Source organism: Xylocopa sonorina, chromosome 7, assembly GCF_050948175.1.
Source record: "Xylocopa sonorina isolate GNS202 chromosome 7, iyXylSono1_principal, whole genome shotgun sequence".
In the NCBI taxonomy this organism is placed as follows: domain Eukaryota; kingdom Metazoa; phylum Arthropoda; class Insecta; order Hymenoptera; family Apidae; genus Xylocopa; species Xylocopa sonorina.
Window position 1 is genome coordinate 7,413,206 of NC_135199.1, and position 1,039,589 is coordinate 8,452,794.

Below are 1,039,589 nucleotides of genomic sequence, written 5' to 3' on the forward strand. Positions count from 1 at the left end.
GCCCCTCCGGAAGAAAGGAAACGGTTCGTGAAAATTTCGCGCCGCGCCGCCCGTTCGCGAGCGCGTTCACTATGGAAATGGACGCGCGCAGTAAGGCCGACGGATGGCTGGCAAAAGTGAGCGTTTCTATCTTTGGTACGGTCGGTCACTCTATATGGCAGCAGGTGCCAGCTGGCAAAACTCGGATAAGCGTGTCTAATAATCGCAGAGATATACATTTGAACCGCGCGCCGTTCCCGGCCAAACTGAATATAAATCAATGTAGGTTTGCGCAAATGTCTGTATGATCGTTCCGTTGTAATACGAGCGGTTCGACAGCGACGGGAATTCGGCTGGACTTCGAGGGCGCGCGAACATTTGGAAACTTCGCGTTCACCAGTGTTCCACGTTGCGCGCGATCGTGGAACGCACGCAGCGCGCCGCCTTCGCGAGATCATCGATACACTCGCGTCTAACGCGAACCGATTGCCGCTGCAAAATCGATCGTCCGTCCGTTCTCGATGAAGCGCTGTCATGAAAGTCATTTGTCCGACGGGCAAACGAATATACTTGATCGATACGATCGCACTTGTTACTTGTTTATTGCCTCGAAAGAATGCGAGCGTGTTTCCCGCTCCGCCTCACGGGAGTCCCGACGTCCCACTGGGAATTGCAAATAAATCGAAACGCCCTCGTCCTCTTCCTTCCCAATATATCGAATGCGACTGGTTTCCACCACAGTCGCGCGGAAGTTACGCAAGCGACTTTCGATATTCAACCATCTCCTGGGTCGCGCGTATATCGAGATCGCCGCGCTCGCTCGCCCCTTCTGTTACCCTTCTCCTTGGGCATTGTTCGGTTTTTGCACGTGTGTCGTAAGGTGGTGCTCGTTGGCGAACGTCACGAGTTCGAGTGGTGCCACACCCACCCCAAGACACTTCAATGCCAAGAATGCGGCGTAAAAGTGGTTCCGTTTCGTTCAGATCGAGCCAGGGGTTTCGAGCGGCGCGGTTCACCACGCACGCGACTCGCTGCGCTGACCACACCGACCGATTTCCCTCCTTTGTTCGACGACTATTCGACTCTAGCCTGGCGTTTAAAGGTTAGATAACATCCGCGATCGTGTGTGCCGCAGTTTCGCGGCACACTTCTGCCTCGATCCGTCGTGCGACCGACTTCTAACATCGGGCCTCCGCGTATCCGGAGAACGGACGAAGGTAAACTGTTCCCCCCCGTTGGAACGCATCTATCGATGCATTCGTCTGTTCAACGACAAAGTACGCCACGATTCGAGCCACTCGAAGAAGGAACCTGAATTTCAGCCGCGGAAAAGGAAACCTCGAGCCATAAGCACCGCAGCGAACGTGAACTTCGATTTATCATTACATCCTACTTACAGTCACCAAACAACACTGGAGAACAATCTTTCGAACGCGTCGTTTCCGCGTCCGTTACATTTCCCTCCGCAAGTGTAGCGCGAGTGAAATCGTCCTCTAACGAACCGTAAAGGCCGCCGAGCGTTTCGCAATCGGCGATCCATACTCGAGGTAACGGCGAAGAACGCGACATCGTTACTCTCTTACCCCCTGTCCACGAAACTACGTTTGGTCCGCGCGATTTATTTCAGGATCCACATCGCGGTTAACCCTCTCCAAATATCGAAGCCAATCTACTCGAGCTCGCACCGTTTCCTAGTCGTTATGTTTCCCATCGCGAGTGAAATCGTCCCGCGAGCCGACCATTAACGGTCTCTCGTTTAAGGGAAACGGGCATCGAGAGTATCTTCCAATTAGAAGTTAACAAGTGACACGCGCTCCTGGTACTGTTAAATAGGCACAGCCAAGTCGGTTACCATCTACGGGCGCGAGTAATTGAAGCGGAGGTGAGTCAGGTGTAGCGACAAGCCCGTGACGATCGCGGCCGTTCGCGAGGAAGATCCCCTTGGAATGGTTCAAGTTCACGGCGCGTCTCTCCCGTGGCCTAGGTTAATAAAACTTGCATCATCGTCCGGGTAGCAGCTGGTGGGACGGCCGCGGGAGAGCCGGTTACGTTATCGTTGCACCTTACCGGCTCGTCCTCGATCGGGCAAGATCACGGATCGTCCTCGAACGTGGAGAGATCAGCCTTCGTTTCGTTCCTCTTTCGCGTCTCGAATCGATACATTCCCCCTGAGTCATCCTTCGACCGAGCTACCCGCGTCACGATTGCGACGGACGCTCGATCTTTCGATGAATTTCGATTCTACCTGTTTCGCGTGGCGAGAATTTTGCTACCACGTACGTCGTCGGGAAATTTGAAACGGAGGAAAACCAGAGGCGATTGCAGGTTTCGTTCGCAGGTTTCGTTTTTTTGCCGCCGTGGCGAACAGGCTTGAATACGCGGAAACGCGTGGCGTTGAGAAACTTTTATTCGAAATTATCGGGGAAACGGTGAAAACAATGCTGGAATAAACTGTTCGCTATGCATAGTCTGGCTGGCGGGCTTGTCTTACGGTCGAATGATTTAATTGCTCCGTTAGATTAAATGATAATCGAAGTTGGGCAAAAAGTATATTAGCCTGTCTTCCCCTTTTTCCTCGTGCATGCAAACGCGGTAGCGATACAGATTTTTCTTATTTAAACAGGAGCAATCAATTTTAATAGGGTTTTGATCGATGCTGAATACACGGCGGCGCACGAATCCGCCCAGTCATCTTAATTGGTTCCGCGGACGCGGTTTCCTGCCAAGTTTTAGCAGGTTCGCAAAAAGCTAAAATAAAATTGCATAACGCAATAAAATTATAATTAGGACGACTGTGGGTTAACGTTTCTCGTTAACTTCTTTCGCGCGAAAATTTTTCGCGCAGGCTAATCGATTCCGTTTCTTACGTCGTCGAACCGAGAAATTAAATATCAAGCATCGTTCGATACCTTCCGTCGACAGGCCACATGTATTTACATTCGTTTCACCGTTACTCGAACGATATGCGGCGCTTTGAAACAACCATCTGGTTAAGGGGGATCCTGTATTCCATCAGAAAAGTGAGCATCGCGTGGATCGTACTGATAGGAAATTTTTAATTATCGCGGTGAAAGCGAAAGTCTTGAGAAAATTCGATTTTTACGAATTAAGCTACGGTGAGAGAAAGTAATTAAAATCGCGGACACGTTCGATCGGATGGATGTTTCAAAATGCCTTTGCGTTCAGTTAGCGAATACCACAGAGAGCGCCGCGCTAAAAAAGGGGACAAGCTTCGCCGTGGCAGTCGTTACATAGTTGCACGAATTTCCCTGGAAAAAAAGGACTGAGAGATATTTGTCGACAGTTTCCGTCGCAACAGGCGTTAATCTACTGGAAGAAACGCGGCCGCAGCGGACGCTAATTAGAACGAGAGAAGAAAATAATAGGTTTCCGTTAAATGGGCGACGAAACGCGGATTATGAAATTGTCTAACGATCAATGGTGGCGGCCTGGCTCGCGAAACGCGCCGCTCGGAAAAATGAGGGCCGACCGCGGCGGGCCGCAGCTGCGAGCGTTCCGTTTTAATGAAGCTCTTGCGACACCTCGATCCTAACACCTCGATCATTAATTCGCCTCAGGTAGTTCCGATTAATCGAGATACGCCGTTTCATGAACGTTCCGATCGTAACGACCGCTTAAACTGCCGCGGTAATTGCACGTCGAACGACAGGTGATGACGAGACGGCAGATAGGATCTTTGGATGAAAGCAACCGGCAATTGATACCAGCTACCGAGTTAAGATCCGAGCAGTGATTTTAAAAGAGCGCATAAATTCGCGGGAATCTGATAGCTCGAAGTTGGTGATTGAAAATTTTTCAAATTTCGAACCGAACACGGATCGATCGATCGAGCGCTGCGACGTACGGTTCTATCAGCCAACACGCTCTAACACGTCACGCTCGATTAGTCGAAAGTCGTCTACGTTATTTTTGCTAGTCCCTATCTCTGAAATCCCATAGAGGCGGATCAGACGATCGAGCGAACGGTGTATCGCGATAAGGCTGATTCTCACCGAATTGATACGATTCCAATTAAAGTGGACTAGCCGCGCGCAACGCGCAACAGGGGGCATAATGCTCAGAGGGAATCCACAGCGATCGCGTTTTAATTATGCATCGACGCGTGGGACGAATCGCGCGCGTCTGACGCAAGCAACGGGAGAATCCGACGATAAGGTCGTACGATTTTTATTTTGTGCAGCCTGAACGAAGAGGAACATCCGGCGCTCTTTTAGAGCACACGGAGGGTTGCGAAACGATATTTCGAGAGCGAATCGTTGAACGTAATAGCGGCGCGGTACGCGTGAAATTCGTGAAAGGTAATAGCGTGGTGAATCGAGTCGAGTGGCGTGTATGCTCGCTTAATGACCGCCGATAAGTGTACCAGTATTTTAATGTTATACAACGCTCGTGCGTGAATGCTTATTACTTTAATTAATCGATTAATCGTTTCGTCCCCTTTGAAGGTGCTTACCTAACTTGCGTCGCTGAAATTTAGCGATTACGAGTGCACTCGTCGAAGACAGCTAACTTGTTCAGAGTTAAACGTAACTTAATTAAGTGATGGATGTATGGTCATTGATCGACTGTCTGCGTTTACTGAAATCCATCTTTATCGTTACGACATTGGATGTTTACGATAACTTTTGGCGTGAATTTCGTGTTTCGTCGAATTGGCTGTCTTTGCATATCCAGTGGTTCCTCTTTAAACATCGCGATGCACACTGTTTGTGATCGCGATAATGAGACGTTTGCGTGAATATCTTGACAGAGCAGCTTTATAGCTTTATATATTTGCAATTAAATATTTTACGACTTAATTGCATTCAGACTGCAATTATTTAGTCAGCCATCGTAATCTTCGTTGAGTAACATTTGTGTAACACGCAGACGTTTTAACGTTAAAAACCGTGTTTATTGTCAAAGTAATTAGGTTCACAGGAGGCGTCACGCATGTTTAGCAATCATCGTCGCGTGACACCATTATTATTTTTAACATCGATACTTAGCACCCGATGTGTAAACGTAAATTTCTTGATTTTACGATCTCTTCGAAGCCTCTAAACGTCAGCCAGAAACGTATATCGTGAATTACTTTTCCCCTTTCGTGTTCCAACATTGTGTAACACCTTGAAAAACTGCAGCCAGAGTGAGTCTAACTACTCTAAATATCATCGGGCAGTTGGCGTGATGTCACTAGAACTAACGTTTTAAATTCCGGTTACGAAACGGTAGAATCGACGCGCGCGTTGTACGCTGTCGCTACTGGAAATATCAATATCTCCTCAAAATCGAGCGCGACGCGGAGATTTCAACGCCGCGTTCGAATCGATTTACTCGAACAGACGCGACGGACGCGAGATAGACGAATAATTTCTCGCGACACGAACGATTCATAATCGCCGTTTCATTTTCTCGGCCAACAATGCGTTACGTTACTTAACAGCACGCGATAGATACAAGTGCGTAATATTTGCGCCCATATATGCAAGCGCCCATGTGAGACGATAAAAATCTTGCATGTACGTACGATATCACAGAGAAAGTAGCCAGTGATCGCCGGACCGTGGCTACCTAAGCACACACATAAAAAACATATTCGGACACCTTAACGTCGTTGACTGGAAATTTGCGAGCGACACGTCGTATAAGTTCTAACTAAATGTCCTGACCTGCTACGACTCAACCGTCAAACTGTAATTGTATTTACTGCGCGACGGCTGTTGGGGATCGGATTCGACGCGCGAGACACTCCTAAGCGGCTCGCGCTGTAACACAGTTCCCATTTCACCATCTCCAGTAACGCGTGACTCATAGATCATGCAACCACTCAAACGTTAGATTACAGTTGCGTTCAACAGCTTCGAGTCTACTTTAAAATGTATCCATCAACCGAGGCGAGCAACCGTCGAGACGGCAAGTGTCATGAAACTTGAGTACGATCGCGATTCGACCAGGAAGAGAGCGAGCCTTCCACGATACGATCGAACCTACGCGAAACACAGATATTCCTCTTGACAACCCGCCAAAATGAATTCAACGATCGCTGCCGACAAAATTTCAGGTCAATCAACCTGTTCTCCAGAGAAAGCATTCTTTCGCGTGCCAGTCACGAGCGAGGGAGCTGCTTGAATATTCACCGAGCGTGTAACGTTTAACGAAACGTTCCGATAACGATCTGCGCGGTTAATGATAGACGTGGTCGAAAGAAGAAGGAGAAAAAAAAAGGGAGCAGAAGGAAAAGCGCGCGCACGACCTTCGCGTTCGATTAAAAGCCAGCCTTTCCGGCGTTACGCACCGTGGCCTTCCGATCCTCGCAAATTAAAGGAGAAAATTGCGAGCGGAACGCTCAGTGGACCGATCTGATAACGGGCGGGTTCGCTTTCGAGAAAGCGAAATAGAACGGCGCGTGAATACCGAGCACGCGTCCAGGATAAGTCTGGAGCCGTTCTATGCGCGTTCAGAGGAGCTCGCACGAGTCGCGATAATTACCAGTTACACCGTTTAGATCTATCAAAGCATCGTCCATCGCCACCTACGTTATCGTTGCTCAGTGTCGTTATCCCAGCGACACGTTTCGCGTTTAATTGTTGCACGAAAGCTATGAGCAACCACGTAGCATCCGAGCCACTGAATCACGCGAACTCGAAACGCACGCAGCTCTATCTGAACACGGATATCCTACTAGGAATAATTAAACGCACCGCGAACCTTCCGTGTCTCGATCGAAAAGATAGGTACATATGTTTCCATCGCTTTTTTCACTACTGTTCCTGTTTTTTTTATGTAATTTATTGCTCGCCAAACGAATACAGAAACCTCTCGCGCGCTTTGGGACGTCGATGGTACTTTAATCGCGAAGAATGTTAACAAATTTGAGGAACGCGGGTCATGAATCGTTGCCAGCCGTGGTGCAGCGATTAAAGTCGAGACGATACGAGTTACGAGAAGAGTAATGGCCTGTCTCGATACCATTCTCATACCGCGGACAATACTTGGCCCCGAGCGACTTATCGAACGAAGGGAATTCCTCGCGACTGGTTTTTAAAACCCGTGCACCTGGCTGTCCTCCGATTATCCCGTCGAAATTCGCGGCGCGCCTCTGTTTCGCGCGTGGATCGCGCGAGCGGTTCAGCAGGTGGCGCGCGAGCTTCATTCATCGCCGCGCACGCGGCCCAGGAGTCCTTTCGCACGCACCGGAAGCGACTTCTTCGATATGCAAAACGACGCGATGGAACAATGCCGGTTTACCCGGGAACTTGTGCGGTCTGAAAGCAAACCAGACGTCCGATCGTGGATCGCATCTGGAATCTCAATGGCGCGCGGAGGATCGCCGTCGCGTTTCCATCGAGCGCGGTGGGGATCGATCGTCTCGATCGGCGAAACTCGCGCGGCGAAAGAAAAGCAGCCGATCGCGGTCGATCTGTCGCAGCCGCGCGATCGAAAATTTCCCTCCTGTCGCTGGTTATACCTTTTAACCGCGTTGGTAAGACGCGACAGGGACGATTTACGAGCATCATTATCTCTTTTAAACTCGAACGCTGTAACAATGGCTGCGCGCCACGATAATTGGACGGAATACGAGATTCGAATGTGATACGTATATGGTAGTAGGCTTGGAGGGGCGAGGGTACGACAAGTTCCTCGTTACCTGTGTCACAAACCCTGTTACCCCCGCGAGCGTACCTACAATGAACAATGATGTCATTGTTCCATGCGAATATCGCGTCGATAAAACGTCTCGACGAGAGGATGCGCCGCCGTTTTTGCCTCGCAGGACGATACGTCGATCGGGCCTCGATAGAGTTTCGGTGAAACTTTCGTACAGCCGAGCCGTTACACAACTAGCGGGAATTAATACGATCCCCGTTTGCTGGGTAATAAAGGCAACGCGCCTGTTGCACCGCCGGATTAACGATCGACGAATCGAATCGGTGCGAGGCCAAAGTAGCCAGAATTTCATTATAGAACAGCGGGAGGATTTATCCCCGCGAGCAGGCGATTCCCACACGGAGAACAAAATCCCAGTAATTATTGAGCGGTGCAACGTAGCAATAAATAGGTGCTGGTTACCTGTTACGTGCTATCTGATTTACCCGCTCGCTTATGCAACCGTATAAAACAGAGTCGTTTCGAACGTTTATTTCCTCGACTTTCGTATCACGCTGTATGGTAATGTACGTGGGGTATATACGATGTTATGCCATATCGTGTACACCGTGTCATAGGTAAGGCATGCCGCGTACCTCGTCCAGCCTTATACAGGCTGCAACGAAGGGTGTTTCGTCTCGTTTAAACGATAATCCAGTCGCACGATGCGACCTGATTCCCTTATGGTACTGATACTTCTATTGTATTCAGATACGCGTGGCACAGAAGTCTGCCCTGAGATCAAACTAATTTTCGTTACCCTCGTTTTGACTTTATCTATCCTCGTAGCAAGTTTGGAGGATACCTCGAGAATTGCCGCGAAAGTGGCATAAATTTCTGTGAACGTGACTCTCTGCTGAGTAATCGTAAAGAGTGACCAGTAGCGTTCGTTTCCGGTCCATTCACGTTGGAACAGTCGATTCACTCGAGAGAAACCAGCCACGCGCGTGCAGCGATCAGTTTCATCTGCGGCCGTTAATAAAGGGTTATCCAGGGGGGCCATTAATTTCTGGACAAGTTACGTTCGCAGCTTTTGACACTTATTTCCCCGGTCGACGGGTTGAGAAACGCGTATTGTCGAGCGTTTGCCGCTCCGTTTCCACGGTCGTACGTTAGTTCGTTCTCGCGTGTCCAGCGGAATTCCTGCAATTCCATCTTTCGAAATCGCGGCGATTTTCCCGTTTCCTTCGCTCGCATCTCGCTCGCGTCTCCGGATCGGCGCAATTAAAATACACGTGGCGGACAGGCGGTTCGCCCGCTCGCGATTCATGCATCGATTCCTGCCACTTTTTTTTTTCCAGCACTCTTCTAGGTCGTTGGATCTCGTGCCTTCGACACGAAGATTTATCCGTTTACCGGTCAATGTGGTAATAAATCTTTTTATTTTTCCAGCGATACTGAATCACGATAACTGCGGGTCCTCGTTTCTTTTTCCGCCTTTTTTGTAACGAACAGCGATTGGCAATGGTTGCGAGAATGTACGTGAAACGTACGTAACGAAGCTTAGAATTTTTGGTACGATTTCACTGCGAAAAAAACACTCAGAAAAGAGAGAGAGAGAGAGAGTAGTTTCTCGCAATAGTCCAATTTATTGAACGCGGGTTACCGCGATAACATCGACAGAGGCTGAGGATAGACGAAATTCAACCGCCTCGACGTTCACCCCCAATTTATTCCGAGATAGAAATCGGCGTCCGCAGAGGCGTCTCGTTCGATTTAGTCCACGCGCCCGCTAAAATAGCAGAGGCTTGACAGTTGGCGCGGGACCAGATCGAACATAGAATCGAAATGATTTAATTTCGGGCTCGTATCTATGTCCGTGCATAATTCCGCGGTGAAATACGCCCGGGATCATAATTTCGGAGCCAACGACGCGTATAGGCGCGGTTATTAACGCGATGAAAACACGGTCGCGAGGAAAAACAAGCAGCCCCTCCACCAAACAGCGGGGCAATGGCAACGAGACTATGATATCATCGTCCGTTTCTAATAACGGCAGAAATGTATTGGTATTTATTCTGTACGCGTTCGCATCGGCAAAACCAGGAAAAGATCGGTACTCTATCCGAATCTCAATCGACCGCGGATCGTATACAATTTTTTTCCTAATTAACATCGACAGTAATTGCGCGATTAATTAGAGTCAGTTTATTGCCGCGAGGAAGTCGCTCGGAATTTCAACGCGCAAATCCCACCGACTAACTGGCGAACTGCTCCCCTGTGTGCGCTGCCGTGCGCGCGCGTGTATATCGGCCACAGCCGCGTTAGCCCGTACATCAATTAACTCGCTAGTTTGCCCGCTACTTGTTATAAGGAGCACGCGGCGATCGGTTCCCTTCCTGGACAGGCTCGATCGTAGCCTGGAATCTCAGCTGCCCACGATATCCGCGCGATCGAACGCGCTCTCGTGATTTCCCTTTACATTTCGAATTTCGCTCCCGTTACATTTCGAGCACACGAGCGCTCGTAGAAAAAAAAAAAAAAGGAGCCGCAGACGCTTTCACTTTTGCCTGCGCCGCTTGGTCCACGACGGCATCGAGACGCCTGGCTAATTACCGCCGTGGTACCGTTTCTGTGTTCAGAAGACCACCACCGGAAGATGCGCGGCGCAACAACGACGGCGGACATCGAGGGTTTCACGGGCGGATACCCGCTGAATCGACGATCGTGTAATCGATGACGTCCGCGATGCTTTCGGTGGAACGAAACGCATTTCTCACAGGGATTCGCTCGCCGTTTCATTGCCGTTACTTTTATCACGTTCATAACGCATACGACGAATGCGTGGTTAACTAACTGTGACAGCATCATTTTGAAATTACCTGTTTCGATATAGAATACTTTTTTATGTAGCATTTTATGTTGCCTCTACTTTTCTATCCTGCTACATTGTTCGACGATCGTACGATTGTATCGTTACCGGTTTGCGAACGCTTGCAGACGTATCGAGAAGCTTAACACACGTAAAGTGCAACGCGCGAGTAATATGCAGAACGTTCGAATTGGTATCCGGAAAGTGAAAGAAATTTCTGTTCAGAGATTCCGTTTCATCGATTGCGTTCGTAGATAGAAATTAAATACACGTTTCGAAACTATAGCCTGAAGCTTTAGATCCGAACAGACCCGTCTTGTACAAAAAAAAAATGATTAGTCCAGCTATTCTTAGATCGCAACTCTCTATCCGTAAACGATCAATTTCCTTCACGCGGACGCCCAAAAGTGAAAACCAGTCGCGATCCAGTTATGATCTCGGCAAAATTGAACACCCGGCAACCCAGTCGCGGTTAAATCGAGATTCTTGTCGCGAGTTCGTCGCAGCAGGTCGTCGTATCATCGCGAGCGTTCCTCGAAGATGCATATCGAGACGCAAACGACCCGACTAAATTAAACAACGATCCTGCGACGAATAGAAAGCGACGAAATTAGTCGTCTGACAGAGAGAAATACGCCTGGTATAAATCGAATCGTCCTAAAATCGTTTCATGCCTCTTTTCCCCGTTTGTTGGTCGCGTTGGAAGCTTTCGCGCGGTTGCTCAACGAAGAAAGCGGGCTGGTGAACGAAGTGACTCATTTCGACCAGGATATTTGGAAAGTTGTAAATATTTTCGACGACGCCGTCACGAGCCGTGTATCGCGCGTCTAACGATAAAGATCGTGCAGTAAATCAGTGACGTGGAAGGGAAATTTTTTGATAAAGATGTCAACGTCTCGACCGTGTGTACGCGCGTGTGGCAATCGCACCGGTAAATTAGCAGACGGATCCATCCAAGTTTATCTTCGTGACATTATTGGTGACATATCACCGGTGTCTTGGAAGAAACACGATGGCGCTGGTTAGAAAATGAAGAAGGGACTCTTCCGGCGTTCAGTAGACGACGCTCGAATTGGTCAGACGATCTCGAACTGTACGATGCACGCGCGGAATAAAATATCGTAGCACCGTTGAAAGCGATATTTATATTTATTTGTAGCGTACGGTTACGAGTGTTGACTTGATTTATAGTGTGCACGTATTTGTCTGTCATAATCCGTCATTGCGTTCGGTGTTTAACACGTGGCGGCGCGTCGAATTACTAAGTAGAACAATCTGAACGTGGAATCTCGAGCTTCGTTAGAGTAGACGACCGGTGTGTACAAATATGTAGCTGCTTACCATCGGAATTACCGTTATTGCGCGTATCGCGTGAGGTATACTCAACCGTGTGAATAATGGCCATGAAAGTCGAAATTCAAGAACAGCGCGCGCGCCGTTCCTTCGAACTCTGAACGCGTGGATCCGTGGCTAGAAATTCGCGGATACGAAATAGGATGAGGTAAGAGGTGTCAGCCTTGAAAGTGGACAGTCGCTGGAGCGTAACGTCGATGGACTGAACAATAAATCGACGTGGCAATGAGACAAGAACGGCCTAGGATACACGCTCGTAAATCGCCATTTACATTTTGATCCATGATAATTTCGTGGTTGTTCTCGTTTCAAAACGCGGAAAGAGGGACCAGCGCGGTCTCAACCGTGATTTCACCTCGTGTTCATAATTCATAAGCCGCGCAACGCAAAACGAGCAGAAACTGATAACAGCGGTAGGTGGTGTTATTTTCACGCGTCGCGCGATAGGTTTGCGGCTGGGAAAAGAAATGATAATCGAAAGCGGCAAGTTTACCAGCCATCGTAGACCAACGGTGTTATTAACGCACTCTATGTTGTGTTACACGCGGTATACTCGCGTCTTATCGCTGCGATGAGGAATTAACCGATTCAACGTGTAAATCTGTCAGAGGCAGAGAGCGTGCCGGAATTTCGATAGGTTATCGGGTGTGCAACAGTACGACGTCGGGTGCTGGAAGAAAGTATTCTGGATTTCACCGTGGCGTCGTTCGCGAGATAAACGCATGAAATATTACAATATTTATCGGACGAATGGAAAATATCTAGCGCGAACACGTGAACGGACGCGGCTGATGAATTCTGCAGCTGATCTCGAAGACTCTGGTCGAGCTGTTGACACGAGAGACCGTACTGGCTGGGATCAAGGGAAACGCTCGTTATCTCCATTAGAAAAGTTCAAAGAGGGCTTTCTCTGTTGCAAATCTATTCGTTAGGCAAGCCGTGCCGCTTAACGATGTCGCGATTTTCATCTGGAAAAGGCGGCGTGGCCGCCTAAAAACAGGTATAGGGACACGTTTCCAGACACAAGTCTAATCTCGCTCGCGCAACCAGCCAGCTGCAGTTGTTCGCCGTGCAGCTTTGCGGAGTAGTTTGCAGAATAGTCTTGGTTTACGATGGCCATTCGCGTCGCGGAAAGTGGTAAACAAAGTCAATTAAGGAAATGACAAACTCCCTGGGTGTTGGCAGGCTCCGAAGAATAGTGGCTGACGGAAAAAACAGCATTCCGGGCTATTTTCAATTTCCTGCCAGCGGGCTCACCAAGTTTAGTTTCGCAACGTCCGCCCCGTTCCGTTGCGTCCAATATAAAATTGCTCAACGCGCGCCGCTTAGTCCGAAGACAATTCGGTAGAGGAGTAGCTTGCGCGTGGCGCGAGGGGTGAAAGTTGCGAGCGATTCGGGCGCGCTCGGTAGCCGGCTGAAAAACCCTGCCAATTGTTAATTAATCGGCTCGATCGATACGCATGATAGATAGCGAATTTTTATTCATAACGAAAGCCAGAGAAACCGTGACCAGTCGATTCGTTTAGAAAACCGGCCGCTGAATGGGCGTGCTCAGCAAAATCACCGGGGCGGGTAACGCGCGGGCTTCCTAACGTTGCTAATAAAACGCGTGATGCACGCCGGATATCTCGAACGGAACCGAATCTTATCCTTGAACGCGTGGCCGTGATATCTCTCGTCTACGATCTGCTCGGTAATTAACCACCCCCCTCAGAGTTACGCTGCTCGCGGGTCTCTCTTTCACTTTTCATTAGGGGACCCTCGCGCGGCTGCCTCGATGGTGTCGATTTAGAAAGGAAATTCGCGTACTCGTGAAAGTGCAGACAGAACAGGGCGGAGTAGCCTTGTTCGCACGATCCCGCCAAGGAATCACGGAGGAACGATCAACAACTGGAGCCACTTTCGAGTCGATGACTCGTCAGACGTGACGTTTATGACTCTGAATAAGCGGCTCGTAAGCTCGTGACGCGACGCGGCGCGCGCCATTGGATACCGCGTGTGTCCTTCGCGAGCAATGGCACTCACTATCGCTGACCAACGCTCTCGCTCTCAACCCTTTCATATCTATCGCCATCGTTCTCGCCTATTGGTCCGTTCGAAATCCCTTTTCCTGGTCAACGCTATCGATCCGGTGGAGGGGCTCGGATCTGTGCAACATTGTTGGCGCGCAGAAGGTAATTTCAGCCAGTATGGAATCCCAGATTCCGTTCCGTTTACTTCTAAACTCCTTGAAATTCCAAAAGCAACGCGGGAGACAAGTGTCCTTGCCCACATTCCCGTCTCGACAAAAAGGAGCACTGGCAATCGTGTAAAATTCATTCAGTAACACGGGTTACCGAATTTCACGACGAATAAGGGAGCGTACGGTTACGTGGAACGGGGAACGAGTGACAAACAGCCGTTTGAAATGTTATTCGCGCATACCAGAGCCGAGGCACAGGCGGCGAGGGCGTTAAAAGGCCGCAGGAAACCCGCGCAACTCCTTTCACCGTGCGTCGAGCAACGGGGCATGCTACGAATCGGCTCGATGCGTCTAACCGGTCGACTGACCGCTTCTCGAATGTGATTCACGATCGCGACTAGATCGACTGCCTCCGGGTCCCTCGTTAACCGCTGGATGAAACTGAAACCGCCGCCGTCGCACGAGCTACCACAATCGATCGCTGGTTTCGCGCGTCCCCGGAAGTCGACATTGTTGCGCGAATCCACCTTGGGTTGATCGACTAGCTTCCGATTAATCGTGCGAGATGAAAAAGCGGAGGTTTTTCGATCTCAACTTTCAGAATTGCGTGGCTGATACGAAAGTTGCTTCGAGTTATCGCGATAACAGCGATTTAATAAAATCCTAATTTTCGACTAATTTCATGGGTTAACTTCAGCTCGAAGGATTTCTCGCTGGAAATATTATAGTTAATGGCACGCGTGCCTATGACACACCTGTCGCGCAGAGCGTTTCCGTGAACCGCGTAGCCCCGTCGATTCTCCGCACAAAACCGTCCCGCGAATTTCACGACATCGATAATTACCAAGCCAATTGCACCGTGGCGTAATTACGACAGCCACCGACAGTGAGAGAAATTACTGAATTTCGAGCCAGCTCGAGCAATGATCAATTACTGCCAGATCTACTAACGATTTTCGAAGACGCGAGTAGGTGTGCTCCCCATACCGATGGAGAAAATCTGTTATTATGTAGAAAGGCAACTTTGGCTACCCCGCAAATTGCGCGCGCCGCCGGTGCGATGGATTTCGTTTCCACTGATCTATTTTCCACGTTTTTCCAGAAAGCTTTCCAACCGTGGGTCGAGAGAAAATCGTCAAGAGTCCGCCTTCAGGAGCAGCAACTGGAGCGATCGATCGGAACGAATTAACCGCCGTTTAACGACATGTGAAACGCATTTTCATCCGCCAGTTTTACGGCCGTGATTTGCGTTTCCTCCTCGATCTCTCCTCGACTCTTTTTGCTAAACAATTCTCCTGCCGCGGGATGAGAGGAAATCGCCAGTTGCTCTCGACAGTTGCGACAGAACCGATCGAACGGAATTGACTAAAGACAGTTTTGCAACCTGGCGGGCGATTTTTAGGCTCAAATTTTATGATCGTTAAACTTGAGAATATCGACGGTGAAAATCGCCGGATAAATCTAGCCTACGGTCGTACTTGTTGCGCGTTTAACCCGGTTCCCGACTTCAGCATGTCGTCACGTTATCGATTCAACCGTCTCGGTGAACCGCGCGCCACGATTTCAGATCGATTAGAGGCGAGCACGGAATTATTTACGGTCCGCTTGTTTATGTATAACGCGATCCTGTCGCTGATAACTTTTACTTTCGTGAACGGCGAACGTTTGTCGTTGCACGCTAATTCTCGCGTAATGTGTGCGCGCAACGACCTTAGGCAGTGGGAGGGAATTGAAACGAAAAAAAAGAAAAAAAGGAAAAAAAGGAACGGACATCGCGATCGTGCTCGGTTACTATGTTATCCTGCGAGCGGTGGGCGCGCGATGGCGGAAGGACAAAAACGTTCGACCGTTTCGCGTTTCGTAACCGCGTAAAATGGCCGTGTGTGCGCGGGTGGTCGGCGATTTCCCGCGGTCTCGCCACGGTCTCCAATTGACGGCTTTCAATCTCGCGCGAGCGCGCGCGATTAGTTCGAACGCGTTCGTTTTACGATCGAACGGTTTGAAAAAGTACGTAATCGATGGTCAAGGCGAAGTTCACGGTGTACGTGGATATTCTTTCGAACGGTCGCCGTCGTTTCTTCGAGTGTCTCGTTGCAGCTCATGTTACGCTCGACTATTATTCCTTTCTCTCGTAAGTAATAATATCAACCGGTGGTAGACTGTGTCGTGTTATTCCCACTGAAGCAATGTAATATGAATATGAATGACACGGGTGTACCAACAGGGAAATCTTTCGATTCTGTAAAAGTTAACTGTGAGAAAGGAACAAGAAAATGCTACAATTACATCATATGAATTTATTGTGCTACTTCGTGTCCTCCGAACTTGCCAACTTTCAGCTGATTTCCCCTTAAGCGGTTGCTCTGCGCGGCGTTCGATATTGATACGAGGCTGGAGTCACGTGCAGCCGAGGAAACTTGAATTAAAATCCTGCTCCACGCGTTTCTTTCACGGCTGGTTACAGCGGTGGACACGTACCAGGTACACCCGTACCAATCGCTGATGGCGCACAACTGTTCGTGTCATTAAATAGGCGTGGAAACCTGGTCGAAGCGGTTTTAATTGATTACAATTTTTCCAGTTTCCCCGTAACCGAAAAGGAAAACTGAGTTATTCCCGTTTGACGGCTGTCGAAGGACACGCTGATTGCGTACCAATAAACCGAGCGAACGATGAAGAAATTAAAGTGGATCATTCGCGCAACCAATCCAGAAGAATACCAATTTCGAACGGACTCACGGGTCCCGCTAAGGAATCGTTACGATCGATGCGACAAAAAAGCAATAGGCGAACGTCACCAGATAGTTTTCCGTCATTTTATCGAGATCGAGCGGCCGATTATTTAATAATAACCACGAAATTTGTCTCGTTCGATCGAGTTAGGTATTAGCGGTACTTAAGTGCGTCTAATAATTTTCAAATTATAGTTATTAAAGAATCGACCGCAGATTTTTCTCTCCGGTTGAATAAGTAGCCCGACTGACCCACGTTCTCTCATTTTAACATAATAACGTTTCCATGCGTTAGAGCTTGTAATGATAGTTGTTCGCTAACTATTAATTCGCGTTCGCTATCAGATACTAACCGTGGAGTGTATCGGAAATGTGGTTGTACGAGGAGAGGAAAAATAGCGGCGCTCGATAAAAGGTAATTACGGTATCCACGTTGCAGGGTTGCTGGTGCGTTTGGTGAACACGCTCGTATCGATGCTATACTGGCCGCGAGACTCTTTCGCGCTCCGTACGAACTGAACTCGCAAGACGAAATGCGATCAAGGCCATCGCGGTGCTGGAATGCAGCCAAGTTTATAGCAGGTACACGTCTATTACCGATATATTGTGTAATTCGATAACAACCTGCCGTTAGAGTGGATGCAACCGTATGCAAATGCCGTCGCGTATGATGTCACTGCGAACCGTTTATTAACCGCGCGCGTGCATTCCTTGGTCGTCCGTTCGCACTTCTGCAGGTGATTTGAATTTTCACTTCGAACGCGTTACGCGCTCGCGATTTGCATTTCTTCCCGCTGATTGCAGGCCGCGCGTTTCTACGCGACGGTATCGCGACGAAGGGAGCTCGAAAAGTGGAAACGTAACGCTCGATCAGGAGAGCCGTTGATGATTAAGCATCTCTGCGCCTCTGACTCATACGATAGTTCGTAATTCCACGGTTAACCTTGGACGGATTCTTTCTAGCAGTCCGCGTTTCCATCCAGAGCGAATATGAGAAACGGAACGCTCTTGCAGACGCGGTACGCTGGAGCCGATTTCTCGAAAACAGAAGAGAGCTCGCGTAGCTTTTAGAAAAGAAGAACACTTCTGGTTGATACGCAGAGAGGTATGCGTGTTCGTTTTCTTGACAATAACACGTATCTTGCAATCGTTCGGTCTAGTATGCCAAGCTACGTTCACTACCAATATTGGCAAACCCAATCAAGCGTTAATCGAACGCCTACTGCGGCAACTACAGTGGCGCTTTCACGCCCGAGAATTTGTTTCGTTAACAATGTGTAACATTCGCGAGTGATCACTGTAAATCATTCGTTCCAACCATCGGCCATTTTCTACTTCGTACAATTCGCACGCGTATTTATCGAAATCATAAGCATTCCGCTGCGAGATCTGCATACGATCGCGAGATGACGGAATCTCAGACGCCATCTCGATCCACACCCTCGAAGATGAAAGCGTCCAGCGTTCCGGTCTAAAGTCGATAGAAACCTAAATGCTACGCTTCGAGGATTACAGCGTAGGAGACTCGATTGCTCGAGATTCAACGATTTCAGGGTCACGAAGGTCGGGATAATCGGCTCGCTAATCCGTAGCTTTCACGAGCGGTGTTTCACCGTGGCGATCGTCAATTTTCACGGAACGAACCCATGGACGTGGCACGCGCGTGGCCAGTCGAATTCGCGATACTCGATCGATCGTTCTGATTCTTAATCGTTGGAGAAAGTTCCCTCGCTATCCGGTCGGTGTAATTTAGATAATGTTTAATGGCGTTCAGTGGATATTCAAATGGCCTAGCCGTGTATTAAGGAGACAGGGGTCGCGAGGAATCGTTAATAAGACTAATGCCATCTGAAATTAGAGCGTTCCGTGCCATAACTTCGCCGTTGGCAGACACTCTGCTAGCTCGATTAACGATTCGATCGTTTATCTCGTACCGTGCAATTACAACATTCCTGTGTTACAATAGATTAGCCTCTTTTTAACTTTTTTGCAGGCTAGAAATAGCGCTCCGTCTCGGTTTATCTCGGCTATCGAGTCTGTCGATCGGAGATAAAAAGTTGTGTAATTGGCGGGGCGATCGGCTCGAGATGAAAATCGCAGAACGGCGGTTGCACATCGCGGAAGCCACGAATCGATTCCGCGATTTTGAACATTTCGTACGAGCCGTGCGATTATCGCGCGGCGACCTGATCGATTTGACGAACTATCGAGCAGCAGAGATCTCGAGCATCGGGTAAATCGAAACCGATCGCGAACGCGGCTGTTCGTCAGATCGATCGTGATCTGGATAACGACCAGAGATCTCGCGATTTCTTTTACAACGCTAATTAATATTTTTATGCGAAGAATCGCGTGCTTCTCATAGGCGCAACGCGCGCCGCTCTCCCATCAAACTTTACGCGCGTCTCGTTGCGATTACGGTTTATTGTGCTCGACGATATGTCGTCGAAGTCACTGCAGTCGACAGGCAGATCATCCGACGCGGGTACCACGCGCAATAAACGTTACAACTTTCACCGAATAAGAACGCAGTTGATCGACGATCAATAAAACTTTGACAGACACGTTGCACCCGTCCACTCCCGTTCGCTTAAGTATCGTTTACCATCGCCAGTGATTCGTTTAAACGTTGCGTTTATTAATGCTCATGTCTGACACGTGTACGCGATAGCCGAACCTGTAGAAGGATACGATACCGTGTTTTGCAATAAAATAACGATCGAAACTCGAACCGCTCGGGCGGTTAGAAAGTTTGGAAATTTGTAGTATTTAAAAATTTGAAAGTTTAATGCATCGGTTCCCCCTTTGGTAACCACGATTTCGGCAACATTGTTGGTCAGCGGCCACGTTACGTGGATCAGTGAAAATAGATTACGTCAGAACGTTTCAGTGAAATGGTAAATCGAGTGGATACTCGCGGGCGTACGTTGCGTGGGGAATCGAAACGCGTTTGAATTTAAATGCCCCGAGTGCGCGTCTCCGATTTTACGATCGCGATACTCGTTCCGCCAGGAAATCTATATAATTTCAATTAAGTAACGAAGCGAAGAGCTGTCGAATCGGTTTTCAGCAGCGTCGACGTTGCTGCCCTTCCGTCGCGATCCGCGTTCCAGTACACGCTTCAATCTTATCTGCCCGCGGTTATCTCGACCGCGATATTAATGAAGCCTGCGCTGTCTGTAATTAGTGTCACCCGTTCCACGCGAAACTATTTACACGAAGTAGCAATGTAGATTTCAACGGATACGAGCGCGCGCTGGAGTTGGTCGAGCTTGACCGGTGAAAGGGGATTTTTTTTCCCCTCTTTTCCAATTCTTTTCGTTCGAAATATCACGAGTTACGTATCGCCGATCAAAAATTGATCAGAGGGAACAGGTTGCTCGAGGGGAGGTAGCTTCGAAGCGGGTGGAATTGTCGCGAGATTAAATCGCGTCGCGGCAAATGTCAGTTCTACGATGCCGCCGCCGTTCTATTCGATCACGAGGATAATTCGGTTCGCGCCAGGCGACCGGTTCTCCCGTTCTATTATTTATTGTATCTGTTCCGCTTCCCTCGCGGTCTCGTAAAATTAGCATTAACATCGATTAATTAGGAATTATTCCATCCGCGGGGCCGATCGATAACTCGCGGCGTGGAACGTAGCCAGCTCGTAAATCGCGATACGTACGGTAGACCGTGGAACAAATCAATTCGGCTCGAAATTCAATTCAGCCGTTCCAGATCGGCGTGGAAAGGTCGGCGTTTCGCAATTTTGAAGGGTCCATTCGAACACCGGATATAGATCTGTCGGAATAAATCTAATCATCATCGAGCCGGTATCTGGGACAGCCGCGGATGGCGAAATTTCCCGTTTCGTTCGGTTATGATAATCTCATTCCGCTGCCGCGTAACTGCGGCTGAATTTAAGCCAAGACCAGACGAATGGCGGCACGTAATTGGAAATAATACTCGATATAAGATAAAAGGATCGGTGTTCCATGTTGTCCCGTGGCTAGGAGCTGGGCTCTATTTACTGCGGTTAGCTTTGTCAATAATACCAGAGGCGGTGCACGGATTCCAAAGCCCCGCGGATCGAACCGCGGCGATTTAAGTGTCTCGAATATTATCGACAGCGGGGCGGGCATTTTCACTTGGAAACCGATTTACCCAGCAACGTGGGAGTTGCCGGGATAATGACATCTCTAGACGTTTCAGACGCCCGATTTGGTATGACTTCTGTCGACTCCCGTTCACCGACAGCTGCTCGTGATTGCCCCTTTCAATCTCCGACAGGAAATTCCACGTTAAACCTCCAAACACCGCCGCGGAGCTCCACGGTGATCCGGCATTGATAGAGAATCAGCGAAATCGCGGTTAATCGTATTATTTTGCGCGCGGTAATTGTTAGAAAGTGGTGATAAATTTGTAGAGAGTGGAGCCAGAGATTCGGTTAGTCCATTTCGATGGTATTGATCGCGGTTTATTTCAGCGATATATTTCAGGTGCACAGATTTGGACCGTTAGGTTGATAAGTTGGAATGCATCGAAATCAATTTCAGATGAAAGGTTCGAACGTGCAAAAGTGGTAATACGTGTAGTTATATCTTGGATTCGTTATTAGTACTATTTGTTCGTTGCATCAGTTAAGCGGTTCGTGCTGAAACGATCCACTTAGCGGGCTCGTGATATTTAGAAATTTGGCCGGTGTATCGGATGCACAGAACATTAACTTTGTGATAAAGTTTGTCGGTGACAAATCGCGCGAGGTTGAAGAAGATCGCCCCTAATTTACGGCGCGTCAGCCTGCTCTACCAATTACACAATATCTTACTGAACTGCAGAGATCTTTGATCCACTAAAATTGTTACCTCCACGTGGGAGGCTTGCAAAATTATATCGTACATTTAATGCGCGACGGAAATAGCGGAATAAAGAAAATTTCAACGGGTTTCCGGCAATTACCAACGTCGCAGTCCGCAACAAACGCAACGCAATGATCGGCATAAAATCACGCGGGTAGTGTCGCGCAAATGTGCACGAATTTGCGAGGGGAAAAAAGAATGGACCGACGTGAACAAGAACAAGTATCTATCGAATTTACATACAGGTGCACTTTTCGTAAGAGAACATTCGATCCGCGTTTGTAGACGCGATCGAAATAACCGGCTGCCAAGAATGTTGGTATTTGCGTTTTCTTAATTGTCGCGATCGGTGAATTTATAATTATCGACAACGTTCCCAAGCGCTGATATGAATCTCGTGAATATTACAAAGTGTCGGTCGTTTCGATGAAAGGATACAAAGTTAGCATTCGCGAACGGAGGAGAACGCAATTAAAAGTATCGTAACTGGTACAAAAAGGTCATTTTATTATCTTGATACACATGTCCATGTAGCGCTCCAATCGTTGACAAGTCATAGCTTTCGAACGAGGTATGCATTGAAATTGAACGAAAGAATTTTACGATGTCGAAGCTTTTTCCTTAGTTATTCGCAATTATTCTACGATCTCCGATACTTTCTCAGATACGATCGCAGTTATGCGCAGCCCCTTAACGTTTTTCATAGCATACCTCGAGCGTATTCTTGATTGCAGTCGATCAGGCGCCAAATGAAGACTCCAAATAAGATGGCGACTGCACATTCTCATTGAATCTCATCGAGTTACACCAAGATATTTTGCTCGATTATCATATTTAATTATCACCTATCGTTCACTTAATTTATTCTAATCAGAAAGTCTTTGTTTTCATTTTGGAATCTTTATCGAACATTATTCTTTCTTTTGTACCATGGATCGCGTGGCAAAGGGTTGGAAGACACCGCTGATTCGACCGTGGAAACGTTCTCAGCGTTGCTCGCGGACCAGTCGAACTCCGTGCACTTCCTGTCCGATGTGAAACCTTCTGTCTGTCAATCGTTGTCGCGCTTAATCGTAACCGCCGTCCGTTCTAATTAACCACCGTGCAATCTACTCGTCACCGCCAGTCATGACTTCCATAAACTCTGAAACGGGAGAATTCGTGGTAATGAATACGCGCGTCAAAGCGCGCGTGTCGAAACACGGGTGGAAAGCCCATGGCACATACACGGAGAGTTATTACTCGGGCGCGGCGGTGATATTTCAACGGGCCTGATCGCCCGTTTAAAACAGAAAACCGAACCCGTTTCGTTTCTACGCCTCGAGTGAAAATACTCGAACCTGGTGCACGACAAGCGTTAATTAATTAACCAGGCTTGATGGATTCTTGGCAAACAACGTCGAGCCGTTCACGTTGCCTGCAATTTCCGACGTGCAACACGGTTTCCTGGGTTAGTTGTTCTTGGCGTGCACCGCCCGTGCCCGAATAATCAGATCGATCGCCTACCATCGAAGTCGAGCGTCCCTGAGCCGTCAGCGTCGATCTCCTCGATCATCATGTCCAACTCCTGCGGCGTCAGTTTGTCGTCCAACTCGTGGAGGATGTCACGGAACACCGCGGTGGTTATGTACCCGTTCCCCTCCTTGTCGTACAATCGGAATGCCTCGCGTAACTCCTGCTGCATCGCCTCTGAGTCCTCCTCCACTAGGAATCTGGCGGCCAGGATGCAGAACTCCTCGAACTCCAGTTGCCCGGATCCTGCGATGGATAGAAACGGTCGAATCGTTTCGTTGGACGACCCCCGCGAGTCTTCTATGGGTCTGCTTACCATCCTCGTCCACCTCCGTGATGATTTCCTTGAGCGTCTTCTCGCTGAGCTCGTAACCCAACATGGTCAATATCGTGCCCACCATGTCGGTACCTATGCTACCCTTTTTGTCGTGGTCGAAGGCGTCGAAGGCTTTTTTCAGAACTACAATGAATTTTATGGATGGTAGAGAATTGTTGGGTGTTCGATCTTCGTGAGCGTGGATACGTTCGTGTGAAATTACTTACGGCTGATTTGGTCCTTGGTAAGATCATCCTGAAATCATGAAACGTAAATTTATTAGAACTGGTTTTATTAAGTTACTCGATAGAGTTGTCCATTCGCGATGGTAAAAAAAAATGTAAAAATATGTTCGCATTCGCACTGAATCACTGTGTATTCGTGAACGCACCATGATGAAGTGACAAGTAGACGCACGAGTTAGGATTTGGTGTTAACAACACGACAGCGTCGACTGTCTATGCGGGTATGCACCAGATTCTGGCTCTCGACTTCTGTTTTATGTGGACATTAGGATGATCTTCTGGCACGTGATTGACCGGGTAATATCTAGGTAGGAACTGCAGCGGTTTTCAAATTTACCAAGGACACGCCCCACTCTCTTTCTCTCTGTTCACGGAACAGTGGCTTCCATTGTGCGAATTTCGTGGCAACGTACTCAATTTTCTTCCTGACCCCGGACGGTCCCGTCGCGTCCGTCGAGGCGACATTCCCCTCGAAACCGCGGTGCGTCGTAGCAAAAATCGTACAGGAAGAGATCGATTCGCTCGAATTACATAAATCCAAACGTTCGAACGCTTGTGTGTACACGCACTCGAGGGAAATATAGGAAAAAAAATTATATTTTTAAATATTTCAATTTCTCCAAATCCGTAAGAGGGACGTAACCGTTACCTAACCACGAGTTCGAACAATTTCAGGACTCAAATTTCTCTTACTATTTACTCATCGCTCGTGACGGCTGATCATTAGCCGAATATAATACGGCGCAGCATTTCACTTTTTTATGTAATTAGACATATAATAATAATTCTCATCGCGTTATCGCGATACCTTTCCGCGGCGTTTACACGTTCATTTATTTGCAACTTAATGCGGCGAGCGATGCAACTCGTTAATTTACAACTTAATCGCCGCGGCATTACATCATTGTAGCAGTGATATCCGCGGTGCGTTTATCTTGATCGCGCGATCGTGAGCCAAATAGCTGCGTGCCACCCTGAGGGCTGATTTCCTCGCTGTTTTCTTAAAATCGAAGTTTCGCAAGGCTCTCTCTCTCTCTCTCTCTCTCTCTCTCTCTCTCTCTTTCTCTCTGAGTCGCTTTCGCGGCGATCGAAAGCGCGATCCTCGATCGATACGGCGAGGAAAAACGGCGCGACAATAGGCGACGAACTTGGCTCACGGCCGGACACATCCGTGCTCGTCTCCCGAAACAATCCGGCGTAATAAATGGCATGTGCCGTATTCTTAGGCAGCTAATTATACGCTCATAATGTCCGGCACCGGGTAACGTATTAGCGCCGATTCTGGCATATTACTCGTTTCGATTCCCGAGAACGTATTGTTAACTTCACTAAGAGAATTCCTGGCTTCCCCCCTGCGAACAATCACGGTCGCGTGGACTATATTTGTCGTAGCTCGAGGGCGCACGTGTTATTATACCGATAGATATAGGCGTTCCTTACAACACGCTTTTACCGTTACGATATTCAATTGAACACCGCAATTTTCCAATAATAATAATAATAATAATAACGATAATAATAGCAAGGAAACGTGGCGCGTATCAGAGATTCGTAAAAGGAGTCGATAATGATTTAACGGGAGGCGGTTGAGGCGATTCAATTGAAGAGGCTGATGAAAGCGGTTTATCCACGCCGTGTTGCCTATTTCTTTATTGCTCTCTTCAAATGGCACTGTTTATTTATAGAAAGTATTACGCAAGCGATCTGAATAGCGACGGCATCGATCGCGAGCGATCGAGCCCCGCGTGGCATCGATCTGGGAGCACGGGTAACTTGACACAAATTGTATTTGCTATTTTTTTGTACTTTTATATCATCCTTATATGTACAGATTTACAATTATAATCGCTTATGAGTATGATGGTTCGATCCTACGGGCTGCGAGCAAAGTATGACGTGTATACGAGTCTATTCCTACGTATCGTTGAACCTCTCTCACGGTCTACCAATCTTCCCTTAATCACCGGATCCGAGCCAATTTCATCTAATGGCTAATAACGGCGGAATAGGAACGCGGATTTATATCGATCGATATAAGCCTGTTCCTCGAAACCATGCCCCGGCTATGAGACCCGTGGCGGCTGCCGTTTAATTCCGTCATAGATAGAAATACATTTTAGCCGATTGTGAGTCCGAAACCGGCGGACACGGCAGAAATACTTTCCCAGCTATATTCGCCATCTTAACGGGCATCACCTGCGAACCTTTTAACTTCATACTTTGCCAACAGTGCATAGATCTCTCGGTGAATCGTAGCTTCCACGCGTGGTAGGGCTGGCGGGCATCGTCGTTGCGTCGTATGCGTTCACGAGGGACGTCCGCCTCGTGCCAAGGTGATAATTTAGCCTGTCATGACCTCCATGAATTCTGCAACGTGAATCGAGCAGCGTTCGATAAATCCGCGCACGCACGCACGCCGATTGTAACACGATCCATTCGCCTCGATCATCGTCGCGCAGCTACGTACCCTCGAAGTCGACCGTGCCTGAGCCGTCCGCGTCCACCTCGTCGATGATCATGTCCAGCTCCTCAGGGGACAACGCGTCGTCCAGCTCGTGAAGAATGTCTCTGAACACGTCGGTGGTGATGTAACCGTTCCCTTCCCTGTCGTACAAACGGAACGCCTCGCGCAGCTCCTGCTGCATCGCCTCCGTGTCCGTGTCCTCCTCCATGAACTGCGAGGCCAAGCTGCAGAACTCTTGGAAATTGAGCTCCCCGGAATCTGAAAGACGACGAACGCTAGGCAACTGCTGGGTCGATCGCTTAATCTTGTTTTATGGATCGGAATTTGCGAACTTACTGAACGGATCGTATTCAGCGATGGTGGACAACAATTGATCGGAGGGAATTTTCATGCCCATCATGCCCAGAATGGTACCGATCGTGTCCGTTTTTATGTTCCCTTTCTTGTCCGGGTCGAACGCGTCGAATCCCATTCTCAGCTCTGTAACGAGACGTTTTATACAAATTCTTGTTCATCTCGCGACTCTGAGGATCTATCGATTTTTCTATACGAATACGGAGGTAATGGAAGAGAGGATTCAGATGGAGGAATGTAACACTCACGGGCAATTTGATCCTTGCTGAGTTGAATATCGTCCTGAAAGAAAAGAGTAAAATCAGTTGGTCCACTTCCATTGAAATATCGCTAATAGTTAATGATCGACTTTATTAGCTGATTAAACAAAGGATCGGTCAAACTTTCCGGTATCGCGGCAAGAAAATCAACGTTCCTTTACATAGTAAAACGTTATTGAACGGCGCTGCATAATTTAATGTATCCGGTAATACATCACGTTTAATGGCCTCCCTGATAATTACCATTGTTTGCCGTCGACTTGATATATTAACGAAAGTGTACTAGCCCGTACTAATCACAGGTATCACAGAAGTAATTAACAGGTCCCGTAAGAGCAATCGCCTCTGAACGACTCACTGTACCGATGGAAATGTCACACTGAGCCGTAGTAAACTAATTAGTAGAGCCGCACGAACGCAATCACGCATTCTTATTAGCGTCGATACTTAATCGCCAATCATCAGTCGACCCGAAGGCACTATAAAAAGATTCTTAATCGGGACCCTTTCATGGTACACGCTCCGTGGACCGTATAGTCTATTGACGCAACGGACGGGCTACGTCGCGGTCTAAATCAATCGATTTTCCACACTATATAATTGTTTACATTTCGTTGACAATGATACGAACGCTCTGCCATCCTCCCATTTAGCTTTCGCTCTGATTTTCGAGAGGAATGCCTCGCATTGCCCAACGTCTCTATCGCAACGTCGTCTCTTTCGTTCCAAACGCTGTACAAAAAGAAAGAACTACCATCGCATCGATGTTTATATATTTTTTACGGACAGCGTACGTAAACGAAAGTAATCCCATTAATACAGAACGAGCATAGCCGATGTCAGTCGCACGGCGACGGTATCAATCGTGGTCGAGCAGATCCTTGCGATGACCAGGGAGCAAAAACAATGGCGCGGTCGGTACTCGTTGGTGATTCATCGTTGTGTCAGGAAGCCGGTTTGCCGCAAAAGGGGGAAAGAGAGCGCGTGTTACGACGGGGGTTACATCATTTGGCAATGTCAAGCTCACGCAAATCCGGAACTGCGATTGGCAGTGGCTGTGGATGGCCGCGGTGACGCGCCGCTGCGTATAGCCGGGCATTTCCATGCCGCGCACGGTGGCCGAGCACGCAAACGGTTATACCGATTGCAGCCGGTCCGCAACAGTACAGCGGTTTGATATTGGCATTGCGTCCTTTTAGAGGATTGCAGTGGATTGCTAGCCCCTCGAGCGGATAAAAAAGCTCAGCTGGCAGCCGCTTCTCAGAACCAGACGCGGGGTCTGTGCCGGCCCTCTTGGCCAATCGGATAGAGCTTCGACGCGTTGCGTCGAACTACTGACCTAATCGTCAGAAATAAACGATGGTGATGGGGTCCGGCCAATGATAATAATCGCGGTGCGAGAACACGGTTCGAACCACGCGACGATGCGCGGAACGATAACGAGGGGGGGAAGAAGAGTAGGCGGAAGAACGAGGACAACGCGTTTCGTACGGCAAAATGGATTTATTCCCAAGACTTTCTCTCTCGTTGCGCGCGGGTACGCTGGGTACACTTGATCATTGAAATTGACATTGACACACGTATCTCTGGGCCGTCAGCCAAATGAAATACCGCTCGCCGCGCTGGGAAACCAGAATTATTTGTTTTCCCGTTGCAAAACGTGTAGCCTGTCTTGTAAACGACTTCAAAGGCGTTACTCGGGTATCGCGGGGCAGCCAGTGACGTAACGAGTGTCGAGTGTCGCGGGATGAAATTAAACGGTGAACATTTGGTAGTCGAGTTCATCCTTGGTGTCCACCGCGAGAGACAGGGAGGGTATCGCGTCAGAGGGATGCGGTGGTAATGGCGGCGCGACCGATTTCTCCTTCTCCAGGTCGCTCTTCATCCTCAGCAGTCGCCACGAGTCCAACTGCGACTCCGTCGGCTCGATCTCCGACACGTAACTGTGCTCGTCGCTGTGCAGGCTCATCTCAGACCTCCTGGACATTGGCGTGAGCGACTTCCGCGCAGGAGGCAGAGGAACCACGTACCCGTCCGTCTGCGACTTGCTCTCGTAAGGAGCCTCGTTCTCTCGTCCCTGCTTCTCGTCGTTCATGTCGACGCCTCTGGGCAGCACGATCGCGTCCACGTTCCTGTGCTTCACCACCATCACCCGTTTGTTACCGCGCAGCAACTTCGGGTGTCTCATGACCGTCAGAAACGAGAGCACACCGCCTACGATCAGCAGCAGAATAACCGACAGAGCGCAAGCAATGAACACCAAACTCTTGTCCGAGTTGGTCAACCAGGTCCTGGCTCCGTAGGTGGGATTGGTGGTCGCAGCCAGACAGTTCAACGGGGACGCGGTACCTTCGTTATCGTTGAGCAAACAGATAGTATACGTGGTGTCAGGATCGATATTCCGCACCAGATAAGAGCTGTTCACGTTTTTTACACAGCTCAACGAGCGATTCGTGTCGTCGTTGCTGAACCAGAACAACGTCACTCCGTCGTCCATGTCGGGTAGCTGTACGAGTAGACTCTCGTCGTGGACATTGGAGATGGAGAAGTTGGGGAACCGCGATTGGAACGGTAGAGTATCGGCGGATAATAATTTCCGCGAGCCAACGGTGCTCAGGCGATCGTAAGCGGATGTGCAGGTTACTTCGACGGTCTCCTTGATGGTGGTTGGCATTGGGGTGGTGGTTTTGTCGGGCTCGGTCGAGTCAGGCTTCGTATGTCGAGGGGTTGTCACAGTTACGGTGGAACTTGTCGGATAACAGAATTCTGCTGTAGTGAACGACATCCCAGCGTTTATCTGAGGCGTTTTGCAAGTTGGGATTTGGACGAGCATAGATAGATGGGAGCGAATTAAGTCCTGCATCCATTTCAGATCGCACTCGCATCGCCAGGGGTTGTTGTGTATGCCCAGTTTGAAGTTAGCGTGGTAATCAACGGCGTTCAGCAGGGAATTTGCCAGACCTTCTGGCAACGAAGCGATGTTGTTGTCGTTCAGCATCATCTGCACTATCGACGAGATCATCGGCTTCAGGACGTCGTCCGACACCGTCTTCACCTTCGAGTTGTCCAGGTAGAGCGACTTCACCGCTGACACTCCAGTGAACAACTGAGCGTCGATCACAGGTATGGAGTTCCCTCGTAACGATAACATTTGAAGATTCCACAAACCGTCCGGTGTACCCGTTATATTTCGAAGTACCTCTCGATCGTCGATGGCCTCGTCCAGTTCCAAACTGGTCAGGGAGCTCGCCAACGGTTCGAGCAAGTTGAATTCGGCAGACTTGATCAAGTTCCGCTGGATGACGAGGCCCTGCAATTTGTTCAGGTGACGGAACATCGATGCGCGCAGGGCGGCCAGATTATTGTTGATCATCGTGACTTTTCGCGTCTGGTCGTAAATGGACGAGAGGAACGCGTCATCCTCTATTTCGCGGAGGCTACAGCTGCTGAACGTCAGCTCTTCAATCGACACGCTGGTGCGCAGCCAATCCTTCCGCAGCGTGTTCCCCGGGAACACGCAACTGTCGAATGACAGTGCCACAGATTGAAAGTTCTCGCACTGAAACTGCACGAAACATCGCTTAATGTAATGGCCAGCTGTCGAGACTTAATGCGCGCGTAATTATTAGGCAGAGTTTATCTTGTCACATCTCCAGTACCTTGAAGTCGCTCTCGATGAACTTCGACGCCACCGTTCCAGGGTCGATGTTCCTTGGGATGGACGAACAGCTCACAGCATTGCAAGGTGTGATCCTGCAGTAAGTCGGCGTCGCTGCCTGTTCGATCGAATCGTTGGTGATTCGTTGAAATCGGGACGATTCTTCATCGATGTCGTCCTTTAAATCTCCCGCGAGTCCCGAGTCCTCCGTCGTTTGGTCCTTCAACACACCCCATAACGCGTATCGTATCCACAGTGAGAACGCGAGGAGTCCGAGCACCGAGGCGATCGCTAGAACTTTTCGCCATGCAAAACTGCGTTCGTTATCGGATATTCTTAATGTCAAACGAGCCTGCGACTCGGTTGAAGAGGACACGTTTTCGTTCAGCGACGAAAACGCGGATGAATATTCAATACCTGTTTAGCTCCTGAGGATCGGGAAGCAAGGCACTCGAGATGCGTAACTTTCTTACGAACATATTCTGTGCACGTCTTGTCGATACTTCGCGCAGAAACGACGGTCGCGACTGGCGATCTGGCGGATACGGAAACTTAATCTAATTGCGGTGCAACGCGCGGCGATCGTATCCACGTTACCGATCGATTGATGTTATCGCCCGTACTGTTAACCGAATTTGAACAGAGGGATTTTTGGGCTGAATGTTTTGCGTCATTTGGAACGCGTCACGATGTATAATAATTCCAACTAGTCACGATACATCCGTGCTCGCTGTTATCGCATTCTTTTATTGTAACAAGTCGTAGTTACGAATACAGTATCTATAGTACACAGATTTAGATATTACGCATAGCTCTCAAGGTGCATATTTTGAAGGCCAGAGCGACATTGCATTCGTCATCTATTGTTGCGACTGGAATACCAACGTTACTTTTAATTTATTCAGCAGGCAAATGTCATAGCGGAGGAAATGCACTTACTGGAGTCCGCGCATGTCTCGACTATTTTACGAACGAACATATTCGCGTCGAAATCGTTGCCGTACGTTTGGTCGATGCTGTCCGTTATCCTTTGAGCGTCGAGGTCGGAGCCTGTCATCTGAATGAAACGTTGAAATCGAAGTGTTCGCTCACCTCGACTCTATCTCTGTATACGATACATAAAGTCGTCTTACCGCGGCACGCGACTGCAAGGTACAAGCTAAGAAGCATCCGTATCTCCTGAACTCTCCGTCTTCGTTTATTAACTCGATTCTTTTCTCTGATGAACGACGAAGTCTAGTCAATTCCGCTACAATTTCACACGTGACTTTATCATCACAACAGAATAATTATTAACACGCCAGTCGCTTACCAATTGTAACGTTCGAGCGATCCATACACACCGCGACGTCTTCTGAGACAGCCACTCTCGCGCGTGATTCGATCAAGTTCCGATGAAAAATTACCTAGAGTCGACATTGCGATACATAGTTTAAACTAACGAGTGTGTCGTACGTTCGCGAGCGAGATATATCCGTGCTTACGTAACAAAAGACACAGCTAACAAGAAACGGCACATTCTTCATGGTTGTAGCCTAAAGTTCCCTCGAAGTGCGACTATCTCGTAACGAGTTTCTCTCCGCGCAAACCTTTATACCTTCTGTTTTAGGTACTTGTGTGGCCTCCAGTTTGACAGCGCGTAGCGCAAGAAAATTGACAACACCCGTGTCAGATTCGTATCGAAGGAGATAATTACATTCTGATTACGAAATTGCACGTTGTTGATGCTTTTTCTGGACGCGCGCACATGCAACGGGTAATTACAATAGCCAGTCGCGGGTTACGTAACGGGCAATAACACCACTGAGAGAATTATTCACTGGGAATAATTCCGTCCGGCTGAACATGATCTCCTAGTCTCTGTCCATAGATCAAACAGAATTCGCGAAAGAAGGAGACCAAGGAAAATGAAAGGACTCTGATGGGGCCCAGCGCTATAAATCAGCAGGAACTTTTATCTCTTTTCGTTTATTGCACCCAACTCGTCGACATACTTTCGCGGACCGACTGAGCGATCGATCCGTTCGCAATTCAAATCACGGTAGACACAAAAAACCAAGCAAACGCTTCCACAGACTTGTCTCTGGCTTCTAGTAAATCTTGCGCGTATTGCCTCGAAATTGATTCGAACAACCGTTTACTTATCCTCATAAAACGGGCAGGCAATTATGCTCTTCGTACACTTCGAAGTACCATAAATACGCATAATAAGCGTAACATCGATTGGTCACATAAAATCGACGTAGACGACAGTTTCGACGGACTGAACGTGGGAACGTGGGCCCTGCGGAACCGAACAATCGCCTCATCGACACTTGCAACAGTTGTAAAACGACACATTGTCCCGTTCCTCCTTGACTTCCTCGTCGACAGTGTTCGCCAGCGGTCTGCCGCGCGTTTCCGGCAGTATCGCGCACAACAGGCCCGCCATTAACGCCAGGCAGCCGCAGAGCGTGGTGGGCCCCCACCAGACAGCAGCCCCTAATAAATCAGCGACGTAAGGCGCGGCCACGCTTCCGACATGGGACATCGCGGAATTCGTGCCAACCGCGGAATTCCTGCAGACCTGTCGCGCAAAAGAAGTCAGCTGCGGGGTTTAATTGGATTACCGCGTGTCACGGAACAGTGGTATCTCTCAATTAGAGCTAACGAAGCGTAATCCGGCGGGACCGGTAACGCGGGACTTTCCATACGGATAAAAGCCATGATTTCTTCTAATTAGCCCGTAGAAAGGATTAAACATTCTCCTAGGCGTAGCCAGAAGTAAAAGCGAGTAACAGACTGTGCTTACCGTGGGGAAAAGCTCCGAGCTGTACAGAATAACGATGCCGTAAGCAGCCGACGCGCTAAACCGCCCGATCAGGGATACGACCATAATCGCGTTGCTGTCCGCGGTTGGGATTGCTAGAATAAAGAGCAGACACAGCGCAGCGATCACGTATAAAACCGTGCTTCCCAGTCGACGTCCCATCAGCATCAGAATTGGCGTTGGTATCAGGTACGCTGGTATCTCGGTCAGACCCATCACTAACACGTAAATATATCGATTCGCCGAGAAATTGTTCACATTTAACGCTGAAAAGATAGAATGGTCATTAGTGAGCAATGATTCGTTTGATAAAATGTACGATTGGAGTTCTCGGGGGCGATCTCTAAATCGTTCGCGTGGGTAAACGGAAGTATTGGACTACCCAGTGCATAGTATGTCAGAGACGCAGTCATCCACGTGAAATTCGTGATAAGGATTCGCTTTCGCAATTCCCCGTTGCTGACCAGCAGACGAAAACCTCTGATATTTTTACGTAGCTGCTCTCTGGTGGATGCTTCTCTGGTAGATGTTTTAGGGGTGAGAATCACGTCATCCGAATGTTTGAACTCGTGATTTTGCATGGCTGACGCCAACGTCGCGGTGGAGTTCCTCTTGCTCGCCTTATCGATCAACATTTTTGCTTCCTTGCGACGATTATGCGCTATCAGCCATCGCGGGGATTCTGGCATAAACCTGCGAGAGTTTGCGAGCAACGCGTCAGTTCGATATCTCGCGCGGTTAATCGTACGGTTAAACCTTCAATTCGAGCGCGATGAGTTTTTATAGTAATTGCAGATAACGAGGAATGCGGGCTTACCACAAGTGTATTAGCAACAGCAGAGCGGGTAAAGATATCGCTAATTGAATGTGCCTCCAATCGTGCAACAAATACGCTACACCCGGCACGATTACTATTCCTGTAGCATACCCGGTGTTGTAGGCGATCCCCATCCACTGTCTGTGCTTCTCGTTCGCCACTTCTGTAACTGTACGATCGAAATATTGCTAAGCTCGAATATAGTCGGTTGAAGGTACAACTTACGCGTCGTGAAAGCTGAGTACTGTATCGCGGCGTGACTGACGCCATTGATCAGCCTCGAGGCCATAAAACCCCAGTACCAAGGCACAATCGCACCTGCTGGCCCAGAAATGATTAATAGTATTATACCAATGACGTAGCTGATTTTTCGACCGTATTTGTCCGCGAAGATTCCAAAAAACGCGCTGCCCATTAATTTCCCAAGGGATAGAGCCATATGGGTGCTCGAACGGTCCGCGCTCTTGTCGCAGACCAAGTCCCACTGTAACCATTATCGATAGAAATAATCAATAACACTCTCGATCAACAATTGTCGCGGTATCAACTGGTAAACTGGTTGATCAATCTCGTATAGGGAATTGCTTTACCATAGTAGTGCTTCATCTGGATTCGCAGTTTATATACTTTTTACATTTGCTTTCTGTACACTAGGTAACAAGTTAATTGTGAAATTAATAAGAGTTCCAATTTTGTTTCGCAAAAGTATGAGCGAAAGATTTTCGAAAATCAATGTCGAGTGACTTACGACAGCACTGAGGATTTGATCACGAGTTTTATGCAACAGATGTCACTGCCAGTACCTTACAGGATAAGGGTTGGACGATGGCAGGATAGGGGTAGTTTTCGGAAAGCGCGATGCGTTGGATGACATTGTTACAAACACGTGACCCGATAAATAGGAAAATATGAGACTCACGTCTTGTACGAAGGACGTTCCGTCGATGTCACTTGCGAAGTTTCTTACTTCGCAGGGGATCGATCGAGGTAGAGGGTTCGAAAGTGTGTACTCTAAAGTTTTCTCGAATCCAATACGCGCGAAATTGTCATAATCGTAATCGTACATCGTGCACTCGCTGGACGAAGATATATTTCTTATTTCTTCGTCTGTCCAATTCGCGGCGGTTAAGCTTGGTACTGCACACCAATGGGTGGGGACCTGAGGAACACTAATTGTCATTTATAATCGTACATGCAAACGTGGATCAGCTGTTCAATGTGAAAGCGATAGTTGTGGATAATACGTCTTCTAATCTTACTTCAGCGATGAATATATAAGACATGGAGTGCATCCCGTTGAATATCGTCGGTGTGAGTGTAAAAATGAATATGATCCATAAAAAATTGGACCCACGACCGAGCATGTCAAGTGCCTCCAGAAGAGGATCCGTGGCTTTCGCCTTTACCATATCGATACTTTGATCATTGGACATGTTTCTTTCTGAAAATGCGATGATAGTAAAAATGCTTTGTTCATAATTATTTGTAATATAATTACCTTGGCAACAAACACTTTGCAGCATCAGAATTGCTTCTGTAAGCAAAAGAAGCATAGGAGAAGAAGAAATTACTAACCAGTTATTACATCCATTCCAAAATTGACTGTTCCGTGTCATCTCTTAATTTTAACGTCGATAGGAATCGTCTATATATTTGTATCCCATTCATTAATACTTTTTCATTGTCGCTATCATAGAAAAATTACTATCATCGTGTTGGGCAAACTGATCTTAACACTTGGAGTAACTGCTTGATCACTCGCTTTTATCGTTCACCAATATAGTAATTAATTTAATACCGTCAACATAATTTCGCTACATTTTTACAATGTTTATTGCATCGAAAGTCTCCGTGCTATCGCGTACGAGCAACTGACGACAGGCCGCCGTTTCCATCGCCACGTCACTCAACGTTTAGATAAGCAAGTGTCTTCTCAGGTGGCGATGTTACGCGCGTCGATTCTGATGTACGTCGCATGATAACGATAACCTCGATTTCCAAATGGTCCACCTGATGTACTCGACACGAGTCTACACCTAACACACTGACCATGCACCTCGACGACTTCACAGCCTTCGCTTCAACAGCCATTATCCACTTACTTTTTCAGTGAAGGGTATTTAATGCAAATTGCACTTCGTGCAATCTCACGGTTCGTGCTGATCGCTGCATTCAAAATACATTTTACCCCTCGCATTTGCACAAGAGAATTACACGTGGCACCGAAGCTTTATCTAAATCCAACAGATTTCCACACTCGGCCCGGTTAAACTGGAAGCTTGTTTACGACTGATTCGAGTGTTATCAGCAACAATTACAAGAACAATTTAATCGATATGCACCGGTACGTTCGCGTTCAATATCCACGGATTTACTTATTAAACGTGCGACTGTGCGTTCGCGGAATTAAAGACACACCTGAGTTTTTCACGACGCAGCCAGTTCGATGAACCGTTAGAAAATTGTGTCTGCAACAACCGCGGTCGCTAAAGCGTGGCAAAAATAGCGTTTGAAAGAAAGCAGGTGGCAGCACGTTCCTCGTTCTACGACGACAAAAATGTTTCTTTTTTTTTTTTCTTGACTGGGGTTGAGAACGAGGTCCATGGCGACGCGAAACGATGGCTACGTTACTGGATGGTTTATTAGATATCGCCGGATGCATTAATTTCGAATTTATCAGGCGAAGAAGCTTGTTATGGGGATTAACGTAGGTGTTTTCGTCTGCTGAATCTCGAAGAGCAAACAGAAGGATTGATTAGAGGGAATTTTGTGATTGCATAAAGACAACCAACGACTGACTAATTTATCACACGATATCACACTTTTACCCTGTCTATCTCTATACAGATTAACAATTCGTTAGAAAACACGCTGATCGTATGGCACTAGCGGGATTCTACGTTCTATTATGTACTGATTTGTACTCTTCGTATCATAGGAACGTCGTAGACTAAGTAAAAAAACGCGTTTGCTATGTGATTCAAGGCTCTCAGCCAGGCGTCCATCTTGTATCTAATTTCCATTGAGATCGAAGGGGCTTCTCTTGACTCCTCGGCATCCTCCAACCTGCAAAATAACGAATTTGGAATATTCCTCTCACTCAAGTAACTTAATCTCTATCGTAAAATCCTATTGCAAGATTGTTCAGTTAGTTGCACGATAGCTAAGCTACGATAGCTTAAGCTGCTCGAAGAACAAGCAAATATTTATTTATACATCCAGCGATCGAGGCAGCGATGTCTACGATGTTGCAAAGACCACAGAATCATCAAATACCCGTCTGTTTCTAATTGTTCCTTCCTCTGACTGTTGTACGTGTACATGTAGCAGGCAGGATAAGCACTCGTCGTCTTCACTTTGTGAAATCGCCCTGTCCCTATCGGAATCGACGATCCCTTCGAGACGATCGTATCGTGTCCTTGTTCCTCGTCGTTGTAAGCCACCTCGCCCTCGAGAACCGTCAACGTGACGTTGGTGAAGTTCTTACTGATGTAATTGTCCAAATGCATGCCTGGAAAGTCCGCGACGAAGAGGACGTCGGTGTCGTTCGACCAGGTGTAAACGTCTCGTTGGATTTCCTCCAGTTTGTGCCTAAGGAACGAACGAAGTGAGAATCGATGCACGCGATGCACGAGATTCGTTCACTCGTAGAACTCGTTTGCACCTGTACGAATTATATTGCGAGAGGAGAGGCATCAGAAACGAAATTGGCTTAAACGGGTGCCAGTCCACTGTCAGCAAGTCGACGTTTGGGTTGAACATTCGTTGTTGGAATCTTCCATTGAGCGAGCACCACACGTCGATGTAGATGCTCAGGTTCGACGACAGCCTCGACCACCCTGACTTTCTGTCGCGTCGCAGATTCTCGAGTACTTGATTCTCTTGTTCAATCAAATTATCCTGTAAACGTTTCATTGTTCCGTATAGAGTTCAGGTAAATTACTTCTTTCTTGAGTGTAAGGCGACGTGACGATGCGTACCTTCAAACAGAGGGCGTATTGCCTGACCATGTCGCCGTGTTTCTCCCATCGATTCGATTGCACCCACGCTTTGGGATCCAGGTAACGATCCTCGTTGCTCACGTTGTCGTGGACTTTGATTACCACGAGTATGGTGTCCCAAACGTGGACCATCATGTCCCAGGAGTATCCGTACATACCTGGTACCCAGTTATTGTAACCCTTAAAGTAGTATAAATACATTAGCACACGAGCAGAAGATTGGTATCTGTAATTAATGTAGTTAGAAGATAATTGTTAGCGTACCTTCGTGATAAAGTGCGAGTATGGTAAGAATAATTGCAAGAACACGTGAAATAATAGCAGAGAGACCACGAAATTTTGCTTTCCAGTCGTTTTCGTCAATCTTTTACCGATTTCACTGCATCTCGGAGTAATTGCTGGCTTCGTCGACGTTACATTTTCCTGGATACCATTGTTCACTTTATTATCCACTTGTTCGCAAGAATCTCCCAACAGAGTTGTCGAAGTATCGTCGTGGTCTTTTACATTCTGATTATTTACAACAAATGGAACGGCACAGTTGCGTTTAAGGAACGATACGAGCTTTCGCGGCCAGTCTGGGCTGCAAAAGAGCGGCATTGTCGCAAGGCACACGTATGGAAACATTCCTGGAGATAAACACTGAAATTAATACACGATACTCGTACGATCGCTCGTTCGTTGCACGTTGTATCGATTAGGAATACGATTACTCACCGATGCTGAACAATCTCGAGTTCATTAAGTGAAAAGCCGTGCAAGAGATCATCGCAGGGATGCGGGTCTTATCGAGCAGCATGCAAAATCCGACCGTAAGGTCAAAGATAAACCCAGACCAGTGAACTATGAAAAAGTCAGTCTGCTCGGTGGTCAAGAATAATCTGGAATTGACGCGATGTTTTTATTGATCGTTCGAAAAAGTATAATTGTACACTTTCGATAACGGTACAATCTGACTCGACACGTGGCGTTCGCTTTAAATTGCACCTACTTGAACGGGCTGAACACCCAGTGCCTTGACAAATTCGTCATGGCGTAGCCTGACAGCCATTCCGCGCTCGATTTCTTCAGTCCTGCTATAAAGTACAGCGCGAAAAACTGGAACCTTAGAATGGAATAGTTCCACAACGGCGCGGTGTTTCTCACGGTGTCTTTCGACTTGACAGCGTCCAATGCACTGCAACAGGACAATTCGTCGAACGTTTCATTCCATAGAATTAACTCTAACTCCGAGGATCTAACCAAGTCAAACAAATGTTAATATCAACCGTCTACGAAGTACGAATCTCCTCGAGAATTTAAAAAGACTTGTAAACCAGCTTCTTTCACGTGCCAGTTTTTCTATTCAGATTCCCTTCAAAACTCACAAGTACTTGTTAGCCTCCGTACCCCAGAGCAGAGTGGCGACGATCCCGTAGAGGTACGTGTGATTGTTCCAGTAGCTCTTATCCAGCAGGAAGATGTACCAATATGGGACTACGAAACAGCCGCAGGCTAGTTTGAACCGCCAGCCAAGCATGATCCCAAAAGCGCCCATCCACATTACGGTGTAGACGAGTATCATCCAGGGTAACGTGGGAGCTTTCATCCCGTGGATCAACGGGAAATGGCATTCCATAGGATCGCCCCATTTCATGTCCACGTCTGACAGTCCTCGTTCCTCGACGACGTCCAGTACCATGCACAATCCTGGACATTATTCTTTAAAGTCGCGCAGCAATTGAATGTTTTACCTGATTCGTTGTTCTGTGCTTGAGAGACGCTTACCAAAAACCGCTCGGACAACACCCAAACTGGCTGGATCGGTGGGTCGATACAGGAGCGTGGTGAATTTCTCGAGAGACGAGACATCGTTCAGGCTGAATCCGCACAGCGTCTCGAAGCTGCTCTTGGCCGAACACGGGGCGAAATGTCTCTCTTTATCGTGTTTATCGTGTCCATTTTTAGTCTCTGAAGTAGAACATCGGGAGCTGGCCAGCTGTCTACTTTTCCTCCACATAGCTGGTGAGGCATCGAACTGAAAACGAGAGAAACCAGATGAGGATGCGTCCCTCGAGCACCTAAATCATTTTCCCTTTCACTGCGAGATACTCGTAATAATCGGAGACGCGAGAAACGCGAACGCGCGAGCACGACGTGGAAACGTGGCGAAAAATCGGCGAGTTTCCGGATTCCCAGGCGTTCATCGATGAAAAAGATTCGAACGCGACGAACGTAATTGAAATATTTACTCGGTGCTGGCGATCCAGGGGGGCAAAAAAGCAGGAACTACGCGCGACGCGAGGCCGAACGAAAGTGAATGTGCCGCGAAATGGCGCGAGGAATGAAACGAGCGTGTACAGACGGGATCGAGCTCACCTAGAGGCGGCCAGCCGAAGCCAGAGTGGATGGAACCGGTCCGATGCCGATGTATCGAAGGTTGCTCGACTTCTGCGCGGCTCCCAGCTTCCAGGACTAGCCCCAGAAGAAGAAATTCCGGTGGCTGAGAGAGAGCAGGAGCACCGTCGCCAGGCAACGTGCTCGATTATTGACCCGCGCCCGCGCAATAATAATATATTATCGGGCATTCTTGTGCACTGCGCTCAGGTTCATCGATGCACACTATCGGTCGATACTCAAAAAATGTCGTCTGTCCACTGAGTATGCTGCCAATGGGAAATTTACTAGACTGTACTCTCTGCGATACACGCGGATGCATCCTTGAAGTTGCAGTATTATGCTGGAGAATATCTTTGCAAAATTTAAATTCTTTTTACATTGCAAGATCCGCGTAATTTTTGTTCGTTACATATCATTGGTTCGTTAGCGTGGTACGTGAAAGTTTGATATGAGAAATGTATTTAGAGGTAGATATTAGAGTATGGGATCTTGTGGACAGGCGTTCAGTTTTGTTTAGATTTGAGTGATTAAGTGAATTCGTAATAGTTTTCGAGAAACTTACGCTGGCGAGTTTGAAAAGATTGGAATATTTTATAATAATAATCGAAACTGGCTTTCGCCAGTTATACGTCGCGCGATTCTGTTTAAAAATACATTATCGACGTCCACTTATCTCGGTTATTACCAATACAATGTATAATTATATAACAATGTCTGAAGGAATAACAAATGCTCTCAATGCACGAGTGATACTAGAAAACACCACGTTAGATTACGTTCGACTATGCTTCGCTTTAAATATCCTTCCCTCGTTATCGAATATGCGCGATATAAATATTTTTAACCAATAATTAACATTACTTTTCCACCGATTTTGCGAACAAAGCGAAGGTATTGATGAAACGAAGATGAGATTTCTTATAATTCATTTAATTCGTGAATAACGAGCCATCTTAATCATCGAGATTGATACGGGAAGGGTTAAAGGAAATTAGGTCCTCAGGCGACCCACCATTATACGCAGGATCCTTACTTTTCATCTAGAAGTTCCTATGGGATCCAGGACGAGGATCCGTAACATTAATTCGAATCGTTTCCGCTACAACGCATCGTTTAACCCTTTCCCTTCGACAAGTTGATGAATAGTCAACAGATTTTCATTTATCGCTTCGTCAGCGAACGAATTGCAACCCCTCTAACGATTCTCGTCGCAAATCGGCACGCTTTTGCATAAAAATAAACGTACGCGGAACAGACGAAGGGGGGGAGAGATGGTGCAACGGTATAATTCGTATCAGAGAACAACGATTACGCAGTTTTTGAACGAGCCAACGAGGTCTCGCCGACCTCGCAGCTGGGGTGTTCCTAATGAATGGACGTAGCTTCGCGTTCGAAATCCCCAACGGCCGTTTTAAAGCCGTAAAACAAAGGGCTGATTTATTTCAGCACGCCCCTCAATCTGTCTCCGTGGACCACTTTTGATTAGTGCTGCCTCTTCAAGGTTCGAGCCTCTGAAACTGCCATCTCGTAATGGACCACCGTCTCGCATATATTTCCGTGATCCATCTTCGCGACGAAACCGTCAAAGGTAGTTCCACTCTCGCTCGTTTCACCCCCTAATCAGCTGTTAATTCTGTTTTTATACGAAGAGAAACACTTCGTCCGAGAGGAATCGAACGATTTCCATCTCGACTTCAAGGGAACCCCTAATCTAGGCTAATAAATTCAAAATACTCCGGGTCGACATCGAACGCAAACACCATTGGAGAGAGCAGAATTGTCTCCGGTACGCCATTGGAGAAAAAAAAACGCGACGGGGCACGTGAGCGAGGAAATTAACGCCGTTATTTGCTCACGGGCACACGGGAGGGCCCCCATCAACCCCCGCGCGATATTTGCCGAGCGTATTTGTTCGGGAATATGAATCAGTCCACCTGGAAACGGGCAGGACGCGAGATGAAGAGGAGAGGAGGACGAAAGGAGATCCGCGATTGTCGTACGTATTTGCTCGGCTATTTATCACGGTTTATTATTTCCTATTGTCGATGGAGTCACGCATTGTTGGCGGACGAGGAGGGCCGCGGCGAATTTCTAAAACCGTGTCCGATCGAATTTGCATATCTCGCCCCGGGTACGCGTGTCTGGCGTCCGATTACAGGCCCCATTAATTGCGGTTCCGCATTGTTCTCATCGGTATCAAGTTTTCGCCCTCCCTCGCTCCTCCTTCCGACGTCCAGTCGACTTTTCCTGCTCGAGGGCGACACTGCGCAGCGAAATTAACGCGTCCAGCCTCTTATCGCGAAAGTTATCGAGACGCGAAGGGGTGAAATTTCTTTTGGTTGATACGATTCTTATCGAACGACATTGTTGCTGGAGGTATTTATTATATGCGTGTAATGATACGCAGGAGGTAGTTGTCGAAGCGTTTAAAGTGTGAAACTCGGACACTTCAATGGGGTAGTTCGATGCCAGAGGAGGTTGCCACGCGTTTGCTGCGAAATCTCGATCGAACGTGTGACCTCAGCTGCGCTAGACGAAATGAATATTCATACGATACGGAGAAGAATCGAAGGATGTTGCGGAAGGTTTTTTATGTACGAAAGAACAATAGAAAAGATCGTAACGCTTGCCTCGTACGGCGTAACTCGTATTCATCGTATACAGAATTCTCTTCGTCCGACAAGTAAACGCTACTCGACACTGTGTGTAGACTTTATTAAAATTGAAACTTATATTCGAACACAGAGCGATGTTCGTAAAGTGAACGCACGTCGTCGTAAAAAAATTCCACCGGTAACGATCTTTAGGCGACGACTCGAAATAGAGAAAGGGGTGGCGCGATGGTTTGGGGTGGGTAAAAAAATCCGGCATAAAATTAACAGTATACAGCTTGCAGAATGTAGTTTGTTGCTCACCGGCAATATTTCACGATGGCCTCTCCCGCGAAGAGAGAGGAGAGGGTTCGTTCTCGAGGGGGGTGTGTAACAATAGAACCCTTTACCCAGCCCCTAGCGCCCAGCCAACATCCATACATCATCATTCATACTGAAAAAAAACCTGGGGGCACCTATGGCAGTCTACGCTGGAGGGGCCTTCGAAATTTCAAAGTACCGAGTACGCATCAAGTACTTTCTAATGCTACGCTGGATTTCTCGTGCGCCTTGTTCACAAAGCTTCGGTTGCACCTCTAATAGTAACAAGTCCCATACTTGTAGCTGCGTTTCATTTAATTTTACAATAATAATTTTCGTACCATTCACGCGAAATCAATTTTCACTCTTTAATATTTATAAAAACCAGGCTAAAAGTATATATTGTGCGTACGCAAGTCGATTGTACATGGAAAAAATGATTTATATAGTTACTCTGAATTTTTTAGTCGCGGCCAGGGGAAGGTTAAACGCATCCCTTCTCTACCCCGATTTTTTTACAACGAACCATAATTTACGATACGAACGGAAGAAAAAAACACGACCATAGCGAACGCGGAGTTGTTCAAACAAAACCGTGAAGTTCTTGCGGTTGTTTGATTTTCAAAAACCGGCTGGCACCCCTTAAAACTACCACCACGCCCAGAAACACCAAAAGGGTAGTAAACAGTGACGCGCGAAACTGTTGCAGAGGGTAGAAGAAGAAAATGAAGAGCCAGAGGAAGGCGTAAAACCATTTTGCTGTCTACGGATTATCCTTTCCCCCTATCGAATCGAACTTTGTCACCGTGCGAGAATAGAAAATGGAAACGAAACTCTAAATGACATTTTCTATATATCTGTACCCATATTTTAATCGTTTCACAGTGTCAAGACTTCCCAATTACTTCAGACAAAACCGTTTTCAACGTGACTGACCAATCGTCGATTTGTTTCAGGTCGGATCCCATCGATCAGCAAGGATCGCAAGACGATCGATTCATCGCGTGGAAAACGGCAACGGAAAGAGAAAGGAGGCGGAATGAGAAACGTAATCCGCTTTTCGAAAGAAAGCAACCCCTTCGACGAGCCGTCGGTCGTGTCACAGCACGGGTGACTGATTGTAAAACCATGGAGTAACCCGCAAAGGGTTGCCAGGCCAAGCGATGAGGGAGACGGACAGTTTAAAATTGAGCCTCGTAATCGACGTGTAATCCGCTAAAGCCGTGACAGCCCGGAGATAATGTAGCACCGATCGTCGATGGGTGGCCAGTTTATTTTTCACGGTGGTGAGATCGCTCCTTGAGTGTTCTCAGCGTTCGCAAAACCTGCTGAAGATCTCTTCGAGTGTTTGATACTTTAACTTCACGACTCGTTTACGTAACTTGGCATAAGAATTGAGAATCGATATTGACTAATTTAGGGATGCAAATCGAACCAGTCTTCCAGAAGCTGGAACATCCCTCTTACAATTTCCCTGCTGCAGCTGTTCGAAAAGGTATTACGACGCTATACGTGTTACTTTTTTCTCGTTTCCTGAAAAACCAGCAAGTCCAGCAAGTGTTTCATCACGGAGATTTTCATTTGAATCAGCATCCCCCAGCGGAAATCTCCCTTTTGTCGCGCACTTTGCAACAGAGAGTCCGCGCGAGGTTCGCCAGGGTTTTTTAAAGATCTGGCTGGAAATCCATGTGCAGGGTGCGCAGGACGGAATTAAAACTATTAGAAGCTCATTAGCATTTCTCGTTTCGCCGGTTCATGATCTCGACAGGGGGATAGATTGACATTCGTATTATCACGTGCGAGCGATTTTCATTTTGGCTACGCGTTCGTCCGGAAAGACGCTTCTGGGGTGACAGAACGTTGGGGCTACAGGTACCGGTGCGTGTTCCTCCGTCGTGTCGCTCGCGTGATTCATTTTTCAACTAAGCACGATAACATCTCTCGAATTTCCTCGATAGATAGAATTTGTAATAAAAGATGTATGCTTCGATCAATGCCAGTCAGGATTTCATGAAACGTTAATACGATTCGGTGCTAGAATTATTTTCATCGATGCGTTGTATTAGAATCGCGTGGCGAACGGACAGATCCGCGAATCTCGTCCTCGTTTCTAGGGAATACCCCGCTGAAAGAGTCTTTTGTTCTGAAAGTTAGCGAGGATGCGTTCTCCTTTGTCCCGAGGGAATCTTCGCGTATTATATTCTAGGTTTCCCTCGTAGGGGCGATCGTTATCTGTTCCAAATCGGAGCGAGGCGATATCCACGATACGAGTCAAATAATCCGTACGTTATTCTTTTTATCGATTGAAAAGACTCCTCGAGAATGTTGTAATCAATTATTCGTGAAAATATTCCGGTTGGCCAGTCACAGTCACGGGCCCCGCTCGCGGAAGCTAAAAAAGATGACAGCACTTTTAACGAGCCCCCCTACTGAAAATAATTTCTCTCTGTCTGTTTATTTGTGTACACTGGCCCGACAGGCTAGCCACCCTCTACTCCAGCCGTGCCTCGTTCCGATGTAACGTTCATAGAAGGTCAATGGCGCGTGCAGCCTTTTTTTCATCCTCGATATTATTTTACCACGAATGGCAACTGTACTACTTGCGCCCAGCCACCGTGCCAGGCTGGTCCACTTCGTTTTTAAGTGGCCAGTGCCGTTCGACAGACATCTGGGGATGGAACTCTCTGTACGAACCCGATCGCGCTCCATTCGTTTCGCCTCGAAGCCTTTGTTCGCGTGTTTCACGGTTTCACCGCGACATCTTGTGCCGTAACGAGACGACAGATTAATATGTGGAAACTCGATTTTTATTTATACGTTCACCTTGGCCATCGCGGGGGTAACCAACGCGTGGAATCGAGGCGACGATCGCGGAAGGATTAACGAATCCGCTGTCACGAAAGCAATTCCGTCGATGTTCCATTAGATAACAGAGACAATAGAATGATAGTTGGAGTGCAAACATAATGGTAATGGCCCCCGGGTACACCAGGAACTCGAACGGGAGATTAAGATCTGCCGTTCTGCGTCGACTGCGTTTATGGTGCCCGCACACACAAGAGGCCTGGCGTTAACGTCAAAAGGCGTTACGCGCTCGAACAGGCTCACCTGGTATCGCTAGAATGGTATCTGATTATGTCCGCCCCGGACGAGATTCGGAGCAGTTTCTAATGTGCCCTTTTTGTTTCTCTTCCGATCTACCTGGACGCACCCTTTCAAGGCCCTCCGCTGGCGGTTACAATATTTCCTTTCCATTGGGGTGATTCTCTATGAGGGAAGGGTTGAACGATCGTAATTTTTGCGGAATATATGTTTTCCTTTTTTTTTTTTACTATATAAATGAATACGCGAGTAAAAGTGGAGCGAACAGCCGTCGAAGACGTTCCCTTTCCCCTTCGCAAAATTTCCGCGAACGAAACTTGTCACGCATCGATCCAATCGAGGGCAGAAAAATCGAATCTACATGGTAAATATAAAGAGGCATCAAAGGAACGAGGCATAAAGTGTTCCTGTATGAGCGTTTCATTGCACGCGAAGTGGAGTATTCAGAGCTATCGCGTTTATCGATCGGCTCCCTCGATCGAATTCTTCCCTTTGATGTCGCTGGGGTGCATCGAGTGGCCTGAATTCGAGATAATACAGTTTATTATCGGTCGAAGGGCATGGATTCGTTTGCAGCAGCACGCGAGAGATTCGTTATCTCGAGCGGATTTCAATGTGGCTGCCAGGCATTAAAATGGGGTCCTGTAAACCGAAATTCTCCTCTTCTATCGCGATTTCGTTTCTGCTATCGTCCACGTAATTGCCATCAAATCTGACACCACGTGCTCTCTTCTTAATCGCGTAGGATGCATTCGCTGGTTCGGTTTGTTTGCGCGGTGCTTCGAACAAACAAACGCCCGATGGCCTTTGATTTCTGACAATCCGCAGTCCCGTTGGCGTCGGTGTTTGTCCGTTTCATTGACGGTCGAATAATTTTATTTCATCGTTGCGCGTGTCTTAATTGAAACGCCTGGCAAACTGCCACGGGCGTTTCACGTGGATCAAACATTTACCAGGGTGCAAGCCAGGTTAAATATCCTCAGGCGTCTTCTCTCCTGCTCCTCTTAGCTGTTCTCGATACTCGACAAGTACACAGCAAAGGAACAAAATCAAACAATCGTACGTTTCATCGTTCGAAATTAAGTAGGATAAAAAAGAACGCATCGTACGTGGATTCTCTCAGGAATTACAACATTCTTAGTTAATGGTACTATTATTAGATGCTTGAATCATTCGGCTCGAACGACGCATAACAGATTCGCAGCGTAGTGCGAATTTAACGTTGCACGATCGCACGTGTCGCGGAAAGATTTGCACGCGTTGAAGCCACGTGTCGAAACTGGGTGCAAGCATTCGAATTAGCCAAGAATCTCTCGCCGACAGAAAACCGCCTATCATATCTCAATTACGATTACTTTTCCACGCTGCACCACTGACACGTGTCGCAGCCCAACGCTAGCCACGATCGATTCGTTAATGTACTGTTTGCTTACACCAAACAGGCTGCTTACATCCCTTAAATATTCCATTTTCAGAATTTCAAACTGTTGCAACAATAGTTCCACTAACTGAGAGTAGCTAAGAAAAATGATAATACGTTTGATAATGCTATTGAGAAGATAATGCCAGTATTATATCTCGCGTCGAAGATATGCTTAATTCCTCTTCCACCCTAATTCGAATTAGCCAGGATTCCCTTGTCAGTGGGAAATCAGCTATGATATCTCAATTACTCGCTGTTACACACGGTGGTAGGCGAACACGTGCGTTCTGGTGTGAAGTTTCCCGCTATCAATTTCTCAAAGCCGACTAGCCAGTGATAATGCCACGTGGCGGTGGCGTTTAGTCGTACCTCGGTCTTCCTGATCACGTGTCGGGGTGGAACGCGCACGCGACCGTCATTACACACCCCGTTAATTCGTGGTATTCCTCCGAACCGAGGGAACTGGATCAGTCGATGGTTTCGATGGCGAACAATCTCGCCATCTTGGTATCGATGAAGTTATTTCAGAACAAAGCCTATACAAAAGACTTCACCTTCTTAAATAATACCATATTCATACTCGTACGTATGCATGTTTTCATTGAAAAGTAGCAGTAACACGTGTCGAAGGAGCATTATCCTCCCTATTTCCCTTTCGCATTATCTCTGGAGACCACGCGGAAGAATAACACATCTTCCAGTGGAGATAATTCAGGCGCACACTTTTTTAAGTCGCTCGAAGAGCACTCACGATGGCACGCGACATTTTACCCACAAATGACCTGGTTACCATACGATCCTTGTTATTCTCCCGCCCCGTTTTTTTTTACCGAGGTGTTACCTATGAGTAATCCGCGCTCGCGTCGACAACGATGTCAGCGTGCAAACCGGACACGTGGCAGGGTGCAACGGGGATGCGCTCGAGTCGCGTGCCCAGCACGTGGCGATAGCCTCGAAACGCTAAAGTGCGGATAAGGTTGATTGGCTGGAAAGGATCGTCAACGGGGTTGGGCGTGATACCAGATATCCTGCAGGGTGCTTCGTGGTTGGTTTGTGTATTTAACCCAGTTATCCGTGGCGATACAAATTAAATAAGAAGCGTTCAAATACTATTCGTTTAAGGGATGAAGACAATTTCCTTTTAATAAAATTGAATTCGTAAGAGTATAATTGAATTGGAAACTGAGGAGAGATTCCTGCCTTGTTACTTGGCATCAAGCAAGATATCTTAATTTGGGCTGCAAGTATAGTGAACCCATAATCCACGAATTCTGTGATATTTCACGAAGGGAAAACGAGGGTGCTCTCCTCGTTAGGATCGCTAAATACCTTGAAATTACACAACCGGTGGTCCACAAAGGTGGCACGCACCCCCGAAGTCACGTTCTCCGGTGCATTGTAATCGATTCGCCACGCTAGTCGCGACTAGCCACGCTGTTTGATTTTTCCCTCGTTCACCCCCTACTCTCTCAGCCAGCTAGAGAATACACCATTGCTAGAGTCGTCCCGCATCGAGCAGAGAATCGCTTCTCGGCTGGTTTGTTTTTTCTACGACGCGCGGAAGCAAGCTTTTAAAAATGTTCCACGAGTTATTAAACTCGCGATCGCTTCCGGGTGAAGTAAAAAACGGCGCCAGGTGCGTGATTTTTTTTGTATTTGCTCCACTTCCGCGTTGACTATTTCTTTCAGAGAAATTCCGTGACATTATAGATTTGTTCAAATTTCTCTTGATCGCTTGTACAATTTTTGAAGCCAGGAACATGAGATAATTATTAACAATTAAGGAATATTATATTGAAAATGCTACTTTGAGCATTTTCATTGAAGTTTCTAAGAACGCCGGCAGTTTCTCACGCGTTGCCACTTTAGACCGTTTAGTAAGCTTTCACGAAACTTCTGCGGACCACCCCCGTATCGGTGGCCACCCCGAAATCCTGCTGAAGCGTGCGCCCATTTCACGGCTGTTTCTTGCGGCACGGCTGCGAGGATCAGCTCGGTCGGCGTCTTTGAAATTCACCACTTCGCGGCGAAGATCAGAGGGAAACCGCGAGCGAAGGATTTTCGCGCTTTTGACCCTTCAAGAATATTACTCCAGCCGATTTTCACCGGTTTTCCCAAGTTTTCAGTCATCGATTAGGCGTCGCAGTAACCGAACCGCGTGTACCATCGATTCCATCCGATCCAGGCACACAGTCCTTTGATCCGTCGCGCGAGCGACTCACCTTGAGCGTGAGATTCTCGAGGGTGAACTTCCTAATTCCGTTTCACAGAACTATTTTTTCCAACGAATTTCGCGCCCATAGAGCCCACTCGCATCCGGATAACGGTGTTTCGTTCAATGGGAACCCGAGGGAAACAGGAAGTCGTGGTTGAGATTTATAGAGTTCCCGTTACGTCCTCGTTAGTGGGAGAAGGGTTGTACAACGTCGAACACCTTTTCATATTTTTTTTCCCTCCATGGAACAGAGAGGTATATTCCCTTCGTGGCACGATAAATTACGCTCACCTTGGGAAATAAAGCGCGCGCTACCAGACGAGCGACTTATGGAGATCGAAAACTTAAGGCGAGAATTATGGAGGTATGCGGGAGCATAATTGTCAAGTGGCTAATGAAAATGAGTCGGCGCGCTTTAATGGCGTCTCTTTACGAGCTCGGTCAGCAGTGAAAATGATACCTCAGCTCGTTAGTGGATCGTTAAATCGAGTAATTACTCTCGAATAAAGTATACGGCCGACTGTTATCTCCTGTCATTGTCTTTAAAACTCCATCAATTATCCGTAATGCTAGCTATTCCCATTAATATTGTTACGAATTATCAAACAGCTCATCCGGTTTACAACCGGCTGAGAAGTTCGCACACGTTCGCATTAATTAGTCCCGTCGATGCGAAGTTTATTTTCAAACTGAGGGAAATTTTCGCTACCAAAGTCAAGTCGCGATTTACCTCCAACCCGTGGCTTGTCCAGCGAACCGTGACGCGTGGGGCATAGCGTTTATCGGGCCATGCACGCCGCGATTGTTATGAAATAGTAATGTGGCGCAGGGCCGTAGCCAGAGCGCAGGGTGGCCAAGAATAAAAGGGTGAAATCGCGGTGGGGACGAAGGCACACGATCACAATCAAAACCTGGAGCCGGTGTACTCGCCACGTCGGGACACGTCACTTCTGCGTTTCCGGTGGTGCTCAATGTCCGCGGCTCGAGTTGGCCGGATAACGAAGCGTAATAACGAGAGGGTGTCGATTAATGACAGAGGAAATTGGCGAACGGATACCTCCTTCTGCTACCTTCGCCGAGGACGTTTTAAAAATGAGAGTCGCGACTGTGTACGAATAAGCATTACTTTTACGAGACCAGAATCATGCAACGATTTTATATAATTTCTGTTCTCGTTGTATATTTATTGCATGAATTAACGAGGCGATAGAGAACAGGTGTGGACTGTAATTAAACGTGGTGCAAGATGTAAGAGCTTCTCGTAAGAGGATCAACTTTAACGAGGCTCAATCGAATGATTTAGATAGGAAGTGGTAATTGATGCAACAAATTCCCTCGATCATTCGACTCCACTCAGCTTCGTTATCGCGTCCCTGATGGAATCGCTGAAGAAGGACGTCCCATCGAAACGAGCGAAATCTCGTTTTCTTACTCTGCGTTAGGTAGTGACGGGATCGAACCAAGTAAAAGCTTCTCGCCTTAAACAGTGAAATGTATCGTCAATCTAATCCGCTCTGATTACTCTGAATCTGGGTAACAAGTTTCTCAGAATGTTGTATTGCGATTGTCGATTTAATACGCGAAACTGTTGCTGTACGCGTGAACGCTCTGCCAGTCGAGTATTGGAAGGGTGGAGATCCCATCGCTACTGGCAAGATACGCAGAGATATGAACTGCCGATCGGAGTGCATCAAAGTAAGAACCACTGCGATTCGTAGGTCGAGAACCAAAATACGGACAGATGGCTCATTGGATCTCCTCGGTGATGGTGGAACACGTCGGTGAGCTTTGCCTCGTCAGTGGTCGTGCCACCTATGACGAAACTGGACAGGGTGTAATAGGAGTCGGTCACGAGTGCAAATTCTGTCATTGTTCTAGAAACAGAGAATAGAAATCAGCAATCAAAAATCAAGTCTCTACGAATAAACTTGCAACAATATCAATGATAAAAAGAGAACTTTAAATAATACCGCGCAAAGTGAACAAAATATAAAATATACCTTTGCGTGTGTGGGTTAAGTAAATGTACTTAACGAAAGAGAATATTTCATATCATCCGATACGATCTGGAAATTTCGCAAACTCGATCGAACCACCAGTGGCGACAGACCGCGCTGACAAAATGGTGGAGGAACACATTCGACGAGATCGTTCCCCTTGTGGGTGATGACGCACACACGCGAGCTAAACAATAGTTAAATCAGGGTGAGGGGTGGCCAAGGGGTGCTGTGGGTGTTTAATGAGCTGCCAGCCAGTGACTGAACGGGGATACAGGGCGACAGAGTGGGGTATCCAGTGAGGGTAGAGGGATTTTTTGGGGTGCGAGGAGGATGGTGAAATCTATGGGGCACGAGCTACGGCACCACTTGACTGTTTACGGGACCGGCACCGTGTAAAGTGTAGGAATAACATTGCATATGTTTAAATGGATTCTGGTCCACGGTTGGCTTTTTCGTAAAAATTAAAAGGACAGTTTTTATCAACAGTAAAATGAATGTTTAAATCGACACTGCCATCGATATTCCCATTGAAATGGACCAGCGACTTTTTATTAGTCGTTTAGGAGTAATCGAAATTTATTTTCAACTAGAAATCTACGCGGAGGCTGTAAGAAAATTCCAAAGGGTCGACAAGAAGTTTTTCAGTGCTGACCGCTGACCAAAGGCCACGTCGATCACCTGAGCATTCACGAAAGTAACGCTGCCGTGAAATTAGGCTGCTCCTGGACCATTGAACCACCTTGAGGAGCCGCTATTCGTCATATTAAGTTACTATTTGCGGTCGATTTCGAAATTTGAAGGGCGCCTCGATCGCGATATCGAGTTACTATTTGCAGACGATTTAGAGAATTAGGGAAAACCGTTTGCTCGACGAATTCATGAAACCAGCTAGCTCGAGCGTGCAGAATGAAACTCTATATCCACCACCGTTACGTTTACTGTTGCTCAGGATTCTTGCTAATTGCCTTAAACATCTAGAATTACCAGAGAACCACGGCATTCTGTTATAGTTTCGTTTCAATCGAATTTCAATGAATGGCAACATTTTCCATCAGAAATCGGACGATACAATCTTAAAATAAAATGATCATTATTAACGTACATTTCCGTGCATTCGTACGCACGTGCGATTTCAGAAGTTGTTCGAACTCGAAAGAGACGCCGGCAAATCCATAGATCAAATGTGTTTTCAGCGCGCGTGTAATCCCCGTCTAAGCCCGCCCTACAAGCCCAATAAAACGCGTGCTCCTGCGAATGCTTCACAATAACGTTAAATCAATGATTTGTCCAGCCAGCCTCCGACGCTGGTTTTAATCCCGGTTTTACATGTGATTAAAATCCATCCCCAGTGTCGTATCGATTGATGTTATTAGTATACGAAGTCAATGAAGAGTGTATTGAACGATGTAAAGATTCTGTTAAACGCCCTCTTTGGTTTACAATTTTTAAAACGTTGTACAGCGTCCACGCGATGAGAGAAAAATTTTATTTGCCAGTGAAACGGGGTATCGTTAACGTTATCGTCGATCGCCGGGTACTCGATGATTCCCGATCGACTTTGGAGGACTCGTTGCTCCCTGGACCAGTAATCCACGTCATTCCGGGATGAATGCCTGGCTGGCTCGGGCATTCTTCAAGTAAATTATAGTCTTGAATGGCAGCGCAGTGGGGGGTTGGTTGGCACGCGTACATTGGGGTACACCTGCCCCCCGTAGACATCTGTCCCCTATATTTCCATCGCGAGAGTCAAACCATGGCGTGCAGATTCTCGGCAGTTGTTGTCAAGTTCTTATTAACGACTCGCAATGTCGACGGATTTTTCGTTGAGATTGAATTTAGTCGAAACTTTTAAAAATCTTCGCGGATAACAATCGTCGAAGGGGTCGATGTTACGAGAAAGTAGAATTCTCGAGAGAAAGAATAATGTGAACGATCCTCGATTTTCGTCAATGGTACAGTCTTCGAGCGAAGTCCAACGATCGACTCTCGTCCTCGTTGATTCAATTTATCCTCGCCCAAGGGCTTGGATCCGAAGCTCAAATAAGGCTTTCCATATTTTAGCGAGCCACCACGAGCGTACGGCGTCGACGATAGAAAGAGGAATAAAAGTCCATGGTGTTCGCGGGGTGTGTCCCGTGACGTAGTGGTCTAACCAGCATTGTTCGTGGTTTACCACAAAGGCCTGTAAATGCCAACTCGCGATGAAAAGCCCGCTACCCCCTACGCGCCACGTCTAAACAGATGCCGAAATACGATGCCGAAAGATGCTTGTCTGAATCTTCTTTTTACACCCTCCGACTGTCTGTCGACAGTCTTTTGGGGTAAATACGCTACGGGGTAGTCTCGATTCCTGATCGACGTCGCCTTTGTCCATCCATTTAGACTTAATTCCCCGTCGAATTGTACCGTTTCGCTGTCTGAAATACCAGAACGAATTCTAAAAGTACATAGAAAACGCTGAGTGTTCGAGTACTCTTACTTAATCAACCGACTTCTAGTATAAGAAATACATCATAGTCGATCATCGATCAAGTGTTCACTCAAGGCGAGCAATAAAAACTTCCGAATTTTCACGATCGAATCGAGATTGTATACCTGGACATTCTCGCAAAAACTGTTTCTATTTACGACTTCGTGTCGAGGAGCAGTCGCGTCGAACAATTACTCAGAAGGGAGCTACCGCGTCGCAGAGGATCACGGCCATTAATCTTCGATTAAGTGTTCAACGATCGGTCAAGGTAATTTCACGAATTTTCATGAATTAGGAAAACCCGTCTCCCCCTTTTTCCGTGCTCGCGCGACGGTGTACCCCTGCGCCCTGGGTCTGGCCGTGCTCTCCACGGGGGAGCACCTCTGTCAGCCACCAGTATGTCACCGTACAGACCAGCGCCCCGGTACAATGAGGGCCCTGAACGCGATCGATATGTGCACTCGACGGAAACGGCCCAACGAAAGGTCGATCAAAGCGAAATCACTGCGCTTCGAAGTCGCACCAGCGATGTTTACGGCCTGTAAAAAATTCCTCGTCGAATTGTTGTTTAAACTGTGCGCAGAGAAGTAATCTCGTCGTTGGTATTGTTCTGATCGTTCGCGCAGGCGAGCAGATCGGTTCGATTCGTTATAGCTCGCTGGCCACGTTTGACCAACCGTTGCTGTTCTTCGCTTATAAATTATCGAATTGATTTTGAAGTTTGTATTGTAATTTTGATATTATCTGTAGTTAGTCAGTGTTGTTATCAAGAAACGACGTTCGACGATTTATAGTAGTTATCTGAATTTTCTATGAAATCAAGATAGGTAGGTACGCGCGTTACATTGGAATATATCTGCAAGATATTCTTATTCCTCGTCGTCGCAACCCCTATGGTCGGAAGCAGTTTTACGGGGTGCAAAAGGCGACGGCAAAAACTGATTGAATCCCCCCAAAATCCAACACCTTTACGGATCCTAGCCGTCTGTCGCGCTATGCACACAGTTATACATCGTCGGTATAATGGTTCCATTGAAGCATTACCATTATTGGCGAGATTTGGGGAAACGATCGAGCGTGCTAACGGATTCGTCGCAGCTTGCAGCTTGTTTGCAAATAGGCCTTGTATACGGAATTATTGATCAACCGGTAAAAGGGTGTCGCGAAACCGCAGCGATCGGCGAAAACATCTTTTTCTGTCGCCTCGTGTAACGCGCGAAACAGTTGCGCATTAAGACATGCGGCAAAATTCATTTCTACTTTACGCTGATGGCAAATTATGGTCTCTGGACTGATGGTCTCTTAAATTTACGATTGACCACCGCGACTTTCGCGTTTGCTAAATTAATAACGATCGCGTGCAATCGTAAGATCAATGAATTTCGAAAGAGAAATCGATCGATCAACGGGAGAAGCAACGGTTTCAGAAATTGATTACCATAACAAGAAGAAGTAGGTGTTCCATTTTCCGTACACGATAGCCAAGTGTTAGAGAAATAAACAGGCGAGCTCGATCGTTCGATCAACCGGTAGAGCAAAGGGGGCGGAGACTATCAAAACAATCGATGGACTGTTGAATTCAGGATGGAAAAATAATATTTCTCCACTCGTCGCTCCAGCACTTTGCCGTTCCCTCTCGATAATATTTATTCGTGCACGAAAATTGCGAAATTTCATTGGAATATCGCAATAGAAGTGCCGTCTCTCCCTATCTCTCGAAACAGTTTCGAACGGATGACTGCAGTCGGCGAAATTGGATTTAAGAAGAGAGATTATGGACGAACGCTGAGACAACAGGTTACGGGGGCAGACTTTTTCGATCGTCGAACCGATCTCGAGCGTTCTCCGAGTCACGTTCGCTCGCGTAATCCGTCGGATTAGGCGGGTAGGCGTAATTTCAGGCAGAACTTGCGTTACATCTGCCCTGCAGTGATTCCTACAAAGGGCACGTGTCCTGGCACGTGCTCGTTCATTCTTGAACAGGAATCCATTCCTGCAAAGTGGCTGCAGGACGCTGGTTTGTAAGATGGTAACCGTTTAATCCTGATGTTCCTGTTTGCGGATACGTTTCCTCCCTCTCGACGAGGGATCCGTTAACGATCGAAAACGTGGTTTATCTGCGATCGATTCGACTGGTGTATCCTAGCGAATTATGCTCAGTCGAGTCCAATTTCTACCATTATTTGGTCACGTAGCGTCCACCAGCCGAATAATTATCTATTGGTGTATACGAATCTGTTTAGGTGATGATAGATTTTTGCAAGAAGTTAGGTAAAATATGATTTATTGATAAGATATAAATTCTGTACAATATATATTCCCTGAATCGGCGGTTTCACGATCCGATAAGAGCACTGACGGAGAGGTACGCTTAAATAGATTAACCTAGAAACAAACGGTGAGATCAATCGTTCGAGATCAACCTAAGAGCATCGATGACTAGAAAATAAAAGGAACGCGACGTTTGCTACGTGTTTCTAATTACATACACGAGGATTCGGTCTGCATCCTCCGACGATAAATGAAAAACAACGATGATACGTTTCCGAGAACGAGCCAGATCGTTGTTGAAATGAAAATCTTGCCACGGTTCACCTAACATTAATCTTAATCCTAGTAATTCGTTGCGTTAATAGAATGCTCTCTTACAAAGTAAATAACGATCACCTTGCGCACTGGCCTGTCCTTTTTCCACAATCACGCCCGATAATTGAGCCCGAAATTACATACCTCAGACGACGCGTGATTCATTTTTGTACACATGATATGCAGAGTTTCAGTGAAGTACAATTTACCAGCGGTGCGTAATCCGTGTTGCCTTTAAATGGCAAGCGTTTCTTTCTTTTTATTACTTACGTAGTTATCACTGGAACTTTGGGATATATCTGGTATCGAAAGATTCACCAGAGTATGGAGAATGTTGCTTCTACTAAGTACCTCGAATTCTTTGGCTTGTAATCGTTCGGTTTTAAGTTGAAATGGTAGGAAACATGGGACGTCTCGAAGCTTCCATTACGTTCTGTTAAAGTACTTGCACTCCAAGTTCGATCTTGTAGACCTTCATTTGCCTAATTCATCGTTATTTCAACCAATCACTACGAATATACTGTCAATCACTAGTCTATACCGAATTTACTCTTCAATCTTGCCAATTCGTGAAGCTAACGCGCGATATTTCATTAAATACGATACAATGGCCACGATGACTCATTTAATTCGCGATTAGCTGCTGTTCCGCAAGTATTTGCGCACGAAATTCAATTAAAATACAGTATATGGTATACAAATACCAGTGTTAACCATTCGACAGCTCAGGAGAGCTTATCTCCAGCCACTGTATCAACGTAATAATTGTACAAGTACTTTACTCCCATCGAAGCTTCGAAAACACGGACTCGAAAATCCCGCGACTATGCTCACAAGATTCCTCCCCTAGAATACACTGCCAAGGTCTCGATCTTGGCTACAACCTACTCCCCGTAACCACGATCTCATCGATACAACCTGGAAATCACCTTCGAACCCCCTTCGACGATCAAAGACAAAAATGTGCCGTTTCTCGTCGGAACCGTTCGCCGAAAAATCACGAATTCGATCAGACGAAGCGGTTCAACTTTCACCGGGAACAGAACTCTCTAAAGACACTGGTACATATTGCTATGGCCCATGTGATGAGGCGCCGGAAGCTGGTGTTGCGCGTGATACATCCTCTGATCGTAACAGGGCTGATACTGCATCGGCGGGCTGACGCTTTGGTCGCTGTAGCAGTCGTACTCCTGCCATTCGGGCACGAATCTCTCCTGCGGATAGGGGAAGGCCGCGTGCGACGGCCCGAGCCGCTTTTGAGCGGCCACGGCACAGCTTCCGGTCGACGAGGTGATCATGTTCCCGTTCTCGCTGATGCTGACCGTCACGTTGCCCACGTTCACGGTGATCTCGCCTGTCTCGGTGTTGCCCAGCGTCTGCGACAGCGCCCAGATGTAGTTGTGCGCGAAACGAAGCGTCTCGATTTTCGTCAGCTTCGTGTCCTCCGGGAACGTAGGCAGGGCCATCCTGAGGCGTTCGAGGGCGTCGTTCAGCGTGTGCATCCTGTGCCGCTCGCGATCGTTCGCCTTTATCCGACGGTTCCTTTTCAGCCTGAGCACCTGCGGGCGAATCAATGGTTCCGCGTGATCATTTCGATTCCTCGTTTTATCTTCCGGCTTTTTGAACAACTCTCTGTGCCCGCCGCGTCGTTCGGTGGGCGTGCATCGAGAGAAGAGGAGGTGGGTGGAGCGGTGCTCGAGATCTGTACGTCCGCTTACCTGCGTGGGACTCTTGCACCGCGTGTTCCGTGTCTTCTTGCGTTTCTCCTCTTTGCCAGGGGGAAAGAGGCCGTCCGTTTGTACCTCGTGCTTAGGGGACTCGAAGCTGACGTCGAAACCGGAGTCGGAGGAGCTCGAGAGCTCGTCGAAGCCTCCCTCGCTGCAGAACGAATACTCCGAGGACATACTAGATTTGCGAGTTCCCTGGAATACGAAATGTGTACATTTTTTATATCTTCTAAATTACTATTCTAGTAGTAAAATTGGTCGTAGTTTGTTATCTACGATAGTTGGCGATGCTCGTGTCGTTCACTGATATATTCGAGTCGCGTATACTTCACTGACGCTACCGTTCACCCGGAATTATCTTACCTGATAAATTCGTTAGCTCAACGAAACAGTCCTCGTCGAATTTATCACCAGTATCGATCACTGCGCAGCCTTCAACTTCCGACTACCTTTAGAACGCGATGCGGATCGACACGATCGAAGAGAAACTTTTGTCACGACATAGCCGCGCGTCCCGTTGGAGCAAAAAAAGGGAATAAGAAACGAGGACTGTTCCACGCGGGGTACAATTTGGTACTGTGAAAGTGGCATGGGGCTCTTAGAGCATATATACCGTCCCGGGGGTATTTTGCCCCCTCCATAAGGGCGGTCCGCCGTCTATGGGGCACCGTACCAAGAGTTCACCCCATAATCACGGCGCAGGGGCACCTAACGTGCTCCCCACCACGGTTTCAGTATGCATTAGACGCGTGCCACGGCTATGTAGTCGTCTAGTTTAGGAGATTAGAGGTTTTTGGGGCGATTACACCTCTTTATGGATCTCATGCGAGGACGATTACGAACGTTCGCGGCGTGTTATTAAAATTGCTGTTGCGAGGATTACGTGCTCCGTTGCTGATCGCGTTTTCTATCGATTTGTTTCACTGCGCGCTATTGTTTTGTTTAACGAAAAAAATTATTTCATTCCTTTGTCGATTAATGTTAGATGTAAAGACTGGAAGAGAAGCTGTCCGTGTGGTTTGCAACCGTGTTTGCTGTGCAGCAAGGAGGGATATCAATACGAAGGTGTGCTTACGATTCTTGCAACGAAGAGAAATGGCCAGTCGATTACAATTATCTCTTACCTCGATTATTGGAAAAATATGAGCAATTCAATTGTCGTCCTTTCCGTTCACTAATATTGGCTTCACTGAAATTTTCAGCCACGGATCGCGGTTCGAACCCGCCACGCAAAGGATACGTGTCTGAAAATAAGTGGACGATAATCTAATAAAACCAACTACGGCCATCTGTCACATTCGCTAATCAGCTGATAATGCTCGAGCATTGCTATGGAAACGCGCAAGTAGATCACCTCCAATAGACAAGCTTCCTAATCGAGGGCAAACTTTTACTATTAATCGATCGTTAATAGCTCTCCTTTATCTTCTCTCGATTCTTTTTCTAAATTAAGGAAACGGGTACTGAAGGGTCTCGATATTGTGCACGTTTTATCAATACGTGGCAGTTGGTTTTTTTTCGTATCGACGACTCGAATCACGGACGTGCTCAGGAGGCATCCGCAATTACGCGAGGGTACACACAGTTTCTCAACTCCCACGAAATATCAGTGTGCACAAGGATCAACGTTACCGCGATAGTATTGTGCAAACGGTAGCCAATAAAATCTACGAGTACCCACGTCCGTCAATCACGGCTACGTTATTTGACGCGTCGCCCAATCGACAGAAATCACGTACGATTTGGAGCATCGTGTCTATCTTTCAATTCGAAAAACTGTACGAGTAATGTACAACATTAATATTCGCAAGGGAATAAGAAATGTCAAAATCACGTGTGACGTGTTTGCATAATGATTCGTTATCAGCAGTACACTCGGGTATTCCAAGCGTGTTTTTAATCATTTATTTAATAAACATATTTCATCCATCGATATTTTTAATGTCCATAAGAAAATTGAAATGCTAACTTCTGTAATAACAGCGGTATTCTGTTATTTGTACTCGATTCGTTCACGTGAAAGTTCAACTGCGCGGCGATAAAATATACCACTCGGAGTCGATCGATTTCGAGTGCAAACCATCGATGCAATCATTGATGATACCTGATTTGCATGATACGCTTTGATGCGATTCGATCGAGTCTATTGAACTGGCGCTAAACGACGCCCGTGGATAATACCGCTTTTTATGCAGCCGATTTGCATTTAAGAAGCTCATCATCGCCGTCGATCGTGCCGCATCGAGCTGGACAACACGTCATCCGATAAATTTGCATGGCTAAAAAGTTTGTTCTGATCTCGGCCAGAATTATGCGATGCCAAAGAAATCGTTCGCGTGGATGAAAAAATATTGGCGGGCGGTAATGAAATTTCGCGGACGAGCCAAAAACAGGGCAGCTAGTTACGTACGTGGCTCGCGATTTACGTCAGCGGCGTATAATTTCTCAGGAGGATTGAAAGAACCTCGTTTAACGATTCGAGTGAAACGTTTATTACCGAGAAAGCCATAGATGCGGGAGTTTTACGGCGAATCGGTTTGCAAAGATCGTAAAGACGCGAAAGTTGCCGTTTGTTAAATATTCAGGGTACTGTTTATAGCGGAGAAATTAACTCCCCGTGAAATTGTTATTTTATCGTCGTAGTCGCAGAGTTTCATTGCTCCTTCAGGCGTCACTTTTTTAACGGAAACGTTCATATCACGTGACATTTTCAGCGCTCTCAGAGAAATCCAATCGGAGACGAAGCATGTGCGGTCGAGGCTCGTTTCTGTTTCTAAACGACCGTCGACCCTCGAAGCGCCTTACCCTCTCTCGTCGCGAGAAGGGCCAACCCTTTTCACAGTTTGAAAATTCGTGCCGTTTCGCCGATAGAAAGGTCGCCGTGAAATCGACGCCGTGCCAGGACACATGTTCGATCGTGCCGCGGAAATATTGGGAATTACACGAAAGATTTGCTGCACGATGCGTGCAGAATCGAAAATCAAATAAAAAGGGAAAGGGGCGTGCGGTGGAAAGTGTCGGGCTCGTGAAAAAAAAGGGTTCGTCGAAGGCTGCCGTGGCGATTCGCTCTAATTGGATAATTTATCGAGGCACCACGATGAATAACGTTCCTCTGGCTCGATCGCGAGAACCATTGCGTTACGGATTATTTTTCATCCTCGTTTCGTTCGATCGATTCGAACGACCGCCAGGGATATTTATTAGCGCCGCTCGAATATTGAACGCGGTATCGTTTACACGGTTTTCGTTTAGAGGAGCAGACGAGGTTGATTAATGAATTCGCAAACTCGTTACGAAGCGTCACGAACGGTTAAGCGGACTTCTTCGACGCTGGAAAGTTCAAAGATCGGCAAGAACGTGGCGGCGGCCGTCGCGTCTCGTGGTAATAGAGCCGATCGCCTTAAAAGGTTTTGCCTACAAAAGGCCTGCGTCGTGAGAAGTGGGTTAACTAACTGGCAACACCCATGTTTCATATAGTTCACGGGAGTTTTCCCAGACCTGTAACGAGGTACGAGCGAAAGAAAGAGACGATCGCGGCCAATCGCGGCGCGAGAGACGCTTTATCCCACGGCTTTCTTATTCCGCTTACAATACGGCCGTCTATAAACGGGCAGACGCTTGCGTGGTTGTCATTGTCTTCTGCGTGACGCCATTCTGTTACGATAATCCCCGGATAAACGTGATGTAACGGAGTGTTAGATCGATGGAATTTCAAAGCACCTCCATCTCGCTTGAACAATCACGCGTCTCGCGAGAAGTAACGAACTTTCGCTCGCCCATTGTCGCTCGTCACAACACCTCTCAGCGTTCGTCGAGAATTAGAAAAAAAGTAGCGAGAAATCAAATTGCATATCTTCTCAGCCTCCAACGTAGTCCAAAGGCTGGGCTGAAGTACGCGGGTAAAAGTATGAGAATGTCTCGACCTTCAACGCTGCCGCCTGTTATTCGCCGATCGACGATCGCTTCGTACTTCCACCAGTGACAACGATATCTGGGGGATAGAGAATGTTGAATGAAAAAAGTTCTCGTGCACGTACGCGACGACGTATCGTTAATTTCCGTCGAAAGTCCTCACGGACCGCCGGAAGCGATCGAAATAGTTTCGCCAAACCGGGGAAACGATCTCTGTCCGACTTCTCAGAGTCGATAGTTTATCGTCAGAGGTGGAGCTGTTCGCCTCGGCCTTTGGTAACTGTACACGTCCCCTTCTCGTCTTTCCAACGACGTCCTTCTTCAGTCAGTACCCTGCTCCCCTCTCTTTCCATCCTTCGTGTCCTTCTTCTTGCTATCTTGTTCGAGGCGGCCTTTACACGAGTCGCGGATCCTTGTACGCTCTGTTCGCTCGCCTAGTCGAGGACGTGTACAGTTGTCAAACCGAAGCGATTTCTATCGACTCGAAGAACTTCACGGTTCCGATGTAATTTAGCTGCGCGGACGTTTCGCGCGATTGCATACGCTAAATTTAAGTCTTAAGTCGGTACTTGTATAATTTTGCAGCAGGTGTCCGCAACCCCCTTCGCTTTCACTTTTTATTCTCATCGAGGACGAATCGACGCGAACATTTTTATATTCTGTCCAGCAGATGCTGTTAGGCGGTCGTACGATATTTTACCTCGCCATTGCTACATTTTTTTCATTTATTACAACCACATTCACGTAACGTTTATAATGTCGGAGATACCTTTCACTCGCTTTCGACTAAACTGAAATCTTCTTTTTTTTATTTTGCAAATAACTCGATCTTGCCTTCTTTATTGTCGCAAACTTTGCATTCTGGACAGAAGTTCTCGAGTCGCATCCAGAGGAAAGCCACGGTTTGAAACACGGCGAAGTAGGCGCCGCGCGCGGTCACGCTTGTCGCATGCGCACGTGTGCGGTTCCGAGCGTGGCACGCCCGGCGTTGCATCGCGTTGCATCGTGCCTGGTTCCTTCTTCCTGAACCGCGTACGCGTAACAATGATGCCAGGACGCGATAGAGACTCTGCTGGGAACTGGTTTTAAGTTCGGAGAAATTATGGGGCACGGGCTGGAATTCGGAGAGTTTTAAATGTCAACGCGCGCCGTATCACCCGAGACACGAAACATCCAATAGCGACAATTTTCGTTGCAAGTATTCTCGACCAAAACACGAGGTGACATCGGTAGTTCTTCCACGTTCCAACGACTCTCAGAATAAATGAGAGAAACGACGAAAATATTGCGACGCGTAATTATGGCTTCGTTAAGACGAACATTTTCTTCCGTATTTCGTAAAGCACACTTTTCTTAATTAACCAAGCCTAACGAGCGTCAAACCTTGATCCTCAGCCGGTCTCTTGTAAACCGTCCAACGCGGAGAATCCTCCACTTCCGCGACAGCAGTGACACAAAAATAGCGCCTCCTCTTATCTCGCGGCAATTACACACCGCTTCGACTTCCCTTATCATTCCGCTTTCGCGGCCTCGCGAGGGAAGCGCCTCTAACAGGCCTCATTATCTCGCTCGGGAGGCTGAAATTTTCCAGGAACGCGTGGTCTTCCTCGTCTTACCGGTCTTGCCCTTATCGGCGAATCGTGGACAGGCGAGGCGAGGCGGGGCGGCGATAAACGGCTCTCACGGAATTGCTGGTTGCGCGTCCCGTATCATCGAGCGGGTTGCGCGGGCTGTTCGCGTCCCTCAGGACGCGAGGGAGCCTCCGCGCGGTGGCACGATGCCTCGTCAGGCTTCCGTAAGTGTGTCGTCCGTCACTTCCGGTAGGATGCTTCGGTGCTTCCAGGTTGCGGACGCGGCAAACTCGTTTCGCGAAATGTAGAATTAAACGAAGGTGGAGTACTTGTACGTCTGAAATGTACCTGGCGAACAACTCGAGATTCTTCAGAAGAGTCCTGTGTTTCTATGGAAACGCGCGCTGCAAAGAGGTTTTTGGTCGCAGACGTGGATCTTGCGGCTAGATTTGACCTGTGGAAAAACCCTTCGCATACATTTCCTGTCGAGAGTGTACCCATTTGCTTCGTATACGCGAGCTAGACAACTTTCTGTCTCTCTCTTTCTCTCTCTCTCTTTCTCTGGGTCGGTCAAAGACTAATCTGTCTAGCGTTGGATAGCCGTAGCGTGCGCACTTTCATGTATCCCCGTGTCTCTCGCTGGTGCGCGCCTTGCCTAAAGGTCGATACACCGCGCGCGATGATTCGCGGTGACACGTACCCGGCTGGGGTCTGGATCGTTCCTGTTTCTCTATGAGAATCACGTCGAGATTGGTCGCGCGCGTTTTGAAACGTGGGCAGGGTGACGAGGACTGGGAGGGAACGGTGAGCAGCCAGTTGCACGATGATTACTGGGTTCCTTACCGCCGCGATGTTTCTTCGCTTGAACTTTCTAATCCCGCATGGGAAAAACGTGGCCATTAAGGGAATTAAATGAGGATTGCGTTTTCAGCGAGCGCTACTTCGCGGGCACGACGGCGGAAGGGATTTAACGCGGTTGCGCAAGGCGACTGGAGGCTTCACTGGATTCGTTTTGGGGCTGTCGCGTGACAGTGAAAGTGTGCGATGAAATTAATTGGCAGCGTCAACGGGAAGCGGTAGTCGATGAATTGTCTCGATTTATCGCGGTTCGAATTAGTGCATCCTTTTAAGGGAATCCTTTTAAATCGAATCTGCAATGCGAAAATAGAAGAAAGATTCAAACTGAATTAAAATTCCGCTAGTGATCCTTGTTAAAATTATAACAGCACACGCATCGAAATGAAGCACGAAGAAAGTCAATCTCTAATCTCGAGGAATTTTATTTATTCTGTTCTTCGAACGTGAAAAGATACTTTCGAGGATTTGTCGAAAAAAAGTATCGATTCGACCGCGATCCTTTTCGCGCCTTATCCTCGACGCACAATCCCGGCCATGATGGAACCACGAAAGAGACTCACCTGGCACGTCGAGGCACAAAAGAATCAAAAAGGTTCGCCCCCCTTTCGCTCGCAGTTACCGGGCACGGACTGTAGCCTCTCCTTCGGCGAGCTGTTTCTCTCTCTCCATTCCTTCCACTCCCATAGCTAAGGCCGCATACCTCCTTAGGATGCAGTGTAGACCTGTCCATTGGCTGGCAGACATCGGTTCTTTTTCGAAACAACGACTCATGGGACCGTGAGGATAGAGGGAATACAAGTCGTGTTTGCAACACTCGTGTGCCGGTGCGTCATGAGGTTCGCGGTGTATACGTGAACGCTGTTCGTTGAACGTTTCCGCCTCTTTGCTCTATTTTCCTCCCTTTTTTTCACGTTTCCTTTTCGTTCCATTCCTGAGTGATCTTCGAGTGAAAATACACGTGGCGCGAGGATGCGGTTGATACGGTGCTGAGAAGAAGGATCCTGGACGGACTTTATGAGGTAAGGTCCTTTGGCGGCCGCGCGTGATTGATGAGTGCTCTGACAATGTTCCAATCGGGATGAAACACGGATCGAATGAAATTTATAATTCAACGCTGGTTCCCGTTCGATCGTTTGTTACGAGTAAAAGCGGCGTTACACGGTTCAATCTGATTGTGTAAGATCGAAAGCGGTGGGTGAACACAGTGCGAATATTACCGCATTCGTTCGAATTGTTCAATGAAATTGTAATTACCGCGTTGCTTTCCATTTTGCCGAAACCACCGACCGTGTTGCTCTGCTAAAGTGAATCGCGTGATCCCGTGTTAAGGGAACGATTACATTTGGCATTGTTAACGACGCGGATCAAACGGCGTGCGTCTGAATGGAACCGTGAAAAGGCACGACGTATCTTCCATTGAAATTCATCGCTTCTCGAGCACGTCTCAGTTTCCCGTCTCCGTTTCGGTCACGTGCTGTCGCACTTCTGCATCTGGAAACGCGTGTCGTTGCACAAAATTCGTTCCGAGTCGGCTTAGCTGGCGAAGCGAAGCCGTAAATACAGATTCTGTTGAAGTAAAGGCCAATTGCATAAGGCAACTTCATACGAGGCTCGATCTTGCTGCTGTTTCCTTGACCTTTATATCGAGCAACGATTCGAGCCTGCATCTGCTTAGAACTGCATTCGAACACCGGTATCTTCGTCGAAAAAGTGTTCGACAAAAAATAACAGACTACAATCGATCGATCACGCTTCGCGTGATGAAGACGTAGAAACTTTTCAAAATCCTGCCTATAATACACGGCTCAGATAAAACGGCCTAGTGACAATGTCGCGAAACACGCGGACCTTGCCGAACCCTCGTCATCGTTTTCGCCACTTCGAGGGAAACCAGTCTGACCAGCGAGTGAGCTAGTCGAAGTCCTGGTTTCAAGGAACCGGTGTCAAGTTCGTCGAACAGGAAAAGCACGAACGTATCCTACACGTTCGGCCATTACTCGGTTAACTTTCGCGCGGATATCAGCCTCTAAAATTTCCTTCTCGATCCTCTGCGAAAGACCACGTCCCGTGACGTGTGCCAGGTCCTTTAAATCCTGACGAGTGGACTTTAAACGCGCGGTTTTCGTGCCGCAACAGCTCTCCTGACAGCCAAGCCACGCGCTTATTTCTCTCGTCCACGAGCCTCTCTCGGTTCACCGTTCCGCACAGCGCTCCGCGACCGGATTCCCATGATCACTTATTCGAGAACAAGCCGGGAATTAACGCGCGTTTACGCCGCATCCTGCTTTCCGGACCAATAGGCGGCGCGCTGGGGGAAAAAAAAAATATGCGCGCTCGGATGTCAGAATGGAGCGCGTGGCAGGATGCTACTTTTCTTAGTCATTCATCCTGGCATCACCTGGTCGCGCAGTGTCAGGATTCCAGCCGCGTAACGTAATGGCGGGGCACCGCGATGTGGAGAGGGGAGGGACAGAGGGGGTCGTAACGGTTTTTTTTTCTTCCTCTCACCAGGCTGCTCCGTCTTCCTCTCGCTTTTCTGGCCTGCTCTCCGTTCCTCTTCGCCTTTCTCGGCGATTAACGAGTCTAGGACGCTGGGGCTCGCGTAGCGTACAACCAGCACGGGAACAGTTAGTCGCGCGTACTCGTTTGCTTTTCGCGCGGCCGAAGAGAAAATCGGTCTACCCGAAGGATAGAAGCAGAACCAGCCGCTCCTCCGCGAGGAGAGATCCGGTCCTGCGCCAATGGCACCGGCTTGACCGGTATCCGCGACGCTGGCGACCCGCGAAATTTTCACGAACCCGACATACCACCCACTTTTTCCCTTTGGCACGCTTGTCGTCTTCGATCTTGATTCAGTCGCATCGTGCGATCCAGGGTTACGATTTAAGACGGTCGTGGCTGATAATCGATCTTGATGAAGCTTTTTGACAGCTCATACGCGGCCTCTGGGCGCATGTGGGTCAACGAACGAATGTGGGTAACCGATTCGCGTAGGAATTCTGTTGGAATTGGCTTGAGGGACGCGAACGTGGGAGGTGCGAATCAGAGTGTGTACTCTGGTAATTCGAAAACCGAGTGTTTGCATTTTTCTTCATCTCGAATCGTATCCACGCTTGTTTTCGATGAGCGAGCTCTTATTGACAGATTAAATGTTTGCTAGATGTTTTTTTTTTTTTTTATGTGGTAGTAAGTAAGGGAATATTTCAAATATCGCCAAGATTTTCTAATTAATTCTGGCGCGTTCAATTTGCATCATTGCACGCGAAGCAATGCAACGAACGCTGCATTAATCTATCCCCACGATCGACCTAAATGGAAAATAATTTATCGAGCGATTTGCTAATCTATTCGAGTTTCTCTGCGGCGTTTCCAATACAGCTGAACAAGCCTCGCTTGGACGGAAAAAATGTATAATACCATGACACATTTAACCGCGTGTTACTTCAGCGAATTCTATCGCGACTCATCGCGGCAATTCCTACCTGGCGGTTTTTTATTCATGGAAAACGCACGCGGCTAAGCAAACACGACTGGTACAAGAAGAGGAGCTTTCCATCGCATACGCGCCACGGACCGCCGCAACGTGTAATAATAAATGGCGAAATGCGTTTAGCCAATGACGAAACCGGTTTCTTTATTAATCGAACAACCGCTCGCGGAATTGAACTCAATTTAATGTCATTATTCGGCGTTTTATTGGTCGCAGTATGCACGGAGGCACGTTTAGACGTCCGTGTTGATTGTTTCGAGAACATCAGCGAAATAACGTAACACGTGATCGGAGGAAAAATGTTTTCCAAACAGCGTGCAGGTGTCTCAAAGTTGCGATCCGCGTTTTGAAATAAAATGTTGCAGCATTCGACGCTGGTTGGAATGTCGCAACGCGAGAAACAATTGCAACTTTCTTGCCAAACAGTACCAAGTCGATCATTCAATTGCGCTGTGTCATTTCAAGCTTGATTGCTGGTAACTGCCGGTTTTATTTAAAGATATGACTGCTGAAAATAAAGGACCCCCTCTGAACGACTTCGACTTAAATAACTTAAATAACATAATTGGCCCCTGTACGCCCCGCGACGAATTAGCTGTGGGCATAAAAACGCGATTAAAGATCGCGTGGCTGCGTTTATCGAATTGAACCGCAGTTTAGGCAACGAAGTCGCCGTTCGCGACGAGAAACAGGCGACGAAGCCTCGACTCCGTGCGACTAACTGGCGGATCAATTTTGTCGTTTCGGATTGATTGAAAGTAACGACCAGTTTTATTTCAAAATTAGACCGCACAGAATGCTTTCATCTCGTTATTTGAAACCGTGTTTTGAATTACCGTGACCCACATACCGAAACGCCGTTTAGTTCGATCTTAAACAGCAAATTGCGTGCGACGTACATCAATTACCATTAACTAATCTAGAAGAAATACAAAGCAACGCCTGTTATTAAATAGACCGCGGCGAGATGTTCGTGTGATTTATTTTACGCACACGATGCACGTATATTTTGAACGTGGTTACTCGAAAATCTGTCGCGTTTAACGATTTTCTGTTCTACGAGGTGATGCTTGGTTTACCATCATCCCCATTGGATTTCACGGTTTGTTTTATGGCTCGTTCATGGTGGATCGTGAAACCGCTGGCTGCGTCCATTTTACGTTCGGCTAGGCGATATCACTCGGTTCGATTTCTTGTCCCGTGCGCTTCTGGGCATCCGAGCACGGTGGAAATACACTGTTCGTCATGGGTTTTAACGCTCGATGCTTTTCCGCGTTGCACACACCTCGAAATAGAAATCATGGGCCAAGCTGGAACTACTTGGGCCTGGTTGTTAGCGCAGATTCCGCTTAAGCGGTTTAAGCAGACTTTCTTGTATGTTTTATTACCGATTCGCTTTCTACATTCGTACGCTAATCCTTGGTAATCTCGCATGGAAACTAAGCCACGCGTACCATTACAGCGTTTCCAAAGACACCTTTCAGATGGACTACCAACGCGCGAATTTAATATTTCGACGCGAACGGAAATAAGTAAACCGATGGACGACGAGCTCTCTGCTTTTGTAACACGCGGTTGTTGCGTGTCCTCTGCTCGCGCGGGATCTCTGATCGCCTCGCGTGATTAGTAATTAGGCTTGGCGAAGACAATAGTTGATAACAACCTTCTGAATACGGAAGTCAGCCAGTGGCACGAAGCCACTGGAAAATCGTTGGAATACTGTCCCCTCCCCTCAGTCTTTGCTCGCCTCTCTTCGCGGAGTGATTGCTTCCCACGTGTTACTTCCAGAACAGTTCCCATTCAGAACATGAAAATGAATAGTCTGTTCTCGAAATGAAATAATAACAGCTCTGACACAACGAGCAGCAATTACACTCGATCTGAGATGTATTACAACGAGATCGTCGAAGATGACTCGAATGGCACGTAAAGATGGTGGACGCGGTGTTGACAGTACGTTCTGATTCTCACATTTATGTTCCTCATCATCGTTACGCGTGACTTTTGCATCACATGAATTTTGATATCGATTTAAACGGAACAAATAACACGTGCTCTTGCGAACGTGTCTGTAGTTTCTCGATTATCATCGCGATCCATCGGTTTTCTCCGCATATTAGGTTCCTCGATTGCAATACCACGGTCCAATGAATATTATAGGAGTTCGATTTTATGTATAATAGAGAAATGCGGTTGGTCGAGCGTTTCTGATTCCGCAGAAACTACCGTCCCGAGTGAGAGTTATGACGGAGAGAGAATAACGTGGAACGCGCACCGCGTTTATCTCAACCGATGCTGTTGTGCAAGACTTTTGTTCGAAATCTGTCCGGAGCCTCTGGTAGAAAGTTACCAGCGTAGATCGTAATAGTCCGCGTAACGTTAATACGCGCTACTCGTTGGTCCATGAAATTTCGCGACCTGATCTTGAATTCCGCCTGAAATATTATTTTCCATTCACCTTCGCGAAAAAGCTGTTTCAGAGTCCTGAAACGCGACAGCGATTTAATCGAATATCGCTTGACAAACGAACGTTAGAATTAGCACGTTCTGTACAACGAATTCTAGCTAAGGATGCTGTTGACTTGGAATTTTTCCATTCTCTAAGTCGAGACATTTCGTTGAATTAAAGATTTTTCAAGAAATGCGTTCTCCAGGGGAACCACGCGCCTCAGCAACGCCAAACTCGAGTGTATTCCTCGAGCTACCCTCGATAGGAAAAGAGTGCTCGAGGTAGAGACGAATGTTCGACGCGCGTCTAACAGGACAATTCAATTTACGGATCGCTGGACGAGTGTTCCGCGAACTCCTGAAATGGAATCTGATTTCTAACGGCTTTTCACTGACCGCGCTTACCCGGTGGAAGTCATTCAGACACCGTACACGGCGGTCGCGCGTGGTTCTTGCACCGCTGGCGGTTCGCCTCAAGCGATTTTTCTCTGGTCCCGTGAAAGAACGCGGCTCGACTCTGGCCACGATCCTCTACGCGGGCAGAAACCGGTGGCTTCGATAGATCGCTGCATCCTCCGCAACTTTGTAGCCATTTCCTCTGCCGGCCCACTCGTCTGTTCGTCGCATTTTTCCGCGCCACCGCGAACGTTGATCCCGGCGACGTTCGACCAACAAATGCACGGACGTTTATTTCAGACAGCACTCGAGTTCGCGTGGTCGTGTGGCTCTCGTTTCGTAGAGAAGCCACGATCGAATTATCGCTCGAGTGGTCTCTATTAGTCGCGTGATTAATCGATTCGAACAGACGGTTCGAACAATCGTGCTAATGTTTTAGGATTAAGAGAGAATACTGCTATCAGCGAGTTGATTTATCTTGTCCTTTGGCGTGGCCTGCGACTCCATTTCCAGGCACGCCGGTTCCGATGGCCGGAAGTGAACGGAATCGTGACGGACCACAACGTAGGAAGTGTTCGCCTGTCACGCAAGAGAGAGCCCCCCTTTATACATAAAACTCTTGTTCCAATTTGTCTCAACGAAAGTTTCGAGTCAGCCGTATTGTTCTTGTCACGCCCGATATTTTCATCTTTAAGTCCACTTTCTAATTGGCCTCTGTAATTATATCTCGCGAGCAACCGTTACTCGACGAATGCAAAGTGTAACAGTTAAATGTTAATTGCAGCGTTCGTATATGTATACACATATCAATCAGCATAATTACAATTGCTAATTAATCTTTGTAAACCACATGCTGAGGGATATATGTAAGACAATGCGTTTGTAATGTTAAACATCTGTCTCGTCGAAATGAAAGGACTCTTCGTTTTGAATACAATGAATCTTCAGCGTGATTACGAGTAATTTTGAGGTACTGTCTCGAGAACCAACGCGTTTTCACGTTTCTTGATTTACAGGTGACGATGTGGACGATTCTGCTCCTCGTACTCTGCACATGGTCTTCATCATGGGCTCAGGTGATCAACAGGGCGCCGCATTTCGTGCAAGGTGGCGACATGGCGAGGCTGGCCGTTTCCGAGCGCACTCCGCCAGGTGCTCCTGTGTACACACTCCAAGGTGAAGATCCTGAGGGCTCCAAGCTGCACTACTCGATCAGCGGTGAATACTTCACCGTGAATCGAGACAGCGGTGTCGTCGTTCTGAGAAAGCCGCTCGACAGGGAGACACAGGACCTGATCGAAGTCATCATCAGCATAACGGGTAACTATACTGTCCCTATTCGTATCCCGTTACGACGTTACGACAGAATATCAATGAATATAATCGACGTCATGTGGAACATTAGACGTGTGGCATCGTAACGAGCCATGGAATCGTAACACTTCGATGGTGCGATTAATTTTCATGAATTTTCCCCTCTACATTTATTATATACACGTTGTACCGTTTCAAGTGGAGTATCCACTTTCGATATCTATCCTCGAGTAATTGATTAAGCAGCGAAAATTCGTGTTCTCCCGTTCAGACGAAGGGATCGCAGGATCAGAGCCCAACACCGTGTCCCTTCGTCGCGAAATAGCAGTGCTGGACGAGAACGATAACCCGCCTGTGTACCATGGCAGACCTTACGCGGCTAGGGTGCCAGAAAGTGCGCAAGTGGGTGGTCTGTTAGTTCCTCCTGGCACGATCACGATCACGGATCGCGACGGTGGTGTGAACGCGGATGTTCACGTGGAATGCGTGCCTGCGTCGCGAGACGATGACGTGTGCGAGGTCTTCGAGGTCTCCACGGAAAAGGTAACGACGATCTACCATTTACTCTTAAACCCTTGTTCACGTCGATTCACCTTAAAATTCATTCTATCCGAATGCAAAGGGTTTGAATGTTGCTTTGCGTCGAATAAAAGGAGTACTACTTTTCAGCTGGCAGAGGGGAAATACGACGTGCAGGTCGCGCTATCGAAACCGCTCGATTACGAGAGGAGAAACTCGTACTTGATCAACCTCCTCGCCACAGACGGTGCCAGCGACGTCTCGAAGAGGTTACAGGCCAGAGCAACAGTGGCCGTGGACGTTCTTGACGTTCAGGTAAGTGGGTCCCAGCCGTAACCGAGGACGTAACTGTACATCCATCGTGATCATTCCGTATTGGTTGGTAAAGATCGTTCGCGATAATGTAACCAGGGGATCCGTTGGTCGTTACCCAGTGACTCTGTTTTAAAGTACGCGTCTCGATAATACACACGCGTCGCTTGCGAAATAACTTTCGCCGGAACGGTAAACGTTTTCGTTCGTTCTGACGCGGTAACTCGAATTATTCCAGAAATCCTCGGCCGCTGCATAACGGTCCTTGGTTTAATTAACGTTGAGGGAATTAGAGAAATCGTTGCAAGCCTAAGGGGAGTGGGAAACGTATTCGTATCGTGGTTAATTGACCCTTCAGTTTCGCAGACGATGTTCGTTCGACGATGGAAAAAGAAAAAAACGGTGGATCACGAACACGTGAATCGCTTTCAGGATCAGCCACCGGTGTTTCTGAACGCGCCGTACAGCGCGGCACTTCCGGAGAACACAGCAGCTAGTCACACGATCCTGACGGTCAGAGCACGGGACGGCGACACGGGCGAGCCGCGAGCTCTGCTCCTGACTCTCGAGGACGACGAGTCGAGCCACTTCGACCTGGAAGTGTCGCGGGAGGGCGACGTGACCGTTGGCAGACTGGTCACCACCAACGTCTCCCTCGATCGAGAGGATCCCAGAATCCTGCAGAACGGTGGGATTTACACGTTCCTGGTGAAAGCCACAGAGTTGATCAACAACGAGATCCCAGCAGACAGCGCCACGTCGATCGTCACGATCGTAGTCACGGACGTCGACGATCTGATGCCCGTGTTCAACGAGAAGTATTTCAACATAACGATCTCGGAGGATATCGGCAGAGACACGCCTTTGCCTGGACTGAACATGATAGTCAGCGACGGGGACGTTGGAGAAAATGCGAAGTACACACTGACGCTCAGGGACGCGCCGGATTATCCTGGAATCAGCAAAGCGTTCACCGTCAGTCCCGAGGAGGCTCAAGGTCGCGTGCCAGTCGTCGTCAGGGCGAAAGACGTCGACGTGCTTGATTACGACGTGGACGACCCGGCGAGGAGAGAGCTCGAGTTCGAGGTGGCTGCTCTGGTTGCGAACGAAGTGGTACAAATTCATAGTTAATCATTTATTCGTCGAGTTTACGTCAGTGAATAAGATTCCGTTTAAATCGCCGTTAGGTAGCCACGAGCAGAGTTCACATACAGTTGATGGACGCGAACGACCACAGCCCAGAATTCTCTCAGTCGGTGTACAAGTTAACCGTGCCAGAGGACGCTGAAATAGGGACGCAATTCGGCGACGTGTTCGCCAAGGACTACGACAGCGGCTCCTTCGGCGAGCTGACTTACATACTACGCGGTTTCGGGGCTGACAAGTTCAAGACGGACCCAAAAACCGGCGGAATCTCTGTGGCAAAGGCGTTGGACTACGAAGCCCAGAAATCGTACTCGTTGACGATGGAGGCCAAAGACGGTGGCGGCAGAGTGTCCGCCGTGAACATCCTCATAGAATTAGACGACGTTAACGATAATAAACCAACATTCGAGCAGAACGAATACACGAGGACGGTTCGAGAAGGTGCGACTAGTTTCGATCCGCAGATGTTCGTCAGAGCGACGGACGTCGATGGTCCTATGCAAGGCAATGGGAATGTGACGTACTCTATAAGCTCGCATAACAGCATGACGAACGACGTTTTCAAGGTATATCGCATCCTACTGTTTATCATCGTGGAAAGTTAATGAGAACATTTTTCGAGCCCAGCATCGGTGGTAATTGTTTAACAGGTGAATCCAGAGACTGGAGAGGTAACGATGACGAAGGCAGTGCGTTCAGACGACACGGAAAGAGGGATTTACGAGCTGGTAATTCGTGCTACCGACGCTGGAACGCCGCCATTATACTCTGAGGCGAAACTCTCCGTCAGAGTAGGGGTACCCGGAAACCAGAAACCCATCTTCCGTGGAAATTACAAATCTAATTTACCGGGACCCAGCACGTATCGAGCAAGACTGCTGGAGAACGCCTCGCCTGGAACGGAAGTCATTAGAGTCGTGGCGAACGATCCTGACGGAAGGGATAGCTTGTTGCAGTACCACATCGCTTCCGGCGCTAAGGATAATTTTGTTATAGACTCCAGGTAATCGACGTCGTTATTCACACTTTTCTAACTATCTTAGAAAGAGATGCAGAGAATAATGTGCAGCATTATAATTCAGCAATTATTCAAATCGATTATGAACTTTCTAGTTCTGGTGTCATCACGGTTTCTCCGGACGCTCGCTTGGACTTGGAAACCGGTGGGGAAAAATACGAGGTAATAGTATATGCTATAGACTCTGGAACACCCGTTAGAGAAACCGCTACTACCACTGTGACAGTGAACATGGTGGACGTGAACAACAAACCACCGGTATTCAACGAGTCGACGTACCTCGTCTACGTGTCAGAAAGAGCAGCTATCGGTAAATGACAATAAAATACAAAAGGTAGAAAGTGCAAAATAAGCTTGGTATTAATTTTTAATAATCATTTAACAGGCGAGCCTGTATTGAAAGTGGTAGCGACAGATCCAGACTCAGATGCGTACTTAGAATACTCTCTAGTGGAACCTATAAGGGCTGTCGACAAGACTGGCGTGGCTCTCAAGAACACAGCTCCTTACGATTACAAGACAGCGTTTAAAATAAATTCCACAACCGGTTTGATAACTGTGAACCGCGTACTGGACTATCAAGTGGCGGCTGTGATCATTCTGACGGTCCAAGTGCAGGATCTGAACGCTGTCGTCGATAAAGAGAAGCAAGTGACGACTGTCGAGGTGACCGTGTACATACAGGCGTACAGCGACGATAATCCAACCTTCTCCAATCCTGGCTGGTCGCCAAACAATCCTACGATCAAGATTTCCGTGCCGGAGGAGCAACCCCTTGGGACCACTCTGCTTATGCTGTCAGCCAAGGAACCCACCACTGGGTATCCTGTTCAGAGATTCGAATTAGTGAGGGAGGATGACGACGAAGGGTACGTCAATGTAGGCGTTCAAAGTGGGAACGTTGTTTTGAGCAAAAGATTGGACTACGAAGCTCTTAACCAGAAGGTAAGTATTAATTTCTTTACAGTCTCTCATCTGCAAGTTGCAACGGGTAAATTGAAGTTTAACCAAAATTTTTGCGCTCGATGCTTTCAGTTCATTCGTTTCAAAGTACGAGCTATGGTAAGGGATTACGAGATAACGCGAAGAATGTCCGAGGCGAACGTGATCGTCGAAGTCCAAGACACGAACGACAATAGTCCCATCTTCAGTCAAAAAGATTACAAGATCTCCGTGTTAGAATCAGAGAAGCCCTTGAAAATCGTGTTGAGCGTCAAAGCTACGGATATGGATAGTTCCAATACGGAACAGGAAGTGGCCAGAGGATACGGTGAAGTCAGGTATTCCTTAATCGGAGAGAACGCCAACATGTTCGAGGTGGAGCCAATAACCGGAAACATTCAGGTTGATCAATCTTCGTTTCTCTGTTTCAATCGATGCAACGTCGAAGTTATAGAACGTTAACTTAAACGTATCCCGTTTTACAGATTGCTACCAATACAACGCTTGACAGAGAAAAACAGTCGGTTCTCCGTTTTTACGTTGTCGCCTCAGACATGCCCCAGGGTGGCGCAGAACAGAGGAGCACCAGAGCTTTGGTGACAGTGGACGTGTTGGATGTTAACGATAACGCTCCAACGTTCGAACAGGAAGCTTACACAGCCGTGATACCTGAGAACGCTCCATCCGGTGTGAGCGTGGTGAATATCACTGCTACGGATCCTGACGAGGGCGATGGCGGAATGGTTAGTTACGAGATCATCGACGAAGGCGAGGCAAATGGTAAACATTAATATCTTTAATTTATCAACGATACAACTCTTATATGTAAATACTCTACATATTAATTATATGATTTCCAGGTTTATTCAAAATAAACCACACAACGGGAGAAATTTATTCAGCTCGTGCCCTAACAGGCAAGGGAAGAACAGAACCGTACATAATGAGAATTCGAGCTCAGGATGGCGGAAAGCCAGAATTGTATTCCGACGTAATTTTGACACTCTACATCGGAGATGTAGTCAGCAACGACGGTGTTCCACTTTTCATCAGACCCACCCTCGAGGAAGTGGCGCACATAGCCGAGAACTCGACCATTGGCAGTCCAGTGTTTCAAGTGGTCGCTTCAGATCCAGACGATCCGAATCTACCGAACGGTAAAATCACGTTCAAGTTCCTGGAGGACGGGAATTTCGGCAAAGACGCGAGTGCTTTCAGAATAAACAGCGAAACTGGCCTGATCACGACCAGAAAATTGTTGGATCGAGAGACGAAGGACAGTTACACGTTGATATTAGTCGCCCAGGATCTAGGGAGTCCTCCTCAGCAGGCAACCAGGGTGCTTCAAGTGATCGTCAACGATATCGACGATCACAAACCACATTTCAAACGAAACTTAGACAGTCCGCCCATAGAACTGACCGTGTTCGAGGAGACGCCGGTTGGAACTAAAGTGGGCGTGATCGAGGCGATAGACGAGGACATCGACGAAAACGGGATGATCGACTACTCGATTGTCTATGGAAACGAGGCTGGCTTATTCCTCGTGGAACGATTGAACAACAATTCAGCAGTGATCAAATCGAATGGTCGCCTAGATCGAGAAACAGCTGATCGCCACTTGCTAACCGTCAAGTGTTTCCCTTATTCTACGAAAAGATCCGACATCGTCCCCAAACCGTACAACAGACAAGACCCCTCTGAACGACAAGTCCTCGTCAAAGTCCTGGATATCGACGACAACAAGCCCAAGTTCAAGAAAGAGAACGTCACCTTAGGTGTTCGTCTGAACGTCCCGATAGACACCAGTCTGATCACTCTGGAAGCCTTCGACGCTGACTCTGACGCGTTGCCGATCAAATACAGCATGGGCAAGGCTTCCTTCACCTCCCTCGTGGACCCTTCCATGTCGAAACGCGAGATCCCCTCGCACCTGGCCTTGAATCCTCAAACAGGAGAGTTCAGAACGACGGGTTCCATGTCCAGCTACGCGGACGGTTACATGGAGATCATCGTGACGGCGAACAATTCTGTGACACCTGGTAGAGAGACGAACATCACTCTGAGGATATTCCTGTTACGCGACAGGGACATGTTGAAGTTCGTGTTCTCGAAACCGCCGGTGGAGGTCAGGAAGACGCTCGAGGATTTCGAGAAAGCGGTGCAACAGGCTCTCTCTCTGCCCATCAGCGTCAACGTTTACGACACTCAGTTCTACTCGAAGGAGGACAATTCTCTGGACTTCTCTTCGACCAGTTCCTGTTTTCAAATGGTCGGCAAGGAGGCATACGATTTGGACGAAATGAAGGCACTGTTGACCGACCCGAAGAACGAGGAGCTGAAGAAGGTCTACAGGACTTACAACGTGGAGAAGGTGCAACATTGCGCCGCTCTGGTGGCCAGGACTGACGCATCGATGACGCAGATGTGGGTGCTAGCCATAGCTGTCCTCGTCGGCGTGGCCACGATCATTTCTAGTTGTGCTCTCTGTTGTATGCACGCCAAGTGAGTGTCTACGGTTTTTCCTTCATTTTTTCTAAGATTCCTTGAAAGAATTTTTTATTCTTGGGCTGCAAAAAGGCTATAGTTGATCTAATGACGTTAATCGTTCCTTCCAGGTACAAACGACAAGTGAAACACGCTCGTTTGCGCGATCAGCCACGACCACCTCTGAGCTACGTTTCTTCAGGTCCTGGAATGGTCAGCGCGACATCGCATACGACCCTGGGACCTGGTACCATGGTTTCTCTGGGACCACACGAAGGTCCCTACGAATGGGGAGCAGACACTACGCTCTACCATCCAAGCACTCTTGGTTCCAGAACATAAGGAAAGGCTGGTCGAACTCTGATTCAGGAGAGAATACGTAGATCACAGACTGAACAGTATGATGGTTCTATCGTCGTGTACAGAACAGAGATTATGATCGATGAACATTTGTATTATTGCAATGTTATTCAACGAATTTGCCATATTGAGATTTCAATCGTTTGTTGCTTAAAAGAATCGTCGAGGAAGGTTGAGCAACGGAAGTAGACTGCGGTGTGTCTGAAGTATGAGATTAATGTAAGCATCGAGACGCTTAGCGTAAGTGTTCGCGAGAGGCTCTTGGGAATTCTCTCGACGAGGTGACGCGAAATCTCTGAAACGAATGTATCTGATAACCACAATCACGAACGTCAATCAAAGACACAGTACAACTGCTTGCTCCTAGCTAGCGGACAGCTTCGAGGCGAGCAAGAATTTTAATCGAGAGGTACGATTGAAGTTTTAGGAACGTTTCAAAGCTCGAAATGTCATCGGGACCGGTGAGTTTTACGTAGGATAGGACGCATCGAACGATCGCGCTGAAATCGCGGACGACGTTCCGATTGTGCAAGCCGACGATGCGTTTTTATTTGGAACGAGCGGATAAGTTCAAAGCGCGTTAAAACGTGTTGCACGTATCGCAAGGCGCACTCGCGGTGTCGTCGAGTGCAACGAAGTCGACGAATGGTGCTATAATGTAAGATCGAGAATGTTCGTGCCAAAATACAGGGACACAGTGTTTCAAGTGCGATACCCCGTAGTATTAAAAAGGAACTAACTCGCGTGAATTGTATATTTCGTAGGACTATACACGGACCTTACTCACAAACGTTCGCGGCACTGTCACAGAGTCGCGCGCGAGTTATTGTAATATATCGCAGTATTTAAATTAAGGAACAGTAGGAAATAAAAGCTGTATATTTGAGTTACGTTTATAAAATTCTCGCTGTTTTCTTCAGTCACGCCGCAAGGCTAAATACGATCCAATTTCACGATCATCTCGATTCGTATCCTTAACTTTCGCTAGTTTTCTTCTTAAAGTAGAGAGGATTTTTATGAATTACAGATCTAGTCTTGAGATTTTAATTATAGTACAGTACTTACAGGATAGTACATCTCGTACTACCTTAAATACCCCACGTCGCATGATACAAACGAGGAATACCAATTTTGTAAACCCGCGGTCTCGTGGCCTATTAAGCAATCACGGTTCGACGAATATCCAGCGATTACACCAGCCAAGATCTTCAGAGATTCTCGATCGCCCTCGACGGAAATGTCAAGGCGAGGTGGAGCTCGGAAGATAATTTGATCTGATGGGATAACCAACAGGCAGATACGATGTCTCAAGAAGATTAATGATCGTTCGGGTCAGACCCCGCTAATTACATTTAACCGTGTAATTGCATGCATATACAGAAAGTGAAGCGAGACAGTAAGGTAATCGTTCCATTCTATCGACAATTATAACATTTTTCATTCGAATCATAGCCTCGTTAACCAATTACATCCTTTTTACCATTTACTATGTTTTTTTTTCCTGCTACTAGAAGAAGTTAATTCCTTTAACCAGTCTTCAAGACGCTGTCACTGAACTGTTTGAACCCCTCAATGGTGTCAATGTCCTTTGAATTATCGATAATTTCTGTTTCGTTTGCTCGCATCTCTGTCGATATTACAGTGGTGTTGCAATCTTCGCATTCACTCTCGATAGTGGTGGTAGTAGTCCCCACAATTTTCTGAGCGTCGAAATCGTACTTCTCAGTGCTAGCGTAATCGTCATCGATGCTCGATTTATGATTCGAAGGAACAGTGACGGTGGCCTCCGGATTATCCCTGTGGCTTTGCTCGAATATTTTGCCCTCGTCTTTGCTGTCGAGGACAGTTTCTTGGTATCGAGTGGCAGCAGAGTTCGACTCTTCGTCCATGAATTTCGATCGTTGCACCGCCAAATGTTTGGCTATCGTTTCCAACGGCGTCCATACCTTTTGCACGAACTGTTGCCGTTCCTCTGGTCCAATCGATTCCGATCTGTGAATAATATCGTGCCTGGAATTTAAATATCAAATCTTGAACCTCTCGTTACGATTTTTATGACACGACGGTTCGTCTACTTGGAAATGCAGGTACAAATATGGCCTCCTTTTTAGTTACCACTAGTGTCACGTATTTTAATTGCGCAACGTTGGCTCAGAGGAATTTACGTACGAACCATTTTCACGTCGACCGCTCGTTTGTACCTCGAATTTAGCCAGTGACATTTCACGGTGCCCGTCCTTAACAAGCTATTGAGAACGATCCGGCGAACATTTTTTCGCCCGCTGACGTCGCGCGTTCGGTGAAAGTACTCTGCGCGCGATTTTACTGATCTTTCCGACGATACCGAAGATATGCTAATCCGTCGTGCGACGGTGGCAGGAATGGCCATTGTAACGATTCCACGATCCACGGTTAGATATTAACGGGGAAACGGCGTTTAGCCACGCGAAAGTGATTTTCAGCCGCCTTGCGCAATCGAAGCTGAAGGGGACGATCACGGGTAAAGAGCGCGGACAGCGTGGGCGGGAAATTTGCGCGGCACCAGGTTGTTGCGGAATCGCGAGTGCGAAATACGCGCGCTTTATTTGTACTTCACTTCGAACCACTTATCGAGATCGATCGTATTTTATTACGCAACGTGGATAGTACCGTGCTTCAGTCGTCTCTTAGAATTTACCTGCTCATCTTGTTCTTCTTCCTCGGATACAAATTCAAATGGAATATCATTTGCTGCCTCTCCTCTTCGTCGCTCGCTGCCTGGCTGGCCATGCCTGTCAACGGTTGTTGAAGCTGGGAATAAAATTTCGGACCCCTGTTGTACTGAACTGGTCGTCTCAGCTCGTAGTCAGAGTCCAGAGGTATCTGTTTCGGTCTAGTCGCCTTCTTACTCTGCTCCACCACGTCTGTTATCGGGTAAATGTCCAGCATGACGCTGAACGGTTGCGGTTTCCGCTTTTTCGAGTAGCCATTCGAATACGACGTTGGATTTTCGTACTGAGACTCCACTGACGTGGGTTTATAGTAACTCGATGGGCGTCCGTAGGGTTCGTTGTTGTACCTGTTGAGTCCTGTTGGCGAAAATCTGAAAAATCGTGTCAATCTTACGCATATTTCTCAGGAAAATTGGAGTTCAACGTGTATCGAATACGTATACGTTATTCTAGCTAAGTAGAGTAACCTCCTGCCCAGCTGGACATATCCAAATAGCAATTCTGACTCTACTGGCTTCATCGACAAAAACGAGTGACATGGCTGCACAATTATAATTTTATCTACTGCCATTGTTTTTCACCAGATACTCGCTGCCTCGCGTTTATGCTACACAGATCTTTCGAATCAAACTTATGGAACACTTTGCATTTAAATATACAAAAAGTAATTACAGACGCATCTAAAATTAGTAGTAGAAATGTTTCATTTACAAACCTGAAATTGGACATGGCTAACAGATTCACGTCCGCCGGATGTTTCGGTTTGTACTGATAAAACGGATCCTCGTTCAACGCATAAGAACTCGCGTCTTCGTCCGATCTATCGCTGTTGGACATCATCTCTCCGATTTCTGGATACATGTCGTACTTCTTCGGGTTCACGTACACGCCAGTGAACTTGATGCCTCTGTTTGGTAAGTCAGCGTCGTTCGTCAAATACTTTATTATATCCTGGATGTTCCTGGAAGCGTGTGGATATCTGTACTGCGACAGCTGTGGGTATCTCGGACGTTTGAAGGCAGATGGTTGGGGTGTCTTTAACTCCCAGTGAAAAGGGGTGGGTCGATTCTCTTCTGAAGTTTCGTCTTCGCTTGAGTCAGGATACTTGTACCTGTTCGAACGCGTCTTATTAGCGCACATGTGTAATTCGTGAACGCAACGAGGACTTATTTAAGTAAAAATAACATGGCGGCGATATCCAAAACAGTAACTGAGTTTCAGAAGAGCAGAAAGTGTTACTCGACAATTTGCATACAGTCATACGTGACAGTTGTAACGTTGATCTATTACTAGTTGCAGGTAGGAACAGAGAATAGAATGTATCAATATAATGAGGTTGAGATAATAAGTTCATGGAAATTTTGCGCATACACTACAGAGAAACCTTACCAACTTTCAAACGAGAGAGAAATACGAATTTAATTAATTCAGTGAATATTTATAAAGCGCGTAAGATTTTGCAAGTGTTATGTAAAGCAATGTTAAATGCGATTGAATATTCGAAAGTATAATTTCATTCCTCCAGGCCTGTTTTATAGAAATATTCCGCTGAAATATCACGTAAATCACGGGTCTACGATTCGAGCGATTATAGCGGATTTTTCATTCGGTATCCGCGATCGATGTGATATTAAAACGGTGGGATAGAAGTAGCAGTGCAATCAGAAATAGGCCATTATATACTTTACCGTTGCCTAACGCGATAAACGACAGCGTGATTGTCGAACAACTGTTTCCCTTCCGCCGCCTCGTCCACGTTGTTTTCCACCGATTTCAACACTCTTTTCCTCAACTTGAAATTGTCCAGGTTCTGGGACCTGAGCTCGGCGTCAGCCGCTTTCCGCACGCCGATCTCATCGTAAGGCGGCAGATTCCCATAATCCTCATTGTCTGAGCGGTCTTGGATGTAAATGGAGCTTGTTTCGTTCGCAACTGGCGGGACAGTAGAATTGAACAATTTTTTCGTCAAGTTCGACGGTTTCCTGAGCGTGTTTTGCAAGATGTACATATGCTTCGTTTCCTGATTCAACTTGCTGTTCAACGACGCGGCGGACGTGAAGTCGTACAAGAATATTCCAACCTAGAAACAAAACGTCTCGAATTGATTCGTATCTTGTTAACCTCCGCATCGATTCGCTGGCATCTTTCACGTTTTCCCGGACGTGAATGCCCGCGAGTATATTTGTTTCACACGATGAACCGAGGAAAGAATGCAAATTGCACGGCTGCGCTGGTCGCGGACGATTGCACGCCGCTTCCACCCTATTCTCGCTCGTTCGTTAAATCACGAAGTCCGTCATCGCGCGTTAATTCGTGTCGGAACACAGTTAACGCCCTATATGTGAAGCACGCAGAAATCTCCTTTGACGCTTGGCTCGCCATGCATGCGAGCCTACCGCGTCGAGATTCCCGGTGAAATTGTGATTTTTAACACAGCCACGCTCTGTACCTGTTACATTAATCATGGGAGAGAACTCGCCAGATTTAATTACGCTCGTTGTTCTCCAGAATGTCGTCTCATTAAAACGCCATTCGCAATAAAGATCTTACTTTTAGCGTAAACGTTTGTCGCCGCGTTCGAAGCGTTCAGTTCCTCTCTGATAACTCTAAGCGATAATCGACTATGCTCTAAATCAATTACAGGCAGTGGTACCTCGTTTGAACGGACTTGGAAGTTACTTTCTAACAATTAGGAAACTGTAGCACGGATATTTGCATAATGACGAGTGGTAGGAATGTTTAGAGAAGAGTTAATTAAGGAAGTACCCATCGTTCGCATAGATTAAGCGCTCGTTAAGCGTTTATCGCGGATTGTACGTGACGCACGCGGGTACAGAGCAACGCGCTGTTAACGATCGATACGTAACGTTCCTCGATCACGCGGGCAAAGTCGTTCAACTCTGTGCATGTGGCAACGGGGACGCGAACGATGCGTGAAACTAATAACTGGTCTTCTCTAAAGCAAACAGCGAAATATGTAGGTAAGTAGCGTACAAATATTGGCATAACGAACGAGTGCAATAGCCGGTGCTAAAATGTTCGATTCAGCGATGATGGTCTGCCCGTTTCGCGATCGATTGACAGTACAACCTTTATTTTCGGAAGTGAGCGACCCAGGAGATGTTTGCAGAGGAATTAAGCAAGAGTTAGCTAATCTTCCATCACGGTACTCGAATACTTACCAATACCACCGCCACCACCACCATTACTCCAATCACAAATTTTTTCGTAACAGAATTGTATCGACTTCTATAGTACCGATCACCGTGGTCAGAGTAAAGTCCAAGTTGAGACGTGCTAATTGCGGTCCTTCGTCCCGTTTCAAGCATGTCCTCTCGTCGATTCTAATCGCTACTATCTCTCACGATTATTCATTGATATCGTACGATATTCTTAAATCGATCTTAGTACGCCAGCAGATTTTTTGCAACGAAGACGCAGCGTTTTCACAGTATCACCGATCGCAGGCTCGATCGATAACTTCGAATCCAATCGAATGGACGAAGTGACTTTACAAACGGCGTGTCGTAACAACACTAGACTGTATTCTTTCGAAGCTCCATATAGAACTAACGAGCACTCATTTCGCGCAACGGAGTTTTCACTGGTCGGATTCTATCACGAACGTAGAAAATTTCATTGCACGTGGGGGAGGCTCGTTATGGTAGTAGGAGGCATGTTATGGGCTACTTACCACGCTATGAGGCTCCAGTCAAATATCGCTGCGCGATCCTGCAAGTGAATGTCAATGTCACCGTTTTACGCTGTTCGTCGCAACAAATGAGCCGCTATCGTCGTTCCTTGCGACGATTCGCGCGAGAGAAAGGTTACCGTAATTGCAGTTCGTTGGAAGATTGACGCGATGCAAATGTGGATCCCAGACTGATTGCGAGAACGAAACGTTTTCCTCCCACATCGTCTGTTTGGATAACACGTGATGCTCGAGACGCTTGGGAAAACATATTTCATAAACGTAGATAGTCGTGAGCGAAGTGGACGTCGTAGGCGAAAAGGTGACTCTCGAAACAGTCTGGCGAATCGAACGTTTAGTACTTTACTTTCATTTCTACAGGCCCGACGGGTGAATATATTGCGTTAGAACCGTCCTCTTGAGGGAACACTGCACTGGAAAGATCAAACGTACGATCAGAATGCCCTTTCCAAGACCAGCGCGTTGTACAGCCTCAGTTCCACGATATCTCGAAGCTCTCATTGCGCGAACAATATTGTGCACCGTGCAGACATTTTATACAAATTTTCTTTATTCTATTGTATGCGTGTGTCACATTTATACAAAATAGTAAAATTCACTTTACATCTTATTACTACATCGTACGTGCACCGGCCTCGCCGTGTCCGTCGTGCTATTTCTCTTCGCGCGAATGTTCATTGTACATTAACCGCCGCTCGATCGTTGGAGAACTGGTTCACGAGGCGAGCTCCTCCGATGCATAGACCTCGTTCGCAATAGTTACCATTTGCCTAGATACACGCATATAATACAAGCAACCGACGAGAGTCGAGTTACCCAATCATTCCTCTCCTTCTTCTCCCATTTTTACTCTCGATTGTCGATCGTTTTCTATGGGGATCTATAAATAGCCTTGTATACTATACATATAAAAATTACAAAAAAGAGCGAAAGAGTAGTCCGCGGCTGTCAGTTCAGCTGATCTGGTCCTCCTCATCGGAAGAAGGCTGGCAACTCGAGCGGATTGTCCGGTATGGGGTAGTAATAACCGGTTGTCCTCTGAGTAGTTGGCGGTAGAGTTGGGGTTGGAGCGGGTCTACCAGTTGGTGGTGGAGTATAAATGGTCGATGTCGGCACGAGGGTATATATCGGCGTGGGTGGAGGTGGTGGCGTCACGGTTACACGTGGCGGGGTGGGACTGGAGGGTGGAAGGTACGGTGGAGGTCGCGTGGATATCGAGTAATCTGGCGTTGCAGGGGTATGCGATGGCGTCGAACCAGTCACGTAAGGAGGTGTAGGATACGAGTGAGAGGCGGTGGTAGATGTCGATTGGTGGGGTGGTAGATACGTGTCACCCTGCGTGGATGGTTTCCTTGGTGTTGTCGGAGAAGTATAGTACGGTGGTCGAGTAGGTGGCGGTGGTGTTGACGATGTGTGAGGTGCGGGTGGTAAATAAGTTGGTCCTGTAGGAGTTGGTCGTGGCCTGGTGGGTGTTTGCGGTGGTATGTGAGGTCTAGTAGGGGGTATTTTTGTTGGCGGTGGTGTAGGATATCCTGGAGGTGAAGGTGGTCTCGGTGCAGGAGGATATACAGGAGGACTTGGTGGTGCTGGTGGTCGAGGATACGAAGGTGTTACTGGTGGGCGTGGTGGAGACGGTGGTGCGGGTGGTCTTGGTGGAGGATACGTATCGTGTATCGGCGGAGTTGGATACGAGGGAACTGGAGGTCTTGGTGTTTGAGGTGGCGAAGGAGGTAGATATGGCGAGGGTGGACGGGGTGGAGAAGGTGTTACTGGGGGACGCGGTGGTGAAGGTGGTGTTGGTGGTCTTGGTGGAGGATATGTATCGTGTGGCGGCGGACTTGGATACGGTGGACCTGGAGGTCTTGGTGTTTGAGGTGGTGAAGGAGGTAGATATGGCGCGGGTGGTCGGGGTGGAGAAGGTGTTACTGGGGGACGCGGTGGTGAAGGTGGTGTTGGTGGTCTTGGAGGGGGGTATGGAGTATCGTGTGTCGGCGGAGACGGAGGTCTTGGTGGTGGTGGATGCGAAGGAGGCAGATATGGTGTAGGCGGACGGGGTGGTTGAGGTGTCACTGGTGGTCGTGGTGGAGATGGTGGAAACGGTGGTGGAGGTGCAGGTGTTTTTGGTGGTTGCGGTGGTGGTGGTGGTGTGGGAGGTCTTGGTGGAGGATACGATGGAACTGGTGGCCTTGGTGTTTGAGGTGGTGAAGGGGGTAGATATGGCGTAGGTGGACGGGGTGGAGGAGGAGTTACTGGCGGACGTGGTGGTGCAGGTGTTACTGGCGGACGCGGTGGTGAAGGTGGTAAGGGAGGTCTTGGTGGAGGGTATGGTGTATTATAAATCGGCGGACTTGGAGGTCCCGGTGGTGACGGATACGAGGGAGGTAGATATGGTGTAGGAGGACGAGGTGGAGAAGGTGTTACTGGCGGACGTGGTGGAGGAGTTGGGTAGGACGGAAAATGTGGTGGAGGCGCAGGTGTTTTCGGTGGCTGTGGAGGTGGAGGAAATGTATCATGTGTCGGCGGTCTTGGTGGCCTTGGTGGTGGCGGGTACGAGGGTGGTAGATATGGAGTAGGTGGACGAGGTGGAGAAGGCGTTACTGGCGGTCGTGGTGGTGAAGGTGGAAAGGGTGGCGGGGGTGCAGGTGTTTTTGGTGGTTGTGGTGGTGGTGGTGGTGTGGGAGGTCTTGGTGGAGGATACGATGGAATCGGTGGCCTTGGTGTTTGAGGTGGTGACGGAGGTAGATATGGCGTAGGTGGACGAGGTGGAGAAGGCGTTACTGGCGGTCGTGGTGGAGAAGGTGGAAAGGGTGGCGGAGGTGCAGGTGTTTTTGGTGGTTGTGGTGGCGGTGGTGGTGTAGGAGGTCTTGGTGGAGGATACGATGGAACTGGTGGTCTTGGTGTTTGGGGTGGTGATGGAGGTAGATATGGTGTAGGTGGACGGGGTGGAGAAGGCGTTACTGGCGGTCGTGGTGGAGAAGGTGGAAAGGGTGGCGGAGGTGCAGGTGTTTTTGGTGGTTGCGGTGGTGGTGGTGGTGTGGGAGGTCTTGGTGGAGGATACGATGGAACTGGTGGCCTCGGTGTTTGAGGTGGTGAAGGAGGTATATATGGTGTAGGTGGACGAGGTGGAGAAGGTGTTACTGGCGGACGTGGTGGGAATGGTGGGCTTGGTGTTTGTGGTGGTTGGGGCGGAAACGGTGGCCGAGGTGTTTGCGGTGGTAATGTCAATGGATGTTCAGGTGTCGGATAATTATATCCCGGAGTTCTTGACGGCGGTGTTACTATTGGTGGCCTTGTCCTGTGGAAAAAAGTTTTTGATTTTAAGCGAATTAAAATCTAAATAATAAACTTTAATTCAAACAGTAAAGAAAATAGTATCATTATATATATAAAATTCCATTCTGAATTCTTACTGTGGTGGTGGAGTTGGCCTGGGTGGTGTTGGATATCCTGGCGGGCCTGGTGTCGGTTTATGCGGAGGATAAGTAGGGCCAGGTGGTGGCGAATACGTTGGCCGGGGGGTGGGAAATGTAACGTCTCGTGGAGGCGTTGGATAATCATATCCTGGACTCGCTGGCGGTGGTCTCGTTCTATAACAATATATATATTTACTATCAGTAATTACATTAAAAATTTAATTACAATTTAAATTTTTATTCAAGCCATAATACGGTTGTACCAATATATATGTACAATTTCATTCTGAATTCTTACTGTGGTGGTGGAGTTGGCCTGGGTGGTGTTGGATATCCTGGCGGGCCTGGTGTCGGTTTATGCGGAGGATAAGTAGGGCCAGGTGGTGGCGAATACGTTGGCCGAGGGGTGGGGAATGTAACGTCTCGTGGAGGCGTTGGATAATCATATCCTGGACTCACTGGCGGTGGTCTCGTTCTATACAAAAATATATATTTGCTATCAGTAATTACATTAAATTTTTAATTATAATTTAAATTTTAATTCGAGCCATAGTACGGTTGTACCAATATATATGTAAAACTTCATTCTGAATTCTTACTGTGGTGGTGGAGTTGGCCTAGGTGGAGTTGGCCTAGGTGGTGTTGGATATCCTGGCGGCCCTGGTGTCGGTTTATGCGGAGGATAAGTAGGGCCAGGTGGTGGCGAATACGTTGGCCGTGGGGTGGGAAATGTAACGTCTCGTGGAGGCGTTGGATAATCATATCCTGGACTCACTGGCGGTGGTCTCGTTCTATAAGAAAATATATATTTACTATCAGTAATTACACTAAAAATTTAATTATAATTTAAACTTTAATTCAAGCCATAATACGGTTGTACCAATATATATGTAAAATTTCATTCTGAATTCTTACTGTGGTGGCAGGGTTGGCCTGGGTGGTGTTGGATAAGTGTAATCTGGTGGGCCTGGTGTCGGCCTGGTTGGTGGTGAATACGTTGGCCGAGGGGTTGGGAATGTAACGTCTCGTGGAGGCGTTGGATAATCATATCCTGGACTCACTGGCGGTGGTCTCGTTCTATGAAAAAATATGTATTTACTATCAGTAATTGCATTAAAAATTTAATTATCATTGAAATTTTTATTCCAGTCATAATACGGTTATACTAATATATATGTAAAATTTTATTCTAAGTTCTCACTGTGGTGGTGGGGTTGGCCTAGGTGGTGTTGGATAAGTATAACCTGGTGGCCCTGGTGGACCTGGTGGGCCTGGTGGGCCTGGTGGACCTAGTGTCGGCTTAGTCGGTGGTGAGTACGTTGGCCGAGGGGTGGGAAATGTAACGTCTCGTGGGGGTGTTGGATAATTGTAACCCGGAGTTGGCCTTGGTCTGCAGAAAAATGTATTTATCCCTATTAATTTTCGACTCTCATTGTATTGGTACAATTATTCGAGACAGAGTTGTATACCTCACACTTGGTGTCGTATATGTGTCTCGGTGGGGTGTTGGATAAGTATACGTTGGAGTCACTGGTGGCGGTGTTGGTCTGCGGATAGGAAATGGTTTTGTGATTAACGGTTATAGTCGAAATGCTATAAGAACTTGTTTTTAATCGATTCTTACCGCGGTGGTAAAGTGAATATTTTATCAGGTGGCTCATAATTATAGCCTCCGTTGCTTGCTATCGCTCGTTTGCTCTTCTCACTTGATGCTTGCGCATTGTATGTGGAGAGCACTGCCACTATCGTGGCAATCCACAAGATTTGCTGTGGAAATCAGAATGTTTATCATCGTTATTACCGTGCTGATCAAATGTCTCCTAATTTATACGCAGAATTTTCATCGGAAATAAAAGGATACGATCAATAACTTTGAAACATATTAGGTCATGGCACATAATCGGTTATAAAATATCGAACCTCGTCTTCATGGGATTATCTCACGTGTTACTCAAGAACTTCTTACATAATATGCCTCGACCGCGAGCAACGCTTCGTATGATGCGCCAGTGATCGTGAAAGGTTCGCTCGTGTGAAATGCAAGCGTACGAAGCTTTCATTGATCATCGTACTTAGCGTTGGAAACCTGAGTCGCCTCGAGTCCCTCGTCAAGACTCCCACCAAATTACTTTTTCTCGATGAAACTAATTTTTCCCAATTATTACAAGCACTACGCATTCTACACCCTGGCTGAGTCTACCACAACGCGTCACGCTTCACACGTGCATCCAACTTCATCACTTCGATTCGTCTCGCAATTTTTATCTCCTTCCTATCGCTAATTAGTTCCACGTTGGAATATTATTTATATTTATACGCTACATTCAGCACAATTAACACCTCGGATTTTGCATTGTCGTACATTCCTTATCGTCGTATCGTACACGATTGCGCGCGCGTATACGTGTGTACCCGTACTACCAGCGAAACGTCGTTCCATTCGTCGCCACGAATTAAACGTAGTGTAATAATGCAATCCGTCCGGCGCAATTATCTTTCTCTCACTTGAATGAGCCTCATAAATCAGACGCGGCCCGATGCGGCGGAGGTCTCGTTGTCCAGAAATTAAAACCGTCTTATACGTTTGCGACATCGCGAACACGGTACGAATGATGATTCTGGCTCGAAGAAACGTCCAGTGACCTTTAGGCGCATAATTTATATAGGAGGATCGCACAGGCTATTGGGAGAGAACCTCCACCGGCGTCTTTCTCCAGTACGTGAAAGGCCTCTGATGTGTGAGTAACGTCACGACGTCTGGATCTACGGAACAACCGATACAGATCGCAAGGTTATCGTACCTTTAAAAATTCTCAGACTTCGTCCCCCTTCGTTATTATCAATCGCGTGTAAGTAGGAAATCAGCTGCGATCGTTTTCACGTACTTTCTACTGCACTTTAAAAACAAGAGCTGCCTTTTCGACTAGAACTATTCCTCATGGTTGGAGTTGCGAAATTATGCCTCTTCGACCTCTGTAGGAATCCGTGACTGAGGAAAGCCTCGTGTACAATACTGTTATTATGTAAAAGAAGAGGACAACAGCTAGGAAGCGTCTAGTTACAAGAAGACTGGTTCTATCGAGACTATTCCACGGTATATATCACTCGTGACAGTTAACTCTCTGTACAGAAAATACACTGAATAATCTCATTATTATTATTACCATGTATTAAAGTAAATGCGTGTTCGCGTATCTGCGCACCAATGTTCTCATTTATATGGCGCATTCATTTCTATCACGTAACATCTATAACAAGCTTCTAATCCGCGGAGAAGTAATCGTCTCTTGTTGACAAGGAGTTCCACGGTTAATACTACTACCAAGTTTTGTAAGACGCTCGAGTAGCGCAAACAATTAACTGCATCTTAGCAGTCTCATCAACGCGATGTTTGCACATAGAGAAAGTGACAAGTTATACGTCCAGAAAGGAAGCCTCCGGTTATAATGTGAAACCAATGTGACAACAGTTCTCTGTGGGTCAGCAATTCGCGCGGTTCGATGTGCGAAATTATTTCGTAACCAGCTAAGGGTGGTTGCAAGTTCTTCTTACTACTGGACTCGCTGCTGACATTGATGGAGAGAATCGTACAAATAATATTTCAAAGTCAGTGAGCTGTTTAAATGCCCCCTTTCCTGCGATGCAGCACACACATATATATGTATGTATTATAATTTCCCAAGAAATTCGGTGCGTTAAGCAATACAATTGGCGACATTATCTCTGACGCAAACTTAATGAGAAAGTTAATTCGCTTGGCAATCTCGCGCCACCGCGTTATTATTGTCAGCCGATTTGTCTTCCGTCAGTTTGAAACGTGTTGACCGGTCAGGTCAAACCCCGTAGCAAAGCTGGCTTGTCTTACACAATGTGGAAGACGCAAGTTGCGTCTTTGGTACTAATGAAGCTTGAGTGACTTGGGGGATACGGCTTTCTAATTACCCTGCCACGTTAACGCTCGTACTTACCAAACGACGAAAGGAACATTGTGGCGTGTCTATCAAGATTTGTCGCAACTCGCGTGTCAAACGAGAATGGCGCTCGAGAGCGCTCCAATTGCTCTGTATTACATTTTTCAGTGAAATTTCAGATCATTTGGAGATCATTTTCTAATAATCCGTTACGCTCGAGGACTACTCCGATGGTCTTCGAAGGTACACGCGAGTAATAAATTGAATTCGTGGCCACGTATATCTGTTTTCTGCGACAGAAAACTGTATTTCGCGCCGCTAACGAGTCCGTCGCGACTCGTGCCGATGAATTAAACAGGGCAGGACTCTGTGAGACGTCACGATGCGCGAAAAGAAGCACATCGCCGGAGAAAGTCGCGAATCCGCTCGTATCTCTTCACCCACGTAATAACGCGTGCAACCGTCGCGAAAACCAACTGGGAACGCGGCGAAAAAATAGGAGGAACGCTATCCGTTGTCCTCAGAGCACGACAAAAGGTACCTCCACTAATTACCATAACAAAGATCGGCTCTGTGCCATCGGAACGGGGCAGGATTACGCTTAGTCGAGGATGCAAATGACATTCAGCGGCAAGTGGTTTTCTCGTGCGACTTCGTGGCGGAAAATGAGTAGAGACGTTTTCTTTGTGCACCGTGGGATGACGGTGTACTTTTCCCTTCCTTCGATTTCATGAATAACGTATTCAGTGTACGAGATCGAATGGCGCGCGTACACGAAACTGTTAAATCCCGTTTCTTATTCTCTGAAAGATGGCAAACATTAACTTGCTACCATTCTCGTCGTCAATCTTGCAGCTATTTTCGTCTGGTGATAAATTTGACGACGAAATCCAACGAAATTGAATCGATACTAACTTTCGTCGCGATCGATGCGATCGTTCTAACGATCGCAGCCTAGCAACGTAACAAAACGGTGCGGAATACATTATGTTCCACGAGCCTTGTCATCGCTGGTCACGAAACACCGAGCCAGGCTAATGGATCCTTTTTGGGAAAAGGTTGAAGGTTGCCGAGGGAAGACTATTATAACTATTACGTAAACGAAGTTACGGCTCGGCTCGGGATGGTGGGACGATAAGAAGAATGAAAAAGATTGTCGAGCCGCCAGGGTGAGGTAAGGACCGACAAAAAAAAGAGAAAGAGAGCCGACGATTATTTATCATCTTTATGTGAAAGGATACGAATCATCCAGAAATTTATTGGCCAATTTGAACCCATCATGGCCGGCAGTTTCGCAATCGGAATGCCATGGCGACAATCCCGTATTCAAACGATCGAGGCGAAAATAATTATTCACGATCTGATGGATCATATGGACGATCCTCGTTCTCTTTACGTTACCGTAATGAAATTACGCATTATTACGTAAAATTTCTTGGCTACCAGAGCGCTGATACAAATGGTACTCCCTCTGTGTTAAAAATATTTTTTCTACAACGTTCGATCATATAAATTACTCTTGAAACGTTAATTAGCCGTCCCAATAGAGATAATCAGGTGCAAAGGAGGGTAGATTCGAAGTGACGTTTACTTGGACGTACACATTTGTCGAATATTTTCCGTTCACGTTGCAAAACCCCGAGGTTGTAGCACGACATTTCACTGTGTAGCAATCGAAGGGTATAATCAGACTTTATCGATTCTACGGTGAGATTGATTTTTCACACGACAGAAACCACGAGATGGAACAGTTGCAATAAGAACCTGCTGCTCTTCTGCGAAGATGGACGGGACCCTTTACCTGTCGACGACTTCATTCGAGGCGCGAGACTCGCTTCGAGCAAAGTCATAAAATAGAATATTCTAGCATAGCTGATCGATGAACGCACGGTGTTGCTAAACGGCGGCGACGATTCTCGATACCAATGGCTTGACAATCACGACTAAATCGAGCGTGCAACGCAATCGCCGACCCCGGCGAGCAAAATCCGAACACCCACCCGCGAGGCCTCTAATTGAAATCGCGTAAATGATGCTTCGAGAGAAGAACGCGCGGTATTCAGACACTGGACAGGCATCCTTCTCGCCAAGGCTGTGTTACGGCACGCGGAGGGAACACGGACAGGTGGTTCTAACACGATGGCACTAAACCTCAAACGCGAGACCATCGCCGAGGTGCAAAGGAACGGGACGGTAGCGCGATAACACTGGCCAAAGAAGATGAAAGTTGTTTGCTGCTGATGCCAATTGCCCCATCCGCGGTGAACTATCATTGACCTTCCCATCACCGTTTCTATCCACCTCGAATTCTTTCATTTACCCCTGTACCGTTCGACCCTAATCAGCGTGAGGAGTCCGTTTCTGCTTCTTCTTCCCTCTCGATTGCGAACGATGGTCTCTCTGTTGAGTTACATGGAAAACGCGTCTATATTGTAATGTTAAATAGCACAATACTATAGATGGTAGGATCCACGATGATAATAACAAATGATTGATATTTCATACCAGAGCAGCTGATTCAGTGGTTTTCACGGAGGCATCAAATTAAGGGTTGGATGTTCGACTCTGCGAGTTAGAATTGGGTTAAGTCTCGGGCATTAATATTCATAGGAATTGAAATTTAGACAAGAACTTGCGGAAACAGAGGCTGGTGGAACCCTTTGTAATCGTGGGAGCGGAAGATTCATTAGATAGAACCGGGTAGATAAGTAATACAAACAGTTGAAACGGACAATGAGCATATAAAAACTGTTCCCTCGGGAGCAAATGTCAGCTCTAGAAAAGATCACCTGATTACGTCCAGCGGGGCATTGTTCGTCATCAGTTATAAATGTCAACATCGACATATTAGTCGTCGACGATAAATCGTTCGATAAATCCGGAGAACGATGGCCGAGTGCCGCGACAGGGGGAGAAGAGGACCTTCTCAGACCGTGCAGACGTCGAAGACGAGGAACATTTCGTTTTATGACAGACTGAAACGCGTTTCGATGATGATATCAGTCTATGTGGCGAGTCGAACGATTAATTCATCGCTTCAGGTTCGTAGAACGAATCGATTGGCAAACGACGAGAGGAACAGACGCGACTTTCGTAACTCCTCGACTCCTCCGGTGACCATTTCTGCACCATCTTGATGAAAGATCAGAGATCTTGGGATCTGTGGACGCGTCAGTGGCAGAGAAAAGTCACATTGTCGAATAACTTTATACGCGGCTATTTCGAAAGAGTGACTCAGCTACGAGCACCTTGGCAACTTAACTCGACGTTGGGCATATGCTCGCGTCGCGCAACTGCGAATCCATAGAGATCGCAATTTCATTATACGTCACGCACTTTCTTGCTTTATTATCCCATTAACGTTTCCGCAAGTATTACGTGAGAGGTTACGATCGGTTTCACGTTTGTCATAGATACGTGCGCGAGGCAGACTTGGCTAAACGCGTTTTCACGAGCCAAAGTATTTTTATTGCTGTCTGTTAGACGTTTTTGTAGAATTGCTTATTGTCTGTGGGTACTTCATTGACACTTTTAAAAGGATTATGAAATTAGTAGTCATTGTATAACATCGTAACGTCGACTACAATTGACCGAACTATCTTCGATCGTTCAACGGCGCATTCAAAAGTTATCGGCAAAATGATTCTCTACGGTTTAATGATAGGTAAATAGTCGTTAATCGGTTCTTTGTGACTTTGCTGCACTCGTGAGAGAACCGTCGACGAGCGAAACCCAGTTTCTTCGCGAGAGTGGTGTTAATTAGAAAAATTTGCAGTTACGTAACTGGGGACGAGGAACTAATGTATATTGATTTTTTACCCCGATCAAGTTGAGCAAGAAACGTGAGCAAGGCGCGTCGTGACACTATTGGCCAAGCAGCTTGTTCAGATAGTAATTAGCCTTTTAACGGATGAACGAATTTTGCTTCAGCGGGTTAACAGTTCGCGTGTGCGTCACAATTTCTCGACACCCTAGTTTGTGCTCCTAGTTTCAAGCTGCAACTGTACGTAAAAACTATGTTTTAACACACAGCTTCGAGTGAGAGAAGAAGACACCGCTGACAAAGTTACGTCATCGACAGGTTGAAGTTTCTAATGAAGTTTCTAATCGAAGATCTTCGATGTTTTATCGAAAGAATAGTGACGTTGACCTTTCACAAAAATTTCTACGTTACGTGAGCAGGAAGGTACCTTTAACCAAACGTACCGTGAAGAAACGACGCGTAATCAGGTGTACGGCTACTATTAAAACTAATTTGTGTAATCGCGCCTCGAAGAAAGAGATTCCTCGAACACGTTGCACAGGATTATTATGACTGCGTGAGAGAATATCTTTCTACACTTTATTCCCGCGAACTTTTCTCATCGCGATCAAGGATCATCAAGTATCTGAACCGTTAAAGAAGTTAATCGCGGTGCATACAGATTTAACAAGATACGATCTAATCACTTATTTCAGTCGAACGTGAAATTATACTACAACGACTTCTTCGCGTCGTTTTATTGGCGAACGCGTAATTGCCAGGAGTTCGATTTGTTTTGAGAAATTTCGCTGTCGAGTCGCGGATGAGGTTCAGCTTGTATCGAGATCAACGGTTGGGAAACGGAGGCCCCAGAAAGGCGGATTTCAAGTTAAGGAGCAATGATAACCTTTGATATTTCTCGCGCTAACAGCTGGCTGACGCTTCCATCTCGCTATTAATTCTTGCGAGGCTGTGGATGCGGTCGTACGTGTAAATACCAAACGTTAAGCTCCTCGACGTGAACGCTGCTTTGCAGAAACGAAAGTGATCGCGTACCACACTAACTCGAAAATCATCCGACACGTATTCGACGTACAACACGATTTCCATAGAAAATTTCTCGGGGCAGCTCTCCGCCGGGACGATTACCTAATCGAGAGGTAGCAGCGATACTTTTTCGTCAGGATTAGAAGAATGTCACGAACCCGGGAGAAATCTTTCAGCACGAAGAACTTTCTATGGTTAACGACGATAATCTGTCAATGTCGAGGGTACACAAAATTCGAATGGACCCGCGTCCTCCTCGAAGAAGCTGCTCAGTTGCGATCCGATCGTCACGGATCGCAACTAAGCGGCCTTGTTTTGCGATCGTGGAGCACACAAGTATCGCAGAACTGCATCGAAGGTGGCATAGACGCACTGGCGATCATCATCGCGAGACGTTCGAAAACACTTTCACCACATATCTCGTGTACATGTTCGCATTCCGAGAATGATTTTCGAGAATCGAACCGCACAATCCTACGTGGATCTACCGTGTCTACCGTGTACCACTGGCCGCGAGAGCGTCCGGCTCCGTTTCGTCCACCCCACCCAACCCTTCTTCGCGAGCACCCGTCAACCCCCACGTGTTCGTCACTGTTGCCCGGCTCGTAGCACTTTACTTACCATCATCCGTGATCGCGATCTAATTCGCCGGGGGAATTTTCCACCGAGAAACTGGTCCACGGTGCGTAATGGGACACTCAACACGGACGCATGTCTCGCGGGTGCGCCTGGCGGTCCCGGGAGAGGTGACTTCTTCGTCTCGTGGAACGTGGAGAGCATTTATAGGATTCACCCGATCGTCTGGTGGGGGAGCGGAGACGTTCGGTCCATGCGATTATTGCGAACCTACGTCCACGGGAGGATGCTGTAACTCTTCGTCTCGTCCGTGTGCGACGACGGTGAACAGAGCCTCGGTTGGTGCGAGTGAAACGAGCCTGGAGGTAGGGACGGAGAAGGAGAAAGTGAGAGTGATCCGGCTAGCGAGAAGGACGGAGACGAGATCTGCGGCGACGTTCTGAAAAGGTCCGACGCGCGAGGATCCTCGTGGACGTCGAGCACCGCGGCGATACCGAAGGACGTTTCGTCCTGGAACGCTCCCCGTGCCTCGCTAGAGCGGCGCCTTCGAATTCGAGGAACTCGAGGACGAGCAGTCGATTCGCCATGGTCCCCATTGTCGCGTACTTGATTAAAGGGTGGCCAGCCGACGAACGGCCACGAGTGATGTTAGCACCTTCGTTCTGATTACAGGATGAGGTAATTTCTGGTAATCGAGACTGGTATCTCGCCCCCCTCGTGCGATCGAAGGACGTTCTTGTTCGTTCGCCCGCGGTACCGCTGGCGATGGGACTCAATGGCACCTGGGATTACGCGATACCCGCCCATTAAGATCGAATTTATCGTCGACTGGATGAATGGTTCGCTTCTTAACACGAATAAACAAGGTGTATGTATGTAAGTATCGAAGAATTTCGAATGAAACTGGCTGGTACTTTATCGCGGTGTAATGGATCCTGTTATCCTAATTGAGTAGTAGCGACGTACGAATATGCAGACACAGCTGAGGCTAACAGTGTGTCTATTATGGTCCCTTTGTGAGTGTTTTTGTTCTTCGTATATGGGTGACAGTGTGCGAAGTCGTAGTGCGCAGAGATTCTCTTACGGTTTATCGAAAAATTTGCAAAAAAGTCTGCCTCTGAAAGATCCGTAGAAAGTAGACACGTAATATTCCGTAATCACATAATACACCACCTAGACACTGCGTAACACGTCGTAATTAAGTTGCCCGCGGACACCGCGGTTGGACAGTGAAGAAACTTCGCCACCCGCTCGTGTCGTTTATACCTCGCGAGCTATCCTCTATTCCAATTATTTATCACCGTTTCCTGCGAGTGCGCCGCGTCAAATGCCGCAAGATTAACTGAATACTTTGCGCTTAATTAAGCTGGCACGAGGGAAAGCTGAAGGAAATTTTAACGCTGGAAAAACGTTGCGAGGGATACTTACAAAAGTTACCATTTAAATGTAATACAAATATTTGCCACTGACGCATACATTGTAGAACAAATTGATTAGTCTTGGAAATACATTTGTCTCAACCTTAAGAAAAGGTTATCCCATGCGTCGCTACGTGAATCACGTGAAAATTACATACTTTTGGGAAAAAATGAGAGTCAACGAGAAGGTTACCATATTATTTAGCCTCGCCGTTTAGGCATTGTGTGCACAGGGTGCACACGATAATGTTTCAGCGAAAAGTGCGGTTGAAATAAACGGTTGTAGGAAAAGTGTGCGTTGTGCAAGATCTCGTTCGTATCGGCGTCATCGAGATCCATGCAGATTCTCATGCGGGTGAAGAACCTCGGACACAATGATGCTCGACGATCGGCCGTAATCATCGCGAACGTTACGTGAGTTCACCGTTCCCGGGTGATCCGTGTGCGCGCGTATTTGCACCTGCATCGTTTACCGATGTCGCCATTGCGTGTTACCGTAACGACCAGCGGCGTTCGTTAAACAAATAATAGAATAAGCGCTTCAGAAACGACTAATTAGACGCAACTACACCGCGTCAGTCCTAATCCATTCTAATTGCGCGAAATGTAGTTTTATTTAACCACGTCCATCACGAGCCAACGTTAATTTCTTTCGCGCAATGGGACTGGTTTCGACCATCCCTTGCGGCACGATCGCTTCGCTGCGAAACCGTTTGCTTTCTAATAAAACGACCAACTTTTCTTCCTAATTCTGTACACGATTAAATTAGCTGTTCAGGAGACACGCGTTTTCTGTATTTTCAGTAGTTGACGAGGTACTGGCAGAAGTGGAGCGTACGCAAGTATGGCGGTTGAAGTAAAATTCAGCGCACATTTTCTGTGAGGCAACTACCTTGTATCGTCGACGTGTTATCCTCTGTTCGTCGCGCGTAACGATCGATTATAAAACTTTACACGCGAAAAGATTACCTCCAATAAAGAAGAACCTCCGGTGAATCTGGCGATACGACCCACGCGTATATGGTATGGACAGATGTAAACGTTTTAATCGCGCTTCGATAATCGGTCTGATATGCGGTTCGACCTTTTTCCATTTACATTCAATCGTAATGCGATTGTTGCTCAATAAATTTTGTCCTTTGAACTTTTGTCTCGAAGCCAGCACCGAAACGAGGACAACTTAATCGCTCAATTAACGTTAATTCGCGTAACGCGTGTGCGCTTGTACGTTTCGCACGATACAAATTGGGAGTCCTCCGTGGTGGGCAAACAAACAAAATTTCATCGCATCGTTCGGCATGCCCGTAAATAGTAACTCTGGAACGGTGTGTAAAGCCTTGAACATTGTTTCGCGGCTCAAACTACGCGACTTCTCTCTTCAGCTGGCAATCGTAAACTGAACTTTACGTTAAATAAGTTAACAACGTCGATCGCCTCTTATTAACCATGTCTCTCCATTGTTGCTGCAACAAGTTGCATAAACGTTGTGAACCATATCCGCGGACTACCTGCTCGTAGTAAGCCTACTCCCCATGGCGGACTTGGTTCCCACGATTATGAAAACGAGGCATCGGCACGCGGAGGGGCGCGTTTCAAGTAGTATAGATCGACTTCGAACGATTACGCTCTAATCGTAGAAATTACGCTGCTACGATCGTCTCAGACGTGTCACTCTGCGAATGAAAATTATTTGTCACAAGTGAACAAGAGATCGTTTCCATCTAAGAGTAACGCTAACGTCAAGTTCTAATAATTATCCTTCCGCGTGTTAATTTCCTGTATAGTAATCCGATTTCAACGTATGAATGGAGTTCCTTCTTTTCCATGCGCTTAACCTTTCTCTAAGTTAGCGTTTGGCGTCCGACTGAACGAATGGAACTACACGTCGACTGTGGAAAAGGTCGTAATCATATTCTGACATGGCCTTCGATCTTTTTCTAACGTCGAACAGCATCGTCACTGACGAGAGCTACGTTCCCTGGTCGAAATTCAGATCTCGTAGAACGAATTAATGGTCCGACTGTTCAGCTGGTTCGAAAGAGATACGTCGAAGGCCATGCTTTTCAAATCAGATAATCGTTCCTCTCCTCGAATAGAATTTACGTTTCTCGACGCAATACAGATGTCTAATTTGTAAATACAGTCCCTTTCTCCGGCGTTACGTGTGTAACATGATTTACAGCGCGCTTTTGATCCGAGTTATAAACGACGATAAAGAACTGTAGTGTCGTTCAGCTGATTGTTACGAAATTGTTATGAAAATTTCTTTTTTTTTCATCGCGCGATTCGAAGCTACGAGGTACACAATTAGCATTTGATCGCCATTAATATCTTTCTGAAGGAAACTGAATTCAACGGCCGAAACTGTTGAAGAACCACAAATTTCGAAGGAAAAAGTGTGGAATTCCCGTAAAATTTTAAAAGACTCTCTACAAGACTCGTATGCATAATCATCGATTCGTTAAATAACGACGTCTAGTGATACCTGGAATTTCATAATTTTTTATAAAGTCGATAAAATACTCACAATGGACGCAATATAATGTGTAATAAAAGACGACCGTGAACATTTTGGTAGCAGAATTTGGTGTATCGCTAACCAGTCCCAAATTGAATGCCACCAACGTAAGCGAGGAGTGTCGAAAATCATCATAGTCGATTTCACAATACAGAAGATAATATAAAAACGTATCGTGCGCGCAACCACGCAGTTTTAAAAGGATTGTATAACGCGTTCTCCGCTGTTTGATCAAAATCAAACTAATCGAGGACCATCGTAAATTTATCTTGCTAAATTTCTCTCTAATCCTCCTCCGATTGTAAAATATCGAAAAACGACTTAATCGTTTGGCCTTTAGGTTACCTTAAAGATGTTTGAACTCCTCGCTCGGCTGTCGTCCGCCATTTTAGGATCCCGCGAAGACGATGCCCTCGGCGATGTCGCTTCATAAAAACGCGACGCCGATCCACTGAGTATGTTTTATAGCTTTTTAGTAAAGAATTGACGATTTTAAGGGATATTAGGAATAGACGATTAAAGAACTGTTGCCCTTAGGCAAAATAAGAGGAAAGATTGTCTCGTTGAATCGAAGATACGTGATTATATGGCAATATTTCACGTAGTCACTGTACGGCCGATCGCAGTTCAGTCGCAGTGAAGTAAAAGTTCGAGCGACTTGAAAAATCGCGGGTGACCTCTGCACCTGCGCATACGGATCGCCACGGATGCATTCCCGCTTAATCGCTACAATATTGCCCAATTAAAAGGGAATACGCGTAGAAACAGGACTTCGGCAATCCTTTAATCGCAAATGGTCGTACTTGGATGATTTTGACATCCTGCAGCGATGAGACGTTTACTTGCATTACCAATAAACCTGTTCATAACGATATTAATCGGTTGCAGTATCAATCAACTGTTCGATAAATATTCAACAATTTGCGTTAATAACATTATTTTTTATAAACTAAACGAGGTATCGTTGGGGAAAAACTTTTTGGACAGCCATGGTTTTTATTCTCACCGATGACGCAACGATTTTTAGAAATAATATACATGTATGAAGCAATCGCGGTCGTAATTAAATACGGACGATACGGTACGATATTTCAACAACTTCGAAGATGTTCGATAAGGCGACGGGTGATTTCGTCTTGTGCAATTCCATATTAACGGTTTCTAACGCGTGGCTCGCACGTTTTCGCGTTCCTGTCGTTTCGGATTTCACTCACAAATATGAGAACCAGAGTATTGCCTACGCCCACGATTAATTTACGGTAACAGAAATTCACGCTCGCTAATAAAACCTTGAGAGAAGTTTGCGAGTGTTACTTCTACGGTTAAGTTTCATTTACCCGTTAATTATTGAGTTTCGATGAGATTCGTCGGCGATCGCAAGTACGCGATTCGAGAAATCATTTTTTCGAGGGTTCATTAAATAAGAAGTACTTTCACGGAGGTCGAAATCGATACGCAGGCAGAACCATTCACTCGACGTTAGAAGGTCGTACATGTAGGCCATACGATCAAAAATGTTTTTACATCGTAACAAGAAACTCATCCTCGTCTGGCATTGATCTTTCGTTTCAAATAGCACGCACGTATATATCGGAACATCGATAATTTTATGAGCGATTACGCATACGTACGTGATTTTCAGATATTCTCGATTATACGTGTATCGCGTGAATCGATCGAAACTATATAGCTATCATTGAATAAAATTAAAATCTGTTATTTTTCCCTCTAAAATTAAAACGTACGTCACCAGAGTTACCATTACGGTACTCATCGGACGAGCCGCAGTGACGTTTCGCAATATAAAACAGAAAGTTGGGACTCATGCATATGAATATCACATTAGCCTCTAATTTACAAGATAAAGATTACCCAGTAATTCGTGTATTCGGTTTTGTGCTTCGAGAGGATTACGTTTGCGGATTGGATGCGTCGACTTTTCTTCCCGATTTTCCCTTTCATTCTATCGCAACATCAGAGACATTTTCGTGATTCGCAATGAATCGTTGATCCATGATTCGAGGATTGCAATCTTGCCAATTGCGAGGCTAAAATGAATCTCTTTGCAATTTTTATTTCTCACCTTTTCTGACAAAGATAAATTTATCTGTTGAAATTTCCCATCAGGTAGCGACGTTTTATAGAGTAGAAGCTGTTTTCATGGGTGTTAGAAAATCCAGTACGATACGATTGTTTTTTAATTCTATACGCGATCGAGAGACACTTGATAAAGTACAAGAAACGCAGGGAAGAAGAGATTTGTATTGCAATACCCGACGATAAGGTGTTTCGAACGCTTTCGTTGAAATCTACATTTTATTTGTTCGATTTGCACAATACCTTCAACGACGATGAAAGAACACGAAGATCAGATAGAGCACGAGTCGCTTGCTCGATACATATCTTCGTCATTGTTACAGTAATACTAAATGATAATTTCAAGAATTTTATCTGAGAAAGCGTAAATGCGGTTTGCAGTAAATGTTTTTCGTAAAGGAAGGTTACGATAAGAGAATCGGCAGATCAACGACAACAGATCGGTTTTAAACGTGTCTCCTTTGCGAAACCTGGTATCCGTACGGTCGTCTTTGCCGTGGATTACTTGCCGTAGTAGCCATGCCCGTAGTAGCCATGCCCGTATCCATAACCGTAATAAGGGTAGCCTGAAGTAAAAAGCAAATCAGAATGACAGGATGACGTCGATGAACGTTTTTTTAACCGCGTGTAATTAATTCCATTCGCGTGCAACGTCGATAAATATTTTTGCTCACTTTCGAAATGTGATACTACACTTATTCGACTAAACGGTAAGAAACACAAAAGATTCATTGGCGTTGAAAACACTTCTCTTCCGTGCTCTACGTGTCATCGTGCACTGTATTTCCTTACCGTAATATCCAGGTAAGTAAACGTAGCCAGGACTTCCGTAGCCGTAACCATAAGGATAGTGGAGGTATCCTGGTTTCGCGCAAACGATCCCGACAATGGCAGCCAGCAGCAGGACTGTATACTAAAAAAACGAACGGGTACGGTTCTCGAGGTGTGCGCGAAAATATAATGAACGTAACGAACGATTCTACAAATGATCGCACTCGTGAAATATCGCGAAATGTTCTCTTTAAGTGTTCGCGTGACTAATTTCTTTTTCATCCGACTTCAAGTTTGCAACAGGGAGTAGAAAACACGGGGAAGCCCCTCTGCTTCTTTAAGAGGCAACGTTCCAAATGAAATTAGCATAACGAAATCTGTCATCAAGATATGGAAATCGATAGCGCTTGTTCGCATCCTGTTATGGCGTCCGGTTGTCATTTTAGAATGTGAAAGCATAAAAAATAAAAAAGAACTCTGAGACGGGAACTTGCAACTTATCGACGGATGAACAGAAGCTTCTTCAACCCCTTTACTCTACTTACGAGTTTCAAGCAAGCCATTCTCCGTCAGCTGACGTTAGCCAGTTAGCTCCGCGAGGAATTGCACTAATTTTTCCAATCTGTCAGTAGTGATACCACTGTCCGTCTAACGTTCGTCTCCGGTTCTTTTATAACAAAGGCGGGTCCCGCCACGGCCCCCCAACAGCAATTTTCCCAGCCTTCGTATTGGCTTCCCTCTGTTAACGCTAATAGCAAAGCCCGGCATTGTTACTCTGGGATTATGCGAAATGCAATGCGTCATTATGAAAGAGAGACAAGACGGGAACACGGGATCTCGAGATGGCCACCGCCCCGCGGACGCGCGCGCGCGCGCGCACACACCCCGCCTTGACATCCAAATTCGCCGTCGAGTCCCATCGAGTCGATTTTCGTCCGCTGAAATCCTCCATCGGGTTTCCCAATTCCTGTCACGAGCCGCGGAAAAACAATGCGCCGCTACGGAAACGCTGTTGTGACACTCGCATTGTGAATTCGCGATGTGGAAATATGCTAAATCGGTAGCTTTTCGCGAGACGTAAACACGGTGCCGTTCCCTGTGATTCTGCGAACCGCGTGCTCGTTTCGGGGATTTTCACGCATACCTAATGGTAATGGCGCATAATGCGAACAGTAAATCATGCGTTCGCTTCAAATGGTTATAGCTGAAATTTCCATACGTTCGCGTATTTCTACTTTTGACGCGGAATTCTCCATTTTCCTTGTCATTGTTCCAGTGGGTTCATCACGATTTACTACCTCGTTTCATAATTGTTTGAAGGAAACACGAGCTTGCAGGATTGTCAATCGCGTTTTGTTTCGCAATTAATATTCAACAGTTCGATAGTCGTCTGCGAAAAACGAGAGAAAAGTGGCGTCGCCGTTGTGTATCGTCGATCAAAACAGAAAAAAGACGCGCTGCAGTTTGCGTAACAGGAACGCTGAAGAGGGGACCGCGTTACAAAATGGTGAAATTACACGGTACCGGTTCCAGGACGAAATCGTGAAAAGAAAAAGAGAAGATAATCGTTGCGACACACGCGGTGCCGGAGGATGCGTTCGTCATTAATTCCAAATAATATGCGAGGCTTGCGAGTCGCATAGATCGTAACGTTGCCCAATGGGATCGTCGTTGAACCGAAATTGTTTGGGCGTGTACGCGAACGCAGATATCGATTCTTCTCTTTCCTTTGCTTTTATCATCGAACGAATCGATTCATTCGACTGGACAATTCAGACAGAACGAATTCCACGATGAACACCGCAAAATGCGCGCAGGTTCGATAAATTCGACTGCAAATTACGCCGTGTCGAAGCTGATCGACGCGTTGCGAAGCGTACGCGTGCGAAAGTTGACGCAAATTATTTTATTGATCATGACGAGACGAAGTACACTTAGCAGCACAAGTGAAACAGTTCGCAGACGGTTCTAGAGACGTTGCAAGAAGGTCGTCCATAACATAATCGCTTAATTCATTGTCGTGCATGCGGTGACTGGGTAATTATTTTGTTTCGCGGGGGAAAAAAGAGTTGCGTGGCATACCGATTCCTAATTACCAGCTGCACTTCGTTCTGCCAATTTTCACGTTTACCGTGTCCAATTATCACATAGAAATCATTAAAACGTATTTAAAAATCGTTACGCCGCTTGATCGGCAGATTCGCCCAACTTTACGCAACTGGTTACTTTCTATACCAATCAACACGTTCGTCTCGAACGTTTGAACTCGTGACATATCGTTTGTTCGCGTCAACAGTGACATAACTACGAGCATATCGTTCGTTGATTATTGCTTCTGTAGATGCCATTCGTGGAAATATTAAGCACCGCGGACGACATTCCCGTTCGATATCTAATTAAATTCATTTGACCAATTCGACGTGGCGTTCGTCTAAAAATTCTTCTGCAAAACGTTCGAGTCACTTTGCCAAAAGAAATCACGATTTTCCGCTACTGTTGCAGCGTGCGAGCGATACGATCTTCCCTGTTAAGTAACCTGGCTCTGTAAAGTCAGTTTCGTTGCGAGGCGTTTCTCAACGATACCATCGGTGCCATACTTTGCATACTGATCGGACCAAGTCTTAATCATCGCTGCGAAAATGCCCGGATACTAATTCAGCCAGTTACGTGTGCCTCTTTTCTTGTTTTCATGCACGTTGTATCCCCTGCCTTTACGATCGATAGTATACTATAAATATTGAAGGCTTTTCCGCGTGTTACGTATCCGCGATATGCTCACCTTGAAATCGGCGGCGATAAATCGATTTTACTGCGCTCGTTACCGATCTCGAGCGAGAGGCCCGTTACGAGACAATGGCGATTCGTTGTAAACCGTCGTACGGAATAAATCTCGCGCCGCTTTCTATCTGCGATCGTTAATGGCACCGTGTCATCTCTGACGATCGGCCAGTGCGTCACGTGCATCACCGCGAACTGTCTTTATCGAGGCCACGAAAATTATTAGACCGTAATAGTTCGCATGCGTGTTGGGCACGGCGTGTAATTGCAGGATAAGGCCAACTAGACTAGCTATGGGAACCTTTTTGTATATCATAAGCATGAGAACGTTTCGCTGACCAATGCCAAGTTACGGCACGTGTCGTCTACGCTGTCTACATTGTCAGACCTAATTAAACTTCTCCGTTGTCTCGCTGGGCGTGAATGGATCGCGATTAAAATCTCATTAGACATCTTTTCCGTCCCGCTTCCTCGCGGAGCACAGACGAAGATCGACAGAAACGCGACAATATCGAGTGCTTGCTCGAATAACTTAGTGTAACGACGCTACAACTTTATTTTACTAATAGAAGCGGGAAATCGAACGTGCCAGAACCGTTGACGATCCGTACAAATAACGAATATCTCGTGGACTAAAAAAAATAATACATTTCTATTAAATATATACAACGATTATACATTTTACGATAACTGGTTCAACTGATCGCGAGACATTTTGTCGCCGTTTCTTATAACAAATTCCTTGCTGAAGGAAGCACGTTTTACGTATCGATTGACAGCCATTGACTTGGTCTCGGACAGCATTTCCACCTCGCTATTCGCAGGTGGTTCCACGGCTTCAGCATTCTGATTGACAGACTTCTCCGCTGGTTTCTCAGCCGCAGTCGTGGCTCGATTGTTGTTGTAAGGATAATATCCACCGTACGGATGCCCGTAAACCGATGGGAAGTGATGGTAACCACCTGGGTAAAAGTTGAAGTAGGGAAATGGTTTTACTCGTGGAAACAGGTGATCGTGGAATCCGTGGCCAAAGTGATAAGGCACGCCATTGAACGGTAGCGGTGGATAACCACCGTAGCCGTTGAAACCATGTTGGTAATAAGGACCATACGGTGGCAGACCATATGGAGGACGATTGGCAGTGCCGTTGCCCTGTCCGTTCTCTGGTGACGCCATTTGTTCGGGACTCCCTTGATTTTCAGGCGGATTCTGTGGTTCGACGGGTCTACCGTGTCCATAAAAATTCGGATAAAAAGGTTGTTGATAAGGAAACTGAGGACCAAACTTGGGACCATTAAAAAATGGTGGACCATACGGCTGTGGACCGTAAGTTCCATTTCCACCACCCTGTTCCACGTTTCCTGGATTAAAGGAATCATTGAAGGGGTGTGGGTAAAAACCAGGATATCCTGGGTAGAAGCCATCGTGATAAGGTCCTCTGTGGTTGAAGTGATGACTATACTCGTAACCACCTAACGCTGAATGTCCTCGATGTAGATGATCGACCAGCCTCAGTGGATTACCCACTTCGCTATGGGGATAGTACCCGTGCTGGTGTCCATGAAACGGCTGATGATAAGGACCGTGGAAAGGGCCATGATAATTGAAATTGAAGGGTCTACGAATGATTCTAGCTGTCTGTGAGTTCTGGTTCGGATCTGCGCTTGCGTCAATGCCTTCAGCTTGGGAACCATCAGGAGCCTGCTCGGAACCGTCGACTGTCTGCGATGGCAGGTGTTGATAGCGAGGTTCGCGACCAAATTGGGCGTATTGATTGGAATTAGGCAACGGATGAAGAGGTCCAGGCTTGTATCCGAATCCAGGAGGTTGATGGTACCGATTCGCGTAATGGAGGGAGGCTCTCTTGATGTCTGCGTCGATGGAATTGCCTCGGGTGTCGACGCTCACGCTTTCAGGTGTCTCGTCGATGTTCAGCTGGTGTTGGGAAACCTGCGTATCGGGACTAGCTGTGTATTTGTATGGCGCGTACGCTTCTGGATGGAAATATTTTGAGTATCGAGGCGAGTTCGTTATGTAAGCGTCCTGGAACGCTTCATTCCTCTCGATCGGGGGAGACGAACCGTGCGTGTACCGGGTGTAGCGACCGAAAGAAACCTTCGACGAAGCGTTCAAACTTTCTGAACGAGCGTGGTCCGACGAGGACTGCTGCGTTTCCTGGTGCCTTCTGAGAAAAGAGCTCGACGATTGGTTCGACGGCGGGTCCTGGTAATCGCTAAGCAAGGTCGTCGATAGGACCGACGCCACGTTCTTCGCTAGCGTCGTCAGCACATCGGCATCTGTGACGCAAGGGAGTAATTTAGACGTTATTGCTTTGGTACAATTTAAGGAGATCCGAGAACTGATTAGAGGATTTTTAAAACACATTAGCAAGCAACGAGCCATCCTTGTCACTCTATGGCACTGCTTTCACTCGGTTTGTTTCTTTTAAATTCCAAATGATATGCAAAGGTGGAGGTAATTCGAAGATATTCGATTTACATACTTAATAGATTTTTGCGGACTTTGAAAAAACCGTTGATTGGTATCTTCTCGAGTTTATATTCGAGTTTCAGTTTGGCAGGAACAAGCAACGGTACAAGATTGATAGGGAAAAAGAAACAAAATGCAGTATTGCGTTCGCGACAAGCAAACTGTAAATGTCGCTCGTCAATCACGAAAGGAATCAATGTAGGACGAACATAATCGTTATTACTACAAAAATTCTTCTTTTGTCTGCCGACAGGAATCTTGTTAGTGTCTACAGATTCACGTAATTCAACATGCGTGTACTACTCGTGACTACTAACTGACGTGTATGATATTGGATGTCAATTACACTTTCTCCATCTAAACTCTTCTGTCCTCATTCGAATCATACAGGATTAGTCAATTCCGCGTATTTGCAGAAGAAACTAAAAGCACACGTAATCCCTGTCATCAATTTTTTCCTTCCTTCGGAACAAATCGTGGAGTACAGAAATTTTTTTTTTCTCTCCGTTCAACGTTGCGAAGAATAGCGTAAAAAGTTAACAAGAGAACACGTCAGATACGAATCGTTTTAATAATCGTATCGCTATGAAAATTCTATATTCCACGGAGCGTTCACTTCTGCAAGTAGTCGTCATTGTTTTAAATCAGTTCAGGGGCGTGCACGATGATGATTAAAGGCGTTTCCCACAACCGGACGACAACAATCGACTTACTGAGTCCGTTTTTAGCCGCGTCCACGTCGTCTCGCAGGATCGAGAAGCTCGCGAGGAGCAGCGTAATCTGCAACAGAACAGAAGTTAGAGTGGTTCGAGGGAAGAATCGAAGCTTTCTTCCTTCCTTCCTTGCCTCGTGCCAGGAAAATTTTTCTCTTCAGACCACGTAACATGGAGCACATAACAAGTGACTATATGATAGCCTGCTCGGTAATTTTCTATAATACCATGTTTTATTTGCTATTGCGCAATGGGAAAATCGTACGAGCCTGAAGATCAACGCACCGTTTCACGTGACATACTTGCCCCGCACGTGGCGGCATGGATGATTGTGAAAATTTCGCGTAGAAGCCATTGCGGAGGCGGAAGAAACGTTACGATCGTAATAGACTACCTTTTTTTAACTCTTCCCTTAATTTTCTTCGAATTAATTCTGATTTGATCGACACGTTTGCAAGGCCCTTTACTTTTCCTTCTTTCTCTCTATTCTATTCATGCGTCGTCGTACGAGCCGCATGATTGTCGGTAATTATTAAATGAATGTTACTTTCTTGCCTTCTTTGCGAATAATAGCATTCCCGCAATAGGAAGTCACTGGTATTTCTCCCTTCATTTTTCTTACGGTACCTGCTAGCCACGAGATTGAAATGTTTGACGAATCGATCGATCGCGGTGCATTTCTGTTACTTCCTCGTATCTACGGGACAAAAGGAATAAAACAGAGTGGATACGATTGAGAGAATTAACCGCTGTTACGTAACATTGGAGTTGCATTGTGAAATATGCGTCGCGAATGAAAGAAAGCAGAAATATTCGAGTGCGATCACTCGCGTTACTCTCTCGAGAAGATAAACTCGCGACAGCGAATTGTTGCGTGTCACGTACGATCCTTTTCCGACAATATGATCGTAATTATGCGGCTCGACAATCGTACGTCGACCCGAATCCTATCGAACGCGGCCATAAATCTTGTGCCTTTTGAATAACGCGAACGGTATCTGATCGAACTCCAATTCAATGTACGGAATATCGTCAACGAGTCAACGTCTGACAAGTTAACCGATCGTATCGAGGGAAGAGATATTTATAGAGAAATGTTCCACGAAAACACGCGTATAAATCTGTTTCTCGCGTATCAACTGGCAATAAGTAATTCGCGTGGAAAACTAACAAGGAATTGTATCTGGTTTCATTCATGGTTTATTCATTCAACTGGCTAATATCCACGAGCCGCGTGTAGACTGCGGTCGTAATAATAAAGCACACGTGGTCACTCGCGATTTACGCGAACGTAGTCCTCATGAATGGTCACCTATCGCGATCTAAAATGAGTCCTAAGGACGCCCACGTTCGATCGACGAAGTCCTAACGATGCCACGTGACACACCAGTTCCCTTTCAACGCCGCGATCGATCAACGAACAATCGAACTGTCATTCGCTTGGCGAACAAATAAATTTTCACATCCGATAGAAATCTGCGTCCGTTAATTAGACGCACACGCGCGACCGTGTTATACGTTTAGACGTATGTTTCTCTAATTAAATGTCTGGGAAACGTAATACGATAACAGATCTCGCGAGTGGTTCAATGTTTCTTTTTCTTACTCCTTTTTTTTCCCTATCGGAAACGAAGACTTTATGGAATTCATTCGAAGATAGATATTTGTTTACAGCTAATTATACAGGTTCAAAGTGGAACGCGTTCTCAGAACACGTACACTGTCTCATATTGTTCTGCGAGAATCGCAATTAGCAGGATTGCGCAATGCTCGATCCTTTCTTCGCGCAAGGACGTGCACTTGTGAATATATATGTAGGTGCGAGCCTCGCACGAGACGGATTTGTAGAACGATTCATTAAAATTTATCTGACGCGTGTACATCTCGGACAACATCTGCGCGCCGCAACGTTTAACAGAATCCAGCAATCAATTTTCGTGGTTAAGCGAATTTTTTTTATAACGATTACAAGCAACTGCGACGGAGCGCGTCGTGTACAATCGCATCGTATCCGATGAATTTATTTGCAACATTTTATCTGATCGAAGATATTCCACTGGTCCCATTTCGATTTATCACACTCTATTAGTTTTTCATTCAACTCACGGTGCACCACGCGGCGATTCATTTCTGTTTCGAATTCATAATATTATATACCTTCTTTTGAGTCGACTACCAGTTTGTTGCAATAATTTATTACGTCAAATCGAACTTATTTCTTGATTCACACATGAACAATGTGTAAGAGTAATGATAGTAACACTGAATCGTTAAGTTTCATGCAAATAAGTATTTCTATAATTATTTGAAACAAATTGCCTCGAGCGTGTCGTTAGAGCCGAACCGGGCAAAATTAATTTTCTCGATTCGTCCCAACGCGCGGTACGTCGACGTAGGAAGAATATCATCTCCCTGGTTGCGAAACAGTTGGCCTCTCTTTTGTGCGTTTTTTCTCTTTTTTTCTTTTTCCGTTCTTCTCTCCGTCAACGAGGATCGTATTAGCGTTCATATACTCACGTGTAGAGGGTAATGCATCGTGCGTGCGGCTCGTGACGACTAACAGGCATACGCGATGCACGATGTCATTTATACTTTCTCTCCGTAAACGCTTTTGCCCTAATTCAATTGATATAAAACCGGCGTATCTTTCGTATTTCATCCGTGACGTCGAAATTATGGACGCGCAACCTTCCCCCTCGAGGTTTCACGCAGCTAGAAGAAGGTTGATGTTAGGATTGACTGGTTTGATTGGTTCGACACAGACAGACAAGCGTGAGTTTTATCGAGACACATCGATGTAAAGTTGTTCTATAATTTATACAAATTTTATTTATTACTTTATTGATAGGATTCGATGTAATGTTAATTTGTTGTATAACCAGGAAGAAACCACTGTAAAATAATATTTCGGAATACGGGGTTACAATACGCGTCGCTGCATTACGATTACCCGATTCACTTGGTGGAAAGCCATCAATCGCGCTCGAATGGGTTACAACTTGTCGTGGTGTCTCTATAATTCTGTTCACTCGCTACACGGTGATTGAGTAAACGTAATTGAACGGAAATATTACGCTTAACCTTACATCCTGGCGAAAAAGAAGGGAGGATTGCGAAACGGAACGGGCTTTAAAAAGTATCGTATACATCTCCTTAACGGGACGTTAACAGTGATGGATTGCCTTTCATGAATTTTTATGCGAGATGATTACGCGCGCTTAAATGCGACAATAAATATAATGGAATCCCCGGCATGTGCAATGAAAATGTCAGACGAACGTCGATGGAGCTTGTACAGCTTTTATTGCTAACAGTTTGTAACTAATCGCGTTCAGTAACCTATCTGACTGATGGTGCCGACGACACCGGGTGCAACGACACTGGGGACGTTGTAAATTTGCACAGGTTGCGTTTGCACGCCCACCAGCCTCGTCGCCCTGAAATTCGGGCTGATAATAACCGGCTGCGCACCCCTCAGCCCGTTGAACTGCCGCGACCGAATGGAATTAAATTGTTGCCCCGTAAATCCTGGATACTTGGCCAGCATGCCAGTTACACTTCCATACGGGATGCCACCTACAATCAGTTACCATTAATTAGTAAACCAGCAAGATGATCGAGTAACTCGTAACTCCTCAGCAGAGGATAATTTATTAACGGAGAAATTATTTTTACTCGACCGTAGCTGTCACAATCGGTTAATTATTATTGTTTATATATTATTACTGTTTTCATTTGTGCATACAATTAACTGCTAAGCAGTGCGTAAAGTTGATTAACACAGGATTAATCAGATAGATCTTTGCGTCTTTCTTTACGATAATTGGAAGGAGAGGCTGCGATGCTCGCTGTCGACATCGCTTACTCAGGCATTAAAGTCTCCGCGCCGTGTATTCGTATTCTCATAAGTTCGGAATTATTCTCGCGGTTGAAATCCTCTCTAATCATGTTTTCCGGTTAAATTGGTGTTTTGTTAGCTTTATTGACTCCGATAATATTTGTTGCAACTACCTGCTGGCAATTTTTACAAGAAAAAGTGAAAGGTGTTCGAACGAAATGTTTTCGATCCTCAGTGCCGTCCTCTATCGTGATTCCATCGAATATGACAGGATAATAATAACGTTTGCAAAGTGTTCGCCGAGTAGTCGTGTTTGCAGACACATAAAGATAACAAAATTACGTTCCGCTCGAGTAGAAACAATGTTGAGAAACTGTCTGTGTCTTCTACACAGACATTGTGTAATGTAAAAGGAAAGTGAACACACTGACTTACCGTACGCCAGTCCGTTCACCATTTCCACGATCCCTGCACTATCCGATACGACTGTCGATAAGTTCAGCAAACCAACCACGGTTAACAGTAGAATGGTCTGTAAACAATTAGTTATTAACATCTTATGGGGACTGTTTATGAATGGGACGCTAAAACGGAGCCGATATGTTTCAGGTGTTCCTTTTTAGTTCGAACACCGCAATGATTTTGAAGCTCCAAGTACATTATTTTTCTTTTATATGTACATTCGATCAGATAGTGTACATAAAAGAATTGCCTTCCCATATTATTGAAACAATATTCAGCTTGTTGATGTAACGGGATTTAGTTAGGCGAATCAGATTCCTAATTAAAAATTATTAACCACACGATTCCGTTATCTCTTAATTTAATTTCACGATAACGGGCTTAGGTAATGGCAGTGAGCAACGAATCGTCGATAGAAAGTATGCCATTGTTTGCATCTCAATTATTTCTTTTATTTTTTTTCTCCTGTTTTTCGTTTTGTACACATTTTACGAGAAACGGACGGAACGTGTCGACGCGAATCGCACTTAGAAATTTCGCGAAATGTTAAGTAAACTTGTCAGGAACGGTTAACTGTCGGACGTTAATTGGTCTCACTTTCTCTGGCTATTCTGTTTACGTAAAAATAAATTGAAAATTAAAACGGGAAACATAATCATGCTCGCGCGACTGAAGTACTTTCATCTAAATGCACCGTTTAAACACGGAGTACTTTTATTTCAGCACACGTATCCACGTATTCGCCCCGTCGAATCGTAAAACAAGAACGAAACTCGAGTACAAACTCCAAGATTGAATTATATGCACGGCGTAAAGTTACTGTTGGTCAATCCGAGGCCACGATTTCGTTCCTACGATTCTCGTCACTGGAGAACGCTGTTCGTGCGTGAATCTATCGACGAATACTCGGATCCGTGGTATTCGAGACGTAAACGACGCAAAGAAATTTCGAGGATCGCACGTTCGATCAATTTTGTTTTTAACCAAACAGTTCCGTTCAAGTGTAATTCGACTAGGAGTAACCATCGAACGCGTTCGCAGTGCTCTCAGAACTGTGAAACATATGGACCTTGGAGGACGCAATCGCCTCTCACAGCGCTAGTCACGCGATACATATGCATTACGCTTATGTTTGACTATTTTCTCTTTTTTGTTCTAGTTATAGACTCTCGTAGACGTAACTCTCTCCCCCTAATTGTCACACGAGGAACAACGATTTCTCTGTTATCACTACCGCAGCATATGTTCTCCAAAATGTTCGCCACTTTCTTTTTCTTGCCTTCGTACGATACTCTACTGCCAAGTTGATATACATTTAATTACATAATCAAATTTTTAACATTTACAACTAACACGTCGATTAATGAAGAAGCTGGCTACGTTCAAATAATTTTGTTTCCTTCACGATTTCCATAGATCGTTTAATCTTTTTCTCTCCGAATGTAAAGTTGCTATCACACTTCACTAGAAAAGCTTTCGCATAATAAACCCTGACTTCTAAGCAAGACTGTACATCCTGTTTAATTAAAGCACCACTGTTTAAAATTGCCATTTCTCCAACGCAACGAAGAGTTTATCATTGGTTACGACGCGAAACTTTGGAGAGGAGCGTCGACGTACCTGGGAAGGAGGCATATTCGCTTTTTCGTAGTCGCGACGCCGGACAAGAAGGAAACTAAAGCACTAAAGTAAAGATCGAATTATATACGGGGCTCGGCCACGGAGTTGGCCAATGAAAGGCTTGTATTCCCTTTCAGTATCGAGTGTTATTCATCGATACAGAATTTTATTAGAATGCAGCGCGTACCTAAATGGAGGATATCGTCCACCTTAACCTTGGCGAACGCTGAGCTACCACTCACGTCGGTTGCGCCAGTAGAGTAGGGTAAATACGTAGCATTTCGTGTTTCTACGGGAGAAAACACCGCGATGGAATCAGAACCGATTACTTCATTTCATTCGATTTCCTTCGCACACAGGATTTCTGTTCTGCACCGCTTCGACCGGCACGTTGATTAATTCATTATCTTAACCGCGTAATTTGCCGACATTCAGACCATGAAGCCCGTAAGCGCATCTAATTAAACGAAACCATTATTCTCTGATCGTGGAATAGTGGTTAATGTAACAGCGTGCATGATTATTCTTACTCGACGGAATATTTACCTAAGTGCAAGTGCCTCGTTACTAATAAGTGAAATATAGCTGAGTCATTTACACGGATCTCGTAACAATGAACGAACGAACAATTGATTGGCTACTTACTAAAATCCGTGGAGAAATTGTGACACTGCTACCGTGAATTAGATCAAGGATATCCAGCTCTGGAGCAAGCTAACTCGGTTACGTAATTAAAGTAATAATTTACCGATCTACGCCGTAATGAATTATTGTGTAATTATAACGGATATTTTGTTAGAAATAGGAAAATTTTTTGATGCGAAATTTTTCCTTAGAATCCCTTTCTACGAGGATTTTCGAGGTTATACTTCATCGTCCCTTTTATGCTACCTTTATTTTTATTCAAAATAATTTCGTTTATGTACAGTAACACAAATAACAAATGAGGAAATAACGATAACAGGTAAAGAGTTTGTTCGCGTAACGAAAAATTTACAATCCAATCGATTTTGTTCTCGCGATTGCTAATTATCTGCTCCAATTTCTCCTTTTCCGCCATTCCTTTGATTCGGTGTTTGCCAATTATCTTAACGTTGTGACCGTTCGATTTTCATGCTTCTGGCGTTACAAATTTTTTAAAGTGTCATTTTATTTCAGTCTGAAAACATTTTGCAACGCGATAGATTTCTCCTGCAAGTCGTCCTGCAAACCAGCTTTAAGATTAATTATTTCGCAAGCGGCTCGTAATCACTGTTGAACAACTCAAACCTACGTGGTCATACAACGTGCAAGATATCGTCGCACAAGACTCTCTCAAAGTCCGCAGGTTAATAAAAGAAAGTTCAGATGGAAATTTTTAATGAACTTAATGCTCCTTCAGCGACGCGTCATCTGCGTTCTTTCTACTAAATTTCTAATCGTTTCCATAAACAATCCCCAATTAGAACGACTTTCAATTTTTTTCTTCCCTCTTCTTCTCTCTCGACTGTAAGAAACGACCATAAACCGCGGGTATATAAAATAAAAGTGGAGAAAGATCACTCCGATTTAAAAGTCGTAATTCTCAGACGTCCACGACACGGAGGACACGATTTCCCTCGACTCCAACTCCGACAGCTGAACAGCTCTGTTCTTAGGCACCAGATCGTCCTCTGTCTTCAGTATACTGCTAAAATCGAATTCGTCATCTTCAGGAACGCTGACAGGCTTGTCGATGCCGCTCAACGTCTCTACTCGGTCGTCCTTGATGTCGTACTGCTCGCCATTCTTAATTAATGCAAAATCCTGATTCTCCGCGTTTTCTTTCGCGTTCTTTTTCTCCACCTCGTTAATCAATTTTCCCTCGTTGTCGCTCGACTTTTTCACCTCGATGTCGATCAATTTTTTCTCCTCTGTATCATTCCTTGGATTCTTTCCACGATCGTCGTCGATCTTCTCCGAGCGTTCCGTTTTCCTCGAGTCGTCCGTAGAGGCCTCAGGATCACTCGAATTTTTTACTGGCTCGCTCGCTATTTCATTCGTACGAGCCTTTTTTCTACCTCTGGAACGCTCTGGTGTTCCAGTTCTAGACGCGCCAGTATCCGCTCTGCTGCCAACGTCTTTCACAGATTTACTCGAGGTCCTAGCAGCTTCGTTCCTTTTCGAATTCTTCGCTGGCTTCTGATTTCTTCTCCGTATCACTCGAGACGCTGAAGTGGTGCTGATCGGTGGTGCAGCGGACGTGGTCGACGCAGATTTCTGCCTTCGACGAGCTCGATTATCATCGGTTGCTAGCGTCGATCTCGTCGTGGTTTCCACGCTAGAGGCAGGACTCTTCGATGGTCTTCGTCGTTTTTTAATCGACGGCTTAGCAGAGTGCGTTTCTTCTTTAGTAGAATTTCCAGTTTCTTTAGAGCTATTGTTAGCCACGCTTATTCGAAACTCACTCGAGTTCTTGTAATCAACCGATGCGTTGGTCGAGTTACCAACTGCAGGACTCTCCTTCTTACCCAGTTTCTTAGCTGGCGCCTGAGTCACGTCCTCGGGAACGATACCCCTGGAGATACTACGAACTCTGTAAGAACCCACTTTCCTTTCCTCTGAAGAATCATCCTTCCCCGCAGACGTATCCTTCTCCTCAGAATCTCCTTCCAGAGCCTTCTTAATCGATCTACTTATTTCCTCTACGCTCCTCAAGTTCTCGTTCAAAGGCAGCTTGGTGTTATTAGAATTGTACCTGCTACTGTACTTCATAATCGGTCGATGTTCACTGCTGCTACTCTTGACATCGTCCGAAGTGTCTCTGTCTAAACGACTTCTGTATCGAGACCTACCACGAGGCTGAACGTACTTCCGTCGCGTTGCAGAGGAGGCCTCCGTGGAATCGTTCTCATCGTCGTCGAAGCTTCTCCCAAATTTTCGACGCTTTTCCTCCTTGCTTCTCTTCTCGTCCTGCGCCAGACGCTCCCTTTTCTCCCACGGATACTCGTATTCGCCTGTTGCCTTGTTGCGCTGTCTGATACGCTTCCGTTTTCGTTGGTCCTCCTTGTCTTTCTGCCACGGGAACACGTATTCCTCTTTCGCCTCGTCGCTTTCCTCAGAGCTCCCTTTCAAAGCTGATTTCCCGTGGTCAGAGAGCGAGAACGGGGGATGAAAGAAGGCTGGTTTGTTTACACGTGGTCCCAGTTCCGTGTATCTCTCGTCCTCGTAATTTTCCGCAGGAGACATCGGCCTGGACGTGTACGAGAAGAACGTTTTCCCATTGGAATCGCTTTCCTTCGACGCAGAGCTGCTATCCTCTGAGGATTCAGTGCTAAGACGAACCTCTGTGTTCGTCTCTGACTTCTCTGAGGACTGCTCGTCGGACATGTACGATGGAAAGAATGTTCTGGATGTAGCCTCGCCTTTTTTATTCTCCTGTCGAGTGTCTGTCGCGTTCGTCGAGTCCGTGTTCATCTTCGAGTAGTTGGAAGTGTTGTTATCGTTCAGGAAAAATGAGTTCTTGAAGTCGTCGGAGGATAACTCGATGTAGCCTGGTATCTCAGTTTCTAGGAAGGTTTTCAAGTTGAAAAATTCCGTGGAGGACACCGACTGTGGTTTCTCCGTTGTCGTCGTTCTACTTTCGTCCACGTTTTCGTGAACTGCGTAGCCAGTTCCCGTTTTGTTAATGGTTTCCTCGTCCGGGCGTTTCATCATGTCTTCCTGCTCCGAATAGTCGGCCTTTTGAGTGGTATTTGGACTGTCGTTCCTCCATTCATCGATCACGTACTGCACTACTCGGTTCTCTTTCGCGAGCTGTTGGTTGTCAGGTTCGATCACTGTTTCCGTGGTCGTGGCTGTCTCTGTCCAATTGTCCAGTGAAGAATTTTCTGTAGTAGTTGAAGAAGTCGAAGCTGTTTCTACAGGGTTCTTTCTTCGAATATAATTGTACTTTGGCTCTTTTCGTCTAGCGTCCTCCTCTGTTTCCGCTTCTCTCGTAAACTTTCCAACTCTTCGCTGATCTTCCATCGATTTCGAGTGTTTAATCCTATCCTTGATCGTATACACTGACTTCTCAGGCTTTTCGTCGCTCGTGCTGTTCGACGTGATCACTCTTTTCACGACTGTGATTCTTCTTTTTACGTGATTCACCTTTGGATTCGCATTGGAAGCCGTAGAATTCTTTCGAGCGGAGAAACTTCGATCAGCATCGCTTGCTTTCACGATCGACTCATTTTCATTCGTCGAACCTTTAGATTTCATTCGTTGATTATTACCATATCCTTTAGTCATTTCATCGTTAGCATCCTTCGTGCCTTCGTTCGCCTTTTCTTTCAATTTAACATTGGAAGATGCTTCTATTTTGTCATCCATCTTTTCCACTGAGTCCAATTCAACGGAAGTACCAAACGATCGATCTTTTTCACTTGAGTTTAAACGATCCGTCAAGTCTCGCTTATAAACACGAACTTTCCGTCGACGCGTGACAGTTCTGAGGCTGAGCACAGGTTGCGGCATCCTCTGGATCCTCGGTCTGCTCTTCTGCGGAGCCCTAATTCTTTTGTAAACACCTCTGTGTCTGCTGTAGTGCCTGGATGGCGCCAGTCCTTTGACATTTATGTTCACGTCGGTCGGACGTTCCATTATGTCTATCATTACGCTAGCTTTCTCTTTCTTCGCAACGCTGGTCGAATTTCTCGATGAATTCTTCTTAACGTCAACCTTGACGTCGTCGACGACAGTAGTTTCTTCAGACGCTGGTGTCGTGGTAACCTCGTGCACTTTATACAAATTCGCCATATTTCGTATGGTACCCATCACGTCCTCGTACACTTGCTTCTGATAAGGAGCGTAGAACGACGATATCTCGCTGGCTGCGGTTACAGGACGTTTCTCTTGTGGCTTTCTGGTAGCCTTCGTGTACTTCAGACGCGAAGCTTGCAGTCTGTAACCCTGAGGCATTTTTCTGGTCCTCGTTCGCGTCCTTGGATAGGTTTTGTAACGAATGCGTTGTCTCTTCTGAAATCTGACGAGGCCAGAGCCGTGTCTTCGAGGCTGACGATAGCTCTCTGGTCTTCTAGATGACTTTTGTATCACGTAATCGTCGTTCTGCTTGGGGAACATCATGATTCTCGAAGCAAACTGCTTGGAGTCTATGTCTGGAGGTACAATTGGATTCTCCACCTGCTTTTCCAAGAACAATGGATTATCGAACGGATTTTCGTCGAAGTATTTAGCCTTGAAGCAGTCAAGCTTGTCCCCCAAGCCGCGAAGACGAGGCAAGTTTTCATTTGGACCCTTCTCAGGAATTGGTTCCTCATTTTTTGGTAATACTTCCAAATTAGGCTCCACTTCCTCGCAGTGCTTGTAGGCATCTCGCAAATTGTAGAATTCCATCGCACCGTACGTCTTCGTGGGCAATCTTCTGGGATCTATCGCGTACTTCAACGCGGAAGGTGTTGGCATTTTCTCGTTATTATAGAAAGGATATTTTTCTACGTCCAAGCTAGCTTCCGTGGTAACAGCTTCTTCGACGTGTTCTTCTTCAGGTAACTCCTCGACTAAATCAAATTCCGGGAACTCGACCTCGACTTCACCCCCTTCATCGTCCTCTTCTTCATCCTCCTCTTTATCACTGAAACGATCGTTTATCTCTTTCTCTATGACATCCTCAGCCACTTTGGGTGCCTCGTTCAACAATTCTTCATGCTTTTTAAATTCATTCTCCGTTTTAGGTTGCTCCTCGCGAACATTTGTCTTATTTCCCGACGAATCGATGCTTCGAACCACCTTAAACTCTTCAGCCGACAATTCTGTCCGATTTTTCAATTCATCCGTTTCTTTGAAAGATTCCTGTCCATCGAGATTAATTTCTTCTCCCAAGGCAGTGCCATTCTCAGTCACGTTCGACGCTTCATTCATAAATCCTCTGCGACCATCGAATTCGTCCTCGTCTCGAAGTTCCTCCTCGCTGAACCTCCTCCTCTTCTTCGCCAAATCGAGCGTACTTCCAGCCCCCGTCGTCCCTCGACCGTCATACTCGACCGCCCTCGAATCGCCGTCGTCAGCCCCCTCACCCCGTTTGCTCCCGTTGTTCACACCGTCGACGCTGCTTTCTCTTTCCGCGGCACGCGACCCTTCTCCACGATCGATCGCGCAGGATCTCGATTTCTTCTCGCCAGGCTGTTTTGCCGGCGACACGTCCATTACCAGCCCCACCTCGCCGCCGCGTCTCACTTTCTGCGGGCAATTTCTCTCGATCGACGGATTTTGCGCCGGCCGTTCCGCTTCACCCCGATTCGACGTGCCGTTGTTTGCCAGCGGCCGCAAACCTTTCACGACGCGGTCGCCATCGCTGCTCTCGTCACCCTCTGGCCCCCTCGCAGATCTTCTTTCGCGGCTTTTTGCGCGGATTCCGCGTGCACCGTCGGGACCGAGCGCCCGACGAAACGACTCGTGCACGTCTCTGCTCTGCTCCGATCCGCTTCCGGAACGGTTTGCGTAATACCACGGTTCTTTCTGCCCATTGAAATCGTTTCGAAGCAATTGCGCCGCTCGTTGCGGATCGTACGCTGCACTGGGCGTTCTTCTGTGGTTGTACGCGTATCTTTGCGAGGGGTGCGAGGCATCCTGGTAGCTGCGAGGCGTCTTCAGATTCGGGTGTTGTTGATGGTACCTTTGGGCGACTGGAAGCGGAGTCCAGTCAGACTGCGCGGCGTCGATCGTCGAGCGGCTACGCGGGACGTAGTTGTAGTAGTAGTCGGGTCCTCTCTGCGGCGAAGGAGGCCTCAATCTGGTCAAGCCTTCCAGATTGTTCTTGTTGTGCCTCGGGTGGAAACTGTTTTGCTGGAAATCGTTCGCTCGATGAGCCTTTTTTACAGTCCTCTCGTTCTGTAGGTGCAGCAGAACTTTCATGTAGTTCTCGTTTATTGGCAGAGGCTCAGCAGTCGTCGCTTCGGTCAATGGCTCGGCCATTGGGCTCGACGTTAATGTCGCGCGGAATTCCTCGGATGGTTTCTTTGGTTTCGGTCTAACGGTGATCTTGTAACGCGGTTTGCGATTCGCTCGCGGGGTATCCGTGTTCTTGTCGCTTCTGTCCAAATTCATTGGAGAAACGGAGAACAGAATTTCTTGATTGTCATAGACATTTGTGTAAGGATTCGTAATTGTACCGTCAGCAGAGATTGATCCTGCGTTTTGATCATTGATCGTGGGATATCCTGGATCGATCAACGCGCGGCCAAGAACGATTTGCTGCGGGTCCCACGTTGCTGATTCAACAATTGGAAAGGATGTTGTGGCCTCCTGGTAAATAGAATGAGGCTCGAAGTTAGGGAAATCCAAAGTGGTTAATTCGGAATTCAGCGGGATTTCTGTCGTCGTCATTTGTCTTTGCTTCGTTTTATAATAGTCCCATAGCAATTGGCTGTAGCTGACGGTCGTTGGACTGTCTTCAGCTGGTCCAGCATTCGTCGAATCAACGCCGTACGAAGTATATTCGTACGCTCCTGAAAAATCTTTTGGTTGGTTTTCTAAACTCCCTGCTACAGTTGTACTAGCAATTCTTTCTTCGTCGTGTATCTTTCGTGACATTTTAGACTCCTCTATTTCTTCTCCAGAAATGAGATTTTGATTTCTGTTACCGTTCGTCATCGACGACGGCCTCTTTCGTTTCCCATTTTTCTTCCCCTTCTCAGCGTTTTTTTTATTATAAACATCAGGGTTCTTCGATTCAACCGGAATTCCGCCATCAGTCGTAGTCTCGACTTTCTCCAGTTTATTTATCTCGTACCCTTTCTCTATCTCTTCAGTCTCTCTCTCCACATCCTTCCGCAACTGTCCTATTCCCTCCTCAGCGACCAATTTCGGATCTATCTCATTCTTCCATTTTCTCTCATCAGTCTTGTAACGATCGCTATTCTTATACTGTCCAGGACGAGTCTTCTTATGTTTCCTATAGCTCGCAGCCTGGTCCTCTTCTTCGTCGTTCTCGTGTTCATCGTCTTCAACGCCTTTCTTAAGTTTCAAACGATTGTGCAGCTTCCTCGCGTACTCCTCCTCGAAATCGGCGTCCCTGACGTGCCCAGCGTGGTCGTAAGCAGAGTCCTCGTAGCCCTCTTCGGTGTACACGGTGTTCACCTTCGAGTTCTTCACCACCGCCCTCAACCTCGCCGCGTTTTCCTTCTCTTCCTCGGATTCAGCGTTCTCTATCGCTTTCCTTCGAGGCAATCGTCTCAGAGTATGAGTTTTCCTCACTTGCGCGTACAATTTCGTTGGCACGAAGTCCAGAGGGATTTCCTTGTCCTTCGCAGGCTTCGCCCACTCCCCTGGAGCAATGTACTTCGGTTTCGTTGAAACGTTCCTTGGTTCTTCGTGTTCTGAATAAGGAATCGCGTGATCAGGAGGTCCTTCAGGATCGTCCTCCTCCTCAGAGGACTCCTCGTCGTTTCTCGAAGGTCTCTCGAGCCTGTTGTACACGATCGTCTCGGACGATACACTTGGATCTTGATCCCTTTGCTGGGGAACAGTCGTTGTCTCCGTTGGTGAACCTTCGACGAATAACTCACCATTCGAAACATTCGCACGTCGTCCATTGCCACCTTCTTCTACAGATGGCTCGACGGATCGCGCATCGTGCGTAACGTCCAACACTGATTTCCCTTGGGACCCAAGAACCGACACCAGCGACAAGATTAATAACACTCGATTCATTATTGCGAGCTTGCCATTGCCAGTCGAATCACTCAATTCTTGTCTATCAACAGTACCATATTAAATGACCGATCGAGTCATTGTTTTTGAATTCGAATGTCACTCATGTTTCCTGTCGGACGGAAACAAAATGGTCCCGTCATTTCTTCAGAAATGTTCACATAATATAAAATCTAACGCGAACCATTTAGACAGTGGAAAAGAAAAGAAATAATGAAAGAGACGCGTTTATTGCACAAAGTACTCGTGGAACGTACAGTAATGTACGCTCGCGTTCATCACGTTCGCCAGTAACTGCAACGCGGTACGAGCGGAATCGGGTTTCACGGGTGTTTCGCGACTCCGATGGGTCTCTAATAATTTTCTATCCGAAGCTTGGCATCGAACTGCACGCGGCACGGTCCGCGTGGCCTAATTTATATTTTCCAGCGGATCAGAAAGGCCAGCGGTAGGGTCTGAAACGGGCATGGAGCGTCGCGTTGTTCACGGGACCGTGCAGGCCTGAACATTGAACGGTTCTGTCACTCTCGATTGAGCCCCACGGTGGATCGTTTCACTGGAAAGGGAATAAAGAAATCTACGTGATCGTGCACGACGCACTAATTGCACACTGGGCGCGTTGTTCTTCCATTTTTTCAGCTTCTTCTTCTTCCCTCCACTCCGTCGCGCCACACTTTCTGCCGATTTGGTAATTCGCGCCAAATCCAAACGCGACAAGTGTCTCTCGTATCGCAGAGACGAGGACTCGGTTTTTGCGCACCTTCACCTTCGTCCCTCGCGATCGTTTCTCACGGCGTTGTTTCACTTCTCTTCAGCGGACTTTCGAGGCTGATCGAACAACCGTGCGACGTTTCTACTTTACGGATACTTAATTTTTTCGAGCACGAAATTTCGCAAATACCAGTCTACATTAAAAGAACGAAATATCCAGATTTCGTTTTTAGCCGGATTCACGGTAAGAAGTAACGTGGTTTAGTCGATGGACTTTTTCTAGGACCGCGATTGCAACAGTTTCATGTCGCTAGAACCGAGACCAAAGCTGTGGAATTGTGCGTGCAGTTCAGTGAAGCTCGTAGTATTAATAATTCTTGAGAAAAAAACCGTTCACATCGGAGCATGCGATCGAGTATTAAAGCATTAAGGTGAAAGAAAAATTTGCAATTCACGCCGTTTTCATTCCGCTGTCTCGAGATCGCAGGCGATCCGTGGGTCCCGTCAGCCGTGAAAGAGGGACTGGGCATTCGATTCCCGCGGCAGAGCCTCGTTTCTAGGATCGCCGTCTCTCGACAAGGTTTCATCCGTGGCCAGCGGAGCGGAGAGGGCCCCGGCTCGTAGGACACGCTTCGCGGCTCGAACGCGGAAAGAGCCCGGTGCAATCGCCTCCGCAGAAAGCTTGGCAAGCGAAACAAACGATTTACAGGCGAGTGAGCTAAGCAAAACGCTCTCGATGCTCTTGACTGTGGATCGCAGTGCCCAGGATCGCCAGCCGCGTTTAACATTGCTGCAACGGGACGGTCGATCAGTACTCATCGTGCAACGCGAGGCATGCGTCAAATATAAATGGAAACAGTTTTTCTGATCTCTGCGTTTTTTTCCTTTTTTCTAAACGCTATTTACTTACTTTGGAATGTTCACGGAAACCTTGTAATTAAAATTAAACTCGAGGCGTCAGACTGTACGATGGAGGCATCTCAATATCGATCGAAGAAATCCTATCGATGCGTTCATCTCAAATGATTCTGCATTACACTGATAGAGTTATGACGGTTGTTACGTAACGAGTCAAGCAAAACATATTAACAGAGGCGTTAGGAAAGATAATTGAAGCATTGGGTAACGAGGAATAAAAAATGAGGCTGTTTAGAAACAGCGTCTAGAAATAAGCTGGTTATTTCTTGTGTCTTTGTTAGCGGGGGATGTATAAAATAATGGTAGGAAAATGATCGTCGAAGGATCGTTGCTGCGCCGTTTATTTAATGATGCGCGGACATTCAATTCGTCAACGATGATTTATAAATAATAAACGTGTAAAACAATAAATATGTTAGATAAAATTCTCGCGGTATTGATCGAGCCGCGCTTAATTAGAACGCGTTTACAATTGCACCTGCCCAACGTGCTTGTAACACTTCTACGAACGACGAACATTCTCTTCCGGTTATGTCGAACGCTGCACGATCGCAGAATTCGAGTTCTGCGAATTTAGGTAAGCTTCTTAATCGACGTGACGCGTCGCACGAAAGAATTACCAATCGAGATAATTGGACGCCAGTGGATACGTACGAGTATGTCAAGTAGTAAATTATGAGATAAGTAATAGTATATAATGTCTACTTCTAGTGTGTAATACGTATGTAATACTTTCGCCTCTTCGCGGACAATTAAGTGTTAGTAGACGAGCTACGCTCGAGAATTTCGATTCCCCGCGAACGAAGGGAACGATCAGGTACTCCGAATACAAGCGGAACAACGCTCAAGACGCTATCATCGGTTTCCACGAATCGTTCTGATCCGAGGAAGTATCAGACGTGTGCAGCGACATCGCCTCCGGTCTGAAAAAGTCGATAATCGGGTGGTAATTATAATTGATCCGCCTCTGAGGCTCTTGGTACTCGTCGTCGAAACCGCCATTTTGTAGCCTGGACGTGGCATCCATGTCCAAATCGTACGGTTGGCTGTATCTGCATAATTCGAAAGTGTTCAATTTTCAATCTGAAATTGAAATCTCACGTGCCTGCTATTTAAATACGGGAGCCATTGCGATTCGAAATTTTAGTTTCGATTCAAACTATTTCTGGCACACCTGTATCTACGTAAGAACTGCGAACTATAGACTTCTTATTGGTAACAGTTACCTATTTAGTATCGTACTGTTCGCTGTTTCAGGTTGTTCCTCGATGTAGGACAAAGATTCTCTCCTATAGAGTGGCCTGTTGTTTCTGGTTGGTCTGGAACCCTTCATCAATGGCCCAGTGTAACCTGGTGCTCTCGTGTTTGGCGCGTGTTGCTGGGGTAACTTATCGAATGGCCTTGCGCTTGCAATCGAAGGCTTCTTTGGCCTCGTTCTCACGGGAAGGGTAAAAGTTGGTCGACTGGGTGCGATCTCAATTATTGGTTTCTTGTTGTTCGAGCCTGCGATTTTCAAGAAATTTTTAACATTTTTCTCTTTTACACTCCTTCACTAATAGTTCCTATTGTTTCGCTTACCGTAATTAGCGTCGAAAGTATTCCCCAACTTGTTGAAGTAATTCAATTTTGGTGAATCCTCGTACTCGTCTTTCTGGTCGTTCGTGACGAAATCAGAACCGGGGAACGATTCCTTGACCCTGGGTGGTGGATCGTTCTGATGCGGCGGGAAAATGTCCGAGTAACCGTGCACGTGACAGCTGCAGCACGATGGCACTTTGAAGATGTCCATGTGCAGGCCCAATTTGTTGTCCCACGTGAGGAGTCTGTGATAGTTGTACACTTGCACGCAGGAGGATCGATAATTTTCAGAGATGAAAGAGCAGCTTAGCTGTGGGTTCCTGAAATTCAAGAACGTCATCAACTACCTTATCCGTTGCTCCCTTAAATCATTCGATGTCGCACTGTAGTCGAAAGCGAGGCGGCATTTTTATCGCAAGAGAAAAGTATCCAACTCTTACGCCGCAAACGATATATTTTATTCACACTTTTTTATCGCAAAGTCATATCGAAGATTCTTCAATGCGTTTCACTATGAAAACGTTAGGCCAATTAAGGCGAATCAAATGTAAAAATACACCTTTGGAACGAAAAACCAAGGTAAACGAAACTGGACGTTTCAGTAAAGAAGGCAACCTCTGTTGAACTGTAATTAAGCAATCCAGTTCAAGCAGAAGAAACTTTATGGTACGTTGCTTTTTTATTTCTGGCGACGCTTGGTGTAGGCAAATTAATTGCAGTCGCGTTTAACTTACGAGCATTTCTCCAGCCGTAAAGTTTGCGTGTGTTCGCCGGTGTTTATTATGTATTTCCAAATTCCTGAAGCGGCTCTGGCTAATTGCGGACGCGCGTATTTTATCACCGATGGACACGTGAATCCCTCTTCGATGTTGTCAAATGATGAACTGGTGTCCGATCTCCTATAAAAGTGAGCAATTTAAACGATTTAACGCAATTTTATAAATAGTAATACTAAAATTCTATTAAACAAAGCGGATTTATTCAAACCCCTGGTACACTGCCACAACATTCAGCATCGTTGTCCAGTTAGTCTCATTCAACAGGCGTACAACCATACTAAATTTCAACATTACAAAATATTTTCCAATTTCGTTGATCTCACCTTCTGATCTCGTTGCTCTCGTATCGATTCTCGTACTTATTTTCCAAAGGCAACGCAATCGGAAGACTTTCCGCGGACTCGTCGAAATCCTGCGACTTATAGTCAGTCAGCAAAGCGGCCACCATCTCCTTGTTGCTCCTCAAGCTCCTGGTTATTGCCTCGCTAAAAGAATTTCGCACGATTGAGATCAGCGCAATTAAAAGTCCAATTAACAAAGGGACATTAACATCGATGAAACAATTTTTGCTCCAAAAATTATACAACCGAGCAATTAAGAACGAGAGACCCCTCGAGACGCGTTATCCCACAGTTTAACGAGGTCCCACCGTAAGAAACGGGGAAACGGAAACGAAAGTCGATGCTTTCGCCGACTGCCGCACGATTTCCTTCCCCGTCGCGTCGATTAAAAACCGAGGTACGTTGTTATGAGAACGCGCGAGCACGGGCCGCCATTGTGCAATGGACGGATTCGAACCCGCGGAACCGCAGGAAACCGGTGCCGCGCGCTTTCTTCTTCCGTTTCAACGAGAGACCGCGAATTATGTCGTCGCCATTGTGAAACAGCGCTCTCCTAATTAACTCGAACCCTTGTCGTCTGTTACAGAAAGTCGCGACGATCGGTTGCGTAATCGTCGAAACGCAGGGAGGAAAAATGAATGCGAGGCAGGCGACGTCACGAAACTTACTGCGGATAATCGGTCGCTTCCAGGCAAACTGTCTTCGTGAAGAAAGTGCATTCCTTCTCCGTTGGATCTCGTTTTATTTCCGTGGGACGCCTTGGCGGTCTTATTAGAGGCGTTCTGGACAGATCTGCAAGATTATGGTCGCTTTTTTTATTCAATTATGTCATCTGTACCGTTGGAAGCAAATGATTACGTATTAGCGTTATGTTATCGTATAATTTCAGAGCGGCAGCGAACGAGAATCCAGTTTACGTTGTTTTGCAGGGAACGAAAAACAAGATCTCACGTGTCCCCTGCGGGTAATTATTATTTGCCTGAGATTAATAGCTTCTAACGCAAGAAACTTTCTTGCTTTTCGTGCTTTTTCTTCAATTATTCAATTGAAACTGTAATTCACCTGCGTAAACGTTTCTTCGATTTGGAGGAAACGGTCTTCTCGAGGGTGGTCGATAGACGGGTCGTTTTCGTAGATTGGGTCTCGTGTTCCTCAGTTCTTGCGGCTACGACAAAGGAAAGTTGATTTCAGATTAAATCTGATTACGAGAAAAGCTGATTTTTCTGTTTCGTCGGAAGCGAGTAAAAAAAGAATGTTTCTCTCGCTGAATTTTATCTCCCGTTGCGTTAGTCACTCTTCAATTTCAATTTCAACCGTTTTTATCCATTGAGAGATCTTAATTGCACCTGTCCCTGCATACATTTTTGCCTAGCGGCTAATTAATGTCCGGAGAGGAAGCTCTCCCAACATCCTCTGATAAATTTGCATAGCTACACCCGAGGTTCTCTGAGAACTTCGCCGTGTTAAGTTCGAACGAGTCGATCGAAGACGCGTGAAAGTGCTCGCGCGAGAAAACGAACCCTGTCATCGTAGACAAAAGTGTCCAGTCCGGAAAGCATCGAGGAGACGCGATCGCGATTTTACCTCACAGATTTCTAATGATACGTTGCCGCGTGCAAACGTGCCGCTGTTTGAACGAGAAACAGACAAAGCTTTCGAAACTTTTTGAAGAATAAACTTGTACAGTTAAAAGCAGAAAGTTGGAGAGCTAAAGTAATTATACGGGAACGACGCTCGCGCGCGACAAAATTCTACATTTCTATATGATTTACGGTAGAAAGGTGGTTTTGACCACGACTTTCTAAGAACATTTATCAGTAGCTGGTAAATATTATAATGTTCACTTCAGAAGTGCACGCTCTTGAACAGAAAGTCGCTTCAGAAATTATTTTCATCACTCTCTTGTTCGCGAACGAGATACTTCACTCACGAGTACCTCGCGTATCCCTTTTCGAATAATCGCGAGAAAATTTATCGTACCAGCACGAGATATCTTGCGTTTGCCATCGTCGATGCAATTCGTCGAACCGTACGCGACCATAAAAGCAACCGAAGTTAAATCAATGTCTACCATAGAGTAGCTACTGCTTACATAAAGCAAGCCAATTCTCTATATTAGGTACCAGCCAAGATAAACGAATAAAACTCGTTGCCAATGAAAGCTTAAGCAAGATTTACTATCATCGCGTCACTCTCGATCGAAACAGGGTCGTCTCTAGAATAAAAAAAGGATACCATGGATGTACAGCTATTCCTATTCGATCCTATCTAGTAGCAGAGATACATATTGGCATTTAACCCTTTGCGCTCGACGACTTTTTCGGTTGAACGACGCTGCAACTTGAGACGATTTTGCGCATAAATGAATTTATGTAGAAATTAACATACGGAAGTGTTATATTTTGATATATTATCTATGTTTACAGTTTGGAAAACATAATTATCGGAGTTCAAGTTCTATAGTTGCGTTTGGAGTGATATTTTACATAGACACTTACCAAGATATTCTGAATTGCTAGTTAGTCTGTTACTCGAATTTTTCTATTCCTCACACCCGATACTACATCACTATTACGGATAGACACATTTCTGATCAATTAAAACTATAAAACGAGTGGCACAAAATTTCACGATACGTGTGCTTAATACGATCGTCGAAACTGTACTGAAGCGAGACACGTCGTATTCAAGACTACAATCGTAGAGGAATTTTACGTCACAATGTCACTTCCCAACCGAGGACATAAACAATCTAAGCGACCTATTCTGCGAACGAATACTTCGCTTCTATCAACTGGAGATAACGAAATTCTACATAAATACAGCCGCTCGAGTTGTCACGCGAAACATCGTGGTGAGTGAGAGTCGCCATTCGAGCGCAAAAGGTTAATCATCAACAATTGTTCTTGTCGAGCAAAAAATGCTTAATGGCAAGTATAAAAAATATTATTTCAAAGGAATTTCCAAACTTCGTTTACCTCTGGCAATTCTTCCGGCGTTTCCTCGTCACCAGTGGCGTCATCGGCTATAACCTTCGCGATGTCCGCGCTTTTCGGTAGCGCCAGCTCCCTGCTACCATTCCGTCGAGCTCCGCTGCTCAAGAGAGCACGAATCTTCTCCATCTGCTATTTTCGTTTCAGAAAAAATTCAAGTACTCAACGAAAATTAATTTCAATCAAAGTTGTACACGCGCAGAAGAAATCTGTTCGACTCACGCTATCCCACGGTTTGTCCGTTCTATTCTTAGGCGTCTCGTCGTCGATCTGAATGGATGCAACCGTGGTCCCGTTGTCTTCTTTACGGTCGTTAAGATCCACGTCGCCTTTGAATTCCTCCTCCGCGGCGGCGTTAATCGAGGACAGTAGCACGACTGCCTGAACAGCGAAACGAACCCCGTCTGTATTCCCATGATCTTGTTAATACAGCCGAAAATAACATTGTGGGTCAAGCGAGAGATCCCGGCTGACGCGCGCTGTAATCGACTTATCCTCCTTACGCGAGCCACGCGCGCGCCTGACCAATCCCCCTTCGACGATTGATCGTATTTTCACTTCGAGGACTATCGTTTACTTTCTATATTGCATCCTTGACTCGTCTTCATTTATGCGGCATTCAACGAGGAAGATAAGAAGAGGTGAAATTTAAATTGAACACTGGCCAGATCCGATCTCCGCAGAATTTCAGGTTTTTCGACGCTCAGATATGATCGTGTAACTGTATAGCTTTTATTTATCCTCGTACAGCTACCGTCGATTATTTTATCCCGCAAAATAAACCATACAGGAATATTAATCTTCGCTCAGGACCAACGACGAGGGATGCCTAATTAATTCCTGGTCTTTTTCAATTCCACGCGAAACCCAGAATTTATGATAGCGAAGGAATAAGATATTCCTGTTTCGAAACAGGTACCGTCCTCTCTCTCCCTCGCAGGAGAGTACAACGCACCTGTTATCGGTCTCGAGCGATCGTCCGCTCGAAACGGATCCTTTCCCTCTCGTAATCGTAACGCGTACGCCTCGGATAACACGATCGAGGGTTCCCAAGGGACACAATGGCACAATTCCTCCATTATGCGTGCGGGAATTGATCGTCGAGGAAACAAGCGAACTTCTTGTTCTTGTGGATCGAGTATTATCGCGAAAGAGATCTTGTTCGCGCCAAAGTGGAGGCATCAGCCACGGAGAAACTTTAATTTCGATTACGATTCGGTATCTGGGATCTGACTTCGAAATTGTTGCTACAATTTTCAAGCGTCGTCGATGGAACGCTCCAAAACCCTCTGCTTCTCCTCGAGACCGCGTCTCAGCTCACTTGTTCGAAGTTGCAAATGCTCGACCGCTTTCGCGAGCCGCTGTACGTACCAGCGGAAGTGCCGTCGTAAAATGACGGCGCGTAACGCCGCGAAATCGCGTTGGAAACTCGACAACGGACCCACGTGTCGGCGCGAATGGGATTACGTGATTTTTCCGTCGCGCGACACGGGCTGCAGAGAAGAATGATAAAAAGAACGGATACGATTCGCGTGCACCGGTGAAAGTCGCGTTCTGTTCTGAATCTGCGGCTAGTCCCGAGCAAACGGATCGTTTCGAGGAGGAATTCGTGCGCGTGGATTTTTCCTCGGCCAGGAGGATCGATGGAAAGTTTCTCGCAAGGTTCGCCGATTTGCGCGGTTCAACGCGCGTATATAATTAACGACGATACACGAGATCGATAGTGATTTACATCTATCACGTTCGCTTGGTCTCCGTTTTTCGTCTGAACGAAAAATTTCGTCACTTTCACGTTGATAGAGAGATTCGAGGAACACTTTCTAATGGTATCGAATCAAAGTAATTACCACGAGTCTGCTCTTCGTGAATTAGCTGAACATCTACTTGTTGGAAATCGAAATTATACTTACTTGTTTTCACGTGGAACTTCATTGGCTGGCTATAAATTCACTGAGAATCGATTTGGTATGAAACAAGGTTATACTAGAACGAGGTGAAATTCGATGAAATCTTCTCGAACGATGCATAGCAATATCATTCTATGCTAACTAAATTCGATAGAATTTCGAGAAATCTGTAACCTCCTGTTTTCGCTTGAGTCTGACTACTCGCGGTATGATTCTACTGCGCGCGTCGGAGATATTTCTTCGTTCCGCGTGCTGTACTAAATTCCACGAGCTAAACCTGCTGTTCATTGAAGTTTAATTTATTAAATGGTATCCACTGTTAACTTCACAATCTCAATTATCGATAACGTCACTTCTACGTAAATTATCTAGCGCTACATCAAATTAGATCGTATCGTATCAATCGTGTCAGTGTACAGTCAGCAAAATGTGCCTCAAGTTCTTCAGAAACGTATCTAATTTAACGTAATCGATTTTTACACCGTCAAAGGCAACGATTTAGCCTATCTCAGCCTCGAATCACGATTTTTTTTACTAATGTTACTCGTATCCTTCACAGATTAGAACCAGTTTTTATTCCATGCTCGAGAAACACTTGGATCCCTCTTGTTTCTCTTGTTTCGATACGAATCTCGCTGCGCTCGAGGCTGCAGGCAACGAATGCGAAAATAAAGCGTTAACGTTTAGAGCGCAGGAAGCGGTCGACGTAAGATCACGCGTGGGGACCCATTATGCCACGTGAAATAACTATAAACGCGAAAATTCCAACATATCCTCTTCTATTTGCAATCGGCGCTGACCTAGTAACCATGATGCTCACCAGAAGGAAGAGCTACGATTTCACTGTTCCGAGTGATCTTTTTTCCTTCGCATCGCGTTGGTTACTCATCAATTCTTGGCCAATACGATTTTCAGGATGTTCTGCAACCTCGCGCCCGCGTTTACGATTAATTATTTCAACCACGTGGAACCACGTTTCCCTCCGTTTCGTTTCTCGAACCGTATCAATTAATGGCGATCTGCACCTTTTGCTTTCCCTCTTGTTTCTCGAACGACAGATCAACTCGCAATTGTTACCAACTTCTAGCTCCTTTTTATGAAATTGTAACACTGTTATAACGTTAAACTGGTCTACATTATTCAGCATTTGGTTTCTCGAAACTGATCATCTCATCGTTGCGTTCGATTCGATGATTGCGAGGTATTACGAGCATCGTTTACATCCAATTATACAGCGAGGAAATCAAGAACTTTCGAATACCACGGTCGTCGTTACACCTGCGGTTTGTATTACAACGAGTCGTAAATACGAGAAAGAAGTGGTCCGTTCGAATGTTTATCGTTTAAGCGTTAATCGAGAATAGAAATGGTGGGCTTTCTAGGAACGCGTGTTCATAGTGTCAGTGTTCCAAAAATTTCCTCACAAGGTACAACGCGCTTTTTCATTGCAACGTCAAAGAAGCTGATCGCGGTTAATATCCTCGAATTACGGAACTTTCTTTGGCCAGACCTTAGATTATCATCGAGAACTTTCACCAAGCTTATTGAACTACGAAGATACGCGCGGGTTGTAAATTATGTATCGTTAAACTGGTACCATCAGTTTATCCCGGCGGTATCGTCACGAATCTCCAGTGAAATTTGAGGCAGAATCGTGAGTAACTGTAATTCGAGGCGATCGAGCGTAGATCTTGTATAAATTAAATGATACTGTTGCCGACCACCGCCGTTAGAATACATAATTCTCTCGAATATGTAAATCTGGAATAATGGCAGCCAATTTCTTTCTGACCTAGCGATCGAGATATTAAATTTACATATGCAATATTCTTTCACACAATCGAGCCGTACGCGGGTAACCCAATTCTCTCGGAACATCTAATAAAAAAAAACTAAGCAAATTGATTGATTAAACGGATAAGAAAAAGCCAATTGTGTTGCCTCGATAACGATCATGGGCGTAATTGCATCGTTCCAACACGCTCGACCAACGAGATCTCGTATTCATAATCATCGATAAGTCTTTCGCTGGCTGGCACGCGAGAGGGAACTCGCGGTAATTACGAGGGATCCATTTACTTTTCCTGGTTCCGACAGGTTAGCGGATCAAGGCCAGGCAAGGGTGTTCCACTTAACCTGAACTGAGCCAACAGATGCGGCGAGACAAGCAGTCAGTCACCTGCTCCTCGACGAAAACACGGGGTCCCCCTGTCTACTTCGTTTCTATGAACCCAAATCTCTAATCTTTGCGCCAAGATACGATCGAATACCTTCTCAACTATTTTTATTTACTATTGGCTGTCGCAAAAGTTGCTGTTGATTACTCGATAAATTTAATCGACGAGTAGCTTCCAGGTTAAATGTGCTCTGCTAGAGATTCGTGAAGAAAGTACTATTTGACCGAGTACTCTGAGCTCGTCAAGTATTGAGAAGGGTAGTTTACTCTTTATTGGGTCATTTGTATAATGTCCGTAATTATGCTGTCACGGATCAAGTTAACGGAAGTTTCTCGTAATTATGCATGCAAGGGACACGTTTCAGTCGGTTCTTGAAGAATTGGTGAAAGTAAAAACGTAGACTGTCGGAGCAGTATCGACGAGATTATTAATACGAAATTACAATCTCTTACCACCGTGACGAAAAGTAATCCTCGTCCAGTCATTGCTCCCGATCTCTCATGAAAATCTTCCCGTTTCTTCTGGACGCACGAAACCACATTCACTGTCACCATCAACAATTCCAACCCCTCTTCTTCCCCAATATTCGATACTGTATCCAACGAAATACAAAATTCTTCACTTTCCCCTGCCAATTCTTCTTATCGATACCAAAACGAATCGCTCGTCGCGTTTCTCAGTCAGTCACACCGCGGTTCTCCAGCAAACTCAACGTCTTCCGGTACCAGTTCCGCGTAGAATTAATCTCTTCCTCCGGAATGAATCGACGGGAAACTGGTAGCTCGATCGAGGCTCTCGTCGACGTCCGCTCGCAGCAACGTCGGTGCTCCTCTGCTGGTCCGTTCCGGTGGAAGGCGAAAAATTCTGCTCTGCTGGCGGCGCAGCGACCTCCACTTTGAACCGGCGCGGAGTGCGTACGGTCCTCGTCTTCATCAGGTGGAAGGAGACGCCGCGGAGGCAGAAGAAGAAGAAGAAGAAGAGGAACACATCGTGCCCCGATGCCTGGCGGGCCTCACGTGGGGATAATGTAGGAACGAGCGCGCTTCGTCCTGCGTGTTCCCCCTTCGTCGAGCCGTGACCGAGAAAACCGGACGGCCGGATAAGCGTGTCGCCTCCGAGAGGAGGAAGAAGTCGGCCACTCGGCCTCCTCCTTACTCCACGACGCGGGTTCGCTCCCGCGGGGACCACCGGCAGAGTGGTGGACCGTCACCCTGGATGCGACAGCGCGTCACGTTTTCACCGTGATCGTCGCTTTCCGTCGAGTACACCCCTTTTTCTTCGAGCCGCGCCTCGTTGGCCATTCCATCGCGACTTCTGCGGTCGATTTCAATTTTTTTTAATACTCTCATTTTATTTTTCTTTTATTTTTCGCAATATTTATCCCTCGTTTCTTACTGTCGTAATTATGATTAATTCGTGACATTTCGTCTTGACGTGACGGGATACGGAATTTTTACTGTAATTCTCGCTTTCCTTCGAGCTATTTAGTTTTTCTGAGCAACATAAGAGGAACTGTTCTTGGATTGTACTAAAGCGGAGGAAGGAATTCGAGGCGTCCCTTAATAACGCCTCGCGAGATTAAATTCCCAGGTAGGACGCGTAAAAACGTGTTATCCGTCTAACATAAGTGACGCACGATATTTTCTCCGTGATTGCTGGCTTCGGCTTGTTGGTACTTTCGATGTAAGCCTGACTGACGCTCTATCACGATTTTAATCTTCTCTCTGTTTTGACGGACACGAATAGTAAAAGTTACAGAACAGGCGATTCGATGGGGAAAGAGCGTGTTTTTATTAATGAGCCTCGCATGTATATTCCCCTGACCGGTGGTCTCGAATTAAGAAACGAGGATACGTTCATTAAAGGGAAACGTCATCGAGCGAACAGATGCTCGATGCCGTTTTCTCCTCGACCCTTTTGTCGGCACACGAGCCGAAGAAAGAGGGTGATGTACGAGATCGCGTTAATTTCAATTGTAAATTGACACGGTCGATGTCACGTCGAGAGAGAAAGAGAGAGAGAGAGAGAAATTATTCTAGAAAGTTAAGTGCAACGCTTTAATCGATGTCTTTGTACTAAACGGCGAATTAGCACTTAGACAGGGCCATTAAAGGAGAAACATACGCTACAATCATGGAGCCACGCTACTTTCTAATTGCTTAATTATTAAAACACCTACAAAATATCGCATTGCACTCCTAAGCGTGCTAAAATATCCATCGCGAAACGCGTCAAAGGTGTTCGAGAATTCAAATTACGAGGCGGATTTAAAATCTCGTCGACGCCTCGCGGCAACGTATCCACTCTTGGGAAAAAAACGCGATAGTTCCCGCGCGCGCGAGACAGCCGCCTCGAACGAACCAGCCGCCATTAACAGAAAGTTAACCCGTTAATAAATCGCGGACGAGTCAGCTGTCGAACGGTGCCGTAAATCGCGGCAATTAAAAGCGTACTGGCGGCGTTCTCGCGGCGATAAACTCCCATCTCCGGCGTATTAAATCCAGCCCCGTTTCGGATTCGTTTTGCCCACGTTTCTAATGGCGCGCCGCTGACGAATCGGAGGGTGAAAGCGAGCAAGCGTACCCGAAACGAATGGCGCTGGGCCCCGAGTTAAACCGGCAATCAGCGTTTGTCACTCTCGCGTGGAGGCAACTACTCCGCGCGGGTTATTTCTAAGGCGTTCAGAGGAGCGTCCGCCGCGGCTGGTAATTGGCGACATCTCGCACGGGAACGAGCGGCCGTCCGGCCGTTTAACGCAACATTCGCGGCAACAAAATTGCTGGTAGTACGTGATTAACTTGCCGTGAAGCAACTGGTTTTCGGTGTCTCGGGGCGTGAACGAGGATACAGAGCCTCCTGGCTATTCTTATCACTGTTTATGGGATTCTTAGCGGCCATTACGTTCCGATTGTAAAGTTTATTGGCGGCCAGGCGGGTTCGATAGAGCCGCGTGATTTAAGCGACACTGCTCGAATCTAGCGTCGCGGTGTAATTCAGAAAATTCAAAGGGGAGTTTCTTCTTCTCCAAGTTGCATCGCGCGCGTAGCCTCGCGCGATCATGAAAGCTACATTGATACCAGTTTCTATCTACTCGCAAATCACCCTTGGACGATCTTTCAACCGTGTGCTTTCAATACTCAATGCTTTCTACTTAGACATCGTTGATGAACTCTTCGAAGAAAATTTCTCTAACTCACCCTTCCGGGACATCGCTCAATCACGCTGCACTGAAAAAACGCGAGCATTGAAGAGACAACACGCTCGAATCGGTCCGTAAATCGACAATCCTCTTAGGCGTGATTTAAGCAACACGCTCGAATCTAGCGTCGCGATGTAATTCAGAAAATTCAAAGGGGAGTTTCTTCTTCTCCAGGTTGCATCGCGCGCGTAGCCTCACGCGATCATAAAAGCTACATTGATACCAGTTTCTATCTACTCGCAAATCACCCTTGGACGATCTTTCAACCGTATGCTTTCACAATACTCAGTGCTTTCGATACTCAGACATCCTCGACGAACTCTTCGAAGAAAATTTCCCTAACTCACCCTTCCGGGACATCGCTCAATCACGCTGCACTGAAAAAACGCGAGCATTGAAGAGACAACACGCTCGAATCGGCCCGTAAATCGACGATCCTCTTAGGCGATCCCCCTAATTTCGCTCGATAAATATCCGGCCGTGAAACTGCCAGGGGCACGCGTAAAGTGTCACGGGGTACGAGGCTGCGGGCGCCGTTTCCATTGTCCGGCACGGGGAATCTGCATTCCGAAACGGCTCGCGCGACGATCGGCCCGCATAAAAGCCGTCGAGAAACGCGCTCGTGAGGCGTCCCCACGGCGCTGTTTAACGATACCCCGCGCGTGTCGTGGGGCGCTGGTATATTTAAAGGGAGTCGTGGAAATCGAAATAAACGGCCGACGAATCGATCGCGAAACGATCCGCGGCTCACTTAGCACGATAAAGGGAATGGTTATTGCCGCAGCGCGTGGACTGCTCTCGACAACTGCTCGTGCACGCTGGCACATAACCGTCCCGGCTAGAGCGTAGGTGCGCGTTGTCGCGTGGTACGCGAGATACAGCTCGGGGTTAGAGGAGACCAGAGGCGAGGAAAGTGAAAAATAGAAGGAAAAAATGAGAGGAGCATCGTAACCGTTCGTTCTTGATTTACGCATTGATGCACTCGAAACCGCGAGAACAGATAGCGGAGGATGTTAACGACGCCTTCGATCGGGCTCGAGGGGAGATTTAGGGTGCACCTCGCGACGCGCACCTCGTAAAATTCGCTAACGAGTGCTGGGGTTTATTGGTAGATTAGAGTCGTGAGTTCTGGTTACCCTCGCGCAGCCGTCAACCCTTAGCTTTCCCGCGGAAAAATCGCGTCGAGATTTAGGATCCACCTATCGAGACGCGTGCCTCGTAAAGCCCGTTAACGAGTGTCGAGGGTTTACTGGACGATTAGATTCGGTATATCACCAGTCTCGGTTTTCCTCGCGCAGCTGGATGCCTTTTTGTGGTCAAAATGTCATTCCGTCGAGATCGAGGTCGAAATCTCCTTTTCTTGCCGTGGTATGCTGGAATGACGTCGCCGCTACTTTCTTTGCGCGTGATCCTGCTTACGAGCAATTAAACGCGCGCACATTTTTTTATTGTTCCAGATTACCGAAAGTTACTTTCACTGGCCGCTTAAGAACAATTTGATCGCCTCGTAACAATGTAATTTGCTCAATGGCTCGTTCGAATTGATCTTTTCTATTTTTTCCCCGATTTTATGAGACCCGACCGAATTCTTCCTCGTTCGTTACTGTTACACTGACTCTTTCTTACATAGTTTCACTTCATTCTTCCGTTTCATTTCCTGCATCCAGACTATAAATGTACAATGCACTGTGTTTGAATGAAAATTACTCGTTACATTATACCATCGGTGTATCGTCACTTCGAAAGTCGCTAAATTAACAAAAATGATCTCACTTGTTTGAAAAAATCCTGCGATGCAAATTCGTTCCACTCCCGAAATCGGAAGACGCCATTGTTCGGAAGGATTGGAGGACGTTTCGCGTCTGAAAACGGATGAGGCAACCTTTGACGGTGCCTTTTACGTTTACAGATCTCTGTTCGTATTCGATTCATCGCTGCTCTTTCTTCGTCCTCTCGCGGTGAATGCTGCAAAAAACATTCAGCCAGAAATCTATTGTGTAACGCCCATGCGAAAAAAAACTATTCAGCGATAACGAGAAAGCAACGACGGTATTCTCGATTCGACACGCGCGTTTCGGCCAGTTCCAGTAAAGTGAAACGCGTTCGTTTCGAGGAATATTTGGGTCACCGGCTCGTTAACGCCGCAATCAAAAAATCTCGTTGATCGACGAGAGGCTGAATTTTCAGCCGGCTACGAACGAAAGTAGAACGTGCCGGTGCGATGTCACTTTTAATCGCGAGTTGATTTCATAGATACAGGATCCTCCCGTGGTACTGTTAGTCGATCTAACCGATAGACAAACTATTCGAAGCACTATTCGTTGAAAAATGTTCGCTCATAGCGTCGAATAATCACAGTCGAAAGAATAACTAGACTAAAACATCTACTTCAGACGGATCAGAATTTTTTTAAACATTCCAATGGTATGGCTTTTATAAAGTTTTTCTGCACAGTTGGTAGATTAACGTTTCCGTTTGAAATGTCCAAGTCGATCGAGTCTAATTCCTCTTGCAGTTACAAGTTTTCCATTTCCATTTTAATCTCGCGTTGTTACCTCGACACCGTTGCTGGATTTCTAGGCGAAAGTCTTTCTATAGATAGCAACGCACGCGTTCGCGAAGACCTTCGTGAAATTGCCAGGCATCGTAATTAGCTCGTTAAACCGTAATTACGGCTGTTGTCTTTTTCCCGATGCTCTTGAGCGAGCACGAATTACCATTCCTCCGGCTACGATTGTCAAACGAGCCTCTCAATGTTCGCACGTACCACCGCTAATTGAAGTGGATCCTCTCGCGGTGCATCGAGTCATTCGCGAGGTCCCTGTACATGCGAGTTCGAGTGACTCAACGCGAGAGGACCAAAGAGAATAAGTCATTCGTGGTAAATCGAGGGTCACTCGATGGTTAATTCAGAGCCGTGCAATCGGTTCAAGGCAATTCCAGGTCGTGGTCGATGCTTTTTTCTTCGGCTCGCTCGATATTGTTGCACGGGACGCCGAATCGAACGGTTCAATCTGCGCAGATCTATCTCTTCTCGACTTATTCTAAAAGTACGATCGTCGAACCACGCATCGAACTGCGCCATAAACGGGCCTGGACGTTTTACGGCTGTTTCAGGATTTCTGGAATGCGATCCAATTTGCGATAACGACCGTGCCCCTATACATTTTGCAACGGGCGACGGCCCTGAATAGCGAAGTCAACCGCGGGGAACGTGATCGAGCACGATCTCTACTGACAGTGTTCAGGGATGATCGGAGATGCTCGAGAGCGGTCATTATGCGGTTCAGATGCCTCCTTCACGATCATTTTCGTCCGCGTTACTTCTATATTCGCATACAGAACCGTCGAATATATTCACTCAACCTGTTTCCATTAAAACGACTAAAAATCCCAACCCCCATCCCCTGCTTATTCGTTGCTCGAACAATTTTACACGCGCCAAACTCGAAATATCTCAACGTTCTGTACACAATTTCCATTTACTAACGCCCAATTATTAGCGCAATAAGTATTTAGTTTATTCGGGCCATAATCTACGCCACGAGTACCACTGCTGGTTATAAGGTAAAGGGTTAAACGTTCTAGTAGCTAATTGCGAGTGTTATTCCCCCTTCGTGCGGGCCGTTCGAATAAAATCGAGGGGGGCAGAGTGTCGCGTGCAGACGCACGCAGGAATGCGGCTTGTTTAGCGCATCGAGAGCGGGCTAATTAGCATCGAACGAGTAGCGGGTTCGCGGTAATCGTGAAACGAGAAAACACGCGGACGGTATCGCCGTGACAATTCGTTTTCGCAATTAAATCGACGGGCGGCCAGGGAGGGTTTAATCGAGCGCCGGCGTCCGCGGACAATTATTCACGCATTCCACCCGCGAAAAATTACGAGCGTCCTATTAAGACGCTTTCCACCGGCTTTATCTCGGCGGACATTCATTTAGCGAAAGCATTCCACTTTTAACCGTGGACTCGCGTGACGTTCGCTCGGATTAAATGGCCGTGCCTTTCAGCTGTTTAGCTTATCGTCATTAGTCTCGATTGCGCTATTTTACCTCGTGTAAAAAGGAAATTAAGACGAAGAACCGACGGTCGATCCCTATTTATTTCTAAGATTCTAGCGTGTGTTCGGAAGAGAATCGATACGGACGCCGAAATAGTTCGACGAGTGTCCTGAAACAGAAAAAGATCGTGTAGGATTTACGACAACGTTTACTGACGGAAAAATACTTCTTACAGTAGTTGAGTTTACGTACAATAATTCTTGCATTTTTTTGGGAGGGTAAAAAGGGGTGGGATACAAAAAAAAAAATAGGAAAAGAGCATATATATGTACGATCGAATCGTAAATCTACGCAACGTCGCGATAACATCGAATATCGACGGCGTCGTATCTCTTCGGTAACACGGAAGCGAGGTCTGCATTCTCGAAGAGACGGTTCGACGCTCCATTAACATATAAAACTTAATAAAATAATCAACCGACAATGGTGGGGCTTGAATCGGCTCAAAGGGAGCGTCCGTGATACATATAACATACACGTAGAATAATAAAAAAAAAAAAGAGTGGGAAGAAACAAACGTACGCACAGGTATCACAATCGAAAGTAATTAATAAATTTACGCGCGATTTTCGTGCCTAGTCGAAGACCAATCGCCACCCCAGATGCATCGAGAGAGACTAGAATGATTAAGAATGTATAATCGACGATTGAAATCTTAATTAACGTACGTGCCTAATAACGATCGTACGAGTAATAATAATAATTATAATAATCCTCGATAAAGACTACAATGAAATGAAGGAGAGATTTGTTTTTTCAACTTTTCTTTCTTTTTTTTTTTTGTTTTTGATTGACACGATGTGTTCGTAATAATGCGACTTTATATACAATGATTCGAGGTGAAGAACCGTGAGGAGAATTACGTGGGACAACCGCAAAAAAGATGCGCGACGATCATTCTGGTTTGTCGCAGCACGAGTTGCATAACTGATCGTTTGCATATCGGAGTTCTTTATTTCGTTAATTGATATCAATTATTTATTTCTTTCTGTTTTTTTTTTTTTTTTTAATGAGCATGCGGCAGTTTAACATGAGCAATTTGAATTCACCTAAACAGTGCTTGGTCTCTTCGTGAGTAATGTGAAAGAACGCTTTATAATGCGATCGATATAATGATCGAGTATATCCCTTATGCGAGATGCAGCTGTGTCTGATAGTTTGATTTCATTCGCGTGTCTTCGTTTCTGCTCTAACCGGCGATACGAACGAACCTTGAACGACTGGCGCATTTAATCGGGAAAAGTGCTAGATACATAGTAATACTAAACGAAATACTTAAAAACACTTTGAGGCGTTCCCTCCGCGTTGGGAAAAAATGAAACAATAAAGAACGTCTTTGATCCGTAACTGTACAGACTGCGCGTTGCTTGACGCTTGTATTTGCATTGTTAGATCATTCCTTCCGCTCCGCCGGGACGCCATCTTCGTTTCGACGTCAAAATTATTCACACGCGCTAAACGACTCTCGTCTCGTACCTGCACCGTTCGACGTGAGAAACATTTTTTACCCTCTTACAGAGTTCACACTGAACAGCTAAGACGTCGACACTTTGCCGTCAACTCTTTAAGCACCTATTCCAAACTGTCGATTCCAGAAGCAAAAAAAAAATAGCGTTACTACAGTTCCCTCGAACGTTCGCAAAAGAGTTGCTTCAACAACATACACTTCGAAAACTACTTACTTCGATTAAAGCGATTTTACGTGAACTACGTGAAATTTGAATCGCAAAAATTTGCACCGATAACATGGACGGATGCTGATCTTTACTAAACACGCGAGATATCCGCTTCGATGATACTCATCGTTCGAACCTATCTCCACCCAAAAAACCTACGTCCACAAATTGCACGGTGTTACACGGAATCATATTGCTCGCACATCGTCCTCGTGCATTTCCATTCCGACGTACGCGAAAAAGCGAGCAAATCGAACCAGTCTCCACCGACGGAATCCCTTCGATCCACCCCGCGGAACCGCACGCGTTGCTCCTCTCATGCAAAGAAGAACCATCGCGCTGCTCACACTCACGCGGCCCAGAAGCATCGATCGAGCGGAGCGATGCATCGCGAATCGATCAGGCGAGTCGATCCCGCCGGATCGGCCGCAATCAACCGCATTCTTCTCGTCAACTTCGTTTCGCGAACTCGAAAACGGCCTGGCCGTTGGGACAGCCGGCGGATCGATCGTAATCGTGGATCGATCGATCGCGCGCAGGCTGCTCGATCGTGCGTATTGAGGAGCGACGGGGAAACAATTTCCATCGGGCCTCTCCGTCTGGCGACGCTCAATCGGTGCACTCCGACGCGAAGCTCTCGAGATCGACGTAATGTCCGTTCATGTTGTCCTCGAGCAGTTGCGCGAGGTCCCTCCTCAGGGTCTGGAATTCAGGCCTGCGGTCTGGATCGGCGTGCCAACATCGGGAGATCACCCTGAACAGCTCGCTTCGACAGTGCGAAGGCCTCTCCAGCCGATAACCGTTCTGCACGTTCCGCATCACTTCTCTCGCCGTCATATCCGGGTACGGTGTCGAACCTGCGGCAAGGGAATTTGTTTCCGCGTTACATTTCGATCTTTAGACATTCGTCTATGTAAATTCTGCCTTCGAACTACTTTGACGCGATTAATAAAGAAGTTTCAAGAAAAGGAGCATGGATTATGCAGTTCTAGGTTTACCTAGGGTGACGATCTCCCACATCAAGATCCCAAAACTCCATACGTCTGTCTTGGTGGTGAAGAGCGAGTAGATCAACGACTCAGGTGCCATCCATCGTATGGGCAACGCGTTCCTCCCGTGTCTGGTCTCGATCACCTCGCCGTCCTCGTTCGCGAATCTGGACATGCCGAAATCCGCGATCTTGCAGAGCTTGTTGTGGTCCACCAGCACGTTCCTCGCGGCGAGGTCGCGGTGGATGATCTGCAAAATCGAACAAAAGCCCGTGGGCCTCGATCAGCCAGTTCCTCTCCGTGAGACGCGGCCGCAGGTGGACGTCCTGTTACGCAACCACGGATCGCGCCAAGTATCGAATGGCGCACGGGGTGAGAAATCGAATCCTCGAACTGGCCGTGCAGGCGCGAAGAAAAATGGCGTCCTCTCGTGGTTACCCTTCGACCAGGGAATTTATCGTGGCGCGAACTTTACGGCACGCTGGCTCTGTGTCGTTGAACCTCGTAACACGGAGGCAGCGACGAGTTATTAGTTATTATTTATTACGCGGTTGATTCATCGCGTTGTTATTCGTTGCGAAACCTGGGATTGATTTATTTTACGCTCGCGTGTGGCCGACCATAATAAGGCCCGCGAGTGTACCCTTCGATGGGCATTGATAAATGAGCGTGAAATTTAATTGTCAATTTGAATCGCGGTGCTGTCTAACCAATGACGAAAGATTCGATTAAACAGCTAATTGGTGTTCGTACGCGGAACTGTGTTCGATGGTAAGTAGACACGTATGAAATAAGGTCAATGGCAACTGTCTGCTTGTCATACTTTTCATCAGGAACCAGTTTCTGAACCGAAATTGAGAATTGTGTCATACAGAACAGGTAGAAAATCGGGAAATCCACAGAACTGACTCGTCGTTCGACCGTGGCCGATGCTAATGAACTCGCGGTGTTCAATGTCAAGGCGAGCTGGATACATATATGTCTTTGCCGTTTCTTTAATGACTTCATCTTCTAGATTTATAGCGCGCCGCGCAACCATCGGTGAGAGAAAAAGAAAAAAAACACTCGAAAGCAAGCCCATTTGTCGTGTCGACGTGCTCGCGTTTTTGCTCGCTAGCCGACGTTTTGTGCGAATGAAAAATGTATTCGTTACTGGGTTCGCGTAACCGAATGAGTCAGTGCGTTTCAGATATCCCGATGGCGCTATATGCATTATGTATTGCAGGAAAAAAGGTTAAATATCGCGGGGAAGAGGCAAGCTGATATCGTTACACGTGTCGCGATAAATAAATGTCAGATCATAACAAAGAAGAAAGCTAAACATCGAGAAAAAGGAAGTGACAATATGTGCCACTGTCTGAGTATGTTGCGAGCAAAAAATAAAATACCCAGAAGGAAAGAGTTGACGCTCTTGGATCGCGATGTATCGCAATGGAAAAAATTAAATGTCAAACGGAAGAGAAACGATAAAATAATAAATATCGATCAGAAGGAACAAGTAGACGTTTCAATTAAAAATATCTGCATTCTCCTCGCAAATGTTTCCAACAATTGTCACGTCGTCGATCAGCAAGCTAAAAATACGTGGTCGCCTTTCTTCGTACGAATTGTTATCTCTGCTGCATTGACAAAAATTATATACTGTTTCGCAATCACCGTTCCTGATGTGATAACGACTCTTCCTCTGTCCCAAGGAAGCTAATTTCATCGACGGAAGGCCATCGAAGTTATATAAAAAAAAAGGAAATTGTCACGTTCAAGGATAGATTTGTCGAGTTTAACGACAACTCGAAGACACTTCGAACACAGGTCTGCATAAATCCTCGAAGAAACCCGTGTTAATTCGCAGGTTGAACAGAAATCCCACGGTAAACGCGGGGCAACAGGAGCGTAACGATCTCGGTCTTAAATCAATAACGGCCCCGCCGTTTCGAGGCTTTAAATCGTTTCATCTGGTTCGTGCATCAGCCCTGGCTACCATTTTCAATTAAGTGTACTCTACGTGCGCCGGCCTTGAGAAGAATTTCTACGAACTCGTATATAATCTTTGATTGAAATCGACATCCTGACTCGGGCAGCTCTTTAAGTCGTCCTCCCAGCGACGAGCATAGGATACTGATTCCAATCGAGACTCCGTTCCCGCTGTTCGATGCCCCAAGCGTCCAGGCCGCGCGCGTGCATCTTCTCCACTTTGCGAATCATAACCGGTCTACGATGATATTTAACTATTTCCAATTTTTCCTCCCCCTAATTGACTGCGCCTACCTCGCTACCGTGCCGTAATTGATACGAGATAAAAGAAAACTCGCTCGTCACCGTCTTGTTTAACGTTCAAGCTTGCATTACAGATGGAGCCAGGATTTGTTATTCTAATTTCTGGATACAGAAAGTGCCGAGGGTAGGATTAAGGGGAGGATGACAGGACAGGAATAGGAACCAGTCGAACGAATTATGGAAATTAGCTAGATACCTATCAGCTGCTTAGAATGCGTACATAGCTTAGCGTGTATATATTTAAAAAAAAGAAGCGAAGAAAAAACTAGCTCGCGAGGAGTTTTCATAAGCCTCGAAACCTGTCTTATAATTCTAATGTATTTTTACTGTTAGATTAATTTTGTAATATAACTTTTAGAGATAGGAAACAGCTGAGATTTCAACCACACCTCTCGCGTTCGTTCGTGCGAGAAAGAGCCTTGGTGTTCGCCAGGCCGTAATGCACACCATTCTTCCATCCGATAAATGATTATTACCTACTAATTTCAGACAATTAACTTTCACGAGGCAATTTCACGAAGCTGGTTACACCAGCAATTCGTCATTCGTAGAAAATAATTACGAACGTTTTATACGACGTTCGTTGTTAGAAAAAAAAAGCCATGGAATTACCCTTGCCGAAAGTTTATTACCACTGATGATCCCGACGATGAATTCCTTTTCTAACGCAATTTTGTACATAAATTGTTGAAAGAAATTTTATGAAAAAATCTGCCACCAGAAAATTAATTGTCGTAGTATTGTAAATTTCGTGGGAATATTTGAAGGCTACGTTAACGACGGGCGAACGAAAATTTACAATGTTGACTTAAGCCCCCAACGGGACCATTAAAAAAAAATCCATCACGAGCGTCGCGACGCGCATAAAATTGTTTGTTTTACGCTTTCGAGGCGAATAGCACGCCAGCTACGGAAAAGTTACAGCCGTAATATACTTAGACGCGGTCGCGTTTTTTTCCCCATTATCAACATCGAATCGTGCATTCCTCGCAGCGAAATTTCGAAAATCGCCGATAAAAACTCGACGACCGTCATTTAACCGAAACTCTACGTTCGTCCCCCGGGACGTTCGAAAGCGTGCTCGTGGAGGCTCCATAGGTTTCCTAGTTTACACGGACGATTTGTAGTCATGAGACTATTTCTGCGTCGCAATTTAAATCTGTAGAATTTGGACCTCCCTCGACAATATTTCGAGGACCATTTTGAGAACACCTATTGTCTTCTTTTTTTTCACGCCGAAGATATTTGCTAAAAAGAACTCTGAGAAGGCAAACTACCAAACCGCCATAAACCTCTATAATTGCAACAAGGAATAATAATTACTTTAAGTGTAGATATACAGACTGTTTGAAGTAAAAAAAAAAAATAGTACACAAAACTTTTAAGTGATATAGCCATACGCAGAGTTAAACATCCTACCGTGACGATAATTAGCAAGGTCGTTCGAAACTATTCCAACACCGTATCTCATTAGGAAACGAGACACAAAGGAATGCTAGTTTCCGTGCTAATTTTGTACGCATGTCCAAGGAGCGCGTTTTAATCGATACAAACTTCTTCGCGTGTACTCGCTAATATCGTTCTACAGCCGTTCCACAAGGGTCTCGAGATGGTTCAGCAGCCATTGTCGAATCCATCGCTCCGACCGCGCCGCGGTTCCCATTTTTGCCCACTGACACACATTCGCCCGACGAAATGGTCCTTGGTCCCGCGCTCTTTACGATGCTGAGAAAATATTTGAGGCGCACAAACACCGGTTGACAGGCGATTCGTCATACCGTCGCTTTTTTCTTCGCTCACGACCTTCGTCCGTGGCGTACAGATAACCTCGAAGGTCGACGGATCCGATTTTTATCGCGCAGGACTCTTTTCGCACTTAGGTGCCACTTTTGCGAAACGCATCGAGAACCGCGCGAAGCATTCGTCGAAGAGTTCGTCGTCTCGCGCAACTCGAGGCTGAGCAGTCTTTGATTTATGGTCGAATCGTGGCGTTCTTCGAATAATCGAGGACACAAATTTAAAAAAAGCTCTGACACAGTTTTAAGGACCAATGAAATATGTTTCTAGCTTCTGAGTGAATCGCGCATAGAAAAATTTGTTTCGACCTGAAAACTCTATTCGTGATAACGAAAGTTCCTGATTAAAATTGTAAGGAATGAGAGATACGTACGCGTGTGCAAAGTGAAAAAGAGTTAGGAACAAGATCGACAAGGCATGAAGTAACAACATCGAGGGTAATACCTCGATATAATGTTCCAGTAAGTAGACGGTCTCTGTATCGTTTTGGGTACGCCGCTGAGAGCACGCACGAGCACGCGAGCATATGAAATCATAATAAATTTTCGACCAACACCGAGTGGCCCCGTAAATGCAATGGAAATACAAATAAGGGGTCAGGTAATAATTTAAACGCGACCACGGAGGGGTACTTTCAATATTTCACGGACATTAAACCCCGCGCACGACACGCTACTTCATTTTTTAACATTCTTTAAAAACAAGCAAAAAACAAACGAATTCGTATGGCGCCAAGTTTTGCGCGCGCGTTACCACTCTCTTATATCTTACGTTCACTCTCGCGTACGCATTTCCCGCGCGAGATCAAAGTACATTTCGATCCCTCTTTCATCAATTTTGAGGACGTAATTACAATTTATTAAACGAACGCAATGAGCTCACCTTTTTCGATGCGAGATACTCCATGCCCCTTGCCACGCAGTAGCCGAAAACAGTGAGATCCCTGGACGTGAGCGCTGCGGAGTCCTCGCTGAAATTGTAGAAGTCCTGCCTGGTGCGATGGTCGCGCAGATACGCCAGCAGTTTCCCGTACATCACGTATTCCAATATGAGATAATGAGGCTCTGCGAACACACGCGCGATTCCCTGATTAATTCACCGCGAACGGCCACCTCAGTGTGGTACGTGAAATCGCGATTCGATCGACGTGAAACCCGGTGATACGAGGGCTCTGATCGTCGAGGAGGAGAACGCGCGAGGGATTAGAGGACCCCATGGCGCGAACACGAAGGGTCATACTGCAGGGAGGGCCCTCAAAGTAATTTAACCGGAGCACTTTCGGGCCCCCGTGGGCAGTATACGGCTGATTGTGACTTATGGGCCCACTTTTGCCGGCACCACGAGCTCGTAACTTTCATATTAGGCTAACATTACCGTCCTCTAATAACTTTGGTTTGTTAAGGAGCGTTTCTTTCTGCCGGCCGTACGTTCCGCGGCCTGACTGGGCGAGTCACAATATTTGTACACTGAGAAATGGCGCTCTTGTTCGGGGATAATGCGAACAGGCTGCGGTGAATTCTAATTTTGGTTTCGACCGTACAGCGGTTAAGGCTCGCGTTAACAGCTGTATTCCTGGGGGGAGTGAGCAACACGCGATCGCTCGAATATCCGCTGCGCGTATAAACAAATGACATAAGAGGGTGTAGCTTACAGAACGGAGGATTTCAGGCTGAACTTTTTGATCGTTATCTCGAGAGCACAATGCTAATATTCCAGACAGTTCATAAATATTTTCATTGTCCTTTAAGAGGGCTAGAGGGCTTTTTATCATCGTTTCTCTCTTTTCTCTCTCTTTTTCGTTCGTTGAAAGACTCCCTTTTGACAAGAGCCGGCCGTCAAAGGACGAAAACGTCGCTCGGGAGGAATTCGAACGCGCCCACCATGACCGGAACGATAAATACGGGGGGCCAAGAAGTTTAGACGCCGTAAATCTTCCCGGTAGATTCACGCGGCCGTGTTTTTTCTTCTACGCGCGTCGAACGCAGTCGAAGGACCTTCGGGGTGGGTGCGTCCCAAAACGAACAGGCTGCGTCCTCTATGGACCTTCGAGTCACCTCCTCCATAACTATTAGAACCGTACTTTTTACCTTAGAACCTTCCTCGAGCTTGTAGACGGTGCACGGAATAAAAAAACAAAACAATACCCCTCGCAATTGCGAACGAGCATCAACCTGACGATAGAAACGAATTCACGGTACCAAAATGGCCGCGCGCTACCCCGCGGGGTAAGAGAGATACGCGTAGAAACGAGTAGAATAACGAGAAGAGGTAAACTGCGGGGGCCATTACGGTCCAAGGCGCGCGCACATCGAGGGTGAGGCCCACAATTTTTCGAAACAAATCGCGGATCCATTTCCCAGAACTGAATTAAATTCCACGCTATTACTAGACGAGTCTGCCGAGTATTAGCATACAATCGCGAAAAAAAAGGACTAGCTCGCGCATAAATACCAGGAGGGAAGGCCACGCGAGACGACGTCAAATCCAGATCGACGTTCAGGGGGCCCGATCGTATCGATACGCGGTGCAACCACCGCGGCTGAACCCCGCGCTACTGGCGATCATTTCGCTCGGCTTAATAGACGTATTGTGCCACGAGGATCGTCGCCGTGGGGACGCGTATGGAAATTTATACGATGAGAGCGACGATACCGAGCAGCCTGGATCGAAACGCGTATAATGGGCCTCCCTCTTCGAGGCCCGCCATTACTGAGACTCCCGCGGATTGTCTCGTTGCCGTTTTGACGTCTCAACCATCGAGCTCTGTCGTTAATGGCCGGCTGCATTCCCGACCGGAGTTACGTGCATACGCGACGTTACGTGACACGTTGTGTATATCGTAATTGCGAGAAACTTATCGACTCTGAACGTCCATTGGGCCACTGCGAACGACCTCGATGGCAAAATTGGAAGAATCGAACGTTTGCCAGAAGAAGTGCTTGGGCAGTACGTGGTTTATCCCGTCGAGACGATCGATTGGACTTTTATTGTTCGGGGCAAATTACGTTTCGACGTATTCGTTTGACGTAGCTCGACGCGGTGTAATTGTCTGCGCGATCGTTAACTGAGAAAACGAGAAACACGCCAATTTATTGGTTTAACATGCCATTTAGCTAATTATAGCCAGCATCGGTAACAACTGATAGTAATTACGCAGTTATCTCGTGTCTAGGTAATAGACGAGCTGTTATACAATTAATCGAACAGAAATTGCGAACAAACGAACGGTCAATTCCTCGCCACTTTACGCCCCTCCATTTTTTGTGCCCGTACTCCGCGAGTACGACGTTGCGAAATTGAATTCTTTCCGATTCATGCGGCTTCGCGAATCGATCGATTCGTACCCAGCAACGGTATGCGCTGAACTTTGCAGAAACGTGCTCGATGCGACTTACGAACGCGAAATACGAATCGAACCAGGTGGCGTCGGACGATTTTTGTAAATATGATTTACAAATCCACGTATCGAGGTTCGATACACGCGATTGCAAAATCTAACTCGACCATTGTCACGAACGTATCCCATCGACGACGAATGGCATTCGTCGATTCGTCCGCTGCGACGTCGCGGAGGCAGTTCAGCAGGAACTATTACTCAATTACCAGCGGGATGATGACACGTAAACAGGCGTTCCATCGGCGGAATAAACGATCGATCTTCCTTTTATTCGCGAGACAATAGCTCGCGCGCGTGTAAATGATTACGGTGGCTATCCGAGCGAGCTTGAGGAGGAAAAAAAAAAAAAAAGAACGGCCCATCACGACTGACTCAATGACGAGGAATGCTCCTCTCGCGCGACCCTTTAACGACGTCTTCAATATGCATCGCGCCGTGTCTCGCGACGATACGATCTCCCGATGGTTGTCGAAAACACGGAATCGCAAATGATCGAAGACGCGCTAGACGAGCGCGATTGGAATTGGCGGCACCGATCGAAACCAGTTATCGCCTACGGTTTCGTTGTCTCTGCGATTGCAAATAATTGGCAACGTTCGAGAAAACGCAGCGAGCCCAGGGGAAATTCTGACGTTCCGTCGACCGCTTGACAGTCGGATGCTTATGGTATTTATAAGTGTTTAAGTATGCAAATATCTTCTCTCGAGATGCTAATGTTCGCGAGGAATAATTTTAAATCGCGAAGGAGGCTTCAGATAAACCTAATTGCAATAGGAGCGTTAATGGCTGCGTAGTTTCGCGAGATTTTACGAGGATAGGTAATGCGCGGCTGGCAGAAAACTCGAGGAGCGACTGGTTGCATACGCTGGGATTGGTTGACATCACGGAGGATGTTGCGTTTCAGATAAACGGAGCCCCGTCTTCGCGGCTCGATTACTTAATCGTCGTACGTCGCAAACCGCCGGTTCTCTGCAAACGAACTGCCACTTAGAGTGCCACCAGTTTTTGCAAAACTAGTCGGCGAGGTTCGCGCGGACAAGGTCAGGTATATAAGTGACTCGTGAACTTGGTAATAAAGTCGTACAAGCGAGTCTTGGACTCGTATGCAAAAACGACACGTGGCGATATTTATTGTACGAGCTGGCTCGAACGCTGCGCTTCGCGTTTATCACGAAGATGCAAAAATATGTTGATCGAACGTGACGACATTTTAACAGAAGTTCAATCATTTTCGTAGATCGTGAAAAATTCTGAAATATTCAATTGAATTCACCTTGCTCCGTGCAACAACCTAGAAGCGTCACGACGTTCGGATGACTGCCAAGTTGCTGCATGATTTCGAGTTCTCGAACTAGATCCTCCTTCTCTCGTTCGGAAGCACCCTCTTTCACAGTTTTAACAGCCACTAGTCGAGTCGTTCCTTGATGGCCGGTCAAATCGTCGGCTTCAGCCTTCCAGACCTAACGATGCCAAAATGCAACGATTGAATTCAATTCCCTCGAGTGGCGTGAAATGTTAAGAAATAAGCTGTTAAGAGAAAAGCTTCTTTAAAAGATTCGATATTGTACCGAGAATCGCTGTGGAATAAATTGTGTAAGAACAACAAACCACGCGAGCAATCGATCACGCGACGATTGATTGTTCGCTCGATCAGACACGTGTATTTAATGAACGTTCCAGGAATCTCTAAATGGACGCTAAAAATTTCGAGCGTTTTGCGCGGAGAGCAGCTGACTGTCGAACAGTCGATCGCGGTAAATTCCGTGATTCATTACGTAAACAATCGTTCAATAATTATTCAGAGGTACAAACGAATGACTTTTAATCGCGCTGAAAGAAATTCAGTCGACGGATCGTAGCGCGCGTAAAATTCGTTACGCGAAGGATCACGAGGCACGTCCCGAGACGAGCCAAAAATTTCACGGGCGGCGCGCGATTCCCGTTAACGTCCAACGATTTATTATCAACGCCCATCCGACGGGGTTGTCGTCCCTCTTCCGTTCGCTGGAGAAAATAACACCTTACCTGGCCGAAGTTTCCTTGGCCGAGGACCGTCTGTAACCTAAGCTTATCTCTAGGAAACTCCCATCTTGATTCCTGCGAGGACGGAGGCGGAGGTTTCTCCGCTTCGTGACACTGAACAGAAAAGGAGGGCTTGTATTGAATCGCGAACGATAATTATTTAAAAATGCCTGACGAATAAATCTGCGGCCAGCTCCCTTTGATGTGCACCGCGACTCCAGGCGGGTAGGTGAGCAGAATGCCGTTCCGCCCTGTGAATTATTGTTTCCTCGCGGCGATTACTTTTTAACGGAGGCGTCCAAATAGCTCCGATGGAAGCGGCCAGGCGTTTCATACGTGTAGCTCCGGGTGATTTAACGCTGGCACCACCGACTCCGTCAGAACGACGGACTCTTGCCCCTCTCTTTTTCATAATTACCAAACGCATAAAGGGAATTTCGCGAAAATTTATACGCGACCGCGTCGATTTATTCGAACCGTTCGTGGCACCACTCGAGATTGGTAGTTTCAAGCACCTTCTCGTTCGTCTGACTCGAGAGAGATTTAGGGGATGAAGGGGGTTGCGCGGTGATTTTCAGATTTGGATGTAAGATTCATTTGGAGCTTCGTCGATACTTTGTTTATTTATGTGTATCGAGTTAAGGGATCGTATGCACGCCTACCAAATGCTGTATCCTCGGGAGTTTCGTGATCGCCTTCTCGATGGACGTCTTGAAGTCGCCGTTCTCCAGGTTCAGCGCGTCCTTCCGGCAGCTTATTTCCGACGACGTGTCCGACTCCTCGAGCACCTGCGCAAAAAATGTTCCAAGTGCCATCCATGAGCTCGATAAGAACACGATCGATCGTGCGATTTACGTGGTAATTTCGATTTCCCGCGAGTGTTTTCCGCGGTAAAATAATCGTGACTCGACGGCGACAGTTTTTATCGATCGGCTTGTTTATTTAATTAAAAGCGTATCTTATCGTTTTATTACGAAGAAAAATACCTAAGTCGGCGCATAGGATGTGAATTTTTGCGGATATTGTTGACGAACGCAACGGTCTCAGCGAGGAAAAACGCGTTTGACGCAAACGCCAGAGAAAATACGTGACCGTCTCTCTATTTCTTTACTTGAATATCATTTTTGTTACATTTATATTGCCTTTGAAGTAGCTGCCCCTCGAGGTTAATAGAGGTAATTAATCTTCAATCATAAAGGTATGACGCAAATGAAATGTGCACAGGAAGTCGTGCATTTGAACGTCGATCTGGATTTGTATAAACTTAAATGATTACACGTCTGACACGCGTACTAATCGTTGAACTGAAAAAATAGTTTTCTCAACCATTTCGAAGTTTTAAACTTTGAATTTCCTGTATCCTCCTCGAGAGACGCATAATTAACCGCTTATCGAATACAAAGACGCGAACGATCTTCGCGTTATGTAATTCTCCGTTTAATTTGTCATTTATCCTAAGGTATGTACGTGTTTTCATTGAAACATAGACGGCGCAGGACAATCCGACTGATACAATGAACGTAGCGATCATGGTCACCGATCGAGGGTTCATTACAGATCCGATGAATCACTTGGCGATCCTTCGCGTGTCCGCAAAAATTCGTCGACAACCGAGCTGATCTGCCCATTCGCGGCGAGTTCACGGACAGGCAGGAAGAAATTTCAGAAAAGGACGAAACGATCGCGTCACGATGTCTGACTCGGTTTATCTCCCCCGTCCATTAATACCTTCTCGAAGGGACGTCTAGTATTTACGCAAAAACTTGCGACACTGTCGAGACGTCGTTAAATAAATTACCGCTTTTCATCAATAAGGCAATCGCTAATCGGTTTTTATCGCGATCGAAACCCTACTAATCATCTGTCGCATTAACGCATTGCCTCTCTTGAAATTCATTCGAAATGAAATGGATTAATTATTATTATTATTATTTTCACAGATTTCTTTCGCGTGCGTATCTATTAAACAATTATTTTTCGGTATTAAGATTGTATACTGTATTCAAAGAGGACAGTTAGCGAAAGAATCGCGTACAGTGTGCTCCAGTACTGACATTACAAAGGAACGAATTGAATATCCCGCGATTCGAATCGATTCCTCGCGCAATTGCTTTGCGACTGCACATCCAGGCTAATTATCGAGTCGTCGAACGGTCACGTACACGGGGCCGTATCGCCGCCAGAAGATAACGAAAGTCCACCGGTTAATGGCCGAATGATAAATGCCCGCGGTCGATGATAATCCGCGGGGCTCGCCTAACGGTACGTAACTGGCAGTACTATAAGATTCGCGTTTCGATTTACCGATCATCGGCGAGATACGCTTTGCGGTACACAATCGTAAATCAAAGTTTTTTGCGGCGATAATGTGGCCAGCGAGCAGCAGGCTCGAGAAAGGATTACACGGGTCGGACGAGGATCACGGCGAATAAAAATGAAACGTTTAACAGCTGAACGAAGTCATTCCAAGCGGCCACCTTCCAGTCGGGGCGCGTAGGTAGCGGTCTGAGATCGTCCCGTCGATCAAACGCCTCGAGCTAAGTGGTTTATAGTCGCTCGAATTTCCTGGACCAGAGATTCCGACCGAAACTCCATGGAATCTGCGTCCTTTTTCTTTCGATCCGTCTGACCTAGAAACCCTGGTATGTCGAAGAGAACCGAGGAGGAATGCCTTTACCGCCACGGTTTCTTATATCGCGATACATTCGCGAATTTTAGACAAATTAGAAATACGCGTCTTAATCGCATTAACGTCACTCTGCAATCTTTCGACGATTCACCCAAGTTCTTTACTGTTATTCGAAAATGAAAAAAGAATTGGAATTTCGTCGTTTGGAACGCGACGAGATCGATAGACAAAGATGAGTGCGCACGCTTGAACCTACCGAACGACAATAACCAGGTCACTGACACCAACCTTGTTCCTACACCTCCACGAACTTTCACGTGAAACGGAGTCTGGTCACCGGACCAGCGTCAAACATCACCAAACCACTTTCATCCTACGACCCGTATTACGTCTACGCGCTGCGAGGAGCTACTTTCTAGTCCCGACTTATACTCCCGTCCATGCTCGCGCGGAAGTCGACCCAAATTCAGCCACTCACCTTACGATTCCTAAGTATCAGTCTTCTGAGGATTAGACCAACGCCCACGGCGATGGGGAAGACGACCAGCGTCGCGAGGATGTAACTGACCACTGCGACCGTCTCCTGGGACGCGATCGCGTCCCCGTCGTGCCTCTTCGATATCACCTCGTTGATATTCACCGCCTCCCGCGGGCTGACCGATATCATCCCGTTCGGGAAGAATGTCCTGTTCAGCTCACTGGGGTACACTGAGGTATTGTATTCAGGAAGGATCGCAGGATGATAGATCGGCCTGTGTCTCGTACGATTGTTACCACTTCCGTTCGAGGCGCCTCTGCCTGGTCCCGTCGGTGGGATCGTTGTGGTCGCATCGCGGTTATCCTCGTGCTTCTCTTTCTTGGTGGTTTCGCTGGCGCGAGTCGAATTCACCGCGTCGTTCGTCGGACTCTTTGGGGTGACCGTCGCGTCGTTTGTTTTCTCGGTCGTTCTCGAAGTTTCCGGCCGCTTCGAGACCACCGGAAGCTCCACCCGCCGTTCCGTGCCGCGGGAGAACGGGCTCATGGGACCACTCCCGTTGAAGATGTCCGACGTGTTGTACAGATGCATGATGGGTAGCACGTCGTCTTTGTCGGTGGACGCGTCCTGCGACTTGTCGGACAGATTCCGCCCTCTGACTTCCGGCGATCTCATACTCGACACTCGTTTACGAAGCTCCGCGGTCGAGGGGTCGGTGGACGTTTCCGGTGTTGGTTTCATCGGGTCGACGGTCGTCGCGCTTTGGTCTTGCGGGATCGTGGAAATTTCTATCTGCACGGTGGTGATCGGAGTGCTGGTTGGCACTTCCGTAGCGGTGGTTGAAATCGTTTCAGCGATGGTGGTCATGGTCGTGGTCGTGTCCTTGGACCTGTACATTTTTTGTATCTCTGAAGGATCCAGCCTGCTAGGCTCCGCTGTCTTGGTATCCGTCACCTGGTTCACGGACTCGGTCGGCTTCGAGGTGAAAGTCTCCTTCTCGATCGGCGTCCGTACCGCTTCCGTGATTATTCTGGGTGTAACCGGAAAAACTGGCGCCGGAATCGGCGTGGTGGTCGTTTCGTCGACGGTCGCGGTCACTGTCACGGTCGGCGAACCGCTTCCGTTCCCGGTACCATTATCCGCGGCACTCGCGTTGCTCCCATTCGACGACGCGTCGCTATCGCTCGCAGGGGCACTCTCGTTTTCACTTTCGAACCCGATTGCATGGTCTTTGGTATCGTTGTTCGCGTTCTCGCTCGCCGCGGTCACCACTTCCGTCAGATTGCTGCCACCGTCCTCTTCTGTCGTGTTCACGGGGTTCGTCGCCTGAGGGGTGGTCGAATCGACGATCGTCTCCTCTTCAGAGGTCTTGAACGAAATCGTGGTAGACGAAACTCTCAGTTGCATCGTGACAGCGTCGATAGTCGCGTTCTCCAGAATGGTACCCATGGCGGTTCGGTTCACGTCGACTCTCGCGGTTTCTCTAAATCCTCGTCCCTCCACCGCATCCTCTACATTCTTCCCACCAGTGAAACTCTTCTTATCACCAAGCAAACCAGACCTGTTCACCGCACTGACGCTGTCCTCTACGCTTTTACCCGAGCCTTTGACTCTTCTGGTGAGAGGCACGCTTTGGCCATTTGTCAACCTTCGCCTCTTCCCGATCGTAGATGGAGGAACAGCCTCCTCTTCGGGGCTGGCTCCGATTCGCTGATTGAGCACCGCGCTGGCCGACTTCCTGAGGTACCTTCTATCGTTGAATCCCACCAACTCCGTGTTCCTGGCAACCTTCGTGTGGTTCCAACGGACGGCGCCCCTCTGGCTCGCTTCCGTCGGCTTCAGTGACCTCGTCCCGGTCTTGTTTACGCTGGTCAGCTGCACCAGCGACGTTCTGTTAACCGCACGTTGTTGCTGCGACTGCGGCACTGCGACTGTAACCACTTTCCTCTGTCGTTCCCCCACCAGGTGAGCAGCGGACGCTCCACCGGCTGCGGCTGGTTCGACGGTCGTGCCGGCACTGAGTTCCGCCGGCTCACGGCTTCCCTCTATACCACTACCGGCACGAGGAAGCAGAAGAGACGGCGGCGGTGGCTGACGCCGCTGCGCTGATCCGGTCGTTATCTCGGTCGTACCGGTGCTCCGCTCTGGACCTCCTTGTCCCTCTCTGCTTAACCCAGGTCCGGTGTAGTTGCGCAATAGCCGCGTCACGTTCGTTATCGTGTAAGCGTACACGTGCTGCTGCTGCTGTTGCTGCTGCTGCTGCTGTTGTTGTTGTTGCTGTCGTTGTTCCTGTTCCTGATGTCGATACCGATCCTGATCCCCTTCGCGCTCTACCCTGTTCCCGTCCAGTTGCTGCTGCTTCTGTTGCCGTGCCTTCGACCGAGCCACCGTCGTCCCCTCGACTGTGTACGCGCTCGTCGTGCTCGATGCAACCGCCTTCGGAGTGGGAACATCGCCGGAAGCGACACTGCGAACTCGTTCCTCCGTGGAATCGACCGGTTTAACGGTATATCTCACCGAGGCGTCCGCGCCGATCGCGAAACTATCCTCCAGGCTGCCCTCGGTCACGATGATCCGCAGGGTGGACGTTTCCGGTGACGTCCAGGCCAGACGGAACGGTTCCGTGGTCGGACGAGCGATCTTGTCGCGGGACGTCGACGTCTCGATGTTGTTGCTCTCGCGAGAACTGGCTGTAGGTGGCTGGTCCCCTTGCATTTCGTCCGACTTCCTCGAGGCGTCCGGACGGTCGCTCGGATCGTACATGTCGATCCTTCGTATCTTCTTCTCCGTTTGCTCGCCGTGCATCTCCATCTCTGTCAGCTCCGAGGGATTCGCGTTGCGGAACGCGGATACGCTCCCCGTATCGGTGATCGTCGTCGAATTGTCGTTCTTCTTCCTCCGCGCGAAGCCTTTCGACGCTTTCGCCTGCTCCACCCCGTTCAACGCGGTCGAGCCGCTCTTCGAGTCGTCCGCGGGACGATCCTTGGAGCCAATTTCACTTTCCGCCACGGCCCGCTCGTACACGTTCGCGGAAACAGGCTGCCGGTACGGTATCTGGGTCGAGTTGGTCGCATTCCCCGTTTCAGCGGCCACGTGGGCAGCCGCACTTCCTCTCTCGCGCAGCAGCTGGTCCAGCTTGTCGGCGTGAGCGGACGGGTTACCGTCGCGAAACTTATCTCCGACCTGGTCTATCTTAGACTCGGTGCCCGTGTAATTCCCGGTCGTATCCTTCGCGGAAATAACGTTCGAGGCGATCGTCGCCTCCGTTGGCCTCGGTTTTCTGTAATAGACGCCGTTCTCCGGGCTCCTGAACGCGTTCTTGATCTTCGACACCTTGTTCTTCTCCACTGTCTGCCTCTCCACGGCGATGTTCATCTCCTCGTTGATGATCTCCTCCAATTTCGGCACTGGCACAGGGCTAGTCGTGCTGAACCTCTTCATCGAGTACCTCCTTCGAGAGCTGGGCGCGGTGGGCGATGTCGGCGTCGCTTCCACGGAATTGTTCCCGGTACTGTTCTGCGCCTCTGGTTGAATCTTCTGACCGAAGTAGAGGAACTGCGACATGTCCTCGACGGGTATGTTGCTCTCCACCGGTCTGAAGTAGTTGTACAACGATTCAGGCATGGAGACGATGTTTTTCTTGCGCACTTCCGATTCTAAAGGCTTCTGAGCGCCTCCATTGACGGGCGAAGGTGTCGCGATGGACGGAGAAGTGGAATTGCTGGACGTGTAATTACTCTTCACGCTATTCGAGGACGGTTTACTCTCGACACTGGATAACGCGAGGTTCTCGTTGCCTGGCTTTCGTTCGTTCTCGTAGGTCGGCTGTTTGCTCTCCTGGTCTTTCGACACGAACTCGATGTCCACGTCTCTGCTCGATAGCTCAGGCACGATGATCCTGCCTGGTGTTTCCTCGTCGATCTTGCTGGTGGCAGCCGCGGTTACGTACATTCCGTGCCTGGTCTCTTGAGCCTCGAGAACGTCCGGCGTGTCTCTCGCGGACACCTCGATCGGTCTTGGTGTGCGGTTCAGGCTGCGAGATTCGATTGGCCGTTGATTCAAGATCTGTCGTCTCCTCGCGGCCAGGATGCTGCGCAGCGCCTGTTCCCTTTTCGCCTTCGACGACGGCAGCTCGGCCTGGAGGGACATGCGACCCTGACGATGATCACCGATCGGGGACTCTGAAAGCAAACAGTTCACGATGAGCTTTAACGCACCATTCTACGATTCCTGTATAAACAACGCGGTCTGTTTCCTTATCAAACAACGTGGCGTTTCGAGATTCTTCTTTGTTCGAATGAATTAAACGTTTTACCTGTTCGATGTCGTTTCGATGTTTCTACAAATATCTGTTACACGGCTATGTATCGGTGTCGACTTTCCTTTTTGTTGATCGTAGGATCGCCTCGTTCCCCTTCGATCGTGAATCCAGCGGATCGATACTTCCTGATACGGTTCCGTACTTGTTTCGCAAGCGTCACGACTATTACCGGATCGGTTCGATCGCGTTTCCATCGAGTTATAGGGCAATAAACGGAGCGTCCGCGGTGTTCACTGATCTCGATGTGAATAATTGGCCGCAGTAGGGCGGCGTAGCATAATCACGACACGCGATTCCGCCTCGTTCCGGCACTATTCATAGAGGGAAAGTTCGGGTAATGTAAACGGATCCGTAACAATGCGTCAAGGAGTAGTAGAACAGATAACTGTTACACGATTACCAACGTCACGAGCGAGCATTTTTTTGTTTTTGTAATCCTCCAGCTATTTCCTTCAACCGTTTACAAGTGTCCCATCGAATGCTCATTTCCGATACACGATTCAGATTAATTCGAACACGCGATAGCGAGCGACCATTGCTGAAAACAAAACCGTGGCCGATCGATTGCCAAACGGTTGCCATCACCGGTATTCCCAGAAATCGAGCCTATCGTCTCGATCGTCCCGCTCGAATCGCCTCTAATCGTTCCCTCTCACGAAATTCCAAACGAAAGTAGGTCCAACAACCTTTCTATCGCTTACAGACTAATTATCGTCCGACCGATTTATGCCGCATTCCATTCAAATTACACGGCGTCGCTACGAACGGGATAAACGGAACGTGAATGGGAACGAATCTACGGAGAGTACGCCGCGACGAAACGAACGGGACGCTCCTCGAGATCGCGGACGCCCGAGTGGTCTTGTTACCTTTTACTCCCGACTTTTTTCACCTTTTGCCCGGGGTTCCACGGACCCTGTACCGTTACCTCACGGTTTCGTACGCGACGACGACACGTTTGTTGTTTCCACGCGTCGCCAGATCGGACTTGTCACGCCCGCTGAAATTCCCCGCAGTCACCAATCGATTAAAATCTCGATAAAGTCAAATTTCGCATCAAAGTGCGCGTGCCTGCGATTCGCGAGCTATTAAATCGATCGACGTGACACGAACGCGACCCCTGGATCGTTAATTGCCCTCGATATCGAGTGTTTCGTTGAATATTAAGACTCGCGTGTATTGTAATTAATTGACGAATTAATTATTAATAGTCTATGCGTTGAGATTCGAATTAGCGTACAAGGAATTTGTAGGTTAAACTTGGTTTTAGGTAAGAAGAGCAATTTTTTGGTATAAGCGATGAAAAAGGCGATGCAGTTGGTATTTTGATCAAATATCAAGGTCTTGGGTCAAGTTACTCCGTGCAGACAAAAGGAAGACTTTCATCGTGATCGCTGGTATCGAGGCAAGAGAAGGAGCAAAGATCTGATAGTACCGTTAGTAGCATTGAAGCGCAGGATCGTTTCTGAACATCCGATCTGATATTGAGATACATTTTTCCGACTAAACTGTCACGTTGCTCTTATTTAAACTGCACGAAACATTCAACTCTCGATAAGGAACAGAGTTCCCGTTATCTTCAAACAAATTCTAATAATCATAAATTAGTTCAATCAAAACTTTTCAGAGTAACATTTCCAAACTATAACAAAAGGCTGGAAATCCTCGTTGCTCCTCTGTGATATATTCTCTGCCATACAAAACTTGTACCCACGCAACGATAAATGGTAATAAAAATGGAGAAGAGAAATTGGACGGTGCCTTGAAAAAAAGTGTTTGCTATCCCGTTTCCTTTGGCACTTTTTATCGCTCGAAGAAGAGAAAGTTGGGTCACCCTTTGCAGAGCTCGCGGTGGCTAACGGTATCCCTGAACGAAGAAAGGATGCGGTTGAAGTCAAGTGTCAAGGTCCCGGGTCAAACCGCTTTATAAAGACGGACGAGAGGAGATCTCTATCTGGTGGCGCGATACGACAAAGAGAGAAGAGGAAGGGGTGTGATAACACCGCCGCGGTATCTCAAGGTAATTACACGATACCGGTTTCCTTACAAGCGACTAGAAGCTTAAAGACGCGACGGAGAAGCGACCCGTCGCGCGGACGACAGATTTCATCGGCTCGTGGCCATTTTTTCATGCTCCTCTTCGGGAGCCAAAGACAATGGATTATGCAGGAATCCATACAAGATACCCTTGGCGTGTGCGAAACGAACGATTGAAAACCGTCATCGAGTACGGAGCACAAAAAGGAAACGCGTCTGCATTGATTTATTAGCATATCCTTCCATCACGCTCCTCGAAGCGAGGAAAAATATGAATCCTTGGCTGACTTTAGCGCTGACACCTTGAACGTCTTATTTCTACAGCGCGAAACCGGGCTTGGCAAAAAATGAATCGTTCTTGCGTCGCGCGATTCACCGTACTCTACTACTTGCAGCTTCGAGTGTTCACGGACAAGCAGATACCGCAGATAATGCCTATCTTCTTATCGATATCTAATACTGCACGCGATGGATACTTTTGTACCCGACTTTTTACCAGATATCTCTTTATCGGGAAAGAAACGCTCGGATAAATGAAGTAGAAAAGAATTGTAATAGGGGATCGAGTACGTGCGTGTCTAACGGTCGGAGGAAGGCAAATGAAAAAAAAAAAAGACTCTTACCTTGAGAATATTCAACGCCTGAATTAATTTACAAGGTGTTACAAATCAGTAACACGTCCGCAATTAAAGACTGGCATTAAATCAAGCTGGTCTACCGTCACTTCCGGCAACGTCCCCACCGTCTTCGCGCGCGCGCGTCGCGATAATTTACAGGCTTTCCTTCCCCTATGGGCGTGGAGGGACAAAATTCTACCAGCGGCCCCGGCGACCATGTTCCGCGGCGCGAGAATTACCGCATCACGTATATACTTACGTCTCCATATGCAAACGCATAACTTACAGGCCTACGACACGTGGAAAGCTGGCTGAAACGCGGCGGAGACCACTTCCTTCGTAAATCATCAGCGACGGGAAAAGGTACGCCTCTGTGCACGGCTAACACAGTTGTCTCGCTGTTTCCACGACCGCGCGTAAACTTGGCATAAATTTCCCTTATTTTCCCACCTGTTTCACCTGGTCCGCCCTATCTCGAGCTTTACTACTAATTCCGCGAGCGAGTTCCTTCAGTCGCGTTCCTCTTTTCTTACTTCAGCTGTCGGAAAGTATTTTCAATGCCTCGCAGGATTATACATTCGTCCATGTATTTTGCAAGGTAATTTGCAATTTACACATCTCGTTAGATCGTAAAAGTAGTTAGACACGAGTGAGATCATTTCGAAGCGATACTCAAGGACTGCGAGACCGAAATGAACGCTATTAGCGGCACGGACGCGATGTGCACGGCATATGAAAGAACCCTGCAACACCCACTGCGGTTTGTCTCTCAGGTGGTAGTCGATGCGCAACAAAAGGACCCCGAAAGATGTTTTATCGAGGCCAAGTATGATTGACGATCCAGCCGCCTTGGAAACGTTCCTCGTTCCTACGCAAAAGTGTAGCCGTAAACTTCGCGGCTAGCCAGAGTATTTCGCGAGATGAATTGCGAACCGTGAAAAGGACGATTACCTTAAGGACTTCATCAACGCGTTCGCGGTGAACGCAGTCTGCCACGCGTGAATGCGTAACAACTGTGCCGCGTGCGTAAATTAACCGTTGAACGAGCTTCGTTACGTTTCACACTCGAATTAAAAAGGGTAAGCGGAAGGAAAAGGAATGGAAAAATGATTTATCGATCCGGATGAGGAATTAATGGAATATAAATTTTGTAACATCTCGAGAGGGATCGAGAGAAGTAACGAGACACGTCGCATCTACATACGTCGAACACAGGCAAGGAGAGCCTGGGGAATCTTTGTTCGTGGCTTTCTCACACGCGATGGTGCATCGACATCCACCTATCGTGCGGTTAATGGGCGATTCTCGTTTTGTTTCACTTGGAAAAATAACCCCTTCCCCCACACGAGCATGCTCGTCTGATGAATGGTTGCGCGAATCGAAGGAATCGACTACCATGCGATCACGTTATTTTCCGTTTCGAACTTTTAAGAGGAGTTAATTAAAAAAAAAAAAAAGGAAGAGAAAAGAGCAGATCGCAAGCTAAGAGCCTTATTAAATCCTGATTCTATTACTCAACGCGTGTAACCGAGCAGTCGTATTATTTCAGTATTACTTTACGGTTTGCACTTACTCGTACATTCAATATTACGTTTTGCAATCTCTAAATTAAAAGAAATTTACGTCTCAAACGATCCACGTCGAACGACCGGCGTAATCAAACTACGTAACAAAGTTGAGGTTCGTCTGACCACCGACAGCGGCGAAAACGCTATTTGCGGTAAGCGACGCGATTTCTACGCGAATCTACACTTCGTTGCGCGGATCTTGACAAATCTAACGATATTCTCAAATTGCCGTCACGACGAAATTACAATTTAATCGAAGCTCCCTTCGTCCACCCGATAATGAAACCTGTATTTAAGAATGATCGTTAGAACCTCGCGAAATTACACGCAAATACGATCTTCATCATCAACCCTCGCCAGCCTCGAAATCACGTATCATCGACGCGACTGAAGCAATTTGCCAAATCGCCACCCTCGAAGATGAACAGGCCTCGAAAGCAGGCCAACGCCGTTGTTCCATCGAAGCGTCGAACCGTTTCAGCATCGACGAGTCGCAATTTTTGTACCGTTGCAACCGCGGCGAAGAAACGTGAGGTCCGACACCGGCACGCTGTTTGGTCCTGTATCCTGAGGTCCTGAATAATGCAGACCACCTATTATCCCTTCCGGAATCGCGAGCCATCATCTGACCTTCTGCTCCCTCTTTCTCTCTCTCTCTCTCTCTCTCTCTCTCTCTCTCTCTTTCTCTCCCCTTTTCTTTCAGCGCTCGAGAATCCACGTTGCACGGAATTCTAGAGGGTACCCTGGGTGTCCTCCCTGTCCCGTCGTGAAACCGGAGGAACCGAACCGGCGAAAAAGTCCCGGATAATAATAATAGCGCGAGCCTGGGACGGGGGTGGAGGATGAAAGGGAAGGTCGGTGGCGTCGCGATGCAGAAGAAAGCACGAGAAGTCGTGGGTTATCGCCGCGAACGTGACCGCATAAAAGATCGTAATGTTTTATGTGAACACGTGTATAAGAAAGGTCAGTGCTGTTCCTTCTGTCCTTCTTTCCTTGATTCCACCGCGGGTCCCTCCGGTGGAACAGCCATTGTTCCGCGCTGAAAACAGCCATGTCGTCGGACGATGTAGCGATTACTGTTTCTTCATCGATCACGACGAGGCCGTCCCTCTTTCCTTGGATCGTATCTCGCCCCTTGTACAGAAACGGTGGAAATTTGCGAACTCCAACCTTTTCCCTCCGCGGGACACGAGAAAATGTTATCATCGCCGCGCTCCCTTTTCGTCGCGTGGGTTTCCCTCGTTTCCCTGTCGATGGAAATTCCGTTCCGCCTCTATTAACACGCTCGTTATCAGATCGTTTCGAACGACCTTTCGAAATGACTGAACCATTTTCCTCTTACCTCTGGTTTCCATTCATTAACTTGCCCGTGTTATCGCTTGTTATGATAATTTTTATCTCCAGCCTGGTTCGTTTAACATATTTAAAAAATGACTAATGTCATGGTTGCGCGTTGAGTTTTATCTCGTTATTGTGATCGATAGTCCCGTGAATCACACGATTCTACGTAGCCGCGAAGAAAATGTCGGTAGCGTTCGCGTGTAAATAACGCGTTGCATCGCGTCGCAACGCTGTCGTTCGTATTACACAATACTAAAATTTGATAAAAATTAGAAGCAGAAAACGAGAGAATTCTGCGCTATGTAAGATCGATCGAGAGACCCAAGGAAGATCGCCAGCAGAGCGTTTCGCGGAGTGGAATTTCGGTCGTTCCGCAGATCGCGTTCAAACCGCGAGTAGAAGCGGCTCGAAGCGTGCACGCGCCAGAAAAGGAGGATCGCGAGGTGAACGCGAGATTCGCGCGAGATAGAAGTCGGTCTTGTCGCTGCGCTCCACGACTGACGTACAAATTGCCGGACGGCTACTTAAAACGAACAAGTGTTCATTACTCGAGCCGCGATAACTTTGCTCGCGGGCACCGCCTCGTAAATTCAAAGCCCGAAACCGCGTCCCAGCGCGACTAGAACGCTCGAGAACCACGGGACCAGCATCCCTCCGTCCTGTTACCCTGCCATTTTAACCCAACTACTTCGTCACCTCGCGACCTTCGCTCTCCTTATTCTACAGCGCGACGCGTCGGTTACCGCAAGTTCCAGCGATTGCTCGAACGAGGACCTGTTCGTGGATTTCACGCGCTTCGATTCTACGCGCGTGCAACCAAGCATCATATTTTTCGTCCTTATTCGGGAGGTACACGAAACCTGCAGACGATTACAGAGAGTTATCGTAATAGTTCCAACGCGTGCGTATACGCGAAGCGTTATCGACGTCGTTTAACTTAATTTGATCGGTGAATAAAGTTTCGTGTCGCTTAAACGCCATTGTGAACGTAATGACCGTGCAATTTCGTTTGAACGCGCATTCGTGTAAAAGGTGTAACGTTAATTTAAACGACGATTTTCAACCTCGTTTGGAGGTCGCGTTGCAGAACGTAGGTGTACCAAGCGGCGATCGTCGCATCGATGTTTCCGCGCACACGGTAGTGGAGACAGAGGTCTCGTGTACTGGTAATTCGGTTGCTTTGTTTTAAGCAGGCCAGGATCATAATCGCGCTTCAAGTATTGTCCAAGGCTTCGCGAGGAAGATAACTGGTAGGGTTGCTCCGTATCTGCGGGTATTATCTCGGCGTTTATGCCGAAGCCGTGACCCTCTGACAACGTGGATGTCACGAGTGCCTGCTTTTTCGAGCGGCTGAAAGCAGGGATTAGTATTCCGCGCGACTGTATTGTTCCACGTTCAGCTCGCTGCGAACAACTACGAAGCTTCTAAACGCCTTCGTTACGGATTACGCTGCACGTTTCCGAGAAACAGAAAATTGGCTTTAACGAGAGATCGCGCGAAACGGTTGCATGAATTTTCACAAGGGAGCAATCTAGAAAACTATTAATTAAGGATCGTTTCGGTATAATTGACTTAACGAACGATGGATTTCCCGAAATATGCCTCGAGTAATTTAGCCTTCTTCTAATTGCCAGTGGAAGCTCCATCCTGAAGGTTTGACGTAATCAAGGTCTCGCTTAATGGTTTTACGTAATGCTCTTGAAAGATGTAGATTAACGACCCAGACGAACAGACCGATTCCACGTTTCTTCGAACGTTCCTCTTCGTTATAACGCTCGCGAGGCTTGCCAGGAAGTATGCCTCGATATTTAAATGAAATTTTGTTTACTCGAGTTTCTCTGTCAGGAAGCATTAAGGAACGCTTTACCACATTTTTTGCCGTATCAATTAAGTCCATCCATTAGGGACAGGTAATTGAATTAGCGCAAATATTAGTTTGGAATGAAAAAAATTCAGCGCAAAGCAAAGATATATCCTTACCGTCTACAAAGCCTGTAGACCATATTAATAGACGTTTCATTCGCGCGCGTTGAAATCCGTCGGTTCGCTCGAGGCCTCTCGCGAGGTTCATATATCCTCATTTGAGGCACAATCGAAAGCATTTCTTAGCTGGTAGCGCGTTATTTGTTTCTTCGGCTTTCGAAGAGAATAGGAAATTATGCAAAGAGGACAACGAAACGGTAGAGGAAAATTACAAACAGCTGCACTTAATAGACGTTAAGGAGGGACAAATGAGAGTTTCAATTGGAAGCTGTCTGGTTTAAAAGAGGCTCGCGATCGCGTGTCCCGCGCGTGATGCACGGATGCATTCAATGCACATATGATGCGCACATGTTGAACAGGTCTAACCACCTGTCGGACACACTCCCTTTGTTGCACGCCATTTTTCGGACGATACCCGACGAGCATCAACGCAACAGGTTACACGCTCTCCGAACACATTCAACTCTATCCGAATGTTTATTACCGTGTTCTGCAACCTGCGCCCGTATCTGCTAGACCAGAGAAGTATGCTCGCGAACCACGCTGGAAACGGGGCATTAACCCGCTCTAGAAACGTGAATTCGATCGAATTGAAAGAAAAAATTAAGCAAATTAAAGGACTCGAACGATTTTTCATTTATCGCTTGCTGATTGCTGTCCATTCAATTCCAAAATAACAGAGTACCATGGATCATCGGGAAACGACGAGTCCCTTACATAATTATCAACGAATTATGCGTGTTCAGCGACCGGAGTGTCCTCTGCGACTCATCCCGCCGGAAGCGGATACACGCTTCACGAGCAGACGACCACAAGTGGAACGAGCAGTGCATGTACAGACGCCAGCCAGTGGATGCGTCCGTATGCGTCAGACGTAGAAAGAGACGCAGGCTAGTAGGTGCGTCCGTTTGTGTCGGACGAGGAACGTTGCCACGCTGTGCACACGCGAAACAAACATCGATAAAAATGTAATTTTACTGCCACTTTCTTTGCGAGAACAAACAATCGCCGAATCTGTTCGCGCAGGGTTTTTAAATTGAAAATAGTAGACGCTGAAATTATCGAGCGAAGATTGCTGTTTCACCGTGGATCCATCAATGAGAATACTTTCACTAACGAAAAGCAAATCGATAGCGATCAACAGGCTTAATGATCCCTTTACGAAACTTTTCACGTGGCAACTGCCTAACGAAAGGTCCGAGACGCTGCGCGATCTGAAAACGCGCTCGAGATTTCTCCTCGGGACCGCGTATGATTTAATGGAGGATCACACACGGATCCATTATGCAACGGGGAGCCAGGTCAATGCAATCTTCGACACGTAATCGCCGCATGAGAGGTTCACGAGCCGCTACCGCGGGATTAATCGCACGTACGCCGCTTTTATTGTTCGTAAATCACTTTGGTAGCGAGGGAACGACCCTGACACTTTGCACCGAACGACGCGTCCTCGTACGCACTTCAGATTTCAGATGCGAGACGCTGACGATCTTCAATGTAACGATTGTTTCCGTCCAAAGATAAAAGTGATAGAAAGTGGAAACAATTTCCTGCACCCTTTCTACCTTGGCTGGATGTGACTTCAGCAAGTTGAATACTGGTACTAAAGTACAGTTCTCAAGCTAACCTTAAAGGCGTCTCAGAAGGAACCACCGTTTCATCGAACGCTCATTTGAGGGCCTTCCTTCCGGTAGCATCGATAAAGTTACGCATGTGATTACGTGTCGAAGATACTATCACCTTGAACGTCGTTACATAAGCTTTCCAGGGACGCACAATAGGGCCCCGATGTTCCATTAAATCGTATGCAAATACCGGGAGAACAATGGAACGCGGACGGCCGGATCGACGTTCGTGAAAAGTCAGTGGTCGGCTGCCGGAACGCTTCCTGGATATGGCAAACGATCGACCAGGTCCACGAGGAGGATCACAGGAGTCCTGGATCGTATCGTGACCCGTCTTGTTTGTGCTCTAATTTTCAACGAAATTCCGTGCGATTCGATTGCGAGAACAATTTCGCGGGCAAATCAACCATGCGATAATTGGTGGACTAGGGCATAATTACCAGCTCTCTTCGTTTCGAGACACTCGTTGTAGCTCCGCGTTGCGACTGTGCCAGTACGAAAGGAATCCCGTTAGACACGCTGGGCTGCGGGCGTGGCTGATTGAATATAAATTACAATAAATTGTACGACAGTGCGGAATTAATTTATGGGCCGATGATTTAGTGCGCTGCGTATCCAGCGTAATTGACGCTTCGTTTCCGTGTCCAGCCTCCTCGACCAACCGACAGAAATTCATCTATCTTCTATTCCCATAGAATCTGTTTCGCTGTTTCCCGCTAACGGAATTCGAATCGTTTCCTCGCGAATACGTGATCGATCATGCGCGTTCGACATACTCGTTACCTCGCGCAATATTCACCAGTCGAAAATCGTCGAGATTCTACGAGTCGTTACGTCTTTCCCACGTAAATATCGAACTTGAAGGTTCGATGCGACGAAAAAAAGAGAAGAAAAAGGAAATGGCAAAAATCTGAGGCTTCGTCAAGCATTCGAAACAGATGTTGCGTTTCGAGCATCGCGTTGAAGGGATGGAAAGTAGTAATGACGGAGGATTTTTCTGTCAGCTCGAAGTGTTCATAAATCGCGTCAGTTTTAAGCAGCAAGCGTTTTCTGATCATTTCTTCTAAGGCATCCGCGGCATCTAGCAATCAGCAACGAACGATAGAAATACCAACGAGCGTGGTTCTGCGTGGCGCGAGGCCCGCCGCGGCGGCGTCCTTCTTTCTCCCGAAGGTAAACGGGCGTACCAACGATCACGATCAAGATCATTGACTTCTCACGAATGTAAAGCGATCCCCTGAAAGCCCCCGTACCGGCTGTACGCGATCTTCCGTCCGGATATCACGTGGACACGGAGAAAGGGACGAATTATCAAAGTCGTGCATCGCCGCGACGTCACGAACTGGCTCACACAGAATTCTTTCTATCGCGGCGACGCTCTCTCTGGCCCCCAACCCCTTTTATTCTCCCTTTATATTTCGGACATCGCACAGTTCAAGCTTATTTATACCACCTTTTGTCCACCGGATCTGAAAACTAATGTTCCTAATCCGTCCACGTCACGGGACGCTCGTCCCTTTTTCCCAGCTACCTTTGTTCCCGTCCTGAAAAAGGATACACTTCGCATTCGACTCTTCAAATGGAAGTCTTCAAACGCTAAACCCCTCTGAAGCTCTCGCTTTCACGGCGTCCAAGCCTCTCTCTTCAACTTCGGAACACCAAAGTTCGTCGATTAAACGGCAGAAAATTGAATACGATATCGGGACCGATTAATCAACGTGTACGATCTCAAGGTAACCGAACATGGATGGAAACGACGCGTGGATGTACCCGTTCGCGGCCATCCCATATTTCTCCGGTGTCCTCGCGCAGCTCCGTTAATTCAGCAACGCCCCATTGTGAGAGAGGCGTCCGCGAGAACGGCGTGTGCACGCGCGCCACTATCGACGGATCTAAACAGCGCCTTTGGTCCCGACTTTATCACGGGCACTGGCCACTGGTATTGCCCGGGAAAACTTACGAACTGATAAAACGGAATAAATTGAAAGGTGCGCGGCGATCGAGCGGCGCGGATCGACGAAAAGGCGAGGGCTTTCCGGCTGCGCCGGATGCTGGGACGCGCGCGTTCAAGGCTACCCTCCAAGATCACGGTCGCGTCGTTAACGCCCGGACAATCGCCATCTGTCATCGAGCGTTTTCTCTCAGTCAGCGTCCGACCAAGCGCGCGAGCCAAGCGAAACGGAACGACGCAGAGCGTGGCGGCGATATCGCGACTACCAACCGCGTATCTCGTTCGACGCGTTTGCATTTTCATCGGGGAAAAACGCGCGGAATTCTTGGGCGATTCTTCGTTCATTTCCACTGTTTCCACTGTTCACCGTTTCGTGGTACGTCCGTCAAGCGGACGACTCGCGATCGTAAATTAAACGCCGACTTGCTTCCGTATTAGGTTCCAGGAACGATGAAAAGTTCCATTGGCGTTAAGAGAATCTCGTTTTACAGCGGTTCGTTAATCGTGCTAGGTTTTGCTTTCTTTTCGAACGGAGTTTAGTGTTTTGTGCTTTATTTGCAAAGAGACATGAACGTTTCCTTGAGGATCTTCTCGTCGAGGATGAAGCAACGTTAGAAGTAACGAATTTAACGGCTTGAAGCTTCTGCTACCTCCGACATCGATGTCCAATTGACGAGTGATAATAATCGCGCGGCAAAAATTGCACGCGCTTACGTGGCTTATTGAAGCTATCCTCGGATAATCGTCACGGCAGTCGAATAAAGTACATTTTTACGCCGAGCCAGGCGAGCGTTTTTACGAGACGAAGGTCAACGCAGGAGGCAAGAACTAAAGGCGCGTATCTTAAGTAGCGCTTTTAGTGCTTGGAAGATCCTTAATGGACGTCATCGCCAGCAATCCATTTTTGTCGTTGTTTGGTCGCGAAGTTTAATCCCATGGCTTAAGCGTCGGATAAAAATACACGAAGAGGAAAACGAAGATCTCTCGACGACGAACAAAAATGGAGATTCTCGAGGAAACATCGCGCGAGAAGCCATTGCGTGGAAGAGATCGTGAATTGTTCTGGCGATCAGAAAAATCGCTGGTCCATCAATTCACGTCTGGCGTACTTTAAACATCGGTCTCGTAGTCAAACAAATTAACCTACCGCGAGCGTTTTGTCGGGCGCGGTATCGTCGAGCGTGCTGCTCGTCTTCGAACTTCTATCGCATGTGCTCTCATCAAGGCGAGCGTAATCTCTCCCGCGGGGTGTTACTCGTAGCAAGGTCCCTTGATGTACGATTCACCGTGATCATCGGCTGAGGTCATCTATCTTGGCCAGTCCATCGCGGCGTTTCGTATGGGCATTGAACCTTGATTACGCGGAGAAAGGTCGGCGTCGTGCAACCGCGTTGCATACTAACGAACCTGCCCCGTATTTCTTTCCACCGTCGACCATTATTAGAGCGACTAATATCGAACCGATCATCCTCCGTACGTTGGATTTTTCTCTTGTTACGCGTATCCTGCCGGCTGAATCGCGTGTTGCGTAATTGGTCGAGGCTGTGGTAGATTTAATTAACGAATCGACCATTACCTCTAATGACCGCTGGTCGTGTGTTCGTATAATGAAGTTACGCAAGCGAATTTACATTTGTTTTCATTACTTTGGATGGACTGCAGCTAATATTCTAGAAACACTCTGCTTTTTTCTATTCGTTTCCTTTTTTTTTTACAGGAGAAAGAGGAACGTGTTTACAGATGTAAATTGTATTGAAATAAAATAGAAATTTCGAGGAGCTGAAGGAGCTGATCGAAACGAAGTCGACGCGATAATGGACGGCCATTAACGTTCAAATGGGAAGCGCGATACGGTACAGAAATTTGAATAACCGTGGGATATCCTGCGGTATGCAGGATCATGCGAGCGCCGGGCGCACACGAACGGAGCGTCGTATTTATCCAATGATCGAGCAGATCGTCTACTATACACACACCGATCATTTACACGCGATCTTCTTCCGGCACGTAATACCGCGGCTAATGAGCCCATGTATCTTGGGTACGGGTTACATAAACCTGTGGACGCGTCGCGAGGTGAACAGAGGAGTTTCAGCAAGAAAGGCAAGGCAGCGCGATGGTCTACAGGACTGTATCGCAAGGCAAAAAAGAAGGGCATCCTCGAGGTAAAGCACCAACGAAAAAATTCAATTCCTCTGAAGATCCCCATTAAACTCTGCACGCGCAAACAATACACACGAATCTATGCAGATACAACAGAGGAGGATGAAAAGTGAATCGATGTTAGAAAATTGTGCGACGAGGCGAAAAACGAGGCGAAAAATGCTCCCGTAGTCGTAGATAACTTAAAGCGATAACGTTATATCGGTTCGACTTGAGATAATAGAGATTAATTTTTAGAGAGCGCGCAACCCACGAACCTCGTCCTCCCACCGATGTGAGACAAAGCCTGTAAGGATACGGGGGATAAGTATCGTTACATGTGCCAAGCCACGGGGATAGTCATAATGTAAGCATTGAACCGACGACGGTGCCTGAACCGTCCATTGTATTCCGTAGCCGGAGTCGCAGGTTCGGCTAGCCTTGAAGCAGTGAACCTCCCAGCGCGACAAGATGATGCATTGTTACAATGCGCGGGCCTATACTTGCCCTTTAGGGTCACGCAGAAAATCGCAAAAGGTTAAGAGGTATCAACGCCGGTGCATCTACGGTGTACGGGGCAAACGGACATTCGGTCTCGGTTGACGTCGGGCTATTCCACTTATTCGTATTATACGCGGGGACAAATTCGTACGTACGGCGCGGAATAAACAGGTAAAATAATCGGTAGAATAAAGGATATAAAGATAAAGGCGGTGCCTTAATCTTTCACGATCCCGGAGAGTGAAAAGGAACGGGGCAGACCCGGGGTTGAAACGCGCTGCTCAATGGATTCTATGCGATCCCGTGGCGTCTCAATTGAGTATAAAAACCGCAAACTGGCCTCAGATGGATACCGTGATCCTGAAGTTATGAAGGTTGGGATACCACGGTGTTAATCCGATTCGGATCCTACGATCTCAAGGTGGTCCGAGGTAGGATCCATAAGCTGGGGTTATCCCAACTGAATCCTGCAACCCCAGCGTGGTCCTGCTCGGATATTTACGACTTAAGACGATCCTGCATGGATTCCACGATCATTATGACTAATAGGCATACGTATTATTTCGTGCATTTTCATTTTCTAAAATGAATAGAATGACACTGAAAAATGTGTACATTTTCTCACGTAGAAGGACACGATCTTCTCTCGTTCCATGGCGTTCAGAGGCCACTTCGCTCGAACAGCTCGGATAGCAAGGAACCCGATACACGACGAGCGTGGCCCATCGTTTCGACACAACCCTCCCGTTAGTTCCGCGTGCCCAAGGGGTTGCGAGAAGGTGCTCGATAATGGATATCGATGATGTTCGAAGAGACATCGGCACGTCCGCACGCATTCCGGCAGCCAGTTATAAATCACTGATCGGTATCTCGGCGAGGCATCCTTAACCAAATGGATGCTACTGTCGATTTGAATTACTGCCCTTACCCGGCGAGAGCCATTGCCAGCCGACATCGACTCCAAACAGTTCAAAGTTCTATGTAAACTACCGCCCACGTTCGCATTCCCTCGGTTGCCACTTCGCAGAGCTGAACGCGCGCGCGCGGATAGGCTCCACGTCCGCGCGGCTCCTCCTCAGAGTGATCTAAGGAAACGTCTCCGGGGAACCACCACAACGCTGAGCCCAGCCACGACCGCTGTCGCTCACGACCGCCGCGATTTAGAATCGGGGGTGATAGCGGTTGAATAAAAGATGAAGGAAGAACCTCGCTCGCGTGGATCGTATCTCACGAGCGAGCAAGGATTTCGCAAAAGTTCGACGGGTTCCGCGGATCTCGACGTTCCGCGTCTCGTCCTCATTTTTACAGAGCTCTTCACCCTCGATCTCTCCTGAAGGGACGTTGATAAATTGGAGCCTCGATGAAGGTTTCCAGAGCGTCTTATTCGAATCGATGTCTAGCTTCACTTCGCGTCCCTTCGTATTCGGCAAATCGATCGCTCGAACTTGTTTGCTGTCTTTCTTTTAATTTTTCATTCGACGTTATGGTATTATCAGAGGATCGTGCGTCGTTCAGCGAGTTCTCCTTCGTTCTTCAAAGTCGTTTCTTTATTCGACGAAGATGAGCACATGCCTCGCGAGGTGTTGGATGTCTGTGAGCGCGGGAAGTAGTATGAGTCGAGTGTGAGACTGCGTAGGCTGCGGAAGATGCGTCTTGGAAATGATTGTGTCTCCGGTGTCCGGATATTGTCTTCGAACGAACGCTGGCCCGTCTCGCGGAGAACAATTGTCTATTGTGCTTTTTTAACAGCTCGAATGCCTTTAACGAATCCCGGGGAACAAGACTGTCGACAATTATGCTTCCATGAAAGTACATAATCCTTCGATTCGTCGTTCCTAGAAATCGTTGATTCATACCTCGAAGAGTATGCCCGTTGCATCGCGACAGAAACGACAGCGTTTACCGTGCCATGGTCAATATCGAATCGTTCGAGATCGATATCAAAGTCGTTCATCGAGATCAACGCACGCTATGCTATTTACGGCTTTGCAACTTTATTGTAGCATGACGGCGTGACAACATTGCGCTCGACAAAAATGGATGACAAACGCTTCGCCTGGTGATCACTGTTTCAACATCCAGATTATCTGCAACTAAATTATTAGCTCGCGCTCCGTGTTCCTGCCCCGTTGTTATCACTTCGTAACGCTTCGCGGTATCTCGTCACGAATTGTCGGTCGGCAGGAATCCCAAAAATGAGTGGCTCGAGGTCGACAACCAGCCTGCCCGTTCGAACGCGATCCAACAAGTGTGTTTTCAGGGTGACCGGTTGCGCAACCAACGACACATTAAATCGACGGTCTCGTGCGAACCGCGGACACCGCGTCGTTAGTATTCAGGGTGGCGCGCCGTCTCTGTGTAGCTCGAGTGGCTAGGAATTCCGCACCGGGAGAGTAATTTTAGCTACTCCCCGTGCCTCGACCGATTGCCAACTTCGCGAACTTTACACGCCTCTGCGCGTCGTCCCTCGAACGGCGAACGAATTCACCGACTTCCCTGGAAAAGGTTGCTCTACGCGAGAGAAGAAAGTTCGTGGAAACCCTGAAGGGAACAGCTGCGATAAAGCAGCTGGCAATAAAGCTAAGAAGGAAGGAGGAACTCTCTCGAGCAAAAGGTAACCGTTTCAACGAAAGAAGAACCGAGGAGAATCGCTCGGATCGATAAAAATGCAAGAACGTAGTGGTTCGTACATGAAAGAGCAACAGACATGGACACATCGCGCGAACTGCGAACGTTCGATGCCGTGATATTAATTAACCGAGTATTGGTGAAAGTTTAACCCTCTCGTCTCGCCTCTCGTCTCACTGCGGCGAAATGTCTGCCGCTCGATTCCCGTTTCGCCGACAATAAGCGGACTTTCGACTCGCGAAACCGCCATAGAGTTGTCCGCCTTCACGGCGAAAAGTGAGTCCAGGAATTCAAATCGAAACGTAGGCACACTCGCGTAGAGTGGCCGTGCGCCATCCGCGAGCGTGTACGTGCATACGCGAGGACTACTAGCGCTGGTTTCTGCATTAGCTAGTGGCAGCATGGACGTCGTGACAGTCACGGCTCTGAATCATTCATTCGTCCCGTGGCGTGGCGTTGCAGCGCCCGTTGCACTTTCGTGCTCCTTTTTGTCCTCGTACCACCTCCACCCACCCCCCTCCTCGCCCATATCGCGGTTAATATTGTACGTACACAACAATGCATCGTCTCGGGGCGTAGGCAGACCGCAAAAAGGGAGAGGCACTATTTCCTTCGAAGGGTTTTCTGCCTTCCTTCCGTTCGCCTTTTATCCGCGTCGGCCTCTTTCGCTTGCTGCCCCGCCCGTGACGAATTTTGTTGTGCCGGCGCTTCTCTACGCTTCGCGGTTTCCATGCTGGGCAGTGCTGTTCGCGGAAGACCTGGCACACTGAAAAAGAAGCCTCGCTTTTCGCGAACGTTCTTGCGTTGGATCTTATCCTCGACGAAATATCTGAAAACGATAAAAGCTAGAAGCCTTCAGAACTTGGTTCCAAAGAGATCGATCCATTTCGCGGATCTCGAGTTGTCCACGCGACATGCATTACCCACGTGAACCCCCCAAGCTTAATACGTCTCCCAGACGACCATCAACCATCCGAGAGGTAATATCCCGTGGAACACGTTGAAAGCTTTATCGAAAAAGCTCGGAAGCCGAGCGCGCAGTAGGCGCGCGTCCCGCTGTATATATAGGGGAACGTCGAGGCGCTTGATATACCGGCAGTTCCGCCTGGTGGAATCACAGGACGCGCGATACAAACTGGAAAGAGGGGAAAAACGGCTGGGTAGAAAAAGGACTGGCTCTCTTTGGAAGGGGAACGAACGAAGAAATACTGGAGCCGCGAGCTCGTACACGAGAATGGTGCTCACTCCATCGTGCTCTCAACTTATGTACCGTCGGCTGCCGTGGCGCTCTCCTTCGCCCTTTCTCTCTCTTACTCTCGATACGGTTATAGCGCTGCCGAGCTGGCTCGAAGAATGTTGCCGAGGAATCATAGACGGACGTGCCGCGAGTGACTGCCGCGCAGCAAAAGGACATTAGAGAACTGGGCTCCAGACCCGGTGCCTGCGTTCCCGTGACTCTCAGAATTTCCACGCGTACCCCATCCCCCGACGTTGTTCATCTTCCCTCACGTTCGACGTGGAAAATTGAAATGCGCGCGGCCGCCTCGCGGAAGGAGATTTTTTTTATATGCCTTGGATGGGAGCCAGCGGTTTGTGTACCTCGGCCATCACGGCCTCGCTCGCAGTTCAATAATTTCTTTGGTTAGACGTTTTACGTTCCTCGAGACTGCCTCGTCCGATCGTTTAAGTCCGCTCCGCTTCGTGCATCTGGAGTTTGCCAGGGGGTTACCGCGCCCGATCTTTTCTCGCTCAATTTTCTTTCCCCTTGGCTGATGTTTCCGGCGTTCGCGACGAATGATTCCAAAAATATCGTTGTTTATGTAATTAAAAGAAAGAGCAAGCAGCAGAGCACCGCGTTTAACCATTTTTATGATGCGACAGGGGAGAAACCTTGAACGAGAGTCATCGAATAGGGCGAAACTTCGCGACGATCATCTTATTTACGCAAAGTTCTGCGGAGCGATAGCAAATATCACTTGCACTGGGATCGATTGAGCAATGCCGCGAAATTAGACGCATCTCGCGCAGCTACGTGTTGCAATTATCTTCCCGGGACGGGGCCAGTTTCGCCGCGACTCCCACGGTTGCACTTTGTTCCGTGCGATTTATGCGCTCGCGTTGATTGAATTATGTAATTACGACGTGGCACAGGTTTAAGCCGGATTAAAGACTCGAGTACGGCGATGGAAACGAGCTGCTCCACGTGTCGAACGATCGTTCGCCCTCGTCTGAAGAACGGTAGATCAAAACCGAGGGGGTGTCTCTGAGCTTTGCGAATAATATCGCGAGAAGAGATGACCGTCGAAGTAACGGCACGATCAATTTACGAATATTCTGATATAACAGCGATATTTCCCTCGACTCGGCGATATTACGTGGTTTATTCAAGAAACCCATTGAAACCAGACACTGTTCGCTCGAACCGTACGACTAGACAGTCGGACTCACCGCTGCCAGCAAAATAAAGAGGTAAAAGTTCGCGACCATACGCGTTCCCATCGCAGATGCTAAATCACCTATTGTTCGCGCAAAAGAAAAATCGAATTCGCCGGTTCTTTTCAGTCCCCGGTTTCTCCTCGCCATTGGCCCGGTGGAAACGCGGGAGGTCCGCGTAGCGCCGACCACTTAACCATTCCCCATTCACGCTCTCGAAATTAAATCTGCACACCCCCTCAAACCAGTTTACTGTCGCTAATTCCGTTCTGGGATAGAAAAAGCTGAATGAAACGTGCGTCAGCAGGATTCGCGGATTCATTTGAACCTCGTTAATTCGCATTTATTACTCGCCACCGTGCAAGATCGATAGAACGACGCGCGTTCGCGGGGTAAAAACGATTTCACACAGGCCGCTGCTTTCAGCTGGTCTCCGCTCGCCGATTTTTCTACCGCGCACTACTTCCAATTACCGTGAATTTGCTTTACACAGAGACGCGGGGCGCGTGGAACAGTTCGCAGCGTCGAGCGCAAAAATAGCAGCGAGGCGATCGCTTGGAAACCGCCGATGTGAAAGCGTTTTGAAGCCGAGAGGAGACGGCGCGAGACGAGAGATCGTTTCCAGGCGCCTCGACACGCCTAGGCTACGGCCTTGCACCGCGCGCGGACTTTTCGATAACCGCGGTTATCCTCGCGGGAATAATCGATCGTTCGATCAAGGTTGCGTTGTGACACCACGGACGAAACGAATGCGAACTCGTCTCACGATCGTCGCAGTCGCAGCGAACAGCTGCGAGCGCCCCTTTCGAGACGAGTCGAGGCAGGAAGAGAACGAAACGAACCGAGACGTTTCGCCAGCGGAGGAAAGAAATGGCAGCGGACGCGCCAAGGAGTAGATTCTCCCTGGAACGTGCGTTTCAGAGATCCAGAGATTGGGTTCGCTGTGCCATTGGACGATCCTACCGATTACGATCGATGTACGATTGCACGGTCTACTATATTCCTCGAGCCAGCTGACGTGTTAATTCGCATTTCACCCGGTGATTAATTCAGATGTCTATCTATTTCCGTCGAGAAGAGGAAATGGAATAAGCGTACACGCTGAGCACACTTTTACTTCACGAGTTTATCCCTAGGCACGAGTAAAAGTGCCGTTTCTGTCTCTCGAAGTGGTCTTCTAGAAATGAAAAAATTGCAATGCCATCGTTCGTAACGTCGACAACGTTCCGCAGCTCGATTCCACGACGAAGAACGATCGCCACGCATAAAAGTCCGATCATCCAGAACGCTCGAGCTCTCCGGTAACGCGCGGCTGGACTCATTCACTGGTCTCGATCGTACGAACGGGATGATAACTCGGTTCTACGGTCCGCTGGCGTGCCCTCGCCTCGGTTAAAGACCCAACTGACTTAACCTAGCCTAACGCAGAGTCCCATAGAACCCTTCTTTCCTTACGTGCCGGCGCGCACACAGGAACGACCACCGACAGGCCCGCGCCGGAGGATAGCGCAGCCATTTTGTTATATAACTCGCACACGGTCAGAGCCTCCTCCCGTCCGCTAGAAAAACGCTTAGACAATGCTGCCTCGCGGCTTCGATCGTATAAGGACTGTCTAAGATGCAACGACCCTAGCCGAGACGCTTTGTTCCGCCATCACCCTCGAATAATTACGCGGAACCTTGGAGGTAGCCTCTTTCTTTGACGAACCTAGACGAGTCGCTGATCAGAGCTGGTCAGCCGTGGAATTTTGCAACAGCTTCGACGATCGGACCCAGTCAGTCGACTCAACTGATACTTTGCCCAGTGTTCGCCACATTTCCATATAATAAGATTTTCGACAACCCCCTTTTTTCCCCCAACAACCACCAGAAATATTGAACATCGCGCAGGGAGAAAGTGAAAAATAAAAAGAGTAACTTATACAACGTTCGGTAGCAGAACAATACACCGAAAATAATAGAACAAAGGAAACTGAACGCCGGCAGTGGACACCGTCCAGGCTCTCTTGGCAGAGAATTTACATCGTCCGCGGAACCGCGTTTCGTGTAAGCTCGAAACAGGACCTCGGAGGGGAAGAATTCGTGAACAAGCCAGCGCCGGTCCCCGCTTTGGAAAAGGGGCAAGGAGAACGGGACAGCGTTGGGAACGGACGGGCGAGGTGGCTCGAAGTACGATTCGAAGGAATCGTAAATTGCCCAAAGGCTGCGTGGCCATCTGTTCATCGTGGTATCCGCGCGAACCATTGTCAGCTATTCTTGTCTTTTTTTCCGCTTGGCTCTCACCCACCTTCGCTCACTCTCTCTCTCTCTCTTTCTCCCTCGTTCGCTATTTACTACGGACCTATAAGGGTCCGCGAGCCAGCGAGTGGCGGTCACCAGCCACGCGTTTCTCCTCTGTGAGCGACCCTGGCATTCACGGATAGTCGAGGGTTCTCGACGGGAGGACAATGCTGACGGAGACGAAAAATCGACAGAAATTTTGTAATTGCCCAGGCCTGGTATTTCACGTTCGCGCACGCGTGCATCTATTCTGAAACGCTCGAACTCGTGTCAGCGCATAGTTTACAACCGATTCACGTGCGTAAACTCGCCACCTTATCGCGGATTGCTCGAATCGCTCGCCGTTGCGATTCGCCGGCTATTCGCGATACTAATGCCGCGATACCAGCACGCGCACCTGCCATAACTTTCTCCCGGAGCAGAGACATTGGGCTGCCTCGAAAAGTCTCACGAGTTCTGTTAAAAGAATCCACCCCCTCCTGGAATCCATCTGCGAACAGCAATGGTATTTCGCGTAACCTTTTCCCGCTACAGAAAATAATTGCAACATTGCGCGAGGATGTTTCTAAACGTAAAGCTTCGTGGACAGAAATCACCTCGAGAAATTGTACGGCTGACAGGACTCCCATCCTCGATTTAACTCGGCGTGGATTCACGCGTCGAGCCGCGTCTTCCTCCTCGCCGAGGCGAGGCGAACGCTCGCGCACGAGGAAACGGAGCTGCCTTTTTCTACCCTCGAAGATTGCCCCGCGGCATTCTAGGCACCGCGAATCTGCATGCGGTAATGACTTCCTGCCGTAAACCGGCGAAATAATAAAACCGAATGGTCCCGTTACCACGACGCGTTTACACACGTACCACAGAGACGTAACGAGACGCGCCCGCACCCCACGCGAGGCGCAAGGGCCCTCGCCTGTTACTCGAACGGAACTCGTCCCGAAAATAGACCACTACGAGAGGTACGATACGAGACACGTTGAAGGGAACGTAATAGGACGCGCGGTACTCGCTTATTCGCGTTCCGTTTTATGGAGTCCAGCAGCGAGGGCTGTTAAAACCGTAAAAATACCGCAGACATCTAGCATTCTATTTACTCGCGTCGCGCCGCGTGAATATTAGTCTGTCGAGTTTTTTGTAATTCCACGCCAGGGCCGCCAGAAGCGAAACGGAAATGGCCCTTACCCTCTATCGAGCGGATCGGTTCGTTTCTCACGAGCTGAGAGGCCGACGTGCACGTTCTCAGCGATCGAATGCGAGATTCCTCGCCGAAAATGTGCAGCTCGATGTATCTCGTGTCTCCGATTACACCACCGAACCCGGCCAAAACCGGCCTGAAAGATCGCGAAACCCAATTCCACGCGCAACACCGCGAAAGATGGACGCGACCCGTGACGCTGGGCCATCGCCAGTCGCACGCGAACCGCGCATCCCCCTGTCAGAACCCGCTAGGCTTCGAATCGCGCGTAATCACGCGTGTCGCCCGTGGAACGATCGCCGCGTATCGCGTGACGCTGCGGCGGGCCACGCGCAAAATTCGACCGCGAGAGACGCGGCTGGCATCTCGATCCCGGGGCGAGACACGATCCCAACGGCGATAACACCAGCGTAATCTTTATTGCGCCGCGCACCTTGCGGAATTCTGCGCGCGGACAGGTCTCTCTAGCTACGTACCTGCGTGCAGTAATGCGGGTACGTCATGCTGGGCGAGCGGAGCCCATCAAACAGCGCAGCCACCTCGAAGGGAGCATCATATCCGTCGGGTATCAAGCGCGAACGATAACTTACGCCACTGAGGAAAAATCGAGCGGATCCGACGATCGATCCGCGCGATTAACTGGACTAAGGATAATCTTTGTGTGTTTTGTGCAAGTTTTTTTCTAACTATTTCTGTCCTCTTGCTGTCTTAAGCAACTGATAAATGGTTAGATAAGATTAGACGCGATGATACTTCTATCGATTTAAAAGAATATTCTTATCTAATTTGCAGGAAGAGCTTGATTGATTTGTAGTTACTCGGAAGAGTTTGTTAAAGTTGAGACGAGTCGTTTTCTTTTTACTGAAATTTTCTGACTAATAAACTGTAGCATCTTAGCTGGCACAGCTTCTGAAGTAACGCGTGCGGGTTTGCACTTTTTGTCGGTAGCACCTGACGCCATGCGCGGGCACGAGCAATGGGGAATTGAATAAAAATCAGGAGAAGACCCGTCGAACTTCGAGCAAAGCGGGAACTCTCTTCCGTGGCGATGAAAAAATAAAAAGTGGTACTTGAGTCGGCCACGTCCACCTTCCCATGTGTCCGGATGATTATGCAAAGTACTGAACGGCCGTCAAAGTGTGCAGACGCCGCGTTGCACTCGGTATACCTGAACGCGAACGTTGAGCGACGAGCTACACGCGGTGGGAATAATCGAGGATCGAGGAATTGTTAATTACCGACCGCTCAACGCTTCCATTACGCGTCCTCGTTCGCCTTGCCATGGAAAAATCGTCTCTTCTTTCTCCCTTTTTTCCTCCACCTTGTCGGATGTAATTAAAAGACTGCGGGTCTAATTGAGACCCGCAGAACTGTAACCAAGACGGCATAAAATAGCCGCGTCTAAAGAACAATCAGGAAGCGCAGAGAGAGTACGCGTGAAAGTATATTCCAAGAAATAGAAAACAGCCAACGCGCATCAGGGAACACTTCGTAATTACTTTAATACTACCATCACGTGTACTTAATGCACACACTGTGGTAAGAGCGTCCTAACGCTGTCTAGCTGATTGAATCACTAAAAGCTTTCAATCTCCATGAATTAATTATTACAAAATTCCACAAAAATTCCATCGTTCGATCGAGGTGTCTTACAATTGACAGAAACAATCTGAATTGCATTCGAGTAACTACACCGGTGCTCAAGGATCTCGCGAATCGTAGATCGATCCTAGGCTCGTCGGCTAATTCGCAGCGAATCAAAACGCAATTCAGTCGCGAAAGAATGCTCGTCGTTCCCCCAATCGCTGTAGCACCCTAGTACAATCTCCTGGAGGCGTGAAATTCGAAAACAAGCATTCGCGTCGAGCGACGGGACGCGAGAGCGCATCAAACGGCGCGGCTCAGACTCGTCGCGGCGTACGCGTTTCCCGCGGTTCACACAGCAGGTAGCTTCTACGTTGGCGGATGATGAGCTGCCGCCGTCTGATTCGGAAAAATCAACCGGCTCCTAATTATCACGGATGGTGAACCGACTCGGCCATACGTTCGTTTTTATCGGGGGCAGCCCAGCGCGCTCACCTTGGCCTTCGTTGCCCGTTCAAGGCTACGGATACGGTCGACTTCGACTCGTGGATCACGCTCGCGATCAAAGCTCGTAAGTGCGCCGGGCACGTTTCAGTTATTCACTGGGTCACACGGGTAAGACGGGACCAAACCAGTGGACATGGTCGACTGGTATGGATTCACTGAAAATATCATCTGATATTAAGGATACAGAGCAAGCTCTGTAAGTGGATTTTGCTAAGCAAGTGGTCTGACTATTTACGTAAATTCTGGAGGAGGAATCTACTTATAATTAGCTGAACCGCTGCCTCGTGTATCGCGCGATTTTTATCAGCTTCTTCTGATCGTTTCAAAAATGAAATACGTAAACACGGAAGCTGGAAATTCTTCGAACCTTTACATCGATGTTAATCCTAGACTATCAGTGATAAGTTAAGTCGTAACGTGTGAAAAGTATAATCAAGAGACACATAATTTCCTAAAGTTACCAGTATGTAATAAATGAACCAGCGGAAGAATGATAATTACCAGTTTAACGGGAATATAAATTATCGCTGTTCGCATTAGAGGCATAATAAAAAGTGCTATTAGTCACACGATTATTATTCATAACCTCGTATCGATTGAAAACCCTGCTCGATTCCCTTCGCGTTTCACGAGAGTACACTCATTTTTCCGCGAATCTTTCCCGATCGCCGCGTGAATCATTTCACGATACCTTCAAGCTACGTCACGACAGTTTCATCGCGCTATATAATGTGCACGTTCAGCAGCGGTCTGCGAATTGCAATCGCGATGCCACGTTCGATTTTCTTTCCCGAGAAGCTAATTCCGTACGATTTTTTCCATTACAGACGCGTGTCAAGAAACTCACCTTGTAATACATTTCCATAATGACACGAACCGTCATAACTGACGGATTACAATAATTGAATTTATCGCAAGATTAATCGCACACTTGCGACCGTACGCGTAAACAACCAACGGAGAACGTGTTACCAATGTCTCGACGTCTCGTCGCTCAAACGATCAACGTACGTTCTTTAAAAATGCTCGACCGCCAACGGCAATACTTAAAACACTATCAATGTACATCCCCACGGTGCGCCTTGGTATTTTATGTACCTTCAAACTCGCGTCTGGTTTATTTCGTTTTACGCGGGCATTTTCTCGAAAAAACGAGCCGAACATTCGAAATCGGGCAGAATTCCCCGCGAGCCATCAGTCAGCGGTATTTGCAAGCGGAACGCCGCCCGCTGCGCTCGTGGGAGCCAGCGTGTCGGTCCACGCGAGGCTCATCGTTCAGCTTCATGTATATTTAAATGACACCTGGATGGGCCACCTGATTCGATTCCTTTTCGGCCGCTACGTGCCGGCAATGTGCGGCCACGTAGCACGAATTCAGCCGACCTCCTCGCGTACGCGTTTACGCTCGGTGCGTGCGCAAAACCCGGGATAACGACGCGGCGTTTACGCGCACAGTCAAAGAGGAGCGCGAGGACGCGCGCGCGCGCGCGAGGGACCCAGAATCCGCGGGACCCCAGGGGCCCCGATTATTCCGCGCAGGCGCTGCTCAGTATTCCCGCCGCGCCTTCCGCTGCTTTCCATGTCGTCGATCGACGGCATTTACACGCGCACGAAATCCAGAAGTCGCCGCCGGACCGGAGCTTCCACGAAACAAGACCTCTCGCTGGAAGCGTGACGCTTTTACCGAAAGCGAGAGGGCTATCGATCTTTGATCGCGAAGGACGAATCGCCGCGGGATCTTTGTGGACGCGAATATGTTTTTTCGAATCGACTAAAGCACAAGATGAAATGATTATTGAGAATTCGAGACGCGCTGCTGGGCTGGTTTTATAGCAATTAAATTTACGAAGGACGCTTCTTACCGCCATGTGACGAAATTCACATAAAAATTCCATGTAAAATGGATTCATTGCTCATATGAAGAGTTGAACGTTAATAAGGACGACTTAGATGATTCATACGTTCTTTTTTCTAATAAGAAACAGCGCTAGGTTATAATACGTGTACACAGCTGGCTTCGTACGAATTTCGTGGCGCATCAGTATTCATATCACTCTATTTCTACGCGTCTCGTTACGTCCGCACGCGTCCCTTTACGTCCCCTTATGTCTCCTCGGTGTCCTCTTAGCGATGCGCTCCGACTTTAAGGCGGGCTCCCATCGCACACGGGGACATTTAAATAAGCGTCGACCGCTCTGTTGAATCAACGACGAAACCTTCCACCTTTCACCGACGCGAAAAAAGAAAGGAGTGGAACGCGCGAGACTCGCGTCGAGGATCGCCCTTCCGACAGGAATCTCCGCAGAGCGAAGATGGCGCGTCGAAAAGCGGCCGCGGGCGTTCGTTCCCGTTTCTTCTCACGGCGCCGCGCTGGTAATCGGTCCACGGCGAAGGAGGGAATTTTAGATCGGCGTCCCTGTCTCCGCGGACGAGCGCAATTTCCACGGGACGGACGGCGCGCGCAAAAAGCTTGAAAGATCTACCCGCGTGTGTCGTTTGCGGCGGCCGTACGCCAGCGACAGAAGTGGTCAATGCCAACAGTGTCGTTCACCTCGTGGCTCGTCTGCGCGGCAACGTCTATGCCGTCCGCGTGCACCCCGCGAGCTGGAGCATAGGAAAAGGGGGACGAAGACACGGACGGAATCCACGGTGGTTCGTTTGCGCGTCCTGGCGTTTAACTGGCGCAAGAATGCGCGGCGCGAAACTGTGTTCGCTCGAAAATGAGCCATCGAGCGCGGCTCCGCGTCGAATCGCGCAAAAACGCGCTTTCGAGATACATCGATACTTCGAAGCGTAATTGTTTTACTACACTGGGCTCGATGTATTACGCGATCCTTTATCCAAGCCATTGTATATAGACTCGCAAGAAAGTTGATTCATTCCCTTAAGGCATTCAAGGACTGAAATTCTGCTGACGTTTCATGTCCAATCACGATTGTTTGAACATACTGTAGGCGGTTTTATTCGACGACCGAGGAGTTAACCAGAAGAGGCTCGACGCTCGAGCACGGCATTGTGAATGGGAATGCCTTTCGATAGAAAAATCTGATTCTTAATCCAACCCTGGAGTGCTCTTTCGTCGGTATAAAAAGTATCGTGTTACTTAAACACACTCCGGAGAATCGCTGATCATCATTTATATTCTGACTGTGCGAAATCAAGCGGTTATGGTACACGCTTTAACAGGCCCTCCTTTTCACGCTCGTTCATTCACGTCGATAACACCACCGCTCGATACACGCTCGCGAACCGTCCGTTCCCAATATCAAGGATGAAAAATGAGGGGACACGACGGTCCCAGCGGCCGCCTCGTCTCGACGCGGGACGTTCGAGCGCCTCGGATCGCCCGTTGCCGCGCCAGCGATGATCGCTCGCGCGAGGATACGCGGCGAAAGGGAACGACCGCGAGGAGAGGGCAGATGGAGAACGGAAGGAGCTGACGAGAGATGCCGCGCGGCAACGGCCGGGAACGGTGACAAGAAAACCAGCGAACGCATTTATTTTAATTGGAGGCAACGTACCTGCAGACGCGTGGCGGCTACCGCGCGGCGCAAGGACGCGGACGTTTCTTCAGCCGCAGCCACGCCGGAGGATAATTTAAGGATTCATTGTAAGTGTGACGCCCGAAACGAATGGCTTCCCCCTCGTCATCGAGCTTCGGAAGGGCCGTGAACAGCGGCTCTGGGAACGAGCGTGCTTCTCCGCGAAGATTCGATCAATTCCACGAACCTGCCATATTTTTGCGAGCAAACGACACGACGCCGGCTGAGTGCTCGAAGATTATGGCGTCCGTTGCGTGATTAGCCTGCCACGACGCTGCGCGAGCTTTCCTCCACGCTTTGTTTTACTCGCTCGACTATATTTCATTAACGTGCACGTAATTCATCGCGATAATTGTAAATGCTCCGCGGGTCTCTGTTGGTTTTCAGGTGAATCCAGGTTTCTTGGAATGAAGCGATTGTATAATTTCCGTTCGTAATTGGGACGCGACATATGGTGTTGATTGAAGCTTCTCGAGTCAACCAACAAGTAGTTTCCTGGGGAATTGCGTAACGCAAGAAGGGCAAGAATTTCACGCAAATACCGTGGGCGAATTAAGGTGCAGAAGGCACGTTAACTATTGAGCCCGATTCTCAATAACGAGAGGTCGCGATGCGAGTAACAAGAACCGCCGACCGGGTATTTACTTTTAATTGGCGCCGCGTCTGCCGGAATCGCAAGACCGTGCGGTTTCTTCTTTGGGCGAGGATAATTTATATCATTCTATGTGACGAACGGCCCATTTTTCACATTCTTCCCGCGTTTCATCATCGAAGAACAGCTTCATTCCACGCGCGCAATTACTTGCCGCGCTCAAATTTTGCATCCGTAAAAAACCGCGTACAAGATCGCCTCTTAGAAGCGACGGATGTTTGTTCGCGACCGTCTACGATATTGTACAGGGTCCGATCGATTTTCCAAGCCGCGTTTCCTCATCCAGATTACCTAAGTGCGTGCAGAAAAATTACGTAACACGTCGATCAACTGGATCTTACACGTACGAATGTGGTAGCCAGCAACGTACGCGTCCACTCGACAAATAGCCGTCTTAATAATTACGTGGAAACCAGATATCTCTCGCAATCATCTCGTACGATGATGATTCCATTAGAACCAGATAAATTCTATCGAGGAGAACGGTGGCCACCTTAAAGCACGATTCGAAATCATGATTATCAGCAAAAGTTCGCGATGAATACTGATCACCGCCGTCGCGCATAAACCAAACCATAACGAATATCTGGCGATCAGATAAAAACCAATTATTCACCGCCTCCATCCGGCCACCTTCGTGCGCGATAAATTTCATTCGGGAGAGCAAAACGCTCCGCGGCTAATTCCCTTTTTTTCGGTTTGCTTAAAAGGTGCCTGTCGTGTTTACATGTGTACGTACCCTTGTAACGCGTACGTACGAGACAGCACACGAGCAACGGTGGACACGGGTCTCGTAAAAGGCGCCATTAATGCAACGGCGCATCACACTCGCGGCTAGGAGGCACCTCTCTCCGGCCGCCATGACAGAAGCGGCTATTAAAGTGATTACAGTGGTAGGTACCCCCGTAAAGCAATTATTATGGGGCTGAATTTACATTTATTCATTGCGTCCCGGGACCAAGAGCTCATGCCTTATACATGCCTGGTAGCTAGGACTCGCTACCTTTATGTAGCCACGGATAATACGCGCATCAGCCGATGTTGCTTCGAAACCTTTAGCTACTTTCTTTTTCCCTCTTCTCCTCTGCTTCGTCCTTTTGGATCGACCGACGAACAGAGAGTGAGAGAGAGAGAGAGGAAGAAAGAAGTTCAACGCGAGTGGAAAGGGCAAAAACGGCACCAGTGAAAGGAAAATCGGCGAAGTTCGTTCGGTGGGTTCAGGAAATATAAAATCGCTCTCGATCGGAAAAAGAAAGTAAGATTACTTTTATACTCGTATTAAACGATCTCCACCAAACGGAACAGAATTTATTTTACACCTCTGAGTGATCATTACTCACGAAATTATCATCTGTCTGCTTGAATTTTAGCGTAATGGTTCCTTCGAGCATAATGGTTACCTGACCTCAGGCCGTGATTAATGACGCACAAAACGATCAGTTTCAACGAGCCTGGACACGAGATCGAAAACATTGTAGGTACAGCGCGATGTACTCTTATTGGCCCGCTCGAGGATGCGAAACAAACTCTTTGGTTAATTAAATATTCGAGGCGAGCTGGTCGGGAGAATCCGTCGTCGTGGCTGGCTCGGTGCATGATCGATCAGGAGGCCCGTCGAGTAATTAGTCACACGATCATAAGCGGAAGTACGAGCTCTTCTTCTCGCGTTCGTCCGCTGGTATGATTTCTCTTCGCGGATGGACGAACGACCTTACGTAACCGGGCTCGCTTACTCGACGCGTCCGTTTCTGCGCACGAAATTCCTCTCGTAATTGATTCCTCCCCGTAAAGAGCAACACTCTTGACTTTAGTGGCCGCTGCCTCCTGAAAACCTTCGGTTACGCGCTCTTCCGCGTTCGAACGCGTCATTAACGTCCATGAAAACGTCGAGAGGTGACGAGGAAACAAAAGACTCGACCGACAAACGATAGATTCGATTGACGCGCGTTACCAACCTGTCAGAACGATCGATTAAAGGTCTAACGTAGCGATAAAAAAATCAGTCACAGATAGAATGCCCAACGGGACTGAAATATTTCGCGTGCCCTTCGCGTCGAAGTGGAATCATAACTCTCATGTCTGGACTCTGAAAGGGTTCTAACAGCCATCCTAACCTTGGATCGCATTCGATTCTTGGAACCCTTGCAATAAATTCGCGAACGAAAAAACAATTTTATAACCGCCGACTATTATCCGGCGAAACTTGCTAATTACTGAACCATTAAGATCCTCGTTATACACCCAACAATTATTCATAAAAAAGTGATCCTTGGAATAACGATAAATCTATGTTGCACCAATGGCTAAGCGAACGAGCTCCGCGAACATTCAAATTCTCCGCGAAGTTCTAAGCGAGCGGTGCTCAGCGGCGCGTCTCCAGCTTTTCGAAGGCGCTCGCCGCTAATCCATGCCTAACCACGTCGGATGAGGGTATATTGCATTTGCGTGTTACCATCCCTACCTCCTGGTGGCCGCATATCTGCATTTATCACCAACTTTTCTGGGAGAATTCCGTCCCTGGCTCGTGTCTACCTGATCGTGCACGGCTCTGGCTGGCGCATGAGGGTACGATGAGGTAAGTCACGATGAACCGGCGCACGGCGGAAATCGTATCGATGGGATATGCGGGTCGTGCGAAAGTCGGGCTCGATTTGTCGATGCGCGAGTCACGAGCGGCCACGTGAGCTCGTCCCGTCGTGCATCACGCAGTATTTCGGTTCCTCTGGTGTCCATTACGCCGACGAAAGGTTGCTCTCCGCGTACGTGGCCTACGAAGATCGTTAGAAATCGAAAAATTAGCAGAGAATCGCGAGAGAGAGAGATTGAGAGAGAGAGAATCTGGAATTTCTCAGTTGGCAAAGAAATTCGATTCCACTAGGAAACGGTAGCAGTTACAAATAATCCCCTCCACCTGTTCTCCGTTGGAGGACTGTACACTCTCCACTTCATTAGGCTCGAACAACTTTCACGACGTTAACCTCGCGCGGGAAATGAATCGGTACCGCGGTACGATTTCTGGTTCAATTATCGTCGATGCGTGCAAAGCGTAGCTCGCTGTGGATCGTGGGGCTAATTTTAATCGAGCCTCCCTCGATTATCCCCCAATAAAATCCAGCCAGTAAAAGTTTATCGAGCCGAACGAAGAACGACATAATTCAAGCCGCGGCGCGATTTATTGCCCGTTTCTTTCGATCGGTACCGCGCTGATACGACGGCCGCGTACGAAGATAAACGACGAGCCAGGGGGTAACCTGGTGGCGTGGCCGATCGTGCGAAAATCGACGACGATCGACCTTCGATCGGTTCGTTAAACCGATACTGGTTGCACACGCGACAAAATGCAACCGGACGTGCCGCGTATACCACGCGCCGCATCATGCGATACTTTGTATTCGCATGCTCGTCCACGATGCAACTCGAATTACGACAGAGACGCGTCTCTGGCCGAGAATTCGTTTTTCCGTTGCGCCACACTCTAACGCGGCGTTTGTTCAAACGTGATTCCACTGTAACGATACCCCGTGACCACATTTTCGCGATCCTCCGCCATGGAAACGTTTTATTTACCCTCGTACGGTATGCAGCGTCGCGAGCCAGACGAGAATTCAACTGCTCCTCGTTAATTCAGCCAATCAACATTACATTCTACGCCCATGTCAGGGAGCCACGCTGCGCATGTACGACGCACGTCGTTATAGAGCGCAAGTAAAAGTCATCCAACTGTCCAAATGCGGGCGGATGCGATCGCGACGACGTGCGTCACTGGTGCACGTATATGCGCACGCGATATACGGTGTTCGACTGACGGTGAAAGCTACAGGGAAGCTTTGATGGCCAGGAAAATTGCGTGTCGCGTGGCAATCGAACAAACTGTTCGCGATAACGTCCGGTGAAATTTTAGGAATAGGACACTCGCCTTTAGAATCTTTGATTAACGTCGAAAGAAACGGAGGAGGCGATTCGATCGTACAATTTCTTGCTGCGAATAGGACGCTTAATTATTAGCCAAACATGGAGGCTCGTTGTCTAATGAAGCAACGAGATAATTCGGTAACAGACGGTCGTCGTGCGCTTCGTTACGGTAATCAGGCACAAGGCCAGCCTGCATTTTCACTTGCAACGCGGTGGAGTAAAATCCAGAGAGAGAGAAACAGAGGCGCGCGAGCGCGCGCTTCATAACAATGCCTATCTAATTATGGGATTAGCTTGATTGCTCGCGATTGCGATACGCTGTCTACGCTCTGATCGCATTGGTTGCGTTAATTGAACGGCGCGGCTGTCGCGTCGCTTGGAAAATTTGGAACAGTATCCGTGAAAAGGAAACTCCTCGGCTGTTTCGTAGCCAGCGCGATTCTAATGGCACGTTTCCACGAGTTACCTGGAATTAACGTTACCTACCACGGTTTCTAAATATTGGCGCTTCCTTCCTCTTTCACTGGAAACAGACAGATTGCGCAAGTCCAAATAGACAAAGCCGTCCTCGCAAACGGGACTCCTTACGTTTCCCTTATTGGCGTTTCGTCACCGTTAGACATCCGTGGATGTTACGAAAATTAAACATTGACAAAGGCGAGAGAATCCATCGGTTTCGCAATCGTTTAGCAGGTTTCAGAGGAATCTCCATCGCTCCAATTTTTCTGAACAAAATATTTGTCAAGCTCGACGCGGTCTCAGAGCTGCTGCTCTTACGATTTTATTTGCCTTAGCAATTGTTTGGTCTAGACGAACCCTCGAAACGAATCGAGACGCGCAAGAGAGCTTTAAATGGCGAGCAGTGAACGCATCATACCGTACTTCCTGCGACTCCAGATATTCTCACGCCACAACAGTATCCGGTCAACGTACCTGGAACACAGGCGAGAAGAAGCTTCAATTAGACCGAGGCGATTCGCGAGCATAATCGCGGAACGGAGCCGCGCGTGTGTTCGAAACGTGAAAGCAGCTAGCGAGAACGGGTGGTACTCGTGGAACTGTGTTAGTATGTTAGATCCCTTCTCGAAATAGTACGCGAGATGTCCCACGTGTCTGCGATATATTTCTGTCTACGCCGCGACGATCGCAATTTAATCTGATCGGAGAGGAGAGTCCGCGAATGGCGACGGATTAATGAGAACCCTTAACGAAACCGGCACGCGAAACGTTCCAACGGGTAAATTTCCATTTAATCTCGAGTCGCAGGCATCCTTTCTCATTTATTGTTAGCACCGTTGGCACTCGCGGCCAGCAATATCACTGACCGGATAACAAGACACGAACGACACGACAAGACACACCGGATCTGCATAAATCGTGGATCGGCACGTCCCGTGGCATCCCCTGTTCGAGCGCAGCGCGGCGTTTAAACGCCCCATTTTTGCCTCGCGAACCGATCCAGCAGGCTTCTTAGCGTCTAGCGCGCCTGTACCAGCGAGGACGGGTCCTCTCGCCCCGCCTCGTCCCTCGCGACTTTGCGAATTCACCGACCGAGTGCACCGGTTTGAAAAATCGCGAGGCTCGCTCGCGCGAAACACCGGTATGACAACTAGTTCTCGAGATCGTGGAACCGAGCGGAGGGAAACGGGACGAGCGACGCACGGCGAGAATGAAAATTCCGCGTCGCGTCCTGCGCTCGAGACCACTCGTCGAGTAAAGCTGATCGCACACTGGTCAGAGCCAGCGGACAGATTCTTTACGAAAAAAACGTCTCCACAATCGCGCCACAAATAGTAGCTACGAATTGTCCGACTCTAATCGCGTTGACCACTGAGCGGATATCATTGACCTCTATCACTAGACGCAACGTTCACCAGTCGATCCGCATCCTCACCTTCTTCGAGAATGAGTCGCACGCGTTGTTCGAACGAGCAGAAAGCCACTGATGTCAGAATTAAAATACACGCAATTCCCTCGAGTAACTGGACTTCTCTCTTACCCTCGCTAAGGATGAATGCACAATGTACGTAGGAATGTCTGTGGGACGCTACTGAATGGCGACCGCGTCTAGTAGAATGTGGTAACGCTTCGCCGCCCATTCGAACGGCGCTAATGGTTTATTGTCAGAGATATCGGGCCTACTAATTGTCACAGACGTCCCGTGTCATATCCAATGGCGTACACCACCTACGGATCCCCGCTAATCCGCGTTTTGTCGCGACTGGTTCGTTGGTCGATCGACTCGGTTTAAGCGCGCGCCACAGACGCGCGTGGCGAACCAACGCGCATCGTTTCCAACAGTGTCGCTTAGCTGATTTTATACGAGTTCGTTCGCAAGGTCGGCGAACAGTGTGCGCTTAGCCTAAAGGCGATGAACCTGTTGCGAGCGCAGGATTTACGTGCCACCGACTCGGAATATTCCCTGGACGACAGCCGGTGGAACACGAGCCGGGTAATTTGTTCGAGATCGAAGACCGCCGGGGCGAGTGGCCTTTGGAAAATTTGCATGATTAGCGAGGGACGTCGAGCGAGGGACGTCGAGTGAGGGACGAGGCCTTTGGAATTGGCTCCGCGAGACACACCGTAAGACGGTATATGACGAATTGCGGTTAATCAGCTGCGCTCTGTACCTTTCGGTTGATCGAAGCGATTACATGGTAATTTTTGCGATCGACGCCCACCAGCAATTTTCGAACAGCGAGGAAACGCGTCTCGATGAAAAGAAAAATTTCGAAATGGAAGTTAAAAGGTGCAACGAACTGTGTTCGCAACTCGAGACTTAAAAAAACACCGCTTCGTATCTACCTCGAGGACGTTTCAAAGTTTCGATCTACCCGCGAAAGCGATAGGATTAATCGAGCTGCGTATCGTCTGGGTCGTGTTAAGAGAAGCTTAGACCATTAACGCGTCCGGTCGAGACGGAAAGGCTGACTTTCGCGCTAATGACAATGGTCGTTCCGCGAGTGCGAGGCCGTTTTCTGGCCGGACGTGGCGCAAGCGAAAGGACATGTTCGACGGCGGGACGCGAAAGTGAATCCGCGTGTACCTTCGACTAATCGACCGATAAACGCGTCTGAAAAATCTCGAGTACGACATCCTGGCTGCCCCTATCCTTTCGCGCGGATAATAACGAGCCGAGCGGCGGGAGTCCATTCTGCCCTCGGTGATTGCGTAAATTTTCATTTAACTAATAACGAGCGTAAACCGGAGCACTCGCGAGGATGCTCTGCTGCTCTTGTTTCAGCTACGAACGCGGAATGCAATTATCTTACTTCTGTTAAGATATAAACTTTCATTAACTTAATTGCGTTTCTAGGGCTTTTACTCTAAGACCTTTTAGCGAACGCAACGGTCGGATAATGGCGGGCAGAAAAGGGAACAGGGTCTCGTGATTCTACATGTGTACGTTAATGGATACTTACACGATTACTGGTATCCGTTACAAATAATAACAGCTAATTTGATGGGACTGATTTATTAGAGCGTGATCGACGCGAACCTTTAAGTAATTCTATGGTGGAACACACGAGTCATTGCCACGAAATTGTTGCGCGAATAAGGTTCAACTGTTCCCTCGAAACTCATCGAACTTAATATCACCGAACATTGTTCCACGCCTATGCGAACCAATCCCCTCGAACGCGTCGAGAAGGTGTGGTGCGCGTTATTATCTTCTAAACTTCTACGAGGCTGTCTCCACGCATTTGTTCCCTTATTTATCATGTCCGTGTAAAATCGAGCATTTACGAGGAATTGTTCAGAGACAGTTACGATCTGTTCCTCCAAAACAAGTATTATCAAAGCCACTACTACATCGTTTCAAAAATCACCATAAAGCTTAATCGTTTTCTATACAACCTAAATAGAAGAAAGAAATATTGAAAAAAAGTCTCCTCGAGAATTGATACCATTGAAATGAAATTTTCTGCGGCTCCACCGGATCGAGATGGTGATTTCGTAACCGAACAAAAGGTCTTCGACGATGGCTGCGGCGTGTTAATTGGCCGCAAACGAGACACGCCGAAAGTCGCGAGCAAGAAACGTCGCTTCGATCGGCAAATCCGTTTCACGGTTCTCACGTGGCATTAGCAGCCGCACGTGAAACGCGTCCTCCGTGGCCTGTCGACCACCCAGGGACGCTTGGCCGTCGACAAAAATTCGACGCACGACGCCGTGAGATAACAATTACGCGACCATTGCATAAAGCAACCCAGAAACACGGCGACTCGCCCTTTCCTTCCGCGATGGAACTCGAGGAATTCCACGTTGCACTCGGAAACACGCCGCGCAACCTTGCGATCTTGCAGCCACGGTGCCCACGACCACGTCCCCATCAACCCCCCTTCTGCCTCGTCGTCAACCCTTTGCAGTCGCAATTTCAAAATTAAAATCGTTTACAGGGTCAAATTTCCATTGGACGATCGGTAAAAATTCTTTCAGAACGAGAGAAAACAGTCACACAGTGCTACCATAACGAGGTTTCGGTCCACGAATAGCCTTGTCACACTTTTTGCACTGGTCAATGGTGTAAATTAACGAGAAACGGGAAAGAAGATCTACCGTTTCCCTGACTGATTCTATACGGCAGACTTTCAAGCGAGACACTTCTTGGACAAAGGACTGACTTACTCGCGCATTTGTTCAGTGATCCAGTTTCAGATGTAACTGTATCGTAACAGCGGTACTTTTTCAACTAAAAATTCCAAAAAACCGATACAAAGTCTCCAAGAGAGTTGAGCTAATTTAAAGCACTCGATACTTCTTCGATATTTTCCACTCTCGAAGACACAAAATAATGTTATTTCTATGACAAATAATAATAGTAGAAAAATAAAGTATTACTTATGAAACCTGTAGTTGATCTCGAAAAATATAGGAGCCACGTAACCGAGGCTGAACCGGTCCTGTTCCAGAGACGCAGAGATTCCGATCGACGACGCAACCACAAATTTCCAGCGGCACGCGGCGCCGCACGGGAAATGAAAGCACGTGGAAGATTGCACTTTCCGTCTATCGTTCAATCTCGTTTGCGCGTTCGCGTGGAAACGTCCGCGCGAAGGCGGACGGGTACCCAACCGGTGTACGAAGTGGTCGTCACACGGGGGAATCGGTAATATCCGAGGGATTTGCATGTTTTATGCATTCGCGGTACGCCCAGCAATAAAGCGGAATGGGCGGGAACCGATGCGCCTCGACGGAAAAATTCATGCCGCCTGGCCGTGGCTCGTACGCGCGCCCCTGCAGACCGTCAATTATATTTCGATACGCCGAGATTTAGGGTTAAGGGTCGACCCACGTCGCCGTGCGGGGCTACCCGAAACAATTTTCCAGCAAACGAGCCCCTGTCTGCCTTATTTCGCTCGTCCACCGCGAGCGTCATCCCTGAAACGTCGACACAGACGCGAATCTAGTTATTTGTCCGTTCGTTGGTAGAATGGAAAGATAGAAAACGAAGCGAGCGAAGATTTTCTGAGCAAAAGAGATCTAAGCGATCGAGCATTACGTGTTACGATAGAAGCGTGAACGACTAGGTGCATAAATGACCTTATCCCACACTTTGATTCAAACTCGAATTTTTTCCTCCTCTTCTGCCCCGGCGAGAATTAAAGGCGTTAAGTGGATTGATTGATAGACACGTTACACACGTTACGACGGGTAATTGTTCGTTTACAATTGCTAGACACGATTCTGAGAACGATTCCGAGGGGATTGTAATAGCGAACGCATCCTGCGCGCCTCTTATTCACCTTTTCCTGTTCTTTTACGCGGCCCGTGGAACGATTTAACGATGATGAAAAATAGATATTCCATTGTTAAGATGTTTAAATTGAAGGCTGAAGTAAACTACTGAAGCGATCGCCAGCCACGCGACCTCGAGCGATCACGATAATCTCCACCTAAACACGTTCCCCTGTTGCTCCCGACGTTCGTTACAGCGGATACTCTGTTCCGATCCCTCGAGTTTCAAAATGAACGACGAACTTTGCAACGAAATCATTCCCCGTAATCTGGTGGACTATAATTAGTACCATCTGCAGGACGGCGATAATCACTGTCCAATTATCAGTGAACGGAATGAAGAAAAAATCAACGAGACGCGCGTCGATATCTCGAGGAAATTACGCTCCCATGGATTTGCAATGTCGATGGTAATAATCGAAATTGATGGGACTCGATCACGAGGTTCTCCGTCCAGTTCTCGTTCCTCGTTCTCGTTTTTCTTTTTCCTCCTTCTTTTTCCTCTTGGCGAGCACGGACGACGCAACGAGGCGAAGAGGAGATTCGCGTCGATTTTTCTATGGACTAATTATCATGGTAATCAGTGACTGTCATGGAAGTGGCACGAGGTTAACGGTTACACGATTCACAGAGTCACGCGTCGATGGGAAGGAAAACCGTCGTCGTCGTTGCGCGTAGGGTACGAAGATCGTCTGGATGACACGAAAAAATGGCGTCAAGGAAATATGCTCGTAGCATAAGCGTTCGCTCGTTACTGCTTTTTGTCGCTAATTTTTTGCTCGTTTCGTTCAATGAAAAAAAAGGGACTTGGAATTGGTTTCACTGAACGATATTAAGGAGAATCTCGAGTGATAATAATTCTCGTTCGCGTTTCTCGTTCTAGAGATGTACGAAAGCAAAATATCCTTAAAAGGGTGTACAATGGCAGCGTGGCGTGTTTCCAGAACGAAATAGAGATAGCTAAAGCGAGCCCAGGCGGCTCTCCTTAGCCGGGTGCAAGGCGTTCCTTAAAATTCCTGGGGCTGGTAAGTAACGAGCCGATTCTAATCAATACGATTTGTTTCGCGGCCACTTCTGTGCATGCCGGCAACCAGAATGCGACCATTGAGACGTTTTCCTTTCTAACGAGCCACTTGTTTCTTTACGAATACATTCGAGACCAATTATTTCCAAGTAGAAAATAAAAATCGCGAAACCCGCGGGACGGTTGTCGAATAAAACGTATCTCCCGCTTTCGTTTCAAGCACGCAACCGTCGTCGATCCATCAATCGGTGTTCATTCTCCGATATTAAGTACTCGACTCGATCAACATCCAACGGACGACGTTCGCCGATCCGTCGATTTTCCGGTGAAAGGAACTCATCGAAAGCCGGAAGACGCATCGGACGTCGAATTTCACGGACCATTGGCCCCCGTTATTATCGCGTTAACGACAACCGACGAGTTCTGATCGCACAAGCGTGATCCGCGATCTAAAATCACATCGCGCGATCCACGAAGCAAGTGGCAGCCTTCGACCGTGACGAGTACTCATAATCGCGTTGCGAATCGATCGATAAGAATACATCCATCTCTTCTACGATTTCTACAAAATTCCTACAAAAAAAAAAAAACAACCATCGCGTCTGCAACTTTATCTCGAAGACTGAAAACCAGTTCGAACCGAGGCGCGATTTTCCCAGCAGCATCGCAGCGCGAATCCATCGGAAATCACCCGTTTCGTAACCGCTTACAGGAGCCAATTAAAACCGATCGACTCGACGAACGATCGCGTTATCTCCGCCTGAAATTCGCACGGCCCGGTCCAACGCTCGATCGGGTTAGCCGGCTACAGTTTTCAATTAAACGGCTCGAGGCGGATACCAGCCGATCCGTGGCGATCCGCGCGCGGTTTTTGCGCGCGCCCAGCCGGACGGCACGAATAATCGGCTTAAGTGGGACGGGATACCGAGCACGACGGCGGCGGAGGAGCGAAAGAGAGAAAAAAACCGAGCGAGGGACCCGACGGGATGCTGCGAGGAACCGTTACACGCGGACGCTCGGGTCATCCGGCTATCCGACGCTGAACTGCGCCTCGTCGAACAGGACTGGCGGCAGTAAAATTCGGCCGCGTTCGCGTCCCGCGGCCTCTTCCTTTTTGCGCGTCGAATGCCCGTAGCGCCAGCCGGCGCTCACTTCCTGGTACCGCAGATGCCATCGATTTTCGATATTCTGGACGCCACGACCGGTTCGTTTACCTTGGCCCGATGGGCGGTTTTTACGTCCAAGTGTTCGCGGAACCGTTCTCGATCAGGGTTTGTAACGCGTGTGTGTACGCGCGTGTGTGTGTGTATGTTGGGTGTACGAATGGAAGGCGGAAGTGGACTTTTGGAAATTATGAGAGAACGCGGGAGATCGCTGCGCGTACGCAATTTCGTGGAAATAAAAGTGCGATTACACTTCTTTCAGCTACGTTCATCGAGCTCGCGTAGATTTAGGTTACTCTGACTGAGGAATCTGCGGATTTTCGGACTGATAAATTTCGTTCTGAATATAGCCATGTATTTTTGGAACAGACTTTTATGGGCTGGACTAACGGAGCTTCTCTTCGAGTCTTCCGGGTATAATTCATAACCTTAGAGATGCTGTATGGTTTTCTATATTGGAACTTTCGTTCGTTTAATCGATACTTCGTTGACATTGATTGCAAAATGATGTGAATGATTGAAACACCTGATTAAGGGTGCAGTGGTTTAAAGGAAGTTGAGAACCTTCCAGCAAAGCGGACGAGAAAAGTCAACGCACCGGAGGCAGGTGGTTGAAACTCTTTCGCGTATCACGTTCGAAAGTTTCGTGGTAATTCCCGGGAGTCGAGAATTCACGGCCCATCGTGGTAATCGCGGCAATACCATCCGTGTACCGTTACCTCGATCATTTAAATATTCCCGCGCCTCTCGAAAGCGGAACATTTAAAATGATCCTCGAAATTGCCACTAACCGTTTCCTGCTCGTATAATACGCCATAACGACGATTGATATATCGGGAATAAATACTGGAAGCGTACTCGAACAATTCACAGACGCGGCGCGCTTGTGAAGGCGCATAGGCAGCGTGGATCAATAAGGATGCGAGTAAGGACGCGTAATTAGCATACGAGTCGAGATGCGTGCAAGTCTCGCATAGGAGAATAACGCGTTGAAATTATCTGTTCTCGAACACCTGTTACGAAACGGGAAGAGTAAAAATAGCATTGCGCGATTCTATGCTCTTCTTTCGTAACTGGAAACTGGTAATTCCATAATATCACTTATTTTCTGCTGTTACTCTGATTTTTATTATCCTCTGCCTCTTCTATTCAGAGGTGTTCTCTAATTTCGCTGAAAAATTGGTACACCGTAACGTTTCGTAACTCGTTCGACACTTGTGAAGCACCTATAATTCTATCTCGCAGAGGTGGAAGCTGAAACGTAACGCGAAAGAATTTCGAAATCGAGAAGCGGTGACCATGTTGCGCATCGCTTCCTTTATTACTGTCATATCTCGAACGAAGTATCCATGAATCGTGCATCAACCGCGTCTCGCAGTTTTTTTTCTTTATCGAAACTAGTAGTGGCTCGGGTCCCTGGCTGATAACGCGATCGCACGCGATCAAGCGTAACCATTTCTGAATCGTTGATCGTTCGCGAGGCGTAACAGGCGTTGCGCCGTCGTCTTCGATGAAAAATCTGACTGGAAATATTACCGTCATGTACGAGCGACTCGCGGTCGTATCGTGAACACAGCGCAATATTAAACTTTACGTCGATAATTAAGAACAGCTTCTATCCGCGACATTGACCATCGTTTACGGTTCGTTACTGCCGACCTGTTCTATACCCGCGAGTATCAAAGTTTCAATTGATCCTCGAATAATAGAAAACAACCAAACATTTAATAAATTCTTAGTAATTCAATTTGCATCAGCGATAACTAAAAGCGATATTCGAAGAATACTTTTTCTGTCGCTACATCAGGAGGATATTCTAAATATCGAGATAGCTAAGGATTAACCATTATGCACGCATCGTAAAAACCTCCATAATATTTTAATGCCAGCGTAATGCACGGCCAATTACCGAGCCATCAATTCCAATTTATAATGAAACGAAACAAAACGAGGCGGGTGAATTTTTCCAGCCATCTATCACACGCGAGAGAGCAAAAAAGCGACTCGTAACGTGTCCAGCGTCCCGTAAAAATCAATAAACACGCGGACGTGTATGGTCGACCGGCGAGGAGCATCGTCCATCGTAATAACGCAGTAACCGCGCGTCTCAAAGGAGCTGGCGCGGTAACAGCGACGCGAACAAATACCCGCGAATAACTCAAATCCCGCGGTACGAACGCATGCGAGATATCAAACTGCCATGGAATACGGATGCGCGTTATTATATCGCGCGCGTGCACGCATACGCGCCACATACGATCCGATCTCGAAAGAATCCGCGGCGAAGAATGGCCCGACGCGCCGCTTCCGAGTGGAATAAATAACGCAATTCTGACGATGGCTGAATCGCGGACGAGCTATCGGAGTCGTTCATCAGGCTGGCGTACGCATTGAGCCTGCGAGGCTTTACAAATTTCGTTTGATAAGACGCAATTTAGCGCGCTGTTTATCTTCTGGACATCGATTCGACCGTAATTCAATCGCATCCCTTCTTTATCGCTAAGGCAAAATACCTTTTCTCGCGAACGATCCTGCGCGAGGTGAAATCGAACGCGTCTCTAGCGGAATGTGGGTTAAGTCCTCGTCGCGACGCGCAACAGAACGCGTTTATGATTAACGTCCGTTGAGATCGTTCGATGAATAGGACGCAGACATAAAGAAGCAGTTGAGAAATCTGTTTAATTTGCGATTAGGATGTCATATGTGATGTCAGGAATATCGATTACACCGGAGAAAAGAAATCGTAATGATAAATCAACCGTACACGATCTTTCAGTCAGTCGACATTTATTGCAGAATCTGCGTTTGTCGAGTCTATTGTTGAGCCCAGCCAAGAGAAACGAGCGATTCGCGTCTGAGACGTGAATAAAATCGAAGGTTGCGAAAGACGAAGATGGTCACCGATAGCTGACGCTCGAACGGCTACCGAACTCGTTTGTTCGCAGCTGGAACGAACCGTCCGAATCCGCGGATACGCGCTGTGCGAGAACGCCGCTTAATCATCGTGACTCTCGCAGGTTAGCCCCGTTGTTGAAATTAATAAGCGCCAAATAAACGAACCGGGCAAGACAAATGGCGGCGCATTGTGCACGGACGAGCGTGGTCGTGGCCGGCTTATTTATTTCGCCGCAACGCGCGCCGCACCGTGGGCCCTCCAACCTCGAAGAACACGACCGCGTGATTAAGGAGATGAACGGATACCGTGGGCCCACGATTTCCGTCCCCTTTTCGACCGCCTCATTTGCTCCGATTTGCTTCGATCCTGTTGCTCGTGATCAGCACTGCGGTTCTTCAGCCTCGACGTTACTTCAGGATAGTGCGATAGTTCGTGGATTCTGTGGTCAACGAATCGATCGAGGAGGAAAGCAACAGAGTATTCTACACTATGCAAAAGACAGAAAAGTAGAGAGATAGATAATACTTGGTCCACTGCACGCGTATGGACCAATTAATCAGCGTTCCTCGAAGCACCACGTTCCCAAAGAAGGATTCTATCGATAGTGTCAAATACAATCGAAGAAGACCTAGCCAGCGTGTCATAAATCGTGCGCAGGATCGATCGCCCTCCTCGAGACTGCTCCCTGCTGCCCAAGAAGCTTTCTCGTCGCGAGAAGATTCCCTGGAAGCTGGCCTCGCGAGACGTGCTTCTTCGAAGCGGCATTTTTTGCGATCCTCCAAGCGGCACGATCGAGCACACCGTCCGGTATGCGTCCCGCGTTATAGATCGGAATCCTCCCCCCGACGCGGCGGCAATGTGACGCCCAGGTTGCGACGCGGACGTGGCATAAGTAGAGGATCGGTCGTGGATAAATCACCGGCGGGGAAATAAATGTAGGGGCCGCGAGCGTTTCTACGGGCAGGGATATACGTGAATCGAGGCCGTGCGTTACTATAAATCAGCAGATTGTCCGCGGAAAGAGCGTTGCTGGTAGCCGCGCGCTGTTTCTGACCCTCTGTCGTTCGATCGGACAACAGGTATACGCTGTTGGGGCTACTAGCATGCACCAACGCTACCGAGCACAGCCGCCATCGTCCCGTACACGCTGTCCGTAATACTTTTCCGATGTACGATAATTAGAAGCACCTAATTGGCAGCACTGATACCACGCGGCGTTCAGCCATTTTTTGCGTTACCACACCCGTCCGGATACATAATCACGCGTTAATGTAGAACGAGCAAGACCTTGCGAAATTTCACGTCTAAGGGGATCTAAGTAACCACCTGCCAGGGAGATTTTCTGTGAAAATATCCTGCCAGGTATCCAGCGAGCACCTAACCAGCGCCAGTAGCTCGAGTGTGCACACCTAACAGCGGAACGGTCAGCCTCGAAGGTTGCCTCATGGATCCGACTGGGCTCTCCCACGATCGATCTCGATGTTTTCGAATATATTAGGCGAACACGTCACGATGACCAGGGCGCGGTTGATGTTGACGGTGATTGATCGCTGCGGTCGATCCTAGTCGATTTCGCGGGGCTTTTGAAATCCCTCGCCGGTGTTTTAGGAGTGGTCGAAACGATCGAGATGATTGATGCCGGATCTGCTAATGGGAGGTGATGGCAAGCCGACTGCTCTCTCGGCTCGTTAAACAATTAATTTTCCAGCCCCTCGGCGGGCATCGCGATGATTATTGATTCGATTCAATTGGTAACGTAATTAGGAAATAACAGAGAGGAGATCGTAAACTGGGGACGACGCGGAATCGAGAAAAAGTTCAACCGGTACTTAATTCCAACGATCGATGCCTCTCAATCGTCGCTGCTGTCCCTTTTGCAAACAACTGCGCATGGATCGCATCGCAGTCCGTCATCTGCGGGACATTACGAGCTCGGGAATGATCCTGCGTCTGAATGCATCCGAAGATCCATCATTTAATGGAATCCTTACGACCCAACCACGAGCAGGGGGGACCGTTTTTTCTCTTTCCACCGTTTCGTAAGATAATCAGCGAGCGGAGAGCGAACCAAAACCACGGATATAATTAGACAGGCCAGAATCACGGAGTTCGGTTGAAAAAATCGGCTCGACATTCAAAATCAGCGACTCAGATCCCTCTCGAGTCCGGGTCTCATTATCGTCCAACCTCCTTCGATGCGTCTAATCGCTCGACTCGACGGCACGGAAGTCCACGGAGGAGGAAGGGAAACCGGTGCAAATCGTATCGCGTGATCAACTCGAACGATCTCGAGACTCGAAGAGAATTCTATTAATGGCTGAAAACGGTCCCTGTAATTGATAGGAAACGCGTCTGATTTGTTCTACGATTATCTCGCAGAGATATCTTCTGGACAGCCAATTGGACCAATCGTTCTCTATTCTTCTCGAAAGGAACGAAATGCCGTCTATTAGAAACAAGTAGATCATCATTTCGCAGAAAGAAATAAGTTTCCCAGAAACGTTCTGGGTCTAATTAATGGACGAACCTCGAACGTTCCTTTAAACGCGCGCTTCCTCGCGCGGCAGATTCGCGCGGGAAGTAGCAGAGCTTCCGTGGCCATCAATCCGGAAATTAATTTGCGAACGTCACGAAACGCCAGCAAACAAAACTACAGCTCGTGACACCAGCAGCACCATAAAACATGTTAATTTCTTACGGAAACCCCCGGTCGCGTTATCGGCCAGGCGAACGAAGACGAAGCACAGCCGCGGCCAGAACGAGGGAGCGGTCGTAATAATCGTGAATCATTCTCCGCTCTCGTCCTCTCTCTCTCTCTCTCTCTCTCTCTACTACTTGTCGAGTCGTTCCAGCTCCCCTCGTACGGTATGAAAAAAAAATTCAAACAGCGCCTACGCACCGCCATCGCTGAAATTGTTCTACAGCTTTACGGCCGTTCCGCCACTTTTCAGAAGCGGCGCCGGTTTTTTCCCCTCTGCCCCCCGTCTTGCGGTTTTACGCTCGTTTAATGGAGGCGATCTTTCGAAGATCTACGAGGCCCGCCTCGCTCGGTAGCCTGACAGTTTCAAAAACACGAGCTCGCGCGGTTTACGAGACACCCTTCGATCGATGCGCGACCAAGAATGTCTGGCAACTGCCAACCCAATTACTTGGGTCTCAGCGAGAGTCTTCATTATTCGCTAGATGCCAAAAAAACATCGCAGTTCAGGTAATCTGAATATGGGTTAGCAGGATTCATAGAACTGTATATAGGCAGACGAGCATTTCGATGCAATTTTCTGAGTCACACCGATGACTAGACCTAGAGCAACGAATCTGACCCAGAATAGCCTCTCTCTAAGTACTCTCTCGCAGACTTTCAGGCAGTTTGCATCCGATCTCACGAATCCGACGTAATCGTCGAACCGCGGACGCTCGTGCGATTATTGGGAACGATGGAAAGTACACGATGCACTCGATGCACAAAAACACACGAAATATCTAAAATAGAGTGGCTGCTCAAGTATTTTTAAAAACGTAGACTTCAAGCTATATCTTTAAAGCACACGGGAACGCGATATCTCGCTGGAGTCGTCCAAGCACTTGTCTCGATAGCAGGCTACCAGATATCACAGCCGCTCCTGGGAAGCACGGCAATTTTCGAAACGGAAAGTACACAATGCACTCGATGCATAAAAATACACGAAATATCTAAAACAGAGTGGGTGCTCGATATTTAAAAAAACGTAGACTTCAAGCTATATCTTTGAAGCACAGGAACGCGATATCTCGCTGGAGTCATCGAAGCACTTGTCTCGATAGCAGGCTACCAAATACCAAGCCGCTCCTGGGAAGCACGGCAATTTTCGAAACGGAAAGTGTTGCGATATTTCCCTAATCGTCGACTCGGTTTAACCTTCGACGGGAATCTGAATTTCATAGCGGGCGCAACGCAATGGGGCCGAGGGAAAATAGGCTGGCGCGCGGCCACCGAGCGGTACGGGGCTGCTTGGCAATTCAAATCGGCCCCGCGAATCAAAACTCTATCAGTATTCGTTGAAACGGAGCCGAATGAATAAGCAGAGAGGCGGACGGGAGAGCAGCGACGTACCGTGATTTCTTATTCCGCTTGGAGCCGCGGGTCAAAGGCTTGGGCGCCTCGCGGGTCCTGTGGTTGCGCCCGCGGTTAATGGGCCGCGATTCAGCTCGATTAGCGTTTAACGAGGACGTCCGACGGGCCTCGACATCTCGTAAATCAGTGGGAGGCCCCATTGCGCCTCGGATAGCACGACGAATCCGCGAGGCTGACTCTTGCGCCGCTTTCGAAATTTTTCGTCAATGCGCGCCGTTGCTTTACGATGTTTTCGCGGATAGATTATAGTACGCTTTAAATGCTCCGTGTTTGTTTTCTCCTCGCCATTCTTCTCGTCTCGTGCTCTCCTGCCTCCCTTCGCTTTCGCTCGTTTCGCCTCGCGTCGGTTCCCAAGGGAGATGAGCGATTTCATCAGGTAGCTTTTAGGGGCTGTTTTACGGACGGTATTAATTACGAAGCCTCATTAAGAGCGAGCGCAAGGCTTTGTGGAGTACCGATGGAACGTTCCGTTGGACGAGTTTCGGGATCGTTTAATTCGGGATTTAATGCTCGTTAACTGCATCAATGGACGCTGAAACTTAAGTCGATAAAGGAAGGATTTGAGAAAGGGTTGCGGAGACTTTCTCTCGATGAAAATTAATTAACCTCGCGCGCTCTAAGCATTTCTTAATAGGATCGACCAGCGACTCCGGCACAGGGAATAAAATTGTTTTCGAGAAATTGAGAATTACGTAAAACGGAGAGGGAAAAGTGGAGTACGAAGCGGAGAAGCCTTTCGTTTCGTCTAAACAAGAGCAAATTTGTTCTGCTCTCCGGAGAAATTTACTACACGCCACTGCCCTTTACGTGGAATGCGATGAAAAAACAGGAGAGAGAAGGAAGAGAGGTAAACGTCGAGGAGATCGCGGAAGGAGCTCTTTGTTCGGTAAGGAAACAACCGATCCCCGGCCGGAAATAATATTTCACCGGGAAAGAAATAACGAGCGGCTCTCCTCGGAGGGGCAAGACACGCTCATGTTCCTCCCGTTATGAGATTTTACGGCGGATGCGCACATTATAAGATTTTTGTGCGTGCAAGGAACGAGCAAAAAGCCGGGCGGTAGTTTATACAGCCAGCGTTTCGAGCCTCTGTTTGCCAGGAAAACATCTCTTCCGGCGTTCGAACGCGGCCATTTCGCAGGCTTTTTAGAGTGAATTTCTTTACCAAGGACGATCCTCGATGCAAATACTCGCCTGTCTCCTCACCTTCGATCAGTTTGAAATCAGCGTTCTTATTAAACCAGGTCGTTCATGCTTCAATTAAAGCAGCGTTCCTTCAGATTTTATATTTTAGTTTACAGAACATTTTCTTGTAATCCTTATACTCGAACAGGAGCACTGATCGAGGGTCTAATGACTTCAGTAGATACAGCCAGATACAACTGGTCAGAATCGCAGTAGCTGAAACGCTTCTATTTAAACAATAAATTAATATACGTTCTCTCCTCGATAGTTTATTATTCCCATCTTTCCCGCTTGCAATAGTAAAGAGATATTTCTTCTGTTGTACCACATCCGCCATCATTCTTATCCTAAAACCCTCCCTTCACAGCTGTGCCTCGACAACACCTGCTCGACACCAGCACAACTCTTCCACTCACCCATTCCCAGCTCCCATTCCTCTCGCCCTTCGCCTTGCAATTCACACCTGCAACCACCACCGTTGTTCCTCACGTTTCCCTTGGACTACTCGAACAAGCGCGGCCCTTCTCGACGCGTCGTAGGCAGAATCGAAATGGTGACCGCCACGCGATCTTCCGCGTGAAACGTGCCAAGTCGGATTCGACGAAGAGAAGGATCGAAGGCGAAAAATGCGGTTGACACGGGCGGAGGACTGCGCGCGTACGACTGATCATTTTCAAGGATGCGTCGACCGCGTCGGAGATGGATGTATCTCTGGCGAATCTCTACGGTTGAGTTGCGCTACGTCTCCATAGGCTGAAGGCCTCGCGGGCTGGCTGACCTCTCGCGACCGACGGACGTGCAGGCTGCGTGAAACAGCCGTGCAACGGCGTCGTCCCCTTTGATTCGATAATAATTATCGACCTCGCGATAAAGGATCGCGTACGCGCGACCATCGTCCGCGGCGAGAGACAATGAAGCCGAGTTATGATCCGCAGATACGCGCGTTCCAGCCTGACGTTCCATAATTGCTCTCCTCAAGTATTCTCACCTCGAGCGTTGAGCACGGTCCTTGGATAGTAATATCGTGGCGTTCGAGCGATCGATGGACCATTGGTCATTCGTTCCTCTTCATTGCGATGACGTTTGAGAAAGATCGGGCTACGACTCGTTGCGAGTCGAAATAGATCGAATTTCCTCCACGCGCAATTCTTCGCGGTTGCTCAACGAGACGCATTAAATTCTAATTAAAACGCTGTTCATCTGGGTAGAAAGGACAGCGACAGTGTAACGTTACGCGTAATTTGTTGGTAAAATTGCTGGTGATTTGTGCCTCGTACATTTCGATTCAATTATTTCCTTCAAATATGCAAAAGCATACTTCAACAGATTCCAAGCAAGACTGGCCAAACGTACCTTTAACTCATCAGCCATTCTCGCAAAGGAAACCCAGAGAAAGGAGCCAAAAGAGCTCGACTCGAAAAGAACGAAATTTACGACTATCCGCCACGAAAGTCGAACCAGCCGGGAATATATAATAAAACCATGCGAGGGAGGACTATTTTCCCGTTGGAATCGAAGCAACGCGAGGGACAAGCCCCCAAGGATCCCTATTGTGCGCGTCGTCTCACGTTCGAGCCGAAGGACAGCGTCGATCGTCGGTTAAAAAGGATCGTACGCGCGCAGCCCCGATCGCAAATTACCCGAGCGGAACCACGCGCGAAGGGCGAGCGAAGAAGAGGGCCCATTTCAGAGTCAAAGGTCCGGCGGCGAAACGAAGGCTAAGCAAAGGGTAGGTTAGAATGATTGCACGGGACGGCTGGGAATTTACTGCACCGTACAACTCCTCTACCCACCCTCCGCGTCCCTCCATGGCTGTTTTAGAGTCGCCGTTCGAGGTGCAATATACGCCAGGCCGGGAACCCGTGCGAGAATCGATGAAATTTACTTGGTACTCTTCCTCTACCGGCGCTTGCGTGCCTTCCGCCACCGATGGAATACGTAATAGTGCGCCTTCCGACTCTGTCTTCGAAACGGAAGACGATTGCTTCGCGTGGCATCCTGTGCAACTCTGTGTGATACTCGACTCGTGGAATCTTCACGCGGTGATCTCGTTGATGTATGCAACCAACGACCAATTTCGCAATACGTCGAACATTAAAATGCTAATATTATTGTGAATAGAGGAACGATTAAGGGGAACCAAGCTGACGCGCTCTCCGTTTCAAGTTCGCTCGAGACACGACACAGCCAATTTCGAGTAGGTCCTTAACGCTTAATATCCTGCACGATTCCATCGATTTTACGGACTTCCGTGTGCGCTAAGCACGCGAGGAGATAATGGAGGGTAAATTGAATGGACGCGGAAAACCATTAGATCGCCGCGAGAATGCGTCGATGCGCGACAGATAACATCGTCGGAAGCGTTCGAACGCTTGCGTTTAGCGCAACCCCTTCATTTGCCTGACGTTCAACGGCAACTGGTCGCCGGTTGCGTTATCCAGCGAATAGAGACGGATCGGAAAGGTGAAACGATGACCGTTTTCGCTGGGAGCCTGAACGAGGTCGGTTATGGAAAGTGACCGCGATTAAAATAATTTCAGGTTGCGGATCTCGTTGCTGGCTCGAGCGATGACGAGGCTTCGCGAGGGAAGCGCGCGCTGGCTGTACAAATCGTGAAAACTGTTACTTTTTCCAACAGCTGAGGATTATTACGCAACTATACTTTATGATAGCGTAACAATTCGCGCTGACGGTACCAAACCCTGATAATCGTACGGTCCGGAAAACCTGTTTCGCGTAAACGCCGCCTCGACACACTCTCGTCCCTTGTTTCCAACGATCTTTAACTTCTCACACCGTTATCTCGTGTCATAAATATTATCCGTAATGATAGCTTACGATAGTTGCGCAAACTTACACGCGACGAGCTCTCCGAATCCGCGGAGTATCTATACGGCGTTTGGCCAGCGCGGCTGGGAAATACCTCGTACCTGAAAGCAGAGAACGAACGGTTAGCGCGTGGGGCAGAGAAGGGACGTTGGAATAATGCGGCTAATATATTGTCATAACGCACAATGCCGTTGAATAATTACTATCGTCGAGTTGCCGCGTTCGCGGACTAACGTTCAGACAACCACGAAGAAAAACAGGCAAACGCTACACCCATATACTTTCCAGCCGAACCCACCGTGTGCGCGCCGCTTCGTCGCACAGGAGGATGTCGATATATCTTTCGCCACGCAGCAAATAACCACCTGCGTGGTAACGAGAGAATGGAGTATTCATGTGACACGGAATAACGATAATTAATTAGAGAGCAGCTCGACGGGAAAGCGCTGCGATCCAACGCGCTGTTCGCCAGCGGTACCAGCGATCTCGTCGAGGAGAGTCGATGAATTAAGTGGAGCTTGATTGGAAGTGCACTAGAAATTGGGATCAAACGATTCCTCTCTGAACGTGTTATACTAAACTGTTCGCTGTGAACGTTAAATGGTACAGGTTCTTGTTATTTTCAGTAATTAATGACTTCAAGTCGCGAACTGATCGGTATTCCGTCAGCAGCAAATCTCGCGATAAGTGCGAACGGATTTTTCAGAAGGAAGCGCGACTGGGGACGCACTGTCGCGGTTAATGGCGTTATTAAGAGGGAGCGTGACACGCAGGTGCGTACAGGGCGTTGCAAAAGGCGCAACGCGACCGTAGACGATTTTATCGAAGCTAAGGAAACCTGTTAGAAGAAGCGTTATTGCGATGCGCCGGTGTATCTGTGTGTACGATCGGTAATAAATTCCAGCGACTCTGAGCCGCGCGGCTCCTCTCATTTTCCACAGCTAACGTGCCACCATCTCTTCGTTCGCTCCTCCATCTCCGCGTCCCCTTCAATCGTTTAACGTAATACTCGATTGAGCTCGCGCGCCTCCACATCGACGCGCACCGTGCATTCGCGTTATTGCGTTCTGAATATCGATCGAATTGCCGCGCATCGATCATCCACCTTGTAAACACGACTTCCGAAACTGTCGCTCGAACGTAGCCGCGCCAATACTATTTGCATAGCGATACGCAAAACGATCGAGGGACGTAACGCAGTTTCTACGAGCTATGCGAGTATCCCCGATAACGAGTTTACGCTAGCGAATATCGAGAAATCTGGAAAAATTCAGCTTCCATCGATCGCGCGGGTACCCGCGTACCTCATTAACAGATACACAGCAAGAATTTCGAAACGATCAGGCAGATATCCCCTTACTTTTATGCGTCATACACGTATCGATCCCTCGCTAATGAATACCAAGAAATTGAACATAATCGACCCGGTATTCTATTTCCGTTCGCCATCGCGGGTACCAATAAGACAAAACGGATATCCTCGATGCTGTTCGCGGTAATTGCCGTGGCAGGTATCGTCCTATAAAATATGCGCTCGTCCGGTCCGCTTGGTATTACGTTTCAATTAAAATCCTGGTATCTTCGCGCAATCGACTCCGTAGAAAACTTGTACACGGGTCCACCTCTGAGTAACTGGCCGGTCGAGACGCGATTCGCTCGCGTAATTCTTCGTCTGAAACGCGGACGATCTTCGTTGGGCGACCGCCGCGTAAAACGACGGGCAAAATCGGCGTCGTTTCATTAAGTCGAAGGTGAAACCCTCAAGGCGAACCTATCGGGGATGAACGATCTCTTTTTCTTGCACCGCAGAAAACAATTATCGAGCGGGTTGGCTCGCGAATCGCGCGATCCGGCGCGGAGGTGGAACGCAGCCGCTTCGAGGGGCGCAACGAATCCTGGCGGAGATACCAAGCCTCGCGAACCAGTGAAATATAAACGACGCTGGCATTTTAATTGCCGCGGCGTACGTAAATCTCGCCGCGGGTTTTCTTCGTTTCGCCGTGAAAAACCGCACGGAGGAGGGAGAGGCGTGGAGCCGCGCGCTGTACTCTGCCCCGTTGATTGGAAGCGTCGATGCGTCTTAAATTGATGTGTTACTTATACGCGAGACCCCTTCTCGCTTAACGCCTTGTAATGCACGCTTTGATGGGCTTCCAAGGTATTCTAACGATGAATCAACACGCTTAATCCCGCGTGGAAAGAACGTGTATCCTTGGAGAAGTAGATCGACTAACGATAGCGTTCAGGGGTTGTGGCGTCCAGGTTCAGGTAGAACGAGATTCAAGCACTCAGTCGCTAATTACGGTGCTAATTGATTATTCTAGCGGAGAAAAAGACGAACAGGTGGGAAAGCATATTTATGAAGACGTCGATGGCCATTTTTCCACGGGTGGAAACACTGATAAGGGGGAGGATCGATCGGGGGCGTGGGAGGCGAATGAAGAAACATCGCGTCGAGTGTGTCGATATGATTTGTTGCTTGTTTCCCGCCTAACCGCTAACTGCCAGAGAGCAGACCATAATTTATTGCTATCTATGCCTGGCCAGACGTACCGTGCGCTCCAAACGAAAGAAGGGTGTACTCGAAAAATGAAACCCTTGGTAGCCCATAATTTTAGGGAATCGTACGAGACGACGATCGAGAAACGCGATAGACAGGAGGATTTGTATAGCTGTTAACTCGCACTATCGCTGTGCCAATTGCGTTAACGTGCCAAGTAACAATGGCTCGCTGTGGACCTCGCAATAACAAGATAACCATCCTACGTCACATATTCGCAGGTCTTTTTCGCCGCACACGTATCAACGTTTAGCAACTACCAGGAGACCGTCTTAGGAACGACGATCCCTGCAACGCGCGCTGTCCCACTTCTCGTTCGAGCGATCATTAAGCAAGCATCGAGCGAGTATCCACGAAGTCGTGAAACACGGCCACCGTCGAGAGCTCCATTTTCACCGCTATAAATTTGTTCTTCCACTAAGCGCACCGCCGATTAGATCAATTAGAAACTTGTTTGTACTTTTCCCGCTTGAACAAAACCTCTTGCGGACCCATTAGAAACTGTTTCGTTAAACAGAAACGCTCTGCGCAGATTTGCGACGTTTGTTCAAGCTTATCTCGCCAGTGATCGCTAATAAAAGAAGTTTATGAAACCACTAGATCGCGCGTTCGACGAATTTTATGGTGTCCGCCATTTTTGTAACAATTTTAAGACCCACTACTCTTGCTCGAACAAGGTGTGTACACGTATTTAAATGCTACTTTAAGATGGTGGCACAATGGAGCCGCGCAGACATCGTGACCCATTTAAACAGCCGTCTAAACGTTGGTTAAAGTACCGTAAAAGTGATAAAACCAGAGTCCAAAGATGTTCTCGCCTCTCTAAGCTACACCATACACTCGCGATTTACAGTTACTTGGCCTACCCGCGCGAGACGTTCAACCCGTCCCCGTACGAAGATGCTGCGTTATCAGCGACTGATATCGGTCCTCGAGGAGAACGAACCTGCGCTGCTTCCTTCCAAACCTGCCTCCGCCAGCTGCCATCGACGACTTACGTAATACGAATAAACATCCATGGGAACGAGCGACGAAAACTGAGAACTGGTATCGCCGCTTACGTTGCTAATTTAAATTCAGATAAATAGCGATCCTCCCCGCCACCCGTGATTCCTAATGCTATGTAGATCGACGATCGAACAGTGCGATAGGTAAACGTCAGCTCGAAAGAAATCTAGTTCGCCAAGCCGCTACTCGCGACGATCCTATTTCAACGGAATGGAATTTCAACCAAACAGAATTCCCCATCGCAATCGTCCGTCCCGGCGATGGAAAGGCCATCCCAGCTTTCCCATCGATTCCACTCTCGCCTCTCGATCCCCTGTGCCCAAGTTTCTCAACGACGAGTCCCATGCAAATGGGTCGCGCTTTCGTTCGAGAGGCGCGCGAATCCGACAGACGCGCGGGGCCTGACAGGGATGCGCACACAGGCGCACGTGACTTCCTGCAACGCGCGAGCGAGAGGCTCGCACGATCGTTGGGACAAGATGCGGCCGCGTGGGCGGTTTCGTTGCTTTCACTCGACAATACGCGCCTGGTAATTGGTATACGTACGGATAGCGCTCGGATGGGCGCACTGACTCGGCAGAAATGTTCGATGATTTTACGCGGGGTCAGAAAAATCGGGATCGCCGTCCCGGAGGGCCTCTATGGGAAGTTTAGCCGGGAAACGATTCGACAAATTGGCTGCAGCGTTAAATTTTAACGAGCTGCGCGGAGGCACGTGTATGAATCAATTGTACGCGGTCATTTATTATTTAAATGGTGGCGATCTGCGATGGACGGCGGTAATGGTAACGGAGTTTGCGCTAATGATCCGACGAATCGACCGGGGGTATAATAAATACATCAGACGCAATAATTTCTCGCTGTATATCCGCGTTTCATGGAACACTGGGCGTGTTGGTACTGTTGGGTGCAAGGTTTGGAATAGAGTTATGCATTCGATCGTTTAGAGCCTAGATAAATTTCTCGTTGGTCCCAGAGCATTCTTTATGGGTAATAAATTTCTGCGTCGTAAATTAACTTTATCCTGTCGCTCTTGCGATTCTTTACAAACCTTCTTCCGTGAACGTTTAATTATAAATATACATTTTTCGATGCAACCCTGGGTTAATTAAGTTCCTTGTATGAAAAAAAAAAAGAAAGACACGAGAAATAGCCTATACATCCCACGTGTTTGAAAGCCACAGAAATTTACCTCGAAAAACCGACCAGCAGAAACCGTCGAACAATAGAAATTCATTTGGGCGTCGTGGAGTCCGTACTGACCCCGCCCAGAACGCACAAAAACCCCCAGGTTTTACGAGACAATAGAAGACAGACCGTAAAGCGACTAAAACACTGACCTCTCCCCCGCAGTATTTTATTTTCCACCCCACGACGCCGCCACGCACAATACCATTAACCGGACGCGCGGCCAAACTGCCGCTGCTACCATCGACGTTCACGGCTCTACGTCAAATAACTCTTCGTTACGCCAACTTTTCCCGCTCGCAAGCAAACAGAGAACAACGGCTTCCGTTGTGCTCGCTTAGAAACGGGGATGAAGGCGAGCTACCACAACGTTGTCGCGCCGTATTCTACCTGGACCTCGCGTTCATTGGATAACGTACCACTCTAGCCGCTGCCAAAAAGGAAACGAACGAAATCGAAAGGGGGGAAAAACCCGCCAGGGAGGGAAGAGAAAAACCGTAAAGAGGTGGAGAGAGGCTCTCGAGGTTTTCGATAAAACTTATAGTCCTTATAAACCATCGCGGGGACAGTGCAGCGGCAGGCTGCACGCAAAGGGGCAGAGGAGGAACATGCACTTTATAATAATAGTAAAAATGACGCGGCGGCGGCGGCGCAGCATGCGAACTTCTTGCATGCAAATGGATTGCAGGTAGGCTGGTAGGTACCTCGGTATCCCGTGTGCAACACGAATATATATACGTTGCTCCGTAGCGAAGCGTATTTCACCGGGCTACCAGGCCATTCGGCGCGTCCCAGCCCGCTCTTTCAAACCCGCCGCTCGATTTCACCCTCCGTGCTTGCTCCCACCAGCGAGGCCTCCCCCTTTCCCGTAAGGCGATGTTTATGCGACGATTATTGAAATAATTGTAACGCCTATAGCCGTCGTGCGCGAACGCCAGGCTTTACGGGTGTAATCATTGTCGAACGGAACACCAGCCCTGCCGATCTTTACGAGCCCGTTATTTATTCGGATCGTCGACAAATTGCGAGGTGGACGGTCGCTTTGGCGCAAAGGTTGCCTCTGCGAGATTGAGATTTAATGTCCTCGGTGTCAGGGTGGTCCGTTCTTCCCCAGATTCCATCACGGATCGTCGATATCATTTATCTTCTTCAATTACTGCTTCGATTATTTTGTATCGTAGAATTCGTGCTGTGATTCGTGGATGTTTAGAGATGATGATAGGTAAATAATCCAAAGGGAACGCGTAGTGTTCGGTTCTCCGTTCGATTTCACCTCGACGCGATTCCGTTTCGCGTATTGAGTCCTCCGCCGCGAGTTTCGAGGCGATCCGCGATAAGCATCCGGTGCATTGTTATTAAATGCCATTCGAAGGCTAGCCGCGAGCGGGAAGTGTATTTCACCGGTAATCCTAAAGTACGTCGCGTAAATAAGAAGGTGCGCTGGGTGTAGTTGACGCGATCGGCTTCTGGTAGCGGCTATATGGGACGCCATGAACGCATTCAGACGCACCGTGAGATGCGAGCTGCATCCGAGGGGATACCCACGCGCACGCTCGCGAGCACTTTCCTGCGTCGTTTCGATCCATACAGGCCTCGATAAGGAGGAACAGAAGAATGGAACATGCAGAACGTTCGCGGCGCGAATCGCGCGGGAGATCTGCCCGCGAGTGTAATAAAGATATCGTTTATTGTGCAGATTCGATCGATAGGAAAATGTAACTCCGGATCAACACGATGTGGAGCAGCGATTTAACAGGCTCGAAGCAGCCTTCTATCGGGTATCTTCGATGTTCCTCGAAGACTTTCAAACAAGTGACGAGGAGGCAAATCGAGTGTATACTTTATCGTACATCGTCAAGCGTACGCTGATGATCGTTCGATCGAACGCAAGCTTTAAAAATTCCTGGATAATTATTAAACGTTACTTCTGAATCGCAATTACAGCTCCAAGCTTCCTGTTACTCGTTCCTCGCGCTGTACAGCAAGAATCCGCGAATAAAAAGCAAACGAGCGAGTACCACCTCGTGCCACGGTAAACGCGCGCGTTAAGAGGTATTTAAACACCGACGGCGTATTGCGCACCGGCCAAAATACCCAACACCGAATCACTGCGCTTACGCATACCCCGTTAATTGATCGTACGCACGCGATTTTGATATTTACGATCGTTTCGCGGTCGCACGGAACGATCGCGTGGACCGAGGGATCGTTAAGAAGCTTCGTGGAAGGTCCAGCGTTGATTTTTGGCGCGTGAACGAGCGATCGAGCCACCGTGTACGCGGTGATACGTCGCGTGATTCTTGGAAGACCGATTAAAGGCTACTCGGAGGACGTTGGACACCTGTGCAGCTCGCACGAACGCATCTGCCGCGTGTCATCCCTCGAGGATGCTGCGTTTCTTGAGGAATGTCCGAACGAACAGCGCGCATCGACGGCTCGGTCCACTCTACGAGCAGGAGCCATCGTGAACGTGAAAAATCTCCTGTCAACGACGATCATCGAGTAATATTCACGACTCAGGACGTTTGAGAGTACGCTGATGACTCGTCGCCAACCAGAGACGACTGTTGACCGATTGGACGACGGAATCTTAACGCGTGACATCAGACAGAGAAGACTCCTGATCGTTTGGAGGTTGACGGAAATTTTGTAGTCAGACCGTGCCCGAGGGAGTCGCTTCTCGAATGGAATGACGCGAGCTGCTGGATGAGCTGTCGTCGCGTTTAACAGTAACTCTTGCTCGGCTACTTCGACTATGAATACACTCTGCTGAAGCTATCAACAGTTGAGACATAGTCCAAGTAATTTCTTTGGCAAAACTTAACGATCACGGTAAATAACTGATATTAACGAAAATAAAAGAACGTTTCCGTGGTATTGGCGTGGAAATTCCGTGGAATCGTCGAGATTTCAAGAAAAGCGAATCTAAGTTGGTCCTTCCATTAGCAACACCGCCATAACAGGCGAACTTTTACCATCGTCACTTACCAGCACAGGTTAGTACCAAGAGAACCAAAAGAAATCTCAGACCCATTAACGTTATCGTTCGCCAATGATAATCGAACTCGCACCTCGCCACGACCACCATCCAAGTGCGGCGATTCTTTTCGTTTCGAGGCATTATTCATCGCTCGAGCCAGCTGTCGACCGGGTGGTACACCCACAGAGAGTGTTCGCCACCGTGGGTGGATTATATTATGCAATTTCTCGAACAGCACCGGCGCGGTGTAAGCACAAGGGATTAGGATTGTAGCAGCGTATCAGAGGAAGCGGTCACGCACGTACGCCGGTAGCTGCGCGTCTTGTAATCGTCGGATGCTGCGAACGCGTCGGATGCGGGAACGCCGGTCGGAAGATAAATTTTGTCCGCGATAATCGTCGCGACCATCGACCAGTGCGTTTGAATAATTTGATATCCCCGATACCATACTCGGCGGAGCTCGAGGTGCGAGAGAACGGCGGCGTCCGTATCGGAAATTACGTGAATAACGATCGACTGCGTGACATTGTACAAGCACTTCCGTAGACGACGATCTCCCGTGTGAAATCTACCGCCTCTTGGTAATAAGAAAGATTTACGAACATTAAACCGACCAACTTTACGCGGCTGTCTCTTTTTCGAGAAGCTGTAAAATCTAGATCTTACGAAGTAAATTGTTATCGCTCGAGGGACGCGAGCGTGGAATCTTCCTGCACCTCGCGCCGTTCATTGGTAGCAGTATCTACGTAGGAACGTCGCGATTTTTACATTCCACAGGCAGGAATGCGCGTAAGAAACGTCCAGGAAGCATAACGATAAGTCCAATGAAAAAGTTTGCACGTGGCTGGCAAATTAGCGAGACAGGCCTTTCCATCTCCCCTTAATACGGATAATAACTCACAGAAATGAGTCGCAAGAAAGTTGAAAGATAAATGGAAACCTCTCGATTAAACACCTGTTCAGCGATTCCAGGCGGCGTGAGTCATCTCGCGCATAATTGCACGAATTCCATCCGGTGACTCGCGTTCGACTCGAGAGTGAAATTAGCACGACGCGATACGCGATCGAGAATCGCTGCTACGATGAATCGGTCGATGCTTTCGCTGAACGGCGTCCGCTCGAAAAACCGACAGAAGACGGTCCATCAGACGGTTTTGCTTTCCTTCAGCGAGGCCTTTCTTCCAGCCATTAAACGGCGCGCATGCATGGGAACCGTTAGGTGAAAGGGAACGGTGAATCGAAGAAACTCTTTCGCCGTGCCGCGAGATTGTCTCGCAATTCAACGGTAGGTGGGTACACACCTTCGATAGAGAGACCCACGGCAATAACTTACGACCGCCATACCACCGGTTCGACTGTCCTGGAATCGTTCGATCGGCCCAACAGACATTTTTCCTTTCGCCTCGCCTAGCGAGAACCCTAGAGCACCTTTTCGCGCGATCCCAATCGTTCGCGCCCATGCAAATCGATCCACTTTTCAAACGTCTCAAGGGTTAAATGTCCACGCACGCGCGCGCGCGCCTGCATTCACAGTCAATTATCGATATTTACGACACGATCTCGATTTTAAGATCATATAATTATGGAAGTGGATTTACGAGTGAAGTTCTTCCAATTCGAACGATCCTTCGCATTCTTTTCGATCACGCGATGCGACGTGAATTTCTGTGATTCGATTGATACATGCTAACTCATTCGATTCCTTTGATACATCCCAGGTTTACATAATACGAACAATATATAATACGAACGTAATCCCCAGCATTCGCATGATACAAGTCGTTAAATCGAAATTATGCACGCTTTATACTGGGCGGTCACGAATTCCGAGGCGCTGCAAGTGGAAATGGGAACCGAAGCGAGGGTGCCCCTCGGCTGGCATAAATTCAAGGCAACGCGAGTTTATCCCGTAATGCTGAAATTTATCGAATAATGAATATCCATTGACACTGGCAAGTGTACCGCCCGCGTGCGTGTATTCGCGTGGCCTGTAAATCCAGGATCTATGACGCAGTGAATACCCACAACCGCGGTTGCGCATTGATCGCGCGAGATAACCGATCGCCTGGATAAAACACAGGTCGAAATATATCGTTACGATTCCATTCGAACAAACATCTACACCGTGCATTAACGGGAGCCTTGTGCACGCAAAAATATAGCCACTTAGAAACTCTATTTACGTTCGCAGAAATGAGAATCCGGGTAAAAATCAGCGTCCAATCGCAGCTTGAACCATTCGAAAGTCCGCGAGCGAATTTACGCGCCGATCTTAGTCGCAGTTAACCAGCTCGATGGCGATCCTCTCCGAAATATGCGAAGAACCCGCTTCCAGACAGCTAGGAGCGAAGCGTTCGCGCCCAGTGACTCTAAAAATCCGCGAAACCCGTTCCCCGAGGCAGCGGAATTCGCGTTTGCGAAATGAATTACCACGCGTATTAACGCGTTGCGCGCCAGGACGCGTGTGGCGCGGACCAGCCGCGATCTGTCCCGACGCGTCTCGCGCACGCTCACCTGCACCTGCTTTATTAACACGCTCGTGTCTTCTAGAAACCGCGCGCAGAGCTCGCGTAGAAACCGCGCGCGGAGGCACGCGGGGCCGTCTCCGCTCGGTTTTCACGCGAGCCTCGCCCGACGGCCGGAAAGGAGGGAAAAGAAGAGGAAAAGAAGACGGAGAGAAAAAAGGTACGCGTTAAATTATCGGCATAGCCGGTGTCACGGGTCTGGCGTGTATATTTCAGAGCCCGTGGGCTCGCGTCGGTGATCTCTCCGCGAATACGTAGCTGATGTTACCGTGAATGCATAGCCGTGGCGCAACGTTGCACCTATAACGCCTGGCCCTTTGTATAATCATAAATCTCTGGGCGGGATGGTGAAAAATCCCGGGCTTATTCGCGCCGCGTCGCCTCGTATCGGATGTCCGGGGAATGTTTAACCATTTACGGTTTCCCTGATAATTTACTCTGGTCGTTAGCACGAGAGCACGATTTTTGCAGCCGCCTCGCGCGGCGAACGGTTAAATTGGCTTCGCCAAAGGGACGAAGGGACTGCTGGCAGAACGTATGGAGGCGTTAAGGGCTCCCCGTGCACCGTCACGCTTTTATATTACGATAGATAACGTACAAGCGACGCGAGACGCGTTTAGGAGACAAATTTCTGAACGCGCGCGTACCGCGATCGACGTCCCTGCTCGAATGGTCGGTTTGAGCAGGGACGCTTTGTTTTTGGGCGGACTACTTGGCTCTGCGGTCCGACCAAACTGACTGTAACCACTGAAACCGCGAATACAAGCGTTTTTTTCTTTTTAGATGCACTCTAATAAGTACTTCTTGGTGAGAGGTGTTTCCGAAATTTAGCGGTGGAATTTTAGCCAGGCGCCATTACAGATAACGCGGTGGGAAATATTCGCGATGGCGTTTATGAGATGAATGTAGGGTGAGATGGCGGAGCGTAGTAATGGAATTAGGATTAATTGCTTTAAAACTATTTGTATCTCTCGATCCCCTCGAGGATGCGAGGAGATAACGTTCTCTCGAGGAGAGAACCTCCAGTGGATTGTTTGAATTTATGAGTGGCAGGAGATTATCTGCGATAGGTCGACTGAAATTACGCAGATCTATCTCGCTTCTCATGATTGTACGGGCCGCGGTAACGTGTACGCGAGTCAAGCGACGAGTACGTACAGGAAACTTTCCCAGGCATTAAACGGCGTCGTGAATACCGGCAAAAAGTGACAGATCTTTCGTTCAACTACCGTTCCGACGATTTCAGAGCGCGATCGCTTGGGAAACGATCCCCCTCGCGCGGTCGCGACGGGCTCAAGGAAACGGGGCTCCAGGAATTTCAGCATCCTCTGGAAACGGGCATCGACGATTTTCCTTTAAACACTTCAGCCGACACTTGCGAAACCGAAACGATTACGTTCAGGAAATACCACAATCGCCTCAATCAAAATTCTCGAAAACACGCGTTACCAAGGAAAAATAAATTATATAATCACTTGTCGCACGCGCACCAGATACCTTGGAAATCTCTTTACCAAAATCAGAATTCTACACTGACCTCTGTAAAAAAAATCACTCTCGAATTGAACATTCCAGCTGAACAACCAAAGGAACCGATGCGACGCGTGGCTAAGTAAGTCGTTGGTGGAAACGCGAATCAAAATACACGCAGAAACGATACTAAACGGAATGGAAGGAGGATCGATCGAGCCGCCACGAGGGAAGGGCAACAAAGGTGTACGCGAAAACAAGCGGTTACTTCATCGAAGAATTCCTATCTCGACGAGGATCTGTGGTAACTGGCGATCCTCGTTTGACGATTCGAATCCCCGATTCGCGTGTTCGATAATCATCTCGACGCACAGCGCAGCGCGTGCGGCGGCTAACGTTTACGTGCCGACGTACGCGGAGGAGCGTCCACGCGATTCCAGACGCGGGGTTGTCGAACCTGCTCGCGCGAGATCCCGCAATTTCCACGGGCGGAAGCGCGAACGCGGTGTTTCTTCGATTGCCAGCCAACTTTGATTACCCAGCTGCGGTATCGCGGTGGCTGGGATAGCTGTATCGAACGCTCGCCAAGGGAATGCCTGTAGAATTCCATTTATGGAAATCAATTGGCTTTTTTCCTCGGTTTTTCATCGTTTTTCTTCGACGAATATTTTTGCGAGGCGAAGAATCGTTGCGGATGGAGTACCGTTACGAAAGAGTCTCCCGTTGGAACGCAGAGGAATTAGTAAACGGTACATTAACAATTTATGGCGCGGGTGATTCTTCCTAGATGCGGGATATCTTCGTCGCAGGACTAACATATTCTTTCCACGGCCATAGTTGCACAGAATATTTTATTGTTCGAGATGCTTTGGAATCTTTCGAGTTTCGAACGTGCAACAGTTTCCAATGGAAGATTAAAATATACTATTTCTGCCAATTTTTCCAGTAATCAGCGTGTATCTGCGTACAGCTTCACCACTCCACACCACTTAAGAAACAGGATGGCAAAAAAATTGCTTGCGTAATAATTGCACTTCTACTGAACGCAATTCTACTTAAAAATTCAAGGAGACTGAAAATTAGCCGGACGAGAATTACCAACTCGCGACGAATCGAAAATTGCATCTCGTTCAATCGATCGCGACGAGGCTCTCGTAAAACGTAACGTTCGATCCCGATTGACTTTCGATCGGAGTAGAAATCTGGCTCGTTCCGACGGTTTTAATCGTCCAACTTTCGCGACACCGATCGTTCGAACCGATCGCTGCGTTCGTGCTTTATGACTCATCCGCGCAATCGCGATCGTCGAACGCAATCGGCGTCTTTAAACGACGCGGTTGCGTAACTCGGTCGACAGAGAGGGACGAAACGAGGAGTTCGCCAGAGGATTTCAATTATTCGGCTGATTTACGGGCCGATTTAGATCGCTGCTCTGATTGAGAATGGTCGACGACGACGACGACGACGAAACCGTGACTCGGTACCAGGGGGCTGTCGATCGGTCCACGGAGACGAGCGATTTGTTATTCCCACGGGTAGACGCGCGCAGGAAATAACGGTAACATCCTCGCGATGATTACGATAATGTTAAAACATGGCCAGCTCGCACGAAATTAATGACTACCTCCGCTCGTACGGTCTATTCATTTGTGGCTGCTGTCGAGTAAGGTTATCGAACTTCTGGGACCCGTCCGCAGGTTCGTTGTCACCTAATGGTCGTCGTTTGTTGCCTTCGGGATCCGGGATCCTCTTGAAACGAAAGTCTTGTCACTTCGTCGCGAGATGAATGGAACAGGAAGGCTCGCTTCTTATTTTTTTCGCGGCTGAATCGCTCGCTTCGCTGGCGTCCGTGAAGTTTAGTCAAACGAAGAAGAGGGTAATGAGGTAAAAGTGCGAAAGTAACACTCCGCGACCCTTTGCGTTTGAAATTATCGAATACTTTAGAGCTTGACTCGACTTTTTTCGAGGTTTTGTAAGCTTTTTTGAGCGTGCAGTTAGATGAATATTCGATTCGAGCCAGACGAGCGATACGGATCTCTGCCTCGATCCGCGGCGTGTTTCGCAAAGTCACGAGCGCCAGGGTAGGGAATCGGTCTCGCCTCGTTACAGCTGGATCTGCTTTAGTCATCGCTAACGAGCGATTAGCCGACATTGGTGCCACCGGGCAGAGAGGTTGACGTTAACGAAGACACGAGTAAGCGCGGCGGGAGACGACGTTTCCCTTTCGTTATCGCGCGCACGCTCGCTAATTACGTAAGCCGCGCGACAGAGGACTGCACTTCGCGCGTCGACCGGTTCGAAAAAAGCAGGCGTCCCGTCGAATGATAACCATTGAGAATCTTTAAGCCCCTTCCGAGCGGTCGCGCTCCAACCAGTAATCTTTTAGTAATGCCTCGACAAGCTTCTCGCATTATATTTCACAGGATTAACTACCTTTTCGCCTCGTCCTTCTTCGTTTTTTGCCATTGTCAATCCGAGAGGAGCGTCTGAATTATGCTGAGCGTCTCGTGTTAACCGATCGGTTGCACCAATTTCCTCTGTCGTCTCTCTTATCGAGTCTAATAGAAATTTTTATCGTAACATCGAACGTTAAATTTGTTCTACGCTACAAAACGGATGCAAAAGTAAGAGCGATGCATTATGCTCGAATTCGTTCGATCGACAGATCAGAAACACGTCTTAGATTACGCGGTAGATCTAGCATGGGATTATCCGTTATGAGAAACTGATTAGTAATCGGGGAAAAATTGCATACAACAAAGATAGAGAGACAAGCTTCCAGTAGATGGAGGAGATTTAAATCTAGAAGAGAGGCTGGCAATTATTCCTTATCTCTAATAGCACAATCGAGTTGCGACAGACTCGAAAGCGCACCGCAACTACGATCTCCGCGTCCATTAATAACCCGTTGATTAATAAATCAATCGCAGAACGAACGATCGTGATACTCGAACAACGAATCCCGCACGATTCCCCAGAATTCTCCAACGTCGAAGCGTGCAACGCGCGCAAACGACAAACGGAAGTCGACGCGCGAGGAAACGGGATATTTTATGCAATCGACGCCATTAACCTAACCGAGCACCTCTTCGCCGTTAAGTAACCTCTCTCGAAACGTGGCCCAGAGCTGCAAAGAGCTCTTAAACTTCGAACCGCGTCGAGGATAATCGAGGACTGCCAACGAAGAATGACTGCCAGGAAGAACTGCGCGCGATCCTACGCGATTGACGTAATCGTTCGAAAGAGTAGGTACTCGCTCGACTTTTTACGAGGAACGCTGGTCCTAGAGCTGGTCCATAATTATTGCTTCGAGGAAATGCCCTTCTTCCTGTGCGAAAGCCTCGAAGAAGAGGCATTAATTGCCAGCGAGTAGGAAAGAGGCACTAATTGTCGTAGGCGTGTCCTGGTAGCCTAAATCGAAGCGTTAATCCTTTACGATGACCTATGGGATTTCTCTCCAGCAGTGGAACGTTATTGCCGTTGGTGAAACTCATGGGAAACCAGCCGAACGAACGTTACAGCCGAGTGGAATGCAATTTCCATAGACACTACTGGTTATTTATGCGCGTATCGTGTGGCCGTCGAGGGGGGCACAGAGCAGGTTTACAACGTTGAAATTATGGGGACGTACGCGTTACGCAAGGTGGCTAATTCGGTCACAAATCGACTCGTTTTGGGAAGGTGCTGTTTAAACAACGAACGCTCCAGGCGAAAAGGATTCGCGAGAGCTCGACGAAGTTTATCATCGACGAATGAACAGAGATTGCGAACTTACGTGATCCCAAGGAAAATTTTCAGCCGCGAATAGGTTCAGTTTATGGAGCAATGAAAGTAAGGATGTAGTATCTCGAACAGAGAAGAGATAATATACGGTTGTTATCGACGAATTAGCGGTATTTGCGATTGCGTAAGTCCAACTTCCACGGAACGGTCTAAAACAATTTACAAACAATTATTATACGACGAAGCACTATTTCATCGTGTAATTTGTCTAATTTTAGTTCTGAAATGTGTGATGCGAAAAAAAGCAGCAGAAATCGAAGAGGATATTCTCTAAGTAAAAATTAGAATTGATGGGACCCGAATATGCGAATAAAGAACGCTCTGTCCGCGACGACGATGAATTCAACTCGCGTAGCGCACTCGCGAGGTAACATCAGGAACGCGGGGCAATAGAAAAGCGTCTTCAGGAAGTGTAGATAGATGAACGCGGCATTACGCTTGCAAATGTCGTGGTCGGGGCGGTTGGCCGTGGCTAGACGAGACGCGAGGCGATTTTCTCAGGGAAACGTCGATGCTGCCCGTTGCTCGCGAGCAGAAGCCCTCCGCGTACGTTACGGTCATGTTCGTAATAATGTGCGCTATGTTTCTCGACTGGTTCCGATGTAACGTAAGCCACGCCGATGGCAGCGCCTTTTATGTTACGACATTGTGTAACAGGATAATATTATCGCGGACACAGCTTCCGACACTTGCTCCTTCGTGCACCGGCTGCGTGTACTGTCACCTCATCCGTGATTTCCCTGATGCTTCTGGTCGCGGTACCAACCGAACGGTTGATGTTCCGCTGAAATAACAGACGATAAACTGTTATTTCCGTGCTCCTCAATCAATATACTTCTTCCTGGACTGTCTAATTACTCGAATACTTTTACGTATGCGTTTACAAGTACCATTCTACTCGACACAAGTATTGAACAAATTACCAACAAAATAATCGACATTTCTATAAAAACAAAAATACTATCAATCACGAAATAAATGCCACGAAACAGTACGATGCAGAAAAAGAAAAATTGTACAGCAAGTGATACGTAATTTACATCGCGTTCGCACCACGCCTCCCACGACCCGCGTCAGCCAAGAAAATAACCGAGCGACCGTTCACTGTTACTCCCGCGGTGTTGTTCAGCGGCGTCGCGCGCGCATATTTACACGGGACAATTGACAACGCGCGTAATATCCAATCGCGCGGTTGCACAATGGGCGAAGGATCGATTTGCATCGAGCGATTCCGACTTGAAACGCGACTCGTCGCCGCCGCCGGGCCATCGGGCGCAATGGCTCACAATAGAGTCGCGCGAGAGTTACGGCTCGATCGCCGCGCATTGTCCACATTCCCGAACCGCGAGGAGATCCACGGAGGGCTTCCTGGTGAAACGCAACACCAGATTTCGATCCGCGTGGCGCGCGTCCGCCTGCGCCCCCACGCCTCGGTGAAATCGAGATAGCGATGGCCGTTTATCTGGCAACATCTATCAGGGACCTTCGACCCCGGTGATTCGTCTCCCTTGTCGAACGTGCCTACACGTATACCTCTGAACTTAAACGACCGCTCCCCATCGCGCGCCTAGGGCGCCTTTTCGTATCGTCTCTCCTCTCGGTTGCTTTCGTTGCGCCGTCGACCCTTTAAGTATATAGGCGCTGGGATATCAGCGAGGTAGGCGCGATCGTACACCTGTGCTTCGAGGCGAACCCTTTCACGGGAATGAGCGATCGCGCGCTTTTGAATGAAGCGTTGTTACCCGAGGACGCTGGACTTTTAAGCGCGTGCCGCGTTACATGACGTGAATTATGGATACAGACTTCTGATCGTTCTGCGTAATTGCGTGGTAACGAGCGATAGAAGACCTGGAAGGCTGGTTTCGATTTTAAAAATACTGTAAAACGTAAAAGTAATAAGATCTCTAGGTTTCTTGCTTGAAATCGTTACTCTAAATTCTTACGATCAGAATCAACGGACTTTCGTTCGTCGAGTGGGAGTACGCGGCCAGTGATCGCGAGAGAAATCGTCGACAATTTGAACGACGGGATCGAACCATCGTGAGAAGAGACCCACGGGTCTGCGGCACGCATCGCGGCTACTTGAAGCGGTTCCAGACCCGTCTGATCGGTACGCGATGTAACCCGGGTGAAGTCATCGCGCTTGCGAAACCCTCTCGCGGAACGTGAACCGCGAATCGAAAGGAGAATGATGATAGTGAATCTCGATATGAAAAATAATTGCACGCTATTCACGGCTTTAACCGTGGTAAATCTATCCGCGAACGATCGACGATGCACCGTGCGTGGAATCGAACGGGACAATCGTGCAAAAACTGACTACGATTGCTACGACCGAAACGTTGCTCGCTGAAATGATCGACGCGTCCTACGCTTGGCGCAATTCAGATTCCACCGTCTGGAATGTCGTGAAAAGAGAAATTAATAAACAATAAGCTCGTACGAAGTTTCGCAACGCCCACAGTCGACGCGTAACTAGAATAACCGCGCGTTTCACACAGCTCGAGACAAGTGCGAGCGCATAGCACTGCTTATTCCCCACGTCCGGCGTGCACTTTTTCACGCGTGACCCGCGAACGAACGCCGTGGCGGACGTTTTCACGGCGTTTTACAGGCATCCGGTGGCGGGAGCGGAGAAAGTTCAAGAGGAAGCGCGCGGCCGTGCTGCACGCGTAATTCACGTCAGAACGCGCGCGTCTCCGCCGTGATTCGTAACGATGCCCATAAAGGTCAACCACGTAGGAACTGGCAAGGGGCTGCTGGCAAGGGGCTCGCCAAAAATGGCCGTCCGGCTGTGGACGCGACGCGCGCACCGCGCGATTTACGATATTGATTTTAAAAACGATCGATCGTGGCCTATCGACGCGGAAGGGAAGCCTGTGTTCCTGTTTAGGTCACGTCGCTGTTCTCTCAAATTGCCTGGTGCCATTACGAGTTCCTTTGATGTGTAAATGCGAGAGAGCGTACCTTTCGAAACGTTGCAAATTGCCTGATAGGTTTGAACGGAAAAATTTGCACGCATCTCGAGCAGAGAGTTGACTGAAAAAAAAAGTGTACCAGATGATCGTTTCATCGGATGGCATCGCGACTCTCGCGCGATCCTCCTGTCCGTCGTTTTATCAGAGCATCGATTCTTACCCCGTGTTTGACAAATGGCGGTCCTCTAACAATGTAGAATGTCCCCCATGGATCTACATCTTCGATCTACATGGTTCCCCCGTTGCGTCGCTTTCGGGAATGCAATCTCTGTAATCTCGACAAGAGTCTATTCCCAGCGAAATGCACCTGATGAGTCTCAATTTTAGCTCTCCTTATGCCGATGACCGAGCGGAACGACTCCCTTTGTGGCTGGGCACGTTCATCGAGTTCGCGCGACTACGCGCGCGGCTATCGACCGAATCTCCGCGCGCGACGCTGCGCGCAACAAAGCCACTCGCATTCCACTCGCGCATGGCAGCGTCGAAATTAATTCTCGTTACATCGCAACAGATAGGGTGGACGATAACGCAGGCGAACACGCAACGGGCACGTTGATTGATCGAGTCTAACGGATCCGGCACCAAAATACACGCGACACGACGACGCGCGAACACTCTCTTCCTCTGGGGCTGAACCCTCGGTCCTTCGAGGCGAACCTCGTTAATTTCGAACCGCCATCCGTCGCGGATAATTAATAAGCCGCGTTACGAGAACAGACTAAAAAACAGAGTAGGTATTTGCTTCTCGCTCTTCGACTAATGTCGATAAGCGCCAGAACAGGCGCGTACACGCGCGTGCCTCGCGACTACCATTCGAAAGTTCATCGTTCGCGAGAGTTTCCCGGGAAAAAGGCACCCTGAATCATCGAGACGGCGCACGCGGCGCATCGTAATGATCTGCCAGCGAGGGCACAGCGTAGAGAGGCCGCGAATGAAAAATCACCGGCGAGCGAGCCAGAGAGTCCAATGAACATCTCCGGGACCACGGGGCCTGGTAATTTATGACACGGCCGCGCGTGACGTGAGAACGCGCGATTTACAGGCGCGAATCGTTACGACATCTCTGTGTACACGCGCGCCGTTTGATTTCGTTTCGATCGACCGTGCACGTAGATACAATGCTTGCAGTAATACACTTAACAATATGAGAAATACATTCATCCTCTCTGGCTTCTTCGAATTCTCCACCTTTTCTTGTCCCAACCTCTGATACCTTTTTTAATTTTGCTTCTAACTCTTTTTTATCGTTAAATAAAGTTACTCTTGAAAACGAAGAGCCACAAGTACCATTTTCCGGAACACTTCTATAATTACCCATTGAACGATCCTCGTAGCTCGAAACGTGGCTCAGAGACGGTAAAATCAACTAACCTAGCTATTATCCGGTAATAACGAGCCACCGTAATTTTGTCAGGGCAATTAAACGATCTTAGGGAGAGGAGATACGCTCCACTAAGGGGACGGCGCTATTTTCCACGATGGTAGCTGGCGTGAGAGCCGCTCGTAATTCAGACTAGGTGAATATCACGGACTGGACGGCCAAGAGGCGTTTCGAGTCTGACTCCGCCGATAGATTCACCGAGATAATCTTAATGCCGTGTTAATTATCCGTTGCCAGCCGGCAATTACCATTAGAATAGCTGCACGCCCTAAATTCCAGTGCTGCCACGAGCTTTATGAAAAACGTATCGTTCGACGATGGAACCGGACCCTGATCGTGGCAACGAAGCTTTTTACCGCTCCTTTTTTCCCTCCCCGAACTCATTGGCCCTCGTACGTTCTACTTTTTGCGGTGGTATTTGTGGGTCGGTCTCGCGGGACGCCGAACTGTCTTCGTTTTTGCGTTTACGGACGAGCAGATCGAGATTATCGTAGAAATACCTTGCGATCAACCAATTTTATCCTCCAAGTGCAACAAGTAAGTCCCATTCGATGGAACAGCCGTCTGATTGGGTTCCAACTGAACTGTGGAATTAAACAGCCGACGCGCAACGTTTCGAAAGTCACAATTAAAACCATTCCCGTGGGCGTGATCTACGTGCTCCACAGTATAATCAAATTCCACGTGGTGGAAGCACGTGGGAGAAAGTCGAACGCGACCGTTGGTATCATAACCGAACCAGCTGCTGGACGGGGAACAATTCAAGCGGCGGATTTCTCGGTGGGAATTTTATCGCCGCTGAGGACCGCGTAAAAAAATTCGCGGCACGCGCGTAATGAGAAAACGAGTGAGAAACGATCGTTCGCAGCTAATACTTCTCCGATGCCAGGCCAAATGGGCCACTTAACGACGGTTACGATGGAATCCGCGGTCGAAGGGTCCGCGATGAACGCGCCATCGAATCGTCCATCGTGATCGACTTTCGATACCATCTCGTGGGATAAATCCATGGCTACGGAACGTCCTTAAACCGAGAATAAAAATAAGAATTATCGAGGAGACACTCGACGGAATAATTTTGTCTTGATCTCCTTTCCAAACCGTGGAACGAAAGAGAAAATGAATTTCTTCATTGTTTATTCTAATTCCCATCTCTTCCGGTTTTTTTACTTCCGTCGCGTGCCACTTTCGTGCAGGCATCGTTCCATTAATAATTCATAATACAACCAAGCACGGTTTCACTCGTTGTTTCGACTCTCGATCCGCGTCGTTTTTACAAATCCCACCGAGGACCGAAGAATCCAATTAGCACGATCGAACGAACAGCCTTGAATGAAGAAATTGATCGGTTACGAAGCCACGCGCAGAAGAGCCGCGCGGAGGCAATCCGTGCACGATTACGAGTCCTGGGATACGATCGTCATTCGGCCGCAATTACGCGTCTCGTTCGACGCGTATCATTCTCGTAACAGGTACCTCGGGTGAAACGTAATCCGTTCGCGAGCATCGATACGACCCTCGAAGGGATCCACGGGTGCATTAAGCAGCGTTAAATCCAAGCTACGCGGCCGTGTGTGCACGTGATGCTGCAGGTTTATTGCAATTAAACCACACCGAGCAATTGGCGTGCCGTCCTGTTATTACGATCAGATAATCCGAGCGTAACGTCCCGTCCGCGAGAACAGGTGGATGGTTCAAGGGCGCAGCGCGTGGCCTTCAGGATGCGTGAAACCTCCCTTGATTTGCTGGGCTGCCTCTTCATTTTTCCGCGAAACCGCCTGGCGGTGGAATCGCGTCCTCGAGGTCGTATCGGTGGATCTCGAGGCTGCTCCAAAGCCAAGGAGATCGTACACGCTGTGTTGTATCAACGGATTTTCTTCGTACGCTGATCTAAACTGAAAATGTGTGCATCGATTACGATGGTCAGTGCAACTATGCTCGTCCAACGAAGATGATACAAAGCTACACTAACGTGCACGACGAGCTCAGCAACTCCTCTGCACAGGCTGGTATACTCGAATCTAGTTTTTACGGAGCAATAAATCCCAGAACGTTTCCTCGAATCTCTCGCGCGGGCGTTCGATATTTCACGAACGCTATCACCGTTATCTCGACCCGCCTCGTCCTCTAATTATAAGCTGCCATCGGTAGAACATGGCCGGTAGACATTTCTCGAGAGCCGTACCGCGCCTCGAGGTAGCATTGTCCTTTCAGAGCGTATTAAACTGGCCGTCCACCGCAGTGGTAACGCTCAAGACGAAACTCTGCCCCGGCCACCCCTCGATAGAGTCAAGTATCATCGTTCGCCATATTTCATCCGCGTTTTTCGTGCGATACTTGGTTCATATTTCAGGCTTATCAACGTGTGCCCAGAAGGTAGCGGATCCTCCGCCCCCGCCTGTCTACCACCCCCCCTGGCCTTTCTGTCTCTGCACCGGCCGGCAATTATAATCTGATTTTCGCGAAAGAAACGCAACGAGATCCCTTATTCATTTTTATGCCGGGTCATAAATAACGCTGATACGACGAAATGTGTGTCGATGGGCAGTTTTTCGAGACGGCGGAGGGACTGCCTCGCTCGGGGCAGCCCCGTTCGCGTCGAAAAAAGAGGAACGATATTCATATATTAATACCGCCTCTATTCTTGCCCCCCTCGCGCGCTCGTTTAAACTTGTATTTATAGCTTTCCGAGAAGGCGGCGTTGCGCTGGCAGAAATTCCATAGGCCAGTTCCTTCTCGCGCGATTCCCAAACGAATTTTATCGGAAACGATCAGATAAATCACTGGTCCATTGTTAAATACCAACGCAACCGCCGTCAGATCGTGCCAAACGATACTGATTGGCTCCGATCCCGTTCGATTTCGACTCCTTAAACTCTGATCGGCTCCGTGCGTTCGCGTAACGACGTGGAAATCGACGCGTGCCCGTTCAGCCGCCCGTTTCGACCGCTTTCGCCGCGGCTCCGTTTCAATTATCGCGAGGCAGCACGCTTCGCTTCTTGCACGGTTGATCACTTTTGGCTCGTTAATAATTAAAATACCAGAGAGTTAGTCCGCGCACCTCGTCGATTGACAATGGTGTTCCGAGTTGCAGCGTGATCCGAACGACCTGAACGGTATGATAATTGCCGCGCGATTTCGAACGATCGATCGCACTCTTACGAGCGTGTTTAATCGGGATAATCGATTTCGCGAAGGGTCTCGTTTACGCGGCGAGAGAAATACATTTTGAAATCTTCCAAGAGTATATAGAAATCAGTTTTCGAATCTTTCATCTGGAAACGTTCGACGCAGATTAACTTCTTATCACGCTCGAGCTTCGTTAAGATTCGAGATCACGATCCACTCGAGATTGTTTTACCCGCGGATAAAGTGGACGAATAATTTCGGGATGAATATCGCTGGATACGTTCGCTTTTCTTGACTCATTAATCCTGGACGCCGCCGCGGCGGTTCGAAAAAGCGAGATAAATGAAATCTTTCCAGCGCGCGAGTTGCTGTTCTTTCACTCGGTGAAACTTCAAAGCGAAATACCAAAGATTCTTATGCAGCCGCGAATCAGTTAGGAACGACGGTATTCTTGGTAATTACAGTCGTGGACGAGATTAATTCCGAATAGAGTGATCTAGTTGGAAACGAATCGAAAGTCGTGAAGATGTTTGCGATACGTTCGCGATAATTGTATAGAAGTTGAACAAATGGCAAGTATCGACTGTGATCAATGAAAAATTCGACAATTGTAGAGCACGAATCGCTTAACACAAATTTTAGAAGGCCTGGTAAGCGAACGTTAACGCGAGAACAATGGATGGCGGTGAACGCACGGTCAAATAATCATTATTGAATCATCCGAGTACACGATGCAATCTCGTGGCCGATCTGTACACGGATTAAAACGTTGTAACGTTTTTTAGGGAGAAATCCGGTTCCCGGCGCGATAAAGGCGCTTTAATTAAGTATTGAACAGCAGTCGGCGTTGTTTATTTTCATTTGCTCCATTAATCATTCGACTCTATCTTTTTCCCTCGTCTATCCTCGCGGCACGTTTTTAATTCAAGTAAAAAAAACCAACTTTCGAGTACTTACGTACCATTTTTACTTGGACGATCCATTTTATTCGAGTTCCCTGAAAGAACACGTTTCTACGTACATCTGCACACGATTGGACCAAGCGATATGGTCTACGTATTTATCCTACGATATATAACATCCCAACTAAGCGGTTGACTGGTATTCCTAACAAGTTTGTACATACTCGCCTAGAATCCGGTTGATTTTTCCTGAAAACGTGGTTATGACTGCTTCTTCCACTCTCTGGAGCATCGACAGAAACGTTCGAGCGTAAAAAGGGCTCGTAAACAGCCGCGTAGGAATTCGAGACGAGTTCGAGCTCGCCTTGTTCTCTCGCCAGGCTCGTTAACACGAACGTCCCGATCGGAGTGAAAGAAGAGGCTCGGTTTAATCGCGGATCGATAAGAGAATCGGTCTCTGCGGTCGGCGCGCTCGCGAGCTCTAACGCGACGAACGGGAGAAAGGTTTACGGCGACTTCTAAAGTTCAATAGCAACCGAAGCAGGCAAGGTTCGCCGCTATTTATTTTATAGGCGTGCTCCACTTGCCAGCCGGCCGAGAGGAACAGCCGCCATTCACCGAAAGAGAGAGGGAGACGGGCAGCAGCGACGCGGTGAACCGAGAGGGACGACGCGGACGGAAAGAAATCAAGGTTTACGATGCTGCACTTTAGCTGTTTCTGCATGCCACCGCGGCGCAGCACCGCGCACAGCGCGGCCACCACGATTTACGCGACAAGTTTGCACGGCTCACTTCGCGGGACGCGTCCGCTCCGGATTCGAGGGGAAGATATCGGCGCGCGAGCGCCTCGCAAGCCGCTCGAAACAACGAGGTTATTGGTCGTTCTTTTATTTCGTCGCACTTTTCTTCGCCCCCTCCTCTCTCGCTCTTCCCGCCTCTCTGTTCAGCTTTGGCACGGTCAACTTTACGCGGCTACGTACGCAAACCGGTTTAAATCCGCCTCGAATGAAGCACCGATCATTTGCCAATGAAATCACTTTAGGGAAACTAAGGCGATCCGAGGTAAAGTTGCTCACTTCAGGCAGTCGTTTCTCGATCGTCCACGGTAGACCGCATCCGATCGAATTGGCCGTTTTCCTAACCTTGTTTCTCCGAATGAAATGGGAAAGCGTCGCAACCGGTTGCAGCACACGTACGAACGATATTTAGAAATTCCAAATATTGTACGTAAATATATGTGTAACGTGATTAAAGATAAGAATGCGACTTGATGAGATCTTCTTGATAATCGATATTAATTGCGAACAAATTCTTGCTGATCAGTCATTGCCAGCCTATTACCCCGGTGGTTTATCACAAAAGGCATTACTCGACGCAAGGCCTTCCACGCCAATAAGATAAAGTCGCCCAAGCGAGCTAGTGACTCCAATAAAATGCCCATTCATTACGGTAGCATTAATCAACGTCCCCTATAATCGCTTTCTACGCTCGAAATTTATCTACGCGCGGCCCCACTCGCCGGACACCCGCTCGAACGGAGCGTTTTATCGTCCGCTCGCGTACGCAACTACTGTGCGCGCGGTACCGCTCCACCTGACGGGGCTACCAGCCGAACAAGTTGCTCGTAAATTGGCAACTACGCGACTAACGCGATCCGCAATAAAACCAACGAACGAAACGCGCATTACATTCGCACTTATCAACGACCGTGACGCGAGCCAAGCCACGATGCACAACTTCGTTAAGGTAAATGGCGCGCGCGTTCTTGACCGACACGTTCACGTGTGCGATGCGTTATGCTCGTTACATGCTGAATAGCGTAACATTCCAACCGTGAGAAAGTCGTTTGCGATTTACTTTGCTCCGTCGAACTATCTGATCGGTCTGACGATCGTGAATAATGTTTCGTTGCGAGCAACGCTTTTGCCTGCACCGTAAAATCATTTCGATTGAGAAATACATGAATTATTCGATTATTCTTGAGTATTTTCTACGACGCTATACGTAAGAGAATCCATACAACGGGATAAGCACGATAGCGCATGCCTAACGACGAATCTAGCGGTTTTCCCGGCTAAATTCCACGCGTTATGCACGCGGAATTAATCACGGCGCGCTTGGCCTCGCGCCAGCGCAGCGATTAAACGCGCTACAGCGACTGCAGGAGACTTCGATACCTGGTCAGACAGTGCCTACTATTGGGAACGCATCACTATGAATATAGAAGAGTTCGATTACTATTGGGATTACAGCAGATATCGGAGACTTCGATGCCTGGTAAGAAAGTGCATACTATTGGGAACGCATCACTACGAATATAGAAGAGTTCGATTACTGCTAGAGTAACCTCTACTATTGGGATTGCAGCAGATATCGGAGACTTCGATGCCTGGTAAGACAGTGCCTACTATTGGGAATGCATCACTACCAATATAGAAGAGTTCGATTACTATTGGGATTACAGCAGATATCGGAGACTTCGATGCCTGGGAAGAAAGTGCCTACTATTGGGAACGCATTACTACGAATACAGAAGAGTTCGATTACTGCTAGAGTAACCTCTACTATTGGGATTGCAGCAGATATCAGAGACTTCGATGCCTGGTAAGACACTGCCTACTATTGGGATCGCAGCAGCTATCGGAGATTTCGATGCCTGGTAAGAAAGTACCTACTATTGGGAACGCATCACTAAGAATACAGAAGAGTTCGATTACTGCTAGAGTAACCTCTACTATTGGGATTGCAGCAGATATCGGAGACTTCGATGCCTGGTAAGACAGTACCTACTATTGGGATCGCAGCAGCTATCGGAGACTTCGATGCTTGGTAAGACAGTGCCTACTATTAGGAAGGCATCACTACGAATATAGAAGAGTTCGATTACTGCTAGAGTAACCTCTACTATTGGGATTGCAGCAGATATCGGAGACTTCGATGCCTGGTAAGACAGTGCCTACTATTGGGATCGCAGCAGCTATCGGAGACTTCGATGCTCGGTAAGACAGTGCCTACTATTGGGAACGCATCACTACAAATACAGAAGAGTTCGTTTACTGGTAGAATAACCTCTACTATTGGGATTACAGCAGATATCGGAGACTTCGATGCCTGGTAAGAAAGTGCCTACTATTGGGAACGCATCACTACGAATACAGAAGAGTTCGATTACTGCTAGAGTAACCTCTACTATTGGGATTGCAGCAGATATCGGAGACTTCGATGCCTGATAAGACAGTGCCTACTATTGGGATCGCAGCAGCTATCGGAGACTTCGATGCTTGGTGAGACAGTGCCAACTACTGGATGCACGACGCTTACTCTACACTTATACATATAGCGCATTCTTTCTTCGTGACTTTTAATTGATAGTGACTCACTTTCAATATAAACCACTTTTTACATGGGAACTCCAGACTGCCCTTTCAATCTCGTGATTAACACTTACATTAAGCTAATGACTCGGTAATGAGGCGTCTAACTGTATCACGCGTTACTACTACTGATGGTTCAATTAGATTGTATCTGTAGATTGAATGAAGTTACTGATTATCAATAATCTAGTCGCTGCAAAATTAAGACTAGACTATTAATTTTATTTTTTTCAAAATTAAAATAATTATTCTTAGGTACTTTCAATAGTAAATAATAAACGTAAAGGAATATTATCTCGATTGAAACTTTGTACACACGTTTCTTCGTTACATTCTCCGTTGATGTAACAATAAGACCTTTCGAACAGGGATGTACATCCTGAATAAGCGACCGCGGTCTTGTAAAGATAAAAAAGTGGAACCTTGAACTTATCTCGCGGCGTGCATTCCGAAAGGTCCATCTACCGGACGATCACGAGTCCGCGATCGATCATAGGGCCTTCTAATTGTCGATTAGCGGTTTAAGGGCTGGCCGATCGCAGCGGAGAATGGACTCACGATATCGTGAAGATGCCAAGGGGGCGGTGAAACAGGACATAGAATAGGTCGAGGAGGTCCCTTATTAAAGTACAGACAAAATGACCGGGTCGTCTTTGTGAGGAGGGAGCCGCTTGTCAGCTTATTGTGGCGCGGGGCAAACTAACGCAGCCATCCATTTATCGGCCTCCCATCAAGATAACAAGACTTTTTTTTTCTTATCTTCGTTAACAACACTCGCGAGGATGGCGCACGATCGACCGAACAAAACCCTTCATTATGACCCTGTGTAATTAAGCTTTGTATAGCGAGAAAAAAAAAGCTCTCGCCCTCTTGTTTTTCTCCCCTTTCTTCCGTCATCCTCATTGCCAATCAACTTTAGTCAAGAATCATCGTTTCGCGGAACCGTCGAGAATTTTTTCGCGCCGTCAATTTTTTCTTCCGAGTCTTTGGCAACTTTAGTGCTTGTAATTTGATCGAGCGTCACGGATGACCGGTACGTTTTCGTGCGGGCCAACCGAGGCTAGGAAGTCGCGTGAGTTACGATCGACGAGCGGCCACGTACCTTCGTCCGACACAATCGCGTCGTAAAAAGTTTAATCGCGTATAAAGGCACGTACGAGCCGCGAATCAACTTTCATGTCACGGCGTGCAAAGTGGCTGCGTGCCCTGAACCCTGGCTCGATTTATTCTCGTTTTCGCGATACGCGTACGACCATTAGCATCGACCTTTCTCACCGGACCGACACACCCTTGGGCGACAAATTTTGCCTCCAATTATCCGGCTCATTTCTGAATCATCCCCTCGTTAGCTTCCATTCTATAATTGCCGCATGACGGTCCTCGAATTGCCACACTGAATCTCGCGCAGAAGCAAACGAGGACGCGAGACCGCGTCGAGGCATGAATTGCAATTAGTCAAAACACAAAACGCAGAAGGGGAAGCGAAAGAAATCCCATTCAGACTCGAACGATCGGGGCCGTATTTCGTATCCGGTCATTAGAGAGGGCTGGATTCGACGCGTGGTTAAACCGCCCGTTCGAATTTCCATTTGAAACGAGAAAACGAGATCATCAACGCGGCAACCTGCGGCCTTCGCCTCGTTATATTTCCCTCGGGTATTGTTAACCGAGATTTACGTTGCTCCGTAGCAGTAAACCATCCCTGGCGCGGTCCGCTGGCAACTCGGACTGATTGACCACCTCGCGAATGGCCCGTGGAACGCGCGAGCACCGACCCCGGGGGGATTAACATGTTTCCAGCATAACGCGACGCGACGTTCCCTAAGAACGTGCCCTATTGTTGCTTAAGCCGACATTGACGTCCTTATCAATCGCGTATAAAACGGCGCGCGCGATAGAACGACGGCGTCCCTTTTATGGCCATCCTCCCGTGGACGTGTACTCAAGAACCATTCAATTTCATCGTTTCCTTTTTCTAATAGGAAACGTGTTCCCTGGATAGCGGACAATATATCTGATTCGACGGATGGGAATGAAATTCGAACGGTTCATCCGCTATATTTCCTCGTAGACATTAATCGCGCGTCTTTATATTTCCTTTTATGTAACGATGCGTGAACGACCTAGTCGAAAATGTATTCCATCAAACAGTAATAATATTAGTTCCTATTTAATGACCAAGTGATTCATACACACGTTCGTTGGTGTACTTTTTTTTAATTTCCCGAGCAAATTAAACCTGATTCCATTCACCGTTTCCTGTACATTGCACAGTGATCGTGACTCGCTTATCTTTATTTCGACCGTCTGTTCGTTCTGTCGCAATAATCGCTATTATTTCATTTGCAGATGGTACTATTAGTTTACAGTGAGGATATTAGTCGAAGCGGTTAGACCAGGAGGAGCAGAAGACTCGATCCAAGTGAAAGGAGACGCGATCCTCAACGACGAGGTTCCACGGACGTTTCGTGACCGTTTTAAGAAGAAACCCGTACTGGTTTCCAGAGCTCCCCTATCGGAATTCGATTAGAATTCTGTTCGTCTAGTCATTACCGAACGTTACACAGCAAAGTCCGCGGCACTGTCGCAGCTGAAGCGCGCCAGGCGTTCACGAGAGAACGACGAGCGTAATCAATGATCACAATACGATTATGGTTGCGTCAAGATCCTCGACGCGCGAGAGAGATGGTATCGCGTCCCTCGTAGCTGTATCGTTGCCGCGTAGAGGAATAGTTAATAAGAATAACAGTGAGTAACGTTTCTCGTAAAGCATCGCGCGGCCAGCTGAGCATATGGATCGCCTTACATAACGCGATCGGGAATAAACGTACAGGGTGTGCCGCGAGTCCATTGCCAACCTGGTATCGCCGAGCGTTTCTTCCGTGAATCAGAAACACGTGACTCTTTTCTCGTTTCCCAGACGAACTATGGAATACCATTGAAACGAGTTTTCCAACGAAGTTATCGAGATAATTGCACTGAATTTCGAGGGAATTTACGATTAGAAGGTGGCTAACCGCAGTGAACATTAAACGGCGATGGTAACAGGTGTTCGAAGCAAGCGTAACTAGAAAATTGTCGTTGAATTGCTTAACAATTCTATTCAGGATCTTCTTCCTGGTACGAAATACATTCGATTCGACAAAAAAATCTGAAACACCTTGCTCTTCACTTGGAGCGTTGCGAACCCACGAAGGGACCGACAATTAATTCCCAACGCACCCTATGTACACCAGTAACCGATCTGCCGATGAAAAACGACCGTCTAGCTCGGCGGGACCGGACAAGACGAGGCGTGCTTCGACACGTAAACCACATTTCATCTTCGAATCGAGGAGCGGAAGGAGGCGTTCCTCGCTCGTGCTTCAATAAACAAGTCCCATTTTCGCGCGTGCACATCAACTTGTCCATTAACGTTTCGACGAAGTCGTTGTCCCTGGCTGTTGTACGCACACCCACACTCGTCGCCCGACACGACTCGCCCCTCGATAAGAGCTGGTAAACGTCGGTGATGTAACGTTACGACGACAAACCTTCGCGTCGATGGCCTAGAATCCCGGCCGCGGTGATTTACGGAATCCAACGCTTACGAACCGCCTTGTGTACGTCTGCTTCGCGGTTACAAAACGCTCCGCGTCCGATCGTGGACGCGAGCCTTGCTTAGGATGTACCATCTAAATTTCGCGCGAAGGATTTACCGCGAGGGCGTAGCATCTGGAGCGGTTCTACACGAGCGCGATTTATTGGGTACCGAAAATATCTTGTTCACCACGGCGCGGAGGAGATTCGAAAACTTGTAAGGTGGCGCGCGTAAAAGACTTTGAAATAGAATGGAATCGTAGCGACGAGCGATAGTGGGAACTTATTAGCGAGCAGAGTTTATCGTTAATTGAGTTTGAAGATAGAAAATCGACGGCAGACGAGCTGGATTACGTATTCACGATTCTATACTACGCGGTTCGTTCACGCACTTGTCGAACAGCCGGAATACCAAGGTGTTGGTTGCTGCCTCGTCCATGCCAAGGTGCTCGCTAGCGCGGCCATTTGTGTGCGACGCCTCGATACTCTTCCAGGGAATACGAATGCGTCTATCGCCACGGATAGTTCCTTTCACGGAACCCTGGAAAGCCGAGCGTGCAACACGATTTTCCAGAAGACGCCGCGATGCACGAAACGTCGGAACAATATACCGCTGGCGGGTGAAAGTTATATCCGATGCGTTATGCGCTTGCATTGGGATTCACGCGTTAAGACAGTTCGCGTGTGAGTGCAATGACATTAAATGTTTCAGGCATATTTCGTACGATCGAGCGTCGAACTTGCGATAGAAAGTAGCCAGGAAAAGAAAATTATCGAAATAATCAAAATCTTGTGTAACGATAATTATATAAAAAGTTTGTTCCACGTTGGAAGGAATTGTCAGTATCAGAATCGACGAGAAAAATACGAGGGCATCGCCTACACAAATTCCACGATGATTTTTACCATTGTCTTTAACACCACCCCGTGTCAATGCCGAGTTATTCATGCGCACGGTACATTCTCGTTGCCAATACGGGCACCAATAACGAACGCACCGGACGTAACAAAGAAAGTTGACCTTGCGGATGGCTCTATAAGGCTCTAAAAAAGCGGAGCGCGCGCGCGTTCGCGGCGCAATTTATGACTTCGTCATTAAAATGTATAAAGGTTCTGCTTATCACGCGCAGCGTCGACGATGCGGTGCAGCGCGGTCCCTCGCAGGCTTTTTACGCTGCGACCAAGATGCACCAACCTCTCCTGGCGGGACGGAACGTCAAAGCTAACAAAACTCGATCGCGTTCGAGCAAAAACGAGAAAACAATTTACAGGACAAACGCGCGTACATATTTCGCATAGACTGAGAATTAATTGAACTTTAAGCTCGGATATTAATTTACCAACATGGTCGCTGGATCATTTATCATCCGCGAGCGTGTCGAGGAACCGAGCAAACAAAGTTAACGTTATTAATGATCGAGCCGGGAGTCTTCGACCGAAACACGAGGAAGAAGGCTGCGCGTTAGAGTCCGGATACGTACACGCGTACGCAGAAAAATGCTAGTCGAACGTAGATTCTTGCTATTCACGATCTCGCTGGCGATCAGCCGTTTCTACATCGTTCCAGAACGCGTCGAACCATTCGCTGGGACCTTCGAGGATTAGCACTAACGATTTCCATCGCTCGCGAAGCGCTCGGTAGGTGTGTACGGGAACCATTTTCGGAGCGACGGAGGGAGAAAAGAGGCGAGGAACAGAGTGTCGTCACTCGGAGCCACCCTGCGGCCTCGCTTTATACGGTCCGCGATGCGAGTCGAGGAATTCTACGATCGAGAGTAAATCCTGGCCTCGTTCGAGAGCGACAACGCTACGCTGAACGCGTAGGCACGCCACAAGTTTGGAAACGACGCAATTATCGCCAGCTGATCGACGATCTCGGTTCGAGGATAATCGCGAACCTTTCGACACGGACGTGAAGATTGTCTAAACGTACGAATATTTCGAGAAATCTACGGATTACGAAAGTTTTTCAACAGAGAGTACAAAGTATTACACGCTATATTCTAAAGGTCGAAACTATCAGCTTGAACCTTGCTCTCGCGAATCTCGAATTATCTACGTTACCATCGAAAAGTTCACTACTGTGTATCGAGCGTCGCTCGAGTCAAGAACAAACGCTCGTTTCTCCGATCAGACTCTACAAATCGTCAGTGGTCGCACCTTACTCCTTCCACGCACAGGCTTCCACTGCGTCGCGTCGTATAAAAGCCCACGACAAATCGCACAGCAGACTCGATCCAAGTATTTACTAGCTCCAAAAGTGGAGGGAGCCGACTATACGCGATACACGTACCAATTCCGCGGCACGTAACACGAGAGGTACATTCGAGGTGCCGCCATAAACGTCGACCCATCATAATCAAAGGCCGCGACGCGGGTGTCGCAACGGTGGTCCCGGGACGATGTCACAGCGACACGCGTGACAATTGTTCACGTGTCGAAATCGCGTAGCCGAGGAGCGTCCGTATCGGAACCGTCGAACAAGGTCGTAGCTGCATTCCCGGCCAGCAAACGCGCGATTCATTCCGCGCGGGCAATTACGGACGAACGCGTCCACCTATGGATTTATCGAAACTGGAGCAGCACGCGAACGGGCGTTGAGGAGAGAGGAACGAGAGGGCCCTCCAGCTGCTTCGCTGAATTGCCGACTAACGCAATTAACAGCCGTGTTGAATAATCAATACCACGCCCGCGCATCATCGCGAAAATAAACCGTGTCGCGTGACTCGAATCGAGGCAAATTGCCGTTCGTCTCTTTCTTTGCTCGCAGTTTGCGTCGTTTCTTATAAAAAAAAAACGATGGTCGTTCCTCTTCGTTTTCCAATCGCTCGTTAACTTAAATCAAGCGACTAATTCGGTGCGCACCGGCAAGCGAGCAGACTAACGTGATTTGTGGCTGACGATATTGCTCGTTCTTGGAAATACAAAATGGCTCGATAACGTTTACCTTAGGAGAACTGCATCACAGGGAAAACCACGCCGGGAAAGAACGTTGGTTGCGGATAAGCGAATACTTCTCGTTACCTGGAACAGAGAGACGAATTTTCCCGTTAAATTGAGAACTCTTACGAGTTATTTACGATTCTCATACTCTCTCTTCTGTTCTTATGCAACAAACTTGTTCTCTATTCATAAAATAGAACAGTGTTATAACAATTGATCGTCCACCTCCTATTTTAAAACACCCCAACGAACCTCCCCAATAACATAACTAAATATTTCAAATATACAACACACTGAATAGAAAATTGAATGGGTAAAAGTATCATTGAAACACGAACGAGAGACGAACACAAGTACAATTTCCCAGCTGGCGATCAGAAGAATTTCCCAACCGAGATCCTATGCTCGTTAATTCGCCCACTCTTTCTCTCGCCCTCGCTCTTAGCTTTTCCACGGTTGCGTAACCACGAAACGAGGAAAAAGAATCGCGAGTACGCATGCGAAACGCAGTCGATCGTCGTGGGACACCGTGAGGCGATTAGAGCGAGCGTAAAACGCTTAGATCTTTCCCAGGGGGTTCGTTTCCCCTAGACTCGGACAATGTTCGAGATTGTTAATCCGATTTCTCTCCTCTCTCTCTCTCTCTCTCTCTCTCTCTCTCTCTCTCTCTCTCTCTCTCTCTCTCTCTCTCTCTCTCTCTCTCTCTCTATGTCTGCGTTCCAGCTGAGAGGAGGTTCGATCGATCGCGGTCTCGAAACGAGTCGAGTATCGAGTTTCGACGTATACAACGACGCGGACACAGCGAGACAACGGGGCGTGTGATGTACCGGGCTCGTTCCTGCTCGCGAGTAACGCGACTGCCCGCCATTAAACAAGATATACCGGCTGGATTTCGTATGTTAATTTGATGGCGACGACGCGTTGAGGGACGACGCTGGCGCGGCTCTGCGTTTCGTACGATCGTCAAATACGGCCCAAGGGTACGCCTATCGTAAGACTGGTCGTGTGTCGCCGGACAATTCGAGCATCGATCATATGGAAATTAGGCCCTAACGCGGTATCTTATTCAGGTATCCGCCGAGATAACTAATTGCGTAACGAGAGCCATCAATCTTTTTCGAGACTCACGATTTATGGGGAAAACTTAACGAGAGAAATTTCCGGGATACCTACTTTCGTTTGATTTAATGGAGTTATTCTCGTGTAACAGTAATGGACCATGAAATCGATCGGAGCAATGCTATAAACTGTTATCGAATCGAGTGACGATAGGAAAAATCGTGTTGCAATGTAAATCTTCCAAGCATCATTCGAGAAACGAGTTAATAAACGGTACGGTACGTTTCCATACGCTATGGCACAAGGGAAGAGATTTTATCACAGCAGGCATAATTCAATTTTACGCTTCCGTTAGCGTCACGACGATTATTAGTTTCAGATTCGCTAATTGCATATCGGATTTATCGTGGCGGTCATTCGTATATCATCCGTGAAAAATGATCGCGATGAACGAAATCCGATACAAACTCGAATAACTTCAATCGATACAATGATTATTCAAGGAATAGCATTCTATAAAAATTACAGAATTCGATAGAACGAATAACTGTGCGGACCACCACAAACGCTCTACGATGAGTAGTACTTGTGTGACACTCTATAAGTAATACAAGACGCGTCACGAGTAAGTAGCATAAGATACGATTGGCACAATGGCGTAGAAATTATATCGCAGGATTCGTATGTTAATTGGATAACGGCGACACCGTAAGAAAGGGCAACCGTTCGCCAGTATATTTCGTGAAGACGTCAAACGTGCCCCCGGGGTTGTACATTGTAAAACGCCCCCGCCGTTTCGTAGGTTCGCGGCTTATGGTGTTCGTCGATCACGCGGGGTATAACAACCGCCGCCGCAATTGCAATATCTTACAACGCGAGATCCCTTGTACACCCTGAGATATTATAGTTATAAAAGTATTTATACTTATTATTGCCGCTACACGGTGAACGTTTCGACGGCGGGACGCGGGCCAAGGTGTTGTTCATGGGGCATTCAAGAGCATGCTTATGCGCTCGAGTAATGTATTTATGTGCCATTGAGATATTGAACAAAGAACCATCTATCATATCGAACGATGATGGGGGAAGGAATCTCGAACGAGAGGTACGAAAAAGTATGGTGAACGCGAATCGAAAGATACCTGAGAATCTTCGATTCTAAGACGAGTACATTAATTGCCACGGATATTTGGCAGTCGATGTACACTCTCGCGTTTAATCCCTTGCACCCTGGTGCACCATTCGCGTAACCTCGTTTCTTTATTCTCATGAACGATTCAATCATACCTGCCACGCATACGCAACCTTACGAATCCGATTGTTCCGTTCTCACGATTGAGTGCTACCTCGGGTACGTATACGAGCCGGACAACCGTGAATGGCAGATACAAGCTTCGTCGCTTAACCGACGATAGCCTTCTGCTCGTGAAACGAGCGAGGGGTAAAAAGAAGGCAAGCGCACCGTTACCAAATCGAACGAGCTGTTAATACCTCGTAAAAAGTGTGCTCGCGGGCCATAATGCACTCTCGGTTGCGCAAAACCCATCGCTGATTTACGACTCGTCCCGTTTCTGCGAAAATAATTTCACGCGAGTTTCGCGGAAACGCCGCACAGCGGGACTCGTTGCTTCGTTCGCGAGGTTCTCGAATCAGCTGATCCTTCGATCGGTAATAACTCGTAATTGTACGATCGCGCGCGGCAGCGGCGAATGAATCACGCGGATTACGCGTGGCGCTAATTGGCAATGACAGAGGACGCGTCGAATATGTTGAATCGAATTATAAACCGCGCGAGGTCTCAACTAGTAACAGCGTTTAATTAATAGAAGCAATTTTCATTACTTCGTTCGAGCGTTACTCGGACAAAGTGAGAGCGCACGGTGTTCTAGCGATTAAGCAAATTGCACTCGCCGCTTATTCTCTGAATGCTCGCAATTTATAGCAACGATAACGCGGTCTCGAGCGTCCTCAGGAATAAATCACGGCAATTATCGTGGACCGTGCTCAACGAAACACGATGGCGACCGTTTTTAACGACAAACGACGCCGTCGATAAAAAAAGAAACTAATCGCGAAAAAAGGTATCACGGTTTCCCATAGAAAAAAAAAAGAAATACGAAGGCCAGAACATCGTTGTATATGCACGCGAGAAAGTCATTCGTCTGCTCACTCGACTCCAAGGTTTCCATGTCGGGGAAGCGATTAGTTTAACCGTGAGAAATCTTTCGCTACTTAAAAATGCCAAGTATTGTCGCGCACGAGGATCGCCGCGAATAAACGCGGCTAATAGTCGTCCTGTTACGAAAGCCCAGTGGTAATTGAGCGGCTTCGATATTGCGCAACGAACGCGGTCCACCATTTTAGCAGGAAGATCAGGAAAGAGAAAATGAGCCCTCGCGTAACAATAAAATAAGATTTTTCTAAGGAAACGCGAAGCGAGTCTCGCGAGTTTCGCGGGAATTCAAGCGGGCGAGATAAAATTGTTACGAGCATAAATACTTTTTTTCTATTCGCGTTTCGAACGGTGTTCGAGAGATAAAGAGGGAAGCACGCTTGGTAGCAGCTTGTTTCACAAATCACCTGGCCAGCGATGGTCACGTTCACGTACACACGTGCGAGCGTGCGTTCCACCTTCCATCTACGACGTTTTATCTTTTCTAGGCGATTTATGCCCTAGGTCCCCTCTCTAACATCGTCTCCTAGACAGTTTGTACAAGCGCTACGTCTCTCAGCGGCTCCTCAAAGGCCACCGAATCCCGCTACGCTGGTTACTTTACGAGTTAGAATGCTGGTGGGCGATACTTTCGATGCGAGCGCGGCGTCCCACCTTCGCGCTAGACCAGCGATCCAGGGTGGAACCGGAGGGTCCACGATTTTTCTTCCACGTCGAGGAATCAACGCTGCGCCCATTAGCTGCATTAGCAACGGGATACCAATTTATATCGTTAACGCCTAGCTCTTCGAGCGGTCTTGCGCTCCGTCAATCATGGAAATTTTTCAGCGACACACGACATCGCGATTCAACTTCAACTTCCTCGAGTAAATTTCCCGCGATTGAATTCTCCGATGTTTTCAATTCGTCTGATTCGCGAACCGAAAGACGTTCACCAAACGGGACCATTCGTATGACCAAAGCATCCAGAGATCCTTGAACCCGTTTAACAATTTCCGATAGCTATCTCTTAGCACGGTTTACGGTTTACAAGATGAGAAATTAAACGATGTATCGTACGATAAACTTAGAGCGACCCCCGCTGTCAGGCGATAGAATAGGTATACCGGGGATCAGACAGCATTATCTACAATGACAGATGATGCCTGCCATAAATGTACAGCGGACGGTACCGTTCAGGTTACCAGAGTTCCTTCGCATCCTCCGGCTTAAAGTTCAAGTTACATCATCAAGGTTGTACCGGTTGAATTCTGAAATTCGTAGCAGCGTCGATCGAACGGGAACGCGGTTGTCACGCGGCGCGATTCAGACGACGATGCATCGCCAAGTGGTGGCTGGTAAAACTCGAACTCACGACGGTCTAAAACAACACGTAAATACGTGCCACGAGCCGCAGCATTTGCTTACGCAACCGAGGCGGTGGAAAAGGTTTCGAAGCGAAAGAGCATCGGGAATAGGGCCAGAAGCGAGCGTATCTGCATAGAAACGGTGCGTAAACCGTGGATGGCGGACGATTCAATAGAGTATTCCCCTAGCAGGCACAAACGAGCAGAAGAAAGCAAGTGTTTTACGAGCCGAGTCCGCTTGTCAGAAGTCCTCCGACTTTTATGACGGCCAGCAGCGTCCCAGTGGTCTTTGTTCATTGTTCTAGCCACGCCTCCGATACAAAGGAGGAATAAATTTCGCAAGATCGCGTCCGATAGCATTGAACGTCGCCGATCCATACCGAAAATGCGTCTCGATCGATCAAGGATAAGTTAAACCGGGCACGAGAAACGGAAACCATCGGCAATGCCCGCGCAGTCGTGTCCAAACCCCTTTCACGAGATTCCTCGAAAGAAAGGATCTAGAAATATGCAAAGTTTAAACAAAATCGATTGGGAGCGAAAACATATGGTTTTTGAATAGGGTCCTCCACGAGAATCGAGGATCGGTTAATGCGATTTAAATTACATCGCGTCTATCTTTCAGCGACTTCTGTAATAACACGGCTCGTAATTACACCGTGGAACTAAGGAAAGAAAGTAAATTATTTATACTTTTCAAGCGACCTCGTTCCACGACGCTGCGAATGGTGTCTTCTGATCCAGCTGGAGCCGCTCTGTCCCTCTCTCATTTCTCTAATTGGCGTAGAACGACTAACGCTAGAAAGTCGACTCTTTCCAATCTACAAACCACAATGATCCCCAGATCGGCTGTAAATTAAATTGTCACACGTACGATACAAAAATCCTCTCGCCGTGGATCCCTTTCGTGTCCGACGCACGTGCACGCGCGCACCAAAAAAATGAATAGAGAGAAAAACGAAGGGGGAAAAAGTAACGTAACGCTTGACAGACATCGACAGAGACATGGACACGGTTGTCGAACCTTCGACACAGTGACGGCAAGGTCGGGATAGAGGATAAGCTGTCCGTTTTTCAGCCGGCTCGGCGTACCGCCAGCGACACACTTACGAGACGTCGACCTCGCGACCGGCTCTGTAAACACGGTGAATATCTTCATTTGCGTGTTTGTAGGCGGCCGCGAGGCCCGTATGCACGCGGAATAAGTGGGCAGCTGCAACGGCGTCCAGGCTCGAATCCTATCTGGGTAACCCGGTCCCAGAAACTCGTTCCGCCCTTCCGTTGGGCCACGCTGGACCCGCGCGCGCGCGCGCTCGCCAAGCCAGGAAGAGGACACGTCGAAATTCTTTCCACTGGCATAGCTAAAGCTGCTCTCTCGCCAGTGGAACAGGAATTGTAATCGATACGGCTCGCGAGGTTACGCTCGCGAGGATATTCGCGTGTCTTTGATAGCCTGCGAGATAATTTTCTTAAGGAACGACGATGTTATGGGTAATTTATAGAGAGACATCGTAGACGTCGTTCTTTGATCCTTGATTAACTCCTGATTAACTGAATTGCAAATTTGAGAACTTTTAATAGATGTTTAATGATGAGATAGTCGAGCAAGAGAAATTCGAAGAGAGAGGAGGAAGGAGACGAATACTAAGCAGTTCGTATAATTATGACGGCATGTTATGACGGTAAGCAGGTCTCAAAACTCGCCTCGCCTTTTCAGGGATCTTCCGTGTCCAGTTTCGCCGAATGCTCCGTGCAGGAAGTAGGAAAATATCACGGAAGGACACGCTTTTTCGTACCACTATCCTCATTCACGTAATAAATAATACAACACGGATGAGTTGTACGATAACTGCACATGGGAGTAGTGTTTTTGGTGTAACGGTAACCCAGGCCTGAAAAGAATTGTTTCCGTACCGCGTTAGCACCGAAGCAATAATGGTACCGCCGACTACTGGCCTAAATAAGTACAACAGAGATTTGCCTCGTTTATTAGCGCTATAAATCAGCATGGAACAATTATTACCATTTCAAAAGGCCTGGTTCGCCTGTTAATGGAGATCTGAGGCCACGCGAAGATTTCGTAAACGAACCTCGAGGCCTGTCTTCGAATTCTAGGGTGCTACTCTTGCTCTCTTTTACGGTCACATCGATTTTCGTTAAACTCGCCATTACGAACAGTTGTTTATCGCGGGGACATTCGCGGTAACAGAACGTACGATTCGAGTTTTATCGTTCAGCGTGCCTCGCAGGAAAATCCGGTCGCCATCCAAAGTTTCTTGCAAACCTGATAAGGGACGTAATGCACTTGCTACCTCTAACAGCGCGCTCGTTAAATTCGATCCAAGTACCAATAATGGTGTCGATACCAGTTAAACGACAATAAAACCGCGATGCTCGAACCGTATTGCGCCAATTTAATTAACTCTCGATACCGGTATCGTTATCGTTTAAAACGATCCTCAAATAACACCTACGCGCCTCCGTGCAGCCTCGATTTCCCAGCGTTTACTAGAAGCTAGTAACCGTACGAATGGGATTTAACTCCTGTGACTGCGGAAAGTACACGCATCGCGCTTTCGTCCAACCTTTTTTTCCCTCCTTTTAATTCGCCGCTGCAGAGATCGAACGTATCGCCCGGATAAAGAGTAACTCGCTGGAAAATGGGGCGTTTAAAGGCGCGTTTGCTGGCCGTTGCGTGTCGAGAGATCGACGAGTCGGCGTTTCGACGGGTCGTTTCGAAAATACCCGGCTACTTGAACGACTGTGGAACCAGTGAGATCGCAATGTAACCTGATAACGCGGCTCCTTAAACGTATTAACTGGTTCACGACACAGGCCAGGTATCGATATTGGAAAGGAAGCGAACGACAGCGGTGCAGTTCTCGATCCGTGTTGATCGTGTCGCGCGAGAAACCATCCGTGGGGACTTTCTCCGCTCTGTTCGACTCGAGCAAGGGAGGTCTGGCCTCGCGACGAAACGAGGAACGTGAACTTTCGAATGCGTAGGTTACCTCCCGTGTCACCTTTCGAGGATCGTTAGCGCGAGCGTCGTGCTCCGTCGGGAGTTTGGCGCTCGCGAAATCAGGCATATCCTTTTGCGTTTAATTGACCCCTCTCGTGAATCCCGCGGGGGAATTACGGCGCGATTTCCTTTCGCCTTGCGAAACGATCCACTTTCTTCGTGTAAATCGTACGCCTCTGAAGAGATTCGCGATGTTAAATCGGAAACTATGTCACGGTTTAGAAAGTCCGAGCGTAACACCCTTCCTGGTGGTCCTTCTTTGAACGCGATGAGTCGGTTCGCCAGGCGAACACCGTGAGTAATACCGGGAAAATCCCTCGGGAGAAAGTTTACGTTTGCTTATTAAATATTTCATACGCGTCGTGATTATCGACTCGCTTACGAACCTCTGCTTACGTAAAACGCGGCTTCCACGCGGTTGGACGGGAACGTATCTTCGTGTGTATCTTTTCCAGATACATCGATCGATTAGATAGTTTAGCTCAAGATTGTTCGATTTTGCGAGCAACAAAGTAATTACAGTCGCCTCTCGTGCCTAATTTTGTACACGATAAAGGATTCCTCGGATGGCTGACGCGAAAACACCGTGTCTTTCGTTCTTAACTTCTTTTTTGCTCGTCGTTTCTTATTTTATTTGAGTAAAAGATTTGTACGATGACCGATCCTTGGTCAAATATGTACAAAAGAGAAGTCCGCCGACAATGACGAAAAAATACAGTCATAAAACCAATTATTAACAGCTCGAGAAGGAGAGCGAGCTAGAGGAGAAGGGACGAGGGCGAGGGGGAGCAGAAATTATTTGACAACCCGGTTCTCGGCGAACTAATCTAAATAAAATAAATGGTGGCGAAAAAAGCACGCCAACGGTGTTCCGTTGCACGTCTTCATCGGTTCCGTTCGTGCCAATTTTTGTTCCTCTTATGGCACTTCATCCTGCCTATTAAACGCAACCGTAGAACCTCCGCTGGCTCGACTTCCATCGTCGTGACGTAGTATCGTTCATATTAAAGGATGAAATAAGAAACGTTTATACAGCACACGATTATCAAGGCGTAAAAAAATGTTTAAATTATAAAATACTCCCTCCACTATTAGTATTTTAATAATTCTCTCTATTCGAACTTCAACTGATCTAACAACATTGTACGAACGCGACAGAATGCAAACGAAACCGCCTCCATTAATTTTCCATCTATCAAACGTAAATAATACCATTCATTAGTAGAAAGAAATTAGATTAGCGTAGGGTTGGAGTTGAGAAATCAGATCCTGCTATCAGAAGGGAGGAGAAAAAGGAGTTAGGACAATCTAATCTAAATTCTCATAAATAAACCGTGCACCGTGTAATATATTCTCCAAGCCAAACAGAAGAAGATATTTTCTGCGTAAAATAGAACGCGCCCGTCCCAGGGTTGCGGCGCGATTCCCAGCATTCTAATTCGCCCTGGAGGCGGGAAGATGATCCAAGTCTATTAGCCGAATTTATAGAGGGCTTCGAGGAACCGGGACGTAATTTCGTGCGTTCTCCCGCAGCGTAGGGCGTAGCGGAGATTCTCTGGCTCGCGTCTCCTCTCCGTGGAAGGCGGGATGCCAAAGGGGGAAGAAGCGGCGGTCGATGGAAAAAGAGAGGAAGTCGAGGACGCGCGTTGGATAAAGGAGGAGAAAAGGAAGGATCGAGGTTCTAGGAACCGTCGTGCTCGCGCATCTTCATTATCCTCGTTCAGGGCCTAAGGGCATCCGTGTATACAACGGTAGAACCGTGCTTGGACTCGATCAATTAGCGTACAGACTTCGTGATCCGAAAGCGGAAAAACAAGCAAAACAAGAGTCCCGCGTAGCAATGCGCTTTCCGCTTATGAAAGCGGTCTACGCCGCTTGGACCTCTCTCTCTCTCTCTCTCTCCCTTTGGAACCCTTCGTTTCGCTAACGATCGCCGTGCACACGATTCCTTACGGAAGTCCTCGTTTTTATCATTCCTCGCGAGAGTCGCAGCTGCGACACGCGTCATCGCGTAATTCTCGTACAGGAAGGAGGAAACAAAAAACCAAAACATTGGCTATTTTTAAACCGCGTCTGTAAAAAAGTGTACGTAATTATAGGAACAAGCGTCCACGCGAGGAGGAACGAGACAACGCGCGTCACTTGAAACTGTCTACGGTTCAGCGAAATGAGTCACGAATTCACGTGCTCCCTGAAAACACGCGGCGCGCACGACAATTTACGCGGCACTGGCCGTAATGCGAAGCGTACGCGGCACGGTGACAAGAGGCTGTCACAAAGAACGTCCTCGTGCCACATACACCCGGGGAGAAAACATATTTTCGTTCGTGATAATCAGCCGCCGAAGACAATTGTGCAGTAACTAGCGAAATTTCCGTAACACGTCTTCCTTGAGCAATTAGAGAGACAAATTGCGAACCTTCGCGGTTGTAACGAAATACAAATACGTTGCACGTGAAAAAGTGCCGCGGCTAAGAGGAATTATTGAGCAATGAAACTAACGAAATAACGAGCGAGTATAATAAAGTGTAACACTAAATCACCGCTAACCTGCGCGGTGATTTCCGCAATTTTATTGTTCTCCAACGAATAGACTTTAATCTCTAACAACCAACCACGATATCGTCTGACTTGCAACATTATCGACGTAGCCTGTTAAATCCACGCTGTATCCATGATTATCGATACAAACTGCTATCTCTTTACACCACCGTGTATAACCTCCCTTTTCCACGCGTTGTATTCAAGCTGACAATCAATGAATCCGTCGCGTGTACTGCTTTAGCAACATCCCGTAGTCACGTAGGTGAGATATCGATCCAGAGCACGTGGGCGTATTAACAGCGCTGTTGCACGATAATGGTACCGTTCAAAGTCAATTGGCCATTTCTACAAACAGGTAGACACGTTTCTCGTTACTGGCACGCGTGCACAGAGTTCAACGATACGTTTGATCGCGAACGATTTCATAAGTGTGGCCGGCTTACGGGGACGCAGCTGGTGACTTCAATGCCGGCACACGCGCGATACTCTCGATTCGAGCGCGAGCCACCGTCAAACGTGCTCTTCGCATTGAAATCTCTGTCTATCCGAGAGTACGATTATTCAGAGTTTCTCTCGAGAATCACACTTATTAATGGAATAGACGCGTTGAATATAGAAGTACATGTAGAAGGACAATGATGCACCAATTGTGATATCTTTCGTTCAAATATGGACACACGTGTTTTATTAGCATGTCCAGGAATTGCAGGACAAAGAATTATTCATCGATGACACGACTATTGAAACGCGAATGGCACGATTGTACTGTAACTCGTCGTGACAATGTACGAAGTACAGCTTTGTCTCGCGGTCCCCTTTCAACGACTCTCTCTCCTGAAATGTATAATTACGAATTGATAATGTGGACGCGTCACAATCGGCCTGTACCGACGCCGACTTTCAATCCACCGGCAATGCAAATTCGACGGCAAGGAATTAGCAAATAATGACCGTCTCTAAAACACTCGATAAATCAGCAGGAACCACTTATACAGAGTTTCAATTTCTCTCTCGATTGAACTCCTTATTATTCGTCGAACTCGTACCTGGACTGGTCGTTTGGGTTAATTAAAGGAAAATCAATTACCAAGTTCGCGTCGAGAAATTTATTCCGTGTTAATGACTCTTTAACGGCGGCAGCGGGTTTAATGCACGTGAAAGCGAGAAAAAGCCTATTGAGAGCCGAAGACGAAGAAAAATCATTGTTTTCTCTATTCTAGCCGACGATAATGGGGTGCACGGATGCTTGGCTGCATGAGTTACCACGCTGGGTAATGATATAATTATCGTGGACAACTAAGAGAAACGGGACTTTAAAAGTGCGGCCCCGGTTTATGATCCTGAAATTGCGAGCCGCGAGGAAAGTACTTTCGTTAGCGTCGCCTTTACGCTCGACGGTTTCAACCGCGAGCGCGGAGGACCGCCTCGAAAGAACCAGGCAAGAACTAAACTTCGCTTCATGCCAAGTGAAAACGGGCATCGCCACCGTGGGGAGGAAAGAAATATCGTTCTTTTCATGCGCGGCACAATGTGGCAGTCGAAACGTAAGGACGTAAGCCCGGCAAAAGCTACGCCGCCACGTGTATTTATATAATAAAAAAAAGAAGAGGAAATGATTTTGTAGTTTGTAACATTCTGAAAGCGGGTAATGCGCCTGGATTGTGTAACACTTCCATTTACATATTCAATTCTTATATAACGCGCATCATTCTTGAACTTTTAAATTACCCGGTATTACGCTGCAACTCTGTTACGCTTAGGAAATCATTTGATCATATTCCAAGGAATATCGAATAGTAACAATCTTAGTACCCCTCGTTTCGTGAAACGATAACCTCTCGTGGCAAGGCTAATAAGGTCGACGCGCGGCAGCTATCATCGAGGAACCATTCGTTCCCTTCGATTTCTCACGAATTCACGGTTCCCGCGCGTTTTCGTGCGCGAGGGCGGGCTTTTTTCCGACGAGCCAAGCCAGGATGAGCCAGCCCCGAGCGGTGGTGCACGCGCGCATGCACATCGCCGCGCATATTCGCGGTGCATCGGTGCATACATGCGTGTCGGAGGAGCTGGAACGGGCGGCGGCGGTGTAACAGCGGGCCCCGTAGGTGGCTTAGTGATCTCATGTTTCATATTTATACTCTCATCTGCATATTACGAGCGGGGTGTGCCTAGGTGGCTGCCGGCCGTGCTCTCGCGTGCACTGACAGCTGGAATGCGCTGGATTAGATTGCCCGGAGCGTTTCTCTTATAACCTGCCGTGGATACGGTGTTCCACGCTCCCTGTGACAGCCATCATTCAAGGGGAAGGGGAAACCGTGCTATCTGACAGCCTCGATGATGAATCTATTCCGCTTCTATCGCACTGTTCGTTGCTGAATTCTATTGGTCGCTTGGTTCGTGACAGTTCTGAGAAGATTTCCAAGAGAGAGAGGGAGAGAGACGACGAAACGATAAAGGTTTTCAGTGGTTGAATTTCTAAAACGCAACGAGATTTCGTCTGGTCTCGCGATTTCGCGTACGAAACCGCTTCTCTGATTTGCGAACAACAGAGTTATCGATCACGGAAGATTCAACTGTTCTCCGTTTCACGTTCCTCGTTCATTACCATAAGCGTCGCGTTACGTCTCTGCTTTCGTTTCCCGCGAGCAACGCGATTAACCTGTTTTCCACAATTAACGGGACCGTGTCGGGGTTTCAATTAACCGTTGCTGCAAGGGTAAGATTCAATCGTCACGCAACCGGATAGACTTCGTAGCCTTAAAGGGAATACAATGTCGAGAGAGGGACGGGGGAAGGGAAGGAGAGATCTTGCCACGGTGTCTATGCTTGTTTACCGAATGAACGCGTATCGCGTGCAATTACATCGCAATTTGTCGCGACGATATTACCGCGTATTTACCAGGCAACTCTGGTTGCGTCGCCTTGGATTTCAATGCCAACGAGGGCGGCAAACGTCTCTCCGTCGCGACGCGTCTCGAATGAAAATCGTACGGATGTGCTCCATCTCGAGATCGCGATCGTGCGAGCGATTAGACGCATGTCAGCCACGCGAACCTCTCATCGAACGAGTGTGGATGTACCGCTGTGTGACGAGTGGGCGAAATTTCATCGTGAAACGCAAGATCGAAAAAGAACGCAGCCGAATTCGCATCGGTGGCAGATCGAATATCGTTGGAGACGCGATCGCATCTGAAAGAATCAGAAGAATATTACGGTCCGCGAGCGACCGGTGCATAGACCACAACGATTTTTCTGTCGAACTCGTTGAACCGGAGTGAAATGTTACCTCTCCCTCGGTCGCTCCTCTCGCTTAACCGCGGTATAATGTTACTACGTAAAGGTGCACTCCATAAACTCCCATAAAAGTGGCCGCAACTAGCCTTTCAGAGCGGTCTCGCGCACGGAATATACGGATTTTTAACACTGCCCCGCGACGTAACGCGTGCAGGAATTTTAAACATGGCCTGCGCACGGTGGCGATAAATTTCCACCGCGGTTACGTCTACGAGATATTGAACTTTTCTGTGGCAACGGGAGCGAGAAATATAAATGGTGTTCCAAGCTGAGAGAATCGACGGGTGTAAAGAAAGGGGACTCTGTGTGTACAATTGAAAGCAAATGTTTAGCTTCGTTAGAGGATGAAACGATCCACGCTGTTATTTATTTAATTTTCTCAACATTTTTCTGCAATTAGCGCTAATAGTCGTCGTAATGAGGTATGCTACAAAAGAACCATAATTATCGCAAAATACCGTCGTGAAATCGTGCTGGAAGCAATTAAAAGTCATTCGATCCAGCCTCCTTTCGTCTGGTAAAGAAGCGACTTTGTTACCGTGAAAAGAAATAGAATCCAGAGGAAAGTCGCAGGAGCATCTCGAACGATAAACGGGATTCCTTCCTTTCTCTCGCTACGTCAATTGAAATTTCTCTTTCATTATTACCAGAATGATTATAATTTCGCGAGGAAACTATCCTTTGAAATAGGAAAGAAAGATTGTAGGATTAAACGAAATTCTGATTGTCATCTCGTGAATTGAACCTTCTATACGTGGCTGTTCAACCGACTCTTAAAAGTAAACGCACCGATCACGCTACGTAATCGACCAGCAATGAAAATTGTGCAAACGATGAGCAGGAAAGGAGAAACGAAACGAAATCGAATTAAAAAGAACGATCCAATTGTGTCTCGACTCGAAACTACAAATCTCCTTTCAACGTCGTTTGAACAGGACGACGATGGAACGGTGAAAATGAACTTAATGACTAGACTGTTTTCAGCTGGAAACAGGAAGCACTCCATCAAGCAAAGACAAGAGAAGAGAGCGTTATTCCGCTTCGCGATAAAAATGATTCCCTCCTCCCTTCCCGTTCTTTCTTTGGCGAACGAACTAAGTTAATTGCCCGAAGCTAATGAACCAATTCCGCTCGAGCAAAACAATCCCGCGGCCGGCTCGATTCGTTCACAGAGGCCCTCCGATCGCTACACAGAGACGATCAACTCATCAATTGCTCGAAATTAACAAGCTGATTCGATAGATGCGATCGAGGATCCAATCTCGTCGAGCGGCCGAGCCCCTTTCACCGCGGCTACGATGAAAGTGTATACCCTCTCGAGGCTCTTAAACTCTAATTTCCGATGATCCAGTCGCGTCGTCTCGCCTCCCTCTCCAAATAACCATCTCTCGTGTTATCTACGAGGTTGCGCGGTTACGCTCCACTTCACCGTAAATTGAAACTCGCCTCTCTTATTACTTTTTCCCCTGCGCCGTCGCGGAGGTGCCGTTTTAAAGGTACGCTTCTCAGCGGCGCATTCCACGGTTTTGCAGCGGCGCCTTTCACACTGGACGCGAAAAGAATCGCCAACGAATTCCACTGGTACCTCCTCTTACATCCTTTCTCCCGAATACTTTCGCGTCCCAGATAAGGAATCGTCCTTGTCCTCGCCACGCTTTTAACGTCGTCCAGCTCTGACGCGGTTCGTAGTTCCGTCTTCTGGAAAAAGCGAAACGAGTTGGACTGGCTCGCGATGAAAACCTGCGATCGACCATCCACGGAAGCCAGCAGATGCTATCGACGCAATGAAGAAGAAAAGTCGAGGAGAATAGTCGCGAGGAGGGACGTCTGAGCAGGAAGAAGCGAACGCGGAGGAAGATGGTACAGAAAGGCGGGGGTGTTGTTGCGCGCGTCCTATGGTGGAACTAATGACGCTGCCATTAATATAACTTTGCCTTAGCTTAGATGCAACTGCGGTTTGTGTACCTACATATGCATTTTGTAGCAGCCGCGGAGTGATGCATGGCACGCAGCGATTCACGGCCCTCTTAAACGTCACAATGGGGCGCGCAGGATGCGGGCATTAATCCTTCCGCCGAGTTTAGCGTTCCGCGAGCCCCAACGGAGTGGCTTAGACTCACGGTGTACTTACCAGGGGAGTAACCAGTGCTGTAGGGTACAAGCTTTCCGTGTAAGAGGATAAGAGAGGTTCTCTTGCTGGTTAAGGATCGCGTACATTTATAGAGGCATTGTTCGTAGGTGTGCGTATAAAACCAGACGTTTGATTCTGCCTCGCGTTAACCGTGTTGAAATAGAACCGACGCTTCCGTTTCTCCAAGGATTCTCCGAGCACGGTCTTCGCTCGAGCCTTTTTTTGCGAATAATAATTGTGCCGTTTTATCGTGGCTCCCATTTTACGTTGATAGCGGCGCACGTGGCTGGACCGTGGAATACCTGAAGTTTCATTCGATCCAAGCACGCGGTAATCAGAGCAGAGAGCGAAGAAAACATAAGTCATTGCGAGAATTCGCTGATACGCTTTCTCGAAAAGATTTCCGTTTCGCCTTCCGTTCGCGTGCGATCGGGACGCCAGAACGAGTTCATCGCAGCGTCGAAATTCGCATCGCAAATCGGAATCAGGTTCAGCGCGAAATTTGGACGGTATCTGATGGTACGCGAGACGAGACGAGAATGAATTTAATCCCCGGTGAGACCTCGAGATGAAACGCTTCGCGTTGAATCGTGATCCGCGCATCGACTAAAGCTTTCGTCGCGACATTTGTTCGCCAATCGAGCAGTCGGACTGCGTTAGCCGGAGAACCTCGTTCAGCGAACTGCGAAACAGTGGTAACTCGTGTTCGAAGGTGGCAGTGGTTTCGTTCTCGACTCGACTGATGCCAAAAACCCCGAGGGAGCACGTCACTACCGGTCTACCGTTTAAAACGGTTCGAGTCTGCCTCTGGTACCTCCTATGGTTTCGTGGTATCGTGGTCGGTGTTTGACGTCCACGCAAATTCGTTTCGCTCCAGCTCACCTGTGGGCCTCCGGACGACCCAAACGCGATTAAATCCTTCGAAACACGTGTCCTAACGCTTTCCAACAGAACGAGAAAGGCTCGCTGAAACAGGAGACCAGCCATATTAAGCGCGGGGGACAAAAATGTTTAACCAATACCCGTGTTCGAAAGCAACAATAGCTTCCCCGTAACGGTGGCCATTTGTCAGGCGGTAACACTTCGAAGGTCGAATGGCTGAGAGGCAATTTCGTACGACAGGAACGGTGAGCGTAGTCGCAGAAGCATAATCGCGGCAAGTTCATTCCTAGAATAGCATCGAGGATGCAAAACATCGCGAACGGAAGAGACGGTACCCGAGAGGAAACGAATAGGCAGCTATTACAAGAGGAGTCGCTCGAGGCGCAGTAGATACCTCTCGCATGCCTAGCCTAGGACGATCGAGTTCATTGTTGAGCCTAACCTTCGATAGAGCCTTTGTCCCTGTCTTCCTCTTTTCCGCCGTTCCGTTCGAAGCCATTGTTCCGAGCAAACGTAATTAGTGGACCTTGAGGGATAATCTCTTCGTCCAACGACTCGCGTCTTAACGGCAGACGCGATCCTTCATTCGTGACTTTTAAACCGTTCGACGAGGCAGATAAGACCGTGCTCAATCAATGCATTCGTATCCTCGAGCTGTTTTTCCCAGCTGTCGCGTGTTCGACGCGACTTTAATTCCTCCCTGAGAGACGCCAATCGACTTCGCGATAAATACGAGAATCGCGCGGTACCATGTGACGCATAGAAAAACGCGTATAAATGTCCATTTAATACACTCGAACGGTCGAAGTAATCGAGCCTGTTAACTAACCATTTACGATACGTTGCCAGAGAGGAAAGCTTCTTTTTCTAATCGCGTTCATTCGATCTGCGTTTCAATTGAACAACGCAATTCGGAAAATAGAATCAGCTCGCGTGGTATCGTAGTTAAATACAAAATGGATAGAGCATGAATATACAGCAGGATATAATGCTTAGATAAAGAGGATTCGAAATTATACGACCGATACCCGATTGTTTTATTCCGGCTCTTATCCACAGGCGAATCGCGAGGGATCGCCTAATTACGTTCTATTTTGTTCAGCCCGCATCCAAAAGTAGCCCGGCTTTGTATCCCGCTTTTGGATGGGAATAATCTAGGCGCGGATCTACGGCACGGTCCCACGATTTCTACATCGTCCGCAGCGTTCATTAGGACCCAGAGATCCTCGCCACGAGCACGGTGCCATGAGAAAATAAAACCAGATAGCGAGGAAAACGGAAAGCAGATAATAGCGAGTCGAAAGGAAGAGCGGAGGGATTCCTGTAGGGGAAGCGGTCCTGGACGCGGAGATAGCGCGAAACCGTGCCGCCACTGTGCTATCGGCGTGATCGGACATCCTTTACCACCGGATACGGTTCCTAGAAATTTTCTGTCCGCGCTGGTAACGACACAAACATTGAAAAAATAGAAAATATCAGTAGCAGTGGAAAACTGTCGATTAAAGTGAAGATCGGGTAAATTAAAATTTGCTTGCAGAGAGTGGTACGAGTTTTTAAAAGCATACTAGTAGTTTCTCTGTACATCCATACGGATAATTCGAATAGCAATTAATTTTTATATCGCCAAACCTTGAGTGAAAATTTCAGTGACCATACGGAAGTGTTAAAAAATGTTTATATCAATGTCCGTGGCGTTAAACAAAAGCGCGTAGATCGTAACCGACGTTACACAACCGTAATTTACGTTTACGATGCAATTCGTTGCTTTAAGTGAATAATAACATTTTTATTACCGATACGTCACAGTTATTATTCTCTTCGTTAGCATCACTACCGTTTCTCGGAATCACCTTTTGCTACCTACCTAGCGCGGCGATATAACGAATAAAAAGTGAATTATTTTATTTTTCAACACCCGCTACGACGGTTCCGCGCCGCTGCAACAAAGCGTGCGAATTAAAATCCATTATACAGGTATAATAACGCCTACGATCTCGCATGCCTGACGCGTATCTTCGTAATGACCAGTTTCGTGGAAGCTGAACAGCTCGTTTGCGATGGACCCTCTACCCGTAGCCTTGAGGAGGAACGATCCATCCCAATTTGGCAATTTGCTGAACGCAAGCCTGACATCACGTGCTCGGGGAGTCATCACTCGTAAATTGCTAGAATTTCGTTCCCTGCAACGATCCTTGCATCCTCTTACACTCCAAAGCGATCTTCACGTACAAGCAACGTTGCATTTCAAGGTTGAATCCGCGAAAGGCACGAATACTGACACAGCTGATTCTCTCATTCGCTCGCGCTTTAATTGATCAAGAATTTGGAGAACTTTTGGTAAATAGTTCATCAAGAGGGAGTTGTTAGGCTGCACAAAGGGAAGATCGACTTTCGATACCGTGACTCTTTTTCGTATACAGAGAACAATGGCCGCCGCGTAGAGACGCGTCCTTAATCATTAATCAATGCTCCGCGAAAAAACGCTCGAGCCTATTGTGCGACCACGCACAAACGAACTCGTCGCGAGGTAAGGAAAGAATTGGAGGCCGCGAAAAAGTCTATCGGGCAATCCGAGCGAACCTTGACTGATTTCCATCGCGATCACCGTCGAAAGCTCACGCGATGACGTTTCAATGGGATTTATTGCTATCGTCGATCAGAATCTGATCGATTGCTATAAATGATCGATTAAAATTCCCCCTTGCGCTGCTAACGAATGCACGCTGCTATTAAAGAACACTTTGAAGTCTCCCGCGGATGCTACGAAAAGCTGTCGGATCGGAATTCGAAAAAATCACACGGTCGTGCGAAAGGTTTCCTGTAAAGTCACTCGAGTTAGAGAATGAAACGACTCCCCGCTGGAATACGGAAATGCAACAAAGTCAAGACGAATGCGCGAGGTCGGTTTTCAAGTATCAAGGAAGAGGTAAATTCAAACGGCTGATCGTTCGACCGAGGTGCAGGATTGTTGCTGCAACGAATACAAATTGCATCAGTCATCCGTAATTCTGGTGTCCGCTAAACAGCTAGAGAAAATACATATTCATGCTGGTGGTGCTTAACGTTGTCACAGGCCCGATATGTTATGGGGAACCCACGCACGCTTGATTCAGAACGTAGTTGGTAATCTCGTTACCGCGGTTCTAACTATGAACTCACTAAAATACGACCTAACAATGTTTCAAACGATCCTCTCTTATTAGAAAGCCCTAACAAACCCATCGAGTGAATGAAATTGGAATAAAAAAAAAAGCTCTGCCAATAAGAAGAATTAACTAATAAATTCAAAGGCAGGATAGAGCAATACGAACCGCAGACATAACTCCGTCGTACAACAAAGGCCATTATCGAGTTTACATTAATGGATTCACCATCCGATATCTTCGTTCCACGCCTTCCTGTCGATGACCGACCACGCACCCTCGAGATGATCGACCCAGATACGAATCAATCGGTTAATTCAAATTCCGATTGAAATGTTTCTGAATCGTTAAACGCCGCTTATGAGACTGGCTGGAATGCCAGGTTGATGATCGCACGATCCCAGCCTTCGTTAATTCGCGATTGGAAGAGGAGTTGCGATATCGAGTCCGAATTCGTTACAGAAATATGGTGAACGGAAGGTAACTTTGTGGGAATGGAGTAGATCCTTGAAAGCCAATGATATAATGAATAAAATCGAAGGTGATTTGTTCAAGCATCCAATCGCGAACTCCCCACCGGGATGATAATTACGCGGAGGATTGCGTCGAAACGGATACATCATTTGGAATTTTATAACTATTACAGGACTCAGTGTACAGCATCATAGTTGTTGGAGCTCTTGAGAGAAGCTTGCTCAATTTCTTCAGGTTCTTATACCTACGACGGTAAGGTACACATTTTGTCGAACGTCCAGAAGAGTTGTGGTTCTATTCAGGCACGACAGTCGCGCTGTAAATAATCGACGCACGAGTAACTAACGATATTGCGTGTACCTGCAGGAGGATTTCGCGGAATATTCGCTGAAAAAAATCTAATCGTCTCCGCGTGAAGCTTCGCAGCGAGCCGCGATGCTATCGATCGAATACAATATCCTCAATTGCGTGATCTCACGAACTTCGTTTCTCCTCCATTCTCTCTCACCTCGCGCGGCGTGTATTAAATCGCGCGCGTGGGGCATTTTTCAAATTAGATATTCCTCCCCCTCGAAACGCGTCCCCGTCTAAGAGATCGTAATTCATTTTCTATCGCGGCCAGACAAACCCCGCCGTGATCGAAGCGCATCGATCGTCGACGCTCGAAGCGCTATCGTGGAAACGGCATGAGATCACTGTTTAATTAGCAAGCCTGGCACGTAACGCGTCACGTTTTTCCCGGGAAATCGGCCAGCGAGCGCACTCGCGTTTAAGCCCTGCTCGATTTGCAATGCTGATGCGCCGCCGTCTCCCCCGTAATATATCCACGTGACTCTTTTTCTCCGCGCGCGCGCTTTTTCCGTCGCGTCCTGCCGGGGGTTGGAGCCACCCGTGGATCAGGATGCGCGCCGCGGACAGGATCTCGCGTTCGACCATCGATCACCGGGATTATGATACGGTCGCTCTCCAACGACGCTGTTTTCCAATCCGATCGACGATCGCTAAACAGTCCATGGCAACGTCAACGGTCCCTCGTCCTTGTGATAGTGATAAACGTTGCATCCGTGTACCAGCATGCGTAAAAGCCGATCTAAAGCCTGGCGTCCGCCAGTCGCGAATACACGCGTAGATGTTCGAAAAATTCGTATCAACTCGAGAAAACCTGGACGATCGATCCGGTTTTTCGAATATCAGCGATCGTTTTCAAACATTCGAGACGATGCCAGCGGTTCGTTTGCATCGACAGCGCGAAACGCCTCGTAAACCAGTTGCACGATCGGTGGACGCGCGGCTTAATGCGAGCTTACGCGAGCAGAACCGGGGCTCACTCCGCGGCATTAAGCGCCACAAATCAAACAACGTATCATCTTGTTGCTCTTCCGCATAGCCACGCCGCGGCGATGCGCATTCTCGATCCTCTGGCTGCATTCTTCCGCGCTGCACGGGTACGGGAAACGGCCCCGGCCGAGGGGTGGGTATCGCCGCTCGCGACAAAGTATAACGACCACGGAATGATTTATCGACAACGCCATCGCCGGCCTGTTCGATTCCGCTGCAGGAATGAAGCACGAGGCAAGGGTTTGTACCGTATTGTCGCTTGTTTGTTGGGGGAAACAAGAGAAATATGAAGCGAGCTTGCGAACGGACCACACATAAATAGTCCGCGGACGTGAATCTCGTGTCGAGGCCTCTGGAATCGATGAAAAAAACCGGCTGGAATATTGTACGTTTTGGAAAAATCTGGAGAACATTGAAACTGGTCGAGGATAGTATGCAAGAAAGAGAGAGAGAAAGAAGTAGGAACTTGAATATACTAGAAATTGAAAACTTGGTAACGTCGAATGGCGGACATTCCTTGCAAGGATTTGTGATACGTAAATTAAAAGTAAGAGATATATCGGGAACAATGGGAAGTAAAAAATGATCGAGCCAAAAAAAGGGATAAAAGTCCCTTCAGAATATATTCGATACCTCCCAATAAAGTATCGGGTCCCCCTCGATCCTTTCCATTCATCAGAATTCGACACGCGTGGCTGAATGAATTCCGCTGCTACCGCATTTATTAACACCACGATATCAATTCCCGCCGCATGAGCGACGTAAAGCATCCACGAAACGAATTCTGGGACTGATCCTGTTTCCAGTCGATCTAAGATTCGCGCGGCCCCCAAAATAAAAGCAAACGCGTTCGCGTGCGTAGCCCCGTGTGCTCCTCGAAAATAAATCATTACCAACCGTGAGAAAAGAATCGCAGAGTGGGCGACGCGCAAATCTTCGTGCTTTCGCGAACGAAGTTTCGCGATAAGCGAGGCTAACCGTCGACTAGCGTAATTTGTTTTACGCTCCGGCGTCATCTCGCCCGCCGATCGCAGACTACGGCTAAAATTGTTTTACGCTCGAAAGAGACGTTCGATCAAAAATGTTCGCGCGGCCTCCGCCTATCGTCGAACGTCCAATTTTGCAGCTCGCATTTTTCTCCCAGAGCATAATTGCCACGGGTTTAATGCAACCCCGGCTAGCGAGACGGTCAACAACACCGAACGTGTTAAACATTTCTCTGAAATTACACGTCCCATCAAGATAAAAAATAACGTGGCCCGAAGAACAGCAGAAAATCATCCGGCGTGCAGCGTAAGGCTACCTGACGCAGGTGATTCACGGCCATTCGAGAGCTAATTTAGATCAGCGGATCGATAGGTTGCTCACTCCGAGTGGACCTCACGTGCACGTTACACTGCTTTCGCTTTTTCGAAGCGGATCGCTGCGCGAGATAATACGTTTCGTCCAAGAAGAGGAGGCCAAGCTATTTGGAGTAACTGAACTCCCCCCCGAGTATGAGATCCACCTGAACAGGACTCTGGTTCGTGGCTCAAAAATCAAACGATACAACCGAAAAAAGCGTTGTGTCGATTTTGCATCGATCGACGACCACGCGCGACCAGAATCGTCAATGAATTTTAAACGATACAGGTGCATGCGCGTACGCGCGTGTAAATGTTAAAAAGGGGCAGCGAAAAAATGAGAAGAATGCCGGAGCCAGAGTCGTGAATCGACGTTGACCTTGCAACCAGCGTACGAAAACTAATAATTAGCCTGGCGTCGGTCGCGTGTGCGCGAGGCGTTACAGTAGAGCGAGCAGGATTTCAGTTACCTCGAAATAAAGTTGCAACGGGATCCTCGTCGTTGACGAGCGAAATTCCTGCTCACCTTCCAGTTTATCGCGATCGAGGGAGGCGGCTCGTAACAGACCGCGGTTGCAGGAAAGAGCACGTTTTCACGAAACGGGGACGCAAAACACAATGGATTACAGACGAGCGCCACAGTTTCGGCTGCATTGTGGACGACGATGAAAGCAGCTCTTGCCGGATATGGGTGCCACTTCCCGTTCCCATCCAGGACCGATTTCAACGCGGGAGGTCATAGGAAGTTTCGCCTTTTAACGTCCGCTGCCACGATGATGAATGGGAACGAGCCCCGTTAAAAAGGCATAACTCGCGCCATTTTACGCAGCCGCTGCCATAACTGTCTGCTCTACACGAGTTCTTAATGAGGTAACATCGCGTCGTAACCGCACCAATTATCGCAGCAACGAACATTTCCGTGGTTATCCCAGTAAATTTCTTCGAACGGCTGGCGCGTGTTCTTAGTTGTCTCTAATAAATTTTCAAACGAAAGAAAACCGAAGAATTCGACGTTTAACGATTCCTGGAACACGCTGGTAAAATGCAGAACAACCTGGACGAGCGGAACAAATTCATGAAAGCGAACAACTGTATCGCTTATCGCGAGTTCAGACTTAACAACGGTAACAAGATAACAACGCGATCTCGCGAATAGCTACGTACCAGCGCGTAATCCTGGAGGCTGGCATGATCGAACGAGTGGATCCATTTGCCGGACAGATTTATCTCGCGGAACCCCGACGATATGAATTACGAACATACCCTCCGTGGCTGATTATTTATAACGCAACTCGAGCGCTCTAGCGATGATTAATGCCGCTAATGATTTACTCGGTGCGTCGTGAGAATCTCTCTGAACGAGGGAAAAGTCTGGCTGATTTTTATTAAGACGGACTGGACATTACAGAACGATAACCCGAGAGATCGTTCGCTCGAACGTGGGAACGAACACGATCTCGTCCCTGTATCGTAACTCAACTCTTCTTCCCCGTTCGATATTGTCCACAAGCGTTAAGTAATCGATCGCCAGATGCGACAATAACAACCGCACGCCTCGTACGATTCGTACAATTGTGATGCACGCCACGTCGTTGCCACGGTTGGCGCGTGAACGCGTGTGCTCGCTCGTTTACAACTTAAAATTCCAATCAGGCTGGCCAGCTCGAACGCAGGCATCGCGCGAGGAAAACCTCGGATCAAATAGTTTCCCAACGCGAGGTCCTCGAGCCGACGCGTTATTTTAACTGGTAATAACGATGCGCATTATTCAAGTGCCGCGGAGGAGATTTTCACGGCGTATTGCGCGCGATGAATACGAAATATCGGGGAAAAATTGAAACCAGTTCCCTTTCGAGCGCAGAAACGATATCTCGAGAGACGGCGTCGGGCCATCGTACTACTCATAATATTCCATCACTTGGAAATACCTCATCCATCCCCGTCTTCCCTCGGGCACCTCCATTATCCTTAATTATCCGTAGCTAGCGACCGTGCAACAAGACTATCTCTCGTGCCCCTCTCTCTTCTTCTTCCGTACGAGAAAACGCCGCGAACAGAGCCTGCTTTTCCAGCCGCTTTAGGGCACGCCACGAACAGACGAAACGTTCCCGTAAACTTCGACAATAAACACCATCTTTCTCAACATCCATAAATTTCTACGCGCAGGAATCGACTTAATTGCAAAGTGTCGATACTTTTTGCTCTCAGCGTGCACTTTTTTTTCTTACCTTTTACCGACACGTTGACCGAGATCGTAGTCGCGATATTTCGGAATAATTGCGGTAAAAACTGGCGTCGAAAAGTAGATTTAATAACCGACACGTTATCGGTGTGGAAATGAACAGACATTAGCTAAGAGTAAATTAAGCGCACACGAGATAATCTTGTTTTACCTCTTGTAACATTGAACGAGTGCGCGTATACGAGCAGGATACGCTGAACAGTTATTTACAGCATTTCGTTATTCCGGAACGCCTTCTCTAACAGCTTATTCCCGCTTGCGTAAGCCCATTATTCTTAATTATCTACAACCAGTCGTAGTAAAACTCCGAGCGAAACAGGTTTTTCGGGTATACGTAACCTTCGTTCTAACGGAGCGGAATAAAATTCTGTTCGGAGTTCGAGGGCAAGGGCAACAATGCGATCGATGATGCGCTGCCATTTTAACCGCGACGAATAATCGAGTCGATGATTCGTTCTATTAATCTGCGTTATAAAGTTCTTCATTTTTTTTGCAAATAAAAGTTTACGAAAGTCTACGACGCGCAATGCGATTGTATGAGATCAACATCGAACCGATCCCTTCTGAAATTATTGGTTACTTTCCAGCGCGTGCATAATAATCGCATTGGCATCGAATCGAATTGAGAAACATGACTCTTGGACCCCTCGCAAGATATGGTTTACCGATTTTTTCGGAATCGAGCATACGATCACCGTCTAGTATGTACTTTGAAACTGAACGGTTTGAATCAACCGAGTTATACGCGCATTTGCTATGCAAAATTCCATCGCGATTACTGTTACACAATGGAATCCCGTGGCTATATCTAATACCTACGACTTACCTAATACCTGCTAATTGTTTTGTCATTTCTTGCCAACGACGATAACAAAACAATTCTACAAAATGTCGAGTAACCCACGCTCGAAAATTCGATCGAACAAATGAAAGTTCCCTAATGTTTAAATAATCTTGTATTCCGTGTATTACCTAATCAATATATCCCTTACGCCATCTCTCATCATTTTCTTGAAACATATCCTACAGCCGCTCGATCCTGACAACATCAAATTCCTCCATCAGACTTGAACCGATCCCAACCAATCCTCTCCGACTCTACTCAAATACATCAATTAACGCATTATCGCTTAGCTTCGATCTAGTACACCCTATTCCTCATCCACCAGACCCATCAATCGCAGCTCTCCCTGGCTCCAATATCCACCAGCCGCGTCGATGACCTCTCGCACAACTCCCATACTTCCATTCAAGCAGCTATTAGGTCACCTCATAAATAATATCCTGCTTTATCGTGACGCGATGAAGCTTCGAAAGAGCAAGAGTTCATCTCAGTCCAAATCAAGTAGTAGAATTATTCTATACTCTCTCTGTCCCTCTTTCTAACGATTTACTATAATTCACTGCGATTCGAAGATGAAGAATTCTCTGAAAAAGGATGAAAAAGCTTCCTACAAAAATGGTGGGCGATCAAAGCACCTTTTATCATGCCTCCGCGTAGAGCACGATTCTAGAACGTTACTCATCGGATGACCTAATACAAGAGACAACCGCTCGCTCGCTAACAGGTCGCAGAGTCCCAGAGGAATCCCTGCGAGTGTTACCATTAGTTTCCCCCGCGTCGATAAATCTGGCCGTGGGATCAGGTAGGCAGCGAGCGTGGCAGTTCCTCGCTGCTCGCCTCCGCGAGCCGAGAGAAACGCGGCCCCGGCTCTTTCTCGCGGTAACGAGCTCCCATGTAGCACGTCGCTCGCTTTCGACGGAGGAAAGGGCCCGTTCCACGTCCGTTTGCCCCTGTCGCGGCGTCCGCGCCGCGCCGCGCGCTCGTGCTCGAATTATAGCGAGCGTAACGCTATCCAAGCGCGCGTACGACACCGCTCGACATCGTTCGCGGGTCAAAGGTGGACACCGTGGATCCGAGCTTGTAATGCACCGTGTACTACGCCGGCTGACCGCGATCTCGTCGCGTGCACCGTATGCGAGAAATGACGCGACGCCGTATCGCGAGGAGGATAACGGTCGAGGGCAAGAGAACGCGAGCCAGCGCCTCGCTTGACGTTTACGCTTTTCGCGGCATTTTACGAGAGGAGATTAAGACGTTCGCTGCCCGCCGCGGTGGAAATTTTCCTAGGAATTCCGAGTTAATAGCCTGCTCTGCGTTACGACGTGCTGCTGATATTTAGGGCGCGAAATCGTGAGTGGGATTGGGGCTCGAGTCGATTTTTATCGTTAATCGTCAGTACGTGATAGGTTCGTTTAGTTATCGGATAATTGGAAGGAGTAGATGTGGGACATCGTCGAATTCTTGGCCACTTTCTTCCGATGACTCGACCATTAGACGCTCGCACTCCTGTCTGTCGAACGCAATGATTTTGCGTAACGCGTCCCTTTCGTTACAGCGTCACAAATTATTCTGGATCACGAGCAACGCGCGACGCTCTGACGCGAGACAACAGTTTGATCGTTGCCATCCATAATGCATACTTCATGTTTAATGCAACGATAAGAGAATGATGTTTGGGTTTTTGGCGCGGGACACGGGCTGACGTTGTTCGAGAATCGATCATGGAGTTGAAAAGTAAAGGTACGACTATTGTATCGCGTCGGTGCAGTGATACGGTGCGTTCGTGCGAAAGCGAATTCCGATCTGGTTCAGAGCGCAACGAGGAGGATGTGATTTCCTTAATGGTAGCGTTTCTTGAGCGATGTCCTGGGGAAATGAAAGTTCGCGGATGCCTCCTTCCTTCCGTCCCGGTTCGAAACTTTCACGGAAGTTCGAAACATCGATTATTGGAGGGTAACAATCTCCGATACAGTCGTCTCGATTGAATAAAACCGCGATTACCGAACCAAATTCACTGTTACACTATTTCCCGAGCACGTAACACGTAGCACGTTATTTCCAATGCCGATCAGAGAGGAACACCACGAACGGGAAGTAAACTATCCCTACTGTTCCATTCAATACCACGCACTCCCTAATCCCAAAAGTACGAAACAGCTGGACAACGTGGTACATATTGCAACGACCAGTTCGACTTTTAAATTCAACCGGCGAGCGAGCGCCACGGTACCTGTTTCCCGCGGTTACGTTCGCAGCTCGTCCTTTTAAAAAAAACACGCTTTATGCTGCCTAAGTCACGTGCAGCCGGTTAGAAAAGGGGGAAGGGAACATCCGGTGGCGGTGGAGATGCGCACGCCGCTAGAGGAACACGACGGTCGAGACGGATAAAGGGTTACTCTTCCGCGGCGAAACGGTGGCGAAGACGCAGCAGCAGAAGAAGAAGAAGAGGTAGGAGAACGGAGCCACGGGTTCTAGCGTCGTGGTCGTCGCGCATCGGCGCTAGACCCGGCGCGCTGCCATCGCCGTGGAAACGAATGCCTCGTGTAGAGATACCCGGGTATTACCATATTCACGAGGCTTCCATCTCGAAGTCAATGTCATGGTCCGATGGAGCCCCCGGGCAACGCGCGGCGATCCCACAGGCAGCCTTGAGGAATGTCAGTGTCAGGGCCTCGTCCGGCCCCGGGGGCGACAACGAAACCAGTTCGCGGTCACGTGTCGGGACCACCGTCGTGTTTTGAAACAACATTAATAGCCCGCGGCCGACGATATTGGACCGCCTGGCGAAAAAAACGAGGAACAGAGAGCCCCACCGCTAATGGAGAATTCTGGCCGTCCCTTCGCCTCGGTTACCCTCCGCGGCTGTTGCGTGACGAATCTGGAACACGCTCGTGGCTTTCGCGTATGCCCCGGCTGATGGATAGAATGTAGGTTAATTCGACGGTGCACGAAGGATCGTGCCTTTTTCGTTTCGCGGCTAGGATGGTAATGGCCTTTTTGCGCCACTCGGATGGATGGGCTAGGCGGGGAATCTTGTATAGTGGCGTTGATTAGATTGTCTGTTAGCGCCTGTCTCGCACGTCAGACGGTTTTATCAGTGCGCTGATGCGTGACAAGATTTTTTCAGATCCGAGTGCAAACGCGCTTTTTGCGCGAGCGATAAAGCTGGAAGGATCGAACGGGTTCCCGAGATTTTAGTCAAAGTTAGTTTCTCGTCGAGTTTGAAAAGAAGAGAAATACGTGAAACGAGTCGACTTGAATGATCGACTAATCAGAATTACATATTGATACTAAGTAATCCTTCGAATATTTAATACCTCTTCTACTAGGCACCGCAATACCTCTCTAATGTTCTTCGAAAGAAGAAGGAAAATTGGGTACACTTTTCCAGGTTAGTTACCCTCGTTAATTATGCTTGCAGAACTTTCTATTACCAACGCTGCGTGCTAATGATTAACCGTTACTGAATAACGCGGTTAAACATTAATCGGTGGCATCCATAGGAATGCAGCGACACGGACGGCGAATCGAAAATGGAGAAGAAAATTGGTCGCCGTCAGCTTCTAATTAACGACTCTCCACGCGCGGTTTTCCGGCGGCGACGACGAGCGTTAATAAACTGCAGAGAGTCGGGAACTTTCACTGGCCATAGCCGCACTCTCACGTGCGTCGAGACGCCTCTGGAAGTCGCGTCTCCGCGTACCGTGAACCAATCTACGTCACGGTCAGCGGAGAATTTAATTCCCCTTTCCTTTCCAAGTAAGGTCAGTTGTAGAACTCAATGAAGATACCTGTTGGAGCCGCGATTAATTTTCAACGATAGAATCGATTGCATTCTGATACGAATGAACTGAGAAATGCGCGCGACGCGATGTAACGAGTGAAATTGAGCGTGTATCGGTTTAATTATAAGCTACGGGTAATTACTGTAAGTGTCGAGTAACAATCTGAAAGTATGCATGGGTTATTTACAACCTCGTGTAAAAGTCTGTAGTAGAGTGTAGCATCGCGAACAATCGGAAGTATTTTAAACGAAACGCGCATTAATTAATTGCTTCGCCACTTGTATGAATTGGTCGACTCATTCATATGAAATTAGGTAACGAGTTCCAATGAAGAATACAAAAGAAATTGCACGGAATTAATTCAATCCGCCAACCACAAGAGTCTGAACATCCGATCACTTTCTCTTGAACACGCGCGACTGAAAGTACGTCTGACGATATCCATCCTATACTACTGATCTCGTGAAATGGGAAAAATGGAGCAGTAACAACTTCGTTTCAGTTTCTCACGTACCATAGCCAATTTATGCGTTACTAAAGCGAGACTAAACCGAAGAAAGGACGAAAGGCTGCAAATATTTTCAACCAACTCCCTTGACGAGTCAATCGCAAACGAAGCGGCGATATCATTTCACGCGTAACATTCAAATCGACGGCTGTAAAATCCCTTCCTTCTCCTCGAGATGTAAAACGCGCGGCTATATTATAGGCGGATATATTTTCCGCATGTTCGTTTCCCCCGTCGGTTACACACACGAAGCGAAAAGCAAATCGCCAAGTGCATCCTACTTTCGCCGTGGCCGTCGTCCCCGCATGCTCGCTCGCGTACGAGCATCGCGTGGGACACGAACGTCAAACGAGTCGTTGTAAAAGGTGATTCGGCACGAGACAGAGGCTCTCTCGTGCCACTCGAATGGATTCGAGACGCAATCGCGACGATTGAGACTCGTTCGGGATCAAAACACGATGACTCGGCGTGGGAGACCGTTCCGGTGCTCCACTGACCTGAATGTTTTCTATCGATAGAACGATTCGATGGGCCTGATCGAACGGTAATTTTCATCGATTATCCTGTCATTTGTATTGGCATTTAAATAGAATAGAAAGTCAAACATTTCTGACGAAAGTAAACGCAGGCGAAGCGAGTCGCTGATAATACAAATGAAATTTTCCTTCGAAATTTCTACAAGTCGAAGGCAATCTGACTTCAGAGATTCCGCTAAAAAATGATCCATAATTTTCTCGGATAATTTCGAAAGCCCACAACTCGAGATGTCTAAAAACAAGTTTATCTACGGATTTTGCTTTATTAGCACGAGTCTACTAACAAGAGAAAATGATTATCCAAAGGATTCGCGCCTCCTAATTTCATTCAATATTTTCTGAACAAATTAACCGGTCGTTACTTTGTATCTCTTTATTGTGTTCGCGAACAATCGCGACGAAACCTTTCTATGATAATCAACTGTGTAAATTAGAAAGAAGCGAAGCGTTCGGTAAATTCACGATCAACGACGATCATTCCGCTTGTGCACGACACAGAGCGCGGCTGGGCTCCGCGGGATTTGCTCACCGTGAGAGAGTTGGCCGACCCGTTTACTTTCTCGCGCGAAGATACCAGCCGGCGGTGGAAGAGAAGAGAAAAATCGCGATTCGAGGGGACCCGCGGGAAGGAAACGCGTCGAATCGCTGTCCAACATCTTCAGCACGCGCGTCCGTGTGCGCAACACCCGCGGAGGAAGTCTGTATCGGCCGTTCGCGACGATTTCTCCGCGGGAAACCCGCCTACGTTTCCACCGATTCATCCCCGGCTGACATTAATATCGAAACCGGAGAGCAATTTACAATTATCAGTCGACTTTCCCGCGCCCCCGTTCAAACGTACAGCAAAGAACAATGAAATTGACACGGTGAAATCCTGCGACACAATAACCGCGGACAAGATACAATAAAAATTGCTTGTGAAAGCAAACGCGACAGTGCGACCCGGAAAACTGACGCGCGATAAAACGCCGGGAGAAACCGAATCGATCGTAGAACTTCAATTTCCGACGTATAATGCGTCCTACGAATTATCTGATTCGCGATCGGAAGCCTGGGGCACGTGTAACCGATGTGCGACAAGTTGGAAAAGCAGGCTGTGGCGATTCGAAAGCCGCGCGCGCGCTCAGGGAGGCCATCATTCATCGCGCAGGCTGATGGAGCTGCGGCACAGAACAGGGCCCGAGTAACGTCAACACCTAATCAAGCTTAACTAACCCTGCTCAACGCTGCGACCGTCCCAAGCGGCTAGGTCCCGAAGCCACGCCTTTCAGAGACACGTTCGAACGTCTGGGCAGCAAGTTTGCCAGGCGAGAGAGGATAGAACGAGCAAAAGCGGACGCGGCTGACAGGCTTCCTAGGCTGCTCGATAATCAACGAGCATCAGCCGCGAGCTTAACCTCTCCAGGCCTAAGCGCAGATTCCTGTTCCTCTTGGCCAACACGTCCGACACCGACGTGTAATTCTACGAACCGCGAGTACGCGTACGGTAACGCGTGCAGAGCTACGAACGGCCACCGCCATTGGTACACACGTCCCGATTCGGTCTAACGACGTATAGGTGCAACCAGCTGTGTAGAGCTCGACGAGGGCCTCGATTAGGGGAGTGAGGACGGTTCTGCTCGTCGTTTTCGCCCGTGCTCCGCTTTTTACGCCTCCGAACGACGCGTCCGGAAAGAAGCCACGGGCCTGCTGCTCGGGAGCCGGCCTTCGCCAGACCCCCTCGACTCAATTTTACTCATTAAGGCCTAGATTCCTGCACGAAGCGAGGCGGCTGCGCGAGCGAGCTGCGAGATCCCGCGGCGGGATAGCAGCAACGCCGTAAACAGAAGCGAAGCGGACGATACTCGCGTGAATTCTGCGCCTTCGACATCAGCCGGTGGATCGGCGCGATCGCGTCGCGTTGATGGAAATGCACGCGATCGGTGGTCGCGAGAGGGTAAAGCGGAGATGTTCGTTTCTCAGAATTTTATCGAGGCGAACTCTAAAGTGGAGCTCTCTCGAGCGTAGTGTTTGTATCGGTTGCGATATCTTAAAAATTATTTGCGCGAAGGGAAATCGAAAGTTCAGTCGAAGGCGGGGAGAAAAATAAGAGGACGACGGTCGCGTTCGACGCGAAATTGCGGCTATCGAGGGCAAACGTAGAGGCCTGTTGCCCGAGTCGCCGAACACTCTCGCTCTCGCTGACCTATCCCATAAAAAGGCGGATGCACGGGGCGATCGTCGAAATTGAATTCTGCGCCGCGTTCCACGGGCCCAGTGGGGACTTGTAAAAACCGTCACGCGTGTAGACACCCGGCGATTATCGCTGGTGAAAAAATCGTTCCCGCCACGCGGAGGCCAGATAATATCCTGCTGGGAGCGGTAACGCGAGACACAGAAACCGGGTTAGATAATAGGAGGCTGAAAGCAGAACGAAATTGGCCCACCGTGGCGTCTCAGCCCCACTTTATTTGCTGGAATCGCCCTCCCTCCGAGTGAACTCGTACGAAACCGATCTCGAGGAGACAAGCTCGTGCCCAGGTATCTCCTGGATCGAATCTTGCGCCGTAAAAACTTTGACGGACGATACTCTGCCTAGTTATCATCCAACTTTCGTTTTCACACTGTCGCGAAAGATTCGACGTGTTACGTTTACTAGTCGGGTCGTAGAGTGGAGCTCTCGAGTGTATGATATAATGAAGTAATGAAAAAAGGTGGTAGAATTGATAAGAGAATAGAAGGTAGAGTATAATCTTGATAACGATGACAAGAGGGGATTGAAGTATCAATTTTGCCATGGTAACGGCCACTCGTTGCGAGCTTGATCGATTTAATTACGATATATGATTTACATATTTAGGCTATAATGGTAAATCATTGTTTCCGTTGAGTACCCCTTGGAACGCTCGTAGCACTGCAATTTTCTGTAAGTGGTTTCATGGGTATTAGAATTTAAAAGATGCAACGAACAACTGGCATTCGAGCTGGCTATTGAAAATAGAAGTTCATGAATGCAGATAAGTACAGTGTTAGCTCGCCTGGCCTGTAAGCATAAGCCATAGAACCAGTAGCCTGCGTCTCGTTCGCTTATTTGCAATTGTATCGATTTCTTGCCTATCCCCATTGTTCAACACACCATGGACGTTGGAAATATTATATTATGCTGAACCACATTTTTTTTCTCATCCCGTTAAACGCGCGATACACGCGTATCCTTTACCGGTTGCAGAAGATCCGTAACACTGGTCGTTCCAAATGGAAACAAAAGTAGTTCCGTTCTAAAATACCATCGATTCAAGAACGTACCGCTAGTAAAAGTATTTCCTATCGATGGCGAAACAGCGGTCAAGGAAAAGCGAGGCACGATCGTATACAGCTTGAAAATAATAGCTGGCCCCGTGCACGTAGAAAGTAAAGGGGTACTCTTGAAATCCTGACCTGTTATTTACAGGATCCTGCGAACCTATACTATCGCGTACACGTACAACACGTGATCGCAAATTCCACTGTCTCAGCCACGTTTTTCATTGCATCGCAAGAATTGCAATTCTCCTATCCATTTTCTAATAAGTTTTCGCGCAAGGACGAAATACGTCGACGAATGACCACCCAACCTGGAGCAACGGTAGCAGAAGTATCAATCAAAGCAGCCTGGTATCGTTATCGTAGAATTTACAGCGTCATTAGATGCAACGCAGTCGCATCTAAACGCAACGGACGTGCGCAAATGATGCAGAGGAAAGAAAGGACGCTTATGCGTGGCATATGCGCGTAAGTGGACGTGGCTGGAATAAAATTTACGCGCGGCACGTGAATCAGATGGCACAGTTCCGGCCGCGAACGAAGATGTCTACGTCAAAAACGAAGCTACCTTCGAACAATCTCGATTTCATATCGGCGTACATAAATCTGTACCCAGATGCGGCATTATTAAATCCAAGGATCCTAGCCGCGTCGAGCTGCCCGGCCAAATATGGAGCCACGCGATGAAAGACGAATCCATAATCCATCGACGCTATAGCGCGACGGTTGAATAACGTTGTTCAGAGGAACAGGTTCGATTATTATCTACGAGAACACGCGAACAGTGATTGTATGAAAATCAGAGAAAAGATACGATAAAATATAAATTTAGATTTGAAATAATCCTGACGTTAACGTCACAACAAACTATCAACGCCAACGGTGCGATACGTTAGAATCATTTCTCGTTTACCTAGACACACACACCTGACAACCGGAGATCTTGACTATCGATCGAAAGTTCAAGCGTCGATCATTTGTCACCCGTAACGACGCCTCTAAAGAAACCGTACGAGGAAAACGTAATCCGATTAGAATGCTTTCCTTGTACGCCTTTACGCTTGCTCGTATCCTAGCAAATTTCACGACGACGACGACGACTGGCTGAACGAAATCTAACGATGGATCGCGTAATCGTTTCAAAATTTCACGCAGGTGGCAAGCATCCGATCAGCCAGCTGAACAGGTGTTCGATACCTCGATCTTTACACCTACGTATCGGCGCTCATCTCGTAGGTATACTAATGAAACATAATCGAAATGGCCGCGAAGATACCGCGATAAAACTAACGTCGGCTCGCGGTCTTGCCCGGAACATTTTGTAGCGTGTTTCAAGAGCAGCGGCTCCAGACGAGATCGTTAGATACGAGGTACCTAGAAATGCCAGGGGAAAGAAACCGGGTGGAAAGATAGAGAGGTTGCTAGAGGCGGAGGGAGAGGGATACAGAGGGCGAGAGAGATACAGAGATAGAGAAAGAGAGGAAGAGAGAGAAGGAACAGTGGTTGCACTATAAGCCACCTGCAAAAACCTGGATGGCAACCTGTTCCTCGAGCACCGATCGCGCATCTACTCGAGCGAGCTCGACTTCTGTGATGAGACTCGATAATACGTACGCTCCGGTAGGAATCGCGCTCCCGCGAATAGGAAAAAGGAAATTCTTGTTTTTAGCTCTCCCGTGGTCGCTGTTGCTCAGCCTTGAATCGATGGGCTCCATTGCGAGCTCGTGCGATCGTGGAACAATACGGTGGCATAATTAGGGATCCTCGAGATGCTCGGATACTTTTGGACGAGTTGGAAAATGATTGGAAAGGCAAAATTTGAGAGACGGCTAGGCTCGTACGAAAGGGTGGATGTTTAAGTATTCTCTTGCATCGACGAGTTTCCTATCGGATGAAAGCCTGGGAGGACATTGGTATTCTTAGAGAATCCCTTCTACCTGAACTTCATCCTTTTTCTCGGAATCTTTCGACTATCGTCTCCCGTCCAGCCGTTTTTTGTATTCCCGCTCCTGTTCAGTGGAAAAGGGCATAGCCTTCGGTATGATTGCCAGCCGGACCCCAGGTTTTTCTTACATTTGCGTGGTATTCCTCGCCCGGTTCCCTTGCTCGCGGAGCAAAGAGGTTTTCTTCGAACGGGTGCTTCTACGAAGCTCTCTTATGGTCTAGCAAGAATAAATACGGTTGCGTGCTTCTGGCATTTACCAACCGATCGAAACAAGCGTTTCGATCGAACCATTTAAGCAACGCCCGTAATGGTGAACGCTCGGATCGTTATCGAGACGGGACGAATAAAATTTAGATCAATCTTCCATCGCGGTACCGTCCGACTCGCGCGACGTGCGCATTTCGAAAGCGAGACGTCTTCAAAGGAACGCTGCGAGACACCACTTAGACGCGATAAATCTTTAACGGTTAACAAGGAAGAGTTGCCAAAGGAAGAGCTACGTGACTAGAGAAAACGCTGCGCTATTACATTTCCGCGGACGAATGGAATTCAGAGGCGGCTTATTCAGATGCCGGACGCGTCCACTCGCGTTCGAACCGCGCGCCGGTTATGTCATGCCGCGGCAAGTGGGCCACATCGCGATCTTTACCCCTCGCTCGGTTTTATTTCGACCGTACGGGACGACGAATATGCGCATCGTCACGGACTTAACGTCCTCCCGGTCTTTATCCCCTCTCGCTCGAGGTAGCTCTCCTTTTATACGCAAGAATCACACCGCGGTTACGGCCACCTTGAAGAACCTGATTTCCCTCTTCTGTCACTCTCGCCGGCTGGCTTAGCTGCACCGACGTTCAAAGGTTATGCACACTATGTTCGTTTGTTTATGGCCGTTATACAGCGTGGAAACGTCTCGTAAAATGTTCGCGCGTTATTTATAGGGAAAAGTTTCCATAAAGAAAAACTGGTAGCCTCCTGTCGTGGTGTTCTTATCGGAACAGCGTTTCATAAATCTCTTCATCCGTTACGGAGAGTGACTGTTTAAATAAAAGTCCATGTATGGATGCTTCCACGTTTCCAACTATTCGATGCTGACGATACCTCGCGATTGACGGCTGTGTACTTTGTCAGAATTCTTCGTTGTTTCCGGTTACAGTCTTGGAGCTTTATCTTGGCAACCCTCGAGTACAGTCTACAAACCGAGCAATCGTTCATAGCTGCAGACAAGTACGAACAACAGTGCGATTGACACAAACCGTGATCCTAATGAGAGAACTCGAGCTTCGAGAGCTACCACGAGGGACGCTGATCTCGCGGCGATGTAATCGTTTCGCTGTGTTCTGCAAATTGGATTCGATGATAGAGGCCTCGCCTGCTCCGCAGGAATTGCTACGAGGTAACACGAACCGATCCCGCGGATTGTGTTTGACGCGTGCTTTCGATCGGTCGACGATGTGTTCGATCGCTAGAAAAAACCCGAGAAACGATTTGCGTGATGGTACATGGTAACGATGGAAACCGAAGCGTGCAATTTCGCAAATTGCCGGGATTTTCTAAGAACGTGACTTTGGTACGCTCGAATTTGTGGCGATAAAATTTGTGGTAACAAAAGATTTTATTGTGCAAGCGGAACGCGAAAGAGGCGACGAAAATATCGAGGACGAGAAGCGTGAAATATCGTAAAATATAAGCAGCAACAGTTTGCAAGCGTTACTGGGAACGATTAGAAGTCAAACGATCAATCACGGACCGCAAGTACACCTTCCTGCTATCTAAGGTCTTTGGTTTCGCTGTGTTACCTGCTTGTAATGGAATAGTTGGATAGCAATGCAGCTAATGTCGCAGACATTTGGCGCAGCCACAGTCTCGACCACTATCCGCCCACGCGGACGCAGTAGTGGCGTCGAAATCAGAGAATCCGCTTCCACTGTTCGAGGTGTAACGTTACACCTACTTTCAATTGCACGGGATCACAATGCAACGCGAATATCTTGATCGAACCGCCAGGATAACGACGTTGATTATTTATTTGGAATAGAAGTGGCAACGCGCGGGGCTGTTGGCGGTGCAACGAGTAATTTTAGCTTCCACGCCATTGTTGCGCGCCTAATGTAGGTGGCTGGCGAATGGACTCCATCGACATGAAATGCCTGTGACATTAGTTACTATTATGTATCAGCCACTACATTATTTCGAGCGATGAGGTAACGCGATTCTATTTCTTCGATTGTTCCTGCCCCGTTTGGTAGCACCTGGCGCTGTATATCTCTGCAACTTAATTACAGGCGGCTGCGAACCGCATCGGCAAGTACACATATTCGAACGTGACATTTTTTTGAATCCGATTTTGCGTTTCGTTTTCGCAGCACCGCGTTTTAAAATGAATACAATCGTACATCGATATCTTTTTTTTAGCTAGTGTATACCGTTCCTTCGAAGGAAAGACACGGATAGAGTGCGTTGCACTGTCGAAGAATGCTTCGTTTAAAGAGAACAATCGAAGACAATTACAACATGGACAACTCGATGGAATACTGATCAACATTTCATTCACAGGGTGAAAGAAGAACGGTGGCCACGTACGAACGACATTCCTTTTAAACCGACGCGGAAGTTGTTTCACGCGTGAATAAAGAAGAAACTCCAACAACCAGTGCTGACGCCACTGTCGTAAAGTGAATTCCAATGGATTCGCGATTATGAAGAGGCCGGTATGAAGAGCTCGGGTATGGACAACGCGTCACATACGTTATCCGATGCAAATTATCCCCCGTCCTCTGTTACGCCGCGCGCCTCATCTTCGCGATCGCGTTTCCATCGAACCTCTCATCATTGTTAATAATAAAGTTGTCGGGAGAGCAGTGAAATGAGCTCAGTCGACCGTGAAACCGTAAAATTCGAGCGAAATGATACAACTGAAATGGGAACTCCTTTCACCATGTTTCCTGGACATTTTTTTCACCTCTCTCTGAAATGAAATCTCGTTCGATCGATTTATCGCGATATCCACGTCACGAATCCTTTTCACTTAAACCCTCTGTAGCAGTTAAGAGGATAACTGATCGTAATTAAATAGTAATTAGCAGTATAACAGCGGTTAACGTACGCTCGATCGTGCGAATCGTCCGTTAAATTGGATTTCTCTCGTTATTGATTGATTTAATTGGTCTCGCGAATTCGATCGACGACGACATTTTACGTAAGACTAGAGCTAAGAATTATATACAGCGTCGCGATAAAATAAAACGCCGGGTTGAAAATGTCGGTAGGCAAGCAGATGTACTTGGTGACTAATAACCGCCACCGTCGTCCACCCAGACGGTATGTTAATACACAAATGACGTTCATTTGCACAACGGAACCTAACGAGACGTTTTTGCGCGCGTGCATGTACCAACAGGACAAAGGACTGCGTGGGATACAAGGGTGGTGAGGGATTGCACCCACAAGAAGAAGCAGCAATTTGGGACTCCCCACGTTGCCTCCGCGCTGAACATCGCCATTTCGTGTTCCCTCCAGCCGAGCTATAAATCAACCGAGACCACAGTTCCGGAACACGTACATACATACAACATCCATCTATGCGCTTCCAGGTTGAGGCTGAATTAAACGCACTGCGGGTTTCAATTATCGCGATCATACATTTACCACTGAGCGGAGATTCGCAGCGAAATTAAATAGAGAAAAGAAATGGTATAACGTTGAAGCGCGATGCTTCGATCCATTAAATAAAGGCGATACGTTAAAATAGAAATTCTCGTTAAAAGTACCATGAAACGGTAGACGATCCCTTGTTTAACGTATATCTCGTACATCAGCGCCTTTTACGATTAAACATCAAAAGAAGGGACATCCGGATGCGAAGATCGTTAAGCAATCACGTCAGCCCAGAGCAAACATCGAGCGATTTTCCACGGCGCGGCATCGACAAAGACTGGAGGCTATTCATCGAACCTGAAGCGGCCGAGGAAGAAGCGCGGATAAGCGCGGCATATGCGTAGATGATCAATCTCGAGCGTAGAGCAAGAAGCGGTGGAACCAGGCCCTCAGAGCTTGCTAGACTAGTCTAACGAGATGTTATCCTCCTTTCCTAGCATTTTCTACCGTCCTCCACTCCCCGTCCCCATCCACTGTCCCCATCCTCCTAACCGATCGTATTTTTTTTTCTTTCTCCTCTCCCCGTTCCCTCCGCCGCCTATTCCTCGCCGTCCACGAGCCGACGGCCCAACGGCGTCCTCTTTCTCCGCAGCATCCGTTCGCTTTTATATCTTCCTCCGCGACCGTTCGATCTCGATCGTTTCGGGCCGAGCGGCCAGCTACACGCTCCAGATCACAGCAGCTCGATATCGACCGCGACCGTGAACGCGCCGCGAAGAAGAAACTGATACCGCGAATAAAACGAAACGTACGCTGCACTCTCGTACGTTTAATGAATGTAATCAAACGGAACGCCCACGGAAGGGCGCCCGTCCTTGTCCCTTTCCTGCCATCTTTCCCTCGTCGCCGCTCTTTCCTCGTCCTCGATCCTGCTTCCCTTTTTGGATCGTTCGAGCGCCATCGAACGCTCGACAAAGACTGGTAGGCAGCGACACTTCGAGATCGGATCACGCGTTAAATCGTGAACCTCGCCAGCGGCACGATAAATCATCCCTAAGAGATGGCCACTTTACGAGGACACCCTAATAATCGCCGTGGACACGGCCGAGGCATTTATAACCGGGACGGAATTGATTCGACGCCAACGCGATATCGTCCCGGGTATTTTTCAAATCGATTGCGCATCCCCGTGTACACGCTGGGATAGGTGCTCGTCGTGGCTTGACAGTGACGATTCGCGCGTTATTTGTCTTGCTACTCTCGCGCACCTCTTAAGACGTCAAACGCAATTACTACTGATTGACTGGGAGACTGTTACCGGGACCGGATAAAGGGAATTCCAATTAGAGGCGCATGGGCCACGAACGGAGATCCTCCTGTTGCGATTATGCCCGCGAAAGAATAAAGTACGCGAGCCGATCCGTTATGCACACAAGGGACATTACCAGGGGAAGCGCAGCGAGCATAACGAGGATAAATTGGACTGCGATGTGAATGAGTACACTCGAAGAGAAGAACGACGCTTTGAAACGAGCCATCGATCTTGTGTACACCGATGGTTCTCGTAAACTACCGAAAAATATTTCAATTCTTCTTGGATATCTTTCACTCTCTCTCTAGAGAACTGAACTAACTAAAGTTAAAATCGGTTACTAATCATGTGTATGCGCGAGGCTCTATCGCCTTTTATATAGACAAACTTTAGAATTGCCATGTCTTCTCACTCGAGGACAAGAGCATTAATTTTTGTATTTGGTTTCCAACGAAAACCAACAAATTTCAGTTCCTCCTGGACGCGCAATAACGCGCTAACCACTGAAGAAATGTATATCGATCTCTGTTCGAGCTCGTATCCCGTACAGGTGAGTGATACATCGAATGCTAATCGAATCTCCGGTCATGATCGATAACGTGAATGAAATCACGCTGTTGGTTGGCGGCGCACGGCACGACGTAAAGCTCGAAAAGGCACTGCGCGTAGTTCTTCGAGCCACCAGACCCCCGGCGAGGTGGTGAATAACGATTGAACGCCCACCAGCCTGCCCGAGGAGTCCGCATCGCGATCGCACGCCGTAGCCCACGGTCAGCTTAGACACCTGATCTTTATGGCGACGTTCAACTTTATGACGCGCGTACTGTCACAAGTGAACTAGAAACCGTCCCCGTGCGTGGCCGCGAAAAATCGTTTCGGTTAATTGAATGTCCATCCCTAAAAATGAATCGCGCGGTAGATAGCGTACGGAGCGACAGCAGGAATTATAGCGTGCCTCGTTCGAAACCGAATCTCGTATTTCAGCCGATAATTATGAAGTATTCAATTATGGGACCGAGATCGCCGCGCTGAGAGTTAAATTGAAAGCAAGACCAATCGACGACGCGGTTATTAATAAGAAATACAATCCAACCTGGTGACGGGTTGACGAGATGTAAAACCAAGAGCGGCGCGCTGAATTACGGTCCACGGGATAAGAAACCAGGGGGATGAAATCTCGAAGGAGCGTAACGACAGTCATGAATTTTCGCGATGAAAGATGCGTTTCAGGATTAATCCCCCGGCCTATCTGGCATCTCGCCTCATAGTTCCCGTGCTAGCCAATTTCGTAACAAGGGGGACAACAAGGGAAGTCCCACGTTACTATCCGTAGAATCTACTGGCAGCTTACGGAATTTCCATTAACGTCTGGCCAAGAGATCGACGATCGCTGATGAACGACAATAAACGACGGGCGAGAACGGAGAACAATGCTGTGTATGCGGGACAACAAGTTGACTGAGAAGTGAACTACGATTGCGGCGATCGCCCGCAGAAAGTGGGCGTGCTTCGCTCTAATTCAACAAAACCTTACAGATTCCCGGCGATACGGCGAGAAAAATCCACGAATCAATGCGCCGGCGTCGAACGTGCACGGAAAGTCTCACCTTAAAATCTAAAATTCATCGCGACGAACAATCCGCAGAGGTCGCCGTGGGAAAAGTATTCGTTCCACGTATCGAGGAACTGATTCTTCTAAAAATCAATTCCTCGATCCGACCTCTGCTGGTCTCGATCGTGGCCTTCGATTCGCATAAAATTCGCAGCTTCGCGAATCCATGGAAACCGCACGCATTCCAGAACGAAGTGTCCGGATCGTGGTTACGCGCGGTGAATCGATAAACGAATCACGGTTTCGTCGGTGATCGGGCAACCAAGGCGGTGTGGCGAGTCGCGCAAACGTTAAACCGTGGCTGGTAATCGACTCGCTTCGAACCTATTACCGGTCGGACGTCGACGCTGGGAGCAAACGGCGTTCCTCGTACCGCGAAGAGGGACGAACGAAACGCTGGCAAGAAATAAATCAAAGATCGGCCTCGATTCACCGACGCGGCGTACAAATGATCACGCGACCACGTGGGCACTGGTGCACGGAGCCATCGCCGCCATTAGATTTCCATTAATGATTGCGTTTAATAGGCCCTTACGTAATTATGCACCGAGCCACCCACGCGCGGTCTCGAATACTTCTCGAGCTCCCCCTCGGCTCTCATTTCTCTATTTTCTTCTGCACTCTCCACTCTACCTCCTCTTCCTCGGCTTTCCTTCTCATTCATCGCCTTTTATCCTTGCCCCTCGTCATTTTTCTGTAACATCCACAGTATATAGGGTGAATAAGAAGTTGTTGCTTATTCTGAACACATTAGATTTCATAACGTCATACTAACTAGTGATGAATGGAAATAATCGGAAGAAATGGGAGCAAGGAAGAGATGTATGAGTGCAAAAAGAAAGATCGTATTGTAAAACATTTTGGAAACAGGGTTCGCGTTTCCATCACCTACCCTGTACGGTTTTATCGTGCGCTCGGTGTACTATACGCGATATTCGTAGGAAACACGCAAGGCCTCCTCCAGCGCAGTAGAGAAGCGAGGGAACGTTTCGTGCCCGTCCGAGATCTGGCGAGCGTTCATTGATAAAACGATGAGGGGCCTTCCTTTAACCGCCGCGAATTAATTAAGACGATCGATGCATCCCGACGACCAGCACCCTCGCGATGCACCGAGCCCCTGGCTAAGCGTGCCGTCCTGCGTGCCTCAGTGTCCTCCGTTCTTATCTGGATCTTCGTGAAATGCGACGTGCGCCGGTGTCCCTGGCGTTCGATGACCGATCGCGAGGATTTACGCGGTTCGTTAAATTAAATTACGCCGACTTGTCGAGGCGCGAAGTTGCCTATCAGCAACGGACAAAGTTGTATCTTCGACTACCGCGTGGCGTTTCACGCTCCTAAGCCAAGTTCGATGGGATACTGGCGAGTGTTTCTAAAATCTTTCGATCCTTCGATGGAAGTTACGAAAGTGCAGCGTTAAATAATAAAATGAAAAGCAGTATCAGAAGTATCAGCTGCTACATCTAATCTAACACGAGACCATACATCGATTGGAGTTAAAATTCAACGGAGTGAATTCAACATTACCAACCAGCGACCAGCTATCGTCGGCATTTTAAATCGTCGCGGTCAATGGCGATCGTCTGTCGGAAGGCGACTAAAAGCCTGGAAGGCATATAAAACTTTCATGAATTCACGATACCTTGGGCCCTACGGCCGGCTCAAACGAGAGACTGGTTCAACTTATATACGCGTTCAGGCAATTACTTTTAGCGTTATAACAGCTCCTATGTTGACGCGTGTACGGCGCTCACAGGGGAGGCCGTGGTCGGCGTAAAAAGCTAGTTTCCCCGAGTAGCCGTCCAGAGCACGTTGAACGACCATCGAGGTTGTAATACGTCGGCCTCGTAAAGCAGGAATTATTAAGTGGTTCATAAAGACGAGACTCATCTTGCGGTTAACCCTCGAGGGACGAAGCCCATTTTTCTGATCGAATTCCAAATTGAAACAGCTACGCATTTACGAAGATCACGTGCTTTAAATTCACGTCGATGTATTTTTTAACAATATCCAACGATTGGTAATTTTAAGAAAAATGTTTGTATTTACGCTGAATATTGTAAAGATATAAATTACGAGGGATATTTATATGAAATGGACCATGCATTCAAACGGAAACGATTTAAGGACCAGAAATGAAATGTGACGAAAGCTCGCGAAAGGTCATCGAGATTAGGTTAGTGGAACAGTAGTTCGAGGATAGTAGAAAAAGCAGAGTACCATAATTCGTTCCAGTTCTACTGGATTAACACGTCCTGCTGCATCATCGTCATTAACGCGAAGTCGATATAACGATTCTCTATAAGATCGTTGCAGTATAGTTGCAGATTTCTTAAGACGCATTTAATTGTTCACATTTAGAACTAGTTATTCGTTTCTTTCGTTTTATGTTACGACAGCGATCTGAATGCCCGATAAAACGATGTCAGTGGAATTCGAAGCCAGGATGCCGAGGACTCTGGGAACGCACGAAATCATGTCACGATAAGTGAAGTGTGACAAGGTGTTCAGCTAATTAATAACGCAAGCGGTATGCTCGCCTTCAATTAATGTTCGATGTGTCACCTTGCGATGGTCTATTAGTTGGATCGAATACGCGACAATAAACCGGACATTTAAGTCTATTCTCTTATACAATGGCGCAATTATCCTTCGATGATTTATGCATAACCCTGCGGACGCTATCTAGCAAATAAAGTTGAGAAACTTGACACACTTCAATTAACCTTTACCTACTATCGCTCGACGCAATTTGGCTAATTATCCTCCCATCAATGACACATATGAACGACGATAAATAATGAACAAGCGGCACTAAAAAGGTGTTTAAAAAAAGTTCTACAACCTCGTTTTCCTAGAGCGTGACGAAGAGGCATGCACGGATGTCGAAACGACATATCTAATCACGGTGCTGGCTAAGCGATGGCACAATTACACACACAATTAGCCGCGAGAGCAGCGCGATGGTCAGCCATGTCAATGGACGTTCGAGTAATAAAAATGACCGCGGAAAGGGTTCTTAAACGACGGTTTCTCGGAAACGTGGCCATCGGAGCGTCGAAAGGAGCGACGCAAGAAGAATAGCGGAAAAATGCTTTCGTAGCAAACACGCGAAACGCGTGACGAACAGGGTCGTTCCGCGGGAAGCCAGACAACGCCTCTTTTTACTTCGTGAAATGATAATAAGCCGCTACGACAGCATTTTCGCCTTGCGCAAATGGCCATTGAGCGGCAGTTTAGTTCGTTTCCACGAGCCCCGTAAACAGTACATGCAAGAACCGCGATAATGCTCGCCGTTGGAAAACTCTCGGTCCGCGGCGACGTGTGCGCGAGCAAAACGCGTGTCTCACGCAACGCGTATGATGAAATGAATCGTTTCGAGATTATCGAGCGCGAAAGCGGATCGAATTAGTTTTACTGTTAAACAATGCATACGACTAGAGGAGTGGAGCAGTACAAATGAGGACCTGGATTGCGATACGTTCGATTCGAACGTAACTGTTCAACGTTCGAGGAATATCTATTTTAAGAAATTGCGTTAATACCTCGCGAAGCTGTTCTTAATTGGCATTACACGGATTCTTGCTGGGAAAGAAGTGATTTTTCGATATCTCCATTAAGAGGCGACAGTGCGCAACGCATCGCGATCATTACGGTTTACGAGCATTTAGTGCCTCCTTCCATAACGGAGGCACTCTGCCAGGTTTAAGCGATACCCTACAATTGCTCTTCTATCTCGCGATATCTCCCCGCAAATTGTGAGCGGCATTTACGATCCGCCTCGGGACGAAAGAAAATTTCAGATAATCTCTATCTTCTCGTATAAACTATTTTCTATAAAAAAGAGGAAATGCTTCACCGAGATCCTGCCTAAGAAAACACGTTCCTCTCCCCCCCGTCCTGCCTCCAGCTGAAAGCGCATCAGCGCGTTTCAGCTCGATTAATCGTTTTACCAAAAACGTCGCCATCGTGGCTAGTCGGAATTCCGTCTTTTACGTTTCAGAGATTCCACGTTACCACCCCTTAATTACGTGGCCCCTTACTTTCGCATCAAACGTCGGCATCAATCCAAATACCGCGTCGCGCCGCGTAAAAGGAGCGTACATTCCGGGAAGACATTATCGTCTATAAAGCGAGAAGGATGAACAGATCCACCCAGGCATCCAGAACGCGCGCAAGCTCACGCACATACGCGATTTCTATCTGCGTCCTCGAACACGCGTCGGTCGCGCAGGGGCCACGCATGAACCTGACGCGCAATAAAAATGTCCACGAAGACGAACGCGGCCGCGGGTTATCTGAAATGAGCGCGCTCCACGATGGACCGTGAGAGCCGCTTCGAGCAATCGGTTTAGACGAGTTTCAGTTTTTTGCTCGTCTACCTCGATCGAGTTGATGGATGGTCTTGAGCGCAGCTATAATATAGTCGCGTCCGGTAACATCGGCACGGGATCCGCTTCGGACGTAAATACATACGCGCGATGCCGATCGAACGAAGAGGAGAAAATTCCATGTCGCTGCGCGTAAGTGGATTCTCCAATAACGTCAGCTTCGGGGCTTGGGCTGAGAAATGCCTTTTGGGGATGAAACTGTTCTCCAACCAGTCGTACCAGAAGGCAGGTGTAATAAAACTTGTTCAGTAATAAATAGTAATAGAATAAAATTGTAGCAACTGAATTAGATTTTTGCACACTTTGTTAATGAACACGAGATGCATGAAAAAAGTCGGATATCGTCGCTTCGACAACTTGATTCTTTCCCCTCCTGTTGGTTTCTGCCGCACGTGAATCGGAGAAACAGGGAAATGCTATTACCCGTGAACCTGTTCGCCGTTGTAAAATTGCAGAAAAACAGGATGGAAAAATCGCGATCAGCGGATTACCAGCACGTCTAGCCAGACTCGATTTCAAATACGAGTTCGATCGCTACGCCGATTCTGAGAAACACGCCAGTGTCGCGGTGATTTTTCATCCAGCATCCCTTGGAAACCTGTTTAGAGGCTCGTCGAGATTATAGCTACGTGTACCAGGACTGTCGCGCGATCGTGCGCTCTGGGAAATTGCCGATACCCTGATTAAAACGGAGCAAAACATGCTGTACAGTAAATTCGAACAACGCGCGCCAATGAGAAGACGCGGACGGCAGTCGAGTTCGTGAAATTATCGCGTCGATATTGTTCGAGTTGCAACCGAATAGGTGGGATTACTGTTCCAAGAAATGCGGTTGCATTAAGACACGCGCACTTACCATTCCTTGGTGCATAAAAAAACTGTACACCTGGTAGTTTTATGGCCTGCCAATTTTCACGTCTATGAAACCACTTAAAAGCCACGGAATTTTACGTAGAAGGAAGAAGAGCTGTTTTTTAAATAATTGTATTGTACTCGAATACAAAGAGTCGCTATCTTAGACGAACATCTGCTTCTTACGCTCCTCTCGTTACAATGAGGTTTCTCAATATTTCTCGCAGATGAGACACGATATCGTAATAAACTTTAAAATAATGCAACGTTGCGCATTAACTGCTAATTATTACATCACGCTGTAAAGGATACCCGTTACATTTACTATGCGCACGTAAAGTTTATTCAAAGTATCCGCCTGTATTTTTCTCGCGCTTAAAGCTTAATGGCACGTTGAAAATAAACTGTACAGGAAGCACAACAGCGAGCTCACGGTGGATGAAATATGTCCACGAAGTGAAACTCCTAGATTCCCATTGCTCTTTAAATCTTGATCAATAAATTTTCTGAGAAGAACGCAGTCCCCGCGAACGTTTAAATAAATCCTCGAACACCTGAAAGCCATCGCTGTAGGCGTTCTATTATAGATATACTTTATGCCGCAATATATTACAATTAACGTTACCAGAAAAATTCCCTTAAGTTGAACGTTGCGCCCGTTACTGTTTCCTACTTCACTACCAGCGTCCCCAAGATATACGAGTTACACAAATCTGGATTTGATCGTACGAACGGTCACAAATCTCGCAGTTCGCTTAAAAGCATACGACACTTTCCACTATGATATATCAGAAGGGAGGGAACACGCTTCGCAAAAATATTTAACGTATAATCCGACCAAACGGGGAAAAAATTGTTCATACGAGCCGAACGTTTATTCGAAAAACAAAGCATCGACGAGGGAAGCAAGCTCGGTCCTGCTATCTCAACTGACCGAGCTGGTCGGTATAATCATCGATGCCCCCCCATATACCAGCAACCATCTTAACAGCAGGACATAACAGGAGGTGAGGCCAACCAGGAGGGGAAATACCATGTAAGAGACTTTAATGCCTCGGATCACGAGAAAGAGGGATCGTACACGTGCGTACAACAGGACATTTACGGACTCTGTGTTATCGCACGAATTTGAGGGGTTGTCGCGATTAAGGAGGAGCCCAGAGTTAAGAGTAACGGCGTGCAGCGTAATCGGACGCGAAGAAAAACGACGAGACTGCCTGAGAATCTATATCGTCGCAAAAATTTTCGAGACGATCGATATCCCATCGTAAATTTGATCGTTTAAACGACATTTGTACTGTCGACGTGCGCGTACAGACGATATCCAACGAAATTTCGATCGCTCTCGAACATAAATCCCGCGGCGATATCTTTTTTTCCCTTGCTCAACAGCTACCAGTTGAGTCGCGGCGCAAGCATCGTCGTGCGAATTTATGAGAGTCGCAACAACGATCGCCACGGTGACCGACGAAAAAAGAGAGGAAAGGAAGAGGAAGAGATTTAACACGGCACGTCGGATCCCGATAGAGGCTATTCCTCACCGTTGTCCAGCTTCGTAATGATGGATAATGACACAGGATGCGAGTGACCGGTATAAACCTGCGCGTACTTCAACGAGAGGACCACGACGACGGCATAACTCGTATCATATAAAATGGCGAACGAGACAGGAGGGAAAAGAGAGAACGGGAGGTGGCATCCGTTTACCACCGAGATTTCGCTTCACCTGTGCAGCTTATACGCGTCGTGTACTCTCGACTGCGCACGCTGAGTTACACGGTGAATGTAAGGTGCGTTGCGTGGCCGACGTCCGCCCTGCTTCAAGTTCCGAACATCCAACAGAGATCCCCTAAGGAGGGCTCAATCTTTACAACGTGGCATGACACAGTCCTGTGGGGCCTGTTTACGTCCGTAAAAGTTCAGACTTTTAACTAGCTACGCACCCAGTACATATTCGTATTCGACATCCTCGATCGCCTTTAGAAATCGACTTTAAAGTCATCGTTCGCGAGGCTTTATATACCGAGGCATCCTAACGAAAATTCTCGCGCGAGACATTTCATCGAAAAGGGTGAAAATCTCTAAGCGAGATATCTCGTCTACGAATACGCTGAGACTAACGATAAATTTTTTCCAAAGGGGATTATAATCTCCTCGACGCGTAAACATTCCCGATACCACAGAGCGCAGCTCGTTCCGTTCTCTGTAAAAGTCCAGGCTTATCTCTGGAAAAGATTCGAAACAGGCGCAAACGGCTCCGCAACGATCCATAAAATGTACAACAGAGAAGATTCATCGCGCATTAAACGCAGTGATAAAAATCATAATTGTCCCATCAATTCTCCCATTTGAAACACGGTTCGATAACGCAACCAGGCGAAATGGAGAACGCTAGAACGCTGCTCCTCCCTGTTAGGCGTTCGAGCGCATATCGAGCCGGCGTTTAAGCGTGCGTGCTTCCGATATCAGCGGTCCATAGTTTTATTCTCAATCAACGGGCCGCGGCGAGCGAGCGTGCAGGTGATTTGCCTCCAGCTTCCACGTCCATCCTCTGTCAGTGAACACGAATCGCTGGTAATTGTAGCGTCTTAGTACCCGATATGCTCCCTCGTCGGTTTAATAAATAGAAGGACCTTGATGTTGCCTCATCCTTTGCCGTCCCGACCGGTTATTACCGCGTACTCTACTATTTTTAGCCTTAATTAACAGCAACGCGAATTGCAAATGAAGAAATTCTCCGTCTAAATCAGCTCGAGATAAACTAATCACGATGCGTGTCCCGATGGCATGCATTGACACGGATTAATGGAACGCGCGCAGAGAGATGTCGAATACAATTTTACAATAACGCAAAAGACAATCGATCCTCTCGATTGCTTCAGTTGAACGTAACGTTGCGCAGTTCTGCGAACCGCAGAATCTAGGCGTGGGTTGGAGGATTAGAAACCGAATCTAGTCTTTCATATCGATGTTTGGAATGCTGTGTTTCCGATCTGGCACACGTGATATCGTGTAACTTTATAGTGGATTTGCTACCTCGTTCGTACGAGTGCAAGTATCAATTGGTAATAAAATTTTGACCTTTGTAAAATAGTTTTAGAATAAACGCGTTACGCTTGCTTTCCACTTTCACGATGCAAAGTTTCTCCTTTTATATCTGTGAATATTAATAGACCGCAAACTGGTACGTACTATTGCTTTATACGTCTGTGCCGTGAGTTACGTTTAAGATAACACTGGTAAACGATTATTAGATGAAATACGCGTGTACTGTCCGTACCATAGAACGACGCATAGACTCGCAAACCGGCTATACAGTATCATTGCGGAACGTCTACTCCGCACGCCCATTTCTTCGCGAGTATCCCACATATACGAGTCTAACCAGCATTTACATTCACCTGTGCACGCTCTCGACTCGCAATGCCGCTCGATAATCGTCATTTTACCCCGCTACCTTTTTAATTGCCGCCAGTGCCATTTCTGCAAATCTCGTCCCTTGTAATCCCATTGCTACCCGTTTACTGCGCCGACCGTAATCACGAACTCCAACTAACGCGAACGACCAACACGAAATCACGACGCACTGTCTCGTTCAGCACGATTCAAAGCATCTGCGACTTCATACGAAGTACCACGGGGGGGACCATCCGTGGAGCGTACCATCGAGTAAAAAACCTGTTAATGCTAAAATTACGAAGCATCGTGTAATTAACTACGAACAACGAGCAACGATACGCGATACTGAGATTCGCAGAAAAATTCTCGTACCGCGGAACGATCGCAATAATCAGAAAATTACGTATCCGTGTACGCTGCTTCGCCATCATATTTATTTCTTACCATATTAGATATCATCTCGACTAACCGCTAACATAATATGCCATTACGCGAAGTACAGGCTCCACACCCTTTCCTGCGCGAGTATCGAGCAACAACTTATGCTCGCATTCGCGTTCACCTGTGCGCCCCGTAGACACGGGAATACGTACTCCAGTCTTCTGTACCACCTGATAATCGTCGTTTCGCTTTTCACGTACCCATTTTTAAGCCGTTCCAAAGGTTTCTCCCGTTCAAATTTATTTCCCACCGTTCGCGAGTGCTACCCGTGCGGATACGTAGCAGACGCGATGAAAAACGGGAACCTTTCCTGTCCGTCGTCGTAACGAATCCACGGTTGCGCGTACCTCAGAACGACGCATGCATCTTACCAGCTCGAGGGGCTATGACGGCGGAACGTTGGCAGCGTTCGCGCGATCGCTATTGTACTGTCAGCGCTAGCAAAATCTCGAACAGCCTGGCAACCGCAACGAAAGGTATCGAGACGTCAAAACGACGCGAGAAAAACCGCATTCCGCGTGCAACGGCCCGGCGTACAATGAAGCGAAAAATATCGCCACCAACGATAATTACTGTCTCGTGGTAGCGATTTATTGACCGACGAATGCCAACAGCCTTTTCCTAGCCGGCGTTTACATGGCGTTTACGTCGATCGTCGTTTCCCGCTGGTCATTTACCGATTACACGCGCGGGCGTTATTTTCCTCGCTTTCCACGGGGCAGACGACGGAACAGATGTTCGCGAGACGCTCGCCCCAGCGCGAACAAACAGCTTCGCGCGTCCATTTTCAGCAGGTGCGATTCGCGTTGAGTCACGGTATCGTTGAACTTCTATTCTGGAGTTTAATAACTTCTTCAGGAGTTGAAGGTCGGGACGAACGAGACCTTTTAAGCTTGCGAACGTAAAATGTCAAATCAATTTTTTTTATTAAATTCTTCATGTTTAAGAACGTATATACAGTATCTAATCCTGTGCTTAACATCGAAACAAATCAACGTAAAAGAAGAAGGCTCCTGCTTCGGAGGACTTGGCTGCTCGGCTATAAAGCGATCTTAACTATTCATTGTTCTTCATAATAACGGGAGCGAAACGACCGTGCTCGACGTAACGGGCGGGCTTATGCGCCCTCCAGAGGAATGCAAACCCATATCTGTTCAGTAAAAAGCAGTTAAGCGAGTTAATGGCCCTAATCCCCCAACGGTGGCGAAATTGCACCCCTCGAATCGTGAACGAGCGAACGAACGTATCCTGCTCAGCCTGAGCGGTTAGTCTTGCGCAGAAAATGAGAATACGCGAGGTAGCGCGATCATTTTGTCTTGTTAGTAAAACGTACGAATTATTTTCACGAACTTGAAGAAGAAAAGAACGTCGTGCGAATTGAATTATGTACGAACACGCGTGAGTGGTTGATAGTAATGTAATAAATAATCGAAAGAGTGACGTCGCGCTCGAAATCTATTCCCGATTTCAATGACGTCCAGTATTATTATTCAAATAACGAGGAATCCCCTCGCGATTCTGATTACCATCACGGTCATCGTTGCGTGGACGTGTCGCAAAAATGCGGTTGAATGAAACGTCATCGTGAATGGGGCGAAGCGAACCGGTAACTACCTTGCGAATGTTGCTCCGCGCGGATAATTGGGGGAATTTCAATTTCACGTGTACGGCCGCGAAATAATTGGAGCAATAAAATCGTAGGGAAAGAAAAAAAAGTGAATAACGCGGGGGAACTGGTTTGCTGTCCAACTTTCAATGGCAAGTATGCATGATTTATCGCGGGACTTCGTTTAAATCTCGCTTGAACGGTGTCTGTGTAACGCAACCACAGGCCGATGGCGAAGCTGTCCGTAGCCATATAGGTGAAACCTTGAAATCCTTGCGTTGCGTTACACGACCATACACGTAACACGTAGAAGGCGATACGCAACAGTTTAAGGAACAGGCCGCGACCGTGACAACTATTATCCTTACGATTGCCAGTGCACCAGCGAGCGAGTCGAGTAACCAGCGGACGATTATCGATTTTTCTACGACGAGAGGATGACATAACGCTCGATGCCACGATTGAGAGCCTTGGTACCTTTCTCTGGTGGAAATTCGCGTGACTTGCAAAAGGTTAATAATTATTATCTATCGTGCAACTTCCGGTATTCGAGAAGATGAGAAAACGATATATCACACTCGTTCCTGCGCCGGTGTAACAGTGTGCACTCGCGAATTAGAAGAATCATCTAACGCGGCGGGGTTAATCTTAATTAAATCTCCCCCCATCGGCTAGCATTGCGTGTACATTAATCTTGGAGGCTTCCTAGAGTCGAACACGAAACCCGCTCTTTTATCCTATTTGCGTCCTCGCGTTTAACCATATAGATACAGACACGCGGTGAAAATAGATAAGAAGTCCGCTCACGATCTTCTACGTAGATTCTCTTATCAAAACGCACAGAACGTTCCTATACGCAGTATTGCATGGCGCTTCCTTCGCGCATCTTTTATTTTATTTCCTGTGCTTCTGCGCGCGTTTACGTCTTTCAAAGTATGGTTTCGAAACGATGAGACACGCGATACGCGAAAAATCCAACGAGAAATTTAGCTAATGTTATTGAAAGAGAGAAAAGGAAAAGTTATTGGAAGAAATGTATCGCACCCTCGAATCTCATTATACAACTACGACGATTGAATCAGAAATTCAGCTGAAGCGTCGAATGATCAATTAAGGAACGAGCAATTGGATGTACATAACGCGAACGAATTGTAAATATTGTATCGTTGAACAAATGCTCGCAGCGTATCGGTCTCGTACAGTTAACTGCTGGCAGGATTCGTACTATTCTGAGCACTTAACAACAGACAGAGCACGTGCACGGGGTACACCATTCGTACCAAGGTTGAAAAAGAATTCTACGCTGTCAGCACGTTTACGTTTAGTGCATGCATATGCATCAGGTGTGCCAGACACTGTGGTACGTATTAAAATAACTCACGATGTTCGATTGACTTATCCTGTCGAGATCACGATAAATCTACCGCTCGTTAAATAATGAGCGAATAAAAGCCAAGCATGCGAAATAGTACTGTTGATCATTTCAGGACGCATAATTCAACATTTCTTCTGCTCTCCAAACACACCAAATACGCCAAATAACTTCTCTACGCCGATTAGATTTCTAGAAAAAGTACGATACGCCTGTAAAAACAATAATACGCAGAAATTGGAACGACAGGACGCGAGGGAACGCGAGGCAGCGGCTTATTAAATTAGAAAAAATCCAATTGTTCGCGATCACTCGGTTAGAATGTCTCTGAATCAATTTCGTTGTACCATGTCGTTTCGACACGTCCAGGTTACACCATATCCTGTATTGTTTCACACCGGCAACGGCGATGCATACGTGGAGATCCTTAAGCGGAGAATTTCGACTTAATTATCGTTCGGACGGACGTTAGAGTGGCGCGATGTCAAATTCTATTTAACGTCCGCCTCCCCGATAGAAAGCTCGATCACGCAAGTAATCTGCACGCGCAGTTAGACGCTCCTTTGGGAGCTCGTCGAGTTGGCACACGACACCTCGACCGACACGCACAGAAACGCATTTCCGCCTTTCTAAGCGAATATAAATTAAGCGAACGCGATTAAAACGATGGACGCTGTCCAATGGAGAAACGATAAGGATCGACACGTTTTTTCCAGACGCGAGAAATTGTTCCAGTCGAGGTGAACGTATTAGTTAAATAGTTACCCTTTTGTGGAAGGGTTGAGTAATTGTTACGGCCTATTTTAATTGGACCAATTTGTCTGGAGAATCATTCAACTAGGACAAACCTCTAGTAATTATACGATTATATAGAGTTGCAAAGTAAAGTCGTATCGAATTAAAACTGTCCATACAAAATAGATTCACGCAATTAAAATCGAACAGTAAAACGACCAACCAAGCGACTTTGCTATGAATTACGTAATTCGTTACTTTTGCTACGGATGTTAGCCAGTATGTACCAGCTACTTCGACGTGGATTATCAGAGCAGCAGGGACAATGCAGTTCATTCCTGGTCGGTAGAACTAGAGTAGCAAGTCATCTTGCAAACTCGTTCCTCTTTTGCATTGAATTATAAGCGAAGAATCCGTATGAAACGTCGTTCATTCCGATATATCAAACCGTGAAATGTTTTTCTGCTATCGTGAATCGCTCGTTTCAATATCTCTTTTATCTAACATATTATTCGATTACCTAGTGTAGTTTATTCTGCATAAGACATTACTAAAAGCGAACGTAAAAATTTACAGGTGCTATTGGATCACGTTTGCAAGTGCATTTCAGGCGATTTCAAATTCCACAATCGTGTTGTATATTGAAGATGCAACGCGAAGATTATGTTCGAGATAATGGATTATAGTTTCTAATAATGGCTCTATATGCTTTCCAACGCGCGCAGCGAAATCATAGTTATTTTATGGTTCCATTTATGAATAACAGACCTGAAATTATACACACGGAGGCGTGCGAAAATATTCGTCGCAGAAACGACGATTTCACGCGAATTTCGACGACAAAGAAACCGAAGGAAAATTGAATTTCCCCATGGAAAGTAGGCGTGCGTTAGAGGATTACTTCGGAAAGATACAAGGCCTTACTCGGCGAACGTATAATACTTTCACAGGAGCGTTAGAGCAAAGGTCATTCTTCCTCGGCAAATCCGAGACGAGTAACAAAGTTCAAGCATTCACCGTCATACTGTTGATTTCGAGAGAGCGCAATTGCGATGTGGCTGGCAGAAAATATTTACAAACGTTTAGGTTCACTATTCCACGACAAAGATATGTAAACGAAACCAAATTCACTGTAAACGAGTAACAAAAACAGGCTCGTGTGCCGTCTTATCGTTATTGCGAGATACCGTGCCGCTAATGTACAACTGAAAAACAAAATGTAGTAGATATACAAAATAAAACGTGCCATTAACATCGGTAATATTATTCCTACAGTAAGGTCGTACGTCTCGAAGTGGTAGCGTGACACACATTGTGCAATAAACGTACGCGACACTTTCGATAATTTAAATGAGCGGTGACATTCAATGCAAATCGTGACGAGTATAAAACCAACGCCATTGTCGCGAAACTTTTGACTCGTCTTCTTTGAGAACCACGAGCAAAGAGATAACCTGATCATTTAAATTAATGGTAATAATTTTGACGAATGTTTAAAAGCGTATCGCTTGTGCAATACAGTCCTTGCTAAGAACTATTTACACAACATCGGGACATCTTCTAGCATCGCCTATACGCGATGAAAACATCGATAGACAAAAATCGTAGATAATATCGAGCCTGAGAGAAGTAGTGAAAAACGATTGGACTAACCTGTATCGACGCGATGCCTGGCGTTGGTCTCGTTCGCCGGAAGAAGGTCGTCGTACTCCACTGTCGTCACATCCTTCGCGTGGACGAGCACGATCACGGTGGTCATTAGCATCAACACCATCGTCACCAACGATCGGTTCACCGTCATTTTGGTCGAGCGAGCACGCACTTACCGGCCACGAAATATCCGTCGCGCGATAAAAAACACGCCGGGCGGTCACATTTTCGCGAGCCGCGAGAATCGGCGCTTCGAAGAGGAAAGCTCGAAATTATCGAGCGCTCGAAGCGGGAAGTTCGAATGCGGGGATCGCGAGCCGGGCGCCAATCCTCGCATATCATTAAAAAATACGTGATCGACGGGACGATGCGTGGAGGAGGCACGATTATCTGGACTCGGAACTGGTCGACTCGATTTACGATCCTCGCGTCTTTTTGTTTTTTTTTTCTTCTCTCACCCCGTTCAAAAAATCGCTGCGACGCGAAATCGGCCCTCGCAGGGCTCGAACGCGATGCTCGCGTGCCTCGAACGACGGATTGTCATAATTACTGGCGCGCACGCGGACAGGGAACCCCGTTTACAAAACGAGTGCACCGTTCACGGGTGAGAAACTCGAGGTCGGTGAAACCTGGCGAATTCTCTTCGCTCGGTCTCGTCACCTCGATTCGCGTCACACGAAGGGCTGGTCAATGGACGGACATAACGCACTCGTCGACTGTCACCCGCGTACGCGTAACTGAACGCGGTCTACGTACGCGACGACAAAACGATTATCGGCGGTCGCGTGTGCTAGCAGATTTTAAAAGAAGTGTGCGCCTGCCGCACAAGTCCATGCTGCACTGCTAGATAGCGGTCAGGTGTTTCTAGCAGCCGCCACACGACGCGACCGACATCTGTCGACTGACCGACGAACACTGGCTGCCGCGCGTAAAACACGGACCGCGCTTTCCACGCGCATGCCTGCTTTACGTCTGCGTCACGTGGTCCGCTCGACTTCATTCATAGAGACAGGTTCTTTTATACTACGGCCGTGTGTGCGTAAACATCGGCCAGCTGCATAGCTGCGTATCTTTCTCGATTCTCTCTCTCTCTCCTTTTTTTTACCCTCGCGCCTTTTAACCTGATTTTTTCAATATCAAAACAAAGAATTAAATCTCCGATTTATCAGTAATGCGAGGCGTTCTTCGGGACGCGACGTGGCGGAGATTTTCCCCCGTTTAATATATCAATTTCGATGCCTCGCAGGTTCTCCGATAAAAATGCACGCGGTGTAATGAACGCTTCTCCGAATCGGCCGCAGCCGCCCAAGCCGCGTAATCGATTCGAGGAAAACCGAATTTTAAAAATGCACGCAATCAAAAAATCAATACATGCCCTATCCCTTTAGTCTCTATTCAACACCCATGTGTGATTCGACTTGGAAATCTACTGTACGCGTTCCCATCGTTTACCCATCATCGTCCACAAATATCCTCGAACGAGAATCGTACGTTTCGTGGCTACTAAACTTTCGAACATAGTACGATGACGTTACTCGATACCGGCGAATCGTCAATTGGCTGGTTTCGAGCAGTTTCCTGGTCGAAAACAACCGCGATCTGTCGCGAATAACCGCTACTTGCATTTCCCTATCGGTGGCGACGTCTCGCTGTCCCTCTTCAACTTTGTTCTCGCAGCAAACGCGGCCTCTTTGCGAGGAGGGCACGGATGCCTCGGTCCACCGGTACTTAATTAAGCCCGGTTGCTCGAGAAAAAAAGTCGTTGATACAGGAAGCGATGGGTTTCGAATACGCGAGCAACGGACCGTAGTTCGAGCCCCGTTACGGGACAAATGCATTGGCGTAGTATCGATCGATCACCGGCTTTTATGCAACCGATCCGCCTGCAATGCTGCACCCCGGCGCCGTTGGTGAATGCCGGTTCAACTTCTGCCCGGTATTCCGAGGAATCGCGAGCCGCGTCGGCCTTAAAAATTATCGACACGAGGCCTAAGAGTAATGGCGCAAACCGAGAATAGACGGGACCTATCGCCTTTTCAAGCTTCGTGTAACGCGCACTAAAACACTGATTACACAGAAAAAGTATAAGCTTCTCGTTACGCGATATTAATAACCAAGTTACCAGAGCGATCGCGTTCATTACTGTAACTTCGTCAGCTTTAAGGGTGTACGACTCACCAAGATACGTAGGGTGGACGAAATGGCTCGAAAAAAATCGTTAAAAGGGTGTCGCTGAAGCGGAGAGGAAATTATCCCCGTGGTCATCTTCGAGATGGCGTCAGTGAAGATTTATCTAGAACTGTACAATTTTAATATGATTATCATTTAATCGTGTAAGGCAAAAAATTATAGTACAGATAATAAGGAATCGTTAACAGTATTTTACGTGTAAAGAGTGATCGCTCGAGCTTCTGAGCGACTTCTAGAACATGCTCGAGAGGAAAGGAAGAAGGGTACAGGTGAAGAGCGCGCTTCTGATACAACGTCTAAGCACGGTGCTACGTACCAACGAAATTCTTCTATGCTTGGATTTTAGTTGCTTCTTTTTTCAAGCCTCGGGGGACATATTCTCACGAAATCCGGTTCTACTGGTTTGGGGTTAGATAGGAAGGCGAAGTTTAGCTGCGGTGACCCAAGAAATCAGCACCTCCGCTGATTACTATACCCCAATGCACCGTGTTGAATTAGTTTATTTATCACGTGAAGGATTAAGGTCACAGTGTTGGAAATAAAACCATTAATCGAGACACTACAAACACGTATTTAATGTATCGCGTGTTCTTCGTCGTTGTTCATAAAGATTCGTTTAGTTATTACTAAGATTTTTAGAAAATAGTTGATGTCTAATATACTCTAAACGAAAGCCTGTGCATCGCACGATTTTACGATTCAAATAAAAACGGAGCGTTAAAACAAACGGAAAAAGAACCACTGTACTATGAAATGTGCCAGGCACATCCTAATTAACTTAACCCGCATAACTATGGTCCGTAAATGGTTTGCAAACTAACAGTGAAAGGAAACACGAGTAATCAATGACTCCGATTCATTCCTGTCTTCTTGAAGCAAAATTTATACATCGTAATGACAACGTAAGATAAACTTGAAACGAGTCGCGTAAATTCAACCATTCTGAAACCTTCCAACTATCTATAAATCACGAGCCGCGTAATCGAAGCAACGCTGAAACTAAAATTTTACAGAGGCCAGCGTGATACCAGTTAAATGATCGCTAAGTAATTAACAAGTTAATCTCTATTGGCTTATTATAAGGATATCTAAGAGGGATCGGTTTATCATTGACTGAAATCTCATTTAAGAAGGAAGATCGCCTCTCGTTCTCCTTTTTCGCCTGTTACACACAAATAAATGAAAGGGCATTAGCGGCGCTCACATTACAGGTTGTCACGTTCGCTAAGGGGATGAAATTTATTACTTCAAATTGGTTACAAAATACGCCATAATTCTCGCGTAATTTACGGCCATACCGGCAGTGTTGACGACGTATCCCGTGAATACGTCTCCCTCATATAATATTATACATACGAGGGCAATACGCGAGACCGGGTGCATTTAAATATTCATACGCAATGCATCAGGGACTATACATCAGATCGCGGCTGCGAACACTACAAATCTCGGGTCTACATAACGTATACTGAGTGCCTTTTTAATAAAATCCTTGATTACTACTTTTCGCGGTACTCTTAACGTTTGGCATCCGTTACGTAAAGAAATAACTATATCGATATCATGCCTATTATAAACTTAAATGCCGTTATACTTCTAAAGCTCGTTATTTAAAAATACTCGTTCGTTAAAAACCAACAGGGACATTATATCAAAAGATAAACGACTCACCCCGTATACAAAAGCTTCATGCAGCTAAACACCATCTCCTCCGCGGGTTGTTAATCCCTCCTTGTAAGATCCACGGCGGTGGGCTTCATTAAAAATTGAGCTGGTCAGAATATCAGAGAGAAGAATAAATTTAACGCGTATAACCCATTAATTAGCGGTCCAATTGCCAATATTCTTATTGTACACGGCGAAGGTTACGCACGTAGTATCTGCTTACAAAAAAAAAAAGAACAGAACCATTATAAGTACACCAATTTGTTTGTCTCGCGGTTCTGTGGTACATAAAAACTGGCAGCCGTAATGCGTAAAATCTGTATAATACATTATCATTGGCACAACAGAGCTGGATCGTATATCTGTGCAAAAATTTCCATAATTCATACGTGTACATCGAACAGTGTATCGTGCGAGGTTACATTGGATAAGACATCACTTTACTATCATTTACCCTTTATCGTATAGCCGAAGATCTGATGGTTTGAACTGATTCTTTTGGAGTTATTCGACTCTAGGATAATCAATTGAGGGTCCTTAAAAATTTGTTCGACGTGTGTTCGGTAATTTAAAGAAGGACTTCATTCGTTTTCGACCGCGTTGGTCTGTAATCACGTCGAAAGGAATCCTCTTCGAGAAGAGGTAGAAAGAGAGAAAGAGAAAGAGAGAGAGAGAGAGAGAGAGAGAGAGAGAGAGAGAGAGCTGCGGCAGGAACTTGGCAAGAGAAACAATTAACTCTACACGAATACATTTGCAGCTGCCGGGTTTCGCGAGCAATGAACTCATGGGAAGTGCTTGCATCGTGCCAAGATGCTGTTACGAACAACCGCAATGTTCATTGCTACAAGCGTTGATGCTTACAACATTAAACCAGAAGGTTTGTTGTGCTGCTATAATAATTATAAAATTAACAAATTTGAATTCTTTTTAGGCAGATTATCGTGGATTAACTTAAATATCGTTAAATACATTGCAAGACTATTTCCAGAACGGGGGTGGAGAGCATTAAAATAGCCACCGAATCTTTTACAATTTTCGACAAACATAAGACTTTCGTTGGAATACGCACATGCTTTGCGAACAAAAGATATGTAGCTGTCAAACGAAATTCCTACGCGTTTGTATTCACACACATTTATTGAAATTTAGGGATCCCCCTTTCGTATGTTAATGCTGCTCTTTCCACGCATCTCTGCTCATTGTATGCATACTGAAACTGCGCTTATGCGAGCGCGTAAAGTAAAGAATAAAGGTACATTAAACGTGGTGAACAAGAAATGCAAAGTTGAAATGGTACGCTCAAAGCTTGAATACAAAATTATACCAGCTGTTTAACGATTAAATATTAAACCTAATCGTTAAATGTACAAAGAGAGTCCGAGCGAGGAGGAGAGTCAGTCGTCGAGATCGGTAAAACTTGATCAAGAGTAAAATTTGAACGAACTTGTTTTTTTAAAATACTTTTTGTCCGCGCGTAGGTATATCTGGGACGTATACTTCATCAAGGAATTCGCGAACAATGTACAATAGAGTCCCGTATACATGTAGCTTGAAGAATTTTTCAAAGAATTTTTCTAGGCACGCACAATGTGCAGTAGATCGACCAGGTGAGATACAGCGAGTGGGAATACACAAGAGAAGGCTCTTTAACGGTATAAAATATAGTCGAACTGCTGCTCGCTGAAAACAAGAAATGGAGCACACGCTCTTTTTCCTCCGAGGACGATCTAGATTACGGAATAAACCGCACATTACGAAGGGGACCGCATTTCCTCGGTACAACTCTGTGTGCACGTTAGGTACACGACGAGATTTCCATACGACTTTATTTTAGATACTTGTTCTTTCATTTGTAGAATCCTTTCCTGTGTAATGTTTCCAATGGGGTTGTACCATTTAGAAAAAAGTACAGAACGAAAGCGAGACGACCTATTTGCCGCTAACATAAACTTTGTCATACAAACTTATACAAAATATTTTAATATTAAAATATTAATGTAACCGATTTTTAATCGTGATTAACTAGCAGAATTTTATTTATAAATGAAAAAAAAGATCGGTGTATAACAAGCTGGCGTCATTTTGCCAATATGAAATTTTCGCACGACACCATTAGCAATGTCTCGAGTCTTAAGTAATATCCTGAAGTAACAACAGCGGATATTACCTACAGTAACTTCGTTCAAAATAGACGTTGCGAGGTTTGTCGATGCACAGTTGAGAAACACCATTTGAATAATATCCTTAAGGAATAATTGCTTCGGTCACGAATCAAGCGAGCATTGTCTCCTCGACCTCTCAATGTAATCAGTAGACCAATTAATCCAACTTCTTCATCATCGTACAATTACTAAATATCATTAATCAAGCATAAGATCTAAATATTTTCCATTTTAAAAATTAAAATGAATAACAATTAATTCTAATTTTTAACTGTAAACGGTCTACTTTTGCTGCAAATATTTAATAAGTTTGCTTTTTAGGACTCAATATATATATAATCTTTGACCATAATTACATGAAACGATGAAAAATTAAATTAATATTTAATGATGCATAAAAAATAAAGTAATCTATAACTACTAATCGGCGCAAGTGACGTTGCAGTGCTCTTACTGTGATAAAGCTGTGTTGTCTGAATGTATATTTCAATAGTTTTATTGTAATTCATTCTATATTTTAGTAGTTCTATTGTAATTTATTTTATATTTTCCGCTCTAGAGGTAAGAGAGAGAAAGATATATAAGAAAACTATAAGAAAGAGTGAGACAGATGATATCGACCTTACTGAAGAACCCCTAGCGCCATCTCTGTGAAAAGTGCTCAAACTGGTCGCACAGCGTTATCGACAGCGAAGTAAACTACTGAAAACTACTAGCGCCATCTCTTGGAGAAGCTCTGAAACCTGGTCGGTAATTAATTTCAGTACTTTCCGCAGAGATGGCGCTAGTAGTCTTCAGTGGTTTACTTCGCTGTCGATAACGCTGTGCGACCAGTTTGAGCACTTTTTACAGAGATGGCGCCAGGGGTTCCAAAGTAGAGTAGGCATCATCTGTCTCACTCTTTCCTATAGTTTTCTTATATATCTTTCTCTCTCATACCTCTAAAGCGGAAAATATAAAATAAATTACAATAAAACTACTAAAATATACAATAAATTACAGTAAAACTATTGAAATATACATCCTGACAACACTACTTCGTCACAGTAAGAGCATTGTGATGTCAGGTGCGCCGCGTGATATCATTTTCATAGCAATCTACGTCCGCACTCATCAGCGGTTGTGATGGCACGTCGTAACAACACGTTCTGGGGCATCAACGTATCACACGGTGCAGCAGCATAGTACCACTAGCTTATCACACGTGTTATCATGAGCACTGGAACAGCACTGCGTACTGTTCTGGTGCGTTTCAATATGTGTAATTCTGGTGATACCCCTGTGGCATTACAGAACCTAAGGGTACCACCGTGATACGCTGGTGCTTTTTGAAGTGTTATGTGATTTGCTATGTTGTCTGGGTATATACATAACAATTAATTATAATATGTGGCACTGACAACGGAAGCAATCACCAGTACATCTATAAGATTTCATAAATTTGAGTTCCGGAGATGGTTGTGCAGGTCCTAAATTCAAAGAATCTTCACTTCCTTCGCTCATTTCTTCGATGCTAAATGTATCAGTAAGATCTTGCTTGTGTTTTGTAGATTCCTTCGATTTAGTTGTTGGAAAAAGTGTCATTTCACCTTCACTAAAAATACATTAAAATGCACAATATATTTTGATGCAATCTGCGTATAACTTGCACAATATGTAAACTTTCAAAGCTACCTTTCACTATCGCTATGCCAGTATTCGACAAGAGGAAGATGTTCTTTATTCTTATTTGGTATAGGAAGTCTTTGAATTGGAATTAAACCAGCGACACTACTACCACCCCCGCAACTCTTATCATATTTTGGCAACTTTACATAATCTGAATTGCGCTGAATACGTTTAGCTTGCTCAATTCGTGCCTCTATCCAAAAAATTACATACCAAGTAATAAGCATACATTATTATATTAATAAATAGTGAAATATTGATTGATAATAATACCAAGCTTTCTTTGCAGCTGTTTAGTAGTGGAATTATGTTGGGATGTTTGCGTCTGATTGCTGCTGGAACTACTATCGCTTCCCTAAAATAAGAAGTAAAATATAAGATGAAGTATCCCTTTAATTTTCTTTATCTATTCATTATTTTCTAGCATATTTTCATTGCAACATAAATGGTGTGTAATATAGAGATTCATATGTTTACCAAAAAAAGCCGTTCATCTTCTATATGATTAGTGGTCTTCGGATCACTGTCAATCCCACTATCTTCCATCACAAAATAAAACTTTATCTTAAACTAAAAAACTAATTTCCTCGCGCACACAATTCATCTGAAATAAACAGTAAAACTATCTGAAATTGCCAATTGAAAATATCTTATAAATAGTTACATATAAATATAAAAATATTTTATATAAAATTGTTAATACAATACCTTTTATCAATTAAATATTTAATAACAATACACCAATTGCACTCTTACTTTACACACATTCTTTTTCATCCTTTTATACACAGGTACTTTTGAACAGGTACTTAAAAAAATATTTTATTCTGAAATGTAACACAATTTACTGTTAACACACATTTATCATGTAAAAACTGATGAATAAAACACAATCTGGAAGTTTTTACTCACATGTAATTGCAAGCTATTCTGACTTATCTACAAGTTAGAAGCATGCTTACATTATCATGGTATGTTCCATTATTGATTTTCTTCTATCTGTATAACCGCGCAAAATACCTTAAAATTGTTACTCTTATTCAAAAAGATAATCTTACACAATTTAATGAGAACTTTCTAAACAACTTCATATAATGTACATAAATTATAAAAATTTTACAATTAACTATACATTGTAGAATATATTATTCTTCTGTATCTATGTATATATAGGTGAAATTAATATTTTATTTATAATATATACCTAAAGAAAAGATTAATCAGATAATTTTATCATTCTTAACTTTCCTTTATATTTTTGGAATACACATTAAGCAAATTTTTTACCAGAACGATAACTTTTTAACTAAAATAAATGATATTCAAATCCATACTACACATATGTATATAACAATATATCAAGTTTCCAAGGAAACCAGAATGTATTCCTGTATTTAATGAAAAGTATAAGATTTAAAGAACTTCAGTTCAATTTTCTGAGATAGATCTTGAGATAACATATTACAATACTGATAATGTATTAGATGATGAAGAAATTGAAATAAATTAGTACATTTCAAAAACATAATAATACACATATTGTTTCTGTTTGTAGTTGGATGATAAGTAATTTTGAATACAAAAATGATACGTCCATCAATGGTGAAAAGAACAGTTTCCAAAACACAAGAAGTACCAAAGGATCTGACAAGAGTTAGTACTTTTCTTCAATTTCAATTATTAAATTTCTCCTATCTAACTTAATACAACATACATATTTTATAACTATGTTTAGAATGTCAGTCTATTGAAAAGCCGTGTAGATATAGGTGCTGGTGACATGGATTGGTTACGAGGGAAAGTTTTATTAAAACCTGAAGATCAGTTACAGTTAACAGAAGCAGTAAGTGTTTCCTTTCCTTTCTAAATATTATAATATGAAATAGCTTCTCTTTCCCTCTCTCTTTCTAATTAATTGTAATGAATAAAATTTCAGGAATTACAAGAAGAATTTGCAAGAATCCTAACTATACATAATACGAGAATTCCAGATTCTTTAATCGAATGGTCATGGAAATTAAGAGAATTCATACTGTTACCGCCTCCACCACATTTAATAACCCTTATAAATGTACCTGGATCAATATTGCACAAAGATTCTGAAGAAGCAAAAATACAATTAGCAGGGGGACTTATTTGTAAGATTTTATGAAGATACCAATCATTTTATAATTTACAACTAATTTACATTTCTCTCCCTCTCTCTTACTTTATTGAACATTTAAATAATTTTTGTTGTAGTAGAAACCCCTTTTGAAGAAACTATATTGGAAGAAGATGAAACAAGAGAAGAAGAGGAGGAAGAAGAGGCAGATATCGAAAAAGAAGGCAAACTAATTCGTTTTAATAATGGAAAAAAATTTCAACACATTTTTATTTTTAACAAGAATTAAAATTAATCGAATATCTTATTAATAGAAATGGAAGAAATTGAAGATCGTGTAGAACCAGAACGCGAACCTGAACACGAAGTTGAACCAGATGAAGAAGAAATAGAAAAAGTGAAACCAAAAAAAATACCAAATCAATTCAATTTTTGTGAAAGGGCTGCCCTAACTTACACTAATCCTTTGCGAGTATGTGTGTAATAGTTGAATATTTTATTAAACACAATTTTCTTTGTTATAATTATGTTAATTCACAGGAAATGAGTACCCAAACAGTACCACCTCCAACTGCAGTATTCAATGCCCATGTTTTTCAATGGACAATCTTCGATGAATATCAGGCATATATTTATACTTTATGCTAAATCGTTTAGAATTACATAAGTAGGATATACATTTGAACATATATCTTAGGAAGATTATGCTCAACAACAACGTGAAAAAGAAAAGGAAAGAAAGCTACCGTTACTTCCGAAAAGGGAAGATTTGAAAAAAACAGTTCAAACAGAATCAATGGCATTAACATGTAGAATGTTACAAGCTGCAAAAACATTAGAGCGAATGGTGAACCAAAATATTTATGATGAAATAGCTCAAGGTTACTATTTTCTAGATCAGTTTTGAACAATCACACCTTGTTCAGAGAAATATTTCTACAAATATTTTTAGATTACAGGTACTGGGATGACCCAAGTGATGAATTTAAAGATGGAGAAGGCTCATTGTTACCTCTGTGGAAATTTAGTTATGAGAAAACCAAAAAGCATGACGTTACAGATTTATGCTTTAATGGTAGATACTATGACTTATTTGCAGTTTCATATGGGACAAGTTAGTAGAATATGTTGATATTTCCATTTCTTATACATAAGTAGTACACATGTATTGTATTTCAGTGTCATTTAGTAGTATGATAACAACTGGAAAAGTCTGCTTATTTAGTTTAAAAAATCCATCATATCCTGAATGGATCTGCCCAACAGATTCTCCAGTAATGTGCTTGGACTTTAATGAACAACATCCACATCTCTTAGTTATTGGTAACAGAAACGAATATATAATATTTATATAGCAGGCCATAATAATCTTTTCATTGCAAAGGTACTATGGATGGTTCTGTTGCTGTTTACAATGTTATGTTACCACCTACAAGTCCTCAATACAGGAGCGATGATGTTGTTCAAAAACATGGAGGTATTGTACAGGAGGTTTGTTCATTACAGATAAAAACATAAAACTCGTAAGATTATATTTTAAAATATACTATTTCAAAATATATGATATTATTGATGTATTATTTATTGCATATAATAACATTCAAGGTGCGTTGGGCGCCAGATACAGAAGAAGGTAATCTGTCATTTTACAGTGTCAGTATTGATGGAAAAATAAACTATTGGGTATTAAACCAAAATGATCTTGGTTTGACAACTGTTATGACCCTTTTTCTTGACAGACCACCAATTCCTGGACCAGATGGGACTATAATTACACTTAAAGGCAAAGCTATTGTACACAATCAATTTAAATATCAATAATTAATAATTAATAAGATTTATATTACGAATTTCTAGGTTGTGGAACATGTCTAGCATTTCACCCTGCAAATCAAAATATATTTTTTGTCGGTACAGAGGAAGGGACAATTTACAAATGTAATATAGCATATAGTAGTGTTTATATGAAAACTTATAATGAAGCACACAATATGCCAGTGTACCAAATAGTGTTTAACAAATTCAATTCTAGTATATTTGCAAGTTGTTCAGGTGATTGGAGAATTAAAATATGGGAAGATGATAGAATGTAAGTTTCTATTATGGCTAGAGTAACTTTGAAGATTTTAATTCTTAATTTCATTTTTATTTATTTATTAAAGATATGTATGTAACTATTTCATAGGGAACCCTTATTTATGTTTGATCTTGGTGTTTCAATTGGAGATGTTCAATGGGCACCATATAGTTCAACAGTATTAGCTTCTGTCTCAAATGATGGGAAAGTTACCGTATTTGATTTGAATATAAATAAATATAAACCAATATGCAGTCAACAAATTGTTTCTAAAAAGAAAAATAAATTAACTAAACTGGCATTTAATAATAAATTACCATTTATTATAGTTGGTGATGATAAGTAAGTACTTACTTCATAATTCTATCTATTTTTCTTTTATTTTGTACATAGTATCTTTCACATATGTACAACATGAACTATGTTTTATTATCTATTTTCAATATATAATAAAAGTCTTAATCAAATTCTCATGTTTTATACTAACAGAGGTACAATAAATACTTTAAAATTATCACCAAATCTCAGAATAAAAGTAAAACCAACAAAGAAACAACTCCATTTAACTCACAAAGAATTAGAAATTATGAAATTAGAAAAATTATTAAGTTTTGTACGCGAACCACCTGTATTAACACCACCAAAAGATACAAGGGTAGCAACATAATTCCATTGTATTTTTAATCAGAAGAACATTTTGTGTGCATATATATGTATTCTATTTTTTAAAATAAATTTTATTTAAATATAAAAATTGTACACACTTTAAGTGTTTCACTACTACATTATATTATATTAAACAATATAATGTTTCTTAATTTTTTGTAAACATCAACACTTTATTAACATTTGCTATAACAGAAAATACATATTAATATCTATATCTTTATAAACAAATTGGCACTAAATTTAGAATAATTTATAGATTTAAACTTACACTATCTACAATTCCTATAACATGTCACCCTAGACTAGAAGCAATTATTAATGTTTATGAAACTACTTTAATACATTGCTTTGGTAAATAGGGCTATTCAAGTTTTTGCAATTCCATACACGTAACAAGACCACATAGCTTCACTATAAGTCTATTTTAAAGAATAGGTTGGTAATTTTACACAGAAACAGTTTATATTAATTACATAGAGATAATAATATTAAGTAATTGTTACTGGAGTTTAAGTATGAAATTTAATGTGTTAAAAAAGGTAATGAGAGTATTTATACCTGATTGTAATACAGAAAATCATTAATATAAGTAAAAAATACACGATTCAAAAATTAATTGTATAGTATACATAATTCTTTGTAAACTTAATACAAAGAATATTATATTATAATTTATTACACAAATCTTATATTCTGACGTTTCAATCATAATAAGCACTGGTTCTATCACAGTGTCTGTTATATTATTTTAAATATTAGAATGGATATTAAACATTAAGATATACGATTTGCATTGCAAAAATTGTTCTCACATCAAACAAATTATCGTGAAATATTAAGTTTGAATTTATTCTGTATTCAAATATATTATTTTTGACAAATATATAATTAAAAAAAAATAATGTTACAGTGGATATTAAATATTATAAAATATAATATCATTCATAAAAATAAACAATTTTTGAGTTCTTGGCACATTAATTTTTTTCTGTAAAACAAAATACAATTTTTATCATTACAATTAATACTGAAAGTCTGCTCACGAAAACTAAAAATTACAAAATATTATTTATTATAAGAAAGATATTATGTAACTTGTTAGTTAACAAGTTTGGAGATCAATTTGAAAAGAATGTTAAGTTTTATTAGGAACTTGTGATAATATCTAACTAAATTTATTTTAGAAAATAAAAGAAAGCAAATTTATATCAGTAATAAATTATTCAAATGCAATTGAAATTTAATTTGACACCTACATATGTATTATAAATATCAGAAAATATATAACATCTACATTTTTAAGGACATTTTATAGAACCTTCCTTTAGTTCTCATACTAAACTGCTAGTCAAATTATTCATAATTTGTTCAGTATACAATCGCATAATCTTATACAATATCGCAAAATAATATTTCTCATTTGAAAATGATACGATATATTTAATGTCTTAGTAGAATATATTAATTCGGATGTTTATGATAACAGAAATGAACTGTAAAATCCTACAAGAGGTTTTTCAATAAAGATATAACCACCAATTAGATAACTTAAATTACATATTTAGAAATGGTTAGCTTCTTAAACGTATATATCGTTTGGTACACAAGTGATTAAGTTTTAACGAATTAAATTTTGAAATGAAATTTTACCAGGAAGTTCAGGATTTTCTATTATACCCCTAAAATATTTCAATTCTAAAAAATCCCTAATATTATTTGGACATGGCACCTGTCTGCCAGCAAATTCAATAGTTGACATTGGATGAAGGAATTGTTCTGGAAAATCTCTATTGTTCAAAAACCAGGCATCTTTAACCATCGAACCATTTTTTGCATAAAATGGAAGTATGTTTACGGTTAAACGATTTATCTTTGAATACTGTACTTTAAAAAATTCCCCTTCTGTTGCCTTTTCCCAAACGAAGCCATGATTATCAGTAATAGGTTTATTCATAGCTTTAATCAACCAAGGCGATCTATCGAGGTCGTCACGATTTACTCCTATTTGTACTTCATGATCCCACGGTAAGATATCACCGTTTCTCATAGCACCAAGCAGAGACCCAGTCTCTAACCAGAACCGAATACCAACTTCTTCTAATTTATCAAACACATGATGAGCAACTTTTCTTAATCCTGAGAGGCAACAAGGCGGTGTATATCGATTTTGATAAAGATAAGATGGAATGCCATTTATGACTGATCCGAAACATCTATTACTTTCCCTAGAACAACCATACCATTCTACAGAGTTGGAAGCTCTTATAACCTTTTTAATTCCCAATTTTTCAAACATAGATCGTTCGCGATTTTGGTACAACTGTTGTATCTTCCACTGGGATTGTTGATTTCTATACAACAATTTTCCTTCGTTGAAATGATAATTTGACAACATATGAATCTGGTAACAAGTAATAAATCATCTACTAGAATAGGTCTTCCTTATTAGTTAGACATTGACAATTGTGAAGTAAACACATACAAATTTAAAAAATTTAATGACAAGGAATGAAATCAATTTTTACAGTAAAAACAACTCGTTTGTTTTGAATTAATCGAGAACTGAAAGAAGATAAAATTAGTTAGGAACAAAATGAAGTATAAAGTACAAACCTTTGCACCTAATGCAGTTGTTTGTATGTACAATGCATCCGTAAAAGGTAATAAGAAAGGATCAGTTAACTTTCTTAATAATTTAGTCTCAAGCATTGTAGCATGCTTTCCATTCACTCCGTCACATTCATTTCCTGTTGTATGTGAAAATTTGAGACTCCATTCTTTTACTTTTAAGTCTATATTAATGCAATTCAAAGGTACACTTCCTATTGGTATGCTTATTGCGCCTAATTTCTCAGCTTGCGATACAGTCTCCTATAAACAATTACATATATATATATTTAATATTTCCTAAATTCTAGTTAAAAAAGGTACGTAAAACATTACTGTAACATAAAATAATTAAGCTGCGTGATATTTCTTACTTGTATGACTTCCTTTGTAGAAAGCCGACTACCGTCAGGTAAAAATAGAACGTACTTTGTACGTACATAGAAAAGTGGATTTCTTTCATCGTAAGATTTATTAAATTCTAGTTGCAAATTTATTAATTTAACGTTCTGCATGCTTTCGTTCGCGAAGTCCAATTCCAGTGGTGGATATGGGAACTCATTGCTTACTATTAGAATAGGTATAGATGGGAAAAGGTTTAACACAGACTCTACAGTGGAAGTTACATCGTTCTCGAATGCTTCAAATTGTCGTATAACCACAGTTACTAATCGTTCTAATCGGTGATGAAGTTTCTGCGGTGAATCCGTCACCACGCTCGGCGTTAACAACCGCAAAGTGTTTTGTGTTGCAAATAACCTCCATATTCTATACCATACAATGATGTTACCCAATAGTGCAAGCACTAACAATGTTCTTACAAATTTAAGGCGCATAATTATCGCGTATCCTGCGACATCGTTGTATGCAAAATTTTGTTTACTTCATTTTTTATGTCACAACACTCCCAAATTAAATTTGAACGCTTAACAGACCTCCACACTTCAGCATATTTTAATTCATTTCCACTCAGCACTACCAATCCATCATTTTCCATATATAATATACAAGGTATAATTAAAGTACTGTTCGTCTGTCGCAACATCTTTTCGCATCGAATTTATTGTAACATTATAGTCTGAACATTTCTCAATTGTTTTTTATTATATTAAATAGAAATTAAATTTTCATACCGAGAACTCGAAAGGTAAGACCACTTGGCGCTATAATCTAGTGATATTATATTAGATTGGGTGGCAGTAGCGATTCTGCGTGTGTGAAATAACGTGCAGTACACAAATGTGTACACAGCCGCCGCCGCCATGCGTTTGTGTTAGTGTAAAGCGATCCCAACTAGTGTACGTTTGTAGTTCGACGTTCTAACAAATTTAATAGAAGGATAGGATTTACTCGGTGATTGTTCTGTTAGAATCGAAGAAAGCGGAAGGAAGCGAAGTTGAAATAGATTCTGACAAGAGAGCCGTTCGATCGGTACGCTATGCCTCTTCATCGTTACACTCATGCGGTTCTATGCAGGATACCTCTTTCACTGCGTACAAGAGGTGAGGTCACATTAGACGAAGCCAGAACTCAACATTTGGCACTTGCTCAACTTCTACGGGAACTCGACATCGATGTTGTCGAAATGCCGCCGGACGAAAATTCGCCGCTTTGCGTTTTCGTGGAGGATATCGCAGTTGTATGTAATGGCATTGCGCTTATAGCACGGCCGAATGAACCATCGCGCCTAAAAGAGGTATACTTGTTAAATTTCCTGTTAAACTAATTTATATCTCTTAATTACGTTGCTGTCACACTCTTCCGGTTTCAACTTCGCATTACAATAGCGTTTACGAACAATGGATAGAATTTCTTAGTCGATGATTATTGTTTTACCTGCGTTAATGTATAATATGCATCAAATTTGTACAAGCTTCGAACACGTTTGATTAATTATTTAATTTGCACTTCACCAAAAAGAGAAGGTTATTTTGTTTTCTTTTCATTTGTATTAACATCGATGTTAGTTTAAGCATTTGTAATATTAAGCGTTGCGATATATCCGTTGTTTGAGTACTAAAAAGATGATGATCTAATTCCAGATTGAGACAATTAGAGCTGTTTTAAAGAAGGAGTTGGAGATTCCTCTTATAGAAATAGCAGATAAAAATGCTCGTTTGGATGGAGGAGATGTTTTATTTACTGGTAAATGTTGTTTCCAATATTAAATTGATAAAAGCCCAAAGCAGATTTATCTGAGGGAATTAATTGTTTATTATAGGTCGTGAATTTTTTGTTGGTTTGTCTCATTATACAAATGAAGCAGGTGCAAGAGCAGTTGCAGCAGCATTCCCGGAATATCCATGTGTACCTATTAAGGTTGGTTAATGAAAGTAATATTCAATAATTAATATATTTCATATAGTTATCCGCTTTTTAATATAAATTACATTAAACCTTTCAGTCATCTGTTTTAAACGAATCTATTCTTAATGTGTGTCTATTCCACTCTAATGGTATAAAACACATTGCATGTATTACTTTGACAATATATTTCTTGAATTCAGAAGTACGATAGGTGTTGTTTGCATATTGGAACTTTGTACAATATTTATATTTGCATTTCTGTTTTATAGTGTAGTCTGTATTGTTATCAAGTATAACGTGTCGTAATGAAAGAAAGATACATATGTATATTGTGATTTATTTGTTTTAGAAGTATACCTCTTGATATGATATATATGTTGTTATAGTGTTTACATAATGTAATGTTCATTACTATGTCTTAACAATTACTTGAATAAGATGATATGATGATACTTATGACATTTTTCAGATGTAGATCAGTAGATTAAATACATGAGTAATTAGCTTTAGATTTTGGACTAGGTATTATAAATCAAAGTTATAGTTTCATTCTATGATGTTACACACAACATACATACACATATAATGGATTTAAAACATGATTGATAAAGACAAAAGATTAAGAGCAAACAACTTACTTTTATGATGTTCATTTAAGGTGGGTGATGGTGGCGAAGAGGTGATAGTGGAGAGTCTTACCTCAGCCCCAATTCAGGTTTGGGTGTATTAGACTGACTCTCTTTTGCATATATTCTCTTGAAAAAGATTTCACAGTTTAGAAACACGATTTTGCACGACCTTCCAACAAATTTATTTATAAATATATTTTTACCATTACCAATTACAGATTTTAACAGAATGCTTTCAGATGGAGTTTTATATAGTATGTGAGTTATGGCTTAGTGCGATTTTGCACACCAAACACACACCAATATACAAAAAACACATTTCACTTTTGCACGTGGTTAAGAATTATATTTTTTTTTTTGCATAAGTATGTCATGTGTTGTAGAAGTTTGTACAGTGAAACTTCAATCGATCGTTATAAAAAGAATAATGTACATTTAAAGCATGACATATCTTTGAATCTTTTACTAATTATAAAGTTTTAATTGATTGAAGTTACATAATATTTTATTGCTCTTATTGCATTCTAAATACATTGATCAAAGTTAGTACTTAAGTTAATTTCCTTTATTTATGTCTTGTGATGCTACCAAGAGACTGAAAGAATTTATTATTTTTCATTTCTTAATTCATGCATTACATTTAATTATTACGAAAAATATTATGCTTAAAATATTAAAAAAAAAAATTTTATTCTAATAAAAAGCAATTCTTTAAGTTATATTTGAAATATAATACAATTATTATGAACATGTGTGAGGAAGAAGTTGATGATTTTTTGCATTATTGCATTTACAATTAAAATATATCACACGAATTTTAAAATGTATGCCTTTTTTTTATTTTATTATTGTTCACAGGTTGCTGAATCCAAACGTCTTAAAGGTTTAGTTACAATGGCTGGTCCAGATATCATTTGTGTAGGTGCTGGAAAAGAATCTCAGGAAGTTTTGAAGGTATTTAATTATAATTCAAACTACGAGATATCATTTTCTATACATCTACATTGTTTACAATATAGAGAATCGAAAGGGAAGCAACTTATAGTTACCAAACTTTTACCGTGCCTGAAGACGCAGCGGCCAATGTTCTTTACGTGAACGGCACATTAATTCACCGAGCAGAAGATGAAATCCCACAATCAAGTAAAGTTTTCGCAGAGAAAATTGAGTTCCCAACCAGATCTTTACGCATGTCTGAATTAGCAAAGGTTAGTTCTGGTTTGACTTCTTGTTGCTTATTGGTTCGTAGACCAAGACATATTCGCAATATTTAAATCAAGAGAAGACGATATAACTAGCAAACGTGTTAAATTGCTAGAAGTATATATTGATGTGAATCATAAAATCAAGAGTTTAAATATTTCTAACTAGAAATATTACCAAAATGCTGTGCAAAAACTATAATACTGTTGCGGATCTTGCAACTGTTTATTCGTGTCCCTTTGAGGAATCTATCCTGGTGTATGGGATTTTGATAGCATGGGAGTTAAACTGAATTAAACTAATCGATTTAAATTGACTCCTCTAAACTGAGACTATCAACTGCAACTTGTGCACTGACTCTTTGCGCTGACTTTCGTGGATTAAAGCTTTAGACCAAGCCTATGCAACTGAAATTTGCATGCTGGTAACTCTCCTTAATTCATGAAGGAGATCCGTGATGAAAATAATCCGTGTAGGCAACAGTTAAAAGACTCGTGGATGTAGGAAAACTATGTACAAACAGGTCCTGTACCATGTAGAACCGAACAGTTAATACTCAAAAGAATAATAGAATAGATTTCAAAGTAATATCACAGCATTTTTCAGAGTATCACTCTTGCATTTGAGTGGCACTTTGTCGCCATGCACATCGTACATATTTTCAACTATGCACAGTACTTGGACTCACGAGCATCCTGAATTAATAGTCAGGCATAAAATACGGGCCTGTAACGCACACCACGAGCAATCTCATCGTTTGCTCACACCAAAAATGTGATTTGTACCAGCACCAGTTGCACGGGCCGGCTTTATACTGACTCGCGTTCGCGTTACACAGCCTTTTAAATGAATATGTCCATTCTCTGTCCTCGAGGTGATGAATCTAAGGAAAGTAACGTCTCCGGATGATTTCCCTGTAGTGTGATTATTGCTATTGAGTCCATTTGCAGGGGAATCACGTTGCATGTAGAAACGCGCACACGACATGACATAACTAATACGAGGCAAAAAAAAGTTTTTGGACCAACTGTAGTGAGGAATATGGGAATAGATGATGGTAGACATACTAAAAACAAAACTATCGAAAGACAGAAACGTGCTAAAAGCGTAACCACAAGCTCAACATACACACGCGATAAATGATGTATGTGTGATCTTGAAGGCTTACAATGATATCCTTTGCTGTAGTATTTCCTGGTTTCTCTTGGTTAGATAGGTCTCGTTTGCACCATTTGGAAATGTTTGACTAAAGTTTTGCTACTATATTCCGAACTTTTTCCAATTAGTTTAATAGTTGGTATATTTTTACCCCGAAGATAGAAGATGGTCATAATAATTCATTATTAGACATAATAATATTGACGTAGCATTTACGTCGTTCTAAAACTTTAATAATTACTTGAATGAACAAAAAAGATTATTTTATAATTATTTTATAAAGAAAGAATTATCTTAATATATATATATAAAAGAGATTTTATAATTAAGAAGATTAATATATTTGATTTATAAGGTATTTAGATTAGAGATAATATATTGAGAGTTTGTTTACCTTATTTGTAGATTTTTATATTATGTGAATCTCTAATTTTTATCTTGCCATTTGTTTGACAATTCTTTATTTTATCATTCTTTAACTTTATCGCGGCAGCATTTACAGATACATATTTTTTGTATATTTCATAATTTCAAACATATTCCATGATTGTTTTCCATTTATTATCTTATATTCTAAGCTTCGATCAACATATACACAATGAATTTCTATGTACAACAAATTCGATATCAAAATATTATAGTAATTTATATTGAATGAAACTTCTTTTTTACAAAGACTTAAAATGAACAAAAAAAAGATTGATTTGTAAATTGTGACAGTAAATCAAAATCAACTTTTAATGTAGCACAAAAGAAAATAAAATCATCAAATTAATAAAATATATTAATATATAGTTAATGTCTTCTACTTTTGATATTTTATTTTATACATAATTAGGAGTCAGTTATTAGAAACTAATCATCAATGTTCTGATACCTTTGATTGCATTTGCTACTAGTCTATAAAAAGTGTTCACCTAAATATTCAAATAGAGCTCTTCTACAATTCAATTATATACTACAAAGTTAATAATATATGTATATAAGCACTGATAGTTGAAAGTTATTATGCTGATTCACATTATAGCAAAGTTACGCGATTAAGAGTCTACCAAACGGAGAAATGAAACAAAATTTCTGTATAAGAACAAATTTCGTATGTACACAATATACATTGCAAAATGCTTAAATTGTTTTGACATATTTATCACAATCGTAGGATAATAATACTATTTGCATTGCTATGGTATAGTTTAAAATCATGACATCATTTAAATACATTTATCATACTTTTATACTTTTCAATATGCATGGTTTCACGTTTGCATACAAGTTTTTTTTTCTTTTACATTTCTTACAACTTTCCTTTCGTAAATATTACGATTTTATTGTAATTTAATTGACTTTTGCAATTGAAATGAATTTTACAACGAATAATTTACACTTTGTAACGTTTAGGTTTAATATCATTCTGTATATCCTTTTGCAAATTTTCAAAAGTGTATAAGGCTACAAAGTTGTAAACAAAATAAAGATATGCTAGACGTTATTGTCTAGTCCTGAACAATTAATTCCCTACCCAATTGAAGAGGAATATATGTATGTATGTATTCATTGTTAACGTCCTTACAAAACATTCGCTACACTTTGTGCGAACGACTTAATATAATACGTGTAATGTAATTAATTTCAAGACTTTATACACGATTTTACTCAGTTTATTGCTAAACTTAAGATTAGTATTTCTTTATTTTAATTTGTATTACAAATGATCACGTCTGCTTATAATTATTCAAATTATTTTAATTAAGATTATCAGTAAATTTCTTCTAAATATCTAGATTGTATATCTATAGATCGTCTTCTAAATAAATATGTTTACTAAAATATAATATCGAAATTTTGAACAATTGTAAGCAAACACGTGAAACATACTATTGGTTATTATATAACTTATAGTATCTGATGTATCGTTATTTATTTTAAGTATTTATAAGAATGCAAATATTAATTTTTTACAATTGGTGGATGGAAAACATTTCGAAATTTAGGAACAATTATCATGGTGAGCGGATTAAAAAAAATAATACAGTCTTACTGTATTTATTGTATTCGAATTTATCCAAAGATTTGTCTTTACTAAACACACACATACACACCGGAATATTAACTCATTTGAAGCACATCACTATTTTATGTATCACTGGGCAGTTTTCATATTTTTTCTCTCCCCTTTACTTATATTGTTACTTCACTTATTTGCGCAACTATAATTTTCATGTCATTGGTAAAACACCTCAACGAATTTAAATAATTATCGACGTCGATTTCATTTGCGTCATTAAGAGTAAAAAGTTAAAACAGATGTATGATTTCCTCGTACAAGTAAAAATGGTGGCATATCGCGCGTCAGAGTTTCAAGCCATGCCATATAGAGAGGTGCTGATACAGCACCTTTTCGGGGCATTGGCAATGTCCTAGAGCAAAAGTATATTATACAGTAAAGCAATTTCTTAATAACTATGATGCAACGTAACTCCGTGTTCCCACATTTTTACTCACATAACTACTAAATTAGCTTCCATCGAATTTTCAAATAACAGTTCCCGTAAACGTAGATGCCTATTCGTTTTTTCATTCATAGCTATCAGTTCAGAATCTTTAATAACATCTGAAAGTAAATTTGGTTCTTTAAATAATTTAAAATAAATAAGGTGTTTGCAAGCATGTTTAACATTTATCTAACAATACCATCATCTGTTGTTTTAGGGTTTTCCTTTTGTTGAAAATTTGCTATCAGTGAGTCAAAGAAACTTTTTGTACTATCCTGTGCTGGTTTCGAAATATCTGGTATAACTTTTAATGCAGAATAATCTATTCTAAATTTCGATAAAAGACTTGCCATACTACGAACAGAAAAAAGCAATAAGATTAACACATTTATTTAGACCAATCCTGTTGCTTTAAAAAGATAAGTGCGACTTACTTTCTCTGCTCATATTCGAGCTCCGAGTTTTTATTCGCTAGGGCGAAAACTCTTAATCTACTGTTAGACCAATTACGTCTTGTACTAATGATATATGGTAGCAAAAGGGTTAAACCACCATCGTCGTACAACCACCACACGTCTATTGTACCCTTTTTTTGTTTACGTTGGAACTTTGTTACGACGTTAAGTATATCTTTTGCTACGGGTATAAAAGTCTGTCGAGTTTCACGTTGATCATCCGCGGTTGGATTAGGGTACTCGTTGATCGTTTTCGATCTTCGAGGTGCCGGACTACCGGGAATAGATATATCAGACGTACTACTAGCTGTAATTGATTAAGAAAATGTAACAAAAATTCGACTTTGATGTGAACTAAAGTTCTAGATATTTTGCGAACCTTGGCTAAGCTGAGAGAAGCTTTGATTCCCTGGTAACGTTTGGGCGTTTTTCTTCTGCTCCTCAGCATCTCCTACAATCGTGCTACAATCTAAACCTTCGCTTATTCGAAGAAGCGCCACTGCTATATGCATATCTAAAGCTTTGCTAAATAAAACAAGAAATGGAGTACAATGGTTTTTCATTCTATATGTTCCGCCTACTTATATCTTACTTGCATCGAAAAAGGTCACAAACAATCTCAAGTATATGCAAGAATACTCACTGCATAATGTTAAAGTACATATTCAAATTCTCTCGTGGACAAGTAGCCCAGTCTTGTTTGTAGCCCATCAACAAAATGTTAGGCCTCATTTTTCCCAAGCCGGCAGCTTGTAAAAGAGATGTGGTACCGTCTTGAAAGTTGGCCCCATCCACCAGTGAATAAAACGCCTTGATTTTATTCACTCGGAACCAAGAAGTACAATTCGCGATCATGGAGTTGCGTGTTTTGTACGATATCGGTGTCTAAAGTGAAGAAATTTTAATATGTGAACGTTGCATATTAAAATGCATTAATATTAATAATACCTCAACGATGTGGCCACAAATGAATAAACTATTATTTTTCGTGATATGATGCGCAAAATCGACGAGCGCTGATCTTGTACTTGGTGTGCCAGTGAGTACCAACAATTGAGGTCTATAATTTTTCACATGTTCCTCGACTCTATCTAATTGCTGGACAGCGTTTAAGGCATTATTGTATGTTTGGGCCTGTGTCGTAGAGCCCCAGTTTACATCTGCAAGATAATTAGTTTCTCGATTCATTTATATACTGCTACTTATTGCAATTGAGTCATCATACGTTACCTGGTTTTCTGTACGAAACTATTAGATAAAGGGCTAAAACTACACATAATGTAATCAATGCTGTCCACCATGAGATCAAGAACATCACAGAAATACAAATAACAGAGCCAGCAAGACTCAGCCACATATTGTAATACTAAAATAAGAAAAATATATACATAATTCGAGAACATTTTTAATTAAGAAAATTATCAAGTGCAAACGCTACCTTAAACGTTGGTCTCCAACCGATTGGTTTAGCGAGCGAAGCATGGAAGGTGCTAAAATTAACAAGAGTATAGGCAGCCAGAAAGAAGTTTGAGATCAACGGAGCTATAGCGTTTAGTTCCCCTAAATGGAACAACAATTTTTAATCGTTATATTTACCAATGAATAATTGTTTAAGTAAGCGATACAATTAACATTAAGAGAGTGAAAATGTTTACCGATTAAAATGAAACCAACAGCGATAACAAACGTGAGAAAATAACCACGAATCGGTTCCTTGTCTTTGTCACCGCTGAACCACTCGATTCCAGGATACAGCTTGTCCAGACACAGCGCCTGGAATACTTTAGGTGCGGAAACCAGGGATGCTAAGGCGCTCGACAAAGTAGCCGCGAAGCAGCCAGCGTAAATAAATGGTCCAAACGCGGACACCAATTCGATCACCTGAAAAATTCGTACAACAGTCAACGCAAGATGGAATTACCTATTTAGGAACAGACTGTTAATATCTTTTGTCCGCAATACCTGAAAACTATTGTGGCTACCGTAAGAACAGTTCCCAGTGCAATTGAATTTCGTGCCATATGTGGTCCATACTATTTGACTGGAATTTAAAATAGCAATCGGGATTTCGGTTGTCTCGTTGGTCGCGTTCAAGCTTGATAAGGCAGTGTATGAGCTGTTGAAAACGTTCCACAGATCGTTAACATCACCAGATGCGTCTCGCACGACTGTGCCTCCCACCATGAAGGCCATAAAGAGGTAAGATATAGTTGTTAGAAGAATAGCCAACAGTGTTCCCTTGGGAATAGCTGTTTGTGGATCCTATTCGGAATACAAGCTTACACTGTGATTCATAATCGATCTATACATTCATCCTTTATGTTCTTACTTAAGAATCTAATATAGTATAAGTAAATTAAATATTCTAATGAAAGCTTAATAATTAAAGTATCAGGAAATTTTCCCTGTAAGGACGAAAGGACTAAATCACCTTCAAGTCACCGGATATATTCGCACCTGCCAGGATACCTGTAGCAGCCGGGAAAAAGATAGCCAAGACTGAGAAAAAATTATGTTCCACACCCTCGCTGTATCTGTAATCCGAATAAAAGTTCTCCTTGAATAGATCACCTGTGAACAGAAAGCGAATAAAGTGTAAGTTTCAAAGAAACGATATACTCATCGACAGTTGCCGCAAACATTACCGTTGTATCCTACAAATCCTTTAGCTCTTTCTTGGTCGTCTTTAGGACCAATAAAGGTGCCGATCATGAAATCAGCGATAGCTAGGAGCAGGATAATCAACAAGCCAATCTGAGCCTTCGCTTCCCATTCCAAACCGATCATGACGATCAGTAACAGTAAAACGATCGTGATGCAACCTGTACGAGAAAATGAAAGAAGAAAGAATAACAGTGTTTTAAACAGCGACAGAAAAGAGGTCGTTGATAGCTGCATGGTGCAACATGTTCCTTTTAAATACTGACCTATAATTCTAATGTCCGTATTGTCGCAATCGACGATGCAAACTCCGTTCGCTTTTAAGCAGTCGACCATGCTCTCGCAAAATCCAACAACGTACATGGAACAGGCGACCGCGTTCGCCAAGGAAAATATTAAGCCTATGGATCCGCCGAATTCGGGCCCCAGTGACCTGGAGATCATGTAATACGTGCCACCTGCGGAAAATATATAATTAATCTTATCGACCGACACCAGAGACGATGAGAATTTACACAACGAGCGGGGCACGCGAACCGCATCGATCGATGCGAGCACCGGGAGAGATTTATTTCGGTAAAAACGAACATTTCCGTTCGTCTCGCGCTCCAATCGATGGTGAACGGGTCGCCCGACGATATTTACCTCCTTTGATGAGGCCGTTTGTACTAATCGCCGACATCGACAACGACGTTATCGTAGTCACAGCTGTCGTTGTTAAAATCAATAAAATAGTTTCCCCTAAAAAAGCGATAGAGAAATTTCGGGTCTGTAAAATATAATGGTTCTTTTTATAGATTTATATAAAATTACCTATTCCTGCTTGCGCCACGACCCAGGAGAGCCGTAGAAAGAGCATCACCCCCCAAATATTTAAAAGACATCTCAGCAGAACTCCTTGGATCCATCCGAATTTTATTCCGGAAGTCGGTGGCTTCACGTGCGCTAATGGCAAACTGTGAGATCCTGAGCCCTGTCGGTTAATTAACAAAAGAGAATTCAGTCTATTTGGCTCGATCAGGCTTGAACCTGAATGGAAGAATAGAACACGTTCGAGTTCCGGCAATCAGCCGTCTACATCGTTCAAGTTCAAGTTAAATCATTGTTCCACATACCGTGGAGGAGTTACCCGGCTACTGAAGGAGTTTCTACGATTCCGGATAGGACTGGTTCCAGTCGCAACTAAATAAGTATTTACTAGGAGAAATTAAACGGCAGAGGTTGCCGAGGGATCCGTGGATCTCTCTACGTGAGTGTTACGCGTAAATTGAGATTTAGAGGTGGTTATCGGCATTGAAGGTGATTCGTCTAGAGGAAGGGTCGCCAGTCGACCAATGAAGACTAACGATTTACGTAACAATGCCTCACATGTCATACATTACACGTCGCCCAATGTTGAGATCGTTTTTCAGAAATCCAACCGCGATGATCTCGAGGGCCCGTCTTCGAGAGGGAAAATGTGCATCAGAAAAATAATAAAATGCAAGAGGCGGCCAATATGGAGGAAGATCGATCTTCAGAGGAAATCGGAGGGACATTAGAATTGAAAGCAACGGAAGTTGGAATGGAAGTCTCATAGAGCAAAGTTGGTTCATCGGATTGGTATGACATGAAAGTCAAACAGATTCGAAACAACTAGCTTCGATCACTTTAAATGCACGCAGATCTGTTTGTGGAAGCCTTAGGAAAGCCAGTGTGTGAATACTAATCGAATCACGCCCCCCTGTTGATACGATCTTGCGTAAAACTGAAGGACCCAAGGATTTTCGATGTAAAACGTGAACGTTTCCAGCGTCATTCGTTCTTGTCGAAATGAATATTTAATAACAGTCTATTTCTCGACTTCCTTTGGCGAACTTGATGACCCTTTACTACCGTTAATGAGCTAAAAAAATTGATTTGGAGAACAGAAGCACGAACATCCGCGGTTCAAGGGTACCTTCTTGCGAGCCTGCTCGACTAGCTTATAGCTCTTACAGAGATGATTATTTCATCCCATTATTTCCCGTTATATCCTCGAATATCGTGTGTGCCTTGGACTACGGTGTAATTGTAAAATTATTCTTGCTGCATCTGGAGCGGAGCCGACCTCGCGGTGGCAGTTTACCCTCCGAAAGTAAGGTATCGAAAACAGATCAATGTGAGCGAATAAATTAAATTACACCCACCGGGAGAACTTATAAACGCGACGTAATATCTTCGATTCAAAAATTTCTTTGCGTAATCTCTCGTCAAAGTATAGAGTACAAGTCTATCGTTAGGAATTTTCCAAACTCTTTTTTTTCCCCTCAGCAGTTGCTGCGCCGTGAAACAATGAACCCAACTATCTTTCTCCTCCCGATGCAAGTCGCATTATGAAGATGTGCAACGAGCGAGAGGACGGTCCGGGCGGTTACTCCTCTGTTCATCGTCGCAGATCATGCACGCAAGTACTCGCGACGTGCGTAAGTGAATTACGAGCGCGTCGCATCGAAAGAAATGAAACGACGAGGAAAGGAACACGCTTCTCGCCTACTGGCCACATACACTCTTCCGTTACCGACACGTCCGTACGATACGTGGTATAATAGTCAAATAATAACGAACGCTTATCCCTCGGCCCGTAATGTATTCGGAGCACGCGTTTTACTGGTCCTATCGACGCTGTCATTAACAGCCGTCCGTGTGCCGCACACACTCCTATCCGCCGCTGATATTTCAATTTTCTCTTCCGTCTTTGGCTCCCTTTTCGTCTTTCACCTCTGCCATTGACCGATCGAATTACTCGCGATCGATTCAACCGAATTAAATCGAGTACGCTGCTCATCGTTGACCTTTTACGCGTCGACTGACACGGTTAAGTAATGCGAACGAGCAGGCGTTAAAATACATGTTTCATTACGTACGGTTTTCGTACGCTAATGGACACTGGAACGTACGAGTGTGTCATAAATGAGAAATTGAGGGCCAAAACGTGAGAGATCGGATCTTTGTTATCTCGCAGAGAATGAAAATCAAAGTGTTATGTATCGAAAATGTACTAATCAAGTGTAGAATTAATCTGGCAATTAATTGAATTCCTGAGATGAGATATTTCAACTGAATTGGATTTAAGGTAGCGCTCGAACAGAGATATTCATTTCTCGATCGAACGTTTCAAGTTGGCGAGCATTGCGCAGTGAACGAGGCGGTCTTGTTGCATTTATGATCATTTCAAGTGATGCTTTAATTGTTGATCCGAACGTGGGGGTCTCCCTGCGTATTTTAATATGCTGTGAGCCATCAAGATTGCCCACGTTCGCGCGCGTTTCTCAAGATCCTGCGATCGATCGTCGTCGTGCGAGGCATTGCTAATTAAATTCAACGATTCGAGAGATAACGATGCCGAAAAGTAATATGTGCTCGCTGTACGCGTTTTCCAGAAGCATCGTAGACGAATGAATTTTCGCAAGCCAAGCGTTACTAATTAGTTCTGCCGATTCGATGTAAATAAGCGTGCATCTCATGCGTATCAATTTGATTTCACGCGGACCGGTGCGTCACTCTGAAAGCAAATATTGCAAATTTACAGCTTCTAATTTTTTTAATTAAAACCTCGTAAAAACCGCGATGCTAATCAATTTCAGCAGATCGAGAAACAGACAGTTACGATATTACAAAATATCAGCGAACTCGACGAAGAAAAGTAATTCTCGTGCGTTGCGAATTGAATAAACCTAATCCGCCCTTGTCTGGCAGTAATGAAGAGGGAAATATTTCCAATTTCTATGCAAACAAATGGCGTTAGCTTTCTGTTGATTCAGATCTAAGAGACTACTGCATTAATATTAAAACTACGTTTTAGATCCGAATACCCTAAAGTCCCGTTAGTCATCAAAGGGCTTACGTTTCACTCGGTAATTCCGTTCGAAGGTTCTAATTCCGTGGCACGCGGTGAAAGGCAAAACCCTTGTTTCATCCACCTCTTTCTTTGGATGTACAAACGAACCAACGTCATCGAAATTATCTTCCAACCGATCCTACCGCTGGCATACGAGGCGATCGAGCGTGCTCTCGATCGTATCCAAAATTTATTTAGGTTGAATTATAGTTAACCCCGTGTCAGGGGCAATCTAAATGATGGATTTAAGTCGTTACGATCCTACGGTTGTGCCGGACATATCATATTTCGTCGCAGCAATCAGTTTAGCCGAGCTTATATTCAGCTAAACACACCATGAGACTTTGTAAAAGTTTGGCTGGCTCCAAATGCACGCTACAACACGTGGATCGTTCAGTCGAACCGGGGGAACTTGATTAGAACAAATGTAAGGTTTCTTTAATTGGTGTCGTACGATTTCAGGGAGACCAATCAAGGAACAATTTTCGACTATGTATTTCTAGACAGCACCTTATCACGCGTAATAGGACACAATTAAGCAACCCTTCTGGTTATCAGCTCTTTCGAGAAATGCGATATTTACTTCTCGCTGGGTGTTTGACTGTTGAACACGCTTAATATCGAATCAGACTCGTTTAAGTTCATCTAGTTCAATGCAGAGGCTCAGCCATTATTTTTAACGATCAATTGTATTATGCTAGAATATATGCACGCATGAAAAATCCTCGAGCAAGTGTGTCCAATGAAATGATCGAGCTTTCGTTTGATGTGAATTTCGCTTGGTTTCGTTCCCTATTTATTGCTCTGTTTTTACATAATGTAAGCAGTTTATCCGTAAAAAATGCGCACGTCCAATATTAACTCTTGATAAACAAACGTTGCGGCACGATCGAAGATACACGCCGCGATTCGAACGCAGAAATGGTAAAAACTCGCTATCTACAATATTTTATAATGCTCTTCTTGCAAATTGCTTCTGTTCCTTTTCCTCGTTCTGTTTATTTTACGACACAACCAACGATTGCACGTTATAAAACAATTTATTGTTAATCGCCGTGACTTTAAGGAGCAACATACGCGCGTACCCTTCCCAGGAAGAACTCACGAATCCGTGTGCCATTATGCGCGCGCGTACACTTGTTTAATTTTAGAACAAAGTGGTCGGACAAGAGAGAGAATCATAAATAAGGGACGAATCGAGCTAAGAAATGGGTGAATGTCAATGGACGCGGTGCATCATCTCTCTCGTGGTGTACGATCGTTATTATTAATTATTGACATCAATGCATCGCAGTTTTTAATCGAGGAGACCAAACAGAGTAACGATGGCTATACACTTCGAATTTCTTCGAAACAAACAGAAGTTTTCGTAGGATTAACCCAGTCTTTTTCGTAGATCGATGTCTCATTAAATATAGTATTCCACTACTTCGTTTCTGGTTTGAGTCTACTTGAACCAAGCAAGTACTGACTCACCACCATTAAACTACACGATTTATCTCTTCTGAAGAATTTTTGTTTCGTAATAAACGGGTATAGCTGATCTAACCGACGTTATGTAAAACAATACACAAACTGCTGGAAGCATGTACCCAAGCATACTGCGTTGCATTTTGATCGGAGTCTAATTAACCAACCGCACCCTGATGGCTGAAACTTAATCACGGAAGACTTGCGCAAACACCAATTCGTACAATCTTTCATCTGTTCAACAAGTTGGAAAAAAAAATACAAGAAACTGACCGTACACTAAAGCAAACTTCCTCGTTTATGAAAACATCATCGGAATCGGAAGAACTCGGCTCGCGGAAACACATCAGACGCTCATCGAAAAAGTCGACAGGGAGATCCAGGAGCTGGATCGCTACGAGGAGAATACCAAACGCGTAACATCACACATCGGTAGTATACCATAATGAACACAACTACTGTCGCACGAGTAAAACAAAGAAATAGTGGTCCCTATTAATGGTCAAGTATCATCATTCTTACCTTGTTAAGCAGAGTGGGATTGTGGAGCTCGTCCAAAGACGGCCTATGAGCAGCCTGAATACTCATGATGTTCCTGTAATTGTCCAGCCTAGGCAGTGCCTCTCTGGTCATGTGCCTGAGGGATTTTTTCGTTTCCTGTTCGCCAAGCAGGCTGGCGCGACCCTCGAGACTGTCCACCCGGTTCACGTGGAACCTGGTCCTCCTCAGTGGATTCAATTCCACCGTCTCCGGATCGATGTCGCCGTTTATACCGTTCTCGTGAGCCATTTTCGTTTCTCTACACTTTTCGCTCTTGCCAGTTCTAATCACGTATCATACGATTCTTCTACCGCTGAGACACAACTGGCAACGATCAGGTTCGTCGACAGTCTGGAAGTTGACTCGTTACGTTTATTTGTAGACCGATCAAGCTGGACTGTGGACGTTTAGGGAAAAACAATCCTCTAATTCCTATAGTGCACCCGACGAATTGGCCAATTTATTGATTCACCATCGGATCGGGATCGTTCTGTTAACAATCAGTTTACAATCGAGAGCGTTACATTCGTTGAGTATGTATTTTTAGTGGCTTGTGTTCGTAAGCGGAGTTTCTTGGAAGAATTCGTAACGAGAAGCTTTTACAGGTTCTTCTTGTCTTTTCCAAGAAGATACAGATGGACTATTAGTTTGATTGTCGTATCGAGATAAAGATTCATCGTTAATTTGCATTCTGTACAACCATGCGGAGCATAAGTTTCGCCACAGGATTCTAATAAGATTTCTCTGATTAGAGTAAATAATCTCGCGATGAAACCCACTGTGCTCCAAAAGGTCGATAATTAGAAACTAATCTGACTGAACGAGGGTGGCACAAAAAATCTTTGAAGTAAAAGCCATATGGGTTTTGATTCAAGATCTCAAAGATTTTTCATAAATGTTAACTATATACTCAAGTTTTCATAAATGACTGATTTAACAGAAAAATATCTAGCATCCCCTAGAATCGACTTATCTAAAAAAGAAATGCTCGATGCCCTTGATTCTAGAGTTACAATTAGTTAACAACTAGCGCGTAGGTATGTCAATTATGAAATTACCCTTGTTTACAACACTCCGCACATAATTACTGTTTCTCGACGGGTTAATGCATGAATGATCCAGTTATCGAATTAATTGTTCCTTGCAACGTCGTAAAAAAGAAATAGTTTTCTAGTTGAAACAGAGAAACCTTGTCCCGTTTCCATTTACTCATTAACAAATTATAATTATATAAAAATAAACTAGCTGTTAGATAATTCCGTGTGTGGTGGTCGTTTTTCACAAGTTTTGAGTTAAATCATAGCAAGTTGAGTCGACTAATTATCACAATAATTGATCTTAATTAACCTCTAGATAGATCCCGAGATCAAAACTGCTACTTGTGCACCTTTAATGACATTTTTTCATTGAATTATTTCAAATTCCCTGCAACTCGAGAATATCACGTGTTGTAAGAAATCGAAACTATTGAACGATTATACATAAATTATACTTTCAAACTAAATTTCATCAGGAATTATTAATGAGCCGAAGTTTAAAAAATTAATTGTGACTCGCAAATACTCATAATTAATTGCTACTAATTAATAGCTAATCACGACTCGATAGTCGAAGAGAAAAACTACACAAGAAATTCAAATAAAGCACTGAGGATTCAAAAAGGATTCCATTCTCGATAAATTAAAAAGAAGACAGGAAGTACCGGAAGTTCGCACGAGCGATGTTAGTAGTTCGTATTGCTTTCACGAAAACGGCTGCGAGAGATTATAGAACGACAAACAACCTCGTAAACCCTCCCAATCGTCTATTTTCCGAAGGTATTTCAACTGTACTATTCTATTTTAAAAGCAACTTCCTGACTTGACTATCAATCTATGACAGAAGAGTGAAAACAATATGAGGAAGTTAGCGTACGATTACCCTCCGCAAGTTCCGCTTTCCCTTCACTGTTATATTATATCACAACATTAATTACAAGATCCGATTCAACGGCAGCCAAATACGTTACAAAAATAAACAGAATTCGTAAGTGAACGAATTAAACTACATTAATATCAAAGTGAATTTATTCTTATGGATATTCAAGGAAATTAAATTTTACGTTTAAAGTATTAGAAGCGAAAATTCAACGGTAAATAACAGCAGAAATTTGAGGAAACTGAGCCTTTAGTAACGCAGCCGGCTCACCCTAGGCGCCGGGTGCTTCGCTCCAAATACAATTTAACGTTTCACCGCATTATTCTCGTACGGACAGGGGGAAAGACCGGTAGGGACACGTGTCTTTCACTTGAAAAGGAATCGGTCGGGACTGTTTAAAGTACCAGGCAAGTACCTGATCGTTCACCTTTTTTCTCAGCGACGGTAAAAGGGAGCTTGCGAGGAATAGAGTGTCTGTCAGGTATCCGATTCCCCCATAACCTCACGCCATGAATATTCACACCCTCGAGCTGTTCTCACATCTGTCCGTCAGACTTGGGACGATCCTAATGTTCGACGCTTTTCGAGAATGCAACCGACCGCATCTCGGGCAACGTGGAACGAAGCCAGCCGGCGATTTTTCGACTTACGTTCGCGATTCCACGCACAACGCGGATTGCCTCCCCTTTCACTGGACTTTAACACTAGTTAGACGAAAACAAACCCGGTGTGCACCCCTCTGCGTATTCGGCAAGCACGTGCTGCTGCCGCTTCTGTCACACGTACTCGTGCGATTCCTCAGACTCGCCACTCGACGCGTCCACCCGTCACAAAATCCCGATTCCTACTGACGGAACATCGTACAATTCCCCCTCGTTACGGCTCAATCGGCCGCTCGTACACAATCACGTCCGTAGATACGTATATACGGAGTATCTTTGCACACATCTAACTGAAATTTACGATACACGTGTTATCTTGTACTTACACTTTACTCGCGGTGTCGCCTGAAACGGTGTAATTATTTGAAATATCAACTTTATTTAAGACGTATCTTATGTATACACAGATGTGTGAATATGTTCATTGTATTGAATTTTTGACGGTAGTTTTTTAGTGAAATAAATTGTTTTTACATGGTGCGCCTTAAAGCGGTACGCTACTGGCGAAAAGATACCAAGTATTGACTGAATATTAAAACGTAAATGCAATTACTATGATTATATTGTTGGCTAAACAATTTTATTATTTTATATTTATTGGTTTTATTTACATTAACAAAATTGTATAAAATATGATTATTAATAATATTATCAAAAGTATATAAACAATTTATAATGCTCTCTCTTTACTTTAACAAAATTTTCATCATATACTGTTCTTTCGAAAGTTTATTAATTACATATCGGGCAAAACAAAATATAAACATAATTAAAGTTCTTTTTAGATATCTAAAAGTTTTTTGTTTCTTAAGTCTATAAACGTAAATCGATCTGTAAAAATAAGGTATATGCAATTATAATTTCGTGTATAACATTTAAATAAGTGCACTATATAGATTCAAATTTAATAAACTAATTATTGCTAAAACCGCTGAATACAAGTTCAATTGCTGCTTGAACGTCGCAATTCGTGAGATATAATGCTCGAAGGTTCAATGTATCATTTTGCAGTCCTATTTCGTGCATTTGTGCTAACATTCGCCGTAGATCGGAAGATCGTGGTAAAACTGTCGGTGAATGAACTTGCTGCATAGCTTGTGTGAACATTTCTGTAGTTATTATACCAGGATTCGCGCTACTAGCTGAAGTAGAGGAAGGAGAATTAGAAAGGGGAAAACTTCTGGCTCTCGCTCTAGAAATTGATGCTTCAAGTTGTGCAGTAGTAATTATAGAGTTTGGTGGATTAGCAGATAGATTTGGTGGTTGTGTAGAGTCTGAAGATTGTGAGGAATCCCCTGCCATTTCTTCGTCATCGCTTAAATTGTCCAAATTATAAGGATAGACAGCAGGCTGTGAGTTAGACACCGAAGAGTTGGAGCCAGTAGTTGCATTTTTATGTGCTTCAGCATGAACAGCTGCGGCTATATTCTGAGCAGCCTCTACCAAGACTGGATGTGCATCTGCAAATCTACTCGCACAATTAGTATATGTAATAATTTTAAACAATTACAATATTAAGAAACATGTAAGATCAAATTTACCTTCGCACCGTATCCACGTCTGTAAAGTATGCCATTAATTCAGGATCTTGTAAAATAGCAATTGCCACGGTATCTTCGTGTAATCCAGGAGAGGACGAAATGATATTATCCATGACCTCTGGTTTTTTACCTAAGCCCTAAAATGAACAAATACTTTTTGTAACATGTTTTATCTGCATAAGTTATATAAGTACAGAGTGACCAACGTACGTTCAAAGCACTTCGAAGCTCAGGATTTTCCTTAAACGATTTAAATGCAGATGCAAGCTGTAAAATATTAGCTTCTGATATGTATCTAGGAAGTGAAGGCAACTCTGGTTCTCTTTTTCTCAAAACGTGTACCATTGCGCCGCTTTTTAAACCATAAAATTCTAGGGTCATATCATCCTCTAGAATACATCCGCAATAAATTAATTCTAAACAAAAGTAAAATACAATACATTGTAGAATTATTTTAGTTAAGTATACATGTTTGTGGTTACAATATAATTATTTTGACGAAAATAATTCTGTATCTTCCATAACGCGCTACTATCGCGTTGTACGGTCTATTTAATATTAGAAGAAAAGTGGGACGATAGTTGGAAAGAAATTAGGCCAGAGAACAAAGAATGAAAAGTGTCATCTCACCAAATAATTCTTTTGATAGGTTAACCCTCCCAGCTGTTTCGTATTTAAGTTCTTCAACCTTCGTTTTAAAGTTAACATCGTTTAACTTAATTGTAGTTAGCGTTTCGGGATTTAAGCGAACACCTAAAATTAATTCTGAACTCATTATCGTCACTGTGAAACGCTACTCGAAAACACAACCGCAGTACACTCCTAAAGTCGATACACTCTTCGATTTTACAAAATCATCAAGCGCAATTGACGCGTTTATCATTTCCTTTACATCACTCTTTCACTCATACCTTCATATAATCATCCGTCTTACACTACAAAATACCTTTAATCGATCGAAGTCAGAGCTACTTTCGCTACATTGTTTCTAATGTTTTATTATTCGCACACAGAATGAACTTGCAATATATGAGAACAAAATATATCGTAAAATCCCGAGAACTTGCAAATTCAAACTATTACCAATCAAATAAAGCTATTATTTACTACAAAGTAAATAATTTGTTATGTTGGGATGTACTGCGCACTGCAAAAAATTTACTTCTTTCGTATTCTAATTATTAAAATATACGTCGTTGAAATAATATTTTTGAAGTGCATTAGATCGATAATTATCTCGATTACTCGATACTCTTTGCATTGGATGTATCGATATTCCTGCGATATACAACCTCACACTGTTCGAGCAATATGATAAGAAAGTTTAGTGAAATGTTTCTAATCAATTTTCATAGCTGACATTTAAACAATACGCTTACGATGCAGTGCAAAATATAATTCTGACATGATATAAGAACAAGCAGAAATGCAAGACATTTGCGAAAACATTCGTACAGCTATCGAACATGGACGTACCGATATAATTAGATCCCTTTTAGATGCATGTACGTGTCACAAATTTTAATATTACATCAAAACTTTATATTATTCTCGCATAATGTTACACTGAAATAATCTTTATCGAAATTCTAATTAAAAAGTGAATAGACTCTATGCTCTATAAAGTGTAATACATCCTATATTCCTTGTATTGGAATCTTTAAGGAACAGTTATTCAAAACCTTTATACAACTTTTCTACTAGGTGAAAATGGTAATACAGCTGAAGGTATAACAAAAGAAAAGATTCTAAATCAACCACTGTTGCAAGAAGGTACTTTTCTCTCATATGCTTCGAAGGTAATTTTATAAGTTCTATATTATAAAGAATAATTTGCATTTGCAGTTCATAGAAAGAGCTAAATCTTTTCTAATTTACTTGTATTAAAAACCTACAGGCAAATCAACCAGATATAGTACGAACGCTATTAAGTTGTGGAGCAAATCCAGCTGTTCAGAACACCAACGGTCATAATGCTGTAGATGTTGCTTCGAGTGATATAATACGTCGTACTTATATTGAAGAATTACTAAGAGCAACTGCTGCATCCGAGTATGGAATATATAGTTATATGTGTTCATAAGTAATACTAACGATATATTTACATATTTTACAACGGTATATGATTATTTAAAGGGTAGACAGAGTATTGCAGTTGTTAGATGCTGGATTGAATGTAAATTCATGGGATTCTCATGGTAGTAAAAATACACCCTTGCATTGGGCAGCTTGTTATGGAAACAAAGACATTGTTATCTGCTTAATTGGTAATTTTTTGGAGGGGTATTCACTATGCAGATTGTATTTAGTAACATATAATTAGGTTATTATAATTTTTTTTTGTAGACAGAGGGGCAGATGTGAATGCTGTTAATGGCTGTGGTGCTACACCATTACATGATGCAGTAAATCGTGGTGATGTTGCTATTTGTCAAGAACTGTTACAAGCAGGTGCCAATCCTCTTGTACGAGCAACCAAAGGGTATATATAAATCACACTTCGCTATACTCTATATGAACGTATTGAATATAGCTAATAAATTCTCTGTTACAGAACTTTCGCAGGAAAAACTCCATATGACCTTTCTAGAGGAAAACAATCCTTGCACTGTTTTCTTCAAAGATTTCTATCAAACTTTGTATCGAACGAGAGTGAAACAATGCATAGTCCAACAGCGACGTTTGCGGACGGGAATTTCTGTCAGAAAAGTATTTCAAGTAACATGAGTCAACTTTCTATTGATTCTAGTAAATCATTAGATCCAGTATACGATGTGCCGTTGCGTGAATCTGGCAAAGAAAGTCCCGCTAAAAGTACAGAGAAAGATGGAATTTATAGTTTACTGTGGCCACAACCAAAAACTGTTATTGAATTAAAAAATTTTTCTTCACCTTTCATTGCTGGGAAAGAACTTTTTATATCCATAATACAGGTATAATTTTCACGTGTAGTCGTAACACATACCATTTTATTCAGTTTCTTACAAATTATGCATTATTATATAGGGTAGCGAGTCTATACACAGAATATTAGATGTTTGGGAAATTAGCAGGACTTATTTACTAGAGTTAGGTTACGATGTGAAAATCGGTGAAGTCAACCCTAGCTCTGGCAAATTACTTAACGATAACAAAATTGAATGTATAGTAAATAAAAACCTGTTTAATACACCTGAAGGATACCAATTGCATATATCACAAAATCTTATTAAAGTTAATGCTGGAAGTTTAGCTGGACTACATTATGCAGTTTGTACTTTTGTACAAATTTTACGATTAAGCAAAAATCACAATAGATCAGAAGCATGTGAAATTGAGCCCGTTTTTATAAAAGATGAACCGAGATTTAAACATCGTGGTATATTGTTAGATATTTCACCTCGAGGACGTATACCCACGTTAGAATATTTACTGCATATGATCGACTTATGGTCATCATTTAAAATATCTTACTTGCATTTGTATTCAAGGCTTACTCCGAATTGCGATTGGCAATTATGTTATTCAAAATCAGAAATGGTTACACTTGATCGTTATTGCAGGTTTGTATCTAGTTCCGCGTTAAATTTTATTCTTTTTACATGCATCTGTTTACATTGAAAATTTAAAAAAAAAACTTGGTTTCAGAGATCGACATTTGGATCTAGTACCGACTTTGGATGTTGATTCTAACGTAAGTCAGCATCATCTGCCACAAATGTGGCCTATATTCCAAGAATTATTAGCAGTATTTCCAAGTCTAAGTTATGTTCACGTTGGACCTAGATTGGCTAATTTGCTTGTTCAAGCGGATAACTTCGACTTGAATTTATCAGTTAACGAGACTATAGAAACAGATATGTCAGAAGTGTTTAAATCATATTCTTGTCTCCAAGAACTTTGGCATATTTTAAATTTAAGTCCAACTACAACTTTATTGCTCTGCTCAAATGGATTACATTCCAAAGCAGAATTCCATAATGTACCCAGCAACATTATTCTTGTTGAATATGGCTTCCAGGTGAATAAAATAATACATTATTTAGTATTTAATGAATCGTAATGAAGTTAATAAATTATTATGAGATTCTACATTGCAGGCTGATTATGATTTTTCTGAATGGACAGAGACATTTAGAATAGCAGGTGGTAATGTGTTACCTAGTTCTGGAACAGCTAGTTACAATAGTTTGGCAGGATGTCCAGCTTCAACACATGCAAATACAAAGAATGCAATAAAAACATCTTTTGATCAAGATTCAGTAGGGATCGTTATAGCTCATTGGTCCGGGAGTCATCATCTTACTCCACATCCTTTTGCATGGATTGGATACTTAATAGCTGCAGGATTAACATGGAATCCAACTACTGAAATAGATATGGGTATTGATGATAATTATGAAGGATCTGAAGTATTTGCATCAAGGTAATGAACGTATTAACTAACGTATCGTTATTTTTCATATCATTATATTGAAGATATTTACTGAATATACTTCATTTTAAAGACAAAAATGTATCACGAAACTATTGGATATTCACGTTTTCCAAGATTCAGAATATAAAATTGGCAATGCTATATTAGAATTGGGGCGTTTAGATACTTTGGTACTTACATTGAGTAAGAATCAAGGGACGAAGGATTTACAACAAATTCCTGATAATCGAGGATCGACATTATACAGATTATTAACTGATCCAGATAATGTAAATTTAGAGTACCTTTCAGCCGATTTATTTGCGGTATGTGTAATAAAATCTAGAATAAATACAAGCCCGTATTAAGAATAAATAAATAATATTTCTATTCTATTTAACAGAAAGTAACGAAACAGGTGAAGCGTATTTCGCATTCGTTGTATGAAAGTAATTTGTCGTCAAAATTTGCATCGATGGAAATACAGGAACTTCAATTGACCGCTGATTTAATGTTGACGGCGTGTAAAATTGGCAGAACATTGATTGGAGTTGGTGTTAATCCTAATAGTAACATGGGTCTTGCAGTGATCAATCTAGGAATATGCAATCTTCCACCTACATTTAGAACTGATGTAGCAAATAAAATGTTGGCTCATATAGAGCAGTATAAAGGTTCATGGCTACAAAGGCATTTACCTCAGGGTCTTCAAAGCTCTCTACTAGTCTTGACTAGTGCTTTACATAGGTTTGTGCCAGAAACATAATATATATTTTGAGCTTCGAAAATATAAAAGACTACTCATATAGAATATATGAAACGAATATCAGTTCCTGCTATACAAGACTGCAGGTATATGCTGTGCTAAAAGCAATGATATAAAGAGCTTATGAATGTTTCTTTACAAGAACATTTTCTAGCACTGAACAGTGTAACATGTCATCATTCCACCTTATTTTAAACACAATTTAAATTTTTCTTCATGATTTATAAATGGACAGATGAATGTACACGGGAAAATAAATACATACTAAGGGAACATTCAAGGTCTAATAAAAGGTTTATAAAATAAAGTATTGCTTATGCCAATTTATAATATAAAACGTGATAATTACAAAATTAGTTTTGTTAAATATAGTTATATTTAGTAGTTAGATGTATGTTTTTAAGTGGTCACAAAACATTAACTATATAACAGTTTTGTGGTAAAATAGGTATCACAAATTTATATATAAAAGTATTTTAATACTAAACATTTCTAAAACAAGATAATTTTTTGTACACTATGAATCCTTTACATTCATACATAATAATATGCAATAGATATATTGGTACTGTATTAAATAGAGTATTAATTGATAAACAATTTTAAAAATCCAAGATACATACAGTATTGTTAAGTACTGTATAAAACAATATTTCTATGTTCATATATTAATAACAATAATTTGTTTAATAATAATGTGTTAACCAAGCAACTATAATATATTTTGTTATTTTCAATATCTATGATATCTAAAAGAAAAATTACACATTCAAATAAATAATTATAAGTTTTTAAATACTGATCACATGGTAACAATTTAGACATTTGCACAATACAAGCACAAAGTATACTTTACTAAAATAAAACAAATAATTTAATGAATAAATATAAAACAGTTTAATTGTGCATTCATTGCGTATTTATAAGATTATTTTTGTTTTTATTATTCCAGCCACCCATCTCTAAATCCTGTTTGCGAATCATTTCATTTTCAAGTGCCTGAAGTCTATAGAATTCGTTAATTTCAAACTGATACTTGGGCGTTGTAATACCAAAAAAGCCAGCTAACCATTCACCTACATAGTCACACCCATCCAGTATCACATTGCCAAACGAAGTAGTTCGATGCCAGGCCCAAGGTATCCAATTTAAAGTTTTCTAGAAATTTAATATTTCGATTTTCAACTTTATTGATCTTAAAAATATAAATACTGAATATAAGTAAATATATGAATAAAACTCAACTGGATCTACTTGATTCACTGTTTTACTTGTATTTGGTATATCTGTTTCATCTTCTGAATACTCTTCATAATCGCCATCTGAAAAATGCAATATACGCTTCGGTCGTTTTAATGATTTATCCTAAAATTATTTTATACGTTAATAACACGGTAATTGTAATATACACGTAAACATATTTTTTTTATATACATACTTGCGTACTAGATTCTTCATTTTCAGTTAGAATAACTTCGGACAATTCGCATGGATTATTTCTCTCTGAATCCATAGTAAGTACTTTAATTATTTATCAAAAAACTTAGACACGTCTAGAAAGATATTTATGGGCACTTTGACGCATTTCAGTTGAGGTGTAAACTGTCAGCAGAACAATACGTAACCTCGTTATCTCTATGACTCAAGTGTACTCGATGGCCATTGGTAACTGAACTAGAAGTAAATGGTTTACAAAGAATACTAGAATCATGAACTATACCTTTTTTGTATAAAGTACAGTGAGTAATAAATTTCTTCCTATATTTGTTTCTTACAATAAAAAGTACATACATCAACAAGGTATACGATAGATCGTTGACACAATATATTTTTCAGCTCCTCCATTTCGGGGGTCCCCAGAACCTTCGTATCATTCTAGTATCACTCACATCGTTACCGATTCGTTTAATTTCCGAAGTGACCACACGAAATCATAGGGGACGCAAACTGATTCTTCTCAAAATCGATATTGCAGTTCATAGAAAGCAAACTTTCACGTAACATAAGATCTATGCTACATCTATTATGTGGCTGCCAGTCTAATGATCATCGACTTTAATTTATGGAGATTTAATGTATCGAAAGAGATGAGAAATAACGATTAAATATGAACGTGTAGCGTAAAATGTATAGTATAAATATACGCTACAATGCATAGAGTTCCTCGATAAGAGTAGTAGTATGCGACTAGCTATGTTTGTGGCTCACCTTTAGTACTACAAGGACTGACGGTTCAGACTTGAGGTTTGCGCTTGGTCACCGTGGCGACAGTTGTTTGGTACTCTATCGTGACGTCCTTTGCATTTCCTTGGTTTACGTTAATCGCTTTGTAGTCCATGTTAAACTAGTGGTAGCCTCTTCGCTAATTAATTTGTGATGGCACGATTACTTACTTGTTTACGATATTTCCTTAGCGGTAGTGCTATTGTTCTTGGTGTAAGTGCGTATTTGATACCCTGATTGCGAACGATATTGTTTACAGGCGATGAATTACAATGTAATGTTACAGTCAAGTGGATTGATTTAATTCAAGGTTTAGGATGCGAGCGAAACGATACGATCTTTTTTAGTTTGGTCCTTCGATGTTCTATTATTAAGAGTTCAGCACGCACAGTTGGTGACTAGTGTCCAATTTGTCGTGCAGCTGGATGCCCGCCAACTGGTTGCTATTAGCGCGGTTTTCTTTCGAGCGTTTTTACATTCTCTGTTCCTGAATTACTACTTGTTTTCTATTTACATGGTATTAAACAAGTAATCTTTACCATTGTTCTATAGTTATGATCGTTCGTTTCGTTTTTTATTTATTAAGAAGTAATAATCAAATATACGTATACTTCGCGGGAAGTTTTATCGCGGATAGTAAGGTTTACGTAACTCAAATTTTTAACACGGAATCGTGCAATTGTTTTTTATGTTTAGCAGATAAGATTTCCAGAGTTTATCTTTGATATCGATATAATCTATCGTACTTACGCTGGATAGTATTCATGGTACACTGATGATAAAAGCTTTACGTATTGGTATTACTAGAAATTAATATAGCGCAACATTTATGTAATTTGAATAATGTTAATAAATGTGATTGCTTAGTGAGATTACTCGTAGACAGAACAATTTGCGTGTAACATTTTATATACGTACACGTACATGTAATCAGTATGCTGATAGCGTTAAATCTTACAAAGTATGTTTTATTCATGGAAAGAGTAAACTTATCAAGAACACTGGACAACAAGATGACAAGCAAAATATTATTCGATTGATAATATCATAGTTAAAAATTGCAATTAACGCGAAACAGTGTAATAACAGATAGGAACTCAGAATCCTGTTATCGCACCATTTACTTCGAAATGTTCGATCTTCGGTATCGCGGACACGCGTGACGATTAGATACAATCATCCTCTATCTTATATATTAACGCATATTATTATTGAGCAAGAAATTCGTCTTAAATGAAAAAGTAAATGTTCTTTGTATTCTTCATAGGTGTGCGGTCTGATAGAAAGTATTTGCGCTGGCTTTTTCATATATCAATTATATGAATATTCACCCCTCACCCCTGGCAATGTGTGTGGTTCATCAATAACGTTGCTCGTGATTGGTTTGATAATGGGTGTGGTAGCATGGTGTACTTGGCAATTTTTAAAGTTCACGAACACTGGCCAAGTTATAATTGTAAGTGTCCTTATTATTTCTGTTATCAATTTTTTCAAGCGATTGTAGAATATTTTTTTATTTCTATAATTTTATATTCATTTTTGTCGATAGTTTTCCGTAGCACTAATATTAATTATGATTGTTAACTTGAGTGCTGGAACTTGGGCCCTTGTCAAACACGAGCAAGTGGATCTGCTACCGAAAGCACATCTCGAACATGTTTTCAAGCTAGCTGTATCGGACGATAAGCCTATTTGGGATCGTATGCAATCAAAGGTACATTTAAAAGGAGACAGAGCAAAATTAATTTATTGTATTACGTTTATTTCAAATTAAACAACCATCTGGTTCTCCTAGTTACACTGTTGCGGCGTAAACGGACCATCTGATTATCAAGATCAAGATGCAGTTCCCTGGTCTTGTTGCGATACATCGTTATCAGATTCTAGTGATAAAAACGGCGCGTGTACAACATTGTATGCACACGGTTGTCAACATGCAGTATTAAATCGTACGAGATCAATTCTTCTACATATTTTTTTGCTCGCATTATGTACAGTGTCATTGCAGGTAATGAAACTTGTTGGTCAGTGAATCATTGTAAATAGAATTGAAATACTTATGGCAGTTTTATTTTTAGGTCTGCTTCATAACGTGCATGTTTTGTTACGTAAGAGCATACCGGGAAAGGAGAGAAAAAAGAAAGATTGAATTGGTGGCTACGCAATCACTGACGCGCGCGTCCAAGGATGCAGGAGCAGGCGGTAGTCTTCTCAACAACTAGTCAAAATAAAACGACAACGTCCAAAGAATAAAACGACGTTTGAGGATCAATATTTTGTTAGATTCCAAAGGAACGATTACATTTAGTCGCTTACTTTTCCTGCTGTCATATTACGCACATTTTCATATCGATTGTAGTGCTAGTCCGTAATCACACCTCGGTTTGGTATTTTGTTTTAACATGCACGTATACTTCGTACCTTTCGAACGCATAATGAATGCATCAAACATGCATCTCTCCAATATTCTCGCAGATGTTAACAATACTTGTTACGCAATAAAACGTAACGCGTTTAATGCCAAAAATGCCGTGCCCTTCTCGAAAGTGCACCGAGTACGAAGTTCCTCAACGTAAAGACATTTTTCGATCGAACGGAAACAAATAATTGCGAACAATGGACCGAATTGTTAAACATTATTTATATATCGACGTGAGACTATTTTTACTATCGAATTTACCTTTGTATTAAGAGTATGAATGCCTGACGTTTCTCAGACTTATAATAATGACACATGTATTTATTACAAGACAATACAAATTTGTACTATTTTATTACGACGGAAATAAACATTTGTAAGATTCCTGAAAGTGTAATTGAACCTATATAATTGTTACACATTTTCTAAACGCTCGCTTCCGCTGCGATCGTAATTGCCGCGGCCATAAGCCGCAGGAAGTCTTTAAAACCGGATACTCGCCAACAGGAGTGTTCGAAAGCTAAGTAGAATGATTAATTGATTCTCATCGAACCTTTCGAGGAATTCGATGTTTCAAGCGATATTTTTCGATGTTACTCACATTATCGATACCGACGCGAAGTTTGTTGAAATAAACCTTAAGCAATCGAGATAAAGCGGGCGCGGCGCTATTAAGCTATTGCGCTTCACGATTGAAACCCGTTTCGGCCGTCGTGCCAGTTGAACACGAGCGTCGGTGTGCGTCTGTTGCTTGTGCCACCTCTAACTTAACCTGTTGAGCGTCTCCGCTACGCGTCCGCCATACGACTGCTGGAATTGTTACGGTTTTGATCGTTTCGAAGGAGAATCTACTACCTGCTAAGATGGGCTGTGGAATAGGATTGATTAAGTACCTGCTCTTCATATTTAACTTCATTTTCGCGGTAAGTCTGCTTATCGAACTCCGCTCGAGGAGTCTACTCCAATGGTTTTACGGCGCAGTATTTGATTTAACGCGATGCTCGAAGAATCTGTGATTACGTTTATTATCTGTTAAACGATCGCAAAGTGGTGAATTCGAAAGTACTATCCGTAATTTCGTCTTTCAAACGAATGCTACGCCTTTAAGCATAACGCTTGGTTATGTAAAAGTGTTTTGTTCCCCTGTCATTATTCAAGGACTCGTTGGTAGTTTACTAAATAGAATACGTAGTTTATTGCCTTTCATCACGTGGTGCAAATTGCTTTTACATTATTTTTACTTTACACCGAGTAATTAATATACGTATTATATTAAAATGGCTGTGATAGATCGATAAATAGTTATTGTTATTCGATAATTGGTTTTTACAACCTGTTTAAGCGGTTCTTACATTCATGTTGTTCTTGTTAAGAATTCCTTTCTTCTATTACAGTTAGGGATTATAGAAGTCTAGATGATTGTATACTGCGAATTCACTTTTCCTTAAATGGATAGCTTCGTTCTTAATTTCACTGCAATCGTTGCATTCTTCCTTAAGTTCTGAGAGGGGGAGGGGGTGTTTAGTTTTTGTTTGGTCTTCAAACAACTGTAACTTTCCTTTTGATTTCGTAATCTAGTCAATTAATGACCTTTCGTGGGCGATTAACTCGTAGTGAAAATCCTGCAATAAATTAAACGCCTCTCTATTCTACGTCGCATTGATAAATTCGGAATATTGTTAATTTTAATATCATTACGCGATGGATAATTGAAATACAATGATAACCAACGAGGGCTGGGCTAGAAATATTGTGTCAGTATACTTTTCGCACATATTTTTTGCAACACACGCCAATGTAAGTGACACAGTATGAGTCATGCGATAAGATGATATCATTGTGGTTTAAAAATTGCGGTGCCTGACATGCATTATCGGTAGACTAGACAATGCTTAGCAATGAATTCGACAGAAATGTTATTTTTGTGTTTCATACATATATCAGTGTCGGAAACTAATCTACATTTTGTTTTTTATATCGAATTTGGAAGATAGTATATATATATATATTGAAATACTGTTAAAAATGACAATATGCGAGACACTTAAGGATACCGTTCGCGTCGTATGAAGTACGAAATGCCTAGTTTTTCCGTGCGTTCTGAATCGTATTAGAAAAGAGGGTAAATGTATATCCTTTACGACTATTAAATAATCGATGTAACTACTCTATATGTACTCAACTGTAAGTAATCTACATTCAGCGGTCTAACTTCAATACCTATACATTTAAATCTCAGTATCTCTCAAGTAACTCTGAAGGCTACTCTCAGTTCGCCCAGCTTTTTCCTTATTCCCCTTTCCAAGTATTCTTCAGCCAGTATTTTCTCGTCGTCCTTGTCTCCCTTTTCATTCCTTCATCAGATAAAAAGAGCGTACACGCGATTATATGCGTATCGCCTTCATTAAACGAGCTACTCGAAGTGAGGTAGAAAAAAACTACTGGTTGCCAGGGAATTCCGGATGATGACTAAAAGTGGATGGACGCGTTTGAGAAGGAGAGGAAGAACGAGAGGCAGAGACGAAGCGAGAATGTTGCCCACGTATTTAGGAAGACCACGCTAACCATTATGTTAGTGTTCGCTCCATGCTCGTCAGATTTACGCGTCGCCATTATAATCGCTCTAGCATCGTTCCGTACAGTATTTGGATTTTGTGCAGTAAAATCGACGCGTTGGGCTTAACAAAAACATCAAGATGACCTGCGTCTCGGATTGTATCAAATATTTGCTGTTTTTCTTTAATTTTGCATTCTGCGTAAGTGGTTCAGATCTGTAGGCGGTTTAAGGAAGTAGGCTGTAGGAGGTGACGGAAGAAATATTTAGGAACTTTTTACGGTTTCTCTGTTGCAATAACACTGTCGTTCTGTTTACTAAACCGAGTGAGGGAAAACAGGAATTGGAAATGGGGCGATAGAAATGAGAAAACACGGTTCGCCGGCGCGTCTAGGCGCCTCGACGGAAAGCTGGTGGGATTTTAGTCTGGAGCGGTTTATGCGCTCAGAATGAAACTGCGTCATTTCTCCAGGGTCAGAGGAAAACTGGATGTATTCTGCTCCAAATTCCTCGTCTCGCTCAAGGCTAGGTTGCGCCATGACATACCCGGCGATCTGTGGCTCGTTGAAAGTACAATGTTAAATCGTACGCGTTCCTTTTTTGGTATTTTTACAAATACCCTTAACGCGCGTAATACGTCGAAATAATTTATATTCGCGTGCAAGTGTTAATCACAATTAACAGAGATCACATCTTTTTCCTTTTTTTTTTGGTAAATCGTAAGAAACCATTGAAGATTGCGTCGTGATAACGACACGCCGTGTAAATAAGGATCGCTACAAAGCGTAACGCTCTGCGTGCAAACTTTTCATTCGGTCAGGTAATGTCTGTAGGTTAGTCGGGAGAATAGTATTGAGTTTCCTGCATTGTGAGTCACTCATCATTAAGAATTCACGCGTTCTTGGCGCTTGGGAGACACGTTCGTGTGAAAATGAAACTCCTACCACAATTGAATTCAGCTTGATGCGGCGCACTCACGTGATAACAAGCGATCTCGGAATTCGCGCGTCATACTTGTCTTGGAGTTTAAAGTTCTAGCCGTTGGATGCTGATCGTTCCATTTATTTCATTTTCTTTTAACGAAACGATCCGTTATTCGCCTCGACGGTAAATTTCTGTTGGCGCGAACGTTGGAATTAATATTTATTTCTTCAGAAATGGAACGGTGTCCGTCTTGCGTGACAGCAAACGTTGAAATAATTACGTTATCTTCTGCTTCATATTTCTTTACGTAACACCGCGCAATTTTCAATCGTACGCCCCCGCGCCACGATCTTGATCACCGATTACGCTATACACAGCGCAAAACCACATTATTATCAGTGTGTTTCTTTTATCGTATCCGGTAATTACGATTGAGGCGCGATAGAACGTTTCAGGCGAGTGTAACATTGTATAAAATGAAACGAAGCTTTCTGTCGCGTCGAACATGACGAGATTTTGGCACGAGAGACGCTATAATTGGCACGAGGAATAGGTTGGCCGACCAAGGTTGCGTCTGAGAAATTTTGAATGGAGTACGTGGCGTTAACAATGCCACAGATGATGCGATGCGTTTCTACATTTATATTTTTCCTGTTATTGATTTTAATCGTTTCGTTAAAGGTCAGCCGTAAACATGAACTTCGTAAGTTTCGAATATTTTAACTCGAATCTGACGGTGAAAAGGTAAACCGGTTGATCAAAAATTGAATTATTGAAGCATTTTTATTCGTTGCTAGATAGTATCTGCTTTAGAATGAAAATTTTTTTTTTGGTATTGATATTACATAATTCATTGTAGATACGAGAGGAAGGAATCACGTATTCTAATTGTTGAATTAAAATGGCTGGAGTACCCTCTTTTGTGTCACGAACAATCGTTGTACCCAATTAACCTATTCAGAATGCCATTCACGAGTTCTTTTCCCTCAAATGGGGGGCTAATTCGATATGATGTAATAAAGGTTGATTGATATGTTGATCAATAGATGCAGCATATGGAAGATGTACTCGGTTATCTCTTACTTTGCACATCGTGAAACGATACGTTGTGCACAGTAACACGTGGCTCGTTACCAATGTTTTACACAGTTTCTTAATTGGATGATCAATTATTTGTACCAAAGAGTTGCCAGGAAACACCGACGATATGTCGCTTGATCGACGAAGCAAATTTGCAACATTCGTTAGGTGGCGATATTAACGTATCGAATGAGATAAAATCTAGAAGCGCGATAATAACATAATTCCTGTAATTTCCGAAAATGTGCTCGTAGAGATATCGAGTGGAACACTTGGCGCGATTTCGAGAATTTCTGATAGATCCGTATCATTGTAGCAGGGAGCTATACGATTTTACTTTCTCCGCGAACAGAGAGATAAGGGAAAAAATCGATTCGATGGTGAAACAACGTCGCCTGACACGTTTACCTTTCTTGCGCTTCCACAGAATTTCACCAGCCGATTTTACTGCTTTTCTATAGGACGTCCGTCGATTCAGGCTTTATCATACGTCAAAGATCGCACGTTTCTAAGGAAACGCGGTTGAGTCATCCGCGAGTTTTCGTTATTTTACGCTCAGAATCAATAACCACGTTCTTTTGTGGCTCCGTGGAACACCTTTCAAGGCTTCGATGTTTGCAAAGCCGCGAACAGGTTTTGTTACATCCCCAGGCGATCGGAACCTGTTACTTTTGTTGGGATTGAAACGATTTCGTCACGCGGGGTATGGGACAATCGTCGGTAAAAAAACGTAAGGGGAGCGAGGCTACGTTTTCAAGTAAAACAAAAGTCGAGAGGCAAAGGAGTCGCGTTTGGAGTTTGCGCCCAATGCCACGGTGCGCGTGCGTACTTGCTGAGTTTTTCAATTTCTTTCTCTCAGAAGACTTTGGAAGCCTCCTGAATTTGTTATGTCTTACTTCGACCTCTCCGGCGTCGACCCTTAAATTCTCTACCAATAAGAGCTCAGCGTCCTGTAGTTGTGTTAAATATTTCGAAGATCGATAGATCATCGATTAAATAAGCGAGAACATGCGCTATGATGTTAATTAATAGCAACTACATGCCAATAAATGCTGTTCGCTTCCTAGCTATTAATACGCTCAGTCGTTTAAACTACAAATATAAAAGCGACTGAATTAATTAATGCACATTTCGTCGAACAGATTAAGTTCCACGCTTTATCTTCGTTATCTCCATTTTTCAGTATCAAATTTTTATTAAGAGCACTTATTAAGTGATAAGGAATTAAATAAGCAATTAATCACCATATCGATGTTGTTTCGACATATCGTCTCGATAAATATATCCCTTCGTTGTTAAACGTTCACTGTCTTTAGGAATATTCAATAAGGAATAGGAATATCCGAGAATATTGGAGCGGCTCAGTCGCGATTTGCTTCACTTAGAAAGTTCGAGACGTCTCGCAGCGTGTCCCCGAATCAGACCACCTTAAATCTTCATTCAGAAAATTAAACACCGCTCGAGACACTTGTACTTTGATTTGCAAAACAAATCGTGGGCTGAGAAGAACCGCGTTCAGCGCAGACGATGTCAATGGATCTGAACTTTATTCGCATCGGTAGACGTGTAAGATTTCAGAGGAAGTCGGTGCCGAGGTGTCCGTTGAATAGAAATGATCTCATCCAGTTTAGATCATCAAACGCACATTTTCAACGCTATCATGGCGGCGGATCGGAGTAACGTGCCGTGTACGATTAGAGCTTGATAAAATCTCATGAACTTCACAAGTTCTATCTGATTACAGAAAATTCGACCGAAATCATTTTCAACGACGCGTGTACTTGATCGGATAAATCAGCAATCTGTGGACTAGATATATTTATCTATTAACCCAGATAGCAATTAATTTATGGTACCGTTAGATAAAAATCAATACGAATCACCTCGATGGCAGCGAACATTTATTTGCGAACGTATCGTTAGCAAAAAAGGGCTAGTATAACTGTACAGGCGTTGAATCATTTATAACGTCACGTATATTTCCACTGCTCTTTTCCTGTTGGGATTTACCCGCAACACGTGACGCTATCAATTTATACGTCCAATCAGCCGTGCCTATGCGTGTACGCTTTCACCTTTTCCCTTGGTACAAAGGCAAAGGGAATTTTCTAAATTATCATTCGGTCGAGGCGTTCAAGGGAATTCTAATTGTCACGCATCCCGACAACTGAAACATTCCGTCGACCAAACTGCAACTCGCAATAAATTATTCAGTTCACCTTCGATTTGGTCCCGTCGCTCGGTCGGTAAAGTGGATCAAGTACTTACCTACTTGGAGAAGAGTTATAGAAGCTCTCCTCCAGAGGTTCGCTTTGTCGCGTAATTACAGAGTCGACGGGAAATTCGAAACGATAAGTTCGCGTCGCGCTCTAAAATCGAACGAGAGGCATTCGTCGCACATGGCTTGCTTCCCAGCATCGATCATAGTTTCAATAGTTTCGTACGTAAGCCGAGAAGCGTGAAGTGTCAAGGATAGAGTGTGTACGCATCGGTATGCAATTGGCTTTACTTAAGCCAGTATATTCCATTGATCTGTTTGCACCCGTGAATTATTCGTCGCCGTTTCAACGTTTAACCGCCACGAGTCCTTTAACTGGTAATAAAAACGCCAAGCGGCACGTTTATTTGCCCGCGGCAATTCAGTATCGCGCGGCTTTACAATTCCGTTTAGATTCCCCGATCGGTCTCGATAAAACATCGACGAAGTGGACGACGGAATCGTGTAATTTTAGAATTTTTAGAACAATCCAAACAACATCTCGATCGATCGCACGTTTCGTTCATTTTCCTGCCCGCGATCGAGCGTTGCTCACCTTGTTTGTAACGTTTCTGACTAGTATCTTATCGCGGATGATTTCGTGTTCGCAATCACTCGCGATGTTTCGCAGTGATTTCGCGGTTCTTAGAATCTAACGATCGTTAACAACGTTGTTTGGAGAGTTTATCATAGTTTCTATACACGATTGAGAGGAAGCTAATGATAGAGCTATATCAAGTCCTTCTAAAAGTAGCTCGATAGAATCTGTTACAATCGCTAAAAACACGAAATAATTTTTTTACTCGCAATTTTGATTACGATCGGATATATATCGTATAAAGTAGCCGTATCATTTTTATAGATAGACGCACTCGAGTACACCAGTTCGAGTGTACGTATATGTGATTCTAGTGTATCGATCGTTTCGTACGTTAATTTAGCGAAACCTCTAAGCACGATATCGTGGTAAGAGTAGCAGCTGTTTAAAATTGTCTCCTCGAAAAAGAAGATCGTAAATATTCGCGTCGATCAATGTTTATATTTTCACACGATAGAAGGAGTAATGATATGACGCGTGTACTCGGTTAGTCGATGAAAAACGTTGAAACACGAGGCTGATAGCATTGCTATTGATCACGTTTTATCGACGAATCATTAGATAACATGCTCAACCTTCGAACAACGTGGCGAAATTTCTGAAATCCACAGTTTCCCCATACTCGATCAACGCGGATCGTATAAAAATAGAAGAACGAAGAATAGAATTTGAAGAAAGATAAATGAAAAATTGTTGTACGCCTTCTTGTTTTTTACTCACCGTTTAATGGTGTTCGTGTATATTTTTGTTCACGAGTTATACGACGTTTCGCGTATCTCGTTGAAAATATTGCGGTTTGCCACGAGTCTCTCTCGAAGCAAAGTATTCTTTGTTAGAAGTCCGTTGAACCACCATCAGGCTCGCACCTGGAACACGACCTAAATTCACCTACGGACGCTCGCAATCGCGATCTACCGTTTACAGAATGTTCAATGCCAACCGGTTAATGCACATTGTGCAACGTGACGTAATAATAAGCGGCTGGTTACCGACAAAGCAACATGCCGTCTTGTGCCTTCCAACGGAAGTCTATACAGCCATGAAACTTCACAATTGAAACGCGCGATCACAGAAACAACGTACATAGACGACGATATTCATAATAAATACCTTTGTTCCAGTTCAGTAGCTCGTTACACCGATTTGTCATTTTTTTGTTTAATCTTTGAAATTGTTGTCTGTTCCAGGTATGCGGATTGGGCATCCTATCCCTTGGTGTGGTAATACACCTGCGGGTAGTGAACCTATCTGAACAGCTTGACACCAATCTCACGTTCCCGTCGATAACGTTGATCGTTGTCGGGAGCATAATCTTTGTGATATCGTTCTTCGGATGCTGCGGCGCCATCCGGGAGAGTCATTGCATGACAATCACCGTAAGCGTTAAGCGAACGAATATCAATTTTAATCGCGACACGATACTCGATTGCGCACCGATCGATGCCCTCTATTTTATTTTTAGTTCGCCTCGTTCCTTCTGTTCATCTTACTGGTGCAAGTGGCGGTCGCGGTTTACGCGTTTGTCGTGGTCAAAAACATCGAAAAGCAGGGCAACATCACGGAAAACTACAGAACTCTGTTCCCCAGTTACTATGCGAAGCCCGAGAACAGGGAAGTTGTCGATCTTGTTCAGAGCACCGTATGTATTTTATTCGCGGTCAATCCGGTAGCATTGACCACATTTTCAAAGAGTTTACTAAATTTTAAATGAATTTTTACAGCTTCAGTGCTGCGGTATTGACTCGCCTATGGATTTCGACAAGCTCGGACCTATTCCTTGGAGTTGTTGCAACAAACCGGAAGGAGACACGTGCTCTGCAAACGAATCTGCACAAGAGGGTTGCGTGCAAGCGATAAAAGATGCTCTTAACACTGCAGGAACAATACTTGGCAGTATCGCTATCGCTGTTGCCGGTGTTGAGGTGAGCTTTATCATTTTTACGATTTTTATCGTTTCGTTTATATTCGTGAAATATATAATCGTATGTCGTTTCAGTTGATCGGTATCATTTTCGCACTTTGCCTGGCGAATTCCATAAGGAACAGTGAACGCAGAGGCTACAGGGTGTGAGACATCAACGCACCTCGAGTAGGAAGTACACATTGAAAAAATTAAAAAGATAATATAATTTATAATACTACTATTGATTTATTCGATTATAAGACCGGATAGAAGATATAGAATTAAAAAATTTAGGTAATCCTACGAACGATAAACTAGCGAACGAAGGAGGTATACAGCAGTGCCTCTGATTATGAGATCAAATGTCATTTTCGTTCAAATTTTCACTCCGATGCGCGACATCGAATGTATAAATGTATTATTTAACGTATTTTTTATTTTGTTACGCATTGCCAACTTATGAAATTTACCTAATTTTCAGTGTATAAAATAATAACAATTGGTGCGAAACGTATATGCTAAATAAGTTTCATGGCTGTTCTCGTTACATAACTTTTGTATACGTTAACGCGTAACTTACCATTTTTATGCACATGTTTAGGAAACGTTCTCGTTAATTACCTGGAATAAGAAGTATTTTCTAAGTATAAAGCGCGAAGATAGTACAAGACGGTACGAGATATTCTCGTCTAGTGAGAATCTAGACCGCAGTGTGCATTACGTAGTTCCGCGAACATTGTAGAGAAGTAAATTTTGTAATCATTTTTGATAAATATTACACAATGCTTACGAACGCTTTTATGTAGTACAATTTATATCTTTACTTGTACAGCGCACATTCATTATACCCGAGAGATAATAAAATTTAGTAGAAAGATAGGAGGATAATCAAATTTATTTTATCCAACTGTTTAAGATTAATATATAATTTTTTATCATTATCATAAAAATGATACCTATTCTTCTCGAGCTTACTTATGCTACTGCTATACGTTCGACTTCCCTTTTGATTAGTACTCGTGCGCTCGTTAAATCGTAAGGCAAGGGGTCAAATCATTCGGATTATTTATTGAAATACTTGTCGATTTTAATGGAAAATATAATCGAGTGGACTGATGATGTTTCTATAGGTACGGCTGTTTAGATTGGACATCGAGGCATGCGGCTTTACATTCGTTATATTGTCGTTATTTATTAAGTTCAAGAGAGGATAACTTACATCTGTTGTGCTATGATACATACTATTTACAACTTCCCAATCTTACGTTTATATTTATCGATGGTTCCCTTCCTTCGACTGGGATAAAGGAGAATCGGTGCTCGAGCGATCGCGTTCTCAATATGACGCCACTTAACGCGTACCTTAAAACTATCGTTAAACGTTCATCTTCCCGAGACTGCAGGACAAAAGTTGTTTTCATTCGGAACTTGTTCGTTGTAGTTATCAAGTATTAAAAGTTAACGATGCGACAACACCGCTCTATCGTCGTTAGATACAAACAATAATAATATATCATATACTCGGACTTTAATATAGTACGTATAACTCTTTTTATCCATATTTAACATACAAAGGATGAATAGACTATTCCCGTCTGACGTGTATGTTAGAAGTTGTTCGTAAAAATTGATTAATCGAAAGGACAACTTTATACTCGTACAGTCTCTCCCCAGTTTCAATTATTGAAAATATCCATCATGTTTAATATACATATATTATGTTTAATATATATATCTACGTGTAAAATATTTCAATTTCTATCGACTTGATACCTCATACGAACTATGTTACTCCTAGCAATTTGATCAAACGCAAGTTAACCATTTCGAACGTTACGAGTCCTCCAAGTAGTACGAATCATGTACAAATCACGACGTGAACGTCTATCTCTTCGTGCACGGCGTTTAGATCATAGCGTTTACTATTTTCCAGTTAACAGTCTCCCGTCTTGTTGCTTCGTTACATTTTTTTTCTTTTTCTTTTTCTTTTTTTTTTTCGTTACCCCTATCTTCTACGAGTCGCGCGTCGATCGCGCGGTTGAATACATCCGTACGAATTTGAACTTCCTCTACTTTTATCTTACAAACGCTCGTAGCTGACGCATCCGACGCTTTAATCGTCGAAGACGGGACGAATCCGCGAGACGCGTGTGTCCCTGGCGAACGAGAGGAGAATCGCGGCGCGTCTTCAACGATCGTCGCCTGGAAAGTGTAGAAATTCGTGTCCATAGAAAATCGACCGGTACCCTAGCAGTTAATCTACGATTCCTCTAAGCTCAATCTCGGAAGTTGAGACGCGTCGACGCGTTGCGTTGTTTAATTCGCACGTTTCCGCTTTAAAAAAATGTAGAAACGGTTACAGTCTATCTAGATAATTGAACGTCACGTTCGCGTAACTTGAACGCCGCGATCGCGACTTCTCTCGCGATCGATCGATCGATCTCGCTTGACATTTCTGACCGGAACCGTACGTCGAGGATTTTAGTGGAATTTCGTGTGCGCAGTAGGAGAGCAGTTCTCGTTAAAAACCAGCTGTCTCGCGAGCCAGTGAAACGAGACCGCCGATGGAAGTACTAATCGAAGTGTCCGAGTGTACAGTAAAAAGTATGCGATCATAGTTCCAGTCTATGATATTCCCTTCGCAGTTACAACTCGTCTGTACTGTACATATTACGCGCTAATAGTGTTTAGACCACCTCTTACGTTACGTACTTTAATGCTTATGTGCACATAGTAATTAAAAAGTCTACATCCATCCCGTGAGCAAGAAGTATAGCTTCGAGTACAATAAACTTGTCCTCCGACCTTGTTCTATATACATCGATTTAAATTAACAAGAAAGAGTAACATCGCTCCGGCTAAATCAAATCGCCCAGTCAACATCTCGCCCGGAAGAAGCTCGTAAATTAGAAAAGCGACGCGATCAGCGTTTCGCGCGAAATAAATAACTCCTCGCTAAGTTTCGCCCGTCGAAATTAAACGATCTTTCACCACCTTGCGGTCAGCTTAACATCTTGGAGGCGCAATTAGTCGATAACGAACGATCATTCTTATTCTCAGGAGTGTCGGTACTCTATTTACAGCTTTGAATATTCGCGTAGCGACGAACAGCAAGTAGTTGGAAATCAAAATGAAATGTACACCTTGAGAACTTCTCTCATAAATAGGCAAACGATATAATAACACATGCATTCTGTTCCTTCGATTCCATCGACTCGCGTGTAGTCGTACATATTTTGTGCGGGAATAATTGCTTTCCAGAACCGAAAGGATCCAAAGTTTGACGCACGAAGAGAACGTGAACAAATGAAATCCTCGAAAAACGTTTTCGCATTCTCTCTATATTCCAAGCTATAGAAAGCGAATGTGCAATCGAAAGTTCGCGCCAACTGTTTTCTGCTCGATTTAACAAAAATAAATAGATATCGTTACGCTAAAGTAGTATCAACCCCTAGCAAAACATCCGTGGGGCATACATCTGTATATATTCGCCCAGAAGAAGCAACGCGTAGCTTGCCACCAAAGTTACGTTCCGCGCTGACGAACGTAGCAAAAATCAAAGTGTACCGTTCTCGAACGCGAACGCAAAGTAGTGTTAGAGGCGCGATTCCCGAGACTTGGACGCGCGCGCGGCAAAATTCAAGTTCGCCACTACTGTGCGTACCGCGCGTGCGCGCGACGCGGTCAGCGGTGGCAGCGGAACAGTCTGCCAATCCTCGCAAGAGTCCTCGCCGAGGGACGCGTGTAACTTCGCGGCGGGCACTCGAGTCGAAGCTGATTCTAGAGCGGGGAAAGTTTCATGACGTCGCCACGGAGCTCCGCGGAGGGTGTCTCGTCCAGATCGATGAGGCTGGCGTTCGAGCCCGTCGAGGAGGGCGCCACGATCTCGTCGAGGAAGTCGAATGAGGCCACCGCTTCGCGCTCCTTGTCCCCGTATCGCACGAAGAAATCGTCACCTCGTCCGATGATCGACGGCCTCGATGAGCCCCAGGTTGACGGCAGTCGCAGCACACGGTGTGCCTGGGCCGCCGATGCTGAGAAACCAAGCGCAGCGGGTCAACATGCCTCAGACCTCACTTGATCTCTTTTTCTCTCTCTTCCTATACCGGCTCTAGCAGACACAGAGTAGCTCGGCTTAGCACTCTTACACGTATCACGTTCCTCTCTCTTTCTCCCCCTCACTCTCCATTTATATGCGTACATCTACGTATCGTATGCTACACACGTGTCCGTGCGATCTTTTGTTCTTTTTTCTTTTTCGTGAGATTTTTTTCTAGCTTTTTTTTGCATTTTTTTATTTTTATTTTTTTTTTTTTTTTTTGCGTCATTTCTCTGCCTCACATTGCCCACGTGACTCGTCAGTTAACTTCTCTCGTGAGCCGATCGTGTACGGAGAGTTTCGTGTATTGCCAAGTGCTCGACTTTCCATCTTACGTACGATTTCGTGACAGTCAAACGGCGCACTCGTGATATTCGCCCCGGAATAAACACTTTGGTGTTACGTTATGCAACGTTGACATGATCGACGAGAGGTACCGGTTTAAGGTATCGGGTTGAATCGATGCCGTTTGCCTGTCACGAGCAACGTGATGCGGTCGAAACGAATGGAGATGAGACATACCGATGATTACCGTGTTAAATGTTAATGCACCAATTACGTAAGTGACTCTGGGTTATTACAGTCCTCCCTTGTAGGATGGCGAACGACGGGAAAGTGATGGAAACAATAGACAGTGATGGAAAAGTCGAACACCTGCCAATGAAAAGAATCAGTTCAACCAGTAGGAATGCATCCTTTAGAATGAGAGAGAAAACAATTGTTTCTTGTTACCCTTGACGCAATTCCAGCCGCACCGTTGCACGAACGCGATGACAATGTTTTTCTTTTTACGAACGATCGACTAACCGGGACGTATTCACAAAAATTGTACATCTAAGCGCAAACGCGATTTACCATTCCCAATTGTCGTATCTCACCGATCGATCGGACTTATCGTGTACCACGTAGTCGCGTGCACGTTTCACACATGGTCTCGTTACAAGATTCTCTCGTCGCGACGAATGTTATATTTCGTGGATGGTTTCTAAAAAATAAAATAAAACAAACGAACAACAGTCCATTGGCGCAAACAATTGCGCACACGTCTCGCTACCGAATTTTTCGACACGTACGTAACAGAACGCAAGATGTACGATGGTAAATTGGTACGAGTTCGTAGTAGCACGCGCCACGGACGTTCATCCCTCCAATCGACGCGAAACAAAATGGAATTGCGTAAAGGTGAACCGTAACGAATTCATTCTAACGTCTTCTGGTTAATGATCTGTTAGTAAGCCAATAGAAAAAAAGTCCGTTGTAGCCGTACAGTTCACGTTGGTTCAGGCCCAAAATAGGTCCCGGCGAAACGATTCCTCCCAACTGGCATGTCGGTTACAGAAACTGATCGTCACTAAGCCGAACTACGTAGCTTTTCTTGTGACAATCAAAGCACACCGCGTAGGAGCTACCATCTGAACAGAAAACGTGGAAAAGGCTATGTACAGCGAGGGCTACCAGCGTTCGTGTTGTTGTTCCGTTCTATTTGCTTTTTCTGTTTTTTCTTTTTTTTTTTTGTTTCTTTGTTTCGTGACTGTACAGTTATATATCGTTAAACGACCGAAGTCGTTTAACAACGTGACGTGTCAACGCGTGTCGGTCTCAGAACCCACGCTAATATACCCCTCGACTGTCGCTGCGAAGAGAATTACCGTTTCACTCGTCACCTTTTCCATACCGCGAGAGCGAATCGTGATATACTTCTTAAGGAATGTGTTTCGCGCGAAAAAAGTGGTATAGTAGCGTGAATTCCCGTGTGTATGATTGTTAATTATGTTATTTAAACTGTGATAAGCGGAAGCGATTTGTTTATTATTTCATGAAGCATTCTCGAACGAAGAAACGTGATTGGTCTTTTACGAGAGCAAGGAAGAGACGTTTGGTCGAGACGCAAGCGTTTACACAGTTTCGTTTAAACAACTTTAGTGACTGAGATTCCATTGGTAATGTGTCTTTAAGCGAAGAAGGGTATAGTTTTTTTTTTTTTTTTATATAGATAGGAGAAAGTATCTCAGAGTGATGTGCAAGATTGGACAAGAAGATGTTCTACTGTAAGAGGCCTCGATAAATACCTTTCTTTTGTCGTCGGTATCGGTGTAGTCTGTGCAAGTGACGGTAATCCGGTGGTTCATCCCCCGAGTCACTTCCTGCTGATCCGCTGCTCGATGTCGCCGAAGAACTTTCACTGCTTTCTAACATCACGTCTAATAGATTGGCTCTTGCCTGGAGAAACGTGAATTTCGTTTAAAACAAAAGGAGGACGAAGGACCGCGTCGATCGTTGGTCGCGGCTTATCGTATTCGCAACGAAACCAACTCCCAGCCGGTTTCTACGGCGGGTGTCTACGGTGGCAATCGTAATTAAACCGCTCCATGATCGATACTCACTTTCGGGTCGGTAAAGTCAATGTCTCGTTCAACGTGAACCCATCCAGTCGGACAGCAGCAGGCGAGATCCAATTTCTCGAGCGGCACCTGGGTTTCCTGGGTGACAGTGTTCTCTTCCCCCTTTCTGATCATACGATTCAGTTCGTCTATCACGTCTTTCGACGTGGCACGTTCGTGAAAGCTCAGCGATCGGTCCCTGCCTTCGATCAGTAGCGGTGCTCTTGCTGGGCTCACCTAACGAGAACGTGACATCGAAACACTCTTGCCTCAGAGGAAAAAGATTCCCGTGCACGGGTGTATAAATAAAAAGGGAACGCAGACGGAGAGATTTCGTTTAATCGCGAGTTTCCATAGTCGTATTCCTTGGTATCGAACTTACGACTGTGCTCGGCGTGGACGAGGTAGCCGCTTCCTCGTCCTCTTCGGGAACGGCGCCCAATTCAGACGGCGCGACCGTGGTGTAGGTGACACCGCCGTTACAAGCCACCGCGCTGATTATTCTCTCTTCCGGCGCCAGAGAGGGTACGGGTATCTGATCCAGCAAATCGTCGTTACTGCTCGTTTCGCCAGCGTTCTCCGCGTTGCTGCGATCTTGATCGACGGACGTTTCCATTTCGTTGCACATCCCCTCGGTTCCGCGCTCATCCTTGTTGTCGGTTTCCTCTAGAACTTTTCACATCGAGTTCAACTTCGATCCACCCTCGAGCATTTGTACGCGCGTGTATACTTTTTTTTTGCGAGCAACGAAACCGCGATTTTAACGACAATCGAAACGAACCTTCCGTTGTAAGAGTCGCGCCATTGTGTTCTAGCAGATTGTTCGGCAATTCGGCCAAATACATTTGCTGCTCGGCGATGAAGGACAACACGCTCTGCAGAGCTTGTTCCCTGTCTGGCGGCGGTCTTCCGCTTCTCGACGACGTGCTCGCCAAGCTCTTCGTGCTCTCGAACTTGACGAGCCTGTAGAAGTCTCTGGTGAAGTCCGTGCCGATGGATGGGGAGTCTGGATCGTCGCTGCAGCCGGACAGCGCGGCTGAGGATCGTTTGCTGGAATTCTCGAACGCCCCTTCCTCGCTGCTCCAGGAAGCTCCAGGACTTGTCGCGTACGGCCACGATCCGGTCGCTCTGGCATCCATCAAGAGGGCAACCTGTGCAACGAAGGAGGAGAACTCGTAAAATGAAAACCATCGAGAGGAAAATGATGAAATAAGGTGACAGTTTTACGATACGCGTTAGAAAAGTGTACGCGCAGCGGAGGGTTGAAAGAGTGAAAAGATACGAGTCGATTCCACTCCGTCGAATCCCATTCAGTCCTTACCAGTTCGCCTCCTGTTCTATCAGCGAGGTAACTGGCACCGTTCCACAAACACTCGTTCGCGTCCTCCTCCAATTCCAGAGGATTATGCTCCTTGATCGCTGGCAGCGCGGGGGTGGCGGTGGCTGTGACCGGCTCCTTCCACACCGCGGACTCGTTCTGCACAAGGTCCTCGGTGGACAACGAGAAACTCCAATCTTCCAGCTCTGCTCTATCGTATTCCAACTCGAGGAGGTCTCGATGTTGTTGAGCACTTCTGCTGTCGTCCAACCTGAAATTTGCCTCGAGCTTCAGACGCCGTCCGCCATTGCGCCTTCGATAGAATCAACATTTCAATCGGACACCGTTCCTCGCGCGTCGTAACGCGAAAAGAATAGGTAAAAACTCAACTCGAACCAGGAGACACGAGCTAGCGATGTCTGTCTAATGTAGAAAATCGTGGAAAACTGGAGACAAACCTGAGCCATTGTTGCACGTACTCCGCGTCCCAGCCCTCCTCCTCGACCAGAAGCAAAGAGGAGGATCCCATGGGGCTGGGTAGCTTGTACGGTGTGAAATTGGTGGTGGTGGTCAGCTTGAGACACAGATGACTGTCGGAGAAGCTGCGCATCACGTGCTGGTACGGGAGCAAGTCTTTGGTCGGCGGGTAGCTGTGACGTGGGTTTATCCCTACGGTGAGGTTCAACGGTAAAAACAGCACATCCGGGTCGCCAGCGTCGAGGGCGACCAGCCGCGCGTCCGGCGATACGTCCGCCTCGGTCTCGTCCGTCGCCTCTTTCAGATCTTCCAATCCCCGGGACGGCTCCTGTCGAGCGCCCTCGCCCTGCACGTCGCTGGACATCGTCGAGTAACCCTCGTCCTTGTTCCCGCTCTCTGGGCTCTCACTTCCTTCCTCCTCCGGCGGTTTCTGGGCTGAATGTTCGTGGCAAGTTATTTCTGCGTCGTTATTATTACGGTTATCATTCTAAACTGTGAATTTGCGATTCGCGTTGTTTTTTCGTCGTTAAACGGTGATACAGTGATCAACGCGTTGCGCACTGTTCAGCGACAGATTCGTACGTTTCATTGAACTTGACGGAGACCCGGTGAATTTTGAGTAACCGTCGCGTTTAATATCGATGACAACGTACCCAATGGTCTGTTCCTCCGACACTTCGTGGCGGCCATCACTGGTATTTGTAAATTGAGGGAGCGCGGCCTCGACAAAGGGACCCAAGCTGGATCGAGACCAAGCGCGGCGACCACCGCGGCCGGCCCAGCCTCGAGGATCCCTTGAATCAACTCTGTCGGACTTCCAGGGTTCGCCGCCTGGGCCAATAATCCTGAAAGCGCTCGATTTTGCGACTCGAGCTCCCGAATACGCCTCTGCAACGCACCGATTTCTTCTCTGAGACCCTACAGACGACAAAGGCCCGTAAGCACGTCTTGCACGGCCAGCAGTGCGGCGTCAACGGCGACGACAGAAAGCGCGTTAGCGGACGAACAACGGGGATCACGGACGGGACTATCGAGAATCGAGCGTGATCGTTTGCGCACACACAAGCGTTCGCCTATAATATGCGTTTACTTATATAGCAGCGCTGGAAATAATGGCACGGATTTCTATTACTTCGACTGTTACGGGCAATGCAACCTACGAACTTTTCTGTAAGCTCGCTAGAAATACGTCTCGACGAGTGTATCGTGTTCTCGTGTAACTCTGCGTGGACGCACACACTTGCAGCCTTGCTATATTTTGCAGCTTAGCGGATGGATCAGACGGGATCGATGTGTCAAGGGTCGAGTTCGGTTCGTCGATTGCGGACACTATCAAACGAGTATTAAAGTCGTACAGAATGAAAACTAAATTAAATACTATGCTCGTTGTACGTGTTAAAACTTGATCAATCCGTGCACTGTTGATAGAAAAATACAGAATGATTTACTTCAACATATGTTATCTGATGGTGAAACACGTATTTGGTAAGAAAAAAAAACCGCAAAATTAGTCTGGTTCTGCGAACGAAGGAGAAAAAGTGAGACAGACAGGAAACGATCAGAAGAAAGTAAAGTCGAGGACGTGGTAACGAGAGCATAGCAATGAACCTTTTGGGATAGAAGGGCGCGGACCACCTGGTTGGCGACGTCGTCCAGGCACCGCTCGTACTGGCGACGCTGCGCGTCCGCGTCCCGCGCCAAGGCGGCGTGCTCCGTTTCCAAGGTCGCCAGACGTGCCACCAACGCGGCGTGCACCTCACCAGCACACGCAGCCTCCAGACCGCGTAGCTGACCCCTCATCGACTCGTTCTCCAGCTGCAGCTTCGAGATCTGTGCCTGGTACTGATGCACGCGTGCCTGTTCGTGGACAAAGAGGAAATCGTGAATAGAGATCGCCACTTCCTTAGAATAATTGCGCGAGGTCATTGGAAAACAACCCCCACTCTCGCAGGCCTTTGATCATTTCACTGTTTTTATTCGTAGCTACCTCTCCTCGTGCATTTCAGGGACGAATGGGGCGTAAAATGAATTTCAAAGGAATGCCCTTGTGAATCCTCAAAGTTTGACCACCGCTACTCCTCGAATCCGACGGGGCAATACAATAGTTTCGAGAGCTCCTCCAAGGCCCTCGAGTGCATTTTTCACGAGGCCCAGCCTCGCTGCATCCCGCAGCCAGGGTTAATAACACGAGCGGCCGTTATTAGCAGAAAAGCGTTTAACGTTAAATTAGGGTTGCGGAGACCTGTCGGAGACAGGGGTGCTAATAGAGGGTGCGTGTGTCTGATTTATAACAGTCGTGCCAGCCAGCAGGCCCTTGCTAATGTCTACACCCCCTTCTTCTTCCGAAAATCGAAGGGTGGGCAACGATTTTCTGTCATTCCGCAGGGTGGACGGGAAAATAAAACTAGAAACTGGCCCGCGCTTCTTGGAATTCACCCCGCGAAGTCGTTCGCGGCGTTTCCCGTTGCCGCCGCGTGATTTATAGCCGCGTTGGACGGTTTTCGGGATGTCTCTGAGTCGCGCGGATCGACGCCAGAGAAATTTCTAATCTAACTGCGAGCTGGCGTCGTCGCGACAGCTGGAGGGTGGTTCGTAACGGGGATGGCGCCGACTGGGAATCCTTTAACGGGTCGAACGGCAATTCTTGAGGAATATTAATGGTTGCAACGTGGATAACGGTTGTCCACGTAGTCTTGCAGCTCTCGATAGACCTAATTAATCCATAATTAACACCATCAATCTTTTACTGCCCCTAATTAGAACATAGTGTGGAATATGTGCAAAGGAAAGTGGGATCAGCGAGGGTTAAGTCTATTCCTTGACCTTTAAACGGGAATTTATTAATAAATCTACAACCCCACTTAATGAATCTCCCTGTCTGTCCATCGATCGATGTAACATAATTTCCATGGAATACGAACGCTGGTTCTACTTTCCGGCCAGAAGAATTATATGCAGCACAGTTTCGAACAAACTTTCCTGCCAGAAGATCGCAACGGAAGGGAAGGGAGTACCCTCCGCGAGTGAAATCGAACAACCACGCGGGGAACACACTTGTAAAACGTGCTTCCTCATAGTCGACAGAGGGATTTTTAGGGGGTCGCCAGGGTGAGGTTGGCAGCGTCGGCGGTGGGGCGGGCCGACATTGAACCAGGGGATCGAGTGACGATCGATAATAAACGGTATTTCGTGGGGCAGTGATGCACACCCCTCGTCTCTCTGAATCTACGACTCTTTTAGAAGCAAACCGGCCGTGAACGAGATAGTGCGCGCCCATTCTAAGGGCTCGCAGCCAAACGCGGCCGTTTGCCGTTTCCTCCCTTCCTCATCGCAGCCGGCCGCGTTGCGTTACTTCGTTAAGTCTCGAATATTGGCCGTTGGCAAATATGTGGCAAAAGTATCGTCGGTTATATTGCGCGCGTCGGACTTTTTTACTTAGGAAACCGAGGGGAGATTTGGCGGACGCGCTGTTTTACGAAGGCTCGCCGTCAAACGGAGCCGCGGAACACCTGATCACGTCGTTAAGAACATTTTTTAAACTCGTTTGCGAGATTCTTAATCACGTACGAGTCGAGGATGCGCGCTATACCTTTAATTGAGTACGATCGTTGGCTGAGAATCGTGAAATGTCAGCGTTAGAAAATGTCGAGGGTGAAATTGCACCAGTGTTAAGATTCCAAGATTAAGGATGGATCTCCCCAAGGAAAGAAATTAAGACGATTTTACGCGATACGCGCGCGAAGCTTTCGATAACCGCGATCATTTCATTTTCCTGTCCGCGCATCAAAGTCACTTTGATCCCGCTCTTCGATGGAAGCTCGATCGAGAGGCCACGCTACATTTCCCTCTCCGCAATTCGATTGTATCGTGAAGTTAATTGAAACGCCAAACTTGATCACCGACGAGCCTGCGAGCCCCAAAAGGATCCTTTAATCTTACCGATCGAGCGTTTCTAATCGACGCGGAATATATATACACGCCGCCGTCTACGATCCGTTGTTGCTTGGCGGATTAAAAGTACCGCGTAAGAGGGTGAAATAAATTGCGTTACGCGAATTCAACGCTTTGTGTCGTTGCCAGGAGCCAGTGGTACATGACAACTCGAGCTGAAATACAATAACAGCCCGCTGGTCCGCGTCGCTACAGCGTTGTTATTGGACCAGGGGGTGTGGGAATGGAGGCTTTTTACGAGAGTGTCATCGTGTCTCGAGTTTTGTTTACAGAAAAACGAGGGAAAAGGAAGGAGAGAGAGAGAGAGAGAGAGAGAGGGAAATGAGGGGAAGTAGCTGGAACAATAAACGCTGGATACTCTATTCCATTCGATCGACCAGAGCGAGGAGTTTGGCAGCCTCTTCGTTATCTGCTCGTGCTCATCGACAACGGGGAGCACCGCGCGTACGGATCGAAGGGAGACATTTCGCCTTTCATTTCGCCCCGGCTCGGGGAGGCCAACGCTAAAATCGGATGAGCCACTCGAACGAATATAAATTTAAGGAGGACGACGCTCCGCGGAATTGAAATCCGGCCTCCCTTCGGATAGAAAGGGACCCGGTGCTCGGATCTAACGCCGGAATACGACCAATTATCGGGCAATCCTGCTCCTCTTCTCGAGTCAAAAGTTTTAATGGCGCCTCGTCGCTGCGTAACCGATAGCGGCTCGCGGGGCGAAAGAAACGATGTAGCGACCGATTGTTAAAAGTTTCCCTTCGTTTTATCAACCGTGATAAATTTATTTCGTTTACCAATGACCAGATGTAACGATATCGATTATTACACATCTTCAAATTAATAATATTAAAGATGGACTTACCTCGTAAGAAAGCGTGAGCGCGGTTTTCTCTTGCTTCAGCTGTTCGGCCCTGTGCTTGTGCTGCAGCAATCCCCGTGACGTCTCCTCCATCCTGGAACAGAAACAAACTCGCTTGAGGGAGCAGTCCAATTTTAATTCTCGTCGAAAAGATTCTAATTGAACCGGAACAACCCGGCCCAATCTCTTTACCCCCCTTTCGATTGCTTCCATCGGGCTAATTCTACCGTGAAATACGAATACCTCTCAGAGTTCGACGTAACCCGTCAGGGCTGAAGCGATCGTCGATAAATAAAATTTGAACGAAGGAAACGCAGAGAGTGAAACCACGTCGAGTAACCAGTGTCGCGAGCAATTTTCGATCGTGCTACAGGATTTCACGGTTAAATGGTTTATGGGCTCAAACGATCGCCAGAGTGTTATCGTAGCCGATGTTATCGTTATGATTATAGAGGTGAGAAATTGTCACGGTAGGGAGAGCACGGTAATGGATACAATTGCGGGACGTGTTGTCACAGCTGCGTTGCGAATAAAAAAAGGTGCCTGGTTCGGAAGACAGTTGCTGCTCCACCCTATTCCACCGCAACGTTCAACCCCATTGCGACGTGCGATCGTTTAATCTATTCGCGTAACGATCCTTTATATATACACCGATGAAATACGAGAATCCTTCGAAATTTTCTACGCTGTGAGAGAAATTTAAAACGAGAAAATACAAGAAAATAAAAATTCAGCGATGCACCGAATTATAAATATGAAGAATTTCGCGCGAAGATAAGGGAGAACGCGTAACTCTCTGAGAGAACGGGAGAACACGGTGAAAGGAAGACCTGAAACAAAGTTTGAAACATACATAAAGAAGAGGGGTAGTGGATTCGTCAACTTTGGCCACCCACTTTAAGAGACAACCTTCGTCCTAGTTCTAACCCAATAATTCCACGAGCGTGCCCAGAGGTTTATCCGCACGTTTTCGTGGCTCGAGAGCTGAAAAAACCACCCCCTGGCGACTGCGTTCATTCGATTATCCGTTTTCTTCGCGGGCGCCAGCGATGTTCCGGCAGACAAATTTCTTGGTGCGCACGCTCCGCGGGCTTAATGATCTGATTAGAGATACAAGAGGGTCCCGGGGACTGAGATATGAAGCCGATTTAAGCTTTTCGAGGGAGACGAACCGTGGGGCTCGCCTCCGACACGCCTGGCAACACCCTTTTCGTCCCACTGGCGGCTCCACCGTGCCTTCCTTCTGGCTCTTTCCGAACTAACTTTCCGAACTAACTGCGCGCTTCCACGGGGGCCATCGCGTCCAATTGTTTTCTATCGTCGGAGCCATCTGCAGGAACGCGGAAGGCTTTAATTAATGAAGATTAATTGATAATTACGAGCCACCGCCGTCGCCGTTGACTAACACCCCCGCGCGCGACTCGTCTCTCGCGCGGAAAATTAATTTTAAAAATGTACGAGTTTCATGCTAGCTTTCCTTGCTTTACGCGATGAGCCATTCTGTGAATTTTTATGCACCACGCGGAAAGTTTGTAGATTTAGAAATTTGCGAAAATTTCTAACGATGTTCTTTCGCGTGGATCGGTAAGGGAATGATAATAAATGGAGTCAGAGTCGATCGTCAAGCGTCGCCAATTCCAGGCTCGATAATTAAGCTTCCTTCGAGTAACTCGCTAAGCTGCGGATCGATTCCAATTTATTGTTCCACGGTTTAAATCGCCTGGGCAACGCCATTATCGTCCGCGTTGCCTACGGCGTCGTCTCATAGACGGTTCCGTTCGTGTACATATTGGATCGTGAAAAGAAACTCCGCGAGTAAGCTGATTGTCCCGACGGACTTGCTTGTTCAGACACCCTGGATTCTGTGTATATATTCGCGGAGTTCGAGGACGTTAATCGGCTTAAAAGTCCGCTCGTTAAAGTTCACAGTTTGCCTTAACTCTTAATGTGCTTCCGGAACGATCACGACAATGGTCCCCGGCAGGATCGAAGCGTCCGATCGGGCTGCCCTCGCGCCCGTAAGATACACCGTGGCTCTTTATTTCACGCGCCTGTTCGAAGGTGACTACGTTTTACGCGTTCGACTTTTCTTCAGCCCGTTCACGATCGCTCCTCGACTACTTTGCGCTCGCTTCGTTTCCATTTCGTTTGCTTAATGCCTCGCGGAATTTTTCCGATACCAGATGAGTTGCAGAGTTAAAGACGATACGTCGATAACGCTTCAGATTACAAAATTTGAAACAATAGTAATCTGAATTATTAGCGAAGATATGGGGTAAGATTTGCAAGTTCAAATTTAAGAATAAAAAAAAATTGAAACCCAAACGTGCGAATTTAAATTGTAAGATTGAGAAAGCTAAGAAGTATTCTTGCAAGGAAAGTTCAAGAGGGTTGGGATTTGTAACAATGCCCATTAACGCCGAGATATTTGTCAAATCCAGATCTAACATCGCTCAGATATGAATGGAAGCGTTGAAATATAGAAGAAACGAATTTTGAAGCAAACGCGTAGGATTGGTGTTTATTTTCGTTCGCTAGGGGGTGAATTCTTAGCCGGGAGAATCCTATTTCTCCTACGAGTGTAACGGAATAATTCATGGCTGCCAGAAGTAACCCCGTAACCTCCTTCATTAGAGTTTTACCCGTAGGTCGGTTCCAGCCGGATGAGACGGGGAAGGACTTTCCACGGTGACTCCTCCGCGTAACTTATCAACCGGGGTGCCATTTCAGGCGTCAGGCTTAAGAACAATGCTCCGCAAACAGTAATTATAAGTGCAAACAGAAGAGCGATTGCCAGCGGGGCAGTCATACGATGAATAATCAAGATCGCAGAACTAAGGGCTCCCTTTATGCTCTTCCGCGAAGTCTCCGCGGATTTCTTCGTCCTTGATTATCTGATCCCGTGGAACTTCAAACAGAACCCAACTATCCGAGGATTAATCGGCCCTCTGCGCGAAGATACGATCCTAATTCAGGCTTATACTTCGCGTAGAAGATTTCAAACAATTGCGATCCAAATGATCACAGTCTCGAACTTTAAAACGATTCGCGAGATAAAGAAAGCGGATGGAACTCGATCACTGCACGGAGCATCTCTCCGACGAGTGTCGCGAACATTTCTTCCTTCCTTTAATTAAGCCTCTGAAACGAATTTCACGCTTTCTTCCGTGGTTAAAGCGGCTTTTTTGCCAACCGCGGATGCGCTCCTCGCGAGGAAGAAAAAGAGCGCTTTGGGTCGCGATAAAAAAAGGCGAACAGCGGAGACAATGCGGGGAAGGCGCATTGTCCCCGACGGTATCCGGCCGTTCCGACGAGCGAGCGGAAGATGATTATCGTTTAATGAAAGTCCGGCTACCGCGTCGCGTATAATTCGCCGCGGCCTGTTCCTGCATCATTATTATCGAGTTTGCGCGGCGATAGTCGTGAATCACCGGGAACGGCTGCCCGCTGCCACGTGTTCCGGTTCCGTTGACAGAAAACCTCGACCGCCGTTGCAACGAACGAGGAACGGGGAAGATTGAGCGTCGAAATTAACTAACTTCTTCGAATCTCGTGGTTACCAACGGTCACGTTACCTCACAGTGAAAGTTGAAGAGGTGTAGAAGTGCGGACAAGGCAGAAGGAAATTCTTAAGGGTGGTCTGCACGGGAATCATTATTGCTCTCTGATTTAATTTTATACGTAGGAACTAACGACTGTTCCTAGTGGTAAAAAATGACTGTTAAATCTCAAATTAGTAAGCTACAAATTTCATCGAATTCTCTACGGGCAACAGTCGCAGCAGAAAAAGAATGAAAGAGTGGTAGGTGAAATTGCATCGCGTTCCGAACGAGAGACCATAAATTCGCGTGTTTCATTAAAATCTATGGCGGATAAAAAAATAAAAGGGGACCGTTGCAGCACGATCCATCGGGCACTCGATCGCTGCACTTTACGCGGGAAACGGCTGGAACGCAGCAACGCGGAAAAAGGGTTGCCCTGCAGAATGTAATCCGCCCCCCCCCCCCCTGTTTCATTATTGTAGCAGCGCGCGCGGACGACAGTAATTGCCACTGGCCTGCGCTTTGTCGAGAAATTGATCAAGAGGCTCTCCCGTTTCCGTTCCCCGCGGCGTACCAACCGCCCGTTCCCTTTCGACGATCGTTCCCGACTTCTTTCCCAGGCAACATCCCCGCGAAAACCATTAATCTCGCTCCGTGACATGGCCCGGGTCGCGCGCATTTTTCAGCCGGGAACAAGCATCCGCGGAAGACGTATCGCCGCGAAAGGCGATCGACGAATCTTTGCCAATCCTCTGGCGATAAATTCGGCAACTGTACGATTACTTTCGCTGCCGTTTTGTCGGGTAACGGCGGAAGGGTTGGAAGGGTAGTTGCCGTGACGAAATGAGATTTATTCGAATTTCCGTACCGCGTATGTTCCGTTTTCTATGCCCGCGTGCTGCTGGAAGTAGCGAGCTTTCGTTAGTAAAACAGACGAGAAACTAATCTCGTATTTCAAACCGGAAGAATCTATCGCCATGTAAAACTGATGAAAACGAAAATAATGGAAAGCACAGATGTTATAATAAAATAATGAGATAATAAATAAAAATGACAGAATTAACCTATCAAGATGCCACGAAGATGTTTCGCGTTTCCATCTTATGTCTGACTTATCGCGTGCTTCAACTACTCGCGCTCGCGACAAATTCGTATAACCACTGAATCTCGCGTAACCTTTCCGTGGCTCTCGAGCGCGGAGAGGACCAGAACAACCGCGGAGGGTAACGCACACAGAGGCAGTCTAAATTATAGTTAGCTGGCAGTGATCAGCCTGCTCAAAACAAAACTAAATCCTTGTCTCAACACCGGTCTGAAACAATACCTGCGACGTATACGGTATTGTTCCCCCGGAACACCCTGCTAAATAAACCAAAGGAGCTCATTATATGCAGACCTTCCGCCGCCGGTTCGACTACCAACCCCCGTTATAACATAATCCTCCCAGAATAAACGTATTTCAATAGTACAGCTGCGCCGCCCGCAGATGTTTCACCCTTGAACGCTCGACCGCGACAAAATTGATCTAACAAATCGTCAAGTCGCCGGTGTACCTAAGCCAGCGGCGTCAGGACCAAGTTCTGAACCTATGGAAACCGCGTTAATATTATTAATGCCACGTCCGCGAGTGCAACTTAACATTTGGTCTCGCGGAGAATTATTGTCTTACTTGACACGCTGGGATGTTCGAGGATTTGGGCGATCCTACAAGATACTGTTAAGTCCCTTTCTTTTCGCGTACAACGCTGTACACTTATCGAAGCCACGAATGATTATTAAATTATAGAACGTATTGATTATGAAAATTGTGCGATAAAATCTGTGGATAGAAGACCGTGAACGCGCAACTTCTGGCGCTGTATAGTTCAGGGTAACGCTGCGTAACCTAGGCGGTTTATATTAATAAGTAGAAAGCAGGGGCGAGAAGTATTAATACCGTCCCGTCGTAATCGTTACCACGTAATAAATTCCACGGACGATAATAACGGAGGCGCACGAAGGTGGATCCGACACCCGCCCCTCGCGATTCAATAATACATCCGCGGCTACCTGTTTACCCTTACCCGCTGTCTGCATTTGCACAGCTCGTGTGTGCGCGCGCGTGGACGTGCGTGCCCCGTTCTATCGTTCACGTGCGATCTGACGTGTAAACAATAATTGCTCGCCGGCTGAGAGGATTTCAAGAAGGGGCGGGAGCCTTCGGCGAAGCGCGATCGTGTGTCGTCGCGATCGATACGGAGAAACTAACAGGGCGCAAAAACCGGGGATGAGAAAGGGTCGAGCCGAGTTTCTGCAAATTATTCGCGCTCCTCATACGCGAGCGGAATGCGAGAGGATTACTCTTTTGGGGTGGCGCGTAAGTGCACGCGAGAGGGGTAGTTTGTATAGATTCGCGGCTGAGGAAAAAGGGTTCAGGAATTGTTTCTTTAAGTCTATTGACCGCACTTTGGGAGCCTTGGGAAGACTTTCAAGTGCTTTTGTGTCATTGCTCCAACAGATTACAGTCGTCGATTGTTAACCTCGAACAAGTTCGAGTGGACAGTGACTAGCTTTGATCTGGAATGAAAGTTCAATACCCTTTTCCTTACGAACTCTTTCGTCAATTTGAAGTTTAGATAGTAGAGGAATATGAATTCGAATCATTTCGAGCTCGCGCAATCTAGTCGCATAACAATCGCAGAAATTGCTGACATTATTACATAATGGATAACATCTTCCAAGATTGTGCAGACGGTTGTGTAATCGCTCCAGTAGATCACAGATCTGGAACTGGGTTTCCTTCATCGAGTTAGCCGAGCGGAGGCGTCTGTTTTTGCCAAATGGCCGTTTTATATCATTTCTGGGGATGTTCACGACCCAATCGGCATTCTCCTTGGTTTTTATTACCGTTGCGCTCCCGAGAAAATTGTCCTGCTGCTACATTGCCCGTTTACATTAACCGAACCAGTTCGCTCCAAGTTTTATCTCTTTGCTTCGTTCTTGTTACACGCGTATGTCCAACAATGAAAGAGAGACGAAAGAGACGCGCAGTTTCCGCGAGAAAAGTTCGTCGAAGCCTCGGATGGCCGGAAACGATCGTGGAAGCCGTTCGCCCCGTAAGCCACCGTAGAAGTGCATAATTTGTTAGTGACTCGCAGAAACAATGCGACAAATATAGGGTAACGCGTCTCTCGTAATGCATTCGTACGGATTGCGTGAGGCTGTTGACAGGGAAGACAAACGCGGTTTCTGGGCTAGTTAGGGTGGTCGTGTGCCTTTTCTGAGAAGGTGGCGGTAAAGTTTGATAGCAAACAAGATTGGATAGCGAGCAGCGGCGCGATAATGGCTGGTTTATTAGACGAGACCGCACTTTTTCGCTCGACACGCACCAGGGTAAGCCGCTGCGCGCAGAGGGTTGAGAAGAATCGTTCCATCTGTTTGCTCGTGGCAGAGAAATCCATACGACCCGTTACGCTGGCGATGCCTCGTTGCGCAAGGAATTAACGCGCGCTGTAATTTAACGAGGAAGAAGAAACGAGCGCAACGCTCGCAGCGAGGAATTCAAATGGAATTTTTAACGATAGGTTATCCGATCTTCGATCTTCCTTTGACAAGCGCGCGGCGAGTGGAACGAAACGTTGCTGCATGGGAATCGATGGCTTATCGCCCACCCACCGTGGCTTCGTCGAAGGGCGACGATAATCGAGCGAGGCTCGCGCGATTATTTTCCCACAGACGCGCCCTTTATCGAATCGAATCGGATCGCGTGTCACTCGTGGCATCCCATTATGAGGAACGAAATCTACCCCAATTTTCAATCCACGGAACGTTCGATTATCCCGGTGAGTGACAGCTTTGATCGAACAGAGCCGACAGCCCTCGAAAATTCACTGTGTTTCGCTGGAATTGTTAACAATTCATTGGCACAATGGGACGTTCCAGCAATTTTTCTAAATATTATCTATTACACGAGAAACCCTTGTCGTCGATGTTTCTGGCACGACGCGAGAGCCGAGGACGCAGATGCGGAGGGTGCAGTATCAATACGGAAGACATCTTTCAATCGAACAGCACGCGAAGGGGGTTAAGCAGGCTCGATCCATCCTCGAATCGATCGACGGCTCGAGCGGACCGCCACGTGGAGGCTAATAATACGCACCCCCCGTTGAATTGACCCGTGACCGCGATGCAATATTCCTTTGCGCGGCGGTCGTTTTCATGAAAGCCGGCTTAATTAACGACGAAACCGCGTGACGCGGTCGTACATACGGCAACCGTTGATGATCGTTCGGAGGTGGCAGGAGCGTGCATACCCCGGTGCCGCGTCGCTGCTCGCGGATGCGTTTACGACAAAAGGAGCCGGGGGTGGACCGGGAAACGGTCGTAAAACGCGTAATAAACGGGTGGCCCCGTGTGTATCTGGCTAATACAATGCGACGGCGAGCGTGGCTGACGGCCACTCGTAAACCCGTGTTCGTCGAAATAAATTGAACGCCGCCGTCACACGGCTAAATGTCTCGATCCCATGCAACGCAATAACCTCGAACGTGCCCCGGAACCGTGAACAACGCGACATTGAACGGGTGGACCACGCGTACCGTTTCCCTGGCTCGCGATTAAATCATCCATCGGTCGTTAGGCTTATTTCCAGACTCGTCCCGCCGCGTCACCGTATCGTTCTCGTTGATTGGGTCCGCGCGGTGCCTGCGCGGAACGATGATTGAAAATATCGGCGAATTTTTGCGCGATATCGCTTCCAGCCGCGTTGAAGGGCGACAGACGCTCGCGACAGAAACGACAGGCGGGTGCTGCTTGCGAGCCGCTTGCCACTCGATAACTATCAACGATCGCGCGGTAATTAACGCGAGCGGGGTGAATTTCGCGAGGCGGCAGTTTTCGTAACATTTTGCGAAGCACCGAAAATCTGATGGGGCGCGCACGCGCGGCCCGTATCTCACGAGCATAATTGCAACGGGGGGTCACGCAATTACCCCGGGAAAAATGAAAAGTGTCGGCAGGAAATGGCGGGTAATTCGACGTTAATGGCCGTCGAGGCGGCTGGTCCTGCCATAATTACGCGGGCAATTTTCGATCGTTACCATCGGAGAGATTGCCATTTCCACGGTGGCCCTTTGGAATCCGATAATTTTCACCTATCATTTCCTGGTTTCCGGGGACGCGCGAATCTCTGTCCAATCCGCGCGTTCGCGCCGCCGCCGCCGCCGGAAATCGTTCGAGCCTCCTTGTCGCAGTCACGGGAATTCCGGTCCGTGATTTGCCTCGACGGACACTTTCGATTTTCACCTATTCCACCGTCGCTTGTCTGGCACTCGTTTCTATCGCTTTACGGCTGCAATAGAGCGCGCTTTTACGGCGTAACCTTCTCATTGGCGATCGTTTGCATCGCAAACACGACGGAATTGCCACGTTCTTCGGGGGAGCTTGGATTCCGTTTTATCGCGTGCTTGTACGAGTACATAAAGTGCGTGAAATAAAACACGCCTCGGGTCGCGATTGAGTTTAAATTCTCGTTCAAAAGCTTGTCGTACAGGTTTTACCGTGTCGTTTGCATCGGGGCTGATAATTTACGGTGCATCGATCCAGAGGGAAGCCGTTACTTTCGACCGTTTTGCAGAAATAGAATCTAAAGGTTGTCCGATCTCTGTAGAAATTCCATTTTTCAAGCGTATCCCTTACTGTAATCCTTTATATCGACACGTTTGGTCGAACGCGTCTCGATATTTCAACGTCCCATTTCTTCCTACTTTCCAATCGTAGATACAACAGAGACGCGATTAAACGTATCGTTAGAGAAAATCGATCCACGATCGTGACGCGGCTCGTTCATTGTCCTCTTCATCTAATGGAGCCGTGCAACGAACTCTGGTCCGACGTCACTCTAAAATCACGGGCAAACATTCCACCCTGGCGAGCCAGCGGAAATTACCTAACAGCCTGTTAAGCGCGTTCGTTCTAGCCAGTCGCTCGCGTCCAGACGCGGCGTCGCGCGAAATTCTCGCGATTCCGCGTCCGAAGCGGTGACCAACGATGAAGCTTCCCCTCTAGATTGGCCAATCGTCTCTCTCGTGGAAATTAAAAATTCGATCCTCGTAGGAGTGGGACCCAGGCGATTTTTTCACGAGCAATTCGCGCGTTAGTTTCACGGGTCCAGCCGCGAAATTGAATTTTTCATTCGTTCGTCGCGAACAGTGCATCGAGCGTGGACGAGCGTTTACTGGTAGGCGCTGGACAACAATGGTTCCTAAATAGGCGGGATGAAAGGGTGTTGCTTTGGGTGAAACGCTTTGGGTGACGAAGGGTGCTTTGTGACACGCGCCAGAAGATTGGTAAGAGAAGTTCGCTAAAACGGGAATTTAAGGGGGAAAATCGTGGAAGAATATAGGATAAATACAATGATCGTTGAAATTAGTAGATAATAATCTCGATAACCTGGCAAGAGACAAAAGAAAACCTCGCGAGATGGAAGAATTCTAAATACGAGAACGGGAAACGAATCGCGAAGCTGCAAAAGAGAAGATAAGTGTACGCGACAAGAAGAAATGAGCTACCTCGAGCATAATAAAGTACTCTGAAGAAGCGCACAAAGCGACGCTTAAAAAGTGACTCGGTTGGGAAGGAGAAGAGGGAGAAGAGAAGCGGCGGGCAAACAGGAATCAAAGCGCGGGGAACGAGAAAGCTGAGAGCTGCGAGGAAGAGAACGAGGGACGGGGTGGGGAGGGATGAAAATCGAGCAAAACAAAGGAGGAAGAGGAAGAGCAGTTAAAGCGACGAACGATTCAGAGGACAGACAGAGCAGCCGGGGACAAAGAGAGGCGAGCGAAGAGCCGCGTAGGCGAGAAGAAAAACGAGCACGAGGAAAAAGGAGCGGAAGCGCACGCCGCGGGGTTGAAAGCGACGGAGAAGGAGGAGGAGGAGGAGGACGTGACGAACGAGCGAGAGGAACGCTCTCGTACGTGGCGGGTGCATTTAAAGCTGGAAAGCTGCAGCTGTTGCGGGCTGTCTTATTTCGTTCGTTCGCTACGGCTGCCATTTACAATTAGGAGACGATCGAGAGATTGCCGCGTGAAATGAACTTCGAGCACCGTCGATAATTGCACAAGTATATCGAAGACGCGTAGTATCGAACAAATGCGATCGATCATTAATTAACGATAAAATTGCGAAGAGCAATCGAAGAGATTTCTGCCAAGATAAATACCATACTCGACTAGCAATGCCAATGAATGTATTGTTAATTCAACGAGTTTCATTCGTCGATGGAGGCAATCGATGTCTCGCTAGACACCAAACCTGTTAACGCGTCAGAATGAAGATCGAGCCGCCTACCCCATCGCGGGCCACAGCGCGCGATGACATTTCGTGCAGGCCGTTCATAAATTGCGGCCGTGCACACGTTTCGCTTTACTTACGCGAGAAATTGCGGGAATTAATTATCGCTGATTCACGCGTCGCGGCATGCCCCTTCCTCCCTCTGCTCCTCGGGGTCGGTTCCTGCGCGTACGCGCGCCTCATTTATTATCTCTAATTCGCGTTTTTAATAGAGAAACGGGCCGCGAGCCGTTTTCTCACCGACATTTGCATAAACCTCGAATCTCGCCGGCGGAGAATCGTATTTACAGTTTTTCTAAGCATCGAGTTAATTGCACGCCTGAGATATAAGCACTTGTAACTGGTTATCCCCCTGGACAGAGATATAAATGTTCTTTCATTAGTTTACTCTCCAATCAGGATTCAATTGATGTCTCTTTTTTTCCTATCTCTTTCTATCTCTTTCTCTCTCTCTCTCTCTTTATTCCTAGGACGATTCGCAGCGAAACGATGCTGGAAAATTGATGCGCGGCACGAAACGATCTTGCGTCAGCCATTCCTACGTCCCGATTACGGCCACGCGATCTCCGCTCGCGGCAATTACTCTCTAAATTAATCACGAGTTAAATAATAAATTAGCCGGTCATATGTTTGGGAATTAACTGACCGTTGCGGCAAACAAACGCGCTGACAGGCGAATTAAATTAGTGCCCGATCCGTGATAATTATTAATACCGGCTGGGGATACGATTCGATGTGCTCGCCAGCCGTGGATACCGCGATCTCTGTTTCGGTTTTTGCCACCAACAGAGATGAATAAATGATACGCGAGACGAGTTCGTCGAGTTTTTTCGGAGCATAGACGGCATTAATTATGACGAATTGCACGATTTATGAGAGAAATTTCGTTGGCGACGTCAAGTTTGAATTAACAGTGACGTTAATTGGAAAGGTTCAGGGGGCAGACGAAAATATTCCGTTATCGAGGTACGTATCGGTAAATATACGCGCATGGAAGTTGCGATAATTAGATACATTGTAAATATTATACGGTTGTCAATTGCAGCGAACGACAGAAAAGAACGGAGATGGCTTTATTAAGCTGCACGCTTATATCGACTTATTTAAACATGCCTACCCTGGTATTCGAGTATTTTCGCAGCGTAATATATTAAACTGGACGCGATTTTCATTACAGAAAAGAGATTGCTCGTGAGTTATGCTTTAATAAAGCTTCCAGAGTGAAGTTATGAAAAATATGTGGCGTCCGAGCAGAAAATGCAGGGTATAATAAGAAGGCGTAGAAAATAAGTGCCGAAGGTGCGAAACGGAGAGGAGGAGTGTATATTTACGCGAGTGGAAGAGGAAACGCGGGGAAGGAAAAAAAAAAAATCGAGCCGGATCTGTCATAAAAATGTCGCCGGCGTGAAATATTTAGTTAATACCGCATTCGCTCGCGATGCTCGCGTAATTATTTGAATGACAGAGGATTCTGACTTTAACGTACTCGTAAAACCATTTTACGATCCTGCAGTTTTACCATTTCACCGCTGTAAAAGCGCAAAACGGGCAACAAATTGCGCAACGCGATACTTTCACCTCCTCCCAATGTCCCTGCTCCTTTTTCAGTTCGTGAATTTCACGTTTCGCAAAAAGGCCTGCCCGCGCAAGAAAACGGGAACGTTTCACGCGGCTCTAATTTCCCTCGAATCCTCCAAACAAACGATCCACGTTTATCTCTGCGAACATTAACGTAAAAAGAGAGCGCCTCGTTTACGCGAGCCTAAGAAGCGAGCCAGGAGCAAAAAAAAAAAGAAATAAATAGGCTATTTCCTTCAAATTTTTTCCACAACACCATCAAACAGTCCCTGAGATCCATCATTATCTAAGCAGAAATGTAAGTCTCTCGAACGGTTCGAAGGATCGATCCTTTACGCGCTGGGCATTCCATCCGCGATTGCTTCCTGGAAGCACGGGAACGGACGCTGGCTCACGCGGCACGTAACGCGCGAGTAGAACGCGCGCACGCCGGGCCGGACATTTTTGTTTTTGAGAATATAAAGCGACATGATGCATTACAACCGGCCGGATATACCGGCTGACGGTTTTCTGTCCTGAATGAATAATCGCGTCGGTTAACGCGACACGTACGCCCATCCCCGCGGCTGTTCCCTCGTGCTCGAATCACCCCGGGACTTCTCATTAGCGCAAAGGATACCAGGTTCGAGCGTTACGTCCTCTGTTTTTGCCACCTGGATCCCCCTTTTATAGGTGTGATTTCACGGATACGCGGTTGTTTTCGTGTCATCGACACCATTTCTTTCGACCTAACGGTCGAAACGCAACTAATTTTTACAGTTCCATCGGAAGCTCTACGATGAATCCTACTTAAAAAGAGTGGAATTCATTAGGTTGGAAATGTGTTTCGTATCCATATTGATAACTCTGGATACGATTCCTTCGTTCAGCTAATTAACGGTAGCGGGAATAATAAAGTAATTTCAAAGGCAATTCCGCGAATGAATCGCGGCGGTTGGCTTTAATTGCTCGTTATCGGAAGGTTTTCGAACGCGCGCTCGCCAGCGCGGTACGTCGAGGAGGAACGGAACGGCTGCGAAATTACAGAGCGCGTGCATGGACGACGAGCGGCTGGCGTTGCGAAAAGTAGACGGTAGGCTGTAATTCAGTTTAAAGGCGCAATAAAACAGCGCGGATTTATCGGGTACGACGTCCTATCGGGATGTTCAGGTGAATTGAGACGCGGGACAGCGGACGGGGGTGACGGCGTCCAAAGGGCGACGTCGTTATTGCTGTCTGTAGACTGTCATTTCCGTTGGTACCCTGGCAGATATAGCAGCCACCGTTTGGCTGTTATCGACTTTCCAACGGGCCACCAGACGCGATTGATCGTGACGCGTCCTCCGCTTCGCAATTCACCCTCGAGAACCTCTGCCGTATTCACGTTTGATGTACATAAAACAAAATGATGGCTACGTTTGCCCGTGGAACGTGTCGAGAGGGCAATACCGTGACTGAGAGCCATTCAAAGAAGAGGAGACCGCGGATGTAGTATCTGCGAGCCACCGTGGATCTTTGGATCCTTCGGATTCTAAGGATAAGGGATTCATAAGGGTTAAGGTTCGCTGGGACCGTGCGAGCACTAGAGATTCCAGAACCTAGAGCCTAGAAACCGTCCGAGACCCTCGAGGTTTTCGGGAATCTGTAATATCTTCGGAAATCTCGAGACTTCAGAGAGATCTAGGACCTCGAGGGACCTGGTAATCTTCGCTACAACCTAATTTCCCTGAGACCCTTGAAAGGCCACAAATCACGAGCGGTATCCCTAGAACCCTTTCAACGTCCGAGCCCTTGTACCTTCTTAAGGCACTCTGTTATTCGCTTCTTAATTACGTTTCGACCAAAAGTATTTCCAAATTCAATCAATTCGAATCATGCCGCTGAATGTTATTCGGTTAGCGTGCTCTCTCTATCGCTGGGTAAATTTTCTACAAATTTTTCTCAACTGCATTCGATTAATGGAATTGAAAGCCCCGTAGAGGCGAATAAACGAGAACGCGATACCTCCCCCGGATAGGACTCGGGCTGCGTGATTCCCAAGCAATTCCAAGTTCTCCGGGCCAGACTGTTCTCCAAGTTCGGAAACTGCATTTTAACGAGCCGCGCCGCTGTTAGACGTCTCCGTCTGGCGGGTATCGTTGCCTCCGAGGCTCCTTGCTAAAATGCTTTCATGTTTGTTAAGTGTTTCGGTAATTCCACGGGCCACGAATCGCGGGTATCGTTGCGCGTCGAAGTTCCCAGCCAGCCGTTCCGCCGCTGTCAACCCCGAGGCGTGCCATTCGGACGCGCATCAGACGCTCTGACAAGCGTTCTCGTCGTTTCCGCTTTCCCGAGGAAACTCGTCTCGCCGTGTAGCCACGCTGATTAATTAATTACTCGAATAGATGGTCCACATTTTATATTCCAATTTACCTCTGTTCTTCTTTAATTTCGTCGACCATGGAATCGCAGTTTTTACGGTTCTTGCGGGAAATTTCAAGATGACCGGACGCGAATAACTGTTAGCAATGATACGAGCTCGCGAACGACTCGATCGACGTAACGTTATTGTCCGGCAACCGGCCAAGAAGTTTCTTGATAAAATTCAAACTTCCACGATATAATGCACGCTATCCCGGTCTCGGAGGGTTATTGGCTGCGGGAAATACGACACCGGTGCCAAATGGGGTTCGCGATAAAAATTCGTTTCACCGTTCGGGGATAGCATCGCGTAGAAATCCTGAGGATACGTGCTTACAAGCCAGAAGTCGGAGAAACGCAAACTACGCTTTTATCAATGAAATTCCATCTCCCGGGGGTTCCCTCGCCGAGACCGCCCCTCGAGTTATTACGTCCTGGATATTCAAAAACCGCATCAGTACGTTATAAGGATTATCGCCGCTCGTCATCGTTCTATAAGCAAAAATTTCATTGGGAGCCACGTATATCGAATCGACGACTGCATATTCACCATAATGTACATATCCAGCTTCACATATCCATATCCTACTAGTTTCAAGGGTAGTTTGTCACTGCTCACACAAACGCATTCAAGAACAAGGGAATAATTTTTAATTACTTGTTAAAAACCAATTGACGCGGCATCTTATTACAAAAATTGCCGCGTGAATCGTACGCTCGAAAAGTCCCCCAGCTTTTCGTGAATCGGAACACTGGAATATTCATAAGTCTCCCCTCTGAACCCATGAATGGTCGCGAGCGTTCTAGTCGCATAGATAAACGCATTTGCACCTGCTTATGAATGCCGTTTTACTTCGCGGAGCTCTCGAGCGCAACAATACGGGCATTACCATAACGATCCTCCGTAATCCGCGACGCTCGCAGCTGAACGAGGCGCGGAGGTCATCGAGGCTGCTGCCGCATCTGCACTGGGGAGGGGCGCGTGAGAAGCGCATCGGCGCCTTTGTCACGAGCACGCACAATGCCCTGGCGTCTCGTTTCTCGTGGCAGAGTGCCACCAGCCAACCCCCTGGCCCGTTTCCGCGATGCGTTCGACGTGACCCGCCGAGGGGTAGGTTCGCGTGGCTCCGTTTCGACGTCCCCCGGCGTCTGCTTGGCTACCATCGATACGCGCCAAACGCTCGCCCCGCGACCGTCGGTTTTTATCGCTCGAACGGCTACGCGCGCGTGCCAGACCAGTGTCTCTGTTACTTTTTTCAACTGCTTCTAACGTAAACGTCCCACGAGGGCCGAGGATATTTCTCTGTCGCGCGAATTGGAGCGTACCCAGTGATCTTCCTTTTTTTCTTCTTCTTCTTCTTTTCTCTTCGTTCGTTTGTTCTCTGTTTCCTCGATGTAAATTGGATATATTTGCGTGTTAAGCGATCGACTAAGTGATTGTTCTAACAGAGAATCTCGCCACTTCGAAGCGAATCGATTTGGTCAGAGTGTTACAAGCTTAGCGAACCAATCGAGAAACAATTCATTTCGTTCGCCGGCCGGCGGATTTCCGGCGCGCGCAGACAGCCGGCTGTGTCGATTAAAATTTTCGAATTGAATGGGCCACCGCCACGGCGCTCGCACGGGCACAATCGAACGCGGGAATGAAATTTTAGCCATTTACGAAAGCCGGGACACGCGGCGGACGGTTTAACGTTGCGTTTTACACCGCGCTTAATACCTCATTTAACACTTGCCCGGTGTAATTGGACATGACTAATGAAACGCGGATAATTAAGCAATTACGCGAGGCTCGCGTATCATTACGACCGGCTGCGTTATTAACGGATTACGAACGCGGCGTCCGATTGCTGCGTTTTTTCCTCCCTTCCTGCGCGAATATGCGATTAACTCTTTAACGCGGGACGGCGAAAGCGAAGAAATCAATTTCTCTGATATCCTCGACCGCTGTTGGGACTATAAATTCCAGGCTGCTCGTTACATCGACTCATATCCCGTCAGGTGTAAAATAAGGAGCCGATAAAATTTGCTAATAGACCGTTTCGATCCGCTTTTTGCTAAACACAATGGCAAAAACGCCTGAGAAGGTTTCTTCACGGGGAATGGCTCGTAACTTTGGACACCAGTTTACCCGTTACGTTTCGCCGTCTTACTTCCCTCGGATCTTGGCAAGTGGATCTGTTGGACACGGTAGAAATTCATTTTTACCCGAACGCGGACGAGATGAAGTTGTTCGACGCCAGAACTTTCTCTCTCGCACTACTACTGCAGCCTTTCGATGCGATTTTCCACGAGAACGACGTCCAGCTCAGTTCCGTTCCAACAACCCTTTATGATTTAACGTCACAGTTCCGTCTCCCGATATCCGGTGTAATATATCCGGTTGATACCATTTCGAGCGGCAAGATTTGTCACCAGGAGAGGGTCCAATATGAAAGGATTATCGCCCGCCCCTTATCCTCGATGCACACCCTCAGGGCCACCCGCGCGTAAGCGTTTCGCGTTTATTACACACCCTCGAGCCCAACAAAAACAGCCAGCAATTTTTCATATTATTTTAACATTCCCGTCTCGCGTTTTCGCAACCGCCGACGAGCCCTGCCAGCTTGTCGGTGAACGAAAAAAAAAACGCGGAACACTCCGCGAGCCGCGCGTGATGCGTCGTGCAAACACTTCGTAAATCCCTGGAGCGGTTCGACGGACGCAGACACGCGGTAATCCGTGGTGCACGCGGAGCTGGGCAGCCAGGACGAGCGTGTAAACGTTAACCAAGCTAAAATTTTCCACGATCCACCGCTTGCGTCGGATCGACGCGAAATTCGCGCTGTACTTAGCCGACCGAGAGAGGGTTGGCTTCTGTAATCTCGATACACCCTTGCGATAATATATCCGCGTGGGGCCGCGGCTGTACGTTATTGGAGGAACGCCAATACCGATGATTTACCATGAAATCCACTGGTTATTGCGCGGGAAACGCGGTCTCATTATTTATATGTTGTACAGTGGCGATACTTTTCCGGTGCCCGCGGAAATAAAGCGGCGGTGTCTGTGCCACCCGATGAAATAGCGATTTTCGCGAGGCTGAACGAGCGCGTGCACGTCGAACGTGAGAGAAGGGTCTCGAAAGGGCCAGGCGAAGGAAAGAGAAATCGATGTCGGACACACAAACGCCTCGAATTATTGCCGGATGTTTGGCAATCGCGTCGATTTACAGGTTTCTCTTTTCTCGTCTATCGATGGAACCGCGGAGACCTTATGTAAACCGAGTTCAAGTGAATTAAGCTTTCGTTGCGTCGTACGAGACTTTGATTTCGAGCTGTGAGATGCGAGACGTTGAGATCAGTGGGAGCTTGATTAAACCCACGCGAACCTGTCGATTTCGACAATAGTATTTTGTCGTACGGACGTTTCAGACACCTTTACTGTGTAATAGCTTCACGCTTTGATCGAGTCGGAACGTGTTACGCAAACTTCGCGTATGACGAAATTGAAAGAGTAATTAGCTCGCTGTTCGCGTTCGAACGTTTGTTTCAAGCAAGTTTGGAAATATAAATGGTACCTTTATGCTTGATATTTCGCGACTACTTGGTTTAACGACTTTATAAACGACAAATCCATGGAACACTTGGTTGCAGATAGCGCTTTCTTACCTGGCCAGTTCTCTTTGAAGATGATGAACCCTGGAGCGTGCTCTCTCAGCTTCAGCCGTAGCCTCGCGTACCCGAGCTTCGGCTTCCATTCGTTGTCGTCGTTCGCGTTCCACATCTCGTTGCGTAGCCTCTCTCTGCAACAAAAAAGCCAACGTTTCCTTTAGAAATTCCATGCTACGACCATTAATTAAAACCATTTTAAATAATCTCATCTGGTATGAAGAAAAAAAGGGATCTAAAAAAGAGCGATAGAGACACAACGAGTTCATTTCTCCCAAGCAAGGTTATTCAATGTCCATCGAATCAGTTCTCCCTCGTCGTCACCCACGAACGTCCCACTGCCATCATAGCAGTCGCCTCTGGAGCAACTCTAACTGCACCTTGTCTTATTCATGTGCAAATTCACTTCTCTTCAAGACCATTGATTCATCCATCGACGCATTGAAACGCGCGTACTCTCCGCAGATGTTCATCGAGCGAACAACGATTCGTTCCCCTCGCGATAATTTCCGACGCTCCTTTCACCCCTTAGACTCGTCGAAGACTTCGACGAATTTTATCCAGCCAGCCACGACGGTTCTTCGACTCGAACGAGCACGAGCGCGCGGATTTATCGGCGGGTCCGCGGGAACGCGAGATGAATCGTAAAAAAAAAGAGGCTTAACGAGCGAATAAAACATCGGCAGGCATCCTTCCAGGCAAATACGTCCTATTTACGAGCGCCTCCCAGCGTTAGGATAACGCTCGCTCGCTACGAGGGGGGTCCGTCTAGCTTCCGGCGACGTTTACATCCGTACCAGGATTTTACATCCGTCCGATTCCAATTTTTATTCCCGGCGGAAGGTCCCGATTTACACTCGAGCGAGGCGGACGCGACCAGGCCGTAGGGAGACGCGTAAAATCGAAGGAGAATTGTTTACGCGGATATACGCCATTTTTTTTTCGATCCCAACCGGGGCCAGTAATTCGTCGCAGGATGTGACTTTACGCTGGGATCAATTTCCGGCGGATCATATGGAGGAATGAAAATAAATTGCCCCGCTGGGGTTTGGCGGATGTAGATTCTGTAACAGGAATTCGTGGATCGATTGCTGTTCGCCGTTCCAATTTCGATGGTTTAGAAAAAACGACGGACACGCGATTAAAAAGTATCCTACGTGCAGGATTTATCCTGCGAAAAGGATTCATCCCGCGCGCGATACATTAATTACTCGACACTTTTATCGTTCCATCCATCGCGAAATTTATTTTCCAAATTCCCGTGGAACCCTTCAGCGAGCCGCTATTACACGGTTTCCATCGAGAACCATCGAGAGAGGACCCGAGCGTACCGTGGATGTCGGACATTTTCTTGATTAAACCAGAAGAGATGCAAGCTCTGCCCGATCGAGAGCGGAACGAGCCAACGGCACGGTCGACGAGGAAAGAGAGAAAAAAAAAAGGGAAACGGAAGGGAACTCGTCGATCTTCGGCTGGGTTGGTGGGTGGAATTATTCATGAATTTAAATCGAAGCGTTGCACGGTACATTGATTGCACCCTTTCGATTCTCCGCGCGGCTAGAGCCTTCGCTTGCGCCTCGTAGTCCTCCCGCGCTGCCCTATCAATAATTGCGCTCGAGCAATGTGCCGAAAGCAGTATTTCACGCGATTTAACTCGATGTGCCCGCTGCGCCTATCCACGTCGACGATAAATTGCCGACGCTGGCTGCCGGAACCTGTAAAACGCGCCACGGCCAGCTCGTACCCGGCACGAAGCTGAAACAGGAACGATCGCGGGTCGTCCTTGCTCGCTGCGATGTCTCCATTCCGGTTGGTACTGCGGAAACGTCCTCGCAGATCCGTTATTTTATTTGCTACGATCGAGGCGGCGGATCTCTTGGATTACTCTCGGATTTCTCGAGGACCTGGCGAACGTTATTTCTCTCTGGTCTTGTTGGTCGAAGCGGTGGCTGTCGACGAGCTCGAGGAATCAAGGCTGTTCCGTCGAACACAGCGGAGGGTGGGTCACGGGTCGATTTATTTGTCGAAATGAAATTCGATCGGCTTGGATTCCTCCCAATTAGATTCCCCGGGATCAGATCGTCCACGAGTAATCCTTCCCCTTCGATATTATAGAGAGTAGAAAAATTAAAAATCCCCCAGAGAGCAGGTAATACAATATAAAGGTCGACGGGAAGCTTCCTGCCTCCCTTCGCGGGATCCGCTTAATCTCCCGAAGAACAGTAGATCGTGCTGCACGAATCTTGTCACCCCCTAACCCTGCCTAATCTGTCTTATTCTCCGGTTTCACTTTGACCTCGCCAAAGGATTCAATATTCCGAGAAATTCGACGCTTCTGGGCATTGAATAAAAGTGGGGAATTAAGTCGAGCGCGGTTAAAGCCGTCGCCGATCGGAATAGGTGGCGGTCCATTAAGCGGAGCCAGGTGAAAGGCGTTTAGTCGAGGGTTCGAGGCACGTAGGAAGGGGGTTGGGAATATCGCGGAATACAATCTGGTAAAAGCCGACTGACCACCCGCGTACGGGGCTTAAGGGATGCTCGGACCGGATTTATGGAGCCTTAAATCCCGACGAACGTTCCTTGCTACCCTTCACCGCCCCCTCGACCCATCCAGCGGCCGCGTCGTTCTTCTTTTTCGGGGGTCGCGCCGCTCTCGTCGAGGCGTAACGCGATCTTGTCCTCCTTCTTCGATCGCGAGTCGACGAGTGACCGGCTGTTACGCGACCGCCGCTGGCGAACGCGCGAGGGTCGCTCGCGACTTCCTAACTCCTGTCTCGCGAACGAGAATTTAAATGGACGCGGATATAAAAGCTCGAGGGCAGGCTTTTACGTCGTTCCGGTTGTTGGGACGTTTCGACGGTCCGCCGCTCGGAGATTTTTATATACTAGAGCCAGGAGTTTTATTACGTCGTCGAGGGAGAGGGATACGCGGCATTATCCGAGGGAATAAAATTGTTGTTTGGCTTGACTGAGTACGGTGGATCCGCGTATAAACTGCAAGACAGGTTGTCTGTTTTATAAATTCGTTTCGGACGAGTCGCATCGGTTACAGGCACTTACAGGATTTGTGTACCGCGTGCAAACGTTGGTATCGAGATTGTTTCGATATCTGTTTGGCCAGGTTTTCAGATACTTATTAAATAGAGAGAAAGAAAGAGAGAGATTGTTCATTTACCCACTTGCATTACGTAGGGGTGGTGCACGGTGGGTGGAAGGTTTGCTCGGTCCTCAGGCTCGTCGTGCGATCACGTTGGCGCAGAAATGAAGCGGGGATCGAGGTACACACTGGCATCGTCCGCGAGGGGAACTTAACATATTGTAAAAGGAACGGCGTTGCTTACACAACGAGCAAGAAGGTGGGCGCGACGATCGATAGCCGCACGTGAGTTTCATTCGAGGCACGTGCGTCGCGTGAAAAATTTACGTCCCTAACAAGATTCAGCGGTGACCCATCTCAATGGCGTATCGAAAGGATTCACCGATCGATTAACGAGTTTTACAACCGCTCCGACAACCTCTCCACGATCCCTTCACGCTGATTACCATCTGACTTTCCTCTCTTTCGAGTCGCGATCCTCAACTTTGAATACGAATGCGAGACGCCTCGCCGAACCGTGATTCACGATAGAATTTCTCGAGCACGAACAATCGATCATTTATCGCGAAAGATTCATTTGCGCCCTCACTCCTTAAATGTGATTACTGCATCATCAATCATTAAAGGGTTACTTCCCTTTCGTACCCTCTTCTACGATACCCTTTGTACGTGCAACGTACTGTGCAAACTTGCTTAAAAGCGCGCCTCTAAAATTTCAATCGGCACGCAGTGATCAATTACACCGCTAATCCACTAGCAAGTATCTCAGGAACCTTGGAAACCTGCAAACATTTGAAATCTCGTTTCCTCCCCGTGGAACAACCCCTGAGAATCGTTCACCTTTAAACCTCCGCGACACGATCGGACGTCGCCGCTGCTCCTCCATTCAGCTCGTCGTATTAGTATTCCCGGTTTTTATTTCGGCAGGCAGGACGTCGGTTCAAAGTCCCTGATGACTCAGCGCGTGTGCACGCGTGCGTTTCATTCGGAGCACGTGCGATGCCGCGAGGAAGCTGCGCGGCGGACGGAGCGTTGGAAAGGGGCGAGCCCGCGTTTCGGGGCTCGCTGATCGAGCGACAAATTATTAATGAGCCCTCGTCAATGATCGCGCGGGCACCGGGTGCTGGTTGGCTAAATAATTCAGGCACGGCGAGCAAATCCGTGATCCCGATTTCTGCGAGGCGTTCGACGCGCGGCTCGTCCCGCCGTTCGAGAGGGAAAGCGAGAGCTCGAAAGGCAGGTGAACGGTCCTGGAGCGAAGGGATTGATAGCTGGGTCACGTGCCGCTGATCCTCGCCACTCGTCGGTGGGAAAGGAATCGCGATAAATCTTGCAGGCTCCTTCGCGCCTCCTGCGAGCGGAATGCCGCTCCGTGGGGACGAACAACTACCATGTGTGTTCGTTGCTTTATCGCGTGCCGTGTCCGGACAATTAGCCACCCTTTTAGGCCCTCGTTTAACGCGAGTGTACCTGTACGTCTGAGTTATCCCAAATAAGATACTTTGTTACCACTGTTCGAGCTTTTATCTGCGAGCTACGTTCTTTCGTAATTACCGTGGCTCGCTTCGTTAGACGTGGATAGACTTCGTTTTCGTTCAACGCGAGAGTGGCATTGATTGGTACGCACCTTCGAGAACGGTACCTTCGACAAACATTTACGCGATCGTTTAGACGAGCTACGAGTTCGAGCTCCTCGACGTCGACAAAAGCCTTCGTTTTACGTGCAATTTCCATCGGACAGACGGGAAAGCGGGATTCCGTCCTGCAAGAACGAGTCACAAAAGCCGGTATCAAACACCACGGCACGTATCAAAGGTAGCCAGGGCAAACAATGGAGCCGCGGGCCGCAACTGTGCAAACAGGATAATTAACACCTCTCGACCTCGACATTACCGGGGTGCCACACGCGTGCTCTCTGTGCGCACACTTTTCCAATCCGCGGACAGATTCCGCGCAGTTCGTTCGCGATGAACCAGCGATCGATCGATCGAACGCGCGAAAATTTCGAGCCTCAGCTACCCAGTGGCGATTCGCGTTTAAACCACGACCCGCGTAGCCGTTCTCCACGGCTATCCCCGTGTGTCTTTGCTCGCGGTTAAAGCGGCTCGTTATATGCGAGCACGAGCGGGCTGGGTCGTTGCACGCGTTAATATCCACGCTCGTCGCGGTTACGAGCCGCCTTTCTCTTTCGGTTTCGTTGTCCATTGTGCTTTTTTGCCGTCTATTGTCGAGCTGAGAGCGTTTGCTCGCGATGCACGACGGAATAATGATTTTACGCGCGGTTACCGTGCAATTACGATACGAAATTATTGGGTGGTTGCTTGCGAGGTGTTCGATCCCGCTTAAACTCTTTCAGCTGTTAATTAACGTTAAGCGAGTACAATGTGTAATTATCGCGGCAAGTTTCGCGGACTACTCGAGCGTTTCGTCGAGCGAGAACCAAGCGTGCCTTCGCTGCGTTTCGAATTCGTATCTTTAGTAGGATCTTTATTTTTTTTTTTTTTTTTTTTTGCTAATACCTTATCGCGACGTCCGCATAATTTCGTCCCACGGAATCGAAACCGCCCGCAAAGCCAGCCACTCGAACGACGTAACAATTTCCTCGCGGTTATCACACAGGAACCAGTAATTGCGGAGCATGTTCGAGTGTAATTCGTGTAACGGCCGAATGCAAATTCGCGGCCCGCTGCATTTCGTCGGCGGGCCATAATTAAATGCGTATTTTCGTGGCACTCCATTCCAGCGGGACGTCGGATATATCGCGGGCTCTTGGTTTTCTGCCGCGATCGACCGCTAATTAGGCGCGATAAAAAGGAACCGTGACTTACGATCCACGAACTAGCCATCGGCGGTTCGACCTCGTTCGTTCGCCTGAACGGAACGCTTTTCCACGAATTCGCGGTGTTTCCGTGTCGACCGCGATCACCGTTCGAGCCTCGTATCATTTCGAACCACTTTCGCGACGATTTACGACCACGGCCAGCGCTGATACGCGTCGTCACATCCGACCGTACGTAATCGATGATAACGCTCGATGCACTCTGTTGTTTCGCGCGCATCGTTGAATTCCACGAATCGACTGACTACGATCGAGTTGTTTCTTTTGATTACGCGATCACGAACCGTAACTGCGTTTCTGTATTCCGCGAGGGTGGACTTGAACTTGGAAGACCGCGATTCGTCGAACGTTTGGCACTTTAGTTTTCTTCATCTTTAATGTTTCTCGTTTCGTAAATGTGCGAACGAGTCGAATCGATTCGTAAAGGTCTTTTTAGATTTAAGCAACAGACAACGCGGCACTCCTTTCAGCGGCGTTTACGTTCGTCCATTCTACTTTGTCTCGAACGATCTCGATCTTGAAACAGAGGACGCGTGAATAGAAATCCGCGGGGGCGCGCACGGAGCTGAATCGCGAGGAGAACGCGCCGCCGCGATTCAGATCGTCAAAGTAAACTCTGACTTTTACGAACGTACGAGGCGTATGAATGCTTCATTCATCGGCACGGAAAGAGGCCGAGTGAATGGGTGTCTCTCATGGGCGCAGATATCTACGCGTGATACCTGCGGCAGAGCTTAAATGGCCCATGAATTTCCTCGTTACTTTCTTTTTCCATCCTCTCCCTCTCTCTTTCGTCTCGCATTTTTATCGTCCAGGCTATCGCGCGCCTCTCTCGGTAGGATAGATGAGATCAGCCTCGCGAAATAAAAAGGACCTCTTTCTCGTTCGCTTCAGAAAGCGAGCAAATAGTATTTTTCATTGTTGTCAGAAGTTTCGAGTTCGATCGCAGCTCGTACAATTTCCTCAAGCGGAACTGGGAGTTTAAAGAAGTACAGTAGAGGATAAAGAAGAAATTTCTTCGCGAAAGAACAGTCTCCTCTGTCGAGGAAATAATCTGTTTTTCGTACTGCTTAAAGTTTGACTTAAACAGCTCTCGACTCTTGTAAACGGGAGCAACGCTAATGCGGAACTCTCTCCGTGGAGACTCGAGAGGAGAAGTTTCTTTTTCGTCAAATACCCACACATTTCAAACTTACAATTTCCTTCCACTCGCGACTTCGACGCTCCTCTTGCGCGCAAGAGAGACGTAAAAATAAACGCCCCTCTTCGACGCGAGAAACTTTACCTGTAGAAATTTTATGCCTGTGGTCGATTCAAAATTTTCTCCTTCCAACCTTGGCGATTTACATTTAAACGACGACGGTTCTGCCATCGATTTCTGTCCGATTATCGTGGAAACTGTCATCCGACGGACGTAAATCGAGCAATTGAGAAACGTTCCGGATGGAAAAAAGTTCGTGGCCACTATCCAGGAGAATTTCGCAACGCGACAATGGCTACGTCTCCGCTCGGAAATTCGGCGAGGAACTTTCCTCCTGATTATCGTTTATGGCGCGGGACGAATATCGAAACAAGTTCGAAACTCTTCCTGGCGTTCAGAATAAATCGTCCAGTTAGTTTCGGTGCAACGAACGAAACGTTCGTGCCTCGAGAAAGAAACTTTTCGAGATAAACCTTTTCTAGCATGAGTTATTCCTTCCGGTGGTGAGTTTCAGTTTACCTTGGAAAATCGTGTATTTCATCCGAACTTTAACATCCGTCTCTCCGTCACATAAACGTATAGAACGTATAGAAATTTTAAAAGCCTTCGAAAATCGATCCACCTTTTCGCTTCATCTCTACACGTACCATCGCACGCACATTTTCTTTATTCATAATTCAACCAAGAAGAAACGAGGAAAGAAAGGAGAAAAGAAAGTTGGACGCGGCATACGCGTGAGACGGCGTCGTCAGCCAAAATGAGAAACCCACGCGGCACATCCCCCACCCTCGAGACTCACCCTGCTCTGCTTAGTGAGGTTGGCGCCCATCAGCCGGCGATTCTTCGTGGCGTCGAGGACGTTCCGAGCGGGGTTGCCCTCTCCGCCGGGACATTCCCGTCCTGAGGGTGCAGAGGGATTGACCCCTCCTGCAGTACCCCAACGGTGCACTCGTGCGGCCACCCTGCCTATCGGGCCCTCCACCAGTCCCCTTAGAAGTCGTAGCGTGCCACCCCTGCACGAAACTCCACCACCACCACCACCATCAACGGTGACACCACTGCCAGCGCAGTTCCCGTTGTTGTTAACGTTACCAGCGCCGTTATTATCCTTGTAGCCGTCGCCGCCACCGCCAATAGTTCCACTATAGTCACCAACAACACTACTACCACCGCCACCACCGCTGTCGACACCACTGTCACCCTCCACCTCCTTCGTTTCCACCCTCGCCGTCTCCTTCGCCTCCTCCGCCACCCTCGTGCGACTCTCTCCTGTCACCTTCGCAGACGCTCGTCTTCCCCGTGTATCGCGACGATCCCCGCCACGCTCCGTCGAATCGCGTCGCAGCTGTTTCGAAATCGTTGCGGATGCAACGCACACGCGAGACCGACGAACCTCGTGTCGCTCGAGCCTCGTGGATGACGACTCTCGCTGCTACCTTCCTCTACTGTTTCACGCGCTGTTTCTCTTACTGAACACTCTTCAAGTTTCCTCAGAAATTCCGTCGATATGATAGCGTTCGACTCGAGACAGACTACCGATCCGGTCGATAGGCTGAACGATACTCGTGGAAGAACGCGAGGGTGGACAGAACTATTGGAAGACTCTTCGACAGGGGTTCTCGTGGGCTCGCTTGCTCTTAGAAAATACATACAAAATATATATCACGATCTGGAGGTAGTGGGTTCCACGCTTGACACCGAGAAACTACGTCCTATCCTAGGGACTAAGGCAACGGTATCTCTCCCAGCTAGGACACGATACGGTGGTTCTCGCTCATCTCCGCGCTGGCTCGCATCGCTCGAACGCACCGGGTGCTCGCCTGTCAACTCCCATTACACGCTCCGTCCGCTGTCATGTCCCGTGTCGGACGCCCGTGTCATTCGAACTCGTGTCCACCGGACATCGATACTCCCTCGTCGGTCGCTGCGTCCGACAGCGAGCCACCCCTTCCGTCGCTCGAAACTTCGATCGATCCTCCTTCAATCGACTCCGGCTACTTCCGAGCCACTCTCTCTCGAACCCCCCGCGCCAGTTCAAAGTTTATCGTCCTGCTTACGCTAGTGTCAGACGTTCGCGCGAATTAGAACAAGCCCACTGGCGTCGAGGGTGGTTTCTACCCTCGATCGAAACATTCGTCGACAATTGGCAGAATACTTTCGCGTTCGGCTGATTCTCGATGACGGTGGAGGACGCGAGACGGCTAGCGACGGATGTAGAGGAGTGCACGCGCGTCGACGAACGACGAGGATCCGGCGTGGAGATCGACGTGGGACGAAAACGCGTGCTGACGTCCGTGTGGCGCGCTGGTTGCCGACCGACTGACTGCCTATCGCCGATTAACGGCCTCCCTTCGCCGTCGCGTCTGACTCACTCCAACCCTCGAGACGGGTTTTTCGATCGTGCGCTTGCGTGGTCAGCGCGTGCATACGCACCTCGACGGTGGCGTCGACGGCGGCGTCGACGGCGGCGCGCGTTAAATCGACGCACTGCCGATTGTCCGCGTGCTTGCGCGTCTCAAGAACGACGGTGGACCTCGAGAAGTTGCATAAAGCCAGATAAAACCTGGGGCACCACGTTCTCGATGCTCTCTTTCCGTTCGTTTCTTCTTCTTTCGTCGCGTCCCTTTCGATGCGCTTTTGGTGATCATCTGGGGTAGAAGGGCGACGATGCTTTGGGGGTTGTTTTTATGGTTGCGACGTTGGTGGGTTTTTATTATTATTTCTTTTTATTATGGTACTTGATACGCTTTTTTCAGATTATTTTTAATGTAATACGACGTTGATTTGTGTTGATTAGGGCTAATGAAAAGTTATTCTCGTCGTACAGTGATCCAAATACTCGTTTCCCTTGTAAGACACTGGTAATTACGTAAACGGCGTGCGAAGACGGCCACATCCAGCCTGAATCGCGCAGATTAAGGTCTCGTAATCTTGTTTCCACCCCCGTAATAAATTCATAACGTCGATTGACCCGCAATATCCTTCGCGGTTAATCCGCTTTATGGCGTTTTAAAAGTGATTAGGGACCGCATTAACGCGAACCCGTTCCGTCCCTGGCCACGAAGCCTCCTCCATTGTTCCCAACAAATTTGTCCACCGACTTTACGCAAAATAATTCATACCCACCCCCCAACGACGGTCGTCTGGCGAGTTTTCATGGGACAATCGACCCGCATGATTTATTAACGAAACACCGGCTGGATTTTATTTCTACGCCGGATTATTCGAACGTCGTGACAACGCGGAATTTCCTCGCGGGGCGAAAGTCATAGTTCGTACCCGCGTTTTATATTTATAACGGATATTTTTCGGTGTCCGCCCCGATTAAAGCAAGCCGCTGGGGTCAGAGATATCGAGGCTCGACGACAGTTTACAAATCGACGAACATCCGGCTTCCATTTCGACCGAGGGTCTCTGTTTCACGGGATCACTTCGCTCGTGGAGCCTCGATGTTACTTTGAAAATTGAATTAGGTACCCTGGCAGAGGTGTTCAAGTTTAGGGACCAACCGCGAGACTGGTAGCGGTTCATGAAACAGACGTCGAAGGCTTACGACTTTTGTTTCGCACATTCGCTAGAACAGCGTTTCATTTGACACATGCTGGATATATAATAAGAAACCTGGACGAGAAATATAAAACGAAAATCCGCAACTTCTGATCATCCTCCGTGCGAGGGGAAAAGAAAACGGGGAAAAAGTCGACACCCAACACCAGGTTTGCATCGTGAATACGAAACCAGACCGTCATAAATACACACCAGTTACCCGGGGAAAGCGAAACGACCCTGCGATCGATACGTTCGTTCTCCTTCGCCTCGCCATTCCGCAAAGTATATTAACAGGTTGCCAATATCGCGATGGCGAGCAACCAGGGGGGTGGATCTCCGCGGAGGGCGACATTGTGAGGCAAACAATTTAATATGCGCCGCCTCTCGACGAAAGTCCTCGCTAAGGACCCTTCCTCGGCATACCTTATCTGTCTTCTGGCAGTCACAAAGCCGAGATCTCTACGTTTATTGGAAAGCTCTGCTGTCGCGCGCGACATCCCCGAGCAAGGATGAAAGGGGCCTCCTTCTCGACCGGTTCGCGCACAGCTTCTCCTCTGCTCGCGTACATTTCTCGTCTCCCGTCGCAAGCGCCGCGTGTATCATCGATACAGAGAAACCAGAGGCCCCCGCTGGTGGCCTCTTCCCTGTCGACTTCTCAACGGTTCGTGGCGCGCCGTCCCGTCTCGGGGGTGGACCGGAATTTGCCTGGCATTTCGCGTTCTAAGGGCTCGCCCGGCTCTCTTCGAGCGAAACAATTAGACCAGATAAGAGACATCGAGTTGCGGAAGAATTTTCCCGCAGACTTTCGCTGGGATTCGCTCTGTTTTGGCTGTTTGCTCTGTTGCGGTGCTTGCGCCCCTTTTTCCTGAGAACGATGTGGATTTTAGGGGAAACGAAAGGTTCGAGGCTGCTGCGAGTGTTCTAGTCGAGCTCTAGTCGAGTTAAAAGTCGACGAGAGACAATTGGTTGCTTGATCGAACGAATGTATCGTAGTAACTTTAGGTACTTGGAAATTGAAAGAAGTATTTGGAAATTAAAAGTGTAAGGTAAAAGGCGAAGCTGCGTCGACCAGGGTGTGGAATTTTTCAAGGAAGCCGAGGAAGAGAACGTGAACGGTGGATTTCTTAATCCGCGATTCTCGATCCGTGGCACGTCCATTCCTCATCGCAGTGTCGCGCTCTTTTTTCATTGACTGCGCTGCTCTGGAGAGCGCGCCACCCTCGGAGGACCGCTCGAAGGGGCGGATTTTGCGCCTTCCTCTCTCTCTCGAACCCTCGACCAGCGAATGAAAGACAGAACACTCACGGCGAAATTCACCGTTCTCAATCAGTCCTGTTTCATCCTCGCCTCCTGCAAATTCAGCTCTCGGGTATGAAATGTTCCAGAATTACGCACGCGAACCGTCAATCCGGGAGAAAAACTTCCGCTGAGATATTATTTTTATCTGTCCACAATTCCCTCCTCTATCCCAACTCTGAACCTAATTCTTCGAAAAACCCAAAGCAGAGACCATCTCGAAACGAAGAGCAACAACGCGAATAACACACCCTCAGCTTCCAAAGTCGAAATTTGGCCAAAAAGCTAGCTGTGAAAAAAGCAAAGCACGCGAGGCTCTCCACTGACAACGCGTTGAGTCACACGCGGCTCGTTTCCACGCATAGCAACGCACAGGAGAAAGCAAGCGGGAAATGACGTGTACGCATCGTGATGCGCCGGTGTGTACGTCTTCATGGCAATTAGCATGCATCCAGTGGAGCTTAGGACCGCGCTGGGGGTGGTGTCCGACTAATCCCGCGTGATCTACGCACGTTTCCGATGTCCATATGCGCTGCGCTTATGCCTGCGCTCGGTGGACGAGCAGCCCCCCTGTATTATGGGCCACGGAGGGACAAGGAGGGCGTAGCCCTTTGAATAATTTCCCTTTTTACTCCGGGGAGCCCATCCTGGCTTTATTTGTTTCCTGCTAAAAATCGATCAACCGTACGCCTATAACCACCGTTTAATAACGATACACTTGAACCGCAGGATTTTGTCGTGTCTGAGAAGATCGATGCGGGGGTAGACAATGTTCCAGCCCACGCTGTGTCACTTTATTAAATGTTCGAATTTCAATGGAGATTTCGTCCGTAGAAATTGGCAGGATTTGTCTGCGGATCTCGTACGATCGGATAATCGTGTACGATGACTTGTGGGAAGTATAGAATCGTTCTAAGAAAGGGGTGAGTCGTTTCGTTGGTACATTCGATAGTTCACGCTTGGCCCAGCATAGAAAGTATATACTTGTATAATTCGAGAGTTTAGAGGCGGCAAACTATAAATCCGCTTCGTTATTCCGCTCACGACTGATGTTGGGACAACAGCGAAGGGGTTGAGCGGACGCGTATACCTGAAACGCAGAAAAAGTGTATCCTCGTTAGTTATTACCGACGCGAACAACGGATTAAGTCCGGTCACGTACAATAATCAATCACGCTTGCGCGGTATCAACCGCGTGTCTACAACTTGTAAACAACGTAACCGATTGTAATTCCCTACGAATTTCCATTCCCGTCGGTGGAGAAAAAAAAGAAACAACCCTCGAAATCGTTTGAGACGGGCGGAGCCCGCTAAACGCGGGGCAAACGTCTCGCGAAAATCTAAATCAACCGCGTCAACGAGGAACGCTTTCATCTTCGTTGAACGAGCGCGACAGTAAACACGTTTCCCAAAACTAATTCCGTGCAACGAGATAAGAAGTGTAACAAGCGGCGTAAGCGCGACGGGACAGGGCGGAGGAGACGCTCCGTTTCTGAATCGTAAAGCGGGCCAGCTCTTAATACGGAAATTGCACGTCGGAAGGGGAACGTGACGAGGCTTTTACGACCAGCCAAGCCGTGGTTGTTCCCAAAATCTTGATCTGCTGTTTCGAATCTCGCTGGCGCGGGGAGAGAGGACGAGGTTAGGGGCGGGGGTGGTTTTACACGGGCCAGCTGAACGGAGCCGCGTTTCTCACCGGATATGAACAAGAAACGGGCCGCGCGATGATAACGCTGAAGAGCTTTCCGGTGTACGCTATCGTATTTACTGGCTGTGAAAGTATGAAAACGACTCCAGCGACTTGTTAGCGCGGCAGAGGGACGACGATTAGCGGGACGCAATAAAATAAGTTTTCGCTCGGACCATTCGCGTAGCCTGGTCTCGTGTTCGTTTACATTGTTACACTCAGATGGCCGCGGTGGTTCGAGTCGTAAGTTGCTGGAGTTTCGAGTCCCATTGTCGTCGTTAACGGATGCGAACGACACGCTGCGCTGCTCTCCTCGTTTCGTAACTGGATTTAATAATCACGTTTCGATGACGGGGGATCGTATAAATTAGGTGCTTCGTTTCCGCGAGGCCCTCTCGTACATCGCTGCATATTTTGTTACACGCGTTTCATTTTATGATGCAGCCTCGCGCGTTAACTGCATCGTCGTGTTCGTGTTGCCTTTTCAATTTTACTGACGCGTACAAGGATTATATAATTCGACGATCGATGAAATTTTTACGCGATACGCATCGCGACGGATGCGCGTACAAATGTTTCCCTTTCATTACCACCGCGGGACCAATTTCGTATTTCAGCGGATGTCCGAGCACGATGCGCGCGTATCACTTTGCGACCACCTGCTGCGAAAACATTTTCCACGGGCAACCGTGTATTCCGCAAACAGGGGCGTGTCGTTCGTCGGGTCAGCGACGTTGATGCTTCCACTCTTTGTCCCGACCCTAAACAAGGGTCGGATGATGATGCCTCCCGAATAATTGCTGGGGCAGTAATGATAATCATTTAGGTTTTCTGCGCGGTTACTCGCTCCCAGCCGTGCGTGAGACGCGATATTGCCCGCAGGCAATCGCGAACCTCCATCCGGAAAAAGGTGGCCTCTTTTTGCCTTGTCCGATCCATGGCGAACACTAACAAGTACCCATCCGCGCATATTGCTCTTCGTACAAGTCGCTCTTCTTTCATTTCTTTCGTACCCCCCTTCGTTTTCAAGTTTATGTTTACTCGTTACGCGAATACCTACCATTCGCAGCTGAAATTTAGTAATAACACGGCGCAGGTGTGCTTTAAACTCGTCGATCTACATCAAACAGGGTCGCTCCTCCACCCCTTTCCACGCAACACCTGTCACGCGTGAGTTTCCCGGAAATTCGACGAAATTTTCGAACGAGGACACGGTCCCTCGGTGGGTCAGTAACGACACCCCTTTCATCCTTCGCGGCGAACCCAGCAGGAGGCCTGGCGATGCTTCTCCGAATAATTCGCTGGCAGCCGCATCCCCGCAGTCCCGTGAGCGTGTGTGCGCCCGCCTCGCCATTAATTAAAGGGGCCACGGAGTGCACCCCAACCGATAAAAACCTCCGGGCGACTATAGACCGTGGGGCGGCGATGGTTGCTCCGCGTACGCCGGGGTGCGGCCTCGAGATAGCCGGAATAACGTGGGGTCGAACGGTCCAATGGCGATCTCGGGGTTTCAGTTGAAATTTCCAGCTATAACCCGTGTCATTAGCGGCGATTTATCGCGCGACCTACACGCGGATCGATGTTACTCTCGATCGATCTTCTCGCGACCTGAAGTCTCGAGTCTTCGATTTTCCATTTCAAGAACAGAAGGTTTCTCTTCTCGAAGAGATTGCTATCCGCGTTCTCGTGGAATTATACTCGCGCTCACGTTTCTTCGCATTTATCACAGGTTTATCTACCAGTTTCTTTGCATTTCGCAGAATTTTCCGTACCCCCGCAATGTTCCGCCGTCGTCGACAGTCGCTACGCAAGAGCAACTTCATCGTGCACGGTGAAAAACCAGGGGAAGGGGAATGGCGAAGAATACACAATTTATCGGGAAGTTCCCTTCGATCTGGGCACGGATTTTCGTATCAGCAGGCCGGCGAACGATTTACGTAGGTTGTCTGGCCGGGCGTAACGATTTATCGTCGTCTGGCTTGTTTTCCAGCGCGGCCTGCGTCGAGGAGTATCCGCGCGAATTGAAATACCAGAACGCGCTCTTTTTACCCCCCCCATAGAGAACCTGTCCCGGCGATCTGGCCGGATTTTTCTGTCCCCAGCCGCCCGGGTAGTTTCCCATTTTGACTTTCACTCGGCCGTGAGGACTCCATTTAAAAACCGTGACACGCGAAAAGAGCGATCCGCGTTATCGTCTCGCTGGTAGGCGCTTCCTCGTAGCGATAGCTTATTGATCCCGTCTCGATCGTTCGTTCATAAATAACCAACGGCATTTCCATATTGTTGCCGCGGCAGTTTATCAATTCGCGTATTGCGAGCGAGCGTATCGCGCCGCTGTTCAAACCGTTCCGGGGCTTTTGTGCAGAAACAAACGAACGGGCCTCTGTTCGATAGCAGATTCGAATCTACGCGGCGATGTACGTGCTCGCATCCTGAAAGAATTGAATTCGACGAATAACGACCCGTGAAATAGTAAAATTCCACGCGATGTTCGTTGCTTTTTAGAAATTAATTCTCGCTGGATCTAACTGCACTTTGAGGAAAGAGAGTTCAAGGTTTGACGGCAGGAAATTGACTCGCATCTTGCAATGTCTCCGTAGACGTCCTCGCCCTTCAGCGTTCTCCACGCTTCCGTCGCGCTTTCTCGACGCGTTTCATCCCCTCGCTCGGTACTCGACGTTTTTACAACTTCGTTAACCTGTCGCGTACTCAGAATTGAGCCACTGGCTCGCGTAAACGCCGTTCGGCTACTTTATCGCTCTTAGAAGCGTCTCTCGACTTCCTCCTCTTCGTCCCCCGTAACGTTTACTAGTGGAATCGAGTTTAAACGACGGTTTCCTCATTTCGATTTCAGCCTCTGTCCAAAGGTTTGTGTACTTTACGGAACGCTCTGTTGATCGAGCTGATAAGCATCGATCGACTCCCACCGGCTTCTCGCGCCAGATTTTAATAGCCAATTATCGAGCCGCTCGACCGTGCCGCGCTCTTTAAATTATTTGCACAATACCGGAGCTTGTTTGCGCCCGCGATACAAATAATCGAGTGTGATCGTAATATAGGTATCGAACGGTATAATCAATAGTAATAGCCGTTATCCGTGTTATCCGGTTTGTTTCGAACGAGGGAACGGCAATAACGCGCGGGAGATCGCGCCGCGAATTTCCACGTTATCCAGATCGCGCGATATTATTGCAACCATCGGCTACAAACATTAACTGTTTGTACGTTTCTAATTTGCGAACGACACTGGCGCTCGCTGGGAATCGTTCGATCGATCGTTCGAAACGATTTTCAACGCGAGCTCGCGGTAATTATTTGTCCAACTGCAAACGAGACGAGTAAAATATTCAATTCGCCATTCGCGAAGAAAATACACTCGCAATTGTGCTCTCGGTGAACGCGTCGAAGCATAAACGCCTGTTCAGTTATACAACGGAAGGTTCGTCGCAGCGAACAGAGGGCATACTGCGCGGGATTCGATGCAACACGGGCGAACGAACCGGGTCAAAGTGCAAAGTTATGTACCGATCAGTTGCACGACCGTAAACCGCAACAACGCGCCCCGTTTCATCCCCTAACGTGGCCCAGTCATTAGTCATTACTTAGGCCCGCTCTGTTCGAGTGATTAGAATGGGTTAGTGGGATACGATTTATACAGCGTCCCGCGGGAATTCTCGTCCTCTTGCCTCCTGCGTCGAGGGACGCGACGCGTCTTCGAACGCGTCCATTGTCATGGAAAAATTTGCCGCACCGCGTGCGCGGCTCGCGAGCGGTCTGAGTCTCAGGGGGTAGATCCTACCCTCTTCTAATGGTAACGTTTCAAAGTTCCTCTGTATCAGCACGCGTTCCGTTGTGATTGATGGATCGATCGATTTTAGTTTGCTACCACGTGGCGGAATGAATTTTCAAGGTACATTTGAATGACGTCTGCGATTAAATTGGGTCGCGTAACTTTTTGGAGAACAGAATAGAAGTTTTAATTTGAAAAATATAAATCTTCGCGGTGTATGGTAGAGTAACGCGATAGGGAAATTAATCTGTCCCTTTGAAGGTAACAATAGTAGCAATCGATGGTATCGAGGGTGATTCGATTTTCGGGACAGCGGGCAGCCAAAATTGTACCCTGTAGCGTCAGGTATAATCATGCTCTTCTCGTAAATCAGCGCACGATATTCCCCGCAGAGGGATCGATCGAATTCCCGGTAATCCCCTTTGACCATCGAATTAATTGGTTCCTATGATTTACTGAATTTTCGCGGGGCAATCGGCCGGTCCCAGCGGCGCGGATTCGAGGAATCATCGAAACGCGCGCCCACACGCGAATCACGTACCAGCCGCGGTCTTAAACCAGCGACACGGTCCTTTTGATCAACGAGGGCTGATAACACGGCTGTCCACCCCTCGATGATGATTCGAGCTGCCAGTGGACTATCGTACGATTAATTGAGACGTAATCACACGGTTACTCGAAGCGTAAGATTGCGTTTCCCATAACCGTTGTAACTGATCGCGAATGCTACGCGCCTAGCATTCAGCGATCCCAGCTGCGTATTATAAATAACATTTCAACTAATTAGTAAGTGCAGTAATATTTTAACGCAAGAGTAGCAAAGTATTCTTACAAATTTCTATCACAGTTTTACTAAAAATAAGAATTTTAGCATCAGGATGTTTGGAAGTGAAATCGCTTAAGGGTTGAAAGGGTGATTAAATATACGTGGGAGGTGATATTTTCCGGCGAGACGTTCGTTTACCCCCCGTGTCTACAAAAAAGAAGGGCGAAAGAAGTCCGCGCAAGTAACAGAGTGGCAAAAACTGGTTATCAGTCTCTTTATCGTTGAAGCATTAACAAGAGACGGGGATGGAGAGAAAGGAAGGTAAATGAACCGCGAGAAGCCGATAACGGTTTGTCATTTCCCCCCAAAAAGATAATCGAATAATCTATTTTCTATCCTGTGAAAGTAATCTGGTTATTGTAGAAAAATGAAACGAAACGTCCCGAGAGAACATTTAATCTCAACCCTCTTTTCCACCCCCTCGTATCACTTAGGATACGAGTCCACCTGAGGATAAACTGATTATTCTCGAAAGTGAAAAGAACCATACGCACGTAACATCGATCAATCTCCCTCTCGAGGGTAAGTCGCGATAATTGAATTGTTAAATGGATATAAAGCAGCTTTGAATAAAAAAATATGAACTAAACACTTTAGTTCACAGTTATTGCGATCGGAAAGGAGCAACCACGCTACACCTCGTACAGCTTCCGCTCGATTCTTTCGCACGAAAGGAACCAACCCCTCGACGGGAAGCCATCCGATGCTCGAGCCACGAGATAGGACAGCAATTAATGACCGATGACGACAATTGTCGCGGCAGACTGTGCACCAGCGCGTGCACGAGTCGCGCTCGATTATCGGGAACGCGTGCACGCGCCTCGTTCCAGCCGGAGTGGTAGTCGAAAACCATTAAAGGGCTTCGCGCCCTCCGTGCGCTTCCGCGACCCTTCGAACGCGCGGCGACCCTTCCGCGGAAAGCCACGGTTTCCCGTTGCGGTTTTGCGCGGGAAACAGCCGTGTTTTTCGCCGTCCGAGGTGCACGCACTCGCGGTTGTTCGAGTTTCCTCCGTTTCTGATTCACAACCGGAAATTGAGGAACACTCGACTGGATGGATGGCTGAAGGGATGCTGGAATTCGAGCATTGTGTTTGGTCAGAGTCCTCTGCTAATTCCTCTTCGATTTGGACATCCGTGAATTTTCTCTCGAGAGTCACTGATGTTACCATTATTTGTATCAGCTGATTTATAAAGATTTTCGTTAATAATTTATGCGATTTTAGAAAAGTTTGAGTAATTATCGAGTGGTAATTATAGATTCGAAGGAAAGCAATCTTCGTATCCAAGCGACATTCACCATGGAACTCTCGAGTCGCGTGGTCGACGGTTTCGCACGCGCGATGTCAAGACGCACGCCGACGAGCGAACGAAAGTAAAGTTTACGCAACGATAACGATCGTCTCCAACTTAAACTGGCGTGAATTTCCACGGTTCTCCCCCGTGTATAATCCTTGGAAGCGGTTTCACGACATTTTTACTGTCCTCCCTGCAACCCTCGTCACACGGAAGCCACGGTCGCGCGCGGGGGGTTGAACACGACTCCGAGTACATTTTAAAATTATCAAGCGCGGCTACGCAGACGTCCTCCTCTGCGAGCATCCTAGCGAACGATTAAAAACCTTGCCGTTTATGACGTCGCGTGCAAGAGTGTCTCTGCCCTGGAAGAGACTTGGCGAATTCGAACTACTGGGATATCAAAGGACTCCAGGAAATGAGGAAACTTGTTTGCGTTCGCTTGAAACACCGTCGCGACGACAAGTGCACGGACGTGGACGAAAAACACGTTTCACGCGATTAAAAACATCGAGAAATTTGGTAAAAAGTACGAAACATGAATATTGCAATTAGATTAGTGCTACGTTGTATCTCGCGTTGATTAATATTCAGATGTCTCGAGCGAAATGAGTTAGAATCGCTCGCGGACATCTTACGACGGCCATTGTCGCACCGTTCACCCCCTAATCGATACACGCAACCGGGTCGTGCGAGTGATTGATAACAAAAAATCGTCCGAGATGAAATACAATCTTTCTCGACGAAACCAGACGTTCCTCGAGGGTGCTCCGTTTCTCCGTTTCCGATTGTTTTTCGTCGTATTAATGATCGATATAGGGACGAGACACGGTTCGACGTCGTCCCAGCGATACTACCCGTACCTTTGCACAGTTTGCGACGTCGCGGCGCCATGAAATCCGGAGGGTAGCGTCCCTCCTTCGTTTCGTCCTTTCGACTTCTACCTATCTCCGTCTGTCTTCAGTACCCTTTCCGCTGCGTCTCGTGCCGTCCTTCATCCCCGACGCCTTTGAATTTACTTCTGTCGCCCGGAGGGCTCGACTGCTTATTGATGCATCGCTCTTACGATCCTCGTGGATCGTCGATCGAGGCCAGAAACGATTCTCGTTCGAAGAAACTTCATTTTCACACGTCCAAACACGCATCCGAGCACTCGTCAGTTTAAACGGATCTTTAATTACGTTACGGATAAATTATTATCGTTGAATAATGTTTATTCCCTATACGTAACGTGTTATACGAGTAATTACGAAGCAATATTCGGCAAATTGAAATGATTCAAATGACTGGATATTGATATAACAGAACGAATTTTGATTGTGCTCGCGATCGAATGCGGGAATATGCACGGACATAAAATAATACGAATGGAAAATTGGTAACAATCAAATATTTATAAAACAAGGAGTCGACGAAGTAACGAGGGGTGCAGCGGGACTGTACGAAAATTTGAATAACGCGGTAACGAAAAAATCGAGCCGCTGCACGGTCGAAATCAGAAATTCAACGAGCACGCAAAGAGCCCACCCTCCGGCCGGAGGGAAGCAAGTGTAATAAAACACGGTCGGCAGAGACGAGGAAGTATCGAGGAGGCAGACGCGGTAATTCATAATTCCGGACATACGTGTACACAGCGTGCGAGAGGGAAAAAAATTTGCAAAGGAAATTACCGGGAGCTACCCCGTCCGGAAACTGCGCACGTTCTTTTCGCCGGCGCACGCTAATCCGGTCGCATTAAAAAAGAGAAAACGCGCGGAAGGGTGAAAAACGTCGGGAGAGTCCAGCGCTCAAAGGGATGCTAATTACGTTGCGAAAGACGTTCCCCGCGAAAAACATCGATGATTATTTATGCAGATTCGTATCATGCGGCCCGTTAACATCGATTCATTGGAGAGCCACCCCTTGCGGATCCGCGCTCGCCAGGGCAACAAAGAACAGCCTTCGACCCTCGCGCGTGCAACCCCGTAATCCTTTCAAAACAGATCCGCGCGTTGCTGATGGAAATTATGCGCGGCTCACGTACCGACGGTGAAATTTGAATTTCAACCCTGGGAAACCCCGTTACGCCCGCCATTTCTCCTTGACGTCCGCGCGAGCCGCGCTTGTTTCGATTTACTTTCGCGTCGATACGCTATCGGTGTGTAACACGAGGAAAATTCGTATTGAAAATCAAATTCACGTTCGTTTTGCTCGTTCATAAATTACGAACGAACGTCAATCGTATCTGCACCCTAACAAATTTAATTTCTGACATTGTATAGAGTTTTTCGAACGAACATTTCATGCACCTACGTAATTCGAGATGGAAATTTGAGTGAAAGTAGCCAGTCTCGAGGGGACGTCGCTAATTATTGTTTACCTGTCCGTAGATAGAAGTAATTATACCGTGAGACGGCCTCCTTACGTTTCGAATAATTATTCCATGCATATTTTAACAATTCGCCGTCTGGCCCTTTGAATCCTCCCGGCTGTATACTTATTGTATTGCAAATGTACATCGCGGCTGACGATAATGCGATTAAACGGAATAATCGCGGGGCACGAAGGTGAAAATTCTATTTTCCCCGTATTTCTCGACGCATCCCTGGATTAAATTAACCCCCCGTCCACGGTCTTACTCTTCGCCACTCTTCCCTCGTTTCGCCCGCTGTCATTTCCTTCGTTTCACCTTCTATCGAGGTTTTATCAACTGGCAAGGTAATTTGTTACCTTTCCCAGGTTTGTTCACCCTTTCTTCTCTTTACGCGCGCCACCCCCCGTCGATCTTCGAGCGTCGTGAATACAGAATCGAGGGGTGAACTCGGATAATAACCGAAAAAATTAACGCAAACACGTTGCGTGATTCCGTAAACGTTGCACGAGTAGGCGATTCGTCTTGCAGGTTGAATTCGAAGCGTTCGGCCAAGTGAAATTATTACCAAGGGAAATTATGTTCCCTCGCGTGGAATATTCGTTTGGATTATTTTATTGTTGCACGGGCAGACGTGTTAGGATAGAAGGAAATAGCGTGGAAACATCTCGACGATTTTCACGGACGCGTACGGTCTATTCATCAACGGGAATAAATAAAGGAGAGTGAAACTTCCGCTCCTCCGTTCTCCTGTATAGGCAAATTTCTTCGATACATCATCCACGATCTTTGCTCGACTTCCTACGTCTCTATTTCTCCCCGCGCAAAGTGGATTTACTGGCCATCGATTCGATTTATTATCCATCTGCTTTCGAACTCGCATAGTTCCCCGACAGGACAAGAGTGATTTGTCAGAATCCCAGGACAGATCGAATCTGACGAGCGCAAAAAAGGCCCGCACGATGGACGTCGTCGAGCGTATTAATCTTTTCTCGCCTTCTCGACGAGCGCGCGGCACCGATTGATGCTTAAAACCGTTCAAAGAAGCGAAAATCCGCGGATTCGATGAACCTACCGTGCCTCGTCCCGCTACTCGTGCTTCATTTTTGTTTTTTCGCTTCTGGACACCGTCATTTTTCATCGAGCGAACCGAAGGTCGACTCTTTATACGCGTTGCGCCTGGGTAAAGTCATCAATAAGGCTTTCCCGTGTCTCACATAAAGTATCCAGGGATTAACATATATCGACCTGTTGGCTGGCCTTCGAGGGCGCTTAAAATTCAAGATCCTGGAGGATCTACCGTGAGCGTTCATGAAAAGCTATAGTTGCTCGTTCGTTGGATGAGATTTCTGTTTTTTTCCATAATCGTCGTTGAGCAATATTTCGTCATTCTCTTGTAAAGATTCGTATCTTCCAATAGCTCTTAAAACTTTCCTAAATTCTTTCGCGACTTTATCGTATTCAACAGATGAAACGAACAACAGTTAGAATTTAAAAATTCTAATTTACCCTGGCCATTCGAGAGCGCACGAAAATAAGTAGATTCCCACTGGAATCATTCGACTGCGCAAAGTGTTCGCCTTTTAAAAACACCTGGCCTCTAGATTCCGTGCTCCAACAGTGGCCATGGGAATACTCGCATAATTTCACAAATAATTGTCCACCGTCTGCTACACGCGCGAATCTAACGAAACGTATCTCGAGGGTGCCACAGAAGGCCACCCTGTTAATTTCGACAACTGGTCAGAAATTATGAATCATCTCCGAAATCGACACGTTCCGATTAAAACGAGCCCTTCCAAAAGAATGTTTCGACCTACTCGACAAACCGGATCACCAATGAGCCTACGATCTTCGAAGGAAAAATCAGAAAATGTATCCGTGAAATTGATGTCCAAAACGATAAGAGTAGCCTCTACGAAAACAATCCAGCTATGATTTATCGCTGTTGCGTGTAACTACAATAGCAAGAGTGTCGAACGCTGGAAAGGTTGGCGGGCGCGCGCAATAACGCAGGTAAATTACCAGGAACTATCCGATCGTTTCGCAAGCGCAGCAGCAAGCTTCATCAAAGGTCACCAATGACACACTGATAATAACGTACACCTCGCGATGACTCACTGTTACAGTGAAACCTGTTCGCGTTACGGTTCATTGCTTAGAAACCAGAAGACCAACTCGCGTTCCACTCGGCTGCCCACCAATCGACGTGCAGAAGAATTTCGATTGGTCAGCGAAGCAATTAAAGAGCCGAGAATATTCCCAGATCGAGCAATCGAGTCGTTCCTACTTTTCAACCATCCGCGAGAAACAAGAACGCGTGAAGCTGAGCGTGCACCGAGGATTCCACGCAGAGCATCCGGTTCGAATCGCGCGAGGAACGTTCCGTTTGACCGGGTGGAGGGTCGCGTCTCTCGGAGAGGCCGCGGAATTATTCTCCGCGCGATAAAAACAGAGGCAATTTGCCAAAACGTCGGGTTGATGGCTGTTCGCGTGGCAGACACGAGGGTAACGATGTGCAGGAGGCTCGAGTGCGGCCTCGACAGACAGGAAACTCGGCAAGAACTCGTGAAAGGAGGGTGAACGAAGAAGGCGCGGCGGGTACGGGGGTGTGGGAGAAAGGAGGGTCGCGAGGAGGAGGCCAGGGACGCGGAGGATATCTTCTTGCAAAGTGGGATGTAAATTGCTCGCACGTACATTAGTCATCATCACTCGCAGCCCTCTCACCTCAACCTTGTTGCCTCCGAGTGGTTGCTCTCTACGCGTCTATCCTCGTCCCGCCAGTCGCGAGTTTCTCCTCCATCGAGGGACGGGGTCTGCTCGCGCTTTTCGGTTGGTTCTTATTGTTTTAGCATTTCGAGCGTTCGGATCCCTTTTTGGTGAGGGCCCAGTGGTTACAGCGTCGTCTTTCGTGGGTCGTTGAAGGTGGAACGCTTGTACGAACGCACAATAGACGGCATCAATTATGAATTTCGTTTCGTGTACTTCTTCTGCACCACTTTGTGATTTGTATCGCGACGAGTTAAATCGTGTGTAGCTTCTGTAGGATGGAAAGCGTGTGCAGGTGAAATTAGATGCATGATGGAGGCTGCTATTGAATCGTCTTCAGACAAATCGCATCGCGGATCTGCCACTTTTCCGTACAATGGAACCGGATACGACTTCGATGTTCATTGATTCCTCACCGTGGAGATATCGAAATCACAGCTTCGCGCCGCTCGAAGTGTCTCCGTTTCTTCAAATTCCTCGACAAAAGCATCAGCTATCGTCGTGCCCCCTGAAAAGGGTGCGCGTCGTAGCGAAGGTATACACACGTTTCTGTATTTCCAGGCCTTCGAGTCGATCGAATTCCTCTCATATTTGCTTTCTATTCACCGTTCCGCTTCCTTTTCTTCCATTCGCTGTCAAATGCCCCCCACACTTTACGAGTTCATTCCCCGCGAACCTCTCCTCTGTATTTATCTTCACCCCCTGCGATATTTGCTTTTTTGTCAGGCCTCCAACGGGTGCTGCTTTTCGTAAATTCTTAATAAACTCATCGCAACCTATTCGCAATTCTACGTAATTATAACGCTATTGAAGACAGATTAAAAACGTGGGCGCGCGAGAAGAAAATCGTATCAGAGATCCTCGTCACCGTTGAGAATTCTCTGTTTACGTTCCTATCGCGTTCCCCGATGCCGTAGCTATTTCCTGCAGGAGTTCCTCGTCTCCGTGAACTTCAATTCCCACCGTCCACGCGGCCTCTCCGTCTCTATCGGTCAAAGTCGCCTGCATCGACGTCCATTCCTTCGACCCTCTTATTTCCCATCCGCTCCCGTTTGCCTTTTACGTTCGCCATCCAGGTACGCACGACGCTTGTTCGACTCAACGTGAAATAAATTCGACCGGGAGGAAATTGCTCGCCAGTTGTACGCAAATGGAACTCCGGATAAACTTTCATCCTCCCATCTTGGGCTAAGTCCCGTTCGACTCGACGCGGCTTTGATCATTTCGCCGAGTTCCCACGGTGCCGTGTTTCTCTACCAGCCTGGATCTCTTCCAAGATCTTACGACTCGATCGTTCCGTCGCAGGCATCGACGTTGATTGTCCCGCGACACTTTTCAAAGTAAATTCGTATTCAAAACATTATCAAAGATTTACTCTCGAACGAGGTTGAACAACCGATAGCCCAGCCCCCAGCTTGCTGCAACGCGACGAACGGTTCCTTCCACCGCGCCGCCATGGTAATTAGTCGGCAAGGACTTAATTAATCGACGACGATATTAATAATTTTCCAGAACGTCGAAGGCCACCTCGAATTACCTCCCCCGCTGCAAACAAAATGTTAATTAACCACGGCTGGGGCTGGTCGGCGCACTCGGTGAAAAATCTCTTCATTATAAGTTCGGCAAGATTTTAACAACGCTCAGCAGGCGACTCGAGTTCGTTCGGGGATGAACTCCTTCATTTTAAGCTCGCCGTTCGAAAGGGCGAACGTGTTGCTGCTCTCCTCGATCGAGACGCCTTAATTTCTTACTTAAGACGACGGGAAACGGGGAGCCGAGTAAGAAGCTCTTGCCAATATTCTTTCGATCATCTTCGTCGAACTCTACTGAATTAAACATCGCGAAGATCAAATTATTTTACATCGAATTTCACGCTTTACCATCGCACGAATCAGTCTGGTTAGTTTTAAGAGGTTCAGTACACTCGTGCTGTACCGTTGCCAAACCTAATCCTTTCAGTCGTTCGTTTTTCGAACAATCGGAAAGTTCTAATTCGAGTTCGCGCAAGTGACAAATTACAGCCCCCGCGCGGGCCACAACTCCGCGACGGAGTTTCACCGCATCGCCTCATAAAACATTGCCGAGTTTTAAGCCGAGGCTCGTTCTAATTAAGCCAGACATTTGTTTATTTTCCCAGGGAAGTTCATACGCTTCCCGCGGCCGTATTCGAATGAAACACACGGCGTTCCCTCAGCCTTCAATTCGCGACCGCCCACACGGTGGATTCTGAAATTGTTATTCATTAAACGGGGCTCGCGCCAGCAATAACGCGTCGATGTAAACACTCGCTGGCCGCTTCTTTCCGCTCCCTCCACTTCTCGTTACCGCCATTGTCAACGATCGTAAAAATGAACGTAAAATGAATTGAAAAAAAAAAAGAACTCCCCTTCCTAGCCTCGGTTGATTTCTCTCTGGACGCGACCAGATTTTACTAAGAACCAGGCTCGTTTAAACAACCGTGATGGGGGAGGACGTGGAAAACGAGGTGGGAATACTCGTGGGTACGACGACCCGCGTTACGACGCCTCAGAATTTGGTTAATTAATGCCGCGCATGCGATGGCCAGCGAGAGAAGGCGAGATTCTTTCGAGCGGCCACGGTGTCCGCGTGGCCGTGCATATCATTCGAGGTGGGACGTGGGTGGATCGGTAAATCTCGCTTTTTACGACGCGTACGCCGGGTTTATTGTGTTTCCGCTGGATACGAGATAGCCAGGTCGACTGTTCGACGATTACGTTCCTCGATATCGGAGATTTATCGCCGCGCGTAGGAACCGCCGCTCGCGTTCACATTCGATTATTGTTCGCCGCTGTTGAAATCGCCACCCTTATACGTCGCACGAACACTACCGCGTGCACAACCTACTCTTGTATCTCCGAGCGCTGAATTCGATTGTAAAAATTCTTAACAATGATCGCGCCAAATTTAGACGCTTATTTTATCGATCGAGAATTTTCTGAATAAAAAGTAGCAACGACGAAGGGACAAAGTTCTCGAAGAACACGCCCACGGAAAATTTTAATCCACCCTCGATAGAGAGAAGCTCCTGCTGCCTCGAACCCTCGACGATTAAAGAGCCCCGTCAAGAAACTGCCAAACCGTAAACAAAGAATATTACCACGATTATCGTACGACATAGCCGCGCGATTTTTCGAGCTCGTCGTTGTTTCGTTTACAGTCATCCACGAGGACTACAGTCGTCTCCTCGTTCCCTGTCGGTTTTCGTTTACAAGCTAACGACCAGGAAGAGCGAAGAAAGGATTCCATCGACCGTTCCCTCCTCTCGTCTCTACCGAATGGAATCTCAACGGCGAGGATTCTTCCTTCTGTTCGACGAGGAGACGAGAAGGAACGAAAAAGAAAAGAGAAAAGACGAAAGAAACGGGAAAGAAGGGAAAAAGAAAACGCGCAACAAGCCGTCTGACCGATGAGCTTTAGATTACAGTTACCAGCGGACTTTGCACGCTCGGCGTCGACGTAACCGAGATTAATGAGGCGAAATCCATGAAAACGTCGTTCAATGAACACCGTTGCCTCCGCTGGTCCGCAGCCAGTCTTGTTTATTTGTCGCGCGACGCCGCGGTCGATCGTTAATCAGTGACGATTAATAATCAAACCGGTGCCAGTCCGTGGCGAGGGGGGACTTTCGAGAATTACGTAACTATTACGCGACAGAAGAAGAGGTCGGCTGGACAAACTGGCGAAGGATGGTGATTAATCGATAAACGAGTGGAACGGTTTCTTCGACGATTTATGCCACTTAGGGTGAATTGATCGCCACCCCCTCCCGCGCCCTCCTTGATGAACAGTGATTAATGACGCTAACGAAAGGCCGCGGTTTTTTTTTATCGCCAAATGATATTTAATAACGCGCATTCCGCGTCGTTTCTGCGAGTCGTCGCGAGCTCTATCATCCATCGATCAGCTGTGATACTTACCTCGCGAAAATTGACTCTCGAATCGTCTTAATTGGCGGACCAGAAAGGGGGTGGCTGGCTGGCGTTCGACAATGATGAATTGCGTCTGCTCCGTGCGGTATTTCAACGAACGAATTCACCACCTGATGGAACGGCTGCACGCGCGAAAATAGCGTCGACAGTGTCGTCGTGAGCTTTTAAGCCTTCTTTCGAAAAGTCACTGAGCAACCAGATAGACGCTTTAATTTTCGAATCGCGAGTTACACGCGCGATTAGTCTCTCAAGTATTTCTGTTCACTGTACGACGTTACGTGCACGGCACTCCACGTTGTCTCCTTCAGAATCACACCTTCGAGACCAGGAAGTATTCATCTTCTGAAACGCGTCGAGCAGCGCCTCGAACTTTGCGCGAGGGTGCGTATCATCCCCAACGCAATCACTGTCAGCGATTAACTGGCGCGGAGATGGCGTTCACGATGAAGATCACATGAAAATCCTCGTCACTTTGGAAACTTTCAAACTTTCTTGGTGACCGTCCTGCCGACATTTAATCGATAATCGTTAAGAAATCCAAGAGTAAGCGTTGGAAGGGTGGGTGCTTGCTCGAAAATTCGCGGTTCCACTTATAAGCGACGTTCCCGCGGGAGTGAATGACTGACGAGCGTACCCTTCTTATCCTGCCAACCGTGGTTAACAACAATTCCAAGATTCACTTTCGCGCGAGATAAATCGCAGCCGCATGCAAATATCCCGCGACGCGTCAACGCCACGGTGGTTCGTTACACGCGTGCCGCGTGAATGCGACACCGTTATCGGCGCCCTATTGTTATCAGAACCAGGCGAGGTGCGCTGATAGGCGATCAGGATCGACTGTGACGAACAACTGGCTCGTGCGAGCCGAAAAATTGGATCCGTCACGGATCTGTGCACACGTGGGTACGATTGGGTGGCGGTTTTGTTGGGGTTGAATAGGAAGAGTCGAAGGAGACATTGAAACGGAGGGTGCAACGTGTATACTCTCGTTCCATTGATACTCGAGCCTCTCCTAGAGACGAAGGTTTGGATTCAGATACGAAAGAAACCAATTAGTTCGAATTTGCAAACGTGATGCAAACTTAATTCCTCTAAATTCCAGATTACCGTTAATATATAAAATCACAAACCGCGAGGTCGTAATGGCGTCTGATCGAGAAGCATCGCGAGGCACCAGGATCAACGCTCATCCGTCAAGTTCAATATTAAATCTCCGAATCGGACTGGGTGGGTGTATCCCATGCATCATCGAAGAAACGTACTCGTCTTCCGTTAATGAACGCCACGGTCCCCAGGGAGCTGCGGCGAGGATACGCGGCAGACGAAGCCGCTGCTGGCGAGGAAGGGAAGTCGTAACTTTAATGCGCAGGACGACAGGATAATCATTATTACACCGCGGCTTGGGTCTGCGGGGGCGTAAACCGGATGTTGCTCCGCGCGCACCGCGGTTCCGCCCTGCGGACGACGGTTCAAAATCACAAATAAAACGTCATCGGTTGGCGTACGCGCGATTCGCGTCGCTACTCGCGTCGCGCGACTATTCGACGCGTATCAAACGCGTTTTCGAGATAAACGTCCCAACGACACCTAAAAAAGCTAAACGTCCAGATGACTCGCACCGTCTGGAAAGCTACATCGTCATCCCGCGAATCATTTTTTCCCCTGCTTCTTTTTCACGGAAACATAAAGCTGCGTCACGCAGAGATCAGCAGTTTTACTATTTGCGGCGTATGGGAACGGAAAAATTAGAATCGCGAGCGAGAAACACCGGAGGCGGCCACCACATCGATCCGCGAATTTTTACCCAAACGTTCGCTATCTAAACACCGACCCACCCTCCTCTCTCGTTCATCCATCCACCCGTCTATTCTCCTGCTATTTGTTTTTGATAGAACCAGCCCGGAACCGGGAGAGCTTCCCGTATATAAATCCGGCGACTGCGAAAGCAAACAGCCCCGTTGCGAGCGAACGAAAAACAGCGATGTCCTCGAGGACTGCTCGAACGCGCGGCCATCGCGTTCTCTCGCTGCTCGTAACCGACGGACAGTCCGTGAACGGGTGGTAATCGGCTTGACCAGTCGACTCCTGCTAGTGAATTTCGCTTTGGTGAACGCGTAACGACAGATCAGAGACAGCGTCCTGCGTTGAACCAGCGACGACGACGACGACGAAGGGGCGCGTGTGCGCGTCTACGTGTGGGAACGCGCGGCGCCGTCGCGACGCTCGGTTTTCCACTTCGAAAAGCCCGGAAGCCGTGGACGGGGACGGACGAGGACAGCCGTGCGGCAGGTTCTTTAACCTTTGCGGAGGAACCCTTTATTGGAAGCAAATTGCGGGGCCGTGGCGACGCGTAGCTGGCTGCGGACGAAGGTTATCGATCACGCGGGACGAGCTCGCTTGGCCACGGTTGATTTTACGTTCAATAAAGATTAGGACGCCTGCGGGGGACGGCGGTTTGGCGACGATCCTCGTACGAGATACAGGGAAACGGAACGATACGAGGCAGGTCGCTCGTTCGAGAGGGGAATTATTTTTGTCGGACGTGTTTCTCTTCGTATATCTGTTACGCTGCCATAGGGGATGATGCGCGAGGGGATGCTGTTCGATTCGATACTTTAACGAGACATATTTCCAGCGCGCCAAATTGTGTCTCTTGTAAATACACAAGTATCTTAATGTACCACCCGAGTGTACCCAGGTTTCTGGTACGTTGGTAACACGGTATTTAAGCACCCGTTTGTCCAAGCAATCAAACATTCAAGTACCGCGGTACACTTAAGCGCTTAAGTATCGAAACACATAAGCGTCCAAGTATTTAAACCGCCGTGCATCGCGCCAAAGTGTTCTAAATATCCAAGTGCCGGAGCGTCTAAGTATCCGAGCAACCGAGCCAGTCAAGTATCGCAATACCAAGATCCTCGAGTGGTCGAGTACATAAATACCCGAGGCAGCCAACTGGCCAGGCCTTCGAACGTTCAATCACCATCTCCAGAACCGCTGAAATACCAAAGACCGTAACTTTCGCTCGGTTCCCTCGCGCCGCATCCTCGCATCCATCTCTCGAGGTTCCCTCGAGCAGCACCTAGGGCAATCAGCTAAGCAGGGCGAAAAAAATACGCGATCCGTTCGAACGATCTCGCAGCTCGTCGACGCATTCCATTAGCAGGGGATTTCTATTCAGCTGAGAAGGATCGAGACGACGGGACGGGGTCGACGCGCGCGGCGGAACTCCTCTCGGACGCCTCGCAAGACCCGTGGCCGTTTAGTGCACGCGCGATTCGGCCCCGTGACGCGTAAATCACCCCTCGGATAGGGAAGCGCGTCGCTACGGTCCCGACCAGAAACGAGGAAACCCGGACGACAAAACGACAGTTCACGCCGGGGCCGAGCTATTCAATTAAGTTTATCTCTGGCCCTTTCGTACCACCGCCGACGACGACGCCTCGTCCACATATATCAGCCTCCCGCTGGAGGAATCTCGCAACCTGACCACGTACCATTCCTTACTCCGCGCGATGTTCAATGCAGCTGCACGGAAAAAATCTAATCCTGCCCGTTTACAACCGCTGGAGGAGGGGTCACCCACATTCTTCGACGCGAGGGATCATTGGGAGTATCTTTGGGGGTTGTAGCGATGCGAAATTGGTTTGGTCAATTTGGATTTGTATTTTCTATGATGCTTCTTGGAATTTGTATTTTTTTCGTGCGTTTTTCTACTGTGGATCAACGATGGAAGATGGAATTGTGGGTTTCAGTCGCGTTCGATGTTTCTCCCTCTGAGCGTACAACCCTGGTGCAAATGGTTGCGTATCTTATCTGTCCCCTATACGATATCTCCCAGTTCCTTCCCTTCCATTTCGCCGGTCCATTTCACCGTTCGTAAGTTCATTTTTCCCCGCGATACCGTCTCCTGCTCGTGCGTAAAACGGCCATTCGGTTCTGCTCGAAATATTCGAGCTTGTCCATAGAATCGCTTTAAAGCACGGAAATAGAAAGCACCCCCTCTCGGATAAGGGAAATTTGTCGCGGAAAGTGACCCACATTTCGAAGGTATCTACGATCTCTTTCGAGAATCGTGTCCTCTCGACGATAGAGATCGTTATGGGCACGAACGCGAAAAGGGGCTCGCGCGAATTCGACTTTGCTCTCGGATTTTTATCTTAACCCTTTGCGCTCGACGAGTTTTTTGGTCGGACGGCACTGCTACTCGAAACGATTTCGCGCGTAATGGAATTCATATAAAAATTAACATACAGAAGTGTTATATTTTGATATACTATCTATGTTTACAGTTTGAAAAACATAATTATCGGAGTTCAAGTTCTGTAGTTGCGTTTGGTGTGATATTTTACATAAACACTTACCAAGATATTCAAAATTGCCAGAATCCTGTGGGTCATCGCTGCTACTTCCGGATTCATTGATGTCTATTACTCCAATTTTTCTATTTCTCGTACCCGATGCTACATCACACGAACGTACGTACAATTCAAAATCAAACTCGCGTTAAAACTTTCGAAACGAGTATTGGAGAATTTCGCGATACGTATGCTTGCCACGATCGTCGAAACTGTACTGAAGCTAGACACATCGTATTCAAGACTACAGTCGTAGAGGAATTTTACGTCACAAAGTCACTTTCCAACCAACAACATAAACAGCCTAAGGGACCTATTTCCGAACCAATACTTCGCTTCTATCAACCGCAGATAACGAAATTCACTATAAACAGAGACAGTCGCTTCTCGCTCGCCGCTCGAGTTGCCACGCGAAACATCATGGCGAGTGAGAGAGTCGCCGTTCGAACGCAAAAGGTTAATCGGTCCCATCCTCCATTAGGGTCTATTAGAAAAATTTTGCATTCCAGTTAGCAGGGGTTCCTCTTACCTAAAGCCTCTCAAAATCGTACAATATCGCACAATCAAGTCTGCTAATAATCAACACCAACTCTCTGATACCTTCCACCCTCGCGAACGAACATAAAAACAATCAGAACGGAATTTAATCCGGGCCATCGTCAAAGTTCTTCGTCGACGAAAGAAACGTCTCCCCCCGAAGTCGAGGAAAAATTCTTCGAACGGACATTTTCTTTCTGCTCGCGATGAAAAAATTCGCCGCGCCATTGTTCGACGGCAAAGTTCGCGACGAGGGGTGGAAGAGGGTTCTTCCCCGCGAAGCGAAAGTCCCGTGAGGAGGGGCGGAGAGGAGTCAGCCCGCCGTGAAGGCGATTCCGGCTCTTCTTAAAAACCACCCTCTCCACTGCTTCGCCCTTCCGTTCGCGCGGCTCCCCTACGACTCTCGGTTAGGTTAATGGAACGCATTGCCGCAAACGGCAGGAAAGTTAAGGCCGTTTCCGATTGCAAATGGACCGAAGGCAAATCACACTGGCGACGGTTCGCCGGGTTTCTCTCGTTGCGCGCGCTGGGGGGTGGGTTTCAGGGCACGCGCGCCTGCCTGCGGAAAGAATACACACCCGGGCTGGAATTTCTGGACCGCGTTCCGTAGGTTAACGACCGTTAAACCGTTCGTTTCGTTCATGGTTATTCTGTTTTGGGGGTGGACGGATATAATAGTCGCGCGGGTACGTGCAGTTAGTTTCCATTTCTTTGGCTTGGAGCGAGGAGTTGGTTTTCCTCGTAGGACGCCGGATACGGGGGTGCATTTCACTCTGGGTATCTCAACCTGTTGCCTTTATGTAGGTTGAAATTGAAGAAATCGAGGGGGAAACGAAGTTTATTAAACCACTCGCGAGCGAGCCTACTCTTTTTTTATTGGCGATGGTCAACATTGAGGCTCGATTTCATCCCTTAGCCTCGAAATTGGAGGTATCAAGGAGTTGTTACGGTGTTTCACATTTGGACACGCGTTACGAATTACAATGAGACGTTTGAAACGAAGATTAATTAAATACGAATTCTAATTGCTTGATAATAAGAGGACTATTCGCGTTTCTAATACCATTGCTAAAGAGAAGACTCTGCGACATGGCTGACAAGGGACGCAAACTCGATTCTCACCATCGGACGCCCTCGAAAATCTTCTTAAACGTCCGAGCCTTGAAACGAGGATGAATCAAGATTACAAACAACCATCTCTGGATCGCGCGGCGAGTTTTCAATTAATCGCGCGGGTTCCTCGTCAAAGGGAAAGCTCGTTTCGCAAGCCTCGGCGGTGGAGCGCGGAACAAATATCCACCGTGCCGCGTTTAGAAGTCGCGCGGCGCTCGAGGAATTCAAAGGGAGGTGCAACACGGTATTTATCTCCCGGTGAAATATCGGGAAGCCGCGGGAACAGGCGGAAGAGGAAGCTGGCCCGCGAGCGAGCGGCGAAGGCGATGCTTTTCTGTCGCCTCGGAATGAAACGCGCCTCGTTATTGCTTGTCTGCCCCGTTGTTTTGCGTGCCACGAACGATGGGGCGAGGAACGCGATTTCAGCGCGCAAAGTGCGCCCCGCGTTCGTCTTCCCGGAGGACACGAGACGGAATTCTTTGGAACGATTTCTCCTCTCGTTCTCCCTGATTTCTCGACCACACGCATTTCTCGTCGTCGCGTCTAGATTTATAAACGCTCTGGTGATTTGCAAAATGACTTAACGAATTATCGTTACAGTATCTTAATGACGAGTGATATCATCCCGTTTGATGAGCGTATCGAAGCTCTTTAAAAGCTTTGAAACAGCGCCTATCGAGGGTAAATTGAATCAGTGGTACTTTGGGGGTTTAATAATTACTCCTTGGTGATGCAGATACATGCATACCAGAGGACTCGAGTTAAAAAGTATGATAATCGTTCAATTTGCATGAAACTAGGCGCGAGCGCAGTATTTCACGTAAAATATTCCAGGAAATCTATAGCGGACGAAGGTTAATCCAACTCAGCAACGTCCACGGAGTCCACGGCGGACTCGAAGCCAATTCCATCGAGAAGGAAAGTTAGCAACGAGAATGAAATTTTCCACGAGAAACGGTGCACATAATTGGCAATATCGTAGCATTAGCATTTCGGCAAGAATTCACGCGGGACGATACGCACAGGGGTGTTTTCTCAAGGGCCCCGCGATTTCACCTGTCCTCCCTTTCAATTCACTTTCACGGGACGTTAATTCGCGAATAATACCGTTTTCTCTTCTCGATTCCTCGAGAAATAAGCGCGCGTGAATATTACTCTGCGAACGATTTAAAAAATTTCAGTTCTATTCGTTTGTATACTTCGTTCGAGCTACTTCGAGTGCTTTGCGTACGAGCTGATGGTGTGCGTTTAATGGCAGCTGCGAGAACGTCGAATTATAATCGAATAACCCTTCCCATCTGATCTACCCCCTTTGGATCTCCGCCCCAAGCAATTTTATCTCGCGAGCCCTGTATTCGTTACAAATAATAGGCTATTTCCTCGACAACCACTTCGAACATGGCGCGCGTGTTGCTCGAGTGGCGTTGAAATAAGTTACAAGCGTCACGGCCCCCGTCCGTCGTTTTCCAACCCTTTCCTCTGACTTATCGAACGGGGCGTCATGTGGCGCGGAAACAAGAGTCGAAAATTGTAAAGCAACACCGCGTCCGCGCGTCAACAAATTCCCCTCTCCCCTTTATTCGTTAAATTAACAGAGAAAATAGAAGAAACGAAGGAAAGAAATTTGTAATATCTCGAAATACTTCGTGGAGAGGGGGAGATAGTAGAGATTTTTTAAATGCCTTTTAAATGCCATGGAAAAGGAGCGTGAAACGTAAACTGGAAAGGAAGTAAGTTGGACAGAATTTAGACGTCGTCTGAAAAGAAGAAGATCGTCTGGAAAGTGTTCCAAGAATTTTTTACGCCGCTTTCGAAGATGGAACGGAAAAATTCAAATAACTCCGGTGAAATTCTCCGGCAAGCTGCGGGGAAACTCTCTTGCCAACAGTTTCAAGAAGGCCTTCTTTAAGCTTCTCCTTTTCCCAGCGAGTTGCAAGAGAACCGAGTCGTGGAAGGTTCGCGGACGAATAGCCGGGGCGGATAATCGGAGACGGGACGCGGATAAGAGAATTTGACCAGGAACTTGCCTCGAACTGACTTCGTTTTCTCTTTAACTGTCCTTTCTACTACCGCCATCATCTTTATCCCATCTTCTCAGTTTCTCTCGTTTCTTTTGACGATATTTACTCGGCACGTGTCTCAGTTTCGTCCACGAATCGGTATACAAAACGCACCAACAACTCGTTCGAACGTTCCTCAAACATTTGCGAAAAAAAGTTCGATCCACTGACTATTCGACGGATTAAATCTGCGTTTCTCAAATTTACGAGTACATTTCTATATCGCTCTGAAGGGCGTAACGGTAAATCAAAAGGGAAACCCATTCATCCCCAACTCCGCGGTATTTACAGAGCTCTGTGAAAAAATCGCGACGACACACCCGCAATTTTTCCGAACGTCCCGGAAAAAAAAGACGAGCGAGGCTTTGAAAGATAAGACCATAAATCCTCGTGGAAAAAGCAACCCTTCCGCGACTTCATGGCGGTTACGGTTTGATCGAGACCCGGGACCATCGATCTCTCCGTTTGCGCGCGATCGACGCGCGCTGCGGGGTGGGATAAATAATTTTAACGCGTCTGCGAGTCAGTCTCCAGGCTGGCGTACGGGAACCGCATAAATCATGCCAGATTACGCTCCGCTGGTGTATATACCGATCTTTCTACTCGCTGCCTCCGCTTGTTTTTGTCACGATACTTTATAGGCCTGCCTGGGCCACGGGGGTGGAAAGGAGGGTGGCCGTGTCAGAAACAGACCGAACTCGGCCCTGTCGTGCATCATTTTCCTTAGCACGGAGGGTTTCCTTCGACTACTGTCCCGAATGCGAGAGGAACTTCGCCCAGCGAGCGGATTAAAACGGAATGCGCGAGATTATCGCGGATCTGCTGGCAATTTATGCGTCTTCGTCGGATGGCGCTTCTTCGTGTTTGTCGAGGGACTGTAACGTTGGACTGGACAGTTGGCGCGGACAAGGGTTGTTTGCAACAAATTTTCTACATCATTTTAGTAGTCATCCACTCTTGGAAAAATTATTTTTAAGACATTGCAAAGTGGATACAATCTTTTGTGCATGCGATTCCTCGACAGGTTTATTTTCGTTGTAATTAAAATTGTACGACGCGTTGTACAGTTTGCCTCTGAAAAATGTAGCGTAACACAGTTGTCTAGCTGTAACCTCGTCGCAAATGGCGGCAAGCGGTCCCAATTGCAGCTAGATTCTCGCGTATCACGGAATAACTGGTCCGTCGGATAATCCGCAGAATGGCGCGAGATAATTCAACGGATTCCGCGGGGCCAGAGGCCGGGTAACCCAGACGGAAGCGATTACGGGCAATGGAAGGCGGCATCGAAATGACACAACACGGGATAAATCACGGGGAAAGGAGAGACGCGTGATTACGGTTAGGCGAACGTTAGCCGAGTTTACGAGGGATCCTGTTATCCGATAGCGACTCACGAGACGCCGCCACTGATTTACTACTCGATTACGTTCTTTTACCCCCAGCCTGGCATTAATTCCATTTTTCGAAGGAACGCTCTGGTCATCGCTCGATAACTGTTCTCGAGGGCACCAGCGGACGATCGTTTTAATTTCTTAATACAGCGGCCAATAATTGATCGAGTCGTGTATGCAAATGCACCGATTAATGATACACGTTGCACGATGGTTACAATTACGGCGAGTTAAAATTATCCTCGTTTGTTCGCCAGGGGCGTAACTAATTAATTACGCGTATTTGTCAACCGTGTACGCGTACGAGTGACAGCCGATAATTTACGTATGATCAGAGTTGATCACACAGTATGATTAATAAAGAGCAGAGAGGCATGTTCAGTTGACTCACCTTGTTGATCTGTCGTTGCAGCTTCGTGATCGTCGCCCGATCTCGTTGCGCTGCGATGCGCTCCGCTTGCAACGCCTGCTCCAGCTCTTGCACCCTCTCTTCCAGGCTCTCCTGAAACGCACGAGAATTCGAGTAGTTAGCAATCGCGATAAAAAAAATTGATCGCTCGATATAATAAGTCGAGAAGAGGAGTGAAATAAAATCGTCTCGAGGTGATAGAATCGCTTGACAGTCTCGTACTTTTTCCTCGAGGCAAGAAAACCTGCGTCTCACTCGAGAGCAGGTCGAACCGGTATCTCGCGAGGTTCGAAGAGCCGAATCGGCCATCCGGACGCGCGTAATCTCTGAGTACACGTGCACCCGCGATCTCTCTCGCGGAAGTTTAAGCCCTTGTTAAGGCAGCTTAAAACTCGAGCAACAGGAATTAACGCGAGGAAGGATGGCCCGTTGAAAGTTACGGGGGAAGTTTCCAGTTCTGTTGAATCTGCGGACGCGGAAGTTAATTGAGAAACGGTCGACAGTAAGCGTCCGATCTACGCCAGATTCGGGACCCGATCGCTGACCGAATGTTTCTTGAGATAGCCCGCTGGAATTCCGGGAACTTTGGTTGGAGTTCAGATCGAGGGGTGCTTTTTCACTCGCGATATTCTCTTGCGAACGCAAACAGAACACTTCGCTTCGAAATTCAATATCGAGTGCAACTAATATCTAAGTCCACTATTATTCAGATTAGACTTCAAAAATAGCAAACTAAAGTTGCGTTAATTTATTTTTAATAATTCAATCATCAATGAAATGATTTCTCATTGAAAAATTCCTGGAATATTTAAGTTCTCGTCTCCAATCCTCCAATTAAAATCTCCAATGCAATCGCAACAACGCGACTCTTCGTTCAGATAAGAAAAGTTCGAGCGACCAAGGGGCCATTTGAATAGTCACGTCGCGATCGTAAAGCCAGCTGTCCTCGAGAGGACCAGCGTTCCCGTTTCACTTTTCGCCCTGGTAAACCCCAACGCGACGATAATGACGCGGCGTCGCCTAATTTACGTCCTCTGCCGGGTATTTCCGATTATCAAAAGCGCTCGTTCACCCGTGCTCGCGCGGAATGCTAACGAACGGCCGTTGCTCGCGATTCGAGCGTAAGTATCGGTGCGATCCATTGGATTCGTGGCGACGCCGACGGTTTCAGGGGCCCTCGAGCCACAGGGCGACGCTACGCGTCGGGGTTCGCGCGCGCGCGCGCGCGCGAGGGTGGACGATTCGTATGCGGGGACACGTAGCTGCAATTCACCCTTTCCAACCCCTCCGCGGCCAAGTCCACGTTTTACGGCTCCGCGAGCACGCCTGGCTATTGTTTGTCGCGAACCAACGGAATTATACCGGGTGTGCCCCTGCGTTTCGTTCGACGGGGTGAAACATCGTGAAACGTGGTTCCTTCTGTTTCAGTCTCGTAACCTCTGGGTTTACGTTTTAAATTAGACGTCTCGTAATCTTTTCTCTTTGAATTCGTATAATATTTGACATTTTCAAGAGATACGTAGCAAGTGTCGATGAACGAGTATTAGAATTTTTTGTGCTTTGGTACCATCGATAATGCAAGAGTTCGTTAAAATTGGTTTCACGAGCTTTTCACTTGACAAGTTCGACGATTACGCGTAAGAAGTTTCGTTCGATGTTTGAAGGGGTTGATCGTGCTCGTTTGGAGAATGGAAAATGTGCGAATAATTTGTATTGGATCGATGGTTACAATTCGCGAGTACGTGTGAGAGGGTTTGTTTCCGGGATTAATTCGTAATACACCCAGTATAAAGAGGCGAGGGTGGATTTCCTTGCCGGTTCGCGTACACTTGTAAATCTGTATTAAAGGGTTTCCAGAATGACCACGGTTGACATTATCGGGAAAGTATTGGTTTCCCGTGGATTAATGGCGCGCGCTGCGCCTTGAATAATTATGAGCCAGCCAGGGCAGAACAAACAAGAAAAGATTTAAGGCTCGACCGACCCTCGCTGTAATTTTTGTCCGCCACCCCGATCGTACATTTCCCCGCTGTTCCGTTTCACAATCTCCGCGAAAACTTCCCGTTCTTTGTCACACGCGTGCCATTATATCGTAACAGAACGTTCCATTTACTTCGATACCAATTGCATCCCTCATCCCTTATCCACGCCAGCTCGACTTACAAACACACATTCAAACCAGCTACATCGATCTGATTACGAACCATGAATTTTCCACGTGGAATCACAAGAATTCTTCTTCCTCTGTTCTTACATCTCTCACCCTTCTCGCAAGCATCTCAAGAATTCCTTTAAAAACTCCAAACAAAAAGCAACCTTCCATCGTCGAGCCAGCACCCTATCATCCACCGACCTGGCACTCTTTTATGATCACCGAAATCCGTCGAATCCTTGGACGAAAGGAAAAAGACTCGTGTCTTTCAGTTCAGTCCGTTGGTCCACGACGAGGAGCAGGCCAGGCGCAATTATAACCGTCCCGCTCCCTGTGTAACTAGCCCTTGACTCGCGTTCACCCTTCAGGACGGACGGCGAGGGCGTCACCATTCGAAGGCCCATAGAATTAGTACAGGGACTTCCGGGACGTCGTTTAAAGTACAGAACCGGCCGCGATGAGGCCACTCTATATGCAGAGATTCCGTTAAATTGCAAACGCCCGTTTTCCACGTAAGGTGAACACGGGACAAGGGTTAGATCGCCCCGTTCTGCGTCGCCCTCGAGTAATCAGACGGTTAACTCGATCCGAGGAACGTTTACGGAACGGCAGCTCGGCCTGATTTTCTTATGCCCCGCAGAGGAAAGCTCAGAGTCCGTCTCTGGACCGTTTCTTTGCCTGTCGTTCTCTAAGAGAACGAGAAACATCGATCCATCTCGAGGAATGTTAATTTCGTGGCTGCGAGTTTCGTCGATCGTATTGAACAGTGCTCTGAACGACTTGCTGAGGGTGTTGCGACGGATAAAGTCGATCGAGGCAATGCTTAGTTGGCTGTTGCGAAACAAACGAAGGACTCTTCGATTTACATCGTGAAAATGCAACAAGTAAGTGTTACTGTCCTTGTTTCAAATTTTTAATAATAACTCGTGTCGAGGAGCGCATCCATCTTGGCACGATCGAGGATTCTTTCGTCGCTTACAGCAAGCAGGAACGAGTGAACTCGATACGAGAGGGGTTTCGTCTATTTCGAGACCGTGCAGCGGGAACGAACTATTCAAACGGTCGTGTTTAGGCAAGATCTTGATTTAAGGGTGTTTCGTGTCTCGTTGAGACGCGTCGGGCCGAGCAGCTGTTAGTTGAAATTACGATCGTTTCGCGTACGCCGAAAGGTGACGGCGGGGTGGAGAATGTTAACGCGCGGGCGAAGTTAGTGCAGGAATATTCGCTGAAACGCGTCGAAAATGTCGCGAAATTTCCATAGCCAAGCCTCTACTCGATCAAGCGTGAAACTACCTCGCTAAGAGCGAAATTTACGGTCAACGTTAGAAATTCCTTGGTCGATCGACTTTTATTTCCCAGTTCAGCCATCGAGACGCGGGTGGACAAACCTTAATCGTCGACGAGAGAAGCCCAAACGAAGGAATCCCCCCCTCCACGACACGTTAAATCACGCGGCCGCGACAAGAAACATCAAACAAACGCATCCGTAATCCGAAAGCAAGTCAAAATCTGTATCCAAACGCGATAAATCGTCGCGCTGGGGCGGACGCACGAATCTCTGCTTCTCACACGGAAGATTTAATGGACTTTCAACGGGAAATATGATCGCTTAGGACGGATCACGAAGCGCGAGGGGTGTCCTCCGCGACTCGAACACCGAATAAGACAGACTTTACCCCGAGGGCGACGCCGTTGCGACGGTGTCGAAATACGTGCGAAGCATTCGTGCCTCGCGATGCGACTGCCTCGGGTTAACGTCTCGTTCTCTCGTTCTCTGCCCACCCCCTTCTGCCACCCCTTATCCGTTGACCGTTCTAATACGCGCGGACACCTGACTCGCGTCTGCTTTCGAAACGTGTTTAAAACTAAATCTTAACGAACTTGCTGGATTTACGAATCATTCATAAAAAGTTTCCAGAAAGACTAGAGAGATTAACAGTACTTGTGAAGCGAAGCGTTCAGATTGATCGTGATAGGTTTTCGATATGCGAAACAGCGACTGTTGTTTAATTAAGAGGATCCACGAGCGTTTAAAAGATCGCAGAGATTAAGATTATGCGATTATCGAAGCGGAGGAATTCTTCGATGTCTTTGACTCTCGATAACTGCACGACATTCAACGTCGTCGATCGCGCCTCTCTTCTGTCCTTTCTAAATAAGTATTAGCCAATACCAACAGAGGCTGGAAAATCAAAGCGACGTCCACGACACGTGTTTTTAATTTCCGCGTGGAAACGGTCCCGCGCGAGCCACCAAAGGCGAACCCTAAAGGAGAACGCACCCCCGTCGCGCGTGGCTAATGAAAATCGAACGATCAAGAGGAACGAAAAGAGCCGGTTCCCGTTTCGAGGGATTTCCCTTTCGAGTCGCGTGCAAAGCGTCAGAAATCAAAAGAATCGCCTCACTCGTCACGCACGAGGAGTTTCGTTCGCCAACCCCATTGGAAAAAATTGCTTCCACGTTTCCCTCGGATTCTCGCGACTTTCTCTCGCTGCGAGCATAAATATCAAACTTGACGAACCCTTCCTCATCGTGGTAATTTTCCAACGCTAGAAAAAAGACTCACGCGTTACTTATTCAAGTTTCACCAAACACTCTGTCCAAATTTATTAACGAGACTCCCTTATCCTCTCAATAAGGGAAACTTAGTCGTTTTCTCGCGTACAAAATTCACTTACGATGCTCGAGAGGCCAAATAAAACGCGCTGGCGAACGGTAACGAATCGTCGTTGCGAATACACGGCTGAAACAGTGTAAACTCTGGTCCCGCGATCGAGCATCGCGAGTTTGTTTCGCGGTTCCCGTTGGTATCCGAGGTCCAACAGGTATTCCGCGAATGTACCGGTAAATTATAGCAACGTGTCAACCGGCGATAATAAATCGCAGCGAGGGGCGCGCGTTAAAACGCCGCGCGACAACCATTAAGAACTGCACCGCAGGATCGGCCGCTCTGATCGGTATCCGAGATAGGCTGCCGCTCTGATACCGCGATCGTTGTAATTACGATCGTTTCCTAGAGTAACTACGATCGTGGCTACCTCGTAACTGGATCGTAATTGCGATCGAACTTCGTTCGTTTCAGCCTGGATTTTCGAGGCGATCGAATCGTTCGCGAATGGTAAAAAGAAGTGATCGAAGAAGTGAAGATCGATGATCGAAGGGGTTCTCTTGTGAACCGAGGAAGTGACAGCGACTCGAGATAGTTACGGGTTAAGCGTTAATCGCACGCTGCGTATCGCGAATAATAATTCAGGTTCTACTGGACTGTCAGCGGTACAAAGGTGATGATAGTAGATACAGTGAATTCAAATTGGTGAAACGCGCGGCAGAGAGATTCAGAGCAGATAGGAGAGCGGAGCCTCGAGGCTCGAGTGGAATCAGAATTATGCACGTGCTCGAGTTAAAGAGAAACGATCGAATCGATTACGATTCTCTTCGGTAGACGATTTAATTCGATGGAGTATGAAAATTCTGTTCTCGTCGATACGCTTGTACGAGAGACGATAAAACGAATAGATCTAGCAGAGAAGGATTTAATTACAACCGTCGAACTTCCTCTGACCTCGCCGCGACTGTAATCGGCGAACCTCGATCACCTCGCGCGGAATTTTAATATTTAATTACCAGTAGCGGGGGGGAGGGGACGCGATTATTGCGATTACGGTCTCGTTGCTCTGTGCAAATGGAATGCAGATCGCGGTGAATTGCTTCATAGCCATCGATGTGCAATGCCAGCGGTCGCTTTCTATAGAACAATGCGACATCGCGGCTATTATTTAGAGCGAACCGGAAGAGCAACTTCACTCGAGTCGCATTAATATTAATCACTGCCTTTCGCGCACTGACGATTACCGTTCTCTCTCTTCTCTTCCCCCTTTCGTGCTCAACGAAAATTCAACTCGACGATACAGGCAAACAGCGATATTTTAACGAACGCTCGTATTCGTCTGCAAACGATCGAATCTCGATGCTGCTTTGAAATCGCGCGAACTTGAAACGCGATGGCGCTGGTAGGTAAATATCGAGTGGCCCGCGTGCTGGCGTTGAGTAATAATTGAATACAGCAGCCGTCGTTCGTCGTGGCCTACGCCCCGTCGTCTGTTCCAAATTTACTCGAAATGCGCCCAAGTTGGTCGACGCCTCCCTAAAATGTACACGTGCTCCACATGCACGAGCACGCCCAGCTCGTTTGCATGTAAACTATTCGCAAGACCGAGTAACGCCCGGCATCCACGTCAACCGAAATGCAACACGTGCTTGCCCGCGAACGCTCTGCTCGTTTCAGAAAGTAACTAAACCGTCCCGCACTGAATCTACTTTATCTAGTTCATGCTCGATCCGATGTATACCGTGCGCAAACGTTCCCGCAGATTGCAAAGGGTTCAAGTGCCAACCTACTTTCACGATACGTACCTCTTCTACAACGATATATACTTTAGAGATTCGGGTACGTCCACGTTCGCCCTCCATACTTGGGTCGAGGATTAACTGATTAGCCAATTTAACGAAGATCACGAACGAGAGGACGTATTCGTGCTGGTTCGATGGGTCCAACCAGCAGGCGTTTCGAAATGCCAGTCGAAATCCTCTTTGCCGTTCTCAAACCGGCCCGTAACTTTGATCCTGATTAGCGGCTGCTGCCCCTTCATAACTGGGGGTGGCACGCTTTTAGAGCTATCGGGAAATCTCGCAAAAAAGGCTGTCGCGTCGTCGTCGTCGTCGCTACGCGTGTATTTCCACGTTACGTGGGTACGAGGAAGAACTAGCGGGCCTCAGATGTTCTCACGTCCAGCTGAGCTTTTCGGGCCGATAATTAGGCGGCGAAAAAACCCGGCTGCCGGGTGGATGAGGCAAATCAGGTGGAAAACAATGTACTTCAAAGGCCTCTGTCGCTCGTTACGCTTTCTTTCTTAGATACACGGCTGGGACGCGAGACAGTCGTGATTTTGCGTTCGTCGAGGTGCTGTGTTACAAGATGGTAGCAAGTAGAAGGTTGTTAACCTTTCGAGGGGGGTGGTTTGCTTAGTTGGAAGTTTAACGACGATGTGCGTTTAAAGAAACAAAATGATGGTTATTTTAGAATGTATTTCAACTGACAACTCGAAAGTTAAGTAAAAGGATGTAGCACGGTATGCGAAGTGAAAAAATTCAGCGCTACTTTTATGAAGAACAAAATTTTAGCGATAACTTGGCTCCACTAATTTCTGCGATCAAACTGCGAGACTCGATCGAGTTTAAATATTCCCAACAAGGACGGAGATTCACGGTGGAGCCGAGAACGCTCGAGCGGAAAGGTGAGGACGAGTTAAGTTCGCGCGGCGTATTAAGTTCAGCGGATATCTCGAGGGCTTCCACGAGCTTCGCATACTGAGAGGACGCGAGCGGCTGGCTGGCGCAAAATTATACGGGAAATATGCGCAAGACCCTCTTCTATATCGGCCGTCGAGTTAGAAAACGCGGCCCACCCCGTGGCTGAGTCGTCGTCGTTGTCTGCAGACTTTGAAACTGTTGACGCGCCGATGCAAATCGTTGCGTTGCTGTTTCCGGCCCGCCGGAGGATTCTACGCGGCGCTCGAACGTTCTCCAATCAAAATGCAGCCTTGAAACCATGGCGAACGGTATTTACGGTCGATGGAGTTCGAAACGAGGGAAGAATTTGCGAAGCTGATTCTCCGTTTAAATCGACGATACTTAAAAATAGTCTACACGACTAGCTCGACAAGATTAATCGACGATATAAATGTGCAAAACAACGTAATTAATCGTTCAGATGTGTTGCAATCACGCGATAGATTCTCTCGAGCGATCGAGAACATCAAAGTGGGATTGGAAAGCTGCGAGCAGTCTGAGGGCGGTGGTTAAACGCGAAGAAACGGTATTCGATCGCTTTTTCCACGGGGGAGGAACGAAACGGGGGGGCTGAAAGGGTGCAACAGAGCCTGAAGTGCCATTCGCGACGAGCTTCTTCGATTTTCTGTTAAAAGTCCCGACGGAACCGTCTTCGAGGGCCGTTACACGGTCGAGAGTCAGCAGGATGCGAAGGGGGTCAACGCACGAATCGTCCATGCATGATTTTTCCACGAGTGCTCTCCATTACCCGGTGAACGCCCGGAATTCGTCTACCCCGGCCGTATAAATCTCCATCTGCTTAAAAGCATTGGGACACGCGCAAAGCAGACTAGCGGCAGTCGCGGCGAATTTGTCGGGGACGCGAGCGGTTGACGAGCGGTTCCGCGCTCGCAATTTCCGGTACCCTCGCTAATACGGTACAGCGGGAGTTTTCAAATTCCACATTCAGACCGAGAACGATGCGATTGACACGATAAAACGGTCCGCGAAAGGATTAAAACTTCCAGGAGAAACGGAACTTAATAACACGAGAATTCATTAAAACCCCCGGCAGAAACCAATTACACATCCAGGATCCCGCGGAGGAGAACGAAAAAAGGAGCACCAGGAGGAGTAGAAGGAATAAAAATCCGCTTCACGCGATTCGCAGTCGACTTCCTTTCAACGTCGGGGGACTCTATTACCGAGCTCTGCAAACAGACGTTCCTGGGGACGTAATAAAGTTAGAGGGGTGAAAGGAGGAGAGTTAGGCACTGGCGAGCCGAGGGGAGGGAAACGGTAGGCGGACGAGGACTAAGGTGAGACCGCAAAAGTTCAAATTGATTTTGCAAAACCGCGGTCCGCTTTATGCAAATTCCAGCGGGCAGGACACTCGTCGACTGGAGGGTGTTTTCATGGTCCTCCGGCGACGCTCCACGGTCGAGGTTGAATTATGGCCGTGATTTCCGGCGAGATGGACCTTCCGGTCTGGCAGAAGTCCAGTACTTCGCGAAAGTGCGCGGATAAATCAAACGCGTTTTTCGCGGAGCGGCAAGGCGTTAGTTTATTGCCATGTAAATCACTGGTGAACGGGAAGAGTCACGTCGATCGTTTGCTATCGCTGGCTCTTAACTCTCTCCTCTGTGACGAGATTAAATGTCGCGAGCTCTGACGCTTGTTCGATGTCGACGGTGACGGGTTTTTGGAGAACGGTTTGCAATTTACCGGGCTCGCGAGTCTTCTCTTCGTATCGCGGGATTTTTAAATTAATTACTGCGAACTGCGACGATCTAAAGTAGTATTTTGACTTTTAAATAAATGTCTGGCAGTTTCTTCTGCATCGTAGAATATATTTTGGGGACACACGATTCGAAGGGAACGAGGCATACTTTCGCGTGACCGTTTCCAACGGAAGAAAACTATTTCCTCTTCGCTCGAATTCCAGCTCGCTCCATAGGTGGTCGACCATGTTCGTCGCGGCGTGTAGCAAGGGATCTCCGCATAGACGCGGGCCCAGGCTATGTGTTATATTGCATTTTATTACCCCGCTGTACACTCGCCAGAAGTAATAGCACGAAATTTATAGGCACGAGAGTCTTATAACGTTCCTTTCCTCGCTCTTACCTATATCGACACGTTGTTATCTTCACTTACTGCGCACCGGCCGGATTTCATTTCGGTTATTTATGAAACCGACGCTGGCCGTCCTCGTTCCATTGAATTAGAACGTATTACGCTCTCGATGCTATCGCGTTAGTATCCTTCATGACGTTTTCTCTTCAAATTCCAATTAAACGGAACAATTCAAAACCGTCGAACTTCCTCCCCTTCGCTAACACTTTATCCGCGTCAATCAGATCAGACAGATATTCCAGAAAAATTTCTCACAGTTGCCACGGCTATTAAATTTCTAACAAAAAAGTTCGAACATCGAATCGCAAGTAAATGTAATCCATCAGCGGTCAGACATCGCGAAACTGTCCAGGATATTTTTCGAAACGCGGTAAAATCCGTGCGATCGAGTCGCGACGTCAACTTTGCCGCCGCGCGGAAACGGCTGGCGCGCCGTCAACCCTTTCGCGACGGACGCGCTTCGTTTTAGAAGTCGCGGGTAACATCCGAGGCGTCCCAACGGGGGATTCAATCCCCGTAGGAGGACGCCGTCGAAAATTGAGAGGAAAAGATGAAATGCGGGGAGGACGACGGCCCGTCTGCGGGTGAAAAACCACGGGACAGGAAAGGGGTGGGTAAAGGGGGATGAAGAAGACGCGAGTGGTCGGAGCCATACGGTGGTGCGCGTGCGACGACGTAAAGCATGCTTAGCGGGTGGAATGCGGGGTACGGAGCCATCGAAATGAAGAATTATTGCGGGAAAGAAACGAGCTGAGAAATTTATGCGTTCGAGAACGCGATTTATGGGATCGCGTTGCACAGTCGAGATGGGAATTATCGGCGGATAATCTGAAGTTAACCGGATCGAAAGTTAGCTGGACTTTGAAGAGTTTAATCATAGACTGCTGCAGCGAGTGGAATACGCGGACCATTATGAATATTAATTAGAAACGAATCGTGCGATGGTATGTAAAAATATGTAGAGCAGACCGCTGTTTGTTTCAGCAAGGAAAACGCAGAAATGGTTCAGAAACGCGGGGGTGGTTTGGCGAGAATTGACGCGGCTGGACGATGAGACTCGAGGGAATAAACGCGGGGGCGACGGGAGGTTTATAGAGGGACGAAATAAAAAAGAATCGGGTACAGGGTGGGGGGACGAAGAAAGGAAACAGGAAAATAAAAATCGACGAAAGTGGCTCTCTTGAATTTCGCATCTGCGTTTTATTGTGCCGTCCAGGCCTATGGAAGCCACGAACGCGCCGCTTGGAAGACAAAACGCCGCTGCTTTATTCACCTTCACGAGCGAATCAACTTTCGTAATAAGCCCAATTTCGTATTCCTGCGAAAGCTATTTTGTGGCGACACTGCAATTTCTGAGGGGCCCCGTTTTGTTCGCGGGGATAAAAGCGTCCTCTCTTGTCGTAGCTGCTCCAAAGAGAACAGAAAATGCAGGGTAGCTCGTTGGAAAATTCGGAAAACCGTTCAGTATGGTAACTTCAAGAAAATTGTCTTTCCATAATAATCGATAAAGCGAATATTTCTCACGAGAAAGATAAAATGCAATTTATTTCTTGAAATCTACTTAAACGCCTTCGAAATCCGGAAAAATCGAAAACTGAAAAGATCGTAAGGAAAAGACTTGATACGTGCAGTAAACGCTTTATTATTTCCCATGGAAAACCCTCTACGTCGAACATAAGCAGCAACGAATCCCCTCTGAGAAGACTTTCTTCTCGCGCAAGAGTTGTGCGACCGCGTTTCTAAAGCGTTCCCAGGGGAATCGATTTTCTCTCAGGAGGAGCGTCTCGCACAGGAGGAGACAAACGGAAGAAGGCGTGGAGATAAAGATTACAGAACGATGGAAAGTGTGGCGAAGCAAAAATCCTCTATCCCTCGATACGCTCCTACCGGGGACATTTTAATTTACGTCCCCTCCGGCGCGATATCGCGTGGAATTCTATTTCCATCGAGCTGAACGTCTTCAGATTCGCGCTCTCTTATCTCCAGACGACGAAAGTATCGAACGAGTTGAAATTTCTCAATTATTATCTACGTTACGCGCGAAGTTAAGTGCGTGAGTGGTAAAAATACATTAGAGAAATGAAACGATCCGGTAAAGTTGATCAAGGACGTCGTATCCTGTCTGCTAAGGAAGCAGCGCAGACACCACGGCGATAACTCTTTTATTATCTTACCCCGTCGCTATCCCTGAAATATACACCGTACACAGTTAAGTCGACAGACCGAAACTCCGTCGAAACAGGTGCGCCATTAACTGAATCAACATTGACTCGTTCTATTTTTGTCCCAGAAAATAGAAACCACATTCTGGGCACTCGACGAGTGCTCGTCGGGGATTTTCATACACAGAAAACTGACACCAGCCTGACTTCGCTTCAGCACACACCACGTCCCAATCGGGGAACGATTAAACAAAGAATCGACGAAGGTGAAACTCGAAGGTCCGTCGATCCAACAACGACCATCGCCGCGTAGAAATGCTTGAGAACTGAAAATCGCCTAGCAAATTCACGTCGAGCGATAACAGCGTCCGCGACAGGGCCATTAACGATTAATCGTTTAAAAGCTTCTACCTCGACGCAACCTTAACGAACGCTTTAATCAATCCACCTAAACGAGTTACGCCGCCCCGCGTTTCTTAAGAGCCCCGCGTCGTTTCTTATTCACGGCGACGCGAGCGCCTTCGAAGCGCGCAGCCACCCCTGCGAGCCACCCCTTTCGCGCAACAAAACGATCGAAAATAAAAATTCCACCCTTTTCCACCGCCGCTTGGCCGTGTCCCCCCTCTTTAATCGTGATAAATGGTAACGAAAGAGTACGCGAACGCGACTCAATGGCCGTCCATCTCGCGTCAGTCTCGTCTACGCGGCAGTGATTACCGCGCGAATATATCCGGTTCGCAATAAAAAGATCTCAGGCCCGATTTATAGCGGTGAAAGTGGCGTTTTATTGGCACTATCGATCTCCCCCGATCCGAGGGGGCTTCCTGCGCGCGGGCTGGCCCGCGCCGCTCTGATACCCGTCGAAATAAGAGGGATTCGGTGTAGCAGGTGTCGCGGATAAACTGACAACGGGTGAAATATAGTGCGCGCCTCGTTTAATGTACGTGTAACCCCGCGGATAATTTATCTCTTTGCTTTTGTTTCGACTTCCACCCCCTTTTACACCCGTCTTCCGTCTCCTCGTCGCGTTTTTTTCACGCGCTCGCGGTTGCGATGTCGATACCGTTGTCTCGCCTCGATATGGCGCCTCGCGGGCATACGAGTGTTCTTTAGGGTGACGTATCGACAGACGCTTTAACAACGAGTTTCCGGTGTACTTTATTCAATTTTAATTCACTTCTTCCTAGTTTGCACGATTTCGAAGAGTATCAGTAAGTAACTGTGGTACGAGTTAAGAAATATACATCAATATATATATGTAAAAGGGTTGGAAATCCTTTGAGTTTCTTCTACGAGAGGATGAGACCGCATAAAATCCTCAGCTAGCCCGCAAAAAGCAAACACGTTCGTGCAACGACCACTTTACCCCATCCCACCCTCTGGAACCCAATAAAAGCCCCGAGAACTTACTCCCAACAACGTTCTCACCCGTCCAAACTCAAAGAACGTATCTATTACCAGGCAGCCCATAAAAAGCGGCGAACTTCCCAGGAACCGTTGATGGGAGCACCCCCTCCGGCTTGCCCTCCTCGCGTCGAACGGGAAATACGTATTTATCGTTCCACGGATCCGAGAATCTTCTCGTGGAATAATTGACTCAAGCCCAAGTGAGAGACAGTTAGACGTTCGCGCGAAGGGGTGCACGTTTAAGATCGAGGGGGGTGAGAGGGATGAACAATAGGGACAGAGCGAGTTTTAGGGGAAGATTCGAGGCTCGTGTCACGCGGTCTCTCAGGCTTCTTGGTGGAAGGCCTGGCGACGGATGCAAGGGTGAAGCGGTTAGAAGGGAGGCTAATAGAAATGAAGAGGACGCCTGTCGTCGGGGCATAAAGCCGTAAACCGTACAGGTGCCATCGTTCTCTCGATCGTTTCGCTGCTAAATCCTGGAATGCTAATGTTTTTGGGTAAGCGTTAAATTTACGTGTACAAGGTGTTCGGTCGTGGGTCGAGAGGAAACTCGAGGGGCGATTTTGGAAGTTGAAATGAGAATGAAATAGGGGGTAAGATTTGTTTTCGTTTTTGGTAATTCGTTTCGTGGATCGATTCGTTTATTCGAAATTGTCTCGACGTCTTTTCGAGGTTCCTCGACGATCGTCGTTCGAAACTGCGCTCGTGAACTCACTTGCGATAAGAAGGAAGTTCCAACCCCAAAGGGATAAGAAGTCAGCCCCCACTCCACCGTTTCCCGATATCTATCGTTTGTTTACCCCGAATTTCGTTCTGAATTTTTCTTACGAACTCCAAACAGTAAAATCAAATTAACTTCAATTCCGCTACATTTGTAACGTAGAGAAATTCTTCGCTCTCTCGCGTTCAATTTCTCTCTGTCGCGAACATCCGACGTGTACTCCACCCCCTTTGTCCTCGAACTCCCTTCGTCGAAACGTTTCGGGCAAAAAACACGTCTCTTTCGAAAATGCTGGCGGAAAAGTTTCTTTCGCGGATCCACGATGTTACTGATTTCTTTTATTCCTTCGTCTCGCGCAAAAATGGCGGAGATTTACAAGATTTACGGCTTTCTTCAGTTCCGACGTTCTTCACCCCCTTTCCGGGGACCCTCGAGTTATGCAGATTTCGCGGAAATTCCCGTCGAAAATTGAAATTTCATCCAGACAGAGGAGCGCTCCCTCGAGATTAGCTTCTCCTTCGAATGTTTCATTATCGAAAAGAAGACGTTCTTTACCACGTGGCAAGGATTGCACGGATACTTTCCGCGCTTTGATCTACTCACGCTAACGCACTGCGAGGACACCAGGGAGGCTCTGGTGCGACTACAGTGACGGATACATACTTGAAAGGAGCAAGATCGCGTGTACCATCTTTCAAAACACAAATGCGACAGGAGGCATAAACAGCATCCGACATGAGAAATTTGAAAACCACGAAGGAAGCTTCACCTTCCAGCGAGCGTGCTTCGAAACATTCCAGCTTGACCCACTTCACAGCCACGCTCGCGTGGCGGCGAACACGTCGAGGCGCACAGCGTTCATCCCTCAAAACAGCCGTCCAACTTTTCCAACTCAATCCCAGCGGGGGATCCAATTTAAGCCGTTCGCAAATTCGCGAAACATCGAACAAGAAGCGAGGAGCCGAGTGCATAGACGCGTTTAAATTCCCGTGGAACTTGCGAAACTGCAATCCGACCTGTCCTCTCGACAAAGAGCACACTCGAGGCCCCAAAAACGGTGAACTCTCGCGGCGTAGACAACTCCTCGTCAATAATACACCGGGTTTAATCAAAGGGCGCGTGTCGCCTCGACGAAAGCGCGGCTCAATTTGGATCCAAGATTGCCCCTCGTGGCGGGCGTCTACCAGACTCCGCCACCCCCTGCGACGAGCTACATAGTCACGCGTACGTGTCAACGTGGATAAGCTCGCGTGAAAACGAGCCTGGAACCCGCGTGTCGCGTCCTACCCTCGACAGGGACGGGAGGGAAAAATAAGAGAAGCGAGCCTGCTGCTCCAGTTACCCGAAACGGTTAACCAAGTTTTGGCACAGGGGGTGGCGGAGCGTGGATACCAGACGCGGAGGAGGACAGGTTCCCATCTGGTTTGACGCGGGACAGCCTCGTCGGCCCTTTTACTCGTCGACGTGCTGCCTAATCGCCCTTAAAGACTCCTCGACGAATGATGAATCGCTGGTTTAACGAGGGTTCCTCAGACAGCAGCCAACGTATCGGTTTACCGATCGCCGCCTCGTACCCTTGGGCAGTTCTATCGCTAACAATGAGACGAAAGCTGGACGCTTTCGCCTCTTTCTCCTGGTTCTCGATGGTATCCTCTTTCTCGTTGCTCGCCAAAGTAATTACACGCATGTTTTATAGAGAGAGAGAGAGAGTGCGTTCTCGTCGATGGAAAACAGAGACTCTTCTTGGACGTTCGTCGCCAGTACCTTGAAACTTCGCGAGTGTTTTCACCGTCGTGTCCGTCGCTATTTATATTTTCCTCTTCTCTCATAAATCTTGCGCGTTTTATATTCCTGAAAGACGCGACCTTTCTCTTCATGCATAAGTAATAAAGGGAAACCGTCGGGCGCCCTTTGTGCGCCAGGCACAAAAGGCGAGCGTTCGCGCGATCATCTCGTGAGTTGCCCGCCGCGGAGGATCAATTATTCCCCGCCGATAAATTCTCGATATGCCCCAAGAGAAGAAGTTTTATCGCCGCGGCCAGTTTATAACCGGGGATATTTTCAGGCGTCGCGCGGCTTGTTCCATATACGTACCGTATCAAATGAAAAGCCTTGAAAGTCGCTTGTACCCGACTCCATAGAGGCGAGCAGGCTTTATGGCGCATCTGATACGACGCGCGCGCTTCTCTGAATGCCGCCTTACTCTGTTCGCCAGAGCGGTTTCGCGTTTTCACGCTGGAGAATACGTTCGCGAGGGCGCCCTCGCTTCGAGAAATGCGTTGGGATAAGAAAAGAAAAAAATCGCCTTTATTATTGACGCGAACGAGAGACGACGGCCGCTGCTCTATCGATTTCGTTCGAGCGAGAGACAGCTTCCGAATGCTCGGGTACAGGTGTCTTATTGTCTGAATAGCCGCAGGCTCTCATTGTTCGGACGTTCCAGATGTTAATTCTAGGTGTACTATGAAACACTGCCTCTGCAATGCCAACACGAACGTGAACGAACAAGCTGGACGAACGAGGAAACTAGTTGACACATCCTCACTGTGATTTTTCTGTGTATATTTGCAATGAGATTCTATCCAAACCCCTATCGATCTAAATCAAAGAGAATTCAATCTATCAATTTCCTTTCAAGATATATAGAGAGAACTATGGATAAAATGATGTGAAGAAGCTTTTCAAGCCTCCAAGAGACTCTCGTCGTAACTATTAAAAACATTCTTCTCTTAGCCAGCAATAATTACATTCCCCAAATCCCATCGCAATCTATTCACCCCGTGTCCAAGGGACGAAAAGAGATTAATCTGCTTATCAATTACCGAGGAGAGACTTAAAAGTTTCGTCGTACCCGTCGTGAATGGCGACGGAAGCTCGTAGCTCCTCTCGAGGTCCTCCTCTCCCTCTTTCTTCGTCCCAACCGTCCGCGTTCCTGCTCGTTCACGGGGGCGGCGGCCCCGCGGCCGTGATTGCATTCAGGAAGGAAGCTCGAACGACCGATTATGAATCACCGATTCGTGTAATCGTTGCCTCGTGGGACTCCGTTAAGAGCCGTCGAGCCAGCCTTGCTGCAGAGAAAGAGAGAGAAAGAACCGGCCAGCGCCGTCATCGTTCGCCGAGCAACGTGGGAGGATACGGTACGGCGGGTATCGCGATTCACGAAGACACGGGCCCCTGGTTCCAGCCGCAGGAAATGGAAGATCAATATGTACTCTCCTACTTTGCAGTGTCTTGTTACGCGAAGAAGATCCACGGTTACACGATTCTCTTCTGCCTTTTGCTTCTGCCTCCTCTCTCTCTCTCTCTCTCTCTCTGTCTTTGTACGCGCGCGGGTATTCAAATTGAACGCTCCTGATGAGGAAACCGGTGCTGGTAGCACGCTTCGTTTCACGGTAGCAGCGAGTGTTCCTGCGTGCGTACGGGATACGAGAGATTGCTGGTCCCTGGGACAAGGGGACGCGTCAAGGGTGGAGTTTTGAAGACTTTGATTGGTCGCGTTACCGGTGGGCTGATGAATGATTCGCGTCGCCGTGGGGAGAAGATAATTGGCGGTGTCGGATTTTGTGAGCGGGATGTGGAACGTGGGAATCGAGGAGAAAAAGGAACGGGAACTGGTGGAATGGATTTGAGAAATGGGAGTTCGGACCACACCTGACTCCGCGTCGACTCCAGATGAAGTTTCTCCACGGAGAGGGTGGGAACGGTTTTAGAATCCTCCGCAGGGAGAACCAGGAATAGCAGGATCCATTCTTCGTCGATGGAAAGATCGAAAACGCGTTTACCTCGAACCTCTGTCGGCTATTTTATGCAAACATCGACACGATCTTTCGTTAAGCGATACTGAAGCTATATTCCTTGCGGGATATATCCGAGATGCTGAAGATTCGAACAGATTTGTCGAGAGGAACGCAATTTCGATTCTTCTCCGCGAAACGAACGACGCGGGACGCGAAGAAAAATTCCTTTTACAATTATTCATAGAAATTTTAATTACTCTGAATACCAGCGACGGTCCAGCGAGTTCCTCGCGAGGGAGTTCACGTTACGCATAGCACCAGCTGCTGAGCAAGTCTGACCGCACCTTAAGGGTCACGGTCCACGCCGGAGGAGGCGAAGCTTAGAACTTCCGGAGGTAATAAAATATTCGACAATCAGGTGTACCGTTTCTCCCTTCGAGGGGTAGTTTACTTCTAGCCGGAAGTCCTAGGAATACCTCGCGAAACCATCCACGCGATCTCCTCCATTATCCTCGTCTAATTATTCGAAAATCTTAACCACCTTATCCAATTACGAAACGTGCAACCACTCCGTTCTATCCACTGACCATTCGCCATTTCAATTACCCAGAGTCGAAGGTTGGTAACAAACCGATCGAAACGATGGCTGGTCCTTTTCTCAGAGGGGATCGAGTTAGGGCGGAAGGCGAGGAATTCTCGCTGATGCGGTAGGAAGGATGATTTCTTCGTTAGATAGAGGAGAGGAAGAGGCAGTCGAGGTATCGAGGGTAGAGGGATGTTTGATTTCGTGACATCAGCTTCTTCTTGCGAGCGGGAGTATTTCATTTGGTTAGATCAGGGGGTGCCACGCGTAACCGCATTAGTCAAGCTGTCGTGCCTCGTTCGAGATCGCTTGTCAGCCGATCCTTTGACGGGGGCTGCTGGCCCGGAGAATAATTTCATATCTGAGAAAGGCGTCGCGGCCAATCCACCGCGCGTCGTTGCGCCTCGCCACCCCGTTCGATCGACATCGATGGCCTTATCACCCTTATTGCTCTGTCTCGCGACGCTGTGCGTCTTCCTGGCTCTGCTTTATAGTCTGACACGCCATTGATACATGTTCGTTATTACAGATTGCTCGATGGAGCGATGCACAGTGGTCTCGAGATTGAAAAGTGATCTTTGCCAGTGATATTTTTATTTATTCTTAAATTCGCGTACAGTTATTTCCAATTAAGTAAATAACCAAAGCGTATCTGTCGCGGGAATATTCTTTCGCTTTTAACGGAGAGGTGTGACCAGCACTTTAGAAAATTGGGACTCGCCACGCGCGTGCGAGGAACGTCAGAATTCGCAGGCGACCGTCGAGGACCGTTCGCGCATTCGTCAAGCGAGCTGGCAGATGAACGGCAAAGGGAAAGCTACGTGGGGAGAAAAAGATAATTGCGACGGGGTGAGCGTTGCCGCGAGGCTGTCGTTTGACCCAGCTAGTTCATCAATGCGCCAGGCGAAGAAAAAAGGCAGATGTTACCCTAATGGAAGCTACCGAAATGAAAACTGTCAGACGTGCTTCCACCACGGGAACGACACGAAAACCTCTACGTATATCATCATTTATACGACGAAGAGTTGAAGGATCCCAAATTTCGTGCTTAAAATTAATATCGAGAGTTCCCTGAACGCAACGTGCGTTCCTCGAATCTCCCGTTGAAACGAAGCTGAATCACGGGACTATTCGAAGCTTCCCACAAAGCGGTTCGAGATATTTGGGGGGAGCGATCGGATCCCCGTGCGTTCGCTCGCGATTCAACAGTGAAAGTCGGCCCATCGCGTTGCCTGCCAACCGTCGATCCGCTTGCGAAATGCAGAGGGAGAGAGAGAGAGAGAAAGAGAAAAAGAGAGAGAGAAAGAGAGAGAGGGTGTAATTGGGACCGCTCGTCCTGGCCAGTGTTTAGCTACCTTTTGTGGGATCAAGGTATTACCACGGTCGATGGCTGCTGCAGCGGCGTTGTTATCCGGCTACAACCGGGGGTGGCTTTCATTGTGACTCGTGCCGTTCGTGCCCCCGGGTGGCCAGGAACCAACGAAACGCCGGAAGTTACCGACTCCCGTTCGCTGTTAAATTTTACCGCTCAGTAAAACACGCGCCATCGACGAGGACGCGTTCCAGCTAGGGTCCAATGAGAATTCGTCCTGCTGAACGCGAACCCTGCGACGCTGCAAGATGGCATCTTGCAAACTAGTATTATAGTATCATATTAACGATTCGCGATTATTAGCGATTAGTTTTTTGTAAATATTTATGTTTCAATCGGTGGATCGATATCGATGAGACAGAGTAGTGAGTAGTCCTCGCGAATTGATCGTGAATTATTTGTTACGTTCGCCAAGTGGAATCTATTAAATCGCGACCCGTGAAGCTCGAGAGGGAAGATTGGTTCCGACAAAAGGGGCGGGAAGAATGGCATGAAGGGGATCACGGGAAGAGTATGTCGGATTTCCTGGCTCTACTTTCGGTTTTATCCTTGAAAGGCGACAGATGGCTGGACAAGCCAGCGCCGTTCGTCGATTCCGGGGGGGAGCTACCTGCTACTCGTTTCCCCTTTGTTCGACTCCCGTGGGCACGAATTTCAAAATAATCGTAATAACGATGACTAGGCTGGCAAGGAGGTGCCACGGTTCGATGAGCAAACGGAGATCGATGACCGTCAGCCGGTTTCACGTTGCTCGAGGAACGGACGCCACTTAAAATATCGCGAAAACAAAAGGCGGCTTTCTTTCGAGCGCTTTGAACGCTTTTTACGACGAACAAGTGGGAAGTTTCCGATCGTTTAAGTCTCGCGTCGATCGAGCTCGCTCGACTCGAACCGAATCCCACTGGAACGACACCGTTATCGCATTGCACTTTGTGTAAGAAACAGTGAAAGGCGGTGGGAAAAAGGCGCGCACGGTGTTTCCGCTTCCTGACCGCGAAAACAGACCGTTCGCAGGCAAAATGTAAGCAGAGACCGTGGTTTCTGGTTTCCTGCGACTACCTTTCCCTGATAGGAACCTCGAGATGCAACATCTGACACTGCTGCAATTTTAACGAGACGCTATCGAGTCCCAAAGGTCCCTCGCGTACGTTTACCACGATCGTTTATCCAGAAGTATCCTAGCAAAATTGTAATTCACTCTGTCGACTGAAATCTCGAATGCTCGATTTATCGAACAGACGGAGGAACCGCGTAAATCGCGACAGGATGCTTCGAGTGCGTGCACGTAGAAAGGAGGCACGAGCGTAAAATATTCTAGAAAGATGTTTCACTTAATCTACCCATGGGAGGCGATGTCGAAGGATCAGACGCGGTGTCCCCACGGACGCGCGTCACTCGTATTTGTCCCTGTCAATCAAAACGATCGGGGATCGCGCGCGATCGCGCAGGGGCGAGTCGAGAGCGGATATTCGTGCAACGTTGACGCGCGTCACGTTCGCTGTCCCAATATCCATCTGACCCACGCTGGGATTAATTCACTTCAAAGGCTACAGTTCCTGCGTCTTCGTCGTAAGTTTCCGTTGGCTACGCGACTTTTAATAGATGAGATTCCATTTGTCGACGAAATGGACGATGAATTAAACATCGAACGTTACTACTTATTGGCCTCGTTCAGCTGTGTCGATTCTATTTAGGGGATGATCGATCGCTCGAGCTGTTTCGTTCGGTTAGAGGGTGGATCGTGAATTTGGGGATGCGAAATTAATTATTTATCCCTTCGTATGGATACACTGAATTCTTTTCTGCCTCAGATACGAGTGTAATTACGTATTGGCAAGACACCACGGAGCTGCGAGAGGGAAATGAAAAGAGTACACGCAATTTCCAAGTCGCACGTGCTACGCAAGGTTAATTGATATAATCACTTATAAGCCAGCGTGGAAGGCGAAGTGATTACGCGGATGCAGATTGGTTTAAACGCGAGGCGAAAGATACGTTCACGTGCCTCGTATCGCTATGTTATTATTCTGCAGTTACGTACACACGTGTACTGTTGCGGAGCGCAACTGCGATTTCTCTTAATGGGAGCTAAACATCTCTCCACTCTAATCGAGGCAATTTTCCATCCACTTCGAGGGATCGGCAAACTACTTACGCGCCAAATCTACCATTATGCCGCTGGATGGCGTTTTAATGAAAAAATCGCAATTAACCGAGCGTTAGAGATTACAAATACGAGTTTAATTTCTGAACAACGTTCACGACTTGGAAGATTAGGTTTACGGTACGAGACGATCCTTTTATTACCACGAATGGCACAAACTACGCCAAGCGAGGATTATGGGAGCAGTGTATTGAATTTAGCTGAAAAACCATTCGTTCGAACTGTATTCGGGGCAATAATATCCGGCACTGGAAAGACAATCTACGAGACTGGCTGTGAGTTAGTAGGTTCGAAGCTTAAAGCGTGCGGAGGCGGTATCGAGGCGCTCGTTAGCACCAATCACGAGCGATTTATAATTACCGCGAGTCCCTTCGTCTATCGGAAGAGGACCGCCAGCGAGAGAAAACGAGAGGAGCAACGGAGTTTCTCCGCTCACCGAGGCAAAAGCCTCGCGGCACAATTTCCCGCGTTCATCCTGAATCATCAACCGCGCGATCGACTCGCGACTCTCGCCGAGTGCATTTGCCATTCTAAAAGCTCGCGAGCATCGCGACGCAGGGAGGAGGCTTCTTGATCCGCTTCGAAGCGAGCACACGTAGCGTCGCGAGGCGAGATAACTCGTGACAGACCAGTCGCACAGCTTAAAGACCTTGAATTTCTACCCCCTCGACAGTCCCTCTTTTCCATGGCTATTTCTCACGAAGAAAAATAAACAGATCGCAGATGCACACAGAAGAAACAGTAATCCGTATCGTTCGACATTTTTCTCGATCGTTTCTAAGAAATACTCTCGCGAATGCATCTGTCGCGAGCATCGAAGCAACGCCCACGCGTTGTTACCCTATTGCAAAACCCTCCTCGATCGACCTCTTCCTTTCTACGATCCCAGGGTTAGAACGAAACCGTGTCACACGTACACGCGAGCCAGTGTACGAAAAGTGCGACGAGGAGAAAAAAACCCGTCGCCCACACGGTCGATCGCGTTACGAACGTTAATTGCGCCGGGATGATTGCGAGGCGAGACCTTTCCCCTGCCTGGTCCACCTTTGATTCACGGCGTGGCCCATCCGTTCGAGCGGTCTCTTCGCCGATTTCTCGCGACGAGGAACGGGCGCGCGGACGGGGAGGAAAACGAGTGGCGGGGAAAGACGGTCGAAGGACGGGGTGGACGAGGGAGCATGGGATCGGCGCGGCGCGTCACGGTTTGCTTGTTCGTCCCACGCGAGCCAATATCCGACGCGGATACGCGATATTGCGATCAATGCCATTGGCCTGTCTGGAATACGATCCGGAGCAACGGGAGACCGTCGCCTGTCTCGATCGCCGCGTGTGAGAATCCCGCCTGCTCCGACGCGCTTCGAGATCGATTACCGGCGATACGCGGTCGAGCTGCGGGACCCGTCACTTTTCATTCAAAAACCAGATCGTACGCGCGATCGACGACGTGAACCGCGCGACTTCGATCTTCCGCGACTTATCCGCGACGCGTTTGCGCTTCGCCTGGTCGAGATCGATATTGGGGTTGCTTTTCGTTAGCTACGAGGCGTTCGCGTGCGACTCTTCGCTGATTTCGATCGATTTATTGGTTTCTAATATCGACAGGAGAGTAAGTGAGAATTGTATAGTCTTCTCGATCTTCCGCGACGCGTTTGCGTTTCGCCTGGTCAAGATCGATATTGGGGTTGCTTTTCGTTAGCCACGAGGCGTTCGCGTGCGACTCTTCGCTGATTTCGATCGATTTATTGGTTTCTAACATCGACAGGAGAGTAAGTGGGAATTGTATAGTCTTCTCGATCTTTTCTGAGGTCTTTCTTAAGTTCTGTGCGAGAATTAGTCGCGAACATCCCCTGGTGTACAAGTAAACGGGGTATGTGGAAACATCATTGTGCTGAAATCGTTGCTCGAAGCGTTGGATGAGGATTTGTGCTGAATGCGTCGTAACAGAAAATAGATTCGCAGATGTAGAATGTCAGCGAACGAGCGTCCACGAATTATCGTTTACGATCATTGAAACAACCCTCGAAGATGGAGGTCCAACGCGGAGGGGTTAAAGAGACGCAATTTGCACGGCGAGCAATTTGAGAATTCAATTCGCAGTTTCGAGAGGCTGGTCGTCGTGCATCGTCGCTTGGGCAACACCGATTCGAGCGTCGATAAACCAGCGTTGCTTCACTTCCTAACTCTCACGATCATCTCGCGAGCACCTCTCGCAGCCGTTATTCGAACCGGTGTTTTGCGTCGGTTGCGTGTAGTACAGAGCAGATTTTTCGATCGACCCAAGTGCTCGATAATTTGGTTAGATTGTGGTTTAGCACTCCGCAGCTTCTAATCTCGAGGGGGTATTAAGATCGTATCTGAGCTGTTACTCGATTGCCGTTTTATTCAATTTATTAGATACCTATCGCTGGGTTTGGATTTCGTTATCGCGATCACGATCGTCGACGAATCGTCCACCTCGATTTTTCTCGACGCTACGTAATACCTACTTAAGCCTGACTCGGTGACTCTTGCATTACGAGCGATAAATTGCACCGCGAATCGCTCGATTCGCTGCTTTTCAACTATCAAAAATACGAACGAGTATCATCCCTCCTCTCCTCCATCTTTACCATTAACAGGGAATATTCCAGCGTCTCGAGTAATTACCAAAAAGGTAATTCAATGAGCGGTTAAAACCCTGACGAAAAAGCAAGCAGCCGTAAGTACCGTACGGCTCTGCAGGGGGGAGGAGGCGAAATTAAGGGGTTGGATCGAAGCTCGCGAAGAAGGGACAGTGGTAGCAAGGAGCAACAAGGGGAAAGAGAGAGTTGATGAAGAGGACAAGGCTTTGAGGACAGCCGGAGACTGCTACTAGGTCGAGGGTCGCCGTGAATGAAACCGTGAAGGAGTCAGGCCTCTCGTCTTTCATGTCGTGCCCAGTCGAAATTGTCTCGAGGGTTCTCTTTCTATTAATACTGTTTCCACGATGCGCTTCATTTTCTTGCCAGCTTCATCCTTTCGAACGTTCCTTTATCCTACATCGACGTCGTCTGGTGTGTAAACCCCGTGAAAAAATTCCAAGAGTCGGTCGTTCGATCGTTCAATTGGAACGCCAGGGGGTGAACCACCCTCTTTCTTTTATAAAATTCTCAGAATTCATTGAAACCCGTTTTAAAATGGCCAAAATTATACATTTGTAGCTGAAGGAAACAGAACTATGCGTGCGTCGACGGTGTCGTCAAAGCAGCGCAAACATTCCGAGCGTTTCATCCCTTTAACAGGGTGTTTCTCTTCGGCATGCATCGCGGCACACGAATCGATGGAACCGCTGCTCCCGCTACGCTTTAATGTAAGCCAAACGAATTCCGTGCGCGAGCCACGCATGAAAAGGCCCCCCTCGACATTACTGGAACAGTTTTAATCAAAGTAAACTTCCCTTCGGGCATTCTCAGCGTTACCATCGTCGTAGTCGTAGTCGTCGTCGTCGTCGTCGTCGTCAACGTCGGCTCTTTGTCCCACGCTACAAGACGAAAGAGGTTCCTCCTCAGTGGTTTCATTCATTCGAACCCTCGACCCAGTACCGCTCTTCATCTGTCCTTAGAAGAACCTTGCTCTCTTCATCAGCATCCTTCGTCTCTGCGCCCTCTGCCTTCGATCCAACGGGATATCCACCCTCTTCCACCGCTCGATTTTCTTACATAATCCATACATATGTATATCGTTCCCGTTATTTGCATTATTTTACATCAACTGAATTAACGTCGACGCGAAACGTTTGTAAATTATAATTAGACGAAAGCGAACGAAACGAAGCGGTGACGAGAAAGTCAGACGGCAAGAGTTAATCACGGAAATTACGTCTGCAAACCGAGCGAGGATAAGTCGTTTTGTCAAACGTTCCGCGAGAGCCTACGAACTGGCATTTATCGGGACCAACAAAACGACCATCTGAATGAGTCGCGGAATAATTGAAAGCGTCGTGGAGGACTCCTTTTGTCTACGTAAGCGAACAAAGAGGCGGCGAGCCACCCCACCCGCGAAACTGCGGCTCGATTAAAATTGTTTTAACAGGAGACACTGGCTGGCCCGTCTCCTCGGATAGTTTACGGCATTAGCATGAGAATGGTAAAGGAAAAAAAAACAAAAGAAAACAACGCCACCCTCGAGAGAGCTGTTTACGTGTAGCTTCTCGCCCTCCCATTAACGTTTCGCGTTTTAATCGGGGATCTCGCTTTTAAAACGAACCCCGCGCTGAACGCTCGAGCGATATCGACTTCGCTTCATTATCATATTTAAACATTCCTCCGGCTGCCATAATGCTGATTCGCCGTTCAAACCTCTCGCGATTCCGGTGGTCCACTGCGAGATAACACGTCTGGAATCAATTTCGTTTTCGCTCTGCGAGGAGATAAGCGATACATCCGCGTGCACTCATCGCGAGGGCATTTTTCCACTTCATTAATCGCTAATTAAGGCTTACCTCGGTAGCAGAATAATTTAATTCCCTAATGACACTCGCTCGCTATCTCCGGTGCAATTACGCGAATCTCTTTCCCCCCCCCAAGTTCGGCTGAAACAAATTGCCGTGCGGTTCGCTCGATGGAAAAAACAGAGAGACGAGAGGGGGGACGCAAGAATAGAAATTACCATTTTCAGAATGCATGACGGATAGCGACGGGTACCCACGCGTTTCACTTCCAGATACATCGTTTCGCAGGAAACGTGACCACGGTTCCCGATCAATTATTTGTTCCACGTCCTTCGATATTTATGCCGTCGTGCACGGTCGTTAAAATTGCAATTGCTACCCCCCCTGGGCCGGCTGCCCCCGCCGCAGCCGGCGTCTCGCAGGCGACCATAAATTACGGTCACCGTCGACTGGTATAGAAACACGGTGCCGGCGTGCAACCGGGCAACAAGTTGCAATTATAAAGTGCCCCCGGCGCTGCCAGAGTTCGCATGCCCGTCGAACAAATATTTCCTCTGTCGCGGGAAAAATCCGCCCGCGATTTATTCTTTCGCCATGGCCGTCACGGCCGCCCCCCGCGTCGCGATCGCGCCTGCACTTTTTCAACCCCTCATTCAATCCGCGAGCAGTTACAACTGTTGCTTCGATTGGCTCCAGTTACTTCGAGCGTGCCATTCCTCTTTTCTATGGGACGATGGAACACGTTCGCGAGGGTAATTGATATATATATATATATATTAAATAATCGTTAATCAATGGAAATTCATAGACGAAAGCTCGCGAAAGAGCGGACCCTGAGGCACTCTGTACAGATGGTATTTTTAGGTGAGCAGTTAACGCGGTGGTATTAATTGGAAGCTCGTGCCTCGAATTCTGATCTCGCAGAGATAACTCGTCTTTCTTTTTTTTTTATATGCAAAATTGAAACTTGTTCTTGAAAGGCAGGGATAATTAATTCCGTGAAACTGCGTTTACTATTAATAACCTTTTAAATACCGTCGCGGATGGAAGTTCTTGTTGGAGTCGTTGGATTAATTAAAGTACTATCCGCGAAGTGCCGCCACGGAGTGGATCGTATCGAAACAGGGCGAATTTTTGCGATCCACCGCCGAGATATTAATGATCGTCGAAGGGAGGCGTAATAATTCACTATAAGACAAAAAGCGAGGGAAATAATCGCGGAATGGCCATCGATCATCGCGAGGAAGGGTTGCAGCGGTCTCTCTCCCCGTTTCGAACGACTCTATCGAGCACGCGCGATCGATATCGACCTTTTAAGGTAACCCTGATGCGGACGGACGATTTATCAGCCGCGAACGATGCGTGAAACGGAGCGAGAGGAACGTCGTGGCCACGCGGACAGTACGCGAGGCTCACTGTTCTGAGAAGAGAGAAATCGAATGCTTACGATCGACCTCGCACTCGATCGATCCGATCTGGCTGCGAAACGTAGCGATCGAGAACGAGAAACGTCACCTCGACGACACTTGGCACGCGCAACCCTTTTCTACTTCGACGTTCGAGCAGCGAACGAATTAAAAGAGCGTCTGAATTACTCGAACCGTTGTTTCCACTGTCGAGTAAACTTTCTACTCAACGAGTTGCTACCAATTAACAATTACTGGTCGAACGAAGGAAAGAATGGAACGAAGTTAGGAAGAGGAGCGCGAGTTCGTTACACCCGCGCAATTTAAAGAACCGAGAGGAGACTAAATTGACGAAGGTCCGGGGGTTGTAATTGGCGATAAACGTACGTAACGTTTAAACGAAGTTACGCAGGGTGAACGAGAGTTTGCGCGATTACGGGAGAACACCCAGGGAATCGCCCCTTTTCCTTTTCGTCGTCTCGCATCCTGTCAGCCACAGAGGCGAGCCCACCCCCTTTGGCCCTCTAATTATTTTGTTTCCGTAACCCTGGCGACAAACGGTCGAGCGACAGCGTCGTTGCGCTTCCGAGGATCGTGCCTCGCCTCGCGACTCGCGAATCTCCATGCTGGGGGTGTAGGAAATCTCTTTTCCTCTCGCACGGACGATCTCGAAAAGAAACATGTGCGGTTCAGACGCGGCTCGCTTCGAGCGTCGATCCTTCAACGATTCGACTTTGAGAAGGGTTGCGAGGGCAGCGACTTGGAGACTGCGACGCGTAGGCGGATCGCTGCGGTTGTTGTTCGGTGATGGGGGTGGTTTCAGGGTGGATAATGGATATTAGAGATTATACTGACGGTCGAAAGTTGGGAATTACATGTGCGACAGATCACTGCGACTGACAGATGGATTAATCGACAGGTTTCAAGCTGAGGGGTTCCAGCTACACGATCATTATATTTATAATACAAAAAAGAGAGCGACAGTAACGATTGCTCGAAAAAAATAACAGTAATTTTTGCAAGAGGCTCGAGAAAAATTCATTTCTATCAAACAGTCAAAGAACGTTCAACGCACTGCTTCTTAGCGGTTCGATTACATAAGGAGAGGTTTAAAAAATGCGTTTAAATGGAAATAGCACGGTCCGGTAGAGACAGCATTCTTCGGATTAACGGAAAATGGAAAGGCCACGGTATAATTCATCCAGCGGCTACGAATAACCGTGATTAATATTTATCGTTTACAGTAGGAAGAGCTCGAAGACGGTTTTTCCCCGCGGCAACAGGAAGGAACAGAGCCAGGGCGATTTGTAATCCGCGAAAGTATCCGCGGTTTTTACCACGGCGGTGGGTGAAATTGAAAGAATCGCGGGACAATAAAACGCGAAGCGGGATTGCAAAAAGGAATTCCCTATTATTTACGATCCCGCCGGAACGGGGAGCTCCGCAGCGGAGGCGAGAGAATTAGAAAGTGCGCGCGGTGTTTCGCAAAATTCTTTTACGACCGCAATTATCCTCTTCTCTATAAAGATACGGGGACCGTGTCGAGAATCGAGCGACGCGAACTTGTATTTGCCTACGACACCTCTTACGCAATCGTTGTAAACGCAGAAATTTTCATCGAGTACCACGAGTTACGGTGGAGGGAGAAAAAAAGAGAGGGAAAAAAGGTACGACAACTTTCCTCGACGATTTCTGTAACACACGCGTTTCGATACGCGCTCGTATCTGGCTCGTAATGTCTTTATGCGAAATAAATAACGAGCTTGTCTCAACCGCGGCGATAAAGCTGGCAAAAATAACGCGGTGTACACACCGACGACAATTATAATTATGTACACGAGTGCGAGAAATTTAATTACTCCGCGGGATCGGAGAACCGGTACCTTGGCTCGCCGATTGAAATTCGTCGTCGACAAGTTCCGCGAGATATACGAGTCTGTTGCTCGCCGTGGACACGCTCGCGTGTTCCAATATGGGGAATCAGATTGATAGGGACCGTGGCTGGCATAAATCACGTTATCAGCGTTCAACTATTAAACACGGCCGGCTCGATAATGGGACTAGTCGCGGGAGCGTTGCGACTTCTGGCGCGGGGGTTGCGTCTGGGGCTGCGAGCGGTGTAAACTGAATTAACGTTGCCGTTGAACCGTGCGAGGACCGGATAAGCGGATAACGCGATTAATGCGCGGGCACATCTGATCCCCTCCGATCTCAGAGAAACCTCCGACTGATCCTGTGCGCGTCTTCGCCGTCGCGGATCCGCTAATTCTTGTCGCGACCGTTTAACGCGCGGCCCAGTGATACGCTCTGATTTCATTAAACTTAACGATCCCGCCACGCGGATAAGAAACAGCAGCCACTGTCGGGTAAATTGATATTTACAGAATTATCCACGGCACGGTCGTAAATTTGAACGAGCTGCAATTACGTGCGAGTGAAGTGCGTAGTTTCGATCGACAAGCAGGTTTCTCGATTCTGTATGGGGTTAAGATTGTTGTAGGTTTGCGTCGAGGTGACTCGAGGATCGCAGGAGTGATTGGTCGATTCAGAAGCTTGCGACAACCCCTTGCGTGCTGGTATCTCGCAATTTTCCATAATCTTGCACCCCAACTTTCTCAGATAGTCGAAGCGATTGCTGGTAGAGAATCGTCGAACCGCGGTGCATTGGCATAATTCGAGGGCGCGGTCCTCGTAGCTGGTTCCCGATTAGTTCGCGCAGCAACCCTTCGAGCGTCGCGACGTAGGCGGCGTCCCGTTAATCACGACGTATTCACCGCTCTTTCCGCGTTCTACAATGCGAGGCAACAAGCAGATGGTATCGCGGTCGCAATCAGTCGGTCGATTAATTGAGAGAGAGAACACCATGGCGCACAATGCGTGCGCGTGTCCTTGCAGGAGGCCTCCAGGAGGACTCGCGGCCCCGCACGCGGCGCTTCGATATTTATCGCGACCGATAAATCCGTCGGCTCGCGAACAATCGGCTGGTAATTGCATCGACGACCAACACGACTTTCCACGGAGTTATCGTCGAAGACGCCGGAAACTGGACCCCTTCCAGGCTGATCGATCGCCTTTCTCGAGCGGGACTCGAACTCGATCGGTCGTTTCGAGACCAATTGTCGTATCTGCTTAAATTTCAAGTACAGCAGTTCAGAGGGGACAGTTGCACTCAGTTTTTGGTTCTCATCTTGACGATGCCATTTAACGGGGGTGAGAGAAGTAAAACTTGTACTTCGAACTTTCTACTTACGACACCAAGTTGGAATTAATTTATTTCGTTCCAGCTGATTCGAGTAATCGGTTTTTCCTCGATTTATTCGTCTCGATAGAACTAGCTTCGGTACTAAACACGAAGACATAACCGTAACCGCTATATTGCGAAAGTTAGCTACCTGTCAAGCAGTACCCACCGAGTTCGACTAGGAGCACTCGAGTGCAGTGCTTCTAGCCAGTGTACCGTGGTAATAGTACATCGCGTTGATCTATAGCCCGTGAGAGGAACTGGTATCGCGATCTGGTTAATCAGATTAGTCAGCTGGCAATTACATATAATTGCACTCTGACGCGGTGCAATAATGTGTCCTCGATCAGGCGGCGGACCAAGCGGAGGAGGAAGAACCCAATTAAATTCGCTGTTACAATTGAGACGGAACTTTGATCGTTCCTGTTCCATTCGTAGCGCCCCGATGCTGAAACTAATTTCGCTCCATTATCGAACGCTCGTATCAAAACAATGAAACTTTATTAACGCTGGGCAAATGCAGTCGCGTGTAACGATCGACAGTTACGAATATATCGCCATCGAGCGATATTTGCGCGTCGCGATTGGGAATTGATATGAAAAAAAAAATGTATCATTCTAGACAAGCGATGCGCACGCGTTTACGGGAAATCGAACGCGTTGAAAAACGTGGAACACGCATGGCGACGATGGAAACTCGCGAGTACCAGTCGAAGGAAGTTTACGTTATCTGGAATAATTTTAATGTTGTTCGAGAAAATTTCATTGAAATTCCCTCGTTAAAACTCTCTGTCGCTGAATTTTCTGTCGCTCGACAGGGAAAAATGTAGCCTCGTAAATTAAACAGCCGTAGTATCGAGCGTTTGATCGGGGTGGCCAATAAATTTAACGAGCATCGCGCCCCATAAAATCAACGGCGCCCGTGGAAAAATAAATAACGATAAATTTGTACCCACTCATCGCGAGCTCTGTCTACCATAAAAAGGCGGTCCTCACGGTCCCCCGTCGATGGATAGGCAAAGCGATGACCTCGCAACTTTCTACAGCAAGAATGACCTTACATCGAATCCGCGTCACTCGCTAAAAGGTAACAACCAGTCGCACACGAACAGTACCAAAAAATCGAAAGTAAAGTACATCCATTAAGAATAAAAAAGATGATCAATTTACACGACTGAAGTCTGTCTTAATCTCGACAGCAATCATCCCTTAATTACGATCAAGTGCTAAGAAAAAAAAAAAGAAAAAAATCGCGTCGACCTGTTTCTTCGATTCTTTCTTACAGAAAGCTTTTCTTGTCGCTTTTCGAATCTACAAGAAACACGCCAATGCATTGATCGATCTTGCGATCAAGCACTAAGAAAGAAAAATCGCATCGAACTGTTTTCTCGATTTCTTTCTTACAGAAAGCTTTTCTTGTCGCTTTTCGAATCTACAAGAAACACGTCAGTGCATCGATCGATCTTGCGATCAAGCGCTAGGAAAAAGAAAAAAATCGCGTCGACCTGTTTCTTCGATTCTTTCTTAGAGAAAGCTTTTCTTGTCGCTTTTCGAATCTACAAGAAACACGCCAATGCATCGATTGATCTTTTCCCGAATCGCCTGGGCTCTGGGTAATGGAATAGGACACGGCAAATGAAAGTTAGCGGCTCTCGAGGAGCGGCTTGTATCGCGATCGTACATCAAATCGCGCGGGTAGAAGAAAGAGGCGTAACAGGCCGGATAAAGGCTGTGCTTTCGAGCTGTGGACGAGGGCAAGGTACGGTCTAATGTCCGTGTCTTATCGCACCTGCGCTCGTTTCGCTTCGAAGCGGTCCCCAGTGCCCTGTGAGGGCCCTGCGAGGGGGTGGAAAAGCGACACGGTTCGATTTCGATTCCCGCTCGAGTACACTGGCCGCAACAAGTCGATCGGTTCCGATTTACGCGTGGAGAGGATCGAAGCGTGAAGACGGATGGATTAACCGTGGCTACTTTACGACTGATACGCGTTTCGTCCACGGCCAGTGGCCATCGATAATTGTTTACACGGTCAGGTGGCTGTCAGATGGAAGTAGAACCAAGTGAATTGCGATCGCAGTTGTTCTAGCAGTCGACGAATCGAATTGTGTATTCAATGGTGTATTCTTTCGCCTCGATGAGAAAGATTTCTATCTATGAGTGCGACTTTGAATCATATTTCTATGTAATCCGCCGATTTTTAATATCTTTTTGTTTCCTCGAATTTCTACCCAATTGTTGCAACATTCGATAACACTGGCGCGATTTTTATCGTCGCGAAAGAAATAAGGTATCGATGAGAAAGTTGTCTGATTATCGGTCGAGGGAACTCTTTGATTGTATCGAGAATAATGGCTGCCTAGCAGGAGCGAGTTCACGAAACAGTTACGAGACTGACGGCGTTTCCGTTGCGAGACAGCCGGATCAATGGTACGTTATCGAGTCTGGCCGTGATTCTGAATCAGGAAATCTCACGAGTCAACGCTCCGTTGCACCTTGCCGTCAGAGACGATGAATCACCGAAACGGTACCATCGCTCGACGATAGAAGCGGATACCGACAACTAAATTAGTCATTGATATCGATTAACTCGCCTGTCTATCATCCTCGATTTCTAATTAAATTCTAGTATCTGGGTTGATGAGTACCGCATTTTAAATGCAGCGATTTATAAATACCTTCCTGCTGGTTGATATAACGGGAGCGAGCTGTAGTTCGACTCACCTGGAACAGAAAACGGTACCAAAATAAATGAACGAGTTCATAAAAACAAATTGTTCGAGAAATCATTTTCTCAGTAATAAAATTATCGGACAGTGGACGATTACTTTGTAAGAGCTGTAAATTCTCCAGGTATCGTTTCAATTTTCCTCAGCGAACGTATATTACGCTGACCATCCCCGAAATAAGGGAACGCGAACTTTTTCCACCCTTTCAGCGCGTTACGTAAACGAGGCGAGATATCCACCGGTTCGCCGTTTGCACGAGGAGAACTTCCTACCCATATCTTCCATCTAATCCACGAGGAAAGGCTGGGTCGCTCGGTTTTTGTCCTTCAGGGTCGATCGAACCGAAAATTACAGCGTTTACGAAACTGCCGTGGCGCAGCGTCACGAGAAGAGCGCGAGTGGTCAGCTCGAAGAAAATCATCCAGCGAGAGAACAGGCGCGTGTACGTCCTTGTTCGAAGAAACAAAATTTAAAAAGGAACGAAGGCAAAAAGCGCACAGAATTGAAGCTTCCAAAACGTTCGTCCCTTCTACCCTTTCTAGACGAAAAGTTGATTAAACATCCACGAAAACGGAGCTGCTCCAAGTACAATTCTCCAGAAAAATACCTCTGGAAGCAAACATCGGTATCTGGCCAACGTCTTCCAAAGCATCGCTTCCTCTCGCATCGTTTTTGCGCGTCGCAGCGCAGATAAAAACGCGAGGAAGTACCCTGAAGAAAACACAGGATGATCTAGCAGAAAGGAGACGAGACTTAAAAGTGCTCGTTCCATTCGAGAAGAGAGCGAACCGACGACACGATGAAACGTAGGTACGCGGAGGAATTAACAAAAAATCGACGAGACAAGAAGAAGGTGGGGTGCGATCGCGGCGAGGGACGAGGAGGAGCGCAGGATCGAGCAGAGGTGAACGCGAGCAAGACAAAGGTCGATGGAAGGGAGGGCAGTCTGCAAAGGGGCAGCAAGAGCAAAGGAAGAAATAAGGGCGCGCATGGGGGAGCTGCGAAGATAGTGGCGAACGATAATGTCCGGCCGTGAGCGTTACTTGGACCGTGAACGTGTCTGCGTCGGGTCCTCATCCTTGCGAGGACTATTTGTTCCACGCAACGCGTAAATTACGGCCAATCGGGCCGTGGCGAGGAGCAGACGGAGCAGCAACAACGACGACGACGGTCCGTTGCCTCGACGTCCATTATGGATCTCGAGGAGCGAATTTCGCGAGAGCCTGCCCGGAGGGTTACTGATCCGGACCGCGTCACGGTTCGACGCTCTGTACCGAACTTATCCGGCTCTACCTTCGCCTCTGAATTCGGTTATTCCATTCGTCCGTGTTCGCGTTTCGGTTTTTTCCAACGACGCCCCTCTGCGATGGAAAACGTCGAGAACTTGTTGAAATAAAGTTCGACGCATTCAAGATAAAGTTTCCTACGATATTTCTTTGTAAGATTACACGTTTATAACGGACAGAAGAAACTATCGTTGCTTCGACAGCTGGTGAAATGCATTGTGAGAGTAGATGGAGAATACGCAGAAATAGTTGCTACGTTTATTGCACGCGTCTCGATACCTGCGAGCCACGACTATCGAGTTCCACCGGTAGTCACAGAATACACTCTCGAGCGGAGTCCTCGTAAATAAACCCCATGAATAACCATGATTTTTACAGTCCTGGCTCAACAACGCGGTAGCCTGGATCGCGCAGTTGTTCGATCTCGTTCGAGCTGACGGCGTACACGTGTATCGATGATTACGCGACGTTATTTACCGTGATTCATCAGGTTCTCACGGGTAAATAACGCGAATCGCGGGTTCGAGCGTTACGCTTCGTACGCCGCTGTGAATTACGCTCGAGAGTCTCGAGGGGTGGAGAGGGTGGTTATCGAAAAAAAAAAAAAAAAGTAACGTCGACAATAACGAAAGAGCCCGCGTTCAACAGCGACGAGCTATGAAGCCATTACTCGCTGGGATTAACGACAGCCTGATCCGTGCCCTTTCGCGCGGCTGAATAGAATCGAAGTACCCTCGACTCCGTTCAGTGAATCACGAAAAATATCCACCGTTGCAATTACAATAAACTGCGCGTAAATATACTCTGTGCATCATGTTATCGTCCAGCCGGTCACAAGTACTCGGAATATCCGCGGAGAGAAATCAATTGACCGATTCACACCGCGCGCGAAGCCTCGCGGCCATCTTTCACTCCTGTTATCACCGAGGGCATTAATAAACATGTCCGCCGGTACAAGCACTTACTCCTCTGTTCGAACCGAAACATTGTATACACACCTCGAAGGAACTATATTTCTTGCCGCGGACCAGTTTTTTTCGCCGATATATAATAGCCTAATAAACGTCTCAGCCTCGTTCTGCTCGTCAGAACGAAGAGGATGAAAAAGAGGGAGAAAGAAAGAGAAAGAGAGAGAGAAAGCGAGAGCGTACAGTTTTCGGTCGTTGAAAGCAGAACGGGAACAAATTTTATTGCCGCAGTAAACTTTTTCGCCCGGGCGCTTCTCCCTTGGCTCTCGTCACCGCCTTCGGGGTTTCTGCCACCATGATGCAGACATTAAGATAATCGCCCGTACCGTGAGCGTCCTCTCCTCGAGTCGGGACGCGAGTTGGGGTACGTCCTCTTCCACGGAACACGCGGCGATACCGGTATCGCTGGGACGAACGGAGGATCTTATTTTCTCGGCTCCGTTATCGGCTCGCAACCGCTCGTGATTGCAGAATCTTCCAACCGATCCCCCTGGCCACGGAGAAAAAGCTACCGGACGAACTTGGCCCGCGAAACGATCCTCTCAGCGATGGTTTAAGACTTTCGAGAACGCTGCCTTTTCGAGCTGAACGGACAAGAAACTCGGAGAATAGATCAGAAAGCGTTTCAGAAGGCTTGGAGAAGTTCGACTCGCGATCTTTGGAATCGACAATGGAAATTGCTTCGTTGATGTTGAAAGTGATCGAGTAAACAATCGATACGTTCGATATCCGTTTAATCATCTCGAAAAAGTGGTTCACGTTTCAAGCTGAATGGACAAGAACCGCGAAGAGTAGATCGCAAAGTGTCTTAGAAAGCTCGAACAAGTTCGATTCGCGATTCTTGGAATCGCCAGTGTAGATTGTATAATCGATATCAAAAACGATCGAGTAAACAATCGATACGTTCGATATCCGTCTAATCACCTCGAAAAGTGGTTCGCGTTTCAAGTTGAATGGACAAGAACCGCGAAGAATAGATCGCAAAGTGTCTTAGAAAGCTCGAACAAGTTCGATTCGCGATTCTTGGAATCGCCAGCGCAGATTGTATCATTGATATTAAAAACGATCGAGTAAACAATCGATACGTTCGATATCCATCGGATCACCTCGAAAAGTGGTTCGCAGTCGTTCGCAAATCGCGATGGCATCGAAGTGGTCGCACACGACGGGGGCCGTAACGATCGTAACGGTCCCGGGACGCGTTCGAAAAACGAATCCGAATAAATGAGCAACGGGCTAATCCCGTGGCGCGAGCTTAAAAAGCAAATCCCTCGTTTCCGCGGACTTTATCGTCCCGGCCAGCAGCCGTGCGAGCAAATATAATCACGTAGGCAGGGATTTAGTCCGGCAACTGGAAGGTTAATTCGCCCAGGCGGTAGCCTGGTGATCGCCGGCCATTCGGCCCGCTTTAAATTCAAATTTCGCGTCTACCCGAGTTTCCGCCCCCCCCCCCCCCCCCCTCGAGTTGAATTACGATTCCGGCGTGCGGCTCGTTTTCCTGCGACGATCTACGAACGGTCCCCATGGAAATGATTGCTCCCACGCGAGATGTCTGGCTCATTAGGCATTCCTTCAGTCTGCGGTTGTACCTTGGCCTTCCATCTCTCTCTCTGTTCCACACTCTCGCTGTCTCTGTGCCTCTCTACCTCTTTACCTCACCAGTTTCTCATACATACGGGCACATTTTACCCTGTCTCTTCCTCTCTCTTTCTCAGTCTCTATCGGTTATACTCGCGTACGTTCTCCGTACTCTGGCACTATGCACTGTACGCAGCATACACAGGCAACCTATCCGTCTCTCTCGCAATTATTACCTCTCGCTTGGCCATTCTTTCGCCTCGCCGCCTTTTTTCTCCTTTACGCTCCGTGCCCTCGACTCGCGTGTATGGACAGGAGAGATGAACGGAGACGAGTGCAACCGCTTCGAGGTCAACCGAGAGAATCTCGCGCGCGGCGACGAGAAGCTGATGGCCTCTTCCGAGGCGACGCGTGAATGGCAGAGAGAAGGCCGTATCCTGACCGTGCCGTGGGATTTCCTATCGTCGAGACGAAAACGAACTCGCACGCTCGCTGACGCTGACCCAACCGTTCGCGATGGTCAGGGAAATTCGCGCCGCGAGAGGCGTTCGCCAACGGACCCCGCGAATTAGACAGAGGAGACGAAACGAAACGAGTAACCGTGATAATCGCGTGGGAGAGAGTTGAACGCACAACTGGTTATTTATGGAGATTTAATAGATAGACGGTAACTCGTTGGGAACGGGCAGAGTTACGAGCTCTACGGGTCCACGATGGAACACGTGAAACGCGGTAGAAACGCGCGTTTAAACGTGAGAAGCGGGGAATAGCCGTGCGTGTGGGTTCCTCTTTCGAAGTGTTATGCGCGAGGAAACAAAAGAGCGTGGAAGACGCCGCGGAAGAGTCGAATCGCGTGTGGTTGGTGCGGGGCGATCGCGCGTACAGAGAAACCGGAGACGTGTAAGAGGAGGAATCGGTGCTCAGACAGAGACGTACAAATATGCAATCGAGACACACGTGAATCCCATCGCGAGTAGCTTAGCGGACTTGGAAACGGTACCAGAGAGACGGCAAGAGGGATGGGGTTGAAAACGATACACGCGCGGCCAGTACAGTGGCGAGTCGTCGATGGTTACTGGAAACGAGATGGAACTGAAGAATGCAGTTAACGAGGGCACGTGAAAGTTAGAGAATGAGAGCAGGGATCCAGATGATAAGAATTGAAGTACAATTGAGTTTCTAGCTTCGGAAGAATTCGAATGGGACGATTTTCGATAGGAGCGTCGATGCAAATGGGATTACGGAACGTTGACTAGCGCGAGAGGTGAAGAGAAAGTTAAAACTCGTGGGCAGACGAATCCGATGTTCGAGCTGATTCACCTAACTCGCGTCTCCCACGAGCGTTCGACAACGTATCGGACGAACCTGTTTCCGGTTAACGAGCCGCGTCGCGTTAGCTCGCCCCTCGGACTCGAATGCGTTCCAACGCGTCGTCGACTCGTGTCTTCTAATTAATATCAGAGTACCGATTCAAACTTCTCGCGTAACAACTCGCTCGTCGAACTGTCTCGACTCGCTCGAAGAAACGAGTCAGCAACGACGCGAGAGCCTAACCAACCGTGAATATATGGAAATCCGCAAATGGAAGCCATCCACGAAATTAGCAAGACGTTGTTGGCTACAGACAGCGGCTACTACCGGCATCGTCTACCAGAGACGATGGTATGCCTGAGTAATTAACCACGCATGAATACCTATAAGCTATTCCGTATTCGCAGACCATCCCCAACGTTAAACATTTAATGGTTCGCGCTGGGATTCGAGGATGTACCGTCGTGTTTCCATAATTTCTATCCCCTTAACATCAATACCGTAACGTTCGTCCCTGGCTATGCTCGTTCGAGGCTTACCTTTCTTCCACTTCCAGTGTATTAATACTCGTTACAATTCCTGTAAATTCCACGCTTCCCGTGTTTATGTTCCTGCCTCACAATTAAACCTGTTCGCTCGAAGGTACTCGAATTACCAATTTACCGTGCACGATACAACCTCCATCTTGTTACCTGCAGCGCTGAACTTGATGGCCACTAAGCGAGATACTCGCTACCCTCTTACCAATCTTAAATTCGAACTAATTTAAGGGCAAAGATGAAAGGATAGGTCGAATTTGGTAGCAACGTTCTCGTGGTTGAAAGTTCTTTCGTCACGCGAAATAACTTGGTCGTAAATAAACGAAACGTTTGCGCAACTCAGAGGCGACGCAGGAATTAATCACAATCAACGGGGGTACGCGCGAAGAAAGGGAAAAGTCACGATAACCAGCTATCAAAACGACATCCGAACCGCGGGGCAAGGCTACCACGTTTAATCGACAATGGGCCACTAACATACATGCAAATGTTAACGGTAATCACGCAATTACCTCGTAGCCCCTTCGCGGCGTTCCTCCGCAATAATCCGGTATTTATGGCCGCGTTTGCGCGCCGCGCCGAGGGTGCTTAACCGTTTAAATATAAGCAATTTACCGGCCGTTCCACGGAGAAAGAAATATTCGCCGCTCCGTGGTACACAGTTCCTCGTCTGGAACGAGGTACAAGCCGAAATCTCGCGGTGGTTTCAGCTCGTAAAGAAGGTACCTGGTACCGCTTCGACCGTGCAGAGGGTGACACCGCTAACGCGAGTCTACGCCAAGGTTAGCTACGTGTTCTAAGAGGCCACTCCATGAACGAGCAGCGATTCTATCGAAATCAAATGCGATACAAATTTCTCATGTATCTGGATTTTTAATTTGTCTCTTCTATTCTTCAGGATATTGATCTACGTACAGTAATATGCGCTTCTAATTAGTGGGTCATTTGCAAAGACAGTGATCCTACGAAGGCAAGCTGCGTGTTCTAAGAGGCCACTCGATGAACGAGCAGCGATTCTATCGAAATCAAATGTTATACAAATTTCTCCAGTATCTGGATTTTTAATTCGTCTCTTCTATTCTTCAGGATATTGGTCCACGTATAATAATATGTGCTTCAATGTTTTTGAAAATTGCTGACTATACGTTGTAAGATATAATAACGAACTTCGCAGCCTGTTCAGGCGATTCTAATTAGCGGTTCATTTTCAAAGACAGTGATTCTTCTAATTGGCAACGACGCTTCCCCAGCTCGTCGATCCTTAACAAAAATCAGACTCACCCTGATTTCTTCACCACCACCCTCGACGATCGAACATACTTTGCGGAGTCTCTTCGTCCAGAACTTCCAGCCACTTCAGCCAGACCAAGCTGCATCGTCCTCCGCGCGAATTCTCCTCAGGAATTCAACGCGACGGACCCGCGCGAGCGAGAAGGAGGTGGCGCGACGACGAAGGGAGAAAGCAAGGCTGGAGGAGAGCGCGCGTATAAAAGGTGTCACGTCCTGCCTTTAAATCTCGTTACTATTGACTAGAGGTGGAAGAAAGGGGGACGGTGGTCGTACTTGAACGCGAGTGTGGCCGGAGAAAGGGAAAAGAGGCGAGCCAAGATTGAATCTCGAGCCGTCTGCTGGCAGAGACCTTGGCTTTGGCGGTGTCCATAACCAGATTAATCACCAGGCGAATTGAGAAATTTGCACGACCGCGCGGCTTCGAAAAACGAGGAAGGGCCGATAGGAAACGAGAAAATTATAGGCGACGCTACTGCTTTCACAAGAGGAGTCAGCGTTGATTTACGAGCGAACGCTCAAACATTCCAAACACGATTCTTTCTTCTGTCTAATCCAAAGAAACGACCACCACGAAAAAATCAAGAAAAGATCGCGTGTCACAAGTGTGCAATAAAAATTGCAGTGAAAGATATAGAATTCGAATAAAAATGGACACCTACTTGTAGAAACAACCGAAGCTCTCAGAAGAATCTCGAAATCGGTTGTACAAAGCTCGAGGGACGTTCTAACGAGGTCCATTGATCTCATCGCGAGCCAAACGAATCGCGCGAACCGGAAGGTCTAAAAATCCCGCCACCGATACTTTATTCTCGCTTCTTACGATCTGGCCCGCGGATTGTCACGTTTAACGACCTTTTAATCTGCTCGAAGGAACGAGAGCACTTTATCTCGCCGATGAGAAATCACAGAGCCGCGTCCATTACCTCGACCGCGGTGCCACGGGCTCCTTTTTCTCCTCGCTCCGTAACGGTACCCGCTTCTACGTACATCGAATTATTATTTTTCTGCTGGCGCGATACCTGGCAGGTTGATGCGGCCGACTGTCGTAATTATCGTTAAGGGCCATACATTCCGCGCGGCGGAACGACGGTTTTACCTGCGTATAATTCGCGGACAGGGGAACGGTGGAACGGGTTTTATCGGGCGAGCCCGGTCACACTTTAATACAGTTTAACATCCCCGGCCACGTGATTGATATTTATGTATTTTTAATGGCGCAGTGAGTCAGATAACAGACGTATTCATGGCGGTGAGGAGGATCCGCTTCGAAGATGGAACTTTAATGGCTCGATTCTAATTTTCATCGTGAATTTTATTGCTAATATTTACGAGGCTGTTCGTACTCTATTAGCCGAAGTGCCTACTTTAAAGTGTCGCGCGAGACGTTTTGAATAAAATCTGCTTGGTGAAAATCGTCGAAAAGAGTCGAGCTTCCTCTAACGATTCGCGGGGATCGTTCGTTTCCTCTGGTTTAATTAGAGCTCGTTCGCGGGAAGAAGAAATTGGTCGAACGCGAGGACGTAACGAGGTCTTCTTCGTACGTTCTTTCGATTAAAATTATCTCGAGGCGTACGCTGGATGGTGTACGAGGCCCGTGCATCGAATTTTTCCACTCGAGCCACTCGTTTTCCCGCAAATACGCGTCGCAAGCCTCAATTACCGTGGCTCTGGGTTGGGCAACGGCCTCAGACCGCTCGTTTACATAATTCGATGGAAATCATCGAGCTTATCCCGCGACCGGGAGGACGTACGAACGTACATCGAAAGCGTAATCAGCCAATTTAGAATGGCCTGCAAGTACACCTAACGCGAATCGAAAGAATCGCGATCGTCCATCGGAGAGCTGGAAACAGCCGTTCCGATATCTGCCACTAAACCGCGTTATCTCACGGCTCTGGACAATTTCCTGTTCGCTCGAACGACACGAGCGCCAATTTCAATAACGAGACCTCGTCGAGGTCCTCTAGCGACATCTGTCATCGTCGATACTCGATGACCAGGAGGATGGATGCCACAAAATGGCAATTATGATACAGTGTCCATCGCGAAACTACATCGACGCTGCTTCGTAAGTCCACCTCGTGTTCGTACAAACGTGAAGAGGAAAGGGGAGCAGAAAAGTCGCGGCTGATTCTTTGGAAATCTAAGAACGAAAGAGCAACGCGATCCCAGTGCCAGACGAAGGTCCCAATGCCCCGTGCGCCGCGATTGTTCCGCGCGGAGCCGAACGAACTCGAGGGCCGCGCAAATATTGAAACAATGGCATGCAAATGAGCCACGGGGCAGCGTTCACCGGCCGCGTAGCAAGTGGCAGCCTCGGTTTGCAAAACAAACCGGTTAATTGCAGCCACGAAGGAGGTAGAAACCGGACAGAGAGATGGTAACGGAGAAAGGGGTGGCCAGAAAAAGAGGACGCGGCAGGAAACGAGGAGGAGGCAGCAGGAACCCTCTCTGGCGGACACCTGCGAATTCCTCCACCTGCGAGAGTTCCTCTCGCGGTCGCGAGATCGTTCGAACCGAGGGGAAGAGTCGAGAATCGTTTTAACGCCTGCTGAGGTAAACGGATCGGTAAGGATCGCGTGTATTCGCCAGCGCTTACTTCCACCACGGTCCTTTAACCTGTACACGGTGTACACCGTGTTCGCGGACGTTGCTCGTGCCGCATTACTCGCGGAGGCGGATGTCGTCGCATTTGTAACCGGGGAACGAGTTTCGTGGAACGTCCGCGGCCGTTTCGTACGACCGCGATTAATTAAACGTTCGACGGTCTCTCCTTTTTTTTTGGATAAAGTTTAACGGGGAATTAGCTTGTTTTCGAGCAAGGTACACGAGGTAAACGTTTACGCAGGAGAGATTCGTTCCTACGCCACGTCGATTAATCTTTCCTGGACCAAGAAATTTCCATATTACCCGCGTACTCGTCGTCTGTTTGGTGCTGAGATCGGTAACGTACAAATTTCTGCAGTGGATTAGAACGTCTACCCTGATACCACCATTTTCCGTGGTTTTATGGAGATTTAGTTCGATGGAAATTAGTTAGGTGGAAGATTTGCAGCGAGATCTCGATTAGGGCTCAACGACGAAGACAGAAACGGTCGAACGCGGACAGGACAATTAATTAAAGACGAGGTCAACGACAAATGGCAGCGCGGAATTAGCCTGACCGATTGAGATAATCACGACCACTGTCACCAGGGTCAACACGGGTTAAGCATTCATCATCGTGCTCGTGTTTCCCTTCCGTCTTCACCGCGATCGTCCCAGCGTGGAACCGCGCGACGCGGTTCCGTCGTTTTTCGTGGAAACGTACTTCTCGCTCTCGACAGAGCCTCGAGTAAAAAACGTTGGATCCCATCGGATTGATCGGGCCGCGAGTCCCAACGAATCGAGGGGAAGAATTTTAATTAGTTCCTAAGGCGGGAAAGCTTCTTAAGGATTCTCAATGGCCTCTCGAAGCACCTTCGAAACTCTTTAAACCTTCAAGTGCAAGGGAATAAAATCAGTATCCCTTCGTCGTTCCTCTTTGTTCGTCGCGTCGCTACTCTCGACGAGTAGCTAAATGAACTCCTCGCTACGCCTGCCGTCGAACCTGTTCCCCCCTTAATTCTTTTTCTCAATTACCGAACACCGCGCGGGTAAATAGGAACTCCTCTACCTGGCTCCAAACTTTTCCCAAACCTCCGTCGATCCACTTTTTTTTTTTTTTTACCCAAGTAATTACCAAGGACAAACTGATCCCTAATTTTCCCGTCGAGGTTGCTCGAGCTCGACGCGTATGCTCGTCCAAGTCGCACCAATCGAAACGCAGTTCTTTGATCGAAAAATGAGAATCTTGCATCGAAAGAATTATTGCTCTTGCGTGTCGTGAAAAAAGTCTGACTTTCGATAATGGACCTCCATTCTAGCGAAACGTCCAACTGAAAAACGTCAATGGAGGCAATAGCTCATGCAGGAATTGCATTCTCAGTCCCACGAGTACCTCCTCGCCATCGTCTCGTTCTTTCTCTCGCCAACGAGAGGCGAGCAGAGAATTCGTTCTTGGAACGCGTTCGTTTCCCTCGTTTTCGAAAACGGCCAGACAGCCGGTAGGTTCGATCTACATCGAGGACGGAGGGGTTGGAAAGCGGGCGAGGGTCGCTGAAGTGGAGCCTCTTGCCTCCCCTGGCAACGGTCACTTGGAAACCCGTCGAAAGAGTGGACATTCCGCGAAGCACGCTGGAAGGGAGGCCTCCTCGACTCTCTTTTCACCATCTGCGAACGGCCCTTCGAGGGTCGCGCGTCTGACGCGAGAGCGATTTTTCTTATCCTGAAATTTTCACGAGCAACCCCCACTGTGACCGCGCAAAGTCTGGTCCCCGCGATTTAATCTTTTATCGCGGTGATCCGGATTTAAATCGCGAGCTAAATGGAACCTGAGAGGACTTTTAGCTGCTCGACTCGACGCGAGTCGTGTTCTCGAACAGGCGACGCGTGAATTTAAAGAAACAGGTGCCGGAACAGTCGATGGATAATTTGTGTATTTCTGTTGGTTATCGATCGTATTTCCGCTCGTGGCTACGAGGCTCTTATCAAGCCGGTTCTCGCGCGCTAAAACGCGATCTGGATACATTATAATCGACGAATCCACGTAAACTGGCGCACACAGTAAATTGTTCGAGCTTAATACCACTGTTTACGATTACCTCGACTCGATGCAGACAGTGTCGATTGGTATCGTGTCCTAAACGCTTCTATTCCCGCCTTACTCGGTACCGTTTCTGAATCGACGATTTAAAACCAGTCTCGAAGGTGCTTCGAAGTTGTTCTAAGGCTATTCCCGTACCAATATCTTATTCAACGTTAGATTATACCGTTCCGTACGAAACACGCGTTGCAACCCAACAGCCAGCAAACATTCCACCAAAGAAACCACCGTCGCGAACCGATCGCCTATTAACTAGGCAATATTCTGCTAAATCATTATCCCCGCCTTCACGGTGCTGCACTAAGTTGCAAAAGGAGCGCGACGTTCAGGCAGGATGTCCTTTCACGTGTCGCGCAATTACGAGCGCAGCATCCGAGGTGTCAATCACGTGGAGAGGAGGCACTCGCGCGGAGGACGCGCTAAAAACACACGCTGAGGACGTTCGAGGAGAAGAGAAAAAAGGAGGTGACTTCCCTTCAATTTGCATGCGCGCCAGATACGTGCGTAATTGCGAGACAGTGGAACAAAAGGTCGCGGACGAACAAAGCAGTGACCCCTGGCTTCCTTGTTACGGGGCCCACCTTTAACCCTCCGCGTCCTTACGACGACGTACGACTCTGCGTGCCCTCGCGCTCCTGCGCGCGGAGAAAGAGCAGACTCTCGCTTGGCGCATTTCGTTAATTGAATAGATACAATCGTCGTTTCTGTAATTCTTCGTAATAACGAGACGCGTGTGCTGTCAGATTTGCGCGAGACGATCGAAAGCGACAGGTGTTTGCGATATTCGCGATTGCAGTGATTTTATTAATAATTGAAATGCGAATTAATACGAGTACCTATTTTGTTAGTATTTACTCCGATAGAATAAGGAAATTATTGTTACTAATCAGTATGTGGATTGTATTAATTTTTTTTTGGAATTGTTCAATGGTATTTGTAGAATGTATTTCATTCGAATTTTCGATTCTTATTTTACGAAGCGTTTGGACAATGGCTGCTGACAAGGGGCGAGTTAATCCGGTAGATGTGGAGTAACGTGTTCAAAAGATGCTGATCAGCGCAGATTTGTTACCGCGGCAAGATAAACGGAATGGGGTTGCCTTCCGGTGCATCCTCCCCTTTCTGTACCTTTTTCGCCTCCGTCTGAAGGGACGAAGGAACAATGAATCACGGGAACAACGCCAGCCCCGCGTTGAATGCACGCCTCGTTTGCGATAACCGTGTCCCGTTGATACACGCGGACAAATAAACCCAGAGAGCTGTTTTCCTGCCCCACACTTTTAATCGATCCTCCACGATCTTCTCGCGACTTCTGCGCAAGGTTCGATCACGAACAATCGCAAATTCCTCTGACGTTAAATCCATTTTGATATACCAAACGAAAATTCGAGGACAGAGAACGCTCGTCCTCCAATCTGTCCAAACGTATCCTCCTTCGAATAATCCGCCAGCGAACAAGATGGCGCAGCGTACCAGAGAAACGAACGTCCCAAATGAAATTGCCATTTCAAGCGTATTTCGTCTTTCGATCGTCTCCGTTTCCGTTTCACGCGAGGAACAGGGACCAGAAGAACGCCCACGTGCTCGATAGACTCACTCGTCTTATTTACGATAATTGCTTCTCGCCTAACGCATCCTCAGAAGGGAAACGCATCCTCAGAGTCGCGTAGCGGTTCACACTGGACGAAAGGAGGAAAAACGCGAGGTTTCGCAGATATTAATCCGTTCTGGTGGCCAGCAAGCCTCTGGTCGCAAGGTTTCGCCTCGAAGCAGTTCCTCCCTCGATTTACGACGATCGAACGGGGCTAACTCGCGGGGCTGATCCTGGTCCAGCGGCGCGGAAAATCGAGTAACGAAGCGGCCTTCTTCTGCTAGTCGATCGACCCGGTTATCCGCGTCGATCGCGGCGATCGTTCGAGGTGGTCAGCGGACGGGTTATTAATCACGCGGCCACGATGGTTTCTCGATTATCCAGCGTGCCATTTTTTGCCCCCGCCAATAACGAGCCGCGAGCCGTTTGTTTAGTTACCGATGTTTATTTTGCGCGCGCGATTCGCGCGCCTCCCCTCGCGGTTTTTGCCACTTCTAACGACGCGACGGCGCAGGGTTTCGGTTTTAAGCGTAATTACGAATTCCGTTTTCCGACGTCGGAGCGTTTCTTCTCGCCGAGGCGCGCGCGAGCGTCCGTCGTTGCTGATGGGTTATTAATGGCCAACCAGAAACGATAGTTTCTAACGACGATCGCCAAGTGTACGGTGTGTGCAATATATTCGAATGGGTTGCGCGAAAGACGGCCGCCTATGAATTATGAATATTCCCGCGGATAAACTTGTTGCAGGCGAAAGTGGTTTAGCGTCGGATAAAGAGGGGCATGATTAACGTCGCGACGGGCCCCGATGGTTTCGTCACGCGAGACGTCGTGGAAAGTACGGAGGAGCCCACGGGGCTAAGCCATTAATGGATTTTCGTTTCTTTCGAAATTAGTTGCGGCTTGTATCGATCAAACGCCAGCCACCGAGCCGCCTCGTAATCGATGTTGCGGCCAACGAGCCGTGAAAGTGTCCGGTACGGAAGAAATCTTCGAACAGCTACCAGCAGATTTCCCAGCGAACCAACCGGCTACCTGCTTTCCATCGCGTTCTCCTATCGTTCCCTTCGACGAGACTATTTATCGTCGCATCCTCTCGCAATGCAATTCTGTCGCTCTGTTTCCACGCTGAGTACCATTCTCTCGTTCGCGAACGATCTTCTTCAGAGATCGTCGAACAGACTCGCAACGACGAATCGCAACCAACGAACAAGGAAACGAAGCACAAAGTATGGGATCGAGCGTAAGCGACGCGGGCGTTTAGCACGATCCGTCTTAATGGGCCTGGTTAAATCCCAGCAGTTGGGTTTCGACGTAAGATCGGCTGGGATTTCGGGGTATGCGGGCAAATCGATAGACGCTCGCCAGTGGAGTCGACCATGCGCGAACGACTGAAATCCGTCATGGCTTAATGATCGTCGAACGGCAGGCGTTCCAAGGGTGGTCCGCCTAGGGAGGCTCTCTATGAACGATTTCACTGATGGCTCGTGGGACGGATGACGAATGCGACCCCACAGTCGAGGAGCTTACCAGCGGTTTGCGCGCCGCCATTAGGAGTCATCGTGGACTGATTTTTGCGAGATGTCGCCTCGCGACTTGCACGACCGCTCGTCTTTCACTGCGTTGCCGTTACCTGTACTCGCGTATGATAAATCGCGATTCCATGGAGGGATGGTTCACGTCGGTTCGCGTTGAATTTCATTTCGTAAATCGCGCTCTTTTCTTAATCGAATTGACCTTAAGCGTCGCAGGTAGCTCGCGTGTAAAACTGAGAAGGAACGTTAATCACAGCTTCGAGGATCGTTCTGCATTTGCATAAAGCCGTGGACCATCCTTCGCGTCCTCCCTGCAATTACTCGACCGTCAAGCGATCTCAGCTTGGCATCGAGCTGCGATCGGATCTCGAACAACAGAAAACGTCCTCGCCGTTCTTCCTCTCGCACCCTCGATGAATCTAACGATGTGCTTTCGACGGAAAAAAAGAAACGCGTTCGATCCACTCTGAGTAACGATCGATGAGTAATACCTGCGCGCGTAATAAACGGCCCACAGCCAGCTTGGAAAACGGGACCAAGGATCGTGAAGGATCGCTTCGACACGCGTGAGCCGCGACGAGAAGGAAACCTCGACGACTTTTCCTCGCGGCTCGAAAAACGGGCACCAGCTCGGAATAAACGGTCTGGCCCGCGGGCGCAATTAAGCTGGTCGCTTAAAAATGAGTAGCCGCGAAGAAGCTGGCGCGAACGGGCGACTTTCGGCGAGCACGACGCAACGCGGCTGGTAATTAACGCGCTGTCGAGGCGACTGGCGAGTAGAACCGGAAGAAGTGGGGACTTTTCCCTTCAGTTGGTGGCGGTTTCATCCTCGAGTGCGCCAGGAGCCGAGTGGAGAGGTCGAAAACGCGGAAAAGTAAGACGCCAAGCGGGCGACAACCGACTGAAGCACGACTGAGGGATGTAATTTCGTGGCGCTGCGCAAGGGGTGGATAGAGAGCGCGCTGGAAAATGGAACGGATCGAAACGAGTGGTTGTCGTCCCTTTAAAGTCCTTCGTTTCGTGGAATTTCGTAGAATTTCGTGGAATTTCGTTGCAAGGCGAGTTCAATGATGACTACGAGAGAAATCGAGGAGGATCTTCCGCTGCTACTTCTCGTCCCACGATTATTTCACTTTAGATGTTATCAACCTGCTGTAAAAAGCGATGATCTTGACCGATCTATTTTGAGCCTCCCAGTACACGAGCTTCATCTGTAATGCATACAACGTCCTCGAACGTTATCGCGTAGTTCCTGTACACGGGCAGGTTACGGAAAATTTTATCGGATTTTTCCCGTCGATAACAGGCTCGACGAGAAGAAAATGGAGGATCGAGACGGGTGAAAAGAGAGCGAAAAGAGAGAATCCACTTTAACTTCCTTCGATTCCTTCTCGCGGAGAAGATTCCGTTCTGGTTCGAGCGAGGATAAAGAAGAGCCAAGGCGGAGGGGTGGGGCGGGGTGGCTGGCCGAGAAACGCGGTGACCTCTTCCGCCGATAGGATCTAAATTAAATGGCTAATTAATTGGCGGGACGTGGATCGCGGTGCGCGATTAATTGCCTTATTTCGCGGTGCTCGAATTGGCCTGCGGTGACAGCCTGATGAGAATTATTACATCATTAGGTCAGAGGAACGAGCCCAAAGAGAGAGAGAGAGAGAGAGATAGCTGAATCCTAATCCCCGGACAAATAACATTTCCGTTCCGCACGAAACGAAAATGGCTGTCGCGCGCTTGCAAATTTCCCATTTCGCGAGGTTCGTTAAGACAGATGAAATAACGACTGAAATTACCCCGTTCGAGACTTTCCAACGACGCGAACATTAAAGGACTCGAGTGTAACGCTAAAGGTGTACCACGAGATGATTGAAAGGGGTTGGATTCGTTCCCATTTACGATTCTCCGTCCCTCTCGCTTCTTTCGCTTCGAGCAATCGCTCGCAAAAGTAACTTTCTCCAATTTATTACCAAGTGATTAATAAACCCGCGACTATAGATTCGTACGCTTTCTATTAACGCGAAGGACGCGTGGGCTTTACGAGAACACTTTCGACGCGCGTCTACTCGAACAGACGAAGCTTTTCCCGGAACTCTGCGCCACCGAAAACAATAGAAATCCTCGAGCAACGATGTTTCCTGCCCTTAACGCAGCTAAGTCTAAATCTGAACGGCCCTTTCGGTTTTTCGTTCGTTCCCCAGCTCGTCCGGTGTCATCGAAAACAGATTAACGAGCGCCCTTCGTGGCACCGGAAGAACGGGAGGGACAGGCGAAGAGAGCGCGCGGTGAAATCGGTTTCGTGACGAGGGGGCGAGGTTAAGTGAAAGAATGGAGTTCGCGTGATGCCTGCCGTGTTCCAGAGTAAAAAGGATAAACGTCCCATCTCGTGGGAAGTACTTAACGAAATCCTCTCATCCGCGTGCCCATCTTCCAACGCTGATCCCTCTCACGGCTACCGAGTTCGCCTCGTAAAACAGCATTAATTGCGAGCATTCTGCCAAGCGAACCGCCACTCTGCGGGGGATTATTTTTAACGTCCTGGAATGGAACCTGGAAACGTCCAGGACGTTTCTGGTTTCAACTCTCCGCGGACCAACCACCGCGCGCTGCTCGAAATCAAAATCTTAAGTCTCAGCTGTGGAGTTAAACTTTAATTAACTCGTCGATGATCAGACACTGAATTCTAACGAAATATTTAGCTTCCATAATAATAAATATTGAATATCGTTGCTATACTTATCAACTTACACCCGCAGATCCAATCGATAAACGGCGGGAAAATTCCAGCAGGCTGATGTAGCCTCCTCGAACGATATTAAAACCCACAAATCTCCCAGCAGTTATTCGAAAAACATCATTGGCCTCTCTCGTAGCCGAAAATATATTACAGTGTGGCGCAGAAATAATCGGCCGTTATTCCTTTTAGAACCTCTTATAACGATTTATTAATACGTCCACGGGATATCATATTTTTCCCTGCTACCCCCGCAGGACTCCGCCCAAGGACCTCACGGTTTGCGGTATCGCGAAACATCACCGGTGAGCCTCGCGAAATTTTGCCCTCCACGGTAAATCATGATCCGCTGCAAGAATGCCCGCGGTCCGTATGACCGTCATTATTTACGCATCCTGCTACGAGCAGAAACGAGGGTCCGTCTATCGCAACCCTCAGCAACCCCATAACACGCAGGGTATTCGAAGGAACGGATCCCTTTTCCAGCCACATTTTCCGCCTTGGGGATTACAGCTTCGACTGGCTTCGAGGTGCTCGTCGCGTTTCGAATTCGACGAGTTTGTTTTTCACGCGTATCGAAGAGCATCTCCATTTCCGTTCGAATCGCGTTAAGGACTTCTGGTCCTGTGGAGGACGAACTGAATCATTCACGCTTCCAGAGGATCCAATTGTGTATCTCTGATGGCACGTTATACAGTTTCGAGATGCTTTCGAAGGTATTGTATCTCATAGGGGTGGTTTATTGCTGGCATCTCTCGCGAGTTTTATGGAAAATGTATTGCGTTCTATGATGTTAGCCGCGCGAGCGACTACAGTGATCCGTACGGGCAGACGAAAACGGATCGAGCTCGTAAATTGCGCTTAATTGCTCTTTCATCAATGGCAATTCCGCTTTAATAGAATGTTATTAATTCGAGCGTCGCGGGACGCGAAATTGCTCGCAATCGAACCCCCGGTACCGTGTGCGATCGCAATAACAACGCGAGTGCAACTTTAGCGTCTATCGGAGCCAATGGCGACGCGTTTCCGTGGTAATCGCGCGAGCGTGTCGCGATCCACTTTCGATCTCGAACGACTCCAAGCTTCAGCCATCAAACCTCGTTATCGCCATTCAACGACACAAAAAACTTCAAATCACACATAAATATTGATCCCTCGTACTTTTAAAATATTCAAAAACAAGAAGAATATCCTCCTCCTCCTCCTCACATTCTCGAAGTCTGCATACGCGTACGTTCCTCCAAGCGAGAGGGGCTTGAAATAACCGATGGTAGCGTGAAGCGGAAGTAACGAAAATAAGGAGAAGGGGAGGATCCGAGAGCTCGAAGAAAAAGGGGCGACAGGACGCGAGGATGTTTCTCTTCGTGCCAGGAGTCATCCATCCCCCTGCGTCCTTTCAAACCACCCCCGCGCTCGCGTTTTAACGAAGCCTTCGCTCTTCAGGTAGCCGCGAGAGAAAAGGTAACTTTCTTTACGTCCTGTTATCCACGCGGTTTACGTAATTACAGGCCTGCTCCTGGGGAAAGGAGTCGTCGTCCGGTTTAATCCCCGCGGGAACTGTTTATCTATTCTGAAAGAAAACGTTGTCGCGGACGGAGGATCCGTGAAAGGTGTTTGATGAGTTCGCCACAAAGGCGTCCAGGTCTGGAAACTTCCTCCTTCTTTCGTTCCTACTCGTTCGAGACTGTCGCCTCTGGTTACTTTTAACCTCGCCAAATAAATAGAACGCTTCCTCGAGGGATTCTGCTTCGAGGAAATCGTCGCGAACGAACCTTCCAATAACGCGCGGATACACAACCAGAGCGCTAACGCACGACGGTGAGAAACGTGTTCGAGAACGTGTTTCGTAGACAGAAAAGCAGCCTCCATTTTTGTACGCAATCGCAGAGATGAATTCAGGTGGAGGCTCTCTCGCGAGCGGTCGAACGGCATTCCACGCGACGGTAATTAACTACTACTAATTATGATACCGCGATAATTTAAAAGACAGGTACTAGAACCGGAATTAAGATTAACTAAATAACGCTCGCGCGTTGAAAACTGCCGGACAGACTGCGAAGCAGTAGAGATTCGTATCTCCGTGGAACCGAGTACTATTAATACGCTTATCGTGCGATTAGATACGAGGGAACGATCGAGAATCCACCGATTCTCGTCGGAAACGTTGGTTAAGTCGTTCGACCACCCCTGACGATCGAAAGGGGGATAAAAATAAAAAGGGTTGGACGCGAAATCACGGTCGAAAAGCAGTGGCCACGGGCTGATTTACGTTAATCGGCGTCGTTCCGCTCGATAGTTCGATGGCGCGCGTTGCAAGGGCGAAATCCGGTCGCGTGGTCGTAAAAAAATCGCCGCCGGGGAGCCGCGCGTTTAACGGCCGACACTGTATCATCGCCACCCGGCAATATCATTAAGAATTTCGAACGAGGCTGGAAAAAGAGGAGGAAAAAGTCGCGAGCGGCCATAATCCGCGCAATCCGCGCGCAGCTGGCTTTTGGCGTACCGACACACCAGGTGCGCGTACGTACGCCAGTCGTCCAGGGGGTTCGAATATAACCCCGTTCGAGCGCCGCGGATGAAATAGGGGCGCGCGGTGTGCCGCCTCTCGCGAGAATTACGAACGCGCGAGGGATGAAGAAGGGAACGCGTGGAGAGGGGAGAGAGAGGCGTCGATCGAGCGTCGTCTACCTGTCTATTTATTTGTCTATCAGCGGGATAAACGGTTCAAAGAGAAGTGCAAACGGGTTAGGGACGGTGGACGAGCGTGTGGCTCGAGGAAGGGGAGACAGAAAGGCTTGGAAAAACGAGGAAATGCGAGAGACGTACAGACGAGTCTGAGTGGGTAGACACTGGACGAATTCAATCTGGTGTTCTCCTTTTTTTTTCCTCCTTCTGCGCGGGGCTCCTCTTTGATCGAACGGGGATATAGAAGCGCTTCTGATAATTAAAGTATTGTGCCAAGGGTGTAGGTAAACTGTGGGCAGAGTGTTTCGGTGGTTGGTGCGGTTAAGAGGTGAGAAGGGTGCGGTTTGGCGGACGCGCGCACTCAGAGTAATAGTTTTTCGAGTATCTCATTGTCGAAGTTTCGTTATACAGGAAGATTCGGGAATTTACGATACCAACCCTTCGAGTTAGATAGAAATTCTTGAACGTTACCTCGAACTTTCGTTTAGAGGAATTATTACATTGCTTTCGTCTCGCGCAACACTTGCACAGATCGACGCGTCCATCCCGCGACGACTCGAACGAACGAACAAACAGAGACAGAGATCAAAGCGTAAAAATCGCAGGGGTTGGGGTGGAAATCGAAGGAGACGAAGGGACAAGGCGGAGCAAGCGTCGAACGGTGCGCAAGCAGAGGCGAGCGGATAGCTAACCAGATAAATGGAGACATAAACAAAGAGGGAATAATGGATCCGAGGGAACGCGATGGAGAACGCAGACACGGAGGACAGAGAGGGGGGGCCAGTCACGCGACGATGGCGTAAAAAAAAAGCGAAAAAAAGGGGGAAAAAAATGGTAGAGTCTGAATGGGATTCGGCGGATCCATTCAAACCTATCGGGGAAATAATACCCTTTGTGCATTGTGACCAGTCTCGTTAGTTACCTAACGCTTTGCTGCGCTCGCGCATACCTCTCTCCCATCACCCTGCCAATTCTCATTAACGTCAGACGGTGAAAAATAAAAGAGGCAGGCCGCTCGGTGACGCGGCGTGACGCGACGTGCTGGCACGCGAAAATTTCGGGCCTGACGGGGGTGTGTTCTGTACACGCTCGAGTTAATAGCGAAATCTCCGTCGACCGCGATCGGGACTCGCCAGTTCCCGTCGAAACGGCTGGAATCGAACGCGAACGCGATAGCACGGGACCATGGAAGATCGATCCGGCTATGGGTTCATTTACCATCGAAAATCTTCGTGCACGCGATGGCTTTTCCGCGACACAGCATCGAACGATTCAGTAATAGCTAAATACTCTCGAACATTTTCAACTCGACACAGAATTAATTTAGCTATGCAAACGAGAATATAACCCGTTCGTCGAATGCTTTAGTTGTTTGTGTCCAACGTGGAACATAAATTCCCTTCCACTCGCGTATAAACTATCCTAATTACCGCAATAAATTATTCTTAAATTATCAATCCGCGTGTAATATTCTCGTGATCGCGGTTAGCGTTCTCCTTTCTCTCTAGAAATCTCCTAATTGCAAGACAATATATATATATATATATATATATATATATATATATATATATATATAAAGCCAGGGATTCGTACGCGTTTCTCCTTTCGAGTTAGCGGGCGGGTCATAATTGGCAGAGCCGGATAAACGTCGAGAGGTAATCGGTGACAATCAACGCCGGTCGTATACGAACGCGTAACCGCAGCATCGGTTGCGCACGTAAAATCGAGCACAATTTCTGTGAGAAACTTCATTGCGCTATTGAATCCACGGAACGAGCCAAGTTCCCTAATTACGAAGCCAGCGAGGTGCGCTCGCCTCCTCGACGGCCTCGTCGATTCTAAAACAGAGACCCGATCCAGAAGCGAAAACCGTCCAGTCAGCTCGAGGCCTCCGCTCGGGGGAACCAGGCGGACGAGCGTTTTAAACGACTCGTGCGGCGCGCCTGGCAGCGCGTCCTTATCGAACGGACGAGGGTGCTCCATCGAGGAAAGGTCAGTCGACGGGTATCGGGGACGTTTTACGAGGCCGTAAAATTCTTTAACGATTGTCACGCGGGGAATCGTCGTTAAGGAGGCTCGCGAAGGAACGCAGCAGGTGTCTGGAGACAGGGGAGGACGAGCACGCGAAATGGAAGGTCGAAACGTCGCCTTGATATTCCCTTGAACGTACCGCTTCGTCTTGTCCGTTCGAAACCCCTGGTTCGACCGCATCGCTCTTCTCTTTTCCGCTGGAGAACGTTTCACGGTTACGGTTTCGCGATGCTCGCGAGGCAAAGAAACACGGGTTGTATCACGAAATTTGGTCATTTACGCCGCGTCGAGCGCGTTCAACGTCGCTCCATCTTCTCGACAGACGGAACGCGTTCGCCAGGACGTCTTGTTTCGCTCGCGTGAGTCGAGCCACTCAAGGGTGGAACCGTGGAGTCGTGTGTAAACGCGGCTACGAGGGCTTGACTGACGGCTCGAACCTCGTGGATTTTAGGGTGGCTACCCAGTGGATGGTAAATCGAATTATTTTATTGTTGTCTCGCTCTGATTGCTGAGGGGCAGTTTTAGCATTCTGTCATTTAGAACGAACTATGGGGAGACACTCGTAAAGCAAATGTTGATTCTTCGAATAAGACTTATTCATCGTGAACTGTGAAACTGTATTCGTTAACAGACAGACATATTTCTTTGCTACGTTTTATCTCAGTCCACTTCTACGCTCCCTGTTTTAACAGCATTCAAACGTTCTCACGTCAGAATCTACGAACGGAACCAGAGAACGCGGGTCATCAAACGCGGCTCGACGACGCTCAGCTCGCACGGTATCGTCGCGAGCGTCGCGTGATTGACACGCGAGGGTGGTCGAAAGCGGAAAGGGCTCGCAGGAGCGGTCGAGACGTGAAGCAGTCGACGCAGGGGAAGCCACGGGACGACGATCAGCAGACGCGCGCTGCGAGTTATCGATTTCGGTTTCGATTGTCCAGCGCACCCCCTTTGGCTAGCGTTGCTCGGTTTTGTTGCCACCCCAGACGCGCCTCGGTGCAACCAGCGTCACCCATACCGCGCCACAGTATCGATAATGAATTCTCTCTATTCCTGGTAACGCTCGCTGGCTCTCAATGTCTGCTTATCGAGATACGTCTCGCAAGTTGGCCGGAAACGTGCCACGAATGCATCTGAACGTCGACGAGGACACACTCACGCGTACACCCTCCACGTTGGTACACAAATGAAAGCAATCGAAATACAATTGAACGTTTTAAAACTTCTCGCGAACAATCAACATTCGAGAAAGAAGAAAATCTGCGACTAACTGACCAGATCACCCAGTTCGAAAGTGTTCCACCATCGATCAATTCGAGGAACCCTCGCCGCCGATTTATTTATTAATCGATCGCCAGGCGTAATTAAAATGTGCGCTACTCTCGCTGGCACGATTGTAACCGCCTCGAGCGATAAAACGCACGTTTTACGCGTGTAATTGGATCGTTTAATTACGATAATAAATAACTGGCGGCGCGTTCGAGCCACGGAAACGGTCCACGCACGCGAAACCTCTTCCTCTCGCCTGTGCGGTTATAAATACACCCGAAATGATTTAGCGATATTGCGATGGGTTTTACCGCGCGCGATCAATTCCGATTCAGCTTCTTGCACGGCTTCTTCTTCGTTGCCGCGTTTTCCGTTAATGAATTCGCCGGCAACGATCAGATACCCGCGTACCCGACGGCGGCCACGGAACCGACGCGTTCACCAACAGCTTCCGACGACCCAGCCCCCACGGTTCTTGCCAGTTACGCTACGACGCGCCCCGCGATCGATTAATCGCGGGTTATTCTTCGATTAGCGGGGCTCGATCCGCTCGATCGCTCGATAGAACGCTAATTACTTGTTTACATAGTAAATGCTCTGCTCGCGTGCTGCGCGAGAATTATCGCGAGTTAGTGGGGTATCCGAAATCTTTGGTTCGACGAGGTCAGATGGGCCTGATACGGTTCGAGGAATTAGCGAACCGGGTTCGAACGACGTGCTCGTTTCAGTATCGATCTTAGCTGGTGGAGTTGCGTTTTTTCTCGTTTGTTTTTGGTCCTCGTAGGGAATTGGAGCTTGGTGCGTGTGTTTTGTGTAATCTAGTGGAAGGATCGTTGATTTTTAGGGCACATTATTGAATTTCGAATTGGCGTTCGAGATTTAAATGAATTGGGATACCGCGATACGATGAAAGAAGACGAACAGCGATCGAACTGTACCGATTGAAACGTGTAATGTCAAAATGAGCTTGTTAGATCGTGGCGCATAAAAAGGCTCGCGATTGGTTTTTCGCGCACTCGTGCCGGAATAAAAATTGCCCGACACGAAACGACCATTAGGTGGGAGTGAATTTTTGCGCGGTGTATCGGGACGATGCCGAGGGTTAATTTGGTTTTCATGCTGCGTGGACTTGCGAAAGCTTCCAGGCCATTAATTCTTTAATGGCCACGGCAGCGGTAATAATCGCGCATGGAAATTCGTTGCGTCACCGCCACGAGTGTCGTATCGCGCCAATTTCCGTTTCATTAAAATAGCTCCACCCGTCTCTTCCGGATTCATATATTAACTTCATTTAATTATACCGATATCGTTCGCTCGCCCTTACGCAACGACGAAATTAATTGCCCCACGATAACCGTCCACATCACCAACGATACAAAGCGTACATTTTTAATCGACTGGTAAAACATTACCATTCAATTCATTACACATTTTCCATAATTAAAAAGAAGTTTCAGAGCAAAATTCCTAAATATTTTGTACTCTACAGTTCGAACGCGATACGCATTTTTGCTGTCTATAATCGAAAACCTTCTGTGTGCTCTAAGATACTTACATACACTCAAAGGAACTATCATCGAACGTAACAGGGATAAAGAGGAAAGCGCACGTACCTGTAACAGAAGAAAGGATAGCCCAATTAAAATCCACTGGTCACAGCGCAGTGTTAATTTAAATATCGCGACGATTCTCGAATCATTCGATGGCAACAACACGGGAAGCGAAAGCTTTGGCAAACAACGAAGCAAATTCCACCCCACAGCGTCGCGTTCCCTGTTTCTCCTGGCAACGATCGCGAGAGTCGCCTTTTCATCCCGCGTACCCTCGTCGCGGCCAGGTCTTCTCGGAATTGTTAAGCAGAGCCTTAACGGTGGGCGTCGACTTTCGAGGCCCGGCCACGGTGGACGTATGCATTAACTACTAACCAGAGGTGGGGTCCTGAAAGGACGAAGAAAGAGGAACGGACGGAGCACGCCGCGAGGGAGAGCCCAGACAGGGTTAAAGTCCCCGCGACGAGGAGAACTCTGGGGCAGCGGCGTAACCGCCGGTTGATAAATTACTGTATTTTTCGATACCCCCCCGGGAAAAGGAAGAGGCTGGGCGTCGAATATGAGTGGCGCCCTTAATGGAATCCGACGGATTACACTGTGGAGAGGAGCGATCTCTCTTGGACCGTGGTATCCCGCTGTTTCTTTTTTTATCGAGTATAATCTCAATTTGGCAAGGATCTACGTAGCCAGCGTTTTGCTTTTCCCTCCGTTCCATCCTTTTTTCTTTCCTCCTTCTTGCCTCGCTTTTTCGTTTGCCTCTGGGCAACGATCGCGCCTCGACTCTCTCTCTAACGGATCAACGTATCGTTTCGCTCTCGTCGACTTTGATTCTTCGAGGTTCACAATGGCCATTTAATTGACACGCGTCAGAAGAATTTTTTTGCTCAGTGGATTCATGGGGAATAGCACGGGGGAGAATCGTATCCCGTTAACAAAAGTCTCGAATTAATTTCAGGTAGAGGAGGGTCGAACGAATACCGCTAATGAGGGTTAGATCCTTATCCAGAGTCTACGCTACCTCCAAACGACCACTCGAACCTGCCTTGATGTTTCTGAGAAAAGTTAAAGGAGAAAGTGTAGTAGATACGAGAGTCCTTTTCGATCGAATACAACGCGTCTATCTGATCTACATTAAAATGAAAATGAAGGAACAACAATTCGCACTCGCCTCAATTCGCTTCCACTGAAGACAAAATCTTCGAGGAACCATTAACGAATGAACGATGCGCCCTCACAGAACGCCCCAAAAAAAGCCACGCGAAGCAAGTTTCTCAACGAAGCCAAAGAGTAGTAAGCTATTTGGCGAACGAACAGGAGCCATCCCTTTACATAAAAATAAAAATGAAGAAACAACGATTCTCACTCGCCTGAATTCGATTCCACTGAAACAAGACAAAATCTTCGAGGAACCATTAACAAATGAACGATGCGCCCTCACAAAACACCCCAAAAAAAGCCACGCGAATCAAGTTTCTCAGCGGAGCCAAAGACTAAGCTGTTTGGCGAGCGAACGGGAGCCATCCCTTGGTCGCACGATGTCACGAGGTAGCCTAAAGAAGACAGAAACGAGGAGGAGCTATTAGGGCGACGCATCGCTTATCCACGGAGGGATCTCCGTTGGGTGCTCGCGTCGGGGTGGCGTTCGCCGCATTGTTCGTCCTCGTCGACGTCGATGACGGCGAGCCTTATCTCAGTGGACGCGCGTGACTGGTCCCTGACAGAAGGCGAGGGGGTTGCTTTCGTACCGCGATCCGAAAACGCAGAAACCTTTCGAGCAACGCTTCTCTCAGCGTTGCTCGAGATCGCTCGGATAGCTAGGTTGAAGAGGAACGAAAGACGAAAAAGAACCGTGTAAAACTTGCTACGAGTTATCGCAGCCGTTGTACGAGTTAAACGCGAGGTCCTAGCGTAACGAGGGAAGACGTTAACCGCGAGAATTACGAGCGGCTATGTCCGACCTTAAAACTTGAAACAGGACCGTAATCAGCTGACTGAATCGCGTTCTTGTCAGAGTTGCACAATTTTTCTCCTCTATCCTCTATATAAAAGAATTACAATTAGACAGTTTCGAAGCTGCAATCCGGCAGCATTAGTTACGTAGAATGTAAAGTTGCGTGTCTGACAGCCGTCTCCGTAGCCGTCCAATAATTTCTGCCCGTTCAATGAACCCCGACGAACCCCGTGAAAAACGTAAAACATGAAAACTGCAGGAGCGGAAGGGCGAGGTAGGAGCGGGAAACAAATAACGAGAGAAAAAAGAGTGGAAGATGCGGTGTCGGATCTCGGGGAGATAAGAAGGCGCGAAGGATGAGGTGCGAGAGCAAAGTGGATCGCAGGAAACGGTGGATGGAAACGGCGAAGGGGGGGGGTTGGGCGAGAGCGTCGTCTGATAACGGTTCCCGTCTCGCCGACAACCGGCGCCGGTCGCACGGCGTATAAAACACCCTCGCGCCTCGTCGCCGGGACGTCGATGCATCGATGCTGCGACTGCAATTTACAGGAACGCCGGGGCGAGTCGATGCCAGGTTTCCGTGCTCTCTGAATGGCGGTCCCAGCGCACACAGTCCCTGTCCACGAGCGGTTTCACGATCGACGCGCTGTGGAACGCGTGGTTGCGAAGGAGGCCAGCTCGACGATAAGCAATGACGAACCAGGGACGATGGAACCTTGGGATATTTTAGAAATTGCAATACGTCGATCGATTTACATTTCTCAAGTTCGAGCGCATTTTTAACTGGATCGATGCAACCTCTTGAGAATAGAAATTTTCAAAAAACGACTCGATGTTGACTGATCCTTCGAACTTTACTTCATCTGCGACCGCTCAGTCCCTGTCAAGCAATGACGGACCAGGGACGATGGAACTTTGGGATATTTTAGAGATTTCAATACGTCGATCGATTGACATTTCTCAAGTTCGAGTGTGTCTTCAGCTGGAGCGATACAACCTCGTGTCGATGTTGACTGATCCTTCGAACTTAACTGCATCAACGATCACTGAAGATCGAGCGTGAATCGACTCCAAAGTATATTATTCATCGGACGAAACCGGCGATTCTAAAGGATCGCTCGCCGCGACGCTTGCACGTTTCGCTTGGACGTCGAAGTAGCCAATTAAAATCTCTTTGGAGTCTTTTTTAGGGCGGCTCGCCAGCATCAAGGAGGGGCGGGCTAATGAATTCTGGCAGAGGGTGTCGGGACGTAAAGCCGGTTTCCAGCGTAAACGCGCGGGACCAGACATCGAAGAGAGAAGGACGGCGTTGCTAGAGACGAGGAGAACGGTCGAAAGGATGAGAAAGAGCGAGAGAGAGAGAGAGAGAGAGAGAGAGAGGGGTGGAGCAGCGAGGGAGGGAAAGGTGCTGGTACAGGGATTCCTGGTGTACGGTACACCCGGCAGACAGGATCGATGCTTCCTGTCTGCTCGAGAGCCTTTAAGCAACGAGTCATCGACTGGCTGCGCGTTTGTCAAAGCGATGAACTGGAAATTTTCGCACTTGCGTTTTAAGGTCGACGTTGTTGCGCGCAGGAGTGGGCCCTCTCGCGTACTCTCTCGCGTCGCGCTGAATCGCCATGAAACGATGCTAGGAGGAGAAAGCACTTGAACCGATTGCCAATCGATCGATCTTTCCGCCACTAGGAGCAGCACTTTTACATGTGCCGTTGTGATTGAATTCGAAAGTAGCTGCTCGATGAACGTTGAGCTCGGTAATTCGAGGAAAAGGGGTAGTTTTTTGCCTCATCGATTATAATACGATCGCGTGGAGCAATAATTTAAATTCAACAAACACGGTAACTATAGTTGTGGTGTCTGATGAGAACAACGCTCATGGGAGATTTACCAATGTCTGACAGTGTACATCGTTAGACGCAATCTACTTCGACCCTCGAACTCGAATTCGCGTCGCTGTTTCCCTTATTTCTCTCCTTTATCTGTGAAATTTCAAACGACAATCGATCAATTTCGATATTAACGGCAAATTAGTGATGCAACGGCACAGTCGAAGAGCAAACTGAACGGTATAAATTACAATTTGATCGAACGCCCTTTGACAGAACGGTGATGTTTGAACGATCGGAATTGCTCGAAATTTCAACGAGTTCGAGGTCCCCTGTTCGAAGGTAGAAAATGAGACAACTGTTAGTTACCCAGGAGAGCGAAACCAGGGAATTTGTAGAGGGGATCGAAGGTTGGAGGAGCCACGGTCGAGGGGGTTGATTTATGGAAATTCGTCGGTTCGGCTGAAAGCACGCCGTGGCTTGTTGCGAGCAAAGAGAGCTGGGGGTGGTCGCGAAAAACATCGACGAAACGAGGGCCTGCGCGAGGCGATCTTTGATCTCCGATTTCGAGGGCAGAACGAGGCGCGAATCGCCCACCCCTCCCGCACCCGTATTGTTAGAGACGGGTAGCGCTTGTTGATACACTTTCATCGGAGATTATCTGCATTCTGAACGCGTTGCCGCGAGATCAAAGGTGACGCATTGTTTTCCACGATTTGTTAAGCGAAGTGGGCCCCATTATCGGTATTGGTGAGCAAATTTACGAACGCGATCTGTCGTGTTACTCGATAGACGTTTGCGAAGTGTTGCAAGCATTTTATGCAATCGTAACAGAATTGTTCGAGTATCAGTTACGATGGTTGTTTAAAAGACAAGAAACGGTGGTGGAACGTGAATATTTCTGTCACTTCGCAGTACAAAATCGATGCTTTCTAATCACGAAACGATCCAACGGTCGATTGCTATTTTTTGTCGCACGGTCACCCCCGAATGGCACGCTTTCCAATGGCCAGCCTCTCCGAGAGATTACCGTGAATCAAGAGACGAAACCTTTCCCACTTCAATCCCACATAGAATCGAGTCGTTTCCAGGAATGCCCTCCTATTCCCGCAGAAACGTATCTCACGAGGGACAGGGCAATTTTCGCGTCTTCTTTGGGACACCCCAGGCCACGCGAGAAGGGCCCTACAGCGTCAATTAGAATATAATGGCGCCTCTTCTGTTCCCTTTGGTAGCCGCGCCTTTGTGACAGATCAGGATGATGCAGACCCGCGGCTCGCCCGTCCTCCGCCTAAAGTGTCCAGAGAGCCCTGTACGTGTCTCCATAAATGTTAATTAACAATGATTACGGGGCGCCCTTCCTGTTTAACGTTCCTGCCGCGCCACGGTCTCTCTAGATGCTATTGGCGCAGCCTGCCGTGTGTCTGACGCTGTTAGGCACCGTTCTGTGTCAACGCGGACGAGTGTAACCATGAGAGATTGCGCGAAATTCGGCTGGAATCCTCTCCGGCAATTTCATACATCATCCAACCCCCCGCGCTTTTCGACGCTACGCGTTTCTCGTTTTCGCGCGCTTCGTCCCAAAACCTGGCTAATTTGAATTAATTCTATCATCGAATCGCAGAGTCTCAACGCGTCGAAGCTGAAAATCTCAGAGTTTACGTTCTTCGTTTTTCTTTTGCGTGACTTCATCGATATTCGTTCGACTCAATCGTCCGCTCGATATGCAGAATCAGAGTCGCAAAAAATATATTCGTCAGCCGTCTTAGATTTGGGAAGTTCGCGAACGGTTAAATTCATCGCATACCGAATTGTCTCCGCTCGCACGATCGACGGCGCATGTACAAGCGGTATTTAACACCTATTTTCCACGGAGTTCTCGGCTTACCTGGCTGGCCGATCGTAATCGAGCGGCTTGTTTCGCGAAACACGACTCCGCGTCCGATGGAACACGCGTTTATTCAGCCGATGGAAGCATTGTACGGGATTAGTCAGCGTTCGTGCCTAGCTCTTCTTGTTGGCCCCAGCCAGACAGCCGTGTATACACCCGTAACGCCGCCTAATTGATTTCGTAACGGCACTTTCGCTGATTCGCGGGAGATCGCTTTCGCGTTTATCTCGTTACACGGATTCCGGATTTTTCCTAATAACCCTAATGGTTACCGGATCGGTATCTCGGTGTCGGTTACCATCGAGACCCGTTGCATAATTCCGCGCGCGAGCACTTCTAACCACCCTCTCGATTAACTCGATACGTCCCTCGCCAGGAGAAAAGCGAGCGCGTTTTGTCGCGACATTAAACGCTCGCCAAGGAATTCTACACGCTCATATACATCTGTATAGAACCAACAATATTTTCGATCGAATTCGTTGCTTCGCAAAAGAATCGCTTTTCATTACCCCAGCGCGGAATTAGCGAGCCGTTCTCCAAGCGACCGTTTCGAAATTCGCAGTAACCAACAACCAGGCCAGCTAGGCCAGCAGGAGCGGTCGTAATTAGTCGACCCTTTGAGGTTTCAGACCCTCTTTCCAGCGTCGATATTAGTAGTATAGCGCGCGAGAATCGCTGCTCCGCCACCCCCGTTGCCTCTTCTTTGCGCGTGGGGGCGCGGACCAACGGGAAGGGTGGGACCAGCACGACGGAAACAACGCGACCGAGTTTGTTGCCGCGTGCCTCGACGAAAACCGCTCCAAACTTGCCAAACTATTATTGGTATATTCAAATGTAACTCCTGCTGGAATGTATCCACGGGACCCTAGCCACCCTTCCGCTCGACGACGCGTTCCGCTGCGAATACACGACGAAACTTTGCATTAATATTCCTCGACGAATAATAATTGTTCATGAATAATAATTATTGGGATCATTCTGAGGAAGGATTGGGGAAAACTTTTACTTTTAGAGTTTATTTTTTTTTTATAGATAGTTCTCTTTCTGAGATAGGAATTCAAGTATGTTTCGCAGAGAAGATCTAATTTGTGATTTTTTTTTTATAGATAGTTCTCTGTCTGAGATTGCAATTCGATTGTGTTTCGCAGAGAAGATCTAATTTGTGATTTTTTTTTAAATAGTTTTCTGTCTGAGATTGGAATTCGATTATGTTTCGCAGAGAAGATTTAATTTGTGACAAAAGTTACTCTTGAAGATGTCCTGGCAAGCCTACTTTGCATTAATATTCCTCGACGAATAATAATTATTGGGATCATTCTGAGGAAGGATTGGGGAATACTTTTGGAAAGAGTTCTTTCTTTTTCTAGATAGTTCCCTCTCTGAGATTGGAATTTAATGTCTCGCAGAGAAGATCTAATTTGTGAGAAAAGTTACTCTCGAAGATGTCCTGGCAAGCCTACTTACCAACATAGTCTTCCGCGAACGCCTTGAATAGAGAAATCGGGACTCGAGCGTTAGAAATAGATCGGTCTTCGAAATCGGAACTAGAACATTCAGACCGTGACTCAGTGCGGTCCGACTTCTAAAACTGACCCTGCGTCCGATACCGACTTCCTGCTCGAAATACACGTTATCCGTGATTTACATCGCCGCGCGACATCTGCGTCGTTGGTGTTCGTCGACGTACAGAATTTAATTAGACTCGAGCAATCGAAGATAGCCAGATTCCAGGGGGTTAAAAATGGTCAGTGGAGACGCGATAAATCAACAACCACGGTGCGCCATTATCGAACAAAGTAGAACATCGTGTTACTCGTGTTATCTCTGATCACGCCACAACCGATTAACGATTCGCTGCGGCGGTTTTTCCGTTGGAAAAGGCCCCGCTAATCGGTGGCTAGCGAAGCGACGGAAATGGCTACCGTCGACGGACGCGAACGACGCACCAGGCTAATTTATGCGCCGCCGTTTTAGCGCAAATTGCTCCCTTCCAGCGGAAAGTATGGGCCAAGGAAATTGCTCGTCGTTTCACGCCGACATAATCCTCGCGTCGCCGTGGAATTACCCCTGGACAGGACGGTGATGAAAATCGGCTGATTATAGGACAACGAAATTTTCAAATGCTCGCCAGCAGCGAGCGGAAAACCGAGCCGCTGCCCGCGCGGCGGTCGCGCGTAACACGGGATTTCCCTCTCGAGCGATTAGATCTAACCCGCAATCAAACGGACGTGAATTATTTTCCAGTCGCGTCGGGAGACCCTGGCATTTTCAACCGTGCGATTTCAATTGCCAACAATTACTCCGCGAGCTCGCCAGAGCGACTGTTTCATCCGAGCGCGCGGTATCTGCGATTATTGGCGAACTTTCTGCTTCGATTTTGCAACTATTCGTTTCGCGATTTCTACCTGATTACGATCATCGATGGAAATCATCGTAGAATAATGGGGTTTTTTTGGAAATATAAAAATGATTACGTTTGAATAAGATTCACTAATTTTTGGTACTCTCTGTCTGAGTAAGCAAGCTAAGGGTTTGTGATGTATATATCGCAAAAATTAGTGGATCACTGTGTTAGATTGCGCCCGCACGCGTGCCTCTACACACATCAGCTATTATTAGCCGACCACCTGTGCGACCCGAGGCAATTGCTCTCGTACAATCGACCGTGTGTACCGTGCGGGCCTGGAAAGTTGGCAGGCGGAAGGAATGCGGGTTTGATTGGTTACGCAGCCCCTGTAAGCCCGCCTATTCCGATCTGACTGCATCCACGGATCATCCCAAAAACATTCGACACGACGTCTCGTTAGTAGATGAAATTACTTCTGTTCTTAATACTGTCCAAGCTTCCAGTTCTTCGCTGTACCCAATCGTAACAGAAAGCATCTGATAAATTCATTCTCAGACATTAATCTTCAGTATTCTAACGTTTCTGTGACAGAATTTAGTTGCAAATGTACGAAAGTGTACACATTTCTCCAGTTGAAATTAAGGACCATTCTCAGACGGCCATTAATCTTGGTGCTTAAGTACGATAAATAGAGAACTGACGAAGGAGGTGCTCGCAGAGCATCGACGATTCGATGCTTCATCGACTATCTCGCACGATTTATTTACTAGTTCTCAACGACAGAACGCTAAACCAGAGCGAGACGAAATTCGCAACGAAGTTACCGCGACGCAACGACCGTGAATATCTCGCTGCTGGAAAAATCGATCCGTATCAGGCAACCTGTTCTCCACGAGCGTCCATAAATTTTCTCGACCAACTCTACGCGGATCTGCGCTCCGCGTCTTGATTAAAAAAGAGATCTCGTCGGGGGTTAATTCGTGAAACTATCTGATCGTACATCACAGGTATCAGCAAACTCTAAACAAGTTCGTACGCGATGATCGATTTCGAGCCGCGATGAATTAAGATAATACTGAATTACAATATCGCGTCTACGAAACGGGAGCTACGGAACGGTTAGATAGACACGTTTGGATAAGCAGATGCATTATCGTGCTTCACTGCTTCGATACTGAAGCGACGATGCTTCAGTCTGCTATAGAAACGAAAGAGAGAAGAAGGAATGAAAAGAGAGGGGAAGAACGTTTCGTCCTGGGCCTGCTAGTGGACTCGTCAGGCCCTGCCTTAGACGCTGGGATATTAGGGACAGGTCAGAACTTCTATATATTGCAAAGGGATAGGAAAGGAAAGTTTCAGGTTCAGAAAAGTGTAGGCAGTGCTGTTTTTCATCATTTTCATTTCATTTTCAAATCATTCTTCACGAGTAGTGTCTTTCGATGATAACAGGACTCGAAATGAAACGTTCAGAGGCCACGGTTAATTATCCAGTCCCCGCGCGTCTATTTAGTCGGAACAGTGGCTCGTTAGGATCGCGATTAAACCGATCGATCGCGTAACGATCGTCTTGGAACGAAGCGGTGCCGGCGGGCGTCGTAGCATCGGTTCGAGCGTACGTTTCATCCGATTCGATGCAAATTCGAACGTGAAACTCCGCGGGAGGGCGAGCGAGCGTTCCCCGCGGCGTTGCCAGCGACAGGAATGGCGATAGACCGGCGAGTAATTAGGCTAATCAATCGGATCGCGTACACGTGTACCCGGGGCTGATACGTCGGCGCATGACGTGGATTCATGACCATCGTCACGGACTTCAAAGGGTCCACCAGCGGGACGATGGATGGCCGCTGGCAAGCGGTTGAAATCACTTCGACGACTCTATGGTAACCTCGAGAAATCGGCTGATCGTTTGTCCTTTCCTCTGAACCCTGTTTTCATCGCGCGATTCGCATCCCTCGCGTCTAACGGGGATAGAATTTTCTTTCTCGTTCCATGTTCGAAGTCAGAATTGATAAATTCTCGATAGTTCGATAAGAAGATTTGAAGAATCAAAAGAACGAGATTGTTTGTTATCCACTCGATGAGAAGAATATTCTTTTCGACAAAAGAACTATGGAACTAAATACAGGAAGATGCAATGCGAAAGTAGCTACAATCTAGCTAGTCATACACGACACGATTTAAAAAATTTAATTATAGCTTGTCTATTTCTCACTACCGTCTTCGATGTGAATACATATACGACATTCCATGTTCGAAGTCAGAACTGATAAATTCTCGATAGTTTGATAAGGAGGTTTAGAAGAATCAAAAGAACGACATTGTTTGTTATCTTCGCGATGAGAAGAATATTCTTTTTGACAGAAGAACTATGGAACTAAATACAGAAAGATGCAATGCGAGAGTAGCTACAACCTAGCTAGTCATACAGGGCACGATCTCGGAAATTTAATTATAGCTTGTCTAGTAATTAAAGAGACATAGCCGTACGCGAGGCACACGGGAAAATCGTGCCTGGTATATATCGTTTTCCACGTGAAATATGCCGGAGATGAGCGTGATGGGAACCGTAGTGACGAACTTCAAAGGATGCCGCGTCCGAATCCCTTGTTTGCCGGAAACGATAGGCACACAGAGAGAGAGAGTGACGCTGTCGACGAGCCAGAGGGTGACGCACCCGTCGCGTTGCACTGGCGAACGTAATTTCGCTAATAAACGGGTAAATCGCGGCGTTACCTGTCCCGCATTCGAAACGAGCAGGAAAAGTTCGCGTCGCGATGCAAACGGATCCGTTTCCATCGCGTTCCAATCGTTTTATTCCACTTCGAGCGTTCTCCACCCCTTCGATCGTGAGTTACAATCTGGAAACTGAAATTAACCCTTCGCATTCGAGAGCCGCTCCTCGTCGCCAGTCTGACACCCTTTCCAAGGGTTCAGCGAAGGATACGAAGGATTTCAAGACTCACTTTCCCTAATCCCATTCGCTACCATCGCAACTACCCCTGTTTACCTCGAGGATCGAAAAAAAAAACCACCCTTCCGACTACTCCCTGCCCGCGAAATTGGTAGCTGCTCTACATTAAAGGCTGATTAGAAGCCAGGAGGAGATACGATCGCGGGGCAGAACGAAAGTGGCGGGCACGCCTAATTTAATTCCCAGTTCGATACGAAACGGAGCGGACGCGGTTCGTTAGACGTAACACGCGCGCTGATTATCGTTCGTTTCGTTCGCGAAATGGCCACCAGACAGTACGATAATGGGACAGAGATAGCCGTGCAGGGTGGGTGTCGTCGGCTGTAGATAACATTCCACGGGTTTCAGGTGGCACCCGCGAGCTGGGCCCTGTTAACGTGTCAACTGACGATTAAACTGTTGGTACTTGAAAATATTTCTCCCACGCGTCCATCCGTGAATGTTCGATCATTATTTCGGATAGCGTCGAGGGCTGTGCTGTGAAATTTAATCGCAGATGCACGGCTGAATCCGCTCGAACAAGTGCAGAGGCCGTTTCGAACGAGCCACTAAGTAGAACAGCGTGTCTCGAGCGACGCGTGCAGAGAACTTGAGGACCTCGCGCGTTCGCCAGCGGTCTGACCTTGATGCGAGAGACTGCGCGAGGTTCACTGAGAATTCTTGGGATTAATTTGTTTCGCTCAAGCAATTTGCGATATTGCATTATAGAATGTTGTATATTACGATGTTAATAATTCCTCGAAGAGAATTTTTCCATCCACGAGATATGTTTGATAGAAAAATTCTGGTCCCAACGAAAGAATCCGAGGGATCATCGACGCGCGGTTATACTCGGCGCATAAAGACAGCGAAATCATGTCCAATTAGCACGATACGTGTGACGGTTCGATTTAATTGAAATTCGCCGGCAAGGGTGTGCGTGGCGACTTACTCGCGGCAGCCTCGAGCAACTCGCATCGTGCGCCGTTAATTAATGCGCGACGCAGGCGCGTGCAATCGCGAGGGTTCGCTCGCGACTTATCACAAATCCCTAATTAACGAGGGAACTATAGGGCCAGTCGATAATCCGCCGTTTAATGGTCGAAACTACCATTCCCGCCTGCGATATAAGATCAAAGTCGACGGAACTTCAAAGAGAGCCCTGGAAAGTGCGCCTGGAGGGGTGGTCCCGTTGCGACGCTCTGAGCCGTGAGATTTCAGACGATTTTTTTTTCCCACCGGGAATTCCATGAATACCGACGCGTATCGCCAATTTTTCACCCTGTATGGTTTCGCGCTGCGACTCCAGCAGAGGGTGAGGAACTCCTCGCACACGTTTCGCAATCTACTCGAGCCTTCCACTCGGTTCTTTCAAAGCTACACAAATCGCGCGAAAATTGGGTTCTACTTTAACAGGACACTGTAACAAGTACATCGAGTATTCTGTTTTCTCTCATTTTCGATCATTTTCAAAGCAGTTCCGTCACCTTCGAACGACTGGCGTTTATTTTAACGAACCGCACGACATCAACCCCTTGTATTTAAAAAACAAACTGATCCCATTCCCGCTGACAACAGCTCGAATTGGCCACCGAATAATCCCCGATTGTTGTTCGTTTCGGACGTTAATTAACCTTGCGGTGCTCGTGGTGAACAATGGCGGCGTCTTCCAGGCGCAACGTCGCCGCGAAATACATCGTTAGACGGTATTAAAAGAAAAGCTCGTCGGACGAGTGCCCGGGCACGCTAATTGCAATAACAATAGGCCGCTTTGAAACTTTCTCCTCGGTCGAGAGCGTGTCCCGAACCTCGAGGGGCCTCTAATTAACGAGTACACGTACCGGCTCGTGCGGCCTCCTCATTCATAAAATTCGTCCGCCATTCATAGGAGGGGGCCCCCGCGCGCGGCAGACGAACGGGCCCCGGACGTCGTCGTCCTCGCCAATTTCTTCGACGTGAATGAGTACGAACGTGAATGGAACGGTGAACTTGATCGACGTGCATAGATACTGTTACCTCGACTCTAAAAATAGCGCACCATTTCGTTGCGTACGCCAGCCTTTTCTTTCTTTTTTTTTTTTTTTTTCTTCTTACCTTGTTAACATTCAACGCGAAAGGTGATCGTGAAGATGTAGAAACGATCGTGCGTGTCTCTGTGGAATCGAGGTACTATCGGTGCTTTGCAACGTCCTCTCTCTTTTTCTCATTCTTCACGCGCGGACAGACGATTTCTGTTTTCAGAACGTTAAATTAATTGAAAACGTCGCATAGAATTCTGCAATCGAGGAGAGGATATTAAATTTCATTGTTACGCGGAAATTTCGATTTAAACAGGAACAATCCCCGTTGCCACAATAACCCCCGTGTCAGAGTCCATCGACGTCGCGGCGGACAGCTGCACCCGGCCATACAACTTTGACACGGGGATGCAATCGCATCGACAGCGATTATTGCTCCCGTCGTTCAAGCGACGCTTTCTCCCGTGGAGGACACAATATGAGAGTGTCCATCAGCAAGAAAATTCGGCAAAATTTCCGAGGGAGAACCGCGCCCTTCGTCTCGACCCACCCCCCGCTGTATCGTCGAACCGTGCTATTCTGTTCGATTTCGCCCCGTTAAGCGTGCACGCCCTGGGAAACAGAGGGTCTCCCGACTTTCACGCCCTTTCACGGAATCAGTGTCCGTCTGACGTTAAGAGACACGCGTTAACTGTAGTTTTTCACGAATTTTTCACGAGTTTCGCGCCATAGCTACTTATTACGTACGGTTCAGCTTCTTCGCTAAGGTTTCATGTCTCCTACGGGCCTTTTAAAATCTTATACGCCTCGCGATAACCACGAGTCCCAAGAAAATCCCTTCGATTAATGATCCTGCAGATAACCCAAACCAGGGTCAACGTCACTCGTATATGGGCGGTCTTATCGCGGATACCACCGAACCCTGTCGACGCTGGACCACCTTTAGGGGTTGAAAATTTGTCCCAGAAGACTATCACTTTTCTGAAACACTGTGCGTTGCTCGACCAACGTTCGTACGTTTTTCATACAATTCCTTCGTTACACAATTTACTTCCATAATTATTCTACAAAAATTGTACTCTCATTTCATACAATATTATCATCAGCATTAGAAAAAAATATAAAAAATCTGTTCCATATGAAAAGTTCATAAGACGATACTAAAACTATTCTTTGTCACGTATCGAACTCTCAATTAACTCGTCAGAGATTCCTGCACCGTAAGTGGAATTCTTTTCTTCACGTTTCCATCCGTGAGCGAAGCAATCGGATCGATCGGTCAAGTAAACACGAAAGAAACGAGAATATTTCTTCTCCCCGAGGCGGACGGGGCCGCTTTGTACGGCGATTGCCACGGTCTTAAGGATCCGCCTCGCTTTGATCGCTCGTTGCCTTTTCTTCTCTGCTGCAGCGTCGCGAACTCGGCTCGCGCCTTCCGCGCGAGCGGACAGCTGAGCCGCGTTACGCCTCCGTTTCTCCCGTTAACGCCTCGTGGAAACAAAAGAGCGACGAGGAGAAAGTTGCGAGCGACGCCGATCGGCTCCGTCTGTTTCTTCGTTCGAGCGAACGCGGGGCGAGAGCGGTTGGAGAACGTTGGAAAAACTTCCTCCGCGCTCGGTTACGGCGATCTCACCGCGAACTCCATCGACTCTGGTCGCGAATCGACCTCGCCAAATTACCGCCAGATACCCCGCTAATTTCGTTTCCCGTCGATGGCTACGATTGCTAACTTCCGGGAACTACGCGAGGAACGAGAAAGTGGACGAAACGAACGTTCTCCTCTGCGAGAAGTCAGTTCTGGTTCGCCAATTATCGATTCGTTGGTTCGAATATTGTTTCGAAGGGAAAGATCAGCGGCTTTGTTGATAATTAGCTATTTTTTTATATTTTGTTAAGTAAATTACAGAGAACAGTGGAGGGAACACGCGAAGTGGCATGGTTGTTCAGAGTGAACTTTCGTTGTACAAAAATGGGAACAAATCCCGCGCTCTATTCAGAGAGCTCAAAGCTCAAAGTGTTCAACAGTGAAACAACTAATTAAACTAATTACAGAGTAACGAAACGCAAGGCGGACGATCAAAGGTTTAATAACTCGCTGTCGAAAGAAGGAAGTTTCAGCGGATATTGAATATTCCCCGTTGGCCCTGGTGCATTTCCATGGGTCCACGCCAAAGAAACCCGAACGCGTTCCGTTGAATATGTTAATTACACCGTTCAAAGACCGGAACTAATTGGATTAGACGACGTAAAAAGTTTCCAGCCGAGAATTAACATAAATTAGAGGAGCGTTTGTCTGTTTTAGCCTGGCGGGCCGACGCGATCCGGCGGTTTTAACGCCGGTTGCCACGCTAAACGGCACCTATACAGATCCCAGCCGCAGATATCGCTATCAATTTGTTACGATCCGTGGAAAAGATTTTATCGTTATCGAACAGGCTCGCGCGTTTCCTTCGGATATTTACGTTTCCGAATCAGCAGCCGGTTTTATTTAATTTCCCTGGCAACAGTCCCGCGAAAAATGGTAATCTCCGCGCCCGCTCGAATCGAACGCTGTGCATTTAGGAAATTAAATTCTTCTATCAACGTAATTCCACCCTGTCTGTCTGCTCGCGAAATTTCCGCTCTCCATTTCGACGCATTCGATGTACGAATATTTGTCGCGCGAAGAGAGTCATCAAACGAGAGTACCATTTTGTCCATTATACATATGGAGAAATGAGAACGATATGAACTGGTCCTCGCGACACAGACACTCTTAATCACGTCTGTCGAGCGAGCAATCTCGAATCGGATTTCAAACGATTTTTTTAACGTTTCGAACGACGATGGCACTCGAAAAGGGACGCAGACATGGATAAGAGGAGTGAGAGCAGTCTTCGCGCGCTTTCTCATGGTTCGTGCACGGCTGAAAAGCCTAACAACAGCTGTTCACGACAAAAGCTGCGTCACGAAGTTTCACTTGCGCAACGTGCACGGAAAGTGTCGCGTATAGGGGACAATCCTAGGCACTGTCCGCGTTGATTTACAACTGTTCCCTCGCTCGATGAATAGAGCCTTAATCAACTCTCCTGCCGCGATTAATTATTATTCGTAATGGCGACGCACGCACACGACCGCGCGGCACCTAGACGCCGGACACGTCGATAGACGTCGACTTGTCCGGGAGCCCTCGACTCGATCGAACTATTTGTACTTTTTGCGAGACCGCTTACACTCCACTTCCAATCGTAAACTGACATTTTCATTAGCCGCGCTGGCGGGCCGCGCGCCAGCAAACTTGCGAGCAACTTATCTGCCGTTTTCGAACCACGTTGGTTTAAAGAGCTGAAGGGATGGTCTCAGCGGTTACCATTTTTCGAGGCAAAACTAAATGGTTCCCCTTCTTTCAAATACAATCAGTAAGAAAATTTGTAAGACAAAATTCCTTTTTAAATTTCAAGGAATGGTTTCAGCGGTTACCATCTTTCGAGGCAAAACTAAATGGTTCCCTTTTTCTCAAATACAAAATCTAAGAGATCGTATTCCTCGCCAAAGTCGTCGTTTCTATAATTATTAAGAAAATTTGTAAGATGAAAGTCCTTTTCAAATTTCAAGGGATAGTTTCAGCGGTTACCATCTTTCAAGGCAAAACTAAATGGTTCCCCTTTTTTCAAATATAAAATCTAAGAGATCGTATTCCTCGCCAAAGTCGTCGTTTTTATAATTATTAAGAAAATTCGTAAGACAAAATTCCTTTTCAAATTTCACATTCAATGAAACGATGCGATATAATACGCGAGATTAATTCGCATCGAGAATGAATTTTGTAATCCGTCAGAAGCGGGACGAACAGGGCTAGAGGCGAGCGGGATTATACGCGATAATTCCGCTCGTCAGAAACGCGGGCTCGTCGAGGTTCGAGTTAACGTTAGCGGTAATTACGAAATAATATAAAAGTAAACCGAAGGCACTCCAGGTGCGCGAATTTCGGCTCGAGCTACGCTGTGGCGGTCTTTTATTTAACCCTGGCCGCGGGATGTAACTCGTAATTAAAATTAATTCGCTCGCCCGCGCGGAAACCTTCGGAAAAACTCTTCCGCGGGATACGCGAAAACAGCGTAAAAACTCCGTTAATTCACCGCTGTAATTCACTAATTTTCGCTACGAATTTCCGAGGGATCTCTCGCAGCGAATCTCTTGTGAATAGAGCGTTGCACGCGATCATTGAATCTTGGTTAAATCCGATCAGGACTCTTCTGACGCTACTTATCGAGTGAACGAGAAAGAAAGGAGGGAGAAGAGTGATCGAAGCATGATTAAAAACGAACTAATAAACAGAGTGGCGATTACATTAGTACAGAAATGGAATTCCAGCTAAATGGAAGGGAGTAATAATAACGGGAATAATGGTTCACGAGAACTGGAGGTCCTCTTAATACGTTCATACGCGTAGCTTAATATCAGCGTCGTAGGCTTCTGAATGTCCTGAAATGAAATTTTTCGTTGGACCACCAGTCGACGATGGCCGAATAAAATCGTAATTATGAGCCGGCTCGTTATTAGCGTGAAACGAAATTGCGCGGGGTGAGAATCGCGACTGAATGGCCAGGGCCACCCCAATTTCGCCAGCGCGCGGCTCTAAAAATTCGGCATACCTCGAATTAATCGGACGCGAGGACGTTTGATGGCACCGTGGCGAGGAGAGGCGGCTGATTAATCGCACGCGAACGCGCCGTGACGATGCCTCGACGGGGTTTAATACTTCGTCAGAAAACGTGTCACCAGGGTCCCCTCTGAAAGGTCGAGCGAGCACGTTAGAAAGGGGATTTCGTCAGAGTCTCGACCGTGTCTAAAGCTGATTTCCTCCCGTTATCTAAGGTGAATCGACGGTGCGAAGAGGTAACCAACTTCGTGACAATGTAACGTAATGAATATAGCTACCCAGGTGATCCGACGCGATTTTTAAGGCGTCGTTATTACCCGGTGCAGAAAGTGTAAATGAATAGAGTAACGTGTTAGACAGCGTTTAAGCGAGGTAATAGGTGTTTCCATCGAGCTACTTGTAAACTGATGACACTGCTGTAAGATCGCTGGAAAATACACGCTACCTTGTACGAATTCGATTAATCACTTCGTAGATTACAGTTTTATGCAATCGATGCACCAATATAATTACACAATCTAGAATTTAATTATATCCTGCTATACATCAAACATTTCTGTACCACGTGCACGAGCTAATCTGACCGCGTGTATTAAGTGTAATATATCTACTGAATTAATCACACCGTAATCCCTTCCAATTAACGTGAAATATATATTATTACACCGATATTATCATCGCGCCAAGCACGTCATCGTCAATTATCTCCCGTAAAAATGTCACTGTACGTATTACAATTGCACGCGAGCCTAAATCTCGTAACGATTAATTATTCCCATCGATTACCTCGAACAATTAACCACGGGTACCAGCAGAATCCGCGGACCCGTCCGCGCGACGAGCTTCCCAACCGTTCGCCGCGATTTTGGCCCTAAACGACGGGAAACGAACGAACGGGCCCGGACAAAGGGTCGAGTCGTTAGAATTGCCGACGACGAAGGCGCGACACGCCGCGGAGCGTCGTTAATTTCGGAATAATCGTCGCGTATCGACGCGTTCGCCTCTCGCTCCAATTTAATATGGAAATCCCGCTACGCCCTATCGAGGAAATCAATTACGTCTAATGAATACAACATGAAGGGTTAAAGGGCTCGAGAGGGGCGGAAGGTGGGACGAGGGGGGAGTTCGCGAGCACTTTTCCCTCGTATCGCGCGACGGGGGTTGAAAATTTCCGGTCGCCTCTCGATCACCGTAACGGCGCTTCCAAGATCATTCGATTAAACGTGACTACTTTGCGAATCAGCTCTGATGGAGCTTTGGTGGAATCTTCGAGCGAGTGCGCGGAAAATCGTCGCCGATTAACGTTGTTTCCGCGCCACTCAGGCAAGCTTACAATATTTGCTCGTCGAGTAAACGAGACTTAATAAATCACTGATTCTCTCTGAACGCTTGCGAGAGCCCCTTGCGTCGCTCGATCACCTTGATCTCGTTTGACATGGCCATTTTTTTTTTTTTTGTTTCCGCCACAGGGATTTTATTCTCCGCGGGTAACAAACGAAATTTCTTTCCCAACCCGGCGAAATATTTCAGCAAATAATTTCTACGCGTTCCGTGAGAATGAATCCGCGGTTCGTTGAGCTTAAGTGGAAAAATACAGCGAATGGGGTGAAACGCGGGTAGCGAAATTCGAAATTTAATGAATACGCCCTGTAAAAAGCGCAGAGAGCGTAATATAATTCTCGTGCGCTGTCAGTCGGGGGTTGAAAGGAACGTTGGCAGAGGGGTAGGGAGGGGTGGAGTGAAATTCAACGCGATATTTTAACCAGTAGCTAACGAGCTGGCCGCGATTTTAACCACGCTAGGCCCCTGTAGACGACGCTGGTTAAAGTATCTCGCGCGTTACGACTTATTCCATTATAGCTGGGTCTAATGAATACAACGTGAACGGGGTGCAACAAAAATCGAGCGCCCCGTTTCGTTTCGACCCCGTCGGAATCGCGGCTAACCGAATTCATGCTCGAACGGGTTGAAGAAATACGATTTGTCAAACTGCAAACAGCACTGGATTTCATTAAAGGAACGTTGACGCGACGTCAATTAAAAATTAGAGAAAGCCCAACCCTTTCGCGAGGCTGCCATAATGGACCTTAAACGCTAAACGAATTAATTGCTCCCTAACGCGAGAAAATTGTCCAAATTCAAATTATGTAAACGAATCGAAGCTCTTAAAACAGTCACGTTCCACTGTTACAAAGGTTAGTCACGATTTCATCCAACCAACCAAGGTTTGCAACATTTTCAATTGATTCACCTGAGAGAGAAACATCGAATTGAAAAATGGCCCTTCGTAAAAGGTACCAAAGCCACTTTCGCGAGGCTGCTATAATAGACCTTAAACGCTAAACGAATTAATTGCTCCCTAACGCAAGAAAATTGTCCAAATTCAAATTATGTAAACGAATCGAAGCTCTTAAAACAGTCACGTTCCACTGTTACAAAGGTTAGTCACGATCTCATCCAACCAACCAAGGTTTGCAACATTTTCAATTGATTCACCCGAGAGAGAAACAGCGAATTGAAAAATGGCCCTTCGTAAAAGGTACCAGAGCCACTTTCGCGGTACCTCGCGACGAAGTACGTTCTCCAGGCCCGTGTAAATACGGTCTAAGCAAACATCGCGCCAGATGGAAGTTGAACGACCGACGGGAACTTACCTTCGCCGGGTCAGACTTCTCGGACTCGTCGTTGAACGTCTGGGAGCCACGGGACATGGTGTTCCTGCGGGGTGTCGTGGTGCCATCCTGCGAGGGGCGCACGAACTCGATTCTGCCACCCTCGACGACGATGTTCGGGGCTGGCGGGAAATTCTCTGCGTTACCGAGCGGATCGCAGTAGCCCAGAAGCCCTGCTTTCTCCCCGTACAAGGGGTGGATTTGCCTGCAACAGTCGGTAAACACGCGTCTCTGTTAGAAGGGTTGCTAAGGGTTGCTAAGTCTAGATGGAGTGTCGTGTCGCGTTCCAGATTTTAAGGGTGGCTGAGGAAACTTCTGGCAAACGTTCTGGCACGAGATCGATTTTGGGTCTCGATTAGCCACCAGGGATGAAATTTAATGGCCAAAATGGCAATTCTAACATCCACGTTTATTATCAACGAAACTATTCATTTGCTCGAGTTAAAATAACATTTATCAGAGGGCGAGTCACGTATTTCTCTCCGCCCAAATGTGATTCCTATTGAATTCGCGTTAATGCCATCGCTGCGCATGAGACTGCGAATATTTCACGTTCCTGGCGGGAGGAAGGGGTTGAAATCGACGGTGCGACGGGAGGGCAGCGCGAATGAATAACGAGCGAACGAGCAGGCAATTCGAACGAAGTATTGTCAATTTTCCAGGGGGATGCGGGTAATTCGTACGCGGGCCGCGTTTTCCAGTCGAATCGGATTCATTACGCCGCGTCACCGAGGCGAAAGCAGCTTTTAATCGGCCCGTTTATCGACGAGACTGCCGTTGTAACGAAATTAAAAAGCGGCCAGCGATTTAATCGCGGCCCGTCGTCGACGCGATGGATTCTTTTTCACCGCGTCGCGTGCCAGTCGATGGAAACACCCTGGTTTCGTACGCCACGCACGCCTGCCATTTCCACGGGTTGCCGTTTTCCGTCCGTCGACGCGGAACGCCGCAGCCAGCGATTAAACCGCGCGAATAGCTTAAATTATTCGGCTGAGATTGAATTGCTAATTTAAGGAAATAAATCCGACCAGGCCCCCTCTCGACGCGAGGCTCATTGAAATTCATTCGAGGAACAAGAATCTATGAGCTGTTTGCTCTTGGTGCCACGTGGAGACTCGTGGAACGCTCGATTTTCTGAGCGCAACGCGTGCCACCCCCTTTTTATAATCCAAATATTGATTATTTACGACTGCTGGAATATTTGACGCAACATCTGGGATTTAATGAGCGCGACAAATGGCCCGCGTGCGTTCACGGTAATTTATACTTTCATAACCTGAAACGAACAAATTCTGCAAATATTGTATATTATAAATGTAACTCTGTTGCGAGAGTAAATTACACGAATATGGCGTGCATCGATAAGCGAGTGAAACGGAAATTTCTCAACAGCAGGCAACCGTGTGCGAATTTTTCTAGTCGCAGAGCACCATATGGGGGTAGTTAATCAGAGTGAAAGAGGTGCATCAACCTTCGATACGAAAATCGCGTACATGTGTGCTTCGAGTTAATTCGATAATTAAAAGGGTGGAAATATAATGGCTATGGGGGAAGTTCCATTTAGATGTCGCGGGGGAGGCTTCTTGATGTGGTCACAAATTAATATCGCGGTGCTACCCCAATGAAGCAAAAAAACCGCGCGCGGAAAATTTCCCTGGCGTCTGTGAAATTTTTACATGGAGACCAAATTGTCCATTGCGCTTTTTTCGAACGCGATGTCCACTCGAAACGTACGCGCGATACCTCGTCGAATTAACTCGCAACACTCATCTCGCGATGCGACCGTTTCATTAGCAACGTTGTTCCGCAATGTTCCCCCTGCGACTCGCGTCTCTTGCGCGCGCGTGATTCAATAAACTCGGTTAATTCTCTAGTTAACGTTGCCACTTTTTCTCTTTTTATTTCGCTCTGGTTGCACAGCGATGTCGAGGATACGTAGGCTTCGCAGGCTCACGCGAAATGTCGGGCGCGGCTGAGTTTATCGGACGGGAACATTTTTCAGGTTACACTTTCGTAACAGGTTAATCTGTTCAGGCGTTACAACGTAAGTGCGCTCGTATTTTTAATTAGGTAAAGTGTACCGGTTCGAGTGCTCCTCGGATCGGGGTCAAGTTGCTCCCGCCCTATGAGTTACGTAAATGCTATCGATGTTGGAGGAAAGTTTGCGATTGTAAACGAGCTCGATTAACTAGCGATTTTTTATTGCAATTAATTTCTTTCATTTCGAGAAAAAAATGGTTAACCCAGAAAAACTAGAAGCCTCGATACTCGACTAATATACATAGAGCCTATGAATATTTTTGTCTAAACATAGGATACGATCGCGGCTAACGCTATCGTGGTATCTGTCGATCGAACTGTTATCGATTTAAAGAGCAACGCACGCCAGTTTCTCCCGGTTCGAATTCTATTTTCAGCCGGTATTCCGTTTCGAATGTTTCGTTTCCGTTCGCGGACAATGTCCAATTCTTCGGCTCCAATTCACCGGGCACACGAGCGGAATACCTCACGAGCAATCTGACAACACGAGACGCGTTACGCGGGTTTTACGCGCGCATTTCAATGCGCCCGGTAGCCGGTTGCGCAACCGGAAAACTGGCCGACATTACGGCGCGACTTGAACACGCTGACAATGCCGTTCGAGCGATTATCCGTTCGCCAGCCGGGGCAGCAGTCGATTACGCGACGAGTGCATTTGCGTATCGACGACGGTAATCTCGGGAGGGCTCGCCGTTTGATGGAATTACGAGCCGATCGACTAATGGCGCGTCGATCACCGGGCGGATCGGACCTGTGCAAACACGCGTCCGTTAGAGACGCTTCGATATCTTGATCGCTCGAACGATTCACGCGTTCGACGTCTAACGTCACATTGTTGCTGGAGGATTTGCAAAAAATTTCTGACTGCATTTAAATCTGCGATGAATCTCTGTTACGAAAGATCGGATCGATTCGAACGAGTGTTCGTTAGAGTGTTTTTCGATAGAAACTTGAAGAAAAGAGATAAGTTTTGAGGTATGCGACGAGTGCAGTCGAAGCGAAATTTCGTGGATCAAAATGGACGCTAAGAGAACGCGAGACCAACGCGTCATTCTTCGCAGAGGAGCAGATTATCTCGTTTCGATATTTAAATCTGCGATGCGATAATCTCTGTTACGAAAGATCGGATCGATTCGAACGAGTGTTCGTTAGAGTGTTTTTCGATAGAAACTTGAAGAAAAGAGACGCGATTTGAGGTATGCGACGAGTGCAGTCGAAGCGAAATTTCGTGGACCAAAATGGACGCTAAGAGAACGCGAGACCAACACGTCATTCTTCGCAGAGGAGCAGATTATCTCGTTTCGATAAAAAAAAAAGCAGGAGAGGGGAAAGATAAAGTATTGCTTTTTAAAGTGCGTTTGAAATGAATTTTTATGATTTGCGCGGAACCACCACGTGAAAGTCTTCATTGGGTTCGATCGGAATATAAAATTGTACAAACCGGACGCGATAAAACTCACAGTCAATCTCCATTCGAAATAAACCCGCGAGAGCTTTGAAACTCATTTGCAGCCGAATATTTGTCCGGCGCCCTGTTTCGAGAAAATCTCGGGGAAAAAACGATTTCAGCGGGATAAAAAGAAATCTAATATTCAATATTTGCGATCGACTGGTAATTTTCGAGCGATTCGCGCGTTTTCAGAAACGCTGAAAGGACTGTAATATTCGACGAGGCTATTTTACGATCGACCTGCTCGCGCCAGGACCATCCGAATTGATGGACGCAAATAGTATGGCGAGTATGCGAGCAACGCGACCACGCGAAACCATCGAGCGCGGGCATTCAGAGGAGAATTTCGAGGCCAATGCTTTCGTACACCCACTGCGTTCGATCGCGAATTGATTACTGCTGTCCAAAATTTGGATAAACCTCGAAAACCGATTACCTCGACGACGATTTAACGTTCAGGAAGATACTTCGACTGAAATGCTCTAATAAAAAGTATCCACCCATTTGAATGAAAAAAAAAAGACACTCTACTAATACAATTAATACGCGCTACTAAAAACTAGCACGACACTTCAAAGAGCAGCCTCGAGTCCGCGTCCGCCACGGAACGATCCGCGAGCTATCGGAAATCGGCGACACATTCTAATTAGACGCAGCAAACGAGTGGCTCTCTAATTACGGATTCCAGTTCGCGACGCGTTTCCACCGTTTCGCCGTCATACAATTTCCCCTCTCCGTTTCTTTTTTTCAGCCAGCCAGGCGGACAAAGTGAAGCGTGGGCCGGAAAATGGAATAAGAGCGACGAAACAAAGGAAAGCTACGCGGATACTCGATAATAAGTGGTTTAGCCGAGGGGTGGGACGCGAATCTCTCGACCTCGACGCGTTCTCTCTCGACAGGTGGCGAGGAAGAGCGCTCGCGGGGGTGGCTCGATTCCGTCATAGTCGACAGAGCCTCGATACCGCGTGTCGACGAGGAAATAAAACAGGCGTTTCGGTGCGCGCGATGGTTTTATTTTGTTGCCAGGCTTATCGAACGTCGAGCCCCCATCGAAGGGGTGAATCTCGACGAGCAGGGGTTGGATACGTGGTTCGAGCCCCGGTAAAAATAGAACCCACCGTCCACGCGCCGGGAACTACGGTTTATTAACACCTCGCGCAGTGCTAGAGCGGGGAAATTGAATCAACGGAAGAACCGCTCGCGTTTCGATTAATTTAATTAGCGCCATCGCCGCACGGTCGTCCCCCTTGCGGATTATGTCGCGAACGTTCGATCGAATATCGCGTATCTACGAGAATAATACCGTGTAACGATCATTTAAACAATGGAACATTGACACAGGGCGTAACAGACGTAATATCGAAGTAGGGTACTTAGAAAAGCGTATTGTTTCTGAGCTAATTCGAAAAATTAATTTGTGCGATGGAAACGTGTATGGATGGCGCGAGAGGTTTTTAAACGCGCATTGAAAATTATACGAACGTTACTCTCGTTCCATTTTCGTCCCTTTTAGCTGAATTCGTGATTGTAAAAAATATGGAATAACCAGTGTAATTTTTATTCGAACGAAGACGCGTTGGTGGCGTCCTCTAAAGTAGGTCGAAGCCCTTCGAAAGGACGAGCAACCCTCGACCGTGAGAGACCAAGTCCTTGGACGTAGCCAGGGCAAGTTTTCCAATTAGCCACGCGTTTATTAACCCCCAGGGGAATCCGGGTCGAGGTTTTCCCGTCCCTCTTTTCGAAGGGGCGAGAAAGGGTCGTAACCAGAAAGTAGCTTACCTGGGTGATGGTATGGGGCGAGGCTTATCAAGCGCCAGATCCGAGCTCAGAGGCGAATCGGGCCCGCGGACGCTGGAAGCCCTAGGCAAACAGAAACATCGTTAGCTCGATTGCCGTTCGGAAGCCAATAACCGATAAAGGGTGGCGCGTGTCTTTACGTTCGCCTTTATGGAGGTCGCTGCCCTCTGAACGGTGCACGCGTGCTGTCACGCGATCGCGTTCCACGCTTCTAACCGTATCTCTTGTCGCAAAAATTCACTTTATTTATAAACAACGATAATAGTGAAAGTAACATCGCAAGAAATCGAATCGACAGCTTTGGATTAGGCTGGAGCTGGATCAGATTGTCGCGAAATTCGAATAACTGGTCCCTTTCGTAACGAGAATTCGTAACTCTCGCGACGACAAACAGCGTCGTGGAACCGCGTAATTGAAAACGCGCGATAATCGCTCGAGCCTCGATGGTATTTAAAATCTCCACGAGCTCGAGACTTATTAAATCACCGCAGCGACTGCTATAATTACACGGCGAGAATAAAATCCCTGCCCCCTCTGGGGATCGATCGTGAATTACACGGTGCGCGGCTGAAATTATTGGAAAACGGGGCTACCTCCGTCGTAGACGGGTCGAACGATTACACTCTCGGAGCACGGTTTCGCAGGATGTTCACCCCTTACGTATCTCGCGTTACGTATCGACGTCGTTACGGTACGCGTAACCGCGTAGAACGCTGCGAAGCATCGTCCGGAATCATCGCGAATTTCTTTTATTGCAACACGCGCACGTAATCCGTTGCGCAACCACGCGGCGCGTCGCCTGGAGAACGCGCGTTGGAGAACCGCGAGCGTCGCGGGCCTCCGCGCTTTTACCGCTTTTACTACTTTCGAATGACCGCGTAACCGAGGCGAAAAATGCGAGATTCATTTCCCTCTCGCGTACCACACCTCGCGTATATATCCTGCACAAAATCTATTCTGGTCCCCTCGAATCGCCTCCTGTCTCTGCGTACGTACATCGAGATGACGACGAGCGTGTCGCTCGATCGCTGGTCGTTTACGCAATCGCGATTCGGCGCACGTTTCGCCCCGTAGTACGTTACGATACGTTTATATTTTCGATCTCGCGCGGACTTAAGGAGAGCCTGGACACGATCGCTGGGCCCAGCACGGCCGTTTCGTGCGACCGCGTCGTAACTCAACTTCTGCCGGCCGGCTGCGTGACATTAATTAATAAGTTCGACGAATAAACGCGACAGCCACGGATAGTTTACGCGCGATCGGGGAATTAATGCCTCTCGTTTCGCTACGACCCACAAACGCGATCGCGTGATCCGTCGACCGATAAATATATCGCGGAAAATCCACGACAGTGGCGCTGCGGATTTGGGGACTCGAATCGTTTCGCGTGGATCGTACGATCGCGCAGGATGCATCGCCTCGCGTAGACGATGTACAACCGATTGATTTGTTTCGCCGCGAGGACGCTGCGGGTGATTGGTCACGAAGAATCGCGCTGGTCGCGAGTGTTTCGCGTACGCTGTCGGATCGTTTCGCAATCGGCGAGCAAGCGCGATGAAGATCGGTCCACGGGATTCGAGTAAGTTATGCCTCGAACCTCGACGCGGGAACTTTCTAACGCCGTGATTAATGCACGGTTTTAGACAGTCCTGGACAAACTTACGAACTTCGACGCCGATCTGCTGATAATGCGAACCGCAGTTCCGCCATCTCAGCCCTGATCCTCTCGAAATTAGTACTCGACGATGGTGGAATCGCTCTACTCGAGATTGCTTCTCCTCGATCGCGAAGCTACAATGGGAATCGATCGACGCTCCACACGCGAACATTTCTCGAAACGAATTTCCAACGATCGCGAAAACTATGGAACGTTCCATCTTCGTTCTTCTAATTCGCGTGAAACTTGGTGGTCTCTAACTTTCTCTGCCCCTCGAAATATCAGATCCCATAATTCACAATGGTAACAACGTTCCTGTTTCAAACTGCACGTTGGTTCGTTTTAAAATTGGAACGATCGCGTCGACCTCTCCCTGGGCGCAGGTCCAAGAAACAGATCACTCGTACGTAGTTCAAAGAATGAACCCGTGTTTCACGAGTTTCATTTGTCGTCTCGCTCGAGAAAAAGAAAGCAGAAGAACACGGGGCTAACCTCGCGCAGTTGTTGCACCGCTACGCTCGCGCCTCGAGCGCGCAGCAGAGACCAGCGCTAATAAGTAATTACCGTGGCTCGTTGAGATGCTATCTCGCGTGGAGATCGAAGAGCGAGATTGCGTTTTCCAGCACGGTGGAGGATTTCTGCGTTTCCTCCTTTCTTTCCGTAGCAGCAGCGCGAGAGAAGTGTCCCGAAACGGGCGAGGGAATCGCGGCTACGATTATTCGCTCCTCGACTGCGCCTCGGACAGTTATTCCCGTGATTAATGCACCTGGCGAGGTAAATATATTTGAACGCGAACCAGGGAGAAAGAGGATACTCCCGAGCGGATCTCGAGCCGGTAGAAACGTGCAATTACGAGGTTCTGGCTAATTAATAATAATCATCCCCCCGGATCGGTGCTTGTGATAAACCCTGTACATCGTCGGGGATTTCACCCGTCCACGGTCGTTTGTAATTACGTCTCTGCTGCCTTTGGAAGCGGACGGCGCAGCCTGGCGCGCGGTTAACGCGTATTTATCTCAATTAAAATTGCGAGCCCCCATTGAAAATCACCGCGATCGGTTGCGCGCGGCTAGATCCGCCATTAATCAATTAAGAAGCGAGCCGGGATGCCCGTAATTAGATCCGCGAGGCGCACGCACTTACGTTCGATTGATTTCTGGAGAGAAACGGGACGGCGAGCCTGCTTTCACGAGAGGCGCCCCGTTTCTTTCGCCGATACGTGCGCTCGATACGTGCTCGCCCTGTTTCGTTTTAATTAACTTTGATAAACGCGTGCGCGCGGTGCTTTGCACCGTCGATGCTTCCGGTTTACTCTATTATTCGTTTCCTCGCGAATATAATCGTGTTCTTCGCGAATACGATCGACAAAAGCTCGTGGCGACTCTCAGTCGCCTCTCTCGAGCGCGAAGGGATAAACTGATCGTCCGCTCGAGCCAGAGAAACGCATTCGAGATTGCACAATCCCCTCGGATAAGAAGCAGCTACGTTCGTACGCGGTCTAATCGATGGCAGGGCCTGATAAAGTACGGTCGACCGTGACTGTACTTCATTTCTGAATATTCATTTGGTGTTCCTCGGGTAACAAGCTGTTTCCCCGTTCCCCTGGCCATCGATCAACCGCGCGAGTGTAACGGAAAAGTATCGCGAGGGGTGCGTTCGCGTTGCGTGCGCGAGCAGATGTTTGCCTCGCACACGGTCGCGTCCCGCCATTTTCGCAAACGCGTGCACGAAATAAATAAAATCGCGAGTCGCTCGATAATTTCGTCAGTCCTCTTCGACGTCGAATCGTAAATCCGCTCGTCGACGAGATGGAATCCAACAGGCGATTAAATAATACACGAAAGCAACAGAATTTATCCTCGTCACTTTCATCTTTCAGTCCCAATCGATTTTTACGGTTATTCAAATCACGATTCGATGTGAAATTTTAATGCTCGCATAGACGGTTGTAAAGGATCGTGAAAGTAAACTGATTCGCGAGTGAAGCCGTCGAGAGCAGGCGGAACCTGTAAAAAAAGGGGTGCGGAGAGGTTGGTGGAGTGCGTTCATCCCTTTACAGGGACGACTGACAGGACGCCCGAAGCATTTTCATCAGACGTACCTTCTCATCTCTTTTAATACTTTCGCCGTGATCAGATGTGGATCCTGCTGAAGTCGTTTTAATTAAAATCGACAGGAAGCTTCGAGACAGAACGAACTCGTCCCAGGGTAAACTCTGCTGCACGATACGTGTTATTTAAGTGTTCGTGAGCAGGATTCACCGCTTTCAATTGAAATAATCGAGATCGATAAATGAATTTCTAAACCTAAATTCTCTGCAAATTTAAAAATCACAAATTCTTTATCATATATTTAAAAAACGAAGAAAAACAATTAATCGAACGAGTATCTACGTGATAGAAAATAATTTCCACGTAAAAGACTATCGAAAAGAGTGGAAGTCGAAGAAGAAACGAAGCAACCAGCTAGCTTTGCGAACGAGAGTGGTAGCCGCGGGGCGTTTTTAACGTTCCATTCGCCGTCCCGTAAAGCGTTTGCCTACCCTCGCAAACTCACGACGAATATCACCGCGAAGGAGTTTCCTTCCAGCCGAGAAAACCCAAGCGACGTTGAATCCGCACAAAGCGTGCATTAGCTGCGAGGAATCTCTATCCAGGCCAACGTACCGCCTTCGCGAAGAAACGCCTCCGCCTTGCGCTAGCTTCCGGTCCCAATTTAATAACCTGCGCGCCAGAACGTTCTTCGCGAACTTCGTCAACTCTTCGCGCGCGAAACGAACGCGAAATCTTCTACGAGAGACAGACAGTTGAACCATTAGGATCGTACGAAGAGCTGGAACTCGAAAGCTGGAAAATTGATGGTAAACGTTGGATGTTTCAAGGAAATCAGAGCTCTTATGGAACGGAGGAGAGCAAAATTGGATTGTTGCGGTTGGAAACTCTTGAACTTGGCGATTAGTGTATCGATACCAGAATTTCAAGGCGGATGGACGCGTTCGTAAAACAGAGGCCTGGTTTCGTTGAGGTTTTGAGGTTTTGCTGGCCGTTAAGGCGCAGTTCGTTCGACGGACGGCCTGCCAGATCCGCGACCGCAAATTTTCCGCTCGCCACGGTTCGCGGAGTGGAATTTTAGCCGTGAAAACAGCCGCTCCTCGACGCGGATGCGGGAATCCCGGCATCTGAGCCAACAACTGACGCGAGACTTGCCAAGGGAAATAAACGCGAGGCATATTCCACCCCTCGCGCGTCCACTGGATAAATTATCCACCGTTTCCGTGATTCCTCGCTGGCGAGTGTGACGCAACGACCAGCTTCGTACAGTTACGCAACTGAGACAATATACATCCTGATCCTACTGTTATTTAATTTGCCGCGCGAATAAATAACCGCGGCTCGACGGACAGCCGATCCGTTTCGAAATTGAACGGAAAATGGAACTCTGAACTTAGCGACCGCTGCGTCCGTCGCGAGGTATTCACGAACGAGCTGTTCCAGATGAAGCTCCAGTGAAATATCGAGACGTAGCCATCGAATATTATTGCGAACTGCGTCGATTAATTGTCTTCCATGCTTTCTATGAAATATGTAATATTAAACTTCGCGATTTTGCTTGATCGAATTATCTTTACTTAACCTTACCCTCTGAGAGGGATGATAACATTTGAACTTGCTTCATCCCTCTGCTTCGAGTTACTAATTCCATCAATCCTCTGGCCTTAAATCAAAGTAAACCCGCAGACGTTCAAAGACCGTGACCCCTAACTTGAGGAATCTGGTAAACGAAGACCAGGGGATGATGGAATTCGAATTGGCTAGGCTTCAGCTCGGAATTCCCTTCGCAAGCCATTCAGAAATTAGAGGATCGACTTCGAACTATCCTCTCGTCTCTGTTTAATATTACTCTTGAATAAATTCTAAATAAATAAAAAAGATCGCGTTATTATCTGCAGTTTGTATTTGTTCTTTCTCTTCCTGAACTCCAGCATCGTCCAGGGAGACTCTCGATCGTCAACAACGATAATTCGAAGCCGTCTCGAGCTGGCAGAAGCTCGACTGCGACGCAAGTGGAGGTTGTGGCGGCTGTCGCGACCGGGGATTGTGTTACCGATGCTGCTAATGCACCAGCATCTGACACCAGCGTGCATTCGAGAAATATGCGCCAACGGGTGTACCGTTACGCCGCGTCGTGGATTACGTAATGCAAAATGAACAGGAAAGGACGTTTTATCTTCTCCGTTTGTTTAATCGAATCGCGCCCTATCGCGTCGCACGGCTGCTGATTTGAACGGAACTTCCGGGAAATCGAATTGCCCGCGCGCTCCACGGAACAACGATGGACGGGATAAAATTCCGTTTCAATTCCATTTAAAGTCACCCTCTTCTCTTACCTCATTCGTTCTCGCGATTCCCAGTAACGTTCAAGAGATGTTGAAACGCGGTCTTTAACCCTTTGCGCTCGAACGGCGACTCTCACTCGCCGCAATGTTTCGCGTGGCAACTCGAGCCGCTGTATTTACGCTGATTTTCGTTATCTCTGGTTGATAGATGCGAAGTATCGGTTCGTGAATAACAGCCCTTAGGCTGTTTATGTCTTCGGTAGGAAAGTGACTTTGCGACGTCAAATTGCTCTACGACTGTAGTCCTGAATGCGATGTGTCTGGCGTTAGTACAGTTTCGACGGTCTTAGCGAGCACATTCATCGCGCAATTTTGCACCCCTCGTTTTGAAGTTTTAAGGCGAGAAATAGAAAAAGTAGTGTAATAGATAGTAAATCCGGAAGTAGCAGCGATGAACCACAAGATCCTGGCAACTCAGAATGCCCTGGTAAGTGTTTTGTATAATATCACACCAAACACCACTACAGAACTTGAACTTCGATAATTATCTTTTTCAAAATGTAAACACAAATAATATATCAAAATATAACACTTTCGTATGTTAATTCTTATATAAATTCATTTACGCGCGAAATTGCAGCTCGAGTTGCAGCGCCGCCTGACCGAAAAAGTCATGCAGCGCAAAGGGTTAATTGATCTCGTAGGCATCGTCCCTATTTTAGTACTGACTTTACTATCTACGAATCAACAATGCTATCGTGAATAAATTGCAATTATTTATGTACGTACGCATAGAACTTGCGTATTCGTATTTTTCTTTCAATCGATTCCTCTTTGATCGTAAGTGCAAGTTCAATGAACCCCGAAAATGGCTTCCAGAGAAGCGTCTCCTTCGTCTCTCATTCCGTAACTCATTACACCGTGCAACTACGCTCGCCAATCAGCGATTCTTTTTTTTACCTAGGCTGGAACGCGTCGTCGTCATCTGGCACGCGTTTTTTCTCCCCTCGACTCTTCTTTTCCCGTGGACTTCATCAAAGAGGCCCCTCGACCGCGGTCTAACATACAACCAGGAGGACGTTTCGCCGCGAAATAACTCGCCTTCCCGGTGGCCACGATTCAACGACCGACCAGACACGTAGCGACCGCCGTTCCACTTTTTACGGTTACGAACACGAATCAACGGCGGACAAATTAGATCTCACAGGCGCGGAATGAAATTTTCGCCCCGCCGCCATCTTGGTCTCCGCCTGACGCCGCGTCTCCGCGCGACCCTCTTTTCTCGCCCAGCTTTTCGTCCGTATTTTCCGCGACCCACCAAGCAATCCTTGACAATCGCGCCAGCGACAACGACCTCAACTTTCTTTCCAGCGGGAACGAAGTTAGGGTAATTCGCGTTGTCTCGCGAGGACGGCTTCGCGTTTCCGGTGAATTGTACCAGCGGTAACGAGCCGTCGCTGTCCGCGCGACTGTGCAGCGATCGTTTAACACGCTCGAGGAGTTTCTTGTAATTACTCACGACTTTCCCTCGCCTCCACAAAAGCAAACGCGCGATTGTACGGCTTCTATTATCGTTCCTCTTACCTGGAACAAAGTGAAACAGAAATTTCGTTAATAAATAATCGTTACGACGACGCGCGATATTTTCGTCGAACGTACGTTCTCCACGCGCGACGCAAGGAACGAAACCCACCCCCTCGAGAGTCGCAACTCACCGAAACGCGTTGTCTATCACGTCCGCCATTCAACCGCGTCTTCAACGACCCACTGAATTCTACCAGCAACGCCACTAACTTCCCCCTGTCTCTCAGCGGCGTTTTCGTGCAACTGGCAGAAAACAGCCGCGGCTACTTTACAGCCGGTTCGCGAGTGCCACAGTTAAACGCCTCGCACCAAATAGCCGGTCTAGGTGGACGAAATTAATAACTTCTGTACTGGGGGCCCTATCTTATTCGAAATGTGCGTTAAACCGTTTTCGAGGTCGCTGGATCCAAATCTGACATCGTCTGCGTTTCGAGAACTAAGACAGTAGAATTAGCAGAGTGTGGTGCGGCCATAAAATAATCGTGGGGCAACAAAAACCTTCTAAAACAAGCGAAATCTCGATTCATCGACAATATCTAAAGACCAACATTGCCTCGTTATGTATTTAGTAGTTAAATACCAGTTCCAGTCTGGAGCATTTAACTGTGATTTCATAATCAGCAATTATTTAACGTTAAGGTCTGCAGGCTGAAAGTCTGTTTCCAACAAGCTGAAAAATCTGACACGCCATGCTCGTCGACGAAATGAAACACAACCAGGATCGGTACGAAACGTCGCTGCCACTCAGATTAATATTATCCGTCCTGGCCGGGTGTATCGGCGAGACAGGAGCCAGGGCGAGCTCAAAGCTGTCGCCAGTCTTAATGATAATGCCACCGACGAGTCGCCAAGTATTACACGTTTATTGCTGTCCAGTAGCCCATAGCCGCTGTTTTACGGCCTCGTTCGCCCTCTTAAAGGATGGCTGGCCGTTAATTCGACCGTGAAACCGAGCCACGTCCTCCGACTCTTGTCAGACGCTGTCGTCTGACCTCGCGAAGCTCCCACACTATAATTCGAGTGCTTTTTTCCATGAATGAGAGCTTCAAAGTTCGACATATTTCCATAGAAGAAGCTTAAAAACTCCTCCACTAGAATTCTACAACGACAGAGTCACTGTGGTTAAACAAACCCTGAAAACTTCCTCCAAGCCTCGCGCACGTGACAAACAACTTGGAAACTTCCATCGAACTTGTACGTCTCGAGTAAGAGCGAGTAGCTGCACAAAGAAGTCCTCCAACCTTAACCATAACACTGTCGTAGCAGCGTCGAGATGGAGAAGTGGCTTATTAAAGTGACGCGAGTCTACCCCGCGAGGTGGACATAAAATGGCGGCGATGTCTCGAAGGGTCGTAAATCAGCTGTACGACAGTGGCGACCTCACCTCGAGGAATAAACGGGGGGACGATGGGCACCAGTGGTAAAAACGTCGTCTGAACAACGGTTTTACTCGCGGCGCTAACGAGCGGGCCGCCTAAAAGCGCGCCGCGGGATCAGCCGCGGGTTCACTGGCCAACGGCACCGTTTTAAAGGGGCGGATGCCGCGCTGTATGATTCCCTGCGGTTCGTAATAGACTTTCGGGAAACGGGCGCTTTTAGAATTTCACGGGAGGGTGTGATTCACCCCTTCGCCAGGAATGCGTGAAACGGGGAGAAGCTGGCGCGGAAGAAACGGGTCAACCGTGATTCTGCTCGCCTTTCTGACCGAACACGCCTTCCTGCGAGTCGATCTCGGATCCTGTCTCGACGATTTTGGTAATTGCTCGGTCGGTTTAGCGCGCGTGACGTAGCGGGCAGGCTCGTTGCGCCCCGTTCGCGTTAAAATGCCTGCTGGGAACGGGTGACAGCGCAATTTGCCGGACGAAATTGCAATTATAATTTCTGGGTAAATGGACGCACCAACGATGATAATTTAGACGTTCGAGGGAGACGCTTGTTTTTCAACGTTCCGCGAATGTTGCGGAGCTGTGCTCGATTTGGTCCTTTTCGTTAGTTGCACGGGTGAGTGGCTTCGAGGAATTTCGAGAGAGAGATGGAAAGTTTTTCCGTACAACGAAAGAGATCGTATATTTTAGTTTTTTTTGGAGGAGGAGATAGAACACAACAAGTTGAAAAATTGGTACGAGTGAAAGTCGAAACGCGGGTTTCCGATTAAACGCGGTGAATTCGAGTCCATCGGTCAAAGGACAAACAGCATCGCGACACGTTGTTTCGCGTGGAATGCGAGCTTAAAACACGCGGCGAGTTCGCAATCGAAACAAATACCGTGTCATCGATCCGTCCAGCCATCGAATACCAACGTCCTGTATTTCATTCGCAGGCGTCCATGATTAATTCGAGCGTATCGCAATCACTGAATCACCGCGTGTTTAATTCGAATAAATTAGCGGGGAATCACTTGGGATCTCGTTTGAATAAATCGCCGCTGAATCAGAATTCGAGTGCGCGCGAACAGCAAAAAAAGAAGAGAGAGAGAGAGAAAACTAATGGAGAACGAAAGGACGTGGCAGACTTCCTGGTTGCGCGAGAATGTCTGCACACGCGGACGGCCGCGATTTTCGCGCGCGTGAATCCAGGACTTCCAGGTCGTTTCGCACCGCGCGACGGCAGATCAAAGTCAGCCGTGCTAGATATTTCATCGCGTACGTCTGAGCGGCTGCCAAGAGTTCCAAATGCGTCCGTCCGAGGATTTGCGAGCGGAAGCGAGCATCCACCAGCCGGGGGTAAAAAAGAAAGGGTGCCGCCATCGCCCGTAAACATGCACCGCCGCGCTTCCGAGGCGCTTTTCGTCCTCGCGCGTGAAAGACTTCGCCCCTCGTTCAACGCATTCTGTGCCAGTAAAAACGCCAAGTGTTCCTCTTCTCTTTTCGCCTTTCAAACCTTCGATCCAGGTCGCGAGGTTGCATCGAAACGTTCGATTTCGAGAGAACTGGTCGTACAAACGCTCTGCGATCTTGCTTTATTCGTACGTATATGCTCTTGTCTAAAAAGTATGAGAAAGAAAATACTGATTCGATCAGCAGCTTCGTTTTAAACGCCCGATTTCTTTTCTTTTTATTGTTCTGCAGATATAGAGAAAGCACGCGGTCTCTGTCGCAGAGCTCAGTTTTACAGTAACAGCCGCAGATTAGAAAGCTGATAATGTCGCTGGAACTGGAAGGCGATAAAGACGCGTCAAGTGGCTATCTCCTAAGAGAATTAGCATCGGGCGAGAGAACAGGTGTTAGAACCGAAGTAACAGATATAAAATGCTCGTAAAGCTATTAGCGTGTCCGACGAATAAATCCAGACAACCAGTCCACGCAATCTTTCCACTTTTCAATCCTACTTTTCCTACCCTCGTCCCTGCATACGCGCACCAACGACAGAGTTCGAGTGGATCGCGAGAAACTTCGATCGACTCGAACGATTCGATCCATCGTGGAGCGCGCGGTCGCAGAGGAATCGTCGCGAGGGTGGCGAGGTCAACGAGAGAAGCCAGTGGAAACGGACGCTTCCCACGGGTTTTCGGCACCTGCGCCAGGCCACTATTTCTGGAAAACACTCGCTGCTGAAACGACGCTTATATTTACCGCTTCCTCGTGCACTCGAGACGACGTTCCGCGGCCACTACCCGTTCTGGGTCAAAAGTCTCCGCGGTCGATGAGGAAGAAAGGGGCTTCCAGCGCGAAACAAGTGGCTCGCGAGATGCACGAGTGGTCTTCCTCTTCTTCTTCCTCTTCTTTCTATAAATCGCGTTCGCCTGCTCGATATGGAACGTCTCAGAACTGGAAATCGTTGATCGAGCTTGCGAATGACTTTCGCGTTCTTAAAAGAGTGTACTAAATATGATACGCGATTTTGTGAAGAGCAAGTTGGAGATCTTCTCTGGTTACATTTTCAGTTCTCTTAATTTCTGAGAATTTTTCGCGTGGATTGGAAGATTTAAGGCGAATTCGAGTAACTGGTGTTCGAGAACAGGTTGGAATATTTCATGCATCGGGTGAAAATTCAGTTCGCTATCTCCACGGATATTTTAAGACGGTGTCGTTTATGGTCTATGCTCGTTTCTTCCCCTTATATATTCTATGTGTAACGAGGATGATATTTATGAACGCGTAAAATTCTGCAAGCTCGTAGAGTTCGCTTTAGCTATTCCTCGACGTCGACCAGAGGAACGAGGCTCGAGCGTAAAAGTTGATGGCTCGTGCGAAAGAAAGCGCATCCCTCGGTTGCACCTTTCCCTGTTCCAGACAACTCTCGCTACCGCGAAGGGAGACGTTCGTTTTATAACCTCGTCCACATTTTTATGCCCAACTTGGCAACCCCCAAGAGCCGCTAATATAACGCGAACGTTAATCACTCTGCAACCTTTATCGTTCTATAAACGTCTGCGGCTATACTTTTTTAACTTATAATCAAACTTCTCACCCCCTATCTTCGAGGCAATTTTCACAGTCCTTTAACGCGACACTTTCGATACCATTCGAAGTGATAAATGTAGAATTTTTCTCAGGACGAACAATCTTCGATAGAGACTCAAAGACACCCGGAAGAGAAACGTGGAATCGTGTAATATCGCGAAGAAGAGTGAAACGGTTGGAAAAACACTCTGCTCGCCACGAACGATAACTACTTCCGGCGGATACGCCACTCACGGGTCCTCCTTTCTCCGCCACGGCTCTCCATTTCCTTCGTGACTTTCGATTTTATTCACCCTCGATTCGTCCGCGATCCGATCGCCATCGCGACGAGGAACACGAGGCGTCGCTTATCGCGATGAAATTTCCAAAATGACGAACGACGTGCTGGAAACTTCCCAGGCGGTGTGTGTGTCTCATCCTCTCGGTCCGCGCGATACGAATCTCTACGATTACGTGTCTGATTCAGTTTTAGGATTCTGCGCAGAGTTGGTTTCGCTCTCAGCATTGTTCCAACCTGCTCTCAAAGCAGTCGTGCAATTTTACATCCACCCTAACATTTTGAACGAAATCGAGACAATCGACCCCCTCACGCTCGCTTCTCGAGTTTCCCTCGACGTTCTACTTTACCCCTCCGCGTTTGTACATCTAATTTATTAGGAAAATATGAAAATTCAGCCGGCTCGTTTAACAGCTTTCGAAAGTGGCTCATTGAATATGAATCAGCTCGAACGAACTAACCAGCATGCACGATACACTGCGAATTATTAATACGCTCTCTGAAGCATGAATTTATTTCAATAATCCACGAGCAATCGTAACATTGTACCGCTATAAATAATTAATCATCAAGTATCTGTGCCAACGTATTACCATTCGAATGCCTATAACAACGCGGCCACGCGAATCGTCCGGTTATCCCCGTTCGATCTTCCGCATCGATCAACGATCCGTCGATATCCCGTTTTATTTTCAAATTCCTGTCGATCGCTGGTCGATCGAGCCACTCGTCGATCGTTCGCCACACCGCGCCAGTGACTCGTTTTCAAACTAACCATCGGGATATCCTGCCTGCTGTTCCGCCAGCGACAAATTTTTATCGCGACCAGTCCATTGTACGCGATAAAAAGAACTCTGTTCAGCTTCCCGCGCGTCGGTTACGAATTACGAAAGCAGACGCGATTCGAATCTATCCGCGTGGCTCGCACGAAAATTATCACCGCGCGATGATTCGTCGGCTGGCGCAGCGACGCGCGGAAAAATCGGCAGGAACTGGTTCCACGCTGGCGATCCATCGCTTCCCGCGTCACGGTGTCACGGGATTACGCAAACGACGCCGCTGCGAATGATCTACGGGGACGTTTCGCGAGCCGGACGCCATTAGGATCGCACGCGACTGGAATTAATCTTCGCTGGCGGACATCTTGGTTCCTTCGAGCCACTTCTGAAAATTGCTTTTCTGGCAGCTCTCAGTTTTGGTCGCGCGAGATTCGAGTGAATTTTAAATGATATTTTCCAGTGCCTTCGTGATTTCACTAAGTGAACGATCTTAAACGAAACGTCAATAGTAGCGTTACTTGAAGCTTGATATCTTAATTTCGATCGAAGAGCGTTTCTCGCCAGATGACCATCGAGACTCAACAATTACACGTTAAATTCCGCGTACAATTCTGTTACAGATTACCTGCACTTACGATGTCGTCAAAAACGGCTGAGGGCTGGAACGTTGTTTTGCAGTCGGTACTACAAAAAGAGTAACTGCCTCGAAGATTACAAGGTGCGCCTCCCGCGATTACACGGAATTATTCAGGCTGTTGGACCGCGTAAAAATAAATTGTACGGCACTCGCGTAGCCGAGAGCGGGGTCCAGCTCGCGAGGAGGAGTCGCTGGAAACCCTGGTGCGCATCGGTGGATAATTATTACCAGACCATCGCTGGGTATCTCACAAATTCCAATAGCAACTCGCCTCTTGGGTTAAATAAATAATATTTTCATGGGTGCTTCCAGATCTCCCAACGATCTTCCATTTTTTCAGCCAAAGGGTTGCAACAAGCTTTATCAAATACCCACCCCGTCTATTTAATGAAGTTAACGAGTCCTGTTCCCAATGTTCATAAATAATATTTGAAAAACGTACCGAAAGAGCGAGCAGATATTTAAAAGCACCTGCATATTGTCAGAAATGAATGAAAAAAGAGGATATATCACAGAGGAAGCCATTTGAACGGCAAAAATCCGCTGCACCTGTCGCGAATTCCCATTAAATGTACAACATCCCCCATTAGAGCAGAGCAACCCTCGTCGAAAAAGTATCGAGCAATTTATTCGACGACCAGGCGCAACCACGCGTCCGACACGCGTAGAAACGGACCGGATGTGCATCGCGTCTCCATCGATAAACACGTCGCGACGACGAGGGGATTAACAGAATCTCCGTGGACCGTTTCGAAACGAACCGTCGGTCTGCGTTACCTAAGCGCGGGATCAAAGCTGATCATTGCTCGCGCGAGGGTACCCGCGAAGCTGTTGCGAACACTTGTTCATTGTCTACGCGGAATTCGCGTCTGCGAGCGCGATTAATCAGCGCGCGTCGTCCAGCCCCTCGAGGCTTCCTGCAGCGACGTTTAATCCCTGCCAACGATGGCGCAGCGGGACGAAGATCGCGTTGGAATCACAAATTGATAGAAACGAAACGTCTCGCGTAGGCGAAATTTTCCGAGCTGTTCTCCGAGGCTGCTTTGAAGTTGAATTTCGCGCGGATGCTTTGAAGTTGCTACTCATCCACTGCCATCGTGCAAGGAGGTGCCTTGGTTCAAGGAGATAGAACTATGGCGATTGAACAGACTAGTACATTCTACTATCGTTAACACGTTGACGCACATTTTCGACTTTACGATCGTCCTCAGAAACACTTTTTTTCGATTGTTTCATGACTGCCAGATGAAATCGTGTGTAAGTTGCATGTTTCGAAGTGAAAATTATCACATTTGGTCACAGTTTTTCCTAAAAAAACTTTCGACAGCTGTAGACGTCGTTTGCGTCAACGTGTTAAAATATCACTCGCGTAACGAATTAAAGTAGATCGTGATAAATCAAATTTCCACGAAGCTCAGATCTACAATTCCAAAAGGCAAACCAATGTAACTCTCTCTCTTTCTCTCTCTCTGAACATGAATGAAACCCAAAAAGCGAGCAAAGTAGAGTCGAATCCGGTCCATTAATTCCTCGTCGCGGCTCCCACGACGATGGCTCGTTATTACGCGGGACGCGTTTAAATACCACCGCGAGGCGAGCGCGCGCGTGATCCGCGCTAAAAGTAACGCTCGAGATCGATCAAAGTGGACGGTGGTATTAATAAGCCTGGACAAGGACCATTAATAAGAGAGGGAACGGGAGATCGGACGTTTGTCGCGCGGCGATCCTCCGAATGGCCATTTTGCCTCTTGCCAGGGGACTCTGTCAACGGGGTAATGAGTCACGCGGCTCTAACTCGACTCGTCCGCGGGTCTCGCACGGGGGTTGCGCGATTCGCGACGGCTCGCGTGATTCAGCCGGTAATTACATTCCACAGCATCCGAAATAGATCCTCGAGAACACGGAAGAATCCGCGGGCTCCTCTGACGCGGTTCCACGATTGGTAATTATAGGGCGTCCCATTTACTCGCCACGGTTTCGCGTCACCCTGTGAAAGTCGATCTTACTCACAGCGTCAGACGAGTCGTTTGAAAAGTTAACCCTTTACGCTGGATGACCTTTCTCGGTTGGATGGCGCTGCAACTCGAGACGATTGCAGGCGTAAATGAATTTTGTAGAAGAATTAACATACGAAAGTGTTATATTTTGATGTATCATCGATGTTTACAGTTTGAAAAACATAATTATCGGAGCTGAAGTTCTGCAGTATTCTGGTATTCTGGTATTCTGAGGTATTCTGAATTGGTAGAATCTTGTGGGCCATCGCTGCTACTTCCGGATTCGCTGATTCGTCTGTTACACGAATTTTTCTGTCTCTCGCACGCGATGCTACATCACACGAACGTACGTACAATTTAAAATGAAGCTCGCGTTGAAAGTTTCGAAACGAGTAGTGAAAAACTTGGCGATACGTGTGCTTGCTACGATCGTCGAAACTGTACTGAGGCTGGACACATCGTATTCAAGACTACAGTCGTAGAGGAATTCTACGTCACAATGTCACTTTTCAACCGAAAACATAAACCTATTCTCGAACCAACGCTTCGCTTCTATGAACTGTAGATAACGAAATTCAGCGTAAATACAGCAAGCTCGAGTTGCCACGCGAAACATCGCGGCGAGTGAGAGTCGTCGTTCGAGCGCAAAAGGTTACGCGTGAAATGGTGAAAAGATCGAACGATGAAAGTTTTTCTAACGCGAAAGGTGTCGTTTCGCGACTCACTGGCAAGTAATTCTATTAGTGTGCGTGGTAATAAACGAAGCCACAGTTTATGGCTAAAAAATGTCCACTGGAAATGAAAGTCATCGTCAAGTTGTAAACGGAGAGACGTAAATCGCGTAGGACGAGATCCCGTACGCGTATCTCCTACGATTAACACCGTTTTCTCAATCCGTAACGAACGCGCCGCGCTCCACCTTCGCCCTGGAACGGTTCCAGGCACCGAAATTTATCGGCCACATCGTGTCCAGCTCGCGTAAAACACGCGGTACACGCGGTTACACTGGTAAGGACATTATAGATGCGTGAGAGAGCGGGCCACGCGCGGTTCAGCTCCCACGCGTTCGTTGCCCATATTTGAATATTTACCCATCCGAGGATCGAGCCACCTCTGCCAGCGTTCGCCAGCGTTCGCCATCGACCAAGAGAAGCATTGGAGAACGTTATTTTTGTAACAGATTTTCAATGTAAAAATACTTTTAGAGAGCAAGGTTAACAAACTTTTAATTCAATCGTTAACTATTCCACACTGAAAATTAATTTGACGATCGATTATGATTTACTACTCACGAAAGTGATATATTTTATTCGTGGACAAGGAGCGAGCCAGCTTTGACAGCGTTCGCCATCGACGAAGAGAAGCATTGGAGAACATTATTTTCGTAACAAACTTTCAATGTAAAATTACTTTTAGAGAGCAAGGTTAACAAACTTTTAATTCAATCGTTAACTATTCCACACTGAAAATTAATTTGACGATCAATTATGATTTACTACTTCCAAAAGTGATATATTTTATTCGTGAACAACGAGTGAGCCACCTTTGGCAGCGTTCGCCAGCGTTCGCCACTGACGAAAAGGTGCATTCGAAACATTATTTTTGTAACAGATGTTCGATATAAAATTACTTTCAGAGAGCAACGTTAACAAACTTGTAATCCAATCGTTAACTATTCCATATTGAGAATTAATTTGACGGTCAATTATGATTTGCTACTCCCAAAAGTGATACATTTTATTCATGGACAAGCGAACACGATATCCTAATTAAATTGGAGACGCTCAAGTTCCCTGGCTCTCCGTAATGATTGACGTATGGTAAACCATCGGGAGCGCAAGCTTCAAACAGGGATTATAGGATTATGGGTCGGCTCCTCTGGTGGAGAACACGCGCCACGTGTGCCGCATACTCGCGTACGTTCCGTGTAACGAGATTACGCGTAATAAAATGTCTACAAAAGTCAGGAAACTACCATAAGTACCTGATTAGCATTCCCATATCCTTTCACCTCCGCGCCTATTCGAACCCTCGATGTCCTTCGATGCAATCTACGTGTCCAGGCGATTGGAACACTCATTCGGAACGACAATACGCTGTACTATGGAAAGAATAAGTAAAACCGCCTCTGCTAGGTTGGATCGAATGAAAATGGTGCTACCTCGGATCTGTAACGGCTTATTTTCGCGAAAATTAAATATATCATCGCGAGATCGTTCGAAATGGAGGACACGTAGCAGACACACCTCGCAGCGAGAAATTTCTCCACGAAATTTGTCGCGTCGAAGCCCGATCCCCTCGAAAATTCGTCCACGTATTCGTGTCGAATCGAATATCAAGTTCCGCATAAATCGCGTCTCGCGGGCGATGCGAAGCGGAAGCGTCCCTCTTCGAGACGAAGATGGCGCGCTTCCACGAGACGCCATTTCCGTAGCAACCACCTTGAGTAGATTCTCACCGATGGGAACGCTGGAAATGCTTGAAAAAAAATTCTTTCCTTCGTCGTAACGAGCCGTTCGTGGCCAAAGAAATCTTTAATGCGCTTTTTCTTGCGTCTCCAACGACGGTTTCAACCGGAATTTTAATGAAACCCATTAAATAAGAGGTACACATGTTTAATTGTTATATAAAGTCTCGATGTTATTGGCTGTTTTCAGTTTCCCGTGTAAACTGGTTGACACTCGACAGTCGTAAACTCGTCGAATGCTCGACGAGAGGACGCTTAACGAAGTTATGTCAGCAGAAGAGAGCGCCTGACGGTTTCCTCGAGCAATTAAAATGACCGATTAACTTGTCGTCAAGGAAGCGTCGTTCGGTTATAATTCTTCCGTAAGCGGGTCATTAATAATATCGATGAAATTATTCGAGCAGCGACAGCCACTCGTCGTAACGTAGAAATTGCAATTTATTACATCGAGGATAAACGCGCGAGGGGGACGAGGTGGCTGCTGTTCTCATCAAAAGCCAATAAACATGCCGATTTATTCGCCGGCGATTTTACCAACGAGTGGCATTAAACGGTGAAACGAGATTAAGTCGAATCGATGGTAGCAACGACTGTCCATGGTACGTGTTTATCCGAGTTCCTAGCCGAACAGGATGTTCGCGATGTCGCTACACCGTGGTAATCGTCGAAACTCTTTTCTTTTTTTTTTTTTTTTGCGACACCCAGCGCGTAAAGTATCGTTGACACGAGCGTTACTTTCGCGAGGCTGGAGACACGGTGGATTCTCGCGAGGAGACGCGTTAATTAACCGCAATCTTCCTTAAATCATCGATGAGAGCTGGGGGAGTAGCGTCTCGCGATTTCTCTTTCGTTGTTTCAAATATACACGCACGTAAGTTACGGTACTTGGGACGCTTCCTACTTACGGTCGAGTATCCTCGATAATTTATTTCTCATTCTTTTTCTCTGATGCTTGAAGAAATTCGTAAACGTTAGAGAAATAATTTTACGAACGCGCGTGTTGGGTAACGGCGAGAGGAGATTTTTGCACGCTTTTGCGAAGCGTTTGCGGGTGAAAAATAACGCGTCGGGAAACAATTTCGCGGGCAACGTAAAAATAACAGCGCAGCGAGCGGTGGCGTTTTCGTTTGAATTTTGTTCGCCACCGCGTCTGAAACTTTTAGTCGGATGATATCTCGAGCTCGTAAATTTCGCAGTCGAGTTATATCGCGTTGCGAAACTGCGGAGAATTTCCCCAGCTACAGGATGAAAGTGTGTAACGGATCCATTGATTAAAAAATTTGAAACAGATATCGATTCGTAGATTCTAACATCATCTAATCGAATTTTTCGATAAAATAAAACTCGTTACCCTCAGATTCGTACAAGCGCTTCGAGTACATTCGAAAATTGTGTACTCGAACAACATTTTTCTCCCAAAATCCCAGGCGAGATATACGAAATGAAGAGATATCTAAACGTGCCTCGAGGCGTGAATATCGTCCTGGGTGCCATTTTTCCGAGGCGTGACAAGATCGAGGAACAAAGGGGCCGTTGCGAAATCACCGTTTACATAAGTTCACACTTAAGCAGGCGACAGAGGGACGACAGGCTGAATTTCAATGAAATTAGCATTCGCTGATAGGATCGATTAAGCGTATTCTGCTTGTCGACCGGTGTAACGCCCGTTGGGGCAGCCGAAGATCTCGATCGAGGGGTTCCTCGTTTATAAACACAGCGTGAAAGAAAACGCGAGGTAAATTACGGTGCCTGTCGAGCGTTTCTCAACGCGATCCCTTAAATCCCGTCAGAAGTCTCGCGCGGATACGTTGAAGAGTCTTCGAGGTAGCCGATCGGTGTTGCGCGAGCAAAGAGTGAAACTCGACCGATTCGACTCGACGTTGGCCCAAAGAAATGCAAAGTGTCTCGCCGTTGAATTCTTACGAAGGTGTCCAGTGATCGGAAATCTATACGTTTAATGGCACTCGCGATGTTGCATTGAAAGGAAAGAATAACAAGAAACTCTCGTGAATCTCCCAAGCACTCGTTCAGACGGAAGATTAACAAATCTGAGAAGCATCGAAATAAATCGCTGAGAGGTAGCTAAGAAATCACCGAGTCTGAGTATTTACAGAAATCTCCCCTATCAGCCTCGCCCCAGAGGCTCGCTCCTGAATCAGTTGTAGCAACAAACTCTCCCCAAAGCAACCACCGATCCCCTGACACCGAACTTCTCTAAGATCTCCTCTGGAAATCGGGTCAGACGGGTTCGAAACGAATAGCTGGTCGTGCGAGCATGAGTAAACGGTTCGTGTGCATCGAAGCTAACCCATTGGCTGGACCAACAGGAGGTTTCGCAATTTCCGCAGCGACGGATCGATGGAATTACGCGGACGCGTAGCGCCGTGGAAAAGCTTGGGGGGGCGCGAGTGAAAACGTACAGGCGATCCGTTCGTTCGTGGACGCGAGTAATCCCGATAACAATGCCCAGGGAGAGGAGAGCCACGGAACAGCAGGTTGCCTGGCTCTCTGTAATTTGTAACGTCGCCCATTCGAGCGTGTAACTCTGTAATGACGCGTAATGATCCCGCTGCGAGAGACCTGAGACCAGGCCGGATGCACGCGCGTTCAGAAACGCTCCGTTTCGCGATCCGCGTGTCCGAAGGGTTGAACGATCCTGCTTCGTTCCGCGAGTAACCCCTCTGTGAATCTCTGAGATCAAACGGGGTGGCTGTAATTCGAGGTTAATGGAACGGTTGCGCGATCGTTACCTGGAATCTCTGTCCCGTTTCGAGCTTCGATTTCGATCGCGCGAGAGCTCGCGCTGGAGCACTGTGTATTGGTAGACTAAATGTTTCACGAAAAACAGTCAGACAATGAATAATACCAATAAAGAAAAGAGTCAAGTATTCGAGGAACGAGAGTCGTAAAGCATCGCGAAGAATTGCTGGTCTAATTTAAAGTTTATCGTCCGTTTCCAAGCCACTTTCCAATCCCATTACCCGAAATGAGACCGTCAAACGGACTGTCTCCGTCCGAAACGAACCTCTTCCCACAAACGAGGAGATAAAACCAACAAACCCCTGAAGTGGGTCAGTAACCGAGTCAACAAACCTTTCCCCGCTTTCGATTTCGAGGAGTCTCGGACGCGGTCGTCCCAGAGAACGCGTGCACGAGGAAAAGAATTTTCCGTCAGTGGCAGAGGAAGCTGCGAGCCGCGTCTAATTGGCAATTACCATTCGCGAGCGTCGAACGCGAAACAACGATCCTCTCCTCCTGAATAGACGAAATTACGAATGGGATCTCGACGAGCCGTGAAACGAGTTGTTAAACGAAAAGTGCCGCAGGATTAATGGAACTGGATTAAGCTTCACGGAAGGTCGCGGAATAATCCTTCATAGACGACGCCGCGCGACGGAATTCGAACGTGGCGGCTTCGAAGTAGCCACGAACCGCTTCTACCTGTTCGACAACCCGCTGGCGGCCGTAAACACGCGGACGGTATGCGACTGTGGATAAATTTATTCGCTGGCTGTACACGGAACCTAATGCCATCACGATCGAGCCAATGAATCTCGAATGGAACGCGCGACGAGTCAACGGATCGATCTCGAGACGATTCATTTCCATGGGACGCTGGTCGATTCGAGCGGATCGTCTGATAGCGAGATGAAGGTTAGAAATGTCGGAGACAGAACGTGTTGCGGATTAACGACGAGTAGCGAGAAATAATAGCGGGTGGAATATCGAGAATTCACCCCATGTCGCACCCCTGCGACTGAATCATCTTCGTCAGAGCTGAAATCTCGAGAGATCGATTTAGTCGCGCACAATGGCGAGGAGCGCGAGCTGGGTATTACGCGTGGAACGTCGAAGCGTGACGGGGGTGTACGCGAAGCCTTTGATCGAGATGATCAACGATCTATTCACGTGTGCCAGTCGCAATGGGAAAGCAATCCGCCTGCTTAGAAATTGCCACGCGACAGACGCCACGCCTGGGAACGAACGGTTCCACGGGACCTCATACAGGATCAGAAGGTAGAATCAGGGGAGAACGTTCCGAAATGCTGATAAACCGTGCTTGAAACCTGGAGGAATGCTCGAGAGAGAATTACTCGCGACGCTCTCGAATCCTCGAAAGTCGCTCAAATATTAAATTACAAAACATTCGTTAACCGTAGGATGGTTCTTGTGAAAATGGTACTTTTCGAACGTCATCGTGAAAAGGATCGGGAGTAACGCGTCGACGTCCGCGAGATCCAAAAGCGCTCGTAAACGAACCGTGAAATTGGATCGTCCTGGTCGTTGTGCTCGAGGTGGAGCGAAAAAATCGAGACTTCAGAGATTAAACCCACTGCGAATATATACGCGGATACTCTCTCGATATTTCCTGAGAGTGAATTGAATTCTAAATGCCGTTAAAGCTTCGCGCGTTGGATGATCAAGGTAAGAAGTCGCAAGAGTGACGCAACGGATTTAATTAATCGAAAGACTGGGCGATCTGCGAATCTGCAAAAAGCCAGAGACACGTTCGGATAGATACGTGCAAGAAGAACGCTCGAAGACAAACGATACTTTATCCAATTTCGCGGGAAGAGACGATAGTTGTTCGCTGGATCTTTGGCGATATTTTACTCGACCCGTGCCGTGAGAAAGCATGCCGCGACCTTTCGCAGAAAATACCTTTTCACGTTCGAGAAAAACAGCGAAGGAAACCGGGATTCTATCTGATGGAGACAAATTCCAACGGCCAGGAGTTGGAAATTAATGGCGAGCGCGGGACAGCCTCGAGTGAAACCGATTCGACAGAACCATTTATCTTAATTAGAGCTACCAACGAGTTTCCTGGCCTTTTTCCGGCTGGCATTTGCATTCTTCTTCTAGTTAACCATGCGAACCGTGCCGTGGCGTGTTCGACGCGGAATTTCAGGCGGAAAAAGGGTCGCGTTGCGTGCAGCCTGGACAGAAGTCGAGGTTACGTAACCGTCGCGTTCGCATGGGCCTTGCAAGTTCTTCTGTACGACAAACGCAACTTTGTGCTACCGTCCAAGTAGAATTTGTACGCGATAATTATAAAAAAAAAAAAAACAATAGAGACTACGAAGTTACGAGAACTGTTCGAAATTAGGTAGCGATCGCGGTTGATCCAGAGAATGTTCCGCTGTGGCGCTGAATTTCAAGTCGAATGTCGCAGCCAGGTATACATTTCGCCGCAATGTAAACGTATCCAACGCTGCGGCGTTAATCGCGAGGCGGTATTATGTTCGATTTAACGTTGGCCATTAACAACGCGTAGCAAATCGGGACGTCGACCACAAAATCGGTCATCGCGCGCTAAACCGTCTTTACGATCCGACAGCATCGACCGCACCGCGGTCGTTTCGAACCTCCGCGAAGGGACCGCGATCGCGCGACAATTTTAACGCGCCCACGAACGACACGTGTTCCACGAACTGTGCCCAAAAATATTTTATTTTAATTCTACATCAAGCTACTTCTATCCATAGAAGTAAAAATTTGTTTAACCATCCGCAAGAATTTCAAGTAATACAAATTCCGAGATATCGTCGTCGAGAAAGACATCTCGAATGCAAAATCCTCCAAGACACCAACGAGTATCTCCGTTGAGGAGCAAACAATAGGAAAGAAGCGAGAGCAGAGCAGAATCCGTGGCGGAAGAATTCTATTACACGTCAGAAACGATATTAAAAACACGCAGGAGCGGCAGGAGGCAGTCTCGAGTCCGTGAATACGACCGCCAAGTCGTGCAAAGGGATTTTAATATCAGAAGAGCAGGCTGGCGACAAAAACCGAAAGCTCGTCGCGCGTTTTCTTTCTCTCCTCTCAGCTGTCGGGCTGGGGACGAAGAAAAGACGTAACGCGCCCACTTTCATTATCTCCGCAAGAAGATAACGACACGGTCGCGAATGAAAATCGCGAGAAACGCTTCGCGTCCGGCGTTCGAACACGGATCGCATCGAACTGACGAGCATCGAGAGTATCGACGCCTCTCGAAAACGCGGAACGATATTTCAGCGCGGATAAAAAATGCCAGCGACGACTCGCTGCGACAATTATCGATGATGAAAGGCGGAAACGATGGCTGAATTCGACGATTCGATTGTAATTAACGGGGCGGCTCGATGAATCTCAAAACCGTTCCACCCTGTTTGCATTCAATATCCGTCGACGACACGGGTGAAATTCCAATTCGCGAAATGAGTCCATTGTAGCCGGTTAAGGGGGGTTCGCGAGCTCGCGAGCAGGATATTTGTATTTTCCTGGGAAATATGCTAGCTCCGCGTGGGTTTCGACGCATCGCGCTAAAACCAGCTGAGTTAAATTCACAAATATCAGAAGCAATGAAGGGATATTGGAAACCTACATGGGTGAGGTAGAGTGATGTTCAAAATAATTAATTTTAACAAGAATGAATAACAAATTAATGCTATGGCTATTAAGCTATGGCTGTTCGATACGCAACTACTGGCTAACTAACTCTTGAGCGCTCCTTTCCCTTACATTATATCTGTTTTTCACCCCCTCATTTCGGTATCGAAAAGAAGGAGGCACGTTCGCAAAAAACGTCCTCAACCCTCGAAGACGAAGAGAAAGTTTGGAAGCTTTTCAAGCATATGTTTCATATCTTCAGTCTCCTCGCTTCGAGGGTTAAGTATCCTCTTCCGCCCTGTGCCGCGGGGTGCAAAATCGACTACGATGGCCGCCACAGGATAATAATAACGCAATTAATTCAAACAACTTCTTCAAACTCAAACCAAAAAAAAAAAAACACGCGTATACAGAAATACACAGGCGAAAAGAAAACTTTCGATTCGTAGTAAAAAGGAACCCACTGCTGCGAAAGCAATTTTAAATCTACCAGAGAAAGAGAAAAAGAGGGTTGAAAGGAATCGATCTCTCTCCTTCGACAGCTTTCCTTCCAGCAATCACAGAAACTTTGGCGAACTTTCCACGCAAGAGTCACGGGAGCACAGCGTTTAATTAACAGTTCGTTCCTCTCTTTCTCTCTCTCTCAGCTCGTGGAAACTTCGCGGCTTTCCCTTCGCCGTTCCCGTTTTGCTCGCTTTTATTGCCGATCCCGCTTGTGTTCGACGCGCTCCCGTAAACGAACGCAAACATTGACCGTGGCCGTAGCTGGTAATGGAACGGTTGGAACCGCGCCTCTTAACCGTTCGAGGATTTCTTTTACGGCGCGCTCGTGTGTTAGACATTGCGCCGCTGTAATCGCGTCGCTTTCAAAGCGAACTTTTTAATAAACGGGGCCCACAGGGCGCGGGGATCGACGATCGCGGATACTCAGCCGCGGCTGGGCTTTTCGAATCGTCGCTTTCATCGCGCCGTTTATTCGCCGCGGCCGCTCGATTTCTGCTGTTTCGTGGCTGGCGGAAGTTTCAACGATCGATCGGCTCGGAAAACAGGACGTAATGATCGCGAGAGGGGAAACGAACGACGAGAACGTGGGAACGTAACGCGTACCAGCTAGCAATTCCACGTGAATCGCCCCTTTGGGATTTAATTCGCGAGTAAATCAGTTTCCCCAGAAGATATCTTCCAATCGAAAGTTTCAAATTCTATTCTCGAGCTTTAAAGTACGAGTTAGACCAGTCTCGTATCGTGTAACTTAAACGCACAAGATCAGACTATTCTCGTAACCCAGAATCGGTATTTTATCATCTTAAAGACACGTGACACGAGTCGAACCAATCTGCCTAACAAGCAGCACCACCAGAACTAGTGCCTCGAATTTACGATAGAATTTTTCGTCCACGTTACGATATCGCTGTTATCCACCAACGAGAAACGATGTCGGTAGATAGAGCCGTTTCCAATCAGACGCAGCGACCCCACGATCGTCCGTCGCGTACGTTCGATCGAAACGAGCTGTCACGTCGCCCTAATGGCTCGCGACGTTTCTATTCGCGATCGCCAGCCGTTCTCCACGATACCCGCGATTTACGCGCAGCGTATTTCAAACGCTGGTCCACCTGGCCAGCCGCTTCCTCGTATATCTCGACGGACAATAACGCGGCGCGCACCGACTCGAGGAGCGACCGATTCCATCCGGTTCCCCGAAACGCTTGCGCAACTCGCCTCATTAAAACCTCGCTCGTGCGGCGAGCCAGCGATTTTTCGCGACGATCCGTATCGTCTAATCCCCTCGCGCATTAGTCGTTATTCATTGGCCGCGTGTTACAATAACCGGTCGCCTTGTTCGCGGTGGGGCGCGATAAGATCGGTAGAAAGCGCGGCTGCTGCCGGTTGTCGGCTGGTAACCGCGGCGGGCCGCGTTCTAGCGGGGTCCTTGGCGTTGACACGGGGCCTGCGCGGCCTGTTGGAGGCCCAGGAACGCGGTTTTGCAAGGGGGACAATGCCGTGTTCGGTGGACACTCGGACAGGCGATCTCGTCGCGAGCGGAAACGCGTCGCGGCGCTGCCGTGGCGCCATCGAGTTGCGCCCAGCGTACGCTCGCACGCGTAATCTCACGGGGACGCGCGAATGGGAGTGAAAAAGTGGAGGAACGAGGGAATTACGGGGATTTTACTCTCTTTGCTTGCGATCGCGAGATCGTTAATGGATGCTAGAGAGATAGACAGCCGTACTGAGGCCAGTTCGAGAGATTCCGCAGTCGCTGGTTGTCGATTCATTTCTCATCGAATTAAAGTGTCAGCCTTGGCGGAAACACCGACGAGACACGCGTGTTCTGGTAATCGATCGAAGCCAGGCTCTCAGTCGTGTAATTATGCGGGAACAAATAGAGGAGAGGGCTGTCAAGTGTCTTTCGTTGATTACGAAACCGTTTTCACGGGTACCGTGTCCGTTACACAATTTGTTTAATAAATTAAAAGATTGCCGGGCTAGAGTCTTAATTATACGGCTTTGTACGAGAGCCTGCCGTGCGTTGCCACGGTTATTTACATTACGAGACCGCCTCTGTTCGGTAAGAAGCATTATGCAAATGTTGGGAACGAGGGTCGCGAAGAGGGGGAGAGAAAAAATCGGTTCGCGTGAAATTCCACCGGCTACTCGACAGCATGAGTTATGATCGTAACAAGCGATTCGACACGTGACAATTAACCACGTGTTTCTGTATCCGAAATATACGGTGGAAGCATTAAAATCGTTCCCGTGTACAGAGATCGGCGGCTCCATTTTCGCGTCGACACTGCCGCGCCGATTTACGATTCTCGACACGCGGGAACGCACTGCTGCTAATAAATACTTCAATTCGAATTCGAGGAGTCGTTAGCGTCGATTTCATAGCACTGAACGATTCGATCGAGCGTTCTGCACCCACCGCGAGGTACGCCTGGCCATTCCATCGGCTCTCATTATCGTATTTGGAGTGGAAGAGGAGCGCAGCCACCGCGGCGGGAACGATCGATCGCCGATCTCGTGCTGAGTCGAGGAGACTCCGTGCTGCTCGATAAACAAGGGACTCCACTTTCCTCGTTGGAATAGTAAGTGTCGCGTTCCGATGAGCCATTAACTTGACTCGCACTGAGTCAAATTTTCCTCCTTCTCGCGTTGACACTCGCGTATTTTCTTCTTCTTCTCCTCGATACGTTTAGAGACCAATGTTTTCCTAAGACACACGAATTCTCCGCCGTTTTCTCTGTACCTCGCCATTTTTAACTCTCGCGCAAAGAATTTCAAACGCCATCCAGCTTTTTATCGTCGTCTTTCGCTCTCGACGACTGTTAAATTGAACGCGAACACGTGGTCGATCGCGTGTTTATAGGAAATTAACTTTATCACCGCCATTAAGGTCGCAGCAATCGCGGTCACCGGGCTCTGTTAGACAATAATGCAGCCGCTCGCTTACTGGTAAACGATCGCGCGCGGTTTCATAAATCAGCACGCGGGGGCCCGCCATCTTATCGCGCGAAAAGAAAAACCGATACGTACGTGGAAAGCGGGATATGAAACGTCGAGGAACGGATAAACATCTGGCGGAGGCGTGCAGATACACGAACGATACCAGCTAGTGTGGGAAACAGAATATTCACGATTAAGTCGGGTGGATGCAGGGACGTAGAAGTTGGTAACGCGTAGTCGACGGGGGGTGGAGATATCCATCTTCTCTATTCGGTCGAAATAGAATGTAGGAATCGCGGGAAGTAAAAATCGCTAGATTATAGCGATGCGACTGGATAACCAGCGAGATTTACAACAATCGATAACACGCGCAACCAGTCTTCCACGTTTCAAGGGAAAATATCGTCTAACGGCCGTGTATTTTATGTACCTGTCGATACGCTCGATCCTCCGTGAAATCTCTCGATTTATCGCCTTCAAATTTCGTGGAATCGACATCGAATGAACTGTACGTTTTACGCTAACGTTTATAAATATTTCGACCTCTCAGCGATAAATTTCTCTGTCGCGACGCATCGATTTAGAAGCGAGGAATTTAAAACGTTTATTAGACATAAAAAGTTGCACGCGTTCAAATGCGATCTTCTCTTTTATCGACGATTGCGAGGGATTGAACAAGTCGCAGGTGAATCGCGTCGAATTTTCAGAGCCACGACGTGTTTGCCTCTCGCAGCGAATGGCAATTAACGAGCGTGCGATAACCTGAACAGACGTGCATGCGCGAGCGTCTATCTCGATTATTCGAAGCCAACTTCCGAGAGACGTGAAAAAGGGTTCAGATTCTCGGACATATTGCCACAAACCCTTGTAGTTCCCGCACAATGTTTCCTGTTTGCACGATTAAGTTCCGCGAAAAGCAATAACGCTTCGCGGTCCATTGGCCGCTTCCGGTTCTCCGTTGACCGTTCCATTTTTCTCGCGTCACAGTTAACCTTGCCTTATTTTTAGACGAGTCTTCTCGTCGAGCTGGAGCGAGCTTGTTTCCTCGAGGGACGCGAACTTCCTTCGTAGAATATGATGGAATTTTTGTTGCGAACGGAACAGGCTAATTAAAAGTTAGGCTAGCGTCGATCTCCAGCCGTTCGCGCGGCGCTGTGATTAAGTAAGTTGGAAACTTTCGACCGCATAACTCAATTCCCTCGGATTAAGAGCCTTCGTCGCGCGCGAGAAGCCACCCAAAGGCGGTCCCAAGTTTCTCAAAAACCACTTCGACCAAGTACCCGTTACGTTTTATAGACGCGTTCAGAAATGAACGTAAAATCCGTGGATCACGAAACTGACTAAAGAACCGCTTACAAACTTAATCAAATCTCCAAGAAACCCCCTAATAACGTAACGAAATAATGTAACCACCGCGACGAGATGCTCACGTTCGCTCGATAATGACTCTGTTCCAAGTCGAGCAAACAAAAATCGGTTCGTAGAAAATTAAGAAAGCAACCAGCTCTCTCACTTTCTCTGTATCACCTTCCAAAGAGATGCGACACGCGTGAGAGGGGCGTCGTTCTTTGGTTGCGCCAGAGAAACAGGAAGAAGAGCAAAAAAAAAAAGACAAGAAGAGGACCCTGTCGGATGCACAGTGCGTCGTTCCGCTTCGACGGGACCCGCTCGAGCGACGAAGGTGCGCGCGCGACAGAAAAGCGACGCTACCAGTCGGTCCTTCTTCAACCTCGCGGCGAATGAAGGTCGAAACAAGTTTCGGGAGTGCCCTTAGGGTCTCATCGGCAGTAATTGACCGAGAGTCAGCCTCCGCTCGCCCCATTCGGATGCAAAGGACGCCCGGTTGTACGCAACGGGTGCAAGAACCGCGGACGCCACCCCTTTATTCGCAGTTTCGAGGCGCATCGCGGCTCGTGAACGAGGAAATTCCGTCGTCGAGGACGACTTTCGCGAACGATTCATTTCTATGCTAATACAGAGGCGAGCATCCTCCACTTTTTCCTTTCTTTTCGACTGAATGGTCCAGCATCGAGCGCGTGAGACGACGAGGAGGAGGAGGAAGATGATTAAAAATTGCGAATCTGGCGCAGGTTCTGTTGCTCGTCGATGGTTTGTTAACGGTTCGACGATTCGGACGATGCGTTCGTGGTCCTCTTTGCCGGATAAACCGGTGGGACCCGCGTCTCTGGGCCCCATCAAGTGCAAGAGTTTATGGTATTTACCGAGAGGTCGATAGGGGAAACCTGTTTCGTAAGTTGTTTTATGTATTTCATGCTGCGAGCCGTTGCGGTCGAGAGGAAAGGGGGACAGTGCGCGGACTCTGTTTGTCTATCGATTTGCGGGAAACATGGTAAATCGTTGGACTTTCGAAAGGCACGGTAGCAATGTTTCCAGGCGCCGTTCGACGCGTTTCAACGCTACCAGAAGAAAGGCGAGTCAACAGCGTTGGTAACGCTGCTCTGAACCGCGTTGCAACCGGTGGCGAGTAAAACGTGCTAAGAACTTGCTTCTCGAAACGAGCGTCAAAGGTAACCAAGCAATAGCGTTGGTTATGATGAAATTAGCCTGGCGAGTAGAAATCGGAGAACGAAGTTGCGTCCCACGTAATCTGTCGAATAAAACGAATCTTAAAACTCTCTCTGCACCGTAATCAACTCTCAAACACAAATCTCGAGCTCCGCAAATGCAAAAAACGATCCTTGCCTGACAGATTGTACGGGTCGAAGAAAGGGACCAGCCAATTTCGACGTCGAAATATCCGCTCGGACGAGATTATCCTCGCGACCCGATGATTTCGCGCCCAAAGAAGCACCCTGCCGCCTATATACATCCTATATCTATATATATATACATACATGTATTCGTGGTTCGAGCCCATGGTTCGAAAGGCTCGATAATATCCAGCGATAACAGCCAGAGATGGGGTCCTGAAAATGTCCTACGGCGGTGGTAAGAAGATTACAGCGTATTCTGCCCTCGCGACGGTTGCATTTACCGGGAGAAAGCACGGTGGAGAGGGTGGGATGGGCGAAAGAAATTTTTTCGCGGCCAGAAGACGAAGAGAAAGAGAAGAGCAACGCGGTTCGGGAATGAAATGTCCTGGCTAATACCTGTGGGGTTTCGATATTCCATCGAGGAAACTAGTCGAAGAGTACATCAGAAGATATTAAAAGGAAATCAATTCGTTGGGGATGTTCGATTCGCGTAGTCGTCTCGAGGCTTCCTGTCGCGAGTCTCGCGTGGAATTTACATTCGACAGCTGGTTGGTGAAACTGTCGGAGTATAGAGATAGGTTCGATGCAACGAACGAAACCTGACAATCGCAGAACCGGTGTTTTTTACACGCTAATGGAAATTTGATTTATTTGATTCTAACCGAGGATGGAGATTGAAACACGATTTTCGCGCAAGAATGCGCGCCTGGTCTCCATTTTCGACGGCAGCAAATTTTAGTGTCGATTGGTTGAAAAAAAAAAAAAGGAAAAAAGAGAATTGCTCGACCGATGGATTCGAATTGATATCGTCGAGTTGACAAATTTCGTTCACGATGCGAAATAATGTTTTGTGGAACGTTTGGATTGCCCGGAACAAACAGCAGTCCATAGGCTCTCGTTGACGAATGGCTGGACGTGGAGAGAAGCACGCGAGGGAGAGGAGAAAAAAAAAAAAAAAATACTGAAATCACGATTGGACAACGCGGTGATACAGAATAAGCCGATACTACGCGGATACGCGGGGGTGGGTCAATGTTTGAATGACTCTTTTGTATGAAGGACCTGTAATGGAGTTGACAGCGAATCGTTACGCACAGAAAGGAACGGTCGCGAAATATTACGCTCACTTTCAAACACGATCGTTACTTACGATCATTCATCGGCTGAGAGACAGTTCGACAGACCCGCGCCAAAATTCTCCTTACCTAAAACAAAAGAAGAACAAATTTAATTAAGAAGATGAAAGAAATCGTGGCAAATTTAATTTTCAACAACCAGACGCGCGCTCCAACTCATTAACCACGCAAGCTCTCCCTGCGATCTCTAAAATTCCCGTGAAACCCCAACGAACCAACCCCTCGAATTTTTCACGAATTTCCCTCGCACGTTTTGCCCTGCGGCGAATCTCTCCAACTCACCCACGCAGTTCGCAATCCGTTTTTCGATCATAACGGGCGGCGAAAATCGAATCGTGGCATCGAAGACGACGCTGTGAGTCATCGCGTGCGAGTAGCCTCGAGGAGGCTAATCGAGAGGACGCGTCCACTCGCGAGCGCCGTGCGACCACCAGCCGAGGGTTGAACGCGAGATTAATCGCGTCGTGGCAATCGAAGCGGGCCAGTTATTTCGTTATGCGGCTGCAGATTGCTGGTCCGTCGATTAATTGGCCCGTTGCGCTCGAAAATAGAACTCTGTCAGCCTAGAAACCCCGAAAAACACCGTCAGGGGAGACGCGAGCATCGATCGTTATCAGAGCGAATCGATTTGCAGTCGCTCGTGCCACTGCTAGCAGGAAGTAGCGATCGATCAGGGGTCAGAGAGCCGTTCTTTGGGGCGATAACGCGTACGAGGGTGGAAAATCGGGGATTTTATGTATCCTTAATTGAAGTGGAAGGGTGTGTTACGATTCTCTCGAGCTAAGTTCACGAGGAAAGTGGAATTATTTACTTTCAGAAAACGCTAAACTTCGAATCTACCTCCGTCGCGTGTTTAACGGGGGGAGTAAATTTAACGCGCGACCCGGGGAAGCTGCATAATTCACGAAGTACTTAAGGAGCTGGACGATATCTTTCTGGCTACGGGAATTCTGGCGCGGGTATTTAGCTGCAACGCGCGACTGAACTGTGTGCAGAGATAAACGCGGGCCATTTAAAACGGAACTAAACGCTCGAACGAGGAGCCAGCGACGACGACAAAACACCGGGGGCACGAGGTGAAATTTACACTTCGCTTAATTACGATCTCGAAAGCGGCGCTTTTAATTACTCCCGAATGAAATCCTTTCTGCCCGGAGCGGCTCAATTAAAAACACAATTATGCGTCCGCATCGCCGCTACGGGCTCTCCTTCCGTTTTTTTCTGATAACACTCGACGAAATAAAATGCTGAAACGCCACGCCCGTGTTCCTGCGCGAGTTATTCATCGCGCATCTCGCGCGCCCGCTTCTGGAGCGCGCCTGCTAATATAGCCAGCAACATTAATCACCGTAACAAACCGAAAGACGTTCCACCAAGTCGACGAATATTCGGTTACAAACAACAGACGCCGTCCTATCCATTCGCGAATACATTCATTCGCGGTAGTCCCGCGTTTTCAGCGAAAGCGATACCCCTTCGTCCAACGCGTCGGTTATTCCACCAAACGGAACGCGCCACGTATATCTCGCGTTCGCAGCAACATTTTTCCATCGAACCGCGATACGGTTTCACCCACGTAACCGCGTGTTTTATTTACCGCGACTTTTACAGCGCCGTCGAATCGAGTCGCGTGAAGTAACAACCGCGCGAGACGCGAGCGATCGCGGTTTTAAGACGCGAGCCGCGCGATGGTGGACCCGGAGAACGTCATCCGGGACCCAAAACTCGAGGGACGTGGGCGTTGTCCCGCGTTGCGGAGCGTTCTTTTATCGCGCGCGACATCCCATCGCATTTACACCGCGTGTGCATCGCGAACCTGACCAACCCGTTCCGTCTCCCACCGATATGCATCATACGCGTCGACCAATGGTACCTCATACCCTCTTGGACCCTCGTGTAACGCGTGTATGCACGCGCGCGCGCGGGTGTACAGGGAAGAAGCGGCCACGGTTCAACAAAGATTTACACCCGTGCTCTCTGATATTTATTGAACGCTGCCTGAAAAGGCCAACCGAATGCGGAGCGAATAACCGTGTACGCCGTTTTCAGCCGCGGATCGTGCCTGCGAGGCTGGCGATAACGAGACCTGGAAACGGACCGGTGGCATCCGCGGATCGAAGCTCCTTCGCTCTCCGTCTAATTGATTTTGGTGGTACCGCGATGGTAGACGGGTTATTTGTTGGCGCAGCCGGGACAATGGACGAGCTTGCGAAAGTCTTCGAGGGAACGCTTGCGAGGGTACGTTCGAAGGACACTGTTCAAAAACTTTTGCATAAACTTTGCATATTTGTAGAACTGTATGTGTGTCGCCAATTGCCAGCGTAACTTTCTGTTGAGCTTCGTAATAAGGGAGGAGAGGGTCGAAGTACGCATTTTTAGCGAAATCTTAACTTTTGACTGAGAAAAGATATCGACTTGAATTTTGTGTCGAAAAAACTTTGCGTGAAACTTATCACTGGCGCGGTTTTAGCCACGTTTCCATTGAAGCGCGTTGCTTTAGTTTTGCTGTGGACGAAAGAGGAGAGAAGGGAAGAAAATAGAGGAAAGAACGTTTCGTCCTGGGCCTGCTAGTGAACTTATCATTAAAGCTACCTAATCGTGCATTTTTGGAAAATTGTAAGCGATAATGTTTCTCTAGCGTCGGAATCACCACACCAGCGACAAATTCGAACGGTGTTAAAAGGACAATCGAACTTCGTGGTGACTGATTAATAATTTGGAACGCGTCACGCGATCGATCGTGTCGAAGACGAATCCGTGCACGCAGATCCGTCGTGGAAAAGGGAACAACGGGCCACGTGATCGGTGAAATGGTAATTAACGAACAGAGGTTGGCCGTTCTCGTCGAGCATAGAGCAGCGGCGCTCGTGGCAAGCCGTTTTATTTCACGACAATGCCTCGACCGCGCGCCAGTTAATTGGACAACCGAAACACGATCTTACGCCGCGTGATTTTCACCTTTCGATCGTTGCCCACGTTGCTGGAAACCGCGTGTCCCGCCTCACGATTTTGCCAGCGCAGCCCGTCGATTGCCGTAGCTCGTAACGTTAATTACCGCGAGTGTCAACCGTGCTAGACGCGTAACAACGAAATAACAAACGTACATACGTTGCACAAGTGACAGACAGCGCAAGGGATTTTTATACGAAACGTATGAGAAGATTTCGATCGTGCATCGAGTCTGACGATTTTTATTTACGTCAGAAAATGCAATCACGATATCACAGAAAGAAGAGAATTCTTCTTTAAAAGATCGTTAGAACGTAACAATAACGCCAGGGGATACATACACGAGCGCACTTCTTCGTAGAAGCGAATTTTCTAGAGTGCTCCGAGCGAATCGTTTAGAAAATGGAGGTTTTAGGAATTCATGCGTACATCCGAGTGACCTTTCTACGAGTGCTCCTACGTGTGCCTATATTCGTATATGGGATGGAGATTATTAAAGGGGAGCAACGTGGAAGCGAACGGATACCCGCTAAATTTCTCGTCTGAAAAGAAACTACCCCCCACAACGTATAAACCCGAAAATTACCCCAGGAAACACATTTACTCTGTAAATACCAATAACGCGCGCTATAATTGCCTAAAATCGGTCGAAACACGACGCTAAACTCCAATTACGATCCAACTGTATTAATATCTACAACTGGTGCTCGTTGGTGGTTCAGCTGCGGAACAGAAAGGGTGAGAAGCGCAGGGGTTGGCGCGGATACGCGAAAGGGACCAAGGGGTGAAAGTAATTTCCAGAGGACGGGTATTTACGATCCCATAGCGATCGATGTCGAACCGCAACGAGAATCAGGATCGAGGGACACGAGTTTCGCTGAGTATCGCGAGCGTCGCGACGGAAATCGAGAGGGTGGCGCGTCGGTTCAGGACTCGAAATCAATGATCCAACGTCCGCTTCGCGGGACAGTCGCGCGAGATTCGCGTTTCGCGAGAGGAAATCGTCCCGTCGATTCAATGGTTTACTGTCGGTTATGAGTCACTGACTGCGTCGCGGGGAACGATTACGCGTCGAAGTTTATTGTTGTCGGGTACCACGGGAAGAATGTTAAATTATATTCCAGCAAGGCATTTCTAAGCGGCGGTGGCGCACACGAGCCAGTCTATATTCCCGAAACCTACGCAACGCTCGTCAGTTTTTCGCAGCCTGGGATTCCTCCGCGTCTCGCGCGATTCAATCCTACGCTCACTGGAACGCGTTTTATTATTTGCTGCCGCTTGTTCCGGGATTTCTACGATATCTGTTGCTCCACACACGTCTCACTACTGATCCGTACAAAAAATCTGCATTCATTCTCTAAAAGACAAACTCTCATTCTTGACAACTGACCGTGAAGTAACGTTTTCAGATTTTTTTTTTTTGGTAAGCAAAACGAATAATTCTCAGCAGAAAGAGACTTAACTCCAAAATAAATCCTCGCATCTGAGAAACGCTGGGCTCGAGAATAATCCGACTTTGCATTCAATCTGAAATCTCCATGATTTATCGAGCCGCGGGTCTCGTTATGATACAAAGTAATCTCTCGAGCCTTCGAGTCCTCGCGGTTGAATCACGAGAGATGAAAGATCGCGTCGTCCAGGGGTGTACCTCGCGGTCGTAAAGCGTGTTAACACGTCCAGCGTCGTTCGTGGATCGCGAGGACGAGCGGGTGCACAGGGCGCAACCCTCGAACCGAGAGCCATCGTGTCCAGTGCGACGGGTCGCGTAGACGCGAACAAGTCGGACGAGCGCGAAACCGCGAATGATTTACGACGAGAACCCTTGTCGCTGGTCGCCTCGTTAGTCGATCGACCCGAAGAGCCGTCGATCGAGACTCGCTTTCTCTTCTACGAGTCTTCATCGCGCGGTCGATTCGACGAATTCGCCCAGATGGAAATTTCGAGGATCGATTTCGATGGTAACGAACCACGAGGAGAGAAAGTAGGTGCGCTCGAGCGTTTCCATGAAACGTTTCTGAGGACGGCTCGTCGATTTTCGGAGACGATCCTGAGAGAGGTCTCCCTCCAGCGTTGATTTAGTGGCGACAGGATTCATATTTCTTGCGACCGTTACTCGTCCCTGCGAGACTTGTTTTACACTCCTGGGATGATTGTAAAGCGTCTTGGCGCGTTGGTCGCGCGAATGTCGAACGCATCGCGGGAAATTGAAGCGTTCGACCTGGTGCCTCTGAGAGATCGAATTCGAGAAGAACTCGAGAAGAAAGGATCACCGCGAGTACCTGAGAAACGGGGCGAGCCTCTCGGAGAACAATTCATTCTCACGATGCCCCTTTCGTTCCATTATTCCCTCACGATTCACGACCAGGTCTCCAGGATCGAATTCGCATTCACAGCTAGAGAGGACGGAGAGGGTTCACCCTCTCGCGTGCTCGACTTCGAATTACGATCATCGGGTCGGCTCCAGAGCCAGAGGGAAAGGAGGAGACGGGTAACACGGAGGGCATTAAAAGCTGAGGGAACGCGAGGGAATCGAGCTTCGAATCTCGCGAGCACAGCTGAAAGCTGAGAGAGGAGAGATATTCCGAATGGGATGGTTCTTTCTCTGGCACGACCCGCGAGGATTCCGCGCTTTCGTGTACCGAGCGACGAATAAAAAGGGTGGAAACGACGGTGCCGCTCGAGAATTCTCAGATCCGCCGATACGAAGCCTCGTGCACCGTGGATCCTACCAATATCCATCGTGAGCCACGCTCTACTACCGATCGAGCCGATATCCATTGGCTAGAACTGTCCTCGTCGAATCGCCGCGACGGTTTCGTCGCTTTCGTCGAGACAGAAGAGAAGTTACGTAGACACGATTGAAATCGATCCAGCGCGATGGCGATCGAGATTTGATCGTCCTTTCGCGTTCAGTGGGACCCTCGTAATCATCAAATCGACGTTATATATCTTATACAGTCGTTAATTCCTTCTCGTACTTTAACGAGTCTGACTCGTGATGAAAATTTTGGCTCAAACATGAATATCACGAGCCAGGCTCGCGAACAGATAGTCGAAAAAAAAGAAAAAAGGATTATAATTTACTTGCACAACAGCAGTATCGCTCGAAATCGAATATATCATAAGTATTATAATAAATAAATTGATAAATTGAATATATCAGTCTGGTCTCTTGTGCTCGATTATCGTCGAGTTAAATGGCACGATAAGGAATTAACGATAAAATAAAATGGAGTTATACAATTGCTGAGAGACATAACGATAATGGAAAGAAGATGGAACCCGATATCTTCTAAGTTCCAGAAAAATCGAAGCTCACTCAGAGCCCAGCTGACAGATCCCCAACGAGAGGATCGTTCGCTGCTAAAAAACGAGCGAACGTCTAACGTCTCAAGTTCCACGTGTTTGACGTCAGCGTTCTTTCACAACGACGAAAATATCGTCTGGCCGTAGCCTTGACGTTCCTCAAGGTCCGCGGGACCAGGAGCGCGCACGAACTTCCTCGCGACGCCGTTGCACGCTCGAAATCGGCGGCGAACTCGCGTTGCTCGAGCTGTTCGCCAGCGTATCGCGTTATTATCGCAGCAGACCGTTGTTACGTCTTATTGCTGCCTATCTGCGGCGCGGATGTTCGCTCCTCCGCGTCGTGTCCTCGAGAATTGTGGGTGCGCATTGAAGATCGTGCTCGCGGACGCTGTCGTTTATCGGGACGAAAAGATACGTACTCGCGGGGCCCATTCGTTTCGACCTGGCTCCGTGGCGAGCGTTTTATTGTGGCTCAGAGATTACGATGACAGCGACGAAGACTGTAAAGTACGCTCGAGGAGAAGCGGAACAATGATCGTTCCATTCGTTTTGCGAACAGATGCGTTCGTGCGTGGATCGCGCGATGTTTCGACGCTTTCGAGAAGCTTTGGAGGCGTCGATGGGATAGTAGAGATTGTGACGCGACGATTTTGTGAAAATTGGGGTATCTCAACGTGGAATTAAGCTCTTGGTACTCGACGAGAAGAAATAAGAGTAATGAGGACTTCGATATGAACACAGACGATCGCAGAATCGCTGTACCTCCTCGCTAACGTTCTCGAGACCAACATTAACTCTTCTGGCAACGAGAAAAGATACGAATCGATCGAAAAAACTCGATGTTAAAGTATCGTTAATCGGATCCAAGCAGTGGAGGGTAAATATATTGGTGCCAACCACGAACTAGCACAATAAGGCGTAAATTACGTCCGCGTAACGCTCGCGTCATTAAAATACTCCTCGACGGCCCACACGCGTCACCACGACCAGCACCAACCATTGAACACTCGCACGTTCAATCCGCACGCACTGTGGCCAAAGGAAAAATGCGAACGAAGAAGGTGCGAACGATTCTAATTGCATTCACTCCTGAGAGACCCACCCCTCCACCGTTCTCGCTTCCGTCTTCGTTCACCTTTTCTCCGCACAATTCGCGAGGCATTAAGGATGGTAAAGGTTAATGGACCTCGATTTCCTGATGATGCAACGCGGTTACGCCGTTCCCCCCGGGGATTTGAATCTTTTATCAGGCGCGTTGGGTAAAACGGCGTTGGTAGGCGAGTAAGAGGCTCCGGGAGAGAGTTTATTGTAACGATCGACGTATCTGCGAAACGCCTCGCTCTCGTAAAACAGCGGAGAAACTTTGAACGTGCCTGAAGCGAGTCTGTTTGTACAGAAAGTAATCTATACCAAAAAAAAAAAATTCTGGACTGTGCGAATTAAACATTGCTATCCAGATTGAAATTCAATCGAGATTCGATCGTCTGGCGACGCATCGAAGATCGAAACAGGAGGTACGCTGAATTGAACGTACCAAAAAGTGAGTCTGTCTGTACAGAAAGTAATTTACGCTAAAAAAAAATTCTGGACCGTGCGAATGAAAAATTGCTATCCAGATAATTCGATCGAGACTCGATCGACCGTCTCGCTCGTCTCGCGACTCGTCGAAGATCGAAGCAGAAGGTGCGCTGAAGATTCGCAGAAAAATTCATGCAGCGTACACGAGTTCGTGCGGTGCAACGGCAATTCTCGCCGCAACGGTACGAGCAAACGGAGCACTAATCAGCCGCTATCTATCTCAATCGTTCAGAAAATAGCTACCGCCTACGAGTCACGTTGAGCCTCGCGGTCGTCCAGCGTGGAACGCGAGATACCCCGTTCGCTGGACGAGGACGAGAACGTCCGCAAATTGCAGCAGCGGCTCAGACGTAGGAGACGCATCCGATCAGCCAGCTCCTCCGCCAGCTCTCCATCAACCGAAATACCCGCGGCGGCGTTAATTAACGGCCGTTTTGTCGCCGCTACGCGTATCCAGGCGTCCGCGCGCCGCCTTTACCAGCGTCTACCCTCACCCACTGTCGCTCGATCTTACCTGGGGCTGTCTATCGTTCCTTTGGGGCTAGAGATGGGATCAAGCCGCGTTTACGTCGCACCTACGTCATCAGAACTACGAAGGAAAATTGCTATCCACGAGTGTATAGAACGAACTGGAGGAATCGTACAGCTGGCTGCTACGTTCGACTAATTTAATTAGAGATTTGCAAAATTTAAAGAACGCTGTTAAAATTCTATCAGTTAGTAATAAGAGCAACGACCATCTGATCCTGGTACCACGGCAAAACTCGTTAATTTCCAGTCGTACGAAGGAAAATTGTTATCCATGGGCGTGTAGAACGAACTGGAGGAATCGTACAGCTGGGTGCTACGTTCGACTAATTTAATTAGAGATTTGCTAAATCTAAAGAACACTATTAAAATTCTCTCAGCGAGTGATAAAAGCAACGACCATCCAATCCTGGTACCATGTACAAAACTCGTTAATTTCCAGCCGTGCATAGGAAAATTGCTATCCATAAGCACGCACAACGAACTCGTGGAATCGTAGAACTATAATAAATGCTACGTTCGACTAATGTAATTAAAAATTTGCAAACTCTAAAGAACACTATTAAAATTCTCTCAACGACTAATAAAAGCAACGACCATCCAATTCTGGTACCACCGTGAAACTCGTTAATTTCCAGCGGAACCGGCCTCGAAACCGCGGCAGACGCGGCGCGCTTCCGCCGTTTCCGATCGATTGTTCGAGATCGACGAATCAATTACCAGGTTGATCCCATCTCTAGCCGAGGTGCACGTAGGTACACGCGGACGTGTGCCGTATTATTTATCGAGGGCCCAGCCACGGAGTCTGATAGGCAATCAAGGCAGGGCGCGCGTGCGGCATTCCGCGGCTGAGTCACCAAGCCGTACGTGAACCAGTCCTCGAAGCCGCGGCGATACGCCGTAATAACGGCTAGCCCCGCTCCCGCCATTGTTTACGTCTACCCAGAGGATCATCCGGGACCCTCTCGCGCGTGGTGGACACGTCGCGGATACCATGGACACCGATCAGATACTGCGTACGACAAATACGGGGATTTATCGCGTTGACGATGCCAAGGGTTTGCGTCGTGTCGAGGACCCACAGCCGCTTCGAAGCTCCTCCTTTCGATGGGGAGGAAGTGAGCGACGATACGAGAATCTTTCCTCGTTTCCTGTTGGACACGACGATGACGATTGATCGCGGATAATAGGTAATTTGTATTTTATAGAAGAGAAAAAGGGTGAAGAGGGGTGAAGAGGGTATTTTGGATGGTTTTAAGTAAAAATAATGTCGCTCGATGCTTGAGACCGAGGAATGGTAATTAATTCATAGCTGCAGGTCGACCTTTCCAGCACTCGCGTCATCGTTATTTTCAGAGCGAACCCTGGGCGAAACACGTCAACCTCGCGCGATATTCATTGAATTATCCCGGGGTAGTGGTCGGGTATCGTCTAACAATAGAGTCGATTAAACAAGATCGCTCTTTTCGTATCGCTCGGTTATTAACGAAGGTTGCGATCGAGATTAACTGGAACAAAGCGAGCGCTGGGGATTCTATTTTCCATCGTAATTTCGCGGCGAGAATAAAAGCAAGAAGCGTTGCTGAAACAAGTTCGAACCGTGTTCGTTGGGTGGCCAAGGATTAAAATTGAAATTCCACGGCTATTAAGAAGGAAAAGTAAAACCCACGGAAAGGTGAGCTCCAGCGGCTGGTCGAAATTATTATTATTAAATTACCATAACACTCTTCACATCGGATCTATAATAACACGGGGCTCGATCTGCTACCCATTCGTATCAATATCGATCCAATTATTATACAGTTATACTACTTCGAATCGGTATCACTACTGTGCATCTGCCATTATTATTATTAGTAATAATAACTCGAGCGCGGCTATTATCCTTATCTATCATCGCGGTTCTCGAGAAACGTTTGATCGACACGGGTCATTAATCATCGATCGATCGATCGCCGCTGAGACGGCGTCGTCCCGCAATCTTCGATCGTAGCCGAGAGATACGCCGGAAGAGAGCTGGGATTTAAACTGAACGCGTCGATGAGACCGATCGAACAGCTGAAACGTCCCTTTTATATTCATTCAACGCCCGCGATCCCACCATCGATCTTGCCCGTCGATCGTGTCGATCGTTCGTCCCGTATCGGGACCAGCCCCGCTTCGTGCGAAGCGTGCCACGGATATTTTACATTTCAAAGGATGACTCGATAGAATTTCGCGAGAACGACCTCGAAATTCGAGTACGTCGACGACAGCTGATGCGATCTCGTTGTTGCGAAATAATCGCGAAATTAATCGGAGAAAGCGGAAGCGATAAGCGTACTTTTCGAACTGAAGCATTAAAACAACGAACAGTGTTATCTTGATAAAAATACTCTCGCGAAATATCAGTTTTTATTTCCACGTCGTTAATATAATTAACGCAACGAGCAAGCTGGAATGACCGTTTAACATTTCAACGCTGCGCGACACTTTCCACCCTCGTCGCGCTACAGTCCCCAGCGCGAGCACCCTCAAAGCAGACGAACGCAATTACGAGCGAACGTAACTGGTCTACCTACAGTGGATACGTTTAATTACACGGGAACTCTACCATCTACGTCGTATTACTTCAGATTCTACTCAAGAGTCTAGCTTAACGCGACAACCCCAAAGTTCGATCCCAAACGCTCCTGTACAATCCTGTACAAACCCTCAAGCTACGTTGAAAAACGAGAAACTCTAGAAACGTCTTACATCTTACACCCCCTTTAATAATCCAGCTCGACGATCGTTCGACTGTAACAACGTCGATTCCCAGAAACCCCGTGGCAAACGTCGCGAAACACCCGGTTCGTGCTCGTACATCATCCTCTGGCCAGGTAACCGAAGCGTATCCACCGGCTAAACCCCCCGCTTCCTCGAAGCTATCCCGAAAACGAACGATCGCCAGCCGAACGATTAATCAAGCCGCTTTCAACGGGCGACAACACCGTCCCGTCCCCGGGGTCGGTTCATAAATTTCGAGATTAAAGCAGAAGCCCGTCCCCGCCGGAGACAGCCGTAATTAAGAGCGATTTTAATTGGCCCTAAGTGGGCGACAGCCTCTTCCGCGAATCTGCGTTCCGATCGCGTGACCTGGCCGCGATCTCCGCACCTGACCGAACGCCGCTCGAGGGCGGACGCGTTTCTAACCGCGGTTATTTTCGAACGGAACGCGGCCGCACAGGAAGAGGAGCGTCCCACTGTCTGTTCGAGGGGTGTCTCCCGTCTAATGGCTCATTCTGGAAAGCCGTCGCGTGAAAATTGAAATCAAAGAGCGACGGTTGTTTTTCGAGTGGTTCCGGGGCGAGTAAATTTCAGCTGTTTTGAAAAAGCAGTCTCCGTTGAGATCGATGCGTCTATGGAATCTAAAATAAGAGTTTCAAACGAAAGAAACGTAGACAAATTTTAAGAATTTTTGTGTAGAAATAGAAATTCATGGAATAGAATTTTAAGGAGTGCCTCATTCTGGAAAGCCGCCGCGTGAAAATTGAAATCAAAGAGCGACGATTGTTTTTCGAGTGGTTCCGGGCGAGTAAATTTCAGCTGTTTTGAAAAAGCAGTCTCTGTTGAGATCGATGCGTCTATGGAATCTAAAATAAGAGTTTGAAACGAAAGAAACGTAGATGAAACTTTTCCAAATTGATTTTATTGTCAATATGATTTCTAATATAAGCTCGCTCGAAAGAGAAATCGTTCGATCGTTTGGAAATCGTTTGAACAACGTTTCAGAGCGATATATCTCTCACGGCAATTTTCTCGAAGCGACGGATGCCATCGACAATACCAAGGAGCGTTCTTAAATCGAAAGGCAGACGTGGAGAGGAGGAAAGTCTGGATAAGAGACGGCGCGGAAACGATCGTCTTAAAAACAGCGAGTCCACTACGACGGAGGTAAGTAGACGAGGGGGCTGTGAGCCGGCGGCGGATTTTTCCAGGGCTTCGATCCATCAGAGATCCTCGCAGGAAACACGCGATCCTTCGAGATCTGGCGCAGCCACGATATACGCGAGCGTGACGCGATACCGGATTCGCCTCCGGTTCGACGTCGAGGATCGCATCCGAGGCAATTCAGCTGCGCCACTCGGTTATTACCCAGAGTTACATCTCGCGTGCCTCCACCCTCTCACTCCCTGCTTCCACTGTTTCCCTCGTCAGACACCCTTCTCGCTGCACCCTCGCTTCCTCTGGCTAATCGACCTTAAGGATTTCCCTCTTCCGCTCACGATTTTCGTTGATCTGCGTCAGACAAGTTGTTTTCTTTAATTTTACTGGATACACTTGAGACATTGGCGATATTGATCGATTTTCTCTCTTCCGCCCACGATTTTCATCGATTTTCATCAGACAAGTTGTATCTCTTAATTTTATTGGATATACTTGCGATATTGGTGATACTGATCGATTTTCTCTCTACCACCCACGATTTTCATCGATTTTCATCAGACAAGTTGTATCCCTTAATTTTATTGGATATACTTGCGATATTGGTGATACTGATCGATTTTCTCTCTACCACCCACGATTTTCATCGATTTTCATCAGACGAGTTGTTTCCCTTAATTTTATTAGATATACTTACTTGCAACATTGGTGATATTGATCGATTTCAAAGACTCCTGTGAGTTTCAACTTAAACAGCAGTGATGAAAAGTTTCTCTAGGCTAAAATCCGGTAGATAGTACGCACTAGAATAAAGTGAACCTTCTGGAGGAATAAACTCACAGTTCACCTCGATTCGACCACGCTTCGAATCTAATTACCGCTACGAATAGCAATCTTCGTACGATCGTATAATTCCTCTGTTAATCTAACGAAATAGCACCTGTTTCACAGTATTCCATACACGTGTGCGCATAAAAACCGTGCGACTTACGTACAAAGTAAAATAGCCAGCCCAACAATTCTTATCTACGAACGAATTACAGCAGAAGGGGTTAATTACAGAATACGGTACCAGTTACGTAAACCGCGTATCTTATTCAGACATCCGTGCACGCTTGTATCAAAGAGCGCGGGAAACGGCGCGAACAATTCCCCGTGGTAATCATCGGGGATGAAAATGGAATCGCGAACAGCGTCGCGGGTGATTAGCAATTACGTACCCCGCGGAACGTCCGCGACGAGAAAGTTTCCGCGTCGCTGGAGTAACACAATCAAAGCCATCGAATACCACCGGGACAAAGCGAGGGCCACGCGCGTTTTCTCGATTCCTCCTCGCACGTTCGAACGAGAGGAACGCGAGGGGGTTGAAACCGCGCGACGTTTGGCGAACCTGTCGCGTCCGTTGCGTGGCGAACGTGGAAAACGAGGGGTGGATTACTGCGCAGGGAGCGCGTTTATTATTCATCGAGTAGTCTCGCTGCGCTCTGCGCACCGCGACGCCTCGAGATGCTTCGAGGGGATTGTTGAACTTGAAGAGCCCGCGGCTGCGTCTCGAGCAACTTCTCGTCTGACCCAGTTCACGGAGGGGTGAAGGGACGCGGAAAATTCTCGCGCAGACCTGGCTGCGATTGGTGACTTTAATTCTCGTTGGACAGATCGTGACTCGAGGGAGGAATTTTTTCTGTTCGATAACCTGAGCCTCGACTGAGTTATCAGCGAGCGATTCGTAAATGGCGACAGCGATGTCCAAGAGGGTGTAACTCACGGTCCCCATTGTAACGTACGTCTCTTGATAAAGTTCGATCCGCGAAGTTATCGGTGGGGGCCCTCGTTTCTCATCGCAATTTCCACCCTCTGTCTGCGCTTGTTACCGCGGAGAGATTTCAGAAAAAGGAAGCAGCGAGAGGCGAGCAATTGAATCGTACCCTCTCCATTCTCTTGGCTTTCTTCGAAAACGTGGAGGAACGAGTTGTACGCGAACAATGCGCCGTCGAATACAATGCGGACTTATACTCATTAGAAGTAGAATTTTCTTTCGGAGGGGAATTGAATCGCTCGCTAACATTGTACGCCTCAATAAGACGAGGAAATAATTTTCTCAGACTCTAATAAGCGATACAGGTTGCGATATCGGAGAAAATAAAAGGAGAGACTCCATTGTCACGGATGAGACGCCGCGAAGAGGTCTCTCGATCAGCCACCCAATTTCTCAGCGCACTCAGAAGCCATATATTCGAAGCTAAAGGTCACAGTAGCTAGCCAAAGTGACGTACGAAACAGGAAGACAGCGAAGCTCGATTAATCGCGTCTCTGCGACCACCGATTTTCTCTTCCTCGCGTGTATTGTTCCGATAAACCGCGATCGAAGGCTGGGGTTCGCCAGCCGAAACAGTGAAATGCACTAAGATCCAGGATCCAGCGCGGGCAGTCGGTCACGCCAGCACGAGAAACTGCTCGCGAGATTTATTGATCGAGAAATAATTGCCCTCGATATCGACGCGAGCAAACAACTCGTCCGTCCACGCACGAAACGAACTTGCGCCACCGTGAGAAACTTCCTGCCCACCGATTTTACGTCGCAGCGAGCGTGACGAGTGTCCAACGACGAGGAAAGATCGTTATCGAAAAAGTCTGTCTTCTGTTCAAGAGACCCACGCGTAAGCTCGAACGCGATGGTAGTAACGATCTCCCAAGAGTATCCGTGATTTTGGTACCGGAAATAATGGACGAGACTGTGGGAAACCTCGAGAGGGGGCGCTTCAACTGATGTAATTTCGTTCTCTTCGCCATAGAAGAGCAAAAGTCGTGCTCGATGGCACGTGGATATCGAAGAAGTTATAAAGGCGAGTATTTTTACGAGATTTTCGCCGTTTAACAGTTACAGAGAAGCATTCCAACGATTCGAGGTCGTTTCGAACGTCCATCCAGCTTTTGTTCTCGATCCCACGATTCCTCGACGTTGCTCCATAGATCGAACTTGTTACTCCAAAGCGATCAGAGTTATCGAGGGAACTGTGCGAGAGAAATTTCTGCGGCGAAAGTTAAATATTTCTCTTTCGACTTTTAAAAACGTGTAAAAATTGCTAGCACAATAGCAGCCGGTTGGAGCCAGGAACGGACAGGCTGTTTGACTCGGACGCAACGAGCGTCCGAGAGTTGAATGCGACAATCAAATCTAATAGAGGAGGAATTCAAAGAAGCGGGGAAGGGATAGGTGGATTTTAACAAAAGAAACGGGTAAAGGGGTGCGGTTGCGGGCAAGGGGCAACCTGGAGGCAACCTGGAGGCAACCAGCGGGACACAAAGGGAAAGGAAGCCGGACAGACGACACCAAGATAAATAGATAGAGCCGTGGCTGGGCGAGAGGACAGGCAATGGCATTATTAACGCGAGAGAGAGCCCCTCTACAAGGAGAACGATGAAATCAGAGCTCGAAAATCACTCAAGATTCCATCTCGCGGCTGGTGTCGATCTCTTTAGTCCTCGATCTCGTTCGTCTCGCCTAGACGATTACAAATTCCTTCTGCTCGTATCTTGGATTTCGATCCCGTATCTCGATCTAGATCGAGCTGCTTACCCGTAGTATGCCAGAGATCTCTTTCTGAACGTCTCTTTCTGTTCTAATTAAATAATCCGCGTTTTTAATGCGCTCTAAACTTATCGCGAAATATGCGCGATCGATCGAAGACGAACGAGACTATTCGAGCTTCCATCGAAACGAGAAATCGCGAATCTAGTCAGCAGAACGCAACTTCCTCGCTCCGATTAACAACAGTGGAAGCTGGTCGCGATTCAGAGGAGCGGCGTTAAAATGTTTTTTCCTCGAGGATCCTCGAGGATACCGATCGAGGCGTCCATTAAATTATCCGTCGAGTCACCGATCTCCAAGTATCCACGGTATCCCATCCATTCGAGCGGCGACGAAACTTTTCGATCGTCGCCAGAATTAATTTTACGCATGGAGAACGACGGAACGATCGGTATTCCCGATTATTATACGGCTGGCCAACAAAGAGGCGAGAAGTTGAACGGCGAACAGAGGGGCCCAGAGACGCGGACAGGAGTCCATTGTGAATAGACGACCCGATCCTCTCCAATAAATTTATTCAGATTTCTATGAAACGCGTCCCCTCTCGGACGATCCTCGATCCTCGCTCGACTACCCCCTTATTCCCGTTTCGTCTCACGTTTCATCATCCGATCGGACGAAAAATCGGATTCCTCCTCGCCTCCGTGATTGGATCCCGTTTCACGCGTTCTTTCGCGATCAGAAACCATAACCGAGTCCCACGGCACGTCCATCGACTTTTATCGGCCACGAATTCACCGGAATAATCATCGACTTGTCCGATCGAGCTGCTCGCGGACGTGCTCGACGAGTACAGGTGAGTTCCTCCTATAACACGGTAGTTAGGATCCTAGAAGTGTTGCGTGAGACCCAGAGATAGTAGAAAAAGGGGGGTTACGTTCCAAGAACTGATTAAACACAGTAAACAGTTTTTTTTAGTTCTACATGAACAACTTGATTTTTATTAAATATATAAATGTATGTACAACGCAAAGCAAAAAAGAAACAGAAAATATTATTTTAATCTAACGAAACTCTAATTTAATGAATTTCTTCGTGGTCACTGCTCAGTATCAGTCACTTTCAGAACTTTTTTCTTTATTCAAAGTTTTTGTATCTTCTCTCCTCTTAAGAAAATCTGTAATTTTTAAAATAACTTTCTTAAAGTAAAAAAATAAAAAAATTTTAAGTAAAATTGTAAAAAGTAAACTTTGCTTGTTGGTTCTTACCAGGTCATTGTAAGTTTCTCGGTATGGAACTGGACAGTTTTGTAGCTCACTTTCGTATCTTCGACTTCTTTCAGTGGAAGGGTCTGTATTCAAGAGAGATGTCTCGAGATTTTCAGCCAAGCTTAGGCCTTCTTGTAATTGTTTCAATGTTAAACTATTAACCGCACAATCTTTAGGACAGCAAGCCTCGCCGCGATTGTTGAAGTACAGTGTTGCACAAAGGTCTCTGCAGTTTTCTTATCGTGCTATAGCGAAATCGTGTTACGAGATGCCGTGTTTTATGAGGGCTACCTGCACTCTCGCTCGCGAGAGCGTAACTTCTCGAGGAATATGATTCAGTTGGCGTTAGTTGGAGGGACCCAGCGTGGAATTCGTGGGCCAACGTTAGATTTGCATAAAGCGTGTTCCCCTGCGTCTGTCGGCGAGGTATCGAGCTAACGAACACAGATGGGCCAGCGTGTTCCAAGGCGAAGCTCACCAGGTGAGATCGAACGCTAATCCCGCTAATCCCATTAGGAAACAAAGTCCGAAACCAGTTTACCTTTGGGCTGGGACAGCTCGAAAAGTTGTAGACAGGGGATACAGTTCTGTTCGGCTGGGTTAAATCACGGGACGCGATAGGATCGAGGCTGAACAGGTCCTGTTTCTGGAGTTCGCGACAAAGAAATTCTCCCTGTCTCTACGTATTTCTTATTATGAATTATACCTGTTTCTCTGCTCGCGAACGATTCGAAAACCTGCACTGTGAGACGAGATGCGAAGCTTCGAACTTATCCTCCTTCTAAACATTCCTCGATTAAACAGAACTACGTCGATTAACCGGTTAACTGCGGAATTTAGTTTCAGAAATCGTCTGCAAAGCACGTAATTAAAATCAAGCAATGACGAGAACACGCGTCAAGCGCAGGAAAATACTCCTATTATACATTTCACGAGAAAAGTAAAACGAGGAAGGCTTTTACACTTTTTTTTGACGAGAATTATACTCGCCAATCACAAGAAAATAAAGTTTTGGTTCCACGTGTATACACGTCGAAAGCAGTTAACTGGTTAAAACTATCGCGAGGTGTCTGAATAATTCTGTACTCAGAAGTGATTCGTGTCACGCTCGTCGCTGTTATTGTCGACGCGAGAGCGATTTAAAAACGCTCCATTAAAGAATCCTCCCGCTTCCATTGACCAGAGTGTCCCACGGCGAAGGAAGTTGCTCGTCGCGGGTAACGGGCCGCGATTTTCCGCGAACATTTCGCGACGAGCTTCCTGGAAGAGCGCCTCCGCGCGCGAGTGCCTTGAACTCTCCGCGGTGCACTTCCAGAGGAAAACCGGTAGTCGTAATTCCAGTATCTCCGAGTTATCGTTCGAGACAGTGGCCGGCTACGTCGAGAACAAACACGAGCGTGAAACCGCCGAAAGAGCGAGTTCCACGTCCAGCTTAACGAGGAGTAACGAATATCGTTTGGTTAAGGGATGAACGTACCCTGAATTCCCTCTCGCGCGGCGAGACCGCAACGGAGAACGCTGCATTCCTTAATATCCCTCCGCGTTGCGGAAGAGGCTAGTATTTCTTGGTTCAACTTTTAATTTTAAACTCGCGTACATTCTCCTTTACGCGGAAGACTGACGAAGGTCGAGCAAGAGTTCGCTGACAAAGAAGGGAGCTGAGATCTTCCACCTTCTCTCTGGTTTTCTCGTGTTTTCAAACGCTTTTCTTGAGAAATATCGCAGCGACGGTGTGAAAACTGCCACGCGTAAGTCAGAAGCTCGTGCGTTATAAAGCGTTCATTGTCTGACGAGATCGCGATCGATCGAAAGATCGTGCCATAACGCTGAGGCACATAAACCGCGCATCGATGATGAAGCACGCGGCTGGATGTTTTTTACGCGCTATAAAATCGCGTATTGGACCCCCGTTGGCGTCCAAAGCGGCGTGATTCACTGGACGATCCTCGAGCGCCGATAATACGGCTTGACGTGCTCGTAAGAAGCCGCGTAATAAACACCCTCTTTGAACCGTGGCGCGGGTAGATTAACGACGGTAAACAGCCGCGATTTTACGAGTCAGACGGACCACCAGTAGTCGAATGTATGTTTTCGGCTACGCGTGACAGTCCTCCTCCTCTCGACCACTCGGTTTTCCCTGGACGAGGCTCAAGTGGAACATTTTGCGCCCCGATTATACGATTTACGCTTCCATTTCTTTTTTTTTAGTTCGACAAGCAGAACGATCTTGTAAAGATGACGTCAAAATGTGTTACAAAATCTGAGAATCAACCTGGACATTCGTTTCGGCTACCTGCGACCGGTAGACGGAATGCAAATGAGCGCACGCAACATTCGTTATTCACGAACAGTATTATCGCAGCGAGGTTCGCGCGTTTCCTCTTAGCGGGTACGCAGATAAGGTGTGCAAACGAAAGGGTGACGGAGAAGTGGGTGCCGCGACGTGCGACGCGCGTTAACCCCAATTGCGACCCGCGCGGGACCAAAGACCTTTCGAGACGTTCCTCGAAGCGCCTTGCGCGAGGAGAAGCGATGGTTTTCAGTGAAAATCGCGCAGGGAAAACCGGAGTCTCGTGAACAGGAAGCCAGAAGCTTGCTTCGAACACTTACACTCTTCTACTTTCTATTTTGCGCGACTTCTTCTGTTTTTTCGCAGGCATATCCAGGCAAACTTCGCAAGAAAGAAGAAAAATTCCACGAATCGACGATATTCAACGTCACACAAATTTCCTATCTCGTTCTCAACTCCGTTGCAGTAACGAACAGTCGTCGTTCCAGCTTTCGAACAGCAGAGAATCTTCTTGGACCATCTTCGAGCACAGCTCGCATCCCTCGCGACTAAATCGCCGGTTGTTCTCCGTTTTCGAACGTAGCTGGATGGAACCGCGAAACGGAACCGTCTCCAGAGAACAAACTAATCGTCCCGCGGTTATCTTATCCGCGGACCTGTGCGTCGCCAACGGGCACGAATAACTCCGCTGTCAGCCGACGATAAATTCATTACGCGAGCCGACAGGCGCGCACCCCTTTCACCCTCTGGCTCGCGCCACCGCTGCTGACAGACGTTTTACGGCGCTTATCTGGCGTGCACGGTTCCACGTAGCCGGTGATTCGCGACAACTATGCCACTGGATTCGGTGAATGCAGCTGGCGAAACGGCACCAGGTGTAACGGCCTCGTTCCGCCCGCCACGGACGATTACGCTGCGCGAGGCTCGCCAGTTTCGAGGGGACGAAAAAAATTGTCAGGGGCTTTGTTTTACAGGACTGCTGCGGGATTTCAGAGAGCCAGGACCAAACTCTCCTGCCGGTTTATGGCTCGACGAGTACCAGAACGCCGCAGATAAGCGCGTTACGGTCCTTTTATCGCTCTTCGATTTTAGAGACCGCGAAACGGAAGCGTAGCGCGTGAATTGAAATTTCGATTTTTACGAAACGATTGCTGGATTCTTTCTTTTTACTATTTCGATTTATTTGTTTTGGAGATTGCTTCGTATGGAATCGTTATTTTTTCCATAATGTATGTGCTTCTTGAAGGGGCTGAATGTAAGGGAGAATAAACTTCCACCGCAGTCGACGAGTACCAGAACGCCGCAGATAAACGCGCTACGGTCCTTTTATCGCTCTTCGATTTTAGAGACCGCGAAACGGAAGCGTAGCGCGTGAATTGAAATTTCGATTTTTACGAAACGATTGCTGGATTCTTTCCTTTTACTATTTCGATTTATTTGTTTTGGAGATTGCTTCGTATGGAATCGTTATTTTTTCCATAATGTATGTGCTTTTTGTTGGGGCTGAATGTAAGGGAGAATAAACTTCCACCGCAGTCGATTTCTTCTCTCAGAATAAATATCTATGCTGGTCCCAGAGGTACTGTTCTCGCGTAAAACTCGGAGATACCACGTGGATCAATAAAGTTCCGCGTGCCGAATAAACTACTGTTCAGGCTGATAAAAATGTTCGGTTCTCGTGACGTTCCACCTACGAAGAGCAATATGGAAATCGCGCGGAACCGCGCATGGAAATCTCTCGTCCTCGAAACCATTTCTATCTCTCTCTCTCTCTTCTGTTTTTATTCTATTACGCCACGATTTATCCGAGCGACGCTCGCGTAACGAGTCCACCGAATATTTGATTACGAGAGTCTCGTTGTGCATTGTACGAGAGCATGAACATTCGCGAAGTCCAACATCGAATTACAACACCGTCCGGATGTAAACTACCCCTTTGTTGATTTTCAGAACGGCGCGTGTCGATGAGAAAAATCATAATTGCGTTTTTATGATCGAAGATTCCAATTTGTAGGAGAAAGGAGAAAAATAATGATCAGTATTATGTAATATATGTAGTACGATGTAAACTACCCCTCTGTTGACGTTCACAATCGCGCGTATCGATGAGAAAAATCGTAATTCCATTTCCATAATCGAAGATTTCAGTTTGTGGTAACCAGAAAACAATAATAGCCAGGGTGTGTCGCGATTAAAATGAACGAGCTTCCTGTTTCCGGTTTCTACTAAAAATCGCGCTTCTCAAGCCTGCATCGCGCGCGCTATTTCTAATTCAGGGTCCTCGTCCATCCGTTGGCCCGTGTTCCCAACGGTGTCCTCTCACTAATTCAACAGGAGCGTTGCATATTTCAGGACCCTGTGCGCGTGCCGAAAAACGGGAAATAATTTAAAGCATTCGAGCCTCCTAGCGGATCCTCCGACTGGCCTTCGCGCGGAATTCTCTAACGAACTGCAACCCTCTCGAGTTACGACGCGAGACACGCGAATTCTGGATCCACTCCTAACTGGTCAACATCGACGTCCCACTAATTTTCACTGCTCGAAGAAGCTGGCGCTGCTAATTGGAATTCTAATTTTTATTCGCAACGCTACGAGAAATAATTTAGAGCTTTCGAGCCTCCTAGCGGATCCTCCGACTGGCCTTCGCGCGGAATTCTCTAACGAACTGCAACCCTCTCGAGTTTCGACGCGAGACACGCGAATTCTGGATCCACTCGTAGCTGGTCAACATCGACGACCCACTAATTTTCACTGCTCGAAGAAGCTGGCGCTGCTAATTGGAACTCTAATTCTTATTCGCAGCGCTACGGTTCCGTTGCTACCGCGAGAGCAGAGAGACAGTTTTTGCTTTTGCACAGAGCGTACTTGGCTGAGATAGCGTTAAAGCGTTTCACATCCAACCGTTTCCTCCTATCTTCTTCCATTTCGTTTCTTCGCAGCGTCGAAGAAGAAATTCGGCTGGAGAAGGTATCGAAACGAGGGAGACGCTCTTCCAGCGAGCGAGGCGTCGCGAAATCGCCGGATAACCCGACGGGAGCGAACAGCAGAAGCAGTAGTTTAAAGTCCTATCCACGGGAGCGTAAAACGAGCTCGTAATCGTCCGCCTATCTCCAAGTGCTCGGCACTCGTATCGGCTCGCAACAGTTTACGGACCGCGTCATCTGGTATGCGCTGGCCGCTGATAATTTAGGAAGCCAAGCACTGTCTGCGGCTTAGTAGGCTTTATCTGCTTGAATTTCGCGCGCTCGATTTAATCCGATTCGACTGGGATCTAACGTTGTCAAGTGGCACTTTTCTGAACAGCTTTACGATTGTCGAAGCCAATCGTTGCTTAGATCGATCCACTGTTGTCTCGAGTGGTACAGATTTACAATTATCGAACGCAGACATCTGAAGTAAGAAACTTTCTGTATCTCAATCGATCGATCAGCAAAACTTGTGGAACCCTCGCGTTTCGAAACTCCGAATTATGCGCGACTGTTCGTGCTCGATAAAAGCGAGAAGCTCTCGAGATAAATAGAGACGCCTCGGGGAGGATTACTCGGAACCAATTAGAGCTCTCGAAGAACGCCTCGAACCCGCGTGTTTGACTAAGAAACGAGTCGCTGGAACGCGTGAAAATTCAGCCGAAAAACGGTGGTAACGCCGGGGCGCGCGATCGAATGTTTCAGGTGGACGCTGACCCTTAAATGGGGCAGACCGGCGCGAATGGCGCGGACGGAATCGATTGTTCAAACAAACCGGTCAAATAGCTCCCAACCGGCGTGACCTCGAGGCCAGCTCTAAACTCTAACACGATTGCTTCCGCTGTATTGATTTTTCTGGTAGAAACCACCGTTATTACGCGGAAGACAAACATTTTGATACCGCGCGCGCCCCCACCCCTCTGTCTAATTAACTTCTGTAGCAGCCAGTTGCGTAATAAACTTGGGAACGTGCACGGAAACCGGGGGAACGTTTCGTGTGTTTAACGAGAGAAGTTGATGCAATCAACATCGTGGGTTATTTCGAGAAATCTTGGTCTAAAAAAAAATTATCCTCGAACGAGTACAACTCTGGCGCTTCGAAAAACGAGACAGGAGTAAGTAAAACCACCCTTTTCAGGAGAATGATGAGAACGTTTCGCGTGTTTAACGAGAGAAGTTGATGGCAATCGACATCATGGGTTATTTCGAGAAATCTTCGTCTAAAAGAAATTATTCTCGACCGAGTACAACTCTGACGCTTCGAAAGACAGGATAAGAATACAACCACCCTCTTCAGAGGGATGACGAGGATCAATTCCACGGCTATTTGTTTCCATGATCGTTCACGGTTTCAATGGGCATTAACGCAGCTGGTTACAGCATTGGTCGCGTGTCACGCCGAAAATCCAATAATTTCTTCCAGCGAAATCGCCGCGACCGTGTACCAACGCGCGTCGAGCATTTATCAAACGCCAGGCCGACACGGTGTATTGCATCCCCGATACGCGCGTTCTCCCAGGTAATAAAACACGTCGCCGTATTAACCAGCCACCGAGTGGATGGTTTATGCCCTGTCTATGACAATGAGACACGTCTTAACGACCCGAGGAACGCAACGACGCCGGGTAAAATGGCTGAAACAAAGTCGAGCCTGGAAGAAACGAGCGGGACACGAGAAGAGAGGCGAAGGCGCCCACGCGATAGTTAACCATTCTACGCGAAAGAAGCTGGCGTTCGATTTCGAAAACGTGCATTTTCCATCGTTCGACTTGTGGCAGCCTCGTGGCACTCGCCACCAGAGAGATATTATCGCTTACAGTTTTCTAAAAGTGTACAATCACCTGTCCGTTCCAATATATACAACTTCTGACCAGTCCCTAACATCCCCGCGTCGATGAGTCCACTAGCAGGCCCAGGACGAAACGTGCGTCCCTCTTTTTTCTTCCTTCTCTTCTCTTTTAGCAGCAAAATCGAAGCAACGCGTTTCAGACTCTTCGAGGTGACTTGTTTCTCGAAATTCCCTCGATTTGTACTAGAGGGGAGGGAGAAGAGTTTCGAAAGAGACGAAAGGAAGAAGCAGAGGGAGAACTCGAGGCAAGGATGGGTGTACGCGGCCACGCGTGTGGTCCATCTCTGACCCCTGTGTTTTTCGGGGTCGAACTCGAGGAAGGTCCGCGTATATAAGTATTCTGATGTACGATCGGCTGGTATCGTTACTCCATCCCGACTGCTTGACCCCTGCCCGCAGCCTCCCGTCCGAATCTTCTTTATCGCGGGCCAATTCCTGCAAATATTTACCGTGTCCCGCGAGAGAGAATGGGGAACGCTCCGACGACACTGGACATACATACAAGGCAGCCCAATGGAATTTATAAACGAGATCCTTTTTAAATCGTCCCGCGTTATTTATCTGCGAGCCTCGCGAGTATGAATTACTCGCCTCCTTTTTGACATCGCGATAAACAGATAATTGAATCTCTCCTTTTAAAACCGCCATTCGAAAATCTTATTCTACGATCTACCCAAAGTGTTTCACCTTGAAGAGAATGAATTTTCCTTGGAAAATCGATGTTCACTGCTCGCGACGAGATCCTTTTTAAATCGTCCCGCGTTATTTATCGACGAGCTTCGCGAGTATGAATGTCTCTTTTTAAACCACCATTTAAAAATCTTATTCCAGAATCTACCCAGAGTGTTTCACCACGAAGAGAATGAATTTTCCTTGGAAAATCGACGTTCCATGCCCGCGACGGCTCCGCCATCAAACACGTTACTTCGTCCGCTGATTCTGAAGATAGGAATGCGCGATCGGCTCAGTAAGCGGCTGATATCTGATGTCCTCGCTACCACCTAACGCTGTGAGAACCCTTCCGGCGAGCAGACAGATACACGACGCTCGGTTCTTCCGCAGCTTTGTCACGACCAGCCGGGGCTGCTTTCAATTTCAAGGACCCATACGTGTATCGTGCACGAGCGTGTAGAGAGAGGAGAGGGACCCTGCGGGACGGGGCAGCAAGATCGATATCGAGGCTCGTAAAACCTCGGACCCGTGTATCCTCTTGGCCTGGAAATTTCACGTCGTTGCCACGGGCTGTGGAAATCGTCTTTGGACTCTTCTTCTTCGTCCCTCCATCAGATACGTCCCGTCCGGTCTGGAGCTACCTGCTGTGGCCCATATTATGGGTCGTCTACCCCCCTCCTCAACTGTCTACAATGTCAAAACGTTTCGGCTAGGCGCGCGGAACGCTGGATCGATCGATCCGCTCGATATCGTCGGAGAGGGCGGTCGTTTCGTTTGTCGTTCCGAGTCGCTCGTTCTCGATCATGCGCCGCAGATAGCCGCTATCTCGAACAGCTGGATAGTTTCGTGTGCGACGTGTACACCTCGTAACGCTTTGTACGTATTTTGTACCGGCCAAAGGGCTTGGTCGATCTATAAATCTACCACCAGTCCCGTGGCAGGGTTTCGCAACGTCGATCGGTATCGATCGAATAATTAATTCGGGAACCAGATCGTCCTGCGTCGTCCGTGCGTCCACGTTCGTCCAAAACGGATTCAGAAAATTACTTGAATCGTTAGATCTCTGACTTCTAGCAAGGATTCTCGAACCACTTCAAGGTAGACCGTATCTACTGTACGATTGGAGTGTCTCTCTATCTACTGCGATTACTACTCATTGAACTGCCGTTGCCACAGGTTCCAGTTTGGTAGAGACGGAATTACTTCTCGCGTTGTACTAACCTCGCTAACCTCACCTGTACACAATGATCCAACAGGAAATAACACGATCTACTAAAATTATTCTGTCGCCAAACATGAGGAACCAACAAGAAGGATTTTATCACCTAGGATAAGCAACCACGACGAAGACGAAAATATCAGGGACGAAGAAGGAACTATTTCAAAACGAATCTGACTCACGTCGACGAAGAACGCGCGTTGAATTCGAAACGAGCCTCCGCGTATAGTAGAACCTGTACCCTCTGAACCTGCGCGACTACCGTCGCGGTTACGCCGTTAGCGGAAGGGGTTAAACCGGGGTTGCTCTGAATGAGTCGCGATATCGGTATTCAGCATCGAGACTCGTCCCGCGGCGTGTAGACACGATAGGAATCTGTGAACCGTTGGATTCTACCTAATCGCTCAATCCTATCGTCCCGTGGCTATGTCGCGGCGCAACCGAACAGCGATATGAACCTCTCTCTCTCTCCCTCTCTCCCTCTCTTCTCGATGTCAGAGGCCGAACTACCGTTCCCCCGTGATTTCCAGGTAAAACAGCGACAGAGGCAGACGATCGATTCTGTGATCCAAGCGTTCCACGGCGGCGATCCGAGAGAGTTAACCGGTAGCGTAATGGCAAAGGTGACGATCGATGATCGATGGGTGCGCGGGTAAACGATACCTGTTAACGTTCGACGCTCGCTGTCTCTGGTTGGCTCTCGAGCATCGGTGTTAATCGAGTGAAAACGATTTTTAAGCAGCACGGATTAACAAGCGGATCGATTGTCTTCGCGATTTCCAAGGTGCTCGGTTCAGAGTCATTGTTCGAAGATATTGGTGTTAATCGAGCGAAGCTGCGCTATTGTGATCAAAAGAGAGGATTAATAAAATCATCGAAGACCTGTTTCCCAGTTCGTTTCGCTCGCAGTGTCTGAATCAGAGCGTGCAACGCGTGCGAGGCGAGACAATGTATCGATCGGTTCGCGTGAATTTGGAAGAAACGCTGACCCGGTTCGAGGACGCTCGGATCTAATTGCAGCCCCTTCCAGTGGAGAACGTTTCCGACACGGTTTCCAGGGACTCGATCGCGAAAGAAACGCGCGAGAGAATTGTTCGTGGGACGAATTAGCGGACGGTGAGACCTTGCCAAGTAGCTGGCGGCCGATTTAATTTCGGTTCCGTCGCAGTGGAATCACTGCCAACCCTTCCAGACGCGGGGACTTTAATACACCGTGGCTCGTTTTACGAGCATCGTTCTGGAACGGTCTCTGCCTTCTCGATAACTTTAATCCTTGCGAGGAGCACGGGAGCTGAACTGGTCGTAAAATGAATCCAAGACAGAGGAAGAGTCCAGTCGAGGGTTGCAACTTTGGCGAGATTTTTATCGTATTGAGCAAGCTTCTGCGAGCTTTGCGAGCGGATGCAATTTTTCTCTGCTCTTCCTTCTCGTCTCAACTTTTGCGTTTAATTACTTTAATGGACTATTGAGAGGAGTTTTGCGTATCAGCGTGGTATCGCAAGGTTAAGACAGTTGTACCTTGTCCGCTCGAACGGCAGACATTAACCGGTGTCAAACTAAACGAGAAAAAATCGGCTGGGCTATCTCGCCTCGAAAAGTTGTCGGTGCTAAATTTCGAAGTTTCTGCAGGATTTTTTCGCTTCGACGGAAAGTGCCTCCACTTAACAGGGATCCTAATATCGCGGTCGATTTGAATAACTTTGCATATCGCGGTTCAGCGGTAGTCGAAGAACCGGCTGGCGAGGCAGGGGTAGACGTTCGCGAATTTAAATGCCAGGCGGACTGGCCTTATTGAATGATATCGCCGCGCGCCCTTACATAATCGTTCTCTAATCGCGATCGCGGCCTGGCCCGCTTAATCCGAATCGTTCGCACACATCTCTCGCCTCGACGACCTCAGCGATCGATTGCGCAGCGCGAGATCGCCGGCTAAGATCGCGTGGAAATGAAGTTAACGAAGGAAACGCGGACTCGTCACGGTTCTTGCGCCACGTTCGACTCAGGCTCGATTCGATTCCTCGCTGATGACTCATTAGTGTTTACAGGGAACCGTTTTGCACGCCAATCCGGAAAATGAATCACGCTGTTGCCCAAGTTCGATTTCCCAATCCCACTATACACGGTAGCGTTTCCATCATTCTAAGAAAATAGAGAAACGAGTCGAATTCGACACTGATTAACCTGCTCGCTGAATCGTTTCCGAATACAACATTCTTACACTTACAGAACGACTAAAACAAACGATTAGTCGCGTTAAATATCCTTTGCCCCGCCGCGAAGCCGCGAAAAATGAATTCGTCTCCATTAACAACTCCAAGTGAGCGAAAACACCGGAATACATCGCCGATCGAAACGGAACAGCCTATCCGACGAGCTAAAACGCTGTACTACAAAACAGTTCCATTACTCACTGTCCTCGAGAGCTGGAACGGAACCTGGAACAGGCCAGCCGACAACCAGATCCCTGGTTCGCGAACGCGATACACGGGACCACTCGACTGCCTGTCTCTCGACGCCCCCTCGAAACGAGATTCCACAAATCAGGACCGCGCGCGAGGCGCAGGAGTCCTCCTGAGCTTGGCGCGTTCGCCAGCGCGACGTCGAGGATCCGTCTCGCGCGGCTAAGAACCGAGCAACCCCCTGTTCGCCAAGGGTTGAAACACGCGTCGGACGCAGCAACGCGTCGCGGCACCGTTCCGCGGATGGAGCCGCGAATAATTTAACGCGCGCTCGCAGCGAATGTGTTACACTCGGATCGTATCGCGGATGCATCCGTTACGCGGCGAACAACGCTCGCTTAATATGCATGCACGGCTTAATTTGCATCGGCCCAGGCGTCCAGCCTGCATTATGCACGCGGAAGCGAGCGTTCGAGGACGCTGAGGAACCAGGGAGGCCGTGGTTGAGGAGGATCGTTGGACGGGGAAGAAGGCGCGAACACGAGGAGTGGACAAAGGAGTTCGAGCGTGGGTGTGACGGATGGCAGCGGACATCTGTGGAGGTTATCGAATTAACGAAATGGGACTCGAGTTTTCCGAGTTCTATTCATTGGCGATGTTGGTTCAAGGACTGAGTGTCTTTGCTCTGACTTTATTCAGAGCTGTATAAAATGTAGCATTTCACGGAAGAGGAAGAAGGGATGGAGAACGGACCACTGTGGAGTACGAAAGACGAACCAGCAAGTCTTTCGTCCGACCATCGAGCAACCAGGAACGAAAATTGCAGTCGAGATAGGAATACACTTCGCACGGTCTGGAACGATGCTGGGTACCGCAATTTTCCATAAACCTGCCAAACCCTTTGTTTCGTCGATCTTGTTTACGACCACTTTTACGAGCCTGCAGGAATATGAGAGAGTGCAGAGGAAAGTGTCGAATCTTCTGCGAAATCTAACAAACGTGGACATCTCGAGATTGAAATACTTGGCTCGCGTTTGCAAGTGCGAGGTTCTTACGTGAAGAGATCGATGGAAGTGTAGAGGGCACGTTTTATCGATCGTTTCGATGGCAATTTCAATAATTGCGCGTGGCGCAATCGCGAGTACCAGGTTGAACGCGGAACGAATCGCATTACCGTCGTTAATCGCGTTAAATATTCTTTCCAGGCATCTAATGAACCGGTACGCGCGACTCATTAGACAGCAGCGTTCAGGAAACAAGACCCAGCGTAATGAATGGCGGCGGTTTTTGCTCGCGGTGCGCGCTCGTCGGACAAATCATCGCGGACGAACGGCCCCGCGGGATGATACGCCGGTATCTACGATCTAGCCGGCAATAATTTACAAACCGGATTAAGAGACGCGTGCTATTACCGCGCACGGCGCGTACCTGCTCGTTTCCTCCGCGATTTCTCTTTCGCTCGCGCGCCACACGCGCGATCTTCGAAATCGAACTTTCGATTGGCACTCACCGTCTCGATAACCGTTCGATCGTTAAACGATTGGGTAATCGTTCGTAGATTGGCTGTGATAATCGTCGATCGCACCAAACTTACGCGATTCGTTAGCTAACGTTCGACTCATTTCGTTCTCTGTGTAACCAGGAACTGTACATTTTCAGTTGACAGAAAAATTTGACAATATAGCAATATAGAGACATTTCGTGTCTGTACAACCGTAAAAGTATCCTGAATAGAAAAAAGGATACCCTTTTTTTGTGAAGAACAGAAAAGCTGTTCGCCATTCCATGGCAAGTCCCAGGGACCGCAAAACCGTAGCAACCGCGTAACAATAGGCAAAGACTAACTGTTTCGAGCATTAATTACCCGCTCCCCTATTATTCACCGTGTAATCCTAAAAACCAATCACGGTTGCCTTCGTCGCAAGAAAATCTCGCTCTCCTACCAAGGTTCTCAGCGACGAAAGAAAGGTGTACAATGAACGCGAGTATAATCGCGCTAATGACGGGAATCAAAGGGACAGAATGGAGAGGTACGTGCTGGGAGAAGCTGAAAACAAGTCGCAAAAACTTCCTCAGGTTAATCGTAGGACTGCGCGGAGTTACGTGCGAGCGAGTGCAACGCGATTAGACGGCTCGCTTCGCAGCCAGCGAGAGTGAACGCTCGACGAGGGATGTCCGCCATAGTGGCTGATAACTCGCTAATTAGCGGATGACTTCGCGAACTGGCTGCGAAGCAACGATGTTTATCGGGAAACGGTTGATCCTCTCGCCAGGGGATGGCTACTATGGAAACCAGAAAATCAACAGGCGCTTCTCGTTTTTCCACCCCTCGCGTATCGATCGTTTCCTGTGGCTATTTCCCGTGGAATATTCGGACAAATTGCCTGTAATTTCTGGTAGATTCAATATTATCAATATAATTCTATACTTCACACACTTTATACGTTTTCACGAGTTCAAACTTCCTGTAGATGCTAAACTAAACTACAGTTATCCTCAAGAAACATAATTCCAATAATAAACGTTCGCGATTAAGAACCATTACCATTCTTCCCCTCTATTTTTCTTTTTTTTTTGGCAACCGTTTCGACACGCGTTACATGCATCGCCAACCGCGCAGCAACGGATTCTCGTAACACGGAAGTGCAATTAACATTCGCGAAACTCTCGCGTATCACGCGACGCGGGTACGTCGCGTCGATTAATCATGCGACGAATAAATTTCCGTGGGGGGTGGGCGTCCATTCAGAGAGCGAGAGGACACGTCGCGAACCGGAACACGTCCGAGAAGCTCGCCGTCTCCGATCGCTAGCGTGTCGCCCTGGCTTCGTCGTCGCTCGAGGAGTCGCTAATCGATGCATGAACTTTTCACCTATCACGAAAGCCCGCGTATTTCGGCGCGACTGAAAATGCCACCGGCGGGACAACGCCGCGCGCGCGCGGACTGGGTCAACCCGGTGAAACTAGGCGTCTGGCATTTGCAATGCAGAAAACGCTCGCCGTTATTATCGCGGGACACGCGAACGTTCCCTGACACGTACGATACTGGCCAACGAGACGGACCTGGTTGCAAAAATGGAAACCTGAACGCCGATACAACCGCGTGTTCGGTTTGAAAAGTCGATCTTACTCGAGTAACATAGATTTCGAACGAGGATACAGTGGAATAGTGTTCCGTATGTGTATCGAGGGTGCTTAATTTTGGAAGATAATTAATTTTCTGTATTCTTCTTGGGGGTTGCAACGGCTGGCGTACGTGGTTAGTCGAAGGACTAGCTAAATCTAACTCGAGTTCCAGATCAAAGGCAATTTATGCCGGCTTCTAGAATAACCCTTGAAAATTGTCTGGACGAGGGACACTCGTTCTCGAGTGGCCAGCGCGGCAGATTTCCATCGCGTGCCTGTGGCAATCGCGGATCGCGATACAAGCAGTTCCGTCAAAGAACGCTCGTTAGAAAATGAGCTTTCTCTCGAGACATTGACCTCGCCGGTTCGCACTTTAACCAACCTCGAGTGTCAAGATGAAAATAGCGGCCTTCGCGATGAGGTCATCGGCATCGAGCGCCGGCTGACGTACCGCGCGCTCGAAAACGTCTCGCGGTGGCAAAGGTCGCGCGAGTAGACGCTGCGATCGAACTCGATGGCGTCTGGGGACGCGTACACGATCCTCGATTACCCCACGGTGGTGGAGGACCAAAGAGATACCGACTATAAACGCTCGCAATTTAGAGGCAAATGTAATTCGTCGTAGCCAGCAGCAGCCACCAGCAGAGTCTCGTAGAATTTTTACAATTCCACGGTGTTACGATCTGAACGGCAGCGAAACGGTTACGCGGAACCCTCCTCATCTTCAGGATCCGGTTCTGCGAGGGTTGTTAAAGTCTCGTTCGGCTTTTACCAGCTTTTCTCTTGGAACGTGTTCGCTGACGAGTCGATTATAGAAGATACGTATGCCAGCGTCCCTCGTCGTTCCAGGAGCAACGCGCGACAGCCAGTTTCCAGCTGAACTTCGAGGCGGATAGCGAAAATTGCCCCGTCTCGCGCGAAGATCGCGATGAGACCTCGAACGGCTGACGGGCACGCAAATGAAGAGGATTTCAACGCGTCGAACCAGTCGTAAAGCGCCCACGTGTAACATCCGGGTAACGTACAGCCGTTGCCGCGCTACTAATTGTGAGAATTCTTCCCAGGTTTCTCCGTACGCCGAGTCGCCTTCGATTCTCGCGGACGCGAACCGTGGAGCCGTATAATAAGATTACGGGGCGGGTTTCGTTCCCAGGGAAAGCGGTCGAGGCAGAGAGAGAGAGAAAGAGAGAGAGATAGAGAGAAGGTGGAACAACGTCGCGGTCGTACGAAAATCGCCGTTTCGAAAATAAAGAAATTTATGACGCGACAGGTTTACGACGGGCCAGAGTCGTAAAAACTAGGTGAAGGATGCTTTCGAATCTGTTCCACACGTGTGGAGGGGTGGACGGGGGATACTCTGTAGTGAAAAACGATAATCCGATGGGCCGAATTGAGATTTATCGTCAAAACTATGCGCACTGTAAGGAGAGAGAAGAAATACGGCCTCTCTGCAGGAGCGCAAGGTCGAATACGAATTAAGAAACATCCTTGCGCGAGGATATCGCAGTTACGAATGTTCAAGACCACACCAGGCGTTGTTATTAATTTTCAAAAATCGATTCGACACGAGAACTACGAATCAGAGGTCGTGCGAGTCAAGGATCGCGGAGTTCAAGGATCCTGAAACGAAGAAAAATAAGTACCGCAATCATGGAACGATTAAACGCGGTTGCCGCAACCCCTGGGAACGGGTTAAGGGAAGTTCAAGGTCCTGCGTACTGAAAGCGATCCAAGGTACGATCGAATACCAGAGTAACTTCAGTCAAACATCACGCGAACAATTTCTGGACGCTTAACAATTTTGCATGAAAATCATCAAATGAAACAGCACTGCCAACGAACCATTTTACCCTCCCAACCATACAAACTGTTACAATTCTAATTTACCAGCTACAAATAGTTTTATCACACGTACAACTCTCACTGTCTTCTTTTCTACCATATATCTACTACGACCCTAATTGGTCCCCCCAAAAAACGTACCCCCTCACTCATCACGCATTCATCTCATTAGAACAGAAAGAAGAAATCGACCAAGAAGAAATCGAGACCAACACCTAAAATCCACTGTTACCAACCATCCGACAACAAGCGTGCAACCATACAAACAATGTTACAATTCTAATTTACCACCTACAAATAGTTTTATCACACGTACAACTCTCACTGTCTTCTTTTCTACCATATATCTACTACGACCCTAATTGGTCCCCCCAAAAAACGTACCCCCTCACTCATCACGCATCCATCTCATTAAAATAGAAAGAAGAAATCGACGAGACCAACACCCAATATCCGCTGTTACCAACCAGCCGACACAACAGGCGTGCGCGAGACAAAAATGGTCCCCACTCGCTGGTCCCGTGACGGAATCACCTTGTGGTCTCCGCACGCAAACGACCCGCGGCGCGTCTAGAAGCGGAGACGATCGAAAGGCAAGGTGCGGTGACCTATCACCGCTGCAGCCGGTTACACAGCGAGGCGGACTATCGGCAGCGAGAGCGGCTGTGAGAGTGACTCATCCGCTCGCCGCTCCGCTCGCCGCGTCTTCCGTTCCGTTCCACTTGGCTCCACCACGCGCGTCCTCCTCGCCAGCCTCGCTTTTCCAACTCCTAGATACGCGGCGAGCGTCCATCTCGCCAGCCGGCGCGTCCGCCGCGGACGTCGGCTTCGTTTTTCGTTCCTCCCGTTGCGACATCCATTATGCGCCTGCCAGCGTATTGTTCGCCGCGACCGGATGCTACGGTTTCGTAACGCCGCGCCATTTTCCAACGCGTCGCTCATTTTCGTAGCATTTTCGGCTCCAGGGACGATCGAGCGCGCTTCGAAAGGTTCCAAGGGTTGCCCTGCTTGCGATCAGCTGTTTCTGTTCCTCGCAAACGCTTCGATGCGTGGATCGACGATGGTTTCTACAGAATTATTGAGATGAAACGTTTCCATTTGCGCGCAGAATTGGTTAATAGTTTGCAGTTATTTAAATGCGAAAAGTTTTCATTTCTCGTGGGTTTAGAGGCTTTTAATAGTATAATTGCAGTGGACGACTATTTTCCAACGCATCGCTCATTTTCGGAAGCGCGCTTCGAGAGGTTTCAAGGGTTGCCCTGGTTGCGATCAGCTGTTTCTGTTCCTCGTAAACGCTTCGACGCATGGATCGACGATGGGTGAATTTTATGATGATTTCTACAGAATTATTGAAATAAAACGTTTCCATTTGCGCGCAGAATTGGTTAATAGTTTGGAGTTATTTAAATGCGAAAAGTTTCCATTTCTCGTGGGTTCTGTTGAAATGACGCTCAGAGGCTTTTAATAGTATAATTACAGTGGACGACTATTTCGTGCGAGCAAAGGCAATCCTCGTCTCCGGAACAGAAATCGTGATGCACCGATTACTACACTCGTTACACCAGCCGCAGCCCGGCCTGCCGATGGTATTTTGAGTGACGTTTAAAATTACTTCGTGCCAACTGACAAGAGGGCCGTATTCTGGCGCGTACTAAACTGGTTCGTGCCCACGAGCACCTCGGCTCGGTTGATTCTCTCGAATTTGTTACGTTACACGGTGAATTCACCCTCAAACGAACGGCACCACCGGCAGAACAATCGGCTCGTGAAATCCGCGGACCTATATCTCGATTAGCTTTGCGAGCCGCCTCTCTATCTCTCTCTCTCTCCTTCTCGATTCTCCTCGTCCTCCGTTTCGTTGCCAACCTACGATTCCGCAAGAGTCCCCTTTCGCCACACGGACCACGAAATGTCTGTCGTTTTACGTTCGAGCGCGGTACCTCGGTCGTTTTAAAGCGTGCATTGACGCGCGGCAAAAATAACAATTTTCCTGCGCACCAGCCAATTATTTTGGCAAATCGAATCGAGCCAGAGCGCGCTGCGTCGCGTGAATCGTTTTTAAAATTGTTTTCTCACTTCGCAAGAAAAATCAGCGCGTTACGAGGCAACAGCTCGACGATAATTCCGCGCGACGTCCGCTTTTCCGAGCGCTGGCCTCTCGAGCGAGCCAGCTCGACACGCACCGTCCGCTTCGTTGAACTTGTTGCGCTTCATGCTTCAAAAAGGTTGCTCGATCAACCGGTATGTCTGGTCGAGAGGCATACCGGTGCTTCACTCTCGGACGGCCACGGCTGCTCGAGATCGAACCTCGCTCGGACACGTTCCGCGTCTGCTATTGCTCGACGCGAGTCGATTCACCGCGATCCAACCGAGGAGAAGAAGGTATCCTTTGTTCGAGCGTTTCTCTCTTGCTTCCATCCTCGTTTTTGGCGAGCCAGGATTTTCAGTCAGCTCGCGACGAGGATGTTCGAGGAGTAACCCTCTCGTCGATTCTCGTCGCGTTTACAGTGTTACTGCGTAACAGTGTTTCAGATCGGACAGCGAGCGACACGCGACGAATGGAATTGAAATCTGTTGCACAAGGTGCGAGGAAAAAATGTTCGGCGGAAAACAACCGCGGACAAAGTGTCGGGGCTGTGTGTGAAATATCGCTGGCGGCTGGTGTCATTAGCTGGATTTACGAGCGCCGCGGCGTTTTATCAATACATATTGTCAGAACGATAAGTAAAAGCAACGTGTTTATAAACTGGAACGAACGTTTCCATTTTCTTTTTTCCACCGTTCTTTTTTTTTCTCTACTAGCAACGTGGAAATGTATCGATAGCGGGGCAAATTAAAAGGCAGCGATTAGCATAAGGAGCGTTTTGATCGATGGCCACCGTCGCCCGCCTAGAGACGAGTAATTTGAATAATACGTCCCACCGTTTAATGGCCTGCTTAATAACCCTTTCAATGCTGACAAGAGTCAGCAAATTGCTTTGAAACCTGTCCAAGAAAGTGGTATGCAAATCGGTGAGCTTTCGTTCGCGGTGCTCGCTGCAGCGGCTACGAACGAGCGGATGGAAACGCGAAATTCCGCAGGGGGAGCCAGGAACCGTAAGGGCGGCTGGATTAATTAATCCTCCGTCCAAACGACCCACAATGGACTCGCGTGTCGCGTTACGCGAAACCGCCGATCGAGAGGCTAGACTATTTAAAACTCTGCTTCTCCACGCGAACAGAACTATCACCAGCGATTCTCGTGATCGAAATCACGTACGAGCCGATGTGCGAAGTGCACAGCATTCAGTATCGCGTATCGAGTGACCAGCTTTCACTGTCACCGTATACAATTGTAACACTAGAATACTTGAAATCGAAGGAAAAATCGACGCGAGGCCTGCCACTGCGACAGAGGCGCAAGTAAATTCATTCTTCTTGCAGTATCCATCTATCGCGACGTTTACGAACTCCATTTGCACACCAATCCCTCTGATTTTCATTCAGAAAATGTGCAAACAATATTCCTATAGAGATCCAAAGAACGCTCTGTCTGAACGCTATCCAACGAACGGTTCGTTCCTCCAGTATCTATCTACGACAGAGTTCGTTTACGAACTCCATTTTCACAGTATTTCCCTCTAATTCTCATTCAGAAAACGTACAAACGATACTCCTGTCGAGAACCAAAGGAGAGCTCTGTCTAAACGCCACGCAACAAATCTAACGAGTAACATTCGCCAAACACGTTACCATTGCCGATCGACCAACGATAAACCAACATCGCTCGTGTCATGGCGTCGAGGTACTCGCGTAACGCACGGTATTTACGTGAACGCCTGGCACGGTTATCTTCGAGCTCGATATACACCTTATCTATCGAACCTGGTCGACGATGTAACAGGCAGGCCCGCTTTTCCGCTTGGCTCCATTAAGAGCACGGCCCTCTTGCGAGGTCCGTTGAATTTCACGGCGCTTCACGGCTCAGAAAGGCTGCTCGGCCAGCCGGCAAGTCTAGACGACAGGTCGCTCGTGAATGGAACCGATGGACCAACATCGATATACTAAGCCGCGCCTCACAATGCACCGATTCTTCGACCCCAAACGCTGCTCGCCAGCGACTTTATCGGTGAACGTCTCTGGTACCACGCACGCGTCATTGGTACCAGTCGGAACCGCACCTGTCGCGCGTTGTATCGCTGGACAAGCTCGAAGGCGATCTTCTCTGCGCATTTTATAATCGAAAGTTCGCGAGAGACATTTAACTCGATCGTAAGAATGTCCACTATGTCTGAGAATCTGAAGTATTATTCTTATTTCGATATACAAATTGTAAATACGATCGTTATCTAAAGTTTCTTTGGAGAGATGAAGAAATAGTCTGAGGATAAAATCTTCGGATGTGGAATAAATTTGTATCCAGAGATTAAACAACTTGGAAAGCAATGATCGAGATCGCGATGAAGCAATGAAGCGAGAAAATCGCGAAGGTTTCGCAAAGATGACCGATGGATCGAATCAGTCCGCCATAATTCGCCGCAAAGTCGTAAGAATGTCCACTGTGCCTGAGATTCTGAAGTATTATTTTCATTTTGTTGTCGCAAGTACGATCGTTATCAGAAGTGTCTTTGAAAAGATAAAGAAATAGTCTGAAGATAAAATCTTCGGATGTGAAATAAATTTGTATCCAGAGATTAAACAACTTGGAAAGCAATAATCGAGATCGCGATGAAGCAATGAAGCGAGAAAATCGTGAAGATTTCGCAAAGATGACCGATGGATCGAATCAGTCCGCGATAATTCGCCGCGAAGAGCAAACGGACAACAGTCACGATACGAGCTAGCGATTTTTCACTTGGTCAAGGAAAACAAGGCTACCCTTTGTTCCTACGACACGGCGTGTAATTAGAGCATGCGTCGTTACGAAATGGAAGTAGGCGAGCGAGGGTGCGCGGCTTGTAATCAGCTAATCACCGCTGGAGCCGCTCTTCGTCGCTCTTCGTTCGCACTTTGCTTACCGGTTCCGCGCGAGCACCGACTTCCACGGGTTACGACGCTTTCAAAGCGGACACGAACGTGGAAATGGTAATTTTGCAGCCGCGCTCGCGTGTTTGCCCAATTATCAAGCGGAACGCGCAGGATGCGAATGCATAAACACGGGATATTATTTTAACCTGTGTTTGTACAAGCCCAAACTGTATTTTTGCACGCGCCGCGATATTTCTATAAACATACGCATTTTGTTATTCGATTCCGTTCCTCGTTTAGCATGTAAATTGATCGTTAATTGAATAAAAACAAATTTCAATTCGCCAATTCAACCCCTCCCTCGTCCGTTAAAATCGCGAACTCAATTACATCTCGTAATTGTGTAATATAAATTTCGTTTGGTACGATATATTAAAATGAATGCGTAACTGTTCCAAAATAATCCTGCGCCATGTTGGATCCCCTCGTTCTCTTACTCGAGATGTCCGAATTAACGTCAGAGACACGGTTCGCGAACGAAACGCACGCGAAATTAATAACTGGCTCCCTCGAGAGAGGATATTATCCGCGTGGCGAATATGGCGGACGTTCGAGTAATTTCGATAAACGAAATTCAATTTTCAGAGAACAAAAGCGCGAGGCGTAGACGCGACTCGCCACCCCCGCGGTCAACGGAAGAGAACTCCACGTGGAAACGAGGGGCACGGTTATTTCGATGATTCGATTTACGCGGAGGAGCCCAGTCTCATTGTCAGCCGCCTAATCGGATCCTCTGCCAGCTGTAAACTCTGTTTCAGGCAAGATGCAGCGGAAATAAACGAGGTTATCTCGAGTACCGTGGAAAACAGCGTTAGCAAAAACTTCTTCAGAATTAATGCACCGTCAGTGGAAGTACTGGGCTCTTTCAAACGGAATTTTAGTAACTTTGGTCCCAGTCGAAACTCGTCTGATTCGATCGATCGACTTTTCTCTTACGTCTTCATCGAAAAGAGAGGGAAGTTTCGATTCTCGACTGGGGATGCAATCGAACGTCTACTTCGATTTGGTGAACGCCACTTTGGTCTGAATAAATGATCATTGTTAAATTATGACGGAGAGTGCGCGTAATACACATTTCAGAAAGAAAAGAAAATGCGTTACGTAACTGGGGGACGTCGATAAGATTGACTGGTCGTTTCGAACGTTAAATATTTGCTGGGAATTAAATCGAACAGTAAATCGCACGCAACTGGCGGAAGTCGATGAAAGAGGTTTCTGTGAGCGCGACGGCCAGATACATCGAAGGCTAGATAAGGGATCGATAAAATCCACAGGCCACGAACGGTGCATTTCGAACGTAATCGAAATCGTAGATAGAGAACGCGTAGCCGCGTTCCATTCGCGGTCGATCCGTGCCATTAAGCTTCGATCGTACGCGTTACAAGCGCGTAGTTGCGGTTTAACAATCTCGCGCGTCACGTTTAACTCGAGCGCCTGCGTTTCTATCCAGCTTCGACCTCCGCGTCGGGTAGAGAAGAAAAAAAAAAATAGAGGGAATAAAAAAATGAAAGAACGAACTGGTGCAACCGAGTTGAAACTCCAAAAGCGAACGTCGACGGTTTCTCAAAATCCTGTCGCGCTCCAAGTTCCATTAATCCTTCGGTGGCGTCTATTTCCGCCGCAGAATGGCGCGTATTCGATCGCGAGCGCGCACCCCCGTGTGTTTCGAATTAACGACGATCATTCCACGGAATGTAACCGCGCCACGCGGCAAACGGGTGATTATATATAGTCTCGACAAAGAATCGAGCGACGTTCGCCACCAGTCGACTGGTTAACCCTCTTGTTATCTTATTGCCGGTTGTCGCACGCGAACGTACGCGAATTTTCAACGGTCCGCGGTGCATAAAGCAGACCATGGGGTTACTCGAGAGAGCACATGGAATCGTGGCACTCGATGGACTCGAATTGAACGTAAACGGGCAACAGCTGGTACCACGCGCGTCCCTCGACGCGTTACAATTATAGGCACCTCTACCTATGCAAATAGCCGGTAACTTCGTGGAAGCTGAACGATTGATGGATCACGAACGGCGTGGAATCAGCAGTGGGTCTTTCGAAATAGGTCGCGAGAGGTGCCGTTCCATTTCGTAACCAGCCGTTGCACGCGACTAATCGTCGAACGAATCTTCAGTTTCTGATATATTCTAAACAACGAAGTATCATCGTGAATGTACGTTGTTGAACTTCGTTACAGTTTCGAAGAAATTGAACGAGCGTCGATCGGTTGCGAAACCAATGGTGCTTCGATCGAATCTGCTGTTTCCAGAGGTATTTGAAGAAATTGTGTCGCGTGTCTACAGGCCTGTCCTACAGTTAACAGTGTCGCAATGAGTAAACTTTAACACGTTGTTTAGACGAGATATCACGAACGTCGGGATTTCGACATTCGTGTTGACAGTGTCCCGCTACCAATACGATAACCAACACTAGATTTTGAAATGTAGGTATTTACAATCTTTAACTCGATTAACGAGAAATTAGATTCTATCTAGCAAGCTCTCCTGTTGATACAATTGTAGGAACTACGTGGTTGACTAAACGATATTGAAAGCAACGGAAACGGAGTTATAATTAGGATGAGAGTTTTACAAAGGAAATGAATAATGTTCCATTTTAATTTGTTACATCTTCTAAACGAATAATGTCAATAAAATTCTTGCCAAGAGATACAGAAAACATGCCCCTCCGCAATGTATTCCACCCTTTCTTGCAACTTCGCCAAACGATAATTCGCACTGTTCATTTCGCATTCAATCTCCTCGACTCTACCACGCGCTCTTCATGCAAAGTAAACCGTGTCTCTTATTAAAAATCCTTCAAATTCCAGGCAATGCCATGATCTACGCTACAGAAAACAGAAAACATGCTCCTCCGCAACGTCTCACCTTTTGCAGTTTCGCCAAACGATAATTCGCACTGTTCAACTCGCATTCAATCTCCTCGACTCTACCACGCGGTCTTCATCCAAAGTAAACCGTGTCTCTTATTAAAAATCCTTCAAATTCCACGGGATGCCGTGATTTTTTCGCTCTCCAGTAAAAAGAAGAACGCAACCCCGTCGAAAGGAGAGTTTCTTCCCGGCGTCTCTGCATCGGATTACGAATAACGCTGGAAGCGGGGGGATGGGCGTTGAAGGAGATCAAAAGGAGCTTTCTCGTCCCGAAGGGAAAACCTCGGCTTTCCAGAGGCACCTGCCGCTGGCAGACGATGTTTCCTCCCAGCGAGAGAAACTTCCCGACGGGGTCAACGAGGAAGAGATTGCCAGCCGGAAGAGAAGACCCAGCCGAAATTCCTCGAATCCAGGATTTAGCCGGCGCGTGCATAAAATTCGTGGCGAAGGCCCACGCGATGGCACTCGCTTCCATTCGTTAAAATGCACGAAGAAGAAGCGTCCACGCGAGTCTGCGTTCGCTTTACCAGTACTAATTATGTAAACGCACGATAGATCGTTTATCCAGAGTTATTTCGCGTAGTTGGGCCTCATTATCGGGCCCGATCGCTGTCCACGAATTACACGGCGGACAAAACGTTTCCACGTCCACGGCGACTGATACTGAACGGCGAACGCGCACGCTCGAACGGAGAAACGCGACAAATATTAATGGGCCCATTTATACCGACTCCACCCAATGCCCTTTCACGGTTTCTGTAATCGTTTGCGTTTCAATTAATACCAGCGTTTACCTTCCAGCAATTTTCCACGTTACACACTGTTGAAACTTTCGGAACCGATCGTTACACGGTCCCTCGTACGTGTTTACCCACGAAACGCTGCTCTCGATTAACATTTACGGCCCCGTCGTTATTTTTCATCGAGCCGCCGTCGTCTCTCTCTCCTCGAGATCGAAGCGTTCGAAATATGCGACATCAACGAGGACTGTGGAACGATTTGTCGGACGTCAGTGCGTTCCCCAGACGGATTACGATTCGCAGCAACCCATTCATCACCAACAGGTATTACGTGGTAGCGAAATAATAATATAATTTACGGCTACCCTCGGTTCGGGACGACAGAGTTCGCTGGTTGCGCAAGAACAAGGGGGTTGCTAATTGCCTTGCACCTGCGCCCATCCACGAGGTTGCGAGGCGCGTTCTTGCAGGACGTTTCGCTCGAACGGACGGTTCCGCGGCCAGGTACACACGATTTAACGACTCTGCCCTTAAACAGTTTAACAAGCGGATGTTCGATTGCCTGGAATAGTCGCTGGTCGCAGACGGTGGCGCAAACTAGTCGCTCGCATCGATTCTTGTTAGTCGCGAGCAAAAAATTGATCGGCTCGTTCGAAACGCTCGAACCGGAAATAGAAGAAGAGGCTGGATTCCCAGGTATTCGCGCGCAACGATTTCTCAGCGGTGATCCGCGGGACGAAACGGGGATAGCAAATCAAGCTGAATAGGGCGGGTAAAAAAAAGGAGCGAGGATCGCGCCACCGAACGCTACATACTATCCTCGCAGCGGCGCGTCTAAATCCGAGCGGATCCAGCGATCGGAGCCGACGCGCGATAAATTCAAAGGTAAAAGCCTTCGCGCGGCCGCGCACAAATTATTCCGTAATTATTAGCAATTACGGGTGGACGTGCTCGCGCGAGGAACGCGAGCGGCGAGTCGAGGATAATTCTGAGCGGGCCCGTGCGATTCGCCGGGTTTAAATATAATTTAACGAGGCTCGCCTCTCCTTAAGGCAGCGCCGCGCGTATTTGCATAGGCGCGCACGCGCTCGTATCGTGCGCGATCCGCGAACACGGCCAATGTCATACCCGTGTTACCGCCGCTTTTTCTTCTTCTTTTTTCAACGCGCCATCGTCCTCTGATCCTCGCCAGTTTATTCACCCTTCGCCCGCGCGGCAGGTGCCACGCACCCCGATATTTTTAACGAAGGAATCCCTCTTCCGGTCTCGTCATTATATCCGCGTACCCTCGCTCGCACGATCGCGAAAGCGAGGCCAGTTTCTTTTTCCAAATGAATATGACTATTTGTCGAATTATCTTGAGAAAGATTCATTATATCCGGGGTTTGTAATCTTAGAGCGGAGATAAAATTGAACTTTAACGATACGCTTTGGTCGATAATCGGATGGAACGCCCACGAGATGCGTCCGATTACGGAGTGCAGAGTAAAATGGCACGGATTTGGTATATAATTTATGAATATTCCGCGGAATGAATAATTTTAATACGCTTCGGGTACTCTGGTGGATAATTAATGGGGCAGAGCACAAAAAGCATCGGGAGTTTAATTAAAATACAGAAGGAACCGGGTTCGAGCGATGCTTTGGAGGAGCGTTCGTTTTGCTCGAACGATAAAGTCCTCTGTGGGGTATAAATAAATCATGAAGTTTCTCTAAGAAGAAAACCGCGGCGGTTCTGCGGAGGTTTTCCCGTGATCCTGCGGCAGGTGCTTGGAAAATAAGTAAAAGGTAACGAGTCCTGGACATGATGAACGCCGCGGCGCGCGTACCGAGGAAACGAAAGAATTATTGCTCGAGCAAAAATCAACCGGAGTGGACGTCACGGCGCAAACAGCGATAAATCTTTCGTTATTATTGCGCGCGCGGCAGCCGCGTTTTGTATTCCTTCGATTTTTCAATATTCCACCGCGGCCATCAATCTTATCTCGAAACGCTGCGAGCCGATAAAAATGAACGGAACGAGCGAGCAGATTGTTGTTCTACGGTGGCGTTCGAATTTATCATCGCCACCGTGCGGATAATTCAGAGCGCGAATTACTACGATTCCGACGAGACGGTGGCCGAAAATAGGGTCGCGGGGACGCGAGTGAAAATCGTAACCGAGAAAAGGTATAAAGAACCGTGAAAATAAACGGGAATATCCTGCTCTCTCTCTGAGAGCAGCGGCTTCGTTGATACAAATCGACGTTAAAAAGTCGAGGGACTCCGCGGTCGGGGTTGTCGACACTCCGCGATCATTTTCTTTCTGGGAACTCCGTTAACGCGCAGGTGCTTACACACTCGACGCCCCTTCGAACGAAAACAAATTACGATTAACAGTCGAACGGAGGCTCGCTGCGAGAGGGGGTGAATCGTTAAAACCATCGACGGAGCATCCGTCGAGGATAGCGCGGTTCTGCTCGACCAGCGAGGGAAGTTGTTTCCCAATTCGTCAAAGTCCCTGGTGATTACGGGAAGCATTTGTTACCACGCTCGAGAGACATTCGATAAGGTTCGCTCGAACTTGTTCCTTTTGCTACGATTATAAGGCGAATGGGAAACGCGAGCTCGCATTTTATTCTTGCTGCCACCATTACTCCTAGGCAACCGTTACTTAACCCTAATCTAGTTTCTGAAAATCCTTTTCTAACACCTCGTGTTACTTCAAATGCATTATGGAAGTATGTACGCGTAATCGAGCGTCGCTACAGGAGATAACGTTCGATCGTCGAAACGCGAGTCCCTTGATTACTCTCGACGAGTACACCAGCGAATCTAGTCGAACACTAAAATCGCACTCTCCGCGATAAACTGATTTAAATGGACAAAGGCTGGAGCAACTTCCGTTACCAACCTCATCGTCCTCCCACAAACATTCCATAAGCACCCCTAATTCACTCGTAGCCTCGTAGAACAGCAAACCGACCGCAAACGTCTATACATTCTTCGCCAAACAAATGATCCACACCGCGCACGCGTACATAAAAGCCCAGACCCTCTGCAATTCCAATTGCTACCAACCCCAGAGTCCACCCCACTGCCCCCCTCGCGAACTCGAAACCGCTGCTCGCCCGTCCAGGAAGCGATAGGAGACGGATGCTCTCGCGAGTATCGCGCGATCCACGCGGACGAACGCAAACAAATCGCGATCGAACAATGCGAGACGAGAGCCACGCGAGAGACGCTCTCCGTCCTCTCTTCATCCGCGCCCTCATCCGCGCGCTATCTATTCCGGGTTTACTAGGAAAAGCCCCTGTCCCCAGCAGCCGGGGAATGCGAGGATGTATAAATACTTGAGGAGGACCGCTCCACCCCTTTCCTGCCACCGTCGACTCTCCTCTTCCCACGCGACGCGCCACCATCGCGCCCTCCCTTTCAACCCTCCGCGACGCCGCTAATTGCCAATACGAAAAATCCAACGTCGCTGGAACGCGCCGCGGCGAGCCTCCCTGCACGCTTTTCTGACACAGTTTAACGCGTGACTCACCCGGACGTCGGACGAATACTTTCGAATCGCGAACCCTTTTCCTCCTTTTTTTCTTCTTTCCTCAAAGGGTTTTAATAGGGTTCTAAATGGCCACGTGTACGCGCGGGGTGGCGCGAATGTCACTTCGCGTCCTCTCTGTTTTCTTATTACCTCGCTAATAAGAGAATTTCCAGAGAATTTCTTATAGTTCGTGAAGGTTGAGATATTTCCTTATTGTCGGATGGAAATTAGTAGGTCGCGCACGAAACTAGTTTAGCTCTCGAGAATGGAACGCTTTGCGGACAGAAGCTTTCGTGCGAAACTTCGTTTAGCTGGTGCCTGGGGCAATAGAATTTTTTGGCGGGAACCACTGCTGCACGCGAACCGTCGCCTCGAATTTTGAGGTCGAAACCACTCGAGGCGAGGGCTTTCGAACTTCAGAAGCGCAGCGTTTTTTAAGCACGCCGCTTAAACCGTCTGCTTTCGAGATTAGAATTCCGTGGCGAGTAGATATCGAGGTCGAGTCCGTCCTCTGTCCCAGTTTCTCGGACTTGAAATTCGTTTAGTAAATACTCACTACGTCGAGCTCGGGAAGCAAGCGCCTCTCTTACCTGGAAACAAAAGAAACAACGATTAGAAACGTCGAGAATGTTGCGCGATATTTTCTACCTAATAAATACTAATGGTAACATCCAGTCTTCCATTACCACGGGACTTTACAGCAACAGGAGGCGGCGGACAATTTTTCTCCCAGGCCCCTGTTTCAACGTGACAAGTTTATTACAGGCGCATAACTAGCCAGCCGAGCAACATTGAAAAATGTCCCGTTAGCAAGGTAGACGGGCAAGAAGAAATATATGAAGGAAGAGCCTTGAAGAGGAGAGAACGCGTCGACCTTGCGTGCAAAGATCGGAAAAGCTCGAAAAGGTGAAGGACGGGGAAGAGAGCTTTGACGAAGGTCCGCGGGACCACACGTGGCGTTGGTCGTTTACTTAAAACCACCTCGATTAACGCGACCAACTAATTGAACCGCTTGATAATCGCATTGGGAAGCCTTTTATCGAGCAAACCGCGTCGAATCTCGCGCTATTCATCACGAGACACAACACCGGGTCCTGAGCACCAGGTGCAATTACGTTTAATTACATTTGTAAATATCCCCGCGCGATATCCGCGTCGAATATAAATAGCTACTTAAGAAGGAATGCCTTTCATTTTTTCGCGTTTCCTCCAATTTAACCGGCATTAAGGAAAGGCTCTGGCTCTGGACAGTTAAAAATGAACGTGTGTCGCGCAATTTCGTTCTCGCGAAAATTCCAACACGGCGCGTAGAGCGAATCGCGGCTAAAATCGCGCGTTTTTTGCACCAGCGAGAACGTTGGTCCCGTGGACCACGCGTGGTGCGCGCGGTTCCTATGATATATATCATAATTATTACGAAAGGGCACGCGTAATGATCTGCATTCACTGTCGGATTATATTGCACGGTTGAATTAGCTGCAATGCATCACGTCGGTTGAACGATTTCACCGCCAAGATGTATTTACTTCGGGGCGAAACACGGCCCGGCGACTCTTTGTGTTCTGAATTATTAAGCAACCTCTAAGCAAAGAGGATGACAGTTCTGTACCGCGCAGCTTGGAGGATTGCCACATCCCCGTTGGCATGCGCGCCAGACACCGGTTCCCTGCGAGCATTCGAACGCCAACGCCGTGCCTCTCGCAAGGGCGTGCATCCGTTCCGCTGAATTCGCGCGTTTCCAACCCCCTTTTCAACCCTCGAGTGCCAACTCTCTCGCGAGATAACCCATCGACTCGACGATTCGATCAAACGAACACCCACGTCGACAGATATCAGAGCCTTAAACTATACTACGCGCAGGGAAACAGAGCGTCGTTGAAATCTTCCGCTTCGACTTCCACCCTCGCGTCTGACTTCGCGTTTCAGCTGCCTTAACAAGCTCGCACTGTCACGCGTTTTCGCGAACGTTCTTAGGAAGAACCGCGACGACCGCGAGAAGATACATCGGATCGAGTGTGGGCCGCTTTCGCGGGCAAATCCGCCTGTCCGTTGCAGTTGGCGCGTCGCGAGGGCCAAGGCGAGCATTTCACGCTGCCAATCCACCCCGAAAACGAGAACAGACGAGAGAGTGGCGAGCGTGCACGCGCGTCAAAGGGAACGGCCAAACGATGGACTTTGGAGTTTCGCGAACGAACGCACCTGCTGGCTGGTGCCGCTTCGAGCGTTCGTGAGCGGACCCATTTGCATGAACATATGTGCCCGAGCAACATCTTGATGGGAACACGATAGTTATCTAGAGCGAAACGGGGATGCCACACGCGCGTTTCGACGCGATTAAGCACGCGCCGTGGCGGCTCGAAAACTGTTTGGTCGGTGGTCCTTGCTTTGGCGCTCGTCGATGGTAGATTCTCGACGCGATTTCGAGAATTAATCGCGATCGACGAGACAGATCGATGTAGCGCTAATTTTTACGAAGAGATGTGTGGAAGAAATGATACGCTCAAGTGTTAGTTTAACTAATGCGGTTCTGAATCAGACTCGTTTGTATTAGCAAGCAACTCCTGGAAATGATTTTAGCTGTCAAGACTTACTTAGCGTCCCGAAGCAAACGCTACATGACGCATTCGACGCTGGCTAAACGCGTGTATATAGAGCGACAGGGTTCGAAGAATTGAAACAACCGGTGATATCAACGTTATCTACTCGAAAGCCGTCAATATTGATCGAACGCTTCCTACGTGTCGGTATTTCTCTGTACAGATAAAAACGATCGACGTCTTTGGCGTCCGATACGCGAATCGTAACCGCAGAAGCCTCTTCAGGCGCCTGCTGGTTCACGAAATAACCCTTGCGAGCCTTGATCGTGACCTGTAATCGCGGATCGTAAATTACTCGATGTTAAAGCGATCTTGAAGTTGATCGTACGTAAAAAAGAATGTAGAGAATCTTGCAAAAACTGAGCAAGCAACAGCTGACCCGCGGGCATAGCGTGTACAGCCGTTTCGAAGATGTAATTAGCGTAGCTGGTACGAAGCGCGAGTCGATCGAGCGTATTCGACTCGAAACGGGACCGCTGATCGAGCTGGCATTAAAATGCTTATCGTAGCTGGCCAATCTCTCGCGGTTTGCATTGATGAATGCCCTGAAATGATAGGCCCGAGACAGTCCACGTCTGAATAGAGACATCGAGGGGAGAAGTTGTCGTTCGAGTCCAGCGATTCGTAACGTTTATCTAATTATTTTATCGAATCGCACCCTTTACGTACCACGCGAACACGCTCTCGAAGGTGGTCCACGTCGAATCCAGATAAACGCTCTGTCCACTCGCGACTTGAACAGTCAACTCTCACAATAACCAGCAATTTCTCAAGCACAATAAGGGATGATCAATCGAAAGTAACCCAGAAATCGTTAGATAAAGGCGACGAAACCTCGCGACTTTCATCGACTCGTTAAGAATTCACCGCAGTCGGCTAATTAAATTCCACGGCACGTAATTCAACGAGCAGCAACGTAACCGCGCTTAACGCCCGTCTAAATTCTCGCACGTGTCCGACTCGTTCGTCTCGACCGAATCGCGGGACCACTGAAAACGGTACCGCGTCGAGGAGCCACGGTGGCTACGAAATCCAGCGGATTTGCATGAAACACGCGAGCCACGTCGCGCGTGCACAGCTTGATGCCGCACGTGGACGACGCTAAAGAGCCTCGAGACAAAAGGCCCGCCGGAACGAGCCCCTTTTCACCCACCTAGGGCCCCATTGTAACGAGCTCGAAAGAGTGGACGCGCGTGAAAGGCTCTCTCGCTGGCTAAAGTACTCGCAGGACATCGTCCCTAATTCTTCTCGTTCGACGAACATTTCTTTTTACCAGGAATTCGACACGATTATTCTCGAGCAATATTTTTAAACGACGAAACGTGGCATTTTTTCAGCTTGGTACGCATCCTCAAGCGTGTACGTACGTGCGATCTGAGATTGGCGATACGATCGACTGGATTATTCGGATCTCACACGACGAACAAATAAAGGCTCGTTTTATATTCTTACATATTGGTACGTACGTTATTCGCCATAAACGCGTACACATCTGCGGCCTGGCCATTAGTGATGCATCGTTAACGACGAGCCATTAGTAGACTTTATGATACACCTAAATTGCTGGCTGTTACCGTCTAGCCATACCCTGTATTTAGTTACCATTAATTTTAAAAAACTCCGACAATTCCCGATTTCTTTTCCGAGAGCAAAAAAAAAAAAGATGGAAGCACTGCCTCGTGCCTGGTTGCGTTCCTCCCGTCCCGTTCGTTCGGGAACAAAGTTGCAATCGGCGTCCGCAGGTGCGTCAGCGGGGAAAAGGCAAGATCGCCGGATAACGATCTTTATTATACCATTCAATTTTTTTTCATTCGTTACTTTTTACCGTCTTCGATCGAGCGGCAGATACGAGCCGCTCTCGATCGCGTGACTCACGCATCGATAAAAACCAGAAACGATCGATCGAACCGTTCGATCTTCGATTCGAACTTTGATCTTTCGCCGGTTTTTCTGTGTTCTTTTTTTTCTTTTTTCTCGGCCAATTCGCGTTCGATGTTTAATAAATGAACCAACGCGCTAGGCACGCGCGCTTAATTGGATGGGAGGCGGTTACGTACGCGCGAAAAGTCCGAAACCGACGTCCGAGGCCGATTCTACTTTTACGAATGCCGATTAGATAGCCAAATAAATAGTCGACAGATTTCATTTCGCTCTCTGTAGCTCGCTAATTGGAGAACGACCGATTTACGATCGATCCGCGAACGATACCGCTCGGGGGCCAATAACTTTTCGCGGCACGCAAATATTTACACCGATACGCGTATTTGCGTATCGAAAGTCGTTCTGCAACAGTTAAGAACACTCGTGTCGTTAGATAACCGCGTTAAAAGCGTAACGCCAAACCGTTCCCGCGGCACATAATAAATATCGTCTACCATTAGAACTCCATTAGAAAATGTCCATTACCCGGCGAGAGATCGAGTTCCCGATCCCACCGATTGATTTATCAACCGATTCGTTCAGCCGTTCCCTCGAACCTGGGACCAAACAGCATTGGAACGAGAACACCCAAAGATTTTCCATCGCGGTTAACATTCACGCGATCGTTGCTCAAACTTCGCGAAAACCGAACGCTGGACGGTGGTCTAACCGTGATTTCAAATAATAACAACGCGTCCACTCTGTCCAATGGACAGAGCGTTGGAAACGCGGATCGTAATGGCCCTGGTGGCTTAGTCGAACCGTTCGCCTCGCCTCTGCACGCGATTACGCCCGCGGACAGTGCCTCCCATAAATCATTCGATCATTGACATTTTCTTCGGGACTTTACGTAACATCCGTTAATTATCCCGATACAATCAGCTCGGCTGACCCAATTAATATCTCGCGGCGGAGAAAGGGGCAGGACTCTAGCCGGTACACGTCGCGGGCAACTTTCCAAGACGGTTATCGATTGTTCATTAATCCAGCGAAAGGACGCCCGTTCTTCGAGGGTTTGTCACGCAGGACGCGATTATCAGGATCGATCGGCTCTCAACGCTCGATCATCGCCGCGCTACGAACGCGGGACACCCGTTCACGGCGATAAATTCGCGGGGGACAGAAGTAATACTGATCGGACTCGATTCGTGTAATTCACCGTGAAATGAAACGTGTCCGAAGGAGATACGCGTCGATAGCGAGCGAGATCTGTTGCGCGATGCGAGCCTCGTTACAGCTCGTCGATGATCGATTGAAATTTTTAGTCGAAGGTTGCTCGAGTTGTATCTTGTACGCGTGTATGACCGTCACGGTTCAATGTTAACTGTTGGCATTTGATTCGATATAGAATCGTCTTATTTTGCTCGACGCTAAATTGCATCGCTCTTGTGTGGTTTCGACGTCTCGGCGCTTCTCCAGCTTCAAAGCTTCCGATTGTTCGATTTAAAGATCCCTGCGTTTCCTCCGCGATTGCTCGCAAGGTATCGCGTCGACGAGGAGGATCCGCCTCGAGCGTGGCAACGGAAAATAGAGTAGTAAAGTAATATGGGACACGTCGTGGCTCGGAACGCACGGTCACGATCGTGGTGCAACTAGAATCAAGGTCGAGTAACGAGGTACCTGACGGGCACCGCGTGGTCCCACCTTGGTCACGACACCTTCCTTCGTGACCACCGCGTTCCCGCGTTCTAATCGTGGCATTGTGAAATTAATTAGAGATACGTTGACCGCGCTCGAACGAGACCGGTCAATTTATTCTGGCTGCACATTAATCGATACCCCGCAGGCGAGACGCCGCGCTACGGCTATTTGCATAATGCGCTCTCTCCCTCCCGATGATCGTAGACCGCGGAAAAAGTAGGACGTACGGTCGATCGAATTGGTAATCTCGCGACAAAATGTCGTGCAATTATTGTAACGCGGCGCTCCGCGTTATTACAGGCCGCAGTCGCGCGCAGTCTTGGAGCGACGGACGCTAAAGACGCGGGAGAGCGTCCATTGTGGAGCACCGTGTGTGGCCCTTCTAGAAAGCAGAGGAATTAACTTTCCAACGTCCGTCCGTAGATCGAACCATGAACAAGCTCTAGAGAAATATTCAACTGTTCTAGGAATAAAATTCTGAATGGACGAAGAGAAATTTCAAATTTATCGAAGATTCAACAAAGCACCCCCTGACGCGATGCATCCCCTATTGTAGGCGCGTAAAAGTGCTGAAACAAGAGCACTCGTTTCCAAGGGTTGAAACTTCCGATATTCCAAGATTCCACGCCCACGCTCGCGAGTTTCGTCCAACAAAAGCTCTACTTTTGTCAGCACCCGACAGCCCTTCACCGGGTGCAGGCTAATCAGCGCAAGGTCAACGGAAGAGACGAGAACGACTGTGGAGAACGAGCAACGAGGATCCGTGCTCGTTCAGCGAATAATTAAAGCAGCACGCAAACGGGAGCGGGCCGAATAATTTCGAACGGGTCCCGTGCACGCTGGCAAGAAGGCACCGATCGGAAATTCAGGGCTCGCCCCGCGGACGGTGCACGACGAGGCGAAAAACCGGTGCGTCGACTTCTTCGCCCGTGTGACGTAAAGGAACGCGAGAGCCGTTTCTTCAACGCACGTCCGCGGGCCTCCTTTCAATGGGAGCCACTTCGATTCACGTTTAGTCGACTTCCTCTCGTACCACGGGACGCGTCCATTGGCGTACGCCCAGGGACCAGACGCGGGCCGAAACGCGAGGCGACGAACCCTTTGTCGCCGTGGAAATGTTTGAAGACGCTGAGAACTCGAAACAAAGGGTAACCCGCTCTCACCCCTTCAGACAGACGTGGTTCTTTAAAGAGGGAACGCGTCTACCTTCGCAGAGCGTTCGCAACGACTCGCGAAGGGGTGAATTTCAGATTCTATTACTTATATTTCATAACGTCTGACGATACTTTAGAAACGAGAAACTCTAACAGAAGACTTTCAAATTGATTCATCGAGGATTGAGTCGATAGATTCGATAATAATTAATAGACAGCTTTCCTAGCCTCGATCCCGTGATCCAACGTCGTCCAGGTTGGGACTAATTGAAGCGAATCTCGACAGCGCTCGTCTGAATTTAAAGTGACATCCGGTGTCGTCGAGGAACGGTTACGTAACGTCGGATAGCGTCCCTTTAACTCGTCGGGAAGCAGCGCCCCCGTGCAGAGGAGCCGTCTGCCTACGGCACTGCGCATGCACCTCCCGACCACCGCACTGGCGAAGGTCAAAGAATGCAACTGGGATGGTTAATATAAGCTTCGATTGAAATGCAGCTCGCGAAGGAGACGAGGACGCCGACCAGTCTGCGCAGCGCGTTCCACGCTCGGTGCTCCTCGTCTCCTCGTTTCTTCCTAGCTCGCGTACCCGGGCACCGGCTGGTTTCCCTTCCATCCGCCGGTTGCGCCGCTCCGCCACGGAATACTTAATGTGACGAAACCGTACTTCATCTTGCTCCATCGCGACGCATCTCCGTGTTATCCATGCATAATGTAGACGTTTCGCGTTTAAACCCGTTCCACTTTAATTCCACCCGGCATCCATCGTCCCGTTTCATTTTCCCCGGATATCTCGAGCCCACAGGCATTATTCATGCGTGGAATACCTAACAGGGAACCGGCCACCTTTTCCTTCTGCCAACCGCATCTCTGAAAATGGCACCAACGTCCCTTCGCAGAGGCGTGCGCGCCACCCTTTGATTACGACGCGGTGTAACGAGGCACTTGTTATCCGCGTGCGCGCGTTACATCGCCGTCATCCAGGTTGTAACGAGCCTTTCGACTCCGCTCACCTTTGACTCTGGTCGCGAAGCGCGGACGGCAGCAGGGTTCAACATCTGCGCTGCCATCGCTGGTACCGCCAGGAGACCGCGGCACGTTATTGTCCAGACGCAGGCGACTGCTAATCCGACGCCAGTTAGAGACCATCGACGACATCGCGCGGATACGTCCCGCGTTTGATGAAGACGTACGAATCAGGAAGGACCACGGACGTTTATTGCTCCATTGTTCGGGTCGAGTTCAGGGGTCGATTCAATGGAACGACACGGGTCCGCGTTTCAACGTTAAGTGACCGAGGAGTACGTTATCAACGATAATCACCAGGGCTGAGATTGCTGTTTCTTTCGAGACGAACAGTTGAAGCTAAGCTTCCTACCTTGGGTGTTGATCGAGATGGAGAGGAAGCGAAATGGCAATCGAAAGTGACGAAATTGCGTTCGAGGATAGCTAGTGAAGGAAAATGATATTCCTATTTTGCAATTCATTCCTCGTGAAATCGCGAGACACCGGGTGGGAAGAGGGGGCATTCAGCGATCTAGGCTGCGTACAAATCTCCATACTTTTTCTTAATAACGAACGAACACGATTCATTGAATTTCATACGAGCCTTACGCAAAGTTACTCGGCTGTTTAGAATAATATTACCTCGCGAATGGTCCAGCGAGCAGAAGCCAAGGACTTATCAACGTCCATTTGGTACGATCGCGAGACCGTAAATCGGGGACGATCGTTACCATGCGAATGTATACCCTGCGCCAGAATGTTTTTCGTGGGCCTCGAAGCAACGACGTGGATCAATGAATGGTATGTATCTGGAGCTGAATCGCAATCCTCGCGATCGTCGCCGCGCAGCTCGTGGTACCACGGCCCAGCGGACGAAACGATGAATGGCACCGATTGCCGGAAGAGGGGAGGAAAAAAAAAAAGTACGACGGACCCTCCACGACTGCGACATCGAAAGGCAAGAAGCAGCTACCTCCGGATTACCAGTTTATCGAAGCCTTAATCAATCGACCATAAATTGGCAAGCTGTCCCCGTCCAGGCTGGAAAAAGAGCCGACCACCGGGCGGAGGGCTGTCGTTGATCCATCGCTTCCGATTTCTTGGCGATAGAGGCTCGCTTCTGCCGGCGGATATTCATTTTTCACTCGAAACACGCTGTCGAAGCTCATTTTTCGTAAAACGACCACGGCGAAACGAGAACCAGCCGTTCTTTTGTTCCTCCTCTCTCTGTCTCTCTCTCTCTCTCTCTTCATCCCCCTCGTCGCCATTCCACAGTACCGTCGCGACGTTCATTCGACGACGCATCATTACTCGCGCCACGACGAAAGACTAGCCGTTGCTCGCGAAAATTCAATTAAGCCGGCGTTCTGTCCCGCCATTTTTCAACCCTCGGACAACGGCTGCGCTGCGGAACGAGCGTTCGTTAATTGCGAGCGGTCGAACGATATCGAGCGGTGAAAGTTCGTGGCTCCGTTGCACGAGTCGAACCCAGCGGAGCGCCTCGATCGAATGAGAGAAGTTCCTGTTCAAGTCGCACGGAGGGCCAATCGTCGAGCCAAGATGTTTCGCAGGAGCTGCTCGCCAGCCAGCCAACCTGTATTGGCTGGCGGAATTTTCTGTTATATCCGGGGCCTCTGGGTCGTCGACGTCCAAACTTTCGAGAGCCTGTCCATTTGCGAGTGTCGCGTAACTTCCGTTCGCCACGCTCGATGGAGACGCTGAGGTGGCGAGCGAAAAGGGGAGATGCGGATGTCGATGACTGTACAAGCAACGGCTGTACGGTTGCATTCTTGACCCCGTAACGAAGACAATCGTGCGTTTAGGGGAGGAATTCAGGTTAGGGCCATTTGTACGAACTTCGTTCCTCGAGTCTGATGAGTTTGGAACGGTATACCTAAATGACGGTCATTAATGGCTGTCACGAGCGATCCGTTAATGCTTCCGCGGAAGTATCGGTATACCCACTTAACCGTGACTTTCTAAACGCTTGATTCTGTCGAGGTTCGAAATTTTACTTTCGTGCCAGTGAAATTTTTTCGGAGGAATAGAGATCGTTCGATCGTGAATGCATTCTCGCGCGAAATACGAATAATAATAATAATTTCTCTCTGTCGACCCTACGTATCCTTTCTCAACGACACACATATCTCAAACAGCTTCGCGTAAAGCTCTTCGAGATGCTCTTCGAGATGCTCGCGGCAACACCTTCCGCCTCCATCGAATTACGCCACGAGTCAACTGCCGAAGGGCATTCGTATTATCATAATTGAGGGGGAAACGCCCCCGAAACAACTTAGTCTTCCGTTCGACGAAAGCGCCGACTGACCCCGAGCCAAGATCCCTTTGGGATGCCTCTTTTCGTTGGATATACATTATGCAGAGAATTCCGACACTCCCGTACGATTCCACGAACGAAGAGAACGCTCGTCCATCAGCTAAAACCCGTGGTTGTCGTTCGTTGGCTTGATGGACCGATAAATGCGCTCGATATACGTCCCCGTCTACGCGCGCGAGTGTGCACAAGCGCGTGTACCAAGCGCGACGATCGGTTTTCTTTTCGACGAATGGAAACCTCCAAGGACTCTACCGCTGGCGTTCGATCTTACCAACCAGGCGGGGGTGGCGATCGACGAAATTGCAGATTCCGATCGAACCACCCTGGCAATTTGCTCTTCAATCTCGTTACGTCCGACTGTTGCGCAGTCGTTCTCTGTTAGAGGGATACGAGATCGACTGCGAGATTTATTTCCGCTACGTGGCTCGTGTATCTCTTGAATTTCAACGCGGATGTACTCTGATTGCCTATGGACCGATCGTACAGCTCGAATCTTTCCGATTCGCTGGAAGATGTTCTCTTCCAGAGTGGCTTTTATTTCATTTACGAAATGTTACGTATCGTGTTTGAATACGGATATGAAATTTTCGATGCACGTTTCAACGTGGCGGTGGCAACGCTCGATGGAAGCAGCCCCCATTCTTCGTCTGGCGTCGAGTCGGTGGAATCGCAAATTAAAAGCAACGCAAAGTGCCAGGTTGCGAAACGCCTGCAGGAAGGATCAATTATTCCCCCGCCAGGCATCAATCCCGAGATTTCATCCAGCCTCCCCCCTCTTCGACTCCTCGCAATTACACAGAGTTGCGAAAGCATCGAACGAACTCCGCGAGAGCGTTCCCTATCGCGGGCACCGAATCTAAACGATTATTTCGCCGCGCCTCGGCCTCTAAACCCGCGGTCGATTGGCGAGATTCCCGCGTTCGATCGACCTATCCTGCCAATTTATATTCGCCTCCCCAACCCTTGCCCAATGCGCCAGCAACGGACGACGCTTAAACAGCCGTAACGCGCGGATCGACTCGCTCGTCAGTGCCGGCGATCCGCTCGAACTTTCGTGCTCGAAACGGTCGACGAAGCGGCGTCGTTGAAAAATTCTCGTTCGAGCAAAAAGTCGAACGCGTAACCGACATTCGACAGGAATCGAGGAAGGAGCGGAAAAAATCGTCGGCGCACAACAGCCTGTACGCGCGTTTCCTCTTCTTTTTTTCGCTCGTCGCTCGGTTCAATTTCGACGGAGCTCGAATAAACTCTCGAAAAAGAATTCCAATCAACTTTTTTCCATCGCGTACACACCGGAGCATAGCGTGGCATTTCATTTCCATGCGGCGTATTTTCAACGATCAACCATCGAAACGGAACAAATTCCAGGAACAACCCCCTGGAATTCTGTTTGCTTTTCTATTTCTTTTTTTTTTTTTTTTTTTTTTTTTTTGATAAAAAAGAAAACGAGAGAAAAATGCGAACGACTGTCCATCGTGCGTCCGTCCTGTTAAATAATATTAAACAATCGACGTTGCGGCACCGATTGCGCAACGCTCGAACCGTTAGCAACCGCTTATCAATCGATACGACGAACCTGAACGACCCACGCGGTGCTCTTGAATTCTAAACGGGGAATTGGCAAGATTCCCAAATTCGATTCTCGCATCCCACTAATTTGCTCGTCGATCTCGTTACGCGATGCGCCGCGCGGCTCTCTGCCGATTCTTAATGAGATCCGTGAACGCCGCGAATTTATCGCTTTATTTAGAGCCAGAGATGCCGATCTCTCTAAATATAACCGCGACGAACCGCAAAACGGAGACTGACCGCTTATCCTCTTTCATCTCGAGTATAAAAATACATCAGGTCTCTCTCGAAATGATCTAAAAGAGATCGAACAAATCGTTTCACTTGAAACACCACCGATTCGTCTCTCCCTGAGCAAGAACAATCGTATCGCTCGAAAATCGAAGCAGAGCACTCTGTTTCCGGAAACGCGCGCTCTCTCGAATCGTGTGCAAACTGCACAGCCTGAAGAATCGTATGCCGTGTCGCGAGGGTGGCGAGCACGCTTCCGGAAGCTTCGTCATCGACGCAAGCGTAACTCGATCCTGTAAATCTTCGTATCGCAGGAAATATCGGCGATATTTCGTCGAGTTAACGCTCGATCGTTCAAGATCGACGACACAGTGGCAGCTGCGCGAGCCAATAGAAAAGTTTCCAGCCGACCCGGCCGTAAACCCGATTTATGATGAGCACGGAAGAAAGTCGAGGATATTTCGCGTGGCAGGGGGTGGCAATTTTTACGGGGCCGCCATTTGTTTGCCGATAAATATCCGTGGCCATATCGACGCGTTATTGCTACAACGGAACGCAGATATCGGTCGACACGAGCGTTACTGGTGTCGTTAATTGCGACATTAGTCACGGCGATAGGCTGAGTGCTGGTATATAACTTCATCGATACGAGAAGCTTCCCGTCCGATTTCGCGAATAACTTTCTCCCACACATCGTATCGATTATTCACCACTTCAATACTGACTATTTAGCAAAGTGTAAAACGTTGCATCGATAACAATGTGGCGAGAAATACATTAATTATTCGAGTCTCTCTGTACTTAAAGGATTTGTATCGCTGTGCTTTCGACAAGCGACAAACGAGTCTCTCTGTCCGTCGTTCGCAACTCTGCGACCTCTAAAAAGAATATTCCAGTCATTTTCTCCTGCCAACCAATTCCATCGCGATGGTTAAATCTCGTCGCAGCGGGAACCGCGATTAATTTCAAATTCAACTCGATATCAGCGCTACGATTCGACCCCTTGAACCCCCTGGCCGGTTTCAATGGCTCGTTCTCCGGCTTTCGTAAAACCCAGACGCTGCTAAAAAATGCTCCGCGTCAACGAGACGAGGGATCGAATATCTGGTAGCTTTTCTTACCAGTCCCCCCTTCTGCTAAATCCCAGCGATTCTTCTACGCTCGAACGCGTTAAAATTTGCAAAATGGCCCCGAGCGATCCTCGTCCCTTATGCAGAGTTCGCACACAGGGGTTCGACGTGCATACAGGGGGACACGAGGAATAATTCCGGAACGCAAACGGGGAATAACAAAATTTCGTGCGTAATTAAAGCTGGTTTCGAGGAAATCGACTATGAGAATCGAATCAGGTACGCGTGCACTAATAGCAGGAATTAAGAAGACATTGGCAACGCGACGCGATTGCCCACGCAACCGCGCAGGATTTTCGTCACGCGTTGCATTGGCAATGAACTCTTACCGGTGTACAGTGGCTTAACCAGCGTACTTGGCAGATTTTCAAAGTCGTTCTTCTCCAAATCCTCGTTATTCTCGACTCGCCTCTCGTTTCGCCTCCCGAAATCATCCCCCTCGTGTTCTCCGCCCGCGAGCATCCGGTGCACCGTGAGTTCCGCTCGCGGATCGTCGAGAATGCACCCGCAGAGCGGTGTACCTCGTTTGACGCGAAAGGCTCGCGGAAAATTTGGCGTTTCGCCGATGGCACCGCGATTTCCTTCCTGTGTCGTGCGTTTCGCGCGGCCACGTAATTTCGCCCGCCTCTGTTCGTGCTCGCGCAATAAAAATACAAGCGCGGCGGTCGTCGAGCGAGTAAAGGCTTCGAGGCTGGTACGAGCGTTTAATTAAATTCGAACGCCGCGCGCGGTTCGCTTGGACAAACTCGAGGCTGATCGATCCTCGCGGCGGACGCAAAGCGTCGAGTGAATTTCTACTCGCGCAAGTTCGCGCTTCCGCTGGTGTCAACGGCTAATCTCGACGATTGCATAAGTGGCACGACGTGTAATTAACGACACGTGTTCCCGATTACCGTCAGACTAAACGTTCCTGGCGACGCGTATTAATAGGTCCGACGAAACGCGGATCGATACGGTCACCCGCTCGAGCGTTCGTAAATAGTTCCAAGTGTTCTCGCGAATATGCGGATAATGAGAAAATACGAGAAGGATGCGACTCGAGAGAGGGAACGTTTCATTCTTTATAATCAGCGTTGCGAATTCCAGCGTTACATGCGCCTGATCTTTTTTAAGAAAGTTTTTCAGAAATATTTACTGTGACCTCAGAGTCTTTCGAGTAGCGTATTCGAAGGGTGTATTCAAGTTTTAATTGGAAAATTCTCTGCTAGGAGAAACCGAGTTAGAGAATAGAAAAAATTTTTTTTCGATAGAGTTTGCTGCAGAAACGGACGAGGATAAACGGTCTCTACGACTCGTTGCTCTTGCGATTAATGTCGACGCGGTATTTCTCGCTCGGATATCCCGGAACGGTGCTCAGCGAATTCCTATTTCAATCCAGGCTGAATTAGCGCAAAAATACGGAAACATACGAGCGGATCGTAATCGTTCCGCGCGCGCGAGCATCGTTGCACCTGCGTTCCACGATATGACCATAAACGTAACACGGTTCCGCGGACGGAAGGAGAAATTACGCCCGCCCGTTGCTCGAGCGGAATGCTGCGCGCCGGACGCTCGTGAATATTAATTAAGGAGCATCAATTAACGGGCGTACAATCAGGCCGACGCATTGTTCGGTGAATCAGTTCGCAGCGGTTGCGCGTTCGACCTAAACTTCGATGAGCATCGTTCGCAAACGCGACGATCGAATCGTCGTTCGTCGTCAAGCACTCTTCTTTCGTTTTTGGGTCGAACCAATTAAAAAAGTACGGAAACATCGATACGTCTGATAGAAAATTACGGAGCAGCGGCTCTCTTTTTTATCGTACCTCGTTTCAAGCGTCCATTTAAATGAATTGGAGCAAAAAAACACGATTCCTTTTAATAATCGAGGAACCTCGCCACTTTTGCATTATCAGCGTTTACATACCCTACGGTGCGGTTACGTAATTGGCGCCGTTTTAAATGCAACTTTCGTTATTCCCACACAGCCAGCCGGGGTAAAATCCATGACCCGATCGAACAGTCCAGCGGGCGGATCGGCCACTTTGCATTAATATCACTCGATCGGGTGCCCAACCTTTCTCGATTCAGGTAAGAGAACCGCGAGTCGAACAATTTCCCCTCTTCGAGTAACTACGAGTGGACCTCCACTCCTCGACGCGAGTGAATTACCTAACCCGAGATATCGTTTCGAGCCAGCCATAACACACGCGATTCTATATTATACTTTACGAGTCTATCGTATCTACGATCCATTAACTATCCTGCAGCGAGATAACAAATAGCGCTTTTAATTCGCAGCGATAACATTCGTCACGGAAAATTATTGCCACCACAGATCAACCGATCAACCCCAAAACCGCTGCGTTTGTATGGAATTCTATATGAATGGTAGTTTAAAAAATAAAAGGACGAAGCGAGGAAACGTCCGCGAAGAGAAATCGTTGGTAACGAAAGTCGAGGACGGCTCAGGGACATCTTCGCGCGCCACGATTCATCGAACTTTCGCTGGTGGCTGTTGTCGCACCCCGAGTGCCATTTTTTTCTCTGCACCGCGGGCGAGGCTCGACATTTTTCTCCCTGGATCGAAAGCGAAACCGTCCGTGAACCGATAAGCCGGTCCTTTTGCGGTCGACGGCTCGCAGGATACGTTGCTCACTTATCCCCTTTCAAGAACGCGAAAAATTGGAGTCGCGCGAGATACTGCTCGAAGGTGAACAGGTGTCGACTAAAAATATCCGTACACCTATACGGAAACACCGCGCCAGAGCTCAACGGCCCTGGCTCCTTTGTGAATCGAGACTCCACGTAGTGCCGGGCCGAGGAATTTTGAGAATTTAAAGAGCCAATGAAATCAGCCAGCGGCTGAGAGCGAGGACTACCGATAAAATTCGGGTCAGAGTTGAAACAGCTGCCCTCGCGCGCTCCACGAACTTGAATTATAAAACTGAGGAGGATCCTGGTCGGTCGAGGGGCAGAAGAAACGCTCCGTTCTCGAATTTTGCAAGATTAACAGCTCGCTGGGGGGGGGGGGAAGGATTCCTTTGAGGCAATTAAATCCGTTTGCTTCGTTTTACCCTCGGCCGGAGTATCGCGTTTACATTTCTACGTCTGAGAATTTACGCTCGAGCTGGGAAAAATAGAGAAGTTCGGCTCGATTAAAACGGAAGGACGATAAAATCGTCGGGCAACTTAACGCCTGCAAGCAATTAAAGCTGTGCAATCGCATGGGTCGCGAATCGGGATCCGTCGCACTCGAAAAAGTGGTTACACCCAAGAAACACCCTTCCTCAGCGGCGCCTGAGACAGCACCTTCGCGAGCGTGCTCTCTGTTTAATGAGACGAGAAACACCTTCAACCCTTAATCGACGCGTGAGTAGCGAAATTCCAAAGTTGCCCAAAGTCTGACTTCTCGGTCTGACACGGTGACGAACGATACGTTCAGGACCCAGCTGGCGCGACCAACTTACCCGAGGAACTTCAGTAATTCACGGCAGGCTACGGAAGATCGACGCGATCCAACTAAACCCACCTTAATCGCGTGCACCTCCAACGAAACATAATTCAACGTTCCCTTGATCGTCGCTACATCAAACGTCCGCGAGATACTCCCGCGATTATCGAGCATCGTACATGCATCATTTCGAGGACCAAAAATTATACGCGCACGCTGTGCAGTCGGTGGTAATTAGATGAACAACGAGGCAGCGGACGAGGAAACGAGCCGCGATCAAGGGCGTGCAACGATTCCGAGAGGAGGATCCTGAACGATTAAAGCGAGAGCCACCACAGAGAGCCCTTTGTTCCTCGATTCGGTCTGCCCCGGCATAAATATCGTTCAAACTGTAATTCGAGAGCACCACCCCCTTTCAGGCTATTAAACCGGATTCGTACGCTGCCCGGAGGGCCGCGCTCCTTTTTGCCCGAATTTCGCCAACCACCGACTCGTGCATAATGCACGTTTTAATCCGCGCTCGAGCAACGAGAAAAGGGAACGAGTTCGTCAAGTTTCGCTGGTTGCGCGAACAGAATCTTCGACGCATCATCCCCCTCGAGCGACTGGAAACAGTTTGGAAAACCTGCGAGTTTTACGATCTCGCGTCTTGGAAATGGTGAAATTCAGGCATCTAAAAATACGGGAATTTGGGGATTTTTGGTAGGACGGATATCGTATCGCGAACTACACGGGATTTATCACGTGGCTTCGCGTGGTATCTACGTACAGAGTGTTAGACATTCGCTACATTCGAGTTCCGTTATCACTAATTTACGATACGATTATTATTCCATGTGCAACGTCACGATAAGCAGAAGATCGTAGATTATGGCTACACCTATTGCTTGCGCAACGCGCATTCATCACTGCGTTCGCTCGCAACTATTGTGCTCTCTCGTGTTCCACAACATTGTAACGATTTGTAAGTCTTTCGCCGCGACGGAACGGTAATACAAAGACGGACAAACGATCGGGAGACCGTTATAAAATTCTATTCCACCGTGAGAATAAATTTTTATTCAAAAAGCCAGACGAATGTCTAATCGAGTTTCGTTCGATTTTGCGTTGAAAAAAAAGATCTCTATTCTTTTAGAAACATTGTCGATGAATATGCACGGTCCCGTGATACGTTGGAGAAATTAAAGGAATTTTAATTGCACTCGAGAAGTTCTCGTAGCTACAAAGGGCCAGGTCGGTAAGGGTAAGCAACAAGAGCGGGGCTCTTTATCACTTTACGCATAAAGCAGATTCGAAGCGCCTCTTCTCAAAGGTTCGCGTATAAAGCGGCTGATCTCTTTTGAAAATTTCATGCATACGACGCCCCTCGCTTCGCATATGCATCGTGAAAAACTCTGAACCGAAACACTCTGGAAAATATGTTCGCTTCTTGAAAATTTCACTTGCACGGGCACGTTACCGCGTTTAATTGCTTCAACGATATCCAAGAGGGAGACGAGCAGGTAACGTTCGTTAAAAATCGCGAAATAACCTACGTAAAACAAGAAATAGAATATCAAAGAACGAACTTCATCGATTCTCGAATCCAAGAAACCTCCAACTCGATCTCCCGTTCTTCAAATCCATGGGAAACCATCCCACGTCGCTTCCTATCGATTTTATCCCCGAAGAATCAATCAGAGAAGCGGAGCAGCCCGCGCGAGGCCATCCGAGCCACCCTCCCGACGCCCAGCGTCGCTCACTCTGCGCGAACTCCTCGCGAAACGTCGATCCGGCTTGGCTCGCCTTGGAAATCGCTGGCACGGGCCTGCACAGAGCCGTATCGAACGCGTCGAGAGACGAGAGGGAGCCGCCTTCGGTTAACGGGCTCTCTTTGAAGACAGCCCTCACCTTGCGAACGCTGCTCGTGTGGTAGTAGGTCAGTAATGCCGAGGGCGGGCTGGTGAACTATATTCGCTGGCGAACGACAGGGTGGGGCACGTCGAGCTACCCCAATCGATAAACCTCCGGCGGGCGACATTCAGATTCGGTCAGGAGAGCCCAAACCGTGTCACGGTAACAGGAACATCGAAGGATCTGCGTGGGAACCTTGTTCCCTTACCGTTATATAGGTCAACTTCTTTAACTATAGCCAGGCCATTTTCTAGTGGATCAGAGAGATTCTCTCTCTTGACGAGATCTCACGCGGAAGATCGTAGAAAATTCACAGGCTGATAACAGTCTCGCAGACTTGATAACCTAGTTAGATCGTTAATGTGCATTTAATTCGAGTGGGAAATGAAGAAATGGTATTTAGATGTTGGATTAAACGTTGAGTACTGTTCTAAGGGCAACCTGGAGGTTTCTATGAAAATGAACCGGCTGGATGTGTTGCTGGGAAACGGAGTTTCCAGGAAATTGATACCGTTTCGTTATCGTTGCGTGTTTTAATTGACGATACGCAGGTAGAACGAGATAGCGGTGTGCTTAACGGAAGGTGGAAGAGTAACGATATCATCGGGTAATTAAAACGAGCAGTGGTAAAACTGAATCCGAGATTAGAACGAGAAAAACCGGTCCGCCGGTTGTTATTCGTTTAAATCGCGTCGTTAAAGGAGTACCAGCGCCTTTCCGTTTCCCATAATTACTAAGTTTCACGCGTGTATATCTGCGATGAATAGAGAGAAATACAGGCTGTACAAAGACACGAGTTCTCACAGCGTTCCCGGGAAACGACTACCCCGTCGTTTCGCTCCCGACCCCGCGAGCTGTTACTTCGACTCGCGGACATGACACGGTTCGCACATTTTACTAACTCACATCGAACGCGAACAATGCGACACCCGATACCAGCAGTGCCGTGGTAAAAGTGATTTAAGTAGTCTGCGGGCCCAATTCGAGGAGCCTATCTCGTCCACATTCCAGTCAAGGTTCCCGCAAAACTCGTTCGTGCCGACCCGTTGTCCAATATCGCATCCACGAGGGTAATGGAACGCTCGAGATATTCCACGGAGCGCGCACCCCAGGGACGGGACCTTATTTATTCGGTGCGCAAGGGAGAAGAGGCACGAGCAACGTTTACCTGGCCAGCTCGTCCCCGTTTTATCTGCATTCTACAGAACCAGGCCCCCTGTCCTTCGTTTATTCGGCGAACGATTCCGTAGTCTCGCCAGACGCGAACGATACACGCCAGAATGGCCTCTTTAACGCTCCGTTTCCACGCTCGAGTCGAGTTTCGAATCAATTCGCTCGTTTCTCTGTATCGATAGCGAACGAACCGTGCACGAGCAGCTGGACTACCGAGAAGCAAAATGATCGGGGGTAGTTTTCTTTATTGCGCGACGAGATTCGCTTAGTCGTCGTAGAAATTGAAGTGTACGTTCTCGGTTACCTTAAAAGTACTAACTGAGAGAGAGGAAACGTCGAGTTCTATGGACATCGAATTTCGTGGATTAACATCGAGGCTGTACTGCATTCTCAGGATTCAAGTGGAATGTCGAAAACGTAAAACTTGCAAAGTTACTACCCTCTAACATCGCCATACATTGTTCCACTAGTCAAAACCACTTAGGAGAATTCCTGCCGCGCCGTTTCGACCGATGAATCACGCGAAATTAGCTGATGAAAAAGCCCAGGAACCGTCTCGAACACGGTGTTATTATAATTCGCAGCAGAGATACCTCTATTTACCCGGGACGGGACAAGGCGGTCGTGGAAATGATGATATTCTCGCGATGCGCCAGGCCTCGCGACGCTGCTGCGGAGGATCGTATTTCGGTAGACGGAAGAGCGAATAGAGCCAGGTAAGAATAGACTGACCTCCAAAAGCGTTCCCGAGGGGCTGCTACCGAATTGCAACCGAGGTGTACAATACAACCAGAGCGTATAATGAGACGGCGTATAATGGTTCGAGGCGCTGCTGGGCTCGTCAACCCGCTCGAGATGGCTGCCCCGTTGACGGATTGTTAAACGTTCAATCGTCGCTTCATCGTCGAATCTGGAACGAGCTTCTCCTCGTTCTCCAACTCCGACGGGGATTTACTCGCGACAAAAAGTTGACGGACAGCGGGCAGGACAGAAATGATTTCTCAACGACGCTTTTTCTAATCAGACACCACCCTCGTATCTGACAGATAATTTCCGATGCGCTCGACAAAACTGAGTCACGAGCAATAGACGACTGGTGAAAGTAAAGTGAAGTCGAGGAACTCGCGCTGTCCGTTTTAGAGAATCGACTGGAATTCATGAAACAGTAGATTCCCGCTGGACAAGATAATTAATTATCGACTCTTGGTACACAAGCTAAAGCAGCAATAAACACGTCACCGCTCCCACATTTCCATCGTCCCACACCGTGCACGTTTCCCATCGGACTCTCGTCCGCGTAAAACCACCGTAAATTCCACCGCGCGCTGTAAAACATTTAAGACCCTTCGACGCGAGCGTTCGTGCTGGCTGGGGCCAGCCCGGGACGCCGCGTAAAAGGTCGATATCCCATTGTTACACCGCGGCCCCGTGGACCTCCGCAACCGAACAGAGATCGATCGCCCGTTCCCAACGTCTCAATTAATCCGTGGATCGTGCGGAGTCGATGAGCACGCCTGGTCCCTCTCACTTTTCTTGCGGCAAAGACGCGTCCTCGATGCTTTTCGAACGGCGAAACGTATCGCGGGGTACGTTAACAATCGCCTCTCCAAGTCTCACGGCCCTTTTCTCCCTTCTCTCTCTCTCTCTCTCTCTCTACTCGATGGAAACGTGGAGCGTAACGCGGTACAGCAGAGTCCGCGGCGCGATAATCTCGTAATAAATCGCCGCGAGCGTTACGCCGTCGAGTATTTAAAAGCAACGACGGCTGGCAACGGTATCAAGGGGCTAGAGATTTATCGAGCCATTCAGAAAACGTTCGCCTGTAATCGTTCTCGCGGGATGGCCACGGTTAATAGCGATGCGCTCGAGAGGCCAGGGTGCCGATCTCGCGCGCCCACCCACCCTCTCCCCAGGTGGAAATTAATAAGCTTCGGTGTACAGCTTCGTAAAGTATCTCGTTAATAACGGAAAAATTCGAGAGAACGAGGAGAGTGTCGGGACCAATGCTCGATGACGAGGTGTTCGGAACGAGCCTGCCGTTACGTTGCAAATAACAGTTTTAACCAGATCGGTGAATCGATTCTGCGCGTGGCTGAATGGGCGAGCGCGAGAGATTGATCCGGGAAATTGGGGTTTACGGTAATTCCCGGGGCTGACCGGTCGATTATCGAGGTAATGCTCGTGTACGTTACCAGTCACGATTAGTTACCATCGGGAATGTTATGATTTACTCCCATTTTATTGCGATAGGCCACGTAAACGTTCCGTAATACCGTGTTTACATCGATGATTCTCTCTTGGAACAATCGATCTGTGAAATAACCATTTCTTTGTCGCAAGTTCATTGTATGTACGCGTAATTGTACGTATCTTGGATCGAAGCGATGGAAACAACGTTCGTCGAGCATCAAAGAGTTGCCAGCCTAATGAATTAGAGGTGTTCGGGGGATGATCGTCGAACGTTTCTCAGAAGATTACTCGGAACGAAAGAAATAGAACTAACTACAGAATTTCGAGAAAAGCCGCGAGGCTTTTAACTTACAATTTATTCGCCATTAAACCATCTTAATGGTTATGACGAACGGCTACAGAGAGCGAGAGGAGGAACGTTCGCGGCGCGTTAAATTAACACGACGAAGCGCGGATGAGGACGCGGCTCGTGGAAGCTCGATGAGATCGTGGCACCTCTTTAATACCTTGAAAGCATCCTGCGCCGCGTTATTTGCCCTCGCGAATACTAAAAAAAAAAAGACCAACGAGACGCGCGGTGGTTGATGGCGCCTCGAGATCGTAAAGACACGCGTCGTTCGAATTCAAATTTTAAAAAGCTTCGAGGCCTCGAGCGGCTCTTAAGAGTCTACCGCGAATTTCGAGGAACGATGTGCCAAGGCAAAAACTCTTCGCATGTCCTCTGCTCTATGAGAGAACTCTTGCAACGCCTCTTCGATGCTGTTCTCGAAAAGAAAGGAAGGAGGAACGCAACAAACGTATCGATAACAGCCATTAAGTCTCGAATCCGCAGGAACCCGCAGTGGTTGATGGCGCCTCGAGATCGTAAAGAGTTACGTCGTTCGAATTCAAATTTTAGAAAGCTTCGAGGCCTCGAGCGGCTCTTAACAAGTCCTTCGCGAATTTCGAAGAGCGATGTGCCAAGGCTAAAACTCTTGTCCTCTGTTCTATGAGAAAACCTTTGCAACGCCTCTTCGATGCTGTTCTCGAAAAGAAAGGAAGGAGGAACGCAACAAACGTATCGATAATAGCCATTAAGTCTCGAATCCGCAGGAACCAGCTCCTTAATCCGAACAAAGATGAGCCATTGTACGCGTTCAATGGGAAGAAATCAATATCACCGCGGCAACTGTGCAACTTCCTCTCCGGTTAGCTGCACGGTTCGGTTTTCATCGGTAGACTGCTCTTAAAATGCACGGGAGGGGACACCATCCTGAAAACACGATTGTCTCCTCTGCCCCGGAAGCGGTCTCGGTGTCTAACCGCTTCCGCCAGAACGGGCCTGTAAACTTTCCATCGTCCCTCGATGAGAAAAGATGATATCTCCCGAAACAGCCGACTCTTCCTGCATCGGTGGAACCTCCGCGTCAACGTTTCACCTGGCGTGTGGTGGCTCTCCCCTGGCAAGACACGCGGTCTACCGCTCGTACGTTCGAGTAATACATATTGATATCAGCGTAGCGGGTCTCCCGATCTTATCACGAGTCACGGTCGACGAACTTGTACCGAGCGTGTTCTTGCAAATTCGGGACCGGAGCTCGGTACCACGAGCTCTGCCCTGAGAACTTCGAGCCAACAAAGGGTGTCCCGCTTGGCTCTTCGCACTTCCGCTACTAGATTCGCGACGTAACGTGTCATTCGCGGGACTTGTCCACCTTGCGCGGTGACGCGAACTTCCGTCACGCTAATCGTATTCCAACGAGTCAATCAGTGAATGTTATTGCGTTTCGTGTCACAATATGTCATACGAGTAACTCGGAAAATTACAATGTTTGACGAGATACTTTGAGCAAATGGTAATTTAATATCGTCTGAAGTGAACCACGTAAGTTTACCTCGATTCTACACGGTTATCGGCGACTTTCGTCCTTATTGATGCGACATGGTAAAAAGCCTCGCGTCGTTCGAGAATTTATCGACGATATCCCTCGCGAACGAGTCACCCGTGGTGTCTAGGGCGAAAAGGGGACCGAACGGGGCGAGAAATTTGAATTTTACGAGCTTCGACCCGCGGTGGGAGCCAACGTCGCTCGTTCCGCCCGTCTTCTTCGTTCCACGCGCGGAGCCGGCGCAATTTTTACGAGCTTTTATTAAAGGGAACGCGCAAAGAGAGAAATTCGAGACAAAAGCAAACCCAACCAGACCCCGAACGAGTGTCTTTCGCCGCGCAGACGGCATTATTGTCTGGCATTTAAAAATAGAACCGTTCGAACCGTGGAAATGCGTTTCCTGTGCGCGACTCGCGTTGCAGCTGGTGCTAAGGTCGTGGTCCTGTTCAACTCACGTCCGTAGACCAAACTGGGAAACGATCGAGCCTCGGTTAGCTCATTTTTCCACGATACTCTAACGACATCGATGGTATTCCTCTGGTTTTCGTGAGGCGAGACAATATGTGACACGAGTAACTCGTACAGAAAGAGTAACGAGTCATTTAGGGTTTATTAGTTCCGCCTCGGAAGCGGAGAAACACGAAAATAGGGAACGAGTGAAAACGCGGAAGCAACGAAGCGTACCTCTCACTGCTCCCTCGTGTGTTTCGCTTAAACATACCCCCATGGATTTGGTAAGAGGAGGCTACGCCCGTAAGGCTGTCGCCTTCGCGAGAGTGCGTGCACCGCTCGCACGCAATTGCCTCGACAAGGGGGAAACAACTGTTCGAAATCATTCGTAACGTCATGTTTGCGTAAGCTTTGGAGACGTTCTTCGACGAGAAGAACGCAACATCTCTCGAGTCTCTCAGTAGTGAAATATAAAAATTCCAATTTCTCGGATTTCAAATTGTTCGATCTTTGAATATCAACTACCGAGTGGAAATCGTAAACTGCAAGTTACCAGAGTGGTCTTGGCAGTTTACAAGCTCCGCGAAAAAGCTCACGAATCCCGCGTTCGTCGCACGTGACGACAGTTTCGCGATATTTCCGACAATGCAACAGCGCGAGCACGTACTATTACCCCGTTTCCGGGGAAGTATTTGTCACCGCGTTTCTCGGCAAGAAACGCGTCGCGAGCTTTCGCCCTGCGAGCTTCTCGCTTTTCGAATTTGTCAGCCGTGCGTCGTTATCCGAAATAAATTTCTACGTACAAAATTTTCCCGCACGCGCTGTCAGCGGCGGCCCCAGTCCACCCCTTGTCGCGCGCCTCCTTCCTTTTTTACCACCGTCGTTCTCCGCAGGATTTCCCGGAACACTCGCATGACACATTAACGTTGCAAGAAAAATCAAAACACCCGTCCCGTTCCCTGAAAGCATTTGTCTCTGCGTACCGTGCAACGCTTTTAACTTTTCGCGCGCATTCTTTCCATCCCGCGGAGTGCATTTAGAGATCGACTGTAACGCGTGCAAAAAAAAAAAAAGGTGCTTCTACGACTGCTTCAAACATTCTTCTCGCGTTCGTCGACTATTATCGTCGAGAAACGTACACGAGACAGATCTTGAAACGTTAACTCGTCAGAACACGGTGACATCGCTTATCCGCGAAGTGTTACCATTTGAGAATCACGACAAACTCTCGTAATTAAGCGATTTATTGAAATGGAACGCGGACCAACAAAGGTAGCAATTTCTTTTTTTTTCTTGCAAACACGTCGGTGCTCGTAGCGAATTCGCGTTTTCCACGGCGTTAAAACCAGCGTCCCCGTTTCGAGGCTGGAATTCGCGAATCGCGCCAACAAGGCGGAGACGTTCTGCTCCGACTAATCTACTAATTGGAGGGTGGCCCCGACGGCGCTGGGGGTTGCGGAGCAAATTGGGCTAATACAGAAGCAAACAGCGTGACGCCTATAAATACGCGGCATCGGTGGTACCACCTTCGAGAAGCAAACGCACGCAGTGCACATTGTCGACGTACGCATATGCATATTTAAAGGTCCCTTCACAGATCCACCCTCGATCGTCGCTTCGATCTGCGCTGCGAGCAAGAAACGCAGAGAACCGTTGGAGGAACGTTTCTATTTCTAAAAACATACTTTCTACGGAACGAGTTTACCTAGATAAACGAAAAGCTGGTTCCTTCGACCCCTTATCGTTCGATTCCACCATATTTTACTTATATAGAAAAGAAATATATTGCACTTGGAGAATAGAGGAAAATATATATTTCCTTGTTCCAAGGACTGACGTTGATTTATAAAAAATTCGATGACGAAAAGGGAGGCGCGTTTACGCGATGTGAACGCGGCCTAACGCGCAAAGGCGCCCGAAGCGTTCGAGGGTGAAGAGGAGAAGCCTGCTACTTCTCACCCTCGAGATACGGGTAGCGCGCCACGTTCCTATAATAAGTCCTTAACGACCTTTCTAAATGCAGTCGGTACCTTCACGACCGCTACCCACTATGTGACAAGAGCATCCATTAGACGGGGGTTACGTGGCCACGGGGTGGGGCGGGGGACGGACGGCTCGACGAAGGGAGGCCTCTCTAACCGTGAAACGACAGAGACGAACCTTCCTCTCCTTTCCCCTTTTTTTTCTTTCTCCTCTCACGGGGAACAGGAAGTGCCTGTCCCGCAGGCACCGTCCCTTTGTGTTTTCACTTGTCATAATTACTAGCCAGAAACAGACGGAAACAACGGGCTGCGAGAGGTAGCATTAACGCGTTCCATCGAGACCGTCGTTACGTAACTTTGAATATTTGCCCTCACCGTAGATTTCTCGACTTTCATTTCGGGACACGTGCCGCGCAATTAATGAAATCGAATTCCTTCGGATACGCTCGATAATTGGTTGCATACGCGTTCGAATTATCGTCGTCGATGTGTTTCGTTTCCCTCCGGATCGTTGAAAAAACAAAAGTTGCCACGTCAATCGTACAATTGCCGGACCGCTTCTGTTCGAAACGAGCTGCTGGGCGATTTTTATCCCCGCGCGATAAAACGGGGGACGCGGACGCGTACGAAACGATATCGGCAAGAAATCGAAACGGGCGAACTCCGGTAAAAAGTGGAAATACCGATCGAGGAATAATTATAACGGTCCCGAGCGCTTTCGTCGCATTCCCGTGGCACCAAACCGGGCCCCGTGCATTTTCGCGTGCCGCAATGCACGCGCGGATCTATCTATGTAAAGCCGAAGAGGCCATATATGCGGGGAACGCTCGCAGGTTGCAGGTGCACCTGTACCGTGGCAATAATTCAACGTATCGAAGGGGCCTGGCACGCCGCGGCTCGAGAGAGGCACGAACGAACAACACGAGAGTCGTGGAGAAATGCAGAAATGATAAATTGTATCGAACGTCGGTCGCGCGCGCAAGGATTCGTCGTCCTGCGCGTCGATTACGAGGAAACGAGAATCACGTCCAACGAAAGATGGACGGGACGAAGAAGGATCTCGAGCCTCCTCGTGAGACGCGCCAACGCGATGATTCGATTTCCTGCGACGGTCGCGCGCGCAAGGATTCGTCGTCCTGCGCGTCGATTACGAGGAAACGAGAATCACGTCTAACGAAAGATGGACGGGACGAAGAAGGATCTCGAGCCTGCTCGTGAGACGCGCCAACGCGATAATTCAATTTCCCGCGACAGTCGCGCGGCTACTGGCCAGGGGTAGCAGAGAACCGGAAGCTCGTTTCCAACCGGAACGAAGAAGCCGAGAGGAAACAGCGTGGACCAGGAAAAGGGGAAACGAATGGGGTCGAATGTTGCCAAGTCACTTCCAGACGCTATAATATAAGGAGACCCTTGCGTCTGGTTTCTTCAATTTCGATGAACCATAGGCCGGAAGTGCCATGAATCTCGGCCTCTGCGTCTACGGATGCAGTTGAACGAGTACTCCAACTTTGAAGCGGTCTAACAATACGACAGAACTTCCGATTTCTAGATAATTCAACGAGAGTCTATTCTAAAATGGTAGATCTTCCAAAATTGTGCTCTGGTGTCGTCCAAGAGCAGAGGATTCATGATTTGAAAGGGTCTGTGGCGGCTCCCAGAGTCTCGAGGTCATGGAGTTCAAGACCTTCGAGGGTTCCTTGAATCGTTGAATGGTACGAGAATGGTCCTTCGTCTGAGAGTGATCCAATTGATATCTCTCGATCGTATGATAGCCTGATCGACGTTCTTTGATATAAAATTGATTGAAATTCGTTATCCAATATTACATTATGGCATACGAAGTTTATTTCGTAACGAGCGATCCGTACGAGATTCGTCTCGTAAATTTTTAGCCAATTTGAACAATTTTATCCACGCTCTACAATTCTTGCCGACACGAAACGTCTCGGTTGGCTACCCTCGACATTGTTCCCGCATCGTGCAACCGATGCGTCTTCTTTAAACGCACCGTCGATTATCCACGTACCGCGAGCTCCTCTGGCGATGCACTAAGAATTCCATTCCTTGAACGGAACAATTAGGTATATATAATGCGAGTAATACATTTCCTAACGCACACCAGCACGCGATCCTACAAAACACGATGCACGCAGGGCATGTACCGTTACACCTTTTAAAGGTGTACCCATGAGTCACGTCGAGTCTAAATTGTCGTCGGGACGTTACCACCCACTAACAATGCCGTTGTTGGCTACGCGAAAACGATGTACCGGCGACGATCGATCTACGAACTAGGAAGTCGTTCGCGGGTCGCAGAAACAGGGGTCTTCCACGTCACATTTTCTTGGCTCGTCGAGGAAAAAGCGAAAAAAATCAGGGGAAGAGCGGCAACGACGCCTCTTGGCCAGGTAAACGATTGCGCCACGTAAAGAGAAAAGGAAAGGATATTGCCAGCTCATTCTTGAACTCCTTCCATTCATCCGCGGAATGTCGCAACCGGTGTCGTGAGTTCATTCATAAAAATCCGAGTGAAAGACCTCGGCAAGGTAATATCGCGGCTGCAGCGAGCGAAAAAAAAGCCATCGCCGTAGGTTAGTTTTTGCCTGCGTTTCTCCGCGAAACCCAGTACACGCCGGGGCTACGACAGAAATATATCTTTGCTCTATTTTCGATATACCGCTCGACGCAGAGCAACAACGATACTTTCCATATTTCTTAAACGCGAAAGAAACGCTCCACGGTCTGCGAACCGCAGAGCGAAGCTTAAAGTTCGCGAGCGTTGGCCGTGTGGTCATCACAGCAGAAACGGAAGTTTCTCAGGGGGGAGAAGAGCTGGGTAGAACCGGAGGCATCCGGTAGTTTCGTGCGAGGACGTGCACCCTTGCGCGGAATTTCGCACGCGACCCTGTTCGTGATCGCAACGGGCCGCCGCTATCGACTAAACACACAAACACACACACACACGTACACACACGAACCAAAGGCAACAGAGTACACGGTGACCTTTGCGATTCGACCCGCGATGGAGAGGATCGGCCGCGAGATCGGTGGCAGCCCGGAAAAGGTGAAAGGAGCAGGGGGATAAGTTCATCCGCGGCACGAAACAATGGCATCGGGCACGTTCGAGCGTCGAACGGTCGCGGAAATGCAAATACCGTTTAAGAGCCGGCTGGTACACCGGTCGGATCTCGCGTTCCGCTCGCGGGAACAACGGGACGCGCACGGCCGATCCTCGACTTGGTAGCAACGCGATGTGTCGTTCGACAAACGAGCGGGCGTCGTTAAACCGCTATAAACGCATCGACCGGGGGATATACGAGCGTTGGAACCGAGCCATTAAGAACGCGCGGGACCCACGAACCACGCGCGCCTCTAAATTCGCGATTCCGTGAAATCTGCGCGACTCCTTTCGCGAATCGAACGCGTCGCATAAATTTTCGTCGTAGGCGCAGCGAGTGCGCGACATCGCGGCTGGGGTTGTAACGCGAGAACATGTGTTCGAAGTCGCATAGAGACGGTCGCAGAGTGGTACATTGTAGCGAATCCTCCCGCGAGCGAAAATCTAGAGAATTTATATCTGAAAAAAAGAGTTCGTATCGCTTATACGATAATGCCTGAGATAGGGTAGCGTTAAATAGTACCATTTTTCCTTATTACAACGTTTGACGCGTCGTTTATGTACGTTACTCCTCCGCCTGCGCGGTTTCTAAAGATTAAACCACCACCAGCTCTTCCCTGTACCCTGAACAATCTTCCAAAGAAGATTACCTCTGCCCTGCAAACTGCTATAAAAAAATATAAACGCTTCCTCAGCGCTTATAAAATCCAACAGCCGTCTGTGCAAACGAGATTCAGAGTCACCGAATTATTTGGCACAGGTGTCTAAATTCAGACAACGAGCAATGCCATTTCGTGTTTGCGTGTTTCATCCTAAGAAAATAGATGAACGTATAGACATTTCCTGCGTCGTTGCCCAATATTCTTAAACCTACCCCCAATGCTGGTCCAAGATGACATTATATAAAGTTAATGCTCGATTATTGTAAAATAATCGATGAGATCGGCCGTGCATCCTCTGACGAGGCAATCGCAGCGATCTTCTAAATTGATCGATCGTTAATTACCCGCGTATAATGTACACGTTAAAACGCTGCGGAGGGGGGTAAAAAAGCGAAGGAGGGAGAAAAACTAGAAAGAATCGGCGTGTCCTAGAGCCTAACGATCTCTCTGCCAAGGTAATTAATCTAACGATACGGATCTTTCTCTCTGCGGTGGACCTTCTTTTCGTACGGACAAACGCTAATTAGAAGCGATATATTATCCACGGTCGCTTATCAGCGGAAGAACTTGAATAATTCAAGGCGTGATTACCGTCAAGGTGAGCCGGTCGTAGGGTCATTCTTCCGCGGTACCCGCAGCCTCTAGCAATTAAATTTACCCACCAGAGTAGATAGAGGAAGAGAGAGAGAGAGAGAGAAAGAGAGGCAGGGACCGTTTGCCAGGCGGAAAACCGTTTCCACCGAGGGAATTTTGTTTGTTATGCCTGCGTCATTGCGGATGCCAGAGCGATAATGGAACTGCGACGTTCCGCGCTCGCTACTTGAACATCGGTACCTACGGGGGGTGCTAACCGTGATGAACGCTTCAGAACGTGGAACGCCACAAGCCTCTTCGTATTTATTAATCCAACCGTTAAGAAACGGGTCACGGATTTCGAGCAGAGAGTTTGGAATTATTGAAACCTCGAGAAACATTTCTATTCGTACCTCTTTGTACGATATGAAATATATATATATTTGTGCAGAGGTGGATGATCGATACAATTCCACATCCTCTCGTGTCCGCTCGAAATGAACGATCCAAGGAAAGCGTAAGTACAAAGGAGAGACAGACGCGATAGAGGTATCAGTGGTACGAAACAGCGAGTAATTATGTCAGATATTTTTTCCACAGCCTGTATTTCCCGTGCACGCTCCGCTCGCCACGGAGGTTCCACGCCAAAAAGCTATTCTCGTGGCGCGGTCGAACGTTCCCAGTTCCAAGTTGAGTCGTCGGCATTCGGGCGGGTTTATTGCGCGGCTAGCACCTAGCGGAATTTCGTATTCCACTGGTGGAACGCGAAATCATTGGGACCGCCGCTTAGCTTTCGCTATTTTTACTCCTTTTAGACGATGCACGGGCGCGCAGAGCTTCGACCCCCCCGATATAGAGTCGCCAAAGCTCCTCGAACGTCACGAGAAACTTCGAAAAATAACATATTATTACCTGACAACGTTCGCGCGAGTTATTTTGTGCGTTACGCGCACAAGAAAACACGGTCGAACCGTCGAAAACATCCCAGCTGACTCGAAACGCAAGTACGATCGCTGAGTCCAATATCCAACGACTCCAATTCGAAGGCGCGTTCGACGTGCAGGCAAGCCTCGAATACGAGGCTCAAAGAAAAGAACCGCACAGAGGAAATCGATGGGATGAGGTCTCTACTCGAGGAAATGGGAAACATCCGAACGTTTTCGAAGGATACACGAATATGAATCCCACGTTCGCCACATGGGGCGTTCTTCGTCGTTGGGGATTTGGTAAAAATGTGGAAACACTCTCGTGGCGAACTTGCCACGTATGCGGGTTTCAATCGCGAACGCTCGATATCCGCGCGACAAGCGTTACGTTACCCGCGAGCGTAACAACTTTCCTCGAAAAGGAGGATCGATCGAGCATAGGTAGAGGCGGCTCTAAAGTTAGACACCGGCTCTGCATAATTTCTCTCCGCGAGAACTGTTTTGGCGTTGCTAACCGAAGAAATTCCGCTGGATACACAATAAACTTCCACTCTCCTCGACTACGAAATATCTCGGCGTTCCCGCTGCATACTCGAGTGGATACTATATTTAAAAGCCAGCTATTTCAGAGCGCGCCCTTGTTCCTTTTCGGATCGTCCAATTATTAATATTCCGGTTGCTCTCCACGGAAATGACATTTTAATACGCGAACGTTTGCCTTCTAATTCTGTGTCCGTTGTGGAAACGATTCGCTGGTGAACGATCCGTGTAAAGAGTCGAACCTTTCGTTCGAAACCAATATCGCGACATATTGGAACATTCAGAACGGTAGAGGGAACAGAGAAAAGAGTGGTTGCGCATCGCGTGACCCAAATATCCGACATCGAACCGACTTCAAACGGAAATCGTGATCGAGAGCTTCCAGGGACTCGACAGCTTTGAAAAGAACTCGAAGCAACGATGCTTCCCTCGCTTGTATCGCGGACAATGCGAGAGACGCGAGATGCCGACGTAATCGTGCGGATAGCGCGTCGTGTTTTCGTCGACAAAAAGTTTCGCCAGGCCAGGAAACTCGGTCGGAATTTAGCGACCCGACGTCGTAAGATTTCTTGCTCGTTTCGAGTTCTAATTGACGGTGCAGAGGCGGCCCTCCGCCCGGATTCACTGCAGGAATTCTGTCCGCCCATCGTTGCGCTCTGGCGCAATCAAATTCCGGCCAACAAGACCGCTCCGATAACGTGTCCATCTTCTCAAGCGCACACGGAACTCATTAAAAATACGCTCGTTTTTTAACCAAAACTGATTACGATCCGAATAATTAAATTAGCTTCGGAGTGATCTGTTTGTTTCGAGATATTTTACTAATTGGATAGGTAGGTGGAGTTTGCGAGGAGTTGGATGGGATCAGATAAATTCCAAGTCGAGAATATGATTCTTTCTGCGTTATAGAATGGTCTACATGTAGTACGCTAACACTGGTGCGCGAATAGATCCGCGAAAGCTGTACAACGAACGCGCATCTACTCTCTTGTTATCGAAAGATTCTCAGAACGCATTTACTACCGTGCATACTTCGCAGTCTGAATATTTTACCCTCGTTACACTTTTATTCCACGCGCTACACACCGTCCTGGACATTCTCCGAGCCACTGAAATCCTCCTCAGCCCAGGTATTCGATGGTAAAATAACGAAAAAGTGAGCTTCCCCCCCTGTCTCGTCCCGGATATTGCTTTTCGAAATATCATATCGGTTCATCTGCACAGATGATCCATCTATCCTCGACTTATCTCGTTCCATTCGCCAGAGGCTGGTGAACTTGAGTGCAACGGAACCCGATTACGATCCTTCCTTATTTTCCCTACCGTGACGGCGTGCTCTCTTTTTCATGCCCGTTCTCGATCTCTTTAGACCCTTCTCCGGTTCTGCTCGCCTCTCTTTTCCCTTTTCCCCCGTCTTCCACTCCGCGGCAGCGAAATATAACCGGAAACGAAAGAGGACGTCGCTCGATCGAGCGTGCCCGCTCCTATCGCGCGACAGATATAATTGCAAACGAGATTACACCCCCGCGAAAATTCTATTCAATCCTTTCGCGTTGCCGCCTCGTTTCATGCCACTTCCGCGAGATGGATGCGCCAACCGTGGGAAGGGGAGTAAAAAAAAGGGAAATAAAAGGGCGACTTTATCGAATAACGATGCATCCCGTTGTTAATAGCTTCAACGAATCGCGTCTGCCGCGTAAGTACCGTCTGATCCAACGAGCAGCCCTTTTATGTCTACCAGCTCGCGTACAACTCAAATGGGAACGCGTGTAATAAACAATATACTGCGCGTTATATGGATTTTTTTTTAGTTTAGATAGCTGATAAGATATTTTTCTTTTATTATTCATTGCCGAGTCCTGTTACGAACGTTCAGCGGATCGTTCAAGGAAAAAGTTATCCCTCTCGAGAGTATAATTCCACGGTAAACTACCAGCGATCTACGATTACGCGATCAGAAATTAATAACAAGCCTAAGGAAATAATAATTAGCAACGTTTACTTCGCTTAACGAACGGAATCCCGTTTGCTTTTACATAAAAAATACCGTAGAGCTCGATCTTTATCGCGAGAAATAGATACAGTAGATCAGCTATGTTGCTCGGGTTGTGTAACGTGGTATTATCGAAAGTTAAGATACAAAGTTAATTACGAGAGCTTAAAAGTTCCCAGATTAATTCCGTTCACCGACGATTTAACGTCCCCCCTCGAGCCACTGGTCATCGTTCAAGACCACGTAGCGGACGAAGGAAATGGACGAATTAATAAAGCACAGCAGAAGGAAAACCAAGAATTAATTAAACAATTAACCTGTGGATACGTACGAAAGCGTTTCGAATGCAGCTGCTGAAACGATCCGCGGAAAAATTCGCAGTTTCTCTTCTTTTTCGCGAGACCAGAGGACGTGATTCGTGTTTGCGAAATTACGCGTCGTTTCCAGATTAATTGCGACGACGCACGATTGATCCCCTGTTCAGCGTCGAAATTGTTCGCCTCTTCGTCCGTCGCAATTTTTTCTTTCGCTCTAACCACGTTGCCAACCGTAACTGTATCGCATGATACACCCGACGCATTTCCTGTGGGCGAATTCCTTAACGAACTAGTTTTCAGCCGCGTTTGCATTTCAGCGGCGTCGCGCGCGTTTCCCCGCTCGAGATGCACGGAATTCCGCGCACCAGTTACCATTTTGACCGAACAGAGGCTTGATTACGAGCACCGTTACCGGGTGTACTCGTCCGGCAAATTTCTGTTAAATCGATCGGCCCCTCTTCGACGATCCACCGATTAGAAACCATTCGATGGCAGCTTCGAGAATACGCGCTCGACGCGAACGTAAAAACGCGATGCTGCGAAACGTTCGATCGGAATACGTTTATCTCGAGACAGGCCAGGAGTATATGAATCGATAGCGATAACCGTAAGCGGTCGATTGAAATAGTTTCTACTTAGCGGCGAGGAACAGTAGCTGACATTCGGAAGCTTGTAAGGTCGCGTTCATGGCGCTGCGCTTTATCGCGGATCGCACTTTAAACTCTTCTGGGTCTATTTTAATAGAACCGAGTCAGGAGCAACACGTTCCAAGGGAAATAAACACGTGTCTCGAGAGAAAACAAGTGGAAAAAGTAGTTTAGATTACGCTTAGAGATACGCGCGGTGGATTCGGTGCATTCGTTGCACCGATAAATTTACGTGCAACGCGATTGCATACGTGTAACGTGGAAACGAAAAATAAATGTAATTCGCCGTGAAAAGATGAGGATACGCGGTCGCGTTTGTTTTCGAGTCGTGGAAATGGAAATAAAATGGCCAAGAATATTTTCTGCCCGTGAGAAGGGAACTGTTTGTCGGGTGCGATCGGTTCTATTGCTCGCCCAATCGCGCTGCGATCTAATGAAAATTAATTGAGGGACCCGGGCTCGGCAGGTGTTATGATAATTCATTCAAATTAACCCAGGTAAACACGGGCATGCAAAGTTATGCAGCGGACCAAACGGGATCACCTTCCTCGCTGGGCGAACACCATGGTTGGCGGCCATATTTACCGTGATGCAATTATATCGCGCGGTCGGTACGTACGCCGCCTGTATCTACCTACCACTATTTTAATTCTACGCGCAACCGCGCGCATCGTCGTTTATCTGGATTACGGTTGCGTTTCGATAGTAATAGATGTATCGTTTAGCATACGCGATCTGCTTACGAACGCGTGTAACACCTCGCGCGTTTCGCTGACTGGATTTTAGGTACTTTGATAATCGATCGGGCGCGAACGAACGCGCGGCTCGATTCGAGCGTACCGATGAGAAAGACCGATCGTTCCATTCGAGAAGTGCCTCGAATAATTAGAAAACGCCCAGCGATCTAAAAGTTCGCGTACGTTCGCTTAGATATGCCGCGCGATATTCGATGCACGCTACGTACACGACTGTTCTAGATATGCGAGCATTTTTAGTAGCTATATTGTTCGATTTAACCCTCGAGACTCAGGAAGCACCGACCTACATACATATCTCTTCCCAAGTATTGTATCTAGAATATCTGTCGAGATGCATGAGAAACTCTGTGTGCCACATCTTCCATTTATTTCCCGATCGTTTAATTACCGTTAATGATAAATTATTTCGCTGAAAACCTCCTATTGCTTTCCCCAATTAGTCTACCTCTCGCGGCAACGCAATTATCCATTTTTACAAAATCTCTCCGGCAAACTTCGTATACAATATCAATTAACCCACATTCGAAACCCGAAAATAACGCTGAAACTCGACGGAACGTTTGTTGCACTCCGAACGAAAAGAGAACGAAAGATCCACCCACCCTGAAAGCCTCACCAGGATTACACTCGCAGCTACCAAGCGCATAATCGTCGTGCACAAGGGAAATCCCGCGGCGACATTAAACGAAGTAAACGCCGGCGAAAAGACGAGCAATCAGCCAACGGAAGGATCGCGAATAAAAACATGCGAACGTACCAACAGCCCCCGTTGTTTCCACGATGAAACGAGCGAGAAGAATCGAGCAACGAGTCTCTCTGTCGCAGCGTGAAAATATACCAGAGAAAAACAACGTCCCTCTACCGTTCCGCTTCCATTCAGGCAAACTTTTCATCCAGAAATGCTATCATCGTCGAACTCGTCGCTCTGATAAACCTGGGCGCCCTTTTCAAAAGCTTCCCACGCGTTTCTTCGAGTCCTGCGATGCGCGACGCGGTCCGTTTACCACTGCGAACCGATCTTCCGACAAATATGAAATCAAAAAGCAGGTGTGTTTACCCTCACGGATCCCCTCGGGTAACCGAGGCACAAAGACAGGTTTCTCTTCCACGAACGGGGTACGCGGATATCCACGGTAGAAGAAAAGTCGTACGACAAATAACGAAAACACTGGAACTCCTCTTTGATCTCGAAACTCCGCTTCTCGATTATTTTTGCGCCTTTTCGGTAAACCAAACGAACGACGGTACGTTCGGTGGCTCAGCTTCTCGTAACGTTGCTCCTCGTTACCGACCGCATTATTCTATTGTTCCATTGTTCTATTGTCACTAGTTATAGCCTGGTTATAAATAACGCGCTAACAAATTTCTTCGCCCGGCAAATATTGGCACGAATTTAGCCGCGTCCTTACGATAGACGTGCACGCGGTAGGTGAATACAGGTTTTGCGTGGATATATCGGTGGCTCGATGGAAACGCGGTTGGCTCCAACGGAATTACAAAAGTAGTAACTTGCGCAGTAAACGGGAAACGTCGGTAATGCAGGTGGTGGCCCTACTTAGGGCCGCTAATAAAAGCAACGGTACGATTAAAGCTTTCGGGATACGCTCAAGGCACAATTATCGTACAATGACCCCGTTATGTTTCATAATTAACGCGGCACGTTGCGTTATTGCGAGTTCGCGCGGAAGTTCACTGAACGATACTTAACAGGTATGAAATTCTGTATTTTCTCTCGAGGGAGAGAGCACTTTGCAACGCTGAAAAATAAATCCCTTCGAGGCGATTCGATTCAGACGTAAAACAATTTAAAATCGTTATCGATATTCGCTCTCGGTGATAATCGAAGAAATTTTAGTTTTATTTTTGGCCACTAAATAGCTATGTATAGCAAAACGTAGCTATTCGAGCCAGAGTTTGCGTTCGAAGGTTGCTCGAGGTAATAAGAAACGGAAGTGCAGAGAGGAGCACTCACCTTTTTGATGGCTTCCAGCGCCGCTTCAAAACTCCCAGCATGAGTAAACCGACGTAAAGGAGTCCCAGGTGCCAACGGGCTTCCGACTCCCAGGAGCGTATCAACCACCACCACCAAAACCAATCACCACACAACCACCAGTCAACTTCGTCGATCTTTCCGAAAGATCAATTTAGTCACCCGAGTCACACCATGATCGTTCACTCGTGTACTTTCTTTATTTCGCACCGTTCACGGTGTACCGCGACCAATGCTCGACACTCGATTGATCGATGACCGAGGATTTGCTGTGAAACAGTTAAACGGACCCCCCTTGATTGGTTAGACCGGCTCGTGCGATCAATTCCTCTAATCGCGGCGAATAGTCGACGATTAAACGAGAACACCAATCGTAGCGCAGTCTTCCGAAATTTCGAATTTGGCGGTCGACTCGAATCGAGTACAAGTCGCGAGTGATCGTACGTTAATCGAATTATTGAGATATACCTCGTGATCGATCTGTCTATATATATACGAACCCTTTCTCTCGAATGACTAACGACAAGAAGGATTTCCAAGCCGACTAGCAAAGAACCTCTACAGTTTCTGTCATCTGTTAACGCATAATGGGGTGTTTGCACGTCAATACGGGTGAACGTCCTGCAATCGTGTTCCACATAAGAAAAAAAAAAGGAACGAAACGTATTAAACGGCAATGTGTGTTTAGCTGCGACGAATTAAAAAATGGAATTAAAAATATTAAGTGCAGGCAGACTGAATCACCGACGCTATTCAATTGTCCGTGTTATCGATAAACGATCGACTCGACACGATTCCAAATCACGTGTATCTTTGACTTATTCATACTCGAGCGAGCGAAGTTAATCAGCCGGAAAATTGTTGAGTCAACACGAAGCTCTATTTCGCGACGAAATTAAGTAATATTTCTTCTCGCTTACCCGAGAAATTCGAATAATAATTACACGTATCGTCGATGAGTTTTGCCAATAAGACAATCATTTATGCGCATGACACGTGTGGTCTCTAGTGATTACGATAAATACGTCGGGTATAAGTGTCCCGATATACGAAATCGATTAATTACTACCTTCTGCCCTTTCCCTGGAAAAGATTATTAACGAGCTCGCTGTCAAATAACAACTACCGTCGTGACAGTAGACATCCCCGCGAGCTTACGAACGTTACTTGTAAACGGGATACGTATGTCACTGATTAATTAGCTGCCAATGATGTCAGCGCTACCTAGGCCCCCTGATTAATCGTTCGTCCCAAATAATAAATTACAGATCCTGATAATGAAGCCAATAATTAACAGTAACTTTTCGAAAGGTACCTGTGCGCTCCGCGATCCTGCCTCTTGACGTTTCCCTCCCATAATTAACACGCTCGAGAACTTTATCACCGGCGCAACAATTTTTCAGTACATCCTACCGTTACAGATGCTACGTGAAACCACGCAGCAATAATAACTCCGTCCCCGTTATAAGGCGACGAATTTAAACGTGTCGTTCGTTTCGGGACTCTACTTACGAAACGCAGCGATTCGTCTAAAAATAATGCACAGTTATGCTAGCGATATTTTTCGGAACGCTTACATGTCACTGTATCGTCAATGGCGGCGGAAGAATGCGGGAGAATTTAAATCAAGCCGCGTTTCCCGACGAAAAACCAGTCTACGACGACGCTCGAGTGTCACGCCGCGACGCGAACACGTTTCCACCGTCGATCGATATATTTCGGAGCAACGTACGTCACAATATTTACGCTCGCGACGTATCCTGCTCGAGTCGTTCGTAAAGTAAGCGCGTTCGCGCGGAAACGTTCGCCAGCGAGACGAACCCCTTACTCTTTTTTACCTTCCAATGAATCACCGTTCCCTCGTAACGGAGAATATTACCGTATCGCGATTCGCCAACCACGGAATCTCTCGCGCGAGATTCGCGATATCGAAATTTTCTTGCTACCCACCGGAGACCACACTGACAACGTTCAAACTTGCCCTGCGGGGGGAGACGGCGCTACGAATTAGTGATTAAGTTACCAGCGTTTTCGAAATGCGACCCGGTGACCGCGTTCCAGGGCGACGGGGAAGACGCGAAAACACTGGAGGTCGACGACGTAGCCACGAAGAACGGACCAGCGTCGAATCAGGCGGAAGTCTCGCGCGGAAAAACACAGACACGAACCGGCTGCGCGCCGAACTCGAACTGAACTAAAGACAGAGATGGCAGACACGCGGTGGTGCTCCTTCCCGGCAGCTCGCCGGGCTCCTCGCTACCCCCACCCCTGGCCTGCTCCCTACAGACTTCCCCCACCACTTGGACGCGGCTCCAAGGTATCGCCGATATGAAGCGCCACGGGTTACTACGCTGATAATCAATCGAATTATACTTTGTTTCATTTCACGATGGCCCTCTCTTCTCTCTCTACAACTCTGATCTCGAGTCAAGTGTTTAACGTGATGATAAATCAGAGGGTATTTTAAATCGATCGCGCTCAACCGTTTCTTCGAGTATGATAACTTAGGATTTAAATTTGACGCGCTCTTTTTTCAGATTCTAATGTATCGAATGAGTACGGATGTTGGGATAGGTTATGTCTAGGCGAGAGTACGAAATAGAGCAACGTGTAATTGCTTTGTGTACAACAATTCGAGGAGTGTGCGAGGTATGTGTATAAATATGTAAGATATGAAGTAGAAACTTCTTCGGAAATAGATACGGGAGGGACTCCATTATAGGTCGAGATTGACCCAGTATTCACCGCACGCGCGACAGATTTTTCATAGCTTGACCACATAAAAGTTTCTCGCAGTGGGAGGAATTCTAAACTGAGCTGCCGTTTATTAAGTCGCAAATAAATTTTGTCTCCGGATATTTCCAAAGGGTAACAAAGTAACGTTTAAAACGTCCGATTCTTTCCAAGCAGATATATTATAGAACTGAAAAAATAACAACAAAAAGGTTACGATCGTTAAATATTTATATCGAAATGCATCATAATGGCTTGGCGTTACGATTTCCGATTTTACATTTGCCAGAGTCCCGTCCGATTCCCGCATACATCATGAACGTTTCAAGAGCAAATGGAAAAAGGCAGTGAAACACATGTTCATCATAAATTCACATCCACTACTCTCGCGCAAACCTATGGCATTGCATCTACATCCTGTAACGCGGGCACAAAAAGCCTGGATCAAGAGAGAGGATGAGCTCGACTAACATTACATAATCCTCGTGTTCGCTAATCTGATTACGAGATACAATTCATTCGTAAGTACCTACCACAGAAATTCGAGCGTAACTATTCTTCCATGTTAATGAACGGAGATTCGTCGTGTGCGAGTTCCGTTGAATACGCAAAGTAACGAGAAAAGTTCGACGTTCGTCTAAACGAAATTGCACAACTATGTACACGATGTTATCGAAGTTATTAATATTGAACGAATCCTCCAATAAAAGCTGTGCAGAAAAATTGTGAGTGCACCCCTTGACATTTGCTCATCCCTCGAGACTTTGCCCGGCGGCAAAAGGTTGCCCCGATTCCCTTCTATTTCTAGACTAATACGTTATAAAACATGGGAGAGATGTTCTAATTACAAGCACGAGTAAAGAGACTATCAAGCAAATCTGTTACCTTAAAGTATAATATTTGATTAACGTAACAAATTTGTTTGATAGTCTCTTTGATACAATTACGCAAATATAATTCACATATTTATACATAAACTTACGTCTTACATTTGATATATAAAAAATATTATCTAACGAAACTGTAAAACATCTCCCCGTTTATTTAAACAAAATTCTATACGATGTAATTAAACGTTATCCGTATACGTTAAGAACAAACACAATAAACTCGTGCGAACAAAAGCTGCTCCATTCTTTCAAAGACTGCTTTCTCGTATGCGTTTCAATGCAGATAACGCCACTCATTCCGTGTCATACTTCCTTTTAAACAATTGGAGTAAAACTCCCTGCGTGCCTCTGTTCGACATGGTATCAAACAGCATTTAATGAATCTTCGTAGTTTCACCCGAAACAATGAAGAATTTTCAAGAATCAAAATGAAGGAATCGTTCTACGAGTAGGTGGAAGCCCGTGAATTGATTAAGAAAGCCGGAATCACGTCCCAGATACCGGGAAGAAAGTTCGGAAGCGGTCCAACGCGCGTATTCGAGCCTGCGTTTCGAACTTTCCACTCGACGAGACGCGGCTGGATCGTCGGAGGTCTTCCGGCGAGCTGACGCGCCGGAAACCTCCGTCCGTATCGAGATCCGGTGCGACAATCGCCGTTGGTCCGCGCAGTTTCTCGCTGGTACCTCGGGATCGGGTACAGCTGAACCGACTTCGGCCCCGCTCGGGCACAATCGCAGGCGATGCATCGATTTTTCGTTCATCCGCCGCCGCTGCAGCTACGGTGCATCGCCTTTGCACCGTGACCGCGTTGACACTTGCCAACTTTCCTACAGCGAGCTTCTTTTCTCGCAATCGCGTCAGCTATCTTCGTCCTTCCCTGGGACGTGTTAGAAAATAAGTTCCAAAGCATTGCAAGAATGGCCAAAGAGCCAAAGAGCAGCTAAAAGCACCCCAAGAGCACTCAAAGGGTGAACGCAAAGAAACGACGCCGACAAACCAGTGACCATAATCCCTATAAAACGATCGTTCGAATCGTAAAACCGGGGAATCTCGTCCCTCATTAAATCCAAACAGTTATTACAGCTAATCCAATTGTTAGCGGAGATGCAAGCAGAGATTAGGGTCAGGCTGGAAGTTCAGCGGCGGGAATGAAAAGGTGCCGCAGGTGGAAGCGTTTCGGGACGGTATCAAACGACCGTGCGACTGGTTCTACCCGAGATTTCACGCTGGTTTCGGACAGGTAATGCCCCGGGGACGCGCGCGGGCACCAAACGGACCGGGTGGAAACTCGATGTATCGTCCCGGACGAGGCCGTCATTGAAACTGATCGCTCGACGCGGGAGGTTGAGGTCCTTGCGTCTTATTCATGAGCGACTACTTCTGCCCGATCATCCGGCATGCTGAATGGGCCACCTGCAGCTACGAACCGAACGCGGATGCGTGATAAATTCGAACGGGTTGTTACCTAATCCTTTTTACTCGTACCCTGCTCCTTTTTGTCGAGCCACGTCGACTTTGTACGCCGAGCCACTCGATCACCGATCGTTTCGTCGTTTTGTCGACGACGTGGAAATTACAATCTGCTTTCTAGCTACGAAAAGTAGAGGCACTGGACGTAACAGAGTCGAGGTTTCTAAGGCTGTTCGCGGTTCGATGAATAGATTGGCGAATCGATTATTATCGACGAATTTATGGAGCTAGAATTTCGTGATGCTAAGTAACTTTGGAGAAGACGTCTCTCCTCGACAGAGAGACATCGAGACGATTATTTCATCTACTCTAAGAAGAATACTCGTCGGACCAAATCTCTACTGCGGTACGTTTTATAAAAACTCGAATCTCAATGAAATATAATAAGAATATTATTTGGTGGTATGTTTCCTCTATATTACCAATACGACCGTATCAAAATTAATTACATACGTAACTGATCTTGTGAAACTAAATTCCACAATTAACTGGTTAAAGAGTTTTGTTCGACGAGACTTTTCGACGATGAAATCACCCGAATTATTTCAGGTACCAGTAAGAGTCGCTGTAAAATGTACACGCGACGAGGAGGATGCATTGGTGTCTATAGAGGGAAATTATCTCCATGGAACAGCGACCTCGTTCAGCTAGAACTTTTCAGAATTCTTTCTTCTTAGCAGCGCGGGAACAATGTGACGTTTCATCGAGCGGGGTTCTTCTCTGAAAAGAAGCGAAGCACGGAGGCAAAAGCACCTCGTGAATCGCGAGGTGCGCCTCGCGAAAAGATGGGATTGCTCAAGGTTACCAAGGCTTTGAAGGTGGCACAGAGTATTCTCGTGACACTCGACCTAATTTTCATCTTCGTCGCGTAATTAGTAAGCGAGTTGGCGCGCATTCGTTTCTTTCCAGAAGAAAACCGGCGAGGCTCGTTTTCCCGACGTATACCGTTTTCTTTCGAAACGGAAGAGTCTACTTGAAGTAATGAAAATAGACGAGAAGAAAGAGGATAGGCACTGTGAATTACTTCACCTCGCGAATGAGACTGCTGACAAATTATGTCAACGTCGACGCTTCGTCGAAATTCGAGAATCGTTGCTATAAAAAAGCGAATCAAGTCTCCATCGTTGCATCCGGTGCTCAAAATTAGAAGTTTGTTCAAACATCTTATCCACGATCCATCTTATCGTCGATCTTCGTGTATCTCGTTAAATCGCCCGATTGAATCGGCTCGACTGGGTTCGTCGGTCGAGAAAAAGCGAGACGAGAGCCAACGCACGAGGGAAAAATGGCGGTGGAAAGGAAAGGGGACGAAGGATCAAAGAGCCATCGATATTCCCTGTACCCTGCGTCTTGTCGTCGCGGTATAAAACACCGACTGAAAAAGGATCGTTGAATGGCCGATGTCCGACTAAAAAACCGGACTTGCTCTCGTTACGCGACGCCAAAGAAACGAAGCAGTTAGCCGCGGAGCGGTGCAGGTGGGTTACCAGATGGCCAGGATGGAAACAGTGAATGAAGAAACGAAAAGAAACGCGTTTCGAGCGCGTCGTGCGGGCGCAAACACGCGACAAGGCAAATACGAGCACGCGAACCGAATGACAATTTCGACTTCCGGTTTGATACGATTACGCTCGAGCCTTTTACGTTCCGTCCAGAGCATTGTCGAGTGCCAGGTGTAACGTTTGATTTATGAACGAAAATGATGATGTACGAAACGGAGCTTCGAAGCTTAAATTGTTCTGATATTAAAAAGATAAACAGCACGTTAATGGATTGGATGAAAGTATCTTAGAATTAAGATCAGTAGCGCGTTTAATACGGCCCTTATATTGTATTTCATTTTCTTATTCATTGTTTAATTTATATTCTTCGTTAGTTAACGTTAAATTGTTTAATTTATATCGTTCAAAATTGTAATTATTCTTTTGGCATAGTCTTATAATTTTGAAAGAAAACTGCAAAAAAAGTTTTATGTGGTTCCGACCGGGATCGAACCGGCGACCTTCTGCGTGTAAAGCAGACGTGATAACCGCTACACCACGGAACCCGATGTTGGTTTCGATTATAATTTAGAAATTGCGGTGCACTATTCTTTGCAAATATTTGTAGAATCTACTAAAGAATATTTTTATATATTTCGTAGAGTTGCAATAAAAATTAGCTTCGTATAACAAATAAAAAGTAATCTGTATCAAGCGAGTTCTTGCTCGTGTAGAAACTTAGAGATGCAGAGATTAAAATAAAGCAGAGATTAAGTGGATTTCCAACCATTCAAATTGGGCAAGTCAAGATAGAAGAGATTCAAGTTACACGGATACAAAATTATATTATGCGAATATATAAATGTATTCGTAAAAATTAACTCAAGAAATAGTTGAAAGTAAATCTATGAAATCGTTATACAGAAAAATTGATCTATCCGCATCAGAAATTATAAATCATAATTTTCATTCGACGCATTGGAAGTATATTACGATCGTTTGTCTTCTCTAGAATTTTCAATTTGCCACCAAAAGCAATCTTAATATATACATTGATTACACGTGGCGCCATCTCCGTAAAAAATGCTCAAACTGGTCGCACAGCTTTATCAATAGCGAAGTGAACTATTGAAGACTACTAGCGCCATCCCTTGGAGAAGCGCTGAAACCTGGTCGGTAATTAGTTTCAGCACTTTCCACAGAGATGGCGCTAGTAGTCTTAAGTAGTTTACTTCGCTGTCGATAACGCTGTGCGACCAGTTTGAGCACTTTTTACAGAGATGGCGCCAAGGGTTCCAAAGTAGAGCAGGTATCATCTGTCTCACTCTTTCCTATAGTTTTCTTATATATCTTTCTCTCTCTTACCTCTACCTAATAGTTCTTCTATCTATCGACGCAATTAAATAGTCTAAGGTATATTCACATAAAAGATATAATAATTGCCCTAAAAATGCTGATACTATTCGTTCGTAGCCTGTGTAAAGCTTCAGAGTCCTGCAAAGAGTTTAGAAAATATTAAGTGAGTCGCAAATAACTTAATTGTAATACGTAGTCCTTAGCATGATATCGTTTTCGAGAAACTAATGAATTTCTCAAAAACGTTACCAAGTACCCAGGTCCACCAACGAGGAGGTGACTACGCAAGGACCCAACCCTATGTCCCTAATCCCATCCACCCTCCATTACATTCAAGTGTTCTCGGTACAGAAGGTACCGAGGACTGACTCTACTTTAATAATTTAAACGTGGCATCCACAATACATTTTCTAAAATCTACAAATGATTTTCAGAAACTGCAGTATGGACTTTGGAGGAGGGATAACAAGAAATGCCATTATCTTACCAGAAGTGAAATTTTTAAAGTGACTCTACTAACACTTTAAACAAAATTAAAGTGCTCTACGGTACGATATTTAAGACGATTACACTTAGTAAAAATGGAAACAAAATTAAGTTAAGTTAAAGTTAAGAAAAGAAACTAATTTCAGCTAAGAATTGAGATAAAATTCGCGACGCGATCAACACGAACAAGTACCGATAAACCTGCGTTAGATTCTCGCGAGAGGATTCTAACCCGATGGTTCAATACTAGTCACTAGGTGAACCATACCCGACGCGAATCGCGAGCAAATTAAGTTTATGCCACGTCTTACAACGAAACAGCTGATACCACGCTCTCCCCAATGGTGAATGCGGCTACCATCAAGATCTCAGCGAGACTTAGCAGTAGGACGCATTGCCCAACGACAAGAACGAACTTCGTAGACCGCCCCAAGTCGTCTTACAGCAGGTCCGAAGACCCCAGCGACACGGGGTAGGAGCTACTCGGAACGAACCCGCGTGAGCGCGTCCAATGTACTAAGCCTATACCCAAGTCGAGTACCCAACGGGCGTACCAATCGACAAGGGCTGCGAAATCTCAATGGGCTCCGAAAACCACATCAGTTTGATTGAGTATCGACTATTTCGCTGCGTGGAAATGGAAGACTAAATCTCGAACGAATAGAAAAAGGAAAAGAAAAGAGAAATACGTGAAGCGATTTCACGTAACAGAAACTTAGAATACTCAAGGGAGAATGTAACGCATGTTTATCAGTACTGACTACACGCGATTGTAGAATGGCTGTTTCTTACTTCGGATAAGAAAATGGATTTCTTTACAATTTTGTTACAATTCACTTACAATTAAATTACTTAAATCTAAGTGCTTATAACTAAGGTCGCACGCATCCCACGGCGATCCAACGGTGACTCAACGGTGACCCAACGGTGACCCAACGGTGATCCAGCGTCGAACGTAGAAATTGAAATGAAAAAGGAACGAAATGGATTTCCAACCATCAAATAACGAGAAAAACATAATATTCACGTGAAACAGTTGGAAAGAATCTTGGAAAAGGTGAAACCCCAACGCCGTATTCATCAGAAATACTATTTCCTCGTTTCCAAATGAAAAGAGAATAATGACACTACTTTACAGAACAACCCTCCGTCGAAAACAAACACCACAGAGAGAAAAGTAATGAACATGATACCCAATGAACTGATTAACGACGACCATAATTATACTCGATTGAGATAAATTAGGAAAGACAGGATAGGAGGGATTCAGGTTACACAGTTATAAAATTATATTATGTGGATGTACAAATATGTTCGTTAAAATTAACTTATACTATTTGCAATCCAACTTAAAGTTTCAAAGTCCTGAAAAGGACTTGAAAGATTTAAATTGTATTGAAAAAGACTCGATACTAAAGGTACCAGTGATTGAATTATTCTAATCTACTACAAAGTTAATAAAATAATAGTTGGATAATGAAAAAAAATAAATGAAATAATGATAGTAAGTCTATGAAATCATTCTACAAGACAGAAACTGTAAATTGTAATCTTTTAACTGATTCTGATACTTTTAGTATCGAGTTTACAACTAAACTTATATCTACGTGCGTAGTCCTTAGCTTGATATCGTTTTGGAGAGCGCAATCTCTCAAAAACGTTACCAAGGGCCCAGGTCCACCACGTGGAGGTAACTACGCAGGGACCCAACAATCCATTTCTGAATAGTTAAATCTTTCATTCGTTCACTCACCAATCGTCAGTCAAAAGTCATTGTCATCATCGTCCACCATCGTCCACAATCGTCCACAGTCATCCACAAGCGTCCACAGTTATCCACAATCATCCACTAGTATTGACTCCATCACTGTCCACTAACGTCCACTAACGTCCACCATGGTCCACTATCGTCCACAATCATCCACAAGTGTCCACTACTCTTAGGTCCTCCACCACCATGCACCATCGTCCACAATCGTCCACAATCATCCACCAGTGTCCACCAGTGTCCACCAGTATCCACCAGTATCCACTACCCTTGGGTCCTCCACCACCATCCACCATCGTCCACAATCGTCCACAATCATCCACCAGTGTCCACCAGTGTCCACCAGTGTCCACCAGTGTCCACCAGTGTCCACTACCCTTGGGTCCTCCACCACCATCCACCATCGTCCACAATCGTCCACAATCATCCACCAGTGTCCACTACCCTTGGCTTGTCCACAGCTAGCCACTAGCAGCGACCATCCTCATCCTCACCCTGACCTTCTCGCCGCGGCGTCCAAACAGCCAAAAGGTCTGAACAGCCGCGCACTGCTTTTATATACCCGCCCCACTACCATCCCACTCTCCTGAAAGTCGGGAATTGCCAAAATCAACCTTAACATTATAACAACTCGTAATTTATTAATTTTCATATTTTTACTGTAAATTTATGCTCTTAATATATAATACATGTGATTATATCGTGGTATATAATATATGTACTTACGGTATGTAACATACGCGAAAGACGGGAACAGCAAAAATAAGAGAAACTTTATTTTTATTCTAAATAGATTTGTATTTTAATATATTCTAAATGAATTCGATCATACATAATTTGTATAATATTGTATATTGCGATGTACGATTTCATTTACTTGAGAATCTTAAAAATTAAACGATTCTGTTACAAACATAATGCTACAAAATACATTTTATAATTTTTTTTAACTACACTGGATGTAATCGGCGATCAACTTGAAATATGTACACCATAATCGAAATTTGAGCCAGAAAATGAACGAACTGCATAGAGAGTACAATAGATTTATAAATGAATAAACGATAAACCAATACATACATGAACAGGAATGCAATCAGTGTTTTAGGAACGCAATTTCCTACTTCGATATACGCAAGTAATTACAAATCCACAACCGCTGATAGCATGCCAACTACGGCTTAACTATAAAAAATGTAATCGCCACATATCCTGTTACCACTTTGTAAGAAGGCCAAAGAAAATATACCATTCATCTAAAAGAATATTTTCGTATAAAATTTTTCAATAAAACAAATTGTCTGAAAGATTGCACATATCTCAAAAAATTTTTAGGTGTAAACTTTGTAAATAAATAGATCGTAAGTATGATTAATTATAGATATTTTTTATTGGTATAAATGGTATAAAGTTGAATACAATTAACAAAATGATGTTCCGGATGTTGGAGCAACTACATTTTGCGTTAAACATAGCTTTTCATCTGTTCCTCTTCCATATTAACCAGAATATAGAACTGAAATGTATCAGTGTAGAGATCAAGAAAAATCTCCCTGACAAATAAATGAATCTGAACATTACGTACGGCGGGCACCACGCTCCTGTTGCATCCGAGTTTGTACTTAAAAATAAATACTATTATCTACTAAGAACAAAGATCTCTTTTTTTACATTTAAAAAGGCACGATAACGACTAGGTAGAAACAAATGGTACGCCAAAAATAGTTCGCTTCGGTGAAAAGATTATTCGTGCTCCTTATCCCATAAAGTAGTAACTCTGATATAACGGACAAATAAGTTTTGTACGAAGTGCAAGTATATAAATGCAGTAACCGTCTCGATCGTCATGAAACTCTTAGTTAAGTTTGATTTAAACATTATGTTACATATAATATTTTCTCGATACGTTGTACATATCTCTGTAAGTATAAAGTACTAACATAGTGTCGTGAATTCTGTTTTTTATATCTCTTCTTTATTGTTTTCTTAAAAGCAAAATATATCATTAGAAACATTATACGAATCCTTTGTATCAATGAAACTCTGAAGACTCGATTCTTAAACGAGGCTCTCTCAAGTGCTTTCTGTACTTTGTTTTCAAGTATTTTGTAAACGTGCTGTTAGAATTCTTAAAATTACTCTTTGTGGACTTATTTTCACATAAGGCGACAGAATTCCTCTCCTTGTTGCTCGCCCTGAAACAAAGGAAAGAATCATACTTTTATACGAAAAGAATACAGAAGTATTATTCAATTAATCGAATTAGCATATGGAGCGATTATATTGCGCTCTTATATACATTATTCGACAATTATTAGTTACAGAATCTTAAGTTAATATTAATGAATGTTAATGTCTTATTAAGAAATTTATGAAGAGACGAGATTGTGTGCGCTCATTTCACAATATACGCGTAAAATGTACATAATTATACAGATATAAGGTATGAAAATTTTATGTGCGATATAACGACATAATGTTATCGGCACATTTATTCTGGGATTTAAATTATCGCACCTCGTATGCACGTGCGTACGTGATAATGATCGTCCTTAATAAAAATATTAATTTATTATTAACATTCGAAATGTTTTACTTGCATTTAATTTTCAGTTTTATAAATACAATTAAATGAATAATGCATAATTAACAGTCAGAATCAATGAAAGAGAATGAAAATACATTACCGTACGAAAGAAATGTTAATCCTAATAAAATTGATTAAAAATATTTTCATCGTGTAATTGATACAATTAATTATATTAAAATAAAAACAATTTTTATGCATGCAACAGAGCAACAAATTTTTTACTAAGCCCCGTATAAACAAAAATGAAAAATAATTATTTTCTTTTTTGTCTTACTGCATAAAGAAAATATCAACACCTGTCAAATCCAACCAGTTTGCTGAATTAATGCAATGGTAACAAATAAGAACTATTTGTTAATAAGTTTTAGTATTAAAACTTTTTTCTTGATATAAGTAAAAAGAAATCATAATATACCAGTAGTATTGTGTTAGCAACAATACCAATGGTAACAAAATATGTTGAACATTAACTACACGTTTCTATGTACAATGAGAAAATTTATTATTTAAACATGTATCCTAAAGACAATGTGGTTAACTAATGAGATGTTTCTATTTTAACAAGAGATTACACTTATTTTTAACACTCATGAAGTTTTAGTTAAGCGTGAGCATGAAAATAAGATGCTGTGAAGAAGAAAATACAAAGCCAAATAATTCCTTTTACTTGAAGCGCGAATGACAACCATCGGCGACTATTTTAACGTTCGATAAGTTGAAAACAACTTACATAAATTGACCCATCAGAACCGTTCGCTCGCCCACTTAATATGGGTAGAGATATCTTCTCTATGGAATAAGAAGATAAGTGTTGATCATACACACCCCGATTTTATTTATTTTATATTTATGATAATATATCTAACAATAAAATTAAGAGAAAAATACGGGCAGTTTAAATAAAATTTATATTAGAATTTATTATAAACAAAACAGAAGTTGAAATGTTTTATAGCCACATTGTCTTCGATAATCAAATACAATTATTGGAAAGAAAGGAATAATTTATGGAAATAATAATATAATTAATCTTTCTGTAACTAGCTTCTAAGCTTTCATTTCAACTATAAATATACAGTAACAATTAATAAGTATTTTTCAAAGATCATTTTTATGATATTTTCTACTTGAATTTTCAATGTCCTTATTAAAATTGTTACTTACAAAGAAAATGTTTGAATATTGGAAAAAAGGAATACCAAAAAGAATACTTATACCCAAAAACAAAAATAAATTAATTATCATATGTTTCAGCTGTGAATAAGAAAAAATAAGCCTAATTAAAACCAATCAACGTAACATTTAAAAGTATAACACTAATTGTTAATCTTCACTTTTGTTTTTGCGTTATAGCTAAATTATTGGAACATACCTGTTGATAATGAAGTTCTTCAGAAGGCCGAAAACCTAAGTTTTCCCTATGTCGAGACACAGATGTAGACAATTGTTGTCTTTTACATTCTGAAGTAGCCATTTCCTAATTAAACATTAAATAAATCAAAATGACTGTTTAAACTCTTCAAATAATATGCGATGAACAAAATCATTAAAAAAAAAAGACTCACTTCGCCTTCGTTATTTAAAAGTGTAGTTGTCATAACGTCTGCTGTAAACCATTTCTGTCCTTTCATAACAATATTTGATGGTGGCTCGTGTGTGGCACCAATATCCGCCGACCATACCGTTACAGTACCGCCTGCTTCTAATTTCGCAGTACGATGAAATTTAAATACTGTTTCTAAAGAACCAGCTTTACGAATAATTTGCCATCCACTAAGTCCTATTTCCTATAAAAAAATGCAAATAATATACAAACATGATTAAACCAAAGCGATATGAATATATTTAACTCTCCGCTCCCTCCGGTATCACCTAACTTCAACTACAAACACGGATGTAGAGTATATATACAGTGGAATCTCATGCAGCTTATTGGTTATCTCATTCATTGTATGCATCTCTCGACCATTTACATATATTTCCAGCCCCACTTTTTCGACCAGCTACCGAGATTCTACTGTATCTGTAGGTCAGCATCCAGTCACCAGTATCTCGTCCCGTCCATAGCAAGTGCATTTTTACTCGCTATAACGCAGCAGAGCGAAAGAGTTAAGTATCCCATTCAGTAATGAGTATCTTACTTTGCTTCCTTTATTGGTGAGTTTCACAAATCGTCCTTGAGGTTCAGCTTCTGCAATTTCTACATCCCCTCTAGATGTCCCACATACACTAAAGTCAGTACTGCTACGTTCCTCGCTTTCCTCTAGTAAAGTACGTTTTCTTTTTCCACCTCTCATTGGAGTGTGTCTTGAAGGAGTACTTCTACCACTAGATAACGTTGAAGTGGATTGCGTAGGCATGATATTTAATCTGTAAACAAATAAATTTTATATATAATATAAGATAGTAGCTAATTTAAGCATCAACAAGTCTCTTTCAATTATCATTGCTATGATAGCATAGGAGTCCTAGTTTATTATTACCTGGCTTCTTCTGATTCCAAAAGTTTTCGATATGCGGCAATTTCCAAATCAAGTGCAACTTTGATATCCATAAGATCCTGATATTCTTGTATTTGCTGAGCCATTTCGTCGCGTATACGCGCCAATTCTGCTTCCAAGGATGCTAAACTTTCCGCGTGACGAGCTTTCTCATTCTCACGTAAGTTTTCTAAATCCCTATATTAAAATTAACAAACATATACGCTGGTTAAAAATATCGAACATTAATATAAAAAATATATCAATTATTGTTTCAACGCACCTTATTCGTGCATTGAGTGCATTATTTGACGCTTCTAGTTCGTTAATCTTTTGATTGAGTGAATCAATTCTTGTTCTTGTTTGTCTTAACTCTTCAACAGCTAAACTAGCTGCTCCGCTGTTACGCTGAGCATGAGCTGTTAAATTCTTGATCTTATTTTCATATAACAGTTCAATTTCTTCTCTATTAGCTCGCATTTGTGCCTCATATTGATCTCGTAATTCTTGCAAGGATTGTTGTAACTTAGCTTCGTACTGTTCAGCGAGACGACCATCTATCTCCGATATCTCTACCTAAAAAAATGAATAAATAGATTATTAACAAACACCTAAATATAAAAAATTTTTTTTTCATTTCCACATCTAAATATCACTTAATACAAACCTGCCGCTTTGATCGCGTTTCTGTTAGTTCTTGTTGGAATAGCTGATTTTGGAAACTGGCTTCTTCCTTCAAACTTTGAATATTGTTTTCGAGAACGATACGATTCAAAGTTTCTTCCCCTAGATGTTTACGGGCATCTTCTAACGACGCTTTTAATTTTTCTACCTCTTGTTCCAACTCTCTTTCTCTTTCGGCCAACTTCTTACGCTCTGCCTGGGACTGATTGAACTGTGATTGCAAATCATTGCAGCGTGTTTCGTATACCAACAAATTTCTTTCCGCAACTTGCAAGTCCACCAATTTCTTATCAAGTCTACAAAAAAATTATGCGAATCTTTAGAAAATTGATTACTTAAAAAAGATATAAATATTGCATATCTCCTATTTTATAATGTTTTAACGTTAAAGTGTTAAAAACTTCGAGGTCGAAATCTTTTTAAAATTAATATTACAATTGTGCATATATTAATTTTCATTTTTGTATTGTAAGGATCGAATTTGATATTTTATATTGTAAAAAAAATTATTTACTTGCTTATAAACTATGTGCAGAATGAATTCAGTGACAAAATCTCAATCGTTTACAACATTCCGGCAGTCGGGAAGAAGAGGTGAGCTTTCGCGTTTCTATTTTAATCAACGACCCACATTGAGAATTTTATTTCCTACTACGATGTCTCGAAGGGATTTAATATTTCGTTATCTTCAAATTTGACCTATTACTATTATAAAACACACGATATAAAAAAAGTAACAAACAGAGTGTATAAAATTAAAAATCATTGAGTGGAAAAATACAAAATTTACAAATTGCACGTAACTTTTACGTGCAATTGATAATACTTGATTTAAAGTGCAATTTTATTTTCATTGTTTCAATATTTAATTTACAATATCAGAATAAGAAAACACGTTCTCGTTGAATGTTATTTTCTTTATAAAAAACATCCTTTTTCATAACTCTACGTAAAAGATTTGGAATGTTTATATATTCGATACATACAGTCTTATCATGCTGATAACTGTGGTAGACTTTACAAAATTATTCTGAATTATCGTGAGAAATGTTCAGCAGAGTATTGTAGCAACAATAAAAATTCGGATAAAAATAAGGATCGAAAGTATTGCTTGGAATGTTTCAACAGAACATCTACATAGTATTATCAAGGAACAAAAAATTGTACGAGAGCTTAGGGGGAGAGAATTACAACGGTACACCTCCAGCGGCGTCCACAAACATAACACGGGCATACCCTCTAAACAAAACACGATCGTGAAAATATCCCATCTCGTTCGAAATATCAAATCCAGTCAAAAAGGTAAAACATTCGATCTAACTGAAATGTCAATTTTTAATTAACTGAATGAATAATATTTTTTAGGAAATACGTTTTAAAAAATATTTTGTAAAATGTAACTGAATACAATTGGGAAACATTGAACATACGCAATAATTTCAAATGAATAAATAAAAAAGTCAGTTTCCTTCTTTTTTTTTTAACCTGACAATTGAACGGAATAATATTTCCCGCTTGTTTCTCGTTTTGCTTGTAATTTTATCGATTGCTCAACACTTGCTCGAAAGGAGGTCAATGTTTTCAGTCGAGGTTATACAAGCTGTTGAAGATGACATCACCGCCGCATAGTAAGCGTGACGCAATCGTTCGTAGTAACGTCACGTTTTAAGTTAGGCACACCCAAGTATGCAAAAATTGTATGGTTAATTCCATCAATGAAATTTAATACTTTGTAAGTTCTACTAAATTGTATACCGCTTATATATTTCTAAGAAAAAGGTACAATCTATATTGTTTTTACTGTTACTGTTCCTACAAAGAACACAAAAACAAATGTTGAATTATTCATACAAGTGTACAATATCAGTACTCATATCTTGATTAAACATTCGTGAATTTTATGAATGAATCACCGTCACAGCAGTATACTAATGTAAATATCTTTCCACATTTGACATTTCAGATATTTAGTCACTCATAGGAAACATAATATTCATATTTATTTTTAAAGAAACTTATTTATTACTACCAACAAATGAATAACAAATAAAGAGAGAGACAAAATGTCATTTTACATTAAAAATAATTAAATTAATATGAAACATTATACTAGCATTTAATTAAATATGTATACAACCTAGTATTCACACATAGATATATATAATTACCTGTTACACACATAACCTTATCAACAGTTCTAACATAGGAATGCAATGAATCATAACTAAATAAAGATATTTATTATTTTCTTAATTAGATAGATATTATTTTCTTAATTTCCTATTAACTTTCTATTCTGTTACATTTTCTTATTTAATTTCATGCATTGTATTTATAAACTTTAATTATATGATACAATCAAATCATAACAGAAACACTTTCAAATTGCATCCAAAAGAGTATATGACAAATCGTATGTAAACAAGTCTGACAGGATCAGATATCTATTTGTAGGAATGTTGAAATGATTGATTGTGAAAAGAGTAACAAAAATTGTAAGTACATTATTAATATTAAACCCAAAACTAACTTGTTTATAATGTACAACTGTACGTTCGCAGTATCTATCGGGTGAATAAAGTTCGCATGCAAAATTTACAAATATCTTTTTTAAATCACCCATAAAAAATAGGAGTTGTACGGAACACAAGAAAAATATACAACCAATTAAGTCCATCAGATGTTAAGTTCATAACACATGCATCAAGTATCAGCGTTAAAACGTATTAAGCACAGTGATTACGAGAAACGGTAAAATTTCGTGATAATCTCGGCCTCTTCCTTTCGATATCACATCGGTTCACATATCCGAGACACACTGTTATTTCACCGAAATCAAATTGAACTGAAACAGAGACTTACTTGGACTTAAGTTCTTCGTTGTTGTCCCACAATCGTTTGGTATCAATCTCGAGTTTCGCTCGTTCCTTAGCAGTTTCATCCAGTAATTTTCTTGCATCAGACAATTCATGTTCGTACATAGACTTTATGTTGGATACTTCGCGGGTGATAGTCTCCTGGGTCGTCTGTACCTCCCGCGTAAGTCTGGAATTTTCGGTTTCCAGGTGCCGTACTTTGTCAATATAACAAGCCAATCGGTCATTTAGGTTTTGTAGATCTTGCTTTTCTTGAAGACGAGAATAACGGGTAGGACTGAGAGGACTTCCTGGTCTCTGCCCGATCGGCGTTGATGTGAACTGTGGCGATTGCCCGCTGCTACTCGCGCTACTCGCCGCTGTGGTCTTCTTAGTCGTTTTCGTTGACATCTTTTCACAATAATCGATTCCTTTATAGCACTATCACTTCCCCTCGCACTATCGAATCATCAACTTGGTGCACAGTAACACCGTGTCCGTAAACGACGCTTTTAGCGGTTAAAAAAGTATCGAAGCCCAAATCCTACTGCCTCAGTCAACGGAAGAACAGTTTTATGGTGACGCCAACGTTAACGAAACAATCTCCGTATGTGCATCTTTATATTGCGTTAGTAAACGAAATCGACTGACGCGATAGGTTACGTCCGAGTATATACAAACTCGAGGACCAATCGTATGCGGTTTCCGTTCAACCGCGCCCCAATAGGAACAGGTTTACCCACTAGATAAGCGCGTCAATCTTAAAGACGACATTCACTAAAAACCCTGTACACGAGAAGGTATAAAATAAAGATCTCAATTTTCATCGAAATTATTCAACTTTCAGCGAATTCATGCGTGAATTGTGAATGTTCAATAATACAATTTATTTTAGGTTATAGTATATATTTAGAGTTGCTGGTACAAGGATGGAAACCTATTACACTACAATTTTGAAAACGCAAATGTTATTAATAGATCAATAATAAATTATGTTCGTGCTTTACAAGGATTTTCTGATATTTAATTAAATGCTTCAGAAAAATCATAACGGATTACCTTGCTACCTTTGTATGTGCACGTATAAAAGTGGTACGACGAATTTCTTCGAATTAACGTGTAATTTAAAAATAATCGGGCAACAAAAGTTAAATTATTTTCTGTATAAGCAATTCACATGATTAAACTATGGATTTCAAGGAGAAGTAATTATTTGCATGACCCATATTTGAGCATTTCTTGATGTAATGACAATGATCTACTTTATTCATGCGATATGCATCAATGTACTTGATCAATAACGCTAATGATTAAGGTATATATGTTTCAATTTGTAATAGCATATATCTCTGACGTACATGGAAAACTATGTAGAATGTGAATATTTGTAGCAACATGTAGGGAATGTACCTACATAGGTATACCTATACCAATAAAATGTATCGATATAATTTTTAAGCATTCACTTCTTCTACCTATTATACGAAACTAAATAGCTATTGAAATATTAAGATTTTTAGTTGGCAAACTTACTTATACATTTATTCGTCTTCTCTATTTAAAATCATTTTAAAATACGCCGTAAATAAAATTCCGTTTAATATTTGGTTTTCGAACATCCGCCAGAGGGCGGTGAAGCACAGATTTTTAAAATGTTTGTAGTAACTGTAGGTGGACGTTAATATCTGTGAGGACGTGAACATTATAAATAACTAATAATTTATATTTAAAGTAACGTTTATATAAGATAAATGGTGTTTTTTAAATACTGACGATTAAAATAAAATTGAATAAGTATCAGAAGATTATGCATTCATTGAAAAGCAGCTTGTATATTCACAAATAATAATACAAGCTGATATCATGAAATCTCGTTACATTTTTACGAAGTAATATATTATAATTAATGTGAGAAAATAATAATATCGTTGCTGAAAGAGAAGACCACACTCGGTAAAACAAACAACTTGAAGATGTGCGATCTTATAGATTTGAACAGCTCTGATACAAAAAATTTGTTAAGTTCTAAACTTGCATCACCTTTAATACCAGTTCCTAAAGATACTCTATATAATAATTACAATGTTAGATCGAACGAGCCAAGCTCTCTAGCGACAGGAAAACGTGATAGTTTGGAGAATAATCCTTTCGATATGGTGCTACATAAAACTACAGAATACATACAGAAACAGGAGGATCCCTTCGAAGTGATTTTAGAAAAAGCACTAGAAGTGAATTGTGAAAAAAACACTCCACAAAGAAAGGGTTCCCTCGATTTAACAGATAACTATAGTCCTAAGCGAAAGATGCATAGGCAAAAGTTAAGATTAAACAAAACATTAAGCGAACTCATAACTAATGATAAATTAAATCAAAACAATGCAGCTAATAAAATTTCTAATGAAAGCATAACAGATGATTTAAATGATGCTAATATATTAAACACCGATATCAAATCTCATATTGTTGTACCTACTATTGAAATAGAGGATGCTAATTTATCTATTTTGAATCAGTCTGTGATGAATGATACACTATTAGAGGCAGGTAAAGAATCAAGCCAGAATCAGATAAAATCAACTTCGCAAAGCACAATGTTAATAGATACCCATAAAGATACTAAAGATATTTCACTTTCTACCTTTAATGTTCAAAAAGTCAGGCGTTCTCTTTCACAAGGAGAAGTAATATTACCAAGAAAGTCACAGTACTTAAATCAAATGTCGTTAGTTGAACCTCTACGAATTGGTTCTGATAGTGGAAGTAATATATCTACTTCAAATTCACTCAAGGTACTAAATGAAGGATTTTTAAAAACCTACTCTAGTGAAAGTTCTGTGTTTTCAAATTTATCAAATATTTCTTCTATACCCAAGTTAAATTCTGTTTCTTCTACAATCAATTCCTCAATGACAACAAACGGTACTATGAATCGAACATTTTTGGACAGCTGTTCGTTAGAGAAAGCGGAAACTACAAAATTAAGTGAGAATGTGGATTTTAATAACGAAATGAAATCAGTATTACCAACAACAAAAACCTCTGTGTCATTGGTAGGAAATACATCGATCAAAAGTTCAATATCGGATTTAACAGAAAGATTGAACAAACTCAAAATGAAAGTATTGGAGATTCACATTCCAGAAAATTCTGATGTGGGTAACAAAGATGAACATAAATGTAATGTTTTGAATAACGTAAAAGAATGTGAAACTATCATAGAAAAAATTGATGAATGTGATGTAAATGATAAATTAATTGATGTTGATGTATTTACACCAGATGCTAATTGTAGTAAAGAAAATTGTACGAATTCTACTTCAGATACATCATCAGATTCTGTATTTGTTGTAAGTTTTTCATTATACATGTAAACAATTTTTTTTTTTTTAACAAACATTTATTTTCTAGGAGGGAAACAAAATCAATAAATCAATATTTCAGGAAGCTAAACTTCTTGCAAGAACTTTTGAAGAATTAGCTATGAAAACCAGTTCAGGGTGTAAGTATACTCTACATTCAATTTTCCACATATATTATGAAATATCAATATTGCTTGTATCGAATAAGAAAGTACAAAATAAAATAATTAAATCATATTAGAATGTTGTTTTCAGATAAGCAATGTTGATATTTAAATTTGTAAATAGTTCAAATAGCTTCCACTTACAGTTTGCATTATATTATCTAGCAAGCATTGATGATCTTATTACAAACAATTCTTCATGGACATTAGAATTATTACCAGCATTTGATGATGAGGCTTCAGTTGAAAATTTAATCGAATTACCGACATCTCCTTATGGAAATGATACGAAATCAAAATCTGAGAAAACTACAGAACAGAAAGATAATGAATCACATACAAATAAAAGAGAAATTAGTAATAGAGTAGAAGAAAAAATAAAGGATTTAGAAATGGAATTTGTTCATCCTGTATCTGCAGAAAAACGTCTTACAGCAGCAACACTGTTATTAGATCTGAAGCAATTGATCAAAACAGAAAAAAACATAGAAGCTGATAAATTAGTAGAAAATTTAGAAAAAGCTTTAGGCGTTAATTGTGATAATAATACTGAACTATTAACTGCTTGTCTTAATGCAACTAATAATTTAGCAAAAAGTCCACAAAAATCAAGTAGCGGCTTAGAAATAATAAAAAATGTTGCAGAAAGTAACATGGAACACAGTCAAGAAGACAATTTAGATGGGGATTCAACAGAAAGTATTAAAGAATCAGTATTCTTCGAAAGTATAAACTTTAATGATGTAAATACAAATAAATGCACTAATAATCAAAAGTACTTAAATAGTGTAAGTGAAATCAATGTTGAGAAAATTGAGAGAAAAAGAGATGAAAATAAATTTAATGGTGAAAAAATATCTAAAGAAAATTCTGTTAGCAAAAGCGAAAATAATACTTTATTAAACGAAAGAATGATCATAGAACTTCTTACAAACATAGGAAAATTATTGAGTGAACAGACTGAAGAGCATTCATCTCGGAATATTCTTAACAATTTAGGAAAAGCATTAAATTCTGCTTCTAACAATTATGATATTGATAAAGATGTGGCAAGTAACAATGCTTTTATAGAAATTGAAAAAACTCCCAAAAAATCAAAATTAAAATTTGAAAATAAGATACGCTCATTGACTCAATTAAAATCGGATAGTAGATTAAGTTTAGAATTAAAATCAAAGGTAAGTATAATAGTACAAAAAATTTTCAAAATTTTAAATAATTTTTTTGTAACATAGCTAATATGTATAATGTATATTGTAGAAGCAACCAGCTAGTAAAAATTTTATTAGAAGAAGTGTCTCTGTATCTCAAACCCCACCCATTAAACACGAACCACGTTCATCAATATCTACCAGCAAAAATGCATCTCAGCTGAAAGAAGCAACGAAACGTTTCCCTAGTGATCCTGGTTTAACTAGTTCAACATTAAACAAACAAGTTATTATAAAAAATAATAAAAATGAATTACAAAAAGGTAACTTCTTGCTTCTCTGGTATCAGTCACTAACAATTACAGCAATTGATTTATAACCATTTTTAGGTGCACAAACCAAAACGATTACAACATTAGATCTGCAAAAAGAAAAAACTTCAACGATAAATACAGTTAAAAACAAATTGAAGGCAAAAATTGGCTCTGATGTCATAAATAAGAAGGGCCCATTGAAAGCGATTCTTCCCATAGGAAATATGCAAAAAAGAGGTATAGATGAATGAAAAAAAATACAGATGTTTTAATATTTATAGTTTACTTTTGCAATTTTTAGAAACTAGTAGCAACAAAGCAACTTTACCTGTTGGAACAATAACACCACCTCATACTCATAAAATAATTAGTAGTACACCTAATACCGCAAACGAACTAGCAAAAAAATCACGATCTTCAAAACCAGTTGCTTCATCGACTCCAGATGCTCAAAGTTGTAAGACACGACCAGTGCAGTCGCAGGTAGCTAATAGCCCGAAGAAACGTAACTTTTCTTGTGACATTTCACCGGTAACTACACGCGTAAATATTAGTAATAATAATGGAACAAGCAATAGCCCGCGAAGGTAAGGTTCGGTTTCACTGTATAATATTGAAATAAACTAGTTCTTGCAGTAATGAAAATTAATTTTCTTAGGCACAGTAAACTACCATCTCCAAAGAGAACAACACCTAAACGTCGACCAACAACGGAGTCTGGTATTCCGAAATCACAGACACCTCCCATAAACAAACGGATGCATTCTTCATTTGAAGTTAACAATCAGTACGAACGAGCATACGTATCTCCGCAACGTTCAATCTACAAAACACCAAATTCACAAAAAAATTCACCGATCTCATTAAAGACAAGTGGGAATAATACGCAACAAAGTCCTTTAAGGGACAGTAACAAAATTATTCCTAAAGTGAAACCGATTAATTTGGTACGTATAAAGATACGTTACTCGATAATAAACTATTCGTGCTTGCATATTCTTTAAATAAATGTATTTTCTGACAGATCTCAAAACTTCGACGACACAGTATTGGTACCAATGTGATGGAGAAAGAAAATAATTACGTTTAATTTATAAAAGGTAGTTATTTTATAATTAATAAAATAATTGTGTTAATTAAACATAAATGTAAGATTTCTTATAAAACGTGTGTATCTTTTTACAACTACATTTTTTATACTTATGTGTTTTGCAATAAAATGTTTCGAAAAATGAAACAGTAACTTTTACTCTCTTCTTTTAGAACTACGTTACAAAACATTTATCACCTGAATATGATAGATCACATTTTCTGTTGTATATAGAAATATTAAAAGAAAAAATCTAATACTGTATTATACTTTTTTACTCGTTGCGTATTAAATATTGGTATCTCTGTAATGAAAGATTTATAAATAATCTTTTGGTAAGTGTAACATTATTTACAAGGCTGATTGTACGCATTTTAAATATGTTACTAGTACAATAATTTGTTCTTAAACAATTGTTACAAAGATGATAGTATTTAAATGCGCTCCGTGCAGTGTATATTAAGATTTGCTTACGATCTGTTTGCGTCAGATCCGTCGATCTGAAAACAGGCTCAAAAGGGAGCTACTCGGCCGGGAACGAGGATAACAGCGCTCGGGAATGGCCGATACGTCACGGTCGTTTCTAAAATCACAGATACAGTATCGTATCATACATGAATCGTAGGAAAAAATTCATCAGTAAACGTATCTTTATTTCAATTTAAATGTTTAGTATATATCTTATCTCAGACGCATACAAACAAACCTACCGTTACTCGCTGGAAATCGTTCCACAGAACGTACACGTTAACGGAACGTATAAAAAGAATCAACCATACAAATAAAATCTCCAAGTAATTCGGGTAAAAGTGAGTGAATAATTTTTGAAAAAAAATCTTATCTTTCCTCCGTGAATTGATTTTTAGTTGATGCAAGAGGTTAACCGGACTGTAGAATCGAACGACGATGATTAATTAGGAGGAAAGAAAACTAGTAGTAAGAATAAACGATAAGTGGATGAAAGCGATGCGCAGAAGCCGGTTCCTTGTAGGGTGCTGAGAAAGGTATCGCCGCACCTGCACGGACCCGTCCCCGCAAAAAGTGCGCTCCGCGTGTTCCGTACTCCAGCGGCGGTCCGTCCATACTCGCGTGTAGCCGCACCCGGCTTGGCGCTCCACGATTTCGCCGAAATAACTGGTGGATGTAGCTGCGGAAATAGTTAGCCGTTGGTGCAAACGATTTTTTGAGTATTATCGGAAGTGACAATAGTAACGAGGTGAAGTGCGTCACAGTTTCACGGAGTTCGATCTTTTTGGGCGTTCTGTAGAAGGAGAGCTAGCGCGGCGCGCACAAGAGGCCGCCTCTAGAAAAAGAGCGCGTCTCGCGCGTTGCGCTACATTGGAGTGCGCGAAGCTCGCGAAAGTGTCGGAGGAACGTTGGAAATGATAAAAGGTGTACGCGTCGGGCGCGTGGAAGCGGTTTGTAAGCGTGCGTTCGCGTTTTTTTAAGGTGCGGGCTTGTGAGAATTTTTGGCCGGTCGAACCGGGAGTGAGAGAAGAGGCTGGCGCGCGCCGAGGCTACGTCGGAAAAAGACCGCGTCTCGCAGGTCCGCGGTGTGCTGCGGTGGTTATTGTGCGATAGGACTGTCGAAGCTTATCGACATTCTTGGAATTGCCACATGTGTCATCGCGTACGATACAGAGGATAGATCGGCGAAAGATTTAACGAGCAGCTCCCGTGCACAGTGTCAACGCGTACGCGGAGGTATACGAGAAACGCAACGCAACCGGCGGCGATATATCCCGCGTGGTACGTATACGCGCGTATACATGTGTACCAGCTAAGTACGATACGTATGTGTGACATGCACATTCGCAAGGACTGTGGACTCGTGGAATCGTCGCCGTTTGGTCGCGTGTATCGAAGTGGCCTGTCGCGAAGCGCGCTTAACAGAGAGATCCAACACTGTGGAAAACTTGTCGGACGGTGAGAGAGATAGAGAGAGAGAGAGAGAGAGAGAGAGATAGATCGGCGAGAACGGAGACGTGCCCGTTGTTCGGCGATTGGCGCGTGGCGCAGACATTCGACGGTCATTTGGCACGTATGTAGCGCAATTATTCTCCGGTTATCCCGTTTCGTTCCCGTGAAGGAAGGCATTATTTATGGGTGCATGGATCGGCGGATTTTCACGAGCGAAACAAAAGACGAGGGACGAGCCGTTTCCAACCAATACGAAGCCCGTTCTCTTTGTTCGGTACTGCGATACCTCGATAACGATTTGTTCGAATTTTAAATCGTAACCACACGACGATTGCCGGAAGGAAGTTACATACGTGGATACCAAAGTATCCTGACGTCGAAAGTGCGTGCAAAGGGTGTGAAATGCGTCGCGCTGCAGTTCGATGTTCGATCCAGCAGCGGCGGACGACCTGGTGACTTTGTCAGATCGCCTCTCGTCGGTGTACACCTCTCTCGGCTTCAGTCCAACAATGGATCAGCGCAGCTGCGGTACGCGATTCGAAATTCTCTACCGGTAGCGGACAAAACGATAGAAAGTGATCGCCACCGGTCTGCTCGATTCCGAGCTGCGTTTAATCACTTTGCCCAGTGATTAATGGTAAACGTTTTAACGGACATTTCGCGCGTCCCGAATGCGCCATAGATTTTGCACGCTATTGACTTCGTCGATCCGTGCAATCGATAATATTGCATCAGGTTCACGAGTTCTCTTCGTTTGTGTTGTTATTCGATAACAAACTCGGTACGTTCGTAGAATTAAAAAAAAGGGGACAATCGTGCGCAGAGAAACATATCGAGGTATATGCTTTTATTACAACGTACCGCTCGAACTTGTTGTTTATATGTGTAGGAACGATTCTGCGCTTGATACGAAGCGGTGCGGACTGTTCCTACCGTAAGAATGATCGACTTTTTATCTACCCGTTATTTCGAACGTTAATCAAGAGCTTTCAAGATATTTTACGGAACCATGATTAATCGGAAATACAGATTTCCGTCGCAGCCGATATTTGTTAGCGCGTCAAAATAATTTCGGATCGGGAATGAAGATTACACGAAAGCCAACTAAGTGATAAAGTAGAAGCGGATAGACACGCGCAACACGCATAGAATTTCGCCGGTCGTTATGACATCACGTGCGAATCTATCGAGCACTGTAAAAACGTGCGGAAAATATCGTGAAAATAATTCCGATCGGTTCTACGCTGTTTCCAACGATCGCGCTTGTAGAAATCGTCAGATATTATTCCAAAGTGCCACGGCGAGTATAATCGACGCGTAAAACATGCAGCAACATCGGGTAGAAACGCAAATACTTCACGAGGAGCAAATCCTGGAGGCAATAGATCAGCTGCGTCGACGTAAAGCACGACCTGACGCCGATCGTATCTGTAATTATCTGCTGAGGAAATTTTCGGTGGACGCACGAGACACCATTGCCGATCTGCATCGTCTGATCGAGGCGGAAAAAGTCATCCAGGTCGACTATAAAGGTAACACCAGCTATCGGAACGCTTCGAAATGGTCACGCCTGCAGCTTTACAAAAATCGACCGGAGGGTTTCGTAAAAGAGAAATTGAACTCCGGGATGGTGGCGGGTGCCGTGGCCGAACTTGTTGTCGAGGAGCCAGATTACCTCGATCAAGGTGTACCGGCTTATAGACTGATCGAGCAATTGCTCGATGGTGTTTCGAATCCTACTTCTAGACGTATGGTTGAAGATTTCCTCGGAAAAGAAGTGGCCAGCGGTAATTTGACGCGTCTCTCTAACGGCAATTACTCGCTGGTGGCGACGTCTGATATGACAACCACCGCCGAGCCAACGCATCGAGAATCCTTCACCCTCGAAAATGGAAACGCGCGACGCAAGGAATTGCAAACTGTTTCCTCGACGACAGGTGGCCTCTATGATTTCGACGAAACGGAAAACCTGACGATCACGGACTCTAGATCGAATACACCAAGGTCTTCGCGTCAAGCAAGCCCCAAATCCGATCCGCAAATTCGAAAAGAAGAATGTTTCGAGATAATTGTCGGAAGGAACGAGAACACCAAATCACCGATAGAACACGATTCCGTCAAGGATCAAGAATCGCAAGAGCCATCGCAAACTTCTGTCAAGGATGTGAAAGAGGAACCAAAAAATACGGATAATCAGGCTCATAACCTTAAAAGGTCCTCGAAAGCTGAGCGTAAACAGCGCTTACTCGTTCGAACAGACGATCCTATGGACATAGAGATCAAATTCGAGGATTATCGAAAAGAGAGTAAAGAGGAAATAAATTCGCAGAAGGATAAGAGAGAAGAGATAGAGCATCTTAGCGAAGAACGGGAGGACGAGGATGCGGGAAGAAGTTCTACTAATCCATCGCCTACACCATCTAACACTAATTTCGGTGGTTTCCGTAGTGCACGTAGAAAGGTGTGTGAAGGGATGGGGAAGGGGGGCAGGGCAATGTGTTTCATTGTTTATCATAATATTTTGCATTGAATTCTGTACACTTTAAAGAGCAAAAATTATTATATTTCAGAGAGCAAAAAAAGTTTTCGATCCATCTGACAATAACCTTGTGAAAAGAAAACGTGGACGACAACCAGGTTCACAAAATAAGACTTCTATATCTCAAGAATCGCAAGATTCTTCCAAAACGACTGTCAAAGACGGACCCTGTAGACAGTGTAGCCTTTGTGCCAAAGAAAAACAAGAAAATTTAGTTGCTTGTCGAGATTGTACCGTGCGAGGTACCTATCATGTTCGAAGATACGACGATTAAGTTAAGAAATGAATAAATAAATAACTTTCTATTTATTTACAGCACATCCAAGTTGTATTTATAGTCCAGAAGAAATGATTCAAAAGGCAGGCAGTAATTGGCAATGCGAGCGCTGTAAAAGCTGTACGATATGTTGTGAAACTTCGGATGCTGTAAGTTTCATAAAATATATTATATTTTATTATATTTATTTTATTTCGTCGTATTGCAAGGTAATCTAATTTTACAGGGGCCACTTGCGACATGTTTCACTTGCGACGAAGCTTATCATTATTATTGCCATACGCCACGAATAATAATTCCTAAATCAAATTCAAAGTGGCAATGCAATGACTGTGTTCAAAAACAGTATAAAACTAATATAAGCCAGAATATTAGTCTGGTCACTAGCAGACCCGATACACCATCGAATGCACCAGTTTTACCCCCTGTTTTAAGTCCCCAAGTTTCTCCTGCCAGAGGATCTTCCGATCAAATGGAAGACGATAGTCCAAGAGATGGAATTGATCCAAATATACCTGATGCCTCGGATTGGACATCCGAGCAAGTGTATCAATATTTTGCAAGACTTTTTCCAAAAGAAGCAGAAGTGTTCAGACAGCAGGTATTCTTCTCCCCTTCTCTAAGAATTTTTATTGATTATTTCATATAATTAATATTTGTATATTTCATATATTGATTTGTTTCAGGAGATTGATGGCCATTCTTTACTATTAATGAAACGGTCCGATGTTTTAAGTGGACTAGATTTATTACTAGGTCCAGCATTAAAAATATATAGACATGTATTAAAATTACAAGTACGAAGGGATGATCCAAAATTGTATTGGCTGTAAATGGCTTTTATTTGATATTAGAATAATATTTAAATCAATTTCTTTTTGTATTTAAGGATTATGAATATTTTTTTTGATTCAAGATACTTTTTTTGTACTGTACATATCGTGTAGCTATCTTGAATCAAGAAAATAATCCTTCATTATAAAAGAATTTAAGAATGCTGAGAAGTAACATAAAAAGATTATTTTAAAACCTGAAAACTGTTGTTTGTTTTTTGTACAAAAACTTCTAGATCAAGTAGTTAAAATAACTTACATTAACGTAAGCTTTCTTTGATAAAGTAGAATATGTTTTTTTGTTCAATATTTGTAATCAACATTTCAGAAACATTTTTTCACTTGTTACTTGTTGACGTTAACTTTCTATCTCGTATAAAAAATTTTAAAAATTGTTCTGTTTGTGAATGAAATACATTGAATATGGAGTACAATAAAAAATAAAATATTTGTATATACCTTTGTATTACACTTTTTTTTATTTTTTGCAGTGTATAGTGAAATAACAAATATTTATTAATAATATGATAAATTAGTAATATCCTATGTAAGGAACATGATACTTTGGTTTCAAATATACTTTCTTATACATTAAATGTAGCAATATTTACAGTGACCGCCACTTTATATAATTAAAAGAAACATTTAACTTTAGTTCCTCTTATAGCTTTTTAAACACATTAAGATTTCCATTTTTCAATATTTCTAACAATATGTTCTCAAACAATATTGATTAATGCTACAAGAAATTACTTATGTTTTTGTATAGTATTATTATCGTTTTATATATAAATCAAGTTTAAATTAATTTTTACAACGATATACGTAATAGATAAAATTGCTTGTAAACATATTTATCAAAAAATTATATAACGTATTTGTCTTATTTCAATATTGCATCATTTTTAACATATTTTTTTATGTTAATATATTATTACTTATTTCAACTAAAATCATAATATATTTTTTAATTTTAACATTAGAATGATACAGAACTAGTATCATTTTACAACATAATCAGTTCTGATAATTATATAAGTATTTCATTGACCTATTATTTTAAATCACATGTAATTTTAAGAGCAAAATTGCACATATAGTGCAATGTAATATACTAATACAGAGATAAAGACATCATGACATTTTTTAAATATGCATAAGTAGTGTCTTATATTGGTTATATAATTGTATATTAATTTGTATGTTGAGAGAAAATATCAAATTTCCATATTTCGGTATAATGCAGTTCCAAACATTATTATGGAGAAGTCTTAAATTGTGTTTCAATATTTATATAATAATATAACTTATATATTTATTTATGTATACATGTGTGTGTGTATGTGTATGATGTACAATACCACACCCAAAAATTTCACTAAATTGAATATCAATATTTTAGAGCTTTCTTCAATCATACATTGTACTATATTCCTCTTTATAATTGCAATATCTCACTTTTTGTACTTTAAATTAAAATTGAAGAAATTTCCAGAACAAGTAAAATAAAATATATTCAGGAAACAAATAAGTAAATAAAATCTTTCAATGTTAACATTTCTAACTATTATAATAATAGAAGTAAAATTTCTAAATGTACCTAAATCACAATAATTACCAGCAAATTTTCTTTTGTATTCATATTTCACAGGTAGAAAAATAATGTGTTAATGTAAATACAAAAGCTGGCACAAATACATATTACTAAATTACTAACAAAGTACATAATTTGCAGTCTTATACATGTACATATCCTTTCTTACTTTGCAAATATCATTAACCACATATAGATTTTAATTACTTTATTGTTGGAAAATAATAATAATAATAACTTTCCTACTATAAAAACAACATTGTTCTGTATAAAATAATTTTGTCGTATATCAGTAGATGTGTTACCATAAACTTTTCTTAGAAAATATTTTATGGTTTATTTTATTACTGATTTTGATTTTAATACTTGCATTTGAAAAAAACATCTGTTGATTTCTTATAAGGCTTTGTTCTTACGCATATATTTCAGCATACTCTTTATCTATGAATAATTTTGTTGAAAATCAAGTGCAATTACCCCTTAATAATTGCTATATTGATAAAGCTCTATTTTGCATAATATAGAGCAATTTACAAAAACTGCACTAACGTATTGAAATTTAACTGGTTTCCAAAATTATAAAAAAAATTATAGAATTAAAGCATCTAGCTAGACTTTCATATTAATATCTGCCGAACCTACACTATCAAAGTATGTAGGTGGTGGCTGTTTATGTAATTGTGCTTCTGGTATGTATAATGCAACTGTTGAAGAAACATCAGATTTTTGAATAGCTATTTCCTTACACGACTCATTAGGTTTTTCTGGGTATAAGCATAACCAAAATGCAGACAATGCTGCTGCTGCAATAGCAGAAGCTAAGAGCCAATGTGGCAACCCAATATGTTTTGAAGCACATTGAAGCCAATCAGATCCATACTGTACCGAAGTTGATTGATCACTTTCTCCAGAGTAGTCTGATGGTACACCATAATCCACTGTCTAGTTTTATCGTAGTACAAACAATTATAATTACATTATTCACTAGTAAATATTAAATATTTATTGAATAATAATTATGTTCTACGCAAAACAATAATTGTTGATAAATGAAATTTATCTATTTTTGTCTAGGCACATAATAAAAAAACTTACCCCAGCATCTAATGGTACAGTTTTTATATATGTCTGTGGCAACTTAAATCCATTAAAATCCCACCATCCTGGAAGAAGTTCCTTTCGCAAACCTGGATCGCTCAAAATATCACTTTCAGGCATATCAGGTGACATTAAAAGTATATTAGAGTCTATACCTTCTTCTACATAAACGGCGACGGAAAACAATGATAATAAGTCTGAGACCCGCTGTTTGGCCATAGAATCACAACCAGTGCTACATGCGTAGCGATCTTGCGGTGCTGTGTACGCCTCTGTGCATGCTACAATAAAAAAGGAAAAAGTATCGTACAACATTTGCTTGAACAAAATATTTCATTAATGAACAATTATACAAAATATTCTGTACTGTTTAGTATTTATTCTAACTTAAACATTATATAATAGTTGCATGTTTTACGTACAAGCTTCGCAGGCATCTCTAGTGCCATTTAAACTGTTTGGTTCTAATCCATAATGTAAATCCACTAAATTGAAGAATCTGCAGCCTCTTTGGCAGCATGAGTTAGCATATTTACCCTGGAATTAATGAAATGTTGCAATTATTGTCAATAATGTTTACTCAGAATGCAGAATTTATATCACGTTGGCTGATGTAATATGTACATTTAAAAAAGATAACGGTGGTTTTTCACATGAACTGATACAGGGATCCTCTCGATTTATAACGCTATAAAACGTATCGCTACGAACAAAATTGATGAGCAACAGAAGCAACAATGAAATTTCCTTTTCTCTTCTCATTTCAGACTCCCTTTTTTCACAGACAATCTTTTTTTTTAATGCATCAATCAAAATAACTCGTTAGACGAAGAAACTTCACTCGCGAAACGTTGATAACTTGCCGAATAATCGAGTAAATATCGATTTAATTATGGTGGGAACGTATCGCATTGGTCGACATGCCCGCTGTCTACAAGAACAGACCAATGTTATCCCTTAAAATTTGATTATTATTACACGGCGTCTGCTAGACCTTAACATTTTCAATGGTTTATCAAATTGTAAAAATAAACAATTCTATAATATATATGTAAAATATTTTCTTGCCTTTAATGATTGCACGTTAAACATAAATTGTTTATACAAGTTTGAAGATATGACATATTTCGGTGAGAAAAATCTTCACGATATTATTTCTTGCTTGTTATACTTTTATACGTTACTTATTTTGTACATTTATTCTTAATCTCTGTTAATAGGAACAGTATATAGCATTAAACATTTTTTGAATGCCTTGCAAGATATTACCATATTTTACAAATGCTCATTTTTAATTTTTAATGCATGTAACGCTTAAATTGTGATAAAACGATGTCCCGGTACAGCAATATAACTTGATATTGCGTAATGGTGACGTGTTCAATTTTATTTGTACATTTTTAATTGATACATGTATATAAGAACTTGGACCGTTTAGCCGGTTAACAAGTTGTTTTGTCGACGGCTACAAATGAAAACAATTTAGAATTTGCTATAGTTACTGTTACGTATTAAAGTGAATTGATATAGATTGATAACTGATTAGGCGTTTCCACGTGTGCTATATAAATTTTAAATTAGTTAACTTCCTATAATCCGCTGGTTCTGTGTATGATCTTTGAAGATTTATCAACTTTAAGAGTTAAGTAAATAACATATATATACTTTCTCTCCTTAATTGTTAATATTTCAATTTCACTGTTTATTAATGAAATGTGTTTGCATTGAAAAATCGAATTTAAGTCTCTCGCTACTTGTGAAAAGAGTACTTCATTTCATTCGTATCACACAATTTATTTCGTTAAATAAACAATTATTGACGTTTAACATAAATTATTTTCGATAGCATGTCAGACAAAGGTTTCTCTACAAAAGCCATTCATGCTGGACAAGATCCATTACAATGGACTCATTGGGAAATAATACCCCCTATTGTACCATCTGTTACTTTTCGTCAAGAAGAACCTGGAGTGACTAGAGTAAGTGCCTTTTGTTTTACAATTTAAAAAGTTTCTCTGACACGTTATAAATCAACAATGAATATTTTCTACATTTAATGTCTAATTATTTTCTTTGTTACTTAAGGGTTACGATTATGGAAGAGGTGGCAACCCTACAAGGACTGTCTTAGAAACATGTTTAGCTACTCTGGAAAATGGAAAACACGCGGTTACTTATTCTTCAGGCTTAGGTGCTGTAGTAATAGTAACTGCATTACTAAAATCAGGAGATCACATTGTATCTGGAGATGATATTTATGGAGGAACAAATCGATTTTTTCAACAGTGTTTGTCCTCGCAAAATATTCCAGTAACATTTGTAGATATGACAGATGTAAATAATGTTATAGCAAATATAAAACCTAATACAAAGGTGGGATATAAAAAATGACTAATTTAAATGTACTGCATAAAAGCAAATTTTGATGCTACATATTTAAGGAATATGAAATATATATTAACATTTTGTTTTTCAGATGATTTGGCTGGAAACACCAACAAATCCATTGCTTAAAGTAATTGACATTCAAGCAGTCACTCAAGCAGTGAAGAAACAGAATCCTGAAATAATTGTAGCAGTAGACAATACCTTTTTAACTTGTGTTTATCAGGTAGGTAATACTTTTCAATCATAGTTGTCACATAATTAAGTAATTACTGTTATATGATTTTTTTGCAGAAACCATTAGAGTTTGGTACAGATATAGTGGTGCATTCTTTGACAAAGTATATAAATGGCCACTCGGATGTTATTATGGGTGCTGTAATTACAAATAGAGATGACATTGGAGAAAGACTTCTGTTTTTACAAAAAGGTAATTTTGTATAACAATACTTTTTTGATTTGTTATTGCTACTCCTTATTTATACGTACAAAAGTAATTCTTTTCTTTTACTATTTTAGCTATGGGTATTGTTCCATCGCCATTTGATTGCTATCTAGTTAATCGTAGTTTGAAAACTTTGGAACTTAGAATGCAGCAACATATGAAAAATGGATTAGCAGTAGCCAAATTTTTAGAATCCCATCCATGTGTACTGAAAGTATTTCATCCATGTATGTATCTTTTTTTCTTTTAGCACTTCATGACATCTTTAGATGAAAGCAATATAAAAATCTCTACTCTTATGTACTATAGAATTAATATTTTTGTAATTATATATATATTTTATAAGAGATAATTCATATTTAATTGTAGATCTTCCATCGCATCCACAGTATAAAATTGCTCTTAAACAATCGACTGGTCATAGCGGTATGGTTTCATTTTATGGTAAAGGTGACGCCAAAAAATTTTTAAAAGCATTAAAAGTATTTACATTAGCCGAGTCACTTGGTGGCTACCAGTCTCTTGCATGTATCCCGTAAGTAAATAGTATCTTATTGCGATATTATCTAAATGCATATAAGTATGTTTCATTACTTAACTTTTTCTTTTGCATAGATTTATTATGACTCATGCTTCGGTTCCTGAAGAAACTAAAATTGCATTAGGTATTACTGACCAATTAGTTCGTTTATCTGTTGGTCTTGAAACAGAACAAGATCTTTTAGCTGATCTCGATCAAGCTCTTAAAGCTAGTGTATGAATAACATAATGAGAGCTAATTTCATTAAATTTTGTTATTGTATTAGATGTACATAATATTTACAGTCTCAGTACTATTCTTTAAGAAGAGATTTATTGTCATTTGTGGTTTTACATTCTGCATATTGATCATATTATGAAAGCATGTTAAATATTTTTATAATGAAGAGAATTTATACTCCCAGTGTTATATCTTACATATTTTTGTACTACTTACTCTTTATGTAAGTGAATTATCTAAGATTAGCAGTGATGTCAATGGAACTGATATTTTAAACAATTATATACTAATATTTTCAAACTGTACATTTTATACAAAAATATAAGAAACAAAATACATGTATAACAATAATCCCACACAAAAAATTAAATATCCAATTCATAATTTCCGAAATTACGAATTTAATTTACAAATCGAAATAAAATATTTTTACTAAATTACTTATGACTTTACATTCTTTAACAGAGGGTAAAAAATTACTCTGAAACTTATAATTAAATATTTATAAATAAAAATTTGTAGATTCAGTAAAATCTTATATACATATATGTTAATCTATTACAAGATTGTGCTTACATTTATTTCACGCATAATATAACCGTTATGATCATGTAAATTTGTACCGTTATTGTGTGTTCAATTAAGGCTACTTTATTATAAAATGCATCTAGAATGCAAAATACATTTTCACTTTCATAGTTTAATCGAGATTGTAGTTAAGATAATAAATTTGCAATGAATAGAATATTGTATTATAAAAATTAAAGCTAAACTTATATTAGTTATCCCACGACATAATATAGTTAGTGCAAATGCTTACTTTTATCAAATATAAAATCTTAATAACTTAAATGAATAATGTTATTGTAAATTAATTTTAGAATTGTATCGTAATTTTGCTCTGTTTAGTTTATCATATTCTTGTGCTCGATTATACAATAATACTCCTATTATCACTAAAGATGTTCCCATAGCTGATAAACCAGTTACTGGATTATTAAATAATAAAACAGAGAACCAAATTAGGGAAGCCCTTTTTGCCGTATTAACGACACTGTAATAAAAAAGCATTGTTAGTAATTGAACCACAAAATATGGCTATATTACGTGATGTAAAAAATATACCTGTGTGTCACTGGACTGATGTAATCCATAAGTACATATGCAGTAATACTTTGAAAATGGAAAAACACTCCATTAAGAAGAAATGCTATGAATAATTTCAAACTTAAAGAGTGTTCGAGTGTTTGTAAATCTACAAACAAAATTAATACTGGTATTTGTACCACAATTGATGCTAAACTAGTATAGAATTGCAGTTCTGCTGGCCTGTAAGTTCATGTTCAAAATTATTATAAGAAATTATCTATTCATAAAATATATTCAATCTAGTATAATACAAATTGTAAATAATACTTCTCTAAAAGATATCTTATAAATACTTACGTATATTTAAAATTATCACCACTGATTAACATTTTGGAATAAACGTTTTGTAAACATTCTGTTACATTTGTAGCCATAGCGGCGATAAACCCTCTAAGATCAAAACTAATTTCATTTACCGAACATAAAGCTAGTCCACCCATTACAGGTATTAAAGATAGATTTACATATAACCCTGTATGCTCTCCTGTAAATAACAGGATCGTATCAAAGTATAACAATTAAATATAATTTCTATTAATATATAACTTTCATTTGTGTGATAGAATAATACTTATAATAAGTATAAACTATATTATACATCAATTCTTACCTAATAAATATCTGCTAATAAGGACAGTAAAGAGTGGTGCGCTACTTTTTATTGTTTCTGTGAAACTCACTGCTACATAATTGAGCGACACTAGTCCTAGCACTACTGTCGTAAATCTTGTACATCCTACCAATATCATATGCTTGTAAAATCCTGCTGGCCTTATTAATCTGGGACGTGCTTTATACATTCCACATGGTATATACATTTGTATAAATCCACAGATTGTAGTTATTAACATTTGAGATGCACCTGATTCCAAACAGGAGTCCAATATTTAAAATTACACCGATACTTTAAATTGACAAGGGACGCGTGAAAATATAAAGTTGGAAAAAAATTGCAAATATTGAAAGAAGTATTCCTAAATGTCAGTTAAACATAAAATTTTATCATAGTCCAAATATTAATTAAAAATTTATTTACCTAAAATTGCGGGATTACCCTCCATGTAAGATAATATGTATTTGTTTAAAAATAATGTACAACCACTGATGATGTACCACAATACTAGAAATAACATAGCTCTGGGATAAAGTAAACCACCCATTGCTTCGCTTGTTAAGATTGCTTCCTCATGTTTTTTAATAGTCTCTTCGTGCGGTTTAGCTTGATTATCATGTATCAATGGTTGTTCTGTGTCGCGAGGTGTTAACGTGTAATTTATACGAACGGAATGATTTTCCATTACATACACTTTCTTTCTAAATAAATAGCTTACAACATTACGTATAATTTGACAAATGCTGTCTTGCCGGTGCGATTACATCTTCGGTAGATCTGATCGGTGTGACGTTGACATTCGTTTACATTTGCTTTGAAGGTTAACTATTAGGTTATGTTCGTAGAATTTTAGATTTGCATTAAACATTTTAGTTTCAGCATAACGGATGGCGTGGAAAGTTTGGCTGTTTTATTTTTATGAATCTCTGTTGCATTAATAATGGAATAATAATATAATTCATAGCATCACTATAAAATAGTACGTAGATTATTGTACTCAATTTATACGTTTACTATACCCGGATCATTCGTACATTCGATCTAACTGTTTCTACAATGTCTAATTGAAATTATAATTCTCGTCTATTTTACTTCTACAATGTGTACGTTATTTTTTTATAACATACAATTAGAGAGTATAATGTGAATTGATAGTAATTAAAATAGTGTATTATTAAATAAAAAAATGTGTGAAAGACTTTTTATTGCTGGCTATATCTTTTTCATAAATTTCTTGTAAAGTTAAAATTAACATTGTACAATACATTCAGTAACAAGAGTATTGACTTATATTATAGTTCACTGGACGGTGTACTTTCAGGTGTATTCGTTTGCTTACTTTCTTCAATCAAATATTTTGTAAGAAAATCTTTATGCGCTAATAATGCAACATTTCTTCCACTTATTGCACTCATTTCCATTGCGCTAGCAGTCCATTCGATAGCATTAACATGATAAAGTGCATTGTGCAATTTAAAGTTTGCTTCCCTTACTTCTGTTGAGTATTCAGGATATGCTTTCCAAATAATCTGTTTTGTTTCCTGGATCTTAAACATTTTAAACTAGCTTCAATGCATATATAACACATAAAAGTTTGTAGGAATATCATAAAATGAACTTACATTTGAAAATATTTCACTTAAAATTGTTGAATTTAAACGTTTATTGCTGAATATTTTCCAGATTTTACTATTTTCCATTATACCTTCTACAGAATTTAATCTTCCCAAAGAACTAATCACTGTTTTATTAGGATCACAACTCAGAACATTATCTGATTCATCTTCTAAACCAAAGTGGAGTGGTTTTAAATTTCCTTTAACAAATGTAGCTATAGTTTCATGATATTTTCCTTGACTGTAAAAATCATTGTTTGGAAATCCTTCAAAAATTATAGGAAATTCTTGATCACGTGTTAGAGGGATTGCCAGAATTACAATATCGTACACAGCCTTCATTGTAATTGTACTATCTGAAATAGAAACTATTAATCATTTAGTTATAACAAAGATATTACTTATTAGCAATGCACATAATACCTTGATTGTGATAGTGCACTTCATACACATTCTCAGTATTATTTTTTGGTATGTTAACAATTTTAATTACACGTGAAGGCACAACATTTACATACTGATTTCTATATATTAAGTGTTCAGGTACCTAAAATATTAGAGTATTGTTAGTTATGGAAAAAATATTAATTTTTTAGAAAATATATTAAATAACCTTTTTATTCCCTCCTTTAACAGACCATAAATTAAAACCTGCACCTGCTAGAGACACAAGGCCAACAAAACTTTGAATATTTACATCTTGACCATAATTTACTACCAATACTGCCTTAACAACTTCATTAATTAATTTTTCTGAATATCCTAAATTTACAAGATAATTCTTAATTGGTATCTGCAATAGTTTTGGAAATTTGGTATTCATAGCTGATAGTAGGCTGGTATAATTTGTGAAAGACTCTCCAGCATCTTGTAGATGGTATATTTTTTCAAAGTCATTTAATATAGAAGTTACATGTCTGTTCAATAAAGCAATAATTATAGCATCAAATAAATGTAATCTCATATTGTTTTATGAGAAGTATATGAAATACCTATCAAGAGCGAATGGTTGAGTACCATATCTATAAATTAATTTAGCCAGTGATAATATTTTCCAACTACTTTCCTCAAATACAATTTCATTGCCATTCCAAATACTTGTCCTTCTCTCATTAGGTGATAAATGTTCTAAGCCTGATACGACAATTTAAAGAAATAAACTTGTTTTGCATATTCATGAAGATATGCGTATAAGATACGTCTATAAGAACATGGAAAAGTACCAAGTAGTTTTACAAAGTCTTGCATATATTTATTTCGAGGATGTATGATCGAACCTCCAGCTTCGAATTCATTATTATCAATTTTTATTGTAGCCAATCGTCCGCCGATTGTTTTTGCTTCATATAAATCGATTTTAAGATTATTTTTAAACAATTCTGTAAGAAAATGAGAACTCGCTGCTCCTCCAATGCCACCTCCAATAATAGCTAAAATATTCAAACATTTAGAAATTCAAGAAGAGTAATATCTTGTTGAATTTAAATTCTACACTATTGTTGTTATTTAAAATATACTTCTTTTATTATATTTCTTCCTTGTTTCAGAATTTAATATAAAACAAAATTTTGCATTAGTGTTACACTTTGAAAAACTTATTTTAAACAACCAACTCACCTATATCCGGCTTAAAACTTTGAGAACAAGTTCCTCCCTTAATAACTAATATAACTGATAAAATTATATACCAGTCCATCTAAGAGGTAGTTTCGATACATTCGTTGTTGTACTCGTAAATACGATGTAAAATTGATTAAAGCCATGAAGCGATGGTGAGCTTCTAATATATGTTAACACAAGTACAACCTCGAACGTAATGACGTTATCTTTTCACCTTCCTTATCTTTTTTATTCGACCTATTTTATTATGCGATATTATCACCGACTGATTGTACCATGATTTCTAGCACAGCCCATATAGCTATCTAAAATAAAAGATACGTGTACAGACAGAACATAGTTAAATCGTCTCGCATATGTATATGCAATAAGATATAATACAAAGTATTAGAGATTTAAAATTAAGGAACTAAAATTGTTATTTTATGAGAATATAAATAGATTCATATCAGTTCATGGATAAAAAATAAAAGTATTAATGGTGGTAAACAGATTTAATGCTTATACGTCTCATAAGATGTCTCCACGAGCAACTTAATTTTTTACTGCACTGGATTGTTTCGAACATTCTTCCATGATAAGAAGCACGTGTTATATTCTGTGTATGCGAAGTTAACCTCGATTGTGGTATAATATTTACATTCAATATTACAACTTTATTAAATTAATTATGAAAAAGAAAGAATTGAAACGTAAACGAAATGAAGATGCTGACAAGGAAAATGTATCAGCAGTGGAAATTCTACCGGCAAAAAGATTGTCAGATGAACCACCACCAAAGAAGGTCCAAGAATATGCTTTATTTCTTACAAAAATTAGACTTAAACGTGGTAATACAGTTAACAATAAATCTTACATCGTGTTCCTATTTTGTAATTTAGGTGAAATGGATTAATAAACAACGAGTACTGGTGTTCTCTACTAGAGGAATCAGTTATAGACATCGTCACTTTATGCGTGACTTAAAAACTCTTATGCCACATCATCGTCCTGAATCAAAAATGGAACGTACTAAAAATTTACAAGTTGTTAATGAAATGTGTGAAATGAAACATTGTAACAAAACAGTGTTATTTGAAGGTAGAAAGAAAAGGGACTTGTATCTGTGGTTTTCTAATGTGCCTGTAGGACCTTGTGCAAAATTTCTTGTTGAAAATAGTATGTATTTATGATTTTTATAAGTTACCACACCATAATATTGATAATACAAAGAAATTCATAATTTTTATGTTATAGTTTACACGATGGGAGAATTAAAAATGACGGGGAATTGTTTAAGGGGTTCTAGGCCTTTGTTATCATTCGATGAGAATTTTAACACAAAACCTCATTATAGTCTGCTAAAAGAATTGTTTGTTCAAATCTTTGGAGTTCCTAATCATCATCCTAAGAGTCAACCATTTTTTGATCATGTATATACATTCACTGTATTAGATAATAGGATATGGTTTAGAAATTTCCAAATATTGACAGAAGATGGTGGCTTAGCTGAGATAGGACCAAGATTTGTATTAAATCCAATTAAAATATTTGCCGATAGTTTTGGTGGTGAAGTACTATGGGATAATCCAACTTATATTTCACCTGCTAAGGTATAAATTACATAAACATTTATTAAAAATACTATATTTAATATAACTGCAATTTTTAAAAATTCTAGTTCCGACAATCTTTAATGAAAAAAGCTGCTGGAAAGTATATAAGTAAGGTTGAGCAGAAAATGGCACAAGAAGTTAGTAAGCCAAAAGAGTCGTATGCATTGAATCCCACAGATGAGATATTTAAAGGTGATCCACTAGAAAAAGCATTAGAATTACGAGAAGAAGAAATAAAAATGGTAAATGAGAGTAAAAAGAAGAAAGTAACAAAAGGTATTAAAAAAAAGTCGTTAGGAAAAAGGATAAAGAAGGTTAATGCTAAAAAGAAATTAAAAAATTAATAAATTAAATCTGTTATATGACAGTGTTAATAAAATTTTCATAAACTTTCATAAATGGTACATTTTTATTGTTTATGAATATACAATATAATATACATGTTTTATAAGAACAATACCTAAAAGAATAGCAATCTATATTGTATAATCTCTATATTGTGCATACATTTTTTTGTGAAAAAAAGCTGCAAGTGTAATATGATTTACTTTTAAATCGTTTTTATAGGATTAAATAATATTGAAGATATGTACGAATATTTTGAGTATACTTAATTTGAGGAAAAAAGTTATTGCACTTAATTGAAATGTTTGCCAAATATAAGAATAAAAGAGAGTAACAAATATATTCTTAGTAATAAAAATAATATCATACATTATAATGTACATGGACAATAATAATACATTATAATATATGTTATACAAGCTAAAACCACGAGTAAATTCATTATTGTAATATATGTTACTTCACAACGACATGTAAAGCTATTCTCAGTTCTTTGCAGCATTATAAATTACGCTGGCACGTATTTGTACTTGATTTAGTTACATTAAAGCACGTTTCATAGGATATCTTATACATTCCGCATATTTTAATGCAAGAGTTACCATCAAATATAAACTATTATGCAATTGCTGGAAATATTAAGTTTCAAGCATAATTTTAAATTGATTCATGATTTGAGTTCTAAAATTTAAAATTACTAAGATTTCTACTGCAACTATACTTTGCTATAATCTTCCCTTCACTTAATATTAGAAAAAATCTTAATACAAAACATAGAAACATTTTTATCTACTTATTTGTAGCATATAAAATTAGAACTGACATTAAATATATAAAATTGATTAAAACTAACAACATAATAGCCACCCTTCCTAATAAAAATGATTTCACAATAGTTCTACTCGCATACTTTCGGCTACACTGTTTTGCGTCGAGTAATACTATTTGTGGATCTTTAACATTCATTCCTAAATATCTCAATTTTTTTTGTTATTTACTGCATTGTATAGAAAATTATATATTTACGTTACTTTCTTCCAATACTGATTAAGATAATAAAAAGATTAAAATATGTAGTTTTTCTCATAGACAAATTAATAAAAAGTACTTCTTTTGCTGAAATTCTTTTTTTATAAAAATATATGCATCTAAGGATTAAAACAAAATATGATTAAAATTTGTCTTTTATACATAACATTAAGTACTATTATAAAAATATTAATTTTATAAGAGTTCATTAAAAAATTGCGCAAGATTATGTAACCAATAAAGTATAATATAATTCTGATCTTTTTCTAGCTTAATGTCTTAAATATAAAAAAGAAAAAAAAGTATTGTAATAATTTTGAATTTTAAAAGCATAACATTCATTTATAATAATTTAAAACTCTTTAAAAATTGTTTAGTTATGTGTTTTAGAAATATTGATTAATAATACTTTTGTACATTTTTAAAAATTATACTAAACTGATTAAAAAGTGATTAGAAATTCTGTTGCAGATCAAAAATATTTTTATACGAATATATGGCAGTAGATTTTAGACGTCTAAAGATAAGTTTGTTCAATGATAAACATAAATTGTTACCTAAATATAATTATGTAATTTTAGTGTGAGGTATTTGTGGTCATATATACATATATTTGTATATAATGACTAATTTTATGGATGGTCTAAGTTGCATTAAAATTGTTAAAAATTAGAGCCTTGATATTTATAAATATTAAATGCTATTGTAATAAAATGCATGAAAGCGTGTACAAAAGTGTACGAACGTTGGAAGGAAAATCAGAGCTTTAAGATCATACTTATGTATTCATTGGTACTAATTCATGTGATTGCTGACCATTTATATTACTATTGGACTCAATTTGAGCTAATGCTGATTGACGCCACTTTCCATTCTCGCCATTTAAATTCTTATCTTCGCAGATGCAAAGAAACAAAGTGTCTATCACAGTCTGAAATAAAGTATAAAATGACAAATAGCTGATGCATGTATATCATATTTGCATAAAACGTATATGGCATACCTCGTAAAGAGAAATAATACAATGAGCAATGAAGAATGCAAAAACGCAGGTAACAAAAATGGGTGCTGCATAAAAATGTAATCTGGGATCCTGCTTCATAAATAATAATCCAATGCTGCCAGTAGCAGCTGTGACAAAGCATTTACCAAGAAATAGAATAAAATCTCCCACTCCATTAATCACTGCTATTTGTAAAGCATTAGTAACAAGTGCTGTAAAAGCCTAAAATTATTAAAAACATGTATTATTTAGCTTTTTATTTTTTGTAAGCCTCTATTACTATAGTATATAACAGCTAAAAATGAGATAATTTTTAAATTATAACATACTATTCTAGCAGCATTGCAAAAATGTGTTCCCTCAATGGCAACAACAGTGTATGCATTATGGTTCATATACCGAATGAATTTTTCTAAACAATAAAAACAGCATATGCAACACTTTAAACCACACTGTGCACATGGAGATGTTTCTTTACTTCTCTCGAATCTGTGAAATTACATGGCACATTTTAATTATATTAGACAAGATTTAAATCCATATGTTCGCATCTATATTAGTATAAAACATACTTAGCATGAAGATATGTCAGAATTAAACGAGGTAATTTAAAAAGTGTTATTAAAAATGAGCCACAAGCAACAGAACCCATATGGTAGCATACTAAATTTCCCATTGCAGAGCATACTGGAGATGCACTAGCATCTTTACCTCTAAAACAAATATTGATTAAACTTTGAATATCATACAGATCTGTGTGTAAAAATTCTATTACTGCATTATTACCTAAAATACCAATGCGCTACAGCTCCTGATATCACCATATCTTGACAAGAAATAATAAATTCAGCCGTCCATATTAATCCTATAATATATACCCACCACATGTACTTCACCCAAGTTGGATCCACATATTCCACAAGTGTGAAAGCTAAAACACTTCAAAAGTAGTAACAAGTGCTAAATTTACAATAAAAAGAAAATATTGAACACATTTGCATTCACTTACTTTTAAAGGAGTCAAGGGAAAAATCTAATTTCTTCTCTTCAATTATCGCACTCTTCTCCCCGACTGAACTCAAATTTAAAGGATCAAATATATGATTCTTATACATCTGTACAGATTTAGTTCCAGGATAATCTACAATTCGCATTCCTTTATAAATATCACTTCTATTTTAATAATGGGTGGAAAAAATTAAGAAAAATACTTACTGGCTGTTGCAAGACAAAGCACTACAATCACCCAAAATACGAAGAATAATATTAACGCGGTAAACGTTAATAACGGTTGAAAAAATAGCCCTGGCAATTCTGCTAAACATTTAGCGCTCTCTTTGAATAGCGCTGTCATAAATGCAATGCGCTTACGTAATATACTTAAAAGAAGTAATAAAATAATCTGGAATAAATGAAAATTTCTAAGACAAAATTTTTTTTATAAATAATATAAAACTAATGGTTTATTGATCACTTACAGTGATCACTGTTGCAATAATAGAGAAAGCTAGGAATGCTCTTTCATTTCTAACAGATTCCTCTAAAAGCTGATTTGGATCTGTCTTATCTAAAGTGCTTTTAATATCTATGTATGTCCACCACAATAATATACTCCCAGCTGTAAAATTCAATATGAAACTAGTCTATCCGATTATAATTTACAATTGTATTTTTTAATATTTTCCTTAAAATTATTTTACCTATGGTTGCTATACTGACAAGAATCATCACAATCCATGTGACAACACTTGCTAATAAGTGAAATATGGCGATCATGAAGAGTGACAAGACTAAAAAATAAAAAATATCATTTAATTTTTTTCAAACAGAATTGTATATATTTTTGTAACATGTTAAAATAGTAATAATATAGATAAATCATACCAAAAGCTAAAAATGACAGAGATAAAATCTGTCTCCATGTTTTGTACAAATCTCCTAAAATTTGTTCGATAACATCCCAAGAATTAATTAGTCCATATAAATTAGCAATTATAGTCTCCCCTAGTTCTTTAATTGGTTTAGGAATGCATCGGTTAAGAACTGGTATACTGTTGTACACTGGCGGTTGAGGACAGGAGCCAGTTTTATTTTTTCTATTTCCATTACTGCAGGCACTGAAATCATTTCCTGGTTTGTCATGACAAAGTTGAGATCCTGTCTCCTCATAAAATTTACATATATCATTCATCGTATTCATAGTTCTATCTGGACACTTTTTAACGCAAATCTTCAAAGATTGGGTGACATTGCTTATGTCCAGAAAGAATAAATACCTATAAAATCAAGTTAATAAACATTCACAGTATATTCCTTGAAACTAAATATATATGTAGTTGCGACAAGACTAATTTTAATGTCAATACTAACGGTTTGTCGCTGGTATCTTGTCCGGACAGCTCCATACTACCGAATTTTGGATTATTTTTCATACCACAAGTATTTCCAAAACTATCGTATCCATTTATGAGCCGTACAGGATTACCATAAACAAGAGCAAAAGCCGCTATCAAGATCTGTAATGTTATAACGTTAAAAGGGGAATATATACATCTCATTATATAAGTAAGCGTTCTAATTATTTGGAACTAGTTAATATTGTGTGTAATTTTAAGATGAAACGTTTAATGAGAAATACAAATGTACCATGAGAAACCAAAATACTATAAAACAACAAAGCCAGAAAATATCTGTGCATCCTCGCACACGCGTCGGATCAGGCCGTTGCTTGTCGTCATCGTCTCCCGAGCAACAAGACATTTTCTAAAACCTTAATTACTAATATAAAATAAGGCACTCGAATACTGTATTAAAAACACTTCGGCTGTCTTCGATTTCGGAGCTACTCCCTCCGTTGAATCACCTTGAAGTAGTCTGCAATAAGGAATAAACTGTACAACGCGTAACAAATTTTTTCAGCACATTTTTTTCTTTGTTTTTAATCGAGTTTACATCGTTTCGAAGAAGGCGTAAGATTATCATATTGAATCGTCCGTTTAATGTCAACCGCAGTATGTATGTCGCGGTTAAAAAATGTGGGAGACTTGGTTTCAATGTACGGCCTTGCGGTTTGCGTGGTGTAAATTCGTTTCCAAGGTAACAGAAGTAGTACGTCACATGGATTACTACAATGAAGGTTGTAGCAACAGTTTATCTCCATTCATGTGTGTGAAGTGGCCAGATTTAGTGTGGAACATTAAATCGTCTAATAATAAATAGATAATCGCTCTGTAATTATTATTCAGTTGTAGGCATTTTGTTTCCCGTGTACTGTTCGTTTCAGCAAACGAGTCTGTTAGAAATATGACCGTTAACGACAAATTGTACTATTCAGAATTAGAAATATAACCTATATCGTTGTTCGGTAAGTAATGTTTTAATCTAACATTTAAATTTAAATTGTAATCGAACTCGAATGAGATTTGTAGCGATAATATGTTGCGCCAATTAAGTTTAACTCTAACCGTGTACGATAAATTACTCGACTAATTTCTCTAAATAATTTGTGACATATTACTTTACATACAGCTAATGTATACATTTTAATTATCTTGTTTTTCCTTTCATTCTGTATTTCAAAATGTTAAATATGTTCGACAGGTGCAAAATATGCATTTTGCATTCAGAGATAATGTACATTAATTTTAGCGATGGAGGAAGATGGTGGTAAAAGGATGAGAGGCAGAACTCGTGGTAGAGCCCGTGGCAGAACGCGAGGACGAGCTAGAGGTAGATCTAAGAAACAAGTAAAGGTACATTTTTTCTGCGATATTACAAGAAATATTTGCTAACCTTAAACTCCGTAAGATAGCTTATTTAACTTCTTATTTTTTTTGTAAACTAATTACTGTGTACAGTTGTATTCATATACATATATTTCAGGTTATCGAAAGCGATGAAGAAGATACTCCACAACAAGTAGAAGAACCTCCGACCGAAGGAGGTGGAACAGAGCTAGAAGAACATGAAGCTCCGCCGGCGCAACAACCGCCTTTGGAGCAACAGTTTGATTTGGAAGCTGATATATCACAATTGGAAGCTCCAACATTTACAACCATTAATAGAGGACCTCCTGAACCAATGCTTCGTCTAAGATGGGACCACAGAGTGAATCTCATTGGAGAGAAAGTGTTGAATCCTATGATACATTGTTGTGACAAATGTTTGAAACCAATCCTTATTTATGGACGAATGGTGAGGAATCCTTATATAATCTTTGCGTTAGCATGTCTCTAGAAATATTGTTATTTCAGATACCTTGCAAACATGTGTTCTGCTTGTCTTGTGCTAAGAGGGAAGACAAAGTTTGCCCTCGTTGTATGGAAAAAGTTTCTAGAGTAGAACAAACTGGCTTGGGTACTGTATTTATGTGTACACATGGTGGAACTAGATATGGAAATGCAGGTTGTAGGCGAACATATCTTAGTCAAAGAGATTTGCAGGTAATTTCACTTGATTACAGGTAGTTTTAATTTGACAAAAATCGCTATTGTTTTATGCGAATACATTATACAATTTATACATAGGCTCATATAAATCATCGACATATATCAGCTCCACCGCAACAAGTACAGGGAATGCAAGTTGACCCTCCTCAATATGTGCATTCTAAATCGGAGATAGAGTCTCAGTTAACGAAAGTTTCGTCAGTTCCTATGCAAAATACTCGCATGAAATCGGTACAATCTCATATGGTCCAACCAATAATGGGAAATGATCCTAGAGTGAATTCGATGGTCAGTCAAGGTCCAGTGGAACATAGACAACAACATAGGCCGCAGGCATTAATATCGATGCAAAACTATAGTCAAAATTCTGCCCCTCCACCACCAAATAACGCTCCGTTAAGAACGAATCTTATAACTGTACCCATTCAGGATACAGCAATAACGACGCACGATATACATACGCAACAAAGTCATCATTATTATCCTCCACCACCGCAAGTTAATTACGGAGGATATAATGTACCACCACCTGTTTCTCAAACACAACAATACTACTCACAACCACAGCATCCTGCTCAAGTATCTTACGTACCACCACCACCACCGCAACAACAACAATATGTATCTTCAACGCCAACTTCAATAAGGCCATCCCCGACAGGTTACATACAAGATCCATCATATGGTCCACCACCCCCGCAACAACAAGCTCCACCACCACAGACTCAATGGTCACAGCATCAGCAACAATTTTATAGGTAAAGGGAATATGTACAGTCATTGCAAAGGATTGTACGCTATATATTTTGATGAAGTTATCGTGGGAGCGATGTGTGTGACAATTAAAAGATATGTTGTAAATAACATTTTTCTTGAAAATAAGCTGCCACTATTAGGAAATATTAATTTTGAAATATTTTATACTCTTCGAAAACTACGATCGCAACGTTTCATGTTCACCATTATACAGCGCTATAGCAATAAAAATTGTTTTAATTCTACGAGTAGATTTATTCATTTCCTATTCTTTGATTTGTAATTTGAATAAGAAAGGATTTGTAATGAAGAATGAAATAATTTTTTTATGTAATATGAAAATGTTTTATGCTTATTATTTATATACAATTAACAAAGTAAGACTATTATAAATTAAGTAATAGCATGTTAATATTTCAAATAAGTATGTCTACCATGTATTGCATATTCAATACTAATTTTTATAATTTTATCCTGTATATATGGTATATATATATGTGTGTGTGTAGGAAAATAGGGAATATGTATTTTTTTAGTAGAATTTAATATTATACAGATTGTAACGATTTTTTAACATATGTACAAAACTCATTATATATAACATGTTCATATATATAATGTGTAATTATTACATTAGATTCTTATAACGTATTTAGTGAAATTAACAAGTATTCACACATTTATTCATACACACAATTTTGGCCTTTCGCTTTTAAACGTACTAGTTTCTCGTATATAATATAATAAATATTAATTGACACACTAAAAACCTTATAATAAAAGTACCTAAAATCCTTTTCATAAGTATTCTTCAAGTGGAAGGCCAAAATATGAATAACACGTTCTCAAGGGACAATTTCGAATTATACACAAAAATAGTTTGTAATCTTATTTCATAATTACGCATATGTTTATATATCTATCTATAATTTTCGTCATTATAATGTCTTGTTCCCTTCACATTTTACATCACTCTCTTTTATATTTACAATCTATCGATATATCAAATATTATCCACATTGCTATACATTTATATGAACTACTTTCCATTCACCATCTTATTTTATATATATATATTTTTTTTCATAAAACAATTACATTTAAACTATAATAATTAATATAACAATCGTTTAAAAATATTAATGGATGGCAAAAAAAAAAAAAAAAAATTGCAGCATGTGTTTGTGGCACAGCAGTTGATTGTATCACTGTTTTGGATAAGAAAAGAATGTTGCTCATGAATACAATGTAAGTTAGATATACAATGAATATGACATTACATTAATTAAATGAATAATGCTTCAAATACCTGTACCTAAGACGCAGCTAACAATAAGACGATATCAACTACTTTTGTGCTACGTTAGGCAAAATTAGCAAAATAAATTAAGATGCACAATGGACATAACAAATAGCTTACATTTATGCATATAAGTAATATGTACGTATTAACTATGTTTTACAATTTTATTCAACTTTCTAAAAAATCTACATCATGTACTTAGGTACAGATATAAATATACCTATTACTGAAATTAATAGAGAAAGAATTCATTGAATTCTTTCTTAATTGCTTGTGTAAAATGGTTATTGTAACAAAAGTAAAGTATACCTGTCTTAAAATTTTTGTCACACATGAATTTAAAATAGGCTGAAAATGTTTGTCTTTTACAATTATTCTCTGATTTCGATATATATGTATTATATACTTACATTTTACACTATACAGAATGTTTAATTGCGATCTTGACAGTATAAAATATTTCCTGAAACATGTTAACAAAGTAATAATCTTTCTCAAATTTAAATCCACTTCTAGTAAAATTATTTTACAACATTGCACTGGAAGCCAGTCTGCTTCTATTCGTCCTTATTAATAATGTATTTTTTATTTTCCAGTTACCATTGAACAGTATTCAAGACGGAACAATATACTTATGCAGCATTCCAAAACCTCCAACACTTTCATTAAAAAAACTTTAATTATTTTTCATTCATTGACTTAATTACATAAATAGAGTTTTATAGTTCTTGATAACAAAGAACATGATTTTCTCCGAAAATAGCATCACAAATTAGAAAAATCAGTTTCTCTATATTTTTTGTTTTGATTCAAGGATCTCCTAAAGACTATGTGTTGCACCATTGGTAATATGAATAAAATCGTTTCACAAAATGTTATTTTGATAATACCAAAGAACAAATAAACTCGATGTTTATATGTTTAAAAACTGACTCGAGGATGGATACACGAACTGATTAAAAGCTATGAATGCCAAGGCACAGCTTGAGTATTATATTTTGTTCTTTGGATTTATCAAAAAGCATTTATAAATTAAACGTGACTTGCGATATATATATATGAATATGTGAGCGATTAATTAAAGATTATAGAAATTCTACAAATACTTTTCCGCGCTTTTCTGTTTTTGATAGATTTTTAAGATAGCTTTAGAGTCATATTTTGTTTATATGTAATTAAAAGTTACATGCCTTTTTAAATATTTTTATGTCAATATGGTTATCGCATTACCAACATTTTCTTTAGAAGTTCCTTAACATTTCTATTATACATGTATATGAAATCAGTCTATCTGTTGTGATCACGTGTTTGTAGAGGTGTGACTGTGTATGTTGACACTAACTTGAGGAATGAGAGGTGATGCGAGTGGTTTGGGTGTAGCGGTATCAGGTATTGGAATTGAAACTGCAGGAGGTACTGGTGAATGTTTCTTAGCTCTTTCCTGTTGCCATGGCTTTGCATGATCCTTGCTTAATCTTTCACTTAAAGCTTTTAATGCTATTTGCCTGAAAATTATCATTGCTTGTAATACATTGATATTATTTGTATAAAAATTAATGTTTCAACTGTGGATAAAATGGAATGTTTCTAATTTTACTGTAGTATATATGTATAACATTTCATTATGTACAAGTATAAAAGAGAAACAAACCTCCTTCTTTCACTGTCGTGTGGATCAATGCCAGGCAAGTTTATAACAAGACCAGGGGGAGCATTGGACATATCAAATCTTCTGACTACTTTTTTACAAATTCCAACTCGTACAAAAAATCCATGTACTGTGTTACTTACAACTGCTATTGGTGGTTGTAAAACATTTGGAAAGAAACTATAAACATGTTTATTTGTGTTATGAGATAAACAATTTCCTATTTGGTTTGCCTGTATATGTGTACATGTATATATATATACATATGATTATGTTATACCTTGCAAATGTAAAGTTATCTGCCATATCACCACGAGTGCCATTATTATGTTTTTGATAGAATCTAAGGTATATCCATGAAATTAATAAACCACTAAGGAACATAGTTGGATGAGTACCTTCCAACAATCCGAAAAGCCATAATATTACTCCCATAATCCATACCATTAATGGTATATTTCTATTTGTAATTTTTCCAATTGGAGTTTTTACTAAAATATGATCTGGCATTATTTGTTTTACAGCTACTGCGACACCTACGAACAAAGTCAAATAATATTTGCATCGAGTAGTCGCTGTGCAATAGTTGGAGGTAAGACACCTGTTTTTAATTAAAGAAACTGTTGTACTCATTCTATGTAGATAACAAAACCTATCTCGTGTAGACAGAAATAGCATACCTGCAATGTATCCGGTTAATCCATGGATGTGTATATCGAACAACAGATCCGGATCATTGGTGCACATGTAAAGAAACAAGTAAAATAAGGCCGACAATACAGCGACGCCGAAATTAACGATAGCGAAGAAAGTCATCATTTCCATAGCTCCCCACAATGGTTCGATCAGTTTGCCGCACAGTCCTACCGTCACGATATCCACGCATACTTCCCAGAAATGTATCTCGAGGAAACAAAACGTAAATGCTGTCCAGATCCAAAACACGGGAGGCAGTAGGTAACCTGGTGTCACGCTCAGAAGACGTATCGCCTCCGTAGAGAAGGAAAGGCAATAAGAAAATAAGACTACGATGCATATAAATTTCACACTGGTGCTTGTGTTTCCTAAAAGGGCAGCGAACTGTTGCCTCAGATAGGGGATATTTCTACCCAGGCCCTTTATTGCTGCCATTTCTACCAAGCAGCTCTCTTAACCTCTTTAAATCAGAGAGCCACTTGCGCCACAACTTGACGTTCGCTGCAAGTGTTTCTGTACACATTCACTTCCTTCTTCCCATGTTTACCAATGTAGTGCGAATTACGATTTCTCTCTGTTTGCCAAATATAAAAAGAATTAAGAGAGATGCATACATATTTCTATAATTTTTATTGATAGAGATAATCGTTCACCCTTTCCAATTTTAACGTGATGCATCGAATAGCTTTAAGATAACGATAATACATATTTTCTATTGTTTTCACTTAGATTTACTACTTGAATATATCATCAAAAATCATCTAAATGTTGTTCCATCGTACGCGTACATATCTGTGTTTTGTTTTCCTTTCATCGATCATCAATGTTCGACGTTTTTACATTTTTTTGGAGACTCTGTACAAATTGTTTCATTTTCTTCACCTAACAAGTTTATAAACTATAAAGTTTGGCAGTGATTGAATGTGAGAAATTTATTGTGTTCTACGTGATTTTACCATGTACACTTAGAAATGCTGAAGCATATGTGATACGGGTAATGAAACGAGGCTGATTCAAAAAATATTACCTATCGTGTAAATTGTTCGAGTCAAGTGGAACAGAAATTACTGCTGCACATGTTTTCAAATGATATACGAACTAAGTAACGTCGCTTAATAAATGCCTGGAGTTTGTCCGCGTTGTAATCGCGAGGTTTACTTCGCGGAGGAGAAATTAGCTCTTGGAAAAGTCTGGCACACATTTTGTTTCTCCTGCCGTTAGTATCGCAAATTTTTATTCAAATATTAATCTATGTTAATTAACCAGGCGACACAGCAAATCGCGTAACAAATATTGTAATTTATCCTGTATTTCCCGCTTTAGAGGTAAGAGAGAGAGAAAGATATATAAGAAAGCTATAAGAAAGAGTGAGACAGATGATACTGACCCTACTCTGGAACCCGTGGCGCCATCTCTGTGAAAAGTGCTCAAACTGGTCGCACATCGTTATCGACAGCGAAGTAAACTGCTGAAGACTACTAGCGCCATCTCTCGGAGAAACGTTGAAACTGGTCAGGTATTAGTTTCAGTATTCTCCGCAGAGATGGCGCTGGTAGTTCTTCACTAGTTTACATCGATGTCGACAATTATGTGCGACCAGTTTGAGCACTTTTCACAGAAATGGCGCCAGAAGTTCTTGAGTAGGGTAGGTAATAATTGTCTCACTCTTTCCTATACTTTTCTTATATATCTTTCTATCTCTTACCTCTAAAGTGGGAAATATAGGATAAATTACAATAAAACTATCGAAATATGCATGTCGACAACGCAACTTCGTCACAGTAAGTCACGCGACGCAAGTAAACATCACAGTGGTCTTACTATGACGAAGTTGTGTTGTCGGCGTAGATTTCCTCCTGTAATGTTTCCTTTCATTATTCGATTTTAAAAGCTATTCTAATTCTAACGTCAAATCAACTTGATAGGTAACTGTAGGAAATTGCTGAATAGTTGTAACGTGGTGACACATCTTGGTGAATTGTTTTGCAAGAATTGTTACGTTCGTTTCTCTTTGTCATCTGCAAATCATGCGATCAAAACGACACCACGCTTGCCTGCAGCCGTAGCATTTCCGGCCAAACAGTCGTTGAATTGTTACTGCCGTGACGGAGAAACTTCGATTGATAACGCGTCGTTAAATAATAATCGGCATTACCAATCTGGCAAGTGCAGACTTCGCGGTGGTGGTAGCGAAGCAGAGGAGACGAACAATTATCTCGAGGAAAGACAAAAACAATCGTTAGAAAACGAATGTGAAAATCTAGGTATCGTCAATTCGATAACAACGATCTGTGATCCTCCACCAAGTCCAACCGCAGTGACTACATGGTACAATCGGCAACATTCTACGTTTCGCAGGTTCAAATTTATTCTCGATATTGTATTTGCTTTCCTTGCAATTCTGTATTAACATCTCACGAACGAACATCAAAGTTTTCGTTAGAATATCGGAAATGTTTTGTTAACAATGCTCGTATTAAAATAGTACATTGCCACTGGAGACCAGGAAGAGTAACACTGCCGCGAAAGATTGTCAGTTTGAAGCGCAGCAACAAGAGGCCGATCAGTTTGAGCCAACGACTTCGTTTAGTAATAATGAAGTCAACATTACAGAGGCTCAATTAAGGTATATTAAATATTCTGAATTTTCCGTATCCCCGTTCTTCCAGATTGTTCTAAACAATTTCTGAAGAAATGTTTAGCCGTAGGCGCAAAACTATTTGGATATATTAGGCTAGCGTTTGCGTTCGATTTGTATTTGCCACTTTTGACCGGAAACAGTGTCTGTCGGTAAGATGTCGGTAGCTTGACATTCTTCTCTGGTTAAAGTTTTTATTCAATTACTGTGTTACGCTATTAATTGTATTTCTATTTGCGCAATGAATGTTTGGTGGGACGTTAATTGGTGAAAGTAAAATTTTTTAAGCGTAGATATTTCCAGCACAGACAAAACTCGAGCGGCATCTAGCGACTGGAATAATAAAATTAACAAACACGATCCCGTGTTCGAATTTAGCGGGAATAGCGTCAATATTCCGTCAAGACGAAAGTTTGCGTATCCGCTGGTACCACCGCCTCGCAATCCCCTGCCTTCCCGAAGACGAGTCTCGTTCCACGACGTCGTCTTCGGGGACACGCACGGAGGCAACCAGACTTGTATTATGAAAATGCAGGATGCTCATCGTTGGCCCTGTTGCAGTAACGATAGTAGAAAGGAATGTAACAACTCTTACGACATTTGGCAAGCGGACGATTCGGTTGGTAAAAACGACGGCGGATACGAGAATGTTAATATAAATCGTACCAAGGACAGTGGCAGAATGCATTTCGAGAAAAGCATGTCAGACTGCGGCGAGGAGGAGACGTTAACTAAATGCAACGACATCGAGAAAAATCGTGGCCAAGATTATTGTGTCGAAGGTAATTCGGAGTTGCGCGCGTGCAGAATAATGAACGAGAAGGACGACGCATCGTTGAAAGAAGACACGATCGCGTATGGCCATCAAAGTGGCGCGAATTCATCGAACGAGTTCGACAGCAACGAGCGTATGCGAGGAGGATGCGGTGGATCGTGCGGACCTCGACTTAAATTTCCCTGTGGAACAGTCAAAGTCGCTGAGACTACTTGTCACTGTAGAAGTATGAATTATGTAATTTTACAGATAAAGGATTGTTGATAAAAACAATCTGTTGACAAAAAATGCTTCGTATGTTACAGAAGAACCAGATCCATGTCGCACTGTTACAGCGTCCTGCGTAACTTGTTCGTTACCGTGTGCCGAGAGGCGTGGCTGCTGTCCACCGGCGAACGAACGACCAATTTGCAAGAAACCGATTATTAAATGTCGTCAACCATGCACCACGGAGCCTCAAGGTTGTGGCGGAGGTGGATGTTGCGGTGGCGGATGTCGTGGTGGTTGCGGAAAACCTGGACAAACGTGTTTACCCGCAAAATCTTGCACGGTACCGCCTTGCCGACCGTGTTCACCGTGTTCTCCACCACGACCATGTCCTCCGCAAGTAATTTGCTGTTGCGGTCGAAAATGTGGAAATTGCTGTGGCACCGGTGGATGTAGCTCGTGTTGCTGTCGGTAAGAGTGCCTTGATACTGTTCTTTTGTGTCGAGTTGAAAAGAAAAAATGAAAACGAAGTAAAACGAGATGTTACAATGGTTGCTTGCAGGCCCAAAAGCCCTGCGTGTCGAGTGAGTCGAACCAGAAGGTGTTGCAGTACCGATAGAGCAGACCCCATGGACTCTGGATGTTGCCGACCGAGGTCCGGTTGCGAATGTTTAGGCGGCGGTCTTGATTGCCAGCGCTGTGGCCGCAAAGTATATCAAGCCGAAATGCAGGTACGTTTCAATGTTATTTGAACAATTAATAACATTCTGTCGAACGATATTGAACCACAGTGAACAGAGTGTCAAATTCCGTTCAAGATTGTATCCGGCATGCCTTTTCACAACATATGCTTCAGTTGCTATTGCTGCAGGAAACCTTTAGAACCATTAACCTACCAGGAAAATTGCGGGGAGATTTATTGCAAACGTTAGTGTAATTCGAATTTTACAATCTCGCCTATTTATTAATAGTATTGTCGTTTAACAAGATTGTGCAGATTTTACACCTAGCACTTTATTTTCGTTACATAGAATGTTACGTTCGAAACTTCGGACCACAGGGATACGGATACGGTGTGGGACCAGGTGCATTACAGACTCCCATGTGAAGTCATTACGCGAAGTTAATTAAACTCATTGCCTCAACCGTTATCAATAGGTAACTTATAAAATCATGATTTAACAATTTGATCGAAAGTGTGCTCGCACGAGAAGTGATGACGAAACAGGTGATGACGAATAAAAATGTATTAAAAACGATGAACTACGGTATCGCGTTAAACTTAAAGGCGCGTACATCACGGGGTTTCGCGTTGCTATTTCAAGAGTAATACGAATGCATCTTGAGACTCGGACGAATAAAGTAAGACAACGCGAATGGTTATTCCTCCGTGGAGAATACAGAACACACAAGAAATATCGTACACTTTGTGAGCCGAGAAAGGAAAAGAAATAAGATGACTCGACGGGTAGTTTTATTGGTAAAAATAAAGATAGGAAGAATGGAAGAAATATAGTTGGGTTCTGGAAAAGTACGGGGAATGAAGCGAGAGGCGAAGGTACGAGGGAGAAGAGAGAGAGGAAAGGGGGAAGAGAATGGAAGAGAGAAAGGAAGAGAGAAAAAGGTGAAAGGAAGAAAGAGCGAGTAGTTGGTTTATTGAGTCTCTCCTCTTAGTGGATTGCGGAACGCGGAACGTACGCGGCACTGCTGGCTAGAGGGGCGTTTATATAGCTTTCAAGCGCAGGAGCTTAATCTAATTTCAAATATAAATCTGTTCTCTCCCCGTTTTCCCTCTCTTTCTCTTTCCGCCTTCGTTTCCTTCCTTCGACCTACCCCCCATCCATATAGCAGCCGTGCTCGCTGGCTTATATTATCCAGCCGGCTACGAATAATCTCTTTCACTCTACCTATTAACGTTACGAGACACGCCGATTTACTTGACTTTTGCGCATTATTAGCGAGAAAGTAGAACACGGCTCGTCTACTACGATAAGCCAATGTACATGTATTTATAAAAGTAAGGACATGTAGAGATACGTGTACCAGTCGCGAGGAATGAAACGCGTGTAGAGAAAAATCGACTATTTTGTGCGAAAGGAAGTTTCAATTTTTTTTTTCCTTTTTTTGAAAATTGCTGAAAACTAGCTTGTCCGCAATGGCAAAATACAAAAGTGTTTCCATGCGGAATCGCGGAAGGGCAGTACACAGAATTAAGCAGACAAGAGAGCCGAGTATTTTCGCGATGTAAAGAAAAATTCGCCTAAGGCTGGAATTTTTTTGATACACGATGCAGTAACGTGGATGCACCTGCGGTCAGGAAATCGAGAAAATATCTCCTCGGTCCGGCGATCGGTTCACTCAGTCTTTTGCGCGCGCCGGTTACTCCGAACGGTATGAAAATCAATTATTTCGTTAATTCGTGCGTTACATTGGCTGTCACGGAACCATCACTGTGAACGACAGCAGCCCAAGGCACTATTTTTCAATTCCCAATGTCACCCTACCTTTTCGAACGTATTTCCGTCTGATATGTCCGCGCCACTTTGCGGTCTTATCTCTTCAGAGAACTTAAAGTATGTACCGTACACCGCGGACGATAACCAACAATTAACCATGACAATTATGGTGAAATCGTTCGAGACGCACAGAAATATCTCGGCACGTTTGATTTTCCAAACAGTTTTTCATTAAATCAATTAAGTTAATCAAGTCAAAGAAATGGAAAAGAATGTTTAATACTTAATACGAATTTTTAGTAATAAGTAGATGCAGATGGTTTTTAAAGCAGCGACTGTAAAAATAATAGTTTGTCTGGTTTAAAGTTTTTCTAAATCTGAAATATTCTGGATTCCGCGTTCAGTTATTGTTATCTGGACGTATCCAGCGAATTTTGAGAGCAATATAGGAGAACGAACGCGACAATCGAGGGTAGTATCCCATGACGTGGATGTCATGTGAAATTCTGGTACGTTAAAATTAATATCTCCCATTTGTCAATGGTCGATACGTTTTCGTTGTACAATGAAAACTGACTAAAAAGGGGAGCGTACACAAATGTCACACCCCAAAATGTTCCCTAAACATTGTCACAACACAGCTAGGTAACTGGGAAGGTTATTCATCGAAGTCACATTAAAAGGAATTGTACTTGTAACACGTTATAAATTGGTTACTTAACGGGCAAGAAGCAGGTAGAAACAATCTTTCGCCAGTCTCTCTAACCAACATCGAACATCAATTTCTCGCTTGATGGGGCGACCAACGTAAATCGAATAATTCTGCAAACCGCGCAACGAAACGCTTTCCTTTTTCAATCTAAAATGATAAGAAATGGAAAACGTCTTGCGAATAATTTTTCGATAAAAATCATACGTATCGCGTTACTGAACAAGACGCTTTGTTATATGAAAAATGAATAACTGCTTTCAGGGCATGGACGGTAACAGTGATTTAATCCTGCGTATCTAATTGGTGGACATGTGGACGTGACCGTGGAGAATCCCCCGCACGCGTTTCAAATGGATTGCAGTTTATTCAGTATGCTGATTTGGAAAGGGTTCGACCACGTAAGTTCTTAGCAATAATCGCTCATAAATACTATAGACCGTCGTAGAAATGTTCGCCACTTCCAATCAATTTGCACTCAAACGAATACCTTAGTTACTCCTCTTCTTGTTCTGTTCAATGGTTTTAACAAAAGACAACAATTACAGCGAAGTTCATTGTATTCATCGTGCTCGTAAGGAGTGGACAATGGAGATCTAAAGAAATTTTGTCGTGCGTTTTAATCAGGCAGATATTAAAAACATTCAAATTCAACATACGACGGAGAGAGAAATCATACGAAATTACAGGTATTTTAGACAGAAGTCGAAGATAGAGGATAAGTAATGAAAACGTTAACGATAACAACGACAGACTCGACAAGGGTTTCCGCTCTGGACGAAAGTTAGCCGGGCCGCGTGTGTATAGCGTACACATTTAATTTGCATCGTATAAATCGTGTTTCCGGTCGAGCACGCAACGCAAACACGCGTTACATTTACGCTCTCGGTCCCTCGCCGCGTTTTCGATCCACCATTTGGGAGGAACGGAGAGAAAAGCAACGTTGCAGAGACGCGGACGCGCTTTTGCATGCTGCCACGTATTGTAGCCCCGGTAATTTATGATTCGATAAATAAATCAGCCACGTTTTATCCGTTTCCCATCTCTTTTCATCTCTCTCAACCCCTGGCGCCGATTCGTGTGCATACTTGTAAGATGATTTCGGGGGTTACGCCTAGTCTACCGTCCGTCGACCTTCCCGGGGAAGTCACCCCTTTTTTTCCTTCCTTTGCCACCCCAAATACCTCGCATGGTTACGTTGTACCTGTGGAAGTCTGTGGCCAAATATTCACGACAGGCTACACCGTACGCTTGTTATGAAACAGTAGCTACTGTTATTAGCTGTAATTTAGTTTCTTTATCACTTTCTTTTCAGACGTAACCTTTTGTTGATCTCGTGCGCGAAAGAAACGAAAAGATACGAGTGATTTGTCGAATTCTTTTCCACATCAGCTTTGTTCCACGTATGAAAGCAGAGTTTAAGAAATTAGGAGAAGTTCTTTGAAATAGAATACGTAACGCTGTTCATCGTAATTCAGGAAATATGACACACTCATCAAAATGTTTAATGTATAAAGTATAGAGTGACGCATAAACACGCTGCTCTTATGTTTCATGATTGTCCATTGCTCACCGATCATGAATATTCATACCGTTATACATTTGTTTATCGCTCTATGCGCCGGTTCACTGTGATATACCTATGCAAATATTAACAAAACACATTCATTTTCGAGTCATCGGCGGTCGGGATGTTATTCGATAAACGTTCATTTGTTCCCACTTGGAATCGGTGCAAGGGTATGGCGCCTACGTTCCCGTGCCAAGAAATGTTATTAATACGTACCAGACTTTAATACCAGACTTGCCAATGTTAGACGTAATTAATTAATCAGGAGCACGGTTGCGTGCGCCTGGACTGACAGGCAATTGTGGCAAAGAAGCGATCAAAGGTGCACGTTGCTCTTATAGGGGAACGGTTAATCTCAGTTTAGAGAGAAATCCAATCGTAAGGTGTATTCGACGGGTAATTTCTAAACAGGCGTTCGTCGAATTAATTAAATATCGCGGAGATAAAGCCGCGCGCATGCTCATCGAACAACGAAAAGTCTACTTATCGTTACTATGCGTTACCATAATCGTATTTTCTCTCTGCCATTTGTACATTTCTTTCGATATCTCTTTTTGCAATTAAAAACTCAACGAAAGGCATCGTTTAAAAATTCGTGCAATCCTCGAACGCGTAATTCCCGGTAATAAAAATCTCTGGTAGACTTCGCACGACGAGGTCCGCCCAAGACCGATCCGATTTTGATACCTGCGTTATACTCTGATCGATTTCTCGCGAAGGAGAAATAAATAGGAGAGTAAAGCGCGGTCCAAAATTTACGAGCGGCCCCGGATGTGTTATGGCTCCCGGTGCGGAATCAAACCGATTTCCCTTGGCGTTTTTATTATTTTCTGATAGCATGTTTACGAGGAACGATGAATGGAAGCGTACTTTATGGGACAAGTATGGGTTTTAGATTAGGTATAGGTGATGCTTTTGGAAAATATATATACGCGACCATTTATGGGCCCAGAGATCATGCGTACGCTTTAACTGCCAATTTGCGGGAACTGATCGCTTTTTCGTGAACCATCTGAAAACATAATGCCGGCAGGAGAACATTCAATGTCCTGTTGATTTACCTTTTAATAGACTTCGCACAAAATAGCTTAGACGTGTAATTTAAAAATGCGTTCGACTTGTTCAACTATAACCGTATGTTATTATCGATTTGAATTTTCACATTATTTATAATCCTGGTGTAATAACAATCGAATTATAATGTTAACCGGATCGAGAAGGAATTGAAAAATGATTGCACGAAGCACGAAAGAGGAATAATCGAATTATTTAAGTACAGTCGTTTCACAGTTTCAACCGTTCCGCAGTATTTATTACTCAATTAAAAGCCGGCATATCAATTAACCGGCTACACGGTGCAATTCTTTTCCATCTATCCTGTTTTCGAACGCGCACGGATCTAGGAAAAAATATTGTTACAAGTTATTAGCCGATCGGTTTTTGAAAAAACAGGGAACAACTCGTAACCAGTAGTCCATACGTTGTATTGGTCCCCGAATGAGAGAGAGAGAGAGAGAGAGAAACGAGCAGGAGGGAAGAAAGAGAGAGGGGTAGCAGAGGAAGGAAAAAAAGGGGTTGGAACGTCGAGATGGAACGGGGAGAGGGAAGAAAGAGAAACAAAATAAAATCAGAACGGTGTCATATGCGCCTGCTTGCATGATAAATGTAGCGATTTAAAATCGAAATTTCTCTTTTCGTGTGCACAAGCCCCGACGTTTGACTAATGGTCCCGCATTAACTATTGGAGCATTATAGAACGGCACGTTGAAATTTTGAAAAATACATTCGCCCCGACAAGAGATTAATATTTTCCAGCTTTATCTATGCTCCGCTGGGCCGAGTTCTACAGGCTCGTGTCGGCCGCGTTAATGATAATGATCGCGGGCATCCATCCAACGTTTTTTCCCGCCTCCCGAGTATCCGAAATTTCCACCGCGGAAAACAACCTAATTATGGCCACCGGCAAGAAACCGAGTAAGTTTCTTCGACTAGATTGAAACGCGATAATTGTACCTCGTGAAACCGGCTCGAGGCATTGGAGTTGATATTCTATTATTGATTGGCCGGCTGAACAGCTTTCATTGAACCAATTTAAATTTAATCTGAGGTTAAATCGGACTGACTTATATTGTTAATGAATTGCATTGAAATCGATATCTGTTAATTATGCAAACACGCTGGTAGAAACTATAATTTAACGTCGCAACTGAAAATCTAACGAGTAATCTTACCTTTATCTAACAACTGTCCTATAAAAGCGATCAGTTTAATGTTTCAATTTCGACATTAAAGTAATTCGAATTCGTGATTGTTTTACAGAGGACGAATTAAAAGGGGACTGAAGGGAATGCAGGATACATCGCGCGATACAAAACGCATTACACGTTCGCGAAAGGCAGCAACCCTTTGTCGAGTGCTCGAGTCCTATTCGACGAAAGTAAAGGAGAGTATCGAAATGAGACCACCCGTACGAAAACGAGACAGGGTTGACACCTAGGGCACCTAACCACCCTGTCTATTGTGCGTGGATAGGGGTGGGTTTGCCCGATGGACTGTGCTTTACCGAGCGTAAAATATCCCCATTCTTTAACCCGTAATGCTCGCCGCGTTCTGCGAGGCATCACTCCTTTATACCAAACAAAGTACGGCAGGACCGTGAAAGTTGAGCCACCGGTGATTCGAAGGCGAAACGAAGGATATTTCGTGCTCGAGATGGATCACCGTCAGGATCAAAGTTTCAAAGTTTCACGCCTCGATTGAGCGAATTCTTCCGCTTAAGTAATTTTCCGTATCTTCGGAATACAAAATAGCGACGACAGGGGTTTATCGGCTGCCGGGATGGAGAACAGAGCGGGGATATTAAATATTATCGGTCGAGGTATGTTCTTGACCGCGGATACGTATAGAATCAGCGTCAGACACTTTTAATTGAAACACGAAACACGGCGACGAACATCGAGCGTGGCCGATATTAACTTCTGCCTCTCAATAAAAGGACCGCCATCGAGGACGGAGGCGGTGGCGGGCGAGAAATTAAAAAGGGCTGAAAGACAGCCGCGCGGATTACGGCGGCGAGGTGAAGATACTGAATTCTTTTTCGACGAATATTAAAACGAAAGTGAAACAGAAGTTTCCTCTATATCTCCCGATGAGAATCGTGGCGGCAGGTTGGGTGCCGGCTGAAAAGGAATGGGGGGGGAACAGGGCAGATGGAGGCAGAACGAAGTACGGATGGAGCCCCCGTGACAGAATGATAATAATCCCTTGAGCGTTTTCTTTCATTTCCCTTTATTATCATATTATTAAAAAATCTCCGTGAAATGTTATTAAAATCGTTTAAACGTCGCGTGCCACGGGCCGGCCGCCATTGTCCTTTAATTTAATAATATTAAGCGCGAACTTTCTGCGAGGGGTTGAAAACGTGGGATGGGCGGACACCCTCTCCGCCACGGTATCACGATACGCTGCCCGATCCTCCTAACGCACCGAGACCAGCCGCCCTATTATTCCTTTTATTTTTTTCTTATCGACCATTACGCCATTTATCTTCTACCAAGCCGCAACACCACGAGCTACAGGGGTGAGACGATTTAAAGAACGGCGAACGATGAATTTAGTGTTTCAGGACTCGAGCGTCGAGCAAATTTATTCGATCCAAAGACAAATTTACTGCGATGATGGATCAAACGAAGAAGGGTGGAGATACGAGGAACGTTTCTCTGTAGTTGCGTCGCTATTGACGCTGACTGCGCGGACAAATTTCTTTACGAACAGGCAATGAATTTCGAGGTCGATACAGAAATCGTCACCAAAAGCTGTCGCAAAATGTCGGTAAACCAGGTGCGCACGTTGAGTCGTTTACACAAGCTGTCGATCGAACGGGCTCCGTTGCGAGGACCTCGAAGAATGCTGGCAGCGTGGCGGCGACGAAGTAGAACGAATCAACGTCATTAGCGGCGGCCGATTTGTATGCGATGGATGCGCATCGAGGCGCAACGAGCCAGCCCGGTTGCACATTCATCCCGAATCTAATGACAAATAGATCCCGCCTTTCGAAGGATGTCAAACGTCTACAGAAGGCTTGTTTTGCGTGCGTAGAAGGCACCGCTATTAAACTCGTGTTACCTTTCGGATCTGAACGAACTAAGTTCTACGTGTCTCTCGATGGAAAATTTTCACATCTACGTATTATAATTTAAAAGAAAATTCCTATAAAAATTCAAATAATTATCATTCTTTTAAACTCGTACGCTTTGGATTTTTTCGTAATTACATTTCTGCGAGAAAAATGGAATACAAGGGAAATATGGGAACTTTGAGGAGAGAGGTTGAAAGAGTTAAATGCACGTGAAGGAAAGCATAGAAAAAAAGGAGAAAAATTAGAAAAAATCAGATTTGTAGCTCGAAAAGAGAAGCTGCGGTGGTGTGTGGCTAAATGACCAAGGAAAGAACGGAAATGTTTCGGGTAGAATGGACTGACGCAACGAGACGAAAGTAGATGACAGATCGTCTCTCTGTTCCGCGAATAGGCATGCGATGATGGATTATGGAGGAGCGACCTACGCCGTTGATTCGTACCTATAGACACATCGCACCTTTGCGCCCGTTCTCTCTGCTGTACACTCCTGCAATTGTCCTGGATGGGGTGTTCGGTTTTTCCATGCCTCTGCCCTTAAACGCTTCGCAAATCGTCGCCCAATTTTATGGGAAGTTCTTTCCCTATTTGCGATCGCGCTCACGCCTTTCATCTGACTTTCTTCACCAATCTAAATTCATGCGAATTTTGATCATCTTCAAGATTATCATATTTATTTGCGACACAAATTTATTATTTGCGATACAAATTTTTGTTCATCTCCAATTCATTACGCATGGACGGAACTGTGCGCAGTTTCTGAGATGTTAAGGGCATAGTCACGTGCAGGAGGTACGCGCGCGTAGAATAGCCGAGGATCGGGAAGAAATAATAAACGATTGTGAAATCGACAAGTCACGTCCCGTCGAACGATCCACGATCACTTTCACAGCGTGATCCTCCCGATCTCCGGATGAATCGAAGGGCCCATCGCGTGTAAGGGGTGCGTGCCCTCGATAAACGGACGTTATTTTATGCCTCTCTATCCATTCCACTCTGTCTATACCTCTCTCCCTGGAGCCCAACAATTAGTCGCCTGCTTATGTCCGTGATTAATGGACATGTACGAGTGCACCAGGCGTGTTCCAATAGCGAACGATGAAGAAGAGAGGAAGAGAGATGGGGAGGGTTGATCAAGGAGGAAGGAAAACGCGATGGAGTTAGTTGCCAGTGGTGATAATATTCTATTGGATGCTATTATATTCATTACGACAATGTGCGCGGTTCTTGGGAGATCGCAACATTTTTTTCACGCCCATTTGTTGTTTTAACTTGTCTCATTTATTCAATCGCCGTTACCATGCTTAGAATAACTGCACATTGGAAGATCGTTCTTGAAAGATGTCAAACCTCACGTGATAGTGATTTTTATAAAATACTTTTACAATAGACCTCTTGTTGAACTCTCCAATTCACGTGCTCAGATTGGGAACGTTTTCGCAGCAAGTCACATGCGCGATGGTTTTATTTTTTATATTTGTTGTATAAGTTTGGAGACAAGTAGGCATCAGTGGAAAGGCAAACACACGTCTCTGCATGCATATGTACGAGACGAGCAAACTAACCAGCCAGCCAGCCGGTTCGTCACGACCACAAAGAGCATGTCACAAGCTCTGACACTATTACTATTCTAAGCAAATATGTTGTAAGCAGTCTCTTTTTTTCTATATCTCTCCCTCTCTCTCACTCTCTCTCGCGTTTCGCTCTCGTGCATTTACACAGCAGACACGCATGTAAGGATAATATTTTGAATGCATAATGAATGGTGCATCCGCGAGCTGGCATCGGGAACCGTGTAAAAAGCTTGGGCAAGAACGAGTATCTGCGCGAGGATTCAGTTGGTTCGTGTACCGCGAATATATCCCCCCCCCCCCCCCCCTGCCTCTTATTTTTCCACTCTCCGGTTTTCTTTCAGACGGACTAAATAAATTAACTGGAACGATGAAAGAAGAGCCTCGTCACGGAGCAATGAATGCGAGATCGTTGAAGCGATTTCCACCGCTGTTTCCGTAGAATTTCGAGTAACAGGACACGTTGTTAAATCGGACCGTCGACCATTAATATCGAGCAACTTGTTTCGTTCTGCTTGTAATATTTTCGACAGTGAACGCGTTTGAGTAAAGTTCGCATCGAGAGTCGTATAAACTGAAAATTGCTTTTCATCCATACGTGTTCGCCGGCTCTCCGCGGTAGAATAGCAATTAATTCTATACCGGCTTGAAAATGATGCTTGAAATCAACAAGAGGCGAAAGATATTACGAAATAAATTAGAGATAATAACGAATAACGAGCAATAACCGCGCTACAACCATCGTAAAGCTGCGTTTTAGATTTATTGAAGACATTTATTTTCTAATGATCGCCCTAGAGTAATTCGATTCTCTCTTCGTCGTTGAAAGGGATGGCAAGTTTTTGTTCTAAAATAATTTTCGATGTTTCAGGGGGAATCTGGCTTTCCTTCGGTCGAGATACAAGTTCGTTGAAGAACGTAAATCACACGGAGCCGACAACTCTATGACAGCTACTTAAAGCTTGCGGTTTCCCATAGGACTATTTGGCCAGATTAGCCCCGGTAAGTGTCTTCTAATCCTGTTAAAATGTTTGCCAACAGGGAGGCTTGGGAGCACATTCGAATCGTGCTCCTTTTACTATCCGATCTACACGATGTTCGTTTATATTTGCGCAGCTTGGTCAAACATTGGAGTGTGCCTTTTAGTAACCCCGACGCCTCTGGCAAAAAGAGGGCACCGCGTTATGGGGATTATATTAAACGTGCGTTCGATGGAATCTATTGTGATCAAGAATTTTTCCGATTGTTCATCATTTTCAATGAAATCTACATTTATTTACAAATCTTGGTGTAAAAATATTTCCATGGTAATTTCGAAACTTTCATTTCTTCTTCTAAATAATTATTACTGGTATTGTATCAGTAATGCTATCATTTCCATCGCTAAATCGTTTAACTCAAAGAAATAGAATAGGATAAAGGTTGTTCAAAATCATATGAGACAGTAAAATTAGTTACCAGTAAATAACTTAACGCGTGTACAGGAAAAAACGTAATATTTGGGGATGCTTTTGGGAAATCTATGTATTATCCATTTTCCTTTTTTTTCTTTTTCTCGGTAGACAGAAATACTGGGGAGATTAGGCGTTAATTTATACATCAATTTATACGTCATAAAGCGCGGAGAATGTGCGCGCGACAGACGTAACAACGAGCGATGTGTCATAATAAAATTCTCGACTTGGTGTCAGGGCGTAAGGCTACTAGCCATTATGCCGATTCTATTATATGCTACATTATTGTCGGTCACCCCGAAGAAAATGACTGATGACACGAGACTTTCCGTACAATGCTGAATGGACGTTGGCAAACCGTGTGTCGACCTTTCGTTCGAGAATCATCGTAGGACAGAAACAGAGAGAAAAAGAGAGAAAGAGAGGGGTAGGAAAAAAAAAACTATAGGAACCGTTTCGACCGGTGTGAAAGAAGAATCGAAAAGGGGGAAGAGGTAGAAGTGGGCGGCATAATTCGATCGTTTCCTAAAAATGGAGAAAAAAAACTCGGGGGTTACAAACATGGAGAATACGGGAGGTCGGGTCTTTTTTTACCGATTTTTTCTGATTTCCTTTTTTTTCCCTTCTCGTTTTCAGGAAAATGGGGTAAAAGTTGCTCACACCCAGTCGAGCTCATTGTCGATGACCTGACTCCACTGCCATTATTAGCTGGTCTCTTCTATGTACGCACGCTCAGCATCCCGCAAATATACCGGACCAACCGCCTTCTGTTACAAATAGCCTAACTATTGAAAGTAAGTCAACAGAGTAGTCGATCGAAAAACGTCGAACCGTGCATTATTATACTTGTAATAAATGCTGTTTTTCTTTTACTTTTTAATTCTCTCCAGTTAGGGATAGATCGACGAGTTCATCGCCGTTAATTAAGTGATTACATTAGTGATACTGAATATTGGAATAATATTATAATTAAATACAATACGTCGATCCATCGAAGTTCTACGATAAAATGATATCTCGAATATTTTTCGCACTCTCCATTCAGATCAACCAACCAGAAAGAACACCGCGTGCACCATTCAGAAAAGCGAACAAACCTTCAAATTTTCTGTCGTAGGTGTGCCGAACAGAACGCGGCCATTAATACACCACTGTTGTGAGAGGAGCCCGGGAAGGCTGGAGAAAGGGAAGGTGGTGGCGTCTGCTCGGAGAAGAGGCGACGAGAAGAGGGTCGTCGGTGCACGGTCGAGAGGGTGAGTACCAAAAGAGGATGAGAGTGAGAGAGGGGTGTGTCTCAACGCCTGGCCGCGACATCACCAATTAGTCACCGACGCTTAAAAACAACGGGGGCGCTCCACCTACCTTGCTAGCGTGCGAGGCAGCACCCGCGAGGAGCCGCGTTTTATCGCGGCCCAATGGATTTACTTATATACTTGCATATCGGCCGTGTGCACCCCTTTATCGCTCACCTTTTGTCTCTTTATCGGAGTACCTAATCAACTGTCGTATACGACCGCGGATATCGTCTAATTGGACGATACTGCAGCGGATATTCAGTTTAATTCGACATCATGCGAATATTGGGGTAGAAGCTATTCAAGTGTTTTCCGTCTACTGAGACTTCCTAAACGAGCATTTTAAATTCCATCCGCTATATTTACATTATTATTAAACGGACGTGTACGAGAAAAATGATAAGCCACTATCGAGAAGTAGAAATCGGTCAGAAAAATTGTAGACATTGTTAAAGCTCGTTTACCGTCTGGACATGAATATGCCTCTAGTATCGAGGTCCGAGCTGTAGATAAGGGTGAAGAAGTGAAGTGAATACAACAAGGGGGTGCCGTAGTCAGGGGTCTTGTGTGTAGCATAGCAGCTGCTATTGACACCTCGATACCCTGACTCAAATGGAACCAACCAACTCGCGTTGCACGGCATAGCTTTGCTGTATAAGGTCCAAGGCTGCTTCTGTGTCCATACCTTTCTACCCTGTGTACGCTTGCAGCGTCACCACTTGTGTATACAGGCACAATATACTGTCGATGCAACAGACGATGCAATTGAGCAAACTCTCCGGACAGTCATCTATGCTCGAAAGAACAAAATTTGCCGAGAATATGAAATATTTTAACGTTAAGCGTTTAAGATGATTTTTATTAACAATATGAACCGCCTGAACCTTGCATTTTTCGCAGGAAATCTAATTGCTTCTGATTCAAAATTTTTCGAGACGTACGACTACGGCACCCTCCTCGAAAAAATTCGAACGTTAAATATATGTTCCATTAAGCTCGACTGGTAGAGTCACGCGTAGCACAAACGCACAGTAGGCACCAGATTACAATACTGTAACGCAGATGTGCAGCCCGTATTAACAAGCAATTACATCGTTCCCAGTTACATTAATTATCCACAACGAAAGGGCCGTCGCTCGTCGCGAAGAATAGCTACCTCTTTGTGTCCATGATCCGCTCGATTGAACGATTAAGGTTCCCCGGTGTTCTTCAGGGTAGTCGCAATAAACAGTCCGCGCTTTTCGTTTTTATCCCTCCGGCATAATTCCGTAATTAAAACCGGAAGCGCAGGACGAATCTGGAGCGGTCGTATTTCGGATCTCTTTCGCGGATTTGCATAACTTGCTCCGGTGCGCCAGGTAGACCGACGAAATAGAGACAAGATACCTAATGTCGCGGAAACTTTTTATTGCAGGATATAAAGGGGATATAAAGGACGACTCTGGCATCCAGTCGGGTGAAACTTGTTGTACTTTGTGTCTACCTACTAACATCAAGTATCGTTGCATCTAGTTTCTCGTTTTACGTTGCTGTCTTTGAAGATTATAGAAGGAACATCATCGAACATCTCGAACAATCACACTTGCAAATCAGCATACGAGAGTATAATAAGAACAGTTCTTTAGTCGACAATTCATTTGAAGTAGTACACACAGTATTTCCTCGCGTTCGATCGTTGCTCGATCAATCAAGATCAATCGTATCGCCTATTGGCCCGTTCCGACCATCTGTTTGTCCACTTTTCGCGGGCCACAAATCGGTATCGGAACGATCGCGCGGGAGAGATCGTAAAAGGGGGCTACTTACAACGGGCCGAGAGTGTAATCGCCGGCAGATTAAATGCAGACAACGATTTCTACTTGCATAGCGGCTCGTCGGACCATATACTTGGGTGGCACGCGACCGATCCATAGAAATCCTTTATAGAGACGGCGTGCGGGTGACATTTCTGGACGAGTGTTTCTGACTGCCTAGCGACATACATACGCGAAGACAGATAGCAACTATAATACCGTACGTTTGACCTTCCCATGGAACATCTCGTCCGTGGGCTCTCTAAGAAGATACTACTCCAAGGGCCACTTCGATCGACCCATTACGGTCGCATGTTACTTGTAACATCCTGCGGACGATTCTTTCAGACGTCTCGACAATACGTCGCTTTGCTCGGTAAGATCGCATTCCCCGATAGTTTCCTCGCAGTAACGACACACGCAATTAGCGTCACTTTCAAGAAGCACGATCTTGACGATCGTGAAACCTAGATCCTATCGTTTCCATTTTTAAAACCCGAGCAATTTATTGTACAACACGCGGGTGTCTGGCTTTCGTTCCACTTCACTTTTATAGCGCATGGGACGACAGAATTAAGACGATCCATCGAAAAAAAAGAGGCAGAAGGAACCAGAGAATGAGCGAGCGAACGAAAGAGGGAAAGAAATAGATAGAAAGAGACGGGGAGAGAGACAGAGTCAGAGGGTAAATGGAAAACTAATAGGACGTCCCGACAATGGGTTTGGCTTGATTTTCAAGCCGCAATCAGCTGCGGTTCCACGTTTTCCTGGTTGGCGTTTGTTGTTCGGTCGCTCGTCAGCCGCAGGCCGCATCGATGTGTACGTTTCTCTTTTCTACGTTTCCGTACACGTACACGGCTGGCGTGTTTGTCGAGCGTGGTCGCGGGGCCGTTTCGGAGGGTAGAGGCTGCATTTTTCCACCGGCACCTGCAGTTTAAATAAACGAACCGCCCACGCTCTCTCTCGCTTGCCCACCGACCGGTCGAATGAAAAACGAAGGAACGAAACGGCACCGCCGCGGCAGCCAATCGGCGAAACGCCGGAAAACAGGTGAATCGGACGTTAGGTATACGCGCAATTCCACAATGCGCGGTATCCAGGTACACGCGTATGCGTGCACGAGCTCGCGTGTCCTGTTGGTTTTCGATATCGTTTCGTCCACCTGCGTTGCGTTACGTTCGAATTATTCCTCTTTACGTAAACAACCGTTCTTTACATCCATTGCGATGTAAATTTCTTCCGTTTACACGATTTTTCGCGAGGGTCGCCGCTAACGTACGATGCAAAATTTACAGAGTAGCTAATACTGGTTGAAGTAACAACGAACGCGGGTTACAATTAGAATCAATCTCCAATTGTGATAATTAGACGTAATAACGATTCAAGCGGGGTAACGAGGCAAATGGACGCTTCTACCACTGTGAAGGTGATCATTCGGTCGCCGCTCGAGAAAAAATTCTTTCTGTAAGCGATAGTCGATATCGCGATGTCTGGACGGTCTAATAGAGAATATCTTAATTGCTGGATGGAACTCGAAATGGGACGAAATCAGATCGGTTGCCAAGCTATTCAGGAAGAACATCCCCGGCCATCCCTCGGAGGGTCTCGCATTTCTCCCTTTCCTATAAAGAGCAAATACCACGTCTGAAATATATATATCAACCGTGTATCGGCACCGCATTACGTTATGCTTAGACGTGCGCAACAATACAGTCATATAGGTCGGATATAAGCTTTCGAGGCTCTTTCATCTTATCGTGGTATCAACGTCAAACGCACCAGACGCTCGACTCGACTCGACTCGACTCGACTCGGTTTGCTCTCTGACTGGCTTCCACCCATTCTCATTCTCCGTACGTATCCAGGCCAAGCCAGAAGCTGGTACCTAAACCTGAACCCGGTGGCCTGACTGCTTGTAACGTATCACCTTTCACCGTCTACGTACGTACCTCGAACTCTGGCCGCAGTTTCGGTACAGCTTCACCGGAAAGGTGGTCAGACATTTTAACGTTCGGTCTACACTTTCCGTCACTTCTTTTCGCAGAAGTACCTTCATCGTGAGATGAAGTTAGACACGGCGTTAGTCGAGAACGAAGAATACAGCAACGAGTTGTTCGCGAGAAAGATATCGAAGTAAGATTGTTGGTGGAAAATAATGTTCGACTAGTGGAGAATCACAGCTTCGCGTCGTTAACTCTACCGATTCTCTGACACGAAATCGATTTTTCGGTCGTACGCTTCTCAAAGTATTTTCTATTACTCTGATGTGATAAATATTGGGGCTGGCGAGTAATTGATTACATAAACATGTGATAGTGATGGGAGCGTTTAGGGGTGGCGTAAAAGACGCTCCCTCAGGGTTGAACGCGTCTCGCTCTCTCCTTATCGTCCGCTGGTACCTTCGTTTTGCATGCGATGGACTTCAAAGCGATCGGATTCGTTTCCTCGGCCGCTTCAACCCCCCTACACGTATGCCTACAATAAGAAATCGAACCCCACGTATTATGGGATCGAGGTACCACCCGCTGGGGTATACGTTCAAAACAGAAGCGGTAAAAGTGAAGAGGTCACGTGCCTAGACAGACGCCGCCGGTAGCTTACGAACTGTCGAACCGCGTAATTCGCAAATCCTCTTGCCAAATGAATTAATGCGTTAAACAAATCTATGCGGCACTTTCATTCCGCAGCGTGACGCATAAACGATCTTATCATTACTCATATCCCGTTCCATCTGTGCACGGTCGTGTGTTCCTCGAATTTAGCATTTCAATTACCGTTAACTCGGCAATGATCGAAACAACTACGTAATCGAAACTTTTATTTCCGTTCCGCGTTTCAAAGCCGCCGTATCATTACCCACTCTCCTTGTTTTTCTTCTTCTTTTCCCTCTACCGTTCTTACTATCGCGGCGTATCGCGCGCCGCAAACTGGCTGCTTACCACCGGGAAAATAGGCAGCCATCGACAAGTTGAAACCGATCGACGAGAAACGTCAAAGTGTCTGTACGCAACGCGGTTATCGCGAGAATATCGTTAACCCTCGACTCCCGGTGGACCCGTTTCCACTGCGAATCTGATATATAATCCGTGATCAACTTCGACGGTATACTTCCACCTACGCCTATTCAGCCGCACGCATGCACCGACACAAGAACGAAACACCCCGTGTACGGATACACGCGGCACGTACGTATGTGGGGTACCTATATCTATAATCTGTCGACGTATTGGGCACTGAGATTTGGTGAACCCCCTCGACTCGACTTGCGATTATTCAATTCATCGGCCTGTCAAAAGCACCAGTGCACGCTGTGTTACCCGATCGTTCTCTCTTTCTCCGTCCCGCTCTGCCTCTTTCGCCTCCGACTTTCTTTCTCCCTCTTCCCCATCTCTCATTCCTCCGCCCTTTATCACCCCCCGTGCCACGTTCCTCTCTTTTCCTCTCTTTTCCCCTGGCTCGACCCCTCGACGCGTACAGCCCTCTCCTTTCTCTCCTTCTTTCTTCCCTTTCGCGCTCCTCTGTTTCACTGCCGCCCGTCTCCCTGTTTCCTACGCCCGTCTCGCTCCGTGCAGCTCCGCCGCCCTCGGCAGCCACCGCCAGGGTGGAACGATTAGGAGCAATACGTTGCGATAACTGCCCCTAATATCTCGGCACCGCTGCCATACGCAATACAAATTAGGGAAGCGTACCGTGAAAGCACGCCGGATATTTGATTCTACGATTTTCTCGGTGCCCACGGTGCTCGACGGCGATTTGCGACGACCCTGGAACCGATTCCCTCACCGCTGGATATAATGGCTATTCGATACGCGATCAATTTATTCGATCCGCGGACAGATCGGTGAACCGTTTCCTTTGCTCGAATCGAACCGTTCCTTTAAGATTACGTAGTTTCTTTTAAACTCGTATTGTACCAACTATACGTCCATTGGGAATAGATGAATTCGTTGCAGTAATTTTCGCACGGTGAAGCGCGGACGAAAAATCGCCCTTTGGCGTGCCTCTCGGTTCGTTCACGCGATCCCTTCACGATTTTCATTATGAAAAGCGTGGCGGGGACATCCGCGTGGACACGTTCTGGACGCTCCGGGGAAACGTCATTTAAAGTCGCGGGCTCGAACGGGGCAAAGTACGCGGAGGAGTGCGAGATGGAAAGAGGAGAGAAAGGCAGAGGGCGAGCTCGGGTTTGACCGCCGTGAAAACAGCGGCGGCGGTGGCCCTCACGGCGCATTAGCTGTCATCGCCTTCATCCGACGCTTTCATCGCCCGCCATGAAACAAATGATCAAAGCGTCAACGCGGACGCTGCGAATGGACCACAGGATATCCCCGTTCGTGTCCTGCCCGATAAAGGCCTGGACCGCATCGTCCTTGGCACTTCGCCTCCGTCCCACTGTCCATCGCGGTCGGCTATCAATTCGATCCCCGTGTAATTGGCATAAAAACCGCATTTTAAAACCTCCCGCGAAACTGATCCGCGCGAACGATCAGAGCCAACTCGACGCTGCTCGTTCTCACGGCGCGTTTAATTAATTTCCTTCTCCCTCTGCCCACCCCTCCTTCCTCTTCCTCTCTCTTTGCGTCGAGACTTCAAAGCAGAAAATGAACGAATGAGTGAGGTATCGAGATTAATTGAACCGCGGCTATATTGCTGATGTCGTACGATTATTGTTTTACTGTTTCATCGAGCGAAGGTGGTAAACGGTGGTAAACGGCAGGCGCGAAATGGTAAAACTGAGAGATTAAACATACGGTGGATACTGAACTGTTCGATGAGGATTGGAAGTCGCATACATTTTTGTCTTTCGTAGCCAGGCTTTTGTTAGCTCATGCTAACAAATAGACATCATTGTAGAAATTATATGGTATGCGGGAAAACTGAGTTCCGTGCGTCACACAAAAAGGTGGCACATCATCGATTAGATCCTCGAACGTTTGCCTCATATATTTGCCGCGTGGTAGTACATTCTAGGGTAGTACCAACCGTGCGCAGTTTCTGACAATGTAATTAATTTTACGTGCAGAAAGTTGCATAATGAAACGCGTTAAGTGGGGGTACGCGTATAATCCATCCCGTGTGTGTCAAACGATGCCGAAATGGCAAGAACAATGCCGCCCAGAGGAAGCGAACCCGCGATTAACGCTCATTCGTCCTGGTGTATAGGCGTGTACGCGGTGTGAAACTGTTCTGTGTATGCACACGGTATTCCCGTCGAGCTGTCGAGCCGTGGAGGAACGGGAAGTGGCGAAGGAGCACGGTGGCAGAAAGGACAGAAGGGGTCGAAAGACTGAGAGAGGAGAAGTACCCCGGCAAAGCGGAGGCGGAGACAGATTTTAGCCGGGCAACGCGTGTGACGTGATATTAATTAACACGAACCCTTCGAGTCGTCTCTCTCCTCCTCTCCGTTCCTCTCTTTCTCTGGCCTCTGTCACCTTTTCACTCTTTCCGCCCTATCTGCTCCCTTAGAGGTAAGGGAGACGGAGTCAGGCCAAGTGTCACGCAAGGCGCACACATCCCGCAACGAGCGGATACTGGAAAGGTTCCTGGCTACCGAAACAATTTGCAACGCGCCTTGATACCTGCCCTCGGATACTGGACGAGGATGTATGCGTGTAATTTCATCGTTCATTTCGGCGCCGCTGCACACTGCGTCCCCACCCGCGACTTCCGACTAGATTAATACGAAATCGGGGGATCACTCGGATATGTTCTCGGGTGTACGCGTTCGGAATTTCTCTCTTCACCCGGCGATATATCACGCGTTATACATATTTTATTACTCGCTGAAATTTTTACATTTTTCTTAACTTCTAATATTCATAGCACTGAAGAAGTTCGTGCCGTACAGTTGACTTCGATGTCACATCGTGGTTCAATTGTTCCTTTAACCGCTTAGCGTATAGCGTTTTCTTAAAGTTCCTTAAAATATTTCTACATTGGAAAAAGCTTCCACGGTACCGATTCGTAACGTGAATCATACCCGCGAACGCGGGAAGCTTTTTTAAAAAGGAGCACCGTTCGAGCTGTTGGACGCCAAGCAAAAACGGCCCGAACGTGTCTATGAGCGTGGCGACGAGGGCCGTTTCGAAGGCCAAGCACGAGCGGGCTGGAAATTGTTTTCTCACCCTTTCTCCGTCGATCCTTTCGCAATGGCCCGGTAAAACGGCGGAACGTCGCTTTTTTTCTCCCCTTCCCTCCCGTTACATTTTCCTTCGAACGGCATACGTGACCGCTGAATGCACGGCGTTACTTTAATGTACGCGGTCGACGTGCGGAAATCGGAGAAAATAATAGTAATATTTTCATCCTATTTCTGTTCTTTCTTTTTTGTTAAGAAAGTTGGCGCTTGGTTTATAGTTGAATCGTGCGCCACGGAACGGATTAATTTTCGAGCTGTTGCTACAGAGACATAACGCAACCAGGCTTTTGAATTTAATTAAAATTTCAACAAATTAGTCAATCCGATTTGTGCGGTCTACGCTTACGTGGTTTTTGCGCTTGCAATAAATTTTATCAAATAAATCGTAATATCGTTTACTGTGGTCTGTTCTTTTTCGTTTAATTCCGCGAAACAATGGTAGAACGATGTAGTTAAGTTTCAAATGAAATTGCTTATTGATGGCAGGGATCAGGATTTATGTGCGCTTTGTAGTAAAGTAACGGTTTTATCGCTATTCTATGACGTCGTTAAAAATTCTTCACCTATACTTTTTAGCTAGTTCGTATAATTTATGCAAATTTCATAGCTCCTTGCTAAACATCGAAAACAATGATATGATAATATGCTGACTTCGAATACATGAGCCATGAATAATTTAGAACACGCTGAAAATAAAACAGTCGTCCTGTATGTTAATCGTCGTTTCATTTCGCTTTACGATCGTTCGTTAGAATATTTGTATCGCGCGAGGTGGGGACGCGATTTCTTGTCGATGGAACGCAAAGCGAGAGAATTCCCGGATTCCTCGTGTAGGATGTGTACACGAGGGGGTACGTACGATGTACATCGATATAGCGGCGAAGTTCTCATTTTACCGAGATATCGGATTTTCCCGGACCACCCTCCGTTCCCTCCGCCTCTTTCTTCTTTATTATCCTTCTATACCGGCTTTCACTCCTACCGTTCTTTATCCCAAACAAAGCAATCTCGAACCCGTAGCGACAGCCCCTACGTGCGACTGCTAGGTGACAATTTATATACCCGCCCACCTATATAACAACTTACTCACTCGATACGTCTTTCTCGCGCGAAGCTGCGGACGCTTTCACAGTTCCGTGCTTCGCCGTTTGTTATCAAAAAGTATCGACCACGGTGGGATTCAGTGGGGCTAGATAATTCGACGGATTGAAAAAAAATGAGAGTAATAAAAATTGTTCGATTTAACAAAGTGCAATGCGTCTACAGGATCGTGGCATCTTGACGTCGTTGTGGTCCTTTATTTGTTTACCAGAATTTTTTCTGGTAAAATATTAATTCTCTTCAAGTCCGCTGATATCATTTATGAAATGATGCAGCAATAACGGGTCATTAGAACGACGTCTAGCACTCGATACGTGTACTTAATGCCACGTTATTAAGTAGAGGGTGAACGTATCCAATAAAGCCGATTTCACGCGCGATTCTTCGCATCTGATGCGCGGCAACAATAACTGCGACCCACTCGTATGATTGTCCATCGGTGTAGGTATTGAAGGCGACAACGATGGAAAATATACACGTACACGCAGGCGAGGCTGTTACGGGATAAGAGACGTAACTCCATGGCGTCATGTGCTTACAACTGCCCCCTATCAGAATAATATTATTAGTCGGCCACCCCACGATTATCCTTGTTGCGCGAGGCGTTCACTCTCCTCCTCGTCCCTTTTCGCGAGGCATTCTGGAAAATGGTTACGTTACGAGAGAAACGTGTCGAATCGTAGGCTGTTTTATGTCGTATCTATTCGAACGTTTCGTCATTTCACGGCAGCCCTTCGGAGTTTTTCGTTCGAGCGAATTTTCTGGCTCTCTCTCTCTCGGTCCTCGGGTAGGGGAATACGAAAGTTCCAGCCGAGAAGCTCGAGGATCGTCGACTTCTCGCCGACAGTTTACATGTTCACGGAGAAGGAACAATTCAGAGCCAACAATTGAGTCGTGCAAGTCATTGGTTGTAAAACTTACCGCTTAAATATCAATTTGTAAGGGGCGGTTGCCTGATTAGCATTACCCTCGGCGAGAGGAGAGCAAAGAAGTTTCGTGGGCAGAACGGTAAGGAAAGTTGAAGGATGCAAATTGGGTAATATCACGATGCGGGCAAATGTGGGGGGACTCGTAGTTTCCGTCTCGTTGACACCCGTCCCATCCTGTCATTAGTACATTAATCGCAGGACTCGCTGAGTCATGCTATTAACCGAGTAATCGACGTTGCGAGAAACAAAAGATAGGGTTAATTACTTTATAAGTACTTCTGTATTGGTTAAAACCCATTAGATTGCTTCGCTTAAATTACTCGTACAAAGGTTGATCGATTGGAACGCAGGATCGGAGCGAATTATTATCCGGGGCAAGGATTCGAAAAGGGAATGGGTAAAAAGAAGACGGATACTTCTGGGCTGGTTAAAACCGATTAGAGTTACTGTACCGAAATTACCCTTATAAATGTAAAAGTTAAACGATCAAAGCGCACGAACGGAACAAATTATTATCTAAAAAGAATCTTGAAAAGAGGAGAGAAAAGGGGCAAAGAGATTCAACAGTTCACGCTCAAAAACCGTATTATTCGCTCATTTTGAAACTTTGATATCCCATTCCAGGGTGGTTGGATGAATGAATAATTATCTGCCGCCGCTGTTACAAAACGAATCTTTTTCCCGACCTTGCGATCCCCTTTCCCCGGGGACACTTTGCGGGACCGCTCCGCGCCCCGAATACCGCCCCCAATTTATATAAGCCGAGGCAACGGCTCAACCCCGGAACTCTTATAATAATTCCACGATTCCCCACCCTTGGAGAGAGCCGTGCGATGTTCATTTCATTATTCTTTTTTTCTCCTTCTTCCTTCGGTTCCTCTTCGAGCACCGCGAACCTTCCGTGCCCCCTCGCTTCTCCTCGCTGTCCCGATCCGTCCACCCGCCACTACCACCGAGAGCCCCTTCGCGCACGAGGTACCCACCACCATCCACGCTGAGAGGGTGATAAGTCGTGACGTCGACGAGGTAGAGGTGATTCCGAAGGGTAGGCGTGGCCGCGGCATCCCACCCTCTGCGAGGGGGTGTGAGGGGTCGAATCGTGAGGAAAGGGTGGTTCGTAGCACGCTCCCGTTGGCTGCACAACCCTCCACCACCACGTGGCGTGGGCAACGCCGCTGGTGGACGTCGCTGTAGAGGCTGGAAAATCGTGTAAGAAAAAGCCGGAGAACCAGCGTCGAATGGACCCACCCCTCCTGTTTTCAGGGTCCTTCGCTGCTAGACGATTCTACTTAAGCCCCCGAATATGTTCTCTCGAGCACCCCCGCTCGCCAAACCACCCGTCTTCGCTTCTCTTCTCTCTCCGCGTTAAACGGAACCACGTATGCTTCTTTTATCTCGTTTCATCTCCTTCTCTCTTTCCGGTCTATTGTTATTTCCGCGTGTTTCGATGACCCGTTAGAGAAGGAGTACGTGCGCGGCAAGATATCGCGCGAATGGCTCGCGTGTGCCTGTCTTGGGCACGACGATCGTTCAAGATTTAGTGTGGCTCGCGTTCTGTCCTCACTGTCTCTGCTCGACCAGCCGCCAGGGATACGTACGTACAACGGACAACGTCGGATTCCGGGGAAACCGCTACGCTCGTTAATTTGATTAACCCTACTGACATTTCCGCCGGACCGAGCCGGCTATTCCACGGCCTTCTGCGTACGCCGCCCGCCTGACTGCGTAACCGCGCAGGAAATTGGGGTAGTCGCGTGTTTCAGCCTGATGCGAGATTAGAAAAGCGTCGAACGGAAACCGTCACGGAACGTCCGTGTACGGAGTGCGACGCTATTCGCTTTTTTTCTCGACAACTATCGTTGGCCACTTGTGTAATGCGCGATACGACGCTGAACGTAACGTCGAGGCGTTAATCGGGAAAACAACTCGGACGGTGCCAAGTCGACTCGTGGACAATCGCCAACTCGATCCCGTGGTTGATTATTATTAATACTATTATTATTATTATAACGGTTATTATCATCCCGGGTGGCGTAATCGTTATAATGATTATAGCGGCGGTTTAAAGCCGGAAAAGTGGCCTGGCGGGCGTCGCCTGGTGTTATTATAATTATACCTACAAGAAAATCACATCGCGCGGAACGATCTCGTACGAAACGTACGCTCGGCACGTACACCTATACACCGTGAACGTGTGATGGCAATAGACGCGCCACGGTACCTAACCACACCGATAAAACGACGCACGTATACCCCTGGCAGTGTTGATGGTAGTGAGAGATAATAATGTTGATAAGGGTGTAGAGAGAACCGCTCGGCAACCCCTACCGCCGGTTGGATAAACGGGACGAATATAAGAGCGAAAAGGACGTATCGCGGGATAGCGGGCGCGTGTATGGTATGTATGTACGTGTCTGTACGGAAGGAGCGGGAAAAAGGAGGATACAGGAGGGTTAGAACAAGCGAGAGGGAGTAAGAAATGGGGTGAAAGAAATAGAGACGGGGAGCGAGAGAAAGAGAGAGGTAGAGAGCGCACGGTAGCCAGAGGGGTGAGTAGGCGTGGCCGTGGACTACCCTCGAAGCAGCCGATTGGATGGACCGTTGGTCCGCTTCGTCAAATAAAATCCAATCGTTAGGACCAAAGGAATGCGAGTCTCCTAGCTTTTTTCCTCCCTTCGCCACTTGCCGGAGCCACCCTTTCCGCGCTACCTTTCACCGCGGCCTTCCCACCCCGTTCGTGTTCCTCTTTCTCGGCTTCATCCCTACTCGCGCCTTCGTCTCTCCCTTCCGCGTTACCTACGAACAGGGGGAGGGAGGGTGCGCGCAGCGCCGTTTGATGGGAGTATGATTTTATTACGGCATTACCGAGCGAGCCAAACCCCGAATTGCTCGGCTTATAGTCTGTATTATCTCACCTAAGAGGGAGAGAGAGGGGTGGGGGCGGATGCACGCCAAGTTCAGAGCGGGGTTGGAAAACGGTGTCGAGAGGGGGCAAGGGTACAGAGTAACATACTCCTTCCTCCCCCTATACCCCCTTCTATATACACATAAGCCGCTGCCTATACGTTAAAGGGGGCTGTTTCGAGAATCCTACCGCACGGGAGAGGGGCAGAGGCAAGAGAGTTGGCTATATGCCTTTGTCGGCTTTCATTCGAGGGTTGCACGCTCTCACGTTGCGCTGCCACACTGTGAGCACCCCTTCTCTTTCTCTTTCTCTCTCTCTCTCTCCCTCTCTCTCTTTTTTCTCTCACTCTCGTCTCTCGTCTCTCTCTCTCTCTCCCTCTCTATCCCTCTTTCAGGCTGTCTCTGTGCTCGCATGCACGTCAGTTGACATTCTGCTGCCGAAATCGCACGTTCCTCCTCGGTGTAACCGCTTTTGTGACAGTTCCGTGCTGCTGGCTTCCTTGCGTGCCACGCGTAACGTCCTGCGTGCCGTTTCTGAATGAACCCGTTGCTTTGTGATTTTAAGTGACACTGCGACATGCTACGTGATCGCGTGCGCCAATTGACGGATCGATCCTAGGATCGAGGACTCGAAGATACGTGCGATTGAACAGAGGGACGGTACAGTGAAGTTCGTTCGATATTCTTGGTTTCGTTTTGGTAAACGTGACGGAGGGACGTGTGATGTTGATCTTGAAAACCGTGGGAGATATCGATGTTGTTTATACCGGTTGGAAAGGCATGGAGAACTTGAGGACATCATCGATCGAAACACAACTTTGTTAAACCCTAGTTGCAGTATTCGTGTATAACACGGAGAATCTATGCATCGAGTTCAGTGACCAACGACAAGGACTGAAATGATCAATCGAAAGCAATTGCGATCGTACAAATAGAAATTTTCAGTAACCGAGAGCATCCACTAGCCGTTGAATATCGTAAGAAGGCCAGGAAGGTTCGGCGACGCGAAGTAAGAAATACCAATTGGTACCGCAGTGGGGGCGGGGGGGAATCCAGGGGACCGTTATGTGTTCCCTTCGTCAGCGGCGATGCTGAAGAATCTGCAACAAAGTGTAATGACCTCGCCGTTTTTGATGGAGAACTTGCTCCAGAGCAAGCCGTCGCCCGGTGCTGATTTAACCAGCCTGACCTTGAACTGGGCGGCCAGTCTGGTGGTGAGACAGCGTGAGCGCGAGTGCGAGGCGAACTTGAGGATCTCCATGGAGAAGATATCACCGTCGAGCGCAAATCAGGACCAGCTGGACCAACGATCATCCACGGGCGCACGTGGCTCGGACCGAGGGAACACTATGATCGACTGCAGGGACCATCAGAGGGGATCTGCCGGGAGGATCGACCGTCAAAATGATCGGATGCAGATCCTACGCGAGAAGGAGAGCCTGGACAGGGGCCAGGTTATGTACGTGGACGTTGACAACGAGAGGATCGACGGGCACGTGATCGTGGATCGCCTCTGCGCGATGCGTCTCTGTAACGAGAGGCTCGAGAACCGATCCAGCTCGGCCGTGGACTCGTGCAACTCGAACCTCGTCGAGGATCCGGCCAGTATCGAGATGGACGGCGGACTTCAAGGCGAGAGGGAAAAAGACGAGAGCATCCTAGGTGGCGAACGCGTGTCGGCGTTACAGCCGGACAGGCGATACGACCTTGGATGCAGAAACGTCATGCACACGTCTGACGAGATGACGATTCAAGGGGAGAGAGAGGTGGCGGTCGAGCGTGTCGTCGACAGGATAGGTGAGAGAACGACCGCCTGTTCCTGCGGCGATGAGCAGTGCTTAGGACCCGCATGCAGGACCATCCAGGAGAAGGAGAAGCCACAGCTCAAGTTCAGCGTCAACGCTATACTAGGCGGCAATCATGACAGGCGACCGCATTCGGGTAATTGTTCTAACTTGAGGGCCAGCTCGCAATTATTGCTCGTGGCTGGTTTTATGTAAGTTTAAGGTAGCTCTAGTAGCTTTTAATCGGTGGACCACGGACCGTTCAGACTATAAATCCTTTGCTGGAGCATGGACGATGTATGTCTGTTTCATTAGAATCTTACTTCGAAGATTTGTTTGTATTTCGTTTAATTATGGGTGGAAGGGGTGCAGAAGTAGCAAGCGTGATGTACAACATTAGTTATTTAAGGGTAATGTTAATGACGTATGGTGATTTTTTTTTTGTTAAACTCTGTTGGATTATCATTTGGAGAGATTATGTTAGGGAGATAGGTATCGGACAGACGAGCGCGTCAGAAGAATCTTAGTCATCTCTAGGCATTTAGAGTGTTGAAACAAAGCTCACCACAAATCAGTGTCGCCGGCAGACTTCTGTTGTCGGTCCCTAAATCTCATCCGCACACCCTCAAGACGAGTCGCAGCGTGCGTGCAGGGTGGAGCAGGACGTCAGCTGGTCCGCCACTTACCTTCACCCCAATATTAAGCCCTTACGATTGGTGCCTATAATATTAGACAAGCGGCAGGATCCAATGATGTATTACCGCGCCTCTTATCGCGTCTCCTTATTCACAGTAATTTGGGCGACGTCGAAATTGCCCGCCCTATTACCGAACGTTTCGATTTATAGCCAAGCCGGTGAAATAATAGCGCCGCGTAGAGCGTAGAACCGTGTTATCTCCCGTGTGAGCCCTTCAACTTCTTCGCTGTTACTTCGTACGAACCATAGATTAGAAACAAATCGTGAAATCGATCGAAATATTTTTCTCTTATCCCTGCAAAAAAAAAAAAGACAAAAAGAAAGGAAGCAACAAACAAACGAACGGAAAAAAAAAATACGAAAAAATACACGCCGTATCAGAACCACTTCAGTGTACATCAACCGTACAATCTCTTGCATCCCCGTCGTTCTTTTTTTCCCTCCTCCCTTCCCCCTACCGCTAACAAGTGATTGACACGAGTCGATAAAGTTCATGCACATACCATAAATACACAAACGCCGCGGACCACAGGCACGAGATAGAGGCAGGCAGGAGAGATCCGAAAGGTGGGAACGAGACAGACGGAAAGAGCGAGGCGAGAGATGGTTCATCAGGGGAGGGGGAGACGAAGGTAGATAGGTGGAGAGGCAAATGTTGCATTTAACATTGGCGGATTGCATGCATGCGCCGATAGAAGAGGGAGAAAGCGAGGTTGTCGGCCAGAGAGAGAAGAATGGTCGGGGAAATTTGGTGCGCTCGAAATACGGGGTGGGGTTTCATGCATTTGTCGGATAGCGGATGCATTGACCGTGCCACGTGCATGTGTTACATCCCTTCCTCACCCCCTCCCCCACACCACCCACCGATCCTCCCTCCTCCTGCGTGAATCCATCGCCTCCGATGGACCCTCCAGCATCCCTCCCCCTCTGTCCTCCTCTTGGTGCAACCCATCCTCGACGCCGCCAGCCCTTCGACCATCCATGGCCGGTGGTACTATCGCTCGGTCCGCTCGGTTTTGTACGTCATGTCGAAATGTTGTGAAATAATTGCGCGAAAAAGTGATTGGCAACAAACTCGAAATTCATCGACGGACGCGAACGAATGCCCTGGCAACGTGGAGTAAGGGTGAAAGAGGGGTGGAAAGGGGGGCGGCGGCGGCGGCGGCGGCGGGGTTCGCACGGTCTGGAGTGGATGGGCGTTTGACGGGAGAGCGACGTTAAATTTCGAATAGCATTTTCGCCAATCGTTGTGCGATTTACCAGGTACTCGCACTCTTTCACTCTGCTCGACGTCTTCCTCTCTCTTTTGCCTAGCCGGCGTGGCGCTCGCTCTGTCTCGCTTCGGGGGTGCCACACGCTCTCGTTCATCCCCCTGCTATCCCCCCCGTTCCTCGTTGTTGTTTGTCGCTATTATTGATATTTTTCGATATCGAGCGTGACACGAAGCGAGACTCGCGTAGATGGATGGCGAAATGCGTGTACCTCATGTACCGTTTTATTATTCCTCTCTTTCTCTTTAATTATCGTTTTTCCCTGGCGGCTCGCGGCGGGGAGTAACGCGTTGACGTTCTCGCCGAAATTTTCTCACTACTCTGACAACGTAGTTGCCAATTCGATTGTTCTATTCGGATCTGTAGTTTGTAGACTAACGTGCTTTTCAAATTCTCGATCGAGTTAGCACGTCGGACGTAATAAGCCGGCACGGAACGTCAGCCTGCTAACAATTCGCTTAGACAAACATCGTCCCTCTATTACCGAACCGCATCGTGGAACACGTCGTTTCCTGCCGTGCATAAATCGTCGAACTCCCCATTCACGGGGAAACCTGCAGCGGTGTCTACTTAATAATGCATCAAATGCCCTAATCCCAAAGAATAACCACCGATATGTTGTACCTCGGTTACGCGAAGGATCGTAGTCCGGGGGTTGGAAAAAAGGGAGGGATGCTCTTTAAGCCTGAGCATTAAAAAAAAAAAAAAAAGAAAAGCGCAGCGCTACAACTGTAACAACACGCGAGCTGTTCTAGATATCCTCGACAGGCTTTGGAGGTTTAATCTTCCCGGATCGAGCTGCCCTGCGCGGGGCAGGGACAGACCGGGAAAGGGACAGGAGATGGTATTCGCGAAAGGGAGTAGTAGCTCGAAGGAGGTGGAGCAGCTTAAAAAACGATTCCCATTCAATGTTTCCGTTGGAGGTTAAGCCGTTATTAGTTGGCCGGGGCTTGCGATCCTGGCAGTGCCGCTCCTCTTATTGGCTGGCTAGGAAAACAACGATAAAAGGCGATGAGTATTTTATAGGGTACACCGGCACAATAGGACGCAGTGTATGGGCCATTGTTAAAGCATTGTCTGGCTGGAACGCAAGGCAAACCTCTCTTTCTCTGTTCGTTTTCTAGCTTCTTGGTCGTGGTGAAACGTACGCGGGGACCGTGGTTCTATTATTTTATTATTTTCAAACACGTCACCTTCTCCTCTCCTATCTCGTCTTTTACTCGGGTAAATTGGGCGTGGCGGGTGAAGGAAAAAATATGTTGAAAGTACCTCGCATCGTCGACCCTCTTAGATAGGTACGTGTAAATGGCAACCTTTTTTTTGGGGTGGGTAAACTGAAACTCTTGTGTTAAAAACACTTTCTTTTTTTTTTCTTTTTCGAAAAATGATACAACGCAAGAATTTATTTATCACTTTAACCTGCAGGAGGTTAAATATATCCTAGGGGTTCTCGCGTACCAAGCATCCAAGTATTTACTCTGGAGGTGTTGAAGCGTGCGTCAAGAAGAGGTTGGGTTCTGCCTGGAGCTGTTGAGGAGGGTTTAGTCGGGGGTGTCAGCTCGAATTATGCATCGCAAGGAATACAACGACTTGAGCATTCTGTCGTGCGAAAATCCAGAACCTTGGGCGTTTCACAGGGAGTTCGTCCGTAAAACACGCGTTTTCATTTCCCTCTACCCGAAGTCAAACATTTCAAACTAAACAGTTTGTCATATATAAGCGTACAAACTCCCTTACCAATGTTATCGACAAGATTTACTTCGAACAGTTCATATTAATTGGGCTTACCATTAATCTACAATACGTGTCCTGTTTTTACAGACAATTTTCAAGGGTTCTCACCGGAAGCGATTCCCGCGTTCTTGCAGAATTTACAGAATTTCGCGAGCTACAACATAGCGAAACCGATCGCCAGACCGGCAGCGTATCATCCGTATCACAGGCCAAGTCATCAACCACCTCAGCGTCATTTACCCCCGAATGCGCATCACACGTTGCAACAACTGTTCTACAGAGGACCCTATTTAACAGGTGAGTATTTCACTTGTTACGTATACGCAAATATAAACGCGCTTCGATCACGATTAATTTCAACGTAAATCCGAAAAGAGTGATAAAATAAACCAGAGCTCGTGTTGTTACATTTCTACTTTTTTTCCCCTTTTTTTTTTTGGAAAAAAAAGACTGTTATTACTTATTCCGAGGGAGCCAGTGAGTTAATAAACTAGCCGAACGCGGAGCGGAAACACGGCCTCGATGAACATTTAAAACCGAAACTTCCGCACATGGCGCCAAAGCGTATAAACGCGGGCACGTGCACGGGCACGGGTTTATCGAATATCTTGTTATAGGTAGGCTCGTATGGGACATGGAGTGCATATGAAGTGCAGTGAAAGTACACTACCATATTATGTACATGCACCGCCACAAGCAAAATGCACGCATGCAACAAGTGCGTGCAAATATCATCGGCGCAGATAATACTGTCATGCTCAGCTTGGCAATATTGTACAGGCACGATCTGGAGATTCAATTGCCCGTTCGTTATTAGACGACTTTGATTCAATTATTATCGGGGCCTGGCTTTTGATGCACGAGCAATAAATTTTGGTTACCGGCGTTTTTCCGAATACCGACAGAGTGGTGGCCCCCATTCCGTGCAAAGCGCATCTTCGTTCGTCAGTCGTGATGCAAATTTTTCTTGACGTTAAAAATATATCGACACGCCACTCCTGTCACGAATGACATCGATCCGCCACTCGTGAATAGCTCGTTGCATCGAATCATTGACAGACGGTTCAGATATGATCGCGTAATTGCTGTAATTTAATTTCGCACCAGAGTTTGGAGTAAATCCGATCGACGCAACCAAATCTTTTTCAACGTTGAACTTGTGTGATCGGTAGTTGCCGGTTCTGGGACTGGTGGTCATCATCCCGGTGCCCCAAGCGGCGGGACAGCGTTCCCAGGCGCGATCCAAGGCGGCCTGGGCGATTTCACGAGCACCGGCCTGGTATTTCCATGGGCGACGAATGCACGCGGGAAACCACGCCGTGGAATGATGCGAAGGGCGGTTTTCTCGGACCTTCAAAGACGTGGCCTTGAGAAGAGGTTTCAGATACAGAAGTACATCAGCAAACCGGACCGCAAGAAGCTGGCTGAGAAGCTCGGCTTGAAAGACTCTCAGGTGAGAAGAAACGATATTGAAATTTTCTTAGTCAAATGTTAGAAAACAATTGATGAAAATCTAATCGCGATGACGTTCATCGTAAAAGTGTAAAGAATCGTGGGCTTGGTAAATGCATCAGAGAACAGTTTGGCGGTAATAACGATTACACGAGATAATAGCATCAAATATGCCACATTCAGGTAAACTTGCGTGCATTATAACATGTATAGGCTTGTCATGATCAAGCGGTAGCCTTCGTAGCCGCATGAATGGGCAACGTGATGCTTAATACCGTGTTTAATGATCTTAATAGTGTACTAATTTGTTAATCCAGCCGGCGGGGCGATCGCTTCTTTGCCGATCGGCTTCGTGTTAAACGATTATCAACCGATTAGAAAGCCAATTTATTCGTTCCTTTTAGAATCTTCCTTAACAATAGTAATTTAACCATCAAGGTATGATATACGCTTGATAACGCTCGCCTTGGCTTCTTCGCGTTCATATTTAATTAACATCGTGAACCATGTCAGTTGATTCACGCTAATAGCCGAGCGTATAATAGAGGAATTAATCCGTACGAGCAAGGAAGGAAGGCAGGTTGCTGTAGAATATATGGTGCTTAATGACCTTATTAGGGCACTAATTGTCGCTTTAACGAAGTACGAAACCCTCTGTTCCTAACGGATCATTTAATTCAGAGAGGGAGCTACTGCTTCCTCTCTCTCTCTCTCCCTCTTTACCACGAATCCATTCATTAAATTGATAGAGACTAATGCTCAGGTTTTGTCGAACGAATTCGCACGTGCTGATAATATCAATTCGAAAACTTTACTGTATACACCTACATACTTATATCGAGTTAGACATCGCGAGTAATAAGTACATTGTACAGAACATTCAGTCAATCTGATCGAGTTACATCGTTTTTCCATACCACACCAATCATAACCATTATTTGCTGCCAATCGATGTCCATCTTCTTCCGAGATGCTACCGGTAAAATAATAATCAGAGAGCGGTTTTAATAATCGCATCGCGTCCCTAGCGTCGCTGGTGGTCCAAGAATACAAACGTCAATTTTTAAAAAAGGGAATACGATTCATTCGAGATTATTACTATTGCACATATGTACGTGCAATTGATTTTGCTGAAATTATTGAAAAACTTAACGCTATCCAAGTGCGTCAGAAAAGTGCTACCGACTAATTATTCTCCTAAGCGAACGAGGTGTCCCAATGATTTTTCCATGGATCGTAATTAAAATGGAGAAGTTTAAAGTCCCGTGGAACGATCACGGGCGAAGGTGATCGCGCGAGATGTCATCGCGTCGCATCGGGGGTTGTACATAGGAGAAAGAGCCGTGGCGTAGGTGCACATGGGGCTAGGAGCATATAATACCCACGGTTTGGGGTTAATCGGGCGATGCCAGTTCATTAGCTGCACACGTACACATTCGCGCGCGCTGGATCGTGTGGGGGCACATCGACGGCGGGCGTCGCCGTCGGTAGCAGCCCGGTTCCGCTGCGGCGACGCTAATGAAACTAAACGATGCCCAGAAAATGGCACTGTAAGTTAGTTTCATTTGATTTCATGAGCGTAGTTTGCCGATCCGCTCGAGTACCCCGGGATGCGTACGGCGGTTTTACTAATTTTGTTTCCTAACCGACGCCCACTCTAATCCCGCCGCCATGTCGCTACGAAACTACGAATCTCGTTCGCCCTTTCGTTGCGAAAAATCGTCACAAAAATGTCAACGTTAACTTAACTTATTTCTATACGCGTAGTAAATTTAAATGGCACAAAATTCTCTATCCCATTTAGGAATAAACTTTGTCTCCTGGATCACATATAGTTATCGTAAAATCGAATCAATTTTCTGTCGGTCAACAAAAAAAAAAGAACACCCACGTTTCATCCGCGTACATCGATCTTTCACACCGAAAACGTTGTCCTCTTTGTATTCGCCGCGTGGCTATATGTTAGGGCGATACATTTTGCATAGCTACGAGCATATGGCCGTATGTAGATGAGGCGCAAATAAGGGTAAGAGATAACCATTGGTTAGCAAAGGGCCGAATAGAGGGAGATGAGGCTGGGAATCGGAGAAAGAGGACGTGTAGAGGGAGAGGAAGGGGTGCGGAAGGATATATTCTCATGTATAATTCACACCTCGAGCGCCATGCCTCCACTGCCATTGGTCGAGGCCCACTCTGGTCGTGGTTTTACGAGAAAATCTAAGGACCACGCGCACACATGCACCGAAATCTGGACGCGCGAGCACGCGGAAGGTGTGTGCGTGTAAGTGCCAACCGGTAGCTACGAGTCGGAGTAAATTGACGGTTCTTGCGAAACCGCAATCCGCATACAAAAGGTTCCCACTCTTTTTTTCGCCCACCTTCTTCCACTTCGGCTGACGGCGGCGGAACAATCGGTGGTACCGACATGGAAGTTCAAGCAGCCTCTCCTCTTCTTCTACGCGCGAAGGCCCCGCACGCATATCAAACGCGATTTCACGAGCCGTCGTAATAAAACGGCTATGGGGGATGAAATGTCATCGGTCAGCAAAACCATCGATAATTCTGTCCTTTTGGCCAATCTGTCTGGACGTTTCGTTGAACTTTTCGAGCGTTAAAAGTAGTAATTTTTTTTGTATTTTTGCAACGACAGAGCCATTGCTCTCTGGGTGGTGAACGTTTATAGTTTGATCGTCTCGTGGCAAGTGAGACGAGAAGAAGAAAGAAACAATCTCCAAGTTGTTAGAGGGAACGTTGAGTGTTGTGCGATCTAAGGAGCGTGGTTCTGCGCACTTGGCTGCTATCTAATATCACGGCTCACCACACGAACACCCATAAAAGCGATTATTGTCCGATGATGGCTTTCTCTTCTCCTTGGAGTTCCTCTCTTCTGTTTCTCTTAATAATACTCAACTGCTGGCGCCAGATGCCCAATTTCCCCGATCTTCTCTAACGCGTTCTTGTCTAATGACAACTTCTCGATCGCGTTCACTAATTATTAATTAAATCTGACAATTTTTCTTCAACAACAGAAAGTAATTTTAAAGAATTCAATCTTCCAACGAAGGCAACGAAAAATCCCAAGATCTCACCGTACACCACGGAGGCATCGCTTCGAATTAAGTTCTCGTCCTTTATCGTATTTGTAATCATACCGGTTTTATGAATCTTTCCTGAGATTTAATTAAAGACTTGCGGTGTACGGGTGGATGATAATAATAAAGCTTTTCCAAGGGGGTAGTCTGTACTTTGAGGAGAGGCAAGGCGGCGAAGGGGGATGGAGGGCTGAGAGAAGAGAAGCCGAGGCGTCGTTTCACTTCAGGTTCGAGCCTTCACTACAGTTTATGACGAGGGTGAGTTTAAGAGGGACGTAAAGGGCTGGAGGGGGATGACTAAAGTAATTAGTGATGGTGAGTGAACTCACCCTTTTTCCGGCCGTAGCCGTGGTCTTTTGTTCTTCTCGATTCCTTAAAGACAGAAAACGTTCATCTATTGCGCGTGGCTTTTTACAGAAAGATTAAACAAGTTAGAACTTTTTGCTTCTTCTTCCGTGCAATCTCAATCGAGACTGTCTGAATTTTCTTTGAGGAAAGTTCCTTTCCAATTGTACAAATATCTTTCGTTGCAAGGTAATCGTGTTTATCTCGTAGGGTTTTTAGTTACGTGAATTTTTCTTCGTAAAAATGCCTCGTTATTATGTTTGTTGGCCCTTTTTTCGCGACGTTGTTGTTTCGAAGCAGTGAACAAAAAGCGCTGATTAAAATTGTTGGAAATCTGAAATTTTGAAGCTCGAAGCTCGACGGAAGAAATTCGATTCCATTATGAGGGGAACGTTGGAAGCGCAGCATCACGTCAGAACCGTCCGTATCGCCTCTGGGCAGGATTCATCAACGCGTCGACCTTAAATTAGCCGGAATTAAGAGCAGCCAGCCACTTTTGTGCTTGAGACGTTTCCGTGGCCGTCGGCTGGACGGAAGCGAAGGAAAAAGTAAGAAGAGCCACCGGAGGGCTTGTTATCTTTTTAATAATCAAAACCGACAGCCCCGCGACGGTTCGCTTTTCCTACCAAGTTGCCAGACCTGTCAGACTCACGCCGCTAGCATTAATTCATGATGTGAAGAGTGATTTTCAGCCGAGATGAATACATCAAACTTACGTACCCTCGTTATATCCCGTATCTTCGTTAACATCTCGTAAATGTAAAAAAATAGAGAAATTCTAATTGAAAGCTTCGTACTATTCAATTAAATAAGTGTAAACGACGCACAGTAGGGGAACAAGGAATATCGTGTTAATTCGAGATTTAACAATGGTAATTTCTCATACAATATCGCAGGGTGCGCTAAATTAAAACGCACCCCTCGTCCCTCAATCTTCCCATTTCTTTATCTCCAAAACGAGAGGGCTACTTCTCCAGCGATCGAGACGCCTTGAAGGTTTAACGAATTATAAAGATTGCACGAAGAATGGCTCGCATTTGGTGCTCGTGACAGCCTATTTAGAGTTGGTGGAAAAACGAGTTCCTCCTTACGACGAGCGCGTTCTTAATCTCCAATCTTAAATTTGATTAGAACGATGGCTCTTCGTCAATACTATTTATCGCTCTCCCGATTCTTCTCCACTTTTTCCCGTTGAATTTCTCGATCAACGTACTACACGGTACTTTCAAACGAAATAATTATTAATATTCGTTCGATCGACGCTCGCGAGTGAATCTGTCCCCGGATACACGCGCTTACATCTCGATACTGGACTCGATCCGCGCGTAAAAGACGAGCAGCTTGCCCTTTCCCACGAAACTGACACTGACACGTTAGATAGATCGACCATTAGGCTTGCATTTCAACCGAATATAGAATTTCCTAGAATTCCGCCAGTCAAATCAATTTGTAGCCATTAAGGCTGTTACTGGATCGAGTTTGCCCTGGACAAACCTTTCCCTAGAACAATCGGTCACTGTTCTCCGTTCGAGGGCCGTCCCGCTGTTTACTCAGTAGTCGATCCGTTGCACTGATCAGACCTGAAGATGGTACCACGATCTCGACTGTTTGCCGTAGCAATTTTCGTCCTATGGCACACATTCTTGCTTAACCCCGAGTGGCTGTCCTTCTAGAAGCATTGAGATCAACAGTAAATCGAATGTTGCGATTTTCGATCGATCTCGCGTTCACGTTGACGGATTCGATCGCGCGTTTCGAACGACGGCATTGACCTTTTCTTCGCGAGCACGCCCTCAGAGATCAAAGTTAAGCGAGGGATCGAGGAAGTTGGTCATAACGTTGCCCTAAACTTGCCGCGCGGTACAGTCTGCGATGGATATTAAAAACAAAGGGCTGCCTCTTACAGGGCATAACATGAATATAACGCCGCGCAATATCTTACGGCTTAAGCTGTTCGGCTTAGCCCGTGGACCTTCATGCATTATGGATTTTACTTTGAGAAAGCGCCGCTACCCTGACGCCAGACAAACTAAGAAACCATGAATATACAATACCGTGGTATGCATATAGATTCACCCTTTTGTGAATCAACTTTAATCACTACCGGGCGAAACCGCGACATTCGCGTCGCGGCCGATAAGACGAGAGTCAGAACGGAATTCCTTCACGTGCTTCTGTTTTACAAACTTTCCTTGGCTGCAGTTGAATTCTACAAGGAATTCGCTTCTAAAGAACCTACGCGAACGGAGATGAATCTCTGCGCGAAGAAATGAGAAGGTAGTCTAGAACGATATTTTGTCGATAGCGTCAGCTGTACAAATAATGTTTTCATTTATAACAGAATACGTAACGACGCTAAGATCGCGTGTATATCAATTTTTAAATGGGTTACAATTATTATAAGGATAGGACGAGCGATCGTTTGATACTCCCTGTCACATATCCTTTAAATCGGCCTTCAAACATCTTCACATGTCGCGATCGAATGGGTTTAGCATCCCTGGCACGACATTTCGCCCGGAAATATCGCTTCCCATTCGTGCCAGGTCGTAGCCACTCACAGCTGTACCATTGGCACGCAGACGAATTCGAAATTCGCAACTCGTGCCCCAACTAAAACCCGTCGCGATCGACGTTCATTCCCGGATACGTTCCCTTTCGCAACCCTCCTCCCGTGAAAATCACCGGGCCGTGTCCATAAAATCTGATGGGCTTATAACGATAAAGGGAACGATTTGTTCTTCCAATAGCGAAATTGCCGCGCTCGTGCGATCATTTTCCTATTTCTCACTAGAATGGTTGCGATCAGTTGTTGCGAGTAGCTTCGAACATCACAGTGCAGCCATCGTAGTGGTCGCAGCCCCATTAAACCGTCACACGAAATACCAGTGTAATTTAATTAAAGAAAAAAATTGTCTAGAGAACGATGGCACGGATGCCTTCGAATTGCACCAGACAAGATCATCGACATTCTTAAACCCTCGCATACCCTCCCCTCCTTGTCTGAGGATCGTAATTACGACAAGGATTGCGCGCGCACGCCAGGCGAAAGAACTAATTAAGCGCGACATAGATTCAAGGATAAACGGATTAACACTATCATTTATCAGCGGGCGGCGGGCTCAATTAAAACATCACCGATGGAACGAGCTCCACCGATAAATCCGAAGGGCCGATTTCCCTCTCCGCCCTATCGCCAGCCCACCCCCTCTCTCCATTAAGAGCCGACTTCCTTTCCATACATCAGCCAACCCTTCGGCCGCAGAGTCGCGCCGCGGCAGCTTTGTTCCCGTGCCTCTTCCGCCGCTTTTTCTCCTTTTTTCAGCGCCTCACCCACTTGCGCGCCCCGCCGCCCGTTGACCGCACACCTACCCCTCGACCCCCGAAAAATATCCCCCATAGCACCCGGTCCCGGTGCCCGTGCCTGCTCCTCGTCCCTTTTCTCCGCATCTGCGCCCTTCGATCTTCTCGCCCCGCCGTCCTCCTGGAACGGCCTGGTACCGCGACCAGAATGGAGAGGGTGGCGGTCATTCTCTCTCTCTCTCTCTCTCTCTGATCGCACGAGCTACAAGAAAAACAGACGAAGAAGAACAGAGAGAGAGAGAGAGAGAGCAGAGGACGAAAAAGAGAGGGAGTAACGAAGAGAAAGGCGATCGAGACGAGGGGGTTTGGGGAGTTCGAATGGAGAACGAAGAACCAAGAGGGACCAAGAGGAGAGAAGAGATACGGAGGGTGAGATCTAGCTCGGAGGATGGGGTGCTGACAAAAGAGGAGAGAGAGACGGAGGCAACAGGGGTGGGGACGTGGAGCGCATACCCGCGGAAGGAGTACGGAAGGTGAAAGAGGGGAACGTTCGGAGGAAGACAGGGGTTGGCGAGAAAGAGGAGCGTGGAGCGAGCGAGACTCAGGGGTAGTTCTGAGGCCGACGTCATAATCGATCGTCTTTTATTAAACTGCGCCAGATGGCGCCGTCGCCGCGCAAGCTACTACCCTATCGTATACCGTACATATATATATATATATGTATATAACTGTACATACCATATATATATATATATATATAGAGAGAGAGAGAGAGAGATATGGAGGTGGGCGAAGGAGGGACGTGGTGAGTCGTAGGGAGATAAAGAGGGTGCCAGAACCTCTGTGCGGGGGTGGCCATGGTGGTGGAGGTGGGAGCCGACGTGGGGTGGGCAGAGGCGGAAGTAAGGGCGGTCGCGTGTTGCCGCGAGGAAGGGGGTCGAACGGAGGAGAAGTTTCAAGCAACGATGGAGGGAACGGAGAGGGTTAGAGGGTGGCTGGCGAAAGGAGAGACCGGCAGGCTGACTGCAGCCAATCGTTTAACGATTACCCACTCTATAGAACGCGTTTCGGATGTCGTCGTTATGACCTGATCCTTTAGTACGGACCCGTTCCGTTAGCGTGGCCTGGCTGGAAACATTTCCGGCTTCTTTTTTAACGGCACCCACCCCGTAGCCGGAGATATTCTTCTTACAGATTCCAAAGACCGCGGATACGATTCAGGAAGGAAGGAATCCTTCGATCCACGCGTGGAAACGAGATTTTATGAGGGTTCCGGCGTCGTGGCTGTCGCGGTTTCGTGGACTGTTAACGATATTTATGAGCAAGATGATAATTTAGAATTTAAGGGGTGAATAAAGGGAACACGCGAACGCGTGCGATTACAGAGTACGAATTAAGCATTAATGCTTTCAACGAATATAAATTAATCGTAGCTATGCATTCTTCGCCCTCGATACTCGTATATTTCCATGGACTGCTAGTTTCTGAAAGGGTTGAACGGCAGTCGATAGGCGGGCGAATCGGGGAACGAAGTTGGTCGAGCGATCGGAATAATTATTGCATCGCAGCTGGATATTTGAATGATCATTCGTTGTACGATGTCGATTATTGTAGCTCGACATTATTACCGTCGTTGATGGTAATTTCAATTATCGCGTTCCAATGGTTCACTTAGCTATTGAAACACAGTCGTGACGATCGTCGGCGAAGACTCGATTCGCGCGTAACTACGCGTCATCTTTCGTGGGTAGTGAAAAGCAGCCACGGACAAGGTTGCCAGTAACAATTCGAACGATTTATAAAAATGATCGAGAGGTTGGGAGTCAGCGCGATACGCGCGGACAGAACGAATGGAGAGCGTGAACAACGAAACGATTCAACTTCTCCGAAAAGCGCCTCGCCGTCTTTCTCGCCGAGCGAGGAGACGCTTTGTTACTTTTGTTATACAGTTTCCGGGACCTGTCTGCCGCTGACGGGACAATCAATCACCGTCGCCACTCGCAAAACGTAAAACGAGAAGAAGAAGAAGGATCGTTCGGTGGGGCAGAACGGAAGTATATACGAATTCCGTTGATTTCCCTAGAATGCGTTCCGCAATTTCCGTCCGCTGTAAATTCGCGCAAACATCAACGTATCCCATCCGCCTCTGCAATTACGCGCGCGTAATTATTATTAGACGATAATTACTATTTTTTCGCTCGTTCAGAACTTGTTTCCCGTCGTTTTCAATAGAAGGTAGCTTTATTCAACGTAAGAGATCGAATCGCAGCTAGAAACTTTCTTCGAACACGGTTTCGTATATGTTAGGGTGGTGAAAAGATCCCCTTCGATTTTGATTTTCGAGCATCCTCCGATTGAGTGCTCGTCCCAAAGCGAGCAACGTCTTCGGTTCGGTATTAACCCTCCAGTAATCTCTCTCGTTCGGTGGAAGCGTCGGATTCCGAGGGATTTTTGCCTTTTAAACGGCCGCGCCTCTACGACGGGTCGAGCAAGTTTATTTCACCCACTAATCCGATTTTCCGGACTTACACTTCCCACTTTATTTCCCGCCCGCGTATTTCCCGCATTATATATCATCGCCCGGCGTTTCCATCGAAACGAACTGCGAATTATCAGTTACAACTAATTTAATTAATCCAGTGAAAAAAGAACAAAAACAACGAAACGAGATCTACCTTGGAAAGGAAATTTTTACTCATCGCGTCGAAACGTAGCCTGTCAAGCTGAATCGACGTTCACACGAAATTTCGAATACATTTTGGTCCACGATTTTATCGTCGGAGACTAAATAACCTGGTCGATTAGTATTAATCTGTATCAATTACTGAAACGTATATAAAATAAGATACTAAATCCTCTATACAATTAACTACCATCTTCAAATCAATTTCGCGCATTCATTTTCTCACTGCTGTTACTCTGACAACATTAAAAGTTCATCCCTTCGAAATCGATCGAAATCAGTTCTGTGAATTTGATTTTACACGCTGGCTGCAATTACAGGCGGGGTGCCACGGGCGTTCTCGCGACAAAGATGGGTCAGTCATGGTATTTGGGAATCGGCGGTGGGCTTACCCTACTGTTAAAGAGCATATTAACGCGTCGGATCGTTAGGGTTCCGCGTGGTGTCAGGCGCACACGCGCTGACAAACGAAAATACGAAAACAATTTGGGTAAATTAGTCCCCTGGCAGATCCATGTAATTTTCTCGCCTCCGTTCTACCCGTTTAATCTGTCACCTCTGGCTCCCGTTTCCGGCTGGTCCTCTTTCTGTCCCTTCGCGCGCTCTAAACTCCGCTCTCGTTGCGTTTAAACGCGCGACAATATTTTAATGGCACACTGGCGATACGCTACGACGGTTTAATCGCGCTTAATCGTGGGTAAAACAGCGATTCTCGAATCGAAAGGAATCCGCGAAACGGACGTCGAGTTAAAAGCTGCGATCGAAACGAATGATAAATTAGTAGCTTGTCATATGTAATTTAAACGTTCGCTTTTGCAGCGCGACGACTGTTTCTGCGTAAAAGAGTTAAATAGAAAAAAATCCCAATGGAAACCCACGACCGCGAGTGTACACGTGATTGATATCCAATCTAGAAATGATCGATTACGAGCACGAGCGCGAGCGAAACGGAATGAGCTCGTTACCGGCGTAAAATTTATTATTAGCGTGGACTTCAGTTACCATCCTGTTGAGGGAAAACGAGAGAGAGTGAGAGAGAGAGAGAAAGAGAAAAAATTAAATTGAAAAAAAAAGGACCAACACGAAGAAAGACACATTGACGCATAGTTCGTTCGCGTTTCATCGTGTCAGATGCAGGTAACACGCCTCTGAATGAACCTGCACGCGGAAATCATTCGATAAAACGCTCGACGGGATGTTAAAGAATAATAAACATTTTATTAATCCCTCGCAGTAGCTCATGGCACGGGCGGAACAATATTAATAACGACGCGGATGTCAAGCGCAGATAACATTGTCGGACGCGTTTCGAAAATTGTTGATATTCTGTGTAAAGTCGTTCGTAAATGTAGCGTCTCGTTAAATAACGACCAGTTATAAATCACATTAATTCCCGTGCTCGGCTGTGTCGCGATACCGTCGCCGTGGGCTGGCAATTAGAAATAATTTCGCGATAACTACGACTGTATCAAGTGTGCCTCGAACTCTACGTCGATACACCTACGCGTCTGATAACGAAGATTATCGACAAAGCCGTGTCGAACTTAATTAACTGCACGACTTATTGCAAACGACACGACGATGCGTTCGTCCCTAGTTCGCGCTCTCGTAACGAAATCCGCTTTACATACGAATTAAATAACATAGTTGAATCGCATATTTAAACATAGATTTTTGCTTCGCAAGAAAACAGCGTGAAGTGACTTTGCGTGAACCTCTGCGTACATTATGCGCGATCTTTAACCCGTTTTACTGTTTATCGGTGCTTGTAATTATCGACTCGCCGATAATTCTGCTAATAATATTTACTAACACTCTGTATCTGTTTATTGATATCTTAAGTACCCTGTTTTCAAACAGAATTATGAAATATCGAAGAAAATAGTACTATCCTTGATCGAGCGTATGATGTTGCCAGAACGCGACCTTAAATGAATTTTAATATCCAGATTCTCGAGTCACGCGTTCTCCTTTACTTGAACTTAAACCAGCCGATCCTACGAATACGCTTCGCGTCGCGGATCGTCGAGAAATCGAATATCGCGAAGGGTCTGCGCAAAAAGGTTCGCCCCAAAAAGAGAACGACGGCGAAATGTGTAAAGTCCATTCTGTACAAGGTCCAACGCCTTATTGGCAACCCCCCGAAGGCGGGTCGTGGGGAACCTTCAGCGTCCCGTCGGGGTGTCAAGTGCACTCACATGCACACACGGTTGGCCCATTCACGCGCACAGACACCGCGAAAATTCGTGAAGCGGTTTTAGGTAAATCAATCCGAGGTCAGCGTTTCCGACTGGCGCTGCTTAAGGCTGTAATAAAGTGGCGAACGGGGTAACTCGCAGTAACGAAGGGTGACGCGAAGGAGTGGCGAGGAGGCTGGCTGGAAAAGGGACGGTTGGCGAACGGGACGAAGGAAGGGGCTGGAAAATTTTCAGACACTATATGCGTTTGACGTTGCCCCGTTCAACGGTTTGGTAATACGTGGTCTTTAAAACACGGTGTATGAAAATGACGCGCCCTTTCTCAACCCTCCAGCGCTCGCGCGTTCGTTCGCGAGAGGAATGGAAAGAAGTATCGAAGCGTGGAGGGAGAACGAGCTTTCTTTTAGATGCGAAATACGGATGTAGATTATTTATAGTCGCGGTTTGTTTCATTATTTACGACATTATCACTTCCTCTATTAGTCGAACGTTTTATCTTCGACGATGAAAGAAGCTGAACGAGGCGAAAGTTAGTGGTAACGAACGAAAGAAACAACTGATAAGCTGCTATTTTATTTCGAAAACCGATCGAGTGTATTGTCCCCGTTCCGTTTGAATAACATAGAAGCCTTTTATCGCGTCTGTTTTAATTTACGCTCACTGTCTTGACTAGTTTAACACTGACTTGTAACTTACAGTTGCGCAACAGTTCAATTGTCTCAGTGATTGCCAATAAAATTAACGTATGCGTGTAAGAGGCGCAACTTCACGTTTACATTGATAGCGAATTGACTCGACCGGACGATTGTACGCAAATGTATTGAAACCGTTCGAGAATCTCATTTTCTAATGACCCAAGTCGCACGATTAATTGGCGAAAGTAAAGTGATTTCTAATTGGCATTCGCAGGTGAAAATCTGGTTCCAAAACCGTCGAATGAAGTGGAGGAACAGCAAGGAGAGAGAATTGCTGGCGACCGGCGGTTCGCGGGAGCAAACGTTGCCGAACAAGAACAACCCGAATCCTGACTTGAGCGACGCGGATGGAGACAGGCCCAGGATGGACTTGAGCGACGTGAGCCCGTTGACGAGTCCGCAACGGCCTGAGGAACAAATGGAGAACGAGGAGGACGAGGAGATCAACGTTACGTGATGAAATTTCACCGGAAGTCCTGATGGGAACGCGTTCGTCTGACGGGCCACGACGACCGTCGCTCGTCATTCAGGATACGTAGAGAGGGCAAACGCGGGAAGAGGAAGAATCGTCTGGACCGATCGTGAACGAGATTTCGTTCCCCTTAAATCTTAATTCAGAGCATGTCTGTTCGATGGGATGGTCGACGATTCGTTCAGAAGAGAAGAGCCAAAAACGCGGTTGGTCACGTAACGATCGGGTCACAGTAAAGAAATCACGATAGCACGTTTCGATATCTAATTGTTGTGCCGTTGTAAAAGATAAAAAGGCCACTCTCTCCGGGCGGTAAAACGAATGCGAGGATTCGATGTGTCGATTACGCCGGGCGCGATAATGTACTCGTGCACCGTACTTCGACACGATTCGCGGTTTAATTGGTGACTAAAGAAGTGACCTTGAACGTTTCGAGAAGTAATTTCCTACGAGAATTCTTGTGGATCTTGATAAATATATTCGGGGCTATAGTTTTCGAGATACACGAAACGGATCGATAGGAAGATCCCTCCTGTGTGTACCTTCAGATCCGGAGCTTTTAAATCACCTTCGACCTTTGGATCGTGGCACCACGATCTTTGTATTTAGCGATCGCAACGATATTTTCTTTTCTCAAACAGTGTTACTCCACTATTCGCGGTTCTGGCACACCTTTCTCCGGTTTGTACCGGGCAATCTAAAGAAAACGGGAATGCGGAGCGGGATGAGAATCAAAACGGGACGATGGCGAGATAATTTTTTTGGACCAAGTAATTTAAATTAGAAGGAAACGGTTGCAGTGAAACAATGATCCGAAAAATTAGGAGATGCTACGTTGGTGTTAACATTCCAGTGATTTAGATGAACAATTAATTAAATTATATTCCTTTGAACCGTTTCGCATCGTTCAGTAGCAGTCGTTCTGGCCGTGGCTGTACCTCGATTTTATCTGTGCCTCGTATTTACCCAGATAAAGTAAAATTTGTAGGACATTGAACATCGCGGCGTGCACAAACGAGGAAATCGCGTGAGTGTTCAAAACGCTGGATAATTAATTCATCGATCAGCTTTCGCGAGTTTCAGTCTTTGCATAAGTTTTAAAGGTGAATCTAATCTAGAAAAGTATGCTCGCAGGTGCGGCTACATTTAATTCCGATAACGAGCGATAGAATTATGAAAGAAATCTAATGAACATCGAATTTTAAAGCTGAGCTTAGTTTCTCTCTCTCTCTCTCTCTCTCTCTCTCACGGTTTTTTCAAGATATTTTAAATTTCGACCGAATTCAACGCAACTTTCTCGCTCTCGCGAAAGTTTTGGCACAACGGGGTTTCCACCAAATCGAGAAGTGTATTATATTGTAATTAGAAGTGGATGTAAGTTTGGGAAAATTTTCTGCAAGGTATCGTATAAGGTTGTATTAGACGTAAAGTTATGATTCCTAAAATACATATGTACCTAAGGTTTAAGGATCATGCCCTCGGGCATCGGAGAAAGCCAAATGTAATTATTTATTGTGATTCATTATGATCTGTGTAATATATTGCAATAAAACTGTCTATGCCAATTACTTCGTATCTCGAGTTATCTCTGAATGTTATGTAATCGCGTGCATATGTAGAGGATTGTATATTTATATATGAAATGCGAAAGTTTATGTACGCGTTATATTAAGATTCGAGTGTCATCAGAATTTTATTTTATTTTACCGATATTTCTTTTTCACGCTTTAACAACAGCTTTGCCAGTATTCTTTCCATGCAATACGCCAACGAATGCGTCGAACATATTATCGAAGCCTTCTGTAACGGTTTCTCGATATTTAAGCTTCCCCTCCCGTATCCATTGGAGATTCTTTTGTATGCCCTCTGTCCAACGATCCATCCAACGAGTGACTATGAAACCTTCCATTTTTAATTGATTCATAACCATCATCGGCTGGAGAATCGTCGATTTTGGTAACGACGAAGCGTTTGCGTTATACGACGAAATACTCCCGCATACCGCAATACGACCCAACGGTTTCATTTGATATATGACTGCGCTAGAAATGTCTCCTCCTACCTACAATTGTAATGATAAACAATCACGATGTAAGTGCTTTCTTTAAACATAAAACCGGAAAACTTGACCCTTTCGCCGACAAAAATTATCTAACACGTAACACTAATTTTTTAGTAACAAGTCCTTAAATTTTCAGTACATCCAAGTAAAGATCTCGTAGAAATTACAAATGTCTGCAAATGAGTTAAATGTTATTCTATCATGCTATGGAAACTTACATTGTCGAAGTAGCAATCGATGCCCTTCGGTGCAACAGTCCTCAAAACAGTTCCAACGTCTCCTTTTTTGTAATTGATGGCATGATCAAAACCAAGCTCCTCCACAAGCCATTTGCACTTCTCATCTGAGCCAGCAATGCCAATCACAGTGAGTCCAAGGATTTTTTTCCCTATTTGACCCACATGGGAGCCAACAGCCCCGGCAGCTCCACTTATGACCAGAGTTTCACCTCGTTTTGGCTTGCAGATCTCGAAAAGACCAAAGTATGCAGTGTTTCTGAAACAACAAAGATTGAAATCTCAAATGAATTTGGTCTATAAACAGTGCACCAAGTAAAAGGAATTAAATTGCAGAATACACGTTTCAAGCCATTATTACCCTGGCATTCCTAAGATTCCTAAAGTCAATGATGAAGGCAAATCCCCTATGTCAGGTAAGAGGATTGGTTTAAGATCTATAAAATCCACTTCTGCCCTTTTAAGTGGGTTTATAACTGTGTGTGTTCTCCAACCCAAATAGCCGATTATTTTTCTTCCAACTGGATAGTCTGGATTCTTGGATTCAATAATTTTAGCTACCTGTGATCCGATCATTGTTACACCCACTGGATACCTTTGGATATAAGGTCGCATGTAGGGATCCACAGATAGATATTCTGCTTGAACAAGGTACTCTACAAACCATATAATTTCATGTATATTCTTAACTGCTATAACATTATATCATGCTCATCAAAACATACTTTGTATAGTAATAATAATTACATAAAATAATTTCCTACATCTCTTTTAACGATTACCAAATTTTAAATATGAATAGAATTCTTATACATCTCTGTTTATAGTGAAATAAAATAAATCAACTGTTAATTGTATATTTAATATATTGATATATTATAAACTACATTATTATTATTATTATTACAAATTGTTATTATAATTAAATTTAAATTTAAATTATTATTATTAATATGATATATGTTGTATCATATATATACATACAGCAAGTGTATAGATACATCATGCCAGTACGAAAATGAATACTATCACGAGCAAATACTGATAACATTATCGCGCGAAATATGTATCTTACTCGTGATACAAAACAGCAAAACTGGACAAGTGAATTAAAAATCGTAAAGATGTTTTGCAAGTCAGACTAAAGTGGCATGATCGGCACAGAATATTAACGTTGTTACTATGTACGAAACTTATGAATATCTTATTAAGTACGTAATACAATTTTAAAAGCAAACACTTGCCTCCATTCTGCAGTGGTGGTAATTCCTCCTCGACCAATTTTAAGTCCGTCGATTTTGGCTCCTCTTCGAAATGCTTCACCACCACGAATCGTTTCGTTTTTACCATTTTGTTGAAATGTTCCGGGCGCACAGTGGAGATTGACTTCGCGAATATCCCAACTTCCCTCTGCGTTTTTATGCACCTTGAAAACCTACGAGATATGCAATTTAGAATTGTTATCATTGTTATCACTAATCGGTGATGATCACGATGGTGCCATTTTGGTACCTTTCAACGAAACGCGGGCACTTACCGTCCAGAAAACAACACATTAAACGCGCGTGGAAAAAAACTCGAAGCTCCGCAACGTCCAGCACAGTTTAGTATACTGGCTGCCGTTGTAACAGAATTTTTTACGATCATCCGAACCCCTTCCAGTTTAATATCGTAAGTGTTAATATCATGCGACCATTAAGCGCAGAGCCATGAAGTAAATTGTGCCTGTATCACCGACGAGATATAAAGACAGACCTCTCATCCAATTCATTTTTGTGCCCCCCAAAATTTAGAGCCTTTAGAGAAGACGTATCACATTTGCGTCGCTCGCGATGTTATCGACTCAACATAGAATGATAAGAATAGTGCTTCATCGTTTTGTAGAATATTTGTATACTTAATAAGACAAAGTTCAATTATCATTTTAACTGGTACATTAGTACTTGATTAGCTAACAGTACTTTTATTTCTGTTGCAGGTGTAACACAGATTTCTAAAATCGGACTCTTAATTATAAAAGGCTTGACTTTTTGGCTTTCCATTAGGATCATTGTAATTTCTTGTTCGTTTCAATAGTTTTGTTGTAAGTTCTTGTATATTTCAGTAGTTTCATTATAATTAACTGTATATTTTAGTAGTTTTATTGTAATTTATATTATATTTCCCACTTTGGAGGTATGAGAGAGAAAGATATATAAGGAAGCTATAGGAAAGAGTGAGACAGATGATGCCTACTCTGCTTTGGAACCCCTGGCGCCATCTCTGTAAAAAGTGCTCAAACTGGTCGCACAGCGTTATCGACAGCGAAGTGAACTACTGAAGACTACTAACGCCATCTCTTGGAGAAGCGCTGAAACCTGGTCGGTAATTAGTTTCAGTACTTTCCGCAGAGATGGCGCTAGTAGTCTTCAGTAGTTCACTTCGCTGTCGATAACGCTGTGCGACCAGTTTGAGCACTTTTCACAGAGATGGCGCCAGGGGTTCTTCAGTAGGGTAGGTATCATCTGTCTCACTCTTTCCTATAGTTTTCTTATATATCTTTCTCTCTCATACCTCTAAAGCGGGAAATATAATATAAATTACAATATTTGTTACGTGATTTACTGTGTTTATTATTTGCTGTGTGTGTATTACATGTATTGTCACTATATAAATTTGAAGTTCGATTTTTCCAGAATGTATAACATTTAAAACAATTAAATGTGTAAATTTTGAATGCATCTAAATTTCTGGTTAAATTAAATGAATATAATGTAGCTACTTCTTCTCTTTAATTTTAACAGACATTAAAGCTAATATAATAATAATAATACATACATTTTTTATACTTTATTAAACTAATGTTATTCTAAACAGAAATGTTACATTTAGATAGTCGTGTGCTATACTATTACTTGTTGCATTTCTTTAATCAGTTTACGATAAGAGTTTGTTTTAATCAAAATTATTATATATAAGAAATGATTAACATTAGATTGAGTAAATACACTAAATTACCTGTTGTACTTATTAAGAATGTAAAATTAAATTTTAAGTATCATTACAAATAACTTCTCTCTACGCTTATTGTTTTATACATTGAAATTGTAGCTTTAAATTATGTAAAACTTTTTCAAGTAAAGTTTAATTATCGATACTATAAACTTTATTGTACTACTAACAGAATATTAGATTTTTATATACTATTAACTGTATGAAAAATAATTTATGAAAATTTATTGTATTCGTTACAATAAATTTGTGGAATATAAAATACTTACATTCTCTTTCTATTTCTCTTTATGTAACTTCTATTGTTCCTCGATCTAGTCCCTATTCATTTCATAATTACTATAAAGATATTTCTGTAAGCATAATAATCAGATAAATAATACAATTTACATAGCCGAATAAATATATAATTGTACAATTTTAATATACATAGTTTAAATTCTATATTATGTTAACTTTCTTTCTATAAGAGTTGTTAAGTGATTAAATAGCAATATATGTATAACTTTTGTGTTAATAGAAAAAGAAATTACAAAATAATGTATTGCTTAATTTTGCCAATGTTATCCTCTTAGATTCTCCTATATTAAGTTATCGTCAAAACGATAATAATTGCAAATAAATAAGTACCATTATAACAGAATACTTGATTCAATGAAATGCCTGTAGAGATAAGGATTTAACTACGACATTGTATTTTACACATAATACCACGTTCCATCTGACCTATACGTGTGGAGTTTAATTAATAAATTAATTACGATGACGGCACACACGTACTAATTAAAATGGTTAAAACTACTATTCTTAACACGTTCTATACTATTTAAAATTATTCGAGTCCCTTTTATTATAATCAAAATTAAAAATTTTAATTGTTTGGTAATATTTTCGAAGGACACATATTCCATAAGAATTTTAATTATAATGAATAGTATGTTTATATACTTAAATAGATATATAACGTGTTAATCGAAAACCATCATTTTAAATTTTAGTTGAAATTGGAAAAGTCTGTTTTGAGCTTAATGGAGGGTGTAGAGATTTTTATCTGTGGTTTTACAAGATCTACTGATCGAGTATGTCTTTGTGCTTGCTGATGAGTGGATCTCACTGCATTTTCTAACTTTGTTTTTAGTTCTGTGGATTGCGACATTAGAGTCTTAAATTCCTGGAATATAAAAATAAAAGCTTTCAATAATGAAGCTCTTCTATAATAGTCTTTTCTTATCTCTTTCTAATGCAGAATGAAGTACCTGAGGATATTTTGGTCCTATCTTATTAAGCCATTGAAAACTTTGCTGATGAAGACTTAATTGATATTTGGAAGCATGTTGTAATTGATCTCCCTCCAATAAATAATTAATTAAAATTGGCACGAGTAAAGTTAGCATCTGTATTCCTAATAAAATTAAAATAAAACATTAAAACAAGTTTGAATAAAAGATAATAGTTGGAAATAAAATTTGTTATGTAAAAAAGAAGTACAGAATGCATATATCCTTTACACACCTTGCAAAAGGTCTCCTGAATAGCATGTAACACACTTTTTGTCAGGATACCAATATAGTATACAAGTAATAGAGATTGATACGTACGATGTGAAAGATCGGCGAGTCCAATAAGAGCTTCAACGGTGCTGATACATTCCAATGTGAAAGACAATTCTAAGTCAGTTGAAACTTGTTTACTTTTATCGCTATATAGGAATTCTACTAATCTCGGAGCTAATGCATGGATGTAAGGCGTGCTTATTACACGTTCTGGATGTAAAAATATTGTTCTCAATGTTTGGACGCACTTTAATTTCACCTGTGATATTTCAAGTGGTAAATATTATGAAATAATCAACTCCGTAAAAAATAATATCGTTTAGCTTCTGAACGGTTCGAATAATATATGAACTATTAAAAATTACCATTATATTTTCTGACTGGAAAGCTTGTCTGAAATGATTTATACATGGGAACTGTAAATTCGGTGCGCTTACAACTTCAGACGATGCGTGAAGAACAAATACTGCGATACCTAACATCATTGCTACTTCGTCCATTTTTGTTTCATCATTTCCTGTAGATACATTTTTGAAAATTGAATGTAATACAATGACGAGACTTATGCGATCGAAAATACCCGAAATACCTGTTTTAGCGAGGTCGATAATTTTGGCAAGAGCGCTTTGTAGTAGACTTGTCCATTGTTCCTGACTTCTATGATCTTTCGCATATTTATTTGTGATAAGACATTTTATGCAATGTAACGCTGCGTGAACAGGTGCATCCGACGTTGTTTTGTTACATTCAATGTCAGTACGCACTGCAGTTTCCCTGATCACTCCTGTTGCTAGATACAACAATGTTGGTAAAATTGCTATAGCCCCTATAAAAGACAAAATTGGTACATTAGATACATACGTTTACTTCACCAAAAAGTAACTAATTACCTTGAGGTGAACAAAGAGTGGGAAGGGATTCCATTATATTAAGCGCAGCGGCTATAAGTTTTCCGCTCTCTTCAGACGGCATGTATCCTCTCTGAGACAGAATTGCGGTCGTTCCACCAGGATTTGGATTTAACGCTGGTATTTGCCGAACCAAAAGACACAAACACACTTCTAAGATTGCAAATACCAGTGATTTTCCTGGTGTAAGTTCACCATTTTCTTCGCCTTCTCCTAACAAATCTACATCCTGAGTTTCATTACTTTCTTCGTGTGCTGATGCTATATCTATTGTAAAATGATTTATGTACATATGTATTTCATTTCATTTCGCAGAGAGATCCATCTTACCTTTCAATTTATTTTTCTTTCGTTCCGCCAAATCTTCCTGTGCCGCTTTCATTACTTGTTTCAAAACTTCCATAACTATCATTTGGATTACGAAACTTTCTCTCGTTAAAAGCATCCTAACAATACAATGCACGTATTAAGCATAATTCATGTTTCTGTATTTATATACTAACAACAAACGTACCTATGAAGAACATTACACAATTCGATTGGCAATGAGCGATCTGCATTTAAAACTTTACGAGCCCATGCAGAATCTAGTAAAGTATATAAGGCATTTAAACACGTCTCTATGTTTTGAGTAGACTCGGAAGTACGGGGGCTGCATAAAGCCTCCATACATATACCTACAATATTTAATAACAAATAGAATATGGGATAATATATAATGCTTAAAAGAAACAATTACTCTAAAAACGCATTTACCAAACAATAAATGAAAACGTTCAACGTTGGTATTGCTTTTAGTAGAAATATCATTGTTGTTATTGTTGTTGTTAATGTTAGTTGCATTTGAAGTTTTCACTTCGTTCTTAGTTTCCTCTAATCCAAATCCTTTGGCGTTAAGCCAGAGGGTTGCTGCATGTAGGATTGGTGCCCAGGATTCCGCATAATGAGGTCGAGCAGATTCCATTGTATCTGTTGTATAAAATGCTCCCCCGTCGTGCGGTAACTGACTGGAAAATTCTATAATGATATATACATTTGTTATTATAAATAATTCATGTATACATAGTTCGAAAAATTGTTCAAAACAGCTATGTTTGCTGTACCTGGGGGTAACGAAAGTAGTGCGTGATCTCTTAAGGCAGCCAACCAATATTGACTTAAACTTAGCAACTCTGGTTGCACTAAGCTTAATAAACTTTCAGTCTGAAATTCAAATTTCCCAAAATCCTCAGAGCTACCATCATCAACTTGATTAGAATTTTGATTGAATGTATCCTTACTATTTAAGGCAGAACCATCTTTTATCATTGCAACTACATATACCTAACGAAAGCAGTAAAACAATAAATGAATGTAATAAAGAAACGATTATTAATATTATAATTTGGTACGTACCTCTGCCCAAGCTTTCAAAATTGCCAACCTTTCGAGCGTTAACAAACTTTCGTTATAAAGTTGCGGTCGTGTGTGCCTTTCTCTTAATTTTTCTAGAGAAGATACGAGAAGTTGATGCACTCTGCGGAGATCATTCAGATCTCTAGCAACTCCGCTTCCAATCCAAGCACTACACGCTTCGCATGCTGCAGCAGTAACATGCGATGCTGTTTCTGCTGAAAATGCAGGTCTCAATGCAGCTCCAACCTGTAACAACGATCGAATAACGATATCCAATGTTTTTAAAATGTATTTTAAGCTTTTACATTTAATATATATTAATTACTTGAGCTTGGAATTGCTCGAGTAACAAATGTCCAGGAAATTCTGGTTCAGGAACTTTGGCGAATTTGTCTATGATTTCTTGTAATGTTTTCAGCCCCTCGAGTCGCAAAGGATCACAGTCACTTGTCGCGGCCATAAATGCCATTCGGACTAAATCGGAAAGATGCAATACCAGAAAATCATCTGTAATTAACAAATATTAATATTAATTTCTTACTGTTTCGACATATGAGAAATATGAAAATAAATGAAGAGGTCGGATCGCAATTAACATATGATCGTACTTTTGCCTTTTGATACTTGTAACTCCTTAGCCAAGGCAAGGTCAAAATGCGCTTGCTTATTATTTACACAAGCAGCAACGATTTTCCTAACACACTGTGCTGCAAAGACTCTAGTTGGCCATCGCGGAGTAATAGTCGGTCGTTGTTTTGTTGATTCGTCAGCATGGAACTCGGCTTGATCATCATCTCCTTCCGCATCTGCGTTATCATTATCCGTACTACTATCTTCTACGTTAATAGTATTTCCTTCTTCATTGTTACATGTTTCTGTGTACAATGGACACATATCAAATTTATTAATAATAATATAACTCTTTAATACAGCACTGTAATATATAGTATAATATAATACCTGAAGCTATTGTAAGAACATCCTTACACAAGGACAACCACTGAGATAAGTTATCAGCTGCTAAAATTTGCAGCATACTGGTTAACGTGTCGTGGATATCTTTGATTAATTTACTATCAGTTTCCGTATCTAACATGCTAAATAAAACGCCCGGAAGACCAGTTTCAGTTATGACCAGACCCTCCACTATATTGGTATCACGACTTTCATTTGCCAATGTCATTGCATGTTCGCACACTTCTTTTGCTTCTCGCTGAGCAAGTTGCCGGAGACATGATATTGCAGCTTTGCGTAAAAGCAGATGGTTACTCGATAGTGTTCGCTGTAAACCAAATCAAGTTGTGACATAGTCATATGTACCTCTGTAAGTACATAACATAATGTAAATCTTACGCATAATGTAGGAACAAGAGACGATAAATTAACATGTCTAGGTGCAAACAAATGTAGCTGTTGAAGACATCCTGTAGCTTCTGCCTGAACAAGAGGATCTTGATGGTCTTGCATAATTGCACAAGCGCACAGAAATGACGAACGTGCCATACAAATAGTCGACGTATTACCTATATATTTAAATAATCAATATAAATCATATTCAAATTTAACTGGAAATTTCATAAATATGATAAAAGTCAATGGAACCTTGTAATTCTGGTCCTATTGTCGTGATAAGAGCTGACAATACTTTTCCTATACATTGATGTACATCGATATAAGAATGAGGAACATTAAGGAGAAGAGTTAATGCTAAAGACAATGTTGGTTCTACATAGCCACGAAACATTGGTCCACCAGAGTCAGCTATAAGCGCAAGAGCGTGTAATGCCCATACCTATATAAAATTTTTAAGTTAAATTTCTTTCATTAATATTTAATGATAAACTGATAAATCAAAGCATAAACAACACAAGTAATCCAAAAGATAGAAAATAAATACAAAAAGAAATACTTGTATTACTTATAGAATGATCTAATGTTATATACAAAAAAAAAAGAATATCGTTAGTTAAACTTACTTGTACCACCGGAGACGAATTATCTTGGGCAAGTGCAAGTAAAATACTGACACTTGTGTTTAGGTGTTGACTAGATCCCATTCCACCCACATATTTATGGAGACACCCTAATGCTAAAGAATGACCAGTTCTACTGGCAACATCGCGAGCAGACTTTAAACGATCAAAACTTGTTTGCGCTAATTCTGCCGTAAATTTGGGATCAGAAATAACTTGTGCCATTCTTCCAACAGCTTCTCCAGCTGCCCATCTCAATATCGAATTGCTACTTACCAAAGCGCTCTGTAACACATGTAACAATAGATATATTGCCGTAAGTATAAAAAACGAAATATATCACGATGTTAAAAGACAGTTCTTACAATGATTAAATTAGTCGCTGATTTCTTAACATCTTCTTGACCAAAACCGGTTTTCGCTTCGTTAAGCCCCTTTAAACCACTTAGAACAGCTGTGAAAACATTCATCTGTATTGCTTCTTGCCTACCCGATTTCGTATGTTTTATGCATTCACTGAAGTGATCCAACATTTGCAACCTATGCTTATTTGCAACACGTGGGAAAATCTGACCAAACAAGGACACGGAAAGATCAATGACGGCAACTCCTAGAGGCAATGGTCCAGGAATTATTTCATCCTAAAAAAGGGAGAAATACAAACAAGTTTTAACTTGAAGGTGTTTTAAAAAATATATATCAGTTACCCTATATATGCGATAATTATTATATTCAATAAAGTTTAAAAAAATTACTTGTGGGACTGGTCTGTAAAGGCAACATGGATTATGTTCTAAAGCTCCTGATCCTGCAGCACTGTTTGGTTGTAGCTGAAACAGATACAATAGTACTGATTGAGTTTCTTCATTTTCTTCTGTTTTTTTTTATTATATATAAATAACACAAAAAATACAAAGAATAAATAAAAACTGTAACACATTCATGTTACTGAAATTTACAGATAAAATTAATTATAAACATATTTTAATATTCAAATCAATATTAATTTCATATTTGACTATTCAATAGTATGTTTAAAAAATAATCATTGATTAAGAAGATATGAAATGTAATAAATATTAGAAAACAAATTGACAGTGGAGTGTTTGGGTTCTATAATTTAATTTGTGATATTAATGAAATTAGAAAAACTCAAGGAGAAAATTATAGATGAGCAACAAGTAATGAAAGGCTTCATAGAACATTACTCACATGTTCCAAATCTGCCCTTCTATTTGGTTCCATCTAGACACGAGTGGAAACATGTATGTTAATTTTAATTTATACAACATATACTAAAGTAATCTCTCTTTAGAATACATCTGCTTTAATTGTTGAAACATACTTTTACTTTCACAAATGCTAATAATGATGTTAGTAGTATGTATTGTGCATAGTATTACATTACATTTCCGACATATGTTAGACATCAATCACATCAAGCATGAAGACATTTCCATAGAATATTTCAAAATACTTACTTGATCTTCTATCGTACGATGATCAGTTTCTTGCAACCATGTACCAAGAATTACTGAATCATTGATATGACAAACTGCGCGCAATAATGAAGTTGTAGTATTGCCAGGATTCTCAGTTAAAGTAAACTCCGAAACTAACATCCTTAGTAAATGCGTATAAGAACCTATTTTTTTTTATAATATGTTTAGCTTTTTGTCAAATATTATATTTAATATAGATAACTCTTTAACACAATTACCTTCAAATGTTTGAGGAGGCAATAGTAGTAGTGTTTCGTACAAACGCAAACGAACCATAGCAGCTGGAGCCTTCAATTGTTGTCCGTAATTTTTTAATACAGGTGACAAACTGTTAATTGAAAATATCGTTGCGAAGTATAATAACCATAATGTAACATTAGAATTCACTGCTAAATACCTTAGAAATATAAGATAATATAACATACTTTGTTAACATTGCTAATGCAGATTCAATTGGAGTTAGAAGTCGTCTTGTAATATCGTCATTTAAAAGTTCCGGGCAATGCAACAGAAAACTATGCATTGCAGATAACGCACCGGCCCGACCTTCTAAGGTAACCTGCCAAGTAAAGGCATCGCCTCTAGCTTTTTCGCTTTCGAGTTCCTTATTCGAACGAGGGAAAGAATTTCTCCACAATAGTAACATTCTCGGTAATAATCCTTTCACTACCGCCGTTCCTGAAAACAGACATTTTTTGGTAAATATAACTATTTTAAGGTTTCAGATATAGTTAATATTTAATTAATGTACAAATCTACCAAGAGTCATTATAGCTCCAATCAAAAGCCATCCAGCATGTGTTCTGTTTAACGACAAGCGACTGTTTTGACTTGCGCTCCGCAATAGTTCTTCTGCAGTATTGAAAATAATCTAAAGTAAAGTAAATAATTTTTATTTAATAGAGTTTTGTAACACTGCTAATTGAAACATAAATATTCCTTAAAGATACTTACTTTTCCTTTGGTGTGGGGAACACCTAAAGGCGACAAACGGACGCTACCAAGAACTGCAGCCAATGCACTGCTATATCCAGCTATTGCCTCTGGTGAGCTACGCATATTTTCGATTCCATCTACACAGCGATCAATCAGGGGTGTTATTTGACTTGGGACTGCTACGCAAATGCAACGCAGACACCAGGAAGCTGCAAGTCTAGCTGCTTGACATGGATGAACCAAAACAGCCATAACTGTGTCAATTAAACCTGAAAAATCAATCAGTTTTTAATGAAGTTATTAAAAAAACGAACAAGTATAAGAATTACATATAAAGTACATACTTAAAGATTGATCAGACAATAAGTTACAAGCTGTTGTACCCAATCCTAGGATTAAGTTCCCCATTTCTTGCAATGCACAAACCAATAAATGTTGACTGAATAATGTTTCTTGATTACAATCCTTGGCATTTTCTGGACTAAAATCTAAAAAAATGATTAAAATTAAATAATATAAGAAACTACAATAGATATGTTTTATTATTTATGATACATAGAAATTTTTATTTTACCGATAGAATTCATTTGTTTTAAAATGATATGCGCTATTTCTTTGCATGCAGCAGCTTGTGCACCTTCGCCCAACAGTTTTCCTATGGTACCATGTAATATAAAGTTAACACATTTTCTGGAATAAACAGCATCGACGTGTGAACTTGCTGCTTTTGGATTTGTTACAAGATCAAGTACATGTGCAACTAATACACCAACATTACGTTCAAGCCATGATCCTCCTAACATTTGTACAAATACAACATATGCCTAGAAAACGATGATGAATAAATAATAAGTTAATTTTAGAGAACAATTATAATGTTATTTTTATATCTTGCCTTACATGTGTAACACCAACTCGAACTTCCCTGTTCACACTGGAACTTCCTTTTATTATCTCTCCTGTACCTTTTAAGAAGCCTACCCCACCTCTTAAAAATCCGGACATTAAAATGTTTAGTACTTCGTCAAGTGAAATTTGTTTATAATTTTTATTTTGTGCAACTAAATAAAGGTAATAATTAATATATTTGTTACAAATATAATATGTAATTTGTCATTGAGTTTACTTATTTATAGTACCTGATGGATTCTTTCCTTTTGGAGCTGGAAGTTGAGTCATTGCACCTAACATGCCAAGTAATTTTGCGACCGAACATCTTACTTCATAATTTGAACCTTCAAATGCTCGGAAACAGAGTGTAGCGACACTTTCTATTTCAGTAGTATACAAAAATGGTGCATGGTTCAACATTTCTAATAAACACTGTAAATATTGTATTAAATATATTTTAATACCTTTGTTAAATTATGAGGTAAGAATAATAAAATACCTTTGCTGCAGCACACCTCACAGCCATTACTCTATCTGTGAGGTAATGCCTAGAAACTTTATATATTTCTTTATGAACATTTGTAATTGCAGATCCCATGCCAGCACAAACCTGATAAATCAGATATATGCAAAATTTTATAAATATATTAATTGTCCATATTTGTTAATATTAAATAGTACCTTCTCTAAAGTATGCATAATTTCTATTCTTGTCTGTGATTCTGCAGAACGTAGAGACTTTATTAAAATCTGTACAGTCTCTTCATATGATCTGCCCATCATTCTGCCTAACTTCTCATACATACATCCGACACAACATATAGCAGCCCTATAAATAATAACATACAAAGAAATTTAAATAGTAAATAAGTATATAAATAATGCTTACTTACAATTTTGTTGGGAGAAAACTTGGCGAGTCGTCTTTATTTCTGAGAATATCATTACATTTATTAACAGTATCGAAAAGCAAAAACGTATCTCCAACACTGAATAAAGTTGCGAGACATCTTGCAATGAGTCTCCGTGTGGGAGGCCCTGGAGCTCCTTGCATGTGCCTGGTTAATTGTTCTACCAGTTTTTGCTGACATCCTTTAATGTCACTCTAAATATTTACATTTTTATAATGTGTTAAAATAGGTAACAACAAATATACCTCAATTATTATTTAATTAAATCAATAATACCTTTTGTGCAGCTATCAAAACTTTGTCCAAAAATCTTAACCATTCAAATATAAAAACTGGCCGCTTAGCCTCTGGGATTTGATTAAGAGCATCCTCGTTGAGGGTCAAACTATGACTCAACTCCATCATCATTTTAATATATTAGGTTTGGATGCTTTTCACTTTCTTCCTATAATCAATTTTTTATTGTAAGTAATATTGTAATTTGTTATTAGAAAATCGAATGGCCGTTTTAAAAATAAACAAGAATTGATATTACACAAAATATATATCTTTTATCATTTTCTTGAAAAAAAATTAATTAATCGTCGATTTACTAACGAAACTAATGAAATTGAAGAACAATATGTGCTTATATACCAGAAAGAAGTGCTGATACTATCAGTACGTGGAACAGAACATAATTTCCTCCTTTTTTTGTATGTTATATTTGAAATTACTCCATTTCGCTAATGTAAAGCTAAGTAAAATTTCGTATTTATTTACGTTTCACATATATTGAAAGATAAAATAATATAAAATAAATCACTTTATAAACAAATATTCATTTGGTACGTAGTATTTTTTAACAACACCATAAACTATTAAAAGAACGATCTATTTATTCACCAAACTGACAAGTCTTAATTTGATTTAGGTTAGGGTAGATGGGCAATCATCTGGATGAGGAACGTTGACTGCAGGTTATTAAGATTTCCTACTCGCTATGATTTTAATGCACTCGTACACTCTATGTTACATTTAGTTTTCCAATGCTTTTCACGGCAAAACAATCTTATTTTGAAAATGTTAACACTTGCTAAACTATCAGGTATGTATGTGGGATAGAGTTAAAAAATATTATTATTAAATGAAAATCTTTTCATTAAATAAATACTAACGATATCAAATGTAAACAATCGAGTCTATAGACAAAAATTGCTTTTAAAACTGTATTCAATTTATTCATATGCAAATAATCTTTAATAGCAGACAATTAATCGTGATCTTCTCTAGACGGAAATTTCAAAAATACTGTGTCCCAGCAATAAATTATACATTTCTGTATCTACTATAGAACAAATATAAATATGCAATTTATCTATTTTTTTATACTTCCTGCTTTTATTCTTTAAACCAAAGTTTTCGCAATTTACAAATTTTACCTCCTGAAATAAGATTGAACTTTTATTAATCCACCTGTTTTCGAGTCCCAGGGTAAAATATGGACTATTATAATAAGAAATTTATTGCTCTTTTCAATGTTGTTTGTCATTTTCTTGTAGGACTAACAGTTTGGAAGATATAATCAATAATATGAGTAAAACTCCTTTTTCTCTGAAAAAAATAAGAAATGTGTAGTACCAGATGTAAAAATTTGTTATATAAGTAGTAGTAAATCATTCTGTACAGAAAGAATGACTTACTATACATGTATTTGAGGTCATGTATGGCAGTATAAAGTCATAAAATTGTACATTTTTAACATAAATTCTCATTTGACGTCTATCTTGCATTTATGTTTGATAATTGGAAGAAAGATGCGTAGGGGGAGATAAGAAGTTTCTTATAACTTGGTACCCATGTTCATGGATACTTCTTACTAAACCAAAGCTGTTAACATCGATAATAAAAAACAATAGTTATGTTGTTCAGACGGAGTGTTATACAACGAACGCATCGACATCGTGCATTGTATTCGTATATAAAGTATGAGGGGACATCACCCTAAAGATTTATTGCTTGGCAATTTGAAAAGTGTAAGGGGAGATAAGAAATCCGATCTTCGTTCATAGCGAATAGCTTAATAAGTGTGGCGATTCGCATCATCATATGTATTGTGACGACTTGTATTTTGAAAAGCAGAATATTCCGTCTAAAATTTGATCTTCAAATTTTCCTCACTACACGCACACGCGCTATGTCATGTACTGTACAATATGGTTCCTTGCATAAAACAACTTCTCAAAGAACATTTCTTTATTAGTTTTAGCCCATCGTACGATATTTAATTGTTTCCAGTTAAAAGAAACATATTAAATCTAATCATGTGTCATAATCACGTTCCAACGTCCTTAGTTTTATATTACATTATTTTTAGTTAGAAATCTATATACATTTGCTGATCTTTAGCATTCGATGACTTTCAACTTCCTTCAACCAGCACCACTATAAATGAACACAAATGATTTATTAAATACTACTAACGTACGTGTATGCCTATTATTGCTTAATATTTTTTAATTTTATTTTGTAACGCAATTGAGCATAAATCAAATCTACATCAATTAAATGAGAAAATATATGGAACGTATACGTTAATTTTTTCATAAAATTCAGTTTCTGTTTGTTTTCTCGTCTCTTTTATTGGGAAACAGCGTTGCCCATCGCTCTTTTAGACATGTTAATTGTTTAAAGAAGTTTTAATAAATATTAACGAGAGACATTAATCATTTTCCTGACAGGATATATCTTCCGAATAACGATTCTGTAATCAAGTTTTTCCGAATAACCATATTCTAAGACATCTTTATACACAGGAAATGCATAAATATGCTGTTCATCTGTTCCAGCCGACAAAAATATTCAGCTTTAAAAATAAAAGGATTTTTTATTCCTCATACGCTAAGCGCACAGGTCTAGACTATTCCATTTTGGACGTACGAAATTCTTTGCAGATCACTTGAGGAATACTTATAGAAGTAAACAAGGTACTCGACTTATTTCGCTGACAAAAGTAGTCGAGTGTACTCTGTTTTAAGACTCCCCCAACAGCTTTTAGAACTTGGCAGAGGATTCTCTCAAAACAAACAGACAAGACCATACAATGTTTTAGACTATCGAATGTCTTCATTTAATTACAATTATCAGGTACGTATTTATCTAAGTACTATAATACACATGCGATTATAATACATTATACAATGAAAGTTGTCTGCAAATTTTGCATATCTACGGGGTCAAATAAAAATAAAAACATAAATTATTCTACGAGCGCAAATTATGCTGTCTGATAAACATTTATTTTTCCTCTCGCCTTAATAATTCATACCATATAAATATTCGTTGCAAACAACAGATTCAAAAAAAATAATTGAGAAGGAAACCTTCCTGCCGTAGGATTGGACGTTCCTTTTTTTCCCTATTTTTTATCGGCTACGGTATATTTCAAGAAGGATTTCTTTGAAAAAAAAAGATGGCAGTTGACGTTGAAGTTTAGGTTCTTATTTAAATATCATACAACCTATTATCCTATAATAATACATGCTGCAAATTTCGTGTAAACAATCCTCAATTAAAGTTCAATCTTTTAAGTTGATCACGCTTTCTGGTGATTTCTGATAACTTGACTCGAGATATTATATGATTGTTGTAACGTGAAACTTATTAACGAAGGAAAGATAGAAAATGCTATTTTTATGCACTCTGAATTTACCTGAACCGAAGCGTTATATTTTTAACGTAATTAATAGTTAATTTAAATATCTAATTTTAGCAGTCGTTGTTTACGCAACGATCTTAATAACTTCTTCATGCAGATTAAAATAGTCACACTCCCCTTTTACAGCGCTGTGGCGTTTGCTCACAAAATGCTCTTCAATGAGCACAAAAAAAGGAAAAAAAACACGTTAGACGCACTATATCAACGTTGCATAAACATTGAAATGAAAGGAGAACTCGTATAGATTGTAGCATAGGAAATTTCACGGGGGGCAAAAGAAAAAGTAAATTATTTATTAGCGACGCCGATTATTACGAAATACTTCGCGTAACAACTTCTAAGCGGAAGTATTCAGGCAATTAACTTATGCATGGTTAAAAATATAACGAGTTTCTTTCTAAGAATAGTAAAGTGTACATTTTTGCAATTCATTGATACTTTAAGCGTCGTCAATATAATCGCATGTAATTGTATCATGATTGAAAATAATGCTGATATTTTAGATCAAGAAGATTTATGATCATTGTAAAGGATATCTGGTCAATGTTGTATTGAATCCGGTAAATGAAATTCATTAAACGTCTATGAGTTTCTTTCTCGTAAGGTTACGAATCACGCAATACATATTGGTGAATAAATTACTCCAATGCATAATTTAACTTGTTCTTTTATTCGAATACTTTAGATGTCCGTGTAAAATGTGTCAACGGAAATAGAAGAGGAATGTTCATGCTTCGATAAACTACACTAGCCACTACATCATCGACGATATTCGTACGTCATATTCTTTTGGAAATTACGTTCAATGCCGAAGTGTTTTTCATAGTACACGATTGCTTTTTGTAGAACCCTCGAGCAGACGTCTGAAAAAAATGTGACGCGACATCAGTAAAAAGTGATAGACGTCATTAGACAAAGCACCAAAAACATATCACCTCGCTCATTGCTAATATTAATCGATGTTGCGTGCGTTAAAATACGCGATTACTACCTCAGAAGCTGGCTTCCAAATTCGTGTCATACGAAAAGTTCATGGTTGCGTCCTATTCATTCCTTGTTGAACCTAATCAACATTTTTTATCCCATTTATACGACGATATAAAACGCTGAATTCCATCGATCCGTACGAATATCTTTCGCATTAATAATTTCGCACGTCTTCCTTCAAAATAATTTATTACCAAATCTTAGAGGCAACTAAACGGCAAATTCAGGACTTTTCGATAAGGCAGTTAACGCTGTTACTAACATACAGATTCGTAAATATAATTTGTTACTCAATTTTTCGTATGTATATAAATCATATTTTTTTAATATGGAAATGTATTCGAAATTTTTTAGAACATTTTTTTGAGAGAAGCCACGTAAAATTATCACAAATAAAAGTATATTTAGAGTCCTCGTAATTACAAATAAGCTACAAGATTCTTTTAATAAAAATTAATCATCATGTAGCAGAATTTTTGAAAACAAACAAGAAAAATTGTATAGACTGTATTAAATCATTGATAATGATTAAATAAATAAATAAAGCTATCTATTGTTATCATATGCATATTATTAACCGGTTGTCTCACAGAGTGTCTAAGTGAGTATGTATTACTTACGCGAATACGTATATGTCACTTTCTTTCGTGTGCAGAGCGCATAATTAATTGATGTGTTGGCCAAGCCTATCTTTATTAATTTTTTCCCCTTTTTAACTGTTTGTGTTTCATTTCTCATTCCACATCGCACTTGTTACGCGTAGAGTTACCTTACAGGAAAATGAATATGTAATCTACGTAAACTAACAAATGTAACAAAAGGGGATAAAACAAAACGAGGAAGTGTTTGTGTTAATGTAAAAAATTATATTTATTTAAAATGTAGGATGTTATTTTATTTCAAGAATACTTTACGCAATGCTTAAGTACTGAGCTGAATAATAAAATTAAAGAAGTGTGTGATCATTTACTGGTATTTTCCTTTATTCTTCTATAATTACATACGTATTTGCAAGTAAATTGGCCAGATAAAGAAATAAATAAACTAAGAGACTCGAACAAAATATTTTACATAACAAGTTTCTAGTAACATGTGTAATTAAAGTGATACACTTTACATTTTTGAGTTCATTACTACAAACCAGTCAGATTAATTGACAAAAATTGATTATATTTACATTATTAGTGAAAAATAATTGTTCAAATTCTGAAATTCTTAGACAATTTGTCTATTAAAAGTACTGTTTTAAAAAAATATATAAAAGATCAATGAGGAAAAGGGTAATAAAATATTTATAAAGCTTAAGATAATAAATTTTAAAATAATGAGATAATAAGTCCAATACCTATTATTAAACTTATTATCAACATTACACTTTCCTTCTAAATAAGTAACAAAAATGTGAATAACAAAAGAATACCAATTTCCAGTGTACGTGCAGAGATTGTTAGAAAATCGATTCTTCTATATGAAAAAATATTTTAACGCTACGCAAGTGTTCGTACATTATTTATGAATAATTGTTCATTTAATTAACATAAGCTTTAAATCGGTATTTCTCATACAAGAACGCACCGCTGTTTAAGCGACAAGGAAAGCAGCGAACGTTATCTCCATCTGCGTCGTATGGGGGTTAGTGATCAGGAGACGGTATAAAACAGAGTGAACACAAGAGTCATGCTCACTAATAACAAGATAGGAAGGGAGTGTGTAGCCTTAAACGACACAAAGTGTTTTGCCAAAGAGGAGCCGCGAATTTTCACTTAATCAAACCCCGAGTAATCACCATTTTTGTTAACCCATGCGATACATTTAAGAAACTCAACGGTTAAAAAAGCAAAACGCGGGTCTTTTTCAAGACCATGAAAGTGTGAAAGGTGTTGTTTCTAGATCAGTGCAAGCAAATTATCCGCAACTTGGAAGTTTGATATTTGTGAACGTTTCAGGAGGTTGCTTCACCTCGGTAAGTAAATATTTTTATTTCAGTGATGCGCGCGCGTTGAAAATTAGCTTTTTTTTTCTACGAAAATTCTTAAAGAAAAGCTCTTCCTCTCTCGCCTTAAAGATCAATATGTGGTAGAAACTAGCGCCAGAAAACATTTCTTCTTTTATCTTTAATAGATTACGGTAACGTCAGATGTGTCCACAGATCATTTTTCTGATCATCGATTGAACTTGCGCTCGTTCATGTTCACATTGTATACGACATTGAATACGTATCAAATATTGGTTTAAACATTTTTTTTTTATCCTTCCCAGAACCACTACGTGACCTAAAATGTCAATAAGCTCTGCACAAACTGCAAAAATTATTCGTTGATGTAGATTGATTGGTTTTCACAGTGTCGCTTCAAATTTCAGTTGAGTAATTATTTTGATTAATTATGCTCAAGTCAGAAAAAATTACGAAAACTTTCCGCAAAACGGAAAAGTACTGTTGCAAACATATTATATCACATGTAGATATGAAATACATTTTCTTCGAGGTAGTTCTGATTCTACCAAGAGATGCTTAATAAACATACATGTCACGTACGATTCTGTATATGCATTCTCTTTCTCTTTATTTCTCGGTGTCAATGCGACATGCGCATTTAAAAGATGACAATATAGCTCGGTCCGCCACATATCATTTACTTTATTATATTACTGCGATTTGTTAAATCCGTGCAATTGAAGTAAATTACGCAGTACGATTGATGTTAAAAAAAAAGTATTATTTATAAGCAATCAAGTATCTATTTACATATATAAAAGATTATACGAATAAATATTCATTGTAACTGATGTGCTTCCTAGTTATATGTTTATCAGATATTAGCTCTTTGATATTAATTATAATTGTGTGCGTGTTCATGATGGACGCGTGCTATGAAAGTTGTTATATTTTGTTCGCGGATGATAAAATGGATTGAAAACATAGACCTCGTCATAACACTGACAAAGGTTATGAATGTTAAGAAAAAGGAAGCTTTCTGTTATTTAATACTTCTGTACCGCGTATTTCGAAATTCGCTCGACCAAGCATTGAAGTCACTAGACAAAGTAGATCGGACACGCTCGAGACAGAATCTAATCTACCGCGTTCAAGTTTATCTTTACATGAACTTAATATTCCAGTGCACCAAAAGAATTACATTACACAACTGATAGATATCCATGAATGATCAAACATTAAACATAAGCATAAAACATAAGATTTAAACTTGATCGATTTCATTAGAAATCAAAAACGTAATACTATTTGATATAAATCTATTTGACGTTATCATAGAAAATCCCATTTCGCATTTTTTAATTTCATCAATTAAATCTACACAACCATAAAATTCGATATATACAAACCGCGGTTATGAGAGAAGAGAAATTATTTAATTTAAACATAGAATTCAACAACCTTCCAATTAAATTAAATGAGAATCGATGTTTCGAAACAAAACGTGAGGCTCACTCGCCAAAGATATTTTACGAAACGCGGTGTTCTATGCAATTTTATCGGGGAAACTGTAATACACTAGCTACAGAATGCATCAAGCAAGTGAAAATATATCACGATCGATCTTTAATTAATTCATAGATCAATCAGATCGCTCGTACCTTTGTCGCGAAACGATCTATTGTTCGTGCTGGTAATAAAAGTTCAGAGGCTATACCCTAGGGTACATTTTTGTCCGTGTTATTGCTACATGATCAATTAACATTGCAAATTCCCGATTCACATCTACAGCGAAGATCTACATTAGCTTGACGTAATACGCGCCTTCCAGTAGTGACTCACGACAGTCACTGAGTACGAAGGAAACAAAAAGACAGGACAGAAATTCGAAGAACAGACATTTTACCGTGGCAAGAAAAATTATTCTGGTTGGGTAAATAGCTGGTCACAGCGTCAATAGCTTGAGCAAACTGTGCGGTCGTTTTAAACGTACAAGCACACATTTTAACGAATTAAGCATAACATTAGCAAAATTCCCCCGTGGTATTTCCCAAATTTATCTTTCTCGGATCAACGAGTACTATATTTATACATTTTTCATTGAACTTTCTGCGCTGTTCAATGTCATAGACTCTTAATAGAATGGCTGTGTACTAAATACGAACCCATGCAAAGTACACACCAGTGGAATTCTGCATTTTACTGACCTTACGGAACACTAATTCAATTAGCCTTTTCAATATGGTCGTTTCTGTCAAAAGCTGGTTGCACAATGTTATTGTACAGATATTATTGTCTTGTTAGAAACGCGTCTTCATGAAAGAAACCATACTCAGTTTGGTTAGATGTTCGATCTGTTAAATTACCTGATATCAAGGCGTACAAATTAGTACTAGGCACGTTTATACATACTACTTGAAATGTTGGAGGTTATCGTAATACCTTTTCCGACCTCAGTTATAAGGAGAACCACCGACCTCGTACGTTGAGTAACTGTGCTGATATTTTGTGTTAGTTTTATTACACTAATTAACATCGCCCTGTTGACAATCGAGAGCTGATAAAAAAGAAGCCACTGTGCATTATTCATTTCTGTTTCAGGTCCTTACGATCAAGGAGACGAAAAAACGAAAGGAACGAAACACGTGTAAACCAGGTCGCAACCATGAAATTTACAGTGCCACTACAGCAGTTTCGAAGTAAGTAATCAGTGTGCGTACAGTAAGTACGAATATACACGCGATGCGTTGTCGGAAACCGTACAAGAATGTAACATATGAAATTAATCATTCGTTGTAAATTCTGAATAACAGAATGCAAATACAACGTCAAGCTTTGACAAATTACTGTTATTATCAGAGAGAGGTATAATTGCACCAAAAAACCACACTGACGTTACATAAAATGACTGCACTTCCTCTTCATCGTCGCTTTTTCTAGTACATAGTATTCGAGATCATTTGAATTTTGAAGTGACGCATACCTGTTTAAAGAACTCACGACGTCCCGCAGGGTACAGCTTATCACGTTGGCTGTTATTACAAATAATCTTAAGTAACTTAGTTAGTCATTGTCGCCACACGCTTAACCAATTTACTCGTGAATTCGTCAACGACACTGCCTGTACAGAATTTATTGGGAAATGCTTGTACATTTCTCTCAATTCATGAAGCCAAAGTTCTAGAAGATGATAGATAAATCAATTTAGACAAAAAGTAGAAATAGAAACTGTTTTGATCTATGCATGATGTCAAACTGAACGGAAAATGTAGTTATTTAAACGTCTGCTAAATGTCTACCATCGTTTATCACCAAGAGACAATATATGCTTATCCCACAGTCAAATTGTTTGACCGTTTGAAAGTATGAAAGAACCACTAACTCATATTGGTCGAACAGGTAGAATTTTGTCCCGTTAATAAATTCGGAGACTGGTTATACTAGATGGTCAAGGCTGAACGATTGCATGTTTAATAGACCACGTGTTAAGTAATGATTTATTTAAGAAACGCCTACAGGTAACCAATTGAAAACTTCCTCTTCATCTAGCTGTTCAATGACTCAAGTTGGCATGATAGTCTAATTTGTAATGATTTAAAGGTCTCGGTCACTGAACAATTATGTCTATTTTACAGGACTTTAAATGAAATAACACGCCATACTTACACGTGTGCTGATTTAAGTATAAAAATCGCGCGTACATCCGATTTAACTTAACACGTCGGCAAAGCATCGATAAACGATGAACTCTCACAGAAGTTAAGGTCTTAATAAATTAAGTGATATGTGGTGGTCAATAGCAAATATGTGCGACGAATAAGTTTCTGCTAGTACAATGTTTTCGATTACAAAATGCTGCGTGAAAACATATTTTTTACAGACGACTGAAATTCTTGCAACTTTGTAGACTTTAATAGGAAAACATTGAACGTCATCAATTTTTTCTTATTATAATTTCGATAATGTACTAACGTCATATATTTTGTACAATTCCCCCCTTTACGGTTACTAAAGTGCCGTTATTAAAAATTTCTGTCTTTCTTAATGATTACAAATGCGTACAGGTGTATCGGAATAAATGATCAGTAAAGTACCAGAATAAATTATATTTTCGGCAAGTTTCCGTGTAGTGTACGATTTAAAAAAGTTTTAATAATTATCACGATAAATTACTGGTGTATACGAGAACAATCTCTCTTTCAGCAAATATGATCGTGAAACATTAATTTGACGCCGTGTGTGAGTAGTTGCTCATTCGAGTTATATCTTATTCAAGTCACGTAAAAATACTAAAAAAGGAGAACGACATCTGTCCGTTGCATTAATTATTATTTTATTGACAATGACATTTGCATATCACGTTTTCACTATGACACTAAATGTAAGTAAGCACGCGACTTTGATGTACACATAACAGATCACTGTGCTATGTGCTATGACTACAATATGTTCGAAAGGTAGTAATTATGTGTCACTATTGCCTGCGCGCTAACTGCTTTAATTAAACTAATACATATATTATGTACACATTAAAAAGAGACGTAATTGTGCTCGACAAATTAAGAATAAATTCGAATAAAATACTATGCGTGTATACTTCTTGGCGTCGACCAATAAAGATACCTGCTTACGGAGAACAATTAACAAGGTTTCACCTCTTTAATAATACAAGTTTTTAATGAATAACATACTTGTACAACATAAGAGCTCTTTTTTATATTTATCGTTAATAAAATAACTTTTTTCAATATATAACATTAACAGAATTGAACTGCGATCCTTACACAATGGCAATGAATCATATCGTCCAATCGCATGATTTCTCCTTGCACTATTGCATTATTACAGGCGCATTGAAAAAATACTTACTATTAAAAATTGATGCTGATTTTTACATTCATCGTTTAAAAGTCTTCCGATGATTTGAGAAAGTGTCGGAAGCGACCAAGCAAAGATGGCAGAAGGGAAGAGAATCCTTGACCCTTTTCAAACGAATTACAAACTATTTCGGAGTGTATAAAGCGTTGTAAACTACTTTTTCGATCGAGCTTCTTCAATATAGTAAAATTATATGTTCCACATTTTTTTGCACGTATAAACGAATTTAGCAACAAACGTCGTATTAACAAATTTCTTGGAACATGAACGATTTTCCTTCCTTAAACCACATCCACATAAAACTCCAAGTAACTTATAGATTCCGTAATATTTAAAATACTCTGTGTTATTTATAATTGTTAATAAGATGCAATGACAGTTTATTTCCACTTGAAAATAGCTATTCGAATAAAATTATTGAGCATAGCCGATCATTAGTGACAAATCCCGCATGTTATAATTATTTCATTTCTTTGACACATCTAGGAAATTAATTTACATTTATCGAATGACGCAGGACGAGAAAAAGAAACGCATTAAAATCGAAACCATTAGCTAATACATTAAAATCGCACTATGGATAATTACGTCTCGTTTTTAAACGAAACACAATTGGATGAAATTGTTCAGTGATTCATTGAAAGTTAAAAACAAGGTAATATCGTGTCATGGCAGCTAAAGTAGGGAAATATCAAGAAAATGTTATTCCACTTAAGTAACTGCCTTCATCCGAACATCTATTTAACTTACATAAAGATAAGTTAGTGGAACAGTATATAACCAAAGCAATATGTAAATACTAAAACGTTTGCGCATTTTCTACAGCACTAACTTAATTAAAATAAAACAAATTTTAATGCAAACGAAAATCAAAACCTATTAGAAAGGATAAACCCGTACAGTTTTAAGAGATAACATTACAATCCATACCATGTCAAATAAGTAAAAGTTAAAATGAAATGATTTCACTGGGTGCACGATTGATTTACTTGCAAATGACACTAATTTATCATAGTTTTATGTAATTTCTCGTAAAACATTATCTGTAATTTAAATGGCAAAAATGGTCTGTTAACGATCATCATAAACCCAATTTCTTTTCACTCCTCTTTCGCCAATATAAAAAGAAAACGACACAAAGCTGTAAAATCGTTAAGGGAACTTGTATATGGCTAACAATTCGCATCGTCATTAAGTCGCAATAAAATTGTATGAAATAAATCTCGGTGTCAACAGATCAGTAAAGTTTAATGAACGATGTTAAGTAATTGCCCCGGGCAGTTTTTATTAATTAACTTGAACCAAAACATTTCATTGGTAAACTGGTGTCTTGTGTTAGGTCTTCGTACTTCACGAATAATATGGAATTTAAGTCAAGGTGAACAAGTTAGCGTGAATCACATCTTATAAAACATCGTAGGGCATGATTAACGCCCATCGGTAATGTCTGTATCACGACATTTCAAATCTCCTCCAAGACCTTTCTGTAACACTGACCAACATCTTTGTCCTACATACGCATAATGCAAATGTACCTCCATTACGCAGAATACTTTGAAAATTAAATTTACAATTTGAACGCAAACACCGTTCGCAAGTTTTCAAATCACGCCGCTGCCGAAGGAATTAGCCTTGTTTGAGAAAATTGAATAAAGACATCAAGCAGTTTGCACGTATAGTAGACAGGTGGGAAATTTTGTTAATTTTAAATTAAGAACGCATAAGAAGAGTATGTGCAAACTTTCACCAATCGTGATTAACTTATAAATGTAAACTTATTGCCATTTACTGCCTGTAACAGTATATAAAAATATACTGTGTATGTTGAATTAAAATTATTTAATTCAATGAATCATACTTACTCTTGTATATGAAATTATGTACTTGCATATATATCGTTAAAGTAATAGTCGAAAAAGGTGTTCAAAAAATTCATGACTTACTCGAGCAATAACAAGAATGCAATAAGACGACATTATTGTCTGTCATTTTCTGACATTTCGTGATAAAAAATTGCATTAAACTGGAGAATTATCCAGAAATTTGTTTGCGTCTCCACGTATCGTCCATAACACATAAATCTTTCACAAGATAATTATTCAATCAATATACTCGTTATAAATATTCAATTCCACAACAACACAGCACAGACGTATACAAACAAAACAATAAAGTACTGCTCAAGTTCATCTACCAGTTACCATTATTTTTTGTTACCCTATCTATGTTTAGTACGCGTGCGTACGTCAATTACATGATCATATTATTAAGTTAACTTTGTTAAAAAAAAAAAAAAAAAAAAAAAAAAAAAAATGGTATACGACGAATTAGAGTGTTTATTAATATATTTTATATTAAAAGTGTCATCGCAGCATAAACTTGATTACCACTATCACATGATAACTGATCGTTTTTATTAAGGCAATCATCGGCTGTTTTATTTTTTATTTTATGCATTTCTACACATTCAGCAATAAACTGACGAGACTTTAACATTACAGTGACCTCAGACATAAAAATATACACCCGTTTATATGTACGCTATGCGATTTTTTCTGCTTATGTGCGTACAACTTAAGAGTATAATTAAATGTACAGCCTCCATACATAATTTTTACTCACCGTTACGGTATACGACGCGTAGAACGATTCAAACTTTTACGACATACTTGGAATAATAAATTCATCTGTTTGATCTTAAGCGTAAAACAATGTTTTTATAGATACACAGAAATAGGGATGTAAATTGCGCTTTGCAAAACATCGTTCCTTTTTTTAACTTAACACGATGTGTAACTGTCGATCTCTACTGAATGACTTCATGTTTAGAATGTTTAAAGGCAAAAACGTAGAAAACTAAAAGAGAACTAAAAGCGTTGTAAGCGCGAATAGCAGCGAAGCAATTTATAAAAGAAAAAGCAAATTACCGTTTACATTGTCATTAATGACTATTATTTTCTATTGCAGAATGCATGTTCCTCTTTATAATGGGTATCATCTGCAGTGCCTTGGCTTACATAATAAATGTAGTTAATCCGGTGAAGCTAATAGTTGACAGCGTAAGTTCTTAAAATTATATTGTTATCGTAGAACCCTTAAATGTAAATGTACAATGCAACTCATTTTTTAGGACATGGGCAGCAGTTCTTTTAATAAAAAAAAAAAACTATACTTATTAAATATAAATACTAAATACAAAACATTTATTTAGCTTTTAAAGCTAAACATGATAATTGCAATGCACATACTTTTCAGAAGCTAAAAATGACACCGGGTTCATTATTATTTGAATTATGGAAGCAGCCTCCTATTGATGTTTTTCTTAAGGTATACATATTCAACATCACAAACGCAGAAGAATTCCTCCAAGGTGGAGTAAATCTGAAAGTTGAAGAAGTCGGTCCTTACGTTTATAAGTAAGAAATATAACTTCTTTTAATTGAACGCGCAGACTAGATTTTAGTTGCTCGCAACTTCAATTGCATCTCTTTCTGCATTTAGGGAAGTTGTAATGAACGAGAATGTTACTTGGAACATGAGTAACAACACAATTTCGTACTATCCGAAGAGAAATGTATTATATATGCCGGAACTTTCAGTCGGTGATCCGTTAAAGGATATAGTTAGCGTTCCAAATATACCCATGTTGGTAAGTAAATATCTAACTTATCAATCGATCGATAATGCTACCACCTACAAATTTATGGTCATTTGAACGTGAATGAAAAAATGTGCAAATGAAACATAAGTTTTTTAATTCGCCGAAATGGTAATTCATATACATTGAATTAAGAAACTGATCATAAGTTTTATTCGATTTTCATCAGTGAGGTCGTACAAAGTATGATAAAATTAGTCATATTAATCGAATTCCAGAAATTTATACTGTATGGTAGAGCTTACATCATTCTCAACTTCGTTTAACGCTCAAAAAACTATTTCTAATCAAGCAAAATAACAGGTTTACTATGATAGAGTGGTTCCGTGTAGCTCGAAGGAAACCGTCTTAACTAATGATGACAAGCATTGAAACTCGAAATAACGTTTCAAGTCACATAAATGATAAATTCGTAAAACAGTTGCAACTTATTCACATCAATATTTTTTGCACATTGTGAATACTGATTAAGAACTTTATGTAATTTATGAAAGCGCTTTAATTGCAGCTTTGTTCATAGAAACTAAACACATGAACAGTTGAATAAGAAACATCTAGTTATTTAATGATTACCTTTCATGCTAATTACCTAATTATAACATCATTTACTACTTTTTCACTTATTAATATTTAATACTTTAATTGCATAGATTTGCAATAAATATTACAATTATCGATGATGTTAATACCTGCCACCACTATTTATCTGTCATAATAACAGCATAACGTATCATTTACGGAGTTATGACTTAGCATTATTAATCACATTTAGTTCCATATCAAGATTTTTGTTGATACTATAAACTGCAATTACATTCAGTCTCTCCTAAGCAAAAAAAAAAAAAAACAAACAATAAGGAATAAAATGATAATTTAACTATACTCGAGAGTGGAGGATGTAACGAAACCTAGTCAAGGTTTTGCCTCCAATTCGACAAATTCATTAATATATTATAACTACTCTAATCACGCGCAAGGTTCAATTTCACTTAACGCAAGATAATAAATCAGGAATCATCAGTTAGAACAATTAAAGTTCATTATTACCTATCCCGACATTAATTTCTCCGTTCTAACAGCTTTAATATTTCGAATCTGTACAGGGACTTACTTCGACGCTGCACGATGCTGGATTTTTCGTAAATTACCCTTGGAGCCAATTACTAAATATGCTGGACAGCAAACCGATATTATCCATAAGCGTTCATGACTATCTATGGGGTTACGAGGACCGTCTGATTCGTTTGGCGAGTGCGATAGTGCCGCGTTTCATAAACTTCCACAAATTTGGGCTGCTCGATAGGGTAAGTGAAGAAATTTATTTACGTAGAAAAAGAGGATAAATCGAACCAATTGAACTGAATGAGAAGCAAAGCGTATTTAATTAAACACTGGTTATTTACAAGATTACTCGATCAATCAAACTAAATTGTGCATTTTTCTACAACGAAGAAGAAGTAAATGACAGTGATGTATGTATAATCAAGGAGCTCTAAACGTATCAATGAACCGCAGTTAACAAGAGACTCGTAAAGCATACTTAAAAGGCCTTTTCATTAATCGCGTCGTTCCGCTGTACAAAAATTCCCTTCAAAAATCCTGCACGGAACAATCAATGAAATGAAAAAACAAGTAGAGACATTCATTGAGACTGCAATAATGATAAACAGGACTGTCGAATACAATAACCATTCACAAGTTAATTACTTGCCTTTGAACTGTTCAAATAAAGAGTATTGATAGTCCCGCAGCTTTGTTCCTAACCAACTGTACTTCATGACTTTCAATGCTTCGGTCATCGTTCATGTTACGCGTTATAAAATTCATAAAAGATTAGTTGTCACGATGATAATAATTGCAACTCGTTATTGCATCTCATTAACAAGCAGACGTTTTAAACACTGCGCTTCGCAATTAAAAGCTTTTTTTTTATATCGAATAGCCAATTGTCCATCACCCCGTGGTCTTATACAAAGATTCCTTTGTTATTTTAATATAATATGAACAAACAACTGGAATTAGAGATCGAGAAGTATCAGATATGCGAGCAGATTAAGAAAAAAAGGAAGGCTTGGAACGTATAATTAGTCAGAAACGTCGGCACGAGCCTTGGATCATTAACTTGTCGCGAGTGCATTGGTCACAGAACCGTATTGCGTACAAGCTAGAAGCGGTCGATATTTAGAAAGAAACCGTATGGAAAATATACCGGTTGTTGACACATTCTGCTAACCTTGTCTACAAACGAATCGACCAAATCATTTCAAGTTTCGTATTGCTAAACTTCTATACGGTAGCATAAGCACCTTGCTCCATCGAAAGAGACACACTTAAAGTTGTATTGAGGCCTCCACCGTGAAATTAAGAGGAAAGCGTGCTATACGTATATATGCACAGACACGTAGGCAGAATGTAATTATCTGTTTCGAACTACCGATAGTTTTCGCAATTATTTCTACTTCACAGATCCTTTCACTGTCCACGCATACGTTTCAGAGTTCACGGGGTTAGTGTCAACAACTTTTAAACGTACAAAAAGAGATTATGACACACGCATTCCCAGGTCTGGGCGCGTTTACTATTTTTCCAATGCCTACCGAATTAATTCGATCGAAAATAGTTCTTCAGCGTCAATTTAAACAACTTTTATGTCTGCTTAAACAATTTTCTTTTGAGCAGTTACGTGTGACGAGCATTTGAAATACATGTGACCAATACAATATCTAATTGTATTTCCTTGTAACTCTCTAATAGTGTTTTCTTGTAGCTGTATCGTGTATAGCTGACTAACGGATTTAAGGGACAGTCATGGTCAGAATAGTATATTGGATGCGCAATAAAAGAATTCTTTCTTGATTTTTCAAGTGTGAAGAGTGTCTAAAAATTAACGTGATCCTTTCACAAGTCTGATTTTTATGTCTATTAAATATCTTTAGTCTTGCTATTTAAAAAGATCGACTACATTACGCGTACGATCTTACTATTTGAATAAAACAGAAAATAAAATCGGAATGTATTCGTTTGCGATCTTTAGTTGTACGATGAAGGGAACAACCTTGTAGTCATGTATGTTGGACATAACGAGAACATGACCGACGAAGAAGGACGTTACTTAAGCATTCAATCGTATAATGGTAGCCCAGGAATGAAACACTGGGGATACAGGGAAGAAGAGGGAAACGACACGTATCCAGAGTGAGTGAAAAGAGATATTGTCAGAACCAATCATATTGCAAGACCTAACAATGTCGTGAACTTTTTGTTACAGAAATACCATTTGCAATCGCATTAAAGGATGTACCGAAGGGGAAATATTTCCAAGAAACTTGGACAAACACGCTGTATTCAGGGTCTATAGAAAAACATTCTGTAGAACGGTACCAATTATTTTCCAAGAGGAAATAACTTTAGAAAATGGTCTGAACGGGTATCTTTACAAATTTCCCGACAATTTCTTAGATCCTCCTGATGAGAATCCGGAAAACGCGTGTTATTGTTATAATAAGAAGAAATGCCTAAAGAAAGGCCTCTCTGACATGTCACCGTGTTATTACAGTAAGTATCTTTCCTTAATTTCGATATAATTAACAAAATAGAGGTAGCCTTCGCTAGAACGAAGATTTTTATTGAATATGAATTAATTTTCCGCCGATTCGAACTGAACTGCGGCGTAAACCGAGGGCTACCTGTACTTTATCAGTATCGTATTTGTTGCTTTGAGAGAGAATCTTACAATTCTATAGCTAGTATATAGAAAATAAATGACTCACTCACCATGCGCCGACTTATTCGATGAAATAACTAAATGCGTATCATGTTCAGTGCACTCGACTGAAAAATTGAGTTCGCACTTGCCAGCGTAACATCATCGGCCAAACTGTAACATCAAATGTCAAAATTTGACCTGTGCGCAGAGAACATAACGCGGGGCACTGTATATAGACATCATATTAACTTGATAATCAATATCTTCTTACTACCATTTTTTATATTTTTTAACAAATTACATATATTACTTACAGATATCCCAGCAGCATTGTCTCTGCCACATTTTATTTACGCCAACTCTAATTTAGCTGATAAAATCGATGGTCTGAATCCAGATCCCGAAAAGCACGCTACCAGGGTTGTTCTGGAACCGGTAAGCATGATTTTAAACAAAGCTAACTTATTATCACACGCCGGAAGTTGCTTTGCCTGATATCGGCGATTACTTCCAAATACAGAATGCAACTCATTTTGTCGGTTTCATTATTTGTTTGGTAATTTATGTAAGTATTGCGCTAACTGTTTCCTGCGACTGCTTGAAAATGTTATCACCAGAAACACATTCTCTCTAATATATTTCATAAGCTATTAAACAGTAAAGACATGTAATGGTAGGAGAATGCGGTCGAAAGCCGGTTCGTGTTTGCGATAATATTTAACTCTCATGAAAATAATACTAACATTCGTTTAAACTCAACAAGATTGATCGTTACGTTAAATTTGTCATTCAATAATTACATTAAATAATTTATGCGAGTAATCGGTAACTCACAAACCGCAATCTTTTTTCTCTTTCCGTAGCTGACCGGCATCCCACTGAACGTTAATTCGAGAATGCAAGTCAATCTCGTTACGGAACACACAATATACACTTCCAGGACCAAAGTTTTCAACGATATGACAATACCATTATTCTGGACTGATCTGGTGAGTGCCCATCGTTCATCTTCTTAACTCATTTTCAAAGATTACTCTTCTACTCATCATCAAAAGTCTGATCGCACCGGCTGTAATATTCAATCCTAGCAGCGTTCAAGATCGGTTGTTCGTGGCCTCGTTCCTCACCGTAAATAACACCATGAAAGTAGCTTGTTCCTTCGTAGCTTTCTGAAACTGTTTTACAATATATTTAAATAAAGTAATATAAAGTAACTTTACAGCTATGGTGGAAGATCGGTCCTCGATAGCCTTGAACATTTTACGCAATATAAACATATAGAAATTATTACGCTGTCTCATAATTACATTTCTAAAGAGGTATAGCTCTTAAAATGCATAAATATGCATATATATACATTTACAATTGCACAAGAAGAAAGCCACCATAATTTCAACAGCAAGAGGTAGTATATGACTACAATTTCGTAAATTTATTTACAGGAAATACCTATGTTATCGAGCAACTTATTGCTTCTCGTGAAGTTGGTAATTCATATAGCACCGGTTACACAAATAGTGATAATGTGGTTGTTGGCCGTGGCCGGGGTGCTGATGTGCTTGTTATCGATACCAGCCATGTTAAGGACCATCAACCAACAGCAAGAGTCCCCGCTTTCCTTGGAGAGGAGGGACAGTTGCGATTTACGAATACCGCTAAACTATGGCCAGTACACGACGATGCATATTCTGCCGGCCATTAAGAAGATCACATCCAGAACGGATATATTTAGCTAACCAAATATCTATGGAATCATATCTACGGGAGCTCAAAGGGGGAAAACACGTTAGAATAATGAGGGGCAGAATAGAGATAAGAACCTTTTTTTCTCGTTGTAAGATGTTATTTGTTTTTTTTCTCTCGCGGGAAGAAAATGTACCGAGACGCGTGCAACCTGCTTCCACTGACTCAGAACACGAACGAAGATATTCCACATTACGGTACACTTTCAGAGTTTCGCGCTAAAAATATTCCCGCTATGGATCGATATTATTCTACCAGTGCTTTACCGTCACGCTTTAACTCTTTTTCGGCTCTAATTAATCCACTTTACTATTTTATTCCTATATATAGTAACATGCACCAAACATTTCTTCGTACGATCCTATTTTATATCTGTTTCAATGGTATTCCTAATTTAATGTTGCAAATTATTTACCGATAAGTACTGTCCCTGCAAACTTAGTTATGCTTGTATATTACTAGTATGTAACATAACCAATAATATAATTCACCAAAAACTAAAGGTAAACGCGTTTAACAAACCTTAAACGTTATATCTTCGTATAACGAATAAAAAAGTAAACAATATGACACGTAACTCTTACCTAATTTTTAGCAAATGAATATGTAATTACGATGAATGTATATAATGCACTCCACTCGGTAAATAAGTTCAATTATACGTGTTATTGATACGTGTATAGAAACAGGAAGTAATCAATCACTGATGTATTTTAATTCTTACATACAACACTTGTTCCTTTGGCAGTCTGCCTAAGTCTTCTATTCGGTTTCGATTTCCGCAACCGGAAGTTGTCAGTTTGATACTTGATAAAACGAATTTCGCGCATGTTTCGATATGACATTTTCTTCCCCGTGAGAATAGTATTGTATTAGTTGTAATTCTTAATCAATACAAAAAATAAATTAAGTTTAGTATTTGAATTAAAATCCTTGTTATATGCTCGGATTTTGTTTAATATAATACTTTTTAAATATCAACGTATAGTATGTTTTCTATATTATAAGATGTTTTATATACCGAATTTTTAAAATTTGTTAAGGGTTAAAAAAACATGTGATACTCGTAGAGATGACTAAAATTCGAATAGTAACATGAAAAATATTGAGCTTGTAGTTTCTATGTTGAGAGTTAAAAGAAATTGATAATTAAAAAATCCTAAAATTGAAATTTAGCTTATAATATTATACACATTTACAGTAAATTATTCACATCTAGATATTTATGTTTTAATTTACTAAATTCTAGACAACTTAAAATAATACATAATACCGAGCCTCCTTCAAACGAATTAAGTTACAATCATTTTTTTCTCATTTGTTACAATCATTTCATTATTTTCGTTATTTTCTTTCGTACAATTTTATGCCATTCATAATAAATATATTTCATTTATCATGCCATAAAAATGTAGCATTAAAAACACAATTGTACAGACTGCCAAACAAAATACATTAATATATAACTCAGCATCCATAATAAAAGCTCAAATCTTTTTCATAAATTAAATAACTTTTTCCCAGTATATGTACTGTACACACACATAATTCACCTACTACTGACTTATGGATACATTATCCATTTTACTATATAATATGGATAGTTTTAATAAGGGATATATATTGGTTATCCATTATATATTGTACATTATGTATCCAAATTTATTTACATTGAAAATATTTTTCTTATGTATGCACATTATGCAATATAACAAAGTCACAGTAATTCCTTAGGAATCGACATTAATTTGTTGCATACAAATTAAGGTAGCAACATAATCATTATTAGTTCTATGATATATTTAAAGCTATACGCTACACGCTACCACTACACGCTACAGTTTATAAATATACTTATTGTAAAATACAGTACTTTTATTCAATTTATAAAAAATGTAAGAACGTTATATATTGCATTATAAATCATTTAGTTTTTTAAACACATAATCCATTTCTGGTCTATTTTGTGCCATATGATTAGCACACCATTTCCCCAAAAGCATTAAATTATTGTAAATCTGTTTGCCTTTTTCGCCTGCTTTTTTATCTATCAATAAATGAAGATCTTTGTCTTCCCAACTATCAATAAAATCTCTCAAAAATCTATTCTCTAGCCTAGACTCGTCGTAAGCTGATAAACCAGTAGCTAATTCAAATAAAACTATACCATAACTATACGTATCAACTTTTGTAGATAACTTTCGTCCATGTAGAAATTCTTCCGGAAGATATGGTCTAGTGCCATGAATTTTGCTTACCTACAAAAAAAAGTAAATCAATACGAAAAATATTGCACTTTGTAAAATATCATAATAATATAGTTTCAAAAATGTTTACTTTCATAGAATCACTCTCAGGACCCTCTCTAGCTAAACCAAAATCACCAATTCTAGGTTCAAAATTTTTGTCTAGCAAAATATTTGCACTCTTTATATCGCCATGTATCAAAGGCTTTTCTCCAATTGTATGTAAGTATTGTAAACCACGTGCAGTTCCTTTAGCTATTTCATGACGTTGTACCCAAGACAGTGGTGGAGTTTTTTGTTTCACTAATAATCTGTCTTCCAAAGATCCGTTCTGCATAAGTTGATATATAAGACAAGGTATTTTACCATCTAAACTGTATGCATACAATGGCAAAATATTTTCATGACGGCAAGCATTTAAAATTTTGATTTCTCTAAGAGATTGTTGAAGTTGAAGCATATGACTCTCATCAGAATCTGTTCCTCTTTTTTCTATCCTTTTTATAGCTACATCTGTATTTTTCCAAACGCCTATGTAATAAAAGAGAAGGAGAGGGAAAAGAGTGAAATATAATAAGTATTCTATTTAAATCAAATTAATCAGTTTTAAGTAACTTATTAGCATCCTAATGTAACTATTACCTCTATACACTATTCCAAAACCACCTCTCCCCAATATGTTATATTTATTCCATTCATTAGTGGCTATAGTTAACTCGTTAAAAGTAGCGTGAGGGATTGTTGCTTCCGTTTTAAGTACAGCAGCATCATTGTCTTTCTTTGCATTAGTTTGAACACGGTGCAAGGTAACTGGATTTGCTGCTGCTAAAGAAGCAACAAGTAAGTTGTTAGAATTACTTGGAGTGACGCCAATATGCATAGCTTGCATTGGTTGATTCAAAATTTTATGAGATTCCTCCTTAGTATTCTCCTGTATAATAATTTTTGGCATATTTGGTTCCGATGGTGCAATTTGATTAAAATTTTGCATTCCTATCTTCAAATCTTTTGTATTCTTATTTAATCGTTTTCCAAGTAATCGATGAAGATTTCCCTCCCCATTGTAAAGTAATTTATGAAACTTTTTCTCGACGAATGATTTTAATGGTACCATGGATTGATAATGCTGCATCCTAGATAATAAAACAAACAACTCCAATATGGTATGATTATGATGACCCCACATTGTTAATAATTCGTCTGTTGGATTCTTCTCTTTTCGCAAACTTTGTATTGTCAACATATCATATTCCATCCACATTCCTAAAAGATTGCCCACATAATATCGGTCTTTTTACTATCGTAACTTCTTATTAAAAATATTGGATAATGCTACAACTTACCAGCAAGTTCTTCCCACTTGTCATTTTGATTAAGTATTTTGCAAAGTTCTGATCGCTCTGAGAATGGCAACTGGTAAATATATTTGATTTTATCAGTACAACCTGACGAAGTCATTGTTTGGAAATCAATGGTCCATATTAAGTTACAAATTTCCTTCTCAAGGAGGAAAATTATTGTGTATGACTCATGTCATGAAAAGTTTTACACTTGAATCATATCTGGCTCCATCTATTTAGATCACAAAAGTTGCTGAGTGAAAGATTAATCGATAAGATCAATAATGATACAGGTACTAGTAAAATAACTATTCACTATTAAAAGATATAGTCACTACGACCGAAATAACTAATTAGCACCTCGTATCTAATGTCTAAACTGTTTTCCTTTCATTAAAAGGACAGCTGTCTATAAATAAACTAAAACAAAACCATGTAACTTTCAGAAGCACAATACGAAGCACAAATTAAAAGAGAGTAATCCTTATAATTTCTAATTATGATTATGATATCGTATGCTTACAAGCGTGATCAAGATTTAATGCAAACAGATGCAGTCCTGCATAAAGAGAGATATATAGAACTAATGAAAATTTCATCATGTATACCTTGAATGAATAGGATATACACAGCATTTCTATGCCCTCTAGAGACGATACATCGAAACTTGAACAACTTATTAAGCGAGCGTTTTATAATAACGCGTTCGCCATTTTGGATCAGAGTTACACACAAAACGTTGTATATGTTGCGGCAAGACGATTCTTTCTATGTTTTAAGAAACTTTGTGTTTTAGTTGTGAGATAACCAAGAAATAACGAATAATGGCAGAATATTTGGCATCAATATTTGGTACAGAGAAAGACAAGTAAGTTAAATTTCTTAATTAACATTCGACGTAAATTTTTCTAGCTAAAGTTAATGTTGTTATCCTGTTTTATTTTTGCAGAGTAAATTGTTCATTTTACTTCAAAATTGGTGCCTGCCGGCATGGAGATCGATGTTCACGAATTCATAACAAACCAACTTTTAGTCAGGTAATATTATATCTTTCTTAACCTTCAAACACTTTCAACTCTTAATATCACTAAAAGGTTGTTGTTCTATCAGTTTACGCGTGCGTTTAATGTTTTGAGTCAAAAGCTTTATCCAGTTTTTCAATAACAACAGTAGTAGTTACACAAGAAATAGTATGCAAACATATTTCTTTCACAATTTTGGGTTTTGTTTGATATATTTGTTATGGTAGCATCATCTAACAACTAAAATAAATTGTTTTAGACTTGCTTATTGCAAAATCTTTATGTAAATCCTCAAAATTCAGCAAAAAGTGCAGATGGATCTCATTGTAAGTATAATATTAATTATATTTCAATTAATGTATTGGTTATATACTCGATATACTAATTTACTATTAAATAAACATTATTTTTTTGTAGTGGTTGCAAACGTGTCTGATGAAGAAATGCAAGAACATTATGATAATTTTTTTGAAGATGTCTTTGTGGAATGTGAGGATAAATATGGTGAAATAGAAGAAATGAACGTGTGTGACAATCTCGGGGATCACTTAGTTGGAAATGTTTACATCAAATTTCGAAGAGAAGAAGATGCAGAAAGAGCTGTAAATGATTTAAACAACAGATGGTTTGGTGGAAGACCAGTTTACGCTGAACTTTCTCCAGTCACCGATTTCAGGGAAGCCTGTTGCCGTCAGTATGAAATGGGGTATGTATAAAAATACTTAAATATGATGATGTATATTGCTCTACACAGTAAGCTCTAAATATTATAGATCTAACTCTTTCTGCATTCTTGATAAATATATTTATACAATATCGCTAGTACTTTTTTGCTATACTCTGAGTTAATTTTAACAATATTTGCTGTTTTTATTAAAAACGTCAACTGAATTTGTTGCAGGGAATGCACACGTTCTGGCTTTTGCAATTTCATGCATTTAAAACCTATCTCGCGAGAATTACGACGTTATTTATATAGTCGGAAAAAAGGTGGTAAGGGCCGATCACGATCACGTTCACGGTCTCGTGGTCGCGATCGCAAGCGAAGATCACGATCTCGTGACAGACGATCCAGATCTAAGGATCGTCGAAAAGGTAGAGACGATAAAGGTAGAGATGGGCGATCCGGAAGGTATTAATTATATTATTTTCCAACTGTAATAATCCTTCGTAATAAAACGATTTAAATTGATTTTTACCACTTCTTCGGCTGTTTTGTCAGAGATGTGTTTGCGAGAATGATTCTCGTTTTTTATTCGCAAATTGTCAAATATGTATTCTAATTTCAAACATATTGAATTTTTTTAAACGATAACTTTAAGGAAAGATACAAAAGATGTACTTCTCTGGAAACAAATAAAATTTGATACACACACAAGTATTTTTAAGATATTGAAATTAAAAAGTGAAGCGATACAGAACTCTTGAATAAATGATTACTGTGAACTTAAAAATAGTTAACTATTTCCTTTCTTAGAGTTCCATACTAATATTGATAATTTTCTGATAATGATTTCAAGCTATAATAGATATACATTGAATGTAACATGAAATTTCATAATTTCCAAATAGATTACTGATTCTTTATATATAATCATTATAGGTGTATAAAATTATCATAATATTAAAGAAATTTTGCATGTGTAATAATGAAAATAAAAGTTAGAAAGTTACATATCCTCACTTTTAAATGCATCAATATAAATTTCAACTGGAGAAAATTAATATACAATGATACTAGCACACTGGTAATGCTTAAACAAAAAAATTTACTTTTATGTACATTAAAATGTATTTAGCATTACTTCCAGCAGGAAGCAATAATTGTTACAGTGTGCAAGAAATTATGCTAAATGTTTGTGATATAAAAACGAATAAAAAGTATTTATTCAGTAAAGTATCATTGGATTAAACTTTAGCAAAGCTTCTAAGTTTTCCATTAACCATAATTCCTACAAATATTTCTTAAACTTTTTTCCACAAACATTCATCTACAAATATATAAGCTAAATTACATAATATGCTATACCTCAACAAAATGAATAATTATTGAATTCTTTCATATTTTATTGTAAACTGAAATAATCAATTTCAATAGCTTACAACTCATAAAAATATCTTATATAGAAAGTACAAAAATTCATTAGAATATACAAAACAAGTAAAAGTCAAAACTCAGTAGGAAAGAAATTGATAGTAGTTCTGTATAGCAGATCATTTGTTAGTTTAAAATATATTGAAAAATAAATTTTTTAAGAAATACTTATAGGGAAATATTTCCTTCCTTTTTACTAAATGTGAAAGCTATGAAAAATGAGGTGAATAGCGGCAAATAAAATTTGTTAAAGAATATTCTTTATACGACATAAATAAATTATCCAAATTTTCTTTTATAAATAAATCTAGAATTAACATATAGATTGAATTATAGATATATACGTTTTAACGTTGTAGCTGCATGTATAAAATTGTGATATGCGAATATTAATGAATAACGATGTAATGGGATGCACGCAATCGCCATTTAATACAATAGATATAAATCTATCTATAAACTATTGCTTCCTACTTCGAAATGACACGAACTTTTCTTAACAACTTCGTTAACATCATTGCATCGATGTACGTGTGTATACATCACAATGTAATCGTGAATATCACGGATAAAATATATTATGTCAACGTACGTTTTTCGAATTAATCGATGTTTTTCTTTTTAAATGCCGACAATATTAAACACACATTCATTTGATCTTACAACGCTTTCAGTGTCTATTTGAATAGACAATACTTAAAAACATCTTAATAATTGTACAGGAATAAATGTAGCTTATTTTGCAGACATTAAGGTATAATACACAATAGACGCATTTACGTTTCTTTCCTTTTTACCCTTCAATGGCTATTAACAATTACCTTTATGTAGTGTAAAAAGTATATTAAAGTGGTATAATTGAGTCCGACGGAAAAGACGTATCTTGTAGTTTATTCTCATCAGAATTTCTCCAAAATATACTGTATACAATATTTTACTTTACGTATAAATATATACAGTTGTATTATGAGAGCGCACTAGGTATCATTTAGTGTGACTCAGACATGAGATTGAGCAGTGCGCAATGTTCTACTTTATATATCTCAAAAGATACACTACCATCTTTAGTGTAGCTTTGTCTTATATTTTTTTGTGGTAGTATAGTGCTTGTGATATCCATTTACTTTGCGTCTAAGCACAGAGGTATAAATTGATTAATTAATTTCTTCTCTTAAGATAACTAACAGCTTTAGTAATGTCCTGCCCGCATCACTTGTATCATGAAAATATTTACACTGTTTAGGTTACTAATTAATGATTACGATATTCCATAATAGGTTTATACGATATGAGATCATTGTTTAGGGGGGCTAATCAGCATAAACAATGAACTGTTGATTATCCACATCTGCAACTTCAACTTGAACAAATTGAGGTTGTTGAAGTTGAATTTGTTGTACTTGTCTCCCAATAGCGTTACGTGACCTATAAAAATGAAGCATTCCACATTATTTTACATAATCTTTTATAAGAATTTAACTATATGCTATAGAAATAAAATTTTCAAAATAAAAATCAAATGCTTACTTAGCCTTTGCATGGGTTAATATATGTGATTTTAAATTCGTTGATTGTGCAAACTTTTTGCTGCATCCATCGAATGGACAAACATAAGGTCTGTCTCCTGTATGAATTCTAACATGGGTACGAAGATTGAAGTCTAAGCTAAACCTTTTTCCACATCCTTCGAATGTGCATTGGAAAGGTTTCTCCCCTGTATGAACTAACTGATGCCTTTTCAATTTAGAACTTTCAACGAAAGCTTTCCCACATTCCGCGCATACATGCACTCTTGGCCCATGTGTATGCAAATGTTTGCGCATCGCACTGTTATCTCTGAACATTTTTGTACATCCTTTGTGTGGACAGGCAATAGTACGTTCAACACCATCTAGAACAGGTGGTTTGCGCACTTTCAACTTGTGGCCAGGCCTAGCAAATTCTGCCAACTGTTTCGGATCCGAAAGGTCAAGACCTGGCATTCCATCAGAAATGGAGCTTCCAGAGTGATTGAATTTGGCATTGGATTTACCAGTCATGTATTCTGTGTAGTCTGGATCAGGCTCTGGATTTGAGCCTTCATCTGGAACATCCACCAGGTGAGGAGCTAATAGGACACTCCCTTTAACAATAACAAACAAGCAGTCCCAAACAAAAGCTACTATATTTGTTTTTCATTATCTAAATCACGTTTTTTTTTTCTTTCATTTTGCGTATAATGGCATATTTTTTTAACGTATAGAGCACTATTTTTAAATTAACTTTTCAAATTAAAACTAAAGGATATCTTTTTACTTTCATCAATATTTTTACTTACAGTTTTTCATACATATATACGGAATAAAACTGTTTTGTTAATTTTAAATTTATTTCAAGTAGAATATTTAATATAAATATTTAATATGCATAAAATCGGATGTATTAAAATGATAGAATTTGCCAAATAACAAAGTACTAAAATTTCTATAAATCGTAAATTTTGAAAATCCAAGAAATAATTTCAAACTTGTATATAAAAGGTTATTTACGAATACATTTAATACTAATGAAAAAATTAATATCAAATATGCTTATTTAATTAATTGTACGTTTCAATAATAAACATAACAAAGATTACATAGTTTAGATCTCTTTTATACATATACAAAAAATGTTGTACATTTAATAGTAACATAATCTGCAGTACATCAAAACTAGAAGTAAATGTTTATTTAAAAGAACAACATAAAATAGTTTTTCGTTCTTATACTATTCGCATATTAAGATATGTCTATATAATAAATTAGTTCGATCGTTCATTTATATAACGCTAAAGATACGATAGAAATATAATAATTTGCGTGCTTGTTCGTCTGCATCATAACTTACAATTCATTTGCCAACGTACAATTTTAATCAAATTGAATTGCTGTTATTTTAACATTTGAATACAATTTGATAATTGCAAAGATTCGAAAACAAATATAGATTTCCTACATCGAATGACGTAAGGAACTAGAACATGTTTCACATTCGAGAGAGAATGAATTTATCCTTCTTTTTTTCTTTTTTTTTTTTAATTTTTATATAAAAACAATAATATATATTTTTGCATATTTTCTCTGGCATGAACGTGCACAAGCTAATGCGGCGATGAAAAAAAACTGAAGAATCAAGCAATTTCGTATGCTTAAGGGAACAGTGTTAACGCGAGCATAGAGCTTTGTCCATTCTGTTGTAAGTACATCTCCGCCATTATCATTCAAGAGGATAGATCCACGTAAAAGAAGCCATTTTCAAAATATGGCTGCCCCCTGGCAGCATAATGGCGTTCCTTCGATCAAAACAAACAACGCAAACTGTCAACGAGTTCGTCAATAATAAAGAATTAGAGGATTCGATTAGCATTTTTGGCAAACCCGTACGTAAACCACAGTATTGATTCGACACCACCGGAAGTGCGTACGAACAGTGTGCGTGGAGAAGATACCCGTTACAAAAGTTTTTCCACCCAACTAATTTTAGTGTTTCGTTTCAACTAACGAACGGTTACAAAATAAGTAGTAAGACTTACCGTCGTCGGTACCCGATGCCCACATTGTCACCGAGAATTCACCCTCGAGCGTCTTGATTTGCACTTGCTTCTGCTCCCACTTTCTAGCTTTCGTTTCGGAGCCCATTTCCCCAAAAATCGTATGATCGGACGATCTGAATTTCGATGAGCCGCTTTTCCTGGCCTTCTTAGGACCCTTTCTCGATGGACCGGGGCTTGACTCGACATAAATATCGTTCTCTGGTACCGGGATCTGATCGTATACGCTTAGCGGATCACTACCGACGATTTCCTCTTGCGTCTGTAGTATGATTTCTTCACGTCCTGGCTCTGGAAGTGTTTGAAGGGCTATCATCGGCTGTCCATCTTCCCCCTCGATGGTGGTTTCCACGGTCTCGCAGGGTATTTCTACTGGTATTGTTTCTATTTCAACCTCTTGGATGTCTGGTTGAATCTCCACTTCGGTTATTATGTCCGAGGACGCCATATTAATCTCCGCTGACGCCATGTTACTAATCAAAATGGCTGGCCACGGTTACTCGCGCGACAAGCGGAGCAGCAAGTTAACTGATCACGTGACCTACTCCCACCATTACGATTAGCAAAGTGGCGCTCATTTGAAACGTTCGTCGACTCGACTTCACCGATGCTTCTTTCAATTCCTTTCCGATACTTTCTTTTAATTCCTCGAATAAAATACCAACTCTCTACTCGTGATTTATCTCAGTACGACATTAACGATTATACTTTGCGACGTTACTCGTACCTTCGAAACGTTAAACGTATTCATTCTATGTCTGTATGAGAACCACTAAAATGCGGTCTTCCTCTTCTTTTTACTATGTAACAGCTCCATCTACTGAAAAAAGGAAATAATATCTCCATTTGATAGAAAATTGTATTCTCATGTGACATGTAAATATTTCTTGCATACCCGTACTTTTAATTATATCTTCGTCAGCTTTTTTAAACGTACGCTCACGATTAATAATACAATATCGTAGCGCATCACTGTACAGAGTTCTGTGTAATCGAAACGATAACGATATAGGTTATAATTTCTGTATCGTGTTGTGACAATGGATTTGTCAAAAATTCCAAATGACAAAAAATTATATCTTTGCAAATGGTATTTTAGAGGTAAGCTAATATATATATTATTGTTTTCTATCATTGTAATTCTTACTTTGTAAAAAAATATATGTAAATGGTTCTGCTCATTTTGCAGCTGGATTTGTTCTTCTACCATTTCTTTGGGCTGTAAATGCTATCTGGTTTGCGAAAGAAGCCTTTATTAAACCACATTACGAGGAGCAGAAACAAATTAAAAGATGTAAGTTACTAACAATTTAATGTAAATTTGGTTACTAATATGTATATACAACTGTATATTATATATGTTTCGCTTCAGATGTATTATTTTCTGCAATCGGAGCAGTTATATGGTCAGCTGCTCTTCTAGCGTGGATTATTACTTTTCAAACGCAAAGGGCGGCATGGGGTGAATTCGCAGACTCTATTAGCTATATAATTCCAACTGGCATTCCTTGATGTTACGATATAATTTTACCTTTATTTAATTATTATTAATTAACTGTTATAATGTATATTTTAACACGTGAATTGAAGAAAGAGATAAGACTGTTTTTCTTTTCTTTTCTTAATTTGGTAATGTATTAAATAACAATGATCGGAATTATAAAAAAATATTGTTTATTTTGGTGCACTGGTATTAAATATTTCTAAAACTTAATAATATATATATGTACAAGTTTTAGATATAAGTACAAAGTGCAGCATTTTATGCATTTTATACCACTTATAAAAGAGTTAAATTTGCAAAGACATATTTGGAAAATTTATATTTATTTTCGTATGTATCCATTATCCTTCGGTGAATGTACAAGAATAAAGTTAAACGGTCCTTCGCCGCCGTCTGTATACTTGTATATCTTTGTAAACTAACCTTGATAGAAGCTAAGAATATATATATTATATTGAGATTAAAAATAGTTTCTACCCATTAAAATAACATGAACTTATAACGTTAAGTGAGCTTACCAATAATGCTAACATATCTGCAATCATAAGCATGTAAAAAACGTTATGCCAGCCAGCCCATCGTGATACTAATCCTGCAAGTAATGGACCCACAGCAGCACCAATACTACCTGTTCCATCAATAATTGCAGTAACTGTAGCTAAAGCTTTAGAATTATCTCCCAGACTGGGATGAGTTCCAAGTTCGGCAGATACTGCAGTTGTTATTAAGGCGTAAGGTCCATTTACTAATAGACCTGCTAGTAGTAATAATACTATGTTTGTGCCCAAAGCAGTACTTCCAATGTAGTCGTATAGGAATAACTATAAATAAACAATTACTGTTATAATGATATTTCTAGCTCAAACGATTTGAAATTCTCAATATTATAATTTTAACAATTAAATAATTTTTAATGTATATAATAGAAATTAGCACATGCCATAGGAACTGCAAATCCAAGCATAACTGCACATGTTAGAGCATTCATTCCACTATAATCAGATAAAACACCAGCTGCTATAGCGCCCGCAATACCGCCAACGTCAAATAAAGTAGAAAGATCCGCGCTTAATGTTGCACTGTAGGTTGCTAAAAAGAAAAGGGCCAAAGTATTTGTAGAAGATTTGCACATAGAATACATAATTTATAGTTACAATTTAAGGGATACTAACTTGAAGCTGCAATGTACAATGGTAACCAATACAGGAATGTGTAGCTTACAAGTTTTGCAAAAAATAAAGAAAGAGAATATTCTATGACTCCAGGTATAGTCACAGCTCCCAGGAATCCAATTGCATTTCCTTTGTGAGGCTCTTGGACATGTCTATGTCTCGATAATATTGGACTAGTCTCTGATCGTACAATTGCTCGATCCTTTCAAAAAATAAACATCTTATAAATATTTACAGAAGATCATAGAAGACAAGTATATGTGCATACAGTATACAGCATGTATATAAAGCTTAATTTGTCAAAAATCATATTCAAGAAGAGAAAAAATAATATAAATATTATGAACAATGAAATGCAATCAATGTTAATACAGGCATATAAAAAGTTTAATATTAATTACAGTAAGAAAAAAAAAAAACACGAGGCATGCACTTACATCAACATCGACCAGTTCGCGGTAGGCACAGCGATAGGTGAGACGCTAAGTACAATAAATGGGTTACATTAGGAAACATACAACATGAGCAAATAAAGTATATAAAAAAATAAGTATAAATATAGAAATCTAATTAAAGATATATTTGTAACTAATTACAGCATTACTTAATTGTACGAAAGTAAAGAGTTAATCATTATTAAAGATTTAATCATTCAGTCCTTAAAATAGGAAAAAATTAGATTTATAACTTATTTCAGACAGTAGTGATTAAGAAATACCGCTAACAACGCATTACATGCTAAAATTTATATTCTAACTTACGTCTTCAACATCGTTATATGTATTTTCACCATCGTCTGTACCGCTTCCTTCATCTGAACTATTTGCGGCATCAAATTTCCTACATCTAGGTGGGATAGGTGGAATACATCCTATATCAATAGGATTTGGTGCTAGGAATAGAAATATCACAAATCCTGCTAAACCCATTGTTCCTCCAGGTACCATAAAACTTAGTCCCCAATCAGATTCAACAAATTCAGCGGCTATTAAACTGCCCAAAATATTCCCTAACGATGTATGAGAATTCCATATTCCAAAGATCAAGCCTTTCTTTCCCTTTCCAAACCAATTTCCAACAACAGTAACAACACCTGGCCAACCCGATGTTTGGAAAATACCACCAATTGCCTAAGTATAATAATAATTTATGAATTTATCCATGAAATTTATTTATTTACAAGGAATAAATCGTTTGCATACACTTACCTGAACTAGAATGAAGTACCATAAACTATGAATATTATATGGTCTAGCAATACCAAACAGATAACAAGATATACCCGACGCAAGCATTCCAAATGTAAGAAAATACCGTAAATTTACCCTTTCTGCTATAAAACCACTGCACATATGAATGTGAAATTATTATCAAAATAATCTGTATGATCTCTAGATCACAAATAAGCTCACTTTAATAATGTCACCTGAGGAACATGGCTGCTGCGTATGCAAATAGGAATGCTGAATCTAACATGCCAAGTAACGCTGGAGCATCGGCAGTATCTGTTAGTAGAAAAAAAGAAAAAAGAAAATATGTAATTTATGTGTATGCAAATTATTTTAAACTTGGAACAGTTACTGAAATATCAAAATTATATTTACCAAAAGGAGCCCAATCGCACCATGTATCTCGATTAGTACTATTGATTAAAAAGTTTGGTGGCGGTGACAATGTGCTACAATTGAGGCTCAATACATTTTTTACAACAGATATCGGCTTTCTTGTCATATGGTAACACGTATAAGCCAGATATGTTAGAGCCAGAATACCGCCTTGATGCCATACCATTCGATTGACACGGCAATGAGGACAACATTTGGATACTATATATTCTATGACTAGCAAACCCCATGGTTGATCTCTCGACGGACCAGTCATATTTTCAAAGTATACTTTACTTCATAAATATCAAAAATATAGTGAAATTTGTTATATGATTATTATTTTATGCACTCTTTGTACTTTTTCAATCTAAATTTTAATTTTTCATATATCACTTTCTCAATTTCCATCCATATAGCTTATAAAACGACAATTATATAATATTCTTAGCTCTATAATGTTAATACTTTGGGAAAAGTGAAAAACAATACTGTACGCTTCTGTTTTATACAATTATTTCAATTTATAAAATGCACTTATATATAATGCAATAGCATTCAATGATCACAATGTACGATTATTTCATTAGATATAATTTGGCAATGTAAGCTGTTCACTATATTATTAATAATTACATTTTATGATTTTTATTTTGTTAAAAAAAAAATCATAAGCATTATAAAATTATAACATTGGTACGTATACTGTATCTATCTCTTTGATTTTTTTCAGTGTCACCACTTTTTATATATTTCCCGCAACTTTCTTCTTTGTTGATATTTTTATAAGCGTTTAACGTTTTCTATAGATTAATCACAAAACTTTACTACTGGAACCAGTAAGTGATAAGAAACGAATTCGACAAAGGTATGACTCATAACCTATAACAAAGGAGAAACAACAAATGTAACATTTTGTAAGTGTATAGATTTAATATGTAGTTTACTTTGTGTATGTAATGATATTCTACTATTACAGTTTCACTTGTACCGAGACACTACGAGAAATGCAATTCTACGTTAAATTAAATTAAATATATCCTATCGATAATAACAAAGGAATACTATGGACATATGGTAATCTTGACAAATGCATACGTGTGTATTTTATCTGATATGATAGCATGGTATACCTATATACAATACTGTTCAAGGTAATTCGTATTTTATTTCACCTCGATGCAGAAAGCGCGAAGATCGTATATCCGCGCGTAACAGGCTTAAACTGAAATTTGAAATAAAGACATTTCTAATTATAATATTATAACATTATCAAGAATTGATAAATTTATTTCGCATGAATCTATTAATTGCTCTTATCAATCGAATGGCATAACTCTAACATGATGTAATGTTTCAGAATGATTTGAAGATTATAAATGAATCATATCATTGAATTTGTAAAATCGTCGCAATATCTTCTTAAACATAAATCAAGAATAATTTGAAGAAACCAAATTGACAAATCACTCACACATAGACAAAGTATAATTCATAAATGTACTATTTAACGTAATTTTGTATTATATAAACTGAGATATTAATAAAAATAACCAATTCTTTTAGAATGATCGACGACGATGATTACAGATCTATTATTGAGAAGTATCCAGAAATGATATTAATTTCTCAAAATCCAGCTACTTGGCATGGATTTTTAAAAGTTCCAAGCAATTCTGGACAAAACATTCGAATTAGGTTAAAATTGATTATACGTAATTATCCATCATTACATAATGTAGAGATTAAATTTGGTAAAGAAATCGCATTTATACATGATAGAAAATTCAGCAAAAAGCTAAGAGATTTGACACATAACACAACTAAAGTGTCAACATTTTTAAGACAATTACAGTCATTGATTGTGAGTATGACAATTTTTTACAAATATTTACATCTCTTGTTTTAATAACAATAATTATTAATCATATATTTAAACAGCGCAACTTTATTAACGATAGTCACATCATTGAAAGTAATGGATACAAACCAGTAGATAATGATAGAGTAAAAATATTAAACGAATTAAAAGATATACTTGAGATACCGTCAGTATGTAAAATATCATCAGGTTATTTTTATTTACACCATAAAAAACTATTAAGTATATTATGCTATTATTGTTATTATGCTATGTGTTAAAGGAAGTTCAAATATTATCTAATAATAGTTTAAGTATAATTAAACTGTCTTACAATAATATGGCTGTGCAATTAAAAAGAACAAACCATGGAAAATGGACAGTTATTTATACAGATTTGCCTGAAATACCTAATCTTGGACCATTCGAAAACAATATATCGACATTAATGATAGCAAGGAACAAATTGAAGCTACAAGTAGAAATGCTTGAGAAATCTTGGTCAAATTTGAAACAAATTGATGAGTAAGCATGTCAGCATGTTTATTTTCATTTCTCTTTAAAATCGATAATTTAATGTATCACTTTATGATAATTAGGAATTGTTGGGTGCTAGATCCACTGAATCCAAAACCATGTCATCTTTATAGACGAATTTATTTAACACCATCGTTATCGATGATTATTAAGATAAATGTCTCAAATGCAACGGCTTTGCCAGAAATTAAATTTATGGGTAGTGATGTTGAAATTGAATCGAAGAAAGAATTAGTTTCTATGAATTTAGATGTATGTATACAATATTTTGAATACATTCATATTATATTTTAATAATAATAAAGTGTATTATGGTATGTTTGTAGAATTGGAATCCAGAATGTAATATCATAGATAATTTAACGATGTTATTAAACATAGATTCCTTTCCAAAAAAACAAGTCAACAAAGAATCACAAAATAGCCGTGCTGTTGTTGCAGATGAAGAATGTTGTATTTGTTTCTCTCTAGAGTTAGATAACGAGACTTTACCTGATAAAATTTGCAGCAATAAAAAGTGTAGAAAGCATTTTCACACATCTTGTCTATTACAAGTATGCTTTTTTGTAGAAATTACATAATCCTCAATTTAATCTTTTCATTATTTACAAATAATTATTTCATGTTTTAGTGGCTGCAAACAATTGCTGGAAATCATATTGTATTTGATTACATTCATGATTCGTGTCCCAACTGTCAAGAAGACATATCGTGTTGCATTAAATAGTTTAGCTTCATTACAAGATAAAATGTTAAAAAACGATAGCGTATTCATTAACTTATCATTCAAATATGTGTACATGCATATAATTCATGCATTCTATCCATCGTTTAACAGAACTGTTAAATTGATGAGTACCACATATTAAGATTAATGTGGTGCTAGTTGCTTTATTTTCTAGTACTTCGGATACTGACTTTCTGTCTAGTCTACCAGATTTTATGTTTATAGCATGAAGGTTGCAAATATCTGAAGTTAAGGGATTAGAACGTATATATCATTACATAAAACCACAATGTACATATAGTTTATTATATTGCAGTATATTAATTATTACCTTGTAATTGTGATATGTGCAATGTACATTTGAAATTCCAATAATCTGATAGGGTTTGTAGTTCTTTTTTTAGAGGAATTTGGGATATATTTTGAAATCCTCCAATTAAATGAATCTTTGTCTCTTCCAATTCGTTGTCTACAACTGACTTTGCTATGGGGTACATTGCAGCTAGTCCAGATCCCATGCTGAACATAATAATTGTCTGAAAACTGAAAAAGTATTATTTTGAAAGAAATTTTACAATCGTACAGAATAAAATTGGACGTTATACTGTTATAAATTTAAGATAAATAATTGAATAATAAAATAAAGGAATAATCTGTAATTTACACACCTATTTCTTTCATACTTAAAGTTCCCATATGGTCCTCTAATATGAATTATATCGCCTAACTTTATATTCTTTAAATATGTACTAAATTTTCCACTAGAATAAAGTCTAACTAAAAATTCAATAGTATTATCTGTGAATGAAATTGGTGTAAATGGTTTCGTAGTATCGTGCAAATGTAACATAACATGTTGCCCTGGATTAATTAGTATTCTTCTATCACTTCTGAAGTCCTTTTCTATATGAAATAAATAATTATTATAATATTAATAATCAAAAATTATGTGCATAATATCTACAAATAATTTGTTTATATAAAACAAAGAATTATACCTTGATATTTCAAAAGAAGTAGAACGTAAGATTCAGAAGTTTCCTTTCTATCGACAACTGCAAAGTCTTTATACATATACGTACACAATACATTTTGTGTACTCCATATTTTTATATTTTGTTTCTTTTTCCTTTCATATTCTTCCACTAACTTGCTGTGTATATCAAAAATACAAGGATCGCATGCACTGTGACAGCAATCTTCCTCTGTTGGTGTTACCGGTCTACTACCCTCATTATTATTATCAATACACATAACTGTGTAATTAAAAGCACTTTTGTATCGCATGCATTTGCACACAATGTCTGAAAAATTAAATTGTGCACAAGAGAATACAGAAAATTGTGTATCTGATTTTATTAAGCATTAAAACAATTTTCTATCATATACACAACACTGGTTTGCTTTTTCATAGCTACTGTAAATAGTTCATATACATATTGTTGCAGTAAAACAATAGAAGTGCTATAACAATGACAACACGTTATCTACTTACGATTGATGACGTAACGCATTAAAATGACTTGCTTAAATTGTTAAACAATAATACCTAAATGTTGTTAACTATACGTGTGCGGTCTAGTGAATTCTGTTACAATCTACTGTCTATTTTATAATTATTTTTTTACGTAACTAACCTAGCTAAGTTATTAATAATTATATAAGTAATATATAGTCGTGTATTGTTTGTTAATACAACAAAATAAAAAGAAAACATCAAATGGAAGGCGCGATTACAGGATGGAAACGTTATGCACTGGTACAACCACCTATGATGGTGTTGATATGTGCTCAAGCTATTTCAAGTAATTATAATGCATATTTTTAATATGTTTTTACAATAAAAATATAGTATGTTACAACAAAATTTAATATTAGTTTATAGATGTATATATACATATAAAAAAAAAGAAAATATTTCCTTCTTGTAAAGTAAATTTTTCCCTTATGAAAGTTGGAACAATTGGTTTGTATATTATATAGTACATTAAAATAACTTAATTATTTACAAGGTAGATTACATAATTTTATTCCAATTTTAGGTAACATTTTAACAGATTTAATAGTATATCGTACCTGTAGCATAACATTAGGTATAAATCAAACAGAATGTTTGTTATTGCATGAGACTAACAGTTCTGCAGAGGCATTGAAAGTAGATAAGCAAGTCCAACCCAAAGCAAGTTTAATTTTAATGACCAAGTCAATTATCGAAAGTATCGTACCTGCTTTATTATCTTTATTTTTGGGGCCATGGAGTGATATATATGGAAGGAAGCCTATTATGTTATCTGGATATATCGGTTGGTATTGTGCGCCTTAAGAAATGAAATTAAATGTACTGAATATATAATTTGTATCATAGGTTTATCGCTATTGTATTTGATTATTTCCTTTATGACTGTTTGGGATGTCAGTCCTTGGTTTTTATTAATTGCATATATTCCATATGCGTGCCTTGGAGGGTTTTCTATAGTTTTATTAGGTACTATTTGCTATATTTCTGACATAACAAGTGAACAAGAAAGAAGTTGGCAATTAGCTTGGATGGATGCTTTGATATCTGTTGGTTACTTAATTGGTATATTAGTTGGTCCTGAAATTTTTCAAGCATATGGATATACAGTTGTGTTTGCTACTGCTACTATATGTTGTATGTTAGCAGGATTGTATATTTGCTTTCTAGTTCCAAAAACTACGTACAATACAGATTCAGTATGTATTTTCATTATTATCTACAAATAAGTTCTTATTTATATTTCTTTAATAATTATAGGTAACCATAAAATGTTTGTTTGATGTACGTTTGGTCAGACAACTTATTGATACATGTATCAAGAAACGAGATGGGTTTGATAGATATATTGTTTGGTGTTGTACAGCCATCATTATTTTAAAGGTTCTACTTATGGAAGGAGAAATGACTGTTGGCTTTATGTTTGTGAATGCTAGACTTGGTTGGGATGTAAATAAATATTCCATTTATATGGCTGCAAATGTAATAATTTCAATTTTTGGGTTAATATTCGGAATGAAACTTTTGGTAACATATGCTGGTATGGATTCAAGTTTGTATGTTAACTGTAATATTTAGAAATTTCATTAAAGGAGATATAAGTAATGAAAAAAATAATACATTCATAGGATTTACCGAAGAAACTTCAGCTATAATATCATCATTCTCTTCTTTATGCGGTTCTTTAGTTCAAAGTTTTACATACAAATCTTGGCATATGTATCTGTCTGCAGTTGTACAGATGTTTGGAGGCATTACTTCTCCTCTAATTCGTGCTATATTATCAAAGTCAGTGCCTTCGGATGATACAGGTAAAGAGTATTAAATATAACAAAAATATTTCTTACAATATAAATAACTTGATATTATTTCTCAAATTTTACAGGTAAAGTATTTTCCATGACAATATCTATTGAAACATTAGTTCCATTTATAGGAGCTTCATTATATAGCATGATTTACTCATATTCTATGCCACCTACATATCCATTACCAGTTTGGTTACTTTCTGTAGGAATTTCTATTGCTATAATAATTATTTTAATAAACCTATTAATTCGACATGTAAAATCTAATTCTGTAAGACATACACCATTAATAGAAAATGATGAATTATCATCATAAAGTTCAAGAAATACTTACTCCACAGAACAATTAAAGTGAACATATCATTGCAAGAACAGTATATATTCCGTTTTCTAGAATTTAGTTAAGTTAAACATAAAGTAGTTCTTAATAGTTGAGTTTAAACAATAATAGTACTCACTATTATATTTAATGCACAATTCGATAGTTATAGTTCGATTTAAGCTGGAAAATGAAAAAAAAGAAGACGCTTAATTCAACCTGGCATTTTTTAAATGTAAATATGCATTTTTTATACACCTTATTTTGTTAATGTACATAATAACAATATGAATAAAATACAATTAATTTTAGTTTTATTTCTCGTGAAGCATTTTTAGTAATTTATAATTCGTCATAATAATCAACGTGATCACCAGATTTATATTTCTGCTCCTTCAGAACCATTAAAAGACGATTAACTGTTTGTTCACAAGTCAGAATAGTTCTCTTTGTCAATAAATCATTGAATTCTACTTTGACTCCAGGATCAGAAACTTTAGTGCAAACTTCGTGATACATATCAGTATCAACTGGTCCTGGTGAATAATTTAACACGTTGATCTGCGGATTTTCTAATGCAAACACCTATATAATATGTAAATTAGTAAATACATCTTGAAAATAATAGTAAGTATATAATTTCTGTATTTAAATAAAATCACATTACTTTAAAGAACATTTCCCGTGCCGCTTTACCACTGCTATAGTAAGCCATTGTCTTTCTTGGCTGTATACCCAACAATGATGTAATGTTTATGACTGTCTTCTTAGTGTTCATACATTTGTTGAATATTTTCATAATAACTCCATTTAAAATAAAGGGTCCAAAGACATTCAGATCGTAATAATCATGTAAGATTTTTATGTCGGTCAAATCATTTGCATAGTGACTAACATCCCCGACAGAACCCACATTATGTACAACAATCAGTTGATCAAACTGATCTGCAGTTCGATTTTTCAAAGACTGCATTACAATGTCTAAAAAGTATAAAAATATAATGATAGAGCAGAAGAGGGAGACAGATCAAATGGGAAAATTATGTGTGCTTACCATACAATTCATCTTTTGTCGCTTTAGATAAGTCAACGCTAACAGTATCGACAGATACACTAGCAGGAATATGTTTTGCAGTTTCTTTCAAAGCATTTAAGTTTGTCGCTAACAAAAGGGCATGCGAACCTTCTTCCAGGACTGAACCAATCGATATTGCAATTTGTCTTCCAATTCCACGACTCGCACCAGTTATTACAAAAAACGCTTTTCCTGATAATTCAAACGGCATGTTTCTTTTAAGGGATAGTTTCTTTGCTTGTTAATGTTTCTATATCAACTTGCTCTTCTTGTTGTTCAGACTCATTAATTAATTGAAGAACATCTGCTTTTAAGAGATGAACTAACTCAGTAGCAGTTAGTGCCTAGATTGAAATAATGATATATTATTACTGATAATGAGTTAAAAATACAAATATAGGTTGTTTATATTCAGATAATTTACCTGTAAGTGAGGTACTATATGTCTTATCAGTGGATTTGAAGCAAGCTCGATTTCTTCTTCTGTTTCAAATTTACACTCAGAAGTTATTAAGCGTGCAATAGAATCCTCTTTTGCTACAGATAAAGATGATACGAGATCCTTTTTGGATGTACCTTTTTGAAGGTTTTTAAGTCTGGAATCTATAGTATATTTTTATAGTTTACTAAATTTTACATTAAATTAGTTAACATTGTACGAGAAAAGATATTTACACCATTCTTTTAATCCATAATAACATGTAATAACAATTTAAAAATAAAAATTGAATTTAACTAGTAATATTACACACGATATAGAAAATACCATATTGCGTACAATTTTATGAGGATAAGTAATTAAAAACAATGAGGTTTCATTGAAACTTACAAAGTTTCGTCAAATATTCCTCTGAATCAGCTAATTTGGTATGATTAGAAAGATCTACGAAAGAATCCTCAAAACAGTTTCTGCATTTGTCATCACTAATTTCCGTTGTATTAGTTGCACACCATGGATCGCAAATATCCGTCTTCATTTTTATATAACCAGTACTATATAACCAAGAAATATTTATTGCCTACACATTGAAAATATGCTAATTCTTTTCAAGCTAACAAGGGTATTGCTACAAATTTGCACTGTAGCGGGCTAGTAAGATAACACAGAAATAATTCGGGTTAAATTAAACAAAGTAGATAGTAGTAAAGTACATTTCCCCCATAAGAATGAACGAGCTCGAATGAGATAATATAAAGTAAATAGTTCCTCGTTCGTATGTTTATAAACTTGAAAATATTCTTATCGCAATATTCGATTACAAACACAAGGTCAAAATATATTTAACTCTAATAATATCTTTATATTCCTCTAATACTATATTTAATTATATCTTATATATTCCGTTTCGTTAGTACAAAAAATACTCGACATATAAAAAAAATAAGAGATTTCCATCCTCATAAATATATTTACTAAATATATTATCATGTTTAATAAATTTTAATGTAAAACGAAGGATATGAAACTATTAGCATAAACGTTTTGCTAATTGTTATGTATCCTAAGACTATCTGTACATCGTGGTATAGAGAACATTTGTGGCAACTTTGTATTTTATATATAAAGGATTGTTTACTTATATATAAATATTTTATATATAAAAAATTTGTCACGAATAATTTATTGGTGTACAAATATACAATAAAGAACAATTGACACAAATTTAATGTAGTTAAAAAGCATAGACTGATATAGAAAAATGTTTACAAAAATATTATTCATATATATGTATATGTACTTTATTATAATATAAGCGATTATTAATACTATTTATTACAACATTGATATACCTCAGTCTAAAATGGTTTATCTGCATAAGTATATATGTAGTGGCTCACAAAAGTATTTAAATGTTTACACTTACAATTATTAACAAGTAAAGTATTCATGTTATAAAAATGGTATTGTTTACTTAATATAATATAAAAATGAAGACTCAAGTGATTAGATACGTAAAGTCAGAAAATAATTTCACAATATGTATATACAGTATCTACAATACATTTCGTATCGTTAAACATTATTGCACTCAAGTGAGTCTTAGCTAAATATTAATACAATATGTGATGTAAAAATAGTACATATGTTCGAATTTGTTGCAAGCTTCTGATTATTGTTGTAGTAAATGTACTGTTGTAATTACTGCATATGTTGTTAAATTATTTTCTACTTTTATCAATATATCCTAAGGCATCATTCTTGCTTCAAATACTTCGGTTTAATGTATATACTTCCTTTGTTAAAACTGTAATACGCATTGGAATAATTTCATGAGCCGCTGTATACATATGTATCTCTATAATATAGGTATATATTGCGTTTCCTCTGAATACTATGCTTTTGCAGTAGCTACAAAGTTATATGATTTTATATACAATTGATTATTATTAAGGATTTAATACAAAAATGTTGTTTACATATCAGAAATAACAATGTTATCCATGTAATATTCATGTATATTATCAAATATCTTTGCTCTATTCATTTATAGTAAATATTATCATACAGAAATGTAATTATCAAGCTGTTTGGTATAAATATATAGTTAAAAATACCAAAAAAATATTTCAATTAAAAGAGTTTGATAGATGTAAAATCAAAATAAATGATATAAGTAACACACTAATTTTTCAAATTATCATTGCAAGTGCACTTCAATTCATATTTAAAAAAATTTGTCTGTCGTATCTCATACTTCAAATATTGTAATAAAATGAATTTATATATCCTTCTCAGCAGTAACAATGATATAAAGATAATATGCATATATTTAAATACAGACATCAATTATACGCATAAATTATTTTTTTCTTATTTAAAGCGTATACTCAATTTGTAACTTTAATATAAAAAATCCAGGAACATTGGTTCTACAAATCACGACAAGAAAAGATTTGAAATTCAATCAATGTAATTAATTCTTATGTATATTTTAAGAATACTTCATAGAATATTTTCCGAACTATGTAAACTATTTTTGTTTAAAACAAAATGTAACTGAAGAATCAGTTTCGATGTTTTACTAATATAAATCACATTTTTTAAATGTATTAATTTGAGCAAGTTAAAATTGTGGAAATCGTAAATAAAAATTGCAATATGCAAAAATATACGAGATATTGCTACGATATTAAACTTCCGAAGTATATTCTATTAATCCTAAGAGACAAAAAAAATGAAACTGTTTTCCTAAGAATAGTCAGTTTGACTATTTATTCAAATTATTTTTTGTTCTTAATATTAATAGAACATACAAAATTTAGTTGAAAACCTTTAAATACTTCGAGTGTAAAGCAAATTTAAATTATTCTCTTCTAAAATATTTATACAAATTTAAATGAAGATGATAATGAAATGATTTATGACGATTATATTTTTGCATTGACATCATTAGTCTCTTTCTCTGTTTATTTCTATTCTAATTTTATTATTCTTCAAAAGTACTATTTGAAACTGAAAAACCCAAATAGCTGGTATTTATTGGACGAAAGTTTATTAAAAATTTAACTGAATTTAATGATAATGGCCTTTGAAACTGTATCAAATGGAAGCAACGTTAAGACTTTTCTCTAGTTTTGTATCTTATTTCTTATATACAAAAATTATAGAACCTGACAAAATTTAAATGTTATGATCACAGCACTTACTAATGTTTTTAACAGCATTTTTTTCTTAAATATTTCATGAAACGGTTTTGATTACTGATTTCATAATTATGCTTCATATATAAAAAGAATTTATCTCTAGATAAATTGTTCATGCAAGCATTACATTATACAAAAATGTATCGTTAAATAATTATCTTCATTTAATCTCATAGTAACAATGCAATGTTATAGCTTTAATGTGATGTATATAGTTTAATGCATTAATAATATTATTGAAATTTATAACTCTTAGCACTCTTTTTTTAAGTAAGTGGTACCTGTACCTTATTTCCAGACCACAGATAATATTTCTGATTGTATTGTATGTTTCACAAACAATAAATAATGTATATTTTGATTGTTATTGATGATTGAAATCAAGAGTGTAAAGAGTTTGTAATTGAAAAGATTGTATCAGAATTCTTATTTTACAGAGATTTTGCAGTATATAAGAATGCATGATTAAGTATAATTTACAGTGTAATAACAATAATAACATTATTACTAATAATATTATTAATAATGTTAATATTATTACTAATAATATTAATAATGTTAATGATAATAATAATAATAACGCGATACTGATATAATATTAAGTTCTAGCATCAATGATCCTATCGATAAAGGAAAAATCACAACCGGCAAGTAGCCAATTACATACTAGTAACAAAAATATGATTAATATTATAATAAATTATGCCATGTCCGGCTTCAGGAATTTTACGAATGGCGTACAACTTAGCTATCAGAATTAGAAAAATAGAAAAATGCTATTTTCTGTACATTCTATAAAGTATGAAAAGTTCAAATACTGAATCACATAAAATGTACATACAATAGAGATTATTCCACAATTTTTAAAAGTATTACTCGAGCATAGTCATAATCCAATGAAATCCTGGAAGCATAATATTAATTTGAAATGTTGAAAGTGAACTGTTGAAAGCATAAATATTTTAAATCTTTTAATGGAGTAAAAGATCTTGAATTATTGATAATAATTAAAGAAACTCTGATAACAAAGTAGCCGCACTTGATCACAGAGAATATTCTAGAGAGTCTAATTAATTAACATTTATGCACCACTTGAGGGTCTCTCCCAACAACATAACCATCTGCGCCATAGTGATAGTGGTTTTCTACGTCTAAATAGTAAACTAGCATCGCCTTTTCTTGTATTAAGAGCACTAACTATTGCTTGATCGAACGCCTCTTTAAGATCGTGTTGAGTTAAAGCAGATGTCTCCACGTAACTTACAGCTCCGACTCTTTGAGCTAATTGATGACCTTGAGTAGTTGTAATTGGTTGTTGACCATATCTTGCTAATTGTAACATAAGATGTACATCCGACCTTAAGTCACTTTTTGTACCCACCTAGAATTATTTTTGCTTCGCTTAAAGCAATCTTACATTATGTATACTCAATAAACATAAAGTATTAATTTTAATACTATTTACATTTTAATACTAATTACAATTATTGAAAATATGATTTCATTACCAATATAATTGGTGCATTTGGGCAATATTTTCGTACTTCATTCACCCAGCGAGAAGTAACACTATGGTAAGAGGAAGGACATACTACACTGAAGCATACTAGGAATACATCTGTTTCTGGATAACATAATGATCTTAACGGATCAAAGTCATCTTGACCTGCAGTATCGCATAGCTGAACATTTACTGGCTGACCGTCAACATTAACAACCACTATAATAAACGAAGAATTTAAAAGTTATTAATATATTTTAGTTAATTAAGAAGAAACAATAAATGATCATTCATTAGAATAGATATAAGTCTGTTATTGTTACATAGACAAAAGAGAAGCTAATGCTTACTCATACATAATTTAATCTTGTACGTGGCAAATCATTTGGGCAAAAAATTAAAATTTTTATTTTAAATTCCAAGCATTACTTGTAAAAATAAAATAAGCTTTGCCTCTTACATTAGAGCTACTAAAAACTTGACATTTTACCTTGCAAAAGTCACAAATGCAATTTTTATAATAAAATGCGGAAAAGTGTTTATCAACCAATGAGGCAAATTAACTACTTTCACTTATCGTTTATTACTCGTACATATTCTATGTAATCGATCGCTACGAGATAAGTTAAACAATGTAATTACACGGAAATCTATTTATAAATTATTATTACGAAAGACTCACCGTTTCTACTGTTTCAAAATAAATTTGTCACTACCTGAAATAGGACTTACCACGGGCACTAAATTTTCAACTAACCATTATAATTATCAAATGCGGTGGGCACATATTCCCCAGGGAAACCGTTCGTTGAATAAGAGACAACCAGGCTGGTTTTTCCTACGGCACCGTCACCTACTAGGACAACTTTAATCCTTCTGTCCAGTGGGATACCACCGTGTTCTGTGCCATTGCTATTTGAATTCTGATTCTGTGTCGTGCAAGCCGTTCGCTTCGCTTGCATCTGCATTGTCTGTCCATTCTTTAAAAGGGGTTTAGTCCAATTTGTATGGGACGACGGAGGCATTATTTCGCTTTTTACTTTACCACAGCCGCAAGCTTTCATGCGTACACTTCCGAAAATATCTTACATATATAACCTCTACCACGGCAAGGAAAAACGATGCAATCGCTGCATCTGTCACAGGATGTTTCTCCTCTGGACCATCGTTCCTTTTTTCTCGCGCTGACACTCGTGGTTTGCAGGATTACGGATCGAGTTTCGGGCACGATAACTTCGATACGCCCTGTCAGGTACTCTGTGCCATCACACGAAAACAATGGGGGGAACGCATACACCATTCAGGAAAGATGAAAAAAAGAAAAGAAATTGATCCACCTGCCGCGATGCGGAGCCACCTGTTATTACGTTTTTCTTGCGACGATTCCAACCGGTGGCACAGGTATAGGTATGTTACGATTGTACGAAATTTGCTTTCTTCGCAAAATTTCACCTTCACCTCGAGCAAAACGCTTTTTACGGTACGATTCATTGAAATTCATAAAACTCGGTTAATTAGAGCTCTTAATTCACGTTGTACAAATTATGTTTTTATTCAACGATAGCAATAAACATGTGTTGCATCGGGTATGCAATCGTGCACAGGTGGTTTCACGGAGATACTTTTGGGAAATACTTGTTGCTGGCAGATGTACATAGATACATATAGATATATGTATGTTGCTTTAAAGAATAGCACAGTGTACATCTTTTAGTGCAAATTGTATAATAAATTTAGGAACATCACAAATCCTTGAGCAAAAGATACAAGGAACATTTTTTTAAATATTGTGAGGGTATCATGAAAGCATACAAATATATTAAATAGTATTATAAAGATCAATGATATAAAAGAAAGTAAAATGTGTATAATTACAGTCTGATATTTCAACAGGATATTTATTACATTTAAATAATGACTAAAAATACCGTAAAGTATCTTATATATACAGGATGATTCACTACTCGTGTGATATATTCTTACAGCTGGTACTACACCTCGAAAGCAACAAAAAAGTTCATGTAAACCTAGGTCCGCTTTGCAAAAATGGCAGAGAAAATTGGAATTTTTGTTTCTTTTAAAGAAACAGCAGTTTCACTCATATTATTGCATCTTCCAAACTGTAAGTCCTACAAGAAAATGAGACAAATAGTATTGAAAAGAGCAATAAATTTGCTATTATAACACAAGTCACTCAAGAGAAACCTGTGAAGAAACCATCTTTTTCTGTCGAATTATGGACTTCCCAATTCCAGTTTCGTGCTGTTTTGCTCCAATGTGCATGCGTACAAGAAGCTACATCAAAGATTCCACTCCTCACCTCTGTATGGTTCCAAGGAAAATTCTCTGACATTTTACCAAATTGGATCTAGGTTTATGTGAACTTTTTTGTTGCTTTTCAGGTGTAGCATCAGTTGCAAAAATTACAGCTGTATACACACGACCAATAAATCACCCTTATATTAACATTTATTGCTTTCCTGACTTCATATCCGCTCCTCTTCCATTCTGTCTGCTGCTCTCTCTCTCATCCTAATTACAGAATTTAGGAGTACTGCTGATTAAATAAAGAAATTCATTAATTTTCATTGAATAGAAAGAGTCAGATAAATTATATCTCCCGCTTTAGAGGTAAGAGAGAGAAAGATATATGAGAAAGCTATATGAAAGAGTGAGACAGATGATACAGACCCTACTCTGGAACCCGTGGTGCCATCTCTGCGAAAAGTGCTCAAACTGATCGCACAGCGTTATCGACAGCGAAGTAAACTACTGAAGACTACTAGCGCCATCTCTGCGGAAAGTACTGAAACTAATTACCGACCAGGTTTCAGCGCTTAGCCAAGAGATGGCGCTAGTAGTCTTCAGTAGTTCACTTCGCTGTCGATAACGATGTGCGACCAGTTTGAGCACTTTTTGAAGAGATGGCGCCAGGGGTTCCTAAGTAGATACGGTATCATCTGTCTCACTCTTTCATATAGCTTTCTCATATATCTTTCTCTCTCTTACCTTTAAAGCGGGAGATATAATTTATCTGATTCTTTCTGCGCAATGAAAGTCAAGGAATTTATTTAATCAGCAGTACTCTAAAAGTCTGTAAATAGGATTGGAAAGAGTAGCAGTGAGAAGGAAAGAGAAGCGGAAACGAAGTCAGGAAGGTTCGTATAGAAAATGTTAGTATATAGGGTGATTAACTACTAGTGTGTATACAGTTGTAATTTTTGCAGTTGATAATGCACCTGAAAAGCAACAAACAAGTTCACATAAGCGTAAGTCTGATTTGGAAAAATGGCAGAGAAAACTGAGATTTTTGTTTTTTTCAGAGAAACATAAGTTTTTTGTTGCTTTACAGGTGTAGTATCAGCTGTAAAAATTTGTCACACGAGTAGTGAACTACCTTTTTTATAAAAATTTATAAAACGACAGTTAGAACACTATATTATAATTGATGATTCGTGTAATACGTAACGCGATATATGTTTTGTACTCATAATTCCATATAGTTTGTTGTAATCTGTTGCAATTAATTAAATTAAAACAAAATATAGTTAGAATATGATAGCGATACACTTTTAATGTTCAATCATATCTACTAGGGGGCGTTTAAGATACAAATAGTAGTCGCTGTAAGAATTTGTGGTTAATGAAACCTTTTGTTTTTGAATTTATTTTCTTTATGTTGAATTCTTTTAATTATTGTATAATTAAATAATACATATAATATATGTATGCTTCAAAATGTATTTAGAATCATTTTCTTAGATGTATTTATAAGTTAGTTAAACCAACTATCCTTAAAATTATTTGTTTTTCGCATAAACAAATATATTCGTCAGAGTTAATATACATGTTTTAATTGAAATGAGAAATATGTTAAGAGACTAAAGTATAAATGCGCTTGAATTTTGTTAATAATGAACGTACTTTTATAGGAACTTACATGTAACTCAGACTAACCTATGAATATAAGAATAATATAAGAAATCTTTATATTTCTTTTAATAAAGTTTGTTTCCCTTTGTCCAAGATGAGCCTCTACAAAATTCAGCGACTAATTGATGAGCTGAGGTTGGTGATTATATTTTTAATTTAAAGCAATTATTAAACATCTAAAATTTCTTAACATGTTTTAGGAAAAGTTCTAGGAAATGTACAAACATATATACAAAAAGAATCCGTGGCATTTTAATAAATCAAAGGTTTCGCAAGAGTTATTCATCCAATATAAGTACAAACGAATACAAAAATAGTCCTTGGTATTCGTACATAAAACAGAAGAAATGGGTTATTCCAATTGGAATTGGAGTATCCTTGTTGACAGTAACACAATGGAAAAAATATCCATATGTAGCAGAAGATAACAATGTGTATGACCTAATCAATATTTTTGTGGTATAGTTTTTTTTTATTATAATAGAAGCATGACAAGTAATGAAAATGTGCTACATTTAAAAGTAAATATTCATGAACTTTTTTCAGGTAAAATGTTATTACTTTTTGCCATTTCGAGCGATGAGTAGAATATGGGGTTGGATAGCCAGTCTGGAGTTGCCAGTCAGTCTGAGACCAACCTTATATGGACTATATGCAAAGACTTTTGATGCTAACTTGGATGAAATTGAATTAAATCTATCAGACTTTCCGAGTCTCGTTGATTTTTTTGTTAGACCACTCAAGTATGATGCAAGACCCATCGATCAAGATACAAATATAGTATATACATATTTTCTCTGATTGCATGTTAAAAGTAAGTAATTTAAATGGAATAATATAATGATACATAATTTGTTTAATAGGTTTCACCTTCCGATGGGAAAGTGTTGTATTTTGGACCAGTAACATCATGTTCTGTACAACAAGTAAAGGGTATAACTTACAATCTCAGACATTTCTTAGGTGATATAAGTACACTTAAAGATCGCTTACAACTGACAAACGATGACGATGATGCTTATATCAAATCTCTTTTAAAAAATCCAATGAATCAACTATATCAATTAACAGTTTATCTTGCCCCAGGAGACTATCATAGATTTCACAGTCCAACTGATTGGGAGATAGAATTTCGAAGACATTTTCAAGGTTTGTTATTTTTATTTGTTTTAAAACTAAATTTCAATTTATATGGATTGAATAATTGATAAAAGGTCCTTTTCTTGTTTTAGGAAAGCTTCTAAGTGTCAATCCTAAAATAGCCAAATATCTACCAGATCTATTTTCGTTAAACGAACGTGTAGTATATGTTGGTAAATGGGCTGACGGTTTTATGGCTTATACCGCAGTTGGTGCGACAAATGTTGGTTCTATAAAAGTTTACTGTGATAAAGATTTGCATACAAATGTTATTAAGTGGCCTCAAGCAAAGCATTGGAATGATGCTAATTTAGGTTGTACGCGTTTAAGGAAAGGAGAATTATTTGGCGAATTTAGAATGGGATCTACTATTGTATTATTATTTGAGGCTCCAAAAGATTTCAAATCTTGTATAGAAACAGGGCAAACAATAAAAGTGGGCCAAGCTTTGAGTGAATGTATAAATCAAATTGAAGAAAATCAATCTGAACACTCATTATGACAATTAATAACACGCGTTGCGTATGACTGGAAATATGTATGGAGAATAGACTTATAAATTTTGTACATTAAGTTAAGTCAAGACTTTTTATAGCATTATTGTTATAAAATATATTTTGAAATAAATTTGACTATAAGTAATAATTATAATATTTTTAAATAGGTTGTTTTCAAATGAACTTTTTTGTGCAAATTTAATTGCAGAAAGAAATAATATAGATATTTCATACATTTATAAAAATTTAAATTCTGCGAAATCTAAATGGATTTATAAATGCAGAACTCAACAGATAAATGTATGTAATAGTAATTTAGTGTCTAAAGAAGTTGACTTATACTCATTAATGTTACTTATGTGAACATATAAACAGTTGCAATAAATACAAGTTCCTTCTACTTTTTAAAGTATTAATACATATGTATAAAATGTATACCAACTTATTTACTTCATAAAACACGATTTTAAGTGACCATATTTACAACTTCAGAAATTACAGTACAAAAGCTTCAACTATAGTAGATGTATTTAAACACAAATTTGATATTTAAACAAAAAAAATATCAAAGTTGTATTATAAAAATATAAGCGATTTTAAATGTTGTTTTCATATATTTGTATCGTTACTTGTAAAAAAAATACAGTGTCAAATTTGTAAGATTCAGGAAATAAAAATGTTAATAAGATACTTATTGTATTACAATTGTTCAATGATGCACATCCCCATAATGAATAGACATTTTCAGTTATTTGTGAACATTAATATTTGTTAGTGATTGATTAGTGATCTTGTCCTACGCAATTCTCTATATAAAAATGATTACCGTATAATCTTTTATGGTTGCATTGGTAAAGATTTCATTATTTCGTCAACTTCATCATTGCGTTAACTACGTTGGCAGTTACAATAGCATTCCCCATCATTGGCAAAACCGAGGAAAGTCAAAGTCGGCGTCGCGTGTTGAAATCTCGTTACGTCTACGACGCCGTGGCGTTCAGTAAGCGTCGTGACGCCCACCGCGCACGTTGCAACGTTCATTCGTCCTGTTGCCTGTGTTCGGTCGGAGTCCGCCAATTTTACAAGGAATTGTTCTTTAAACTTCGAACATTTTTTTTTTCTTTTAATCACATATCATCCGCATAATTTAAACAAATCTGTCGCGCGACTTAAGCGAAACCGTATTTAAATCAGGACTACGTACGAACTAGAAAAAAAAAAAAAACGTTCACGTTATCCTTTTGTTATCTCGTCGTAAAAGTTGGATTATGGGGCTAAATGGGTGCTGATGGACATTTCCGAGTGACCCTGTCCCTAAGGAGGGAACCGGCTGCTGGTCCAGTTTACTGCAAGATGGAAACCTCAGCGAGATTTCGTCAATTGAAGACAGTGAAACTGAGCTGCGAGGCCACGTATCGGCTGGACATCAGCTTCAAACCGCCGCAACTGTTGGAGTGGGTACAGTGAATGTGACAATTGATGATGCATTAGTCTTTCCTCTCCTTAAGGGCAATAATACTCCCACGTCCTCGCGCTCGTTTACCTTCTATTATTTTCGCCCACCCTTGCACCGCAGTTTCTTTTTTATCTGATTGAACAACCCGTTTCCCAGCACGAACTCTTTATCCAGTGGCAATTTCATCGTTGCAATTGGATATACGAACGTTCGCGAGGAAATAATTTCTTTTAAATACTGCCGGGATACGACGGTTTGTTATAATTTCGTTGTATTTCATTCGTGCACGTTTTTCCACTTATTTGATTCGAGATATTCGTTTTGCCGCGTAAACTGGCGATCAGATAAAATTTTTAGCCCCTGCGCCTCGGTAAGCGAACGCTATTTTCATTTCTGGCTTTCCCGATGTTTTTCATTTTCTAATGTTCAGTTCGTTGAGCGAATGAAGACTGTAACCAGCTGTAAATTTTGTTATGTCTAACGTTACCATTTTTAATTTATTCCTTTTTAAAAAGTTTCTACAGTTATTTTCAAGCCTGAAATTTGGGCTATTCAGAGTTTCCTTTCAATTGTTTGTTTCCTGATATTTTTTTACATACAACCATCATTTTACCAATGTTTTATGCATGTATTGTACAATTTATTATAAATGCTCGCATTTCACCGTGCGTGTACACTGCTAATAAATGTGCATATCTTGACGTACACGACCTACGCGTTCAACGTATTTTATACCAAGACAAAAATTCGTCGAATTTGTCCAAACAGCAAAAACATATTACACTTTTTCATAAGTAAAATATTCTTTTATCGTGTTTTTCGTTACACAAATTACGCTATCTTTTTACTAAGAGCACAACAGACAATTGCTGCGCGTGGAAATACGATGTGACTGCAATGCGATTTTACAGCTGTTGTTATTTATTGCATAAACGAGGAATTTCTGCATGTTTTTACAGCTTCTATAGACTCTTCTATAGACGATCTTAATAATTTATACCGAACCGTGAGTTATGGGGCCATAATAATGACAAACTAATGCGCGACAAAAAATATCGAGATCGTGCAGTTATAAAAATTCTCTCTATATTCATTTTCGTTGCTTCATATTTTACGTTCCGTTAAATTTTGTACATTAATCAAAAGCAAAGGACCTTCTTGTATTTTTAATATTTTTTTGCAAATTTCGGGATACATAACAGCCTTTGTAGCTTTAAATTATATTATAAGACATGTGGCTCTTTATAACAGTGATGAGTCTCGTATGATAGGATCATAGAGTACAATGCTTCTCTCACAATAGGTTCCGTGCGAACAATGATGTATATTGTACAATATTAGCGAAGAAAAAAAAAAATTGCGCGACGCTTTGAAAGAAATTTGAACGTCGAGTAGCGTGGGTGGAATAAATTTGATAAATTATTGCCCGACAAACGGCATATTTCTACTCGAGAAGATCCACAGATCCTCCTCCGATGATACTACTGCAGGACCATAACGGATTATAAAATACGATCCTTCTGACCTTATAAAACGTTATGTATTTTATGGCCGCTGAGAGCAATTCCAGGGGCGGAGAAAAGTGAAACGACACTGGGGAAAAAAAGATCAATCTCCATCTAGTGATTCACAGGAACTTACTGTCGAGGGAGTGGGAAACCGGTCGCGGAAGAATCTTCTCCTTGTATACTGCTCTGAATAATTATAAGGAGGGAGTTGCTAAACGGCGATTCTCACGGTTTAACTGGATCAAGCTGGAATCAACGATAAGTCTTAATTCACGGACGAAGTTCCTCGAAGATCCAGGATTACGTGGTGTCACTCTATAGTAATACTAACGGCCTCTTGTTGGCTGTAATAGGGAAAACAACCTGGTACGATAATAAACGTGTAGCCGCGTTATACCCTCGTCTTTTGCTTTTAATAGGTGCTTAACTCTCAATTGTGGCTCCTGAGGAGAACATCGGTTTAAGAATTCTCTCAATTTTCGATAATCGAATTTATAACTGTAATCATAAAATACGCCCCACAAATTGTTTCCAAGTTTCTTTTTAACGTGAAGTACCATAAAGGTAGAGAGCCAAACATACCGTTCTATGGAAAATTCTGAATCTTTGATGGAACTTGTTCGCGGAGCACGGAAAACATCGCGGAGGATGGCTATAAGAAATTTATACAACCGAAAGGGTAGGAAGCATGTCTAAGGGTAACGGATTAAGTTTTCCAGCGGGCCAGGCCGTCGAACGAGTGTTTGCCCGAAGAATGTTCTAGACTCGAGGATGTTTGGAAAATAAATATTTACAGACGTCGTTGAGGAGAACCAACAAAATCAGGGTCCGAGAGGGAATTGGGGTTACCGTGTCGGCAATAAGGGAAACGGGGGGTTGCAAAACGTTGTACGCCGCCAATCTATATGTATCGATGCAACTGTGTCAGGGAAGAAGTGAGAGTAGACCAGGTGTTGCCGTGTACTTTATTCGCAGCGATACGTGTATCGCCTTGAACTGTAAAGCTTGTGAATCGATTACGATTTTCATTCGTTTTAGTACTCGAAACAACTGGCTTCTGGGGAATGCACATATCACCCATCGCATGTCGACTAGAGAACATCACTGACGAAAGCCGTGGTGTGTGTAAAAAAAATGTTCGCGATAGAAAGTGATGAATTGCTGCGATGACGAGGGATGGATATTTGAAAGCCTTGAAAAGGATAGATCTTATGAACGAACGGTTTGCGGATACTTGAGAGCGTTCTATAAAATTCTTGTAAAAGCTTGTGTAAAACCAAGTTTTCCATTTTTTCATTTCTTTCTTCTTCAAAACTATCCGCAGGCAGACCTTGGAATTTCCAGGAAGAAAGAGGAAAATATTTCATAAATGGCTGAAAAATTCATGCGCACAGAATGTACATACTGGATGGTTACGTAAATGGTTCCGAAATTGTTCTTTAAATGCATCCAGGGAGCGTCTCCTACAACGCTTCAAATTGGACGTAGAGTGACGGTAAAACCGGATGAAAATTTCATCGAGAAACATCGATAGCGTTAGACGCAAGAAGCTAGGCGATAAATAATTGCGCTAGAAGATGTATCGTGTTTTCATTTCGGGAATATGTTACACGGCAAAACAGACAACGTCAAGGGAAGGAGGTAATCATAAACGACCGGTTGAAATATCGACTGGCGTTATACGATGATGCGGTTCTTCAACGCGCGATAGGCAAGAAAATCAGCCACTGCTCGTAACACGAATAGCTGCTAAAATTACTTGTCGACAATTGCTATATGCAGGGTGTTGCTGATGCTAACAAACTATGCGTGTGGGTAATATTAAATAAGAGCGGTCGATTAGCCGACGAAGAAATTGACACGGAATCAGGAAATTGAGATCTCCAGAAAGTTTCCTTTTGTTCGCAGAAAAAAAAAATTGTTAATCGAGTTTTCTTTTTTCAATTATTACAGCGTAACGCGAGGGATGATGAAATAGGGAAAAATATATTGCAAACGAATTCATGTTATTCCCGTTATAATTGGTAATACCAGATCGAACGTGGATGTAATTGCATAGCATCCAAGCAGAAAATGTTAATACCTCGTTGAATTAAGTTTTAAATGGGTACATTCGATTCCGCAAATTATTCTACAAATTGCCCAACGATCGATATGAAATTGGTTTCCCTTTCTCGCTTCCCAGCGCACGTTGGTGTTTGTACAAATGCTTTATCCTTCGCCACGCTACAGATACATTGATCGTTTTGTCACCCACTATATAGGAAACATTTTGAATCCAGATTTATGCACGAGTTGGCTGCTACTTTTATCGATTATTTACTAGCTCGTAAAGTAGGAAAATACTGTTGAAAATGTTCTATTCTGTTCGCGAACAAACTATTCGCGAATGTTGCAAGAATATGCATTTTCCGGACAAACGAATATGCTGCAGAAAATCTAGTTTACATTTCCACGGTTTCCGTCGTTAAAAACTGCGTACAATTTTCGCCGTCCTAAGGTCGTACCTGATTAATCTGAATCACGCGACGTGCCTCTACGCTTTTCTTGCGAATAGATCAATTAATAGTGTTCCTTAATTTTTACAGGCAAGAGTCACGTACACTTTTATTGCGTCGCAAACAAAATAAAACGCATAGCCGTGGTACACGCTATAACAAATTGATTTAAAAAACCCAGGAATTAGCTAAACCCACCAGGTATCTGGAATAATGAAGAAATATTTTGCGAAATATTATAGTGTCTGTGAGATCTGTCGACGTATTGCTACGAACAGGGGACTATATATTTTCTGTCTCAACTTCAATATTCCCGGTAACTTTTAATATTTGAAAATTAGTTCCCCCCGTTACGTTTCCCGCGAGCGAAACTTTAAATTGTACTGTACGTTTGTGCGTATATACACGTCAAACTCTTTGCTTCTGGTAAAAGTCGATTGGATCTGTGAAGGCGAAGATAGTGGTTGCACGGGCGACGTAAAATGGAGTATCCTGCGGGAAAAGTTATTTGCAAAACCCTCGAGATAAAGAAAGAGGAAGGGGAAGAAAAAGGGGTCGATGTGTGGGAGTCTGATCCAACTATTTATCACTATCCGTGAACGGTTGCTTTCCACGTTGGGTTTTTAATTCCCTCGAAAAGGTCAGGTTAAAAATATGTTCACATTAACTTTCACTTAACCGAATTGACATTTAAAACTAGAATTGCATTTCCACGGAAAGATTCATTGAGATTTCCTCTAATTTATGTCGCACAGCTTGAATTATTAATCTATGCAGCATTAACGCGCGCGACGTACATTATGCAGATACATTTTATGAATAATATGTAATGCTAATAAATATTGTTTATCTATTAGCTCGTTTTTCATAACAATATCTGACATATCGAATAATCTGTCAGTAATAAAACATATTACGTGTATAAAAAAGTCTGGGCACACGCACGTGATATGAAACGTTGAAAAGTTACCAAAGTACGGTAGAATTATCGACTACTGCACCTGCACAAACTGCTAAAACTTTTGCAATATCGAACATTGTATGCCTTAGAGTTGTTCAAAGGAAGTCAATTTTCTAATTATTTTCAACAGCGTATAATTACGTCTGTATCATACGCGTACCTAACTATTAATTTCGCGAATGACTAACTAATGTGCCTCAACGATCGAAAGTTCCACGTTAACTCTAGCTGTGTTGAACAAGTTATGCACGTATAGACGTATATATTGCGTACATACATACATATGCACCTGTTAATCCACATAATAACTGTGCATAAACGCATCACTTAAGAGATTCTATTACTATTTTGCGAAATAAGCTACTTCCATTCGGCTGAGTGGAATAATGAATGGAAATCAGTAGTACGAAGTCTGATAAGTCAGACGTCCCGCGACGAGTGCCATAAATGGGATGAAACCACTTTCAATTTTAACTTTTAAAACAATCGTCGCGTTACTTTGAGACCGCTAGAGAGAACAAAATCGTATGGAACAATTGTTTGCAACGGAAAACACCTCTCGTGGAGATCCAGAGGAAGAGCGCATCGCCCGTATGTGTAAAGTGGTGGGATGGAAAAAAAATCAGCCGAGGAAGGGGTGTAAAGACACGCTGGCCCGACAGCGTCGCGTAACGGGTAAGAAAACCGGGTCACAGAATAAAAAATACTCTACTTTCGAAAGTATTATGGACCTGTGGAACTAGAACAACAGCACGCTTCCACGTGGTCTGTGGCATCGACTAATTGAAGTAAAAAGGAAGAAAGAGGAAAAGCGAAAAGAGGCAAAGAATTCAGATGAATTTCGTATAATCGTTACTTATAGAAGTGTAGATATACAGTAAATCAGTTAGCATATCTGTGAAATTTTTCATGCTGGTAAATGGTAAAAGTTACAATCTATATGATTTCAGTGAATTACTACACAAATACCAGAACGGATGTGGAAACATGCTACTGTATTTTATAGCCACTGTTAATGTGAATCATACGAAAATATTGAATAACGTGGAAAAATGGATAAATACGAGTAATAAAATATTGAAATAAGTGAGCTGTATCTTTGGATACCACTATGGAAAGGTCTGCTCAGAAAATCCAGCAAATCTCCGATTTCTTCAACGGCGATCCGCAAAGTGTGGCATGCAAGTGCCCGCGCAGAAGAACGCCTCTGTTTATCTTGACACGAGTCAGCGGTTTTCATGTCTTCGTTAAACAACCGCGACCCTCTGTAAAGTGCGACTGCCACCTCGCTTTAGAAGCTCGATAAAGCTATCTATCTTTTCTTCCCTACGATTTAGCTACGAGAAGTCCAGGACCAACTTTCTTTCGTCGCATATTCCGCGAATTTCTAAAAGAGGCGGCCCGATATTTCGTGAACCTCTCGCTTTGATGTCGCGTGTTTCAATGCCAACTGTCTTTTCACCTTTATCTCGCGAACAGTAACAGATAAAGACGAAGAGGAGGAGAAAGGAAGAGGCGAGGGGAGGCAAAATAGGAAGTGTAACAGACTAAAAATATAAGATCGTGAATGGCATCTTGTTTCACGGACAGATTGCTTTTCAAAAGGGAAGCTACATCCCGTTGCTCTCTCTTTCTCTCTTCCTCCGTTTCCCCGTTGAGCCATTAAATTCGTTAATTGGAAATCGTTTTTCCCTGTCGGAAATTCGTGCTGTCTGGTCGATTTCAATACCTGTAGTCAATTATTTCATCCGCTATTGGGAATAGATACAATCACTTCGATTTGAAAAATATCGATTACTTTTATTGGATTTATTTTCGTTTGAAAACATGCGAGTTGATATCGAAATTGTTCTTGTTACTGGTGGGAACTGTTCCTTTTTTACTTCATAAAGGAACGACAATTTTCTGACATAATTTGCAAAAAGAAGAAAGGCCAGCATCTATCAGCAAATTTCGACGGAAAATTAAGTAATTTCTATCATACCCTTAGCAGCTGTGCCAGTTTTTACAGGTAATTGCGTGTCTTTATTCGAGCCAAATACTTTATAAAAATGTACAAGGAGTCTACTGGATAATAGTGAATCTACCTGTAAAAACGGCACGCGAGAACATACCTTGCGAACGACGGTATAACGCCAGGGAAGAAGTTCCGAGTCTGGAAAACTTATTGCCCTACTTTCACGTATTACCTTTTGAATAATATAAATTCTGGACGAAAAGTATAATGCACAGCACGAGTAATCTTGTAACGAAAGAAGTTCTTCAATGTCATTCTTCAAGCAAATTAATATAAAACCAGCTGTACTGTACTACTCTAAGCAAACCAAGATTGTACGCAGATGATCACTTCCTACACAAGCAATAAGTTTAAACGAAGTTCACGGAATGGGATTACGAAATGGAATGCCATAAACAAGTTTGAATTGTTGGAAACCCAATGCCGTCGAGTAATAGCTTTCCAACGATTCAGGTCGCGAGCAGTGAACCTAATAATCGAAAACAGTTCGACGAATTAATTCGAGTTCCCGCCTGAGAAACGTGTTTAGAACACGGCTTGAAAATTGTGCGCGAATTGAAAGACATATCTGCTTGCACGAGAGACGTACCCCACTTAGAGGAGTGAAAGTAATAGGGCTATATATTGCGCGTGATTTATCAAAGTCACTGTTCTTTTCTTCTCGAAGTGTGGGCTTACAGTTTATACCGTTCGTGTCCGATTCCTAGAAACAAGATTCTCACGTTGAATGGAACGCTGTCAGAGGCGAGAGTTCCGCTTTAAATCTGAAGACTGCAAGCTTCGGAGGATGTTACCTAACGCTTTGTGTATATCGTAATCTTCTAATTCCGGCGGTTACAAAAGCAAAATACAAGCTTAAACGTGCTAAACGAACACTTCGCAAGCCGGGTGAAATTGGTCCGGCTATATCTCCGGAAAGGGGCGAAGGGAGGAAAGAGTGGAGGAGAGAACGTATGATACTTGGTGGCGAACAAAGGGCAGAGTTCCATGAATAGAAAAACAGAAGAGCCATCTCGTCGAGTTTGTCAGAGGAATTATTTTCAATGCGATCCCTGCTTTTTCATCGTTCCTTTTTCCACCAATGAAAACTCTACTGCGACACTGCCGGGCAAAGCAAGCTGGATTTTCGCTGCGTGTCTATCACAACGAACAGAACGGTATTACGGGCCATTAAAGTGGAGACGCTGGCTATATTCTGTTCAATTTCGCCGAGGAAATTTTGCTTGCACGCGAAACTTAGAACCACTTAATGCACGACAAGAGCACTCGAAATGTTTTTGGATGTCGTTGGAAATCGATCAGGAATATTTTATCCATCCTTATTTCGTAATGTCCTACAATTCACCCGAAGTTAGACAGTTCCAAAGTGAGCTGCGAAGTAGTTTAAGCCCTTCGAGGAATGTTTTTGAATGTATTACACAAGATAAAAGTCTGACGTGCATAACGCGATACATACGTTGTAGGAAAGTTACCTGCACTTCCTCACATGTTCCGTCTAAGAAAAAAGAGAAAAATTTATATCTCACTGCTCGCTATCGGTTGGACGTATTTTCATCCTTATCTTCGCTCGTGCTTCTTTTTCAAGTTGCAATACAATCGGTCTTTACCCTTTCCTTAAAATGTAATCAACCACGATGCTGCCCGAGAAAATTCCAAGAGACGTTGCTAGAACACGGTGGTCACTATGATTTCGTGACTAATGCAAATTTCACAACTGTGTAAAATATCATAGCCTGTGGAATTTAAGTAAAATTTTTATATTTCCTTCACGTGACACGTCTCTGTTAAAAATTACACTTACGAATTATACGATGACAGAACTATCGTTATCTGTATAAACGTTTGATTGTTACCTTCCCCTTAGAAAAAAATTTCCATGCGAACCAGTCTTGTGAAATACTGTTCCTTTTAAATTAAGGGATGCTCGACACAATCACCATTTCCAGACAAAAAAGCCTCCGGAGGAATCAATCAGTGGAATTGGAAATTTTTTGGTACAGTTAAAAGTATGGCGAAAGTGGAATCCAGTTTGACTAGATAATTTCGAACAGCTAACAAATACACGGAGTAAGAGAAGCAATAACTTTTAAGCAAACTCGAATCAAGGCGAGCTGGATTCGTACCTCTCATAAGTACTTCAACAAATGAAAACGGGGCTTTCAAGTTTCATCGATCCTTGACTAAGACACACGCTTCCATTATCGAATACTGATTCTTCTCGTCGAACAAAGAGTAGATCTAATCTTCACTTATGGCTCAGGGGATACGTTAAATTTTTCACGAACGGTGATAGAACCGTATCGATCGATGCTCTAGGCTATGTCTTCAGATATTGTTCGTAGTTCGCTGACTAGTAGCTCCATAACAGCTTGCACGGGTATCGGACACTCGCATCAGCGTATCCAACGGCTATTTCGCTAAAACGATTCCGTGATTACGATTGATCGGCATAGAAACGACGCGATTCGAATGCATTGCCCTAGAAACTATACCGCCTTTTATTTTTGCAGCAAACGAGCCAGCGAGCACGTGTCTCAGCATTTACCGCGTTCTATTGCGAACCAGCATGCCGCGAATATGAATCTAGCTGACTAGAGCTTTGGTAAACGAATTAAGCTTTCACGTATGTACCTCGTGGAGCTGTTCACGCGCACGCGAGCAACAATTCTGGTTTTAATGAGTTCAGTGGCATAAACAAGCTGTCCGATCAGAAATGATGACACTAGACAGTAGAAGCATAATCGTTGCTCGTATTTGTAACCAATACAACGTCGAAGACTCCACACGTGTCGAAAAATCTACGAGGACGAACTTAAAATATTCATTTAACTGTTTCTCGTAAAAGTACCAGCTTGGTCGTTTAATAGATCTCTCGCATCTTCATATTTCACGATGGAACACCAGCTTCAATCCTTTACGCTGCGACAGGCATTGCAGCATCCGGTTTTTCGACGTTCGCGTGCGATTCTGGCCTTTGACAATTTCGGTCGTCGAAATCGTTGTTAACGTTTAAACAGTACACCTTTGAGCATCTGAACGACGATCGTGTTCGCTCGAACAGCCGCGACGCGGAAAGGAGTACTTTATTGGAACCTGGGGACATAAACTTTACTGTGAATACTGCATGATTGCAATGGAAGCGAAATGTGCTGGGAATAATTTGCGAAATTCTGCTGTTTGGTTTACATTCGGTGATTTTTTTTAGAGATATTATTATTCGTTGGTAACACTTGGTCGAGTCTTATTCTAGCCCATTGTATCGTTTCCTCCACTAATTGATATCTCTCTGAATACATTGCGCAAGGCAAATTAAAGTGCACATATGCGTCTAAATAGCGCCAGTAATTGAGGATTAAAATGTAGCATTAGGAGTCGTAACTCGAACAGTCTAAATAAGTAAGCAAGACCTCTGAAGTCAGCCAGTTGCATATTACCGAATACTTTAATACACGCTTGCTTTCACATCACGATAACTCATTCGGAACACGTGAATGATGCTCGACATTGATATGCGTAGAGTTCACTGGCATACGCCCGCATCGTTTCCCTTCGCAAAACACTAAAAATACACAACAACCTTTGAAACGAAGCCAGGACGCGGTTACTATGCAGAATGCAGAATGCATTAATATTTAAACGCGTGCCTTTTGAATTTATACATTTATAGATGCAACACTATTTTCTTGGAACCGTGCGAAGTTATACACCGATATACCGACACGGGAATTTATTTCCGAGCGAAGTACTTTTTAACATTCAAAACGGTAAGCGTTCGAGGAACGTTTGAAATGGGGTTTTCTAATAATTCATAGACGCGACGCGTTGAATAGATTAACGAAGTTTAGTAGAAAACGAGATACGATGACTCATTGAATTCGAAGATTACTAATTTCTTGGATGAGCCTAACACGAAAAAAGTGGATATAATACATTTAAAAAGCGCGGGATTATTTATGACAATGCTCTTAAACAAATGGGGACAAAATTAACATATTTTAATTTAAACGAGAGAAGATAACACCTACATAATTTCCCAATAATTACAAATGTGTCTAGCTATTATAATATAATGAAACTGCAATTTATTTCGTAAATTTTCCAAGCAAATTACAGAGTAATTTCGTAATATTCCTGATGACGCTGTTCTCTGATTTTATATTTGCAATTTGATTAACCATTTACTTGCCCAGAATGCAAACCTATTAAAATAGATTTTTCTTTGTTTAATTAATGCACGTTCCATGTACAGTGGTGGTTGTCGTGTACACAAAGAGTGGGAAAAAGAGAAACGTAGTCAAATTTCGGCAATTTCCAACGTGTCGGTATGCCGCGACTATTTTGTAAATGACTGCGGTCCCGTGCAGTACGTGCCAGGTGGTACACAATAGAGGTACGAAACGAGGTTCAGAATCTGGAATACTGTTCAGCCAGCCGAAGATGCAAATGAATTTGAAGAACGATTCTGCGATATCGTCTACCATAGCTGCGAGTCGTTCCTATCGATTTGCGATCAAATCAGAGCTGCTTCGATGCCTGGTTACAATCGAAACTAAAGACCGACCGATTCCATTATCCTTTCGGTTAGACTTTCAAATTTTCCTGTTTGTTACCGCGGGACAAATGTCGTTTCATTCCTTTTACCCATCGAACCAACCGCCTGCTTTTCTCTTTCGCTGTTATTGCATTTACGAAACACGACTGCATTTTAAAAGGGGGAAGATTAACGAGACGGAAGGTTAAGATGTGCAATGTAGATTAAAGAAAATGCGCGAGAAGTAAGTTTAATAGCGTGGAGACGTAAAGGGTTTATTTGTTTAAGATCGTATCGTAATGTTGGGGTGTAACGTATATTCAGTGATCGTTACATGGTGACGAAGCGAATTCATGAATATTTCTAAACGAATTATAGCAAGAAACTTCATTAACATGGAAACGAGGTCGATTCCACGAATGTAGTCAAGAAATGACGCTATGATGCATACATATTCATAGCTGCTCTTAAAATCTGTAAGATGTTTATAAACCGAAGAGTTTTGTACGAACATCGTTTAGCTTCGCTTCTCGATAAAAATTGACTCAAATCAAATAGATGTAACGTTTTATGAAGACTGTCTTTTCCAACGCAACCACTTTTCTTCAACCCCTTAAATGCGGGTGTAGTTTATGAACCACGTACTAAAGTTAAAGGATTGAAGACCTTAACTTATTAATAACCTATTAGTAAATGTCTTTCTACTTCCCTCCTTCAAATTCCTACATTATATCACTAATCTTCAAATACTTTATTTCCTTGACCTACAAGAAATGCCATTAAACCATTAAACAATAAACTATCAAATCTTAGAAGTATCGTGGTCAACGTATTTTAACCTTTCACACGGGTTATTTATATCAACATCACGTAATATATCGTAAGACTTACCGAGATGATGGTGTTCCGATTCACAGATCCCTCAGCATAGGAGGTAAACAAGTGGAAACGATCGAGCGTGCACGGGACGGAACTGCCTGCGCCTACAGTGCTTACCACAGCACGAAAGGCATACCAGCGAGTGCTCGTGGCCATCGTGAAGAATTACCAATTGCGATGCGCGTCTTGGGTTCTGGTTACCTCACCACTTGTTTGCAGATTAAATATTACCGCCAGGATGACCAAAGCCATTGCGAATGGGGTGCTAGGTTACACTGTATCGAGTTGGACTGTTCGAGCGTCGAAGGTAGATTAGTCACGGTTGACCGGGAGACTTATAGAAAACTTGGCATAGAATCCTAGCAATCGGTTAGCGTCAACGTTATGAAAGCCATCACATAGCGAAAACGGCTAATGTTTGTTTATTTCGTGGGTACGACGATACGTAGATACTGTTGATCTCGATCGATTCATCGACTAAAATCGAGATCGCTCACTGACCAATGAGAGGAACGGAATGCCTACGGCGGATATCTGTCTGAATTTAAACGCTACAATTTATACAATGGAAAATATAATCAATTATAATTTTGTATAGTATTTGAAGTACACAACGCATGACACAACATGATACGGTAGCGTAAATGTTCCCGACAACTTTTGCGACCACGGAAGAACCAAAAATCATACTTCCGTGGAATATTGGACGCGTTTCAAAGCGAAACGCTCGTCAAAATATCTGGCAACAGGAGAAACGACACTCTAGCAGCTCTTTTTAATCCCATAATTATTGGACGTGTAATTATTAAGCGATGGACCTGTTTTAGCAATACACTTGAAACGTAATTTCACGCTCCTATTTTTCTATATTGACAAACATGTTTGTATATACATATACATATATAAGAAACATACATGTATATATAATACCATTGTAAATCGATATAGAAATTAGAGTTAATATTATAAATACAAGCATATCTTGTTCCAATTAAGGCGATATTTTAGAATTGCATTCGTTCTGTTTTTGAACAAAAGAAATCGATTAGGAGAATATTTGTTCGGTATTCGAAAGGTACGAATATATCGATCTACGGATAGTATAAAAATATACTATATACTCACTCAATATTTTTCCAGCATAGGTAATACTTCAGGAATTAAGTATTCCTTGCTTAGTAAGAAACTGCGTACTATTATATTATTTACATTGTTTTTAATAAATAAATAACTTTAAAAGTTCCCCTAATGCTGTGCTGCTACGTATTAATTTAAATTTAAATACATACGTACATCCGAGAAATATATACGTGCAGAATGTGCAAGTACTTATTAGTGTAGACATTAATGCATAAGAAAAATTGTTATTTAAATATATATTCATATATTTATAACAATGAAATTATATATTATGAAACGCCCGACGATTGAACGTTCGATACGGTATTCGAAGTATATAAAAAAAAATGCACAGACCAAAGAAAAATGTACTGTCATAGCATTGTTAATAACAAAGTGAAAGTTTAACATAATAATACGAGCTGCATTGTCGATCGATTGTAAATTATTCTACAGAAACTGCAATTTATTTTCCAGGTGTCCAAGAACATTCAGGTTTTTCCGTTGCCGGCTATATATATAAAATATATACATATGTTACCGAAACAAATTTTACAATTCAATGCAATTTAATGTGCTTGAACGCGAAATTTACATAAAACAGCACGTAATGGTTATTTATCATGCCATTCAAGGCACGTTGAACTATTAATGTTACTGTATGATTGTCGTCAGGATCACAATGAATTATATTGTACTGGTACCTATTGTGTTCTGGGTATTCAACAGCTTTTCATTTTATCTTGAAAATATAAATGGTAAAGATCGTTGAAAGAATAAAAAAGGATATATGTCCTTCTGTAATTTTATGTAAATGTTCTACTTATGTAAGATTTAATTATAGTTGTTCAAATTTTTGGCACAATGTTAAATTGTATCATTATGTGAATACTATATGTTCGATTCTATAATGCTATTTGTGTATTATTTATAATGGAAAGAGCAGAACTCATTATTCATAAGTAATCTACAAGTAATATATATATGTACAGCTGTCCTAGCTATGTATGCATACTCATATGAACCTGCGTATAGAAATATATATCATACATTACAGACTCTTGATGAACCACCAAATTTCGATTATTATATTTTCCTAATTGTAGCACTAATTCATTGAAAATATTGGCAATCAGCGAAAATGACCAAACAGTGCCTCTATGCTTTGCGTAAACACAAATTGTTCCTATTCTTTATTCACATAATTAGTTGTTTGTCTAATGATACTGTATATTTTAAAGCTGACTGAAATAAATTGTTTAATCCTTCAATCGTTTGTTTTATGTCTTTAGTCGCAAGATATATTCGAAATATATATAAAAAGATTTTTATATTGTGCGTTTGTTAATGCAAATGATTACATTAAATTTTTATTAAAATTGACGACAATGTACAACTCTTATAACATAGGCGCTTGATAATTCAACAGACAAGTGGCTAAAGCTTTGTTAGGGATTTTTTCTAATTGAGTTCTCATCCGCACTGCTAATTTATTTGATTGTTTTAAGTACATAGCGGAATGATGTAACGCAATCGCATAAGGAATAGGACTCCAACTTTCTTTGACATTTTCTCTAACAAGTGCTGTTATGTAACTTTCAATTAAAGATGTATCTTCTTCAAGAGGATAAAAGTATTCTTTTAATGGAATAACTAATTGTTCCAAAGGCAATCTGATATACCGAAGTAAACCAGCATGTTCTGACCACAATAATTTTCTGTAATGAACATCATGCCTCTGAGCAATTGGTACTAATAAAGTCATTGAAAACCCATAATCACCATATGATGTTGAGCAAAAGTGTTCGCACATAGCAGTGAATAAATCAGTAAAGGAATTAAGCCCTGGTAAATCTACTGTGAAATTAAGTTCCTTGTAATTATCCTTCAATAAAGTTGTAACAACTTTAGTAAGTAGAATAGAAACATCATTACTTAAATATAACGTATCACACAAATACATAAGCACTAATCTACTAAATCTCAAGCTTACAGACAATTTTTCAACTAAATCAGGTAACACTAACTCTAAACTCAATACGGTTAAAATAACTACTTTATCATCGTCGTTACACTTATTATTATTTCTGCATTTTGTATAAATATGAACTATAGGTAAATAAAGCCAGTCTTTGGGCATTGCTGCTTGATCCCATTCACCATTTAATGCTATGTAACATTTGTATAAGCTAGCTACGTCGCAACTTAGATTTAATTTAATGTCCCCGACATTTGCATTCAAATTTAATTTTCCCAACTCATTCGTTACTAATTCTAAATTCAATTTCTTCTCTGATAAAGCAATTTCAAGCATACTTTTTACATCAAACGGACAATCGGCAGGTAAAGATGATACAAGCCTAACTGCAATCTTCCAAATAATATGAATCATCCTATCCTCTAATTTATCTTTTAGAAGAGAAGCTGCGTTCACTATAGCAACTAAGAAAAACAATTCCGACCTTGTATACCATGATCTCTCTAAATTCCAGCTTGCTGTTTCTAATTTCTTCAAATATTTATAAAGTTGTGGAAGGTTGAATATTGCCTGAATTTCTTCAATGAAAGAATGGTTAATAAACACAGTTAAAACGGTGACAAGGAAAGGCATACAAGATTGCTGTGATACTATGGGTTGTAGTTGACCGTTCTGAGTTAACACGCCCAGATTGGGTAAGGAAGAAGGCTCGCGTTCATTAGCTAAAGAACAATCACTTAACAAATTTGAGGTAAAGCTGCAAAAATAAATAATTAAAACAGATATTCATCTGTTACAATCTAAAGTAGAATATATTTAACTCTTACTTACCCAAGTTTAGAAAACACTTCGCTTCGAGATATATTCAACGATCGAATCGCAATATTGTCATCAACCGCTAGTAACGTTTCCGCAATAAGTTTCGTGTTACCCCACTGAAAAAACACAATTTCTTATAATACCTATATTATATGCCTTCATGTGTATTTATAACATATTTAACATACCGTCACATTACTCAAGGACAATAGTTGTGTACTCCATTTCAGCAGTAGGACTGATATATTTGCTCTTAAAGGTATCGAATGACTTGCAACAGCAATTAAAGCTGCTGCATATTCGCAAGATAATTCGGATGCGCTTCGAATATCATGATTGCTTAATAAAAGCTGTAATTGCGATACAAGTATTAATTGTGCCCCAGTTACACTATCCATTGCTTCTTCGTGTAACAACATTGTTCTCCATAATCGTAAACTTTCAATGCTAAGATTGAAGCTTGCTTTCCTGTAAAAAAAAGAAATACGGTTCGCACGCCGCACAAGTTCCAAAAATGTTTCCACTCGAGTTAGATTAGAATGTAAAATTACCCTGCATCGCAAGTGACATACGATATAAGACGTGGAACAATTTTAAGATTATTTAATTTTTGGGCAACGCACTTTCCTCCATAACAAAGTAAAATACGACAAAATCTAACGGCAGCAACCACTGGAACTCCGTAAACATTATTAATACCTTCTACCATTGCTAAAATATAAAAAATGTATTCTGTTAGTAATTTATCATTACTATATTTTAATAAGAGATATTTCGATATCGAAATTATTTGAACCTAATGAATCTGTAGACAATGGCATAAAATATTTAATTATTGTCTCCAATAAATTTGGAGTATTCGTAATTTTTAAGACAGTAATAGGTGAATGTCTTACTAATCTGATCAATATTTCCAATGCGCATGTTACACCAATGGGTGCTGGTCGCATTTCACTTAAGACATACCTGGAAATGATTACAATTAGCTTTTCATTAAATTTCCCATAATACTTTCGCATAAATACCTAATTCTTAGCAGTATATCACTCCTTAATAAAGCAGCAATTGCATCTAATTGCGCTAATTCATGATCCTTTAGATTGGTCGTGTCCTCAACATCAGTTTTCGGAGTTACTAAAACTGGCTCTTTATAATTTTGGAAACCGTACAATCTGTCCAAGCAGATTTCGTCCGCCTCGCTATATAAGAAAGCTCTGAGTGCTTGCAACGAAGCGGTAACCACCGCGATCGACGTATCATCCAAGGAAAATCTCAGCAACAATAAAAGATTTCTTTGACTTAATGCAGTTAAAGGCGCAGGTTGCAATGCTTTATCGTACCAGCCCTTTCGACTTTTCTCCATAATATTTGCCAACGTTGTAAGGGCTGTACAACGTTGCTGTTGTGTTGACGACCGGCTCAATTGTAGCAGTTCCTGTAGAGAATATCCAGGACGTTCAGCTTCTTCTCCATGATGATGAAGACCTTTTTCAATTGGCACACTTTGGTCTTTATATGCTAGTAGTACACCTATCCAAACAAAATTAAAAATCAGTGCACCTCTTTTGTGCTTTTCAACACGTTTCCCTTTTGTATTAACTTGTATTTATTTTTTATTAAATATTGACGTTTACAGATTTACCATTGAAATCAAAACGAGCATTATACGGTTCATCTGCGGGAGCGGGTTCAACCTTCTCATCCATAGGAATATCTTCCATCCATTTTAATTTTTCAGGTTCAAGAGAATCCATGTGAATCCAACCTTTTTCTTTAGCTTGTTCCATTAACTCTATAGGAGGTTTTGGTATATTTTGTTCTGCCTCATCTACTTCTATCGATGTAACATTACTTTCTTTTGCATCTTCGCTATGTTCATCGCACACATCTGCAACTAACTTTTGTTCAATAGATCTTACATTTTGCTCCTGACCTTCAATGTTCATTTTGTTAGGTTTCTCTTGATCAGTGTTTATGTTTAGCATTTTACTTCTTCTAGTTTTTAAAAATTGTATTAATTCTGGTTTTAGTGCCATTTCAAGTTTAGCTTTCTCCTCCAATATATCCTCTCGACTCATTTGATTTAATTTTTCTAAATTCTCTTTGTGTATTTCATCCGCCCATGATCCTTCTACAATAACGCTACCTTCAACATTGCACGAAGGCTCAGAATGAATAGAATCTACCGTTTTATTAGCAACAGAGACTTTAGGCACAATTTGTTGTGAGAATAAGCTTTGATTCTTATCATTCTTCTAAAAAGGGATGAAACGTATTTAAATGTACATGTCTATAAAATACTCTGGACATATTTAATATTACTATAAAGACATACACATACCATGTACGTAGGAACAAAAACCTCTGGAAAACCTGTATTAGAACAAACGGATTCTTTTTTATCAAATTGATAGTCGTACGCATCATATTTCTTTTCAACAATATTTCCTAATATTATTCTCGAAGGCGCTGTTGGTATATTCTGAACTGAATCTCTCAGTCCAACATTTAACTTTGATTTAACTGTTTCTTTAACTGCAGGGTTTAGAATATCGCCACTACTTTGAGAAGTACATACTCTGTCTTGCATCTTCAGTTTTTTCGACTCGGAAAATTTTGATCTGACTTTAGTCGAAGCTACATCATTGCGATTTGTTGTAGCAGAAGTATTAAACAAAGATTTTGCATCTCCCTGCAATTTAATTACTTTCGCAGATGGTTGCTGTCCATTTTTTAGAAATTCTTCTTGCATGCGAAATAATTCTTCCTCGCTGTCTGTTGGCTTGGGCCTTTTTAAAAGAGGATTTCCATCCATCCTTGTAAAGTTTATTCTTTAGGGGACCAAAAATTATTGTCTTCTTTACGTTCTCAAACAGTATTCAATGCATAGAATTAAGAAATGTTAGTTTTAACAACGGGAAAGTAAAGTTTGGCCAAACATTTTAAATGAGAAAGATTTTCGAATTAAATAATCCACGTACTCATGACATTCAACAATTATTTACGACAAAGTCAGGATCACTGCGGTACCTATACACAACTGTCTGTATTTCCAATAGTTTATACACATTTAATCACTAACTATTCAACCGTAGCATGGTTTATTTTGGTACCCATGGCGCCATCTCTTTAAAAAGTGCTCAAACTGGTCACACAGCGTTATCGACAGCGAAGTGAACTACAGAGAGACTAGTGGCGCCAACTATGCGGAGGAAACTGGAACTAAATCCTCGACCAGTTTCAGTCTTCTTTGCATAGATGGCGCCATCAATCCGCCTATTGTGGCGGGCGATTTTAAACAAAAGCTATACAGAATTAAGCCAAGTATAATTATAATAAAATAGCTTTATGTTTTGTTTAAATTTATACATCTAAAAACGCAAGTTAATATTTTAATTAAGAACAATATGTTAATTTAGTATGAATTCGTTTATTATGAATAACAGAATATCCGAATATATGTTAATGTAGTTTATTAATAGAATGTATTAAAGGTAATGTTATACATGTGTACTCTATAAGTCTCAATTATTTAATTATAATAAAATAAACTGTGATTATTTAACATGCGGCAGACATTGGACGGTTTCTATTTATTATTATTTTCTATTGTTATTTAAAACATTTATACGGACACTATATTTATGTATTTCTTGCAAAATCTTCGTTATTTATCATTTAGATCCCTTGTTAAATTTGTTACGTGAATTTTACGTTTGCGTATTTTTTTAAATTTGAAACGAAGCAAAAAATACAACGTAAAGAAGCTACAAATATTTATATTGAAATAATCCTTACAGTTATAGTGAAATTTATAGAAAGCTTATTTTCTAGGAAACTTTTATTCTCATATTCTTATGTGAACATTTAACAGACTTATACCTTCTATAATTCTATTACTGGATATGTATAAGTAATCAAGAAAAACGCGATGAATGTTAACATATATTATTATTATTATTATTAATATTTTCATCATAGTACAAAGTTGTTGAACACAAAAAATTCAAACAATTGTTTTATTGGAATATTAAAAACTGTGTTAAATTGTCCTCCTTTCTTTTTTTAGAATGTTAAATTTAAAGTGAATCTTTCTTTTCCTTTTTCAATTCGTTTGCAAATAGAATTATAACTGTATGTTTCAGAAAATGTATCTTATACTTCTCTTTATATTAATCCATTGACTTATCTCGACAAGATTAGCTTTACTTTTGATACAATTGTTCTGTATTTATATTGGTTGCAGTAAATTACAATTCGCTTTCATTTTTAAGACAACGATAAGCCAATGAATTAATAAAAATATAGAAATAAAACTTACAGACGAATGAATAAAGAATTATTGAACCTAATATTAAAGGGTGAGAATCTCGGAAGATCGAGTTTCTAATAAACGTTCCATTGAACTAACATCTTTACACCATCCGTCGAGTCGCTGAACCATTCCAGCTATTTGTGTACGATCTAATACGCGAGGCTGTACCCAAGTCATATTCACGGTCCCTGCTACTTGATCAATAGCACCGCGAACTAAACCTTGTGCTAGAGCTTTCATTACTAACAACTCTACTTCACCAAGTGGTAAGCGAGTCTCTTGAGAAATTTCGGCAAATGTTAATTGCCTATAATTAAGTATACCCGATGTAATTTCACATTTACTTAATTTAATAATATTATTTATAATAAAGATATACAAACCTGTTATTAGCCTGTCGTTTGAAAGTCATTTCCATGAGGCAAAGGAGAGAAATTTTTTGTCTTAACTTTAATTCTTGTGCAGCTAAATCGGCGACCTTACTCCATTGTGGTTTTAATCTCTCAAGTGCAACTATATCACCAGCATTGAAAGCTTGTAATAAATCAACTAACCAAGAGTTTGGTGTTCCTTTCAGAGATTGCAAGACTGGATGTGCTAACAATTCTCCAAGATTATAAACCCCTTCGCCTAAAAGTGCAGCTAATCCAAGGAAAAATGCATGCTGTTCTTGTTCTTGTCTGCTTAGACTATTCAAATCGATACATCCTAAGTATCTGAAATACGAAACTTGATTAAAACCAGATATATATCATAGAATTATACCATAAATCGGTTGCTTAGAAAGTTATGTAAAATACCTTAATGCAGTACGATAATACTCGGCATGCTTTCCTTGAAGGCGATAAAGACGACTGGCTAGCAGATAAAATCTACCATGGACTGTTGTAACACCATCGGCATTATCCAGCATAGTTTCCACTTCCTCTATAATTTTCTTTGCTTGCTCCTGTCTATTTAACTTTTCAAGCAATATTTGCCCAGTGAGAACTTTGCACAGGGCAATCGCTTCATTGCTGCTTTTAACTTTACACTCTGTTTTTTCCAAGAATTTAATTGCTTCTTCTTTATCTTGGAACTGTTGTATTACATATGCTAATATTTCTACTAAAGATAAAGGATTTATCCTAGACAGAAGAGATATATAACAAATAACAGTCTGTGTAAAAATTATACTCTGTTACTATACAAGCAAGATACGTGAGGTTATGTATTAATATTTCGAAAAAGTACGTATAATTTACTTACTTATTCTCAAAGGTAGACAAAAAGTTTACGTATAATTGAACCAATTTATCTCCTTTCTGTAGGGTTGGATGTTTCACGAATGTTTCTAATTTAAGTGTCAACTGATGCCAAAGCCTGCAAGTCACCGGACAAAGGCAATCACAAGTATCGTTCTCAATTAAAACGTATGCAGAAACGAAAATATTTTAGGATAAGTACCTTTTATTGTACAATTCTTCGAGTTGCGCCCATTCTGCAGCCAATTCCTCGTCTGCAACATTTTGATTTTGACTTAAATATGTATTAACATCCTTCGGTGCCACGGATACCGCCATCTTTAATAACAATGACTACCGCCGAATCAGTGCGATGAAATAAGTTGCACAAAACATTCTGAAAAAAAAGTAACGTAAAATTCGAATGTTGTCATTAAATGTATTCATCCTTGTGATATCTGAAAATATAATAAAGAATGTTTGATACTATTCATTAAAATAATACAAGGCAATTTTTACAATTATTAGTTTAAAGGAATTAAAATGAATGAAACGTGTGAATTTCTTGTTTGCAAAAGGCGCACAAAATTACTTAATACTTTGTACGCTTTGTTAAAATTTTAGATTTACACATTTGAGTTTGTATATAATTATTTTTCATAAGTATCAAAATGAACACTGTTATAGAGTATAATTACTTTCTAATCGATAATAATTCCCAATAGGCATTCGAGAACCGTATTTTATATGACTTCAGCGTAATTGAACTTTGTGTATCTTCTGTTCAACTTTCGTGTAAAGCAAAATACAAGGAAATCACGTGATTTCTTTTACAAATGTATTACAAGATTGAAATATGAGTTAGGAACAGGGGAGATTTTATTACTTTCGATTAACACACATTTTATTGAAGATCATTTTTTCCAGAATAATATTTATACGCATGTAAAGAAATGATCAGTTTTTCTTGAGTTTGCTACAAGCAAGTACGTACAGCACTGTCCAGGGTGAAATACACCAATGAGGATTCCGTCATATGACCAATTGTGACGCTATCGTTATTGCATTTTGCCTAATAAAAAAGTTAAGCAAACTTCTATGCGTTATGTAGTTTAGTGCGGTAAAATGAGAATGAAAATAACAAGGAGACAATTGTATGGAAATACACGGTTCATAGCTATACCATCGAATTTGTATGGCGGGGTTTTCCCGCAAGATAATTATCGAATAAAAAAGTTATGATTCAATTTTCTGTTATACCAAACAAATTTGGTTTACTGTGATATTAGTGACAGTAGCGTTTTTTTAATGTATTTGAATGTACGAAATATATTTATGTAGAAAAGAGTATTAAATTTAATAGTTGACTAAAACAGTGTTGTTACTAAAGTAAGCTTTGTAGCTCTCGAATCAAACAAATTTACATATACATTTTATGAGAATTGTGTTTAGGTAATGGTATTTAAAATGTTAAGTATGCAAAGCATTTTAATGGTGACTACTCTGTTATTATCGTTCAATACTTATGAAGTTACTCCTTTGCAATCATTATCATTCTCACCGATTGTTGTTGAAGCAGAGTATAAAAAAGAGTATCAACTTATCATAAATAATACTGTCGAATATGTATTCTTATATGCGACAAACAATGTAAGTAATAGCGTAAGCATTTCTACAGAAATTAGTACATAGTACTTAATGTATAAAATGTATAATTATGTTTTTTTTATATACTATACAATTTTATTTTATTTTTAGATGAGTTTATTTGAAACAGCAAGGATAGAAGTTGAAAGCAATGCCACTCGTGATCTACCTCTTATTGTGATTGTACGTCAAAAAAGAGAGATCCTATCATGGCAAATTCCACTTGTAGTGAATAGTATATATTTTAGCGATTTACTATATAACAAGACCAGTAGGACTCTATGTTCAAGCAAATATTATCGGGGGCAGCAAAATGATGAAGAATTCCTTACTGTTAGTTTATCTACTGCTGATCATAAAAATATTTCGTTCAAACTTAATATGACTCAAGAACACCACTTTTACTTAAAGTACGGTATTGTATGAAGTTATAATAGTATTCTATAAAGTGTTCTATCATAGAGAATTTTAATGATTGTATTTTTCTTTTCAGCACAGGGGAACATAGAGTTGTAGAAATTTCGCCATCTCAACCTATCTATTATGGTTATAATTTCCATGGAAACACAGAAAATTCTTCTGTGATTGTCCATGTTGAGTCTGATAATGATATATGTATGACATTTTCAATACAGAATACATCAGTGAGTTGACTATTCCAGAATTTAAAAAATTCTTGTAACATGTTAGCATCAGTTTATAAAATATTTTCTATTTCTATAGTGTCCTGTATTTGATCTAGAAAGAAATATTGAGTTTTCTGGACACTGGCAAACTGTAAGTCGACAGGGTGGCATAACAGTGCCAGTAAGTGTTCTTCTTCTTGGTATATTTTAAGAAATATGCATGAGGAGACAATTTTTTCTATTGAAATTAATGCATTTTAGAAAGAAGCATACCCATTGGGCTTTTTCATGGTGCTTGTAGTAAAAGGTGATGACACTGATTGCTATGGAGCTCCCAATATGATTTCTTTACGGAATAAAAAAGTGACCCTAACGATAAATGCTAGTATTACTAAACAAGATTATATAATTGCTTCAACAATAGCAATGTCTGTCATTCTTGGTTTTTGTATAATATATGTTATAAGCGTAGTAATATTCAAAATTAAAGAAGGTAGAAAAATTAAACAACAGCTTTTAGATCAAGAATCTGAGCGTGCAGATGAACCTATACCTAGTCCATCAACAATAGAAGAGGTAAGAAATTGGAACAACTTAAAATAACTGTACAATTTTGAAAACAAGAAATTTTTACTATTTAATTGCATAATTTTATTTAGACTGTTCCACGTCAATCAGTATCAATAGAAGAGGATTCTTCACTGGATGAAGATGATATCGATATGTTAGAAGATGCTTTTTCCGACAAGGAAGTAATACGAACAAAACGTGTACTCTCAGTTTGTGATTTAGCTCGTAAAGATCCGAAAATCCTCAGGCATAAATCTCGATTATATTTATATTATTTAATAACAGTTGCCATTTTTTATACGTTACCTGTATTGCAACTGGTAACTACGTACCAGCATGTACTTCACGTTACTGGAAATCAAGATATGTGTTACTATAATTTTTTGTGTGCCCATCCATTTGGAGTGATATCAGACTTTAATCATGTCTTCTCGAATTTTGGTTACATTATGCTAGGTTTGCTATTCATATTCATAACGTACACTCGAGAGCATAATGAATTAGGAAGAGAAATAAACAAATGTTATGGTATACCACAGCATTACGGATTATTTTATGCAATGGGTACTGCGCTTATTATGGAAGGAGTACTTTCTGGAAGTTATCATGTGTGTCCAAACCGAAGTAATTTTCAATTTGGTAAGATAAAAATGATTGCATTTTATTAATATTTTTGCAATCTTTCCTTTATGTTATTAATGGCAACGATTTTAATATTTATTTAGATACTAGTTTTATGTACATGATAACAGTGTTATGTATGATCAAGATTTATCAAAGCCGTCATCCCGATATAAATGTCCGAGCACCAGTTGCGTTTGGTATCTTGGCATTCATCATTTTCATAGGATTAATGGGAGTTTTAGATGGTTCAACATATTTCTGGATTATATTTACAATCGCGCATTTGCTAATTTGTCTGCTTCTGACATGTCAAATTTACTACATGGGGCGATGGAAATGGAGAGGGTTTTTATCACGGATGATACAGGTATTTTTATATGTCTAATAAGTTCGATATTTTCATGTTCTCTATTAATCTAATTACTTTTAGGCATCATTCATCATTGATCTTGTAACTTTTCAGACCTGTAAGAACGATGCTCGTTCTGGAATTACATCGTTTTGTCGACCTTTGTACGTAGGACGATTTGTCATGCTTGTTGTTGCAAATTTATGTAATATTGCTCTCGCTGTACTTGGAAATATACGTCACGAGAAAAATTTCGCTACTTTTTTGTTAGCTATATTAATGTCTAATTTAATGTTATATACTATTTTTTATATCGTTATGAAGGTATGTAGATATACATTAATTATAAAGTACTATATATGTATTTTAGATTAATTTATTTTGTAATGTTTCAGTTTTGCCATAAAGAACGGATTCTACTTCAACCATTAATTTATATTATTTTATCAATTGTGGTTTGGAGTGCAGCTTTATATTTTTTTATAAACAAAACTATTTCATGGGCGCTTACTCCAGCACAATCACGTCTTTATAATAAACCCTGCGAGCTTCTAAACTTTTTTGATAGCCATGATATTTGGCATTTTTTGTCTGCTTTAGCAATGTTTTTTTCATTTATGGCATTGCTTACGTTAGACGATGATCTAATTGATGTACATCGAAGTCAAATACCAGTCTTTTAAGGATAGTGACACAAACGGAGAGGGTATTTATAATATCTTTCTTTCTTTTTGTGTCTGACGATATGACGGCATGTAATATACATTTGAACTTGATATCGATGAATTAAAAATAGTATAAAATATATATGTATGTATAAAGATTATTTTAGCAACTATTTTGTATTAAACGCCTTATTTATGATGAACATTCAGATTCATAAAACTTTATCATTTATACCATAATTTGTGTTGTTTTTAAAAAACAAAGAATTTTTTATATTTTTTATCACCGAAATCTATTTGTAAATACTAAAACTTACCCATTGATTTTGGTTTCGACAAAAATGAATCATACATTTGATAGTCGTTCGGTAGAAATAAACACAATGAGCACACCTTCTTTCTAAAAATAAATGTATGTACGCATATATATATATATATATATATATATTTATATATGATATATAATATATCATATATAGTATATAATTTCTATATTCATGAATACACTTATCATAAAACAAGGGGCACACTTTGCCACAGTTTAGGAGATGGCAGTGATACTGTCCGACACTTGATAGCATCACCGTTGAACCTTTAATAAGACACGAGTTCGTTTGCTTTCTATCAAGTAATTTGCTATTGATAGAAACAATTATTTAACTTTTTCCAAAAATTATGCTACTCCCGGTACAATTTTACTATTAACAAGAATAATAAGTGTTTGTACAATTAACTCTAATAGAACTACATACACCAGGTACGCAGATAGACAGGGGGTTTCCTTCAATTTAGAGAAATATTAGGACGAAGCACTTGAGTCATTATGATGTTCCTGGGTGGTTGTTTCTAGTTGTGATAAAGTTCTTTGTAATTCTGCACGTTCCGCCGGCTGTAGTCTGTGCGCGATCTCTAAGATCGCGTTTAATCTCACTTCTGGGCAAGCTTCGAGAGCTTCTTTAACCCGAGATACGACCGCGTCCCGTTTGACACAAGTGACATTACGTGAAACAACACTATTCTCGTCAAGGCGTTGATTTTCCAACCAATTCACTGCAGTTTCATCTTGATCCCACAAATAAGATTCTGTCGCACCTTTATCTTCTATAAACCATCTACGTAACATTGCATCGACTTGTCTAACATCTAAATTTGGTTGGGTCGAAAGAATGTCGTCCTTTAGATCGTTCTCCAAAAGTCTTCTCCTAAGTCGCCAATAGAGTAGCTTGCGTGCTTTTCGCCATGGGATAATATCGTTAATTGAATTTTTCTCGAACATTCTTTCTGGTGTGTCATGAAGGTCTGCGAAGTGTACTGCGATTTGATGATACATAGGTTGTAAAACCTGTTCTCTCTTGCGTATTTGAGCTTCAATTTCCTTTTGTTCTTCTGGTGAATTTGTATTGGACAATTTCTCCTGAAACAGTTACTCGTATCTTAGAGTATCTTACATTGAATTCACACTCGATTATCATTTATATAGAGTAAAGTTGAGTAAATTCGTTTCACAGTTAAAAATACTTACTTTGAGATCTAAAATTATTGGATCAATTCTGTGCATAGTTTTTAGTAGATCTTTCAGTTTAAACTTTATTTCTACTATTCCAGACGGTTCTAAAATTCCACCTCTGCTTGTAGTATCAGCAAACATTTCCATATAGCGTAGATTTATCATTGGATCGACAACCACCCAGGCACCACCTCTTAATTCTCCGTTCGGTGGAATATATACAAATATTGGCCTTGTATAGCTCCTTAATGCATCCACGATGTAAGCACCAAATTTTATGACTTGCTCATACATATCTGCGATAAGATAAATCGCTAGTACTTGGCTCCCAATAGGCAGTAAGAAGTAATAATATTAATAATTAATAAAAATCAATACAGACCTTTCATTCCGCCAGAAAATCCTCTCCAATTAGCAAAAATGAAAAGTGGAATATCTTCCTTTCCGAAATCTTGAATGGCTTGAGCAGTTTTATATGCGCTATCAGGGAACCACACCTGTCCTGCCTGCGATATCGTTTTAGCTTCTGAATCAAAATTAGCAGGATCAGCAGGTAAATGCAATTCGACGATCCTTGTTTCTACCGCAATAACACCACAAGGAATTCCGCCCAATCTAGCTCGTCCAGTTACAACAGTTTGAGCCCATGATCTCATTATTTCCTGTAAATGATGTTAATTAACTTTTAGATGTTTATGCATTTATAAAAAACTTTTACGTACAAAGAAAGTACAGAGTACTTGTAACAACTCTATGAATTTGCACAGTTATGAAGACAAGCATTTGCATTCTAACAATAAATAATGAATATATAAAGTGAAACATACTTGCCAAGAGTTACGATCGAAAAATCCACTTTCCCAGAAATTCGTACCGTTCTGTATTCTACCCTCGAGCATCCACCTCGGATCGTAGGCTGCTTTCGTAGGTACATACATGATTTCTCTGTCGATTGGATCATGAAGCGGTGGTGGTACTATAGGAAGGGGTGCTCCTTTATATTTCGGAAAGTAACTTAACCATGTTAGCGCAGTTAGAACACCCTCCAAGTCTCTTTCGGCGGTTGCATGCGAAACTCCGTTGTTGTGCATGATTTGTATACCACCCAACTGATTGTTACTAGCGTATACCTCACGGCCCAACACACTGTTTAACGCTTTGTAGCCAGTCAGAATGATATGAGAATTTTCTATTTGGATAACTCTCTGACCAAGACGCACTAGGTATGCACCAATACCGATTGTTCGGCAAGAGACAATAGAAATTGTTATAATGTCTTGGTAGGCTTTTGATGTTTCTCCCGCAATCATACCAGCGTGTTTCAAATTTTCTACACCAATACTGTCTTCTTTGCCGATAATATCGGTGATTTTGTAACGAGATTCACCCTTATCTTCAATCAACGTAGTCTTCACTGAATTAAACTGTGCTAAACGCGCGTAATCATCCGGTGTCAGGTATATGTATTTAAATCCCTTTTCTGGCTTGGTGTCATCCTCCCAAGCGATCTTGAACACGGCTTTCACTTCATCAGCCACGCCAATGCGAGCCCCAGAGTTTACAGAAAAGTATATCCGTGGGATTCCAAGTTGTCTGGCTCTCTCAGATGCCCTTAAGAATAGAAAATCTTCTTTCTGTCCGAAAGAACCAATTAAATACGTTACATCGTTTGCAATCAATATAATGTCACGACCAGATTCCGGATATTCCGGCGTATAGAGTCTCAGTCTCCAAGCAACCATGCCACAATCGTTCTCACCCGGAAGACGTTTCTGTTCCACTAAATTGTCGCCCTCCAACACCAACTCCACACAATCCATCACAGGGTTTGGTATTTTTATATCGCAATTTGGTCTCTCCGCGATATAAGTTTGCCACTGTTTTTCCGTTTGTTGTCTAAACATATCTGGCAAGTCATATACATACGTTGTACCAAGACTTTGTGCCTGAAACTTTTTTGCCTGAAGATAATCTTTGGTTAAATATGGCGTAGAGATTGGTAAACCATGCATCGGTCCCGGTCTGTCATTTGTTGTCGATGATGAATAAGATTCGAACCGGATGATACCAGTCTTTGGATCGATCGCCTCTGTGTAAAGATGCAAATCTATGCTGTACCCACTGTCGTTACCAATACACAAGCGTATAGTGGACGTTGGCTTTCCTGGTGCCGGTCGAATTGTCATTTTAATCTCAGCCTGACGCACACGTAGCTTCCATAATCTTGGACCGTACCTAAGTACCATGTTTGTAACGCTTTCTTCTATTCTAAGCGGATCCATGATAACTGTGGGGACGAAGTTCAGGAATATATGATTGCAATCAGTACGCTTCGCGAGTGGATGCGAGAACGCGACCTCCAGTTCATCCATAGCTTCCAGAAGAACGCGTTCACCTTCGTTGTGAAGATAATCAAAACTGGCCTCCTTCGTGATAAGATCAGAATGCCTTATGATAGAACGTATGAAGAAACGATAGTCTGTCACTTGTTGCCCTTTGGCAACCTTTGCTTGGCCAAGGTAAAGATGCATTTTCTGATTCGAAGTTGGTAAGGCTTCGAGATAATATGTTCTCATTCTATTTAATTCTAGTTGGAAAGCGCAAGCAGGCTCGAGATGTCGATAGATTCTATCCTCGACAAAACCATCCCTATGCCGGAATGTAAAGAATTTGGGGAATTGTCTTTTCTTTAGAGGGACGAACGTCACTCTTCGAATGCCCCGTGAGATCAATTCTTCTTTGTTTGCGGCACACCAATCCCCAAATATACTTGCCATCTGAGTATCGTCGTGGTTCTCCTTCTCCTGGATCGCGATGCTCAAAATGTGCACTGGCTCTGTGGGTCGTTCGCCGATTTCCACTTGAACTCCAGGTTCGGTTGCGTTTATGGACACGTTTATAGATGTGCTGTGTCTGGATTCACTTCCGGCTGCATCCACCGCTTCCAAAACTTTAGCTGAAACGGTTGTGACCGAAGACAGGTCCTCTAGGAGATCGAGAACTTCGTCGGAATATCGGGTAAATTGTTCCATATCTTGGAATGCCGCCATGGCTCCGGCTCTGTGATTTACTTGACTTTGATTCTGCCTATTGGGATGATTGTTGGGCAATAAAAACTGGAAGTGTATAAGCGGCACTTCACCGGACAGTTCCAAGTGTTGCAAACAGGTCAACTCATAGCTGATATAAGCTCTACGAACGTAAACCTCTAAGGCAGCGTTACAGACTGTACGATTAGAATGATAAAAGAAATCGTGTAAAATATCAAAAATAGATGTTTCCGAAAGAATCAATTTTTGTAGATTTTCTGGATGAAAATCATGGCCATACATGTCCACAGCTGATAAGAATATAGATTCCATTTGGTTGTGCCTTAATTCGTAAGCAGGTTGGTGAGCGGCAATTAGAACTTGTCTTGCGCGTAATGCAACACGGCTGTGTTCTGTACGATTCAAGCTTGTTAGCTCTGTTAGAGTACTCGACAACTCGTCTGTAAGGCCTGGCTCATTTGCCCAAAGGTGATCTATAAGCATAGTCACTAAAACATTTTTCTTTGTGACTTGATTGTGACTGAAGATCATGGCTGTTACCGTCGCCACATCGTCTTTATATTGCTCTATCAAAGCTGAGACACATTTGTCATAATGCCCTTGTTGGAACTGGCTCTCAACTGTATAATATTGTCGAAGTAGCTCGTGAACAGCAGTCTTCATTCTTCCACGTATTCCGTTTCTGTATCTTTGTACTAACTGCACTATAGCTTGAGTAGTTAGGAAGAACACATCGCGTTCAGAACGCTTTGAAATAGTCGCAGCGTGCCCGTCGATCACAGTGGCAATCTGTTGACTAGGGAACTGAGCCAAAACGGAAGTGATGTTTCTTTCGTATAACGACATCAACTTTCTGATTTTCTTTTCCACAGAAATCGGAATTCTTCCTGATATCGTTGCGATCACCTCCTGAAGCTCTAGCAGAGGTAAGCTAGGATCACGAAGGGAGTTCATGAACTTCTCGAGAAGTTCTCGTACACGAGGCAAGTGATACGGATCTGGCAAACAATATCCCGCTAATGTGTCTTCCAAAGCAGTTCTGTATTTAGCATGAAGATGATTCAATTTTTCGGAGATTGCAGGAACCACAGTCTCTTGGAATTGTCCAGTGTACTCTTGAGCTTTCGTTATCAATGACGGATCATCTAATTCTAATCGCGCGATCAAGGTACCAGCCTCGAGAATTGCACCTGGCGTTTTAGCAAAGAAGACGTTACCAGCTTCGCTGGCTGTTACTGACATTACCATTTTCATCACCTCGATCTCGGCGTAGGCTTGCCCAGCTTTCACGTGACCACCATCCTCGACTAAATAAGTAACTAATTTTCCAGCTGACGGTGCTCTTAAAAGAGAAGGATCGTTGTCTTTTTCGAAAATACATGTTTGATTTCCAATGATAATTCTATAACGATCAACTTCTTCTCTCATGTAGGTCGTGAAACTCGCACCATCCAAAGACAGCAATAACCCACCGTCCGATAGACGATGAACTTCTACCTCTTTATAGGAACCGTTCATAATAAGAAAATAACTATTAGGTCCTGATTTAGCTGCCAGCACTTTGTATTTATATCCATCGTTAATTAATTCAACCTGAAACATTTCATTAATTAATACACTAAATTGTGAATAAATTATTTATGCACAATATGAGAATTTAAAAGTAAACTTACATCTATGAGGTTGTCTAAATCATTACTGGCTTGTATCTGTCCTTTCTCTAATGCCGTTTGGAATCCAGTAAAAGCGGCAGTGATGGTTCTATCAGCGATATGAAGTGCACCACATGTCACAGCTAATAATACGTCTGGTTTATCACTTCTAACGCGTTCGGCAATCAACAAATCAAGCCAAGCAGTGTCTATATTATTCTGCTGAAAAGATTCAGTTTCTAATAAAGTAATCAAGTATTCAACGGTGGTTCTGAAGTCACCCCTAATGCTTAATTCCTTAAGAGCAATGACTAAATTTTCTCTAGCTTGATGACGATCCTCGCCCCAAGAGAAACAGTGACCAAATTGGGAGTCTGCAAATTCGTGCAGGCCTCCAGAAGCTCCTACTGAGAAATAACCCCAAACGTTTTTGGAGGACCGAAAGTTCAATTCTTGCACAGTACCTGAACTTGGCTTAAAACCTGAAGAAATACACTCGTTATATCGTAAGTTCCTAAATTAAAATATTTCTTAAATTTCATCGAAATACTATCATTTTTTTGATTAAAATGTAATTTATACCTTCGTCAGGATTTTCACTAGTAATTCTTGCTGCTATCACGTGGCCCCATGGCTGAGGTTTATGTCGAGGTTGATCGAAATCAATGATGCTGTCTCCCCATGGACTTTCACCATAGAGAAGGCGAATGTCTTTAATATGATGCAGTGGTAGCCCCATAGCGATTTGAAGCTGAGCCGCCGGTAAATTGACATCGGACACCATCTCGGTACATGGATGTTCCACTTGAAGACGTGGATTTAACTCCAAAAAGTAGTATCGTCCAGAGGTGTCATAAAGATATTCGACAGTACCTGCGCTGACATAGCCAACCATTTTTGCTAATCTTACAGCAGCCTGTTAAAAAAGAATGTACAAGAAAGTTCTTTAAGAGAAGGGTAATATTTACTTTAAAATGTACTACTTATTTTTGAAAAACAGCATGCTCGCTAATCGTAAATACGATTCATAATTACTTTTTCCATCTCTTCGAAGACTTCAGGTTTGGCAATTACGGCTGGTGCTTCTTCGATAATCTTTTGATGTCTTCTCTGAATAGAGCAATCACGACCGAACAACGATATCGCGTTTCCATAATTATCGGCCAGTAATTGAACCTCTAAATGGCGAGCACACCTTGCCAATTTCATAATGAATATCGGAGACCCGGGTATCTCAGTTTGTACCTGCCTAAGAAAATTGTCCAGAATTATTATTACTTTCCCATCGTCTTTTTATTATTCCTTCTTATATTATTACTCGCAGCAGCGTTCATATAAATTTTTCCAATCTAATTCGTCTGGTTTATGCTCACCTAAACAGTGTAGGCAATTCTTCAGCATTTTCCACTTTTCTAATACCTTTACCACCACCTCCTTCACTAGCTTTCACCATCACGGGAAAGCCTATTTTATTAGCCGCTGCCAAACATTCTTCTACAGTTGAAACGCAACCTTTTTTGAAAAGTTCTGAAGATATTTTTATCTTCTTTCCGCTGTACTGCGCCTTCAACTCTGAACCTGACCAGGGAAGCGTCGGAACGTCCGCGGTCTGTGCTACGATACTGGACGCGATTTTATCTCCAAGGGCCCACATAGCTCTCTCGGATGGTCCTAAAAATTATGCATCCTTTTTCAACACTGTTTTATTAATATGTAACATTTATTCAAAATGAAACGTTCAATATATTGTTTCTCCGTTCAGGATGACTTTCAGCTACGTCTTAATTATGTTCGTTGTCTTACCAATGAAACACATATTATTCTTGTGAAGTAATTCCGGCAATTTTGGATTTTCCGAGGCGTGACCCCATCCTGCCCAAACAGCATGGACTTGAGTACGTACAGCGATGTCTACAATCAGCTCCACGTTCGCATAATTATTATTGTTCGTTCCTCCTGGTACAGGCACGTACTGATCTGCCATCTTTATGTATTCCGCGTTCGCCTTCAGATCTTCTGGCGTGACCATTACGACGAAGCGAACAGCGCGTTCGTTCTTGAACATCTCGTAGGACCATCGTCGAATTGAACGCATACATTTTACGGCTGCTATACCGTTGTTTGCAATCAGGATCTATAAATTCAAACATGTAATTAATCTTGATTCCTATACAACACGTTATTTGGCAGTGCGTACACGTTACTGCTTAACCCATTCGCTGCCAAGCCCGGATTATATGAAACTATTTCCATTGTCATTTATATTTGGAGTGGTATTGTTTACCAAAGTTCTGTAAATATACTGTAAAGCCAGTATATTATAATATATTTAAAGTAAGACGAGTATACTCGTTCTTGGCAGCGAATGGATTCAGGAACGAAAAAAATGAAATATAGACAGATTTGTGAAAGCTGGGTTATTTAGTAGAAGTTTAAAAGAATTATTATTCGTGGAAAAAAATTTCAGAGCCACTTCAGAGGAAAAACAATTTTTCATATGACACGTTGTATCGTTTGCATATGTTCATAATAGTATTGTGTTAAGGTATGACGGGATAGGTGTGGTAATCTATAGTTCAAAGTTACTCAAGGTCGTTCAGGGTCAACTGCGAAGGTCGTTTCGTGATCGTTGCGAAACTGAACGGTGAATGCCACGTGACATTCTCAAGCGAAACGTGACACATCTGCGCGTTGAACGACCTCCTTCTGTACTTGTTTTACAATCATCTAACACGTTTTATATATATTTCGCTGAATTTGGAACATAACATTGAATTATTGATAAGGATATTATCGAAAATTTTAAACATTTTTCTTATTAAAAGTCTTTCATTAGGCACCGTATTCTTTGTTTTTTCATTCATGGAACATTAGGCTGAATAGCATAACTGTAGCTATTGCGAAATTATACATTCCTTTACTTCGTGTAGGAATTATGAATTATGAGTCTCGGAGTATGTTTTCTAAGTTGAGAATATAAACAGAGAAAAAGATTGATATAACTTTCTTGAGATAGTTGAAAAACACTCTCACCTTGTTGATGACTCTGGTACCGCCGAAACGATGAACGAATTCTTCTGGTGTAGCAATAGTAAAGTCCTTCTCTTGCAGTCGACTTTGAGTTTGAATCATCACCGTACCCTGCGACATGCTGGGCCTATAAAATCAAACAAAACACGTTATATTCATCATCAGATACGATGCTCTACTAATCGCTCCAACTTCTCTTTTAAAAAGGTAAGAAAGTCCAAGAAAGTCCACAATGAACACTTACGGCCGTAGCTTACATTGTACTCACGATTAATATCAGAATATTTTATATTAAATAAGACAATAACATTGTAAAATATTAGTTCCTTTTATATATGCTTCACTACAAAGTTCACTTTAAGTTTACGAATAAATATCCGACAATGAAGAAGATTATATGTCGCGATGGGAAATCGTTTCAAATATTTCCTCGGATTCCTTAAGATAATTTTCGTCATCCATTAGCAATGAATACGTGAATGACAGCAGAGAAAGTATACGAACCGTTAATTTAAGCGGCTCACGCAATGCCATTCCTACAACTCTGTAACGCTTTCTGAACCTTCCGTCTGTCCCGCCTAGATACGGTTTTCTTATTCCTGCACGACGGTTTCTACTCTTCCTCTGCGTCACGTGTAACATAAACGTCCCACTATCGACGACCAGAATTCAAATCGAACCAACGTGGATTCATTCAATTCAACGGTAACAAAATGAAGCAAATCATTTTTCCAAGAGAAACTGTCACCAACGAATTGGTTGATAATCGGTGAGTAAACTTGGACAAATCTAAAGGTACACGATCATTGTTGACACTCGACTTTACGCTCCTTCAGTTTTAAAACTTTACAATCCATTCTACATCACTATGTTATTTGCACTTTATTTAAATAAATATAACTTTATACCTTTTTGCACTCTACTTAAATATATATACCTTTTTTCATTGTCAACCCTTTACTATCTATTTTGATAGAAATACTAGTGAAGAAGAAGCAATCTGAAAAGGATCGATTAATTGAGGAAAGATCGTTCTTTTACGAGTGTCAACAGACAAAGTCCATAGATTTCTGACGAAGGAGTTATGCGCCAATGTATACAGCGTTTTCCGGAAGATTCTTATAATTTCAAGGATCTGGCTTGGTAGGCAAGTCAGAAGACGGAAATGACAAATATCATACGTCGATGAAATTCGAGGGAAGGCTTCCAGTGACCGTAATGAATGCAGAATGTAACTAAGAAAAGACATGCTCATTACGTGCCATGTTTTACAATGATTTATAATTCCGTATTTAAATTGAAAAATTACTTCTTCCAACAGAGAGACATTTTTGTTCGTTCTAGTAGTCGCGTTGACTTTTTTAATCAGTCTCGTTCCTAAAAGATATGTTAGAAACAATTTTTTGTTGTGAATTTGAGATATGTCAACTTGAAGACGAACTACATTGCTAATATAGCAGCGTTAAAAAAATAAATTTCATTACGTTAATCCAGTGCTCGTAGTCTGTTGACTCTTCTTCGTCGAGGTTTCCGCTGATGCGGACGGTTTCGTTAACGTTTCTTCGTTCATTTTCGATATACCAGTCATCAAGTTGTCGGAGCTCTTCCAAATCGGGTCCTTCTCTGTACTTTCAGCCAAGACGAATCTTTTTAAGCGCCTCATTTCGTAAGCACCTTCTACGAAGTCGCCTTAATGTCGAACACTCCAAGATTTTATATTATTTCTACGATGCACCGTGGTAATCAAATGTTCGATAACACGCATTATTTTTCATTGGATTAGAATTTCAGATTTTGTCAGGGAAGCAATTTGTACGCATATCTCTTCATTACACTTAAGTCTCTCAGTCCTCTTATTGCTTCACAAAATTCTTTAAGTCACAGAATTTTATTACACGAGCTGAAAGTCGTGAGTATTTGTCCAGAAACCAGCCCGAGTTATTTCAAATCCCAAACTTCCGCTTTCACTTCGATTTCCTCAGCACGTATCCTCATGTTTCGCAGGTACAAAAACTGCGGCCTCTAAACGTATGATCACTGTTTCTCAGTATTTATTCCATCTATATTTTGCGTCACCGTTTTTTCTCAGTTCGAACGCAGAACGATATTTGACGTTCGTACAGCAATTAGCATTCTAACTATCAGAGTACTCAAAGGATCAACTATCACGAAGAGTAATTGAATTTAATAGAAACAGATACTGCATAAAAACAGGACTGCGTCGCCTTTTTCATTTTGCCGAGGTACATGTTTTTTAACGAAAGTTAAATAATTAACGTTTTCATCGAGTTTAATTATTTACCGCTCGATCAATTCATCCATTATCGTTAACTTTCAACGCATGACGATTTAAAACGTTGATCATCGCAAACTGCTGTTCATATATAATTGACACGATCAAATTTCTCTTCAAGTGTTATGTATTTTGTTTTAATCAGTCGAAGAATAACACACGTTTTTATATATAGTATTATTTTATTTTTGGTATACTCTCAATCTGAACTTATCACAGTTCGACACAGATTCGGTGTTTATCTTTGGCACCTTGAATTTTAGATTCAATTTGCAGATTTATCGAATTGCATTGTGAGAATAGATAACGAGACTGCTTCAGAAATGACATACACCCGTCCAACATTCGGAGAGACTTACTGACAACTAACAACGTGGACGATACCTTTCATCCAACGTTCCCCCTACCTTGTAACGAGTCATTCGAAGTAACTTGCTCGGAGTGACGAAGTAAATGGCCATCTCTAAACTCGGATGCTTTTGATAATATTATCATTGTTTTATTCCCTTTTTCATTTATTTCCTGTATTAAATCGTGAGAATTGTGAGTTTGCCCGATTAACACGTGGCACGATTAAAACTCATCAGTCCATTTAAGATGTACGATTTCTTCACGAACCAAGATCTGGTCAATTTTTTTATCAATCCATCTTTTTTTTTTACATTCAATTTTTCATTTAAGAATGCGAATGAATTTCTTTTCATAAATTGAATACGTCACGCCAAACTATTTAATTATTGTTAGAAATTATATATAGTATAATCAAACGAGATTTGAAACATTTGTAAATACCATGTATATTAATTGGGACAGCAATAAATGCTCCACAGAGGTATTCGCATTCGTGACACGTCACTTCCTGATCGAAATTAACAGAAGAATAATACACGATTACTTAACAGGCTGAGTATAAAGACATTGGTGGCAAAGTAACTGGAAAATTGCACACAACAAATGTACACTGCCCATGGATGAACTTTCATTAAGGAATGTATACATCTTACGTGTTTAGAGGTAGCAATGAATACGACCTCCGAGGATGTTACTGGTACCTACGACGAGATAATAGCTGATTGTAATTTCGCATTACGTATGCCATTTCTGACATGCCATTATCATGCCTACTTACGATCGACGTTTCAAATTTTCTATTAAATTCTATTTAAATTACTATTAAAAACAAGAATACATGTTTTACAGATCTTTTTTGTAGCCGGATATACTTTCAAGATACTATACTTTATCTCGTAGTTTGCAGTCAATTAGAGGTTATATAACCATAAAGAACAAAACGTTATATCAAACGCTATATCAACGTCATATCAACAAAAACTCGTGCTACACTGCGACATTTTCATTTGCTTTTACTTTAACAGCATATGTTACACAAAGCGATACCATTTCTTATTTGAAATTTAAACTACAGGAATGACTAGTAAGTATCGTTGAGTTCAAAGTCTTTTTCATTTTAGTAGTAATACTCTCCGTCATATCCAATAATCATCGAAGTCGATCGTTATCGTTTTGTTTCGTGCTATACAGACAATGACAGAAATAGAAACTTTTTTATGTACTTACATCTTCTAGATATATAATTATAAATATACGTAATAGTTGGAATGCGTCGTCTATAATATAATAATTGCATTTTTTTACTTTTATCGCAGGGAAGGTATTCAGTACCAATGTGATAACTCTTAAAATAGTGATAACAGTCATATTGTCAAAGTAAATATTAGTAAGAACTAGTAAAAAGTGCAATAACGTAGCTTGTATTATTCTTTTACTTATTAAAATAAAGAAATCACTTTTATGTAACGTATAAAATGCGTATAAACTTGGACAAGATAAGTAACATAACGACCAAAATAATATATCAGCTTTATTATTACATAACGATCATTTTTCCATTCTAATCTGTAACCTACACTATCGAGGGTCATGCTATAAGTAATCATTTGAATTTCTTTGCTGATTTTAACTTATACATTTCTAATTCTAATTTATACATTAGAGAGATAACGGAAAGTGTCTACGACACAGCACGACCAATTTCTGTTCCATTGTGGGAGATTTGTTTTATAACATTTATTTCATTCAAACGTTCCAAGCTTATTAATCAATTTCAAAAGATTTCTCCGCAGAATGCTACTTTTTTAAAAAGTGTAAAGAAATCCAAAGATTACAACTTCTTATCTACATTCGTCTTTATCAAAATAAAAATCTATTTTTAACAAATATGCTAGCAGATAAGAAATATAGAATAACGTACTTATAAAAAGAACAACTACTTGAGTAGTGATGTCAGAAATGTTGATGAATATTTAGTGGCGCTCAAGAAAGTTAATAACGTGATTATATATATCTATATAGCTTGGTGTTAACATAAAAAAAGCATACTTCAAATCAGAAATTCTTAATAACTTCCAATATTTAAATCGAGTCGTAGTCGAAATGATATAAACCGTATCATTAGTCGCGAATGAAACATGAACGTTCTACGATACCTGATAAACACTTCGGCACATTTTTCCCAACGATACAAAGATAAATCAACTACAATGATCCATAGTCTTTGAAACGTCTAATTTATGCTTATTAAATGTTTAAAGACCGTTGTCGCGGTGAACTGTAATTGTTTTCTTAGAATAATAGATATAGTTCATGGAACACTGTTCAAGTTTAAGAAGCAATCGTCGTTACTTCTCACGATTATAACTGACAACGAAACCATTCGGTATTTCCATCGCACACAAATTTCTGGCATACCTATTTCTATAAAAGAAAAGTAATATATCCCACTTTCTATTTTATATTTTGCAATATCTAGCTTTTAAATGGACTCTATATCAATCGACTCCGTCCAAGATCAACGACGGCCATTTGTAGGCATCAGACGATGCTCGAGGATCCTTCATGGGTTAAACGAGGTACATCCGGATAAACAAACCATTTTCGATGAACTAATTCCGACCTTTACTCATTTACATATTATTTACCTGTTGCTGTCAAGGTCTAGAAAAAGATGAAAAAAAAGGGAAGAAAAAGTCACCTGAGCCGTTTGCGGCGTTCGACCAAGCCTGGCATGATACTTTGCTGCATCTGGATTCCGTTCAGGTCGTTTCCTTCGGATGGGAAGCTATCATCCACCTCCAATTCCTCGGTGGGGTCGGTGTCGTCCCCGACGACGAAGCTCACTGGATTTTCCGGCATGGTACCGGTCGTTTCGACGGGATCTCTGTCTGTCTTGTCGCCTGGCTCTCTATTCGCGTTACCTTCAAAAGAGCACGGTTCGTTCGCGTCAAGATCGACGATATTTTATACAATCCAGCGTCCTCTGCGCGACAATCTCGTGGTCAACGTTTGCGTAATATTTTACAAGCACGCTGTCGCGTTCTCCCCATAACAGCACGCGGGTCCCGTTTCCGGTTTAGTACCAAGGGCCACTCGCTAACATTTTAATCTTTGTATATATATATATATATATATATCTTTTTTCCACATCAAATCGCAAATTCACTTTTAATTTATTCTGCACATCGTTGCAGTCGATTGCATTCCTTCTTTCGTGGATACGATAATTGGGAACGTACGTAGAGTCAGCAAGGGACGACGGTAGTTTAAGAACATTTTCCGATGCTCTTGAGAAGTTTCGTGCGAATCTTTCAACGTGTCGAAAACTTTTAGTAAATTCTCCTGATGAGTGGCCCTCAATTATCGCGTTGTGTAATCTCTGATCACAGGGAAATAGCTTCAAGTGACAGTGGCCAGAATAGGTGGTCATGCCAAACAAGCCGCATGCAGTTTGCCAAAGAATAAGCGTCTCTCCATCAAAAACCACTCTTACTCCGAGTGTTTCCAATCCGACACACGGTTTGCATACGAGATGATATGAACCAATCGACCAACTTCGGGATTCAAAGTGACACAAACAAAAGGGAAAACATGCAAACAGATGATAGGCTTGAATTTCGTAAGAAGCTATCAGTAGGGTGATTGGTATTAACACTGAAAGATTATAGGTGCATGTATGATATATAAACGATCGTTGATAAGTATAGTATGTTTATCAGTACTTAAAAAAAAAGATTCCCCCGAATTTGAGACATGTGCTCACGTTTATATCTATTCAGATAATAACTACACATGTAATGTAATCATTTTTACTATACTTAGCCTTTAATCTTTACTAACTAGAATGGAATTATTCCATTAACATTGCTAATGAGATGAAGAAGAAAGAAATCTAACAAATGCAATAGCATGAAATGTACAATCAAAATGATTCATATATTACTGAAAAAACTAAGCAAAAATAGCGACATATTTTTTAAATGTAATCGCACCTAGCATCTTTAAAACTCGCAAATATATTCTTGAACTGCCTCTCGAATTATCGGATGGTGTTACATAGTTGTTAGTATCCAGTGATTAACGAATGAAGATTAGTCGCTTCGATGAGACCCACATTTTCGTCTGTTTCCGGATTTGAACAAAGGCAAAGGCAACGATAAGAAAGGGCTTTCACCATAAAGGATCGAAAAATGAGATCGAAGTGACGACAAAGGATTAATCAACGCGGTCCCACGCACAGGAACACCAATGAAGATGGATCGGGAGGAGGGTGAACCCAAGAAAGAACACTAAGTAGGTAAATAAGTAAATAAAGAAGCGACCACGAAGCGAGCCCAAATTCGAAAAGCCTGGTTTACTCACCCTCCATTCTTTTACCAGAGCACAGGAAACGAAATGCTCGAAAAATATCTGACCACCACCTTCGTCGAGGTTGATCCGTGAAAATGTGTCCAAGATGAATGCAACGACGTGCTACCACAGCGAATGCGAAGCCGAGGAGAAGATGAGTTAAAAGAAGAGTGGCGGAGGAAACACTTCGGAAGTCACTTAGCGAAGCCTGATCGAGACCTTGAAAGAATTCGATGGATCAAGCAAGTCTCTTTCATCGAGGCTTTTGCTGGTCTTGTAACTCGCGCTCGTGATCGTTTTGAACACTTCATTTAACGTACGCGTGTCCCAGTACCGAATCGAAATAGAGTCGGAACGCGACCCGTGTGTACGACGCGACGATAACAAAACTGAAGAGTTTCGTGTTCGTGACGAACTTGGACCGAGTCCGCGGCTGAAGTGGAATATTACGCGAACCTTTGACTCTTCAGATATACATAGCTGTGTCATAAAACAAAAAAAGAAAAAGGGTACGTAAAAAAAATTGGCCAAGATAGAAATATCTCTCAACGTCTATGGAGACACTAGTGTGACTCGTACAAAAAAAAGTTACGTTAGCAAACTAGGTAATATTTAAGATGTTCCGCAATAGGATTCGATGAAACTCTTCAGAGAAAACGCAGTTAGTGTTCACCACGAGCGGCACGATCGTTTTCCAATGATTTAGGAAATAATCAATATACCGAATACAGTGTTCAGAAGGCCTCGAATCATACCCGTCATAGGTTGCTCCTTGAATATCCGCGGTCTTCGTGTCTTCGAGCGTTTGCTTCACTTTTCCCCCTGTTTGTGCCTTCGACTGTCTTTTGTTGCCCTTGAAATATTCACGAAACGAAACACACGAATCAAAATTAATATTAAACTATGGGAAACCGTAAATCTCCGTCTATTTCTTTATCGTAGCGGTCGTGGTGATTGCCTAGTACTGTTCGCACTTGTTTACACCATAGGAGTTCCCCTTGAGAAACACACCCTCGACTATCGCCCCGTTTAATTATCCTATCTTCCTGATCCTTAACAACGCGATCAGGCGTTCGAACGGCGTGCCTGCATCATCGCGGTTCTACTAGTACTTTGTGTCTCGCGACGACGAGCACGAAATGAGATACGGTGACGTACTGGCTTGTGCACGCTGTTCCCGCTGATACCGTGTCACTTCGTGAACACGCCGTGCCTTGAACACAGAGGAGAGGAAATTGGCAGCCGTCGAAATACGAAGCGTATACAAAGTCAATACAAGAAACAAAAGGAAGTAAAAGAGTGAACCGAACGACAGAGTTCAGAGGTCGTCGAATGCCGCTGTTCGTTTACATTGAACTTTTCGCGGCGTTTTGTTCTTGAACCGCATCGATATCTCGACTAATCGTTGGAACTTCGTGCCTATAATTCGTTGGTACACGTCTCACGTTTCTTATGTGCTTTTCTTTTTAATATCCTTAAAACAAATATGTTGAATATTCCCGTTTGTCAGTTTTAATCTGTCTAGGGACCTGTTAACGCATTTCTTCAACGATCTGTTGTGGTATTCTTCGATGAACTTCGATCGGTACGATTTTCAATTCGATCAACACACGATGCTTTAAATAATTCTCCAATACTGATGATATCGTTGTAATCATACACTTTTCTAGCTTGTTTCTCCTATTTCACCAACTTTTCTTAGTGTCTTCGTTCTTCTCTTTGTTTAGTCGATTTTTAGTGGATTTGATATTGGTTTCAACCAAACAACTGGCCATTCCTGTTGAAAAATTGCGAGACGAATAATTTTAGTATAATTTTGTTCCGATATTGCATATCGTTAAACGATACTGCTGATGTCATCTTAATGAATTCCAATCGCCACAAACATATCCCTGGAACCGTCGTACACTGCAGAGACCGATGTGGATATTACCATAAGGAGGAAGGATGGATGTATTGTTATTCACATAATTTGGTGACGTTCATGCATGCAGGTATGTATATAACCCCGTTTATAGGCAAATAAATGGGATTCTATGTTACATATAACGTTACACAATACACACTATGCGCAGTATTATTTTTCATTACGTGATATATGTAAAAATCTTTGTGACCATTCAACTATCAATCTCGATAATAATTATATTATCTTTGATCACTTCCAGTGAACCTATTGTGTGTACTGTCAAATTTTCAAGTTAAACAATTAATTTTTTCGTTTTTTATTCGCAAATTTACGACTTTATTCTGAAACAAGTTACATTTACAAACTTGTTGCTCGGTGACACAAATCTAATTGTCGATGGTTAGTACTGCGTTCGGTCAGGAAGAAGTTATCCTTTTATCAGTCGAAGCGTGGAATGCTTCAGTGATAACCGTACGTAACACATAAACAAACAATTTCGCACTTGACTGCGAGTAACGCGTGCTTGATTCGTGATTTTTCGAAGGATCGTACGATCACGAGTCGAAGACTAGCCGGGAACGTGGTCACCCGTGGTTATCAGCAGCGTACAAGCTGCGTATCTATCGGAACCCATAGTGATAATAATTTAAATGTTAATAGATTGATATTTTGTGATTCTTCCATTTTCACCGTACAGTTATTTAACAAAATTTTCTTCTGTTTTTTCTTTTTATGATTGTTTGTTGCGATTATTTTTCTTGTTGGTAATCAAAAGGAACTAAGAAGTAAAACGTGTTTATGTAGTAGAAAATAATTGTATTAGTGTTAGTAGTGTCGAAGTAAGCATAGCTACCCAATGTTTATTGTATGAATTACATAGTAAAAGAGCAGAAAAATAACATTGCTAAATGCAATAAGTAATTAATCTATGTCGACAACTATATCCAGGTTCGAAGCTGTATGATCACATATTTGATGGTAACATGTTAACACTGTAAGTAACATGTACGTAATTATGTACGTTATTCACAAAAAAAAAATATATATATATATATATATATATATATATATATATATATATATATATATATATATATATATGGTATTGAAAATATGAATTAGTAAATTCTGTTAATTAATAATGTCGTCTTTTTTGGATAAAAAAGAACTTTATACTTTTAAAATTCATTAATAAGTGTCTTGTGAAACTGATAATATATGGGGAGTAGGGTAATCTGGCCTCGATAAGATTGTAAGCACGTGCAGAATGGTGATCAACGATAATTGGAAACGTATTTGGTACAACCTGTAGGCAAGTTTCCGCAAACAATGACGATTAAAATATTCACATTTTTACTGGGACAGTCACACGTGATTTTTCCAATACCGAGCGGGTTATTTCCTTAAAAGTAATTAATCGTTATATTTGTTTAAGCCTTTTGTGATAAAAGTGAAATCTAAATATGTTTTATCGACTGTATTATAAGTGTAGAATACAATGAGCATTGATATTTAATACTGTCTGTAGTGATGTAACAGAGTTTATTAACCAAAGAAATATGAGACTTCACAAGATCCAGTATAATTTCGATAATGTTATTCTTTGATAATTGCAGTATCACTAATTGCATAATCAACAGGGCATACATAAAATGTATAAGAGCAACATATATTAAATTGTCTGAAATCACGTTATTTTTTATTTAGTTTTTCTTTTTAATTTTCATAAAATTACAGTATAAATGCAAAACGAAATGAAATAAGAATATTTATTTTTTACCAAGTTCGCTATCAAATAGCAGTTCAGTTAATCACGACTACAAGTAATGCTATTCAAAGTAATTAACAAACAATATCATCGAATAAAGAAAATGATACAAATTTCGTAAATTTTAGTTAAATATACTTAAGGAAATGATAGTTTTATAAATAAATTGGTCTGTCATCAATGAATTTGTGCCAGCTATTAACGTATTTTGACTTTGGAAGCACTACGTAGACACACGGAAGTGTATTACGCTTTATCTAATAAAAGCCTTACTGTGCTCTCATTTATTGAAAATATTATGTCAAATAACGATGAAATAGGGCATTTTTTAATCTGTATTGTAATTATTTACATATATTTAGCCGCCGCAAACTCTATGGATTTTCACACAAGGCTATCAACAAATTTGCTGAGCATTCTGATTGGTTGATTGACGAGTCAGGCGACGCATACTGTATTTTGATTGGTCCGCATAAAGCGTGCGGTGTATCCAAGGAACACGCGTCACCAACCAATGTATACTGAACGGAATTCTAACACTACCGTACATGGATGTTTTCTCACATTACATTTCATTGAAAATGTGAAAATTTTTATGAGAATGAAAAATTAAAAACTTACCGGTGACGAATTTTTCGCGGTGGAGTAGCACGCTCTTCATTGAGGTTAGGTTTGCCTATTCCTTCGTGTTCTGTCATTCGATATGCTTCTGCTCACAATTCGTCACGAAGAAAGATTACACGGCACTGATTCGGCCTGATTATAGTTCGAAAACGATCGACCGTAATCGATCACAATGTAGGAAATTATTGTCACCTTTTAAACATAGATTTTTTTACTTCCTCTAAGGCACATATACACCATGGCGCAACATGAAGAATTCATATACCGACACCACATCACCTTCTGATTTTACTGTTGATTTCCGTACGGTGAAGGTTCTTTTATCGGTAGGGATGACTTCTCAGTAACATACTTTGTGCCTAGAGGTCAGGATTCCACAGGTACCGGTAGTTTCAAATTGAGTTATGGAAACGACTGCATCTACTATGAATTTACTTGCAAATATTATTAAAAAGGTATTGCTCATTATTATAATTATATTGTCGTGTCTCTTTGTGCAATTATTAAAATTAATTCTTTAATTTTTACACGAAAAAAATAGACACTACAGTGTTTCGAAGAATGGAACTTAAAATCTTCATTAAGGAAAAAGAGATATAGTCACATTGATATCACATTATCCAAACGTAATACGAAGCATTACACAATACAAGTTACAAATTACGGACAATCCACGAATGACGTTCTATCGTTTTCTAATAAAATACTTTTGGACTTTGCCACTACAAATGTTATTTTTGAAAATTCAACTATTGCCACAGTATATAACCAACGTGCAGATAACGACTGTCCTGAAATACTGAATGTACATTTTCAACAAAATCGTTTATCGTTAGTACGAATTGCAAATGATGATAATAATAATGTTAACCTCATTCATCAAAAGGAATACTTATCATTTGTACTAAAAGTACGTAATATTATACAAAGAGTATCAACCTATCTTCTTTTGTGATATTATTAACGTCTATGAAAGAGAAAAATGGATAAATTTTTATCTTTTTACATTATAGAACAAACTAGATATTTCTGAGCTAGAAACATTTACGAGTATTATATTGGAGGAAATAGTTTTATTACAGCAGCTAAATTTGAACGTAAAGTTTACGGTTCAAATTGATAAAAAAATGATATACAATAATTACATTACATTGGATAATGATTATAAAATGTGTCAGGTGCTTGCTACCGACCTCACAGACATAATTAAGCGGAGTTTGGACATTAAATTTAGAGAAAAATGTTTTTCGATGTTAAACGTGGAAAATTCACACGAGGTAGAAGCTGCGCTTATGACTAAATTATTACCACTAATACATACAAATTATATATTTCCTAGTGGTAGTTAAATATTTGATATTATAATTGCCAAGATATTATTAAAGTGAAAGGCAAGGAAAGGTATAAGTAGTAAAAATAGTATTATTCATTATGTTTATATTCTTAATAATATCTGCTCTTTAGACATTAAAATGTTAAGTTACTTTTTCACAGTGGAAAAATTAGAATATTAATAATAATAATAAGTAATGAATTATACCTTACTCTTCAACAAACAATTCTACTATATACATTAGAAAAAATGATAAATACAGTTTCCCTACGATTGAATTATTCCCGCCAATGGTTAGCGCGTAACCGGCAGAAAATCCTGCGCAAGTGTAGTTGCGCATAACAAGCGTAGTATTCATTCTTCTCCCAGTCAAGACGTGAGGGTCAGGTTAGGCAGGTCGGGCTGACAGCGGAGAGTAGAAACAGCATTTAAGCGTAGCTCGTAAATGAAGGTTAACTTCGCCGCGTACCCAGTGAAGTCTGTGGAGAAGAACGAAGGCGATGCCACAGCAGAACTGTCAACAAGATCTCCGTATTGGTTTACAAGTCTCGTGGTGAATTAGCCAGGGACAAACATGGCTCGCGTTCCGGCAGACGTGTGTTTTTCTTCGTGGTGAACCTGTCTTTTTCCCTCTTATTTCTTGTCTCTGTTCCGCTAGGCAGGGATCCTCAACTTCGGGAGTGGTGATATTCACGCAAGTACGTAACCCATACAAACCTATTGTAACGCGCGTATATACGCGGCTTAACGTATATTAATATACACACGGTAAGGGAAGAGGAGCTTCCCGCTTGTTAGTATGCAAGTGCCGTTTCGGTGCCCCTTACGTGGCCTTATTTGCACTCGCGTACGATCGGCGCGCGAAACGAATCAAAATGACCGATCTGCTTTTCGCATGATTTTTTGGAGTGTACAGACTGTGTAACCCACGTAAGTACGTATTAATTCTCGATCGTTCACAATTAAATGTTGCGTGTCCCTCTGTGTTTCTCTTCCTCTCGTTTGCCCTGTTCGTGCGTGTGCGTGTAACGGTGCAGTAAATGGCGGAGGATGTAAAAGGGCTTTCCTAGTCTACGATGTGCCAGCATAGAATTATCGGTATTGTCGTTCCCCTGACATAACCGCCGTTACTTCCCCTCGTTCGTGGTTTCAGGTGAGAGTCGATATTCCAGCTGTTTATCCACTTCTCATTTTATGTACACTCGAGATTTTTCGCGTCACACTATCAAACGATTGTAAATACGCCTCGTACTCTATTTATTTGGCTCATTAAAGCGATGCAATTTTGTACGCAAAGTTCATTGCACTTAACCCCATCACGTTACCGCATGGAACGAATTCTTGACAATTTTTCCGCACACTCCAACCAATTTTATAACCTCCAAATTTACAACTATCATTATTGTATTCCCCCTGTACGTGTCCTACTATTAGGCACGGTAGGGAGATTGTATTACAGCGTAATAATTTTTTTATACCGAACGAGACGGCAGGTCTCCTACATTTTCATTTAATGGCGGTATCTTGCTGCGACTGCACCTGTTACATTTACGGTACTATCATCTAAACTTGAGAAAATTCTAACAATTAAATATTGTATGATTATTAACGATTATATTTCGCGATTAAATCATTATAATTTAATTTTGTTTCATCGTCAGGTGCGTTGGATAGTCGAACGCGAATGGATTTGTATTTTTTACAAATCTGTGTGTGTATTCTACACAAACCATTGCGGATTTTCACCGCAGATTTCGATCAAAAGCCGGAGCGAGGAAGAAAGCGTGTTGACAGAGTGTAAACGATAGCGAGCCGGCGCGTACGAACACAAAAAATAAGAATTTTCTTACTATGTAGGAATTGAAGTGCGCGTAACGCGATAAGGGCTTCTCGTATGCACGATGCTTAATTAAGTTCTCATTGTATATACGTTGCACAACCGGAATAGGAGAAAAACAATCCGTGCGGCTTGTAATTAAGCAATGGATGCGGTTGCGCGTGTTGGAACATCACGGTGAGAATAACAATACGCAGAAGGCGGGAGAATTCGTGAAAGAAAAAGGTTCGAGCCACCAGCTATTCGCATTCCAGCTGCAATACGCGATGAAGATAGTAACCTTGGCATAGTAAAGTTATCGGAACGACGTAATCTTTTCCCTATTGAAAAACCCCACCTTGACTCGGTTCCTATCGAGCTTGTTAAGCTTTATCAAGTGGTATGTCAACGACATCGTGAAATTATTTAGTTTGAGCATTTATAGTTAGCTCTTGCATGCGGTCGGATTATTCGCATACTTGACGATGCTATCTCGTACATCGTAGCCATGTAAACTAGCGTTAAAGTCACAAAGTTGCATTTACGACGAATTGAATTTTATGGCAGTTTTTCATTTGGCTTGCCATATAATACACTTTGGATTAGAGTGATGTTAGGGCTAACATCAAGGAGTATTAAGATAAAAATACGATAGTATTAACTTAAAGATATTTTCATTTGCGGAGATAAATAGAGAATTTATTTCCTTTTTCTTTTTTTATAACGATTGCAGTTTGCACTTGCCAGTTTTGACTTGCACGACACTGAAGCCTAAACACACGTGGATCGAATAAACTTCTATGGATTCGAATTTATTGATTGAATTTGCTATTAAAGTGACCACGGAAAACTTTCCTCTAAAATTCACTGTACGTAGTATTCCAGGTACAGGGTGTGCTCAGAATCATAGTAATTTAAATAAAACAAAAGAAAAAAAACATGAAAATTGAGATCATGATGATATCATATGATTTCACATTATTTGAAGTTAGCACAAACTTGTTTTAAGATAATAAGCACAATTTAAATTGAAATACAATAGATCATAAAACTAGGGGTAAAAATACAAAAAGAACTGAAGTTCTTTTAAGAAAAAAAAAAAAAAAATACAGGTTTCACGTACTTTTCACGTAGATTTCATAGCATTGTCGTTGCGATAAGTTTTTTTTTCATCCGGCATTTCGATCCACCCAATCTAAGTTTTGCGCCCGTAAATGTTTAAGACCTCGACAGTACAACCGGATGTAGCAAAGACTTTTTACTTGTGGCTTTGTTACACTCTTCTTTTCGTCGTTTCCCGACCATATTACTATTGCGCGTTCTTCGCCAAAGTAAAAAAGGAAAAGAACGAAAGAAAGCAACTGTCAGTTTCGCCGGGGAATGTGCAACCGGATGTTCCCTTTAGCACGAAAAACAGCCAGCGAGAGAGCGTCTGTTAATTAGCCGTCGAACGAAAAAGTTCAATGAACAGTTGTCGCGACGATCATAATCTCGCTATTTATTTTATGGACTCTTAATTTTTACTCGTTCCTCTGGAATTGCTTTAATTGACAATTGACAAGGTGCAAGAAATCTAGGAGTAATTAGGAAGTGCGTAACCGATAAATTGAAATTTTTAAAGCGCTACGTGTTTTACTTTCGAGTCGTTCTCTTAATGAGTTTGGAAAGTTAATAACTATAGAGATTAACGTTAATCGCATAACACTTCCTGCAGATAACGCAATTACATGTTACTACGGGCATCGTGTTTTACTCCCGTCTAACATAAATCCGCTCGATTTTTAAATACTTTTGTTTGTATTTAACGCGTTAACGGACCACTATTCACTTAATGCAATTAACACGTCAGCGCAACTTGTGCTTCAATATATTATTTATCACCAGTTAAATTACATTTTGGTTGGGATCAGTAATTTAACATTTATTGTTAATTCCCTTAGAATGAACATCGTATATTTCAATTGAATTATACATTTCATACAATTTTTTGTCTACAATCACCGACCCCTATATACACAGTTGGAACGAAATCTTAATGAAGTGTCACACTCTAAATATCAGTTTCTCAAACAAACTATATACGTTTGGTTAAACAAAAATTCTTACCCGCACCAAAGCTAATCGATGAAACTTGCCGTGTCGATCGGTACAGTACTTTCGCTTGATTAAAGTTCAAGACAATCATTATACCTGCATACGTACGCACACTCGTAGGCCGCGGCAAGGCCGTCAGATTTAAAACAGCAAATTCACCTGACCGCCTTCGACGCAGTAAACATCGCGGCTTTACTCGCGCTCGAGCGTGCGCGAGGAAACTTTCATTCGCCTCGCGTTCTCAATCCGCGGATAAGATTGCCACTGGCCTGACCCGCAAAAATTAATTACGACAGCTATTTTCAGTTTTCTTTGTCCGTATCACGAGCCGAACGCCGTGGTCCCAAGTGCTTCCCTCTCTTTCGCGCAATCCAATTTCCTCGCGACTGCGAATCCCGCGCAGCGTTTCGAAAAGGCCGCAGAACTTTACGGGCGCCACGTACGATTATTAGGTCAGTGATACCGGGGCGCGAAACGAAATAGCTTATTGAAATTGTGCTGGCTGCGCTGTTTTGTCGAGCATGGAATTTTAGTCAGACTTGTAACGGAATCATGAATAGTTTCATTAAGCTCGCCACTGAATCATAAACGTACACTGGTCGAAGCAATTAGAAGCTCTCATATTCAAATGATCCTGTTACTCGACACGATGCTGCATGTTTCAAACACCACTTACAGCGAGCAGACTGTTTAATTTGTTACTTGTCCCAATTAGACCTTTGAAGCGTTAAAAACCTATTTTCTCTTTAATAATCAACGCGGTATTCTATCATCCCGTAAAATATTGATAATGCTCCGCGGAGTAGTAGGTATATATAGGTAACGAAACCGTATGCTCGTGAGATTCGTATAAACTCCAAATTGCCACTAGATCTTGTATTACAATCGCGTCGAAACATAAGCGACGCGTTACGTTAATAGCTGTCGATGGTAATTTACACGTTAGTTGGAAAATTAATATCTGATTCATCTGAATAAAAAGAGCGGATTTATCTTCCGGTGGTTCTCGTGCACGTTTTAACCGGCGTCTATGATACGAGATAGAAGTTGATTTAAATGAAATTTACGAGCGACCGCGGCTGTTCCGCGCGATAATATACCCGAGTTAATATTTCGCCCGTTATAATAAGCGCGAGGCGATAAAGACGTCTGAGCACTGTGTGGAAATTGTTTGCGCAGAAGAACGTGAAAGAGAGAGAATAATGGTTCAATCGAGAGGAAAGTAAAATCCTGCCGTCATCCTGGCGCGTGGCAAACCAGGCCAAAGGCCTGGATCCTCATCCTCCTCGTCTTCGTCCACGGAGAGGCTGCAAAGGATGCCAGGACCGGCTCAAGAAAGGCCTCGTGCGCAAAGGCTTACCGACATCGAGCCACAGACTGCGAAAGTGAGTAAACAAAAATTCATTCACCACATTACGCTACCATTTTCTTTAATTATTTACGCTTTACGATCAAACGAGAGAGAGAGAGATAGACATTTTTAGCGGGATCGAATCAAGTAGCCATTATCAGTCGGATTATCGTTTTGAATATCAGTTCATTGATTGGTATTCAGCCACTTGGTAAGCGATTCAATTACCTCGAATTGTTGGAAATGTGTTTACGTCGGGAAGGTTGAAAAATAGGAGCACCAGTTCTGCTGCAGTTCGAACTCCGTAAAAGTGTGCGAAGCGATTGCCTGGAAAAAATGAGTCAGGGTTATTAGGTAATAATTGCTGGGTTCCGTCGTGGAAATCATGACACGCCAATATAAATATCTCATGCGAAAAATAGAAATTATTTCCGCGCCAGTTGATATGGATTGAAACTGTTCATTGCTGGCTAGAATGTATCTGGTTCTAGAGCACAGATACATACTTGCCGTAGGACGCGGTTCCGCGCGAGCGCGTGAAACTAATAAAAAATTGTTTCTAATTATCGATGATGATCGTCGTATCCGAGTAATGGATATTTCGCGTTTGATGCAGCGGCGCTCGCGCAGAAACGTGTGAAACGCCTCGGCACGTCGCTACGCGACAGAGTTACAACCTTGATTTACCTTGATCTTCCTTTCATTCTCGTTTTACATCTCGATGATATCAGCCAGCTTTCTGTTAATTACTCACACGTTCCTCGCTTGGTATAGGTCGGAAACGGTGTATCGACGCGTGTCTTGTCTCCTCCTACGACTTGGACATTAATTCCCTCCCCTTCCACTCCCTTTAAATTATTTCTTCATTCAGCTTTCTCCGATTCTCCGTTTGCTTTCTCTTTTTACAGGGGAACGATTTCTTCCCGTCAATGATGCAGCAAACTTGCTCCGGCGTCTTCTTTCAAATTTTTTACGCCGGACACTCGTCGTTTGTAAAAGGAATTAAAAAAAGGGGGACCGTTTTAGTTAGTCCTGGCCAACCGTGTATCCTCGTTAACTCTCCTCGTTCCCTTTTAGCCGTACAGTATCGCGATACTTTCTCATAACCGAGGGAGACGTGGAAGAAAACAGAAGCGTTTCGTAAAGCTTCGTCATCCCGATGCCAGCCAGGCAAATAAAAGCGGTTATTCAAGCGGGGACAAAAGATTTCAGCTTTCTCTTTCTGCCGTTTTCCCTCTTTCCACCATTCGGCTCTTCTCGGCTGAATCTCGCTTCTTCGTCGATAAAATACTGTTGTTGGTATTTGCACGCGGTTTTCGGCGGTGCCGCTCGTAAAGTCGGTTCAACGGGGAATGCGGAAGTCGCTTCTATTTCGCTCCCCGGTCTCGTTCGTCCATCTCGCTGGCGTGAGAGCAAATCGATAGGCTTTCCCAGCTACCGTCGCACAGCGTGCTGGATGGCCAATCTGGGTGTACACGTATAACCGGGAGTGCGTACGAACATCCTCTCCTGGAACACCCATCCGTTCGACGGAAGCCTTCTATTTTCCTCCCGCGAACCGTTAACCCTTCTACTGTCGGCGCAAATTAAGTTCCGGAGGGGGAGGAAAAGAAGAAATAGCAGAGGAAAATCCATTGGAAGGTCCGTTTTGTGACTGGTCAGCTGTTATTTACACCAGATGCCACGTTTTAGGTTCAATTAACTTTCTGGATCGCTGCACCACAGAATTAATTAAAAGATTGTATCGATCGTTGCAAGAATGATTTGTCTGAATTGTTCTTTGTGATGTTGCAGAAGAAGGAAAAGTGGTATGTCCACTTTTAATACCGGCGAGGAGATAACGTTTGAAATTGCCAGGCTTCAATGCACATATTATTAATAGTTGTTAATGTACTATAAACGAGTGGTTTATCTATTCTCGCAAAGTGGAATCAGATTCGATTCCCGCGGAGGATCCACTCGAGACGCGCGCGCATGAATCATTAAATCGTTGTGAATGAGAGATAACGTGAATCACGGAGAAAGATCATGAGTCACGGTGAAAGCGATCAAAGCATTAATCAAAACTCGCCTATGTGTGTTCACCGACTGGAATTGTCAAGCGCGACGGGAGTGAGATTACGCTTGAAAAATTGTTTACCGTTGAATTTGGACTTCATTCAATTTGACGTGGAGCACACGATTTATGAGTGACATCGAGGAGTCAAGAACTCGACTAAAGAACTCAATTAAACGTTCCCGTGAACTCGTACTCGACTTAACGCGTAGAATAACGACGTGGTACAGAGGTAAAGCGCGAAACGCTCGAGTGAAACTTGGAGGATCAACGCGGCATCTTTGGATCTACTAATTGACAAATTTTTAACGTTCATAATTACAACACGCTGAATAAGAAAAAAGAAACGGATGAGTGATGCAATCCCGAAGCAATCTAATTAATTTAGCGGAAAGTTAATACGTCTGGTGACTAAGCGGTGGAACGCGTTCGTCTGCTCTGTACGCGGTGTTTTCTTTCGCAGATGTTCTTTTTTCATGAACGACCGCTTCGTCTACGCCGTCGAATACATATGTTGGCCGGTTTCTTGCTGGCTCCATAAGCTTCTCCTCTGCATACATGTTATTTCAATGGGTACCACAGCTCGACTGCCGTTTCAACCAAGTCCACGCGTCCTCGTCGAAACCGGCACGCACCACCGTATTTTTGATTAACCCTCCGCCATTATTATGCGTATCCATCGCGTTGCGTCGTTTGGAAATGTTCAACAAGCAATGCTCGCGTACGCGTTACGTACGCTCGCTCGAATAAGGAGTACGGTATTCGGTTGAACTAGTTTCTCGTTTTAGTAAATCGTGTTACGTTTACTTCGTAACGCGTAACTCCGCCAGGCTGCGAAACAGAGTGCTCCGCAACACTTTGTGCAACACGTTTTTAACATCTCTTTTTAATTCAAATGCTGTTCTATGGCGCAACAACAGCGCGTACGTGGCTATATTTACTTCCCTCTAATATGTTTACGTGAATCATTGCCGCGTGGAGCGGTCTGTAAAAAGTTCAACAAAGAGGAGAAACTAGAGCGGTTTTACTTTAGACGTAGGCTAGATTATTGTCGGTGAATTGTCTGGAATCATGAAGAAAATGAGGTAGAAGAAGGTCAGTACTTTCTCGAGGTATCATAGTGGTAGCTAGATTGATTAATAGAATGACGGACGATCCTTTTCATCGAACCGGATCTATGGCAATGGGATTTTACCAGAGAATCTGCTATTGTTAGAGGAACACGCGCGCACGTCCGCGTTTATTCTGCCGGCTGTTAGTACTGACCAGTAAAATATCGCGGGATGGGTTTTCACGCTTGACAGGATATTCCAATCATCCGCCGCAGTGATCGGAAGAAAGGAGTAGACGTAAATAATGGTGTGCGAAATTTTATGTTCGCGCCAGGAATAGAACTTTCCTTGGCTGAACAGATGGATCCGGTGAACAGGAGTGTTTCTTGACGTGCTGGAAGAAATATTGCTCGGAAAGAAAAAGAATCCAGCTAATTTATGTCTATATCTACTGTTACTTTATCATATTTTTATCTTGCAAATATACGTTAGCACTTTTTCGTTCAAATTACCCGTAGAGTTTCGTCGATGATCGGTTTTACCTCTGTCTCGTGTTCGACGCGAACAGATTCGTGAAACATGAATTATTTTAGCAACAAACTAAACCCGATATTATGATCCGCGTGTGTTAATTATTTTCGAAGGGAATTATTAGCACGTCTTGAAAAGTGGCTATCGTTGAGCTCATCCCTTCTATTCTCAACGCCTCATATTCTTAGATCCACGTGGATCGCGAACCATAAATCACAATTCCCTCCGCATCGAGATTAAAAGCGGGAAAAAAGCTCAAGGTTCCCCAGAGCAGAGCCAAAGCGAGATGAAGTTTACCAAGAGCAAGGGGTATTCAGTATAAGCAAACAGAAACTTTGCGCAAAGGGTAATGAAGCTCGGGCAGTTGTTGAACGCGCGGAAACTTGCATCGGTTCCTTGGGACTTTTCATTGTTACGTTCAAGAACGACGATCGTGCGGCCTATTCTCGGTCGTCTTCAAAGATCTTCAAATTGAACGCTCGAAGGAAATTATGAACGATTTTTTATTCTTACCATTTCTACCACTTTGGAAACGAACGTCCATCTTTATATGACCCTAGTTTTTCATCTTCGTTTTATACACGTTTCGAAATTGTTTGCCCCTTTTCTCGAGCCACTTCGTACATCTATATTTAACGTAAAAGCGTTTTGCCTAAAAATATCTGAAATTTATTCCAATTTACAGATCGATGGTGAGAACCGCAACGGTTACGGAATCGGTTTGCACGTCCACGATAAATGTTGCTTGTTTCGTTATGCATTTATTCGGAGCATCGTTCAGCACGTTAGGGAACGGAAGAGGTTGAAAGACGCTCTGGCTCTTTTATCGTAGCCGGAATGCAGACAAAAGGGCGGCCTTTGAATTCCAACGGTCAAAGAAAGGCTAGTCCTTGTACAGGATTATTGATTCGAAAGCACCGCGACGAAAAAAGAGGGGAACGCGAGAAGCGTCGTCTCGGTATAGTTTTTCCGAGACGTCGTTCTAACGAAGATGGGCGCGGTTCGAGACGCATTTCTACGCAGCTTTCGCAGATTGAATCCCAGCACTTAGGCTATGAGTCACTATGGCTGGCTGGGATAGGGTTTCTTGCGGAGCATAGAATGCGCCCTTCAGACGCGACGAAGTCACACGTTGGATATTCTCTGCACTTTCATTTCTGCTAAAATCTGTCTGTACCTCGAAACAAGTACAACCGATCCGAGGGGAGTAACTTTTTACAATTGAAACGAAGAAGACTTTGTAACATTGTTTTCCTTTTTTCACTAAGTGCATTTACTTATGGTTAAGCTTACGAAAGCTATAGATTGCGGTTCTCCGTTATTTTTATTTCATTCGAACTACTTCGATTGCCCTCATAAATAATAGAACAGGCTCTCGCTGCGTAATGAGATTAGAATAGATAGAGATCGGTGGGTTAAAACAATTCAGTGACCGCTACCAATTCTGTACTCGGTATCTCCAGCTGTGTAGGTGCTCCTTTCTTAACGTTAAATTATTCGTTAAATCAGCGAGAAGTAAAGCGTCCAACTAATTCACCCATTTGAAATGTTAAAGGCGAAGTTCTTTTCGTGGGACTCAGAACGATCGGTTTCTCCGTCGAATAGTGTATTTGTCCAAGAAAAGTAGCAGTAAATCTCCGGGGTATAATGATGTGTAAAAATATGCAAAGGGAGGCAGGGTGGTAAATGCGAGGTTCAATCATGTGTCTGGTTCGTTTCATCCTCCCTGGAGATATCGTATCGGAGTCCCAATTTTCGCATCCCGATTCCCTGTTCGCCGCTAGCTCCGGCCTAGTTTCATCCCCAAGGTTGCCATTATTATTGCTTGATTGGATGTGTTACTTGAACGACCCACTTTTTGCTGAAAACTATTATATCCATCAGGCGTTATTGTGCAGGTCGCGTCAAAAAGGCGGAAGTCAGCTGCCTTTTAGCATTAACCGTACAATGTACGCTCGTTTCTTTTACCTTTCGCTCCGCCTCTCCGCGATAGGAAAAAGCTTTTGCGTTGTTACAATTAACATTTACGAATCATCAGCGACAAACGTTCCTAAACTATATAAAATAAATTAATAAAATAAGATTCAAGGTGTCTGGATCGAGAAATAGAGGTGTATATTTCATATATTATTTCTAACTAGCAGAGTATTATAGAAAGTCGATGCAGAGACTATATTTTCAGTGCTGATAAATAATAGAGCTCCATTAGGTTTCAGTAACTGGGTTAAGCACACTGTTTGCAAATCACTTGAGGTCTGCGCCGATTTATGTTTGCTCGAGCTTGATTCAGATAAAATTCCGACACGTACGAAGACAGCAGGGGAAAAAGGACGCTATTTGTACAAATTATCGATGTTTTTCGTCGCAAATGAGAACTGATGGTAACACGCGACCAGCCACGTGATGAAAGTAATCGGCTACTTTGGTCGTCTAACGCTGCATGAAGAAAATAGAAAGTTCACCTGGAAGATGCGTTGCAAGCAATAGATATTATTGGAAAAGTACTTTGCCGTAATATCGTAAAATTATCGGTCATGTCCTTAATAGTACAAAATTAGCGGATAACGATTTGTGACCTTCCTTAGAATCACAAAATCTGCACGACCGAGTTACCGCATTGCGTATCCAAAAATCACCCCCTTGAACAGGTGCAACGAATCATCGTGAAACTCGCACTTCCCATCCCCATTTCCAGTTCATTAGTTCATCGAATAAAATAGGAGCATCGAACATTTCGCCAACGTTACGATTCTATTACTATAGAAAAAACTCGGATGCCACTAATTTCGATATGCAATTCCATAAATTACTAAGATTCTGACCGTAAAACGTACTCGAACATTTCACGGGGTTCAACGCCCATTGCCCACGTTAACATCCATTCTAGACTCGTAGTTTTCGTCCAAAATGACCGACATGAAACGTGCACCAATTGGAAGAGTATTTATCGTAGGAATAAAATTTACCCGTCGCCGTTCGGAATCGCGAACGGGTGCGCGTGATCGTCGTATCCACGCGCGAAGAGGGGGCGCCGAGAAGAGAGCGTTGCGCGATCGCAGGGTCGCGGCGGCGGCGTCGTCGGGTCCTAGGCGTCCCCGTCCGCGGAGCGGATGCTGGCTGGTAACTCGGTGACCCAGTTTCCCCCGTCCTGACGCGTTGGCGAGCGTCGGATTCGTATACGCGAGCATGGAATCGAAGCGGCTGGAACGCCACGGCACCCTCGGCTCTTCCTCCGGCCGTCTCGCGTTCGACCGTGGGCCAACGAGACGTCATCGTCGACGATCGCGTCCTTCGGGCTGGTGTCGAGCCACCGCCGCCGCCGCCACCGCAAACGCCGCCGTCGCCGCTGCCGTCGCCGCCGCCGCGTCGACTCGCCGTCCCGACGTCGTCGTCCGTTCACGTTCGTCCTAGCTCGCGACGCTATGCGTCGCGTCCTCCTCGCCAGCTGTGCCAGCTGTTCCAGCCGTCTCGAGGTAGTTGTTCCGTCACGTCGACGAACACCGTTTCCCGTTCACCGTTCGCCGACCTCCCTCCGCTCGTCTGCCATCCCCAATACACGTACCAATTCGATCACGACGCACGGGTTTCTTATTCGCGGGCATTTCTGCACGGACGGAGGAGCGCAACCGGTAGTGGAGGAAGGCCTTTCAGGGAGACACACACTGTGCCGATACTTTCCATGGATAATCGAGCGATAGATCCACGCAGGATTTCCGATGTGTTTGAGGATCTCGTATCGGTTTATCGAAATTTTCTTGGGCAGCGTTCAGGTAGCGTTTCCAATCTTTCCACGGCTCCTTCAGTTTCTATTCTTTCGCCCTGTATTTAGTTCTCTTTCCTTCCTCTCTTCGTTTCGTTTGGTATTATCGATTCTTGTATCCAGCCTGTACCCCCTGTATCGTAAGGATCGAGTAGACCTTTCCTTTTTTTTTTACCGCACGACATCCGCTGTGTCTTGACCGTGGCTCCAAGGTTTTGTCTTGACGGCTCTGTCTGCTGTTTTAAATGGTTGATTTTTGGTTTGAAAATTGTTATGGTAATGCAAGTATAATGGGGTATGTCATTATCCGTCCCGTTGTCACGTTGGTTTTTCTCGTATCGGTTTGACTTACTTACGGAGGCGAGATCGCGTTTAATGGACTCGTCCTGCGAGGCCGTCCTTGTCACGTTTCTGCCCCATTTGGGTCGTCCTGATTCATAGGTAATCGAATCACGGCACACTGTTAACTTTCTTCGCCCATTCCCGCATGGCCTAATAATTTCTCTAATAGCGTTTCCCTCGTACGATATACGAGCGTCTTTTTTACGCTCTAGTCGTAACCCCGAACCTATTTGATCGAAGAATATTGTTCTGTTCTTTGCTTTTATCTATGACCCATCGATAACGTTGATACGTCCATGTTTCTGTTGCGTATGATACTAAAGTAGATTGTGTATACTCCATATCGACAATTATTGTTAGCTCAGTATATTTATCCAATCGATTTGATTGCCCGTTTGAAAATTTCATTCTCCTGCAATTTCTCCACTCTCGGAAGCGCATCGAGTTGTCGTTAAATTTCCACCGGATGCATGGCTTCTAAGCATCGTCTCCGCACTATTTCCGGACGAATTTTCCCGCGGTTCCGCGTTTGGTGGAAATTGGTGACCTCGTAAGATTTAACCGCGCATCGATCCTATCCCTACCAGCAAGGTTCCAATTCCACGAAACCATTTTCGAATTCCGTGTTCGAGTTTCTCGAATCTGGTCCATTTTAACGAAGGCACTTCTATTTCGCTCGTTGAACGCGCGTGATTCTTTCTCTGCATTAATTTGTCCAGAAGATATCCGCGGGTTTTAATAATTTTTCGAGGCTGGTAGCTATCGTGAATCGACTGTTTTAAAGTACAGCGTGATTGTAAAGGAGGAAGCACTATACTTTTCATACGTTATTATAAAAGCTTTAAATATCCTACCCTTGAACCTTCGCCCATCTCGGTCATTATTTCAAAGCAATACAATTATATTTCACTTCATCAAGCAGAAAACATTATTTGCTTATACAAAATCGCATGCAGGAACTTGTTTTTCATGCAAGCTTGTTTTTTATTAATAAATGAATCTCATAAATAGATAATTATCACAATGAAATGGCGATGAAGCGAAATATTTGCATACTTTCTTCGTTGAAAAATCTATTAGATAAAACATTATATCGGGTGGACGATAGAAATCTACACGATCCAACGAAATATAACGTGGGCTAGCGGAGAAGCAAATCGTACAAAAAAAAAAAAAAAGAAACAGACTCTAGTATTCGAAGGCACCCACGCCAGTTGGTTTCTTTCACGGTTTATCGAGGGGGATCAGACGTAGTCGGTGGAAGTAGAGTATACGCAGCATCCGTAATGTTTGCTTAATGTTGCCAAAAAGTTCGTCGACCTAGTAACGTGGATAGAAAGAGAGAGAAACTGCAGCTGCTTGGATATTTCGCGTTATAAATTCCTTGATGTTTATCGATCGCGAAGCGCACCAATACCGCGCGCTTTTCCACGTCTACGGAAAACGATTTCCGTTCTGCTCCCTCTTCTATCTCGTCTACAATTTCTTCTTTTATCTAGCTGTAACGAGCTGAGAGACCATTTCGAATCAAATTGAATTATGCCTAGAAATCTTTTACGGAAGTTTCATTTCTCGCGTACGCAAATCCTAATGTCGATGCAAAAAAAGAAGAACAAACATTGCTTTTCCTTTTCTTTCTATTTTTTCCGTTTCATTTTTTTAATGGCAGCCGTAGTCGAGTATTGGAAAACTTTAACGCTTTACCTTCTAATCGTAATTGAATTCTTCGAAATGCAATTGTTCGAGGTCATCGTAGTCAATTAACTAGTTGGGTGCAGTTGGCGTAACGTTGAAACTTACGGATGAAGAAGAAAACGGTAGGAAGTGAAAGACAGTATCGTCGGAGAGCGTTCAATCAAAAGTCGATCGTAATGGTTCCAATTATAGGAATTTACGGGCAAACCTGAAGGCGGATCGGGAACGAAATCGGGTTTAAAGAAGCGTAAAGCAGGAGGCAGCGCGGAACGATCGTTTCCAAGCGATTGCCAGATCCAGCTGGGAGAGAACAGTGCTCTCGCTTATACGTATAGAGAAGCTCTGAGGTGGTTCGCCTCGACGGTTGCCAAAAAATACAATGACCCAAATAAGACAAGTTATGCACTCGTTCGTCGATACTCCGCACTGTAATCCCTCTCTTTCTCTCTTTCTTTCTCTTTCTCCCCCTTGGAAATTGTTTCGTTCAAGTGCACGAACCGCGTGCTCGACTAACCGACGCAGTGGAAAAGAAACGCTTGGAATTTTTTAAACATAAAAGGCGCACACTTTTATTGTTAACAATTTTTCTGTTTTATTCTTTTTTTTTTCATTTTAAAAATATTTGAAAGAAGAATTTTCGTTCTATTTTTCGAGAACCAAAGTAGACTGAATATTCCTGATAGGAAATGATTAATGTATGAAAGGCTAATTTCGGTGACTCTTTATTCGTTGAATAAATAAATATTATATTAAAATAGTATCCATTGTCTTCCGAATGCATCGAGGTTGTGCACGTGAACTGTCTTTTCTAGTTCTTCTTCTTGCTGATTTTATGGGCATCATTCATGCAAAGATTATACATTCACGAACTTAATTTGGAAAAGTTATTATTCGCTCCATACTTATTTTGAATGAATATATCGCGTCTCAAACGGTTTCTTCAATTTTGTACTTTTTTTACTATAAATACGATAGATACATATTAAATTTAACAATTTCATATTGTTACGTCAGTTCGTAGTCCTCTGTGTGCGTATCTTTTTTGTTTTATTTTAAGTTAAAGTAACGAATTAAATTAGTTGTACTTTCATCCCTCAGAAACAAAGGAAATTATAGATAATTAAGGGAGAATGACGGCACTTTTACGGCGCACACATTTGTGTATTCGTAGGTCAGGACATCGGTGAGGAACGAGACGAAAGCTTGTTGGATAAACGAGATAATTGATAGCGCTTTTATAATTGAAAGCCTACTCTACCACTTCTGTCAACGGTTAAAGAGGAAGTCCCTCGTACGCGGCTGAAAGGCTGGGTTGACTTCCGATTTCTTTTTCTACTTCTCGAAACCCGTACATCGGATTTATTGGGATCGAGGGACGCGTTTAACTTGGGACCGTTCGATCTCCCGTGATCTCGCAGAAACGCTTTAAACATTGACACCGTTCGAAACGCGTGACAGCACGGGAATCAATGAAATTCAGAGCGTTTCGCGTTTAATGCGAGCCGCGATATCGTTAAACGTTTCACGACGGTGGTATCTCCTCGTTCGGTCTAAAAATAAACGGGAGAAAAAAGAAATTTGGCGCAGTTGAAAGTTTCCTGCAATTAAGCGTTCCAGCGTAAGTTTCTAACCAGTTTTCGACGTAACTCGGATGAACGCGTTAATTGCGACCAACGCATTTGTTACCGAGACGTCGAAGAGCTGCTCTAAGCGGAGGAGATTTTGATGATTCAAAAATTTCAACAATCGAACGTTTCGTAATTCTGAAAATTGTACACTTTCAAAACTTACCACGTCGAGAACTTGCGAGTTCTGAAATTAAAAAATGTCCAAATTCGAAATTGAAGAATATGATAGTAGCACGCATTTTCATGCAGCTTGAAAATGGTGCCCGTTCAACACATACAAGGAGAGTGTACACGTTCGGGGTTATCGATCTAGGCCAAATTTGGCACACACTTAGGACACACCCTGAACGATTACTTGCGGGAACGATGACATTAACCGACCGCTAAGGTTGCCATTTTACGAACAGTGGAGTCTAGCAAGTCGTAGACTAAATTTGAGCTGTATCGGTGACCCGAATGTCCCGCGACTCCCCTCGTTAGTTAAATTCTCGACGTACGATGATTCATCTCAACTGTCTTCCTTCAATTGCCTTCGGAGACTGCCACCATATTCTGCTCGCGTTAAACGCAATGCAGCGAAACTCGTTTAAACCGTCCATACTTACATAATAAGTTTATTCGGACAACTCGGTTTCGTGGTTCTCATCTGTCTGCGTATTATTTTTCCCGTTAAAGCGAACGAACGCGTTTCGCCATCGCATTGGCACTGATTCTCGCGCCCGCGTGAATTTAGAGGATTCTCTCTCGTATGAAAAGTAGGTTAAAAATATAAGCATTTAGACCGTAGGTGGTAGCCATCTGGCCATAAATTTACATTTTACGGCATGAGAAACGTTTTAATGAGATTTTAATTTGAGCTACATTTTCTATGTAATCGTTAAGCCTATTAACGCATTGAGAGTAGAGAATAAATTGTAAAGATGATTTTCTTTTAGAGACACGCAGGAATGTTTCTTTCTTTTTTTTTTTTAAGAATGGTATTCTCAATTTTTTTTTATTGCACTCAGTGTCAGTATTTGATTATAATTGTTGTTATTAATCTTCAGTGCGTTAAAGACACAGTATAATTGCGAGAATTGCTAGAAAATCGTAAAAATTTTTATTGAACGCAGGGATTAGGATGTAATCGAACGGACGATTTCAGTACACCAGTCAGTTCTGGCAGCAACATGGGCAGTATAGCACGGTTTCCAAAGTTGGACGAGTGTGCTCACTTTCATTACGAACATGTAGAACTCAGTTCCTTGGAGGTCAGTTACATTCAAATAACCTTAAACCGTTTAACTGTTACATTTCTTCGCTCAACGAATCTGTCTACCATTTTCCCATCGAGTATATAAAATAATATAACGTTAAAAAGAAAAAAAAAATACAATTACCAAAATATCTTGAGACTTTACTTGGTACTTTTTCTGTGTTCATTTGATTCTTTTCTCACTCCCTTATCATTTAAACTCACGTTTCATTAGTCGCACTATTTCCATGTAAATTGAGCGTGTTCGATGCTTATCGCGCGTTATATTTGTTCAACGGTGATCGATCGCGTCTTACGCGATAAAGAGAGTATCGCCGCTTCGCTAATAATCGCGGAGCGTAACGTCGCTGAAAGACCGGATTTAGAAAGACATTAGTACTCGTTGATCGATCGTATGTACAATAATAAAAGTGGTGCGCTTGATTTTACAGGTTTCGCTTAGCGAAGGTACCAATGATTCAGACAGCTACGCGGTCCGAGTAACGTCGGGGGATGCATGCTGGACCCTGCAACGATCTTACGATAATTTTGTTATGTTTGACAAGCAATTGCACCGCTGCATATTTGACAGGAAGTTCTCTTCCTTAACCAAGCTTCCAGATACACGGCCAAAAAACATCTGTGATATACTGAGGGACTATTTAAATAGGTTCTCCCAGCTAAATCATGAAGGCCTAAATTGCGGTCCTGTGTTAAATTGGTTGCAGCTAGATAATAGAGGAAGAAGAATCCTCGTGCCAGAGTCAGATTCATGCCCCATTAATACTCCTGCAGTAGCCGCGGCTTATGCAGTTAGACCATACGTGGCTCAGGCACCGGACGAAATATCTTTTCAGGTAACGCCATTCGTCTTAAGACGTTTCTTGTCGTTCGCGACGTTATTGGAGTGTTTAACGAGGGCGAAAGTAAGATTAGAATAAAAAACGAGTTCGTTTTCAATGATGATTTCAGGTAGGAGACATGATTTCTGTAATAGATATGCCTCCGCCAGGGGAAAGCACATGGTGGCGTGGGAAGCACGGATTTGCAGTCGGTTTCTTCCCAGCCGAATGCGTGGCTGTGATCGGGGACAAAGTGCCACGGCATCTGACCGTCTCGATGACGGTTAGGTCGAAGTTACCCGTGAAACCTGTGCTTAGGAAGCACGGCAAGCTAATCGCCTTTTTCAGGTCGTTTATACTGAACAGACCATCCAGGAGACGATTGAAGCAGTCAGGAATTTTAAAGGAACGTGTATTTGGTTGTGATTTAGGGGAACATCTTTTAAACTCTGGTCAAGATGGTATATATCGTTATTTCACCTGTTTACCGTTGACGCAGGCTTTTGTAAGTCCCGTAATTATATTGCCCGATGATTGCAGTGCCTACTGTTCTAACGTGCTGCGCCGAGTTCATCGAGAACCATGGCTTGGTCGACGGTATATATCGTCTAAGCGGCGTGACATCGAACATACAGAGATTACGAAACGCGTTCGACGAGGATCGTGTCCCTGCATTGCATTCCGACGAGAGTATTCTACAAGATATCCATTCTGTGGCGTCGCTGTTGAAAATGTACTTCAGAGAATTACCGAATCCACTCTGTACGTACCAGCTGTATTCTACTTTCGTTAGCGCGGTCCAAGCCAGTACCGATGCGGAAAGGTTGAGGCGGATGAGGGATACCGTTAGAAAATTACCACCGCCGCACTACAGGTGACTTGGAGAAGCTTTTCTTCTTTTGAGACGCGTCTCGGTGTCCTGAAGTGACGTTAGGTAATGTTAACGATCATTCGTATTTCCAGAACGTTAGAATATCTTATGCGCCATTTAGTGAGAGTCGCAGCTCGAGGGGCAGAGACAGGCATGACACCGCGTAACGTCGCAATCGTTTGGGCTCCGAATCTGTTGAGATGCAAGGAGTTAGAAGTGGGCGGCGTAGCAGCGTTGCAGGGCGTCGGCGTGCAGGCTGTGGTCACCGAGTTCTTGGTCTGTTACGCAGAATTGATATTCGGGGACGGGCCAGTTGGTAGGCCGAAATCGTTGGCGATTACCACGCCGGCTAGATTGCTTAGTCTAGAGGAGGCACGGAACCGTAGCCTGAGAGGTGAGCCTGATTACGTAGAAGTGGGCGCCGGTCCAGCCGGATTGCCGTTGCATTACCATACGGTCATAGAATTGCCGCGGAAGAGAAACGGCTCGAAACGTTCACCCTCGTTGAACTGGAGAGCTTTGTTCGGCCGAGGTGGGTTGGGTGCCAGGGGTAAAACAAGACAAGTTGGCACGCCACCTCAAACAGAAACGGTGCCAAGTTCCTTAAACTCCTTACGACGGTTGAGACCGGTGAAAAGCGCGGACAGTTTAGACGGCGAGGACAGTCTTGGCCCTCTGCTGGGACCACCGCCAGCTAGACCTTGCGGCCATAGCCGATCGGTCTCGCACGATTCATATTTCGATCATTTGGCGGACGCGCCGAATACCACATCGCCGTTGGATCTGTCGGAGATACAGCTTAACTTCGACTTGGAGGAACGAGAGATGCGAATGTTCTCGGAGGAAGAGAGCGGAGGAGTGGCGTCAGTGGAAGCCTCTCCGCGACGGCAAAGAACTGAGGGGACGCAGAATACTGCTACCACCGGTGGATCCAAGAGGAAGAGATCACGATTAGAGGAGAGACTGCAGTGCGATGTTGAATTGCGCTTCATTGATAGCCAAAGTCCTGATCAGGTAACCAACATTCGATGATGTAAAAAATTTCGTGTGCTTTATTTCTATCAAATTTTCAGTTAAACGTGCGTCAACAACTCGATACCTTTACATTACGTTAATCCGACGTTGATCGATAAATTTAATATGCGTTTACAGGTGATGGTGTCCGCAGATGTTCACAGTATGGATACTCCGTCTCCATTGCCGACACCAGGATACCTTCCATTATTATCCGAAGCTTCAACCCCATTAACGCCCGCCACGTTACACGGAACACCGCATTCTACGTCACCTGTACCAGCGAACAGCCCTAGGATAAGCTTCCGAAGTTTCACTTTACCATTAGAGATCGACGACGAGCAAAGCAACGCGAACAAATTGAACAGAACTAGCGTGTCTTCCGATAAATCATCCGACCCTAGTCATAGGTTACCTGTAAACTTAGAGGGGCAGAGTAGCGCCAAATCATGCGAGAGAATAATGACGTACGACAAGCACGTAGATTTGTACGACGGAAAAGAGTCTTCCAAGACTCAAAAGACTTCGAAGGAATCGAACTTAGTTGTAACGGATGTAGTCGACCAAGAGATGACGCCTTGCGACAGGCTAATGTCTCATCGTAGCGATATAGATTCTAGTAAAATACCAACATCCCCGTGTAAAGATGTAGGGAGTAGATCGAGCCCGTATCCCATCGACGAGAACAAATCCCATGGTGGCAACAGAGATACGTTGGACGTCCGGAAACGCGATGTACCGGCGAGCAAGTCGATCAGCTTGCAGAACGATGATGGGATGGTTGGAAATTCAAACGCGCACAGAAACGAATTACCGGGACTGCCGTTATCCAACGCGACAGATCTTGATTCTCCGATGTCATGCGAACAGACCATCGAGGATCTGCCTGATTCCGGTTTTGTGATCTGCGATAGCTCCGACAAGATGTTCACCAACACGGAAACGTCGCAGATGGTATCCAACACGAACGATTCCGGCGAATGGGTGATAGTAGAGACGACCGGCTCGATTACGACGCCTACGAGCGAATCGAGCAGCTCCAAAGACCCCTTGGAAGGGACTGTGAATAATGCGATCGCGACGGACGCACCGCAATTAAGATCAATGTCAGAGAACGTTTCTAGAACTTCGCTGGACCTTACAATGGGTTCTACTGTAGATACTGACACGTCTTGCATAGGTGTTAGCGATCTGACTGAAAGCCCCGTTCTTCCACAGGAATCCGCAGAGATGACGTTCGACGTGACTGATAATAGAGAACTCGAGGATCACAACGCCACCGCCCAAAGATCTTCCGGAGCTTTCGACGACCAAACGAGTTTTGGAATGGTTGATTCCGGGAATAATTTCTCAAATATCGTTCACTCGCCTGTACACGATCAGGATAATGGGAATCAGAAGATATGCGCTGTTGGTATGACGGATATCCAATTGAATCAGAAACGTGGCGAAATGGAGCACGAGGTGAACACTTGCTACACGCAGCTGGATAACACAAAGGCGTTCAGCAGAAACGAAGAGGCAGTGAAAGAGGAAGTTCTCGCGGAGGAGGAATCTTTCGAGAACCCGAAACGTCCACCGAGAAATCTAGATTTCCAGCAGCAAGATATTCGGCGATCCTTACAGTTACATCAGAAACCACAGTTTCAGGCAAGCGATCGTCGTTCGTTCTCCAGTCAATCGAAGAAGGGCCAGGATCTCGATCTTTCCCTGAATACGGATAACAACCAGCAACGCTGTCAGAGCCAGAAGCCAGATAAGTGCCAAAGCTTCGAATATATTTCAGCAAAGGAACCAGTTCAGAATAATCAGCAGCACAAACAATTCTCAGCGCGTGCCGACGAGTCCTCTAACTGCAACAACGTGAAGAGCAGTCAACTGCAAGAGAGCATCGAGGTGGTGATACCATCGGAGAACGCGGCCGAACCCAGTGAAATAGCTCATCCTCCAGAAGGTGCGTCCGAGACAACGTCCCTGAATTCATCTTGTACATTCTCGAATGCATCCTCCCCGGTGGATGACTCCATTGTTCTCCGTGACACAGCCGCTATACTCCAGGAATTGGCGTTGCAAAGATTATCCGGAGGTATCGTTGGAGACCCACTTTCGGTCCCGCCAAGAAGAAGATACGAGACAGAGAGCAATAAGGATCGAAGGAGCTTCGATTCAGAGATCGGAAGAGAGATAGTTCGCGAACGGAAGATGAGGCAGGAGCTTGATTCTGCCCGAGGGAAGTCGGAAGAACCACCGGTGAATAATGCTCAACATTTGCCGCCGTGTTTAAGGGCACGACACGCGAGGGCATCACGGGCATCGCTCAGTCGGTCTTTGGACGAGGCCAAATTCAATAAAATGACGGAGGAAGCGTCTCTACCTGTGAAACAATCCACGGAGGATTCACAACATAGTTCCACGCCTAACGTTGGAATGGGTTCGAATAGTTCTGTGGGGAATTCCGATAAAATGCATTTGAAGAATCTTGGAGGCCTGGACCTGGGCGATCCACAGTGCAGAGAAAGGATAGAAAAGTACAAAGAGGAGAGGAGGACGTTCTTAAGAGACAAGTACAGATCGGAAAGCTTCCGAGGAATGTTGTCGAAGACAGAGGACGACGGAGAACAGGCGCTGCTGACTAGATTAAAGCAGAGAGCCTCTAGACCTTCCCTTCATTGATATTAAAATAATATTTATGGGCTCTGTCCACCTTCTTTCTCCCGTATATGAGTAAAATTCGTCCGTTGCGTCGCACGATGAATCTACGATATGGTATTCCAGTGAGCCGCTCGTTGTACCAACCACTGCGTTTGACCCTTTGCTCTTATTAACGTTCCCTCGAGATTACTCGAGGCACGTTTTGTTTTTCATTTATAGTCTCAAGTATTAGATTTGAGAAGATGACTTTTAATATTTTATGATGGTTATACCGTACGTGATAGGAACACGGCTAAAATTGTAATTTTAAAACAAGAACGCGTTGAAGCGAAGGTCCAATTTCGAAGAGTGATCAAATTTTCAATGATGAAAACTCGTAGTAATGTACTGTGAAAATGATTAAACGTTCTGCCATGTTTTTTTTTCAGTTTTAGAGTATTATCAACATATACGTTTAAATAGTGGTTACAAATTTGCTTAAGAGAATTCGTGTGTATTTATTTTTTTTTCTGCGTGCTAAATCGAACGAGTGTAAAGGGTTAAAGCGTAAAATTTAGATAAAATTGATTAAATAATAATCATCGAGTGCCGAGTAACGATAAAGAAGAAACGGTCCAACGGTCGATACTCTTCAAAAGGAATTCGATCGAAGTCGACGTAGATGAACATTCGTTTTTTACCGCTGTTATTAACAGAACAGTTCGATGATAACTTGTATTTTTTAATTTATTGTATAATCGAGATTATATATGCGTACATTATTATTAGAATATTTTTGTTATTGTTACGAGTCGTAAGAATCATTTTTTTTTTCATTGTTATCGCCACCCAAAGATGTCTCATTATTAGAGCTTCTCGCGCTGTTCTGTTAATCGACCTTTAATTTAATCGATATGTATGTACCAGAGTGCGTTGGGTTTCTGGACCGATTTGTTGTCGACCCTTTGCACGCGAAACTGCATTTTTACCGCGAGTTAAAGTAACCGTGTAATCTTGTTTGGCAAATTTTATCCAAAGTTAAGTTTTCATGTACGAATTTATATAAAGACCATTTTTGCAATGGTTCGATTGAAATCTTCGAATAATTGCATGTTCAGAATGCGTTCTATTATATTTTATCATCGTGCTATTTACACGAACGTGAAAAAAATGTGAAAAAAAGGTAGGGAAGAAAAGAGAAAAAAAAAGGAAGAATACGACCAAATCGATAAATTCTATAAAATATATAAGGTATTCGTTCTATTTGGTCGCGAAGTACGGGTGCAAAGGGGATTAATGATTTTCAATGAAAGCGCATGCCATTGTTTCAATCGATGTTGTTCAATTGTACACGATGCGAATCGAAACGCTTGCGTTTTTTTGTAAATTTCGTTGTTGCTCATTGAACCGAGGTATTTTTCTAAACGATGAAGCATAAGCTTGTTTGTCCCAAGATAGTTCGAGAGCTGTGTGTTAATTGTCCGAGCATTTTTGTCGCTTTTTATCTTTTATTTCCGAATTCTATTCAAATATTTTTTTTTCTTTTTTTTTTTAAGAATATTGTTACTTCTTTTACGATATTATACACACGTATATATATGTATGTTTCTTTTTCATTTTTTGTTTAACGCGTACGTTTCCACGCCGATTGCTTGTCACGTGTAAAAGGATAGTAGCACGTAGCTAGAGATTTTTAAATATGTTACACTCTGTTAGCGATATATGAATATCGAGAGAAATTAGAATACTCGTTATTATTCGTGTTCATTTTTACGTTATAGAAGCTCTGGTACATTTGATAGATATTCGTTTGTGCTTTACCGGAGGATACAGAATTTTTTTATACATATACATATATATATATATATATAAATAATGAAATCACTGTGTTAAATTAAGTATTCGATACACACGCGTTGATATATTTTCTCTCTTTTCCCGTGGACTGGTCCACGGTCTATAACACGTCTTTTGTATATGCTTAAATATTATTATTTAGTCGACATGTAATATATTAATTTATACATTCTAGTTTGATCATCTATGTGAAGAAAAGCTTAGCTTGAAATCAAGATTACTATCGGGACCGACTGTTTCGTTCGGATTTAGATAAAATTTATCGACAGAAAATTGTGATTCGTTGAATTGGTATAAAATTGGTATAAACTTAGTATAAAAAAGCTTCATCGTGCATCAAATTTAATAATAGCGTTAGTTCATATTTTCTCTTGAATTTACTTTCTTTTTCTTTTCAATGGTAATCTTATATCGTTTCGACGAATTACGAGTTAACGATTTTTTATCTCAGTATTCGCGGTTTACTTCGAATTAACAATGTTTGTTTTTCTTTTACTTCCAAGCACGATTATTAACGATTCGTTCAACTTATCAACACATTATACATGTATCATCCAGTCGTTCTATAGATGCGAAGACGTTTTAAACTCGTTTTCGCTTTTCCCTGGCTACGATCCGAATCCCTACGTTTTTCAACAGCGTATAATCAAAACAGCAGGAGGGGAAAAAAGGGAGAAATACCGGAACGATCGTCTTCTGTGACCGCATCTAAATATCCCATCCTAGCATCACGTAACGAACCAATTAAATTAGCGCCAAATTTGTAGAGAGCCATTTTAAACACTGTACATTTCGATCTCTGCCCGAATTAAAAGCATGAAACTCGGGGAGTCATCCACTTGTGATCCTGAAGATGCTCAAAACAAAAAAGAAAAAAAAAAGAGAGAGAAAAAGACCCGTTGCAACAAAAGAACAAGGAACATTCTCGCACGACTACCAGCGATACTTTTTTAATCTGATTCAAAATGGCACACGGAATCCGTGTGGTGCTGTGACCTCGAGTCCACACGAGCCGAATATTTTGCGTATTTTTTTATGCTACGACGATACAACAGGTAGTGTAATAAAGCGTAACGTTTTCTCGTGAAGCAAAAAAAAAAGAAAAAAAACAAGAATGCAAACCGAGCGACGACCAAGCACGCGTACTTTTACTCGGGGACCCTCGAGACATTTGAATCTGTTAGTTACGATTTCTATTCGAGTGTTTATTATGCAAAGAGATGAAGAGAAAATGGATAAGACTTATTAAGGAGAAAATTTAACTAATGTTTGCGAAAAAACGGACGATATCTTTTCTTGTTGACCCTTTGATGCACGGGACCGTTAAAATTCGGATTCTAATCGAATATTATTGTTGCATTTAGAAAATTTAATACGAAGAGATACATTTTTTGTTAATCGATCGTTTTTTTCTATTTTCTTTTTTTTATGTAAGTAGTTTTGTTACGAAAACGCCACTCTCCGTGTTACGTTGTAATTGAAGGAAATAATCTGACGTTGGAACCCACAGTGCTTCAAAGGGTTAAATGTGTGTTACAATGATGATGGCTATGACGAGTGAGTGGAGTATGTCATGAGAATAAAACGTCGATAGCGAGCGTTTAAGAAGCGCGATGAGACTATTTGAATAGTACGGAGTTAGTTGGTTGAGTAGCGGTGATAATAATCGGAGCAGTTGATTATTCCTCATTCGAATCACACTTTTTTCGCTAGCATTTCTCCTGTTCGATGTACACGTAACTCGCGTGATAAACTTGTTAAAGCGTTCACGAACTATTCGAACTGTACGAAGTATAAAGGTTTCTATAGTGCGTGCCGAGAAAGACTGTAACAGTTTGCATTTAGACAGTTGCAAATTGTTCCGGTAGTATCGTTATATTTTCCCATTTGTTTCCGTTGAACCGCGGTCATTTTATGAACGAGCATTCATCATTCGTAGGATAAAGAAATTTAATCGGTCTTCTCGATTGAAAAATCCATAGTTTCTCGAAAGTTAGGTAAACATTTAATTATCAAGGATTCAGTGTTACTGTTCGACCATATAAAATTAAATAGATACATAAGATTATTATTACGATGAACGATTAGTGCTCGATCCTATTTTTGACGGTATTTGTTTCAGAGTTTTAGTTTCCTTTTTTTTTTTAAGAAATAATCAATCGTGAGCGCGTTAAATCCGTAAAAGATATGCATGCACAAGTAGCTTGTTCCAATGGGGAAGTAAGAGAAGAGAGTTTAGAGATATACGAGAAAGAAAAAGTATTTAAAGTGATCTTCAATAGCTGCTTCCCTGGGTACCACGTATAATAGGAAAGGCCTAGTTAACGATATTTAAAATAATGCCTAAAATAAAAAAAAGAAAAAAAAAAGTAAACTCGAGGATACATCTATTTACGAGTACTTCTGCACAATATAATGCGCAATAACGAATACATCCGTAGGATGTATATTTTTAATAATTTGAAATTCTCGCGATTATACAGGATACAGTAGATACATAGTCGTAGAGTTCTGAGAACGAAAGAGAGAAAAGATACACGCGCCTACTAGTGATTAATATTTCTTATAAGAAACGACGCAAAAGCTGATCCCTCGTAGTCGCAAAGAAAGGGCTAATAGTAATCTTGTTTTTGAGTATTCGAGACCCACCGTTCGTCGTCTTGGACGTGTTTCTTTTTTGCCCTCCTACCCTTCCCTTCGCGTTCTTCTTTCCTTTTACAATCTTTAGTTCTACTTTCGTCTTACGACTGTTCTGTTATTAAACGATACTACTGTTTTTTGCCTGCTATGACTATAATTATAATATATGGAAAATTATATGTAAACGAATATAAATACTATAAATATTGGAGAAATCATTCTCTCTCGTGATACTCCTTTCACCCGTCTCTGATATTTTTATCGCTAAACTTGACAGTTTTTAAACGAGACAAATGTGAATTCGAATGTACCTCCATTAAAGCAATTATTCAAAACTGTGCTAGATGGCGGACCGAATGATTATCGCGATTGTCCCCTCGTGCTCGCACGCACGCGGCACCGTTACGAAAATCCCGCCAATTTGACAAAGGTGTCACGTGTCCGTCGCGTTCCTCGTGACACTTTAAACCGGTAAAAGACCTTCGCTCTTTTAGTTCTTTATCGTATCCTCGTCGCTCGATTCGTCGTCTATTCAGTGTCCCACTCGAGGAGGTTCGTCTCGTGATATCGAGCTGGGACGGTGTATCGCCGATTTAATAAGGTGTAGACCCGCGCGCGTCGCGTCCACATTGTCGCCCCGAATAAACTCCGTTCGAGTCGTGTCTAACCTCTCAAAACGGTAAAGGACCTTTTGGTCTTTACTTCTTTAAACGCGGTGATAGAGTGGTTGAAAGGTGAGTACCACTCGAGCGGTGCCGGAAGAGACGCGAGGACGTACCAGAGAAGGGGGTTGCCCGGGCCTGCCTTTATGCCGTAACAACGAGAGACTACTCCAGAGGGCAGGAAGCACAAAGGTGAGGGCGACTCCGTGACTATCGCTGAATCTTCCACGGTAATTATTTTTAAACACGTCCTGAAGATACGGATCTTTAGTGGCTCTAGCACCGAACGGCCGAGTAAACTTCTCGCATCTCCGTAGCCTAACTAAATAACAGGACTAATTAGGCCGTAGCCGTGCTTTCTAGCAAGTTGCGGTGTATCGTGTTGATAATTAGTTTTTTCTCTTCGTTCTTTCCTTCGCTCTTGACAACCACTGTCATTCGTTTGACTCGCGTTGTTCGTTCGAATAGTTCGTTGCGATCGACTGAAACGAGAAGTAGAAGCGTTCCAAAAAAGTGACAGATTATTTCAGTTTAACGGTTGAGGAACGTAGAAAAAGAAAGGATAATTGTATCATTTGACTTCTTTTCAGACTTGTACAGGTGGCGAACGTTCGAAGTCCATAGCATTCGAGTCATAAAGTAACGTATGTAAGTATTAACATTGTTGGTTAGAACTTAAATATCTTGTAACGTTTACTGTCTCAGTTTCTTCATTGTAATAATTGACAATAGGATAGTACTCGACCGTTTATTTTCCACGTTAGCGTCCTCTTGGAAGACGTAACAATGAAAAAGGTTTTACCCTTACTTATATCTTTATCGACGCTTCGAACAAATAAATATTTTCTTATCGTTTAAAGAAATTGCCGCGAGAAATGTCGGTAACGTACAATTTTTCTGCCACCCTCCCAGCATTCTATATTTCTTACTTTCCTCGCGTCTTCCCTTTCCTTTGTTCGTTCGTCTCTGTCGGTCTTTTGATCGTCGAGCTTCCCGGTCTTGTCGCCAGCTTTCCAGCAGCGCGCTTTCATAGTGTGCAAATCGAATCAGAACGCCCCCGCAGGGTCGTCGACAATGTTATTTGTTAGCGGAAGTGTCGTAGTAACCGGAGGTTGAAATGAGGCCAGATTGCCCAGGGTGATCAAGTTAAACGGCACGTGGGCAGTAATGCTGTTCCCTCCACCGCGAATATCCTGCGCTTGTCGATCCTGATCCTTCCTCTTGTTCTCCAGATTTCAACGGGACCAACACCGCAGTCATCTTAACTCCCTTATGTATTCTGCAAGTCGTTGGTATACCGATTAATACCGGTAGAAGCGGATCTGTAAAGCGATTATGCGCGATTTTTAAAATAAATATCTTTAAGCCGTTTCACGCGTACATCCAAGGCATGTAAAGTAAGTTCCTTTTATAATTATTCGAATTAAGTATCAGTAAGTCGATCTGAGGTGTTTCATCGTGTTGTAGATTGGATTTGCCAAAGTCTACGAAGGAAGAATCGTAAATTGCGTCCTCGGCAATGTCGAATTCACTATACCGAGTCACGGGTACGCGTGAATCGTGACGCAACGAGAGAACAAGGAGCGGACAATAGTATAACGTTTGATCGGAAGTGAAATGTCAAGCTAAAGAGCGGTAAAGAGGCTCAAGCGCATCGTGTTCGATGAACAGCACCCAACCGTTAGCCTAACAAGCTGTCAAGACGTCGCCGCGTGTCAGTCCACGGGTCTCTGCGAACCCTCCGAATAAATCTACCGGGACCCAGCTTCCACCCCCCATCCTGTACGCCACAGTAACCAGAACTACTGCTGCTTCTAAACCGCTGCTTGCAAACTTTTAACCCTCTGAATGCTCTAACTCCTCGGATTACAATTCTCCACGCGTTTGATCGCTTTCAACCTAAGTAAGTCTGGAAAAATCCTTAATTATATTTACTTTATCGTAACTGCTCGTAATCAAAGATAATATTTAAAACGTTATAACGTTATTCCGAACAAAAGCGTTTGGGATTTGATAAAGAATGTTCCTTTCGATCTTTGATCTTTTTCGTCAATGTATCAAAGGTTGTAAACGATTATAAACGTTTATTGATTTTTCGTGAAGGGAGGCATTCATAGATTTTATCTTCTTGGTAAAGTAATTTAATTTGCTCGAATTACTACATGGGCGCAGGGGCTGCTCCGTATGTACGATAATTTTCTTCCCTTTTATGTACCCATGACATATTGTTTCGCGTTATACACTTCACTACTTGTAATAGATTCAATTTACTGTATGATTTGAGTTTGTCGATCACTTTTGAAGATAGGTAAACTAATATTGAAATTAATAGCCTTGAGATGCTGGATGGTCGAAGCTTGTGACACTGATTTTAATAAAGCTTTAAAGTTTTCCAATAATGATAAATTATGTTTAATTGAAAACTATGTTATGGCCTGTTTCTCGAAAGATCAAAAGTTTGCCGATTTTACTCTAATATTTGTCTGTATTTACAATGTAAATACTCAGACGGAATTACAGACCATCGTTAGGTGTGGTGATTCAGTCAGTCGACTTTCGGATAGTGTACGAGTAACACGTTCCGAAATTCAGTTCGGCAAAATTGTGCAATTTTCCCATCAGCATCTCAACCACGCAAAATCAGATTAGTCATTAACGAATTCACTTCGTTACATCGTTCACGTTACCTTGTTAGTACGTAACGGAAGTTATCTTAAAATATGTGGAACGTAATTAAAATTTGTAAAACCTAGCAGGAGATATGCTGATTATAATAATTAAGCTGTCCCCAGTGGCGTGTAGTCTATTTAAATCAAACTAACATTGTGTTCCGCGTCGAATATAATCTGACTGTAACAGATATTTCGCGATCTATAGCCAAGTGTTAGCCAAAATAGATCTAACTTAATAATAATGCAATCCCTTAGGTAATGTAATATAAGCTCTGCATCAACGTATCTGCATCAGCGAGACAAAGTCATTGAGGCGGATGATCCTGCGTCGAGCAGTGTATACAATTAACATTAAGGTTGACCTCATCATTATTCGCATTAGGTCGATAGAGACTCGCGTAGAGGGAGTAAGAGACAAAGTGGGATACGCCGGCAGGTAGATTCGGGGCGATCCTAGCGTTTAGCGGGATGCGACATCCTCTGCTGCGCATATCGGTGCCGAACCCCTATGACGGAAAATAATGAAAGTAATGGGAACACGCCCACTACATTTAGTCCGCTCAGCTACCCCCCTCGGCTTCGACTCCGTCACCCCTTCCTCGCCCCTTGTCTTCTTGTTACCTACACCACTGTTCCACCCTCTAGGGGGTTTCTAGGTTCTCTGTACTTGCCGCCTTGTTCATTCTCATCCGTCGTAGGCTCTATTGGCTATTGTACCTGCCACTTCATTGTCCTTTATTTCATTATTTTCGTCGCATTCCCGGTCCTCCATTTACCCAGCAAGGGGTGCGTGTGAATCTTCCCCCTTTATTTATAGTACCTTAATAACAGACGTCTTAACGAAATGTAATAAACGTCATAAATGGCCTGCTACGATGTTATTAGTTTACGACATACTTAATTTCTTTTTTTCTCTCTTCTTTCATTGACGTTATTGACGCGAAACAGAGCGCATTTTTAAGTAATATCGCGGACAAAAGATTTATTCGTGAGTCGGCATCAAAGAAAACGTTTTGCATGGGGACTTTAAGATCGACGGAGGCGCGTTGAAAAGGCGTTGGTACCATAAACTGAATGTGACGGAGGATATGGTGTTAGGGGCGTGATAGAAGTTAACTTTCATCTTTTGAATTTCTGGAAGTATTGCCTTACTACAGTATGGAAGGTTTTTCTTCTATAATATTGTATTGCGTGCAAGCGTCTCACCATCCAACTCTTTGTAATCATTCGCGAATAATCGAAAGAATACGCTATACGAGTTTGCCGGTTTCTTTTTTCTGCCGCAAAACACCATGATCCATCGTACATCTGAGAATGTGTACCGTGATTTCGCCTCGATAATATGATTAGAGACCACTGTCTCTCTCCGAACCGTTGCCTCCTCCTCCAGTTCTTCAGCTCTGCCTCTCTCTATCCTTCCTCTCAGTTATCGATGCGTGTGCGTGCATGTCTGTTGGACTGTCCTTTTCATCCGCCCCCACGAATCTCTGGCGTTGCAAGGGGATGAGAACGCCGACACTTCCACCCTCTCCCTATGTACACGCTTCTGAACCGCGATGGAGAGAGAGAGAGAGAGAGAGAGAAAGAGGGAGAGAGTAGCTCCGTTCACTGGCTCTGATCCCTCGCAATTACTTCCCATTATCTGGGTATTAGGATTCACCCCAACTGGAAGCACGACGTGCTCCACAGACTCCGCCTATACCTCCGTGCTCCGCCGGAAATGCTCTGCCTCTGTCTAACGGCAATATCCTTTTCTTTCCAGACATGATCGCAGCCTCTAACGTACGGCAACAGGTAGTAAAGACGTCGCGGCAAGTCGTTGCTCTTCACACCGTCGATTCGAATATCGACCTTTGGATCGGCTGGTCCATTTTACCCTTCACAACTCTGATACTGGTGAGACTTGTCATATCATGTTGAATATCGTTGATCAAATTCTATTGAACGACGCATAATTAGATAGCTTCGTATAGAAACTCTATAAGAAAGTTCGAGATCAGGAGTTGAAATATGATTCACGATTTAATTATCCAGGGGTCGTATTCGATCGTGTCGTTGGGAATTAAGCCGGGATTAATTGTTTCTTTAGCTCGTGAAGCGCTTTAAGCCTCGAAAGTGTCCTAAACGATGGGCAGAAAATGTCAGAGTGCTAATTAACTGATCGACAGTGTTGTGCGAAGGGCAGTCTTGTCGTTTCTGATCCGCGACGAGCCCTAAATACCAAATGTAATGTATCTCTGTTGGTAGTAGAAATGTGCATCAAATTAGTGAAAGTTGCTTCACTGTTTGTTTTCTTATAAATTCTCGTTCTTATTATTTATAAAAGAGGTGTAGATGAATATAGAATTTTAAAAGGAGATTGTTTGTACAAAATAGAAAAATGATTTTCGTTAGGAAGATTCTGAAGAAGGACTAAAAATCTAAAAATGGATTTGTGTCTAATTTATCCTTTGATCATTTCAAATTATCGTGATTCCTTTTAATAGCGGTGATGAAGGGGTATAATTAAGGAGAGGGGAAAGTGATACACCGCGTTACATCATGACATTTTAATCCCAACTTGAACCACAAGCTAACTTTCTACTTTGCTATAAAAAGTGACACGAAACGGACTAGCTTTATTATGGCATTTCGCTATAAAAAGTGTCGGAAGAGATCGACTAGAGTCAATTACACGTTTACACTTTCCACATCGTTCGATACCTTTCCTCCTTTATCTTACACTGTTTTACGTTTGTATTTTACAATTTTAATTTAGCGAATCACAAATATCTTCTCGACACACCGAAAGTACCGTTCACGTTTACTACACTCGATCATTTCCTTCACTGATCACCGATTCCTCGTTAATTAAAAATTGAGAGATGGAAAGGAGCAATTTCTCCTTACAGTTTTGTCCTTTGCACGTCGTACACAGTTTGCTGTACTATTCCAGTCTCCGTTGCAGAGATTTTTGTTTCCAGTTTCTGTACAATTCATTTGTCTTAACCCTTGGCCAGGCTTATATCATAGTTTCATCATTTCTTAAACGGAAATACCGAAACTCAGAGCATAAACTCCTCAAAGAAGCGTAGCAAATTCAGATCCCAAACTTCACAATGAATTGCACTGAAAATTTCTCTCCAGATCACTAAGGATTTCCATACGTTCACAATATTGAAACAACGATCGCACGTATGAATACTCAATCAAAATCTTGAGAAAAATTCAAGTAATTCTCGATGGCATATGAATCCTTTAATATGGTTCACTTTTCACGAGCACAACGTTCCAGAATTTTTGCCGGCAAAACTGAACGTTCCCGTGTAAAATAGTAACACTTCATCCTTGGATCGTTTCATTTCAGCGATGTTGACGTTGAATCGTTTGCCCGTGTTGCGGTTGAAGGGACAAGCTAACCGAATGGGGGTGCGTGATCTGGTGGAAACTCGTCGGGGAACCAGATCGTCTGGAGACGTGGACATTGGTAGTCCGCGTTGGCGATGGTGTCTCGTCGCCCAGAACGTCGATCTCGTCGTCGTCGGAGTCCACGGGTGCGTCACTGCTCGCCCGTGATTCCCGGCCACCGTTCAGCGAGAAATCCACTGGTCGTTCTGTGAACAATTTAGTTCTTCGTTATTGCGAGAATCTAAACGATCGCGTCTCATACAATCAACTCGTTCAACGCGTCTTCAGTAATTTTCTAAGTTTACACTTCTCCATTCCTCCTCTTAAACGCGTAGCTTCCGTTACGCATCGTTATTACACATTTTCCTAAGAATTTCCATTCAAGTTTCACTCGCATTCGATGCGTCCCGCAATTTCCTGTAACTCAATTTCGCGCAAACCTTATCTTCATTATGGAACATAATGAGTAATCGCGCTTAATGAATTGATGGTCACGATATACTCCTCTGTTTATGGAACAATTTGTACGCGAATTCCACTATTGCCGACGAGGCTGACTTTGTGGTTTGCTTCGCGCAAATCGACGATCGCCAGCAGCATTTTTCTGAACAGATAAACCGAAATCGAGGCTCGATAGCTGTGACGCAGCGACGGAGCTTAAAACGTTAATGGAACGATACGAAAACGATCTAAAACGGGAGAAATTTTACCGCAGGAAATTTTGAACATTAGCTGCACGAGTTCTACGCGGGGAATGTAGATATGCGGTCGGTAGATTTCAGGTACCTATTTCAACAAATAGAGTAGGAAACTTTAAATTGAATTCCTCGTTGAAATCTCAAAGCGTGGAAAAAAAGTGATAACATTCAAGAAAGAGAATCGAAGTCCAGAACTAGGTAATTAAATCTCGTACTAAACGAATATTATCCGCGTTAAAATGTTCGTCTCCTATAAAATAATCCCTTTATATTTTAAAATTTGTTCTCCATACTAATTCCACTTCTGCTAGTTCCATCAATTCCCTCGACGTCAAATTTTTTCTACACACCCCTAGAAACGTATTCTATATCCTTCATCCCTCGAACTTAATCGCATGCAACGATCATTAAAAAAAAAACAGCTCATAAAAAAATAACTCTAATCGTAGGAGACTTCGCCAATGATTCTCTTATCTGGTGGTCAGAAAATCGGCTGATCAAATTGGGTCAGATATATGCCGATACACAACTAAGGGTCCTCAACGGTGGCCCTCGGTGGCGAGCAATCGTGAATGTAGGTCTGGCCGAGCACTTAGCTGATAATTGACTAATTTTCTCCAAGACCGAATCGAGAAGACAAGAGGTAAGAACGGAGGGTTGTAAGAAGGGGGGAGAGGATGAGACAGAGAGAGAAATAAAGAGGGGTGGTGGCGTGACTCCGCGTTTCACTCCTTAGACGGTATCCCGTTCGAGTCTCCAGACGACGAGGCGGTCTCGTCTTCTACGTGCTTTCCACCCCTTACAACCCCCTTCTTCCTTACTGCCAAGGAGATGTCGACTAACTTCGTTAGCCCTCCCAACCGTACGAAGCCATCTTGGCTACCGAGACGGGGAACTTGCCGAAGGTTAGGAGTAGATGCGGTGTAAGTCGCCGGGGGTGAGTTAGGATCGCGCCCTCTGGCTCAGGAGGGTGATCATTTCGCCGGAGGAACGGCGTGCTTCGAAAAGTGTGCTCTCGGGGTCCTTTACGATTTAAAATAGGCAACGATAACCCTTTGAACAAGCGTAGAAGCGTCCGTTTGATTTTGATCATGGAACATTATTAGCGAAATAAGAAAGAAAGGAAGAAAAATGGTATAATCTGCGATGTTGTTACCAATGACTTGATTTTACATATCTCTGAATTGCTTCAAAATTTTTTTTTTATGGACAAGGGGGGCGAAGGAGCATTTTCGTTTACGAATATTAACGTTACAGCTTTAAATCGATTCACGCGAGCAATCGGATTCGATTATTCCCAGATCACGGCATTTACTACATTATACATGCGCCGATCGTGCACCATTGTACGACGGAAAGCTGTGTGCGGGTGTACAAAAGCGATACAGTTATCGGCTATTAATTATTGCTCGATCTGTTCGAGCGACGCTGTTGTTCCTTCGTGTTGTCAGTATTCTAATTCCATATTCGTACGATCCGCTTGAGAAATATATAACAGCTCAAAATTATTTCCCGAATCGGCGGGATCGTTCGCGTGTTGCGCGAGAGCGGCGGAAATCTGTCTCGAGGTAAAAATTTGTTTCTTCGTTGAAAGGTATTACGCTATTAAAAAAGTGGTGCCTAAATTTGAACGTTAAAATTTACCCCTGAATATCTCTCGTGATTTAATATCGACGCTTAATGAAATTAAACGATTTTACACGAAATTTTTTCATCCCAAGGGTGCACCTTTCGAAAGTCGATCGATTAATCCCTCGAAAAAGTGTATTGAATTTTATTCCTCATTATAATAACGCTTCCGTTATATCGTAAATTCTCTCTACCATCGCTTCTCCCGTTTCTCTCTCGAATCTCCCTCCTTCTAATTAAGAAATATAAAGCTGACACGTAATCGTAGAAGTCGAGGCCTCCAACGCGGTCCAATAGGAGCGATAATAAGTTTAAACGGGAACACGAATTGCGGGGGATTCTACGGCAAAAAGCAGTCATTATCTATGCAACGGTAGTTAATCATTATAGTTGCTGCTACCTCGGTTATGGTCTGGTTAGTTAACTAAAGTTGCGTAATTTATTGCCAGCCGAATTTTGGTTGCATTATATGGTCCATTAGCATGATAACAGGGAACTATTTGACGTACACGGAAATTCCGTCATGCTGCCCGCGCTCGATTGCAAATTGATAATCACAATTACGAAGTTTATACTAATAATGATTTAATTGCGATACACAAGCCGCGATCTACTTTCCGCCACGATTATTACTTTCCTGCTGGCTACGACGGGGCCAATTACGCGACGCGAAATCGTCGCTGATCCGATCGATTGTTCCTGGATAATGCGTGATTTTTCCCTTTTCCTTTCTTTTTCGTACCGTACGATCGTCGTCGTTCTTTAATCGATAGAGAGTCCTTTCGAATTTTCCGCTCGTTCGGCTCGCAGAAATTTTGTCAATCAAATGAATTCCACGAATGAAAAAGAGATTTTATCGAAATACAAGCGGATTATAAAAGGCGACCATTCATTATGGCGATCATTGAATACAAAAGCATAAATGAGACGATTACTCGAGGTCCTGCTGCGTCTCGAAATGAAATCTCTGCAGTACTTGTTTAATCGTTCTTTGCTTCTTTAATCATCTAACAATTAGCTTATCGTTTTTAATTCTTTTCCAGGGATATTGGATAGCGTCCGAGATTCTTTTTGTCTTGCGGAATTACAGGTCTGATTTATGAGCAACTAATTACATAGGACGTATCGTGTCGTTAGTCCGAGATAATTAATCCGAAGCAACGCGAACAGCCGCATCTGTACGCGGCACGCTGTTTATCGAAAAGTCGATACGCGTGTTTAGTGGTAATTACGCATTGTGACGCGTATTGCGAAACTGCATAGGCTCCTGGGATCGGAATTAAACTGCTTGCGTTACCGACGAGAGACGCGCGAAAATTGTAAGCGTCATCCAGTTCGCGATACGAGACCAACTTTCCATTTACCGACTACAACTCTTTCCAAAAGCACGTTCGCCTGACTAATCGCCTGTTTAGAAGTTAACCCGGTTCGAATTCTGGTGCGAAGCTGAGCGAATATTCGATTAAGGTGATCGGCTTCAGGAGATTTCTAATAATTAACATAATTCCGCTACTTCGAGTTTAGCGATAATCCAGTGTCACGTCACCGACACGGGTATCAAATTTAGCAGGATCGAAGAAGAATCGTACGTAAATTCTATTCGTAATCAGGGGTGGATTTTCTTGTCGTTAGCTGGTTGAAAAAGAAAAAAGAGGAATGCATCGCTCACCAGCCGGTGATGTAACCGATACGGATTGACCGGTGCATTGCTGATTGGAATTCTGATTGCCGTTGCTTCCCGCGCTGGTGCTCAATTTCCTCAATTGTTTCTTGTGCTTCATCCGTCGGTTTTGAAACCACGTTTTCACTTGCGTTTCCGAGAGGTGAAGGGCCGCCGCAAGCTCGACCCTTTCCGGCGTACTTAGGTACCTCTGCACCTCGAATCTAGCTTCCAAACCCGCTAATTGTTGGTCACTGAACACCTAAATGATACAAAGATTCAAATACTTTCTGGTAAACCGAACTTGGCTTCAATCACGCTTCTAACGTGTAAACATTTCTGTGTACATGCTATTCTGTTTTCTTTAATTATTAGCATTATTGTAGTAATTGTCGAACTTGGAGTAGGAGTTCTCAAACTGGGTGCCACGATAATAATAATTAATTTTCACTAAGATTTAGCAAGTAGAATCCGTGTTTATAACATGGCAACAGACTGCATACTTAAGCATACAGACTGGGGCGAAATAAGTTCGAGAACCGTTGACTTACGGGATCAAGAGATTATCTTTGGTTCAGATTATTTAATGTGGAAATAAATTTGAGCGAAATTAAAATTCCGATAGAGATTTTTACCGTAATCTGAAAGCGCACGGAGTGAGGGTGCTTCCAAGTTCTGAAGGAATTCTAGATCCGTCTGATGAATGGTCACAAGTGACAATAATTTCTCGACTTTCAATTTAAGAGCTGAAACCTCGTTTTAATTTACAGATGGCGGAACACTCTGGCAGACAACGGTGGAAGAGTGGAAATAGGAGTTAGAAGCTTCACTCACTGTTCGCGCCTTCCGTCGACGGCAATGCTTCAAGGCCGCAAGTTCACTAACCCCCGGCACCACACCGACCCCCATCGCGGTGTTACCGAAAAGTGGTCCCAGGAAGAAAGCTGCCGTAGGCGGTGCTGATGGATAGCCGGGCAACAAGCTGGCGAACTGCTGGTATTGTTGATGCTGTACTCCGTGATTCGACGTCAGATGTTGATGGTGGAGTTGGTGATGAGAATGCGGCGGAGCAGTGCCACGACTCAGGATGTCCTCGATCAAAAACGAAGTTCTGCTGGCGGATGTTCCGTTCTGACCTGGCTGAGCCTGTTGTTGCTGGCAAGTCGACTGCATTTTTCTAACAATAACCTGTCTTTAACTTTCACCGTTGAAGTCTGTAGCTCGTTACATAATTAACGAACGATATCACAAGTCTTCTTTACAGCACTTCGTTCATTTCTGTTGGCACTGTTTGTCGCTTGACGTACGGCACGATTTTCCTTCCTCGCGTTCCTCTAGAGGATTGCTCGAAAGATAGTCGAATATTCGGATCTCTAGTATTCGTGGCAGTCCATTCAGGATCGTCAATTGGTCCACTTGTGTTCGTATAAAGTCAACGAACGTCGTTCGGAAAGTATAAAAAGGATAGCTTGGACCATCTGCTATATAAACACCATGTTACTTGATTTCTTCTTAATAAATCCAGTCTGCCGTAACTGTAACCAGATGATCGATACAACAAACACCATTAGCCCGCTTCTCGGTTTGCAGTGTCATCCGTAAAAGAATTCCAATGTTCACCACCTTCTTACACTCTGCGCTCCCCTAAAAAGAAACACACCTGATGACTCTCCGCTTTCAGTGTTTCGAAATCTCCATTACCACCAAATCTTTCACCAGACACACCGATTCGTACGACCTGGGGATCTCCGTCCGCGTCCACTCCATAACACAATCCGCACGCTGCGTCCGGGCGACAAACGTGCTACCCTCGATCAATCCTACCGCGGTGGCAGCCGCGCTCGCGTGGCTTGCGGAACAAGGTAACACACTTCGCAGCTCCGCGAACGGAAAATCGTTTTGGCGCGTTTCAGGGTGGCCGGCGAAACTCTAATTGAATCGAGCTCGGGCCAGCTGTAGAAAGGAAGAGTCAGAGCAAAAGGCAGGGCGACGCAGCGACGTCCGGCCGTCGACGTTTAGGGAGTATCGGTGCGCGATTCAAGACGATTCAAACACCCACCCCCTCGTCCCCGTCCGTCCCGCGGGCGCACACCCGCGCGCGATCATCTCCACCCTCGGCCGCTCCAAATGGTCAAGAAGAGCAAAGCCAGGAAGCGGATATCGCGGGGCTCGAGTCACGCAGGCATTGGTCGGCGTCGCGACGCCGGCCGCCGCGGCGGTTGGACGCCCCGTGCACACGGGGCGGCGCCATCCGCGCCGTTTCCATGGACACGAGGGTTTCGTCGCCGTTTCTGGCTGGATCGCGGCGGATCTCTCACCCCCTTCGCGAAACCAACCCCTGTTGGATCTGCTCGTTGAATGAGAAAGGGTGGAGAGGTGTTGGGGGAGGAGGAGGAGGAGGCGAGAAAGGAGAGAGTCCTTCTGTACCCGTGGTTCCCCATGTTGTTGCGCATTCACATCGACTGCACGATAACGGTGTTCACGCGTGTACTTTTGAGGTAGCTTTCCCTACCGCTTAAATTGTATTTCTTTTGCCTTCGTTTTGTTTGTCCTTTCTTTTTTTTTCCTACTCTTGTACCGTTCTCTTGGTTCGACCGTTGGGAGTAGCCGGTTGAGAACGATTTCGAGGTATTTCTGTGAACATTTTAGGGGTTGTTTCGTTTATTTCATTCGACTTATATTTCTTTTTTCTATCGCAGTGGAATTTGTTTTAATGGAAGTGTGATGTGTTTTTTGTACTCTCTAATTGTTATGTCATTATAGTCACGTAATTCAGTTGTTACGTTGGTTCACCTTCTTTCCTTAACACTCGTGTCTCGTCCGTATTGTAACGTCGAGCAATATCTCCTCTGAAGGTTCACGGATGGCGTTTAACGTTGACTTTTCTACTTAATTCTCCGCGCATTCGTTCGCGTTATTTCGCTCGTCTGCCGCACGAGTTATTTGCAACAATCACTTCCATTAGCGTGCACTGTATCGTAAGCGTGCCTGTTATTTATTTTCATCGTTCGGTCCGTATCGTTTTTCATGGAAAACGAATTAATTCCCTCGCTAGAGAAGAGGAAGTATTTCAATCCGTCCGTTTTGTTTGTTGTGTTTCGCCATGGCATTCTTCCCTTGCCCTCTTTATATTCTTTACCCCTCCCGCCCCTTTTTTTTCGCTATTTCATCAGTATTGATCCTTGGTACTCGTCAAGGTACACGAGAGCTTTTCGCAAGTCAATACATCTGTATCGAATCTTGAAAGGGTGGAGAATGCGGATCAGGAGAAGCAGGAGCGCCGGATTAGATTACTTATCGGGCGATGTATACACCACGTTCAAAATGGACCGGTATTGGTGCGCACATCCGTGTTCCTCGTCCTCTCTGTGCCTGGCGGAGGCTACCTTCCGATCGACTGGGTTATTATGGCATCGCGAAACCGTTTCCGGCGGATGCCAACACAATTTTTTTTCCCCGAGACGTTCCTTCCTCCGTTTGCGACCCTTAATTGCCACCATCGCGTCGTCGGATCTTTTAACGAATTTCCCAGGCTTCTTCCCTTCCACTTTTTTTCTTTCTTTAAACACATAATTGAATCACTGAAAACTCTCTCGAGTTAAATGTAACTTACGACAAAAATCGTGCGCATACTAAACATTTCTGACCGCTCAATTATTACTGTAACAATTCATCGTTACTCGTACTCGCATAAATTGCTAGCCACCGTTGTCACAGCCACGTCAAATTATCCTTTCCATAGGACTACAGCCATTTTATTCGTTTGATCGGTTAAAAAAAAAGATAATCATTTCAGTCGTAGCTGTTTAGTAAAACGCACGAGTAATGGCTGAGCGCAATCATCCGTGGAGCCTGAGCTGGTGTATTCATCCCTTGTGTTAGAGGGCCTCTCTCTACTTGGTCGGCGGCGGCGGAAGGGAGAGGAGGCGCGTGCCGGCATTTAGACGGGGTTGCTTCCGCGATTATTGAGTAAATTAACGTCACGGTAATTGTGTTACCGACGCGTGTCCATTCATCCGTCCCGTCGGGTCCCTCGCTGCGGCCCCGCAATCTAGACGCAACCAGCTCTCGGTGTCGACGTCAAAATCCAAAAACACATCCGCGAGCTCCACGCTGACGAAACCGCGCACAGCCCTCGAACGTCCCGGGAACCGCTCCCGACGTCGGCTACCGCGCTCTAAACAAACTCCCCGGGGACTTGTTAGACGAAAAATGAGCAACCACCGCGGGATCACGTTAGATGGTAATCGGCTGCGACTATCGCGCATCGTTTGGTACGTCTGATCGTTATCGTTGAGCATTTCTCAGGACAGTTTCCTTAGTCGCGGCAGAGTTGTTGAAAGAAGTCAAGAATTGTTAAATTCGCTTTATTAGCACGGGGATTGTTACTTGGTAAAACAATACAGAATTGTCAGAGCGAGTTGAAAGACTGTAAATATAGTAGAAATATATTTGTTTTTTATTTGGTGCCTCAGTTTCGTACTACATCGCATTCTGGTTTGTAACAAGCATTGTCTGTAGGAAATATTTATAAGAGTAGAATATAATTGTTAATTAATTAGTAAAGTATAATCTACCTTAACCGCTGAATCTAGTGTACGCGAACTCCCTGAAGATTAATTAGATAAACATGACATGGTTGTTAGTTACGATCCTCCAGACAGTAATTACGAATAGATTTAAAAGTCGATCACGATAAGTTTTATATTTAGGAGAGGAATTTTAAAAGCGGTAGAGCGAAGTAACGACTCGTTTATTTATATACTTTATCTCGTTGCTACCTCAGTTTTTCATCTCGTGATAATAATTCTGCTGTAACATTTGTAATGATATTTTATTATAAAAATATTGACATTTACATCAGCTATATGATTATAAATACATTCGCAACGCATAAACAAAATATTATTATTGAGGATAATACCTCGTGAATCGTGATTAACTTAAATTAACATCATCGAATCAGATAACTAAGGGTGACAAAATTTTATTAAAATAGTTGATCTGTTCTATGGTTCCTCAAGTACTCGTATCTCCGTTTATCGTCTTGAGAAACGGCGATGAGTGATTCAGAACATTCTTACGCGTTGTACAGCTTCTAATAAATGCTAGCCAAGGCAGCTGATACGAAGCAAGGTAACAATCTTTTTAATTCGTCTTTTGTTTTTTTTTTATCGACTAGACAGAAGATTCGCAGACGAACGGAAGCTTCAAATTTCACCGCTGTCGGGGGCTCTTTTGTAGAAGGCTCGCGAGAAGCTGGCCGGACCTTGAGAACCGCAGAAGAAATATCCACGGCGCCAAAAGACAAAGATCGTCAGGCATACAGGGATGGCGAGCAACAGACCGAGTAACATCCCTATCAGGATGGTGGCGTCTTTCTCCGGACGTGCTCCGTTCAGGTCCAAACAGCGAAGCGTTCGATTGGACAACGATAGCAGAGTTTTCCCAGCGTGCTCCGGCGGTGTCGCGCAGGTGAGCGAATTGATGCTATCATCCATCAACTTGGTCAAGTACTTCGGTACTATCGTGCCAATCTGCAAAGTGCAACACTGTTTATCAGTGCGTCTATCCTATTTTTTTATGATACTAGTGAGCACAACGATTATGTAATATGGTACATGTAACTCAGGCTTTGTGCAGGTTTAATTATTGTGAGCTTCCGCGATAGGCTCTATAGTTTTACTTCCCCGGCTTGAAGATACTAGAAATATCATTCTTTTACACTGAACAACTTGCATTCTGAATGTAATTATAACTTGATACAATGATAAAGTGACCAGATGTCCCACATTTGGGTTTCTTGTACCAAAATTTCATTATTGCAAAAAGTACACAGTTGAATTCCAATATTTAGTACAAACTTTGAGAATTTTTTAATTACTACATGTTTTGCCATGTTAGCTAAAAACCGATAGTTTTTTTCGTTTTAAACATGGTCAGTTTGATGCTGGATTTCTGCCCAATTAAAAAAATAGCTCAGTTCAATTTAATTTATAATATTCGACAAAAAAATAAGAGATAGTAAAAAGAGAATGGTTTGAAAAGTTAGCATATGATGGATTTACAAATTGGTATCGTCTGGGACAGCAGATCCGATCGGTTCGATTGGGGGCTCGCGATTCAAACGGATGCGGACCGTGTATTTCGTGATTGCCAGAACTTACCAGATATTGATTATCGCAATCGCAGCTCCATTTGTTGTTCATCAGATCCAATTCTTCGAGCCAGTCCCACCTTGCTACGAATAACTGAGGCAAATATCGCAGCGCGTTATCCGATAAATCGAGTTTCTTTATCGGCGGCCACAGCGACGCCCCAGACGACGACTATAATCATTTCGTATATAATAATACACTTAATGCAGTCTAAACAGCTTCTCTTAAACTCGAGCCAACAATTATTTCACAGTGAAAGAATGAAAATTAACATTCTAATCGGTCTTCAAAATCTAATGCGTAATCGAAGATTATTAGGATCTGCTTTCGAACAATGAGAATTACCTCTGTGGTAAGAGCGTACTCGTCGATCGACTCTAATTTTGGACAATTTTGCACTCGAAGGTGTTCGAGCACCGGCATGTCTGAAAAGGCCCCCTTTCCGACAATCGTCAAATGAGGCATGCAGCAGAGGCTTAACTCTTTCAGCTTGGGCATGCGTGGGAACGGGTGCATATGATTGATGATTTGAATCGGATTTTCATCCAAGTAAAGAATCCTCAGATTCGATGCCCTTTCAAGTATAATCGGTGGAGATGTCAATTGATTCCCGCTCAAGTCCAGCTTTTTAAGGTACCTAAATTAATGTTAATTTAATTAAATGTTTATCATTCACGAAATCTTGCGACAAATAACTTTCTGTGTTGCAAAATTTCTTCCTAGAGTAGTATACGTGTAGTATATCTATAATATGCATTGATATCTATCATTTCTTATCGTTATAATGTGACGTATCGAATCAGTTTCTGTTGTTACATTTTTATACTTTCGTCAAACCGTTAACTGAGATACTTACTTGGACGAGGAAAAGTCCGAGAGCGTTTTCAAGCTACAATAACTCAGGTCAAGTTCTTCCAGAAATGGAAGAGAGTTGATTGCCAAGGTGGTACGCCTGTCGATTGTAGAAAACAAATTCCCGGAAACATTCAGCGTTTTTAGGTTCGGCATGTGTTCGAAAAAATCTTGATGTAACGAGCGGATCATATTATGAGACAAATTTAAGACCACCAACTTTGCTAACGGTTCGTAGGCTGTTTTTGAAAACTTCCCCTGGAAAATCGACGAATTTCAATTAGTCGTTGAATCGAAATTCGTCTAATTTGTTGGGAGATAACAGTATTATTTAAACTTAATATCAAGGTATTCGTAACAATTTATATTATCCTCATAGACTTCTTCAGACACCGTTTCTGTGATCAGTTTCAATATTTCATTCACCGTGAACAGTACAGATTTATTCGAATAGCTTAACTTCAATTTCTGTTACCGCTATTTAGTAATAAATGTCAGAAAGATATAAAATAGATATTAACATTGGTTATAATTTATCTTGTCGTTGTTCAAACTTACCTAAGAACTAGTGTCTTAAGATAACAATTATGACTAACGCAAGATTACACGGATCATCGTATCATCGATCCAATTAAATGGCCACAATAGAATAAAAGGTTGCAACATAATAGTAAGGATTTCAAAAAATTCAATTATTTAAAAGCCCTGATTTTCAATATTATCTAATATTATCACATGCATGGTTCATCATTTACCTCGAACACTGCAGGTGACAAAATATCTCCCGTAAGTTCGTTCTGACTCAAATCCAATTCAGTGAGATTAATCAACGGTTTGAACGCCCTGTTATCGATTTTTATGATCTGGTTCTCTCGTAAGGACAATTTCCAAACTTCCACTCTCGGTAAAGGTGTCACATGAACGAGCAGGTTTTTCTTGAACGATATCTCCTTTATGGTTCTGTTCGGCCATTGATAATTGTCAAGAAGGTTCGTCAAATTTCTGTTACCGCAGTCTATGATTCCGTCTAATGGAAAAGCAAACGTTCAATTGTAAATTTCTGCTGCTTGATAGTTAATATCGTAACGTATTTAAGGGCGAGCTACCTGTGCAACTGCATACGGTACACATGTTTGGAACATCTGCCTTCTTCGTTTTCGAACCATTTTCCGGATCTAACGGGGTCGTAAGCGTTCGAAATACGGGAACGTCTGCTTTGGCCACTTCTAGACATTCAACTGTCGAAAGGGCGAATACAAAAATCACTAACAGCCAGTAATCCATGATCTCTTTTTTTGCGAGATCTGCACCAGTAGACCTTTACGCTGAGAACTGAAAACGGTGTTTCTATATTAAACTGATTACTTCTGATAAGGGAACCGATGATAAGATACCGTGAGCCGGCATTACTCATTGTGTTGGACCGGTAAATTCTTTTTATTTCCTTTATTCTGTTCGTACCCGTTCAAAAGAAAATTCACCGACACAACTCCAATTTCGAGTTGGTACAGGATTATCGAATTTTACTTTCTCTTATTCTCTTGTCTTACAGTGATTACACATAATTAAAGTAATCAATGTATCACAATAAAACATAATTATAGAATTAAATATCGAGGGTAGTTATCTTCATTCGATTATATATAGCATACAGAAATGGAAACAATTTATTGTAGAATAAATATACGCAATGTATAAAAGTATTCGTTAAGTTGGATATTGTTCAGAGTAAACTATCTTTTGCGTGGCAAATTCGAATTTCGCGCGTCGATCCGAGCGATGCCCGACCGGGCCGATGATGGCGTCAGTGTCGCCATCTGTGATTGGTTCGTGGTACCAACGGAGAGGAGAAACCTTGGCGAAAAGTATTGAATCGGTGACGTCACAAAAGACATATCAGTGGAAGGAGTAGACGGGATTGTGGAGGAGCATGTTGAAAAATGTCCGATTACTTTAATTTATCGTGGTGCGGCGTGAATAGTGGTAAACAGAGGGGCTTGTGTTGTTGATGCGCGTGCGAACAGTAGACCGGTGTCGGTACATGATTATCGTCGGGCCTCGAGGTATCACGTGGACGAAAAGGAAATCAGTTTCCGACTAGTCAGACACGCCGACCGAAATAACTTTGAAAAATAAAACTGTTGGACGGTGTTGTTTTGTTCCTGTAGGATTTGTCAAGACTGGCTTTCGCGGCACGGTAAGTGGCCGAGAAATAAAAGTTCCCTCGAATACCGTCACGTAGACAGCTGTTTCGACGCATTGTTCGGTCAGCCTAATTCCCGCTGAGTCGTGCACCTGTGAATTTGTGAGGTTAGGTTCGTTTATTCGTTCCTGGTGCGCCGATACACGCGAAAAACTTGTTTTGTGCGCAATGCCCCCCCAGTGAACGCCCATTTCTCGCGGTCTGCCTTGACAGAATTGCGGATTGATACGATCGATATTGTTAAGGGCCTTCCAAAGGCGAATTTTTCGAATGACATCACGCATATCACGTAACCGATGCTCGCTATCAACTGGTTCTCGACTATCAATTACAGTGCACATTTACAATTGCTTATCTTTTTTCCTGCGTCTTCCTCGTTCCTAGAAATAATAACATTTGTCCTACAAACAGGTTATCGAGACGGATCATTTGAGAGAACAAAGTTCTAAATTATACACGCAGGACTACTTATTTCTTAGGTGATATACCAACTCGTATTACGTCTTACAAACAGTTAACCAAATATCGTACAACCAGCTATTGATATTGTTAACATCTTCAGGTATTAGGTAATTATCCGAAATTATAATTTGAAACAGAATTATTTTCTTTTTTGCAAGCCTTTTAAATGCTTCAGAACGATTGAATTATCAGAAAATTAGTCGCGTTAAATTATATCAATCAATGTTCGAGTTTCATGAGTGACTGTTTAATTTTAAAATAAGAAAATGCTAAATGACAAGTTTTTCCCCTTGTGAAATTGGAACAAAGATAAAATTAAGTAAATGAACACAAAGCTGTCGTTTGATTAGTGGTTGGCATCCAGTGAGTTAAACAACTTAACCCAATATCGGTAATCATAATCGGTTTCATAGATTAGCTATTTGTGTTTCCATCTAGAACAGAATAATTTCTGCTAAACGAGTTACGTCAAACGATAAACGCAGAACTTCGCAACGCACAAGCATATCCTCGGTGCAATGAGCAAATCGCTGTTTACATCGTATCCAGAGAACCGGTTGAAATCGTTCAGAGAATTTGTTGCAAAAAAAAAAAGGGTGACAAAGGTGCTGCAACGAGGTATCGCCATTACGATACAACACGCTATACGTATTATACGATTCTAATTATCGTGCCAGCATGAATTTTTTTCTTAAACTAGTGTTTTAAAAGAAAGATACAGTCGTATCAAATTTTTCAAAAGATTAACAACATATTAACAATTCGATGAATTAAAAATAATAATTATTATTATGGTTTATATAGAAATAATTATCGCGCGAGTATTTCGATACGCCATACAAATTACAACACAGATCTAATTGCAAACGTCGTTCAATCCAAGATAATAAGCAACATTTACTATCCAACATTCGAACAAATTAATTTGCCTCGTTGCTAGTCTTACAGTGTAAAATTTCTATATTCTATCCATTTCTCCCCGTAGCAATAGATAACCGTGCATATATTATCAAAGTCACCTTGTATAATTACACATTAAGTTATTACATCGATATTAACTCCCAAAGTAGAGAATTTTAATTGCGAACAATAGCCCCGCGTAAACAGCGGAATGCCGTCGTATACGCGCCGCGAAAGAAGTAGTGCAACGAACTCGAATTTCCCGCAGAAATTTTATCGAGCACCCTATAGGTTGAGCGTTGCGCAGCAGTGAGGCATCGGCGCCGTCGGCAGCGGTGGCCTCTTGTAGTTTTTGCTACGCCCTCTTCGCATGAAAATTATTCTTCCCCGGCGTGCTGTAGTAGGGATCGTCGACCATTGGTTATCGAACGTTTGACTGACAGTTCGACTATCTCGTGTCAACTCCGCGATGAAAGGGGGAAAGAAAAACAGCTTCTGGCCCCCGTATTAACGCCCACCGACGATCCCGTGCCGTTCTTTAAACTTCACGTCTCTCTTTCCGCCTCGGTTTTGTTGCCCGTCACGACGCCGGTTTTAATACGCCGATGACTGACAGGTAGTAAACAAGTCCGCTCGCCCACGGGATACCATCTTCGTCATAATTAACTCTTTCTGTGCCAGCCCGGTATGTGTGCGCGTCAAACGTGTTTCTTGTGGCGAAATGTTTTCACCGACGTTTAACGGTGTTTCCTCCGATGTCTACATATACGTATATTAAACAGAGGGATGGGGAATATACATATATATATACACGATATCGAAAACGAAGTTACGATATATGTGAGTTACTTAATAATTTATATAATCGTTGTAAACGTGGGAGTAAACACGACATTTTTACGTGGTGTATGTTTGTTGAGACATATTTTTCCAATGTAAATACTTTTTAATTTCAATTTCTGATTTTAGTGGTATCTATTAGTAAAACGCGATGGCAATGTAACAGATTGAGATGTTGAAAGTGAGAAACTGTGAAATAAGCTTGTGCAAACGTTTGACCGCCGATATGTACTTAGCGGAATTTAAGTACTCTCTTACGTCCGAAAATGATCACCCGAGTCCTAAGCGGCTCCTGTATCTCTGGCACTTAAAGGGTTAAAGATTTGTTTCTCCTCTTATTTACGCTCGTAAAGACATGTTTCACTGCTTCTCTATTATTACTTTGTTTTATCGGTATGAGACGCTATGCTTTAAAATGCTCGATCTTTCTTTGCAGAATTTTATGTTCATTACAAATAGATTGTACAACTTTTACGAAACGATTTACACTTAAATCAATATTAAAATCTTTCAGGTTAGACTATTCGCTTAGAGAAGAATAAAATAAAAGAATACGAAATATTTTTCATCGTTTGGTTATACAATTTTGATATATCGAACCAAATAAATTTCGTTAATGAATCGATACGTCATTTCGCGGTCCTCTAAGTTAAATCGTTATCATTTGTCTGTTCAATTCCACACTTACTTTTGTAATTCCACGCTTTTTTTGTAGCTCGAATGCCGCAGTAACTATTACGTCGATGCAAAAAGATCGACGTGTTAAACGTGTTATGCCTGCAAATCACATTGCAAAGTGCATGCACGTCATTACGTAGTTTCCGTCAATCCATTTCATTTGAATTAATATCTGTTTCATTTTCGTAATGTGTACACACACGACACGTGGCCGCAAGAGCGGTTTAGACCCCTGTGTAATTTTTTTCTTTTAGTTTATGCAAACCTTTTTTCTAATCTTTTGCATTCGTTTCGTACATTCGTTATATTTCATTTTTTACATTAGTTTCGAGAAAAGGTTTTTGTTTAAAATAAATTATATTCAAAGTGTAAAATAACTTATCATCTCTAAGAAATTATCTCAGAATAGTGGGCAAGAAGATTGTAAATATTGCATGTAATTAGTTCAGTTAATTCATCGACAAACACGCAGAATCTCATTAATTAACTCGAATGGATAAAGATGAAAAAGTATTTTGAAACGTATGACACTATAAAATAAAAACTCGTTGAGTGACGGCATGATTACGCAAGATCCAACAATGAAAAACACTCTGTCGATTAGAATACTTCGGTGGGCATCATCAATTCCTCGAAATATTTATTAATTTCTTTTTCTCTTCCTTTCATTTTTTGCCCGCAGTTCCTCTCATTTGCTTGTTAGAGCGTACGCGTCGCTTTTCTGTCTGGTAACAGCTGCGTTCAAATACCATCGAGCACCCAAGAATTCGAAAGCGATGCAACGCGTCGTTTGAGGGAGTAAAATGAAGAAGAGAGGCGTTACCCTTCTCGCGTTCGCAACAGCAATGCGGAAGATGAGAAAAGAAACCGACGAGAATGACCGAACTCCTTTAACATTCGGCATTAACTCGGAAACTGGAGCTTTAATCAACGAGTATCATCTAGCAGAAAAAGAATAAATCAACGAATGGTAAACAGTGTTTGGAGGCGCCAATAAAACAGACGTAAAATAAACATATTTTATTTAAACTTTTATCTATGAACAAAATTTGATTCAATTAAAAATGGTTTGATTTGATAACACTGCTGTTTGATTATCCAAGTATTTAATGGAAGTAATAATCTTCAGAAAGGATATAGGAAGAGGAAGTGAAGAAAGAGGGAAACACGGAGGAAGCTTTGATCCATAATTATTCTTATGAGAAGTAATAGGAAAGCAACGTAACAGTGTTTAAGTCTGCAATGCTCAACTATTGATGAACGATAAGGACGGTTGACGGAGCACAAGGTTATTATCGCTGAAGTATTTGAAAGCTAATGATATATAGCTGTGTCCGCTTCCCTGTAACTTAACGGGCAGATCTATGACCACAATAAGTAACATCGAAACCAATTTTAATTATATACCAAAAAGCTTAAAGAACTTTAATTTGATAAAGGTATTGCATATGCAATATAAACTTATACAAAATTTCATTGAAAAGAAAAAAGAGATACCTGTACACGTCTCAAAAAGTATACAAAGTATTTCGTACGATGTTTAATTTCAACGAATGAAATAGGAGGAACATCAGGAAGATGAAGAAACTTTGAGGAAGAAAGAAAAGGAAAAACAAATTTGAAACCGTTAAGATCGTTTCAACGTGTGGATGCGACAGCAGAAACGAGCTATACTGACCGTTCACCGTCAGCGATAATATTTTTAAATGAAAGCGGCGAGAAAGACGACGAGCACAATAAATATCGGGTTTAACGGAAAGACGCGGGCCAGGTGGAAGCACCACTTGCAAGTAATGGTACCTCTGTCCATCTCCTTTTTCTACCGCTTCTCCTGTCCGAGCGCCACCTTCTTTCTCTTCGCCACCTCGCGGCGTCCACTTTAATGCATGTAACTTTTTTTATTATATCGATACTTGATCTTATTCGTGTATTGTTTAGAGTTTAAGACTACTCGATTGCAAGAAGACTAAATAAAACTTTAATAGTATACTTCGATAAGAATAATTTCATTAGACATTTTGTGGATTTTCTGTTAAGAAGTAATCATCCTCTGTATCAGAAGATGTTCAAATAAAAAAAAAATTATAACTTAATGCATAATTATATCGTATGTATTAAATGCGAGCAACGTATCAAAAGTTAGTTTAAGTTATAAAACATTAGGTTACTCTAATGGATACAGTTTGGCTATTCCACAAATTTCCAATGTTCTCTTTTTCTTCCTTTTTTCGACAACTAGTCGTGTGTAGCTGCGGTTTTTCGGGTGTCGTCGCGTTGTCAGCTAGTGGTGTCGCAGCACTTTATTTATTCATACCGAGGGAACGTATATGGGGATTGGGGAAAATTCAAAGGGAACGTTCGGAATGGGAAGCAGAACTGGTGCCAGCAACAGTGCTGATGGTGTTGAGACCGTCTAACGATGACATTTAAATGCAGTGCCGCGCATCGTTTGGTTCTTCGTGCCACGACGATTCCCTCCTTCTTCGTCTCTTCCCTTTTACCTCATTCCCTGGCTCGTCTCTACTCGAAATACGCGAGGGTATTTTACAAATCTACGATATCTCTTTTTCTCTCTCTACCTTCCCTTCTTTAAACCACTTTATTTTCTAAATATCATTCTCACGGTATATATACATAATACTAGTAATTCCGTCTATAACGTTTGCTATTTCTTTTTTCTGTTACAGAGTATAGTTTTCTGAGAAGCGGTTGAACGATCGAGAGTTGTAAATCGTAGAAAACTTAAATATCAGAGGCCCTGGAGGACCTGGGCGACGATGGAAGCTGCCAGACAGGAATGATAGGTATCAGACATGAAAAATTGGATATTTATTAGTTTAATGCTGCTCTAATTTTCTTTTGCAAAGGATTGGGTTTAATTGGTAAATGATAAGTTCATTGTGTACACATAGAATGCAAGAGGGTAGCACCGCCGTGGCGCTAGCGATGGTGACTCCTGGCTATGATCAGGACCCTGCAAGTGGGGTTGCCGATTACACGACTCATCAGGATCAGGCTCAATTCGAGGCAGACAAGAGGGCTGTATACAAGCACCCCCTCTTCCCGTTACTCGCGTTACTCTTCGAAAGATGCGAGCAAGCTACTCAGAGCTCGGACAACTCAACGTCCGAAAGCTTCAACATGGACATACAGGCCTTCGTCCAACACCAAGAAAGAGACCGAAAACCTTTTCTGATCAATGACCCGGAAATTGACGGTTTAGTAAGTTCCTTTAACATTTGGCAATCATCGTCCGATAATTTTTCATGAAATCAACTCTCCAACTATGTATGTTATAAAAATATTATGTTATACTAGGGTCACTAGTATTTCGAAGAAAGTATCTTTTAGTTTTGATGATTTTATTATCGTACATTCCAATCGGAAAATATGTTCGAATCGGGATCGAGCCATTCCTCTCGTGAAACAAAGCAAATCAAAAAAAAAAAAAAAGGAACAAGAATAATGAGCGACGCTCGCGTGGCTCGCTATATGAAAAGAAAATCGTTCACTCGTTGACATTGTTTTGTGCCCTTGCCAACGCAGATGATCAAGGCGATACAGGTGCTGCGAATTCACCTACTCGAGTTGGAAAAGGTGCAAGACCTGTGCAAGGACTTTTGCAACAGGTACATCACGTGCCTGAAGGGGAAGATGCAGAGCGAGAATCTGCTGCGAAGCGATTACAGCCACCATGGACACGACATGGGTCCATCGAGTGGCAGCAACGGGAGCAGTCCTTTGCAGGTTAGATATTATTTTGAACGTTTCAAAGCGGCCTGACCTCTATCCCCCTTCACCTACGTAGTTATCCTATTTTTTAGTGACGCGCAAGAATCGCGAGTATTATCTTGAAACGCCTGTACGTGTTTCTCTTTTTCTCTGTCTTAATCTACTGTCCGAAAGGAGAGCGAGAAGATCTCATCGATGTAAACTTTCTTAATAATTTAACGCTTCTTTTGCACTTGGAAATAAATATTCAAATTAACACCTAAATGGAATTTTTATGCGTATCCATGTGTTAAAACTCCAAAATATCTCTCGAATTCGAATGGTACTTAAAATTTAGTTTTGACATACATTACGGTTTTGAAGAAAAAAATATCGAAATGACAAATTGAAGCAAATTTGATTGATAAGATAGATCTGGCCGTCTCCCTTCTAAATGGACATGTAGCTAAAAAAAAGAACTGTGCAGAAACAGTAACTATATCGAGTTATATTGTTAACATTATTGACTTATGGAGACATTGTATTGTAGTTAACAAATGGCAATGTAGATAGTTTATACTGGGCTATAGAGTACAAAGGATTTCTCTTCTCTTCTCTTCTTTTCTCTTCTCTTCATAGAAAACCCTTAAAATGTCGATCGATCGACTAATTCTCTCGAGTATGTTGACTTAAGTGTAACGTTTAGCTGTAGGAGACTTTTAAATACAGTAAGTAATTCTTAGTTCACAACATATCCTTTATTATTAGCTGATTAACGAATTCTTCGATGTGTATAGAAATGTCTAAACGTTGTCTAAATATACATCTTTTACTTAATGTTTAATGGTTAATGTATAAAAATTAACAGCATGTTGCCTAAAATCTTTATGGCGTGTAACGGGATCGGCTTAATTGAGGATGAATTTCAAAGTTAATGAAAACCATTCTAATAGTAGATTTTAAATAGTGTACTTTTGAATGAGCCAATCAGTTCGAAGTGCATATTACTAAAAGAAAATGATATAATAAGATGAGTGATACTTGCGCGTCGCTCAAAATATTATAGAACCCCACCCCTGCTCTCTGACGGCTAGTTGCGACATATATTTCCCAGGTGCTGTCTTCTACAGGCAATGATGTTGAGTCGGGAGCTAACGGATTCAGAGTGAGCAGAGGCGACACCCTGTCGGAGAACGGTGGTGCGAGTCAGATGGCTACGCAAGAGGAAACCGGTAACGACAGGCCGCCGTCCGTGCGATCATCTTCCACCGCTCAGCGCTCCAACAGATCCTCCAGCCAGGACCATGACGATCCTCTGTCACCTTCGACGGTGCACGGGAGTACACCCCTCTCGCAGATTGGGGCTCATTCTTGTGCGCCAGTCAACGATATGTATCTTGGTCAAGGTAAATTTTTTGCTATTCAATTCTTTAGCTGATAAGTATAAATGATTGTAAAAATTTCTATTTCGACCATCCTTTTTTTAATCGTTTTTTTTTCTTTTCTCAGTGTCTGGAATTATTCATAACCCTTGATCAGTCAGGTGAAATCAAAGCGTGAAAGCTTTCGTTAGCATTTAAGTGTTTATGTTGTTTCAATTATTCAGTGGTAGCGCACTTTGAATAAAATTTCACTTCACTGTTTGAGGGTTGCAATCGTAAACGCCAATGATTCCAGTACAGCCAGTTCAATGATCGCTTTCGACTTTGAATATTTTTGTGGCTATTGCAACAGAGTTAGAAAATTAAAGATTAGATATTGATTAAAACGTAAGCATTGTGAACTTACGTTTGTAGATTATATGGACGATGTGAATATCGGCGACAGAATATATTTAGAAGAAGCTGGCTATTGGGGCCTTCTTGCCTTACAACAGCGTGAAAATGAATACGTCGATGTCGGGGATGCGAATGACGAAAAATATTTTGGTTAGACGAACATGGCACTTTCTTACCAATGACTAATGTTTTCATTTAAACATTAATTACTAATTAAATATGTGAATTTACGCTAATTGTTTAAAAAAGCAAAATGTTCAAACGTATACACATAAACACACATACATACACAAATATGTCAATTTTGCATGAGATGTGTCTTTAAACTAGTGGCAATAAATATATCGTGTTTATTATGTCTAGATATTACTGTGGCGGGATCCCCTTCACCTGCGCCAAGCGAAGATGAGGACGAAGGATGTGGCACTGGCACTGCTACTTCCAATCACAGTAGTGGTCACGGAGGTAGTCATAGTAGCATTAAGAAAGGAAGACAAAAGCGGGGTGTCTTACCTAAACAAGCAACGAGTATTATGCGAACTTGGCTATTCGAACATCTAGTTGTAAGTATAATAGTTATGCAACCACGTGCTACGCCAAGCATGTGCAAGCATCGCGTGTATGCCGACAAACGTTTTTATTTAACGCGCTGGATGGAAGTAGCTGTTCCACTTCGTGATTTTATTTCCGCATTGTTCTAATAATCCTAATAGAGTTCTACTATTTTATCTTTAGCATCCATACCCCACGGAGGATGAGAAACGTCAAATCGCGAGTCAAACGAACTTAACGTTGCTGCAAGTAAATAACTGGTTCATCAATGCTCGTCGACGAATCCTCCAGCCGATGCTGGACGGTGCTGGGGCGGATCCTGTACAACGTGCTGGCAAACGTCATAAAGTGTCCAAGCACGTGGTGCAGCAACAACAGGTGCAACAACAGCAAGCCGGCGGATGGCAATCCGAAGAATCTGGGAGCGATTCAGGCTCCAGCGACGGTGAGGGAGGTGCCGATAGATCGAAAGACGGTAACGATAGCGACGATGATGATCTTCACTGACCTCTGTCGATCACCGAAACGTCAACCTCTTTACGGTACCTTCAAATCCAGTTGCTCATTACAGTATTAAGGTATTCGAGAATAGATTTCGCTTTAACTGTCAAATACGTAATTATTCTCGCAAAAATCCGAGAGTATTTTATCGGTCGAGGTTATCACGCTCTCTTATCGGATCCAACAGTTCTCATCTTCTTCGCTATTTACGAAGCATTCTAATGTTTTTTCGTTTCTTATTTTTCCTCTTCAACGTCGTTAGTCGGTGACTATGGTCCGAGGAAGATCGAGATATCGTATCGGACAAAAATTCTGTGTAATTTGATTACAAAACGTGCATCCTTCTTTCTATTCTTCGTAAAAGTAGTTTGATCACGGTGAGACAAAGACTTTCATTTATTATGTCGAAAGAACTTTGGATAAAATGAAGCTTCTTTTGGAATTGTTATATTTTTTTCCTTTATCAATTTCGTTGACTCGTTGATAAGCAAGCTATGTTGAAGCAGTTTTACTTTCTCTTCGAAATGATTGGTTTGTCTCTTGCAATTGTTCCTCCCTCAGCGATTGTTAATTTGCATGTGTGATTCAGCGAGGCGTACGAAGGTGCTACGGGCGTAGCGTAAGCTGTTGTTTATATCATCTGTTGAACTACAATTTCACACAACGTTCTTCACATTTGTCGTGCATCGTTTAGTTGTTTAGGAGCGTAGCTCGAATATCGATAACTGATTTTTAGGCGGAAATTATATTTTGAGAAAGACTTGAGTATTCATACGACGTGAGATCTTTACGTGTAACGTGTACACTTTTTTCTACGATATGAACTACGCACGAAAGTTTCACTCGTTTATCGATACGATTAAACGAAAAAGTTACAATTAAGGCGACAGACAAGAAAATCAGTGTTACTGTTTATATATTTTTATATCGAAACTTCATTTCCCCTTCAAGATCCGTTTTCCCTGGCTTTGAAACAACGTAAGAACGTCTTTCAATTGTTCGGCAACAATAAAGGTAAAAAGAACAAAGAGCAGTGCATGATTAGAAATGGTAATTTGTTCGAAGTAAGGAAAATGTCGAAATCTTTATTAATAAGCTATATCGTTTTATTTTCAGACATTCTGAAATGTGTATTCAGGTTACAGATATACTTAACAGTATTTAAGGTAAAAACGAATATCAACGTTTAACCATTTGCTTGGTTCCGACCAGTCTGGCATAGCTAACTCGATTCTTGAATAGTTTTAACATGAAAAGAAAAGGGACATTTGTGTAAAGAGGATAACTTAGTACTTTCTATAGCGTTAATCGAAATCGTCCAAACGAGACTATGTATAATATAAGAATCTTAGTGACGACATGAACAGACCGTCGTTTTCAACCCTTCCTACTTAAAAATAAGCTATGACGATATTGTGTGCTACTACGTGTAACAGAGACGAGATACGTTTTTGCGGTCGACCGACAACCATCGACGTATTTGGTTTCTAACATAAAAGGAATCATGCGTAGAAATGATGGATTTTAAAGAAAGATGATTGCGATCGATCAAGAAGACAGCAACTATCTCGGTCTTGTAACTCTTCGTGCCATTAAAGAGCGTGGTAACTTCCGCGTTTAGTCTTTGTTCAGCTCTGCAGTGTCGTGACATAGCGAAGTGCTATCCCTCCAAGATAATAATAATATTAATAATAATAACAACAATAATATTATTAATAATAATACTATTACGATAACAACAACAACAATGATAATATAATACTACTTTAAATATATGATGATTATATTTTTAAACTCTAAGTGTCGTCTTTAAAAAGAAAAAGAAAAATGCGCGTACCGCGGTTGAACGAACGCGGTACTGCTGTACATATACTAAATACACAAGAACTGCTAGAAATAAAACGGAATAATGTTAGTGTGATTATTCGCGGGAAAAAAAGAAGAGGGAAATGAGATTTAAGAAGAAAAGGGAAATTAATAATATCTTTCTTGTATCTGAAGTATAACGGAAAGAGAGAAGAGTCTAAGGCTCGACGACAAGCACACATGCCATCTTAGAAGTATAAGTGTTCATACATTCGCTGTCTGCATATGATCGGTTGCGTTTTACTGAAAATGTCATCCACATCGCATGTAGCTAAGTCATTTAGCGCGATATCATTTATATCAGCGAAAACGTATAGAAGACGAACTTTTAGTTCCCTTTATGAATAATAGAGACGTTTGAAATTTTCACGACAGCTATAATCGTGTACATACGATGCTCTTCCCGTATACTTGTCTTGAATCGTTTTTCCAATTATTTCCAAGCGTTCCGTCCATCGCATTTTCGATAACGTCGGAAGACTTTCCTGAAATATTCTTACTGCCTTTGAAACGCGATTATAGAGAAACCAGCATTCTTTTAAACGACCATGCAAAAGTAGAAATGAGATCGCTTATATTAGCCCTCCTTGTATCGTATCAAACAATTTCTCGCTTTTGCGATGCTTTGAAATATTTGCAGCTCTCCACGTGTTTTGAGAATACTTTTGAGAATAACGTTGTCCTGTTTTGCAGATAGTTTAATTACTTTATGCTGTAAAACTCAACACTGATCATTATTGTACTCTACTTTTGACATCGTTAATTAGTTATCTCTTATCGATTAGTTAGTTATGCTGCGATTGGATGTCTGTTTGCAAAGCACCATCGAGATCCACAAGATAAAGAAAAAATTTATTCACTTGCAACGAGTTCCATAGAATTTTTTTAATAGAAGATATACCGGTGTCCAGTGATTCCTCGTGCGCAACACTGTACCAATTTCTCTGCATAGTTTTCAAATGCAATCGCAAAGAAATTTATTATCCGTGATGGCACGATTAACGAATAAATGTTATTCCGTTGATTGAGATGCGCGGAGAATAGTCTGTAACAAGTTTTTAGTCATTGATCTTGTATTAAAAGAACGCTACATATAAAGCGAAAAGGTTAACGCGTTCACTGTCCAGACATTTAGCGTAATTTCCACTTTCTGCAAAGTAATACTCGCCTACACTTTACTTCTCCTTTCGCTTATGTTTATACCTATCGTAACCATTTCTGTCCTTTTATTTTTTTACATTGATCCTTCGTCCTGCATCATATTCTTGCGATTGTAAAGACACTGACAGTACTTGTGCATGAAATTTAACGCCTGAATATAATGGGCAAATGTGTAACCGTGCATCACGTATGATGCACGGGACAGTGAACGCGTTGCGTCTGATAATTAGATGTACAATTAGAAGAAAGAAACAAGTGAAAGGTGCGGTCGATCCTTAACACGTTGCGGACTAAAAATTTGTAATCCTTATTGTGGGATAAAGTTTGTGATTGAACAACTATCGTCTTAATTTATACATCAACAATTGTTCATCGACAGTCAATTCTTTGTTTTCTTAGATTGAAAGAAATAAGATGAGACACTTCTGTAGTCTGTAATGTGTTAACAGATGCGTGTGTAGAAGAACATACGAACTGCACGTGTAAGAAAGAAGTTGAAAGCCATTTAATTAGACCAGATTTACACCGCTGTCGACTAATATCCTATTTTACTTCCGGTATATAATCGATGTACATACATAGCCGACAACAGGCACAGGGTGCTTCCATTAGTGGCTTACAAGCTTTTTCCGAGCATTATTCAAGGCAAACCGATTTCTATTTCAACCAGCTGGCCAACGTTATCGTATTCGTGGCTGCTGGAAACTGTTAAGAGAAACTCTAGACGAGTGAAGCAAATCGATCGAGGCTTAGTAAAACGGTATCATCAGTTGAAGACAGCTTTTAATTACAGTATAGCTCCATATATGGTGTAGTGATGTAAGTGAAACTATAATTCGAACGATCGTGGATGTACGGGTGGTAAAGTAAACGAGTACGTAAATGCTGTTTAACGCTGTTTTCTACATTATTTTTTAGCTCGAACGAGAACAATAATTGAGCCACTCAGGAGCCAAACCGAACAGTCAACACTTCTGCTGTGCGAAATTCCTAAACTTAATATCACCGGTCACGAGTCGGCGCATAACTTTGCAGAAAGTAAACGTTTAATTCTTGCGGGATCGACTGCGGTTCAGGTGCCTGAGTGACACACGATTAATAAAAAGAACGGTCCACGATCGCTCGTACCGATTAGGTCGACGCTGTTTACAACTACCAGCAATAAAATGCGCACTTCCCATAAAAGGATATGTATAGTACTAAGAACCGTCGCCTCCGTATCACGTCAATCACCTGGTACGGGACTATACTGTACACCTTCGATTAAGTATAATTACAAAGTAATAATAGGCTAAGAGGTAGGTTTTAAGGCTGAACCACGTATACGTATGTGCTGCGGCACCAGACGACTGTGATAACTCGGTGGGCGGTGCCCAGCCTCCTACTTCATACTTGTATACTGAAAATTATGAAATACTTGAAAAGAAAAAATGAAAAAAAAGGCAAAAAACAGACACACGCGTACACGTAACACACGCGATCACCAGATACCAGAAACAGACACACAAGTAGAACATTTACCAGAGGGGTTTGAGCGTATGTTGGAGCTTGCATTGAAAGAACTTGAACGTTGAGTCTGTAGGCTGGCCTGAAATATCTTTATCGTATATGTTTGCTTCAACAGTGACTCGAGTTATATTTGGAATAAAATAAAGATGAATATTTTGGGCATTTTGTTGTTTGTCGGATGAAGAAGGAATGAAAATACAAATATCTACATTGGCTGATAGTAGGGAATTATAGATAAACTGTAATTGTATCGTACAGACGTATACACGAAAAAATGTTTACTTTAAATGACAATGTTTAAAGAGAAATATACAAAGCAGAAATGTAAAAAATTCAAATCACTGAAGCATGTGAACATTTTGATCGTTTCAGGTGCGTGAGGATGGACCTTTGAATAAATCTCTAACGTTGCATTAGTGATTGAAGTGCAAGCTCTAAGATATTTAAGAAGATAGGAATGGACCAAAAAGTGAAATAATAAGAATTTTGATACAAGATTAAGTTCCGATGTTTTGACTGCCTGAGTTCGTTCAAACTGTTCGTTCATCTTCCATGCACGTTTTATGTAATTAATGTACTACAGATAATGCGTATTCCATGTTATATTTTGCATATCGTTGGTTTTTCTTATTGCAACGTAATGATTTTTAAAAGAATATTCTATGATAAAGTTTTAAAATCTTCCACGTTGTCTACAATTCATTATTACATAAAATTGAATAAATTTAGTCGATATACCGTAATTGCTACACAAGGAAAAACTGTGTAAGTCACTTACGTTTTATCTATCTTTACTTTATCTTTATTCTATGGCAAAACAGTTTTTCTGAAATCTTAAGTTTTCCACTCTCTTTCTTTTATCTCCGTTACACTTGTTAACTTTTTATTCTGTGTAGCTATATTTACTTTACGTAATGTTAGATATTATTGTTCTACAAGTGTGAACTGTAAAGATATTAGATAAGGGCATATCTAGACAAATGTAATGCAACGTTCGACGCGAGAACGCTTCCAGACCAATGTAACACGGGATGCATGTAATGTCAGATTTCGTTGTCAGCATAAAGTCGTCATTTGACCGATTACCAGTAAGAACGCAATTACACAACCGTATGCGCATACTAACATTACATTACATGTTGTGCTAAACGTTGCGTTAGTAAGTCATTAATTATAATTCCACTGTGATTTTCGTAAGAAGCCAGCTGTGTCAGACATCGAAAGTTCAACCATGTAGAAAATTTGTTACGGGATGCTGATCTATCTGGGACATTGCCTAGTCCACTAAAATACTTGGCAAGAAGCAACACTGAATACGACTTTCAAGCATTTTGAACTACGTCGGACGTAGTGCGTTTATGTTTGTGCTGCACGTTGCGTGGTGCGTTGCATTATGCTCATCTGAACAGGTGCTAAAGAGCGTATTTTAGTTTATGCGTTTTATAGATATTTAAGAGATTTAAAAAAGAACTGATTCTGAACCTTTTTCATAAATGTTCAAATATACATTGATAAATGTTTACAATACCACAAATTACACCGCGAGCATACACTGTAATATGTAACTACAAGGACTTTCGAAGGTCCATTCCTAACTTAATCGAAATTTAAAGTCGTAAATTAAACGTATTACATACTTACGTACATAGTAAAGAAAAAGGAAGCATAAGTAAACAACTTGAATAATCCTCTCTCGTGTACATCAAGGTCCTGTTAAATAAGTTGTTTATTGATAATAAACGCCATCACGCTTGCATCACGTGTTTCTGATTCTTATTGTAATCTAATGATATTAATAGAGAACATTCAGCGAATCTTGATAATGAATGACTACGCGTTAGCTAATATAAGGGACTGAATTAATAACGTGTCATGATTTCTAGCGAAACAAGTTACTACTTACCAAATAGTAGAATGTGATTCACTTATTACAAGAGTTTGAATAATGTTCCAATAATTCCATTTACCATACAAAATATTTTATTATCGATAATAAGTTCCTGTAACTCGTACATTTAACAAGACACCAGTCAATTACGTCGCTCATCATACTTGTATACTTTTAAAAAAGTATGAAATTGCAAGTAATCACAGGCAATTATGTATAAAAAATTCTACTTCGCAATGAAAAATCAAAGAATTCATTGGACAGATAATATCCTTCTTTTTTATGAGATATTTACACTATTTGTAAAAATGCGTTCAAATTCATGTACATATAAATGTTTTCCTGCTAGAATTTTTCTATAATAGTTAATATCAGTCCTTTAGAAGAGAACTCTTTAATTTCTTCATTCGCTTCTTTTTAATTTTGTTGCAATTAACTGTTGCATCGAATAAACTGGATATTCCCTAAATTAGATAAAATTAACAATTAGAGAATAAATATATTCAAGAAAGATACTGTGAATATAAAGTAGTGAATATACAATCTTAAATAAATCGCTTTCTATTTGATTTTTACAATTTTCGCATTTTTTTTGTTTGTTTTCGGTTTTTTTTTTATTACAGGTAAAAAGTTTCTAACGTCCTTAGCATAATGAATGGCAAAAAGCTTGTCTATATTATTTATGTATAGTACATTATTATCGGGTTTAAGTATTTCGTACAATTAACTAACTATTTTTGGACACCGTGAACAAGGATCACATTGAACGAATTAAATATCCTGCGCTAGCAACAATTAATTCATTTTTCAATATAGAATAACTATAATACATAAACAGGGAAATGCGAAATTAACTGTTAAAAATTATTAGCTATTGTATCTTGATATCCATGTATCGTTCTGCCCTTCTTTTAAGTAAAATGTCCTATCTATCAATTTTTATTCTTTCGGAGTATTTTTGAATAATATAGAAAATAGTCGTAACTGTTCTATAGATAGTTTTGGACGTTCGTTGGAACATTTAAACCAAGATGACAAAAGTAATTAACCACCCGCTGAGATACAAATACACGTACGATGTTTGTAATACTAAATGTTCGCAGGGAAATGAGCATGGAATTAAATAAGTCGTTGAAAGTACTATATGGATTAATCATGCTAGCTGTAAATGTTACATGTAAATACGCATATAAATAAAATACGCACATTTAAACACTTTACGTACAAAAACTGGATCCTAACGAAAACAAGGATTCGATAAACTTTTCAATGCTCGTATACCCTGATTATCGCGCGATACAGGTGTAATACTCTCGTAAGTATCGAATTCTTATGGAATTTAAAAAATAAAATTCCACCTATTCAATTATGAATACACACAATGCACATTTATAAAAATGTATACGCTCGACATGTACAGGATCTATAATTACAAATGGGTAAAAACGAAAGGTGATTCTAGAGATCAAGGTAAAAAAGTCTCAAGTAGAATATTGTTACTCTTGATTTCAGCATCCCTTTCGCATATACTCACTTATAACCGTACAGTGTATATACACACTGTATATACAGATAGTAACAAAAGTCTGTACACACATGCATCACTAAAGTTTCAAGTATTTGAAAAAGAAAACGGCTACCGAAGTATGCAGACTTTTGTGGCTAACTGTATAATTACCAATAATATCAAAGACAAAGACGTGACAAGTCAAGCGAACGCTCGAATCGTTCTCATTATACTAACAACAGGTGCAAAAAGTTTGATTAAATAGTCAACGTAACGTCGCGATAACGTTGGAATAAAACGTCGGTGGCATCGGAATATATTTCAATATTGAGGTATAAAAAATTGTCCGAGGGCGTACCACACATGCATTCAAAGGATAGTTACTGGAACATCTTCATCTTCTCGATGATCCAACTTGGTCATTGATATGTGGTCCGCAGCGTATCCCTAGCAATTTGTTGTTCTCCTGAAACCAGTTCCGTTATTATGTTATATACGCCTTGTTGTGAAATTATTCTCTACCAAAATGGTCGAATTACCTTGAATTAAACAATATATCAGCTCGGGAATTTATGAACCATACGATAACGAACGACGCAACAGCTATTGAACTACCTAGGATCATAATGAATCGTTCTGCGGCTGCTGACGGTTTCAGGAACATTCTTACGCTTAATGTTTCCCATACAGATTCTGTCCATGTTGAGTACATGCCTGATTTCATATTGTACCCTATTTGTAAAGAGGAACAGGTTTAAATAATAGTCTATTGTGAAATACTTAGAAAAACCAACCGATTAACTTTCACAGAGTTGATCAGTTCGATTTCTAAGCAAATTCATTTTCTTTTCCCAATTAATATATATATATACCATCAATGATAAATGCTGGACTCATAGCTATGCTATAGTTCACAGTGGAATTAATACACAAGCCTGTATTGTTATAGCCAGCCATCCAAACGAGGTGCTTCTCATGACATGTTGCTTCTGTCATATTTTGAACTTCCTTTCTGGTCAGAAATGCAAGAAGTTGTCCAGTCAAAGTTGTTGCGGTGTTTAGCACTCTGTGTACACCAACGTATAATGGTAGAACTTGATTAATTAATTTGGTGCCTGGTGACGAAGCAGCGCGAAACAAATTGCATTTAGCACTTTCCATGTAACAGTACAACATCTCTGCAGTATGATTTTCAACGGATTCGAAAGAATCATTCAAAATTGAAGGAGGCTGTTTACCGGTAACATCTTCGTAAAGAATTCCGGCAACTCTGATTGCTGTGTTTGCCAATACAGCTGCAAGCCCATTTGAATCATTCCTATATAAAAGTAATATATTTCATGTAACAAAAAATGAAAACAAGTATAATAACTTATATAATAACTTCACACTTATTAGGTTGTAATATATGAATTATTGAGGGCGTACCTATTAAAATTAAGGCTTTTAGCGTCATCCAAAATTCCATTGTAATACTTGTTTTTAAACTGTTCGCGATGATTGCTTATAACAACGGCAGTTAAGTTTGACTTTTTTTTCAAAAAGCTCTGCACAGACGTAGGTGGAACACTGCCCTCCAAGACAGTTGCCTTCAATGCTTTTCCCAGTTTCTGTATCATTACGTTGTTTTTTCCATTGCTAGTATGAAGATATAATTCTCCTTCGCTCAGCTGACCAAATTCGATCACACTCTTAATGTCATCAAACTTCAAATTAACTCCACCTAATGCATTGAAATTACCTTTTTTCAAATCATAAATCAATCTACTAGATCCTATGTAATCGAAGGCTTCGCCATTTAATAAAGAGAAAACAACATTTGTTTCTGAAAAAAAAAGAAAAGCATAAGAAACAATTTAAAAATATCCTATACAGACGTACTTTCGGATTGTACGAAATATATCCTCGTACTTACTATTCAGCACAGTATCTTTAGCTAATATATTCAAACAATAGGCAGTGGCAAGTAGTGTTACCAAACCCGTGACTACGTTGCCTGCTCCTGGTGACATTCCATCGAATAACGAAGACGCGTCTAATCTAGCAATTACTAATGTTATGGAATTTTTATCTTTGTTTAGAGGAGCCAAGGGCCAATGTATGTTCCTATCCCCCAGAGGATCGCAAAACAGAGTAGGATGAAAGTTTAAATTAAAGTCACTACGTTTGATGCAAAATTCAGAGTTGACCGTGGCATACATGAACGACTTCATTTCTAAAGCGCACAAAGATCTGTACTGTTGATTTTCCAAATCGTGTGCATTATGTTTCGAGAAACATAGTTTTAGAGCTTCGATCAATGTTTGATTCTAAAAGAAAAAAATATCATAACTTATAAAAATGATAAATACCATAGATGCCAGCTAATCCTCTTCTAACAAAGGGGTTCAATGTTCAATAATCGGAGAAACCAAATTAAAACCAACCTCTGTGAAAAACATGGGGAATGGCCAATCTTCCATAAGTAAGGAGGACCCACTAGGATTCCAGGGTAAAGCATTGTTGCAACCTTTATACCCTGAATATCTGTTCGGGCAACTATCTTCAGGAGAATAAAAGTCAGGACGTGATTGACTAATATTATTGGCTAGTAGTACTCCATTAATATTATGCGTGTCCCACAAACGAAACAGTATTTCTCTGGTAAACATAGAGAACGTAAGAACTACTGTATAAGGCCCAGCTGTAGCGTTATGTTCCAACCATCTTATATCACTTTCATCTTCAATTACATGAACAACACCAACACTTCCAGATCTAAGTGCTATAACAAAAGTGTACATAATTGTAATTACGTCATCGTTACGAATAATTAATTCAAATACTTCAACTACAGGAGAAGCTGAAATAACTGTAAAAATAATTACTTAGTAGAAAGTTATGCATCGTCAGATAAAATTACATAATATAAAAGAAAGCAGAGAATGTAACATAATAAACTTACATGAACATCCAAACTGATGCGTTCCATTGTGTCTACGGAAACAACCAGCAACTCCATCGAAAGTCATGTAAATCATATCCTTTATCCTTTCCGCAGCCACTAAAATCAGCATTTTAATGTTGCTAAACTTTATTCTAACAGTTTTACGTATTTTATTCCCCGATTCGCATAATGAACAAAAATGGCTGTTCCTCAAGCAGATAAAAAAAATTTTCTAACCGATAGGTACAATTTCCTTTGAACTTGATTCTATTACAAAAACGAAATTCCACGTCGTCGTGTAAAAATTTTGCAAACCGATTCATACACTAAAAGATAACGCTCAGATTTATCAGTTATATTTTCAATGTAAAATTAAAGGGATTCTTTGTTTAAACTTCTCCACCATTGTCTTACCTAGATTTATAATAAGAAATATTAGAAGATATCCACAGCCTAAACATTTTGCCATTTTTCTCTTCGCGGTGGCACCTGTCAAAAATTTGTTTTATTTTTTTCCCCAACCGCCACCGTAAACTGCCTCTTTGTAAGGTTAGATGCGATGACACGAATGCATCGCGTGAATCAGGAAATAATTGAGCGTTTCATATTTCGCTTGACCACAGACGAGACGCGGGATAGACCTGTCATCTACTAGAAGTTCGTGTCTCACGAACTGAAATATCGATCGCGTAGAATAACCCAATCGCGGACGATAGGTTAGAATTCAAGAGGACCGCATCAACGTTTTCTAAATTCATGAAAGAAACGGGAACGAAATTAATATATCGTTCTAGATTCTGTGAACGTGTTCTGTTACATTCGAAGTTAATTAACTCGATCTTTTCTTCTATAATAAATACTATTTTTGGTTATGCAGAGTTCCTTACATTTTCGTTCATGGTTGTATTTATTGTATACGAAGGATTTCAGCTATTTAATTCCGAATTTAAATGAATTTTTATTTTTAAATTTTTATTCTATTTTTAAAACATTATTTTTTACGCGCGAGCGCGCGCCATCTGTCGAAAGATCGCTCAAGTTTGTCGTAGCAGTGGTCGCCAAGACTTATTACATATAGCAGAGAGAGAAAAATGCTATAAGAAAGAGTGAGACAGATGGTGCCGACCTTACTCTAGAACCCGTGGCGCCATCTCTGTGAAAAGTGCTCAAACTGGTCGCTCAGCGTTATCGACAGCGAAGTGAACTCCTGGAGACTACTAGCGCCATCTCTGCGGAAAGTGCTGAAACTAATTACCGACCAGGTTTCAGCGCTTCTCCAAGAGATGGCGCTAGTAGTCTTCAGTAGTTCACTTCGCTGTCGATAACGCTGAGCGACCAGTTTGAGCACTTTTTACAGAGATGGCGCCACGTGTAACAAAAATAATCGGTGCGGAGGTTGATTGTAGTGGTGAATTATAAGTGTGAGCTGTCATGAACCAGCGGTATTTTTTCGCTGAATATTCCTGTATTGGTAATTCTTGTGACATTGAGCTGTATTGTTACAACGGGGTGCGATTTAACGTATAACCTGACAGCGTAACCTAATAATATTTCTACATACTCTGAAATGTCAGAATTATCGATGATATATGATCACGCGTAGCCGAGTTTTTAATCGTTTTCGACCGGTGACTCATCCAACTTGTCGGCATCTAGTGATCGAATCGTATTATCTATATAATTCCGATGTAAAAAATTTAACCTAAAAAAGGATAGTCAATTCTATACAGCACAAGCGTTCTGTCATAACACTCTTTCATTCGTGTCTTCTAGGACAGTGTTTTTTGGATATTCAGGTAGATTTTATGTTTCTACGTTTACAATGTTTTACAAAAACACATAACACTCTACTTGCGTTAATTTAGGACAGTGAAACTGTAATTGTATTTCAATTATCACCATGGAATGGTTATTTGGGAAAAGGATTACTCCTGAGGAGATGCTAAGGAAAAATCAGAGGGCTTTGAACAAAGCTATGAGGGACCTTGACAGAGAGCGAATGAGAATGGAGCAGCAAGAGAAGAAAATTATTATGGATATAAAGAAGCTCGCTAAAGATGGACAGATGGTAATCTATAGTCTAGACGTATTGAACTTATCATTTAGATAATTACATTGATGGTTTGCGATAGGACGCGGTAAAAATTATGGCTAAAGACCTTGTAAGGACTAGACGTTATGTGAAAAAGTTCATGTTGATGAAAGCAAACATACAAGCAGTCTCGTTGAAGATACAAACCTTACGTTCACAAAACACGATGGCGCAAGCAATGAAAGGGGTTACCAGAGCGATGCAAAACATGAACAAGTGAGAATTTCTAAAACTACACGATGAGATAGATCTTGTGGTTATTGCCGTGATGGTTAACATTACAGATTAGTAACAATTTTTGTTTCTTATAAATATATCATGATCTTGCAGACAATTAAATCTTCCTCAAATACAAAAGATATTGCACGAGTTCGAAAAGCAGTCGGAGATAATGGATATGAAGGAAGAAATTATGAATGATGCCATTGACGATGCAATGGAGGACGAGGGTGATGAAGAGGAAAGGTATATTATACAATCGTTCTGTACAAATAGTTATTTCTAAAATGGTTTCTTCTAAAAGGGATAGAACCTTTTGGTCGCCAAAGTATTTAATTACACCTGTTTAATTTTTACAGTGATGCTATCGTGTCGCAAGTATTGGATGAATTAGGTCTTCAATTGACGGATCAGCTGTCTGGTTTACCACAGGCATCTGGCTCGTTAAGCGTAGCGGGTTCGAAGCAACCGGTTGCAGCTGCCGCAGGTAACGACGAGGGTGGAAATCTCGCGGATGCTGATGCCGATTTACAGGCTAGACTGGAGAACTTACGACGCGAATAAAGACATGAAAGTTACATTATTGGAAGAAGTGTATAAAGGATGTATAAAAAAAAGTATTAATTTTGTAAGCATAACTGATTTTATATGCTTTAACTACTCTAATTAGAGAATTGAACTGTTTTTTAAAGCACTTGTTCTTCTACTCATTCGTTTATAAGATCCGAGGAAATGTTACTTCTGATACTTGAAACAGCTTACAAAACCATACATAAATAAAGAAATCTGTACTTCTTTACAAGACGTAACAAGTTCAAGATAACCCAGGAGGGGGTTAGTGTATCTTAAAATACCATGCGTATACTAAAATGGACAATATATATACTTATACACAGACGCTCGTTGTGTAACAAAATACTTATTGTATTTTGATAACTACATGTACATAGGTTCATTTCAGAAATTTATGATTTACGTACATGTACATATATGCTTTTATTTTTTATAGCACATATTGTACATTTACTACAAAAATAGTAAGAGTTGGCGCGGGTTTTATATATATATATATATTTTTTTTTTGTGCATGAATAAGCGACACGAGCACAATGAATAAGTTCGTTCACTGCTTTTATTAAAACTTAGTCTCGCAGTGCCTGATAGTATATTTGCTTTCAACGATTGTATGATAATTAAAATTACAAACATTATTCAGGCACCAATGATCGTACGAACAAAATTTATTTGTAAATTATATACTACAATAACAGAATCTGTATTACTTACTAACAAATTGGCTGGTAGGAAATGCAGTGAAACAAGATTGTGCAATCATGCGTTAAACATGCGATTAATATACGCATAGATAAATCGCTTAATAATATAAGGAACGGCGAGAAATAATCTGAAATTAAATAATACAAAAATATAAAATTTCCAATGCAGTCTTTAATACCTTCTTTCAACTTACCTTTAAATTATTACGTGTAAAAGAGCTCGGAAATGAAATTGCTCTTTTCAAAAGTATTTTAAGAAGTGCTTGCTTACGCAGGGTACAATTAGTCAATAATATATTCCGTGGGAAATATGAAACATTATCTCTATTAAACGAAATATACATGTACATAATAACGCGCAGTAGATAATCATTCTAATATTCTGATCGTGAAATACAGGTATAAAATAGAAGTCTGGTCTGGTTTCAAAGATGTCCTAGTTAGATGTTCGAAATGAATGCGAACGTTCAATTAATCGATCGGCTGCACTAAATCGATAATTCGGTATCATTATGGAGAAGTTTCAAAAAATGTACGCGATACGTTTAATGGACCGCAAATACGGTATTGTAGAGAGACAAAGGAACACACAAAAAAGGGAAAAATTGTTTTATATGATATATATATATATATTACTAAAGCGGAGGAACGAAGAAATTCCCAAGGGCATGCGAATTTCTTAAACGTACACCTCTCTCAGATCATGTGAAATTTGAAGAATCGTTTCTGCGGTTTCTAACAAACCACTGTTAAGACTTTCGTCGAATCATCTAAATTTTGTTACATCTCTCTGATTTGATCGCATTTGTACGATGCACGTAACCGCGCGCTCCTTTACGTCTCCTTCGTTCCCCTCCAATGGTATACCCTATAGAAATACGATGTAGTTTACAAAACTGTGATGGAACCTTCTGTCAATCACATGTATATATATTGTCAATATCTTTTTAAACATTTCAGAGGTACCGCCCAAGCATAACGTACCCCAAGCTATGCAGAATCGTAATATACCGAGGAAATGTCTTGTAGCGCCCCCGTTATTTTCGCTTAGAATTAAACGCTTTCAAAAATTCCGCGGCCTCCATTTTCAATACTTCGATAGTCACGTGAAGTATCATAATATACTAGATCGTGTTTAGTAATCGATGATAACAGATAATACCGAGTGAAATAATAACGTTCAGCAAGTTCGTAGTATCGGGGATGGATCTGTTTCGCTGTTGCGGTTGAATGACGCTATACACGGGATTCAGATACTTGGTTAAACGTCAGTAACTTTTGGCGGCAAAACTATCATCCGCAAGCGATATACATTGAATCATGCGAGAGTATGTTATATCGTAAAATTGTTATAATTTCATTGCGATTATATCCTTGAGATTCGTTGAAATAAATTATGTTCGCGTAATGAGACTATTACCCTGATATTCGTGCAGTTCAACGGAAAGTAAATGGTTGATAGAACGAACAGGGAATTTCAGTTTGTTTCGAGTACGTCTAGAACCGTAGCGTTCTCGATGATATGCGAACATGGATCTTTCCTGAATAGCACCACTTCTACAAGTAACCACGCCCTTCGAATATAATATTATATGCATACTCGTCAGGATTGATCTGAAAACTTTTAAATGGAACAAAGAAACAAGAAACAGATCGCTTTGGCTTAGAAAGACGGGCTCTACAAAATGCGCACACTTTTTCCTACCTTAGTAAGGAAATCGCAAACCTGAATTTGATTTATACCCTTTTTCGCTCCTGTATAAGTGGATTCAAATAATTTGTTTCTCGTTTCCAAGATATCAATCGAAAATTTTCAGACCAGACACTTGGTATTTACTGGAACGACGCGCGAAATGCTACGATATACATAATAGAAAGTCGTACGCAACACTGAACCTCGTGTTATTATCGCGATAATTATACACTTCTCGTTGGATGGAAGGGGGATAAATATGCACGAAGAACAATTCATATTTTTTTCCTTTTAAATATTCGCTATATAGGTATGGGATTATTAGACCTTATATACGGTGTGTAATCTGTGCACTATGTACGCATTTTTGTACGCATGTGGTATGTGTGCATGTTTATGTATATACACGCACGTAACATATATACACATGTAGGCTATGTCGAACGTAACCATTTCTAGATGCAGCACTAAATCCAACAGCTTTCTTCGTATCCTCTTTTGTTCGTTCCTTAAGTCTGCGCTCGGATTATATAAATAAGAAATCTTTAATCATTTTTCTTTATCTACCGGTATACAAGTGTAACTGTATCGATCTGTTATCTGGATCCAATCGAATGGAATTAATTTCCGTCACGGAAATCGATCGTTCGACGAAACTCCAACAGAGTAAAATAATAATACCGAGGAAGACTATTATATTGATTTTAACTCAAAAATTGTGAACGCGAATAGAATGAAATTTATAAACTTTTTCTTAGAGGAGTTAAATATTCGTTATAAATTAGAAACAATGAATTTGTACATGTTTCATCTACAATATCTATTATTATTACACACTGTTCCTATGACGATCTTGTTTTGGGTAGTTTTAAGTTCGTTTTCAAGATCCGTCTGTATGTACACAAGTTTCCACATAGATCGTGCATAATATCGGGTAAAAAGCTCATAACTGAGATATTACGTGTATGAAGAAAAAAAAGGAAAGAACATGAACAAATTCGTCAAAGGGCTGTTCAAAGTGATCATGGACGTTTGTAACAACGTAGGTGTGAGCAACGATTATAAATAGGCTTTCGATTAAAATCGTTGATCATATTGAGCTCCGATTTAATCGATTGTGCATGCATTCATTTGTTCCGTGATGACTTTTAAGAACAATATTCTTTGTACGCTTTTTTTTTGCATTCAAGTATCTCTCACTCTCTCTCTCTCTCTCTCTCTCTCTCTCTCTCTCTCTCTCTCTTTCTTTCTCTCTCTCTCTTCAACACCTATAATAAAATACGACTACATAATACAGTCAATAAAATAGAATTATATATACTTTGTACAAGATACAAGGTAAATTAAATGTAACGATGAGAAACATTGTTCAATAAAGAGAAAAAAATGCTCACTAAAAACGAAGTATTCACTGTGTAAGATTTAAAATGACAGCTCTTTTAAACACTCACAAAATTTGATAAGATTGCCGATATATGTATGTATATTGTTTTTGTATTCTTAGTAAGATATTTACAAAAAAAGTGTAGCAAAGTATGCTCGTTATAACATATGAAATATAATATCACTGGATCCGTTAAACTTTATTTTTTGTTGCATAGAGAATTATTTAATCTTTTTTATAATTGCGCGATCGTGTATATCGCCGTGACATACCTACGATTTTATAATGTTTTCGTAAATTTGTTCGATATTGAATCAACAACTCTCTTCGTGAACTACGTGTATGTATATGTATGTGTGTATTCCTCCTTTTTCTTCTTTTCCCTCCTTTAACTACACGTTCTTTGCAATCAGCATCATTTGTTTCTTTTAAATATGCGTATATATACGAAATATACAGTCCGGTCGTAGCAGGTAAAGATGTTTCAACCCTTTATTTGTTCCTCAAGAATTGTTCCATTGTGCAGCGCGTCCATAGATAAACATTTGCGACAATTATTCCAAAAGTCGCGTCTCGTCTCGTGAACGGCCTTGGAAAAGCAAGGTATAGTGGAGGTTGAATTTCACTAAATTTCCTATCTAAGGGATTAACTGTTGCTCTCTACTTTTTCGTGGTATACTCTCGTCAAATGGTCCGATAGTTATTGCGATATTACAGGTATTCCGTGAGAATTCTGAACTATTTCTTTTTTTGTTTTTTCTTTTTTTTTTTACCCTTTTGAATCCGGTAAACTCGAAATCAATGCGAAGCAACCTTCCTCCCCTTCGTCTGCCAGCGCAGACTGTGTTTCGATTTGTAACGCCGATAATGAGATTTAACAGACGTATTCTATGTTTTTAACTTTGGTCCTTTTTTTATGCGAATTTTTTTGCGTCTTGTGTCGGTAAGGCAGGTGCCCACCGCGGAGGCCCAATCTCGACGAGGAGCTACTTTACAAAACTTTCTAATTACGTCCCGTATGCGATTGAATATCTAACTTTATCGGGATCCTTGTACTTTCTTGATATCAAATTGTAACCAACCGGAACCGTCTGTGTTTCTCTTTCAATTTCACTTTCGATCGAATTTGTTCGAATTTCTTCACTTTTATACGCTTGGAAACAAAACTAGTGAACCGTGTTCCTTATTTTGCATACTCTGCCAACGTCTTAAATAGCGGATACATTGTTCAAGATAATTGGAGCAATCTTATCCACGAGAGTATTAAGTTGGAATAGTAATATTCAAAGTTATCGCATAATATTTAGAACGAAAGTTACGATTAACTACTTCTTATGACGACAAACACATATTGACAAAAAGTGGATTGAATTAAATCTCGTTTCTGTAAAGTTTTAGAAACCAATCGAACACCACAAATCATTTTCACAGTAGAGTACACAGAATGTTCCAAGATTTTCACTAAACGTACAATATATATAATGTTCAATAGCTTTCTAGGCATCAAAGTGGATGACTCTCCAATAACTTCGAGCAATGCGCCTTCCTCTTTCGTTGGCTGAATTTCCTCATAGTAATAGCGCAATAACATCCGCTACATTGGAATAACAGTTCTTGTACAGTTTAATACCCTAAGCCTTCCGATTTTCATACTACAGACCTCTCGCCGACTGCATGGCAAATGAAACGTTATCCAAGAATTATTTTTGTGTCTGGAAGTAAACTATGCTTGTTGAACGAGAATCATCATTATTTACAATATTCACGTCATGGTAAAAGAAAAATTTGCCGTGATTAATATGCAGTTATTATATATATATATTTTTTGTTAATTGAAATCGACATTATTATTTATTATCGTGACGGAACAATTACTTCTCATTGTTACAGCCCTACTAGAGTGAGATTGATTTTTGTACATTCTATGGTCAAATGTTCCATCATGATAATGTCTTTTATGCCATTTGTGAGAAAAAAAGTTAAACTATATAATTGTCGAGGAATGAAGTTTACGAAAAAATACCCTAATCATTTGAAGGTCCTCTGTATAAGAGCGAACAAAACTGAATGGCTATAATAGGGAATAGTTTGTGGTCTCTCCAAGGTAAGACAGTTCTCCCTGCCATTCTAACTACAAAAGGTGCAAATCTTCCCCCATTTCTGGCCGCGCGTACTTCTCTACGTATTTATTCTCATTAATGGAACATTTTGACTAGACACAAACCAAGTACGCATATATTTTTTCACACTAACTTAGCGTTAAGTAGCATTTTTATATTAAGAATGGGAGAAGATTTTAACAAAATTATAATTCGTTATATAGTAGAGTAACAGAAGACGTACTTACAAAAATAAATAAATATTTGTACCACTACAATACTGACGAAACAATTACACAAAAAAACAAATCGTACATTCAGATAATACTGATAATGAGGAGAATGACAGAGACCTTGAACTTACTAAAAATACTGTCACTTATAGCGTAACTGTCCTTAAACGAACATGACAACCACGCCAAAGAGCTACACAGATATACTTCAATAAAGAACATTGCGACGAAAAGATTAGGAACCACAGACTTAACACTTAAACTAAAACTATGCTTTATCACAAAATAGACTCGAGTCTAGAACGAAGATTTTTCCAATGGTAAAACAATGAATGAACGAAACGAAGGAGTAAACAAGAAACATTTGGTCAAGCACTTAGACGAATGATACAAATTGCTATTCTACTATTAGTGTCGTTATCTGATGAATCAACGTTTGTTCACCGATCTGTGCGCTTACGTCGGAAACGATTTTTTTTTATTTTACATATTTACACTTCGTTCCTCCATTTCGTCCTAACCACTGGCTTCTCGTATATAGTTAACGATATTCATTGTAAATTAACAGAATTCACCGACACGTGCGTCATAGATGATTAACCCTACAGATAATGAAATGCCTCTCCTCAATTTCCGTAGTACACTTTGTTTCTAAAAAATAATAAGATAATTAACATCGAATAACAAATTTGTTATTAAAATGTTTTCACTGTAAAAATGGATAAGTTAAGAAGTTCTGTACCAATGTATACCATTACTTGACCAGCCAGAATTTTAACTACAAAGTAAATCAGCTTGCTCTTCGTTAGGATGCGTGTACTCAATTAAATTGACTCGAGAAACATTTCAGCCAGCAAAGAAGTTGAGCCAACTTCACGAGCTGATTATCCTTGCCCGATAAGCAATCTAACTAGCGGCATGGCGATGCACGAGGCGCAACGCTCCGCGTGAAACGGGATTGGGGCGTCCGCCTCGAGTCATATAGTCCAAACCTGCACCTTCTCTGCGACGATGCACCAGCTCGCGTGGTCGTAGTAGGACGAGATAATGTGCAAGTTTTCCACGTATTTGTTAATCAGTTGGTCCAGTTCGCCCTCCCTGAACACGTGATAGTACTGATGATAAGTAATAGCCCCGCCTCCACGATCAGACGGCAGGGACTCCTGAGATGAGGACGCGCTGATGGAATCGTTGCTGGCCGTCGTGGTTACCAAACAGTCGGTGCTGCGTTTACTGTTATCTGGGTACCTGGATGGTGTCTCTTCAGACGCGGACCTTCTTTGTAATTGGAGTCTTCGTTTCTCGGCGTATGACTTTGGGTACTCGGCGGTATTCGACAAAAGGGACACCATACTGCTGCACAGTCTTCCGGTAGATTCTCCGTGGCTTCTGTCACTGAGGCTGATAGTATTTTCAATGGACTCACCGATATCACTGGACTCGATAGAATTCGTGCTTCTAAGATAGGGTTTTTCAATTTGATTCTTGTCTATAGAGGCTACTTCCTTTTCATTCATACATTCCCCAGTATTAGAGACCATGACGAAGTCCATTATATCGTCAGAGGTGCTCCTAGGCATCGATGACTTGTCCTCTGGTTCTTGTCGATGATCTATCGGCTCTATCAGCTTCTCGGAGTCCTCGTGGAAACCGTTGTTACTGTTGCTCAGCCAGGCAATCGTGTTGGATAAATCGTTGTATTTGACAGGTTTCGACAGGGGAATGTCGTAGGGTGCTAAGGGTTCTGGGTTACGTTTATCGAAGTCTTTTCTTGGAAGGAACGGCTCGTTCAAAATCTTCTGGTCAGTTTTGTTCTCGTCTAGTTCGTGCATCAGGTTTTCGCTGAGCTTCTCGGTAAAGTCTATTAAGTGTTTGCGACATTCTTCGTTCCATGTGTCCTCCACTTCTGGTAATTGAATATCCGGTTTTATTTTCATCTTACTTTCGCTGGAAATTGTACTGTTAACGCATTCCTGTTGTATTATTTGCGTCGAGTGTGGTTTACTGTGCGTTTTCGTAATAACTGTCTCCACGGCGTCCTCTAAAGAACTGGCTACGTTTGCTGCAGCCTCCAAGAGCCTAGATGACTGAGACGAACTGCTGTCTCCTGTAGTCTTCGTTTCATCCTCTTTGGAGTCGGCCACGTATCCTGACGATTCGTCCGTAGTCAGGTCACTAGGATCAGACACGTTCTCGGCTGAACTGTCCAGCACTTCAGACTCGGTACACTCTGACTTATTGTTATCTTTCTTAGCCATGTATCTCTCGTCGGAAATTACACTGATCACAGAACCTACTGAATCAGGCGAAGACACCCCGCTGGAATCGCTATCCAGGTCATCAGTCTCAGGATTGAATAGTTCCAACGAGAGCAGCCGCGGCAGAACTTTGGTTACAGCTTCTAGGCGACCGCTAGCCGTCGTGGAGGCCCTTCTGACCAGAGGAAACGACGGTTTGGTTCTGGTTGCAAAGCCAGGTTTCTGTTTTAACAGTTCCTTGATCTGGTTCAATCTAGCTTTACGATTCTCCTCTTCCTTATTGATCTCGAATGTATTCTTCTCCTCCAGTGACACATCGGGGCTGTCATCTGTATTGGGCAAAAGAGGAGCAGTATCTTTGACAGTTTGCGGCTCTTCTGCAATTTCCAGACTTTCGGTCATGGACTTATAAGCGCATATACTCTGCAGACTAGGCTTTCCCGTTTGCAAACAATCATTCCTTCCAGAAATCTCCGTATCAATATTTTTCTTATTATTCTGCACGTCACCGTTCATGGACTGATGGCAGCCATTATTAAAGACCTCTGTTTTATTCGCATTGGCGGCTTTGTCTCCAGGCACCTGTTGCTGATTAGTAACAGTAGTTGGGCCAAAGAATGGCCTCGTAAGCACAGGATTCAGGATGCGAGGGGATAGGCCAGGTGGACTAGGCGGGGGCAAAGACTTGCTGGTGGCTGGAAACTGTTTGAGCAACGGTGATATAGAGATAACTTTTACCCTGGAATGTGGTGTCTCAGGAGGATGTTTGACGCGTGGTGAAGGGGGCGCTGAACTGCTTCCCAGCTTGTTGTTATTAGAAGCCGGAATGATGACCTCTGTTGTCGGCTGTGCGTCCTGTTTTGGCACGTAAATCACAGACGCGAAGCTATCCTCGGAATCAACACTTGTATCACTTTGCAAACTGCTGTCCTTCGAGGAATCCGAACCATCTTCTCGAGATAGACGCCTCTCGATGCCTTCTTTACTTAGCACAGTCGTAGACTGAACTTTCGAGTCATTGTTTGCCTTAGATGCTTCGTCGTTTAACGTGTTTGCGGTTGTGTCGTTATCACTGGATTTCCAGCCTTGAAGGATCTTCACGAATCCGTTCTTAATCGATATACCGGACACCTCGATGTTCGTCGTAGACTGTTTGATCTTATTGGTAAGGCCACTTTTCAACAGTTGAAACCTCTTTGTCGCGTTCGCGGAATAGAGAGAATCTCTGAGCGACTCGAAGGTTTTTCCCTTGCAGAAGATGTCCTCGTTCAGGGACGCCTGTTTCATTATGTTCCGTCGTACTCTTTCTTTCTCTGCTAATCTCTCAGCAGACATCAACTCTTCGTTCATCGAGCTCTGCTTTAGAATACTCCCTCGCTTGGAATAATGACTAGGTGTTACCTGAATAACAAATGAAACCGAAATGGTAACAGTAATAGTAAAGTTTCTAGATATAAGACAGTATAGACACACGCGTGCATACCTGAAAGTCTGGAATGTCCTTAGTTAGTTCTTGAATGGCAGTGTTATCAGGATGTTCCAAACCAATGTCGTCCACGTGAGATTTCTGCTTAACCAACCGTGGCTTCGAGCCACTCATTGAGGATGACGTTCTGGATCCCTCATCTAGGTTTAATTCGGACGTTAGCACGGAGCACAGGCCGGGTATGCTCGACCTAGATCGCACGAGGTCCAATCGCTGAATTTCCAGAATATCGCCCAAACTCTTCGACTTAATACTCAGAGAATCTGACTGTTTATTCAGCGACACGTTAACATCCTCCACACGCCGCAACTCGATGGGCAGCTCATCCACGTCCGGTGGTTCCTCTTGCTCGTAGTCCTTCCGATTCTTTCCACTGCCACTTTGCCAACTGTCAAGGAACCAAGGTCGACTTCCAGATCCACGCCTACCTCCTGCTAATTTCTAAAAGAAAAAAGAAAACAAAAAATTGTCGATATTTCATTTGTCCCAAAACCATTGCCATCTACCACTGCCATGATGAACGCTAACGACAAGAAGCAAAATTACTCATGCACCCCGCGGACAAACGATATTCGTCGCATGCAGTCCATTCCAATTGCATCCGAAGCGTACTCCGCAAGCAGTTAGCCTACTTTTTCGTACGGTGCATCGTTACGGTCGCACACCGAATCGATAAGGCTCGCCAACAATTTAGCCACCTATTGCGGGGAAATTATCGTTTCGCGATAATATACGCGCGTAAAGTTCAAAGAGAAAAGGCAAAGGAGATGGGAGAAGAGAGAATAAGAGGGAGACGGAAAGGAAAGCAATCTTTAACGTCAGCACGCGATTGTGTAACGTGCGAGGATTGGGAACTGTTCAAGGAAACATAGTTTAGTTGTAATATACCTGCAGAGCACGACGAAAAAAGCTGTAACAGGTCTCGTTTGGGCTGGACAAACTGCTAGTTGATGGTGACGGACTGAATATCGGGTCGATCCAATAGCTCTTGCTCTTGCATTTTCGTTGGCTGTTTCTGAAGCAAGGACCCCCATTAGTGGCAATTATCGAGATTGCAATATTGATTTTATAAAGCGCTCCAAAGAAGGAAGAAACGGGAACGCGAGTAAATAATGGAAATGTAATATTGGAAATTAGTTCTCAGTATCCACTTTCAACTCGTACAATCTCGAATATTAAATTAATCCCGTAATTTCTTATTTTTGTATGTTCTTGAAACAGTTAGGTACCTTTTGGAAGATGATAAGAATTTTTGAGTGTTTTGATTCGAATGTAAGGTAGTGGCACGTGGTGCACCTGAGCGTTTCGATCTGTTCGATGCAGAGCGCATGCAATAGGCTTTGGGCCATGGAACCAAGACATCTTGACACTCAAACTGAAAGAAAAAGAATGAAATTTTGTTAGTGTCGTATTTGATACTTACTGAAATTACGGAAACAGTTCATCTGTAGAGCTGTTCAAAGATATCAGTTTATTTTAATAAAAAAAAAAGAAGAAATAAAAACGCAGAATACTCGTCCAATCATTGCAAAACGATTCCCACAGGCAATTTAAAAGATCCATGACCAGCAAGCACGCAAACAAAGAATCCTATTTAAAAAAAAAGAGGATTACCAGCAACAGATTCACACGGTTTACCTTGACTACGCGCATTGGAACAATCGTATCGATTGACCGTCATGCTCGCGTGGGTGTATTTCATAGGCATGTTCGGATGCCGTTTGCATTCAATCGCAACGGATGACGACATTTTTAAGCTGAATGGAATAGCCTGTATATCTATATCTGTAAATCCCTTGAACAGCTTGTAATCAAGAGCTTGAATGTTTCAAGTATCTACTATATACAATTGCACGAGTCCATAGGACTTTTTAATGTAAAATATTATCAGTGTACAGGCTAAGAAATGTAAAACATTAAATTATTTAACTATAACAGTTTTTTATTTTATTAAAAATGGTTTTGCACAGTATGCAGTCAGTGTTTCATTTACCTTCCTATGCTTTTGTTCCATAGCCCATACCGATATCACCAGCCGACCGCCGATCCGTAACACCCGCGCAAGTTCTTTCAGCGCGTGAACCCGCCTCTCTGTTGTAGCGAAGTGGTGCACCACAGCGATCGAGAGGACCGCGTCGAAACTCTCATCACGAAACGGCAGAGCTAGATTATCGCAGATCAGTACCTGCAGTATGGAGAACAAATTCCAGTGAGATCCACGTCGAAGAAATAAAAATAGAGAAAGTTTGGGGAAACGGCATTAGTCATTGTTAGCGTCGCTCTTTTTCCAATCTTAGTGGGTGCAGTTACGAGGTGAAATATTTTCCGTAGGCTAATCTGTTCCGGATACAATTAACCGCGGTAGTTATGATTTGTTCGACGGCGGCAGGATGCGGATGTAAGAGTCTGTATCCGGTACGCGGGTCACCGTTCGATTTGTATTTACCTCAAAATGATATATTCACCTCATTCTCCTTCTCACGCGCGATATCCGTGAAACGCTTGCACCGGTCCACTCCCACCTTAAAGATGTTGTGATTAACGCTCAGGTACTTCCCGTTGCCGCAACCTGAACAAAATCGTCGACCCGTGAGTTCTGACTATCTCGAACGAAGTTTCAAAGAATGCATACTGTATTTACTAGAGTCTTCCAATTCTGAATACAACTCTACACGTATCTTGTAAATGGAACTTTGATTCTGGAAAACTCTGTGCAAATACATGTCTTGCAGCGAAGCTATTCTATTAGAAAGTTGTGAATTTAGTAAAGTTTCACTGATTCGAAGCGCCCTGTGTTTGTTCATGATCATTCGCAAACCATTGACTCAAATCAGTCATTAACCAAACGAAAGGTTCGGCTTGAAATTCCGGTTCAGAAATCCGATCAGCTGATCGGCCGTTGCAGCAAACGGACCAGAAAACACCAATCACTAGTTCTACGGTACTGACCGGTAGTGTCACTCGAAATGACACCGGGAAAAGTGGATCGTAGCGTAGAACGAGAGCCGGCTTCAAAGTTCGCAGATCGATATAAGTTTCTGTAATCCACGGGGAATGTATCCCACGGTATTTCACAGGCAGCTCTCTATAAGCGACGTGGGATCAACCGAGCGCCTAGCTCGCGTAACTTACATACGTGTATGCGTGTGCATATACGTGATATACAGGGATTAACGTCGATATATCCTAGCGGAGGTCAATTGATCATGTGAAAGCGCGAGTGACCGTAACTGAAAGACGAAGAAAATGCGAGCAAAAGGAAGAAACAAAGATAAGCGTTCACAAACAGACGATCTGTACGGATATGCGTTTTACAGAGCACGGCGTATAAGATCGTACGAACCACGGAATAGTTTACCAGTACCATTTTAGTTTAACGAGATCGAATCGCTATTAGTTTGGTTTCATATATACAAGGCGCTTCGACAGAGCGAATACCAAGTTAAATATAAGGTTGTTAAATCGTGTAAACGTGTACCAATGTCGCAGACAAGAGCACCCGGTTCCAGTTCCTCGAGAAATTGACAGATTCGTGGCCAGTGTCTACTCTGTACAGACTTTTCGGCGCATTGTTCGTAAACTTCATGAACATAAGCTTGCTCCAAGGCCACCGACCGAGCTACTTGCTCTCCGTCACTTTCAGACATCCCTCTCGCTAAGATGGTTCACCCTCATCCACACGCGTGTCCGCGATACTGCAAACAGAAACGATCGTTTGTCATTAGTTGATATTTGTCGAGTAATTGTATTCAATTTTTGCACGCATAAGATATTTCATAATTAAGGATATTGTTATTTTACAGGAACGCTGTTACTTACAAGGAATACGTAACTCCTTGTAGTTTGACGACTCTCAAATCCTTATTCTACTTGTTGCTATTTAAAATTATTGAAAAGTTTTAAATATACTTAGTAACTCTTAACTTGTACGGAACTCTTCGCTTTCATTTTCAGCGGTTGAATCGCGTTAGGTCATGTTAATTTTATTTAGTTAGTCATCGATTGATATTCCATAATCGGTGGCCGACGAGGGATTCCGGTTCCGAAGATACCGGTTTCTCGTCACTTTCATTTATCAAGCGTAGCTACCCAGCGTTCCCGCTTCAAAAGTTCCATGGGATGTTTATTAATATTGTCCAGCAACTTAATTCTTTTCTATAAATCTGGCAATATAATTTTACCAACAACTCCAGTTTGTAAATTAATATTGTTAGCTTTGAAAAATTGTTATTAAGCAAAATCTCAGCCTCAAAACAGCAAATGCCCACCAGAAGAGTTATACTTTAATTTATCTTTTATACTTTGAAGATTTCCGTGTTTATAGATGTTTTACACCTCGACGAAGGTCAGTCCCTAATTGTATGAGAGCCTGGGCTATTTTTATCCTTTGGATCCCACTACTTTTTTTATAATGTTCGAGCAAAATCATCCGTTAAAAATCTATGCTTGACTTGTGATCTCCTATTTAGGTAATTAATTTTAGATGTGGAGGACAGCAAATTTCACAAAAACTTCCTTATTCACTAAGCTTTCTGATGGTATAATCAGTTTTTTATTCCGTCGCACGTAAGTTAGTTTTACGATCGAACGTACCGAGCCAGAATCCACAGGTAGCATGTTCGAGCTAATTAATCGTCCATGGTTGGCCTACATCCTAATGAATCGCGTATTGACCAGCCCCACACACGAGATTATTAGTGGACAGTTGTCGCAAGACAAAACAATGCCTTTCAGCATCGAAAAAGGGAAGCGGAATTTGAACTCCAAATTGATACTACCATGCAATCATGCAGAATAACATTTTCTGTTTGTGCCTCTCTTTAGGATTGTAATTTTTTTAACATCGAGCAATCAAAAATGCATGAAAGAGAAAACTCCTATTAGCCGATTACTTTTTAGAACCGACAAGAATTCTTAACACGGCATGACGTTGATTTGGCGAATTCATCGAAAATCGATCATATTCTGTCCGTAATTCCTGGTTGACGGGACTACCAATAAGTGTGAAAGCGAAACGAGATACCGAGAGTATATCTGTCCGTGAATACGATCGGATTTTATCGCGTTCAAAGAGGAATGCTCCACTTACGTCAATCCGACGGTCAATCAACGCCGCTTTTTGCTATGAGTTTCCTCAGATGTGGAATTATTAACTCTGGAAAGCTAGCAAAGCATTATTTGAATAGTTATCCTTCAAAATTAGAATTGTTAGGAATGCTTCCTTCGTTTTTTTAATAGATATATCTGCTCTCGACTATTCTCATTACTTGCAATTCCAACGAGATCTGAGCCCAACATTTTCCATTCAATTTATCATCCCCTATCATTGAACAATAACTCTGCCTGCATAAGAAACCTCTTCCAACAGCTGCTGCTTGTCGCAACACTAGAAGGTACTCGTCAAGATGTCTGTCGCCGACGGTGGTCGTCGACGTTGACGGTGCAAACAGGTCGAGTAGTCTCTCCGGTTAACGAGAGAGGAACACTGCAAGACGTCCACTTGTTTCGGCTGGTGGAGTCATGAAGCACGCAAAGGCCGACTCGAGAAAAGAATAGCAGGTACAGAGCACGCAAATTCAAAGCAGAATCCACAGGTAGATCGATCCCTAGAAAAGGCTGGAACCGAGACGAATGCTTTTTCGACGTTCTTCACGGCGACAACAATGGGCGTGTTAAGATTCGATAACTACTTCCATTTTCCTTGTAGATGAACGTAGGTCCAACGTCTTTGTAAGAACAGTAGCTAATTATAGTTTTCTAGACAATTCAGTAAAAAAGTCTATTAACAATCTATTAAAGTCCAATAAAACTAAATATGCATAAATCAGGAACTGGTACTATAAAACATCACAAATCTCCATAAAATAGCACACTTACGTTCCTAAGAAGAGTCCGTCATGTGGATGAAACATCAAAGTAATCCAGTAGTCGTTAAATTTCCAAAAATACATTTTCAGGATCAATTTGTGCATGTTCCATTTTTCTTTGTCGTCCAAATTGATGAAGAGTCCAAGAAAACATTCTGAGAACTATGTAAGGAGTTCCGCTTATGCTCCAATGTCGCATGGTGGTAAGCATCCGCAGTAAAACAGTTCCTGGAGAACTTTCAGAATCAACTTGTCTACTCTTTGTTTCCGTTTAACATTAGAACTAGAGCGGTCGTTCTTGTAACGTAGGTGAGGAATCGTATAAGCGTGACACCAACGAAGGAAATCACCGGTGTCCTCCGTGCGAATAAATGTGACGATGGCCCAAAGTGTGCACAGGTTCCGCGACTTCCGTCTAGTCTGAAGGTATAGCTGGCAGACGTCCAAGAACGTCATCAGATCAACAACGCTCCTCCCCATCGATGTACGAACACTCGTTTTGGAAGACTTTGCTTTTCGGTCAATTTTGGAGCAGTAATGTGTAGCTGATCGATCTCTTAAACCTTTAGGCTGGTTGTTGGTGTTCTAATGATGAGGATTCAGTAATGTTGGAGGTCTCTTTCAGTGAATTTGTAACATATATTGGACGATTCGTGGCGGTTCGAGGACATCGATCATTAGATGATCTTTGGTTTCCTCATTAAAGTGAATGTTCGTCAAAGATTTACCACCAGATCTTCAAACAAACACTGGTCGTAGCAGAACATGTCCCAGATTGCATTAAAAATTCCCAAAGTAGTCATAACTTTCCAGTGAAATCTTTACCAAAGATTCGTGAAGAGATAATATGACGATGAGCCAACAATCACCGATAAAAATCCTTCATCTATAGAAACTACAAACACAGATAATCCAATATTCATTTAAGACAAGATACATTCACGTTCCTATCACATGTAAGATACTTTCACGATTTACGATTGCTATCAGAGTAAATCAAGTCTGATAAGTATCCAGACGAACTGATTTGGTCAACAGTCTAATCAACGAACACCCCTCTCGTTCAGAAACAAATAAAAATCCCGCGGTGAGCGTAACGATAAGGGAAAAAAGGGAGCTATCCAGTTCATCCCTTTCCCAGCCCTATAATCCACTCGTCGAGCACGTGTAGCGTAGCAGGGTCAACAAAAGCGAGCCAGTCGTCCCGGTTGCTCGATCAAAACCTTTACGAAGGAAACCAATACTCTTTGGGCATCTGTAAAACCATCGCAACGGAAATCGATCCGATTTCTCTCACAAGAACGGGAACAGGTTGCTCGTTGGCGAAATCAAGTTGATGCACTGTCGCCGCTAGATCAAAACGGGGAGAGATCCGCGGGTCGACAGAGAGGCGCGCAAGTTCTACGGATCGCGGAAGTCCGTCGTGAAAGGTGATCTCTTACGGGTCCACACTTCGGCTGGTCAACACTGCGTCCGCTTTCCAAGAACGTGGAACGACGAGATCAATCCATGGTACCGTGAACAGCATCACTACTCTCTTGCATTACTGATGCCTGCACCACCGCCCCCGCGTTCTTCCTGTGCAAACGTCCACCGATAAAGGCGGCGGTGGTATCAGGTGGTAGCCACCGGGCGAGTGTCTTCAAAGGGAACACGGGAGGCCTCGTTTCTCCGCTGCTTCTCTGTCTCTTCGCTGTCTCACTTTGACTGGGATGCTGCTGGGATACACCCTCTCTTTCTCTCTCACTCTCTCTCTCGCTCTCTAGCTACCACCACCCCTGTGGTAGTCTCTTTCTACTCTCTGGTTGAGCTGCTTCTGCGTCTCTGTTGCTCTTTCTAAAAGGCTTCGTGGATGTGCGTATAAGTACAGAGCGGGAGAACTGGAGCTTCCTTCGAAAAGAGGGCTGAGTGATTTTCTGTTGCTCTTTTGTAGGTATTCTATCGCATTCTGGTGAATATTGTTGAGTTGACTGGGTTTTGTTAGACTTTTGTGATCCCTGCTAGTACTTGCAGTATATCTTCTAGTTCTAGTGTATTTTATTGTATGAAACGTCTCTTTGTAGCTTTCATGATTCTGTATTGTTGTCTATGGGTCTTGTTTCTCACTCGAGAATATTATTACTCCATGCGGATTCCTTTTTTACTCTAAACTAGTTTATCAAGTAAAATATTTCCTTCCTCCCTGTGGACTCTTTTATTAAGTGAAATATTCTTTTATAACTTCCACAACTCTTCCCTACTCCCTAAAGATTTTCTACAGCACTCTAACTTGTTTTGTTAAGTGAACTGCTTCCGCCGTTCCTTTCACGATGCTCCGTTACTCCCTATGGGTATTTGGTCTCGATCCAATACATTTTGTTAACTGGAGTATTTTTTCTAACTACCGTGATTTTCTGTTACTCTTTCCACGGGATTTCCATCTCAGTCTAAACGATTCTATCAACTGAACTCTCCTTTCTTTCAACTGAACTTGCCTTGCGGCCTCTCTATTGCTCTTCATGGATCTCCCTTTCACTCTAATCCATACTATTAACTACATCGTTCTCCGACATCCAGTACGATTGTTCCTTCTTTGTCCTTCTCTTAGCTGGATAGCTTTATGTCTCTGTTGCTCACTCCCTGGATCATCCCTTCTACTCTGGCCGGCTCTATCAACAGGATTCTACTCCCTCACTCTCTAGGATTGTTTCTCCCCTGCCTTCTCGTGCCTGTTCACTTCATCAACTGAATTCTCTCGTTTCAATCTTTGTAGTTGCTTCCAGATTGAACTAGATGAGTTTTCCCTCTCATTTTGGACCGCTCCGTCTACCGAGCCTCCTACTTCCGATCCTCAAGCTTGTTTTCCTATTACTCTACCAAATTGCAGTCTCATTTCTCATTCTAGAATTTTTTCAATCTACCCTTTCTACACGTTGCTCCTTTTTCTCTCTATTAATTTCATCTCTCTGTTTCTCAAATTAATTCATTTTCCTTCACTGTGTTGTTCAATTTCTAACTTGTACTCCTCTCTTCGTCCTCTGCTCTCGTTCTTCCTCGCACCAACAATGCACGCACACTGTTACACCCTGCGTGCACACATTCACGCGTGCACTGACGCCACCAATACGCGGCTGCGCGTTGAATTTATTCGATATTCTCTTTCGCATAACTGGGTTAGTTTCGGTGCGCCGGTTTAACTGATTTAAGGACGCACGCTGGACCAACATCAAACAATGTAACACATCGCATCTTTGAGCCGCTTTGACCGGAACGTGTGCGCGCACAATTTAGAATCACGGCAACCCACTTCTCCTCCGGAACACTGATCCTGTCAGAGTTGAAACACTCGAGGTGCCTCGCAGGAAAAGTGCTGTTTAACTCGTCCGAGAGGGGACCAACTTCTTTCCTATTTCATTCTAAACCACCGTGCGCTTAAAATTGTTGATGTAATCCGCAGTACAGATGGTTACAAGTATTTGTATGAGGAACAAGAGCCACTGAAACTAAAACGGACTCGCACCAAGCACGAAGTACAAATAAATTTTACACAAAAATAGAAAATCAATCTTAATAAATAGAAGTGCAACTTTTTTCCATACAGTACGTAAAATATATTATGAACTCAATCGAGAGTTAGAGGCCGATGATCTGAGACAACGTATCTTGTAAATTGTGTTAAAAAATACTGATAAAGTCTATTGATTGCTATGACAATCTAGTTGGAAAAAACACAAGTGGCTAATGTACTTATCAATCACTAACCGACCAAGATTATGTTTTTTCAACGTTTAAATCCAAATGCTCCACATAACTGCATTTACATATCAACACTGACGAATCGAAAAGGTATTTCAACGTAAAGAAAAAGACATTTTCTCAAGGGAATATTTGAATCGCTCGTCATTGCAATCGGGTATTAGAATCTTGAAAAACAGCTCCTAACAAAGGCGTAGTGATTTCCTAGCCACAGCGACAGGTATTGTGCCTGGAGGCGGTGGACAGAAATACCGTAAACAGAATTTGCAGCCGTTCGAAGTGACAGTGAAAGTGTCGAAGAGAAAGGAGAAGATAGGGGCGAGATAACGCGTAAAAGTACACGCTACATTCAAACACGATTTCAAGTACGACTATTTTGATACATTTGGTATCCTCATATTGATACACTTGCTATCTTATCCTTTCATCGTACAGAAGTTTAAAGATTCTTGAAAGAAATAAAAAATCAATTATATTATGAAAGTATAAGAATTTTACTTTCCACAGAACTAAAGAAGCAATCACGAGGTTGAAACCCGTTTTTTGAATCTGCCATGAAGGATCGTGGAAATGTCACGATACGTTTCAAGGCATAAAGTATCTGTCGACTGATTTCACTCACGAGTTTCGAACTTGTGTCACCTATTTACGCGATGGCGTTATATCGTGATTCTTTTCCCCGTTTTTCTATAACCGTCCGTCGTAGATCGAGCCCCAGTTCCAACGCAATAGACGCCACAGACTTGGTACTTCAACCCAATTAGAATTTATGCAACGTCTCGCGACCTCTTTTTTTTCTCCATCGTTCCTCCGCTTCCGTTTCTTCCTTCACCCTAATCGAAGCGCGCTGACAACTCGTTAAACTGTTCATCAACTTTCCCGTTCGACGTTCAACCGATGTAACTTGAATTTTTCCCCTTTTCATCGATCATTTTTACGCAATTCCCTTTTCTGTCTTTAAATATTTATTGGGCACGTTTAACGATATCGTAGTTGTAACATTTAACGTAGAAGTTAGAGATTTTTTTTGTACAAGTCATTTTCTTCCATTGCGGAAGTTGATTATATAAGAAACTTTTATCAAGGATTTCTTTTACTTTTGTTAATTAGGTAAACGAGATACTAATGGCTATTAACACAGTCTGGTGGAATCAGAAGTATGTTTCAAACTATACAGGACGTTTCATACTACAAAATGTGAAATATTTCACAATTAAAGTAACCCTTAATCCATTAGTACGTATGAAAATATCTATATTTCTAGTAAGATTATAATGATAGCTTTTCACTGTAGTACAAATAAGACAGATAGTGATCATAGTTTCGTATTTCTATTAACGCTAATTTAATTTCCACTCCAAGTCGTGTATTTCCAAATTAATTTTTATAGAAACAAATCACTACGTCCTACTATATATTAATTAGTTACAATTTTTACAAAATAATTTCTTAAGTATCTCATCTTTTGAATCACCCAATACCAGCCAAAGAACCAATTCATCATGCTGTTCTTAATTGTAAACCATTCAGAATAACCAATACTGGTATATTCTGTGCCCAGACATTTTTTTCTCGTTTGAGTAAGCCAGGGATAATTTTAAAGGATGAGAAATCACAAAACACTTAACACGGCCCAGTCAAACTGCAATAAAATATTCTTTCGCAGGACTTGAATTATATGCCTCCTAAATAAATTGCGGTGCACAGGTGTTAAAGCAACGTAGGATCGTGAAATTTATTTTATCCTTGCTTTGTGTTTCAACTGAACACCATTTTAATTCTTCAAAAATGTTAACGAGTACTGTGGAAGTTCTAAATTTATTCTGATTAATTTCAAAGATTGTTCATGGTTAGTAGAATCTCCGAATTTTTAGTGGAAATTCACACGCAGATGAGTCATTGGAGAAACATGAATCGCAAAATCATGAATGAAATAAATTTGACACGAAAGGCAAAAGTGATCTTTAATGATCGTTACGCAACACAAAGGAACCTTTCAGAGCAGACTTGTCCTCACCTCTATCGTTACCGTTCACGCAACACTCGCAGGAATCGACGCTGCTTTCACTCACGACCCTACGATTTCTTTCAGTTTCACGACATGCTATTAATTAACGAATCGCTATAAAATAAGGGAATTCGGTTACGAATTTTCGCAAATCAGTCAATGATATTTCTAGTCATATTCAAAGGAAAACAATTAATCGATCGAATAAGCTTCCGTGTTAAAGCTAGTTAAAAAAGAATATCGTGAACATAAAAGCGTCAAGGTTACCTTCAAGGTTGGGTACATATTTTTTCTCTAACGAAAAATTCGAAAAATTAAAAAAAGAATAGGGGAAGACCAACAATAACTTGGAAAGATATCCTTGACACACCACCAGTCCATTCTTCTCCCCGAAAATCCTAATTACCAGAAATTCCAAGCTCCCTCGAGCTCGATATCCTCGTTCTCATCCCAACTCAACGTATATTTCCTCCGAACTGTTCTATATTACACGCTGAAGTAGGTCACCCGTTATATGACGAGCAAATTGAGTTTGCATCGTGCAGGATCGAAGGACCTACGCCATTAAAGATCTAAGTCCACTGGTAGCATGTACCAGCACGTATTAGATCGATACGAAAGATTTTTTTATGTTCACTCCAATTTTTATACCAAAATCCAGCGACATTCACTTGTGGATTTAACTTACAGTGCAAAGTTGTGCATACGAGATTCCAAGAAAAAGGAGGCATAGTTTTAAGATTACTTTCAAACTTACGTTGAATGTTCCGCGAAAAAAAATATCGTCTTGAAACTTTTATCTCTAGTACACGCAGCATCTTTCATGACCCGTCTTCCTTTATTTGTCATACTGACAGTGTTGCATAATCTACTTGACACAGGATCATGATCAGGCAAGGAAGATACGTTGCTCAAGTAGAGAAGCGTTACATTTTTAGCCTTAATAAAGATTGTAATCCAGAGAACCGTTTGCGTCGTTTTAAAGCCGTAGAACAGTTTCCATAGAAGAAAGGGAGAGGACAGAAATGGGAGCGGTGCACGTGGGGGGCGGATTCAAGAACGAATTGGAAGTCGAGAATGGACTTTCGCTGGTGAGCATAGCCACGGAGTGTAGCAGCAGACAGATAATTATACCGAAATGTGGTGAACGTCGATGACCGCGAATCAGATAGAAACCTTCTAGATAAAAAAAAAATGTCGAGCACCAATCTTAATCCTTCCAACACTGTCAGTGGATCTATATTTCTACAAAAAGAGAATTCTCTGCATAGAAATGGAGGAAACGGTCTTGGAGAACTATGTACACCAATCAATGGAGATTGATCTTCTCTTCTTGTGTTTTGTTCAATTAATACTATAGTAAATCGTCGTGAAATCTCGGAACAGGATTATTAGCTGATGAATAACAAACTGTAGAATGATCGTTTTCAATTTCGAACGAATCCAGACGCGACGCTCGACCCACATTCCATCTGAGGTGCAAGGACGCCTCCAAGTGGGTCACATAAGACCCACACTGATATCTCTGAACTCCGTTTTTGGTTTTTTATAGTTAATAATGGTGTCGTTATGATCGACTTGTAACATAAAATTTGTCGAAAATTGACAAAATCATTCGTTTATTTCTAAGAGATGTAGCTCAGCTTTGTATTATCGTTCGGCTAATTTAGTTTCTGTTACTTGAAGCTTCCTTTCAGAACCATGTTTTCACATTTACGTTCGTCTACAAATTTAATATTTTTTAAAAGGAAACAGGCTGTCATCCAGTCGAACTGTTTTCGTACCATCTACTGTGAAAACTGGTTTCTCACATAGATACTCCTCTCATTGCGTCATAATGTGTTTATCAGCTTATTTACATTAAGAACAGACTTCTAAAGTTCATGTCCACAAAAATTTCAATTTTTGTCAACATAGTTGACATATGTACAAAAAGTAGTTTTCAGACAATTTTATAAGTTTCGATATGTTAGCTAATTCTGTCGATCGACTTTTGGGAATTTAAGATTTGGCAATATTAGAATGAAAGTAATATTACACAGCATATCATAGCAGACATTGCCAAACAACTAGAAAGTTCCAAGAAACTAGTTTCATTTTTCTTAATGGCTCGACTCGTGTTTGCTTTACTCATCTGTTAAGTAACAAACGAATGCACAATTTTTTTTCATTTTAATTCACATATTTCAAGAATTAAAACGCATAGGTTACAATTTCAATTGAAAGCTGAACCTATCGCGAGAAGATTAAAATATTGAAATGTATCCACGTTAAGTTTTCTCCTCGAGTGTTCGCCTACCCGAATTTTCCAGCAAGATTCACAATAAATGTTTTCCTTCTTTACGTGTAACACGTAAATGATACAATACAAACAAAATTCAAGGTGGACATTACAATTTTTAGAAACCCGAAACGAAAGAACGCGAAAATACGCAAAACGAAGGACGAATGACTGTGTTTCCGAGAAAAATGCTCAAGGTGCACAAACGTTCGACCGATCTGTGGGTGTAGAAAAAGTGGCGACAAACATTGTGACCCTGACATTCTCCACATATCATAACTCGTTATAGTAAAAATTAAAAAATCAGTGAAACGTGTATAGCATAACTTGAAATTATTATTAACCTTGAATATGGTGGACGTTCGCATTTTCTGCAAAGCTAGAAAATTTGAGAAAACGTTATTCAATCGGTATGATGCCTTTTTGTTATTTTAGTTAGTATACTTGGTAAATTTTTGCAATTTCTCTGGCGCTATTCAACTCACGCACGAGAATAGATCGCTCTCTAAAAACTGCTGCTTTCGTTCTCGGAAAAGAATGCCCCCGTCCTATATAGTATTGAAAGATCGATGCTTTGGGATCAATTCAGGTTTCTTCGGGAATTTTGACGCTGGTCATTCTCAATTTCAATATAATTTTTTAATAATTTGATCTCTTCAGAGATATCAACGTGCACACACAGATGGATATGATTGATCGCTTTTACCTCTGATTGTTAATTGATAATCTCGCGAGACAAAGATCGCGCAAAAACAATTTCATTAATTGGCAAAGCAACCTTGATTATATGAGTCGTTGCTTTTGTCTTTTATCGCATTATACGTACAGAAAATCACACAATTCTGCTTCAAAACAGGACAAATATTGCATAACACTCTTCAAATGTTCTAAATTTGTCCGTTTACAAAACAACTCCAATCTGATTTAAACAATTCAACCATCATTCTCAAGTTGTATTCAGAAACTGAAGATTACAGCGAACTTTAGTCCCATCCAGTTCGATGGACGTAAAGAAGAGTAATCGGTTGTAACAACACTTTCTCTGACAATAAACTCACGATGAAACTGCTTATATTTCCCAATGAGTCGCTTTTACGTCATAATTTACGTTTCATTTCCATAGTTGGCAACAAATATTGTCTAACAATAGTAGGTAATTTATATCGCAGTATAGAAAAGTTCGATAGCAACACCTTGTAAGTGTCCTAATGGTTTGCAACTGTGGTGTGTATAATGCTATACGTAACCTGTTTCGTACTCGGTCAGGTTTGTGCGCGCTCGATGGAGCAAGTTGGAAGTTTCGTTCCTTTAATGTGCTGCGACAAGTTAACGCCCCGTTGAAGGAGCATCGCTCATTGCGTGCGCCTCCAACATGCTTCAGATCGTTTGTTATACACCATGATAGGTGTGCAACACCATGATCAGCAAAAATCTTGATCTCAAACAATAATTACAATAATTAAGCGATAATGGGATGAAATAAAAGCGCTTCTAAAGCGCTACTGCGTTTGTCAGTAAATTGTTCAATTAACCCGGAATACTCTGGTCGAGTATTGTAATAGCATAGAAATTGTTCCATTATCTTTCTCCACTCTTTAATCCCCTTTTGAGAGAGAAAAAGAGAGAGAGAGAGAGAGAGAGACTCTTTACGGCCGAGTCGAGTCACAAACAAGCGAAATAAGAAAATTTCACTTTGAGACTGTTCAGAAGTATGTAGGTTACCTTTGACTGAATGTTGCAATTGTTCGAAAGATACTAGTTTTATGGGTCCACGAGCTGGCGTTTCCTCAGGTTAGAAGATATTAATTTTAAAGTAGGAGAATTGACCTTTATAGGCGAGGCACTTTCATCGCAGCTGATCATGAACGGTCGTGTTCTACTGGTCTCCGCTCACAGGTCTCCAGTTAAGCTATGCGGATCGTTCACTTTTGTCTACGGAAAAAGAATATGTAATACTTATATGTATTTATTTAGAAACAACTTTTGAAACTTGTTTCTCCCACGCTTAATGTACAATTAAATTTAATTAGAATATACATTTCGTAGAAGATTAATTAAGAACCGTGAAACGAACATTACAGTGTAGAATTGAAGTTTTCTCCATCTTTGAGTCACCGTAATCGCCTCCTTTTAATTTTGTACACGACCGAAGTCACAGCGTTACTTATCCAAAACCGTGGAAAAGTACAACATGGTAGAAAGTATCGAAAGACGGAAGCGGTGACATCGGCGCAACTAGATACACGGTGAACCACGCAATCAGATTTTCATCGTGACTGGGAGTACAGTGGAATCGACGGAAAAAATCTCGTATCCTTTCTAATCGGAGCTACCAGACACAATGGGAGAGTGTTTCAGATCGAGAATAGTGTGCCTGACGCTATTTCAGGTAACACAAGGGCTGATGCAGTGGAAGAACGATCTCAGTTTTAATGAAAGAATTAAACGATTTTTTTTTTATTTAAATAATTCTCCTCTTGTAATTGACCAGAGAGTTTGGAATACTTTGTACGTGGAATATAAACCTAGCTGAAGACAGTTTACCGCACACATGCTTGCAGTACCTAACAAGAGGTAAATCCGATGGTCATCAAAGATTCACGAGCAATTTTGTGCAGCTTCTGCGGCGTTGTTGAAATATAGTTCAAGTTGTTGAAAGAAGAATCTCGGAGGAATGTGCAAGTTCAACAAATTAAGTATATTTTCAACTTGAGAAACTAAATACTGCCCTTTTGCGCGAAAGGAAAATTTCTAGGAAGTTCAAAGCAAATTATTTCGTAAATATTACAATTAACGTCAGTATATTTCCAATTATCGATTTCAGATACCATCGCCTCTTATTTTTTTATTACCCTTTATGTCACAAACGTATTACGTCCTCCAACTGGGGTACGCCCACACAGCACTTCGACAAGAATGGAATAAAAAAGAGTAGACCAGTTAACGTACGAGGGTCATTCGAGAAAAGTTTAGACACGGGAAGTCTATATTTATAACTGAACTTGTAAATTGTCCGCCAGTTCCGCCTCTCGGAATGCAAATACGTGGGAAACGGAACGATACTTGATATGATTACGGGCATAAAACGTCATACAATCTCAGAAAAGAAATTTCTTTCGCTATAATGATCTCTTTAAATTTAAATATTCAACTTTGAAAATTAATATTTATATATACAAGCCTATAGACTAAAACCGCAAAATCAAAAAACTTATACCTTTTTAGTCTCTTCCTATTTCCTAGTAGCAGGATATCGGTATTACTCAACCATTACTCCTCCTTTGGCTTCACTAATCCACTGCCATAATTCACCATCTAAACTCCGCTTTAAAATCAACGACCATCTCTTTCAACGCCAGTTTCTTACAGAAGAAGCTCGAACTCTAGATCCCCAACCAACGATGAAGTACAAGTTGGTTGATGTGACCATTTATTCCGCTATGTTCTAAAAATGGAAAATCAGAGAGAACATGTTGGTGAACTATGTATAAAAAAAACGGAAAGGGAGATTGAAGAGTGGTAATCTGATGACGGGGATATACGGATAAGGAAAGATCAGGGCGGAGATGAATATAGTTACAATCAATGCTACAAATGATTGAAATACCTTGTTTCCGGAGATGTAAAGGAACGTCAGCAGTGACGTGACCATAATAAAAACAGATAGGGGTGGCTAGGCGAGGTAATATGGTGTACCGTGACGATGGTGGTAAGCAATGGCTACGAGCCAAATTCCTACTATTTCTTTGAACTCGTTGTTAGAGTTACGTCATGTCTACTGTGTGCTTCCTATAGTCTAGTAGTACAACAGAGTTATATCAAACCGTTGATAGGATTAGTGGTGCAAGTCAATAAATATAGTTTAAAGATATTTAGGGGTAACAATTTTCAACAATAAAATAGAAGACTGAATTTCCATTGAATTAAAAGATTTTCATTGAAGACTTAAATGATATCATAAAATATTGATTCTTTTTTGTAAGAAGAATTTATATTTTAATTTGACTTGCAAACGACGTACGTATTGGATTATTCTAACATCAAAATACTGAATAACACGTCAACTAGAACACCCGAGGACACTTGAACTCAATCACTCGGTTTAATCTAATTTGCAGAAAGGATGGATGGAATTATTCCAGTGGCATTATAAGAACCTCTTATTTTCCTCAGCAACGTTTCAATTGGAAAGCTGCCACTTCAACGCTAGCCCTATTGAAAACAACCTGTTACGTATGTATATCGTCCCGATGAACGGTAAATGTGAAAAAGTAAAAGAGGAGAAAGAGATAACCCCCTAGAGGATAATTCCTTTTGGATATAATACAATATTGAGCGCGGACAAGCAGAAGCCCTTCTTAACCTAGTATGCAAATAGAATCTGCAAATGTAATCTATAATCTCGCTTGCTCTGTCTGTCCATTTGATTCCATGAATACCATCGAATGACATTAAAGGTTCTTGACTGAGATTCAACACGATGAAAATGTTCTAGAGAGATACAACTGAATTAACAATCATTTTTTCCAATTCTTCTTAGATTACATCATTCTATAATAATTATCAAATTCATAGAATTGTTATAGAAATTAACGTGAAAATTATACTTTGTAAATAAATCAATTGAAATCCATTAGAATTGAAATTGTCAAGCTTCTAAATACCTATTAATAAATGTCGATCAATTTGAATGCTCGGTTAATGTTCCACGGGGTTCGACTCCATCCTATGACGTCATCAGACGCGCGAGGGCAGCAAGAACGGGGGAGGGAATTTGAGAATCACTGCAACAGAGATAGTCGTCCCACTAATGGGCGAAATACTGGTGGTGGTGGTGACTGTGGTGGGGATAAGGGGTTGTGGGGGTTGATCGTCAGTGGTGGTACGTAGAGGCAGCGTGCCAGAGGTGCGGGGGCGGCAGCCATGAATGAAAGTAGCGCGTATCGATTTACCCGCGCCGCCCTAGATAAAATATGGTAAATAGTGAGCCAAAATGGACTACGAACGACGAACGTCATCGCGCATAACACCGCCTTTTTGGCCGGTCACCAGCCAGTATCCCTTCATGGTCAACGATATTTCATTGCGCATAACCAGTCGATTAAAATTTCATACGTCAGCAAGAAATCCCGTATCGTGAATAGGTACACAGATGAACATACATCGCTGGTAAAACCGGATTGCGATGTGACAACGTTAATAGCGGAGTTTTACTGCAAAAATTCTCACAGCGTACCTCTTGCTGCATATTCCAAGAGTTAATGCACATATCAAGACAATAACGATAGGAATGCCAAGAGGATTTTTCAATAGTTGTAACGCGTCAAATTCTTGCATAAGTAGATATCCTTTGATTCGTTTCGATAAACTCGCTTTTACTCCAGTGCTATCTACATTGCGCCCATATTAGGCTACTTTTACTTTTGAATAATTTACACGGTTCGCATAGTACACAGAAATTACGTACCACGTTAAAGGCATACGTCATAGGTGTGCTACGTCCACCACGCGCACAGCGCTGTAATAAAAAGTAATTCAAGGTGGACGCACATACAACTGCGAGTAACTGCAACAACTTTAAATAGATTGTACAAATCGACAAATTTATCAGAATTCTTAATTTCAGAATCGCTTCATTGAATGTTTAATAGATACCGAAGTAGTTTCGTATAACACATTTATTACTTTCAGTTCGACTTAACACCGGATTATACATAGAATGCAGAATACAATGGAAATTTTTAAACTTCGCTAAAATCAGGAAATGTGAACTTCGGTGTAACACAGATCAATGGAACGATTGCAGCGCTACATGTGTGTCACTATCTAAAATTATTGTCTGGGGGTGCCGCCATTACCCATTCATGCGATTTGTCTGAGCTCCTTACACGTCAATGGCACCAAAATCTACCATTCAAAGGAACACCCGACCTCTTCGGGGTGACACACAACCTAAAGCTTCGACAATCGTTTGAATTCAACGAAAAGTGTGCAGTAGAACATATTGTCTCGAGTCATTGATCTCGCAGAAGATTTCGACGTGCCTGTTATGCACCAACAGATTGCAGATGCACCCTACCACGATCTATCCAACACAATTTACTGTTATTAACCTTAAAAAAATTACTTCGGACTAGGACACGTGAAATAACAACAGTCCATCCAAAGATCAAACAAACATCTTCAACAAACGTTTTCATTAAACTTATAAACATGACGAAACGTCATCGTGACAACTAACAGGAGGGCAAACCAATCGACGCGGCATTAAATATTTTTACATTCGCTAACTTGACCAAACTAATCTCATTTCGATGTCACACATAGAATCGCGACAAAAAGTAGGATGTATGACGAAACAAAACGCAACATTCATCCCCAAAAGTCCAGTAGACATCGGTATAGGGTAGGAAATGAGTAAACATAACGTTCGCATACCTGGGTCATGACAGGGGTGGTATCTTCATGTTTCCACGGTGACTCAACACAGCTGGCCGTCAATGCGGCAATCTATCCCGGTGTCGTCGAACGAGAATGATGCCACTGCAATGGATGACCACCACTTCCACGCCATAACACGTCAGAAACGCGCGACGAGTTTACTCACATGACATGTCGCGCGGACAGGATTAACCGATGAACCGTTGATAAGCGGTGGCCGACGTTCAACACGCGGCCCGGGGAAAGTGTACACGAGTTGGGTGGTGAACACGTTTTCCTTTTGCGAAGCAAAACCGACTGTCCCTCCGGCAGCCCCGCGTTAGACGGTGGCTGCGGGATTGTTGGGGGTTCGGAATGTCCGAACGGGAACAAGGAAGAGGTTAAACGGAGAGAGGCGCGACGTGAACGAGAGAAGGACGAAGAACGAATGATTCGACGGTGTAACGTGACGTGGCGCCACCCTCGACCTACCCTCGCGCAACAGAAGTTTCAGAAAAGCGGGAATATATTATATTGAATGATTTATATAGCAGGATCAAATATATTTTAACACCGGGGTATATTAATAGTAGCTCGACGAAATAAATGTTTGAACATTGATGAACATTTTTGCAGCAGTTTATGATTGAAAGGAATTCAATGGTATTGTTATAGCATTCACAATAAAATAGAATAATAGGACGTTTGCGTTTATATACTGACTATAATAAAAGTGGTACAATGTAAATAATCTTCTGAACACTTTATCGGATTAATTATATTGATATGCTATACTAAGAAGAATCTAAGTTAATTAAACACACTTTAAAACACTTTTCGCGTTAACTTGAAAAGACAAAATTTCGAAACATATCGGATAAAAATTAGAAATAAATCTAATCTATCTGTAACATGTCAACAAATTCTAACATTGTTTCCACTATATTATACTCTTATCTCAAGCGAAAATTGAACTAAATGTTAGAAAGGTTTCTTATCTAACGAACATTATACGATGCTCAAGAAAAAAAGAAATTATTATTTATTTGTTTTATACGTACAGATAGCCTAGTATATAAATGGTGCGCGATGTTTTCGAAAAACATATTGCTTGTTAGAATCGCGGATTCGGTAAAAGGAACGAGTGTATTAACTTAATAATAGAAAGATTACTTTTAAACGCAAAAGTTTTCTTCAAACAATACGCAGTGATTTCCTTCCCAACGTAAGTAAATGTAATCGTAGCATAAAGCAAAATTCAAAGACACGATTAGAGATGCCAATAATATGATTGATCGGATTGATCCAGTCGAGTTTTGTTTACAATTAGATAAATTTTACGTCACAATGATATTTATACAGTAGTAACTTAATTAATAAATTATCTTATCTTATGTATATCGAATGGGAACTTGCCACAAACAGATATTAACGTTCGAAGAAAATATAAATAGGGAAAGCATATGAGAACGCAAATCTTGTCGTCTTCCCGGTATAATCGTAAATTAATTACTTAACAATAAAACTTTTGTATCGAGTAAAATTGTTGAAAAATCTTACAAGCTATTTAGCTTGAATATTCTTATTGTTGTTCATTAATGACAATCACAAAGGTATGTAAATTTGCCTAAATTCACAATTTACTTATTATTTACATCAAAATTTTTCAACACCTTTCATCATATATTCGCGTCTATAGAATTCTAATTATAAACTATTTTTAGACTGATTAAATTACAATATCGTCAGTCGATAAAAGTATGCATGATCAATTTTTTTTCTCGATTGGGTAATCGAAATGAAAGTATGGAAAGTAATTACGCAGTGAAACGAACGGAAATCGAGAATCGAGCATGTTGTACTAAGTAATCATTAGCCTTCGTAATTTTTCTTTCATTTATGTCGTAAAAATGTTATTCTGTGCAATCATTAAAAAACAAATCACATCTGCATTTTTGTACAAGTATAAAAAATAATCATTTTTTATATATGTTTTTGTTGCTTGTAGGCGCTGTTTGGTTTTCAAAGCGAGAATATTCTTTAAACTAGCAAGACTCGAGTTTTACATACTTCACGTTCCAATCATCCGCCTCCGTTCAAATCCATATAACGTGTTCAATTGCGCTCTTCAGTTCTCATCGCAATGTCAAGTTTATCGTGTACACGGCTCGTGTATAAATATTTGTAATCTCACAAGCAGCTGTAACAGCGAAGTTAACGTTTGTCAAACTTCTCGAAACTAACGTAATTATCATTCCTATCTATTCCATAATCGAACCGCTTGCACAGCAACTTGGTCGCTGTCTCATCTAGCCAGCATATTTTCAAAGAGCAAACGCTTTCAGCGAGAAATAACGTGTGTAAAGTTCCATATAAACGATATTCCCGAGTAACGAGGAAAGTATTTACAAAACACGCGTCGCGAAGGTTTAGATAACACAATACCGATCGTTGTTCGAGGTAGCCGAAGACAAAGGAGATTCGCAGGATAAAATAGCTGGGATTGTCTTTAGTAGGCGTAATTGTATCGTAATAGTTACAACGGCGATCCGCGCGTTAGTGCACGAGACCTCTCGTTATGTGTACGAAAGGAAATCAATGCCCACACCACCGAACGGCGACGATTGTGTGTAAAAATGAAATGGGGCATTGGGTGAAAGTACTCTTAGCTTGGAGGTCTTATATCAGATCAGTCTGCCAACAGCCGTGCAGGATGTGGATGACGATTTTACTTTGCTCCTAATGAACAGATCTCTTTGCGACTCCGACGGAACTTGTTCGTTTTACTAAATTCTACACAGATTTCGTTAAATTATGCTACCGGAGTCGTAAAATCGGATATTCTTTTCTAATCAGTGTGTTCTGTGCTTTAAGAAAATTGGTGAAAAAGTTTCGTATTGTTTAGAAAGAAACGTGCGTTTTTGTAGAATGTTGCAGATAATATGGATATGGTGTTTGGTGGTGTCAGTGTCAGATTTGACATTGGCCCTTGATAACGGCCTGGTGAAAACACCACCCATGGGCTGGCTTTCCTGGGAACGATTCAGGTGTAACACAGACTGTAAAAATGATCCTGATAATTGTATTAGGTGAGAGTGTTATTCTTTTGTGTTTTCTTTCTAAATTGGAATTTAAACACAATTTGTCCGACGTTTATTTGTGTAAACTCAATTTATTTGATGTTCAATAAAAGAATGGACGTGTTGCATGCTTTCGTTTCAAATCGTATTTAGTAACATAATATGATTCTTGATGATAAAGTGAAACTTCATTAGCATCTTTGTTACATGTATCTCTACGTCTATAGATTAATGCTACAAATTTTAATTGTTAATTGATATTTATGGAAAAGTGTTCTATATAGATTTCTAAGGATTACAAACATCAAAATTTTTAAGTATTTTTTTCTTCTTGTGAAACATAGAATGCAAATTTAAAAACTAGATGCTAAAATCAAACTGTGTTCACACTTTCATTGGTAGAAAATTCTGCTTAGCAGTTTACACAGAAGATTTAACAGTTTGAGTTTCTTAATCTAGTGTGAATCTAAATTTTTTAATTGCAAATTTTTCTAAGTTTAGTTTCATTACTATGATATTCAAAGTTACCAATTTGTTCATCAATAATTACTAATAATTGTGAAGAACATGTTCACATTTTTACAAATGAATGAATATTGCATTAATGAACTAAAAAGTATGGAGCCATAATATTTCACAAGATATTAAGTAAACGCTACATGTGAATCAGCAGTATCTAGTCTCAAGAGTGATTCCTAATAATTTTATTCAGAGTTGTGCCATTATGTAAATTTGTATTGTAATCCAAGGTTTCGTTACTTGTAGAAGACAAATACATGAAAAATGAAGCATCATCTTATCATTTTATCAATCTTTTATAATGACTACACATTAATTGGAAATAATGAATCATGTTTTCTGTCTTAACAAGAGCTTATAATTGATGATTTATTCAGTACAATTATAAAAAAAAAGGAAATGAATTTTCATGCTTTATAGTGATCAACGTTTTCACACAATGGCAGACGTTATAGCTTGTGGATGTACATTGATTGGAAGATATTTAAAAAATAATGAGAACTTTACCATAACATAAAGATTATAATTTAAGAAGAATAGATTTGTTTGGTAAATTGACAAAAAATTCTATTTTCACATCTTATAGTGATCGACTTTTTCGCACAATGGCAGACATTGTTGTAGCAGAAGGCTATGCAGCAGTTGGATATGAGTACATCAATATTGACGATTGTTGGCTGGAAAAGGATAGAGACATTAATGGTCACCTAGTGCCAGACAGGGAGAGGTTTCCATATGGCATGAAAAGCCTTGCTAACTATGTAAGCATCAATCTGTTATTCAGTTTTTTTGTCACAATAGTTATAATCTTACTTTTATCTATTTTCATTATACAGATTCATTCAAAAGGTCTTAAGTTCGGAATTTATGAGGACTATGGTAACTACACATGCGGTGGTTATCCTGGAGTATTAGGCTACTTGGAGACTGATGCACTTACTTTTGCATCATGGGATGTTGATTATGTAAAGTTAGATGGATGTTATTCTCATCCTTCTGAAATGGATAGAGGTACATTTAAAACACCATCTCTTTTTAGCTCTAACATTTGTACTTTTCAAATATAAATATTATAGTAGATAAAACGGATATTAAGCCACAAAGAGTTAAATGCTTATTCAAAGATTACTATATATGTAATCAATAAAAAATTATAGGATATCCTGAGTTCGGATTCTATTTGAATCAAACAAGCCGACCTATGGTGTACTCTTGCAGTTGGCCAGTTTATCAAATTTATGCAGGTTTACAGGTTGGTAGTACACAATCTCTACATGCTCTGAAATAAAACGTTTTTCTAAGTTATACCAAATTTTAGCCAAATTACACTTCCATAATAGAACACTGTAATCTATGGAGGAACTTCGACGATATACAAGATTCTTGGCACAGTCTAGAAACCATTATAGATTATTATGGAAACAATCAAGACGCGATCGTTCCGAATGCCGGCCCTGGACATTGGAACGATCCGGATATGTTAATCGTCGGAAATTTTGGCCTAAGCTATGAACAAAGCAAAACGCAAATGGCATTATGGGCTATATTAGCAGCACCTCTATTAATGTCCGTTGATCTACGAACGATCAGACCAGAGTACAAAGCTATTTTACAAAATAGGAAAATCATTGCCGTTGACCAGGATCCATTGGGTATACAGGGTCGACGAATTTACAAAGTTAGTTAACTTCTTCTATACGTACACAAGTAATGCTTAATTGCTTGAGTAATATCCTAGACTAATTTCAGACGATGTAAACGTAGTCATATAGTTAAGAATTTTACTATAATTTCAGCACAAAGGTATTGAAATTTGGGCAAGGCCAATATCTCCAGTTTACCAGAATTACTTCTCGTACGCCATAGCGTTCGTGAATAGAAGGACTGACGGTACACCATCTGATGTATCTGTAACATTAAAAGAACTGGGATTACAGTATCCTGGAGGGTATAGTGTAGAGGTATGTCACTATATACATACATATATATATATATATATATATATATATATATATATACAGGTAGTTCTTTTTTAAAATAACTACATGTTTTTAGGATCTATATGAGGATGTGAATTACGGTGTCCTAACACCACAAACGAAGATAAAAGTTAAGGTGAATCCTTCCGGAGTTGTGATATTACGGTGTGATTTACATTTAAAGGATATTTTTGACACAAATCAATTCCCACAGTATACACCTAATCAATTGTTCAAAGTCAGACAAAACTCGTTTAAATAACACGAAATAAGTTTTAACGAATTTTAAGTATAATTTACCATTTAATTGTAATACTTGACAAAACAATGTTACCATACCTTGTTACGTGAGTAGGAAATAAAGAAAATTATCATTTGTAATACTTAAAAATTTGTTAAACAATGTGATACAGTTTACTATAGAAAATATAATGTATTATTTACATATTTAATTGCAATGATGACAAAAAATCATTTGATTAATTGTTTGATAAGCACCAAGCATACGCATTGTCAAAGATGCGCTGCCACGGTGATGTAGTATACTTCCAATCAGTGGGTTTCCAAGGCCATTGCCACATTTGTGCACATCGCTCAGGATGTGGCATCATCGCCAAGTGTCGACCATCCGTGGAACAAATTCCGGCAATACCCTCTGTAAAAAGTTGTAAATATTACATATATGTATTTACAATGTTACATCGTATGAAAGTAGTATTTAATTCGTTGAATATACATATATATATTACCTGTACTTCCATTAGGATTAAGGGGATATCGTTCAGTCGGATTGCCATAATCATCTGTATACTTAATAGGCAAGCAATGACTGTTTTTTAGTTTTTGTAGAATCTCATTGTTGCGGAATGTAAACCTTCCTTCACCGTGAGCAATCCATACACCCAAAACGCTGTTTTCCATACCACTTAACATAATCGATGGTGATTTCTCAATTTTTACAGTACTCCATCGGCATTCGAATCTTTCTGACATGTTATGATCTAGGAAAACGTCTGACTTTGCGGTATCACCTGTATTACGAGAAAACAATTTAAATAATGATCACTATGTGCAATAACTGTATAAATATTTCTTACGTATAATTGATCAATACCGTTTTCATTCCCTACCAATCCTAACAAAGACATTAATTGACATCCATTGCAAACACCTAAGCTGAATGTGTCTTTACGAGACATAAATGCTTTCAATTGTTTCTGAAGGGACGGGTGGAATAGAAGACTCGCTGCCCATCCTTTAGCAGAGCCCAGGACATCTGTTTGAAATTAATTTTTAATATTTTATAAAATGTAATTATTTTTTCAGAAATAATAATTAATCTATTACCTGCATAGCTGAAACCACCAGGGAATACGACACCTCTGAATCTATCGAATGTAACTTTATTTTGTAACAAATCTTGCATTGTCACGTCCCAAACTTCGAAATTAGCTTGCATCAATGACGCCGCCATTTCTCTATCACCATTAATACCTTCTTCTCTTATTACAGCGACCGTAATGTTTGCTGTACAAACCCAAAAATGTAAATTCAATTCAGCGAAAATATATTTTCAGATTCCGTATCTAATTATAATTTTACTAACAAGACAAATTGTAAATTGTAGTAGTTCTAAAATCAGGATTGAATGTCAATTTATAAACTGGTGCAGATCTGTCTTTCAGCCCTTTGAATTCTTTAAGTGCGCACTCAATATTTGTTTGTCGGCGTTCTAATTGATAACTGGTTTCCTCCCACAGGTTCATTAACGGCAACACTGTCGAATCCAAAACTGTCTTCTCTTGTACACGAATTTTTACCTAAAAACACGTAAAACATGTAAAACCACGTAATACATACTTTAATACATGGAATACATACTTTTGATGACAGCCCAAAGCCTTCTGATCGTCCAATTAAATACACAGGAACATTATACTCCTTAAGCACATCCAAGACATAATTATGATTTAGTTGATCAACCTCTAATATCCATCCTATTTCTTCAGTGAATAAAACTTCGATAGGGGTTCCTGATTTGTGCGAAATGTTAATGTTAATTCCAGAAATGCCAGCAAAACACATTTCCAAGAGGCACGTGATAAGTCCACCATCACTAATATCATGTCCTGCTAATACTTTCCTCTCTATTGTAGCAGAAAATATGTAAAATATTAATAAAATATTAGGTTGTCATTCTAGACATGTGGCAAAAATATCTTCTAGTCTTTGTCACCTGCAATTAAACGTTGGATAGCATTGAAAGCATTTCTTAGCATATCAGGTCGTTCTACATCTGGTACTTCGTTTCCAAGAGACTTATAGACTTGAGCCAGAGCTGTACCACCAATTCGACTTTGTCCGTTTGATAAATCAATAAAAAGTATGTAACCAGTTTTTCCCATTGCAGGTGCTTTAAAATCTGGAGTAACTATCTATAATAAAAAAGAAAAAAACAAACGAAATTTTAACTAAGTAAAAACATTTAAGAAATATTTTTACTTACCTGTCGTATATCAGGACAAGGAGCATAGCAAGACACCACAAGCGTTCCCGGTGCTTTGACGACATCTTTTCCAATTCGTGCAGCCATACTAAGAGAATCCTTTCCTCCATCAATTGCAATTCCTAATTCCTTCATAATTGAACACATAGCAGAACATGCTTCATATAACGCAGCACCTTCTCCCGGTAACTTAGCGGCCCACATCCAATTTCCGCTGCATTTAACGTCCTGCATGCATAAAACGTAAGAGAGATGCTTATCAAAAGATATATTTATTTTGCTGAATTAATTTTGATAAGGAGTCAATACTTGTATGTTTGAAATGTGTGCAAATACTAAGTTACTTAATGCTTCTGCAACTGTCATGCGAGCTCCAGCTGCTGAATTTACGAGACCCTTTATTGGCTGTTCTCCAATCGAAGTTGCAATACCAACCTACACGATAAAATATATTATACTTATTGTATCTTTTTTTTATATTTATATTGTTTTTACTTTGTTGATTTTTATTTATATATTAGTTTACCGTGGAGAAATGAGAGATTGCTGTTACAGCAACATCTGCCAAAGGAGTGTGCAAAGGACCAACACACTGTTGTTGAGCAATTAATCCGGTAACACAACGGTCCACTTTGTTAGTTAAGTATCGTTTGCTTGCCACTGAAGGCAAACGTAAAACCCTTTCCAAAGCAGCTTGCACAGTCACGTTTGCTGGCAATTTAATAACAGGTAGTTGAGTTGCTTGCCTTTGAAGATTAAAGGTCTGCAAGGATATTATAAAATTATTATTTAAGTATAAAATGAAGATGAAAGTCGCGCAAAATATATTAAATGATCCTGAAAAATGCAAAATGATCAAGTTTGATATTTCACCCATAAAGAGTGGATTTGGTCTGTGGAATTTTGCATTTACCTTTCGAGGCATTTTTCCAAGTACCAATTCCAAATCTAGGTCAACTGGATGCCTCGTTTTATGTTCGTAATTCTCGTTTAAACATTTCGATGCATCACAATTGTCTTCTTCCGAAAGAATGATTCTCCCATTTCCCGTGATTGTTCCTACGAAATTAATAGGACACTTTTCTCGCGCCGCTATATCTTTGAGTAGATTACTGTCCTCTGGTTTGCAAAGAATTGCATCATTTTCTTGATATTCTGCGCCCCATAATTCTAAGGTACTAATGCTCGGATCACCTAATTCAAACGCCTTTGCAAAGATCACAGCACCAGCGGGTTCTACTATTTCTTTCAAAACGTTACCTGTAATATTGTAATATTTATAATATTTTATCGCTTGTAATTGTGTTATACTTTTCCAAAGGCATCTCTTACCATTGCCTCCGGCTCCTTGGTCGTGTATACTAAGTATAGGATTTCGTTGTCCCATTTCGGTACAAGCACGAACAACTCTGTTCAATTTCTGTTCCATTTCAGGATCACCTCGCTGCACCGCTCCAAAGTCTAATTCCGATTTGTTGTCACCTTGCACCTAACAGTTCTTCGTGTTTACAATTTATAATATGTTAAAATACAATACTTATGTAATGATTTGCAATATCAAACCACCTCGATGGAACTAGCTGAACCACCACCCACGCCAATTCTATAAACAGGACCACCAATTTTAATGACTTCCATACCTGAAGCACAGTAATCATTTTTATATTGCCGAATCAAAAATAATACATAAAGATTAAAGATTAAATGGTAATTTTTATTAACCTTTTTGCGGTGAAACTTTTTGAGACATATCAGCGTCCATAGTACCCAAGCCTCCGCTGAACATTATGGGTTTTATCCATTCACGTCGTACACCACCTTCGTCTGTCATACCGAAGGAACGAACAAAACCGGATATAACTGGTTCGCCAAATTTATTGCCGTAATCAGATGCTCCATTGCTAGCTTCGATTATGATTTCTAACGGAGAAGCCATGTTATTGGGATATGGGACATTCTTGTCTTCCCATGGTAAATCGTATCCTAAAGGAAGATTAGCGATTCAGTAAGGATAGCTTGTTGGCTTTTAGTTATACATAGTATGAATTGTACAAGTTATACATAGGTATATTAAGTACAAACCTAGAATATGTAAATTACCAATGGAATAACCAGCCGTACCAGCAATGTAATATCCTCCTCTACCTATTCCTTGAATATCCCGTAATCTTCCGCCGGTACCAGTCGTAGCTCCGCTGCAAATTGTAAGATTTATGAAATACAGCGCTCAATAATTTCATGAGAATATAAAATTATCGTATTTACCTAAACGGAGCAACTCCCGTTGGAAAGTTGTGCGTTTCTGCGGTAAATATCAGATTTTGATTTACGCTCGCCAAATGAAAAGGACTGCACGTGTGAGTCTCGTTTGGTCGCAGTACTTTCGTCTGATAGCCCTTAATCGCACTACTATTATCACTGAACTTAATTGTATTATTTGGATTCGAGTAATTCTGTGTTCCTATAATCATATCAATTAATGACTCTTTCATTACTTCACCGTCGACGATCATTTCACCCTTAAAGAACCAGTGACGGCTGTGTTCGCTGTTAGACTGTGCTAAGTCGAAACATTCAACGCTAGTTGGATTACGCTTTAATTTGTTAAGAAATAAGTCTGTGTAAAAGTCCAAGTCCCAATTGTCGAATGCTAAACCTAAACACAAATTAGAAAATGTATTAACTAAAATAATAAGAGAGTTCATTTTATATTGTATCTTTCTTCTTAGTATGTACCTAGTTGCATGTTCACTTTTTCTAATGCCATTCTACCTTCTTGCAAAATGTCAACCTCGAACCACTTCTCTGGTCTAAAGCCATGATCGAATGTTTGTATTGGTTTTGTGTATCTACACTCTGTCATCTTATCAAGCAGGGCATCAGTTATCTAAATATATAAATTTAATATAACAGACTATTATACTCATTAAAATAAATACTTATAATTACTTTTACATACAGCATCTTCAACATTTTTATTAATTATTCCGCTGTGTTTAATATAATATCTAGTTGCTACTTCTATTCTTGTTATTTTGTTTAAATGCACAGATCTACATATAGATACAGCATTGCTGGAGAATGCTGTAGAAAAATTAAGCCTGTAATAACATGAGAAAAACTGATATATTATTCAATAATTAGACAATTCTTTCAATTTTTATAATTGCTTTACCTTGGACCAATTTCTATGACAAAGCAGTTATTTAATTTTTCATTAAATACACTGGACGTCTTCAAGCTATCTGGCTCAAAAGTAGAAGCCAAAATCCACTTTAATACTTTCAATTCTTCTTTATTCAGAGATTCCTTAATTTCAATGTAGTAGCACAATTCGGTCTCCAAGCCATTAATCACAGGTGTTATTTGAACAAGACTCTCATATTTATTTTTCAGTTGGCCTAACTTTAAACCAGGTACTTTGTAGAATCTTATAATATCCATGATTTAATAGCTGAAAAACACTACATCTCTTAAGACCTCCTATAGAGTTAAGACTCTGGATTAGCAAATAAATCGTTAAATTATCTTAATTTATCAGCATAGTAATTGTGAAATAGGATGCTTGTATCATAATAATAATATAGGAAAACATGAGACCAGGTCGAAAGATCATCTTACTTGATAGAATTTTTATTTTTAATCAAATACTATATACTTCACTATGTTATACGTCACAGTAATAGCAATAAACAAATAGGAAAGCATAATTTTAATGAATTGAGGAAAGATATCTGGTACGAAAGAACATAAATATTAAATCATACTAAAGGTTCCTTTTTACCACAAAATTTTATAATAAATAAATTAATTATATATCATATTTCATAATAATTATTATAAAACTTAAATTATTTTAATCTCTTAATTTTATGCAATTAAAAATTATATGCTAAAATAATAACTTAAAGTAAAATTATTCTTACCCTAATAACGTTTTGCTACTTTATTGTATTACCAATATAACATCCAACAAAAATCTTTTGTATTTTATTCTCTGAAGCAACAAGTTTTTCTTACATGTTGCCATGAGACTATTCAGTGACGCATAACCTTGCTGCGTTTTATACCACGTGCGTTTTACTCTGTCGATAAAACGACTATTGCTTATCTATGTACAGAACAATTAAGAATTTTGGACGAAGAAAACCATCATTTATATTATTCGTCTTAAATTAAGAAAACATTAATAAGACCTAATAAATTAATATCTACTGTAAAATCTATAGTATGTAGTAGATATAGCGATGTATAATTTATTCGAGTATATATTTACATTATAACAATTTTCGTAGAAAAGATATTTACTCAAATCTTCTAGCCGAGAAAATCATAATTAGAAACGTCTTCGAATTGCTGATTTTGTGGATTACCCGGGGCCATGGGCCTTGTCGTCATTTGCCCCCTAGGACCGACCATTTGCTGCTGTATACCAAGTAAATGCCTATACGATGGTTGTGGCTGCAAAATAACAAGTTTCCATTCAAAAATTGAACCTTTCAATTCTGTGTACGAAACCTAAAAAGTAACAAGTATATGACAATCCGTACTTGTTGTAATAAACGTCTGAGACCTAAATTCGAAAGAGGCTGCATCAATCTGGGTGCATTCGCTTGTTGATTCGTCATTCCAGCTGGGTTCAGTGTTCTCTGTGCTTGTTGGGCCTGTAACAAATTTCGTTTATTTATTTCGTTTCTTCCTCCAGGTTTGGTTAGACAATAGAATAATATGATAACTTTTTAAAAAACAGTTCACCTCCAACTGTTGTTTATATTGCATTTCCTGTTGCTGTGCTACTTCTAGATTCTGTTGAATCTATAAAGTTAATTATGTTACGTAAATTCTGTGAAGTTTATTTTAGACAGGTGTTTCGTAATCTTTTTATGTATTTCCGTATTTTGTTATATTTTATTGGCTTACGTTTACTTCCAGTTGCGACTTATATTGCGCCTCCTGTTGCTGCGCAGCCTCTAACGTTTGCCGTAGTTGTTGAATTTTTATTAAATTTTGATGCCTAGCTAGTTCTATTTCATCAAATGGTGGTCTTTGCTGTCCTACCATCGTTGCAGAAGCTGGAGGCACTTGAGGACCAGTAATACCACCAGTCTATCGTCGTATCAATAAAACGAGAACTTTACTTCATAATTATCATATATTTGTATTAATTGCATACTTGCATAATTATCATTTATGTGCATCTATGTAAATAGTATTTAATTCTAATTTGAACTTTTTATTGCTCAAATACTTCTACTTTAAACTCATTAAGCTGTATCATTCTTTATCGTATATCTTACCTGCATATTTATTTGAGTCTGAGGGCCAGCAGATGGAGTTAATGTCTGTTGTGGAGCATTCGTGGACACCACATTCTGAGTTATTTGCCCTCCTACCATAGCTACAGTATTTGTTTGTGACAAAAGAATACCCCCTTGGGAGGTACCTGTTGCAGGCATAGGACCAGCTATTGCATTTGCTTGAGCAGCTCCAGCCTGAAAGTTTAGTTATTATAAATGTTTATTTCAAACTTCCACGAGATTATTATAATATATAAATATTGATTAATTTTTTTCAAATATACAGCTATTTGCTCAGATCAAAAGTCTGTTTTTTAAGGAAAAAATTTATGCTTACCTGTTGCCTCAAGGTTGCGTGCGATGTTTTTTGCTGCTGAATTACTTTGCGAAGGCGATCTACAAAACCTGTCTGATCGTTAGGAATAAATCCCAAATACGTTCTTCTTTCCGCCGTATAAAGAAGAATAAGTACTTTTATGTCACAAGCTGAGGTTGCTTGCAAAAAAGTGAAATGAACACAACCTGCCTGAAATATATTTTTCTTTTTTATCTAGAGCTAAATAAATTTTTGCTTAAATATTCATATATAAGCACGATGTACTAACAAATCCCGAATTCATAACTTTTGTTAACGATTCCAACGCTTCGCAAGGTGTAGGATGAAACAGAACGGACTTAGAATTTTTCAAATAAGATCCGCCAATATTTCCTATTAATTGCTTAGGCATGAGCTGCATAATCAACTTCTGTGGCCACGTATCAGCTTTCCTAAAACGCATTCAATTTATAATATTTCACGATCAATTGTTACCGTTAACAATTTCTAACAGGAACTTTGTTTCCTTGTAAAAAAAGATTATACTTCGTATCAATTTCCTAGATTACTTAAAAAATATAAACATACAGGTATGTAATTTTCAAATCATACGACGTCGATAAAAAAATTAACAAATACTTACAATTCTGGATCCCCGTCCTTGGAATTCGCGGAAACTTGACACGGAAGGTGTTTAGTCTGTTTCGGTGCCTCTGCAGTCGTTTTAGCTTTTTCTACCCATTCGATAATACCTTGCCATATTGTTTGCCTCTCGCGTGACGCGCCAATTTGCGGCCCTGGTCCTACTGGAGCAGTTACCTTTAACAATAATATTGATACAATTCACGTATCTATCTTTCATTTCAGATTTCATTATTCAAAATTTATTTGCTGCAGGTTGAGGGGTTCAATCGTATCACTTCAAAATATTACCTGTGTTTGAGAGTGTGGTATTTGTTGCTGTTGGGCAACCGAAGATACAGGCGCCTGTGTTTGAGAGGCAGTAACTGTTTGTGGTACCTGGGTAGGCACAGACTGACTGACGCATGAAACAGTATGTTGTGATCCAGGCTGTCCGTGTGTTTGTTGTACCGTTATAGGCATTGAATTCTGTTGTTGGACAGTTTGTTGTTGCTGTTGTTGCTGCTGCTGCTGCTGCAACTGCATTGTCAGTCGTAACTGTTGCTGTTGCTGTTGCGACATCTGTGGTTGTTGAAGCGATGACATCTGTTGTTGCTGCTGCTGCTGTTGTTGCTGCTGCTGTTGTTGCTGCTGTTGTGCATTGGCAGTCATAACATTGGTACTAGCCACTGAAAATATAGATCGCGGATAAGGACACCTAAGCTTCTTAAGCAAATGCTGATCCATCAACACAGAAGCTAGTCAAATAGTATTTTTGACTTACTGCTATCAATCCTTTGTCCAAATGCAGTTACATTCAATGTCAATGAAGGAGGTGGCTGATTTAATTGTGCTATTAAAGCACTACTTTGTGCATTTGCTGTACCAGTAGTTCCTGGTGTCACAAAAGGTCTGGACCATCTTGGAGGATTTGCTCTTGCTGCACCAGGAGGATGATAAGTTGGCGGCGCAGGTATTTGGGGATTGTAAGGAGGCCTTGCGTTGTTCATATTAGGTGCCATTGGTACCACCGTTTGATGAACTGAAGGAATATTTTGGGGAGTTTGATTTCTGAACTGTGCACCTTGAGGCTGAGTCGGTGGAGCGATGTTCTGTTGAATCTGATTTGTATTTGGGCTGTCATTCTGCAATGGGCTCAGCGGAATTTGCGCAGCAGTAACGGGCGTATTATGAACGGGTCCGTTGATTGCAGGACTAACGGGTCTTTCTTTCAAATTATAATTACGTAACAGGACTAAATGTCGCGGATCTTTGGCGTAGTTTTTGGTCTGGGATGATTGCAAATCGCCGCCAGCTTTCTCAAATAATTTAAATAAAGCAGGTATTTTTCTAGGTGATAAAATGGAGAGATTAATATTTCTCTAAAAGAAAAGAATATAATTTAAGGTAAGTTTAATTTATAATTATTATATAAATTGTTAAACACTCAAATGTACCTCCTGATATAATGAAGCCAATTGTTCTATAGTATGGCCAGCAAATTTATATGATTCTTGTATGACTGTTTGATATGGAGGAGAGTTGCAAATTAAAATACAGTGCTTCTGTGATGCAGTATTTGGGTCGCGTCGCAATTGCAGATCTTCAAAACATTGTAAACCGGTTGCAAGACCTTCTCCAATATTCGCAAAACATTCTCCCTTCCCTCCAACCATTCTATTCAAACAAGAACATTGTCAGTATTTTTTAACAATATTAAAACTCTGTAAGGAACTGAATTTTTTGCTTACTCTAACTTATCTAAAACAAGTAGTAACTTATGAGGATTAGCATATGGCCCAAAAGTCTCTGTACATGGTGCTGGTAAACAATCGGCAGCATGGTACACCACTATTCCATACAATGTTGTACTGTTCTGCTAAAAAAAAATTTCTTGTTAAGTATAAAAACCAAAATACTACTTACAAAACTTCACTGAATATTAACAAGGAAACAAGTATTTAAAAGTAAAAGACATTCTTTATTTGCTTTACCTCGGAAACATATTCTCTATCCTCTATACCACCTTGACTAAAATACCTAAATAATAGGATACCTTCGATCAATAGTCATTCATAGAAAACATAAGAAACTTTACATCAGTACTTAAATAGGTAAGCATTACTTACTCAAGTGTAGGAATAAGATAATTTGTTTTCAGATCATTAAGATAGGCTCCGTTAACAGCTGTTCCTTCAATGACAAATATCACATCCGCTTGTATACCATGTTCCGTGGGACCAGCTACCATTTTTGTTCCGCTCTTTGAAATAACATCAGAAAAAATACATGAAAGAAATATGATAAACAGCAGAGTAGTTATAACATGCAAACAATGTATACACATAAACGTGTTAACACGTATTCACTGCAGACAATGCTACTTGGTAGCGTCTTTTAATAAAATAAATGTCGATAATATCAGTATCAATTGATAATAAAATTAAACAGTTGTCAGATTGACGAATAATATAAGGCACCTATATCGATGTACCTGTAATTGGTCCACAGTAAATGCGTTGAAGAATTACTTTATTAAACACTTCCGAGCTTTTAACGGATATATCCGCAATTAAAGAAAAACTCAGCGGACTATTAACAGATATATATATATACACATCCGCAACTATATATAATTACAAGTATAAAAACACATAACATATATCTGTATTAATTTCAAGTTGCATTAATAGAAAGTAAAATATGAGACTTACAAAGAATTTACAAGGCAAATATTAACATCTGTGGACGTCAATTTATGCTCATTGATAATATTAAAATTCGAGCTCGTAAAATATTACAGTCAATCGTATCTCGAGTAATCGTAAAAGGTTACGGTGAATTGTATTTCAAGTAATCGACGATTAACGTTAGGGCTTTGCAGGTTACATCCGTCCGTCACGTATAATTTATGCAAGTGTTAATTAAATAAAATGCCTCTTTGACAATTATCTTAATACCTTATTATTATTATTATTATTATTATTATTATTATTAAATGGTTTGTACCAAAACATTTAAACAACGAATAGAACAAACCATTTCAAGCTCCTCAACTAACAGTTTCTAAATTTATGTCACAAGCGTCATGTTGGTAATGTAGAAGCGGAAAAATCTAGAAGAAATATTTTACTCCATAAAAATGACTCATTTATTATTTTACTATTATATAACTATTATAGTATTTGTTATTTTACTTTTCATACATATACTCGATAAAAATAATTCAATATAATGCAATTTAATAAAATGGCGGATAAACTTTACGGGACCGAAAATTGTCGATTCCTTTTCATGCCTTCTGATGCATAGAATCTAAAAATGCAGGTTTCAACTTTAAGAATCCATCGATTCGTTAGTTATGTCTACATAAAAATGTGTAAAAATGTTTTTAGCATATTTTATAAGCTATATTAACAACATACTGGTTTCTATCCGTAATCCGATTGGTATGCACCAGTTTAAAGCGCCATCGGGACGATTGGAAATTGAACTAGCCCAGCAAATGCCTAAAAAAATTCCCTAAAAACGCGTAAATTTGTACTAACTACAACTTGTATTAATTTGCAATTACTTGAACTGATAGTCAATCCTAAAGATAAAACCTGCATCTTCTACGCATCGAATACTATCAGACAATATGAAAAAAGGTCAACCAGTTTTGGTGCCTTAAAGTGAAAGTTCAGCGTACTTTTGTAGTTTGTCTAATCGAAACTAAATAGTAATATTTCTCGTTGTGGTAACAAAGCTACAGCATAGAAACATAGAAATACTAATTAAGCCAATGTTGGTATTCCAACATACATTGGAATTCTGTTCACTAAAAAATCTGTGCTCGATCATCTTCGTACGTGATACGGTCACGTGACTATGTTCGTTGTTTTAAAATAATTTAAATTGTATATCAATTTACAAATGATTGGAATCTAATTGTTATCATGTAAAACCAGAATTCAAATAACAGTATTATTAGTTAAACCTACGGGATTACGTATCGGTTTTACGAATTTCCACGTATAAAGCGAAACAAATTTGAAACAAGACGTTAAAAGATTGACGGTAATAAAAGTAAGTTTACCAAACCAAGTTTTAAATAAAAAGTATTTATTTTTACGTTCAGTATAACCGTACTAAGTAACCTACTGAGATTAGAGTTTTTTCCCAAAATTGTGGAAAAACTGTTTTTGATAAATACTTGACTAGTCGCTAATTTATTATAGTTACATCAGAATGGAGCAATTAAAGTGGACAACGCCGATTAAGAACAAAGTCGAACATGAAAATTTGACAGCTAAGAGTCCTGTGATATATAAGACTCCCGTAAAGCAATATGAAAGTAATTCAAAGCGTACAATGTATAGAAACGGCATGAATAACTTCAGCGTTCTTCCAAGTCATATTACACCGCCATCAGGTTTAACAAAATTCATAGCAAGAAACCCTTTCGAGAGTAACATAACTGATAGACTGCATTTGTCAGTAATTAGTCCAACTGTGTTCAAGCGGGTAATCTTTTAGTCTGTTCAGTGAGGAAATTAAGATTTGAATTATTTAAACCGATCCAGATAATGAAATCATGTTATGTATTACTATCTGATGGTTTTGTACTAAAATTCTGTCTAATTATTGATAATGTGTCTAGGTTTCGAGTCCATCTCAGCAATCTCCAGATTTTGCGTGGAGCATAGACGATCTTGCATTAATAAAGCCAGCAAAAATAGAAGAGTTCCCTGTGCAGGAAATATATTGTACAGATCCAGAGACTGAAATAAAAGTACAAGAAGCTATTGATCACTTTTTTAAAGAAAATTCAATAATTCCAAGTCCATGGGAGATGAAGAAAAAAAAGATTAAGACAAAAATTAAAGTGGACACACCTTTAAAAATTATGAATGACTTGAATCCAGAGACCTCCAAATCAAAGAAAGACGGTATTTATATGTTATAAATAATTAAAGCATTGTATTTCCTATATATTAATTTTGATTTTTCTTTAGCATGGAGTCAAACAGCATTGACGTTTCCATCTGAATTGCCATCACATGTTATGGAAATTTTAAAACCTTATTGTACATTCACTCAAGTAGGTACAAAGCTAATATTATCGTTCTTCTTTATTATTTGAGATGGCTGAACATATGTTATTTTATTTCTTAGGAGCAAAATATCGAAAATGATGACGCTAATTCAAGTAACAACTCGTTGAGACGAAAATTGTTCTTTAATCATGAGGATTGTGCAGATAATGAAGAAAATACTTCAGTCTCTTTATTACCGATAAAGATGAATGAATCTCTAATGCTACCTTCAAGTCCTCCACAAAGTGGAATGTTAACTCATGGTCCTCCATTGAAGGTAAATGAAAATTCAATTAGAAATTATGCCTTTTTAATCTTACATACATTTTCTAAGCAGATTTTTCTTTCTTTAGCATTCACTTGATGGAGACTGTGGTTACAATACATGGCAAATTAATTCAGGCAATTTATCGTCTCCTAATATATCTCCTATTCATAGTACAGTAAATATGTTGTGTGAAAGTCCAAAGTCTAGATCTCGTTCAGTTGCACGATTAGATTTTACTGTGGATATGACCGTAGACAAATCTAATATGCAGTATGAAGAATTATGTGACGATCATTCTCCAGGTAATCATATTATGCTTATTAATATATTCATATATTATATACGATTACTTATAATAACACAATAATATTTTTCAGACGAATTTTTGAATAAAATCGATACAAAGGTACCTGAAAAAATGGTCGACGTTAGTCCGAATTTAAAAAGCAATTTCACGCGTATTCAATCTGACGCTCACTTAGGACAAAAAATTCTAGTCAAGAACTCAACTCCTGTTAAATGTAACTTTGAAGCTGCAGCCTCGGAATTTAATTTTATAAATTTTGTAAATATGTCATAATAATGCAGGGGAAAAGATGCTTCATATTGTTTAAGAATTTCTTTTTCAAATACGAAGTGATCTACTTAAGAATTTTATAAGAAATTATATAATTCGATTTTATCCCACCGACGTATTTTGTTTTATAATTGAAATTTATATATATATGTAGATTTTAATGTACACTGGTTAACATAATTTTTAGTTTTCCAGTTGTGTCGTGTAATCTGCAAAATATGTTTCCCAGTAATAATTGTGAATAAATATTGAATAATTTAATTCATTTCGGCGCAAATTTAATATCTGAAATATATATTATATTTTACGCACCGAAAGGTATTGTAATTTAAAGTGAAGAGAAATAAGTACAGTGACAATAATACAGTGACAATTGATAATTTAATATAAGGCATTTTGAATAAGAATAATGGTAGTTGTAAATATTGTACATAATAATGGAACACCTGTGTTAATCATGGAAATAAAATAAACATTTACGAATTTAACGGAACCTAGTTTCCGTTTAGAATGTTTATCATAATAAACGCATGGCGAATTATAAATATTTCAGTTCAATTGTTTTCGCCATTTTTTAAACAATTCAAATTCTTTAATCAGATCTCGATTGATTTTATTCGCAAAATTCTCAAGTGTTCCTAATATACCTCAATAATTATATGGTAATTTCTTTCGCAAAGGACAAAAAAGAAGAATAAAAAAAAAACTTGCTCTAAATATGAACGCAAATCGAAAGACTTGCACTTCCACCAAAGACGAGAAATTATATACTCTAGAAGTCTTCGTCGACTCTGTCGCCTTGTACGCGGAGAGATTGCACAAAATCTACCCGAATGAATTAGGCGTTGATCTGCAGTTCATCGATATGCCATTGTTTCGAATCTTCCAAAGCGATATCCTACTAACCAAACCGGACAGATCGAAAGAGATAACCCGCGGATCAGGAATGCATACCGTGAATTTTAATGCTGGTAAAATGCATTTGTTCACAAGAAACGCAAGCGAACTGGTCGATAGAATGCGATCAAAACCATTGCTGCTAGACGTATACAAAATCAAAGAAATTCACATTTGCCCCGAGGAAGTCGTGAAGCATCCCTTGGGGAATTCAAAGATCCCAATGCCTGGCTGTCTATGCGACCATGTGATGATGGCTAGCAATGACGTATACCATCTACCAAAATCATACGAAATAAAGAATACATTCTGTCTCGTGGACAATGAGTATAAACCAAGCGGTTACATATCCCTCTTCTTTAGGCTGACCTGTTTCGGAACTTACATGACCCACCCGTTCTCGATCGTAGGAAAAAAATTGTTATTCAAGAACGCTGGTTCCTTTAACGAATTTTTATGCACCAAAGTGTCGTACCCAGATGAAGACGAAAGAAGAGCTGCTGAGGCCAGTACAAAATTCTGTTTACCCCGTCGAGTTTACGAGGAGAGCGAATTGGATACTCCAGCGAGGCCCATGAATATAGCTGGCCTGGTGTTCATTTGTAAGGAATTGTCTAAAAGAGACGGGCATGCTCCGAATGTGATTCCTCCAAATTATCCGCGAAAAATTCCACGCGTGGATGTCGAGGAAGTTAAATTCGACATCGATAAAACGCGACGGAAAGGATTTAACGAGGCGCTTGAGGAAGAACCAAATATTATAATTGACGGACAAAATATTCAGCGATATAGAGCTTGCCTTAATATCGGATGCCCGGGTAACATTTGCACGGGGCAAAAATAGCAACTTTTAAGGAAAATAAAGGAATGGCTTCGAATTATAAATGTGCATAATTAAAAAGGGAAACTTTCGTAGATAAAAAAAAAAGGTATCAACGTAGACGAAAACGATGAATCACGCATATTAATTCTTGATCGATCATCCAATCTTTCGTCGACCAAATTTAATGAAACGAGACAAAAGTGAATTTCAATTTGTGTAATGTATGAATAGCTTTTAAAGATGTCGCACACAGGTATACAAGTGTATACATGTACTTTTCTCCTTCTCTCTTAACTCTGTATAAGTCACTTTCCGTGAACGAAATACCGCGGGAGTGTGTGTATACAAGTGACCACTCCTAAACATGAAACTTTTCGTAAGGTGCGCTCCTCGAGTTTAGCGATAGGATAAAAGTCGTTTTTAAATTTCCGAACGCGTGAATGCGTGTCCGTCAATGATCGGTTGTGATATGCGGATTTGATTAGAGGAGAATTCCATCCGAGGTGAGCGAGAAGGAGATGCCCGTTGGTGAACGCATATTTTGGGCGTTAACCGTCCGTTTTAATTGTTGTTTATGGTGTAATTACTTCTTTCATCACTTTGCTTTTACGAGGGAATGAATAGTCTTTTATTTTTTATCAAGTGTTATGCAGAGGTAATTATCGTGCGCCGTTGAAAATGTGGATCTGGATTTTGATATTAACCTTCGCTTGCGGGGATGGTCAGTCTTCACAGGACTCGACCGAATCGACGCATACACCTTGGAATCGATTCGAGGAGAGAGATCAATCTGGGCCTGGATTACGAAATTTTGGAAGTTCGTCGGATAATGTTATAATAAAAGAGGCGTAAGTTTGAGGGATAGTAATTGGTTATTAAAATAATGTCATAAATGATTCACGTGTATAGTATTTGGAATGGGTAATTTGGTTAATATAATTGAAATCATATTAATTGTAAGGTATTAGTTGTGAAACTGCTTCTTCTAATTCATTTTACAGTACTTATTTTGTGGTCGCATCACGAATGGTTAGGCCAGGACAGATCTATCGGTTGGATGTAAACGTCTTGTATAGTCCGATACCGATGATGGTACGTGCGTCTATTCAAAGAAACGGAGTGGAGATCGCTGCAGATTTTAAGGAGGTGAAGGAAAATATACCGGAAACTTTGATGATGAGATTGCCACCCACGTCCGTCAATGGAGAATATAGGTTACGAGTTGAAGGGACCTACAATACTTTAACCGGTGGTCAAGCATTTCTGAACGAAACAAAACTTGTATTTTCACAAAGATCAATGACTATTTTCATTCAAATGGACAAACCGGTATACATGCAGGGTGAAACTATCCGATTTAGAACTATACCGATAGACACTGAACTAAAAGCATTTAATAATCCGATTGATGTGTACATGTTAGATCCGTATAGGAGAATAATGAGAAGGTGGTTAAGCAGGCAAAGCAATTTAGGAACAGTGTCCTTGACATATCAGCTTTCCGATCAACCAGTTTTTGGAGAATGGATTATACAGGTAATAGCGCAAAGCCAAGTGGAAGAGAAAACGTTTATGGTCGAGGAATACTATCAAACACGTTTCGAAGTGAATGTTACCATGCCGGCATTCTTTTTTGACAATGATCCGTATATATATGGCACAGTTCAAGCAAATTACACTAGTGGTGCACCAGTAAGAGGAAACTTGACCCTGAAAGCACGTATCAGAACATTGGATAAGGTATATACGGAAGCTTCTGAAATTGTAGAGAGAGACTTATATTTTGATGAGTATTATCCGTCTTGGTTGAAACTAACAGTTTTTTATGATAGTAAAAGTCCAGTGTTAAGATTTTTCAATGGAAGTTATCAGTTTCGATATCCAATGTCGGAATTGCTGAATTTCTCCCCCATCACAAGCGGGGTGGAGGTCACTATAATCGCAACGGTTGGCGAAAGATTTTTAGAAGAAGTAATCACAGGATTTTCCACGTCTCGAATTTTTAATTCTACTACAAAAATACGATTCCTAGGTGGATCGCCGCAAGTCTTTAAACCGACGATGCCATTCACTTTAAATTTAGTCGCGTCGTTTCATGATAATTCAGTATTGAGACCAAGTCAATTAAAAGGAGCCGTAATGGAAATTCGTGCAGATATTGAAATGAGATCGGGCGGTCGCAGAACGCTAGAAACTCAGATCTTGAAACATTCGCCGGACAACGAAGGTGTTTGGTCCACTGAAATTGATTTTAGAAAACAACTTGGCCTAGAACAGAATATGGAACAAGCGCAGCAAATTCTCAATGATATTTTTTCCATGAAAGTGTTTGCTTACCTGACCGACGGAGAGGGATACAGAACGCAGACCGAGCTATTGTTAATAGCCCATGAGTCACCTAATCAGCAACACATAAAGATATCAACGTCTACAGAGAAACCCAGAGTTGGAGAATACATGATATTCCATGTTCAAACGAATTTCTACATCGATACGTTCAACTACCTTATTATGGCAAAAGGTATAATACTTTTAACCGGGCAGGATAACATGCAGCACAACATTAAAACCGTTGCCATTCCTCTAAGCGCAGAAATGGCTCCTGTTGCGACTGCTGTCGTGTATCACGTTGGACAATACGGCAACGTTGTGGCAGACTCTTTGACGTTCTCCGTGAATGGCATTTCGCGTAATAACTTCACTGTATTTATTAACAATAAGAAAGCCAGGACAGGTGAGAACGTAGAGGTGGCCATTTACGGAGAACCGGGAGCGTACGTTGCTCTTTCAGGCATAGACAGAGCGTTCTACACTATGCAAGCAGGAAACGAATTAACGTACGCAAATGTGATTACTAAAATGGCACACTTCGATGAAGACACGAATGGTACTCATTCCCACACTTGGTTGTACCACGAAGGCGATCCAGATCAAATAGTTTACTTCCCGTCTTCGACTTTCGGCATAGATGTCAACAGAACGTTCGATTATATTGGATTAATAGTAATGACAGACGCATTCGTCTATCGAAGACCTGATAATTGTAACAGGACTCAAGGGTATGCGGAATGTCTCACTGGTAGGTGTTATAGACTGGATAAAAAGTGTGATGGAGTGTTTGACTGTGAGGACGGAACCGATGAGATGGCCTGCGAATACAAGAACGATACTGACATAGCACTATTCAGAAAGTGGCGATTTAACAGGCTACAGAGACAGTACGAGAACGTCTGGCTGTGGAAGGACATAAATATCGGCCCTCATGGTAGATTCATTTTCAACATAGACGTACCCAGGAGACCGGTTCACTGGATGATCACCGTCTTCAGTATGTCTCCTAGTATGGGTTTTGGCATGTTGCCAAAAGCGATCGAGTACACAGGGCTGCTGCCATTCTACATTAACGTGGAAATGCCGTCTCGCAGCAGACAAGGGGAACAGGTTGGCGTCCGTGTCTCCGTATTCAATTATTTGCGATATAACATCGAAGCCGTGGTGGTATTAGCCGGGTCTAAGGATTATAAATTCGTTCACGTCGAGGATAACGGCATCGTGCAATCGTACAGACCTCGTACGTCGTTTGGCTCGCATCAGTTCTTTATTTGGATTCCAGCTCAAGACGCAGCTATCGTTTATCTGCCGATTGTGCCAGTAAGACTTGGGGATATCAAAGTCCACGTCTATGCAACCACGGTGCTTGGAAGAGATTCCGTTACACGTACATTGCATGTAGAAGCGGATGGTGTGCCCCAACATAGACATCAGTCGATCCTGCTCGACCTTAGCAATCGTGCGTACGTATTCCAGTACATGCATGTCAATCTTACGGAGACACCGATTATAACCGACAAAGAGAATCGTTATTATGTATTTGGATCGAACAAGGCGGTGCTAAGTTTGGTTGGTGACGTAGTCGGGCCGATCTTCCCGACTATGCCTGTGAACGCTACCAGCCTCATGGATCTTCCTATGGACTGTGCCGAACAAAACATGTTCAGTTTCGCGGCTAATTTGTATACAACAATGTACATGCGTCTGATCAATCAACGTAATAGAACGCAGGAGAAAGAGAGTTTCTATTACATGAACATCGGTTACCAGAGGCAGCTTTCGTTTATGAATCCGGACGGGTCGTTTAGTTTATTCCGTAGTGATTGGAATCAGTCCTCGCCAAGCGTTTGGCTAACCGCGTATTGCGCTCGCGTTTTGCAGGAGGCACGTTTCTACGAATGGGAGAATTACCTCTACATAGATCCCGAGGTAATAGCCCAGGCTGTGTCCTGGTTGCTGAAACATCAAACACCAGAGGGATCGTTCTACGAAGTTACCTGGTTACCTGATCGTAAGATGAACAGCTCTCTAAATTACGAGAACGATATAATAACGCACAGAAACATCAGTCTTACGGCTCATGTTCTGATTACATTGCAAAGCGTGAAGGATCTGCCGGAGGGTCTAGGAACTCAGGTCGCTATTAGTGCTCTTGGGGCGATCAAGTGGTTGGAAAGGAATTTGAATTTGGTAGAGGAACGTGGCAAACCTTATGAAATAGCAATAGTCTCGTATGCATTATTGTTGGCTAAGGCTTCCACTGCGGGACGAGCTTTTAACATTTTGGCTAACCACGCGCGTAGGGAAGGAGGATTAACTTATTGGGGCAGGGAACAGGTGCCTCTTCCACCTTACAAGCTGGAGAATCAAAAACCGTTTTTACTTCCACGTTTACCGTATACATACGACTCGGAGAATATCGAAACAACCGCGTACGCTCTTCTGGTGCATGTTGCGCGGCAGGAAATAATGATAGAGCCTATAGTAAAGTGGTTGAACGCTCAGAGGTTGACGGATGGCGGTTGGGCGTCCACGCAGGATACCGCATGGGCAATGAAGGCGTTGATGGATTACACAGTTAGAACGAGAATACGAGATGTTAGCTCCTTAACTGTTACTGTGGAAGCTACGTCTCTTCAAGGACAGACTAAGACTTTGTTCGTCAATGATAAGAATCTCGCAAGGCTTCAGACGATAGAGGTAACTTTTGGATTAGTTTAAGTGTTACTCGAATCCTTATTTCATTCTTTTTTCCACTTTGTTATTGTGCAGATACCGGAAGCATGGGGAACAGTAAAGGTACAGGCAAAGGGTGCAGGATACGCGATTCTGCAGATGTCTGTACAGTACAATGTAGATATCGCGCAATTTCAAACTCAACCACCGGTTAGGGCGTTCGATCTGGTGACCAGAGCAAATTTCCATGGCAGAAATCAGTCTCATATTTCGTATCTCAGTTGTCAGAGGTAAAATACTTAAGATAATCTAATTAAAATACATTCACATGTCACTGTTCCTCACAGATGGATAAATACAAATGAGTCTTCGCGTTCTGGTATGGCAGTGTTGGATGTAGCTATTCCAACAGGCTACATAATCCAACAACAAACCTTGGATAGATACATTCAGTCGAGGCAAGTAAGAAATCTTCAGAGAGCAAGGTTTTTAGAAAGGAAGGTGCTCTTTTATTTCGATTATCTGGACCAAGAGGAGACGTGTGTGAATTTTACCATAGAGAGGTGGTTACCAGTTGCGAATATGTCACGGTACCATCCCATCAGAGTTTATGATTATTACGCACCAGGTAAGAAAACAAAAAATGCGCGTTATATTAAGACACGTATGGGAACAATAATTTTATGGGAACAAATAATTTCACTTTTCAGAACGTTTCAATGAAACCATATTCGATGCTCTGCCCATTTACACGCTAAATATTTGTGAAGTATGCGGCAGCTCTCAATGCCCATATTGTCCGATTTATAATACTGCCACAATGTTGGCCACGCCAACGGGTTTGCTGCTCACGGTATCTCTCCTAGTCTTTGTGACGAGATACTTTCGAACGCAAGAATTTAGCGTAGGGTAAACTCGACGAACTTAATGATTATCAATTCTAGTTACTTTTACTTTCATTTCTCTCTTTTTTTATTGCAATATTTTATCTAACTTTTGATAAGAAAAACAAGGAACCGTCCATTTGTGGTTTGTTAATCAACGTTGGAAATTTTATATCTAAAACGTAAGCATGGGAATTTGAACAAGATGCATATTTTTATACATTTTTAACTTTAAAACGTTCAATGTTATATGTAACTTAAGGCATATCACGCGTGTTCTTTATTCATGTTGTTACAACGATGAATATCGATTTATTCAATTGTTCTCAACATTCTATACATAGTCTAATAATTCATGGTTGGAACAGTGTGTTCTAGGAGGCAAAGAGTTATCAAGTACAAATGAAACTTAGTTGAGATCGAATTTTTCTAAGTATAATACACACCAAAAAAGTTCTTATAGATTTTCTAGTAATAACTTCTACTCAAATCGATATTAAAATCAATCTTTTTACCCTTTTCTATTTTAATCAGTTTTAGCAATTCAGATTTTGTGTATCCTTGGTATTATTTTTTACTGTTTCCTTCTTTTACTTTTCTATATAAACAATTCTCTGCTGCTTTCATGAATCATTAATTCTATCACTATTAAGTTATTACTATAACAAGAATGGTGATTTTTTTTTAAATTGTAAAAGAATTGGTCGTCAAAAATCAATTCAAGTTCGGTATCTTTCCCTGATTGCTAAAAGAAATTGTAGGCGCCAATTCTTCTGTAAACTCTACGCGTATATTTTCTATTGAGAGTTTTACTTAAATTTTCTCTTTACATATTGTAAAATCGTGCTCATAAATCGTGCCTTCGCAATGCCCCTTGAACACTGGACTTCTTGTTAATCAAAGGTATTTAGATTCCGATTAAGAAAGATTGCCATTTCGTTGGCGATCTGTACATAGTAGATTAGAGGCAGGAATCTGTGAATATTAACGCCGTTGAAGCATACACGCTCACGTACCTTTTCGATCAAAGAAAAATGGTGAAAATATATAAGATGGTGAATGTACTTTGCCCTTGCAAAAAAAAGAATGTATACTCTTTTGTATAAGTTATTTGTTCGAATATCAAAGATCTATTTTTAGTAATGTAGCATATACGGCATAATGTAATACATTAACTTGTAAGATTTCTTAAAGGTAATGCTATATCACTGGTGTTTTGAAAATACGTGACGGGAATCTTATAATTTATTTAAGAAAAATTAATTCAATGCTCACGATTGACTACTTTAATTAAATGTATTAACGTACCATAATGAATGAACGTGGCATTTTTTGGTCTCGTCGCAAGTTTTCAAATGATATTCTAGTGTATATAACGTTAATAACACCGTCCATAAGAGAAGTCTGCTTTATGATTAAATAATAACATATTAATACATTTAATATGCGAGTGCATGCGCTATCGATTCTAAGCGATTATATCATTTTTGTTCGAACACAACGTACGATAATTTATGTTTCAGTATTTGTAAATCTAACTTTCGTAACGCTGTTATCTGCGTTATCCGTCCATAAATGTATTTAAATGATTGAAAACAGCAGCATTTAACGTGCGTTCGGCATATTTTTACGTTTTTTAATCTTTGTACGTAAATAAACAATATAAAAGAATTACAGCTGTTTTATCTTATTGAAAAAAATACTGTTATTTCCGAACTAATCTAGAGAGAATAAAGTGTTCTTGATACTTTAAGAATTCAAATTTCGTGCCAATCGTAGCAATGTTTATTTCGATTAAATAAAAAAATTCCTTAATTTTCATTGAATTGAAAGAGTCAGATAAATTATATTTCCCGCTTTAGAGGTAAGAGAGAGAAAGATATATAAGAAAGCTGTAGAAGAGAGTGAGACAGATGATGATGACTCTACTTTGGAACCCGTGGCGCCATCTCTGTGAAAAGTGCTCAAACTGGTCGCTCAGCGTTATCGACAGCGAAGTAAACTACTGAAGACTACTAGCGCCATCTCTTGGAGAAGCGCTGAAACCTGGTCGGTAATTAGTTTCAGTACTTTCCGCAGAGATGGCGCTAGTAGTCTTCAGTAGTTTACTTCGCTGTCGATAACGCTGAGCGACCAGTTTGAGCACTTTTCACAGAGATGGCGCCAGGGGTTCTGGAATAGGGTCGGTACCGTCTATCTCACTCTTTCTTATAGCATCTTTCTCTCTCTTACCTATGTAATTCTGGCATAGCCCTTGTGGCATTACGGAACCTAGGGGCGCCACCCTGATAAGTTTGTATATGTGTAATTTTAAAACATTTTAAAACGCAATACGAGAAGTATCATGCAATGACTAATCACCATGAAATATTGCACTCAATCGCGCGACACAAGTGGATATTAAATTACGCGCAGCAGTGATTATTTATTTTTGCAGTTTTGCTATTGTTTTGCATTAATGTACTTCCATTAAATTCTCCACTTTTTATTTATACAAATTAAAAAGATTTCAGGATCTAAATGCACGTTGTATTACGTTAAATTGTCTGGCGATTATTTTTGAAGCAATCTTTAATATAGCAACATAGTCAGTCTTACAATAATAAGCCAAAAATACAATCTATATATCGAGCTTCCGGAGGACGAGCGAAAATTGATTTGTTTTCCTTCGCGGATCCTTCCTTTGCGGGACCCGTTCGGGGCCGAAGGGGGATTGCGTTTCGTACGTGAATGAGGAAAACTCGCGTTTCTTTCGCCCGAGCCCCTAAGACGAATTTTACAATTTTACACATAATTAGAGGGATGTATCACGTTGCGAAACTATGTCCTGTTCCCCCACGAGGTCTTAACGAACGAACAGAACATCAAATAGGAGGTCGAAGAATGGTACGTGGCTCGCGTTCCCTTCACCATGGCAACGGAATGATATAATATCGTTGGTCCTACTTTTGGCGAACCCTTAACTTGAATTACAGCTGAGAAATGTATAGCTTGATAGACGAGCGCAGAAATGTGCCACTGTGGCGTGAAATATCCATGTTATGCATTCGATCGCTCCACAGTTGAATAGCTTTCATCTATACGCTCCGCGCAACGTAAGAAAAGAAGTTCGGAAATGTTTTCGGTAAGTCCTAGGGTGCGAAATACTAATACCCACCAACGGAACGCCAATGAGACGAGGGTTTGCTCGAGGTGCACATTTCTGAGCTAAATGCATCGCAAATTAATCAACCGATCTCTGGGACGTAGCTCGATCCCGTTGAAAACGACACGGCTCTGGCCTCTGGACAGGTAAGTACGCTGTTCAAGTGAATTTAAACATTCTTAATCCGGAACCGCACGTGAACGAGATCTATACGTTCGCAGAGATGCAGCCAGCTCGAAATACATCGAACAGTGCGAGATAACGTCGGCTCTAAACAATACTCGAAAAGCAGAAGTCCGAAAGGAAGCTTGTAATTAAGGTCCGATTTCCTTCGACTTGCGAATCACTTTAAGCGATATCGTTTCACCGATTTCTTACAAATTATTGCCTCGACTATCACACGCTTTCTCTCTTTCATTTCATCCGTAGAACTAGAGCTACTCGAAGCAATTCTGACCGTGATCCATCTTTTGGAAAAAGGACGCTAATACAATCTCGGACCTAACTTTATGACCAGGACAGGGAAAACGATCAATACAAATATATAGATATATTATAATAGTTATTTGATGAAACATTTAAAGCCTTACATAAAATATACAGTATGATGTGTATCGTCACGCGTGTATGATAAAATTGGGTTGTTATCTGTGTGTATACGTGGTTCTGAACCAAGTTCGTTTCACGCGGGAAACATTGATGACATACGTTCAATTTAATCAGCATATATATATATATATATATAAAGACATCACAAAATATGCAGCCACGATTTTATTCTCGATTCTTTTTTTTCCTTTTTTTCGTTTGCATCTTTTTCTTTTCTTCATCTTTTTCCTCCTCTGGTTAATAGAGAAAAATTGATACACTTTCTCGAGATTAAGATATACTACTCGATTATATTCTTGGACTGAGAGACTCGATACGGCAGTAGTAGTAGTAATATAATAATTAATATAATAATAATTAATAATAATAACTAATAGTAATTAATAATTAATAATTAATAATTAATAATTAATAATAATAATAATAATAATAATAATAATAATAGTAATTCTTATAAATTCTAACACTTCTTGGTACCAATAATAGCGACCCGAAGAATGTTATCGACTTACTTTATTAATTATTTACTCATTTATTTATATTTATATTTTTATATATATATATATAATATGTATAGCTCCCTTTCGTCCGCAACTTTTTTCGTTAATAGTGATCTTTTTTTTCTTTTTCAATCGTTTCTAGATATATTGGTATACAGAACTAGTATCAAACTCTAACAGAATCGAGCTACGTAAAAATTGTTCCAACCGTTTCGGAGAGATATGCATTTCACTCTGCGCCAACTCGGCCCTATTTTTAGAGCCATTTTTCCTTCTTTTGCCCCTTTTGTATGTATTTCATCGTTTTAGGTAAAATCTCGAGCTCCTTCTCATAACGCCCCCAAAAATCTTGCTCTTCTCAATATTATTATCATTATCATCTTCATCATCATCATCATTTTATCATTATCCGTTAGGTAATTTATTTCTCCTCGACTTAACAAATCCCGAGCCGCGCCAGCGTATGTTACTCTTACAATTAAATTATATAATAAATTCATGATTTAAGCAGGGTTTCGACCGATTGCAAACTCTCTTCATTTAAAATATATATCAATACTTGATTCCTTGCAAATTGCGCACACATCAGAAATAAAATTAGCATCTTCACACCGTCATTCATTACGCTACGCACAATTAAAACTAATTGTAAACTACAACTGTCGATAAGAAATTAAAAGGGATCATCCATTCCAATGTAAATTTTCAAGTTAACTCTTCTTTTTAACAACTGCTTGAATATCATTCTAAACGTTGATTGCTAAATAGACGACCGTTTGAAGAAATGATAGCGAAAAAGTTTTCCTTCGTGTGATTGCTCCACTGTGTGTATGTGTGTGTATGTGTGTGGGATACGATTTAAATGCTCAAATAGAACCTACCATAGAAAAACGGCATATGTCGTTGGCAAATCGTTGCGAATGTTTTCCTCTAAAACTGTTCATCGTCAATCGTCGACGTGTCTTTTTTCTTTTTTTTAGGCAGTTAGGCGAGTCAGTACTTTCAGTTGTGTAATTCAAAATGAAAAGTTCTCATCTAAAACGGTACGGTGAATTGTGATACTGAAAGTATATAGGCTTATCATTAGGCTATTGTTAAAAATTGTTTAAACTCTATATATAATCAATAGCAAAAGACACTTCTTGATATAAAGGAGATACACATAAAAAATAATGCAGTCGCTTGCTTCTGACGACTTTTTCTCAAGATGCATTGGTTGGTTTCACCTAATGTATTCCCTTTTTTTATGTTCCTTTCCTTTTCTGTAAAGCTGATTTCGATTATCATCGTCACCGTACGCTATTAAATTACAGTAAACGGCACTATAATGTGTAAAACGTTACTGCATATATATATATATATATATATGTATATATGTATCGCAGCGGCAATAGTATCGATGCAAGTAGATAAAAGTAGCGATTTCCTGGTCAGTTCAGAATCATTGGATGATCTTCTTTTTGTCGTGTTTTCACCATCTTTCTTGATATTTTCGATAAGTACGAAACACACGATGTTAAACGAAAAAGAAAAAAAAGAAAAAAAAAGAAGAAATAATGGGAAAACTGTCAGAGATCATCCAATGAATCTGGAATCCCCAAAGTTCATTTATTCTATATCATATATGAAAATCAATCGTACGTTTTGGTCAGTGTGAAAAAATAAAAGTAATAATTCTTATATTCTGCAAACTACTGTGGACCACGATAAGATTGATATTGTTTCTTTGTATTTGGTTGCGTTCTTTTTTTCCCATTTGTTTCCTCTGGTTCATCGCACGTAACGTATCTATGTGGTGTGTTCTCTCGCATCCGCTATTTTACTCGAACAAATCTCAATAAAAAACTCTCTCGGTGCAAACGAATCGTAGAGGAAAACAGAGGCATGCAGATGAATTCAGAGAAAACGAGGTCCCCTTTTTTCCTGACCTAAGTTAGATATCTTGAAATCCTTAATTTTCGTTCCCGTTTCTGTTTCCCCTTTGTTTCTCGAAATTATTCCTCTCGTCTGCATAATGTCAATACTTCACGGAGACCGATACATAATGATCAAGCGTCGTGTAGCGCAACAAACGTAGTAGATCTTTGAATAGTGAAAATCAATAGAGTACTTATCTGCAAAATTCTTCATCTTCACGGGATATCAGTTTTACATTTTTATATATATATATATCTTTTTATGTATATATACGTATGTCAAAATTAGCTAGGGCCGCTAATTCAGCTTGATTCTTTTTCTTTTGAATCTGAAAGCAAAGAAAGGGGGGCTCGGTCAATAGAAAAGGAGGCTCGTAGTATTCGATTTAAGCGGTCGAATATCTCATTACCGTATGTCGGTAACAGAACGCCCGACAGCAATTACTTCCAGGAACAATATATGCTAGAGGAACTCTACTTCTACTTTTATTTACCACTATCAGATTTGTCTTCGGATGTTCCATTTGTCAGTTCAGGCTCTTTCTTCTTCTCTCCCTCCTCTGACTCCACGCTTGACGGTTTTTTCTCTTGGCTCTCTTGACTGGCGGCCTTCTTGTCTTTCGCCTTTCCTTTCGCCGGAGTCGCTGGCTTTGGCTTCGGCTCGAGACTCGGATCCAGCACAATCTTACCGATGTTCTTACGGTCGTGCATCTTCTGCATTGCTTCCGGAACGTCTTCCAGAGCCCACGTCGAATCTACCACGGGCTTTATTTTATCCTCGGTCCATAAAGAGAACACCCGTTCCACTGCTCGTCTCACAAACGCATGGCTTCCGTGCTGGTACATCAAGAGACGAAGGTTTAAACCGGACAGCGTTTTGTTCTCGTCGAACAGTTTGATGGGGGATACTTTGTCCACTTGCCACCACTGCAAAATAAATGAACGGTTCTCCAATATTATAGTGAAATATATTGTGATATTAGAAGGATGCTTTTTAAAATAGATCGATTGTTATAATAAAGTTCTCAAGAGTTATTTCCAGAGTAAGTCCCTTTTCTGATTAAACTAATGACGTCTATCGATAAAGCCCAAATGACATTACTGATCGCGCTGCTGAGAAGAAGCTCTTGGTCTCTCCTGTGACCACGTTGCTGGATCCATAAAGGATGTATTTCCCCATTGGTTTCAGCAAAGCGTACCCCTTGTTGCATTCTTCGCCGCAAAGGCAATCCAGGACGATGTCTACGCCCTCTGGAGAGATCCTGTGGAACAAGAGTGGATCGAAACAAGCGATAAAAAAGAGAACGCTGGTGATATATAAACGCGCTGCGGAAGAGAAACAGGATGACTTATAGAGTTCGTTACGCACTTCCTGACTTCGTTGCTATAGTCCGTGCCACGTTCCAGAAGATGGTCGATGGTCCCGGCCGCTTTCAATGCTTCGTGCTTTGATTTACTGCACACACCAAAGATGGTCACATCTTTCACGGTCTTGGCCAGCTGAACCACCGCTTGGCCCTGAAATACGAGTTCATTAATTGAATACTAATAAATGGAATAGAAGAACCTTTCTTTCTGCCGTTTTATTTCTAATAAGCACTCCACTTTATAGGTCGAATAATGTTTCACTGTATGCACGTCCTAGTTGCTATGGAAGTTCAGTGTGATCCAGAAAAATAATTTCAAATAAAGTAAAGGAATTTTAACTAAAATTTTAACTAAAAATTCTCTTGAAATTCTGAAGGAAAATAGAAACACCATGATAATTTCTAAAAACCACTTCAGCACCATATTGACTCAGGACCAACAGAGTTTTCGACCCTCTGTTCATACTTGAGAGTTCTCCATCTATATATTGCCCTATAATAATCCATACAAAAGACTAAACAGTTCACACGGACTTATTGGAGGATTTTATTGAAGCAAATTCCAACACCCAACAACTGTCTTCTACAAAAATTTATATACTCCATTGCAAAGGAATTTTTCAGGAGCATCTTTTAAAACTTCAGAAGCTACTAGGGGGCATGCTAAAATTATTTTTAGTTACACGGTCGTCTGTATCGCGTTCACCAAACTCGTAATCCCATTATGCCGTTGAACAGGCAGAAAAAGCATCCTCTGAAGTCTTTTCATCGTGCGACCACGAAACAGTCGGAACAGGACACACGATGGGATAGAAAAAATTAAAGCGAAGCTGCTGGAGATTTTCTCTCAACAGAAGCAGCATTCATTATTTCCGAGAATCGAGAGAGCTGACCGTTCTCTCTCTCTCTCTCTCTCTCTCTCTCTCTCTCTCTCTCTCTATCTCGATCTATCTATCTATCTATCTCTCTCTATCGTTCTGACTCTTCTCATTGCCTCTCCTCTCCGTTCCGGACCGTTGTCGAGAATTCGATACCCAATAACGTTGACCAATCCCAGAGCCTCGAGTGGCCAACAAGAAGAACAGAGACAGGGGAAGAAAGAGCGAGAGAGAGAGAGAGAGAGAGAGAGAGACACGCACACAGACTTGTAAGGAAGAGTAACAAGAATTTAAGAAAACGAAAAAATCGAAAGAAAGAAGTAGCAAGCAAAAAAGGAAAGAGAGCGATCGAGGGCCAGAATGTTAAGAAGCCGCTCTAAATTGTACGTCATAACATATTGCCGATCGTTTGAGGAGATCCTCATATTCTCCACTATTATTGCACTTTTCGTATACTGGTGCAGCAAGTGTATACTAATCAGTATAATCTACATTCACAATCAGTGACACATGTGGTCACTATGTTTGGGTATGCATGTGAAGAGGGTTCTGTATTTTAATAAGAGTTTCTTGTTCCGGTATCTCGAATTTTGGGCGCAAAGTAATTGCTCTTGGCGTGAACGCATTAGCGTATTCAGTTAAACGAGGATGACCTTAGCCACTCTAGGGGTAAGACAAAAAGTGGAACAAGTGCATGAATAATGCATTTAGAAATTAATTGGTAAAATAATTCTTATCAGTTGATCAAAACGTAAATAATTTTTGTAAATTATTTAGAAAATCCCACGTACATGTGAAGAAAAAATGATTGTTGCCAAAAAGTCTTGAAAAAGCTAATGTTCCGGAAGTTTCTCGATACGACCGTAACCGTGATCCCTTCCAAGCACATATCCCTGGAACCACCACTACAACCGTAATATTCTTTACGCATCACCGACACAACGAACATATTTCACACGGCTAAGCTGGAAGAAATGCCGCGTGTATACGAAACCAGTTGGCTCGACGAAGAGAGCACACGTATTCTGGGGATGACGGAAAGAGAAAATATATGAGCTCACAGGGAGTGGTAATGGTGGTGGTAAAGGGCTCGAAGAAAGAGAGGGAAAGTCCGACGTGATCAGGAAATGCAATTTTTCAAGTCAAGAGCTTTTTCCAGCTTTCCTCGTCTACGTGACTCGCCTAAACCTGCCTGATAATGATACACAGAGAAGAGTGTCTGATGCGCGCGCGCGTTCCCGCAAGCTCTAGGGAAGCAAGTCTCTAGAAAGATTCTTATTATTATTTTCCTATAGGCAAAAAAAGTGAATTATTTCTAATACGAAATAAAATCAAATTTCTGTCAAAGAAGGTAGTAAATTACAATCCCTGTTAGTTTAAAGCAATCGCCAGGTTTCTAGTTTGATCGCATACCGTGGAGTGTGAAATTGGATTGTGATCATTTAATGCAATTAGCCAATCACGATGAGGTCATCAGAATATACCAATATCTTCTACTAGTGAATTAGAATACCCTCAACGTGTTCAGCGATAACTAACAAAACACTCCACCATATGATTTACATTCCTGACAGACAGTTAGATTCCTTTCAGACATTTTTGCGAAATTCCTCATGAAGCGTACAATGTATAATTCTACAAAATTCAACCAGCTCAAAATCGAAGACGGCAGCACCACCTTTCGTGTGAAAGGTGCTTAAGGGCAACGTACAACACGTGTTGACGGTGCTACCATGGCGGCGGCGATGGTGTGGTGGTGCGGTCTCAGACGGGCGCGGCCCGTCACGGTGGTCGATGAGAGAACGAAGGGTTGCCTGGCAACCCTCACACCCCCCTCGTTCTCTGTGCACCAGCGGCAGCAGCATCCCCCGTAGATTTCGTCGTCTCAACTTCCAACGATGCTACACGATGCGTACAGAGGCTAGCGTAGAGTGGGAAGAGATCGAACGTGGAAGGGAGGAGAGTCGCAGAGGGGAGAAGACTAGCGGGGGCGATGTAGTTAGCTTCGAGTGTAACCTGTTGAGCCGTATTGATCCCGACGCGTACCCAGTTGCTCCCGCCTTCTTCTTCGACGACATTAAGAGAGAAAGCGCTCCACGGATGTGACTCGAACCGACTTCGCGAAAGGGGCAGTAACCTTGCACACGATGTCTCGATCCCCCACTTCTCCCTCTTTCTCTCTCTTCTCCCCCTTTTCTCCTTCTGTCTCGCTGGGTTGTAATTACTGCGCGACTCTCCCCTTTCGCTTTCCCGAAACGCGATTTTCACGGGTACATGTATAATCAACTGCAATAACGAGTGATTTATTTTTTGGTAGATTACTGGTAACTAGGGGTGTGACAGTTTGTGGTAATATTGTTAGTAATAATAAGATCGTGACATTTTGTATTTTTAAACGGGTGTCTTAGGTATCATAATTCTGATTTTGTAGTTAAAAATTTCAAAATTCTACTTACTGAATTCCTAACGAAAGACGAAATAAATATGCTGTTTCTCTCAACGATTAAGCGAGTGCATACAAGCGATCATAAGCGACGCAGAAAATGCTCGCTAATCGACCGTGCCAATCTTGACAATCAACGAGCAGTACACACAATCGACACTCATCAAACGGTCGCACAATTAATTCGATGATCTTCCATTTTCGAGAGTACAATTTCGTAACGTTCCTTTTCCACATACTTCCTGGCTTCATTCAATTTCTAGCATCGTGCATACAATTACATTAGTTCGACCCCTATTTTCTTACTTGTTCTCCAGTGATACTTATCCGTTCGTTCACTACGTTTCCATGATTATTATATCTTCCTTATCGCGTGTAACGTTAACAGAAAACTTACCACACCACCACCGGCGCTGTGAAGCAGTAGACTCTTTCCAGGCGTTAAATTGGCCAGCTCGAACAGAAGAATGTAAGCGACGGTGTAGTTCATTGTGATCGCCGCTGCGTCGAGGTAGCTCATTCCGGTTGGTAGCGCGAAAACGGACGTGGCTGGCACAGCGACGAGCTCGGCCCACGCCCTGTGATCAGGAAGCGCAACCACTCGATCGCCCACCTGAAAGTAAGTAGCCAAATGTTTCCTGTTCGTTAACGTTATTACCATTTTTTCCGTCGTGATTTATATAACGTTCGTACATTTTTCATAACGCTGTTACGGTAACCCTAAGGGCATTAGAAGTATCAAACTTACGTTATTAGTATAGTTAGCTCAGTTGGGGAAGCGTTGACATTTGATTTAAACTTTAAATTGGAAAATTATCTTCTTGATCTCCCTTTCCCAAATACAACGGGGTTCAAATTCTTATCCCCGATTTCGTAGATATTTGGCGTTCAATACCGTCGATTCACACCCTATTTCTTACCCCACTTTCGGTAGGTCTCCTAAACCCCTGGCAATCTCTTCTTAAACCTAATCCAGATCAAAGAAATACCTAAGATTATCCTCTAGAAACTGGAGGATATATCTTACACCGTTTTCCCATTTATCTCCAAATATCTATATTCCAAAAGTAGTCCTCAATCTTAATCCGAACCAGTGAAAGGTATACCCTAGCAAACAGGGGATATTTCTTATATCATTTCTTCTATCGATCTCTTCGATCGTCTACGTCCAAATAATTACTTCCCCTCGAACGACGATCAACCATTCCCAAATGAGAACCCCTGCGAGGCAGATTATCCCATAAAGGAGTGTATAAGTGAATAAAACAGAGAGAGAGTACACCGCCACATATAAACGCAACAATGCTAAGAACTCGAGGAAGCGAGCCAAGGGGAAGTAAAGTCTGGGTTAGGGGGCGCTAGAAGCACAAGTATGTTGCAACGAACACTTTCAAGTTCATATTCAACATTTATAGATTTTTAGCGAGGAAATTTATGTTGCAGATTTGGAGCGGCCCTCATTAAAATAAAAATAAGAAAGAATAATCACTTATATAATTAGAATTCCACGATCGAAACGCTACCAATTTCTCAAGTCCATTACAAATATTCTATCACGAAAAAGTTCCTCTATTTGCACGAGCATTAACGTGTACAATCGCCACACACGCTGGCCGGTCGTTTACACGTGCTGTGCTCGGATATCTGACCCTAAAGCCTTAAACCTGGCCTCCTACTTTTCCTCACCCCTCGTGACCTCGAGGAGTTTTGCGAGTCACGAAAATAGACCACCCCAGGATGTAAAAGGCAGCGGGAACGGAGGAGAAAAAGCCGTTTTTCTGCGGCGTCTCCCAAGTCACGGACTCGGAAAAGTACCGTGGGACTCCACCCTTGCGGGAAGATTAGTGGGTGAAAAATTCAAGGACGACAGGCGAAACACGGAACGACCATTTCGAGAACAAATTCTCTTCAAGCGAAGTACCATTTTGTTGCAATATGATTTCTTTTCCCCGTTTTCATTGATAATCTTTGCGCAATTCAAGTCAGCATCCTGTTAATCAAATGATACCGAATACTTATTTCCCCAGACATAAGCTTTAAATTACTAAGGATAACAGGTTTTATTGGATCATCGCGCGAGGAATGCCGAGTGTGTAAGCGTTGATAAAGCAGTAAAACTGGACCCACCAATTTGTTACAGATAGCTTATCAATTTTCGACAGTATCGGATCATATGTTAACGAGGACTGTTGTAGCAGATCGTGACCCTATAATCATCTTGTATTAGATCAAATTTCAAAAAGGGAGCAAACATAGATAATGATCTGCTTGTAGACATTTTTCTTTTGTTAATATTTAAATTAAAATTATATTGTAGACGCAGCTAACCCCGACATGCTAACATTTTATGAATAACTATATTGTACCCTGAGAGAAAGGATAATCAACCAACAAAAAAAAACGATTTGATAAGATAATAACGTTGACATTTTTGAACGCAATATTTTTTTAAGCCACGACAATGCGTCGCGTCAATGGCTCTGGGAAACGTATCAGACACGTCGTCCTGGCTCAAGGCGACCATGAAGAAATCGATGGCAATCTCAAAGCGACAACTATCGAGGCTTGACGATATCGTGCAGAAAAAATGAAAGCACTCCTCCACTTGACGCTAATTTACATTTATTATCTTATCGAGCGACCCTTCGAGTGTCCCTCCCTTTCATGCATATTTCACGGGATTGTTGGTAAATTATACTGGGGGGGGGGGGGGGGGGGGCTACTAGAGCTGAAACAAGTATGATTGAACGTATTTTTAAAATTACATTTTTTTAGGTTTCCTTGAGCTAGGTAATAAATAATATACATTATTATGGTATTACATGTAGTTCTAGAAATGGTTCTAAACGATTACTAACTGATAAAGTAATTGAAAGTATCGTAACAAAGTTTTCAACGTGCAACCGTTAGTTTCATCCACTTACTTTGAAGTTCTCAACGCCCTCACCAACTTGCTCGATATCACCTGCGCATTCGGATCCCATAATGAAAGGAGTTTTCGGCGGGGAATAGATAGCACCCTGTCTGGCCATCAGATCTTGGAAGTTCAGTCCACTGAAAACACACAGTTCCATGTAAAAAAAGAAAATTAGGATTACAATAATCTTTCAATGTACGTACAAACGATTACGAGTATAGTTGTTCGTATGGCGTACGTAGGTACGTGTTATTTTTTTAATGCTCTGCGTCATACAAGTAAACTTATCTGGTCGCAGATCGAACAATAATTACGCACATATAGAAACGGCGCAAGAAAAGACGTAAGTTTGTCAAGTGAATGAACTTTATCGTATTCAAATGCAAAACGTACTTTCAAGCAATGTTTTTGTTATAATTCTGTATATATTCTCCAGCAAAAAGAAATATACTACAGAAGACAATGTATTTATAAATTATAATGGTTACTCTGACCATCTATAAAGTAACTACAAAAGTTTAACAACCATTGATGACGCTAGAACATCGAACGGGTCATCGCATTACGATTTAACGAGTATATACCGCCCTATGCGCCTTTCCATCTCACCGTAATAGCAGTGAAAAAGACGGTAATCGATGTAGATAAAATATTCGTGGTCAGCATTCGCGTCGTTTTTCCAGGAAGCAACACACGAACAGGCGGCACAGGGGGTCGAAGGAAGCTTTGATAAAAGCGTGCGACGGCGTTGTTTCACGGTCCCTGTCGTGCGTCGCCGCGAAAGAGGCACCAGCCGCGCGTTGCGTGCGACGCCAGGCGTCGGTCTAGGCGTCCTGGCGCCTGGACTTACCCTCCCGTCTGTCGGCTGTGCCACGTAGGGTTAACGAATACTCGGAGGTAATCGTACACGTGCACAAAGAACCCTCTTATAGTGCGAAACAGCAATTTCAAATGATACACCAAGCGGTGAAAATTTGCGCGTTATCGAGCGAAACGAAACCTCCAGGCAACAAAAAGGATAACAGATTGAACGTTTAATATATTTTTTAGTAATGTAAAAAATCCACAAGCATACTTTTCACTTTGTTCCTTAAATAATTAAATATATTTGTGGAACGAGAGGCCTGTTTCTTATTTTACGGCTTGCCCTCTTGGTACGCATCGTATAACAAGATTTCATTTAACAGGCTACAAATTTTCGTGCTGTATTAGGGTTACTTGTATATATACACGAAGGGGAACGGACGTTCAGTAGCGTGGTTTCCACACGCGGCAAGTACGTATTTGAAACATTCTATTTCAGCCCCCTCTGGAACCCTAACGGCCAAGCGCACGCACAGAGATCGCGCGTATTTCGCTTCACGTGCGTGCGCTTCGATGCATTCATGCGTGACATTCTCGTCTCTTCGAGGCGTTATCATCGTCGAACCACCGAAACTGGAGAAGTCTATCCCCTACGAAAAAGTTCTCTATCTATATCTTTACGGACATATATTGCGTAAAAGAATGATCGAATCTTTGAGGATCGTTTTTGTACCGGACTCAAGCAGTAGGAGTCTTCATTTCTTGTTAAGTTTTAATGTTTGGAATAGTTGCCACCTCCAGGTAGACGGAGTTGATAAACGGACCTGGCCTTGGCCTCGCAAACCGCCAAAATTAGAAATGGCACATGGTAACGCAGCGAAAGAGATTGGCGGAGGTGTATACAGGCAAAGAGGATGGAGAGGAAGTGTCGGAGGTCTGCTGTACAGTTGTCTCGAGCGGAAATGGAATAATGCAATTGTCTCTCCCTATCAGTGGGGGATTACTCAGTTCTCTACAAATACACCGAGGAATGAAGAATTTTTTAAGTATGCGAACAGTATTCATTTGTGGCTCGCCTCTTATCGGCTGTGCCGCTTTTTAAAGTGAATACTATAGAAACGCAATGGTAAACAGAGGACCTGTTATCATTCGCTTTCTTTCGCAATTCACAGCTACTGTAATTTTATGCTAATGATCAACCATAAGCATCGTTATTGCGTTGTTATTATTAACCTTTTACGATCCGCATCAACCTCGATAACTTCTATTCCAACTGGCTGGTAATCGATAAGCTATTTATAGAAACTGTTCTCGATTTAAATATTTGTTTGTGTAAAAAGCTGGCATTTAAACAGAAATAGAACGAAGCCTAGTCCGTTGTAGGCCCGGGCAAATTGAACGCCTTCAATTTGGCCAAACGATGAGATCCTGCATGTAATAAATAATTGTATATTATTTAATATTAAACCTCGCACGATTATTCAATATATTATACAACTTTGTGTCCTTTAAATTATCGTCTAAAGCGACTGAATCATTCATGAGATTCTTCCGCTTCAGTGCGCCAGGGATGCTAAGCGAACCGCTTAAGAACATTAAACTCGCGTTACTTATTTCTTCGCGGCCACTTTCCTGCCTCCCATTTTCCGCTTTCTGCGATACGCTTATTCCTGGAATGCGAGAGATCATTTTCGCAGAGCACAAATAGGTGTTTGAAAAAAAGCTGCCGAGTATCTGCTGGATTTTGTCAACAAAGTATACTCTAAAACTTTATCAACGACACGATTGCGTCGCGGAATTTCCCGCCGGCAATCGGTGCCGATGAGTCACCGCATTAAAAATTGAGAAGAAATATCTTGCAACGCTGATTGCATACGACAAATCGTCGTGTTATTGCAAATGTTTAACAATCGTGAATATCAACGTACAAACGTCTCTTTAATCTTTCAATACCTTACTTTTTCAATACTTTAATCTTTCAATAGTATTGGCCTGTTACTAACGTGTTGCTATTACTTTACAAGTTATTTAATTAATTATTGGACAATTTTATTCATCCCATAAGTCTCCCAGTGCTTGATACGAGGATAACGAAACATGGTTCTTTCTGCTCGAACGAAAATAATCTCCAATGCACATTATTACCGTGTCATTTACCAGGGTGCTCACATTCGCGATGAAAACAGTTTTCGACGAAAGCGGATTGAAATGCAACAATTGCACGCTCACTGGGTTTATCGACAAGCTGTCCGAGAAAATAGCAATGGGCACGAGTTGCGTTTCACTTTGACACGGTTTTAATGGATCTCGCGAAACCATATCCATCGCAAGACCAATATGAAACTATTATATTTTACACCTTTGCCTTCGTCCTCCGTCGACTTCCTGTCGTGTTGTCTCTGTGTCAACGGTACGATAAAAGTTGATCCTTGACTCGACACATGGATCTACCCAGTGGATAAATATTCTATCCGGCTAAGCAAATATGGCGGACTTACTACGAGCATCAACGACGCGTGAAAACGAACTTTTTTCCTTGTTGTTTGGTGAAACTCCCGGTGAAATTTGTGTCTAACATCCTGGCACATGTTCCACCGTTATCACTGGCGATTGAGTAAGTTGTACGTGATCTAATTAATCACGTGACGTGAAAAATGTTCATTCGTTGAACCGACGCTTGATCAGCCATCGCGTTTAAGGCGAAACGTATTTATTACAGGCGGCGCTTTTAAATGTACGTTCAACCTTTGAATTTCATCTGATAACAATCATGGTCATGAGTTCTATCTTCGAATTAAGTAAATACAAAAACTGTTATTACCGTTCCCATCGTCCTATTTTCGTGTGTGTACGTGTGCGATATTGTATACAATATATTGACACGAAAATCTAGTTATCGTGCGCGTAACGTATTTCTACGTTTTAGCAAATATTTGAGTATTTGCCTAAGCATAAATGTATGTAACCGCCACAGAGTTTTACCGGTGGGACAATTTCGTGAAAGTTATGCAATTCCTCGATCGAACGGTTTCCACCGCCCGTTGCGTAACGGGCAATAGCTTCCTCCGACTCCTCGTACGATCGCACGGCACCTTCTGGAGCATGACGCAAATCGCATACCGGAATTTAACCGAACCTCGAATCCAGCGCCAAATCAGATGAGAATGTTGAGGATCCAGAATGTAGTTAATACTCGATGGCACGATATCCTACGCTTTAAAACTGTTACGCGTTCTAATTGAAGAAACTCGTGTTCAGCGAACTTACACGCTTTCGAATTATAAGCTTTATCCTAGCGAAATCTAATAACCAATAAAGATGCGATTTTTTTGTACACTATAATCCTTGAAGGTAGCCAGTATACGTGCTCGTTTAATGCGATCGAGTTAAATTTTCAAGTTCTGTTTCTTAAACAGACGTGTACGTAACTTTCGAACGAGACTTTCACACTTTTCGACAATCAAACTTTCGAACGAAGTGTACAAATTTTTCGGATCAATTAAACACACGGCATGTTTTAGGTCTCCACTTTCTGATACTTTCTCGAGTGGCCATCAAAGATGGATTCGAACGTGAGGCGAGTTCCCAACATAGGGCGAAAGGGAAAAGGTTCCAGGAGTTACTGGAACTACTACGCGAGGCACGGCTTACGATCGCTTAATTCCTTTAAATTGCATGGAATTGAGGGGAATAATTTTCTCCATTCTTGGCACCGGCCAATTGTACGGGAGGAAGAACGGCGACCATCGTGGACGACGACATGCAACGACGCACCCCAGGGTCACGTACACCATGTGCGCGAGTAGAAAGAAATAACCAAAGAGCTGAAGAGAGACGAGGACTCTCGTACGAAGGGGCAGAGAAAGCGAACGAGATCAAGCGAATGTGTGTGTGTGTGTGTGTGTGTGTGTGTGTGTGTGTGTGTGTGTGTGAGTGAGAGAGAGAGAGAGAGAGAGACGATTGAAAAGGGGAGCAAAGAAGGAGTAAAAAGAAGTAAAAAGATGAAACAAAGAAGTTAAAAAAGAGAAACCAAAGAGATAGTCGAAAAGAGAGAAAAAAGAACGGAGCTGCTCCTGCACTTCGAAAAAATCGAGCTATCTTCCACTTGATTATTTAAATGTTCATTTCAAACTTTATCTGTTCAACACAAATTTTTATATATCACTATAAATATATAATATACATTCAAATCTTGTCATGCCTATACATATCCGTTCACCGAGAACGTAAGAAGGAACACTAATCCGCGATAGAAACGTTGAATGACGTGTAATAAAATTTGAGAAGCTGCTACTAAAGCTTATAATTAAAAACTGGACGAAACGAGTCACACAGTTCAATTTAAGTTTCGAGTTATCGAATGCTCGAAGCGCCGGGATCCCTCCATAAACCAGAGCGTGAGAGAACGGATCGAGCCAGGAGGAAGCACGCGTGTATGGGGGAGGGGTGGTAGGGAGGCAAGCGTAAAAGAAAAGAAAGAAGATATAAAGAGAATAAGCCCGATGAAGAGCGTGAGAGAGTTAAGTAGGTGACGAAGAAGAGGTCCACGCTTTGAAACGAGTGCGAGCAACATAAGACATGTACGTGTACGGAGAAAATAGGAAACGCGCGCAAAAAAGGGGAGAAGGGCACGGGTGTTTGCACCATCGCAACGTTACTATCGTTATTACGCGTTGTTACGTGATAGATGGCAATCGGATAGTACACTCGCGGAAGGAACGTAGTTGCTCGATCGATCGGCGAAGACATCGAGGCGCCTACAAAACCATAACTTCCCGACAGTCCCGACGAAATCGCATCCACGAATCTTGCGTGACTCTATATACACGCACATGGGTGGCGTTGATTGAACCTGCTGCGAAAGTGTAGCCCAGTTGTCCGATGATGGTCGTCGTTTGCCAGTTGTTACGAACGTTGCAGTTATCAGGTCGATATTCACGGAAGCCAGCCAGGAATTAAAAACGGCGCGCTCGAATCGATTTAATGTATTCTTCCCGCCGTCTTTTTCGTTTTTTAACAATTTATCTTTCTCAGCGAAGAGGCGGGGGTCGTTCGGTTCATCGTCGTTTATCGACGATATCGTTAAGAATACAGACAGATTTCATTATGAAATTCATTGAACTTTTTATCATAACGATTTAATTGTAACCGTTCCGTGGAATGTTAGGAGTTCTTTTTAATACTTTCCATTAAAATATAAACTGCCGTTCTTAAGTCACCACCGTGGGACTCGTAGCCAAGATGACGTTAACTCGTGATAATTAATACGTTTCTAAGTAGAAACGCGTTACCGCCAATTAGTTCAAAAGACTTTCATAGAACTTCCTAAAACGCTCGTCAAAGAATACAACAGAAATAAAATTGTTAGACCATTCTCGTAACGTTAGAAACTGGCTATTGGAGAGATTGATTTCATGTTTATTTTATCAAGGAAGGCAAGTCGTTAAATTTAACGCTACGACCCGTCCCGCGCGAAATCGAAGGGAATTTCAACTTGGTACATTCCTAATGACATGCTATTTGATCCAGAATAAGATATTACATGGTCGCGTGGCGTGCGCCAGACTTGATGGGGTTTGCACGGCGACACATAAGTAGTACGATTATTAGTACAAAGGGTCGTATTTCAGCGGTGGAAGGCACGCATGTATGCAGTTGCAGAACTGGCTATAAGACAAGTTAGAGCCGTGTAAAGCGTACACACAACAGTCGTTTTCATGACGTACGAGGCGCCCGCAATTTGTTTACAAGTTGCAAAGAGCGTCCAATCGCAACTCTTTGTTTTCGTACTGCGTCGAGAACAGATTGACGTACTATTCTTAACGAATACATCAATTATTAAGCCGCAACGAAACGGTTCTCCACTGGAGAGCAAAATGACATCAACTGTTAGCAACTGTTGCTGCTTCCTTTGAATAGGAAGAGATCTATTTCCTGATTTGGAAGATATTCCAGAAACTTACAAGGTATCATGGTTTCCAGAACGTTACGACGGACAGAATGGAAAAACACGAAGCAGAAAAACAACAGAAAAGGCATATAAGCATGCAATAATTATTTTGCACGGAGATGACCCCAGCGACACAACAGAGTTATCAATTGTTTTCAAATGAAACGAGAATACCGATATACGTAAGTGTTCTTTAGTACTTTTTGCCGACCTTTTCAGCCATCGTTGTATGCGTCGTGTATATATGAATTTTGATCGAGATGAATTGCTCCGTAGAGAGTGATTTTCCTAGCTCCTTCTATTGGCCAGGCATTGACCTCCATGGATGCTGGAACTCGCGATAACTTGTGCCATATTTCTGAACAGAATTAATTGAAGTCGCGATAAAACGGACGGAAGACAAATTGTTCCTTACGCGAACATTCTAAATTCTCATCAAAAGCTCAGGTTCGCTTGGACGCCTTCAGATTCATTCTCATGGGTGGTGATGGCGCTTCCTACACTGTCCAGCAGAGGAATACCCATCAATCCCCAATCTCTTCCTGCCCAGCCATCGATTCTTTCAAATATATCAATCTTGTTCACAATTGGAACCCTCATGGGGTTCATCTCCCCTCTGGATGCCATACTGCGTTTATATTGGACCCTACAACGTGGTATCACTGCGGCCTGCGTTATGCCCATACCGTAGGGAGGTTTAATTTGCTTCCAGGAGCAGCTTGGCTGCAGGACTGAAATAGATCCTTCACTCTGAATGTGTCCTCGCATCCAAAGGTCACGCAGAGACGGTTTGTTGTACAGGAAGTAGTCAGGATACGAAATTTATTCCCCTCTGTTTCCTTTTTCCATTTCCACGACCTCCTGCAGCTGTTGAATATACCATTTCCTCGAATTTCGAGTCTGGTAAGTGGTTAACTGCATTAGGTGTGTTGATTTACGCGATATATAGATGGTGGACATTTTTGCGAACCAGATCTGATCAGATGTGGGATGCGAACGTGAACGTTTAGATTTCTGGTTCAAGTTACGCGTCTAAGTTTTGTTGGTTCTTCAATTTGGATTGCATTAATCGTGTCGTTTAGTCTATTATTGGTGGTAGCCATTTTCGAATATTAGGGCCAGGGAGAAAGAATTCGTCAACGACCTGAATAGGCCAATTGATTAGAGCAATCCGTCAGGAAACGAAAGATCCGGGTTTGAATCCGGAGGTTTAGTTCACTCAACATACTGTATCAATCCATCTTTTTCTTGTTTAATATTGTGAATTCGATCGTAGGTAAAATTGTTTAAATTATAGGAATAAAAGTGATATACAAGTTATTATAATTGCCATGTTTTCTTAAATTAATATTAGGCAAAAGGAAATAAAGGTTCAATGTTCTGTCCATATCTTGAAACATCCGTACAATTTTAGAAACTTCATTATGAACAGATGTACATTACATTAATACTATTGCGATAACATATGGTAACACTCATTATAAGGAATATCTATTCGGTGGAAATGTACGCGCTGACGTCCAAACGAGACAACGTATTAACAAATTATATTGGAACAGTAAATACACTGTTCAATTTAACTGCACAGCCGTTGGATATAATCCATCAAGAATGGAAAATTATTAGCCAAAGTAAAACCGGAAATCATGCGCCACGATGTAAATCAACCATTTACACGCTACATTGAGTCTCTAATTACACGGGACACTTACTTTTCCGTGACTATGAACACAGGAAATTTTGAAGGCAGTGTCAAAGGTTGCCAAACAGCCGAATCTATTCGAAAAAAAAGAGAGTACACGAAACTAGTGGCTTCTATACTTTTTGCATATTGTATGTTCTTTGAAAAAATTAATTTCATACAGAAGGAAAAATAAGAATGATAAATACTAGTGTTCTATTATTAGGACGATTGTATATACAATTCAAAATATTTTGGTTAGTCGTGATCTATTAGAACACCCCGTACATAACTAGCCAGATGTAGGCTCGAAGAATTTAAACGGTAAGAACAGCTGCGGGTCCAAACGCGAGCTGTTATTGTTTTTGTGACTCATGAGTGGCAATAGCGGAATGTCAACAGAAGTGTCGTTTCTGTTCGAACCATTTTACGTTGTACACACTTTCCGAGCAACCCTGCTTTGGCAGCCTTTAAGACGTACGATTACATTTCGCCCTTACTACACACTCACATTAATAGACGGTGCAGAATTGTTCTGTAAAATGAAAATCTCGTCAACGCAGAAAAATGATCAATCAAAGAGAAAACAAGAAGATTACCAGAATCTATTCGAAATGATAGGACACAATTCATGCTTAAATTGATTTAACATTTTCAAATAAATTTCGTATTCAACGATAGTTTGCTACGTTTTGAAAGTCTTTTAAGGGAGGTATCTCTAACTAACGGGGAATCTGCAGAATTTCCAAGTCCAGTCTAAAGGGTGGGGTTCGACGTATCATGGGGGTTCATGGTGTTCCATGAATTTCGTGCGCATGCATACATATTGGTGTGAGTGTGCCTCTGTGTGTGCACGGTAGGGGGTGCAGAAAATACGGGTGTGGTTCGATCAATACGGACATCTCATGGATCTATCTATTTTATAATACAACGAAACTTGATGCATTCATTTTTAGGATTTCGTGCAAAGTATTTACCAAATCGTTACGACGTGTAAATGAAATTTGTATAAAAGAATAAAGAGGAACGTTTAAGGGGCTGAAAATGTAGAGAAACATCAATGAAACCTACAATTTACTTTACCATGTTTCGAAAGTTCTTAACAATTTCATCAACGAAAAGAAAAAGTACGTCGAGCAGATGTTGCTCGAAGTTATTTTTATATCGTAAGCCACAAGATGCCCCTGTGTAGGTTACGCTCAGAAAAATCGTCGGTAAAGCCCGATGGAAATGGGGCTTGTACAGAGAAGTGATTACTGTATATCGACTGTTGAATGGTATCCGTTCAGTTTCCCATAGCCACGATAGTAAGACCTCGTTAACTTGATAAACCCGGCTAGTCAGAAATAATGGCGTCTTTCATTTAAACGCGCTGAGAGAGTTTGCGTGGCGAACTTGGTGCACAAATACCCAATATATACCGCCAGCAATCCCGTCTGCGTTTTGTTTCACGCGTTGCACGCGCGTAAAGTGAGTTATGCTTGTTCGTAAACTTCGAATGTTTCCCTCGAATAAAGCGATACTGAATTTTCATAAGCGGTTAACTGATTTAGAGCGAACGTACATTCAGATGATTCTATTGAACCATTTCATAAGTCGCGTTACATGATTATACGTGACTCATTTCGTTGTATCAAATGAAACGAGTAATCTCAAAGACTTAAGTACTAAAAAATTGTATCGATACTCTTCTTGACTCTTCACTTGAGCATATGACTCATCTTTTATTATTTGTAATAGGGTAAATATTATCGCAAGTGTGCATTTGAAAATTGGATCCATATTTTCCGGAAATATTCCTAAAATCCACGAGAAATTGGAATTCCTCTAACACGAGCTCCTTTCACTGTGAACTTTTTAGCTGAACAGAAAAATTTCTACACACTTTTACTATCAAATACGCTCTGTTTAAACTCAATTTTTCTTGATATTTTCCTCGATAATTGCGCAACAATGTTACGAAATAGTGAAAGGACAGACCGTTCGCTGAAAGAATAAACCCTCGCGTGCGCATTTTCGAGTCCACGATGGGAGAAATTGCGGAAACACACGAGGACAGGACCTCGGAATTGGGAAGGTGGAGTAGCGTTTACTCAACTGGTATTCAAATATTAGAACGGTAAATATTTGATGTACAACTGTTTATTCGCGCAAAAAGTATACCGCTGAACGATAATTTCAGATCATTGTAGCTTATCGTAACACATATCCCCCCTCCCCCACCTCCTCTCATTAATATATTGACCAATATCGGTATCTCAAATTTAATTAACATTCACAACAAATATTTTCTAAGACGAATTTCTGTTCGCTCAATATATTTTCAATTTATCCCAATTAATTTTAACAATCATTGGCAGTTATTTTGTCGGGACAATTTCACATTTAGAATACTGATTACGCTGTGGTTTCACCGTCTAATTAACATTCGAACGAAACGTTGGCCCCGACGAGCTGTCGCAGTGAAAATCGATCCGAAACTGGCGCGCCCGTTAAATCAGTTTGAAATCGCGCTTGCTCGCTCTCACGAGCGGATTACAATAAGAGGATTAGAGCGTGTAGTTTCCCCGTATATAAATCTATTGTTTAAAGTTTGTCGCGCAACGCGGCAGGCTCGCGAATCGCTGCTGGACTCGTTGCGGATAATCAATCCTCCGGATAGCTTTTTCCCTTTCATACAAAATACTTCCCATTCTTATTCGCCATGGTTGATTATGGAAAAACAAAGTATTTTAACGGAAGCAACTGAAGAAAATAATCTCAATCGGTTTTTGTAAAAATCTACGATCTTAGTATTTACTAAATTATAGAAAATTCGGTATTCTTTTGGGGGCAAAAATAATGGTAATTCTCGAGAAATCGAAGGAAGTTAGAGAATAGCAGCTTCCCTTGTTCATATTTCGCCGTGTCGAACGGCTGATCCTCATGGTCGTTCGCGCAGCACGGTCAAGAGTCACGTAGATCGCGTTGTCTGAATCACACGCTTCACTTGTGACGCACAACCTGGCGAACACGGTATAATGGCGCGCGCGTATAGTCACAGCGTGGAAAATTGCATCTTAGAAAACCACGCGGATGAATTATCGCGTTACACTAATTCACTGTCCGACGATGTTACGCGTGTGCACGTAGTGAAACGTGTCCCCTTGGACAGTGGTAACGTTTTCAGCTGGGAAATAACACGGCTGAAAGCGTGAAAAAGTTTCACGGGGAATGATACCAGTTCGTATTTCTCGCGCGTACCTCCGATGAAATTTATGGTCCCGTTTGTTGTTCGCTGTTTCGCGCATAATGTAAAGTACTGCGATATTTCCTTTATCTATGCGCTTGCAGTTTTAGCGTGGCTTCTTCGGGCAATTATGGAAGTATACTCGATGGGACCGGGGAGAAAGCAAAGATAGTACTATTGTTGGCTACGATTCTTGTTACAATGGGTAGCCGTCAATTTTTAGTGACATTTCAAAAATCGAGGGAAACATTGTTTTTTCTTTTAAATTACATCGATTCGACGTTAGGAAAAAGTTGGAAACTTTGTCAGGAAAATGAAGCATTAAGAAACCAAACGAGCGCAAAGAAAAGAAACGGTTTCAATGTGTTCTGTTGATTCGTTAGACTTAAACTTTCGCGAGCGTAACAGAATGTGAGGTCAGTAAAATCCATTTTTATCGTGATTCATAGCGGAGAGAAACTTCGAAAAGAGAGTTATACTTAGAAAGCCCAATAAAGGAAAAAAGAAAGAAAAAGAAACCAACGACGATGACTGATAAAACTTTGCTTTATCTTGTTATCGATTGTTCGAAATACGCGCTCGAAGCTATGAGTAAGTTTCATATGAAACGTGTATGTGAACAATAGAAATTCTCGCAAATTAAACTTTTTCTGATAGCCTCTTCTACACGATATTAAAGTTGATATATCACGCAATGTTCTCTTATTTTAATTCATATCTTCAGTTCTGCTGCCATTTTTCAAATCAGAGTTATTCGAGACAAATATCCAGCTTTCATTCTATGGGAAAGCTCTGTACGTCCGTTACAATGGTTGAATAGTCATCGTTAGTATGCGTTTATATGGGTGTAGGGGTGAGTTTCCTTGGGGGTGGACAATGTGCCGTTTGAATAGGGTTTGGGAAGGGAAATTTTAGGGAATAGAACGAATAGAGCGCATTCGGGTGATTTAGTCTGACTAAACTTTTAGGGGGATGAAGTTTCTTACCATAAAAAGAAAGAAGTTGCAAAACAGAAAATTACTAAGCCCACGATGTCGCCGTAAAATGATATTGAGAGTTATTGCCGCGATTACTCTGAATCTGATAAGCAACCAATCGGTTATTGTCATCTGCCGACTTCACGACAATGACTCATATCTGTAAATGATCCCCATACCATAATTTCCCGTGTTTTATTACGCTTCAATTTTTATCTACACGACTATCTTACATTCACTTTTCCCTCGTTCTTTCAGCACACACTATACACGGTATTCTGTCAAATATATAATTAAGTACAATTCTTAAAATCTCTCTCGTTATGTTTTATGTTATTCAAAAAACAAAAGGAAAAAAATGAGTAAGAGAGAAAAAGAAAATGTTCATTTTTTTTCTCGAGAAGTGTACCCTGTCTAGTTTTTACTCTTCCCGCATCGGATGAACCACTTATAAACCATACCCATTTCCGGTTCCAACGGACGGTCTTCGAGAGCATATAGAAAAACTCGAAACGAGAAAATATCTCAGGCAGGGATTCATCTCGAACTGCACTACAGTAAACTTTTTCTGCTATATACTGTGACTCGTTTCTCATTAACCATTACCTACTTTTTAATCTACTACGTTGTAAATTGAATACCTAGAAATTTACATATACAAACGTTTTTCTACATGCTTTCAAATACTCGTGTATAAAAATAAAAAATACGAACGTAATATAATTATAGGACGCGAAACACATACCAACTCATAATAGTTGTATTTCATACTAAGAACTCATTCTAAACCTTTAAATATTACGTGATAACCTAACCCCTGCGCCTAAATATACGCGTGTAATCTACGAATCATATTTCTTTCAATATTATTCGTAATAAACATCCGTTACGGTGCAACAAATACGCCGTTCCAATTTCACTGGGTTGGTCTGTTGCCAACTAACGATCATTGGCGCTTGCGGAGATTGGAAATTTTCAAATGAGAGCTGAATTGTCTAGAGCGCAATCATCGGTGTCTATGCGTCGGAGACGAAACGCTTCTCCGCGCAGGCGTACCAATGTAATGAAAGCTTCGAGTTCCCATCCCCCTTTTAAATCACTTATACCTTTCTAATTTCTGCAATTTCTTACTATTATCAAAGATCAAAGTGAAATTACTAATACGATATTGATATGATACAAATGGATACAAATCAATAATTTCCAACCTACGTTCAACATACTTTTACTTTACTTTTTATATAAAAACCTTTTTATTGTAGAAAGCTAAATCAAAAGAACCAACTATTTGCCCGTCAGCAAATATATCCTCGCAGTGATATTTATCGACAAGCATTTTCTAAGGGCAATCGAATTATCCAAAGTGCTCCGGATCTCTCCCAATGATTTCAAGCGCAGCACTCTTCTCTGGGCGCGTCGCGCGCACACGCAGGGGTGCCAGCAGCGGCGTGTAACGAACGTCTGTATAGCCGTGCAGACAAATTCATTCGAACCAGCATTGGCAGCGTGATATCTTTCTATGGGGGCTATTTTCTCATCAATCCCAATCGCTTTTATGAAACGTGACTCACGCGTGAAAAGGTCCGCACGCCTTTGGCGAATCCGTTTCTCCCCCCCCGTATACTGTTATCCGCCACTACTTACTCCCTACCCCACCCCTTACACCCTCTCTTTTTCTCTCTCCCATACTACAAAGCACGACTACTTCGAGAAAAGAAAAAAAAGAACTTCGTTGAACTAAACTAGTCTGCAAAGTGTGAAAAAGTATTGTATATACTTAAAATCGATTACCTCACGGTCGAGAATCAGAAAACCAGCCTTCAATGTTTGGACGCTTAAATCGAGAGAGTTTGGTAACTCTTCTTACCTATGAGAATTTATAAGGAAGAATACAATACACTTTCGAATTCATATGAATAAATTGGTTTGATAAGAATAAAACTGTTTAGAACGGTATAATAATAAATACTTCGAGGAGACTGCTAACCGCGGAGATAGTAAGATTACCGGAGCACATGTTGAGAATACTTTTTGTCTCCCCATAATGCAACCATGGAGAGAGTGATGCGCAAGTAGTCATACGGATTTCACGAACCTTCCGATGTTTTCTAGAAACAAAGTTCTGCGTAGAAGGATATATGTCTATACTGCCGCAAAAAATTACAAAAATATGTTGTAATATATTCAATGCAAAGTATTTGTCACCATTTTTGTTCAGTCATAATTGAATGTAGTGTAAAATACTGCGCGGTGTAAATTGCTCAGGGTAAAAGATAACATTAGTTTATCATTTGCAAATTTTTCATACGCCGTTTGCAACGTAACATGCAAACGGGCAGAATTTATAAAAAAAAATCAAAGAATGCTTCCACCGTGAAGAAAAAACGTAGAAACGTGAAAGTAAAATTTATATAGATCGTATTAGACTTCATTAAAGTACAAATTTTGAAACTATAACTATTTCATGTGAATTGTGTGCACCACGTAACGCGTGAACGTAACGCATGAAATAATGCGTTCCCTAATATCGTTGTAGGCGCATGCATTAACGGCATGCTTGTCTATCTAATAATCCTTTTTCCCACGTCTGAATTAATGGATCGCACCTAGAGCTATCAGTCGTGGTTTGCCAAAGCCAGGCAACTTCCGACGTAATATATACCCATGATTATAATAACGTTTTGATCCTATTTAATAAACTTTCATATGTTCATATGGGTACATGTTACATAATCGAAAACTCATATGTAAAATATTTACGTTGAAAATAAATGATCGAGATAAAAGGAAAAAGGAAAGTATGCACACGTACACTTAACAGTGATGGTATTACATTGTGAAACGGCTTATCAAACTTCGTTTTGCGTATATACGAACACATGCACCGACATTAAACGCACGGATAAGTATTCTATAAATGCATCCGCCTATTTAACAGGCAGGCTGCCTCACATCTTGACAAACGTTGGATACAATTTTTTCGATGCGTCGAATAATTTCTCATGCTGAGATTAAATAAAATAACCGTGATGCAAAGCGGCTTCCCAACAAAGACGCTAAGTTTTCTCGAAACTATGTTAGTATAGCGCAAAAAGAGTGCAGGAGAAAAAAATGTCAAATAAAATTCTTAAAAATGTATTACAATAGATTTTTGCGAAACTAATATTAATTTCTCTGCACCATAAGTTACCGCAGAAAATGATATTTATCAGAAACTGAATATGTTAATTTCAAATTAATTTTGTATGCAAAAATAGCGAGGGTACGAGTTTTAATATCGAATGGAGCGTGCACGTATGCGAGATCGTTAAATGTTTTTATTAAAATTCCAACGCATCCGTTATAAAATTACTCATCCGTTCCGTAGCGTAGCAATGAAATTCTAATTACCAGCGTCTCGGGGAACAGATACCACGCCTTAAATTTCAAAGATGCAATGGTACCGTAAAGGACTGTTTCACCTGGGTCAAAACCCGACATCGTATTTCTATTTTGTTTTCCGTTTCGGCGATTCACCTTCCTTCGAACAAATAACGAACTATCGAGACGGCTCGCCATCGATCAGAGCTCCTGAGGCAGCCGTATATTCAAAGGTATCGATTGAATTGTGAAAAAAAAACGATTACCATCGATCGCAAAATGCGAATGACTATAAAAGAACGTACGTATCTGTTTAAAAACCAATAGTATTTAACGGTCTTTAACTAGTTTATATTCGAGCAGGATAAGAGACACTATCAAAATGTCGCTTGATTCCGTTAACGTCACATCAATCTTAATTAACTTCCTCTCCGCTTAATCTGATTCGTTCAGATTTCAGAAGCGAAACGAGAACTTTGTATAGCGCATAAAAACCTAGTAATATCGATAGTGTAAAGCAACTGGTAATATAGCTGTCATTTGGTCATCACTAAACTATAGCTGCATCGATTAACATATTTCATAGAAACTTCATATCCGGAATCGAATTTCAGGCATATTTCATTATCAGAGAGAAAAGATACCTGTATATATAAATTCTAAGGTTACTTACCACGCTTTGACTCGAATGAGGACTTCTCCCTCGGCTAGGGAGGGCTCAGGCTTCCGGAGAGCCTTGACACTTTTCAGACCACCAAAACCATTCAGTACTATAGCCCGCATGTCCTTCGGTTCTGGCGTGGGTTTCTCTTCGCCGTTCTCCTTCGGTTTATTATCGCCATCGCCGTTCTCCTCGACTTTCTTTTCCTCTTCTTTGCCATCTTTCTGCTCTTCTTTCTCTGGCTTCGAAGGCGCCGCTTCCTGCGGTGGCTTTTCACCCTCGGCGGTCGGGCTGGTCTCGTTCTTGTCCTCTGCCATTTTTCCTTTCGGGTACTTTCGGTCTACTCAAAACGTAGCTCTGTCGTTCCGATCGATTATTTTTTCAGTTGAATCGCCTTCAGGTACTTTCGCCTCTGTGCGCTCAAAGATGGGCAAGGGAACAGCAGGTAGAAAGGAAGCCTCGATCAACCTCTATTTCTACCGCGTATCTAAAACCGTAACACGTTTACACCCGACGAGAGCCGATGTCGTTCTGCGCAATTTTCCGCCACAGTGGCAGGAACGCTTGGTGCCGGCTACGCCGGCCGGTAACGCGCGCAGTGTTGCCGTTGCTTAGCAACCGCGCACCCCTTTCAATCGACCAATAGCCGCGTTAGACGCCCCACCATCCGCTGTCACGTTAAACTACATCGCGCATAGTACGACAGGTGCCGCGAGTCGTGAACACTCTCTAGTAAATTTATATTCATCCATTTTCAACTACGATTTTCGACGATCGATCCACTCATCGATGCCCGTCATGTACCCTTTTAATTTCGTCGACCATGGTGGACATGATGCTTCCTGAAAGATGATTAAATAACGTTATTAAATCGCTAAAGTCTAACCTGTTTGTCGGACAAACAATTTTCATATATCAAATTATAACCGAGTTTACCACCCTAGTCAGTTTTTGAACGTCATATTTATTATGAAACGGATCTATATGAATTCTCGTAAACGACTATAATTTCATATTCAAGTACACAAAAGAGAAAAAAAATACAAATAAAGTTGTTTCTAGAGACAATTGCTAAGAAATATCAGATATTATGTCTGATTATGCAAAGTCTGTAGGGTCAGTGGTCGGGGTTACTTATTGCTGAATGCTCACATTCTTTTAACAACGTTCGAATAAAATTGAACACGTACGATTTGTTTCACGTGAGATCCACGATTAAAATCAATAAACATGTAAGATGGATATATATAGCGCGAAGATAACTTGAGTCGATAAAGTTGAACGCGATTTAACGTACACCAATTTCCAGAGACAACTGGTTTTTATCATTAAAAGTAGAATTATACAGCTGAAATATTCTGAAGCGTAATGGACTCGAGATTAAACGAAAATTTTTCGACTAGAAAGTATAATTGAGACGTTAATTTCAGTTATAGTTAGGGAGTAGCACGTGAAAATTAACTCGATACAATAAAAGGGCATGGAATCTGAAGGATACGCCTTTGTATCATGAATCAGTAGCGCGGATGAATCGAAGAAAAGTGGTTTCCTTCGCATCGATAACTAATTGCATCGTCGAAGAACAATGGGGAATGACCAATACACGTACATCTGTGTTCACAATATTTGAAAACAAGCTTTGAATTCTACTCCCAATTATCGATCGAATGTAAAGCACGTTCCATTCTCTCCGTTTTATGTGACGAATACAAAAATAATAAAAGTAACATTAATCTGTTACCTTATTGCTGAAAATTGCGATAAATTAGAATCAACATAAATTAACGAAGGTGTAGAAATTTAAATTTGTCGTGAAATATAATTCACACGAAGTATCTATGAACAAAAAATGCTGTACTCGAAGAATATAGAAATTTGCTGTTATTGAAGTTGGCTTGATTTATTTAACGTTAACGAAATGGCGATGCAATGCAATATAAAATGTTAGGCACCGAAATTGACCATTTCGTTCGAGATTCTCTCTGACTGGCAGACAGGAAAGTAGTGCCAGCAGACGACGCCCGAACTGCACATGTATCCTTACGCCATTCACACTACCTATGCGTCACATTCAATATACACGGACACAATCGCATCCTGCGTTTCCTTGAACACGCCTTTCCAAACGTAAATGCCTATAGTCCTCCTATTCTATTTTTCTAACGATTACTAATAAAATAATAATAATACGATCACTGTTTTGAAGGGTGTGAGAGTACTACATAGGGACTCAATCAGCTTTTAACAGAATAGTTTCAGACATTTTGTTCGGAATCGGGGAGCTTTCGTTATTACTCTTGCGAGACGACTACAATTCAAATATTGAGCGATTGTACATAAGTAAATCGAAGGGAAAACGTTTTTAAAAATAATCTATCTTCACTTTGAACAATATTAAAAGTTTTACACTGTTCTCCCATCGTTATTGATTTGCCTTCTCTCAGCTGCGTGATGTTAATTAAATTTTTGTTAACAAAATAACGACTATCTTTTTATTTAAAGAACCAGCTAAGATATATAATGCTTTTTACTCTTTTTACGTCTTAGTTTTAATAAAAGGTAAAGAAGCACAAGGGCTATCTATTAACTATCGTGGAACTTTGAATTCCCGAAACAATTGGACCGAGTAATGAGAATCATGCACGAGTGCAATGAGGATGTGCTGATTGGGATGAATAGCTCATATTGTCGGGAGAGCCAAAAGCACCCAGAGTCTGTGTATACAGAACCTCTCTGATCATTATAAAATGCCTTGCCTGACATTCTTCATTGTATTACGCTTACACTTTGTTATGTATTACAAAGATAGAGTATTAGTTTCATTTACCTTACGAGATTATAAAAGCGAAGACTAATCGACAACTAATTTAATTACTCGACAATTTTTTGTTTGTTGATTACCAATAAAGGAAAAGTAAAAAGTATTATTTTCCGTTAACGACGTTATTAACGTGATCAATTTCTTTTTGTAGCAACAAAGTACAAAAGCCTACAATCTCAAATCTGTTTTCTGATAACAATACTGTACCTGACAAATAATATGCGAACAACTTTTTTCTTATCTTTAATTTCTGCTTCGCGTGAAATCGATAAAAACTGTATTACATTTCATTGCGTCGCAGATAATTTTTCTTTTTAACGATTACATAGTTGTATACTCAATTATAGAAAACTATTATTATACAGTCTGAAAAAGGATTAAATTTTGTAAGTAACAAAAACGAAGAAATACTGTGATAAAGATCATCGTATTAAAAACTCAGCGAATTATGAGATTCGTTAGATTATATCTGTTCATTGTATCAATAACCAGTTTAAAATCGTATATAGAATAATACAGATATTATTTAAGAATAATACCAAGCGGTCACACTCTTTATCTCTGAAAAAAATTGTGATATTACGTGCACCCATGTAGGTAGTAGTTATCGCGAAGCATGAATTTCAGGTTATGTTACGAATGCCAGATGCAACAGCATTTATCATAATAATATAACTCTAAACACGTAATATGCAAGTGTATAACAAAATTATTGCTTAATTTAAACAATAACATCAGTTTCGTAAAAGAAAAACAGAAAATAATACGTTTTATACTTCGTATATGGGGAACTTTGCGAGTTCTCCAGCACACATGTACATCAGCTGATTCTCCCACCCTTTCATATTTCAACAGAGCGTACTCGAAACCACATCGGCTAGATAATAGAATTGACTACGTGCATGCACTGTTTTTCCACACTGTCAACAAAGGAATCGTCGTAAACGAACAACCAAAGCAGCGTAAAAGCTAATGGCAGATCATGAAATTGTCAAATCGAAAAGGTGCGTATTTAAACGAATTCATACGTATCTCTCAACACAACTGTCATTCGTGTTTTTTGCTCGATCGAACCTTCTATTCACATTTAATCTCGATCTCGCCGATCTTCAGCATAACATCGACAATTAGCATCCTGAATACGATACGTCATTTCAATTGCACGATTGTTCGTATCCAAAATTTAAGTGAAAAATATCATCGATGTCTCGATGATTACATAGAACTGTTCATAGCAATTAATAGATTCGCATCATAGATACCGTATAGATATATAGTAGCATTTTAAAAGAATACGTACATACGAATGTAAGAGGGAAACGTAATTGCAGAATTCCAAGTATTAACTGTCACGTTGAATCGTATATCAAGGTCACGTGCGAAACAATATTAACATAAAAAGTCGTAATTAAAGAAGTTTGTTGTTAATTCGATTTTCGGTTCATTTTATATAATTTTACGTAGGTAATTCTTTCTATAATTTATACGTTCAGATTTCCGGAATTAACCGTACTCGTATCACATTGTTTGTCATGCTTGTCAGGCTTTATTGCACAATACGAGCCAATTTGTCAAGTTCAGTGTCATTTAAATCATAACATCATATTTCTAAAACCATATTATAACAACATCAAACCATATAAAACAATGATACACACTGATGGTATGTACTTAACAAATTAAATAGCTTTTGTAATCATACATACCATGAATAATTAATTTAATTTCGTGTAGCAAGATTACTATTATTATTATTATGTGATATTATTAAAAATATTTCTCTTTTAATGCATTAGTTGGTTGTGGGAATGGTTTAGTTGGTCTGCGTCTTCTTCAACTATGTTACGTGCTGCGGAAAAGAAAATTCTTTCTTGTAAGTTTTTACACGCGAATGGTATAAGAGTTTGAAATGTATAACCTCAGGTAGAATATGGATTATCTAATTTTAGACATATTGTATAATGATTTAGGTTTGAGAACTGCATATCGAGGATGGTACGTGGATATAGGACCAGTTGTAGGAACATCGGATAAAATATGGACCATTTCCTTGAACGAGGAATCACCAAAGACGCCAATCGTTCTATTGCATGGTTTAGGAGCAGGGGTAGCACTTTGGTGTCTAAATCTTGATGCATTGGCTTCTCAGAGACCAGTGTATGCCATTGATATACTAGGTAATAAAAATATATTTTTTCTTTAATAATGTTTCCAAGTAAAATGCTATAGATGGTATCTAGATAAGCTCTACTCTTGAATACAATTATCATGTATGACTCATGAATGACTAAGATTGAACTTTGGATGTTACACTTGTAATTTGTGAAATAAGTGATGTTGCATATTTTTTAAATGTATGCATTTTCTTGTTGCATTTAAAGAATTCTGTACTAAATTTTGCATTGTAATTACATATGATTATAAATTACTTTTAAACTTATTCTGTGGACAATTCTACAGTAACTGTAAAATTTCTTTTTAGTTTTCTAAAAAATGGTTAATCCTTTTTATTTAGGTTTTGGTAGAAGTAGTCGACCTACTTTTAGTAACGAAGCACAAGAAGCTGAAAGTCAGCTAGTTCGTTCTATAGAAGAATGGAGGAGGGAAATGCAGTTGGAAAAATTTGTATTGCTGGGTCATTCGATGGGTGGCTTTCTGGCAGCATCATATACTATGCAACATCCTGAAAGAATTAAACATCTTATTCTTGCCGACCCTTGGGGGTTTCCCGAAAGACCTGTAGAACGAATTTCGAGGGCTCCCATGTGGGTAAAAGTTATAGCGTATATCATCGAACCATTAAACCCATTATGGCCAGTTAGAGTAGCTGGTCCATTCGGTTAGATTTTCTTTTAATATATTTTCTAATGGCAGTCTTCATGATGAAAGAATGTAAGAAAAATTAATGTAGTTATTATTTCATTTAGGACAATGGTTAATTGAAAAAACAAGGCCAGATATAGTAAAAAAGTTTACACCTGTACTAAAGGATGATACTGCTGTCGTTTCGCAATATTTGCATCAATGCAATGCACAAACACCATCGTAAGTATTTAAAATTGTTTAAGTGTGAAATAAAAATTAGAATCCTTCAGTATTTTATTTGAATATTTACATGTTTAACGAAAGTGGTGAGAGTGCGTTTCACGCAATGATGCAACACTTTGGCTGGGCCAAAAATCCAATTGTTAGAAGGATGGACAAGTTAAGTCCCGAAATTCCCATAACTCTTCTATATGGTAGCCGATCTTGGGTAGACAATTCGTCGTGGGAAACGCTTAAACAAGCTAGATCATCATCTTATATTAATGTTCAGGTAAAAATAAGAAAGAAATAGAGATCAGGAAACTAATATATAGTATTTTAATTCATTTTAATTGAGTACTTTCATTACTTCTAGGCAATAACAGGAGCAGGACATCATGTTTATGCCGATAAAAGTGAAATTTTTAATAAATATGTATTAGAAGCATGTAATCTAAGTGATTCGATACCCCATTTAACTGCGTCGAATATTCGTCCAAACGTTAAGTCTGTAAATGATCAACAGGTTTCACTCATTTTAGAAAGCGAAGAGGTTGACTCAAAGACCATACAGGAACAAGAATTAAACACGCCACAAACACGATCTAGTTGAAACTTAGTATAAAATTTTATCCTTAAATCCGTACTTTTTGACTTTAACGTGCAGTCGAATCAGCTGCGTAACGTGTGATTTAGAATAGCTATATCACTTATAGCAACATACCAAACAACAATCACTTGTTGAAATTAATGTTATACAATTTAATTTTTAATTTATGTTGTACTTTGTTAATTGTGTAATTTATAATCTCTTGAATTTCAAGAACAAGTTGTTAATTTAAGCTCATTAACCTACCGCTATCAATCTACTAGCACTTCTGAAGCATTAGTCAAGTGTTTAGATATTGATTACTTTTTATATGTCTGAAATTTATTTCCAAAAATGTAAGTATATAACTATTTCAATGTAAATTTGAATAGTACAGTTTATAGAACGCTTCATCAAAAATTATAATGGCAAAAATGAAGTTAGAACAAATGGGATCAATAATTTGAATGAACATTGCAAGTAAATTATGTACATTTTTTGAAGTAAATTAAATTGTACATTATGTACAGATGTAATATAAAATTAAATTAATTGTGGAAATAAATACTGTTGATAATAATGTTTTGTGTGTTATACAAAAATTTATGTTTAGAATTTTATATACTTAATTCTCTATTAATGTTTTTTGTCAAATTCTTTGTCAACATATTCATCAAAATCATCATCATCTTGAATGTCATCAAAATCATCATGTTTATTATTTAATGTATAGTCATAAAAATCATTATCATTTTGTTCCTCAAGATCATAAATAAAATCATTTTTTCTAGATCGTCTTTTCTTCAACATGAATCTTTGCTGCTTTCGTTTTTGAACTAAGAATTCCTTGAACTGTTCTTCTTGTTCTTTCTCTGTTATGAAACTTGGAACTTTGTCTACATTTAATTTGGAAGAATGTTTCGAGTCTACATTTATTGCTTGTTCCTTACGATTTTTTCTGGTCTTGTTTAATGAAGCTTTTATCTGTAAAAGAATACTTTCAAATGTTATAGCTGAAAATTAGAAGATAAAATGAGTCAATTATTAGTAGATTTTGTTAATGTACCTTTGTCATAATTCGATAATGATCCAATCCAAATACATTGTGTTTCATCATTGGAACAGATACGCTAAAGCTATTTTCTGAACCATTTTTAACACTTTCTATTTCTTTATTGTTCACTAGGATTTTAGCGGTAACTATGTGATGTATATCATTTGGATACGGAGTAGATACATGTTCCGCATCAAAATCCAAAGCATTCAATTTTCGCTCTACCTCTTTCAGTTTTGCAATACCTTTACATTTGACAAATTGAACAGGTGGCACATTACCTATAACACGAAGTTGAGACAGCTCATGCCTCAATTGGAAGGTACATTTTTTCAATAGTTCCTCTGTGTCGGATTCCTGTAGATTATGGTCTATCCAAAATACATTTATAAGTTTAAAATCAGGTGTTACTTTTATATGTGATATTTCTATATTTCTATCTAGAATTTTTGGCTCTATTTCACCAGTTGACATCAGGTCTGTAATATGCTCCATAAAGACCTTATTCAAAACATTCATTCTTCTTATTGTATGCACAGAAAGTTGAGTTTTTGGGGACTGATAGATGTGAGAGTTTATAATACCCGTAACTGGATCTCTGTGTATTCATACATAACATACAATTAAAGAATTATATTTCAAATGAGAAAAAATGATAAAGGCATATTTACCCCTTCGATTCGCTTCTATTTATAAATTTTTTCATAAATCTGCTCTGTCTAGATATACTGTACTTTATACTATCGGTAAAAATATATCTACATATTGGTTTCACGGTAAGTGTATGTGTATTTTGCACGAGGGAATACATTTTTTCGACGTACAAATTTCTTTGAATAAATTTTGTTAAATATAAAACTTAAGAATTGCTTTTTCTCGCGAAAACAACATAATATTATGTCGTTCACAGTAAGTTGTTCGTATCAATGAATATTACACAAAATGTTTTCACGAAACTTTTTAGGTTATGTATTTTGCTGATTTATTTTTTACATGTATTAAATAAATAATCGAACAAAAAATAAATTAACGTTTTCACTTCTGTTATTATACTTAAAATTTCTGATTCAATATTATTTTTAAGGTATCGCGAGAAAAAAATCAACATTCACTTAGTAAAACGATTATTTTTACGTTTCTTAACCTGCAAGTCTGATCTTTTTTATATTATTTTTGCTATTAAATGTCGACGATGAATCGTAATAAAATGAAAAAATTACAAACGTAAAGTATAAATACGATGCCTATAAACTGCAAATACAAGATTCCTTCAAGACGTTTGACATCGTGTTACTTTCAATTACATCAGAGCAGGTGTGTAACACATATAAAATTTCCGTTATTTATTCTTCTCTAATTTACTTTCGAATTACAATACTATGTACACATAAACTATTTAATAATCATTACATGCCAATAAAACTTTACACTTTCGTTTTGTGTGAAAGAAGTCGTTAGAGGAACTGCCATAATTGCATAATAAGAAATAAAACATCCCTTTCTCATCGAACTACATCGTTTTCGGTCGAAAATTTTGTAAATATAATGTAATCTCCATTAGAACTGTCAAGCGTAACAAAAGACAGAATCACGTTACGACTTTCGTCCAAGGGAATTGGTTCATCTCTTTCACTTACAAATTTCATTACACACTTTTCCGTGTCTATCCACGCAAAAATTCTCGTCATGAGACAAGTTCTTTTTCCCAATCCTAAGTCATTAGAATGTCATTTAATCTTAATATTAATAATAATATTAATAATAATATTAATAATAATAATAATAATAATAATAATAATAATAATAATATTAATAATTGTAATTTATATGTACTGTTTTCGTAATAAAAAGACAGGATTAATGAGATCAGAAGTCAAATTTGAAGAAACGCTTACATCTAAAATACACGCCCCGTTTGCGCGCGATCGCAAATGCACGGTCTCGATTTGCGAAACGAATGAAATCTTGAAAAAAAAAAAACAAAAACGCGAATAACTTATTACATCCGAAAGATCAAGAAACGTATATATCGAACGAACGTTGAAAAATTTCCTGCCTAGTAAATTTAATTAAATATCACCCAAATCGCGTATTTGCATGCCTCGAACAGTCGATTGCTTTTCCAGCATGCTTAAATCTACTACTGGTAAAATAAAGTTTTTTTACCATCTATGGCCGTAACTCTTACAAATTCATCATATATTATATATAAGTTTTATATATATATATATAATTTATATATATATATATATAAAGACAGAATCATTTCCAGCGAAACACGATGGTTAATTAATGGACTCTTAGTTAATTCATTAATAATAATATATCTTTGATGTTTCAAAGATAAAGGAAGCTTATACGTTATTGACATCTCCTATTAATTTGCTATATTCAAAATCGTTATTTCTCTTATTGTGTAATAATAAAATACTTAAAACACGAGTGCGTAAATAGAATATGTTTGAACGTTTCAAATTAAACTATATCTTTAGGGAAGAGGTGCTATGAAAATGCCCAAAGTTACTTTTTCTAAGTTTCGGAATGATCATTTTCCGGGAAACGATACTTAAAATATTTGTGTTTTCATTAAATTCATCGAAATACTTAAAAAGAAGAAAGAGAACACTGGAAATAAAATTCTGGCTTTACTTACTATAACAATATTGTACCCTTGTATACGATCAGGTATTATACGGACCTCTTTCTCTGTTTCTAACATGATCATACCTGAGAAACGAACATTTCGTTTATTTTAAGCCACACAGCCAAGAAACAAAAATTCGATTTCAATACGGTTGTTCCTATTTGTTTGATTTTTTTTAAAGAATTTCTTTTTTGTTCTACGGAGAGAGAAGATACATTCTAAAAAAAAAATTGCTTCCCTTTCGTTATCCATATTCGTCATTCAAATGGATTTTCTTATTGATTTTGCGTACGGCGTTCACCGATTATATTCTCTAATTTTCGCGCGACGAAGCCAGTTGGTTTTTTAATCGGGGATGTTCCCTCTGACATTTCCACGTCGGTGTCATCCGATAAAAGTCGTTTGCCAACCGATCTTTTTGGATCAACGGAAATCATCATTTTATTAATAGCCTCCAAATCCTACAAAAGAAAAAAAAAAAGAATATATCATTCCTTTAGTTAAAACGTCTATACCTCTGTATATATTATAAAAGAGATTTCATGCATAATAAAACGTAGAATTCCATTCATTTTATTAGAGAAAATTCGTTTCTACTGAGTAAGAGAATTAATTAGTACTTGTATATTGCAATTCATTTAAATTCAACTGTATCTGAACGTTAAGATAATAAAAATGATTTTAATTTACCTTAGCTGGACTACGACTAAAGCAATAACTAAGTTGCGGCGCTGGGGAAGCTGTGATAGCTTTCGGATCCAATGTACGCGTCATAATACTACTGGTGACACGTCTGACTGGTGAACTTGCGGGCGGTTTTCCTTTTGGCAAGGGACTTAACGATAAATTCGTGACGCTCCCGCGTGCCAGTCCTAACTTATTCGCCACCTCTTTCACTTGTGGCACGTATACCGTATTGTAAAATTTGATTAAATCACCGCGTGTCTCCTCGCCGAAATTTTGCGAGGTCCCAGCCATGTTTGTGGGTGTTGGTGGTGCCGCGTTACTTTCTTTATCCGACGCGTCTTTCTGCCCGCTCTCCTCATTGTTTTTCTGCGATTCACCGGGCGGTGTCTTGACTATAAGTACTGATCTGTATATATGAGACTCCGCTTGCGGTTGTAATCGGTAACATCGCATAATCTCAGTGAACGAGTTTTTCTCCATCTTCGCTAGCTTGCATATCACGTAAATTGCACACATTAAAATCTGATCGAGATGACGGTCTTTCATCAGCTCTGTTCGTTCTTTAACAGAGTACTCGAAGATCGTCCATATCTTCTTCTTCAAGTCTACATCCATTATTTCTAACGATCCGCACAAATCCTGCATACGCACGCTAGCTAAATTGTAAAATTTTCTGAAGAACAGCGCAACGGAACCGGTTCGTTTCGGTTTCGCAGGTTCTCTGTTAACTGTTATAGTTGGAATGGGGGTAGACGTGGCTTGTACGTTAGACGATCTTGGGACAGCGATTTGTTCAGGTAACAGAAGTATTCTCGAATTACCGTCGATGGTCAGAACTTTTTGCGGTAAAACACTTTGACCAGTCACTCGTAAGACGCTCTGTCCACTGATTCTAGTATCTGGGAAGAGCCGTTTCTTGGCTACACCAGACGCTGCTACGGGGGATTGAAATCTTTCTGAAGCAGAAGAGATAGGACTCTGTTGCACGTCGTGATGCGTGCCACGATCCAACGCAATTCTTCTGAGTACCGGTTGTCCTGGAATATTGGTGTCGACAGTTTCCAACATTCCAGGCAAAGAAACCTCCTCGCAGCTTGGTACACCCTCTGATGTGGACTGAATGGCGCTCCACAAAGGACTGTCACTTTGCCACGCGAGTGACTCGAGAATCTTTTCTTCTATTTGATTTAGATGCTTTACGACATCGCGAGACAGCTGGTCCTCCGCTCTGACTATAAGCTCGATCACTTTGTAGAAGTAATAGGCATCTAAATTTAGAGCATTCAGAATCCAAGGAAAGACCTTGTCATTACTTTTGTACGAGTAAATGACGATCTCTAAGCAGCAAGCAAATAAGCATTGAATAAAGATTTCTTGCGTAAGGAGATTCTACAACAGACAACAAGATACGTATTATTCATATGAACCGACTTGTATAGCTCAATTATTGATCTATCGATATACCGTTACATCGTAATTCGGTTTCTTGCGTTTTTCATCGTTTAAAATCATTTCTAGAAGTCTGTAGAAGAGAGTTTGACCTAAGTAAAGTCTTTTCTTGCCAAAATCCGAGGTGCTCTCATTTGCGTTTGTACTCTTATTATAATTAGCGCAAAACTGTTCTCCAAGCTCTTTCACTTTCGTCTCAACGAGCGTTTTCACATCTTGAGAGCAACTGTTTAAAATTTGTAGTAAATTCTCACTGGGTGATGTTTGACCAGCCAGCATAGCTTGAAGACGAATCACACTTTGCGTTGCTGTCGATACTGGCGTTACATTGGCGATGTCTTTCGGTCGAAGGTAACTGCGTCCAGTTAGTGGAGTAGGTGGAGCTAAGTGCTGTATGTGCTGTGGAAGTTCAACATTTTTTTAATATACAGATTTGATTAAGCTCGGAATATTTCAAATTTATATACAATATATCCTAGGATGAATGGTACAAGGCTGGATATATTATATTTTAAGCTCAATTTCCTCAAAAAGCAATTCATAGTTTAGGATTTATCCACCCTAGAATACGTTGTACAATTATTTCAATATTTACTCCGCTATATTGTTCCCTTTTCATTTGAAATTGTTCGTGAAGGTCGCCCACGTTCATCATCTGCGTAGGAGAACCGATATTGTTGCTAGCATCGTGGCCTGAAACGAAACCAAATTACATATAGCACTTGTAAAAACATACGTTTTAAAATACTATAATGTAAAATTAATGCAACTATTCTAAAAAAAAAAAAAATGAAAAAGAACAGCCTAGAGACTAAATGTAAATACTGCACATGCAAATGCAGAATGCTACTAATATTACTTACAACTTATTTTACAGCACAGTAAAGCTTTCTATATAGAGTAAACCTACCTCTCAATGAGATATGTTTAGATAATTTAGTAGCATGATAAGTTAGATCTCCACCAACTATTTCCAAGCTTGATATTCCATTTAATCTGATTCTCCTCCAATCAGCTACACCAGCCAAGACAAAGCAGATAGAAATTGGTTAACAGCAAGAAATGAAAATTATTGAAAGACAAAGTAAAGATTACCAGATATTCTGTCCTTTATTAAAAAATGCAGATCAGAAAAACATAAGCATATCTGCATATCTCAAAATAACCTTGAATGTACTTGTATAAGTAACTATATGCATAGCCAGAGAAATTTTCTATTTACAAACATTCTAAATACTTGTATTTTACAATCACTTATTTACAATTAGTAAAATATTATTTTAGTGCAGATTCGTAGTTTTGTATGTACAGATTTCTAATACTTACTAAATAAAATACATAAAAAAAAGCTATATAAATTCTATCTAAATTATTTATATATAGAATACCGGTATTTATGACTTAGAAGCATTCTGTGTTTGTCGAAGCAAAAGAAAATAAAGTAAGCAACCAAGCATACAACTAATGTCAGTACTTCATTTTACGTACAAGCACTGCTCTCTTAATAATAAATTTAAAAGCTGAATATTTTTAATAGAACATAATTACCTAAAAAAATCCTTTCATCAAAGTCACCAACACTTAGAACATGTTGCTCGTATACTCTGTTGATAGCTTTGCTATTACCATCGAAATTTAAAGCTTCTAGAATACCAGAGAAGTTTGACTGATCGCCACGTAGAACTCTCTCATTGAACAATTTATTAATGTGATTTTTTAGATAATACTCCTTGATCACTTTAGCTTCAACAGCAATAGCCTCGTGACGTTCACACAATAAGCTAACTATACAATTTGCTGCTTGAGGTGGAGTATAATTTTCATCGTTAAAATTTGCTGGTAGACCTGCAGAAAAAATAGGAAAATAAGAAATAATTTTACTACTTAAACCTATTTAAGTCGTCTTGTGAGTAATATAAATATTCCAAAGTTGTAAGAAGAGAAATATTCGCATAACTTATAATTTGACTCGTTAAAAGAATAACAAACCAGATATTTACCAGGAAAATTAGGATTTAAAAGATCTTTTCTGTTAGCTAACAGAGCGTTGCTATATATAAGGTCGCAACAGGCAAGAAGGAGATGATAAGAATTAACCAGGTCATCAGAGATATCTGGAAACGCTCCTTTTATACAAATAAATAAAGTCCAACAAAATTCAAACACTCTAGCAGGAGTGCAAGGCATCGCTTTGTGCCGTCTGGATCTTGGTGGTCTTGAAATATCGTCCACTGGATCTTTGAATATATCGGTAAAAATTGGCTGATATTTCTTGAATATAACCATAGAAACAGCAAAATTCCTTTCAAGTTTCTCTATCTTTAAATGGAAATCTTGCGGCATATTGGCCATATCTGCCCAGGATTTGCTCTTTGTAAAAAATTGTATCAGTGGAAGGTTGCACAATTGCAACAAGCGAGTCAACGAGACACAATTGCCTTCCACATTAGTACCAGTCTTTCCAACAGTGGGTATAGAAGACTTACGGCAAGCCACATACAATGCACACCCTATCCAATGTAATTGGTCACCCTAAAAATCAAATAGAAATTCTTATACACATATATACACACAAAAGTTTCCAATAATTGATATGTAAATAAATACTATAGAGAAATATATCAACAAATAATGGTAAACAAGGAATAGAGTAATATGTAAAGTTAATGTTAAAGTGTGAAGCTACAAAATACAAATAAGTTAAGAAACAAACTGAAAGATGCAGATCAAATATTTTTTCAAATTACATTTATTCGAATAACAACGTCTCGTTTACTTTGAAAACAGCACGCGTACAATTCACGTTCTACTCTGATATTTTAAATTGGTGCGCATTTATCGTTTCAGTAAAGAAAACCGCGAATTTAACGATATCAAGCGTCGAACAAGGAAGTCAATCCATTGGTACGTGACAAATAAATAGGAAATATAACGTATTTGCAATTTATGAATAGAAGATAAAGTAATAGCATCGCTTACCCTTGTGCGATTAATGTAACACGAAATAATCAGGATAATAAATAGTTAAAAAAATACCTCGAGAGTGTAATTTTGTCGAATAGTTTCATAAGATTTCCAAGCTTCAGATGCAGCAGTTGCATCCATATTCAATTTCTGACACAAATCTTGATGCCTACTGTAAGTAGAATCTTCTACGTCGTCCGACTGTCCCATTTTTGTCGGCGAACTCGAGAAAAACCAGAAGAAAACACAATTAACTTATACTGCTATACAACCGAGGTGCGCCATACGAGAGCTCCGTGAGGGCTTGGCGGGAAACGACACGAGCTCCGCCATATTTGCCATGTTGGCGGGAAATGTAGAATGGCAATTACAAGAAAAAAATCCTTAAGTCGTTTTTGCACGACGATTTTATATGTCCTGTAACTGTTTTATTCTTAGGATAAAGCGCAGAGAATAGTGAACGAATATGCATTACGTCGCGTAAAGAACGAAAAAGTTTACATTTCAATAATTCTCAAGTATCGAGTAGAGATCGATAGTTTTTACAATCTTTGAAACGATGGAACTAAAATGGGCGGCAAAATTTTTGGGAATGAATTTTTATAACTTTCACGGAATGTAGTATATGTTTTATTCCACTCAATGAGCGTTGACTTGTTTAGAAATAGTAAAATGACTAGGATCGTTGAATACGCTTACATTTTGTCGATAGAACGCGTGTAATTACGGTCACAGTAATTTGCGTTTGTCCAATCAAAAATCCTTTTATCGTTTATTACAATTTAAACTACCATCTTCTCATTGGTAGTATAATAGTGAAATATATATGTTTCTTCGCAAATAAATATTTTATAACGGACAAAATATTACTAGAATTATGATATTTCTATTATTTTTATTTATTTGAACGTATACGTTATTCTAAAGATACCAATTTATTGCTTACGAAGTATAACCTATATTCCTACCTGTATTCTTGTCTGTATTCATAAAATTGACTGATGTATGCACAATTAGGAAAAGGTTCGCAAGAAAACTGATAAAAAATGATAGAAAATGATTAAACGTAATACGAAACTAGAAAACGCTCTATGTCGGAATGCTTTCGTGGTATAAATATGTAAATACAATATGGCCGATAGAAGCGGAATTTTGCGAGCTATTCCGAATGGCATTTTGCCAGTGGATTGAGAAAATGTATTTGTAAATTTATTCGAATTTCGTGGATGCGGAATCTTCTAAATGACGTGGATCAAAAGATATTCTGTGAATTTCCCGAGTTTCTTTGATCGCATCGAAATGTCAGGCAGGTGCTGTTAGTGGAGAATGTTTATTTCTGCGGGGACAGAGTAATCGCTTTTCGTGTTTCTGGTCGCAAAAATGAAATAAAACGTATAGTGTGCTCGAACGGCAATCGTGCAGTCGTGGGTTCGTGTTCGATTAGCCGGCATTTTCGATCAACGATGGTCGTAGTATAGGTACTGTCATGGACACAGATGTAGAGCTTGCTAAAGGTGAAGGGTGTGAAACTAGTCCAGGTTGCTCTGGCTATTCTAGTATGGTGCACAGTAAAAAAGTTATCAAACATGCACTACGACAGCAGGCCAAGAGGCGTAGAAAGAATACAACCATCGCAGCTGGCAATTCCCGTACTCTACCCAGGATTGTTGTAAAACCGTTACCTCCACCTCCACCAAATGATCCACCTTCCCCGGTTAATAATGTGCAACATATTAATGCAGGTAAGCGAAATGCGCTTATCGGTCGATGTTTACAAGAAGTGCAATAAAAATTTTAATACATTTCGTCTCTGTAACTTATAGTCATAAGTTTTAATGTGATATTAACTAAACTTAGCAACTGAAGAGCCTGCCGCTACAATGAGAGAAGTTCTTGCGAGCTTGCCAGGGTTTACTTTGAAGCCTGGACGTAGACGATCGACGAAAAGATTATCAGCAACCGCACAACTGGAAGCTGGTCTTGTAGATTTAGAATCACCAGCAAGTATCTTAGCAAGTACAAGTCTACGCGCTCTTTTAAATAGGCATACTTTTCAAGGATTACCACCATTGTACCAAAGGAAACTTGCACAACTTTTACCTGCTGTAGATAGACAGGTATTGTTAATAATATGTGGTTTTTGACAGTGCATTATTATAGTAAATTATATAATTGTCATTGTTCAGGAAATACTATTTCTGGAAGAGTTACTTTAATGTTTGCAGAATTATATAGTTTATACTTGCAAGCCTCAACAGTGATACTTATGTAATACCAAATCCTAAAAATCAGTGGTAACAATTTATTTCTCTTCATTGCTATTAGGATGCTGCTACATCTGGGCTAAATAATGAATTCTTTGCACGGGCATGCCTAGAATGGCGTAAACGCTTGGCAGAAGGGGAGTTTACTCCAGAGAATCAACAACGATTGAAGATGGAGGCAGAGAGAGATAAGAATAAATTAGATCCATGGAAAGTGAAGCATTTCGAACCTATATGGGGTGAGAAACGCGAACCCAAGCTCCGCTCGGGTCTTCATTGTATTTCGGAATCAAGATCTGGAGGTGCCGTGACGCGTTCGAGTTTAAGACTTCGTTTGGAGTCCAATGTAGATACACCTATATCAGATGCTACCTGTCCTATTATTATATCTGAAGATAAGGTCCAGGAAGATACCTGTAAAGTTGAAACTAGTATAAATAATTCAGACGAATTGAATGAAACAACTGAAATACAAGAATCATTACCAACAGATTATAGCGAAGTAACGCATACATTGATTGATGAGAAACATATAGAATCTGTAAACATAAGTTCTGTAGAAACAATAGCTGATGCTGAGATGCATCAATATAAACTAGAGAAAGACGATAAAGTTATTAGTGTACCAGAGAAACAAGATATTATTGAAGAAAACGAAGTGGCTACGCCAATTTGTCAAGATAATATCTCGAACGCGTACGAAGAGGAGATTCATTTGCCTCAAGATGAAAAGAATTTCCAGTCAATGGGGAACCATATCCTCGAAGTATCCGAAGAAGATACGATACTCTTACCTGAAGAGAATACCTCACCAAGATCCAGTGAACAAACAGAACAAATATCTCACGCGTCTAGGGAAACGTCGTCCCGGTTGCTGGCAGAATGCACATCTCAGACTTCCGCAGATCAAGTACCTCAAATGTCGAAAGAGCAAATATCCCAAATGTCGGAGGAACAGATTTATCATCCGATATCCAATTACAAGACCGTAGCCATCGAGACTTCTCCAACGCACGAGCAAGTCAGACCCACCGAGATCGTTATGGAAGACTCTACGTTAATTAATAATAATCAAACCGAAACAGCGCAGGTTTCCCATGAGACGTCGACGGACGGTGAATCACAAATTCCTGAAGGAATGGAGATCAACATTGGAACGCTACAACATATTCATGAATTGGAGGTGATGATTTATATCGTTTGTAAAGATTTGCAACATAGAATTAAAAAGTTCTGTTAGAAAAAACAAATATGTGATGCACCTCTTTCAGGTAAGGGGAGAGATGGGCGACGTATACAATGAGATTTCGAGATGTACCGATGAAATAATGTACCCCATTCTTGATGGGATGGAAATGGGATCGAATAATACAGAGGACACTGAAGCGCAAGTGGTCTCAGGACCGTTGGAAGCCGCTAGGGATCAACAAGATGTAAATAGTGGGAACGAAGACGAAGCTCTCCGGGAAGCAAATAATTACGTTTGTTCTGAAATGTTAGACTGTAGTTGGCCAGTAGACCCCACAGTTAATAATATTAACAATAACAATAGGGTAAGTGTATAGATAATAGTTATTAATAGTTTCGTAACCATTTTTAGTAATACACTATTGCCCTAAAAATAGTTGGATATTTTATTTACTATTAGAGAGGTGTAAGTTCACTAAATCGTAGAAGGAACAAATTGACAAGAGTGTCCAGATATTTATTAGTGATAGTGTATATTAGGTAGTGAATAGATTCTTGTACTGAGAAAAGTTAATTTCATTTCATGAAAACTCAGGAAGAGCTTCAAGTTCCATGGCCGCTAGTAGCTGCAGCTCTTGATGGATCCGTGGCTGCTAACATTACCGTGACTGCTCAGGACGAATGCAATGAAACACCGACTTCGACAGACTCGACTAACCCACCCCAACAGTTCATTAACGCGGATTCTAACGTAGAATCGGTCAACTGCATCCAATTACCAGTTGTGCAAGGAACTCCGTTTCAATCAGAAGGTCTCGCGATCGGTACACCAGGCACTAGTTGTATAATGAAGAACTTTCAGTCCCAAAATTCGCCTATCATTGCCTTTCCGCAGCTGCAATCAATCAGATTCGTGCAGACCAGTTTTCATTCTGACCAAACTACCGCGCCTACGTTGAACAGCACGTCTCCGATCACCGCGCAGATCCAGAGCCAACAGAACGCTGCCCCGCAAGTAAACATAATGAGAGCGCAGGAAGAGGTGGTCCAATTGAATGCTCAAAACAATAACGCGCGTAATATTAGGAACAACGTAGCACAGAATCAAGTTCCGAACACCGTGACGGCTGCAATCGGTGTTCAGCCACAGAATCGTGCGCAGAATACCATCGTTATTCAACATCAGCCCTCGACACCCGCGCCACGACAAGTCGTAGCGACTATACAACAACAACAATATCCTGGGACGACGGTCGTATCATCGAGATCATCGCGTTCTAATAACCAAGGCACCCAGAGAGGTTCGAGGAATAATAACAAGGAACAAGGAGGTGGCCGATCTCGCAGCACTACGAAAGAGCCGCCTGGTGCTGTTAACTTGGAGCGCAGCTATCAGATATGCCAAGCGGTAATTTAATAAACTACGCTTAACCCTTTGCAACTTAACTTAAGAAACGATGCTTTCCCTTCCAATAAAATAATGATTTCGACATAGACACATGTACGGCTTGGAAATAATTGCCAGTGATGGTAATTTCAAGACAGCACTGGGCTGTGAAGGGTTAACGAATTATAGACGATTAGAGCTTGATCATCTTTTAATTAAGTAAATGTTTTCACGTATCATTATAGGTCATACAAAGTTCGCCGAATAGAGATCAATTGAAAGCGCACTTGAAACCACCGCCTAGTTTACTTGCCAGGGGTGACGGTGCGTTCACGACAAATAAATCCGGCGGTCGTACAATTACGACTGTCAAAACTCAGAAACCATCACAAACGATACAGAACAAACAAGCTCAAAATAAGACACAAGCTGTTATGCTGAGACACGTGTTTGCAACAGCACGTCAAGCTACTTCAGCAGAGGTACGATGTATTCCTCATGAAAATTACATCATAGTAGCTTGTATTATGTTTTTCTTGTTTTATTCTTCAGAGCGGGTGCATTATTGTACATAATTTTGTTTTGTTTAAATGCTGAATATGTTGAACAGAAGATACGAATGCGTAAAGACGAATAACAAGAGAGGAAAATTCGATATGGGAAATACTCTTGCAGCTCGTATTTGTTTCTTTATTAATTTTAAATTACAACTATCTGCAAAAATGATAAATATTGATATGCTTATTTTTATTTATTTAATCTCGCTATCATGGAATACTCATATAAAGTAGAAACTCAAGTTTGCTATTACATATTATTTGATATTTTTCTGTGTGTACAGTGCTAATCTTGCGGGTGGTTTGTGATGATCACTGTATCATACAGGTACTTAAAATAAATAAATCTACTTACTAGTTTCAAGTTTCTGAAAGTAGTAGAAACGATATCAGGAAATCTTCAGAAACGACAAAGTACTATTTAACAACATAATAATCAACAAGAGGTCAAAATAATCTATTTTATGTAACAGTTCTCTTTTTTTTTTTTTTTGTCAAATAGAAAGAGTATAGTAAGAAACTATGTTAATATAAAGTTATTTAGGTTTCACGTGTTTTCCATTAGAATCAACAATAATGTTCTGAACCTCCACAAATGGAAAATTGTGAATCTAAATCTAAAACCTACTCTATCACAAATAACAGAATTCTGTTTCACAGTTAATGAGGACAAAATATTTTTAGGTTCCAGAAAGCAATACCGTAGCACAATTAGGATCTACGACAACAGGTGGATTAGGTCAGTATATACTGGTACAAAGGACAGGGGTTGGAGACAGTGCGCCTAGAGCATCGTCCGCTCCTCCTTTGCCACCTCATATCGCTGGGATGGGTGTCGGTGTGCATTTAGTACGTGGTAGACCAGCCAGCGCAGGAGAAGGTTCACACCAGGCCGTAACATTGAAAGCGAGGGGCACTGATGGTAGAGGAGGAGGCGGTGCCGAACCTGGAGCACCCGGTATGATCATGGGTGGAGACCCACCGCCTCCCTGCGATTGTAATATGCGAGGTGCTATGGTAATATGTCGACAGTGTGGCGCGTTTTGCCATGACGACTGTATCGGCCCGCAACGTATTTGTGCTACCTGTCTGATACGTTAATCATTGTTTTGAAACGATCGTCGCTGTATAAATTGAAAGAAGGGAAAGAAACCGCGCGACCGGAGTGCTGATTATCAGATTGCAGTTAAACGCGAAGACGTTTATTATTTTGAACGAGAACGATGTATTTTCTGTCCTCCTTTAGCTTTGTTCCCTTTCAGATACGCTACATTTTCCATCACTTGTAGAGTGATACGAATTAATATCTGACGAGTAAAGACAGCATAAATGGTGCTCCTAAATGGAAAATAAAGAAGAGAGTTACTATAATGGCGTATCGTCATAGAATGCGAAATTCAGGAGCCACTATAGTGATGTGTGGTAATATAATGTCGGTTAGAAGAAAGCCATTATAATGGAGTTGTCATTATATAGCATCTGTTAGAGAGAAGCCACTATGTAGTACCTAAAGAGTTACATGTCCTACTAGTTCTGACTATTCAGAAAAAACGATGATTTTTAATTACCTTTGCGTGGTCTTTGTTTTCATCCACAAAATTTCACTATTATATTGTAATACTGGCTACGAATGTAGCATTATAGTCTAGTGTATAGCGATTAATGAAATACCTCAGATAGGACGTTTCAGCTAAGGAGGACAGTATCGTATGCATTCGAGATGAGATAGGTAAAGATTTTGCGCCAACAAACGGATTTGTTATTCAGCACTTTAGTATGAACAGCGGTTCGTATAGCGGAGGGAATTAATGGATACAGTTGCAAGCATTTCCGAAATTTTTAATCATAACATTTCTGTGATTATTCTTCCAGTATTAATTTGCGACCACTTAACACGTGACACGGTTTTTTTTAAATCTTACCTTATCGTTCTGGTCGTTCTCTAATAGAGTGTACAGTTTTTGCAAGATTTTAGTGGATTGACTTTTTGTAAATTAATGTTTTATTTCGCTTTTATTAATGATCCTAATTCTGACGATCACGCATTGCACAGATATAATTGATAATTTTTATTATCGAAATATTACAACTGTATTCTTGTAATTCTCGTCTAGGAGTATAAAAAGAATAAATCTCTTGCAGTCAGACTCTAATACCGTCTTCCAGTAAGCATCACATTCTTTAATGCGCGCCTTTACTATTTATTTATTTACAAATGTTTAAGTTTACTCTTATCACATAGAAGATATTCCTGTACATGGTGGTCTCTAGTTGTACTAAGAGGAAGTGAAAAATTTATTCTTACATGCTCTCGCAATCATTTCTCTTGACGTGGCTTTTTAAGCGTAATCACGAACTTTTCATTCATCACGGTATAGTTATGTATTGTAGAGCATCTTGTACAGGAATGTTATTTAAGGATGACTCTGCTAACAATTAATGTTATTCATCTATTGCAATAACGAAATCTGGTTAGATACGAAAATGTAGAATTTAAATATTTTTAGCTTTATTTTTTATTTGACACTGAAAGATTTTCTAGAATAAACATCGAACACGTTACTTGCTTCGCGTTACCGTGAAATTAAATGTCGCAAGGTACGAAGAAAAGTAAACGCATGAGAATAACAAAATCGTAGTTCCATGATCAAACATATTACATTCTGTACATAATTCATGTTTCTCTCACATTTTTTTGATCTTTTTGCGAGAAGTACGATTCTTATTTTATATAAATAACCGTGTCTACGAAATCGAGATCTATTATATTATTTTGTACGCAATTGTAGCCAAATACTTCATTATTTACGTTGCATTTGTGCGTAAGCGTGGTATATTTGATTAGAAGTTCGCGAGTTTCGTATCTACGAACGAAAAGAGAAGGGTATCGATCATCAATATTGACCATTGATTACGGATTGTGTTTGTCGTAAACGGTCGATTCTCTTATTAACAGGTTTGTTTGGCATCAACGATAAAAGTATGTAGTATTATTGCCGATTCGAGTAGAACAACTATTGTGTATTTGTCGCTCAAATGTAAATAAAATCATATTCGTTTAATGTGTAAATTCGTTTAATATGCGCAGTGTACGTGATGACTAAAGTGCGGATTTGGCGATCGTGAGCATTGTGGAGGAACGAAACCTGTGCAGAGTATCGGAGTTAATGTCCGCGCGTGGCTTGCGCACCTCAGTGAACCATCATCCGGGTATACCCTACAAAGCGTGCTCCATCGCAATGCAACGTAGACGTACGCTGAATTCGTACTTTATACGATAACACATTACCTGTCGGAAACAGCAATAGCCACTTGACATGTATATACAAAGGTATTCTATATTTAAGGATGCTGGAATTAAAGCAAGTAGTGTTAAGTCAGACGAGAGTATTTCTTTCGCATCATGAGATCACTACTGACGATCTCTTTTCATCTGGTATCTCTCTTTTAATTCCACCGCGCGTAGAGAATTACTGGTATAGCATTGCAAATAAAGCTTTTTGATAAGTTCATAAATTTTAATATATTCGTTCTGTAGGAAATAATTTCTTTAGATTACTAGTATGTTATTTCAGATTTTTTTTCAATCGATAGAATCAACGACTGTGATAACATTTCTCTCTGCTATTCTCATCCCATGATATTGTATTCGCACCTTCGACGTTTCATTTTTTCCAATAAATTCGTTGCAAATTTTCTAATTGGTCAGTATTATATATTATTGAATGTTTATATTATACGTGCTAATTTTAATACGTGTAACAATGATCAATTTGTCAGAGCATATCTCAAGGCATATGCAGAGTGATTCACTACTCGTGTGACAAATTTTTACGGCTTGTTGCTCTTCAGGTGTAATATTAGCTGTAAAAATTTCTCACACCAGTAGTGAGTCACCCTGTATATTACATATCTATTGCCTTCCTGACTTCGTTTCCGCTACTCTTTCCTTCTCTCTGCTACTCTCTTTCTCATCTTAATTACAGAATTTTTAAGTACTGCTGATTAAATAAAAAAATTCCTTAATTTTCATTGAATTGAAGAGTCAGATAAATTATATTTCCCGCTTTAGAGGTAAGAGAGAGAAAGATATATAAGAAAGCTGTAGAAGAGAGTGAGACAGATGATGATGACGCTACTTTGGAACCCGTGGCGCCATCTCTGCGAGAAGTGCTCAAACTGGTCGCTCAGCGTTATCGACAGCGAAGTAAACTACTGAAGACTACTAGCGCCATCTCTGCGGAAAGTACTGAAACTAATTACCGACCAGGTTTCAGCGCTTCTCCGAGAGATGGCGCTAGTAGTCTTCAGTAGTTTACTTCGCTGTCGATAACGCTGAGCGACCAGTTTGAGCACTTTTCACAGAGATGGCGCCACGGGTTCTAGAGTAGGGATGGTATTATGTGTCTCACTCTTTCATATAGCTTTCTTATATATCTTTCTCTCTCGTACCTCTAAAGCGGGAAATATAATTTATCTGACTCTTTCAATTCAATGAAAATTAAGGAATTTTTTTATTTAATCAGCAGTACTTAAACATTCTGTAATTTTAATAATAAGATTTGAAGATTAATAGACATTTTTAATACAATAATTGAAGATCAAGCGAGTTATTTATATTTTTTTATTATTTCACATTTACACTTTTAGTTTGTATATTTACACTTTGCGATTTAATTACTTTCTCGTCTATTTATTTACAATTTTTATTCGCTTTTTAAAATATCAAGATAAAGCTTGTAACTATTACATGCACTTGTTGCGTTCATTTCTTTATATCAAAATAAAATTTAACTTGCAGTTGTCCTGATTAATTGAAAGAAATAAAAGTAAGGCATATAATTGAAGAAAAATGTGTAGCTCTAATAATTCCAGCCAGAGGAAGGAACACGTTAATGCACAAGGAAGAATATGTTCAAAGGAAATATGCATGTACATATGTATGATATGTATAAAAGGGTACCAATAAGAAGAGGCTACACAGAGAATAAGAGATTGTTTCGTTCGAAGGATAATGTGTTGCTGTGATTCGGAATGGAATATATTTTGGTCAGATTCGTCATAAAAACAAGACTTCTAGTAATTATTCATCGGTACATATACACATCGCACATAAAAAAAAACCATAAATTAATATAACGAACGTTCCTTTTTAATTGCCAGCCACGCAGATCCTTTTAACGCTCTGTAACGTCCATACCATTTGTGACTCTGTTATTTAGGAGTATCTCAGCTTAACATTTTATTATAATAACATTCTACAAATAGAATCTCACGTTCGTATCCCCTCGCAAATTGTTGCGATGCTTTGCTCTTCTTATCGTATATCGCTTTATTAGGTATACCTACATACGAGCTATGTCCATTTTTGATTCTTGCTTAGAAATCATCAGAGGAATCTACTTACGCGACTAAAAAAATAAATAAACTTCATCCTTCATTGAAACGATCCATCTGCTTGTAGAATTCACCAATGACACTTTCCACGTATCAATAAATTTTATAATCACGTTGTCCTATGTATACAATTCGGTGCTAGACATAGTATGTACCAACATTCTAATCATCGTGGCGCAATTCGCATTCCTCGTTTGTACTCTGAACCATCGTCGATTTACGTATTTGTACATTTCCACGTTAACAGCACGATTTCAATCTGTGCAAGCGCAACAGCCACATCATTGTACTAATTTCCTATAAAACACCGTGACCACGTAACAAGAGTCACCATAAATCATCCGTTCTCTTCGCCGCTTATCAAGTTGTTTCATCGTACAATAAATATACACGAAATGAGAACACGCCGAAACGTAAAACGGAAATGTTACAATATATCACATCAACACTATCTACAAATAAGGAATATTTGAACAAATAAAACAAAACGCAACGAAACAAGAAAATCGCATTGTACGAACCGCACAAGATCTATGTATGTATACATGTATAATTATATGTACAATTGTAAAGAAATCGCGTCTCCTGAATGAGCTTGGACAATTAAATAAATATAATAAATAGTACACGTGTAGAAAATAATAAATT

The 1,039,589-nt window shown here is 43.4% G+C and overlaps 75 protein-coding genes, 4 long non-coding RNA genes and 1 other non-coding gene across 138 annotated transcripts; 34 read left to right on the plus strand and 46 right to left on the minus strand.

The window, feature by feature from the left end:
• Window positions 1-22,570: 22,570 nt before the first annotated feature.
• On the minus strand, window positions 22,571-40,552 carry Gc (gamma-glutamyl carboxylase). 3 transcript variants are annotated; one of them, XM_076898411.1, is made up of 12 exons: window positions 39,753-39,999; window positions 39,353-39,674; window positions 38,977-39,162; window positions 38,703-38,866; window positions 38,250-38,614; window positions 37,965-38,165; window positions 37,649-37,884; window positions 37,455-37,575; window positions 23,605-23,632; window positions 23,378-23,521; window positions 23,056-23,307; window positions 22,571-22,693 (listed from the first exon to the last, which is right to left on the minus strand). In XM_076898411.1, exons 1-12 carry the CDS (start codon window positions 39,982-39,984, stop codon window positions 22,659-22,661), a joined length of 2,286 nt encoding a protein of 761 aa, XP_076754526.1. In that variant the 5' UTR covers window positions 39,985-39,999; the 3' UTR covers window positions 22,571-22,658. The 3 variants fall into 3 exon arrangements, with proteins under 3 accessions (XP_076754526.1, XP_076754528.1, XP_076754527.1); XM_076898412.1 differs by lacking the exons at window positions 22,571-22,693; window positions 23,056-23,307; window positions 23,378-23,521; window positions 23,605-23,632 and adding exons at window positions 36,779-37,050; window positions 40,344-40,552 and having other exon boundaries at window positions 37,261-37,575; window positions 39,753-40,002; XM_076898413.1 differs by lacking the exons at window positions 37,455-37,575; window positions 37,649-37,884; window positions 37,965-38,165; ... (3 more) ...; window positions 39,353-39,674; window positions 39,753-39,999 and adding an exon at window positions 23,769-23,895.
• Window positions 25,406-26,722, minus strand: Tpnciiib (troponin C type IIIb). Its single transcript, XM_076898454.1, has 4 exons — window positions 26,689-26,722; window positions 26,423-26,566; window positions 26,090-26,344; window positions 25,406-25,989 (listed from the first exon to the last, which is right to left on the minus strand). The coding sequence occupies exons 2-4, from the start codon at window positions 26,556-26,558 to the stop codon at window positions 25,964-25,966; spliced, it is 417 nt and encodes a 138-aa protein (XP_076754569.1). The 5' UTR covers window positions 26,559-26,566; window positions 26,689-26,722; the 3' UTR covers window positions 25,406-25,963.
• LOC143425414 (uncharacterized) lies at window positions 28,243-30,837 on the minus strand. Its single transcript, XM_076898158.1, has 3 exons — window positions 30,776-30,837; window positions 30,360-30,672; window positions 28,243-30,265 (listed from the first exon to the last, which is right to left on the minus strand). Exons 1-3 carry the CDS (start codon window positions 30,835-30,837, stop codon window positions 28,454-28,456), a joined length of 2,187 nt encoding a protein of 728 aa, XP_076754273.1. The 3' UTR covers window positions 28,243-28,453.
• Obp12 (odorant binding protein 12) lies at window positions 31,154-31,884 on the minus strand. Its single transcript, XM_076898159.1, has 5 exons — window positions 31,843-31,884; window positions 31,671-31,764; window positions 31,492-31,607; window positions 31,298-31,415; window positions 31,154-31,230 (listed from the first exon to the last, which is right to left on the minus strand). The coding sequence occupies exons 1-5, from the start codon at window positions 31,882-31,884 to the stop codon at window positions 31,154-31,156; spliced, it is 447 nt and encodes a 148-aa protein (XP_076754274.1).
• LOC143425534 (organic cation transporter protein) lies at window positions 32,087-36,076 on the minus strand. Of its 2 annotated transcripts, XM_076898422.1 has the most exons (8): window positions 35,560-36,076; window positions 35,244-35,425; window positions 34,904-35,143; window positions 34,210-34,468; window positions 33,985-34,153; window positions 33,550-33,860; window positions 33,150-33,433; window positions 32,087-32,924 (listed from the first exon to the last, which is right to left on the minus strand). In XM_076898422.1, the coding sequence occupies exons 1-8, from the start codon at window positions 35,573-35,575 to the stop codon at window positions 32,664-32,666; spliced, it is 1,722 nt and encodes a 573-aa protein (XP_076754537.1). In that variant the 5' UTR covers window positions 35,576-36,076; the 3' UTR covers window positions 32,087-32,663. The 2 variants fall into 2 exon arrangements, with proteins under 2 accessions (XP_076754537.1, XP_076754538.1); XM_076898423.1 differs by lacking the exon at window positions 35,560-36,076 and having other exon boundaries at window positions 34,904-35,153; window positions 35,244-35,378.
• Window positions 40,553-58,121: 17,569 nt separating the features above from the next.
• Window positions 58,122-59,723, minus strand: Tap (basic helix-loop-helix neural transcription factor TAP). Its single transcript, XM_076897842.1, has 3 exons — window positions 59,148-59,723; window positions 58,791-58,977; window positions 58,122-58,631 (listed from the first exon to the last, which is right to left on the minus strand). The coding sequence occupies exons 2-3, from the start codon at window positions 58,974-58,976 to the stop codon at window positions 58,122-58,124; spliced, it is 696 nt and encodes a 231-aa protein (XP_076753957.1). The 5' UTR covers window position 58,977; window positions 59,148-59,723.
• A 5,917-nt stretch (window positions 59,724-65,640) lies between these two features.
• Window positions 65,641-79,955, plus strand: Cad74a (cadherin 74A). Of its 2 annotated transcripts, none has more exons than XM_076897688.1 (13): window positions 65,641-65,964; window positions 72,491-72,794; window positions 73,060-73,331; window positions 73,458-73,622; window positions 74,052-74,732; window positions 74,807-75,331; window positions 75,416-75,768; window positions 75,879-76,093; window positions 76,169-76,728; window positions 76,819-77,127; window positions 77,211-77,505; window positions 77,586-79,230; window positions 79,344-79,955. In XM_076897688.1, exons 2-13 carry the CDS (start codon window positions 72,497-72,499, stop codon window positions 79,552-79,554), a joined length of 5,529 nt encoding a protein of 1,842 aa, XP_076753803.1. In that variant the 5' UTR covers window positions 65,641-65,964; window positions 72,491-72,496; the 3' UTR covers window positions 79,555-79,955. The 2 variants fall into 2 exon arrangements, with proteins under 2 accessions (XP_076753803.1, XP_076753802.1); XM_076897687.1 differs by having other exon boundaries at window positions 65,866-66,159.
• Window positions 79,956-81,098: 1,143 nt separating this feature from the next.
• LOC143425692 (uncharacterized) lies at window positions 81,099-85,615 on the minus strand. The gene is made up of 5 exons (XM_076898694.1): window positions 85,466-85,615; window positions 83,972-84,363; window positions 82,999-83,394; window positions 82,250-82,654; window positions 81,099-81,582 (listed from the first exon to the last, which is right to left on the minus strand). Exons 1-5 carry the CDS (start codon window positions 85,610-85,612, stop codon window positions 81,099-81,101), a joined length of 1,824 nt encoding a protein of 607 aa, XP_076754809.1. The 5' UTR covers window positions 85,613-85,615.
• A 19,249-nt stretch (window positions 85,616-104,864) lies between these two features.
• Window positions 104,865-106,179, minus strand: LOC143425556 (uncharacterized). Its single transcript, XM_076898457.1, has 3 exons — window positions 106,034-106,179; window positions 105,510-105,630; window positions 104,865-105,283 (listed from the first exon to the last, which is right to left on the minus strand). Exons 1-3 carry the CDS (start codon window positions 106,049-106,051, stop codon window positions 105,219-105,221), a joined length of 204 nt encoding a protein of 67 aa, XP_076754572.1. The 5' UTR covers window positions 106,052-106,179; the 3' UTR covers window positions 104,865-105,218.
• Window positions 106,180-108,947: 2,768 nt separating this feature from the next.
• On the minus strand, window positions 108,948-114,013 carry LOC143425693 (uncharacterized). Its single transcript, XM_076898695.1, has 3 exons — window positions 113,987-114,013; window positions 111,470-111,536; window positions 108,948-110,563 (listed from the first exon to the last, which is right to left on the minus strand). The coding sequence occupies exons 1-3, from the start codon at window positions 114,002-114,004 to the stop codon at window positions 108,948-108,950; spliced, it is 1,701 nt and encodes a 566-aa protein (XP_076754810.1). The 5' UTR covers window positions 114,005-114,013.
• Window positions 114,014-114,286: 273 nt separating this feature from the next.
• LOC143425555 (uncharacterized) lies at window positions 114,287-117,426 on the minus strand. Of its 2 annotated transcripts, XM_076898456.1 has the most exons (3): window positions 117,390-117,426; window positions 115,743-115,839; window positions 114,287-115,045 (listed from the first exon to the last, which is right to left on the minus strand). In XM_076898456.1, exons 1-3 carry the CDS (start codon window positions 117,402-117,404, stop codon window positions 114,801-114,803), a joined length of 357 nt encoding a protein of 118 aa, XP_076754571.1. In that variant the 5' UTR covers window positions 117,405-117,426; the 3' UTR covers window positions 114,287-114,800. The 2 variants fall into 2 exon arrangements, with proteins under 2 accessions (XP_076754571.1, XP_076754570.1); XM_076898455.1 differs by lacking the exon at window positions 117,390-117,426 and having other exon boundaries at window positions 115,743-116,219.
• A 10,968-nt stretch (window positions 117,427-128,394) lies between these two features.
• Window positions 128,395-138,001, minus strand: Nt1 (Neurotrophin 1). Of its 2 annotated transcripts, none has more exons than XM_076897823.1 (10): window positions 137,916-138,001; window positions 133,602-133,760; window positions 133,365-133,508; window positions 131,449-131,551; window positions 131,055-131,178; window positions 130,369-130,530; window positions 130,001-130,165; window positions 129,267-129,586; window positions 128,915-129,191; window positions 128,395-128,740 (listed from the first exon to the last, which is right to left on the minus strand). In XM_076897823.1, exons 1-10 carry the CDS (start codon window positions 137,946-137,948, stop codon window positions 128,533-128,535), a joined length of 1,695 nt encoding a protein of 564 aa, XP_076753938.1. In that variant the 5' UTR covers window positions 137,949-138,001; the 3' UTR covers window positions 128,395-128,532. The 2 variants fall into 2 exon arrangements, with proteins under 2 accessions (XP_076753938.1, XP_076753937.1); XM_076897822.1 differs by having other exon boundaries at window positions 133,365-133,511.
• An 8,951-nt stretch (window positions 138,002-146,952) lies between these two features.
• Window positions 146,953-306,911, minus strand: LOC143425523 (uncharacterized). Its single transcript, XM_076898397.1, has 8 exons — window positions 306,401-306,911; window positions 159,983-164,160; window positions 157,538-157,663; window positions 156,879-156,989; window positions 156,127-156,313; window positions 152,339-152,520; window positions 147,395-147,635; window positions 146,953-147,253 (listed from the first exon to the last, which is right to left on the minus strand). The coding sequence occupies exons 1-8, from the start codon at window positions 306,546-306,548 to the stop codon at window positions 147,006-147,008; spliced, it is 5,421 nt and encodes a 1,806-aa protein (XP_076754512.1). The 5' UTR covers window positions 306,549-306,911; the 3' UTR covers window positions 146,953-147,005.
• Window positions 306,912-313,782: 6,871 nt separating this feature from the next.
• Window positions 313,783-315,059, minus strand: LOC143425029 (uncharacterized). Its single transcript, XM_076897471.1, has 5 exons — window positions 314,791-315,059; window positions 314,560-314,686; window positions 314,356-314,437; window positions 314,089-314,275; window positions 313,783-314,008 (listed from the first exon to the last, which is right to left on the minus strand). Exons 2-5 carry the CDS (start codon window positions 314,626-314,628, stop codon window positions 313,795-313,797), a joined length of 552 nt encoding a protein of 183 aa, XP_076753586.1. The 5' UTR covers window positions 314,629-314,686; window positions 314,791-315,059; the 3' UTR covers window positions 313,783-313,794.
• Window positions 315,060-315,666: 607 nt separating this feature from the next.
• Window positions 315,667-319,058, plus strand: LOC143425030 (dynein intermediate chain 2, ciliary). The gene is made up of 14 exons (XM_076897473.1): window positions 315,667-315,735; window positions 315,818-315,925; window positions 316,019-316,220; window positions 316,324-316,422; window positions 316,510-316,658; window positions 316,727-316,810; window positions 316,884-317,067; window positions 317,139-317,300; window positions 317,366-317,509; window positions 317,571-317,677; window positions 317,792-317,969; window positions 318,044-318,275; window positions 318,372-318,605; window positions 318,753-319,058. The coding sequence occupies exons 1-14, from the start codon at window positions 315,667-315,669 to the stop codon at window positions 318,928-318,930; spliced, it is 2,130 nt and encodes a 709-aa protein (XP_076753588.1). The 3' UTR covers window positions 318,931-319,058.
• A 983-nt stretch (window positions 319,059-320,041) lies between these two features.
• LOC143425028 (ribitol 5-phosphate transferase FKRP) lies at window positions 320,042-322,570 on the minus strand. Its single transcript, XM_076897470.1, has 3 exons — window positions 321,914-322,570; window positions 321,546-321,803; window positions 320,042-321,333 (listed from the first exon to the last, which is right to left on the minus strand). The coding sequence occupies exons 1-3, from the start codon at window positions 322,373-322,375 to the stop codon at window positions 320,551-320,553; spliced, it is 1,503 nt and encodes a 500-aa protein (XP_076753585.1). The 5' UTR covers window positions 322,376-322,570; the 3' UTR covers window positions 320,042-320,550.
• Window positions 322,571-322,795: 225 nt separating this feature from the next.
• Window positions 322,796-328,325, plus strand: LOC143425548 (N(G),N(G)-dimethylarginine dimethylaminohydrolase 1). Its single transcript, XM_076898445.1, has 5 exons — window positions 322,796-323,235; window positions 323,582-323,684; window positions 323,761-323,858; window positions 325,334-325,429; window positions 325,495-328,325. Exons 1-5 carry the CDS (start codon window positions 322,978-322,980, stop codon window positions 325,747-325,749), a joined length of 810 nt encoding a protein of 269 aa, XP_076754560.1. The 5' UTR covers window positions 322,796-322,977; the 3' UTR covers window positions 325,750-328,325.
• A 525-nt stretch (window positions 328,326-328,850) lies between these two features.
• Window positions 328,851-338,592, minus strand: Ncc69 (sodium chloride cotransporter 69). The gene is made up of 17 exons (XM_076898408.1): window positions 338,296-338,592; window positions 333,258-333,417; window positions 333,090-333,185; window positions 332,711-332,902; window positions 332,429-332,605; window positions 332,215-332,354; window positions 331,746-332,045; window positions 331,439-331,664; window positions 331,222-331,343; window positions 331,014-331,149; window positions 330,732-330,943; window positions 330,427-330,668; window positions 330,163-330,308; window positions 329,763-330,090; window positions 329,528-329,682; window positions 329,339-329,447; window positions 328,851-329,253 (listed from the first exon to the last, which is right to left on the minus strand). Exons 1-17 carry the CDS (start codon window positions 338,560-338,562, stop codon window positions 329,118-329,120), a joined length of 3,144 nt encoding a protein of 1,047 aa, XP_076754523.1. The 5' UTR covers window positions 338,563-338,592; the 3' UTR covers window positions 328,851-329,117.
• On the plus strand, window positions 338,129-338,895 carry LOC143425559 (uncharacterized). Its single transcript, XR_013102051.1, has 3 exons — window positions 338,129-338,274; window positions 338,383-338,553; window positions 338,696-338,895. It is a non-coding gene; the product is annotated as an uncharacterized LOC143425559 (long non-coding RNA).
• A 2,594-nt stretch (window positions 338,896-341,489) lies between these two features.
• LOC143425543 (ubiquitin-like protein 7) lies at window positions 341,490-343,587 on the minus strand. The gene is made up of 4 exons (XM_076898436.1): window positions 343,064-343,587; window positions 342,644-342,849; window positions 342,434-342,570; window positions 341,490-342,360 (listed from the first exon to the last, which is right to left on the minus strand). The coding sequence occupies exons 1-4, from the start codon at window positions 343,206-343,208 to the stop codon at window positions 341,805-341,807; spliced, it is 1,044 nt and encodes a 347-aa protein (XP_076754551.1). The 5' UTR covers window positions 343,209-343,587; the 3' UTR covers window positions 341,490-341,804.
• A 95-nt stretch (window positions 343,588-343,682) lies between these two features.
• Window positions 343,683-348,275, plus strand: LOC143425527 (uncharacterized). The gene is made up of 11 exons (XM_076898410.1): window positions 343,683-343,938; window positions 344,138-344,232; window positions 344,331-344,485; window positions 344,570-344,700; window positions 344,780-344,915; window positions 344,988-345,366; window positions 345,440-345,975; window positions 346,061-346,433; window positions 346,513-346,838; window positions 346,921-347,155; window positions 347,233-348,275. The coding sequence occupies exons 1-11, from the start codon at window positions 343,860-343,862 to the stop codon at window positions 347,593-347,595; spliced, it is 2,808 nt and encodes a 935-aa protein (XP_076754525.1). The 5' UTR covers window positions 343,683-343,859; the 3' UTR covers window positions 347,596-348,275.
• Window positions 348,276-348,446: 171 nt separating this feature from the next.
• On the minus strand, window positions 348,447-349,486 carry LOC143425552 (protein FAM177A1). Of its 2 annotated transcripts, XM_076898452.1 has the most exons (4): window positions 349,387-349,486; window positions 349,034-349,315; window positions 348,841-348,960; window positions 348,447-348,753 (listed from the first exon to the last, which is right to left on the minus strand). In XM_076898452.1, the coding sequence occupies exons 2-4, from the start codon at window positions 349,106-349,108 to the stop codon at window positions 348,505-348,507; spliced, it is 444 nt and encodes a 147-aa protein (XP_076754567.1). In that variant the 5' UTR covers window positions 349,109-349,315; window positions 349,387-349,486; the 3' UTR covers window positions 348,447-348,504. The 2 variants fall into 2 exon arrangements, with proteins under 2 accessions (XP_076754567.1, XP_076754568.1); XM_076898453.1 differs by lacking the exon at window positions 349,387-349,486 and having other exon boundaries at window positions 349,034-349,342.
• A 294-nt stretch (window positions 349,487-349,780) lies between these two features.
• On the plus strand, window positions 349,781-352,088 carry LOC143425551 (uncharacterized). The gene is made up of 5 exons (XM_076898451.1): window positions 349,781-350,031; window positions 351,086-351,274; window positions 351,368-351,532; window positions 351,614-351,826; window positions 351,897-352,088. The coding sequence occupies exons 1-5, from the start codon at window positions 349,972-349,974 to the stop codon at window positions 352,038-352,040; spliced, it is 771 nt and encodes a 256-aa protein (XP_076754566.1). The 5' UTR covers window positions 349,781-349,971; the 3' UTR covers window positions 352,041-352,088.
• An 839-nt stretch (window positions 352,089-352,927) lies between these two features.
• Window positions 352,928-362,432, plus strand: Tspan6 (tetraspanin 6). Of its 2 annotated transcripts, none has more exons than XM_076897809.1 (5): window positions 352,928-353,160; window positions 360,838-361,026; window positions 361,113-361,289; window positions 361,372-361,572; window positions 361,647-362,432. In XM_076897809.1, the coding sequence occupies exons 1-5, from the start codon at window positions 353,101-353,103 to the stop codon at window positions 361,719-361,721; spliced, it is 702 nt and encodes a 233-aa protein (XP_076753924.1). In that variant the 5' UTR covers window positions 352,928-353,100; the 3' UTR covers window positions 361,722-362,432. The 2 variants fall into 2 exon arrangements, with proteins under 2 accessions (XP_076753924.1, XP_076753925.1); XM_076897810.1 differs by lacking the exon at window positions 352,928-353,160 and adding an exon at window positions 354,928-354,993.
• Window positions 362,433-365,197: 2,765 nt separating this feature from the next.
• On the minus strand, window positions 365,198-633,386 carry LOC143425524 (uncharacterized). 10 transcript variants are annotated; one of them, XR_013102046.1, is made up of 17 exons: window positions 633,306-633,386; window positions 631,265-631,551; window positions 515,777-515,857; window positions 510,490-510,712; window positions 431,611-431,721; window positions 393,114-393,247; window positions 374,639-374,729; window positions 371,437-371,685; window positions 370,482-370,746; window positions 369,810-370,287; window positions 369,355-369,664; window positions 368,815-369,184; window positions 368,416-368,705; window positions 368,037-368,270; window positions 367,722-367,872; window positions 366,920-367,064; window positions 365,451-365,664 (listed from the first exon to the last, which is right to left on the minus strand). XR_013102046.1 is itself a non-coding variant. In XM_076898401.1 (16 exons), exons 2-16 carry the CDS (start codon window positions 631,303-631,305, stop codon window positions 365,334-365,336), a joined length of 3,258 nt encoding a protein of 1,085 aa, XP_076754516.1. In that variant the 5' UTR covers window positions 631,306-631,551; window positions 633,306-633,386; the 3' UTR covers window positions 365,198-365,333. The 10 variants fall into 10 exon arrangements, 8 of the variants coding, with proteins under 8 accessions (XP_076754516.1, XP_076754517.1, XP_076754514.1 ...); XR_013102047.1 differs by having other exon boundaries at window positions 365,475-365,587; XM_076898401.1 differs by lacking the exon at window positions 366,920-367,064 and having other exon boundaries at window positions 365,198-365,587; window positions 371,461-371,685.
• Window positions 633,387-638,349: 4,963 nt separating this feature from the next.
• Window positions 638,350-638,422, minus strand: Trnav-uac (transfer RNA valine (anticodon UAC)). Its single transcript has one exon. It is a non-coding gene; the product is annotated as a tRNA-Val (tRNA).
• Window positions 638,423-642,832: 4,410 nt separating this feature from the next.
• On the minus strand, window positions 642,833-650,721 carry LOC143425004 (lamin Dm0). 2 transcript variants are annotated; one of them, XM_076897430.1, is made up of 9 exons: window positions 650,083-650,720; window positions 647,204-647,516; window positions 646,820-647,112; window positions 646,540-646,734; window positions 646,198-646,426; window positions 645,622-645,843; window positions 645,429-645,533; window positions 644,787-644,845; window positions 642,833-643,661 (listed from the first exon to the last, which is right to left on the minus strand). In XM_076897430.1, the coding sequence occupies exons 1-8, from the start codon at window positions 650,484-650,486 to the stop codon at window positions 644,822-644,824; spliced, it is 1,785 nt and encodes a 594-aa protein (XP_076753545.1). In that variant the 5' UTR covers window positions 650,487-650,720; the 3' UTR covers window positions 642,833-643,661; window positions 644,787-644,821. The 2 variants fall into 2 exon arrangements, with proteins under 2 accessions (XP_076753545.1, XP_076753544.1); XM_076897429.1 differs by lacking the exon at window positions 644,787-644,845 and having other exon boundaries at window positions 650,083-650,721.
• A 911-nt stretch (window positions 650,722-651,632) lies between these two features.
• On the plus strand, window positions 651,633-656,303 carry LOC143425209 (uncharacterized). The gene is made up of 8 exons (XM_076897836.1): window positions 651,633-653,425; window positions 653,487-653,577; window positions 653,767-654,779; window positions 654,862-655,075; window positions 655,142-655,303; window positions 655,368-655,653; window positions 655,725-656,013; window positions 656,091-656,303. Exons 1-8 carry the CDS (start codon window positions 652,049-652,051, stop codon window positions 656,154-656,156), a joined length of 3,498 nt encoding a protein of 1,165 aa, XP_076753951.1. The 5' UTR covers window positions 651,633-652,048; the 3' UTR covers window positions 656,157-656,303.
• A 2,002-nt stretch (window positions 656,304-658,305) lies between these two features.
• On the plus strand, window positions 658,306-662,037 carry Lint-o (L(3)mbt interactor in ovarian somatic cells). The gene is made up of 5 exons (XM_076897494.1): window positions 658,306-660,537; window positions 660,647-660,857; window positions 660,932-661,041; window positions 661,119-661,493; window positions 661,579-662,037. Exons 1-5 carry the CDS (start codon window positions 659,401-659,403, stop codon window positions 661,723-661,725), a joined length of 1,980 nt encoding a protein of 659 aa, XP_076753609.1. The 5' UTR covers window positions 658,306-659,400; the 3' UTR covers window positions 661,726-662,037.
• Window positions 662,038-662,595: 558 nt separating this feature from the next.
• On the minus strand, window positions 662,596-665,372 carry LOC143425257 (transmembrane protein 59-like). Of its 2 annotated transcripts, XM_076897919.1 has the most exons (5): window positions 665,042-665,372; window positions 664,840-664,954; window positions 664,573-664,698; window positions 664,415-664,506; window positions 662,596-664,261 (listed from the first exon to the last, which is right to left on the minus strand). In XM_076897919.1, the coding sequence occupies exons 1-5, from the start codon at window positions 665,177-665,179 to the stop codon at window positions 663,929-663,931; spliced, it is 804 nt and encodes a 267-aa protein (XP_076754034.1). In that variant the 5' UTR covers window positions 665,180-665,372; the 3' UTR covers window positions 662,596-663,928. The 2 variants fall into 2 exon arrangements, with proteins under 2 accessions (XP_076754034.1, XP_076754032.1); XM_076897917.1 differs by having other exon boundaries at window positions 662,599-664,261; window positions 664,415-664,698; window positions 665,042-665,366.
• An 892-nt stretch (window positions 665,373-666,264) lies between these two features.
• Cth (Cystathionine gamma-lyase) lies at window positions 666,265-668,358 on the plus strand. The gene is made up of 7 exons (XM_076897676.1): window positions 666,265-666,396; window positions 666,503-666,790; window positions 666,894-667,028; window positions 667,097-667,232; window positions 667,322-667,474; window positions 667,617-667,782; window positions 667,863-668,358. Exons 1-7 carry the CDS (start codon window positions 666,265-666,267, stop codon window positions 668,005-668,007), a joined length of 1,155 nt encoding a protein of 384 aa, XP_076753791.1. The 3' UTR covers window positions 668,008-668,358.
• A 110-nt stretch (window positions 668,359-668,468) lies between these two features.
• Window positions 668,469-670,813, minus strand: LOC143425140 (solute carrier family 35 member E2A). Its single transcript, XM_076897677.1, has 5 exons — window positions 670,193-670,813; window positions 669,767-670,018; window positions 669,454-669,640; window positions 669,133-669,336; window positions 668,469-669,061 (listed from the first exon to the last, which is right to left on the minus strand). The coding sequence occupies exons 1-5, from the start codon at window positions 670,452-670,454 to the stop codon at window positions 668,869-668,871; spliced, it is 1,098 nt and encodes a 365-aa protein (XP_076753792.1). The 5' UTR covers window positions 670,455-670,813; the 3' UTR covers window positions 668,469-668,868.
• Window positions 670,814-671,029: 216 nt separating this feature from the next.
• Window positions 671,030-673,103, minus strand: LOC143425604 (prenylcysteine oxidase 1). Its single transcript, XM_076898538.1, has 7 exons — window positions 673,003-673,103; window positions 672,609-672,815; window positions 672,378-672,519; window positions 671,999-672,302; window positions 671,809-671,932; window positions 671,392-671,741; window positions 671,030-671,316 (listed from the first exon to the last, which is right to left on the minus strand). The coding sequence occupies exons 1-7, from the start codon at window positions 673,079-673,081 to the stop codon at window positions 671,062-671,064; spliced, it is 1,461 nt and encodes a 486-aa protein (XP_076754653.1). The 5' UTR covers window positions 673,082-673,103; the 3' UTR covers window positions 671,030-671,061.
• A 455-nt stretch (window positions 673,104-673,558) lies between these two features.
• Window positions 673,559-675,509, plus strand: LOC143425611 (ribosome biogenesis protein BRX1 homolog). Its single transcript, XM_076898552.1, has 4 exons — window positions 673,559-673,789; window positions 673,887-674,163; window positions 674,242-674,597; window positions 674,666-675,509. The coding sequence occupies exons 1-4, from the start codon at window positions 673,676-673,678 to the stop codon at window positions 674,942-674,944; spliced, it is 1,026 nt and encodes a 341-aa protein (XP_076754667.1). The 5' UTR covers window positions 673,559-673,675; the 3' UTR covers window positions 674,945-675,509.
• An 883-nt stretch (window positions 675,510-676,392) lies between these two features.
• Window positions 676,393-680,075, minus strand: Ctl1 (choline transporter-like protein 1). The gene is made up of 13 exons (XM_076898535.1): window positions 679,930-680,075; window positions 679,624-679,851; window positions 679,348-679,493; window positions 678,862-679,253; window positions 678,678-678,767; window positions 678,456-678,595; window positions 678,193-678,379; window positions 677,987-678,118; window positions 677,764-677,908; window positions 677,550-677,690; window positions 677,307-677,466; window positions 676,978-677,199; window positions 676,393-676,905 (listed from the first exon to the last, which is right to left on the minus strand). The coding sequence occupies exons 2-13, from the start codon at window positions 679,735-679,737 to the stop codon at window positions 676,753-676,755; spliced, it is 2,022 nt and encodes a 673-aa protein (XP_076754650.1). The 5' UTR covers window positions 679,738-679,851; window positions 679,930-680,075; the 3' UTR covers window positions 676,393-676,752.
• Window positions 680,056-682,322, plus strand: Hakai (E3 ubiquitin-protein ligase Hakai). The gene is made up of 6 exons (XM_076898548.1): window positions 680,056-680,073; window positions 680,261-680,341; window positions 680,626-680,729; window positions 680,860-681,171; window positions 681,231-681,419; window positions 681,504-682,322. The coding sequence occupies exons 3-6, from the start codon at window positions 680,628-680,630 to the stop codon at window positions 682,185-682,187; spliced, it is 1,287 nt and encodes a 428-aa protein (XP_076754663.1). The 5' UTR covers window positions 680,056-680,073; window positions 680,261-680,341; window positions 680,626-680,627; the 3' UTR covers window positions 682,188-682,322.
• Window positions 682,323-682,324: 2 nt separating this feature from the next.
• U2af38 (U2 small nuclear riboprotein auxiliary factor 38) lies at window positions 682,325-777,002 on the plus strand. 2 transcript variants are annotated; one of them, XM_076898555.1, is made up of 6 exons: window positions 682,325-682,342; window positions 775,588-775,647; window positions 775,729-775,816; window positions 776,061-776,127; window positions 776,219-776,507; window positions 776,703-777,002. In XM_076898555.1, exons 2-6 carry the CDS (start codon window positions 775,604-775,606, stop codon window positions 776,938-776,940), a joined length of 726 nt encoding a protein of 241 aa, XP_076754670.1. In that variant the 5' UTR covers window positions 682,325-682,342; window positions 775,588-775,603; the 3' UTR covers window positions 776,941-777,002. The 2 variants fall into 2 exon arrangements, with proteins under 2 accessions (XP_076754670.1, XP_076754669.1); XM_076898554.1 differs by lacking the exon at window positions 682,325-682,342 and having other exon boundaries at window positions 775,459-775,647.
• Window positions 684,145-686,343, minus strand: LOC143425610 (transmembrane protein 115). The gene is made up of 4 exons (XM_076898551.1): window positions 685,813-686,343; window positions 685,413-685,668; window positions 685,136-685,312; window positions 684,145-684,989 (listed from the first exon to the last, which is right to left on the minus strand). The coding sequence occupies exons 1-4, from the start codon at window positions 686,261-686,263 to the stop codon at window positions 684,785-684,787; spliced, it is 1,089 nt and encodes a 362-aa protein (XP_076754666.1). The 5' UTR covers window positions 686,264-686,343; the 3' UTR covers window positions 684,145-684,784.
• Window positions 686,894-693,136, plus strand: LOC143425130 (uncharacterized). Its single transcript, XM_076897650.1, has 9 exons — window positions 686,894-687,044; window positions 687,754-688,186; window positions 688,314-688,454; window positions 688,755-689,467; window positions 689,547-689,919; window positions 690,011-690,179; window positions 690,267-690,375; window positions 690,480-690,606; window positions 692,878-693,136. Exons 1-8 carry the CDS (start codon window positions 686,948-686,950, stop codon window positions 690,554-690,556), a joined length of 2,112 nt encoding a protein of 703 aa, XP_076753765.1. The 5' UTR covers window positions 686,894-686,947; the 3' UTR covers window positions 690,557-690,606; window positions 692,878-693,136.
• On the plus strand, window positions 699,092-716,281 carry LOC143425389 (uncharacterized). The gene is made up of 5 exons (XR_013102035.1): window positions 699,092-699,477; window positions 700,761-700,891; window positions 701,980-702,137; window positions 702,461-702,596; window positions 716,070-716,281. It is a non-coding gene; the product is annotated as an uncharacterized LOC143425389 (long non-coding RNA).
• Dbx (homeobox protein Dbx) lies at window positions 716,578-735,262 on the plus strand. The gene is made up of 4 exons (XM_076898132.1): window positions 716,578-717,445; window positions 721,078-721,287; window positions 722,163-722,443; window positions 734,973-735,262. Exons 1-4 carry the CDS (start codon window positions 716,593-716,595, stop codon window positions 735,213-735,215), a joined length of 1,587 nt encoding a protein of 528 aa, XP_076754247.1. The 5' UTR covers window positions 716,578-716,592; the 3' UTR covers window positions 735,216-735,262.
• LOC143425216 (uncharacterized) lies at window positions 736,489-737,150 on the plus strand. The gene is made up of 2 exons (XR_013102017.1): window positions 736,489-736,630; window positions 737,080-737,150. It is a non-coding gene; the product is annotated as an uncharacterized LOC143425216 (long non-coding RNA).
• Window positions 736,632-739,238, minus strand: LOC143425215 (prostaglandin reductase 1). Its single transcript, XM_076897843.1, has 5 exons — window positions 739,066-739,238; window positions 738,773-738,963; window positions 737,890-738,184; window positions 737,511-737,787; window positions 736,632-737,292 (listed from the first exon to the last, which is right to left on the minus strand). Exons 1-5 carry the CDS (start codon window positions 739,173-739,175, stop codon window positions 736,951-736,953), a joined length of 1,215 nt encoding a protein of 404 aa, XP_076753958.1. The 5' UTR covers window positions 739,176-739,238; the 3' UTR covers window positions 736,632-736,950.
• LOC143425651 (HEAT repeat-containing protein 5B) lies at window positions 741,371-751,524 on the minus strand. 2 transcript variants are annotated; one of them, XM_076898618.1, is made up of 34 exons: window positions 751,225-751,524; window positions 750,865-751,033; window positions 750,571-750,782; window positions 750,359-750,506; window positions 750,177-750,287; window positions 749,926-750,109; window positions 749,687-749,847; window positions 749,361-749,610; window positions 749,131-749,274; window positions 748,805-749,055; window positions 748,610-748,721; window positions 748,276-748,528; window positions 748,069-748,178; window positions 747,830-747,993; window positions 747,561-747,593; window positions 747,104-747,178; window positions 746,714-746,989; window positions 746,352-746,633; window positions 745,978-746,167; window positions 745,729-745,898; window positions 745,336-745,657; window positions 744,984-745,250; window positions 744,701-744,882; window positions 744,376-744,621; window positions 744,084-744,303; window positions 743,737-743,997; window positions 743,495-743,657; window positions 743,311-743,426; window positions 742,963-743,247; window positions 742,662-742,898; window positions 742,438-742,589; window positions 742,118-742,331; window positions 741,776-741,921; window positions 741,371-741,690 (listed from the first exon to the last, which is right to left on the minus strand). In XM_076898618.1, the coding sequence occupies exons 2-34, from the start codon at window positions 750,994-750,996 to the stop codon at window positions 741,514-741,516; spliced, it is 6,246 nt and encodes a 2,081-aa protein (XP_076754733.1). In that variant the 5' UTR covers window positions 750,997-751,033; window positions 751,225-751,524; the 3' UTR covers window positions 741,371-741,513. The 2 variants fall into 2 exon arrangements, with proteins under 2 accessions (XP_076754733.1, XP_076754734.1); XM_076898619.1 differs by lacking the exon at window positions 747,561-747,593.
• Window positions 756,980-771,528, plus strand: LOC143425235 (platelet glycoprotein 4). Its single transcript, XM_076897868.1, has 11 exons — window positions 756,980-757,235; window positions 759,810-759,907; window positions 765,054-765,145; window positions 765,342-765,502; window positions 765,588-765,735; window positions 766,848-767,048; window positions 768,779-768,939; window positions 769,013-769,299; window positions 769,767-769,885; window positions 770,314-770,439; window positions 770,893-771,528. Exons 2-11 carry the CDS (start codon window positions 759,874-759,876, stop codon window positions 771,184-771,186), a joined length of 1,623 nt encoding a protein of 540 aa, XP_076753983.1. The 5' UTR covers window positions 756,980-757,235; window positions 759,810-759,873; the 3' UTR covers window positions 771,187-771,528.
• Window positions 773,069-775,173, minus strand: Pll (serine/threonine-protein kinase pelle). Its single transcript, XM_076898537.1, has 4 exons — window positions 774,783-775,173; window positions 774,082-774,702; window positions 773,531-773,970; window positions 773,069-773,451 (listed from the first exon to the last, which is right to left on the minus strand). Exons 1-4 carry the CDS (start codon window positions 774,895-774,897, stop codon window positions 773,110-773,112), a joined length of 1,518 nt encoding a protein of 505 aa, XP_076754652.1. The 5' UTR covers window positions 774,898-775,173; the 3' UTR covers window positions 773,069-773,109.
• A 548-nt stretch (window positions 777,003-777,550) lies between the features above and the next one.
• LOC143425608 (uncharacterized) lies at window positions 777,551-781,976 on the minus strand. 2 transcript variants are annotated; one of them, XM_076898550.1, is made up of 3 exons: window positions 781,450-781,976; window positions 779,424-779,979; window positions 777,551-779,321 (listed from the first exon to the last, which is right to left on the minus strand). In XM_076898550.1, the coding sequence occupies exons 1-3, from the start codon at window positions 781,934-781,936 to the stop codon at window positions 779,207-779,209; spliced, it is 1,158 nt and encodes a 385-aa protein (XP_076754665.1). In that variant the 5' UTR covers window positions 781,937-781,976; the 3' UTR covers window positions 777,551-779,206. The 2 variants fall into 2 exon arrangements, with proteins under 2 accessions (XP_076754665.1, XP_076754664.1); XM_076898549.1 differs by having other exon boundaries at window positions 779,424-780,018.
• A 411-nt stretch (window positions 781,977-782,387) lies between these two features.
• Pen-2 (presenilin enhancer, gamma-secretase subunit) lies at window positions 782,388-783,371 on the plus strand. Its single transcript, XM_076898607.1, has 3 exons — window positions 782,388-782,568; window positions 782,657-782,761; window positions 782,840-783,371. The coding sequence occupies exons 1-3, from the start codon at window positions 782,508-782,510 to the stop codon at window positions 782,977-782,979; spliced, it is 306 nt and encodes a 101-aa protein (XP_076754722.1). The 5' UTR covers window positions 782,388-782,507; the 3' UTR covers window positions 782,980-783,371.
• Window positions 783,119-786,024, minus strand: Mfs16 (major facilitator superfamily transporter 16). 2 transcript variants are annotated; one of them, XM_076898602.1, is made up of 9 exons: window positions 785,748-786,024; window positions 785,570-785,648; window positions 785,352-785,487; window positions 784,905-785,273; window positions 784,581-784,625; window positions 784,144-784,345; window positions 783,912-784,060; window positions 783,490-783,792; window positions 783,119-783,405 (listed from the first exon to the last, which is right to left on the minus strand). In XM_076898602.1, exons 1-9 carry the CDS (start codon window positions 786,022-786,024, stop codon window positions 783,343-783,345), a joined length of 1,623 nt encoding a protein of 540 aa, XP_076754717.1. In that variant the 3' UTR covers window positions 783,119-783,342. The 2 variants fall into 2 exon arrangements, with proteins under 2 accessions (XP_076754717.1, XP_076754718.1); XM_076898603.1 differs by lacking the exon at window positions 784,581-784,625.
• A 1,269-nt stretch (window positions 786,025-787,293) lies between these two features.
• Window positions 787,294-788,914, plus strand: Fancl (E3 ubiquitin-protein ligase Fancl). Its single transcript, XM_076898604.1, has 6 exons — window positions 787,294-787,611; window positions 787,689-787,799; window positions 787,892-788,133; window positions 788,208-788,397; window positions 788,472-788,699; window positions 788,777-788,914. Exons 1-6 carry the CDS (start codon window positions 787,315-787,317, stop codon window positions 788,870-788,872), a joined length of 1,164 nt encoding a protein of 387 aa, XP_076754719.1. The 5' UTR covers window positions 787,294-787,314; the 3' UTR covers window positions 788,873-788,914.
• Window positions 788,377-790,206, minus strand: LOC143425643 (NADH-cytochrome b5 reductase-like). Of its 2 annotated transcripts, XM_076898606.1 has the most exons (5): window positions 789,871-790,206; window positions 789,541-789,775; window positions 789,204-789,415; window positions 788,925-789,115; window positions 788,377-788,838 (listed from the first exon to the last, which is right to left on the minus strand). In XM_076898606.1, exons 1-4 carry the CDS (start codon window positions 790,157-790,159, stop codon window positions 788,928-788,930), a joined length of 924 nt encoding a protein of 307 aa, XP_076754721.1. In that variant the 5' UTR covers window positions 790,160-790,206; the 3' UTR covers window positions 788,377-788,838; window positions 788,925-788,927. The 2 variants fall into 2 exon arrangements, with proteins under 2 accessions (XP_076754721.1, XP_076754720.1); XM_076898605.1 differs by having other exon boundaries at window positions 788,377-789,115.
• Window positions 790,207-790,544: 338 nt separating this feature from the next.
• Window positions 790,545-792,584, plus strand: LOC143425044 (putative peptidoglycan muropeptide transporter SLC46). 3 transcript variants are annotated; one of them, XM_076897497.1, is made up of 6 exons: window positions 790,545-790,677; window positions 791,017-791,175; window positions 791,238-791,587; window positions 791,649-791,928; window positions 792,017-792,199; window positions 792,274-792,584. In XM_076897497.1, exons 1-6 carry the CDS (start codon window positions 790,593-790,595, stop codon window positions 792,510-792,512), a joined length of 1,296 nt encoding a protein of 431 aa, XP_076753612.1. In that variant the 5' UTR covers window positions 790,545-790,592; the 3' UTR covers window positions 792,513-792,584. The 3 variants fall into 3 exon arrangements, with proteins under 3 accessions (XP_076753612.1, XP_076753610.1, XP_076753611.1); XM_076897495.1 differs by having other exon boundaries at window positions 790,547-790,677; window positions 790,915-791,175; XM_076897496.1 differs by lacking the exon at window positions 790,545-790,677 and adding an exon at window positions 790,793-790,838 and having other exon boundaries at window positions 790,915-791,175.
• A 223-nt stretch (window positions 792,585-792,807) lies between these two features.
• Window positions 792,808-793,801, minus strand: Sptr (Sepiapterin reductase). The gene is made up of 3 exons (XM_076897498.1): window positions 793,570-793,801; window positions 793,183-793,496; window positions 792,808-793,100 (listed from the first exon to the last, which is right to left on the minus strand). The coding sequence occupies exons 1-3, from the start codon at window positions 793,799-793,801 to the stop codon at window positions 792,858-792,860; spliced, it is 789 nt and encodes a 262-aa protein (XP_076753613.1). The 3' UTR covers window positions 792,808-792,857.
• On the minus strand, window positions 793,796-794,592 carry LOC143425047 (uncharacterized). Its single transcript, XM_076897499.1, has 3 exons — window positions 794,420-794,592; window positions 794,015-794,193; window positions 793,796-793,934 (listed from the first exon to the last, which is right to left on the minus strand). The coding sequence occupies exons 1-3, from the start codon at window positions 794,565-794,567 to the stop codon at window positions 793,809-793,811; spliced, it is 453 nt and encodes a 150-aa protein (XP_076753614.1). The 5' UTR covers window positions 794,568-794,592; the 3' UTR covers window positions 793,796-793,808.
• Window positions 794,593-796,910: 2,318 nt separating this feature from the next.
• LOC143425071 (ras-related C3 botulinum toxin substrate 1) lies at window positions 796,911-799,800 on the minus strand. Its single transcript, XM_076897543.1, has 3 exons — window positions 799,494-799,800; window positions 798,744-798,955; window positions 796,911-798,616 (listed from the first exon to the last, which is right to left on the minus strand). Exons 1-3 carry the CDS (start codon window positions 799,798-799,800, stop codon window positions 798,317-798,319), a joined length of 819 nt encoding a protein of 272 aa, XP_076753658.1. The 3' UTR covers window positions 796,911-798,316.
• Window positions 799,801-799,857: 57 nt separating this feature from the next.
• Window positions 799,858-800,468, plus strand: LOC143425072 (uncharacterized). The gene is made up of 2 exons (XR_013102000.1): window positions 799,858-800,147; window positions 800,355-800,468. It is a non-coding gene; the product is annotated as an uncharacterized LOC143425072 (long non-coding RNA).
• Window positions 800,469-802,646: 2,178 nt separating this feature from the next.
• Window positions 802,647-804,543, plus strand: Pisd (phosphatidylserine decarboxylase). Its single transcript, XM_076897542.1, has 5 exons — window positions 802,647-802,804; window positions 802,870-803,128; window positions 803,216-803,449; window positions 803,533-803,818; window positions 803,902-804,543. The coding sequence occupies exons 1-5, from the start codon at window positions 802,764-802,766 to the stop codon at window positions 804,309-804,311; spliced, it is 1,230 nt and encodes a 409-aa protein (XP_076753657.1). The 5' UTR covers window positions 802,647-802,763; the 3' UTR covers window positions 804,312-804,543.
• A 696-nt stretch (window positions 804,544-805,239) lies between these two features.
• Window positions 805,240-818,833, plus strand: LOC143425613 (CB1 cannabinoid receptor-interacting protein 1). The gene is made up of 2 exons (XM_076898556.1): window positions 805,240-805,760; window positions 818,195-818,833. The coding sequence occupies exons 1-2, from the start codon at window positions 805,585-805,587 to the stop codon at window positions 818,517-818,519; spliced, it is 501 nt and encodes a 166-aa protein (XP_076754671.1). The 5' UTR covers window positions 805,240-805,584; the 3' UTR covers window positions 818,520-818,833.
• A 1,799-nt stretch (window positions 818,834-820,632) lies between these two features.
• On the minus strand, window positions 820,633-824,988 carry LOC143425169 (RNA polymerase II-associated protein 1). Its single transcript, XM_076897730.1, has 8 exons — window positions 824,414-824,988; window positions 823,715-824,327; window positions 823,098-823,602; window positions 822,869-823,038; window positions 822,624-822,783; window positions 822,261-822,540; window positions 822,085-822,188; window positions 820,633-822,010 (listed from the first exon to the last, which is right to left on the minus strand). Exons 1-8 carry the CDS (start codon window positions 824,885-824,887, stop codon window positions 820,675-820,677), a joined length of 3,642 nt encoding a protein of 1,213 aa, XP_076753845.1. The 5' UTR covers window positions 824,888-824,988; the 3' UTR covers window positions 820,633-820,674.
• A 1,016-nt stretch (window positions 824,989-826,004) lies between these two features.
• Window positions 826,005-827,990, minus strand: Rpn9 (regulatory particle non-ATPase 9). Its single transcript, XM_076897999.1, has 5 exons — window positions 827,834-827,990; window positions 827,636-827,749; window positions 827,188-827,514; window positions 826,771-827,103; window positions 826,005-826,694 (listed from the first exon to the last, which is right to left on the minus strand). Exons 1-5 carry the CDS (start codon window positions 827,947-827,949, stop codon window positions 826,427-826,429), a joined length of 1,158 nt encoding a protein of 385 aa, XP_076754114.1. The 5' UTR covers window positions 827,950-827,990; the 3' UTR covers window positions 826,005-826,426.
• A 922-nt stretch (window positions 827,991-828,912) lies between these two features.
• Window positions 828,913-832,233, plus strand: LOC143425599 (SID1 transmembrane family member 1). Its single transcript, XM_076898534.1, has 10 exons — window positions 828,913-828,999; window positions 829,063-829,260; window positions 829,369-829,667; window positions 829,751-829,901; window positions 829,981-830,064; window positions 830,145-830,459; window positions 830,543-831,092; window positions 831,179-831,444; window positions 831,541-831,750; window positions 831,822-832,233. Exons 2-10 carry the CDS (start codon window positions 829,066-829,068, stop codon window positions 832,107-832,109), a joined length of 2,358 nt encoding a protein of 785 aa, XP_076754649.1. The 5' UTR covers window positions 828,913-828,999; window positions 829,063-829,065; the 3' UTR covers window positions 832,110-832,233.
• A 252-nt stretch (window positions 832,234-832,485) lies between these two features.
• Window positions 832,486-852,918, minus strand: Acc (acetyl-CoA carboxylase). 8 transcript variants are annotated; one of them, XM_076898518.1, is made up of 14 exons: window positions 852,626-852,918; window positions 849,050-849,180; window positions 848,340-848,546; window positions 846,676-846,898; window positions 841,334-841,457; window positions 840,104-840,434; window positions 839,674-839,971; window positions 839,336-839,549; window positions 838,883-839,216; window positions 838,322-838,782; window positions 834,426-838,241; window positions 833,981-834,260; window positions 833,614-833,894; window positions 832,486-833,505 (listed from the first exon to the last, which is right to left on the minus strand). In XM_076898518.1, the coding sequence occupies exons 2-14, from the start codon at window positions 849,087-849,089 to the stop codon at window positions 832,891-832,893; spliced, it is 7,224 nt and encodes a 2,407-aa protein (XP_076754633.1). In that variant the 5' UTR covers window positions 849,090-849,180; window positions 852,626-852,918; the 3' UTR covers window positions 832,486-832,890. The 8 variants fall into 8 exon arrangements, with proteins under 8 accessions (XP_076754633.1, XP_076754638.1, XP_076754634.1 ...); XM_076898523.1 differs by lacking the exon at window positions 848,340-848,546 and having other exon boundaries at window positions 849,083-849,180; XM_076898519.1 differs by lacking the exon at window positions 852,626-852,918 and having other exon boundaries at window positions 849,083-849,681.
• Window positions 852,919-852,980: 62 nt separating this feature from the next.
• On the plus strand, window positions 852,981-854,108 carry LOC143425694 (uncharacterized). The gene is made up of 3 exons (XM_076898696.1): window positions 852,981-853,083; window positions 853,170-853,538; window positions 853,642-854,108. Exons 1-3 carry the CDS (start codon window positions 853,033-853,035, stop codon window positions 853,975-853,977), a joined length of 756 nt encoding a protein of 251 aa, XP_076754811.1. The 5' UTR covers window positions 852,981-853,032; the 3' UTR covers window positions 853,978-854,108.
• A 234-nt stretch (window positions 854,109-854,342) lies between these two features.
• On the plus strand, window positions 854,343-879,003 carry Cdgapr (GTPase-activating protein CdGAPr). 6 transcript variants are annotated; one of them, XM_076898526.1, is made up of 8 exons: window positions 854,343-854,659; window positions 859,051-859,256; window positions 871,399-871,536; window positions 871,973-872,377; window positions 872,493-872,823; window positions 872,903-873,236; window positions 873,326-874,247; window positions 874,386-879,003. In XM_076898526.1, exons 2-8 carry the CDS (start codon window positions 859,188-859,190, stop codon window positions 876,918-876,920), a joined length of 4,734 nt encoding a protein of 1,577 aa, XP_076754641.1. In that variant the 5' UTR covers window positions 854,343-854,659; window positions 859,051-859,187; the 3' UTR covers window positions 876,921-879,003. The 6 variants fall into 6 exon arrangements, with proteins under 6 accessions (XP_076754641.1, XP_076754647.1, XP_076754643.1 ...); XM_076898532.1 differs by having other exon boundaries at window positions 871,431-871,536; XM_076898528.1 differs by lacking the exon at window positions 854,343-854,659 and adding an exon at window positions 854,685-854,895.
• A 9,030-nt stretch (window positions 879,004-888,033) lies between these two features.
• On the minus strand, window positions 888,034-893,443 carry Bsh (brain-specific homeobox). The gene is made up of 3 exons (XM_076897831.1): window positions 892,918-893,443; window positions 892,093-892,345; window positions 888,034-888,302 (listed from the first exon to the last, which is right to left on the minus strand). The coding sequence occupies exons 1-3, from the start codon at window positions 893,254-893,256 to the stop codon at window positions 888,052-888,054; spliced, it is 843 nt and encodes a 280-aa protein (XP_076753946.1). The 5' UTR covers window positions 893,257-893,443; the 3' UTR covers window positions 888,034-888,051.
• A 3,785-nt stretch (window positions 893,444-897,228) lies between these two features.
• On the minus strand, window positions 897,229-900,377 carry LOC143425400 (tsukushi). Its single transcript, XM_076898143.1, has 6 exons — window positions 900,200-900,377; window positions 899,849-900,120; window positions 899,098-899,351; window positions 898,587-898,878; window positions 898,251-898,412; window positions 897,229-897,620 (listed from the first exon to the last, which is right to left on the minus strand). Exons 1-6 carry the CDS (start codon window positions 900,375-900,377, stop codon window positions 897,294-897,296), a joined length of 1,485 nt encoding a protein of 494 aa, XP_076754258.1. The 3' UTR covers window positions 897,229-897,293.
• Window positions 900,378-900,978: 601 nt separating this feature from the next.
• On the plus strand, window positions 900,979-915,938 carry LOC143425605 (homeobox protein PKNOX2). 9 transcript variants are annotated; one of them, XR_013102056.1, is made up of 10 exons: window positions 900,980-901,290; window positions 906,864-906,980; window positions 907,089-907,398; window positions 907,723-907,923; window positions 909,002-909,293; window positions 909,684-909,815; window positions 910,029-910,228; window positions 910,401-910,759; window positions 911,670-911,732; window positions 911,835-911,979. XR_013102056.1 is itself a non-coding variant. In XM_076898544.1 (9 exons), the coding sequence occupies exons 3-8, from the start codon at window positions 907,090-907,092 to the stop codon at window positions 910,722-910,724; spliced, it is 1,458 nt and encodes a 485-aa protein (XP_076754659.1). In that variant the 5' UTR covers window positions 900,979-901,290; window positions 906,864-906,980; window position 907,089; the 3' UTR covers window positions 910,725-910,759; window positions 915,627-915,938. The 9 variants fall into 9 exon arrangements, 7 of the variants coding, with proteins under 7 accessions (XP_076754659.1, XP_076754660.1, XP_076754661.1 ...); XM_076898544.1 differs by lacking the exons at window positions 911,670-911,732; window positions 911,835-911,979 and adding an exon at window positions 915,627-915,938 and having other exon boundaries at window positions 900,979-901,290; XM_076898545.1 differs by lacking the exon at window positions 911,670-911,732 and having other exon boundaries at window positions 900,979-901,290; window positions 911,835-912,082.
• Window positions 915,939-918,658: 2,720 nt separating this feature from the next.
• Window positions 918,659-922,221, minus strand: Nct (Nicastrin). Its single transcript, XM_076898536.1, has 8 exons — window positions 921,990-922,221; window positions 921,594-921,692; window positions 921,076-921,413; window positions 920,565-920,958; window positions 920,078-920,474; window positions 919,522-919,967; window positions 919,189-919,381; window positions 918,659-919,115 (listed from the first exon to the last, which is right to left on the minus strand). Exons 1-8 carry the CDS (start codon window positions 922,042-922,044, stop codon window positions 919,097-919,099), a joined length of 1,941 nt encoding a protein of 646 aa, XP_076754651.1. The 5' UTR covers window positions 922,045-922,221; the 3' UTR covers window positions 918,659-919,096.
• Window positions 922,222-923,446: 1,225 nt separating this feature from the next.
• Window positions 923,447-924,624, plus strand: Vps2 (vacuolar protein sorting 2). The gene is made up of 4 exons (XM_076898092.1): window positions 923,447-923,643; window positions 923,708-923,883; window positions 923,998-924,132; window positions 924,246-924,624. Exons 1-4 carry the CDS (start codon window positions 923,476-923,478, stop codon window positions 924,448-924,450), a joined length of 684 nt encoding a protein of 227 aa, XP_076754207.1. The 5' UTR covers window positions 923,447-923,475; the 3' UTR covers window positions 924,451-924,624.
• Window positions 924,625-931,317: 6,693 nt separating this feature from the next.
• Window positions 931,318-955,121, minus strand: Fid (class I SAM-dependent methyltransferase fire dancer). 4 transcript variants are annotated; one of them, XM_076897682.1, is made up of 9 exons: window positions 954,646-955,121; window positions 937,795-938,011; window positions 936,782-936,885; window positions 936,310-936,501; window positions 935,546-935,691; window positions 935,205-935,331; window positions 934,585-934,757; window positions 934,314-934,506; window positions 931,318-934,231 (listed from the first exon to the last, which is right to left on the minus strand). In XM_076897682.1, the coding sequence occupies exons 2-9, from the start codon at window positions 937,961-937,963 to the stop codon at window positions 931,550-931,552; spliced, it is 3,786 nt and encodes a 1,261-aa protein (XP_076753797.1). In that variant the 5' UTR covers window positions 937,964-938,011; window positions 954,646-955,121; the 3' UTR covers window positions 931,318-931,549. The 4 variants fall into 4 exon arrangements, with proteins under 4 accessions (XP_076753797.1, XP_076753794.1, XP_076753793.1 ...); XM_076897679.1 differs by adding an exon at window positions 952,872-952,991 and having other exon boundaries at window positions 934,314-934,757; XM_076897678.1 differs by having other exon boundaries at window positions 934,314-934,757; window positions 954,646-955,120.
• Window positions 955,122-957,108: 1,987 nt separating this feature from the next.
• On the plus strand, window positions 957,109-960,596 carry LOC143425606 (alpha-N-acetylgalactosaminidase). The gene is made up of 8 exons (XM_076898547.1): window positions 957,109-957,303; window positions 957,555-957,716; window positions 958,813-958,987; window positions 959,063-959,237; window positions 959,384-959,478; window positions 959,545-959,904; window positions 960,023-960,187; window positions 960,282-960,596. The coding sequence occupies exons 1-8, from the start codon at window positions 957,206-957,208 to the stop codon at window positions 960,465-960,467; spliced, it is 1,416 nt and encodes a 471-aa protein (XP_076754662.1). The 5' UTR covers window positions 957,109-957,205; the 3' UTR covers window positions 960,468-960,596.
• Pfas (phosphoribosylformylglycinamidine synthase) lies at window positions 960,594-966,189 on the minus strand. Its single transcript, XM_076898557.1, has 19 exons — window positions 965,887-966,189; window positions 965,671-965,812; window positions 965,448-965,598; window positions 964,977-965,367; window positions 964,794-964,906; window positions 964,434-964,694; window positions 964,278-964,351; window positions 964,044-964,200; window positions 963,625-963,971; window positions 963,238-963,474; window positions 963,021-963,146; window positions 962,708-962,939; window positions 962,442-962,636; window positions 962,087-962,352; window positions 961,812-962,025; window positions 961,553-961,732; window positions 961,320-961,481; window positions 960,955-961,236; window positions 960,594-960,860 (listed from the first exon to the last, which is right to left on the minus strand). Exons 1-19 carry the CDS (start codon window positions 966,153-966,155, stop codon window positions 960,685-960,687), a joined length of 3,975 nt encoding a protein of 1,324 aa, XP_076754672.1. The 5' UTR covers window positions 966,156-966,189; the 3' UTR covers window positions 960,594-960,684.
• Window positions 966,190-966,944: 755 nt separating this feature from the next.
• Window positions 966,945-972,033, minus strand: LOC143425598 (mediator of RNA polymerase II transcription subunit 25). The gene is made up of 15 exons (XM_076898533.1): window positions 971,660-972,033; window positions 971,075-971,208; window positions 970,940-970,985; window positions 970,697-970,824; window positions 970,403-970,622; window positions 969,730-970,327; window positions 969,258-969,634; window positions 968,968-969,143; window positions 968,614-968,776; window positions 968,346-968,534; window positions 968,009-968,203; window positions 967,632-967,817; window positions 967,467-967,526; window positions 967,262-967,375; window positions 966,945-967,172 (listed from the first exon to the last, which is right to left on the minus strand). The coding sequence occupies exons 2-15, from the start codon at window positions 971,194-971,196 to the stop codon at window positions 967,029-967,031; spliced, it is 2,718 nt and encodes a 905-aa protein (XP_076754648.1). The 5' UTR covers window positions 971,197-971,208; window positions 971,660-972,033; the 3' UTR covers window positions 966,945-967,028.
• Window positions 972,034-972,757: 724 nt separating this feature from the next.
• Bora (aurora kinase A activator-like protein bora) lies at window positions 972,758-974,886 on the plus strand. Of its 2 annotated transcripts, none has more exons than XM_076897728.1 (7): window positions 972,758-973,013; window positions 973,166-973,451; window positions 973,588-973,876; window positions 973,943-974,028; window positions 974,103-974,300; window positions 974,377-974,593; window positions 974,669-974,886. In XM_076897728.1, the coding sequence occupies exons 2-7, from the start codon at window positions 973,176-973,178 to the stop codon at window positions 974,869-974,871; spliced, it is 1,269 nt and encodes a 422-aa protein (XP_076753843.1). In that variant the 5' UTR covers window positions 972,758-973,013; window positions 973,166-973,175; the 3' UTR covers window positions 974,872-974,886. The 2 variants fall into 2 exon arrangements, with proteins under 2 accessions (XP_076753843.1, XP_076753844.1); XM_076897729.1 differs by having other exon boundaries at window positions 972,949-973,013; window positions 973,175-973,451.
• Window positions 974,887-977,186: 2,300 nt separating this feature from the next.
• On the plus strand, window positions 977,187-983,136 carry Mcr (macroglobulin complement-related). Its single transcript, XM_076897442.1, has 5 exons — window positions 977,187-977,436; window positions 977,590-981,619; window positions 981,692-981,885; window positions 981,943-982,223; window positions 982,306-983,136. The coding sequence occupies exons 1-5, from the start codon at window positions 977,267-977,269 to the stop codon at window positions 982,506-982,508; spliced, it is 4,878 nt and encodes a 1,625-aa protein (XP_076753557.1). The 5' UTR covers window positions 977,187-977,266; the 3' UTR covers window positions 982,509-983,136.
• A 4,489-nt stretch (window positions 983,137-987,625) lies between these two features.
• Window positions 987,626-1,013,507, minus strand: LOC143425628 (synaptic vesicle membrane protein VAT-1 homolog-like). 2 transcript variants are annotated; one of them, XR_013102058.1, is made up of 7 exons: window positions 1,012,929-1,013,507; window positions 996,262-996,391; window positions 993,735-993,950; window positions 990,019-990,167; window positions 989,752-989,911; window positions 989,060-989,576; window positions 987,626-988,978 (listed from the first exon to the last, which is right to left on the minus strand). XR_013102058.1 is itself a non-coding variant. In XM_076898582.1 (7 exons), the coding sequence occupies exons 1-7, from the start codon at window positions 1,013,231-1,013,233 to the stop codon at window positions 988,953-988,955; spliced, it is 1,419 nt and encodes a 472-aa protein (XP_076754697.1). In that variant the 5' UTR covers window positions 1,013,234-1,013,484; the 3' UTR covers window positions 987,629-988,952. The 2 variants fall into 2 exon arrangements, 1 of the variants encoding a protein (XP_076754697.1); XM_076898582.1 differs by having other exon boundaries at window positions 987,629-988,978; window positions 989,144-989,576; window positions 1,012,929-1,013,484.
• A 3,085-nt stretch (window positions 1,013,508-1,016,592) lies between these two features.
• Puml (pummelig) lies at window positions 1,016,593-1,019,534 on the plus strand. Of its 4 annotated transcripts, none has more exons than XM_076898583.1 (7): window positions 1,016,593-1,016,741; window positions 1,017,534-1,017,610; window positions 1,017,708-1,017,914; window positions 1,018,253-1,018,576; window positions 1,018,665-1,018,782; window positions 1,018,867-1,019,053; window positions 1,019,138-1,019,534. In XM_076898583.1, the coding sequence occupies exons 1-7, from the start codon at window positions 1,016,710-1,016,712 to the stop codon at window positions 1,019,372-1,019,374; spliced, it is 1,182 nt and encodes a 393-aa protein (XP_076754698.1). In that variant the 5' UTR covers window positions 1,016,593-1,016,709; the 3' UTR covers window positions 1,019,375-1,019,534. The 4 variants fall into 4 exon arrangements, with proteins under 4 accessions (XP_076754698.1, XP_076754699.1, XP_076754701.1 ...); XM_076898584.1 differs by having other exon boundaries at window positions 1,017,555-1,017,610; XM_076898586.1 differs by lacking the exon at window positions 1,016,593-1,016,741 and adding an exon at window positions 1,017,067-1,017,108.
• A 452-nt stretch (window positions 1,019,535-1,019,986) lies between these two features.
• LOC143425695 (uncharacterized) lies at window positions 1,019,987-1,021,023 on the minus strand. The gene is made up of 2 exons (XM_076898697.1): window positions 1,020,417-1,021,023; window positions 1,019,987-1,020,334 (listed from the first exon to the last, which is right to left on the minus strand). Exons 1-2 carry the CDS (start codon window positions 1,020,921-1,020,923, stop codon window positions 1,019,987-1,019,989), a joined length of 855 nt encoding a protein of 284 aa, XP_076754812.1. The 5' UTR covers window positions 1,020,924-1,021,023.
• A 709-nt stretch (window positions 1,021,024-1,021,732) lies between these two features.
• Window positions 1,021,733-1,028,482, minus strand: LOC143425077 (retinoblastoma-like protein 1). 3 transcript variants are annotated; one of them, XM_076897549.1, is made up of 8 exons: window positions 1,028,221-1,028,482; window positions 1,027,185-1,027,716; window positions 1,026,733-1,027,029; window positions 1,026,095-1,026,199; window positions 1,025,780-1,025,877; window positions 1,025,206-1,025,583; window positions 1,023,739-1,025,124; window positions 1,021,733-1,023,509 (listed from the first exon to the last, which is right to left on the minus strand). In XM_076897549.1, exons 1-8 carry the CDS (start codon window positions 1,028,356-1,028,358, stop codon window positions 1,023,324-1,023,326), a joined length of 3,120 nt encoding a protein of 1,039 aa, XP_076753664.1. In that variant the 5' UTR covers window positions 1,028,359-1,028,482; the 3' UTR covers window positions 1,021,733-1,023,323. The 3 variants fall into 3 exon arrangements, with proteins under 3 accessions (XP_076753664.1, XP_076753663.1, XP_076753665.1); XM_076897548.1 differs by having other exon boundaries at window positions 1,025,200-1,025,583; XM_076897550.1 differs by lacking the exon at window positions 1,026,095-1,026,199 and having other exon boundaries at window positions 1,025,200-1,025,583.
• Window positions 1,028,483-1,029,278: 796 nt separating this feature from the next.
• On the plus strand, window positions 1,029,279-1,036,719 carry Asx (transcriptional regulator additional sex combs). 3 transcript variants are annotated; one of them, XM_076897616.1, is made up of 8 exons: window positions 1,029,279-1,029,890; window positions 1,030,006-1,030,265; window positions 1,030,474-1,031,595; window positions 1,031,684-1,031,965; window positions 1,032,196-1,033,008; window positions 1,033,233-1,033,469; window positions 1,034,229-1,034,502; window positions 1,036,633-1,036,719. In XM_076897616.1, exons 1-8 carry the CDS (start codon window positions 1,029,635-1,029,637, stop codon window positions 1,036,668-1,036,670), a joined length of 3,282 nt encoding a protein of 1,093 aa, XP_076753731.1. In that variant the 5' UTR covers window positions 1,029,279-1,029,634; the 3' UTR covers window positions 1,036,671-1,036,719. The 3 variants fall into 3 exon arrangements, with proteins under 3 accessions (XP_076753731.1, XP_076753732.1, XP_076753730.1); XM_076897617.1 differs by lacking the exon at window positions 1,036,633-1,036,719 and adding an exon at window positions 1,033,829-1,033,872 and having other exon boundaries at window positions 1,034,229-1,034,319; XM_076897615.1 differs by lacking the exon at window positions 1,036,633-1,036,719 and having other exon boundaries at window positions 1,034,229-1,034,683.
• Window positions 1,036,720-1,039,589: the final 2,870 nt, after the last annotated feature.

Bases quoted from the DNA above. Each gene is read 5' to 3' on its own strand.
- Tpnciiib (XM_076898454.1), bottom strand. From the start codon at position 26,558: ATGGGATTCGACGCGTTCGACCCGGACAAGAAAGGGAACATAAAAACG. The intron at 26,345-26,422 runs GTAAGTTCGCAA...GTCGTCTTTCAG, and splicing joins CGCTGAATACGATCCGTTCA to ATTCCGGGGAGCTCAATTTC. The intron at 25,990-26,089 runs GTACGTAGCTGC...TTCACGTTGCAG, and splicing joins AGGCACGGTCGACTTCGAGG to AATTCATGGAGGTCATGACA.
- LOC143425414 (XM_076898158.1), bottom strand. From the start codon at position 30,837: ATGTTCGTAAGAAAGTTACGCATCTCGAGTGCCTTGCTTCCCGATCCT. The intron at 30,673-30,775 runs GTATTGAATATT...TAACGAACGCAG, and splicing joins GATCCTCAGGAGCTAAACAG to TTTTGCATGGCGAAAAGTTC. The intron at 30,266-30,359 runs GTACTGGAGATG...TGTTTCGTGCAG, and splicing joins TCATCGAGAGCGACTTCAAG to TTTCAGTGCGAGAACTTTCA.
- Obp12 (XM_076898159.1), bottom strand. From the start codon at position 31,884: ATGAAGAATGTGCCGTTTCTTGTTAGCTGTGTCTTTTGTTAC. The intron at 31,608-31,670 runs GTAAGCGACTGG...GTGAAATTGTAG, and splicing joins TCGCTCGAACGTTACAATTG to CGGAATTGACTAGACTTCGT. The intron at 31,416-31,491 runs GTAAGACGACTT...CGTTTCATTCAG, and splicing joins CCTTGCAGTCGCGTGCCGCG to ATGACAGGCTCCGACCTCGA.
- LOC143425534 (XM_076898422.1), bottom strand. The intron at 35,144-35,243 runs GTAAGATTAGAA...AGTGTTCCTCAG, and splicing joins CTTATATATTCATCGCTGAA to GTCCCCACCCATTGGTGTGC. The intron at 33,434-33,549 runs GTAGTCCAATAC...CTATCTTTTCAG, and splicing joins TCTGACATACTATGCACTGG to CGTTAAATGTGAACAATTTC.
- Gc (XM_076898411.1), bottom strand. From the start codon at position 39,984: ATGTGGAGGAAAAGTAGACAGCTGGCCAGCTCCCGATGTTCTACTTCA. The intron at 39,675-39,752 runs GTAAGCGTCTCT...AATAATGTCCAG, and splicing joins TGTTGTCCGAGCGGTTTTTG to GATTGTGCATGGTACTGGAC. The intron at 38,166-38,249 runs GTACGCTAACAA...TACTACTTTAAG, and splicing joins ACTCGCACTTTATCACGAAG to GGTTACAATAACTGGGTACC.
- Tap (XM_076897842.1), bottom strand. From the start codon at position 58,976: ATGTCCTCGGAGTATTCGTTCTGCAGCGAGGGAGGCTTCGACGAGCTC. The intron at 58,632-58,790 runs GTAAGCGGACGT...ATTCGCCCGCAG, and splicing joins GGTGCAAGAGTCCCACGCAG to GTGCTCAGGCTGAAAAGGAA.
- Cad74a (XM_076897688.1), top strand. From the start codon at position 72,497: ATGTGGACGATTCTGCTCCTCGTACTCTGCACATGGTCTTCATCATGG. The intron at 75,769-75,878 runs GTAATCGACGTC...TGAACTTTCTAG, and splicing joins AATTTTGTTATAGACTCCAG to TTCTGGTGTCATCACGGTTT. The intron at 77,128-77,210 runs GTTGATCAATCT...CCCGTTTTACAG, and splicing joins CAATAACCGGAAACATTCAG to ATTGCTACCAATACAACGCT.
- LOC143425692 (XM_076898694.1), bottom strand. From the start codon at position 85,612: ATGCTTGAAACGGGACGAAGGACCGCAATTAGCACGTCTCAACTTGGA. The intron at 82,655-82,998 runs GTTTGTAAATGA...ACGATTTTTCAG, and splicing joins TTAGCCATGTCCAATTTCAG to ATTTTCGCCAACAGGACTCA. The intron at 81,583-82,249 runs GTAAATTCTAAG...TTTAAATTCCAG, and splicing joins AAGAAGAACAAGATGAGCAG to GCACGATATTATTCACAGAT.
- LOC143425556 (XM_076898457.1), bottom strand. The intron at 105,284-105,509 runs GTAAGGAAATAC...TTTTTACTTCAG, and splicing joins TTACTTACCTGGATATTACG to GCTACCCTTATTACGGTTAT.
- LOC143425693 (XM_076898695.1), bottom strand. The intron at 110,564-111,469 runs GTAAGTCGATTG...CTTGCGTCACAG, and splicing joins CGCGGCTAAAAACGGACTCA to ATGCCGATGTGCTGACGACG.
- LOC143425555 (XM_076898455.1), bottom strand. From the start codon at position 115,863: ATGTTAATAACTAATTGTTTACAGACCATTCTACTGTTAACCGTGGTT. The intron at 115,046-115,742 runs GTAAGTCAGTGT...AACTGATTGTAG, and splicing joins GGTGAACGGACTGGCGTACG to GTGGCATCCCGTATGGAAGT.
- Nt1 (XM_076897822.1), bottom strand. From the start codon at position 137,948: ATGACTGGACGAGGATTACTTTTCGTCACGGTG. The intron at 131,552-133,364 runs GTAAACGAAGTT...CCTTTGTCGTAG, and splicing joins CGCCGGAAGAATTGCCAGAG to CCGCAAGAACTGAGGAACAC. The intron at 130,531-131,054 runs GTAAGTTTCGTG...AAATTCTTTTAG, and splicing joins GAAGCGACCGATTATCCGCA to CGAGGCAATAACCAGGAGCT.
- LOC143425523 (XM_076898397.1), bottom strand. From the start codon at position 306,548: ATGACGGTGAACCGATCGTTGGTGACGATGGTGTTGATGCTAATGACC. The intron at 157,664-159,982 runs GTGAGTGGCTGA...TTTTTTGCGCAG, and splicing joins TGATACTTAGGAATCGTAAG to GTGCTCGAGGAGTCGGACAC. The intron at 147,636-152,338 runs GTGAGCTCATTG...TCGATTTTGCAG, and splicing joins AGTATCTCGCATCGAAAAAG to ATCATCCACCGCGACCTCGC.
- LOC143425029 (XM_076897471.1), bottom strand. From the start codon at position 314,628: ATGGAAGATAGTGGGATTGACAGTGATCCGAAGACCACTAATCATATA. The intron at 314,276-314,355 runs GTATTATTATCA...TTTTTTGGATAG, and splicing joins ACAGCTGCAAAGAAAGCTTG to AGGCACGAATTGAGCAAGCT. The intron at 314,009-314,088 runs GTAGCTTTGAAA...ATGTATTTTTAG, and splicing joins TGGCATAGCGATAGTGAAAG to TGAAGGTGAAATGACACTTT.
- LOC143425030 (XM_076897473.1), top strand. From the start codon at position 315,667: ATGATACGTCCATCAATGGTGAAAAGAACAGTTTCCAAAACACAAGAA. The intron at 315,926-316,018 runs GTAAGTGTTTCC...ATAAAATTTCAG, and splicing joins AGTTACAGTTAACAGAAGCA to GAATTACAAGAAGAATTTGC. The intron at 318,276-318,371 runs GTAAGTTTCTAT...ACTATTTCATAG, and splicing joins ATATGGGAAGATGATAGAAT to GGAACCCTTATTTATGTTTG.
- LOC143425028 (XM_076897470.1), bottom strand. From the start codon at position 322,375: ATGCGCCTTAAATTTGTAAGAACATTGTTAGTGCTTGCACTATTGGGT. The intron at 321,804-321,913 runs GTAAGAAATATC...AATTGTTTATAG, and splicing joins CTACAAAGGAAGTCATACAA to GAGACTGTATCGCAAGCTGA. The intron at 321,334-321,545 runs GTTTGTACTTTA...ACTTGTTACCAG, and splicing joins CAACTGCATTAGGTGCAAAG to ATTCATATGTTGTCAAATTA.
- LOC143425548 (XM_076898445.1), top strand. From the start codon at position 322,978: ATGCCTCTTCATCGTTACACTCATGCGGTTCTATGCAGGATACCTCTT. The intron at 323,236-323,581 runs GTATACTTGTTA...ATCTAATTCCAG, and splicing joins AACCATCGCGCCTAAAAGAG to ATTGAGACAATTAGAGCTGT. The intron at 325,430-325,494 runs GTATTTAATTAT...TTTACAATATAG, and splicing joins AATCTCAGGAAGTTTTGAAG to AGAATCGAAAGGGAAGCAAC.
- Ncc69 (XM_076898408.1), bottom strand. From the start codon at position 338,562: ATGGCTCACGAGAACGGTATAAACGGCGACATCGATCCGGAGACGGTG. The intron at 332,046-332,214 runs GTGATTTAGTCC...TATTCCGAATAG, and splicing joins ATATATCCGGTGACTTGAAG to GATCCACAAACAGCTATTCC. The intron at 331,344-331,438 runs GTAAACATTTTC...TGTTCCATTTAG, and splicing joins TGTTGGTTTCATTTTAATCG to GGGAACTAAACGCTATAGCT.
- LOC143425543 (XM_076898436.1), bottom strand. From the start codon at position 343,208: ATGAGTTCAGAATTAATTTTAGGTGTTCGCTTAAATCCCGAAACGCTA. The intron at 342,850-343,063 runs GTGAGATGACAC...ACTTTTGTTTAG, and splicing joins CCTATCAAAAGAATTATTTG to AATTAATTTATTGCGGATGT. The intron at 342,571-342,643 runs GTACGTTGGTCA...TGTTCATTTTAG, and splicing joins AGCTTCGAAGTGCTTTGAAC to GGCTTAGGTAAAAAACCAGA.
- LOC143425527 (XM_076898410.1), top strand. From the start codon at position 343,860: ATGCAAGACATTTGCGAAAACATTCGTACAGCTATCGAACATGGACGT. The intron at 345,976-346,060 runs GTTTGTATCTAG...ACTTGGTTTCAG, and splicing joins ACACTTGATCGTTATTGCAG to AGATCGACATTTGGATCTAG. The intron at 347,156-347,232 runs GTATGTGTAATA...TCTATTTAACAG, and splicing joins TTTCAGCCGATTTATTTGCG to AAAGTAACGAAACAGGTGAA.
- LOC143425552 (XM_076898452.1), bottom strand. From the start codon at position 349,108: ATGGATTCAGAGAGAAATAATCCATGCGAATTGTCCGAAGTTATTCTA. The intron at 348,961-349,033 runs GTATGTATATAA...AAATAATTTTAG, and splicing joins ATGAAGAATCTAGTACGCAA to GATAAATCATTAAAACGACC. The intron at 348,754-348,840 runs GTTGAGTTTTAT...TTAAATTTCTAG, and splicing joins CAGTGAATCAAGTAGATCCA to AAAACTTTAAATTGGATACC.
- LOC143425551 (XM_076898451.1), top strand. From the start codon at position 349,972: ATGGCACGATTACTTACTTGTTTACGATATTTCCTTAGCGGTAGTGCT. The intron at 350,032-351,085 runs GTAAGTGCGTAT...TATTCTTCATAG, and splicing joins GTAGTGCTATTGTTCTTGGT to GTGTGCGGTCTGATAGAAAG. The intron at 351,275-351,367 runs GTAAGTGTCCTT...TTTTGTCGATAG, and splicing joins ACACTGGCCAAGTTATAATT to TTTTCCGTAGCACTAATATT.
- Tspan6 (XM_076897809.1), top strand. From the start codon at position 353,101: ATGGGCTGTGGAATAGGATTGATTAAGTACCTGCTCTTCATATTTAAC. The intron at 361,027-361,112 runs GTAAGCGTTAAG...TTTTATTTTTAG, and splicing joins GTCATTGCATGACAATCACC to TTCGCCTCGTTCCTTCTGTT. The intron at 361,290-361,371 runs GTATGTATTTTA...GAATTTTTACAG, and splicing joins TCGATCTTGTTCAGAGCACC to CTTCAGTGCTGCGGTATTGA.
- LOC143425524 (XM_076898399.1), bottom strand. From the start codon at position 631,305: ATGCTGGGAGTTTTGAAGCGGCGCTGGAAGCCATCAAAAAG. The intron at 367,873-368,036 runs GTGAGTATCGAT...ACGTTTCTCCAG, and splicing joins TTGACTTTACCGACCCGAAA to GCAAGAGCCAATCTATTAGA. The intron at 365,588-367,721 runs GTATTTATCGAG...TTGGTTTCTCAG, and splicing joins ATACCGACGACAAAAGAAAG to CATCGGCGGCCCAGGCACAC.
- LOC143425004 (XM_076897429.1), bottom strand. From the start codon at position 650,486: ATGTCAACGAAAACGACTAAGAAGACCACAGCGGCGAGTAGCGCGAGT. The intron at 646,427-646,539 runs GTAATAATAAAC...ATTTGTTTACAG, and splicing joins TTGGAATCAGAAGAAGCCAG to ATTAAATATCATGCCTACGC. The intron at 643,662-645,428 runs GTATGTTCCAAT...CCTTTGTTTCAG, and splicing joins AAGAACTTCATTATCAACAG to GGCGAGCAACAAGGAGAGGA.
- LOC143425209 (XM_076897836.1), top strand. From the start codon at position 652,049: ATGTGCGATCTTATAGATTTGAACAGCTCTGATACAAAAAATTTGTTA. The intron at 653,426-653,486 runs GTAAGTTTTTCA...TTTATTTTCTAG, and splicing joins CATCAGATTCTGTATTTGTT to GAGGGAAACAAAATCAATAA. The intron at 654,780-654,861 runs GTAAGTATAATA...TGTATATTGTAG, and splicing joins GTTTAGAATTAAAATCAAAG to AAGCAACCAGCTAGTAAAAA.
- Lint-o (XM_076897494.1), top strand. From the start codon at position 659,401: ATGCAGCAACATCGGGTAGAAACGCAAATACTTCACGAGGAGCAAATC. The intron at 660,858-660,931 runs GTACCTATCATG...ATTTATTTACAG, and splicing joins TCGAGATTGTACCGTGCGAG to CACATCCAAGTTGTATTTAT. The intron at 661,042-661,118 runs GTAAGTTTCATA...CTAATTTTACAG, and splicing joins GTTGTGAAACTTCGGATGCT to GGGCCACTTGCGACATGTTT.
- LOC143425257 (XM_076897917.1), bottom strand. From the start codon at position 665,179: ATGAGAAGAGAAAAGGAAATTTCATTGTTGCTTCTGTTGCTCATCAAT. The intron at 664,955-665,041 runs GTACATATTACA...CATTAATTCCAG, and splicing joins CACCGTTATCTTTTTTAAAT to GGTAAATATGCTAACTCATG. The intron at 664,262-664,414 runs GTAAGTTTTTTT...CGATAAAACTAG, and splicing joins CTGTACCATTAGATGCTGGG to ACAGTGGATTATGGTGTACC.
- Cth (XM_076897676.1), top strand. From the start codon at position 666,265: ATGTCAGACAAAGGTTTCTCTACAAAAGCCATTCATGCTGGACAAGAT. The intron at 667,233-667,321 runs GTAATTTTGTAT...TTACTATTTTAG, and splicing joins ACTTCTGTTTTTACAAAAAG to CTATGGGTATTGTTCCATCG. The intron at 667,475-667,616 runs GTATGTATCTTT...ATTTAATTGTAG, and splicing joins ACTGAAAGTATTTCATCCAT to ATCTTCCATCGCATCCACAG.
- LOC143425140 (XM_076897677.1), bottom strand. From the start codon at position 670,454: ATGGAAAATCATTCCGTTCGTATAAATTACACGTTAACACCTCGCGAC. The intron at 669,337-669,453 runs GTAAGTATTTAT...ATGAACTTACAG, and splicing joins GGTGATAATTTTAAATATAC to GCCAGCAGAACTGCAATTCT. The intron at 669,062-669,132 runs GTATATTTTTTA...TTTTTATTACAG, and splicing joins ATCAGTCCAGTGACACACAG to TGTCGTTAATACGGCAAAAA.
- LOC143425604 (XM_076898538.1), bottom strand. From the start codon at position 673,081: ATGGACTGGTATATAATTTTATCAGTTATATTAGTTATTAAGGGAGGA. The intron at 672,816-673,002 runs GTGAGTTGGTTG...TGAATATTTTAG, and splicing joins AAGTTTTAAGCCGGATATAG to CTATTATTGGAGGTGGCATT. The intron at 672,520-672,608 runs GTACTTTTCCAT...TTGTCGTATCAG, and splicing joins AGACTTTGTAAAACTACTTG to GCTTAGAACATTTATCACCT.
- LOC143425611 (XM_076898552.1), top strand. From the start codon at position 673,676: ATGAAAAAGAAAGAATTGAAACGTAAACGAAATGAAGATGCTGACAAG. The intron at 674,164-674,241 runs GTATGTATTTAT...TTTATGTTATAG, and splicing joins AAAATTTCTTGTTGAAAATA to TTTACACGATGGGAGAATTA. The intron at 674,598-674,665 runs GTATAAATTACA...TAAAAATTCTAG, and splicing joins CTTATATTTCACCTGCTAAG to TTCCGACAATCTTTAATGAA.
- Ctl1 (XM_076898535.1), bottom strand. From the start codon at position 679,737: ATGTCTTGTTGCTCGGGAGACGATGACGACAAGCAACGGCCTGATCCG. The intron at 678,596-678,677 runs GTAAAATAATTT...TGAATTTTACAG, and splicing joins TGTCAGTATAGCAACCATAG to CTGGGAGTATATTATTGTGG. The intron at 676,906-676,977 runs GTATGCCATATA...ACTTTATTTCAG, and splicing joins GTATTATTTCTCTTTACGAG to ACTGTGATAGACACTTTGTT.
- Hakai (XM_076898548.1), top strand. From the start codon at position 680,628: ATGGAGGAAGATGGTGGTAAAAGGATGAGAGGCAGAACTCGTGGTAGA. The intron at 680,730-680,859 runs GTACATTTTTTC...CATATATTTCAG, and splicing joins GATCTAAGAAACAAGTAAAG to GTTATCGAAAGCGATGAAGA. The intron at 681,420-681,503 runs GTAATTTCACTT...ATTTATACATAG, and splicing joins TTAGTCAAAGAGATTTGCAG to GCTCATATAAATCATCGACA.
- LOC143425610 (XM_076898551.1), bottom strand. From the start codon at position 686,263: ATGGCAGCAATAAAGGGCCTGGGTAGAAATATCCCCTATCTGAGGCAA. The intron at 685,313-685,412 runs GTATAACATAAT...ACATGTTTATAG, and splicing joins GATAACTTTACATTTGCAAG to TTTCTTTCCAAATGTTTTAC. The intron at 684,990-685,135 runs GTTTGTTTCTCT...GATAATTTTCAG, and splicing joins CACGACAGTGAAAGAAGGAG to GCAAATAGCATTAAAAGCTT.
- LOC143425130 (XM_076897650.1), top strand. From the start codon at position 686,948: ATGCCTGGAGTTTGTCCGCGTTGTAATCGCGAGGTTTACTTCGCGGAG. The intron at 688,187-688,313 runs GTTCAAATTTAT...GTATTAAAATAG, and splicing joins CAACATTCTACGTTTCGCAG to TACATTGCCACTGGAGACCA. The intron at 688,455-688,754 runs GTATATTAAATA...AAATTTTTTAAG, and splicing joins ATTACAGAGGCTCAATTAAG to CGTAGATATTTCCAGCACAG.
- Dbx (XM_076898132.1), top strand. From the start codon at position 716,593: ATGCTGAAGAATCTGCAACAAAGTGTAATGACCTCGCCGTTTTTGATG. The intron at 717,446-721,077 runs GTAATTGTTCTA...CTGTTTTTACAG, and splicing joins TGACAGGCGACCGCATTCGG to ACAATTTTCAAGGGTTCTCA. The intron at 722,444-734,972 runs GTGAGAAGAAAC...TGGCATTCGCAG, and splicing joins TCGGCTTGAAAGACTCTCAG to GTGAAAATCTGGTTCCAAAA.
- LOC143425215 (XM_076897843.1), bottom strand. From the start codon at position 739,175: ATGATCGTAAAAAATTCTGTTACAACGGCAGCCAGTATACTAAACTGT. The intron at 738,964-739,065 runs GTAAGTGCCCGC...CATATCTCGTAG, and splicing joins AATGTGTTGTTTTCTGGACG to GTTTTCAAGGTGCATAAAAA. The intron at 737,788-737,889 runs GTAATAATGGCT...TTGTTGTTTCAG, and splicing joins GGAATCTTAGGAATGCCAGG to AAACACTGCATACTTTGGTC.
- LOC143425651 (XM_076898618.1), bottom strand. From the start codon at position 750,996: ATGATGATGGAGTTGAGTCATAGTTTGACCCTCAACGAGGATGCTCTT. The intron at 749,056-749,130 runs GTATGTACTTTA...TTGATTTTTCAG, and splicing joins ATTGTCTGATCAATCTTTAA to GTTTAATTGACACAGTTATG. The intron at 746,634-746,713 runs GTAAGAACTGTC...CATGTGTTACAG, and splicing joins CAGCGACTAATTTAATCATT to AGCGCTTTGGTAAGTAGCAA.
- LOC143425235 (XM_076897868.1), top strand. From the start codon at position 759,874: ATGAAATTTACAGTGCCACTACAGCAGTTTCGAA. The intron at 765,736-766,847 runs GTAAGTAAATAT...GAATCTGTACAG, and splicing joins TTCCAAATATACCCATGTTG to GGACTTACTTCGACGCTGCA. The intron at 770,440-770,892 runs GTGAGTGCCCAT...ATTTATTTACAG, and splicing joins CATTATTCTGGACTGATCTG to GAAATACCTATGTTATCGAG.
- Pll (XM_076898537.1), bottom strand. From the start codon at position 774,897: ATGACTTCGTCAGGTTGTACTGATAAAATCAAATATATTTACCAGTTG. The intron at 773,971-774,081 runs GTAATAGTTACA...TTTATTACATAG, and splicing joins TTTTGGAATAGTGTATAGAG to GCGTTTGGAAAAATACAGAT. The intron at 773,452-773,530 runs GTAAACATTTTT...TTTTTTTTGTAG, and splicing joins CTGAGAGTGATTCTATGAAA to GTAAGCAAAATTCATGGCAC.
- U2af38 (XM_076898555.1), top strand. From the start codon at position 775,604: ATGGCAGAATATTTGGCATCAATATTTGGTACAGAGAAAGACAA. The intron at 775,648-775,728 runs GTAAGTTAAATT...TTATTTTTGCAG, and splicing joins TTTGGTACAGAGAAAGACAA to AGTAAATTGTTCATTTTACT. The intron at 776,128-776,218 runs GTAAGTATAATA...ATTTTTTTGTAG, and splicing joins AAGTGCAGATGGATCTCATT to TGGTTGCAAACGTGTCTGAT.
- LOC143425608 (XM_076898549.1), bottom strand. From the start codon at position 781,936: ATGGCGTCAGCGGAGATTAATATGGCGTCCTCGGACATAATAACCGAA. The intron at 780,019-781,449 runs GTAAGTCTTACT...TTATTGTTAAAG, and splicing joins GGCATCGGGTACCGACGACG to GGAGTGTCCTATTAGCTCCT. The intron at 779,322-779,423 runs GTAAGCATTTGA...TCATTTTTATAG, and splicing joins TTAACCCATGCAAAGGCTAA to GTCACGTAACGCTATTGGGA.
- Pen-2 (XM_076898607.1), top strand. From the start codon at position 782,508: ATGGATTTGTCAAAAATTCCAAATGACAAAAAATTATATCTTTGCAAA. The intron at 782,569-782,656 runs GTAAGCTAATAT...CTCATTTTGCAG, and splicing joins TTGCAAATGGTATTTTAGAG to CTGGATTTGTTCTTCTACCA. The intron at 782,762-782,839 runs GTAAGTTACTAA...GTTTCGCTTCAG, and splicing joins GCAGAAACAAATTAAAAGAT to ATGTATTATTTTCTGCAATC.
- Mfs16 (XM_076898602.1), bottom strand. From the start codon at position 786,024: ATGACTGGTCCGTCGAGAGATCAACCATGGGGTTTGCTAGTCATAGAA. The intron at 785,649-785,747 runs GTAAATATAATT...TTCTACTAACAG, and splicing joins GTGCGATTGGGCTCCTTTTG to ATACTGCCGATGCTCCAGCG. The intron at 785,488-785,569 runs GTGACATTATTA...TCATATGTGCAG, and splicing joins GCAGCAGCCATGTTCCTCAG to TGGTTTTATAGCAGAAAGGG.
- Fancl (XM_076898604.1), top strand. From the start codon at position 787,315: ATGATCGACGACGATGATTACAGATCTATTATTGAGAAGTATCCAGAA. The intron at 787,800-787,891 runs GTATGTAAAATA...TATGTGTTAAAG, and splicing joins ATATACTTGAGATACCGTCA to GAAGTTCAAATATTATCTAA. The intron at 788,398-788,471 runs GTATGTATACAA...GTATGTTTGTAG, and splicing joins TAGTTTCTATGAATTTAGAT to AATTGGAATCCAGAATGTAA.
- LOC143425643 (XM_076898606.1), bottom strand. From the start codon at position 790,159: ATGCGATACAAAAGTGCTTTTAATTACACAGTTATGTGTATTGATAAT. The intron at 789,776-789,870 runs GTATAATTCTTT...TATTTCATATAG, and splicing joins ACTTCTTTTGAAATATCAAG to AAAAGGACTTCAGAAGTGAT. The intron at 789,116-789,203 runs GTAATAATTAAT...CCTTAACTTCAG, and splicing joins GCACATATCACAATTACAAG to ATATTTGCAACCTTCATGCT.
- LOC143425044 (XM_076897495.1), top strand. From the start codon at position 790,593: ATGGAAGGCGCGATTACAGGATGGAAACGTTATGCACTGGTACAACCA. The intron at 791,176-791,237 runs GTTGGTATTGTG...TTTGTATCATAG, and splicing joins TATGTTATCTGGATATATCG to GTTTATCGCTATTGTATTTG. The intron at 791,929-792,016 runs GTATGGATTCAA...ATACATTCATAG, and splicing joins ACTTTTGGTAACATATGCTG to GATTTACCGAAGAAACTTCA.
- Sptr (XM_076897498.1), bottom strand. From the start codon at position 793,801: ATGCCGTTTGAATTATCAGGAAAAGCGTTTTTTGTAATAACTGGTGCG. The intron at 793,497-793,569 runs GTAAGCACACAT...TATACTTTTTAG, and splicing joins GACAAAAGATGAATTGTATG to ACATTGTAATGCAGTCTTTG. The intron at 793,101-793,182 runs GTAATGTGATTT...CATATTATATAG, and splicing joins CACGGGAAATGTTCTTTAAA to GTGTTTGCATTAGAAAATCC.
- LOC143425047 (XM_076897499.1), bottom strand. From the start codon at position 794,567: ATGAAGACGGATATTTGCGATCCATGGTGTGCAACTAATACAACGGAA. The intron at 794,194-794,419 runs GTAAGTTTCAAT...AATATACTATAG, and splicing joins GGAATATTTGACGAAACTTT to ATTCCAGACTTAAAAACCTT. The intron at 793,935-794,014 runs GTAAATTATCTG...ATTTCAATCTAG, and splicing joins ATATAGTACCTCACTTACAG to GCACTAACTGCTACTGAGTT.
- LOC143425071 (XM_076897543.1), bottom strand. From the start codon at position 799,800: ATGAAAGCTTGCGGCTGTGGTAAAGTAAAAAGCGAAATAATGCCTCCG. The intron at 798,956-799,493 runs GTTAGTTGAAAA...CGTTTATTATAG, and splicing joins CGCATTTGATAATTATAATG to TGGTTGTTAATGTTGACGGT. The intron at 798,617-798,743 runs GTAATGAAATCA...AAATAATTCTAG, and splicing joins CAAATGCACCAATTATATTG to GTGGGTACAAAAAGTGACTT.
- Pisd (XM_076897542.1), top strand. From the start codon at position 802,764: ATGAGCCTCTACAAAATTCAGCGACTAATTGATGAGCTGAG. The intron at 802,805-802,869 runs GTTGGTGATTAT...AACATGTTTTAG, and splicing joins CGACTAATTGATGAGCTGAG to GAAAAGTTCTAGGAAATGTA. The intron at 803,129-803,215 runs GTATAGTTTTTT...AACTTTTTTCAG, and splicing joins ACCTAATCAATATTTTTGTG to GTAAAATGTTATTACTTTTT.
- LOC143425613 (XM_076898556.1), top strand. From the start codon at position 805,585: ATGGGTGCTGATGGACATTTCCGAGTGACCCTGTCCCTAAGGAGGGAA. The intron at 805,761-818,194 runs GTGGGTACAGTG...TCCGATTCACAG, and splicing joins AAACCGCCGCAACTGTTGGA to ATCCCTCAGCATAGGAGGTA.
- LOC143425169 (XM_076897730.1), bottom strand. From the start codon at position 824,887: ATGGATGGAAATCCTCTTTTAAAAAGGCCCAAGCCAACAGACAGCGAG. The intron at 822,784-822,868 runs GTTCAAATAATT...TTTATATTTTAG, and splicing joins ATTGTCTACAGATTCATTAG to CAATGGTAGAAGGTATTAAT. The intron at 822,189-822,260 runs GTATGTTAAATA...GTGTTTTTTCAG, and splicing joins TGTCCTTGAGTAATGTGACG to TGGGGTAACACGAAACTTAT.
- Rpn9 (XM_076897999.1), bottom strand. From the start codon at position 827,949: ATGGCGGTATCCGTGGCACCGAAGGATGTTAATACATATTTAAGTCAA. The intron at 827,515-827,635 runs GTAAGTAAATTA...TCTTCTGTCTAG, and splicing joins TTGTCTACCTTTGAGAATAA to GATAAATCCTTTATCTTTAG. The intron at 827,104-827,187 runs GTATTTTACATA...TTCGTATTTCAG, and splicing joins TATTATCGTACTGCATTAAG to ATACTTAGGATGTATCGATT.
- LOC143425599 (XM_076898534.1), top strand. From the start codon at position 829,066: ATGGTATTTAAAATGTTAAGTATGCAAAGCATTTTAATGGTGACTACT. The intron at 829,261-829,368 runs GTAAGTAATAGC...TTTTATTTTTAG, and splicing joins TCTTATATGCGACAAACAAT to ATGAGTTTATTTGAAACAGC. The intron at 831,093-831,178 runs GTAAGATAAAAA...ATATTTATTTAG, and splicing joins CCGAAGTAATTTTCAATTTG to ATACTAGTTTTATGTACATG.
- Acc (XM_076898518.1), bottom strand. From the start codon at position 849,089: ATGACGGGTATGATTCGAGGCCTTCTGAACACTGTATTCG. The intron at 834,261-834,425 runs GTATGTTTCACT...CATCATTTACAG, and splicing joins TCGATCGTAACTCTTGGCAA to GAAATAATGAGATCATGGGC. The intron at 833,895-833,980 runs GTCTGTATTGAT...ATCTTATCGCAG, and splicing joins ATTTTCTGGCGGAATGAAAG to ATATGTATGAGCAAGTCATA.
- LOC143425694 (XM_076898696.1), top strand. From the start codon at position 853,033: ATGGAAACGACTGCATCTACTATGAATTTACTTGCAAATATTATTAAA. The intron at 853,084-853,169 runs GTATTGCTCATT...CGAAAAAAATAG, and splicing joins TTGCAAATATTATTAAAAAG to ACACTACAGTGTTTCGAAGA. The intron at 853,539-853,641 runs GTACGTAATATT...TTTACATTATAG, and splicing joins ACTTATCATTTGTACTAAAA to AACAAACTAGATATTTCTGA.
- Cdgapr (XM_076898526.1), top strand. From the start codon at position 859,188: ATGCCAGGACCGGCTCAAGAAAGGCCTCGTGCGCAAAGGCTTACCGAC. The intron at 872,378-872,492 runs GTAACGCCATTC...TGATGATTTCAG, and splicing joins CGGACGAAATATCTTTTCAG to GTAGGAGACATGATTTCTGT. The intron at 872,824-872,902 runs GTATATATCGTT...CGATGATTGCAG, and splicing joins TTTAAACTCTGGTCAAGATG to TGCCTACTGTTCTAACGTGC.
- Bsh (XM_076897831.1), bottom strand. From the start codon at position 893,256: ATGCAGTCGACTTGCCAGCAACAACAGGCTCAGCCAGGTCAGAACGGA. The intron at 892,346-892,917 runs GTGAGTGAAGCT...TGTATCATTTAG, and splicing joins GTCGACGGAAGGCGCGAACA to GTGTTCAGTGACCAACAATT. The intron at 888,303-892,092 runs GTGAGCGATGCA...AATTGTTCACAG, and splicing joins ATCGGTTACATCACCGGCTG to AACGACCAGTGGATTTCTCG.
- LOC143425400 (XM_076898143.1), bottom strand. From the start codon at position 900,377: ATGGATTACTGGCTGTTAGTGATTTTTGTATTCGCCCTTTCGACAGTT. The intron at 899,352-899,848 runs GTAAATGATGAA...TCGATTTTCCAG, and splicing joins TGTCACCTGCAGTGTTCGAG to GGGAAGTTTTCAAAAACAGC. The intron at 898,879-899,097 runs GTAAGTATCTCA...ACATTAATTTAG, and splicing joins TCGGACTTTTCCTCGTCCAA to GTACCTTAAAAAGCTGGACT.
- LOC143425605 (XM_076898544.1), top strand. From the start codon at position 907,090: ATGCAAGAGGGTAGCACCGCCGTGGCGCTAGCGATGGTGACTCCTGGC. The intron at 907,924-909,001 runs GTTAGATATTAT...TATATTTCCCAG, and splicing joins ACGGGAGCAGTCCTTTGCAG to GTGCTGTCTTCTACAGGCAA. The intron at 909,816-910,028 runs GTTAGACGAACA...TATTATGTCTAG, and splicing joins GAATGACGAAAAATATTTTG to ATATTACTGTGGCGGGATCC.
- Nct (XM_076898536.1), bottom strand. From the start codon at position 922,044: ATGGCAAAATGTTTAGGCTGTGGATATCTTCTAATATTTCTTATTATA. The intron at 921,693-921,989 runs GTAAGACAATGG...TGCTGATTTTAG, and splicing joins ATTTCTTATTATAAATCTAG to TGGCTGCGGAAAGGATAAAG. The intron at 921,414-921,593 runs GTAAGTTTATTA...CTTTTGTTATAG, and splicing joins GCATCAGTTTGGATGTTCAT to CACTTAGATCTGGAAGTGTT.
- Vps2 (XM_076898092.1), top strand. From the start codon at position 923,476: ATGGAATGGTTATTTGGGAAAAGGATTACTCCTGAGGAGATGCTAAGG. The intron at 923,644-923,707 runs GTAATCTATAGT...GGTTTGCGATAG, and splicing joins TCGCTAAAGATGGACAGATG to GACGCGGTAAAAATTATGGC. The intron at 924,133-924,245 runs GTATATTATACA...TAATTTTTACAG, and splicing joins GAGGGTGATGAAGAGGAAAG to TGATGCTATCGTGTCGCAAG.
- Fid (XM_076897679.1), bottom strand. From the start codon at position 937,963: ATGTCTGAAAGTGACGGAGAGCAAGTAGCTCGGTCGGTGGCCTTGGAG. The intron at 936,886-937,794 runs GTACACGTTTAC...GATTTTGTTCAG, and splicing joins TGCTCTTGTCTGCGACATTG to GTTGCGGCAACGGGAAGTAC. The intron at 935,692-936,309 runs GTAAATGAAACA...TTTTTCTTTCAG, and splicing joins TGGAACAAAAGCATAGGAAG to TTTGAGTGTCAAGATGTCTT.
- LOC143425606 (XM_076898547.1), top strand. From the start codon at position 957,206: ATGTGTACGAAAGGAAATCAATGCCCACACCACCGAACGGCGACGATT. The intron at 959,238-959,383 runs GTACATTTAAAA...AAAAAATTATAG, and splicing joins TCCTTCTGAAATGGATAGAG to GATATCCTGAGTTCGGATTC. The intron at 959,905-960,022 runs GTTAGTTAACTT...CTATAATTTCAG, and splicing joins AGGGTCGACGAATTTACAAA to CACAAAGGTATTGAAATTTG.
- Pfas (XM_076898557.1), bottom strand. From the start codon at position 966,155: ATGGATATTATAAGATTCTACAAAGTACCTGGTTTAAAGTTAGGCCAA. The intron at 964,695-964,793 runs GTTTGTACTTAA...ATCTTCCTTTAG, and splicing joins TGGTAATTTACATATTCTAG to GATACGATTTACCATGGGAA. The intron at 963,972-964,043 runs GTAAGAGATGCC...ACAATATTACAG, and splicing joins CCAAGGAGCCGGAGGCAATG to GTAACGTTTTGAAAGAAATA.
- LOC143425598 (XM_076898533.1), bottom strand. From the start codon at position 971,196: ATGGTAGCTGGTCCCACGGAACATGGTATACAAGCGGATGTGATATTT. The intron at 967,818-968,008 runs GTAAGATATACG...ATACGACGATAG, and splicing joins AGACTCAAATAAATATGCAG to ACTGGTGGTATTACTGGTCC. The intron at 967,376-967,466 runs GTGAACTGTTTT...AATTTGTTACAG, and splicing joins AATATAAACAACAGTTGGAG to GCCCAACAAGCACAGAGAAC.
- Bora (XM_076897728.1), top strand. From the start codon at position 973,176: ATGGAGCAATTAAAGTGGACAACGCCGATTAAGAACAAAGTCGAACAT. The intron at 973,452-973,587 runs GTAATCTTTTAG...TAATGTGTCTAG, and splicing joins GTCCAACTGTGTTCAAGCGG to GTTTCGAGTCCATCTCAGCA. The intron at 974,029-974,102 runs GTAGGTACAAAG...TTTATTTCTTAG, and splicing joins CTTATTGTACATTCACTCAA to GAGCAAAATATCGAAAATGA.
- Mcr (XM_076897442.1), top strand. From the start codon at position 977,267: ATGTGGATCTGGATTTTGATATTAACCTTCGCTTGCGGGGATGGTCAG. The intron at 977,437-977,589 runs GTAAGTTTGAGG...TTCATTTTACAG, and splicing joins AATGTTATAATAAAAGAGGC to TACTTATTTTGTGGTCGCAT. The intron at 981,620-981,691 runs GTAACTTTTGGA...GTTATTGTGCAG, and splicing joins CAAGGCTTCAGACGATAGAG to ATACCGGAAGCATGGGGAAC.
- LOC143425628 (XM_076898582.1), bottom strand. From the start codon at position 1,013,233: ATGGCAGAGGACAAGAACGAGACCAGCCCGACCGCCGAGGGTGAAAAG. The intron at 993,951-996,261 runs GTAAGTGGATGA...ACTTACTTTCAG, and splicing joins AGGGCGTTGAGAACTTCAAA to GTGGGCGATCGAGTGGTTGC. The intron at 989,912-990,018 runs GTGCGTAACGAA...CTTGTTCCACAG, and splicing joins TATAGCAACGAAGTCAGGAA to GATCTCTCCAGAGGGCGTAG.
- Puml (XM_076898583.1), top strand. From the start codon at position 1,016,710: ATGGCAGATCATGAAATTGTCAAATCGAAAAG. The intron at 1,017,611-1,017,707 runs GTAAGTTTTTAC...ATAATGATTTAG, and splicing joins GGAAAAGAAAATTCTTTCTT to GTTTGAGAACTGCATATCGA. The intron at 1,017,915-1,018,252 runs GTAATAAAAATA...CTTTTTATTTAG, and splicing joins GTATGCCATTGATATACTAG to GTTTTGGTAGAAGTAGTCGA.
- LOC143425695 (XM_076898697.1), bottom strand. From the start codon at position 1,020,923: ATGAATGTTTTGAATAAGGTCTTTATGGAGCATATTACAGACCTGATG. The intron at 1,020,335-1,020,416 runs GTACATTAACAA...ATTCTTTTACAG, and splicing joins ATTATCGAATTATGACAAAG to ATAAAAGCTTCATTAAACAA.
- LOC143425077 (XM_076897548.1), bottom strand. From the start codon at position 1,028,358: ATGGGACAGTCGGACGACGTAGAAGATTCTACTTACAGTAGGCATCAA. The intron at 1,027,717-1,028,220 runs GTATTTTTTTAA...TTTGATTTTTAG, and splicing joins GACAAAATTACACTCTCGAG to GGTGACCAATTACATTGGAT. The intron at 1,025,584-1,025,779 runs GTAAATATTGAA...GAACTTCCACAG, and splicing joins AAAGGGAACAATATAGCGGA to CACATACAGCACTTAGCTCC.
- Asx (XM_076897615.1), top strand. From the start codon at position 1,029,635: ATGGACACAGATGTAGAGCTTGCTAAAGGTGAAGGGTGTGAAACTAGT. The intron at 1,030,266-1,030,473 runs GTATTGTTAATA...CATTGCTATTAG, and splicing joins TACCTGCTGTAGATAGACAG to GATGCTGCTACATCTGGGCT. The intron at 1,031,596-1,031,683 runs GTGATGATTTAT...CACCTCTTTCAG, and splicing joins AACATATTCATGAATTGGAG to GTAAGGGGAGAGATGGGCGA.